The 1,116,967-nt window shown below is 46.7% G+C and overlaps 3 protein-coding genes across 5 annotated transcripts; 1 reads left to right on the plus strand and 2 right to left on the minus strand.

Annotated features, from left to right (window-relative positions):
* Positions 1 to 465: 465 nt before the first annotated feature.
* LOC138293601 (acyl-coenzyme A amino acid N-acyltransferase 1-like) lies at positions 466 to 85,003 on the minus strand. Its single transcript, XM_069232870.1, has 4 exons — positions 84,795 to 85,003; positions 47,951 to 48,457; positions 20,559 to 20,761; positions 466 to 1,355 (listed from the first exon to the last, which is right to left on the minus strand). Exons 1-4 carry the CDS (start codon positions 84,913 to 84,915, stop codon positions 759 to 761), a joined length of 1,428 nt encoding a protein of 475 aa, XP_069088971.1. The 5' UTR covers positions 84,916 to 85,003; the 3' UTR covers positions 466 to 758.
* An 89,396-nt stretch (positions 85,004 to 174,399) lies between these two features.
* Positions 174,400 to 795,294, plus strand: LOC138293602 (serine-rich adhesin for platelets-like). 2 transcript variants are annotated; one of them, XM_069232871.1, is made up of 27 exons: positions 174,400 to 174,790; positions 193,273 to 193,373; positions 258,740 to 258,822; positions 299,154 to 299,267; positions 334,557 to 334,670; positions 347,230 to 347,343; positions 359,607 to 359,720; positions 400,595 to 400,708; positions 413,308 to 413,421; positions 438,084 to 438,197; positions 482,668 to 482,781; positions 490,469 to 490,813; positions 500,640 to 500,753; positions 538,400 to 538,513; positions 551,063 to 551,176; positions 581,934 to 582,047; positions 616,820 to 616,933; positions 623,285 to 623,629; positions 640,082 to 640,195; positions 646,048 to 646,392; positions 657,779 to 657,892; positions 664,529 to 664,873; positions 679,406 to 679,519; positions 728,658 to 728,771; positions 770,238 to 770,351; positions 776,117 to 776,878; positions 782,932 to 795,294. In XM_069232871.1, the coding sequence occupies exons 3-27, from the start codon at positions 258,763 to 258,765 to the stop codon at positions 783,982 to 783,984; spliced, it is 5,307 nt and encodes a 1,768-aa protein (XP_069088972.1). In that variant the 5' UTR covers positions 174,400 to 174,790; positions 193,273 to 193,373; positions 258,740 to 258,762; the 3' UTR covers positions 783,985 to 795,294. The 2 variants fall into 2 exon arrangements, with proteins under 2 accessions (XP_069088972.1, XP_069088973.1); XM_069232872.1 differs by lacking the exons at positions 438,084 to 438,197; positions 482,668 to 482,781; positions 490,469 to 490,813.
* Positions 795,295 to 941,943: 146,649 nt separating this feature from the next.
* On the minus strand, positions 941,944 to 1,023,564 carry LOC138293603 (acyl-coenzyme A amino acid N-acyltransferase 2-like). 2 transcript variants are annotated; one of them, XM_069232873.1, is made up of 4 exons: positions 1,023,492 to 1,023,564; positions 986,031 to 986,516; positions 961,836 to 962,038; positions 941,944 to 942,913 (listed from the first exon to the last, which is right to left on the minus strand). In XM_069232873.1, exons 2-4 carry the CDS (start codon positions 986,491 to 986,493, stop codon positions 942,317 to 942,319), a joined length of 1,263 nt encoding a protein of 420 aa, XP_069088974.1. In that variant the 5' UTR covers positions 986,494 to 986,516; positions 1,023,492 to 1,023,564; the 3' UTR covers positions 941,944 to 942,316. The 2 variants fall into 2 exon arrangements, with proteins under 2 accessions (XP_069088974.1, XP_069088975.1); XM_069232874.1 differs by lacking the exon at positions 1,023,492 to 1,023,564 and adding an exon at positions 993,420 to 993,766.
* Between the last annotated feature and the right edge of the window lie 93,403 nt (positions 1,023,565 to 1,116,967).

Genomic DNA, 1,116,967 nt, shown 5'->3' on the forward strand with positions numbered 1-1,116,967 from the left:
CGTTGAGGATAGGTGTAAGAGCATCGCCGATTGGTAGGCGTCTTTTGGCAATGGTGTGGGGGGGGTAGAGGGTCAGAATGAGCCCGAGTGGATGAGCCGAAAGAGTGAAAGAAAAGAGGAAGCAAAGAAAAATAAATTTAAGGAAAATGAAAGGCCTGAGTTCTGCTATAGGACATTGCAGAGTGCGAGACAAGCATATAATCCACACAGAACTATCAAGCGTAGACATTCCAGATCCACCAATAGAAGGCAGAGTACCTACAGGATGCGGACAGGACAGACCCAGGTCATATGATTAATAGCATAGAGAGACAAATTAGGAATGGAAATATAAAAATACACAAATATGTTGGTTCTTACAATATCAAACATATTTTTTCTTAGGTCCATTGATAGCTTTATGTGACTGAGCGAAGAAAGTGAAAATACGTATTTGTCAGTCTGTTACAAATGGGAAGATAGATCTGTATTTGGAAATCATATTTTTTTTTATTACTTTCCAATATAAATTCAAGGGGGCAAGCATGAAATACCTGATATGACAAAACAATATAGACCAACGTTCAAAAATCCAGATGTTTTAAAGTTAGAAGCAAGAGTATTGGTTGACACTTGTGTAAAGAATCGCATTAAAAGTTGGCCATTTTAAAAGCACTTGGCTGTGAGAACTTATGGCACATTGTTTGTGCCATAAATTCTCACAGCCAGTTCACAAAGAGCGCCGTTTTACATTTTTAGATTGGATCATAAGGCAATTATCAAAGCTTGTTGACAGCTGAACCTTTTAGATGGCTCCGGAGAAAAGTTTGAATTTCCCTCCAGGAATGTTCTTGCGCCTTGCAGTGGGCTGTCAACTCCCCTCCCCACAGAAGCGGCAGTGGAAAAATGGGGGCAACTGAAATGTGACAGAGAGGCGAGCCCGGGGGCTCTATCAAGTGGCCAGCGTTCGGGTAGAACAGGATGCGACCGTTTGTCTTCCGGTTCCTCTCGAGCCGCGCGAGCACCTCATCCGCATAGAGTTTGCTGTTGTAGTTCCTATCATCACCGCCCACGATGAACAGTAGGGAACCCGAGGCTCTTTCCACAGGGAGAACACAGTCCTGATGTTCTGGTGCACGGGGATCCACAAACACATCATTGATTTTCATTGCTCCATAATTGGTGGTGTGGACACATTCTGGCTTATATGGGGATCCGTTGATACAGAGGTCACGGTAGCGTAGTGTCATTCCATTGATGCTGTTGGTACCGTTAATGCAAACCGTAGCCGCCACCTTCTTGAGGAACGTGGCCATGGCCAAGGCAATCTCTGCTCCTTTGCAAACAGCCACCACGCCGACAGTGGGACCCAAGACCTAGAAAAAGAAAACAAACAAATAATGGCGATGAAGCTATTGATAGCAACTGTGATCTTATTTTTTTAATTTTGTGGCCTGAAAATTGAGGCCATTTCCAGATTAAGGCATTACACGTTTCAAGCCAAAGCTGACTATCCAAGACTGAGTAGGAACAGGACTCTTCCCTTTAGGAAAAGGGGAAGGATGGTCATTTGTGTAGCACACACTGTATACTGACTTGTCTCGAGACAGGTCACAACAACTTAAAAGATGTCAGCAGTGCAGAAACGAATGCAGAGGCGGATATATATTGGTAAGCATTAGAGCCATCGTAAAGCATTCACTGAAAATTTCCAATATTTTGAGTAATGAAGATAAGGATATTTTCTATTCCGGAAACTGTTTTTTCAGAAGGCTAGGGGAGCACACGGTCCACAAATGCTATTAGCATGAACTCCAAAAGCATCATACATATCACAGTAGTGGAGGGAGTAGCAATGACAGGCAAGATCTACATGTGGATGAAGAAAAGATGTACATGAGGTTCAACCACACAGCACTACTCCGTCTCCTATCCCCAAGTCTCTCACTATCCATGGCCACCCTCAATGGGACCCCTGATTGTTCCCAATGCTCACTATGGGACCCCAGTTCACCCTAGGCTTCTTGACAATTTCAACACCTGGCAGAACACCTTGATCCTTTTGCATGCATCAATCTAAACTGTAATTGCAAATGCTTAGGCCTTTAGGCAAGAGGTTAGGGCCATACCCATAAAAGATCAATTTTAATCTGATCTTTGCACAAGTTGACAAGATGTCACAGGGAGCACTAATTCCAAATGTGGCCATCCCTTCATCCATCAGTGGAGACTCAGGCCCTTATTACGACCCTGTCGGTCATGAGACTGCCAGGGCCGCGGTGGTGGTCAGACCGCCACCAATGCCGCGGTCCCGCCTCGACATTATGAATGTGATGAAAGCACTGCGGTCAGACCGCCGGTACTACCCCTTTTAGGCTAGCTGACGGCCTGGCAGTGCTGGCGGTCTTAATCTGCCAGGACAGCGCTGCAAGCAGTGCTGCCCTGGGGATTACGACTGCTGTGTCCTCCAGCTTTTGCATGGTGGTTCGACCACCATGCAAAGGCTGGCGGAGACAGGGGCCTCTGCACTGCCCGTGCACTTGGCATGGGCAGTGCAGGGGCACCCATGGACAGCCCCGTCACACTTTTCACTGCCTGATTTACAGGCAAACACACAAAAACAATCCGAAAAGCAGAAACCTTCTGAACAATGCTCTGGGTAAGTGCATCTCTGAGGTTCTGAACATTCCTCCACCCGCATCTTACCTCTCCTCCCATGGGTAGGAAGTAATGTGGAAAAAGAATGGCAGATGATGCCCTCAAAATTCTAGGGCTCCCCCTTTCCAATCTGGGTACAGAAGCCTTACACATCAGTCCGACTCCTAGGGGCAGATTTACCAACATTTTGTGCTGTGTTCGCAGCGCTAAGTGTTTTTTGCGCTTTAAAGCTGCCTAATCAAGTGGGTGTTGCATGGATGGTATATGGACGTTGCCACACAACCACCCATTCTTTTTGACACAAAACCCTATCTACCAAAAAACTGAGACAGGGTTTTGCATCAAACATTAACACCATTTGAAAGTAGGTGTTAAAAGGAGAAATGTTTTTATTTTTCCATTCTTTTCCGACTTTGCATGTGTGCTGCACAGCACACGTACAAACTAGAGAAAGGCTTAAAAGTTGTTCAGGCATAGTATTTTGTACTGGAAGGGTACTCTTTCAGTACAAAACCCATGCTCGAATCAAGGACACACCCTTGCACTATGGCTCGTGTGCGTGTGGCGCTCAGCAGCAAAATTCTGCGTCGAGGAGCGTGCCATATCTCTGTAAATGTGGTGCTCACCTGCTCTCTCCTCACGGAACGCACTGCAGCATTTTTTGCTGCTGCATTACATGAGAATTTAGCAACCGTGCGCCGTGTCCGAATTTAGAAAATCTGGCCTCTTGCTGTCTACTTCCAACCCTGCATTAGCTGCCCTAATCCCTTCAGCCTCACTCTCCCCAGCACCAAACATATCTTCCACTAATACTGATGGTACTTGCATCGCGCCCCCTCTCTCCCTAACAATTCTTTTAAAAACACTCAGACCCTCATTTTGAGTCTGCTGCGGTGCCGGCAGTCGCAATCCGCCAGGATTAAAACCCGGGTTTCCGCCAGCCTTTGCATGGTGGTACCACCGGTGGCTTTGCATGGGCAGTGCAAGGGCGCCCATGGGCAGCCCCGTTGTGCTTTTTACTGCCCGAATTACGGGCAGTGAAAAGTGCGACAGGCGCTGTCGCACTGCAACATTGCAGCGGCTCTATTACAAGCAAGTGTCAATGTTGTGGGGTGTGTCCTGCTGGGCCGGCAGGAGACTTATAGTAGGTACCGCGGACGGATGGGCACATATGTGGTCATCCCGACGCAGGACTTTAGTGGGCGGTCACCGCCATCTGCCAAAGTCATAATGAGGCCCAAAGTCCTCCAGCCTGACTATCAAAGTATGAGAGGTTCCTGCAAACTCTCAAGCCCCTTCAAACTTTGTTAAAAAAATATTTAGTGCGGGGCCTAAAGTGAGAAGAAACACTATTCAGGACCCAGAAGACAGGCACACTAAAACCTCAATGGTTCGTAAATTCATTAACAAACTTTCCACACATTTTATGTGCGACCATCACTGAGGAAAGCCTTAAGGATGATTTAATTGGTTCTCAGCAGTTTTATATGCAAACGCTTACTACTTTTAACAGATAACATTATGTGTTACACTTGCTATCTGATTTCAAAGACCTACGGCACGATTAGGAGTATGGGTGCGACTTATCGCACCTGATAAATAATGATACCATGGGGTACATTATTTATCGGGTGCGATAAATGGCACCTATAACGAGTTTCTCTGGAATATGTGCCGCTTTTGTTCTTTAAAGCACTGAAATCTGCATGATACAGTAAATACCGTATGCTTTTATCCTGTTAGATTTCCACAGCTTTGACCTGCCAAAATTTACTGAAGGTTGAGTTATTTAACACATCCTATAATTATCAGATGTGTTAAAATAATACTAAACTCGTATTTTCGATCCCATTGTCTACAGTACAATACTGTTGTAACGTATTACAGTAGAATGCCTATTAGGTAATGGAATTACAAGTGTCTGAGTCACTGGAATCCATTCTTGTTTAACTTGGAACTGGGGTGCCAGTTGGAGCTGCCAGCCCGGCCTATCACACAAATAAAACATTTGCAGAGGAAAAAAAAACAGCAACTTACCATTTTTCCTTTCGACAGCCACCAAACTTTCTCACAACTTACCTTACAATGTCTTTACTCCATAACAACTTTAACTGCCATCAAAACTATTCCAGCCCAGCCACAGGGCCACCTGCGTTTCCAATCATGCATCTCATTCCAATCACACATCTCATTCCAATCACAGATCTCATCTAACAGGCTACAAAAACATATAAAACAAGCATTTTGAGTTAGAGCTATTAGCGTTGTAAATTCGTAACTGGACTTTTCTTGAAACATAAATAGAAAATGAAAAGTAAAACACTTGACATAAGCCAGCCGATTCAAAGCACCACGGCCACCATGAGTGTGAGCGCAAAGGAGAGACACAAAAGGAAAAAGAAGTTCGCTCACTGTCAAACATATCGGCAATCGTGCAATTATCCATGTAACAGGATCGCTGTCCAAGGCGGTAACAAAACTGCCCCAAGGAGTGACAAACGTAAAGCATTTACCAATGATAACAAAGGATTTTTGAAAGGCAAGCCCATGAATGAGTGATAGTGATGGGCATATGGTGAGCGTGGTTAAAAGCCCAAAGAGATTACAACACATCAGAGCACTTGCATGCTCGACCTAAAAAAAAAAGAAACTTAGACCCCGCCACCTACCAATGCAACAGAAGTATAACACACATCGACAATCCACTCATATCAGTCTTACTGCAAACTTATATTTTTGAAACAAAAGGCTTCTCATTCTATCCACAAGTCTTATCATACAAAAAAAAATTGATCATGAGTATCAATCAATCTACTATCACTCCACCTAGTGTTTTAGTCGATCCCTGGAACCCTCCAATAGAATGGGAGGACTGGAGAGAGACTTTTGTAAATTACCCGCAGGCTGTGGATGGAGCTGAGTTTCACGCAGTTAGAGAAAAGGATCTGTTATTTTGTGCCCTAGGAAAGGAAGGGCAACACAAAATGAAATATCTTCCACCTGGGCCTGATGAATATGGGAATGACATTCAAGATGTCTACAGGGAAGCCAAACTTCAACTACAAGCCAGATTCGCAAAATCAGGTAATATTGCAATGTGCCGCCACAAATTTTACATGCAACGACAAAAGATATCAGAGACAGGTGATGAATTTCTTGCCAGGTTGCAGGAACTTGCATCTAAATGTCAGTTTGGTACTATGAGGGAAGAATTGCTAAAAGATCAACTAATAGCCCAGTGCTATGGGACGAAAATGCAAGAAAGGCTGGTTGCAGGCAATTCTTTATTAGAAGGAGCTATAACTATTGCTAAAGTTGTTGAAGAATCTGAAACATGTACATGTGAAATGCAGCATTTAGAAATAAAGAACGTTGACCCAGTCACACAAGTGGAGGACAATCTAAAAGACGTAAACGCTGTAAAAAATAAACTTCATTCCTCAACTAACAGAATTGTCCGAACCATGCCATCATACAGCACCCGCCAAATTAGGCGCAACCTCCATGTCTTGTTATAGATATGGCAGCAAAATCCATTCCCCTGACTTCAAGACTTGTTTATCTGTCTGTAAAGAATGCCACCTGTGTGGAAGAAGAGGACACTTAGTGAGAGTTTGCAGAGCAGGAAGTGGAGGGTGTGTTTCTCTGGTTGATCAAGGCACAAGTGATATGGAACACACAGTTTTGATTACGGAAGATGTTTGCGCCGGAGAGCATACCGTTCCGTACAAAACAGATGAGAATGTACCTGTAGGGAGAAACGTCCTACAGCCTACTTCGATGTAAAGGGTCGAGATATCTCATTAACGATTGACTGAGGCTCCTTACACATCATGGTGCCTTAAGATCTTTTAGATACCACATGTCTAGAAGAAGTACTGGAACATAGATATGTGAATTTGTAAGGTTACCAAAGAGCTAGTATTCAGTTGGCTGGTTTTATGGTTGAAAACATTAAGTCTAATGATCCTGAAAGAGTGGGAAAGGTATGTGTGGCAGAGTCTGGTCCACCAATTTTAGGGTGGACCCATCTGTATGATCGCCACATTATTGTTAATACCTGTACAAAAGATCAAGTTAGGATCCGCAGAGATGGATCCCTTTCGCCCCAAGTATGATCCTGTCTTTGAGGATAGGTTGGGTGAGGATTATAACTTGTTCTACCATTACTGTGTTTGGAGAGATTTTTCAGTCCTGGGAAGTGACAATGGTACTCAACTGACTTCAAAAGAGATGTGTGATTTATTACCAGGAATTGGTGTCAAACATATCTTTATCTCTCTAAATAATCCACAAGGGAATGGTCAGGTGGAGAGAATGAACAGGTTAGTAAAAGAGACTGTGGAATTGGTGTTGAAGTCTGGGTTGAATGCGCAAGGAGCAGTGAAAGACATGTGGGCTCACCGTTCATTATGGGAAGTGGCCTTTTAGGCATGTCTCCTAACATGAAACTGGTTGAAAGATTTGAAAACACAGATTTATGTTAAGGTCTGCAGGGTGGATCAGATGGCTCATCACTTTAGCTGGGGAAGCTGGGTAACGGTCAAACCAGGAGGAATTGGTCAGGGTTTGTCCAAATATAGAGTGCCATACAAACTGAGGGAATTAGGTGGTAATTTCATAAAATTAGACAATGGTCGAAGATGGAACTTGGGTCGACGTGTCATTATTTTTTATTTAAAAATGGGTTCTGTCAAGAAAAGGATAATGTGAAAGGGTGTAGTGGGGGTAATTTTTCATGAAATATTCTGATTCATCTGCAGGAAGGAAGGAGTGAGGAGAACATGCTGAGCACAACTGAAGATGTTTCTCCAAGTGCTTGAATATCTCTTGAAGCCGTGGCCATTGCTAAGAAATGTGGCGGGATGGGCAGTCCACCTGGGTGGTTAGAAGATTTTGTTCATAATTAAACCTGAGCTTGCATTGCTACGTTGTCGTGTAGGGTGTTTCGGTGTGTGTGTGCTTCCTGTTTGCTGTCTCAATGGTTTACTACCTTCCCTTTTGGTCACCTTGTGTTGTTTGCCTCTTTTGTCTGTTCTACACGTATGTGTGTGTGTGTGTGTGTGTGTGTGTGTGTGTGTGTTTATTTATGTACGTGTGTTTGTGAGTGAGTTGATAAGTTTCAGTCCTGTCTATGTCCAGTTCTTGTTCATGAAGAAAAGGAAATGTGTTGTGATGTCATACAGTGGAGGGCCTATTAGGTAATGGTATTTGTGTCACTGGATTTATTCATACTTTTTTTATCTTGGACCTAGGTTACCAGTTGGAGCTGTGGTCTTAAAGTATCACAGGGTTGTTGCCTAATAAACAACTTGTACTCACTGGAAGGAAGAGTCTTCAAATTCTTTACAACAAATGCACAGTGTGGGCTTTGTGTCATATCCTTGCTCATGAGAGGATGGCTTTCTTCTCTATCTCAATTCTCTCTTCATTTTTCTCATTCTTGTGTTTGTCCCGCCTGAGAAAGTCATATCCACCAGCAAGGCATTCGCATAGTCCAAGCGACTGGTTATTACGGCTTGAGTTATGATCTTTTTGTAATCCACATCCAACCATGGAAACACCTTTCCAGGAAGATGAAGTATGCCAAAACAAGTACCGCACGTGGCCTTCACATGGCTTGCCATCGAGAGCTTGTCGTCTATTATAAAACCTTCTTACTACCTTTTTTGGGCAAGGTGGGGTGCCTAATTCCTCGGGCTACCAATTATCAGACCACATCAAGGAAGCTTTTCCAAAGAGCATAGTTTCTGTCTTTCCCACATTCAACTCAGTTTCATCCATGTGGTCATGGCTAGCATGCAGTCACCAAAACTGATTTTTGTCAGTTCCAAATCGTGCGCAAACAACAACTGCGTTTCATCAACATAGGATAGAATATCTTTTCAAAAGAACATCACAACATTCCCAAAGGGGCAACATAGATGTGTAAAATCATACAGCTCAAGAAAGATCCCCGAGGCACCCCTAATTTAGTACTAAAAATCCTAGATTTAAAAGCGAGTTGGAGACGATCTGGGATCGACGTTCAGAGAAATCTCTCAACCAGTCCAGAGCATGGGCATGAACTCCAGTGGAGAACAGACAATCAATAAGTACTGCATGCAACACTGTATCAAACGCTGCAGAAAGATCAGGAAGTATCAACACAGCTGCATTTCCATTGTTTAAAGAGGACCTACTAGAATTAGTAGCTACCAAAAGAGTAGCTTCCGTGCTATAAGCTGCCCTGGAACCTGATTGAAGAGATCCAGTAGTTCCAATGGTTATCCACTAGATATCTGCAAAGTTGCCTGTTAAGTGCTTTATCAAAAACATTAATGTGGAACGACAGTAAGGAGATTGGCCGGCAATTGGAAAAACTGGCCGAGTGTGCCAACAGTTTTGTTTAGTATCTGGGAAACATAAACAAACTTGTAAGCTGCTGGGACTCTTGCAGATTTTAGTGAGGTTGAATAATTCGATGAAGTGTGAGACTAAAAGAGGAACAAGGGAAGCACAAATGTGAGCTGGAAAAGGGACTTCCGGTGACCTTGACTTGACTTTAAAAAACAATTCCATCACTTCCCTAGAACCAATAGGTTCAAAGCTTCCTAGCTGACCGGGTGTGTTTTGCAGGCAGGCAGTCATATCTGTTATGATTCTACGGGGACCCACCAGGTTGATCAAAATTCTCGTAAATATTGCTAATCTTTTCTCTAAAGTGAGTAGCTAGTGTTCGGGATATGATGTCTGGCACATTTTAGGAATGGTAATGAAAATGTCACTTACCCAGTGTACATCTGTTCGTGGCATCAGTCGCAGTAGATTCGCATGTTCTGCAATAGCTCGCCATCTGGTGTTGGGCCGGAGTGTTACAAGTTGTTTTTCTTCGAAGAAGTCTTTCGAGTCACGGGACCGAGTGACTCCTCCTTTTGTCTCCATTGCGCATGGGCGTCGACTCCATCTTCGATTGTTTTTCCCCACAGAGGGTGAGGTAGGAGTTGAATTGTAGTAATAGTGCCCATGCAATGGAGTGACTAAGTATGCACCTATTTAAGGTTGAGATGATACATATATAAATAATTGAAGGTAACTTCCAAACTGCTACAGGCTCCCGGGGAGGCGGGTGGGCACATGCGAATCTACTGCGACTGATGCCACGAACAGATGTACACTGGGTAAGTGACATTTTCAGTTCGATGGCATCTGTCGCTGTAGATACGCATGTTCTGCATAGACTAGTAAGCAGTTATTTCCCCAAAAGCGGTGGATCAGCCTGTAGGAGTGGAAGTAGTCTGAAATAATGTTCTTAATACGGCTTGACCTACTGTGGCTTGTTGTGCGGATAACACGTCTACACAGTAGTGCTTGGTGAATGTGTGAGGCGTAGACCATGCGGCTGCCTTACATATTTCTTGCATTGGGATGTTTCCTAGAAAGGCCATGGTAGCACCTTTCTTTCTGGTTGAGTGTGCCCTTGGTGTAATGGGCAGCTGTCGTTTAGCTTTAAGGTAGCAGATTTGGATGCATTTAACTATCCATCTGGCTATACCTTGTTTTGAAATTGGGTTTCCTGCATGAGGTTTTTGAAATGCAATAAAGAGTTGTTTAGTCTTTCTGATGTTTTTTGTTCTGTCAATGTAATACATCAATGCTCTTTTGACATCTAATGTATGTAGTGCCCTTTCAGCTACGGTATCTGGCTGTGGAAAGAACACTGGAAGTTCCACTGTTTGATTTAGATGGAACGGTGAAATAACCTTTGGCAAAAATTTAGGATTGGTCCTTAGGACGACTTTATTTTTGTGTAGTTGTATAAAAGGTTCCTGTATTGTAAACGCCTGAATCTCGCTTACTCTTCTTAGGGAAGTAATGGCGATGAGAAATGCCACCTTCCAGGTTAGGAACTGTATGTCGCAGGAGTGCATGGGTTCAAAAGGTGGACCCATAAGTCTAGTTAGGACAACATTTAGGTTCCATGAAGGAACAGGTAGTGTTCTTGGTGGTATAATTCTCCTAAGGCCCTCCATGAATGCTTTAATGACTGGTATCTTATATAGGGAAGTTGAATAGGTAGTCTGCAGGTATGCAGATATTGCTGCAAGGTGTATTTTAATGGAAGAGAAAGCTAGGTTAGATTTTTGTAAGTGAAGCAAGTAACCCACTACATGTTCTGGAGTTGTGTGTAATGGTTGTATTTGATTAATATGGCAGTAGCAAACAAACCTCTTCCATTTACTTGCATAGCAGTGCCTGGTGGATGGCCTTCTGGCTTGTTTTATGACTTCCATACATTCTTGGGTAAGTTGTAAGTGCCCGAATTCTAGGATTTCAGGAGCCAGATTGCTAGATTCAGCGATGCTGGATCTGGGTGTCTGATCTTTTGGTTGTGCTGTGTCAACAGATCTGGCCTGTTGGGCAATTTGATGCAGGGTACCACTGATAGGTCTAGCAGCGTTGTGTACCAGGGTTGCCTTGCCCAAGTTGGTGCTATCAATATGAGTTTGAGTTTGCTTTGACTGAGTTTGTTTACCAGGTAAGGAAGGAGAGGGAGAGGAGGAAAAGCGTAAGCAAATATCCCTGACCAGTTCATCCATAGGGCATTGCCTTGGGATTGTTTGTGTGGGTATCTGGATGCGAAGTTTTGGCATTTTGCGTTCTCCCTTGTCGCAAACAAGTCTATCTGAGGTGTTCCCCAGAGTTTGAAATAAGTGTTCAGAATTTGGGGGTGAATTTCCCATTCGTGGACCTGTTGATGATCTCGAGAGAGATTGTCTGCGAGTTGATTTTGGATCCCTGGTATAAACTGTGCTATTAGGCGAATTTGGTTGTGAATTGCCCAATGCCAAATTTTTTGTGCTAGCAGGCTTAACTGCGTGGAGTGCGTCCCCCCCTGCTTGTTTAGATAATACATTGTTGTCATGTTGTCTGTTTTGACGAGAATGTATTTGTGAACTATTATTGGTTGGAAAGCTTTTAGTGCTTGAAAAACTGCTAGAAGTTCTAGGTGATTGATATGCAGTTTTGTTTGATGTACGTTCCATTGTCCTTGTATGCTGTGTTGATCGAGGTGTGCTCCCCACCCTGTCATGGAAGCATCTGTTGTTATTACGTATTGTGGCACTGGGTCTTGGAAAGGCCGCCCCTTGTTTAAATTTATGTTGTTCCACCACAGAAGCGAGAGGTAAGTTTGGCGGTCTATTAACACCAGATCTAGAAGGTGACCCTGTGCTTGAGACCACTGTGATGCTAGGCATTGTTGTAAGGGTCTCATGTGCAGTTTTGCGTTTGGGACAATGGCTATGCATGAAGACATCATGCCTAGGAGTTGTAATACCATCTTTGCCTGTATCTTTTTTGTTGGATACATGCGTTGTATGATGGTGTTGAAATTTAGAATTCTTTGTGGACTTGGAGTGGCTACTCCCTTTGATGTGTCTATTATGGCTCCTAGGTATTGTTGTACCTTGCGCGGCAGAATGTTGGATTTTGTAAAGTTGACGGTGAACCCGAGTTTGAAGAGGGTTTGTATGATCTGATTTGTGTGATTTGAGCACTGTATGAACGAATGGGCCTTGATTAGCCAGTCGTCCAAATATGGGAACACATGTATTTGCTGCCTTCTTATGTGTGCAGCGACTACCGCTAGACATTTGGTAAAGACTCTTGGTGCGGTTGTTAATCCGAAAGGCAGTACCTTGAATTGGTAATGTATTCCTTTGAATACAAACCTTAGGTATTTCCTGTGCGATGGGTGTATTGGTATATGGAAATAAGCATCCTTGAGGTCTAAAGTTGCCATGTAGTCGTGTAGTTTTAGCAATGGCAATACTTCTTGTAGTGTGACCATGTGGAAGTGGTCTGATTTGATGAAAGTGTTCACTACTCTGAGGTCTAGGATTGGTCTCAGTGTTTTGTCCTTCTTTGGTATCAGAAAGTACAGTGAGTAAACTCCTGTGTTTATTTGTGTGTTTGGCACTAATTCGATTGCATTCTTTTGCAATAGTGCCTGCACTTCTATCTCCAGGAGATTGGAATGGTGTGTTGTTAAATTTTGTGCTTTTGGTGGTATGTTTGGAGGGAATTGTAGAAATTCTATGCAATAACCATGTTGGATAATTGCTAGAACCCAAGTGTCTGTAGTGATTTCCTCCCATGCTTTGTAATAATGACCTATTCTTCCCCCCACTGGTGTTGTGTGGAGGGGGTGAGTGACATGTGAGTCACTGTTTAGTAGTAGGGGTTTTGGGGCTTTGAAATCTTCCTCTATTTCTAGGGAATTGCCCTCCTCTATATTGTCCCCGAAAACCTCCTCTATACTGTCCCTGGTAACTGGACGGTGTGGCTTGTGAGGTGCTGGCTTGTGTGCTTTGACCCCGAAACCCCCCTCGAAAGGGCGTTTTACGGAATGTGCTGTAATTCCCTCTGCTCTGCGGGGAGTAGAGTGCGCCCATGGCTTTGGCAGTGTCCGTATCTTTTTTGAGTTTCTCAATCGCTGTGTCCACTTCTGGACCGAACAGTTCTTTTTCATTAAAAGGCATATTGAGAACTGCTTGTTGAATCTCTGGTTTAAATCCAGACGTTCGGAGCCATGCATGCCTTCTGATAGTTACAGATGTATTAATTGTCCGTGCAGCTGTATCTGCAGCGTCCATGGAGGAGCGTATCTGGTTGTTGGAGATGGTCTGTCCCTCCTCAACCACTTGTTTTGCCCTATTTTGTAAGTCCTTGGGCAGATGTTCAATGAGATGTTGCATCTCGTCCCAGTGGGCTCTGTCATAGCGCGCAAGTAGTGCCTGGGAGTTCGCGATGCGCCACTGGTTTGCAGCTTGTGCTGCGACTCTTTTACCAGCTGCATCGAACTTGCGGCTTTCTTTATCTGGGGGTGGTGCATCTCCAGATGTGTGAGAGTTGGCCCTTTTCCTAGCTGCTCCTACAACGACAGAGTCTGGTGGCAGCTGTGTAGTGATGAAAACCGGGTCTGTAGGAGGCGCCTTATACTTTTTTTCCACCCTTGGTGTGATTGCCCTACTTTTGACCGGCTCCTTAAAGATGTCTTTTGCGTGCCGGAGCATACCAGGGAGCATAGGCAGGCTTTGGTATGAGCTGTGGGTGGAGGAGAGTGTGTTGAATAAGAAATCATCCTCGACCTGTTCTGAGTGGAGGCTTACGTTGTGAAATTGTGCTGCTCTAGCCACCACTTGAGAATACGCGGTGCTGTCTTCTGGTGGAGATGGCTTTGTAGGGTATGCCTCCGGACTGTTATCTGACACTGGGGCGTCGTATAGGTCCCATGCGTCCTGATCTTGGTCACCCTGGCTCATGGTGGTGTGAGCTGGGGAGTGTGATGGAGTTTGTGCTGGTGAGACGTTAATCACGGGCGGAGGAGAGGGTGGTGGGGTAACTCTTTTCACCACCTTTGGTTGTGGTGTCTGTTCCGTCTGGAACTCCAACCTTCTCTTTCTCCTAATGGGGGGAAGGGTGCTTATTTTTCCTGTCCCCTGCTGTATGAAGATACGCTTTTGCGTATGGTCCACATCAGTTGCTTGTAGCTCTTCCTCAAACCTATGCTTCTGCATTTGGGAGGTTAGCGAGTTCTCCTCTGTATAAGAGCCTGAAGCTGGGTCGCTTGCAGTTTGTTTCGGCATCGAAACCCTGTCTGTGTGTTTTTTCGGCTCCGAGGTGACTCTTTTCTTTTTCGGGGCCGAAACCTCTCGGCGTCGATCTGTTTCGGTGCCGCTGTCTCGGCGTCGAGCTGTGTCCACACCGGCATCTCGGTGTCGAGGCTTGTCTCCAGCACTTTCTCGGTCCCGAGAAGGCTGCGTGCCGGTGTCTCGACCGGAGTCGGACGATCTCGGCACTGTTTGGGCCTTTTTCGGTGCCGACGGTCGGTCACCGAATTTATGGGTCGAGCCATGGCCTGGTGGCAGTGGCGTCCCCTGGGCCTTGTAAATGTTCCTTTGAGTGGATTTCGACGTCTTACTCACGGTTTGTGTATCGTCGAATCCTTCGGAGTCTGAGTCTTGGATCGAGAAGGTACCTTCCTCTTCCTGTTCCTCGAACTCCCGTTGGGCTGTCGGTGCGGACGCCATCTGAAGTCTTCTGGCTCGCCGGTCTCGGAGTGTTTTTCGGGACCGGAACGCACGACAGGCCTCGCAGGTGTCTTCGCTGTGCTCAGGTGACAGGCACAGGTTGCAGACCAAGTGTTGGTCTGTGTAGGGGTATTTATTGTGGCATTTGGGGCAGAAACGGAACGGGGTCCGTTCCATCGGCGTTCTTCAGCACGCGGTCGGGCCGACCAGGCCCCGACGGAGGATCGAAAAACTACCCCGAAGGGCACCGGAGCTCTTCGATCTTCGATGCGGTGTGGAATCTAAGTACGCCGATCCCGAACGCAACAATACCGACGAAAATCTTCCGAAATTAGCTAATTTTCCGTTCCGAAACTCGGAGCGACAGGAACACGTCCGAACCCGATGGCGGAAAAAAAACAATCAAAGATGGAGTCGACGCCCATGCGCAATGGAGACAAAAGGAGGAGTCACTCGGTCCCGTGACTCGAAAGACTTCTTCGAAGAAAAACAACTTGTAACACTCCGGCCCAACACCAGATGGCGAGCTATTGCAGAACATGCGTATCTACAGCGACAGATGCCATCGAACATTAATTTACAGATTTGAAGATCTCTTTTTCAGAGTTTCCAGACATTTGGATTTTATTAACGAGGAAATTTCTGCAAGCGGTCCTTAAATGATTATAATAAATACACAGCGCAGACTTATACGCCTCTGTCCTATTGAGAATTAGTCTTGCAACTAGGTTTATCTAATTTAAGCTCTTCATTATACCATGGTGCCTGATGTTTAGGTTGCCTGACTTTAATCAATGTACCAAGAGCAATTGAGTCACTGGCCTTAATCAAGGATTCCTGATACCTGGCCTGCTGATTCTACATCTGTGGCTGACTGACTGGTGATTGTGGGGAGGAACCAAAATTGCTTATGCTAACCTTCTTGCTTGGATGAGACCACATTTGTTTAGCCATCCTCTGACCATCCAAGTCTTTCTCTAAAGAGAATTCATATTTCATGAGATAATGGTCTGCCAGGTAAGTGGTAGGGGTGAATCAACTTTTATACTGTTGAAATGACTAAATATTAAATATAGTGTATGGCCAGCCACATGTGTAGGGCCCTTTACCAACTGTTCCAATCCACAGAACCCGAATATGGCAGTAATTGAGAGACATTGTTATCACTGATCTCTTCTCCGTGGTCATTAAAATCACCCAGCGATAGAAAATTGTTGGCTTTTAAGATGTATGGAAGACGAAGCTCTAACAGCGTTAGGCTAAATTGGTTCTTTGGGTCCAGAGGGCAATAAACCAAAGCACCTCTCCAGTTCACAGACTTTGGAGAATCTGCTCTAAACACCAGCATTTTTAGATGATTAATAAGGTGAGATTCAAGAATAATTTGTTGAGCTTACTGAAGAAGGCAACCGCAACAAGCTCCCACCCTGTCTGCTCTGTCCAGTTTGTAATGATGCCCCCAACCATCCAAGGCAGCAGAGAGACATACGGGAATCCCAAGTTCCATTTTAGGAGTAATACATCTTCGAAAGAGAGCCATCTTGGGTACTCCAACGTGCAAAAATGCCGACACTGCGCATTCTCATCAGTGGGAAAAAGATGAGGACCTCTGGGTGTAGTTGCTATTCGTGTTCCACAAAGTGTCAGAGGTGGAGTTTGTCCTGCTTGCCATTAGGAAAAATAGGTGATCCATCCTCTGGTGATCCAGTCACTTTGAGAGCCATAGTGCCACCTGACACCGGACCGCTACCTCACCTCATTCTGTTTATTGCGGTACCATATGGAAATGGTGCTATACGGGAGCACTTGCAACAGCCTCCCTTTTATGGATGGCAGGAAGGCTTTCAACACCAAGCGAGCAGACCGCAACTCCCAAGATTTATGTGGAGCCGACCTCCGCAGGAGACCAGATGCCTCTGATCTCCACCTCTCCCAGATAGCTACCCCAACCCAGAATGGATGCTTTGGTCACCACTGTAAGCTCCGGTTGGGGACAAGAGAGTGGTCTACCTCTGATTCAGCAACCACCACTGCTGGTTTTTGCACTCTCCTCTGAAATCTTGACATGGTCAGAGAGAACCCCTTGATGATGTACTCACTGGGACGTCAGATCCCACTGCAAGGCCCCAGGTGTCACCTGGCCTGCTTAACCGGCAGGATGCAGGAGGCCAGGAGCTCCAGCAGCCTCAGAATGATACTCAATGAGGCAAGGGCAGGGCATAAACTGCATAGAACAGCAGTCTTTGTAAGATCTATTATGCACCTGTGAAATATGCTCAATCTGTAAAATATAGATGCCTAACAAACCTCATGTTTCATTACTAATCGCTTCTAAATACTTAAAGACAGTAACATTCTGCTCCCACCAATTAAGCAGTCAGTCTTCAATAAAGCCAGTTTAGCACTTGAGATGGCCAGTCCCCTTGCCAGCCTTCAGATTATACACTCATGGTCCCTGGGCACTTGTACTGGTCGTACATCTCACTTTTCATGAGAGATTACTCAGTTTCTGTAACCAAGTGAGACAACAGGTCCAAACCGGACACCCTTGATATTTATCTCATAACTAGGGTTGGGCAGACCGGTTCTTTCTGTTTTATCTTTTGTTTTTTAGTTTGCTTGTGAGTTTTATTTGGTAAGACCGTGTTCTCCATGGGTGGAGTAGGAAAAAACATCTGATCCTGCCTCTTCAGAGAAAAATAAAACCTGTGTGCAGACTGTCCGTGCCTCTGTGGACAACAAAAACAGTCCAGGCTGAATGTCTGTCGCCACCCACTCACCACGGTCCTAATGCATGTACGCTTTCAACCATGTGCAAACTGTCTACACAATGTGTGGGATAGTAATTTTGCAGCAGTCTAGGGCGGCTTCCAAATTACTGCATGAAGCTCACCCCTTTGATCTCTGTGGTAGGTGGATATGGAAACTGCAGAATTTGCACCTTGAAGAACATGTGCATACTGTGGGCAAAAATGTTTTAACTGTCCTACCCTCCTAAGGCCTGAGCACTTCATATTTCCACACATGCACCCTGCTTATGAGGAGATCGGTAAGGGCTACTCTTCCAAACATTGTGTATTTACCATCTGCTTTTGTGGCAGACGCTTCAACTGCGGACGGTGACTGGTTCCACTGCTGCCCAACACTGGAGGCTGCTTCACCCTCTGGTCACACAGTACGACTCCCGGCTCCAGGCTGCCTCTGGCGTTCAGTCAAGCCAGAGAGCCTGAATGAGAGACAGTCATTGTGTGCAGCCATGCAGGCAAAGTTCACTTCTTCCAAACTTCACAGGGTTCCTGTAGGGGTGTCTCTGGCTTGCATCTCTGGGGCAGACAGTTTCTTTCTGGTCTGTCTGTGACTGCATAAGCCAGTAGACAGACCCCCACCCCCTCCATCTCAGGTCCCAGCCCAGTCCTTGGTGTTGATTCCAGTTCTCACTGAGTGTAAAGTAGAATTGTCGCAAACTTTCCAGCTCCAAATACAAATCTCCACCACGTCCTGTGCCAGATCTATTACACCTGGTCTGCTTCAAACGAAGAGTCCGTGGATGCCCTTTGATGGTTGTCTGGTTCAGCCAACCTGGGGTTAAGTCTTAATACTAAGGTCCTCATTAGGACTTTGGCGGTCTGTTCACCAGACCACTGAAGCCAAGGGCGCGAACATACCGCCAGTGCTGGGACAGCGGAAAACTCACCACAACATTGAAGCCGGCTCAAAATCGAGCTGGCGGCAATGTTGAGGTGCATCGGGTGCAGCAGCACCCATCGCGCATTTCACTGCCCGAAATGCACGATGGGGCTGTGCATGGGGGCCCCTGCACTGCCCATACTGAGTGCATGGGCAGTGCAGGGGCCCCGCGAGTCCCCCATACCGCCAGCCTTTCCATGGTGGTATTTACCGCCATGGAAAGGCTGGCGGATGGGGACTCTTAGTCCCCAGGGCACAGCCCTGCCCTGGCAGATTACAATCGCCGGGACCGCCAGGCTGCAGGCTGGCGGCAGCCTGGTGGCAGCCTGGCAGTATCAGCAGTATGACCGTGGCGGCTCCGCTCCGGTCATAATGTCGGCCGGACCGCCACTCTCACCAGGGTCGTAATGAGGGCCTAAATCTTCTGTAGAATTAAACACACAGGCCTTGGATGGGGGGGTCACACTTCCACCCACTTCACAAGCAGATTCAATCTGCTCCCAAGTCCTGCACCAAGCAAAACTGTGTGGGCCTGTCTGTCTGTCTCCTCAGGTTTCAAGCTCTGTTTCAGTCTATTCTCAGGAGCTATCCCGCCCCACGCAACCTTCGCCTTACCACCCCTTACTTCAGAGGGTCTGTGTGGTTCTGAGGCTCTCAAGCAAATGAAAATAAAAAAACAAGGGCTATGCCCATCTAACCCCACATAACCTGGCAACAAATACTGAAAACAAACACGTGGTACTCTGCAAGGGTGATCTCATCCAAACACTGGCCACAATGAAATAATTAATTGCCACTGGAAAATTGACTTAGTCATGAATTCCTTTGTTACATAAGCTTTCTGTACATCCGTCTGCATTTCATAATGTTATATATTTTTTGATCTCTGCGAAGAAAATGAAGACAAAACAAATTACCTCATACAATACCAAGACACAAACATCACTCATATTACAAGTGCCTGAAAAAAAAACAGGGAAGCAAGGAGGAACAGATGGACAATGAGATTTCCCATCATTAAAGGCAAGAGGGGGTTAAATAATTGGTCCTAGTTTAAATCTACCGAGAGGTAGTCGCGGAGTCAAGCGACTCCTAGGGCAACTGTCCCCTTGCTTTCTCCTTATGACTGCTCTGATCAATATACAATATGTCTTGTTGGACTCCTCCAAACAAGATCGACGCGTTTCGGGCCATAATCATTGAAGGCCTTCTCAGGACTAGGAAGACAAGAGAACCAGAGCCTAAAATTCAAACAATCAGAAGTTCTTATCTTTAGTACTGAAAATACATACATACAGGATATATACCCATTTGTGCGACTTTACATGCTTCATACTTTACCAGAGACCAGAAGATCTGGCGACCGGAACTCAGCAGAATATCAAAGACCTGGAGAAACTGTGAAGTGTCACCCTGTCCTTTCAGATAACCTCACATTTTCATTTATCTACCTCTCCTGGTCATGATTCCCCTATATACATGGGGTTTTGGACAGCAATGCAGCCTCCATATCTCTGGTAAGCCCATTACTCTGATTGCTTCTTTCTCAATCTAGGCCTCTATTCCTGCCATCCCTCCTCCTGGTCTGCAGCTTGTGGTGAGGTTTGAGTATTTATAAAACCAGAAGGAAATTTCAGTATAGTCTCATTTATTGGGTACTGTGGGTAGAGAGGAGTTTAGAAAATGTATACAATATGCTATTTACCATAGAAGTGGCTGCCGGGGAGGCAACAAACTCCTCATAGGTAAAAGCCTGGGACAAGGAAGAAAGAAACTATTTTGAAACACTGCTAAACGGAGAGTAAACCTCAAGTAGCGGAATCTTCTAGCAGCACTAGGGTGTAGAGTTAGTCAGATTTTAAACGGCGGATCTAAAGTCAGTGGAGGAGTCAGAGGGGACATACTTTGGGGTGCTTCAAGAGGAGTTCTACAGCTTCTTCAAAGTACTCAAGATCAGAGGGGACATACCTTGGGGTGCTTCAAGAGGAGTTCTACAGCTTCTTCAAAGTACTCAAGATCAGAGGGGACATACCTTGGGGTGCTCCAAGAGGAGGTCTGCAGCTTCTTCAAAGTACTCAAGATCAGAGGGGACATACCTTGGGGTGCTCCAAGAGGAGGTCTGCAGCTTCTTCAAAGTGCTCAAGATCAGAGGGAACATACCTTGGGGTGCTTCAAGAGGAGTTCTGCAGCTTCTTCAAAGTACTCAAGATCCATCTCGGCAAATGAACCTGGCAGGTCCTCGTAGGCAAAATAGGCCAAAGCGAGTGTGGCAAAGCCCTGGCTGGCAAGAAGACCGCTGCGGAACTCTGTGAGACCCCCGACTCCTCCAAACATGTCAATGACTCCAGGAAAGGGCCCATCTCCTGTGGCACAAAAGACAGCAAATCTGTGACAACCCAGTCAATACCTGGAACACAGAAGATAAACCATGGACAGAGAATTCAGAAAACTTTAAAGGTTAGTAGGCATCTTTATGTATGGTTTATGCCCGGCAGCTTTGTCCTGCGTAGCAGCTACAAACAAAGGTATTTAACCAGAACCAGGACACAATGGCAGAGTGTTATAGTTACCTGGTTATGATTCTGTCAATGTAAGGCACATATTAGAACCCTCACTTCATCAGGGTTCCTTGTGCGAGTGATGAGCAAAGGAGGTTCTTTGGAGTTGGACAGAGTGAGCGTCGAGTGTAGCCGCTCTGTCCTGGGTTGGTGGTATTGGAATAAAGCTGTGGTTAAATCTAACCTGTATCGGCATCTTAACACAGAGCTTATGGGAATGAGCGCATGCGTGCCAGGCTAGACTAGTGACTTGCACAAGTTGGGCCTTCAGTTTAGGGCCTGCACATCGTAACGCACATTTCCAAATGTGCTGTTGGGATACAATCACAATGACGGCTCCATTCACACACATTCAAGTGGCGAAAGCTTGCACACTAATGCATTTCTTTAGATAAATTAAGGCATCGATATATTACCATCTATGGATAACTAATACTCACACAAACACAGAATCAGTCAAATGGATGCGGCCAACTGGTCTTGGCCTCTCATTGATTCTTGGACATGTCTGTTCCAGGGTCAGCGTCTGTGCTGGGGCACCGCAGAGAAAAGGGCATATGGGCCTGGTAGAAGAGTTTGCTATGCACAAGTGCAGAGGTTCATGAAGCCAAACTTGTCAACTATGTTTTATGTCACCTGTACACGTTCAGTTTCTGTAAAGTAAGCTAAACTTTTGTAAGCCTGGAAAGTATGCTATTTTATATGCTACAAAGAAATAAAAGCCATGAATGGAAGTAGGGAAGAGGGGGCAGGAATCTGAGAATAAATCACAAGAGAGTGAGGCAAGTCAGGGATCTGAAAGGAATAGGAAAGTAGCAGAGAAATAGAGTTTGGTACAAAAAAGGGACCCGCTGAGGCAAACTAGGTAACGTAGTTAGAATAAACAATGACGAGCATTTGCAATGCAGTGGGTCTCGCGGTTGCTCGAGTTAGAGCTGTTAAGGTTGTGAATTCCTAACTGGACTTTTCCTGACACAAATTGAAAATGAAAAGTAAAACAGTTGACATAAGCGAGCCCATTCAAAGCGCCACAGTAACCATGAGCACGAAGGAGAGACACAAAAGGAAAAAGAAGTTCGCTCACAGTCAAACGTATCGGCAATCATGCAATTAGCCATGCAACAAGGTCGATGGCCAAGGCGGTAACAAAACTGCCCCAAGGCGGGACAATCGTAAAGCATTTACCAATGATGATAAAGGATTTTTGAAAGGCAAGTTCACGAACGAGTGAAAGTGATGGGCGTGAGGCAGTGCAGGCACCGTAGTGGCTGAAGTGGGTGAACCACTGCCCCCATGCTGTATGCAATGGTGTTTTTTTCATCAGGCTTTGATTCATAACATGGGAGAGAAAAACATAAAAGGCAGAAAGGAGGAGCAGGAGAAATACGGCAAGATGAAAAATAACCTGCAAGAGTGAGCTAAAGAGGCAGGGAGGTTCTGATGGTGAACAGAAACGGCATGAGGTGGAATCAAGGCTGCGCAGCTTTGGTGTTAAGCACCTCAGCGTTCTATAGCGTTGGGTGTGGTCCTCTGAGCAAAACCGTGGGCCCCGGCAAATATGGCTATATTTACAAGCCCTGTTCGCCGCCGGAGCAGAACTTTTTGTCAACGCTCCGGAGGCACAGACTGCAGAACCATTTCTATGAGGCCACGCAAAGCCACTTTGTAGTGTTGCCTTACTCTACGTCAGGAGGGTGTTCCATGGGCGTTGCGGTGGGGGTTCCCACACAACACCCATGGATTTTGAGGCTGCTGCAGATTTACAAAGACTTGTGAACGTGGGGATGTGTCAAAATCTTACACCTCCCCAGGGGAGGCGTAACAAGTAGGAATATCTTAATTTCTCCTCGTTTTTTCCTCTTTCTATTTGTGCTGCATCCTGCACGACGCATTGAAAGAGGAAAACTCCATGGATTGCTTCTGTGCAGGAAGGTGTCCCTTCCTGCACAAGAACAATCCTGCTTACAACGCAGGCACCCTTGCACCATGATGCAATGATGCCTGCATTGGCGCTAGGCTCCCAAAATGGTACCAGCCCAGGGGAAAAGGGCAGAAATGCACCGTATTTCATAAATAAGGTGCATTCCTGCGCTTTCCTTCTGGTGCAGCGGAGCAAGGTGACTTTCCGCGCTTCTCTGCGCTACCATTCCCGTAAATATGCCCCTTATTGTTTTACAAATTAACCACTGACTCCGCTTTGTAGCTGTTTGCTCAACACTAAAGTTTATTGCTCACTTTTACATTTCCCGGGGGTGTATGTGAATATATTTTCTTGTAACCGGTCTGCTAACCGAACGCACAAAGGAGAGGATGCATATTCATTCTTTAGGCACAATTTACATTAGCCTAAAAAACACTTCACGTGCCGTTGGAACAACTTTTTTCTAATATCTTGTCATGCCTACAGGTAGTAAAAAAATCCTCAATTTTTTCTTGATCCAGATCTTGGACTAGTATTGTATTGTATTGTAATAGTATTTATATAGCGCTTACTACCCCTGATGAGGCATCAAATCGCTTTTCGGCGAATAGCACGCTACTCTGGAACCCAGCAAGAATTAGTGATGGATTAGTATAGGGAAATATGAGTACAGTTTTAGTATTATTATGAGTTAATTTGAGCCGCGGATATGAGAGTTTGTTAGTTAGATTAACTGGAGTAATGGAGGGGTGGAGGAGGAAAGAATCCAGAAGTGTTAATTGAGAGTTTATGGTAATAGGATTTAGGCTTGGGATGAGTAAAGGGGGATGGAGGAGGAAAGAGTCTGTGGAAGGGTTAGGGAGATCATAGTAGCAGGATGAGATAAAAAAGGGCAAATTTAGTAGGGTTGTTTGGGAGGTCATGGTAGTAAAGTGAGGTTTGGTAAGTTAGATGTGGAAGCGGAGGGAAGAGCTTAGGCAGAGTTATTTAGGAGATGAAAGTAGTAGAATGGATTTGGGGTCAGAGTAGGAATGGAGGATAGATTGATAGAGACATGACATATGATGGTGGGTATATATGTGTGATATAAGATGAGAGCAGGGATTCATAGATATCTAGTATATAACAACCCACCAAGGAGGCATGCAATGACCCACGAACATGCCACGCACAGGACATACACACATACATATATATAGACACACACACAATGAATACACACACATATGCACACACATATGTACATACATATACATATTTAAAACCATGAGTAAATATACTTAGTTAAACAGGTTTAAAGAGTGTATGTGTAGTTTATTGTTATGACATAGTAGCGATACATATTTTCTAAAGAACTATACATAACTAGAAATATACACATAATCAGAAAATATATTTATCAACATAGGCATATGCAGTCCATAGCTGTTTGAATATGGTGATTATGAAGGAAAGAGCCAACTCTTGAGTAGTTTTCTGAAGACAAGAAAGTTATCTGTGGCTCTTATAGTTGGGGGTAATGAATTCCATAGTTTGGCTGCTTGGACGGAGAAGGATGTACCACCTATTGTCTTTTTCTTGTATGGTGGTGTTTTAAGGCGGGTACCAATCTTGAGCGGAGGTTTCTTTGTTGGATGTATTTGGTTATTTTGTTTCTGATAAAAAGCGGTCCTGTTCAGTGTATAGCTTTGTGGGTGATACAAAGCAGCTTGAAAGTGCATCTTCTGGCAACGGGTAACCAGTGTAGTGCTCGCAAGGCAGGGGAGATGTGGGCTTGTGGCTTTACATGTAATAGTAGCCTGGCTGCGGAGTTCTGAATACATTGTCGTTTTTTCATAATAGATAGAGATGATCCATGGTAGAGGCCGTTGGCATAATCCAGTTTGGATAGTACAAGCGAGATAGTAGCCAGCACCGTGTGTGGAAATCTGAGGTGGGGGAAGATGCGTCGTAGAGTCTTCAAGGTGATGAAGCTTGTTTCTGCTAATTTGTCCACTTGGGATTCATAGTTAATTCAGAGAGTGGCTCTCTTGAATCCAGACATGATGGAAAAGTTCATTACCTAAAGCAACCGCAACACCCTCTCCCAACCCCAAGCGACATTCACTCTTTGATGCTTGTCCTCTTAACCATGTAAAAGAAAATGAGCAGGCCACGAAAAATAACACAAAATGAGCCTATCAGTTTTGCACTACATCTAAAGACTTTCCTACTGGGTAGTTAGCATGGGCATGTGACATGCAACTATCCCACTAACCTTAAACTTTACCACTAACAACTAGACTAGTGGTATTGCAACTGGGTTTCTCCTATTGTTGGAGGGCATCCATTCCAAGAACAAAATTTGAGCTGTACCAAAATTAACCTCATGATTCCAGAAACTCATTGTATGCAACTTCCTCTGATACAATTTTTGGCCACATCCTTAGGCCCACAATACCATTTAGGGACTATACAAGGGCAGCCAACGGAAGAATAAATGAACCCACCCACAACGTATGTTATCTAAGTAGGCCTCGCCTGTATATAGTCTTACGTGCTTTTAAAACACCTTATAGACTCAGTCATTGCAACCACATTCTTCCAGCCCATCCACATGTATGCCTTGTCTTCAACAGACTGTACACAATCTATCTAACCAAAGCCGACCAGTCCAGTGTTAATGAAGTGTAACCTCTATCAGGATATATACTGATTCCATGATTAGTGCTTAAGGCAACATAGTTCTGTAGGGTGTACAACACAATCAACTAAAACAAACATTGTGAAGAAGGTTTTAATGAAGTAATGACTCCCAGAAAACATCTGCAGTGCGAATTTCTTAGTGAAGGGAAACTAGGATATAGGGTGAGTTGGGAGTTACAAACACAAATAAAGGATGTCTTTTGAACAGGTGCGTAAGACATGAGTATTACCTTATTGAGTGAAAAAGCAAGTTGGTGAATTGTAGTGTCATGGATATAGATCTCTGAATCTCCACTTTGCTGAATTACCAAATTGAAAGTATCATTTTTCAAGGAAAAATTATAATTTCCATTAAAAAATTTCACTGGTCAAGTTTTAACTGCTGGGAGTGAAACCTCCTTCCTAATAATTCCAGTAACATCAGGGATGCTTAGAATAGATATTCCACCAACGAACACAGTACTTGAGAAGGAGCTTGAAACAAAAAACAAATGGAAACAAGTTGTGGTAGAATGTCTTCTATGTATACCCCCTTTCCACCCCCACCCCCGTTTAATGAAGAAGGAAAAGGGAACAGAAGCTAGCAGGGATGTGAATGAACTAGGAGAGAAAAACACGTATAAAGGAGGATTGGAACGTGGCAGCATGGTTGGAGAGAGATAATGGCCTGGAAACAAAAAGCTGCATAAAAAATGACACGAGGAATGAGTATAAGCGGGTTAATTTAAATAAAAAGTAAACAGGAAAGGAAGAGCAAGAAACTGGGAAATTGGATGGTCTCCCCTAACAAGGGGAAAAGGAGAGTTAGTGGGGAACGGAGGAATTACAAGAGGTAGATGAGACAAGTGGTATCATCCATAAAAGGCAAATAAACATCAAACAATCCATAAAATTCAACCTTTTCAAGCTCTTTGCGTTCCAGTGATGTCACCTCAAGATGATGTGGGCTTCAGGTGGATTTCCCACTGCAGGACGATGCCTTGGTCGGGGTAACACCCTGCCACCCCGGATCCTACTAAACTGTTTGAGCAAAAGACGGCGTCTATAACCTGTCGCACGCCTGTGTTGTTCTTTTACAGTTCATGATAATAGTTCAAGGATGAAAAAAAAACAGAAAATGATTGTAGAGAAGGGAACGTGCTGAAATTGCAATTCACTCTTTTATAGTCTGACTATGCTTGCCAAATCTTTGTTAGCAGCGCCACCAAGCGGCGAAAAACGAAAACTGGGCGGCTTTAAACCCATCAGGTCGTATGAAGTCATATACTGCCGACGCCGTTTCCGTATTGTTTGCTGTGGGGTTCTGAATGCCTAAGGCGCCTTAGTAAAAAAATATAGAAATTGCGAGTACCTCCACCTCGGGATTAAAAAAACGGATAAATGTACAGGGGGTGGGGCCCAGGGGAAAACAAAAAAAATCTGCAACCGGTTTGTGAGACTTTTTTCCACATAGACCTGATGCAAAATCCAATTTGGGATTTAAAAAGTGACGCAAATGGCTATTTGCATTGCTTTCTTGGAAAGAAAAGTACTCCAGCACATTGCGCTGCCTTGCGTAACTTTGCCTCAGGGGGGCATTTCATGGGCGGTGCATGGGTGTTACTGTGCACCCACTCCTGACTCTTGATGCAAACAAAGGTCTACCCAAACAACAGAGGTACCATTTTATTGAAGGGCACGTGGGAACATAGAACAGTAGAAAATTTGCTATCACCAATTGGATTTCACTGCTTTTGTGCCTTCCAAATGTAAGCCAGTGTGTAAGAAAGATGACATTTTGAATAATGGCCTCCGAATTGGTCTAAACTCTGTGCACAATGTAAAAACATTGTACAGTGCACCTCAGTTGTTGGTACAGGGTAATCCGGGTTCTTGGAGAACCTACAAACCCTACATATCCCCGCAACCAGAAGGGTCTAGCACCGTGGTTCCCAACCTGTGGTCCGGGGACCCATGGGTGTCCGCGAAGCCTACTCAGGGGGTCCGCTGCTGCTTAGAAAATGTAATAATATTAACAGATTAGGTCCCCAGCTTTCAGTAATGATCATTGGAGGGTCCCCAGATTCCATTAATGATTCAGTGGGCGGTTCCAGTACTGATAAAGTGGGGGGTCCACAGAAGTCAAAAGGTTGGGAACCACTCGTCTTGCGGACATATTGGTATATTGCTTTTGTAAATTGGTCATTGTGACAAAATGTTGCAGAGGAAAACATTGCTACAAAGTTTTTTCTACTCATTTTCAAAATGCCTTTCATTTCAACAGTGAGTATATTTGGGAAAACACTGAGGGATCTACAGACATGACTTCCTGCTGAATTCAGATTTCTTTCTACTTTTCAGAAATCTATAGCTTTTCTGGATGACCCATATGTTTCACACTGGTTTCCACCACAAAATCAAAGCAGGTTGAAAGCACAAAATAGGGACAATGGCCTTCCTCTTTGAAAAATGCCAAAACTGTGGTAAAAGATTATTTTTTTATTCAGATCTGCATGTTCCTGAAAACTGGGAAGATGGTGACTTTAGAACTGCAAATAGTTCGCTGATGCCTTTTTTAGGAAAAGAAAAAAAAACACAGACACTTATCAGGAGCAGTTTTTTCCCCAAAAACCTAAACATTTCACAACATTTTCTCTGTTTTCTCACTCTCCTCCAAGGTCATCTACAAACCCTGGTTACCTTCAGACTCTCCAGAATGTTAGAAAAAAGGACGTACATTTGTCATAGATACCTTACTCATCCCACAGCAGTTTCATCAGTCTGGTTTCAGGCTTAACAGTATATTCACAGATCTGATGTAAGCTGGGGCAAATAAGTTCTAGAGTCACTTTTAATGGCTTTAAATCTTCTAAGGTTGTCAGATGAAAATATATAATGGCTCATATATGGTTTTAGGGCTAAGTGGACACATGTTTCAACCTCTGAGGCGAGTAAAGGGCATTTTCAAGGGTACTCTTCCAAAAATAGTTTTGTGAGCCTGACCAAGGGCGCGAGAGAGGCGGTTCCTCCACCAGCACCGCCACGCCGACAACATCCCGCCCTCCATATAATGGCCCACAAATCAGCACAGCGGTCTTTGCACGGCGGAAATCCATTGGCAGTCCGAACCGCCGTGGTCAAATACCCATCCCCGCCAGAGCACAACACCTCATTAGACAGTACCAACACCCCACACCTGACACATGTACACATACCACACACACCTGATCACTGCACTATAAAAATACACCCCCACACACACCCACAATGCTTTGCAACCAGAACAATTGAGACAGAGAGCGAAGAGCACACAAATGGAGGACACAGCACTTGGATAGCAAAGGCACTATCACACTGTGCACGCATCACACACCACACAACTGCACCTGCTACATAATACACACATTGCCACTGCACACAAACACCACATACATCCAGCACACATAACTAAACACCCCCACCTTACCAACCACCACACACCGCACTCATGCACACACCACCACCCACAGCACAACCACCACGGCACGTCAAAAGCACCCACACTTCACAGACGTTGAGCTAAGGGTCATGGTCGATGAAATCGTCAGGGTAGAGCCGCAGCTGTTGGGAGCACAGGTCCAGCAAACATCCATTGCCAGGAAGATGGGGTTATGGCAGAGGATCGTCGACAGGGTAAACTCAGTGGGCAACCATCCATGAACAAGGGAGGACATCAGGAAGAGTTGGAACAACCTACGGGGAAGGTGTCTTCCATGGCACCACAACACCACATTGCTATCAACAAGACTGGCGGTGGGCACCCACCACCTCCCCCAGAGCTCATATCGTGGGAGGAGGAGAAGGTCTTGGCCATCCTGCACGCAGAAGGATTAACAGGAATACCCAGAAGACTGGCACCAACGACTCCTGTACAATATGCATCCCCACCACCCTATCACCTGCCAATGTGCCCCAGCGTGCAACTCCCCCCCACCTTTAACCCAATGCCCTCGCTTGCATGTCACACCACCCCACTTACACCATCACCACACAGCCCATCCCAGTGCGTGGATATTTCCTACTGTGGCAAGTACTACAGCTCCAACAATACATCACTCCCTGCCCATGTATATCTGTTATTCCCACTCCACATTTGAACGTAAAACCATGCCACCTCCCAGACCAATTGGATATTGTGACTGCTCACTAGTACATGGCAATGACAGCAATGCAATCCACTACCTTCTATTGCTACAAGGAACCAACTACACTGTCCATCAGCCATAAACATTGTCAGCAGTGCAGCAACTGTCATTGCCATCACTGGAAAGCAAGTCAGGGACATGTTTGCATAATACTATGATAACAACAAGTTCACCTCCACAATGTAACACACTCCCTCTCCATCCAAAGGTACCCCTACCACTGCCACCCTGCAGAGGATGCCAGACACAGACAGCCATCCCCTGAAAGAAGGCCCAAATGAGGACTACAACGCTGGATGTTTGGAAAGTGACGATTTACCTGGCCCATCTGGAACAACTGGTCAGTCCACCACCACCATCCTCACCCTGCCAATATCTGAGGCCCCCACCCCTGTGGCAACAACAGCACAGGCAACCCCCTTTCCCCAAACCTGTGTCCCAAGGACTGTTCAATTTGTAGTGTGCCCCACTGTACAGGGATCTGAGTCGGCCCCTCACATCCAAGACAATGAAGGTCCTGGTGTAAGTGGAAGTGGGCCCACTGTGCCAGGGGCACAGGCACAGTGGGCAAAGGGCAGTGGGAGGGCACCTATGGGGGGGTGCAAGGGATGAGCACCAAAGGGAAAAGAAATTCCTGGGAGCATACCAGCAATCCCAGGACAGGATGGGCCAGATCCTCTCAACCTTGCAGGCGAACCAGAGGCTGCAGAGGGAATACCACCAGGAAGCCATGCAGCAGTGGCAGGCACACAATGCCACCATGGCCTCCAGTGCAGGGGTGCATCCTGCGTGCGTCCTCCACCCACCAGCAGGCCCCTTCCACTAGCCAATTACCACCTGTGCCATCCACATCTGCCTCAACTAGTGGAATGGAGGCCCTGCCAAAGGACCCACAGGCCACTAGCACCCCTGCAGCTGAGGAACCCCCATGCAAACTAGGTCATCCATACAGACATCCTGCAGGACCTGGGGCCAAGACCAAACACCCCGCCAGGACGTGATCTCTCACCTGAACATTCTCCCTTGTGTGCCACTGAGACACCCTGTTGACTGTCCATTGAGGGAAGCATCCTGAAGCACGACTCCTGAACAAAGAAAGTTGTGGAAAACAAAAGCGGGACCACCCTTTCGTTAACCATGACTTCCTTGTTCGGGGCCTTAACTACGCATGTGCTGAACCATCCACATGCGTGGTTAAGGCACAGAAGAAGAGAGTCGGTTAAGGAGGACGACGCAATCTAGGAGGTCGGGGCATTTTTAGTTTTAGGGGTGTGGGTTGGGGTCCGGGGTATTTTTACTTTTTGGGAGTTGGGGGTTGGGGTAGTTTAGGTTTTAGGAGCGGGGGTGGGGGGGGGGGGTTGGGGTATTTTTAGTTTTGGGGGTCAGGGTAGTTTAGGGGAGGCGGGGTCGGGTTATTATTAGTTTTAGGGGCGGTTTAGGGTCAGGGGATTGGGGGATTTTTAGTTTTAGGGGCGGGGGTGGGGGGGTCGAGGTATTTTTAGTTTTAGGGTGGGGGGGTCGGGGCATTTTTAGTTTTAGGGGCGGGGTGGGGGGGTCAGGTATTTTTTGTATTTGAGGGTGGGGTTTGGGGTGGTTTAGGTTTAGGGGCGGGGGAAGGGCGGGTCAGGGTATTTTTAGTTTTGGGGGTGGGTGGGTTGAGGTATTTTTAGTTTTAGTGGTGAGGGGTTGGGTCGTTTAGGTTTAAGGGCGGGGAGGGGGGTCAGGGCTTTTTTAGTTTTAGGGGCAGGGGTGGGGGTTCTGTGTATTTTTAGTATTTGGGGGTGGGGGTTGGGGTGGTTTAGGTTTTAGGGGTGGGGTGGGGGGTTGGGGTGCTTTAGGTTGTAGGGGTGGGAGGTTGTGGGGGTTTTAGGGGCGGGGTGAAGGGTTCCGGTAATTTTTAGGGGTGGAGGGCCAGGGGGGACGCATGCTGGAACCATGCATGCCGTTCACTAATGCCTTTACCAGGAATGCCTTTACACCGAAAAATCGTTGTTAAGGCATTCGTGGTAAAGGCATTAGTGGTAACAACGCGGTCATTGTTCCGACCTCGTTGTTCAGGCATGCGTTGTTCCAGCATGCGTTGTTCTGACGTACATTCGTCCATTGACAATTCTCCATTTTCCTATGGACCTTGGATACTGGACCTGTACTACCAACAGCTGGGCCAACTACTCTAATGATTCAATACCCCATGACCCCACTCAACACCTATTGCACAAATGTTTCACAATAAACACCACTGAGCACAAGAACTGCTTACGTGTCTTCATTTTTTACAAGTTTTCTATAATGTTGTGTAAAGTGTCTTTTCAGTTCACAAATAGATCACAACAGGTCTGTCAGATGGACAGATGGGCCAGCAGTATCCACCAAGTGTGTCAGTACAACTGGCATGTACTGTAATCCTGTGCCAAGATGTCACCAGTCATGTCAGGAAACAGAGCAGGACCACACATTTGACCTGCAATTCGAGCAAGACAGGGAAAACCTTCAATAAAGTTTTCAATGTTGCTCACACAATACACATACAGTACATTAATGTTTCCACATGTGCCATTTTGCAGGTGGAAAGTAACCACATATCACCATGGTATGTCGACATTTCCAATACATATAACCCCAATGATCTATCCCTCACACCTGACATCACTGACAGAAAAGGCATGTTGCACTGTCTAAAACAGTTAAGTACCACATATGTCCTTTGGGTATAGTGAGAATGGGTAGCAAAACTGTCATATACCTAAGGTTGGCAAGACCGTAGCGATTTACATTGCAATCCTGGGATCATACAACGTGGCCAAATCCTGGTAGCTGTGATGTACCACATATCTCTACAATTTGAACAGTCACAGCTCCCCTGATGGACAGTATGTTTCCCACCAAACCCACACAGAGGGATGGCTGCACTGCACATATCTCCACTGATGCCACACACGGGCAATGTCACAAGGCAGACATGGGTGGAGGTTACATACAGCACCATTCACACATACCTGAGATTCACTGAAAGAACTGCGGAATCTAGTCTGTCCTAGAGTCAGTTGCATCCTCCTCATCTGCATCCTCATCACTTCCAGTGTCACCAGCATCAGCCACTGTACCAGCTGCCACCGCCTCCACATCCATCAAAGGCATGTGTCGCCTCAGGGCAAGATTGTGTAGCATGTTACATGCAACAATGATCTGGCAGACTTTCTATGGGATGCAGAAAAAGGCACCTCCTGAGACGTGTAGACACCAAAATCTGGCTTTCGGTAGCCCAAAGGTCCTCTCGATGACACACCTTGTTCGGCCGTAAACCTCACTGTAACGGAACTTCGCATCAGTTGTAGGGTACCTCACCGGTGTCAGCAGACAGGGCAGGTTGGGGTAGCCGGAGTCACCTGTGTGCACAAAAGTTACGCTGATCACAAAACTGTGAGGGACACAGAACTGACTGTGAAGAGAGGTTACATTTCAGTTGAAGACATACTATAGTATACATACCAACGAGCCAGGCCCGCTCCCGCTGTAGTTGAGACATCATGTGTGGAACACTGCTGTTCCTCAAGATGTAGGAATCATGCACAGATCCAGGATATTTGGCAGTCACTTGTGAAATATACTGGTCAGCAAGTCATAACAGCTGAACATTTACTGAGTATAGGTTTTTCCTGTTTCTGTATATCTGTTCATTGGCCCTGGAAGGAACCAAAGCAATGTGGGTGCCATCAATGGGCCCTATCACATGTGGGATGTGAGCCATGTCATGAAAGTCAGATTTTACAGTGGGCAGATCAGCACGTTGTGGGAACCTGATGTAGCTGGCCATGTGTTTGAGTAAGGCACATGGTACATCCTGCAACACTACACTGAACATCGGCTGTGACATTCCTGCAGCCAAGCCTACTGTAACCTGAAAGGATCCTGAGGTGAGGAAATGCAGCACTGATAAGACCTGTAGTGTGGGAGAGATGACATAGGGGTTACGGATGACAGGCAACATATCTGGCTTCAACAGGGCACACAGTTCCCGGATGGTCTGACGGTTCACACAATAGGTCGTGATTATGTGTCGATCCTCCATTGTAGCAAGCTTGACTAGGGGCTGGTACACCGGTGGATGTCTCATTTGCAACATTGCATGGTTTCTAGAAATGGGAGAGGGGAAAGGCACAAGTTAGTATCGACAGTTTACATGCCAACTGGCTTAATACATGATGCACAGTATATTACCGTGGACAGAATACTAATATGTACATATACCAAATGGGGAATGTGACTGAACGTTAATGCCATCCCAGATGTCAGTGCAAGGTCCCAGCAAACTGGTTGTGACACATGACATCTGCGTAACTTCCATGTAACAACTGCCTTGTTTCCCAGGTTACCACCTTCATTTCAACTTCACAACTTTTTAAAATCTTTTTGCACAAGCACTCTGCGAGAGACTAGGGGCCTCATTATGACCCTGGCGGGCGGCGGAGGCCGCCCGCCAGGATCCCGCCCTCCAAATTACCGCGCTGCGGTAAAAAGACCGCGGCGGGTATTACGAGTTTTCCCCTGGGCTGGCGGGCGGTTCCAGTGAAACCGCCCGCCAGCCCAGGGGAAAACGACCTTCCCACGAGGATGCCGGCTCGTAATCGAGCCGGCGGAGTGGGAAGGTGCGACGGGTGCTACTGCACCCGTCGCGTATTTCACTGTCTGCAAGGCAGACAGTGAAATACATTTTGGGGCCCTCTTACGGGGGCCCCTGCCGTGCCCATGCCATTGGCATGGGCACGGCAGGGGCCCCGCGACCCCCCCTACCGCCATCCTGTTCATGGCGGCTTTCCCGCCATGAACTGGATGGCGGTAGGGGGGGTCAGAATCCTCATGGCTGCGGAGCGCGCTCCGCAGCCATGGAGGATTCCAATGAGCAGCGGAAAGTCAGCGGGAGACCGCTGACTTTCCGCTTCTGACCGCGGCTGAACCGCCGCGGTCAGAATGCTCATTGGAGCACCGCCAGCCTGTTGGCGGTGCTCCCGTGGTCGGTGGCCCTGGCGGCCACCGGGCGCCAGGGTCAGAATGACCCTCTAGGTGTTTTCCACCACTCTCTCATCGGTTTCTCTCTATCTACCCTTTTCGCTCTGTCTTGCTCGCTCACATCCATGTGCTTCTTTTGCATGCCACTTGCCACTCTAAGCAGAGATCTAACATATGACAATCAGTCTTGACCTTGCTCAATCAAACAGTCCAGCCAAACTCCTAGGCCAGGTCCCCTCCTCATGGAACACAGGAAACCCCGTCTATGATTAGCAGTTAGATATAGCTTGAATCCGGTGGTACTGTAAGTACAGGACCCGCCTGGCCATACCCATTGCGCTCACTGTTAGCTGGACCAGAGGATGCCAAAATAGTTGAATACCTTCAGAGCAATAGCAACTCAATGCAAGCCAGATTGGAACTCTAGGTTTCTTCTGGATTCCAGGGCCTGGACACAGGACTGGACTCTGTTTCAGAGGCCAACTGCTACAGTGGGCTCCTCGTGTGTCGGAGTTCTTTGCATCTTAGCTCAGTTGCCAAATTCACTAATTTTGCAGCTGGAGGCTGGATTCAAAGGCACTGGTGACAGACGCACTTCTCCGACAGTGGGAAAGTCATCCGAACTTGCCTTTCCTCTTTCTGTGATGATTCCTCTGGTCACTCCCCAGGTCCCTCATCAACAGGTGATCTTCATATTATTAATATCTGGGGTAGATGTCTAACTCCAGGAGTATCAATATCTTTTTCCATCTTCATCCAACAAGCCTGGGCTGTGGAAACCAGGAAACATATTTCACAGCGTGTGCAACCACAACCAGGTGATTGATGGAATGCCTGAGTTAATCTCAGCCACTGGGAAGATGGCTGTGGACTGGGATACAGCCCAAGTAATTCCCAATGTTTGAGATGAATTGATGCATTGAGTCCACCACTTTTTTGTATGCTTTATTTCACAGCGCGGCAAACATGGTGTATGTGGTTGGTGCATGGAACACCTAGATCCCGTGGGAACGGATGTCTTGGAATCAGACAACTTCCTAGCTAGTTTTTATCTAATCAAGATTTACCCTATAGGGTAGTGAATTCATACAGAATGGCCATATCGGCAGGCCGTGTTGCAGCTGCCAACGGAACCATAGGGTGTGAAAGCTGCTGAAAGGGATACAGTGGACTTTTCCACCCAGAACCTGCTTATGTTTCCTTGTAGGATGTGAATGAGGTACTGAAATATCTGCAACACTGACCAGCCAACTCAGACCTCACTAGGAAGTAATTGTCACCCATAATGGTAATGGTGTTGTCTTGTATCACGTCAGAGTATCAGACGTCAAAGCTCTAGATTTGAGGGGCTGAGTGTTTACTCTAGAGCAGGGTTCTGCAAAGTCGGTCCTGGAGAGCCGGGTCCATGCCAGATTTTTAGCATATCCACATTTAGAAAACTGTAGATTTCTGAAACATCTTTTTTCTAAATGTGGATATGCTAGAAATCTGGCATGGACCCGGCTCTCCAGGGCCCACTTTGCAGAACCCTGCTTTAGAGGAAGTCACTATGTTCACTACTTGAAGGACAAAAACATCTACCAGGTAATAGCTAACCCTTCGTTTCTTGCTAATTCATGTTTGTGTGTAGTGCACTTCCTGGACTAACAAGAAGGGAGGATTAGGGAACTCTGGCCAGGGGAGCTCTGCAAGTGTTGATTTCTAATGCAAAACCTTTTGGACCTGTATCCACAGCTACTTTGGCTAGATGGGTGAAGTGGGCCACGCCGCAGTCAAATACTGAAATGAGCCAACTTGAGGCCCTTTTCACTAGAGGGGCGATGGCTTCCAAACCATACCTATTGGTAGTTAGGCAGAAGACATCCTGATTGCAGCTGATTGGTCAAGAGATTCTACCTTTAAAAAAATGCTATTTCAAATCTCCTGCAGGGTTGGCATAATAAGTGGTGTTGACCAAGTATAGCACTTGCCTCCTCTACACTCAGTGTTAAAAAAATCCTCACCTTTTTGTCAGAAGGAAATGGAGGCAATTATTATCCCACTGGAGAAGTGGAGTTGAATTCATCACAAAAACACAAATGTTAAATGTTTAACTGACCTACACCCTTGTTTGCACTTGCATTTGACTCCAGTTCGTAATATGGATTAGGGACAGACACACAACATAGGAGACATTTGCCTTCTGACTCATCGTTTGATTACAACAGAGTTGCCAGATTGCGCGCTATTCATTCTGCAACAGGCTGGGAGGGGGTGAGTGCACATTTGCTACGGTGGGAGAAGAACATGTACCTAAAACATTTTAAAAAAACATAAAATATTGAAAAACACAATCTTTACTGTGAAAGAAGATCCGGGAAAAGACAAACTGGATTAAGCAGCAGCGAAATAATATCAGGACAGCATTTTAGTTTGTGCAGATTACTTAGTGGTGATTTCTCTGAATGGAGCAAAGGTTCTCACAGGTCTCCTGCAGGACTTTGTACCAGTTGTCCCATTTTCAATGCTTGAATGCTTCTGCAAGGTAAAGCAACGTGTCTTGGAACAGTGGCATTAACAATACAGTGCCTCCAAAACTATTCTGTTCCCGAAAGATCCAGAGAAAATAGTAAGAATCAAGAACCTTAGAGCGATACGCGGAGAGCTCACACCTGGCTCTCAAGCAGGGCCTTAGCCTGGAAACACTTTTTAAACATTTGTTTAGGACAGCACCAAAATACTGAAAGGGAATGTCCTAATGATGATAACCAGGTAACTGTCACAGGAATCAATATAGTGAGGATATTTTTTAATCAACCAAGGGTATAAAATATGATTTATGTTATCAACCCTGGAGGAGCTGGGGCAGGGGTTCTCTGCATGAAGGTATATGCAGGAGGCCACATAGCACAATATAGTTTACATGACCAGGGGAATACCCCTGAATATGCACATATGATTAATAGTGGATATCAAGATGTAAGTCGGTGAGTGCGTACTACACGGGTTCCACGCTCATCAAGATACCAGCGGTGTAGCCATGTGAGGAGTTCATGCCGATCCGTAGGTAGACAGGTTATCAAGCAGATATTGAAATATGTGGAAATTTCTACCACATCTCACCTTCTATATTTTAAGACCAAAACCTGAGAAAAAGCGGGATGGAGGAGAAGCTTTGGGAAAACATTGGGTTTTCAGTTCGAGATGGTTTTTGTTTCAAAGTGGTCTCCATCTCCTTCTCCTGAGCTTCTGATCTTTCTTTTTAGGTGGTGAGCTGAGTTTAGGCTCAGAGACTCAAAGATGACCCATTCCAATGTCATCGTCAAGGGTCCAGGAAAATGTCCTTGTTTCCATGATCATTCTTGCAGGTTAGTTCCAGGAATATGAGGAAAATGATTCATCATCTTTCCACCAAATGAAGGATTCAGTGACATACCTTGTTTTGAAGGTGGAACTTTTGTTGGTCATAGATCTTTTGGGGTGGCCTAAAAGGGACAAGAGAGGAAATGCCAGAGTTCCAGAGACTGACACGAAATGTCCTCCAGGCTTCTGTCAGTTCACACTGACAGTTACTTAATGCAGGGCTCTCCGGTGGTGCACAATTCTACTAAAAAATATATCTTGTGGTGATTTTGAAGGTTTGGCACTTTCGTGGAGTGGTTTTTGAAGTTGGAATGTGTGGCACAACATAGCTCCTTACTTGCATTTCATTGCGTTTCATACTGACGCAACAAAAGCAAACGTGAAAAGGCTCCGCGAACATTTAAGGTTGAGACTAAGGCTGGGGGTCCATTGAAGCGCCTTTCTTTTCTTGCTGTTAAGATACTTGTTACTGGACATATTCAAACAGGGATCTAGGCTCCTGAAAGAGAGAGTTGAGGCAAACAGGTCTGCTCTGTTTGGAGAGGAAAATGTGTTATTTGTGTCACAGAGTTGTGTCTTGAGTCTCAGCTGTGTAGTCATGGTGCTTTGCAAAACTGAAAAAAACAGGGCACAATGCAGAGAAATATACAGACCAGAGTAGATAGTGGACAGGCGTAAAATATGGTTGTCAATAAAAACAGTCAAAGTCATTCAATTGTGTTCGCAACAAACTAGCAGGCGACTAGAATGTGACTGTTTAATCTATGCCTGGATCCCTCCTTTACAGAGCTCGAAAATAGCCTACATAGGAGGGAGTTGCAAATCTTTGAGGCATTTCTGGGGAATGATTACTTTATGGTAGGTATTTTCTTGTATTTTGGGAGTTTTGAGTTTTAGACTCTTTTTTTCCCCTCAGGGTTGTGTCTCTTTCAGAGATAGCTAGTGTGCTGAGTTGCCGCGGGCGGAGTGGGGCATTTCTATTGCATTATATGTGAAGCAGGCAGTCAAGGAACTTCAGGCTTATATGGAAATGAGTTCAGTCCAGCCTGGATAGCCTGACCCAGCTGGGTGGTGGAGTGCACTGTATGTGTGTTGTCAAGTAAGTATGAGCAACAGTGTCCTAGTAAGTATCAATCAACAAGCATTTGCAATGCAATAGGTGTCGCATTTGCTTGAGTTAGAGCTATTGGCACTGTAAATGCATAACTGAACTTTTCTTGCCACATAAATTGGTCAACCCTGCAGCATAATTTGGTTCTCTCTGCCACATAATTCCAGTGGCTCTGCATACAACTACAGCACTTCCATTTGCCTTCTTCCTCTACCTGCAGCAAAAAATGAAAATATTGCCATTATTTATATTATTATTTTGGGGTCCCCTCAACCTAGCGTAGGGGACCCAGAGATGGCCTAGACAGAAAGAGTGAGTCATGCTGAACAGCAGCTGCCCACAAACACAGCTAGAACTAAATCTGAAAACACAGCAGCCAACGCACAAAGCACACAAAGTAAGGATATTAGCAATGGTGAAGAAAGCCTAGCAGCACAATCGTGTTATTGCTCTCTGTTAAAACTGAAGGGTGCAAAGTTTAACCCTTATTTATCCTGGTCTCTCATTAGGTTACTGACTGGTTCTTGATATTCTTTCCACTTTATAAATCGATACACCTGCCATTAAGAAACATATTCCTTCAAATTATTAGTCAAGTGGAAATTACGAGAGCACAGCTAGTGTCCTCTCCTATATTTACACAGACAACTAGGGTTCCCAGATGGCTCCAAGTCAGCAGGACACCTTGTTCCCAGATCTGGATTTTCTTTCAATTAACCAGTGCATTCTGGGATTTGAGTCTCTCTTTGCATCAGCAGAACCAAATAAGAAAAGGAGACCTCATAACAAGTATTGAGTAAATGGAACATGAACCATCTTGCAATCCTTTGTGCAACTAATTCTGTCGGCCTTGCATGACCAAAGGGACACTGGGGATATTTAAATTAAGCCTACATCTATATAACAAAATGTGCGTGTTAATTGGCCTTACACCCCAAACATCCTTTGTCTGCTTATGCCTATCCTTGGGTGTAAAGTCGAAAGTTGCCAGATATTTCAAAGTTGTCATTCAATTAATATGGGTGCTTACCTGAATCCTAAGCATTCACCCAAAGTAAATACTAGAGAGAATTGTTTACCCAGGGGCTCGCATCTCTCAGCTATTTCACTGCCATGCACAAACGCAGAAAGCTGAACGCTCCAAAACAGAACTCAATTAACACAAATGAGCACAAGAGACATTTCTGCCATCTTGAACAGTCCAGGTGGTGTGGAAGTAACAAAGACTACCTTGTAGTGAAGCGTAGCAAACTGCTAGCCAGCCGTGAGAACAGTGGTCCTACGCTAAACCCCCCCAGCAACAGTAGAAATTGGACCTTTCTCGCCTGAAATCCACGCAGAGTTTACATAACCTACTCTGAGATATTGTGCAAGCGCGATCAAAACGCTCAACTGAACCCCAAGAACCCACAGTTTGCTCAGACATGAGCCAAGCACTAGGAAAGAAGAACTAGAGTTAGAGCTGTTGGCGTTGTAAACTAGATATGTGCCGAAATAAAACAAGTGTGGCGAGGGGAGTGGAACGGGGGTCTGTGTACGGAGATACGGTGGCTGGGAGGGGATCTGAAAAGCAGCAAGAGCAGGGCGGCTCCTCCATAGGGGCGGAGGAGTGTCGCCCCCCGCCAGCAGCCGCAGCTGCAAACCTTTTCCCCAAAAACGATAATAAACTCTGTAGCATGAACTGTGTTTATTATCATTTGGGGGGAAAAGGGGTGGGGCCACAAGGGCGACGGAGGAAGAGAAAAACGAAAGAGTGTCACAAAGCTGCAAGAGCGAGCTGCAAGGGCTGGGACTGACTGTAAATGAATTAAAGAAGCCCGAGATGGCTTCAGGATTACGCGGCCTCAGTGGTGCGTACTCACATTTAATTGCAGATGCCACATGTTTAAGAGGAGGGCTTTGGGCACCGGCACGTTTTTATTTACAAATTAAGCACTGCACAAAGGTGAGCTTGTGCATCGTGTGATGTGTATGTCCACACAATACAAGTAGCAGAAAGGATGAAATTCTTGGTGGGTACCGGTGCCCTGATGGTTCCTTTTATCTTGTATCATATCGGCGTTCATAATGGCGGTGGGATATTGTGGTCCACCATGGCACTGGTTTGTAAAACGGGAGCACGGAAGGCAGAATCTATCCTTGGCTGGCAACATGATGTTTGAACCCTAAACTTGTACTTACAAAAAAATGGGAATCTCGTACATCAGAATAAACAGTGTTTTTTTAACGGATGCTTGTCGTACGTGAGTTAACGTACGAGGCCGCAGGGACAGAACTGGTCTGTCTTCTATGTTTAGGCGCCTCATGACGCCACGACCAATCCGTAGCGAGGACGGTCGTGACGTCAGGGGGCGGCGCGGCGGAAAGGCAGAGGCGCGAACAAAGCGCGGTGTTGCGGCCGGCCGGCTCCTCGTGGGCCTTATTTCTTGTGGCAAGAATAAAAGATATTAACATGAAATCCGGCTCCCTTGCATCCTTCATACTTGCCACTACAAATGGCGACGAGGGTCACAGCTTCTACCAAGGCCCACGAGTGTAGCCCACCTTACCTGGTGTTTCGGGAGGCCAGTGGAAAGCGCTGATATCTCTTCACGTGAGACTACATGCAACCCCTAAGGCGCTGATGCTGCGATCTCCACACGATTGATTTTGACGACTCCTACCGTTCTGCGCAGCCCAGTAGCCTCCCATAGTGGATGCTGCACCTGTATCACGCGGTCCTTCCAAGTGTGGCGCCCGCTTTCCGGCCATGTCGCAGACAGGTCATATCTGCGTACCTCCTCTCTTCCTGGACTCTCCTGGTAAGCCATGCATGAAGTGGAAAGGATGGCTGCGCGCATTTGAGAACTATATTATCTCAATTGATGGTCAGGGGTATAGCCCCGAACTGAAAAAGTCTTTGTTATTCGGACTGTTGGGGAAGGCTGGACAAGAGGTTTTCGATAGCATGCCGGTTTATGTGAATCCCCATGGAGCCACAGCTCCGCTGAATGAGTACCAGGAGGCTGTACGGCGGCTTGAGTTGCAGTATGCGGAGGAGTGCAACATCATGGTGGGGCGCCATAAATTCGCACTGCGGAAACAAGAGGAAGGAGAGACTATCGAAGAGTATATTGCATGTCTACGTGTTCTAGCTCAAGATTGTGAATTTGCAGCAATGACTGATACGTACATTAGAGCTCAGGTGGTGTTCTACTGCCATTCAAAGAAAGTGCAGGAACGTTTGCTTTCATGCAGGAATCCTTCACTGAAGGACGTAATAGCCATTGCAAAGGCAGTGGAACGCTCCATGGTATCTTCCAAGGAACTGGCGAACACTAGTCAGGCTTCAAATGTGTTCTATGTACAGGACAGCCGTAAACATGTGCCCAAGGCTTCAGGCAGGGCGGCGAGTGATAGAAGGGGAGGCAGGAGGCAGCTCGTCTGTTTTAGATGTGGGTCAAAGGATCACTTAGCGGATAGCAGGGCCTGCCCTGCCGTGCACAAAAGCTGTTCTAAATGCAGGAAGTTGGGCCACTTTGCGGAAGTATGTAAAGCAAAAAAATATAATACGGGCATGAAAGTGAGCTCGGTAAGCGAGAGTGACACTGATGCGGATGCGGACATTGTGTTGTCCATTGATGGTGAGGACGGTAGAGTGAAGGGTCCCATTGGCTCCGTCATGATTGGTGTGATAAAATTGCCATTTACGGCTGATTCTGGTTCCCCCCTTACCCTGATCTCTGATAGGACATTTGATTCGAAATGGCAAGATGTACGACTGCATGAGACGGATGTGAGTCTAAAGGCCTTCGGGGAACACGACATAGTGATGAAAGGTTACTTCTGGGACTCCCTCACCTTTCGAGGGCACACTGTGAGAACGAAGATATATGTGGCTGAAAATGGGAGGAGCCTTGTGGGATGGAAGGACCTGGCGAAGCTAGGTGTGATGCTAGTCCCTGGGGCAGAAGATCCCATAGTTCTGAAAGATGATTTAGTGAGGGCCATACGAGATGCCCCTTGCCCAGGAGACAAAGACGCCTTGCGATCGTTCCTTGGACTCAGCGAATACTATTCCAAGTTCATGCAAGGATACGCAACCACTGTGGAGCCTCTAAGGAAACTGCTACGGAAGAACGAAAAATATACGTGGACACAGGAACAAAGCACTGCCTTCGAATCCGTCAAACAGGCAATCGCCGCAGCCCCAGTATTACGACCGTACAACAAGGACCTCCGGAATGTAATCACGGTTGACGCTAGTGCCAAGGGAATCGGTGCAGTGTTTTGCCAATTCCAAAGGAAGAAGGAGAACACTGTTGCATTTATATCGCGGTCATTGAGCGAAGCAGAGAAGCACTACAGCACCATCGAGCGGGAGACGCTCGCGTGCGTCTGGGCCGTGGAGAAACTGAGAAATTATTTGTGGGGCAGGGAGTTCGAATTAGTCACCGACCACAAACCCTTGATATACATGATGAACGGTGAAGGACGTGGCAATGGCAAAGCCAGCTCGAGGCTCCTACGTCTACTGTCTAAGTTGCAAGAATATCACTTCACCGTCAGACACATCAAAGGGGGTCTCAACTGCAGGGGGGATTGCCTATCTCGCATACCGTTCCCGGATGAGGAGAATGATTCCCTGGACGACACGGAGTGCGTTGTGGCAATGGTTGACGCAACAGCCATGTGCGAGGGATCCATATCAGAGGAAGAATGGTTGACGGCTCAGGAGAAGGACGTGACTATGCGGAGGGTGATGGACCACATGAAGGCTCATTGGCCCCCTATCCGGAACTTGCACGGGGCACTCAGAAGTTTCCAACAGATTAGTTCCGAACTCACCATCGAAGGCGGCTTTGTGAAGAGACACGAGCTGTTTGTACCTCCGGAAAGTTTAAGAGACAAGCTAATCAGGATTGCCCATAAGGGCCACCCGGGCAATACCGCTACAAAGAATCTCCTCAAGCAGTACTACTGGTGGCCAGGGATGTGCAGCTACGTCAGCAGATTCATTGATCGGTGTGGACCGTGCTTAAGGGCCGATAAGCACTGGAAGACGACAAAAGGAGAGTTGCAGCTGGTGGACATTCCTGCTGGCCCGTGGAACAAGGTTGCCATTGATTTTGCGGGCCCATTTACAATGCTACCTGACGAGTGTAGACATCTCATCGTCCTTACGGATTACTTCTCCAAATGGATTCACTACAAGTTCGTCAGGGAAGTTACCACTGAACGAGTGATCAAGGCATTGACGAAAATTTTCGCGATTGAGGGACAGCCGAAGATCATGGTGTCGGACAACGGCACCCAGCTAGTGTCCAGGCAGATGACGGATTTTCTGTCCAGGTTGGGGATTAAGCAGGAGAAGACCCCGCTGTACAGCCCGAAGAGCAATGGGCAGGTTGAGCGTATGAATAGATTCCTCAAAGAGGGCGTGCAACAGGCGATCGCTTCCAACATGAATGTGAAAGCGTTTCTGGCGAACAAGGTGCACACTTTCCACAACACGCCCAGTGAGGTTACTGGACACACTCCGTTTTATTTGATGAGAGGGAGAAGATGCATGAGTGAGCTTACCCCCAAATTCAATAAGTGGTATGACATGAACCGGGAAATTGAGGCAGAATCTGATGAGAGGTTGAGAGTCAAAGCAAGAATAGTGGCCAAACAGGAAAACAATAAGCGGTACGCTGACATGGCGAATAGAGCCAAAACTAAAAATATAGCGCAAGGGGATTGGGTATTAGTGAAGAAACCCAACAGGGTGATGAAGGGGGAGTCTGTGTTTCAAACCCCGGTGCGTGTGCAAGGAGTGACAAGAGGGGCAGTCTGTCTGGAAGGAGCGGGGTGGCGGAGCAAGGACGACATAGTTAGGCTCAAGGCTGGTCAAGAGAAAATCATCATGAAAGATGTCCGTGTGGATGGGGCCAAATGCACGGATGATGTTGACGAGTGGCAAACTCACGAAGCCAGGGATGTAGTCATTGATGAGGAGGAATGTGCGAATACGCCTTCCAGGCGAGGAATAAGTGGACAGGGGAGTGCAGAGCGATGCGAGAAGGCATGGCGTGGCTTGACTGATGCCTCAGGCCAGAATGGTTGCAGGCCCGAATCTGTGGAGAGCGACAGTCACAATGTAATGGTGTCAAGCCGAGAGGGTGCGTGCGCCGTCAAGGCGAATTCACTTCAGTATGTTACTCCGAGCAGGCCAATTAGGCGTATCCGAGCCCCCAAGAGGTTCGAAGATTTTGTTATGAGGTGAAGTTCCTTAAGTTTTCTTGTTCTGTTGAAAAGGGAGATGTCGTACGTGAGTTAACGTACGAGGCCGCAGGGACAGAACTGGTCTGTCTTCTATGTTTAGGCGCCTCATGACGCCACGACCAATCCGTAGCGAGGACGGTCGTGACGTCAGGGGGCGGCGCGGCGGAAAGGCAGAGGCGCGAACAAAGCGCGGTGTTGCGGCCGGCCGGCTCCTCGTGGGCCTTATTTCTTGTGGCAAGAATAAAAGATATTAACATGAAATCCGGCTCCCTTGCATCCTTCATACTTGCCACTACAATGCTACACGTTTTTATTTGAGAAATTTAGTTAATCTTTTCAAACTAAAAAGATTGTTTTTGATAATTGTTTTTTTTTCTAAGAGCTGAGAAGCTGATGTTCGGAGACAACATCACTGCACTTCGAAATGTATGTTTAAAGTGGACTCTTGACATCACTTGGGCGGTTCGACGCCTTAGCCAATAGCTCGTCTGCTTCCTGAACTTGTAATATCGAAGTCACTTTTACAAGAGTTCTATAACAGAACCAGTAAAACCCATCTAAGTGTGGCCGGCTGAGGGCAGATTGTGAGATTTTCTTGGAATCGGCAGCAGATAAATGTAAAGATGTGCAATATAAAAGAAGGGCAGGTGAATGAAAATACGGAAAGTGCATAATTTTCTATCTATTTTTTTTTTGGGAGGTTAGCAAAAACACAATGAGAAGATCAGGTTTTCTTCGTACGCCATACAAACTTTGGAATATTTTATAGATATTAAATGTCCCACCCTGAACCTATGGTGTTTCAGTAAATGTATGTGAAGATTGCGATGTCAAATGGACTATGTGCTCTTTTAAAAACACAAAAACGCAGACTGAGACATATAACTCGACATGCTTGGAACATTCTTAAAATCCCTTTATATGAAGGGTACAGTTTCTAAAATATTCAAATTAAGGGATGCTTCAAAACAGCAGAACGTCAAAATTTCTAATAGAGATTTTTTCGGACGTTTGTGCTCCCGGCCATCGTTTTGCTCCTGAATGCTATTTATTATTTTATTTTATTTACGGGTATCTCTGCGACTTGAAGGGAAAGCATTGATTTAAAAAATAAATGAATAAAACTCTTTAATCAAATAGACGAGCTACTCTGCATCATTTCCATTGCAGGCTGGATAGAGCAGAGGGCATCCTTACAGCGAGTCTTTATAGGGAAGCGACCAACCCGGCTCTTCATCCTTCCAGAGTCTGCGGTCCTCTAAGGGCTGAACCCTGCGAGCACTTGTTCAGGGCAAGTATACACCAAGCGGCCTCAGAAAGAGTGGGGTGCGGTGGGGGAGCCGACGTGGGAGAAAGTCAGTGACGTCAGGATTCACGAACTGCACGAGTGCAGTTGAAACGTACTTTTCTCGTTTTTTATCAGTGGTCTAAGAAGCTAAATTGGTTTTTCAGCTTCTTTTCTGCGTATCTAACATACTTTGGCAGCAACAAAAAAAAATAGAAAATGCTGCTGCACTCTTTTCACATATTTTCCCCCTAATTTGGATTGCGATCTGACGCGATAAGTACCGGCAAAAGTCTTGGTGGCCACCATACTTAAAGATAAAGCGAGGCACTGCAACAATTAAAAAAATAAAAATAAAAGAGTTCGCACCAAGAATACGTGAAAAGAATGCAAGTGGAAGGAAACCGTAGCTGAGCGGTGCTCTTCTGCGAAAAGGGGAAGTGACATATCGCTGCGTGAACCACTTAGGAGACAGCAAAGAAGAGCGACACTTGACGAAACCAATAGTAGCAGCAAATTGGAGCAAAGTCCTTTCTTCAATACAACAGGTCTTTCGGAAAGCGCATGCGCGCTGGCTAGGCTCGACCCAAAAAAGGCACGTACTCAGTCAATACCCGAAACAGTGTAGTGTAAGCATAGTAAATGTGTTAAACGAAAAAAGGACACGACTAATTCGAAACACACTGGTAATTGTAAAATGTTATCAATTGCAGAAATTTAAGTAAACAAAAATTACTCATGCAGACAAGCAAATGCATCATTTAAAGCAAGTACTCAGTGTTTATGGTGAACACACAGTGCTAAGAAGCGAATGTTGGCTCAAAGCCGTGAGCTCAGACAAAATGATCCAACAGCACCAAAGCAGACAGTTGCCAATTTTCGGGAGAAATAGACACAATTCTGAACGAATATAGCCCTTGCTCAAAAGTGAATCATGGATGTCTTTAAATGCCCCCCAGAACTCATGATTGGACTGGAAGGAGTGGCCCTGTTACCGAGACCATACAGTATTACAAAGTCCACGGAAACATCAGGGGCCTGGGATGTTTCTTGTAAAAAACACATACCAAACATTAACCAAAGTGAAATAATGATAGAAACTGAGAGCGGAATCCAACTTTTGAGAGCAGTTATCTGAACTATCTCAGGAGTCAGCAGATTCTGGGCACACAGGGAGGACCAGAGACCCACGCCTACTAAAGGAATAAGAATTAATGCAGAGGAACACACTCACCTGGAGGTAGAAAAAGGGCTCCCCGCACCCTGCCTTCCCGGATCGCTATTCGTCGCACTCCAGGTGCCACGTACCACCGCTCAATCGTCTGGCTGGCCAAAGGTGTGATGGAAGGAGATGGATCAAGGTGAATTGAATCAAGAACTTCCACAGTGACCCGGTAGGGACTTCCAATCACGTCTCGTTTCATGAGCCGGTGGAAAGGCTTCTCGGAGCTCAAGGCCCAGAGGAGGCCCATGGGCAGTACACCTTGGTAATCCCCTCCACTGGCCGCTGCCTTCTCCAGGTCCACCTCTCCAGCAGCATCACCTCGATAGAATGCCCGTGAGATGAATAAGAACCCCTTCTCGTCCACCAGTGATGCTCTGAGTGTCACTGGCTGATTGGGCTCCAGACCAGAGACGAAGATTTTGATGGGTTCATCTGCGAGCGAGACCTTTGGAAGCACAGTGAGATCAGCTTTGGTGGAGGCGATCCGTGAACTTTTTTCTAAGTTGAAGAAGCTACCTAGTAAATCAAGCATAAAAGACGATAGGGGATTAGTACCATACATCTCGCTCAGGTTGTAATTCGTACTTCTGAGATTAATTTCAGTAGCATTAGTGCACCGCAAGCCATGACCCATAGGTATGTAGGTATACAGTAAGTGCTGCCCATATAAAGATGAGAGCCTCAGGACACTTTTGTAGTGGTCCATTGGAAGGCTGACAGGTCAAAAATACCAACTCACACCGGAGCTTCAAAGAGGAAGATCTGGAGTGAATATGGAAAACACACATTTTCAGTGTTTATAGTTTCTCAATCGGAGGGACATTCAATATACTTTTAAGTGATTCCAACATTTGCTAAGATTTTTTTTTTTAATTCTGAATCCACTGACACACGTTGTTCATCCTCGAAGCAGATTTACGAAATTTACAAAACCTTCCTAGAATACTCCACAAACTTTTGGGAATTCCTAATTAAGTGCAAGCAAAAGATTTTCAGCAAGAACAATTGTACTTGTTACAATTGTGCACGTAAAATGCTTTCAAATAAATATAATTTCACTGGTATTCATACTTTATGGTGAAAATATTTTTTCTTCCTGTGGAGAAACCCATTTACCCACACCTCCACCAAATGTTGTTGTGTTCCCTGCCCATTCCTAGCCTGGATAGGTTTTTACTCCAGAAGTTGACAGAAGTAAATCTCCAAACTTTTCTAAGGTGGGAAGGAGGCTGAGCTAGTGAGTGCCAAGAAATAACACTATGGAACATTCTCCCTCATGCCTTTAAGGAGTTTCGCTTGCATTAAAATCTACATTTGCGCATTCAATGCGGATGTTCTGTAACATGAACATACTCTCTCTAATAGGTATGTGACTCAACAGTGTTAAATGCAGACAAACTGTACAGTCAATTCAGGCCCATCTCAGCCATGCCTTGAAAAAAGGGTGGACTTAACACCAAACAAAATCACCTCATTGCATTTTTGTTTCAACAAAAATATATACAAGAATTGGCAATGCTAAAAGGTCAGGCTTTAAAGTAAGGTTGTATGGTAATGAGAAGCATTACAAGTAGATAGTATGGGAATAGATACGTATTTGTATAAAAGCAAATAAATCTAGAATAATATTGATGTAGACTGAAAAGTCAGGGGACAGCTGATCTTTCAGGTCAGCCCTAAAAGTACATGTAGGTTAATGACTGCCCTCCTCCCATCTGTGCTCTGGCAGAGAAAAATGCCATAAATTATCTACTTATCTAAAACACTTTAATAGCTTTCCGATGGCATGTATGTGCCCCTGGAAGTTTAAGCTCAGCCATCTTGATAAATAAACAGAATGATCGCAGCTGTGTGGCGGGCAAGCACTTCTTTTGTGGATGAACATAGCTTCTGCCCAATCAAAATATGTACTCCTGGCTCCCAACATGTGGCGACCCTTTCCTGGCGATCCTCTCAAAATTGTATGGCGACAGCTGCACTGTCAAACCACACCAAATTAATAAAAATTAAAAAAAAAAAAAAAAAAAACAGACCTAGCAGGAAACACTGAGGTAACATTGCAATCAGGAGTTATAGAAATTCACAGTCCAAGGTGAACTGAACTTGCTAGAAATAGACCCAGAGATTGAAAGATGACAGTGGGCAGGTGAGGGAGAGAAATCCGCTACATACATTTTTACACAGAGAAAGCAAAATGTTGTCTTCATAAATGTCATATAGCGCAGTACTGTTTCATGCATATGTAGGGGGATACAATTGGGTCAGACATGGATGGGGACACACTGGTAGATCACACATATCACACACATACACGACTGTCATTTTGGTGCCATTATTCATTGCCAAATGAATGCTGGAACCACAATGACTGTACAATCACACTTGTCAACTGTGTCCAAGTGTGCAAGGGGCCCTGTCATGTACCTGTCATTTTGTGCTTCCAGTTGTGTATGCAAGTCAGTACCTGTATGTGTGTGTTTGTGATGCGACTGGCTGGTTGAGGTGGAGGGAGCCGGAGTAGGTGATGTGGTTGTCAGTATGTGTGCCACTTGCATATGGCTTTGATGTTGTTGTGTATGCTGTGTTGCTATGTGCAACATTCATGTGAGTGATGTTGTGTGGCAGTCGTGTGAGTATGTTTGTGTAAATGAGTGTGTAGTTGTGTTGGTTGTGGTTGTGTCATGTGTGGGTGCAGGTGGGTGAAATGTCAACAGTATGTTTATGTTGTGTTATAGATGTACGCAAATGCGTGTTTGCGGCATGTACGTATTGTGATGGAATGGCAATGGATACAAGTGTGTATGTGGTTGTGTTGTGTGTGATGGAGGTCTGGCTTTAAAGTAATGTTGTATGGTAATATGAAGCATATGGGCTAGGTACAGTGTGTGTGTGTGTTTGTGTGTGTGTGTGAGACTTAACTGTATTCCATAGCCACTGCCATTGTCTGATGTTCATTGGGTCCAGTGATGGTCTCCCTCCATCAGCAATTCGCTGGCAGTACACCGCATGCAGGACTGTAACATCTTAGTATCGTTGGCATACCATTCTGATGGCTAGGATATGCACTCTGTCATGGCGTTGTGCGGCTCGACCGCAATACACTTAAATACGATGGGCAGAACACCGCCGACTTGACAGTGTTCTCAGGCCCGCAGTGGTGGCGGATTGGCGGTAAGACCGCCCAGATCTAAATCAGGCCCAGTGTTATAAATACAGCACCCAGGAAGCCCAATAAATACCAATCGGTTACACTAAAGAGCACAACCACTCTAAACAATGTTTAGCAATAGATGCTTTTTCGGTGAGCCCAGTGCCTGAGGTGCCGGAGGCTGTGCAGGAGAAACGGAGGGAAAATTGCTGTTCTGAAGTACTCGCTGCCCTGGAGGATTCATGGACAGGCAGTCAATTTTCTCGTGGCCCTCTCCACCCCACCAGCTGAAACGCTGGGTCCGATGTTAACCATGCGCTTTACCACAACGCCGTTTCTCACTCTCGATCTCTCGCTGTTAATTTCACTCCTTCACATGCCTCACATGCACCGATCACATATTTCGTTCAAAAGCTCTATGTGAACACTTTATATCGACTGAACATCCATAGAGTAATATCATTGCTGTCCCAAGTTATTATTATTGTTAGTATGAATACAGACCACGAGTATCAATCCTTGGTCTTTCTTTTTTTCTTTGTTATTATTTACCTTGTGTAAATAATTTCTTAATTAATACCCGTAGAAAAATTGTTGTATGCCACTATACTCACCCAGGTCTTAGCTGGTTATATATGTTTTTCTCCTGTTGTTAATTGTTACTAGCAGGCCTGCAGCACTAATTATGCCACCTACTTAAGTAGCTCTTAATGACTCAGACATACCATTGAGCCTTTCGTTTCAGCCAGGCAAAATAAATGTTTAGCCAGGCCTAAACCTTCCTTTTTCATACATGTAAGTCACCCCTAAGGTAGGACCTAAACATCTCATATAACAGGATGCAGTGTATTTAAAAAGCAGGACATGTACATTTAACTTTTACTTGCCCTGGTAGTGAAAAACCCTTAAATCTGTTTTTCACTACTGCAAGGCCTGACTTTCCCATAGGATAACACTGGGTTAACTTATTACATTTAATAAGTTATAACTTTCATTTGGGAGCAGGTAGAACTGTCGAGTTTGGGGTCTCTAGAATTGTAATTTAAAACTCTCTTCCATAGTAAAGTTGAATTTTAAAAAACAGTTCTGAAAATGCCACTTTTAGGAAGTAGGTATTTTCTTGTCCTAACCATTTGGTGCCTGCTGCCTGTCTCCTGGTTCACAGGACTAGGAGAGGCTGGCAGTTGGTCTTTGTGTATTGCTTCCAGACAGTGAGACAAAGGGCAATAAGTGTTGGCAGGATGGGCCTTCTCTGACTTGATGAGGTGGAGGAGCTGTCACCTACCACTCTTAAACATCACAAAACCTCTCCCTCGGCACACTCACAAAGGGTTTGACAATAGTCTTTTGCGACCCCCAGACAAGTTCAGGCCAGGACAGGGAGACCGGAAATTCCAAATGCCTTTGGGAGTGGAAACCTCTAAAACCTTCTCTTACTTCAAAAATGTCACCAGGTATAAACAAGCATTTGCAATGCACTAGGGTCTCGCATTTCCCCTAGTTACAGCTATTAGCAGTTGTAAACTCCCAACCGGATTTTTCTTTCCACATTGAAAGAAATAAACAGCGTGATCGCGCTGCTACTGTTTACTCGTAATGAAACCTATCGGCAACAGTGCAATTATCTATGTAACCGGCAAAAGTGCAATTAACTATGTAACAGGGTCGATGTTATGCAAAGCGCTCGACTTCTGGCAAGCGAGATGGCGCTGCGAACAAAAGATAAAAAGTAGTCCACAAACCTGATGGGAAACAGTACTTGGTCGCTGCGCTCGAGGAGGGCTAACCACCGGAACAGGCATGACCTATGCGTGCCTTCCACTAATGAAAGCAAGCAGATTTTAACAGGCAAGCCCACGAACCAATGAAAGACAACTGACGTGACGTGAATGGGGCTCCGAGCCCTTTTCTAACTCCTAAAGCGTCTCGCAAGTGAAACGCATGCACAAGCGCATGCGACGCAGGCTCGACCCTAAAAATTGATTCTCAGACCTAACTCTTCAGCAAACCTCCAGACTTGTGGTAGACTCAGAAGGACTGCTGTGCTGCTCTGCAAGAAGGACTACTGCTCTGTTGCCCTGCTGCCTGAGTGAAAAGACTGGACCTGCTTCTTGATGCCAGAACCACCAGAGCAATTCTAAACTCCTGATCAGAGCCTCAGTGACAGAAAAGACGCAAACCACCTTAAACCCAGCATCTGGACTCTGGCTGCTTTGAGTCTTTCCCGTCAAGTGGTGTCACCTCAGTCCTGGACTCTCGGATGTGGACCTGCCAGCCCAGCTGTGGTCCTGCAAGCAAAACCGACACAGGGCGACATCTCCTCACAGCTGAATCAGAATCACTGCAGCGTGACGCATCCTTGATGCCGGACCTCGCATCGCAGCCCGCAGTCTCCTCTGCACCACCGCTGCACAATGCGTCGTTGATGCAGGCGTTTACATCGCAAGCCCCTCACAGGCGGCATCCTTGACTATGCAGGACTCCACATTGTAGCAATGCAGCTTTCTCTGAGCCACCGCTGTGCAATGCACCCTGGACACGGGATCTGGCAGCGCTCTGCAAACCTGGATTTAAAGTACTTTGTTCAGAGGGCCTAACCTGGTCCCTATATCTAATCCGTGCTCCATTGCAGTCGGCCTGAATGTGTGACTTTGTGTCCAGCGTGACCAGATAACCACAGTCGGTGTTTTTGTGCTTTTAGGCGCTGTTTTCACTTAAATCTTTAAAATTACATAGCTCCAGTTTTATTGATTGGATTTTTGTTGTTTTGATTGCAAATAATGCATTAAATTTTACACAATTGTTGTAAATTTTTATTCTTGTGTTGTGTTTTCAGTTTATTACTGTTTGCTGTGCTGTATAAATGCTGTACACATTGTCTCGAAGTTAAGCATGACTGGTTTGTGCCGAGCTACGAGAGGGTTATGCACAGGTTAATTTGGGGTTGCTTGTGACTTCACCTTGAGAGGAATGTGGTTTCTGCTTGAGTAGGGTTTCACTTCCCTCAACCAGTAACCCAATTTCCAACAACTTCGACTTGAGTATTTTTTTGGTTTGCGAATTAAATAAAACATTTCACAATTTATGTTTCTGCTGAATATTTATAACTGCAGTTTCCTTACCTTCATAATATTACCCAGGAGTCAGAATGGATCCTGAAACTTTTCAGCAATGCTCCTGCACACCACTAACTGGTGCTGTGGTGCTCCGTGATGGAGCAAAGACGCATATAAGTGCCACCTTTGCATGCTGATGTCAGTTACTTTCTTTCTGTGCCTTCTGACTCAGTTTTGGAACTTCGCTCCCAATTTTGTAGGTCTTCGAGCTACGTCTAAACAGAATATGCAGTCTACTATGGGACAATGGTTTTAAACCATGCAGAGACTGTTGAAAATAGATGTCGGCCAAAGACCCACACGTGGTGTGTTTTTGGTGTTTGGGTTTGGGGGCACTACTCTTAGTTGTGCAACAAATGCTGCTTCATGCAACTGAAGGCAATCTGGGAAAAGGAAGTGAAGCTTTATATCACCGAACACAAGAAGAAATTGTGGGCTTCGCGTAAGTCCTGTTCCAAGTTCCAAGCCTAGGCTATGGACTCACTCCTGCTCACAAGTCCACTACCATGAAAGATCTACTTCACAAAGTTGAAGTCTAAACATAAATGCAAGTGGGTGAAGCAGGACTCAATCCCATCCCAGCCCCCTATATAAAGATGCAGCACAAGGGTTCCCTCTAGTTCTCCAGTTGTGGAGCTGATCCCGCAGTTGGTCCTGCGGCCTGAATTCTCCGGGCCACAGGCTACATTGCAACAGCTCAAAGCTTTTTAGGAGTCCATGTTGCAGATGTCTGGCACACCTTTGGGCCCCAGGGATTCATAAGGACTGTTGGATTACCATTAGTACATCCGTCCTCTGTGTCATCTGACCCCCTTGGACATCTCACAGGCTCCATACCAGTTCCAGTGGAGACAGCCACCCTGATGCCATGAGCTGAAATGGACCCCCCGTCCCAGTGGAGGATCTGGTGCTGGTTCCAATGTCTAACCCTGAACCGACTTTAGCACGATCTCGACTAATGATGAGCTACAAAATCACAGAAGCCCAACTAGTCAGCACACAAACCAATTCCAATCCAATTGTAGAGGGGATGTACCCTCAGAGGCTCCATTATCTTTTTGGATCAGATTCTGATCAAAGCTTGCCATCACTCAGAGATGATGATGGTGGAAATTAAGATGTTTACTCCATCACCCATTATGATGATGATCATTTTTACATGGACTTCTAAGAGACCAATGGCCTTGATAACTCCCCTGAACCAGTGTCAATTGTGTCATTTGGCCCTCTAATGACAAAAAGTGCCTCACTTGCAGTGGTTATTCAACGTGCAGCTGAGCTGCTGAGCTCTCGGATCTACAACTACCCTGTACTGAGGTTAATACAAGTGTCCTTATGGAAATCTTGCATCTTGGGATATGCATATCCTGACACTTTAATGGGCGCTTAGTCAAAATATGTGCTTGCCCACCTGTTGATAGGCAAGTGGCCAGAAATCACAGGCCAGTGCCTGGTGATCCTGATTTCCTCACAATACACCCGGCTCCAGAAATTCTGGTGGGTCAGGCTTCAACCACCAAGGTGAACCCCCAACGTATTCCCCACAACTCCCTGAAAAAGAGAGTCTAAGAGGATTGAGGCATTCAGCAAACTAATGTGCTCTTCGGTTAGCCTAACATTGTGAAGAGTCAACACAGTTTGTTTGTTGGGCAGATATACGCATGCGCTCTGGGTGGGCTCAAACCATTCAGAATGTTCAAGATGCGCCAAATAAGTGATTCATTCTGCACTTTATACTACTGATTGTCTGGGAAGAGTATTTGACTCTAATGTGGTGCTCAACTACCATGCTTAGATGAGCTTCACAGGATTCTTTGGAAATGTACAGGACTTTCTCATGGCTATGCCTTTCGATGGCTTTATGCCTTTTCATTGAAAAAGCTGACTTTGCTTTAGAACGCTTCAAGAAAAGTAGGGACGTGGCACACGCTTCGGGTCTTCTGAATCCTGCCAAACAGTTTCCTCAGCAGGTCTGGAAAGTCAGAGGATATTCTAGGGGGCTGGAGTATAGGCAATGTCAGTCTCCCCACCCTCTGCTGCGACCACCCCAGTTATTTTGAGACCGAGAATGTCGATCAGACAGGAAACATGCAGGCAACTAAGGGTACCTAAGTGTACCAGTCTCCATGGTCTCCTTCCTCTGTGGCAACAGCCTTCCGGCCTCTTTACGGAACAATCAGTGGGGCACAACCATCCAGTGCAAGAGCAAATCCAGAATTTTAACCCCTGGTGCAATCCATGACGTCCCGTAGATGGGTCCTTCGAATTGACAGCACGGCTACTCACTGCCGTTCCTTTCTGCTCCATCATCTTGAGCCTCCTCCGATCTAAGCGAATATCAGGGAAACATCTGTCCGTTCTGTTGCAAGAAGTGCAAGTTTTGCTCTACAAAGAAGCCATCGAGAGGGTTCCAGACTCGGATATACGGGCAGGTTGGTACTTTCGCTATTTACCCGTACTGGGGGTCCCCAGCTCATCGCAGATCGCACTCTAAACACCTCCTTTGGAAGCACAAATTCTAAATGCACACAAGCCAAGATTCTGTCTGTCCTGCACCCGAGCTATTAGTTGGTGTCCTAGGACTTGCGGGAGGTGTATATTCATACATACATCCTGCAGTCCCACAGACATTTCTGGATGTTCAAACAAGGCCAGGAGCATTTTCGGTTTGCCATGCTCCCCTCTAACCTCGCCAGAGACCCTCAGATGTTGACGAAAATGATGCTGATGGTCGCAGCCCATCTTCAGCAGTAGGGATACCAGTTTTGGCTTTAAAATGCGGGCTCACCACAGCCAATCGCAGACCACCTCAAGACAACAGTGAACCTCCTGACATCATTGGAGTTCACAATCACCAAGCCAAGTTCATACCCGACTCCTTTGCAGGAGTTCCCTTTCTGTGGAACTGTCTTAGAAATGTTTCAGTTCAGGACCTTCTCTCCATTGAAAGGAGTCCAGGACATTCAGACTAAGTTCCAGATGTTTTAGCCTCGGGCCTGGATCTCAGTAAAAGCAGTTTTGATCATCTTTCCTTTTTATCCTCCTGCAAACTCCTTCTCGATCATGCCAGATGGCATAAGAGGGCTCTGTAATAGAATCTGAAGTTCCAATGGGCCCAGCATCAAGGAAACCTGTCAGATGCCGTCCAGGGTGCAAAATTCAAGATCTGCAGTGGTGGCTGCTCAATTCCAACTGGATCGAAAACAGAACCATCTCCCTTCCCCACCCAGAGTTGACAGTGGTGATGGATGCATCACTGCTGGGCTGAGGAAGTCACCTGTGAGAGGTGGAGATTGGAAGGCACTGGTCTCCAGTGGAAACCTAGCTCCACATCAATCTGCTAACGTCAGGGGCCATTCACCTGGCATTGAAGGCCTTCCTGCCATCCATCAAGGGGAGGTGGTGCAGGTTTTCACATACAACACCCTTGCTATGTGGTTCTGCAACAAGCAGAGTGAGTATTATTATAGAAGAAAGGCTCTGAGCCTTTGCAGTTGGCTGAAGAATGGCGATTCCTGGAGGTTTCACTGTATAGAGAATCGGGATTTTATTAAAGACAAAGAGGCTATTATTATGCATAAGTCTTTTATTCGCCACTTCTGTGCAGCACCTTTAAAGACTTATAGAACCAAATGAAGTCACAATAGCAAAGAATCATATCAGAACATATAACCCCAAGACAACAGTCCTCTTCTGTTATGTTGTATCATTCAACCTCCTGCTTCATCATCTTCCACAATTCCTTGGCAGAAAGAAATCTTCCCATCTTCTCATATGTCTAAAAACAAACAATAGCTTAAATATTTGCTCAACATAATAGAGGAAAAACCAAAAGACATAAATGTCTACACCTCTCACATTACTGTTATTACTCTTAAAAACCACAAAATGTATAGTCTAATAATCTCCCAAGGGTGGGAGCGGAGGGATAATGCTGGCCTCCTTGTCTTTAATAAAATCCAGATTCTCTATACAGTGAAACCTCTGAGAATCGCCATTTTATGTCAAGACAGGAGGCTAGCATTATGCATGTTTAAAGCTTAAAATGCTGAAACAGCCAGATACTCAATTGACTTGAAATACAATTTCCTAAACACCTCATCACTAGATCAATCAGCTGTCAATAAATCACACCATATCAACCTTGTTGGGAACCAAGTCTTACTCATAATACAGCTCCAGATCCCATGTCGATTTGATGTGACCAACAGTTGGGCGCGGTTTGTATCGGTTGTACATCACATCTGTGACATTGTACTGCACCGCCTAATCCTTGTGAGCATGGACTCGTTAGATACGTCTTTAATATTGTGGCTTCCACATCCACGAGTGAAACGTGAACTGCACCTATTCATTTACCACCCACCTCGAGCCCCTGCTGCCACACGACTCGTGAGGACACAATCATACTACACAGAAATAGAAACAAGCATTTGCAATGCAATAGGTTTCGCGCCTGTCAAACAAGTTAATTGTCATCTTTTGACAACAGTACCCACAAGCAAAACCAAAAAAAAACCAAAGCTCTAATGAAGTTAGCAGAGCAGCCTGAGAAGATTTATGGGCCCATAAAGGAGCTAAGCATTGCCCTGTGCGCGATGTCGTGCGTGCTAGCAGGGAGGGGAGCTGGAGAGAGAGACTCTCTGCGTGCCACAAAGACAGCACTGGAATAAAGCCAAAACAAATGTCAATGACATGGGAGGAGATGGGAGGTATGGAATGCTGCAATAAAATGCAGGCAGCTACCAGCCTAAACAGCACAGTGAAAGGGGAAAACCAAAGAAATGTTTAAAAAAAGTCAGTCATAGCAACAGATAAAGAAACCAAAGTGGAACAATACAGTAATAGGTCACTGCTCTGAAACAGAAAAAGGAGGGAGAAAAGGCAGAACTGACCACTAGCAAGCAAGAATTTTTAAAGGACACTGCAACCAACAAATGAAATTGCTTTAACCCACAGTATAGGTATACATAAGTATACACCAGGTTGAACGCTAATGCTCAACCTAAAAAGAAGTTAGCTAGCAGTCAAATTTATCAGCAAATGTGCAATTATCCATGTAACAGGGTCGATGGCCAAGGCGGTCACAAAATTGCCCCAAGGAAGGACAAACGTATGGCATTTACCAAGGATAACAAAGGATTTTTGAAAGGCAAGCCCATGAACGAGTGATAGTTATGGGCGTGCGGTGGCCATGGTTAAAAGCCCACAGATAGATTACAACACGTCAGAGCGCTTACTCGCTCAACCGAAAAAAGTGCTATGCTACAGTCCAGCATATTGTTTCGTCTTGTAGAACTAAACCAAATTTTGAAAAGCTCCAAACTTCCCATTATAATCAAAATTTCCATTTGTGCATATTTTGTGGGTTGTGAATTTAATAAAATTTTATAATTTGTGTATTGGTTTAACATATACTTGTTTCTGATTTTCAAATCATAGAAATTGCTTAGGCCATGGTCCCCGGACACAGCAGTCCCAAATACACACTTTAAATGTTGGTAGACATATATTAATTCAGCCAAGCAAATCCTAAATTAGTAGGCTGGCTGCACACAGGTTAGCTCTCCAGTTATCCTCGAGTAGCTACCAGTAGCTCACGAGCTACTTGTTGGAGAAGCCAGATATAAAAAAAGGAGAATTAAGGAGGACACTACATGGACGTATGCTGTGCTGTTCCAGACTTACTGAGGTGTGTCAACATGGAAAACCATCAAATAAGAAGCAAGCAAATGAGAGTGACAAGAAAGCAAAGGGGGTCCAAGCCTAGATAAGCTGTCAGAAAGCCCACAAAAGGTGTTTTGCAACCAGACAGCTGTGCTATCTGGTAGGCTCATGCTAAAAAGCAGATCACCTTTGCAGTCGCACTATGTAGCTTCCTAATAATCCACCCACAGACTACCAGCCAGTCACCTACTGCAAATAATATTCACAGAGTAGCAACAAAGCCAGTAGGTCTGACTGATAACAGAACATGCCTTTTCAATGACTGGTGAGTTTGCTTGTCTAGTACTGTTGATTGATGAATGAATGTAAAAGAGGGTCAAATGAATCTTGTATAGATAGATACACAAGTTCGAGCATGAGTTACTGATTGACTGGATTATAAGTAAGATAAGTAAGAGGTCATGAATGATGGCTGGTTATATAGATAGAATCATACAGGCGGCACTTTGAAATTAACCAGACATACTGGCTTTGATAAAGTGGTTTCCTTTAAGGAAGCGGGGGAGGTCACACGTGGAGGCTGAAAGTAATGAAGCACACCATGTTCTGCTAGTGAAGTCTTCTCTGGGTCAGGTGGTATCGGGGGCACGACAAACACCCTCTATCCACAGGTCTTGCACTAGCAAACCCCTTCCCATAACATATGCAATACTGGCTTCGTGGAAACAGAGACAATGCACGTGTTCTGTGATGGGGAGAGCAAACCGTGCACTCAGAAACTCTGGTTCCTGATACACAAAGTCTGCCCTTTGTGGCCAGGTCTAAGCACAGGTTCTATGTCCTTAGAAAGTGGCCTAAGTCTTGTAGGAGCAAGGAGTCCCTGTACGCTAGGTATGAACTGCAATAGAGGGAAGTCAGGTGAGGTCCAGCAGGGGCAGCTTGTCCTTATGGGCATTGGTGCACTGTCTGTTTTTCTGCCTCCTCCTTTTTTCTTTTTTAGTTATACCAGTAGAGAATAATAGACTATTATTTACTGCAGGTACAATAAAACAAAAATGCTGACCCTGGCTGCCACTGAAGCAGTAAGTCTATCCGATGGCTGCAGCAGGCACTTAGTGGTGCCTGCACCAACCATCAGTGTTAGACCATCTAGAGCTGATGAAGATCCATCCTTGGTTTCAGGCCCTCCCGTGATGAGCTGCAGCATCACTGGTACCGATAGCCTAGGTGCTTGAGGCTTAAGTCCTGAAGGGCACATGGCTACCTTTTACTCTGGCTCCCATCATGTCCAAGGATGCAGTCAGGGTCCATACTGACCATGCACCATTACAAGTTGGGAGAGGGGGAGGTGAGGGAGCAAGAAAACAAAAGCTGGAGCTTACGAGTCACTATGGCGACTCAGGTTTCACTGTACTGCATCAGCACCGAAGGCAGGAATGAGCTGTGTTACTTCCCAGCACCTGTTGCTCAGGTATAATGGCACAGAAAGCTGAATTCAAATAAAAATACAAGCATGGGAAAAGCCAATAAGTCTCATCTATGGAAGAGGTATTAGCTTTGTCATTTTCTTTAGCCATGTTCTACAGCAGCGTGGCTGAAAGTGAGGGGAAAGAAGTGTTATGGAGCAGCCAGCGATGACTGTGAGGGGCAGTGATCTGTTTTTATGGTTTGGTTTGACAGCACAGCTGTCACCAGACAACTATGCGAGAATCACCAGGAGAAGGGCTTTGGCTCCACCCACATGCTGAAGGTCAGAGGTACAGGTTTTAATTGGGCAGAAGTTGTGTAGTTCCACAAAACAGTACTTGCCCTCCACAAAGCTGTGATCATTATATGAATCCAGATTCCTGAGGCTGACCTTTCAGGGCACACAGATGACACTGGAATGCTATAAAAGTGTCTTAGATAGCTAGATAATTTGTGGCGTGTCTCTCTGGAAGCAGCACAGATGAGAGAAGGGCAGTCATTAGCCGACATTGATTTTTAGGTTTGGTTTGACAGTCAACTAACATTTTAACCTATGCCAATATTAATTTTACAGTTCTTTGCTTCCTCACAAATACACAGCCACTTCCAGGTGTTCTACATGCAATTCTTCACATTACCATAAAACATTCTTTAAAGGCCAGACCTACTGGTATTGCCAATACTTGTTTTGTTATGGGGTTATTCTCTGCCTTTACAAAAAAGTTGAATTATCTTGCGTCCCAGCTGCAGCGCCATCTACATATCTGTTGCATCTTGAGACCTGTTGGCATAACTTTTGTGAGCTTTTTACCTGATGGGACAGTAGAGAGCGAGCAAAGAAGAGGGAGGTGCGGGGTGATGAGGTACGCAACAAAGGAGGCATGAGGAAGGACCGGACAAGCAACAATAGAGGAGGCGGGGGAAAGGGCATACAAAACTGTGCGAGGGGGAGAAAGTGGATGCAAGTAAAAGGAAAAAAAAGTACCTCTGAAAGAGGAAAGCAGTGGAGGAACACTGGGTAAAGGAAACAGTAATTGGGCCATGCTCTAGGGTAGGAATAAACACACAAAAAGGAATTGAAGCACTCGCTGACCAATGAGAATGAAGGAAATGAGAGGGACAATGAAGCCAACCAATAGTAAGCAATGGGCAGGCTCTAAACCCCCATAAGTAAACAAAAAGTCTCACAAGTGACAGCGCACGTGTTGTCTCAAGCAATATCTAAAGGTTAGGGTGTGAAGAAGGGAGGGAGGCGGCAAACTGTTAGAGTCGTAGGTGCCTGCCAAACATACTGAAGGGCATAAAACAACTAACCATGCCCCCAAAACATTTAGGGATGCTGGGGTGAAGGCAGGAGAGTGCTTAAGGATGGGCGAGATATGTCCTGCCTGAGGTGAAACAGCATTTACCACACAGAACCTTCACCATGCAGTATTTACCACACAGCTAAGTAACACACAGTTATTTATTTTCTGCAGTTAAGTATTTTTTTTTACATACCATAATTTTTATGTTATTTTTCTAAAAAGTTATTTTAGGGTTTAGGGATGGGTAGAGGAAAAGGGAGGTAAGGATGCCTTTTGGGGTTGGGGTGGGTAGAGGTAAAGAGGGGTGAGGGTGACTCGCCAGGCCAGGGAGGGTAGAGGTAAAGAGAGGTGAGGACGCCTTGATGGTCCAGGGATGGGTAGAGGTAAAGAGAGGTGAGGGTGCCTTTAGGGTTCAGGGATGGGTAGAGGTAGAGGGGAGGGTAACTTGAGGGTCCAGGGATGGGTAGAGATAAAGAGAGGCGAGGGTGCCTTGAGGGTTCAAGGATGGGTAGAGGTAGAGGTGAGGGTAACTTGAGGGTCCAGGGATGGGTAGAGGTAAAGAGAGGTGAGGGCGCCTTGAGGGTCCAGGGATGGGTAGAGGTAAAGAGAGTTGAGGGTAACTTGAGGGTAACTTGAGGGTCCAGGGATGGATAGAGGTAGAGAGAGGTGAGGGTGCCTTGAGGGTCCAGGGATGGGTAGAGGTAAAGAGAGGTGAGGGTGCCTTGAGGGTCCAGGGATGGATAGAGGTGAGGGTGCCTTGAAGGTCCAGGGATGGGTAGAGGTAAAGAGAGGTGAGGGTGCCTTGAGGGTCCAGGGATGGGTAGAGGTGAGGGTTTGCCTTGAGGGTCCAGGGATGGGTATAAAAGAGGAAAGAAAACAAGTAAATGTGGCGCAGCTGCAAATGTTAATTCATAAAAACATAGACTGGCCGGCGACAGTTTAAAACAAAGGGAGTATGATTACGACGTCATCATCAATAAAAGAACATTAGAGTATGCTCTATAATTGGTCACACGCCCCAAAGTCCCGTTATCGGCAGCTGTCTGCGCCCAGCTCTGGGCGATCCCAGCAAGAGAGCGAACTTCAACCCAGTGCCCTGCAAACAGAGGCAAAAGGAAAAACTCCGAACGCAAGCAGCTTGGAGGAAGATTAATCAAAAAATCAATCAATACTGGGTCCGTGTTCCAGGGCAGGAAGCAAGCGCACGGCGATGAAGAGACACTGACGTGCTCATGAAGCCAACCAATGGTAAGTAACGTGCGGACTAAAAGCCCCCGTTTACAGTTTTTTATAAAGAAACTGTAGATTGTCGCAAGCGACGGCGCATGCGCAGTAGATTGTCGCAAGTGACAACTACCAAACGAATATATGTACATGTGTTTTTCTGAAAGTGAGTGGCTGGGACAGTAAGGATAAGTGACAGTGTCACCGAGTGAGTAAACCTGAGTGATGACAAGTTAGAATGAGAGCGTGTGAGAATGAGTGAGAGTTAGTGAGAATGAGTGTGAGAATGTAAGTGACCATAAAAGTGAGAGTATGCCTATGTGTCTCAGTCAGAGTGAGTGACAGGGGGTGTGAATAAGAATAACGGTAAGCAAATGAGAATGAGCCACAGTAAGAGAGACCAAGCGATAGCAAAATGGTGAATCCGAGATGAGATTAGGAGTGAGTATGAGAGTGAGAGCGAGTGAGGACTAATACGAGGCACTGTGAGACTACGAAGGAGTGAAAGTGAAAACGAGTGAGCATGTATGAAGGAGAATGTGTTGCACTTGTGATCCTGCTGCCAGTCCTGGCATACTGAGGTAATTCTTAACTTATAGATGTCCTCGTTGCACAATGCTGGCACTGGTATCCAGAACTTAATTTTATATATAATAATGGAGCACCCATGGCACCAGAGGGCACCCATGACATACTACAGGTAATTTCAGGCATAGGCCACTGTAAGGAAATGCCTCCTTGGCATGGTTACCCCCTGACTTTTTGCCTTTGCTGATGCTAAGTTATGATTTGAAAGTGTGCTGAGGCCTGCTAACCAGGCCCCAGCACCAGTGTTCTTTCCCTAACCTGTACCTTTGTTTCCACAATTGGCACACTCTGGCATCCAGGTAAGTCCCTTGTAACTGGTACCCCTGGTACCAAGGGCCCTGATGCCAGGGAAGGTCTCTAAGGGCTGCAGCATGTCTTATGCCACCCTGGGGACCACTCACTCAGCACAGATACACTGCTTGCCAGCTTGTGTGTGCTAGTGGGGGTAAAAAGACTAAGTCGACATGGCACTCCCCTCAGGGTGCCATGCCAAACTCACACTGCCTACAGGTATAGATAAGTCACCCCTCTAGCAGGCCTTACAGCCCTAAGGCAGGGTGCACTATACCATAGGTGAGGGCATAAGTGCATGAGCACTATGCCCCTACAGTGTCTAAGCAAAACCTTAGACATTGTAAGTGCAGGGTAGCCATAAGAGTATATGGTCTGGGAGTCTGTCATGCACGAACTCCACAGCACCATAATGGCTACACTGAAAACTGTGAAATTTGGTATTAAACTTCTCAGCACAATAAATGCACGCTGATGCCAGTGTACACTTTATTGTGACATACACCCCAGAGGGCACCTTAGAGGTGCCCCCTGAAGCCTTAACCGACTACCCGTGTAGGCTGATTGGTTATAGCAGCCTGCCACACACCAGACATGTTGCTGGCCACATGGGGAGAGTGCCTTTGTCAGTGCCTTTGCCTTTGGCTAGTAACAAAGCCTGTACTGGGTGAAAGTGCTTCTCACCTCCCCCTGCAGGAACTGTAATACCTGGCGGTGAGCCTCAAAGGCTCACCCCCTTTGTTACAGCACCCCAGGGCACTCCAGCTAGTGGAGTTGCCCGCCCCCTCCGGCCACGGCCCCACTTTTGGCGGCAAGGCCGGAGGAGATAATGAGAAAAACAAGGAGGAGTCACTGGCCAGTCAGGACAGCCCCTAAGGTGTCCTGAGCTGAGGTGACTGACTTTTAGAAATCCTCCATCTTGCAGACAGAGGATTCCCCCAATAGGGATAGGAATGTGCCCCCCTCCCCTCAGGGAGGAGGCACAAAGAGGGTGTAGCCACCCTCAGGGCTAGTAGCCATTGGATACTAACCCCCAAGACCTAAACACACCCCTAAATTCAGTATTTAGGGTCTCCCCAGAACCTAGGAACTCAGATTCCTGCAACCTAAGAAGAAGGACTGCTGAACTGAAAAACCTGCAGACAAGACGGAGACACCAACTGCTTTGGCCCCAGCTCTACCGGCCTGTCTCCCCACTTCTAAAGACACTTCTCCAGCGACGTGTTCCCAGGGTCCAGCAACCTCTGAAGCCTCAGAGGACTACCCTGCATCTAGAAGGACCAAGAGCTCCAGAGGACAGCGGCTCTGTTCCACAAAGACTGCAACTTTGCAACAAAGGAGCAACTTTGAAACAACACACGTTTCCCGCCGGAAGCGCGAGACTCTGCACCCGACGCCCCTGGCTCGACTTGTGGAGAACAAACACCACAGGGAGGACTCCGCGGAGACTACGAGACCGTGAGTAGCCAGAGTTGATCCCCCTGAGCCCCCACAGCGACGCCTGCAGAGGGAATCCCGAGGCTCCTCCTGACCGCGACTGCCTGCTTCAAAGACCCGACGCCTGGTAAAGACTCTGCACCAGCAGCCCCCAGGACCTGAAGGATCCGACCTCTAGTGCAGGAGCGACCCCCAGGTGACCCTCTCCCTTGCCCAGGTGGTGGCTATCCCGAGGAGCCCCCCCTTGCCTGCCTGCATCGCTGAAGAGACCCCTTAGTCTCCCATTGATTTCTATTGCGAACCCAACGCTTGTTTGCACACTGCACCCGGCCGCCCCCGTGCCGCTGAGGGTGTACTTTCTGTGCTGACTTGTGTCCCCCCCAGTGCCCTACAAAACCCCTCTGGTCTGCCCTCCGAAGACGCGGGTACTTACCTGTTGGCAGACTGGAACCGGGGCACCCCCTTCTCCATTGAAGCCTATGTGTTTTGGGCACCACTTTGACCTCTGCACCTGACCGGCCCTGAGCTGCTGGAGTGGTAACTTTGGGGTTGCTCTGAACCCCTAACGGTGGGCTACCTTGGACCCAAACTTGAACCTCGTAGGTGGTTTACTTACCTGCAAAAACTAAAACACTTACCTCTCCCAGGAACTGTTGAAAAATGCACTGTGTCTAGTTTTAAAATAGCTATATGTCATTTATGTGAAAACTGTATGTGCTATTTTGCGAATTCAAAGTTCCTACATGAAATACCTTTCATTTGAAGTATTACTTGTAAATCTTGAACCTGTGGTTCCTAAAATAAACTAAGAAAATATATTTTTCTACACAAAAACCTATTGGCCTGGAATTGTCTCTGAGTGTGTGTTCCTCATTTATTGCCTGTGTGTGTACAACAAATGCTTAACACTACTCCTCTGATAAGCCTACTTCTCCACCACACTACCACAAAATAGAGCATTAGAATTATCTCTTTTTGCCACTATCTTACCTCTAAGGGGAACCCTTGGACTCTGTGCATGCTATTTCTTACTTTGAAATAGTACATACAGAGCCAACTTCCTACATTGGTGGATCAGCGGTGGGGTACAAGACTTTGCATTTGCTGGACTACTCAGCCAATATCTGATCACACGACTAAATTCCAAAAATTGTCATTAGAAACGGATTTTTGAAATTTGAGCTATTTTTCTAAATTTTTGAAAGTCCTGCTAGAGCCTTGTGTTAGTCCCTGTTAACATTTCTTTTAGAGTTTAAAAGTTTTGTAAAAGTTTGAAATAAGTTCTAGAAATAGTTTTAGATTCTTAAAAAGTATTCCAACTTTTAGAAACATAATGTCTAATGCAGAAGATAATTTGATGGAACTCGACATCACCCTATACCTGCATTTTAGGATGAAACAGTTAAGGTCTCTCTGCAAAATTAAAAAGATTAGAACTGGTTCAAACCCTACCAAATTACAGCTCCAGGAGCTTTTGGCAGAGTTTGCCAAGAACAACCCCTCTGAGGATGACCTCACAGAGGAGGAAACTAGTGATGTGGAGGAAGTCCCACCTCCAGTCCTAGTTAGGGAAACCAGGGCTCCTCAAGCCCTGGTTCCAACTGTGATAGTCAGAGATGCTGCTTCTCTCACAGGAGAGTCCAGCACCTCTAGAATCACTGAGGACAGCCTCAGTGAAGATGACCTACTGTTAGCCAGGATGGTCAAAAGATTAGCTTTAGAGAGACAGCTCCTAGCCATAGAAAGGGAAAGACAAGAGATGGGTTTTGGTCCCATCCATGGTGGCAGCAACATAAATAGGGTCAGAGATTCTCCTGACATGTTGAAAATCCCTAAAGGGATTGTAACTAAATATGAAGATGGTGATGATATCACCAAATGGTTCACCGCTTTTGAGAGGGCTTGTGCAACCAGAAAAGTAAACAGATCTCACTGGGGTGCTCTCCTTTGGGAAATGTTCACTGGAAAGTGTAGGGATAGACTCCTCACACTCTCTGGAAAAGATGCAGAATCCTATGACCTCACGAAGGCTACCCTGATTGAGGGCTTTGGATTCTCCACTGAGGAGTATAGAATTAGGTTCAGGGGGGGCTCAAAAATCCTCGAGCCAGACCTGGGTTGATTTTGTTGACTACTCAGTGAAAACACTGGATGGTTGGATTCAAGGCAGTGGTGTAAATGATTATGATGGGCTGTACAATTTATTTGTGAATGAACACCTGTTAAGTAATTGTTTCAATGATAAACTGCATCAGCATGACCGATTTCTCCCCAAGAATTGGGAAAGAAGAAGGACCATTGGGTCAAGACTAGGGTGACCAAGACTTCCACAGGGGGTGACCAAAAGAAAGGGGTCACAAAGACTCCCCAGGGGAAGAGTGTTGAGACATCCAAAGGGAAAAATAGTAAAGAGTCTTCTACAGGGCCCAATCAAAAACCTGCTCAGGAGGGTGGGCCCAGTGCCTCTTCACAATCCAATTTTGGGTACAAGGGTAAAAACTTTGATCCCAAAAAGGCCTGGTGTCGTAGCCGTAATCAGCCAGGACACTAAACTGGAGACAAGGCCTGTCCCAAGAAAGGTTCCACTTCTAACTCTACTCCAGCTAACACTGGAATGGCCAGTCTCCAAGTGGGATCAACAGTGTGCCCAGAGCAAATCAGGGTTCACACTGAAGCTACATTAGTCTCTGAGGGTGGGGTGGATTTAGCCACACTGGCTGCCTGGCCCCCTAATATGCAAAAATACAGGCAGCAGCTCTTAATTAATGGGACAAGTGTAGAAGGCCTGAGGGATACAGGTGCCAGTGTCACCATGGTGACAGAGAAACTGGTTTCCCCTGGTCAATACCTGTCTGGACAAACTTATCCAGTCACCTACGCTGACAATCAGACTAAAGTACATCCCATGGCTGTGGTAACTTTAGAGTGGGGAGGGGTCAATGGCCTGAAAAGGTGGTGGTCTCCTCAAACATCCCTGTAGACTGTTTGCTTGGAAATGACCTGGAGGCCTCAGCATGGGCTGAGGTAGAACTCAAAACCCATGCTGGGTATCCCTGAACTGGTGTGTGTCAAGACAAGGGCACAGTCAAGGCTCAGGGTGAAAAGGTGGCATTGGAGCCTGGAAAAAAGGCCCAACCCTCCAAGAGAAAAGGAAAGAAGACTGGGGAACCAGCTTCCACACAACAAGAAAAAGAGAACCTCTCTTCCCAGGAAGAAGTTCTGCCCTCTGAGGGAACTGAGCCTCTGGAGTTAGAACCTTATCAGGTTGAGCTCCTAGGCCCAGGGGGACCCTCAAGGGAACAGTTGTGTAAGGGGCAAGAAACATGTCCCTCTCTTGAAGGCCTTAGGCAGCAAGCTGCTGAAGAGTCCAATGGAAGAATAACAGGAACACATAGAGTCTATTGGGAAGATGGACTCCCAAACCTGGTGCCACTAGGAGAGTGGTAGTGCCTCAGGAGTTTAGGGAGTTCATTCTAACCTTAGCTCATGATATTCCTCTTGCTGTGTATTTGGGACAGACCAAAACGTGGGAGAGACTAGTCAACCACTTCTATTGGCCCAACATGTCCCAGAAGGTCAAGGAGTTTTGTGTCTCCTGTGCCACCTGTCAAGCCAGTGGTAAGACAGGTGGACACCCAAAGGCCCCACTCATTCCACTTCCAGTGGTGGGGGTCCCCTTTGATAGAGTGGGTGTGGACATAGTTGGTCCACTTGAACCTTCCACAGCCTCAGAGAACCAATACATACTAGTAGTAGTGGATCATGCTACTAGATACCCTGAAGCAATTCCCCTTTGGTCGACTACTGCCCCTGCAGTAGCCAAAGCACTCATTGGTATTTTTACCAGAGTGGGATTTCCTAAGGAGGTGGTGTCTGACAGAGGTACCAACTTTATGTCAGCATACCTGAAGCACATGTGGAATGAGTGTGGGGTGACTTACAAATTCACCACACCATACCATCCACAAACCAATGGTCTTGTTGAAAGATTTAACAAGACATTGAAAGGCATGATCATGGGGCTCCCTAAAAAACTCAAAAGGAGATGGGATGTCCTCTTGCCATGTCTGCTTTTCGCCTACAGAGAGGTGCCTCAGAAGGGAGTAGGGTTTTCTCCCTTTGAACTTCTGTTTGGCCATCTTGTAAGGGGACCACTAGCTCTTGTGAAAGAAGGCTGGGAGAGACCTCTTCATGAGCCTAAGCAAGATATAGTGGACTATGTACTAGGCCTACGTTCAAGGATGGCAGAGTATATGGAAAAGGCAAGTAAAAACCTTGAGGCCAGCCAACAGCTCCAGAAGTTTTGGTATGACCAAAAGGCTGCTATGGTTGAATTGCAGCCAGGGCAGAAAGTCTGGGTTCTGGAGCCTGTGGCTCCCAGGGCACTCCAGGAGAGATGGAGTGGCCCTTACCCAGTGCTAGAAAAGAAGAGTCAGGTCACCTACCTGGTAGACCTAGGCACTAGCAGGACCCCCAAGAGGGTGATCCATGTGAACCGCCTCAAGCTCTTCCATGATAGGGCAGATGTGAATCTGTTGATGGTAACAGATGAGGACCAGGAAGCTGAGAGTGAACCTCTCCCTGATCTCCTCTCCACGGACCCTAAAGATGGCTCAGTTGATGGAGTGATCTACTCAGACACCCTCTCTGGTCAACAGCAATCTGACTGTAGGAAGGTCCTGCAACAGTTTGCTGAGCTCTTTTCCCTAACCCCTGGTCAGACACACCTGTGTACCCATGATGTGGACACAGGGGACAGCATGCCTGTCAAAAACAAAATATTCAGACAGTCTGACCAAGTTAAGGAAAGCATCAAGGTGGAAGTCCACAAGATGCTGGAATTTGGAGTCATTGAGCACTCTGACAGCCCCTGGGCTAGCCCAGTGGTCTTAGTCCCCAAACCTCACACCAAAGATGGAAAGAGAGAGATGAGGTTTTGTGTGGACTACAGAGGACTTAATTCTGTCACCAAGACAGATGCCCATCCCATTCCAAGGGCAGATGAATTAATTGACAAACTAGGTGCTGCCAAATACTTAAGTACCTTTGACTTGACAGCAGGGTACTGGCAAATCAAAATGGCACCAGGAGCAAAAGAAAAGACAGCATTCTCCACACCTGATGGGCATTACCAATTTACTGTTATGCCCTTTGGTTTAAAGAATGCCCCTGCCACCTTCCAAAGGTTGGTGAATCAAGTCCTTTCTGGCTTGGAGTCCTTTAGTACAGCTTATCTTGACGATATTGCTGTCTTTAGCTCCAGCTGGCAGGATCACCTTGTCCACCTGAAGAAGGTTTTGAAGGCTCTGCAAGCAGCTGGCCTCTCTATCAAGGCATCCAAATGCCAGATAGGGCAGGGAACTGTGGTTTACTTGGGTCACCTTGTAGGTGGAGGCCAAGTTCAGCCACTCCAGCCTAAGATCCAGACTATTCTGGACTGGGCAGCTCCAAAAACCCAGACTCAAGTCAGGGCATTCCTTGGCTTGACTGGGTACTACAGGAGGTTTGTGAAGGGGTATGGATCTTTAGTGACAGCCCTCACAGAACTTACCTCCAAGAAAATGCCCAAGAAGGTAAACTGGACTGTAGATTGCCAACAGGCCTTTGACACCCTGAAACAAGCAATGTGCACAGCACCAGTTCTCAAAGCTCCAGATTACTCCAAGCAGTTCATTGTGCAGACTGATGCCTCTGAACATGGGATAGGGGCAGTTTTGTCCCAAACAAATGATGATGGCCATTGACCAGCCTGTTGCTTTCATTAGCAGGAGGTTACTCCCCAGGGAGCAGCGTTGGAGTGCCATTAAGAGGGAGGCCTTTGCTGTGGTTTGGTCCCTGCAGAAGCTGAGACCATACCTCTTTGGTACTCACTTTGTACTTCAAACTGACCACAGATCTCTCAGATGGCTGATGCAAATGAAAGGTGAAAATCCAAAACTGTTGAGGTGGTCCATCTCCCTACAGGGAATGGACTTTATAGTGGAACACAGACCTGGGACTGCCCATGCCAATGCAGATGCCTTTCCAGGTTCTTCCACTTAGAAAATGAAGACTCTCTTGGGAAAGGTTAGTCTCATCCTCTTTCGTTTGGGGGGGTGGGGTTGTGTAAGGAAATGCCTCTTTGGCATGGTTACCCCCTGACTTTTTGCCTTTGCTGATGCTAAGTTATGATTTGAAAGTGTGCTGAGGCCTGCTAACCAGGCCCCAGCACCAGTGTTCTTTCCCTAACCTGTACCTTTGTTTCCACAATTGCCACACCCTGACATCCAGGTAAGTCCCTTGTAACTGGTATCCCTGGTACCAAGGGCCCTGATGCCAGGGAAGGTCTCTAAGGGCTGCAGCATGTCTTATGCCACCCTGGTGACCCCTCACTCAGCACAGATACACTGCTTGCCAGCTTATGTGTGCTAGTGGGGGTAAAAAGACTAAGTCGACATGGCACTCCCCTCAGGGTGCCATGCCAACCTCACACTGCCTACAGGTATAGATAAGTCACCCCTCTACCAGGCCTTACAGCCCTAAGGCAGGGTGCACTATACCATAGGTGAGGGCATAAGTGCATGAGCACTATGCCCCTACAGTGTCTAAGCAAAACCTTAGACATTGTAAGTGCAGGGTAGCCATAAGAGTATATGGTCTGGGAGTCTGTCATGCACGAACTCCACAGCACCATAATGGCTACACTGAAAACTGTGAAATTTGGTATTTAACTTCTCAGCACAATAAATGCACACTGATGCCAGTGTACATTTTATTGTAACATACACCCCAGAGGGCACCTTAGAGGTGCCCCCTGAAGCCTTAACCGACTACCTGTGTAGGCTGACTGGTTTTAGCAGCCTGCCACACACCAGACATGTTGCTGGCCACATGGGGAGAGTGCCTTTGTCACTCTGTGGCTAGTAACAAAGCCTGTACTGGGTGGAGGTGCTTCTCACCTCCCCCTGCAGGAACTGTAACACCTGGTGGTGAGCCTCAAAGGCTCACCCCCTTTGTTACAGCACCCCAGGGCACTCCAGCTAGTGGAGTTGCCCGCCCCCTCCGGACACGGCCCCACTTTTGGGGGCAAGGCCAGAGGAGATAATGAGAAAAACAAGAAGGAGTCACTGGCCAGTCAGGACAGCCCCTAAGGTGTCCTGAGCTGAGATGACTCTGACTTTTAGAAATCCTTCATCTTGCAGATGGAGGATTCCCCCAATAGGGATAGGAATGTGCCCCCCTCCCCTCAGGGAGGAGGCACAAAGAGGGTGTAGCCACCCTCAGGGATAGTAGCCTTTGGCTACTAACCCCCCAGACCTAAATACACCCCTAAATTCAGTATTTAGGGGCTCCCCAGAACCTAGGAACTCAGATTCCTGCAACCTAAGAAGAAGAGGACTGCTGAACTGAAAAACCTGCAGAGAAGACGGAGACACCAACTGCTTTGGCCCCAGCTCTACCGGCCTGTCTCCCCACTTCTAAAGACACTGCTCCAGCGACGCGTTCCCAGGGTCCAGCAACCTCTGAAGCCTCAGAGGACTATCCTGCATCTAGAAGGACCAAGAACTCCCGAGGACAGCGGCTCTGTTTCACAAAGACTGCAACTTTGCAACAAAGGAGCAACTTTGAAACAACATACGTTTCCCGCCGGAAGCGTGAGACTTTCCACTCTGCACCCGACGCCCCCGGCTCGACTTGTGGAGAACAAACACCACAGGGAGGACTCCCCGGCGACTACGAGACCGTGAGTTGACCCCCCTGAGCCCCCACAGCGACGCCTGCAGAGGGAATCCCGAGGCTCCCCCTGACCGCGACTGCCTGCTTCAAAGACCCGACGCCTGGTAAAGACTCTGCACCCGCAGCCCCCAGGACCTGAAGGATCCGACCTCCAGTGCAGGAGCGACCCCCAGGTGACCCTCTCCCTTGCCCAGGTGGTGGCTACCCTGAGGAGCCCCCTCCTTGCCTGCATCGCTGAAGAGACCCCTTAGTCTCCCATTGATTTCTATTGCGAACCCAACGCTTGTTTGCACACTTCACCCGGCCGCCCCCATGCCGCTGAGGGTGTACTTTCTGTGCTGACTTGTGTGTCCCCCGGTGCCCTACAAAACCCCCCTGGTCTGCCCTCCGAAGACGCGGGTACTTACCTGATGGCAGACTGGAACCGGGGCACCCCCTTCTCCATTGAAACCTATGCGTTTTGGGCACCACTTTGACCTCTGCACCTGACCGGCCCTGAGCTGCTGGTGTGGTAACTTTGGGGTTGCCCTGAACCCCCAACGGTGGGCTACCTTGGAACCAAACTTGAACCCTGTAGGTGGTTTACTTACCTGCAAAAACTAACAAACACTTACCTCCCCCAGGAACTGTTGAAAATTGCAGTGTCTAGTTTTAAAATGGCTATATGTCATTTACGTGAAAACTGTATATGCTATTTTGCTAATTCAAAGTTCCTAAAGTTCCTACATGAAATACCTTTCATTTGAAGTATTACTTGTAAATCTTGAACCTGTGGTTCCTAAAATAGACTAAGAAAATATATTTTTCTCTACAAAAACCTATTGGCCTGGAACTGTCTCTGAGTGTGTGTTCCTCATTTATTGCCTGTGGGTGTACAACAAATGCTTAACACTACTCCTCTGATAAGCCTACTGCTCGACCACACTACCACAAAATAGAGCATTAGAATTATCTCTTTTTGCCACTATCTTACCTCTAAGGGGAACCCTTGGACTCTGTGCATGCTATTTCTTACTTTGAAATAGTACATACAGAGCCAACTTCCTACAGTCACCACAGTATATGGGATGCAGTCAATGCCAAATTGCGGTTACTATTGACATACAGGAAGGTACTCACTGCACATTTTGAAGAAAAAAAAAACAGGGCGATCTTCTGGAGAATGTCAGGCATTCATTGGCTTGGCACATCATGAAAGCACTTTAATATCTGGGTGTCTTTTTAGAGCCTAAAGCTTTTGAGCATATTTATGGGGAAATTGTGCTTCAAAATACACTATTTGAATCAATAGTTTTTCCAAAATTATCTGGGCGAAACGTCACCAGCCTTCTGATGCTGACCCAGTGTAATACATGCACATTGAGGCATGGCCATTTGTTTATAGCCTACAAACAAGCGCAGCCCACTTGACCTTCGCTGGCAACAAAGTATAGGAGAGCATGGGTGGCCCTCTACACTAGCCAGCACTGCTGACAGAATGCTTACCTTCATCCCAGTTCTTAATTAGTGCTTGTTGTTTCAGTGCGGAGCACCAGCACTTATTTTTGAGGACCAGCACTTATTTTTCTGCCTCAAGCATTTACTGTGAGCAAAAGATACATATAGGAAAGCCTAAGGAAGAGAAAAACGAAAACGCGTCACATAGGGAGAAAGAAAGCTGCAAGAATGGGCTGAAGGGGCAGGGAGTGGCTTTAAATGGATTGAAGAGGCCTGAGATGGCTTCAGGATTACGCCGCCTCAATATTCCCTGCTCGCACATTTAATTGCAGCAGCCGCATGTTTAGGAGGGGGCTTTGGGCACCAGCACCTTTTTATTTACAAATTAAGCACTGGTTCAGCCTCCTAACTGAAATGGTCATCGTGTTTAAAGGGACATGGAGAAACCTCACCACAGCCACTAGGATGCCACAACACAGTATCTTTCACTCCCTGATACAAGACAGCAATGGAGGATGTGAACCAACAAGGCTGGTGGAAACCTAATGAGTAAAAATGATTGCAACATGTGGGTGAAGTAACAGGAAAGTCAGACAACACATACGAATAAGATAGAAAAAGGGTGAGAAACAAGGAGGTTAGGAAAAAAGTAAATAAGTGCACAAAAGAGGTTGGGAGTAAAAAACTGGTCAGAAGAGGGCAAAACAAGTAAGTGAGCTGAGACAAACAAAGGTGATGTACTAGAATTTGCTGTTAAAAAGTGCTTGAAAATTGATACAAAATGAGTAAGAAAAGTTGTTTTTTGAACTAAAGGTGAACACACCAAGCCTGGCTTCAGGGAGATGGGGCAGAAGGCCAAGTGGTCTAGTGATGCGGCTTTAAAAGTTGTTTCGAATGCAGGGCTTCCAGGGGCGGCTCCTCCGCAATGGCGACTGAGGTCGCCCCCCTGGCTAAGAGCCGGTAGATGAAAGGTAAAACAATAGTTTGCTATTGTTTTATTTTTCATCTGCTGGCTCAGCCAGCAGTGCTGGGAAGGGCGGGGCTGGGCCATAGGAGGGGGGAGAGGTGAAGGGGGTGGAGTGCACTAAGTGCATGTGTTTTGGGCCGGCCGTCTTAGACCAGCCAAACACACATGCACACTTAGGTTTCTCCAACCTGGCTGTATTACAAAGCCGGGCTGGAGAAACTTCACAGACCCCAGTGCACTGTCTGAGCGGCAGTCCAAGCCGCTTAGACCAATCCGGACGCTGCTTTCATGCTAGGTTTAGCATGAGAGCAGTGCCAGGATTGCTGGAGAGCCTGTGCTGGTGTCCCAGTGAATGCTGGGACACAATATGGCACAGAGGAGCAAGGCGGCGGAACGGCAGGAAAGACAAGCGTGTTTTTTTTTATTGTTTCCCCTGTCGTCCTCCCAGCACCTCATTGACATTTGCGGCAGCCGTCGCTGGCGAGGGCCAAGCATTTGCTCTCAGGACTCCTCAGCCAAAAGGCCCTTGAGGGGTCAGGCAGACCCTGTAGACAAAAGGCCAGTTCTCATGTAGAGCTCTCAAGTTTCCTGTAGCACGTTCATGGATGGGTAGATCATCCCTTTCTTGTGTGTTTTTAGGTCTCACCTGAGATAATGCATGTGCTGTTGCTTGCAAGATCTTTTGTTACTTAAACAAAAACTTTAAAAGGCTTGCAGTCCGCCCAATAACCATTGGTTGGGTTCGTCAATACTCATTTCCTTGCTTCTCATTTGTCAGCAAGTGCCGGTTTCACTTTCTTTCTCTATGTAGTTGTCTCTTCAAAAGAGCATTGACCAAGCACTGATCAATTCTTTTTTTTTGTAAACATGTTTTATTGGTTTTCAATAAAGCAGGAGGCCCGGCTGGGATCATATTTACATCTTCCGTTTCGTGCATATGGAAAGGTAGCAGTATCAGTATACGTTTTGTACTAATTATACATCATCATATTATTGCAACCACTACAGCTGCTGCCCTCCGTCAACCCTTAGCAACCATATCAGCAACAGTCCCTCAACTACCCCTCCGACCCTCCCTCGGTTGCATCTATTGTAAGCTTTTGGAACATCTTTGACCTGGATGGGTCCCAGGCTGCGCAGTGTGTTTGGTGCTCAGGAGACAGTCTTGAATGTTCCTTTAGGATCCAGCCAGAATAAGGACAGGAAGCCAACCTCCTGCATAGCTCACCCCAAGATAGTACGGTCCATCTCCAGAGTAGTAAATTCTCAAGGTGATGCGGCAATACCTACTATAACCGCACGAAAGTCAGCTACTATGGACTCCCATGCCCGTGCTTTCTCCAGGCACCCAACCCCCCTTTTCCCCTCCCTCAGTAACACTGCACCCTCTATTGTTGCCAATTTTTCCAACTCGCTGTGCCATCTCAGCAGTTGGGGTCCCTCACTGTTTTCCAATTACGTGTTATTTCGCGTTTCACTAGTAGGAGAGCCAAGTGTTGAAACTTACTGGTAGCTCTGTTTTTCAAAGTGTGTGGCAACCAGATCAATAGACAGTGCCCCGGCGTACATGGGATGGTCCTATCTAGCACAGTGGCCGGCTGCGCCGTGATCCCCTCCCAGTATTGAATACTTCTTTATTAGTGTCCTTCCACTGCTTAAACTCAGATTCTTGTACTTTTTTTGTTATTTCCCCTGTCGTCGTTACTTGTTGTTATTGTTTGTGTGCCCCCTCTCCTCCCTCCTGTTGTTGTTGCTTGCTTCCACCCCATCATTGTTTCTTGCCCTCCAATCATCGCTGCTTGCCCCAACTTCCTGCAAGAAAAACAAAACAAGCATTGGCAAAGCCAATACGTCTCGCCTATGCGAGATGTATTGGCTTTGTCAATGTTTTTTGTAGCCTGGTTGCACAGCAGCACGGCTGCTGTGCAGCATGATTGAAAGTAAAAATAAAAAGCGCTATGTTGCAGCCAGTGTTGACCATGTCATAGTGCTTTTTTTCTAAAAGCTAAGCTGCTGTACAACATCAAATCAAATCATTAACATTTATAAAGCGCGCTACTCACCCGTGCGGGTCTCAAGGCGCTAGGGGGAAGGGGTTACTGCTGCTCGAAGAGCCAGGTCTTGAGGAGTCTCCGGAATGCGGAGTGGTCCTGGGTGGTCCCGAGGATGGTGGGGAGGGTGTTCCAAGTCTTGGCCGCCAGGTAGGAGAAGGACCTCCCACCCACCGTGGAGCGGCGGATGCGAGGGACGGCGGCGAGAGCGAGGCTGGTGGAGCGGAGAAGACGCGTGGGAGCGTAGAAGCTGAGGCGGTGGTTGAGGTATTCTGGTCCCTTTTTGAGGAGGGCTTTGTGTGCGTGGGTGAGGAGACGGAAGGTGATCCTTTTGCTGACGGGAAGCCAGTGCAGGTGTCTCAGGTGGGCGGAGATGTGGCTGTTGCGGGGTATGTCGAGGATGAAGCAGGCGGAGGCGTTTTGAATTCGTTGCAGACGTTGCTGGAATTTTGCGGTGGTCCCAGCGTAAAGGGTGTTGCCGTAGTCTAGGCGGCTCGTGACGAGGGCGTGGGTCACGGTCTTTCTGGTGTCGGCGGGGATCCAGCGGAAGATCTTCCGGAGCATGCGGAGGGTGAGGAAGCAGGAGGATGATACGGCGTTGACTTGTTTGGTCATGGTGAGAAGAGGGTCCAAGATGAAGCTGAGGTTGCGTGCGTGGTCTGAGGGGGTCGGTGCGGTGCCAAGGGCCGTGGGCCACCAGGAGTCGTACCAGGCGGTCGGGGTGTTACCGAGGATGAGGACTTCCGTTTTGTCTGAGTTCAGCTTCAGACGGCGGAGTTTCATCCAATCTGCGACGTCCTTCATTCCATTATACAGGTTGGTCTTGGCGCTGGTGGGGTCCTTGGTGAGGGAGAGTATCAGTTGAGTGTCGTTGGCGTAGGAGGTGATGATGATGCTGTGTTTGCGTACGATGTCGGCGAGGGGGCTCATGTAGACATTGAAGAGTGTCGGGCTGAGCGAGGATCCTTGTGGGACGCCGCAAATGACCTCGGTGGGGTCTGAGCGAAAAGGTGGGAGGTAGACTCTTTGAGAGCGGATGGAGAGGAAGGAGGCGATCCAGTCCAGGGCCTGGCCTTGGATCCCGGTGGAGCGGAGGCGGGTTATTAGGGTGCGGTGACAGACGGTGTCAAAGGCAGCCGAGAGGTCGAGGAGGATGAGGGCGACTGTTTCTCCGTTGTCCATCAGGGTTCTGATGTCGTCTGTGACTGAGATGAGGGCGGTTTCAGTGCTGTGGTTGGCTCGGAATCCGGATTGAGAGGGGCCGAGAAGGTTGTTGTCTTCAAGGAAGTTGGTAAGCTGCTTGTTGACGGTCTTCTCTATGACTTTGGCAGGGAAGGGGAGGAGCGAGATGGGGCGGAAGTTCTTTAGGTCACTTGGGTCAGCCGTAGGTTTCTTCAGTAGGGCGTTGACTTCAGCGTGTTTCCAGCTCTCGGGGAAGGTGGCAGACGAAAACGAGGAGTTGATGAGGGTCTGGAGGTGCGGGGCGATGATGTTGTCGGCTTTATTGAAGATGAAGTGTGGGCAGGGGTCCGAGGGGGCACCGGAGTGGATTGAGTTCATGGTGGTTTTGGTCTCTTCTGTGCTGATGTGGGTCCAGGTGTTGAGGGTGATGGCTGGGTGTGTGGGTTCAGTGGTGGTCGGCTGGGTCTGGTGTCCGAAGCTGTCTTGTAGGTCGGTAATCTTACGATGGAAGAAGGTGGCGAGGGAGTTGCACAGGTCTTGTGAGGGCGTGATGGCGTTGGCGTTGGAGAGCTCTTTTACGATGTTGAAGAGTTCTCTGCTGTTGTGGCTGTTTTTGTCCAGTCTGTCTGTGAAGAAATTCCTTTTGGCTGCGCGGATCAGGTGGTGGTGTTCGCGGGTAGCGTTCTTGAGGGCAGTCCTGTTGTCTGCGGTGTGGTCCTTACGCCAGGCTTTCTGGAGGGTGCGACAAGTTTTCTTTGATTCCTTAAGGGTGTCAGAGAACCAGAGAGGTTTTTTGGTGTTGGACTGTCTTGGAAGGCGACTGAGGGGAGAGAGGTTGGCTGCGCAGTTGGTGATCCAGTTCGTGAGGCTGAGGGCTGCGTCGTTGGGGTCGGCGGAGAAGGTGGGTTGGTTGTCGATGAGTGGAGAAAAGCTGTTCTTCAGGGATTTTGTTCCACTGTCGACGAGGGATGGGTTGAGTGTGGAGGTGGCGGGTCTCGCGTCGGAAGGTGAAGTTGACACAACTGTGGTCGGTCCAGTGTAGGGCGGAGGCGTGGCTGAAGGAAACGTGTTTGCTGGCAGAGAAGATGGGGTCGAGCGTGTGTCCGGCGATGTGGGTGGGGGTGTTCACCAGTTGCTTGAGGCCGAGGTTGTCGAGCAGGGCAGTGGTGTTGGGGTCGTTGTTCTGTTCCAGATGGAAGTTGAGGTCTCCGAGGAGGATGTAGTCTGGCGAGGCGAGGGCGTGCAGGGAGATGAAGTCGGTGATGGAGTCGCTGAAGAGGGCGCGCGGTCCGGGGGGGGCGGTAGATGAGGGATCCTCTGAGGGTGGTCCCGGGGTCTGTGTGGATCTGGAAATGCAGGTGTTCGGCGGCGAGGGGGGTGTCTTCGGTGGAGGTGGTGAAACTGATGGAGTCTTTGAAGACGATGGCGATTCCTCCTCCTACTTGGTTGGTGCGGTCTTTCCTGGAAATCTTGTAGCCTTCGGGGATGGCTATGGCGATGTCGGGCCGAAGAGGCGTTCATCCAGGTCTCAGTGATGAAGGCGACGTCTGGAGCGGTGGAGTCCAGGAGGTCCCAGAGTTCAACGGCGTGCTTGTGGACAGATCGAGCGTTGATCAGGATGCATTTGAGGTGGTTGATGGCGCATGGGCTGGTGGTCGTGGTTGTTTCGTGGTGGAAGGTAAGTTTGCAGGTGTGACATGCGAAGGGTCCGTGGGTACGTTTCGGGTTAGCTTGGAAGCAGGTGCTGGAGCGCCCTGGGTTGAGGGCGTGGAGGGTGATGGGGTCTTAGCGGTGCAGCGGGGTTTGGGAGTGCTGAGGGCCAGGGGTCGTGGTGCTGGGCGCGGGCCAGGCGCAGACGGGCTTGCCTTTGGCGCGCCAGCGGCGCGGTCGTGCAGCGGCCGCCATAAGAGGGAGGAGGGGGGGAGGGGTCAGCTGGGGGCGGGGGATGGGAGTGGGGCGACGAATGGGAGCTGGGGGAGCGGGGGCGTGCAGGAGGTGGCGGCGGGAAAGCGGAGGGAGGGGGGACAGGTAGAGGGGAGAAAAGATGGGGGAGGAGGGGTTAAGGGTGGCGGGGAGTTTAGGAAGAAAGTTAGGAGGAAAGTTAGTAAGATAGGGGTGGGGGGTTACAGAGGCGGAGGTGGGTGAGGGTGAGAGATAGAGTGAAAGGATAGGTAGATAGGGGCGTTACAGAGGGGGTGGCGAGTGAGGGAGGTCAGAGAGACGAGACAGGAGCAGGAGGGCAGACGCGGGAAGAACCAAGAAGCAGGTAGAAGAAGAAGAGGAGCAGAAGAGGGAAGAGCAGAAGACAGAAGATCACAGAAGAAGGTAAAGAAGAAGAGGAGCGGAAGAGCAGAACACAGAAGAAGGTAAAGAAGAAGAGGAGCGGAAGATCAGAAGACAGAAGAACACAGAAGAAGGTAAAGAAGAAGAGGAGCGGAAGATCAGAAGACAGAAGAACACAGAAGAAGGTAACGAAGAAGAGGAGCGACGAGCAGCAGAGGGAAGAGCCAAGAAGAGGGACACAGAAGAAGAGAGCACACGCAGGTCGCGGTGCAAAGGAGAGAGAAAGAAGCACACAGAAGAAGAACACAGATGAAGATAGAAGATGAAGAGCAGGGAAGAAAGAAGAGTACAGAAGAAGAGCACAGAGGGAGAACAGAGATGGAGAAAAGAAGCAGGAGAGGAGGTGAGTAGCGCGGGGCAGGGCGAGGGGCTGGACGGTGGGGGTGGGTACTTACTGTGAATTCGCTGGGCTTGCTAGGAGGTCTCAGGAGCCTGGGCTGGTGGAGCTGCAGCGGCAGGGGGAGCTACCTACCCTACAACATAGATAAAAAATACTGACAAGGCCAAACAGTCCTAGTATTTGGCTTTGTGAATGGTTTTGACCCATGTTGCACAGCAGTGCGGCTGCTGTGCAGCATGCTTGAAAGAGCATTGGCATAGAGTAGCGTAGAGCAGTGCAGAATAGACTGCAATGGCGTAGAGTGCAGTGCCATAGAGTAGAGTGGCATAGAGTTCAGGGACAGACTGGAAACCCAAAACAGCCCTGGCAATTTTGTCAGAGCAGCCCCCAGGTTGGGGGGGGTGCAGAAGTGCAAAACAATGCTGCTTTTGTTACTGGAGACTCATATTGCATCATCTCTGCAAAGCCGCCTCCAGTCACACAACTGGCCCCCATTGCTGCAAGACCGGACCCCACCATTCCAGCCTCCCGGTAAGACCCTCATGCCCGCTACGGCCAGTCTGACTGTAAAAGAGTTCAGTAGCAGAGAGTGCAGTGTTGCAGAGTAGACTGTTGTAGAGTGAAGTGTCCTCTGCAGCAGAGTGGCATGAAGTGCATTGGTGTACACTGCAGTGAGTGGAGTGGTGAAGAGAGCAGAGGCATAGAGTACAGTGGTGTAGAGTGCAGTGGTGCAGAGTAGAACAGAGTGGCCTATAGTGCAGTGACATGGGGTACAATGGTGTACAGTGTAGTGTTGCAGAGTGCGATGGTGCAGAGTAGATTGGCGTAGAGTGCAGGGGCGCGGAGTGCATTGTTTTTTAGCACAGTGGTGTAGAGTGCAGTGGCATAGAGTGAAGTGGTCTGGGTAGAGTGCAGTGGAATAGAGTACAGTGGTACAGAGTAGAGTAGTGCAGAGTAGAGTGGTGCAGAATAGATAACAGTGGTGTAGAGTAGAGCGGAGTGGTGCAGAGTAAATTGTTTCAGAGTAGAGTGAAGTGGCACAGGGTGGAATGGTGCAGAGTGGAGTGGTGCAGGGCAGGGTGCAGTGGCAGAGAGTAAAGTGGTGCAGAGTAGATTTGAGTGGCACAGAGTGCATGGCAGCGTACACTGGCATAGAGTGGAGTGGTACAGAATAGGGTGCATTGGCATGGAGTGCAGGGCTGAGTGGCATAGGGTGGAGTGATGTAGAGTGTAGTGGCCCATAGTAGCGTGGGGTACAGTGAAATGGTGCACTGTAGAGAAGAGAGGCGTAGAGTGAAGTAGCGTAGAGTGGAATGGTGCTGACTACAGTGCAGTGACACAGTGAGGAGTGGTGTGGACTGCAGGGGTGTGGCTTCGGGGGGTGTTTGGGGTGTTACACCCCCTTATAAATGTATTTTGTGACAAATATTTGGGTACAGGTGCTGTCAAACAGGTATGGCGAGGTGTCTGTCGGATTTCACCAGTATTATTTACACGCACAGACAAAAACGCACGCACTCCCTCTCTCTGTTTGCAAAAACCTCAAAAATGTTGGTTATTTCACAAAATGCGCTTTCTACTAATCCACATTCATCTCCCTTTCTAGTGCCCCTTAATGAATGTCCCCAAGATGTCATCAGTCTGGAAGGCTTTGCTCTAATGATGGGTCCAGCACTGGCCACATCATAGATTTTTTTTATCCATTTTGGTTTGAGCGTGCAAGTGCTCTGGCCTGTTGTAATCTATGTATGGGCTTTTAACCACGCCCCCCGCACGCCAGCACTATCTCTCGTTCATGGGCTTGCCTTTAAAAAATTCTGTTATCATCGGTAAATGATTTATGTTTATCCATCCTGGGGCAGTTTTGTTACCGCCTTGGACACTGACCCTGTTACACGGATAATTGCACAATTGTCGATACGTTTGGCTGCGAGTGAACTTATTTTTCCTTTTGTGTCTCTCCTTCGCACCCGTGCTCATGGCGGCCGTGGCGCTTTGAATCGGCTCGCTTATGTCAACGGTTTTGCTTTTTATTTTCAATTCATGTGGCAAGAAAAGTCTAGTTAGGAGTGTCCAATGAAACGCCAGACCCATGGCATTGCAAATGCTTGTTTTTACTTTCAGCCGCGTGCTGCTCTACAGGACTAAAGCACACTGACAGAGCAAACAGCGTTCTCATAGGTGAGACATATTGGATTTGCCAATGCTTGTTCCAGTATTGCGTGTGTTACAAGGGAAAGTATTTTCAGTCCAAGACATTGCCTGCGCCCACAGAAAAGCTATAGGACATTACCAAAATGAATGTTGCAAAGGTGAAAAGAGCCCGAGGTATTCCTAAGGGATCAGGCTGGGCGGAAAAGAGAATCAGAGCTAATTAATAACTCGCCCAGTGCAGATCCCGAGTTTGGGTTAAGGGCACGGACTTTATACATTTTATTCTGTGTGTGGCTTGCAGAATGCTTGAGGCGAGGGGACCTTATGCTCACACTCGACGTGACCCCTGCAAGGGGGCGCTGGACTTCACTGTTAACAGATGCACCCAGAACCCCCAAAACTGCCCTGGGGTGAGTACCTGCCAAGCGCCGAGACTGCACGAGCCGTTGGAGCTGGATTCTTCCGAGCAGCAGCCCTCGGACAGGCGCCGAGACTCGGCCGTATAGCGGCTGGAAGCTGGAAAGAGAACGAAGCGCCATGCTCCTCCTTGAACCCCCTCTGTCGAGCCCTTCTACCCCAGGTCGAGTTACATGTCTTGATCTGAGCTGCACCCCGGGGGGAGGGAGGGCGCACCACAGGCTCTGATAGGCTGAAAACCTGTTGATTACAATTGGTTGCTTCTGAAACTGACCAACCTCCAGCACACACTGATCGCTGCGCTCATTTGGCCCCGAGCCTAGCGCTTTGAAAAGTACGAACAGTAGTTTTCAAGTGCTTAATTTGAGCCGGTGGATAAGGTGGGGGAGCACCGGAACTTATTTTTGAGGGCCGGTGTTCTTATTTTTCTGCCTCAAGCATTTACTGCGAACAAAAGACGCATATAGGAAAGACGGAGGAAGAGAAAAACGAAAAAGCGTCACAAGGGGAGAAAGCAGAAAGCTGCAAGAGTGAGCTGAAGGGGCCGGGAGTGGCTGTCAATGGATTGAAGAGGCCCGGGATGGTTTCAGGATTACGCCGCCTCAGTTATCCGTGTTTACATATTAAAATCCAGTAGCTGTCTGTTTAAGAAAAGGGCTTTGGGCACCGGCCCGTTTTTATTTACAATTTAGGCACTGTAGTTTTCACTTTGTATCTTCCCCTGCTCGATGGAACTGGATACAGTGTCGTCTTCTACAGGTCATAAATAACTCACACACCCCCTGCGGTCTTGTCAGGTGCCTTTGAAGATAAAACAGGCATTGCCAAAGCCAACAGGTCTGGCGGTGGCTCCAGCCGCTTGGTGCCGGCGCTTGTTTTGTCATGGTTTTGGTAAAACTTTATTTTTGGAAGAGCTGCCAGGCAGTCGCCGATATGCAAAAAGAGAACATTGGTTAAAAGCAATTGTTTTATTTTATTTTATAATACTCCTAGGAATGAGTGACCCGCAGGTTACATGAGTGAAGGCTTAACAAACAACTCCGCAGCAGGGGTATTAGCTGTCAGAGCTATCCAGGCTGCAAATCTCACCCCCATCGCTGCAGTAGGACACAAACCAGGACCACTAGAATTATGCGATTGTTTTTAACAAGAGAAACAAGCTTGTGCAATGCAATGGGTCTCGCATATTTCAAACAAGTTAATTGTGATCTTTTGATATCAGTGCCCCGAGCAAGAACAACAAAAACGTGAGTGGAAACTCAGAAAAGACGACTTAAAATAAAATAAAGTTAGGTTTAAAAAATAAAACTTTGCAATTTTGTTTGTCCTCTGGGCACGTTTTTGCCAGTCGTATGCCTTCTGTTTCCAGGGTACCGGGGGTTAGAACAAAATAGTACCTTGATCATGTCGGGATCAGCGGACAGGTACTAATTAAGTTGAAATCAATTAGTGCTTGATCCCTGCACCACACAGAGGAACGGAAATGATGCTAGACGTGCCTTGACGAACTACGAGGCTGTGAAGAAGAGTGCCACGCATACCAACCAATGGTGAGCGACAGGCGGGCTCCAAGCCCTTTACTGAACACAGCAGAGTCTCGCATACGAGACACATGCGCAAGCGCATGCCCTCGCAGGCTCGACCCTAAAAAATAATTTCTAGCTCAAATGGTTCAAAAGTTAACTGAAAATGTAACAACACCTGTTGCTGCGCAGTGGAATGCCCTATGAAAAACTGGACTGGACAACTTTCTGTTGTTTATTGCTATAGTTGGGTGTTAAACTGGTAGTAATGAGATGCTACCGATACCCATAGAGGGTTCCCAAGTAAAAACATGATGAAATAAGTAATACTATTACAAAATGTGCCCTATAATGCCACATAATTTGGCTTTTCTTTCCGAATAATATACTCAACCATGCTGCATAATTTGGCCCTCTCCTGCTGCATAATTCCAGTTGCCCTGACATAAACCCACTGAGCTGTCTCGCTGAGAGTAAACATGAGAGCTGCACGTCTCACACACGTTTCCTGCTGCAAAAGCCTTTGACTTGTAAGTTACAGAGAAATCACTGCAACCTGTGCTGAACCCACTGAATTTTCCAATCAGTTTGTGTTTGCCTCGCACACACAGAAACCCTTGTAAGCTTGGCAGCTTATTTTTGGCCCAGACTTATAGTATTTTATATAAGTACCTGTCCGGGTAGCGCTGCTTAGTGCTCAAATGTTATTTCATTTTGTGTTTTTTACTTCATTCATTTATGCAAGGGCCTGTGCTCTTTTTCCAGAAAGTTTACGTTGGAAAAAAAAGGAATATTGATTTTGCCTGCTGCAGCACAGCACTGACCATTTGAAAAAGATATTGGCCAAATTGGACACCATTACAATATGCAGTGTGCTGCCAAATAACTTCCTATTTCCAATTAGTGCCACCAGGATTCACATAAGAGGCTCAGTGGTGTTTGTAGATGAGATGGACAGAATTTGTGCGGCTGATTCAAATTTGCCTTCAGGTGGTTAAGAGGCTGTGCTGTTCCAATTGGCTGGTACTCATTTCATCAATCACAGAAGGCTGAAAGGATGAGTTGGCCCTCTAGAACAGGGGTTTCCAAACTTTTGACCTCTGTGGCCCCCACTTTATCAGCGCTGGAACCCGGGGACCCCCACTGAATCATTATTGGAATCCAGGGACCCCCCCACTGAGGCAATATTGGAAGCTGGGGCCTCCAGTCTAAACATTGTTGATGATTTGAAACACAAAACAATACACAAAAAATACAGAAATAAGCATCGATCAAACACATACACAAATGATAACACATTTTATTTAATTTGCAAACAAATATAAATTAAAACAATAACAAATGTAATTTTAATAGGAAGCTTGGAGCTTTTCTAAGTTCAATTGAAGCCACACATCGTCCATACTATATTCTGTTTAATGCACCTGCACTGCTCCCATACATCAATCGGAGGCTACTAATTGAATTTTTAGCTTTCAATTTCCAATTTCTTGACTTTTACAATACGTTTTAACATTTTCAGTTGTACATTTAGCCACTTCATTTACATACACTTTATTAATCTGTTAATATTATTTAATTTTCTAAGCAGTCACGGACCCCTGAGGAGGCTTCGCGGACCCTCAGGGGTCCCCGAGCCACAGGTTGGGAACCACTGCTCTAGAACAGTGGTTCCCAATCTTTTGACTTCTGTGGACCCCCACTTTATCATTAACGGAACCCAGGGACCCCCACTTTATCATTAATGGAATCCGGGGACCCCCACTGAGTCATTACTGGAAGCATGGGACCTAATTTGTCAATATTTGTCAATATTTTTAAATTTTCTAAGCAGTCGCGGACCCCCTGAGAAGGCTCGCGGACCCCCAGGGGTCCCCGGACCACAGGTTGGGAACCACTGCTCTAGAACGTTTGCCTGTGACCCTGCCGTTTAAGGAGGTCCCGTTAGGAGGCACATTGACCTGTGGTTTCCCAGTAGAAGGACGCAATTTATGAAGATACCTCAGGTACAAGAGTGTGCGGTGCCATGATGTGTCTTTGATTATTGACCTGTAGGTCGCAGGTTCAAATCCTCTCAGCCTTTCATCTCTTTGAGGTGAATAAAAAGAGTACCAATTGTCAATAGCATTTATACTGAAAAAAGTTCTTTCTAACGTGCTTTGGATAAACATAATAAATATAACATATTATTTCAAATCCCCATTTGACCTTCTTCTATCAGATGCATTTATGCAAGCTCTGATTTCTAAGTCTTGTGTGCCAGCACGTTACTAGCCAGGACAGAGACGCATTGTGGGAACTCTGTGAGTGTCTTGGACATGAGAGACAAGCACACACTGCAAGTGGAGAATGTGGAGTATTGTTACCTTTACTAGGCAGTGGGTGGAATTAATACAAAAATAACAGTTTATTTTCGATTTAATATAGAAAGTATTATTTAAAGAATCAATCATCAATCAATCAATTAGTTGTAAAGTGAAGCACTGTCACCCCTAGGGCCACTTGGCGCTGAGGGTGCTGTATCTATGGTGTATCTACGTCGAACAGCCAGGTGCTGAGTTCCTTCCTGTGTCCGCCAGGGAGGGTGCTGTTCAGAGGTGGAGAGGCAGGTTGTTCCAGTCCTTGCCAGCGGTGTAGGAGAAGAAGTGGCCCCCACTGTGGCTATCACAAATGCAGGGGGTGTGCGTGAGGGTAAGAGAGGAGGAGCGCTAGAGTCTTGCAGGTATATAGACGTTCAGTCAATGGCTGATATAGGACTGTCCTTGATCATTTAGAGCTTTGTAGGCATGCATGAGGATCTTGGACTGGCATCTCTTCCAGATAGGGAGCCAGTGGAGGTTTCGGAGGTGGGGGTGGTGTGGGGCCACTTAGGGAGGTCCAGGATGAGTATGGCTGCAGTGTTCTGTATGGTCTGGAGTCTTCTGAGGAGGTGGGTCAAGATTCTAGCATAGGGAGCGTTGCCGTTGTCAAGGCGACTGATGACAAGGGTATGGGTGACTATCTTCCTGGTGTTGACTGGGAGCCATCTGAAGATTCTGCGGAGCATGCTAAGGATGTGGAAGCAGGAGGAGGCAACTGCACTGATTTGTCATTTCATGGTCAATTCCCTGTCAAGGATGATGCCTAAGTTGCACGCGTGGTCTGTTCGTATCAGTGTGGGTCTGAGTTCTGCTGGCCACCAGCTGTGGTTCCAAACGGAGGTTTTCTTCCCAAAGATCAGTACTTCTGTCTTGTCGGAGTTGGGTTTGAGGCAGTTGGCTTCATTGGTCATGGCGTCTCAATCAATCAGAGTATTTGTAAAGCACACTACTCACCCGTGAGGGTCTCAAGGCGCTGAGGGGAGGGCTGCTAGTGCTCGAACAGCCATGTCTTGAGATGTCTTCCGGAGGTAAGTAGGTCGTTTGTCTGACGCAGGTAGGTGGGAAGAGTGTTCCAGGTCTTGGTGGCGAGGTGGGAGAATGATCTACCACAGGCGGTCGTTCTGTGGATGCGTGGGACAGTGGCAAGGGCAAGGTCAGTGGAGCGAAGCTGTCGGCTCGGGGTGTAGAAGGAGAGCCGTCTGTTGAGGTATTCTGGTCCGGTATTGTGCAGTGCCTTGTGAGCGTTGGTGAGGAGTTTGAACGTGATTCTCTTGTTTACGGTGAACCAGTATATGTCTCTCAGGTGGGCTATGATGTGGCAGTGGCGGGGTATGTCTAGGATGAGGCGTGCAGAGGCGTTCTGTATGTGTTGCAGTCTTTTCTGGAGCTTGCCCGTGGTTCCTGCTTAGAGGACATTGCCGTAGTCCAATTTGCTGCTTACGAGGGCTTGGGTGACTGTCCTTCTGGTTTCAGTGGGGATCCATTTGTAGATCTTCCGAAGCATGAGAATGGTGTTGAAGCAGGAGGAGGAGATGGCGTTGACTTGGTGGGTCATTGATAGTGATGAGTCCAGGATGAATCCCAGGTTGCGTGCGTGGTCGGTGGGTGTCGGTGTGGTTCCCAGTGTGGCAGGCTACCAGGAGTCATCCCATGCGGAGGGGGTGGAGACGAAGATGAGGACCTCAGTCTTGTCAGAATTCAGTTTCAGGCAGCTGTTCTTCATCCATTTGTCGATGGCCTTCATTCCTTTGTGGATGTTGGTCTTGGCGATGGCGGGGTCCTTGGTGAGGGAGAGGATCAGCTGGGTGTCATCGGCGTATGAGACGATGTTGAGGTTGTGAGATCGGGCGATGTTAGCGAGCAGAGCCAGGTAGACGTTATAGAGGGCCGGGCTGAGGGACGATCCCTGGGGTATGCCGCAGATGATTTTGGTGGCTTCAGAGAGGAATTGAGGGAGGTGGACTCTCTGAGTTCTCAGAAGTTGGTTTTGGCATTGGAGGGGTCCTCGGTGAGCAAGGGGATTAGTTGAGTGGCGTCTGCATAGAAGGTTATGTTGAGGCCGTGGCATATGATGATGTCTACCTTTACCTTTAGGGATGCAAATTAAAGGAACTCCAGGTGAAGCAAACTGTGATTTAAATGTAGTACACTGTAATTTCCCCATGAAGGACTCCAGATGTAGCGCACTGGGAAGTAACTACTGACATTTTGTTTGCAAGCATTAGCAACTTGTGTAATCAGGTACACATGCTCAGATCTTCTCAAAACATCAGGAACAATCTTGTTTTGTGACATCATCAGAAAGCCATTTTCAAATCATCCTCAAGTCCTCCGGAACAATCCCACCTTGTGAAGGAATCAAGAAGTAATTTTCAAGTCATCCTCAAATCATCAGGCCTAGTTTCTAAAGGTTGCTGATGACTTCAAGAGCTCAATGATGTCTGACAACATTAAAACGACTCCTTAAATAGTTGGATGATCATCCAATGCTTATAGGATGGCTTCTGGAGTAATAATGGTTGACCTGGGGAGTCGCACATGAAATCAAGCCACTTGACAGCTGAGAAGCTTTTGGATCCTTGCCCAAGCAATCTTTGCAAATGTTATGGAAACTGCACCCTTTTAAAAATTACATTGTTTAAAGTTGGATATAATTTAAAGTTCAGTTTGCAGTAGAAAGGAAATCCAAAATGGTGACTGCATAGCTCGGCGGGGAGGTTCTCTGCCCGGTCGCTCCTCCCAGGAAATGGTTGTAACATTAAGAACAAGCTATTACATCTACATTGTTGTGTGACAGTGTATGATTTTCTTTTGTTTTTTCTTCTGCTGTATTGCTTTCATTTTGATAATAATAAACATAATTTTTTTTAAAAATGCAAGCTGTTACATTATGTGAGATGTCCTATTGTAGCAATAGTATCTACATTTGCTAGCGTTTGATTGTATATGTTATCGGCCGCTGTGGATGCCAGAAATGAAAAGTCGCCCTCCACCCATCAGTACTTATGTGCAACTTCAGTATGCCCCCAAACAATTCTAAAGCCGCCTTATGTGCGGGTGTTAGCACCGCTCTGGGCTTGAGGCGTCATGACACAGGCGCCCAGGGTTAGCTGTCTCTTCCCACATGAAGAATGGAAGTGGAGGCAGTGGGACTCGAGCAAAAACTGGCACCATCAGGATCTTTATTTTGAAGATAAGCATCCATCCTCTGATTTGATAAAAGCTTCTCTGTCTGAGATACGACTATCATTCGTAAGCACCAGCGACAAAGAGATGCTCGCGGCTCGACTCACGGTTTGCCACGTGGAAAAGAGGTGGGTCCAGTTCCCATTTCCTTCAAGTTCTACCAAATCTTTCTTTCCACTACATCAGGTTGGTGAGGGGTGCAGTTGTATATGCACCACAATCTTGGACACAAACCAGTATTATCATAATTCTAAAGAAAGACAAGGATCGCGCTGCACAACACTCGCTTACAGAGACTTACAGGTTTACTCTAACATTATGGCAAATCACCTAGCTAGGATCAATGCCAGGGTAGTCTCCCAATGGCAACATGGCTTTGTCCCTGATCTAGGAGCTATAAAACATATAAGTTGGGCAATCTCCCTCATAGACATAGCAGACTCTTACAGCTCTCCCCTGGCGATGATTGTACTCAACACAGAAAAGGTCTTCTGCCATATTAGATGGATATAGCCCTGGAATGTAATGGAAGCAATAGGACTTAGGCTACAAGATATCAAATCAATACAGATTCTTTACAAAATTCACGTAGCTAACCTGCAAAGTATGGACACGCTGGCTATATAAAGGTCATACGTGTGGCCTGACAAGGGTGTCCGTGCTCTTCACATCTGTTTTCTATGTATTTGGAACCATTTTTTAGCAAACATTTGGAGACTCTATAAATACATTGAATCCTACAAAAGTTCTTGCGTACGCTGATCATATTGCGGTAATCACAAAATCACCAGGCAAAGTAATTAAAATAAAGGAAATTTAGGCAGCTGAATTTGGGTTAATACCTGAAAAATTAGATTTTGGTAAATAAATATCCAGCCACACAGAATTTAAAAAAAGTACCTAATGTTACATATCTGGGGTAAGGCTCATAACCAATATTGATTAAACAATAACACTGAACTACGATCCAACGTTACATGAGGCTAAAAGAAATTTAAAGATTGAATAGCCTATATTTGTCCCTTATTAGTCAAATTAATGTTATTAAGATACTGCTTGACCTACAAGCTACTTGCTTCAAAAGACTGGATTCATGTGTGTCACCTTTTTAAGGGGATATTGACACCAACATAGAGCATTAAAGTATCTCAGACTTCCACCAGCAAGAGGAGGATGTGCATTCCTGAACTTTACATTTTCCTGCTTTTCCTCCTTTTATTCAACATACAAGTTATTTACGATTGGATCTATATACTAACATACAAATGTATTGTATACTACCGTCTATCTATGAACTGAGTTTAGGCAAAGATTCATTCCTCAATGAAATTACATTTATTTTAAAAAGTGTGCTTTACATCAAGTTAATGAACATCTGGGTAAAGGTGTTTAGCATTATAAAATATTATTATTATACTCCTTTAAGGAACTTTTACGGGATGGCCATATAAAATTCTGGTATCGAGCAGGCATGGGCTTGGTGATATCGGTACAGATAATACACAACATTTGCTTTGGCAGTTAAAGAAGAAATATGGTCTCTCTAATCAAATGTCTTTTAAATATTTGCAAATTAGAGATTTTACACAAAAGATCAATACTAATCATTTCGATACCACACAAAATAAGCTGCTATTAGGTATGACAGATGAGTACAATATAAAACTTGAGTTTTACTATAAAATTTTCTAGAAACAATCACAGATGATTTAGAATCTGAGGAGCATGCTTGACCGCTCGGTTGAATACAAATATAAGTATGGTTATATTACAGGAGTCTATTACATTAGGACATTTGTTATTATTGTCAGCAAATTTGAAAATGCAGCATTTTAAGAGACTGAATAACCTTTACTATACTCTTGTTAAATTTTGTAAGAGGTGTTATGGATCTGAATGTCGTTGTCAGAGATGTCTTTTTCCTGGAGGGGATATTATTCATATGTTTGCAAGTTGCACCAAGCTTTATTTATACTAGACACTACAATGGACTTCTCGGCTGAGTTATTACATGTATTGAATGTTCCTACTTCAGAACTGATAATGCAAGGGGTTGGTAATACTATTGTAATTGCACAGATCTGTATTACAACAGCAGCTTATATATTGCATGATTTAATTTATAATATTCACTCTATCAGTTTAAGGGTCGCCCAGCACAGAAGGGTAAAAAAAATCATGGTTCCCTCAAACAGGGGACTGAGCATTTAGAACATTTACAGCATACTTATGGAATGAGGTATATGATATGTATTGAGAACATATATGTTGTTACTTGGAACCATGTACTCATACTACATCCTTTTAATAAAATATGTATTTGTATTTTCCTTTTCCTAATTAAAAAGTAAAGAAATCTTTATAAGCTGTTGTGGAAAATCATGCAATTTTGCATTTTAAAGCAAATAGCAGAGTGGCATCAGTCACAACTGGCCGTAGGAGTGGGAGGCTCTGGAGGGCTTTTCGAGGGTGAATTATGGGAAGTTGTACGATAAATATGGTGTAGTCAAAGGATGTGGACACTGTTCACACAGAGACATGGACCCGCTTTTCACCATCACTATTTCTTTTATTACTTTGTTTAATATTTCATTTATCATTTTTCAGCTTATACAAAAATAGCCTCACAAAGAGGGAACAAAAGGGAAAATGACAAACATCATACAACGATAACCCATACAGCAATGACGTGTAGTACACTCAGAGTATAAGCAGTCATAGATCCACAAGCTCTAATGAGGTTTCCAAAATGGGGGAGGTTAGCTATTGGAATTGCTATGAGTCCTGGTGATAAGTCAGTCCAGACGGACAGGCAGGGGCGATACCCAGTCCGCCATGCCAGCACAGCACACCGTACAGCATATCATGGCTGGCCAGCCGGACCAAGGATCAGTAGGTAGTGTCTGAGCTCTTGCCAAATATCTTTAGGTCTCGCTGTGAATGTTGCTGATCTGCCTGTGCCTCTCTGCTTTGAACACCCATGTGTCGCGGCACTGCCGTTTCCTGTGCGAGTTGCCAATGGGCCGTTGTATGTCTTCTTGGCTGCACTACATCATCCTGCCGTATTATACCATACTTATCTGCTCCGGGGGCCGCATTGACCCATCCGGGCTCATGCACTGCCGAGGCCACACCAGGCCTTCGTGTGGCAGAGTGGTCCATGCTCCCCGCATCTGTCCAGCTGGCTGCATTGAGCCCTGCCTTCCATTCTCCTCAGGGCCACTGAGCCGCACCAAGCTCTCCCGAGTCTTCCAGTTGCCGGAGTGGTGATTCTGCAAGAAAAATGGGGGGTCTAGCATGCCGGTGTTAGTTTCCCTGCTGCCTTGCCACTCACTCACTCATCTCAGCCACCCACAACCAGTGGCCCGACTGCCGCGAAACCTTTACCCACGTGCCCCCACATTGTAGGGCTTGCTGCTTTCCTTCTATCCACTCATCCCTCTCCTCCCCCTGCACCATTGCTACTGTATGACCCTCCCTCCGCGCAGGCCCTGTGTGCATCCTCTTACCGTCTGCAAATACACCCTATGGGGATGTTGTCTTTTAGGCTCCTGCAGTGTTTCCTCATCCATCACCCCAGATCCCCTGAGCTACCCCTGTCCCCTCCGCTTCCTCCCCTTCACTTTATTCCTGCATCCTGGCTACTAGTGCAGAGACTGGGCCCGACACAGGTCCCTGGGGAGCTGGCTTGCTGTATACCCCTTCACTTGTGGAACCCAACGGTTGCAAAAGGCGTCCGGGCATGTTCTCTGGCTCCTGGCTACCCCCTAACAACCACTGTGACCTCATTCCACGTGGTGCCCTGTCCAGTCAACCACCCGGGGCCATGGACACTACACCCTTGTCTTCCCCCTTTTCTCCTTTTTGCCTTATAAAAAATTCCCGCATGGCCCGTACTGCCTCACTACATAGGCCGATCTCTGCTCCGCTGGACCCCTCAATGGATCCCTCATTGTGCTTCTCATGTCACCACTGCCTACTGAGGCAACCTGTTCACCTGGCCCCTACCCCAATGCCCTCTCTACATTCACTTGTTCTGTTTGCCCTCCTGGACCCAACTCCAACTTTGCATCCCCTTAGGTCATAACCCAACACTTTGCTGGGACAGGCCCCCTGGGCCTCTTGTTTGGCTGGCCAAATGTCCCAGCCCCTCCTCCTTGCACCATTCACAACAGCTTTCCCAGCCCCACAGGTTTGCCATGCAGCAAACATGGCCTCATCCCCTCTGTCTGTCCCCACTTAACCCCTCCATGAATTGTAGCGCGGACTGCCGCATCAGACTGCAGTGCCACTGAGTGCCATGCACTGCACCCGGGACCGCTCTCTTCCCACACGAGTGGCCCCTTTCTTCTACCTTACCTCTTTGCTCCAACTGTATGCAGCCGCACGATAGGGAACATACGAATACTGCTATGGCGACCACGTCTGCAGCCTGACGAGACAGGCACACCATTACTCACACATCCGGTGCCACAACAGCATGATCCATGTATAGCTGAGCCAGGAATTCTTTGCTACTGAAGGGAGGGCGATTATCAGACTTCAAGATTTTGATGTTCCCCAGGTTGCAATAATGTCATCAAGGATTCATATTACTTTTCCATGTCCAATAGACGAGATGCATATAGCCACAGGGAATCTTGAGTGTTCGTCCATTATTACCATCAGGTACTTGCCATTTGAGAGACATCCAAAGAAGTCAACAGCCACACTCTCCCACACATTGGTGGAGAGATCTGACATCGCTAGTGGATTCTAAGATGTTTTTGCTGACATACAGATGCGGACGTGACATGCTTCCAGCTCCTCCTCCACTCTTTTATCTAGTTTTGGAAACCAGACTCTCTCTCTCTCAATGCTCATTTGGTGGCAACTATGCCCTGGTGTCCTTCATGAGCCAAATCAATTGCCCTTTGTCTCAGACTTTCAGGAAGCACAATTCTTGACCCTCCAAGTATGATCACTTCTTGGGTTATACTAGTTCTTCTTGAATGTTGTGGAACTTATGAAGGTCTTCCGATTCCCCTCCCTTTTGTGCTTTGAGTTTCCATGTTTGCGTGTCAATAACCTGTTTGACCATCACCATGTCTTCATCTTCCTGGCTGGCAGCAACAATCTGATCCATAGATAGTGCTGGCGGAGTGCTTGAAAGTATTATGAAGTTGAGAAATTCTTCAGCTATGGAAGGTGTGGGTGTTGGAGAAATAGTCAGCTGGGTTTTGGTCCTTCCCCGGCTTGTGAACAATGTCATAGTCATATTCTTGTGAACGCAGACCCTACCATTCAATTCTTGGAGGCGTCTTTCCTTTAGGATTGCCAAAGATTGTCAATAGTGCCTGATGGTTCATGACTACTAGGAATCGTTAACTGGGAATTGTTAACCATGGAGAAAACATGAAAATGTTCACACATCCAGACAGGTTCCAGATGTTCTTTTCCTGGTTTTGAGTATGTCGTTCAACATTGCAGAGACTCCTGCTTGTGTATGCAACAATGTATCCCTGATGTAGGAAGTTGGCTCTGTATGTGCTATTTCAAAGTAAGGAATAGCATGCACAGAGTCCAAGGGTTCCCCTTAGAGGTAAGATAGTGGCAAAAAGAGATAATACTAATGCTCTATTTTGTGGTAGTGTGGTCGAGCAGTAGGCTTATCCAAGGAGTAGTGTTAAGCATTTGTTGTACATACACATAGACAATAAATGAGGTACACACACTCAGAGACAAATCCAGCCAATAGGTTTTGTATAGAAAAATATCTTTTCTTAGTTTATTTTTAAGAACCACAGGTTCAAATTCTACATGTAATATCTCATTCGAAAGGTATTGCAGGTAAGTACTTTAGGAACTTCAAATCATCAAAATTGCATGTATACTTTTCAAGTTATTCACAAATAGCTGTTTTAAAAGTGGACACAGTGCAATTTTCACAGTTCCTAGGGGAGGTAAGTATTTGTTAGGTTAACCAGGTAAGTAAGACACTTACAGGGCTTAGTTCTTGGTCCAAGGTAGCCCACCGTTGGGGGTTCAGAGCAACCCCAAAGTCACCACACCAGCAGCTCAGGGCCGGTCAGGTGCAGAGTTCAAAGTGGTGCCCAAAACACATAGGCTAGAATGGAGAGAAGGGGGTGCCCCGGTTCCGGTCTGCTTGCAGGTAAGTACCCGCGTCTTCGGAGGGCAGACCAGAGGGGTTTTGTAGGGCACCGGGGGGGACACAAGCCCACACAGAAATTTCACCCTCAGCGGCGCGGGGGCGGCCGGGTGCAGTGTAGAAACAGGCGTCGGGTTCGCAATGTTAGTCTATGAGAGATCTCGGGATCTCTTCAGCGCTGCAGGCAGGCAAGGGGGGGATTCCTCGGGGAAACCTCCACTTGGGCAAGGGAGAGGGACTCCTGGGGGTCACTTCTCCAGTGAAAGTCCGGTCCTTCAGGTCCTGGGGGCTGCGGGTGCAGGGTCTCTCCCAGGCGTCGGGACTTTAGGTTCAAAGAGTCGCGGTCAGGGGAAGCCTCGGGATTCCCTCTGCAGGCGGCGCTGTGGGGGCTCAGGGGGGACAGGTTTTGGTACTCACAGTATCAGAGTAGTCCTGGGGTCCCTCCTGAGGTGTTGGATCGCCACCAGCCGAGTCGGGGTCGCCGGGTGCAGTGTTGCAAGTCTCACGCTTCTTGCGGGGAGCTTGCAGGGTTCTTTCTAGGCTGCTGGAAACAAAGTTGCAGCCTTTCTTGGAGCAGGTCCGCTGTCCTCGGGAGTTTCTTGTCTTTTCGAAGCAGGGGCAGTCCTCAGAGGATGTCGAGGTCGCTGGTCCCTTTGGAAGGCGTCGCTGGAGCAGGATCTTTGGAAGGCAGGAGACAGGCCGGTGAGTTTCTGGAGCCAAGGCAGTTGTCGTCTTCTGGTCTTCCGCTGCAGGGGTTTTCAGCTGGGCAGTCCTTCTTCTTGTAGTTGCAGGAATCTAATTTTCTAGGGTTCAGGGTAGCCCTTAAATACTAAATTTAAGGGCGTGTTTAGGTCTGGGGGGTTAGTAGCCAATGGCTACTAGCCCTGAGGGTGGGTACACCCTCTTTGTGCCTCCTCCCAAGGGGAGGGGGTCACAATCCTAACCCTATTGGGGGAATCCTCCATCTGCAAGATGGAGGATTTCTAAAAGTTAGAGTCACTTCAGCTCAGGACACCTTAGGGGCTGTCCTGACTGGCCAGTGACTCCTCCTTGTTTTTCTCATTATTTTCTCCGGCCTTGCCGCCAAAAGTGGGGCCTGGCCGGAGGGGGCGGGCAACTCCACTAGCTGGAGTGTCCTGCTGGGTTGGCACAAAGGAGGTGAGCCTTTGAGGCTCACCGCCAGGTGTGACAATTCCTGCCTGGGGGAGGTGTTAGCATCTCCACCCAGTGCAGGCTTTGTTACTGGCCTCAGAGTGACAAAGGCACTCTCCCCATGGGGCCAGCAACATGTCTCGGTTTGTGGCAGGCTGCTAAAACTAGTCAGCCTACACAGATAGTTGGTTAAGTTTCAGGGGGCACCTCTAAGGTGCCCTCTGGGGTGTATTTTACAATGAAATGTACACTGGCATCAGTGTGCATTTATTGTGCTGAGAAGTTTGATACCAAACTTCCCAGTTTTCAGTGTAGCCATTATGGTGCTGTGGAGTTCGTGTTTGACAGACTCCCAGACCATATACTCTTATGGCTACCCTGCACTTACAATGTCTAAGGTTTTGTTTAGACACTGTAGGGGTACCATGCTCATGCACTGGTACCCTCACCTATGGTATAGTGCACCCTGCCTTAGGGCTGTAAGGCCTGCTAGAGGGGTGTCTTACCTATACTGCATAGGCAGTGAGAGGCTGGCATGGCACCCTGAGGGGAGTGCCATGTCGACTTACTCGTTTTGTCCTCACTAGCACACACAAGCTGGCAAGCAGTGTGTCTGTGCTGAGTGAGAGGTCTCCAGGGTGGCATAAGACATGCTGCAGCCCTTAGAGACCTTCCTTGGCATCAGGGCCCTTGGTACTAGAAGTACCAGTTACAAGGGACTTATCTGAATGCCAGGGTGTGCCAATTGTGGATACAATGGTACATTTTAGGTGAAGGAACACTGGTGCTGGGGCCTGGTTAGCAGGGTCCCAGCACACTTCTCAGTCAAGTCAGCATCAGTATCAGGCAAAAAGTGGGGGGTAACTGCAACAGGGAGCCATTTCTTTACACCTGAGCACTGGGATGACCACTGTGCTGGGCGAGTTTGGCTCCTAACCCTACCGGGCTCGCATTCACAGTGACTTCCGTGTGAAGTTTTGGGTTAAAGTATGCCAGGATTGTTGCTTTCTCAGTGGCGGTTTTCATCTTGTGAATGCTGGCAACTCCCAGAAATCCACTTTCTGTTTGGTCAGTTCGAGCAGCGGCACACTTAACACGCTACTGTCATGGATGTATCTGGCACAGTAGCTGGCCATTCCTAGAAAGGATTGCAGCATGTTCACATCTTGAGGGGAACTGGTGCCTCTCACAGCTTTCACTTTGTCTGGGCCCAGAGTCATGCCATTTTCTGAGAAAATGTAGCCAAAGAACTTGAGTTTGGTTTTGTGGAATTCACATTTGTTGGCATTAAGTTTGAGTTCGGCATCCGCAAGCAGCTGAAAAACTTTTATGAGCGCTTTGTCATGTTCTCATCTGGTGCGCCAAAGTATTCATATATTGTCACTGTAATCAAGAGCATCTGGAATAGGCTGGATGACTCAACAAATTACATCTTGAAATATTTCAGCTGCAGAGGAGATGCCATATCTCTGCCTTTTATATCTGAAAAGACCTATGTGTGTGGAAAACGTGGTGATGTGTGAACAGTTCTCTTCTAGCTCCAGCTGGTGATACCCTTTATTCACATCAAGCTTGGAGAACACTTAGGCACCATTTAGTTGAGTTATCATGTCAGCTATGTGAGGCCCGGACGTCTTTCATGTTCAATAGCTTTCTTTGGCTGATGGATTTTAACACAAATATGCACCTCCCCTTGGTTGTCCTTTTGTGGCACCACAACTAATGACAAAACCTAAGGATAGGGCCCTATGGAAAGGCCAATGATGTCCAGTTTCAGTAGATTTGTTATTTTGCTTTCTACAGCTCTCTGGAGATGAAAAGCAACCTGTCAATGTCGTTGTGCTACTGGGCAAATGTTCTTGTTGATATGCAGATGTACTTGCATGCCTTTCATGTTTCCCAATTCATGAAAAAGGGAAGGAACACTTTGGGTAATCCCTGGATAAATGTGTATTTAACAATTATTTGATATCACTCTCATGTTGGCCTCTGTGGCATAAATAAGGAGACACGGATCGATGCTGTCCCTTGTAGTACACGGATTGTTTGAACAGACTTTGGGGGCGTGCAGACCGCCGAGGTTGCGGGCGCCAGAATACCGCCATTGCTGGCGGTATGGCTGGCTCCCTATTTTGACATTTCCGCTGGGCCAGCGGACGGTAACACAGTTACCGTCCGCTGGCCCAGCGGAAAAGTCACATCAACATTGCCGCCGGCTCGTAATTGATCCGGCGGCAATGCTGATGTGCAGCGGGTGCAGTAGTACCCGTCGTGCATTTCGGGCAGTGAAATTCGTGACGGGGCTCTGCCTAGGGGCCCCTGCACTGCCCATGACAAGTGCATGGGCAGTGCATGGGCCCCCAGGGGCACCCCAAGTCCCCTTACTGCCAGCCTTTCCATGGCGGTGTTTACTGCCACGGACAGGCTGGCGGTCGGGGACTCATAATCCCCAGCACCGCTGCCCTGGGGATTATGACCGCCAGGCGGAAGCCTAGCGGTAAGTTGGAGGGGGCTGCGGTATGGCCGTGGCTATTGCGCCACGGTCATAATAGCTGGCGGAACACCGCCAGCTTGCCTGGCGGTAAGTTGGAGGGGGCGGCGGTATGGCCGTGGCTATTGCGCCACGGTCATAATAGCTGGCGGAACACCGCCAGCTTGTTGGCGGTGTTACCGCCAGCTTACCGCCGGCCGCCAGGGTCGTAATGACCCCCTTTGTCTTGTGCGATATTGCCACTGTGAAGGATCTACGGCTCCGTAGTGGCTTAGATGTAGCCCACATGTACACTCATATGCCCGATGGCATGAAACTGGGGGTGGCATTAAGCTTTTTAAATTTGCCCGTAGGCATGATGTCAATAGATGCTTCACTGTCATCGAAGAACATTTCAGGGTGAGCATTTATGTTCAGTTGAATCATTTGTGTTCAGCTCGGGCTTGTCTCACTTGCATTGCCTTTTCATTACCTACATTGATGGCGGCTATACCCAATCGTTCAGCGGTGCCAAGACTCATGATGTTTGGTGCAGAATCTTTTCCCTCCTCAAAGTAAATGTCTGCTTTTGTTTTCCATGATATTGGATCGTCAATTGAAACTTCCCTGTGCATTTCAGGGGACCACCTTCTGCCCCATGTGAAACCTCTTGCGGGACTCCTGTATCGTTGGTTTAGGGTGAAAGCGGGTTAGCACTTGCACCCCTACCACATTCACTGATGCCTCGCTATCCATAATTAAATTCACCCGATAGTCCCCCATCGTCACCTTGATTGGAACCATGGTGGGTTCTGGTCCTTCTGCTGATATCATCATTAAATATCCTTCATCATCACTCTCACTTGATATGGATACTGATGAGCTACTGAAGGAAGACCTGAATGACCTTTGGCCGTGAGACGATTCAACTTTCCGTACATGATGCTTCCTCCTTTCCTTTGACTTTCTTTGAGGCATTCTCCAGTCTTCCTTTGATTCTTTCTTCCCCTTCTGTTTCAGACTCCATCTTCTTTGTATGAGCATGATATACAGCTTTGAAGTGATTGTCTTGTCCACATCCATCGTAATTCTGTCCTAGTGCGGAGCACTTTTCTTCATGGGGAAATGACAGACCAGATCTGTTGGACAGTTTGGTTGCTTTGCTGACCCTTGACTTGTGTCTCTCAAAACTTGTCCTATGCCGGCTATAAATGGTAAGCACTTGATGACTGCGTGTGCCAGTGTCCAAACCTCCATTGCAGCTGCTTGATGTTTTGCTCTCTCCTTTACCTTTGCGGCCAGCAGCATCTTGTCGAGATTGAGCATTTCTTGAAGCAGGAATCTCCTGAATGAATCATACAGGCATCCATCTATGATTCTGAGGCCCATGGCTTTGTCGTCATTGAAGTCACTAAATTTGCAGTGTTTAATGAAGGATTCAGACGCTCCACAATTTCATCCATCGTTTTCCCAGGTTGATTTTGTGAGTTGTTGAAAATGTATCTCTTTAAGTCAACATTTGGTGTTGGGTCAAACTTCAGGGCCAAAACTTATTTGACTATCTGATATGATGTTGAGTCCACACCCTTGAGTTTCTTCATGGCTTCTGTGACTCCATCACCTGCTAAGTTCTTGAGATATTAGATGACCTTCACTTCGTCTTTTTCCTCCAGAGCATAAATAAAATCATTGATATTTCATTCCGAGCAGCCCACCCAGTGCCAATGTTCTACTTCCTTCCAGTGTCAAGTGGAGGATTTGGTTTCAGGAATACAGCTGTGTTGTATATGGCCCTCTCTTTCCTGCGCCATGTTGTGCAAATATGTACTGTAATTCAGCACTAACCTAGCAGCAATCACAAGGAGACTACATTTAAGGGAAATTAACATGGGTCAATGGGGTAGACCTAGCCATGTAACTTGTTTTTAGGTCAAAGCCTATCAGACACCACAGATGTCTGATTGCGAAATACATATTGGGGGCATCCTGAAAGCTTTCTTGGGAAGGTATTCCACCTATTGCTTACCATTAGCTTTCTGCTGTGTTATTCACATTTGCTTGTGTTCTATTTGCTGCCCTTGTTTGTCTTAGTCCCTGAAGCTCGTGTGTGTCTCTCCTGTGGAGGCCTATTTACAACTTCTCTCATTGGCAGCTTCTATTCTTACACTGTTGCTGGCTCTCCAATTTAAGTATAGAACTCTATGAGAGTGCATTTCGTTGCCAGCTGTCTCGCTGTTTCCCATGAAAGCTTCCATTCCCCTCACCTACTGTGTCTCTCTCTCACTCATATGGTTCAGTGCCCCTGTTCCTTTTTCTCGTCATACACATATTTCTTTTATTTGGGTGTCTTAAAGACGTATAAAATAGCATATACATTAGTGGATGTTTTGCAAACAATTATTCCACTCCACTCCGTGTATGCTTCCACTCATAAAGAGATGCATTATTGATAGTTTTATTTCCAGAGATGTGTCTCCGATCAATCAGTAGCCTGGCCCTTTCCTGGAATCCTCCTTCTCAACCGCATCACCGGCAGCAGCTGTGCTCACATTACACAATGGCGGCGGCCTAACATAAGCCCCTGCGGTGCTGGGAGGCCCTGAGCTCCAGGGGTACGGTGACCAGGCATCATGGATTTGCTGGGACCGTCCCACTTTTTCACTAGTTGTCTTGGCAGATTTTGGGAAATTTAGCTCATGTCCCGGTTTTAAGAGAGAGTCAACTAAAAAACAGTGGGAGGTGCCTTTTTATCTTTTCCAAAGCAGAGACAGCAGCTGTTATAGGAGAGCAATTTAATTACCAGACATGATACTGGCTTTAAAAAATGCTTTTTAGGTCGAGCTTAGGCAGTGCGCATGCGCTGTCTGCAAGACCTGCTGTATTCAATGAAAGAACTTTTATCCCTCCTGCTGCTTATCATAGATTGACTGCAGTGTCGCTCTTCTTTACTGCCACCTGACTCATTCGTGCAGCTGATACCTCTCTTCCGTTCTTCGCTAAGGAGCACCAGCCAAGTGCAATTTCCTTACGCTTTGGATTATTTATCTGTTGTTTGGGGGAACTCTTTTTTTAATTGTTTCCTGCCTTGGTTCTGTTCTGATGTACGTATTACTGTCCCTGTTTCCGAAATGTCACTTTATTTCCACTGCCGACCAGAGTTTGTTTGCAGGCATATTAATGCAACTCTCTAGGTGTGCCCTTTGGTGGCAGCAAGGTAATGATTATTACGACGTAAACATCAGTCTTTGTGAACTCAGTGCGATCTGCTTACTAATACCACAAACTGGCAGTTAAGCGTTGCGAAATGGAGCACAAAAGAGGTGCTCAGTGCCAAGCAGTGAGCCCCACCATGATCGCATGCAGAACATAAATATAACATTCACAAAGCAGTGCCAACTTTTGTTAAGAGTATTGTGTGTTTTTAAAACACTGTGCGCTGGGGCACTTGCTTCTAACACAATCTTTACTATTAATCTTTGACACGTCATGCTGCTACTGTGTCTATTTCCTCCTTTGAAGAACAAATAACAAATCCCTGAGAAGCGTGCCTTGAAGTTATACTGACCACTGTTACGAAGCACTGCGCATAGAAGACGTTGCTACATTTCATGGCACTTGCTGTCACAGAAACAAGTATCTGGACGTTGCACTAGATACCGTGCACAGTCCACAGACAAGTCACAATGGAAACTAATCCATCTTAAGGCGCCAATCTCATCTTGCTTCGACTATGTTGTAAAATCCTGAGATACGTGCGTGGGGTACCTCTGCGGTATGCATATGTTTATATGGCTCTTAACAAACAAGTGCTGTGCATAGTGTCAGAAACACGCACACAGAGTCTTTTTAGAGACAGAGGGCCTGATTAGGAGTTCGGCAGATGGTTTTCACCATCCACTGAACTTCCGACGGGGAGGTTGCCGCCACACTGGCTACCTCCCCACCGGACCCATTAAGAGTTTCCCGCTAGGTCAGCGGGCAAAAACCTGAGTTTCCTACTACCGGCCTAGCAGGAAACAGCCTACAGCATTGTTTCTGGCTTGTAATCAAGCCGGCGGCAATGCTGTCGAGCGCAGAGTGCACCAGCACCCTCGCAATGTTCACTGTCTACAGACTGTTCACCTGATCTATTTCCACTGAAGCAACCAAACAACTTTCATCATCATAATTATCACCAATAATGTCATTAGCCAAAATCTTATGTCTAGACAAATAATCAGCTCTTACATTATTACCCCTGATATATGCATGACCTCAAATATTACAACAATCTGGCTGTGAAACGTGCAATTCTGGGAGTACTTGTCTTATTGTTTGTTCCATTGAGATTTGAGACTAGTGGTTTGTGGTCAGTCTTTAATAAGAACTGCCAGCCCCACAAATAACTTCTGAATTTTTCTATTGCCCAAAGACAAGCAAGAAGCTCTTTTTCTATCACAGAGTAAAACGTTTCAGGCTCCCTTAAAACCCTAGACACAAAACCAAAGGTGTGTTCCACCCCATCTCTTTCTTGTGTAAGTAAAGCGCCTAACCCACTCTTACTTGCATCCACTGTCAAACAGCATTCCAAATTTTGATCATACGATTTCAATACACAAGCCTTTGAATGTTGGAGTTTGATGTCAGCAAATGGATCAGCACACACTGAATCCCAGGTACAGTTTATTTTCTCTTTCAATAAATGTGAGATTGGTCTAGCTTTTGTCGCAAAATCTGGAACAAAACGTGAGTAAAACTCACACAGCCCTAAAAATGACTTAACACCCGTTTTGTCACTAGGTGGGGGTGCCTCAACAATTGCTTGAATCAGCCCTGGTTTTGGGTGAATGCATCAGAGGAAATGACATGTCTCAAATATTCCACAGAAGACTTAAAAAACTCACATTTATCTCTTTTCACAATGACCCCATATTGATCAAAAATTTCTAAAACCTGATGCAAAATTTTGTTATGAACCTGTATGTCTGGTATATGAATCAATACATCATCCTGGAAAATACACACATTCTTAACATCTTTAAGTAATGTGTTCATTATTTTTTGACATACCGAGGCTGCAGACGCTAGCCCAAACGACATTCGGCATTATTGGAAACTCCCTGGCGGTGAAACAAAAGTCGTCAAATATCTGGAATTCTCAGTCAATGCTACTTGATGGTAAGCCGTTCCTAAATCCAGTTTAGTGAAAACCTTTGCCCCTTTAATAGTAGATAACATCTCATTAATATTTGGCAAATGATGAGAATCCACCCAAATCTCCCATGTTTAATGACCTAAGGTCAATACACACCCTCAGGTCCCCACTTTTTTTCCTTGCTACCACCAATGTTGAAAGCCATAAGGAAGAATCAATAGCTTCGATAATCCCTTTATTCTTAAGATTTTCCAGTTCTTTTTCCAAATCATCTCTGATGCTAAATGGAACACTTCTCAGTTTATGTTTAACCGGCCTAGAATTTACTTTTAGTTTAATTTTATGTTTAAAGCCCTTTATTTTTCCTAGTTCACCCAAGAACTCTTTTGGAAATTTATTTAACAGATCTTCAATTTCATCAGAATCTCTGATCACCGTTACTTGATCACTAGTGCCTGGATGCAAAATCATTCCAAACAACCCTTGATGAAGCCATCCTAGAATGTTTAAACCCTTTACAGCCACATAAATCTTCCCATGTATACGTCTTCCCCTGAATTCTACAAATTCCTCAAACAAACTTTGTAGGTCAATCTTCCTCCCCTCATAAGAAACAGGAGCTCTATCCGGAGGAAACAGTTTACGTTCCCCACAGTTACGATGAAATAAATCCTGAGTGATCATGGTGATTCTGGCTCCTGAAACAGCTAACAGACGTAACTCTTTGTCACCGACTAGTATGTCAACATAAGGGTTAACACAATGTTCAGGACTACCACTGGTAATGGTGCCATCACCAAACACCACCACCATATCTTGCACCTCACTCAATAAACTTTCAACCATGTTATCACTTCCTTCACCAACTGACATTAGATTGTTGCTGTTCTGCTTTACACTTTGACACACTTTTGCAAAATGCCCACATTTCCCACAACTCCTGCATTGAACATTTAAAACTGGACAAGATTTAACTCCATTTTGATGTAGCGTATTACTGCACCTAAAACACACGTTCTTTTGCTTAAAAACATTAATGTGGTTATTATACTTATTGTACATTGAGTTCCGCATAATATAGCGTGGAGTTGTTTTGCTCGTTTTTTCTTTTTCATCTTTACTTCTGACACCACTGACTTTGCTGTCTATAGACTTTTCCAATTCTTTGGTTGATTTTATAGAAGATCCAATACTTTTTGCAATCTTGATACTTTCTACTTGTCTAAACTTTTGCTTAATAGATCTGTTGACGCACTGACATATGAGCTGGTCATGAATCAACTGATCATTTAGGACTCTGAATTATCACTCCGCTGCCAAAGTTCTGAGAGCAGAGATGTAAGAATCTACAGCTTCACTGGCTCTCTGATCCCTTTTGAAGAATTTGTGTCTTGATACGACTAAACTGGGTGGAGCATCAAACCTTATACTCAATTTCTTTATTGCTTCCTCATATTCATCTGTTTCTTCTCCGTCAATATTTTGAATAGCTGGTAAGTGTTTGTATATAGCTCGATATTTCTTTAGTTCTGGTCTAAATCGTGCCGCTCCTATAGCTCCTAAATATGTTTCAAACGCATCATGCCATTGTCTCCATTGTATGTGTGGTTCCCCTGGACTGTCTAGAAAAGGTGGTGGTGGGTTAACAGATTGCATATTTTAAAAAATGTTAAAAAACAATATCAAAGAATAAAATATGAATAAATATCTTATTTGGACTGTAAAACTGTCACGTATATAGGTCACCTTTAAAACTGAACACCAAAACAATTGAATCCAAACTTGCGTGCCACCACACCATTTTAGTAGGTGACCTTGAATTATTTCAGTTTTAAAAAATATTTGTTTTAGTAGGTGACCTTGAATTATTTCAGTTTTTTTATTTGTTTTTTTTTTAATAACAGACACCGTCATAAACAAGAGCAAAAAAAATTTAAACAGAAAAATGATAACAGTTAAACTACTGTTAAGATGGCCACCGTTGCAAATTGCTTAAAGACTGTTGTTACACTGAGGTTAGAGCAGAAAAACTGTACTTAAGATGGCTGTCACTGGGAAACTGTTTATGTAGGTCAAGAAACGATGTATGTTCCCGTATGGCTGCCGCTGAAATCCACCTTTTATGATATGGCTACCCACACCATGCGCTCGCCACTCACGACAGCCTGATAGCAGGACTTCCGATCAAGACAACAAGACCCTCGCTCTGGTCGGAGCACACAAATGAAGATCCTCTTACGGCCAGTGCAGTTTGCGACAACCACTACGGCTTGTGCAGTTCCCGACGACCACTCACCAACTGACTGCGAAGCACCTCGCTCATGAATTAGCCGACCGGCAGACACCACGCCGCTGGGCTCGTAGATTTAACGTTGAACTTGAGGCGATCCCTTCCTCGTCACCAAATATGTAATGACGAGGTCGTGGATCACAGGTAAGAAGCAAGTATTCTTTTATTGTACTAACATGTTAAAAATGTCTCAGGAAAAAACTTGGACTGTCATAGTCGTCGTCTGTCGAAAAACCTAAGCACAGTCTTCCATGTAACAAAATACACACAAATAATATAATAAACCTGTTGCTAGTCACATCTCAATACTACAGGTTGACATAAGCAAGTCAGCTCAAAGCGCCATGGCCGCCATGAGCGCGAGAGTTATTGGCTCCCTGTGTGAATGTCTAGAAAGGATCGCGGCTGGGATGAAAGGCAAACTAAAACCAGAGGAGGGACCAGCACTCGCTGTAACAGTAGGAAGCGTGACGTAGTGTGATGGCCATCAAAAATGTTTACTTAGTGAAATCGCCTGGGAGGGAACTCAGCACACAAATGAAGAACATTTCACAAAATGCAGCAATAAAAATGAAGTATTTAAGACTAGTACAACAAAGAGTTAATAGCAGTAGTGGGCGTGGTTAGAAACCCACAGAGAGATTACAACAGGCCAGAGCGCTTACGCGCCCGATCCTAAAAATGTATAGCAGTCACCAGAGAGCTCTGTGCACAGTCCCGCACCGGAACTAACATGATGAACAACACAGACATTGACCCAAGCCCATCTCCTGTCAATTGGCATCTACAGTTTTTAAGTTTGCCTACTTGGGAAAGGCTTGATTCTCCTTCCTATCACTGAACTGCGAGGGTTGGCTCAAACACTATGTAGACTATCATTTCATTATGTGGCTTTAATATGAATACTTCTTTTTTCACCTCTGTTTAGTTTTTGATCTACAAGGCCACATCCCTTTATATCTTCTTTCTCTCTGGTTTCAGTCCTGGCCACACACATATTTAACATGATACATTTACATTATTTTGGAAGAATTGTTGCTTGCTAGGCTATGATGAAGGCTCTGTTAGCTCTTCCTGGCACTGCAGGCCCCCTTTTTAGGGTCGAGCCTGTGAGTGCATGTGCTAGCGCATGCATCTCACATGTGAGACGCTGTTGTGTTCAGTAAAGGGCTTGGAGCCCGCCTGTCGCTCACTATTTGTTAGTTTACATGCCACTCTTCTTTACAGCCTCGTAATTAGTCAAGACAAGTCTGGCATCATTTTTCGTCCCTCTGTGTGAAGCAGGGATCAATCACTAATTGATTCAACTTAATTAGTTCCATCCACTGCTCCTGACGTGATTGAGGTACTATTTGTTCTAACTTCCAGTGCCCCGCAAACAGAAGGTGTGCGACTGGGAAAAACGTGCCCAGCAGGACTCACACAATTGCAAAGTTTTATTTTTTAAAGCTAACTTTATTTTATTTTGTTAAGTCGTCTTTTCTGAGTTTCCACTCGTGTTTTTTTTTTTTGTGCTTATTTCTTGTTCAGGCTGCATGCTCCCATTAAATTAGGTCACCCTCAGATCTCTTTAACACCCTCTGTCAATCAATCAATCAATCAATAAAAAAAAATGTATAGTGCGCGCTACTCACCCGTGAGGGTATCAAGGTGCCTGGGGGGATAAGAGGGGGAGCAAGGAGGGTCACTGTTCGAACAACCATGTCTTGAGGTTCCTACTGAAGAGCAGAAGGTCTTTGGTTTTGCGGAGGTTGGTGGGGAGGGAGTGTGAGAAAGTAACCTCTTTCTAGCCTTGTTACCCCCACTTTTGGCCTGTTTGTGAGTGTATGTCAGGGTGTTTTCACTGTCTCACTGGGATTCTGCTAGCCAGGGCCCAGTGCTCATAGTGAAAACCCTATGTTTTCAGTATGTTTGTTATGTGTCACTGGGACCCTGCTAGCCAGGACCCCAGTGCTCATAAGTTTGTGGCCTATATGTATGTGTTCCCTGTGTGATGCCTAACTGTCTCACTGAGGCTCTGCTAACCAGAACCTCAGTGGTTATGCTCTCTCATTTATTTCCAAATTGTCACTAAAAGGCTAGTGACCAATTTCACCAATTTACATTGGCATACTGGAACACCCTTATAATTCCCTAGTATATGGTACTGAGGTACCCAAGGTATTGGGGTTCCAGGAGATCCCTATGGGCTGCAGCATTTCTTTTGCCACCCATAGGGAGCTCTGACAATTCTTACACAGGCCTGTCACTGCAGCCTGAGTGAAATAACGTCCACATTATTTCACAGCCATTTACCACTGCACTTAAGTAACTTATAAGTCACCTATATGTCTAACCTTTACCTGAAAGGTTGGGTGCTAAGTTACTTAGTGTGTGGGCACCCTGGCACTAGCCAAGGTGCCCCCACATGGTTCAGGGCAAATTCCCCGGACTTTGTGAGTGCGGGGACACCATTACACGCATGCACTATACATAGGTCACTACCTATGTATAGCTTCACAATGGTAACTCCAAATATGGCCATGTAACATGTCTATGATCATGGAATTGCCCCCTCAATACCATCCTGGCATTGTTGGCACAATCCCATGATCCTACGGGTCTCTAGCACAGACCCGGGTACTGCCAAACTGCCTTTTCAGGGGTTTCACTGCAGCTGCTGCTGCTGCCAACCCCTCAGACAGGTTTCTGCCCTCCTGGGGTCCAGCCAGGCTTGGCCCAGGAAGGCAGAACAAAGGACTTCTTCAGAGAGAGGGTGTTACACCCTCTCCCTTTGGAAAAAGGTGTTAAGGCAGGGGAGGAGTAGCCTCCCCCAGCCTCTGGAAATGCTTTCATGGGCACAGATGGTGCCCATTTCTGCAAAAGCCAGTCTACACCGGTTCAGGGACCCCTCAGCCCTGCTCTTGCGGGAAACTGGACAAAGGAAAGGGGAGTGACCACTCCCCTGACTTGCACCTCCCCTGGGAGGTGCCCAGAGCTCCTCCAGTGTGCTCCAGACCTCTGCCATCTTGGAAACAGAGGTGCTGCTGGCACACTGGACTGCTCTGAGTGGCCAGGGCCAGCAGGTGACATCAGAGACTCCTTCTGATAGGCTCCTTCAGGTGTTGCTAGCCTATCCTCTCTCCTAAGTAGCCAAACCCTCTTTTCTGGCTATTTAGGGTCTCTGCTCTGGGGAATTCCTTAGATAACGAATGCAAGAGCTCATCAGAGTTCCTCTGCATCTCTCTCTTCACCTTCTGCCAAGGAATCGACTGCTGACCGCGCTCGAAGCCTGCAAAACTGCAACAAAGTAGCTAAGATGACTACTGCAACATTGTAACGCTGATCCTGCCGCCTTCTCGACTGTTTTCCTGGTGGTGCATGCTGTGGGGATAGTCTGCCTCCTCTCTGCACTAGAAGCTCCGAAGAAATCTCCCGTGGGTCGACGGAATCTTCCCCCTGCAACCGCAGCCACCAAAGAACTGCTTCACCGGTCCTCTAGGTCTCCTCTCAGCACAACGAGCGAGGTCCCTTGAACTCAGCAACTCTGTCCAAGTGACTCCCACAGTCCAGTGACTCTTCAGTCCAAGTTTGGTGGAGGTAAGTCCTTGCCTCCCCACGCTAGACTGCATTGCTGGGAACCGCGTGTTTTGCACCTATTCCGGCTCCTGTGCACTTTCCGAGGGAATCCTTTGTGCACAGCCAAGCCTGGGTCCACGGCACTCTATCCTGCATTGCACAACCTCCTGAGTTGTCCTCCGGCGGCGTGGGACTCTCTTGTGTAACTTCGGGTGAGCACCGTTTCACTCCACTTCGTAGTGCCTTCTCGGGCACTTCTCCGGGTGCTGCTTTCTTCTGAGTGGGCTCCTTGTCTTGCTGGACGCCCCCTCTGTCCCCTCACACAATTGGTGACATCCTGGTCCCTCCTGGGCCACAGCAGCATCCAAAAACCCTAACCGTGAGCTTTGCAGCTAGCAAGGCTTGTTTTTGGTCTTTCGGCGGGAAAACACTTCTGCACGACTCTTCACGGCGTGGGACATCCATCCTCCAAAGGGGAAGTTTCTAGCCCTTGTCGTTCCTGCAGAATCCTCAGCTTCTACTATCCATTAGCAGCTTCTTTGCACACACAGCTGGCATTACCTGGGCATCTGCCCACTCTCGACTTGATCGTGACTTTTGGACTTGGTCCCCTTGTTCCACAGGTACTCTCGTCTGGAAATCCATCGTTGTTGCATTGCTGGTGTTGGTCTTTCCTGCAGAATTTCCCTATCACGACTTCTGTGCTCTTTGGGGAACTTCAGTGCACTTTGCACTCACTTTTCAGGGTCTTGGGTGGGCTATTTTTCTAACCCTCACTGTTTTCTTACAGTCCCAGCGACCCTCTACAAGGTCACATAGGTTTGGGGTCCATTCGTGGTTCGCATTCCACTTCTGGAGTATATGGTTTGTGTTGCCCCTATCCCTATGTGCCCCCATTGCATCCTATTGTAACTATACATTGTTTGCACTGTTTTCTATTACTATACTGCATATTTTTGGTATTGTGTACATATATCTTGTGTATATTTGCTATCCTCATACTGAGGGTACTCACTGAGATACTTTGGCATATTGTCATAAAAATAAAGTACCTTTATTTTTAGCATATCGGTGTATTGTGTTTTCTTATGACATTGTGCAAGTGACACTAGTGGTACTGTAGGAGCTTTGCATGTCTCCTAGTTCAGCCTAAGCTGCTCTGCTAAGCTACCATTTTCTATCAGCCTAAGCTGCTAGACACCCCTATACACTAATAAGGGATACCTGGGCCTGGTGCAAGGTGTAAGTACCCCTTGGTACTCACTACAAGCCAGTCCAGCCTCCTACATTGGTTGTGCAGCGGTGGGATAAGTACTTCGCAACTACTTACCACTTTTGTCGTTGTACTTTTCATAAGAGAAAAATATACAAAACAAGTTTAGTGTATGTACACCTAACCAAAAAGTTTTGCTTTTCTTCTCTCACTTCTTTGCTAAGTGCTGAAAAGTACCTCTAAACTTTCTAAAAAGTTCTTAAAAAGTTTTTAAAGTTTTTTTTCTGTCTTTCAAAAAGTTCTGAAAAACTTTTTTCTCACTTTTTCTGTCCCTTAAACACTTTCTAAGATGTCTGGCACAGGCCAAACTGTTGATCTGTCCAAACTTGCTTATGATCACCTTAGCTGGAAAGGAGCAAGGAGTCTCTGCATAGAAAGAGGTTTAAGTGTAAGAAAGAATCCCTCTAGAGAACTGTTGGTTAATATGCTTGTTGAACAGGGTAAAGCCAGAGGTGGCACTTCTGTTGAGAAATTAGCTGATGGTCCCAATCTGACCCTGGGGCACCCCTAGCAAAAGATTTAGAAGGGAAACTTCCTAGCCTGCCCATTAGCAGACCACCTAGCATAGCTGGTACTGATGTAGAGTCACATCATACTAATAGTGTTGCCTCACATCACAGTAAGAGTATTCCTTCTCATCATAGTAGAAGTGCTGTTTCTGTTAGCCAGGTTGTTAGAGTGCCATCTGTTAGGGACAGGTCTCCTTCTGTTCATTCTCACCATACTTCTGTTTCCAGGCATGTCCCTCCCACCCACCCTGATGACAGAGTGTTAGAAAGGGAGCTCAATAGATTGAGAGTGGAGGAATCCAGGCTGAAGCTCAAGAAGCAACAGCTGGATCTAGATAGGCAGTCCTTAGAGATAGAAAGAGAAAGCAGACAATTGAGTTTGAAACCCATGGTGGCAGCAGCAGTATTCCCCATAGTCATCCTGCTAGAGAGCATGATTCAAGGAATCTGCACAAGATAGTTCCCCCTTACAAGGAGGGGGATGACATTAACAAGTGGTTTGCTGCACTTGAGAGGGCCCGTGTTGTACAGGAGGTCCCTCAAAGGCAGTGGGCTGCTATCCTATGGCTATCTTTCAGTGGAAAGGGTAGGGATAGGCTCCTTACTGTAAAGGAAAGTGATGCCAATAATTTTGTAGTTCTTAAGAATGCACTCCTGGATGGTTATGGCTTAACCACTGAACAGTACAGGATGAAGTTCACAGAGACCAAAAAGGAGTCTTCACAAGACTGGGTAGACTTTGTTGACCATTCAGTGAAGGACTTGGAGGGGTGGTTACATGGCAGTAAAGTTACTGATTATGAAAGCCTGTATAACTTAATCCTGAGAGAGCATATTCTTAATAATTGTGTGTCTGATTTGTTACACCAGTACCTGGTAGACTCTGATCTGACCTCTCCCCAAGAATTGGGAAAGAAGGCAGACAAATGGGTCAGAACAAGAGTGAACAGAAAAGTTCATACAGGTGGTGACAAGGATGGCAAGAAGAAAGATGGTGAGAAATCTCAAGATAAGCATGGGGATAAGGGTAAAACCAAAGATCCTTCTTCAAATCTTAAACACTCTTTAGGGGGTGGGGATAAAACAAATTCTTCCTCTTCTTTTCAACCCACACACATTAAAAAGCCTTGGTGCTTTGTGTGTAAAAACAGAGGCCATAGGCCAGGGGATAAGTCCTGTCCAGGTAAACCCCCTGAGCCTACCACCACTAATACATCAAGCTCTAGTGCCCATAGCAGTAGTGGTACTAGTGGTGGGACTGCTGGCAACAGTCAAGCAAAGGGTGTAGTTGGGTTCACTTATGGGTCCATCATAGAAACTGGGGTAGTCAGTCCCAAGACAGTTTCTGTCACACCTAGTGGCATTGGCCTTGCCACACTGGCTGCTTGTCCCCTTACAATGGATAAGTAAAGGCAGACAGTTTCAATAAATGGTGTTGAGGCCTTGGCCTACAGGGACACATGTGCCAGTATCACTTTAGTGACTGAAAACCTAGTGCATCATGAACAACACATCATTGGACAACAGTATAAGATTATTGATGTCCATAACTCCACTAAGTTTCTTCCCTTAGCTATAATTCAGTTTAGTTGGGGTGAAGTTACTGGCCCTAAGCAGGTGGTGGTATCACCTAGCTTACCTGTAGACTTTCTCTTAGGTAATGACCTAGAGGCCTCAGGTTGGGCTGATGTAGAGTTTCATGCCCATGCAGCCATGCTGGGCATCCCAGAGGAATTGTTTCCTCTCATTTCTACTGAAATGAAAAAGCAAAGGAGAGAAGGCCTGAAAACTCAGGATCCCTCTCCAACAACAGGTAAAAAGGGTATCACAGTATCCCCTAACCACCCTACCATTCAGGATACCATTCCTGTGGTGGGAGAAACCTCTCCTGGGGTGGCACCTGTACCAAGGGAATCAACAGCTGGCAAAGCTGTACTCCCTGAGGTGGAAGTACCTCTCTGTGGGATAACTAACATTGGTGAGAAAAAGAGCACCATTTTAGTTAACATGGAGCATCCCTCCAACCCTCCCAGAGAAACTTTAGTGCAGAAACCCTGCACTGCCTCACAACACTTAGGACAGCACCCCTGCCCTAGTGTGGAGCTCATAGGACAGCATCCCTGCCCTGCTCCAACTAAAGAGATACAGCATCCCTGTTCTCTCTTCCAGCCATATGGACAAAGTGTTTGCCCAGCTATGGCTTTTCTAAGACAGCATCCCTGTCTGGCATTCTCATCACTACAAATAGGTTCAGTGGATAATTCCCACTGCTCTAAACTAAAACTTACTGATAGAAACTCTGAAAATATATCTTCACATTGTTGCTTAGCTAAAAATCTTCAAACAGGGTGGTTTACATCCCCACAGGGAAGTAACCATATAGTGGATGATAAAGGGAGTAACCAGTCTATTGCAGAGCTACTCTCTACTAATCACCACTTAGACAATAAAGTCTCAACTGGCCAAGGTTAGCCTTATTGTCCTTCGGGGGGGGGGTTGTGTGAGAAAGTAACCTCTTTCTAGCCTTGTTACCCCCACTTTTGGCCTGTTTGTGAGTGTATGTCAGGGTGTTTTCACTGTCTCACTGGGATCCTGCTAGCCAGGGCCCAGTGCTCATAGTGAAAACCCTATGTTTTCAGTATGTTTGTTATGTGTCACTGGGACCCTGCTAGCCAGGACCCCAGTGCTCATAAGTTTGTGGCCTATATGTATGTGTTCCCTGTGTGATGCCTAACTGTCTCACTGAGGCTCTGCTAACCAGAACCTCAGTGGTTATGCTCTCTCATTTCTTTCCAAATTGTCACTAACAGGCTAGTGACCAATTTCACCAATTTACATTGGCATACTGGAACACCCTTATAATTCCCTAGTATATGGTACTGAGGTACCCAAGGTATTGGGGTTCCAGGAGATCCCTATGGGCTGCAGCATTTCATTTGCCACCCATAGGGAGCTCTGACAATTCTTACACAGGCCTGCCACTGCAGCCTGAGTGAAATAACGTCCACATTATTTCACAGCCATTTACCACTGCACTTAAGTAACTTATGTCACCTATATGTCTAACCTTTACCTGGTAAAGGTTGGGTGCTAATTTACTTAGTGTGTGGGCACCCTGGCACTAGCCAAGGTGCCCCCACATGGTTCATGGCAAATTCCCCAGACTTTGTGAGTGCGGGGACACCATTACACGTGTGCACTATACATAGGTCACTACCTATGTATAGCTTCACAATGGTAACTCCGAATATGGCCATGTAACATGTCTATGATCATGGAATTGCCCCCTCAATACCATCCTGGCATTGTTGGCACAATCCCATGATCCCCCAGGTCTCTAGCACAGACCCGGGTACTGCCAAACTGCCTTTTCAGGGGTTTCACTGCAGCTGCTGCTGCTGCCAACCCCTCAGACAGGTTTCTGCCCTCCTGGGGTCCAGCCAGGCTTGGCCCAGGAAGGCAGAACAAAGGACTTCCTCAGAGAGAGGGTGTTACACCCTCTCCCTTTGGGAAAAGGTGTTAAGGCAGGGGAGGAGTAGCCTCCCCCAGCCTCTGGAAATGCTTTCATGGGCACAGATGGTGCCCATTTCTGCATAAGCCAGTCTACACCGGTTCAGGGACCCCTCAGCCCTCTTCTGGCGCGAAACTGGACAAAGGAAAGGGGAGTGACCACTCCCCTGACCTGCACCTCCCCTGGGAGGTGCCCAGAGCTCCTCCAGTGTGCTCCAGACCTCTGCCATCTTGGAAACAGAGGTGCTGCTGGCACACTGGACTGCTCTGAGTGGCCAGGGCCAGCAGGTGACATCAGAGACTCCTTCTGATAGGCTCCTTCAGGTGTTGCTAGCCTATCCTCTCTCCTAAGTAGCCAAACCCTCTTTTCTGGCTATTTAGGGTCTCTGCTCTGGGGAATTCCTTAGATAACGAATGCAAGAGCTCATCAGAGTTCCTCTGCATCTCTCTCTTCACCTTCTGCCAAGGAATCGACTGCTGACCGCGCTCGAAGCCTGCAAAACTGCAACAAAGTAGCTAAGACGACTACTGCAACATTGTAACGCTGATCCTGCCGCCTTCTCGACTGTTTTCCTGGTGGTGCATGCTGTGGGGGTAGTCTGCCTCCTCTCTGCACTAGAAGCTCCGAAGAAATCTCCCGTGGGTCGACGGAATCTTCCCCCTGCAACCGCAGGCACCAAAGAACTGCTTCACCGGTCCTCTGGGTCTCCTCTCAGCACGACGAGCGAGGTCCCTTGAACTCAGCAACTCTGTCCATGTGACTCCCACAGTCCAGTGACTCTTCAGTCCAAGTTTGGTGGAGGTAAGTCCTTGTCTCCCCACGCTAGACTGCATTGCTGGGAACCGCGTGTTTTGCAGATACTCCGGCTCCTGTGCACTTTCCGAGGGAATCCTTTGTGCACAGCCAAGCCTGGGTCCACGGCACTCTATCCTGCATTGCACAACCTCCTGAGTTGTCCTCCGGCGGCGTGGGACTCTCTTGTGTAACTTCGGGTGAGCACCGTTTCACTCCACTTTGTAGTGCCTTTTCGGGCACTTCTCCGGGTGCTGCTTTCTTCTGAGAGGGCTCCTTATCTTGCTGGACGCCCCCTCTGTCCCCTCACGCAATTGATGACATCCTGGTCCCTCCTGGGCCACAGCAGCATCCAAAAACCCTAACCGTGAGCTTTGCAGCTAGCAAGGCTTGTTTGCGGTCTTTCGGCGGAAAAACACTTCTGCACGACTCTTCACGGCATGGGACATCCATCCTCCAAAGGGGAAGTTTCTAGCCCTTGTCGTTCCTGCAGAATCCTCAGCTTTTACTGTCCAGTAGCAGCTTCTTTGCACCCACAGCTGGCATTTCCTGGGCATCTGCCCACTCTCGACTTGATCGTGACTTTTGGACTTGGTCCCCTTGTTCCACAGGTACTCTTGTCTGGAAATCCATCGTTGTTGCATTGCTGGTGTTGGTCTTTTCTGCAGAATTCCCCTATCACGACTCCTGTGCTCTTTGGGGAACTTCAGTGCACTTTGCACTCACTTTTCAGGGTCTTGGGTGGGCTATTTTTCTAACCCTCACTGTTTTCTTACAGTCCCAGCGACCCTCTACAAGTTCACATAGGTTTGGGGTCCATTCGTGGTTCGCATTCCACTTCTGGAGTATATGGTTTGTGTTGCCCCTATCCCTATGTGCCCCCATTGCATCCTATTTTAACTATACATTGTTTGCACTGTTTTCTATTACTATACTGCATATTTTTGGTATTGTGTACATATATCTTGTGTATATTTGCTATCCTCATACTGAGGGTACTCACTGAGATACTTTGGCATATTGTCATAAAAATAAAGTAACTTTATTTTTAGTATATCTGTGTATTGTGTTTTCTTATGACATTGTGCAAGTGACACTAGTGGTACTGTAGGAGCTTTGCATGTCTCCTAGTTCAGCCTAAGCTGCTCTGCTAAGCTTCCATTTTCTATCAGCCTAAGCTGCTAGACACCCCTATACACTAATAAGGGATACCTGGGCCTAGTGCAAGGTGTAAGTACCCCTTGGTACTCACTACAAGCCAGTCCAGCCTCCTACAGGGAGTTCCAGGTTTTGGGGGTGAGGTAGGAGAAGGACCTGCCTCCTGTGGTGGTGCGTTGGATGCGGGGGACTGTGGCTAGGGCGAGGTCGGCTGATCGGAGGTTGCGGGTGGGAGTGTGGAAGTTCACTCTGTCATTGAGGTAGATTGGGCCGGTGTTGTGGAGGGATTTGTGTGCGTGGATGAGGATCTTGAATGTGATTCTCTTGTCTATGGGGAGCCAGTGAAGGGATTTGAGGTGTGGTGAGATTCGTTCGTGGCGGGGGAGGCCAAGGACGAGGCGTGCAGCTGTGTTCTGAATTCTCTGGAGTTTGCGTTTGAGTTTGAGTGTGGTGCCGGCGTAGATGGCGTTACCGTAGTCTAGTCTGCTGCTGATGAGTGCATGGGTGACTCTCTTCCTGGTCTCTGGGGGAATCTATTTGAAGGATTTCTTTAGAGTGCGGAGTGTGTGGAAGCAGGAGGAGGTTAGAGCACTGATTTGCTGTGTCATGGAGAGGTAGGGGTCCAGGATGATGCCAACGTTGCGTGTGTGGTTTGTGGGGGTGGGTGCGGGGCCTAGGGTGGTGGGCCACCAGGAGTCGTCCCATATGGTTTTGTTGGGGCCGAAGATGATGATCTCGGTTTTGTTGGAGTTAAGCTTGAGGTGGTTACTTGTCATCCAGTTGGCGATGTCGAGGAGAGCAGCGTGTAGTTTGGTTTAGGCGGTGGTGGGGTTGCGGGTGAGGGAGAGGATGAATTGGGTGTCATCTGCGTAGGAGAGGATAGTGATTCCGTGTGATCGGAGGATGTTGGTAGGGGGATCATGTAAATGTTGAAGAGTGTGGGGCTGAGGGAGGACCCTTGTGGGACTCCGCAGATGATCTTGGTAGCGGTGGAGTGGAAAGGTGGAAGGCGGACTCTCTGGGTCCGGTTGGTGAGGAAGGAGGTGAGCCAGTCTAAGGCTTTGTGGCGAATTCCTATGTTGTGGAGGCGTGTGCGGAGTGTGTGGTGGCAGACAGTGTCAAAGGCTGCGGAGAGGTCTAGGAGGATGAGTGCGAAGGTCTCGCCTTTGTCGACTTTGGTCCTGATGTTGTCAGTGCATGCGATGAGAGTGGTTTCCGTGCTGTGGTTCTTGTGGAACCCAGATTGTGAGGGGGTCAAGAGTGTTGTTTTCTTTGAGGAAGTGGGATAGGCGGGTGTTGGCTAGTTTCTCGGCAACCTTGGCAGGGGAAGGGAGGAGGGAGATGGGGCGATAGTTGGAGAGGGTCTCCGGGTCGGCTTTGTTTTTTTTTTTAGGAGAGCAGTGATTTCCGCGTGCTTCCAGGGGTCTGGGTAGGTGGCGGAGTCGAAAGAGGAGTTGATTATGTTGCGGAGTATGGGGGCGATGGTTGGGCTGGCTTTGTTGTAGATGCAATGTGGACAGGGGTCGGAGGGGGATCCAGAGTGGATGGAGTTCATGGTTTTTTCGGTTTCTTCGTGTGTGGTGGGGGCCCAGGTGGTGAGTGTGGTGGGGGGGGTCATGAGTGGGGGTTGAGGTGAGTGAGTGAGGGGTGTGTGTGGTATGAAGCTGTTGTGGATGTCCAGGATTTTGTGGTGGAAGTGGTTGGAGAGGGCGTCACATAGGGGCTGTGTGTGTGAGGGGTCTATGTTGCTGGCTTTGGGTTTGGCTAGTTCAGTAATGATGGTGAAGAGTTCTTTGCTGTTTTGAGAGTTGTTGTCAAGGCGTGTCTTGTAGTGATCTCTTTTGGCGGTGCGTATGCGTTGGTGATGGGTGCGAATTGGAGTCTTGGAGTTCGGGGGTGAACCATGGGGCATTCTTGATGTTACGGGTGGTGATGTGTTTTCTGAGGGGGGATAGTGTGTCTGTGCAGGTAGTGATCCATTTCGAGAGGTTGTGTGCTCCTGTGTTGGGGTCGTTGGTGTGGAGGGCAGGTTGTGAGCCAGTTGGGAGTTCAGGCGTTCTGTGGGCGTATTGTCCCACATGCGGTAGGGTGTGGTGTGTTGATGGTGGTGTGTGGGGGGTTTGGTGAAGGAGAAGTAGACGCAGTGGTGGTCAGTCCAGAGGAGTTTGGTGGTGTGGGTGTAGGCTATGTGTTGGCTTGAGGTGAAAATTGCATTGAGCATGTGTCCTGCTGAGTGTGTGGGTGCAGTGACCAGTTGTTTGAGTCCGAGGTTGGTGAGGTTGTCTATGAGGGAGGTAGAGTTGTGGTCTTGTAGGTTCTCCAAGTGAAAGTTGAAATCATTGAGGAGGATGTAGTCTGTGGAGGTGTTGTGGAAGGCGGGCGTGGTCCTGGTGGTCTGTAGAGTAGTGTACCTCTGAGGGTGGAGTTGTTGTTAATGTGGATTAGGAAGTGCATGTGTTCTGTGTTGTCGATAGTGTCTTGGGAGCTGGTGTTGACTTTGATGGTGTCCCTGTGTAGGATGGCAATGGCTATGCCGGGTTCCTAGGAGGGGTTGGTCCAGGTTTCCGTTATGCATGAGGAAGGCGATGTCAGGTGAGTGTGATGTGATGGGGTCCCAGAGTTCTATGGCATGTTTGTGAGGTGGAGGGTGAGGGGGGAGTAGAGTTGTCCGGGGGGACAGGTGCCAGGCGCTGGGCAAATGGGGGCCGCAGGGGACGCAGCGGCTGGGGATTCCGCAAGAGAAAAGGAAACGGACGGTGAGGAGAAGGGGGGAGGCGGGAGGGGCCGCAGGGGACGAAGCGGCTGGGGATTCCGCAAGAGAAAAGGAAATGAACGGTGAGGAGGAGGGGGAGGCGGGAGGGGCCGCAGGGGACGCAGCGGCTGGGGATTCCAAAAGAGAAAAGGAAACGGACGGTGAGGAGGAGGGGGGAGGAGGGAGGGGCCGCAGTGGACGCAGCGGCTGGGGATTCAGCAAGAGAAAAGGAAACGGACGGTGAGGAGGAGGTGGGAGGCGGGGGGCCGCAGGGGATGCAGCGGCTAGGGATTCCGCAAGAGAAAAGGAAACGGACGGTGAGGAGGAGGGGGGAGGCGGGAGGTGCCAAAGGTGACGCAGCAGCTGGGGATTCCGCAAGAGAAAAGGAAACGGACGGTGAGGAGGAGGGGGGAGGCGGGAGGGGCCGCAGGGGACTTAGTGGCTCGGGATTCCGCAAGAGAAAAGGAAACGGACGGTGAGGAGGAGGAGGGAGGCGGGAGGGGCCGCAGGGGACGCAGCGGCTGGGGATTCCGCAAGAGAAAAGGAAACGGAAGGTGAGGAGGAGGTGGATCGGGGCTGCAGAGGAAGCAGTGGCTGGGGATTCCGCAAGAGTACAGGAAAAAGACGGTGAGGAGATGGCGCTGGGCGGCAGAGCGGGGAGCGGGGAGCGACCTGCCTGCTGAAGCAGGGTCCCTTCTCATCTACAATGTAGGACTGGGAGAAAGAATCTGAGTTGAGGGTGATTCAGATAATAATGTGGAGCCCTAAATACAAGACTCCACATGCTCCCCGTTTACTTAGTAACAACGGCAAGGAAGAAAAGTTTGGACAGGACAGCAGACAGCCTGGCAGGAAGGCCACAGTTGGAGCTGTTGAACCTCTATAACACTAAATTTGTATTATTGTTTTAGAAGCGTAAACCATCTTACATATTCTGGTCATAATGTTGCAAACACAAAACTACTGTGCTACTCGATTACTGATAATGTGTTAAGCTTATTAAGAGAGAGGTTGTGGCGTTATGGCATCGGAACTGGCAAACCACGTTAGAGACCCACCGTGGACTAAACATCTTGTGATTCTGGGCGCATCATCCATGTTTAAATGAATCTGACTTTGTGTAATGTTAAGTGTGTTTGGTATATTTTTGGAAACATACTTATTACTGATCTAGCAGCTGTGAGGTAAAGAGGATCTCTGGAGGATGCAGCACAGAGAGAGAAGGACTCTATGCTGACATATTGACAACAGAAAGCTTGTGATACCAGGAGATGATGGCCAAAATATTGCAGACCAAAATATAAGAATGTTGTTAACTTGGTCCTCCATATTTAGGCCATATTTGTATGGTAGCATAATATTCTGGAGTCAATATTAAGGTAGAAATCTGTAGCACCAAAGGAAACATTTTGGGTATGATTGCTGAGGAAAAAAACGAATTCAGTTTAGTTCACTTGAGATATCCCAAGCCAGTTTATGATTATGGTATTGCAAGCTGCAGACAGACAAAGAAGGGTCTGAGCAGGAACATTAATTCTGTGGGTAGCATTCCCCAAGGGGTGGATGAGATATAAGATAAAGACATTAAAAGTGTGAACCCCCTGTCTGGCCTACTTTCTTTTCCCTTGCCACACCTGTACTAGACACCCATCCATTTCACATTTTGAATGCACCTTCATACAGAGAATCAGGGTCCCAGTATATTGTGCATTGGCCACTCTTGCCTTGTCTACAGTTTTCTCTCCAATTCCATCACCACCCAATTCACTGTTGTCATTTTTATATCCTTGATTCTGTCCTCCATTTCAATTAAATTTGCTGTTAAGGTGTGTGAGATATTGGCCATTATATTCCGTCTCTTCTCTGCCATGGACAATCTCATGATAAGACCATCCAGTTTGTTTTTCAGAGCCACTCCATTCATGCAAAAGCTATTGATTTCTCTTGAGAATGGCTGCCACTTAAGGCATCAGAGAGCTTTCCCCTGTTGTAAACCTTGTCCTGTTCTCTGAGGTACTGCCCTATTCTGGTTTCCACTACATTTTGTGTATAAAGCCAGGTTGGTGGGTAAAGCAAATTCTCCGACCACTGTGCAAAACTAGCAATGGTTCTTTAAGCCAGCCCTTCAGTAGCATAAAACTAAGATGCGAGGCTACTTCAGATAATTTGTGACAAGGCTAAGAAAAAGCAGCACAACACTTGGATCAAGAAAATACTCAGTTAAGCTCCCAGATCCATTTAGTAAAATCAATAAGTATTTTATGATTAATATATAGCCAAATTACAAAAATTGTATCAGTCACTGCAAGGTTATAGTGTTTTAAAATAACAGTTCCATTCCTCATGGCTTCTCCATTCTGTATGGTAGTCACTTACAGCTCATGAGCAATAGTCATAAGGGGCGACTGGCCTTTACTATGTACTCCAGTAGCACAGCATGACTCCCAGCTCCATGACACCTCTTGCCTGCAGTCAGACTGGTGGGGCTGGATGAGAGTTGGTCATCTCTATAAGGAGACACAGTGTACAGCTTCTAAACTTCACAGACTTTCTCTGGTTTGAATCTCCATAATAGACAGAGGACCTCATTACAACTCTGGCGGTAAGTGTCGCCGACCGCTGTGCTGATGGCCACCAACATACCGTGACTGCGGCAGTATTCCGCTACAGGTATTATGACCCACACTGAGCAATACAGACTCCCATACAAGTCCGCCACACCAAAGGTCTTCCTTCCTTCCTGGAAGACAACAACCTGCTCGACCCTTCACAAACCGGATTCCGAACCAACCACAGCACGGAAACCGCCCTCATCTCAGTCACAGACGACATCAGAACCCTGATGGACAACGGTGAAACAGTCGCCCTCATTCTCCTCGACCTCTCGGCTGCCTTTGACACCGTCTGTCACCGCACCCTAATCACCCGCCTACGCTCCACCGGGATCCAAGGCCAGGCCCTGGACTGGATCGCCTCCTTCCTCGCTAACCGCTCCCAAAGAGTTTACCTCCCTCCGTTTCGCTCAGAACCCACCAAGATCATCTGCGGCGTACCTCAAGGCTCATCGCTCAGCCCGACACTCTTCAATGTCTACATGAGCCCCCTCGCCGACATCGTACGCAAGCACGACATCATCATCACCTCCTACGCCGACGACACCCAACTTGTACTCTCCCTCACCAAGGACCCCGCCAGCGCCAAGACCAACCTACAAGAGGGTATGAAGGACGTCGCAGATTGGATGAGGCTCAGCCGCCTAAAGCTGAACTCTGAAAAAACGGAAGTCCTCATCCTCGGCAACACCCCGTCCGCCTGGGACGACTCCTGGTGGCCCACGGCCCTCGGCACCGCACCGACCCCCGCAGACCACGCCCGCAACCTCGGCTTCATCTTGGACCCTCTTCTCACCATGACCAAGCAAGTCAACGCCGTGTCCTCCGCCTGCTTCCTCACTCTCCGCATGCTCCGCAAGATCTTCCGCTGGATCCCCGCCGACACCAGAAAAACCGTGACCCACGCCCTTGTCACGAGTCGCCTGGACTACGGCAACACCCTCTACGCCGGGACCACCGCCAAACTCCAAAACCGCCTGCAACGCATCCAAAACGCCTCGGCCCGCCTCATCCTCGACGTACCCCGCAACAGCCACATCTCCGCACACCTGAGACACCTGCATTGGCTCCCAGTCAGCAAAAGGATCACCTTCCGTCTTCTCACCCACGCACACAAAGCCCTCCACAACAAGGGACCGGAATACCTCAACAGACGCCTCAGCTTCTACGTCCCCACCCGCCCCCTCCGCTCCGCTGGCCTCGCACTTGCTGCCGTCCCTCGCACCCGCCGCTCCACGGCGGGTGGGAGATCTTTCTCCTTCCTGGCGGCCAAGACCTGGAACTCCCTCCCCACCAGCCTCAGGACCACCCAGGACCACTCCGCTTTCCGGAGACTCCTAAAGACTTGGCTGTTCGAGCAGCGATAACCCCCCCTTTCCCCCCTAGCGCCTTGAGACCCGCACGGGTGAGTAGCGCGCTTTATAAATGTTAATGATTTGATTTGATTTGATTTGATAAATTGGTGGTACAAAAACCCACACCGTTATGCCAACAGAAATACACCCACAGTATCAGGACCCAAAAATCACCGCCGCGGTCATTCAACCGCAGTAAACCATTGGCGGTACACACCGCTGCGCTCAAAATACACACACTTACAAAACTACACCACATTGGATAATTCAAAATACACACACCTGACACACATACACACACCACACCCACAACCCATTCAATGAAAAAAAAGATTGCCAACAAACAGAGACACAAGCCAGGGGCACCCACACAATCTGAGCCACAGAACACCATCACCCATACACCATCCACGCACCTCACAGCATACACCCCACACATCACCCCACACATCCTCACACATACCACTCACACCACATCCATGATACACCAAAGACACCCCAGGTTTGCAGAGGAGGAGCTAAGGGTCATGGTGGAGGAAATCATCCAGGTAGAGCCACAGCTATTCGGATCACAGCTGCAGCAGACCTCCATTGCTAGGAAGAGTGAGCTATGGCGGAGAATCGTCAACAGGGTCAACGGCGTGGGACAGCACCCAAGAACAAGGGATGACATCAGGAAAAGGTGGAACGACCTACGGGGGAAGGTGCGTTCCATTGCAGCAAGACACCAGCTAGCAGTACAGAGGACTGGCGGTGGACCCCTACCTTCTCCCCCACAACTAACAACATGGGAGGAGCAAGTTGTGATATGTCATAGCTTGTAGAACTTAGAATGGTAAGAGTGGAATCCAGGGGAAGATAGACGGAGAAGGAGAGGAGCGAGGAGAAGCTGGCAGTTGGTGGAGCTGGATGGGGCCTCTGTAGTGAAATAAAACTATTTTCGTCAACCTAATACGGCCTTTTTCTTTATTTATGGACACAATACTTCCCAAGTCTTGGCGATCATGCATCCTGAGGGCCTCGCAGGAGTAGCAGGAGGACTGGACTCTGGTAAGTCAAATGTTTACTACTATATCTCCCACCCTACCTGCATGCCATCACAAAATCCTACCCCTACCCTCACTCCCATCACTCCACCACCTCAGATATACCCCACCTTCACAACCCACCCATCCCAATACCAAGCCTTGCATGCAACACCAATGCATGGACACCCATCACCATAGCATGCACACTAGTGACAATCACTTAGCCAAACCAAGCACAACTCACACAAGCCAAAGCTGCCTTGCTAATAACAACTAGAGAGGGAAACATATCCATGCACAAGCTGGCACACGCAGATACAATAACACTGCATTTACATCCCCACAGGACCCCTACTCAACGTCACCAGAGAGGAGGTGCCACCAACATCCAGTCCCCCCACAGAGGAGGCCCACAGTGATGACAGCAGCTCTGCATGCCTGGATCACGATGACCAACCTGGCCCATCAGGGACCTCTGGACAGTCGGTCACCTTCCCACACTCCCAACCCACCACAGAGCCTCCCCCCTCAGGAAACACCACCACAGCACTCACCCAGCGGGCCCATGCCACTGCCCCCAGGACACGCCAATCAGCAGTGTGTCCACCACTACAGGGACCCCAGGCAACCCCACAAAGACAGGACGATCAGGGACCTGGCATCAGTGGCAGTGGGCACACGGTTCAGGGGACAGAGGCACAGGACAACAGGGAAGCTGGGAGGTCTGCTGTGCGACAGGGGGAGGACAGGCCCAGGGAACCAACTCTCCACGAGGCACTTGGAGGGATCCTGGTAGCATACCCCATTCCCAGGGGACCATGGGCCAGATACTGGCCAAGTTGCAGGAGACCCAGCGGCTGCAGGAGGGACAGTACCTGGGGATCAGGGCGGACTTGAAGGACCCTGGTCACCATTGCAGAGATGCTGGCAGACATTGGCAGCACCATGAGGGAGGCAGTGGCACACCAACGGGCCCCTACCACTAGCCACACCGATGAACAGCCCTCCACCTCTGCCAGCGCTAGTGGACAGGAGGCCCCGCCACAGGACCAACAGGCCTCCAGCACCCCTCCCCCTGCAGAAGGAGAACCACCCCGCAAACGGTCCCTGCGATCCAGGCACAAGCCAGAGAACGTTGCCAAGACCCCCGCCAGGAAATAAGACTCTCCTGATTATCACCCTTCTGTCCCACTCTGTCACCCTGTCCACCTTCAACTGCCATTGCTCCCCTTCCTATGCCCCATTGGACAATGCACCTGTGATACCAAGAGACTGGACTCTAACTGGACATTCCTCCACCATCACCCCAGCCCATTGCACATCCCCCTCTACGTATGAGCACTTAATTAAACTCCCTGCAACAAATCCAAATCTTGAGTCTGTCAAACGATTGCAATATGTATTAGTACAACATTCTGAAAACATTACAAGTCATATGTACAGTCATTTATACATTGGTATGACCTGTAGTGGGCAGCAGTAAACATACCACGAGCCAGAGTGGGCCACAGAGATCTGAAAATAGAGATGCCAAAGGGTACAGTAAGTGCCCATAGACATAGGGAAATGAGGCTGCCATGTACAATGTCCAACACCAAACTGCAATGTAAAGTGAAGTTACAGTGCCTTACCTGTGTGTCACTGGAAGTACTGCTGTATGATATTACTTCTGTTGTCCACATCTTCTTCCTCTGCCTCCTCTTCCTCACTGTCCACAGGCTCCACCGCTGCTACAAGACCATCTCCAGGCTCATACTCCTGCAGAAAAGTCACCTGGCGTCTCAAGGCCAGGTTGTGCAACATGCAACATACAACGATGATCTGGCACACCTTCTTGGGTGAGTAGTACATGGATCCACCTGACAGATGGAGGCACCTGAACCTGGCCTTCAGGAGGCCAAAGGTTCTTTCAATTATCCTCCTTGTTCGCCCATGTGCCTCATTGTAACGTTCCTCTGCCCTTGTCCTGGCATTCCTCACTGGGGTTAGTAGCCATGAGAGGTTGGGGTAACCAGAGTCACCTGCAAATATCGAGGGATACCTGTTAGCCACACACTCACCCTTAGGGTCAACCTCACACCCATATACCAACTCATACTGGGTCGGGACTTTGGGCTCACCTATTAGCCACACCCGGTGCCTCTAGAGTTGGCTCATCACATGCTGCTATTCATCAAGATAAAGGCGTCATGCACAGAGCCAGGATACTTGGGATTCACATGGGAGATGTACTGGTCCGCCAAACACACCATCTGCACATTCTGAGAGTGATAGCTTTTTCTATTCCTGAACACTTGTTCATTTTTCCGGGGGGGGTACAAATGCTACATGGGTACCATCAATGGCACCAATGATGTTGGGGATATGTCCCAGGGCATAGAAGTCAGCTTCCACTGTGGCCAAATCCTCCACCTGGGGGAATACGATGTAGCTGCGTATGTGTTTCAGCAGGGCAGACAACACTCTGGTCAACACGTTAGAGAACATTGGCTGCGACATCCCTGATGCCATGGCCACTGTTGTTTGGAAGGAACCACTTGCCAGGAAATGGAGCACTGACAGGACCTGCACTAGAGGGGGGATACCTGTGGGCTGGCGGATGTCTAAGATCAGGTCTGGCTCCAATTGGGCACACAGTTCTTGGATTGTGGCACAATCACGTCTGTAGGTTAGGATAATGTGCCTGTCCTCCATTTTCTCAAGGTTCACCAGGGGTCTGTACACCGGAGGATGTCGCCATCTCATATTCATCCTCAGCAGTTGAAGCCTATGGAGGAAAATGGATGAGCAGAGGGTCATATTCACTCATCAATTGACATAATGATGCATCTTTACCTTTACAGAAGCTGTGTGTGAATCTGAGAGTCTGTTGCTGTGCCAATGTCTGCTGTCGCAGTTAGGTGCCATGGCCTGTGCCCCCCTGAAATGGCAGCTGCCTGACCTGTGAGGAGGGACAAGTGGAAATGAGGTAATTTGGCTGGCGTTGTGGGCATTGCAATCGACGACGCGCACCTTCGCATTGGTTATCATTGGGCCCTATGGGTTCCAGGAGCCAATGGTGATGTACGCCGGCGGTGACGGTACCTACCACCACGGATGTGACAGCCATTTTCTAACTGTTCTCTCACTTGCATTTCAGGCTCTGGCCTCCGCACTGATGGCAGCCCTTGTCCCTGTCTCTAGCCTCCCCCCTCCAACTTCCTCTACCCAGTCTCAGTCCCCTCAACCCCAGCCTATCCCAAGCACACCTTCAGAGCAGCATTCACCCAAATCAACACCCAAAAGTGGCTCAGGCAAACAGAAACACCACACTTCATCTCACAGGCACCCACTCAAGCACTATCCCCATGCAGACACACCAACATCCGCAGCCTCCACTGTGTCCCCCTCCTCCTCTTCATCCACCTCCCTCCCAGTTGCGTCTCCACTCACACCTGCATGCACTACATCCTCATCCACTACCTCCATCACCAGCACGCCCATCACAAGACACCCCTCACGAGCAGTCACCACCTCCGCAACCATGCACACATCCCCTCTGTCCTCTCCCAGTGTGTCTGTGACCCCTCCTCCCAAAGTACACAAACGCAAGCACCCACCCACCCCACAGCCATCCACCTCACAACAGCATCCAGCCCATGCACCTGCACCCAAACTCAGCAGACAGACACCTCCTACAACCACACCCTCTTCCTCCACTCCCAAACCCTCTCCCTCTTCCCGCCCCAGTGTGTCTAAGAAGAATTTTCCTGAAAAACATTGACCTGCTCCCTCCCCCTCCCCCCTGTCCTTCCCCTCAGGCCAGGGTGTCCAGAACCCAGGCCAGCACCTTAGCCACCAAGTCGCCATCTGCTGTGGTACGTGCAACTCACAGAGCCTCAAAGGGGGCACCCGTCAGCCCAGCCAGTGTGCCACCAGCCCCTGCAAAGGACAAAAGCATTCCGACACCTGCCAAGGTGAAAAAGGGGCCAGCATGCAGAAAGGCCAAGTGGCACGAACCACCCAGCAAAGCCTCCTCCAAAACTCCAGCTGCCAGAGCCAAGGTCCCACCACCATCTGCCAAGGTGAGGAAGGGGCAGAAGACACCAGGTAAGCCACATCAGCCGTCAGAGGCCACAGGTGAGTGCCTGCTGGCTACCAGCACAACCGCCAGCCCTGCCACCTGCATCGTGGCCCGCACCACCAGCAGCCCCACCGAAACACCGCCACCTGCACCGCTGCTAGCCCCACGACTGTCAGCAGCAGCAGCCCCAGTGGGCAGCTGTCCGAGGCTGCAGGAGAAGGGCTGGTGCTACACTCCACCACTGGCAGCACCGCCACATGCACCGCCACCTGCACCGCAGCAGGCCCCGCCGCAAGCACCGCCACCTCCATTGCTGACAGTAGGACCACTACCAGCAGCCCCAGTGGGCAGCCATCCGAGGCTGCAGGAGAAGGGCTGGAGCCACCATCCACCACTGTCAGCACCGGCACCTGCACCACGGCCAGCACCGCCATTTGTACCGCTGACAGTAGGACCACTACCAGCAGCAGCAGCCCCAGTGGGCAGCCATCCAAGGCTGCAGGAGAAGGGCTGGAACCACCATCCACCACTGTCAGCACCGGCACCTGCACCACGACCAGCACCGCTATATGCACAGCTGACAGTTTGACCACTACCAGCAGCAGCAGCCCCAGTGTGCAGCCACCCGAGGCTGCAGAAGAAGGGCTGGGGCCTCCCTCCACCACTGGCAGCACCCCCACCAGCACCGGCACTACCACATGCTTGCAGCCGTAGCCGCCGCCGGATGGCATCCAGCCCTGCCTCCATGGACTATAATGCAACCTGGTCCCTGCTATTCTCGTGCCTCAGGCACCCAGGTGAGGGACTGTAAACTGCCACACCCCAAGTGTTGCATCACTGGGCACAAGGCCCCCTCCAGAACCAGTGGAGATATGCATCCACTCACCCAATCCTTGGCAGGATGAAGCAGACTGGGCACAAGGCCCCCTCCAGAACCAGTGGAGAAAGGCATCCACTCACCCAATCCTTGGCAGGATGAAGCAGACTGGGCACAAGGCCCCCTCAAGAACCAGTGGGCAAACCACCCACTTGAGAGACTGTGGCCTTGCACTCCCCAGGACCAAGCAGTGGGCAAACCACCCACTTGAGAGACTGTGGCCTTGCACTCCCCAGGACCAAGTAGTGGGCAAACCACCCACTTGAGAGACTGTGGCCTTGCACTACCCAGGACCAAGCAGTGGGCAACCTACCCACTTGAGAGACTGTGGCCTTGCACTCCCCAGGACCAAGCAGTGGGCAAACCCCCCACTTGAGAGACTCTGGCCTTGCACTCCCCAGGACCAGGCAGTGGGCATGAAGCCCCTTTGAGGAGCAGTGGCGTTCTTCCATCTTCCGGCTGAGTTGCCCCCCCTTCCCAGTCCCCCTGAGGTGCCTGTATGTTTTCAACCTGATGCCCCTGCAGTGTTCTCTCAGGCAGGAGTCAGGTGTGGGCTTGGCCCATGACTTTTTGGCCCAGTGACCCACGGACTTTTTAATGGACAATGTATGGCCTTATGTACATATTATATAGTTTTTGTAAAACTGTTTCTCAAAATGTTACGTATAACTGCCTATTTCTAATATATCACTGATTCAACTCAATTCCTTTTGTCCTTGCGTACTTCCATGGGGGTTACGGGGTGTAAATGTAATGTTGCTGCATGTGTTTGTGTGTATGGTGTTGTGGGTGAAGGTGGGGGTGGGGGTGGGGGTGTTGCGTGTTGCGTGTGTGTGTCTTTTTTCCTCCCCCGTCCCCTAGGTGCTAGGTGCAGCACTCACCGTGGTCGTCGCCACCGCCTTTGGTATTCCTGGTAGATGAGGAGGTAGACCAGCACCGGCAGGACCTGTAGCTCGGGCTCCGTGGCGTCCTGGTTCTTCTTTGAGTGTCAAGAGGTGAGTGGTTTCACTTCTGTGTACTGTTTCGGCCGTGCTTTTGATGGCGTTGGTACTGCCCCGGAAAAGCTGGTGGATGTGGGTGTTGTAATGGGGTGGGCGGTACATTTTCTTCCGCCTGGCTGTTGGCGGTTACCGCTGCGATGTTTGTTGCTACCGCCGTGGCGGTCGGAGTGTTAAAGTGGCTGTCTATGTTGGCAGTTTCCACCGTGGTCTTGATCCCATTTTGTTTACCGCCGGGCTGTTGGCGGTATTACCGCCGGGCTGTTGGCGGTATTACCGCCGCTTTAACACCAACTGCCAGTGTTGTAATGAGGGCCAGAGTCTCTTCTGGTCCTTTAAAGTCTACTTATGTCAGCAGACAGTATCCCCTCCTTTGTTACCAGTTCAGTTCTTGGTGTTTTTACCAAAGTCCTCACTCTCCTCTGGAAAGCCATTTTTGTGGATACCTGCTCATAGTGAGTGTATGTTGACTTTGTCACTCACTTCCCACTTCCAGTAAAGAATTTTCACTCCAATGTCAGACCAGTTACAAACGGTCTACTGGTCTGCTTCACAAAAAGAACTTTTCAGGGGCCTTCTTGTGTCCTTGGGACATACCCGTAGATCAAAAATCACAGTTGTAGGTTGATGGGTCCCATTCTCACCCACACTTCAGCAGTCTTTCATCCGCTTCTAAGACCTGTACCACATACTTTTGTGAGTCTGGCTGTCTTCCCCACATGTTCAGACTTCCTGGTGTGTTTTGCCTCCTGGAAGCCTTGCAAGGCCCCAACATGCTACACAGCATCTGCTGCTGATTTCTTCTGGTAATGGGGTCTGTCTCATGATCTTGCAGGATACAGGTAGTAGAAGTACTCCTGTATAAACTCTGACTCTTGGATCTGAAATACCTTTACATGTATTCCTGAGGAGAGGTGGGAGACTTGCACTTACCCTGGTCCTTTATCCCCAGTTTATTACAGTTCTTGACTTACTGTGAAAGCTATATTAAGTGGTAATTTCAAAATTTTCAAAAGGTAACACTAGCAACGTTAAACAAGCATTTACAATGCAACGGGCCTCGCGTTTGCTCATGTTAGAGCTGATCGCATTGTAAACTCCTAACCCGACTTTTCACCTATCGGGCAAAAGTGCATTTATGTACCTAACCCGAAAAAGTGAAATCAACTATGTAAAGCGCTCGACTTCTGCCAAGCAAGATCGCGTTTGTAAATTAGAGAAAAAGTAGTCCACGAGCCCGATGGAAAACAGCGAGCCTCGCATGTTTTCTGTACTTGGTCGCTGCGCTCGAGGAGGGCTAGCCACCGGAAAAGGCATGACGTATGCGTGCCTTCGACTAATGAAAGCAAGCAGATTTTATTAGGCAAGCCCACGAACCAATAAAAAACACTGACATGAAGTTGACAGGGCTCCGAGCCCTTTTCTAAATACTGAAGCGTCTCGCTGCGATACGCATGCGCGAGCGCATGCAACGCAGGCTCAACCCTAAAAAAGGTTGTCCTGGTGTAGCTCACTGAATTGATTTTTTTTCCATGGAAAACCAAAGATGGTCTTACTCACTCTGGCTTGGTGAAGCCTGATCCTAGTGCTCCCTTTAAAGACAGGCCGAAAACAAACTTCTTCCCATTCTGGCATCCAAGCTCTGTGTGTCCTATGAAGCCTCACTGTAGACGAGAGCCCAGATTTACCCTCTTACACATTCCTCTGCTCATCTCATCCACATGGCCTCATGGTGCCTCCTAGAGGTTTACCGGGCCACAATCTACGGCTTATGACTGCATACCACTATATGGTCATGCAGAAAGAATCAACCCTTCTGCAGCTCCCTCATGCAAAGAACAGTCCCCCTTCCTCCTCCCACCCTCCCGCGCTACGCTTAAGTTGGTGTCACCTGCAATCTGGATACATGTATCATGCATACATTATTGTGATCCATACATCCTTTTATGTGCCAGACATCTATGGTCTGTTTGCCACCCAGTTCTGCTGCAGCTTGAGTCCCAATTAGTCTTCCCTGATTCTCCCACTATCTACACGAATGTTCAACGAAAGGTGGTTGAGATAGTGAAATACATAAACTAGTCTGGGTAGTATTACGATTTTCGTCTGCGTGATACAACCCGCCATGACTAGCGAATGGAGTCGCAGTGGATGACATTACATAGTTGTCTCTAATAACCCATTTGAAATCCTGACTAATATGTTTCCCCAGGTTCTTGACTGATGAGTCTCACCACTGGAGCACAAAATCCAACTCACATCTTACTGCAACTGGCATCAACGGAAATCAGAGACTTGCCCTAGCTTATTTTAATACTTGATAAGCGGGCGAAAGTTATAAACTTGCAGATAACTAGGCAAAGATTCGATTTTGTGAGGAACAGCAAGAACTCATCCGCATAAAGCAAAACAAGCAGTCAGCAGGATCTAAACCTTAAGACCCTTCTTGATTAGAAATGATGGAGAGTACACACCAGCAGGCCCAGTGATATGTTGAGTAGGATTGGAGAAAGAGAACAGCCCTGTCGATGTCCCTTAGATATGCTATCACTAAGGCAAGTATAAGCAACTCATGAATTCATCACCAGCTCTCAGCCTCTTCAGAGTGGTAAACAGTCTGATGCCATAGAAGGCCCGTTGTGCCAAAGGTCATTGAGGTTAGGGTGCCCATTAGGTATCACCACCAACAACGCTGCCGGTGGTCTCCAAGCTGCCATCAGCCTTCCTAGTTCAAAGTCTAAAGTGATAATGAAGTCACCACCTCACACCAAATGATTGTATGTGGGGCTCGGAGCCATCACCATGTCATTTCATCATGGAAGAATGCTGAGCACTTTATATTAGTATCTTCTTTTTTCAAGTCTACCTCTCAACCCATTCCTGATCCATGCAAGCAATCTCAGCAGGTTCTATACACAAATGGCGTGTCCCCAGGAAGGTGAGTGAATGAGAGAACACTCACACAGGATGAATGCGGATATTTCCGTCTCCGCTAATCTACTCTCCTATATATTCACAGTTTATTATCCTAGGCTCAAGCTGACATGTCATTGTTTTTGCATTTGTCGCCCTAAGTGGGAAGGGTATGCCCAGACGTGGGTCCCGTGCTTCCCATGCCACTGGATTCAAGCTAGCCTGGCTGATGAGGGGTGAAACCCCAAAACCGGTCCCAGGATGCTTGTTTCCAGTCCAGGGAGGACCTGGCTTGGCAGTTCGGTCTGGACTGTTCCCATGAGGAACAGGGTCAAGACTGATTTGCATATGGCTGGGTCCAAACTGGGGTGGCATGGTGAGCAAAAGAACGATGGATTAAACCCAGATCTATGACTGGGGGTGAGTGTTTGACAATGTTCAGCATTCCGTCCATCACTTGTTGTTTTTGCTTTGTCGCCCTAAGTGGGAAGGGTATGCCCAGACATGGGTCCCGTGCTTCCCATGCCACTGGATTCAAGCTAGCCTGGCTGATGAGGGGTGAAACCCCGAAACCGGTCCCAGGATGCTTGTTTCCGGTCCAGTGAGGACCTGGCTTGGCAGTTCGGTCTGGACTGTTCCCATGAGGAACAGGGTCAAGACTGATTTGCATATGGCTGGGTCCAAACTGGGGTGGCATGGTGAGCAAAAGAACGATGGATTAAACCCAGATCTATGACTGGGGGTGAGTGTTTGACAATGTTCAGCATTCCGTCCATCACTTGTTGTTTTTGCTTTGTCGCCCTAAGTGGGAAGGGTATGCCCAGACGTGGGTCCCGTGCTTCCCATGCCACTGGATTCAAGCTAGCCTGGCTGATGAGGGGTGAAACCCCAAAACCGGTCCCAGGATGCTTGTTTCCAGTCCAGGGAGGACCTGGCCTAGCAGTTCGGGCTGGACTGTTCCCATGGGGAACAGGGTCAAGACTGATTTGCATATGGCTGGGTCCAAACTGGAATGGCATGGGCAGCAAAAAAACGATGGATTAAACCCAGATCTGTGACTGGGGGTGAATGTTTGACAATGTTCAGCATTCCGTCCATCACTTGTTGTTTTTGCATTTGTCATAGTGAGCAGCCTATACGATGAGTGGCTAGTGTGAATATCTGCACAAGTGTCTATTACTGTCTAGGTTCGTTCTCACCCAGAACTTAATTTGTAACAAAAAGAAAATTACGGGAGCCCATTTCTTAGGTTGAATGCGCAAGTGCTCTGGCCTGTTGTAATCTATCTGTGGGCTTTAACCGCGCCCACCGCACGCCAGTACTATCACTCGTTCATGGGCTTGCCTTTCAAAAATCCTTTGTTTTCTTTGGTAAATGCTTTTCTTTTGTCCCTCCTTGGGGCAGTTTTGATACCGCCTTGGACACTGACCCTCTTACATGGATAATTGCACGTTTTCCGATACGTTTGACTGTGAGCAAACTTCTTTTTCCTTTTGTGTCTTTCCTTCGCACTCATGCTCACGGTGGCCATAGCGCTTTCAATTGACTTACTTGTGTCAACTGTTTTACTTTTCATTTTCAATTTATGTGCAAAAAAAGTACAGTTTGGAATTTACAACGCTAATAGCTCTAACTCGAGGAAACGCGAGACCCATTGCATTGCAAATGCTTGTTCACAGATGCTGTCCTAGACTGTTCAGGCTCAAGTCAACTGTGGTGCACACATTTTTGGATCCTCAGGCAAAATTGCACTTTGCCATTTGGGCGCTCCCATTCCCGTGGCAATAGCACCATTTGTTCTGCAATTTACTAAATGTTGGTGGACTCACCAAGTGATACGCAGTGGCTCTGTAACCCGGTTTCCATCAGTGCTGTTAAGAGAGCACTGGCCATAGATAACCAGCTGCTCCTGGATTTATGCTACCTGTGCTTCAAGCAGAGGGCAAAAAAGTCACAATGCAAAATAAGTGGAATTCCCCAATTAGTTTAGTAACCTACTCGTAGGACAGAACTGGAACCTTTTCGCTAAAATAAACACTCTTCGTAGAAAAATGTAATTTCTGCTGCCCAGCTCATAATGCTCCACAGGTTCCGGTCTGTTTTTTGGTCAGCTGTATATTCCCTCTCCCATCATATATGCATTCACAAAGTGTAGTCCATTTGATTATAAGCCACTTTGGAGGGATTTAATGTTTAGGGACTTTAAGTGGTATAAAATCAGAATTAGAGTTTGTATTTTTTTTTAGGTGTCTATGAAACTAATGTCAACTTGTTTGAATGCACTGATGAGTGAGGTAGGTGATGAAGTAAAAAGTCACACAAAGCGCTTGCATCATTTTGTAGGTGCACACATACTTGGGGCATGCACTTACAAATGAATGCGGCCAGCCGAGTATTGCTTTTTAGGTCGAGCCTAGCAGGGGCGGCTCCTCCGCTAAGGGAGAGGAGCGTCGTCCCACTGGTTTTCCAAAAAATAAAAATAAAATGCTAATAAAGTACATTACGTTATTATCATTTTATTATTCCTTGTAGTGCGGGGCTGGGCTGGATGGAGGAGGCCCGAGGAGGGCTATGTGCACACAAAGCCGGGTAGAGAACATGCCCAGGCTCCCATTCCTAGCCTGAGCGGTGAAGCAACCCGCTCAGACCAGTCATGACGCTGCTTTTTGCAGCATCGTGACTGGCTGGGAGCCTGTGCAGCCGGGAAGAGGATGGAGGGGAGATGAATGCGTCTCCCTACGAAGATAAGTGTTTTAAAATGTTTTTTATTTATTTGTTAACCCCCCCTCCGACCCTTCGTGCCCTGTCCCATCCCGCTGCCCCTATTTAGTGGCAGCTGCCACTGGAGCCAAGGCTGTGCGCATGCGCTGTTTCTTGACATGCAGTATCTCCTCTGTGTGCTTAGACCACGCCCAGCGCTTTTCATTTGTTCCTTCGTCTGTCCTTGCTTTTCAATGGTTAATCGCATATATTTGTCCCTCCTCTTGGGGTGTTGCTACTGCCAATTGCTACTGGCCCTATTACTTTTGTGCTTTCACTTCTGGCTATGTATGATGGTTTTGGAGAACATTTTTTTTTTTTAGAGGAGCCAACTTCCGAGCTTCAAAGTCAGCCACTGTCATGGTTTCCTGCTGCTCGTCTCTTGCTTTGCCGCCCGTCGCTGCTCGCAGTTCCCTTTTTAATTAGCATTTGTTGGATCTTTGAATTTTATCCGTCTGAAATCGGTGCTCTGAATCCCTTCTCATCTCGCCGTAGCAGTCCTGTGTGAGCTGTTCATTGGAGTCCTGTTCATGTGACACAACAGGTTACAAAGAAGCATTTGCAATGCAATAGGTCTCACAAGTTAATTGTTATCTTTTGACAACAGCGCCCACAAACAAAAAAAAAAAAAAAACATGAGTGGAAACTGAGAAAAGATGACAACAAAATAAAATAGTTAGCTTCAAAAAATAAAACTTTACAACTTTGTTTGTCCTGCTGGGCACGTTTTTGCCAGACACATGCCTTCTGTTTGCAAGGCACCGGAAGTTAGAACAAAATAGTACCTCAATCACATCAGGAGCAGCGAACGGGCACTAATTAAGTTGAAATCAATTAGTGCTTGATCCCTGCTCCACACAGAGGAACGGAAATGATGCCAGACTTTCCTTGACGAACTAAAAGGCTGTAAAGAGTGCTACGCAAACCAACATATGGTGAGCAACAGGCGGGCTCCAAGCCCTTTAATGAACACAACAAAGTCTTGCATGCGAAAAGCATGCGCAAGCGGATGCACTTCCAGGCTCAACCCTAAAAAGTAATATTACCTCGGACGCGCACTGATTTTAGGCAGAGTTTAAAGGCACTGACTGCAACTACTAATTACTAACTTGACATTCCTATTTTTTGTTTTCTTTGGCGAGCCGGACCTCGCAGTACTGCACACGCTCCATGCAAAACAGCAAAGGTAATACTTGTTTTTGGTTTCTACAGCAGATTACTGCGGTTATTTCTATTTAACGGCATTATTTTCCCCCTCACTGCAAATGGTTAGTGAACACCCATGAGGACTGTGGCCTTTGGTATCATGTCACTATCCATGTTCCGTAGTTGCAATCCTATACATATCAGTCAGGGAAGTTGTTTTTGCTTGCACCGATCTAATATTTTAGAGATTCGATCGGGAAACCCAGCGACAACCGTTCAACAATAACCGACAAATAGTGAGTTGCTGGTAGGGTGACCAGGCGTCCTGGATTTGCCGGGACAGTCCCAGTTTTTCACCAGCTGTCCCAGCAAATTTTGGGAAATTTACCTCATGTCCTGGTTTTTAGAGAGGGTCACCTGAAAACTGTGGGAGGTGTTTTTTTTTGTTTTCTAAAGACGCGATAGTTAGAAGGTGTGATCAGAAAGCAATTTAATTAACAGGCATTACAATGGCTTTAAAAACTGAGATTTTTCTTAGCTTTCAGTGAAGGAAAGTCTTGATTTTATTAAAGACACGGAGGCGAGTATTATGCTATCTTCTCTTGCTTTTAATTCAATAGCAGCCAAGATACCACTACTACTCCCAGCATTCCTAGCTGGAAAACTACAAAACATGTCATATTGAAATGAACCAATCAGCACACAAAATGAGTATAAACGTCTTGACTGAGAGCAACAAGTCCTCCTTTCTTGCGAAAGCAATTAATAAACTCTGAATAAACGAAAAATAAGCATCAAAATGGAAAAAGCTAATGCAATCGTAAAAAAGCTTTCCAGACGATTGATAACTTTGATAGTCTTTACATCGAAGTCCGGAACCATGGAAATATCCTTGTGTCCATCCATGAATGACATCATGTGAGCATTTGCAGCCAAACCAGGAAGAGGACTGAGGTGAGGATGGAGATCCTTGCTACGACATCTGGTTAGGAGTAATGGTTGTACCTGATAAGACAAAGGGAGGGTTAATGAAAAGTGGGGGGGTAATACTCGCCTCCGTGTCTTTAATAAAATCAAGACTTTCCTTCACTGAAAGCTAAGAAAATCTCCATTTTTTTACAAGGCACGGAGGCTCCTATTATGCTAGCTCAAAGCATAGAAACGAATGGACTGGCTACATGAGAGACTGGTTTCCAATAAAACATTCTAAAAGTTGCAACATTTGACCAATCGGCCGATTTGAGAATGTCCGCTAAACTCAATCCTGCCCAAAAGGCCTTGGATGCCATAGCGCCTCTCGTAGAATGTGCCCCAAAACGGAAATGTCAATACCCGCTAGATTCATCATCCATTTCACCCAACAGGCAAGAGTGGTAGAAGAAACAGGGTTATGCGGCGTTTTAAAGGAGAGTAGGAGTTGAGGTTCAGTTGACTTTCTCAAATCTTTCATTCTAGAAATATATTCTCTTAACAGCTTCCCACACACAGATTTGGATGATCCGGAAAATGCGGATGAAATACAGACATCAAATTTGTTTTTGTTCTTCTTCGAACCTGAAAGAAGACACCTGCAGCAGTATACTGTACTGAGGAGATGTCTAGAGCTCTAACATCTGAAAATGCGTTTTAGAGATACTAGACAGAGGAGCAAAGTCAATTTTGCAGAAAGGAATTTTAGGTACAAGAGGGAATGAGGTTGTTCTTTTAGAAAAAACTGTAAAATAGCATTAACATCCCACATAGAACTTTACTAAGGTAAAGGAGGTTTAGAAAATCTTACTCCCTTCAAAAAACGGCATATTAGTGGATGTTCTCCAACCGGTTTATCATTAACCTGAGCATGTTCAGCAGAAATTGCTGACCTATACATATTAACAGTTCTATACGCTCTACCCTGAGCGGCTAAGGAAGGCAAAAAATTGACTATCAAAATTACATCCGCTGAAAAGGGATCAGCATCCCTGTCCATACACCAATAATGCCACAATCCCCAAGCTGACTTGTAAGCCTTGGTCATTCCAGGAGCTTGACGTATGAAGCTTGCAGCTTCCTGCGCAATTCCTGGGGTTCTCCAGGAAGACCAAAACCATCCATGCTACCAGCCATAGCGATTGGTCGACGATTAGATTGTGGGTCGCACCGAGAGGGTTCAGAAGAAGGGAAGGAAATTGTGGGAGAAGGACTGGAAAGTCTATTGACGATTCCAGAGCTGACAGGAACCACGGTTGACCCTGCCAAAATGGGGTGATTAGCAAAATCTTCGGAGCTTGGCGTCTGATCTGCGCCAAAACTCTGCATATCATAATGAAAGGAGGAAAAGCATAATTCATTTGGTTGGACCAATCTTGTAGAAATGCGTTGGTAGCTAAGGCTTGAGGGTCCGGTCTCCAACTGTAAAACCAAGGGAGTTGGGTGTTCAAGCGAGAGGCAAAGAGATCGACAGAGAAGGCACTGAATCTGGAAGAAAGGTTTTTGAAGACAGAAGGATGAAGATGCCAGTCGCTGGAGTCCCACAGATACCTGGAGCACCAGTCTGCTATTGTGTTCATGTTTCCCGGAAGGTATTGTGCTTGAAGGAAAATCTGATTCTGGAGGCAAAATTCCCAGAGACTCTTTGCTGATTCGGCTAAAGGTTTGGATCTTGTGCCTCCTAAATGATTTATATACCGAACCGCTGATAGGTTATCCATTCGGAGGAGTGTAGAACAGCTTACCTTGTCTTTGGCAAACGTTTGGATTGCAAATGAACCGGCAAGAAACTCTAAACAGTTTATATGCAATGATAACTCCTCTTTTGACCATATCCCTCCAATCAAGAACTGATCACATCTTGCGCCCCAACCAGTCCAACTTGCATCGGATTCTAATACAAGTTCTGGTGCTGTAGAGAAAATTGCTCTCCCGTTCCAGGCGTCCAGAGGATCCAGCCACCACTGGAGTTCGACGCGTGATTCTTGATCAAGGAAGACTAGGTCTTTATAACCGCAACCCTTGCGAAGATGGTGAATGTTTAGACGTTGAAGAGCTCGATAATGGAATTCAACGGATGGAAGAGGCTAGAAGACCTATTATGCGCACTTAACACTTGAGCGTAAGCACTGACTTGTTCAAAACATAGAGAATCTCTTTCCTTATGTGAGAAATTTTCTGTGCCGGAAGTTGAAGAATGGATTTGTCTGAATCTATAAGGAATCCTTGGAATTCCATCTGAAGAGAAGGGTTGAGATCCGACTTCTCTTTGTTTATGAAAAATCCCAGACTCTGCAAGAGGGATATAAAATTTGTTAAATGTTCTGTCAGGATGGCCCTGTCCTGATGCAAAATAAGAAAATCGTCTAGGTAAGCCAGAAGTCTGCCTCCCTGAGGTCTCATATGTGTTACAACTGGCTTCAGAACCTTGGTAAAACACCATGGAGCTGAAGAAAAACCGAAGGGGAGGCTTTTGAAACAGAAGAACTGGTCTTTCCATAGAAATTTAATGAATTTTCTGACAGACTGGTGGGTTGGTATAGAAAGATACGCATTCTGGAGGTCTAACCGAACCATCTAATCTTTCTCCAACAACGAGTCCCTGAGATATAGGATAGTTTCCATCTTGAAATGGTGATATGCTACAAAATTGTTGAACAATTTCAAATTTATAACCGGACGATATTTTTTGTTCTTTTTTTGGATTAGAAATAAAGTACTGACAAAACCTAAAGGATGAGGGGAACATATTTCTATTGCCTGTTTTTGAATTAGTGACTGGATCTCTTGAGAGAGAAGCTTTTCCTGTTCCTTGGAAAACACCAGTGGTTTTGGAAAGCACTGTTGCACAGGAGTGAAAGAAAGCTTTATGCAATAACCTGAAACTGTTTGCAGCACCCAAAGACCTGCAGTAATCTTTTGCCAATTTGATAGAAGCAAACTTGTCCGCCCCGACTAACAACGGGCCAGAACACTGATCTCTTGCCTGAATTTTGGAATCCTCCTCCTCTGTATCCACGTTGTCTGAACGACCGATTCCTCTGTGGGTAGAATTGTGGCTTGAAATCCTGCTGGGATCCAAAGGAGCCTCTGGTCTGATTGACCACACCTGTGTGTCCAACTCGGCCGGCAAAGTGGCTCCTACCTTTGCCGGCCCTGCCAAAAACACAAAAATGAAACATTTTTTGTACTGAAGATTGCGCCTTGTGAATGGACGCAAAAGTGGCCACATATTTGCTGAGCTTCTGGATAAAGGAGTCTCCAAAAAGCAATCCATTTGCATCCTGACCCATCTCTTTAGAAGCTAGGTTGCTTAGTTTGGGATCAATTTTCAAAAAGAGGCTCTTCCGTCTCTCCTACTCCATAGCCGCATTAGTATTACCTAAAAGACAAATAGCCCTCTGAGCCAAATTTGATAATATGACAGGGTTGACTTTGGTGCCCTCCATTCTGACTTCTTCTGCCAAGTCTAAAATCCTCGTGAGAGGACCAGAAAGATCCAACCATCTGTCCTGGCAATTGGTCCAGGCTCTGCCCACCCCTTTTTTGCAGTCTTTGCCAAACTTGGTAAAGAACATTAACATATTCGGATCAATCATAGGAGTAGCTGAAATGTTATTAGCTAAGGATGGTCTAGGACATTCTGATTTTAGTCTATTACATGACAATTTATCCAAAGGTTGACGTAATTTACTGGAGACATAAGTGGCAACATGATCACAAGGCGTCCACTCAGTGGAATTTGGGTGACGGATAAGCGCAGGATCAAACATTGGTTGACCTGAAAAGTCTAAAATAGATTCATTAGTATTAGAAACGTTCGAGGACTCTCCCAGTTCAGAAAGAAAAGTTTTACGCCTCTTCTCCACAGGCCCTGACCAGATCATTATGTCTGGATCATCCTTATCCTTGTCAGAATCACCCAAATCATCATCCGTGTCTCCCACTTGAGTAATATGTAGGGGAAAACTAAGGTTAGAGGATGTACCAGGCTCAGAGACAGAAAAATTTGAAGGAGAGTCAATATTTGTAGCCAAATTATCTGCCAATCTTTTCTTGGGCTTTTTAGAACCAGTACCAGTGCTATCTAAGGTTAGTAATTTCTGTACAGAAACCTCAAAAGATTTAGAAAAATCTGACATAGAGTTTGATACAGCTTTTTATACAGAGTCCTTGATAAAGGAATCCAAATTGTCCTTAAAAATGTGTGCCTCTTCTTCTTCAGAATAATTCTCCATATTTATTAATTTATTAAAATTAAAATTATCAAAATTCAACTATTAAGGAAAAATGCGGGCAAAAAAGAGTCAACCGGCTGAACTAAATAGAAAGAATAACCCACTGGACTAGGAAGGGTTAACTTTCTAAGACGCCCAAAGCAGGAAGTATTTCTGTCACGAAAAAAGAAAAGGGTGCGTGAACTAGCATACCGGGGCATACGAAGGCAAGACACCACCTAAGCCGGTGAAGAAGAAAGGAAATACCGGTTATTTTGAAGTTCCTGAATGAGGAAGGAGCCGACAGCTGCCTTCACTGAAAGGACAGGCAAAAGCCGGTAACAGCGCTACAGTTGGAGACAACGGTTGAGGACGCGTGGGCTACCCGACGACGACGCTCGTTATAGAACGTTGCATTCTATAACAAGCAGAAGCAATTAAAGTGAACAGACAGAAACTACATTCATACAAAACATAACTGTAATAATAAATAAAACTATAAAACATTAAGGCCCTCATTACAACCCTGGAGGTCGGTGTTAAAGCGGTGGTAAAACCACCAACAGGCTGGCGGTAAAAAAAAATGGAATAACGACCGTGGTGGAAACCGCCAACATAGACAGACACTTTAACACTCCGACCACCACGGTGGTACAAACAAACAGCGTGGCGGTCACTCCCAACAGACAGGCGGAAGATAATGTACTGCCCACAGTATCATGAGAGGCCAATCCGCCACCTTTTCCGGGGCGGATTCACCGCAAACAAAAACACAGCGGAAACAGGACTTGGAAGGGAAAACGCTCACCTCTACACACCCAACGAGGAACCAGGACCCCATGGAGCCGAAACTCCAAATTCTACCTGCCATTGTCTTCCTGCTCCTCTACCAGGAGCACGAACGCCAGTGGCGATGACCACAGTGAGTACTGCACCTACGACACAGGTGAGGGGGGAGGGAAAAGAGAGTGACACACGCAACACGCAAAACCCCCACTCCCACCCTCACCCACTATAACACACACACAAATACATGTTGATACATTACATTTACACCCCCAATCCCCCCCTGGAGTTGAACAAGTGTAATCAATAAAAATCCATTACTCAAAAATATATATACACTATTAACAAATATATACACCAAGAATTCAAGTCCATGTACTGCACCTACATAAATAAAGAAAATGGGGTGTAGTAATGGGGGATTAAAGGCGCTCAGGGTACTATTAGGCCAATTAAATCATTAGGGGTTGCCTACACAAGGGAAAACACCCATCCCTCGAAGGTTCAAAATACCCAACAAAAGTTTTGAACAAGGTGAGGCCCCCCTTACCGAAAGTATTGCATTCACAATTAAGTATGTCAAAAATCAAGTGAGTACAGTTCAAATCACATAAGTCAGATTTCAAGTGAGTAAAGTTCAAAGGAATGCAATCAAAAAGTTTCGCATCAAATAATGTAAAGTCCAATCCAGTCCAGAAATTTAATAGATCACAACTTCAAATTTTACATCATCATCCATGAAGATACACTCCGAGCCGAGCCAACACGTGTTTCGTCAAGGGAAATTCTTCTAGTCCCCAGCGACTTCTTCAGGGCTCTATATTTATAAGTAAGAAATGGTATTAGAAACCAAAATGCTCAGACTATATGATGATAAGTGTAATGTATAGAAAGAGGTCCCCTTAAAACTCAAAGAAAATAACTAAAGCGTGAGAGGAAAATGCACTCAATGGTGATAAAGTCCAATATTTGACAAACTTCCATTTAGAATCCCCACATCACCAATTACTAAAGAGAAAACGTGCCCCTTCACCAAATTGACTCCTTGCCACTAACAAAACACCCTTTAAGTATTCCTCAAGCACCTAGTCAAGTGAAAAGTAAGTGAAAAACTACTGAAAAACCATAGCCAATATATCTTGGATAGCGTTATCACTTAATTGTACCTTATAAACTTCCAAATCCAAATTATTGCAGGTCACTCCAAAAGGTAGGTAGTGTAACAAATATGACTGCTCAGTATCAAACAGAATGCCTGTTGCAGCGAGACAAAGCACAACATTCCAATAAATAAATTGTTAATGACCGCAATTTTAAATGCACGCAAAAAAGTGAACGTATAAATCTTACATTTAATTCCAAGATTGTTGTATCCTCAGAGTTTGAAAAGCCGTTATATTCTAGGCTCTAGATAAATAAAAGAAATTGAGTCTATAATCCACGTTAACCAAAATTCTTCATTTTAGAAGTCCAGCCAGTTAAGAAAAATATTCTAGTAACCCCTGCTTTCTTACCTACAAGTAAACGCGATCCAGAGCGGCGTCTAGTCTCCATGAGACGCCATGTTGCGAGTACGCACACGGGCGTCAAGCACTTCCGAAGAATAAACCATCTCCGGGAGCGCGGCGCCAACAACAGAAAAAACTGACTAAAGTCTGTTATTCAAGCAAACCAATGTTGCGAAAGCAGCGTCATATCCCAGGTTAATACCTCACTGATTCTCTTGTTCACGAAATACGGGCAAATAATAAGGAAATAACTTCTAAAAGGAAAAAAGAACAGAAAACATCCCACAACTACTACAGATTGTAGGTGGGATTGAAAACACGGAAATGATAATATTTTAAAATGCCACTGTCTAGTATTCGTATAAATAGAATCACTGCACCTAAGAGAGATGAATAATGTTCATGTCTTGTACATACCCGTATATAATGCCCAAAACATGCAAACTGATAAGCCCTCACTGTGACAATCACCAAACGAATATAACAGTCTGAACAGGAAACCACTTGCACAAAAATACTAGCCACTATTGGGTATACTGACTAATAAAGGTTAAACCACCAGGTATGTGTATATTAGCTCATGTTGTCATCCTAGTTTCTAATCTGGGCAATTGCCCTGCAACATGTGAACATGAGAATAGAGCAAAACAGAAGAGTGTAAATAAAGGTGGGAAGATTAATGATCAATTAAAAGTAAATTGGTCCCAATTATCGATCACTGAAAGAATAGTATTTAAGTGTGAGAATTTTGGTTAATAATTACAATATTTATGCAAGTAAATTGAAACGTGAGACAAACATATCCATGTAAATCACATTTGCATTAACTGCGATCCCCCAAAAAGAACTCTAACTCCCTGTCAGAGTTAAGGCCCAGTTCCACAGCCTTTAGTCTCATTATCCATGTTGCCTCTTTCCTCCGAAGCATTAGTTCTCTATTCCCCCCTCTCGGGTTACGGGGAACATGTTCTAGTCCAAAACATTTAAAATTCTTATGGATCGATTGTGAATTACAGGATAGAATATGGGCAACTATTGGATATCGCGTATCACCATTTTTAAGCATCCGCATATGTTCACCAATTCTAGCCTTTAGTGGGCGTATAGTACTCCCTACATAAATACGTGTACAATTGCATTGTATTACATAAACAACATGAGTAGTGTTACAATTGATCATAGTACAAATTTTGTAAACTTTCCCTTTCAAGGAGAATTCTTTAATCCCATGGCATGCCTAACGACACGTTCCACAATTACCACATTTGAAAAAAACAATTGTTTGTACGGGTAGCCAAGTTCTATTAGGAGAAATAGTAGTGAAACTGGGACTCAGAATATTTTTTAGAGTTCTACCTTTGCGGTATGTAGTGGGAATTCTTTCCGGTATTATATTTTTAATTGACTCATCTTGTGAAAGTAAATGCCAGTGTTTGGCCATAAACTTGACCAAAATCAAAGAAGAATCATTGAAATCTGTTATAAAGCGTATTTTATTAGATTCATCAAACATGTTCTTACGATTTCCGGTTCTTAAAGTATCAATTCTGCTAACATTTCTACTTCTTAGTTGTGCCTTCTTGATCATTTTATTGGAGTAGCCACGTGCTCTAAATCTTTTACCCATGTCATTCACATGATATAAGAATTCATCATCCAAACTGCAATTTCGTCGTGCCCTCACCATTTCACCAAAGGGAATAGAAGCTATTTGATGTCGCGGGTGAGCACTCGCAGCATGTAAAGTAGAATTGCAAGCTGTGGTTTTCCGGAAGAGTCTACTTTGAATTTTGTTATCCGCAGTAAAGACCTCCACGTCTAAAAATACAATCTTCTCCACACTGTAATGGTAAGTAAATTCAACGTTCATGGCGTTGGAGTTCAAAAACGTGCAAAATTCTAACAATTTTTGTTCTCCGCCCGTCCAAATCATAAAGCAATCGTCTATAAATCTACCCCAAAACAAAATATCGGTTTGCCATTGAGTAGATTCTGAGCCCCAAACCCAATTATGTTCAAACCAACCCATGAATAAATTTGCATAGGAAGGAGAGAATTTGGAGCCCATTGCAACACCCTGTTTCTGTCTAAACCAGTCGTTATTAAATAGAAAGAAATTATTAGTAAGAATTACATCAATCATTTCAATTATCATCACAGTATGTTGCCAAAGGCTTGCTGACCTCTTGGTTAGAAAGAAACGAATAGCTTCCAATCCTAGTTCGTGTTTGATACAAGTATAAAGGGATACTACGTCAAGCGTGACTAACAGCATGTTCCTATCCCATTCAACATCATTTAAAATACTTAGAATATGTGTAGTATCCTTAATAAAAGATGGGAGATTACATACTATCGGTTGTAAAAAACAGTCAACAAATTCAGAAAGTTTTTCAGTTGGACCTTGTAAACCTGAGACAATTGGTCTACCTGGTGGAAAAGGCAGACCCTTATGAACCTTGGGCAATGTGTATAGACATGGATATCTTGGATGAGCAACCTTTAAGTATAAATACTCATCTCTATTTAATAATCCTTCTTGTTGCCATATATATAATTTTTTATTTATCAAATCAACCAGGTTAGGGATAGGGTTGCCAGTGACTCTCTCGTAACATGCCAGATCATTCAGTTGTGACAATATCTCATTGTCATAATCTATTTTATTCATGAGAACAACATTCCCACCCTTATCAGCTTGCCTGACAATGACATCCTTATCTTGTCTAAGTTTTTCCAATGCAAATAATTCATCAGGACTCAGGTTTTTGGAGAATTGTCTGTATTTGTTTTTAGCCAAGTAATTATCATAATCTTGACAAACCAGGTCAAAAAATCTATCAAAAATGCTCATACCATAAGATTTCGGAGTCCAGCCTGATTTTCTTTTTAAACCACTAGAAATAGTTCTACTGTAATCTGAATCTAGATCATGAAGTATCCTAGAGCAAATATCTGGATCCTCATCCCGTTCAGCTAGATAAAGTATGAGTGCTGTATCCTGCACCTCCTCAATAGACAAGGTACTTAGTGGAGAAACCACCTTATCAGAAGTTGTATTTTCAATAAGATTCATCTGAAAAAATCTTTTTAGTTTGAGTTTACGCATAAATTTAAAAAGGTCAATTTTGGATTTGCAGGGATCCCCAAAAGTTTTAGGACAGAAATTTAGTCCTTTAGCTAAGAGACTACTCATCCCCGATGTTAGTTCAGTTTTAGATAAGTTGATCACATTTATAGTTGAAAATTCTTCAACATCTAATTTTTCTTGTCCCGAGATCTTGTTTTCACACCCTCCTGATCCTTTGTTTTGACCACCTAATCCTCTATTACCCCTCCTGGTTTTTTTGTATGGGGTGTTCCTTTGTTCTGAGTAAATTTGCCTCGTCTCATTCTTATTAGCTCCTGTAAAAAAGTACTGCCATCCAGGACGTCACTAACCTGGGCAGAAGTACTCGGACCACCTTCCACCTCACTATCACTAGTGACCGAAGTGCTAATAGATGTTGAGTCTGAAACGTTGGACAGGCTAGATCTCCTAGAAGCCAGATTGGTGTGTACTAGATGATCATATTTACTAGAAAACGTGAAGATCCTGCCTGTCAGATAATCCTTTTCATCACGTTTCAATTTACGGGCTTTTCTTTGTGTGATTTCTTCCTGATACTTGAGTAGTATTTCTTCCAAAATCTTGTAATTTTTATCAGTGGCTTCCTTAAGATTCATGTTAGCAATTTCCTTCTCTAAAACCTCAATTTCTTTTTGTAATTGGGATGACTTGATGATTTGGATATGGACCTGTTAGTTATGTGGGATAATGAACTGACTACCAGCTCAATGAAACTTATGGATATTTTGATTATTAACTCTGAGAGGAACGTGACCCAATTACAAAAAGAAATTGAGGTTTTAGAGAAGGAAATTGCTAACTTGAATCTTAAGGAAGCCACTGATAAAAATTACAAGATTTTGGAAGAAATACTACTCAAGTATCAGGAAGAAATCACACAAAGAAAAGCCCGTAAATTGAAACGTGATGAAAAGGATTATCTGACAGGCAGGATCTTCACGTTTTCTAGTAAATATGATCATCTAGTACACACCAATCTGGCTTCTAGGAGATCTAGCCTGTCCAACGTTTCAGACTCAACATCTATTAGCACTTCGGTCACTAGTGATAGTGAGGTGGAAGGTGGTCCGAGTACTTCTGCCCAGGTTAGTGACGTCCCGGATGGCAGTACTTTTTTACAGGAGCTAATAAGAATGAGACGAGGCAAATTTACTCAGAACAAAGGAACACCCCATACAAAAAAAACAGGAGGGGTAATAGAGGATCAGGTGGTCAAAACAAAGGATCAGGAGGGTGTGAAAACGAGATCTCGGGACAAGAAAAATTAGATGTTGAAGAATTTTCAACTATAAATGTGATCAACTTATCTAAAACTGAACTAACATCGGGGATGAGTAGTCTCTTAGCTAAAGGACTAAATTTCTGTCCTAAAACCTTTGGGGATCCCTGCAAATCCAAAATTGACCTTTTTAAATTTATGCGTAAACTCAAACTAAAAAGATTTTTTCAGATGAATCTTATTGAAAATACAACTTCTGATAAGGTGGTTTCTCCACTAAGTACCTTGTCTATTGAGGAGGTGCAGGATACAGCACTCATACTTTCTCTAGCTGAACGGGATGAGGATCCAGATATTTGCTCTAGGATACTTCATGATCTAGATTTAGATTACAGTAGAACTATTTCTAGTGGTTTAAAAAGAAAATCAGGCTGGACTCCGAAATCTTGTGGTATGAGCATTTTTGATAGATTTTTTGACCTGGCTTGTCAAGATTATGATAATTACTTGGCTAAAAACAAATACAGACAATTCTCCAAAAACCTGAGTCCTGATGAATTATTTGCATTGGAAAAACTTAGACAAGATAAGGATGTCATTGTCAGGCAAGCTGATAAGGGTGTGAATGTTGTTCTCATGAATAAAATAGATTATGACAATGAGATTTTGTCACAACTGAATGATCTGGCATGTTACGAGAGAGTCACTGGCAACCCTATCCCTAACCTGGTTGATTTGATAAATAAAAAATTATATATATGGCAACAAGAAGGATTATTAAATAGAGATGAGTATTTATACTTAAAGGTTGCTCATCCAAGATATCCATGTCTATACACATTGCCCAAGGTTCATAAGGGTCTGCCTTTTCCACCAGGTAGACCAATTGTCTCAGGTTTACAAGGTCCAACTGAAAAACTTTCTGAATTTGTTGACTGTTTTTTACAACCGATAGTATGTAATCTCCCATCTTTTATTAAGGATACTACACATATTCTAAGTATTTTAAATGATGTTGAATGGGATAGGAACATGCTGTTAGTCACGCTTGACGTAGTATCCCTTTATACTTGTATCAAACACGAACTAGGATTGGAAGCTATTCGTTTCTTTCTAACCAAGAGGTCAGCAAGCCTTTGGCAACATACTGTGATGATAACTGAAATGATTGATGTAATTCTTACTAATAATTTCTTTCTATTTAATAACGACTGGTTTAGACAGAAACCGGGTGTTGCAATGGGCTCCAAATTCTCTCCTTCCTATGCAAATTTATTCATGGGTTGGTTTGAACATAATTGGGTTTGGGGCTCAGAATCTACTCAATGGCAAACCGATATTTTGTTTTGGGGTAGATTTATAGACGATTGCTTTATGATTTGGACGGGCGGAGAACAAAAATTGTTAGAATTTTGCACGTTTTTGAACTCCAACGCCATGAACGTTGAATTTACTTACCATTACAGTGTGGAGAAGATTGTATTTTTAGACGTGGAGGTCTTTATTGCGGGTAACAAAATTCAAAGTAGACTCTTCCGGAAAACCACAGCTTGCAATTCTATTTTACATGCTGCGAGTGCTCACCCGCGACATCAAATAGCTTCTATTCCCTTTGGTGAAATGGTGAGGGCACGACGAAATTGCAGTTTGGATGATGAATTCTTATATCATGTGAATGACATGGGTAAAAGATTTAGAGCACGTGGCTACTCCAATAAAATGATCAAGAAGGCACAACTAAGAAGTAGAAATGTTAGCAAAATTGATACTTTAAGAACCGGAAATCGTAAGAACATGTTTGATGAATCTAATAAGATACGCTTTATAACAGATTTCAATGATTCTTCTTTGATTTTGGTCAAGTTTATGGCCAAACACTGGCATTTACTTTCACAAGATGAGTCAATTAAAAATATAATACCGGAAAGAATTCCCACTAAATACCGCAAAGGTAGAACTTTAAAAAATATTCTGAGTCCCAGTTTCACTACTATTTCTCCTAATAGAACTTGGCTACCCGTACAAACAATTGGTTTTTTCAAATGTGGTAATTGTGGAACGTGTCGTTGGGCATGGCATGGGATTAAAGAATTCTCCTTGAAAGGGAAAGTTTACAAAATTTGTACTATGATCAATTGTAACACTACTCATGTTGTTTATGTGATACAATGCAATTGTACACGTATTTATGTAGGGAGTACTATACGCCCACTAAAGGCTAGAATTGGTGAACATATGCGGATGCTTAAAAATGGTGATACGCGATATCCAATAGTTGCCCATATTCTATCCTGTAATTCACAATCGATCCATAAGAATGTTAAATTTTTTGGACTAGAACATGTTCCCCGTAACCCGAGAGGGGGGAATAGAGAACTAATGCTTCGGAGGAAAGAGGCAACATGGATAATGAGACTAAAGGCTGTGGAACTGGGCCTTAAATCTGACAGGGAGTTAGAGTTCTTTTTGGGGGATCGCAGTTAATGCAAATGTGATTTACATGGATATGTTTGTCTCACGTTTCAATTTACTTGCATAAATATTGTAATTATTAACCAAAATTCTCACACTTAAATACTATTCTTTCAGTGATCGATAATTGGGGCCAATTTACTTTTAATTGATCATTAATCTTCCCACCTTTATTTACACTCTTCTGTTTTGCTCTATTCTCATGTTCACATGTTGCAGGGCAATTGCCCAGATTAGAAACTAAGATGACAACATGAGCTAATATACACATACCTGGTGGTTTAACCTTTATTAGTCAGTATACCTAATAGTGGCTAGTATTTTTGTGCAAGTGGTTTCCTGTTCAGACTGTTATATTCGTTTGGTGATTGTCACAGTGAGGGCTTATCAGTTTGCATGTTTTGGGCATTATATACGGGTATGTACAAGACATGAACATTATTCATCTCTCTTAGGTGCAGTGATTCTATTTATACGAATACTAGACAGTGGCATTTTAAAATATTATCATTTCTGTGTTTTCAATCACACCTACAATCTGTAGTACTTGTGGGATGTTTTCTGTTCTTTTTTCCTTTTAGAAGTTATTTCCTTATTATTTGCCCGTATTTCGTGAACAAGAGAATCAATGAGGTATTAACCTGGGATATGACGCTGCTTTCGCAACATTGGTTTGCTTGAATAACAGACTTTAGTCAGTTTTTTCTGTTGTTGGCGCCGCGCTCCCGGAGGTGGTTTATTCTCCGGAAGGGCTTGACGAGCGTGTGCGTACTCGCAACATGGCGTCTCATGGAGACTAGACGCCGCTCTGGATCGCGTTTACTTGTAGGTAAGAAAGCAGGGGTTACTAGAATATTTTTCTTAACTGGCTGGACTTCTAAAATGAAGAATTTTGGTTAACGTGGATTATAGACTCAATTTCTTTTATTTATCTAGAGCCTAGAATATAACGGCTTTTCAAACTCTGAGGATACAACAATCTTGGAATTAAATGTAAGATTTATACGTTCACTTTTTTGCGTGCATTTAAAATTGCGGTCATTAACAATTTATTTATTGGAATGTTGTGCTTTGTCTCGCTGCAACAGGCATTCTGTTTGATACTGAGCAGTCATATTTGTTACACTACCTACCTTTTGGAGTGACCTGCAATAATTTGGATTTGGAAGTTTATAAGGTACAATTAAGTGATAACGCTATCCAAGATATATTGGCTATGGTTTTTCAGTAGTTTTTCACTTACTTTTCACTTGACTAGGTGCTTGAGGAATACTTAAAGGGTGTTTTGTTAGTGGCAAGGAGTCAATTTGGTGAAGGGGCACGTTTTCTCTTTAGTAATTGGTGATGTGGGGATTCTAAATGGAAGTTTGTCAAATATTGGACTTTATCACCAGTGAGTGCATTTCCTCTCACGCTTTAGTTATTTTCTTTGAGTTTTAAGGGGACCTCTTTCTATACATTACACTTATCATCATATAGTCTGAGCATTTTGGTTTCTAATACCATTTCTTACTTATAAATAGAGAGCCCTGAAGAAGTCGCTGGGGACTAGAAGAATTCCCCTTGACGAAACACGTGCTGGCTCGGCTCGGAGTGTATCTTCATGGATGATGATGTAAAATTTGAAGTTGTGATCTATTACATTTCTGGACTGGATTGGACTTTACATTATTTTATGCGAAACTTTTTGATTGCATTCCTTTGAACTTTACTCACTTGAAATCTGACTTATGTGATTTGAACTGTACTCACTTGATTTTTTACATACTTAATTGTGAATGCAATACTTTCGGTAAGGGGGGCCTCACCTTGTTCAAAATTACTGCACCTACATAGTCCGTGGACCACTGGGCCCAAAATGCATGGGCGAGGCCCACACAAGATACCCGATCAAAATGGAGAGAACACTGCAGGGGCATTAGATCAAAATAAAACAGGCACCTCAGGGGCAAGGGAAAGGGGGCACCTCAGCCGGATGAGTGCACGACGCCAGCTCCACGAGGGGGCACCAAGCCCATTGATGTATCCTGGGGAGTGCAAAGCCACAGTCTCACAAGTCTCTCCAGTGGGTGGGTTGCCCACTTTTTTATCCTGGGGAGTGCAAAGCCACAGTCTCTCAAGTAATTAACAGTTCTCCACTGGTTCTGGAGGGGGCTTTGTGCCCAGAGTGCTTCATCCTGCCAAGGACTGAGGTAGTGGATGAGATACTCCACTGGTTCTGGAGGGGGCTTTGTGCCCAGAGTGCTTCATCCTGCCAAGGACTGAGGTAGTGGATGCCTTTCTCCACTGGTTCTGGAGGGGGCTCTGTGCCCAGAGTGCTTCATCCTGCCAAGGACTGTGGTAGTGGATGCCTTTCTCCACTGGTTCTGGAGGGGGCTTTGTGCCCTGAGTGCTTCATCCTGCCAAGGACAGAGGTAGTGGATGTGAATCTCCACTGGTTCTGGAGGGAGCTTTGTGCCCAGAGTGTTTCATCCTGCCAAGGACTGAGGTAGTGGAGGCCTTTCTCCACTGGTTCTGGAGGGGGCTTTGTGCCCAGAGTGCTTCATCCTGCCAAGGACTGAGGTAGTGGATGTGACACTCCACTGACGGTGGGCCTACATGGAAGCTGTCCAGGCCCCTGGAACTGACCAACAGCTTCGGACGATTGACCACTGGGGATGGCAGCCATGTCTACGGTGGTGCCACTGGCACATGATGTGGCGTGGCCGCTGGCGGTGCTTGCGGCGGCCTCAGTAGCGGCGGTGCTTGCGGCGCTCATTGGCCAGCGGTGCTGGTGGGTGGCTCAGTGAGCGTGCTGCTGGCGGCGGTGTCCTGGGCAGCGGTGCTGGTGGCGGCGGTGTCCTGGGAAGCGGTGCTGATGGCGGCGGTGTCCTGGGAAGTGGTGCTGGTGGCGGCAGTGTCCTGGGAAGCGGTGCTGGTGGCGGCAGTGCATGTGGTGGTGCCGGTGGCGGTCTTGCCTGCCGTACAGGTTGGCGGTGACTTCCCTTTCCTTCTCTGTCCCTTCCCCACCTTGGATGGTGGCGCAGCTGTCTTGCCACTCCCAATTGTAGTCCTGGGAGAGCCCTTGGTGCCAGGTGTTTTGCCCTTCTTCCTCCGAGCTGTGGCCAACTTCTTATGTTTCCGAGGTGGGGACTGTCCTTGGCCTGGCTCCTTGGCACACTGGCTGCCCTGCTGCTTGGCACACTCCAGAAGCCGGTTACTGCTGGCACCACTGTTCCCGGTGATGTGGTGGCTGAGGTGCTGGGTTGAGACCTGGAAAGGCGTGCCCTAGGGGAGGGAATGGGTAGGAGAGGTGTAGGGAAGAGGTCAACATTGAAGAGGAAAAGTTTTTTTCACACACTGGGACGGATAGATGGAGGGGATTTGGGAGTGGAGGAAGAGGTAGTGGTTGTAGGAGGTGTTCGTTTACTGACTTTGGAGGAAGGTGCATGGGTTGTAGGCTGTAGTGAGGTGGATAGCTGTTGGGTGGGTGTGTGACTGCTTTTGTGTAGTTTGGGAGGTGGGCTCACAGACACACTGGTAGAGGACACAGGGGTTGTGTGAATGGTAGTGGGGGTGGTGAGTGCACAAGGGCGGTGCTGGTAGGGGGGGTGGCAGTACCTGTAGATACGGTGGGCACAGAGGGGCCTGCCACCGCAAGGGAGCTCCCATCAGAGGAGGAGTCGGTGTCGCTGGTCTCAGCTCCTGTCCCCGCCGTGGAGCTCCCCTCGCCCTCCATCCCACTGGTGAATTCGGAGTCCGTAGTGTCGCCCTCCAGGGCCATGTGGGATGCAGCTCCCTCCTGCTCCGGTGGCACTGCTCCTCCGCGTGATGATGCTAATGCACACAAGAACAGGGAGACCACAAAAAAGGGGGGAAAGAAAGTAGAAAGACATGTTCAGTGCATGCAATACCGCTACAGTTGGTGGACACTACAGACACAGCAGCCCTCTGCAGTACGCCGTGCACTTAGAGTTCCCTAATTAATCACAGGGCCATGGGGTACAAGGTCTATGCCTGATTGCTGCACACATGGAAGCCACAGGAGCCTGACTAGGGGTAGATGGTGGGGTGGGGTGTCACATGGCCTGCCTTACGAAGGGACCTTGCCTACAAAACTCGCCCTGGCCTAGGGGTACCCACAGCCCACCTCCCCCACCCAGACACCTCCCATGCGCACTGAATCAGATGAATGTGACTGTACTCACCCCCTTCTGGCTGCTGTGATGCCCTCAAACGCCCATCCAACTCCGGATACGCCACTGCCAGGATCTGGAAATCAGGGGGGTCATGGTGCGACGGGCACCCCTCCCAGGTTGGGATGCCATCCCTAGCTGGGCCTCTGCCGTCTTCTTGCTCCAGCGGCGAATGTCCTCCCATCTTTTACGGCAGTGGGTGCTCCGTCTGTGGTGGACGCCCAGGGTCCGGACTTCCTTGGCAATGGCACGCCAAATATCCTTCTTCTGGTGGGCGCTTACCTACAGGAATAGTACAGGGGAAAAGGAGAAGATATAACCGTCCGGACCGTCACAGTCATTGGCCCACGTTCCTACCCTTGCCATGACACACATACACTAACCGTTGTTTCATGCACGCCTCATTCCCCCCCCCAATCTCCCATCCACACCACTCCAAACAGGCATTGCCCATACAGCATGCTCACAGTGTACTCACCTGTTTGTCTGGAGGACCGTAGAGTAGCGTGTACTGGGGGAGGACCCCATCCACTAGTTTGTCCAACTCCTCCGATGTGAAGGCAGGGGCCCTTTCCCCAGACACTTGAGCCATTGTCACTTCCAGACTGAGGTCACAGCAGCACTTGCAGTGTAGGTCCTCTCCTGTTGAAGATCAGGTATCAAGTGAGTCAACAGAGAGAAAATGGCGGTCACGTCCACGGCGGTGCGTACCATCACCGCCGGCGTACATCGTCATTGGCTCCTGGGACCCATAGGGTCCAATGTTAACCAATGCAGGATTGCACCGCGTTCTTCGACCGCCTACCGCGACGGTGTACAACGCCAGCGCTGTTACCTCATATCCCCTTGTCCCACCTTACAGGTTAGGCAGCCACCATTTCAGGGGGCCACATGGCATTAATTGTAAATGCGTCACACGTATCTAGGCCTTGCATACACACTAAGACAGGCACATAGCGGATTGACAAATGTGTGGAATAAAGTTGTGTTTTCGTACCTCTGTGTTGGCTCACCCTCTGCTCTCTGTTCTCATCCATTGAGCACGTCCGCTGGGGCAGGTGAGGAGATGGCGGAATCCTCCAGTGTACAGACCGCTGGTGGACCTGTCGACAATAGAAGAGCGACATGTAATTGTCGCCTACAGACTTGACCGTGCCACAATCCATGAACTGTGTGCCCAGTTGGAGCCAGACCTGATATCAGCTATCCGCCATCCCACAGGTATCCGCCTAGTGCAGGTCCTGTCAGTATTCCATTTCCTGGCATGTGGGTCTTTTCAAACTACAGTGGCCATAGCATCAGGGATGTCCCAGCCTATGTTCTCCAACGTGTTGTCCAGAATGTTGTCTGCCCTGCTGAAACACATGCGCAGCTACATCGTTTTCCCTCAGGTGGAGGATTTGCCTACAGTGAAAGGTGACTTCTGTGCTTTGGGACATATCCCCAACATCATAGGTGCCATTGATGGGACACATGTGGCCTTGGTCCCCCCCCTGCAGGAGTGAACAGGTGTACAGAAACCAGAAGAGGTACCATTTGATGAATGTGCAGATGGTGTGTTTGGCCGACCAGTACATCTCCCATGTGAATGCCAAATTTCCTGGCTCAATGCATGACGCTTACATTCTGAGGAATAGCAGCATCCCTTATGTGATGTGGCAACTCCAGGGGCACCCTGTGTGGCTATTAGGTGAGGACATGGACCCTATGCAATGTGACTATTTGTCTGGGTATGGGGTTGTCCCTAAGGGTTAATGTGTGTCTAAGAGTTGTCCCTCGACATTTGCAGGTGACTCTGGCTGCCCCAACCTCTCATGGCTACTGACCCCAGTGAGGAATCCCAGGACAAGGGCAGAGGAACGCTACAATGAGGCACATGGGCGAACTAGGAGGTTATAAAGAGGACCTTCGGCCTCCTGAAGGCCAGGTTCAGGCGCCTCCATATGACAGGTGGTTCCCTATTCTACTCACCAAAGGAGGTGTGCCAGATCATCGTGGCCTGCTGTATGCTGCACAACTTGGCTTTGCGACGACAGGTGCCTTTTCTGCAGGACGATGGTCCTGAAGGAGGTGTTGTGGCTGCTGTGGAGCCTGTGGACAGTGAAGAAGAGGAGGCAGAAGAAGAGGATATCGACAACAGAAACACCGTGATTCATCAATACTTCCAGTGAGACACAGGTAAGAAGACATCACTGCCTCCTACATCTGATACACTTGTTCTACCTCACATCTGTCTGTCACTTTCACCCAGTGTATGGACCCTGATTTGTCACTTTCCCTTTTGATTTCACAGATGTGGGTCCCACTGTGTGACCTCTGCTATGTTACCTCATGGACTAGAGCTGTGTGACATAGGTATGTTGACAATACAATGGACATTGCTTATTCCCTCAGTTATTGCAAATACACATTTATGAAAGCACAGACTGACTCCAGATGGTTTTGTGATTTCATGGTGTTTATTTAAGTGCTAAATAGTGGAGGGGGTTGTAAAATGGTCAGGGATGATGGTGGAGGAATGTCCATGGCAGAGTCCAGTTAATTAGTCTCACAGGTGCATTGTCCAAAGGGGCATAGGAAGTGGAGCTGGGGCAGTTTAAGGATGGACAGGGTGACAAAGAGGGACAGAAGGATGACAATCAGGGTGGTCTCATTTCTTGGCGGGGGTCTTGGCATTGTTCTCTGTCTTTGTCCTGGATCTCAGGGACCGCTTGCGGAGTGGTTCTTAATCTGCAGGGGGTGGGGTGCTGGTGTCGGGGTCCTGTGGCGATGCCTCCTGTCCACTAGAGCCGGCTGAGGTGGTGGGCAGTTCATCGTCCAGGCTAGTGTCATGGGCCCCTTGTTGTGCCACAGTGTCCCTCCTGGTGTTCACGAGTTCCTTCAGCACCCCTCCAATGGTACCCAGGGTGGTATTGATGGATTTGAGTTCCTCCCTGAACCCCAAATACTGTTCCTCCTGCAGCCGCGGGGTCTCCTAAAACTTGGCCAGTACCGTTGCCATCGTCTACTGGGAATGGTGGTAGGCTCCCATGATGTTGGAGAGGGCCTCATGGAGAGTGGGTTCCCTGGACCTGTCTCCCCTGTCGCACAGCAGCCCTCCCAGTTCCCCTGTGTTCCTGGGCGTCTGTCCCCTGAACTGTGTGCCCACTACCACTGCCCCCAGGTCCCTGCTGTTCTTGGGGTGGTGGGTTAGCCTGGGTTCCCTGTAGTGGTGGACACACTGCTGCTTGACGTGTCCTGGGGACAGAGGTATGGGCCCGCTGGGTGGGTGCTGTGCTGGTGTTTCCAGAGGGGGGAGGCTCTGTTGTGGCTTGTGCCAGTGTGAGGGGAACCGACTGTCCTGAGATCCCAGATGGGCGGGCTGGTCATCTAGATCCAGTTGGACAGAGCTGCTGTGGGTGGAGTGGACATGTCTCGAACCTCCTGTCCGGTGACGTTGGGTAGGGGTCCTGCAGGGGTGTAAAGGCATGATTATTGCATCTGTGTGTACCATGGTGTGCAATGGGTGGGTGACCCTGTACCCCAGTGCTTGCGTTCCTGTGTAGGACCTTGTGTGCTAATTGTTTAGGGGTCTGTGTGGGTATGTGTAGTGGCCATGCATTGGTGATGGGTGCCCATGCTTTGTTGTTGCATGCAGGGCTTGGTGTTGGGATGTGTGGTTTGTGATGTTGGGACATTTGTGAGGAGTTGGAGTGATGGGGGTGAGGGTGAGGGTGGGGGTATGTGATGGCATGCAGGTAGGGTGGGGGATGTAATAGTTAAGAGTTGACTTACCAGAGTCCATTCCTCCAGCTACTCCTGCAAGGCCCTCAGGATGCAGTATAGCCAAGACCTGCTCCTCCCATGTTGTTAGTTGTGGGGAAGGTGATGGGTGTCTGCCGCCAGTCCTCTGAAACGCGATGTGGTGTCTTGACACCACGGAACGCACCTTCCCCCGTAGGTCGTTCCACCTCTTCCTGATGTCACCCCTAGTTCTTGGGTGTTGTCCCACTGCGTTGACCCTGTCCACGATTCTGCGCCATAGCTCCATCTTCCTAGCTATGGTGGTGTGCTGCACCTGTGGTCCGATTAGCTGTGGCTCTACCCGGATGATTTCCTCCACCATGACCCTGAGCTCCTCCTCAGAAATCCTTGGGTGTCTTTGCGGTGCCATGGGGTGGTGTGGGTGATGTGTGAGGTGGTGTGTGTTGTGATGTGTGGGGTGATGTTTAGGGGTGTGTCGTGTTTTGTGCGTGGAAGTGTATGTGTGATGGTGTTGTGTGCCTCTGTATGCTGGTGTTGTCTTTGCTTTGCTGTCTCTCTGGCCTTCGTCTAAATTTTTGGTAGTAAGGGTTTGTGGGTGATGTGGGCAGTTGTTTTATATTGTATTGGGTGTGTGGGAATGGTGTGTGTATGTGTATCAGGTGTGTGTATTTGGAATTGTCCGATGTGGTAGTGTTTTGTAAATGTGTGTAGTATTTTGAGCGCGGCGGTATGTACCGCCAATGGTTTACCGCATTTGAAAGACCGCCGCGTGGATTCGTGGGTCGTGATAGTGTGGGTGTATTTCTGTTGGCGTGACGGTGGAGTTTTTTTTTTATTGCCAGTTTATCACTGACCTTTGGTGTGGTGGACTTGTGTGGGTGTCTGGATTTTGGCAGATTCTGAGCTGTGGGTCGTAATAGCTGTGGCGGAATTCCGCAGCCGCAGCGGTATGTTGGCGGCCTTCTGCACGCGGTAAGCGGAATTTACCACCAATGTTGTAATGACCCCCTAAATACTGCAAAATAGACGTAATATTATAAACAGTAGAAAAGTGGTACTTATCTTGACTCCGAGCAGCAAGAAAAGAGGACTTGTTGCTCTCAGTCAAGACGTTTATTCTCATTTTGTGTGCTGATTGGTTCGTTTCATTATGACATGTTTTGTAGTTTTCCAGCTAGGAATGCTGGGAGTTGTAGTGGTATCTTGGCTGCTATTGAATTAAAAGCAAGAGAAGATAGCATAATAGGAGCCTCCGTGCCTTGTAATAAAATTGCATTTTGTTTACGTTCTTAGCGCCTCTTCTGTAATTCTATGCTGATGAGCACTGTCATTCTGTGCGCTCGGTTGATGTAAAATTGTAATGCTTCTATTATTTTGTGAAATGTCCCGGTTTTGGGCCTTAAGATTCTGGATCACTCTAGTCATGGGGTTGCAGTTAGGGGAGTGGAATGTGGTGCGCTGAAGGACTTGTCTGTTTGCCACGGTATCCCTGTGTTTAATGCTTTCTCTTGCACCAGCCCGCTTTCCGAAGCAAAATGGCGATTTCACTGCTAATGTCATTTTTGTTGTGCTTTTGCGAAAGTATGTTTTGAAACATGACTAGTGCATTATTTGCTGCTGCCTGACATGCTACAAGCTTAGCATATACTGCCTCCGGCGAGTTAGGTGTGATACACTCCTGTAGATTGCAGTTTAGGGCCCTCAGGCCCAAATTTATACTTTTTTAGCGCCGCATTTGCGTCATTTTTGGATGCAAAAGCGGCGCAAACTTACAAAATACAAAGTATAAATATGGGCCTAGGTTTGTCTTGCATTTTTGAGTTTGGCCTTTGGGTAGGGTTAAGCCTCTCCCCCCCCCCCCCCCCCCCCCACACAAAATTGAAAAATATTTTTTCCAGTGAGCTCTTACCCATCTTGGTCCAAAATGTAATCAATAGTTTGCTGGTTGTCTACTGTAATGGCCTTAAGAGAAACGAAGTGTTATATAAATGTAAATGCAAATGCAATTTGTTAATTTCTGGACTACATCAACATATCACCATATTTAATTAGGCTCCAGTTCTGTGTGGGGAGCGTTAGAACACTTTTGAGGAAAGTCATTCTCTGACTCAAAAAAAACTGAGGTTTAATAATGGATTGCTAAACAAATCCCAAATACTTTATTTATTTCCTTGAGGCCTTAAGGCAGGCCAGTGCCAAAGTGAAGCAGGGACATTACATCCTAAATGGTTCTACTGCTTGAAAATTGTAATTCAAACTTATATGGAACTCTGACACAGCATAACTCGAGGAAGAGGGAATCAGAGCAGAAGCAGCTGGTTGTGGTCATCTCAGGCCTTTACACAACTCCCAATGTGCACCGCCCCTCAGAGAGATGTATTGTCACATCTCCTGTTATCACTAGCATTCTAACAAGCAGCATCCCTCCCCCTCTCTCAGATTCGCTCATTCTCTCTCTTGCTTCCTCTACCTCTCTCTCCACAACATACACATCCATGCCGCATACACCTACTACACACAACACATCTTCACATCTCATAATAACATGCCACACAATTCAACTACACACACTTCCGCACTTCATTCCACTCCATGCCACATAATTACAAACCAATAAAATAAACTCCACATAATTAAATTCCGCTCTGTGCCACAAAATTGCACTTCACATGATAACACTCTGCTACATAATTCCACTCCACTCAAAAACCATATATTTACACTCCACACAACACAGTTTAACTCTAGATAATTCCACTACACATAATTACACTCCAACCTACACTTCACACCACATATTTAAACTCCACTGAAATCCAAAGCATGTAATTACACTTCACAAAATAAATTCAGCTTTGCAAAATGCCACATAATTAAACACCATATAATACTACTCCAGACCATGCCACATAATACCGCTCAAAACCATTCCACATAACTCGACACAACACAACACAATTCTAAGCCACACACTTCTGCACCAAACAACATAATTACACTCTACATAATACCACTCAGCGCCACATATTTACACACCACATAATAACACTGTACTAAATACAACATAAATACACCCCACATAAATGCATTCTATGCCACATACCAGCAATCCACATAAATACACTCCAGATTAAACAGCCCCTTGGACACCATAAAACATAATTCCAATAAACATAATTTCACACAACGCCACACAGTTCCACGCCACACAATTCAACCCCACACATTTCCAAAAACACCACATAATTCCACACCAAACCACATATTTCAACTTCATAGCACAATTCCACAACACGCCACATACCTCAAATACACATTGCAAAATTGCACACCATGCCACAAGAGTTAAGAGCATACCGCATAATTCAACTCCACTTCATGCCAATCCACAACACACAATACCATTCCACATAATTAACTACATAACACACAGTTTCACTCTACATAATTATAGTACACGTAATACCATTCAAATAATTTCCACTACACAACTCCACACACCACACAATTCCACGCCACACAATTCCACAACAATTCCGCTACAACCCATCTCTCCCTCACACTTCCACCACCACTGCCCTCTCTCTCCAACACACCTACTGCCCCTCTCATCTCTCCCTCACACTCCCACTGCCCCCTCTCATCACTCCGTCACACATCTTATCAACTCTCGATACTGCCTCCTCGCACTATGCACTGTTCTACCTCTCCTCTCATACTGTGCCCTCCCCTTCTTTTTCTCTCTCTTACACACTCTTTCTGCTTCTCTGTCTGGAGTTAATTCACCACTTCATGTAGAAACTACCTATCCCTCTCTATCTTCCTTTCTATCTATTCTGTGCAGCTGCCACCCCTATCTATTCACTATGCCACATAATTCCACCACACAAATACACTCCACATCACACAATTCCACAACTAACAATTCCAATCCAACATACATAATTCCCAGTTGCGGCTTGCAGGAGTTAAAAGGGGTGGGGTGGCGCATGGCAGGGGTAGGGTGGCTGAAAAATAATACAATTAAAAAACTTTTTTAACTTACCTGCGCGGTGCACATTGCCGCTCCTCCATCCCCTCAGCAGGCACAGGCTCGCAACCTGTCCTTCAGCCACTCCTGACGCTCCTCATCAGAGCAGCATTAGGAGCGGCTGCAGAGAGGACAGTGCGCATATGTGTTTGGCCGGTCAGAGACGGCCGGCAAAACATACATGCGCACTAAGGGGCATGTAGAGTGCACTCCCCCTGGTCCCCGTCACTGCCCACGGCCCGCCCCCTTTAACAACTAAATGATAATAAACATGGTTTATTATGGTTTCGTTGTTAAAGGTATGCAGAGGCTGGGGCGTGTCCAAAATGGCGACCGCATCGGACGCTCCTTAACGAGCTCCTCACGGGGCCCGAACATTATCCTGTCTTTCACCACGGCGGGGGTCCTATCGACAGCATACGGACCTGCGAGCTTGGTCTACGCTCGCAGAACCCCCGGACAGTAACAGCGGTGTGGCGATAGAAGCTGCAGAGGTGGTGAAAATGGCGGCTCGCCTCTAGCGAGCGGACTGGTGCCAGAGGCTAGGACCATCGGAGGACTATGGACGGCATCCCCGTTGTCCGCCCTGCCTATTGGGAATGGCGGAGATGCCCAGTGATTGCTGTCACACGACACTGGGCTTGGCGACGCTGCGCTTGGCTACGGACGCTTCCGTGTCCTGAACCAGCAAGAGATGGACGCGACGTTGCGTAGGCCGGAGGACCGTCGCCATCCCGCTGAACAGCAGAGCAGTAGGTCTGCCATCGCGGAAGGGGCAACAGGGTACACGTTAAAACCATTACTGTTGCGCATGACCTCAAAATCAGCTGCGATCTTGCTTAAACCTTAACGGAGTGGGCCCCAGGGACAATGTGAATGCGTGCACGTGAGGGTCAGAACTACTGATCACGGGGCACAACGCCATAAGCTAAAAAAAACTATAAGAGGTCCTGCAATCCTACCATATAATTCTTTTGCGCCTCTTCGGAGGAGCATTGGCGCATGAGAGACTAAACCGGGCATACTGGTCGCGCCACCTGCGGGAGTCTGCACTGGAACCTATTTGTTTGCTCTCCCTTCCTTGCTCACTTATGTAAATCAGTGTAGCAGCACACACAGAACATAGGACTACGCCCTCATACTCACTCGCTAATTACATAGCGCTATGACTCTTGTGGCTCTACTGCACTGCTGTTTGTGTGCCTTGTCATCCTGCGACTGATAAACCCTATGTGCAACAGTTCTGTTTGTGCGCTGCCATTCACAACGAACCAACAACGCGAGAGGGTGTTCGTTGCCATAGACCCATTCTTTGCGAAGTTATGGGGAAACCGCGGCCTACCAAAACAACGGGAGACACCATGCATACAGCCAATACTCAATCAGCGGAATCACCATCACAAATTGATCAGTTTCGCCACTTCATAGCCACTCTGAGAAATTGTAGAAAATTCTACATGCCATACTAGACACTAAGACCTCGTTGGAAGCTAAGATCAACTCGGTCTCTCTGGAAGTGAACTTGCTGAGAGCGAACCATCGTAAACTTGCAGAAAGGGTCTCCCGCAATCACACAAACTGCATTGCCGATCTTCCAGTCAATGCAAACGCAAATAACGTCCATGCAGGAAGAACTAGCTGCCCTTCACCGTAGGGCTCAAGATGCGGAGGGCCGCTCACGGCGCAACAACATCCGTTTTATTGGTTTCCCTGAGCGCTCAAAACTTCCTAGCGGCGAAATGTTCTTGGAAAAATGGCTCCTATCGACGGTGCTCAAAGATAACACACTCCCTCTTTTCTCCATAGAGAGGCCTCACCGCATACCAGGTCGTCCTCCCAAAGTGGGAGCTCCACTGCGCCCTCTCATAGCCCACCTATTGAACTTCCGTGATTGTGACTTGATCCTTGAACTGTTCCGTACTTTGGCACTTTAAAGGTACACTAATTTCTGCGTATCCAGATTACACTATGGAGGTGCAATGTAAACGGGGGTCCTACATGTCGGTTAAACAACGGCTCTGCGACTTGCAAATCAAATATGCTCTTCTTTTCCAAGCGACATTTAAAGTTATGGATCAAGAGAAAACACATATTTTCCAATCCCCGGAGGATGTGTGGACTTGGCTGCATGCCAAAGGCCTGGCGGCAACACTGGGAGAAGAGAAAGAGATGGACACATGGGTAACCCCTAAACCAAGACGACGTCATAGGACCCCACCCAACTCCCGCCCAGATCAAACTCAAGCAGTGGCAGAATGGGCTTGAGCGGTAGTGACAGCAGCACAATGTCGGAACAACTCCTTCACTGCTCTTCGCTCTGAACATATACAAATGTCGGGATCCAACAGTGGCGGATCCGAGATCTCCTCGACTAGCAGAAACAGGGATCCTCATGTCACACCTGGATCAGTGGATGACCTCATTTGAATCCAGATAACCAACAAATCTGGTATCATATTCCAGCAGATACCACTTCCTCCCTTGTTCAATGATGAGGCCTTCCCGTGGACAATTACTCCTCCAGTACCCTCCCTTATCATCCATCACGGGCTCCAATGCGGGGCACCTCAGGAACAGTGTTGACACTGCCCCCACATGATGTATCTTTGGACACGTTGTTCGTTGAGGTATCATGGCAACTTTTACTTCACGCATGTTTCTGCGCACTGGGCGGTATACTATATCGCTGTGGCCCTGGGGGGATTGTTCCTAGTGTTGGGGTGATTCATTATTTTTATTTGCTTGTTCTACCATGCTTAACATTACATCGCTATGAGCGACATTGCTATTTCGGATATGGGAAAATAATAATGCAGACGAACATGAGTGGTAACCGATGTGGGTGCAGTGCGGGATCCGGGAAGATATTATCTATCATGCATTGTTTTAGGAATGTTTTAGGTGCACACTCCACAGTATAGATTCTTGACCTGGAATGTAAGTTGTATGGCATCCTACACCAAGCGCTATAGAATACATTCATATCTCAAATGCCATGGAGTACACATTGCAATGCTTCAGGAGACACATCTTATGACCTCAGAACTAAACAGGGTGCGCTCTAGATGGCGAGGACAAACATACGGCACTACTACATCTGCATACGCCAGGGGAGTCTCATATGGGTGGCCCCTGGAGCCCCCTTTGCCGTCACGGCACAGACCATAGACCCAGATGGCAGATATGTCATCTTAGAAGGTAGGCTAGATGGCATACCCATTAATTTGGTGGCTGTATATGCTCCTAATGCAAATCAAATACAATTCTTAGATTCTCTGATGCCGGCGCTATTCCACGACCCATTTGTTCCGGCGATCTGGAGTGGAGACTTTAATTTCATCTTGGTCCCTCAACTGGACCGCTCTCATCCCCCAACTCATCCCATCAACTGCCACCAGTAATCGTATTGCCCACTACTTTCGGCCCTGGAGTACACATATGAGACTTGGTTATATATGGCGCATGGGCCACCCACACGACCACGAATACTCATTCCACTCCCCTGTACGTGACCTCCATACTAGGATAGATATCCTATTTAGCACCACTAACAACAGATCGCTCAGAATATCTAGCAAAAACACATTCAGATCACAGCCCACTGACAGCGATACTAACTTGGGGTTTACTGCGACCCGCCATACCTACCTGGTGCCTACAAACAGAGGCTCTATTAGATCCTCCGTTCCGGAAGTCGTTGTCCCAAACCAACCGACAATGCTTCCTAACAAACGCTGGCTCCACCTCTTCTCGGGCAATACTGTAGAATGGGAAACTCATAAAGTGGTAATCCGTGGTCACTACATGGCTTCTACCTGGGGAGTTAGGTGGCAACTACAGCGTGACCTCTCTGAGATAGAACAAGACTTACGTCAAGCGGAAATACATGATGCGAGGCAAACTGTATTGCCATCACAACTCCGTCAGTTCCGAGTTTGTAGGCACAAAGCGGAATCCACCCTAAGTCACCACGACTATCGCACACGAATGGCTCTACAACATACCCAAGGAGATCGCTCGGTCAAGGTGCTTGCCTGGCTTCTCCGCGAGGTACACCAGGGTACACCGGCTATGTCAATTAGGACGCAAGATGGCACAGTAGCCACTTTCCAATTCAATATCAATGACACTTTTCGTAATTACTCCCGATAGTTATATGAGAAACCGGTTGAACTGGACACAGGCTGTATACAGGACATTTTACGGGGTGTGTCCCTCCCTAGGCTCACGGCCCCACAACGCAGCATTATAGAGGAACCCATACAATTAGAGGAGATCAAAACAGCTATCACGCAAATAGCCCGCAACAAAAAGCTGGGTGCAGATGACTTACCCATTGAATATTATGCTACATACCCCACCATCCTTACCCCTCGATTATTGGAGGTTTATCATGAAGCATTTGAATAGGGATCCCTACCGTACTCTTTGCGCGAAGCTCTAATTGTAGTGTTACCTAAGCTGGGGCATGACGCAACGGATGTACGGTCCTATCACCCTTTGTCCTTACTCAACTTAGACTATAAAATACTGGGAAAGGTACTAGCTAACCGAATACTCCTGGTAATGCACACATTAGTACACCATGACTAGTCAGGCTTTATACCAGGCTGCACCACATTTCTTAATATCAGGAGCCTTTTACATTTGATCCACAATACGCCACCCGGTAACACACCAAGTGGCAGTCTCCCTAGACATAGAAAAGGCCTTTGAAACTCTGGGATGGGATTTTCTCTTTGCATGGCTAGAAAGAATGGGATTCGGACCTCATCTTTTACGATGGGTCAAAACGCTGTATGGGGAGCCATTGGCTAGGGTGAAGACGGGCCGGGTGATATCGAGCTGTTTCAATATACAACGATGGTCACGACATGGCTGCCCGCTGTCGCCGCTCCTCTTTGCCTTGGCCATGGACCCCTTGACATGCTACCTGCGTAACCAAGCTGAAGCCTGGGGGGTATGGGATTCACAACGGTTCCACGTGGTATCCCTATATCTGGACGATGCTCTCAGTTATATTAGAGATGTACGTACTACACTATCCGAGCTAGAACAACTGCTGACAAGCTTTGGGAGGATCTCAGGTCTCCAAGTCAATTGGCCTAAATCATGTGTGTTCCCGCTGGCATTGTGCCTCCCTGCCGAGAGACCTACTGGGAACAATTCCCGCCTGCAATGGCAATATGATACTTTCAAGTATCTGGGAGTTAATATCTATCACACATCAAAAGACCTTCTTCATGGCAACTTACATAGAGCTATAGCGAATATGTGCTTCTCTCTTACTTTTTGGCAATCACTACCATTATCACCGATCGGTAGGGTGGCAATATCCAAGATGTTAATCCTACACCGGCTTCTATATTTTTTCTTGGTATTACCCATAACGATATCATGCGCCTTCTTTAAAACATTGGATAGCTTGCTTTTGGACTTGATCTGTCGGGTACACGCCACAGAGTAGCCCTCTCCAAACTCCAAAGAGAGGAGAGGGCCGATTGGGTGCCCCACATTTCGAGACATATTATGCAGCGGCACAATTGCAATGGCCGAATTCATGGCTAATTTCCCTGCTACACCCGGAAACATGAGACATACAATCTCACCTGGGGAACGTTGCGATATACACTTGGCTAACCGATACCAATAGATCTGGTGCCACTATGACCCCACTACTGAAAGTAGCACACACATGTTGGCTCCGTTACTTACACCTCAAAGGGCCTTACATCCCTTATTCACCGGAGGTCTCAATATAAGACATTTCCGGGATAAAACAGAACACACAAGCTTATGCCGGCGCCCATTGGAAAGAAAAAGGGGCCACCCGCTTGGGTCATTTCTTTTCGGAGGGCATGCTCAGATCCCTCCCAGAAATTATCAAAAACTATGACATTGCACCGAGACAATTTATCACTTATCGTACTATACTACAAAGCATGCGCAGCTTCTGGGGTACGATGTCCACTGAACCACCCACATCTCCTGCATTACATTCTATTCTATCAGCCAGGACCACTAAACGCACTATCACCACCCTTTATACAGTGCTGCGTGCGCCAGCCAGTAACGTCTTACAAACAGCACACGAAAAATGGAACATGTCACTGCCACAACCACTGACTGTACCGGATTGGAACATAGCGCTACACTCAGTAAGGGAGATATCCTGTAACACCAGGTTCAGGTTCACCCAATTTAATGATGTACATCACGCATATCTAGACCCTCAACGCCTCCATCGCATGTACCCTACACATGAACCAAGTTGGCCACGTTGTGCCTCCCCCTCAGCTGGTTTTTACCATATGGTATGGGACTGCCCAGTCTTACAGACTACTTGGCACAAAATTACTGAGTTGATATCGGAAATGAATGCTCATCCTCTACCTGCGACACCGACCTCCTGCCTGCTAAGCATTCGCACAAGAAAGAAAGGAGATAAATACCTTCACAGGTTTATTGACCTTGCATTTGTGCTCTTCAAACGCAGGATGGCCATGTCATGGAAATCTCTGACTCCCCCATCCATATCGCAATGGTTAAAACACTTATTGATTTGGTCTAAAGCAGAAGCTTATCCTCTCCGATGGCTCCGAGCCCGGGGCATCCTTTACGTGGGAGTGGAATGCTGGGACCCCCTAGTTCTGGAGGTGGAGGCTAAAAACGATTTACATCCACCCTGAGACATGCGGTCATCACTGATACACACATTATTACTCCACACCTGTACACCCACCCAGATGCCAAAGGTGACTGCTTCCGCTGCCAATCCCCTCTCCCCTTGCATACTCCATAGGCCACAACCTACTGCAACCATTCTATCCCATAGTATTGTATACAATTACGCGCAAGCATGGTTTTTGCTTTTTGTTTTTGTTTCTCTCTCATGGTTAACAGCTTTAATGTTATCTAAACTATATGTTTGTACATTAATATGCTCTTTAAACAAATAAGGAAAACTTCACTACAATATTTTCCGAAAAAATTTGTAATTTATCATTACCTGCAGCAATGTTAATTGGAACAACGGAACATTATGTTGTATCGCATCACTCAAAATCAAAGTTTTTGAAAATCAATAAACAAACGTTTAAAAAAAGGTATGCAGCGGCTGCTGCTGGCAGGGGTTGGGGGGGGGGGGGGGGGCAGAGGTGGTGCAACACGCCTCTGCCATGGCCGCCTCTGATAATTCTACTCCACACTTTAGACGAACGCCAACAGCTCTAACGCTCAGAAAGGCCAGATCTATTTCTTTGCAAATGCTTGTCTTTTTTTTTTTTTTTTTTTCCCCCATACTGTACAGCATCTGGGACAGGGGTGTAACACAGACACGTGCAGCCCCTGCAGACACTTCCGGTGCCCCCATTAAACACAAAGCCAATGAATATCTGTGAGATACGGGACACTCAGAGGCCCCGCGTCACATTCTGCAGGGGGTGGGGGCCCAGTTGCTTTGGGTTACAGCACTGATCGGGAATGCGCAACTAGAACCAAAAGGGAACAGGTCGCAAAGGCGAAACGTATTGGCTTTGTCAATGCTTGCTCCATACTGCGCTTATTTCAGCACTTCTGTGCGCTGTAAACGAGAGGTTTGGTCTTACACATTTGAATTACACTTTGAGGAAAGAAGGTTTAACATTTTTCGTGTGGATTGCAAGGTGTGACCTCCACGTGAGTACAGACTTTACAAACCAGCGCTATATTCCACATTTCCGCATGCCTCTGGCAGACCGCAACCTGAGACATCGAGGGAGAATCGAAACTCCGAGGCCAGATGTTATGAAACAGTTAACGGGGAAAGCTCTCTGCTCCCTTCTGGGTTAGTCTACCACCAGGAACGGGAGGGCTTCTGGCCACAACGAGCTGATGCCCCCAAGAGCCGAGGTAGGATCCCGCTCCTCGCTTTTGCAGAACTTTAAAGGACTGCGGTCCGGCTCTTAAATTCTGCACAGTTGTATACGGTTTCCAGCGCTCATTCACGTCGTGAGATAGTGGGGTGGAGAGGGGTGAGGGTGGTCGAAGGGGCGGCGGCAGCCATAGCGCCTGGAAGTGCCAACGCCTGAAAGACGTCAGCCGCACTACACGCGAAGCTCCTGTTTAAATCTCTATCTGCAGCCCTGCATTACCTGCCAAGGTTTCGGGTCGCTACGTGTGACATTTTCATTATTACAGTGTAAGTATGAGTGATATTTCAATGACTATGAGTGACACGTTCTCGTGAACAAAATTCGTAATTAGGGTGACCACCGTCCCTAATTTTCAGTGACTGCCCCTAATTTCGCCCTGCCATCAGTTGTCCCTGATGAAAGGCTTCACGGACAGCGTTTGTCCCTAATTCTAGACTTTCAGTCAAAGAACAAATGCAATTAGGACAGATCAGTTTTCCCAGCTGGATGGAAAGGCGGGGAGTCTCCTGTGCTCCACAGATAAGAAACAGACCTTCTTGCCAGAGTGTCTCCCTCCCTAAAGAAATGCAAATGTGCACAACTGGTGAATCTGCAAATGTAAAGGGGCTTGAAAACCTGCATTGACTTTAAACAAAGGAGTCACTTGAAGCTTTCTGATGGCAAAGATATTTTCTTTTAGAGAGGTACTGTAATGGTGTTCCATGGTGAGCTGTGGGGTGTGTGGTTTTATTGAACTGTTATAAAAAATGTTAGTACTAGGTATAAACTGTATATTATTCAATTCTGTATTTTAGAAGGATTTTTTTTATTTAAAATCTATTTGCACATTTTGTAGCAGCCTATATTATGATGTGCGTAATGCATGTATAAAATAAGGAGTAACACATTCACAATTCCTTCAGGGACCTTGGGACCTCATGGTGCTAACAAACATTGGCAAAGTCAATAGGTCTCGTCTACGCAAGAGTTATAGGCTTTGCTAATGTGTTTTAGCCATGTTATACACCAGAGTGGCCGCTGTTCAGCATGGCTAAAGGTTAGTGGCATAGTGGTGTAGGGGGGAGTAGATTGGCATTGTAGCAGTGGCGTAGAGCACAATGGTGCAGAGTAGAGTGCAGTGGGGTATGGTCCAGTTGTTTAGAGTGCATTGGCAGAGAGTGCAGTGGTTTAGAGTGCAGTGGCATGGAGTGGCGTGGGGCAGAGTAGAGTGGCATAGAGTGCAGTGGCATACAATAGAGTGGCAGAGAGTGCAGTAATGTAGAGTGGTGCAGTGGCATTGAGTGCAGAGTAAGCTCGCATGGCATAGAGTGCAGTAGAGTAGGTTGGTGCAGAGTAGAGTAGTGTAGAGTGCAGTGGCATAGAGTGCAGTGGTGTAGAGTGGCGTAGAGTACAATGGCAGAGAGTGAAATGTTGCAGAGTAGAGTGTCAGTGCAGTGGCGTAGAGTGGCACAGAGAGCAGTGGTGTAGAGTACAGTGGTGCAGACTAGAGGGCAGTAGCGTACAGTGCAGTTTAGAGTGCATTGGCGTAGAGCGCAGTGGTGTAGAATGCAGTAGTACAGAGTAGAGTGGTGTAGAGTACAGTGGCCAAGTGCAATGTTGCAGAGAAGAGTGTCAGTGCACTGATGTAGAGTGGAGGCGAGTGGCACAGAGAGCAGTGGTGTAGAGTACAGTGGTGCAAACTAAAGGGCAGTGGCGTACAGTGCAGTTGTTTAGAGTGCTTTGTCACGGTTTCGGGCGGGTCTGATCAGGACTTTGGTTGGGACACCCCTTGAGGTCACTGAATATCCTAAAGAGGTAGTACACTGGGGCAGAGGAGCAGCTAAAGGCATACACGGAAAGGACAGCTATGGATAGGCACAGGAAACAGGAAAGTGAAAGCAGAGCAACCCTTGTGTGAACAAACAGGAAACAGATTACTAGTGGACAAACACGCTGGGGTTGTACACAGAGTAAGGCGCAGAACCTCCCACAGTGACAGGGAATCTCAATGCCTCTGTGCAGTTTGCTCTTACAGATAGTCACCCTGCCAGCCCCATAGAAAGGAGGCAGCAGAAGTGATTCTGTCTCTGGACCCTAGAGCACAAACAAGGATAGTACTTACATACACAGGACACGCTCTTGTGGGTCCAGCTGGAAACACAGTGGCGATTCCTGAGAAAACAGCAATAGCACACTGTCACTGTTAGGCACGAAATACAACGTATAACACTGGACAAGGATGGGGGCTGGAATTGCCTCCTGGAAACCAGGAGCCAACCCCAGTACACAGGAGGACACGTATACACTGGTGAAGACTGATAGAACACTTACCAGACACAAAGAACCAAGAAGAAACAGAAACAGAAGGGAACAAACAAACAAAGAGGCAGAGGCAAGAACTAGGAACAGGCTCAGGCTGAAGCAAAGGCGGGTCTAGGACTTGAAAACAGGGCGCAAACTTCTGTCTGGGACAGACAGACAGGACTGGGAAACTGAGAACAGGCTCTGGCTGGAACAGGCAAGGACAGGACTGGAATACAGGGAGTAGGAAATGAGCAGTAAACAGGACTGGGAAACAGAGAGAAGGTTCAGGCTGAAACAAGGCAGGAGCAGGGCAGAGAAACAGGGAGCAGGCTTTGGAAGAAACAAACAGGTACAAGGCTAAGAAATAGGGAGCAGACTCTGGCTGGAACAATCAGGAGCAGGGCAGAGAAACAGGAAACAGGATCAGGCTCAGGCTGGAACAGAACAGGAACAAAACTGGAACACCATCCGACAAGGGGTCTGTAACACAAAGGAATTGAAGTCCGATGCACGACGGGGAGCTTGAGGAAATGGCTGCTTATAAGCAGTTCCAAGCTGGGCTGCACAGGAGAGGTTTCAGGTGTGTGTGGTTTCGGACACTTGCAAGTCCTGGAGGAGAGGATCCAGTGAAAAGGAGCAACTGGACTTCTCCCATTGAAAACAATGGGAAACAGAATCCGGGTTTTCCTGACTACCAAACTGTGCATTATGGGATTTGCAGTCCCAAGAAGCAAATGTAGTCCTACACAAGTGTACCATGGAGAAAGGAGAAACAAACAGGAGTCAGCAAGGGACTCTAGATAGGTGTTCAAGGTGATTCCCAGGCTTCTGACAGTCCCCTTACAGCGCCCCCTGGAAATGGGACGACCGAGTCGTAACATGCTTTGGCATAGAGTGCACTGGCATAGAGTAGCATGGGGCAGATTAGAGTGCATAGAGTGCAGTGGAGTAGAGTGGCATACAATAGAGTGGCAGAGAGTGCAGTAGTGTAGAGTGGTGCAGTGGCATAAAGTGCAGAGTAGACTCAAATGGCTTAGAGTGCAGTGGCGTAGAGTGGTGCAGAGTGGAGTAGTGTAGAGTGGTGCAGTACTGAGTAGAATATAGTGCTGTAAAGTGCAGTGGTTTAGAGTGGAGTTATGCAATATAGAGTGGTATAGAGTGCAGTGGCATAGAGTGTATTGGTGCAGAATGTGGTAGTACAGAGTAGAGTGGTGTAGAGTATAGTGGCAGCCAGTGCAGTGTTGCAGAGTAGACTGTCAGAGTGCAGTGGCGTATAGTGCAGTTTAGAGTGCAGTGGCGTAGAGTGCATTGAAGAAGAGTGCAGTGGTTTAGAGTGCAGTGGGGCAGAGTGGCGTAGAGTGCAGTAGAATAGATTGTTTCAGAGTAGTGTGCAGTGGCATAGAGTGGAGAGGTGTAGGGTAGAGTGCAGTGGCATAGAATACAGTGGCACAGAGTGAAGTGGCGTAAAGTAGATTGTTCCACATGAAGGAGGCTGGCCTGGCATGTAGTGGGTACCAATGGTACTTACACTTTATGCCAGGTCCAGTTATCCCTTATTAGTAGAGTGTAGTAGTGTTCTAGCAGCTTAGGCTGATAGAGGTAGCTATAGCAGAGCAGCCAAGGCTGAACTAGGAGACATGCAAAGCTCATGCAATATCACTTGTATCATATAGGTACCATATCATAAGGAAGACAATACTCATAGTTACTAAAAATGAAGATACTTTATTTTAGTGACAATGTGCCAAACATATCTCAGAGGATGTACTCCCTTAGGAGGTAAGTAAAATACACAAAATATACACACAAACCAAAATCAGGTAAGTAAAACAGTCAGAAAGTAGTGCAAACACTGTAAAACACAATAGGATGTAATAGGCCTAGGGGCAACACAAACCATATACTAAGAAAGTGGAATGCAAACCACGAATGCACCCCTAGGCAAGTGTAGTGTGTAGAGGGTCACTGGGAGTGTGAGAAAACACCAAGGGTGTAAAGGAGACCCCACCCCAAGACCCTGGAAAGTAGAAGTAAAGTACTACTATTTCCCCAGAAACACACTAAAGTTGTGATAAAGGATTTTGCAAGGACCACAACAGACTGCACAGCACTGAAGACGGATTCCTGGACCTGAAGACCTGCAAAGGAAGGGGACCAAGTCCAAGAGTCGCTAAAGTGTCCGGGGGGGCCAGGAGCCCACTAAACGCCGGATGAAGGTGCAAAATGGCTGCCTCCAGTTGGAAGAGTTGCAGGTTTTGCAACAACAAAAGGAGGTAGGAGGTTCTGCTTTGTGCAGAAGATGTCCCACGGTGTGCTGGAGGATGCAGAGTTGTTTCCTTGGCAAAATACCACAAACAATCCTTGCTACCTGCAAGAGTCGTGGTTGGAGAAAAAGGGTGCTGCCTGGGGCCAGGAAGGACCAGGATGTCGCCACTCAGGTGAGGGGACAGAAGAGGCCCTCAGCAACATAGAGAGCCCACGGACAGGAGGGAAGCACCTGCAGAAGTCCTTGAACATGGGTTCAAGAAGACTGAACACAGCGGTCGTCTCAACACTTCAAAGAGAGGTCCCAAGACTCCGGAGGTCAACTCAAGGAGCTGAGGGTCGCAGGACAGAGTACTGGGGATCTAGGCTCAGCTGTGAATGCAGGATTTCTTGGAAATGTGCACAGAGGCCCTTATAGCTGCAGATCACGCGGTGCACAGGATTACTGTCTGGGGAGGGGAGGCAAGGACTTACCTCCTCCAAATTCAGACAGTTGGACCACTGGACAGTCTGGGTCACTTGGGTCCACCACCTGTGTTCCAGGGGCCACGCTCATCAGGATGAGAGGGGACCCAGAGTACCGGTGAAGCTGAAGTTTGGTGCCTGCTGGAGCAGGTGGAAGATTCCGTCGACCCACGGCAGATTTCTTCGTGGCTTCCAGTGCAGGGTGAAAGCAGGCAGCCCCCAGAGCATGCACCACCAGGAAACAGTCGAGAAAGCCGGCAGGATTAGGCGCTACAATGTTGCTGGTAGTCTTCTGGCTACTTTGTTGCAGTTTTGCAGGCGTCCTGGAGCAGTCAGCGGTCAATCCTTGGCAGAAGTCGAAGAGAGAAATGCAGAGGAACCCTGATGAATTCTTGCAAGTCGAAATCTGAGGAAAAGCCCACTGAAGAGACCCTAAATAGCCCTCAGAAGAGGACTGGCCACCTAGTCAGGTATGCACCTATCAGGAGGGGTCTCTGACGTCACCTGCTGGCACTGGCCACTCAGAGGCCTCCAGAGTGCCCCCACACCTCTGGAAACAAAAAGGCTGAGGTCTGAGACACACTGGAGGAGCTCTGGGCACCACCCCTGGGGTGGTGATCAACAGGGGAGTGGTCACTCCCCTTTCCTTTGTCCAGTTTCGCGCCAGAGCAGGGACTGGGGGTTCCCTAAACCAGTGTAGACTGACTTATGCAAGGAGGGCACCATCTGTGCCCTCCAAAGCATTTCCAGAGGCTGGGAGAGGCTACCCCCCCCCAGCCTTTAACACCTATGTCCAAAGAGAGAGGGTGTAACACCCTGCTCTCAGAGGAAATGCTTTGTTCTGCCTTACTGAGACTGGGCTGCCCAGACCCCAGGAGGGCAGAAGCCTGCCTGTGGGGTGGCAGCAACTGTAGCTGCAGAGAAAACCCCAGAGAGCTGGTTTGGCAGTACTCGGGGTCCATAGTGGAGCCCCCAGGATGCATAGAATTGGCTCCCCAATACCAGATTTGGAATGGGGGGACAATTACATGATCTTAGACATGTTACATGGCCATATTCGGAGTTACCATTGTGAAGCTACATATAGGTATTGACCTATATGTAGTGCACGCGTGTAAGGGTGTCCCCGCACTCACTAAGTCCGGGGAAATTGCCCTGAACTATGTGGGGGCACCTTGGCTAGTGCCAGGGTGCCCTCACACTTTGCACCTAACCTTCATCAAGTGAAGGTTAGACATATAGGTGACTTATAAGTTACTTAAGTACAGTGAAAATGGCTGTGAAATAACGTGTGCGTTATTTCACTCAGGCTGCAATGGCAGTCCTGTGTAAAGGTTTGTCTGAGCTCCCTATGGGTGGCAAAAGAAATGCTGCAGCCCATATGGATCTCCTGGAACCTCAATGCCCTGGGTACCTAGGTACCATATACTAGGGACTTATAAGGGGGTTCCAGTATGCCAATTGAAATTGGTAAATGTGGTCACTAGCCTATAGTGACAAATTTAAAGGCAGAGAGAGCATGAGCACTGAGGTTCTGATTAGCAGAGCCTCAGTGACACAGATAGGCACTACACAGGTATACACATTTAGGCCACAAACTATGAGCACTGGGATCCTGGCTAGCAGGAACCCAGTGAGACAGGCAAAAACATGCTGACAGACATGTAAAATTGGGGGTAAAATGCCAATAAAGATGGTACTTTCCTACACCACAGTAGAGTGAAGTGGCGTAGAGTGAAGAGATGTAGGGTAGGGTAGAGTGGAGGTGCATAGAGTGGCATAGAGTGTGATGGCATAGAGTAAAGTGGAGTAGAGTGCCGTCGTATAGAGTGAAGTGGCATAGAGTGGATAGGTGAAGGGTAGAGTGGAGTTGCAGAGAGTGGCACAGAGTGGCATAGAGTGTGATGGCATAGAGTAAAGTGGTGTAGAGTGCCGTGGCATAGAGTAGATTAGAGTGACATACATTGTATTGATGTAGAGTGCAGGGACATAGAGTTGAGTGTTACAGAGCAAAGTGCACTAGCATAGAGTGTATTAGCATAGAGTGCAGTGGAGTACAGTGCAGTGTTGCAGAGTGGAATAGAGTGTAGTTGTGTGGACTAAATTGGTGTTGCCTAGACTGGATTGGTATAGTGTGCAAAGGCGTAGAGCGCAGTGGTGTAGAGAGGCTTAAAGTGCATTGGCATAGAGTAGAGAGGTACAGAGTAGAGTAGAGAGGCGTAGTGTGAAGTAGCATAGAGTGCAGTGGCATAATGTGGAGTGATTCAGAGTGGAAAAGAGTGCAGTGTCTCACAGTGCAGTTGCATGGAGTGGTGTAAAGTGGAGTGATGCAGAGTAGGGTGCAGTGGTGTGGAGTGGTGCAGAGCAGAGTGGAGTGGAGTATGCATGGTGTGGTAACACACTGCCATTACAGACAACACATTTTTGATTGAAATGACCATTATATTGCACAGACATACAGTTTTTAAAAATAAAACCATACAATGCACAGACGATGATGTATGGAAATTGCATCACCTAATGCAATGATTTGATTTAATCATATAAAGGTATTTGTTTCCAGCACAGTTCAGAATTAACAAAAATGTGCTTCATTTGTACTCCTAATTCTGATATGGTGTGAAGTTTATTTAAATGTTGTCATGTGATAGAAAAACTCTTTCCTAACCCCAGTATCTAGCAAGATTGTCACATAAATCCTCTCACTTTGAAGTCAGAGAAAGAAAAGTAAACACTAAGTTCCCACCAAAGGCAGAGCCTGACCTTTAACCTTTTTCTTTGAATGCACAGCAAATGTGACGAAACAACAAGAGTTACAGGCCTGTTTACAGAAAGGGAGCACTCAGAAGTATAGTGTAAATAAGGTTTGGGCAAGGGAAGGGACAAACTCAGGCTGCATAGCCTAAAACAAATAAAGCCAGCAAATTGAAAGCAACGAAATGTGAGTTACAAACCACAAAGACAGTGGCAAGCAACGGGCGGAATACATTCCCAAGGAAGCTCTATGCATGTACTTAGCCTTGGGATACTTTGTTGGGAAATTCCAGTATTTTAGTTCAGTCCGTATCTTGCTGAGTGCCATATGGCCCACTACAGAAAGCAGAAGAGAAGACCAAAAAGCAAACTGGGCTTGGAGGGACCATGACGCTCTGCCGAGATTTCCATCCTGCAAATCAGTGGGAGAATGGTAGATATTAATCACTAGGTATTGAAAGGTAACTGGTTCCCAGTTAAATCTGAGGTCTAATTGTATATAGAGGGGAAAACAGTGCCATATGTTAAAGAAACACTAATTACATTAAAAAAATGTAAATTTTGTTTGTGCAATTTACATCCCAAATATTTTGAAGATTCTATGTGTACTTGACACTTAGAGATACCCCAGATCACTAGTTTGGCTTTTGCTCAATTTGAAAACCATTGTAAGACAAGGACAAAACAGGCAATTGCCTTGCACAACTTTGCAAGGGGTCTGGCCCCTGCTCACCCTTCACAAGCATGAACAGTGGACCATTGCACCAGAAGAGTTTGCCAAGGTGGGTGGGTGCTGCTTCTTTATCCACTTGACAGTGCCTCTTCTGTTTGTCTCCTATCTGCAGAGACAACTCCACAGGTACCCAATACCTTCTGATAGTCTTGGTGGACTCATCTTGTCTGATTTTAGGAATTGTCCCATCTTGTTCTTCTCTTCCTTATTTATCCGGTTCTTAGCAACAACCTCCCATTTGATCTCGATTTCTTCCTCCTCTTTTATTATCTTTGATTGGCAGCCTGGGCTCCCAGTTCTGAGATAAATGTAGAGTCCCAGACATACACTCTAGTGCTGTGAGATTACAGACAAGTTGTGGGTACCTCACATCCTGACATTAGGTGTGAGACTATCACCCACACCATCTGCCCTGCCGCATTCAAATATTTTTTAGGTTGAAAGTCCATGGGCGGTTGGGGTGAGCCAGATGCTTTTGTTCAATTTGTTTAAACTAGCATAAGGTTAATTACCTTAATGTTTCCCAAACTGTTTGCCAGGGGTTTTAAAATGTTCAGAAACATAATCAAAATGTTGTTGTTACTTTCTGTTTAAGAAAGATTGGGTAGATTTGAGTAGGAGTGATGGCCTTGACATAGTGCTGAAGGGCAATAATTTACAACTGAACAAAGACGTAATGTGACACCTGAATGTAGGATACTAGGAGGCAATCACAAAAAGACCACAGTGAATAATAGTGCTATTTTAAAAAATAGTAAATAAATGTACTGATAACATGGCGAGGCATGACCTCTTTTGGGTGTGTCTGTAAAACTGAGGTTTGTTCTTGAATTTTTGTCCTGAATTTTGACCCTTTGTCCTGAATTGTTTACAGTCCTGTCCAGAATTTGACTCAATGCCAGGTGGTCACCCTAATCGTAATATATCGAGAATCCTACCCCTCCCATTGTACACCATCACCACCTTGTGGCCTTTGATAAACACTACTCAGATTTTAGCTAACTAAGTGCAAAACTGGAACAAGAAGGTTTTACCGCACTTCGGGACTTTTAGTGACAATCTCAGGCATTGCGGTAATGCGGGAAAATGACCAGAAAGGTGTTATTCTAACACAAGATGTGTGACACTTGGCAGGCCTGGCCCTTCCGTTAGTGGGATGTGTAGAGAGCCACTCGGGCTCTCCCCCTACAATGTTGCACATTTCACCCTGGATGCCGGGCTCGGTCCCCAGCTCATAAATAAAGGAGTGCGTGGCCGCTTGAGGCTCGAGCTCAAGTAAAGTACTAGTGTGGTGTGCGTTACTTGCACAACGGTCTGGAGCATTGTGCATAGCCTACAATTCGAGGGCCAGCACCCCTCGACACTGGCGACGAGGACAGAGAGCCCACATTGCCACTCATCACCCCGTAGCCACCTCAGCAACCCCTGGTACACTGTGATACAGTGCCCGCACCCTCTGTCCCATCAGAGGTGTGGTGCGCCGATACTGCCACAGCTCAGACAAGGTGCTTCAGCGAGGCCGCATGAACGTTCTCACTGCACGGCGGAAGAACCCCGGGCAATGACTGCTCCTGTGCATGAAGGCCGCATGCTACCACAGCACTGATACACCACCCAGCGTGTAAGGCCTCCGACTCACCTCGTGTGGCCTCGGCGGATGCCGCGGCCCCACCCTCAGTACTGCTACTTCTCCCAGAGTGGTGCGTTCCTACAGTGGTTTGGCCATCCTGCTCAGACCCCCGTGGCTGACGAACTGCAGTGTGCACCCCGCCACCAACAAACCAACAACATCTCATCTCAAGGCCCCCCCGCGGTATTCTGCGGTGCTTCAAAGAGAAAAAATAATAATAATAAGGTAATTGGAAGAAATAACAGCAAAAGAAAGAGAGGCAGTCAAGGCTACGAGGGGAGGGGGTACAGATCTCCCTACACCTCTCCTGGAAAAGAAAAAAGAAAAGGGGGAAGAGAAGGAAACATAAATACAACAACATACAGACAAGCAAGGACATACCACCATGAGCTCACATCCCCAAACCACGCCCTGCACCGAACCCAGGAGCCCACTCATCTGTCACATCGCTACCCCTGTTCAACCAACTGGTGGACCCCGCCACAGCTGTGCCATGATAGGGCCACTCGCTCAGCAGACTGAGACACTGCTTTCACGCCACAAGGGAAGACAGATGGTGCCATTCAAAGGTCCCTTATGATGCTTGTGAGAGCACAGCTTTATAATGATATAATTGTGAATTAATGCATAATAATGCTGCATAGAAAATATTAAAATGTGCTATTGCTAAACGCGTGCTCAAAATGTGCCCACGGGGAGTGGCCACCAATGTATACGATGCCTAATGAAATGTACTAATAATGATATCTAATGTGCTAAACAAATGTATTTTGAACTAGTATTAAGAGTTATATATGAACACTTTACTAATAAAACACAAGGCCTTAGTTAGCATGAGTCGAGGCCTGACTGCCCGGTTTTCATATTAAATGTGTTTTTCTCTCTAAACGTGCAGTGTGCTGTCTTGCTGAAGGACATGAACTCATAATCTTGCAAAGCTAGAGGATGTATGTAACTGTAGTTGATCCGTTCTCATGAAATTCGACTTGCACTTGCTTGTAGAAACATTTTAGCTAGTTGCAACACTGTAAACCGCTTGCAGGTAAAAGGTCACCTGAACCGGTATGGACAATGGAACTACTGACTAAAGATGCCAAAGGACCACGAGGGTATGAAATCATGCCGGACATTCTGCTCGATGAAGACGTCAATTAATATAGCCAATAAACTACGTGAGAACTGTTATGGGGTGACAAAATTCGATATACTAGCTGCTAATTACTGGACAGAGATCATGGGGTGTTAAATTGAACCAATGAGAAATTAGGGGATTATATCACAGAAAAGGGATAAAACCTTTAACACAAGAAGAAGTTCAGTTCTGGAGGGAGTTCCTGCCGGAGATTATGCTATTACCCCGTCTCTATGTCACTTTGCCTGAGACTTTGATGACTTATTCCTAAGTCATTTTTCCTTACTTTGCCCGTTCTATGCTTTTCCTCCTTAAGAGGAGAGTGTTCTCCCTTCCCTCTTTTGCCGAGTTTTGCTGATGACGATCCAACTGATGTCCTGAGGACGAAGACTGATTCTGTGAGCTGACCCAATACGGAGGGTAACTATATGATGATGAACTGTGATTGTCTATTTGCCTTTTCTTTCTAGGTACCAACTGCTTCTTTTGACAGAGACCATAGTTAGATGTTTTACAAATTGGTGTTACTAAATTGTTTTGCATGAAGTCCAACATGCCAATGCTAATTCGTGGTTAGGTAAGGGTCCATAAACTGATGCAAATAGACAAAAGACTGAGCCAATGCTTTGTTGAACAACGTAATAATAATATTCTGCTGAAATTAATCCATGTTGACATCGTGTTATGTTCTTATGTTTATGATTCTGGCTTTGATGAAATCTTATTCAAGTTATCACATTATGACAATGCTGATGTGTTTTATGGTTTGAGACTAATAAACTTGCTGGTAGATTTGTAATCAATAGGGAATAAAATTCATAAATTTGTACTAAACTGGTGTGGTTATTCATGACTGAAGGGTCATGGTGGTTTCCGCGTCTTATTAATGACATTATTGACTTGATGTTTATTATGTTGGTTAGCTATCTTGTCCTAAGGTGTCTCCAATCAGGGTCAAAAGATTCATTGGCCTAAAACGAGTCCCTGAGTAAGCTTAATATTAGATTGGGGCGCTAACAATGCATTTCGGGGGCGACAAGCTCTACGAGCTGTTTGAGATCCTGCCGAACACCAGCAACAATGACGTATTCAACACATCAGTGGCCACCCTTAACCGGTATTTTGACCCCCAACTCACCACAGAGCATTCAAAAACTGCATCAAGCAAAGCAGATACAGAGTCAGTGGACATGTTCTGCACACAGCTGAGAAAACTAGTGAGTTCATGTGTGGGTCTCAACCAGCATGAAGAAATGCACGCCGAGATTATCAAGGGATGTTGCTCCAACCTGCTGCACAAGCTCCTCCTGCGGCAGCCCGGCATCTTGCTCCAAGAAATCTTGATCTTGGCCAAATCACATGAGCTATCAAACAGCCAGGCAGAAGACATGGCCCGCACTAGGACGACCCTCCTTGGCACCAGGAACAGTGAAACAGTGAGAGAAGAGCAAGTGGATGCCCTTCAGGGACGCCGGAGCCCCTTTACCCCCATGCCCACAACAAAGGTTGTGGGAACTGTGGCCTCCAACAAAGGACACCAGGGGTCTGCCCGGAAAAGGGGAAGCCGAACCACTTTGTCAAGGTCGGCAGAGGAGGGGAGCCCCACCGGAGGACAAGCCAGGAAAGCAGCGGGTATGGCAGATTGCGTCACACGACAGCACCGGAGCAACAGCCTTGGAGGTCTGCCCCAGAGGTGCCCAGTATGAGGACGAGGAAGACGAAGACATCTTCGTTATAACCTTCACCGGGAGGCCAGAGCAGAAGAGGCGGCCACCACTTTTGTGCACAGTGAACATCAGTGGAGTCCCAGTGGCAGCGCTCATAGACACAGGCGCCTCCGTGAACATCATGAACACTGAACAGTATAATAAGTTGTCACCCCGACCTCGTACCATGCAGCACTAAGGTCTACACCTATGGAGGCTAAGAACCTCTGCCCCCCTGGAGGGCAATTGAGGTGACCATCGTGAGTGCGAACCACTTGACGAAGGTGAAGTTGTGGAGGGGGAGAAATCCACCTCCTTTCAATTAGGAATTACAGCTTATTAAATGTAATAAGGAATCCCCAGTGTTATCCTATGAGAGGGGTAGGGCTTACAGTAACGCAATACAAATTTGGGAGTTTTTCACTACCGGGACATGTACAACTTAAATATACATGTACTTGCACAGCACCCTGCCCTATTGGCTACCTAGGGCCTACCTTAGGGGTTACTTATGTGTAATAAAAGGGTGGCTTAAGGCTTGGCTGGGGGTTAAATTGCCAAATCGACATGTCAGTGTAACACCGCATTCAGGCTGCAATGGCGGGCCTGAGATAAGTTATAGAGTGCTATAGTTGGGTGGCACAATAAGTGCTCCAGGTCCACCGGTAGAATTTAATTTACAGTCCCTGGGTATATGGTAGACCACCTTACAAGGGACTTACAAGTAAATTAAATATGCCAATTTGGTATATGCCAACTAAACCATGTTTAGGGGTGTGAGCACAATCATTTTAGCACTGGTTAGCAGTGGTAAAGTGCACAGAGTCCTAAGGCCAACAAAAATGAGTTCAGCAAAATTAGAGGCAAACGTTTGGGGGGAAGTTTAAACTAAGGCTGACAGGACTAACCGCCCCTTGGAAGAGCTTTCTCGCGTATAGCAATAAATGTCAGGTCTTTCTGCCCTGACACTTTCAAATTTCACCACTGCCACTAGTTTCTTTACTATTTACAAGGCTGCCATCCAGTACTTAATTTGAGCCGTCAGTTTGCGGTGTACGGAATCCGCACTTAATAGTCAACACCGTTGCTTGTGACTGTCTGCCACAACGTGGAGGTGACCACAACAACAGCAAATTATTAATTGGATATACATTAACATGACTAATACCTGCTGCACAAACCATTCTTATAGCTTTGGGGGCCTGAAATAATCTAAATAGTCACACTTGTCGGAGTGCGATGGTTAGTAGCTGTGTTGTTACTATCATTGGCAGAGCTAACAGGGCAATGTGTGGTGCTGGCTACAGTGGCCCCCTGTCGAAAGCACTGCCACTTATTATTATTATTATTATTTATTTGTTTACAAATTAACCACTGCTGCAATCGAAGTGAAGTAGAATATAAAGTCATATATTCAGCCAGCACCTGGGTAAATAGTGGTTTCTTTGCTATGTACACCTCCGCAGCCCAAATAGTACATCACCTTTGACTTGATGCAGTCATTGGCTATATAGTTGTTTTTAAATTCCACACCCGTTGTGAACAGTCAGTTAGAGCTGTTGCCTGGGAGAAGGAGCATCCTGTCGAAGGACGCTGGCCCTAGAAATGCAGGCCACTCACGATGCTCCAGACCGCTCTGCAAGTAACGCACACCACACCAGTACTTTACTTGCGCTGCAAGCCTCGAGTGGCAGCGCGCTCCTTTATTTATTGAAGAAGTCGCTGTTTACTCAAATGCCTTCACTGCCATAATATTTTTAAAATACACTGGTTGAGAAATAATTCTTTATGAAATATAGAATATGAATGAATAGTGATGTATTTAATGAGGCTTAATTCTAAAGGCTGAGTTTCAACATCTTAAATAACATACATGTTGATGAGGCCTTTATGCAAGTTTAAAAACCACTGGCATCCAACACCTGTAACAAAATACACCCGCTGTGAGAGGCACTCCCTGGTCACTTAAACATAACCATTGAAGTTGGACTGCTCTAAAGTGGAGGATTTTCCCTGATGACTGATTTGAAAGGCCTTATGTCCAGGGGCGGTTCCTCCGCTATGGCGGAGGAGCATCACTCCCCCCACCAGCAGCAGGAGCTGCAAAATGAAAAATAAAAACAATAATAAACAATGTTTATTATCGTTTTTATTTTTTTAGGGGGGCCGGGCCATAGGGATGACAGGGATGGATCAGTGCGCATGTATGTTTGCCATCTCGGGCCGGCCAAACACACATGCGCACTGGGCTCTGTCAAACCCGGCACTGTGTTGCCGGGTTGCAGAGAGCAGACGGAGGCTCCCATTCTGCCTTGTAGCACCAAGGTGATCCAGCCAATCCTAATGCTGCTCTGATCCAAGAGCAGTGTTAGGACTGGTCACAGGGCAGGCTGGGAGCCTGTGTATGCAGCGAGTGGAGTGGGAGCCAGAAGAGCGACAAAGCAGCTGCATCTGCAGCAGAGGTAACTTTCTTTTTCTAGATTTATTTATGTTGTTGTGCCCCGCCCCACCGCTTTGCCCCTACAGGAGCCGTCCCTGCTTACGTCATCATGCAGGGCTTCAGCATACATTTCCCTGTGGGAAAGAACTTTATTGGCTGGAGACTATGGGGCTCATTATGTACATGGCGGTCTGAGCCACCATGCCGGCAGTGGCGGTAAATACCGCCATCCGGCATGGCAGCCCAGACCGCCATATAATGAACCGCCCAAAACCCCACGGCGGAAGACACCGCCACTGCCAGCGGTAATGCTGGTGGGGGTGGTATATCCCTATCCAACAGGGCAGTGCTGCAAGGAGCGCTGCCCTCCTTTTCCTGGCGAAAGGCTGGTGGAATGGGTATCTTGGGGTGATTTGGGCCCCCGTGAAGTGCCCCATCGCGCAGGTCATTGCCCGATTTACGAGCAGTGATCTGCACCCGCCACACACCAACATTTGCGACAGCTCCATTTGGAGCCGATGTCAATGTTACGGCGCTTTCCCTGCTGGGCTGGCAGGGAAAACATTATACAGCCGGCGGGGGTAGTCTTCTATTGACCGCCAGTGCTGATCTCAGCGGTTTTTATCGCCGAGATCATAATGAGGGCCTATGTCACTGCTGGGGCACGTTTGTTATGAAAATGTATGGCTGAAAAAAGGTAAGCCCTATGTGAAAGACTCCCGTACATGATGAGCATTTGAATTCTTGTCATTCCTCTGGGGCCTGTCCAGGCTGGGAGTGACTTTAAAGCAGCCTAGCATTCAGGAATTGTGTAAGTGCAATGTTAATGGAAAATATTTTTCTATGCCTGGAAAGAGAGTGGATGCAGTCCCTGCACCCTAGTGCAGAAACCGCCACTAAAAGAAATATCACCATTTACCCAGCCGCTGTCTAAATAGAAAACTTTATGCAGAGTTTGGCAGGTGGTTGTGCAAATCGCAAAGAAACTTCATTGCTCACCTGGCCACTGGTTAAATAGCAGACAGCATGCATGATTTGGCCAGTGGCTGTGCACATCGCTGGGAAACTTCACTATTTACCCAGTTGCTGTCTAAATTGCTGAAATTATGTATTACTATAATTAGCACAGATTTCAGAAGACACTTTGGGCCTCATTCTTACCTTGGCGGACGGCGGAGGCCGTCCGCCAAGGTACCGCCGTCAGAACACCGCACCGCGGTCGAAAGACCGCTGCGGTGATTCTGAGATTTGCCCTGGGCTGGCGGGCGGCCGCCAAAAGGCCACCCGCCAGCCCAGGGCAAATCAACCTTCCCACTAGGATGCCGGCTCAGAATTGAGCCGGCGGAGTGGGAAGGTGCGACGGGTGCAGTTGCACCCGTCACGTATTTCAGTGTCTGCTAGGCAGACACTGAAATACTTTGTGGGGCCCTCTTACGGGGCCCCTGCTGTGCCCATGCCATTGGCATGGGCACAGCAGGGGCCCCCAGGGGCCCGCAGCACCCCTACCGCCATCCTGTTCCTGGCGGCCGAACCGCCAGGAACAGGATGGCGGTAGGGGGTGTCAGAGTCCCCCATGGCGGCGCAGCTTGGGCAGCGGTAAACCGGCGGGAGACCGCCGGTTTACCCTTTCTGGCCGCGGCTGAACCGCCACGGTCAGAATGCCCTGCGGGGCACCGCCGGCCTGTCGGCGGTGCTCCCGCCGACCCTGGCCCCGGCGGTCTTAGACCGCCGGGGTCAGAATGAGGCCCTTAGGGCCTAATTTAGATCTTGGCAGTGTTACTGCAAGCCGCGTCAGCAGCGGGACCAAGAAGACCGCCAAGGCGGTGGTGTTCCACCCACCATATTTAGATGTTACAGTCCTGCAGGCGGTGTACTGGTTGCGGTTAGCTGGCGACGGCGGGACTAAATGGACTACATACATTGGCAGCGGCTATGGAAGGGAGGTAAGTGACACACAGACAAACTGCCCCCTAGTAATAGGTGCACCCCGCACTACCCCATACACAATACAACACATACACACATTTACCTTTTGCCAGTAAGACACAGTACAACCTGTAAATGCCAAAACACACACATTGACACTCATCCATGACACAACATACAAACATCATTGACACTGCACGCACACACCACACAACCACAACAGAAAACACAACTACACACTCAGCTACATAAACACACACCCGCACCTCACCTTGCCAATTGCAACGCATACAAACATACACATACTGACTCACACACACAACTCCAGCACAACTTGACAGGTACAGGTCCCCTGGCACTGTACACACATGGACACAGTTGACAGGTGTGAATGTAAGTCATTGTGGACCCAGCATTCATTCGCCAATTAATACCGGCACCAAATTAACAGCTGTGTGTGTGTGTGATATGTGTTGTGTACCCATGTGTCTGACATATGCATGTCACAGTGGTAAAAAAAAATTACTGTGACATGTAATGTCTCCAGTGATCCCCACCTCCTGTGCGGTGCCCACCCAACATACCTTGGCAATGCGGCATCCCTACCTTGTAGTCTGTCGATGGGAGGGGGTGGTGGGATTTGTTTTTTCTGTGGGTTGGTGGCAGCAGCGAGGGTAGGTGTTGTCCAGTCATGGCCAGTTGATGACGGGGGGAAGTGGTAAGAAGGTGAATTTTCAACCCCTTTCCCCACCCATCCGCCAAGGAGACTCAGGCATCTCTTACTCCACAAATGATCCTCCTCCTCTAAGTTAACCTGAAGAGGTGGCTAATGATAAAGATGATTAAATCCTTTGCACAACTAGGTGATGCCAACACCTTAACTGAGACGCAGGATCGGGCCATGTGAGTCTAACAGGACCGAAGCCCTTTGGCAATAAGGAAAACCTTCACAGGACAAAATTCTAAGTCAAAACCATGAAGGTTTGTTCAAATTTAAGAGTCATTACAGAAGGCAAACATAGAATCAAAATCTGCATTAATAAAGCATCAACACAAAGGCGGTTTGAATTATATCACAGACACAGAGGGGGAGATTTATCTTTTCTAACTCTCCCATGTGTGACAATTTATCTTTTTTCTTCAATTGTAACTACAAGATCACATTCCTACTCAAGAAAATGTATTGTTTAATTCTGTTACTCATGATACTAGACTAGATTTGTTGTCATCATGATGTTCATCGTTTTCTTATGGACTGTGAACTTTGTTTATATTTCAACAAGTTTATGAAGTGTGATGGTTATTGATGGCCATGCAGTCTAGGATGGTGGGACTGTTATTATGTATTAGTTTTGTGACAAGTAAATAGACACAGTTGGTAAATATAACTATTTTCTTTCTTTTCTTCTTTTAGGTTGGTTCCTCTGATTTTGGAAGGAGTGGTGAGGAGGTCTGCTGTGCCCAGGTCACATTGTTCATTGGTGTACCTCGGAATTAAGGAGAAGCATATATCAGGTATGTTTACCAGTGGGTGGTATGGGTGGGGTTTCACCAGGAAGGGGAGTGAGAGAGGGATGTTTAAGTAGGGGTCACTCCAAAGTGCAAAACTTGTGGTAGGCTGCATGCAAGAAAATTAAAAATGGCACTCTCCTTTCCATGTGACCGTCCTTATAGGAGGCTACCCCTCCTAGGACTCCCTTACTTCCCCCTCGTGCCCCTTACCCCCAATAGGTACAGTTGTGCTGAAAAACAGCCGTACCTTGTGTAGCCACACTCCTCCAGGAACATGGTCTGGTCCTTTGGCGGTGTCCTCCTTTCTGGCTGGTTCCCCTTCCACTCCAACACCAAGATCTAGGTTTCCTCCTCGTGGTCTTCTCTTCCCACCTCCCTTTTCTCTCCCTCGTTGTTCCTTTCGTCTTCTGTGTCCTCTCTTGGGTCTTCCTTCGACCCCGCCTGTTTTCTTCCTATGTCCTCTCTTTCCTCCTCGTCTTTTCCTTTCTTAGGGTCCTCCGTCAGTGTTATGGCATCCTCCAGCTCCTTTCCGTCCTGCCTCTTTCTGCCCCCGTGTGCTTGCCCTTCTCTCCTTCCGTCCCCCAGCCCCTCCTCCACCCGGAAGCCGTTTCTCCAGGTCGGGTCATTGCTCGTCAAAGTGCCCCCGGGCACCTACTTGTTACGGTGTCCCGGGTAGTCACGGAAACCTGCTTGGCTGCCTGTAACCCCATAACGGTGCCCACGTTACATGAAGGCTGTTTTTGTCACTTCGAAGAGGGTGCTATCTTGGCTGATTGATGACTGATTATGTGGTCAGTGGCACTCTGGCCTCTTTATCCCCTTCGCTGCCAGGCCTTTTCCCCCTCCTGTGCCGAGCCTTTTTTTGGCTGTTTGGGGCAGTTCGCGCTTAGGCCCTCATAACATTTTGTTCACATAAGCTACCCACGCCAAATTTGCATCCTTTTTTTCCAACATCCTAGGGATTCCAGAGGTACCCAGACTTTGTGGGTTCCCCAGAAGGAGGCCATGAAATTAGCCATAATACAGTGAAAATTTAGTTTGTTTTTAAAAAATGGGAAAAAGGGGCTGCAGAAGAAGGCCTGTATTTTTTCCCCTGAAAATGGCATCAACAAAGGGTTTGCAGTGCTAAAATCACCAGCTTAACAGCTTTCAGGAACAGGCAGACTTGAATCAGAAAAAACAATTTTTCAACACAATTTTGCCATTTTACTGGGAAATACCCCATTTTTACGATTTTTTGTACTTTCAGCCTCCTTCCAGTCAGTAACAGAAATGGGCGTGAAACCAATGCTGGATCCCAGAAACCGAAACATTTCGGAAAAGTAGACAAAATTCTGAATTCAGCAATGGGTAATTTGTGTAGATCCTACAAGGGTTTCCTACAGAAAATAACAACTGAATTTTTTTTTAATTGAAATTGAGGTGAAAAAAACTGCACTTTTTCGCTACGTTTTACTCTGTAACTTTTTCCTGCAATGTCAGATTTTTTAAAGCAATATACCGTTACGTCTGTTGGACTCTTCTGGTTGCGGGGATATATAGGGCTTGTAGGTTCATCAAGAACTCTAGGTACCCAGAGCCAATAAATGAGCTGCACCCTGCAATGGGTTTTCATTCTATACCGGGTATACAGCAATTAATTTGCTGAAATATAAAGAGTAAAAAATAGCTATCAAGAAAACCTTTGTATTTCCAAAATGGGCACAAGATAAGTTGTTGAGGAGCAGTGGTTATTTGCACATCTCTGAATTCCGGGGTGCCCATATTAGCATGTGAATTACAGGGCATTTCTCAAATAGACGTCTTTTTTACACACTCTTATATTCGGAAGGAAAAAATGTAGAGAACGACAAGGGGCAATAACACTTGTTTTGCTATTCTAGGTTCCCCCAAGTCTCCCATTAAAAATGAAACCTCACTTGTGTGGGTAGGCCTAGCACCCGCGACAGGAAATGCCCCAAAACACAACGTGGACACATCACATTTTTTGACAGAAAACAGAGGTGTTTTTTACAAAGTGCCTACCTGTAGATTTCGGCCTCTAGCTCAGCCGGCACCTAGGGAAACCTACCAAACCTGTGCATTTTTTAAAACTAGAGACCTAGGGGAATCCAAGATGGGGTGACTTGTGGGGCTCTGACCAGGTTTTGTTACCCAGAATCATTTGCAAACCTCCAAATTTGGCTAAAAAAAAGCATTTTCCTCACATTTCGGCGACAGAAAGTGTTGGAATCTGAGAGGAGCCACACATTTCCTTCCACCCAGCGTTCCCCCAAGTCTCCCGATAAAAAGTATACCTCACTTGTGTGGGTAGGCCTAGCGCCTGCGACAGGAAATGCCCCAAAACACAACGTCGACACATCCCATTTTTTTACAGAAAACAGAGGTGTTTTTTGCAAAGTGCTTACCTGTAGATTTTGGCCTCTAGCTCAGCCAGCACCTAGGGAAACCTACCAAACTTGTGCATTATTGAAAACTAGAGACCTAGGGGAATCCAAGATGGGGTGACTTGTGGGGCTCTGTTACCCAGAATCCTTTGCAAACCTCACAATTTGGATAAAAAAACAAATTTTCCTAACATTTCGGTGACAGAAAGTTCTGGAATCTAAGAGGAGCCACAAATTTCCTTCCACCCAGCGTTCCCCCAAGTCTCCCGATAAAAATTAAACCTCACTTGTGTGGGTAGGCCTAGCGCCCGCGACAGGAAATGCCCCAAAACACAGCGTGGACACATCACATTTTTTGACAGAAAACAGAGGTGTTTTTTGCAAAGTGCCTACCTGTAGATTTTGGCCTCTAGCTCAGCCGGCACCTAGGGAAACCTACCAAACCTGTGCATTATTGAAAACTAGAGACCTGAGGGAATCCAGGATGGGGTGACTTGTGGGGCTCTGACCAGGTTCTGTTACCCAGAATCCTTTGCAAACCTCACAATTTGGCTAAAAAACACATTTTACTCACATTTCGGTGACAGAAAGTTCTGGAATCTGAGAGGAGTGTAGGAGGCTGGACTGGCTTGTAGTGGGTACCAAGGGGTACTTGCACCTTGCACCAGGCCCAGTTATCCCTTATTAGTGTATAGGGTGTCTAGCAGCATAGGCTGATAGATAATGGTAGCTTAGCAGAGCAGCTTAGGCTGAACTAGGAGACGAGTGAAGCTCCTACAGTACCACTAGTGTCACTTGCACAATATCATAAGAAAACACAATACACAGATATACTCAGATATACTAAAAATAAAGGTACTTTATTTTTATGACAATATGTCAAAGTATCTCAGTGAGTACCCTCAGTATGAGGATAGCAATTATACACAAGTTATATGTACACAATACCAAAAATATGCAGTATAGTCTTAGAAAACAGTGCAAACAATGTATAGTTACAATAGGATGCAATGGGGGCACATAGGGATAGGGGCAACACAAACCATATACTCCAAAAGTGGAATGCGAACCACGAATGGACCCCAAACCTATGTGACCTTGTAGAGGGTCGCTGGGACTATTAGAAAATAGTATGGGTTAGAAAATTAGCCCTCCCCAAGACCCTGAAAAGTGAGTGCAAAGTGCACTAAAGTTCCCCAAAGGACAAAGAAGTCGTGATAGGGGAATTCTGCAGGAAAGACACAAACCAGCAATGCAACAACGATGGATTTCCAACCGAGGGTACCTGTGGAACAAGGGGACCAAGTCCAAAAGTCACAAGCAAGTCGGAGATGGGCAGATGCCCAAGAAATGCCAACGGTGGATGCAAAGAAGCTGCTACTGGACAGTAGAAACTTAGGATTCTGCAGGAACGACAAGGGCTAGAAACTTTCCCTTTGGAGGATGGATCCCCCACGCCGTGGAGAGTCGTGCAGAAGTGTTTTCCTGTGGAAATACAGCCAACAAGCCTTGCTAGCTGCAAATTGGGCGTAAAGGGTTTTTGGACGCTGCTGTGGCCTAGGAGGGACCAGGATGTTGCCAATTGCGTCTGGGGACAGAAGGGACATTGAGCAAGACAAGGAGCCCTCTCAGCAGCAGGTAGCACCCGCAGAAGTGCCAGAAACAGGCACTACGAGAATGCGTGAAACGGTGCTCGCCGAAGTTGCACAAAGGAGTCCCACGTCGCCGGAGACCAACTTAGAAAGTTGTGCAATGCAGGTTAGAGTGCCGTGGACCCAGACTTGGCTGTGCACAAAGGATTTCCACCAGAAGTGCACGGGAGCCGGAGTAGCTGCAAAAGTCGCGGTTCCCAGCAATGCAGTCTGGCGTGGGGAGGCAAGGACTTACCTCCACCAAACTTGCACTGAAGAGTCACTGGACTGTGGGAGTCACTTGGACAGAGTTGCTGGATTAAAGGGACCTCGCTCGTCGTGCTGAGAGGAGACCCAGGGGACCAGTAATGCAGTTCTTTGGTGCCTGCGGTTGCAGGGGGAAGATTCCGTCGACCCACAGGAGATTTCTTCGGAGCTTCTAGTGCAGAGAGGAGGCAGACTACCCCCACAGCATGCACCACCAGGAAAACAGTCGAGAAGGCGGCAGGATCAGCGTTACAGAGTTGCAGTAGTCGTCTTTGCTACTTTGTTGCAGTTTTGCAGGCTTCCAGCGCGGTCAGCAGTCGATTCCTTGGCAGAAGGTGAAGAGAGAGATGCAGAGGAACTCTGATGAGCTCTTGCATTCGTTATCTAAGGAATTCCCCAAAGCAGAGACCCTAAATAGCCAGAAAAGAGGGTTTGGCTACTTAGGAGAGAGGATAGGCTAGCAACACCTGAAGGAGCCTATCAGAAGGAGTCTCTGACGTCACCTGCTGGCACTGGCCACTCAGAGCAGTCCAGTGTGCCAGCAGCACCTCTGTTTCCAAGATGGCAGAGGTCTGGAGCACACTGGAGGAGCTCTGGGCACCTCCCAGGGGAGGTGCAGGTCAGGGGAGTGGTCACTCCCCTTTCCTTTGTCCAGTTTCGCGCCAGAGCAGGGCTGAGGGGTCCCTGAACCGGTGTAGACTGGCTTATGCAGAAATGGGCACCATCTGTGCCCATGAAAGCATTTCCAGAGGCTGGGGGAGGCTACTCCTCCCCTGCCTTAACACCTTTTTCCAAAGGGAGAGGGTGTAACACCCCCTCTCTGAGGAAGTCCTTTGTTCTGCCTTCCTGGGCCAAGCCTGGCTGGACCCCAGGGGGGCAGAAACCTGTCTGAGGGGTTGGCAGCAGCAGCAGCTGCAGTGAAACCCCTGAAAAGGCAGTTTGGCAGTACCCAGGTCTGTGCTACAGACCCGTGGGATCATGGGATTGTGCCAACAATGCCAGGATGGCATAGAGGGGGCAATTCCATGATCTTAGACATGTTACATGGCCATATTCGGAGTTACCATTGTGAAGCTACACATAGGTAGTGACCTATGTGTAGTGCACGCGTGTAATGGTGTCCCCGCACTCACAAAGTCCGGGGAATTTGCCCTGAACAATGTGGGGGCACCTTGGCTAGTGCCAGGGTGCTCACACACTAAGTAACTTTGCACCTAACCTTTACCAGGTAAAGGTTAGACATATAGGTGACTTATAAGTTACTTAAGTGCATTGGTAAATGGCTGTGAAATAACGTGGACGTTATTTCACTCAGGCTGCAGTGGCAGGCCTGTGTAAGAATTGTCAGAGCTCCCTATGGGTGGCAAAAGAAATGCTGCAGCCCATAGGGATCTCCTGGAACCCCAATACCCTGGGTACCTCAGTACCATATACTAGGGAATTATAAGGGTGTTCCAGTATGCCAATGTGAATTGGTGAAATGGTCACTAGCCTGTTAGTGACTATTTGTAAAGAGAGAGCATAACCACTGAGGTTCTGGTTAGCAGAGCCTCAGTGAGACAGTTAGGCATCACACAGGGAACACATACATATAGGTCACAAACTTATGAGCACTGGGGTCCTGGCTAGCAGGGTCCCAGTGACACATAACAAACATACTGAAAACATAGGGTTTTCACTATGAGCACTGGGTCCTGGCTGGCAGGATCCCAGTGAGACAGTGAAAACACCCTGACATACACTCACAAACAGGCCAAAAGGGGGGGGTAATAAGGCTAGAAAGAGGCTACTTTCTCACACAACCCCCCCCGCCCCCAAACGAAGGACAATAAGGCTAACCTTGGCCAGTTGAGACTTTATTGTCTAAGTGGTGATAAGTAGAGAGTAGCTCTGCAATAGACTGGTTACTCCCTTTATCATCCACTATATGGTTACTTCCCTGTGGGGATGTAAACCACCCTGTTTGAAGTTTTTTAGCTAAGCAACAATGTGAAGATGTATTTTCAGAGTTTCTATCAGTAAGTTTTAGTTTAGAGCAGTGGGAATTGCCCACTGAACCTATTTGTAATGATGGAAATGCCAGACAGGGATGCTGTCTCAGTAAAGCCATAGCTGGGCAAAAACGTTGTCCATATGGCTGGAAGAGAGAACAGGGATGCTGTTTCTCTTTAGTTGGAGCAGGGCAGGGATGCTGTCCTATGAGCTCCACACTAGGGCAGGGATGCTGACCTAAGTGTTGTGAGGTAGTACAGGGTTTCTGCACTAAAGTTTCTCTGGGAGGGTTGGAGGGATGCTCCATGTTAACTAAAATGGTGCTCTTTTTCTCACCAATGTTAGTTATCCCACAGAGAGGTACTTCCACCTCAGGGAGTACAGTTTTGCCAACTGATGATTCCCATGGAACAGGTGCCACCCCAGGAGAGGTTTCTCCTACCACAGGAATGGTAGGGTGGTTAGGGGATACTGTGATACCCTTGTTACCTGTTGTTGGAGAGGGATCCTGAGTTTTCAGGCCTTCGTTCCTTTGCTTTTTCATTTCAGTAGAAATGAGAGGGAACAATTCCTCTGGGATGCCCAGCATGGCTGCATGGGCATAAAACTCTACATCAGCCCAACCTGAGGCCTCTAGGTCATTACCTAAGAGACAGTCTACAGGTAAGCTAGGTGATACTACCACCTGCTTAGGGCCAGTAACTCCACCCCAACTAAACTGAATTATAGCTAAGGGAAGAAACTTAGTGGAGTTATGGACATCAATAATCTTATACTGTTGTCCAATGATGTGTTGTTCAGGATGCACTAGGTTTTCAGTCACCAAAGTGATACTGGCACCTGTGTCCCTGTAGGCCAAGGCCTCAACACCATTTATTGAAACTGTCTGCCTGTACTTATCCATTGTAAGGGGACAAGCAGCCAGTGTGGCAAGGCCAATGCCACTAGGTGTGACAGAAACTGTCTTGGGACTGACTACCCCAGTTTCTACTATGGACCCATAAGTGAACCCAACTACACCTTTAACTTGACTGTTGCCAGCAGTCCCACCACTAGTACCACTACTGCTAGGGGCACTAGAGCTTGATGTATTAGTGGTGGTAGGCTCAGGGGGTTTACCTGGACAGGACTTATCCCCTGGCCTATGGCCTCTGTTTTTACACACAAAGCACCAAGGCTTTTTAACTTGTGTAGGTTGAGAAGAAGAGGAAGTATTTGTTTTATCCCCACCCCCTGAAGAGTGTTTAAGATTTGAAGTGGGATCTTTGGTTTTACCCTTATCCCCATGCTTATCTTGAGATTTTTCACCATCTTTCTTCCTATTGCCATCTTTGTCACCCCCTGTATGAACTTTTCTGTTCACCCTTGTTCTGACCCATTTGTCTGCCTTCTTTCCCAATTCTTGGGGAGAGGTCAGATCAGAGTCTACCAGGTACTGGTGCAACAAATCAGACACACAATTATTACGAATATGCTCTCTCAGGATCAAGTTATACAGGCTGTCATAATCAGTAACTTTACTGCCATGTAACCACCCCTCCAAGGCCTTCACTGAATGGTCAACAAAATCAACCCAGTCTTGTGAAGACTCCTTTTTGGTCTCTCTGAACTTCATCCTGTACTGTTCAGTGGTTAAGCCATAACCATCCAGGAGTGCATTCTTAAGAACTGTAAAATTATTGGCATCACTTTCTTTCACAGTAAGGAGCCTATCCCTACCATTTCCACTAAATGATAGCCATAGGATAGCAGCCCACTGCCTTTGAGGGACATCCTGTACAACACAGGCCCTCTCAAGTGCAGCAAACCACTTGTTAATGTCATCCCCCTCCTTATAAGGGGGAACTATCTTGTGCAGATTCCTTGAATTATGCTCTCTTGCAGGATGGCTATGGGGAATACTGCTGCTGCCACCATGGGTTTCTAAACCCAACCTTTGTCTCTTCTTCTCTACTTCTAAGGTCTATCTTTCCAAATCCAGCTGTTGCTTCTTGAGCTTCAGTCTGGTTTGTTCCACTCTCAATCTATTGAGCTCCCTTTCTAACAATCTGTCATCAGGGTGGGTGGGATGGACATTCCTAGACACAGAAGTATGGTGAGAATGGACAGAAGGAGACCTGTCCCTTACAGAAGGCACCCTAACAGCTTGGCTAACAGTGTAATGTGAGAGCACATCATCTGTATGATGAGACCCAGCTTCTGTACCAACTACGCAAGACTGTCTAGTAATGGGCAGGCTAGGAAGTTTCTTTCCTGAATCTTTTCCTGGGGAGTCCCTGGATCAGATTGGGAACCATTTGCTGCTTTTTCACCAGATGTGGCCCCTATGGCCTTATCTTGTTCTCTAAGCATATTAAGCAACAATTCCAAAGAAGGATTCTTCCCTACACTCAAACATCTTTCTATACAGAGACTCCTTGCTCCTTTCCAGCTAAGGTGGTCATATGCAAGTTTGGACAGATCAACATTTTGGCCTGTGCCAGACATTTTAGAAAGAGTTTAAGTGACAGAAAAAGTGAAGAAAACGTTTTTCAGAACTTTTAGAAAGAGAAAAAAAACTTTTTAAACTTTTAAAGAACTTTTAGAAAGTTTAGAAGTACTTTTCAGCACTTAAAAAAAGAGTGAAAAGAGGAATTGCAAAACTTTTTAGCAAAGTGTACACACACTGAACTTGTTTTGTATATTTTTCTCTTATGAAAAGTACAATGACAAGAGTGGTAAGTAGTCTCAAAGCACTTATCCCACTGCTGCACAACCAATGTAGGAGGCTGGACTGGCTTGTAGTGGGTACCAAGGGGTACTTGCACCTTGCACCAGGCCCAGGTATCCCTTATTAGTGTATAGGGTATCTAGCAGCATAGGCTGATAGATAATGGTAGCTTAGCAGAGCAGCTTAGGCTGAACTAGGAGACGAGTGAAGCTCCTACAGTACCACTAGTGTCACTTGCACAATATCATAAGAAAACACAATACACAGATATACTAAAAATAAAGGTACTTTATTTTTATGACAATATGCCAAAGTATCTCAGTGAGTACCCTCAGTATGAGGATAGCAATTATACACAAGTTATATGTACACAATACCAAAAATATGCAGCATAGTCTTAGAAAACAGTGCAAACAATGTATAGTTACAATAGGATGCAATGGAGGCACATAGGGATAGGGGCAACACAAACCATATACTCCAAAAGTGGAATGCGAACCACGAATGGATCCCAAACCTATGTGACCTTGTAGAGGGTCGCTGGGACTATTAGAAAATAGTAAGGGTTAGAAAATTAGCCCTCCCCAAGACCTTGAAAAGTGAGTGCAAAGTGCACTAAAGTTCCCCAAAGGACAAAGAAGTCGTGATAGGGGAATTCTGCAGGAAAGACACAAACCAGCAATGCAACAACGATGGATTTCCAACCGAGGGTACCTGTGGAACAAGGGGACCAAGTCCAAAAGTCACAAGCAAGTCGGAGATGGGCAGATGCCCAAGAAATGCCAACGGTGGATGCAAAGAAGCTGCTACTGGACAGTAGAAACTTAGGATTCTGCAGGAACGACAAGGGCTAGAAACTTCCCCTTTGGAGGATGGATCCCCCACGCCGTGGAGAGTCGTGCAGAAGTGTTTTCCTGTGGAAATACAGCCAACAAGCCTTGCTAGCTGCAAATTGTGCGAAAAGGGTTTTTGGACGCTGCTGTGGCCCAGGAGGGACCAGGATGTCGCCAATTGCGTCTGGGGACAGAGGGGATGTCGAGCAAGACAAGGAGCCCTCTCAGAAGCAGGTAGCACCCGCAGAAGTGCCAGAAACAGGCACTACGAGGATGCGTGAAACAGTGCTCGCCGAAGTTGCACAAAGGAGTCCCACGTCGCCGGAGACCAACTTAGAAAGTCGTGCAATGCTGGTTAGAGTGCCGTGGACCCAGGCGTGGCTGTGCACAAAGGATTTCCGCCGGAAGTGCACGGGAGCCGGAGTAGCTGCAAAAGTCGCGGTTCCCAGCAATGCAGTCTGGCGTGGGGAGGCAAGGACTTACCTCCACCAAACTTGGACTGAAGAGTCACTGGACTGTGGGAGTCACTTGGACAGAGTTGCTGGATTCAAGGGACCTCGCTCGTCGTGCTGAGAGGAGACCCAGGGGACCGGTAATGCAGTTCTTTGGTGCCTGCGGTTGCAGGGGGAAGATTCCGTCGACCCAAGGGAGATTTCTTCGGAGCTTCTAGTGCAGAGAGGAGGCAGACTACCCCCACAGCATGCACCACCAGGAAAACAGTCGAGAAGGCGGCAGGATCAGCGTTACAGAGTTGCAGTAGTCGTCTTTGCTACTTTGTTGCAGTTTTGCAGGCTTCCAGCGCGGTCAGCAGTCGATTCCTTGGCAGAAGGTGAAGAGAGAGATGCAGAGGAACTCTGATGAGCTCTTGCATTCGTTATCTAAGGAATTCCCCAAAGCAGAGACCCTAAATAGCCAGAAAAGAGGGTTTGGCTACTTAGGAGAGAGGATAGGCTAGCAACACCTGAAGGAGCCTATCAGAAGGAGTCTCTGACGTAACCTGCTGGCACTGGCCACTCAGAGCAGTCCAGTGTGCCAGCAGCACCTCTGTTTCCAAGATGGCAGAGGTCTGGAGCACACTGGAGGAGCTCTGGGCACCTCCAGGGGGAGGTGCAGGTCAGGGGAGTGGTCACTCCCCTTTCCTTTGTCCAGTTTCGCGCCAGAGCAGGGCTGAGGGGTCCCTGAACCGGTGTAGACTGGCTTATGCAGAAATGGGCACCATCTGTGCCCATGAAAGCATTTCCAGAGGCTGGGGGAGGCTACTCCTCCCCTGCCTTAACACCTTTTTCCAAAGGGAGAGGGTGTAACACCCCCTCTCTGAGGAAGTCCTTTGTTCTGCCTTCCTGGGCCAAGCCTGGCTGGACCCCAGGGGGGCAGAAACCTGTCTGAGGGGTTGGCAGCAGCTGCAGTGAAACCCCTGAAAAGGCAGTTTGGCAGTACCCAGGTCTGTGCTACAGACCCGTGGGATCATGGGATTGTGCCAACAATGCCAGGATGGCATAGAGGGCGCAATTCCATGATCTTAGACATGTTACATGGCCATATTCGGAGTTACCATTGTGAAGCTACACATAGGTAGTGACCTATGTGTAGTGCACGCGTGTAATGGTGTCCCCGCACTCACAAAGTCTGGGGAATTTGCCCTGAACAATGTGGGGGCACCTTGGCTAGTGCCAGGGTGCCCACACACTAAGTAACTTTGCACCTAACCTTTACCAGGTAAAGGTTAGACATATAGGTGACTTATAAGTTACTTAAGTGCAGTGGTAAATGGCTGTGAAATAACGTGGACGTTATTTCACTCAGGCTGCAGTGGCAGGCCTGTGTAAGAATTGTCAGAGCTCCCTATGGGTGGCAAAAGAAATGCTGCAGCCCATAGGGATCTCCTGGAACCCCAATACCCTGGGTACCTCAGTACCATATACTAGGGAATTATAAGGGTGTTCCAGTATGCAAATGTGAATTGGTGAAATGGTCACTAGCCTGTTAGTGACTATTTGTAAAGAGAGAGCATACCCACTGAGGTTCTGGTTAGCAGAGCCTCAGTGAGACAGTTAGGCATCACACAGGGAACACATACATATAGGTCACAAACTTATGAGCACTGGGGTCCTGGCTAGCAGGGTCCCAGTGACACATAACAAACATACTGAAAACATAGGGTTTTCACTATGAGCACTGGGTCCTGGCTGGCAGGATCCCAGTGAGACAGTGAAAACACCCTGACATACACTCACAAACAGGCCAAAAGTGGGGGTAATAAGGCTAGAAAGAGGCTACTTTCTCACACAATCCCCCCCCCCCCCCAAACGAAGGACAATAAGGCTAACCTTGGCCAGTTGAGACTTTATTTTCTAAGTGGTGATAAGTAGAGAGTAGCTCTGCAATAGACTGGTTACTCCCTTTATCATCCACTATATGGTTACTTCCCTGTGGGGATGTAAACCACCCTGTTTGAAGTTTTTTAGCTAAGCAACAATGTGAAGATGTATTTTCAGAGTTTCTATCAGTAAGTTTTAGTTTAGAGCAGTGGGAATTGTCCACTGAACCTATTTGTAATGATGGAAATGCCAGACAGGGATGCTGTCTCAGTAAAGCCATAGCTGGGCAAAAACGTTGTCCATATGGCTGGAAGAGAGAACAGGGATGCTGTTTCTCTTTAGTTGGAGCAGGGCAGGGATGCTGTCCTATGAGCTCCACACTAGGGCAGGGATGCTGACCTAAGTGTTGTGAGGTAGTGCAGGGTTTCTGCACTAAAGTTTCTCTGGGAGGGTTGGAGGGATGCTCCATGTTAACTAAAATGGTGCTCTTTTTCTCACCAATGTTAGTTATCCCACAGAGAGGTACTTCCACCTCAGGGAGTACAGTTTTGCCAACTGATGATTCCCATGGAACAGGTGCCACCCCAGGAGAGGTTTCTCCTACCACAGGAATGGTATCCTGAATGGTAGGGTGGTTAGGGGATACTGTGATACCCTTGTTACCTGTTGTTGGAGAGGGATCCTGAGTTTTCAGGCCTTCTCTCCTTTGCTTTTTCATTTCAGTAGAAATGAGAGGGAACAATTCCTCTGGGATGCCCAGCATGGCTGCATGGGCATAAAACTCTACATCAGCCCAACCTGAGGCCTCTAGGTCATTACCTAAGAGACAGTCTACAGGTCAGCTAGGTGATACTACCACCTGCTTGGGGCCAGTAACTCCACCCCAACTAAACTGAATTATAGCTAAGGGAAGAAACTTAGTGGAGTTATGGACATCAATAATCGTATACTGTTGTCCAATGATGTGTTGTTCAGGATGCACTAGGTTTTCAGTCACCAAAGTGATACTGGCACCTGTGTCCCTGTAGGCCAAGGCCTCAACACCATTTATTGAAACTGTCTGCCTGTACTTATCCATTGTAAGGGGACAAGCAGCCAGTGTGGCAAGGCCAATGCCACTAGGTGTGACAGAAACTGTCTTGGGACTGACTACCCCAGTTTCTACTATGGACCCATAAGTGAACCCAACTACACCTTTAACTTGACTGTTGCCAGCAGTCCCACCACTAGTACCACTACTGCTAGGGGCACTAGAGCTTGATGTATTAGTGGTGGTAGGCTCAGGGGGTTTAACTGGACAGGACTTATCCCCTGGCCTATGGCCTCTGTTTTTACACACAAAGCACCAAGGCTTTTTAACTTGTGTAGGTTGAGAAGAAGTGGAAGAATTTGTTTTATCCCCACCCCCTGAAGAGTGTTTAAGATTTGAAGTGGGATCTTTGGTTTTACCCTTATCCCCATGCTTATCTTGAGATTGTTCACCATCTTTCTTCTTATTGCCATCTTTGTCACCCCCTGTATGAACTTTTCTGTTCACCCTTGTTCTGACCCATTTGTCTGCCTTCTTTCCCAATTCTTGGGGAGAGGTCAGATCAGAGTCTACCAGGTACTGGTGCAACAAATCAGACACACAATTATTAAGAATATGCTCTCTCAGGATCAAGTTATACAGGCTGTCATAATCAGTAACTTTACTGCCATGTAACCACCCCTCCAAGGCCTTCACTGAATGGTCAACAAAATCAACCCAGTCTTGTGAAGACTCCTTTTTGGTCTCTCTGAACTTCATCCTGTACTGTTCAGTGGTTAAGCCATAACCATCCAGGAGTGCATTCTTAAGAACTGTAAAATTATTGGCATCACTTTCTTTCACAGTAAGGAGCCTATCCCTACTCTTTCCACTAAATGATAGCCATAGGATAGCAGCCCACTGCCTTTGAGGGACATCCTGTACAACACAGGCCCTCTCAAGTGCAGCAAACCACTTGTTAATGTCATCCCCCTCCTTATAAGGGGGAACTATCTTGTGCAGATTCCTTGAATCATGCTCTCTTGCAGGATGGCTATGGGGAATACTGCTGCTGCCACCATGGGTTTCTAAACCCAACCTTTGTCTCTCCTTCTCTACTTCTAAGGTCTGTCTTTCCAAATCCAGCTGTTGCTTCTTGAGCTTCAGTCTGGTTTGTTCCACTCTCAATCTATTGAGCTCCCTTTCTAACAATCTGTCATCAGGGTGGGTGGGATGGACATTCCTAGACACAGAAGTATGGTGAGAATGGACAGAAGGAGACCTGTCCCTTACAGAAGGCACCCTAACAGCTTGGCTAACAGTGTAATGTGAGAGCACATCATCTGTATGATGTGACCCAGCTTCTGTACCAACTATGCTAGACTGTCTAGTAATGGGCAGGCTAGGAATTTTCTTTCCTGAATCTTTTCCTGGGGGAGTCCCTGGATCAGATTGGGAACCATTTGCTGCTTTTTCACCAGATGTGGCCCCTATGGCCTTATCTTGTTCTCTAAGCATATTAAGCAACAATTCCAAAGAAGGATTCTTCCCTACACTCAAACCTCTTTCTATACAGAGACTCCTTGCTCCTTTCCAGCTAAGGTGGTCATATGCAAGTTTGGACAGATCAACATTTTGGCCTGTGCCAGACATTTTAGAAAGAGTTTAAGTGACAGAAAAAGTGAAGAAAAAGTTTTTCAGAACTTTTAGAAAGAGAAAAAAAACTTTTAAAACTTTTTAAGAACTTTTAGAAAGTTTAGAAGTACTTTTCAGCACTTAAAAAAAGAGTGAAAAGAGGAATTGCAAAACTTTTTAGCAAAGTGTACACACACTGAACTTGTTTTGTATATTTTTCTCTTATGAAAAGTACAATGACAAGAGTGGTAAGTAGTCTCAAAGCACTTATCCCACTGCTGCACAACCAATGTAGGAGGCTGGACTGGCTTGTAGTGGGTACCAAGGGGTACTTGCACCTTGCACCAGGCCCAGGTATCCCTTATTAGTGTATAGGGTATCTAGCAGCATAGGCTGATAGATAATGGTAGCTTAGCAGAGCAGCTTAGGCTGAACTAGGAGACGAGTGAAGCTCCTACAGTACCACTAGTGTCACTTGCACAATATCATAAGAAAACACAATACACAGATATACTAAAAATAAAGGTACTTTATTTTTATGACAATATGCCAAAGTATCTCAGTGAGTACCCTCAGTATGAGGATAGCAATTATACACAAGTTATATGTACACAATACCAAAAATATGCAGTATAGTCTTAGAAAACAGTGCAAACAATGTATAGTTACAATAGGATGCAATGGAGGCACATAGGGATAGGGGCAACACAAACCATATACTCCAAAAGTGGAATGCGAACCACGAATGGATCCCAAACCTATGTGACCTTGTAGAGGGTCGCTGGGACTATTAGAAAATAGTAAGGGTTAGAAAATTAGCCCTCCCCAAGACCCTGAAAAGTGAGTGCAAAGTGCACTAAAGTTCCCCAAAGGACAAAGAAGTTGTGATAGGGGAATTCTGCAGGAAAGACACAAACCAGCAATGCAACTGTAGTGCTTTCCTCTTATTTAGTTTCTAAGCACTAACATAACACAACAGAAATGCACTTCTGAGGTCAAAGAAGACTTTTATTGTTGTTAATTCTTCCCCAACCACAATATTTATGAATGACGAATTAGTAGCTTTCAAGTCCGCGTTAATCAAACAAAATATATCAGTTTGCAATATACACAGCAGGTTATATTTATAAGATATTGAATGCAAAGCAAAACAAATACTTCACCGTGTGGGAACTATTCACAGCTTCATCTTTCTAAGGTCTGCAAGCTGATGACCCCTGTCAGCCGCGAGAAAGAGAGATTCATCTACCCACACGGGATTGCTGGCAGCTGGCGCCAAGCTCCAGCACGAGGTCCGGCAGATTCGAATCTGACTCTCTGCAGCCTGTTACATTTGTTACAAAGGTGTGCCCCCTCCTCTCAGACCTGGGAAACTGAGCAAGCCCTTTGGAGACTGGCCAGGTCTCCAAGACTACTCCTGTTCCCAAGCTCAAGCGAAGAAAAAACAACACCCATGTACTCTCTCTTATCATGTCTAGTCTACTGTGAGAAAAACATCTTGGTTCTCTGGTGCAAAAACACAGCTTGGAAAAATACAGCTTGGATTCTCAACTGCAATGTCTAACTCCACGTTAAAGGCAATAGGCAGCTAACCTAAATATCAAATGCAATGTCTAGTGTCATGTCAAAGCCAATAAGCATCTAAGCTGAATACAAAATGCAATGTCTTATATCATGTCAAAGCCCATAGGCAGCTGAGCTGAATACAAAATGCAATGTATAATATCATGTCAAAGCCAATAGGCAGCGGAGCTGAATACAAAATGCAATGTATAATATCATGTCAAAGCCAATAGGCAGTTAAGCTGAATACAAAATGCAATATATAATATCATGTCAAAGCCCATAGGCAGAATATCTAATAGCATGTCAAAGTCAATAGGCAGCTAGATTGAATACATCATGTCAAAGTCAATAGGCATGCAATGTCAAAGCCAATAGGCGGCTAGACTGGATACAGCATGTCAAAGCCAATAGGCAGAATACAGAATGTAATGGCTAATGCAATGTCAAAGCCCATAGGCGGCTCAACTGAATACAGAAAGTAATGGCTAATGCCATGTCAAAGCCAATAGGCAGACTAATGCAATGTCAAAGCCCATAGGCGGCTAAACTGAACAAAACATACCATGTGCTACTGGTGAACATTGAGCAACTAATATGCGCAGTGGTGAAACACAAAGTCATTGGTCAAAACAAAATTTAACAAATGGCAGTACATTCCGCCCTTCGACCAATGAATTTTTGTTTCACATATCTCTTGTTTCAAACAAAAACAAAAAACAACATCAGCACAAAAAAAAAAAAACATTATATTTGAATGATCAAAGCAATCCCTGTAAAGCAATAGAAGTGAATTAACACATTGATCTCATAACTTTTCACATCAGATACATCTACATAGAAAAGACTGGGCAATTTTTTTTTTTCTCTGAATGAGTCTCTAATTCAACAGTGTTAGCAATTTGATGTGGCATGAGTACTACTCATGTAAAGGTGCACGGTCCACTTGAAAGGTTTTCTGGAAGGTAAGCAAAAGTCAGAGTTCCATACGAGAAGGAAAAAAAAAAAAAAAAAAACACAGCTTAGTTCCAGTGGAAGAATGCAATCAAACAAGTTGAACTTGAACCGAAGGCGCAGTTTGCGCAAAATGGATCCATGGTGCTGGCACTTTACTCAGCCAGGTTCAGGTTGGGGATTCGGTCCCTTCCCCGACCCCACACGCACACACCGGAAGGGGGACCACACAGCACACTCAGGGACAGTGGCGAAACGTGGTAGGATCTGCAAAAGAAACAAGTATGACTTTTCTTGCAAATAACATTTTTCATTTAAACTGCACCCTTCCTCTTTCTTTCCCTGTTTTATAATCAGCAGGACGTTTTTGGGGCCCTTTGTTATATTCTCTGCAGGTTCTGGAGGATCACTTGGGGCTTCAGCCCACACATCAGCACTGAGGTTTTTATCTGCTGCACCACAGCTTCCCTTTTCTTGCACTGTCAGAAGGGCTGGGGCAGACTCATTCTTTAACAAACTCCATTCACTGCACTTTTGCCAATTTGGGCCATTCTGTCTCCAATTTGTATGAATGAATCAGATTATTTTCTAGGTATCAGCATAATTTCGATTTTTCCTTGGTAATTTGCAGCAATCACTCTCCCTAAAACCTGATCACTTTGCCATTTCTGTTCTGGTAACTTTCCTCTCCCCAACTGCTCTGTGACTGCTTGCATGACAGATTGCTTTTGTGCGTGCTGCACAGTTTTTATCAAATCTAGGGGAATGTGCATCTCTCTCATCTCTGCCCACATGTAAGTGGCTTTTTCTCTCAGCTGTTCACATTTCTGGGGCACCCACTTAGCCATCCCCACTAAGGCAGAATTCTGGGTGAACACTTCTCTCTCTGAATTTTTCTCATTAACATCTGCAAGGTAATTGAACCAGTTAGGTGCTAAAACATTAGCAATGAACCAAAAATCAGCGTAAAAATGACACATCTCACGTAGCTCTTGCTTTAAAATCTGACACACATTATACAACGCTGTTCCTTCTACTGTGCCAGAAAACAACATTTCAGTCAATGAATCATTAGTAAAACAAACATGCTTTTTATCTTCAGTGGACACGAATTCAAATGGTGCACACAATTTCACCGGTAATTCTTTTATCTGTGGTACTCTAGCCCTGTCTTGCAAGTACCAGATCCATTGTATGATTCTAGCTAGGGGCACTATTTTCTTTCCTTGTTCTTCATTTAAATGTACATAAGTATTTCCTTCTTGCACTGCGCAGAAACCTAAAGTCTGCATTATTTCATTTGCCAAATCACAAGCGCGCAGCTGCATATTATTTTTCACAGTGACCATATACAAAAGTGTTAGGATTTCACTCAAATGAGAGCTATTCTTTTTCCAAAAATCAAACAAGCTAATGAAACTCGGGGTGTCTTGCTCTAAAATCCTTCGTTTTACTTGTGCATTTTGCAACGGTAACTCGTAAATCACATGTCCGTGTTATCAGTTAAGGAATGCATTTTGTCTGCCAAAAACCCTGGCTCACACGGAAACTCAAAGCAGCTCGGAGCTGTCTTAACCCCCTCATTACTGGAATGGGACAAGAAAGATTCTTCAAAAACAGCAGTTTTATAACTTTCAGTCGGGCTAATTTGCTCACGTAAATTCCTATTTTCATGTTCCAACTGCCTACATTTCTCCTGCATTTCTCTGTAAGCAGACAAAGGTATCCAGACCTTTCTGTCATCATTACTTCCAAAAGACACGTTTTCTACATATGTACAACAGGAATTATTTCTCAAAACATTATCAGGCCTTTTAGCTACACATGCATTTTCTTCTGTAATTCCTCAAACAGAAAACAATTCACAGTTTTTCTTAGCACCATCAGGCAGTTCATCAACACATGTATTTTCAGACATGGTCTGCCGTGCTACTGTGATTCTCCAAACAGAACAATTTCTGTAATTCTCCAAACAACAAAAACAATTACACTTTTCAAGTGTGCACTTAGAAATCTACCAACTCGTCAATACCCTCTTAATCACCTCTTAATGACCGACCCCACGACTCCTGGTACCAATTGTAGTGCTTTCCTCTTATCTTTCCTCTTATCTAGTTTCTAAGCACTAACATAACACAACAGAAATGCACTTCTGAGGTCAAAGAAGACTTTTATTATTGTTAATTCTTCCCCAACCACAATATTTATGAATGACGAATTAGTAGCTTTCAAGTCCGCGTTAATCAAACAAAATATATCAGTTTGCAATATACACAGCAGGTTATATTTATAAGATATTGAATGCAAAGCAAAACAAATACTTCACCGTGTGGGAACTATTCACAGCTTCATCTTTCTAAGGTCTGCAAGCTGATGACCCCGGTCAGCCGCGAGAAAGAGAGATTCATCTACCCACACGGGATTGCTGGCAGCTGGCGCCAAGCTCCAGCACGAGGTCCGGCAGATTCGAATCTGACTCTCTGCAGCCTGTTACATTCGTTACAAAGGTGTGCCCCCTCCTCTCAGACCTGGGAAACTGAGCAAGCCCTTTGGAGACTGGCCAGGTCTCCAAGACTACTCCTGTTCCCAAGCTCAAGCGAAGAAAAAACAACACCCATGTACTCTCTCTTATCATGTCTAGTCTACTGTGAGAAAAACATCTTGGTTCTCTGGTGCAAAAACACAGCTTGGAAAAATACAGCTTGGATTCTCAACTGCAATGTCTAACTCCACGTTAAAGGCAATAGGCAGCTAACCTAAATATCAAATGCAATGTCTAGTGTCATGCCAAAGCCAATAAGCATCTAAGCTGAATACAAAATGCAATGTCTTATATCATGTCAAAGCCCATAGGCAGCTGAGCTGAATATAAAATGCAATGTATAATATCATGTCAAAGCCAATAGGCAGCGGAGCTGAATACAAAATGCAATGTATAATATCATGTCAAAGCCAATAGGCAGTTAAGCTGAATACAAAATGCAATATATAATATCATGTCAAAGCCCATAGGCAGAATATCTAATAGCATGTCAAAGTCAATAGGCAGCTAGATTGAATACATCATGTCAAAGTCAATAGGCATGCAATGTCAAAGCCAATAGGCGGCTAGACTGGATACAGCATGTCAAAGCCAATAGGCAGAATACAGAATGTAATGGCTAATGCAATGTCAAAGCCCATAGGCGGCTCAACTGAATACAGAAAGTAATGGCTAATGCCATGTCAAAGCCAATAGGCAGACTAATGCAATGTCAAAGCCCATAGGCGGCTAAACTGAACAAAACATACCATGTGCTACTGGTGAACATTGAGCAACTAATATGCGCAGTGGTGAAACACAAAGTCATTGGTCAAAACAAAATTTAACAAATGGCAGTACAGCAACAACGATGGATTTCCAACCGAGGGTACCTGTGGAACAAGGGGACCAAGTCCAAAAGTCACAAGCAAGTCGGAGATGGGCAGATGCCCAAGAAATGCCAACGGTGGATGCAAAGAAGCTGCTACTGGACAGTAGAAACTTAGGATTCTGCAGGAACGACAAGGGCTAGAAACTTCCCCTTTGGAGGATGGATCCCCCACGCCGTGGAGAGTCGTGCAGAAGTGTTTTCCTGTGGAAATACAGCCAACAAGCCTTGCTAGCTGCAAATCATGCAAAAAGGGTTTTTGGACGCTGCTGTAGCCCAGGAGGGACCAGGATGTCGCCAATTGCGTCTGGGGACAGACGGGACGTCGAGCAAGACAAGGAGCCCTATCAGCAGCAGGTAGCACCCGCAGAAGTGCCAGAAACAGGCACTACAAGGATGCGTGAAACGGTGCTCGCCGAAGTTGCACAAAGGAGTCCCACGTCGCCGGAGACCAACTTAGAAAGTCGTGCAATGCAGGTTAGAGTGCCGTGGACCCAGACTTGGCTGTGCACAAAGGATTTCCACCAGAAGTGCACGGGAGCCGGAGTAGCTGCAAAAGTCGCGGTTCCCAGCAATGCAGTCTGGCGTGGGGAGGCAAGGACTTACCTCCACCAAACTTGGACTGAAGAGTCACTGGACTGTGGGAGTCACTTGGACAGAGTTGCTGGATTCAAGGGACCTCGCTCGTCGTGCTGAGAGGAGACCCAGGGGACCGGTAATGCAGTTCTTTGGTGCCTGCGGTTGCAGGGGGAAGATTCCGTCGACCCACGGGAGATTTCTTCGGAGCTTCTAGTGCAGAGAGGAGGCAGACTACCTCCACAGCATGCACCACCAGGAAAACAGTCGAGAAGGTGGCAGGATCAGCGTTACAGAGTTGCAGTAGTCGTCTTTGCTACTTTGTTGCAGTTTTGCAGGCTTCCAGCGCGGTCAGCAGTCGATTCCTTGGCAGAAGGTGAAGAGAGAGATGCAGAGGAACTCTGATGAGCTCTTGCATTCGTTATCTAAGGAATTCCCCAAAGCAGAGACCCTAAATAGCCAGAAAAGAGGGTTTGGCTACTTAGGAGAGAGGATAGGCTAGCAACACCTGAAGGAGCCTATCAGAAGGAGTCTCTGACGTCACCTGCTGGCACTGGCCACTCAGAGCAGTCCAGTGTGCCAGCAGCACCTCTGTTTCCAAGATGGCAGAGGTCTGGAGCACACTGGAGGAGCTCTGGGCACCTCCCAGGGGAGGTGCAGGTCAGGGGAGTGGTCACTCCCCTTTCCTTTGTCCAGTTTCGCGCCAGAGCAGGGCTGAGGGGTCCCTGAACCGGTGTAGACTGGCTTATGCAGAAATGGGCACCATCTGTGCCCATGAAAGCATTTCCAGAGGCTGGGGGAGGCTACTCCTCCCCTGCCTTAACACCTTTTTCCAAAGGGAGAGGGTGTAACACCCCCTCTCTGAGGAAGTCCTTTATTCTGCCTTCCTGGGCCAAGCCTGGCTGGACCCCAGGGAGGCAGAAACCTGTCTGAGGGGTTGGCAGCAGCAGCAGCTGCAGTGAACCCCTGAAAAGACAGTTTGGCAGTACCCAGGTCTGTGCTACAGACCCGTGGGATCATGGGATTGTGCCAACAATGCCAGGATGGCATAGAGGGGGCAATTCCATGATCTTAGACATGTTACATGGCCATATTCGGAGTTACCATTGTGAAGCTACACATAGGTAGTGACCTATGTGTAGTGCACGCGTGTAATGGTGTCCCCGCACTCACAAAGTCCGGGGAATTTGCCCTGAACAATGTGGGGGCACCTTGGCTAGTGCCAGGGTGCCCACACACTAAGTAACTTTGCACCTAACCTTTACCAGGTAAAAGTTAGACATATAGGTGACTTATAAGTTACTTAAGTGCATTGGTAAATGGCTGTGAAATAACGTGGACGTTATTTCACTCAGGCTGCAGTGGCAGGCCTGTGTAAGAATTGTCAGAGCTCCCTATGGGTGGCAAAAGAAATGCTGCAGCCCATAGGGATCTCCTGGAACCCCAATACCCTGGGTACTTCAGTACCATATACTAGGGAGTTATAAGGGTGTTCCAGTATGCCAATGTGAATTGGTGAAATGGTCACTAGCCTGTTAGTGACTATTTGTAAAGAGAGAGCATAACCACTGAGGTTCTGGTTAGCAGAGCCTCAGTGAGACAGTTAGGCATCACACAGGGAACACATACATATAGGTCACAAACTTATGAGCACTGGGGTCCTGGCTAGCAGGGTCCCAGTGACACATAACAAACATACTGAAAACATAGGGTTTTCACTATGAGCACTGGGTCCTGGCTGGCAGGATCCCAGTGAGACAGTGAAAACACCCTGACATACACTCACAAGCAGGCCAAAAGTGGGGGTAATAAGGCTAGAAAGAGGCTACTTTCTCACACGGAGCCACAAATTACTTTCCACCCAGCGTTCCCCCAAGTCTCCCGATACAAATGATACCTCACTTGTGTGGGTAGGCCTAGCGCCCGCGACAGGTAATGCCCCAAAACACAACGTGGACACATCACATTTTTTGACAGAAAACAGAGGTGTTTTTTGCAAAGTGCCTACCTGTAGATTTTGGCCTCTAGCTCAGCCGGCACCTAGGGAAACCTACCAAACCTGTGCATTTTTTAAAACTAGAGATCTAGGGGAATCCAAGATGGGGTGACTTGTGGGGCTCTGACCAGGTTCTGTTACCCAGAATCCTTTGCAAACCTCCAAATTTGGCTAAAAAAAAGCATTTTCCTCACATTTCGGCGACAGAAAGTGTTGGAATCTGAGAGGAGCCACACATTTCCTTCCACCCAGCGTTCCCCCAAGTCTCCCGATAAAAAGTATACCTCACTTGTGTGGGTAGGCCTAGCGCCTGCGACAGGAAATGCCCCAAAACACAACGTGGACACATCCCATTTTTTTACAGAAAACAGAGGTGTTTTTTGCAAAGTGCTTACCTGTAGATTTTGGCCTCTAGCTCAGCCGGCACCTAGGGAAACCTACCAAACTTGTGCATTATTGAAAACTAGAGACCTAGGGGAATCCAAGATGGGGTGACTTGTGGGGCTCTGACCAGGTTCTGTTACACAGAATCCTTTGCAAACCTCAAAATTTGGATAAAAAAACACATTTTCCTCACATTTCGGTGACAGAAAGTTCTGGAATCTAAGAGGAGCCACAAATTCCCTTCCACCCAGCGTTCCCCCAAGTCTCCCGATAAAAATGAAACCTCACTTGTGTGGGTAGGCCTAGCGCCCGTGACAGGAAATGCCCCAAAACACAGCGTAGACACATCACATTTTTTGACAGAAAACAGAGGTGTTTTTTGCAAAGTGCCTACCTGTAGATTTTGGCCTCTAGCTCAGCCGGCACCTAGGGAAGCCTACCAAACCTGTGCATTTTTTAAAACTAGAGACCTAGGGGAATCCAAGATGGGGTGACTTGTGGGGCTCTGACCAGGTTCTGTTACCCAGAATCCTTTGCAAACCTCACAATTTGGCTAAAAAAAACACATTTTCCTCACATTTCGGTGACAGAAAGTTCTGGAATCTGAGCAGAGCCTCAAATTTCCTTCCACCCAGCGTTCCCCCAAATCTCCCGATAAAAATTATACCTCACTTGTGTGGGTAGGCCTAGCGGCTGCGACAGGAAATGCCCCAAAACACAACGTGGACACATCCCATTTTTTTACAGAAAACAGAGGTGTTTTGTGCAAAGTGCCTACCCGTAGATTGTGGCCTCTAGCTCAGCCGGCACCTAGGGAAACCTACCAAACTTGTGTATTATTGAAAACTAGAGACCTAGGGGAATCCAAGATGGGGTGACTTGTGGGGCTCTGACCAGGTTCTGTTACCCAGAATCCTTTGCAAACCTCAAAATTTGGATAAAAAAACACATTTTCCTCACATTTCGGTGACAGAAAGTTCTGGAATCTAAGAGGAGCCACAAATTTCCTTCCACCCAGCGTTCCCCCAAGTCTCCCGATAAAAATGAAACCTCACTTGTGTGGGTAGGCCTAGCGCCCGCGACAGGAAATGCCCCAAAACACAGCATGGACACATCACATTTATTGACAGAAAACAGAGGTGTTTTTTGCAAAGTGCCTACCTGTAGATTTTGGCCTCTAGCTCAGCCGGCACCTAGGGAAGCCTACCAAACCTGTGCATTTTTTAAAACTAGAGACCTAGGGGAATCCAAGATGGGGTGACTTGTGGGGCTCTGACCAGGTTCTGTTACCCAGAATCCTTTGCAAACCTCACAATTTGGCTAAAAAAACACATTTTCCTCACATTTCGGTGACAGAAAGTTCTGGAATCTGAGAGGAGCCACAAATTTCCTTCCACCCAGCGTTCCCCCAAGTCTCCCGATAAAAAGTATACCTCACTTGTGTGGGTAGGCCTAGCGCCTGCGACAGGAAATGCCCCAAAACACAACGTGGACACATCCCATTTTTTTACAGAATACAGAGGTGTTTTTTGCAAAGTGCTTACCTGTAGATTTTGGCCTCTAGCTCAGCCGGCACCTAGGGAAACCTACCAAACTTGTGCATTATTGAAAACTAGAGACCTAGGGGAATCCAAGATGGGGTGACTTGTGGGGCTCTGACCAGGTTCTGTTACACAGAATCCTTTGCAAACCTCAAAATTTGGATAAAAAAACACATTTTCCTCACATTTCGGTGACAGAAAGTTCTGGAATCTAAGAGGAGCCACAAATTCCCTTCCACCCAGCGTTCCCCCAAGTCTCCCGATAAAAATGAAACCTCACTTGTGTGGGTAGGCCTAGCGCCCGTGACAGGAAATGCCCCAAAACACAGCGTGGACACATCACATTTTTTGACAGAAAACAGAGGTGTTTTTTGCAAAGTGCCTACCTGTAGATTTTGGCCTCTAGCTCAGCCGGCACCTAGGGAAGCCTACCAAACCTGTGCATTTTTTAAAACTAGAGACCTAGGGGAATCCAAGATGGGGTGACTTGTGGGGCTCTGACCAGGTTCTGTTACCCAGAATCCTTTGCAAACCTCACAATTTGGCTAAAAAAACACATTTTCCTCACATTTCGGTGACAGAAAGTTCTGGAATCTGAGCAGAGCCTCAAATTTCCTTCCACCCAGCGTTCCCCCAAGTCTCCCGATAAAAATTATACCTCACTTGTGTGGGTAGGCCTAGCGGCTGCGACAGGAAATGCCCCAAAACACAACGTGGACACATCCCATTTTTTTACAGAAAACAGAGGTGTTTTGTGCAAAGTGCCTACCTGTAGATTGTGGCCTCTAGCTCAGCCGGCACCTAGGGAAACCTACCAAACTTGTGCATTATTGAAAACTAGAGACCTAGGGGAATCCAAGATGGGGTGACTTGTGGGGCTCTGACCAGGTTCTGTTACCCAGAATCCTTTGCAAACCTCCAAATTTGGATAAAAAAACACATTTTCCTCACATTTCGGTGACAGAAAGTTCTGGAATCTAAGAGGAGCCACAAATTTCCTTCCACCCAGCGTTCCCCCAAGTCTCCCGATAAAAATGAAACCTCACTTGTGTGGGTAGGCCTAGCGCCCGCGACAGGAAATGCCCCAAAACACAGCATGGACACATCACATTTTTTGACAGAAAACAGAGGTGTTTTTTGCAAAGTGCCTACCTGTAGATTTTGGCCTCTAGCTCAGCCGGCACCTAGGGAAGCCTACCAAACCTGTGCATTTTTTAAAACTAGAGACCTAGGGGAATCCAAGATGGGGTGACTTGTGGGGCTCTGACCAGGTTCTGTTACCCAGAATCCTTTGCAAACCTCACAATTTGGCTAAAAAAACACATTTTCCTCACATTTCGGTGACAGAAAGTTCTGGAATCTGAGAGGAGCCACAAATTTCCTTCCACCCAGCGTTCCCCCAAATCTCCCGATAAAAAGTATACCTCACTTGTGTGGGTAGGCCTAGCGCCTGCGACAGGAAATGCCCCAAAACACAACGTGGACACATCCCATTTTTTTACAGAAAACAGAGGTGTTTTTTGCAAAGTGCTTACCTGTAGATTTTGGCCTCTAGCTCAGCCGGCACCTAGGGAAACCTACCAAACTTGTGCATTATTGAAAACTAGAGACCTAGGGGAATCCAAGATGGGGTGACTTGTGGGGCTCTGACCAGGTTCTGTTACACAGAATCCTTTGCAAACCTCAAAATTTGGATAAAAAAACACATTTTCCTCACATTTCGGTGACAGAAAGTTCTGGAATCTAAGAGGAGCCACAAATTCCCTTCCACCCAGCGTTCCCCCAAGTCTCCCAATAAAAATGAAACCTCACTTGTGTGGGTAGGCCTAGCGCCCGTGACAGGAAATGCCCCAAAACACAGCGTGGACACATCACATTTTTTGACAGAAAACAGAGGTGTTTTTTGCAAAGTGCCTACCTGTAGATTTTGGCCTGTAGCTCAGCCGGCACCTAGGGAAGCCTACCAAACCTGTGCATTTTTTAAAACTAGAGACCTAGGGGAATCCAAGATGGGGTGACTTGTGGGGCTCTGACCAGGTTCTGTTACCCAGAATCCTTTGCAAACCTCACAATTTGGCTAAAAAAACACATTTTCCTCACATTTCGGTGACAGAAAGTTCTGGAATCTGAGCAGAGCCTAAAATTTCCTTCCACCCAGCGTTCCCCCAAGTCTCCCGATAAAAATTATACCTCACTTGTGTGGGTAGGCCTAGCGGCTGCGACAGGATATGCCCCAAAACACAACGTGGACACATCCCATTTTTTTACAGAAAACAGAGGTGTTTTGTGCAAAGTGCCTACCTGTAGATTGTGGCCTCTAGCTCAGCCGGCACCTAGGGAAACCTACCAAACTTGTGCATTATTGAAAACTAGAGACCTAGGGGAATCCAAGATGGGGTGACTTGTGGGGCTCTGACCAGGTTCTGTTACCCAGAATCCTTTGCAAACCTCAAAATTTGGATAAAAAAACACATTTTCCTCACATTTCGGTGACAGAAAGTTCTGGAATCTAAGAGGAGCCACAAATTTCCTTCCACCCAACGTTCCCCCAAGTCTCCCAATAAAAATGAAACCTCACTTGTGTGGGTAGGCCTAGCGCCCGCGACAGGAAATGCCCCAAAACACAGCATGGACACATCACATTTTTTGACAGAAAACAGAGGTGTTTTGTGCAAAGTGCCTACCTGTAGATTGTGGCCTCTAGCTCAGCCGGCACCTAGGGAAACCTACCAAACTTGTGCATTATTGAAAACTAGAGACCTAGGGGAATCCAAGATGGGGTGACTTGTGGGGCTCTGACCAGGTTCTGTTACCCAGAATCCTTTGCAAACCTCCAAATTTGGATAAAAAAACACATTTTCCTCACATTTCGGTGACAGAAAGTTCTGGAATCTAAGAGGAGCCACAAATTTCCTTCCACCCAGCGTTCCCCCAAGTCTCCCGATAAAAATGAAACCTCACTTGTGTGGGTAGGCCTAGCGCCCGCGACAGGAAATGCCCCAAAACACAGCATGGACACATCACATTTTTTGACAGAAAACAGAGGTGTTTTTTGCAAAGTGCCTACCTGTAGATTTTGGCCTCTAGCTCAGCCGGCACCTAGGGAAGCCTACCAAACCTGTGCATTTTTTAAAACTAGAGACCTAGGGGAATCCAAGATGGGGTGACTTGTGGGGCTCTGACCAGGTTCTGTTACCCAGAATCCTTTGCAAACCTCACAATTTGGCTAAAAAAACACATTTTCCTCACATTTCGGTGACAGAAAGTTCTGGAATCTGAGAGGAGCCACAAATTTCCTTCCACCCAGCGTTCCCCCAAATCTCCCGATAAAAATTATACCTCACTTGTGTGGGTAGGCCTAGCGGCTGCGACAGGAAATGTCCCAAAACACAACGTGGACACATCCCATTTTTTTACAGAAAACAGAGGTGTTTTGTGCAAAGTGCCTACCTGTAGATTTTGGCCTCTAGCTCAGCCAGCACCTAGGGAAACCTACCAAACCTGTGCATTATTGAAAACTAGAGACATGGGGGAATCCAGGATGGGGTGACTTGTGGGGCTCTGACCAGGTTCTGTTACCCAGAATCCTTTGCAAACCTCACAATTTGGCTAAAAAACACATTTTCCTAACATTTCGGTGACAGAAAGTTCTGGAATCTGAGAGGAGCCACAAATTTCTTTCCACCCAGCGTTCCCCCAAGTCTCCCGATACAAATGATACCTCACTTGTGTGGGTAGGCCTAGCGCCCGCAACAGGAAATGCCCCAAAACACAACGTGGACACATCACATTTTTTGACAGAAAACAGAGGTGTTTTTTGCAAAGTGCCTACATGTAGATTTTGGCCTCTGGCTCAGCCGGCACCTAGGGAAACCTACCAAACCTGTGCATTATTGAAAAGTAGAGACCTAGGGGAATCCAAGATGGGGTGACTTGTGGGGCTCTGACCAGGTTCTGTTACCCAGAATCCTTTGCAAACCTCACAATTTGGCTAAAAAAACACATTTTCCTCACATTTCGGTGACAGAAAGTTCTGGAATCTGAGCAGAGCCTAAAATTTCCTTCCACCCAGCGTTCCCCCAAGTCTCCCGATAAAAATTATACCTCACTTGTGTGGGTAGGCCTAGCGGCTGCGACAGGATATGCCCCAAAACACAACGTGGACACATCCCATTTTTTTACAGAAAACAGAGGTGTTTTGTGCAAAGTGCCTACCTGTAGATTGTGGCCTCTAGCTCAGCCGGCACCTAGGGAAACCTACCAAACTTGTGCATTATTGAAAACTAGAGACCTAGGGGAATCCAAGATGGGGTGACTTGTGGGGCTCTGACCAGGTTCTGTTACCCAGAATCCTTTGCAAACCTCAAAATTTGGATAAAAAAACACATTTTCCTCACATTTCGGTGACAGAAAGTTCTGGAATCTAAGAGGAGCCACAAATTTCCTTCCACCCAACGTTCCCCCAAGTCTCCCAATAAAAATGAAACCTCACTTGTGTGGGTAGGCCTAGCGCCCGCGACAGGAAATGCCCCAAAACACAGCATGGATACATCACATTTTTTGACAGAAAACAGAGGTGTTTTGTGCAAAGTGCCTACCTGTAGATTGTGGCCTCTAGCTCAGCCGGCACCTAGGGAAACCTACCAAACTTGTGCATTATTGAAAACTAGAGACCTAGGGGAATCCAAGATGGGGTGACTTGTGGGGCTCTGACCAGGTTCTGTTACCCAGAATCCTTTGCAAACCTCCAAATTTGGATAAAAAAACACATTTTCCTCACATTTCGGTGACAGAAAGTTCTGGAATCTAAGAGGAGCCACAAATTTCCTTCCACCCAGCGTTCCCCCAAGTCTCCCGATAAAAATGAAACCTCACTTGTGTGGGTAGGCCTAGCGCCCGCGACAGGAAATGCCCCAAAACACAGCATGGACACATCACATTTTTTGACAGAAAACAGAGGTGTTTTTTGCAAAGTGCCTACCTGTAGATTTTGGCCTCTAGCTCAGCCGGCACCTAGGGAAGCCTACCAAACCTGTGCATTTTTTAAAACTAGAGACCTAGGGGAATCCAAGATGGGGTGACTTGTGGGGCTCTGACCAGGTTCTGTTACCCAGAATCCTTTGCAAACCTCACAATTTGGCTAAAAAAACACATTTTCCTCACATTTCGGTGACAGAAAGTTCTGGAATCTGAGAGGAGCCACAAATTTCCTTCCACCCAGCGTTCCCCCAAATCTCCCGATAAAAATTATACCTCACTTGTGTGGGTAGGCCTAGCGGCTGCGACAGGAAATGTCCCAAAACACAACGTGGACACATCCCATTTTTTTACAGAAAACAGAGGTGTTTTGTGCAAAGTGCCTACCTGTAGATTTTGGCCTCTAGCTCAGCCAGCACCTAGGGAAACCTACCAAACCTGTGCATTATTGAAAACTAGAGACATGGGGGAATCCAGGATGGGGTGACTTGTGGGGCTCTGACCAGGTTCTGTTACCCAGAATCCTTTGCAAACCTCACAATTTGGCTAAAAAACACATTTTCCTAACATTTCGGTGACAGAAAGTTCTGGAATCTGAGAGGAGCCACAAATTTCTTTCCACCCAGCGTTCCCCCAAGTCTCCCGATACAAATGATACCTCACTTGTGTGGGTAGGCCTAGCGCCCGCAACAGGAAATGCCCCAAAACACAACGTGGACACATCACATTTTTTGACAGAAAACAGAGGTGTTTTTTGCAAAGTGCCTACATGTAGATTTTGGCCTCTGGCTCAGCCGGCACCTAGGGAAACCTACCAAACCTGTGCATTATTGAAAAGTAGAGACCTAGGGGAATCCAAGATGGGGTGACTTATGGGGCTCTGACCAGGTTCCGTTACTCAGAATCCTTTGCAAACCTCACAATTTGGCTAAAAAACACATTTTCCTCACATTTCGGTGACAGAAAGTTCTGGAATCTGAGAGGAGCCACAAATTTCTTTCCACCCAGCGTTCCCCCAAGTCTCCCGATACAAATTATACCTCACTTGTGTGGGTAGGCCTAGCGCCCGCGACAGGAAATGCCCCAAAACACAACGTGGACACATCACATTTTTTGACAGAAAACAGAGGTGTTTTTTGCAAAGTGCCTACCTGTAGATTTTGGCCTCTGGCTCAGCCGGCACCTAGGGAAACTTGCCAAACCTGTGCATTTTCGAAAACTACAGACCTAGAGGAATCCAAGATGGGGTGACTTGTGGGGCTCTGACCAGGTTCTGTTACCCAGAATCCTTTGCAAACCTCACAATTTGGCTAAAAAACACATTTTCCTCACATTTCGGTGACAGAAAGTTCTGGAATCTGAGAGGAGCCACAAATTTCCTTCCACCCAGCGTTCCCCCAAGTCTCCCGATAAAAAGTATACCTCACTTGTGTGGGTAGGCCTAGCGCCTGCAACAGGAAATGCCCCAAAACACAACGTGGACACATCCCATTTTTTTACAGAAAACAGAGGTGTTTTTTGCAAAGTGCTTACCTGTAGATTTTGGCCTCTAGCTCAGCCGGCACCTAGGGAAACCTACCAAACTTGTGCATTATTGAAAACTAGAGACCTAGGGGAATCCAAGATGGGGTGACTTGTGGGGCTCTGACCAGGTTCTGTTACACAGAATCCTTTGCAAACCTCAAAATTTGGATAAAAAAACACATTTTCCTCACATTTCGGTGACAGAAAGTTCTGGAATCTAAGAGGAGCCACAAATTCCCTTCCACCCAGCGTTCCACCAAGTCTCCCGAAAAAATTATACCTCACTTGTGTGGGTGGGCCAGGTGCCTGCAACAGAATAAGGCCAACAACTTGTAGAGATAGAGGAGACAGCACAGCAAGTTGATAAGGACATATTCTTCTTTTATACATCTTTAGGCTGACTCTGCTTTGGGGACCCACACAAGTGAGGTGTCTTTTTACTTGGGAGATGGAGGGGAATGCTGGGGAGTAGGAATTTTGTGCTGGAGCGGTGATTGTACAAACGAAAGTCAGGAAAATATGCTTTTTTAAGCAAATTTTGAGGTTTGCAGAGGAGTATGGGTAAGAAATTTTGGGGGATCCACGCAAGCCACACCTCCCTGGACTCCTTGGGGTGTCTAGTTTTAAAAAATGTCTGGGTTTGGTAGGTTTCCCTAGATGATGGCGGCACCCAGGACCAAAAACATAGGTGCCCCCTCTCCCCCAAACACAGGTAGTTTTGTAATATATCGTTTTGATATGTCCACATACGTCTGTGATGTGCCAAACACTAAAATTGTGAAAAGAAACGCACTTAGGTTATGTGAAAAAGACCTCTCACACACCAACCAAGCTGGTGGCATGCTTCATCATCGGGGTCCCACCCGAGGCACCTAGCATGTCACAGGTGTGCTGTGACGCCTGATTACAGCGGAGCAGGTTTTGTCATTTTTACCACACATACTGGTTGGATTTGCACGAGGGTAAGTGATGCTTCAGTGGATCAAATTTTATTAACAAGAGATTTCACAAAAATTAAATGCACTGTTAATAACTGAAAGGCCAAAAAACGGAACCAATGACTCACAGCTCGTTAGCTGTAAAGCCACGTCAAGGCACCAACCGCTTTACAGTCCATTCACACACCTTTCATACATGAGATGCACAAGACCATTCACACCGCCAGCCACGGGCCCAGCACATTACAACATTCACATCGACAGACAGCGCCACTCAAGGGCCCATCACTTACATGCGCCCACATGCCTGATACAACAATCACACCAGCTGATGGGAGTGTGTGGACTGGTGTTTGGCTGGCAGTGTGTTGCAGTAGCCAACAGCAAGTCAATATGTACACTATGTACACCCTCAGCCAAGCCCCACTCCACACACAATAGCATCACTTTTTTTTTTTTTTAAACAAAGAAACCCCTAACTAATTAGAAATAATTACAAAACTACAAACACAAAAGCTCTAACTAAGTACATGACAGAAATGCTAACCATGAAACTGAACACATGAAAATACAAAACAGACATGGGTTTACACTCATGTTGTTCCCAGTAATTCTTCTGGGTGTGGTAATTCTTAAAACAACCACCCACACACAGCCCAGGCTTTGAAGGACAATCTGGGCAGTACATTCGAGTCCCCCTCCGGATACCTCTTTGAAAAGACACTCTACATTTCTTAGCTGGAAAGTCTTTTTTGGGTGTGGGAGGAATGTGCTCAGCAAAGTGGCGACCTTTCAATCTAGCCACATCCTCCACCACTGCTTCTCTAGGAACTCTGGCCTGTTCCACCACAATAAGGCTCTCTATCACTGACTCCTGAAATTTCACAAATGTCATCTTTGACTCTGGAGACCTATCCTTAAACACAATAAAAGCATTAAAAGTTGCTAAGTGGAAGAGGTGAATTGCTAACTTCTTATACCAGACGTAAGACTTAGGAATAGCAGTATAAAGTTCCAACCTTTGATCAACTCTATTGTAGGAAAGTACCATCTTGCCTGGCATGTTACCCCCATTTTTCACTGTATATATGTTGTTTTAGTTGTATGTGTCACTGGGACCCTGTTCTCCAGGGCCCCAGTGCTCATAGGTGTGCCTGAATGTGTTACCTGTGTAGTGACTAACTGTCCCACTGAGGCTCTGCTAATCAGAACCTCAGTGGTTATGCTCTCTCATTTCTTTCAAATTGTCACTAACAGGCTAGTGACCAATTTTACCAATTTACATTGGCTTACTGGAACACCCTTATAATTCCCTAGTATATGGTACTGAGGTAACCAGGGTATTGGGGTTCCAGGAGATCCCTATGGGCTGCAGCATTTCTTTTGCCACCCATAGGGAGCTCTGACAATTCTTACACAGGCCTGCCACTGCAGCCTGAGTGAAATAACGTCCACGTTATTTCACAGCCATTTTACACTGCACTTAAGTAACTTATAAGTCACCTATATGTCTAACCTTTACCTGGTAAAGGTTAGGTGCAAAGTTACTTAGTGTGAGGGCACCCTGCAAAACCGCAACATAGTAGCAAAGACGACTACTGCAACTCTGTAACGCTGATCCTGCCGCCTTCTCGACTGTTTTCCTGCTTGTGCATGCTGTGGGGGTAGTCCGCCTTCTCTGCACCAGAAGCTCCGAAGAAATCTCCCGTGGGTCGACGGAATCTTCCCCCTGCAACCGCAGGCACCAAAAAGCTGCATTACCGGTCCCTTGGGTCTCCTCTCAGCACGACGAGCGAGGTCCCTCGAATCCAGCAACTCTGTCCAAGTGACTCCCACAGTCCAGTGACTCTTCAGTCCAAGTTTGGTGGAGGTAAGTCCTTGCCTCACCTCGCTAGACTGCATTGCTGGGAACCGTGACTTTTGCAACTACTCCGGCCCCTGTGCACTTCCGGCGGAAATCCTTCGTGCACAGCCAAGCCTGGGTCCGCGGCACTCTAACCTGCATTGCACGACTTTCTAAGTTGGTCTCCGGCGACGTGGGACTCCTTTGTGCAACTTCGGCGAGCACCGTTTCACGCATCCTCGTAGTGCCTGTTTCTGGCACTTCTCCGGGTGCTACCTGCTTCAGAGAGGGCTCCTTGTCTTGCTTGACGTCCCCTCTCTCTCCTGGTCCAATTTGCGACCTCCTGGTCCCTCCTGGGCCTCAGCAGCGTCCGAAAACGCTAACCGCACAATTTGCAGCTAGCAAGGCTTGTTGGCGTTCTTTTGGCGGGAAAACACTTCTGCACGACTCTCCACGGCGAGAGGGATCCGTCCACCAAAGGGGAAGTCTCTAGCCATTTTCGTTCCTGCAGAAACCGCAGCTTCTTCTGTCCAGTAGAAGCTTCTTTGCACCCGCAGCTGGCATTTCCTGGGCATCTGCCCATCTCCGACTTGCTTGTGACTTTTGGACTTGGTCCCCTTGTTCCACAGGTACCCTAGATTGGAAATCCACAGTTGTTGCATTGTTGGTTGGTGTCTTTCCTGCATTATTCCTCTATCACGACTTCTTTGTCTTTTGGGGAACTTCAGTGCACTTTGCACTCACTTTTCAGGGTCTTGGGGAGGGCTATTTTTCTAACTCTCACTATTTTCTAATAGTCCCAGCGACCCTCTACAAGGTCACATAGGTTTGGGGTCCATTCGTGGTTCACATTCCACTTTTGGAGTATATGGTTTGTGTTGCCCCTATCCCTATGTGTCCCCATTGCATCCTATTGTAACTATACATTGTTTGCACTGTTTTCTAAGACTATACTGCATATTTTTGGTATTGTGTACATATAACTTGTGTATATTTGCTATCCTCTTGCTGAGGGTACACTCTAAGATACTTTGGCATATTGTCATAAAAATAAAGTACCTTTATTTTTAGTATAACTGTGTATTGTGTTTTCTTATGATATTGTGCAAGTGACACTTGTGGTACTGTAGTAGCTTCACACGTCTCCTAGTTCAGCCTAAGCTGCTCTGCTAAGCTACCATTATCTATCAGCCTAAGCTGCTAGACACCCTATACACTAATAAGGGATAACTGGGACTGGTGCAAGGTGCAAGTACCCCTTGGTACTCACTACAAGCCAGTCCAGCCTCCTAAATTGGTTGTGCAGCGGTGGGATAAGTGCTTTGAGACTACTTACCACTCTTGTCATTGTACTTTTCATAAGAGAAAAATATACAAAACAAGTTCAGTGTGTGTACACATTGCTAAAAAGTTTTGCATTTCCTCTTTTCACTCTTTTCTAAAGTGCTGAAAAGTACTTCTAAACTTTCAAAAAGTTCTTAAAAGTTTAAAAAGTTTTTTTCTGTCTTTCTAAAAAGTTCTGAAAACTTTTTTCTCTTTTTCTATCACTTTTAACTCTCTCTAAAAATGTCTGGCACAGGCCAAAATGTTGATCTGTCCAAACTTGCATATGATCACCTTAGCTGGAAAGGAGCAAGGAGTCTCTGCATAGAGAGAGGTTTGAGTGTAGGGAAGAATCCTTCCTTGGAATTGTTAATTAACATGCTTAGAGAACAAGATAAGGCCATAAGTGCCTCATCTGTTGAAAAAGTACCTAATAGTTCCCAATCTGATTCAGGGTCTCCCCCAGGAAAAGATTCAGGAAAGAAACTTCCTAGCCTGCCCATTACTAGACAGTCTAGCATAGTTGGTAATGATGGAGAGCCACACCATACAAATAGTGTTGTCTCACATCATAGCAAAAGCATTTATTCTCACCACACTGGTAGTAATGTTTCTGTTAGCCAAGCTGTTAGGGTGGCTTCTGTAAGGGACAGGTCTCCTTCTGTCCATTCTCACCATACTTCTGTGTCTAGGAATGTCCCTCCCACCCACCCTGATGACAGAATGTTAGAAAGGGAGCTCAATAGATTGAGAGTGGAGCAATCCAGACTGAAGCTTAAACAGCAACAGCTGGATTTAGATAGACAATCCTTAGAAGTAGAGAAGGAAAGACAGAAATTGGGTTTTGAAACCCATGGTGGCAGCAGCAGTATTCCCCATAGTCATCCTGTAAAAGAGCATGATTCCAGGAATATGCACAAGATAGTTCCCCCTTATAAGGAGGGGGATGACATTAACAAGTGGTTTGCTGCACTTGAGAGGGCCTGTGTTGTACAGGATGTCCCTCAAAGGCAGTGGGCTGCTATCCTATGGCTATCATTTAGTGGAAAAGGTAGGGATAGGCTCCTTACTGTGAAAGAAAGTGATGCCAATAATTTCCAAGTTCTTAAGAATGCACTCCTGGATGGTTATGGCTTAACCACTGAACAATACAGGATAAAGTTCAGAGAGACCAAAAAGGAGTCTTCACAAGACTGGGTTGATTTAATTGACCATTCAGTGAAGGCCTTGGAGGGGTGGTTAAATGGCAGTAAGGTTACTGACTTTGAAAGCCTGTATAACTTGATCCTGAGAGAGCATATTCTTAATAATTGTGTGTCTGATTTGTTGCACCAGTACTTGGTGGACTCTGATCTGACCTCTCCCCAAGAATTGGGAAAGAAGGCAGACAAATGGGTCAGAACAAGAGTGAACAGAAAAGTTCATACAGGGGGTGACAAAGATGGCAACAAAAAGAAGGATGGTAAGTCTTCAGACAAGGGTGGGGACAAATCTAAAAATGAGTCTTCATCAGGCCCACAAAAACACTCTGGTGGGGGTGGTGGGTCCAAATCCTCCTTTAATCAGAACAAGGAAAAGAAACCATGGTGCTATTTTTGTAAAGTAAAAGGCCATTGGGCAACAGATTCCAGTTGTCCAAAGAAAAGCACCAAGCCTCCTACCACTACAACCCCTACTGCTACACCTAGTGTCCCTACTAATAGCAGTGGTGGTGGGAGCAAACCTACTAATAGACAATCCAAGGGAGTAGCTGGGCTCACTTTTGGTAACTTAGTTGGGGTTGGCCTTGTTAGGGAGGCCACAGAGGCTGTGTTAGTCTCTGAGGGAGCTATTGATTTAGCCACCTTAGCTGCTTGTCCACTTAATATGGATAAGTACAGGCAGCTACCCCTAATAAATGGTGTTGAGGTTCAGGCCTACAGGGACACTGGTGCCAGTGTGACTATGGTCATAGAGAAACTGGTCCACCCTGAACAACACCTACTTGGTCACCAGTACCAAGTAACCGATGCTCACAACAACACACTTAGCCACCCCATGGCTGTTGTTAATCTCAACTGGGGGGGGGTTACTGGTCCAAAGAAAGTTGTGGTAGCCTCAGATTTACCTGTAGACTGTCTACTAGGAAATGATTTGGAGACATCAGCTTGGTCAGATGTGGAGTTGGAGGCCCATGCAGCAATGCTGGGCATTCCAGGGCATATTTTTGCTTTAACCAGGGCTCAGGCCAAAAAGCAAAAAGGACAGGGAAGCTTGGATCCTGGAACAATGGACCAAGTGCTCCCTAAAGCTAGGGCTAGTAGAAGCAAACCACTTCCTACTATCCCTCCCTCTACAGTGGATTCAACTTCAGAGGAAGAAGAATTCCCTCCCTGTGCAGAACCTACACCAGAGGAGCTGGAAGCAGATACTGCTGAGCTTTTGGGTGAAGGGGGACCTGCCAGAGAGGAGCTGAGTGTGGCACAGCAAACCTGTCCCACATTAGAGGGTCTGAGACAGCAAGCTGTCAAACAGGCTAATGGGGATGTCAGTGACTCTCACAGAGTTTACTGGGAGGACAACCTCTTGTACACTGAGGCAAGGGATCCTAAACCTGGAGCTGCCAGGAGATTAGTGATTCCTCAGGAGTACAGAAAGTTCCTCCTAACACTGGCTCACAACATTCCCCTAGCTGGGCATCTGGGACAAATGAAAACTTGGGACAGGCTTGTTCCCTTGTTTCATTGGCCTAGGATGTCTGAGGACACAAAGGAATTTTGTAAGTCCTGTGAAACCTGTCAAGCCAGTGGCAAGACAGGTGGCACTCCAAAGGCACCCCTTATTCCACTGCCTGTGGTTGGGGTTCCCTTTGAAAGGGTAGGGGTTGACATAGTTGGCCCCCTTGACCCTCCTACTGCTTCAGGCAATAGATTCATCTTGGTGGTAGTGGACCATGCCACAAGATATCCTGAAGCTATTCCTTTAAGGACCACTACAGCTCCTGCAGTGGCAAAGGCCCTCCTGGGAATATTTTCCAGGGTGGGCTTCCCAAAGGAAGTAGTATCAGACAGAGGAAGCAATTTCATGTCTGCATACTTAAAGGCCATGTGGAAGGAGTGTGGTGTAACTTATAAGTTCACAACACCCTATCATCCACAAACAAATGGACTGGTGGAGAGATTTAACAAAACTCTCAAAGGCATGATTATGGGTCTCCCTGAAAAACTCCGCAGGAGATGGGATATCCTTCTACCATGCCTCCTTTTTGCCTACAGGGAGGTACCCCAGAAAAGAGTGGGCTTCAGCCCCTTTGAACTTCTTTTTGGACACCCTGTTAGGGGTCCACTAACACTTGTGAAGGAGGGTTGGGAACAACCTTTAAAAGCTCCTAAGCAGGATATTGTGGATTATGTACTTGGCCTCAGATCAAGGATGGCTGAGTATATGAAAAAGGCCAGTAAAAACCTTCAGGCCAGCCAAGAGCTCCAGAAGCAATGGCATGATCAGAAGGCTGTTTTGGTTCAGTACCAACCAGGGCAGAAAGTGTGGGTCTTGGAGCCTGTGGCCCCAAGAGCACTCCAAGATAAATGGAGTGGACCCCACACAATTGTTGAGAAAAAGGGTGAAGTCACCTATTTAGTTGACTTAGGCACTGCAAGGAGTCCCCTTAGGGTACTCCATGTAAACCGCCTGAAACCCTACTATGACAGGGCTGATCTCACCCTGCTCATGGCAACTGATGAGGGACAGGAAGAAGACAGTGATCCTCTACCTGATCTCTTCTCTTCCACAGAACAAGATGCTCTTGTGGAAGGTGTAGTTTTGGCTGATTGTCTGACTGCTGAGCAGAAAGATAATTGCATAAATCTCCTAGATCAATTCTCTGAACTCTTCTCTACTGTGCCAGGTACCACTTCTTGGTGTGAGCACACTATAGATACTGGAGACAGCTTGCCTGTCAAAAGTAAAATCTATAGGCAGCTTGACCATGTCAGGGACTGCATAAAGCAAGAGGTCCAGAAAATGTTAGAACTAGGAGTGGTTGAGCACTCTGAAAGTCCATGGGCTTCTCCTGTGGTACTTGTACCAAAACCCCATTCCAAAGATGGAAAGAAGGAAATGCGGTTTTGTGTAGACTATAGAGGTCTCAACCTTGTAACCAAAACTGATGCTCACCCTATACCCAGGGCAGATGAGCTCATAGATACACTGGCATCTGCCAAGTATCTAAGCACTTTTGACTTGACTGTAGGGTATTGGCAGATCAAATTGTCAGAAGTTGCTAAACCTAAGACTGCATTTTCAACCATTGGAGGACATTACCAGTTCACTGTAATGCCTTTTGGTTTGAAAAATGCACCTGCCACTTTTCAGAGGTTGGTGAACACAGTCCTGCAAGGGCTGGAAGCTTTCAGTGCAGCATATCTGGACGATATAGCTGTCTTTAGCTCCAGCTGGGATGAGCACCTGGTCCACCTATGGAAAGTTTTAGAGGCCCTGCAAAAGGCAGGCCTCACTATCAAGGCTTCAAAGTGCCAGATAGGGCAGGGTAAGGTGGTTTATCTGGGACACCTGGTTGGTGGGGAACAGATTGCACCACTTCAGGGGAAAATCCAAACAATTATTGATTGGGTTCCCCCTACTACACAGACTCAGGTGAGAGCCTTCCTATGCCTCACTGGGTATTACAGGAGGTTCATTAAGAACTATGGCTCCATTGCAGCCCCTCTTAATGACCTCACTTCCAAGAAGATGCCTAAAAAGGTATTATGGACAGCAAACTGTCAGAAAGCTTTTGAGGAGCTGAAGCAGGCCATGTGCTCTGCACCTGTCCTGAAAAGCCCTTGTTACTCTAAAAAATTCTATGTCCAAACTGATGCATCTGAATTAGGAGTAGGGGCAGTCCTATCACAACTTAATTCTGAGGGCCAGGATCAACCTGTTGCTTTTATTAGTAGGAGGTTGACCCCTAGAGAAAAGCGTTGGTCTGCTATAGAGAGGGAGGCCTTTGCTGTGGTCTGGGCTCTGAAGAAGTTGAGGCCATACCTGTTTGGCACTCACTTCATTGTTCAAACAGACCACAAACCTCTACTTTGGCTAAAACAAATGAAAGGTGAAAATCCTAAATTGTTGAGGTGGTCCATATGCCTACAGGGAATGGACTATACAGTGGAACATAGACCTGGGAGTAGCCACTCCAATGCAGATGGACTCTCCAGATATTTCCACATAGACAATGAAGACTCATCAGGTCATGGCTAGTCTTATTGTCCTTCGTTTGGGGGGGGGGTTGTGTAGGAAAGTACCATCTTGCCTGGCATGTTACCCCCATTTTTCACTGTATATATGTTGTTTTAGTTGTATGTGTCACTGGGACCCTGTTCTCCAGGGCCCCAGTGCTCATAAGTGTGCCTGAATGTGTTACCTGTGTAGTGACTAACTGTCCCACTGAGGCTCTGCTAATCAGAACCTCAGTGGTTATGCTCTCTCATTTCTTTCAAATTGTCACTAACAGGCTAGTGACCAATTTTACCAATTTACATTGGCTTACTGGAACACCCTTATAATTCCCTAGTATATGGTACTGAGGTACCCAGGGTATTGGGGTTCCAGGAGATCCCTATGGGCTGCAGCATTTCTTTTGCCACCCAAAGGGAGCTCTGACAATTCTTACACAGGCCTGCCACTGCAGCCTGAGTGAAATAACGTCCACGTTATTTCACAGCCATTTTACACTGCACTTAAGTAACTTATAAGTCACCTATATGTCTAACCTTTACCTGGTAAAGGTTAGGTGCAAAGTTACTTAGTGTGAGGGCACCCTGGCACTAGCCAAGGTGCCCCCACATTGTTCAGGGCCAATTCCCTGAACTTTGTGAGTGCGGGGACACCATTACACGCGTGCACTACATATAGGTCACTACCTATATGTAGCTTCACAATGGTAACTCCGAATATGGCCATGTAACATGTCTAAGATCATGGAATTGCCCCCTCTATGCCATCCTGGCATTGTTGGCACAATTCCATGATCCCAGTGGTCTGTAGCACAGACCCTGGTACTGCCAAACTGCCTTTCCTGGGGTTTCACTGCAGCTGCTGCTGCTGCCAACCCCTCAGACAGGTTTCTGCCCCCCTGGGGTCAAGCCAGGCTTGTCCCAGGATGGCAGAACAAAGGACTTCCTCTGAGAGAGGGTGTTACACCCTCTCCCTTTGGAAAATGGTGTGAAGGCAGGGGAGGAGTAGCCTCCCCCAGCCTCTGGAAATGCTTTCTTGGGCACAGATGTGCCCAATTCTGCATAAGCCAGTCTACACCGGTTCAGGGACCCCTTAGACCCTGCTCTGGCGCGAAACTGGACAAAGGAAAGGGGAGTGACCACTCCCCTGACCTGCACCTCCCCTGGGAGGTGTCCAGAGCTCCTCCAGTGTGCTCCAGACCTCTGCCATCTTGGAAACAGAGGTGCTGCCAGCACACTGGACTGCTCTGAGTGGCCAGTGCCACCAGGTGACATCAGAGACTCCTTCTGATAGGCTCCTTCAGGTGTTAGTAGCCTATCCTCTCTCCTAAGTAGCCAAACCCTCTTTTCTGGCTATTTAGGGTCTCTGTCTCTGGGGAAACTTTAGATAACGAATGCAAGAGCTCATCAGAGTTCCTCTGCATCTCTCTCTTCACCTTCTGCCAAGGAATCGACTGCTGACCGCGCTGGAAGCCTGCAAAACTGCAACATAGTAGCAAAGACGACTACTGCAACTCTGTAACGCTGATCCTGCCGCCTTCTCGACTGTTTTCCTGCTTGTGCATGCTGTGGGGGTAGTCTGCCTCCTCTCTGCACCAGAAGCTCCGAAGAAATCTCCTGTGGGTCGACGGAATCTTCCCCCTGCAACCGCAGGCACCAAAAAGCTGCATTACCGGTCCCTTGGGTCTCCTCTCAGCACGACGAGCGAGGTCCCTCGAATCCAGCAACTCTGTCCAAGTGACTCCCACAGTCCAGTGACTCTTCAGTCCAAGTTTGGTGGAGGTAAGTCCTTGCCTCACCTCGCTAGACTGCATTGCTGGGAACCGCGACTTTTGCAACTACTCCGGCCCCTGTGCACTTCCGGCGGAAATCCTTCGTGCACAGCCAAGCCTGGGTCCACGGCACTCTAACCTGCATTGCACGACTTTCTAAGTTGGTCTCCGGCGACGTGGGACTCCTTTGTGCAACTTCGGCGAGCACCGTTTCACGCATCCTCGTAGTGCCTGTTTCTGGCACTTCTCCGGGTGCTACCTGCTTCAGAGAGGGCTCCTTGTCTTGCTCGACGTCCCCTCTCTCTCCTGGTCCAATTTGCGACCTCCTGGTCCCTCCTGGGCCTCAGCAGCGTCCGAAAACGCTAACCGCACGATTTGCAGCTAGCAAGGCTTGTTGGCGTTCTTTCGGCGGGAAAACACTTCTGCACAACTCTCCACGGCGAGAGGGATTCGTCCACCAAAGGGGAAGTCTCTAGCCATTTTCGTTCCTGCAGAAACCACAGCTTCTTCTGTCCAGTAGAAGCTTCTTTGCACCCGCAGCTGGCATTTCCTGGGCATCTGCCCATCTCCGACTTGCTTGTGACTTTTGGACTTGGTCCCCTTGTTCCACAGGTACCCTAGATTGGAAATCCACAGTTGTTGCATTGTTGGTTGGTGTCTTTCCTGCATTATTCCTCTATCACGACTTCTTTGTCTTTTGGGGAACTTCAGTGCACTTTGCACTCACTTTTCAGGGTCTTGGGGAGGGCTATTTTTCTAACTCTCACTATTTTCTAATAGTCCCAGCGACCCGCTACAAGGTCACATAGGTTTGGGGTCCATTCGTGGTTCACATTCCACTTTTGGAGTATATGGTTTGTGTTGCCCCTATCCCTATGTGTCCCCATTGCATCCTATTGTAACTATACATTGTTTGCACTGTTTTCTAAGACTATACTGCATATTTTTGGTATTGTGTACATATAACTTGTGTATATTTGCTATCCTCTTGCTGAGGGTCCACTCTAAGATACTTTGACATATTGTCATAAAAATAAAGTACCTTTATTTTTAGTATAACTGTGTATTGTGTTTTCTTATGATATTGTGCAAGTGACACTTGTGGTACTGTAGTAGCTTCACACGTCTCCTAGTTCAGCCTAAGCTGCTCTGCTAAGCTACCATTATCTATCAGCCTAAGCTGCTAGACACCCTATACACTAATAAGGGATAACTGGGCCTGGTGCAAGGTGCAAGTACCCCTTGGTACTCACTACAAGCCAGTCCAGCCTCCTACATCTATCTACACCTCCCATGTGCTTATTATAATCTAAAATGCACACAGGTTTGCGCACTTCAGCAACCTGGCCCCAAACAGTCACGGGGGAAGTACTCTCATCATGGATGGTACTTAGCGTGTAGACACCCCTCCTGTCTGAAAACTTCAAAGCTAGCAGCTCATCATTCCGCAAGGCACTGCACTGTCCCCTCTGAAGTTTTTTACAGACAAGCTCCCTTGGATAGCCTTTCCGGTTACAACGAATTGTGCCACTAGGCAACAGTGTCCACTCTAAACAATTCCTTGAACAACTGCACTCCAGTGTAAAAGTTATCTACATACAAATGGTGACCTTTCTTGAACAGTCGTCTACCAAGTTCCCACACAATTTTCTCAGTAACTCCAAAAGTGGGAGGACAACCGCTTTACAGTCCATTCACACACCTTTCATACATGAGATGCACAAGACCATTCACACCGCCAGCCACGGGCCCAGCACATTACAACACTCACATCGACAGACAGCGCCACTCAAGGGCCCATCACTTACATACGCCCACATGCCTGATACAACAATCACACCAGCTGATGGGAGTGTGTGGACTGGTGTTTGGCTGGAAGTGTGTTGCAGTAGCCAACAGCAAGTCAATATGTACACTATGTACACCCTCAGCCAAGCCCCACTCCACACACAATAGCATCACTTTTTTTTTTTTTTTAAACAAAGAAACCCCTAACTAATTAGAAATAATTACAAAACTACAAACACAAAAGCTCTAACTAAGTACATGACAGAAATGCTAACCATGAAACTGAACACATGAAAATACAAAACAGACATGGGTTTACACTCATGTTGTTCCCAGTAATTCTTCTGGGTGTGGTAATTCTTAAAACAACCACCCACACACAGCCCAGGCTTTGAAGGACAATCTGGGCAGTACATTCGAGTCCCCCTCCGGATACCTCTTTGAAAAGACACTCTACATTTCTTAGCTGGAAAGTCTTTTTTGGGTGTGGGAGGAATGTGCTCAGCAAAGTGGCGACCTTTCAATCTAGCCACATCCTCCACCACTGCTTCTCTAGGAACTCTGGCCTGTTCCACCACAATAAGGCTCTCTATCACTGACTCCTGAAATTTCACAAATGTCATCTTTGACTCTGGAGACCTATCCTTAAACACAATAAAAGCATTAAAAGTTGCTAAGTGGAAGAGGTGAATTGCTAACTTCTTATACCAGACGTAAGACTTAGGAATAGCAGTATAAGGTTCCAACCTTTGATCAACTCTATCTACACCTCCCATGTGCTTATTATAATCTAAAATGCACATAGGTTTGCGCACTTCAGCAACCTGGCCCCAAACAGTCACGGGGGAAGTACTCTCATCATGGATGGTACTTAGCGTGTAGACATCCCTCCTGTCTGAAAACTTCAAAGCTAGCAGCTCATCATTCCGCAAGGCACTGCACTGTCCCCTCTGAAGTTTTTTTACAGACAAGCTCCCTTGGATAGCCTTTCCGGTTACAACGAATTGTGCCACAGGCAACAGTGTCCACTCTAAACAATTCCTTGAACAACTGCACTCCAGTGTAAAAGTTATCTACATACAAATGGTGACCTTTCTTGAACAGTCGTCTACCAAGTTCCCACACAATTTTCTCAGTAACTCCAAAAGTGGGAGGACAACCAGGGGGGTCAATACTGGAATCCCTACTAGTGTAGACACGGAAATTATTCACATATCCTGTACTACTTTCAGAAAGCATATACAATTTAATTCCACATCGTGCCCTCTTGCTAGGAATGTACTGCCTAAAAACCAAACGACCCTTGAAGAGGACCAAAGACTCGTCCACAGCTATTTCTTTGCCTGGAAAATAGACCTCTGAAAAACGATCTACAAAATGATCAAGGACAGGCCTAATATTAAAAAGACGGTCAGAATCAGGGTGATCTTGTGGCAAGGCTAATGCATTGTCAATAAAATGCAGCATCCTAAGAAGAAGCAAATACCGATTACGACCCATTGTTGCAGGAAATATAGCTGTTGCCATCAAGGGACTAGTAGACCAATAAGAAGCCAGTGACGGCTTCCTTATCAACCCCATCAAAAGAGTCAAACCTAAAAACCTTTTCATCTCCTCCAAATTTGTGGGAATCCACTGGGCAGCTCTAGAGTGTGGCCTAAGTCTAGCAGCGTTGTCCCTCAAATACTGCTCCGCATACAAATCTGTCTGCTCAACAGTCTCTTCCAAAAACACATCATCCACAAATAACTGATAGAAATTGACAGGCAAAAAGTTCTCAGTATTGACTCTACACCCCGGAAGACCAGTAAAGGCAGGCAACTCTGGCTGCTCCATGTTTGGGGCAACCCAGAGTTCAGGTCTTCTAACGGGAACCTTTCAGCCCCAGGTTGCTGCACTAATGGCACATCAGTGTCCTCCTCTGAAACAGGCACTTCATCTGCACTGAGTGTGGCTTCCTCATCAGAAGATTCCTCTCCGACAGAAACTTCACTACCAGAATCCCTCACTTCCTCCTCTGCCTCAGATGCTTAGTCCGTCTCATAATCATGATCAGACAATCAGACAAAAAAGCATACCAACCACCTGCTGAGCGGTCATCCTGCGGCTAGTCATGATCTTTCCTATGAAAATTAACTGGACAAATGCACCACCAACAACCAGCACTGTGTAAGATAAGTAATAAAGTGCAGTTTTATTAGTAAGAGTTATAAACTCAAAAACTATACCGCTCACTTGCCTGAAACAGCTTGAATCACCAGCACCTACTCTGCACAGACACAGCAATCACCAAAGATATCCCACTAAAAAGAAAGAAAGAAAAGCAAATTAGAAATAAGACAACACAAATATCATTGTGCACAAATCTAAGGACAATTTCACACAAACATGCATTTAGTACACCACCTACAAACATGTCATTCATGCATGGCAACAATACTCCTTTGGAGTAAATTGTTTTTACTTACCTAAAACCTGCAACTATGCAAACCGCAGGTCAACCACCGCCAAAACCGCAAGGAGTCACAGCAAAGAAAGCAAAAGCTTTGAACTAGAACAAAAAGGAGGAAAAAAATTATCACAAATGCAAATACTTCGTCAGTTGACAAACATCCCACCATCAAGCATTTAGAAATTGGGGCCTAAGTGGATTCTGCCATAGGGGCCGATGGGCCTACTAAAAAATAGGCCTATCTGCCCCAAGGAGGGCAGACAATAGCTTTAGTAGTGTGTCCCCAGGGGCAGCGACCCTTGCCCAAGGGCCCACCCCCAAACAAAAAACAAACCACACACACACACTATCCCTGGCTCCTACGTGGCTTCTGTCCCCCTTGGGGGCAGATGGGCCTAAAAAGAATAGGCCCATCTGCCCCCTAGGGGGGGCAGAAATGGCCAACAGTTCAATGCCCCCCACATAAATAAACATATTTTAAAAAATCCCTGCCGTTCTAGTGGTTTCTGTCCCCCTTGGGGGCAGATCAGCCTAAAAATAATAGGCTGATCTGCCCTCAAGGGGGGCAGAAATGGCCTTGGTACACGTGTCCCCAAAGGGGGGGGGTGAACCTTGCCCAAGGGGCCGCCCCCCCTCCACTAACACACACACACTATCCCTGGGGGTCTAAGTGGCTTCTGCCCCCCTTGGGGGCAGATGTGCCTAAAAAAAAGGCCCTTCTGCCCCAAGGGGGACAGAAAAGGCCAACAGTTCAATGCCCCCCTTGGGGGGGGGTGCCCCTTGCCCAAGGGGACGCCTCCCCACATAAATAAACATAGAAAAAAAAATCCCTAGCGTTCTAGTGGTTTCTGCCCCCCTTGGGGGCAGATGAGCCTAAAAATAATAGGCCGATCTGTCCCCAAGAGGAGCAGAAATGGCCTTGGTACACGTGCCCCCAAAGGGGGGCGACCCTTGTCCTAGGGGTTGCCCCCCCTCCACTAACACACACACACACTATCCCTGGTGTCTAAGTGGCTTCTGCCCCCCTTGGGGGCAGATCAGCCTAAAAATAATACGCCGATCTGCCCCCAAGGGGGGCAGAAATGGCCACGAGAAACATGACCCCAAAAGGGTGCGACCCTTGCCCAAGGGGCCGCTCCCAAACACGTAAACATTTTATACAACAAAAATAAAAAAATCCCTGGCGTCTAGTGGATTCTGCCTCCCTTGGGGGCAGATCGGCCTAAAAATAATAGGCCGATCTGCCCCCAAGGGGGGCAGAAATGGCCACAATAAACATGCCCCCAAAAGGGAGCGGCCCTTGCCCAAGGGGCCGCTCCAAAACACATAAACACTAAAATACAACAACAACAAAAAAATCCCTGGCGTCTAGTGGATTCTGCCCCGGCCTAAAAATAATAGGCTGATCCGCCCCCAAGGGGGGCAGAAATGGGCAACATAAAAATGCACCCAAATGGGAGTGACCCTTGCCCAAGGGGCCGCTCCCAAATGCTTACACATTTAAAAAATAAAAAATCCCTGGCGTCTAGTGGGCATTCCTGCTGCCCGATTGCAATGCGATCGGGCAGCAGGAATGCTCAAAGAGACACCGGGGGAAAGGAAAAGCCTTTCCTTTGCCCCGGTGCCTCTTTGTCCCAAACCCCCCACCTGCCGGAGAAACTTACCTGTTTCTCTCTTCGCCCCACTAGAAGCAAATGGCTTCCAGTGCGACCTGACGTCATTACGGGGGGTGAGGGGGAGGCAGGGGAGGGCAGGGGTGTTCACCTTCCATCCCCGCCTTGGGGGGGTGGGGTGGGGAACCCCACGGAGGGAGCGCTAGCGCTCCCTCCAGGCTCCGTACCGAGGACATAATGGGAACGTCCTCGGCCTAGGAGCACTGTGCCACGGGACGTAACCACTACGTCCGCGGCTTCATATTAATTGTGTTCATCCATTTTATGTGTACATTTTTTTTCTTTGGTGCTAGAGTGTAATTAGTAAAAAAGTGATGTTATAAACTTCGCTCCCGTGTATATAACACAATTCAAATCTCCTGTCACTTTAGTGGGGAGAGATTTCCATGATGCAGAGTTTAGTAATTGAATTAAATCTGCATTAAGCTTGGTGCTGTTAGTGCGCCTTGTCCTTAGTAAGTAAACTTACAAGGTGACGCGTATAGGTTGATGAATCTTTTGGATCGCATAGGGTATCCTAGTCAAGTATAGCGAGTAAAATACAGTTTCAACAAATCAATCCAATCAACTTAAAATACCATGAACTAATCTAATCAGAAAAACCACCATCACTCATATGAAAGTTAGTTTGTTTTATTCCCTGTTAGTTACAATTCTAATCATAAACCTTCATTCAATAATATCATGATTTCCAAATTTTATTAGCAACATAAGCAATGAATTCTCAGCACTTTATTAATATGCAACTAACGTTAAACAAAGCATAGCAATTAATTGAGAAATTGAATAATTCAGCAATATAAGTCAGTCAGTCTAAGTCACCCTAAGTCACCCTTGTCAGCCTACCTATCTCCGAATTAGCATCACCAAGTGGGTCTTCATGCGAAAAACAATTTAGTCAAAATCATTAATTTGGAAATAAGCTATCTAAAAGAGAAAAACATTTAAAACAGCGCAGTTGGTACCTAGAAAGAAAAGCATTCATTAGTCAGTCAGGTTATAGTTACCTATCCAAGATAGATCAGCAACGAGTCAGTCTTCGTCCCCAGGTCATCAGTCATCAATAAGACTCAGGCTCAAAGGAAGCAAGCCCAAGTTTCAGCACTTCGGACAGCGTCTCCTGACGTCATCAACTTTCGCCTCTCCGTTCTGATTTTTTCCTCTCATGTCATGACTTTTTATTAGGGTCTCTCAGTCCGTCCCACAATTTGCCCATTGATCAACTTTATCAGGGGTTATGACTCTAACCTATAATTTTTGTTTACCACTTGTCTACGTTATTTTGAGAGTCAAGTTCCATTTACATGATTGGTCCTCTTGTCGATGAGTACATCATTCGGTTCTGCGGGTAACAAAATTGTTTCTCCCAACTCTTAGTCTGTAGCTCTATTGTTCGAATCCTGGGAAAGTACATTTAGCCTACTCTACACATAACTGTATCAATTTGTTCTGATCGTCTCCTGTTCGCTGCTGAGTTTGCAGATTTTTCTAGCAGTGTTTCATGGTGAACTCTGTACAGTTCAAGGTCTCTTTTCTCCAGTTGCAGTCTGCGGCAGCTCATTGCGTCTCCATGTTTAAGCAAGCAAGGCCCAGTGCCGACTAGGCCTCTGATATAGCTAAATTAAGGATATGAAGCATCATAAATTTATATCTCTCATTATAACACATTAGTACAATTATTAAACATTTTCACATTATTTTAGTACTGTTAACACAGATGGTGACCACTCCCCATGGGCACATTTCGCACATTACACGTTATTTTCAATTACTGTTAATCAAATGTCAAATTTTCTCATTAGTCATTATACGCAACTCATTAGCATATTCTCATATTAGCATATCTGCTGCAACAGTGCTCCTGGGTCTTGTTTCCCAATGTCACTGCCTGCACTTCTCTGCCTCCTGGGATGACTGTCTATGAAAAGAGGGCAAACTAAAATGTGAAAGATAAGCATGGGAATGGAGGGTAAATTATGCCTCTGATAATGAAGATGAGGACTGCTCTTAAGATCTTTAAAAACACTGTTCTCACTGCAAAGGTCAATTATTACACAGATAGGGTGCTCATCACCCACAATGCAACCTAGACATGTTTCAAATAAGCAATAATCTTTGGCAGCTCCAGTTGCAGAGTTGCTAAAAAAAGAACACACACAGTAACTCTGTAATATACCTTATGACATTTTTGCTGACAAAATCAATACCATCTGCAATTCATTTTTCCAATTCTACTAATTCAGGGAGTCTGGACTTGTGCCTCAGGGCTGGATTTTGATCCTGGCAGAGGGAATACTCCGTCATAAACGTGACAGATCTCCCGCTCGTCATATTACGACACCCATAGGATATAATGAGTTCGTAATACAGCGAACAAGATATCCGTCACATTTGTGACAGAGTTTTCCCCTCCACCCAGATCTAAATCAGGTCCTCAGTCTATTATTGCCCATCCTCAACTATGCAATTTTGCATTACCTTCCTTTGAGGAACTAGAAGGGCTAGCATCTTTAATATCATACAATTCTCCTTTGGACCCTCGTTCTCCTATTGTGCATAGTGGTCCCACACTAATGCTACAGACTCATTTGATGATCTGCAATGAATGTTTTGCTACAAATTATGTTCTGTAATTCAGGAAAGAGGCATTGGCGATTCCTCTATTGAAAAATCCAGCATCCAATCTATCCACTCTGAGTAATTATCAGCCAATTTCTCGGTTCCATTCCTAGTTAAAATGTACGTAAATGCCATTAACAAGCAGTTCAGTTCTCTCTTTTTTAGAAGACTGACACCATCTTGGATGATGCTCAGCCTGGATTTCGACTGTCTCTTGGTACCGAATCTGCCCTCATTTCCAAGTTTGATGATGTTCAGTTACTAGCAGATTGGAGTTGTTCTTTGGCTTTGGTACTACTAGGTTTGACAGCTGCATCTCCCAGAAACACCCCTAGCTTCGCCTCAAGGAATCTGAGGTCAGGGCCAGTTATTGACCTGGATTGAATCCTATCTAACCGACAGCTTTCAAGCAGTTTATTTAGCTCCTTACAGCTCAGAATTTAAAACACTTGCTAACGGAACCCAGCAGGCATCTTCATTGAGTCCCATCTTTTTAGGATCGAGTACGCAAAGTGCTCTATCCCTGGTGTAATCTCTCTGTGGGCTTGTAACCATGCCCATGTCCTGCCCATCAGTTTGGTTGGTTCGTGGAATTGCCTTTTAAAATTCACTTGATTTCGTTAGTGAAAGGCATGCATACGTCATGCCTTTTCGGGTGTTTAGTCTCCTCGAGTACACACGGCCAACTACTGAAAACATACGAGGCTCCATTTTTTCCATATGGATTCTGGACTACTTTTTCTGTTTATTTCGTAGGCAATCTCGCTGGGCAGTAGTTTATGGCTTTGCATGAGATCGACCTTGTTACATGGATAATTCCAGTTTTGCCAGTTAGATGGATAATTGCACTTTTGCCAGTTACATGGATAATTGCACTTTTGCCGATACGTTTCACTGCAAGCGGACTTCTGTTTCCTTTTGCATGTCTGCTTTGCGCTCATGGTGGCCATCGGCTCGCTTATGTGAAACTGTTTTACTTTTCAGTTTAGAAGTCCAGTTAGGAATTTACAACTTTAACAGCTCTAACTCGAGCAAATGCGGGACCCGTTGCATTTCAAATGCTTGTTTAACTTGCACTCTTTTCTGGTCCGCTTCTCCTCCATTCTTTCTTTCGGACTGTAAATTAATTAAAGGGGCCTGAGATGGCTTCAGAATTACGCTGCCTCAGTATTCAGTGCTCGCACATTTAAATGCAGCAGCTGCATGTTTAATGGGAGAGCTTTGGGCACTGGCACATTTTCATTTACAAATTAAGCACTACACAAAGAGCCCTGGAAGGAACACCTTGGACAGAAGGGTGAGAGTGAAATCAGTGGACAAGAGTCTATTCACAAGAAAGAAAGAAGTCATCAAAGCCTGATTGTCCCTCTGTTGTTAGACCTGTGCCATGGAGACATCAATGATAAATAAAGTTCTGCTGATAATCATAAAATAGATCTTGGCAATTTGGAAATCACTTCAATGCTTTATCAGTCCCTGGTTTAGCATTGCTGTGATCCCCACATTATTCAGCTCCTTTCCAAGCAGGAACAGAAGCAATGCCAGGCCGGTTTTGGCTTATGTGGGCCTCTGCAGGAAGATGTCGCTGGATTCCTACGGCACAGTGAGCACAGGACCCGTGTCTGAATATAGCTGTCAGACTTAGGAAAAACAAACACGCATTGGCAACACCTATGGGTCTCATCTATTGGAGAGCTATTGGCTTTGCCAATCTGGTGAGGGTGAACAACTGTAGAGCGACTGTTAGTGAATGGGATGGTAAAAAACAAAATATGAAGCAGCCTGTGTTGGCGCTGTGTCAGAGCACTTTATTTCCCTTCTGGCAGTTGGCGGGGGGAGGGACCGAGCTGAATAAGCAACAGGGACAACAAGGGGATGGGAGGGGACTAAACAAGACAGGCGGGAGGTGGGTGTGGAATAAGCAACATGGACTGGAGGGGTGGGAGATGAAGGGAATAAGCAACATGAACTGGGTGGGAGAGAATAAGCAACGCAGGGGGGGTGGGAGGGGAATGAACAAGACAGGTGGGAGGTGGGAGGGGGATAAGCAACAAAGGGGGAATGGGATAGGGATAACCAACAACAGGCGGTGGGGGGGAATAAGCAACAAGGGTAGCGGGGAATAAGCAACAAGGAGGGAGTGGGAGGGGAATAAGCAACACAGAGGGGAGGTGGGTGTGGATTAAGGAACATGGACCGGGGATGGGAAGGTGAAGGGGAATAAGCAATGGAGACGATTGTGGGAGGGGACAAAGCAACACAGAGTGGGGGTGGTATTCTACAGTCTAAAGAGAGTTCCAGAACTTGAGGGAACCATACCTGGGAAGACCAAAAAGGGTTACTGACATCAAGGAGGCTAAGTCCCTTCTGACATGAATCAGAATTTCTGAGATGAGAATCACTGTAAATGGGGGAAGCCCTTATGCCAGAACTGAGCGCCTCTGCTGCAGAAACACATCCAGAGCTTCCGGGTCCGGTTTCTAGCTGAAGAAGAGTGAACGTTTGTAATGGAGATGTGAGGCAAAAAGATCTATTTGAAGAGGACACGATAGGTGGATAATTTTGCAGAACACTTTGGGATGGAGAGGGCAGTCCCTGTTGATGTGCAGAAACCTGGAAGACCAATCCACTACTAAATTGGAAAGACCCAGAAGATACGCTGCTGGAAGTAACATCTCTCTGTCTAGGCAATAGTCCTTTGTTAAGCCAGCCAAACCTTCAAATGAAGGTTGGAATGAGACCTGCTAAGGAATCCTGGAAGAGTGAGCTCTTCTTCAACCGCCCCTTTGAAAAACATGAGGTGGGAAAACCTTTTTTTTAGGTTCTGTTGTGCCTTGCCCAACAATGTGAATGTTTGCACATATGTGGAAATGATTCCCAAGCAGATGGTCATCTGCTTCCAGACCTAACTCCATCTCTTCCATTTCTGACAATTTGGGATCAATCCTCATGAGGATGGGTTTCTTTTTTTCAGCCGAGTTGGCTGCACTACCATTGCAAACAACAAATGGCCCCCTGATTCCATCACTGAAGGACAGGTAAGTTTACCGGAGCAACTGTAAGTGCTGCATCCTCGTTAATCTCCATCATTTGAGTCAGGGGGCCTAGAACATGTAGAACCTTGCCTTGACAAAGTCTTAGTACTTTATCTGTCACCTTCTTGGGGTCTTTACCTTTCTTGGAGAGTAAAGCTATGTCCAGAGTGGTGGTCAATTTATTAGGGAGCTGGGGTCCTGTTCACTTTTCTAAGAGTTTACTACCGTTAGCCTTGTCCTTTGGCTTTCTTACCCGATGAGCTAGGAAAGAGGTAATCTCAGGGGAAGGAGCCCATTCTCCCAATCCTGGGTGTAAAATGACTGCAGGATCAAAAAAAGGAATACACAAAAATCAAGAAGGGCTTCAGGAGAAATGGGATTTGGAGACTGTGGGTCTTAGGGAGCCCATGGACGCCCTATGTCATTGTCATCTGAGTCTTGAGAATGGGCAGGCATGAAAGACAATAAGTCTGAATCAGAGTGGTCTGGATAAGTGGTTGTGTTCATCTGTTTCCTAAGGGAAGGGTCTCTTAAAAAAATGAACATCTGTAGATTGTTATGGGGGCCGGTTCTTATTCCTCTCAGTGATTTGTCCCTCAGTGGCAAGCTCCTGCATTTCTCTGCAATCCTCTTCCACACAGAAATCGGGAATCATGGAGCTGTGATTTCAAGAAGGATTTTGCAATAGAATGCCTCTTTAGGCTGCTTTTGTTTGTGCCCTCCATAATACAATGGATACGTTTTAAGTCTCTAGAATCAGCGGTTCAAAAGAAAATATAAGCATATAAAATCCTAAAATACAATATGTATTTAAATTAATTATATCTTAATTTTTTAAAATAAATATACTAACTTAAAAAACCAAAGGTTACAGGGACGTTAAAGTTAGTCTCACATTTTAAACATACAAACCATAGAAATTCACGTGTTAGAGTTATCTCAAGTTACTAAAACTCGTGGCCTAAGGTAACTATTAAGATAACCTTTAATTCTATTTCCTAACTATAATGTCCCTGTAACCTTTGTTTTTTTTCAGTGAATTTCTATGTTTTTTTAAACGTAAAGTCATTTTCATTACGTTAATCCAACCGCCGCCACGCACAGCCTTTGGCCGTGTGTGGCGGTGGTTAGCTACAGGCTGTGCACAGTGGGGCTTGGCCGCAGGGTCTGGCCCGCGGCCGGATGCTACGGCCAACTCCCCTAACCACACAGCCCCATGCTGTGCACGGCCTTTATCGGGAATTGGCCGTGGCCTGTCTCACTGGGTGTAAGAATAGGTGTGACACAGTGTTTTTGGGAGTGAGAGTGGTTGTGAGAGTGTCTGTCTGGGTGTGAGAGTGTGAGTGACTTAGTGGGTCTGTGAGTGGGTGCATCAGTGTCTGTGTGGGTCTGTGAGTGGGTGCATGAGGGTCTGAGTGCAGCTGTGAGTGGGTGCATGAGGGTTTGAGTGAGTCTGTGAGTGAGTGCATGAGTGTCTGAGTAGGTCTGTGAGTGGGTGCGCGAGTGTATGGGTGGGTCTGTGAGTGGGTGCGTAAGGGTCTGAGTGGGTCTGTGAGTCGGGGAAACAGATTGAAAGAGAGTGAGTGAGAGGGAGGGAGATAGAGAGTTTTTAGGCTTTGATAAATGATATACTTAGAATGAGACAAATTTAAAAGTAAAATATAATTTGTCAGTTAGAAAGAGTGAGATCACCTTTTGGTATGTATCTTAAGTATTTGAAAAGAAAATAAATCAGCGAAATGACCTCGAACACACCTAGACAGGAACCCTCAACCTTTGAGGTAGAGGCCTGAGACCTTAACCACTAAACGACAGACATCTCTTTGCTTCATGGTATACACACGTAGCTAAGACATTCAAACTGAAAGGTATGATGGGAAAAAGATGTAAATTGTTGCACCAATAGGCATCTTTAATATTAAAAAAAATGAGTAAATAAACAGACATGTTACTGGGATTAGAACTTTCAACTTACAGGGAGACAGTTCACATGCTTTACCAGCAGGCCACCAGTGACTCTCTTGTGCTGGGAAGCAAAACATGCCTATGACATTCAAACCTAACAGCTCACCATGTGACACTTTCAAGTCATTGCATGGAGAGACCATTGCCATGACAATCCCTTGTTCTCCCTCTCTCTTCCATCCCATTATGGGATGGAAGAGAGAGAAAGAGAGAGAGAGAGAGAGAGAGAGAGTGTGACAGGACAGGAAGGCAACCGCAGAGGGAGCGTGAAGGCCCCTGCGGTCCCAACCAGCTCCCCACGTCTTGCGGGAGCCAGCATTGCTCAAACAAGCAGGGAGATGCTTTAAATAGCATATTTGCATGCAGGGAAACAGATGAAAACTCCTCTTTCTGCCTGCGGGAGCTGTTTGACAGCTGTCAGAAAGCAGACTTTGCTTATGCTTGGTGGGAGCTGTGAGCTCCTATGTCCCAGGGACCATGGGACATAGCAGGAGCCGGCCCAGGGGAGTTGCGGCCCCCAGGGCCATTATTGGTTCCTCGAGAGCGGCCCCTCTCCAACAAGCATTGCCCCAGAGATGTGGTGGTCCCCGGGGCTCCTTCACTCTTTTATTGTACCCCTGTGGAGGTGGTGGTACCTAGGGCTACGGGGGGACCACTTGCATCATATTTCTTTAAAGCCTTGAGGAGGTGGTGGCCCCCAGGGCAACAATAAACCCAGAAGAGGAGCCCGTGCACCCCCTCCTTTAATTTTCACTGACCCCGGGTCCTGGCCCAGCCCCAGAGCTAAGGGGTCAGGGTGACTCTACCCTGACCCCTTTTCCTTTTTTGGGGGTGTTTTTTTAGATGGCTGCCAACACTTTCTGGTTGAAGTATAGGCAGCCAATCAGAGCTCTGCATTTCCTCGCACGTGCTTGTCATTATTCGCAAAGACGTCACAATGGATCCGCGACCCTACAGATACAAATTTGTCTTCCCTTTAATATCTCCTAAACTACTGACCAGATTTACACCAAATACGGAGATATTAATTTTTAAAGAATAAACACTTTCTAGTGCTTAGAAACACAAAGCGCCAACTTTACCAAAATTCTCCAAACTTTAGAAGGTGTTTCCTGAAGTCCTCCTTGCAGGTACAATGGGTCCAAAACACAAATCCAAGGGTCTGGAATCTCCTGGATGGTCCTTGGAAAGTTGGGCCACAATTCCCACAATGCACCTGGCCAAATACTTAAAAGTCCACTGGATGCACTCCAGGCTGGAGACTCTTGCTGGGGATGATGCAGGTGAAGCTCTATTAGCCTGTAGATGCAGGGAGTCCATTCCTGTGTCCTTCTTGAAGCAAGGCACCGTTCCCAGATTTGTAGTACCAGATTGTGCAGTAGGCACAGTTCACTCGGAAGTGCAGACCAAGAGTCGAGATCCAGACTCCAGCAGTGCAGTCCTTCTTCCTCTTGTAGTAACAGGCAGCAGATCTGAGAGGCTATGCACCTCTCACATATTTATTCCTAGCTCCTGGGCATCAGGAAGGGGGGAATCCCTAACCAGTAGAATGCAGGGTGACACTAAGTTGCATGACTACTTCCTCCAAAGTGTGGCATATTCCTGTCCCAGAAAGCACCATTGTTCCAAAATCCATGATGGCTGAAATTTCAGCAGAGCAGTTAGAGCTGACTAAACCAATCCCCAGTGTGGCACATTTCCATAGCTCTGACATCTGCAAATTCCTTCCTTAAGCCTGGTATCTGGCTGAGGGGTCCAGAAGGTGATTTGGCGTTTTCTGCCTGTCCTGCTCTCTTTTGAGGCTTGATGTTTTATTACCCCCCCCCCCCTCTGGCATTTCTGTGTAGCCCCAAAGCTGCCCTTCACCAGATAGCCTCAACCCTGGACACCACTTATCACCTACTCAAAGCAGGTCTGCTAATCCTGTTAGCACTGACCAACAAGAGGGGACCTTTAGAAGTCTGGATTTTGGCTTACAGAAAGAAAAGCCTTATAATTATTTTCCGTACAAGTTGTGATAAATTCATGAATGCCAAATTGCTGGATGTATCAAAACAAATCTTTTAAGTCTTTGAATTACTTTTCTATGCTTTTCATTACTATATTTACAACAAAATACAAAATTGCAATGATGGAGCACAGTATCTAAAATGGGGGAAAAATGAAATGATCAGTTGTTCCCTCACCAGGGTTTGTAAAATATCTTTAATAAGGCCCCTGCTTATAGGTACATAACGCCCACCCATGGGACACCTATGGGAGACCCTGGGGACACCTAATATGTGAAAATAAAGAAGATCATCACATTTAAAGTGGCCGTAGCACCAAAGTCGAATTGGGACGCCATTTCCATTTAAACGAAGTCTGCAGAGGCAGACTGCTTTTAAAAATGACAGAAAACCTCCAGCAGTGCCCACATGCAAAGGGCAGCAATTCTGCTGGGCTTCTACTTCCATGCCCTATTATGTACTAGGGTCTTATAGGTAGTTGGCGCCCCCTTGCCATATTATTTAATAGGGATTTATAGGGGCTGTCATGCAAATGGTATGAATTTAACTTTTAAAGACAGGCTACAAGGCAGGCCTGCATTTAAAAGCACAGAAAGCACACAGCGGTTCACACATCCAAGTGCAGAAATACTGCTGAGCATCTAATCTCCATGCCCTATTATATTCTAGGGGCTTATAGGCAGATTGTATCCCCTTGTTCTACTATATACTAGGGACTTACAGGGCCTGTCAGGCCAATTGGAAGGGTACACGAATACCTAGTGTACTCTACTACATGTGTGTGTTTTACCCTAGCACTGGCCTGGGTGTGGATAACAGAGCCACGGGCATAGTCAGAGTCAGTTACCATCAGCACCAGTCAGCAACAAAAAAAATGGGGGTGAACAGGGCAAAAAGATGACTTTGCAACACATAGGAAATGCATTTTTATGTGGCTAATCACTTTGGCGCATTTGAAGAATCGGCATGAAACGTCCCAAAAAATTGCTACTTTTTAACTACTTTGCGCATGGACATTTTCGGGGTGATTCGTGAAGCGAGGGCTGAGAAAAAATGAACTCTAGACACAGCTACAGCCTAAACCGCAGGACAGATTTACACCAAATATGGCAGAAAGCTAGATCTTGGTCCCGAAAGAGTGCTTTTGTGTTTTGGTGTAAATCCGTTCAGTAGTTTTTGAGCAATTCAGTCTCAAAAACTTTGTATAGCTGGAGACGCAGAGCCTCCGCGGATCCCCACAGTTCTGAAGTTGACATCTGATTGACTGCCACCACCTCAACCAGATAGCGGTGGCAGCCACATTAGGACTCAGGACATAGTCCTGAGTCCTAAAAAAGAGTAAAAGAAAGACATAAGGGGCAGGGTAGAATTACCCTGTCCTCCTTAGGCCTGGTGGTGGGGTTCCAGAGAGACCCCTTGTGAGACCAAAACATTTCTTTTTCAAATGTCCCGTGCATGTTTGTGAAAAAATGCCCCCCCCCCGGGGTGGGCTAGGGCCTGAAGGATGAGTGTTTATGTGCGTGGCCCCCCTCCCCAGGCTAATTTTGGCCCCCAGGGCCCCATCCCCTGGGATCTGACATCTTATTTAGGGGGAGAGGGTATGGGGCCCCCATCCTTTGGGGCTCAAGGTAATTTTCAGAGGGAGAGGGGCTCGCAGCCCCCCACCCGGCATATTTTTTAAGAGGAGGGAGGCCTGCGTGGTGGGCAGAAATGGCTTAAAATGAATTTGCCCCCCAACCCCTCAACCCCCCCTGGGAGCGACCCTTGCCTACGGGGTCGCTCCTCCTTCGTGACATTGGTGCAACAAAAAAAAATCCCCGGTGGCTAGTGGATTCTGCCCCCTTGGGGCCAGATTGATCTAAAATCGGCCGATGGGCCCCCAAGGGGGGGCAGAAATGGTCTAATTTGCCCCCCAGGGGAGCTACCCTTGCCTAATGGGTAGCTCCCCATCTCTGTAAAAAACAAACAAAACAAAAAAACACAAAAATAAATTTGCCCTGGCGCCTAGAGGTTCTGCCCCCCCTGGGGGCAGATCTGCCTAATAACAATAGGCCGATCTGCCCCCGGGGGGGGCAGAAATGGCCTAAAATAAATTTACCCCCCCAACCCCCCGTCGCTCCCCACCTGCAAAAAAACAAAACAAAACAACAACAATTTTTTTTTATCCCTGGTGCCTAGAGGTTTCTGCCCCCCCCCCCGGGGGGCCTAATAATAGGCCAATCTGCCCCCAGGGGGGACAGAAAAGGCCTTCCAAAAAAAATGCCCCCCCCTAGGAGCGACTCTTGCCCAAGGGGTCGCTCCCCACCTGCAAAAGAACCAAAACAAAACAAAACAAAACAATTTTTTTTTTATCCCTGGTGCCTAGAGGTTTCTGCCCCCCCCCGGGGGCAGATCAGCCTAATAATAGGCCAATCTGCCCCCAGGGGGGACAGAAAAGGCATTCCAAAAAAAATGCCCCCCCCCTAGGAGCGACCCTTGCCCAAGGGGTCGCTCCCCACCTGCAAAAAAACAAAACAAAACAAAACAAACATTTTTTTATCCCTGGTGCCTAGAGGTTTCTGCCCCCCCCGGGGGCAGATCAGCCTAATAATAGGCCAATCTGCCCCCAGGGGGGACAGAAAAGGCCTTCCAAAAAAAATGCCCCCCCTAGGAGCGACCCTTGCCCAAGGGGTCGCTCCCCACCTGCAAAAAAACAAAACAAAACAAAAAAAATATTATCCCTGGTGCCTAGAGGTTTCTGCCCCTCCTGGGGGCAGATCGACCTAATAATAGGCCAATCTGACCCCAGAGGGGGCAGAAAAGGCCTTCCAAAAAAATGCCCCCCCTGGGAGCGACCCTTGCCCAAGGGGTCGCTCCCTTTTGCCAATTTCAGGAAAAAGAAAAAAAATCCCTGGTGTCTAGTGGGTTTCAAAAGCCGGATTGCAAACAATCCGGCTTTTGAAACGCTCAGAGAGACTTCAAAGGTAAGGAAATTCCTTTCCTTCCCTTTGAAGCCTCTCCGGGCCTCCCCCACGCTTCCAGCGCGATGGGAGGAGGCCCTCTGTGTTTGTCAGCGCGCAGGGGGGTCGGGGTGGAAGGGGAAGGGCTTCCCCTTCCATCCCTGCCTTGCACATGGGGGGAGCGCTAGAGCTCCCCCCGGTTCCCGGGTGTAGGACGAGGTGACCTTGTCCAAGGCACCCGAGGGGTTAACCCCCGAACTCTGAACATGGCAATTTCATTCCTGACAGCAGTGTGGGGTTGGCTCCCTTTGGGGGATTGGTCGCAGGGCCTGACTTCTGTCCGCAAAAGGCCATGCACGCAGGGGTTTGAATTTATGTATGGTAATTATATATTAGTTTACGTTAAAAATACCTAGAAATTCACTGAAAAAAATAAAGGTTAAAGTAACTTTATTGTGAGGTACAATGTTCAGTAACAACATAACACTTTAAACTCTAAAACCACAGATATTCACCAGTGATAGTTATAGTTCTCTCAAGTTACTATAAATCTTGCTCTAAGGAAACTATAACTCGCGCCCTCACCACGCACTGATTACCCCCATATTACATCACTCATCTTCTGTGACATCACTGATAATATTACTGCAACATTTGCAGTGAAATTATTGATGAGAAAACGGCATGGCGGGGGCACGAGTTATAGTTACCTTAGAGCTCAAGTTTGGTGGTCTGGATAATTTGGTGATAGCGTCTTAGGGCATAGTTCAATGGGCTCATTCTCCATTTGTGCTCCAGTTGCTTGCAGTGAAGTTTCATCAGTCTGGCCCGGGTTCTGGATCTTGTTATATAGCTGTTGGAGGATGGCCACGAAGTCAGCGCAAGAGGTGATCCAGTGGTTGAAATTCTTGATGGCTTTTCGGGAGGCTGTTGCTGTGTTTGGTTTGGATGTTGGAAGCGGTGTTCCAGTCCTTAGAAAAGATACTGTTGCTGTTTAGGTGGGCTAGTCTGGCAGTGATGCATGTGCGTTGGACCAGGACGGGGATGCTAAAGTTGACAATGGCATGATCTGTCCAGGGGACTGTTGTGGGCTTGTCGACTCGGATGTTGTTGAAGTTGCTGAAAATAGAGTCCAACAGGTGTCCGACGATGTGGGTAGGTCCCTCTATTCAGGTGAGGCCCGGGTTTCCAAAGTCTTCAATGAGTGCTCTTAAGTTGGGTTCGGTGTGGTCTTCCAGGTGGAAATTCAGGTCTCCAAGTAGGATGTAATTACTAGCATTGAGCTTGAGTGGTGCATCAAAGTTGATGATAGTGTCGTGAAATTGGTGTGCGGTCCTGGTGGTCTGTAGATGAGAGAGCTGCTTAGGGTGAATTTGGCTGTGACGTGGACCTTGAACAACAGGTATTCCATCCTGGAGAATGACATCTCCGTGGAGGTAGTGCAGCTGAGATGTTCTTGTGGATGATGGTGATTCTGTCTCCAGTCTTGTGAAGTTTGTCTTGCCAGGCAGTCTTGTAGGGGGGAACATGGCTGTACTGATGTCAGGTGCTGATGAAGGGTTCAACTAAGCTTCCCTGAGGAAAGTTATGTCAATGGCATTGTCGTGCAGTAGGTCCCAGATCTCTGTGGTGTGTTTGGTGAGTACGCAGATGTTGCAGAGTATGCATGTGAGTGTGGAGTGTTGTGTGGGTGGTTGGAAGACTGTGCAAGTGGGAGAGAGTGGGGTGTTGGGTGCTGTCAGTGTGGTGCGTGTTGGATGTGGGTAAGTGCATGAAAACTTACAGGATTGCAGTTGAAGGCTCCATTGGTGTTGTGTAGTGCAGGGATGCAGCAGCATGTAGAGCGGCAGCCAGGGTTGAGGACACAGAAGATTGCAACGTCATAGCCTCGGAATTGGGTGGGACCATGATTCTGGCAGTGGGCGCGGGCCTGGCACAAACCGGCACAGATGGGCTTGCCATTGGTTGGCCCACTGCGTGTCCACAATCTCAGACATCGGTGCTCAACTCCAGCTGCAATCAGTAAGTGTTCCTCTGAGCTGTATGGTGGCCCCCCTCTCCTGGTCTCACAAGAGGCAGCAGACCTCGGCCAGCCAACGGCGACAGCTTCATGGCCAGTGGCATGTGGGCACTCACACATTGTTTTGTCAAGATATAGGTGGGCCAGTGACAATATCCCCTTTGATATATATATATATATATATATATATATAGGGAGTGCAGAATTATTAGGCAAATGAGTATTTTGACCACATCATCCTCTTTATGCATGTTGTCTTACTCCAAGCTGTATAGGCTCGAAAGCCTACTACCAATTAAGCATATTAGGTGATGTGCATCTCTGTAATGAGAAGGGGTGTGGTCTAATGACATCAACACCCTATATCAGGTGTGCATAATTATTAGGCAACTTCCTTTCCTTTGGCAAAATGGGTCAAAAGAAGGACTTGACAGGCTCAGAAAAGTCAAAAATAGTGAGATATCTTGCAGAGGGATGCAGCACTCTTAAAATTGCAAAGCTTCTGAAGCGTGATCATCGAACAATCAAGCGTTTCATTCAAAATAGTCAACAGGGTCGCAAGAAGCGTGTGGAAAAACCAAGGCGCAAAATAACTGCCCATGAACTGAGAAAAGTCAAGCGTGCAGCTGCCACAATGCCACTTGCCACCAGTTTGGCCATATTTCAGAGCTGCAACATCACTGGAGTGCCCAAAAGCACAAGGTGTGCAATACTCAGAGACATGGCCAAGGTAAGAAAGGCTGAAAGACGACCACCACTGAACAAGACACACAAGCTGAAACGTCAAGACTGGGCCAAGAAATATCTCAAGACTGATTTTTCTAAGGTTTTATGGACTGATGAAATGAGAGTGAGTCTTGATGGGCCAGATGGATGGGCCCGTGGCTGGATTGGTAAAGGGCAGAGAGCTCCAGTCCGACTCAGACGCCAGCAAGGTGGAGGTGGAGTACTGGTTTGGGCTGGTATCATCAAAGATGAGCTTGTGGGGCCTTTTCGGGTTGAGGATGGAGTCAAGCTCAACTCCCAGTCCTACTGCCAGTTCCTGGAAGACACCTTCTTCAAGCAGTGGTACAGGAAGAAGTCTGCATCCTTCAAGAAAAACATGATTTTCATGCAGGACAATGCTCCATCACACGCGTCCAAGTACTCCACAGCGTGGCTGGCAAGAAAGGGTATAAAAGAAGGAAATCTAATGACATGGCCTCCTTGTTCACCTGATCTGAACCCCATTGAGAACCTGTGGTCCATCATCAAATGTGAGATTTACAAGGAGGGAAAACAGTACACCTCTCTGAACAGTGTCTGGGAGGCTGTGGTTGCTGCTGCACGCAATGTTGATGGTGAACAGATCAAAACACTGACAGAATCCATGGATGGCAGGCTTTTGAGTGTCCTTGCAAAGAAAGGTGGCTATATTGGTCACTGATTTGTTTTTGTTTTGTTTTTGAATGTCAGAAATGTATATTTGTGAATGTTGAGATGTTATATTGGTTTCACTGGTAATAATAAATAATTGAAAGGGGTATATATTTGTTTTTTGTTAAGTTGCCTAATAATTATGCACACCTGATATAGGGTGTTGATGTCATTAGACCACACCCCTTCTCATTACAGAGATGCACATCACCTAATATGCTTAATTGGTAGTTGGCATTCGAGCCTATACAGCTTGGAGTAAGACAACATGCATAAAGAGGATGATGTGGTCAAAATACTCATTTGCCTAATAATTCTGCACTCCCTGCGAGCAGTGGAGTAGCACTTTTCAGCAGATGTACAACTGCCTGTCCTGATGCTCTAAAATGACCTCTGATGCTGAGCCCTAGCAAACACCTGGTCAAAATAAGCATTGCTGTGAGACATACAAGATGTACATACTGGTGGCAGTGCAAGAACTACTTAAGAAAACTATAAAGACAGGGACCCTCTGTTGGGTGAACATCACTCTTCATGTGGTCGACACAGAAAGATGTATTTTAAAAGAACAAACTGCCCTTATTGATGGTATAGGCTGTCTGTTGTGGGACAATTATTCTTGTTCAATAAATTCTTCCTTATTGTTTATTTCAGTTGCTACCTGCACGACCGCAGATATGGATAAAAATAACACAACAGAAGACATCAAAAACCAGGGCATAAAAAAGAACTTTCAAGTAAGAGGAAAACATTTTGAACAAATCAAATCAAATCAAATCATTAACATTTATAAATCGCGCTACTCACCCGTGCGGGTCTCAAGGCGCTAGGGGGAAGGGGGGGTTACTGCTGCTCGGAAAGCCAGGTCTTGAGGAGTCTCCGGAATGTGGAGTGGTCCTGGGTGGTCCTGAGGCTGGTGGGGAGGGTGTTCCAGGTTTTGTCTGCCAGGAAGGAGAAGGACCTTCCACCCGCCGTGGAGCGGCGGATTCGAGGGACGGCAGCGAGCGCGAGGCCCGAGGAACGGAGGAGACGGGTGGGGGCGTAGAAGCTGAGGCGACGGTTGAGGTCTTCCGGTCCCTTGTTGTGGAAGGGGCCAGAGAGGTGTACTCTTTTGATTTTTGACAGAGTCGAACAAGACACTCCTTGAATTCTTTGCTATTAAAGGCAGGCCATTATCATATGTGAGTTTAGTGGGGATGCCCCACGCTGCAAAAATGTCACAAAGCAATTCGATGAATTTGTTGTGGATTGTCCATGATAAGTCTTCCATCAAAGGGAAACCCAAATATTCATCAACGACTACCAAGAGATGATGTCCATTTCCCAGAGGCCGAAAGAGGTCAGCTGAAAGTCTCTCCCAGGCATGAGCAGGAAGGTCAGACATTGTCAATGGATGTTGCGTCACCTTGGGGGATAGACAGTTACAAGGGTGAAATGCTTTCAGCTCTTTCTCAACTTGTTCAGCGAGGTGATGGAATCACACTCGGTCTCTTAGAGCTCTTCAGGTGGCTACAATGTCCTTCATCGGTCAGCTCAATGACTTGCTGTCTTAGGCTCTCAGTTATTACGATTCCCGAGCCTCTCAATATGACACCTTCTTAGGTGACAAATAAATCAGCTTGTACATTTTTTTAATTTTTGGAATTCAACATCATCAACAAAGGGCCGAATCCCTTTCTTCCAAGCGTGCTTTGCAGTGATGTCTTTGAGAGTGAGCATGTTTTTATCTGCATTGGTAGCAGCAATAATCTGTTCAGTGGGTAGAGCTGCTGGTGTGCTGGACCTTACGATGAAGTTGAGATACCCTTCAGCCACTTTGGATGTCTAACTGTGGCGATGTAGCAGCACTTGTGAAAAGTAATCTGCGTGGGTTTGATCTTTCCCTGGCTGGTGTACAATCACAGTCATCCTCTTGCAGTTGCAAGCAGCATTTCTCGAAGCGGGGAAGCATCTTTGGCTTTTGGGTTTCCAAAGATGATGAGTAACATCTGATGATCTGTGATGATGGTTAAACATTTTCCATACAGAAACACACAAAAATGTTTCCTTCTCCGGCTGAGAATAGGCACACTCTGTTTCAGACAGGCTTCTACTGACATAAGCCACAATGGGGGTCATTCCAACCCTGGCGGTAGGTGTTAAAGCGGCGGCTAACCCGCCAACAGGCTGGCGTTTTAAAAAATGGAATTCTGACCCTGGCGGAAACCGCCAACAGAGACCGCCACTTTAACACTCCGACCGCCACGGCGGGACAAACAAACAGCGCGGCGGTCACCGCCAACAGACAGGCGGGAGTCAATGTACTGCCCACCCTATCCCAACTCACCAATCCGCCACCTTTTCCGGGGCGGGAGCCCCGCCGATAAAAACACGGCGGAAACAGACTACGAACGGGAAAACGCTCACCTCTACACACTCCACGAGGAATCTGGACAGCAGGGAACCCGAACTACACATCCTACCAGCAATTGTCTACCTGCTCCTCTACCAGGAGCACGAACGCCGGCGCAGAAGACATTGGTGAGTACTGCACCTACGACACAGGGGAGGGGGAGGAGAAAAGATTACAGGCACACACATACGCGACACCACCCACCCCCCCCCCCCAACTACCTACACATCAATGCAGAGCAACAACTCAGAGTGACACCCCCCAAACCCCCCGGAAGAATGCAAAGACAAAATAATATGATCATGAAATTCAAATATATTGTAAGGCTAAGTAAAAAAATAATTCGAACATCCAATAACTATATACACATATGTAAAATGTCCTGTCAAAATTGGCTTTCAGTCATTGTACGTGGGCCAATGGTCCTCAACACATGGGCAAAGCCCACACAGGAGACCCAAATCCATTGGAGAGAACACTGCAGGGGCATCAGAGAGCAAAACTACAGGCACCTCAGGGGGAAGGGAAGGGGGGGCACCTCAGCCACATGAGTCCACGACGCCAGATCCACGAGGGGCCTCCATGGCCACTGTTCCATCCTGGGGAGTGCAAAGCCACAGTCTCTCAAGTCTCTACAGTGGGTGGGTTGCCCACTGTGCCATCCTGGGGAGTGCAAAGCCACAGTCTCTCAAGTCTCTACAGTGGGTGGGTTGCCCACTGTGCCATCCTGGGGAGAGCAAAGCCACAGTCTCTCAAGTCTCTACAGTGGGTGGGTTGCCCACTGTGCCATCCTGGGGAGTGCAAAGCCACAGTCTCTCAAGTCTCTACAGTGGGTGGGTTGCCCACTGTGCCATCCTGGGGAGTGCAACGCCACAGTCTCTCAAGTGGATGACAGACTCCACTGGTACTGGAGGTGTCTTGGTGCCCAGAGTGTATCGTGCAGCCCTGCCCGACACTGATCCGAGCCTGCCCCTTCTGCCAATGGGCAAGCGGTGCCTGAGATGAAGGGCCCAGGGGAGCGGTGCTTGAGATGAAGGGCCCAGCGGAGCAGTGCTTGAGATGAAGGGCCCAGCGGAGCGGTGCCTGAGATGAAGGGCCCAGCGGAGCGGTGCTTGAGAGGAAGGGCCCAGCGGAGCGGTGCAGAGATGGCGGTGCCCAGCGGAGCGGTGCTTGAGAGGAAGGGCCCAGCGGAGCGGTGCAGAGACAGCAGTGCCCAGCGGAGCGGTGCTTGAGATGAAGGGCCCAGCGGAGCGGTGCTTGAGATGAAGGGCCCAGCGGAGCGGTGCTTGAGATGAAGGGCCCAGCGGAGCGGTGCTTGAGAGGAAGGGCCCAGCGGAGCGGTGCAGAGACGGCGGTGCCCAGCGGAGCGGTGCTTGAGAGGAAGGGCCCAGCGGAGCGGTGCTTGAGATGAAGGGCCCAGCGGAGCGGTGCTTGAGAGGAAGGGCCCAGCGGAGCAGTGCAGAGACGGCGGTGCCCTGTTCAGCGGTTCTTGTCTTGAAGGGCCCTGTTCAGCGGTTCTTGAGACGGCAGTGCCCTGTTCTGCGGTTCTTGTCTTGAAGGGCCCTGTTCAGCGGTTCTTGTCTTGAAGGGCCCTGTTCAGCGGTGCTTGAGACGGCGGTGCCCTGTTCAGCGGTTCTTGTCTTGAAGGGCCCTGTTCAGCGGTTCTTGAGACGGCGGTGCCCTGTTCAGCGGTTCTTGAGACGGTGGTGCCCTGTTCAGCGGTTCTTGTCTTGAAGGGCCCTGTTCAGCGGTTCTTGAGACGGCGGTGCCCTGTTCTGCGGTTCTTGTCTTGAAGCGCCCTGTTCAGCGGTTCTTGTCTTGAAGGGCCCTGTTCAGCGGTGCTTGAGACGGCGGTGCCCTGTTCAGCGGTTCTTGTCTTGAAGGGCCCTGTTCAGCGGTTCTTGTCTTGAAGGGCCCTGTTCAGCGGTTCTTGAGACGGCGGGCCCTGTTCAGCGGTTCTTGAGACGGCAGTGCCCTGTTCAGCGGTTCTTGTCTTGAAGGGCCCTGTTCAGCGGTTCTTGAGACGGCGGTGCCCTGTTCTGCGGCTCTTGTCTTGAAGGGCCCTGTTCAGCGGTTCTTGTCTTGAAGGGCCCTGTTCAGAGGTGCTTGAGACGGCGGTGCCCTGTTCAGCGGTTCTTGTCTTGAATGCCCTGTTCAGCGGTTCTTGTCTTGAAGGGCCCTGTTCAGCGGTTCTTGAGACGGCGGTGCCCTGTTCAGCGGTTCTTGAGACGGCGGTGCCCTGTTCATTGGTTCTTGTCTTGAAGGGCCCTGTTCAGCGGTTCTTGAGACGGCGGTGCCCTGTTCTGCGGTTCTTGTCTTGAAGGGCCCTGTTCAGCGGTTCTTGTCTTGAAGGGCCCTGTTCAGCGGTGCTTGTCATGAAGGGCCCTGTTCAGCGGTTCTTGTCTTGAAGGGCCCTGTTCAGCGGTGCTTGACATGTGTATCCAGGGTACCAGATCCGGACAATATATGGTGTTCACTCGCCATCCGACTTCTCGCTTGCGGGGCCCTCCTGTGCTGGTGTCCCGTGCCCGTGGGTGTCCTCCTTCACACCCGGAATGGGGCTGGTTGGGCCCTCCTGGGAAGCTAGCCTGCTGCCGGACTTGTCGGCCGTGCTGCCCTTGCCATCCTTACGTGAGTCCCTGTGGCCCTTGCCTCCCTTTGTAGATGTGCCAGGTGGCACCCCACTTCCTGACGGTGCCAGGGTAGTGCCTGTGGAGGCTGCCGTCTCTGTCCTCTCGCGCCGGGCCTTGCCTTTTTTGGATTTTTTCCCAGGGGGTGGGCTGGCTGTCCCTTTACTGCTGGCCGATGTAGCTGCCCTTGAAGGTGGTGGCCTCCAATATCCCTGGACTATGGTCCTTGTAGGTCCAGGGGTTGTGGTGGCTGAGGTGCTGATTGGACTCTTACGAGATGGAGGGGGTGGGTCAGGTGATGGAAAGAGGTTAATTTTGGAGAGGAAAAACTTTTTAGGAGCAATGGGAAGGGTAGGTGCAGTGGGTATGGGAGTGGAGGAAGAGGATGTGGTTGTAGGAGAGTCAAGTGTGCTGTCTTTGGGTGCAGGTGCTTGTGACGGAGGCTGTCGTGAGGTGGATGGCTGTTGGGTGGGTGGCTGCCTGCGTTTGTGTGGTTTGGATGAGGGGGTGACAGACACAGTGGGAGAGGACACAGGGGACGTGTAAATGGCAGTGGGGGTGGTGACTGCACGTGTGCGGAGTGTTCTGGTGGGTGTGCTGGTGATGGACGTAGTGGCTGATGATGTTGTGCATGCAAGTGTGAGTGGAGACGTCACTGGGAGGGAGGAGGGAGACAAGGAGGAGGGGGACACAGAGGAGGCAGTGGCTGTTGGTATGTCTGCATGTGGATGTTGCTTGTGTGAATGCTTGTGGGATGTGTGGTGCTTATGTCTGGATGAGCTTCCCTTGGGTGTTGAGGTGTGTGCAGGGTGGTCTGTAGGTGTGTCTGGGATAGGCAGAGGAACAGGGGACTGGGACTGGGTGGAGGGAGTTGGAGGAGGGAGGCAGGAGACAGGGACAATGGCTGCCGTCAGTGCTGAGGCCAGAGCGTTGAACGATCGCTGATGGGCAGCCTGACCCGAATGAATGCCCTCCAGGTATGCATTGCTCCGGTGCACCTCCCTTTCTACACCCTGGATGGCATTCAAAAGGGTAGACTGCCCAACAATGAGCGTCCGGAGGAGGTCAATGACCTCCTCACTGAGGGCAGCAGGGGTAACTGGGGCAGGGCCTGTGGTGCCTGGGGCGAAGGAGATGCCCGCCTTGGTGTGCGAGCGGGCACGGGACGAACGCTGAGGGGCTGCTTGGAGGGCGGAGCTGGTGCGCTGGGTGGCGGCTGTACCTGTTGTTGCGGTGGGCACGGATGTTGCCACCACCACAAGGGAGCTCCCTTCCGAGGATGTGTCTGTGTCGCTGATGTCTCCACGTGTCCCCGTTGTGGAGCTCCCCTCGCCCTCCGTCTCACTGGTGAAATCAGAGTCCGTTGCATGGCCCTCCGGGGCCATGTGAGATGCAGCTCCCTCGTGCTCCAATGCCACTTCTCCTCCGCCAGATGATGCTAATGCACACATGAACAGGAAGAGCAGAAAAAAAAAGGGGGGGGAACATAAAGACATGTTGAGTGCATGCATTGGCACCACAGTTGGCGGAGAGGACAGACACAGAAGCCCCCTGCACTACGCTGCGCACTTAGGGTACACTACTCAATCAGTGAGACTTGGCCTACAAGCCAATGGACGACAACAGCACACATAGGTGACACAGGGCCATGGATAGCTGTACTTGGCACCCTACAGAGGTGGAGGGCGGGGGCACAGGGCCATGCCTTACGAGTGGGACTAGCCTACAGAAAGCGCCCTAGCCTAGGGATACTCACATCCCTCCTCCCCCTCCCAGAAACCTCCACTGCGCGCTAAGATAGCAGAATGTGCTTGTACTCACCCCCTTGTGTCTGCTGTGATGTCCTCACGCGCCCATCCAAATCTGGGTAGGCCACCGCCAGGATCCGAGACATCAGGGGGGTCAATTGACGAGTGGCACCCCTCCTACGTTGGGAGGCCATCCCCAGCAGAGCCTCCGCTGTCTTTCTGCTCCCGCGGCGAATGTCCTCCCACCTCTTGCGGCAGTGGGTGCCCTGTCTGTTGTGGACCCCCAGGGTCCGGACGTCCTTGGCGATGGCACGCCAAATGTCGATTTTCTGATGGGCGCTGACCTATGTGACATGTACAGGGAGAGAAAATAAAAGATCATCATTTTCTGCATGCTCGATGTGAGTGGCCCCCCATCCCCACCCTTGCCATGTAGCACATGCTCTCATCTGTTGTTTGATGCATGCCTCATTCGCTCCCCTCCCCACCATCGTTCATTCACCCCACTCAACCCAGGCATTGCCCACAAAGCATGGTCCCAGTGTACTAACCTGTTGGTCTGTAGGACCGTAGAGTAGCGCATACTGGGGGAGGACCCCATCCACGAGTTTCTCCAATTCTTCAGAAGTGAAGGCAGGGGCCCTTTCCCCAGTCGCAGCAGCCATTGTCTCTTCCAGACCGAGGTCACAGCAGCACTTGCAGTATAGGTCCTCTCCTGTGGATGATCAGGTCTCGAGTGATTAAGCAGATAGAAAATGGCGGTCACGCCCGCAGCGGTGCGTACCGCGGCGGTGCGTACCGCGACCGCCGGCGCACATCGTCATTGGCTCCTGAAACCCATAGGGTTCAATGTTAACCAATGCGGCTTTGCGCCGCGGTCTTTGACCGCCACGGTGTGCCACGCCAGTGCATTGACCTCACATCCCATTGTCACACTTCACAGGTCAGGCAGCCGCCATTTCAAGGGCCCACATGGCTTAAATTCTACTGCGTCACACAGGCCTAGGCCTTGCATTGCCACTCATACAAGCCATTCAATGCATAGAGAATCGTGTACTGTGCAAGCTTTGTGAACGTACCTGTGGGTTGCTTGACACTGTGCTCCATGTTGTCCTTACAGACTTGACAGAGCCACTATACAGGAACTGTGTGCCCAGCTGGAGCCACACCTGATGTCACCCATCCGCCAACCCACAGGGATTCCCCCTCTAGTGCAGGTTCTGTCAGTACTCCATTTTTTGGCAAGTGGGTCATTTCAATCAACAGTGGCCATTTCATCAGGGATGTCTCAGCCTATGTTTTCAAAGGTGTTGTCCAGAGTGTTGTCTGCCCTGATGAAATACATGCGGAGCTACATTGTTTTCCCTGAGGTGGGCGAATTGGCTACAGTGAAGGGTGATTTCTATGCCCTTGGACATATTCCCAACATCATTGGTGCCATTGATGGGACCCATGTGGCTTTGGTACCCCCCAGAGAAAGTGAACAGGTGTACAGGAACAGAAAAAGTTATCATTCGATGAATGTCCAGGTGGTCTGTTTGGCTGACCAGTACATCTCCCATGTAAATGCCTGGTTCCCTGGGTCAGTGCATGACGCGTACATCATGCGGAATAGCAGCATCCCTTATGTGATGGAACAGCTACAGAGACACTGTGTGTGGCTAATTGGTGACTCTGGTTACCCCAACCTGTCATGGCTACTGACCCCAGTGAGGAATCCCCGGACCAGGGCAGAGGAACGGTGCAATGAGGCCCATGGGCGGACTAGGAGGGTGATCGAGCGGACCTTCGGCCTCCTGAAGGCCAGTTTCAGGTGCCTGCATATGACAGGTGGGTCCCTAATGTACTCACCAAAGAAGGTGTGCCAGATCATCGTGGCCTGCTGTATGCTTCACAACCTGGCTTTGCGACGCCAGGTGCCTTTCCTGCAGGAGGATGGTCCAGATGGTGGTGTTGTGGCAGCTGTGGAGCCTGTGGAGAGTGAAGAGGAGGAAGACGACGGGGACGACACAGACAACAGGGACACAGTGATACTACAGTATTTTCAATAACACACAGGTAAGAATCAACACCGGCATTTTACAATTACATACAGTCTCCTGCCTCTCTACTGTCTGAGTTTCCCCCCAGTGTATGTTAACTGAGTTGTGACTTTCCCTTCCAATTTCAGAGATGTGGGCCCCACTGCGTGACCTCTGCTTTGTTTCCCCATGGACTACAGCTGTGTGACAGTGGTATGTTGTCATCACAATATAACTGGACATTTTGGCACCGTTATGTCTAATACATTTGTTCAAAATACAGGCAGACTCCTGATTATTTTTGTGCAATAAGTGATTTTATTAAAGTGCACAATTTAGGGACATGGTTGAAAATCGGTGATGGGTGAGGGTGGAGGAATGTCCATGGCAGAGTCCAGATTTTCAGTCTCACAGGTGCATTGTCCATATGCCTGTGGAAGGATGGAGCAGGGGCAGTTTAAGGTTGGACAGGGTGACAATGTGGGACAGTGGGATGACATCAGGGGGTATCCTTTGCTGGCGGGTGTCTTGGCATCCTACTCTGTCTTCTTCCGAGATCTCAGGCCCCGCTTGCGGGCGGTTCTTCTTCTGCAGGGGGTGGGGTTCTGGTGGCCTGTTGTTGTGTGGGGGCCTCCTGTCCACTTGCGCCGGCGGACGTGGTAGCCTGTTCATGGTCCATGCTAGTGACAGGGGCCCTTTGTGGTGCCACATGGTTCCGCAATGTGGTGACAATCTGGTTGAGAGCCCCGACGATGGTGCCCATTGCGGAACTGATGCTTCTGAGTTCTTCCCTGAACCCCATGTACTGTTGCTCCTGCAGTACCTGGATCTCCTGGAACCTGGCCAGGACCGTCGCCATCGTCTCCTGGGAGTGGTGGTATGCTCCCATGATGGAGGAGAGGGCCTTGTGGAGAGTGGGTTCCCTGGGCCTGTCCCCCCCCTGTCGCACAGCAGCCCTCCCAGTTCCCCTGTGTTCCTGGGCCTCTGTCCCATGGACCGTGTGCCCACTACCACTGCCCCCAGGTCCCTGTTGTTGTTGGGGTGGTGGGTTAACCTGGGTGCCCTGTAGTGGTGGACACACCGCTGATTGACGTGTCCTGGAGACAGAGGCATGGGCCCGCTGGGTGGGAGCTGTGCTGGTGTTCCCAGAGGGGGTTAGGTCTGCTGTGGCCTGTGGCTGTGTGAGGGGAACCAACTGTCCCGAGGTCCCCGATGGGCCGGGCTGGTCATCTGGGTCCAGGGCGACAGAGCTGCTGTCATCACTGGTGGCCTCTTCTGGGGGTGGGATGGACATTTCTGGTCCCTCCTGGGCGGTGTGGTGGCGTTCGGGTCCTGCAGGGGAATAGGAGTATGGTTATTGCTTCTCTGTGTGCCATATCGTGCAATGGGTGGGTGCCCGTGTACCCCAGTGCTTGCATTCCTGTGTGGGGGATTTTGTGACTGTGGCTTGTGGGGGAGATGTGTATGTGCAAAGGGCATGCTTTGGTGATGGTTGTCCATGCTTTGTGGAGGCATGCAGGGCTAGGTGTTGGGATGGGTGGGTTGTGATGGTGAGCCATTTGCAAGGAGTTGGGGTGATGGGGGTGGGGGTGAGGGTGGGGGTATGATTTGGCATGCAGGTGGGGTGGGGGGAATAAAGTGGTGAAGGTTTGACTTACCAGAGTCCATTCCTCCAGCTACTCCTGCGAGGCCTTCAGGATGCAGGATGTGCAAGACTTGCTCCTCCCATGCTGTAAATTCAGGGGGAGTAGGTGGGGGTCCGCCGCCAGCCTTCTGCACCGCGATGTTGTGCCTTGATACCACGGAACGCACCTTCCCCCGTAGGTAGTTCCACCGCTTCCTGATGTCGTCCCGATTTCGTGGATGCTGTCCCACAGCGTTGACCCTGTCCACTATTCTTTGCCATAGCTCCATCTTCCTGGCAATGCTGGTGTGCTGCACCTATGTCCCGAAGAGCTGGGGCTCTACCCGAACTAATTCCTCCACCATGACCCGGAGTTCAGCGTCTGAAAACCGGGGGTGTCTTTGGGGTGCCATGGGGTGGTGTGGATGAGGTGTGGGGTGATGTATGTGTTGTAGAGGGTGGTGAGTGTGGTGGTGTGTGGTGTTTTGTGCGTGGATATTGGGTGGGTGATGGTGTGGTTTGCCTCTGTGTGATGGTGTTCTCTATTCTGCGCTGTCTCTCTCTGGCCTTCGTTCGTGATTTTTTTTGTCGTAAGGGTTTGTGGATGATGTGGGTGTGTGTTTTATATTGTATTGGGTGTGTGGGAGTGTTGTGTGTATGTGTATCAGGTGTGTGTATTTGAAATTGTCCAATGTGGTAGTGTTTTGTAAAGGTGTGTGTATTTTGAGCGCAGCGGTGTGTACCGCCAATGGAATACCGCGGTTGTAAGACCGCCGCGTGGATTCGTGGGTCGTAATGGCATGGGCGTATTTCTGTTGGCGTGACGGTGGAGGTTTGGTCATCGCCAGTTTTATGCTGGCCGTTGGTGTGGCGGACTTTTGTGGATGTTGGGTTTTTGGCGGTTTGCCAGTTGCGGGTCAGAATGACCGTGGCGGTTTACCGTGGCCGCGGCGGTGTTATGGCGGTCTTCTGACCGGCGGAAAGCGCCTTTTACCGCCGAGGTCAGAATGACCCCCAATGTGTCTCTAAGCATTTGGATGTCCATTGTGTTGAGTGAGGATTGCCCCCGACCCCACCGGGCTCACATCTACTGTGATTCCAGTATGTAACTTGGGGTCAATATAAGCCATTTCAGAAATTGCATATTTTATTTCTTTGAAACTTTGTTCGCTTTCAATAGACTACTGGAATGGAACATTTCGCTTTGTTAAGTCTTGCAGCAGGGCTCTCACTGTAGCAAAGTCATGAATGTACCTTGAGCAATAACTAGCCATCACCAAGAAGGACCACAGAAAGGTTACATATTGTGAGGACTAGCAGATGGTAGTGCATGCAGGTCAGGAGTCATTCACCCATATGGGATATCCGTCACTGCTTTGACGGGGTATCTCGTCGGCCAATATCTAAATCAGGACCTGATTCTTTTGTATCAGAACAAACCAACATGAGTTAAAAAGTAGTAATGTACCTACAGTTTTCTTCCAGCATTAGTTGATGCTATCTTTTGTTCTGGTCAAGACGGGAAAAGAGTTTGGCTCCATTCAGCTGCACAATCATGTCTGCGATGAGGGGACCACAATCGCTTTCTCCGTCACTTGCTTTGTTGGTCTGACGCATATCAACGCATATGCACACTACACTTCCACTGTTCTTTTTTGGCACCACAACAATGGGCAAAACCCACAGTGGAGGACCAGTGGAGCATTCAATGATATCATGCTTTAACAATGTTTCTAGTTCTTTCTCAACAGCTTCTTGTAAATGAAAAGCGACTATGTGGTGCCGTTGAGCAACAAGGCTAATACCCTCATTAATAGGGAGTGCATTTTCATTTTCTTAAGTCTTCCCAGCCCATGAAACAATGACTGGAACTACCTTACATGGTGTTGACTGAGCACGGAGGTTGTGGTTGACAGATATCAGTTCTATGTCAGCAACATTGGAAAAACTAAGGAGGCATGCACTGGATGAAGTTCCTTGAAGGACATGAATTGGCACTTGCATTGACGTTGTTTTATGTTGCATGGTTGCTGTAAATAGCCCTTGACTTTGTAACGGTTTAGAAGCAGCTGATGTTTATACCTTCCTGTTTGTCGGTATAAGGCGTGGCACGGGAGATAGACTGTTCAACTTTTCTATTGGCTTGATGTTAATCGACCCACCACTGTCTATAATGAAGGTTGTGGGGCAATTGTTCACCTTTGATGTCATTTTAGGAGAACTTCCAAATGTGTTTTGTCGATTTGTTTGGTGATTATCCTTTGACTTTTGATTTTCTTTACAAATAGCCAATCCTACATGTGCGTGTCATTTCTTAGTTGATATCATTAACGCACATTCATCTTCTTCACTAGTGCTTGATAATGACGTTGAAGAGTCTTTACATAACAAACTTGATGATGATCGGCTGTGCTTGGTTTCTACTTGTCACAACTGATGTTGCCTTTTGGCCTTGTGAGTGTGGCAAGAATGCTTCTGGAACCTTCTGGCTTCCATTTTCTCTTCTCACTGTGACGCATTTCGTTTCTCTTTCGTTTCCACAGCCTCTGCATCTCTGCCCTATGGCTGGATATTTACCCTAATGGGGAAATGAAAATCTATATCTTAAGCATGCATTTTTTTTCTTTGGAGACGTTGACTTGTGTGCATCTATTTTGTGCTTATGCTTGCTTTTCATGATCACCACTGATTCATCATCTCCCACAAATTTCTTAAGTATGACTTCATTAGCCTATATGAACAAAAAGTTCCTCATCCTGGTTCTCTCCTCCAGGAATTTTACTGTTCAGCATAATAATGTATTCGGACTCCACCCTCCTCAAAGTGAGTTCTCTGTCACCGCCTCTCATAGTTGGCATCATCCTGTCAATGCCAAAAAGTACATTCCATCAACTTTACCATTATGCATCTGACAATGTCTAGCCACTGGGTAGCTGTCCGCGAAGTATATCGTAAGGCCGTATGGAAAATCATTTATTGTCCATAAGAGCTACGGCCTATAGTTGAGGCTAAAGTGCGCAAACGCGTGATTAGGGGGAACTGCTGTGAACAAGTAAGAATCTGGGATCAGTCGACAAGCAAAGATTGAAGATTGGCTCAGAGAGGAACACCTATATTTAAAAGCCAATAGCTATGCATTTTCCATATATAACTTTTGACTCCCAGTATGTTGCCACACAACAGGAAATTAGGAATCTACACTCATATACAGGTTTTTGAGGATTATTTCCTTAACAGCTGCAGGTTGTAATGTACTTCTGGACTGTGACGGTTTGAGGAGAGAAGGGTCTCTCACTATTTTGGCGAAAATGAGTGAGGCTTTACATCAAAGGTTAGAAATAGCCCGCAGTTTATTTGAAGAAAATGCGGATGGTCACCATATGGATGGCAATAAGGGAAGCAAAATTTCACATCAGTGTCTTTAACTCTTAAACAACAATTGACACAATATGAAATGCTGTGTAAAAAGGAAATTAATCGCAGTTGGGAAGTTATTTAGTTGAGTAACTATATTGAAGTTGGTAGGGTACCGCGTGGACTGAGGATAATGATCACTCCCATGTATCAGAACCCACATCCCAAGCTGTTGGAAGAATGGTCATCCCTAATGGCATCGACATGCAAGAATATGTTGGGACTATTGTCTAAATATGCGGCTACAGAGCTTGAACAAGTAAGTGAGGAAAACGGGAAACTGAAAGCACAGCTTGACCAGAACCTGGCTAAGGAGGAAATCTTAAATTTCATAAAGGAGATGGAGGTACGACTAAAATATGAGGAGGAGATCAAAGTGAAGAAAAGAAGGAAATTCCTTAGAGATAAGATTGACTATGCCACAGGACATATCCTGACTTTTGGTAAGAAATATAAAGATGCAAGAAAGGAATATCAACAAATGTGCTCTATGAAGCAAGAGGAGTTAGTGACGTCTGAGTTAAGTTCGGACATTGTGCCTGATATGGAGGAACAGCGGGACAGGGCCCAAACTGAGGGGCAACCCTTCAGTAATCTGGATGAATATGTTTTTTTACAACTGAGCCAACGCCCACAGAGAAATCCTCCAAAAGGAAGAGAAGGTGGCAAGGACGGAGAAAAATCAGAAGGGGAGGCACGTCTACAAAAATCCAACAGGCCGCATGGGAAGGATACACGGTAGAGCAAAAGGAACAAATAATGGGTGAGAACAAGTTAACTGTGGTGAACTTATCCTCTCATACACTAACTCCAAACGAACACTTTCTGCTGAAACTGGGGTAATCTTTTTGTCCCACTGCCAATTTTGATTATGTGACAACGCGCATTGATTTATTTTTATTTGTTGGAAAATTGAAATTGTTGAAGATTTTTTCCCAGCATAGGAATAAGGATAGAGGGATATCATGGGAGAATTGTCTGGCAGGAGACTTGGATTCCATGGAGAGTACTAGGGAGTTTTGCATTGGTGATATTGATGGATTGGCAATATTGAGAGAATTGTAAATGGGTGAAAGAGCATGGAGTACTGAGAGAGTTGCTATGTTAAATGCGCTTGGAGAGGGACAAGACCTGTAGAAATGATTTTAGGCCAAAATCCAGATACAAACCTGGTGCCCCCTATAATAATATTGATTCTTTCCATGAGGCTGTGATATTTGATTTACAGAAAGTGAGACAGGAGATGGGTAATACATTTGCCAATAATTTAACTATGGGTCAATGGGTGGCCTTAGAAACCTTCAGAAAGGCCACCTTATTTGTGATCAAACCGGCTGATAAGGGTGGAAATGTGGTTTTGTGGGATTTGGAAAAATATCCACAGAAGGCGAGAAGGCAGTTGGGACTGTCAGGTAGTTATGGGAAATCTTCATTGCAGTTGTACAAACAGTCCATTGCATCTTACTTTCCCTATTGGTTAAGTGGGAGAATAAGGGCCTTCTGTCAGAAGATGAGTTTCAGTTTCTACTGAATAAGAAACTAAGGGTACCGTGTTTTTATATGTTGCCCAAAATCCATAATCACAACACCAATCCACCGGGCAGACCCATTATTTCAGCGAATGGCAGTTTGCTGGAAAATACTTCTATGTATTTGGACCATTTTCTATACTCATGTTTTTCTGGTCTTCTCTCATACTGCAGAGACAGCATGGACTTTCTATCAAAAATACAGGCTATTCCTTGGGAGTCCAATTATATCACTGTGACTATTGATGTGGTGTCTCTGTATACTTGCATAGTTCATAATCTGGGAATCCAGGCTTGCCAATATTGTTTTCAAAGATAAACTTCTAAGTTAATACAATCATTCCAAGATATTGTTGGAAATGTTAAGATTTTGTCTGGCGAACAATTTGTTTCTGTATGAAGATCAATGGTACAAGCAAGTAACAGGGGCAGCGATGGGAAGCAGATTTGCTCCCAATTACACGTCTGTTTATGGGGTGGTGGGAGTCCCAGCATGTATGGTCAGATGGAAATGAGAGATGGACTAACCATATAGTTTCATTGACAAGATACATTGATAATCTTTTTATGATCTGGGATGGACCTGAAAAAACTTTGAAAGAATTCTTGATACAGCTTTCTTGTAATGATTTAAATTTGAAATTCACTCCCAAAATGGACAGTTCCTCCATGGAGTTCCTTGATATTCAAGTTACAGTAGAAGGGGATACCCAACATACGAGCCTCTTTAGGAAAAGTACGGCTGACAACAGCATTTTACATGCTGATAGTCAACACCCACGGAGTCTGATATGGAGCATCCCATATGGGAATTTGCTCAGAGCTAAGACAAATTGCAGTACAGATTATGCTTTCAGAAAATAATACAGAAATATGGTGGGCAGATTTAGATCTAGGGAATATCCCATGAAAGTGATTGAGGCAGCAAACAGGAAGGTTTCCCATGTGAAGAGGGACAGTTTGCTTGTACTGAAGGGCAAGAAGAAGGAGGACACCACTATCAGATGTGTTACAACTTATGATATGGGTTCCTGCAATGTAAGAAACATTTAAAAAAGTATTGGCATGTGATCAAAGCTGATGGGACAATTAGAAATTTGGTTAGCTCTTGCACTAGAATAACATATAGGAAAAATTGTTCTTTAAGGGACATATTGGTGCACAGTTATCCTTCCAGGAACATCAACTCATGGGTACAACCCCAGAATGTTTTTTACAAATGTGCAAAGTGAAAGGCCTGTACGCATAGTACCAATCAAAAAGCATTTACTCTCCCCACAGGGAAGTAGGTCAAGATCAGAAAGTTTATTAATTGTAACGCAGACTTGGTGGTTTGTGTGTTGACCTGTACTTGTGGTTTGGAATATGTGGACAGCACGACCTTCAAATATTGTTTGAGCTACCCAGTGGCTAGACATTATCAACAGGTGCATAATGGTAAGGTAGATGGAATGTCTTTTTTTGGCTTTGACAGGGTGATGGCAACTATGAGAGGAGGTGTCAGAGAACTCACTTTGAGAAGGATGGAGTCCGAATACATTATTATGCTGAAAAGTAAATTTTGGGAGGATTGAACCAGGATGAGGAACTTTTTGTTTATATAGGCTAATGAAGTCATACTTAAGAAATTCGTGGAATTAAACATGAATGGGTTTTCTTACTGTATCCTTTATAATGTGATTTGATTTCACTGTCACAGGTGATATACACAGGCTGAACCATTCTCTATACATATTGTGGGTTTTGTGTCTATGATTAATGGGTTGATATGTCTTTTCCTTTAGATTTTTCCTAAGGGGGATTGCTCAGATCCAGACGGAGGTTTAAACAATATATACTTTTTGTTTAAATAAATAATTTGTGTGTGCAAAATCAGAGCGGATATAGGCCTCTGGGCTAAGTAGTAAGGAATAAGTTGGGTCGATCTGTTTGTTAAATGAGCCACTTGGCAGAATTACATTGATGTATTAGGTTTGGTATTGATTTTAAACATCACTACATTATTATAAGCTGTGCATTATGATAAACGATGTTAGAATTTAATTTGATTTTAAATCTTGTGGATAACTAACTGACATTCGCTGAGATATTGTAACACACAGAACTGTACTCATAATGATCTGAGATATCCCTGATTGAGCGAGTCTGTCTTCTATACATGTTAAACAAAGGTTTTTTATTTTCTGTGGGAAGTAGGGCATGAAATCAGTAAGTTTGGCTATGACTAAGACTGTCGTTGTCAAAACGCGTCAGTCGAATTCAAAACCTGGTGAAATTTATTGTTTTGGAGTGCCGGCTTTTCCTGACTGTGTCAACGACAGTGTACACACGTTGCCACCCACAAACCATACCCACCCTAAACCCTAATAAATCCCTTACCACTCTAAATCCCATATCAACCTAAAACCTAAAAATGCCCTTACAACCCCAAAACCGATACCCACCCATAACCAATAAAATGCTGTTACCATCCTAAAACCCATGCCAACCCTAAAACCTAAAAATTGTCCTTACCACCCCAAAATGCACACCCACCATAAAACCTAAAAATGCCCTTACCACCCCAAAACCCATACCCACCTTAAAACTTAAAAATGCCCTTACCACCCTAAAACCCATGCCCACCCTAAAACCAAAAATGCCCTTACCACCCCAAAACCCATACCCATCTCAAACCCTAAAAATACCCTTACCACCCAAAATCCAATACCCATCCTAAAACCTAAAAATGTCCTTACCACCCCAAAACCCATACCCAACCTAAACCCTAAAAATACCCTGACCACCCTAAATCCAATACCCACCCTAAAACCTATAAATGTCATTACCACCCCAAAACCCATACCCACCCTAAAACCTAAAAATACCTTTACCACCCTAAATACCATACCCACCCTAAAAACTAAAAATACCCTTACCACCCCATCTCAAAACCCATACCCACCCTAAAAACTAAAAATGCCCTTCCTACCCCAAATATATATATATATATATATATATATCTATATATATATGTTCGATGGCATGTGTAGCTGCAGATACACATGCTGTGCACATCCCGCCATCTAGTATTGGTCTCGGAGTGTTACAAGTTGTTTTTCTTCAAAGAAGTCTTTTTTCGAGTCACGAGATCGAGGGACTCCTCCCCTTTCGGCTCCATTGCGCATGGGCGTCGACTCCATCTTAGATTGTTTTCTTTCCGCCATCGTGTTCAGACGTGTTCCTTTTCGCTCCGCGTTTCGGTTCGGAAAGTTAGTTAAAATCTCGGAAAATTTGACGGTATTATTTGCGTTCGGTATCGGGTTAGTTAGAACAAATCGACACCGAATTTTGAAGAGCTCCGGTGGCCCTTCGGGGTTTTCGATTCTCCGGCGGGGCCTGGTCGGCCCGACCACGTGTGTCTTCAAGGCTAATGGAACGGACCCCATTCCGCTTCTGCCACGAATGTCACAACAAGTATCCTTATACAGATCAGCATCTGGTCTGTAATTTTTGTTTGTCTCCAGAACATAAAGAGGATACCTGTGAGGCCTGTTTAGCGTTTCGGTCGAGGAAGACGTTAAGAGACCGAAGAGCAAGAAGACTACAAATGGCGTCGGCGCCGACAGGACAAAAACACTTAGAGGAGGAAGAAGAAACCTTCTCCATTGAGGATTCGGACGAGGTCGATCCCGAACAGACGCCGAAAACCGTAAGACGTCGATACACAAAACTCACGGAAAAAACAGTAAAGCCCAGGGGACGCCACCGCCAGCAGGCCGTGGCTTAACCCGAAAAATAGGTGACCGACCATCGGCACCGAAAAAGGGCACGCATGTGTCGAAGTCATCCGACTCCGGTTGAGATACCGGCACAGAGCAGACTCGACCCGGAAACACCAGGTCAGAGCAATCTCTGCACCGAGAGGGCGGCACCAAAACGAGTCGACACCGAGAGATCAGTACGCCGAAGCTCAAGAAAGTGTCGTCGGAACCGAAAAAGACAGCCGAAAAAGTTTCCATACCGAAACATCTGGCCTCGGAACCTAAATCAAGTTCCTACACAGAGGAACAGGGCCTGTCGTCACAAATGCAAGGACACAGATTCGGACAAGAATTAGAGACAATAGAGCCAGATTACACTCATAGAAGGCTCCACATTCAAAAAGACACAGGGAAGATCAGTACTCTTCCCCCAATTTGAATGAAAAGAAAACTTGCCTTCCAAGAGAAAGACAAGCAGCCACAGGCAAAGGTGGCAAGACAAGTAACCCCGCCACCATCTCCACAACGCTCACCACAACCATCACCGGTAGCCACTCCACCAATGATGCAGTCCCCAACTCATACTGGAATGAGTCAGGATGATCCCGACGCATGGGATCTTTTTGATGCGCCGGTATCAGATAACAGTCCCGACTGTTATCCAGCCAGACCGTCACCACCTGAGGACAGTACAGCCTACACACCGGTGGTGTGCGGCGTTTCATAATGTCACCCTGCATGCAGAACCTATCGAGGATGCCTTTTTGTTTAACACGCTATCGTCCACACATAGCCAGTACCAAAGTCTCCCTATGCTACCGGGAATGCTGAAACACTCCAAACAAGTGTTTCAGGAGCCTGTAAAGGGCAGGGCCATTACTCCAAGGGTGGAGAAGAAGTACAAACCGCCACCAACAGACCCTGTGTACATCACGCAGCAATTAACACCAGACTCAGTGGTAGTAGGGGCAGCTCACAAGAGAGCGAACTCACACACCTCAGGAGACGCACCACCTCCAGACAAGGAGAGTCGCAAGTTCGACGCTGCGGGGAAAAGGGTCGCGGCACAAGCAGCCAGCCAATGGCGCATTGCCAACTCACAGGCCTTGCTGGCTAGATATGATAGGGCTCATTGGGACGAAATGCAACATTTCATAGAACACCTGCCCAAAGAGTTCCAAAAGAGAGCACAACAAGTAGTGGAGGAAGGACAGAGTATCTCAAACAATCAGATACGGTCAGCAATGGATGCAGCGGACACAGCTGCTAGGACTGTAAATACAACAGTAACCATACGGAGACATGCATGGTTGCGTACATCAGGATTCAAGCCGGAAATACAACAAGCCGTGCTGAATATGCCATTTAACGGACAGCAGTTGTTTGGGCCGGAGGTGGACACTGCTATAGAAAAACTCAAAAAAGACACAGATACTGCCAAAGCCATGGGCGCACTCTACTCCCCGCAGAGTAGAGGCACTTTTCGGAAATCACAGTTTTGAGGGGGGTTTCGGGGACAGAGTACAGAACCCTCAACCTCACAAACAAGGCCCACTTATCAGAGTCAATATCAGCGGGGAAGTTTTCGGGGACAATATAGAGGGGGACAGTTCCCAAAGAGTAGAGGGAAGTTCCAGAGTCCCAAAACTCCACAAAACAAACAGTGACTTCAACGTCACAAATCCCCAACACATAACACTAGTGGGGGGGGGACTAACCAAGTTCTACAAACACTGGGAGGAAATAACAACAGACACGTGGGTCCTAGCCATTATCCAGCATGGTTATTGCATAGAATTTCTACAATTCCCTCCAAATGTCCCACCGAAAACACACAACATGTCAAAACAACACATGGAACTCTTACAACTGGAGGTCCAAGCGTTGTTACAAAAATATGCTATAGAGATAGTACCAATTAATCAAAGAGGAACAGGAGTTTACTCCCTGTACTTTCTCATACCCAAAAAAGACAAAACTCTAAGACCTATATTAGATCTCAGAACACTAAACATCTACATCAAATCAGATCACTTTCACATGGTGACACTGCAAGACGTGACCCCACTGCTCAAACATCAAGACTACATGACAACACTAGACCTAAAGGATGCATATTTCCATATACCTATATATCCCTCCCACAGAAAGTACTTAAGGTTTGTATTCCAAGGAGTACATTACCAGTTCAAAGTGTTGCCATTCGGGATAACAACAGCGCCAAGAGTTTTTACAAAATGTCTGGCAGTAGTGGCTGCTCATATCAGAAGGCAGCAAATACATGTGTTCCCGTACCTAGACGATTGGTTAATCAAAACCAATACGCAACAACGGTGTTCACAACACACAAAGTATGTCATAGAAACCCTTCACAAACTAGGTTTCTCACTCAACTACAACAAATCACACCTACAACCGTGTCAAATACAACAATACTTAGGAGCAACAATCAACACAAAAAAAAGGGATTCCCACTCCCAAGTCCACAAAGGGTACAGGCATTTCAAAACGTAATACACGCCATGCACCCAAAACAAAGGATACAGGTAAAATTAGTGATGAAACTACTAGGCATGATGTCCTCATGCATAGCCATTGTCCAGAACGCAAGATTGCACATGCGGCCCTTACAACAGTGCCTAGCATCACAATGGTCACAGGCACAGGGTCAAATTCAAGATCTAGTGTTGATAGACCGCCAAACATGCACCTCGCTTCAATGGTGGAACACTATAAATTTAAACAAAGGGCAGCCTTTTCAAGACCCAGTGCCTCAATACGTAATAACAACGGATGCCTCCATGATAGGGTGGGGAGCACACCTCAACCAACACAGCATCCAAGGACAATGGGACACTCAGCAGAGACAGTTTCACATAAATCACTTAGAACTACTAGCAGTATTTCTAGCGCTGAAAGCATTTCAACCTATAATAACCCACAAACACATTCTTGTCAAAACGGACAACATGACAACAATGTATTATCTGAACAAACAGGGAGGTACACACTCAACACAGTTGTGTCTCCTGGCACAGAAAATATGGCATTGGGCGATTCACAACCACATTCACCTAATAGCACAGTTCATACCTGGAATTCAAAACCAGTTAGCAGACAATCTCTCTCGGGATCATCAACAGATCCACGAATGGGAAATTCATCCCCAAATACTAAAAACTTACTTCCAAAGGTGGGGAACACTTGCAAATAGACCTATTTGCAACAAAAGAAAACGCAAAATGCCAAAACTTCGCATCCAGGTACCCACAAGCTCACTCTCAGGGCAATGCGTTATGGATGAGTCGGTCAGGGATATTTGCATACGCTTTTCCCCCTCTCCCACTCCTTCCATATCTAGTAAACAAATTGAGTCAAAACAAACTCAAACTCATACTAATAGCACCAACTTGGGCAAGACAACCTTGGTACACAACACTACTAGACCTCTCAGTAGTGCCCCATATCAAGCTACCAAACAGACCAGATCTGTTAACTCAACACAAACAACAGATCAGACACCCAAATCCAGCATCGTTGAATCTAGCAATTTGGCTCCTGAAGTCTTAGAATTCGGGCACCTAGACCTTACACAGGAATGTATGGAGGTCATAAAACAAGCTAGGAAACCAACCACAAGACATTGCTATGCAAATAAGTGGAAAATATTTGTTTATTACTGCCATAATAATCAAATTCAACCATTACACGCATCTGCTAAAGACATCGTTAGCTACCTACTGCACTTACAAAAGTCAAAGTTAGCTTTTTCATCCATTAAAATACATCTCACCGCAATTTCAGCTTATCTGCAAATTACGCACTCAACTTCATTATTCAGGGTCGCAGTCTTAAAAGCATTTATGGAGGGTCTGAAAAGAATTATCCCACCAAGAACACCACCAGTTCCTTCGTGGAATCTCAACATTGTCTTGACACGACTTATGGGTCCACCTTTTGAACCCATGCACTCATGCTACATACAGTACTTAACATGGAAAGTAGCTTTTCTGATAGCTATCACATCTCTCAGAAGAGTAAGTGAAATACACGCATTTACTATACAAGAACCCTTTACTCAGATACATAAGCATAAAGTAGTTCTACAAACAAATCCTAAGTTCTTACCTAAAGTCATATCACCGTTCCACTTAAATCAAACAGTGGAACTCCCAGTATTCTTTCCAGAACCAGATTTGGTAGCAGAGAGAGCATTACATACATTAGACATTAAAAGGGCACTAATGTACTACATAGATAGAACAAAACAATTTCGCAAAACAAAACAATTGTTTGTTGCATTCCAAAAACCTCATACAGGGAATCCAATATCCAAACAAGGCATTGCCAGATGGATAGTTAAATGTATTCAAACATGCTATATAAAAGCAAAAAGAGAACTGCCTATTACACCAAAGGCACACTCAGCTAGAAAGAAAGGTGCTACCATGGCCTTTCTCGGAAACATACCAATGACTGAAATATGTAAGGCAGCCACATGGTCTATGCCTCATACATTTACCAAACATTACTGCGTGGATGTGTTAACAACACAGTAAGCCACAGTAGGACAAGCAGTATTACGGACTTTATTTCAAACAACTTCAACTCCTACAGGCTGAACCACCACTTTCGGGGAGATAACTGCTTACTAGTCTATGCACAGCATGTGTATCTGCAGCTACACATGCCATCGAACGGAAAATGTCACTTACCCAGTGTACATCTGTTCGTGGCATGAGACGCTGCAGATTCACATGCGCCCTCCCACCTCCCCGGGAGCCTGTAGCCGTTTTAAATTGAGAAAATATTAGACTTGTACATTTGTAAATTTGTAAATATATTATTTTTAAACACATTATGTACATACATATTTACTCCATTGCATGGGCACTATTACTATATACACAACTCCTACCTCACCCTCTGCGGGGAAAACAATCTAAGATGGAGTCGACGCCCATGCGCAATGGAGCCGAAAGGGGAGGAGTCCCTCGATCTCGTGACTTGAAAAAAGACTTCTTCGAAGAAAAAACAACTTGTAACACTCCGAGCCCAACACTAGATGGCGGGATGTGCACAGCATGTGAATCTGCAGCGTCTCATGCCGCGAACAGATGTACACTGGGTAAGTGACATTTTCCATATATATATATATATATATATATATATATATATATATATATATATATATATATATATATATATATCTGCACTTAAACCACTTAACACTTACCTGTACTTACCTGCAAAACCTTTACCACACATACACCTTTACCATTCAAGCGTTTACAAAATAAAACAAATAATACTTACCTTTAAAACCTTCACCACGCATATATATTTACAATTCATGCCTTTAGAACAAAAGTCGTTGTAAAGGCATGCATGGTAAAGGTATAGTTGTAGTAAAGGCATACGTGGTAAAGGCATATTCATGGTAATGGCATTGTTGTAAATGCATTTCGTGGTAAATGCATAGTTGTAAACGATGTTTCCCGTCCACACTAGTCTCAGGCACCCCAAAGGCTATATTTTTGCAAGTCCCAGTGGCCCACTGGCCTGGAACAGACTTACTCGACCCAATGGCAGCTGGCAATCTAAGGCGGACCGGCATCCTCGGTGCAAGCCGTGGCCTCCTAACTCTGAAGGCCTGCTTCCTCTTGCAGTTTCTTCCCTGATGAAAAGGGCTCCTCAGTCTCCAGACGCCCTGCTTCAATGTCGGATGTCTGTGTCCAGCTCCAGCGGTGATCCGCAAGTGTTCCTCCTGGCTCTACGGTGGTCCCCTTCTCCTGGTCTCACAGGACATCGCAGACCTCAGCCAGTCCACAGCAATGGCTTTGTCTTCATGCCCACCCCCTCGCCTGGCAACACAGGGGGGTCATTGTCTTGTTCTTCACCACGGTCGATGGCCCACACTTCATGGTGGCCCCTTCCTTGTCAGTATGGAGTTGTCGACCTGGTCTCAGACATGGGTGGCGACCCGCACTTCTCAGTCATCTCCCTCTTCTGCCACACGGAGGCCTTTGACCTGCTTGCAGCCATGGATGACAGCCCTCACTTCACAATTGTATTTTTCTCTGCAGCATGTGATTGCTGACCTGGCCTCAGTCATAGGCGAGGGTCCACACTTCACAGTGGTCCCTAATCTCTAGCACACAGGGTCTCTGACCTGCTTGCAGACATGGGCAACAACCTGCACTTCACAGTGGCAATCTCTTCAGCAAGACGAGGATCACCGATCTGGTCTCAGTCATGGACAAAGGCTCACACTTTAGAGGCCCCCTCTGCCCAACCTGCTTTTAGCCACAGACAAGGGCCTGCACTTCACAGTGATGCCACCACTCTGCCACACGGTTGTCTTTGACTCGGCCGTGGACACTGGCAATGGCCCACACTCTGCCAAGGTCCTGACAGGGCAGCTTGTCTCACACTTCACCCACCAAAACCCAATCGCCAGGATACCTCCTGGGCCTTGCTGTGTCCAGGTCCTTTCTTCCTCATCACAGAGTCTGCTAGGGAGATGGTTGGTGCTCTAGGTCAGTGGGCTTGACTTTCAGGATGATGGTCCCTTACCCAGCAGGGACACTGGTGACGTTAGTTCCCAGTCCTGTTTTCAGCAGCTAGAAGTCTTAGTGTCCTTCCTTCTCCTGATGAGACAGTGCTGTACAACAAGTATGGGGCTCATGCTCTCACTTTTATGTTAGTTAAGACATATGTGATTTAGTGTCTGACCTTTGAAATTCGTGTTGGGGGTATCGGATCTTTTGAAATGCCATCTTCTGTACACAGCCCTTTGTCAGATGGACCGTCTGCCACAGCAGGAGAGGTTCTAATTCGGATTGACACAAAACACAGGCAAAGGGAACAATGTCTGGTGGTCAGCCTACACTGAATTAAACCCCATAAAGGTTCAAAGCCTTCCTCTCTCGCAGGATTCCCTGGTAGTGCCAACCTTATCAGCCCCACTATCTATCTGACACTGAGCTCAGGCCCCACTGACCAGCAATTCTTCCTAGAATGAAAAAGACCTTTGACGATGCACTGCTCCTCTCCCTTCAGTGTGTGTGTCCCACTGCAGCCCTTAGGAATGTGAGAAATACACATCTCATGTCTGCAGGTTGCAGTCTTCACTTCTCCATAGCTGGGTCCAAACTGAGGTGGCATGGTGTGCACAAGAATGATGGACTTGGATGCAGCCTGTGTAATTACCACTGTCTGAGATTAATTCAAGCATTCTATCCATCACCTTTTGTATACTTTTGTGTGTCGTTCTAAGGTGACAGACATGTCAAGACGTGGGTCCTGTGCACACTTTGTCACTGGAGCCAAGCTATATGTGGCTGATGAGCCGGCCATGGGTTGCTTGTGTTCCAGTTCGGGGAGGACCTGGCCTGGCAGTTCAGACTGGACTTTTCCCATTGGAGTAGGGTCAAGACTGATTTCCATATGGATGGGTCCAAACTGGGGTGGCATGGTGTGCAAAACAATGATGGGCTAGGATGCAGCCAGAGTAAATACCAGTGACTAATTCAAGCATTCCATCCATCCTTTTTAGAACGAGCCTGCAGGCAGCGTGCATGCGCAGTCGCTTGACGGCCTATTGTGTCTAATGAAAAACCTCTAAAAACGATATTTTAGCCCGTCCATTCACTTACCGTTCGTTGGCATCCTTATCACTCTTCTTTGCTGCCTTCTAATGTGGCAGGGTGTACAAAGCGTCTCCGTGGCTTCTCTCTCTCGTGTTTTGTCTGTATCGGCTCTAGTCTGCCTATTAGCAAAGCGGGCCCTGTCCCTGGTTTGTGTTCCTTTTTACTTACTGATTTTCTGGTTGCCTCTTCCTACCTTGGCAGGTATTACCTACCTTGTCCGTCTTCCATGCTACAGTCCTCACAAACTGAGCCATCGTTGCTCGTGCGCGGCATTTCTCCCAGCTCAGAAAAGAAACTCAGCCCCACCCTACGTGCCCCACAGGAAGTAGAATAACACCTGCCCATAAAGGTGTGAAATAGACACCAGGACTTCCTGTGTTTTTTTTTTTCTTTCTGTTGCGTGCGGACGTGCACCCACTGTTAAACAAGTAGTACGTTTTTGAAAATCTTCCTATGTATTTTTTCAGTTTTAAGTGTATGGCCTGGTCTGGCGGCAGAACTTTGTTAGTTTATTTGCAGCCTTTATCATATGCTGACCCCACCTCACTACGAGCAGCGGGGATGCAGTTTGGCCCTGCAGCGCGCTTTGATTGGGGCTTCTTGGTTGCCTAGCAACGGAGATGGATGCTGGAAGTGGTATTGTACATATGTAAGAACACGCCCTTCCCTGTGTATTTTTGAGCAACACCATGGAGGTAAACAGGCGTGCAGACGGAGATATATTGAGGTCTCCTCATCTGAGGAGGAAAATGTCACGGATGGGTGCCGGAGAGGGGACCTCCCACGGTTTGTTAGCCCTGCAGAAAATCATTAATACATCAGTGGAAGCTGCATTTGCAGCTCCGGAGGGTGCTCCCTCAGCTAAGGCCCCTAGGGTTTTATCTGCAGATCCTGATGCTGACCACTCAGGCAGTGCTTAATTTGTAAATAAAAAGGTACCGGTGCCCAAAGCTCTCCTCTGAAACACACAGCTGCTGCAATTCAATGTGCGAGCACGGAATACCGAGGCAGAGCATCTTGAATCCACTTCGGATCTCTTTACCCCCTTCGCTGCCAGGCCTTTTCCCCCTCAGGTGGCAGGCCTTTTTTTGGCTATTTGGGGCAGTTCGCGTTTAGGCCCTCATAACTTTTTGTCCATATAAGCTACCCACGCCAAATTTGCGTCCTTTTTGTCCAACGTCCTAGGGCTTCTGGAAGTACCCAGAGTTTGTGGGTTCCCCTGAAGAGACCAAGACATTTGCCAAAATACATCGAAAATTTCGTTTTTTTTCAAAAAAAGGCAAAAAAGGGCTGCAGAAGAAGGCTTGTGGTTTTCCCCCTGAAAATGGCATCAACAAAGGGTTTGCAGTGCTACAATCACCATCTTCCCAGCTTTCAGGAACAGGCAGACTTGAATCATAAAACCCAATTTTTCAACACAATTTTGGCATTTTACTGGGACATACCCCATTTATACAATTTTTTTGTGCTTTCAGCCTCTTTCCAGGTAGTGATAGAAATAGATGTGAAACCAATGCTGGATCCCGGAAAGCTAAACATTTCTGAAAAGTAGAGAACATTCTGAATTCAGCAAGGGGAAATTTGTGTAGATCCTACCAGGGTTTCCGACAGAAAATAACAGCTGAAATTAAAAAATATTGAAATTGAAGTGAAAAAAACAGCCATTTTCCCCACGTTTTACTCTGTAACTTTTTCCTGCGATGTCAGATTTTTGAAAGCAATATACCGTTACGTCTGCTGGACTCTTCTGGTTGCGGGGATATATAGGGCTTGTAGGTTCATCAAGAACCCTAGGTATCCAGAGGCAATAAATGAGCTGCACCTTGCAATAGGTTTTCATTCTATACCGGGTATACAGCAATTCATTTGCTGAAATATAAAGAGTGAAAAATAGGTATCAAGGAAACCTTTGTATTTCCAAAATGGGCACAAGATAAGGTGTTGAGAAGCAGTGGTTATTTACACATCTCTGAATTCCCGGGGTGCCCATACTAGCATGTGAATTACAGTTTCTCAAATAGACGTCTTTTTTACACACTGTCTTACATTTGGAAGGAAAACATGTAGAGAAAGACCAGGGGCAATAACACTTGTTTTGCTATTCTGTGTTCCCCCAAATCTCCCGATAAAAATGGTACCTCACTTGCGTGGGTAGGCTAATGCTCGTGACAGGAAACGCAACATGAACACATCACATTTTTACATTGTAATCTGACGTGTTGTTTGCAAAGTGCCTAGCTGTAGATTTTGGCCTCTAGCTCAGCTGGAACCTAGGGAAACCTACCAAACCTGTGCATTTTTGAAAACTAGACACCTAGGGGAATCCAAGATGGGGTGACTTGTGGGGCTCTCTCTAGGTTCTGTTACTCAGAATCCTTTGCAAACCTTAAAATTTGGACAAAAAACACTTTTTCCTCACATTTCGGTGACAGAAAGTTCTGGAATCTGAGAGGAGCCACAAATTTCCTCCCACCCAACGTCCCCCCAAGTCTCCCGATAAAAATTATACCTCACTTGGGTGGGTAGGCCTAGTGCCCGCGACAGGAAATGCCCCAAAACACAATGTGGACACATCACATTTTCCCAAAGAAAACAGAGCTCTTTTTTGCAAAGTGCCTACCTGTGGATTTTGGCCTCTTGCTCAGCCGGCACCTAGGAAAACCTACCAAACCTGTGCATTTTTTAAAACTAGACACCTAGGGGAATCCAAAATGGGGTGACTTGTGGGGCTCTCACCAGGTTCTGTTACCCAGAATCCTCTGCAAACCTCAGAATTTAGCTAAAAAAACACTTTTTCCTCACATTTCGGTGACAGAAATTTCTGCAATCTGAGAGGAGCCACAAATTTCCTTCCACCCAGCGTCCCCCCAAGTCTCCCGATAAAAATTATACCTCACTTGGGTGGGTAGGCCTAGTGCCCGAGACAGGAAATGCCCCAAAACACAACGTGGACACATCACATTTTCCAAAGAAAACAGAGCTGTTTTTTGCAAAGTGCCTACCTGTGGATTTTGGCCTCTTGCTCAGCCGGCACCTAGGGAAACCTACCAAACCTGTAAATGTTTGAAAACTAGACACCTAGGGGATTCCAAGATGGGGAGACTTGTGGGGCTCTCACCAGGTTCTGTTACCCAGAATCCTTTGCAAACCTCAAACCTTGGCTAAAATATACTTTTTCCTCACATTTTGGTGACAGAAAGTTCTGGAATCTGAGAGGAGCCACACATTTCCTTCCACCCAGCGTTCCCCCAAGTCTCCCAATAAAAATGATACCTCACTTGTGTGGGTAGGCTTAGTGCCAGCGACAGGAAATGACCCAAAACACAACCTGGACGCATCAAAATTATCAAATACAAAACTGTTTTTTTTTGCCGGGGGGGGGGCACCTGCGGTTTTGGTCCTGGGCTCAGTATCCATATAGGGAAACCTACAAAACCTAAACATTTCTGAAAACTAGACACCCGAGGGAGTCAAGGAAGGTATGACTTGCGTTGATCCCCCAGTGTTTTCTTACCCAGAATCCATTGCAAACCTCAAAATTTCACTAAAAAACACTTTTTCTTCACATTACGGTGACAGAAAGTTCTGGAACCTGAGAGGAGCCACAAATTTCCTTCCATCGGGCGTTCCCCCAAGTCTCCCGATAAAAATGATACCTCACTTGTGTGGGGGCCCAGGTGCCTGCAACAGAAAAAGGCCAAAAACCTGTAGAGATTGAGGGGAAAGCACAGCAAGTTGATAAGCACATATTTTTCTTTCATACATCTTTAGGCTAACTCTGCTTTGGGGACCCACACAAGTGAGGTATCATTTTACTTTGGAGACTGCGGGAAACGCTGCAGAGTAGGAATTTTGTGACGGAGCGGTGATCCTACAAATAAAAGTCAGGAAAATAATATTTTTAAAAGCAAATTTTGAGGTTTGCAGAGGAGTCTGGGTAAGAAAAATTTGGGGGATCCATGCAAGCCACACCTCGCTGGACTCCTTGGGGTGTCTAGTTTAAAAAAATGTCTGGGTTTGGTAGGTTTCCCTAGATGAAGGCCGCACCCGGGACCAAAAGCATAGGTGCCCCCCTCCCCCCAAACACAGGTAGTTTTGTAATATATCATTTTGATGTGTCCACGTACTTCTGTGATGTTCCAAACACTAAAATTGTGAAAAGAAACGCACTTAGGTTATGGTAAAAAAGACCCCTCACCCACCAACCAAGTTGGTGGCATGCTTCATCATCGGGGTCCCACCTGAGACACCTAGCGTGTCACAGGTGTGCTGCGACCCCTGATTACAGCGGAGCAGGTTTTGTCATTTTTACCACACATACTGGTTGGATTTGACACAAGGGTGAGTGATGGTTCAGTGGATAAAATGTTATTAACAAGACATTTCACAAAAATGAAATGCACTGTTAATAACTGAAAGGCCAAAAAACTGAACCAATGACTCACAGCTTGTGAGCTACAAAAGCCGCGTCAAGGCACCAACCGCTTTACAGTCCATTCACACACCTTTCATACATGAGATGCACAAGACCATTCACGCCGCCAGCCACGGGCCCAGCACTTTACAACACTCACATCGGCAGACAGCGCCCATCACTTACATACTCCCACATGCCTGATACAGCAATCACACTAGCTGATGGGAGTGTGTGGACTGACGTTTGGCTGGCACCGCCAGCCCGGTGCCACTCGACACACACTGCCAGCCAAGAGCCACCCCACGCACCCCACCTGCCAAGCGCCACTCCACACACACCGCCTGCCAAGCGCCACCCCATGCACACTGCCAGCCAAGCGCCACCCCACACACATCGCCAGCCAAGCGCCACCCCACGCACACCGCGAGCCAAGTGCCACCCAATGCACACCGCCAGCCAAGCACCACCCCACGCACACCGCCAGCTAAGCGCCACCCCACACACACCGCCATCACTTTTTTTTTGTTTATAAACAACAAAGACACCACTAATTATAAAATAAGTACAAAACTACAAACACAAAAGCTCTAACTGAAAACATGACAGAAATGTGAAACTGAACATTTGAAAATATAAAACAGGCAGTTTACGCTCACGGTATTTCCCCAAATCTTTTTGGGGTGCGGTAACTCCTGAAACAGCTGGCCACACACAGCCCAGGCTTTGAAGGGCAATCGAGGAAGTACATCTGGCTCTCTCTCCAGATACCTGTTTGGGCACATACTCTACATTTCTTAGTGGGCAAGTCTTTTTTGGGAGTGGGGGGAATGTGATCCGGAAAGTGGCGATCTTTCAATCTAGCCACATCCTCCAACACTGCTACTCTAGGAACTCTTGCGTGTTCCACCACGATAAGGCTCTCTATTACTGACTCCTGAAATTTAACAAATTTCATCCTTGACTCAGGTGATCAATCCTTGAACACAATAAAAGCATTAAAAGTTGCCAAATTAAATAAATGTATGGCCAACTTTTTATACTACACGTAAGACTTACGAAGAGCAGTGTAAGGTTCCAACCTCTGATCTACTCTATCAACACCACCCATGTGCTTATTGTAGTCCAAAATGGACGCAGGTTTGCGCACTTCGGCAACCTGACCCCAAACAGTCACAGGAGAAGTACTCTCATCATGGATGTTAGATAGCATGTACACATCCCTCCTTTCTGAAAATTTCAGAGCGAGCAGCTCATTATTCTGCCAGGCACTGCACTGTCCCCTCTCAAGTTTTTTACAGACAGGCTCCCTTGGATAGCCTTTCCGGTTAGAACGGATTATGCCACAAGACACAGTGTCCACTCTAAACAACTCCTTTAACAACTGCACTCCAGTGTAGAAATTATCTACGTACAAATGGTGACCTTTGTTAAACAGTCGTCTACCAAGTTCCCACACAATTTTCTCGCTAACTCCAAAAGTGGGCGGACAACCTTGGGGGTCAATACTGGAATCCCTACTAGTGTAGACCCAGAAATTACACACATATCCTGTACTACTTTCTGACAGCATATACAATTTAATTCCCCCCATCCCCGACTGCGGGGCGTGGGAGGGAGGCCCACGGGAAGCGCTAGCGCGCCCCCTGTGGGCCGGGTGCAGGGCGAGCTGGTCTCGTCCCAGGCACACGGCAACCGTGTGCCTGGACGAGACCAGCTCGCCTGGGGCATGGGAGGGGTTAATCCATTTACAGCCACTCACTGCTCCTTCAGCCCACTCTTACAGCTTTCTGCTTTCTCTCTGTGTGATGCTTTTTCGTTTTATCTTCCTCCGTCTTTTCCATACGTGTCTTTTACTCTCAGTAAATGCTTGAGGCAGGAAAATAAGTGCCGGTGCCCCGCACCGGAAACCACCACCTCAAATTAAGCACTGCACTCAGGCGAGGAGGAGATCAGAGGCAAATACACTGAGGCCTCAGATTTAAAGGACCTGCTAAAGCATTTTGGGGAAAATCCTTTGTCCCCAGACAGGGAATCTAGTGTAGGATGATGATTTTTTTCCTTCCAAAAAAAAGAAAAAAAAAGATCCTGAGTTCCTTTAATTTTATAAGCTGATTGGGGGACTTGTGGTTAGAGAATTGGTAGATCTGGCGAAGTCAGGGTTTCCCCGGTTTCTTGCTAAACGTTATCCTCTTCAGAATTTTGATGAGGGATTTCCAGCTTCCGTGAAGGTTGATTCCCTGATGGCGGGTCTAGTTCCATTATTTCAGAGGAGGTTTCCCTGACCAGGTGGAGAAGAAGGCTGAGGGGACAATCGAGTGGGCATATTCAGCCATGATCTTTGCTCTTCGTGGAAGGGAGTCCGTGGAGAGGCAAGTAAGTCCAGCCATGGAGCCCCATGTTTCCAATTCCTTTTTTCGGTTTCTTCAAGGTTTCTCACCTTGAAAGTCTTTTTTCCGGTGGCTATTTCATCAGGATTGAGGCTGGGGTAACAAGCACTGGCAAAGCCAGTAGGGTTCGCTTATACGAATTCTATTGACGTTGTCAATGTGTTTTTACAAATTGCAGAGCAGTTGAGCTGCTGTGAAATATAACTTAAGGTAAACAAAAGTGCTATGATATGGACAATGCTGGCCTGGTCATAGTGCTTTTTTTTTATTTTTAGCCATGTTATACATACATACAAATAAGGTGAAAAAACATTCAGAGGGCCCAGGAACACTGGTATTGACCAAAGTGTGGAGGGACACTGCAGCCAGCAGTCAGCCAGAAGACCCCAAGGCCCTTCCTAGAGCCACCAACTGCGTGTCTCTCCAGTAGTGACAAAGAAGGAAGCAGGAGGAGGTGGGAGGGATGGGAAGTAAGCAGGACAGGTGGGAGGGACGGGGGCAACAAAGAAGGAAATGGGAGGGATGGGGCAACAAAGAAGGAAGCAGGAGGGGGTGGGAGGGATGGGTGCAACAAATAAGGATGCGGGAGGGGTGGGAGTGAGGGGCATGCAACAATGGAGGGGGTGGCCTGGGGTAAGCAATAAAGACAGAAGAGGGGATGGGCGGGACGTGGATCACAAGATGTCTTTGCAAACCAGACAGTGACCTAAAAACTGCCAGTCTAAAGTGGCAAAATGGTGTGTGTCTGCCGTTTTCAAAAATGGTGATGCTGGAATGGTGATTTTTGTCGAACAAAGGAACGTGTGGGTCACAGGGAATGAAGTTTGCTGGAGGTGACTGACAACTAATTGGGGCCTGTTAGCAGGCACACTGTGGCAGTGCCAGTCCTTCATCCTTGGGCTTTTTCTCAGACCAGCAAGCGCAGCAGCTGGGGGGTGGCACGCGTGGGCAGCTCAGAGCGCATACAGGACACAGTGACTGTTAGCAGTATGGCAACAATCCCTTCAACCCCCTGGGGTGGAGAGCATGACATCTTTGTACCATTAATAATGCAAGTTCTGCCTTTAGTTGGCCCTGCTTCTTCAGATATTAGCATTTTCTATTTGAAATATTTGGTATCATTCATTAAATGTAAACTTATGAATTTTAAAAGCGGTTGGCCTTTATATCCCATAACATGTTGAATCTTTATTATGTATATGAAGCAGATTGTGGAGTGACTGGATACATGAATAGACATGAGGCATATTCAGGGTCAGCTGGACGCCTGGGTGGAGGGAAGCCCAGAGCGCAGTAGTTTGACCCTTCCCATCACAATGTAATGCAGTAGCGAAGGTCTTGTGTCCTGCATGAGGGTTGGAGTACAGCGGTCTACAGTGCATGGAGGGGGAAATATGTGCTCGAAGATGCTCCTGTTTTTCTCTACTAGGTGGCCTGCCTTTCACTAAATACACAGGCTTGGGGGTAACACATTTTTTATGTTTCCCTGTTTTGAAGTTAAAGGAGCAAAGGCTTAATGTGGTTTATTTAGGCAGGAGCTGGGAACCCTGGATGAAAGCACGTGCCGTCTGCTTCTAGCACACACCAGTAATAAATGCACATTAACCTAATTTGTGATGGTCCAAGCCTGCTGTCCACAACAGCACTGGCATTATGCTGCCAAAGAGATGCTAATCTGAGTGCAAATGATATGTTTCAGCTGACCCCATAGGGTATAACCGCACGAGGGCAAAGCTGGGAGCACTGTTGAAAGTGAGGCTCTGGGTCTAGAATCGTAACGGCTGCATCAAACATTTAAAGAGCTAGGGTTTCAGGCCAATAAATGAAAGCGCAGCGGGGAGTGAAGGTGAGGCTGCTTTTGGCACATGGAATGGGAAAGAAGACTGCTGATGCACTTATAAGGAGTGCTAGCTCAGAAATGCCAAAAAGGTACCTTCACAGTGAAGTAGCCAATAGAAGGACACTGGCCAGTAGCCAGTGGCCAGTGACCAGAAGCTGTACTTGGTCTAGGCTCCAAGCTGGGCAAAGCAAGAGCAAAAGTGAAAGAAGATGATCTGGAGACTACATGCTGGCCAATCAGAAGCACACAAATTAGAGCGGCGTTGGAACAAACCAGTGGTAAGTTCAGGTAAGTAAGGGGTAAATTCTAAGCCCCTTTGAAGATTTTTTTTTTAATTACAAAAGACTTTGCAAGCACAGCACAAGCGCTGTGCAGGCGAAACTTAAAAATATTGGCTTTATATCTCGATCCCTTTCTGAAGATCTTTCCAGATAAATCAGGTTTGCAGCCAGACCCCTTCCCAAGATCTTTTCCTCTTTTCACGTAAGTCAAGACCTTATTCTACCTTCTGTCTATCTTTCTATTCCTTCAGAACAGGAAAGTCTCTAGCATTCCTTGGACTTGGGCAGGGCTCTTACTATCTATTTGGAAAGGATGGCTTTTGCCCATAAAATGGATTTTCGGTTCATTTCTTTTGGCTTGTGCAGTAGAGATCGATGTTCTACAGTTCCCACCTTGAGTAGGTGGATAAAGACTGTAATTTCTTTGCCATACCAGAACTCAAGTATATGTCTGCCTGTGGTCCTGCAAGGCTGCTCTACTAGAGGAGTCTTTTGAGACAGTGCCTATTTAAAGGGCCCTCATTGAAGGACACAGGTGTGGCTTCAATATGGTCGAGTCCTCACACCTTTGTTTCTCATTTTACGCTTTGGATGGGAATTTTGTTTTCAGCATCTTTTGGGTCTGATGTGCTGTCAGCATTGGAATGATTGTGAGTTCCTCCTGTTGGTTCGGGTTCAGTAAAACACATGGTGGTGCAGATTTTTGTCTCAGTTACCAATTTCCTTCCGTGGGTTGGTGGCTTGGGTATACGCTCAGCTTATGGGGACTGATGGGTGAGGTAGGTAATGACCTTGTTACTTATCAGTAATCTTCATTACTCAGTGTCATAGTCTTCCTCGCCACAGTCCTACTTTCCTTCCCTACCCTCCCTTCAGTGGTGGGTGAGAGGAAATCGAATTTTCGTTTTTGAATATTAGATCCCTGCCCCCATTTTATCTTTGCTTGCCTCGCTTTCATTCTAAGCCTTTTTTAACCCAGATGTTTAACCTATCTGTCCACGGCAGAATATCCAGATGCATGGAAGTAAGTGTTGACACTCCCCTTAGTAAAAATAAAAGCGGGTACAGACGTCACAACTCTACCAAACTCTCTGCCTTTCTTCAAACCAATAACTTGCTAGGCTCTTCTCACATTGGATTTAGATCTAATAATAGTACTGAATCCACATTGCTTGCCGAATTCGACAATATCAGATTAGAAGTAGATCAGGGCAAGGCTGCTGTCCTGAGCCTACTTGATCTATCCACAGTGTTTGATAGGGTGTCCCACTACCTATTGATAAAAAAAATTGAGGTAGGGATTTCCTGTGAAGCCCTAAAATGATTTGGCTCCTTCCTGAGTGAGAGAAGTCAGTCGGTGCAGTTGGACACATTTAGGTCATCTCCCTGCACCTCCAAATGCCGAGCCCCATTCTTTTCAATGTGTACACCTCTTCCATTGTGAAAATCGTCAGAAAATAATCAGTTCTTATACGGATGATACCCAACTGGTAATTTCAATAGGGGACAAACACCAGGAAGCTAGGGAACATCTTACTAGTTGCTTAATGGAGGTGTCAAGTTGGATGAGAGCTCTCTGAATGCTGAAAAGACAGAAATACTGCTTTTTGGCAGAGCTGGACAGATTTGGGACGCCTCTTGGTGGCCAGCTGCCCCAGGCTCAGCCCTTGAGCCTAAGAAAGTAGCAAGAAATAACCTAGGCCCAGTATACTACATATTAAAATAGAATTCTACAATCCACCCTGTAACTTGCGATCTCAGAGCCTAGTACTAGCTAAAACAATGCGTATTAAAAAAGTAAGGACAGGGGGCCGATCCTTTTCCTGTTTAGCAGGGGTCCAATGGAACTCACTGCCCCTTGATATCCGTCTTATGGAGGACCATATTACCTTCAGGACAAACGTGGCTTTTTCCAGATGAATCTCTGTCTAGCTGTATTCTTTGCCCTATATTATCTCACCTTTTGACACTTAAGTTTTCAGTGAATTTAGGGCTGTGATATCCCTTAAGGGAAGAGTGTTGCACTCTGTAAATTCTTGAAATAAACAGACACGGCTAGCTCAAGGGAAACAGGGTGGTGCTGCGCGTGGGGGTGAGAAGAACTCCAAAAATATTTAATAATAAGCGTTATGATTGGCGCTCCCAGGCAGACTGGGAGCCTGTGCCTGCTATCTCCAGCCCGACAACACAGTGCCGGGCTGGAGAGAGCATAGTGCGCATGTGTGTTTGGCCGGCCCAAGACGACTGGCCAAACATACACGCGCACCAAGGGGGAGTTCACAGCACTCCCCCTCTGTCCCTGTCATGCCCGTGGCCCCGCCCCTTTTATAGTAAAAACATAATACACTCTGTTTATTATGTTTTTACTATAAAAGGTTTTGCAGCTGCTGCTGCTGGCGTGGGGGCGACGCTCCTCTGTCATAGCGGAGGAGCCGCCCCTGGAAATAAATGAAATAAGATTACCCGTAAGTAACCGAATACACCCATGCAACCCCCTTTTCGCTTACCTCTTTTGACTCAGTCCCCGATATTCTGTTTGCCTCTCTCTACCTTGCTCTGCAACCCCCGCACAAAAATATACTCAGCCCCTTCACAAGGACCCGAAAACAGTGCAACGCATGCACATGGATATACGCAATTTAAAATGCACTTATAGACACACTTGCACACACTAGTGTTACAAATCGCCCTAAACACATGCAAATATTTCCATTTTTGCGTTCATGAAAATACGTAGAAGGGTCTGGCCATGACCGTGTTCCCTCAGCATCCTTGGCCAAGAAGGAAGTGACTCATGTTACAAGAATGACGTCTTCCGGAATAAGGGCTTCTCAAAGATGCTCTGCTCATTGCTCAACTTCTGCTTGCACCACCCAGGACCTTCACCCCAGAGATATGCAGGGTTCACCAGGTTGGTAAAATTTCAAAGTTTGACACTATCCCGGCTCCATCCGGTTTGCGGATTTATGTCAGAGCCGTGGGTTTCCCCTTCCATGCATGTCACCATTGGAACACACAAGCAATAGAAGGAAACCTGAAGACGAGTTCTTGTCTGTAACTCACCCCATTCCCTCTTCCGTTACCCCCAAACCTTCTAGTCCTTCCTTTAAAATTGTGCACTTTTGCACAAAAAAATAGTATTTTTTTATTTACAAATCCCAGTGGCATCTGCCATCTCGGGTCGGTAAATAAAAAAATAAGCCACTGGCCACGGCATCATTTCGCTGGCCCGCACATGCATTCTGATGCATGCCCACGAATACTTCATCAGACATGCATGCATCACTTGTCCTTTTTAATTTATTTTGACAATGATGCACAGCATCGGGACAAAAGCCGACGGCGAAGAGCATAACCAAAAGTAATTCAGAAAGCCTATAGGTGCCAAAGACGAGACCTATGGCTTTGCCAATGCTCTTTGCATGCTGCTAAAAAGCATCATTCAACGCCCTCACTGTTCCAGTGATATAGATCATGGACACTGCTTTCAGGCTGGCATTAATAACTCTTGGAGGACCAGAGGAGTTCACTGAATGCCTATCTCAATTCCTATGCTCAGGTGCCAGACGTGGTCCTATGAATGATCCAGCCCTGACCTTAGTCCAAGACAGTTCAGAGTGATCTGCATTCGATGCTGAAGCACCACAATTCAAGCTTTCAGCTTCCACAGACTTTTCAGTAGTGCAAACAGCTCATAGCGCTACGAGGCCCAGCTTTAGCGTTGGTGGCGCTTGGTTCGGCAATCTTTGTTGTCAAGTCCTGTTTACTTCTATCTGTCATGCGTAATCCGTGGAGTGGTTTTGTTGCCCTTCTCATGGCAAATGTCGGTTGCCTGAAACAATTCCCGAACCAGGACGACCGCTCCACAAGTGACGGTTAAGCGCCCTAGCACCTGTTGCCGTTTCCTCAACTCACATTTCTTCTCACCCATCACTTTCTATATCAAACATTTCAAAGAGCCAGTCTCTCCTCCCAGCAGTCATAACACCATCTAAACAGAGTCCAGCTCTGTGCCTAGCAAAGTCAAGTTAGTAGCAGGCCATTCTGTCATTTCTTCGGTTAATGGAACACCAAATGTTTCCGCCGCCAGTTCTAGCGTCCTCAGTCTGTGTCGCCCCTGCCAACCATCACTGAGTGTTGAGGGAATGCAGCCCCTGCTCAGGCATGGACAGCTGTCTCTCAACGCACTTCGCACAGGTTCTGAATTTCTCAAAGATCGCACAGGCCACGATCATCCATTTGACATGGACCTGTCCATGTAGTGGAATCCTCGAAATTTAATCCCCAGGAGCTGAATGTCACCTGGCTGGACCGGCAATCTCCCATTCCATGGCTGTGCCAATGCTGGTGTGTGTCATTTTAATTGGCCAATAAAGTAATTTACTGATGCCTCTTTAGGCCAAGAAAGGTAATGAATCAAACAAAACTCGTGCAATGTTTTCTTAGGAGCTATTGCCAGTGTCAATACAATGAGGCCTTTTAATTGGTGTTTTGCTAAATGGCCTATCATTCTGCAACGTAACTTGTTAGTCTTGTTTTTCTGCCCTCTCCCTGGGCTTCTCCATGCATCCTTAATTCTCTACCTAACTGCCCTTGAGTAGCACATTGTATGGAATCTGAAAACCTTGCATGAAGTCAACCCACAATAACCTGGCCACTGGACCATCCGGATACCTCAACATCCAGGGGTCTCCTTTCAGCCAGTAATGCTGCAGATGTGTGAGCACCGAGCAGAGCATAGCAAGCTCACATTGTTTCGGTGGTCTTCGGACAGGGAATTGTTAGGAGTGGATCACATCCTCAAAGGTACTCTTGACATTCTTCCCTAGCTGTTCTGCATCATCACCATATGTAAGAGTAGCTGGTGGCATCTGGTGCTCCAGAACAGTCTAGCTTGGGCTTTGGAAAGTGAATGCTGGCACAGGACAGCTGCATTTGCATTTCCATAGATGAATATCTCTTGAGAGCCAGGCTTATGAAGTGGGTTGAATTCCAGTGGGTTGAAACAGGCTTAGCCAAGACCCCTGACCAAGGAGTGTGCTCAGATCTCTCCCGGCAGATTTCACTGTACGCAGTGATGGTCATGGACGAAGACGCAGCTTGATGTTAGGTGTACACAGCCTATAGAGCAATAAGAGTAAACACACTTTCTACCGTGTCCTGCCCTAGTGATAAATGTCACGCAAAATGAAGAGCGGATCCTAAATGAATTAAAACCACTCTAGACTCCGACGGTATTCCGTTTCCTAACCCAGCTTCAGTTGACTCACATTGTAACTAGAAGTACTAAACATAGAGACTCAATCCATCAGTAACGTGGCTGATTGTGAATAGTTCTAGATGTTGGGTTCTGTATCTTTCAAAATCTCAAGTATTATTTTTCTCCACAGAGATCAAGGAACAACTCAGACCAGACTTCTGATGCCTCAGGTGATGGAAGCCAGGGAGAAGGATCTAGTTTGCCAACATCAGAATCTGAAGATCAACCAGGGACAAGGCGAAAGGTGAGCATTTGGCTGCAGGAAGCCTCAAGGCATGTTTCATGTATTAAATAACAAAAAACTGAGAAATTCTGACCTCCAGTCCATTGAGTATGCACACAATTGGTTGGAAATAAACTTAATATGGTCACTGATGTAAAAAGCAAAATATACTGTTGTCGTCATCAGAAATCTTCGGATATCAAGTTCCAACGCCAAATTCTTCACAGCGCTGTTCAAACTCCCATTCCTCATCCATCACCAAGTAAATCAAGTAGTGTAGTAATATAGTGAAATCTAAAATGAATCCCCCATTGTGAACAACTGTGCTGTGAGCAGCCACAGTCTTCATCAGTCATGGGACATCCTCCTTCTACGCCTCCGTAGCGGTATCATGGAATAATGCGAGTGCTTTCACCCTCAATAGTCTCCTGCTGTTCACCTCAGTATACAAATGATCAACTGGAGGACACCGCAGCGGTAGAGGAGAATTGGGAAGAGAATCATATGGGCTTGCATTAGATGCCGACATGCTAAGCTTCCGGCTGTGGCTCACATAGAACATCTCACAAGACTACAGGTACGGAAGCCATAACAAGTATGCAATGAAACACAATCTCCTAAATATTGGAAGATTGGATTTATTTAACTTAAAAAACCAAAGGTTAAAGGGATGTTATATTTAGGCTCACATTTTAAACATACAAAACAATAGAAATTCACCTATTTTAGTTAGAGTTATCTCAAGTCACTATAACTCGTGCCCTAAGGTAACTATAACTCGCGCCCCCGCCATACACAGTTTTTCGTCAAAAATGTTACTGCAAATATTACATTGATATTATCAATGATGTTATCAAAGGTGTCATGAGTGCAGTAATTTGTGGAGTAATTAGCAGTGCATGGTGAGGACGTGAGTCATAGTTACCTTAGGGCACGAGTTATAGTTACTTGAGATATCTCTAACTATAACAGGTGAATTTCTCTGTTTTTTAAATTCTTTTTTACTAACTATAACATCCCTGTAACCTTTGTTTTTTTCAGTGAATTTCTATGTTTTTTTAAATGCGAAGTTATTTTTATTACTAGAGGTTAATCCAACCACTGCCACACACGACCCAAGGCTGTGCGGGGCAGGAGGACCTTCAGCCTAGTGAGTGACAGCACAAGACCTTGACCAGTGACTCTGTTCCGCTCTGCATCCCAATGTAAGTATAACATTGGTACCAAACATCTTGCTAGTCTTACTATTTGAAGCCATTGCATGGAGAGACCATTGCAATGCCTGTCTCTCTCTCTTCCATCCCACTCTGTGCACATCGTGCCCTGGGGAGGTGGCAGTCCCTTGGGCTGCGTGAGGGTGAGGGTGGGGGTGTGAGGGATGGGGGAGTGCTGGGCTGCACCCCGCATTAATTTTTCACAATCTGCCCCGGGGAGCGGGCGCTACCCTCCCCCGCATTTCTTTGCACATTGTGGCCCGGTTAGGTGGCGGTCTCCAGGTCTGCGGAGGGGGCCAGGACGGTCCCCCGCATTTCATTTTCACAATCTGTTCTGGGGAGGTGGTGGTCCCTAGGGCTGCGGGAGGGCCGGGTGGCCCCCCACATTTCTTTTTCACAATATGACCCGGGGAGATGGTGGCCTCTGGAGCTGCATGTTGGGGGGCAGGGGTCAGGCAGTCCCACCCCCCGCATTCAAAATCTGAGTGCCTGCGGGACCTGGCCCACCCAGGGATTGCCGTTAAACAAGCACGGAAGCCTGCGCTTGTTTTTGTTTTTTAAATTTTTTTGTTTGGGGGGGGGGAGGACGGTGTCCTTCTGGGACCCTAGCACCAGAGCTAAGGGGTCAGGGTGTCCCTACCCTGGCCCCTTTTTTTCGAGACTCGGCTGAAGCTGAATCCCAAGATGGCATCACTTTCTTATTGAAGTGTTGGCAGCCAGTCAGATCTCAGTACGAGACCGAGAGAGTTCGCGGAGCCTTCACAGCTCTATAAATACAAATTTGTTTTTTTCCTAAATATTTTGAACACTACTGAACATATTTACACCAAATAACAAAAAGGGCACTTTCAGGACTGAGAACTACCTTCCTGCCACATTTGGTGTAATTCTGTCCAGTGGTTTGGGCACTATTCCTGTTCAAAATCCCTGTGGGAATTAACATGGGAAACGCACCTTTTTTAACCCCCCTTTTTCTCAGCTCCCGCTTGATGGATCACCCTGAATCTTTTCAGAAACTAGCTGATGTGACAGTCAATTGTTTTTTGGAAAGTTCTGTGAAGATTTTTTTAACCGGCACCAAAGATATAGGCAAGTAAATAATTGGCACTAGGTAATATATATATATGTATACATATGTGTGTGTATATATATTTATATATATATATATATATATATATATATATATATATATATATATATATATATATATATATATATATATGTTTGATGGCATTAGTAGCTGCAGATACACATTCTTTGCATAAGTTTGCCATCTAGTGTTGGGCTTGTAGTGTTACAAGTTGTTTTTCTTCTAAGAAGATTTTTAGAGTCACAAGGTCAAGTGACTCCTCTTCTTGGTGATAGTGTGCATGTGCATCTTGTCCTTTGTTAGACTGTTTTCTTTCCGCCATCGGGTTCGGACGTGTTCCCTGTTGCTCCGGTAGATCTCGGTTCGGTACTATGTGAACTTCTCTATCTTTTCTGTCAGCATTGGTATTGTTTTCGAACGCATTTTCTCACTACACTTGATCCGATTGTAGGGTCGGGATTGATTAAACGCCCTTTTGGGCGCCCGCGCCCTTCTCGGGCCTACTGCGTCACAGGCGCATGGATCGAACTCCATTTCGATTCTGCCCTTGGTTCCAAGCCAAGTTCCCATACCCCGAACAACACTCAGTGTGCAACCTCTGCCTCTCTCCAGATCATAAGGGAGAAACCAGCGAGGCCAAAGACAGTGCATCAGCCTTTTCCACCGCATTTACCTTTCCTTCCTACTTCTGGACCACCTGACACTCCACCACCACCACCTTCACCCACACAGTTTTCTGCACAAACTCCTGTCTCCTCACACAGGGATTATATGGGTGACAATCCTTATAATGTGGACCCATGGGATATGTACAACTCTGACCCAATTCCATCTAATGATCCTGATCTTTATCCCACAAGGCCATCTCCACCTGAAGACACCACGGCCTATAATCAGGTCATTGCTAGAGCAGCCACATACCACAATGTGCAGCTGCACTCTGAGCCCATAGAGGATGATTTCCTATTCAACACCCTATCCTCTACACATAAGCAGTACCAATTTTTGCAGATGCTTCCAGGCATATTAAAACATGCTAACATTTTTAAAGAGCCGGCAAGGCTAGGGTACTAACACCTAGGGTGGATAAGAAATATAAAGCTGCACCATCAGATCCAATTTTTATATCACAACAATTGCCACCTGATTCCATCATGGTCAGTGCAGCTAGGAAAAGGGCAAATAGTCAGTCCACAGGGGATGCTCCTCCCCTGATAAAGAAAGCCGCAAATTCAATGCAGCAGGCAAAAGAGTGGCAACTCAAGCTGCAAATCAGTGGAGGATTGCCAACTCCCAAGCTCTTTTAGCCACGTATGACAGGGCCCATTGAGACAAAATGCAGGAGTTCCTTCAATATCTCCCTAAAGAACACCGAAAAAGGGCACAGCCGGTACTGGCAGAAGGACAGACTATTGCCAACAATCAAATTAGATCCGCACTAGACACAGTTGACACTGCAGCTAGGGGAATTAATACTAGTGGAATGATCAGAAGGCTTGCTTGGTTGCGGTCCTTAGGATTCAAAACTGAGATACAGCAAGCGGTCCTTAATATGCCATTCAATAAATAACAACCATTTGGACCTGAGGCGGATACCACCATTGAATAATTAAAAAAGGACTTCGATACAGCAAAGGCCATGGGTGCCCTTTACACAACACCTTTTCGGGGCACTTTTTGTAAGACCCCTGTTCAGATCAGGTTTTAAACTGCAAACATCAGAGGCCTCAAAGTCCCAACAAAAACACGGACAACAATATTATTCCAGGGGATCTTTCAGGGGTTCCAATTCAGAGGTAGGGGTAAATCCACTGCCACAAGAGGCGCCTCCACCTCATCAAAGCAGTGCCTTTCTCTGCATCCGCACACAGCACACATCTCCTGTGGGAGGAAGACTACAACATTTCCACCGTCTTTGGCAACTGTCAATTATCCACAATGGTTATTGTCTAGAACTCATCTCCACTCCACCAAACATTCCCCCTTGTTCACACAGGCTTTCTCTGGAACACAATGTTCTGCTAAAACAAGAGGTAGAATCTCTTCTACTCAAAGGTGCAAAGAGGCAGTACCTATCAATCAACAAGGAACACAAGTATATTCGCTATACTTCCTCATACCAAAAAGGATGGCACTCTCAAACCAATCCTCGATCTCAGACCTCTCAATCAGTATATTACCACTAGTATCACTTGCACAATATCATAAGAAAACACAATACACAGATATACTAAAACTAAAGGTACTTTATTTTCATGACAATATGCCAAAGTATCTCAGCGTGTACCCTCAGTATGAGGATAGCAAATATACACAAGATATATGTACACAATACCAAAAATATGCAGTATAGTCTTAGAAAACAGTGCAAACAATGTATAGTTACAATAGAATGCAATGGGGACACATAGGGATAGGGGCAACACAAACCATATACTCCAAAGAAAGACCGCCAACAAGCCTTGCTAGCTGCAAATCGTGCGGTTAGGGTTTTTGGATGCTGCTGTGGCCCAGGAGGGACCAGGATGTCGCCAATTGTGTCTGGGGACAGAGGGGGCGTCGAGCAAGACAAGGAGCCCTCTCAGAAGCAGGCAACACCCGCAGAAGTGCCGGAACAGGCACTACGAAGAGGAGTGAAACGGTGCTCACCCGAAGTTGCACAAAGGAGTCCACGCCGCCGGAGGACAACTTAAAAAGTCGTGCAATGCAGGTTAGAGTGCCGTGGACCCAGGCTTGGCTGTGCACAAAGGATTTCCGCCGGAAGTGCACAGAGGCCGGAGTAGCTGTAAAAGACGCGGTTCCCAGCAATGCAGTCTGGCGTGGGGAGGCAAGGACTTACCTCCACCAAACTTGGACTGAAGAGTTACTGGACTGTGGGAGTCACTTGGACAGAGTTGCTGGATTCAAGGGACCTCGCTCGTCGTGCTGAGAGGAGACCCAGGGGACCGGTGATGCAGTTCTTTGGGGCCTGCGGTAGCAGGGGGAAGATTCCGTCGACCCATGGGCGATTTCTTCGGAGCTTCTAGTGCAGAGAGGAGGCAGACTACCCCCACAGCATGCACCACCAGGAAAACAGTTGAGAAGGCGGTAGGATCAGCGTTACAGAGTTGCAGTAGTCGTCTTCGCTACTTTGTTGCAGTTTTGCAGGCTTCCAGCGTGGTCAGCAGTCGATTCCTTGGCAGAAGGTGAAGAGAGAGATGCAGAGGAACTCTGATGAGCTCTTGCATTCGTTATCTAAGGAATTCCCCAAAGCAGAGACCCTAAATAGCCAGAAAAGAGGGTTTGGCTACCTAGGAGAGAGGATAGGCTAGCAACACCTGAAGGAGCCTATCAGAAGGAGTCTCTGACGTCACCTGCTGGCCCTGGCCACTCAGAGCAGTCCAGTGTGCCAGCAGCACCTCTGTTTCCAAGATGGCAGAGGTCTGGAGCACACTGGAGGAGCTCTGGGCACCTCCCAGGGGAGGTGCAGGTCAGGGGAGTGGTCACTCCCCTTTCCTTTGTCCAGTTTCGCGCCAGAGCAGGGCTGAGGGGTCCCTGAACCGGTGTAGACTGGCTTATGCAGAAATGGGCACCATCTGTGCCCATGAAAGCATTTCCAGAGGCTGGGGGAGGCTACTCCTCCCCTGCCTTAACACCTTTTTCCAAAGGGAGAGGGTGTAACACCCTCTCTCTGAGGAAGTCCTTTGTTCTGCCATCCTGGGCCAAGCCTGGCTGGACCCCAGGAGGGCAGAAACCTGTCTGAGGGGTTGGCAGCAGCTGCAGTGAAACCCCTGAAAAGGCAGTTTGGCAGTACCAGGGTCTGTGCTACAGACCAGTGGGATCATGGGATTGTGCCAACTATGCCAGGATGGCATAGAGGGGGCAATTCCATGATCATAGACATGTTACATGGCCATATTCAGAGTTACCATTGTGAAGCTACACATAGGTAGTGACCTATGTGTAGTGCACGCGTGTAATGGTGTCCCCGCACTCACAAAGTCCGGGGAATTTGCCCTGAACAATGTGGGGGCACCTTGGCTAGTGCCAGGGTGCCCACACAATAAGTAACTTTGCACCTAACCTTTACCAGGTAAAGGTTAGACATATAGGTGACTTATAAGTTACTTAAGTGCAGTGGAAAATGGCTGTGAAATAACGTGGACATTATTTCACTCAGGCTGCAGTGGCAGGCCTGTGTAAGAATTGTCAGAGCTCCCTATGGGTGGCAAAAGAAATGCTGCAGCCCATAGGGATCTCCTGGAACCCCAATACCCTGGGTACCTCAGTACCATATACTAGGGAATTATAAGGGTGTTCCAGTATGCCAATGTGAATTGGTGAAATTGGTCACTAGCCTGTTAGTGACAATTTGGAAAGAAATGAGAGAGCATAACCACTGAGGTTCTGGATAGCAGAGTCTCAGTGAGACAGTTAGGCACCACACAGGGAACACATAGATATAGGTCACAAAGGCTAGAAAGAGGCTACTTTCTCACACCCTTTGTTACAAAAACAAGACTACATGACAGCGTTAGATCTAAAAGATGCTTACTTCCATATTCCCATACATCCAGCACACCGCAAATACTTGAGGTTTGTGATAGAAGGCAAGCACTACCAATTCAAAGTGCTACCCTTTGGAGTAACAACAGCACCAAGGGTATTTACCAAATGCCTAGCAGTGGTTGCAGCACACCCCAGAAGACAGTATATACATGTCTTTCCCTATCTGGACGACTCGCCAGAACCATTCAAACCTGTCAACAACACACACAATACGCAATCGATACCCTACACAATCTAGGGTTCACAATCAATTACCAGAAGTCTCACCTTCAGCCAGCGCAAATACAACCATATCTGGGAGCAATTCTGAACACTCAGTCAGCATTAGCCTACCCAAACCCACAAAGGATTCAAGCATTCCACAGTCTCATATCTCAGCTACAATACAATCAAACTTACACAGTAAGGTTTATCATGAAACTGTTGGGAATGATGGCATTCTGCATATCAATAGTGCCCAATGTATGTCTAAACATAAGACCCCTGCAACAGTGTCTTTCACAACAATGGTCTCAGGCACAGGGTCAACTTCATGATCTAGTGTTGTTGGACTGCCAGACTTAAAACTCTGTGCAATGGTGGAATCACACCAACTTATCAAAAGGGTGGCCATTTCAGGACCCTGTGCCACAGACCATACTCACTACAGATGCATCAATGACAGGTTGGGGAGCCCATGTCAACAATCTTACAATACAGGGAGAATGGGACTCAGTTCAGCAGACTTCCCACATAAACCACTCGGAATTGCTAGCAGTCTTCTTAGCACTCAAAACATTCCAACACAAGACAGTGTTACTAAGGACAGACAACATGACAACAATATATTATCTGCAGAAACAGGGGGGGCACACTCATCTCAATTGTCCCTTCTAGCACAGGCAATTTGGAAGTGGGCAATTCACAATCGCATTCAACCATTAGCAGTGTATATCCCATGGACACACAACCAACGAGCGGACCTCTTAAGCAGGACACAGCAACAAATACACGAATGGGAGATTCACCCACAAGTAATTCAACAGTACTTTCACATGCGGGGAACATGAAACATAGACCTCTTTGCAACAACCGAAAACGCAAAATGCCCAAACTTCGCATCCAGGTACCCACACCCTCAATCCAAGGGCAATGCTCTATGGATCAATTGGTCAGGGATATTTGCTTACGCTTTTCCCCCTCTCCCACTAATTCCATTTCTGGTCAACAAAATCTGTCACACTTCCCTCACTATGAAACTCATAACTCCGACATGGGCACCTCAACACTGGTACACAACACTATTGGATCTATTTGTAGTACCACATCACAAGCTCCCAAACAGACCACACTTGTTGACTCAAAACAAAGGTCAAATCAGGCATCCCTATCCCAGTATGCTCGACCTGGTGATTTGGCTCCTGAGGTCATAGAGTTTGGATATTTACAGCTTCCATCAGAATGTATGGACATTCTAAAGGAAGCACATAAACCTACAACCAGGCAGTGCCATGCAGCTAAATGGAAACGTTTTGTATATTACTGTCAACCCAAAAACATCGATCCACTTAAAGCATCCGTACAGGATATTGTATGCTATTTGCTTTACTTACAAAAAGCAAATCTTGCATAATCATCTATTAAAATTCACTTAACAGCAATATCAGCCTACCTCCAAAACAGACAGTATACCTCTCTGTTTGGAATTCCTGTCATAAAAGCTTTTATGGAAGGCCTTAAAAGAGTTATTCCACCTAGAGCTCCACCAGCTCCAGTCTGGAATCTTAACATTGTGCTCACAAGGCTTATGGGTCCACCATTTAAACCCATGTATTCTTGTGCACTTCAATTTCTCTCATGGAAAGTTACTTTCCTGGTAGCAATTACTTCCTTAAGGAGAGTAAGTGAAATTCAAGCATTCACTTTAGAAGGACCCTTCTTCCAAGTTCACAAACACAAAATAGTACTTAGGACAAATCCAAAATTTCTACCCAAAGTGGTCTCACAATTTCACATCAATCAGTCAGTGGAATTGCCAGTCTTCTTTCCACAGCCAGATTCAGTTGCTGAAAGAGCTCTCCACACTCTTGATCTCAGAATAGCTCTTATGTACTATATAGACAGAACAAAAGATTTTAGAAAATCTAAACAACTTTTTGTGGCTTTTCAAGATCCTCATAAAGGTAATCCCATTTCCAAACAAGGATTAGCCAGATGGATAGTGAAGTATATTCAAACTTGCTATCTTAAAGCTAAAAGGCAACTATTAGTAACTCCTAAAGCACATTCTACTAGAAAGAAAGGAGCTCCAATGGCATTTTTAGGAAATATACCAATAGCAGACATATGCAAAGCAGCCACTTCGTCTACACCACACACATTAACAAAACACTATTGTATGGATGTGTTGTCTCGCCAACAAGCAAATGCTGTTCAAGCAGTGCTTAAAACACAATTTCAAACTGCTCCAACTCCCACAGGCTAGCCACCGCTTACTTTAGGAGGGGGACTGCTTTTCAGTCTATGCAAAGCATGTGTATCTGCAGCTACACATGCCATTGAGCGGAAAATGTCACTTACCCAGTGTACATCTGTTTGTGGCATGTAGTGCTGCTGATTCACATGCTCCCTCCCTCGTCCCCGGAAGCCTGTAGCAGTTGTGGTACTTTCTCATGTAAATATGTGTTCGATGGCATGTGTAGCTGCAGATACACATGCTATGCACAGGTCCTGCCATCTAGTGTTGGGCTCGGAGTGTTACAAGTAGTTTTTCTTCGAAGAAGTCTTTTCGAGTCACGGACCGAGTGACTCCTCCTTTTCAGCTCCATTGCGCATGGGCATCGACTCCATCTTAGATTGTTTTCTTTCTGCCATCGGTTTCGGACGTGTTCCTCTTCACTCCGGTTGTTCGAATCGGAAAATTCTTACAAACCATCTAAATTCGTCAGTATTGTTTTCGATCGCGTATCATCCATCATCGACACCTTGGTACCGGCGGATACAGATCTCTACTTGCCTTTCGGGGCACCCGCGCCCAACTTGGGCCTGGTCGGCAAGACCAAAAGTATTGTCGAAGCCTCATGGACCGGACCCCATTTAGATTCTGCCCTCGGTGCCACGCCAAGTATCCCTACACGGATCAACATCTGGTTTGTAACCTGTGTTTATCTCCGGATCATCGAGAGGATACCTGCGAAGCTTGTGGATGCTTCCACTTGAAAAAGATTCTAAGAGACCAAAGAGCGCGAAGATTAGAGATGGCGTCCAAAAGCACCGAGCGCCTCGACGCAGAAGAGGAGGAGATGATCCACACCGCCGTCTCCGTTCGGGTGTCCGAATCCGAACAAGAGTCTGACATCGACCAACCAATAACAGTGGGCCAGCACGTGAGTACGCTTGCCCCGACCCAATCCAAGCCCAAATACAAGGCCTTGGGGACGCCACTGCCGGAAGGCCCGGGCTCCACCCGTAAGAAAGCTACCGGCGACCAAGCAAAATCTTCGGCACCGAAAAAGGCCACGTCAATAACAAAGCCTTCGGACTCGAGCCGAGGCACAGGCTCCGAAATTATAAGGCACCGACCCATCGAGTCGAAACCCCGAAAGTCACTTTCGGAGCCGAGGCCGACAAGTACTCCAGGCCCTTCGAGGCCGAAAAAAACAGCTTCGGAGCCGAAAAGCATACCTACACAGAGGAGCATGGACTTTCAAAGCAATTGAAAGAAAGCCATAGATTTAAGGAGGAATTGACACAAATGGAGGATTTCGATGAGAAACAGGCCAGGATACAAATCCACAAAGACACTGGCAAAATCCTAACAGCACCTCCTCTGAGAACAAAGAGGAAACTGGCCTTCCATGGACGTTTGGACACTGACCAGCCAACGGCTAAAGTGCCAAAAACAAGAGAAAAATCTCCACCTCTTCAGTTTTCACCTCAACAGTCTCCTCATTCTCCTCAACTGTCTCCCCGCCTGCTACACCCACTGCACAGTCTCCATCACACACTATGTAGTCACAACATGACACTGATCCATGGGATCTCTAGGATGATCCAGTCTCAGACAGTAGTCCAGAGTGCTATCCATCAAAGCCATCACCCCCTGAAGATAGCCCCTCATACACAGGTTCTAGCCAGGGCAGCGGCATTTCACAACATGGCCATGCACACCGAACCTCTGGAGGATGACTTCTTATTTAACACACTGTCCTCCACTCACGCCACATACCAGAGTCTACCAATGCTTCCTGGCATGCTAAAACATGCGCAGCAAATCTTCCAGGAACCAGTTAAGGGAAGAGCTATAACTCCAAGTGTAGAGAAGAAATATAAGCCACCACCCTCAGACCCCATTTTTATTACACAACAGCTACCCCCAGATTCCGTAGTGGTGAGCGCAGCAAGAAAAAGGGCTAATGCACAGTCCTCTGGAGACGCACCCCCTCAAGATAAAGAAAGCAAAACATTTGATTCTACAGGTAAAAGGGTGGCGTCACAGGCAGCCAATCAGTGGCGTATAGCCAATTCGCAGGCCCTACTAGCCAGATATGACAGAGCTCACTGGGATGAGATGAAGGACATTATTCAGTATCTCCCCAAGGACCAACAGAAGAGAGCCCAGCAGGTAGTAGAGGAGGGACAAGCAATCACAAATAACCAAATAAGGTTGGCGCTAGACTCCGCAGACACAGCTGCAAGAACTATTAATACGGCTGTCACCATTAGGCGACATGCATGGCTTAGGTCATCAGGATTAAAACCTGAAATCCAGCAGGCTGTCCTCAACATGCCTTTTAATCAACAACAATTATTCGGCACACAAGTAGACACAGCCATCGACAAAATGAAAAAAGATGTCAACACTGCCAAAGCTATGGATGCGCTTTATTCATCCCAATACAGAGGCTCATTTCGAAAGCCTCAATATAGGGGAGGCTTCAGACCCCAACCATCCGAGCCATCTACCTCACAAGCCAAACCCTCTTACCAGACGCAAAACCAGAGAGGGGGGTTTCGGGCATACTACAGAGGACAGTTCCCCAGATCTAGAGGAAAATACCAATCCTCAAAACAACCCACTAATACCAAACAGTGACTTTACCACTACCTTCCTCTGTGGTAGGAAGACTGCAAAAGTTCCACGCCCACTGGTTACCCATCACAACAGACGATTGGGTATTATCCCTTATCCAACATGGTTACTGCATAGAGTTCACACAAACTCCTCCAGACATTCCCCCAAAAGCGCACAAACTTCCATCTCAACACATTTCAATGTTGCAAACAGAAGTACAGGCACTATTACTCAAACAAGCCATAGAACTTGTGCCACATCATCAAAAAGGAACAGGGGTTTACTCCCTGTACTTTCTCATTCCCAAAAAAGACAAAACATTAAGACCAATATTAGATCTCAGGACTCTCAATCTCTACATCCGATCAGAACACTTTCACATGGTAACGTTACAAGATGTAGTCCCACTGCTACAACAAGAATTAATGGCAACACTGAATCTAAAAGATGCGTATTTTCACATACCCATCCATCCAGCTCACAGAAAATATCTCAGATTTCTAATACAGGGAAAATATTACCAGTTCAAAGTGTTACCTTTCGGGATAACAACAGCTCCCAGAGTATTTACAAAATGCCTTGCTGTAGTCGCAACATACATAAGGAGACAACATATACATGTCTTCCCATATCTCGACGACTGGCTAATAAAAGCCAGCACACAAAAACAGTGCCAACATCACACATGTTATGTAATAAACACCCTGCACACACTAGGGTTCTCAATAAATTACCAAAAATCACACCTACAACCAGCACAAATTCAGCAGTACTTAGGCGCCGCATTAAACACCCAAAAAGCGCTTGCAAGCCCAAGTCCACAAAGAGTGCAATCGTTCCACACCATATTGCCAAAAATCCAGACAAACCAACAGTACACTGTCCGCTTTGTCATGAAACTGCTGGGTATGATGGCATCATGCATCGCCATTGGCCCTTACAAAAGTGCCTTGCAAAACAATGGTCGCAGGCACATGGTCATCTCCAAGATCTAGTGTTGATAGTCCGCCAAACACACATTTCGCTTCAGTGGTGGAATCCCACAAATTTAAACAAAGGGCGGCCATTTCAAGACCCTGTGCCTCACGCCATTCTTACAACAGATGCATCAATGATTGGATGGGGAGCACACCTCAACAATCACAACATTCAGGAACAATGGGACAACAAACACAAACAACTTCACATAAATCACTTAGAACTGCTAGCAGTATCCCTAGCACAAAGAGCCTTTCAACCTCTTCTTGTTCACAAACACATTCTTGTCAGAACAGACAATATGACAACAATGTACTACCTAAACAAACAGGGAGGAACCCACTCATCATAACTTTGGGGCATATTTATACTCCGTCTGCGCCGATTGTACGTCAAACTTTTTGACGCACAATCAGCGCAAACGTTGCCCCGTATTTAAACTTTGACGCCCGAGCCCGCGGACGACAAAATTCCGCTGTGTGCGTCACTTTTTAGCTGTGGCAACCCGCCTTGCGTTAATTATATGCAAGGTAGGCGTTCCCGTCCAAAAAATGGCTTAAAGGGCCGTGCGTCGTATTTATGCTTTCGGGCAAAAATGACGCACGGCCGGGAGGCGGAGCCAGAAAATGACGCACAGCCCAATTTGCGTAAAAAATTAACACCTGGGTCAGGGCAGGCGTTAAAATGGGGCAAACACACCTGTATTTAATCAGAACACACAGAACAAACAGCAGAGCAGCAGAGCAGCAACAGGGAGCCAAGGAGGTGATTCGAATCCAGCATGCACGCAGACGCAGAGCCCAGCAGCAACAACAGCAGCTACAACAACACCAGCAGGGACCCCAAAGGCAGCGCAGAAGGCAGGAGAGGATATTCCACCCAAGAACAATCCTTCAGGGCCTCAGGGAACACAACATCATGCAGAGGTACCGGTTGAACTGGCAGGCCATTCAGCAGCTGCTGCGAAACATTGAACAGCAGTTGGCCCCCACTTTGCTGACACCCCGCACCATCCCAACAGAAACAAAGCTGCTTGCCGTACTTCACATGCTGGCAAGTGGCTCTTTTCAAACAATTGGTGCCCTGGTTGGCGGAATATCACAACCATCATTCTCCGCCTTTTTGCCCAAAGTACTGGACGCCATCATTCGACTGACACCCCACCACATCTGCTTCCCTAACACACTGCAGAAGCAGCTGGAAACTAAACAGGGGTTCTACGCAATCAGTGGCTTCCCACACATCCTTGGTGCAATCGACTGCACACATGTACGCCTTGTGCCACCTGCTGCAACTGAACACCTCTACCGCAACAGGAAGCACACACATTCCATCAATGTGCAGGCCATTGTCGATCACCAAGGATTGATCACCAACATCGTGGCTAAATATCCTGGGAGTGTACATGGCTCCTTCATCTTCCGTCACTGCACCATCAATGAACACTTCCAGGATGGACGGTATGGCAATGGACTTCTTGTTGGTAAGTACAAAAACCTACTTATATACACACTGCACACCAACCTTCTAGGACACACAACACATACACCACAACAGCAACATGTGAACAGGAACACACTGAGGTCGTGACGTCGCTAGCCATGTTTCTTAGGTCACCATTGAACCTGTCACACATCGGAATGTACTGTACAGCCTAATGTGAAGACGTCAATGAGTGTGGTTGCCGAAATGTCACCTTGCAAATTGTAAGTGTCCCAATGACCTTTACAATAATACATTGCCTAAGTCTAAAGGTATGGGATGTCCAGGGTACTTTGATATGAACGTGTTAACAACACTGTCAATTTTAACTGTGCATGGAACTATCATCTCACCCCCAGTGAAGACACACGGACACCTGTATCACAAGTCACAATGCTAGGGAGGGCACACTGTACTGCAAATCCCAAAACATACTGCTGACAAATGGTTAGCAGACAAACACTTGTTCAGCCAAGGAAACAACACAATGCAGATGGTATAGCCTACAAGCATAGGATGTCACATTAGTACACAAAAGAGTCACAGACAACACAAGACAACTACTGCCATTAAAGGTCTTTTCAATAGTGCCATCTACATCAACATGATCCCATTCATTTTCTCTTGCAGCTGATCAGGGGTATGGCATCCAGCCATGGATTATGACACCATTTGGCAACCCAAGTACTGCTGCAGAGCGTGCATAAAATGAGGCCCATAGGAGGACACGCAGCATTGTCGAGCGGACCTTCGGTATCCTCAAGTCAAGGTTCCGCTGCCTCGACATCACTGGTGGTAGCCTCCTATATTCCCCCGAGATGGTCTGTAGGATCATCCTCACATGTGCAATATTTCACAACATTTGCATCAGAAGAAACATTCCCCTCCTGGAACCAGAGCCACACATGCCTGAAGAGGAGGAAGAGGAGGATGCTGGCCTACAACAGGAGGGGAAACTACAGAACACAGCTGCTGGTATACGCAGGCGGCAACAGATTGTAAATAATTTCTTCTGAATATGATCACCTTCACCACTTTAGTTAACCAATTTAAATAAACACCTATTATAATCACCATATCATGGTCTGACTATTCCTTTTTAAACACCTTCATCTCTACTTATCAGAATAAGAGTGTTGCCTCATGGAGCATTGCTGAGATATTGAGTAGGACACGGAACATCCCAGAGCTTATGTGATGCCTAACATACAATGGTCACATACACACACACTCTTAATGACATATATCATGTACATATCTCCTTTGAAGGCCTATAGCAGAGGACCACAACTATTTCACACATACATGTTGAAAGCAAGGTCCAACGCAGCTTATGGCACACGACTATGACACCATCACTCAATAAGGGAAAAACAAGCCTCATACATGAAGATGTCAATGTGCTTTGGCATCACTAACAGGAATGTCTGACGAGACCCTTGACAGCAGTTAGTCCAACTGCATCCAATATTTGCAAGGAATATCTGTGACTAGAGTTCCATAGAAGCAGAACATAGACAGCACAAGTGCCACACATATGACATGCATTGCGCACATGACATTCCATGCACATGTCAGCCCCTTTCCTAACTCCTGACACACCCAGGCACCTGGTCACAACCCAGATGTCGGAAGAGGTCCCTGGAATACTAAGATGTGTACCCTGATAATACCTCCTCTACAAACACAGACCAACATTAGCAAACCAGTGTGCTACGCCCTTTCCTAAGGTATGCCATTGTCAAAGAACATCTGACTGCATGGACGTAAGGTCAATTTATACACTGTCTTCTAGTTTCAAAGCCCTGTTAGCACATGTAGATTGCTTCCCCTTGTGAAAATGTCTGTTGGCCCTTAGAATGCAAGTCTCACCTACAGGACTGGTGAGAAACAGATGCAGCCCACACCTGTGATCACCTCCATGCACACCACCCATTACAAAAAGCACTGCCCCTGATGATGCCTGGAACAGCATAGGAGTTGCCATTATGTCAAATACACCGTCAACCATTGATAGTAATTAAGCCGTGTAACACAGCCCTTGGGTTCATTTGTCACTTTCAAAAACACAGGACATACACAGATTGACATGTCAACTGTCTAGTTTGTCCTCCAAACAGTCTCAGTCAGACCACTGATTATGTTACTTGTCCAGTAGCTGGCTCCTGAATCATCTTGCATTCTGTCAGCCTTACTGGCAACTGTCTGTGCGTCACACTAAAGTATCCCTGTGTCTACATATGTACCACACTTGCGTTAGCAAACCTGCCATTCATCAGGGGGCATTGGGCATGGGCTTCTGCCATGCATACACAAATACATTGTATAGCATCATCTGCCTTTTAACTGTACCATTTGAGTTAAATCCTCTTGGAAATGCAAAATTCATGGCCCATCCCTTGTCTGGGTTGCATTTATGCATGAATGACAAAGTGTGACAGTGTCCCAGGGTCATAGGCAGGGATTGGGTACGGGGCTTTCAGCACAACCAGCAACCTCTGATAATGTACATGACTAATACACAAATGTCAGAACCATGACAGTTCACACACAAAATCACAGTGCGCACAACATAGTGATGGGCCGTGTGTGGTGAATAGCTGCGAGAATAAACAGCACAGAGGCTATGATGTTCCCAGATGCAATGGGAAGTGCAGAGGCCAACCTGTGTACAAATGTTGTAATGACACCTGCCGGAACATGACAATTGAGACATTATCTCACTCAGCACACCAAGGTTGGCCTGTTGACTGTCTCATTACACGTCTTTAGTGACAGGGTGGGACCATCCACATGTTGGTTCACATGTCCACATCTACTTTACTCACATTGATCATCAAAGGATACTTAGTAGTTACAGGAATAGCTGCCACTGACTCATGATGAGTCCTGGTCCGAACTGTGACAAATTACATCCCAAAAAATCTACTGGATCATCATTGGACCACACACATGAACAAGACACCTATGTGCAATTGATCACTGGAAATATGTGGACACGTGCTGTCTTGTATGCTGGTCCACCACAGCCACTTGATAGTTGGGGCTTACTTCTATGGCCTCAACTGTGGTGTCATCATACATATGAGATTGACCCTTGTCTGTCTGTGCAAACAACATGGTACCCACTTCCTCAATACATGTGTATGACTCACTGTGGGATTCATCAACTAGTGCCTAGGAAGCTGTTACCAATACTCTAGGACATAGGATGTAGAAAATGTGGACCTTTGACATGAACATGCGTCTGCCATCCATCTGGTGCATGCTATGTCACATGTGGTGTCTACGTGACCCTAAAACTTGGAAGTATACTTTGCGGGTGTTGTTACATGTATGACTAACACATGCCCTTGCTCATTCCAATTTTTACTTACATCTAAGGGTTGGACACATGGACGTCACATTCATACAACCAAATGTACAATAATGCTTCATGTGATGTACACACACACTTGGTCAACCAACAAATTAGTTGTCAAAGCACACACTTTGAGCCAAAGGCAATTAGGTATTGTACATATGTGCGTCACATTGCTATCCTCTCCTTATGGCAAACATGTACAATTTGTGCCACACATATATGTAGGCCACACTTATGACCATCTATGACGTCAGCCAACTGTAAACATACTGTGAAGGGTGTAGTGGATGATGTTCAGCAGCAGTATGATGTCACACATGTGAACATACACCATCAACACCATACTGTCTTCAATTAGCCAATCTCTGATGTGTTACAAATGTAAAATACCCAAAAAAGAAGTAAAAATGCTCCAAACCAGTTAATGCACTGTAATTTTGACGTCCCTAGCGGTGTGCGTCATTTTTTGTTTACCAAAACTGTATTTGCATCATCTTTTTTGACACACAGGAGTGAAATTTAGCACGCATCCAGATATTTGTACAGTCCATGTATCATTATGTGGATGCGGGTTCTTATTCACGTCTGTGCGTCAAAAAAAATGACGCAAATACAGTTTTGTGCAACAAAAAATGCCGCATAACGCGAAACAGGCGGGACTTGTCATACAGGAAGTGATGTAATAGGATATCCTGTTTGCAGATCATGTACAGTGGGTGTACTTTCACTTTCACTTTGCAGTCTATGATCCTTCTAGACTGTGTGGCTGTGTAAAGAGTGTTGTCCAGAGATTTTGTGCTGTATTTGTCCTGTGTGCTATCTGTAAAGTCCTTTTGTGAAATACATTTTGTTTGTGTATACTATAGTACTGTGTTTTGTCTACATTTGTCAATTTATCTTGTGTATTTCTTGTTTGTGGGAGTCTGTTGTGGGTAGTGTTGGTTTGGGGATAGTTGGGCTCTTTTAGTGTTTAGGTTTACTTTTTTTCTGTCTTTTTACCCCTACTTTCACCCATTTCCCCTTTCTATTTATTTTACCCCTATTCCTTCTCTTCAATTATAAGTATGTCTGGTAGGCCACGTCTTGGCAGGATGGGGGAAGAGGAGTTGGGGGGCTTCATCTGGCTGGTGACACATTTCTTGCCGCTCATGATCCAGGCAGGGTCATACAGGGGTACCCAACAGAGGTGGGGAAAGGTGTTGCATCACCTGCAGCGTGTGTATGCCAGCCAGAGGAGTGACCACCAGCTGAAGCACCGGTGGGCTGACCTCATCACCAGGGAGCAAGATCTCTTGAACCACCTGGGAATCATGATTGGTGGCACTGTTGGTGAGTACGACTATTGTTATTGTGCACATTTAAATGCTCTGTCGTGACATCAGTGGATTAGTGCAATGTCTGCCAGCTAACTTGATGTCTGTGTGTAAATTTGGGGAAATATAAGGGGATCATTGATGCTCTATGGCAAGGATCACAATTGCTAGCTGTTAGGTAGCACGTGCTCAGCAAACTTACAGGTAACTTTACCATGAAGGAAATTGGTGCGGCCTTTTTGTCAGCACAGCTAACAAAATAGGAGCCAATCATGTCTATATAGGGTATTATTGACAGAGAAGTACAGATATACCAACATTTAGGCCAACTATGTTGACGCAATTGCTAGACTGACTTTAGAATCACTACATGATGCTGAAAATGTGTGCTGCCTTCTCGACAATTTATAATAGCAAAGTGGCTCAGACATTGGTCTCATGTTAGTCTGGTGAGTGTGGAAGAAAAGCGTTCACGGAAGTACTATGAATGTGTGGGATTATTGTGTTTCTTGATCTTTTTGGATACATGTCAGTTCATGATTTGAAAACATTGTGAAAAGGTGCAAGGTGCCCTCAGCTAACATCTTAAGATGTTTGTTGGAATCGGTTGAGCCACAATCCAAATATGGATGGCAGTCCAAGTGTATGCACATGGCTTTACATCTCCATGGTTGGTGCAAATCACCATAGCTGGGCCACATCAATTGACTATACTGTAACAACAGGATGGCTTACAGGAGTCCCTGCCCCTCCCTCTGTACATTGGGCCTATGTGCACTAAATGTGTCATGGCCACAAGGCATGTTTGACTGGTAATGCAGTCCTCAAGTAACCAGGCGTTGGATATTTCTCTTGGATGCACATGATGAGACGATTACACTGCATATTTTTTAGTGCTCACCAACTATGGTGCAAGTTTGCAACCACATGATAGTTAGGGCCAATGTATGTGTGCAGATATGTGTGTAACTGTCACAGGAAACCCATGCTATGTACAAGTTGGCCGTGAAATATCAGATGCAGTACCATCATGTCTGAATGGCTGCCATTTCCTTATTCAGCCTACACATTGTAAATGATACTGAAAATGTTGCACTGTGCACAGATTTTGAGCACATTTCTTCCTTCCATACCTTACAGGTGGACCGGCGCCCTACACTGTGGGAGAGGTGGCGACATTTGAGGACCCCGACCACTACAGTAAGTGTTGATATGTCTGTTATGTGTTGTGTTTGCTGGTTATGGACTCGTGTGAGTTGGACGCATAGCAAGGTGTGTTGCTGTGGGCAAGTTTTTCACTTGTTCCATGAGTGGGAATGCAGTTCTCACATGTTTTGAGTTAGCCAGTGCGTATCCAATGGTATCATGTAGGGATTGTAGGATATCCCTGTAGGCCCCACTGTGAGTAAAGGGGATAGTCATGTCTCTGACACTTGTATCACCAAGAGTCGCAATGGAAGTCAGCCCCTATTTAGTCAGCCTGTCAGACCCACATTCTCTAAGATTGGTTGAGCTAATAGCTTCCCAATAGACATCTGCTTCCCTATTTACCTACGTAAGTTTGAAACAGTAGGTAGAACCTCCTAGCAGCATGTACTTCCACATTTAGTGTATCAAGTCTGTGGAACCTGAGTGCAATGGCCTAGGTGTGCATGCAATTCATGATCATGGGTGTTCTAGCAACTCTGTGTCTGATGTAAGTCAGGCCTCACTGGAAGTATATGTTGTGTACTAAGTTCTGATTTTCCTGACATGTCTGACCCTATGAGTGCTCGAGGGTTTGCTGACTCCAACTTGTAGATATACCTTACCTGTGGTGTGTCTGTAGAGACAAACATGTGTGGATTAGCCTATACACTCCTCGATGTACATGTTGTTGGCAAATTATAGTTGTGTATCCACCACCCCCCCTCAAACACGCCATGGGTTTGTGAATGGGGTACCTAGTACTGATGCTACCAGTATGTTACACATACCTGTGAATAAGTGACGGTTTGGTTGCATACTAATATACACACTCAGGTTTGGCACTTGGTACCATACTGGAAAGTCCAGTTACAACTTGCAGACCATGTGGCTTTAGTTTTGCTTCCCGTACACTGACATTTGTAGCCCAGCTCTTGGTGGAGGATATGCAGCATGATTCTTAGATGTTAACTGTCAGAACTCAGATTGCAAGTCAAGGCCAGTTGCTACCCTTCTTGTGGGTTATGAATGTGCTTTGTGTGATGTGACCTTTGTTGTCTGACCTGCCATGTACTTCTTCAGGGACATTCGATGCTCTGTATCGTGATATGAGCTGTTAGAAGTACAGTAGATGTAATGTCTGATTAACTTGCTGTGCTGTTTTACACAATGCAGTTACTAATGTGGCATATCTGCATTTGTCTTCACAGCAGCTAAAATTACTCCAGACCAGGTCCGTGAATTTCAGCGTCGGGCCATGCGATACCAGCACATCCTGCTGGTGGAGTCGGGGTTCCGGAGGATGGCCCGGCGATATCGCCATGAACGTGCCTCCGGGGCATGGCGAGCCTTCCCACAGGGTGGGCCTCCTGTGCCCACCACAGCCACCACAGAAACAACCACCAATGAGAGCCAGGTGGCCCCACCCACAGCTGCCTCTGTTGAATCTACATCTGCTGGACTTCCTGGCCCCAGCATTGCCACCGGTGCAGGAGAGCCCACACAGACCTCCTCCACCAGTACCCAGACTGCCACTGCTCCATCTGTTGACCCTGCAGCCTTCAATACACTTGAAAACAAGATGGACAAAGTGCTGCGCAAGGTGAGCCACCTGAGCCGGCACGTGTGCCACATTAAACGGCGGGTCAAGGATATAAAGAGGACCCTCCGGAGGGCCAACCTCTAGACTGTTGATTCGATGGACATGATACCCTCCCCTCCCTCCTCTTTCCTTGTTCTTATAGTTACTGGGCTTAGGGGGCTTAGTGTTAGGTTAGTATAGGCTGTTAGTTTAGTCAGTGTTAGTGGGTGGGAGGTAGGGAGTCCTGCTTTTTTCTTTTTGTGACTTATTACATGTGTGGGTGGGTACATGTGTTGGCTATGTTGGGGTTCTTGTGTGTAAAAAAAAAATACAAAAAAATGCAAAAACATAAAAAAATAATTTACAAAAAATATATATATTTGTTTAGGATAGTATAGTATGTGTTTAGGTTAGTATGTGTTGTCCTCAATGTGCCCCATCTCATAAGGGGGTTGGGGGTAGATGTGTAGAACGTTTCGTTACATGTGATAAGTAAGTCTAGCTTAGGTTAGTTAGGGACAGTTGTGGGTAATGAGTAGTCAGGGTAGATTAGGGTAGGTAAGTTTTTCCCTCAGTTTCCTCATCTATGGTTAGCTTTTAATAAATATTTGGTTACCCCTTAATAGTATGTGTTGAATGGTACTTGATCGTGGGTTTGGATTCCGTGTACATCTCTTTTGTACTATAACATCTGTGTCCAATGCTACAAACAAATCCCAACTGAGCTGTACGATTGGCAGGTAACCCAGAGTTACCTTGCAAAATGTCTACCCTTTGTTGCAACCACCAATCACAGTTAATATGGATGACAATGTGTTTCTGTTGATAAGTGTGTTTTCAAAGTCACTAACAGTGCTTCCAGACTTGATATTGGGGAAACAGTTTTAGGTCTGACTCCAGTGTGATGATCATGCACACCCTTATAAGATGAGTTCTCATTGGCAATCTTGTATTCTTGTCTTCATGACCCTCATACATCATTTGTGACACAGTTTGGCATGATTACCTATTTGTATGTTAACTCAGACACCTTCATTTGTGCACTTTCTTTTTGTATTTACTTAGATTAGTTTGGCATGTTTATTGTGTTATTTTTGCATGTTGACAACATTTAGCGGGCACTATTTGATGACTTAGTTATCCCCTGAGGAAGCATTCTTCTGTCCAACACAGCATGGTGGTGTATGGTTTCTCACTTCATCAGAATATTCCCTCAGGATGGGCAGAGTATGATGCTATCATGGTCACTGTGCAGATTTCTCTAAATACATAATATCTGGACAGTTGTATTGACAAGCTGCGCTATTTGACAATAGGGACATTTCAATTTTCTACTGCGCAGTTGATATGTCACATTACCCAGAGACAAATTTGTTGTGTAAGTGCTATTTATTGAAAAGTGCTGTAGTGCTATGTGTACATTGTCCATGATTGTGAGTCCATTATAGTGATATCTTCCAGTGTGATCCAACAAAATGCTTTTGTCATGCTGGGGTTGCTGTTTCAGACAGTGCAGAGGGACAGACTTAGCCAATGAGTAGGAGAGAGACAATCACTGGGCTGGGTGACAAGTTATACAGTGGTTAGCAGAAAAGTGCTTGAGTACAGTTGTTGCAAGACTGGCAAGTTACAAAGCGCAGGACTTTGGTAATAGTTGGCCATGTGGCAGGGACTAGTGCTTCCGGGTCATTTTCCTTGTGAATGTGATCTGTTCCATGTCTTCTTCTTCTGATGTGTGTGTTGCCTGCTTTGTCCTTGTTGTTGTTGGTTGTGAAGGGGCAACACACACCTCAGTGTTGGAAGACGTGGAGTCAGACATCCCGGTGGCTGCTCCCTGTGAAGGTCTTAAGGGCAATACTGCTGCAAGGAGGGCCTGCTGGTTCTTGAGAATAGCAGCCACATCACGATGGCAGGCAGCCAGGTCGGCCCTGAGGGGTTCAATGTTGCATTCTTGTCCTACTCGACCCTCCGTGTATATCCATTCTCATGGTGAGACCTTTCACTGGCTGTGGGTGTTCTGATGGCCCTGGCAGCACACTTAACTATCAGGACCTGCCCCAATCCCTGATCGTTCACATCGACTTAAATGTAATTGACATGCGGCATATCCTTTGCATGGCAATATTATGATCCGATATGGATGTTGACATTGTTAATGGGTCCTGCTGATGTTGGGTAATGTGTGTTACATTGGATTGCCCTGATAGTCGTATCAGTGTCCTATTTCGTCCTCTGACTGTGCAGGTGTATTTCAGTGACAAGTTACATGTGTCCCCTCCTCAATGCTGTTGTCTGAACAGTATGACATTTGTGATGTTGCCTTGTTACCCAGACACAGGATGGACCCTGACATATGCAGCATGGGTGTGTCCTTAGTGCTGTGTCACTCCTATTGTTGTTTACTTTGGCTGATGTTTGTGACAACTATGGGCATTGACATTTGAGTGTACTGGGGCCTTTGTCTTGTTTCAGGAGATTGTTGCAGTTGTCATCCTCACCCCCTAATTTAGGTGTGTATGATCCATGGGGAGGTTACTGCCATTGGCTACTTGAGCTGCACACAGAGCAGAGGTGGTAGTGGCAACTGTTGTCGCAGTTACATTCCAGTTGTCAGTATGGCTAGAGGTTGTTAACAGGGCCCTAGTTAATGTAGGGGGTATGGTGGATGACGTGTGGAGGGATGTCAGTGTGACACTGTGGCTTTCCCTCCTGTCGTGGCTTTCCCTTTGCTCCATCGTTGGCATGACAGCATGCCCCCATGGGACTGTTGTTGGTGTTGTGTAATGGTGTGCCCCAGGTCTTCTCAGAACGGGCCATGCCCCCCTGCTGTGCCCCTTTACCCATGCCACTCCATGTATTAGATGACTTCCATGCATTTAGTGGTCGGTATCCCCCCCCGTTCTCCTCTGGTGAAATGGCTGTGTTCACTGTGTTTTTTGACGCTATTGCGTAAAAAAAAACGGCGCATATCCGGTTTGCGGTGTCGTAAATCGACCCACAATCATTTCCGCCGCGTTAACGTCGTTTTCCTTTACGACTTGACGCCGCGGTGTGCGTCAAAAATAATGACTCCCGTCTGTTGTTTGCGCTGCCGTGCGTCAAAGTATAAATATGACGCCTGCACGGTGCACCAAAATTGCGTTAGCCGCAGTAATATTTTTGACGCAAAACTGCGCCGGCGCAGTTTTGCGTCAAAAAGTATAAATATGGGCTTTTGTCTTCTAGCACAAAAAATTTGGCATTGGGCAGTTCACAACAGCATACACCTGGTAGCTCAATACATTCCAGGAATTCACAATCAATTAGCAGACGACCTCAGTCGAGATCACCAACAAACCCACGAGTGGGAAATTCACCCCCAAGTACTTCACAAATACTTTCGTCAGTGGGGGACACCAGACATAGATCTGTTCGCCACCAACCACAACGCAAAATGCCAAAACTTCGTGCCCAGGTACCCACACTCTCAATCCAAGGGCAATGCTCTATGGATCAACAGGTCAGGGATATTTGCTTACGCTTTTCCCCCTCTCCTGCTCATTCCATTTCTGGTCAACAAACTGCGTCAAAACAAACTCAAACTCATACTTATAGCATCAACGTGGGCACGTCAACCATGGTACACCACATTGCTAGACCTGTCAGTAGTACCACACATCAAACTCCCAAACAGACCGGACCTGTTGACACAAAACAAACAACAGATCAGACATCCCAATCCAGCAATGCTCAATCTGGCAATCTGGCTCCTGAAATCTTAGAGTTTGGATATCTTAATCTTCCACCAGAATGTATGGAAGTGATTAAGCAGGCAAGAAAACCTACCACCAGGCAGTGTTATGCAAACTAATGGAAAAGATTTGTATTCTACTGCCAAGCAAAACACATAACACCCTTAGACGCAACCATACAAGACATTGTAGGTTATTTACTCCACCTACAAAAAGCAAATTTAGCTTTTCCATCCATTAAAATACATCTCACAGCAATTTCTGCTTATTTACAAAATAAACAAACCAAGGGCCAGATGTAGCAAAGGGTTTTTCCCATTCTGTGTCAATGGGAAAATGTGTTCGTACATATGGCCCAAAATCTCTATTTAGAGTGCCTGCCATCAAAGCTTTCATGGAGGGTCTAAAAAGAATCATACCTCCAAGAACGCTACCATTGTACTCCCACGACTCATGGGTCCACCCTTTGAACCCGTGCACTCCTGTCAGAATCAATTCCTAACTTGGAAAGTAGCATTTCTAGTAGCAATCACTTAATTACGAAGAGTTAGTGAAATACAAACATTCACTATTGAACAACCCTTTATACAAGTACACAAACATAAGGTTGTACTTCGCACAAACCCTAAATTTCTACCTAAAGTCATCACACCGTTTCATTTAAATCAAACAGTGGAACTTCCAGTCTTCTTCCCACAGCCAGACTCAGTGGCAGAAAGAGCAGTATATACATTAGATATTAAGAGAGCTTTAATGTATTACATCGACAGAACAAAATCATTTAGGAAAACTAAACAGTTGTTCGTCGCATTCCAAAAAACCCATACTGGTAATCCTATATCAAAACAAGGCATAGCCAGATGGATAGTGAAATGTATCCAAACTTGTTACCTAAAGGCTAAAAGACAGCTGTTAATTACACCAAAAGCACATTCCATTAGGAAGAAAGGAGCAACATTTGCTTTGCTAGGAAATATACCAATGACAGAAATATGTAAAGCAGCCACTTGGTCAACACCTCACACATTTACCAAGCATTACTGTGTAAATTTGGGTTAGCAACACAACAAGCCACAGTAGGACAGGTTGTACTAAGGACACTATTTCAAACAACTTCAACTCCTACAGGCTGACCACCGCTTAGGGGAGGAAAACTGCTTTGTAGTCTATGCATAGCATGTGTATCTGCAGCTACACATGCCATCGAACGGAAAATGTCACTTACCCAGTGTACATCTGTTCGTGGCATGTTCCGCTGCAGATTCACATGCGCCCTCCCTCCTCCCCGGGAGCCTGTAGCCGTTTAAGTTACATTCAAATTTGTACATATGTACATACATCTCTATTCCATTGCATGGACATCTCTTACTTTACACTCTATCACTCCTACCTTACCCTCTGCGGGAAAACAATCTAAGATGGAGTCGATGCCCATGCGCAATGGAGCCGAAAAGGAGGAGTCACTCGGTCCCGTGACTCGAAAAGACTTCTTCGAAGAAAAACAACTTGTAACACTCCGAGCCCAACACTAGATGGCAGAACCTCTGCATAGCATGTGAATCTGTAGCGGAACATGCCACGAACAGATGTACACTGGGTAAGTGACATTTTCCATATACATCACATGGACATCTTCTTCACTCACTATATATATGTACATATACAATTCTTCACTCCTCACTTCACCCTCCTGCGGGAAAACTATCTAACATAGGATTCTATGCGCATGCGCACTATCACAGAGAGGAGGAGTCTGGGTATGGTATGATAAAACACCTGGTGCTTCAGATTTTTGTCTATCAATTTCCTTCCGTGGGTTGTTGGTTTGGGTATACACTCAATTTGTGAAGACTGATGGATGAAGTAGGTATTGTCCTGGTTGTTTATCTGTAATCTTCATTACTCCGTTCCACAGTCTTCCTCACAACAGTCCTGCTTTCCTTCCCTGCCCTTCCTTTAGTGGTGGGTGAGAGGAAATTGATTTTTCTGTTTCTGCTTTCTGAGGATTACCATTAAGCAACTGATTTATTTCACACTCATGCAACCCCCTTTCACATATCTCTTTTTTCTCGTTCCTGATTTTTTGTAAATCTCGCTCTGCCTTGGCGACAAAATGGTTATACTGCTATACAACCCCCACACAAACACATACTTAGCCCGATTACACACAGACCTTTAAATACTCCATTGTTTACACATGTACATACTCACATTCATATGCACACATATACACACTCACACACACTAATGTTAGAAAGGACGGACATGACCTCAGCATCCGTTGGCAGAAGCAGCGAGCGCTCCAAAAGAGGAGTGCTGGGAACTGACTGACGTGGATTTGTTTCCAACAGTTCTATGCTTACTTGACTGTTGCCTACTGTAGTTGAGGTGGTCTCGAAAGATTTACCTGATCGTTTCTTTTGCCCATAAAGTTACCATCTATCAGCTCCAGTGTCAGAAGTAGGGAGCTGTAGGTCCTTGCTTACAGACATATCACACATTCATTGAAAACGTTTTTTCAAGTGTCAGAGTACACTATGGTGCATCCTCCCCAGCCTGGGAGCATGCACAAGAACATGCCACACACGGACCTCATAGCCAATGTCTATATTCATCAGCTTACAACGTTCAAACTGAAGCTCATTAGCTCATAACCACTAATAACCAGACCTTAACATCTCCCAAATGTTTGCATAATTCTTTCATTGAGTCTGCCGAGGACCACGGGATCCTAGTGCTCACAATCCTAAGACACTACATTTTTAAATAAAAAGGTATATACAATAGCAGCATTATATTTCTTTGATCGGTCTTCAAGGTGCTCGCATGATTTGGCCAGACCGTGTGGTATGAAGTAGTTGAAATGTACCCGAATTGGACATCGAGGGCACAGGATTAAATGTCTGATCTGGGCCTTCAGGTGGAGCAGCCTCATCTGGTATTACAGGGACCGATGATCATCAAGACAGGTTCTCGAAATGTGACGAGTCTCTTGTGATGGATTTGCCGGTACATTGTGCCATTATTATATGTCCCTTCCGTCTCTCAACTTTCAGAGGTTCAAAATCAAATGGAGGATTTGTCTTTCACTTCTGTTTTTGTTTCACGAGTACCCAGTTACCTTTGTCAAAGACGATCTCATGAGCTCGCCGACACTGATCAGCATATGTCTTCATTTGACTTTTTCCATCAGTTTCAGTAGCACAAACCTCTTCATCATTCTGATTTCATTCAGTGATCCATTGTGATAGTTTGGTTCTTATAGCTCTCCTAAACATCAAGGTGGCAGGACTGTCACCGGTGAGGAGTCAAACGATAGGCACAGAGGGCTTGACATAAAGCCTTAATTATCTCAATTTCCTCCATCGATGCACAATGGATCACTCATTTCATGGTTCCCATAAAACCTTCCACAACACTGTTAGCCTGAGGCCACAAGGATGTACTTTTCTGCTGCTTGACATCAAATCTCGTCAGAAACTCCTTAAACTCCTTGCTATTGAATGGTTGGACCATTGTCAGATTTGAGAGTGTCCAGTATGCCACACACTGCAAATATGTTATCCAGCCACTCAATGACTTGGTCGTGGATTGTTGATGACATATCCTCTACCAGAGGAAAACGGGAATACTCGTCAATGACCGCCTTTAGATGGTGTCCATTTGCAAGGGGCCCAAAGAAGTCAACAGGAACTTTTTCCAACACACGCACAGGAAGATCAAACGAGGTTAGTAGATGCTGGGTCACTTTTGGGGAAAGGCATTTGCATAAATGACTCTTTTAATTCCTTCTCAACTCTCTCATCCAAGTGAGGGAACCACACTCTATCTCCCAGGGCTCTTTTGGTGGCGACAATGCCAAAATGTCCCTCATGAGCAAGTTCACTGATTTACTGTCTCAGACTCTCGGGTATGACCATCCTGGAGCATCTTAGCACAATGCCTACTTTAGTGACAGTTCATCTTGTACATTTCAATACTTTTGAAATTCAGTTTTGACACTCAGAGGTCGAACAGTCTGTCTCCATGATTGCATTGAAATATATATTTTTTAAGGGCAAGCTTATCTTTATCGATAGTTGTAGCGGCAACAATCTATTCGATCAATAAGGCTACTGGCGTGCTGGACCTTACAGTGAAGTTGATGTATTCCTCAGCAGTTTCCAATGTTGAGCTGTGCTGCTCTAGTGGTACTGCTAAGAAATAATCTGCAGGGTTTTGGTTCATGCAAGCCTTATGCACAACTGTATAGACGCACTCTTGTAAACGCAACCCCCACCTCTCAGTGCGAGGGTGCATCGTGGCCTTTGGATTTCCTAATATGGTGAGCAGCGCTTTTGATGGTCTGTGACAATCGTGAAATGTGTTCTATACAGAAAAACATGAAAATGTTCACAGGCCAACACCAAAGTCAGACTCTCTTTTTCCGTCTGGGAATAGTCACTCACTGTGTCAGACAAACTTCTGCTGGTGCATGCCACAGTCTGTCTCTGAGCATTTAGATGTCCATCATGCTCCTTCCATATTGTTCCAAATACCGGTATATCATCACTGTAATTGAAAGCATGTGTAACAGGTTGAATTATTCTACGTATCACATCTTGGAATATTTCTGAAGTAGATGACACTCCAAAGCTCAATCTTTTTGATCAGAACAAACCAAAAGAGTCGAAAAAGTGGTAATGTATGTACGGTTTTCTTCCAATTCAAGTTGATGGTATCCCTTGTTGAAGTCAAGACAGGAGAAGACTTTGGCTCCGTTCAGCTGCATGATCATATCTGCACTGTGCGGATGAGGATGTCTTTCTCTCTCAATTGCTTTGTTCACTTGGCACATATCCACACACATGTGCACTGCACCTCCACTGTCCTTTTTTGGCACTACCACTATGGGTGACACCCATGGTGTAGGACCAGTAGGCCGCTCGATAATGTTGTGGTTTAACAGCATTTCTAGTTGCCTCTCGACTGTTGCTTATAGGTGAAATGATATTCTTCGGTACCATTGTACAACAGGCTGTATGTCTCTGTTAATGTGAAGTTGCACCTTCACTGTCTTAAACCTTCCTAAGCCATGACATAGTGACGGAAACTGACTCACAAATTCAGATTGTGTATTTAGGTTGTGATTGATAGCTAACACCATGTCATCAGCAGTTGCAAAACTAAGTAGACACGCACTGGATGAAGTACCTGGAAGAACGTGGATTAGGATCTGCACAGGCGTCTTCTTATACCACAAGGTCGCTGTGAATGATCCTTGACTCTGCAACGGTTTGGAAGCACCCCACGTGTACACCTTCATATTTGACTATTTGAGTCACGGTTCTCATGACAAATTGTTAAATTGTTTGACTGGCATGATGTTGACCGATGCACTGCTGTCAATTACAAAGGTATGGGACAGCCGTTAACTTCTAGTTTGGTCTTGGGGCAATGTCCATATGAATTCTTTTGTTTAGTAGACTCACTTGCTTTTGTTGTTCGTTGTCTTCTTTGCAAGTGAAAAGGCCACGTGTGCACACCACTTTTGTTTAGATATGATCATTGTGCATTCATCCTCTTCATTGTCGCTCAACAGTAACGTTAACAAATTCTTACAGCATGAACTCGATGACGATCAACTTTGGTTAGCTTCCATCTGTCGCAGTTGAGGTTGCTCTTTGTGTTTGTGGGAGTGTTGAGAATGCTTCTGGAACCTTCTGGCTTCCATTTTCTCATCTCCCCATGGCGCATTTGCTTTCTCTTTTGCTTTGCAAACGGTTATGAAGAGGTTTTCCTTTCCGCAACCTTTGCACATCTGTCCGATGGCTGGACATTTGCCTTCATGTGGAAATTAAAATCTGCACCGGAAACACAGTCTGTCTTTCTTCGAGGATGTCGGCTTAGGGGCATCTACTTGGTTCTTGTGTTTGCTCCTTATTATTAACACTGATTCACTTTTTGCTGCTCCCACTTCCATGTCAGTGGCTTGATGATGTGCTCATTCCTCACCTCTGGCAGCAATTAGTACTTTTTCTAAACTGATCTCTCTGAACATGCGTCTTCTGAACGAGTCCGACAAACAACTATCAATGACTCTGAGGCTCCTGGCTTCTTCATAATTAAATCCACTAAACCTACAGTGTTTGATAAACATATCAAGTCTCTCAACGAACTCATCCATCGTTTTACCTACTCACTGTCTCGCTTGATTGAAAATGTACCTTTCACCTTTCATAGCTGATGTTTGGCATTGCATTGAACTTGGCTCCTAATGCTTCTTTCATCTGACAGTACATTGTCTCAGTCTGTGAGATATTCTTTATAACTTCTATTACTCCATCACTAGCAAGATTCTTTAAGTATTTAATGATTTTCTCAGCATTTACTTCTTCCAGAGCATCTATGAAGTCATCGAAAGGCTTGATCCATGTGGTCCATCTGGAGCCAATATTCAACTTTTTGGCGCTATGGAATGGCGGCGGTGGTTTTATAAAAGTGGGTGCGGTGTGCTTTGCGCCTCCTCCTACTGCCGTTTAGAGTGTGTGCTGTTCAGGCAGCGCTCATAGTGCACCTGAATCCACACCTTCTAGAAGTACTGGCTTTGTATTTCAGCAGAGGTCATCTGACTTTCTCAACGATAATGTGGCGCATTCTTTTTTTTACAGTAAATGCATTATCTCTTTCTTGCATGTTCTGGTCTTTGCTTTCGTTTTTCTGTGTTCGAGTCATTTCTTTGTGCTGTTTCGCCAGCTTTCACCACTCTCGGCCCAACCTGTGACTTTGATACCCGGTGGACTGTGTGTTTGAGTCGCTTTGCTCAAGGTGAGATTCAGAACGTAGTGGATGCCACTTTGCACAGATCAGCCTCTCCAGCACGTCACGTTCAATGTTGAAATCATAAAGAATTTTACTTCGCTGGTGAGTACATTTTTTATTTCTCATACATGATTGTTGATGCCTTTTATGTTGCACCTGATTGTTACTTCCTTTAGAGTTCTTTTTGTGTGAATGATAGCTCGGTGTAGTGGGACACCCCTGCAGTCTTCATCAGCCCAGCTGGCAAGTTTTGGCGGGCCTTTCTAATGGCACTCCTGCTAGGCCTTCAACTTCTCTACGAGGCCTCGTACGGGCTGGAGTGGAGCTTGCACTCCACATTCACCAAGTGTAGGCTTCTTTGCACCGGCTTGGGGCTCATGTGGCACGCACAAGCAGTTTGCTATAACCTACCAAACTATTAGGAACAGCAGTCTTGTTTCTTCGGAGCATGTATCCCCCTACTTGTCGCCAGTTGTCGTGTTCTCCTCAGCTCGGAAACGTGCTCAAAAACATGCCACACATGGAGCTCGTAGCCAACATCTTTCTGCATCAGTGTGCAACATTCACACTGAAACTCATTAGCTCATAACCGCTAATAACCACACCTTAACACCCCCCCAAATGATTGCGTAATTCTTTCATTGAGTCCGCTCAGGACCACGGGGGCCTAGTGCTCACAATCCTAAGAACACTACACCAGCCTTTTCTCACAGACGCAGGGAGGAGGAAATAGTTCATGTTACAAGAATGACGTCTTCAAGTATGAGGGCTGCTCAAAGATGCTGGGCTCATTGCTCCCACTTCTGCTTGCACCACCCAGGACCTATGACCCCAGAGATATGCAGGGTTCACCAGGTTGGTAAAATTTCAAAGTTTGACACTATCCCGGCTCCATCCGGTTTGCTGATTTATGCATGTCACCATTAGGACACACAACCAATAGAAATAAACCTGAAGACGAGTTCTTGTTCTGCAATTCACCCCCATTCCCTCTTCCGTTACCCCCAAACTTTATAGTCCGTTCGTTTCTTTAGAATTGTTCACTTTTGCACTACATTTTTTTTATTTTCAAATCCCAGTGGCATCTGCCATCTCGGGTCGGTAAATAAAAAATGAAAGCCAATGGCTACTGCATCATTTCGCTGGCACGCACATGCATTCTGATGCATGCCCATGGATACATCATCTCACATGCATGCATCACTTGTCCTTTTTAATTCATTCATTTTGACAATGGTGCACAGCATCGGGACAAACGCCGATGGGGAAGAGCATAACCAAAAGTAATTCAGAAAGCCTATAGGTGCCAAAGACGAGACCTATGGCTTTGCCAATGCTTTTTGCATGCTGCTAAAAAGCGTCATACAACACGCTCACTGTTCCAGTGGTATAGATCATGGACACTGCTTTCAGGCAGGCATTAATAATTCTTGGAGGACCAGAGGAGTTCACTGAATGCCTATCTCAATTCCTATGCTCAGGTGCCAGACGTGGTCCCATGAATGATCCAGCCCTGACCTCAGTCCAAGACAGTTCAGAGTGATCTGCATTCGATGCTGAAGCAGCACAATTCAGGCTTTCAGCTTCCACAGACTTTTCAGAAGTGCAAACAGCTCATAGCGCTGCGAGGCCCAGCTTTAGCGTTGGTGGCGCTTGGTGCGGCAATCTTTGTTGTCAAGTCCTGTTTAATTCTGTCTGTCATTCGCAATCCGTGGAGTGGTTTTGTTGCCCTTCTCATGGCACATGTCAGTTGCCTGAAACAATTCCCGAAGCAGGGCCACCACTCCATAAGTGACGGTTAAGTGCCCTAGCACCTGTTGCCGTTTCCTCAACTCACATTTCTTCTCACCCATCACTTTCTATATCAAACATTTCAAAGAGCCAGTCTTTCCTCCCAGCAGTCATAACACCATCTAAACAGAGTCCAGCTCTGTGCCTAGCAAAGTCAAGTTAGTAGCAAGCCATTCTGTCATTTCTTCGGCTAATGGAACACCAAATGTTTCCGCCGCCAGTTCTAGCGTCCTCAGTCTGTGGCGCTCCTGCCAACCATCACTGAGTGTTGAGGGAATGCCACCCCTGCTCAGGCATGGGCAGCTGTCTCTCAACGCACTTCGCACAGGTTCTGAATTTCTCAAAGATCGCACAGGCCACGATCATCCATTTGACATGGACCTGTCCATGTAGTGGAACCCTTCAAATTCAGTCTCCAGGAGCTGAATGTCACATGGCCGGACCGGCAATCTACCATTCCATGGCTGTACCAATGCTGGTGTATGTCATTTTGATTTGGCCAATAAAGTAATTTACTGATGCCTCTTCAGGCCAAGAAAGGTGATGAATCAAACAAAACTCATGCAATGTTTTCTTAGGAGCTACTCAAAGGTACTCCTGACATTCTTCCCTAGCTGCTCTGCATCGTCACCATATGCAAGAGTAGCTGGTGGGATCTGGTGCTCCAGAACAGTCTAGCTTGGGATTTGGGATCTCATGAAAGTGAATGCTGGCACAGCACGGCTGCATTTGCATTTCCATAGATGAATATCTCTTGAGAGCCAGGCTTATGAAGTGGACTGGACTCCAGTGGGTTGGAACAGGCTTAGCCAAGACCCCTGGCCAAGGAGTGTGCTCAAATGTCTCACAGTAGATTTGACTGTACGCAGTGATGGACGAAGACGCAGCATGATGTTAGGTGTACACAGCCTATAGACCAATAAGAGTAAATACACTTTCTACCGCGTCCTGCCCTAGTGATAAATGTCACGCAAAATGGAGAGAGGATCCTAAATTAATTACATCCACTTTAGACTCTGGAAGTATTCCATTTACTAACCCAGCTTCAGCTGACTCACATTGTAACTTTAAATACTAAACATAGAGACTCAATCCATCAGTAACGTGGCTGATTGTGAATAGTGCTAGATGTTGGGTTCTGTATATTTTAAAATCTCAAGTATTATTTTTCTCCCCAGAGATCAAGGAACAACTCAGACCAGACTTCTGATGCCTCAGGTGATGGAAGCCAGGGAGAAAGCTCTAGTTTGCCAACATCAGAATCTGAAGATCAACCAGGGACAAGGCGAACGGTGAGCATTTGGCTGCAGGAAGCCTCGAGGCATGTTTCATGTATTAAGTAACAAAAACCGGAGAAATACTGACCTCCAGTCCATTGAGTATGCACGTAATTGGTTGGAAATAAATGTACTATGGTCATTGATGTAGAACGCAAAATATACTGTTGTTGTCGTCAGAAATCTTCAGATATCAAGTTCCAGTGCCAAGTTCTTCACAGCGCTGTTCAAACTCCCATTCCTCATCCATCACCAAGTAAATCAGGAAGTGCAGTAATACAGTGAAATCTAAAATGAATCCCCCATTGTGAACAACTGTGCTGGGAGCAGCCCCAGCCTTCATCTGTCATGGAACATCCTCCTTTTACACCCCTGCAGGGTATCATGGAATAATGCAAATGCTTTAACCCTCCATAGTCATTCACCTAAGTATACAAATGATGAACTAGAGGACACCCCAGCAGTAGAGGAGAACTGGGTAGAGAAGCATATGTGCTTGCATTAGATGCCGTCATGCTAAGCTTCCGGCTGTGGCTCACATGGAACATCTCACAAGACTACAGGTACGGAAGCTATCACATATACGAAATAAAACACAAGCCTCCTAAATATTGGATTTATTTCACTTAAAAAACCACAAGTTACAAGGATGTTATAGTTAGGCTCACATTTTAAACATACAAAACAATAGAAATTCACCTGTTTTAGTTATTTATCTCAAGTAACTATAACTCGTGCCCTAAGGTAACTATAACTCATGCCCCCGCCATACACAGTTTTTCGTCAAAAATGTGACTGCAAATATTACATTGATATGATCAATGATGTTATCAAAGGTGTCATGAGGGCGGTAATTTGTGGAGTAATTAGCAGTGCATGGCGAGAGCGCAAGTTATAGTTACCTTAGGGCACGAGTTATAGTTACTTGAGATAACTCTAACTACAACAGGTGAATCTCTATGTTTTTTAAATTCTATTTACTAACTATAACGTCCCTGCAACCTTTGTTTTTTCAGTGAATTTCTTTGTTTTTCTGAACACAAAGTTATTTTTATTACTAGAGGTTAATCCAACCACTGGCACACACGACCCAAGGCTGTGCGTGGCGGGAGGTTGGCCGCGAGGCCTGACCTGCAGTAGACCCTGTGGCCAACCCCCCTAAACACCCAACACCATGGTGCGCACGGCCTTTGGCCGTGCACTGTGGGAGTTGGCCCTGGCCCCTCTCTCTGGGCGTGAGAATAGGTGTGAGATGGTTATCTGGGGGTGAAAGTGGCTGTGAGAGTGTTTGTCTGGGTGTGAGATCAGTTGCATCTGTGTCTTAGTTGGTGTGTCAGTGTCTGTGTGGGTCTGTGAGTAGGTGTGTGAGGTTTCACTGGGTGTGTGAGAGTCTGAGTTGGTCTGTGAGTGGGTGCATGAGTGTCTGAGTGGGTCTGTGAGTGGGTGCATGAAGGTGTGAGTGGGGCTGTGAGTGGGTGCATGAGGTTCTGAGTGGGCCTGTGAGTGTGTTTGTCAGTTTCTGAGTGGGTCTGTGAGTGGTTGTGTAAGGGTCTGAGTGGGTGTGTGAGTGGAGAAAGAGATTGAAAAAGAAGAATTGAGAGAGAGCGAGAGAAAGAGAGTGAGAGAGATAGAGAGTGTTTTAGGCTTTAATGACTGATATACTTAGAATGAGATATTTCTGGACAAACTGAAAAGAAAAATGTATTTGTCAATCAAAAAAGAGTGAGATCACTTTTCAGTACGATCTTTAAACTTTTGAAGTTTAAAAGAAATTAAAGAAGGAAAATGACCGCGGACTCACTTGGAGTAGAATCCTCAACTTTTATTGCGAGGCTCTGTGACCTTAAACTTTAGGCCATGCTTACTGTGATGCTTCCAGACATACCTATGACAGTCAACCCAAGTATGTGATTGGAAAGAAACTTGAATGTTCCATCACTAGGAAAGTTTAGCGGTCAAAACACCAGTAAATAAACAAACACACTGCCACGCGATACTAGGATTTGAACCTTCAGCCCACTGAGTGACAGAACAAGACCTTGACCAGTGACTCTGTTCTGCTCTGCATCCCAACATAAGTATAACATTGGTACCAAACATCTTGCTAGTCTTACTATTTGAAGACATTGCATGGAGAGACCATTTCAATGACTGTCTCTCTCTCTCTCTTCCATCCCACTCCGACATTGTGCCCTGGGGAGGTGGCAGTCCCTCGGGCTGCCGGTTGGGGGGGGCGTTTTTCACAATCTGCCCCGGGGAGGTGGCTCCCCGGAGCTGCAGGGGTGGAGGGGGGGTGGATGCTCCTCCCGCATTTCATTTCACATTGTGCCCGGGGTAGGTTGCGGTCTCCAGGTCTGCGGAGGGGCTGGGACAGCCCCCCTGCATTTCTTTTTCACAATCTGCTCTAGTGAGGTGGGGGTCCCTAGGGCTCCGGAGGGGCCAGGTGGTCCCCCACATTTCTTTTTCACAATCTGCCCCGGGGAGATGGTGGCCTCTGGAGCTGCGAGTTGGGGTAGGGGGCGGGCAGCCCACTACCCCTACCGCCGCATTCAAAAATTGAACGCCCTCAGGACCTGGCCCACCCGGGGACTGCCGTTAAACAAGCACGGAAGCCTGCGCTTGTTATTGTTTTTAAAATTTTTGGCGGATTTGCTGCGGCTCATGCCAAAAACTCCAGAGCTAAGGAGTCAGGCCCCTTTTGATTTTTTCACCTTTTATTCTGAGACTCGGCTGAAGTTGAATCCCAAGCTGTCTGCCAACACTTTTGTTATTAAAGTGTTGGCAGACAGCCAGATCTCAGTACGAGACTGGGAGGGTTCGCGGACCCTTCACATCCCTATATATACATATTTGTTTTTTCTTAAATATTTCGAAAATTACTGAACGGATTTACACCAAATAACAAAAAGGGTGCTTTTTGGACCAAGAACTAACTTCCTGCCAAATTAGTTGTAATTCTGTCCAGTGGTTTGGGCGCTATTCCTGTTCAAAATCCCTGTGGGAATTATCATGGGAAACGCACCTTTTTTAACCCCCCTTTTTCTCAGCTCCCGCTTGACGGATCACCCTGAAACTTTCCAGACCCTAGCTGATGTGACTGTAACCACCTAATGGCATTCGCCACTTGGTAATATATAAAAAAATATATATATAATATATATATATATATTCTGGTTCAATAAAACATATGGTGCTTCAGATGTTTGTCTCAGTTATCAATTTCCTTCCGTGGGTTGTTGGTTTGGGTATACACACAATTTGTGAAGGCTGATGGATGAGGTAGGTATTGATCTGGTTACTTATCAGTAATCTTCATTAGTCCGATCCATAGGCTCCCCCAACACAGTCCTGCTTTCCTTACTTACCCCCCCCTTTAGTGGTGGGTGAGAGGAAATTGATTTTTCTGTTTCTGGTTTCTGAGGATTACCACTAAGCAACTGAGTTATTTCACACTCATGCAACCCCCTTTCACGTATCTCTTTATTCTCGTTCCTGATTTTCTGTATATATTGCTCAGCCTTGGTGACAAAATGGTTATACTGCTATGCAACCCCTGCACAAACACATACTTAGTCCGTTTACACAGACCCTTAAATACGCCAGCGCTTACACATGCATCAGTGGCGGCCTGTAATTTTAGGAGGGAGAGGGTGGGCGGGAAGCACACTCACACTCCATCATTCACAAATGCGCGCACCCGCACATCCATTCACAACACTCATCAAATATTCAAACATACACGCACGCACCAAACATTCATTAAAAAAGAAAACACACACACTTACCTTCAGCTCTGCTTCGGAGGTCCCAGGAGGGTTGGGACTGCTGCCTTCCCTGACTTGCTGACCTTAAGTCACCCAATAAGGGAAGGCAATAGTCCCAACTTCGACACAGAGTGGGATGGGGTAACTGAGACTTCTGAACCCACCCCACCCCACTCTGTGACGAGGTGTCACTGATTGACACTCGCCCTAGACGCTTCAGGGCACAAACCTGAAGCGCCCAGGTCGGAGTCAATGGGTGACGCTACCCCACGTCACTGAGGGGATGGGCCTCGAGGCATCTTTGCTGAGCTGAGGAGATCACGCCCATAGGAGCTGTGACCACTTCAGCCCAGAAAAGTTCAGCTCAGGCAACCAGGAGTCTGTGCAAATCACGCATGTCTCGTTCCTGCCTGATCTGAAAATGAACAGTGTCTGTCAGGCTGACCTTTGCTCAGCCTGACAGGCACTCTTCATGAGGGGCAAAAGATGGGGGGGCGTGGCCCCTCTGCCCTAAAGGACGGGCTGCGACTGATCTGCATATACCCACCTTCATGTGCACACAAATCACACACACTAATGTTACAAAGGTCGGGCATGACCTCAGCATCAGTTGGCAGAAGCAGCGAGCGCTCCAAAACAGCAGCACTGGGAACTGACTGACGTGGATTTGTTTCCAACAGTCTACTTTTACTTGACTGTTGCCTACTGTAGTTGAGGCGGTCTGGAAAGATTTACCTGATAGTTTCTTTTGCCAATAAAGTCACCAGCTATCAGCTCCAGTGTCAGAAGTAGGGAGCCGTAGGTCCTTGCTTACAAACATATCACACATTCATTGAAAACTTTTTTTCAGGTGTCAGAGTACATTATGGTGCATCCTCCGCAGCCCGGGAGCATTCACAAGAGGATTCCACACACGAACCTCATAGCCAACGTCTATATTCATCAGCTTACAACATTCAAACTGAAGCAAATTAGCTCATAACCACTAATAACCACATCTTAACACCTCCCAAATGATTGTGTAATTCTTTCATTAAGTCTGCCCAGGACCGCGGGATCCTAGTGCTCGCAATCCTAAGACACTACATTTTTAAATAAAAAGGTATAAACAATAGCAGCATTATATTCCTTTGATTGGTCTTCAAGGTGCTCGCATGATTCGGCCAGACCGTATGGTATAAAGTAGTTGAACTGTACCTGAATTGGACACCGAGGGCACAGGATTAAATGTCTGATCTGGGCCTTCAGGTAGAGCAGCCTCATCTGGTATTACAGGGACCAATGATCGTCAAGACAGGTTCTCGAAATGTGACAAGTCTCTCGTGATGGATTTGACAGTACATTGCCCAGTTATCATGTGTCCCTTCCACGTCTCAACTTTCAGAGGTTCATAATCCAATGGAGGCTCTGTCTTTTGCTTCTGTTTTTGTTTCACGAGTACCCAGTTACCTTTGTCAAAGACGATCTCATGAGCTCGCCGACATTGATCAGCATATGTCTTCATTTGACTTTTTTGATCAGTGTCAGTAACACAAACCTCTTCATCATTCTGATTTCATTCAGTGATCCACTGTGGTAGCTTGGTTCTTGTAACTCTCCCAAACATCAAGGTGGCAGGACTGTCACCGGTGAGGAGTCGAACGATAGGCACAGAGGGCTTGACGTAATGCCTAACTTAGCTCTATTTCCTCCATCAATGCACGCTGGATCACTCATTTCAGGGTTCCTATAAAACCATCCACAACACCGTTAGCCTGAGGACACAAGGATGTGCTTTTCTGCTGCTTGACATCAAGTCTAGTCAGAAACTCCTTAAACTCCTTGTTATTGAATGGTGGACCATTGTCAGACTTGAGAGTGTCCAGTATGCCCCACACTGCAAATATGTTGTCCAGCCGCTCAATGACTTGGTCATGGGTTGTTGATGATATATCCTCTACCAGATGAAAATGGGAATGCTCGTCAATGACCTCCTTTAGATGGTGTCCATTTGCAAGGGACCCAAATAAGTCTATAGCAACTATTTCCCACTCACATGCAGGAAGATCAGACAAGGTTTGTGGGTTCTGGGTCACCTTTGGGGAAAGGCAATTGCATAAATGACTCTTTTAGTTCCCTCCCAATTCTCTCATCCAATTGAGGGAACCACACTCTATCTCTGAGGGCTCTTTTGGTGGCAACAATGCCAAAATGTCCCTCATGAGCAAGTTCAGTGATTTACTTTCTCAGACTCTCGGGTATGACAATCCTGGAACCTCTTAGCACAATGCCTACTTTAGTGACAGTTCCTCTTGTACATTTCAATATTTTTGAAATTCAATTTTAACACTCAGAGGTCGAACACTGTGTCTCCATGATTGCATTGAAATATTTTTTTTTAAGGGCAAGCTTATCTTTATCGGTATTTGTAGCAGCAACAATCTGTTCGATCTGTGAGGTTACTGGCGTGCTGACCTTACAGTGAAGTTGATGTATTCCTCAGCAGTTTTCAATGTTGAGCTGTGTTGCTGTAGTGGTACTGGTAAGAAATAATGTGCAGGGTTTTGGTTCACTAGGCTTATGCACGATTGTATAGTCGTACTCTTGTAACCGCAACCCCCACCTCTCAATGTGAGGGGCATCTTGGCTTTTGGATTTCCGAATATAGTGAGCAGCGCTTGGTAGTCTGTGACAATCGTGAAATGCTTTCTATACAGAAAAACATGAAAATGTTCAGAGGCCCACACCACAGTCAGACTCTCTTTGTCCTTCTGGGAATAGGCACTCACTGTGTCAGACAAACTTCTGCTGGTGCCACAGTCTGTCTCCGAGCATTTAGATGACCATCATGCTGAGCAAGGATCAACATCAATCTCAGTGTGTAGTTTAGGATCAAATCAGGCCATCTCAGTTGCATGTTCAATCGCATGATTTATTCTTTTGAAACCTTGGCCACAGTTAAAGGACAAACAGAACAGGACATTTTGTTTGGTCAGCTTCTGCAAATGGGCATTCACTGTAGCACAGTCACAAATGTTCCTTGAACAATAGCTGGCCAAGAAGGGCAGTAACATGGTGACATCTTGTGGGGGACTGGCGACTGACAGTGCTCATACCTTATCTGGATCAGGAGACATCCCCTCATCAGGAAATATGTGCCCAAAGAACTTGAGTTTGTTTTTGTGACATTCACACTTTCCTGCATTTAATGTGAGACCTGCATTTGTAAGAAACTGACACACTAATTTGAGAGCCTTATCATGCTCCTTCCATAGTGTTCCAAATACCGGTATATCATCACTGTAATTGAAAGCATGTTTAACAGGTTGAATTATTCTACATATCACATCTTGGAATATTTCTGCAGTAGACGACTCTCCAAAGCTCAATCTTTTGCATCTGAACAAACCAAAAGAGTTGAAAAAGTGGTAATGTATGTACGGTTTTCTTCCAATTCAAGTTGATGGTATCCCTTGTTCAAGTCAAGACAGGTGAAGACTTTGGCTCCGTTCAGCTGCATGATCATATCTGCACTGTGCGGATGAGGATGTCCTTCTCTCTCAATTGCTTTGTTCGCTCGGCACATAGCCACACACATGTGCACTGCACCTGCACTGTCCTTTTTCGGCACTACCACTATGGGCGACACCCATGGTGTAAGACCAGTAGACCGCTTGAAAATGTTGTGTTTTAACAACATTTCTAGTTCCTCCTCATCTGTTGCTTTTAGGTGAAATGGTATTGTTCGGTATCCTTGTGCAACAGGCTGGATGTCTTTGTTAATGTGAAGTTACATCTTCATTGTCTTAAGCCTTCCTAGGCCATAGCATAGTGACGGAAACTGACTCACAAATTCAGATGGTGTTTTTAGGTTGTGATTGATAGATATCAGCCCCATGTCAGCAGCAGCTGCAAAACTACGTAGACATGCACCAGATGAAGTACCTTGTAGAACGTGGATTAGAACCTGCTCAGGCGACTTATACCGCAAGGTCACTGTGAATGATCCTTGACTGTACAATGGTTTGGAAACAGCCCATGTGTACCCCTTCATATTTGACTCTTTGAGTCATGGTACAAGTGACAAATTGTTGAATTGTTTGACTGGCATGATGTAGACCGATGCAGTGCTGTCAATAGGTTATGGGTCACCCGTTAACATTTAGTTTGATCTTGGAGCAATGTCCATATGAATTCTTTTGTTTGGTTGACTCACTTGCTTTTCTCGTTCGTTGTCATCTTTGCAAGCGAAAAGGCCCACGTGTGCACAACGCTTTTGTTTAGATACAATCATTGCGCATTCATCCTGTTCACTGTCGCTCAACAGTGACGTCCCCGAATTCTTACAGGATGAACTTGATGATGAGCAACTTTGTTTAACTTCCATCTGTCGCAGTTGAGGTTGCTCTTTGTGTTTGTGGGAGTGGTGAGAATGCATCTGGAACCTTCTAGCTTCCATTTTCCCATCTCCCCATGGTGCAATTGCTTTCCGTTATGAAGAGGTTCTCCTTTCTGCAACCTTTGCACATCTGTCCAATGGCTGGACAATTGCCTTCATGTGGAAATGAAAATCTGCTCCTGAAACACAGTCTTTCTTTCTTCGAGGATGTCGACTCAGGGGCATCTACTTGGTGTTCGTGTTTGCTCCTCATGATTAATGCTGATTCACTTTTTGCTGCTCCCGCTTCCATATCGGTGGCTTGATGATGTGCTCATTCCTCGGCTCTGGCAGCAATTAGTACTTTTACTAAACTGAGCATCTCTCTCAACATGCGTCTTCTGAACAAGTCTGACAAACAACCATCGATGACTCTGAGGCCCCTGCCTTCTTCATCATTAAAGTCACTAAACTTACAGTGTTTGATAAGCACATCAAGTCTCTCAACAAACTCATCCATCGTTTCACCTCCCTGTTGTCTCGCTTGATTGAAAATGTACCTTTCATAGTTGATGTTTGGCATTGCATTGAACTTGGCTCCTAATGCTTCCTTCATCTGACAGTACATTGTCTCAGTCTGTGAGATTTTCTTTATTACTTCTTTTAATCCATCACTAGCAAGATTCTTTAAGTATTTAATGATTTTCTCGGCATTTACTTCTTCAAGAGCATCTACGAAGTCATCAAAAGTCCTGATCCACGTGGTCCATCTGGAGCCAACATTTTGCTTTTCGGCCGAGGTGGTTTTATAAAAGTGGCTGTGGTGTGCTTCGCGTCTCCTCCTACTGCCGTTGAGAGTGTGTGCTGTTCAGGCAGTGCTCCTTGTGCACCTGAATCCCCGCCTATTGGAAGTACCAGCTTCGTATTTCAGTTCAAGTCATCTGACTCATTTAACGATCATGTGGCTCATTAATTTATTTACAGTAAATGCATTATCTGTTTCTTGCGTGTTCTGGTCTTTGCTTTCGTTTTTCTGTGTTCGAGTAATTTCTTCATGCTGTTTCGAGAGCTTTCACCACTCTCAGTCCAACCTGTGACTTTGATAGCGGTGGGCCGTGTGTTTGAGTCGCTTTGCTCAGGGTGAGATTCAGAACGTAGTGGATGCCACTTTGTACAGATCTTCCTGTCCAGCACGTCATGTCCAACGTTGAAATCGTAAAGAGTTTTACTTCTCTGGTGAGTACATTTCTATTTTTCGTACCTGGTTGTTGCTGCCTTGTATGTTGCACCTGATTGTTACTGCTGTTAGAGTTCTTTTTGTGTGAATGATAGCTTGATGCAGTGGCACAGCACTGCATTCTTCTTCAGCCCAGCAGGCAAGCCTTGACGGGTTTTTCCAATGGCACTCCTCTGCTAGGCCTTCAACTTCTCTACGAGGCCTCGTATGGGCTGGAGTGGAGCTTGCACTCCACATACACCAAGTGTAGGCTTCTTTGACCCGGGTTTGGGCTCCTGTGGCACGCACAAGCAGTTTGCTATAACCTACCAAACTCTTAGGAACAGCAGTCTTGTTTCTTTGTAGCATGTATCCCCCTACTTGTCGCCAGTTGTCGTGTTCGCCTCAGCTCGGAAGCGTGCTCAAAAACATGCCACACATGGAGCTTATAGCCAACATCTTTCTGCATCAGTGTGTAACATTCACACTGAAATTCATTAGCTCATAACCGCTAATAACCACACCTTAACAACCCCCAAATGATTGCGTATTTCTTTCATTGAGTCCGCTCAGGACCACGGGGGACTAGTGCTCACAATCCTAAGAACACTACACACTTCACCAGCCTTTTCTCACAGTCGCAGGGAGGAGGAAATAGTTTATGTTACAAGAATGACGTCTTCAAGTATGAGGGCTGCTCAAAGATGCTGTGCTCATTGCTCCCACTTCTGCTTGCACCACCCAGGACCTTTGACCCCAGAGATATGCAGGGTTCACCAGGTTGGTAACATTTCAAAGTTTGACACTATCCCGGCTCCATCCGGTTTGCTGATTTATGCATGTCACCATTAGGACACACAACCAATAGAAATAAACCTGAAGACGAGTTCTTGTTCTGCAATTCACCCCCATTCCCTCTTCCGTTACCCCCAAACTTTATAGTCCTTTCGTTTCTTTAAAATTGTTCACTTTTGCACTACATTTTTTTTATTTTCAAATCCCAGTGGCATCTGCCATCTCGGGTCGGTAAATAAAAAATGAAAGCCAATGGCTACTGCATCATTTCGCTGGCACGCACATGCATTCTGATGCATGCCCATGGATACATCATCTCACATGCATGCATCACTTGTCCTTTTTAATTCATTCATTTTGACAATGGTGCACAGCATCGGGACAAAGGCCGATGGCGAAGAGCATAACCAAAAGTAATTCAGAAAGCCTATAGGTGCCAAAGACGAGACCTATGGCTTTGCCAATGCTTTTTGCATGCTGCTAAAAAGCGGCATACAACGCGCTCACTGTTCCAGTGGTATAGATCATGGACACTGCTTTCAGGCAGGCATTAATAACTCTTGGAGGACCAGAGGAGTTCACTGAGCGCCTATCTCAATTCCTATGCTCAGGTGCCAGACGTGGTCCCATGAATGATCCAGCCCTGACCTCAGTCCAAGACAGTTCAGAGTGATCTGCATTCGATGCTGAAGCACCACAATTCAAGCTTTCAGCTTCCACAGACTTTTCAGTAGTGCAAACAGCTCATAGCGCTGCGAGGCCCAGCTTTAGCGTTGGTGGCGCTTGGTGCGGCATTCTTTGTTGTCAAGTCCTGTTTAATTCTGTCTGTCATTCGCAATCCGTGGAGTGGTTTTGTTGCCCTTCTCATGGCACATGTCAGTTGCCTGAAACAATTCCCGAAGCAGGACGACCGCTCCACAAGTGACGGTTAAGCGCCCTAGCACCTGTTGCCGTTTCCTCAACTCACATTTCTTCTCACCCATCACTTTCTATATCAAACATTTCAAAGAGCCAGTCTTTCCTCCCAGCAGTCATAACACCATCTAAACAGAGTCCAGCTCTGTGCCTAGCAAAGTCAAGTTAGTAGCAGGCCATTCTGCCATTTCTTCGGCTAATGGAACACCAAATGTTTCCGCCGCCAGTTCTAGCGTCCTCAGTCTGTGGCGCTCCTCCCAACCATCACTGAGTGTTGAGGGAATGCCACCCCTGCTCAGGCATGGACAGCTGTCTCTCAACCCACTTCGCACAGGTTCTGAATTTCTCAAAGATCGCCCAGGCCACGATCATCCATTTGACATGGACCTGTCCATGTAGTGGAACCCTTCAAATTCAGTCCCCAGGAGCTGAATGTCACCTGGCTGGACCGGCAATCTGCCATTCCATGGCTGTGCCAATGCTGGTGTATGTCATTTTAATTGGCCAATAAAGTAATTTACTGATGCCTCTTCAGGCCAAGAAAGGTGATGAATCAAACAAAACTCGTGCAATGTTTTCTTAGGAGCTATTGCCAGTGTCAATACAATGAGGCCTTTTAATTGGTGTTTTGCTAATTGGCCTATCATTCTGCAACGTAACTTGTTAGTCTTGTTTTTCTGCCCTCTCCCTGGGCTTCTCCATGCATCCTTAATTCTCTACCTAACTGCCCTTGAGTAGCACATTGTATGGAATCTGAAAACCTTGCATGAAGTCAACCCACAATAACCCAGCCACTGGACCATCCGGATACCTCAACATCCAGGGGTCTCCTTTCAGCCAGTAATGGTGCAGATGTGTGAGCACCGAGCAGAGCATAGCAAGCTCACATTGTTTCTGTGGTCTTCGGACAGGGAATTGTTAGGAGTGGATCACATCCTCAAAGGTACTCTTGACATTCTTCCCTAGCTGTTCTGCATCATCACCATATGTAAGAGTAGCTGGTGGCATCTGGTGCTCCAGAACAGTCTAGCTTGGGCTTTGGAAAGTGAATGCTGGCACAGGACAGCTGCATGTGCAATTCCATAGATGAATATCTATTGAGAGCCAGGCTTATGAAGTGGACTGGACTTCAGTGGGTTGAAACAGGCTTAGCCAAGAACCCTGACCAAGGAGTGTGCTCAAATGTCTCCCGGTAGATTTGACTGTACGCAGTGATGGTCATGGATGAAGATGCAGCATGATGTTAGGTGTACACAGCCTATAGAGCAATAAGAGTAAATACACTTTCTACCGGGTACTGCCCTAGTGATAAATGTCACCCAAAATGGAGAGCGGATCCTAAATTAATAACATCCACTTTAGACTCTGGCAGTATTCCATTTACTAACCCAGCTTCAGCTGACTCACTTTGTAACTTTAAATACTAAACATAGAGACTCAATCCATCAGTAACGTGGCTGATTGTGAATAGTCCTAGATGTTGGTTTCTGTATATTTTAAAATCTCAAGTATTATTTTTCTCCACAGAGATCAAGGAACAACTCAGACCAGACTGCTGATGCCTCAGGTGATGGAAGCCAGGGAGAAAGATCTAGTTTGCCAACATCAGAATCTGAAGATCAACCAGGGACAAGGCGAACGGTGAGCATTTGGCTGCAGGAAGCCTTGAGGCATGTTTCATGTATTAAATAACAAACACCAGAGAAATTCTGACCTCCAGTCCATTGAGTATGCACGTAATTGGTTGGAAATAAATTTTATATGGTCATTGACGTAGAAAGCAAAATATACTGTTGTTGTTGTCAGAACTCTTAACATATCAAGTTCCAACGCCAAGTTCTTCACAGCGCTGTTCAAACTCCCATTGCTCATCCATCACAAAGTAAATCAGGAACTGCAGTAATACAGTTAAATCTAAAATGAATCCCCCATTGTGAACAACTGTGCTGGGAGCAGCCCCAGCCTTCATCTGTCATGGAACATCCTCCTTCTACCCCCCTGCAGGGTATCATGGAATAATGCGAATGCTTTAACCCTCCATAGTCATTCACCTAAGTATACAAATGATGAACTAGAGGACACCCCAGCAGTAGAGGAGAACTGGGAAGAGAAGCATATGTGCTTGCATTAGATGCCGACATGCTAAGCTTCCGGCTGTGGCTCACATAGAACATCTCACAAGACTACAGGTACGGAAGCTATCACATGTATGCAATGAAACACAAGCCTCCTCAATATTGGATTTATTTCACTTAAAAAACCACAAGTTACAAGGATGTTATAGTTAGGCTCACATTTTAAACATACAAAACAATAGAAATTCACCTGTTTTAGTTATTTATCTCAAGTAACTATAACTCGTGCCCTAAGGTAACTATAACTCATGCCCCGACATACACAGTTTTTCGTCAAAAATGTGACTGCAAATATTACATTGATATGATCAATGATGTTATCAAAGATGTCATGAGGGCGGTAATTTGTGGAGTAATTAGCAGTGCATGGCGAGGGCGCAATTTATAGTTACCTTAGGGCACGAGTTATAGTTACTTGAGATAACTCTAACTACAACAGGTGAATCTCTATGTTTTTTAAATTCTATTTCCTGCAACCTTTTTTTTTGTCAGTGAATTTCTTAGTTTTTTTTAAACACAGTTATTTTTATTACTAGAGGTTAGTCCAACCACTGGCACACACGACCCAAGGCTGTGCGCGGTGGGAGGTTGGCCGCGAGGCCTGACCTGCAGTAGACCCTGTGGCCAACCCCCCTAAACACCCAACACCATGGTGCGCACGGCCTTTGGCCGTGCACTGTGGGAGTTGGCCCTGGCCCCTCTCTCTGGGCGTGAGAATAGGTGTGAGATGGTTATCTGGGGGTGAAAGTGGCTGTGAGAGTGTTTGTCTGGGTGTGAGATCGGTTGCATCTGTGTCTTAGTTGGTGTGTCAGTGTCTGTGTGGGTCTGTGAGTAGGTGTGTGAGGTTTCACTGGGTGTGTGAGAGTCTGAGTTGGTCTGTGAGTGGGTGCATGAGTGTCTGAGTGGGTCTGTGAGTGGGTGCGTGAAGGTCTGAGTGGGGCTGTGAGTGGGTGCATGAGGTTCTGAGTGGGCCTGTGAGTGTGTTTGTCAGTTTCTGAGTGGGTCTGTGAGTGGTTGTGTAAGGGTCTGAGTGGGTGTGTGAGTGGAGAAAGAGATTGAAAAAGAAGAATTGAGAGAGAGAGCGAGAGAAAGAGAGCGAGAGAGATAGAGAGTGTTTTAGGCTTTAATGACTGATATACTTAGAATGAGATATTTCTGGACAAACTGAAAAGAAAAATGTATTTGTCAATCAAAAAAGAGTGAGATCACTTTTCAGTACGATCTTTAAACTTTTGATGTTTACAAGAAATTAAAGAAGGAAAATGACCACAGACTCACTTGGAGTAGAATCCTCAACTTTTATTGCGAGGCTCTGTGACCTTAAACTTTAGACCATGCTTACTGTGATGCTTCCAGACATACCTATGACAGTCAACCCGAGTATGTGATTGGAAAGAAACTTGAATGTTCCATCACTAGGAAAGTTTATTGGTCAAAACACCAGTAAATAAACAAACACACTGCCACGCGATACTAGGATTTGAACCTTCAGCCCACTGAGTGACAGCACAAGACCTTGACCAGTGACTCTGTTCTGCTCTGCATCCCAACATAAGTATAACATTGGTACCAAACATCTTGCTAGTCTTACTATTTGAAGACATTGCATGGAGAGACCATTTCAATGACTGTCTCTCTCTCTCTCTTCCATCCCACTCCGACATTGTGCCCTGGGGAGGTGGCAGTCCCTCGGGCTGCCGGGGGTGGCGGTTGGGGGGGCGTTAGGTGCTGGGCTGCCCTCGCATTTCTTTTTCACAATCTGCCCCGGGGAGGTGGCTCCCTGGAGCTGCAGGGGTGGAGGGGGGGGGGGGTGGATGCTCCTCCCGCATTTCTTTGCACATTGTGCCCGGGGTAGGTTGCGGTCTCCAGGTGTGCAGAGGGGCTGGGACAGCCCCCCTGCATTTCTTTTTCACAATCTGCTCTCAGGAGGTGGGGGTCCCTAGGGCTCCGGAGGGGCCAGGTGGTCCCCCACATTTCTTTTTCACAATCTGCCCCGGGGAGATGGTGGCCTCTGGAGCTGCGAGTTGGGGTAGGGGGTGGGCAGCCCACTACCCCTACCGTCGCACTCAAAAATTGAATGCCCTCAGGACCTGGCCCACCCGGGGACTGCCGTTAAACAAGCACGGAAGCCTGCGCTTGTTTTTCTTTTTTAAATTTTTGGCGGATTTGCTGCGGCTCATGCCAAAAACTCCAGAGCTAAGGAGTCAGGCCCCTTTTGGTTTTTTCACCTTTTTTTCTGAGACTCGGCTGAAGTTGAATCCCAAGCTGTCTGCCAACACTTTCTTATTAAAGTGTTGGCAGACAGCCAGATCTCAGTACGAGACTGGGAGGGTTCGCGGACCCTTCACGTCCCTATATATACATATTTGTTTTTTCTTAAATATTTCAAAAATTACTGAACGGATTTACACCAAATAACAAAAAGGGCGCTTTCTGGACCAAGAACTAACTTCCTGCCAAATTTGTTGTCATTCTGTCCAGTGGTTTGGGCGCTATTCCTGTTCAAAATCCCTGTGGGAATTATCATGGGAAACGCACCTTTTTTAACCCCCCTTTTTCTCAGCTCCCGCTTGATGGATCACCCTGAAACTTTCCAGACCCTAGCTGATGTGACTGTAACCACCTAATGGCATTCGCCACTAGGTAATATATATATATACATATATATATATATATATATATATATATATATATATATATATATATATATATTCTGGTTCAATAAAACATATGGTGCTTCAGATTTTTGTCTCAGTTATCAATTTCCTTCCGTGGGTTGTTGGTTTGGGTATACACACAATTATATATATATATATATATATATATATATATATATATATATATATATATATATATACATATATATATATATATATTCTGGGTCAATAAAACATATAGGCCCTCATTACGACCCAGGCGGTTTGTAACCGCCAGGGCCGCGGGACGCGGTGGCACCGCCGACAGGCCGGCGGTGCCCCGCGGGGCATTCTGACCACGGCGGCTTAGCCGCGGTCAGAGAAGGGAAACCGGCGGTCTCCCGCCGGTTTCCCACTGCCCCCAAGGAATCCTCCAAGCCGGCGCAGCTTGCTGCGCCGGCTTGGGGATTCCGACTCCCCCTCCCGCCATCCAGTTCCTGGCGGTTCTCCCGCCGGGAACCGGATGGCGGGAGGGGGAGTCGCGGGGCCCCTGGGGGCCCCTGCAGTGCCCATGCCAATGGCATGGGCACTGCAGGGGCCCCCGTAAGAGGGCCCCGCTTGTATTTCACTGTCTGCATAGCAGACAGTGAAATACGCGACGGGTGCAGTAGCACCCGTCGCACCTTCCCACTCCGCCGGCTCGATTACGAGCCGGCTTCATGGTGGGAAGGTCGTTTTCCCCTGGGCTGGCGGGCGGCCTTTCGGCGGCCGCCCGCCAGCCCAGGGGAAAACTTGGAATGCCGGCCGCGGTCTTCAGACCGCGGTGCGGTATTCCTGCGGCGCAACTTTGGCGGGCGGCGTCAAAGTTGTAATGAGGGCCATAGTGCTTCAGATTTTTGTCTCAGTTATCAATTTCCTTCCGTGGGTTGTTGGTGGTTTGGGTATACACACAATTTGTGAAGGCTGATGGATGAGGTAGGTACTGATCTTGTTACTTATCAGTAATCTTCATTAGTCCGATCCATAGGCTCCCCCAACACAGTCCTGCTTTCCTTACTTACCCCCCCACTGTTAGTGGTGGGTGAGAGGAAATTGATTTTTCTGTTTCTGGTTTCTGAGGATTACCACTAAGCAACTGAGTTATTTCACACTCATGCAACCCCCTTTCATGTATCTCTTTTTTCTCGTTCCTGATTTTCTGTATATATTGCTCAGCCTTGGTGACAAAATGGTTATGCTGCTATGCAACCCCTGCACAAACACATACTTAGTCCGTTTACACAGACCCTTAAATACTCCAGCGCTTACACATGCATCAGTGGCGGCCTGTAAGTTTAGGAGGGAGGGGGTGGGCGGGAAGCACACTCACACTCCATCATTCACAAATGCACGCACCCGCACATCCATTCACAACACTCATCAAATATTCAAACATACACGCACGCACCAAACATTCATTAAAAAAGAAAACACACACACACTTACCTTCAGCTCTGCTTCGGAGGTCCCAGGAGGGTTGGGACTGCTGCCTTCCCTGACTGGCTGACCTTAGGTCAGCCAATGAGGGAAGGCAACAGTCCCAACTTTGTCACACAGTGGGATGGGGTAACTGAGACTTCTGACCCCACCCCACTCTGTGACGAGGTGTCACTGATTGACACTCGCCCTAGACGCTTCAGGGCTTAAACCTGAAGCGTCCAGGTCGGAGTCAATGGGTGACGCTTCCCCACGTCACTGAGGGGATGGGCCTCGAGGCATCTTTGCTGAGCTGAGGAGATCATGCCCATAGGAGCTGTGACCACTTCATCCCAGAAAAGTTCAGCTCAGGCAACCAGGAGTCTGCGCAAATCACGCATGTCTCGTTCGTGGCTGCCTGATCTGAAAATGAACAGTGTCTGTCAGGCTGACCTTTGCTCAGTGTGACAGGCACTCTTCATGAGGGGCAAAAGGTGGGGTGGCGTGGCCCCTCTGCCCTAAAGGACGGGCTGCGACTGACATGCATATACCCACCTTCATGTGCACACAAATCACACACACTAATGTTACAAAGGTCGGGCATGACCTCAGCATCAGTTGGCAGAAGCAGCGAGCGCTCCAAAACAGCAGCACTGGGAACTGACTGACGTGGATTTGTTTCCAACAGTCTACTTTTACTTGACTGTTGCCTACTGTAGTTGAGGCGGTCTGGAATGATTTACCTGATAGTTTCTTTTGCCAATAAAGTCACCAGCTATCAGCTTCAGTGTTAGAAGTAGGGAGCTGTAGGTCCTTGCTTACAAACATATCACACATTCATTGAAAACGTTTTTTCAAGTGTCAGAGTACACTATGGTGCATCCTCCGCAGCCCGGGAGCATTCACAAGAGGATTCCACACACGAACCTCATAGCCAACGTCTATATTCATCAGCTTACAACATTCAAACTGAAGCTCATTAGCTCATAACCACTAATAACCACATCTTAACACCTCCCAAATGATTGTGTAATTCTTTCATTAAGTCTGCCCAGGACCGCAGGATCCTAGTGCTCTCAATCCTAAGACACTACATTTTTAAATAAAAAGGTATAAACAGCAGCAGCATTATATTCCTTTGATTGGTCTTCAAGGTACTCGCATGATTCGGCCAGACCGTATGGTATAAAGTAGTTGAACTGTACCTGAATTGGACACCGAGGGCACAGGATTAAATGTCTGATCTGGGCCTTCAGGTAGAGCAGCCTCATCTGGTATTACAGGGACCGATGATCGTCACGACAGGTTCTCGAAATGTGACGAATCTCTCGTGAAGGATTTGCCAGTACATTGCCCAGTTAACATGTGTCCCTTCCATGTCTCAACTTTCAGAGGTTCATAATCAAACGGAGGCTCTGTCTTTTGCTTCCGTTTTTGTTTCACGAGTACCCAGTTACCTTTGTCAAAGACGATCTCATGAGCTCGCCGACATTGATCAGCATATGTCTTCATTTGACTTTTTTGATCAGTGTCAGTAGCACAAACCTCTTCATCATTCTGATTTCATTCAGTGATCCATTGTGGTAGCTTGGTTCTTATAACTCTACCAAACATCAAGGTGGCAGGACTGTCACCGGTGAGGAGTCGAACGATAGGCACAGAGGGCTTGACGTAATGCCTAGCTTAGCTCTATTTCCGCCATCAATGCACGCTGTTTCACTCATTTCAGGGTTCCTATAAAACCATCCACAACACTGTTAGCCTGAGGCCACAAGGATGTGCTTTTCTGCTACTTGACATCAAGTCTAGTCAGAAACTCCTTAAACTCCTTGCTATTGAATGGTGGACCATTGTCAGACTTGAGAGTGTCCAGTATGCCCCACACTGCAAATATGTTGTCCAGCCGCTCAATGACTTGGTCGTGGGTTGTTGATGATATATCCTCTACCAGATGAAAATGGGAATGCTCGTCAATGACCTCCTTTAGATGGTGTCCATTTGCAAGGGACCCAAATAGGTCTATAGCAACTATTTCCCACTCACATGCAGGAAGATCAGACAAGGTTTGTGGGTTCTGGGTCACCTTTGGGGAAAGGCAATTGCATAACTGACTCTTTTAGTTCCCTCTCAATTCTCTCATCCAATTGAGGGAACCACACTCTATCTCCGAGGGCTCTTTTGGTGGCAACAATGGCAAAATGTCCCTCATGAGCAAGTTCAGTGATTTACTTTCTCAGACTCTCGGGTATGACAATCCTGGAACCTCTTAGCACAATGCCCACTTTAGTGACAGTTCATCTTGTACTTTTCAATACTTTTGAAATTCAATTTTAACACTCAGAGGTCGAACACTGTGTCTCCATGATTGCATTGAATTTTTTTTTTTTTTAAGGGCAAGCATATCTTTAGCGATAGTTGGAGCGGCAACAATCTGTTCGATCAATAAGGTTACTGGCGTGCTGACCTTACAGTGAAGTTGTTGTATTCCTCAGCAGTTTTCAATGTTGAGCTGTGTTGCTGTAGTGGTACTGGTGAGAAATAATGTGCAGGATTTTGGTTCACTAGGCTTATGCATGATTGTATAGTCGTACTCTTGTAACCGCAACCCCCACCTCTCAATGTGAGGGGGCATCTTGGCTTTTGGATTTCCGAATATAGTGAGCAGCGCTTGGTGGTCTGTGACAATCGTGAAATGCTTTCTATACAGAAAAACATGAAAATGTTCAGAGGCCCACACCACAGTCAGACTCTCTTTGTCCTTCTGGGAATAGGCACTCACTGTGTCAGACAAACTTCTGCTGGTGCATGCCACAGTCTGTCTCCGAGCATTTAGATGTCTATTATGCTGAGCAAGGATCAACAACAATCTCAGTGTGTAGTTTAGGATCAAATCAGGCCATCTCAGTTGCATTTTCAATCACATGATTTATTCTTTTGAAACCTTGGCCACATTTAAAGGACAAACAGAACAGGACATTTTGTTTGGTCCGCTTCTGCAAATGGGCATTCACTGTAGCACAGTCACAAATGTTCCTTGAACAATAGCTGGCCAAGAAGGGCAGTAACATGGTGACATCTTGTGGGGGACTGGCGACTGACAGTGCTCATACCTTATCTGGATCAGGAGTCATCCCCTCATCAGAAAATATGTGCGCAAAGAACTTGAGTTTGTTTTTGTGACATTCACACTTTCCTGCATTTAATGTGAGACCTGCATTTGTAAGTAACTGACACACTAATTTGAGAGCCTTATCATGCTCCTTCCATAGTGTTCCAAATACCGGTATATCATCACTGTAATTGAAAGCATGTTTAACAGGTTGAATTATTCTACGTATCGCATCTTGGAATATTTCTGCAGTAGACGACTCTCCAAAGCTCAATCTTTTGCATCTGAACAAACCAAAAGAGTTGAAAAAGTGGTAATGTATGTACGGTTTTCTTCCAATTCAAGTTGATGGTATCCCTTGTTCCCCGATCCAGCCCTGACCTCAGTCCAAGACAGTTCAGAGTGATCTGCATTCGATGCTGAAGCACCACAATTCAGGCTTTCAGCTTCCACAGACTTTTCAGTAGTGCAAACAGCTCATAGCGCTGCGAGGCCCAGCTTTAGCGTTGGTGGCGCTTGGTGCGGCAATCTTTGTTGTCAAGTCCTGTTTATTTCTGTCTGTCATTCGCAATCCATGGAGTGGTTTTGTTGCCCTTCTCATGGCACATGTCAGTTGCCTGAAACAATTCCCGAAGCAGGGCCACCGCTCCACAAGGGACGGTTAAGTGCCCTAGCACCTGTTGCCATTTCCTCAACTCACATTTCTTCTCACCCATCACTTTCTATATCAAACATTTCAAAGAGCCAGTCTCTCCTCCCAGCAGTCATAACACCATCTAAACAGAGTCCAGCTCTGTGCCTAGGAAAGTCAAGTTAGTAGCAGGCCATTCTGCCATTTCTTCGGCTAATGGAACACCAAATGTTTCCGCCGCCAGTTCTAGCATCCTCAGTCTGTGTCGCCCCTGCCTTCTTCATCATTAAAGTCACTAAACTTACAGTGTTTGAGAAGCACATCAAGTCTCTCAACAAACTCATCCATCGTTTCACCTCCCTGTTGTCTCGCTTGATTGAAAATGTACCTTTCATAGTTGATGTTTGGCATTGCATTGAACTTGGCTCCTAATGCTTCCTTCATCTGACAGTACATTGTCTCAGTCTGTGAGATTTTCTTTATTACTTCTTTTAATCCATCACTAGCAAGATTCTTTAAGTATTTAATGATTTTCTCGGCATTTACTTCTTCCAGAGCATCTACGAAGTCATCAAAAGTCTTGATCCAGGTGGTCCATCTGGAGCCAACATTTTGCTTTTCGGCCGAGGTGGTTTTTATAAAAGTGGCTGTGGTGTGCTTTGTGTCTCCTCCTACTGCCGTTGAGAGTGTGTGCTGTTCAGGCAGTGCTCCTTGTGCACCTGAATCCCCGCCTATTGGAAGTACCAGCTTTGTATTTCAGTTCAGGTCATCTGACTCATTTAACGATCATGTGGCTCATTAATTTATTTACAGTAAATGCATTATCTGTTCCTTGCGTGTTCTGGTCTTTGCTTTCGTTTTTCTGTGTTCGAGTAATTTCTTCATGCTGTTTCGAGAGCTTTCACCACTCTCAGTCCAACCTGTGACTTTGATAGCGGTGGGCCGTGTGTTTGAGTCGCTTTGCTCAGGGTGAGATTCAGAACGTAGTGGATGCCACTTTCCACTTTGTACAGATCATCCTGTCTAGCACGTCACGTCCAACGTTGAAATCGTAAAGAGTTTTTCTTCTCTGGTGAGTACATTTCTATTTTTCTTACCTGGTTGTTGCTTCCTTGTATGTTGCACCTGATTGTTACTGCCGTTAGAGTTCTTTTTGTGTGAATGATAGCTTGATGTAGTGGCACAGCACTGTATTCTTCTTCAGCCCAGCAGGCAAGCCTTGGCGGGTTTTTCCAATGGCACTCCTCTGCTAGGCCTTCAACTTCTCTACGAGGCCTCATATGGGCTGGAGTGGAGCTTGCACTCCACATACACCAAGTGTAGGCTTCTTTGACCCGGGTTTGGGCTCATGTGGCACGCACAAGCAGTTTGCTATAACCTACCAAACTCTTAGGAACAGCAGTCTTGTTTCTTTGTAGCATGTATCCCCCTACTTGTCGCCAGTTGTTGTTTTCTCCTCAGCTCGGAAGCGTGCTCAAAAACATGCCACACATGGAGCTCATAGCCAATATCTTTCTGCATCAGTGTGTAACATTCACACTGAAACTCATTAGCTCATAACCGCTAATAACCACACCTTAACACCCCCCCAAATGATTGCGTAATTCTTTCATTGAATCCGCTCAGGACCGCGGGGGACTAGTGCTCACAATCCTAAGAACACTTCACCAGCCTTTTCTCACAGACGCAGGGAGGAGGAAAGAGTTCATGTTACAAGAATGACGTCTTCAAGTATGAGGGCTGCTCAAAGATGCTGTGCTCATTGCTCCCATTTCTGATTGCACCACCCAGGACCTTTGACCCCAGAGATATGCAGGGTTCACCAGGTTGGTAAAATTTCAAAGTTTGACACTATCCGGCTCCATCCGATTTGCTGATTTATGCATGTCACCATTAGGACACACAACCAATAGAACTAAACCTGAAGACGAGTTCTTGTTCTGCAATTCACCCCCATTCCCTCTTCCGTTACCCCCAAACTTTATAGTCCTTTTGTTTCTTTAAAATTGTTCACTTTTGCACTAAATTTTTTTAATTTCTTAATCCCAGTGGCATCTGCCATCTCGGGTCGGTAAATAAAAAATGAAAGCCAATGGCTACTGCATCATTTCGCTGGCACGCACATGCATTCTAATGCATGCCCACGGATACATCATCTCACATGCATGCATCACTTGTCCTTTTTAATTCATTCATTTTGACAATGGTGCACAGCATCGGGACAAAGGCCGACGGCGAAGAGCATAACCAAAAGTAATTCAGAAAGCCTATAGGTGCCAAAGACGAGACCTATGGCTTTGCCAATGCTTTTTGCATGCTGCTAAAAAGCGTCATACAACACGCTCACTGTTCCAGTGGTATAGATCATGGACACTGCTTTCAGGCAGGCATTAATAATTCTTGGAGGACCAGAGGAGTTCACTGAGCGCCTATCTCAATTCCTATGCTCAGGTGCCAGACGTGGTCCCATGAATGATCCAGCCCTGACCTCAGTCCAAGACAGTTCAGAGTGATCTGCATTCGATGCTGAAGCAGCACAATTCAGGATTTCAGCTTCCACAGACTTTTCAGTAGTGCAAACAGCTCATAGCGCTACGAGGCCCAGCTTTAGCGTTGGTGGCGCTTGGTGCGGCAATCTTTGTTGTCAAGTCCTGTTTAATTCTGTCTGTCATTCGCAATCCTTGGAGTGGTTTTGTTGCCCTTCTCATGGCAAATGTCGGTTGCCTGAAACAATTCCCGAAGCAGGGCCACCACTCCACAAGTGACGGTTAAGTGCCCTAGCACCTGTTGCCGTTTCCTCAACTCACATTTCTTCTCACCCATCACTTTCTATATCAAACATTTCAAAGAGCCAGTCTCTCCTCCCAGCAGTCATAACACCATCTAAACAGAGTCCAGCTCTGTGCCTAGCAAAGTCAAGTTAGTAGCAGGCCATTCTGTCATTTCTTCGGCTAATGGAACACCAAATGTTTCCGCCGCCAGTTCTAGCGTCCTCAGTCTGTGTCGCCCCTGCCAACCATCACTGAGTGTTGAGGGAATGCCACCCCTGCTCAGGCATGGACAGCTGTCTCTCAATGCACTTCGCACAGGTTCTGAATTTCTCAAAGATCGCTCAGGCCACGATCATCCATTTGACATGGACCTGTCCATGTAGTGGAATCCTCGAAATTGAATCCCCGGGAGCTGAATGTCACCTGGCTGGACCGGCAATCTCCCATTCCATGGCTGTGCCAATGTTGGTGTATGTCATTTTAATTGGCCAATAAAGTAATTTACTGATGCCTCTTCAGGCCAAGAAAGGTGATGAATCAAACAAAACTCATGCAATGTTTTCTTAGGAGCTACTCAAAGGTACTCCTGACATTCTTCCCTAGCTGCTCTGCATCGTCACCATATGCAAGAGTAGCTGGTGGGATCTGGTGCTCCAGAACAGTCTAGCTTGGGCTTTGGGATCTCATGAAAGTGAATGCTGGCACAGGACAGCTGCATTTGCATTTCCATAGATGAATATCTCTTGAGAGCCAGGCTTATGAAGTGGACTGGACTCCAGTGGGTTGGAACAGGCTTAGCCAAGACCTCTGGCCAAGGAGTGTGCTCAAATGTCTCCCGGTAGATTTGACTGTACGCAGTGATGGACGAAGACGCAGCATGATGTTAGGTGTACACAGCCTATAGACCAATAAGAGTAAATACACTTTCTACCGCGTCCTGCCCTAGTGATAAATGTCACGCAAAATGGAGAGAGGATCCTAAATTAATTACATCCACTTTAGACTCTGGCAGTATTCCATTTACTAACCCAGCTTCAGCTGACTCACTTTGTAACTTTAAATACTAAACATAGAGACTCAATCCATCAGTAACGTGGCTGATTGTGAATAGTTCTAGATGTTGGGTTCTGTATCTTTCAAAATCTCAAGTATTATTTTTCTCCACAGAGATCAAGGAACAACTCAGACCAGACTTCTGATGCCTCAGGTGATGGAAGCCAGGGAGAAAGATCTAGTTTGCCAACATCAGAATCTGAAGATCAACCAGTGACAAGGCGAACGGTGAGCATTTGGCTGCATGAAGCCTCGAGGCATGTTTCATGTATTAAATAACAAAAAACAGAGAAATTCTGACCTCCAGTCCATTGAGTATGCACACAATTGGTTGGAAATAAACTTAATATGGTCATTGATGTAAAAAGCAAAATATACTGTTGTCGTCATCAGAAATCTTCGGATATCAAGTTCCAACGCCAAATTCTTCACAGCGCTGTTCAAACTCCCATTCCTCATCCATCACCAAGTAAATCAAGTAGTGTAGTAATACAGTGAAATCTAAAATGAATCCCCCATTGTGAACAACTGTGCTGGGAGCAGCCACAGCCTTCATCAGTCATGGGACATCCTCCTTCTACGCCTCCGTAGGGGTATCATGGAATAATGCGAGTGCTTTCACCCTCAATAGTCTCCTGCCGTTCACCTAAGTATACAAATGATGAACTGGAGGACACCGCAGCGGTAGAGGAGAATTGGGAAGAGAATCATATGTGCTTGCATTAAATGCCGACATGCTAAGCTTCCGGCTGTGGCTCACATAGAACATCTCACAAGACTACAGGTACGGAAGCCATACCAAGTATGCAATGAAACACAAGCTCCTAAATATTGGAAGATTGGATTTATTTAACTTAAAAAACCAAAGGTTACAGGGATGTTATATTTAGGCTCACATTTTAAACATACAAGACAATAGAAATTCACCTATTTTAGTTAGAGTTATCTCAAGTCACTATAACTCGTGCCCTAAGGTAACTATAACTCGCGCCCCCGCCATACACAGTTTTTCGTCAAAATTCTTACTGCAAATATTACATTGATATTATCAATGATGTTATCAAAGGTGTCATGAGTGCAGTAATTTGTGGAGTAATTAGCAGTGCATGGTGAGGACGTGAGTCATAGTTACCTTAGGGCAGGAGTTATAGTTACTTGAGATATCTCTAACTATAACAGGTGAATTTCTCTGTTTTTTTAATTCTTTTTACTAACTATAACATCCCTGTAACCTTTGTTTTTTTCAGTGAATTTCTATGTTTTTTTAAATGCAAAGTTATTTTTATTACTAGAGGTTAATCCAACCACTGCCACACACGACCCAAGGCTGTGCGGGGCAGGAGGACCTTCAGCCTAGGGATTGACAGCACAAGACCTTGACCAGTGACTCTGTTCTGCTCTGCATCCCAATGTAAGTATAACATTGGTACCAAACATCTTGCTAGTCTTACTATTTGAAGCCATTGCATGGAGAGACCATTGCAATGCCTGTCTCTCTCTCTTCCATCCCACTCTGTGCACATCGTGCCCTGGGGAGGTGGCAGTCCCTTGGGCTGCGTGGGGGTGAGGGTGGGGGGGTGAGGGGTGGGGAAGTGCTGGGCTGCACCCCCGCATTCATTTTTCACAATCTGCCCCGGGGGGCGGGCGCTACCCTCCCCCGCATTTCTTTTCACATTGTGGCCCGGTTAGGTGGCGGTCTCCAGGTCTGCGGAGGGGGCCAGGACGGTCCCCCGCATTTCATTTTCACAATCTGCTCTGGGGAGGTGGTGGTCCCTAGGGCTACGGGGGGGGCCGGGCCCCCCACATTTCTTTTTCACAATATGGTGGCCTCTGGAGCTGCGTGTTGGGGGGGAGGGGTCGGGCAACCCCACCCCCGCATTCAAAATTTGAGTGCCTGCGGGACCTGGCCCACCCAGGGATTGCCGTTAAACAAGCACGGAAGCCCGCGCTTGTTTTTGTTTTTTTAATTTTTTGTTTGGGGGGGGGCGGTGTCCTTCTGGGACCCTAGCACCAGAGCTAAGGGGTCAGGGTGTCCCTACCCTGGCCCCTTTTTTTCGAGACTCGGCTGAAGCTGAATCCCAAGATGGCATCACTTTCTTATTGAAGTGTTGGCAGCCAGTCAGATCTCAGTACGAGACCGAGAGGGTTCGCGGAGCCTTCATGGCTCTATAAATACAATTTATTTTTTTTCTTAAATATTTTGAACACTACTGAACATATTTACACCAAATAACAAAAAGGGCACTTTCAGGACTGAGAACTACCTTTCTGCCAAATTTGGTGTAATACTGTCCAGTGGTTTGGGCACTATTCCTGTTCAAAATCCCTGTGGGAATTAACATGAGAAACGCACCTTTTTTAACCCCCCTTTTTCTCAGCTCCCGCTTGATGGATCACCCTGAATCTTTTCAGAAACTAGCTGATGTGACAGTCAATTGTTTTTTGGAAAGTTCTGTGAAGATTTTTTTAACCGGCCCCAAGATATAGGCAAGTAAATAATTGCCACTAGGTAATATATATATATATACATATATATGTATACATATGTGTGTGTGTATATATATTAATATGTGTGTGTGTATATATATTAATATATATATATATATATATATATATGTATATATATATATATATATATATATATATATATATATATATATATATATATATATGTTTGATGGCATTAGTAGCTGCAGATACACATTCTTTGCATAAGTTTGCCATCTAGTGTTGGGCTTGGAGTGTTACAAGTTGTTTTTCTTCGAAGAAGCTTTTTAGAGTCACAAGGTCAAGTGACTCCTCTTCTTGGTGATAGTGTGCATGTGCATCGTGTCCTTTGTTAGACTGTTTTCTTTCCGCCATCGGGTTCGGACGTGTTCCCTGTTGCTCCGGTAGAACTCGGTTCAGTACTATGTGAACTTCTCTATCTTTTCTGTCAGCATTGGTATTGTTTTCGAACGCATTTTCTCACTACACTTGATCCGATTGTAGGGTCGGGATTGATTAAACGCCCTTTTGGGCGCCCGTGCCCTTCTCGGGCTTTCTCGGGCCTACTGCGTCACAGGGCATGGATCGAACTCCATTTTGATTCTGCCCTTGGTTCCAAGCCAAGTTCCCCTACCCCGAACAACACTCGGTGTGCAACCTCTGCCTCTCTCCAGATCATAAGGGAGAAACCAGCGAGGCCAAAGACAGTGCATCAGCCTTTTCCACCGCATTTACCTTTCCTTCCTACTTATGGACCACCTGACACTCCACCACCTTCACCCACACAGTTTTCGGCACAAACTCCTGTCTCCTCACACAGGGATTATATGGGTGACAATCCTTATAATGTGGACCCATGGGATATGTACAACTCTGACCCAATTCCATCTAATGACCCTGATCTTTATCCCACAAGGCCATCTCCACCTGAAGACACCACGGCCTATAATCAGGTCATTGCTAGAGAAGCCACATACCACAATGTGCAGCTGCACTCTGAGCCCATAGAGGATGATTTCCTATTCAACACCCTATCCTCTACACATAAGCAGTACCAATGTTTGCAGATGCTACCAGGCATATTAAAACATGCTAACATTTTTAAAGAGCCGGCAAGGCTAGGGTATTAACACCTAGGGTGGATAAGAAATATAAAGCTGCACCATCAGATCCAATTTTTATATCACAACAATTGCCACCTGATTCCATCATGGTCAGTGCAGCTAGGAAAAGGGCAAATAGTCAGTCCACAGGGGATGCTCCTCCCCTGATAAAGAAAGCCGCAAATTCAATGCAGCAGGCAAAAGAGTGGCAACTCAAGCTGCAAATCAGTGGAGGATTGCCAACTCCCAAGCTCTTTTAGCCACGTATGACAGGGCCCATTGGGACAAAATGCAGGAGTTCCTTCAATAACTCCCTAAAGAACACCGAAAAAGGGCACAGCCAGTACTGGCAGAAGGATAGACTATTGCCAACAATCAAATTAGATCTGCACTAGACACAGTTGACACCGCTGCTAGGGGAATTAATACTAGTGGAATGATCAGAAGGCATGCTTGGTTGCGGTCCTCAGGATTCAAACCTGAGATACAGCAAGCGGTCCTTAATATGCCATTCAATAAATAACAACCATTTGGACCTGAGGCGGATACCACCATTGAAAAATTAAAAAAGGTCTTTGATACAGCAAAGGCCATGGGTGCCCTTTACACAACACCTTTTCGGGGCACTTTTTGTAAGACCCCTGTTCAGAGGAGGTTTTAAACTGCAAACATCAGAGGCCTCAAAGTCCCAACAAAAACACGGACAACAATATTATTCCAGGGGATCTTTCAGGGGTTCCAATTCAGAGGTAGGGGTAAATCCACTGCCACAAGAGGCGCCTCCACCTCATCAAAGCAGTGCCTTTCTCTGCATCCCCACACAGCACACATCTCCTGTGGGAGGAAGACTACAACATTTCCACCGTCTTTGGCAACTGTCAATTATCCACAATGGTTATTGTCTAGAACTCATCTCCACTCCACCAAACATTCCTCCTTGTTCACACAGGCTTTCTCTGGAACACAATGTTCTGCTAAAACAAGAGGTAGAATCTCTTCTACTCAAAGGTGCAAAGAGGCAGTACCCATCAATCAACAAGGAACACAAGTATATTCGCTATACTTCCTCATACCAAAAAGGATGGCACTCTCAAACCAATCCTCGATCTCAGACCTCTCAATCAGTATATTCTCTCAGAGCATTTCCACATGGTCACTCTTCAGGATGTCATCCCTTTGTAGGAGGCTGGACTGGCTTGTAGTGAGTACCAAGGGGTACTTACACCTTGCACCAGGCCCAGGTATCCCTTATTAGTGTATAGGGTGTCTAGCAGCTTATGCTGATAGATAATGGTAGCTTAGCAGAGCAGCTTAGGCTGAACTAGGAGATGAGTGAAGCTCCTACAGTACCACTAGTTTCACTTGCACAATATCATAAGAAAACACAATACACAGATATACTAAAACTAAAGTACTTTATTTTTATGACAATATGCCAAAGTATCTCAGAGTGTACCCTCAGTATGAGGATAGCAAATATACACAAGATATATTTACACAATACCAGAAATATGCAGTATAGTCTTAGAAAACAGTGCAAACAATGTATAGTTACAATAGGATGCAATGGGGACACATAGGGATAGGGGCAACACAAACCATATACTCCAAAAGTGGAATGCGAACCATGAATGGACCCCAAACCTATGTGACCTTGTAGAGGGTCGCTGGGACTGTTAGAAAACAGTGAGGGTTAGAAAAATAGCCCACCCCAAGACCCTGAAAAGTGAGTGCAAAGTGCACTAAAGTTCCCCAAAGGACATAGAAGTTGTGATAGGGGAATTCTGCAGGAAAGACACAAACCAGCAATGCAACAACAATGGATTTCCAGTCGAGGGTACCTGTGGAACAAGGGGACTAAGTCCAAAAGTCACAAGCAAGTCGGAGATGGGCAGATGCCCAGGAAATGCCAGCTGTGGGTGCAAAGAAGCTGCTACTGGAAAGTAGAAGCTGAGGATTCTGCAGGAACGACAAGGGCTAGAGACTTCTCCTTTGGAGGATGGATCCCCCACGCCGTGGAGAGTTGTGCAGAAGTGTTTTCCTGAAGAAAGACCGCCAACAAGCCTTGCTAGCTGCAAATCGTGCGGTTAGGGTTTTTGGATGCTGCTGTGGCCCAGGAGGGACCAGGATGTCGGCAATTGGTGTCTGGGGATAGAGGGGGCGTTGAGCAAGACAAGGAGCCCTCTCAGAAGCAGGCAGCACCCGCAGAAGTGCCGGAACCGGCACTACGAAGAGGAGTGAAACAGTGCTCACCCGAAGTTGCACAAAGGAGTCCCACGCCGCCGGAGGACAACTTAGAAAGTCGTGCAATGCAGGTTAGAGTGCCGTGGACCCAGGCTTGGCTGTGCACAAAGGATTTCCACCGGAAGTGCACAGAGGCCGGAGTAGCTGCAAAAGACGCGGTTCCCAGCAATGCAGTCTGGCGTGGGGAGGCAAGGACTTACCTCCACCAAACTTGGACTGAAGAGTCACTGGACTGTGGGAGTCACTTGGACAGAGTTGCTGGATTCAAGGGACCTCGCTCGTCGTGCTGAGAGGAGACCCAGGGGACCGGTGATGCAGTTCTTTGGGGCCTGCGGTAGCAGGGGGAAGATTCCGTCGACCCACAGGATATTTCTTCGGAGCTTCTAGTGCAGAGAGGAGGCAGACTACCCCCACAGCATGCACCACCAGGAAAACAGTCGAGAAGGAGGTAGGATCAGCGTTACAGAGTTGCAGTAGTCGTCTTCGCTACTTTGTTGCAGTTTTGCAGGCTTCCAGCGCGGTCAGCAGTCGATTCCTTGGCAGAAGGTGAAGAGATAGATGCAGAGGAACTCTGATGAGCCCTTGCATTCGTTATCTAAGGAATTCCCCAAAGCAGAGACCCTAAATAGCCAGAAAAGAGGGTTTGGCTACCTAGGAGAGAGGATAGGCTAGCAACACCTGAAGGAGCCTATCAGAAGGAGTCTCTGACGTCACCTGCTGGCCCTGGCCACTCAGAGCAGTCTAGTGTGCCAGCAGCACCTCTGTTTCCAAGATGGCAGAGGTCTGGAGCACACTGGAGGAGCTCTGGGCACCTCCCAGGGGAGGTGCAGGTCAGGGGAGTGGTCACTCCCCTTTCCTTTGTCCAGTTTCGCGCCAGAGCAGGGCTGAGGGGTCCCTGAACCGGTGTAGACTGGCTTATGCAGAAATGGGCACCATCTGTGCCCATGAAAGCATTTCCAGAGGCTGGGGGAGGCTACTCCTCCCCTGCCTTAACACCTTTTTCCAAAGGGAGAGGGTGTAACACCCTCTCTCTGAGGAAGTCCTTTGTTCTGCCATCCTGGGCCAAGCCTGGCTGGACCCCAGGAGGGCAGAAACCTGTCTGAGGGGTTGGAAGCAGCTGCAGCTGCAGTGAAACCCCTGAAAAGGCAGTTTGGCAGTACCAGGGTCTGTGCTACAGACCAGTGGGATCATGGGATTGTGCCAACTATGCCAGGATGGCATAGAGGGGGCAATTCCATGATCATAGACATGTTACATGGCCATATTCGGAGTTACCATTGTGAAGCTACACATAGGTAGTGACCTATGTGTAGTGCACGCGTGTAATGGTGTCCCCGCACTCACAAAGTCCGGGGAATTTGCCCTGAACAATGTGGGGGCACCTTGGCTAGTGCCAGGGTGCCCACACACTAAGTAACTTTGCACCTAACCTTTACCAGGTAAAGGTTAGACATACAGGTGACTTATAAGTTACTTAAGTGCAGTGGAAAATGGCTGTGAAATAACGTGGACGTTATTTCACTCAGGCTGCAGTGGCAGGCCTGTGTAAGAATTGTCAGAGCTCCCTATGGGTGGCAAAAGAAATGCTGCAGCCCATAGGGATCTCCTGGAACCCCAATACCCTGGGTACCTCAGTACCATATGCTAGGGAATTATAAGGGTGTTCCAGTATGCCAATGTGAATTGGTGAAATTGGTCACTAGCCTGTTAGTGACAATTTGGAAAGAAATGAGAAAGCATAACCACTGAGGTTCTGGATAGCAGAGCCTCAGTGAGACAGTTAGGCACCACACAGGGAACACATACATATAGGTCACAAACTTATGAACACTGGGGTCCTGGCTAGCAGGGTCCCAGTGACACATAACAAACATACTGAAAACATAGGGTTTTCACTATGAGCACATGGCCCTGGCTAGCAGGATCCCAGTGAGACAGTGAAAACACCCTGACATACACTCCCAAACAGGCCAAAAGTGGGGGTAACAAGGCTAGAAAGAGGCTACTTTCTCACACCATTTGTTACAAAAACAAGACTACATGACAGCATTAGATCTAAAAGATGCTTACTTCCATATTCCCATACATCCAGCACACAGCAAATACTTGAGGTTTGTGATAGAAGGCAAGCACTACCAATTCAAAGTGCTACCCTTTGGAGTAACAACAGCACCAAGGGTATTTACCAAATGCCTAGCAGTGGTTGCAGCACACCCCAGAAGACAGTATATACATGTCTTTCCCTATCTGGACGACTCGCCAGAACCATTCAAACCTGTCAACAACACACACAATACGCAATCGATACCCTACACAATCTAGGGTTCACAATCAATTACCAGAAGTCTCACCTTCAGCCAGCGCATATACAACCATATCTGGGAGCAATTCTGAACACTTAGTCAGCATTAGCCTACCCAAACCCACAAAGGATTCAAGCATTCCACAGTCTCATATCTCAGCTACAATACAATCAAACTTACACAGTAAGGTTTATCATGAAACTGTTGGGAATTATGGCATTCTGCATATCAATAGTGCCCAATGTATGTCTAAACATAAGACCCCTGCAACAGTGTCTTTCACAACAATGGTCTCAGGCACAGGGTCAACTTCATGATCTAGTGTTGTTGGACTGCCAGACTTAAAACTCTGTGCAATGGTGGAATCACACCAACTTATCAAAAGGGTGGCCATTTCAGGACCCTGTGCCACAGACCATACTCACTACAGATGCATCAATGACAGGTTGGGGAGCCCATCTCAACAATCTTACAATACAGGGAGAATGGGACTCAGTTCAGCAGACTTCCCACATAAACCACTCGGAATTGCTAGCAGTCTTCTTAGCACTCAAAGCATTCCAGCCACAGATCACACACAAGACAGTGTTACTAAGGACAGACAACATGACAACAATATATTATCTGCAGAAACAGGGGGGGCACACTCATCTCAATTGTCCCTTCTAGCACAGGCAATTTGGAAGTGGGCAATTCACAATCACATTCAACCATTAGCAGTGTATATCCCATGGACACACAACCAACGAGCGGACCTCTTAAGCAGGACACAGCAACAAATACACGAATGGGAGATTCAACCACAAGTAATTCAACAGTACTTTCACATGTGGGGAACATGAAACATAGACCTCTTTGCAACAACCGAAAACGCAAAATGCCCAAACTTCGCAACCAGGTACCCACACCCTCAATCCAAGGGCAATGCTCTATGGATCAATTGGTCAGGGATATTTGCTTACGCTTTTCCCTCTCTCCCACTAATTCCATTTCTGGTCAACAAAATCTGTCACACTTCCCTCAATATGATACTCATAACTCCGACATGGGCACCTCAACACTGGTACACAACACTATTGGATCTATTTGTAGTACCACATCACAAGCTCCCAAACAGACCACACTTGTTGACTCAAAACAAAGGTCAAATCAGGCATCCCTATCCCAGTATGCTCGACCTGGTGATTTGGCTCCTGAGGTCATAGAGTTTGGATATTTACAGCTTCCATCAGAATGTATGGACATTCTAAAGGAAGCACATAAACCTACAACCAGGCAGTGCCATGCAGCTAAATGGAAATGTTTTGTATGTTACTGTCAACCCAAAAATATCGATCCACTTAAAGCATCCGTACAAGATATTGTATGCTATTTGCTTTACTTACAAAAAGCAAATCTTGCATAATCATCTATTAAAATTCATTTAACAGCAAAATCAGCCTACCTCCAAAACAGACAGTATACCTCTCTGTTTAGAATTCCTGTCATAAAAGCTTTCATGGAAGGCCTTAAAAGAGTTATTCCACCTAGAGCTCCACCAGCTCCAGTCTGGAATCTTAACATTGTGCTCACAAGGCTTATGGGTCCACCATTTAAACCCATGTATTATTGTGCACTTCAATTTCTCTCATGGAAACTTACTTTCCTGGTAGCAATTACTTCCTTAAGGAGAGTAAGTGAAATTCAAGCATTCACTTTAGAAGGACCCTTCTTCCAAGTTCACAAACACAAAATAGTACTTAGGACAAATCCAAAATTTCTACCCAAAGTGGTCTCACCATTTCACATCAATGAGTCAGTGGAATTGCCAGTCTTCTTTCCACAGCCAGATTCAGTTGCTGAAAGAGCTCTCCACACTCTTGATCTCAGAAGAGCTCCTATGTACAATATAGACAGAACAAAAGATTTTAGAAAATCTAAACAACTTTTTGTGGCTTTTCAAGATCCTCATAAAGGTAATCCCATTTCCAAACAAGGATTAGCCAGATGGATAGTGAAGTGTATTCAAACTTGCTATCTGAAAGCTAAAAGGCAACTATTAGTAACTCCTAAAGCACATTCTACTAGAAAGAAAGGAGCTCCAATGGCATTTTTAGGAAATATACCAATAGCAGACATATGCAAAGCAGCCACTTCGTCTACACCACACACATTAACAAAACACTATTGTATGGATGTGTTGTCTCGCCAACAAGCAAATGCTGTTCAAGCAGTGCTTAAAACACAATTTCAAACTGCTCCAACTCCTACAGGCTAGCCACCCCTTACTTTAGGAGGGGGACTGCTTTTCAGTCTATGCAAAGCATGTGTATCTGCAGCTACACATGCCATCGAGCAGAAAATGTCACTTACCCAGTGTACATCTGTTTGTGGCATGTAGTGCTTCCCCGGAAGCCTGTAGCAGTTGTGGTACTTTCTCATGTAAATATGTGTTCGATGGCATGTGTAGCTGCAGATACACATGCTATGCACAGGTCCTGCCATCTAGTGTTGGGCTCGGAGTGTTAAAAGTTGTTTTTCTTCGAAGAAGTCTTTTCGAGTCACAGGACCGAGTGACTCCTCCTTTTCGGCTCCATTGCGCATGGGCATCGACTCCATCTTAGATTGTTTTCTTTCTGCCATCGGGTTCGGGCGTGTTCCTCTTCACTCCAGTTGTTCGAATCGGAAAATTCTTACAAACCATCTAAATTCGTCAGTATTGTTTTCGATCGCGTATCATCCATCATCGACACCTTGGTACTGGCGGATACAGATCTCTACTTGCCTTTCGGGGCACCCGCGCCCAACTTGGGCCTGGTCGGCCCGACCAAAAGTATTGTCGAAGCCTCATGGACCGGACCCCATTTAGATTCTGCCCTCGGTGCCACGCCAAGTATCCCTACACGGATCTACATCTGGTTTGTAACCTGTGTTTATCTCCGGATCATCAAGAGGATACCTGCGAAGCTTGTGGATGCTTCCACTCGAAAAAGATTCTAAGAGACCAAAGAGCGCGAAGATTAGAGATGGCGTCCAGAAGCACCGAGCGCCTCGACGCAGAAGAGGAGGAGATGATCCACACCGCCGTCTCCGTTCGGGGGTCCGATTCAGAACAAGAGTCTGACATCGACCGACCAATAACAGTGGGCCAGCATGTGAGTACGCTTGCCCCGACCCAATCCAAGCCCAAATACAAGGCCTTGGGGACGCCACTGCCAGAAGGCCAGGGCTCCACCCGTAAGAAAGCTACCGGCGACCAAGCAAAATCTTCGGCACCGAAAAAGGCCACACCAACAACAAAGCCTTCGGACTCGAGCCGAGGCACAGGCTCCGAAATTATAAGGCACCGACCCATCGAGTCGAAACCCCGAAAGTCACTTTAAGAGCCGAGGCCGACAAGTACTCCAGGCCCTTCGAGGCCGAAAAAAACAGCTTTGGAGCCGAAAAAGCATACCTACACAGAGGAGCATGGACTTTCAAAGCAATTGAAAGAAAGCCATAGATTTAAGGAGGAATTGACACAAATGGAGGATTTCGATGAGAAACAGGCCAGGATACAAATCCACAAAGACACTGGCAAAATCCTCACAGCACCTCCTCTGAGAACAAAGAGGAAACTGGCCTTCCATGGACGTTTGGACACTGACCAGCCAACGGCTAAAGTGCCAAAAACAAGAGAAAAATCTCCACCTCCTCAGTTTTCACCTCAACAGTCTCCTCATTCTCCTCAACTAACTGTCTCCCCGCCTGCTACACCCACTGCACAGTCTCCATCACACACTATGCAGTCACAACATGACACTGATCCATGGGATCTCTAGGATGATCCAGTCTCAGACAGTAGTCCAGAGTGCTATCCATCAAAGCCATCACCCCCTGAAGATAGCACCTCATACACAGGTTCTAGCCAGGGCAGCGGCATTTCACAACGTGGCCATGCACACCGAACCTCTGGAGGATGACTTCTTATTTAACACACTGTCCTCCACTCACGCCACATACCAGAGTCTACCCATGCTTCCTGGCATGCTAAAACATGCGCAGCAAATCTTCCAGGAACCAGTTAAGGGAAGAGCTATAACTCCAAGGGTAGAGAAGAAATATAAGCCACCACCCTCAGACCCCATTTTTATTACACAACAGCTACCCCCAGATTCCGTAGTGGTGAGCGCAGCAAGAAAAAGGGCTAATGCACAGTCCTCTGGAGACGCACCCCCTCCAGATAAAGAAAGCAAAAAATTTGATGCTACAGGTAAAAGGGTGGCGTCACAGGCTGCCAATCAGTGGTGTATAGCCAATTCGCAGGCCCTACTAGCCAGATATGACAGAGCTCACTGGGATGAGATGAAGGACATTATTCAGTATCTCCCCAAGGACCAACAGAAGAGAGCCCAGCAGGTAGTAGAGGAGGGACAAGCAATCACAAATAACCAAATAAGGTCGGCGCTAGACTCCGCAGACACAGCTGCAAGAACTAATAATACGGCTGTCACCATTAGGCGACATGCATGGCTTAGGTCATCAGGATTAAAACCTGAAATCCAGCAGGCTGTCCTCAACATGCCTTTTAATCAACAACAATTATTCGGCACACAAGTAGACACAGCCATCGACAAAATGAAAAAAGATGTCAACACTGCCAAAGCTATGGGTGCGCTTTATTCATCCCAATACAGAGGCTCATTTCGAAAGCCTCAATATAGGGGAGGCTTCAGACCCCAACCATCCGAGCCATCTACCTCACAAGCCAAACCCTCTTACCAGACGCAATACCAGAGAGGGGGGTTTCGGGCGACCTACAGAGGACAGTTCCCCAGATCTAGAGGAAAATACCAATCATCAAAACAACCCACTAATACCAAACAGTGACTTTACCACTACCTTCCCTCACCACACTTCCTCTGTGGGAGGAAGACTGCAAAAGTTCCACGCCCACTGGTTACCCATCACAACAGACAATTGGGTATTATCCATTATCCAACATGGTTACTGCATAGAGTTCACACAAACTCCTCCAGACATTCCCCCAAAAGCGCACAAACTTCCATCTCAACACATTTCAATGTTGCAAACAGAAGTACAGGCACTATTACTCAAACAAGCCATAGAACTTGTGCCACATCATCAAAAAGGAACAGGGGTTTACTCTCTGTACTTTCTCATTCCCAAAAAAGACAAAACATTAAGACCAATATTAGATCTCAGGACTCTCAATCTCTACATCCGATCAGAACACTTTCACATGGTAACGTTACAAGATGTAGTCCCACTGCTACAACAAGAATTAATGGCAACACTGAATCTAAAAGATGCGTATTTTCACATACCCATCCATCCAGCTCACAGAAAATATCTCAGATTTGTAATACAGGGAAAACATTACCAGTTCAAAGTGTTACCTTTTGGGATAACAACAGCTCCCAGAGTATTTACAAAATGCCTTGCTGTAGTCGCAACATACATAAGGAGACAACATATACATGTCTTCCCATATCTCAACGACTGGCTAATAAAAGCCAGCACACAAAAACAGTGCAAACATCACACATGTTATGTAATAAACACCCTGCACACACTAGGGTTCTCAATAAATTACCAAAAATCACACCTACAACCAGCACAAATTCAGCAGTACTTAGGTGCCGCATTAAACACCCAAAAAGCGCTTGCAAGCCCAAGTCCACAAAGAGTGCAATCGTTCCACACCATATTGCCAAAAATCCAGACAAACCAACAGTACACTGTCCGCTTTGTCATGAAACTGCTGGGTATGATGCCATCATGCATCGCCATTGGCCCTTACAAAAGTGCCTTGCAAAACAATGGTCGCAGGCACATGGTCATCTCCAAGATCTAGTGTTGATAGTCCGCCAAACACACATTTCGCTTCAGTGGTGGAATCCCACAAATTTAAACAAAGGGCGGCCATTTCAAGACCCTGTGCTTCACGCCATTCTTACAACAGATCCATCAATGATTGGATGGGGAGCACACCTCAACAATCACAACATTCAGGGACAATGGGACAACAAACACAAACAACTTCACATAAATCACTTAGAACTGCTAGCAGTATCCCTAGCACAAAGAGCCTTTCAACCTCTTCTTGTTCACAAACACATTCTTGTCAGAACAGACAATATGACAACAATGTACTACCTAAACAAACAGGGAGGAACCCACTCGTCTCAACTTTGGGGCATATTTATACTCCGTCTGCGCCGATTGTACGTCAAAATTTTTGACGCACAATCAGCGCAAACGTTGCCCCGTATTTAAACTTTGACGCCCGAGCCCGCGGATGACAAAATTCCGTTGTGTGCGTCATTTTTGGGATGTGGCAACCCGCCTTGCGTTGATTATATGCAAGGTAGGTGTTCCCGTCCAAAAAATGGCTTAAAGGACCGTGCGTCGTATTTATGTTTTTGGGCAAAAATGACGCACGGCCGGGAGGCGGAGCCAGAAAATGACGCACAGCCCAATTTGCGTCAAAAATTAACACCTGGGTCAGGGCAGGTGTTAAAATGGGGCAAACACACCTGTATTTAATCAGAACACACAGAACAAACAGCAGAGCAGCAACAGGGAGCCATGGAGGTGATTCTAATCCAGCATGCACGCAGACGCAGAGCCCATCAGCAACAACAGCAGCTACAACAACACCAGCAGGGACCCCAAAGGCAGCGCAGAAGGCAGGAGAGGATATTCCGCCCAAGAACAACCCTTCAGGGCCTCAGGGAACACAACATCATACAGAGGTACCGGTTGAACTGGCAGGCCATTCAGCAGCTGCTGCGAAACATTGAACAGCAGTTGGCCCCCACTTTGCTGACACCCCGCACCATCCCAACAGAAACAAAGCTGCTTGCCGTACTTCACATGCTGGCAAGTGGCTCTTTTCAAACAATTGGTGCCCTGGTTGGCGGAATATCACAACCATCATTTGTAGGAGGCTGGACTGGCTTGTAGTGAGTACCAAGGGGTACTTGCACCTTGCACCAGGCCCAGTTATCCCTTATTAGTGTATAGGGTGTCTAGCAGCTTAGGCTGATAGATAATGGTAGCTTAGCAGAGCAGCTTAGGCTGAACTAGGAGACGTGTGAAGCTACTACAGTACCACAAGTGTCCCTTGCACAATATCATAAGAAAACACAATACACAGATATACAAAAAATAAAGGTACTTTATTTTTATGACAATATGCCAAAGTATCTCAGTGAGTACCCTCAGTATGAGGATAGCAATTATACACAAGTTATATGTACACAATACCAAAAATATGCAGCATAGTCTTAGAAAACAGTGCAAACAATGTATAGTTACAATAGGATGCAATGGGAACACATAGGGATAGGGGCAACACAAACCATATACTACAAAAGTGGAATGCGAACCACGAATGGACCCCAAACCTATGTGACCTTGTAGAGGGTCGCTGGGACTATTAGAAAATAGTGAGAGTTAGAAAATTAGCCCTCCCCAAGACCCTGAAAAGTGAGTGCAAAGTGCACTAAAGTTCCCCAAAAGACAAAGAAGTCGTGATAGAGGAATAATGCAGGAAAGACACCAACCAACAATGCAACAACTGTGGATTTCCAATCTAGGGTACCTGTGGAACAAGGGGACCAAGTCCAAAAGTCACAAGCAAGTCGGAGATGGGCCAATGCCCAGGAAATGCCAGCTGTGGGTGCAAAGAAGCTTCTACTGGACAGAAGAAGCTGCGGTTTCTGCAGAAACGAAAAGGGCTAGAGACTTCCCCTTTGGTGGACGGATCCCTCTCGCCGTGGAAAGTCGTGCAAAAGTGTTTTCCCGCCGAAAGAACGCCAAAAAGCCTTGCTAGCTGCAAATCGTGAGGTTAGCGTTTTTGGAAGCTGCTGCGGCCCAGGAGGGACCAGGAGGTCGCAAATTGGACCAGGAGAGAGAGGGGACGTCGAGCAAGACAAGGAGCCCTCTCAGCAGCAGGTAGCACCCGGAGAAGTGCCAGAAACAGGCACTACAAGGATGCGTGAAATGGTGCTCGCCGAAGTTGCACAAAGGAGTCCCACGTCGCCAGAGACCAACTTAGAAAGTCGTGCAATGCAGGTTAGAGTGCCGTGGACCCAGGCTTGGCGGTGCACGAAGGATTTCCGCCGGAAGTGCACAGGGGCCGGAGTAGCTGCAAAAGTCGCAGTTCCCAGCAATGCAGTCTAGCGAGGTGAGGCAAGGACTTACCTCCACCAAACTTGGACTGAAGAGTCACTGGACTGTGGGAGTCACTTGGACAGAGTTGCTGGATTCGAGGGACCTCGCTCGTCGTGCTGAGAGGAGACCCAAGGGACCGGTAATGCAGCTTTTTGGTGCCTGCGGTTGCAGGGGGAAGATTCCGTCGACCCACGGGAGATTTCTTCGGAGCTTCTGGTGCAGAGAGGAGGCAGACTACCCCCACAGCATGCACAAGCAGGAAAACAGTCGAGAAGGCGGCAGGATCAGCGTTACAGAGTTGCAGTAGTCGTCTTAGCTACTTTGTTGCAGTTTTGCACGCTTCCAGCGCGGTCAGCAGTCGATTCCTTATCAGAAGGTGAAGAGAGAGATGCAGAGGAACTCTGATGAGCTCTTGCATTCGTTATCTAAAGTTTCCCCAGAGACAGAGACCCTAAATACCCAGAAAAGAGGGTTTGGCTACCTAGGAGAGAGGATAGGCTACTAACACCTGAAGGAGCCTATCAGAAGGAGTCTCTGACGTCACCTGGTGGCACTGGCCACTCAGAGCAGTCCAGTGTGCCAGCAGCACCTCTGTTTCCAAGATGGCAGAGGTCTGGAGCACACTGGAGGAGCTCTGGACACCTCCCAGGGGAGGTGCAGGTCAGGGGAGTGGTCACTCCCCTTTCCTTTGTCCAGTTTCACGCCAGAGCAGGGGCTAAGGGGTCCCTGAACCGGTGTAGACTGGCTTATGCAGAATTGGGCACATCTGTGCCCAAGAAAGCATTTCCAGAGGCTGGGGGAGGCTACTCCTCCCCTGCCTTCACACCATTTTCCAAAGGGAGAGGGTGTAACACCCTCTCTCAGAGGAAGTCCTTTGTTCTGCCATCCTGGAACAAGCCTGGCTTGACCCCAGGGGGGCAGAAACCTGTCTGAGGGGTTGGCAGCAGCAGCAGCTGCAGTGAAACCCCAGGAAAGGCAGTTTGGCAGTACCAGGGTCTGTGCTACAGACCACTGGGATCATCGAATTGTGCCAACAATGCCAGGATGGCATAGAGGGGGCAATTCCATGATCTTAGACATGTTACATGGCCATATTCGGAGTTACCATTGTGAAGTTACATATAGGTAGTGACCTATATGTAGTGCACGCGTGTAATGGTGTCCCCGCACTCACAAAGTTCAGGGAGTTGGCTCTGAACAATGTGGGGGCACCTTGGCTAGTGCCAGGGTGCCCTCACACTTAGTAACTTTGCACCTAACCTTTACCAGGTAAAGGTTAGACATATAGGTGACTTATAAGTTACTTAAGTGCAGTGTAAAATGGCTGTGAAATAACGTGGACGTTATTTCACTCAGGCTGCAGTGGCAGGCCTGTGTAAGAATTGTCAGAGCTCCCTATGGGTGGCAAAAGAAATGCTGCAGCCCATAGGGATCTCCTGGAACCCCAATACCCTGGGTACCTTAGTACCATATACTAGGGAATTATATGGGTGTTCCAGTAAGCCAATGTAAATTGGTAAAATTGGTCACTAGCCTGTTAGTGACAATTTTGGAAAGAAATGAGAGAGCATAACCACTGAGGTTCTGGTTAGCAGAGCCTCAGTGAGACAGTTAGGCACCACACAGGGAACACATACATATAGGCCACAAACTTATGAGCACTGGGGTCCTGACTAGCAGGGTCCCAGTGACACATAACAAACATACTGAAAACATAGGGTTTTCACTATGAGCACTGGGCCCTGGCTAGCAGGATCCCAGTGAGACAGTGAAAACACCCTGACATACACTCACAAACAGGCCAAAAGTGGGGGTAACAAGGCTAGAAAGAGGCTACTTTCTCACATCATTCTCCGCCTTTTTGCCCAAAGTACTGGACGCCATCATTCGACTGACACCCCACCACATCTGCTTCCCTAACACACTGCAGAAGCAGCTGGAAACTAAACAGGGGTTCTACGCAATCAGTGGCTTCCCACACGTCTTTGGTGCAATCAACTGCACACATGTACGCCTTGTGCCACCTGCTGCAACTGAACACCTCTACCGCAACAGGAAGCACACACATTCCATCAATGTGCAGGCCATTGTCGATCACCAAGGATTGATCACCAACATCGTGGCTAAATATCCTGGGAGTGTACATGACTCCTTCATCTTCCGTCACTGCACCATCAATGAACACTCTCAGGATGGACGGTATGGCAATGGACTACTTGTTGGTAAGTACAAAAACCTACTTATATACACACTGCACACCAACCTTCTAGGACACACAACACATACACCACAACAGCAACATGTGAACAGGAACACACTGAGGTTGTGACGTCGCTAGCCATGTTTCTTAGGTCACCATTGAACCTGTCACACATCGGAATTTACTGTACAGCCTAATGTGAAGACGTCAATGAGTGTGGTTGCCGAAATGTCACCTTGCAAATTGTAAGTGTCCCAATGACCTTTACAATAATACATTGCCTAAGTCTAAAGGTATGGGATGTCCAGGGTACTTTGATATGAACGTGTTAACAACACTTTCAATTTTAACTGTGCATGGAACTATCATCTCACCCCCAGTGAAGACACACGGACACCTGTATCACAAGTCACAATGCTAGGGAGGGCACACTGTACTGCACATCGCGAAACATACTGCTGACAAATGGTTAGCAGACAAACACTTGTTCAGCCAAGGAAACAACACAATGCAGATGGTATAGCCTACAAGCATAGGATGTCACATTAGTACACAAAAGAGTCACAGACAACACAAGACAACTACTGTCATTAAAGGTCTTTTCAATAGTGCCATCTACATCAACATGATCCCATTCATTTTCTCTTGCAGCTGATCAGGGGTATGGCATCCAGCCATGGATTAGGACACCATTTGGCAACCCAAGTACTGCTGCAAAGCGTGCATAAAACGAGGCCCATAGGAGGACACGCAGCATTGTCGAGCGGACCTTCGGTATCCTCAAGTCAAGGTTCCGCTGCCTCGACATCACTGGTGGTAGCCTCCTATATTCCCCCGAGATGGTCTGTAGGATCATCCTCACATGTGCAATATTTCACAACATTTGCATCAGAAGAAACATTCCCCTCCTGGAACCAGAGCCACACATGCCTGAAGAGGAGGAAGAGGAGGATGCTGGCCTACAACAGGAGGGGGAACTACAGAACACAGCTGCTGGTATACGCAGGCGGCAACAGATTGTAAATAATTTCTTCTGAATATGATCACCTTCACCACTTTAGTTAACCAATTTAAATAAACACCTATTATAATCACCATATCATGGTCTGACTATTCCTTTTTACACACCTTCATCTCTACTTATCAGAATAAGAGTGTTGCCTCATGGAGCATTGCTGAGATACTGAGTAGGACACGGAACATCCCAGAGCTTATGTGATGCCTAACATACAATGGTCACATACACACACACTCTTAATGACATATATCATGTACATATCTCCTTTGAAGGCCTATAGCAGAGGACCACAACTATTTCACACATACATGTTGAAAGCAAAGTCCAGCGCAGCATATGGCACACGACTATGACACCATCACTCAATAAGGGGAAAACAAGCCTCATACATGAAGATGTCAATGTGCTTTGGCATCACTAACAGGAATGTCTGACAAGACCCTTGACAGCAGTTAGTCCAACTGCATCCAATATTTGCAAGGAATATCTGTGACTAGAGTTCCATAGAAGCAGAACATAGACAGCACAAGTGCCACACATATGACATGCATTGCGCACATGACATTCCATGCACATGTCAGCCCCTTTCCTAACTCCTGACACACCCAGGCACCTGGTCACAACCCAGATGTCGGAAGAGGTCCCTGGAATACTAAGATGTGTACCCTGATAATACCTCCTCTACAAACACAGACCAACATTAGCAAACCAGTGTGCTACGCCCTTTCCTAAGGTATGCCATTGTCAAAGAACATCTGACTGCACGGACGTCAGGTCAATTTATACACTGTCTTCTAGTTTCAAAGCCCTGTTAGCATATGTAGATTGCTTCCCCTTGTGAAAATGTCTGTTGGCCCTTAGAATGCAAGTCTCACCTACAGGACTGGTGAGAAACAGATGCAGCCCACACCTGTGATCACCTCCATGCACACCACCCATTACAAAAAGCACTGCCCCTGATGATGCCTGGAACAGCATAGGAGTTGCTATTATGTCAAATACACCGTCAACCATTGATAGTAATTAAGCCGTGTAACACAGCCCTTGGGTTCATTTGTCACTTTCAAAAACACAGGACGTACACAGATTGACATGTCAACTGTCTAGTTTGTCCTCCAAACAGTCTCAGTCAGACCACTGAGTATGTTACTTGTCCAGTAGTTGGCTCCTGAATCATCTTGCATTCTGTCAGCCTGACTGGCAACTGTCTGTGCGTCACACTAAAGTATCCCTGTGTCTACATATGTACCACACTTGCGTTAGCAAACCTGCCATTCATCAGGGGGCATTGGGCATGGGCTTCTGCCAAGCATACACAAATACATTGTATAGCATCATCTGCCTTTTAACTGTACCATTTGAGTTAAATCCTCTTGGAAATGCAAAATTCATGGCCCATCCCTTGTCTGGGTTGCATTTATGCATGAATGACAAAGTGTGACAGTGTCCCAGGGTCATAGGCAGGGATTGGGTACGGGGCTTTCAGCACAACCAGCAACCTCTGATAATGTACATGACTAATACACAAATGTCAGAACCATGACAGTTCACACACAAAATCACAGTGCGCACAACATAGTGATGGGCCGTGTGTGGTGAATAGCTGCGAGAATAAACAGCACAGAGGCTATGATGTTCCCAGATGCAGTGGGAAGTGCAGAGGCCAACCTGTGTACAAATGTTGTAATGACACCTGCCGGAACATGACAATTGAGACATTATCTCACTCAGCACACCAAGGTTGGCCTGTTGACTGTCTCATTACACGTCTTTAGTGACAGGGTGGGACCATCCACATGTTGGTTCACATGTCCACATCTACTTTACTCACATTGATCATCAAAGGATACTCAGTAGTTACAGGAATAGCTGCCACTGACTCATGATGAGTCCTGGTCCGAACTGTGACAAATTACATCCCAAAAAATCTACAGGATCATCATTGGACCACACACATGAACAAGACACCTATGTGCAATTGATCACTGGAAATATGTGGACACGTGCTGTCTTGTATGCTGGTCCACCACAGCCACTTGATAGTTGGGGCTTACTTCTATGGCCTCAACTGTGGTGTCATCATACATATGAGATTGACCCTTGTCTGTCTGTGCAAACAACATGGTACCCACTTCCTCAATACATGTGTATGACTCACTGTGGGATTAATCAACTAGTGCCTAGGAAGCTGTTACCAATACTCTAGGACATAGGATGTAGAAATTGTGGACCTTTGACATGAACATGCGTCTGCCATCCATCTGGTGCATGCTATGTCACATGTGGTGTCTACGTGACCCTAAAACCTGGAAGTATACTTTGCGGGTGTTGTTACATGTATGACTAATACATGCCCTTGCTCATTCCAATTTTTACTTGCATCTAAGGGTTGGACACATGGACGTCACATTCATACAACCAAATGTACAATAATGCTTTATGTGATGTACACACACACTTGGTCAACCAACAAATTAGTTGTCAAAGCACACACTTTGAGCCAAAGGCAATTAGGTATTGTACATATGTGCGTCACATTGCTATCCTCTCCTTATGGCAAACATGCACAATTTGTGCCACACATATATGTAGGCCACACTTATGACCATCTATAACGTCAGCCAACTGTAAACATACTGTGAAGGGTGTAGTGGATGATGTTCAGCAGCAGTATGATGTCACATATGTGAACATACACCATCAACACCATACTGTCTTCAATTAGCCAATCTCTGATGTGTTACAAATGTAAAATAACCAAAAAAGAAGTAAAAATGCCCCAAACCAGTTAATGCACTGTAATTTTAACGTCCCTAGCGGTGTGCGTCATTTTTTGTTTACCAAAACTGTATTTGCATCATTTTTTTTGACACACAGGAGTGAAATTTAGCACGCATCCAGATATTTGTACAGTCCATGTATCATTATGTGGATGCGGGTTCTTATTCATGTCTGTGCGTCAAAAAAAAAGACACAAATACAGTTTTGTGCAACAAAAAATGATGCATAACGCGAAACAGGCGGGACTTGTCATACAGGAAGTGATGTAATAGGATATCCTGTTTACAGATCATGTACAGTGGGTGTACTTTCACTTTCACTTTGCAGTCTATGATCCTTCTAGACTGTGTGGCTGTGTAGAGAGTGTTGTCCAGAGATTTTGTGCTGTATTTGTCCTGTGTGCTATCTGTAAAGTCCTTTTGTGAAATACATTTTGTTTGTGTATACTATAGTACTGTGTTTTGTCTACATTTGTCCATTTATCTTGTGTATTTCTTGTTTGTGGGAGTCTGTTGTGGGTAGTGTTAGTTTGGGGATAGTTGGGCTCTTTTAGTGTTTAGGTTTACTTTTTTTCTGTCTTTTTACCCCTACTTTCACCCATTTCCCCTTTCTATTTCTTTTACCCCTATTCCTTCTCTTCAATTATAAGTATGTCTGGTAGGCCACGTCTTGGCAGGATGGGGGAAGAGGAGTTGGGGGGCTTCATCTGGCTGGTGACACATTTCTTGCCGCTCATGATCGAGAAAGGGTCATACAGGGGTACCCAACAGAGGCGCGCAGAATCCGGTGGGGAAAGGTGTTGCATCACCTGCAGCGTGTGTATGCCAGCCAGAGGAGTGACCACCAGCTGAAGCACCGGTGGGCTGACCTCATCACCAGGGAGCAAGATCTCTTGGACCACCTGGGAATCATGATTGGTGGCACTGTTGGTGAGTACGACTATTGTTATTGTGCACATTTAAATGCTCTGTCGTGACATCAGTGGATTAGTGCAATGTCTGCCAGCTAACTTGATGTCTGTGTGTAATTTTGGGGAAATATAAGGGGATCATTGATGCACTATGGCAAGGATCACAATTGCTAGCTGTTAGGTAGCACGTGCTCAGCAAACTTACAGGTAACTTAACCATGAAGGAAATTGGTGCAGCCTTTTTGTCAGCACAGCTAACAAAATAGGAGCCAATCATGTCTATATAGGGTATTATTGACAGAGAAGTACAGATGTACCAACATTTAGGCCAACTATGTTGACGCAATTGCTCGACTGACTTTAGAATCACTACATGATGCTGAAAATGTGTGCTGCCTTCTCGACAATTTATAATAGCAAAGTGGCTCAGACATTGGTCTCATGTTAGTCTGGTGAGTGTGGAAGGAAAGCGTTCACGGAAGTACTATGAATGTGTGGGATTATTGTGTTTCTTGATCTTTTTGGATACATGTCAGTTCATGATTTGAAAACATTGTGAAAAGGTGCAAGGTGCCCTCAGCTAACATCTTAAGATGTTTGTTGGAATCGGTTGAGCCACAATCCAAATATGGATGGCAGTCCAAGTGTATGCACATGGCTTTACATCTCCATGGTTGGTGCAAATCACCATAGCTGGGCCACATCAATTGACTATACTGTAACAACAGGATGGCTTACAGGAGTCCCTGCCCCTCCCTCTGTACATTGGGCCTATGTGCACTAAATGTGTCATGGCCACAAGGCATGTTTGACTGGTAATGCAGTCCTCAAGTAACCAGGCGTTGGATATTTCTCTTGGATGCACATGATGAGACGATTACACTGCATACTTTTTAGTGCTCACCAACTATGGTGCAAGTTTGCAACCACATGATAGTTAGGGCCAATGTATGTGTGCAGATATGTGTGTAACTGTCACAGGAAACCCATGCTATGTACAAGTTGGCCGTGAAATATCAGATGCAGTACCATCATGTCTGAATGGCTGCCATTTCCTTATTCAGCCTACACATTGTAAATGATACTGAAAATGTTGCACTGTGCACAGATTTTGAGCACATTTCTTCCTTCCATACCTTACAGGTGGACCGGCGCCCTACACTGTGGGAGAGGTGGCGACATTTGAGGACCCCGACCACTACAGTAAGTGTTGATATGTCTGTTATGTGTTGTGTTTGCTGGTTATGGACTCGTGTGAGTTGGACGCATAGCAAGGTGTGATGCTGTGGGCAAGTTTTTCACTTGTTCCATGAGTGGGAATGCAGTTCTCACATGTTTTGAGTTAGCCAATGCGTATCCAATGGTATCATGTAGGGATTGTAGGACATCCCTGTAGGCCCCACTGTGAGTAAAGGGGATAGTCATGTCTCTGACACTTGTATCACCAAGAGTCGAAATGGAAGTCAGCCCCTATTTAGTCAGCCTGTCAGACCCACATTCTCTAAGATTGGTTGAGCTAATAGCTTCCCAATAGACATCTGCTTCCCTATTTACCTACGTAAGTTTGAAACAGTAGGTAGAACCTCCTAGCAGCATGTACTTCCACATTTAGTGTATCAAGTCTGTGGAACCTGAGTGCAATGGCCTAGGTGTGCATGCAATTCATGATCATGGGTGTTCTAGCAACTCTGTGTCTGATGTAAGTCAGGCCTCACTGGAAGTATATGTTGTGTACTAAGTTCTGATTTTCCTGACATGTCTGACCCTATGAGTGCTCGAGGGTTTGCTGACTCCAACTTGTAGATATACCTTACCTGTGGTGTGTCTGTAGAGACAAACATGTGTGGATTAGCCTATACACTCCTCTGTGTACATGTTGTTGGCAAATTATAGTTGTGTATCCACCGCCCCCCCTCAAACACGGCCATGGGTTTGTGAATGGGGTACCTAGTACTGATGCTACCAGTATGTTACACATACCTGTGAATAAGTGACGGTTTGGTTGCATACTAATATACACACTCAGGTTTGGCACTTGGTACCATACTGGAAAGTCCAGTTACAACTTGCAGACCATGTGGCTTTAGTTTTGCTTCCCGTACACTGACATTTGTAGCCCAGCTCTTGGTGGAGGATATGCAGCAGGATTCTTAGATGTTAACTGTCAGAACTCAGATTGCAAGTCAAGGCCAGTTGCTACCCTTCTTGTGGGTTATGAATGTGCTTTGTGTGATGTGACCTTTGTTGTCTGACCTGCCATGTACTTCTTCAGGGACATTCGATGCTCTGTATCGTAATATGAGCTGTTAGAAGTACAGTAGATGTAATGTCTGATTAACTTGCTGTGCTGTTTTACACAATGCAGTTACTAATGTGGCATATCTGCATTTGTCTTCACAGCAGCTAAAATGACTCCAGACCAGGTCCGTGAATTTCAGCGTCGGGCCATGCGATACCAGCACATCCTGCTGGTGGAGTCGGGGTTCCGGAGGATGGCCCGGCGATATCGCCATGAACGTGCCTCCGGGGCATGGCGAGCCTTCCCACAGGGTGGGCCTCCTGTGCCCACCACAGCCACCACAGAAACAACCACCAATGAGAGCCAGGTGGCCCCACCCACAGCTGCCTCTGTTGAATCTACATCTGCTGGACTTCCTGGCCCCAGCATTGCCACCGGTGCAGGAGAGCCCACACAGACCTCCTCCACCAGTACCCAGACTGCCACTGCTCCATCTGTTGACCCTGCAGCCTTCAATACACTTGAAAACAAGATGGACAAAGTGCTGCGCAAGGTGAGCCACCTGAGCCGGCACGTGTGCCACATTAAACGGCGGGTCAAGGATATAAAGAGGACCCTCCGGAGGGCCAACCTCTAGACTGTTGATTCGATGGACATGATACCCTCCCCTCCCTCCTCTTTCCTTGTTCTTATAGTTAGTGGGCTTAGGGGGCTTAGTGTTAGGTTAGTATAGGCTGTTAGTTTAGTCAGTGTTAGTGGGTGGGAGGTAGGGAGTCCTGCTTTTTTCTTTTTGTGACTTATTACATGTGTGGGTGGGTACATGTGTTGGCTATGTTGGGGTTCTTGTGTGTAAAAAATAAAATTAAAAAAAAAGCAAAAACATAATTTTTTTTTTTTACAAAAAATATATATATTTGTTTAGGATAGTATAGTATGTGTTTAGGTTAGTATGTGTTGTCCTCAATGTGTCCCATCTCATAAGGTGGTTGGGGGTAGATGTGTAGAACGTTTTGTTACATGTGATAAGTAAGTCTAGCTTAGGTTAGTTAGGGACAGTTGTGGGTAATGAGTAGTCAGGGTAGATTAGGGTAGGTAAGTTTTTCCCTCAGTTTCCTCATCTATGGTTAGCTTTTAATAAATATTTGGTTACCCCTTAATAGTATGTGTTGAATGGTACTTGATCGTGGGTTTGGATTCCGTGTACATCTCTTTTGTACTATAACATCTGTGTCCAATGCTACAAACAAATCCCAACTGAGCTGTACGATTGGCAGGTAACCCAGAGTTACCTTGCAAAATGTCTACCCTTTGTTGCCACCACCAATCACAGTTAATATGGATGACAATGTGTTTCTGTTGATAAGCGTGTTTTCAAAGTCACTAACAGTGCTTCCAGACTTGATATTGGGGAAACAGTTTTAGGTCTGACTCCAGTGTGATGATCATGCACACCCTTATAAGATGAGTTCTCATTGGCAATCTTGTATTCTTGTCTTCATGACCCTCATACATCATTTGTGACACAGTTTGGCATGATTACCTATTTGTATGTTAACTCAGACACCTTCATTTGTGCACTTTCTTTTTGTATTTACTTAGATTAGTTTGGCATGTTTATTGTGTTATTTTTGCATGTTGACAACATTTAGCGGGCACTATTTGATGACTTAGTTATCCCCTGAGGAAGCATTCTTCTGTCCAACACAGCATGGTGGTGTATGGTTTCTCACTTCATCAGAATATTCCCTCAGGATGGGCAGAGTATGATGCAATCATGGTCACTGTGCAGATTTCTCTAACTACATAATATCTGGACAGTTGTATTGACAAGCTGCGCTATTTGACAGTAGGGACATTTCAATTTTCTACTGCGCAGTTGATATGTCACATTACCCAGAGACAAATTTGTTGTGTAAGTGCTATTTATTGAAAAGTGCTGTAGTGCTATGTGTACATTGTCCATGATTGTGAGTCCATTATAGTGATATCTTCCAGTGTGATCCAACAAAATGCTTTTGTCATGCTGGGGTTGCTGTTTCAGACAGTGCAGAGGGACAGACTTAGCCAATGAGTAGGAGAGAGACAATCACTGGGCTGGGTGACAAGTTATACAGTGGTTAGCAGAAAAGTGCTTGAGTACAGTTGTTGCAAGACTGGCAAGTTACAAAGCGCAGGACTTTGGTAATAGTTGGCCATGTGGCAGGGACTAGTGCTTCCGGGTCATTTTCCTTGTGAATGTGATCTGTTCCATGTCTTCTTCTTCTGATGTGTGTGTTGCCTGCTTTGTCCTTGTTGTTGTTGGTTGTGAAGGGGCAACACACACCTCAGTGTTGGAAGACGTGGAGTCAGACATCCCGGTGGCTGCTCCCTGTGAAGGTCTTAAGGGCAGTACTGCTGCAAGGAGGGCCTGCTGGTTCTTGAGAATAGCAGCCACATCACGATGGTAGGCAGCCAGGTCGGCCCTGAGGGGTTCAATGTAGCATTCGTGCACGCGTTGACAGGATTGCTGTTGTAAGTGTTGGGTCAACTGTGTTACAGCTGTGCTGATTTCCTTCTGGGTTTTCTGCAGTTCCTGCAAGATAGATGTTAGGGCTTGCATAACTGCTGCCTGATTTGCAGATGACATCATGCACGAACGCATCCCCTCAAGGCTGGCTGCCATATTTTGCATCCCCACCCGCACCTCCTTGGCCAGCTCCCGCTGTACTCCAACTACAGTTCTCTCAAAGCTGGTGCCAGTGTCGTCTGAGTCCTCAGCTGTATTGGAGCTGGCAGGTCTTACAATTGGGGTGGTGGGTGGATCCTCTGCGATGGCTGCTTGTTCTGTGCTCCGCCTTGTGACTGAAGGTGGGGTCTGGAGGGTTTCAAGGACCTTTTGGATAGTCTCCTGGGGAATGTTTATCGGCTCGTCATCCATGTCATCAGGGAAATCTGGGACAGGCATATCGGCAGGAGATCCATCTTCCTCTGCAATGAAACAGGGTACAATTAGTGTGTCTGTGTTGTGGCAATTTTGATGTGACGTGCCTGCCTTTTGATTAATTCACTTTGTGATCTTGTTTTGTGTTAATATCTGCAGTCCTTCAGATGGGCATTGTTTCAGGCCTATGGCCCACCTGTGTGTCACATGTATGTTATTGAGTTATCAGACTTGTCAGCCTCATCGCCTCTAGGTGTTGCTTTATGTCAAATCGAGAATTGCCACCTTCTTGTCCTACTCGACCCTCCGTGTATATCCATTCTCATGGTGAGACCTTTCACTGGCTGTGGGTGTTCTGATGGCCCTGGCAGCACACTTAACTATGCCCCAAACCCTGATCGTTCACATCGACTTAAATGTAATTGACATGCGGCATATCCTTTGCATGGCAATGTTATGATCCGATATGGATGTTGACATTGTTAATGGGTCCTGCTGATGATGGGTAATGTGTGTTACATTGGATTGCCCTGATAGTCGTATCAGTGTCCTATTTCGTCCTCTGACTGTGCAGGTGTATTTCAGTGACCAGTTACATGTGTCCCCTCCTCAATGCTGTTGTCTGAACAGTATGACATTTGTGATGTTGCCTTGTTACCCAGACACAGGATGGACCCTGACATATGCAGCATGGGTGTGTCCTTAGTGCTGTGTCGCTCCTATTGTTGTTTACTTTGGCTGATGTTTGTGACAACTATGGGCATTGACATTTGAGTGTACTGGGGCCTTTGTCTTGTTTCAGGAGATTGTTGCAGTTGTCATCCTCACCCCCTAATTTAGGTGTGTATGATCCATGGGGAGGTTACTGCCATTGGCTACTTGAGCTGCACACAGAGCAGAGGTGGTAGTGGCAACTGTTGTCGCAGTTACATTCCAGTTGTCAGTATGGATAGAGGTTGTTAACAGGGCCCTAGTTAATGTAGGGGGTATGGTGGCTGACGTGTGGAGGGATGTCAGTGTGACGTTGTGGCTTTCCCTCCTGTCGTGGCTTTCCCTTTGCTCCATCATTGGCATGACAGCATGCCCCCATGGGACTGTTGTTGGTGTTGTGTAATGGTGTGCCCCAGGTCTTCTCAGAACGGGCCATGCCCCCCTGCTGTGCCCCTTTACCCATGCCACTCCATGTATTAGATGACTTCCATGCATTTAGTGGTCGGTATCCCCCCGTTAACAGTTTACATTATTGCATTTTAATTCCCCATGCAACTTACCCTGCATGTGCGTTGTGTCCTGGTAGTCTGCGCTGTCCTGTCCTTGAATCCCTGTGACGATCTCCTCAGGGATGACGGCTGCGACCATCTCCTCCATGTGGTCCAGGGCCTCCTGGTGTGCTGGACTCCCCCCTCCAGTCTGCAGTGCTGCCTTCCTGTTCCTGGCCATCTTTTCCTTGGTCCTGCGTTTGCAGTCATGCCAGCGTTTTTTGCACTCGATGACTGTTCTGCGTACTTCAGCCACACTGTTAATCTTGTCGACAATTTGTTGCCATATAGCCTCTCTCCTACTGATTGGAAACTTTGATGTGACAAACAGTTGGTGCTGGTGTTCCGTCACCTCTTTAACCAGGATTTCCTGCTCCTCTGCACTGAAGCGACACTTTCTTTTCTTCTTAAAAGTGTCCTGGTTCTTGTGTGGGTCCTCCTGGCTGGTTCCTGGTCTGCTGTCATCTTCCTGGGGTCTGTAGTGGCATCTGGGATCCATTTTGGCTCTCCTCTGGTGAAATGGCTGTGTTTGCTGTGTTTTTTGACGCTATTGCGTCAAAACAAACGGCGCATATCCGGTTTGCGGTGTCGTAAATCGACCCACAATCATTTCCGCCGCGTTAACGTCGTTTTCCTTTACGACTTGACGCCGCGTTGTGCGTCAAAAATAATGACTCCCGCCTGTTGTTTGCACTGCCGTGCGTCAAAGTATAAATATGACGCCTGCACGGCGCACCAAAATTGCGTTAGCCGGCGGTAATATTTTTGACGCAAAACTGCGCCGGCGCAGTTTTGCGTCAAAAAGTATAAATATGGGCCTTTGTCTTCTAGCACAAAACATTTGGCATTGGGCAATTCACAACAGCATACACCTGGTAGCTCAGTACATTCCAGGAATTCACAATCAATTAGCAGACGACCTCAGTCGAGATCACCAACAAACCCACGAGTGGGAAATTCACCCCCAAGTACTTCACAAATACTTTCGTCAGTGGGGGACACCAGACATAGATCTGTTCGCCACCAACCACAACGCAAAATGCCAAAACTTCGTGCCCAGGTACCCACACCCTCAATCCAAGGGCAATGCTCTATGGATCAACAGGTCAGGGATATTTGCTTACGCTTTTCCCCCTCTCCCGCTCATTCCATTTCTGGTCAACAAACTGCGTCAAAACAAACTCAAACTCATACTTATAGCATCAACGTGGGCACGTCAACCATAGTACACCACATTGCTAGACCTGTCAGTAGTACCACACATCAAACTCCCAAACAGACCGGACCTGTTGACACAAAACAAACAACAGATCAGACATCCCAATCCAGCAATGCTCAATCTGGCAATCTGGCTCCTGAAATCTTAGAGTTTGGATATCTTAATCTTCCACCAGAATGTATGGAAGTGATTAAGCAGGCAAGAAAACCTACCACCAGGCAGTGTTATGCAAACTAATGGAAAAGATTTGTATTCTACTGCCAAGCAAAACACATAACACCCTTAGACGCAACCATGCAAGACATTGTAGGTTATTTACTCCACCTACAAAAAGCAAATTTAGCTTTTTCATCCATTAAAATACATCTCACAGCAATTTCTGCTTATTTACAAAATAAACAAACCAAATCTCTATTTAGAGTGCCTGCCATCAAAGCTTTCATGGAGGGTCTAAAAAGAATCATACCTCCAAGAACGCTACCAGTACCTTCATGGAATCTTAACATTGTACTCACACGACTCATGGGTCCACCCTTTGAACCCGTGCAATCCTGTCAGAATCAATTCCGAACTTGGAAAGTAGCATTTCTAGTAGCAATCACTTCATTACGAAGAGTTAGTGAAATACAAGCATTCACTATTGAACAACCCTTTATACAAGTACACAAACATAAGGTTGTACTTCGCAAAAACGCTAAATTTCTACCTAAAGTCATCACACCGTTTCATTTAAATCAAACAGTGGAACTTCCAGTCTTCTTCCCACAGCCAGACTCAGTGGCAGAAAGAGCACTATATACATTAGATATTAAGAGAGCTTTAATGTATTACATCGACAGAACAAAATCATTTAGGAAAACTAAACAGTTGTTCGTCGCATTCCAAAAAACCCATACTGGTAATCCTATATCAAAACAAGGCATAGCCAGATGGATAGTGAAATGTATCCAAACTTGTTACCTAAAGGCTAAAAGACAGCTGTTAATTACACCAAAAGCACATTCCACTAGGAAGAAAGGAGCAACATTTGCTTTGCTAGGAAATATACCAATGACAGAAATATGTAAAGCAGCCACTTGGTCAACACCTCAAACATTTACCAAGCATTACTGTGTAAATTTGGGTTAGCAACACAACAAGCCACAGTAGGACAGGTTGTACTAAGGACACTATTTCAAACAACTTCAACTCCTACAGGCTGACCACCGCTTAGGGGAGGAAAACTGCTTTGTAGTCTATGCATAGCATGTGTATCTGCAGCTACACATGCCATCGAACGGAAAATGTCACTTACCCAGTGTACATCTGTTCGTGGCTTGTTCCGCTGCAGATTCACATGCGCCCTCCCTCCTCCCCGGGAGCCTGTAGCCGTTTAAGTTACATTCAAATTTGTACATATGTATATACATCTCTATTCCATTGCATGGACATCTCTTTCTTTACACTCTATCACTCCTACCTTACCCTCTGCGGGAAAACAATCTAAGATGGAGTCGATGCCCATGCGCAATGGAGCCGAAAAGGAGGAGTCACTCGGTCCCGTGACTCGAAAAGACTTCCTCGAAGAAAAACAACTTGTAACACTCCGAGCCCAACACTAGATGGCAGAACCTGTACATAGCATGTGAATCTGTAGCGGAACATGCCACGAACAGATGTACTGGGTAAGTGACATTTTCCATATACATCACATGGACATCTTCTTTACTCACTATATATATGTACATATACAATTCTTCACTCCTCACTTCACCCTCCTGCGGGAAAACTATCTAACAAAGGATTCCATGCGCATGCGCACTATCACAGAGAGGAGGAGTCTGGGTAAGTGACGTTTTCCATATAATTTATATGTATATATTTAATTGATTGAATTCCTCATGTTGATTCTGGTTCAATAAAACACCTGGTGCTTCAGATTTTTGTCTATCAATTTCCTTCCGTGGGTTGTTGGTTTGGGTATACACTCAATTTGTGAAGACTGATGGATGAAGTAGGTTTTGTCCTGGTTGTTTATCAGTAATCTTCATTACTCCGATCCACAGTCTTCCTCACAACAGTCCTGCTTTCCTTCCCTGCCCTTCCTTTAGTGGTGGGTGAGAAGAAATTGATTTTTCTGTTTCTGCTTTCTGAGGATTACCATTAAGCAACTGATTTATTTCACACTCATGCAACCCCCTTTCACATATCTCTTTTTACTCGTTCCTGATTTTTTGTATATCTTGCTCTGCCTTGGCGACAAAATGGTTATACTGCTATGCAACCCCCACACAAACACATACGTAGCCCGTTTACACACAGACCTTTAAATACTCCATTGTTTACACATGTATATACTCACATTCATATGCACACATATACACACTCACACACACTAATGTTAGAAAGGACGGACATGACCTCAGCATCTGTTGGCAGAAGCAGCGAGCGCTCCAAAAGAGGAGTGCTGGGAACTGACTGACGTGGATTTGTTTCCAACAGTTCTCTGCTTACTTGACTGTTGCCTACTGTAGTTGAGGTGGTCTCGAAAGATTTACCTGATCGTTTCTTTTGCCCATAAAGTCACCATCTATCAGCTCCAGTGTCAGAAGTAGGGAGCTGTAGGTCCTTGCTTACAGACATATCACACATTCATTGAAAACGTTTTTTCAAGTGTCAGAATACACTATGGTGCATCCTCCCCAGCCTGGGAGCATGCACAAGAACATGCCACACACGGACCTCATAGCCAATGTCTATATTCATCAGCTTACAACGTTCAAACTGAAGCTCATTAGCTCATAACCACTAATAACCAGACCTTAACATCTCCCAAATGTTTGCATAATTCTTTCATTGAGTCTGCCGAGGACCACGGGATCCTAGTGCTCACAATCCTAAGACACTACATTTTTAAATAAAAAGGTATAAACAATAGCAGCATTATATTTCTTTGATCGGTCTTCAAGGTGCTCGCATGATTCGGCCAGACCGTGTGGTATGAAGTAGTTGAAATGTACCCGAATTGGACATCGAGTGCACAGGATTAAATGTCTGATCTGGGCCTTCAGGTGGAGCAGCCTCATCTAGTATTACAGGGACCGATGATCATCAAGACAGGTTCTCGAAATGTGACGAGTCTCTTGTGATGGATTTGCCGGTACATTGTGCCATTATTATATGTCCCTTCCGTCTCTCAACTTTCAGAGGTTCAAAATCAAATGGAGGATTTGTCTTTCACTTCTGTTTTTGTTTCACGAGTACCCAGTTACCTTTGTCAAAGACGATCTCATGAGCTCGCCAACACTGATCAGCATATGTCTTCATTTGACTTTTTCCATCAGTGTCAGTAGCACAAACCTCTTCATCATTCTGATTTCATTCAGTGATCCATTGTGGTAGTTTGGTTCTTATAGCTCTCCTAAACATCAAGGTGGCAGGACTGTCACCGGTGAGGAGTCAAACGATAGGCACAAAGGGCTTGACATAATGCCTTAATTATCTCAATTTCCTCCATCGATGCACAATGGATCACTCATTTCATGGTTCCCATAAACCCTTCCACAACACTGTTAGCCTGAGGCCACAAGGATGTACTTTTCTGCTGCTTGACATCAAATCTCGTCAGAAACTCCTTAAACTCCTTGCTATTGAATGGTTGGACCATTGTCAGACTTGAGAGTGTCCAGTATGCCACACACTGCAAATATGTTATCCAGCCACTCAATGACTTGGTCGTGGGTTGTTGATGACATATCCTCTACCAGAGGAAAACGGGAATACTCGTCAATGACCGCCTTTAGATGGTGTCCATTTGCAAGGGGCCCAAAGAAGTCTACAGGAACTTTTTCCAACACACGCACAGGAAGATCAGACGAGGTTAGTGGATGCTGGGTCACTTTTGGGGAAAGGCATTTGCATAAATGACTCTTTTAATTCCCTCTCAACTCTCTCATCCAGGTGAGGGAACCACACTCTATCTCCCAGGGCTCTTTTGGTGGCGACAATGCCAAAATGTCCCTCATAAGCAAGTTCACTGATTTACTGTCTCAGAGTCTCGGGTATGACAATCCTGGAGCATCTTAGCACAATGCCTACTTTAGTGACAGTTCATCTTGTACATTTCAATACTTTTGAAATTCAATTTTGACACTCAGAGGTCGAACAGTCTGTCTTCATGATTGCATTGAAATATATATTTTTTAAGGGCAAGCTTATCTTTATCGATAGTTGTAGCGGCAACAATCTATTCGATCAATAAGGCTACTGGCATGCTGGACCTTACAGTGAAGTTGATGTATTCTTCAGCAGTTTCCAATGTTGAGCTGTGCTGCTCTAGTGGTACTGCTAAGAAATAATCTGCAGGGTTTTGGTTCATGCTAGGCTTATGCACAACTGTATAGACGCACTCTTGTAAACGCAACCCCCACCTCTCAGTGCGAGGGTGCATCGTGGCCTTTGGATTTCCTAATATGGTGAGCAGCGCTTTTGATGGTCTATGACAATCGTGAAATGTGTTCTATACAGAAAAACATGAAAATGTTCACAGGCCAACACCAAAGTCAGACTCTCTTTTTCCGTCTGGGAATAGTCACTCACTGTGTCAGACAAACTTCTGCTGGTGCATGCCACAGTCTGTCTCTGAGCATTTAGATGTCCATCATGCTCCTTCCATGTTGTTCCAAATACCGGTATATCATCACTGTAATTGAAAGCATGTGTAACAGGTTGAATTATTCTACGTATCACATCTTGGAATATTTCTGAAGTAGATGACACTCCAAAGCTCAATCTTTTCAATCAGAACAAACCAAAAGAGTCGAAAAAGTGGTTATGTATGTACGGTTTTCTTCCAATTGAAGTTGATGGTATCCCTTGTTGAAGTCAAGACAGGAGAAGACTTTGGCTCCGTTCAGCTGCATGATCATATCTTCACTGTGCGGATGAGGATGTCTTTCTCTCTCAATTGCTTTGTTCACTTGGCACATATCCACACACATGTGCACTGCACCTCCACTGTCCTTTTTTGGCACTACCACTATGGGTGACACCCATGGTGTAGGACCAGTAGGCCGCTCAATAATGTTGTGGTTTAACAGCATTTCTAGTTGCCTCTCGACTGTTGCTTATAGGTGAAATGCTATTCTTCTGTACCATTGTACAACAGGCTGTATGTCTTTGTTAATGTGAAGTTGCACCTTCACTGTCTTAAACCTTCCTAGGCCATGACATAGTGACGGAAACTGACTCACAAATTCAGATTGTGTATTTATGTTGTGATTGATAGCTATCACCATGTCATCAGCAGTTGCAAAACTAAGAAGACACGCACTGGATGAAGTACCTGGAAGAACGTGGATTAGGATCTGCACAGGCGTCTTCTTATACCACAAAGTCGCTGTGAATGATCCTTGACTCTGCAACGGTTTGGAAGCACCCCACGTGTACACCTTCATATTTGACTATTTGAGTCACGGTTCTCATGACAAATTGTTAAATTGTTTGACTGGCATGATGTTGATCGATGCTCTGCTGTCAATTACAAAGGTATGGGACAGCCGTTAACTTCTAGTTTGGTCTTGGGGCAGTGTCCATATGAATTCTTTTGTTTAGTAGACTCACTTGCTTTTGTTGTTCGTTGTCTTCTTTGCAAGTGAAAAGGCCACGTGTGCACACCACTTTTGTTTAGATATGATCATTGTGCATTCATCCTCTTCATTGTCACTCAACAGTGACGTTAACAAATTCTTACAGCATGAACTCGATGACGATCAACTTTGGTTAGCTTCCATCTGTCGCAGTTGAGGTTGCTCTTTGTGTTTGTGGGAGTGGTGAGAATGCTTCTGGAACCTTCTGGCTTCCATTTTCTCATCTCCCCATGGTGCATTTGCTTTCTCTTTTGCTTTGCAAACGGTTATGAAGAGGTTTTCCTTTCCGCAACCTTTGCACATCTGTCCGATGGCTGGACATTTGCCTTCATGTGGAAATTAAAATCTGCACCGGAAACACAGTCTTTCTTTCTTCGAGGATGTCGGCTTAGGGGCATCTACTTGGTTCTTGTGTTTGCTTCTCATGATTAACACTGATTCACTTTTTGCTGCTCCCACTTCCATGTCAGTGGCTTGATAATGTGCTCATTCCTCAGCTCTGGCAGCAATTAGTACTTTTTCTAAACTGAGCATCTCTCTGAACCTGCATCTTCTGAACGAGTCCGACAAACAACTATCAATGACTCTGAGGCTCCTGGCTTCTTCATAATTAAATCCACTAAACCTACAGTGTTTGATAAACACATCAAGTCTCTCAACGAACTCATCCATCGTTTTACCTACTCGCTGTCTCGCTTGATTGAAAATGTACCTTTCACCTTTCATAGCTGATGTTTGGCATTGCATTGAACTTGGCTCCTAATGCTTCTTTCATCTGACAGTACATTGTCTCAGTCTGTGAGATATTCTTTATTACTTCTATTACTCCATCACTAGCAAGATTCTTTAAGTATTTAATGATTTTCTCAGCATTTACTTCTTCCAGAGCATCTATGAAGTCATCGAAAGGCTTGATCCATGTGGTCCATCTGGAGCCAATATTCAGCTTTTTGGTGCTATGGAATGGCGGCGGTGGTTTTATAAAAGTGGGTGCGGTGTGCTTTGCGCCTCCTCCTACTGCCGTTTAGAGTGTGTGCTGTTCAGGCAGCGCTCATTGTGCACCTGAATCCACACCTTCTAGAAGTACTGGCTTTGTATTTCAGCAGAGGTCATCTGACTCTCTCAACGATAATGTGGCGCATTCATTTTTTTACGGTAAATGCATTATCTCTTTCTTGCATGTTCTGGTCTTTGCTTTCGTATTTCTGTGTTTGAGTCATTTCTTTGTGCTGTTTCGCCAGCTTTCACCACTCTCGGCCCAACCTGTGACTTTGATACCCGGTGGACTGTGTGTTTGAGTCGCTTTGCTCAAGGTGAGATTCAGAACGTAGTGGATGCCACTTTCCACTTTGCACAGATCAGCCTCTCCAGCACGTCACGTTCAATGTTGAAATCATAAAGAATTTTACATTGCTGGTGAGTAAATTGTTTATTTCTCATACATGATTGTTGATGCCTTTTATGTTGCACCTGATTGTTACTGCCTTTAGAGTTCTTTTTGTGTGAATGATAGCTCGGTGTAGTGGGACCCCCCTGCAGTCTTCATCAGCCCAGCTGGCAAGTTTTGGCGGGCCTTTCTAATGGCACTCCTGCTAGGCCTTCAACTTCTCTACGAGGCCTCGTACGGGCTGGAGTGGAGCTTGCACTCCACATTCACCAAGTGTAGGCTTCTTTGCACCGGCTTCGGGCTCATGTGGCAGGCACAAGCAGTTTGCTATAACCTACCAAACTCTTAGGAACAGCAGTCTTGTTTCTTTGTAGCATGTATCCCCCTACTTGTCGCCAGTTGTTGTGTTCTCCTCAGCTCGGAAGCATGCTCAAAAACATGACACACTTGGAGCTCGTAGCCAACATCTTTCTGCATCAGTGTGCAACATTCACACTGAAACTCATTAGCTCATAACCGCTAATAACCACACCTTAACACCCCCCAAATGATTGCGTAATTCTTTCATTGAGTCCGCTCAGGACCACGGGGGCCTAGTGCTCACAATCCTAAGAACACTTCACCAGCCTTTTCTCACAGACGCAGGGAGGAGGAAAGAGTTCATGTTACAAGAATGACGTCTTAAAGTATGAGGGCTGCTCAAAGATGCTGTGCTCATTGCTCCCATTTCTGATTGCACCACCCAGGACCTTTGACCCCAGAGATATGCAGGGTTCACCAGGTTGGTAAAATTTCAAAGTTTGACACTATCCGGCTCCATCCGATTTGCTGATTTATGCATGTCACCATTAGGACACACAACCAATAGAAATAAACCTGAAGACGAGTTCTTGTTCTGCAATTCACCCCCATTCCCTCTTCCGTTACCCCCAAACTTTATAGTCCTTTCGTTTCTTTAAAATTGTTCACTTTTGCACTACATTTTTTTTATTTTCAAATCCCAGTGGCATCTGCCATCTCGGGTCGGTAAATAAAAAATGAAAGCCAATGGCTACTGCATCATTTCGCTGGCACGCACATGCATTCTGATGCATGCCCATGGATACATCATCTCACATGCATGCATCACTTGTCCTTTTTAATTAATTCATTTTGACAATGGTGCACAGCATCGGGACAAACGCCGATGGCGAAGAGCATAACCAAAAGTAATTCAGAAAGCCTATAGGTGCCAAAGACGAGACCTATGGCTTTGCCAATGCTTTTTGCATGCTGCTAAAAAGCGGCATACAACGCGCTCACTGTTCCAGTGGTATAGATCATGGATATGTCACTGCTTTCAGGCTGGCATTAATAACTCTTGGAGGACCAGAGGAGTTCACTGAATGCCTATCTCAATTCCTATGCTCAGGTGCCAGACGTGGTCCCATGAATGATCCAGCCCTGACCTCAGTCCAAGACAGTTCAGAGTGATCTGCATTCGATGCTGAAGCAGCACAATTCAGGATTTCAGCTTCCACAGACTTTTCAGTAGTGCAAACAGCTCATAGCGCTGCGAGGCCCAGCTTTAACGTAGGTGGCGCTTGGTTCGGCAATCTTTGTTGTCAAGTCCTGTTTAATTCTGTCTGTCATTCGCAATCCTTGGAGTGGTTTTGTTGCCCTTCTCATGGCACATGTCAGTTGCCTGAAACAATTCCCGAAGCAGGGCCACCACTCCACAAGTGACGGTTAAGTGCCCTAGCACCTGTTGCCGTTTCCTCAACTCACATTTCTTCTCACCCATCACTTTCTATATCAAACATTTCAAAGAGCCAGTCTCTCCTCCCAGCAGTCATAACACCATCTAAACAGAGTCCAGCTCTGTGCCTAGCAAAGTCAAGTTAGTAGCAGGCCATTCTGTCATTTCTTCGGCTAATGGAACACCAAATGTTTCCGCCGCCAGTTCTAGCGTCCTCAGTCTGTGGTGCCCCTGCCAACCATCACTGAGTGTTGAGGGAATGCCACCCCTGCTCAGGCATGGACAGCTGTCTCTCTACGCACTTCGCACAGGTTCTGAATTTCTCAAAGATCGCACAGGCCACGATCATCCATTTGACATGGACCTGTTCATGTAGTGGAACCCTTCAAATTCAGTCCCCAGGAGCTGAATGTCACCTGGCTGGACCGGCAATCTCCCATTCCATGGCTGTGCCAATGCTGGTGTATGTCATTTTAATTGGCCAATAAAGTAATTTACTGATGCCTCTTCAGGCCAAGAAAGGTGATGAATTAAACAAAACTCGTGCAATGTTTTCTTAGGAGCTATTGCCAGTGTCAATACAATGAGGCCTTTTAATTGGTGTTTTGCTAAATGGCCTATCATTCTGCAACGTAACTTGTTAGTCTTGTTTTTCTGCCCTCTCCCTGGGCTTCTCCATGCATCCTTAATTCTCTACCTAACTGCCCTTGAGTAGCACATTGTATGGAATCTGAAAACCTTGCATGAAGTCAACCCACAATAACCTGGCCACTGGACCATCCGGATACCTCAACATCCAGGGGTCTCCTTTCAGCCAGTAATGCTGCAGATGTGTGAGCACCGAGCAGAGCATAGCAAGCTCACATTGTTTCTGTGGTCTTCGGACAGGGAATTGTTAGGAGTGGATCACATCCTCAAAGGTACTCCTGACATTCTTCCCTAGCTGCTCTGCATCGTCACCATATGTAAGAGTAGCTGGTGGCATCTGGTGCTCCAGAACAGTCTAGCTTGGGATTTGGGATCTCATGAAAGTGAATGCTGGCACAGGACAGCTGCATGTGCAATTCCAAGGATGAATATCTCTTGAGAGCCAGGCTTATGAGTGGGGCTGAACTCCAGTGGGTTGAAACAGGCTTAGCCAAGACCCCTGACCAAGGAGTGTGCTCAGATCTCTCCCGGCAGATTTGACTGTACGCAGTGATGGACGAAGACGCAGCTTGATGTTAGGTGTACACAGCCTATAGAGCAATAAGAGTAAACACACTTTCTACCGGGTCCTGCCCTGGTGATAAATGTCACGCAAAATGAAGAGCGGATCCTAAATGAATTAAAACCACTCTAGACTCCGACGGTATTCCGTTTCCTAACCCAGCTTCAGTTGACTCACATTGTAACTAGAAGTACTAAACATAGAGACTCAATCCATCAGTAACGTGGCTGATTGTGAATAGTTCTTGATGTTGGGTTCTGTATCTTTCAAAATCTCAAGTATTATTTTTCTCCACAGAGATCAAGGACCAACTCAGACCAGACTTCTGATGCCTCAGGTGATGGAAGCCAGGGAGAAGGATCTAGTTTGCCAACATCAGAATCTGAAGATCAACCAGGGACAAGGCGAACGGTGAGCATTTGGCTGCAGGAAGCCTCGAGGCATGTTTCATGTATTACATAACAAAAAACTGAGAAATTCTGACCTCCAGTCCATTGAGTATGCACGTAATTGGTTGGAAATAAATGTACTATGGTCATTGATGTAGAACGCAAAATATACTGTTGTTGTCGTCAGAAATCTTCAGATATCAAGTTCCAGTGCCAAGTTCTTCACAGCGCTGTTCAAACTCCCATTCCTCATCCATCACCGAGTAAATCAGGAAGTGCAGTAATACAGTGAACTCTAAAATGAATCCCCCATTGTGAACAACTGTGCTGGGAGCAGCCCCAGCCTTCATCTGTCATGGAACATCCTCCTTCTGCACCCCTGCAGGGTATCATGGAATAATGCGAATGCTTTAACCCTCCATAGTCGTTCACCTAAGTATACAAATGATGAACTAGAGGACACCCCAGCAGTAGAGGAGAACTGGGAAGAGAAGCATATGTGCTTGCATTAGATGCCGACATGCTAAGCTTCTGGCTGTGGCTCACATAGAACATCTCACAAGACTACAGGTACGGAAGCTATCACATGTATGCAATGAAACACAAGCCTCCTAAATATTGGATTTATTTCACTTAAAAAACCACAAGTTACAAGGATGTTATAGTTAGGCTCACATTTTAAACATACAAAACAATAGAAATTCACCTGTTTTAGTTATTTATCTCAAGTAACTATAACTCGTGCCCTAAGGTAACTATAACTCATGCCCCCGCCATACACAGTTTTTCGTCAAAAATGTGACTGCAAATATTACATTGATATGATCAATGATGTTATCAAAGTTGTCATGAGGGCGGTAATTTGTGGAGTAATTAGCAGTGCATGGTGAGGGCGCAAGTTATAGTTACCTTATGGCACGAGTTATAGTTACTTGAGATAACTCTAACTACAACAGGTGAATCTCTATGTTTTTTAAATTCTATTTACTAACTATAACGTCCCTGCAACCTTTGTTTTTTTCAGTGAATTTCTTTGTTTTTCTGAACACAAAGTTATTTTTATTACTAGAGGTTAATCCAATCACTGGCACACACGACCCAAGGCTGTGCACGGCGGGAGGTTGGCCGCGAGGCCTGACCTGCAGTAGACCCTGTGGCAAACCCCCCTAAACACCCAACACCATGGTGCGCACGGCCTTTGGCCGTGCACTGTGGGAGTTGGTCCTGGCCCCTCTCTCTGGGCGTGAGAATAGGTGTGAGATGGTTATCTGGGGGTGAAAGTGGCTGTGAGAGTGTTTGTCTGGGTGTGAGATCTGTTGCATCAGTGTCTTAGTTGGTGTGTCAGTGTCTGTGTGGGTCTGTGAGTATGTGTGTGAGGTTTCACTGGGTGTGTGAGAGTCTGAGTTGGTCTGTGAGTGGGTGCATGAGTGTCTGAATGGGTCTGTGAGTGGGTGCGTGAAGGTCTGAGTGGGGCTGTGAGTGGGTGCATGAGGTTCTGAGTGGGCCTGTGAGTGTGTTTGTCAGTTTCTGAGTGGGTCTGTGAGTGGTTGTGTAAGGGTCTGAGTGGGTGTGTGAGTGGAGAAAGAGATTGAAAAAGAAGAATTGAGAGAGAGCGAGAGAAAGAGAGTGAGAGAGATAGAGAGTGTTTTAGGCTTAATGACTGATATACTTAGAATGAGATATTTCTGGACAAACTGAAAAGAAAAATGTATTTGTCAATCAAAAAAGAGTGAGATCACTTTTCAGTACGATCTTTAAACTTTTGAAGTTTAAAAGAAATTAAAGAAGGAAAATGACCACGGACTCACTTGGAGTAGAATCCTCAACTTTTATTGCGAGGCTCTATGACAGTCAACCCAAATATGTGATTGGAAAGAAACTTGAATGTTCCATCACTAGGAAAGTTTAGCGGTCAAAACACCAGTAAATAAACAAACACACTGCCATGCGATACTAGGGTTTGAACCTTCAGCCCACTGAGTGACAGCACAAGACCTTAACCAGTGACTCTGTTCTGCTCTGCATCCCAACATAAGTATAGCATTGTTACCAAACATCTTGCTAGTCTTACTATTTGAAGACATTGCATGGAGAGACCATTTCAATGACTGTCTCTCTCTCTCTCTTCCATCCCACTCCGACATTGTGCCCTCGGGAGGTGGCAGTCCCTCGGGCTGCCGGGGGTTGCTGTTGGGGGGGCGTTAGGTGCTGGGCTGCCCTCACATTTCTTTTTCACAATCTGCCCCAGGGAGGTGGCTCCCCGGAGCTGCAGGGGTGGAGGGGGGTGGATGCTCCTCCCGCATTACTTTCCACATTGTGCCCGGGGTAGGTTGCGGTCTCCAGGTCTGCGGAGGGGCTGGGACAGCCCCCCTGCATTTCTTTTTCACAATCTGCTCTAGGGAGGTGGGGGTCCCTAGGGCTCCGGAGGGGCCAGGTGGTCCCCCACATTTCTTTTTCTCAATCTGCCCCGGGGAGATGGTGGCCTCTGGAGCTGCGAGTTGGGGTAGGGGGCGGGCAGCCCACTACCCCTACCGCCGCATTCAAAAATTGAATGCCCTCAGGACCTGGCCCACCCGGGGACTGCCATTAAACAAGCACGGAAGCCTGCGCTAGTTTTTGTTTTTTAAAGTTTTGGTGGATTTGCTGCGGCTCATGCCAAAAACTCCAGAGCTAAGGAGTCAGGCCCCTTTTGGTTTTTTCACCTTTTTTTCTGAGACTCGGCTGAAGTTGAATCCCAAGCTGTCTGCCAACACTTTCTTATTAAAGTGTTGGCAGACAGCCAGATCTCAGTATAAGACTGGGAGGGTTCGCGGACCCTTCACGTCCCTATATATACATATTTGTTTTTTCGAAAATTACTGAACGGATTTACACTAAATAACAAAAAAGGCGCTTTCTGGACCAAGAACTAACTTCCTGCCAAATTTGTTGTAATTCTGTCCAGTGGTTTGGGCGCTATTCCTATTCAAAATCCCTGTGGGAATTATCATGGGAAACGCACCTTTTTTAACCCCCCTTTTTCTCAGCTCCCGCTTGACGGATCACCCTGAAACTTTCCAGACCCTAGCTGATGTGACTGTAACCACCTAATGGCATTCGCCACTTGGTAATATATAAATATATATATATATATATATATATATATATATATATATATATATATATATATATATATATATATATATTCTGGTTCAATAAAAAATATGGTGCTTCAGATTTTTGTCTCAGTTATCAATTTCCTTCCGTGGGTTGTTGGTTTGGGTATACACACAATTTGTGAAGGCTGATGGATGAGGTAGGTATTGATCTGGTTACTTATCAGTAATCTTCATTAGTCCGATCCATAGGCTCCCCCAACACAGTCCTGCTTTCCTTACTTACCCCCCTCCCCTTTAGTGGTGGGTGAGAGGAAATTGATTTTTCTGTTTCTGGTTTCTGAGGATTACCACTAAGCAACTGAGTTATTTCACACTCATGCAACCCCCTTTCACGTATCTCTTTTTTCTCGTTCCTGATTTTCTGTATATATTGCTCAGCCTTGGTGACAAAATGGTTATACTGCTATGCAACCCCTGCACAAACACATACTTAGTCCGTTTACACAGACCCTTAAATACTCCAGCGCATACACATGCATCAGTGGCGGCCTGTAATTTTAGGAGGGAGGGGGTGGGCGGGAAGCACACTCACACTCCATCATTCACAAATGCGCACCCGCACATCTATTCACAACACTCATCAAATATTCAAACATACACGCACGCACCAAGCATTCATTAAAAAAGAAAACACACACACACACTTACCTTCAGCTCTGCTTCGGAGGTCCCAGGAGGGTTGGGACTGCTGCCTTCCCTGACTGGCTGACCTTAGGTCAGCCAATGAGGGAAGGCAACAGTCCCAACTTCGTCACAGAGTGGGATGGGGTAACTGAGACTTCTGACCCCACCCCACTCTGTGACGAGGTGTCACTGATTGACACTCGCCCTAGACGCTTCAGGGCTTAAACCTGAAGCGCCCAGGTCGGAGTCAATGGGTGACGCTTCCCCACGTCACTGAGGGGATGGGCCCCGAGGCATCTTTGCTGAGCTGAGGAGATCACGCCCATAGGAGCTGTGACCACTTCAGCCCAGAAAAGTTCAGCTCAGGCAACCAGGAGTCTGTGCAAATCACGCATGTCTCGTTCCTGGCTGCCTGATCTGAAAATGAACAGTGTCTGTCAGGCTGACCTTTGCTCAGTGTGACAGGCACTCTTCATGAGGGGCAAAAGGTAGGGGGGCGTGGCCCCTCTGCCCTAAAGGACGGGCTGCGACTGACATGCATGTACCCACCTTCATGTGCACACAAATCACACACACTAATGTTACAAAGGTCGGGCATGACCTCAGCATCAGTTGGCAGAAGCAGCGAGCGCTCCAAAAGAGCAGCACTGGGAACTGACTGACGTGGATTTGTTTCCAACAGTCTACTTTTACTTGACTGTTGCCTACTGTAGTTGAGGCGGTCTGGAAAGATTTACCTGATAGTTTCTTTTGACAATAAAGTCACCAGCTATCAGCTCCAGTGTCAGAAGTAGGGAGCCGTAGGTCCTTGCTTACAAACATATCACACATTCATTGAAAACTTTTTTTCAAGTGTCAGAGTACACTATGGTGCATCCTCCGCAGCCCGGGAGCATTCACAAGAGGATTCCACACACGAACCTCATAGCCAACGTCTATATTCATCAGCTTACAACATTCAAACTGAAGCTCATTAGCTCATAACCACTAACAACCACATCTTAACACCTCCCAAATGATTGTGTAATTCTTTCATTAAGTCTGCCCAGGACCGCAGGATCCTAGTGCTCGCAATCCTAAGACACTACATTTTTAAATAAAAAGGTATAAACAATAGCAGCATTATATTCCTTTGATTGGTCTTCAAGGTGCTCGCATGATTCGGCCAGACCGTATGGTATAAAGTAGTTGAACTGTACCTGAATTGGACTCCGAGGGCACAGGATTAAATGTCTGATCTGGGCCTTCAGGTAGAGCAGCCTCATCTGGTATTACAGGGACCGATGATCGTCAAGACAGGTTCTCGAAATGTGACGAGTCTCTCGTGAAGGATTTGCCAGTACATTGCCCAGTTATCATGTGTCCCTTCCATGTCTCAACTTTCAGAGGTTCATAATCAAATGGAGGCTCTGTATTTTGCTTCTATTTTTGTTTCACGAGTACCCAGTTACCTTTGTCAAAGGCGATCTCATGAGCTCGCCGACATTGATCAGCATATGTCTTCATTTGACTTTTTTGATCAGTGTCAGTAGCACAAACCTCTTCATCATTCTGATTTAATTCAGTGATCCATTGTGGTAGCTTGGTTCTTATAACTCTCCCAAACATCAAGGTGGCAGGACTGTCACCGGTGAGGAGTCGAACGATAGGCACAGAGGGCTTGACGTAATGCCTAACTTAGCTCTATTTCCTCCATCAATGCACGCTGGATCACTCATTTCAGGGTTCCTATAAAACCATCCACAACACCATTAGCCTGAGGCCACAAGGATGTGCTTTTCTGCTGCTTGACATCAAGTCTAGTCAGAAACTCCTTAAACTCCTTGCTATAGAATGGTGGACCATTGTCAGACTTGAGAGTGTCCAGTATGCCCCACACTGCAAATATGTTGTCCAGCCGCTCAATGACTTGGTCGTGGGTTGTTGATGATATATCCTCTACCAGATGAAAATGGGAATGCTCGTCAATGACCTCCTTTAGATGGTGTCCATTTGCAAGGGACCCAAATAGGTCTATAGCAACTATTTTCCACTCACATGCAGGAAGATCAGACAAGGTTTGTGGGTTCTGGGTCACCTTTGGGGAAAGGCAATTGCATAAATGACTCTTTTAGTTCCCTCTCAACTCTCTCATCCAAGTGAGGGAACCACACTCTATCTCTGAGGGCTCTTTTGGTGGCAACAATGGCAAAATGTCCCTCATGAGCAAGTTCAGTGATTTACTTTCTCAGACTCTCGGGTATGACAATCCTGGAACCTCTTAGCACAATGCCTACTTTAGTGACAGTTCATCTTGTACATTTCAATACTTTTGAAATTCAATTTTAACACTCAGAGGTCGAACACTGTGTCTCCATGATTGCATTGAATGTCTTTTTTTTTAAGGGCAAGCATATCTTTAGCGATAGTTGGAGCGGCAACAATCTGTTTGATCAATAAGGTTACTGGCGTGCTGACCTTACAGTGAAGTTGATGTATTCCTCAGCAGTTTTCAATGTTGGGCTGTGTTGCTGTAGTGGTACTGGTGAGAAATAATGTGCAGGGTTTTGGTTCACTAGGCTTATGCATGATTGTATAGTCGTACTCTTTTAACCACAACCCCCACCTCTCAGTGTGAGGGGACATCTTGGCTTTTGGATTTCTGAATATAGTGAGCAGCGCTTGGTGGTCTGTGATAATCGTGAAATGCTTTCTATACAGAAAAACATGAAAATGTTCAGAGGCCCACACCACAGTCAGACTCTCTTTGTCCTTCTGGGAATAGGCACTCACTGTGTCAGACACACTTCTGCTGGTGCATGCCACAGTCTGTCTCCGAGCATTTGGATGTCTATTATGCTGAGCAAGGATCAACAACAATCTCAGTGTGTAGTTTAGGATCAAATCAGGCCATCTCAGTTGCATTTTCAATCGCATGATTTATTCTTTTGAAACCTTGGCCACATTTAAAGGACAAACAGAACAGGGCATTTTGTTTGGTCAGGTCCTGCAAATGGGCATTCACTGTAGCACAGCCACAAATGTTCCTTGAACAATAGCTGGCCAAGAAGGGCAGTAACATGGTGACATCTTGTGGGGGACTGGCGACTGACAGTGCTCATACCTTATCTGGATCAGGAGTCATCCCCTCATCAGAAAATATGTGCCCAAAGAACTTGAGTTTGTTTTTGTGACATTCACACTTTCCTGCATTTATTGTGAGACCTGCATTTGTAAGTAACTGACACACTAATTTGAGAGCCTTATCATGCTCCTTCCATAGTGTTCCAAATACCGGTATATCATCACTGTAATTGAAAGCATGTTTAACAGTTTGAATTATTCTACATATCACATCTTGGAATATTTCTGCAGTACATGACTCTCCAAAGCTCAATCTTTTGCATCTGAACAAACCAAAAGAGTTGAAAAAGTGGTAATGTATGTACGGTTTTCTTCCAATTCAAGTTGATGGTATCCCTTGTTCAAGTCAAGACAGGTGAAGACTTTGGCTCCGTTCAGCTGCATGATCATATCTGCAAAGTGCGGATGAGGATGTCCTTCTCTCTCAATTGCTTTGTTCGCTCGGCACATAACCACACACATGTGCACTGCACCTGCACTGTCCTTTTTCGGCACTACCACTATGGGCGACACCCATGGTGGAAGACCAGTAGACCGCTTGAAAATGTTGTGTTTTAACAACATTTCTAGTTCCTCCTCATCTGTTGCTTTTAGGTGAAATGGTATTCTTCGGTACCCTTGTGCAACAGGCTGGATGTCTTTGTTAATGTGAAGTTACATCTTCATTGTCTTAAGCCTTCCTAGGCCATAACATAGTGACGGAAACTGACTCACAAATTCAGATGGTGTATTTAGGTTGTGATTGATAGATATCAGCCCCATGTCAGCAGCAGTTGCAAAACTACGTAGACATGCACCGGATGAAGTACCTTGTAGAACGTGGATTAGAACCTGCTCAGGCATCTTATACCGCAAGGTCACTGTGAATGATCCTTGACTGTACAATGGTTTGGAAACAGCCCATGTGTACCCCTTCATATTTGACTCTTTGAGTCATGGTACAAGTGACAAATTGTTGAATTGTTTGACTAGCATGATGTAGACCGATGCAGTGCCGTCAACAGGTTATGGGTCACCCATTAACATTTAGTTTGATCTTGGAGCAATGTCCATATGAATTCTTTTGTTTAGTTGACTCACTTGCTTTTCTCGTTTGCTGTCATCTTTGCAAGCGAAAAGGCCCACGTGTGCACACCGCTTTTGTTTAGATACGATCATTGCGCATTCATCCTGTTCACTGTCGCTCAACAGTGAAGTCCCCGAATTCTTACAGGATGAACTTGATGATGATCAACTTTGTTTAACTTCCATGTGTCGCAGTTGAGGTTGCTCTTTGTGTTTGTGGGAGTGGTGAGAATGCTTCTGAAACCTTCTAGCTTCCATTTTCCCATCTCCCCATGGTGCAATTGCTTTCCGTTATGAAGAGGTTCTCCTTTCTGCAACCTTTGCACATCTGTCCAATGGCTGGACAATTGCCTTCATGTAGAAATGAAAATCTGCTCCGCAAACACAATCTTTCTTTCTTCGAGGATGTCGACTCAGGGGCATCTACTTGGTGCTTGTGTTTGCTCCTCATGATTAATGCTGATTCACTTTTTGCTGCTCCCACTTCCATGTCGGTGGCTTGATGATGTGCTCATTCCTCGGCTCTGGCAGCAATTAGTACTTTTACTAAACTGAGCATCTCTCTCAACATGCGTCTTCTGAACAAGTCCGACAAACAACCATCGACGACTCTGAGGCCCCTGCCTTCTTCATCATTAAAGTCACTAAACTTACAGTGTTTGAGAAGCACATCAAGTCTCTCAACAAACTCATCCATCGTTTCACCTCCCTGTTGTCTCGCTTGATTGAAAATGTACCTTTCATAGTTGATGTTTGGCATTGCATTGAACTTGGCTCCTAATGCTTCCTTCATCTGACAGTACATTGTCTCAGTCTGTGAGATTTTCTTTATTACTTCTTTTAATCCATCACTAGCAAGATTCTTTAAGTATTTAATGATTTTCTCAGCATTTACTTTTTCCAGAGCATCTACGAAGTCATCAAAAGTCTTGATCCATGTGGTCCATCTGGAGCCAACATTTTGCTTTTCGGCCGAGGTGCTTTTATAAAAGTGGCTGTGGTGTGCTTCGCGTCTCCTCCTACTGCCGTTGAGAGTGTGTGCTGTTCAGGCAGCGCTCCTTGTGCACCTGAATCCCCCCCTATTGGAAGTACCAGCTTCGTATTTCAGTTCAGGTCATCTGACTCATTTAACGATCATGTGGCTCATTAACTTATTTACAGTAAATGCATTATCTGTTTCTTGCGTGTTCTGGTCTTTGCTTTTGTTTTTCTGTGTTCAAATAATTTCTTCATGCTGTTTCGAGAGCTTTCACCACTCTCAGTCCAACCTGTGACTTTGATAGCGGTGGGCCGTGTGTTTGAGTCGATTTGCTCAGGGTGAGATTCAGAACGTAGAGGATGCCACTTTCCACTTTGCACAGATCATCCTGTCCAGTATGTCACGTCCAACGTTGAAATCGTAAAGAGTTTTACTTCTCTGGTGAGTACATTTCTATTTTTCGTACCTGGTTGTTGCTGCCTTGTATGTTGCACCTGATTGTTACTGCCGTTAGAGTTCTTTTTGTGTGAATGATAGCTTGATGTAGTGGCACAGCACTGTATTCTTCTTCAGCCCAGCAGGCAAGCCTTGACGGGTTTTTCCAATGGCACTCCTCTGCTAGGCCTTCAACTTCTCTACGAGGCCTCGTATGGGCTGGAGTGGAGCTTGCACTCCACATACACCAAGTGTAGGCTTCTTTGAACCGGGTTGGGGCTCATGTGGCACGCACAAGCAGTTTGCTATAACCTACCAAACTCTGAGGAACAGCAGTCTTGTTTCTTTGTAGCATATATCCCCCTACTTGTCGCCAGTTGTCGTTTTCTCCTCAGCTCGGAAGCGTGCTCAAAAACATGACACACGTGGAGCTCGTAGCCAACATCTTTCTGCATCAGTGTGCAACATTCACACAGAAACTCATTAGCTCGTAACCACTAATAACCACACCTTAACACCCCCCAAATGATTGCGTAATTCTTTCATTGAGTCCGCTCAGGACCGCGGGGGACTAGTGCTCACAATCCTAAGAACACTACACACTTCACCAGCCTTTTCTCACAGACGCAGGGAGGAGGAAATAGTTGATGTTACAAGAATGACGTCTTCAAGTATGAGGGCTGCTCAAAGATGCTGTGCTCATTGCTCCCATTTCTGCTTGCACCACCCAGGACCTTTGACCCCAGAGATATGCAGGGTTCACTAGGTTGGTAAAATTTCAAAGTTTGACACTATCCCGGCTCCATCCGGTATGCTGATTTATGCATGTCACCATTAGGACACACAACCAATAGAAATAAACCTGAAGACGAGTTCTTGTTCTGCAATTCACCCCCATTCCCTCTTCCGTTACCCCCAAACTTTATAGTCCTTTCGTTTCTTTAAAATTGTTCACTTTTGCACCAAAATGTTTTTATTTCCAAATCCCAGTGGCATCTGCCATCTCGGGTCGGTAAATAAAAAATGAAAGCCAATGGCTACTGCATCATTTCGCTGGCACGCACATGCATTCTGATGCATGCCCACGGATACATCATCTCACATGCATGCATCACTTGTCCTTTTTAATTCATTCATTTTGACAATGGTGCACAGCATCGGGACAAAGGCCGATGGCGAAGAGCATAACCAAAAGTAATTCAGAAAGCCTATAGGTGCCAAAGACGAGACCTATGGCTTTGCCAATGCTTTTTGCATGCTGCTAAAAAGCGGCATACAACGCGCTCACTGTTTCAGTGATATAGATCATGGATATGTCACTGCTTTCAGGCAGGCATTAATAACTCTTGGAGGACCAGAGGAGTTCACTGAGCGCCTATCTCAATTCCTATGCTCAGGTGCCAGACGTGGTCCCATGAATGATCCAGCCCTGACCTCAGTCCAAGACAGTTCAGAGTGATCTGCATTCGATGCTGAAGCACCACAATTCAAGCTTTCAGCTTCCACAGACGTTTCAGTAGTGCAAACAGCTCATAGCGCTGCGAGGCCCAGCTTTAACGTAGGTGGCGCTTGGTGCGGCAATCTTTGTTGTCAAGTCCTGTTTAATTCTGTCTGTCATTCGCAATCCTTGGAGTGGTTTTGTTGCCCTTCTCATGGCACATGTCAGTTGCCTGAAACAATTCCCGAAGCAGGGCCACCACTCCACAAGTGACGGTTAAGTGCCCTAGCACCTGTTGCCGTTTCCTCAACTCACATTTCTTCTCACCCATCACTTTCTATATCAAACATTTCAAAGAGCCAGTCTCTCCTCCCAGCAGTCATAACACCATCTAAACAGAGTCCAGCTCTGTGCCTAGCAAAGTCAAGTTAGTAGCAGGCCATTCTGTCATTTCTTCGGCTAATGGAACACCAAATGTTTCCACCGCCAGTTCTAGCGTCCTCAGTCTGTGGTGCCCCTGCCAACCATCACTGATTGTTGAGGGAATGCCACCCCTGCTCAGGCATGGACAGCTGTCTCTCAACGCACTTCGCACAGGTTCTGAATTTCTCAAAGATCGCCCAGGCCACAATTATCCATTGGACATGGACCTGTCCATGTAGTGGAACCCTTCAAATTCAGTCCCCAGGAGCTGAATGTCACCTGGCTGGACCAGCAATCTCCCATTCCATGGCTGTGCCAATGCTGGTGTATGTCATTTTAATTAGCCAATAAAGTAATTTACTGATGCCTCTTCAGGCCAAGAAAGGTGATGAATCAAACAAAACTCGTGCAATGTTTTCTTAGGAGCTATTGCCAGGGTCAATACAATGAGGCCTTTTAATTGGTGTTTTGCTAAATGGCCTATCATTCTGCAACGTAACTTCTTAGTCTTGTTTTTCTGCCCTCTCCCTGGGCTTCTCCATGCATCCTTAATTCTCTACCTAACTGCCCTTGAGTAGCACATTGTATGGAATCTGAAAACCTTGCATGAAGTCAACCCACAATAACCTAGCCACTGGACCATCCGGATACCTCAACATCCAGGGGTCTCCTTTTAGCCAGTAATGGTGCAGATGTGTGAGCACCGAGCAGAGCATAGCAAGCTCACATTGTTTCTGTGGTCTTCGGACAGGGAATTGTTAGGAGTGGATCACATCCTCAAAGGTACTCTTGACATTCTTCCCTAGCTGCTCTGCATCATCACCATATGCAAGAGTAGCTGGTGGCATCTGGTGCTCCAGAACAGTCTAGCTTGGGATTTGGGATCTCATGAAAGTGAATGCTGGCACAGGACAGCTGCATGTGCAATTCCATAGATGAATATCTCTTGAGAGCCAGGCTTATGAAGTGGACTGGACTCCAGTGGGTTGGAACAGGCTTAGCCAAGACCCCTGGCCAAGGAGTGTGCTCAAATGTCTCCCAGTAGATTTGACTGTACGCAGTGATGGTCATGGACGAAGATGCAGCATGATGTTAGGTGTACACGGCCTATAGAGCAATAAGAGTAAATACACTTTCTACCGTGTCCTGCCCTAGTGATAAATGTCACGCAAAATGGAAAGCGGATCCTAAATTAATTACATCCACTTTAGACTCTGGCAGTATTCCATTTACTAACCCAGCTTCAGCTGACTCACTTTGTAACTTTAAATACTAAACATAGAGACTCAATCCATCAGTAACGTGGCTGATTGTGAATAGTCCTAGATGTTGGGTTCTGTATATTTTAAAATCTCAAGTATTATTTTTCTCCACAGAGATCAAGGAACAACTCAGACCAGACTTCTGATGCCTCAGGTGATGGAAGCCAGGGAGAAAGCTCTAGTTTGCCAACATCAGAATATGAAGATCAACCAGGGACAAGGCGAACGGTGAGCATTTGGCTGCATGAAGCCTCGAGGCATGTTTCATGTATTAAATAACAAAAAACAGAGAAATTCTGACCTCCAGTCCATTGAGTATGCACATAATTGGTTGGAAATAAATGTACTATGGTCATTGATGTAGAACGCAAAATATACTGTTGTTGTCGTCAGAAATCTTCAGATATCAAGTTCCAGTGCCAAGTTCTTCACAACGCTGTTCAAACTCCCATTCCTCATCCATCACCAAGTAAATCAGGAAGTGCAGTAATACAGTGAAATCTAAAATGAATCCCCCATTGTGAACAACTGTGCTGGGAGCAGCCCCAGCCTTCATCTGTCATGGAACATCCTCCTTCTACACCCCTGCAGGGTATCATGGAATAATGCGAATGCTTTAACCCTCCATAGTCATTCACCTAAGTATACAAATGATGAACTAGAGGACACCCCAGCAGTAGAGGAGGACTGGGAAGAGAAGCATATGTGCTTGCATTAGATGCCGACATGCTAAGCTTCCGGCTGTGGCTCACATGGAACATCTCACAAGACTACAGGTACGGAAGCTATCACATGTATGAAATGAAACACAAGCCTCCTAAATATTGGATTTATTTCACTTAAAAAAATACAAGTTACAAGGATGTTATAGTTAGGCTCACACTATAAACATACAAAACAATAGAAATTCACCTGTTTTAGTTATTTATCTCAAGTAACTATAACTCGTGCCCTAAGGTAACTATAACTCATGCCCCCGCCATACACAGTTTTTCGTCAAAAATGTGACTGCAAATATTACATTGATATGATCAATGATGTTATCAAAGGTGTCATGAGGGCAGTAATTTGTGGAGTAATTAGCAGTGCATGGCGAGGGCGCAAGTTATAGTTACCTTAGGGCACGAGTTATAGTTACTTGAGATAACTCTAACTACAACAGGTGAATCTCTATGTTTTTTAAATTCTATTTACTAACTATAACGTCCCTGCAACCTTTGTTTTTTTCAGTGAATTTCTTTGTTTTTCTGAACACAAAGTTATTTTTATTACTAGAGGTTAATCCAACCACTGGCACACACGACCCAAGGCTGTGCGCGGCGGGAGGTTGGCCGCGAGGCCTGACCTGCAGTAGACCCTGTGGCCAACCCCCCTAAACACCCAACACCATGGTGCGCACGGCCTTTGGCCGTGCACTGTGGGAGTTGGCCCTGGCCCCTCTCTCTGGGCGTGAGAATAGGTGTGAGATGGTTATCTGGGGGTGAAAGTGGCTGTGAGAGTGTTTGTCTGGGTGTGAGATCGGTTGCATCAGTGTCTTAGTTGGTGTGTCAGTGTCTGTGTGGGTCTGTGAGTAGGTGTGTGAGGGTTTCAGTGGGTCTGTGAGTAGGTGTGTAAGAGTCTGAGTGGGTCTGTGAGTGTGTGCGTGAGTGTCTGAGTGGGTCTGTGAGTGGGTGTGTGAGTGTCTGAGTGCGACTGTGAGTGGGTGCATAAGGGTGTGAGTGGGTCTGTGAGTGGGTCTGTGAGTGTCTGAGTGGGACCGTGAGTGGGTGCGTAAGGGTCTGAGTGGGTGTGTGAGTGGAGAAAGAGATTGAAAGAGGAATTGAGACAGAGAGAGGGAATGAGAGTGAGAGGGAGATAGATAGAGGTTTCTTTTTAGCCTTTAATGATTGATATACTTAGAATGAGATATTTCTGAACAAATTGAAAAGAAAAATGTATTTGTCACTTTTCAGTATAAACCTTAAACTTTTGAAGTTTAAAAGAAATTAAAGAAGGAAAATGACCACGGACACACCTGGAGTAGAATTGTCAACTTTCATTGTGAGGCTCTGTGACCTTAACCTTTAGGCCATACTTGCTGTGATGCATCCAGACATACCTCTGACAGTCAACCCACGCATGTGATTGGAAAGCACTCACTAGAAAGGTTTAGCAGTCAAAACACCAGTAAATAAACAAACACACTCCCAAGCGATACTAGGATTTGAACCTTCAGCCTACTAAGTGACAGCACAAGACCTTGACCAGTGACTCTGTTCTGCTCTGCATCCCAATGTAAGTATAAAATTGGTACCAAACACCTTACTAGTCTTACTATTTGAAGCCATTGCATGGAGAGACCATTTCAATGACTGTCTGTCTCTCTCTCTCTTCCATCCCACTTTGTACACATTGTGCCCTGGGGAGGTGGCAGTCCCTTGGGCTGCAGGGAGGGGGTGAGGGAGAGAGTGGGTGCTGGGCTACACCCTCGCATTTCTTTTTCACAATCTGCCCCGGAGGCGGGCGCTACTCTGCCCCCGCAATTCTTTGCATGTTGTGGCCCGGTTAGGTGGCTGTGTCCAGGTCTGCGGAGGGGCCGGGACGGCCCCCCACATTTCATTTTCACAATCTGCTCCTGGGAGGTGGTGGTCCCTAGGGCTGCGGGGGGGCCCCACATTTCTTTTTCACAATATGACCCGGAAAGATGGTGGCCTCTGGGGCTGTGTGTTGGGGGCAGGGGTCGGGCAGCCCACGCCCCCCCGCATTCACAATTTTAGTGCCTGCGGGACCTGGCCCACCCAGGGCTTGCCATTAAACAAGCACGGAAGCCCACACTTGTTTTTTTATTTTTGGCAGATTCGAAGCAGCTCATGCCGAAAATGTTAAAAAAATGTTTTTTTTTTGGGGGGGTGGCAGTGCCCTTCTGGGACCCTAGCACCAGAGCTAAGGGGTCAGGGTGTCCCTACCTCGGCCCCTTTTGTTTTTTTCACCTTTTTTCTATATAAGACCAAGAGGGTCCGCGGAGCCTTCACGTCCCTATAAATACAAATTTGTTTTCTCTTAAATATTTTGAAAACTACTAAACATATTTACACCACATAACAAAAAGGGCACTTTCAGGAATGAGAGCTACCTTCCTGCCAAATTTGGTGTAATTCTGTCCAGTGGTTTGGGCGCTATTCCTGTTCAAAATCCCTGTGGGAATTAACATAGAAAAGCACCTTTTTTAACCCCCCTTTTTCTCAGCTCCCGCTTGATGGATCACCCTGAATCTTTTCAGAAACTAGCTGATGAGACAGACAATTGCTTTTTTGGAAAATTTTGTGAAGATGTCTTTAACCGGCACCAAAGATGTAGGCAAGTAAAAAAATTGCCACTAGGTAAAATATATATATATTTATGTATATATATATATATATATATATATATATATATATATATATATATATATATATATATGTTCGATGGCATGTGTAGCTGCAGATACACATGCTGTGCACTGTTCCTGCCATCTAGTGTTGGGCTCGGAGTGTTACAAGTTGTTTTACTTCGAAGAAGTCTTTTCGAGTCACGGGACCGATTAGCTCCTCCCTTTCGGCTCCATTGCGCATGGGCATCGACTCCATCTTAGATTGTTTTCTTTCCGCCATCGGGTTCGGACGTGTTCCTCTTCGCTCCGTTATTCGAATCGGAAAAAGACTAGATTTCACTGAAAAGCGTTGGTATTGTTTTCGATCGGGAAACACCTTGCATCGACATATCGACACTGGTGAAACACAGCTTCGGTGGCCCTTCAGGGATCCCCCGCCCAAATGCGGCCTGGTTGGCCCGACTGCAGAAGACGTCGAAGTCTAATGGACCGGACCCCTTTCCGTTTCTGCCCACAGTGCCACGCCAAGTATCCATATAAAGACCAACATTGGGTCTGTAATCTGTGCTTGTCACCGGAGCACAGGGAAGATACTTACGAGGCCTGCAAGTCCTTTCGATCGAAGAAGACCTTGAGGGATCGGAGGGCGAGGCGGATGCAGATGCCGTCGAAGAGGAGGAGATGGCTCTCTTCATCCAAGGATCGGGATCGGACAACTCCAACGCAGACTGACCGCCTACAGCAGGCCAACACGTGAGTACACCTGCCCCGGCCCAAGCCCACAGTCAGCCTAAGAAGCATAAGGCCTCGGGACGCCACTGCCGGAAGGCCATGGCTCGACCCATAAAAAATTAAGCGGTGACCAAGTTCCACCTTCGGCACCAAAAAATGCCAAAATCGTGGCGAAGTCTTCGGACTCGAGCCGAGAATCCATCACCGAAAAAACTCAGCATCGACTCTTCGAGTCGACGAAGCCTCGAAAAAGCCTTTCGGAGCCGAGGCCTTCCATCATCATGGGCATTTAGGTGCCGAAAAAAACGGCTTCGGAGCCGAAAAAAGCCTCGTACACCGAGGAACATAGACTCTCTGTCAACCTCAGGGCAGTGCGTGCTCTACGGGCGACTAGAATGCAAAAATCTAACTATTTCAAGCAAACATATTTTATGCATTGTGCTGACATGATGTTGTTTAACCTTTTGCATTACAGAGTTCAATCCTGAAGACTTTTGTTCAGCATGCAAATAAATACCTTTCACATGCAATGTACTGCTGCAGGCTTTCAGACTGTGTCAGGGTGTGGTCCCTTTCCAGGGCCTTCTAGAAGCTTTCCCTGCAGCATGCCTGGGTGAGGTTGGTGGGCTGGGCTAAGACTCTATAAAAGGGAGTCAGCCCAGCTCCACATGCTCACTATTCAGAGGTCCCGGTGCAGAGCAGCAGCAACTTCCTGAGCTCCTGTTCCGGAGGCCTACTTTGATCTTCCAGGCCTTTGCCCTTCGTTTACATTGGTGATCCGTGATCAGGGCTGTAGGAAGTTGGCTCTGTATGTACTATTTCAAAGTAAGAATAGCATGCACAGAGTCCAAGGGTTCCCCTTAGAGGTAAGATAGTGGCAAAAAGAGATAATTCTAATGCTCTATTTTGTGGTAGTGTGGTCGAGAAGTAGGCTTATCAGAGGGTAGTGTTAAGCATTTGTTGTACACACACAGGCAATAAATGAGGAACACACACTCAAAGACAATTCCAGGCCAATAGGTTTTTATATAGAAAAATATATTTTCTTAGTTTATTTTAAGAACCACAGGTTCAAGATTTACAAACAATACTTTAAGTGAAAGGTATTTCACTCAGGTATCTTAGGAACTCTGAATCATCACAATAGCATGTACAGTTTTGGCAAAAATGGCAATAAGCTATTTTAAAAGTGGACACTGCAAAAATCAACAGTTCCTGGGGGAGGTGAGTATTTGTTAGGTTCACAGGTAAGTAAAGAACTTACAGGGTTCAAAGTTGGGTCCAAGGTAGCCCACTGTTGGGGGTTCAAGGCAACCCCAAAGTTACCACACCAGCAGCTCAGGGCCGGTCAGGTGGAGAGGTCAAAGTGGTGCCCAAAACACATAGGCTTCAATGGAAATAGGGGTGCCCAGGTTCCAGTCTGCCAGCAGGTAAGTACCCGCGACTTCGGAGGGCAGACCAGGGGGCGTTTTGTAGGGCACCTGGGGGGACACAAGCAGGCACAGAAAGTACACCCTCAGCGGCACAGGGGCGGCCGGGTGCAGAGTGCAAACAGGCATCGGGTTTGCAATAGGATTCAATGGGGAGACCCGGGGGTCTCTTCAACGATGCAGGCAGGCAAGGGGGGGGCTCCTCAGGGGTAGCCACCACCTGGGGGACGCTCCTGCACTGGAGTTCGGTTCCTTCAGGTCCTGGGGGCTGCGGGTGCAGTGTGTTTTCCAGGCATTGGGTGCCTTGAAACAGGCATTCGCGGTCAGGGGGAGCCTCTGGATTCCCTCGGCAGGCGTCGCTGTGGGGCCTCAGGGGGGTCAACTCTGGCTACTCATGGGCTCGCAGTCGCCGGGGAGTCCTCCCTGTAGAGTTAGTTTTCCGCAGGTCGAGCCGGGGGCGTCGGGTGCAGAGTGGAAAGTCTCACGCTTCCGGCGGGAAACGTGTGGTCTCTAAAAGTTGCTTCTTTGTTGCAAAGTTGCAGGTTGGTTGAACAGGGCCGCTGTACTCAGGAGTTTCTTGGTCCTTTTAGATGCAGGGTAGTCCTCTGAGGCTTCAGAGGTCGCTGGACCCTGGGGGATGCGTCGCTGTTGCAGTTTTTCTCGAAGTGGGGAGACAGGCCGGTAGGGCTGGGGCCAAAGCAGTTGGTGTCTCCGTCTTCTCTGCAGGGCTTCAGGTCAGCAGTCCTTCTTCGTCTTCAGGTTACAGGAATCTAGTTTCCTAGGTTCTGGGGAGCCCCTAAATAGTGAATTTAGGGGTGTGTTTAGGTCTGGGAGGGCAGGAGCCAAGGGCTACTGTCCTTGAGGGTGGCTACACCCTCTTTGTGCCTCCACCCTGTGGGGAGGGCGGCACATCACTAATCCCATTGGGGGAATCCTCCAAACTCAAGATGGAGGATTTCTCAAGGCAGGGGTCACCTCAGCTCAGGACACCTTAGGGGCTGTCCTGACTGGTGGGTGACTCCTCCTTGTTTTTCTCATTATCTCCCCTGAACTTACCGCCAAAAGTGGGGGCTGTGTCCAGGGGGCTGTCATCTCCACTAGCTGGAGTGCCCTGGGGCATTGTAACACGAAGCCTGAGCCTTTGAGGCTCACTGCTAGGTGTTACAGTTCCTGCAGGGGGGGAGGTGTGAAGCACCTCCACCCAGAGCAGGCTTTTGTTTCTGTCCTCAGAGAGCACAAAGGCCCTCACTACATGGGGTCAGAAACTCGTCTCTCAGCAGCAGGCTGGCACAGACCAGTCAGTCCTGCACTTAACAATTGGGTAAAATACAGGGGGCATCTCTAAGATGCCCTCTGTGTGCATTTTTTAATAATTCCAACACTGGCATCAGTGTGGGTTTTTATTCTGAGAAGTTTGATACCAAACTTCCCAGTATTCAGTGTAGCCATTATGGAGCTGTGGAGTTCGTTTTTGACAAACTCTCAGACCATATACTTAATATGGCCACACTGTACTTACAATGTCTAAGAATAGACTTAGACACTGTAGGGGCATATTGCTCATGCAGCTATGCCCTCACCTGTGGTATAGTGCACCCTGCCTTAGGGCTGTAAGGCCTGCTAGAGGGGTGACTTACCTATGCCACAGGCAGCATTTTGTGTGCATGGCATCCTGAGGGGGATGCCATGTTGACTTTGCCTTTTTCTCCCCACCAACACACACAATCTGCAATGGCAGTGTGCATGTGTTAGGTGAGGGGTCCCTTAGGGTGGCACAACATATGCTGCGGCCCTTAGGGACCTTCCCTGGTCACAGGGCCCTTGGTACCACTTATACCTTTTACAAGGGACTTATCTGTGTGCCAGGGGTGTGCCAATTGTGGAAACAATGGTACATTTTAGGTGAAAGAACACTGGTGCTGGGGCCTGGTTAGCAGGGTCCCAGCACACTTCTCAGTCAAGTCAGCATCAGTATCAGGCAAAAAGTGGGGGGTAACTGCAACAGGGAGCCATTTCCTTACAAGGGCGGTAAGACGGAGGTCGGGCTAGGCCCCTGATCCCGTTTTCGAAGGCATCCGAGCTCTTGGGCCTAATTTTCATTTTGGGAGATTTTACCTTGTGCGTGTGAATATGCTCTGGGTTTTTTCTGGCATTTACATGTTAATATTCGAATTGGCAAGATGCGCGATTCGTTGCTCATGCTTTAACCCTTGATATTAATTGTGCGCTACCATTTCTTGGCAGTTACACGGTGGCATTTGAATCGGCTAGACGCTCGATTCGTTCCTCGTGCTTTAACCCTTGATATTCATTGTGCGCTACCATTTCTTGGCAGTTACATGGTGGCGTTCGAATCGGCAAGACGCGCGATTCAATTCTTGTGTGTAATTCATGTTATTCCTTGTACGCTACCATTTCATATTATTCATATGGTAGTCTTAGAATCGGCAAGTCGCGCGATTCCTTTTCTTGTGTTAAATTCATGATATTCAATGTGCGCCACCATTCATTGGCATTCACATTGTGGGTTTCGAATCGTCAAGACGTGCGATTAATTTCTTGTGTATAATTCATGATATTCATTGTGTGTTGCCATTTCATGACATTTATTGGCTGATATTCGAATCGGCAGAGCGCGCAATTCATTTCTTGTGTTGAACTCATGCTATTCAGCGAGCGTTACCATTTCATGGCATTTACTTGGGGGTGCTCCAATCGGCAATTTGCGCAATTCATTTCTTGTGTTTCAAATCACGGTGTTCATTATGCGCTACCACTTCATGGCATTTCCTTGGTGACCTCCGAGTCGGCAAGACGCCCAATTTATTTCTCGAGTCTAACTAATGTTATTCATGGTGCACAATCATTCCATGGTATTAACAACCTTTGTGAAAATCTGCAATGTGCGTAATTCATGTTCCTGCAATTTTGAGAAAACAAAAAAAATGCTAGAGTTCTAGATGTGATGTTGTATGTACATAATAAGTTCCTCAAGCACGATTCATATGATGGATTAGAAATCATTCAGATTATTTCCTGATCCTCATGCAAAAGATAATTCTTAAATTTGAAAGTTGCATTTAATCCTTTCTTGATTTCCTCACAGGTATCTAGTCATCTTTAAGCCTAGTTATTTAAGTCTATGCTTAGGTTGTCCATGTTGTCAGAATGACAATGGTTAGAGTCATAGCCTAGTACTGATTAATATGACATAATCTTGATATTGTGTGTTTTAACCTTTTTGCTTCCTACAGGTCTCGTTCCCAGCTGTTCCCTTCCTAATCCCCTTTTCCCCATTTGGACTCTCCTAGACTCTGTGACAATTCTAATCAGAGTATTGGAGCTGTCTTGTGGTGGAAGTGTTGGGAACGTGCACAGACCCCGAGGATCTGGTGACTCTGACAGAATAGTGAGCCAACAAATGATTATCCTCCTGGTTTGTGTATGTTCGCAACATGGCCACACTAGACGAGCTAGTCAAGGCTATCACTCAGCTCCAAGCAGAGGTGGTATCATCAAAAGATTTGGCAACTAGCCTAGCTGAGAGAGTGAGTCAGTTACAGGATAAGGTAGAGAAGAAGGAACCAAATCCCACAGGTGTGTATTGGCCAGGTCCTTCTTCTCAGACTTCTGGAGGTAATCCGACAAACATTTCCCTCAATGTTCCTTCAGCTATTCCTTTAGTTCCCCAGAACGTTTCTCAGGTGACCCCTTGAAAGCGCAATCTTTCCTGGTTCAAGTGGAATTACACTTCACCTGCAGACCACATACTTTCCCCGATGCCCAGTCCAAAGTAGCTTTCTTGTTATCATATCTGACTGGAAATGCAGCTACCTGGGCTATTTGTCTTGTGCGTAAAGACAGTCCCCTGCTGTACAACTGGATTAATTTTGTTCACAGGTTTGAAGGAGTCTTTGATCGTAGAACTGTAACATTGTTAGCAGATCGAGAATTATTAGACTTACGACAAGGGAATCAGGACGTGGGGGTCATTCTAACCCTGGCGGTCGGCGACCGCCAGGGCTAAAATGACGGAAGCACTGCCAACAGGCTGGCGGTGCTTCCAGGGCCATTCTGACCGTGGCGGTAAAGCCACGGTCAGAAAAGGGGAACTGGCGGTTTCCCGCCGGTTTTCCCCTGGCCCAGGGAATCAAGCAGCGCCGCCATGGGGATTCCGACCCCCTTCCCGCCAGCCTGTTTCTGGCGGTTTTCACCGCCAGAAACAGGATGGTGGGAACGGGTGTCGTGGGGCCCCCTAACAGGGCCCCATAAAGATTTTCACTGTCTGCTTTGCAGACAGTGAAAATCGCGATGGGTGCCACTCCACCCGTCGCACCCCTGCAACTCCGCCGGCTTCCTTGTTGCAGGGTCTTTCCCGCTGGGCCGGCGGGCGGGCGCCCTTTTGGCAGTCGCCCGACGTCCCAGCGGGAAAGCCAGAATGGCATCCGCGGTCTTCTGACCGCGGAGCAGCCATTTGGCGGTTCCCGTTTGGCTGGCGGCGACCGCCACCAGCCAAACTTAGAATGAGGCCCATAGTGTCATATTTAGCCAACTTTAATCGGCTGGTTGCCGACACATCCTGGCCCGAAGAAAAACAAGCGGCCTTGTTCTACAAGGGACTCAAAGAGGAGCTAAAAGATATTCTAGCTCAAATAGACCCGCAGACTACAGACTGTCAAGAATTGATAAACCTTGTTTTGAGGCTGGATCATCGTTTAACAGAACCAAAAGGAACACGCAAAAAGACTGAAAAATATTCCTGGTGTGTTCATGATAATAGAGACTCAAGAACTCCGAAAGAAAGAACGCCGGAACCTATGGAAATTTGAACAATCAGGAGACCTTTGACCAAAGACGAAAAGGACCTACATAGAAAGAATGGACAATGTCTCTATTGTGGGTGCAAGGGTCATTTTGCTAAAGAATGTCCAATCAAACCAAAGAGCAAACGAGGTCCGGTCCAGAAGGTCGCAGCCAATGCACAAGTCGAGTCAGAAAACTAAAGCACCCAAGATGCAGAGAAGGGTTGCTCTTGGGTGTCACTGTGGACCCTTCACAATCTAGACATCTCAAATTGGGTATAAACGTTCAGGTAAAGAAAAAGACCTATTTCAAGAAGGCTCTAATCGATTCTGGGGCTACCTGGAACTTTGTTGATGCCCAATTGGTTCGTGCATGGGGGATCCCATGTACTGAAAAAAATACCCCAGAAATCATCCAGGCAGTAGATGGAAAACTCTTGACTGGAGGTCCGGTAACTCTTCAGACTGTCCCCTTGTCAGTGATTTGTGAAGATAAGAATCAAAGAAAGAAACATAAAGAGAAACTAATTCTTGATGTGATCCATGCTCCCCAGTATGGAATTATCCTTGGCTTACCATGGTTAACTCATCACAATCCAGAGATTAATTGGGCAGAACGAAAAGTCGTGTTCTCATCTGCGCTATATAAAAGTTTGCAACTCTTACATAGCCACTGCAGCGGATAAAGAAGTTAAATTGCCCAAACAGTATTCCTCTTACGAAGATGTATTCGATGAGAAAGAAGCAGAGAACTTACCTCCTCATAGATCTTATGACTGTCAAATTGATCTAGTTCCAGGTGCGATACTCCCCAACTATCGTGTATACGCCCTGTCAGAACATGAAAACCAACACTGAGGAAAGTATCTAGATCAATTCTTGGAGAATAGTTTCATTCGCCCTTCTAAGTCTCCTGCAGCTTCTCCTTTGTTTTTTGTTCTGAAGGCGAATGGAGAACTTCGAACTTGTATCGACTATGGGGGATTGAACAAAGTCACCATCAAGAATAAATATCCTTTGCCCCTCATTCTGGTCTTGCTGGAACAAGTAAAGAAAGCAAAAATCTACACATAGCTTGATCTTCGAGGTGCTTATCATTTGGTCAGAATGAGAAAGGGCAACAAATGGAAAATAGCGTTCAAGACAAGATATGGCCTCTTTGAATACACCGTCATGCCGTTTGGTCTGTGTAATGCTCCAGCAGCATTTCAATTTTTCTTGAATGACGTTCTTAGAGAGTACCTCAACATATTTGCCATAGTCTACAACAATGACATTTTGATCTACTCAGACAATGAAAATGAACATGTACAACATGTCAAGAAAATTCTTGCAGCCCTTCGAAAGCACCATTTATATTGCAAACTAACCAAGTGTGAGTTTCATGTTACCACAGTTGAGTTTTTCGGGGTTATCCTTACTGCTCAAGGTATGGGGATGGCAGAAAAGAAAGTAAAGGCCGTATCTGATTGGCCCATCCCAAAGACTGTTCGTGATGTACAATGTTTCCTGGGGTTTGCAAATTTTTACCGGAGGTTCATAAATCATTTCTCCCAGACAGTGGCTCCAATCACTAAGCTACTAAGAAAGAAAGAAAAATTAGCATAGTCCCCAGAAGCTGACCAAGCCTTTTCAACTTTGAAAGAAGCTTTCTCCACTGCCCCAGTCTTGACACATCCTGATGCGGATCTTGACTTCATAGTGGAAGCTGATGCTTCAGATGTGGCAATTGAAGCAGTCTTGTCGCAACGAAACAAAGACACTGGTCAACTTCATCCTGTAGCTTACATATCTCGGAAGTTGAACAAAGCCGAACCGAACTATGTCATTGCTGAAAAAGAACTTCTGGCGATTCGTGGCACCTTTAAAGAATGAAGACATCATTTGTTGGGTGCCAAATACACTGTCACGGTATATACTGATCATCGCAATCTTCAGTTCATGAGTTCCGACAAACTTTTGACTCCTCGGCAATTACGCTGGATGCTGTATTTTGCCGAATTTGATTTTCTGGTAACTTTCTGACCTGGTAAAGACAATCGCAAAGCTGACGCCTTGTCCCGCCAAGAGTCTACCAAGTTGCCTGCAATTCAAACCTCCAGAGCTATCATTGCTCCAGACAAAGTCCTATGTATCATAAAAACTGAAGATTTCTTTGAACACATCTGCAATTCTTTCACTGTTGAGAAATGGCAGACATGGGCCTAAGCAGATCCCAAAAGGTCGATCAAGCAAGGATTAACTTTTCATGACACTTGTTTGTTCATGCCCACTACCAAACTTCGCAAGATAGTGTTTCATTGGTTGCATGTTATACCTACGGCAGGTCATACAGGTACTCCTAAGACTCTTGAATTAATCCAACGCTATTTTTGGTGGCCTACCCTAACAAAAGATGTAAAAGCGATGGTAAACAACTGCGAAGTCTGTGCTCGCACTAAAACAAGTCATTCAAAACCAAAAGGGTTGTTGCATCCACTCCCAACTCCAAGTCGTCCTTGGGAGCACATTTCTTTGGACTTTATTACAGGTCTACCAGTGGTTCAACAACATTCAGTAATCCTGGTGGTAGTAGGTAGTCTCACGAAATATGGACATTTCATTGCCTGCAAGAAATTGCCAACCTCCAGTGAACTGGCAACTATTTTACTGAATAGAGTGGTTCGTTATCATGGACTGCCAAAAATGATCCTCTCCGATCGAGGGTCGCAATTTGCCTCCAATTTCTGGAAGACGTGGTGCAAAACACTCCAAGTGACATCCACACTATCTACTAGCCACCATCCTCAAACAGATGGTCAAACTGAGACACTAAATTAGACTTTGAAGCAATACCTGCGTGCTTACGCTGAAAAAGCACTTAATTCTTGGACATCAATGCTCTGGTTAGCTGAGTTAGCCTACAATAACTCATTCCACACTTCTACTGGCGTTACACCTTTTTTTGGCTTGTTTGCCTATCATCCTGACACCTTGCCCATCACAATCCTTCAATAAAGTTCTCTTACACCAGCTGTGTCAGAAAACATTCAACATCTGCATCAAACCCAGAAATTGATTAAACAGCATTTAGAAAAGGCCAAACAAAAATACAAAAAGCATTGTGATAAAAAACATTGTGAGGGACCACAGTATCAAGCAGGTGATAAAGTGTGGCTTTCCACAAAACATATAGACTTCAAGAAGAAGCACATGTTCAACCCCAAATTAATAGGTCCTTACACTGTCCTTCAGCAAATCAATCCTGTGACCTATAAACTGCAATTGCCAAGATCATTACGGATTCATCCAGTGTTCCACACTTCCCTCTTAAAAAAGGCTGTCCAGAAGGTCCGCCCTCATCCAGCTCCAGTTCTAGTACAGGGGGAAGTAGAATACGAAGTCAAGAAAGTGTTGGATTCTAAACTGAGAGGGCGTAATTTATGGTACTTAATCTCATGGAAAGGTTATGGCCCTGAAAGTAACTCATGGGTTTCCGCATCTGATATCCATGCTCCAGTACTTGTGAGACGTTTTCATCGTATCAATCCGGACAAACCAGGCCCTAGAGCGCGTTTGGGAGAGGGAGTAGTGTCAACATCAGGGCTGTGCGTGCTCTACTGGCGACTAGAATGCAAAAACCTAACAATTTCAAGCTAACATAATTTATGCATTGTGCTGATATGATGTTGTTTAACCTTTTGCATTACAGAGTTCAATCCTGAAGACTTATGTTCAGCATGCATATAAATAATGTTCACATGCAATGTACTGCTGCAGGCTTTCAGATGGTGTCAGGGTGTGGTCCCTTTCCAGGGCCTTCTAGAAGCTTTTCCTGCAGAATGCCTGGGTGTGGGTGGTGGGCTGGGCTAAGACTCTATAAAAGGGAGCCAGCCCAGCTCCACGTGCTCACTATTCACAGGTCCCGGTGCAGAGCAGCAGCAACTCCCTGAGTTCCTGTTCCGGAGGCCTACTTTGATCTTCCAGGCCTTTGCCCTTCATTTACATTGGTGATCCTTGATCAGGGCGGTAAGACGGAGGTCGGGCTGGGCCCCAGATCCCGTTTTCAAAGGCATCCGAGCTCTTGGGCCTAATTTTCATGTTGAGAGATTTTACCTTGTGCGTGTGAATATGCTCTGGGTTTTTTCAGGCATTTACATGTTAATAGACGCGCAATTCGTTCCTCGTGCTTTAAACCTTGATATTCACTGTGCACTACCATTTCTTGCCAGTTACACGGTGGCATTCTAATCGGCAAGACACGCGATTCGTTCCTCGTGCTTTAACCCTTGATATTCATTGTGCGCTACCATTTCTTGGCAGTTACATGGTGGCGTTCAAATCGGCAAGACGCGTGATTCAATTCTTGTGTGTAATTCATGTTATTCCTTGTACACTACCATTTCTTGTTATTCATATGGTAGTCTTCGAATCGGCAAGTCCCGCAATTCCTTTTCTTGTGTTTAATTCATGATATTCAATGTGCGCCACCATTCTTTGGCATTCACATGGTGGGCTTCGAATCGGCAAGACGCACAATTCATTTCTTGTGTCTAATTCATGATATTCATTGTGTGTTACCATTTCATGACATTTATTGGCTGACATTCGAATCGGCAGAGCGCGCGATTCATTTCTTGTGTTGAACTCATGCTATTCAGCGAGCGTTACCATTTCATGGCATTTACTTGGGGGTGCTCCAATCGGCAATTTGCGCATTTCATTTCTTGTGTTTCAAATCACGGTGTTCATTATGAGCTACCACTTCATGGCATTTCCTTGGTGACCTCCGAGTCGGCAAGACGCCCAATTTATTTCTCGAGTCTAACTAATGTTATTCATGGTGCACAATCATTCCGTGGTATTAACAACCTTTGTGAAAATCTGCAATGTGCGCAATTCATGTTCCTGCAATTTTGAGAAAACATAAAAAATGCTAGAGTTCTAGATGTGATGTTGTATGTACATAATAAGTTCCTCAAGCACAATTCATATGATGGATAAAAAATCATTCAGATTATTTCCTGATCCTCATGCAAAAGATAATACTTGAATTTGAAAGTTGCATTTAATCCTTTCTTGAATCCCTCACAGGTATCTAGTCATCTGGAAGCCTAGTTATTTAAGTCTATGCTTAGGTTGTCTATGTTTTCAGAATGATAATGCTTAGAGCCATAGCCTAGTACTGATTAATATGATATAATCTTGATATTGTGTGTTTTAACCTTTTTGCTTCCTACAGGTCTTCTTCCCAGCTGTTCCCTTCTTAATCCCCTTTTCCCCACCTGTTCTCTCTTAGACTCTGTGACAATTCTATTGAGAGTATTGGAAGTGTCTTCTGGTGGAAGTGTTGGGAACGTGCACAGACCCCGAGGATCTGGTGACTCTGACACTCTCTAAACAACTAAAGGAGAGACACAGATTTGAGGAGGAATTTCAAATGGAAGAGTTTGACGAAACACAGGCAAGGATACAGATCCATAAGGATACTGGGAAGATCCAAACTGCCCCTACTCTCAAATTAAAAAGAAAACTGGCTTTTCAGGCATGATCAGGGACTGAACAGCCAAAGGCTAAAGTGCCAGTGAAAAATCGCCCACTTGTCATTTTTCACCAGAACTTTCCCCTCCACATTCACTACAAAGAACAGTGTCACCTCTTGCCACGCCCACTGCACAGTCACCCACACACACTGTGCAGTCCCAAGACGATGCAGTCCCCTGGGACCTGTACGATCCCCCTGTGTCAGAGAAGAGCACTGAGTGCTACCCTTCGAAACCCTTTCCACCTGAAGATAGCACCTCATACACCCAAGTCTTGGCCAGGGCTGCTGCATTCCATAACGTAAGCATGCATTCAGAGCCATTGGAGGACGATTTTCTCTTTAATACTTTGTCTACAACGCATGCTTCCTACCAAAGCCTGCCTATGCTCCCAGGCATGCTTAAACATGCCCAAGAAGTTTTTCAGGAGCCTGTGAAAGGGAGACCCATCACACCACGGGTGGAAAAGAAGTACAAGCCACCAACGTCGGACCCAGTGTTCATCACACAACAGTTGCCCCCAGACTCTGTAGTGGTTGGAGCTGCGAGAAAGAGAGCCAACTCACAGTCATCTGGAGATGCACCACCTCCAGATAAGGAGAGTCGGACGTTCGACGTGGCAGGAAAAAGGGTATCGTCACAGGCTGCCAATCAATGGCGCATCGCAAACTCGCAGGCCCTTCTTGCACGTTATGATCGAGCTCACTGGGACGAGATGAGCGATATCATCCAACATCTCCCCAAGGAATATCAGAAAAGAGCTCAGCAAGTGGTAGAGGAGGGACAAACAATATCTAATAATCAGATACGATCTGCATTAGATCCTGCCGACACTGCCGCAAGAACAGTGAACACTGCTGTCACGATTAGACGCCATGCTTGGTTGAGATCCTCAGGCTTCAAACCAGAGATACAACAAGCAGTCTTAAACATGCCATTTAACCAACAACAACTGTTTGGGCTACAAGTGGACACAGCCATCGAAAAGATGAAGAAAGACACTGATACGGCCAAAGCCATGGGTGCGCTCTACTCGTCTCAATATAGAGGGACATTCAAGTAGCCGCAATATAGGGCAAGTTTCAGACAACAGTCTTCAGCAACATCCACCTCTCAAACAAAACCCACCTACCAGTCACAATACCAGAGAGGGGGGTTTTGCGGGTCCTTCAGGGGACAGTTCCCAAGGTCGAGGGGGAAATTTCAGCCCACTAAGCAGGCCACTAATAACAAGCAGTGACATGCCCGTCAGCCTCCCCAACACACACCACCTGTGGGAGGAAGACTGAGATTTTACCACAAACATTGGTCAGACATAACCACGGACACATTGGTCCTGTCAATTATCCAACATGGTTACTGTATAGAATTCACACATTTTCCTCCAGATATTCCAGCAAGAGCACACAAACTGTTGTTGCAACATCTAGCAATGTTACAAACAGAGGTGCAGGCAATGTTAACAAAAAAAGCCATAGAACTAGTACCTCACCAACAAAAAGGAACAGGGGTTTATTCCCTATATTTCCTTATTCCCAAAAAGGACAAAACACTAAGGCCAATTTTAGATCTCAGGACTCTCAACCTATTCATCAAATCAGAACACTTTCACATGGTGACACTACAAGATGTAGTCCCATTACTAAAACAGGGAGAATACATGTCAACACTGGATGTAAAAGATGCGTATTTTCATATACCCATCCATCCATCTCACAGAAAATACCTCAGATTTGTCATACAAGGAAAACATTACCAATTCAAGGTACTACCCTTCGGGATAACAACAGCCCCCAGAGTATTTACAAAATGCTTTGCAGTTGTAGCAGCCCATATAAGGAGACAACACATGCATGTATTCCCATACCTCGACGATTGGCTAATAAAAGCCAACACTCAACAGCAGTGTCAAAATCACACACGTTACGTCATAGATACCCTACACACACCAGGGTTTTCTATAAATTACCAAAAATCACACTTGCAACCGGCCCAAGTTCAAGAATACTTGGGAGCAACACTTGACACTCAAAAAGCGATTGCCAGTCCAAGCCCACAAAGGGTACAATCATTCCACACCATGGTACCAAAAATACAACCAAATCAGCACTGCACAGTCAGATTTGTCATGAAACTCCTAGGCATGATGGCATCATGCATCGCAATTGTCCCAAATGCGCGGCTACACATGCGGCCCTTACAGCAGTGCCTTGCAAAACAATGGACGCAGGCAATGGGTCAACTACAAGATCTAGGGCCAGATGTAGGTAGACAGCAAATTGCGACTTGCAATTTGCAAGTCAGAGCGACTCGCAAATTGCAACTCGCAATTTGCTATGCAGAAAGGTGTCTCAGACACCTTCCGCGACTCGCTATGGGATCGCAAAGACCCACCTCATTAATATTAATGAGGTGGGTCGCAGTTTGCGACCCCATAGCGAGTCTGGGCACTCACGGGGATGGTGGCCTGCTGGAGACACCAGACCACCATGTCCGTGACTGCTTTTAAATAAAGCAGTTTTTTTTTTCTATCTGCAGCCCGTTTTCCTTAAAGGAAAACGAGCTGCAGATAGAAAAAAATACTGAAACCTTTTGTTTCGGGTGTTTTCAGAGTAGGCAGTGGTCCATAGGACCACTGCCTGCTCTGAAAAAATAATTTTGTGATCATTCACAAAGGGGAAGGGGTCCCATGGGTTTGCGAATGAGTTACCATCCCCTTCAAGTGGATGGTAACTGCGAGTTGATTTGCGACCGCTTTCGCGGTCGCAAATCAACTTACATCGCGGTGCGAGTCGCAAATAGGAAGGGAACACCCTTCTGATTTGCGCGCAGGCATTAGCGCCTTGCAAACTGCGTTTTTCGCCGTTTGCGAGGCGCTAATGCATTGCTACATCTGGCCCCTAGTGTTAATAGACGGCCAAACACACTATTCGCTTCAATGGTAGATCCCCGTAAATTTAAACAAAGGGCAGCCTTTTCTAGACCCTGTGCCTCACGCCATTCTCACAACAGATGCATCAATGATCGGGTGGGGAGTGTAAAGAAATGCCTCCTTGGCATGGTTACCCCCTGACTTTTTGCCTTTACTGATGCCAAGTTATGATTTGAAAGTGTTCTGGGACCCTGCTAACCAGGCCCCAGCACCAGTGCTCTTTCCCTAAACTGTACCTTTGTCTCCACAATTGGCACAACCCTGGCACTCAGGTAAGTCCCTTGTTACTGGTATCCCTAGTACCAAGGGCCCTGATGCCAGAAAGGTCTCTAAGGGCTGCAACATATCTTATGCCACCCTGGGGACCCCTCATTCAGCACATGCACACTGCTTGCCAGCTTGTGTGTGCTGGTAGGGAGAAAATGACTAAGTCGACATACCACTCCCCTCAGGGTGCCATGCCAACCACACACTGCCTATGGCATAGATAAGTCACCCCTCTAGCAGGCGTTACAGCCCTAAGGCAGGTGTGCACTATACCACAGGTGAGGACATAGGTGCATGAGCACTATGCCCCTACAGTGTCTAAGCAAAACCTTAGACATTGTAAGTGCAGGGTAGCCATAAGAGTATATGGTCTGGGAGTCCGTCAAACACAAACTCCATAGCACCATAATGGCTACACTGAAAACTGTGAAGTTTGGTATCAAACTTCTCAGCACAATAAATGCACACTGATGCCAGTATACATTTTATTGTGAAATACACCCAGAGGGCATCTTAGAGATGCCCCCTGAAAACATACCCGACTTCCAGTGTGGACAGACTAGTTTTTGCCAGCCTGCCACACACCAGTCATGTTGCTGGCCACATGGGGAGAGTGCCTTTGTCACTCTGTGGCCAGGAACAAAGCCTGTACTAGGTGGAGGTGCTTCTCACCTCCCCCTGCAGGACCTGTAACACCTGGCGGTGAGCCTCAAAGGCTCACCCCCTTTGTTACAGCACCACAGGGCATCCCAGCTAGTGGAGATGCTCGCCCCTCCAGCCACTGCCACACTTTTGGCGGCAAGGCTGGAGGAGATAATGAGAAAAACAAGGAGGAGTCACCCCCCAGTCAGGACAGCCCTTAAGGTGTTCTGAGCTGAGGTGACTTACTTTTAGAAATCCTTCATCTTGCAGATGGAGGATTCCCCCAATAGGATTGGGAATGTGCCCCCCTACCCACAGGGAGGAGGCACAAAGAGGGTGTAGCCACCCTCAGGGCCAGTAGCCATTGGCTACTGCCCTCCCAGACCAAACACCCCCCTAAATTGAGTATTTAGGGGCCCCCAGAACCGAGGAAGATAGATTCCTGCAACCTGAAGACGAAGAAGGACTGCTGACCTGAAGCCCTGCAGAGAAGACGGAGACTATGACTGCTTTGGCCCCAGCCCTACCGGCCTGTCTCCCCACTTCAAGAAAAACTGCAACAGCAACGCATCCAACAGGGACCAGCAACCTCTGAAGCCTCAGAGGACTGCCCTGCATCTAAAAGGACCAAGAAGCTCCCGAGAACAGTGGCCCTGTTCAACAAAACTGCAACTTTGCAACAAAGAAGCAACTTTTAAAGACCACACGTTTCCCGCCGGAAGCGTGAGACTTTCCACTCTGCACCCGACACCCCCGGCTCGACCTGAGGAAAACTAACCCTACAGGGAGGACTCCCCGGCGACTGCAAGCCCGTGAGTGGCCAGAGTTGACCCCCCCGGAGCCCCCACTGCGATGCCTGTAGAGGAAATCCAGAAGTTCCCCCTGACCACGACTGCCTGCTTCAAGGAACCCGAAGCCTGGAAACCACACTGCACCTGCAGCCCCCAAGACCTGAAGGAACCGAACTCCAGTGCAGGAGCGACCCCCAGACGGCCCTCTGACTAGCCCAGGTGGTAACTACCCCGAGGAGCCCCCCCCTGTGCCTGCCTGCATCATTGAAGAGACCCCCGGGTCTCCCCATTGATTTCTACTGAAAACCCGATGCCTGTTTGCACTCTGCTCCCGGCCGCCCCTGTGCCGCTGAGGGTGTACTTTCTATGCTTGCTTGTGTGTTCCCCGGTGCCCTACAAAACCCCCCTGGTCTGCCCTCCGAAGTCGCGGATACTTACCTGCTGGCAGACTGGAACCAGGGCACCCCTATTTCCATTGAAGCCTATGTGTTTTGGGCACCACTTTGACCTCTGCACCTGACCGACTCTGAGCTGCTGGGGTGGTAACTTTGGGGCTGCCTTGAACCCCTAACGGTGGGATACCTTGGACCCAACTTTGAACCCTGTAAGGGTTTTACTTACCTGTGAACTTAACATTTACTTACCTCCCCCAGGAACTGTTGATTTTTGCCGTGTCCACTTTTAAAATAGCTTATTGCCATTTTGCCAAGACTTTACATGCTATTGTGACTATTCAAAAGTTCCTAAGATACCTGAGTGAAATACCTTTCATGTAAAGTATTGATTGTAAATCTTGAACCTGTGGTTCTTAAAATAAACTAAGAAAATATATTTTTCTGTATAAAAACCTATTGGCCTGGAATTGTCTTTGAGTGTGTGTTCCTCATTTATTGCCTGTGTGTGTACAACAAATGCTTAACACTACCCTCAGATAAGCCTACTGCTTGACCACACTACCACAAAATAGAGCATTAGAATTATCTCTTTTTGCCACTATATTACCTCTAAGGGGAACCCTTGGACTCTGTGCATGCTATTTGTTACTTTGAAATAGTACATACAGAGCCAACTTCCTACAGGGAGCACACCTCAACAATCAAAATATACAAGGACAATGGGACAGTCAACAGAAACAACTACACATAAATCAATTAGAGCTGCTGGCAAGTTTGGCATTGGGCAAATCAGAACAACATTAGCCTAAGAGCGCAATATATTCCAGGCATTCACAATCAATTAGCGGACAATCTCAGTGAGATCACCAGCAAATGCCTGAGTGGGAAATACATCCCCAGATACTACAAAACTACTTTCGCCAGTGGGGGACACCAGACATAGATCTGTTTGCCACAAAACAAAACGCAAAATGCCAAAACTTCGCGTCCAGGTACCCACACCCTCAGTCCAAGGGCAATGCTCTATGGATCAATTGGTCAGGGATAGTTGCTTACGCTTTTCCCCCTCTCCCACTCATTCCTTTTCTGGTCAACAAACTGAGTCTGAGATTCCCTGTTAGACCTGACAGCCTTAGGGTGGTCATCTCTCAACTTTTTACTTGCCTCCCTCCACTTTTCTGACACTGTTTTTGCTGGTTTTAGCACTCTGCTCACTTTTCCACTGCTAACGTGCTAAAGTGCATATGCTCTCTCCCTTTAACATGGTAACATTGGTTCATCCCCAATTGGCATATTTTGTTTACTTATAAGTCCCTAGTAAAGTGCAATACTTGTGCCCAAGGCCTGCAAATTGAATGCTACTAGTGGGCTTGCAGCACTGATTGTGCCACCCACTTAAGCAGCCCCTTAACTATGTCTCAGGCCTACCACTTCTACTTGCATTTAAAAGTAGTTGCCAAGCCTTAAACCCCCCTTTTTCTACATATAAGTCACTCCAGGCCCTAGGTAACGCATAGGGCAGGGTGCTATGCAGGTAAAAGGCAGGACATGTACACATGTGTTTAATATGCCCGGGTAGTGAAATTGTGTTCCACCACTGTGTGGCCTGCTCCCTTTATAAGCTAGCATTAGGTCTGCCTTCATATACATTTTGAGTGGTAGATTCTGACCTGAAAGGAGTAACCAGGTCATATTTAGTATGGCCAGAATGGTAATAGAAAATCCTGCTTATTGGTGAGGTTGGATTTTATATTACTATTTTATAAATGCCACTTTTAGAAAGTGGACTTTTCTCTGCACTTAAAAACCATCTGTGCCTTACAGCCTATCTCTAATCAACGTCTGGGCTGGGCTGGTTGGCAGCTTCCTGGTGCATTTCACCCAGACAACCACATACACAGGACACTCAGTCACACCTGCACTTATCTGTATATTGAATGGGTCTTCCTGGGTTGGAAGGGTGGAAGGCCTGACACTTACATTTCAAAGGCTAGTGGCCTGCCCTCACACAATGGACTGCCTAATCCCCTAATGGGACCCTGGCAGACAGGACAGCACTGAAAGGGGAACTTGTGCACTTCAAAACCACTCTTTGAAGTCTCCCCCACTTCAAAGCCATTTTTGGGTATATAAACCGGATTTCTGACCCCACCAACTTCGGCACTTTTGGACCTGCACCCGAACTCTGTCAGAAGACATGCCTGGCTGCCCAAAGGACTCTCTGGACTGTTTTGCTACAAAGGACTGCTGCCCTGCTGGCCTCTGACAGTGCTGGAAAGACTCTGCCTTCCCCCCAAAGTGCTCTGCAAGGGCTTGGATTGAGTTTGCCTCCTGTTCTGGGGCCTCAGGGATTACAAAGACCTCTACTGCTAGCTTTGTGCTAGTACAACGGCTTCAGTGATGCCAGTAATGCCGCAGCCTGTTCCTGCTTCGTGGAACTCGCTGCACGCAACGACCTCGACCTGCAATGCAAGTCTGATGTTGCGACTCTGCTGACGTCACACTGGGCCATCGCGACCCTGCAAAGTCGACGGACCGGAACCAGCGACCCTGCCAAGTCACAAGGAATAGATGCATTGCGAAGGACATAGCATCATCCCCCCTTCATCTGGACTGAACCGACACCTCACCTCCACCTGCTTCGCAGCGTGGGACCTACACCTCTTTCCTCAAAAGCAGCAAGGAACTGACGTCCCACTGACTCCACCAATGCCTCTTTCCGACTCCGTGCGACATCCTTGTTCTTCATTTTTAAAAGGTACTTTACTTCGGGTCCGTGTGACTCTGTGACGAGCACCGGTGATGTCGGATTATGAACGACTCCGTCAATGATGCTGTAATAGCCCCAGTTGGCGCAATTGTGTTTTCTAGGTGCTTTAGTTGGATTTTCATTGTTTCAACAGTATTTTATCCAGATACATAGTTGCTATTTTTCTAATCCTGTGTTGTGTATTTTTGTTTGTTTTCATTGTGTTACTGTATGATTTATTGCACAAATACTTTACACATTGCCTTCTAAGTTAAGCCTGATTGCTCAGTGTCAAGCTATCAGAGGGTGGGCACAGGATAATTTAGATTGTGTGTGACTTAACCTGACTAGGATTGTGGTCCCTACTTGAACAAGGGTGTATACCTCTGCCAACTAGAGACCCCATTTCTAACATCCTTCCTGCAGGACCCTTAATTTTCTACCCATCTGCCCTTGAGTGGTTCAATGTATGGAATCTGAGAACCTTGCATGAAGTCAACCCATGATAACCTGGTCAATGCCCCATCAGGATATCTCAACAGCCAAGGGTCTCCTTTCAACCAGTAATGCTACAGACGTGTGAGCATCAAGCAGAACAGAGCATAGAAAGCTCACATTGTCTCTGTAGTCTTCGGACAAGGAATTGTTGGGAGTGGATCACAGCCTCAAAGGCAGTCCTGAAATTCTTCCTTAGCTGCCCTGCATCGTCACCATCCTTAAGAGTAGCTGATGGGACCTGGTGCTCTGAAACAGTCTAGCTTGGGCTTTGGGATCTTGTGAAAGTCAATGCTGGCACAGGACAGTTGCATTTGCATTTCTGTAAATGAATATATCTTGAGAGCCAAACTTATGGAGAAAGGGTTGGACTCCAGTGGGTTGAAACAGGCTTAGCCAAGACCCCTGACCAAGGATTGTGCTCAAATCTCTCCTGGCAGAATTGACCACATGCAGTGATGGCCATGGATGAAGAAGCAATACTGCAGACATGAGGAATAGGTGAACAACAACCTATAGAGTAAACAGAGATTGTACTCACTGTCTGCCATGTCCTACCCCAATGATAAATGCCACACAAAATGGAGAGCAGACCTTAAATTAACTACAGCAACTTTAGACTCAGGCAAAATTCCGTTTCCTAACCCAGCTTCAGCCGACTCACAATGTAACTATAAATACTGAACATAGAGACTCAATCCATCAGTAACTTAGCTGATTGTGAATAGTGCTAGATGTCGGGTTCTGTATATTTCAAAATCTCAAATATTATTTTTCTCCACAGAGATCAAGGAAAAACTCAGACCAGACCCCTGATGCCTCAGGAGATGGAAGCCAGGGAGAAAGCTCTAGCTTGCCAACATCACAATCTGAAGCTCAACCAGTGACAAGGCGAACGGTGAGCATTTGGCTGCAGGAAACCTTGAGGCATGTTTCATGCATTAAATAAAACACAGAGGAATACTGACCTCTAGTACACTCAAGTATGCACATAATCGGCTGGAAATAAATTTAATATGGCCATTGTTGTAAAAAAGCAAAACACAAGGTACTTGTTCCAGCACCAAGTTCTTCCCAGCGCTGTTCAAACTCCCATTCCTCATCCATCACTGACTAAATCAGGTAGTGTAGTAATACACTGAAATATTAAATAAATCCCCCATTGTGAACAACTATGCTGGGAGCAGCCACAGCCTTAATCTGTCATGGGACATCCTCCTTCTGCACCCCCGTAGGGGTATCGTGGAATAATGCGAATGCTTTAAACCTCCATAGTCTCCCGCTGTTCACCAAAGTATACAAATGATGAACTGGAGGACACCCCAGCGGTAGAGGAGAATTAGGAAGAGAAGCATATGTGCTTGCATTAGATGGCGACATGCTAAACTTCGGGCTGTGGCGCACATAGAACACCTCACAGACATTTGTGTGCAATGAAAAGGTAAGCCTACTAAATAGCAAACATGGATTTCATATATATATTTATATATCAACTATATATCTATATATATATATATATATATATATATGTATATATATATATATATATATATACTCTTATATTCACTTAACCATTGAAATTCACCTGTTAGAGTTATCTCAAGTAACTATAACTCACGCCCCTGCCATGCACAGTTTTTTTCAACACTTTTACTGCAAATATTACATTGATATTATCAATGATTTTATCAAAGATGTCATGAGTGCCGTAATTTGTGGGCTAATTAGCAGTGCATGGCAAGGGCGCCAGTTATATTTACCTTAGGGCACGAGTTATAGTTACTTGAGATAACTCTAACAGGTTAATTTCTATGGTTTTGTAAGTTTAAAATGTCACTATAACTTCCCTGTAAACTTCTTTTTTTAAAGTGAATTTCTGCGTTTTTTTAATTTTATTTTCTAACTATAATGTCCCTGTAACCTTTGATTTTTTTAGTGAATTTCTATGGTTATTCAAGGTGTAGTAATTTTCATTACTAATCCAACTACCTCCGTGTATGGCCTTCAGCCTTGCAGCAGTTGGCAGCAGGAACTGGCCTGTGGCATGTCTCTGCGGCCAACCCCTCTAACCACCCAACCCCAGAGAGAGAGAGAGAGTGAAAGAGAGAGAGAGACAGAGAGAGAGAAAGTGAGAGATTGAGAGAGAGACCGTTTTAGGCTTTGATGAATGATATACTTAGAATGAGATATTTCCGGACAAATTTAAAAGAATATGTTTTCGCCAATAAAGAAGAGTGAAATCACCTTTCAGTATGTTACTTAAAAAGTTCTAGTTCCAGTTGAAAAGAAACTAAAGTAGAAAATGACCACAGATTCACTTAGACTAGAAACCTTAAGAATATTTGATTAGCCTTGAGATAGCCTTAGGTTTATGTATTAGGGGCGAAACACGTGTCAGGGTTTGTTTCTCATCTCTGCACGTCATACTGTTGTTTTGTTTTTCATCTAAGTACTTCGTAATAAATCTTCACTGGACTTACTGATTTGGCTGGATATGCTAATTTAAAACAGACCCTGGATGTGAAGACATGGATTAACTAATTAAAACATGGGTTTACCAATATCTTGTCGTTTAACTATATTTGTGGGGACTGGTACTATTCTCTAGGCTTCATTAAATGTACCTGCCCACCCATGCCAAGGCATTTCTGTGCAAAGCTGCTGTTCACACTACCTTCATCCTTAGGTGTCACCAGCACACTGACTGATCCCGTGCAGTAAGGCAAGGGGCAGACAGTGTTGTGAGTGCACACACGTTCCTAACTGTCCCTGTTCTTCAATAGTCAGAGACAGATTTAGGGAATAATCTAGAGTATAATGGACAGGGCTTACAGAAGTGACAGTACATCCTCTCTACCAAACTTATGGAGTCCGGCGGGCCGGCATGTTTAAGCCAGCTGTGCTCCAGCTGGCTCCACCATCCTAAAGCTTATGCCGATGGACCAAGGGAGTATGGTCTGTTGGTGTAAGGCCATCAGATTGCCCACATTATTAAGAGCGGATGGTCTGAAGGTTTTTTTTCTGTATATCATGGACAGAAACAAATGACACTCACACCCTGATAGGTCATTCAGTTTTTCTTTTTTAATGAATAAAAAGTATAAAAGGTTAGTGCATGCCGATTAAAAACTTGACAGACACACACCAAACTTTCAGTGGTTTCAGAGGAGCTGCTGTCACAGCAGCTTCTGTGACTGCACAGAGATCACCTCTGGCCAGACGATGAGCTCTAAATTTGGCTGTCAGGATCCGTTTCAGAGGGCCATGGGGCAAGCAGAAGCTACTGGGCCCAACCCTGGGGTTGGAGAACATAACTCCTGACGTCCCGGTGCTCATCCTTCTATTGGTCCTAAGCAGCTGGACCAAGTAAAACCTAAACCAGCACTTGACTCTCATTGGTAGTAAAGGTCGAGCAGTCCATGGATGTTCAGAAGGAAGTAGCTGCTAGGCATAAATGGGAATCATAACCCATCATACAAACACCAGTGGCAATAGATAATTGTCCAGTCAAATACTAACTTTTGTAAAAAAAAAAAAAAAAAAGTTAATGTAAACAAACAAGGCATATGCTACACAATAAATAATAAACACAGCCCTCCTAAGGCCAGCGTACCTGTGCTACACCGGGCGGCATCTCCAGAGTCTCTCTGCCCCTTCTAATAGAAGTGGTTATTCAGTATTCGATTAATTGAGTCGACTCACAAGATGCTGCCACACTAGTCCCAGGCCCCCCAGAGGCTAAGTTTTGCCTTAAGAGTTTGTTAGCAGCTTTCAAGCTCTAGGTTTGCGCAATCCCCACCGGCCCGGAACAGACTTGCCTGACCCAGTGACAGCTGGCAATCCCAGGAGGACCAGCATGCTCCTTGCAAGCTAGGGCATCCTAATCTCTTCCCTGATGGGCTCCTCGGTCTCTGGACGACCTGCTTCATTGTGGTATGTCCTTGTCCAGCTCCAGCAGTGATGGGTGATTGTCCCTCATTCCTCTATGGTGGTCCCCTTCTCCTGGTCTTACAGGAGGTCACACACCTCGGCCAGCTGGCGGCGACGGCTTGGTCTACATGCCGGCTCCCTCGTCTGGCAAGACAGGGGGGTCATTGACTTGTACTTTACCACAGACGGCGGCCCACACTTTATGGTGGCCCCTTTCTTGGCAGTATGGGGTTGTTGACCTGGTCTCAGTCAAGGATGATGGCCCCCTCTGTCAGTGGTCTCCTTCCTCTGCCATTCAGTGGTCTCCGACCTGCCTGCAGCCATGGATGACGACCCACACTTAAATTGAGCTATCTGTAGCTTGTGCACAGCATTTCACCCAGATCAAAAAAGAAACTAAGCCCAACCCTACATGGCCCACATTAAGTAGAATACCACTGCCCATAAAAGTGGGGCTTAACCACTAGGAATTCCTCTTTTTTCTTCTGTGGCACGTGGACACACACCCATCGTCAGATAAGTAATATTCTTTTTTTATCTTCCTAGGTATGTATGTAATTTTTTCTGTTTAAAGTGTAGGGCCTGCGGCAGTACTTTGTTGGCTTCATTTGGAGCTTGTATGATATGCTGCCCCCTCCCTGCAAAGTGATTAGGTGGCAGCCGCTGCCTAGGATTATGTCTCCTGCCTCCATGCTGGGCGTGGAGTGGGCATGTTACAGTGTCCTCGTTGTTGGGCAGTGATGCAAATGTCTTTCTCCCACATTCTCAGCCTAACTGCTGAACGGGGGACAGGGTTGGTCTCTCCTGCCTCTATCAGATTTGTTGCTGGGTGATATAGGAAGTTAGTCCTTCACCTCGCTGAGAGATGCGGGGGCACAGTTTAGCACCTGCAGCACACTTTGATTGGGGTTTCTTGGTTGCCTAGTATCAGACATTGACGTGGAAAGTGGTATTTTCCTCTTTTGAGGATACACACTTCCTGGTGTATTTTTGAGTGCAACCACGGAGGGAAGCACACGTCCAAACTGAAGCATATTATTGTCTCCACATTTGAAGAGGACTGTCACGGCGTCTGCTTCTGGGGAGAGGGGCTCCCATGGTTTGTCAGCCCTGCAGAAAATCCTTAATCAAACAGTGGAAGCTACATTTGAGGCTTGGGAGGGTTCTACCTCAGAAATTACCTCCTATGGTTTCATCTGCGGATCCTGATTCTGACCAGTCAGATGAAGAGTAGGTTTGAGGCAGATACATCCAGGGCTCAGATTTAAGGGTCGTGCTTGCGTATATTTTGGAAAATGTTTTGTTCTCTGACGTGTGGAGGATGAAGATTTTTTTCTCTCAACATAGAAAAAATTATCTTAAGTCCCTTTCCATTCATAATGCCAGTCGGGGACTTTTGGTTAAAGAATAGGTCAGTGTGGAGAACTCAGGTTTTGCCCGGTTTCTTGCTTAATGTTATCCTTTTCAGGATTTTGCTGAGGAATTTCCAGCTATGGTGCAGGTTGACTCCCTGACAGAGGGCATGACTTCCAGCGGTTTCATTATTTCAGAGGAGGCTTTGTCCCATGACCAGGTTGACGAGTAGTTTGAGGGTACCATCATATGAGTATATTCAGCCATGACCTTTGCTATTCTGGCAGGGCCTTATGCACCATATGTGGTTCAGTTCCTGTTCCATGGCTTTCGGGATCTGGCTGAGGAGCTCCAAAATGGCAGTGAAGGCACCTATAAGTTGTCAGTATTGGAATAGAGGGTCAGGTTCCTCTAGGACCTGGCGTTTGATTCCTTGTCTGCAGTAGTAGCAGCTTCTGGTTCTGCTGTTTCCTGTGGATCTCATATTTGGATGCTGACCTGGAAGGTTGACAACTCTCAGAAGTCGCTGTTGAGGTTTCAGATTCAGGAGAGACTATGGGTACCCTTTAATCGCTATGTGTTAGGACTCACACTCACACACGCATGCTTCTTGCTGCACCCTCATCACCAGCATGTGTCTGATGACTCATCACCAGTCTATAAATAAAACTGCCAAGGTGTTTCTGGTGCTTGGCTTCGAGCCTTCCTTCACTCGCAGGTGTTCCCGGGTCAGATGGAGTTTCTGTGAATCTTTTCTGGAGTCGTTCATTTCAGTGCGAGGCCTCATCGGAGCTTCCTTCTCTGGAGCGGATAACTTTCACAGCGGCTGGAGAATTTACGAAAAGTATTCCATCTCCCGCAAATAATCGAAAACATTCCAGGAGAAGTCGGTTCATGAGTAATCCCCCTCTCGTTCCCCTGTTTGCAACCTTCTCGAGGTTAGTGATCTTTTGGTGCATTATGAAAAACATTTGTCGATGCTGTGAAACCCGTGATACAAGATTATTTTCCAAAGACAGGTTGAGAATTATTTTTTAAAGGCAGCATTGAAGTTATTTGTTGTGAACTCCTGAAAGCATCGCTCGATATCTATGCAAAATTAGACGTTTATTCTGATTACTTTTGGAGCGAGTCTATTGTGAGAAAACGAATAACAAAAGACAAATTCATAAGTTTGATTTTATAATGATTTTGTTGTGAGTTACAAAAGTGTGTTTAATAGTTGAGCATTCAAGTGCTAATGATTGTTGTGATTTAGCTGAAAGACTCGGTGATTGCTCAATTGAATGATAATAATTATTGTCATTTTTCTGAAAGACTGTGATATTTGTAGTTCTTTTGTTTTTGATTTGTTTTTGGTCTTAGAAATTCCTGCACCAAACCCAGAGGCAACTTTCTTGGAACAACAGTGATGTGCCTTTGTGAACCAGTGTTTTTGTTTCTCTTCCCTTACCAAATCCCTGTTCCCTATCCCTTTCCCCCAGATACTTTTTGCTCGTTCCCTGTTCAGTTCAGATACAAGAGAATAGTGTTTACGGGTAAGGGTTTTATTCTCTTCGCTCCTGCGGGACCTGGATTTCAGGTGAGTGGACATGGTCTTGTCACTAAGAATGCTGGTTAAGCCTTTCAGCCAGGGTAGAGGATATGGCTATGAGTGGATATGGCTGTGGCACTCATCCCAGGATACATCCTGGCAGCAAAGCTCCACCAATCCTTCCTCCTCCAGCACAACCGAATGATTATCCAGAAGCGTGGGCGGAATTTTTTTTTCTTTTTCTCTCCACCTGGGAGAAAGATGCTTCAGACTCGTGGGTACTTCTGCTGGTGAGATGGGGCTACTGGATAGAGTTGTTCTCTCCTCCAGTTCTCTTCTTTACTCAAACCCCAACACCTCGCAGACTGAACAAGCTGCAGCACAGCATTGAAAATCTTCTCTTCAAAGGAGGTATAACTACACTTCGGGAAGCCATGTGGGGTCAGGGATGCTGTTCTTTGATGTTTCTGGTTCAGAAACCTTTGGGCGCCTTTTGTCCGGTTCTCGAAAGCCAGTAAACCTGTTCTTTCCTCATCAGAAGTTCAGCATGGTGAGTTTACAGAATATCTTGCCTCTTCCGTCTCCCAGTATATTTCTGTCCTCTCTTCTGAATGCCTATCTACATTTCCCTATCCATCCCTACTCTCAGAGATTTCTTAATTGCTTTGCTTTGAATTGTCATTTATAACTCTGTGTCCTTCCTTCTGGCCTATCCTCAGCACCTAGGTGGTTTACTAAGACTGGTTCTCCTCGTGTGGAATCTCTACTTCTTGTGTTTAAGTGTTTCCATACCTTGTTGATTGGCTAATCTGTGCAACCTCTTTTTCAAAGGCTCTTCATGCTGTTTAATTGGTCTCCAAATGCCTCAGATCCAAGGATTCCATCTAAACAACTCCCACCTGGTTCCTTCACAACAGAGCCAGTTCATTGAGCCCCTCCTCGATGTAAGGATTGGCAATGTCTTTCTCCCTCAAGCCCGGCAAAAGAAGATGGTGTCTCGCCTCTCGCATCTATTGTCCCTTCAGCATGCCCCTGCTCAAAAATGGCTGAGAGTCCAGGGGGACATGGCAGCTTCACTATTCCGAGTTCCCAGGGCTCAGCTGCACTTGTATCATCTGATCACCCATCTCCTCACTCCGTGGGATCCCAGTGCTCAGGACTACAACACTCCGGTCCATGTTTCTCCTGAAGTTTGTCTTAAGCTCCAGTGGTGGTTGGAAGCCTCACACCTGAACAAGAGGGATATCCGCTCTCCCCGTGTTCCTGATACAATTAATACGGCTGCAAGCAGTGTCGGCTGGTGGGAGGGCAGCACTAGGGAGCTCCACGGTTCAGGGACTGTGGACCAAGACAGAGTGGAGGGAACCGGAGGGAAGTGTCAGCGATTCTCAGTGCTCTTCTCTTCTTTTCCCCTCAAATCCAGAACTGTCCAGTACAGATCAGGACAGATGATCAGGTGGTAAAAGACTATGGCCCTCATTTTGTCCTTGGCTGTAAATGCCGCCTACAGCCGCGGCGAGGGGCACCAAAAGACCGTTGTCGTGTCTACCATCCGTTCACCAAATTATGACCACAGCCGGATTTCCGCCACAAGAAGTGCGGAAATCCGGCTGTGGCCATACTGGCGGATGGTGGTAAGGTGGCGCTGCTACCATCAGCAGCACCACGCCAGTAGACCGCCACCAGCCGTATTATGAAAAAAAATACAGCCTGGCGGTGTTCTGCTGGCGGGCGCTGCTGGCGGTAGCAGCGCCCCATCCCGTCCCCTGCCTGAAGATCCCCTGGATCCAGGTAAGTCGGGTTTCCGACAGGGGAGGGGGGTGGGAGTCTTGTGTGTGTGTGGGGGGTGTGCCTGTATGTGTGAGTGTGTGCGTGAATGCAAGTGTGTGTGTAGTGTTGTTTGCATGCGTGTATGCATGTGTGTGAGTGCGTGTATGAATGGAAATGTGAAAGCGTGTCTGCGTGTCAGTGTGAATGTGTGTACGGATGTGTGCATGAATGAATGGATGCATGCGTGTATGTATGCTTGTATGACTGTGTGAATGAGTGTGTGTCTGCATGTGTGTGTGTATATGGGGGGAGGTTGGAAGGGGGAGAGCGTGGATGAAGGAGGGGGGTGGGGGCGTCTGGGGAGTGTTGGGGGAGAGGGCCTCCTATCAGTGAAGGGAAGGAATTCCCTGTCACTGATAGGGCCTACCGCCATGGTTTTCGTGGCGTTACGAACGCCACAGAAACCAAGGCAGTAGGAAGGTTCATGATACTGCCGGCAGTTACTATAGCGGCTGCTGGCTGCTGGCTGCTACCGCCATGGCGGTCGGACTGGTACATTGGCGGGTTGGCTTTAGCCAATCCGCCAAAGTCATAACGTGGCGGTAAGTACCGCCAGCCTGTTGGCAGTACTACCGCCACATTATCTCTGACTGCCGAGGTCATAATGACCCCCTATGTGAACCATGGAGTGGACCTCAGTCCCCACATCTAGGATTGCTGGAAGAAGAGATCAGCAGTTGGGTTGAAGCAAACTTGATGTCTCTGAAGGCGATTTATCTTATGGGGAGGGAAAATTGGCTTGCTGACCACATGAGCCAGTCCTTCCCTGCCTTCTTCTTTGTTTCTGTCTCTTCGGGCATCACGGATTGGTTTGCGGCTCCATGGGTGGGCTAATTTACCTCTCCCACGGATGCCCCTCTTCCCAGGTTCTGCTTTCTACTTTCTTGTCAGGAGGCCTGGTGGGGGTGGATGAAATGAGTTTTCCTTTGCGACAGGGCCTTCTGTATGCCTTTCCTCCCTTCTCCTTGATCAGCAAGGATGTAGCAAAGATTCGGAAGGAAAAGGTGGAGATTCTTTTAATGGTTCCCTTATGGTGGAGGCAGCCTTGGGTTCCCTTCCCGTTTTACGTAGCTGTCCATCATCCCTGGGTCTTCCTGCTGGATCTTTCTTCTCTCAGAGCCCCATCTCTTCCAGAGACCTCGCTGCAGTGTCTGTCTCTAGGGGGTTTGGAAAATGAAAGGAGGAGACTGCAGTCTTTAGCATGTTCATCTGACATTGTTTCCTTGATTCAGACCTCTAGGAAGTCTAGCAGTTTGAAGGTGTGCGAGCGTCATGGGGGTGATTTTTCTAAATGATGCTCTTCCAGGAATATTCTTACAGCCACATGTGAAAGGGGATCCGTTTTGGGAATTTCGAAGAGATGGGTTCCTTTTGGGCCTGTCACTTCCTACCCCGCAGAGTCAACAGGCCACAACTACAGCAATTAGGTTCCTGTCAGTTTTGCAGTTTGATTCCCTGTCTTCTATATTATTGTATAGTTTTTGTTTATATTGGAAAATTTATGCCGATGCACACAATGATACATTCGTATATAAGAACTAAGTTGCATCACCATTATTACCATTATTAAATTCACTCGTCATGAACTCTCCATCAACCCCGACACAGAAGTATGTGGTCAGGCAGGCTCTTAGACCTAGGCCTGAGGTTACAGATTGACAGGTCACAGGTGGGGTGACGTGTAGCCGGCAGACAAACGCACAAACCGGAATCTTAAATCAGCCCCACAGATAGGCGCAGTGACACCATAATGGTTCTAAGAAATTGGCCTCAATAAAAAACACATGGTCGGAGGGATGCGTACAGTCCCAACACACCATAAAGTCAGATGCCACATGAAGTTAGGAACACAGCCAGTCGGAACACAGCATGTAGAGTAACACACAGCGATCACGTGCGTCTCTGGCCGGGCATCTGGACCCATACCCACTGGCACACACTGTGTCCGCTTAAAGTTGAGGCCCACCTGCATTTGTTATCTGTAGGAAAGTACCATCTTGCCTGGCATGTTACCCCCATATTCCACTGTATATATGTTGTTTTAGTTGTATGTGTCACTGGGACCCTGCCAGCCAGGGCCCCAGTGCTCATAAGTGTGCCCTATATGTGTTACCTGTGTTATGACTAACTGTTTCACTGAGGCTCTGCTATTCAGAACCTCAGTGGTTATGATCTCTCATTTCTTTCCAAATTGTCACTAACAGGCTAGTGACCAATTTCACCAATTCACATTGGCATACTGGAACACCCTTATAATTCCCTAGTATATGGTACTGAGGTACCCAGGGTATTGGGGTTCCAGGAGATCCCTATGGGCTGCAGCATTTCTTTTGCCACCCATAGGGAGCTCTGACAATTCTTACACAGGCCTGCCACTGCAGCCTGAGTGAAATAACGTCCACGTTATTTCACAGCCATTTACCACTGCACTTAAGTAACTTATAAGTCACCTATATGTCTAACCTTTACCTGGTAAAGGTTGGGTGCTAAGTTACTTAGTGTGTGGGCACCCTGGCACTAGCCAAGGTGCCCCCACATTGTTCAGGGCAAATTCCCCGGACTTTGTGAGTGCGGGGACACCATTACACGCGTGCACTATACAGAGGTCACTACCTATGTATAGCTTCACAATGGTAACTCCGAAAATGGCCATGTAACATGTCTATGATCATGGAATTGCCCCCTCAATGCCATCTTGGCATTGTTGGCACAATCCCATGATCCCACGGGTCTCTAGCACAGACCCGGGTACTGCCAAACTGCCTTTTCAGGGGTTTCACTGCAGCTGCTGCTGCTGCCAACCCCTCAGACAGGTTTCTGCCCTCCTGGGGTCCAGCCAGGCTTGGCCCAGGAAGGCAGAACAAAGGACTTCCTCAGAGAGAGGGTGTTACACCCTCTCCCTTTGGAAAAAGGTGTTAAGGCAGGGGAGGAGTAGCCTCCCCCAGCCTCTGGAAATGCTTTCATGGGCACAGATGGTGCCCATTTCTGCATAAGCCAGTCTACACCGGTTCAGGGACCCCTCAGCCCTGCTCTGGCGTGAAACTGGACAAAGGAAAGGGGAGTGACCACTCCCCTGACCTGCACCTCCCCTGGGAGGTGCCCAGAGCTCCTCCAGTGTGCTCCAGACCTCTGCCATCTTGGAAACAGAGGTGCTGCTGGCACACTGGACTGCTCTGAGTGGCCAGGGCCAGCAGGTGACGTCAGAGACTCCTTCTGATAGGCTCCTTCAGGTGTTGCTAGCCTATCCTCTCTCCTAAGTAGCCAAACCCTCTTTTCCGGCTATTTAGGGTCTCTGCTCTGGGGAATTCCTTAGATAACGAATGAAAGAGCTCATCAGAGTTCCTCTGCATCTCTCTCTTCACCTTCTACCAAGGAATCGACTGCTGACCGCGCTGGAAGCCTGCAAAACTGCAACAAAGTAGCAAAGACGACTAGTGTGACATTGTAACGCTGATCCCGCCGCCTTCTCGACTGTTTTCCTGGTGGTGCATGCTGTGGGGGTAGTCTGCCTCCTCTCTGCACTAGAAGCTCCGAAGAAATCTCCCGTGGGTCGACGGAATCTTCCCCCTGCCACCGCAGGCACCAAAGAACTGCATTACCGGTCCTCTGGGTCTCCTCTCAGCACGACGAGCGAGGTCCCTTGAACTCAGCAACTCTGTCAAAGTGACTCCCACAGTCCAGTGACTCTTCAGTCCAAGTTTGGTGGAGGTAAGTCCTTGCCTCCCCACGCCAGACTGCATTGCTGGGAACCGCATGTTTTGCAGCTACTCCGGCTGCTGTGCACTGTTCCAGGAGTTCCTTTGTGCACAGCCAAGCCTGGGTCCACGGCACTCTAACCTGCATTGCACGACCTCCTGAGTTGTCCTCTGGCGGTGTGGGACTCTCTTGTGCAACTTCGGGTGAGCACCGTTTCACTCCACTTCGTAGTGCCTGTTCCGGCACTTCTGCGGGTGCTGCCTGCTTCTGAGAGGGCTCCTTGTCTTGCTGGATGCCCCCTCTGTGCCCTCACGCAATTGGTGACATCCTGGTCCCTTCTGGGCCACAGCAGCATCCAAAAACCCTAACCGCAAGCTTTGCAGCTAGCAAGGCTTGTTTGCGGTCTTTCTGCGGGAAAACACTAATGCACGACTCTTCACGACGTGGGACATCCATCCTCCAAAGGGGAAGTTTCTAGCCCTTGTCGTTCTTCCAGAATCCTCAGCTTCTACCATCCGGTTGCAGCTTCTTTGCACCCACAGCTGGCATTTCCTGGGCATCTGCCCACTCCCGACTTGATCGTGACTTTTGGACTTGGTCCCCTTGTTCCACAGGTCCTCTCGTCTGGAAATCCATCGTTGTTGCTTGCTGGTGTTGGTCTTTCCTGCAGAATTGCCCTATCACTACTTCTGTGCTCTTTGGGGAACTTCAGTGCACTTTGCACTCACTTTTCAGGTTCTTGGGGTGGGCTATTGTTCTAACCCTCACTGTTTTCTTACAGTCCCAGCGACCCTCTACAAGGTCACATAGGTTTGGGGTCCATTCGTGGTTCGCATTCCACTTTTGGAGTATATGGTTTGTGTTGCCCCTATCCCTATGTGCCCCAATTGCATCCTATTGTAACTATACATTGTTTGCACTGTTTTCTATTGCTATTACTGCATATTTTGGTATTGTGTACATATATCTTGTGTATATTTGCTATCCTCATACTGAGGGTACTCACTGAGATACTTTTGGCATATTGTCATAAAAATAAAGTACCTTTATTTTTAGTATATTGGTGTATTGTGTTTTCTTATGATATTGTACAAGTGACACTAGTGGTACTGTAGGAGCTTCACTCGTCTCCTAGTTCAGCCTAAGCTGCTCTGCTAAGCTACCTTTTCTATCAGCCTAAGCTGCTAGACACCCCTCTACACTAATAAGGGATACCTGGGCCTGGTGCAAGGTGTAAGTACCCCTTGGTACTCACTACAAGCCAGTCCAGCCTCCTACATTATCAGGATCTTATTTATGACTCCAAGACAACTGCTCGCATTCTTCAGGGGACTCTGCCCGGACGGATCCACATTTGTGTAACAAGGAAGGTGATGAGACATCCCAATTGACTGGAAGTTCTGCTGAATCTGTGGTGGGGAGGTCTGTCCTGAAGCCACTGTCAGAAGGGTTAGAAACTATATTAGAGAATTAGTCCCAGCATTTGGAGTACGTCAAACTAGAAAGAAGCATAACCTGCGGAAGTCACCTTTTTCAAAAGCACGTTAAGAAAGGTGAAAGTTGTTTGTCACTTGGACCACTGCGCATGACGCAGATAATATGCATAGGCCCTGGGTGTGATATCGGGCTTGCACCTCAGTTATGAGAGGTGTCTATTGCTTGGACCGCTGGGCATGACACAGATGGTATGCTTGTTCCCTGGGTGTGACACAGGTTTGATCGCTTGGACCGCTGGGCGTGACACTGATAGTATGCATAGGCCCTGGGTGTGATTTTGGCTGGCACCTCAATTTTGAGAGGTGTCTCTTTGACTGCTGGGCGTGACATAGATGGTATGCATAGGCCCTGAGCGTGATATAGGTCCTGCACCTCAATCTTATTTTTTTTAGTCTAAAAGGGTTTCTCCGTGCTACCAGTTTCTTAACACTGTTGGTATCTGAAAGAAATGAGAGGTGTTGTTTGCTTGGACCTCTGGGCGTGACACAGATGGTACACATGATCCCTGGTTGTGATATAGGGTGTGATTTGCACGTCAGGGAATAACAGATTTTGATCTAGGAGATTAGATGTAGCTTGTGTTTGGCCAAGAAGGGCCTATGGTTGTTGAGTTATCCTTTTTTTCTCCACATAAATTATTATCTTTGCCCCAGAGCTGATATTGACAAGACTATCAGGGTCACTTAGGCCCTCATTATGAACATGGTGGTCCGTTCCACACCGCCGGCGGTGGCGGCAGAAACCGCCAACAGAGGAGCGGTCCGGACGCCAAATAATGAACCAAACGAAACTCTTGCATCACGCGCACCACCCACTGCCAGGAAAGTAGTCCCGCTGATGACGGCAGAGTCCACCCACAAGCCGTCGAAAAGGCCCAACCCGCCCATCAAATTATGAACACCATTCTGCCGCCAGTTCCGGAGCGGGAACCACTGCCACACAAAGCCAGGCGGAAATGAAACAAATAGAAGGTAACACTCACTGGAGTACAACAAAACGTGCAGCGACAGACATAGACAGAGAGCTGCAGATCATGCCAGCCTTGCTCCTTGCCATATATCTACATGACCGAGACCGCCGACGAAGACGACAACGGTAAGTACCGCAACCTACGACACAATGGAGGAAAGGGCAAACTTACATACTCACTCACTACACCCACCCCGAAAAGCCTCCCCCAACCATTCCCAGCAGCACTAGTCAGACACCCCACACCAAGAGGGACGTACCCGACTGGAGGCCACTGCAACGTGGCCATAGGACATACAATAGCCCCATACACATAAATCATTTAAACAAACACCAGGGTGGGACTGCGTGCAGCCCAAACACAGGCCACACTGACACTTTATTAACTCACTCAGTGAGCTAGATGAAGCAAACAGGGCCAATGGCCAGTCCAACAAGATTCAATTTTCCCTGGCCACAACTGGCCACACCTGACTCCCACAAGTGCTGGGTACTCCACAAAACAGGGCACCATAGGGGGATCCAGGCACCTCACGGAATGGGGTGGAGAGGTGGGGGTGGGGATTTACGACAGAGGTGGGACTTAGACTTGTGGGAGAGGTAGGAGGGGGGTGGGCTTCTCCTTTGAAGGGGGTGGGGGCTTTTTGGCTCGGGTGGAGCTGGATGCCTTAGGCTCTGAGCAGTCCTTCTTCTTCACTGGAGAAGGGGCACGGGAATGGGAAGGCTGGACCGGGGTGGGCTGCAATGTGGAAGGTGCAGAAAGGGCAAGGAGGGTCAAGACGGGGTGGGCCAGTGGGTTCGAACAGGTCTACACAGGAGAGGAAAAGTTTCTTGGGAGCAAGTGGGGTGGGCGTGGATGAGGGCATGGGAGTGGAGGCAGAGGGAGTTGATGTATGGGGTGTAGGTGTGCGTGTATTGGGTGCCGGTGACTGCTCAGTATGCTGTGGTGTGGTGGATGTCTGATGGGTGGGTGTCTTGCTGCATTTGAGTGTTTTGGGAGGTGGGGGGTGGACACAGTGGGAGAAGACAGACAGCTAGTGTGGATGTATGTTGGGTGTGTGTCTGCAAGTCGGATGAGTGTGCTGCATGTGCCAACTACAGTGGAGGTGGTGAGTGCAGGTGTGGTGTATGGGGCGCATGTATGGCTGTCTGCTATTGTGGTGAGTGCAGGAAGAGGAGCAGTAACAGTGAGTGATGGTGCAGTGCATGAGGGTGTGCATGTAGAGGGGACAGACAGGGAGGCGGAAGAGGCAGGCACAGTTGGGGAAGTGGACGTTGTTGTGTGTGTAGGTGTATGTTGGCTGTGTGAATGCTTGTGGTGGGAGGTGTGGTGCTTGTGTTTGGAAGTGTGTTTTTTGTGTGTTGAAGTGCTTGACTGCGTGTCTGAATGTGTGCCTTGGACGGGTGAAGGGAGTGGGGTGCTGGAAGGGGTAGAGGAGGTTGGAGGGGGGACGGAATGGCCAGGGAAACTGGCTGCCGTCCAAGAGGAGGCCAGAGCCTGAAAAGATCTCTGTAGGGCAGACACAGCACCGTGAATGCCATCCAGATAGGCATTAGTCTGCTGCACCTCTGATGCTAGCCCCTGGATGGCATTGACGATGGTTGTCTGCCCTACAGAGATGGTTCTCAGGAGGTCAATAGCCTCCTCTGTGAGGGCAGCAGGGCTGACTGGGGCAGGGGACGAGGTGCCTGGGGCGAAGGAGACGCCCACCTTTTTAGGTGGGCAGGCACGGCCAACTCGGTGGGGAGCAGAAGGGAGGGCACTGATGGTTTGGGTGGTGGTGGAAGATGTCACGGTCGTGATTTGTCCACTAGTGTCCGCCACCGCCGGAGAACCCCCATCAGAGGAGGTTTCAGAGTCACTACCACCGGTGGTAGTAGCCTCCCCTGTGGAAGTCCCCTCGCCCTCCCACCCACTGGTCCCCTGGGCGTCTGTTGTCTCTGCCTCCGAGGATCCGTGGGCCGCTGTCTCCCCACTAGCCGGTGCCTCAGCTCCCTCACCTGATGTTGATGGTGTATCAGACACACAAAAGAGAACATGGATGGGGAGACAAAACAGGGGAGACACTTGTAAGTAGCTGAATGCTGATACACAATGGCCAGACATACACCTACCCAGCGGACACACCCAACAGGCTGCACCGTGCGCTAGGCCCATGAACCTGGCCCTGACTACTGAGCAGTATAGTGACCTACACCCATATCCTGTCATTGCACTGAAGCTGAGGTAGGTTAAACCTGACAGGGACACCCCTACACCCTTTGGGGAGCAGACATTAGCTGGACACCAGTCAAAACCCTGCTGTAAGTCCTATGACCCTATTGCACACACTTTCATCCTTCCAGGCTGAAGTATGGGCTGTGAGTACTCACCCCCTTGTGACTGCTGTGCAGCCTTCAAGCGCCCATCCAGGTCTGGGTACGCCACCGCCAGCATCCTTCGCATTAAGGGGGTCAGTGCCCAACAGGCACTCCTACCACGTTGGAAGGACTTCCCCGGCTTGGCTTCACTGATCTTCTGCACCCAGTGCCCCAGGTCCTCCCACCTCTTCCGACAGTGGGTGCTTCGCCCGTTGTAGACCCCCAGGGTCCGTACGTCCTTGGCGATTGCATGGCAATGTGCCCTCTTCTGGTGGGCGCTGACCTAGTAGCAAGACACAGAGAAGAAACACAGAGGTCAGGCACCTGCTGGCGGCGATCATGAAACGGCAAGATTCCCCATTGGCATCCATGTTATCCAATGAGGGTGCGAATATCGGTGAACACCGCCGAACGCTGTGACGTCAACCGCTAGCGGTCTTAGGTCACTTCCATAATGAAGGGGCAGAACTACAGTGGGCAGACATTTTGCCATCACCTACGCATCTTGATATTAAATTTAGTCACAATGCTGGGCCTACTAGCCATATGATTCACATATGTCTCTATCCATAGAGTATATTATCACACATGATTTACTCCATTCCATCTCAGTGGTGACAATGTACATCTGTCAGGTTGCAGTTATTGTACAGACACTACTATGAAGAATGCAGTGAATGTGTTTAAGAAATATGCTTGAGTATGTGTGCACATGTGTGAGAAAACAGGGCTGATTGCAGAGGCCCCCTAACTTTTTGCCCCCATTTTCCACTTTTTGCTGGTGTTTTCCTGACTCTGATGGTGCCCTGGGTACTGCTAACCAGTCCCAGGGCCTGTGCTCTGTGTAAAATCAATATGCAAATTAGGTTTATTATAATTGGCTAAGTTAACCTACCTATAAGTCCCTAGTATATGGTAGGGCATGTAGGTTTAGGGACCACAGCATAGGTAGTGCACCCATGTGTGCACTGCTGAGGTGCCCAGTGTCATTTTAAAGGCAGGCCTGCCTTGCTGGCTGCTTTTAAATTAAAGTTATATGCAAATTCGACTTTGGAATTAAAAGTAGTTCCAAAGTCTTAAACTACCTTATCTTTACATATAAGTCACCCCTAAGGTGTGCCCTATGTGCCCCTAGGGCTGGGTGCCATGGAACTATAAGCAGGGACCTTATAAAAATAGTTTTATAAGCCCTGGTGAGGTAAAAACAGCCAAATTCGTGTTTCCCTCATTGTAGTAAATGGCCTTCATAGGCTAGAATGGGGAGACTTTATTTTAATTTTTAAAGTCTCCTTAAATGATGCATACCAAGAGTTTGGTATCAAATTAATTGTTGTAATAAATCCCACAACTTCCAGTTGTTGGATTTAATATAACTTGTTCAGGTAAAGAGTTTTAAACTTTACCTAAAAAGTTGCCAATTTCAGCCCTGCATTGTTTTTGCTGCTGTGCTCTGATTGGCCAGCCTGTAGCAGCTTGAGCAAGCTGCCTTGATGAGGTGTGAAGGGGCCTGGCTTCACACAAAGGAATGTGCCTGGGGGAAGGAATCTCCCCTCAGCAGATGGTGAGGCAGGAAGGGGGAGGGCTGCCAAACTGGTCTTCAAAGGCAGAGAAGGACATTTGGAGCAACCAGCAACACCCCCACATCCTGCAACCCCAGACAACTAGGTGCCCCCTTGATTAGATTAGGAGAGGGCAGGAGAGAGGTGTGTTTAGGATTTTTAGCCACACCAGTGGGTGGGCTCAGCCAGATGTAACCTCCAAAAATCAGATTCAGCCATGATGGATTTTTAGAGAATGTTGCCTCCTGGGATTGATTTTTGCCACACTTCCCAGGAAGTGATCATCACAGGGGGAATGACCCTGCACCTGATTGGAGAACCAGGAACCCCCTGCTTTTCACCCAGGAGCAAGGATAAAACTGGCAGACCTGCACCCACACCTCAGTTCCCTACCACATCCAACAAGGAAGAACGACAGAAGAAGAAGGACAGCCCTGCTGGACCCCTGGCCTGCACCTGGAACCTGCACTCAGAAGGACTGCACCAGCTGCACACTTGGGCTTCACCACAAGAAGGACTTTGCCTGGCTTCAACTGGTTGCTATCCAGAGTCCCCTGCACCAGCTCCTGAAGAAAGTGACCAGCTGACCACTGTCCAGTGGCCAAAAAGGAGTTTGCGCCAGGTGCATTCTGGGAGTTGTAGTCCGCACCCCCCAAGGACCATCTCAGAACTTCTGGACCCTTGGGGTGAGCTGTGGAACCCAAAAGAACCTTAAAAGAACATCTGGGTGAAGCCCCAGAAGTTTGGAGAAGATTTGCAAATTTTTAAAAAAAAGCTCCATAGAGGGACCGACCCGCAGTGGAAATTCTAGCCGGCTTGCCTCAACCGCGACCCGGCCTGACTTGGTGGTTCGTCCCGGTAAAGAAAAACCTCCGAAAAAGAGACTAAGTCCGAAGGTAAAAAGTTGACCGGGACCTCCCAGCCATCGTATCCGAGAAGGGCTCCATGGACGTCGGATCAAGATCCAGGTTTACCCCGGTCGAAGGATTTTCACCTCGAAAAAACTACTAAGTCCGAAGGTAAAAATCTCCACCGAGGAATCCAGCATCGCGTATCCGGACAAGGGCTCCAGGAGGTCGGATTCAACTGGCAGGTTCGTCCCGCTGAAGAAAATCTTCAAAATAAAGACTAAGGGGGTCATTCTGACCTCGGCGGTAAAAGGCGCTTACCGCTGGTCAGAAGACCGCCATAACACCGCCGCGGCCGCGGAAAGCCGCCACGGTCATTCTGACCCACAACGGCCAAACCTCCAAAAATCCGACCTCCACTGCAGTCCGCCACATCAGCGGGCAGCGATAAACTGGAGATGACCAAACCTCCACCGTCACGCCAACAGAAATACGCCCATGCCATTCTGACCCACGAATCCACATGGCGGTCTTTCAAACGCGGTATTCCATTGGCGCTACACACCGCCGCAGTCAAAATACACACCCAGCACCAAAACACAGCCACATTGGACAATTCAAAATACACACACCTGATACACATACACACACCACTCCCACACAATCAATCAACTATAAAACACACACCCACATCACCCACAAACTCCTGCGACCACAATTATTGAGAGAAATAGAGAGAGACACAGCAGACAAACCATAGCAAGACACACTGAGGCACACTACACCATCACACACACCACATAGAAGCACAAAGCACCACACACCAACATAGTCATCATCACATACACCACCCCACACCTCACCCACACCACCCCATGGCACCCCAAAGGCACCCACGCTTTTCGGACCACGAACTCCGGGTCATGGTGGAGGAAATCCTAAGAGTGGAACCCCAGCTCTTCGGCTCGCAGGTGCAGCACACCAGTATAGCTAGGAAGGCGGAGCTATGGCAGCGGATCGTGGACAGGGTCAACGCGGTGGGACAGCATCCCAGGAATAGGGAGGACATCCGCAAAAGATGGAACGACCTACGGGGGAAGGTTCGATCGATGGTCTCCAGGCACAACATCGCGGTCCAGAAGACTGGCGGCGGACCCCCACCCACCCCTCCCGATTTTACATCGTGGGAGCAAGACGTCTTGAACATCCTGCATCCTCAGGGCCTCGCTGGAGTAGCCGGAGGAATGGACTCTGGTAAGTCCAATCTCAACTACTATATCCCCCCCACCCCACCAGCATGCCAACCCACACCCCCACCCTCACCCCCAACCCCCCAGCACACATCCTCCCTGACAATGTCTCACCAGCACAACCCACCCATCTCAACACCAACCCCTGCATGCCAACACAAACCATGGACACCCATCACCTAAGCATGACCACTGCACTAACCCCCCCCCCCCACCAACTACCCTCACAACACCTCCCTCAAGGGAATGCCTGCACTGGGGGACAAGGGCACCCATAACACGCACGCTATTGCACACACAGAAACAATAACCAAACTCTCTTACCCCATGCAGGACCCGAACGACAACACACCAGCCAGGAGGGTCCAGAAGTGTCCATCCCACCACCGGAACAGGCCCACACTGAGGATAGCAGCTCTGTCGACAGTGAACCTGATGACCAGCCCGGACCATCGGGGACCTCTGCGCAGTCGGTTCCCCTCAGGCAGCCACAGGCCACACCAGACCCGACCCCCTCTGCCAACACCAGCACAGCTCCCACCCAGCGGGCCCATGCCTCTGTCTCTAGGACACGTCAATCAGCGGTGTGTCTGCCACTACAGGGCACCCAGGCTAACCCAACACCCCAACAACAACAGGGACCTGGGGGCAGTGGTAGCGGGCACACCGTCCAGGGGACAGAGGCCGGGGGAAACCGGGCAGCTCGGAGGGCTGCTGTGCGACAGGGGGGGGAGGAGAGGCCCAGGGAACCCACTCTCCAAGAGGCCCTCACCACCCTCATGGGGCCCTACCACCACTCCCAAGAAACGATGGCGACGGTACTGGCCAGGTTCACTGAGATCCAGGCACAGCAGGAGGAACGCTACATGGGGTTCAGGGAGGAGCTGAGAATCATCGGGACCGCAATGGGGGCCATCGTCCTGGCCCTCAACAGGATAGAGGACGCGTTGCGGGACCATGTTGCACCACACAGGGCCCCTGTCACTAGCCCGGACCAGGAACAACCTACCACCTCCGCCGGCGCTAGTGGACAGGAGGCCCCAACACCACGACAGCCCCCCAGAACCCCACCTCCTGCTGAAGAACAACCACCCCGTAAGAGGAGCCTGAGACCAAAAAAAAAGACAGAGCAGGATGTCAAGACCCCCGCCAGCAGGACATACCCCCTCAAGTCTTCCCACTGTCCCACATTGCCACCCTGTCCAACCATGAACTGCCTCTGCTCCATCCTTCCACAGGCGAAAGGACAATGCACCTGTGAGACTGAGAACTGGACTCTGCCATGGATATTCCTCCACCCCCACCCATCACCCTTAGAATCACATGTACCGATATCAAGCACTGTAAATAAATCACATATTGCACACAAATCTGTTTGGAGTCATGCTGTATTATTAACAAATGTATTACATATTACTGTTCAATATCTGTTCTGTCAATTACTGATGACAACATACCAATGTCAATACGCTGTAGTTCATGGGCAAACCAAGCAGAAGTCAGGTACTGAGTCAGACAGCACTGAGAAGGGAAGGGAAAGGCAAAAATTAATGATAAAGATCTGGGGGGAACTACAGAAAGTACAGATGCAGGAGGCTATAAGCAATTGTGAAATGGCGTGGGTGATTCTTACCTGTGTGTTACTGGAAATACTGTTGTATCACTCTGTCCCTATTGTCTGTGTCGTCCTCTGAGTCTTCCTCCTCTTCACTCTCCACAGGCTCCACGGCTTCTACAACACCACCATCTGGACCATCCTCCTGCAGGAAAGGCACATGGCGTCGCAAAGCCAGGTTGTGAAGCATACAGCACGCCACGAAGATATGGCACACCTTCTTTGGTGAGTACATTAGGGATCCACCAGTCATATGCAGGCACCTAAATCTGGCCTTCAGGAGCCCAAAGGTTCGCTCAATCACCCTCCTAGTACGCCCATGGGCCTCATTGTACCGTTCCTCTGCCCTGGTCCTGGGATTCCTCACTGGGGTCAATAGCCACGGCAGGTTGGGGTAACCAGAGTCACCTATTAGCCACACACGCTGTCTCTGTAGCTGTTCCATCACATAGGGAATGCTGCTATTTCGCATAACATACGCGTCATGCACTGACCCTGGGAACTTGGCATTTACATGGGAGATGTACTGGTCAGCCAAACAGACCACCTGCACATTCATAGAATGGTAATTCTTCCTGTTCCTGTACACCTGTTCATCGTCATTTGGGGGGACTAAAGCCACATGGGTTCCATCAATTGCACCAATGATGTTTGGGATGTGTCCAAGGGCATAGAAATCAGCTTTCACTGTAGGCAAATCACCCTCCTCTGGGAAAATGATGTAGCTCCGCATGAGTTTCATCAGGGCAGACAACACTCTGGACAAGATCTTTGAAAACATAGGCTGAGACATCCCAGATGACATGGCCACTGTTGTCTGGAATGAGCCAGTTGCAAAGAAATGGAGGACAGACAGAACCTGCACTAGAGGGGGAATTCCTGTGGGTTGGCGTATGGGGGACATCAGGGCTGGCTCCAGCTGGCCACACAGTTCATGGATGGTGGCTCGGTCAAGTCGGTATCGTAGTATTATATTGCGTTCTTCCATTGTCGACAGGTCCACCAGCGGCCGGTACACGCGAGGATTCCTCCTTCTCATCGCAAGTCCCAGCGGACGGTGCCTAGGAAGGAGAATATGGAGTACAGAGTCAATCCACTCACAGGTACGTACAACACAGCTTGCACAGTACAGGTAAATGTATGGGTTGCTATGTTTGTATGTGTGCCATAGCAAGGCCTAGGCCTGTGTGACGCAGTAGAAATTAAGCCATGTGGGCCCTTGAAATGGCGGCTGCCTGACCTGTGAAGTGGGACAATGGGATGTGAGGTCACTGCGCTGGCGGGACACACCGTGGCGGTAGGCGGTCGAAGACTGCTGTGCGAAGACGCATTGGTTAACATTGAAGCCTATGGGTTTCAGGAGCCAATGACGATGTGCGCCGGCGGTCGCGGTACGCACCGCCGCGGGCGTGACCGCCATTTCCTATCTGCTTAATCACTCGAGACCTGATCATCCACAGGAGAGGACCTATACTGCAAGTGCTGCTGTGAACTCGGTCTGGAAGTGACAATGGCTGCTGCTACTGGTGAAAGGGCCCCCGCCTTCAGTTCAGAAGAGTTGGAGAAGCTCGTGGACGGGGTCCTCCCCCTGTATGCGCTACTCTACGGTCCTCCAGACCAACAGGTGAGTACACTCAGTGCACATTGAATGGGTTATGCCTGTGTGGTGTGGGGGGGATGCAAGTTGGTGGGTGTGGAGGAAATGAGGAGTGCAACGCACGACAGATGAGAGAATGGGACCCATGGCAAGGTTGGGGAGGGGGGGGCATGTACTCCAAACAGACAGATATGTGACTTTTTCTCTTTCCCACCCTGTACATGTCAAACAGGTGAGCGCCCATCAGAAAATCGATATTTGGCGTGCCATCGCCAAGGAGGTCCGGAACTTGGGGGTCCACAACAGACGTGGCACCCACTGCCGCAAGAGGTGGGAGGACATCCGCCGCGGAACGAGGAAGACCGCAGAAACACTGCTGGGGATGGCCTCCCGACCTAGGAGGGGTGCCAGTCGCACCATGACCCCCCTGATGTCCCGGATCCTGGCGGTGGCCTACCCTGCTTTGGATGGGCGCTTGAGGACAGCACAGCAGACACAAGGGGGTGAGCATCTGCACATTCTCCTATCTGTATGCGCAGTGGAGGCGTCTGGGTGGGGGAGGAGGGCTGTGGGTGACATTAGGCCAGGGCGCTTTCTGTAGTGTAGTCCTCTCCCTTAGGCATGGCCCTGTGCCCCCGCCCCCCACCTCTGTAGGGTGCCAAGCGCAGCTACCCATGGTCCAGCATCACCCATTTGCGCGTCTGTTGGCCCTAGACCTGTTGGCCTAGTCAGAAGTACTGAGTAGTGTACCCCTAGGTCGCGACTTAGTGCATGAGGCACCTGTGTCTGTCCTCTCCGCAAAGGGCATTGATAAGGCATGCACTCAACTTTGTTTTATTTCTCCCCCCACCCTAAATCTTTGTTTTCTTGTGCTTTAGCATCATCAGGCGGAGGAGATTTGGCGTCGGAGCAAGAGGGAGCTGCAGGTCACCAGGCCCCGGTGGGCACTGACACAGACACCGAGGGCACCAGTGATCCGGAGGGCGAGGGGAGCACCACAACGGGGGCCGGTGGAGACACCAGCGACACGGACACGTCCTCGTTTGGGAGCTCCCTAGCGGTGGCGGCACCATCTGTGCCCCCCGCACCAACAGGTACAGCCGCCACCCAGCGCACCACCACCGCCCTCCCAGCAGCCCCTCAGTCTTCGCTCCGTGGCCGCTCGGCCAGGAAGGCGCGCGTCTCCTTCGTCCCAGGCACCTCAGCCCCTGCCTCTGTTACCCCTGCTGCCCTCAGTGCGGAGCTCATTGACCTGGTGAGGACGGTCATTGTTGGGCAGACTACCCTTCTGAATGCCATCCGGGGGGTGGAAAGGGAGGTGCATCGGAGCAATGCCTACCTGGAGGGCATTCATTCGGGTCAGGCTGCCCATCAACGAGCGTTCACTGCTCTGGCCTCAGCACTGACGGCAGCCATTGTTCCTGTCTCCAGTCTCCCTCTTCTATCTGCCTCCAGCCTGTCTCTGTCTCCTGTACCTCAGCCTATCCCATCCACACCATCAAACCAGCCTGCACACACCTCAACACCCAAGGCCAGCTCATCCAAACATAAGCACCACAGAAAACACAAGCATTCACCCAAGCAACACACAGATGCAGACATATCAACAGTCACTACCACCTCTGTGTCCCCGTCCTCCTCGTCTCCCTCCTCCCTCCCTGTGACGTCTACACTCACACCTGCATGCACACCAACATCAGCCAGTTCTTCCACCACCAGCACACCCTCCACTACAGTCCGCACACCTGCAGTCACCACCCCACTGGCATTTACACGTCCCCTGTGTCCTCACCCACTGTGTCTGTCACCCCCTCTTCCAAGACACATAAACGCAGGCAGACACCCAAACAACAGCCAACCACCTCACGACAGCCTACGTCCCAGTCACCTGCACCCAAGGACAGCACACCTGACTCTCCTACAACCACATCCTCTTCCTCCACTTCTCTCACCACTACTCCTACCCCTTACCTTGGTCCCAAGAAATATTACCTCTCCAATCTTGACCTCTTTCCCTCCCCTGACCCACCCCCTCCAACTGGGAAAAGTCCCAAGGTCACCTCAGCCACCACCAGCCCAGCTTCTAAAGTGCAAGTGGTGCATGGCATGTGGAGTCCACACTTTGGCGGCAGTGACACTTCGGTGAGCAGCAAGGGGACAGCCAGCCCCCCCCCAGGCAAGAGGACCCGGAAAGTTAAGGGCCGCCGTGAGCGGACAGAGACGGCTGCCCCCAAGGAGGTAACTCCGGCCACTTCACCTGCCACAACAGCCAGGGGAGGCAAGGGCCCGAGAGCCCCATCTAAGGAGCGGAAGGACAGCAGGGCGGAGAGGACAGCCACCAAGAGCGCGGAGCAGGAGGGCCCCACAAGCCCCATCCCGGCTGCAAGGGACGACACCAAAGGGCCCAGGACTCCGTCCCCGAAGGGGCCTGACCATGCACATTCGGAGGGCGAGTGAGCAGGGTGTCCAGGCCAGGTCTGACTCCCTTGACATGCTGCAAGAGCACCGCTGAAGAGGGCCCCGCCGTGAAGAAAGGTACCGCAGAACAGGGCCCGCCATGCAGAAGAGCACCGCTGAAGAGGGCCCCGCCGTGAAGACAGGTACCGCTGAACAGGGCCCGCCGTGCAGAAGAGCACCGCTGAACAGGGCCCCGCCGTGAAGACAGGTACCGCTGAACAGGGCCCGCCTTGCAGAAGAGCACCGCTGAAGAGGGCCCCGCCGTGAAGACAGGTACCGCTGAACAGGGCCCGCCGTGCAGAAGAGCACCGCTGAACAGGGCCCCGCCGTGAAGACAGGTACCGCTGAACAGGGCCCCGCCGTGAAGACAGGTACCGCTGAACAGGGCACCGCCGTGAAGACAGGTACCGCTGAACAGGGCACCGCCGTCTCAAGCACCGCTCCGCTGGGCCCTTCATCTCAAGCACCGCTCCGCTGGGCCCTTCCTGTCAAGCACCGCTCCGCTGGGCCCTTCCTGTCAAGCACCGGTCCGCTGGGCCCTTCCTGTCAAGCACCGCTCCGCTGGGCCCTTCCTGTCAAGCACCGCTCCGCTGGGCCCTTCATCTCAAGCACCGCTCCGCTGGGCCCTTCATCCCAAGCACCGCTCCGCTGGGCCCTTCATCCCAAGCACTGCTCCGCTGGGCCCTTCATCTCCAGCACCGCTCCGCTGGGCCCTTCATCCCAAGCACCGCTCCGCTGGGCCCTTCATCCCAAGCACCACTCCGCTGGGCCCTTCATCCCAAGCACCGCTCCGCTGGGCCCTTCATCTCAAGCACCGCTCCGCTGGGCCCTTCATCCCAAGCACTGCTCCGCTGGGCCCTTCATCTCAAGCACCGCTGAACAGGGCACCGCCGTCTCAAGCACCGCTCCGCTGGGCCCTTCATCTCAAGCACCGCTCCGCTGGGCCCTTCATCCCAAGCACCGCTCCGCTGGGCCCTTCATCCCAAGCACTGCTCCGCTGGGCCCTTCATCTCAAGCACCGCTCCGCTGGGCCCTTCATCTCAAGCACCGCTCCGCTGGGCCCTTCTTGTCAAGCACCGCTCCGCTGGGCCCTTCATCTCAAGCACCGCTCCGCTGGGCCCTTCATCCCAAGCACCGCTCCGCTGGGCCCTTCATCTCAAGCACCGCTGAACAGGGCACCGCCGTCTCAAGCACCGCTCCGCTGGGCCCTTCATCTCAAGCACCGCTGAACAGGGCACCGCCGTCTCAAGCACCGCTCCGCTGGGCCCTTCATCTCAAGCACCGCTGAACAGGGCACCGCCGTCTCAAGCACCGCTCCGCTGGGCCCTTCATCTCAAGCACCGCTGAACAGGGCACCGCCGTCTCAAGCACCGCTCCGCTGGGCCCTTCATCTCAAGCACCGCTCCGCTGAGCCCTTCATCTCAAGCACCGCTGAACAGGGCACCGCCGTCTCAAGCACCGCTCCGCTGGGCCCTTCATCTCAAGCACCGCTGAACAGGGCACCGCCGTCTCAAGCACCGCTCCGCTGGGCCCTTCATCTCAAGCACCGCTCCGCTGGGCCCTTCATCCCAAGCACCGCTCCGCTGGGCCCTTCATCTCAAGCACCACTCCGCTGGGCCCTTCCTGTCAAGCACCGCTCCGCTGGGCCCTTCATCCCAAGCACCGCTCCGCTGGGCCCTTCCTGTCAAGCACCGCTCCGCTGGGCCCTTCATCTCATGCACCGCTCCGCTGGGAACCGCCGTCTCAGGCACTGTTTATGGTTCACTGTGCCCACCATGCCTCCTCCTTGACCAGTGGAGACTGTCATCCACCGGATGGTCTGTGGCTTTGCACTCCCCAGGATGGTCCAGTGGGCAGCCCACCCACTGTAGAGACATTGAGAGACTGTGGCTTTGCACTCCCCAGGATGGTACAGTGGGCAGCCCACCCACTGTAGAGACATTGAGAGACTGTGGCTTTGCACTCCCCAGGATGGTCCAGTGGGCAGCCCACCCACTGTAGAGACATTGAGAGACTGTGGCTTTGCACTCCCCAGGATGGTACAGTGGGCATGGTGGCTCCTCGTGGATCTGGCGTCGTGGACTCATGTGGCTGTGGTGGCCCCCCCTTCCCTTCCCCCTGAGGTGCCTGTAGTTTTGTCATCAGATGCCCCTGCAGTGTTCTCTCCAAAGGACTCAGGTCTCGTGTGTGGGCTTTGCCCTTGTTTCGCAGAACATTGGCCCACGGACATGCTAGATTCGTAGGATGTGCAGGACTTGTTACTCCAGTTATACACTGATGTGTATATATTTTTTGTTTTTGTATATATTTATCACGGTTGGTCAATAATTTCCAGGAGCTTTTTTTGTACATAAATATTTATTCTAAATTTGGTTGTGTCATTGTATTTTTTACGGGTGTTTGTGTGGTGTCACTGTGACTTGTTGCTCTGCATTGGTGTGTACATATTGGGGGGGGTGGGGGCGGACGCATATGTGTGTGCCCGTAACCTTTCCCCCTACCCCCTCCCGTGTGTCGTAGGTGCAGTACTCACCGTTGACGTCTGCGCCGGAGTTCGTACTCGTGGTAGATGAGCAGGTAGACGAGAGCCGGTATGATGTTCAATTCGGGTTCCATGCTGTCCTCCTTCCGCGTGGAGTGTCTCGAGGTGAGCGTTTTCCATTGAAAATGTCTGTTTCCGCCGTGTTTTTATCGGCGGGGCTCCCGCCCCGGAAAAGGTGGCGGATTGGTGGGTCGTGATAGGGTGGGCGGTACATTGTCTGCCGCCTGGCTGTTGGCGGTGACCGCCAGGGTCAGAATTGCATTTTTTTGACCGCCGGCCTGTTGGCGGGTTGGCCGCCGCTTTATCACCGACCGCCAGGGTTAGAATGACCCCCTAAGTCAGAAGGTAACTTTTTAACCGAGGCCTCCCGCGACTTGCAGCCGAGCAGGGCTCCATCGCAGTCGGCCTGAAACTTTGACTTTGCCCCGGTCGAGGTGCAACCAGATGACCCGATTGGCTCTTTTTGTTTCTAAGCGCTAAAAAAATAATAATTCTTTAAAAATTCATATCTCCGGTTCCCCTTATCTGATTTTATTCGTTTTGGTGTCATTTTAAAGATAAAAATATAATCTATTTTTATGAATTGGTTATGGATTTTTAAACTGTTTCCTGTGTTTTATTTAATTACTGTTTTGTGATATTTGAATGCTTTACACTCTGTCTCCTAAGTTAAGCCTTGACGCTCGTTGCCAAGCTACCAAGGTTTGAGCTGGGGTTAATTTACTGAGACCTAACTGGACCTTAGTGGAGGTTAGTGGCCTATTGCTAAGTGTAGGTACCTACCTGCCCTTACCAATAACCCATTTTCCAACAACATGACTCCTTGTTCTTACCCCTCACAGGTACAGACCCTTGTGGCGAGGAAGGGCACCTTCTGTGTACAGACCACTTGTGGATATGGGGACCATGGTGGAGCATCAGATCATTATCACTTACAGACTCACACGTGCAACTATTCAGGACCTATGTGCATTACTGGATCCTGCACTGACTCCCGGAAATCGTAATCAGCATGCCATTCCAACTGAGGTGCAGGTGCTCTCCGCACTCCATTTCCTGGCCACAGGCTCCTTTCAAGTGACAGTGGGCATGGGTGCTGGTTTCTCACAGCCAGTTTTCAGCCAGGTACTTATAAGATTTCTAAATGCATTTGTACAACATCTGCAATCCTATGTGTGATTCCCCCAAAGTGCTTCGCTCCCTGCCATCAAGTCAGACTTCTATGCCTTTGCAAACATTCCCCATGTTATTGGTGCCATCGATGGAACCCACATACCCATCATCCCCCAAGAGTGAGTGAACAGGTGTACAGAAACAGGAAGAACTTTCACTCCATGAACATCCAATTGGTATGTACAGCAGACCAGTACATATCCCATGTGAATGCCATGTTTCCTGGTTCAGTCCATGATTTATTTATTTTGAGGAACAGTAGTGTGCCACAAAAGATGGAACAACTCCAAGAGGACAGAGGGTGGATCATAGGTAAGTGTGCCTGTCACTAACTGACACATTGCTGAAAAACAGCCTGTCAGACTAAGGACATTCCAATGACAACTCTGTATTGACCATTTCTCTAGGTGATTCTGGCTATCCAAACTTGCGTTGGCTCCTGACACCAGTGAGGAATCCCAGGACGGATGCAGAGAGGAAATATAATGAGGCCCATGGACGTACTAGGAGGGTGATAGAGCGTACTATAGGTCTCCTTAAGGCTAGATTTCGGTGCCTCCATATCTCTGGGGGTTCCCTGGCCTATGGGCCTGATAAGGTCTGTAGGATAGTGGTGGCCTGCTGCATGCTGCACAACGCAGCAGTGAGACATTTAATCCCCCTTTTGGAGGTGGAGGTTGCTATAGGTCTGGATCAGTTACCTCAGAGAGGTGAGGAGAGTGATGGTGAGGATGAGGAAGGGGAAGATGTCAATTCCAGAAACCAACTGATACAACTCAACTTCCAATAACTGTCTTGGACTTCAGCCTGTATATGTGGTTAGTGACTGATACTGTAAGTCTGCCATGTCAACTAGGGGGAATTGGTCATGATATGCGAGTCAAGGACGTTTTCAGCATGGTACAGACAGACAACATAAGCATTCCCTTCTTGACTTTTTAGAAACACACTGTACCAGCAGCATGCACAATTTGACAACAAAGGTTATCCCTGCCTGTTGTATCATTACTCCACTTTGTTCAACATTGAAGACAGGGGACAGTGTTACAGGTGAGATATGTTGTTTATTGGTGGAATACAGTGAAATGTGCTATGTACAGTGATGGAAGTCGTTATGGTTGGTTGTCCTCAAAACCGACTTGGTGGCAGGCCTATTTGATTTTAGAGATGGGCCCTATTTGTAGTTCTGTTCATCATTTAGCCCTCAGCTAAGTGCAGTTTGTGAATGGGTTGTGTTGGTTGCTTGGCAATAGCAGCAGTGTCAATTGTTGGTAGGGGGCTTGTACTTTGCTGGGTTTCCAGTGCCATATCTTAGCCTGAGGCTACGTTTGGGCGCCTGCTGTGGAGCTACTTGGGGTGACATGGTCGGCCCTTGTGATTCCTGGTAGGGTTTTTCCTGTGCAGCTTCAGCTGCTTGTGACAACTGTTGCTGGTTGTCCAGGGCTGTTGTGGGGGCCTCTTGTCCGGTGTGGGTGTCTGAGGGTTTTTTGACCAACTGCAGCAGTGCTCCAGCAATGGTGGCCATTGTGTTCTTTCCACTGCTCCATGGCCTGTTGGTGGTGTTCCAGCTGCATCCTCTGACTTTGCTCCAGGGTGGTTACAATCTGTGCCAACCTGTCCTGGGTATGTTGGTATGCCCGCAATACCTCTGCAATGACGTCCTGGGCTGCTGCATCTATCCGGTGCCCTACCCCCTGACCCACTGGGGCACTTGACCTTGCCCTGGCCCCCTGTGCCTGTGTCCCCTGCGCAGGTCTGGACGTGCCACTAGTACTGGGGCCCTCATCTTCCTGCATGTTGGGGGTGGAAGACTGTGGCCTCCGTTGCTGTGTTCCACCTGTTTGTGCCCTGGGTCCACTGGTGTGGGCACGCCTCCCCTGGCCTGCTGTTCTTGACTGGGTGTTAGGGGTGACAGTGTTTTCCTGGGTGGTGCTGCTGCATGGTGAGCATCCAGGGCTGTGTGAAGGGCCTGCCTGCTCATCAGTGTCCAGGGATCCTTCACCAGTGTCCTGTGATGTGCCTCTGTCTCCCTGGAATGCTGTGGCACTCCTTGTCCCCTCCATTAGGGTTGCATGGGTGGTGGTGCCTGTTGGGGGACATAGAAGTGTTTGTTACATATGAATGAGGGTTTGAGGTGGCCAGTACTGTACAATTTAGTGCTGGTGTGCCTTTCAGTGGCCTTCAGGGGTGCCTTTGTGAGGTGGACATAGCATCTAGTGGCAGTGGTGGCGTTACATTGTGGTGGGGGTTATTATTCCATTGTGGGAACGTGCAGGGGTGGGTGGCTGTGCACAGCAGGAGTGATGTGGCCCTGGTAGTGAGTTGTTGGTGATGCAGGGTGGTGGATTTGGTGGGTAATGGCTGGGAGGGGTGTGGGTCCAGGTGGGTGTGGGTGGGGTGGGGTGGTGCATGCATTACAGGTATGGTGTATATGGGGTAAATGTAGACGACTTACCCAAGTCCATTCCTCCAGTGAGTCCCTCTGGGTGCAGGATGGCGAGTACCTTCTCCTCCCAGTCGGTGTAGTCGGTGGTATTGGTGGCGGTCCTCCCCCAGTCTTCTGCATTGCGATGTGGTGCCTGGATGCCATGGCCCGAACCTTCCCCTGCAGGTCGTTCCATCTCTTGCGGATGTCGTCCCTGGTGCGTGGATGGTGTCCCACTCCATTCACCCTGTTGACGATGGTCTGCCACAGCTCCATTTGCCGGCTGATGGGTGTGTGCTGCACCTCGGAGCAGAATATTTGTGGCTCCACTTTTAGGATCTCGTCCACCATGGTCCTTAGCTCCCTTACAGTGAAGCGTGGATTTTTTTGGGGGGACATGGTGAGGGTGGTGGATGGCGTCGGGACTTGGGACAGTGTTTGGGTGCTCCTGTGTGGGTCGATGTAAGTGTCCTGTCTGCTGGCGTTCTCAGTCTGGCTCTGGTGCTCTCCGTCTTCTGGTCCTGGTTTCATTGCCAGGAATTGTGGTGTGTGTCTGGGTGTGTTTTATGGTGTTCTGGATGTGTGTCAGGTGTGTGGGTACTAAGCCTAGCCAATGTGTGCAGTGGTTGCTGTTGGGCCCACTTGCCGCCCGTGGCGGTCGCAGCTGCCAATGGTCGCCCAGCCTCCACTGTCCGCCGAGGTGATTTGTGCATCTTTATTTGGAGGGTGGGATGTGGGTGTGCTTGGTGGCGGCGGGGTGGGGTGGGCCGTAATTCCCGCCAACAGGGTCCTTGCGGGGAGTGGTGGTGTGGGAATGTTTGGCGGTGTTGTTTTTTTTGTTCATTATATGGTGGGTTTCCATTTGCGGCCGCCGGCGGGATTCTGTTCACCGCCGCCACGGCGGTCGGCGGTCTTTACTGCCATGTTCATAATGACCGCCTTAGTCCCGTGTACCACACAGAGCTTCCCCTTGTCACAGGATAGTATGCACCAGGAGTGGACTAAGGTATTTTTGACAAAGTCATACATTTTTTGTGCTTTCTCAGTTTTTCTCTGTTCTAGTTGAAAAATGATGTCTTTTTGATATAGTGGCACTAGTAAATTAATGCTACTGTGTTTGTCTTGGGTATGTGTTTTGTCTTTGACTCAATGTGCTATGCGAAGGCGTTGCCAATTCTCACAAATTGCTATTTGATACCAAAGTAAAGTTTGCTATTTTGATGCCGAATGGGCCACAAGGCAGACAGATGCCGGTTAAAACAAAAGATTGACAAACAGAGGTTGATGAGCCGGTGCCAGGCCCTGGCCCTGCAAAATTTCCATCCACAAAACCATCCCAGGGAATCCCGAATGCAGGTTACACTCAGCCACAGGGAAGTCCGTCAACTGCTGCACCACCTCAACAGGGGTCAGGTAGTTGGATATACATATGGCAATAGCAACCACAGATAGGGAACCCACCCAAACAAGGACCGGGTCCACAAGCACAACAAGGAGGAGTTTTCTGTTTGAGGAAGCAATGCCTTTGCATAAACATAGAACCCAAATGTGCAGTAAGTTAAAATCCCAAATGCAAAACTTCCATTTCACACACACCTCAAACGTCACTGTACCCAAAAACTCAAAAGAAGAACCAACAAGATAACATTATGGATTCAAACCTTTATTTGCGTTTGGGAAGCTCAGGGCTGCTGTACGTGTTTTGTCGATCGGGTATCCTCACTAGAGTCCACCATTCAGGTTGCCTATGAGAACCTAGGCCCCATTCTGTTGCTGATCCCGCAGAGTGGGTTTGGTCTGTGGGAGAGAGGGGTGCCAGAGAAAAGGAGTCCGAAAAGATCCATCACAGCTCTGAGCAGAGTAGAGTAGAATGCAGAAAGATGCTCACCCGTGTATCAAGCCTATCAATCAGCCAACACACAAGACCTTACACACACCGTCTGTAATCCCAATTTCCCAATCCCAATTTCCCAATCCCAATTTCGGACACAGCAAGTCAGAGACACATGGGGGCCACGGAACAATTATCCAACCCCCTCCATTTCACTACAATTAAGATAACAGATCATGTGAAGATCTAGGGTAGCACCCAACGTACAATAAAAAGAAGCCCAAAGCTTGCCCAAAAAAAAGTCTCTAGGAAAGCTCATAGTCAAGACACCTAGCGCCACATGAGAGAGTCATGTTGCACGCCACGTGCTGGGACTAGAAGGGTATACATGTGGCCTCAAGGCACTTTGTGATCTCCAAACAATGTTCTGTGAGACACACCTCCCCTTTATACATCGCCCCATGCACATGTAGGTCGAAGAACACTACCCACACCGTTGGCACCCCATAGGATACTGGAGGGCTGGCGACAGCCACAGAGCACCAGACAACAACTAAAATTGGCGACAACACATCTAAGGATGCAATGGTTACTAAAATAACAAACCAAACCTATCTCTTATTCACCAGGTCCGCAATCGAGCCTCCAAGTGCACCACCTTTACAGCGGGCCATCAACTCTTGAGCTACCACATCAATAATCCCAACTGGACTAGTTTACTGTGAACCACATTGTGAACTTTTTTCCCGAATTGTACCACATCAACAATTCCTACCGAATCAAGAACTACGAACTGCACCACAAACCTTTTAAACTGTCAAAACTAAGAAACTACAACCACCAGAGGGCTACAGACCTCTCCCCTGGAGTTCAACCCAAAACCTGCAATGTTCAAAAAGTTATGTATTTTTGCACATGTATATATTCTCTGTTTATGATGGGTACTGCTGTCGTAGGACTCTCGAAGTAAGAACGATACTGCTGGCTTTTGGGTTGTAGCACCACAGAGGTTGGAGCACTGAGTCTGATCCCACACCGTGTGATAGCTGTCAACCTAACCCTTTTGGCTACCTAGCAGCACCTCACCAGTACCCAAGGATAGCGGTGATTTGAGGCAGCCTATCACATAACACTCGGAGACTCCGCAGGGAAGTCGTAGTGGAACGGATCTTACCCCTTTCTCTCAGTTACATATGTCTCATACATGCAAAGATAAACAGAGGCAGGATTTGGTTCAATACATTTTATCGAAGCGACTGCGTTCTATGTAAAAAGGCATGAACTGCGATTATCAGGCTAATGAAACACAATACTATTATAGCGATACTGTCACAGTAGTGATTCTAAAATCCTACCTTCACTACTAAGATTCTACCTGAGAGCATTAGCCGTGTTAGCCCAAATCTGCCCATCTAGTCTCTGGAAGGCAACCCAGTCCCCATACTTGTGCTATAGGTAGAGAAGAGGTCTGTTGGGAATTCACAAACATGGATGAAGAGAAGAAGCAAAGTTTCTGCAGAAACTGCGACAACAACGTGCAGCATGAGATGGCAAGCTGGCTGGAATGTCCGCTCTAAGATGGTGTGGGCAGTGTAGTGTTTTATAATATCACACCTGTTGTTCTAAGAACTGCCCTGACACAACTACACATATTTTTCTATGCAAGGTAGACAATGTACTCTTTGGACCGGCAATACCTGGTAGACTATTGTGTGCAGCCTTTGGTTGAGCAATGTTGTGCAAAGAAATAAATAACAAATTCTGCGAGGCGGGGCAACTGATATAAATAAAAACATCTCTACTAAAATTAAACTGCTAAAATAATAAAAATGAATAAAAGTGAAATGTAACTAGGTGAGAGGGCACAGGCCGCAGGCTCAGAGGTAAATAATATGTCAGTTTAAATGCTAAAATAATCTCACGACACTGCTGCATCCATTTATTGCCAAGGAACGGCCGCGTGTAATGGAGTCCATCCAGAAAATGTCACTGCGGTTGTGTTGGGACCTCTGCAATGTCACCCATAATTACACCAAACACAACACCAGAATTCCACGTGTACTACGCAGCTCCCTCTTACACAACAAATGGTATCAGCACATGACTGCTGTGGGGTCCAAGACATCAGCCAGGTCATGTTACATCTGTTCGCTGATACCGCATGCAGTAGGCGCAGACAGGCTTTGCTTGTCCCAAGAGGAAGCCCCTGAAAAGCAAAATGCTTTCTCCACCTATACCTATGTAGGATTAGGGCCAACATACAACCCAAAAGAGTAGAACCCCATAGGGAAGTAATAAATCTGACCCACTGCAAGACCAATCCCACAGCAGTATACCTTCTCACCAAGCCTAGCGATCTTCAGACTGAGCGAGACAGGATGCGCAGGAAGGGCACCATAGGGGAGGATACTGTTTTGCCCGAAACATTCCAGAAAAGATATTCTGGGAGGTAGCAAAACCACCAAACCAATGCACAAAACGTCAAGTCCTCCTTCCATCTGTGGTCCCAGGGTGGCCCTTAGCATATCTGGGGCTGTATTCCTTAACAACAAATGGACCCTAGGCATGGAGTTTCAGTGTAGGGCCATCCACCTCGATGATACAAAGGGAAATGATTCTCGTAGGGGTGGGTAGAAAAACAGCATGGATGCCCCAAGTCATGAAATCTGGGATGGTGAGATAGATAGGTATACGGGGATAGAAGGGAAGGGGCAATCCCTAATTGTACTGAAAGTCACACTGTATTCCTTGTGTTTCAGAGGCAAAGGAAAAATTATTCTGGGTACAAATCAAAACTGTGGCACAATCCTACACATTCCAGACACAGAATGAGGAATCTCCATGCTGATTGACACCTACTGGCCATGTGGCGAGTTTGCCTACACTCAGCTTGTCTCCGGATGGTGTGGCCTCTGCTCCCTCATCACCATACACACCCCGACCCTGGCCATTCCCGAAGAAGTTCTGTCAGAACTGTACCAACACCCGCTAAAGAAGTAGACAACTGTGTTGCATCAGGTTTGAGAAAAAAGAACTGTTGATTATTTTAGCTTTGCTCAGAATAAGGATATCCCAGAACACATCAGACTGTTGATGCACAGATGTCAGCGGAAGGGTCCATACCCTTCTTCACTGTGCAAACAAAAGCGAACACCCGCTGGTTACAGAAAAACAGGTGGTAAATGCTCAAGGTGACGAATAGCACTGAGCTCGGCCTTAATGTGATCAAGGAAGAACAGAGAGTCATCCGCCACATCGTGATGCAACATTGATCTGTCCGCAATGGAGGGGGGGGGGTGTTTGAAGATCAGTGCATCCTGCTGCATGTATATACCAGGAAATGACATGGAAAATGGGACTCTGACTCTTGCCGTCCAAGCATTGCACCGATTACAAAAAGACATGCATGAGGAGGGAGGTGCCACTGAGCAGGAGTGGTTCACAAACTGGTTCTCCGGGCTCCCCCAGTGGCTGACCGGTCTGTGCATGTCATTGTTGCCTGTTTTCATATGGTTATTGTTTTCGTGTGGTTTTGTCAAAGTGGGAGTTTCCTGCTGTAAAAACACAGTCCTCAGATTGGGTAGAATGCAGGTAACTAGGGAGGTAGCCCCCAAAAATGTGACTTTCATGAAGTATGGATTAGATGATGTAGTTGAAAATTCAGCTAGAGGGGGAAAATTGTAATATTGGAAAAATTGATGCCAATGCACACAATGATACATTCATATATAAGAACAAAGCCACATAACCATTAATAAATTCACCCGTCATGAACTTTCCATCAAACCTGACACAGAAGTACGTGAACAGGCAGGCTCTTAGACCTAGGCCTGAGGTTACAGAATGATAGGTCACAGGTGGAGTGACTCGTAGCCGGCAGACAAACGCGCAGTCAGGAATCTTAGAACAGTCCCACAGATAGGCGCAGCAACACCACAATGGTCCAAGGTAAAAGGCCCCAATAAAACTGACTTGCCAGAGGGGTGCACACAGTCCCAACACACCATAAAGTCAGATGGCATCAGAGCACAGCATGTACAGCAACACACAGCGATCACATGCCCCTCAGACTGGACATCTGGACACCTACCCACTGGTCCACATTGTGTCCATGCAAGATCGAGGTCTACCTGCATTTGTTATCAGAACCTTATTTATGACTCCAAGACAACTTCTTGCATTCATTACCCAACAAGGAATGTTGTAATTGTTTATGGTACCCAGAGAAATGTATAAAACACTGTGCAAATCAACTGTACCTTGAGACAGTCCCCAGACACCGGTTCTGTAACTGTTCTCCCAGCCAAAATGTTTAATTAAATGAACTGTTCCTGTTTTGCCAAACGCCTCCTGTCTTTTGTTTTTTCAAGGTTAATTCACATTTGAGAAACATTTCCATTTGCTGAGGTCAGTGGTCTTTGCTCCTGTTCACCCTTGGGACCTTCCTCTGGTTTTGTCCTTCTATGGTGGCCATTTCCTGAGGGTAGAGGATGGGGGAAATAGGGGTGCTTTTATGTCACAAGCCCTTCCTGAAGATCTTTCCAGATAAAGTGGTTCTGCAGCCAGATTCCTCTTTCCCTCCAAAGGTCTCGTCCTTTTTTCACGAAACACAGGACCTTATTCTGCCTTCTTTCTATCCTTCTTCTACTTCAAAACAGAAAGTTCTCTGGCATTCCTTGGACTTGGTCGTGGCTCTGATTATCATTTTGGAAAGGACAGCTTCTCTCCTCAAGGTGGACTTTCTGTTCATTTCTTTTGGCTTGTCTAAGTCTTACAGTGTCCACCTTGAGTAAGTGGATAAAAACTGTAATTTCCTTAGCTTACCAGAACACAATTATCTGTCTGCCTGTGGTCTTGCAGGGGAGTTCTACTAGATGGGTCTCTTCCTCTTGGGCCTCTGTTAAAGGATCCTCTTTGAAGGACATATGTGCGGTTGCAACGTGGTTGAGTCCTCACACCTTTGTTTCTCATTTTTTTCTCAGTTATTGTTAGACCTGACAGCCTTAGTGTGGTTTTCCCCCAAACTTTTTGCTTACCTCCTCCACTTTTCTGACCTAGTTTTTGATGGCTCTCGGACTCTGTGCACTTTACCACTGCTAACCATTGCTAAAGTGCTTGTGCTCTCTCCCCTAAATCATGGTAACATTGGCTTAACCTCAATTGGCATTTTTAGTATACTCATAAGTCCCTCTTAAAGTACACTACATGTGCCTAGGACAGGACATGTAAATTAAATGCTATTTTTGTGCCTGCAGCACTGAACGTGACACCCAGTTAAGTAGCCCTTTAACCATGCCTCAGTTCATTGCAGAGCCAGTGTGTACAATTTTACATTGCCATGGCGCCCTGACAAAATAACCCTTTTGCCAGGCCCAAACCTTCCCCTTTCATGTATGTACGTCAGCCCAAAGATAGGCCCCGGACAATCCAGAGTGCAGAGTGCAATATAATGAAAAAGGCAGGGCATTTACTTTTAAGTTTTGCATGTCCTGGTAGTGAAAAACTCCCAAATTTGTTTTTCACTATAGCAAAGCCTATCTCTCCCATAGGATAACATTCGGATTACCTAATTACGTTTTATAAGTGTAATTCACAATCTGGAAGAGATGAGTTTATCAAATTTGGTGTCTCTGGACTCACAATTTCAACATCACAACTTCTGGTGAAGTCAGATTTTAAACTGCAGTTCTGAAAATGACACTTTTAGAAAGGTTGCATGTTCTTACTTTAGACATCTGGTGCCTGCTGCCTGTCTCCAATCCACGTCTGGGGAGGGGTGACAGTTGGGCTTGTCCATTTCTTGTAGACAGCCAAACACAAAGGGATCCTAGGTGTGACTGATGGGCCATCCACAACCTAATGGACCACCCTGGGCAGGATGAGAGAGAAGGGCTGACACACACAGTATAGGTAGTGTCCTGTGCCCCCACGAAGGGCTGTAAACCCCCCTGTAGTGAGTCAAGAGTCAGGGCAGGAAAAGAGGACCTCTGTGCCCTTCAAAGAACTTTCTTTGAAGTCTCCCCCACTTCAAAGGCACAACTGGGTATAAGTACTGGACCTCTGACACCACCAACTCAGTTCACTTCTGCACATGTGTATTCTCTGTCAAGAAGAAGGACTGCTGTGCTTCTACAAGAACCACCAGTCTGCTGAACTGCTACTCTGCTAGACTCCTGCTTTGCTGTGCTGAACTGCTGCCTGCTGCCTTCTTGCCTGGGAGTGAGAAGGACTGGACCTGCGTCTCTACAATCCAGAACCCAGAGTGACTCCAAAGGCTAGTTGACTGTTCCCCTGTTTTCTGAAGTCTCAGGGAGACAAATGACTTCAGCTCATCCTCCTACAGCACCTGGACTTTGCTTGCTGCAAGTCTTGCCCTGTCAAATGGTGGCAACCCAATCCTGGCAAGTAGGTATAAAGTGCTGGATCAACCAGACGCAGGCATCCTCATCGGAATCAGCGCATGTTTGCCTTTGCTTGCGTCAGAACCAGTTCATTCCTTCTTTCTACTTTTCTCCTCTCCTCGCCAGTGATATGAAAGCACACTGTTAAGCCTGCCTCAAATCCCTACATATCCCTGCCTCATATCCCAACATACAGCATTCCTCCATTTCACCTGACACTAGTACTGGCACTCATCTCCAAGCGGTAGCAGTAGTCTTGAGTCACCGCACCTCTCCTGTGTCCCAGAATCCAACTCATTATCCCTGCATGCTTTAGGCATCATCCCATCTCCACCACCTGCTTGTCCAAAACCTTTGCCCCACTTTTGTGTCTTGAAAAACCGTGAGTAAACCCGGAAAACCTCTTGCTCGCCCAACCTTCTCGGCAATACTGCATTCCCTCTACTCTCCTGATGTCTTACTGCTCTCCAAACGAAGACCTAACCCCTCTGCCCTCCAAGTGACATGCCTCATCTTCAATCCTTGGTCACATCTTGTCTCCACCAGTCCCGATACTTTAAAAGCCCTAAAAAAAAAAAATGAAAATGCCCCAAACAGCATGCTCTTCCAGGTGTGAGAACATCTGAACCTCACCCAGCTTCTCAATATATTTATCTTTCAATTTCCTCAACCTCACTGCCCTAACCTTTTCTATGGACTATCCTGTATGTCCTTGTCAATTTCACCAACACAGATTCCTCCAGATACATCACTCTCATATCCCGATCTTTCATAAATCCTCCGCAACTGTGAGGCGTCTTGCATCTGCTTCACGGTCTAAACCACAGAACCTCACCCACTGTGAACGAGACAAAGTGTCAGCCACCCCTTTTTCCAATTCCACAATATGGCTGGTTCGGAGCAAGATGTTACCTTCCAAACACGTCACTGAACCCCAGCAGCCACCTCAACACATATTAATTATTTGTTGTCATCCTGTTAACCGCTTGGTTATCAATCACAAATGTCACTTTATACTTTCGGAACACCTGATCCCACAAATGCACACCAAGCACCATGTGAAGAATTCTAGGAAGGCAGTGGTATAGCCTTTTTCCTCCACTCCTGTGGTCACCTTTCAGCATACCATTGCCACCGCCAAACACTCTGAATACACCAGCGCCAGATGCATCTGAAAAGATCTTAACTGCCCATGTCAAGGGTTGTTTTGCAGTCATAATGTCAATCTGGTATAGTGTTACACAAAATGCATCTACATTGTCAAGCCATGTTTGATTCTGTCTGTCCTTCGTATTCTGTTGAGTGGTTTTGTTGCACCTCTCATGGCAATTGTCAGTTGCCTGAAAAAATTCCCTAACCAGGGTCAGCACTCCACGAACGAAAGTTAAGTGTCCTAGCACTTTTAGCAGTTTCATCAACTCACATTTCTTCTTCCCTATCAGTGTCTTTAACAATCATTTCAAGCCAGTTCATTTTTCCTCCCAAGAGTCATAACACCATCTAAACAGAGTCTAGCTCTGTGCCTAGAAAAGTCAAGCTAGTAGGCATCCATTCTCTCATTTCTTCTGTTGTTACACTCCATGTTCCCGCCACCGGTTCTAGCATTTTCCTCAGCCTGTGGTGCCTCTGCCAACCATCACAAAGTGTTGAGGGAATGCAGCACCTGCTCAGACATGGACAGCTGTCTCTCAACCCACTTCGCACAGGTTATGAAATTCTCAAGCCACTATCACCCATTTGACATGGACCTGCCCATGTAGTGGAATCCTTGAAATTGAATCCACAGGAGCTGAAAGTCAACTGGCTGGACCGGCAATCTACAGACTGCTGATTTATTGTCTGCTTTCCCCAATCCCTCTCCCTTACCTTTCTGTGGCTGTGCCAATGCTAGTGTATGTCATTGTGCATGTCAATAAAGTCATTTACTGATGTCTCTTCAGGCCAAAAAAGGTGATGAATCAAACAAGTTGTCCAACTTTTTCTTAGGGACTGTTGCCAGTGTCAATACAATGCGGTATTTCAACAGCTGCTTTCCGAACGGGCCTGTATTTCTGCCGCATGCCACCTCTTTAGTTTTACCTCCCTCACCCTGTGGTCCTCCCAACAGAATCCTTAATTCTTTAACCATCTACCCTTGAGTGGTTCATTGTATGGAATCTGAAAACCTTGCATGAAGTGAAAACAGTCTGGTCACTGCACCATCCGGCCAGGGGTCTCCATTCAACCAGTAATGCTGCACGTGTGAGCACCGAATAGCAAGCTCACATTGTCTCTGACGTCTTTGGACAGGGATCTGTTGGGAGTGGATCACAGCCTCAAAGGAACTCCTGACATTCTTCCCTAGATGCTTTGCATCGTCACCATATATGAGTAGCTTGTGGGATCTGGTGGGGCTTTAGGATCTCATGAAAGTGAATGGTGCCACAGGATATTTGCATTTCCACAAATTAATTTCTCTTTAGAGCCAGGCTTATGGAGTGGGTTGGAACAGGCTTAGCCAAGACCCCTGACCAAGGACTGTGCTCAAATCTCTCCCAGCAGAATTGCCTGTGTTTTTTTTGTCCTTAGGACAAGTAGGCCCAACTCTCTGCAAGCAAACCCTTTGGCTGCCAGTTTACAGAGAAGGGAACTGTCTGCAGTTGAGGTAATATGTGTGTTAATATGTGAGCGCTGTTCGAACTTGTATTTATGGTTCATTAATGAAAAGCCTTCATTATTAGGGTGAGCACTGTAAATAAACTTTCTAGGGTCACACTGCACTACTGACAGTGGTTCAAGTAAAAAAACAAAAGTGTACATACATATTTGAAAAGTTTAACAATATGAGGCTAAGTATAATGCTCCCAGAATACTCTCTGATTAGATGCAAATGTTTGCAGAAGCTTGTAAGCAAGAGTGATGATTCTTTGCTTTCAAAATAAAATGTTCAGAAAAAAATGCAAGTTGGAAAAAAAAGTTTTGCTACTATAGAATTTAAGTGCTATTTCTTTGAAGCATCATTTAGTAAAATGTGTTGATGCATGCTAGTATTTCCCAAAAATATTCCTGGGAAGCATGAAAATAAACAAGCACTGGCAAAGCCAACCAATCCAACATTTGTTGTGAGTCTTTTGGTTTTGTCAATGCGTGTCTTGTTTTGACATGACTTTTGTAAACATTTTTTGTTGTGGGAGCTACCAGGCCCTAACCATTGTAACAAACATTGGCAAAAAGCAAAAAACAGTTTTTTTGGTCTCAAAAAGCACACATTGCCACCAGTGGCATAACAAAGGCCCTGCAGCCCCCTCCAGGGGGCCCACTCAGCATAGCACCTGAATTGAGGGAGTCTGGAGGAAGGGTTCCCTCTGTGTTCTTTGCAGGGCGGGCACCTCCAGTTTCGTTATGCCACTAATTGCTACAGTAGTTCCTGGCACTGAACAAAACTACTTTGTGTGCCAATTTGCTCCTTGTGGAAGAGCAGAATGCGATCACTCACAGTAAAGCCAACCGATAGATAGAGAGAGAAATAGAAGTTTAATAAAAACAAAATGTCTTTGTTAACGCCAGACCTAATTAGGGACCCAATTTTTAAAGAATGTCACAAAAGCGCACCCATGGTATATGTCTTTGAATTAGTGGCTTTCATGAATTAACAAGAATTTACAGAAGTAGATCAGGAAATCATACTCCTACAAAATATTTGTGAACTGTATTTTAGCACAAGCAAATATGCATGTGCAGACTTGCTCATGTGAAAATCTATTGAGTGTTTTACAAGTTCACTTTCCCTCCAACCACTTTTTTCCCAACCCTGGAAGAACTTTTACTTCTGCCATTGTCAGAAGTAAATTTCCAACCTTTCTCATTATGGGAAAAACAATTAGAGAAGAGCTGGTGAAAATCCTTAAAACATGCAAGTTAGTAGGTTTGCAGACTCAATGACATTCCAGCCCTGGAACTATTGCTTACTGCTTTCACCAGCCCCAGTATGTAGATCTGCGGAAAGGTGGCAAAATAAGGGCATTGCTATAGTAGGGATTGAAATTGCAAGTATGGAAGCCCTAATATAGTAGTAGCCCTGGCATAATCAGAGAGGCTATTATCAGAGCTCTCACATAATGATATTGCTGCCATAATTTGTCGCCGCACTACATGGCACTAAAGGGACAAGTAGATTTTTTTACAGGACAAGTAGATTTAAGAAGCAACCTGTCCCATGGACAAGTAGATATTTTATTAAATTCCACACCCCTGAGAGTAATTAAAGAGTAAACACACTTTCTACAATGTCCTGCCCTAGTGATGAATGTCACGCAAAATGGAGAGCAGATCCTAAATTAACTACAACCACTTTAGACTCAGATAGTATTCCTTTTCCTAACCCAGCTTCAGCTGACTCACATTGTAACTATAAATACTAAGCATAGAGACTCAATCCATCAGTAACTTGGCTGATTGTGAATAGTGCTAGATGTTGGGTTCTGTATCTTTCAAAATCTCAAGAATTATTTTTCTGCACAGAGATCAAGCAAAAACTCAGACCAGACTGCTAATGCCTCAGGTGATGGAAGCCAGGGAGAAAAATCTAGTTTGCCAACATCACAATCTGAAGATCAACCAGTGAGAAAGCGAGTGGTGAGCATTTGGCTGCAGGAAGTCTCGTACCATTTTCAGGTATTATTAAGAAAACACATAGAGAAATACTGACCTCTGGTCCGCTTGAATATACACATAATTGTTTGGGAAAAAAGCTATTGTGGTCGCTGTTGTAAAAAGCAAAATACACTGTAGTTGTCGTCACAAATCTTCAGATTTAATGTTCCAACACCAGGTTTTTCACAGGGCTGTTCAAACTCCCATTCCTCATCAACTCTCTCTCTCTCTTTAATACCTAGTTGCGGTCGCCAGTAGGAAGTCATAGTTAGGACCATGTTTCACTTGAAAAAGCATTTTTTAACTTGCCTATATCTTTGGCACTGTTTGACGACTCTTCACTAAATCTTCCCAAAAAGTGTGGCAGTGATTCTTGTTGTGCACATGGAGTTTCGGTGTGGGGGGTGAAAAAAATGGGGGGGGGGGAGTCAAAAAAAGTGCATTTCCATGTTAATTCCCATAGGAGCTTTGAACACGACTACAGCCCGAACTACTGGACGGAATTATACCACATTTGACAGAAAGGTAGCTTTTGGTACGCAGATTACGCTTTTTGTTATTTGGTGTAAATCCCTCCAGTAGTTTAAGAGAAATTAAAGGAAAACAAATTTTTTATATCTAGAGGCACAAAGCCTTCGCAAATCCTCCCAATCTTGTACAGAGATCTGATTGGCTGCCAACACTTCAACCAGGAAGTGTTGGCCACCATCCTAGGCCCTGGTTTCAGCTGAGTCCCAGAAAAAAAGATTTAAAAAAAGAAAAGGAACAAGGATAGGGATACCCTAACCCTTTGCTCCGGTGCTAAGGTCCCAGAGGGGACCCCGCTCAAGGGCAAAAAAGTACTTTTATTTTAATTTTTTGCTGTGAACTTGTGACAAGGTCATGAATTCGTGGCAACATTTAAAAAAAAAAAGAAAACGAACACGGTCTCCCAAGCTTGTTTTAGTGAAGCCCCCGGGTGAGCCAGGTCCCAAGAGGCATACAAAAAATATAGGAGTGGGATGCACGGGCCCTCCTCCTAGGGCTTATTTATGCCCTGGGGACTGACACCTCCTCGGGGCTTAAATGAAATAGTATACGGGGCCCACATGGCGCCCCTGGGGGACCACGTATCTTGGGGCAAAATGTTTAATTATAGTAGGGGTGTACTACGGGCCCCCACAGGCCCTGGTGAACACCACCTCTCTGGGAGCCAACAATCTATTGTATGCAGGGCTGCATAGCCACCGTGCCCTGGGGACCACCACATCCCCGTGGCAAAAACGTTTAATTATAGTAGGAATGGGGTCCTGGGGACCCCCACCGCCCCCACTCCACCAGGCACCTCTCTGGGGCTAGCAATCTATTATATGTGGGGGGTGGGGTCCGTGAAGCCCCCCCACTCTGCAGCATCAAGGACCTCCAGCTCCCTGGGGCTCAATTGAAATAATAAAGGGGGTCCATTTCCCCAGGGCTGTTTAAGGATGGAGGATGGCCGCCAGGTCAGAGCAAACACAACTCTGCACCCAGCAAGTGAGAGCTGTCAAACATGGAATAGCGATGGGCCTCAGAGGATGTGTACTCGGGCCAAAAGCGGCCAGGAAGGGGGGCCGCGCCGCCCCCCTGAAAAGGACAAGAAAGAACTCACTTGTCAAAGTCACATACAGATTGTGCTCCAATAGATCAAAGATGCATTCAACTCCACAAACGATTTCAGATTGTTTTTTAATATGGAATATCTGAGTAAATATACTTGCTATGCCTTCGCCAAGCCCAGGAGTTAGGATCATTTGTGCTTTCCAGATGTGGAGCTTCAACTGGGGCACCTGCCACATTTATATTTGTAAGTGTTTCCTGTTGAGGTTTGAATTTCTGTGAAATGAGCATTATGACCAGAACGGAAGCTCACCTGCCCATTTATCCAACAAGATTCCATAGTGTTGCACAAAATGTCTATCCAACTGGAGTACTTTCTACTGGTTAGTAGGAAGTGTTACCTCGTTGCGTAAATGTCCAGTGTGTATTCTACACTACAGCTGCCTAATGGACCAGGAAGAAATGTCTCCAGCAACCTTGTGTGCGTTTGGCAATGTGATTGTTCCTCGTGCGTCTTTCTCCAGAATTCTGTGATAACATAAATCCTCCTATAGAGAGGCCAACAAGACTACAAATATGCCCCAGAGGGCCCCCCAGTGCATTTCCCGCCAATTTTGATGGCACGTTCTTGATGGCGAGGAATATGAGAACATCTCCGCAAAACAAAGAAGCACTTACTTCATATAGATAAGATGAAGGACTCTGGTTTGGTGGAGATTTACATCTTTGTAGTCTCGTTGGTCTCTCTATAGGAGGATTCAAGTTGTCACAGAATTCTGGAGAAAGACATCACAGAATACTAGGAGGAAGAATCACATTGCCAAACTCACACAAGGTCACTGGTGATATTTCCTCGTGGTCCATTACACAGCTGTAGTGTAGAATACATACTGGTCATTTACCCAAGGAGGCAGAAAGAACTGCACTTGGGTAGATATTTGGTGCAAAGCTGTGGTTCTTGTTGCATGAAAGGGCTGGTGAGATCCCTTTGTGACAGAGTCACTCACACAGGTATTGACACACCCACACAGACACTCACACACCCACTCACAGACCCACTCAGACTCACACACCCACTCACAGACCCACGCAGACAGTCACATACCCACTCATAGACTCACTCAGACTCACACACCCACTCACAGACCCACGCAGACACTCATGTACCCACTCACAGACTCACTCAGACTCACGCACAACACTCACAGACCCACTCAGACTCTCACAGACCCACGCAAACCCTCACACACCCACTCAGAGACGCTGTCACACCGAGGGACTCCCTCTCACACCTACTCTCACACCCAGACACTCTCACACCAACTCTCACACCCAGATAGACCCTCTCAAACCCACTCTCACATTAAGACACTGTCACACCCAGAGACACCCTTCCACACCTATTCTCACACCCAGAGACAAGCCCTACACCCAACCCCCGCTGCGCACGGCCAAAGGCCTTGCTTCGCATGGGGTTGGGTGGTTATAGGGGGTTGGCCCTCCAGCCAACCCCCGCTTTGGCCATGCGCAGCGGTGGTTGGATTAACGTATAGTAAATAAAATTACTTTACATTATATAAAATAAAGAAATCCTCTGAAAAAAAGCAGGGGTTACAGGGACGTTATAGTTAGGATATAGAACTAAAAAAGCCATAGAAATTAACTGAAAAAAACAAAGCTTACTGGGACGTTATGGTTCTGAATTTACTCGCACAAACCATAGAAATTCAGCAGTTATAGTTAAAGGTATTTCGTCTAAATATAACTGGCGCCTTAAGGTAACTATAACTCGCGCCCTCCCCATGCACTGCTAATTACTGCAGATATTACAGCACTCATGACAACTTTTATAATGTCAATAAAAATATCAATGAAACTGAATTTTTATGGTTTTGTGTGTGAAAGTTTAGAGCCTAACTATAATGTCCCTGTAACCTTTGGTTTTTATATATATATATATATATATATATATATATATATATATATATATATATATATATATATATACACATATAAATACAAATATATATATATATATATATATAATCACCTGTAACCTTTGTTTTTTTCAGTGAATTTGTATGTTTTTTTTTAACGTAAAGTCATTTTAATTACTATACATTAATCCAACCACCGCCGAGTACAGCCTTCGGCTGTGTGCAGTGGGGGTTGGCCACAGGGCCTGGTCTGTGGCCAGGCCCTGCAGCCAACCCCCATAACCACCCAACACTGCACCACACATGGCAGAAGGGTCTGTCTCCCTGGGTGTGAGAATTGTTGTGAGAGGGTGCATCTGGGTGTGAGAGTGTCTGTCTGGGTGTGAGAGTGGGTGCGTGAGGGTTTGAGTGGGTCTGTGAGCGGGTTTGTGAGGGTCTGAGTGGGTCTGTGAGTGAGTACGTGAGAGTATACGTGAGTCTGAATGGGTGCGTGAGCTTCTGAGTGGGTCTGTGAGTGGGTGGATGAGGGTCTGAGTGGGTCTGAGTGGATTTGTGATGGTCTGAGTGGGTCTGTGAGTGGGTCTGTGAGTGGGTGCGTGAGTGTCTAAGTGGGTCTGAAAGAGGGTGTATGACTCTGAGTGGGTATGTGAGTGAGTGAATGAGTGTCTCAGTGCTTCTATGAGTGAATGATTTAGTTTATGTATTAGTCTGTGAATTTTTAAAAAATAATTTTTGCAGATATTCGCTAATTCTTTGCAATGTCACATGGTGGCCGCGCTGAGCGGCGCAAGGTATTCGCGAATATCGCATGTTGTAAAAAAATCATTTTAAGGTCATAATTTGACCCTCAAAGACCCCTATATCACACCCCTATGGTAAGGGTACCTCCACTCTGACCCCTGATGCCACTTATTTTATTTTTCAGGCCCGGGGACCGTGTCCTGTAACCTAAAATGGCAGCCTTTCTTGTCAGGGTGCAGCCAGCCAATCACAGCATTCTTGTTGGCGCGCGCATTCATGAATATGCTGCAATCGCCGCAAAAACATCACAACGGATCCATGGCCCTAGATATACAAATGTATTTCTCCTTTAATATCTCAAAAACTACTGAACAGATTTACACCAAATAACAAAAAGCACAATCTGCAAAACAAAATCTAGCTTTCTGCCAAATTTGGTGTAATTCCTGCCAGCGGTTCAGGCTGTAGTCGTGTTCAAAGCTCCTATGGGAATTAACATGAGAAACACATTTTTTTTTTATCCTCCCTTTTTCTCGGCCCTTAGCTTGACGGATCACCCCGAATCTTTCCAAGTACAACAAGAATCACTGGCACACTTTTTTAGGGCAATTTCGTGAAGATCCGTCAAACGGCACCAAAGATATAGGCAAGATAAAAAAACACTTTTCCTATGGAAACATGGTCCTAACTCTCTCTCATGTCAATGCCAAAGCTCTAAGCTAGAACCTCTCTAGGGGCAAACGTACGAAATAAAGCAACGAAAGCTGTTGCACAGTGGTGCATCAAAGGAGAGCAGACCTGTGCTGTTCCCTCTTTCTCCCTGTTTGGTAGACTTTAAGCTGCCTTGCACCAATGCAAACACCCTTGCACACCCTTGTGTCTCCTGATTCTTCTCCTCATCTCACAGGTGGTCGCAGACCTCGGCCAGCCCACAGTGACACTAAGAAACCCCTGCCTAGCAGATTACTGAACGTTTTGTCTGTGATGTACTGAGAAATGATAGTTCTCGTTCACCAGGCGCAAATTTCCACTCGCAACAATTAGCACATTATTACAGTTTTTACCCTGGCCTTTGGCTTGAGATAGCGCAGTTTGATCCCTTTGTTTGATTGTACTACTGAATATCAACACCAACAATATCGAGATACATGAATATCGAGGGACAAAATATTGAAAGATAAGTGCATATAAGGAAGTATAGATTTACTATTCCTAAGTCCACATTTACATCCTTTGAAGATATCTGCAACACATAGGTACATGTTTGTGGAGTTAGTGTGTAGAAAACCTAGACTTGGTTACCTGCTGATATTATTTGTCAGATTTCTTTCCTTGAATTTGTATCCCATCAATATTCGGTGGTCGATATTCTGGTTTCACACCTCTTTGTACTATTAGTTCTTGACCTCTCTCTAGAGCAGTGCTCTTCAAACTTTTTAATGCCGCGTCCCCACCAGTGGAAAAAAAAAATCGGGTCCCCCTCCAAATTTTTCTCAAACATTCTATTAACTTGGCAATGTTTAAATGTGTCTAAACTTATTTAAACATTCCAGTTAAGTTCTGTTACTGTTTTAAAAATGCAATCAAATACATGATGCCAAACATACTATTCTGGTCAAGCAGGCCTTACTAACGTGTAAAAGTTTCCACAGTTTGATTATTAGAAGCGGGGGTGACAGTTTTGAAGAGCATTTGGAGTCCCTTTCCTTTTGACACATGCTCCCAGCTTGGATTTAAATGACAAAACATGTTAGTGATGGCCCATTACAGAGCGGTTTATTGATGCTCTTTTTTCAGTTTCACACAAAGGCTTGTTATCAGCTTCATGCTTCTCTTGACCAGAGCCTGGTGCCCCCCGGGATCATTTAAGGCCCCTCTAGGGGGGCCCGCCCCCTGTAGTGCTTTCCTCTTAGCTAGTTTCTAAGCACTAACATAACACAACAGAAATGCACTTCTGAGGTCAAAGAAGACTTTTATTGTTGTTAATTCTTCCCCAACCACAATATTTTATGTATGACGAATTAGTAGCTTTCAAGTCCGCGTTAATCAAACAAAATATATCAGTTTGCAATATACACAGCAGGTTATATTTATAAGATATTGAATGCAAAGCAAAACAAATACTTCACCGTGTGGGAACTATTCACAGCTTCATCTTTCTAAGGTCTGCAAGCTGATGACCCCTGTCAGCCGCGAGAAAGAGAGATTCATCTACCCACACGGGATTGCTGGCAGCTGGCGCCAAGCTCCAGCACGAGGTCCGGCAGATTCGAATCTGACCCTCTGCAGCCTGTTACATTCGTTACAAAGGTGTGCCCCCTCCTCTCAGACCTGGGAAACTGAGCAAGCCTTTTGGAGACTGGCCAGGTCTCCAAGACTACTCCTGTTCCCAAGCTCCAGCGGAGAGAAAAACAACACCCATGTACTCTCTCTTATCATGTCTAGTCTACTGTGAGAAAAACATCTTGGTTCTCTGGTGCAAAAACACAGCTTGGAAAAATACAGCTTGGATTCTCAACTGCAATGTCTAACTCCACGTTAAAGGCAATAGGCAGCTAACCTAAATATCAAATGCAATGTCATGTTAAAGGCAATAGGCAGCTAACCTAAATATCAAATGCAATGTCTAGTGTCATGTCAAAGCCAATAGGCAGCTGAGCTGAATACAAAATGCAATGTATAATATCATGTCAAAGCCCATAGGCAGCTGAGCTGAATATAAAATGCAATGTATAATATCATGTCAAAGCCAATAGGCAGCGGAGCTGAATACAAAATGCAATGTATAATATCATGTCAAAGCCAATAGGCAGTTAAGCTGAATACAAAATGTAATATATGATATCATGTCAAAGCCCATAGGCAGAATATCTAATAGCATGTCAAAGTCAATAGGCAGCTAAATTGAATACATCATGTCAAAGCCAATAGGAATGCAATGTCAAAGCCAATAGGCGGCTAGACTGGATACAGCATGTCAAAGCCAATAGGCAGAATACAGAATGTAATGGCTAATGCAATGTCAAAGCCCATAGGCGGCTCAACTGAATACAGAAAGTAATGGCTAATGCCATGTCAAAGCCCATAGGCGGCTCAACTGAACAAAACATACCATGTGCTACTGGTGAACATTGAGCAACTAATATGCGCAGTGGTGAAACACAAAGTCACTGGTCAAAACAAACTTTATCAAATGGCAGTACACCCCCTCAGTTTGAAGACCCATCCTCAAGAGAAACACATTTTATGGACAAATGCAAAGTCTTTTCTCTCTTTCTCTCTCTCTCTCTCTCTCTCTCTCTCTCCCCCCCCTCCCTTGCAGGGAGTGTTTAACCAGATTTTCACTGGAACCCTATGACCATACACACAACATCACATGCTCATCTGTACTCATGGTTTACTGTCTCTCATTACAGAAGGTGAAGCTGGAAAGATCACCAGAGGTGCCTGTATCACGGCCTCTTCAACCTGGCACGGGGAAGGAGACAAGAGAAACTCATCTGACAGATGATGGACGGTTCAAGCAAGACGTTCTGCAGAATACATTTTATCTTCGTCCGACAGAAGGCAGTGGTGACTTTGAACACACATCTTATGTACGTCATCTAAAGGAAGTGCCCTATAAAATAATAGTCACAAATGATCCCTCGCACTCTTTTCCAAAAGTAAAGGGTGGATTTCCTGCAAAGGATTCAATTGGTCCAGAAAAAGCCCAGAAGACAGAGGCGGGAACAGAACACGCTGTGAGCCGCAATGTGCCGGTATGTTCACTCTTCCAGTTGGCTAGAATGGATGATTTAATTGAAATGTTATTGTTTTCTGCTGATTCCTAGTTTATTTATAATTATATTTGTATTGTATGTCTCTTGACAAACAATTTTAACCCCTTGGCTGCCAGGCCTTTTCCCCCTCCTGTTCCAGGCCTTTTTTTGCCTATTTGGGGCAGTTCGCGCTTAGGCCCTCATAACTTTTTGTCCACATACACTAGCCAAGCCAAATTTGCATCCTTTTTTTCCAACATCCTAGGGATTCTAGAGGTACCCAGGCTTTGTGGGTTCCCCTGAAGGAGGCCAAGAAATTAGGCAAAATACAGTGAAAATTTCGGTTTTTCAAAAGAATGGGAAAAAGTGTCTGCAGAAGAAGGCTTGTGGTTTTTTCCCTGAAAATGGCATCAACAAAGGGTTTGCAGTGCTAAAATCACCAGCTTCCCAGCTTTCAGGAACAGGCAGACTTGATTCAAAAAACCCAATTTTTCAACACAAATTTGGCATTTTACTGGGACATACCCCATTTTTACAATGTTTTGTGCTTTCAGCCTTCTTCCCGTCAGTGACAGAAATGAGCGTCAAACCAATGCTGGAACCTAAACATTTCTGAAAAGTAGACATAATTCTGAATTCAGCAAGGGGTCATTTGTGTAGATCCTACAAGAGTTTCCTACAGAAAATAACAACTAAAAAAGAAAAATATTGAAATTGAGGTAAAAAAACAGCAATTTTTCTCTACGTTTTACTCTGTAACTTTTTCCTGCAATGTCAGATTTTCGAAAGCAATATACCGTTATGTCTGCTGGACTCCTCCGGTTGCGGGGATATATAAGGGCTTGCAGGTTCATCAAGAACCCAAGGTACCCAGAGACAATAAATGAGATGCACCCTGCAGTGCATTTTCATTCTATACCGGGTATACAGCAATTAATTTGCTGAAATATAAAGATTCAAAAATAGCTATCAAGAAAACCTTTGTAATTCCAAAATGGGCACAAGATAAGGTGTTGAGGAGCAGTGGTTATTTGCACATCTCTGAATTCCGGGGTGACAATTCTAGCATGTGAATTACAGGGCTTTTCTCAAATAGATGTCTTTTTTACACACTCTCTTATATTTGGAAGGAAAAAATGAAGAGAAAGACAAGAGGCAATAACACTTGTTTTGCTAATCTATGTTCCGCCAAGTCTCCCGATAAAAATGATACCTCACTTGTGTGGGGGTAGGCCTAGCACCCGTGACAGGAAACGCCCCAAAACGCAACGTGCATACATCACATTTTTTTAAAGAAAACAGAGGTGTATTTTGCAAAGTGCCTACCGGTAGATTTTGGCCTCTAGCTCAGCCGGCACCTAGGGAAACCTACCAAACCTGTGCATTTTTTAAAACTAGAGACTTAGGGGAATCCAAGATGGGGTGCCTTGTGGGGCTCTGACCAGGTTCTGTTACCCAGAATCCTTTGCAAACCTCAAAATGTGGCTAAAAAAACACATTTTCCTCTCATTTTGGCGGCAGAAAGTTCTGGAATCAGAGAGGAGCCACAAATTTCCTTCCACCCAGCGTTCCCCCAAGTCTCCCGATAAAAATGATACCTCACTTGTGTGGGTAGGCCTAGCGCCCGCGACAAGAAATGCCCCAAAACGCAACGTGGACACATCACATTTTTTTAAAGAAAACAGAGGTGTTTTTTGCAAAGTGCCTACCTGTAGATTTTGGCCTCTAGCTCAGCCGGCACCTAGGGAAACCTACCAAACCTATGCCTTTTTGAAAACTAGAGACCTAGGGGAATCCAAGATGGGGTGACTTGTGGGGCTCTGACCAGGTTCTGTTACCCAGAATCCTTTGCAAACCTCAAAATGTGGCTAAAAAAACACATTTTCCTCACATTTTGGTGGCAGAAAGTTCTGGAATCAGAGAGGAGCCGCAAATTTCCTTCCACCCAGCATTCCCCCAAGTCTCCCGATAAAAATGATACCTCACTTGTGTGGGTAGGCCTAGTGCCTGCAACAGGAAATGCCCCAAAGCGCAACGTGCACACATCACATTTTTTTAAAGAAAACAGAGGTGTTTTTTGCAAAGTGCCTACGTGTAGATTTTGGCCTCTAGCTCAGCCGGCACCTAGGGAAACCTACGAAACCTATGCATTTTTGAAAACTAGAGACCTAGGGTAATCCAAGATGGGGTGACTTGTTGGGCTCTGACCAGGTTCCGTTGCCCAGAATCCTTTGCAAACCTCAAAATGTGGCTAAAAAAACACATTTTCCTCACATTTTGGTGACAGAAAGTTCTGGAATCAGAGAGGAGCCACAAATTTCCTTCCACCCAGCGTTCTCCCGATAAAAATGATACCTCACTTGTGTAGGTAGGCCTAGCGCCCGCGACAGGAAATGCCCCAAAACGCAACGTGGACACATCACATTTTTTTAAAGAAAACAGAGGTGTTTTTTGCAAAGTGCCTATCTGTAGATTTTGGCCTCTAGCTCAGGCGGCACCCAGGGAAACCTACCAAACCTGTGCATTTTTTAAAACTAGAGACCTATGGGAATCCAAGATGGGGTGACTTGTGGGGCTCTGACCAGGTTCTGTTACCCTGAATCCTTTGCAAACTTCAAAATCTGGCTACAAAAAACACATTTTCCTCACATTTTAGTGACAGAAAGTTCTGGAATCAGAGAGGAGCCACAAACTTCCTTCCACAAAGCGTTCCCCCAAGTCTCCCGATAAAAATGATACCTCACTTGTGTGGGTAGGCCTAGCGCCCGCGACAGGAAATGCCCCAAAACGCAACGTGGACACATCACATTGTTTTAAAAAAAACAGAGGTGTTTTTTGCAAAGTGCCTACCTGTAGATTTTGGCCTCTAGCTCAGCTGGCACCTATGGAAACCTACCAAACCTATGCATTTCTGAAAACTAGAGACCCAGGGGAATCCAAGATGGGGTGACTTGCGGGGCTCTGACCAGGTTCTGTTACCCAGAATCCTTTGCAAACATCACAATTTGGCCAAAAAAACAGCTTTTCCTCTCATTTCCGTGACAGAAAGTTCTGGAATCTGAGAGGAGCCACAAATTTCCTTCCACCCAGCGTTCCCCTAAGACTCTCGATAAAAATGGTACCTCACTTCTGTGTGTAGGCCTAGCGGCCATGAAAGGAAATGGCCCAAAACACAACGTGGACACAACACATTTTTTCACAGAAAACAGAGGTGTTTTTTGCAAAGTGCCTACCTGTGGATTTTGGCCTCTAGCTCAGCTGGCCCCACGGGGGTGTGGGGGGGGGGGGTAAATTTACCCCCCGGGAGCGACCCTTGCCTATGGGGTCGCTCCCCCTGCGTGACATTGGCGCCAAAAAACAAATCCCCGGTGCCTAGTGGTTTCTGCCCCCTTGGGGGCAGATTGACCCAAAATCGGCTAATCTGCCCCAAGGGGGGCAGAAATGGTCTAAATACAATTTGCCCCCCAGGGGAGCGACCCTTGCCTAATGGGTTGCTCCCCCTGCGTGACATTGGCACCAAAAAAGAAATCCCCGGTGCCTAGTGGTTTCTGCCCCCTTGGGGGCAGATTTACCTAAAATCGGCCAATCTGCCCCCAAGGGGGGCAGAAATGGTCTAAATACAAGTTGCCCCCCAGGGGAGCGACCCTTGCCTAATGGGTCGCTCCCCATCTCTAAAAAAAACCACAAAAAATAAATTGCCCTGGTGCCTAAAGGTTTCTGCCCCCCCTGGGGGCAGATCGGCCTAATAATAGGCCGATTTGCCCCCAGGGGGGGGCAGAAATGGCCTAAAATAAATTTGCCCCTCCAACCCCTCCACCCCCCGGTAGTGACCCTTGCCTACGGGGTCGCTCCCCCTGCATGACATTTGCGCCAAAAATAAAATCCCCGGCGCCTAGTGGTTTCTGCCCTCCTTGGGGGCAGATTGGCGTAGCAAAAAACGTCCGATCTGAATGGCCTAAATACAATTTTCCCCTCCAGGGGAGCGACCCTTGTCCAAGGGGTCGCTCCCCATCTGTAAAACAAAAAAAAACAAAAAATCCCTGCTCCCCTTTGCGTGAAATTTACGAAAACAAAAAAAACTCCCTGGTGTCTAGTGGTTTCTGCCCCCCTTGGGGGCAGATTGGCCCCATCAAAATAGGCCAATCTAGCCCCAAGGGGGGCAGAAATGGCCTAAATATAATTTGCCCCCTAGGGGAGCGACCCTTGCCTAAGGGGTCGCTCCCCACCTAAAAAAAACAAAAAACAAAACAAATAGAAAAAAAAAAGAAAAAAGATCCCTGGTGCCCTAGAGGTTTCTGCCCCCCCTGTAATAAAACTGACTTGGCCAGAGGGGTGCACACAGTCCCAACACACCATATAGTCAGATGGCATCAGAGCACAGCATGTACAGCAAAACACAAGGATCACATGCCCCTCAGACTGGACATCTGGACACCTACCCACTGTTCCACATTGTGTCCATGCAAGATCGAGGTCTACCTGCATCAGAACCTTATTTATGACTCCAAGACAACTGCTTGCATTCATTACTCAACAAGGAATGTTGTAATTGTTTATGGTACCCAGAGAAATGTATAAAACACTGCAAATCAACTGTACCTTGAGACAGTCCTCAGACACCGGTTCTGTAACTGTTCTCCCAGCCAAAATGTTTAATTAAATGAACTGTGCCTGTTTTGCCAAACACCTCCTGTCTGTTGTTTTTTCAAGGTTAATTCACGGTTGAGCAACATTTCCATTTGCTGAGGTCAGTGGTCTATGCTCCTGTTCACCCTTGGGACCTTCCTCTGGTTTTGTTCTTCCTCCAAGAAGCTCCTTTTGAGCCTCTTTCTTCAGTTGCTTTAACATTTCTCACCTTGAAAAGCTTTTTTCTGTGGTGGCCATTTCCTGACGACGGAGGATGGGGGAAATAAGGGCGCTTTTATGTCAGAAGCCCTTTCTGAAGATCTTTCCAGATAAAGTGGTTCTGCAGCCAGATTCCTCTTTCCCTCCAAAGGTCTCTTCCTCTTTTCACGTAACTCAGGACCTTATTCTGCCTTCTTTCTATCCTTCTACTACTTCAGAACAGAAAGTTCTCTGGCATTCCTTGGACTTGGTCGTGCCTCTGATTATCGTTTTGGAAAGCTTCTCTCCACAAGGTGGACTTTCTGTTCATTTCTTTGGCTTGTCTAAGTCTTACAGTGTCCACCTTGAGTAAGTGGCTAAAAACTGTAATTTCCTTAGCTTACCAGAACACAAGTATCTATCTGCCTATGGTCTTGAAGGGGAGTTCTACTAGATGGGTCTCTTCCTCTTGGGTCTCTGTTAAAGGCTTCTCTTTGAAGGACATATGTGCGGTTGCAACGTGGTTGAGTCCTCACACCTTTGTTTCTCGTTATAAACTTTGGATGGGGGATCTGGTTTCAATGTCTTTTGGGTCTGATGTGCTGTCTGCAGTAGAAGGATTATGAATTCCTCTTGTTGTTTCTGGTTCAATAAAACACATTCCGTTGCATATTTTTGTCTCAGTTATTGTTAGACCTGATAGCCTTAGTGTGGTTTTCCCCCAAACATTTTGCTTACCTCCTCAACTTTTCTGACCTTGTTTCTGCTGGCTTTCAGACTCTGTGCATTTTACCACTGCTAACCAGTGCTAAAGTGCTTGTGCTCTCTCCCCTAAATCATGGTAACATTGGCTTAAACTCAATTGGCATTGTTAGTGTACTCATAAGTCCCTCGTAAAGTACACTACATGTGCCAAGGACATGTAAATTAAATGCTATTTTTGTGCCTGCAGCACTGAATGTGACACCCAGTTAAGTAGTTCTTTAACCATGCCTCAGGTCATTGCAGAGCCAGTGTGTGCAATTTTACATTGCCATGGTGCCCTGGCAAAATACCCCTTTTGCCAGGCCCAAACCTTCCCCTTTCATGTATGTACGTCACCCCTAAAATAGGCCCCGGACAATCCAGAGTGCAGGGTGCAAAATAGTGAAAAAGTCAGGGCATTTACTTTTAAGTTTTGTATGTCCTGGTAGTGAAAAACTCCCAAATTTGTTTTTCACTACAGCAAAGCCTATCCCACCCATAGGATAGCATTCAGATTACCTAATTATGTTTTATAAGTGTAATTCACAATCTGGAAGCAATGAGTTTATCAAGTTTGGTGTCTCTGGACTCACAATTTAAAAATCACAACTTCTGGTTAAGTCAGATTTTAAACTGCAGTTCTGAAAATGACACTTTTAATAAGGTTGCATGTTCTTACTTTAGACATCTAGTGCCCGCTGCCTGTCTCCAATCCACGTCTGGGGTGGGGTGACAGTTGGGCCTGTCCATTTCTTGTAGACAGCCACACACAAAGGGATCTTAGGTGTGACTGATGGGCCATCCACAACCTAAAGGACAACCCTGGGCAGGATGGGAGAGAGGGGCTGACACACACAGTATAGGCAGTGTCCTGTGCCCACACAGAGGGCTGTAAACCCCCCTGTAGTGAGTCTAGAGTCGGGACAGGAAGAGAGGACCTCTGTGCCCTTCAAATAACTTTCTTTGAAGTCTCACCCACTTCAAAGGCACAACTGGGTATAAGTACTGGACCTCTGACACCACCAGCTCAGTTCACTTCTGCACATGTGTATACTCTGTCAAGAAGAAGGACTGCTGGGCTTCTTCAAGAACCGCCACTTTGCTGAACTGCTACTCTGCTAGACTCCTGCTTTGCTGTGCTGAACTGCTGCCTGCTGCCTTCTTGCCTGGGAGTGAGAAGGACTGGACCTGCGTCTATACAATCCAGAACCCAGAGTGACTCCAAAGGCTAGTTGACTGGTCTCCTGTTTTCTGAAGTCTCAAGGAGACAAATGACTTTAACTTATCCTGCTACAGCACCTGGACTTTGCTTGCTGCAAGCCTTGCCCTGTCAAATGGTGGCAACCCAATACTCGGAAGTAGGTATAAAGTGCTGAATCAACCAGACCCAGGCATCCTCATCGGAATCGCGAATGTTTGCCTTTGCTTGCGTCAGAACCAGCTCATTCCTTCTTTCTACTTTTCTCCTCTCCACGCCTGTGAGATGAAAGCACACTGTTAAGCCTGCCTCAAATCCCTACATATCCCTGCCTCACATATCCCGACATACAACGTTCCTCCATCTCACCTGACACTAGTACTGGCACTCATCTCCAAGCGGCAGCATTAGTCTTGAGTCACTGCACCTCTCCTGTGTCACAGAATCCAACTCATTATCCCTGCATGCTTTAGCCATCATCTCATCTCCCCCACCTGCTTGTCCAAAACCTTTGCCCCACGTTTGTGTCTTGAAAAACCGACTCAGTCAGTAAACCCGGAAAACCTCTTGCTCGCCCAACCTTCTCAGCAATACTGCATTCCCTCTACTCTCCTGATGTCTTACTGCTCTCCAAACGAAGGCCTAACCCCTGTGCACTCCAAGTGACATGCCTCATCTTCAATCCTTGTTCACATCTTGTCTCCACCAGTTCCGATACTTTAAATGCCCTAAAAAAAAAAAAACAATGCCCCAAACAGCATGCTCTTCCAGGTGGAAGAGCATCTGAACCTCACCCGGCTTCTCAATATATTTATCTTCCAATTTCCTCAACCTCACTGCCCTAACCTTTTCCATGGACTATCCTCTATGTCCTTGTCAATTTCACCAACACAGATTCCTCCAGATACATCACTCTCATATCCCGATCTTTCACAAATCCTCTGCAACTGTGAGGTGTCTTGCATCTGCTTCACGGTCTAAACCACAGAGCCTCACCCACTGTGAACGAGACAAAGTGTCACCCACCCCTTTTTCCAATTCCACAATATGGCTGGTTCGGAACAAGATGTTACCTTCCAAACACGTCACTGAACTCCAGCACACCACCTCAACACATATTAATTATTTGTTGTCATCCTGTTAACCGCTTGGTTATCAATCAGAAATGTCACTTTATAGTTTCGGAACACCTGATCCCACAAATGCACACCAAGCACCATGTGAAGAATTCTAGGAAGGCCATGGTATAGCCTTTTTCCTCCACTCCTGTGGTCACCTTTCAGCATACCATTGCCACCGCCGTACACTCTGAATACACCAGCGCCAGATGCATCTGAAAAGATCTCAACTGCCTATGTCAAGGGTTGTTTTGCAGTCATAATGTCAATCTGGTATAGTGTTACACAAAATGCATCCACATTGTCAAGTCATGTTTGATTCTGTCTGTCCTTCGTATTCTGTCGAGTGGTTTTGTTGCACCTCTCATGGCAATTGTCAGTTGCCTGAAAAAATTCCCTAACCAGGGTCAGCACTCCACGAACGAAAGTTAAGTGTCCTAGCACTTTTAGCAGTTTCATCAACTCACATTTCTTCTTCCTTATCAGTGTCTTTAACAATCATTTCAAGCCAGTTAATGTTTCCTCCCAAGAGTCATAACACCATCTAAAAAGAGTCTAGCTCTGTGCCTAGAAAAGTCAAGCTAGTAGGCGTCCATTCTGTAATTTCTTCTGTTGTTACACTCCATGTTTCCGCCACCGGTTCTAGCATTTTCCTCAGCCTGTGGCGCCTCTGCCAACCATCACAAAGTGTTGAGGGAATGCAGCCCCTGCTCAGACATGGACACTGTCTCTCAACCCACTTCGCACAGGTTCTGAATTTCTCAAAGATCGCACAGGCCACGATCACCTACTTGACATGGACCTGTCCATGTAGTGGAATCCTCGAAATTTAATCCCCAGGAGCTGAATGTCACCTGGCTGGACCGGCAATCTCCCATTCTATGGCTGTGCCAATGCTGGTGTATGTCATTTTAATTGGCCAATAAAGTAATTTACTGATGCCTCTTCAGGCCAAGAAAGGTGATGAATTAAACAAAACTCGTGCAATGTTTTCTTAGGAGCTATTGCCAGTGTCAATACAATGAGGCCTTTTAATTGGTGTTTTGCTAAATGGCCTATCATTCTGCAACGTAACTTGTTAGTCTTGTTTTTCTGCCCTCTCCCTGGGCTTCTCCATGCATCCTTAATTCTCTACCTAACTGCCCTTGAGTAGCACATTGTATGGAATCTGAAAACCTTGCATGAAGTCAACCCACAATAACCTGGCCACTGGACCATCCGGATACCTCAACATCCAGGGGTCTCCTTTCAGCCAGTAATGCTGCAGATGTGTGAGCACCGAGCAGAGCATAGCAAGCTCACATTGTTTCTGTGGTCTTCGGACAGGGAATTGTTAGGAGTGGATCACATCCTCAAAGGTACTCCTGACATTCTTCCCTAGCTGCTCTGCATCATCACCATATGCAAGAGTAGCTGGTGGCATCTGGTGCTCCAGAACAGTCTAGCTTGGGCTTTGGAAAGTGAATGCTGGCACAGGACAGCTGCATTTGCATTTCCATAGATGAATATCTCTTGAGAGCCAGGCTTATGAAGTGGGTTGAATTCCAGTGGGTTGAAACAGGCTTAGCCAAGACCCCTGACCAAGGAGTGTGCTCAGATCTCTCCCGGCAGATTTCACTGTACGCAGTGATGGTCATGGACGAAGACGCAGCATGATGTTAGGTGTACACAGCCTATAGAGCAATAAGAGTAAACACACTTTCTACCGTGTCCTGCCCTAGTGATAAATGTCACGCAAAATGAAGAGCGGATCCTAAATGAATTAAAACCACTCTAGACTCCGACGGTATTCCGTTTCCTAACCCAGCTTCAGTTGACTCACATTGTAACTAGAAGTACTAAACATAGAGACTCAATCCATCAGTAACGTGGCTGATTGTGAATAGTTCTAGATGTTGGGTTCTGTATCTTTCAAAATCTCAAGTATTATTTTTCTCCACAGAGATCAAGGAACAACTCAGACCAGACTTCTGATGCCTCAGGTGATGGAAGCCAGGGAGAAGGATCTAGTTTGCCAACATCAGAATCTGAAGATCAACCAGTGACAAGGCAAACGGTGAGCATTTGGCTTCATGAAGCCTTGAGGCATGTTTCATGTATTAAATAACAAAAAACAGAGAAATTCTGACCTCCAGTCCATTGAGTATGCACACAATTGGTTGGAAATAAACTTAATATGGTCATTGATGTAAAAAGCAAAATATACTGTTGTCGTCATCAGAAATCTTCGGATATCAAGTTCCAACGCCAAATTCTTCACAGCGCTGTTCAAACTCCCATTCCTCATCCATCACCAAGTAAATCAAGTAGTGTAGTAATATAGTGAAATCTAAAATGAATCCCCCATTGTGAACAACTGTGCTGTGAGCAGCCACAGTCTTCATCAGTCATGGGACATCCTCCTTCTACGCCTCTGTAGGGGTATCATGGAATAATGCGAGTGCTTTCACCCTCAATAGTCTCCTGCCGTTCACCTCAGTAAACAAATGATCAACTGGAGGACACCGCAGCGGTAGAGGAGAATTGGGAAGAGAATCATATGGGCTTGCATTAGATGCCGACATGCTAAGCTTCCGGCTGTGGCTCACATAGAACATCTCACAAGACTACAGGTACGGAAGCCATAACAAGTATGCAATGAAACACAATCTCCTAAATATTGGAAGATTGGATTTATTTAACTTAAAAAACCAAAGGTTAAAGGGATGTTATATTTAGGCTCACATTTTAAACATACAAAACAATAGAAATTCACCTATTTTAGTTAGAGTTATCTCAAGTCACTATAACTCGTGCCCTAAGGTAACTATAACTCGCGCCCCCGCCATACACAGTTTTTCGTCAAAAATGTTACTGCAAATATTACATTGATATTATCAATGATGTTATCAAAGGTGTCATGAGTGCAGTAATTTGTGGAGTAATTAGCAGTGCATGGTGAGGACGTGAGTCATAGTTACCTTAGGGCACGAGTTATAGTTACTTGAGATATCTCTAACTATAACAGGTGAATTTCTCTGTTTTTTAAATTCTTTTTTACTAACTATAACATCCCTGTAACCTTTGTTTTTTTCAGTGAATTTCTATGTTTTTTTAAATGCAAAGTTATTTTTATTACTAGAGGTTAATCCAACCACTGCCACACACGACCCAAGGCTGTGCGGGGCAGGAGGACCTTCAGCCTAGTGAGTGACAGCACAAGACCTTGACCAGTGACTCTGTTCTGCTCTGCATCCCAATGTAAGTATAACATTGGTACCAAACATCTTGCTAGTCTTACTATTTGAAGACATTGCATGGAGAGACCATTGCAATGCCTGTCTCTCTCTCTTCCATCCCACTCTGTGCACATCGTGCCCTGGGGAGGTGGCAGTCCCTTGGGCTGCGTGAGGGTGAGGGTGGGGGTGTGAGGGGTGGGGGAGTGCTGGGCTGCACCCCGCATTAATTTTTCACAATCTGCCCCGGGGAGCGGGCGCTACCCTCCCCGCATTTCTTTGCACATTGTGGCCCGGTTAGGTGGCGGTCTCCAGGTCTGCGGAGGGGGCCAGGACGGTCCCCCGCATTTCATTTTCACAATCTGTTCTGGGGAGGTGGTGGTCCCTAGGGCTGCGGGGGGGCCGGGTGGCCCCCCAAATTTCTTTTTCACAATATGACCCGGGGAGATGGTGGCCTCTGGAGCTGCATGTTGGGGGGGAGGGGTCGGGCAGTCCCACCCCCCGCATTCAAAATCTGAGTGCCTGCGGGACCTGGCCCACCCAGGGATTGGCGTTAAACAAGCACGGAAGCCTGCGCTTGTTTTTGTTTTTTTAATTTTTTTGTTTGGGGGGGGGAGGACGGTGTCCTTCTGGGACCCTAGCACCAGAGCTAAGGGGTCAGGGTGTCCCTACCCTGGCCCCTTTTTTTCGAGACTCGGCTGAAGCTGAATCCCAAGATGGCATCACTTTCTTATTGAAGTGTTGGCAGCCAGTCAGATCTCAGTACGAGACCGAGAGAGTTCGCGGAGCCTTCACAGCTCTATAAATACAAATTTGTTTTTTTCCTAAATATTTTGAACACTACTGAACATATTTACACCAAATAACAAAAAGGGCACTTTCAGGACTGAGAACTACCTTCCTGCCACATTTGGTGTAATTCTGTCCAGTGGTTTGGGCACTATTCCTGTTCAAAATCCCTGTGGGAATTAACATGGGAAACGCACCTTTTTTAACCCCCCTTTTTCTCAGCTCCCGCTTGATGGATCACCCTGAATCTTTTCAGAAACTAGCTGATGTGACAGTCAATTGTTTTTTGGAAAGTTCTGTGAAGATTTTTTTAACCGGCACCAAAGATATAGGCAAGTAAATAATTGCCACTAGGTAATATATATATATGTATACATATGTGTGTGTGTATATATTTATTTATATATATATATATATATATATATATATATATATATATATATATATGTTTGATGGCATTAGTAGCTGCAGATACACATTCTTTGCATAAGTTTGCTATCTAGTGTTGGGCTTGTACTGTTACAAGTTGTTTTTCTTCTAAGAAGATTTTTAGAGTCACAAGGTCAAGTGACTCCTCTTCTTGGTGATAGTGTGCATGTGCATCTTGTCCTTTGTTAGACTGTTTTCTTTCCGCCATCGGGTTCGGACGTGTTCCCTGTTGCTCCGGTAGATCTCGGTTCGGTACTATGTGAACTTCTCTATCTTTTCTGTCAGCATTGGTATTGTTTTCGAACGCATTTTCTCACTACACTTGATCCGATTGTAGGGTCGGGATTGATTAAACGCCCTATTGGGCGCCCGCGCCCTTCTCGGGCCTACTGCGTCACAGGCGCATGGATCGAACTCCATTTCGATTCTGCCCTTGGTTCCAAGCCAAGTTCCCATACCCCGAACAACACTCGGTGTGCAACCTCTGCCTCTCTCCAGATCATAAGGGAGAAACCAGCGAGGCCAAAGACAGTGCATCAGCCTTTTCCACCGCATTTACCTTTCCTTCCTACTTCTGGACCACCTGACACTCCACCACCACCACCTTCACCCACACAGTTTTCTGCACAAACTCCTGTCTCCTCACACAGGGATTATATGGGTGACAATCCTTATAATGTGGACCCATGGGATATGTACAACTCTGACCCAATTCCATCTAATGATCCTGATCTTTATCCCACAAGGCCATCTCCACCTGAAGACACCACGGCCTATAATCAGGTCATTGCTAGAGCAGCCACATACCACAATGTGCAGCTGCACTCTGAGCCCATCGAGGATGATTTCCTATTCAACACCCTATCCTCTACACATAAGCAGTACCAATTTTTGCAGATGCTTCCAGGCATATTAAAACATGCTAACATTTTTAAAGAGCCGGCAAGGCTAGGGTACTAACACCTAGGGTGGATAAGAAATATAAAGCTGCACCATCAGATCCAATTTTTATATCACAACAATTGCCACCTGATTCCATCATGGTCAGTGCAGCTAGGAAAAGGGCAAATAGTCAGTCCACAGGGGATGCTCCTCCCCTGATAAAGAAAGCCGCAAATTCAATGCAGCAGGCAAAAGAGTGGCAACTCAAGCTGCAAATCAGTGGAGGATTGCCAACTCCCAAGCTCTTTTAGCCACGTATGACAGGGCCCATTGGGACAAAATGCAGGAGTTCCTTCAATATCTCCCTAAAGAACACCGAAAAAGGGCACAGCCGGTACTGGCAGAAGGACAGACTATTGCCAACAATCAAATTAGATCTGCACTAGACACAGTTGACACTGCAGCTAGGGGAATTAATACTAGTGGAATGATCAGAAGGCTTGCTTGGTTGCGGTCCTCAGGATTCAAACCTGAGATACAGCAAGCGGTCCTTAATATGCCATTCAATAAATAACAACCATTTGGACCTGAGGCGGATACCACCATTGAATAATTAAAAAAGGACTTCGATACAGCAAAGGCCATGGGTGCCCTTTACACAACACCTTTTCGGGGCACTTTTTGTAAGACCCCTGTTCAGATCAGGTTTTAAACTGCAAACATCAGAGGCCTCAAAGTCCCAACAAAAACACGGACAACAATATTATTCCAGGGGATCTTTCAGGGGTTCCAATTCAGAGGTAGGGGTAAATCCACTGCCACAAGAGGCGCCTCCACCTCATCAAAGCAGTGCCTTTCTCTGCATCCGCACACAGCACACATCTCCTGTGGGAGGAAGACTACAACATTTCCACCGTCTTTGGCAACTGTCAATTATCCACAATGGTTATTGTCTAGAACTCATCTCCACTCCACCAAACATTCCCCCTTGTTCACACAGGCTTTCTCTGGAACACAATGTTCTGCTAAAACAAGAGGTAGAATCTCTTCTACTCAAAGGTGCAAAGAGGCAGTACCCATCAATCAACAAGGAACACAAGTATATTCGCTATACTTCCTCATACCAAAAAGGATGGCACTCTCAAACCAATCCTCGATCTCAGACCTCTCAATCAGTATATTACCACTAGTATCACTTGCACAATATCATAAGAAAACACAATACACAGATATACTAAAACTAAAGGTACTTTATTTTCATGACAATATGCCAAAGTATCTCAGCGTGTACCCTCAGTATGAGGATAGCAAATATACACAAGATATATGTACACAATACCAAAAATATGCAGTATAGTCTTAGAAAACAGTGCAAATAATGTATAGTTACAATAGAATGCAATGGGGACACATAGGGATAGGGGCAACACAAACCATATACTCCAAAGAAAGACCGCCAACAAGCCTTGCTAGCTGCAAATCGTGCGGTTAGGGTTTTTGAATGCTGCTGTGGCCCAGGAGGGACCAGGATGTCGCCAATTGCGTCTGGGGACAGAGGGGGCGTCGAGCAAGACAAGGAGCCCTCTCAGAAGCAGGCAGCACCCGCAGAAGTGCCGGAACAGGCACTACGAAGAGGAGTGAAACGGTGCTCACCCGAAGTTGCACAAAGGAGTCCCACGCCGCCGGAGGACAACTTAGAAAGTCGTGCAATGCAGGTTAGAGTGCCGTGGACCCAGGCTTGGCTGTGCACAAAGGATTTCCGCCGGAAGTGCACAGAGGCCGGAGTAGCTGTAAAAGACGCGGTTCCCAGCAATGCAGTCTGCCGTGGGGAGGCAAGGACTTACCTCCACCAAACTTGGACTGAAGAGTTACTGGACTGTGGGAGTCACTTGGACAGAGTTGCTGGATTCAAGGGACCTCGCTCGTCGTGCTGAGAGGAGACCCAGGGGACCGGTGATGCAGTTCTTTGGGGCCTGCGGTAGCAGGGGGAAGATTCCGTCGACCCATGGGCGATTTCTTCGGAGCTTCTAGTGCAGAGAGGAGGCAGACTACCCCCACAGCATGCACCACCAGGAAAACAGTTGAGAAGGCGGTAGGATCAGCGTTACAGAGTTGCAGTAGTCGTCTTCGCTACTTTGTTGCAGTTTTGCAGGCTTCCAGCGTGGTCAGCAGTCGATTCCTTGGCAGAAGGTGAAGAGAGAGATGCAGAGGAACTCTGATGAGCTCTTGCATTCGTTATCTAAGGAATTCCCCAAAGCAGAGACCCTAAATAGCCAGAAAAGAGGGTTTGGCTACCTAGGAGAGAGGATAGGCTAGCAACACCTGAAGGAGCCTATCAGAAGGAGTCTCTGACGTCACCTGCTGGCCCTGGCCACTCAGAGCAGTCCAGTGTGCCAGCAGCACCTCTGTTTCCAAGATGGCAGAGGTCTGGAGCACACTGGAGGAGCTCTGGGCACCTCCCAGGGGAGGTGCAGGTCAGGGGAGTGGTCACTCCCCTTTCCTTTGTCCAGTTTCGCGCCAGAGCAGGGCTGAGGGGTCCCTGAACCGGTGTAGACTGGCTTATGCAGAAATGGGCACCATCTGTGCCCATGAAAGCATTTCCAGAGGCTGGGGGAGGCTACTCCTCCCCTGCCTTAACACCTTTTTCCAAAGGGAGAGGGTGTAACACCCTCTCTCTGAGGAAGTCCTTTGTTCTGCCATCCTGGGCCAAGCCTGGCTGGACCCCAGGAGGGCAGAAACCTGTCTGAGGGGTTGGCAGCAGCTGCAGTGAAACCCCTGAAAAGGCAGTTTGGCAGTACCAGGGTCTGTGCTACAGACCAGTGGGATCATGGGATTGTGCCAACTATGCCAGGATGGCATAGAGGGGGCAATTCCATGATCATAGACATGTTACATGGCCATATTCAGAGTTACCATTGTGAAGCTACACATAGGTAGTGACCTATGTGTAGTGCACGCGTGTAATGGTGTCCCCGCACTCACAAAGTCCGGGGAATTTGCCCTGAACAATGTGGGGGCACCTTGGCTAGTGCCAGGGTGCCCACACAATAAGTAACTTTGCACCTAACCTTTACCAGGTAAAGGTTAGACATATAGGTGACTTATAAGTTACTTAAGTGCAGTGGAAAATGGCTGTGAAATAACGTGGACATTATTTCACTCAGGCTGCAGTGGCAGGCCTGTGTAAGAATTGTCAGAGCTCCCTATGGGTGGCAAAAGAAATGCTGCAGCCCATAGGGATCTCCTGGAACCCCAATACCCTGGGTACCTCAGTACCATATACTAGGGAATTATAAGGGTGTTCCAGTATGCCAATGTGAATTGGTGAAATTGGTCACTAGCCTGTTAGTGACAATTTGGAAAGAAATGAGAGAGCATAACCACTGAGGTTCTGGATAGCAGAGCCTCAGTGAGACAGTTAGGCACCCCACAGGGAACACATAGATATAGGTCACAAAGGCTAGAAAGAGGCTACTTTCTCACACCCTTTGTTACAAAAACAAGACTACATGCAGAAACAGGGGGGGCACACTCATCTCAATTGTCCCTTCTAGCACAGGCAATTTGGAAGTGGGCAATTCACAATCACATTCAACCATTAGCAGAGTATATACCAGGGACACACAACCAACGAGCGGACCTCTTAAGCAGGACACAGCAACAAATACAGGAATGGGAGATTCACCCACAAGTAATTCAACAGTACTTTCACATGTGGGGAACATGAAACATAGACCTCTTTGCAACAACCGAAAACGCAAAATGCCCAAACTTCGCATCCAGGTACCCACACCCTCAATCCAAGGGCAATGCTCTATGGATCAATTGGTCAGGGATATTTGCTTACGCTTTTCCCCCTCTCCCACTAATTCCATTTCTGGTCAACAAAATCTGTCACACTTCCCTCACTATGAAACTCATAACTCCGACATGGGCACCTCAACACTGGTACACAACACTATTGGATCTATTTGTAGTACCACATCACAAGCTCCCAAACAGACCACACTTGTTGACTCAAAACAAAGGTCAAATCAGGCATCCCTATCCCAGTATGCTCGACCTGGTGATTTGGCTCCTGAGGTCATAGAGTTTGGATATTTACAGCTTCCATCAGAATGTATGGACATTCTAAAGGAAGCACATAAACCTACAACCAGGCAGTGCCATGCAGCTAAATGGAAACGTTTTGTATATTACTGTCAACCCAAAAACATCGATCCACTTAAAGCATCCGTACAGGATATTGTATGCTATTTGCTTTACTTACAAAAAGCAAATCTTGCATAATCATCTATTAAAATTCACTTAACAGCAATATCAGCCTACCTCCAAAACAGACAGTATACCTCTCTGTTTGGAATTCCTGTCATAAAAGCTTTTATGGAAGGCCTTAAAAGAGTTATTCCACCTAGAGCTCCACCAGCTCCAGTCTGGAATCTTAACATTGTGCTCACAAGGCTTATGGGTCCACCATTTAAACCCATGTATTCTTGTGCACTTCAATTTCTCTCATGGAAAGTTACTTTCCTGGTAGCAATTACTTCCTTAAGGAGAGTAAGTGAAATTCAAGCATTCACTTTAGAAGGACCCTTCTTCCAAGTTCACAAACACAAAATAGTACTTAGGACAAAGCCAAAATTTCTACCCAAAGTGGTCTCACCATTTCACATCAATCAGTCAGTGGAATTGCCAGTCTTCTTTCCACAGCCAGATTCAGTTGCTGAAAGAGCTCTCCACACTCTTGATCTCAGAAGAGCTCTTATGTACTATATAGACAGAACAAAAGATTTTAGAAAATCTAAACAACTTTTTGTGGCTTTTCAAGATCCTCATAAAGGTAATCCCATTTCCAAACAAGGATTAGCCAGATGGATAGTGAAGTATATTCAAACTTGCTATCTTAAAGCTAAAAGGCAACTATTAGTAACTCCTAAAGCACATTCTACTAGAAAGAAAGGAGCTCCAATGGCATTTTTAGGAAATATACCAATAGCAGACATATGCAAAGCAGCCACTTCGTCTACACCACACACATTAACAAAACACTATTGTATGGATGTGTTGTCTCGCCAACAAGCAAATGCTGTTCAAGCAGTGCTTAAAACACAATTTCAAACTGCTCCAACTCCTACAGGCTAGCCACCGCTTACTTTAGGAGGGGGACTGCTTTTCAGTCTATGCAAAGCATGTGTATCTGCAGCTACACATGCCATTGAGCGGAAAATGTCACTTACCCAGTGTACATCTGTTTGTGGCATGTAGTGCTGCTGATTCACATGCTCCCTCCCTCGTCCCCGGAAGCCTGTAGCAGTTGTGGTACTTTCTCATGTAAATATGTGTTCGATGGCATGTGTAGCTGCAGATACACATGCTATGCACAGGTCCTGCCATCTAGTGTTGGGCTCGGAGTGTTACAAGTAGTTTTTCTTCGAAGAAGTCTTTTCGAGTCACGGACCGAGTGACTCCTCCTTTTCAGCTCCATTGCGCATGGGCATCGACTCCATCTTAGATTGTTTTCTTTCTGCCATCGGGTTCGGACGTGTTCCTCTTCACTCCGGTTGTTCGAATCGGAAAATTCTTACAAACCATCTAAATTCGTCAGTATTGTTTTCGATCGCGTATCATCCATCATCGACACCTTGGTACCGGCGGATACAGATCTCTACTTGCCTTTCGGGGCACCCGCGCCCAACTTGGGCCTGGTCGGCAAGACCAAAAGTATTGTCGAAGCCTCATGGACCAGACCCCATTTAGATTCTGCCCTCGGTGCCACGCCAAGTATCTCTACACGGATCAACATCTGGTTTGTAACCTGTGTTTATCTCCGGATCATCGAGAGGATACCTGCGAAGCTTGTGGATGCTTCCACTCGAAAAAGATTCTAAGAGACCAAAGAGCGCGAAGATTAGAGATGGCGTCCAGAAGCACCGAGCGCCTCGACGCAGAAGAGGAGGAGATGATCCACACCGCCGTCTCCGTTCGGGTGTCCGAATCCGAACAAGAGTCTGACATCGACCAACCAATAACAGTGGGCCAGCACGTGAGTACGCTTGCCCCGACCCAATCCAAGCCCAAATACAAGGCCTTGGGGACGCCACTGCCGGAAGGCCCGGGCTCCACCCGTAAGAAAGCTACCGGCGACCAAGCAAAATCTTCGGCACCGAAAAAGGCCACGTCAATAACAAAGCCTTCGGACTCGAGCCGAGGCACAGGCTCCGAAATTCTAAGGCACCGACCCATCGAGTCGAAACCCCGAAAGTCACTTTCGGAGCCGAGGCCGACAAGTACTCCAGGCCCTTCGAGGCCGAAAAAAACAGCTTCGGAGCCGAAAAGCATACCTACACAGAGGAGCATGGACTTTCAAAGCAATTGAAAGAAAGCCATAGATTTAAGGAGGAATTGACACAAATGGAGGATTTCGATGAGAAACAGGCCAGGATACAAATCCACAAAGACACTGGCAAAATCCTAACAGCACCTCCTCTGAGAACAAAGAGGAAACTGGCCTTCCATGGACGTTTGGACACTGACCAGCCAACGGCTAAAGTGCCAAAAACAAGAGAAAAATCTCCACCTCTTCAGTTTTCACCTCAACAGTCTCCTCATTCTCCTCAACTGTCTCCCCGCCTGCTACACCCACTGCACAGTCTCCATCACACACTATGTAGTCACAACATGACACTGATCCATGGGATCTCTAGGATGATCCAGTCTCAGACAGTAGTCCAGAGTGCTATCCATCAAAGCCATCACCCCCTGAAGATAGCCCCTCATACACAGGTTCTAGCCAGGGCAGCGGCATTTCACAACATGGCCATGCACACCGAACCTCTGGAGGATGACTTCTTATTTAACACACTGTCCTCCACTCACGCCACATACCAGAGTCTACCAATGCTTCCTGGCATGCTAAAACATGCGCAGCAAATCTTCCAGGAACCAGTTAAGGGAAGAGCTATAACTCCAAGTGTAGAGAAGAAATATAAGCCACCACCCTCAGACCCCATTTTTATTACACAACAGCTACCCCCAGATTCCGTAGTGGTGAGCGCAGCAAGAAAAAGGGCTAATGCACAGTCCTCTGGAGACGCACCCCCTCAAGATAAAGAAAGCAAAAAATGTGATTCTACAGGTAAAAGGGTGGCGTCACAGGCAGCCAATCAGTGGCGTATAGCCAATTCGCAGGCCCTACTAGCCAGATATGACAGAGCTCACTGGGATGAGATGAAGGACATTATTCAGTATCTCCCCAAGGACCAACAGAAGAGAGCCCAGCAGGTAGTAGAGGAGGGACAAGCAATCACAAATAACCAAATAAGGTTGGCGCTAGACTCCGCAGACACAGATGCAAGAACTATTAATACAGCTGTCACCATTAGGCGACATGCATGGCTTAGGTCATCAGGATTAAAACCTGAAATCCAGCAGGCTGTCCTCAACATGCCTTTTAATCAACAACAATTATTCGGCACACAAGTAGACACAGCCATTGACAAAATGAAAAAAGATGTCAACACTGCCAAAGCTATGGATGCGCTTTATTCATCCCAATACAGAGGCTCATTTCGAAAGCCTCAATATAGGGGAGGCTTCAGACCCCAACCATCCGAGCCATCTACCTCACAAGCCAAACCCTCTTACCAGACGCAAAACCAGAGAGGGGGGTTTCGGGCATACTACAGAGGACAGTTCCCCAGATCTAGAGGAAAATACCAATCCTCAAAACAACCCACTAATACCAAACAGTGACTTTACCACTACCTTCCCTCACCACACTTCCTCTGTGGTAGGAAGACTGCAAAAGTTCCACGCCCACTGGTTACCCATCACAACAGACAATTGGGTATTATCCATTATCCAACATGGTTACTGCATAGAGTTCACACAAACTCCTCCAGACATTCCCCCAAAAGCGCACAAACTTCCATCTCAACACATTTCAATGTTGCAAACAGAAGTACAGGCACTATTACTCAAAAAAGCCATAGAACTTGTGCCACATCATCAAAAAGGAACAGGGGTTTACTCCCTGTACTTTCTCATTCCCCAAAAAGACAAAACATTAAGACCAATATTAGATCTCAGGACTCTCAATCTCTACATCCGATCAGAACACTTTCACATGGTAACGTTACAAGATGTAGTCCCACTGCTACAGCAAGAATTAATGGCAACACTGAATTTAAAAGATGCGTATTTTCACATACCCATCCATCCAGCTCACAGAAAATATCTCAGATTTCTAATCCAATAAAAAATGACGCACGTTTGAGCCAGAAAATGACGCACAGCCCAATTTGCGTCAAAAATTAACACCTGGGTCAGGGCAGGCGTTAAAATGGGGCAAACACACCTGTATTTAATCAGAACACACAGAACAAACAGCAGAGCAGCAGAGCAGCAACAGGGAGCCATGGAGGTGATTCTAATCCAGCACGCACGCAGACGCTGAGCCCAGCAGCAACAACAGCAGCTACAACAACACCAGCAGGGACCCCAAAGGCAGCGCAGAAGGCAGGAGAGGATATTCCGCCCAAGAACAATCCTTCAGGGCCTCAGGGAACACAACATCATACAGAGGTACCGGTTGAACTGGCAGGCCATTCAGCAGCTGCTGCGAAACATTGAACAGCAGTTGGCCCCCACTTTGCTGACACCCCGCACCATCCCAACAGAAACAAAGCTGCTTGCCGTACTTCACATGCTGGCAAGTGTCTCTTTTCAAACAATTGGTGCCCTGGTTGGCGGAATATCACAACCATCATTCTCCGCCTTTTTGCCCAAAGTACTGGACGCCATCATTCGACTGACACCCCACCACATCTGCTTCCCTAACACACTGCAGAAGCAGCTGGAAACTAAACAGGGGTTCTACGCAATCAGTGGCTTCCCACACATCCTTGGTGCAATCGACTGCACACATGTACGCCTTGTGCCACCTGCTGCAACTGAACACCTCTACCGCAACAGGAAGCACACACATTCCATCAATGTGCAGGCCATTGTCGATCAATTCAATTCAAAGAAGCTTTATTGCGGCTACAAGAGCCAAAAAAGCGCGAGCAGTAATAAATACAAGTAAATGCACGTAATAAAATAAAATTGCAGGTAAATATGGTGATAAAAGGGAGTAAAACATAAATAAAAATTAAAATGGAATAAAAATGAGATAGAATAAAATGGAATAAAATTAGATGAAATGAAATGAAATGAAATGCACTGTGCAGGATGTTGGGACAGTCTTATTTGGAGTCTTTGTCCAGGAGAGTTTTCCCTCTAATAAGCCAACTAGCTCCGAGGAATTTGGCGATAGCCATCACTAGCGTTGGCCTGGTGTCTGATCTAAGGATTCGCAGAGCTAGCGCAGAGCAGCGTGCTCCCAGTAGTCTGCATGCCGGGGCCAGCCATTTCCTACGGGGGGCAGTATACGCGGGGCATGCAAAAAGGAGGTGAGGGAGATTCTCGACGGGGGCTTTGCAAGCAGGGCATGCAGTGGATTCGTTGTGTGACCAGCTGCTGGTGAAAAGTCTTAATGGGAGTGTTCCAATGCGGAGCTGGAAGTACAGTTTCCTTTCCCTTGGGACCGTGATTAGGTCCCAAAAAGATTCGTACTTGCATGACTCTTTTAGGTTGGCAAAGTCACAAGATAATGTAGTGTGGAGTGCAGCCCGAGTGTCTTCGTTGTTGGCCATTTGCCAGTAAAGTTTCTTTAGTTCGCTTTTCGAGGGAAAGACTGACGTGGCTGGTGAGTTCCAGAGATCATCGAGCCCGATAGAGTGAAGTAAATCCTTGATGGATCGTAGCCAGGGGATTCTGTGCAGGTGGTCGGCTTTTAGGATGACCTGTAGAGCTTCGGTGAAGATGTCAAGTTCCGGAGTGGTCCAGAGACGCCGCCAGTACAGCAGAGGTCGCAAGCGGGCTTTGTGACCAATGCGTTTGATGCCGAGGTCCTTGAAAAGAGGGAACAGTGGGGTGCTTAGCGGAAGGGACACAAGGTTTCTTAAGAAGTTGTTTTCAGCGATGGTTAGGTCTTGGGTTTTGGTATAACCCCAAAGCTCAGCCCCGTAGAGCGCTGAGGAAACTGCCTGGGCTTCGTATAACTGTAATGCTGGGCGAATTGGTTTTGTGTGTGAGAGGTGGAAATTTTTTAGTAGAGCCCCAGTTGTTTGTCTTAATTTAAGGGCTTGTTTTCCTATGTGTGGCTTCCAGGACATGTTGTCAGTGAGTGTTATGCCCAGGTAGCTGAAAATGCCCACCTTCTCGATTGAGGAGCCCTCTAAAGTAAATTTCCCTTTGAAGGATCTGTGGGGATTAAGGGTCATTAGTTTGGTTTTCGTTGCGTTGATTTCGAGTCCCTGGGATGAACAGAAATGCTCGAAGCATGCAAGGAGTTTCCTTAGACCACTAGGGGTCTTAGATATCAAAAGAGTGTCATCGGCAAAGAGTAAGACTGGGATTTTTTGTGTGCCAAGTGAAGGTGCGTCAGCCTGCAGTCTGAGGAGGGAGGGGACAATTTTGTTGATGTACAGGGAAAAGAGGGTCGGGCCAAGTACGCAACCTTGCCGCACACCCCTAGAGACGTGGATTCTATCGGTAAGTTGGCCCTTGTTGCCCCACCTGACTTGTGCGTAGTTGTCCTCGTGGAGTCGTATCAAAATGGCAAGGATGTGTTCCGGGATTCCCATCCGAGAGAGAGTGACCCACAGTTTGTTGCGAGGTACTAGGTCAAAGGCAGATTTGAGGTCCACGAAAGCTACATAAAGGCTGCCTTTATCAATGAACACTGTTTTCCAATATAATAATAGGAATCTGAGGGCTTGATCAGTGGTGGAAATCTTCTTTCGGAAACCGGCTTGGAGGGGGCTAAGGATATCGTGGTCAATTATCCATTCTTCTATCTTCCCTAGGAGGCAGTGGCAGAAGACTTTTTGGACACAGTCAATTAGACTAATGGGTCTATAGTTACAGGGAAGAGATCTGTCGCCCTTTTTAAAGATTGGAATAACAATGGCCGCTTTCCAAGAGTCGGGAATTGGCGCCCCAGATGCTATTGCGTTAGCTAGAATGGTGAGATATCTTGACCAAGATGCTAGGTCTGTTGAGAATAGGTCTGCTGGGACGCAGTCTGAACCAGGGGCCCTGCCGCGTTTTAGAGTGCTTAGAGAATAAGTTCTATCACTTTGGGAGAACAACAGGGGTGCTGCGGTGGTTGGTGCTAATGAGTGAAGTAGGAGGGGACCCGTACAAACAGAGGTGGGGCTATCATGATCAGGGGAGTACAGACTACTAAAGTGGGCTATCCAGTCTCTTGGGGCAATATTGGTTGTGATGTCCAAACCACTGGTTTCTGGGCCTCGCGCTGCCAGGGACCAGAACAGACAATAATTTCTCTCGCGCACAGCGTCGCTGAGTGCTGTCCACCATTTGCTATCTTGATCACGCTTGGCTATGCATATTGCAGATTTATAGGACTTCCTAGCTACGCGGATGGCGATGGGGTCCTTGGATTTAATGGCTTGAACTAGGCGCTTGTTTAGGGACCGGCACGTTTTGTTGAACCAGCGGTGCCTGGCTTTGGGTCGTTTGTCGTCGTGGGCTGGGGAAGCTGAGAAGTGGTCCGCGATATCCCTAATGCAGGAGGTGTGGATTGAGCTAATTTCCTGATGGGGTGTTGCAGAACCCGCCTCTAGGTCCCTTAGTGTGGATTTTAGGGTGTTGTTGGCAGCATTGATGAGTGCGGGCCGGGCCACAATATTGACCCATTTTAGGTGTCTTTTGTTGTTGGCCAGGTTAATACCCTCGGGTGCTACTGCTGCGGGGTTAGACGTGGCTGGGAGGTTACCTAGGGCTAATGTGTGGACAGAGAGAGGGTTGTGATCACTTTCGGTCCTTTCGATGATTGTCATATCGATGACTAGAGGCCATAATCTTATATCGAATAGGCAATAATCGATTCTGCTGGTGTGGTTCGTTTTGTTGTATGTGTGACTACCGTTGGTGTCTGAATTAGTTCTGCCATTTAGCGCCCATTGTCGATCACCAAGGATTGATCACCAACATCGTGGCTAAATATCCTGGGAGTGTACATGACTCCTTCATCTTCCGTCACTGCACAATCAATGAACACTTCCAGGATGGACGGTATGGCGATGGACTTCTTGTTGGTAAGTACAAAAACCTACTTATATACACACTGCACACCAACCTTCTAGGACACACAACACATACACCACAACAGCAACATGTGAACAGGAACACACTGAGGTCGTGACGTCGCAAGCCATGTTTCTTAGGTCACCATTGAACCTGTCACACATCGGAATTTACTGTACAGCCTAATGTGAAGACGTCAATGAGTGTGGTTGCCGAAATGTCACCTTGCAAATTGTAAGTGTCCCAATGACCTTTACAATAATACATTGCCTAAGTCTAAAGGTATGGGATGTCCAGGGTACTTTGATATGAACGTGTTAACAACACTGTCAATTTTAACTGTGCATGGAACTATCATCTCACCCCCAGTGAAGAAACACAGACACCTGTATCACAAGTCACAATGCTAGGGAGGGCACACTGTACTGCAAATCCCAAAACATACTGCTGACAAATGGTTAGCAGACAAACACTTGTTCAGCCAAGGAAACAACACAATGCAGATGGTATAGCCTACAAGCATAGGATGTCACATTAGTACACAAAAGAGTCACAGACAACACAAGACAACTACTGCCATTAAAGGTCTTTTCAATAGTGCCATCTACATCAACATGATCCCATTCATTTTCTCTTGCAGCTGATCAGGGGTATGGCATCCAGCCATGGATTATGACACCATTTGGCAACCCAAGTACTGCTGCAGAGCGTGCATAAAATGAGGCCCATAGGAGGACACGCAGCATTGTCGAGCGGACCTTCGGTATCCTCAAGTCAAGGTTCCGCTGCCTCGACATCACTGGTGGTAGCCTCCTATATTCCCCCGAGATGGTCTGTAGGATCATCCTCACATGTGCAATATTTCACAACATTTGCATCAGAAGAAACATTCCCCTCCTGGAACCAGAGCCACACATGCCTGAAGAGGAGGAAGAGGAGGATGCTGGCCTACAACAGGAGTGGAAACTACAGAACACAGCTGCTGGTATACGCAGGCGGCAACAGATTGTAAATAATTTCTTCTGAATATGATCACCTTCACCACTTTAGTTAACCAATTTAAATAAACACCTATTATAATCACCACATAATGGTCTGACTTTTCCTTTTTAAACACCTTCATCTCTACTTATCAGAATAAGAGTGTTGCCTCATGGAGCATTGCTGAGATACTGAGTAGGACACGGAACATCCCAGAGCTTATGTGATGCCTAACATACAATGGTCACATACACACACACTCTTAATGACATATATCATGTACATATCTCCTTTGAAGGCCTATAGCAGAGGACCACAACTATTTCACACATACATGTTGAAAGCAAGGTCCAACGCAGCTTATGGCACACGACTATGACACCATCACTCAATAAGGGAAAAACAAGCCTCATACATGAAGATGTCAATGTGCTTTGGCATCACTAACAGGAAAGTCTGACAAGACCCTTGACAGCAGTTAGTCCAACTGCATCCAATATTTGCAAGGAATATCTGTGACTAGAGTTCCATAGAAGCAGAACATAGACAGCACAAGTGCCACACATATGACATGCATTGCGCACATGACATTCCATGCACATGTCAGCCCCTTTCCTAACTCCTGACACACCCAGGCACCTGGTCACAACCCAGATGTCGGAAGAGGTCCCTGGAATACTAAGATGTGTACCCTGATAATACCTCCTCTACAAAAACAAACCAACATTAGCAAACCAGTGTGCTACGCCCTTTCCTAAGGTATGCCATTGTCAAAGAACATCTGACTGCATGGACGTAAGGTCAATTTATACACTGTCTTCTAGTTTCAAAGCCCTGTTAGCACATGTAGATTGCTTCCCCTTGTGAAAATGTCTGTTGGCCCTTAGAATGCAAGTCTCACCTACAGGACTGGTGAGAAACAGATGCAGCCCACACCTGTGATCACCTCCATGCACACCACCCATTACAAAAAGCACTGCCCCTGATGATGCCTGGAACAGCATAGGAGTTGCCATTATGTCAAATACACCGTCAACCATTGATAGTAATTAAGCCGTGTAACACAGCCCTTGGGTTCATTTGTCACTTTCAAAAACACAGGACATACACAGATTGACATGTCAACTGTCTAGTTTGTCCTCCAAACAGTCTCAGTCAGACCACTGATTATGTTACTTGTCCAGTAGCTGGCTCCTGAATCATCTTGCATTCTGTCAGCCTTACTGGCAACTGTCTGTGCGTCACACTAAAGTATCCCTGTGTCTACATATGTACCACACTTGCGTTAGCAAACCTGCCATTCATCAGGGGGCAATGGGCATGGGCTTCTGCCATGCATACACAAATACATTGTATAGCATCATCTGCCTTTTAACTGTACCATTTGAGTTAAATCCTCTTGGAAATGCAAAATTCATGGCCCATCCCTTGTCTGGGTTGCATTTATGCATGAATGACAAAGTGTGACAGTGTCCCAGGGTCATAGGCAGGGATTGGGTACGGGGCTTTCAGCACAACCAGCAACCTCTGATAATGTACATGACTAATACACAAATGTCAGAACCATGACAGTTCACACACAAAATCACAGTGCGCACAACATAGTGATGGGCCGTGTGTGGTGAATAGCTGCGAGAATAAACAGCACAGAGGCTATGATATTCCCAGATGCAGTGGGAAGTGCAGAGGCCAACCTGTGTACAAATGTTGTAATGACACCTGCCGGAACATGACAATTGAGACATTATCTCACTCAGCACACCAAGGTTGGCCTGTTGACTGTCTCATTACACGTCTTTAGTGACAGGGTGGGACCATCCACATGTTGGTTCACATGTCCACATCTACTTTACTCACATTGATCATCAAAGGATACTTAGTAGTTACAGGAATAGCTGCCACTGACTCATGATGAGTCCTGGTCCGAACTGTGACAAATTACATCCCAAAAAATCTACTGGATCATCATTGGACCACACACATGAACAAGACACCTATGTGCAATTGATCACTGGAAATATGTGGACACGTGCTGTCTTGTATGCTGGTCCACCACAGCCACTTGATAGTTGGGGCTTACTTCTATGGCCTCAACTGTGGTGTCATCATACATATGAGATTGACCCTTGTCTGTCTGTGCAAACAACATGGTACCCACTTCCTCAATACATGTGTATGACTCACTGTGGGATTCATCAACTAGTGCCTAGGAAGCTGTTACCAATACTCTAGGACATAGGATGTAGAAATTGTGGACCTTTGACATGAACATGCGTCTGCCATCCATCTGGTGCATGCTATGTCACATGTGGTGTCTACGTGACCCTAAAACTTGGAAGTATACTTTGCGGGTGTTGTTACATGTATGACTAACACATGCCCTTGCTCATTCCAATTTTTACTTACATCTAAGTGTTGGACACATGGACGTCACATTCATACAACCAAATGTACAATAATGCTTCATGTGATGTACACACATACTTGGTCAACCAACAAATTAGTTGTCAAAGCACACACTTTGAGCCAAAGGCAATTAGGTATTGTACATATGTGCGTCACATTGCTATCCTCTCCTTATGGCAAACATGTACAATTTGTGCCACACATATATGTAGGCCACACTTATGACCATCTATGACGTCAGCCAACTGTAAACATACTGTGAAGGGTGTAGTGGATGATGTTCAGCAGCAGTATGATGTCACACATGTGAACATACACCATCAACACCATACTGTCTTCAATTAGCCAATCTCTGATGTGTTACAAATGTAAAATACCCAAAAAAGAAGTAAAAATGCCCCAAACCAGTTAATGCACTGTAATTTTGACGTCCCTAGCGGTGTGCGTCATTTTTTGTTTACCAAAACTGTATTTGCATCATCTTTTTTGACACACAGGAGTGAAATTTAGCACGCATCCAGATATTTGTACAGTCCATGTATCATTATGTGGATGCGGGTTCTTATTCACGTCTGTGCGTCAAAAAAAATGACGCAAATACAGTTTTGTGCAACAAAAAATGACGCATAACGCGAAACAGGCGGGACTTGTCATACAGGAAGTGATGTAATAGGATATCCTGTTTGCAGATCATGTACAGTGGGTGTACTTTCACTTTCACTTTGCAATCTATGATCCTTCTAGACTGTGTGGCTGTGTAGAGAGTGTTGTCCAGAGATTTTGTGCTGTATTTGTCCTGTGTGCTATCTGTAAAGTCCTTTTGTGAAATACATTTTGTTTGTGTATACTATAGTACTGTGTTTTGTCTACATTTGTCAATTTATCTTGTGTATTTCTTGTTTGTGGGAGTCTGTTGTGGGTAGTGTTGGTTTGGGGATAGTTGGGCTCTTTTAGTGTTTAGGTTTACTTTTTTTCTGTCTTTTTACCCCTACTTTCACCCATTTCCCCTTTCTATTTATTTTACCCCTATTCCTTCTCTTCAATTATAAGTATGTCTGGTAGGCCACGTCTTGGCAGGATGGGGGAAGAGGAGTTGGGGGGCTTCATCTGGCTGGTGACACATTTCTTGCCGCTCATGATCCAGGCAGGGTCATACAGGGGTACCCAACAGAGGTGGGGAAAGGTGTTGCATCACCTGCAGCGTGTGTATGCCAGCCAGAGGAGTGACCACCAGCTGAAGCACCGGTGGGCTGACCTCATCACCAGGGAGCAAGATCTCTTGAACCACCTGGGAATCATGATTGGTGACACTGTTGGTGAGTACGACTATTGTTATTGTGCACATTTAAATGCTCTGTCGTGACATCAGTGGATTAGTGCAATGTCTGCCAGCTAACTTGATGTCTGTGTGTAAATTTGGGGAAATATAAGGGGATCATTGATGCTCTATGGCAAGGATCACAATTGCTAGCTGTTAGGTAGCACGTGCTCAGCAAACTTACAGGTAACTTTACCATGAAGGAAATTGGTGCGGCCTTTTTGTCAGCACAGCTAACAAAATAGGAGCCAATCATGTCTATATAGGGTATTATTGACAGAGAAGTACAGATATACCAACATTTAGGCCAACTATGTTGACGCAATTGCTAGACTGACTTTAGAATCACTACATGATGCTGAAAATGTGTGCTGCCTTCTCGACAATTTATAATAGCAAAGTGGCTCAGACATTGGTCTCATGTTAGTCTGGTGAGTGTGGAAGGAAAGCGTTCACGGAAGTACTATGAATGTGTGGGATTATTGTGTTTCTTGATCTTTTTGGATACATGTCAGTTCATGATTTGAAAACATTGTGAAAAGGTGCAAGGTGCCCTCAGCTAACATCTTAAGATGTTTGTTGGAATAGGTTGAGCCACAATCCAAATATGGATGGCAGTCCAAGTGTATGCACATGGCTTTACATCTCCATGGTTGGTGCAAATCACCATAGCTGGGCCACATCAATTGACTATACTGTAACAACAGGATGGCTTACAGGAGTCCCTGCCCCTCCCTCTGTACATTGGGCCTATGTGCACTAAATGTGTCATGGCCACAAGGCATGTTTGACTGGTAATGCAGTCCTCAAGTAACCAGGCGTTGGATATTTCTCTTGGATGCACATGATGAGACGATTACACTGCATATTTTTTAGTGCTCACCAACTATGGTGCAAGTTTGCAACCACATGATAGTTAGGGCCAATGTATGTGTGCAGATATGTGTGTAACTGTCACAGGAGACCCATGCTATGTACAAGTTGGCCGTGAAATATCAGATGCAGTACCATCATGTCTGAATGGCTGCCATTTCCTTATTCAGCCTACACATTGTAAATGATACTGAAAATGTTGCACTGTGCACAGATTTTGAGCACATTTCTTCCTTCCATACCTTACAGGTGGACCGGCGCCCTACACTGTGGGAGAGGTGGCGACATTTGAGGACCCCGACCACTACAGTAAGTGTTGATATGTCTGTTATGTGTTGTGTTTGCTGGTTATGGACTCGTGTGAGTTGGACGCATAGCAAGGTGTGATGCTGTGGGCAAGTTTTTCACTTGTTCCATGAGTGGGAATGCAGTTCTCACATGTTTTGAGTTAGCCAATGCATATCCAATGGTATCATGTAGGGATTGTAGGACATCCCTGTAGGCCCCACTGTGAGTAAAGGGGATAGTCATGTCTCTGACACTTGTATCACCAAGAGTCGCAATGGAAGTCAGCCCCTATTTAGTCAGCCTGTCAGACCCACATTCTCTAAGATTGGAGGAGCTAATAGCTTCCCAATAGACATCTGCTTCCCTATTCACCTACGTAAGTTTGAAACAGTAGGTAGAACCTCCTAGCAGCATGTACTTCCACATGTAGTGTATCAAGTCTGTGGAACCTGAGTGCAATGGCCTAGGTGTGCATGCAATTCATGATCATGGGTGTTCTAGCAACTCTGTGTCTGATGTAAGTCAGGCCTCACTGGAAGTATATGTTGTGTACTAAGTTCTGAGTTTCCTGACATGTCTGACCCTATGAGTGCTCGAGGGTTTGCTGACTCCAAATTGTAGATAGACCTTACCTGTGGTGTGTCTGTAGAGACAAACATGTGTGGATTAGCCTATACACTCCTCGGTGTACATGTTGTTGGCAAATTATAGTTGTGTATCCACCGCCCCCCCTCAAACATGGCCACGGGTTTGTGAATGGGGTACCTAGTACTGATGCTACCAGTATGTTACACATACCTGTGAATAAGTGACGGTTTGGTTGCATACTAGTATACACACTCAGGTTTGGCACTTGGTACCATACTGGAAAGTCCAGTTACAACTTGCAGACCATGTGGCTTTAGTTTTGCTTCCCGTACACTGACATTTGTAGCCCATCTCTTGGTGGAGGATATGCAGCATGATTCTTAGATGTTAACTGTCAGAACTCAGATTGCAAGTCAAGGCCAATTGTTACCCTTCTTGTGGGTTATGAATGTGCTTTGTGTGATGTGACCTTTGTTGTCTGACCTGCCATGTACTTCCTCAGGGACATTCGATGCTCTGTATCGTGATATGAGCTGTTAGAAGTACAGTAGATGTAATGTCTGATTAACTTGCTGTGCTGTTTTACACAATGCAGTTACTAATGTGGCATATCTGCATTTGTCTTCACAGCAGCTAAAATGACTCCAGACCAGGTCCATGAATTTCAGCGTCGGGCCATGCGATACCAGCACATCCTGCTGGTGGAGTCGGGGTTCCAGAGGATGGCCCGGCGATATCGCCATGAACGTGCCTCCGGGGCATGGCGAGCCTTCGCACAGGGTGGGCCTCCTGTGCCCACCACAGCCACCACAGAAACAACCACCAATGAGAGCCAGGTGGCCCCACCCACAGCTGCCTCTGTTGAATCTACATCTGCTGGACTTCCTGGCCCCAGCATTGCCACCGGTGCAGGAGAGCGCACACAGACCTCCTCCACCAGTACCCAGACTGCCACTGCTCCATCTGTTGACCCTGCAGCCTTCAATACACTTGAAAACAAGATGGACAAAGTGCTGCGCAAGGTGAGCCACCTGAGCCGGCACGTGCGCCACATTAAACGGCGGGTCAAGGATATAAAGAGGACCCTCCGGAGGGCCAACCTCTAGACTGTTGATTCGATGGACATGATACCCTCCCCTCCCTCCTCTTTCCTTGTTCTTATAGTTAGTGGGCTTAGGGGGCTTAGTGTTAGGTTAGTATAGGCTGTTAGTTTAGTCAGTGTTAGTGGGTGGGGGGTAGGGAGTCCTGCTTTTTTCTTTTTGTGACTTATTACATGTGTGGGTGGGTACATGTGTTGGCTATGTTGGGGTTCTTGTGTGTAAAAAAAAACAAAATACAAAAAAAAGCAAAAACATAAAAAAATAATTTACAAAAAATATATATATTTGTTTAGGATAGTATAGTATGTGTTTAGGTTAGTATGTGTTGTCCTCAATTTGTCCCGTCTCATAAGGGGGGTGGGGGTAGATGTTTAGAACATTTCGTTACATGTGATAAGTAAGTGTAGCTTAGGTTAGTTAGGGACAGTTGTGGGTAATGAGTAGTCAGGGTAGATTAGGGTAGGTAAGTTTTTCCCTCAGTTTCCTCATCTATGGTTAGCTTTTAATAAATATTTGGTTACCCCTTAATAGTATGTGTTGAATGGTACTTGATCGTGGGTTTGGATTTCGTGTACATCTCTTTTGTACTATAACATCTGTGTCCAATGTTACAAACAAATCCCAACTGAGCTGTACGATTGGCAGGTAACCCAGAGTTACCTTGCAAAGTGTCTACCCTTTGTTGCAACCACCAATCACAGTTAATATGGATGACAATGTGTTTCTGTTGATAAGTGTGTTTTCAAAGTCACTAACAGTGCTTCCAGATTTGATATTGGGGAAACAGTTTTAGGTCTGACTGCAGTGTGATGATCATGCACACCCTTATAAGATGAGTTCTCATTGGCAATCTTGTATTCTTGTCTTCATGACCCTCATACATCATTTGTGACACAGTTCGGCATGATTACCTATTTGTATGTTAACTCAGACACCTTCATTTGTGCACTTTCTTTTTGTATTTACTTAGATTAGTGTGCCATGTTTATTGTGTTATTTTTGCATGTTGACAACATTTAGCGGGCACTATTTGATGACTTAGTTATCCCCTGAGGAAGCATTCTTCTGTCCAACACAGCATGGTGGTGTATGGTTTCTCACTTCATCAGAATATTCCCTCAGGATGGGCAGAGTATGATGCAATCATGGTCACTGTGCAGATTTCTCTAAATACATAATATCTGGACAGTTGTATTGACAAGCTGCGCTATTTGACAATAGGGACATTTCAATTTTCTACTGTGCAGTTGATATGTCACATTACCCAGAGACAAATTTGTTGTGTAAGTGCTATTTATTGAAAAGTGCTGTAGTGCTATGTGTACATTGTCCATGATTGTGAGTCCATTATAGTGATATCTTCCAGTGTGATCCAACAAAATGCTTTTGTCATGCTGGGGTTGCTGTTTCAGACAGTGCAGAGGGACAGACTTAGCCAATGAGTAGGAGAGAGACAATCACTGGGCTGGGTGACAAGTTATACAGTGGTTAGCAGAAAAGTGCTTGAGTACAGTTGTTGCAAGACTGGCAAGTTACAAAGCGCAGGACTTTGGTAATAGTTGGCCATGTGGCAGGGACTAGTGCTTCCGGGTCATTTTCCTTGTGAATGTGATCTGTTCCATGTCTTCTTCTTCTGATGTGTGTGTTGCCTGCTTTGTCCTTGTTGTTGTTGGTTGTGAAGGGGCAACACACACCTCAGTGTTGGAAGACGTGGAGTCAAACATGCCGGTGGCTGCTCCCTGTGAAGGTCTTAAGGGCAGTACTGCTGCAAGGAGGGCCTGCTGGTTCTTGAGAATAGCAGCCACATCACGATGGTAGGCAGCCAGGTCGGCCCTGAGGGGTTCAATGTTGCATTCGTGCACGCGTTGACAGGATTGCTGTTGTAGGTGTTGGGTCAACTGTATTACAGCTGTGCTGATTTCCTTCTGGGTTTTCTGCAGTTCCTGCAAGATAGATGTTAGGGCTTGCATAACTGCTGCCTGATCTGCAGATGACATCATGCACGAACGCATCCCCTCAAGGCTGGCTGCCATATTTTGCATCCCCACCCGCACCTCCTTGGCCAGCTCCCGCTGTACTCCAACTACAGTTCTCTCAAAGCTGGTGCCAGTGTCGTCTGAGTCCTCAGCTGTATTGGAGCTGGCAGGTCTTACAATTTGGGTGGTGGGTGGATCCTCTGCGATCGCCGCTTGTTCTGTGCTCCTCCTTGTGACTGAAGGTGGGGTCTGGAGGGTTTCAATGACTTTTTGGATAGTCTCCTGGGGAATGTTTATCGGCTCGTCATCCATGTCATCAGGGAAATCTGGGACAGGCATATCGGCAGGAGATCCATCTTCCTCTGCAATGAAACAGGGTACAATTAGTGTGTCTGTGTTGTGGCAATTTTGATGTGACGTGCCTGCCTTTTGATTAATTCACTTTGTGATCTTGTTTTGTGTTAATATCTGCAGTCCTTCAGATGGGCATTGTTTCAGGCCTATGGCCCACCTGTGTGTCACATGTATGTTATTGAGTTATCGGACTTGTCAGCCTCATCGCCTCTAGGTGTTGCTTTATGTCAAATCGAGAATTGCCACCTTCTTGTCCTACTCGACCCTCCGTGTATATCCATTCTCATGGTGAGACCTTTCACTGGCTGTGGGTGTTCTGATGGCCCTGGCAGCACACTTAACTATCAGGACCTGCCCCAATCCCTGATCGTTCACATCGACTTAAATGTAATTGACATGCGGCATATCCTTTGCATGGCAATATTATGATCCGATATGGATGTTGACATTGTTAATGGGTCCTGCTGATGTTGGGTAATGTGTGTTACATTGGATTGCCCTGATAGTCGTATCAGTGTCCTATTTCGTCCTCTGACTGTGCAGGTGTATTTCAGTGACCAGTTACATGTGTCCCCTCCTCAATGCTGTTGTCTGAACAGTATGACATTTGTGATGTTGCCTTGTTACCCAGACACAGGATGGACCCTGACATATGCAGCATGGGTGTGTCCTTAGTGCTGTGTCACTCCTATTGTTGTTTACTTTGGCTGATGTTTGTGACAACTATGGGCATTGACATTTGAGTGTACTGGGGCCTTTGTCTTGTTTCAGGAGATTGTTGCAGTTGTCATCCTCACCCCCTAATTTAGGTGTGTATGATCCATGGGGAGGTTACTGCCATTGGCTACTTGAGCTGCACACAGAGCAGAGGTGGTAGTGGCAACTGTTGTCGCAGTTACATTCCAGTTGTCAGTATGGCTAGAGGTTGTTAACAGGGCCCTAGTTAATGTAGGGGGTATGGTGGCTGACGTGTGGAGGGATGTCAGTGTGACGCTGTGGCTTTCCCTCCTGTCGTGGCTTTCCCTTTGCTCCATCGTTGGCATGACAGCATGCCCCCATGGGACTGTTGTTGGTGTTGTGTAATGGTGTGCCCCAGGTCTTCTCAGAACGGGCCATGCCCCCCTGCTGTGCCCCTTTACCCATGCCACTCCATGTATTAGATGACTTCCATGCATTTAGTGGTCGGTATCCCCCCCGTTAACAGTTGACATTATTGCATTTTAATTCCCCATGCAACTTACCCTGCATGTGCGTTGTGTCCTGGTAGTCTGCGCTGTCCTGTCCTTGAATCCCTGTGACGATCTCCTCAGGGATGACGGCTGCGACCATCTCCTCCATGTGGTCCAGGGCCTCCTGGTGTGCTGGACTCCCCCCTCCAGTCTGCAGTGCTGCCTTCCTGTTCCTGGCCATCTTTTCCTTGGTCCTGCGTTTGCAGTCATGCCAGCGTTTTTTGCACTCGATGACTGTTCTGCGTACTTCAGCCACACTGTTAATCTTGTCGACAATTTGTTGCCATATAGCCTCTCTCCTACTGATTGGCAACTTTGATGTGACAAACAGTTGGTGCTGGTGTTCCGTCACCTCTTTAACCAGGATTTCCTGCTCCTCTGCACTGAAGCAACACTTTCTTTTCTTCTTAAAAGTGTCCTGGTTCTTGTGTGGGACCTCCTGGCTGGTTCCTGGTCTGCTGTCATCTTCCTGGGGTCTGTAGTGGCATCTGGGATCCATTTTGGCTCTCCTCTGGTGAAATGGCTGTGTTCGCTGTGTTTTTTTACGCTATTGCGTCAAAAAAAACGGCGCATATCCGGTTTGCGGTGTCGTAAATCGACCCACAATCATTTCCGCCGCGTTAACGTCGTTTTCCTTTACGACTTGTCGCCGCGGTGTGCGTCAAAAATAATGACTCCCGTCTGTTGTTTGCGCTGCCGTGCGTCAAAGTATAAATATGACGCCTGCACGGCGCACCAAAATTGCGTTAACCGCAGTAATATTTTTGACGCAAAACTGCGCCGGCGCAGTTTTGCGTCAAAAAGTATAAATATGGGCTTTTGTCTTCTAGCACAAAAAATTTGGCATTGGGCAATTCACAACAGCATACACCTGGTAGCTCAATACATTCCAGGAATTCACAATCAATTAGCAGACGACCTCAGTCGAGATCACCAACAAACCCACGAGTGGGAAATTCACCCCCAAGTACTTCACAAATACTTTCGTCAGTGGGGGACACCAGACATAGATCTGTTCGCCACCAACCACAACGCAAAATGCCAAAACTTCGTGCCCAGGTACCCACACTCTCAATCCAAGGGCAATGCTCTATGGATCAACAGGTCAGGGATATTTGCTTACGCTTTTCCCCCTATCCTGCTCATTCCATTTCTGGTCAACAAACTGCGTCAAAACAAACTCAAACTCATACTTATAGCATCAACGTGGGCACGTCAACCATGGTACACCACATTGCTAGACCTGTCAGTAGTACCACACATCAAACTCCCAAACAGACCGGACCTGTTGACACAAAACAAACAACAGATCAGACATCCCAATCCAGCAATGCTCAATCTGGCAATCTGGCTCCTGAAATTTTAGAGTTTGGATATCTTAATCTTCCACCAGAATGTATGGAAGTGATTAAGCAGGCAAGAAAACCTACCACCAGGCAGTGTTATGCAAACTAATGGAAAAGATTTGTATTCTACTGCCAAGCAAAACACATAACACCCTTAGACGCAACCATACAAGACATTGTAGGTTATTTACTCCACCTACAAAAAGCAAATTTAGCTTTTCCATCCATTAAAATACATTTCACAGCAATTTCTGCTTATTTACAAAATAAACAAACCAAGGGCCAGATGTAGCAAAGGGTTTTTCCCATTCTGTGTCAATGGGAAAATGTGTTCGTGCATATGGCCCAAAATCTCTATTTAGAGTGCCTGCCATCAAAGCTTTCATGGAGGGTCTAAAAAGAATCATACCTCCAAGAACGCTACCAGTACCTTCATGGAATCTTAACATTGTACTCACACGACTCATGGGTCCACCCTTTGAACCCGTGCACTCCTGTCAGAATCAATTCCTAACTTGGAAAGTAGCATTTCTAGTAGCAATCACTTAATTACGAAGAGTTAGTGAAATACAAACATTCACTATTGAACAACCCTTTATACAAGTACACAAACATAAGGTTGTACTTCGCACAAACCCTAAATTTCTACCTAAAGTCATCACACCGTTTCATTTAAATCAAACAGTGGAACTTCCAGTCTTCTTCCCACAGCCAGACTCAGTGGCAGAAAGAGCAGTATATACATTAGATATTAAGAGAGCTTTAATGTATTACATCGACAGAACAAAATCATTTAGGAAAACTAAACAGTTGTTCGTCGCATTCCAAAAAACCCATACTGGTAATCCTATATCAAAACAAGGCATAGCCAGATGGATAGTGAAATGTATCCAAACTTGTTACCTAAAGGCTAAAAGACAGCTGTTAATTACACCAAAAGCACATTCCACTAGGAAGAAAGGAGCAACATTTGCTTTGCTAGGAAATATACCAATGACAGAAATATGTAAAGCAGCCACTTGGTCAACACCTCACACATTTACCAAGCATTACTGTGTAAATTTGGGTTAGCAACACAACAAGCCACAGTAGGACAGGTTGTACTAAGGACACTATTTCAAACAACTTCAACTCCTACAGGCTGACCACCGCTTAGGGGAGGAAAACTGCTTTGTAGTCTATGCATAGCATGTGTATCTGCAGCTACACATGCCATCGAACGGAAAATGTCACTTACCCAGTGTACATCTGTTCGTGGCATGTTCCGCTGCAGATTCACATGCGCCCTCCCTCCTCCCCGGGAGCCTGTAGCCGTTTAAGTTACATTCAAATTTGTACATATGTACATGCATCTCTATTCCATTGCATGGACATCTCTTACTTTACACTCTATCACTCCTACCTTACCCTCTGCGGGTAAACAATCTAAGATGGAGTCGATGCCCATGCGCAATGGAGCCGAAAAGGAGGAGTCACTCGGTCCTGTGACTCGAAAAGACTTCTTCGAAGAAAAACAACTTGTAACACTCCGAGCCCAACACTAGATGGCAGAACCTCTGCATAGCATGTGAATCTGTAGCGGAACATGCCACGAACAGATGTACACTGGGTAAGTGACATTTTCCATATACATCACATGGACATCTTCTTCACTCACTATATATATGTACATATACAATTCTTCACTCCTCACTTCACCCTCCTGCGGGAAAACTATCTAACATAGGATTCTATGCGCATGCGCACTATCACAGAGAGGAGGAGTCTGGGTATGGTATGATGAAACACCTGGTGCTTCAGATTTTTGTCTATCAATTTCCTTCCGTGGGTTGTTGGTTTGGGTATACACTCAATTTGTGAAGACTGATGGATGAAGTAGGTATTGTCCTGGTTGTTTATCTGTAATCTTCATTACTCCGTTCCACAGTCTTCCTCACAACAGTCCTGCTTTCCTTCCCTGCCCTTCCTTTAGTGGTGGGTGAGAGGAAATTGATTTTTCTGTTTCTGCTTTCTGAGGATTACCATTAAGCAACTGATTTATTTCACACTCATGCAACCCCCTTTCACATATCTCTTTTTTCTCGTTCCTGATTTTTTGTAAATCTCGCTCTGCCTTGGCGACAAAATGGTTATACTGCTATACAACCCCCACACAAACACATACTTAGCCCGATTACACACAGACCTTTAAATACTCCATTGTTTACACATGTACATACTCACATTCATATGCACACATATACACACTCACACACACTAATGTTAGAAAGGACGGACATGACCTCAGCATCCGTTGGCAGAAGCAGCGAGCGCTCCAAAAGAGGAGTGCTGGGAACTGACTGACGTGGATTTGTTTCCAACAGTTCTATGCTTACTTGACTGTTGCCTACTGTAGTTGAGGTGGTCTTGAAAGATTTACCTGATCGTTTCTTTTGCCCATAAAGTCACCATCTATCAGCTCCAGTGTCAGAAGTAGGGAGCTGTAGGTCCTTGCTTACAGACATATCACACATTCATTGAAAACGTTTTTTCAAGTGTCAGAGTACACTATGGTGCATCCTCCCCAGCCTGGGAGCATGCACAAGAACATGCCACACACGGACCTCATAGCCAATGTCTATATTCATCAGCTTACAACGTTCAAACTGAAGCTCATTAGCTCATAACCACTAATAACCAGACCTTAACATCTCCCAAATGTTTGCATAATTCTTTCATTGAGTCTGCCGAGGACCACGGGATCCTAGTGCTCACAATCCTAAGACACTACATTTTTAAATAAAAAGGTATAAACAATAGCAGCATTATATTTCTTTGATCGGTCTTCAAGGTGCTCGCATGATTTGGCCAGACCGTGTGGTATGAAGTAGTTGAAATGTACCCGAATTGGACATCGAGGGCACAGGATTAAATGTCTGATCTGGGCCTTCAGGTGGAGCAGCCTCATCTGGTATTACAGGGACCGATGATCATCAAGACAGGTTCTCGAAATGTGACGAGTCTCTTGTGATGGATTTGCCGGTACATTGTGCCATTATTATATGTCCCTTCCGTCTCTCAACTTTCAGAGGTTCAAAATCAAATGGAGGATTTGTCTTTCACTTCTGTTTTTGTTTCACGAGTACCCAGTTACCTTTGTCAAAGACGATCTCATGAGCTCGCCGACACTGATCAGCATATGTCTTCATTTGACTTTTTCCATCAGTGTCAGTAGCACAAACCTCTTCATCATTCTGATTTCATTCAGTGATCCATTGTGGTAGTTTGGTTCTTATAGCTCTCCTAAACATCAAGGTGGCAGGACTGTCACCGGTGAGGAGTCAAACGATAGGCACAGAGGGCTTGACATAAAGCCTTAATTATCTCAATTTCCTCCATCGATGCACAATGGAGCACTCATTTCATGGTTCCCATAAAACCTTCCACAACACTGTTAGCCTGAGGCCACAAGGATGTACTTTTCTGCTGCTTGACATCAAATCTCGTCAGAAACTCCTTAAACTCCTTGCTATTGAATGGTTGGACCATTGTCAGACTTGAGAGTGTCCAGTATGCCACACACTGCAAATATGTTATCCAGCCACTCAATGACTTGGTCGTGGATTGTTGATGACATATCCTCTACCAGAGGAAAACGGGAATACTCGTCAATGACCGCCTTTAGATGGTGTCCATTTGCAAGGGGCCCAAAGAAGTCTACAGGAACTTTTTCCAACACACGCACAGGAAGATCAGACGAGGTTAGTAGATGCTGGGTCACTTTTGGGGAAAGGCATTTGCATAAATGACTCTTTTAATTCCCTCTCAACTCTCTCATCCAAGTGAGGGAACCACACTCTATCTCCCAGGGCTCTTTTGGTGGCGACAATGCCAAAATGTCCCTCATGAGCAAGTTCACTGATTTACTGTCTCAGACTCTCGGGTATGACCATCCTGGAGCATCTTAGCACAATGCCTACTTTAGTGACAGTTCATCTTGTACATTTCAATACTTTTGAAATTCAGTTTTGACACTCAGAGGTCGAACAGTCTGTCTCCATGATTGCATTGAAATATATATTTTTTAAGGGCAAGCTTATCTTTATCGATAGTTGTAGCGGCAACAATCTATTCGATCAATAAGGCTACTGGCGTGCTGGACCTTACAGTGAAGTTGATGTATTCCTCAGCAGTTTCCAATGTTGAGCTGTGCTGCTCTAGTGGTACTGCTAAGAAATAATCTGCAGGGTTTTGGTTCATGCAAGCCTTATGCACAACTGTATAGACGCACTCTTGTAAACGCAACCCCCACCTCTCAGTGCGAGGGTGCATCGTGGCCTTTGGATTTCCTAATATGGTGAGCAGCGCTTTTGATGGTCTGTGACAATCGTGAAATGTGTTCTATACAGAAAAACATGAAAATGTTTACAGGCCAACACCAAAGTCAGACTCTCTTTTTCCGTCTGGGAATAGTCACTCACTGTGTCAGACAAACTTCTGCTGGTGCATGCCACAGTCTGTCTCTGAGCATTTAGATGTCCATCATGCTCCTTCCATATTGTTCCAAATACCGGTATATCATCACTGTAATTGAAAGCATGTGTAACAGGTTGAATTATTCTACGTATCACATCTTGGAATATTTCTGAAGTAGATGACACTCCAAAGCTCAATCTTTTGAATCAGAACAAACCAAAAGAGTCGAAAAAGTGGTAATGTATGTACGGTTTTCTTCCAATTCAAGTTGATGGTATCCCTTGTTGAAGTCAAGACAGGAGAAGACTTTGGCTCCGTTCAGCTGCATGATCATATCTGCACTGTGCGGATGAGGATGTCTTTCTCTCTCAATTGCTTTGTTCACTTGGCACATATCCACACACATGTGCACTGCACCTCCACTGTCCTTTTTTGGCACTACCACTATGGGTGACACCCATGGTGTAGGACCAGTAGGCCGCTCGATAATGTTGTGGTTTAACAGCATTTCTAGTTGGCTCTCGACTGTTGCTTATAGGTGAAATGATATTCTTCAGTACGATTGTACAACAGGCTGTATGTCTCTGTTAATGTGAAGTTGCACCTTCACTGTCTTAAACCTTCCTAAGCCATGACATAGTGACGGAAACTGACTCACAAATTCAGATTGTGTATTTAGGTTGTGATTGATAGCTAACACCATGTCATCAGCAGTTGCAAAACTAAGTAGACACGCACTGGATGAAGTACCTGGAAGAACGTGGATTAGGATCTGCACAGGCGTCTTCTTATACCACAAGGTCGCTGTGAATGATCCTTGACTCTGCAACGGTTTGGAAGCACCCCACGTGTACACCTTCATATTTGACTATTTGAGTCACGGTTCTCATGACAAATTGTTAAATTGTTTGACTGGCATGATGTTGACCGATGCACTGCTGTCAATTACAAAGGTATGGGACAGCCGTTAACTTCTAGTTTGGTCTTGGGGCAATGTCCATATGAATTCTTTTGTTTAGTAGACTCACTTGCTTTTGTTGTTCGTTGTCTTCTTTGCAAGTGAAAAGGCCACGTGTGCACACCACTTTTGTTTAGATATGATCATTGTGCATTCATCCTCTTCATTGTCGCTCAACAGTAACGTTAACAAATTCTTACAGCATGAACTCGATGACGATCAACTTTGGTTAGCTTCCATCTGTCGCAGTTGAGGTTGCTCTTTGTGTTTGTGGGAGTGGTGAGAATGCTTCTGGAACCTTCTGGCTTCCATTTTCTCATCTCCCCATGGCGCATTTGCTTTCTCTTTTGCTTTGCAAACGGTTATGAAGAGGTTTTCCTTTCCGCAACCTTTGCACATCTGTCCGATGGCTGGACATTTGCCTTCATGTGGAAATTAAAATCTGCACCGGAAACACAGTCTGTCTTTCTTCGAGGATGTCGGCTTAGGAGCATCTACTTGGTTCTTGTGTTTGCTCCTTATTATTAACACTGATTCACTTTTTGCTGCTCCCACTTCCATGTCAGTGGCTTGATGATGTGCTCATTCCTCACCTCTGGCAGCAATTAGTACTTTTTCTAAACTGAGCATCTCTCTGAACATGCGTCTTCTGAACGAGTCCGACAAACAACTATCAATGACTCTGAGGCTCCTGGCTTCTTCATAATTAAATCCACTAAACCTACAGTGTTTGATAAACATATCAAGTCTCTCAACGAACTCATCCATCGTTTTACCTACTCGCTGTCTCGCTTGATTGAAAATGTACCTTTCACCTTTCATAGCTGATGTTTGGCATTGCATTGAACTTGGCTCCTAATGCTTCTTTCATCTGACAGTACATTGTCTCAGTCTGTGAGATATTCTTTATAACTTCTATTACTCCATCACTAGCAAGATTCTTTAAGTATTTAATGATTTTCTCAGCATTTACTTCTTCCAGAGCATCTATGAAGTCATCGAAAGGCTTGATCCATGTGGTCCATCTGGAGCCAATATTCAGCTTTTTGGCGCTATGGAATGGCAGCGGTGGTTTTATAAAAGTGGGTGCGGTGTGCTTTGCGCATCCTCCTACTGCCGTTTAGAGTGTGTGCTGTTCAGGCAGCGCTCATTTTGCACCTGAATCCACACCTTCTAGAAGTACTGGCTTTGTATTTCAGCAGAGGTCATCTGACTCTCTCAACGATAATGTGGCGCATTCATTTTTTTACAGTAAATGCATTATCTCTTTCTTGCATGTTCTGGTCTTTGCTTTCGTTTTTCTGTGTTCGAGTCATTTCTTTGTGCTGTTTCGCCAGCTTTCACCACTCTCGGCCCAACCTGTGACTTTGATACCCGGTGGACTGTGTGTTTGAGTCGCTTTGCTCAAGGTGAGATTCAGAACGTAGTGGATGCCACTTTGCACAGATCAGCCTCTCCAGCACGTCACGTTCAATGTTGAAATCATAAAGAATTTTACTTCGCTGGTGAGTACATTTTTTATTTCTCATACATGATTGTTGATGCCTTTTATGTTGCACCTGATTGTTACTTCCTTTAGAGTTCTTTTTGTGTGAATGATAGCTCGGTGTAGTGGGACACCCCTGCAGTCTTCATCAGCCCAGCTGGCAAGTTTTGGCGGGCCTTTCTAATGGCACTCCTGCTAGGCCTTCAACTTCTCTACGAGGCCTCGTACGGGCTGGAGTGGAGCTTGCACTCCACATTCACCAAGTGTAGGCTTCTTTGCACCGGCTTGGGGCTCATGTGGCACGCACAAGCAGTTTGCTATAACCTACCAAACTATTAGGAACAGCAGTCTTGTTTCTTCGGAGCATGTATCCCCCTACTTGTCGCCAGTTGTCGTGTTCTCCTCAGCTCGGAAACGTGCTCAAAAACATGCCACACATGGAGCTCGTAGCCAACATCTTTCTGCATCAGTGTGCAACATTCACACTGAAACTCATTAGCTCATAACCGCTAATAACCACACCTTAACACCCCCCCAAATGATTGCGTAATTCTTTCATTGAGTCCGCTCAGGACCACGGGGGCCTAGTGCTCACAATCCTAAGAACACTACACACTACACCAGCCTTTTCTCACAGACGCAGGGAGGAGGAAATAGTTCATGTTACAAGAATGACGTCTTCAAGTATGAGGGCTGCTCAAAGATGCTGGGCTCATTGCTCCCACTTCTGCTTGCACCACCCAGGACCTTTGACCCCAGAGATATGCAGGGTTCACCAGGTTGGTAAAATTTCAAAGTTTGACACTATCCCGGCTCCATCCGGTTTGCTGATTTATGCATGTCACCATTAGGACACACAACCAATAGAAATAAACCTGAAGACGAGTTCTTGTTCTGCAATTCACCCCCATTCCCTCTTCCGTTACCCCCAAACTTTATAGTCCGTTCGTTTCTTTAGAATTGTTCACTTTTGCACTACATTTTTTTTATTTTCAAATCCCAGTGGCATCTGCCATCTCGGGTCGGTAAATAAAAAATGAAAGCCAATGGCTACTGCATCATTTCGCTGGCACGCACATGCATTCTATTGCATGCCCACGGATACATCATCTCACATGCATGCATCACTTGTCCTTTTTAATTTATTCATTTTGACAATGGTGCACAGCATCGGGACAAACGCCGATGGGGAAGAGCATAACCAAAAGTAATTCAGAAAGCCTATAGGTGCCAAAGACGAGACCTATGGCTTTGCCAATGCTTTTTGCATGCTGCTAAAAAGCGTCATACAACACGCTCACTGTTCCAGTGGTATAGATCATGGACACTGCTTTCAGGCAGGCATTAATAATTCTTGGAGGACCAGAGGAGTTCACTGAATGCCTATCTCAATTCCTATGCTCAGGTGCCAGATGTGGTCCCATGAATGATCTAGCCCTGACCTCAGTCCAAGACAGTTCAGCGTGATCTGCATTTCAGGCTTTCAGCTTCCACAGACTTTTCAGTAGTGCAAACAGCTCATAGCGCTGCGAGGCCCAGCTTTAGCGTTGGTGGCGCTTGGTGCGGCAATCTTTGTTGTCAAGTCCTGTTTAATTCTGTCTGTCATTCGCAATCCGTGGAGTGGTTTTGTTGCCCTTCTCATGGCACATGTCAGTTGCCTGAAACAATTCCCGAAGCAGGGCCACCACTCCATAAGTGACGGTTAAGTGCCCTAGCACCTGTTGCCGTTTCCTCAACTCACATTTCTTCTCACCCATCACTTTCTATATCAAACATTTCAAAGAGCCAGTCTTTCCTCCCAGCAGTCATAACACCATCTAAACAGAGTCCAGCTCTGTGCCTAGCAAAGTCAAGTTAGTAGCAGGCCATTCTGTCATTTCTTCGGCTAATGGAACACCAAATGTTTCCGCCGCCAGTTCTAGCGTCCTCAGTCTGTGTCGCCCCTGCCAACCATCACTGAGTGTTGAGGGAATGCCACCCCTGCTCAGGCATGGACAGCTGTCTCTCAACGCACTTCGCACAGGTTCTGAATTTCTCAAAGATCGCACAGGCCACGATCATCCATTTGACATGGACCTGTCCATGTAGTGGAACCCTTCAAATTCAGTCTCCAGGAGCTGAATGTCACATGGCCGGACCGGCAATCTACCATTCCATGGCTGTACCAATGCTGGTGTATGTCATTTTGATTTGGCCAATAAAGTAATTTACTGATGCCTCTTCAGGCCAAGAAAGGTGATGAATCAAACAAAACTCATGCAATGTTTTCTTAGGAGCTACTCAAAGGTACTCCTGACATTCTTCCCTAGCTGCTCTGCATCGTCACCATATGCAAGAGTAGCTGGTGGGATCTGGTGCTCCAGAACAGTCTAGCTTGGGATTTGGGATCTCATGAAAGTGAATGCTGGCACAGCACGGCTGCATTTGCATTTCCATAGATGAATATCTCTTGAGAGCCAGGCTTATGAAGTGGACTGGACTCCAGTGGGTTGGAACAGGCTTAGCCAAGACCCCTGGCCAAGGAGTGTGCTCAAATGTCTCCCGGTAGATTTGACTGTACGCAGTGATGGACGAAGACGCAGCATGATGTTAGGTGTACACAGCCTATAGACCAATAAGAGTAAATACACTTTCTACCGCGTCCTGCCCTAGTGATAAATGTCACGCAAAATGGAGAGAGGATCCTAAATTAATTACATCCACTTTAGACTCTGGAAGTATTCCATTTACTAACCCAGCTTCAGCTGACTCACATTGTAACTTTAAATACTAAACATAGAGACTCAATCCATCAGTAACGTGGCTGATTGTGAATAGTGCTAGATGTTGGGTTCTGTATATTTTAAAATCTCAAGTATTATTTTTCTCCACAGAGATCAAGGAACAACTCAGACCAGACTTCTGATGCCTCAGGTGATGGAAGCCAGGGAGAAAGCTCTAGTTTGCCAACATCAGAATCTGAAGATCAACCAGGGACAAGGCGAACGGTGAGCATTTGGCTGCAGGAAGCCTTGAGGCATGTTTCATGTATTAAGTAACAAAAACCGGAGAAATACTGACCTCCAGTCCATTGAGTATGCACGTAATTGGTTGGAAATAAATGTACTATGGTCATTGATGTAGAACGCAAAATATACTGTTGTTGTCGTCAGAAATCTTCAGATATCAAGTTCCAGTGCCAAGTTCTTCACAGCGCTGTTCAAACTCCCATTCCTCATCCATCACCAAGTAAATCAGGAAGTGCAGTAATACAGTGAAATCTAAAATGAATCCCCCATTGTGAACAACTGTGCTGGGAGCAGCCCCAGCCTTCATCTGTCATGGAACATCCTCCTTTTACACCCCTGCAGGGTATCATGGAATAATGCAAATGCTTTAACCCTCCATAGTCATTCACCTAAGTATACAAATGATGAACTAGAGGACACCCCAGCAGGAGAACTGGGTAGAGAAGCATATGTGCTTGCATTAGATGCCGACATGCTAAGCTTCCGGCTGTGGCTCACATGGAACATCTCACAAGACTACAGGTACGGAAGCTATCACATATATGAAATAAAACACAAGCCTCCGAAATATTGGATTTATTTCACTTAAAATACCACAAGTTACAATGATGTTATAGTTAGGCTCACATTTTAAACATACAAAACAATAGAAATTCACCTGTTTTAGTTATTTATCTCAAGTAACTATAACTCATGCCCCCGCCATACACAGTTTTTCGTCAAAAATGTGACTGCAAATATTACATTGATATGATCAATGATGTTATCAAAGGTGTCATGAGGGCGGTAATTTGTGGAGTAATTAGCAGTGCATGGCGAGAGCGCAAGTTATAGTTACCTTAGGGCACGAGTTATAGTTACTTGAGATAACTCTAACTACAACAGGTGAATCTCTATGTTTTTTAAATTCTATTTACTAACTATAACGTCCCTGCAACCTTTGTTTTTTCAGTGAATTTCTTTGTTTTTCTGAACACAAAGTTATTTTTATTACTAGAGGTTAATCCAACCACTGGCACACACGACCCAAGGCTGTGCGTGGCGGGAGGTTGGCCGCGAGGCCTGACCTGAAGTAGACCCTGTGGCCAACCCCCCTAAACACCCAACACCATGGTGCGCACGGCCTTTGGCCGTGCACTGTGGGAGTTGGCCCTGGCCCCTCTCTCTGGGCGTGAGAATAGGTGTGAGATGGTTTTCTGGGGGTGAAAGTGGCTGTGAGAGTGTTTGTCTGGGTGTGAGATCGGTTGCATCAGTGTCTTAGTTGGTGTGTCAGTGTCTGTGTGGGTCTGTGAGTAGGTGTGTGAGGTTTCACTGGGTGTGTGAGAGTCTGAGTTGGTCTGTGAGTGGGTGCATGAGTGTCTGAGTGGGTCTGTGAGTGGGTGCATGAAGGTGTGAGTGGGGCTGTGAGTGGGTGCATGAGGTTCTGAGTGGGCCTGTGAGTGTGTTTGTCAGTTTCTGAGTGGGTCTGTGAGTGGTTGTGTAAGGGTCTGAGTGGGTGTGTGAGTGGAGAAAGAGATTGAAAAAGAAGAATTGAGAGAGAGCGAGAGAAAGAGAGTGAGAGAGATAGAGAGTGTTTTAGGCTTTAATGACTGATATACTTAGAATGAGATATTTCTGGACAAACTGAAAAGAAAAATGTATTTGTCAATCAAAAAAGAGTGAGATCACTTTTCAGTACGATCTTTAAACTTTTGAAGTTTAAAAGAAATTAAAGAAGGAAAATGACCGCGGACTCACTTGGAGTAGAATCCTCAACTTTTATTGCGAGGCTCTGTGACCTTAAACTTTAGGCCATGCTTACTGTGATGCTTCCAGACATACCTATGACAGTCAACCCAAGTATGTGATTGGAAAGAAACTTGAATGTTCCATCACTAGGAAAGTTTAGCGGTCAAAACACCAGTAAATAAACAAACACACTGCCACGCGATACTAGGATTTGAACCTTCAGCCCACTGAGTGACAGAACAAGACCTTGACCAGTGACTCTGTTCTGCTCTGCATCCCAACATAAGTATAACATTGGTACCAAACATCTTGCTAGTCTTACTATTTGAAGACATTGCATGGAGAGACCATTTCAATGACTGTCTCTCTCTCTCTCTTCCATCCCACTCCGACATTGTGCCCTGGGGAGGTGGCAGTCCCTCGGGCTGCCGGTTGGGGGGGGCCTTTTTCACAATCTGCCCCGGGGAGGTGGCTCCCTGGAGCTGCAGGGGTGGAGGGGGGGTGGATGCTCCTCCCGCATTTCTTTTCACATTGTGCCCGGGGTAGGTTGCGGTCTCCAGGTCTGCGGAGGGGCTGGGACAGCCCCCCTGCATTTCTTTTTCACAATCTGCTCTAGTGAGGTGGGGGTCCCTAGGGCTCCGGAGGGGCCAGGTGGTCCCCCACATTTCTTTTTCACAATCTGCCCCGGGGAGATGGTGGCCTCTGGAGCTGCGAGTTGGGGTAGGGGGCGGGCAGCCCACTACCCCTACCGCCGCATTCAAAAATTGAACGCCCTCAGGACCTGGCCCACCCGGGGACTGCCGTTAAACAAGCACGGAAGCCTGCGCTTGTTATTGTTTTTTAAATTTTTGGCGGATTTGCTGCGGCTCATGCCAAAAACTCCAGAGCTAAGGAGTCAGGCCCCTTTTGGTTTTTTCACCTTTTATTCTGAGACTCGGCTGAAGTTGAATCCCAAGCTGTCTGCCAACACTTTTGTTATTAAAGTGTTGGCAGACAGCCAGATCTCAGTACGAGACTGGGAGGGTTCGCGGACCCTTCACATCCCTATATATACATATTTATTTTTTCTTAAATATTTCGAAAATTACTGAACGGATTTACACCAAATAACAAAAAGGGCGCTTTTTGGACCAAGAACTAACTTCCTGCCAAATTTGTTGTAATTCTGTCCAGTGGTTTGGGCGCTATTCCTGTTCAAAATCCCTGTGGGAATTATCATGGGAAACGCACCTTTTTTAACCCCCCTTTTTCTCAGCTCCCGCTTGACGGATCACCCTGAAACTTTCCAGACCCTAGCTGATGTGACTGTAACCACCTAATGGCATTCGCCACTTGGTAATATATAAAAAAAAATATATATATATATAAATATATATATTCTGGTTCAATAAAACATATGGTGCTTCAGATTTTTGTCTCAGTTATCAATTTCCTTCCGTGGGTTGTTGGTTTGGGTATACACACAATTTGTGAAGGCTGATGGATGAGGTAGGTATTGATCTGGTTACTTATCAGTAATCTTCATTAGTCCGATCCATAGGCTCCCCCAACACAGTCCTGCTTTCCTTACTTACCCCCCCCTTTAGTGGTGGGTGAGAGGAAATTGATTTTTCTGTTTCTGGTTTCTGAGGATTACCACTAAGCAACTGAGTTATTTCACACTCATGCAACCCCCTTTCACGTATCTCTTTTTTCTCGTTCCTGATTTTCTGTATATATTGCTCAGCCTTGGTGACAAAATGGTTATACTGCTATGCAACCCCTGCACAAACACATACTTAGTCTGTTTACACAGATCCTTAAATACTCCAGCGCTTACACATGCATCAGTGGCGGCCTGTAATTTTAGGAGGGAGGGGGTGGGCGGGAAGCACACTCACACTCCATCATTCACAAATGCGCGCACCCGCACATCCATTCACAACACTCATCAAATATTCAAACATACATGCACGCACCAAACATTCATGAAAAAAGAAAACACACACACACACTTACCTTCAGCTCTGCTTCGGAGGTCCCAGGAGGGTTGTGACTGCTGCCTTCCCTGACTGGCTGACCTTAGGTCAGCCAATGAGGGAAGGCAACAGTCCCAACTTCGTCACAGAGTGGGATGGGGTAACTGAGACTTCTGACCCCACCCCACTCTGTGACGTGGTGTCACTGATTGACACTCGCCCTAGACGCTTCAGGGCTTAAACCTGAAGAGCCCAGGTCGGAGTCAATGGGTGACGCTTCCCCACGTCACTGAGGGGATGGGCCCGAGGCATCTTTGCTGAGCTGAGGAGATCACGCCCATAGGAGCTGTGACCACTTCAGCCCAGAAAAGTTCAGCTCAGGCAACCAGGAGTCTGTGCAAATCAAACATGTCTCGTTCCTGGCTGCCTGATCTGAAAATGAACAGTGTCTGTCAGGCTGACCTTTGCTCAGTGTGACAGGCACTCTTCATGAGGGGCAAAAGGTGGGGGGGGTGGCCCCTCTGCCCTAAAGGACGGGCTGCGACTGACATGCATATACCCACCTTCATGTGCACACAAATCACACACACTAATGTAACAAAGGTCGGGCATGACCTCAGCATCAGTTGGCAGAAGCAGCGAGCGCTCCAAAAGAGCAGCACTGGGAAGTGACTGACGTGGGTTTGTTTCCAACAGTCTACTTTTACTTGACTGTTGCCTACTGTAGTTGAGGCGGTCTGGAAAGATTTACCTGATAGTTTCTTTTGCCAATAAAGTCACCAGCTATCAGCTCCAGTGTCAGAAGTAGGGAGCCGTAGGTCCTTGCTTACAAACATATCACACATTCATTGAAAACTTTTTTTCAAGTGTCAGAGTACACTATGGTGCATCCTCCGCAGCCCGGGAGCATTCACAAGAGGATTCCACACACGAACCTCATAGCCAACGTCTATATTCATCAGCTTACAACATTCAAACTGAAGCTCATTAGCTCATAACCACTAATAACCACACCTTAACACCTCCCAAATGATTGTGTAATTCTTTCATTAAGTCTGCCCAGGAACCACGGGATCCTAGTGCTCGCAATCCTAAGACACTTCATTTTTAAATAAAAAGGTATAAACAATAGCAGCATTATATTCCTTTGATTGGTCTTCAAGGTGCTCGCATGATTCGGCCAGACCGTATCGTATAAAGTAGTTGAACTGTACCTGAATTGGACACCGAGGGCACAGGATTAAATGTCTGATCTGGGCCTTCAGGTAGAGCAGCCTCATCTGGTATTACAGGGACCGATGATCGTCAAGACAGGTTCTTGAAATGTGACGAGTCTCTCGTGATGGATTTGCCAGTACATTGCCCAGTTATCATGTGTCCCTTCCATGTCTCAACTTTCAGAGGTTCATAATCAAATGGAGGCTCTGTCTTTTGCTTCTGTTTTTGTTTCACGAGTACCCAGTTACCTTTGTCAAAGACGATCTCATGAGCTCACCGACATTGATCAGCATATGTCTTCATTTGACTTTTTTGATCAGTGTCAGTAACACAAACCTCTTCATCATTCTGATTTCATTCAGTGATCCATTGTGGTAGCTTGGTTCTTATAACTCTCCCAAACATCAAGGTGGCAGGACTGTCACCGGTGAGGAGTCGAACGATAGGCACAGAGGGCTTGACGTAATGCCTAACTTAGCTCTATTTCCTCCATCAATGCACGCTGGATCACTCATTTCAGGGTTCCTATAAAACCATCCACAACACCGTTAGCCTGAGGCCACAAGGATGTGCTTTTCTGCTGCTTGACATCAAGTCTAGTCAGAAACTCCTTAAACTCCTTGTTATTGAATGGTGGACCATTGTCAGACTTGAGAGTGTCCAGTATGTCCCACACTGCAAATATGTTGTCCAGCCACTCAATGACTTGGTCGTGGGTTGTTGATGATATATCCTCTACCAGATGAAAATGGGAATGCTCGTCAATGACCTCCTTTAGATGGTGTCCATTTGCAAGGGACCCAAATAGGTCTATAGCAACTATTTCCCACTCACATGCAGGAAGATCAGACAAGGTTTGTGGGTTCTGGGTCACCTTTGGGGAAAGGCAATTGCATAAATGACTCTTTTAGTTCCCTCTCAATTCTCTCATCCAATTGAGGGAACCACACTCTATCTCCGAGGGCTCTTTTGGTGGCAACAATGGCAAAATGTCCCTCATGAGCAAGTTCAGTGATTTACTTTCTCAGACTCTCGGGTATGACAATCCTGGAACCTCTTAGCACAATGCCTACTTTAGTGACAGTTCCTCCTGTACATTTCAATACTTTTGAAATTCAATTTTAACACTCAGAGGTCGAACACTGTGTCTCCATGATTGCATTGAAATATTTTTTTTTAAGGGCAAGCATATCTTTATCGATAGTTGGAGCGGCAACAATCTGTTCGATCAATAAGGTTACTGGCGTGCTGACCTTACAGTGAAGTTGTTGTATTCCTCAGCAGTTTTCAATGTTGAGCTGTGTTGCTGTAGTGGTACTGGTGAGAAATAATGTGCAGGGTTTTGGTTCACTAGGCTTATGCATGATTGCATAGTCGTACTCTTTTAACCGCAACCCCCACCTCTCAGTGTGAGGGGGCATCTTGGCTTTTGGATTTCCGAATATAGTGAGCAGCGCTTGGTGGTCTGTGACAATCGTGAAATGCTTTCTATACAGAAAAACATGAAAATGTTCAGAGGCCCACACCACAGTCAGACTCTCTTTTTCCGCCTGGGAATAGGCACTCACTGTGTCAGACAAACTTCTGCCGGTGCCACAGTCTGTCTCCGAGCATTTAGATGTCCATTATGCTGAGCAAGGATCAACAACAATCTGAGTGTGTAGTTTAGGATCAAATCAGGCCATCTCAGTTGCATTTTCAATTGCATGATTTATTCTTTTGAAACCTTGGCCACATTTAAAGGACAAACAGAACAGGACATTTTGTTTGGTCAGGTCCTGCAAATGGGCATTCACTGTAGCACAGTCACAAATGTTCCTTGAACAATAGCTGGCTAAGAAGGGCAGTAACATGGTGACATCTTGTGGGGGACTGGCGACTGACAGTGCTCATACCTTATCTGGATCAGGAGTCATCCCCTCATCAGAAAATATGTGCCCAAAGAACTTGAGTTTGTTTTTGTGACATTCACACTTTCCTGCATTTATTGTGAGACCTGCATTTGTAAGTAACTGACACACTAATTTGAGAGCCTTATCATGCTCCTTCCATAGTGTTCCAAATACCGGTATATCATCACTGTAATTGAAAGCATGTTTAACAGTTTGAATTATTCTACGTATCACATCTTGGAATATTTCTGCAGTAGACGACTCTCCAAAGCTCAATCTTTTGCATCTGAACAAACCAAAAGAGTTGAAAAAGTGGTAATGTATGTACGGTTTTCTTCCAATTCAAGTTGATGGTATCCCTTGTTCAAGTCAAGACAGGTGAAGACTTTGGCTCCGTTCAGCTGCATGATCATATCTGCACTGTGCGGATGAGGATGTCCTTCTCTCTCAATTGCTTTGTTCGCTAGGCACATAGCCACACACATGTGCACTGCACCTGCACTGTCCTTTTTCGGCACTACCACTATGGGCGACACCCATGGTGTAAGACCAGTAGACCGCTTGAAAATGTTGTGTTTTAACAACATTTCTAGTTCCTCCTCATCTGTTGCTTTTAGGTGAAATGGTATTCTTCGGTACCCTTGTGCAACAGGCTGGATGCCTTTGTTAATGTGAAGTTACATCTTCATTGTCTTAAGCCTTCCTAGGCCATAACATAGTGACGGAAACTGACTCACAAATTCAGATGGTGTATTTAGGTTGTGATTGATAGATATCAGCCCCATGTCAGCAGCAGTTGCAAAACTACGTAGACATGCACCGGATGAAGTACCTTGTAGAACGTGGATTAGAACCTGCTCAGGCGTCTTATACCGCAAGGTCACTGTGAATGATCCTTGACTGTACAATGGTTTGGAAACAGCCCATGTGTACCCCTTCATATTTGACTCTTTGAGTCATGGTACAAGTGACAAATTGTTGAATTGTTTGACTAGCATGATGTAGACCGATGCAGTGCCGTCAACAGGTTATGGGTCACCCGTTAACATTTAGTTTGATCTTGGAGCAATGTCCATATGAATTCTTTTGTTTAGTTGACTCACTTGCTTTTCTCGTTCGTTGTCATCTTTGCAAGCGAAAAGGCCCACGTGTGCACACCGCTTTTGTTTAGATACGATCATTGCGCATTCATCCTGTTCACTGTCGCTCAACAGTGACGTCCCCGAATTCTTACAGGATGAATTTGATGATGATCAACTTTGTTTAACTTCCATCTGTCGCAGTTGAGGTTGCTCTTTGTGTTTGTAGGAGTGGTGAGAATGCTTCTGGAACCTTCTAGCTTCCATTTTCCCATCTCCCCATGGTGCAATGCTTTCCGTTATGAAGGGGTTCTCCTTTCTGCAACCTTTGCACATCTGTCCAATGGCTGGACAATTGCCTTCATGTGGAAATGAAAATCTGCTCCGGAAACACAATCTTTCTTTCTTCGAGGATGTCGACTCAGGGGCATCTACTTGGTGCTTGTGTTTGCTCCTCATGATTAATGCTGATTCACTTTTTGCTGCTCCCGCATCCATGTCGGTGGCTTGATGATGTGCTCATTCCTCGGCTCTGGCAGCAATTAGTACTTTTACTAAACTGAGCATCTCTCTCAACATGCGTCTTCTGAACAAGTCCGACAAACAACCATCGATGACTCTGAGGCCCCTGCCTTCTTCATCATTAAAGTCACTAAACTTACAGTGTTTGAGAAGCACATCAAGTCTCTCAACAAACTCATCCATCGTTTCACCTCCCTGTCGTCTCGCTTGATTGAAAATTTACCTTTCATAGCTGATGTTTGGCATTGCATTGAACTTGGCTCCTAATTCTTCCTTCATCTGACAGTACATTGTCTCAGTCTGTGAGATTTTCTTTATTACTTCTTTTAATCCATCACTAGCAAGATTCTTTAAGTATTTTATGATTTTCTCAGCATTTACTTCTTCCAGAGCATCTACGAAGTCATCAAAAGTCTTGATCCATGTGGTCCATCTGGAGTCAAACTTTTGCTTTTCGGCCGAGGTGGTTTTATAAAAGTGGCTGTGGTGTGCTTCGCGTCTCCTCATACTGCCGTTGAGAGTGTGTGCTGTTGAGGCAGCGCTCCTTGTGCACCTGAATCCCTGCCTATTGGAAGTACCAGCTTCATATTTCAGTTCAGGTCATCTGACTCATTTAACGATCATGTGGCTCATTACCTTATTTACAGTAAATGCATTATCTGTTTCTTGCGTGTTCTGGTCTTTGCTTTCGTTTTTCTGTGTTCGAGTAATTTCTTCATGCTGTTTCGAGAGCTTTCACCACTCTCAGTCCAACCTGTGACTTTGATAGCGGTGGGCCGTGTGTTTGAGTCGCTTTGCTCAGGGTGAGATTCAGAACGTAGTGGATGCCACTTTCCACTTTGCACAGATCATCCTGTCCAGCACGTCACGTCCAACATTGAAATCGTAAAGAGTTTTACTTCGCTGGTGAGTACATTTCTATTTTTCGTACCTGGTTGTTGCTGCCTTGTATGTTGCACCTGATTGTTACTGCCTTTAGAGTTCTTTTTGTGTGAATGATAGCTTGATGTAGTGGCACAGCACTGTATTCTTCTTCAGCCCAGCAGCCAAGCCTTGACGGGTTTTTCCAATGGCACTCCTCTGCTAGGCCTTCAACTTCTCTACGAGGCCTCGTATGGGCTGGAGTGGAGCTTGCACTCCACATACACCAAGTGTAGGCTTCTTTGACCCGGGTTGGGGCTCATGTGGCACGCACAAGCAGTTTGCTATAACCTACCAAACTATTAGGAACAGCAGTCTTGTTTCTTTGTAGCATATATCCCCCTACTTGTCGCCAGTTGTCGTTTTCTCCTCAGCTCGGAAGCGTGCTCAAAAACATGACACACGTGGAGCTCGTAGCCAACATCTTTCTGCATCAGTGTGCAACATTCACACTGAAACTCATTAGCTCATAACCACTAATAACCACACCTTAACAACCCCCAAATGATTGCGTAATTCTTTCATTGAGTCCGCTCAGGACCGCAGGGGACTAGTGCTCACAATCCTAAGAACACTACACACTTCACCAGCCTTTTCTCACAGACGCAGGGAGGAGGAAATAGTTTATGTTACAAGAATGACGTCTTCAAGTATGAGGGCTGCTCAAAGATGCTGTGCTCATTGCTCCCATTTCTGCTTGCACCACCCAGGACCTTTGACCCCAGAGATATGCAGAGTTCACCAGGTTGGTAAAATTTCAAAGTTTGACACTATCCCGGCTCCATCCGGTTTGCTGATTTATGCATGTCACCATTAGAACACACAACCAATAGAAATAAACCTGAAGACGAGTTCTTGTTCTGCAATTCACCCCCATTCCCTCTTTCGTTACCCCCAAACTTTATAGTCCTTTCGTTTCTTTAAAATTGTTCACTTTTGCACTACATTTTTTTTATTTCCAAATCCCAGTGGCATCTGCCATCTCGGGTCGGTAAATAAAAAATGAAAGCCAATGGCTACTGCATCATTTCGCTGGCACGCACATGCATTCTGATGCATGCCCATGGATACATCATCTCACATGCATGCATCACTTGTCCTTTTTAATTAATTCATTTTGACAATCGTGCACAGCATCGGGACAAAGGCCGACGGCGAAGAGCATAACCAAAAGTAATTCAGAAAGCCTATAGGTGCCAAAGACGAGACCTATGGCTTTGCCAATGCTTTTTGCATGCTGCTAAAAAGCGGCATACAACGCGCTCACTGTTCCAGTGATATAGATCATGGATATGTCACTGCTTTCAGGGAGGCGTTAATAACTCTTGGAGGACCAGAGGACTTCTCTGAGCGCCTATCTCAATTCCTATGCTCAGGTGCCAGACGTGGTCCCATGAATGATCCAGCCCTGACCTCGGTCCAAGACAGTTCAGAGTGATCTGCATTCGATGCTGAAGCAGCACAATTCAGGCTTTCAGCTTCCACAGACGTTTCAGTAGTGCAAACAGCTCATAGTGCTACGAGGCCCAGCTTTAGCGTTGGTGGCGCTTGGTTCGGCAATCTTTGTTGTCAAGTCCTGTTTAATTCTGTCTGTCATTCGCAATCCGTGGAGTGGTTTTGTTTCCCTTCTCATGGCACATGTCGGTTGCCTGAAACAATTCCCGAAGCAGGACGACCACTCCACAAGTGACGGTTAAGCGCCCTAGCACCTGTTGCCGTTTCCTCAACTCACATTTCTTCTCACCCACCACTTTCTATATCAAACATTTCAAAGAGCCAGTCTTTCCTCCCAGCAGTCATAACACCATCTAAACAGAGTCCAGCTCTGTGCCTAGCAAAGTCAAGTTAGTAGCAGGCCATTCTGTCATTTCTTCGGCTAATGGAACACCAAATGTTTCCGCCGCCAGTTCTAGCGTCCTCAGTCTGTGGTGCCCCTGCCAACCATCACTGAGTGTTGAGGGAATGCCACCCCTGCTCAGGCATGGACAGCTGTCTCTCAACGCACTTCGCACAGGTTCTGAATTTCTCAAAGATCGCACAGGCCACGATCATCCATTTGACATGGACCTGTCCATGTAGTGGAACCCTTCAAATTCAGTCCCCAGGAGCTGAATGTCACATGGCCGGACCGGCAATCTACCATTCCATGGCTGTGCCAATGCTGGTGTATGTCATTTTAATTGGCCAATAAAGTAATTTACTGATGCCTCTTCAGGCCAAGAAAGGTGATGAATTAAACAAAACTCGTGCAATGTTTTCTTAGGAGCTATTGCCAGTGTCAATACAATGAGGCCTTTTAATTGGTGTTTTGCTAAATGGCCTATCATTCTGCAACGTAACTTGTTAGTCTTGTTTTTCTGCCCTCTCCCTGGGCTTCTCCATGCATCCTTAATTCTCTACCTAACTGCCCTTGAGTAGCACATTGTATGGAATCTGAAAACCTTGCATGAAGTCAACCCACAATAACCTGGCCACTGGACCATCCGGATACCTCAACATCCAGGGGTCTCCTTTCAGCCAGTAATGCTGCAGATGTGTGAGCACCGAGCAGAGCATAGCAAGCTCACATTGTTTCTGTGGTCTTCGGACAGGGAATTGTTAGGAGTGGATCACATCCTCAAAGGTACTCCTGACATTCTTCCCTAGCTGCTCTGCATCGTCACCATATGTAAGAGTAGCTGGTGGCATCTGGTGCTCCAGAACAGTCTAGCTTGGGATTTGGGATCTCATGAAAGTGAATGCTGGCACAGGACAGCTGCATGTGCAATTCCATAGATGAATATCTCTTGAGAGCCAGGCTTATGAGTGGGGCTGGACTCCAGTGGGTTGAAACAGGCTTAGCCAAGACCCCTGACCAAGGAGTGTGCTCAGATCTCTCCCGGCAGATTTGACTGTACGCAGTGATGGACGAAGACGCAGCTTGATGTTAGGTGTACACAGCCTATAGAGCAATAAGAGTAAACACACTTTCTACCGGGTCCTGCCCTAGTGATAAATGTCACGCAAAATGAAGAGCGGATCCTAAATGAATTAAAACCACTCTAGACTCCGACGGTATTCCGTTTCCTAACCCAGCTTCAGTTGACTCACATTGTAACTAGAAGTACTAAACATAGAGACTCAATCCATCAGTAACGTGGCTGATTGTGAATAGTTCTAGATGTTGGGTTCTGTATCTTTCAAAATCTCAAGTATTATTTTTCTCCACAGAGATCAAGGAACAACTCAGACCAGACTTCTGATGCCTCAGGTGATGGAAGCCAGGGAGAAGGATCTAGTTTGCCAACATCAGAATCTGAAGATCAACCAGGGACAAGGCGAAAGGTGAGCATTTGGCTGCAGGAAGCCTCAAGGCATGTTTCATGTATTAAATAACAAAAAACTGAGAAATTCTGACCTCCAGTCCATTGAGTATGCACACAATTGGTTGGAAATAAACTTAATATGGTCATTGATGTAAAAAGCTAAATATACTGTTGTTGTCGTCAGAAATCTTCAGATATCACGTTCCAATGCAAATGCCTTCACAGCGCTGTTCAATCTCCCATTCCTCATCCACAAAGTAAATCAGGTAGTGTAGTAATACAGTTAACAAGTGTGCTGGGAGCAGCCACAGTCTTCATCAGTCATGGGACATCCTCCTTCTACACCTCCGTAGGGGTATCATGGAATATTGCGAATGCTTTCACCCTCCATAGTCTCCCGCCGTTCACCTAAGTATACAAATGATGAACTGGATGACACCGCAGTGGTAGAGGAGAATTGGGAAGAGAAGCATATGTGCTTGCATTAGATGCCGACATGCTAAGCTTCTGGCTGTGGCTCACATAGAACATCTCACAAGACTACAGGTACAGAAGCCATAACATGTATGCAATGAAACACAAGCCTCCTAAATATTGCAAAAAGTGATTTTTTTTACTTAAAAAAACAAAGTTACAGGGATTTTATATTTAGGCTCACATTTTAAACGTACAAAACAATAGAAATTCAATAGAAATTCACCTGTTTTAGTTAGAGATATCTCAAGTCACTATAACTCATGCCCTAAGGTAACTATAACTTGCGCCCGCCATACACAGTTTTCGTCAAAAATGTTACTGCAAAAATTACATTGATATTATCAATTATGTTATCAAAGGTGTCATGAGTGCAGTAATTTGTGGAGTAATTAACAGTGCATGGCGAGGACGTGAGTCATAGTTACCTTAGGGCACGAGTTATAGTTACTTGAGATATCTTTAACTATAACAGATGAATTTCTATGTTTTTTAAATTCTTTTTACTAACTATAACATCCCTGTAACCTTTTTTTTCAGTGAATTTCTATGTTTTTTTAAATGCAAAGTTATTTTTATTACTAGAGGTTAATCCAACCACAGCCACACACGACCCAAGGCTGTGCGAGGCGGGAGGTTAGCCGCAAGGCCTGATCTGCGGTAGACCCTGAGGCCAACCCACCCAACCACCCAACCCCACGGTGCACACGCCCTTTGGCCATGTACGGTACGGCGGGAGTTGGCCATGGCCTCTCTCTCTGAGTGTGAGAATAGGTGTGAGAGGGTGTATCTGGGGGTTAAAGTGGCAGTGAGAGTGTCTGGGTGTGAGAGCGGGTGCATCAGTGTCTTAGTTGGTGTGTCAGTGTCTGTGTGGGTCTGTGAGTAGGTGTGTGAGGGTTTCAGTGGGTCTGTGAGTAGGTGTGTAAGAGTCTGAGTGGGTCTGTGAGTGTGTGCGTGAGTGTCTGAGTGGGTCTTTGAGTGGGTGTGTGAGTGTCTGAGTGCGTGTGTGAGTGGGTGCATAAGGGTCTGAGTGGGTCTGTGAGTGGGTCTGTGAGTGTCTGAGTAGGACTGTGACTGGGTGCGTAAGGGTCTGAGTGGGTGTGTGAGTGGAGAAAGAGATTGAAAAAGAGGAATTGAGACAGAGAGAGGGAATGAGAGTGAGAGGGAGATAGATAGAGGTTTCTTTTTAGTCTTTAATGATTGATATACTTAGAATGAGATATTTCTGAACAAATTGAAAAGAAAAATGTATTTGTCACTTTTCAGTATAAACCTTAAACTTTTGAAGTTTAAAAGAAATTAAAGAAGGAAAATGACCACGGACACACCTGGAGTAGAATTCTCAACTTTCATTGTGAGGCTCTGTGACCTTAACCTTTAGGCCATACTTGCTGTGATGCATCCAGACATACCTCTGACAGTCAACCCACGCATGTGATTGGAAAGCACTCACTAGAAAGGTTTAGCAGTCAAAACACCAGTAAATAAACAAACACACTCCCAAGCGATACTAGGATTTGAACCTTCAGCCTACTAAGTGACAGCACAAGACCTTGACCAGTGACTCTGTTCTGCTCTGCATCCCAATGTAAGTATAAAATTGGTACCAAACATCTTGCTAGTCTTACTATTTGAAGCCATTGCATGGAGAGACCATTTCAATGACTGTCTGTCTCTCTCTCTCTTCCATCCCACTTTGTACACATTGTGCTCTGGGGAGGTGGTAGTCCCTTGGGCTGCAGGGAAGGGGTGAGGGAGAGAGGGGGTGCTGGGCTACACCCTCGCATTTCTTTTTCACAATCTGCCCCGGGGGGCGGGCGCTACTCTGCCCCCGCATTTCTTTGCATGTTGTGGCCCGGTTAGGTGGCTGTGTCCAGGTCTGCGGAGGGGCCGGGACAGCCCCCCACATTTCATTTTCACAATCTGCTCTGGGGAGGTGGTGGTCCCTAGGGCTGCGGGGGGGCCCCACATTTCTTTTTCACAATATGACCTGGAAAGATGGTGGCCTCTGGGGCTGTGTGTTGGGGGGAGAGGTCAGGCAGCCCACGCCCGCCCGCATTCACAATTTTAGTGCCTGCGGGACCTGGCCCACCCAGGGCTTGCCATTAAACAAGCACGGAAGCCCACGCTTGTTTTTTTATTTTTTTTATTTTTGGCGGATTCGAAGCAGCTCATGCTGAAAATTTTAAAAAAATGGTTTTTTTTTGGGGGGGGTGGCAGTGCCCTTCTGGGACCCTAGCACCAGAGCTAAGGGGTCAGGGTGTCAGGGTGTCCCTACCACGGCCCCTTTTGTTTTTTTCACCTTTTTTCTGTATGAGACCAAGACGGTTCGCGGAGCCTTCACGTCCCTATAAATAAAAATTTGTTTTCTCTTAAATATTTCGAAAACTACTAAACATATTTACACCAAATAACAAAAAGGGCACTTTCAGGACTGAGAGCTACCTTCCTACCAAATTTGGTGTAATTCTGTCCAGTGGTTTGGGCGCTATTCCTGTTCAAAATCCCTGTGGGAATTAACATAGAAACACACCTTTTTTAACCCCCCTTTTTCTCAGCTCCCGCTTGATGGATCACCCTGAATGTTTTCAGAAACTAGCTGATGTGACAGACAATTGTTTTTTGGAAAATTTTGTGAAGATGTCTTTAACCGGCACCAAAGATGTAGACAAGTAAAAAAATTGCCACTAGGTAAAATATATATATATATGTATGTATATATATATATATATATATATATATATGTTCGATGGCATGTGTAGCTGCAGATACACATGCTGTGCACTGTTCCTGCCATCTAGTGTTGGGCTCGGAGTGTTACAAGTTGTTTTACTTCAAAGAAGTCTTTTCGAGTCACGGGACCGATTGACTCCTCCCTTTCGGCTCCATTGCGCATGGGCATCGACTCCATCTTAGATTGTTTTCTTTCTGCCATCGGGTTCGGACGTGTTCCTCTTCGCTCCGTTATTCGAATCGGAAAAAGACTAGATTTCACTGAAAAGCGTTGGTATTGTTTTCGATCGGGAAACATCTTGCATCGACACATCGACACCGGCGAAACACAGCTTCGGTGGCTCTTCAGGGATCCCCCGCCCAAATGGGGCCTGGTTGGCCCGACCGCAGAAGACGTCGAAGTCTGATGGACCGGACCCCTTTCCGTTTCTGCCCACAGTGCCACGCCAAGTATCCATATAAAGACCAACATTGGGTCTGTAATCTGTGCTTGTCACCGAAGCACAGGGAAGATACTTACGAGGCCTGCAAGTCCTTTCGATCAAAGAAGACCTTGAGGGATCGGAGGGCGAGGCGGATGCAGATGCCGTCGAAAAGTTTAGAACACCTCGACGTCGAAGAGGAGGAGATGGCTATCTCCATCCAAGGATCGGACTCGGACGACTCCAACGCAGACTGACCGCCTACAGCAGGCCAACACGTGAGTACGCCTGCCCCGGCCCAAGCCCACAGTCAGCCTAAGAAGCATAAGGACTCGGGACGCCAATGCCGGAAGGCCATGGCTCGACCCATAAAAAATCAAGCGGAGAACAAGTTCCACCTTCGGCAGCAAAAAATGGCAAAATCGTGCCGAAGTCTTCGGACTCGAGCCGAGAATCCGTCACCGAAAAAACTCAGCATCAACTCTTCGAGTCGACGAAGCCTCGAAAAAGCCTTTCGGAGCCGAGGCCTTCCATCATCATAGGCATTTAGGTGCCGAAAGAAACGGCTTCGGAGCCGAAAAAAGCCTTGTACACCGAGGAACATAGACTCTCTGTCAACCTCAGGGCAGTGCGTGCTCTACGGGCGACTAGAATGCAAAAACCTAACTATTTCAAGCAAACATATTTTATGCATTGTGCTGACATGATGTTGTTTAACCTTTTGCATTACAGAGTTGAATCCTGAAGACTTTTGTTCAGCATGCTAATAAATACCTTTCACATGCAATGTACTGCTGCAGGCTTTCAGACTGTGTCAGGGTGTAGTCCCTTTCCATGGTCTTCTAGAAGCTTTCCCTGCAGCATGCCTGGGTGTGGTTGGTGGGCTGGGCTAAGACTCTATAAAAGGGTGTCAGCCCAGCTCCACATGCTCACTATTCAGAGGTCCCGGTGCAGAGCAGCAGCAACTTCCTGAGCTCCTGTTCCGGAGGCCTACTTTGATCTTCCAGGCCTTTGCCCTTCGTTTACATTGGTGATCCTTGATCAGGGCTGTAGGAAGTTGGCTCTGTATGTACTATTTCAAAGTAAGAATAGCATGCACAGAGCCCAAGGGTTCCCCTTAGAGGTAAGATAGTGGCAAAAAGAGATAATTCTAATGCTCTATTTTGTGGTAGTGTGGTCGAGCAGTAGGCTTATCAGAGGGTAGTGTTAAGCATTTGTTGTACACACACAGGCAATAAATGAGGAACACACACTCAAAGACAATTCCAGGCCAATAGGTTTTTATATAGCAACATATATTTTCTTAGTTTATTTTAAGAACCACAGGTTCAAGATTTACAAACAATACTTTAAGTGAAAGGTATTTCACTCAGGTATCTTAGGAACTCTGAATCATCACAATAGCAAGTACAGTTTTGGCAAAAATGGCAATAAGCTATTTTAAAAGTGGACACTGCAAAAATCAACAGTTCCTGGGGGAGGTGAGTATTTGTTAGGTTCACAGGTAAGTAAAGCACTTACTGGGTTCAAAGTTGGGTCCAAGGTAGCCCACTGTTTGGGGTTCAAGGCAACCCCAAAGTTACCACACCAGCAGCTCAGGGCCGGTCAGGTGGAGAGGTCAAAGTGGTGCCCAAAACACATAGGCTTCAATGGAAATAGGGGTGCCCTGGTTCCAGTCTGCCAGCAGGTAAGTACCCGCGACTTCGGAGGTCAGACCAGGGGGCGTTTTGTAGGGCACCTGGGGGGACACAAGCAGGCACAGAAAGTACACCCTCAGCGGCACAGGGGCGGCCGGGTGCAGAGTGCAAACAGGCATCGGGTTTGCAATAGGATTCAATGGGGAGACCCGGGGGTCTCTTCAAAGATGCAGGCAGGCAAGGGGGGGGCTCCTCAGGGGTAGCCACCACCTGGGGGTCGCTCTTGCACTGGAGTTTGGTTCCTTCAGGTCCTGGGGGCTGCGGGTGCAGTGTGTTTTCCAGGCGTCTGGTGCCTTGAAACAGGCATTCGCGGTCAGGGGGAGCCTCTGGATTCCCTCTGCAGGCATCGCTGTGGGGCGTCAGGGGGGTCAACTCTGGCTACTCATGGGCTCGCAGTCGCCGGGGAGTCCTCCCTGTAGAGTTAGTTTTCCGCAGGTCGAGCCGGGGGCGTCGGGTGCAGAGTGGAAAGTCTCACGCTTCCGGCGGAAAACGTGTGGTCTCTAAAAGTTGCTTCTTTCTTGCAAAGTTGCAGGTTGGTTGAACAGGGCCGCTGTACTCAGGAGTTTCTTGGTCCTTTTAGATGCAGGGTAGTCCTCTGAGGCTTCAGAGGTCGCTGGACCCTGGGGGATGCATCGCTGTTGCAGTTTTTCTCGAAGTGGGGAGACAGGCCGGTAGGGCTGGGGCCAAAGCAGTTGGTGTCTTCGTCTTCTCTGCAGGGCTTCAGGTCAGCAGTCCTTCTTCGTCTTCAGGTTACAGGAATCTAGTTTCCTAGGTTCTGGGGAGCCCCTAAATACTGAATTTAGGGGTGTGTTTAGGTCTGGGAAGGCAGGAGCCAAGGGCTACAGTCCTTGTGCCTCCACCCTGTGGGGAGGGCGGCACATCACTAATCCCATTGGGGGAATCCTCCAAACTCAAGATGGAGGATTTCTCAAGGCAGGGGTCACCTCAGCTCAGGACACCTTAGGGGCTGTCCTGACTGGTGGGTGACTCCTCCTTGTTTTTCTCATTATCTCCCCTGAACTTGCAGCCAAAAGTGGGGGCTGTGTCCAGGGGGCTGTCATCTCCACTAGCTGGAGTGCCCTGGGGCATTGTAACACGAAGCCTGAGCCTTTGAGGCTCACTGCTAGGTGTTACAGTTCCTGCAGGGGGGAGGTGTGAAGCACCTCCACCCAGAGCAGGCTTTTGTTTCTGTCCTCAGAGAGCACAAAGGCCCTCACCACATGGGGTCAGAAACTCATCTCTCAGCAGCAGGCTGGCACAGACCAGTCAGTCCTGCACTTAACAATTGGGTAAAATACAGGGGGCATCTCTAAGATGCCCTCTGTGTGCATTTTTTAATAAATCCAACACTGGCATCAGTGTGGGTTTTTATTCTGAGAAGTTTGATACCAAACGCCCCAGTATTCAGTGTAGCCATTATGGAGCTGTGGAGTTCGCTTTTGACAAACTCTCAGACTATATACTTAATATGGCCACACTGTACTTACAATGTCTAAGAATAGACTTAGACACTGTAGGGGCATATTGCTCATGCAGCTATGCCCTCACCTGTGGTATAGTACACCCTGCCTTAGGGCTGTAAGGCCTGCTAGAGGGGTGACTTACCTATGCCACAGGCAGCATTTTGTGTGCATGGCATCCTGAGGGGGATGCCATGTCGACTTTGCCTTTTTCTCCCCACCAACACACACAATCTGCAATGGCAGTGTGCATGTGTTAGGTGAGGGCTCCCTTAGGGTGGCACAACATATGCTGCAGCCCTTAGGGACCTTCCCTGGTCACAGGGCCCTTGGTACCACTGGTACCTTTTACAAGGGACTTATCTGTGTGCCAGGGGTGTGCCAATTGTGTAAACAATGGTACATTTTAGGTGAAAGAACACTGGTGCTGGGGCCTGGTTAGCAGGGTCCCAGCACACTTCTCAGTCAAGTCAGCATCAGTATCAGGCAAAAAGTGGGGGGTAACTGCAACAGGGAGCCATTTCCTTACAAGGGCGGTAAGACGGAGGTCGGGCTAGGCCCCCGATCCTGTTTTCGAAGGCATCCGAGCTCTTGGGCCTAATTTTCATGTTGGGAGATTTTACCTTGTGCGTGTGAATATGCTCTGGGTTTTTTCTGGCATTTACATGTTAATATTCGAATTGCCAAGACGCGCGATTCGTTCCTCGTGCTTTAACCCTTGATATTAATTGTGCGCTACCATTTCTTGGCAGTTACATGGTGGCATTTGAATCAGCAAGACGCTCGATTCATTCCTCGTGCTTTAACCCTTGATATTCATTGTGCGCTACCATTTCTTGGCAGTTACATGGTGGCGTTCGAATCGGCAAGACGCGCGATTCAATTCTTGTGTGTAATTCATGTTATTCCTTGTACGCTACCATTTCTTGTTATTCATATGGCAGTCTTAGAATCGGCAAGTCGCGTGATTCCTTTTCTTGTGTTAAATTCATGATATTCAATGTGCGCCACCATTCCTTGGCATTCACATTGTGGGCTTCGAATCGGCAAGACGTGCGATTCATTTCTTGTGTATAATTCATGATATTCATTGCGTGTTGCCATTTCATGACATTTATTGGCTGATATTCGAATCAGCAGAACGTGCAATTCATTTCTTGTGTTGAACTCATGCTATTCAGCGAGCGTTACCATTTCATGGCATTTACTCGGGGGTGCTCGAATCGGCAATACGCGTAATTCATTTCTTGTGTTTCAAATCACAATGTTCATTATGTCCTACCACTTCATGACATTTCCTTGGTGACCTCCGAGTCGGCAAGACGCATGATTTATTTCTTGCGTCTAACTAATGTTATTCATGGTGCACAATCATTCCATGGTATTTACAACCTTTGTGAAAATCTGCAATGTGTGCAATTCATGTTCCTGCAATTTTGAGAAAACAATTTTTTTTTAGAGTTTTAGATGTGATGTTGTATGTACATAATAAGTTCCTCAAACACGATTCATATGATGGATTAGAAATAATTCAGATTATTTCCTGATCCTCATGCAAAAGATAATTCTTGAATTTGAAAGTTGCATTTAATCCTTTCTTGATTCCCTCACAGGTATCTAGTCATCTTTAAGCCTAGTTATTTAAGTCTATGCTTAGGTTGTCCATGTTTTCAGAATGACAATGGTTAGAGTCATAGCCTAGTACTGATTAATATGACATAATCTTGATATAGTGTGTTTTAACCTTTTTGCTTCCTACAGGTCTCGTTCCCAGCTGTTCCCTTCCTAATCCCATTTTCCCCATTTGGACTCTCCTAGACTCTGTGACAATTCTAATCAGAGTATTGGAGCTGTCTTGGGGTGGAAGTGTTGGGAACGTGCACAGACCCCGAGGATCTGGTGACTCTGACAGAATAGTGAGCCCACAAATTATTATCCTCCTGGTTTGTGTATGTTCGCAACATGGCCACACTGGACGAGCTAGTCAAGGCTATCACTCAGCTCCAAGCAGAGGTGGTATCATCAAAAGATTTGGCAACTAGCCTAGCTGAGAGAGTGAGTCAGTTACAGGATAAGGTAGGGAAGAAGGAACCAAATCCCACAGGTGTGTATTGGCCAGGTCCTTCTTCTCAGGCTTCTGGAGGTAATCCGACAAACATTTCCCTCAATGTTCCTTCAGCTATTCCTTTAGTTCCCCAGAACGTTTCTCAGGTGACCCCTTGAAAGCGCAATCTTTCCTTGTTCAAGTGGAATTACACTTCACCTGCAGACCACATACTTTCCCCAATGCCCAGTCCAAAGTAGCTTTCTTGTTATCAAATCTGACTGGTGATGCAGCTACCTGGGCTATTCGTCTTGTGCGTAAAGACAGTCCCCTGCTGTACAACTGGAGAAATTATGTTCGCAAGTTTGAAGGAGTCTTTGATCGTAGAACTGTAACATTGTCAGCAGATCGAGAATTATTAGACTTACGACAAGGGAATCAGGACTTAGGGGGTCATTCTGACCTCGGCTGTAAAAGGCCCTTACCGCCGGTCAGAAGACCGCCATAACACCGCCGCGGCCGCGGTTAACCGCCACGGTCATTCTGACCCACAACGGCCAAACCTCCAAAATTCCGTCCTCCACTGCAGCCCGCCACATCAGCGGGCAGCGATAAACTGGAGATGACCAAACCTCCACCGTCACGCCAACAGAAATACGCCCATGCCATTACGACCCACGAATCCACACGGCGGTCATTCAAACGCGGTATTCCATTGGCGCTACACACCGCCGCGGTCAGAATACACACACAGCACCAAAACACAGCCACATTGGACAATTTGAAATACACACACCTGATACACATACACACACCACTCCCACACAATCAACCAACTATAAAACACACACCCACATCACCCACAAACCCCTGCGACCATAATTACTGAGAGAAGGAGAGAGAGACACAGCAGACAATCCAAAGCAAGACACACTGAGGCACACTACACCATCACACACACCACATAGTAGCACAAAGCACCACTCACCAACATACTCATCATCACATACACCACCCCACACCTCACCCACACCACCCCATGGCACCCCAAAGGCACCCACGCTTTTCGGACCAAGAACTCCGGGTCATGGTGGAGGAAATCCTAAGAGTGGAACCCCAGCTCTTCGGCTCGCAGGTGCAGCACACCAGTATAGCTAGGAAGGCGGAGCTATGGCAGCGGATCGTGGACAGGGTCAACGCGGTGGGACAGCATCCCAGGAATAGGGAGGACATACGCAAAAGATGGAACGACCTACGGGGGAAGGTCCGATCGATGGTCTCCAGGCACAACATCGCGGTCCAGAAGACTGGCGGCGGACCCCCACCCACCCCTCCCGAATTCACATCGTGGGAGCAAGAGGTCTTGAACATCCTGCATCCTCAGGGCCTCGCAGGAGTAGCCGGAGGAATGGACTCTGGTAAGTCCAATCTCAACTACTATATCCCCCCCACCCCACCAGCATACCAACCCACACCCCCACCCTCACCCCCAACCCCCCAGCACACATCCTCCCTGACAATGTCTCACCAGCACAACCCACCCATCCCAACACCAACTCCTGCATGCCAACACAAATCATGGGCACCCATCACCTAAGCATGACCACTGCACTAACCCCCCCCCCCCCACTAACTACCCTCACAACACCTCCCTCAAGGGAATGCCTGCACTGGGGGACAAGGGCACCCATAACACGCACGCTATTGCACACACAGAAACAATAACCAAACTCTCTTACCCCATGCAGGACCCGAACGACAACACACCAGCCAGGAGGGTTCAGAAGTGTCCATCCCACCACCGGAACAGGCCCACACTGAGGATAGCAGCTCTGTCGACAGTGAACCTGATGACCAGCCCGGACCATCGGGGACCTCTGGGCAGTCGGTTCCCCTCAGGCAGCCACAGGCCACACCAGACCCGACCCCCTCTGCCAACACCAGCACAGCTCCCACCCAGCGGGCCCATGCCTCTGTCTCTAGGACAGCTCAATCAGCGGTGTGTCTGCCACTACAGGGCACCCAGGCTAACCCAACACCCCAACAACAACAGGGACCTGGGGGCAGTGGGAGCGGGCACACCGTCCAGGGGACAGAGGCCGGGGGAAACCGGGCAGCTCGGAGGGCTGCTGTGCGACAGGGGGGGGAGGAGAGGCCCAGGGAACCCACTCTCCAAGAGGCCCTCACCACCATCATGGGGGCATACCACCACTCCCAAGAAACGATGGCGACGGTACTGGCCAGGTTCACTGAGATCCAGGCACAGCAGGAGGAACGCTACATGGGGTTCAGGGAGGAGCTGAGAATCATCGGGACCGCATGTGTGGTGCACCATCGTCCTGGCCCTCCACAGGATAGAGGACGCGTTGCGGGACCATGGTGGACCACACAGGGCCCCTGTCACTAGCCCAGACCAGGAACAGCCTACCACCTCCGCCGGCGCTAGTGGACAGGAGGTCCCAACACCTCGACAGCCCCCCAGAACCCCACCTCCTGCTGAAGAACAACCACCCCGTAAGAGGAGCCTGAGACCAAAAAAAAAGACAGAGTAGGATGTCAAGACCCCCGCCAGCAGGACATACCCCCTCAAGTCTTCCCACTGTCCCACATTGCCACCCTGTCCAACCATGAACTGCCTATGCTCCATCCTTCCACAGGCAAAAGGACAATGCACCTGTGAGACTGAGAACTGGACTCTGCCATGGATATTCCTCCACCCCCACCCATCACCCTTAGAATCACATGTACCGATATCTAGCACTGTAAATAAATCACATTTTGCACACAAATCTGTTTTGAGTCATGCTGTATTATTAACAAATGTATTACATATTACTGTTCGATTTCTGTTCTGTCAATTAGTCATGACAACATACCAATGTCAATACGCTGTATTTCATGGGCGAACCAAGCAGAAGTCCGGTACTGAGTCAGACAGCACTGAGAAGGGAAGGGAAAGGCAAAAATTAATGAAAAACATCTGTGGGGAACTACAGAAAGTACAGATGCAGGAGGCTATAAGCAATTGTGAAATGGCGTGGGTGATTCTTACCTGTGTGTTACTGGAAATACTGTTGTATCACTCTGTCCCTATTGTCTGTGTCGTCCTCAGAGTCTTCCTCCTCTTCACTCTCCACAGGCTCCACGGCTTCTACAACACCACCATCTGGACCATCCTCCTGCAGGAAAGGCACCTGGCGTCGCAAAGCCAGGTTGTGGAGCATACAGCACGCCACGATGATATGGCACACCTTCTTTGGTGAGTACATTAGGGATCCACCTGTCATATGCAGGCACCTAAACCTGGCCTTCAGGAGCCCAAAGGTTCGCTCAATCACCCTCCTAGTACGCCCATGGGCCTCTTTGTACCGTTCCTCTGCCCTGGTCCTGGGATTCCTCACTGGGGTCAATAGCCACGGCAGGTTGGGGTAACCAGAGTCACCTATTAGCCACACACGCTGTCTCTGTAGCTGGTCCATCACATAGGGAATGCTGCTATTTCGCATAACATACGCATCATGCACTGACCCTGGGAACTTGGCATTTACATGGGAGATGTACTGGTCAGCCAAACAGACCACCTGCACATTCATAGAATGATAATTCTTCCTGTTCCTGTACACCTGTTCATCGTCATTTGGGGGGACTAAAGCCACATGGGTCCCATCAATTGCACCAATGATGTTGGGGATGTGTCCAAGGGCATAGAAATCAGCTTTCACTGTAGGCAAATCACCCTCCTCTGGGAAAATGATGTAGCTCCGCATGAGTTTCATCAGGGCAGACAACACTCTGGATAAGATCTTGGAAAACATAGGCTGAGACATCCCAGATGACATGGCCACTGTTGTCTGGAATGAGCCAGTTGCAAAGAAATGGAGGACAGACAGAACCTGCACTAGAGGGGGAATTCCTGTGGGTTGGCGGATGGGGGACATCAGGGCGGGCTCCAGCTGGGCACACAGTTCATGGATGGAGGCTCGGTCAAGTCGGTATCGTAGTATTATGTTGCGTTCTTCCATTGTGGACAGGTCCACCAGCGGCCGGTACACGCGAGGATTCCTCCTTCTCATCGCTAGTCCCAGCGGACGGTGCCTAGGAAGGAGAATATGGAGTACAGAGTCAATCCACTCACAGGTACGTACAACACAGCTTGCACAGTACAGGTAAATGTATGGTTTGATATGTTTGTATGTGTGCCATTGCAAGGCCTAAGCCTGTGTGATGCATTAGAAATTAAGCCATGTGGGCCCTTGAAATGGCCGATGCCTGACCTGTGAAGTGGGACAATGGGATGTGAGGTCACTGCGCTGGCGGGGCACACCGTGGCGGTAGGCGGTCGAAGACCGCTGTGCGAAGACGCATTGGTTAACATTGAAGCCTATGGGTTTCAGGAGCCAATGACGATGTGCGCCGGCGGTGGCGGTACGCACCGCCGCGGTACGCACTGCCGCGGGCGTGACCGCCATTTTCTATCTGCTCAATCATTCGAGACCTGATCATTCACAGGAGAGGACCTATACTGCAAGTGCTGCTGTGAACTCGGTCTGGAAGTGACAATGGCTGCTGCTACTGGTGAAAGGGCCCCCGCCTTCAGTTCAGAAGAGTTGGAGAAGCTCGTGGACGGGGTCCTCCCCCAGTATGCGCAACTCTACGGTCCTCCAGACCAACAGGTGAGTACACTCAGTGCACATTGAATGGGTTATGCCTGTATGGAGGGGGGGGGATGTAAGTTGGTGGGGTGTGGAGGGAATGGGGAGTGCAACGCACGACAGATGAGATAATGGGAACCATGACAAGGTTGGGGAGGGGGGGGCATGTACTCCAAACATGCAGATATGTGATGGTTTCTCTTTCCTACCCTGTACATGTCAAACAGGTGAGCGCCCACCAGAAAATCGATATTTGGCGTGCCATCGCAGAGGAAGTCCGGAACTTGGGGGTCCACAACAGACGGGGCACCCACTGCCACAAGAGGTGGGAGGACATCCGCCGCGGAACGAGGAAGACCGCAGAAACACTGCTGGGGATGGCCTCCCGACCTAGGAGGGGTGGCAGTCGCACCATGACCCCCCTGATGTCCCGGATCCTGGCGGTGGCCTACCCTAATTTGGATGGGCGCTTGAGGACAGCACAGCAGACACAAGGGGGTGAGTATCCGCACATTCTCCTATCTGTATGCGCATTGGAGGCGTCTGGGTGGGGGAGGAGGGCTGTGGGTGACATTAGGCCCGGGCGCTCTCTGTAGTGTAGTCTGCTCCCTTAGGCATGGCCCTGTGCCCCCGCCCCCCACCTCTGTAGGGTGCCAAGTGCAGCTACCCATGCTCCAGCATCACACATGTGCGCGTGTGTTGTCCCTAGACCTGTTTGCCTAGTCAGAAGTACTGAGTAGTGTACCCCAAGTTTGCGACTTAGTGCACGAGGCACCTGTGTCTGTCCTCTCCGCAAAGGGTATTGCTAAGGCATGCACTCAACTTTGTTTAATTTCTCCCCCCACCCTAAATCTTTGTCTTCTTGTGTTTTAGCATCATCAGGCGGAGGAGATTTGGCGTCGGAGCAGGAGGGAGCTGCAGGTCACCAGGCCCCGGTGGGCACTGACACAGACACCGAGGGCACCAGTGATCCGGAGGGCGAGGGGAGCACCACAACGGGGGCCGGTGGAGACACCAGCGACACGGACACGTCCTCGTTAGGGAGCTCCCTAGCGGGGGCGGCACCATCTGTGCCCCCCGCAACAACAGGTACAGCCGCCACCCAGCGCACCAGCACCGCCCTCCCAGCAGCCCCTCAGTCTTCGCTCCGTGGCCGCTCGGCCAGGAAGGCGCGCATCTCCTTCGCCCCAGGCACCTCAGCCCCTGCCTCTGTTACCCCTGCTGCCCTCAGTGCGGAGCTCATTGACCTGGTGAGGACGCTCATTGTTGGGCAGACTACCCTTCTGAATGCCATCCAGGGGGTGGAAAGGGAGGTGCATCGGAGCAATGCCTACCTGGAGGGCATTCATTCGGGTCAGGCTGCCCATCAACGAGCGTTCACTGCTCTGGCCTCAGCACTGACGGCAGCCATTGTCCCTGTCTCCAGTCTCCCTCTTCTATCTGCCTCCACCCTTTCTCTGTCTCCTGTACCTCAACCTATCCCATCCACACCATCAGACCAGCCTGCACACACCTCAACACCCAAGGCCAGCTCATCCAAACATAAGCACCACAGAAAACACAAGCATTCACCCAAGCAACACACAGATGCAGACATATCAACAGTCACTACCACCTCTGTGTCCCCGTCCTCCTCGTCTCCCTCCTCCCTCCCTGTGACGTCTACACTCACACCTGCATGCACCCCAACATCAGCCAGTTCTTCCACCACCAGCAAACCCTCCACTACAGTCCGCACACCTGCAGTCACCATCCCCACTGGCATTTACACGTCCCCTGTGTCCTCTCCCACTGTGTCTGTCACCCCCTCTTCCAAGACACATAAACGCAGGCAGACACCCAAACAACAGCCAACCACCTCACCACAGCCTACGTCCCAGTCACCTGCACCCAAGGACAGCACACCTGGCTCTCATACTCTCATCCTCTTCCTCCACTTCCCTCACCACTACTCCTACCCCTTACCTTGGTCCCAAGAAAAATTTCCTCGCCAGTTTTGACCTCTTTCCCTCCCCCGACCCACCCCCTCCAACTGGGAAAAGTCCCAAGGGCACCTCAGCCACCACCAGCCCAACTACTACAGTGCAAGTGGTGCATGGCATGTGGAGTCCACCCTTTGGCGGCAGTAACACTTCGGTGAGCAGCAAGGGGACAGCCAGCCCCCCCCCCAGGCAAGAGGACCCGGAAATTGAAGGGCCGCCGTGAGCGGACAGAGACGGCTGCCCCCAAGGAGGTGACTCCGGCCACTTCACCGGCCACAGCAGCCAGGGGAGGCAAGGGCCCGAGAGCCCCATCTAAGGAGCGGAAGGACAGCAGGGCGGAGAGGACAACCACCAGGAGCGCGGAGCAGGAGGGCCCCACAAGCCCCATCCCGGCTGCAAGGGACGACACCAAAGGGCCCAGGACTCACTCCCCGAAGGGGCCTGACACAGCACGGTCGGAGGGCGACTGAGCAGGGTGTCCAGGCCAGGTATGACTCCCTTGACATACTGCAAGAGCACCGCTGAACAGGGCCCCGCCGTGAAGACAGGTACCGCTGAACAGGGCCCCGCCGTGAAGACAGGTACCGCTGAACAGGGCCCCGCCGTGAAGACAGGTACCGCTGAACAGGGCCCCGCCGTGAAGACAGGTACCGCTGAACAGGGCCCCGCTGTGAAGACAGGTACCGCTGAACAGGGCCCCGCCGTCTCAAGCACCGCTCCGCTGGGCCCTTCCTGTCAAGCACCGCTCCGCTGGGCCCCGCCGTCTCAAGCACCGCTCCGCTGGGCCCTTCCTGTCAAGCACCGCTCCGCTGGGCCCCGCCGTCTCAAGCACCGCTCCGCTGGGCCCTTCATCTCAAGCACCGCTCCGCTGGGCCCTTCATCTCAAGCACCGCTCCGCTGGGCCCCGCCGTCTCAAGCACCGCTCCGCTGGGCCCCGCCGTCTCAAGCACCGCTCCGCTGGGCCCTTCCTGTCAAGCACCGCTCCGCTGGGCCCTTCCTGTCAAGCACCGCTCCGCTGGGCCCCGCCGTCTCAAGCACCGCTCCGCTGGGCCCCGCCGTCTCAAGCACCGCTCCGCTGGGCCCTTCCTGTCAAGCACCGCTCCGCTGGGCCCTTCCTGTCAAGCACCGCTCCGCTGGGCCCCGCCGTCTCAAGCACCGCTCCGCTGGGCCCTTCATCTCAAGCACCGCTCCGCTGGGCCCCGCCGTCTCAAGCACCGCTCCGCTGGACCCTTCCTGTCAAGCACCGCTCCGCTGGACATCGCCATGTCATGCACCGCTGCGCTTCGTCCCGCCGTCTCAGGCCCTGTTTATGGTTCACTGTGCCCACCATGCCTCCTCCTTGACCAGTGGACTCTGTAATCCACCTGAGAGACTGTGGCTTTGCACTCCCCAGGATGGTCCAGTGGGCAACCCACCCACTGCAGAGACTTGAGAGACTGTGGCTTTGCACTCCCCAGGATGGTACAGTGGGCAACCCACCCACTGTAGAGACATTGAGAGACTGTGGCTTTGCACTCCCCAGGATGGTCCAGTGGGCAACCCACCCACTGCAGAGACTTGAGAGACTGTGGCTTTGCACTCCCCAGGATGGTCCAGTGGGCAACCCACCCACTGCAGAGACTTGAGAGACTGTGGCTTTGCACTCCCCAGGATGGTACAGTGGGCATGGTGGCTCCTCGTGGATCTGGCGTCGTGGACTCATGTGGCTGTGGTGGCCCCCCCTTCCCTTCCCCCTGAGGTGCCTGTAGTTTTGACATCGGATGCCCCTGCAGTGTTCTCTCCAAAGGACTCAGGTCTCGTGTGTGGGCTTTGCCCTTGTTTCGCAGAACCTTGGCCCACGGACATGTTAGATTCGTAGGATGTGCAGGACTTGTTACTTCAGTGGTACACTGATGTGTATATCTTTTTGGTTTTTGTAAATATTTTTCACGGTTGCTCAATTATTTCCAGGTGTTTTTTTTGTACATGAAAATTTATTCCAAATTTGGTTGTTTCATTGTATTTTTAAAGGGGCTTTTTGTGGTGTCACTGTGACTTCCTGCTCTGCATTGGTGTGTACATATTGGGGGGGTCGCATATGTGTATGCCCTGAACCTTTCTTCCTCCCCCCTCCCGTGTGTCGTAGGTGCAGTACTCACCGTTGACGTCTGCGCCGGAGTTCGTACTCGTGGTAGATGAGCAGGTAGACGAGAGCAGGTATGATGTTCAATTCGGGTTCCATGCTGTCCGGATTCCGCGTGGAGTGGCTCGAGGTGAGCGTTTTCCATTGAAAATGTCTGTTTCCGCCGTGTTTTTATCGGCGGTGCTCCCGCCCCGGAAAAGGTGGCGGATTGGTGGGTCGTGATAGGGTGGGCGGTACATTGTCTGCCGCCTGGCTGTTGGCGGTGACCGCCGCGCTGTTTGTTTGTTCCGCCGTGGCGGTCGGAGTGTTAATGCGGCGGGCTGTGTTGGCGGTTCCCGCCAGGGTCAGAATTGCATTTTTTTGACCGCCGGCCTGTTGGCGGATTGGCCGCCGCTTTATCACCGACCGCCAGGGTCAGAATGACCCCCTTAGTGTCATATTTAGCCAACTTTAATCGGCTGGTTGCCGAGACATCCCGGCCCGAAGAAAAACTAGCGGCCTTGTTCTACAAGGGACTCAAAGAGGACCTAAAAGATATTCTAGCTCAAATAGACCCGCAGCCTACAGACTGTCAAGAATTGATAAACCTTGTTTTGAGGCTGGATCATCGTTTAACAGAACCAAAAGGAACACGCAAAAAGACTGAAAAATATTCCTGGCGTGTTCATGATAATAGAGACTCAAGAACTCCGAAAGAAAGAACGCCGGAACCTATGGAAATTTTAACAATCAGGAGACCTTTGACCAAAGACGAAAAGGACCTACGTAGAAAGAATGGACAATGTCTCTATTGTGGGCGCAAGGGTCATTTTGCTAAAGAATGTCCAATCAAACCAAAGAGCAAACGAGGTCCGGTCCAGAAGGTCGCAGCCAATGCACAAGTCGAGTCGGAAAACTAAAGCACCCAAGATGCAGAGAAGGGTTACTCTTGGGTGTCACTGTGGACCCTTCACAATCTAGACATCTCAAATTGGGTATAAAAGTTCAGGTAAAGAAAAAGACCTATTTCAAGAAGGCTCTAGTCGATTCTGGGGCTACCTGGAACTTTGTTGATGCCCAATTGGTTTGTGCATGGGGGATCCCAAGTACTGAAAAAAATACCCCAGAAATCATCCAGGCAGTAGATGGAAAACTCTTGACTGGAGGTCCGGTAACTCTTCAGACTGTCCCCTTGTCAGTGATTTGTGAAGATAAGAATCAAAGAAAGAAACATAAAGAGAAACTAATTCTTGATGTGATCCATGCTCCCCAGTATGGAATTATCCTTGGCTTACCATGGTTAACTCATCACAATCCAGAGATTAATTGGGCAGAACGAAAAGTCGTGCTCTCATCTGCGCTATGTAAAGAACAATGCCTCCAAAAGTTTCAAGTATCAAAAGTTTGCAACTCTTACATAGCCACTGCAGCGGATAAAGAAGTTAAACTGCCCAAACAGTATTCATCTTACGAAGATGTATTAGATGAGAAAGAAGCAGAGAACTTACCTCCTCATAGGTCTTATGACTGTCAAATTGATCTAGTTCCAGGTGCGATACCCCCCAACTGTCGTGTATACGCCCTGTCAGAACATGAAAACCAACACTGAGGAAAGTATCTAGATCAATTCTTGGAGAATGGTTTCATTCGCCCTTCTAAGTCTCCTGCAGCTTCTCCTTTGTTTTTTGTTCTGAAGGCGAATGGGAACTTCGAACTTGTATCGACTATGGGGGATTGACCAAAGTCACCATCAAGAATAAATATCCTTTGCCCCTCATTCTGGTCTTGCTGGAACAAGTAAAGAAAGCAAAAATCTACACAAAGCTTGCTCTTCGAGGTGCTTATCATTTGGTCAGAATGAGAGAGGGCGACAAATGGAAAATAGCGTTCAAGACAAGATATGGCCTCTTTGAATACACCGTCATGCCGTTTGGTCTGTGTAATGCTCCAGCAGCATTTAAATTTTTCTTGAATGACGTACTTAGAGAGTACCTCAACATATTTGCCATAGTCTACAACAATGACATTTTGATCTACTCAGACAATGAAAATGAACATTGGACAAAAAGAAAAAAGGGAGCCACACTGCCTCACACTCAAGCAAAAAGTTGGACGGCCGAAAGCCAGAAACACGTGTCCAGAGATACGGCACTTGCTGCACCTACTTAAGGTGAAAGACTTTTTGAAAAATTTCTCTATCTTTAAATCAAATGACTGCATTTACCATGATGCATAGGGGCTATTTTATGCTGGAGTGTGAGGCAGTGTGCTCCCTTTTTTTGTGTGTCTAATTGACGGCTCCCGTGAGCCTACGAGCTGACGAGCTCTGGTGATGCACCTGTTCGCCTACTGAGTGGTACAAAAACCTGTGAAGACGTTCGGCGGCACTTCAAGCAACCCCTTCAGATATATTTTCTCTCTGCTGATGACGGCCGAAAGCCAGAAACACGTGTCCAGAGATACGGCACTTGCTGCACCTACTTAAGGTGAAAGACTTTTTGAAAAATTTCTCTATCTTTAAATCAAATGACTGCATTTACCATGATGCATAGGGGCTATTTTATGCTGGAGTGTGAGGCAGTGTGCTCCCTTTTTTTGTGTGTCTAATTGACGGCTCCCGTGAGCCTACGAGCTGACGAGCTCTGGTGATGCACCTGTTCGCCTACTGAGTGGTACAAAAACCTGTGAAGACGTTCGGCGGCACTTCAAGCAACCCCTTCAGATATATTTTCTCTCTGCTGATGACGGCCGAAAGCCAGAAACACGTGTCCAGAGATACGGCACTTGCTGCACCTACTTAAGGTGAAAGACTTTTTGAAAAATTTCTCTATCTTTAAATCAAATGACTGCATTTACCATGATGCATAGGGGCTATTTTATGCTGGAGTGTGAGGCAGTGTGCTCCCTTTTTTTGTGTGTCTAATTGACGGCTCCCGTGAGCCTACGAGCTGACGAGCTCTGGTGATGCACCTGTTCGCCTACTGAGTGGTACAAAAACCTGTGAAGACGTTCGGCGGCACTTCAAGCAACCCCTTCAGATATATTTTCTCTCTGCTGATGACGGCCGAAAGCCAGAAACACGTGTCCAGAGATACGGCACTTGCTGCACCTACTTAAGGTGAAAGACTTTTTGAAAAATTTCTCTATCTTTAAATCAAATGACTGCATTTACCATGATGCATAGGGGCTATTTTATGCTGGAGTGTGAGGCAGTGTGCTCCCTTTTTTTGTGTGTCTAATTGACGGCTCCCGTGAGCCTACGAGCTGACGAGCTCTGGTGATGCACCTGTTCGCCTACTGAGTGGTACAAAAACCTGTGAAGACGTTCGGCGGCACTTCAAGCAACCCCTTCAGATATATTTTCTCTCTGCTGATGACGGCCGAAAGCCAGAAACACGTGTCCAGAGATACGGCACTTGCTGCACCTACTTAAGGTGAAAGACTTTTTGAAAAATGTCTCTATCTTTAAATCAAATGACTGCATTTACCATGATGCATAGGGGCTATTTTATGCTGGAGTGTGAGGCAGTGTGCTCCCTTTTTTTGTGTGTCTAATTGACGGCTCCCGTGAGCCTACGAGCTGACGAGCTCTGGTGATGCACCTGTTCGCCTACTGAGTGGTACAAAAACCTGTGAAGACGTTCGGCGGCACTTCAAGCAACCCCTTCAGATATATTTTCTCTCTGCTGATGACGGCCGAAAGCCAGAAACACGTGTCCAGAGATACAGCTCTTGCTGCACCTACTTAAGGTGAAAGACTTTTTGAAAAATGTCTCTATCTTTAAATCAAATGACAGCATTTACCATGATGCATAAGGGCTATTTTATGCTGGAGTGTGAGGCAGTGTGCTCCCTTTTTTTGTGTGTCTAATTGACGGCTCCCGTGAGCCTACGAGCTGACGAGCTCTGGTGATGCACCTGTTCGCCTACTGAGTGGTACAAAAACCTGTGAAGACGTTCGGCGGCACTTCAAGCAACCCCTTCAGATATATTTTCTCTCTGCTGATGACGGCCGAAAGCCAGAAACACGTGTCCAGAGATACAGCACTTGCTGCACCTACTTAAGGTGAAAGACTTTTTGAAAAATTTCTCTATCTTTAAATCAAATGACTGCATTTACCATGATGCATAGGGGCTATTTTATGCTGGAGTGTGAGGCAGTGTGCTCCCTTTTTTTGTGTGTCTAAATGAAAATGAACATGTACAACATGTCAAGAAAATTCTTGCAGCCCTTCGAAAGCACCATTTATATTGCAAACTAACCAAGTGTGAGTTTCATGTTACTACAGTTGAGTTTTTCGGGGTTATCCTTACTGCTCAAGGTATAGTGATGGCAGAAAAGAAAGTAAAGACCGTATCTGATTGGCCCATCCCAAAGACTGTTCGTGATGTACAATGTTTCCTGGGGTTTGCACATTTTTACCAGAGGTTCATAAATCATTTCTCCCAGACAGTGGCTCCAATCACTAAGCTACTAAGAAAGAAAGAAAAATGTGCATAGTCCCCAGAAGCTGACCAAGCCTTTTCAACTTTGAAAGAAGCTTTCTCCACTGCCCCAGTCTTGACACATCCTGATGCGGATCGTCCCTTCATAGTGGAAGCTGATGCTTCAGATGTGGCAATTGAAGCAGTCTTGTCGCAACGAAACAAAGACACTGGTCCACTTCATCCTGTAGCTTACATATCTCGGAAGTTGAACGAAGCCGAACCGAACTATGTAATTGCTGAAAAAGAACTTCTGGCGATTCGTGGCCCCTTTAAAGAATGGAGACATCATTTGTTGGGTGCCAAATACACTGTCACGGTATATACTGATCATCGCAATCTTCAGTTCATGAGTTCCGCCAAACTTTTGACTCCTCGGCAATTACGCTGGATGCTGTTTTTTGCCGAATTTGATTTTCTGGTAACTTTCTGACCTGGTAAAGACAATCGCAAAGCTGACGCCTTGTCCCGCCAAGAGTCTACCAAGTTGCCTGCAGTTCAAACCTCCAGAGCTATCATTGCTCCAGACAAAGTCCTATGTATCATAAAAACTGAAGATTTCTTTGAACACATCTGCAATTCTTTCACTGTTGAGAAATGGCAGACATGGGCCCAAGCAGATCCCAAAAGGTCGATCAAGCAAGGATTACCTTTTCATGACACTTGTTTGTTCGTGCCCACTACCAAACTTCGCAAGATAGTGCTTCATTGGTTGCATGTTATACCTACAGCAGGTCATCCAGGTACTCCTAAGACTCTTGAATTAATCCAACGCTATTTTTGGTGGCCTACCCTAACAAAAGATGTAAAAGCGATGGTAAACAACTGCGAAGTCTGTGCTCGCACTAAAACAAGTCATTCGAAACCTGAAGGGTTGTTGCATCCACTCCCAACTCCAAATCGTCCTTGGGAGCACATTTCTTTAGACTTTATTACAGGTCTACCAGTGGTCCAACAACATTCAGTAATCCTGGTGGTAGTAGGTAGTCTCACGAAATATGGACATTTCATTGCCTGCAAGAAATTGCCAACCTCCAGTGAACTGGAAACTATTTTACTGAATAGAGTGGTTCGTTATCATGGACTGCCAAAAATGATCCTCTCCGATCGAGGGTTGCAATTTGCCTCCAATATCTGGAAGACGTGGTGCAAAACACTCCAAGTGACATCCACACTATCTACTAGCCACCATCCTCAAACAGATGGTCAAACTGAGAGACTAAATTAGACTTTGAAGCAATACCTCACAGAAAATACCTCAGATTTGTCATACAAGGAAAACATTACCAATTCAAGGTACTACCCTTCGGGATAACAACAGCTCCCAGAGTATTTACAAAATGCTTTGCAGTAGTAGCAGCCCATATAAGGAGACAACACATGCATGTATTCCCATACCTCGACGATTGGCTAATAAAAGCCAACACTCAACAGCAGTGTCAAAATCACACACGTTATGTCATAGATACCCTACACACACCAGGGTTTTCTATAAATTACCAAAAATCACACTTGCAACCGGCCCAAGTTCAACAATACTTGGGAGCAACACTTGACACTCAAAAAGCGATTGCCAGTCCAAGCCTACAAAGGGTACAATCATTCCACACCATGGTACCAAAAATACAACCAAATCAGCACTACACAGTCAGATTTGTCATGAAACTCCTAGGCATGATGGCATCATGCATCGCAATTGTCCCAAATGCGCGGCTACACATGCGGCCCTTACAGCAGTGCCTTGCAAAACAATGGACGCAGGCACAGGGTCAACTACAAGATCTAGGGCCAGATGTAGGTAGACAGCAAATTGCGACTTGCAATTTGCAAGTCAGAGCGACTCGCAAATTGCAACTCGCAATTTGCTATGCAGAAAGGTGTATCAGACACCTTCCGCGACTCGCTATGGGGTCGCAAAGACCCACCTCATTAATATTAATGAGGTGGGTCGCAGTTTGCGACCCCATAGCGAGTCTGGGCACTCACGGGGATGGTGGCCTGCTGGAGACACCAGACCACCATGTCCGTGACTGCTTTTAAATAAAGCTGTTTTTTTTTTCTATCTTTTGTTTTTCTTAAAGGAAAACGAGCTGCAGATAGAAAAAAATACTGAAACCTTTTGTTTCGGGTTTTTTCAGAGTGTGCCTGCTCTAAAAAAAGAATTTTGTGATCATTCACAAAGGGGAAGGGGTTCCATGGGGACCCCTTCCCATTTGCGAATGAGTTACCATCCACTTCAAGTGGATGGTAACTGCGAGTTGATTTGCGACCGCTTTCGGGGTCGCAAATCAACTTACATCGCGGTGCGAGTCGCAAATAGGAAGGGAACACCCCTTCCTATTTGTGAGTCTGAAACACATTTTGCGAGTCTTTTCCGACTCGCAAAATGTGTTTCTGCATCGCGCGCAGGGATTAGCGCCTTGCAAACGGCGTTTTTCGCCGTTTGCAAGGCGCTAATGCATTGCTACATCTGGACCCTAGTGTTAATAGACCGCAAAACACACTATTCGCTTCAATGGTAGATCCCCGTAAATTTAAACAAAGGGCAGCCTTTTCTAGACCCTGTGCCTCACGCCATTCTCACAACAGATGCATCAATGATCGGGTGGGGAGTGTAAGGAAATGCCTCCTTGGCATGGTTACCCCCTGACTTTTTGCCTTTACTGATGCCAAGTTATGATTTGAAAGTGTGCTGGGACCCTGCTAACCAGGCCCCAGCACCAGTGTTCTTTCCCTAAACTGCACCTTTGTCTCCACAATTGGCACAACCCTGGCACCCAGGTAAGTCCCTTGTAACTGGAACCCCTTGGTACCAAGGGCCCTGACGCCAGGGAAGGTCTCTAAGGGCTGCAGCATGTCTTATGCCACCCTGGGGACCCCCTCACTCAGCACATGCACACTGCTTGCCAGCTTGTGTGTGCTGGTGGGGAGAAAATGACTAAGTCGACATGGCACTCCCCTCAGGGTGCCATGCCAACATCACACTGCCTATGGAATAGATAAGTCACCCATCTAGCAGGCCTTACAGCCCTAAGGCAGGGTGCACTATACCATAGGTGAGGGCATAGGTGCATGAGCAGTATGCCCCTACAGTGTCTAAGCAAAACCTTAGATATTGTAAGCGCAGGGTAGCCATAAGAGTATATGGTCTGGGAGTCTGTCAAACACGGACTCCACAGCACCATAATGGCTACACTGAAAACTGTGAAGTTTGGTATCAAACTTCTCAGCACAATAAATGCACACTGATGCCAGTGTACATTTGATTGTAAAATACACCCAGAGGGCATCTTAGCGATGCCCCCTGAAAATATACCTGACTTCCAGTGTGGGCTGACTAGTTTTTTTCACCAGACATGTTGCTGGTCACATGGGGAGAGTGCCTTTGTCACTCTGTGGCCAGGAACAAAGCCTGTACTGGGTGGAGGTGCTTGTCACCTCCCCCTGCAGGACCTGTAACACCTGGCGGTGAGCCTCAAAGGCTCACCCCCTTTGTTACAACGCCACAGGGCATCCCAGCTAGTGGAGATGCCCACCCCTCCGGCCACAGCCCCACTTTTGGCGGCAAGGCTGGAGGACATAATGAGAAAAACAAGGAGGAGTCACCCCCCAGTCAGGACAGCCCCTAAGGTGTCCTGAGCTGAGGTGACTCTTACTTTTAGAAATCCTCCATCTTGCAGATGGAGGATTCCCCCAATAGGATTAGGAATGTGCTCCCCTCCCCACAGGGAGGAGGCACAAAGAGGGTGTAGCCACCCTCAGGGCCAGTAGCCATTGGCTACTGCCCTCCCAGACCTAAACACACCCCTAAATTGAGTATTTAGGGGCCCCCAGAACCAAAGAAGATAGATTCCTGCAACCTGAAGACAAAGAAGGACTGCTGACCTGAAGCCCTGCAGAGAAGACAGAGACGACGACTGCTTTGGCCCCAGCCCTACCGGCCTGTCTCCCCACTTCAAGAAAAACTGCAACAGCGACGCATCCAACACGGACCAGCGACCTCTGAAGCCTCAGAGGACTTCCCTGCATCTAAAAGGACCCAGAAGCTCCCGAGAACAGCGGCCCTGTTCAACAAAACTGTAACTTTGCAACAAAGAAGCAACTTTTAAAGACCATACGTTTCCCGCCGGAAGCGTGAGACTTTCCACTCTGCACCGATGCCCCCGGCTCGACCTGTGGAAAACTAACTCTACAGGGAGGACTCCCCGGCGACTGCGAGCCCATGACCAGCCAGAGTTGACCCCCCTGAGCCCCCACCGCGACACCTGCAGAGGAAATCAACAGGCTCCCCCTGACCGCGACTGCCTGCTTCAAGGAACCTGACGCCTGGAAACCACACTGCACCCGCAGCCCCCAGGACCTTGAAGGAACCGAACTCTAGTGCAGGAGCGACCCCCAGGTGACCCTCTGATTAGCTCAGGTGGTAACTACCCAGAGGAGCCCCCCATGTGCCTGCCTGCATCGTTGAAGAGACCCCCGGGTCTCCCCATTGATTTCTACTGAAAACCCAATGCCTGCTTGCACTCTGCTCCCGGCCGCCCCTGTGCCGCTGAGGGTGTACTTTCTGTGCCTGCTTGTGTCCCCCCAGGTGCCCTACAAAACCCCCCTGGTCTGCCCTCCGAAGTCGCAGGTACTTACCTGCTTGCAGACTGGAACCGGGGCACCCCTATTTCCATTGAAGCCTATGTGTTTTGGGCACCACTTTGACCTCTGCACCTGATCGGCCCTGAGCTGCTGGTGTGGTAACTTTGGGGTTGCCTTGAACCCCCAACGGTGGGCTACCTTGGACCCAACTTTGAACCCTGTAAGTATTTTACTTACCTGTGACCTTAACATTTACTTACCTCCCCCAGGAACTGTTGATTTTTGCACTGTGTCCACTTTTAAAATAGCTTATTGCCATTTTTGCCAAAACTGTACATTCTATTGTGATTATTCAAAGTTCCTAAGATACCTGAGTGAAATACCTTTCATTTAAAGTATTGATTGTAAATCTTGAACCTGTGGTTCTTAAAATAAACTAAGAAAATATATATTTCTATATAAAAACCTATTGGCCTGGAATTGTCTTTGAGTGTGTGTTCCTCGTGTATTGCCTGTGTGTGTACAACAAATGCTTAACACTACCCTCTGATAAGCCTACTGCTCGACCACACTACCACAAAATAGAGCATTAGAATGATCTCTTTTTGCAACTATCTTACCTCTAAAGGGAACCCTTGGACTCTGTGCTTGCTATTTCTTACTTTGAAATAGTACATACAGAGCCAACTTTCTACAGGGAGCACACCTCAACAATCAAAATATACAAGGACAATGGGACAGTCAACAGACACAACTACACATAAATCAATTAGAGCTGCTGGCAGTATTCCTAGCACTAAAAACATTTCAACCTCTTCTGGCTCACAAACACATTCTTGTCAAAATTGACAATATGACAACCATGTACTACCTAAACAAACAAGGGGGAACACACTCATCACAACTATGCCTCCAAGCACAAAAAATTTGGCATTGGGCAATTCAGAACAACATTAGCCTAAGAGCGCAATATATTCCAGGCATTCACAATCAATTAGCGGACAATCTCATTCGAGATCACCAGCAAACGCCTGAGTGGGAAATACATCCCCAGATACTACAAAATTACTTTCGCCAGTGGGGGACACCAGACATAGACCTGTTCGCCACAAAACAAAACGCAAAATGCCAAAACTTCGCGTCCAGGTACCCACACTCTCAGTCCAAGGGCAATGCTCTATGGATCAATTGGTCAGGGATAGTTGCTTACGCTTTTCCCCCTCTCCCACTCATTCCTTTTCTGGTCAACAAACTGAGTCTGAGGTCCTCTGCTAGACCTGACAGCCTTAGGGTGGTCATCCCTCAACTTTTTACCTGCCTCCCTCCACTTTTCTGACACTGTTTTTGCTGGTTTTAGCACTCTGCTCACTTTTCCACTGCTAACAAGTGCTAAAGTGCATATGCTGTCTCCCTTAAACATGGTAACATTGGTTCAGCCCCAATTGGCATATTTTGTTTACTTATAAGTCCCTAGTAAAGTGCAATACTTGTGCCCAGGGCCTGCAAATTAAATGCTACTAGTGGGCTTGCAGCACTGATTGTGCCACCCACTTAAACAGCCCCTTAACTGTTCCTCAGGCCTACCACTTCTACTTGCATTTAAAAGTAGTTGCCAAGCCTTAAACTCCCCTTTTTCTACATATATGTAGGTAAAAGGCAGGACATGTACACATGTGTTTTATATGCCCGGGTAGTGAAATCGTGTTCCACCACTGTGTGGCCTGCTCCCTTTATAAGCTAGCATTAGGTCTGCCTTCATATACACTTTGAGTGGTAGATTCTGACCTAAAAGGAGTAACCAGGTCATATTTAGTATGGCCAGAATGGTAATAGAAAGTCCTGCTTATTGGTGAGGTTGGATTTTATATTACTATTTTATAAATGCCACTTTTAGAAAGTGGACTTTTCTCTGCACTTAAAAACCATCTGTGCCTTACAGCCTATCTCTAATCAACGTCTGGGCTGGGCTGGTTGACACCTTCCTGGTGCATTTCACCCAGACAACCACATACACAGGACACTCATTCACACCTGCACTTATCTGTATATTGAATGGGTCTTCCTGGGCTGGAAGGGTGGAAGGCCTGACACTTGCATTTCAAAGGCTAGTGGCCTGCCCTCACACAATGGACTGCCTAACCCCCTAATGGGACCCTGGCAGACAGGACTGCACTGAAAGGGGAACTTGTGCACTTCAAAACCACTCTTTGAAGTCTCCCCCACTTCAAAGCCATTTTTGGGTATATAAACTGGATTTCTGACCCCACCAACTTCGGCACTTTTGGACCTGCACCTGAACTCTGTCAGAAGACGTGCCTGGCTGCCCAAAGGGCTCTCTGGACTGTTTTGCTACAAAGGACTGCTGCCCTGCTGGCATCTGACAGTGCTGGAAAGACTCTGCCTCCCCCCAAAGTGCTCTCCAAGGGCTTGGATTGAGTTTGACTCCTGTTCTGGGGTCTCAGGGATTACAAAGACCTCTACTGCTAGCTTTGTACTAGTACAACGACTTCAGTGATGCCAGTAATGCCGCAGCCTGTTCCTGCTCCGTGGAACTCACTGCACGCAACGACCTCGACCTGCAATGCAAGTCTGATATTGCGACTCTGCTGACGTCACACGGGGCCATCGCGACCCTGCAAAGTCGACGGACCAGAACCAGCGACCCTGCCAGGTCACAAGGAATAGATGCATTGCGAAGGACACCGCATCATCCCCCCTTCATCTGGACTGAACCGACACCTCACCTCCACCTGCTTCGCAGCGTGGGACCTACACCTCTTTCCTCAAAAGCAGCAAGGAACTGACGTCCCACTGACTCCACCGATGCCTCTTTCCGACTCCGTGTGACATCCTTGTTCTTCATTTTTAAAAGGTACTTTACTTCGGGTCCATGTGACTCTGTGACCAGCACCGGTGATGTCGGATTATGAACGACTCCGTCAATGATGCTGTGATAGCCCCAGTTGGCACAATTGTGTTTTCTAGGCACTTTAGTTGGATTTTCATTGTTTCAACAGTATTTTATCCAGATACATAGTTGCTATTTTTCTAATCCTGTGTTGTGTATTTTTGTTTGTTTTCACTGTGTTACTGTATGATTTATTGCACAAATACTTTACACATTGCCTTCTAAGTTAAGCCTGATTGCTCAGTGTCAAGCTATCAGAGGGTGGGCACAGGATAATTTAGATTGTGTGTGACTTAACCTGACTAGGATTGTGGTCCCTACTTGAACAAGGGTGTATACCTCTGCCAACTAGAGACCCCATTTCTAACATCCTTCCTGCAGGACCCTTAATATTCTACCCATCTGCCCTTGAGTGGTTCAATGTATGGAATCTGAGAACCTTGCATGAAGTCAACCCATGATAACCTGGTCAATGCCCCATCAGGATATCTCAACAGCCAAGGGTCTCCTTTCAACCAGTAATGCTACAGACGTGTGAGTACCAAGCAGAACAGAGCATAGAAAGCTCACATTGTCTCTGTAGTCTTCGGACAAGGAATTGTTGGGAGTGGATCACAGCCTCAAAGGCAGTCCTGAAATTCTTCCTTAGCTGCCCTGCATCGTCACCATCCTTAAGAGTAGCTGATGGGACCTGGTGCTCTGAAACAGTCTAGCTTGGGCTTTGGGATCTTGTGAAAGTCAATGCTGGCACAGGACAGTTGCATTTGCATTTCTGTAAATGAATATATCTTGAGAGCCAAGCTTATGGAGAGAGGGTTGGACTCCAGTGGGTTGAAACAGGCTTAGCCAAGACCCCTGACCAAGGATTGTGCTCAAATCTCTCCTGGCAGAATTGACCACATGCAGTGATGGTCATGGATGAAGAAGCAATACTGCAGACATGAGGAATAGGTGAACAACAACCTATAGAGTAAACAGAGATTGTACTCACTGTCTGCCATGTACTGCCCTAATGATAAATGCCACACAAAATGGAGAGCAGACCTTAAATTAACTACAGCAACTTTAGACTCAGGCAAAATTCCGTTTCCTAACCCAGCTTCAGCCGACTCACAATGTAACTATAAATACTGAACATAGAGACTCAATCCATCAGTAACTTGGTTGATTGTGAATAGTGCTAGATGTCGGGTTCTGTATATTTCAAAATCTCAAATATTATTTTTCTTCCCAGAGATCAAGGAAAAACTCAGACCAGACCCCTGATGCCTCATGTGATGGAAGCCAGGGAGAAAGCTCTAGCTTGCCAACATCACAATCTGAAGATCAACCAGTGACAAGGCGAACGGTGAGCATTTGGCTGCAGGAAACCTTGAGGCATGTTTCATGCATTAAATAAAACACAGAGGAATACTGACCTCTAGTACACTCAAGTATGCACGTAATCGGCTGGAAATAAATTTAATATGGCCATTGTTGTAAAAAAGCAACACACAAGGTACTTGTTCCAGCACCAAGTTCTTCCCAGCGCTGTTCAAACTCCCATTCCTCATCCATCACTGACTAAATCAGGTAGTGTAGTAATACAGTGAAATATAAAATAAATCCTCCATTGTGAACAACTATGCTGGGAGCAGCCACAGCCTTAATCTGTCATGGGACATTCTCCTTCTGCACCCCCGTAGGGGTATCGTGGAATAATGCGAATGCTTTAAACCTCCATAGTCTCCCGCTGTTCACCAAAGTATACAAATGATGAACTGGAGGACACTCCAGCGGTAGAGGAGAATTAGGAAGAGAAGCATATGTGCTTGCATTAGATGCCGACATGCTAAACTTCCGGCTGTGGCTCACATAGAACACCTCACAGACATTTGTGTGCAATGAAAAGGTAAGCCTATTAAATAGCAAACATGGATTTCATATATATATTTATATATCAACTATATATCTATATCTATATATATATATATATATATATATATATATATATATATATATATATATATATATATATATATATATAATTATATTCACTTAACCATAGAAATTCACCTGTTAGAGTTATCTCAAGTAACTATAACTCACGCCCCTGCCATGCACAGTTTTTTTCAACACTTTTACTGCAAATATTACATTGATATTATCAATGATGTTATCAAAGATGTCATGAGTGCCGTAATTTGTGGGCTAATTAGCAGTGCATGGCAAGGGCGCCAGTTATATTTACCTTAGGGCACGAGTTATAGTTACTTGAGATAACTCTAACTATAACAGGTGAATTTCTATGGTTTTGTAAGTTTAAAATGTAACTATAACTTCCCTGTAAACTCCTTTTTTTAAAGTGAATTTCTGCGTTTTTTAAATTTTATTTCCTAACTATAATGTCCCTGTAACCTTTGATTTTTTTAGTGAATTTCTATGGTTATTCAACGTGTAGTAATTTTCATTACTAATCCAACTACCTCCGTGTATGGCCTTCAGCCTTGCGCTGCAGCAGTTGGCAGCAGGAACTGGCCTGTGGCATGTCTCTGCGGCCAACCCCTCTAACCACCCAACCCCAGAGAGAGAGAGTGTGAAAGAGAGAGAGAGAGAGAGACAGAGAGAGAGAAAATGAGAGATTGAGAGAGAGACCGTTTTAGGCTTTGATGAGTGATATACTTAGAATGAGATATTTCCGGACAAATTTAAAAGAAAATGTTTTCGCCAATTAAGAAGAGTGAAATCACCTTTCAGTATGTTACTTAAAAAGTTCTAGTTCTAGTTGAAAAGAAACTAAAGTAGAAAATGACCACAGATTCACTTAGACTAGAACCTTAAGAATATTTGATTAGCCTTGAGATAGCCTTAGGTTTATGTATTAAGGGCGAAACACGTGTCAGGGTTTGTTTCTCATCTCTGCAAGTCATACTGTTGTTTTGTTTTTCATCTAAGTACTTCGTAATAAATCTTCACTGGACTTACTGATTTGGCTGGATATGCTAATTTAAAACAGACCCTGATTGTGAAGACATGGATTAACTAATTGAAACATGGGTTTACCAATATCTTGTCGTTTAACTATATTTGTGGGGACTGGTACTATTCTCTAGGCTTCATTAAATGTACCTGACCACCCATGCCAAGGCATTTCTGTGCAAAGCTGCTGTTCACACTACCTTCATCCTTAGGTGTCACCAGTACATTGACTGATCCCGTGCCGTAAGGCAAGGGGCAGACAGTGTCGTGAGTGCACACACGTTCCTAACTGTCCCTGTTCTTCAATAGTCAGAGACAGATTTAGGGAATGATCTAGAGTATAATGGACAGGGCTTACAGAAGTGACAGTACATCCTCTCTACCAAACTTATGGAGTCCGGCGGGCCGGCATGTTTACGACAGCTGTGCTCCAGCTGGCTCCACCATCCTAAAGCTTATGCCGATGGACCAAGGGAGTATGGTCTGTTGGTGTAAGGCCATCAGATTGCCCACATTATTAAGAGCGGATGGTCTGAAGGTTTTTTTCTGTACATCATGGACAGAAACAAATGACACTCACACCCTGATAGGTCATTCAGTTTTTCTTTTTTAATAAATAAAAAGTATAAAAGGTTAGTGCATGCCGATTAAAAACTTGACAGACACACACCAAACTTTCAGTGGTTTCAGAGGAGCTGCTGTCACGGCAGCTTCTGTGACTGCACAGAGATCACCTCTGGCCAGACGATGAGCTCTAAATTTGGCTGTCAGGATCCGTTTCAGATGGCCATGGGGTAAGCAGAAGCTACTGGGCCCAACCCTGGGGTTGGAGAACATAACTCCTGACGTCCCGGTGCCCATCCTTCTATTGGTCCTAAGCAGCTGGACCAAGTAAAACCTAAACCAGCACTTGACTCTCATTGGTAGTAAAGGTCGAGCAGTCCATGGATGTTCAGAAGGAAGTAGCTGCTAGGCATAAATGGGAATCACAACCTATCATACAAACACCAGTGGCAATAGATAATTGTCCAGTCAAATTCTAACTTTTGTAAAAAAAAAAAAAAAATAGTTAATGTAAACAAACAAGGCATATGCTACACACTAAATAATAAACACAGCCCTCCTAAGGCCAGCGTACCTGTGCTACACCGGGCGGCATCTCCAGAGTCTCTCTGCCCCTTCTAATAGAAGTGGTTATTCAGTATTCGATTAATTGAGTCGACTCACAAGATGCTGCCACGCTAGTCCCAGGCCCCCTAGAGGCTAAGTTTTGCCTTAAGAGTTTATTAGCAGCTCTCAAGCTCTAGGTTTGCGTAAATCCCACTGGCCCGGAACAGACTTGCCTGACCCAGTGACAGCTGGCAATCCCAGGAGGACCAGCATGCTCCTTGCAAGCTAGGGCATCCTAATCTCTTCCCTGATGGGCTCCTCGGTCTCTGGACGACCTGCTTCATTGTGGTATGTCCTTGTCCAGCTACAGCAGTGATGGGTGATTGTCCCTCATTCCTCTATGGTGGTCCCCTTCTCCTGGTCTTACAGGAGGTCACACGCCTCAGCCAGCTGACGGCGACAACTTGGTCTACATGGCGGCTCCCTTGTCTGGCAAGACAGGGGGGTCATTGACTTGTACTTTACCACAGACGGCGGCCCACACTTTACGGCGGCCCCTTTCTTGGCAGTATGGGGTTGTTGACCTGGTCTCAGTCAAGGATGATGGCCCCCACTGTCAGTGGTCTCCTTCCTCTGCCATTCAGTGGTCTCCGACCTGCCTGCAGCCATGGATAACGACCCACACTTAAATTGAGCTATCTGTAGCTTGTGCACAGCATTTCACCCAGATCAGAAAAGAAACTAAGCCCAACCCTACATGGCCCACATTAAGTAGAAATACAATACACAGTGAGGGTCCCCTCTTATAGAACCATGTATAGATGAATATGATAAATAGACAATATCACAAAGTTCCATGTCTCATAGAGCAAATTTCAGAGTCCACTGATGAATCCAAAGATTTATTGACAAGTTCCGAACATCAAAGGTAGATTGTACATCCAGCCAACACGTGTTTCGTCTTGGGAAATGGTTAAATCCCTTACGACTTCTTCAGGGCTAGAAATCATAAAGATAATACACGAGTTAAGATCAATGTGCTTAACCGGCCAGTTCTCATCAATTGTGTACCAAATCCAAAAGGAGGAATTATTGGTCAAAAACACCTCATAAAAAGTGGGAGGAAAGAGATCAACAACCAACTCCAACTAAAGAGCACTTTGCTAAAACACCCATGAGTGATGAGAAAACAGAAACTAACAACATGCTTAATTATGCGTGAAAGACCCAAGTCAATAATCACCAAAAAGGAAACACCCATAATCCATAGTGTGAACGTGTACCCATAGAAAGATTACTTGTATTCAAATACCTTATAAATCAACCACAATTTAAAGGCAAGTATTCATCAACTAATACCAATCCAATATGAACTTCCAGCGTGACCAATATCCAATCTATGTTCAAAATCTAATGTTAAAGAAAAAGGGGGAAAGTATAAGTGTTATTCAACAAGCTAATAATTAGTAAAAGCAAGACGTTACAACTATTTAATAGATCAGAATATACCATGACTGGCATAATCTGTAACTATAACATTTAGTCAGAAATCCGTGCCATAATATCAAAGAATACTCCATAAGTTGTAATGCAAGACCACGGAAAATAACTATCAACGTGCCGACACTAACTCGATCCTGGAGAGTTACAATATTGGCAAAAATGTGTAAACGCGCATCTAAATCAACTTACCCCCAGTACACTGGGACAGCAGATATCTATCGAGAAAAACGGCGTCTTCCAGTACGGACGCCTAGCGTGTGCGCTGAACGCGCACACCCGAACCCGGAAGTTATATACACTTCCGGGTTCGGCATTCGAGCTGACCGGGGCACCAACATCAAAGACGGCACACCACTGCGTCAGCCACTGCAGTTACCATAAGACGCAGTGTATTTACACTATTAACCGAGGGTACGAAAGACAAACATAGGGGGGAAAAAAAGGAAGAAAAGAAGAGAAACACAATCTGTATCTCCTAATAAAGAAGCACTAAGCACTTAATCAGTTACTAAGCAAAAACAAAAAACAGTAATATTAGGATTAAATCCACAATGAGATTTTGTTACTACTAGCACTAACATTACAGGCCAAATCTAAGTTAATAGAAATATACCAAGTATACCACTAAACCAAATACATCAATGGGGCACCCATAATATTATAATAACCTAAATGTCAACCAAAATATGCCATTTTCCAAATTCAAGTTACTAGTCACCTCCAAATTACAAAAACTGAAGAATAAAAGTAGTAACATCATAAGGGGAAAATAAAACAAATCCCCACTCATTAATTGTGAGTTGTTGTGCGTTTAAGAGCCATTGATCTTAAATTCGTATGTACTCTATTTACACTGTATAACATTAGTACATTAAAAACATACTTATATTAGACGTACTTGCAAATATACAAAATGTACTTTCATATGGTCACAACTGACCTCTTGTATAACACAGAAAATAATAATAATTCAGTCCCCCAAGAAAAATTCCAGTTCTCTATCAGAATTCAATCCTGTTTCTACAGTTCTGAGTCTCATAATCCACAGTGCTTCTTGTCTGCGAAGACGCAATTCCCTATTGCCCCCTCTTGGGTTACGGGGGACATGTTCCAGTCCAAAAAATTCAAAACATTTTTTGGTTGATTGTGCTTCACAGGTAGTCATGTGTGCTACTAAGGGATACCTCACATCCCCATTTTTAAGTACCCGAATATGTTCTCCTATTCTAGTTTTGAGTGCTCTTATAGTGCTTCCAACATACATTTTTGTACATTTACAACGAACAATGTATACAACAAAATTGGAGTTACAATCCATAATGGAGCGCAAAACAAATGTTTTGTCATCATGAGAGAATTCTCGCATTTTGGGACATGCCCAACGACAGACTCCACAAGAGCCACATTTGTAAAAACCCTCCCCTCTCTGAGATAACAATGTTTTCTTCGGGGAAATAGTGGTATAGCTAGGACTTAATATATTTCTCAATGTTCTGCCTTTACGAAATGATGTAATGACTCCTCCAGCTACCACATCCTTCAATGTCTCTTCCTGCATAAGTATATTCCAGTTGGAACCCATCGCCACACCACATTTCTGTTGAAACCACAAGTTGTTAAATAAAAAGACATGGAAAGAAGGTTTTCAGCACGGGGTTACTCTGGTAAGATTATCACGAAAGCACGACTGAAAGCTAGATATATTGACAGAAAAGACACATTGAGACTCAGAGTACAGAAAGAGACCAAGGAAACGTCTAATGTGGTGAGATTCGTAACGGATTTTAATGATGCGTCCTTGATTCTGAAGAGATTTATGATTAAACACTGGAATATACTTATGCAGGAAGAGACATTGAAGGATGTGGTAGCTGGAGGAGTCATTACATCATTTCGTAAAGGCAGAACCTTGAGAAATATATTAACTCCTAGCTATACCACTATTTCCCCGAAGAAAACATGGTTATCTCAGAGAGGGGAGGGTTTTTACAAATGTGGCTCTTGTGGAGTCTGTCGTTGGGCATGTCACAAAATGCGAGAATTCTCTCATGATGACAAAACATTTGTTTTGCGCTCCATTATGGATTGTAACTCCAATTTTGTTGTATACATTGTTCGTTGTAAATGTACAAAAATGTATGTTGGAAGCACTATAAGAGCACTCAAAACTAGAATAGGAGAACATATTCGGGTACTTAAAAATGGGGATGTGAGGTATCCCTTAGTAGCACACATGACTACCTGTGAAGCACAATCAACCAAAAAATGTTTTGAATTTTTTGGACTGGAACATGTCCCCCGTAACCCAAGAGGGGGCAATAGGGAATTGCGTCTTCGCAGACAAGAAGCACTGTGGATTGAGACTCAGAACTGTAGAAACAGGATTGAATTCTGATAGAGAACTGGAATTTTTCTTGGGGGACTGAATTATTATTATTTTCTGTGTTATACAAGAGGTCAGTTGTGACCATATGAAAGTACATTTTGTATATTTGCAAGTACGTCTAATATAAGTATGTTTTTAATGTACTAATGTTATACAGTGTAAATAGAGTACATACGAATTTAAGATCAATGGCTCTTAAACGCACAACAACTCACAATTAATGAGTGGGGATTTGTTTTATTTTCCCCTTTTGATGTTACTACTTTTATTCTTCAGTTTTTGTAATTTGGAGGTGACTAGTAACTTGAATTTGGAAAATGGCATATTTTGGTTGACATTTAGGTTATTATAATATTATGGGTGCCCCATTGATGTATTTGGTTTAGTGGTATACTTGGTATATTTCTATTAACTTAGATTTGGCCTGTAATGTTAGTGCTAGTAGTAACAAAATCTCATTGTGGATTTAATCCTAATATTACTGTTTTTTGTTTTTGCTTAGTAACTGATTAAGTGCTTAGTGCTTCTTTATTAGGAGATACAGATTGTGTTTCTCTTCTTTTCTTCCTTTTTTTCCCCCCTATGTTTGTCTTTCATACCCTCGGTTAATAGTGTAAATACACTGCGTCTTATGGTAACTGCAGTGGCTGACGCAGTGGTGTGCCGTCTTTGATGTTGGTGCCCCGGTCAGCTCGAATGCCGAACCCGGAAGTGTATATAACTTCCGGGTTCGGGTGTGCGCGTTCAGCGCACACGCTAGGCGTCCGTACTGGAAGACGCCGTTTTTCTCGATAGATATCTGCTGTCCCAGCGTACTGGGGGTAAGTTGATTTAGATGCGCCTTTACACATTTTTGCCAATATTGTAACTCTCCAGGATCGAGTTAGTGTCGGCACGTTAATAGTTATTTTCCGTGGTCTTGCATTACAACTTATGGAGTATTCTTTGATATTATGGCACGGATTTCTGACTAAATGTTATAGTTACAGATTATGCCAGTCATGGTATATTCTGATCTATTAAATAGTTGTAACGTTTTGCTTTTACTAATTATTAGCTTGTTGAATAACACTTATACTTTCCCCCTTTTTCTTTAACATTAGATTTTAAACATAGATTGGATATTGGTCACGCTGGAAGTTCATATTGGATTGGTATTAGTTGATGAATACTTGCTTTTAAATTGTGGTTGATTTATAAGGTATTTGAATACAAGTAATCTTTCTATGGGTACACGTTCACACTATGGATTATGGGTGTTTCCTTTTTGGTGATTATTGACTTGGGTCTTTCACGCATAATTAAGCATGTTGTTAGTTTCTGTTTTCTCATCACTCATGGGTGTTTTAGCAAAATGCTCTTTAGTTGGAGTTGGTTGTTGATCTCTTTCCTCCCACTTTTTATGAGGTGTTTTTGACCAATAATTCCTCCTTTTGGATTTGGTACACAATTGATGAGAACTGGGCGGTTAAGCACATTGATCTTAACTCGTGTATTATCTTTATGATTTCTAGCCCTGAAGAAGTCGTAAGGGATTTAAACATTTCCCAAGACGAAACACGTGTTGGCTGGATGTACAATCTACCTTTGATGTTCGGAACTTGTCAATAAATCTTTGGATTCATCAGTGGACTCTGAAATGTGCTCTATGAGACATGGACCTTTGTGATATTGTCTATTTATCATTTTCATCTATACATGGTTCTATAAGAGGGGACCCTCACTGTGTATTGTATTTGTTGTGAGGTTGTGTATACCTTAAGGGTAGGGTGTTTCCCTTGTGTGGTTCCCCTGTCACAACACATAGGGTACAGTGACATCCTTAGCGCCATATCTCCTCACCGTGCACCCCACATTAAGTAGAATACCACCTGCCCATAAAAGTGGGGCTTAACCACTAGGAATTCCTCTTTTTTCTTCTGTGGCACGTGGACACACACCCATCGTCAGATAAGTAATATTCTTTTTTTATCTTCCTGTAATTTTTTCTGTTTAAAGTGTAGGGCCTGCGGCAGTACTTTGTTGGCTTCATTTGGAGCTTGTATGATATGCTGCCCCCTCCCTGCAAAGTGATTAGGTGGCAGCCACTGCCTAGGATTATGTCTCCTGCCTCCATGCTGGGCGTGGAGTGGGCATGTTACAGTGTCCTCGTTGTTGGGCAGTGATGCAAATGTCTTTCTCCCACATTCTCAGCCTAACTGCTGAACGGTGGACAGGGTTGGTCTCTCCTGCCTCTATCAGACTTGTTGATGGGTGATATAGGAAGTTAGTTCTTCACCTCGCTGAGAGATGCGGGGCACAGTTTAGCACCTGCAACATATTTTGATTGGGGTTTCTTGGTTGCCTAGCATCAGACATTGACGTGCAAAGTGGTATTTTCCTCTTTTGAGGATACACACTTCCTGGTGTATTTTTGAGTGCCACCACGGAGGGAAGCACACGTCCAAACTGAAGCATATTATTGTCTCCACATTTGAAGAGGACTGTCACGGCGTCTGCTTCTGGGGAGAGGGGCTCCCATGGTTTGTCAGCCCTGCAGAAAATCCTTAATCAAACAGTGGAAGCTACATTTGAGGCTTGGGAGGGTTCTACCTCAGAAATGACCTCCTATGGTTTCATCTGCGGATCCTGATTCTGACCAGTCAGATGAAGAGTAGGTTTGAGGCAGATACATCCAGGGCTCAGATTTAAGGGTCGTGCTTGCGTATATTTTGGAAAATGTTTGGTTCTCTGACGGGTGGAGGATGAAGATTTTTTTCTCTCAACATAGAAAAAATGATCTTAAGTCCCTTTCCATTCATAAGGCCAGTCGGGGACTTTTGGTTAAAGAATAGGTCAGTGTGGAGAACTCAGGTTTTGCCCGGTTTCTTGCTTCATGTTATCCTTTTCAGGATTTTGCTGAGGAATTTCCAGCTATGGTGCAGGTTGACTCCCTGACAGAGGGCATGACTTCCAGCGGTTTCATTATTTCAGAGGAGGCTTTGTCCCATGACCAGGTTGACGAGTAGTTTGAGGGTACCATCATATGAGTATATTCAGCCATGACCTTTGATATTCTGGCAGGGCCTTATGCACCATATGTGGTTCAGTTCCTGTTCCATGGCTTCCGGGATCTGGCTGAGGAGCTCCAAAATGGCAGTGAAGGCACCTCTAAGTTGTCAGCATTGGAATAGAGGGTCAGGTTCCTCTAGGACCTGGCGTTTGATTCCTTGTCTGCAGTAGTAGCAGCTTCTGGTTCTGCTGTTTCCTGTGGATCTCATATTTGGATGCTGACCTGGAAGGTTGACAACTCTCAGAAGTCGCTGTTGAGGTTTCAGATTCAGAAGAGACTATGGGTACCCTTTAATCGCTATGTGTTAGGACTCACACTCACACACGCATGCTTCTTGCTGCACCCTCATCACCAACATGTGTCTGATGACTCATCACCAGTCTATAAACAAAACTGCCAAGGTGTTTCTGGTGCTTGGCTTCGAGCCTTCCTTCACTCGCAGGTGTTCCCGGGTCAGATGGAGTTTCTTTGAATCTTTTCTGGAGTCGTTCATTTCAGTGCGAGGCCTCATCGGAGCTTCCTTCTCTGGAGCGGATAACTTTCACAGCGGCTGGAGAATTTACGAAAAGTATTCCATCTCCCGCAAATAATCGAAAACATTCCAGGAGAAGTCGGTTCATGAGTAATCCCCCTCTCGTTCCCCTGTTTGCAACCTTCTCGAGGTTAGTGATCTTTTGGTGCATTATGAAAAACATTTGTCGATGCTGTGAAACCCGTGATACAAGATTATTTTCCAAAGACAGATTGAGAATTATTTTTTAAAGGCAGCATTGAAGTTATTTGTTGTGAACTCCTGAAAGCATTGCTCGATATCTATACAAAATTAGACGTTTATTCTGATTACTTTTGGAGCGAGTCTATTGTGAGAAAACGAATAACAAAAGACAAATTCATAAGTTTGATTTTATAATGATTTTGTTGTGAGTTACAAAAGTGTGTTTAATAGTTGAGCATTCAAGTGATAATGATTGTTGTGATTTCACTGAAAGACTCGGTGATTGCTCAATTGAATGATAATAATTATTGTCATTTTCCTAAAAGACTGTGATATTTGTAGTTCTTTTGTTTTTGTTTTGTTTTTGGTCTTAGAAATTCCTGCACCAAACCCCGAGGCAACTTTCTTGGAACAACAGTGATGTGCCTTTGTGAACCACTGTTTGTGTTTCTCTTCCCTTACCAAATCCCTGTTCCCTATCCCTTTCCCCCAGATACTTTTTGCTCGTTCCTTCTTCAGTTCAGATACAAGAGAATAGTGTTTACGGGTAAGGGTTTTATTCTCTTCGCTCCTGCGGAACCTGGATTTCAGGTGAGTGGACATGGTCTTGTCACTAAGAATGCTGGTTAAGCCTTTCACCCAGGGTAGAGGATATGGCTGTGAGTGGATATGGCTGTGGCACTCATCCCAGGATAAATCCTGGCAGCAAAGCTCCACCAATCCTTCCTCCTCCAGCACAACCGAATGATTATCCAGAAGCGTGGGCGGATTTTTTTTTTCTTTTTCTCTCCACCTGGGAGAAAGATGCTTCAGACTCGTGGGTACTTCTGCTGGTGAGATGGGGCTACTGGATAGAGTTGTTCTCTCCTCCAGTTCACTTCTTTACTCAAACCCCAACACCTCGCAGACTGAACAAGCTGCAGCAGAGCACTGAAAATCTTCTCTTTAAAGGAGGTATAACTACACTTCGGGAAGCCAAGTGGGGTCAGGGATGCTGTTCTTTGATGTTTCTGGTTCAGAAACCTTTGGGCGCCTTTTGTCCGGTTCTCGAAAGCCAGTAAACCTGTTCTTTCCTCATCAGAAGTTCAGCATGGTGAGTTTACAGATTATCTTGCCTCTTCCGTCTCCCAGTATATTTCTGTCCTCTCTTCTGAATGCCTATCTACATTTCCCTATCCATCCCTACTCTCAGAGATTTCTTAATTGCTTTGCTTTGAATTGTCATTTATAACTCTGTGTCCTTCCTTTTGGCCTATCCTCAGCACCTAGGTTGTTTACTAAGACTGGTTCTCCTCGTGTGGAATCTCTACTTCTTGTGTGTTTTAGTGTTTCCATACCTTGTTGATTGGCTAATCTGTGCAACCTCTTTTTCAAAGGCTCTTCATGCTGTTTATTTGGTCTCCAAATGCCTCAGATCCAAGGATTCCATCTAAACATGGAGTAGTCCCACCTGGTTCCTTCACAACAGAGCCAGTTCATTGAGCCCCTCCTCGATGTAAGGATTGGCAATGTCTTTCTCCCTCAAGCCCGGCAAAAGAAGATGGTGTCTCGCCTCTCGCATCTATTGTCCCTTCAGCATCCCCCTGCTCAAGAATGGCTGAGAGTCCAGGGGGACATGGCAGCTTCACTATTCCGAGTTCCCAGGGCTCAGCTGCACTTGTATCATCTGTTCACCCATCTCCTCACTCCGTGGGATCCCAGTGCTCAGGACTACAACACTCTGGGCTATGTTTCTCCTGAAGTTTGTCTTAAGCTCCAGTGGTGGTTGGAAGCCTCACACCTGAACAAGAGGGATATCCGCTCTCCCCGTGTTCCTGAAACAATTAATACGGCTGCAAGCAGTGTCGGCTGGTGGGAGGGCAACACTAGGGAGCTCCACGGTTCAGGGACTGTGGACCAAGACAGAGTGGAGGGAACCGGAGGGAAGTGTCAGCGATTCTCAGTGCTCTTCTCTTCTTTTCCCCTCAAATCCAGAACTGTCCAGTACAGATCAGGGCAGATGATCAGGTGGTAAAAGACTATAGCCCTCATTTTGTCCTTGGCGGTAAATGCCGCCTACAGCCGCGACGACGGGCACCAAAAGACCGTTGTCGCGTCTACCATCCGTTCACCAAATTATGACCACAGCTGGATTTCCGCCAAAAGAAGTGCGGAAATCCGACTGTGGCCATACTGGCGGATGGTGGTAAGGTGGCGCTGCTACCACCAGCAGCACCACGCCAGTAGACCGCCACCAGCCGTATTATGAAAAAAAATACAGCCTGGCGGTATTCTGCTGGCGGGCGCTGCTGGCGGTAGCAGCGCACCATCCCGTCCCCTGCCTGAAGATCCCCTGGATCCAGGTAAGTCGGGTTTCCGACAGGGGAGGGGGGTGGGAGTGTTGTGTGTGTGTGGGGGGTGTGCCTGTATGTGTGAGTGTGTGCGTGAATGCGAGTGTGTGTGTAGTATTGTTTGCATGCGTGTATGCATGTGTGTGAGTGCGTGTATGAATGGAAATGTGAAAGCGTGTCTGCGTGTCAGTGTGAATGTGTGTACGGATGTGTGCATGAATGAATGGATGCATGCTTGTATGACTGTGTGAATGAGTGTGTGTCTGCATGTGTGTGTGTATATGGGGGGAGGTTGGAAGGGGGAGAGCGTGGATGAAGGAGGGGGTGGGGGCGTCTGGGGAGAGTTGGGGGAGAGGGCCTCCTATCAGTGAAGGGAAGGAATTCCCTGTCACTGATAGGGCCTACCGCCATGGTTTTCGTGGCATTACGAACGCCACAGAAACCAAGGCAGTAGGCAGGTTCATGATACTGCCGGCAGTTACTATAGCGGCTGCTGGCTGCTACCGCCATGGCGGTCGGACTGGTACATTGGCGGGTTGGCTATAGCCAACCCGCCAAAGTCATAACGTGGCGGTAAGTACCGCCAGCCTGTTGGCAGTACTACCGCCACATTATCTCTGACTGCCGGGGTCATAATGACCCCCTATGTGAACCATCGAGTGGACCTCAGTCCCCACATCTGGGATTGCTGGAAGAAGAGATCAGCAGTTGGGTTGAAGCAAACTTGATGTCTCTGAAGGCGATTTATCTTATGGGGAGGGAAAATTGGCTTGCTGACCACATGAGCCAGTCCTTCCCTGCCTTCTTCTTTGTTTCTGTCTCTTCGGGCATCACGGATTGGTTTGCGGCTCCATGGGTGGGATAATTTACCTCTCCCACGGATGCCCCTCTTCCCAGGTTCTGCTTTCTACTTTCTTGTCAGGAGGCCTGGTGGGGGTGGATGAAATGAGTTTTCCTTTGCGACAGGGCCTTCTGTATGCCTTTCCTCCCTTCTCCTTGATCAGCAAGGATGTAGCAAAAATTCGGAAGGAAAAGGTGGAGATTCTTTTAATGGTTCCCTTATGGTGGAGGCAGCCTTGGGTTCCCTTCCCGTTTTACGTAGCTGTCCATCATCCCTGGGTCTTCCTGCTGGATCTTTCTTCTCTCAGAGTCCCATCTCTTCCAGAGACCTCGCTGCAGTGTCTGTCTCTAGGGGGTTTGGAAAATAAAAGGAGGAAACTGCAGCCTTTAGCATGTTCATCTGACATTGTTTCCTTGATTCAGACCTCTAGGAAGTCTAGCAGTTTGAAGGTGTGCGAGCGTCATGGGGGTGATTTTTCTAAATGATGCTCTTCCAGGAATATTCTTACAGCCACATGTGAAAGGGGATCCGTTTTGGAAATTTCTAAAAGATGGGTTCCTTTTGGGCCTGTCACTTCCTACCCCGCTGAGTCAACAGGCCACAACTACAGCAATTAGGTACCTGTCAGTTTTGCAGTTTGATTCCCTGTCTTCTATATTATTGAGTAGTTTTTGTTTATATTGGAAAATTTATGCCGATGCACACAATGATACATTCGTATATAAGAACTAAGTTGCATCACCATTATTACTATTATTAAATTCACTCGTCATGAACTCTCCATCAACCCTGACACAGAAGTATGTGGTCAGGCAGGCTCTTAGACCTAGGCCTGAGACCTAGCCTGAGGTTACAGATTGACAGGTCACAGGTGGGGTGACGTGTAGCCGGCAGACAAATGCACAAACCGGAATCTTAAATCAGCCCCACAGATAGGCACAGTGACACCATAATGGTTCTAAGAAATTGGCCTCAATGAAACGCACATGGTCGGAGGGATGCGTACAGTCCCAACACACCATAAAGTCAGATGCCACATGAAGTTACGAACACAGCCAGTCGGAACACAGCATGTAGAGTAACACACAGCGATCACGTGCGCCTCTGGCCTGGCATCTGGACCCATACCCACTGGCACACACTGTGTCCGCTTAACGTTGAGGCCCACCTGCATTTGTTATCAGGATCTTATTTATGACTCCAAGACAACTGCTCGCATTCTTTACCCAAAAAGGAATGTTGTAATTGTTTTATGGTACCTAGCGAAATGTATAAAACACTGAGCAAATCAGCTGTACCTTGAGAGAGTCCTCAGACCCCGGGTCTGTAACTGTTCTCCTGGCCGTAATGTTTAATTAAATTAACAGTTCCTGCTTTGCCAAATGCCTCTTGTCTTTTGTTTTTTCAAGCTAAATTCACCTTCAAGCAACATTTTGGTGAGCCAGCCAGCAGTTGATTGGTTCCTCGGATCAGACTGCGACTGAAGGCAGGGCACTCTGCCCGGACGGATCCACATTTGTGTAACAAGGAAGGTGATGAGACATCCCAATTGACTGGAAGTTCTGCTGAATCTGTGGTGGGGAGGTCTGTCCTGAAGCCACTGTCAGAAGGGTTAGAAACTATATTAGAGAATTAGTCCCAGCATTTGAAGTACGTCAAACTAGAAAGAAGCATAACCTGCGGAAGTTACCTTTTTCGAAAGCAAGTTACGAAAGGTGAAAGTTGTTTGTCACTTGGACCACTGCGCATGACGCAGATAATACGCATAGGCCCTGGGTGTGATATCGGGCTGGCACCTCAGTTTTGAGAGGTGTCTATTGCTTGGACCGCTGGGCATGACACAGATGGTATGCTTGTTCCCTGGGTGTGACACAGGTTTGATTGCTTGGACCGCTGGGCGTGACACTGATAGTATGCATAGGCCTGGGTGTGATTTTGGCTGGCACCTCAATTTTGAGAGGTGTCTCTTTGACTGCTGGGCGTGACATAGATGGTACGCATAGGCCCTGAGTGTGATATAGGTCCTGCACCTCAATCGTATTTTTTTTAGTCTAAAAGGGTTTCTCCGTGCTACCAGTTTCTTAACACTGATGGCATCTGAAAGAAATGAGAGGTGTTGTTTGCTTGGACCTCTGGGCGTGACACAGATGGTACACATGATCCCTGGTTGTGATATAGGGTGTGATTTGGACGTCAGAGAATAACAGATTTTGATCTAGGAGATTAGGTGTAGCTTGTGTTTGGCCAAGAAGGGCCTATGATTGTTGAGTTATCCTTTTTTTCTCCACATAAATTGTTATTATCTTTGCCCCAGAGCTGATATTGACAAGACTATCAGGGTCACTTAGGCCCTTATTATGAACATGGTGGTCCGTTCCACACCGCCGGCAGTGGCGGCAGAAACCGCCAACAGAGGAGCGGTCCGGACGCCAAATAATGAACCAAACGAAACTCTTGCATCCCGCGCACCACCCACTGCCAGGAAAGTAGTCCCGCTGATGACGGCAGAGTCCACCCACAGGCCGTCGAAAAAGGCCCAACCCGCCCATCAAATTATGAACACCATTCCGCCGCCAGTTCCGGGGCGGGAACCACTGCCACACAAATCCAGGCGGAAATGAAACAAATAGAAGGTAACACTCACCGGAGTACAACAAAACGTGCAGCGACAGACATAGACAGAGAGCTGCAGATCATGCCAGCCTTGCTCCTTGCCATATATCTACATGGCCGAGACCGCCGACGAAGACGACAACGGTAAGTACCGCAACCTACGACACAATGGAGGAAAGGGCAAACTTACATACCCACTCACTACACCCACCCCGAAAAGCCTCCCCCAACCATTCCCAGCAGCACTAGTCAGACACCCCACACCAAGAGGGACGTACCCGACTGGAGGCCACTGCAACGGGGCCATAGGACATACAATAGCCCCATACACATAAATCATTTAAACAAACACCAGGGTGGGACTGCGTGCAGCCCAAACACAGGCCACACTGACACTTTATTAACTCGCTCAGTGAGATAGATGAAGCAAACAGGGCCAATGGCCAGTCCAACAAAATTAAATTTTCCCTGGCCACAACTGGCCACACCTGACTCCCACAAGTGCTGGGTACTCCACAAAACGGGGCACCATAGGGGGATCCACGCACCTCACGGAATGGGGTGGAGGGGTGGGGATTTATGACAGAGGTGGGACTTAGACTTGCGGGAGAGGTAGGAGGGGGGTGGGCTTCTCCTTTGAAGGGGGTGGGGGCTTTTTGGCTCGGGTGGAGCTAGTTGCCTTAGGCTCCGAGCGGGCCTTCTTCTTCACTGGAGAAGGGGCACGGGAATGGGAAGGCTGGACCGGGGTGGGCTGCAATGTGGAAGTTGCAGAAAGGGCAAGGAGGGTCAAGACAGGGTGGGCCAGTGGGTTCGAACAGGTCTACACGGGAGAGGAAAAGTTTCTTGGGAGCAAGTGGGGTGGGCGTGGATGAGGGCATGGGAGTGGAGGCAGAGGGAGTTGATGTATGGGGTGTAGGTGTGCGTGTATTGGGTGCTGGTGACTGCTCAGTATGCTGTGGTGTGGTGGATGTCTGATGGGTGGGTGTCTTGCTGCATTTGAGTGTTTTGGGAGGTGGGGGGTGGACATAGTGGGAGAAGACAGACAGCTAGTGTGGATGTATGTTGGGTATGTGTCTGCAAGTCGGATGAGTGTGCTGCATGTGTCAACTACAGTGGAGGTGGTGAGTGCAGGTGTGGTCTATAGGGCACATGTATGGCTGTCTGCTATTGTGGTGAGTGCAGGAAGAGGAGCAGTAACAGTGAGTGATGGTGCAGTGCATGAGGGTGTGCATGTAGAGGGGACAGACAGGGAGGCGGAAGAGGCAGGCACAGTTGGGGAAGTAGACGTTGTTGTGTGTGCAGGTGTATGTTGGCTGTGTGAATGCTTGTGGTGGGAGGTGTGGTGCATGTGTTTGGAAGTGTGTTTTTTGTGTCTTGAAGTGCTTGACTGCGTGTCTGAATGTGTGCCTTGGACGGGTGAAGGGAGTGGGGTGCTGGAAGGGGTAGAGGAGGTTGGAGGGGGGACGGAATGGCCAGGGAAACTGGCTGCCATCCAAGAGGAGGCCAGAGCCTGAAAAGATCACTGTAGGGCAGACACGGCACCGTGAATGCCATCCAGATAGGCATTAGTCGGCTGCACCTCTGATGCTAGCCCCTGGATGGCATTGACGATGGTTGTCTGCCCTACAGAGATGGTTCTCAGGAGGTCAATAGCCTCCTCTGTGAGGGCAGCAGGGCTGACTAGGGCAGGGGACGAGGTGCCTGGGGCGAAGGAGACGCCCACCTTTCTGGGTGGGCGGGCACGGCCATCTCGGTGGGGAGCAGAAGGGAGGGCACTGATGGTATGGGTGGTGGTGGAAGATGTCACGGTCGTGATTTGTCCACTAGTGTCCGCCACCGCCGGAGGACCCCCATCAGAGGAGGTTTCAGAGTCACTACCACCGGTGGTAGTAGCCTCCCCTGTGGAAGTCCCCTCGCCCTCCCACCCACTGGTCCCCTGGGCGTCTGTTGTTTCTGCCTCCGAGGATCCGTGGGCCGCTGTCTCCCCACTAGCCGGTGCCTCAGCTCCCTCACCTGATGTTGATGGTGTAACAGACACACAAAAGAGAACATGGATGGGGAGACAAAACAGGGGAGACACTTGTAAGTAGCTGAATGCTGATACACAATGGCCAGACATACACCTACCCAGCAGACACACCCAACAGGCTGCACCGTGCGCCAGGCACATGAACCTGGCCCTGACTACTGAGCAGTATAGTGACCTACACCCATATCCTGTCATTGCATTGAAGCTGAGGTAGGTTAAACCTGACAGGGACACCCCTACACCCTTTGGGGAGCAGACAGTAGCTGGACACCAGTCAAAACCCTGCTGTAAATCCTATGACCCTATTGCACACACTTTCATCCTTCCAGGCTGAAGTATGGGCTGTGAGTACTCACCCCCTTGTGACTGCTGTGCAGCCTTCAAGCGCCCATCCAGGTCTGGGTACGCCACCGCCAGCATCCGTCGCATTAAGGGGGTCAGTGCCCAACAGGCACTCCTACCACGTTGGAAGGACTTCCCCAGCTTGGCTTCACTGATCTTCTGCACCCAGTGCCCCAGGTCCTCCCACCTCTTCCGACAGTGGGTGCTCCGCCCGTTGTAGACCCCCAGGGTCCGTACCTCCTTGGCGATGGCATGCCAATGTGCCCTCTTCTGGTGGGCGCTGACCTAGTAGGGAGACACAGAGAAGAAACACAGAGGTCAGGCACCTGCCGGCGGCGATCAAAAAACGGCAAGATTCCCCATTGGCATCCATGTTATCGAATGAGGGTGCGAACATTGGTAAACACCGCCGAACGCTGTGACGTCAACCGCTAGTGGTCTTAGGTCACTTCCATAATGAAGGGGCAGAACTACAGTGGGCAGACATTTTGCCATCACCTACGCATCTTGATATTCAATTTAGTCACAATGCTGGGCCTACTAGCCATATGATTCACATATGTCTCTATCCATAGAGTATATTATCACACATGATTTACTCCATTCCATCTCAGTGGTGACAATGTACATCTGTCAGGTTGCAGTTATTGTACAGACACTACTATGAAGAATGCAGTGAATGTGTTTAGGAAATATGCTTGTGTATGTGTGCACATGACTCCTTGTTCTTACCCCTCACAGGTACAGACCCTTGTGGCGAGGAAGGGCACCTTCTGTGTACAGACCACTTGTGGATATGGGGAACATGGTGGAGCATCAGATCATTATCACTTACAGACTCACACGTGCAACTATTCAGGACCTATGTGCATTACTGGATCCTGCACTGACTCCCGGAAATCGTAATCAGCATGCCATTCCAACTGAGGTGCAGGTGCTCTCCGCACTCCATTTCCTGGCCACAGGTTCCTTTCAAGTGACAGTGGGCATGGGTGCTGGTTTCTCACAGCCAATTTTCAGCCAGGTACTTATAAGATTTCTAAATGCATTTGTACAACATCTGCAATCCTATGTGCGATTCCCCCAAAGTGCTGAGCTCCCTGCCATCAAGTCAGACTTCTATGCCTTTGCAAACATTCCCCATGTTATGAGTGCCATCGATGGAACCCACATACCCATCATCCCCCAAGAGTGAGTGAACAGCTGTACAGAAACAGGAAGAACTTTCACTCCATGAACATCCAATTGGTATGTACAGCAGACCAGTACATATCCCATGTGAATGCCATGTTTCCTGGTTCAGTCCATGATTTATTTATTTTGAGGAACAATAGTGTGCCACAAAAGATGGAACAACTCCAAGAGGACAGAGGGTGGATCATAGGTAAGTGTGCCTGTCACTAACTGACACATTGCTGAAAAACAGCCTGTCAGACTAAGGACATTCCAATGACAACTCTGTATTGACCATTTCTCTAGGTGATTCTGGCTATCCAAACTTGCGTTGGCTCCTGACACCAGTGAGGAATCCCAGGACGGATGCAGAGAGGAAATATAATGAGGCCCATGGACGTACTAGGAGGGTGATAGAGCGTACTATAGGTCTCCTTAAGGCTAGATTTCGGTGCCTCCATATCTCTGGGGGTTCCCTGGCCTATGGGCCTGATAAGGTGTGTAGGATAGTGGTGGCCTGCTGCATGCTGCACAAAGCGGCAGTAAGACATTTAATCCCCCTTTTGGAGGTGGAGGTTGCTGTAGGTCTGGATCAGTTACCTCAGAGAGGTGAGGAGAGTGATGGTGAGGATGAGGAAGGGGAAGATGTAAATTCCAGAAACCAACTGATACAACTCAACTTCCAATAACTGTCTGGGACTTCAGCCTGTATATGTGGTTAGTGACTGATACTGTAAGTGTGCCATGTCAACTAGGGGGAATTGGTCATGATATGCGAGTCAAGGACCTTTTCAGCATGGTGCAGACAGACAACATAAGCATTCCCTTCTTGACTTTTTAGAAACACACTGTACCAGCAGCATGCACAATTTGACAACAAAAGTTATCCCTGCCTGTTGTATCATTACTCCACTTTGTTCAACATTGAAGACAGAGGACAGAGTTACAGGTGAGATATGTCGTTTATTGGTGGAATACAGTAAAATGTGCTATGTACAGTGATGGAAGTCATTATGGTTGGTTGTCCTCAAAACCGACTTGGTGGCAGGCCTGTTTGATTTTAGAGATGGGCCCTATTTGTAGTTCTGTTCATCATTTAGCCCTCAGCTAAGTGCAGTTTGTGAATGGGTTGTGTTGGTTGCTTGGCAATAGCAGCAGTGTCAATTGTTGGTAGGGGGCTTGTACTTTGCTGGGTTTCCAGTGCCATATCTTAGCCTGAGGCTACGTTTGGGCGCCTGCTGTGGAGCTACTTGGGGTGACATGGTAGGCCCTTGTGATTCCTGGGAGGGTTTTTCCTGTGCAGCTTCAGCTGCTTGGGACAACTGTTGCTGGTTGTCCAGGGCTGTTGTGGGGGCCTCTTGTCCGGTGTGGGTGTCTGAGGGTTTTTTGACCAACTGCAGCAGTGCTCCAGCAATGGTGGCCATTGTGTTCTTTCCACTGCTCCATGGCCTGTTGGTGGTGTTCCAGCTGCATCCTCTGACTTTGCTCCAGGGTGGTTACAATCTGTGCCAACCTGTCCTGGGTATGTTGGTATGCCCGCAATACCTCTGCAATGACGTCCTGGGCTGCTGCATCTATCCGGTGCCCTACCCCCTGACCCACTGGGGCACTTGACCTTGCGTTGGCCCCCTGTGCCTGTGTCCCCTGTGCAGGTCTGCATGTTGGGGGTGGAAGACTGTGGCCTCCGTTGCTGTGTTCCACCTGTTTGTGCCCTGGGTTCACTGGTGTGGGCACGCCTCCCCTGGCCTGCTGTTAGGGGTGACAGTGTTTTCCTGGGTGGTGCTGCTGCACGGTGAGCATCCAGGGCTGTGTGAAGGGCCTGCCTGCTCATCAGTGTCCAGGGATCCTTCACCAGTGTCCTGTGATGTGCCTCTGTCTCCCTGGAATGCTGTGGCACTCCTTGTCCCCTCCATTAGGGTTGCATGGGTGGTGGTGCCTGTTGGGGGACATAGAAGTGTTTGTTACATATGCATGAGGGTTTGAGGTGGCCAGTACTGTACAATTTAGTGCTGGTGTGCCTTTCAGTGGCCTTCAGGGGTGCCTTTGTGAGGTGGACATAGCATCTAGTGGCAGTGGTGGCGTTACATTGTGGTGGGGGTTATTATTCCATTGTGGGAACGTGCAGGGGTGGGTGGCTGTGCACAGCAGGAGTGATGTGGCCCTGGTAGTGAGTTGTTGGTGATGCAGGGTGGTGGATGTGGTGGGTAATGGCTGGGAGGGGTGTGGGTCCAGGTGGGTGTGGGTGGGGTGGGGTGGTGCATGCATTACAGGTATGGTGTATATGGGGTAAATGTAGACGACTTACCCGAGTCCATTCCTCCAGTGAGTCCCTCTGGGTGCAGGATGGCGAGTACCTTCTCCTCCCAGTCGGTGTAGTCGGGTGGTATTGGTGGCGACCCTCCCCCAGTCTTCTGCACTGCGATGTGGTGCCTGGATGCCATGGCCCGAACCTTCCCCTGCAGGTCGTTCCATCTCTTGCGGATGTCGTCCCTGGTGCGTGGATGGTGTCCCACTCCATTCACCCTGTTGACGATGGTCTGCCACAGCTCCATTTGCCGGCTGATGGGTGTGTGCTGCACCTCGGAGCAGAATATTTGTGGCTCCACTTTTAGGATCTCATCCACCATGGTCCTTAGCTCCCTTACAGTGAAGCGTGGATTTTTTTGGGGGGGACATGGTGAGGGTGGTGGATGGCGTCGGGACTTGGGACAGTGTTTGGGTGCTCCTGTGTGGGTCAATGTGCGTGTCCTGTCTGCTGGCGTTCTCAGTCTGGCTCTGGTGCTCTCCGTCTTCTGGTCCTGGTTTCATTGCAAGGGATTGTGGGGTGTGTCTGGGTGTGTTTTATGGTGTTCTGGATGTGTGTCAGGTGTGTGGGTACTAAGCCTAGCCAATGTGTGCAGTGGTTGCTGTTGGGCCCACTTGCCGCCCGTGGCGGTCGCAGCTGCCAATGGTCTCCCGGCCTCCACTGTCCGCCGAGGTGATTTGTGCATCTTTATTTGGAGGGCGGGATGTGGGTGTGCTTGGTGGCGGCGGGGTGGGATGGGCCGTAATTCCCGCCAACAGGGTCCTTGCGGGGAGTGGTGGTGTGGGAATGTTTGGCGGTGTTGTTTTTTTTGTTCATTATATGGTGGGTTTCCATTTGCGGCAGCCGGCGGGATTCTGTTCACCGCCGCCACGGCGGTCGGCGGTCTTTACCGCCATGTTCATAATGACCGTCTTAGTCCCGTGTACCACACAGAGCTTCCCCTTGTCACAGGATAGTATGTACCAGGAGTGGACTAAGGTATTTTTGACAGTCATACATTTTTTGTGCTTCCTCAGTTTTTCTCTGTTCTAGTTGAAAAATGATGTCTTTTTGATATAGTGGCACTAGTAAATTAATGCTACTGTGTTTGTCTTGGGTATGTGTTTTGTCTTTGACTCAATGTGCTATGCGAAGGCGTTGCCAATTCTCACAAATTGCTATTTGATACCAAAGTAAAGTTTGCTATTTTGATGCCGAATGGGCCACAAGGCAGACAGATGCCAGTTAAAACAAAAGATTGACAAACAGAGGTTGATGAGCCGGTGCCAGGCCCTGGCCCTGCAAAATTTCCATCCACAAAACCATCCCAGGGAATCCCGAATGCAGGTTACACTCAGCCGCAGGGAAGTCCGTCAACTGCTGCACCACCTCAACAGGGGTCAGGTAGTTGGACATACATATGGCAATAGCAACCACAGATAGGAAACCCACCCAAACAAGGACCGGGCCACAAGCACAACAAGGAGGAGTTTTCTGTTTGAGGAAGCAATGCCTTTGCATAAACATAGAACCCAAATGTGCAGTAAGTTAAAATCCCAACTGCAAAACTTCCATTTCACACACACCTCAAACTTCACTGTACCCAAAAACTCAAAAGAGGAACCAACAAGATAACATTATGGATTCAAACCTTTATTTGCATTTGGGAAGCTCAGGGCTGCTGTACGTGTTTTGTCGATCGGGTATCCTCACTAGAGTCCGCCATTCAGGTTGCCTATGAGAACCTAGGCCCCATTCTGTTGCTGATCCCGCAGAGTGGGTTTGGTCTGTGGGAGAGAGGGGTGCCAGAGAAAAGGAGTCCGAAAAGATCCATCACAGCTCTGAGCAGAGTAGAGTAGAATGCAGAAAGATGCTCACCCGTGTATCAGGCCTATCAATCAGCCAACACACAAGACCTTACACACACCGTCTGGAGAGAGCCATAATCCCAATCTCGGACACAGCAAGTCAGAGACACATGGGGGCCACGGAACAATTATCCAACCCCCTCCATTTCACTACAATTAAGATAACAGATCATGTGAAGATCTAGGGTAGCACCCAACGTACAATAAAAAGAAGCCCAAAGCTTGCCCAAAAAGAAGTCTCTAGGAAAGCTCATAGTCAAGACACCTAGCACCACATGAGAGAGTCATGTTGCACGCCACGTGCTGGGACTAGAAGGGTATACATGTGGCCTCAAGGCACTTTGTGATCTCCAAACAATGTTCTATGAGACACACCTCTCCTTTATACATCGCCCCATGCACATGTAGGTCGAAGAACACTACCCACACCGTTGGCACCCCATAGGATACTGGAGGGCTGGCGACAGCCACAGAGCACCAGACAACAACTAAAATTGGCGACTACACATCTAAGGATGCAATGGTTACTAAAATAACAAACCAAACCTATCTCTTATTCACCAGGTCCGCAATCGAGCCTCCAAGTGCACCACCTTTACAGCGGGCCATCAACTCTTTAGCTACCACATCAATAATCCCAACTGGACTAGTTTACTGTGAACCACATTGTGAACTTTTTTCCCGAATTCTACCACATCAACAATTCCAACCGAATCAAGAACTACGAACTGCACCACAAACCTTTTAAACTGTCAAAACTAAGAAACTACAACCACCAGAGGGCTACAGACCTCTCCCCTGGAGTTCAACCCAAGACCTGCAATGTTCAAAAAGTTATGTATTTTTGCACATGTATATATTCTCTGTTTATGATGGGTACTGCTGTCGTAGGACTCTCGATGTAAGAACGATACTGCTGGCTTTTGGGTTGTAGCACCACAGAGTTTGGAGCACTGAGTCTGATCCCACACCGTGTGATAGCTGTCAACCTAACCCTTTTGGCTACCTAGCAGCACCTCACCAGTACCCAAGGATAGCGGTGATTTGAGAAGCCTATCACATAACACTCGGAGACTCCGCAGGGAAGTCGTAGTGGAACGGATCTTACCCCTTTCTCTCAGTTACATATGTCTCATACATGCAAGATAAACAGAGGCAGGATTTGGTTCAATACATTTTATCGAAGCGACTGCGTTCTATGTAAAAAGGCATGAACTGCGATTATCAGGATAATGAAACACAGTACTATTATAGCGATACTGTCACAGTAGTGATTCTAAAATCCCTACCTTCACTACAATTAGCCGTGTTAGCCCAAATCTGCCCATCTAGTCTCTGGAAGGCAACCCAGTCCCCATACTTGTGCTATAGGTAGAGAAGAGGTCTGTTGGGAATTCACAAACATGGATGAAGAGAAGAAGCAAAGTTTCTGCAGAAACTGCGACAACAACGTGCAGCATGAGATGGCAAGCTGGCTGGAATGTCCGCTCTAAGATGGTGTGGGCAGTGTAGTGTTTTATAATATCTCACCTGTTGTTCTAAGAACTGCCCTGACACAACTACACATATTTTTCTATGCAAGGTAGACAATGTGCTCTTTGGACCGGAAATACCTGGTAGACTATCGTGTGCAGCCTTTGGTTGAGCAATGTTGTGCAAAGAAATAAATAACAAATTCTGCGAGGCGGGGCAACTGATATAAATAAAAACATCTCCACTAAAATTAAACTGCTATAATAATATAAATGAATAAAAGTGAAATGTAACTAGGTGAGAGGGCACAGGCCGCAGGCTCAGAGCTAAATAATATGTCAGTTTAAATGCTAAAATAATCTCACGAACACTGCCGCATCCATTTATTGCCAAGGAACGGCCGCGTGTAATGGAGTCCATCCAGAAAATGTCACCGCGGTTGTGTTGGGACCTCTGCAATGTCACCCATAATTACACCAAACACAACACCAGAATTCCACGTGTACTACGTAGCTCCCTCTTACACAACAAATGGTATCAGCACATGACTGCTGTGGGGTCCAAGACATCAGCCAGGTCATGTTACATCTGTTCGCTGATACCGCATGCAGTAGGCGCAGACAGGCTTTGCTTGTCCCAAAGAGGAAGCCCCTGAAAAGCAAAATGCTTTCTCCACCTATACCTATGTAGGATTAGGGCCAACATACAACCCAAAAGAGTAGAACCCCATAGGGAAGTAATAAATCTGACCCACTGCAAGACCAATCCCACAGCAGTATACCTTCTCACCAAGCCTAGCGATCTTCAGACTGAGCGAGACAGGATGCGCAGGAAGGGCACCATAGGGGAGGATACTGTTTTGCCCGAAACATTCCAGAAAATATATTCTGGGAGGTAGCAAAACCACCAAACCAATGCACAAAACTTCCAGTCCTGCTTCCATCTGTGGTCCTAGGGTGGCCCTTAGCATATCTGGGGCTGTATTCCTTAACAACAAATGGACCCTAGGCATGGAGTTTCAGTGTAGGGCCATCCACCTCGATGATACAAAGGGAAATGATTCTCGTAGGGGTGGGTAGAAAAACAGCATGGATGCCCCATGTCATGAAATCTGGGATGGTGAGATAGATAGGTATACGGGGATAGAAGGGAAGGGGCAATCCCTAATTGTACTGAAAGTCACACTGTATTCCTTGTGTTTCAGAGGCAAAGGAACAATTCTTCTGGGTACAAATCAAAACTGTGGCACAATCCTACACATTCCAGACACAGAATGAGGAATCTCCATGCTGATTGACACCTACTGGCCATGTGGCGAGTTTGCCTACACTCAGCTTGTCTCCGGAAGGTGTGGCCTCTGCTCCCTCGTCACCATACACACCCCGACCCTGGCCATTCCCGAAGAAGTTCTGTCAGAACTGTACCAACACCCGCTAAAGAAGTAGACAACTGTGTTGCTTCAGGTTTGAGAAAAAAGAACTGTTGATTATTTTGGCTTTGCTCAGAATAAGGATATCCCAGAACACATCAGACTGTTGATGCACAGATGTCAGCGGAAGGGTCCATACCCTTCTTCACTGTGCAAACAAAAGCGAACACCAGCTGGTTACAGAAAAACAGGTGGTAAATGCTCAAGCGGACGAATAGCACTGAGCTCGGCCTTAATGTGATAAAGGAAGAACAGAGAGTCATCCGCCACAACGTGATGCAACATTGATCTGTCCGCAATGGAGGGGGGGGTGTTTGAAGATCAGTGCATCCTGCTGCATGTTTATACCAGGAAATGACACGGACAATGGGACATGCATGAGGAGGGAGGTGCCCCTGAGCAGGAGTGGTTCACAAACTGGTTCTCCGGGCTCCCCCAGTGGCTGACCGGTCTGTGCATGTCATTGTTGCCTGTTTTCATATGGTTATTGTTTTCGTGTGGTTTTGTCAAAGTGGGAGTTTCCTGCTGTAAAAACACAGTCCTCAGATTGGGTAGAATGCAGGTAACTAGGGAGGTAGCCCCCAAAAATGTGACTTTCATGAAGTATGGATTAGATGGTGTAGTTGAAAATTCAGCTAGAGGGGGAAAATTGTAATATTGGAAAAATTGATGCCAATGCACACAATGATACATTCATATATAAGAACAAAGCCACATAACCATTAATAAATTCACCCGTCATGAACTTTCTATCAAACCTGACACAGAAGTACGTGAACAGGCAGGCTCTTAGACCTAGGCCTGAGGTTACAGAATGATTGGTCACAGGTGGAGTGACTCGTAGCCGGCAGACAAAGGCACATTCAGGAATCTTAGAACAGTCCCACAGATAGGCGCAGCAACACCACAATGGTCCAAGGAAAAAGGCCCCAATAAAACTGACTTGCCAGAGGGGTGCACACAGTCCCAACACACCATAAAGTCAGATGGCATCAGAGCACAGCATGTACAGCAACACACAGCGATCACATGCCCGTCAGACTGGACATCTGGACACCTACCCACTCGTCCACATTGTGTCCATGCAAGATCGAGGTCTACCTGCATTTGTTATCAGAACCTTATTTATGACTCCAAGACAACTTCTTGCATTCATTACCCAACAAGGAATGTTGTAATTGTTTATGGTACCCAGAGAAATGTATAATACACTGTGCAAATCAACTGTACCTTGAGACAGTCCCCAGACACCGGTTCTGTAACTGTTCTCCCAGCCAAAATTTTTAATTAAATGAACTGTTCCTGTTTTGCCAAACGCCTCCTGTCTTTTGTTTTTTCAAGGTTAATTCACATTTGAGAAACATTTCCATTTGCTGAGGTCAGTGGTCTTTGCTCCTGTTCATCCTTGGGACCTTCCTCTGGTTTTGTCCTTCTATGGTGGCCATTTCCTGAGGGTAGAGGATGGGGGAAATAGGGGTGCTTTTATGTCACAAGCCCTTCCTGAAGATCTTTCCAGATAAGGTTCTGCAGCCAGATTCCTCTTTCCCTCCAAAGGTCTCGTCCTTTTTTCACGTAACTCAGGACCTTATTCTGCCTTCTTTCTATCCTTCTTCTACTACAAAACAGAAAGTTCTCTGGCATTCCTTGGACTTGGTAGTGGCTCTGATTATCATTTTGGAAAGGACAGCTTCTCTCCACAAGGTGGACTTTTTGTTCATTTCTTTTGGCTTGTCTAAGTCTTACAGTGTCCACCTTGAGTAAGTGGATAAAAACTGTAATTTCCTTAGCTTACCAGAACACAAGTATCTGTCTGCCTGTGGTCTTGCAGGGGAGTTCTACTAGATGGGTCTCTTCCTCTTGGGCCTCTGTTAAAGGCTCCTCTTTGAAGGACATATGTGCAGTTGCAACGTGGTTGAGTCCTCACACCTTTGTTTCTCATTATAAACTTCGGATGGGGAATTTGGTTTCAACGTCTTTTGGGTCTGATGTGCTGTCTGCAGTAGAATGAATATGAATTCCTCTTGTTGTTTCTGGTTCAATAAAACAAATTCAGTTGCAGATTTTTGTCTCAGTTATTGTTAGACCTGACAGCCTTAGTGTGGTTTTCCCCCAAACTTTTTGCTTACCTCCTCCACTTTTCTGACCTAGTTTTTGCTGGCTTTCGGACTCTGTGCACTTTACCACTGCTAACCATTGCTAAAGTGCTTGTGCTCTCCCCCCTAAATCATGTTAACATTAGCTTAACCTCAATTGGCATTTTTAGTGTACTCATAAGTCCCTCTTAAAGTACACTACATGTGCCTAGGACATGTAAATTAAATGCTATTTTTGTGCCTGCAGCACTGAACGTGACACCCAGTTAAGTAGCCCTTTAACCATGCCTCAGGTCATTGCAGAGCCAGTGTGTACTATTTTACATTGCCATGGCGCCCTAGCAAAATAACCCTTTTGCCAGGCCCAAACCTTCCCCTTTCATGTATGTACGTCAGCCCTAAGATAGGCCCCGGACAATCCAGAGTGCAGAGTGCAATATAATGAAAAAGGCAGGGCATTTACTTTTAAGTTTTGCATGTCCTGGTAGTGAAAAACTCCCAAATTTAGTTTTTCACTACAGCAAAGCCTATCTCTCCCATAGGATAACATTCGGATTACCTAATTACGTTTTATAAGTGTAATTCACAATCTGGAAGAGATGAGTTTATCAAATTTGGTGTCCCTGGACTCACAATTCCAACATCACAACTTCTGGTGAAGTCAGATTTTAAACTGCAGTTTTGAAAATGACACTTTTAGAAAGGTTGCAAGTTCTTACTTTAGACATCTGGTGCCTGCTGCCTGTCTCCAATCCACGTCTGGGGTGGGGTGACAGTTGGGCTTGTCCATTTCTTGTAGACAGCCACACACAAAGGGATCTTAGGTGTGACTGATGGGCCATCCACAACCTAATGGACCACCCTGGGCAGGATGAGAGAGAGGGGCTGACACACACAGTATAGGTAGTGTCCTGTGCCCCCACGAAGGGCTGTAAACCCCCCTGTAGTGAGTCAAGAGTCAGGGCAGGAAAAGAGGACCTCTGTGCCCTTCAAAGAACTTTCTTTGAAGTCTCCCCCACTTCAAAGGCACAACTGGGTATAAGTACTGGACCTCTGACACCACCAACTCAGTTCACTTCTGCACATGTGTATTCTCTATCAAGAAGAAGGACTGCTGTGCTTCTACTAGAACCACCAGTCTGCTTAACTGCTACTCTGCTAGACTCCTGCTTTGCTGTGCTGACCTGCTGCCTTCTTGCCTGGGAGTGAGAAGGACTGGACCTGCGTCTCTACAATCCAGAACCCAGAGTGACTCCAAAGGCTAATTGACTGTTCCCCTGTTTTCTGAAGTCTCAGGGAGACAAATGACTTCAGCTCATCCTGCTACAGCACCTGGACTTTGCTTGCTGCAAGTCTTGCCCTGTCAAATGGTGGCAACCCAATCCTGGCAAGTAGGTATAAAGTGCTGGATCAACCAGACGCAGGCATCCTCACCGGAATCAGCGCATGTTTGCCTTTGCTTGCGTCAGAACCAGCTCATTCCTTCTTTCTACTTTTCTCCTCCTCCACGCCTGTGAGATGAAAGCACACTGTTAAGCCTGCCTCAAATCCCTACATATCCCTGCCTCATATCCCAACATACAGCATTCCTCCATTTCACCTGACACTAGTACTGGCACTCATCTCCAAGCGGTAGCAGAAGTCTTGAGTTACCGCACCTCTCCTGTGTCCCAGAATCCAACTCATTATCCCTGCATGCTTTAGGCATCATCCCATCTCCACCACCTGCTTGTCCAAAACCTTTGCCCCACTTTTGTGTCTTGAAAAACCGTGAGTAAACCTGGAAAACCCCTTGATCGACCAACCTTCTCGGCAATACTGCATTCCCTCTACTCTCCTGATGTCTTACTGCTCTCCAAACGAAGACCTAACCCCTCTGCCCTCCAAGTTACATGCCTCATCTTCAATCCTTGGTCACACCTTGTCTCCACCAATTCCGATACTTTAAAAGCCCTAAAAAAAAAAATTAAAATGCCCAAAACAGCATGCTCTTCCAGGTGTAAGAACATCTGAACCTCACCCAGCTTCTCAATATATTTATCTTTCAATTTCCTCAACCTCACTGCCCTAACCTTTTCTATGGACTATCCTGTATGTCCTTGTCAATTTCACCAACACAGATTCCTCCAGATACATCACTCTCATATCCCGATCTTTCATAAATCCTCCGCAACTGTGAGGCGTCTTGCATCTGCTTCACGGTCTAAACCACAGAACCTCACCCACTGTGACCGAGACAAAGTGTCAGCCACCCCTTTTTCCAATTCCACAATATGGCTGGTTTGGAGCAAGATGTTACCTTCCAAACACGTCACTGAACTCCAGCACACCACCTCAACACATATTAATTATTTGTTGTCATCCTGTTAACCGCTTGGTTATCAATCACAAATGTCACTTTATAGTTTTGGAACACCTGATCCCACAAATGCACACCAAGCACCATGTGAAGAATTCTAGGAAGGCAATGGTATAGCCTTTTTCCTCCACTCCTGTGGTCACCTTTCAGCATACCATTGCCACTGCCGTACACTCTGAATACACCAGCGCCAGATGCATCTGAAAAGATCTCAACTGCCCATGTCAAGGGTTGTTTTGCAGTCATAATGTCAATCTGGTATAGTGTTACACAAAATGCATCCACATTGTCAAGTCATGTTTGATTCTGTCTGTCCTTCGTATTCTGTCGAGTGGTTTTGTTGCACTTCTCATGGCAATTGTCAGTTGCCTGAACAAATTCCCTAACCAGGGTCACCACTCCACGAACGAAAGTTAAGTGTCCTAGCACTTTTAGCAGTTTCATCAACTCACATTTCTTCTTCCCTATCAGTGTCTTTAACAATCATTTCAAGCCAGTTAATATTTCCTCCCAAGAGTCATAACACCATCTAAACAGAGTCTAGCTCTGTGCCTAGAAAAGTCAAGCTAGTAGGCGTTCATTCTGTAATTTCTTCTGCTGTTACACCCCATGTTTCCGCCACCGGTTCTAGCATTTTCATCAGCCTGTGGCACCTCTGCCAACCATCACAAAGTGTTGAGGGAATGCAGCACCTGCTCAGGCATGGACAGCTGTCTCTCAACCCACTTCGCACAGGTTATGAAATTCTCAAGCCACTATCACCCATTTGACATGGACCTGTCCATATAGTGGAATCCTTGAAATTGAATCCCCAGGAGCTGAAAGTCACCTGGCTGGACCGGCGATCTACAGACTGCTGATTTAATGTCTGCTTTCCCCAATCCCGCTCCCTTACCTTTCTGTGGCTGTGCCAATGCTAGTGTATGTCATTATGCATGTCAATAAAGTCATTTACTGATGTCTCTTCAGGCCAAAAAAGGTGATGAATCAAACAAGTTGTCCAACTTTTTCTTAGGGACTGTTGCCAGTGTCAATACAATGCGGTATTTCAACAGCTGCTTTCCGAACGGGCCTGTCTTTCTGCCGCATGTCACCTCTTTAGTTTCACCTCCCTCACCCTGTGGTCCTCCCAACAGGATCCTTAATTCTTTAACCATCTACCCTTGAGTGGTTCATTGTATGGAATCTGAAAACCTTGCATGAAGTCAAAACAGTGTGGTCACTGCACCATCCAGCCAGGGGTCTCCATTCAACCAGTAATGCTGCACGTGTGAGCACCGAATAGCAAGCTCACATTGTCTCTGACGTCTTTGGACAGGGAACTGTTGGGAGTGGATCACAGCCTCAAAGGAACTCCTGACATTCTTCCCTAGATGCTTTGCATCGTCACCATATATGAGTAGCTTGTGGGATCTGGTGGGGCTTTAGGATCTCATGAAAGTGAATGGTGCCACAGGATATTTGCATTTCCACAAATTAATTTCTCTTTAGAGCCAGGCTTATGGAGTGGGTTGGAACAGGCTTAGCCAAGACCCCTGACCAAGGACTGTGCTCAAATCTCTCCCAGCAGAATTGCCTGTGTTAATTTTGTCCTTAGGACAAGTAGGCCGAACTCTCTGCAAGCAAACCCTTTGGCTGCCAGTTTACAGAAAAAGGAAATATCTGCAGTTGAGGTAATATGTGTGTTCATATGGTAGTGCTGTTCAAACTTGTATTCATGGTTCATTAATGAAAAGCCTTCATTATTAGGGTGAGCACTGTAAATAAACGTTCTAAGGTCACACTGCACTACTGACAGTGGTTCAAGTAAAAAAACAAAAGTGTACATACATATTTGAAAAGTTTAACAATATGAGGCTAAGTATAATGCTCCCAGAATGCTCTCTGATTAGATGCAAATGTTTGCAGAAGCTTGTAAGCAAGAGTGATGATTATTTGCTTTCAAAATAAAATGTTCAGAAAAAAATGCAAGTTGGAAAAAAAAGTTTTGCTACTATAGAATTTAAGTGCTATTTCTTTGAAGCATCATTTAGTAAAATGTGTTGATGCATGCTAGTATTTCCCAAAAATATTCCTAATGGAAAATCAGTGTAACCATTTTCAACAAGATTATGGGAAGCATGAAAATAAACAAGCACTGGCAAAGCCAACCGATCCAACATTTTATGAGTCTTTTGGTTTTGTCAATGCGTGTCTTGTTTTGACATGACTTTTGTAAACATTTTTTGTTGTGGGAGCTACCAGGCCCTAACCATTGTAACAAACATTGGCAAAAAGCAAAAAACAGTTTTTTGGTCTCAAAAAGCACACATTGCCACCAGTGGCATAACAAAGGCCCTGCAGCCCCCTCCAGGGGGCCCACTCAGCATAGCACCTGAATTGAGGGAGTCTGGAGGAAGGGTTCCCTCTGTGTCCTTTGCAGGGCGGGCACCTCCAGTTTCGTTATGCCACTAATTGCTACAGTAGTTCCTGGCACTGAACAAAACTACTTTGTGTGCCAATATGCTCCTTGTGGAAGAGCAGAATGCGATCCCTCACAGTAAAGCCAGCCGATAGATAGAGAGAGAAATAGAAGTTTAATAAAAACAAAATGTCTTTGTTAACGCCAGACCTAATTAGGGACCCAATTTTTAAAGAATGTCACAAAAGCGCACACATGGTATATGTCTTTAAATTAGTGGCTTTCATGAACTAACAAGAATTTACAGAAGTAGATCAGGAAATCGTACTCCTACAAAATATTTGTGAACTGTATTATAGCACGAGCAAATATGCATGTGCAGACTTGCTCATGTGAAAATCTATTGAGTGTTTTACAAGTTCACTTTCCCTCCAATCACTTTTTTCCCAACCCTGGAAGAACTTTTACTTCTGCCATTGTCAGAAGTAAATTTCCAACCTTTCTCACTATGGGAAAACAATTAGAGAAGAGCTGGTGAAAATCCTTAAAACATGCAAGTTAGTAGGTTTGCAGACTCAATGACATTTCAGCCCTGGAACTATTGCTTACTGCTTTCACCAGCCCCAGTATGTAGATCTGCGGAAAGGTGGCAAAATAAGGGCATTGCTATAGTAGGGATTGAAATTGCAAGTATTCAAGCCCTAATATAGTAGTAGCCCTGGCATAATCAGAGAGGCTATTATCAGAGCTATTACATAATGAGATTGCTACCCTAATTTGTCGCCGCACTACATGGCACCAAAGGGACAAGTAGATTTTTTTACAGGACGAGTAGATTTAAGAAGCAACCTGTCCCATGGACAAGTAGATACTTTATTAAATTCCACACCCCTGAGAGTAATTAAAGAGTAAACACACTTTCTACAGTGTCCTGCCCTAGTGATGAATGCCACGCAAAATGGAGAGCAGATCCTAAATTAACTACAACCACTTTAGACTCAGATAGTATTCCTTTTCCTAACCCAGCTTCAGCTGACTCACATTGTAACTATAAATACTAAGCATAGAGACTCAATCCATCAGTAACTTGGCTGATTGTTAATAGTGCTAGATGTTGGGTTCTGTATCTTTCAAAATCTCAAGAATTATTTTTCTGCACAGAGATCAAGGAAAAACTCAGACCGGACTGCTGATGCTTCAGGTGATGGAAGCCAGGGAGAAAACTCTAGTTTGCCAACATCACAATCTGAAGATCAACCAGTGACAAAGCGAGTGGTGAGCAATTGGTTGCAGGAAGTCTCGTACCATTTTTCATGTATTAATAAGAAAACACCTAGAGAAATACTGACCTCTGGTCTGCTTGAATATACACATAATTGTTTGGAAAAAAAGCTATTGTGGTCGCTGTTGTAAAAAGCAAAATACAATGTAGTTGTCGTCACAAATCTTCAGATTTAATGTTCCAACACCAGGTTTTTCACAGGGCTGTTCAAACTCCTATTCCTCATCAACTCTCTCTCTCTCTCTCTCTCTCTAATACCTAGTTGCGGTCGCCAGTAGGAAGTCATAGTTAGGACCATGTTTCAATTGAAAAAGCATTTTTTAACTTGCCTATATCTTTGGCACTGTTTGACGACTCTTCACTAAATTTTCCCAAAAAGTGTGCCACTGATTCTTGTTGTGCACAGGGAGTTCAGGTGTGATCTGTCAAGCGGGTTGGGGGCGAACAAAATGGGGGTCAAAAAAAGTGCATTTCCATGTTAATTCCCATGGGAGCTTTGAACACGACTACAGCCCGAACTACTGGACGGAATTATACCACATTTGACAAAAAGGTAGCTTTTGGTACGCAGATTACGCTTTTTGTTATTTGGTGTAAATCCCTTCAGTAGTTTAAGAGAAATTAAAGGAAAACTAAATTTTTATATCTAGAGGCACAAAGCCTTCGCAAATCCTCCCAATCTTGTGCAGAGATCGGATTGGCTGCCAACACTTCAACCAGGAAGTGTTGGCAGCCATCCTGGGCCCTGGTTTCAGCCGAGTCCCAGAAAAAAAGATTTAAAAAAAGAAAAGGAACCAGGATAGGGATACCCTAACCCCTTTGCTCCGGTGCTAAGGTCCCAGAGGGGACCCCGCTCAAGGGCAAAAAAGTACTTTTATTTAAAAATTTTGCAGTGAATTTGTGACAAGGTCATGAATTCGTGGCAACATATAAAAAAAAAAAAACGAACACGGTCTCCCAAGCTTGTTTTAGTGAAGCCCCCGGGTGAGCCAGGTCCCCAGAGGCATACAAAAAATATAGGAGTGGAATGCACGGGCCCTCCTCCTAGGGCTTATTTATGCCCTGGGGACTGACACCTCCTCGAGGCTTAAATGAAATAGTATACGGGGGACACATGGCGCCCCTGGGGGACAACGTATCTTGGGGCAAAATGTTTGATTATAGAAGGGGTGTACTACGGGCCCCCACAGGCCCTGGGGACCATCACCTCTCTGGGAGCCAACAATCTATTGTATGCAGGGCCGCATAGCCACCGTGCCCTGGGGATCACCACATCCCCGTGACAAAAACGTTTAATTATAGTAGGAATGGGGTCCTGGGGATCCCCACCGCCCCCACTCCACCAGCCACCTCTCTGGGGCTAGCAATCTATTATATGTGGGGGGTGGGGTCCGTGAAGCCCCCCACTCTGCAGCCTCAAGGACCTCCAGCTCCCTGGGGCTCAATTGAAATAATGAAGGGGGTCCATTTCCCCAGGGCTGTTTAACGATGGAGGATGGCCGAAAGGTCAGAGCAAACACAACTCTGCACCCAGCAAGTGAGAGCTGTCAAACATTGAATAGAGATGGGCCTCCGAGGATGTGTACCCGGGCCAAAATCGGCCAGGAAGGGGGGCCGCGCCGCCCCCCTGAAAAGGACAAGAAAGGACTCACTTGTCAAAGTCACATACAGATTGTGCTCCAATAGATCAAAGATGCATTCACCTCCACAAACGATTTCAGATTGTTTTTTAATATGGAATTGCTGAGTAAATATACTTGCTTTGCCTTCGCAAAGCCCAGGAGTTAGGATCATTTGTGCTTTCCAGATGTGGAGCTTCAACTGGGGCACCTGCCACATTTATATTTGTAAGTGTTTCCTGTTGAGGTTTGAATTTCTGTGAAATGAGCATTATGATCAGAACGGAAGCTCACCTGCCCGTTTATCCAACAAGATTCCATAGTGTTGCACAAAATGTCTATCCAACTGGAGTACTTTCTACTGGTTAGTAGGAAGTGTTACCTCGTTGTGTAAATGTCCAGTGTGTATTCTACACTACAGCTGCCTAATGGACCAGGAAGAAATGTCTCCAGCAACCTTGTGTGCGTTTGGCAATGTGATTGTTCCTCGTGCGTCTTTCTCCTGAATTCTGTGATTACATAAATCCTCCTATAGAGAGGCCAACAAGACTACAAATATGCCCCAGAGGGCCCCCCAGTGCATTTCCCGCCAATTTTGATGGCACGTTCTTGATGGCGAGGAATATGAGAACATCTCCGCAAAACAAAGAAGCACTTACTTCATATAGATAAGATGAAGGACTCTGGTTTGGTGGAGATTTACATCTTTGTAGTCTCGTTGGTCTCTCTATAGGAGGATTCAAGTTGTCACGGAATTCTGGAGAAAGACATCACAGAATACTAGGAGGAAGAATCACATTGCCAAACTCACACAAGGTCACTGGTGATATTTCCTCGTGGTCCATTACACAGCTGTAGTGTAGAATACATACTGGTCATTTACCCAAGGAGGCAGAAAGAACTGCACTTGGGTAGATATTTTGTACAAAGCTGTGGTTCTTGTTGCATGAAAGGGCTGGTGAGATCCCTTTGTGGCAGAGTCACTCACACAGGTATTGACACACCCACACAGACACTCACACACCCACTCACAGACTCACTCAGACTCACACACCCACTCACAGACCCACGCAGACACTCACATACCCACTCACAGACTCACTCAGACTCACACACCCACTCACAGACCCACGCAGACACTCATCTACCCACTCACAGACTCACTCAGACTCACGCACAACACTCACAGACCCACTCAGACTCTCACAGACCCACGCAAACCCTCACACACCCACTCAGAGACACTGTCACACACAGGGACTTCCTCTCACACCTACTCTCACACCCAGACACTCTCACACCAACTCTCACACCCAGATAGGCCCTCTCAAACCCACTCTCACATTAAGACACTGTCACACCCAGAGACACCCTTCCACACCTATTCTCACACCCAGAGACAAGCCCTACACCCAACCGCCGCTGCGCACAGCCAAAGGCCTTGCTTCGCATGGGGTTGGGTGGTTATAGGGGGTTGGCCCTCCAGCCAACCCCCACTTTGGCCATGCGCAGCGGTGGTTGGATTAACGTATAGTAAATAAAATTACTTTACGTTATATAAAATATAGAAATCCTCTGAAAAAAAGCAGGGGTTACAGGGACGTTATAGTTAGGATATAGAACTAAAACAGCCATAGAAATTGAAAAAAACAAAGCTTACTGGGACGTTATGGTTCTGAATTTACTCGCACAAACAATAGAAATTCAGCAGTTATAGTTACAGTTATTTCGTCTAAATATAACTGGCGCCTTAAGGTAACTATAACTCGCGCCCTCCCCATGCACTGCTAATTACTGCAGATATTACAGCACTCATGACAACTTTTATAATGTCAATAAAAATATAAATGAAACTGAATTTTTATGGTTTTGTGCGTGCAAATTTAGAGCCTAACTATAACGTCCCTGTAACCTTTGGTTTATATATATATATATATATATATATATATATATATATATATATATATATATATATATATATATAATGACCTGTAACCTTTGTTTTTTTCAGTGAATTTGTATGGTTTTTTTTAACGTAAAGTAATTTTAATTACTATACATTAATCCAACCACCGCCGAGTACAGCCTTCGGCTGTGTGCAGTGGGGGTTGGCCACAGGGCCTGGTCTGTGGCCAGGCCCTGCAGCCAACCCCCATAACCACCCAACCCTGCACCACACATGGCAGAAGGGTCTGTCTCCCTGGGTGTGAGAATTGTTGTGAGAGGGTGCATCTGGGTGTGAGAGTGTCTGTCTGGGTGTGAGAGTGGGTGCGTGAGGGTTTGAGTGGGTCTGTGAGTGGGTTTGTGAGGGTCTGAGTGGGTCTGTGAGTGAGTACGTGAGAGTATACGTGAGTCTGTGAATGGGTGCGTGAGCTTCTGAGTGGGTCTGTGAGTGGGTGGATGAGGGTCTGAGTGGATTTGTGATGGTCTGAGTGGGTCTGTGAGTGGGTGCGTGAGTGTCTAAGTGGGTCTGAAAGTGGGTGTATGACTCTGAGTGGGTATGTGAGAGAGTGAATGAGTGTCTCAGTGCTTCTATGAGTGAATGATTTAGTTTATGTATTAGTCTGTGAATTTTTAAAAAATAATTTTTGCAGATATTCGCTAATTCTTTGCAATGTTACATGGTGGCCGCGCTGAGCGGCGCAAGGTATTCGCGAATATCGCATGTTGTAAAAAAATCATTTTAAGGTCATAATTTGACCCTCAAAGACCCCTATATCACACCCCTATGGTAAGGGTACCTCCACTCTGACCCCTTATGCCACTTATTTTATTTTTCAGGCCCGGGGACCGTGTCCTGTAACCTAAAATGACAGCCTTTCTTGTCAGGGTGCAGCCAGCCAATCACAGCATTCTTGTTGGCGCGCGCATTCATGAATATGCTGCAATCGCCGCAAAAACATCACAACGGATCCATGGCCCTAGATATACAAATGTATTTCTCCTTTAATATCTCAAAAACTACTGAACAGATTTACACCAAATAACAAAAAGCACAATCTGCAAAACAAAATCTAGCTTTCTGCCAAATTTGGTGTAATTCCGGCCAGTGGTTCAGGCTGTAGTCGTGTTCAAAGCTCCTATGGGAATTAACATGAGAAACACATTTTTTTTTATCCTCCCTTTTTCTCAGCCCATAGCTTGACGGATCACCCCGAATCTTTCCAAGTACAACAAGAATCACTGGCACACTTTTTTGAGACAATTTCGTGAAGATCTGTCAAACGGCACCAAAGATATAGGCAAGACAAAAAAACACTTTTCCTATGGAAACATGGTCCTAACTCTCTCTCATGTCAATGCCAAAGCTCTAAGCTAGAACCTCTCTAGGGGCAAACGTACGAAATAAAGCAACGAAAGCTGTTGCACAGTGGTGCATCAAAGGAGAGCAGACCTGTGCTGTATCTACTAAAATATGGTACTGTTTCCCTCTTTCTCCCTGTTTGGTAGATTTTAAGCTGCCTTGCACCAATGCAAACACCCTTGCACACCCTTGTGTCTCCTGATTCTTCTCCTCATCTCACAGGTGGTCGCAGACCTCGGCCAGCCCACGGTGACACTAAGAAACCCCTGCCTAGCAGATTACTGAACGTTTTGTCTGTGATGTACTGAGAAATTATAGTTCTCGTTCACCAGGCGCAAATTTCCACTCGCAACAATTAGCACATTATTACAGTTTTTACCCTGGCCTTTGGCTTGAGATAGCGCGGTTTGATCTCTTTGTTTGATTGTACTACTGAATATCAACACCAACAATATCGAGATACATGAATATCGAGGGACAAAATATTGAAAGATAAGTGCATATAAGGAAGTATAGATTTACTATTCCTAAGTCCACATTTACATCCTTTGAAGATATCTGCAACACATAGGTACATGTTTGTGGAGTTAGTGTGTAGAAAACCTAGACTTTTTTACTTGCTGATATTATTTGTCAGATTTCTTTCCTTGAATTTGTATCCCATCAATATTCGGTGGTCGATATTCAGGTTTCACACCTCTTTGTACTATTAGTTCGTGACCTCTCTCTAGAGCAGTGCTCTTCAAACTTTTTAATGCCGCGTCCCCACCAGTGGAAAAAAAAAATCGGGTCCCCCTCCAAATTTTTCTCAAACATTCTATTAACTTGGCAATGTTTAAATGTGTCTAAACTTATTTAAACATTCCAGTTAAGTTCTGTTACTGTTTTAAAAATGCAATCAAATACATGATGCCAAACATACTATTCTGGTCAAGCAGGCCTTACTAACGTGTAAAAGTTTCCACAGTTTGATTATTAGAAGCGGGGGTGACAGTTTTGAAGAGCATTTGTAGTCCCTTCCCTTTTGACACATGCTCCCAGCTTGGATTTAAATGACAAAACATGTTAGTGATGGCCCATTACAGAGCGGTTTATTGCTGCTCTTTTTTCAGTTTCACACAAAGCCTTGTTATCAGCTTCATGCTTCTCTTGGCCAGAGCCTGGTGCCCCACGGGATCATTTAAGGCAGGGGTCTTAAATAGAGGGAGGGGGGCCCGCCCCCTCAGTTTGAAGACCCCTCCTCAAGAGAAACACATTTTATGGACAAATGCAAAGTCTTTTCTCTCTTTCTCTCTCTTTCTCTCTCTCTCCCCCCCCTCCTTTGCAGGGAGTGTTTAACCAGATTTTCACTGGAACCCTATGACCATACACACAACATCACATGCTCATCTGTACTCATGGTTTACTGTCTCTCATTACAGAAGGTGAAGCTGGAAAGATCACCAGAGGTGCCTGTATCACGGCCTCTTCAACCTGGCACGGGGAAGGAGACAAGAGAAACTCATCTGACAGATGATGGACGGTTCAAGCAAGACGTTCTGCAGAATACATTTTATCTTCGTCCGACAGAAGGCAGTGGTGACTTTGAACACACATCTTATGTACGTCATCTAAAGGAAGTGCCCTATAAAATAATAGTCACAAATGATCCCTCGCACTCTTTTCCAAAAGTAAAGGGTGGATTTCCTGCAAAGGATTCAATTGGTCCAGAAAAAGCCCAGAAGACAGAGGCGGGAACAGAACACGCTGCGAGCCGCAATGTGCCGGTATGTTCACTCTTCCAGTTGGCTGGAATGGATGCTTTAATTGAAATCTTATTGTTTTCTGCTGGTTCCTAGTTTATTTATAATTATATTTGTATTGTATGTCTCTTGACAAACAATTTTAACCCCTTGGCTGCCAGGCCTTTTCTCCCTCCTGTGCCAGGCCTTTTTTTGCCTATTTGGGGCAGTTCGCGCTTAGGCCCTCATAACTTTTTGTCCACATACACTAGCCAAGCCAAATTTGCGTCCTTTTTTTCCAACATCCTAGGGATTCTAGAGGTACCCAGACTTTGTGGGTTCCCCTGAAGGAGGCCAAAAAATTAGGCAAAATACAGTGAAAATTTTGGTTTTTCAAAAAAATTGGAAAAAGTGGCTGCAGAAGAAGGCTTGTGTTTTTTTCCCTGAAAATGGCATAAACAAAGGGTTTGCAGTGCTAAAATCACCAGCTTCCCAGCTTTCAGGAACAGGCAGACTTGAATCAGAAAACCCAATTTTTCAACACAAATTTGGCATTTTACTGTGACATACCCCATTTTTACAATGTTTTGTGCTTTCAGCCTTCTTCCAGTCAGTGACAGAAATGAGCGTGAAACCAATGCTGGAACCTAAACATTTCTGAAAAGTAGACATAATTATGAATTCAGCAAGGGGTCATTTGTGTAGATCCTACAAGAGTTTCCTACAGAAAAAAACAACTAAAAAAGAAAAATATTGAAATTGAGGTAAAAAAACAGCAATTTTTCTCTACGTTTTACTCTGTAACTTTTTCCTGCAATGTCAGATTTTCGAAAGCAATATACCGTTACGTCTGCTGGACTCCTCCGGTTGCGGGGATATATAAGGGCTTGTAGGTTCATCAAGAACCCAAGGTACCCAGAGCCAATAAATGAGCTGCACCCTGCAGTGCATTTTCATTCTGTACCGGGTATACAGCAATTAATTTGCTGAAATATAAAGATTCAAAAATAGCTATCAAGAAAACCTTTGTATTTCCAAAATGGGCACAAGATAAGGTGTTGAGGAGCAGTGGGTGGTTATTTGCACATCTCTGAATTCCGGGGTGACAATACTAGCATGTGAATTACAGGGCATTTCTCAAATAGATGTCTTTTTTACACACTCTCTTATATTTGGAAGGAAACAATGAAGAGAAAGACAAGAGGCAATAACACTTGTTTTGCTAATCTATGTTCCCCCAAGTCTCCCGATAAAAATGATACCTCACTTGTGTGGGTAGGCCTAGTGCCCGCAACAGGAAATGCCCCAAAGCGCAACCTGCACACATCACATTGTTTGAAAGAAAACAGAGGTGTTTTTTGCAAAGTGCCTACCTGTAGATTTTGGCCTCTAGCTCAGCCGGCACCTAGGGAAACCTACCAAACCTATGCATTTTTGAAAACTAGAGACCTAGGGGAATCCAAGATGGGGTGACTTGTTGGGCTCTGACCAGGTTCCGTTGCCCAGAATCCTTTGCAAACCTCAAAATGTGGCTAAAAAAACACATTTTCCTCACATTTTGGTGACAGAAAGTTCTGGAATCAGAGAGGAGCCACAAATTTCCTTCCACCCAGCGTTCCCCCAAGTCTCCCGATAAAAATGATACCTCACTTGTGTGGATAGGCCTAGCACCCGGGACAGGAAATGCCCCAAAACGCAACGTGGACACATCACATTTTTTTAACCCCTTCGCTGCCAGGCCTTTTCCCCCTCCTGTGCCTGGCCCTTTTTTGCCTATTTGGGGCAGTTCGCGCTTAGGCCCTCATAACTTTTTGTCCACATAAGCTAACCAAGCCAAATTTGCGTCCTTTTTTTCCAACATCCTAGGGATTCTAAAGGGTTCTTTGTGGGTTCCCCTGAAGGAGGCCAAGAAATTGGCCAAAATACAGTGAAAATTTCGTTTTTTTTCAAAAAAATTGGAAAAAGGGGCTGCAGAAGAAGGCTTGTGGTTTTTCCCCTGAAAATGGCATCAACAAAGGGTCTGCGGTGCTAAACTCAGCAGCTTCCCAGCTTTCAGGAACAGGCAGACTTGAATCCGAAAACCCAATTTTTCAACACAATTTTGGCATTTTACTGGGGCATACCCCATTTGTGCAATTTTTTGTGCTTTCAGCCTCCTTCCAGTCAGTGACAGGAATGGTCATGAAACCAATGCTGGATCCCAGAAACCTAAACATTTCTGAAAAGTAGACAAAATTCTGAATTCAGCAAGGGGTCATTTGTGTAGATCCTACAAGGGTTTCCTACAGAAAATAACTGCTGAAAAAGAAAAATATTGAAATTGAGGTGAAAAAAACATCAATTTTTCTCTACGTTTTACTCTGTAACTTTTCCCTGCAATGTCAGATTATCGAAAGCAATATACCGTTACGTCTGCTGGACTCCTCTGGTTGCGGGGATATATAGGGTTTGTAGGTTCATCAAGAACCCGAGGAACCCAGAGCCAATAAATGAGCTGCACCCTGCAGTGCGTTTTCATTCTATACCGGGTATACAGCAATTCATTTGCTGAAATATAAGGAGTAAAAAATTGCTATCAAGAAAACCTTTGCATTTCCAAAAAGGGCACAAGATAAGGTGTTGAGGAGCAGTGGTTATTTGCACATCTCTGAATTCCGGGGTGACCATAGTAGCACGTGAATTACAGGGAATTTCTCAAATAGATGTCTTTTTTACACACACTCCTATATTTGGAAGGAAAAAATGTAGAGAAAGACAAGGGGCAATAGTACTTGTTTTGCTAATCTATGTTCCCCCAAGTCTCCCGATAAAAATGGTACCTCACTTGTGTGGGTAGGCCTAGCACCCGCGACAGGATATGCCCCAAAACACAACGTGGACACATCACAGAAAACAGAGCTGTTTTTAGCAAAGTGACTACCTGTAGATTTTGGCCTCTAGCTCAGCCGCCACCTAGGGAAACCTACCAAACCTGTGCATTTCTGAAAACTAGAGACCTAGGGGAATCTAAGGAGGGGTGACTTGTGTGGCTCGGACCAGGTTCTGTTACCCAGAATCCTTTGCAAACCTCAAAATTTGGCTAAAAAAACACATGTTCCTCACATTTCTGTGGCAGAAAGTTCTGGAATCTGAGAGGAGCCACAAATTTCCTTCCACCCAGCGTTCCCCCACGTCTCCCGATAAAAATGATACCTCACTTGTGTGGGTAGGCCTAGCACCCGCGACAGGATATGCCCCAAAACACAACGTGGACACATCACAGAAAACAGAGCTGTTTTTAGCAAAGTGACTACCTGTAGATTTTGGCCTCTAGCTCAGCCGCCACCTAGGGAAACCTACCAAACCTGTGCATTTCTGAAAACTAGAGACCTAGGGGAATCCAAGGAGGGGTGACTTGTGTGGCTCGGACCAGGTTCTGTTACCCAGAATCCTTTGCAAACCTCAAAATTTGGCTAAAAAAACACATGTTCCTCACATTTCTGTGGCAGAAAGTTCTGGAATCTGAGAGGAGCCACAAATTTCCTTCCACCCAGCGTTCCCCCACGTCTCCCGATAAAAATGATACCTCACTTGTGTGGGTAGGCCTAGCGCCCGCGACAGGATATGCCCCAAAACACAACGTGGACATATCACAGAAAACAGAGCTGTTTTTAGCAAAGTGACTACCTGTAGATTTTGGCCTCTAGCTCAGCCGCCACCTAGGGAAACCTACCAAACCTGTGCATTTCTGAAAACTAGAGACCTAGGGGAATCCAAGGAGGGGTGACTTGCGGGGCTCGGACCAGGTTCTGTTACCCAGAATCCTTTGCAAACCTCAAAATTTGGCTAAAAAAACACATGTTCCTCACATTTCTGTGGCAGAAAGTTCTGGAATCTGAGAGGAGCCACAAATTTCCTTCCACCCAGCGTTCCCCCACGTCTCCCGATAAAAATGATACCTCACTTGTGTGGGTAGGCCTAGCGCCCGCGACAGGATATGCCCCAAAACACAACGTGGACATATCACAGAAAACAGAGCTGTTTTTAGCAAAGTGACTACCTGTGGATTTTGGCCTGTAGCTCAGCCGACACCTGAGGAAACCTAGCAAACCAGTGCATTTTTGAAAACTAGAAACCCAGGGGAATCCAAGATGGGGTGACTTGCGGGGCTCTGACCAGGTTATGTTACCCAGAATCCTTTGCAAACATCAAAATTTGGCCCAAAAAACACTTTTTCCTCTCATTTCGGTGACAGAAAGTTCTGGAATCTGAGAGGAGCCACAAATTTCCTTCCACCCAGCGTTCCCCTAAGTCTCTCGATAAAAATGGTACATCACTTCTGTGGGTAGGCCTAGCGCCCACAAAAGGAAATGGCCCAAAACACAACGTGGACACAACATAGGTGCCTACCTGTGGTGTTTGGCCTGTAGCTCAGCCGGCCCCAGGGGGGGGGGGGCAGAAATGCCCTAAAATAAATTTGCCCCCCCAACACCCACCCCCCCCCCGGGAGCGACCCTTGTCTACGGGGTCGCTCCCCCTGCGTGACATTGGAGCCAAAAAACAAATCCCCGGTGCCTAGTGGTTTCTCTCCCCTTGGGGGCAGATTGACCTAAAATTGACAAATCTGCCCCCAGGGGGGCAGAAATGGTCTAAATACAATTTGCCCCCCCAGGGGAGCGACCCTTGCCTGATGGGTCGCTCCCCATCTCTAAAAAAAGAAGAAGAAAAAAAAAAAAAAAAAACACAAAAAAAAAATTGCCCTGGTGCCTAGAGTGTTCTGCCCCCCCCCCCCCCCCCGGGGCAGTTCGGCCTAATAATAGGCCGATCTGTCCCCCGGGGGGGCAGAAATGGCCTAAAATAAATTTGCCCCCCCAACCCCCATCCCCCCCCCGGGAGCGACCCTTGCCTACGGGGTCGCTCCCCCTGCGTGACATTGGCGCCAAAAAACAAATCCCCGGTGCCTAGTGGTTTCTGCCCCCTTGGGGGCAGATTGACCTAAAATTGGCCAATCTGCCCCCAGGGGGGCAGAAATGGTCTAAATACAATTTGCCCCCCCAGGGGAGCGACCCTTGCCTGAACGGGCGCTCCCCATCTCTAAAAAAAGAAACAACAAAAAAAAAACACACAAAAAAAAAATTGCCCTGGCGCCTAGAGTGTTCTGCCCCCCCCCCCCCCCCGGGGGCAGTTCGGCCTAATATTAGGCCGATCTGTCCCCCGGGGGGGCAGAAATGGCCTAAAATAAATTTGCCCCCCCAACCCCCATCCCCCCCCCGGGAGCGACCCTTGCCTACGGGGTCGCTCCCCCTGCGTGACATTGGCGCCAAAAAACAAATCCCCGGTGCCTAGTGGTTTCTGCCCCCTTGGGGGCAGATTGACCTAAAATTGGCCAATCTGCCCCCAGGGGGGCAGAAATGGTCTAAATACAATTTGCCCCCCCCAGGGGAGCGACCCTTGCCTGAACGGGCGCTCCCCATCTCTAAAAAAAGAAACGACAAAAAAAAACACACAAAAAAAAAATTGCCCTGGCGCCTAGAGTGTTCTGCCCCCCCCCGGGGGCAGTTCGGCCTAATAATAGGCCGATCTGTCCCCCGGGGGGGCAGAAATGGCCTAAAATAAATTTGCCCCCCCAACCCCCATCCCCCCCCCGGGAGCGACCCTTGCCTACGGGGTCGCTCCCCCTGCGTGACATTGGCGCCAAAAAACAAATCCCCAGTGCCTAGTGGTTTCTGCCCCCTTGGGGGCAGATTGACCTAAAATTGGCCAATCTGCCCCCAGGGGGGCAGAAATGGTCTAAATACAATTTGCCCCCCCAGGGGAGCGACCCTTGCCTGAACGGGCGCTCCCCATCTCTAAAAAAAGAAACAACAAAAAAAAAACACACAAAAAAAAAATTGCCCTGGCGCCTAGAGTGTTCTGCCCCCCCCGGGGGCAGTTCGGCCTAATAATAGGCCGATCTGTCCCCCAGGGGGCAGAAATGGCCTAAAATAAATTTGCCTCCCCAACCCCCCCCCCCCGGGAGCGACCCTTGCCTACGGGGTCGCTCCCCCTGCGTGACATTGGCGCCAAAAAACAAATCCCCAGTGCCTAGTGGTTTCTGCCCCCTTGGGGGCAGATTGACCTAAAATTGGCCAATCTGCCCCCAGGGGGGCAGAAATGGTCTAAATACAATTTGCCCCCCAGGGGAGCGACCCTTGCCTGATGGGTCGCTCCCCATCTCTAAAAAAAGAAACAACAAAAAAAAAAAAACACACAAAAAAAATTGCCCTGGCGCCTAGTGGTTTCTAACCCCTTGGGGGCAGATTGACCTAAAATCGGCCAATCTGCCCCCAGGGGGGCAGAAATGGTCTAAATACAATTTGCCCCCCAGGGGAGCGACCCTTGCCTGATGGGTCGCTCCCCATCTCTAAAAAAAAAAAAAAGAACAAAAAAAAAAAAAACACAAAAAAAAAATTTCCCTGGGGCCTAGAGGTTTCTTCCCCCCCTGGCGGCAGATCGGCCTAATAATAGGCCGATCTGCCCCCAGGGGGGGCAGAAATGGCCTAAAATAAATTCCCCTCCCCCCCAGGGAGCGACCCTTGCCTAAGTGGTCGCTCCCTTTGCGTGAAATTCACGCAAAGAAAAAACTCCCTGGTGTCTAGTGGTTTCTACCCCCCTTGGGGGCAGATTGGCCTCATCAAAATAGGCCAATCTGCCCCCAAGGGGGGCAGAAATGGCCAAAATATAATTTTCCCCCAAGGGGAACGACCCTTGCCTAAGGGGTCGCTCCCCACCTCAATAAAAAAAAAATGAAACAAAAAAAAAAAGGTCCCTGGTGCCTAGAGGTTTCTGCCCCCCCTGGGGGCAGATCGGCCTAATAAGGCCGATCTGCCCCCAGGGGGGGCAGAAAAGGCCTTTTCAAAAAAATGCCCCCCCTGGGAGCGACCCTTGCCCAAGGGGTCGCTCCCTTTTGTCAATTTCTAAGAAAAAAAAAAAAATCCCTGGTGTCTAGTGGGGTTTCAAAAACCGGATTGCAAGCAATCCGGCTTTTGAAACCCTCGGAGGGACTTCAAAGGGAAGGAAATACTTTTCCTTCCCTTTGAAGCCCCTCCGGGCCTCCCAAGTGATTGAAAAAGAAATGCTTTTGCATTTCTTTTTCAATCGCGCTGGAAGCAGAGCTTCCAGCGCGACTAGGGAGGCCCCTGTGACAAATCAGCGCGCGCTGACGTCACAGGGGGGGTGGGGGGGTCGGGGGTGGAAGGGGAAGGTCTTCCCCTTCCATCCCCGACTTGGGGGGGGGGGGGAGGGGGGTGCACGGGGGCGCGCTAGCGCGCCCCCAAGTTCCCCTGTGCCATGGACGAGATGATCTCGTCCAAGGCACAGGGGAACTGTAGCCTTGGACGAGATCATCTCGTCCAAGGCACAGAAGAGGTTTTTTTGCAAAGTGCCTACTTGTAGATTTTGGCCTCTAGCTCAGCCGGCACCTGGGGAAACCTACCAAACCTGTGCATTTTTTAAAACTAGAGACCTAGGGTAATCCAAGATGGGGTGACTTGTGGGGCTCTGACCAGGTTCTGTTACCCAGAATCCTTTGCAAACCTCAAAATATGGCTACAAAAAACACATTTTCCTCACATTTTGGTGACAGAAAGTTCTGGAATCAGAGAGGAGCCACAAATTTCCTTCCACCCAGCGTTCCCCCAAGTCTCCCGATAAAAATGATACCTCACTTGTGTGGGTAGGCCTAGCGCCCACGACAGGAAATGCCCCAAAACGCAACGTGGACACATCACATTGTTTTAAAGAAAACAGAGGTGTTTTTTGCAAAGTGCCTACCTGTAGATTTTGGCCTCTAGCTCAGCTGGCACCTAGGGAACCCTACCAAACCTATGCATTTCTGAAAACTAGAGACCCAGGGGAATCCAAGATGGGGTGACTTGCGGGGCTCTGACCAGGTTCTGTTACCCAGAATCCTTTGCAAACATCAAAATTTGGCCAAAAAAACACTTTTTCCTCTCATTTCGGTGACAGAAAGTTCTGGAATCTGAGAGGAGCCACAAATTTCCTTCCACCCAGCGTTCCCCTAAGACTCTCGATAAAAATGGTACCTCACTTCTGTAGGTAGGCCTAGCGCCCACGAAAGGAAATGGTCCAAAACACAACGTGGACACAACACATTTTTTTCACAGAAAACAGAGGCGTTTTTTGCAAAGTGCCTACCTGTGGATTTTGGCCTCTAGCTCAGCCGGCCCCACGGGGGGGGCAAAAATGGCCTAAAATAAATTTGCCCCCCGGGCGCGACCCTTGCCTATGGGGTCGCTCCCCCTGCGTGACATTGGCGCCAAAAAACAAATCCCCGGTGCCTAGTGGTTTCTGCCCCCTTGGGGGCAGATTGACCTAAAATCGGCCAATCTGACCCCAAGGGGGCCAGAAATGGTCTAAATACAATTTGCCCCCCAGGGGAGCGACCCTTGCCTAATGGGTTGCTCCCCCTGCGTGACATTGGCACCAAAAAAAAAATCCCCGGTGCCTAGTGGTTTCTGCCCCCTTGGGGGCAGATTTACCTAAAATCGGCCAATCTGCCCCCAAGGGGGGCAGAAATGGTCTAAATACAATTTGCCCCCCAGGGGAGCGACCCTTGCCTAATGGGTCGCTCCCCATCTCTAAAAAAACAAACAAAAAAAAAAAAAACACAAAATATAAATTGCCCTGCCCCCTGGGGGCAGATCGGCCTAATAATAGAAATGGCCTAAAATAAATTTGTCCTCCCAACTCCTCCCACCCCCTGGGAGTGACCCTTGCCTACGGGGTCGCTCCCCCTGCATGACATTTGCGCCAAAAATAAAATCCCCGGCGCCTAGTGGTTTCTGGCCCCCTTGGGGGCAGATTGGCGTAGCAATAAACGTCCGGTCTGAATGGCCTAAATACAATTTTCCCCTACAGGGGAGCGATCCTTGTCCAAGGGGCCGCTCCCCATCTGTAAAACAAAAAAAAACAAAAAAAATCCCTGCTCCCCTTGCGTGAAATTTACGAAAACAAAAAAAACTCCCTGGTGTCTAGTGGTTTCTGCCCCCCTTGGGGGCAGATTGGCCCCATCAAAATAGGCCAATCTAGCCCCAAGGGGGGCAGAAATGGCCTAAATATAATTTGCCCTCTAGGGGAGCGACCCTTGCCTAAGGGGTCGCTCCCCACCTAAAAAAACTAAAAAACAAAAAACAAAACAAATAGAAATAAAAAAGAAAAAAGATCCCTGGTGCCCTAGAGGTTTCTGCCCCCCCTGTAATAAAACTGACTTGGCCAGAGGGGTGCACACAGTCCCAACACACCATAAAGTCAGATGGCATCAGAGCACAGCATGTACAGCAAAACACAAGGATCACATGCCCCTCAGACTGGACATCTGGACACCTACCCACTATTCCACATTGTGTCCATGCAAGATCGAGGTCTACCTGCATCAGAACCTTATTTATGACTCCAAGACAACTGCTTGCATTCATTACTCAACAAAGAATGTTGTAATTGTTTATGGTACCAAGAGAAATGTATAAAACACTGCAAATCAACTGTACCTTGAGACAGTCCTCAGACACCGGTTCTGTAACTGTTCTCCCAGCCAAAATGTTTAATTAAATGAACTGTGCCTGTTTTGCCAAACACCTCCTGTCTGTTGTTTTTTCAAGGTTAATTCACAGCTGAGCAACATTTCCATTTGCTGAGGTCAGTGGTCTATGCTCCTGTTCACCCTTGGGACCTTCCTCTGGTTTTGTTCTTCCTCCAAGAAGCTCCTTTTGAGCCTCTTTCTTCAGTTTCTTTAACATTTCTCACTTTGAAAAGCTTTTTTCTATGGTGGCCATTTCCTGACGACAGAGGATGGGGGAAACAAGGGTGCTTTTATGTCACAAGCTCTTTCTGAAGATCTTTCCAGATAAAGTGGTTCTGCAGCCAGATTCCTCTTTCCCTCCAAAGGTCTCTTACTCTTTTCACGTAACTCAGGACCTTATTCTGCCTTCTTTCTATCCTTCTACTACTTCAGAACAGAAAGTTCTCTGGCATTCCTTGGACTTGGTCGTGGCTCTGATTATCGTTTTGGAAAGCTTCTCGCCACAAGGTGGACTTTCTGTTCATTTCTTTGGCTTGTCTAAGTCTTACAGTGTCCACCTTGAGTAAGTGGCTAAAAACTGTAATTTCCTTAGCTTACCAGAACACAAGTATCTGTCTGCCTGTGGTCTTGCAAGGGAGTTCTACTAGATGGGTCTCTTCCTCTTGGGCCTCTGTTAAAGGCTTCTCTTTGAAGGACATATGTGCGGTTGCAACATGGTTGAGTCCTCACACCTTTGTTTCTCATTATAAACTTTGGATGGGGAATCTGGTTTCAATGTCTTTTGGGTCTGATGTGCTGTCTGCAGTAGAAGGATTATGAATTCCTCTTGTTGTTTCTGGTTCAATAAAACACATTCCATTGCATATTTTTGTCTCAGTTATTGTTAGACCTGATAGCCTTAGTGTGGTTTTCCCCCAAACATTTTGCTTACCTCCTCCACTTTTCTGACCTTGTTTCTGCTGGCTTTCAGACTCTGTGCATTTTACCACTGCTAACCAGTGCTAAAGTGCTTGTGCTCTCTCCCCTAAATCATGGTAACATTGGCTTAACCTCAATTGGCATTGTTAGTGTACTCATAAGTCCCTCGTAAAGTGCACTACATGTGCCAAGGACATGTAAATTAAATGCTATTTTTGTGCCTGCAGCACTGAATGTGACACCCAGTTAAGTAGCTCTTTAACCATGCCTCAGGTCATCGCAGAGCCAGTGTGTACTATTTTACATTGCCATGGTGCCCTGGCAAAATACCCCTTTTGCCAGGCCCAAACATTCCCCTTTCATGTATGTACGTCACCCCTAAGATAGGCCCCGGACAATCCAGAGTGCAGGGTGCAAAATAGTGAAAAAGGCAGGGCATTTACTTTTAAGTTTTGTATGTCCTGGTAGTGAAAAACTCCCAAATTTGTTTTTCACTACAGCAAAGCATATCTCACCCATAGGATAGCATTCAGATTACCTAATTATGTTTTATAAGTGTAATTCACAATCTGGAAGAGATGAGTTTATCAACTTTGGTGTCTCTGGACTCACAATTTAAAAATCACAACTTCTGGTGAAGGCAGATTTTAAACTGCAGTTCTGAAAATGACACTTTTAATAAGGTTGCATGTTCTTACTTTAGACATCTGGTGCCCGCTGCCTGTCTCCAATCCACGTCTGGGGAGGGGTGACAGTTGGGCCTGTCCATTTCTTGTGGACAGCCACACACAAAGGGATCTTAGGTGTGACTGATGGGCCATCCACCACCTAAAGGACCACCCTGGGCAGGATGGGAGAGAGGGGCTGACACACACAGTATAGGCAGTGTCCTGTGCCCACACAGAGGGCTGTAAACCCCCCTGTAGTGAGTCTAGAGTCGGGGCAGGAAGAGAGGACCTCTGTGCCCTTCAAATAACTTTCTTTGAAGTCTCACCCACTTTAAAGGCACAACTGGGTATAAGTACTGGACCTCTGACACCACCAGCTCAGTTCACTTCTGCACATGTGTATACTCTGTCAAGAAGAAGGACTGCTGGGGTTCTACAAGAACCACCACTCTGCTGAACTGCTACTCTGCTAGACTCCTGCTTTGCTGTGCTGAACTGCTGCCTGCTGCCTTCTTGCCTGGGAGTGAAAAGGACTGGACCTGCGTCTATACAATCCAGAACCCAGAGTGACTCCAAAGGCTAGTTGACTGGTCTCCTGTTTTCTGAAGTCTCAAGGAGACAAATGACTTCAACTTATCCTGCTACAGCACCTGGACTTTGCTTGCTGCAAGCCTTGCCCTGTCAAATGGTGGCAACCCAATCCTGGGAAGTAGGTATAAAGTGCTGCATCAACCAGACCCAGGCATCCTCATCGGAATCAGCGAATGTTTGCCTTTGCTTGCGTCAAAACCAGCTCATTCCTTCTTTCTACTTTCCTCCTCTCCACGCCTGTGAGATTAAAGCACACTGTTAAGCCTGCCTCAAATCCCTACAAATCCCTGCCTCACATATCCCGACATACAACGTTCCTCCATCTCACCTGACACTAGTACTGGCACTCATCTCCAAGCGGCAGCAGTAGTCTTGAGTCACCGCACATCTCCTGTGTCCCAGAATCCAATTCATTATCCCTGCATGCTTTAGGCATCATCTCATCTCCCCCACCTGCTTGTCCAAAACCTTTGCCCCACGTTTGTGTCTTGAAAAACCGACTCAGTCAGTAAACCCGGAAAACCTCTTGCTCGCCCAACCTTCTCAGCAATACTGCATTCCCTTTACTCTTCTGTTTTCTTACTGCTCTCCAAACGAAGGCCTAACCCCTGTGCACTCCAAGTGACATGCCTCATCTTCAGTCCTTGGTCACATCTTGTTTCCACCAGTTCCAATACTTTAAATGCCCTAAAAAAAAAAAAAAATGCCCCAAACAGTATGCTCTTCCAGGTGGAAGAGCATCTGAACCTCACCCGGCTTCTCAATATATTTATCTTCCAATTTCCTCAACCTCACTGCCCTAACCTTTTCCATGGACTATCCTGTATGTCCTTGTCAATTTCACCAACACAGATTCCTCCAGATACATCACTCTCATATCACGATCTTTCACAAATCCTCTGCAACTGCAAGCAGCGCCGCCATGGAGATTTAGCCCACCTGGGGGAAATCCGGCGGGAAACCGCCGGATCCCCTTTTCTGACCGCGGCGTCAGAATGGGCACTGAAGCACCGCCAGCCTGTTGGCGGTGCTTCCGTTGCCCTCCACCCTGGCAGTCACAGACCACCAGGGTTCGAATGAGCCCCAAAGTGTCAGCCACCCCTTTTTCCAATTCCACAATATGGCTGGTTCGGAGCAAGATGTTACCTTCCAAACACGTCACTGAACTCCAGCAGCAACCTCAACACATATTAATTATTTGTTGTCATCCTGTTAACCGCTTGGTTATCAATCACAAATGTCACTTTATAGTTTCGGAACACCTGATCCCACAAATGCACACCAAGCACCATGTGAAGAATTCTAGGAAGGCAATGGTAAAGCCTTTTTCCTCCACTCCTGTGGTCACCTTTCAGCATACCTTTGCCACCGCCGTACACTCTGAATACACCAGCGCCAGATGCATCTGAAAAGATCTCAACTGCCCATGTCAAGGGTTGGTTTGCAGTCATAATGTCAATCTGGTATAGTGTTACACAAAATGCATCCACATTGTCAAGTCATGTTTGATTCTGTCTGTCCTTCGTATTCTGCTGAGTGGTTTTGTTGCACCTCTCATGGCAATTGTCAGTTGCCTGAAAAAATTCCCTAACCATGGTCAGCACTCCACGAACGAAAATTAAGTGTCCTAGCACTTTTAGCAGTTTCATTAACTCACATTTCTTCTTCCCTATCAGTGTCTTTAACAATAATTTCAAGCCAGTTCATTTTTCCTCCCAAGAGTCATAACACCATCTAAACAGAGTCTAGCTCTGTGCCTAGAAAAGTCAAGCTAGTAGGCGTCCATTCTGTAATTTCTTCTGCTGTTACACTCCATGTTTCCGCCACCGGTTTTAGTATCGTCATCAGCCTTTAAGTGCCCCTGCCAACCATCACAAAGTGTTGAGGGAATGCAGCCCCTGCTCAGACATGGACAGCTGTCTCTCAACCCACTTCGCACAGGTTATGAAATTCTCAAGCCACTATCACCCATTTGACATGGACCTGCCCATGTAGTGGAATCCTTGAAATTGAATCCACAGGAGCTGAAAGTCACCTGGCTGGACCGGCGATCTAGAGACTGATGATTTATTGTCTGCTTTCCCCAGTCCCGCTCCCTTACCTTTCTGTGGATGTGCCAATGTAAGTGTATGTCATTGTGCATGTCAATAAAGTCATTTACTGATGTCTCTTCAGGCCAAAAAAGGTGATGAATCAAACAAGTTGTCCAACTTTTTCTTAGGAACTGTTGCCAGAGTCAATACAATGCGGTATTTCCGCAGCTGCTTTCCGAACGGGCCTGTCTTTCTGCCACATGCCACCTCTTTAGTTTTACCTCCCTCACCCTGTGGTCCTCCCACCAGGATCCTTAATTCTTTAACCATCTACCCTTGAGTGGTTCATTGTATGGAATCTGAAAACCTTGCATGAAGTCAAAACAGTGTGGTCACTGCACCATCCGGCCAGGGGTCTCCATTCAACCAGTAATGCTGCACCCAATAGCAAGCTCACATTGTCTCTGACGTCTTTGGACAGGGAACTGTTGGGAGTGGATCACAGCCTCAAAGGAACTCCTGACATTCTTCCCTAGATGCTTTGCATCGTCACCATATATGAGTAGCTTGTGGGATCTGGTGGGGCTTAAGGATCTCATGAAAGTGAATGGTGCCACAGGATATTTGCATTTCCACAAATTAATTTCTCTTTAGAGCCAGGCTTATGGAGTGGGTTGGAACAGGCTTAGCCAAGACCCCTGACCAAGGACTGTGCTCAAATCTCTCCCAGCAGAATTGCCTGTGTTGTTTTTGTCCTTAGGACAAGTAGGCCCAACTCTCTGCAAGCAAACCCTTTGGCTGCTAGTTTACAGAGAAGGGAACTGTCTGCAGTTGAGGTAATATGTGTGTTCATATGTGAGTGCTGTTCGAACTTGTATTTATGGTTCATTAATGAAAAGCCTTCATTATTAGGGTGAGCACTGTAAATAAACTTTCTAAGGTCACACTGCACTACTGACAGTGGTTCAAGTAAAACAACAAAAGTGTACATACATATTTGAAAAGTTTAACAATATAAGGCTAAGTATAATGCTCCCAGAATGCTCTCTGATTAGATGCAAATGTTTGCAGAAGTTTGTAAGCAAGAGTGATGATTCTTTGCTTTCAAAATAAAATGTTCAGAAAAAAATGCAAGTTGGAAAAAAAAGTTTTGCTACTATAGAATTTAAGTGCTATTTCTTTGAAGCATCATTTAGTAAAATGTGTTGATGCATGCTAGTATTTCCAAAAAATATTCCTAATGGAAAATCAGTGTAACCATTTTCAACAAGATTATGGGAAGCATGAAAATAAACAAGCACTGGCAAAGCCAACCGATCCAACATTTTTTGTGAGTCTTTTGGTTTTGTCAATGCGTGTCTTGTTTTGACATGACTTTTGTAAACATTTTTTGTTGTGGGAGCTACCAGGCCCTAACCATTGTAACAAACATTGGCAAAAAGCAAAAAACTGTTTTTTGGTCTCAAAAAGCACACATTGCCACCAGTGGCATAACAAAGGCCCTGCAGCCCCCTCCAGGGGGCCCACTCAGCACAGCACCTGAATTGAGGGAGTCTGGAGGAAGGGGTCCCTGTATGTTCTTTGCGGGGAGGGCACTTCCAGTTTCATTATGCCACTAATTGCTACAGTAGTTCCTAGCACTGAACAAAACTACTTTTTGTGCCAATATGCTCCTTGTGGAAGAGCAGAATGCGATCACTCACAGTAAAGCCAGCCGATAGCTAGAGAGAGAAATAGAAGTTTAATAAAAACAAAATGTCTTTGTTAATGTCAGACCAAATTAGGGACCCAATTTTTAAAGAAAGTCACAAAAGTGCACCCATGGTATATGTCTTTGAATTAGTGGCTTTCTTGAATTCACAAGAACTTACAGAAGTAGATCAGGAAATCGTACTCCTACAAAATATTTGTGACCTGTATTTTAGCACGAGCAAATATGCATGTGCATACTTGCTCATGTGAAAATCTATTGAGTGTTTTACAAGGTCACTTTCCCTCTAACCACTTTTATCCCAACCCTGGAAGAACTTTTACTTCTGCCATTGTCAGAAGTAAATTTCCAACCGTTCTCATTATGGGAAAAACAATTAGAGAAGAGCTGGTGAAAATCCTTAAAACATGCAAGTTAGTAGGTTTGCAGACACAATTGCATTCCAGCCCTGGAACTATTGCTTACTGCTTTCACCAGCCCCAGTATGTAGATCTGCGGAAAGGTGGCAAAATAAGGGCATTGCTATAGTAGGGATTGAAATTGCAAGTATTCAAGCCCTAATATAGTAGTAGCCCCGGCATAATCGGAGAGGCTATTATCAGAGCTCTCACATAATGAGTTTGCTGCCATAATTTGTTGCCACACTACATGGCACCAAAGGGACAAGTAGATTTTTTTACAGGACAAGTAGATTTAAGAAGCAACCTGTCCCATGGTCAAGTAGATATTTTATTAAATTCCACACCCCTGAGAGTAATTAAAGAGTAAACACACTTTCTACAGTGTCCTGCCCTAGTGATGAATGTCACGCAAAATGGAGAGCAGATCCTAAATTAACTACAACCACTTTAGACTCAGATAGTATTCCTTTTCCTAACCCAGCTTCAGCTGACTCACATTGTAACTATAAATACTAAGCATAGAGACTCAATCCATCAGTAACTTGGCTGATTGTGAATAGTGCTAGATGTTGGGTTCTGTATCTTTCAAAATCTCAAGAATTATTTTTCTGCACAGAGATCAAGGAAAAACTCAGACCAGACTGCTGATGCCTCAGGTGATGGAAGCCAGGGAGAAAACTCTAGTTTGCCAACATCACAATCTGAAGATCAACCAGTGACAAAGCGAGTGGTGAGCATTTGGCTGCAGGAAGTCTCGTACCATTTTTCATGTATTAATAAGAAAACACATAGAGAAATACTGACCTCTGGTCCGCTTGAATATACACATAATTGTTTGGGAAAAAAGCTATTGTGGTCGCTGTTGCAAAAAGCAAAATACACTGTAGTTGTCGTCACAAATCTTCAGATTTAGGGGCATATTTATACTCTGTTTGCGCCGAATGTGCGTCAAACGTTTTGACGCACAATCGGCGCAAACCCTGCCCCATATTTATACTTTGACGTCCGACCCCGCAGGCGTCAAAATTCCACCATGTGCGTCATTTTTTGGAACGGGGAACCAGCCTTGCGTTAATTATATGCAAGGTAGGCGTTCCCTTCCAAAAAATTACTTTAAGGCCTGTGCCCCATATTTATACTCTGACGTCATTTTGACGCACAGGAGGGGGTGGGCCTTAAAAAATGCCGCACAGCCTGATGGCCGCCGTTTTTTAACGCCTGGGTCAGGGCAGGCGTTAAGGGACCTGTGGGCTCGGAAGGAGCCCAGAGGTGCCCTCCCCTGCCCTCAGGGACACCCCCTGCCACCCTTGCCCACCCCAGGAGGACACCCAAGGATGGAGGGACCCATCCCAGGAAAGTAAAGGTAAGTTTGGGTAAGTATTTTTTTCCGATTTTTTTTGGGGCATAGGGGGGCCTGATTTGGACCCCCCTACATGCCACTATGCCCAATGACCATGCCCAGGGGACATAAGTCCCCTGGGCATGGCCATTGGGCATGACTCCTGTCTTTGCTAAGACAGGAGTCATGTCAATGGAGGTTGGGCGTAAAAAAAAATGGCGCAAATCCGGTTTGAGGCCTGAATTTTGCCTCAGACCTGACTTGCCCCATTTTTTGACGCACAACCCCCATTTTCCCATACGCCGGCGCTGCCTGGTGTGAGTCAATTTTTTTTATGCACACCAGTCTGCAGCGCCGGCTAACGTCATTCCATAAATAAGGCGCCCGCATGGCGCGTTGGAATGCCGTTAGCCGGCAGTAAAATTTTTGACGCACAACTGCGTTTGGCGCAGTTGTGCGTCAAAAAGTATAAATATGGGCTTTAATGTTCCAACACCAGGTTTTTCACAGGGCTGTTCAAACTCTCATTCCTCATCAACTCTCTCTCTCTCTCTAATACCTAGTTGCGGTCGCCAGTAGGAAGTCATAGTTAGGACCATGTTTCAATTGAAAAAGCATTTTTTAACTTGCCTATATCTTTGGCACTGTTTGACGACTCTTCACTAAATTTTCCCAAAAAGTGTGCTAGTGATTCTTGTTGTGCACAGGGAGTTTCGGTGTGATCCGGCAAGCGGGGGGGCCGAAACAAATGGGGGGAGGGGGGGTCAAAAAAAGTGCATTTCCATGTTAATTCCCATTGGAGCTTTGAACACGACTACAGCCCGAACTACTGGACGGAATTATACCACATTTGACAGAAAGGTAGCTTTTGGTACGCAGATTACGCTTTTTGTTATTTGGTTTAAATCCATTCAGTAGTTTAAGAGAAATTAAAGAAAATTTATATTTGTAAGTGTTTACTGTTGAGGTTTGAATTTCTGTGAAATGAGCATTAGGACCAGAATGGAAGCTCACCTGCCCATTTATCCAACAAGATTCCATAGTGTTGCACAAAATGTCTATCCAACTGGAGTACTTTACACTGGTTAGTAGGAAGTGTTACCTCGTTGTGTAAATGTCCAGTGTGTATTCTACACTACAGCTGCCTAATGGACCAGGAAGAAATGTCTCCAGCAACCTTGTGAGCGTTTGGCAATGTGATTGTTCCTCGTGCGTCTTTCTCCAGAACTCTGTGATAACATAAATCCTCCTATAGAGAGGCCAACAAGACTACAAATATGCCCCAGAGGGCCCCCCAGTGCATTTCCCACCAATTTTGATGGCACGTTCTTGATGGCGAGGAATATGAGAACATCTCCGCAAAACAAAGAAGCACTTACTTCATATAGATAAGATGAAGGACTCTGGTTTGGTGGAGATTTACATCTTTGTAGTCTCGTTGGTCTCTCTATAGGAGGATTCAAGTTGTCACAGAATTCTGGAGAAAGACATCACAGAATACTAGGAGGAAGAATCACATTGCCAAACTCACACAAGGTCACTGTTGATATGTCCTCGTGGTCCATTACACAGCTGTAGTGTAGAATACATACTGGTCATTTACCCAAGGAGGCAGAAAGAACTGCACTTGGGTAGATATTTGGTGCAAAGCTGTGGTTCGTGTTGCATGAAAGGGCTGGTGAGATCCCTTTGTGGCAGAGTCACTCACACAGGAATTGACACACCCACACAGACACTCACACACCCACTCACAGACCCACTCACAGACTCACTCAGACTCACACACCCACTCACAGACCCACGCAGACACTCATGTACCCACTCACAGACTCACTCAGACTCACATACCCACTCACAGACCCACGCAGACACTCATGTACCCACTCACAGACTCACTCGGACTCACGCACAACACTCACAGACCCACTCAGACTCTCACAGACCCACGCAAACCCTCACACACCCACTCAGAGACGCTGTCACACCCAGGGACTCCCTCTCACACCTACTCTCACACCCAGACACTCTCACACCAACTCTCACACCCAGATAGACCCTCTCAAACCCACTCTCACATTAAGACACTGTCACACCCAGAGACACCCTTCCACACCTATGCTCACACCCAGAGACAAGCCCTACACCCAACCCCCGCTGCGCACGGCCAAAGGCCTTGTTTTGCATGGGGTTGGGTGGTTATAGGGGGTTGGCCCTCCAGCCAACCCCCGCTTTGGCCATGTGCAGCAGTGGTTGGATTAACGTATAGTAAATAAAATTACAGTTATTTCGTCTAAATATAACTGGCGCCTTAAGGTAACTATAACTCGCGCCCTCCCCATGCACTGCTAATTACTGCAGATATTACAGCACTCATGACAACTTTTATAATGTCAATAAAAATATCAATGAAACTTAATTTTTATGGTTTTGTGTGTGAAAATTTAGAGCCTAACTATAACGTCCCTGTAACCTTTGGTTTTATATATATATATATATATATATATATATATATATATATATATATATATATATAATCACCTGTAACCTTTGTTTTTTTCAGTGAATTTGTATGGTTTTTTTTTACGTAAAGTAATTTTAATTACTATACATTAATCCAACCACCGCCGAGTACAGCCTTCGGCTGTGTGCAGTGGGGGTTGGCCACAGGGCCTGGTCTGTGGCCAGGCCCTGCAGCCAACCCCCATAACCACCCAACCCTGCACCACACATGGCAGAAGGGTCTGTCTCCCTGGGTGTGAGAATTGTTGTGAGAGGGTGCATCTGGGTGTGAGAGTGTCTGTCTGGGTGTCAGAGTGGGTGCGTGAGGGTTTGAGTGGGTCTGTGAGTGGGTTTGTGAGGGTCTGAGTGGGTCTGTGAGTGAGTACGTGAGAGTATACGTGAGTCTGTGAATGGGTGCGTGAGCTTCTGAGTGGGTCTGTGAGTGGGTGGATGAGGGTCTGAGTGGGTCTGAGTGGATTTGTGATGGTCTGAGTGGGTCTGTGAGTGGGTGCGTGAGTGTCTAAGTGGGTCTGAAAGTGGGTGTATGACTCTGAGTGGGTATGTGAGTGAGTGAATGAGTGTCTCAGTGCTTCTATGAGTGAATGATTTAGTTTATGTATTAGTCTGTGAATTTTTTTAAAATAATTTTTGCAGATATTCGCTAATTCTTTGCAATGTTACATGGTGGCCACGCTGAGCGGCGCAAGGTATTCGCGAATATCGCATGTTGTAAAAAAATAATTTTAAGGTCATAATTTGACCCTCAAAGACCCCTATATCACACCCCTATGGTAAGGGTACCTCCACTCTGACCCCTTATGCCACTTATTTTATTTTTCAGCCCCGGGGACCGTGTCCTGTAACCTAAAATGGCGGCTTTTCCTGTCAGGGTGCAGCCAGCCAATCACAGCATTCTTGTTGGCGCAAGCATTCATGAATATGCTGCAATCGCCGCAAAAACATCACAACGGATCCATGGCCCTAGATATACAAATTTATTTCTCCTTTAATATCTCAAAAACAACTGAACAGATTTACACCAAATAACAAAAAGCACAATCTGCAAAACAAAATCTAGCTTTCTGCCAAATTTGGTGTAATTCCTGCCAGCGGTTCAGGCTGTAGTCGTCTTCAAAACTCCTATGGGAATTAACATGAGAAACACATTTTTTTTTATCCTCCCTTTTTCTCAGCCCTTAGCTTGACGGATCACCCCGAATCTTTCCAAGTACAACAAGAATCACTGGCACACTTTTTTGAGACAATTTCGTGAAGATCCGTCAAACGGCACCAAAGATATAGGCAAGACAAAAAAACACTTTTCCTATGGAAACATGGTCCTAACTCTCTCTCATGTCAATGCCAAAGCTCTAAGCTAGAACCTTTCTAGGGGCAAACGTACGAAATAAAGCAACGAAAGCTGTTGCACAGTGGTGCATCAAAGGAGAGCAGACCTGTGCTGTTCCCTCTTTCTCCCTGTTTGGTAGACTTTAAGCTGCCTTGCACCAATGCAAACACCCTTGCACACCCTTGTGTCTCCTGATTCTTCTCCTCATCTCACAGGTGGTCGCAGACCTCGGCCAGCCCACAGTGACACTAAGAAACCCCTGCCTAGCAGATTACTGAACGTTTTGTCTGTGATGTACTGAGAAATTATAGTTCTCGTTCACCAGGCGCAAATTTCCACTCGCAACAATTAGCACATTATTACAGTTTTTACCCTGGCCTTTGGCTTGAGATAGCGCGGTTTGATCTCTTTGTTTGATTGTACTACTGAATATCAACACCAACAATATCGAGATACATGAATATCGAGGGACAAAATATTGAAAGATAAGTGCATATAAGGAAGTATAGATTTACTATTCCTAAGTCCACATTTACATCCTTTGAAGATATCTGCAACACATAGGTACATGTTTGTGGAGTTAGTGTGTAGAAAACCTAGACTTGGTTACCTGCTGATATTATTTGTCAGATTTCTTTCCTTGAATTTGTATCCCATCAATATTCGGTGGTCGATATTCAGGTTTCACACCTCTTTGTACTATTAGTTCTTGACCTCTCTCTAGAGCAGTGCTCTTCAAACTTTTTAATGCCGCGTCCCCACCAGTGGAAAAAAAAAATCGGGTCCCCCTCCAAATTTTTCTCAAACATTCTATTAACTTGGCAATGTTTAAATGTGTCTAAACTTATTTAAACATTCCAGTTAAGTTCTGTTACTGTTTTAAAAATGCAATCAAATACATGATGCCAAACATACTATTCTGGTCAAGCAGGCCTTACTAACGTGTAAAAGTTTCCACAGTTTGATTATTAGAAGCGGGGGTGACAGTTTTGAAGAGCATTTGGAGTCCCTTCCCTTTTGACACATGCTCCCAGCTTGGATTTAAATGACAAAACATGTTAGTGATGGCCCATTACAGAGCGGTTTATTGCTGCTCTTTTTTCAGTTTCACACAAAGCCTTGTTATCAGCTTCATGCTTCTCTTGATCAGAGCCTGGTGCCCCCGGGGATCATTTAAGGCCCCTCTAGGGGGGCCCGCCCCCTCAGTTTGAAGACCCCTCCTCAAGAGAAACACATTTTATGGACAAATGCAAAGTCTTTTCTCTCTTTCTCTTTCTCTCTCTCTCCCCCCCACCTTTACAGGGAGTGTTTAACCAGATTTTCACTGGAACCCTATGACCATACACACAACATCACATGCTCATCTGTACTCATGGTTTACTGTCTCTCATTACAGAAGGTGAAGCTGGAAAGATCACCAGAGGTGCCTGTATCACGGCCTCTTCAACCTGGCACGGGGAAGGAGACAAGAGAAACTCATCTGACAGATGATGGACGGTTCAAGCAAGACGTTCTGCAGAATACATTTTATCTTCGTCCGACAGAAGGCAGTGGTGACTTTGAACACACATCTTATGTACGTCATCTAAAGGAAGTGCCCTATAACATAATAGTCACAAATGATCCCTCGCACTCTTTTCCAAAAGTAAAGGGTGGATTTCCTGCAAAGGATTCAATTGGTCCAGAAAAAGCCCAGAAGACAGAGGCGGGAACAGAACACGCTGCGAGCCGCAATGTGCTGGTATGTTCACTCTTCCAGTTGGCTGGAATGGATGCTTTAATTGAAATCTTATTGTTTTCTGCTGGTTCCTAGTTTATTTATAATTATATTTGTATTGTATGTCTCTTGACAAACAATTTTAACCCCTTGGCTGCCAGGCCTTTTCCCCCTCCTGTGCCAGGCCTTTTTTTGCCTATTTGGGGCAGTTCGCGCTTAGGCCCTCATAACTTTTTGTCCACGTACACTAGCCAAGCCAAATTTGCGTCCTTTTTTTCCAACATCCTAGGGATTCTAGAGGTACCCAGACTTTGTGGGTTCCCCTGAAGGAGGCCAAGAAATTAGGCAAAATACAGTGAAAATTTCGTTTTTTCAAAAAAATGGGAAAACGTGGCTGCAGAAGAAGGCTTGTGGTTTTTTCCCTGAAAATGGCATCAACAAAGGGTTTGCAGTGCTAAAATCACCAGCTTCCCAGCTTTCAGGAACAGGCAGACTTGAATCAGAAAACCCAATTTTTCAACACAAATTTGGCATTTTACTGGGACATACCCCATTTTTACAATGTTTTGTGCTTTCAGCCTTCTTCCAGTCAGTGACAGAAATGAGCGTGAAACCAATGCTGGAACCTAAACATTTCTGAAAAGTAGACATAATTCTGAATTCAGCAAGGGGTCATTTGTGTAGATCCTACAAGAGTTTCCTACAGAAAATAACAACTAAAAAAGAAAAATATTGAAATTGAGGTAAAAAAACAGCAATTTTTCTCTACGTTTTACTCTATAACGTTTTCCTGCAATGTCAGATTTTCGAAAGCAATATACCGTTACGTCTGCTGGACTCCTCCGGTTGCGGGGATATATAAGGGCTTGTAGGTTCATCAAGAACCCAAGGTACCCAGAGCCAATAAATGAGCTGCACCTTGCAGTGCATTTTCATTCTATACCAGGTATCCAGCAATTAATTTGCTGAAATATAAAGATTCAAAAATAGCTATCAAGAAAACCTTTGTATTTCCAAAATGGGCACAAGATAAGGTGTTGAGGAGCAGTGGTTATTTGCACATCTCTGAATTCCGGGGTGACAATACTAGCATGTGAATTACAGGGCATTTCTCAAATAGATGTCTTTTTTACACACTCTCTTATATTTGGAAGGAAAAAATGAAGAGAAAGACAAGAGGCAATAACACTTGTTTTGCTAATCTAGGTTCCCCCAAGTCTCCCGATAAAAATGATACCTCACTTGTGTGGGGGTAGGCCTAGCACCCGCGACAGGAAATGCCCCAAAACGCAACATGCACACATCAAATTTTTTTAAAGAAAACAGAGGTGTTTTTTGCAAAGTGCCTACCTGTGGATTTTGGCCTCTAGCTCAGCCTGCACTTAGGGAAACCTACCAAACCTATGCATTTTTTAAAACCAGAGACCTAGGGGAATCCAAGATGGGGTGACTTGTGGGGCTCTGACCAGGTTCTGTTACCCAGAATCCTTTGCAAACCTCAAAATCTGGCTAAAAAGACACATTTTCCTCACATTTTGGTGACAGAAAGTTCTGGAATCAGAGAGGAGCCACAAATTTCCTTCCACCCAGCGTTCCCCCAAGTCTCCCGATAAAAATGATACCTCACTTGTGTGGGTAGGCCTACTGCCCGCAACAGGAAATGCCCCAAGCCGCAACGTGCACACATCACATTTTTTGAAAGAAAACAGGTGTTTTTTGCAAAGTGCCTACCTGTAGATTTTGGCCTCTAGCTCAGCCGGCACCTAGGGAAACCTACCAAACCTATGCAGTTTTGAAAACTAGAGACCTAGGGGAATCCAAGATGGGGTGACTTGTGGGGCTCTGACCAGGTTCTGTTACCCAGAATCCTTTGCAAACCTCAAAATGTGGCTAAAAAAACACATTTTCCTCACATTTTGGTGACAGAAAGTTCTGGAATCAGAGAGGAGCCACAAATTTCCTTCCACCCAGCGTTCCCCCAAGTCTCCCGATAAAAATGATACCTCACTTGTGTTGGTAGGCCTAGCGCCCGCGACAGGAAATGCCCCAAAACGCAATGTGGACACATCACATTTTTTTAAAGAAAACAGAGGTGTTTTTTGCAAAGTGCCTACCTGTAGATTTTGGCCTCTAGCTCAGCCGGCACCTAGGGAAACCTACCAAACCTGTGCATTTTTTAAAACGAGAGACCTAGGGGAATCCAAGATGGGGTTACTTGTGGGGCTCTGACCAGGTTCTGTTACCCAGAATCCTTTGCAAAAATCAAAATCTGGCTACAAAAAACACATTTTCCTCACATTTTGGTGACAGAAAGTTCTGGAATCAGAGAGGAGCCACAAATTTCCTTCCACCCAGCGTTCCCCCAAGTCTCCCGATAAAAATGATACCTCACTTGTGTGGGTAGGCCTAGCGCCCGCGACAGGAAATGCCCCAAAACGCAACGTGGACACATCACATTGATTTAAAGAAAACAGAGGTGTTTTTTGCAAAGTGCCTACCTGTAGATTTTGGCCTCTAGCTCAGCTGGCACCTAGGGAACCCTACCAAACCTATGCATTTCTGAAAACTAGAGACCCAGGGGAATCCAAGATGGGGTGACTTGCGGGGCTCTGACCAGGTTCTGTTACCCAGAATCCTTTGCAAACATCAAAATTTGGCCAAAAAAACACTTTTTCCTCTCATTTCGGTGACAGAAAGTTCTGGAATCTGAGAGGAGCCACAAATTTCCTTCCACCCAGCGTTCCCCTAAGACTCTCGATAAAAATGGTACCTCACTTCTGTGGGTAGGCCTAGTGCCCACGAAAGGAAGTGGCCCAAAACACAACGTGGACAGAACAAATTTTTTCACAGAAAACAGAGGTGTTTTTTGCAAAGTGCCTACCTGTGGATTTTGGCCTCTACCTCAGCCGGCCCCACGGGGGAGGGGGGGGGAGGGGGGAGCAGGTCAGAAATGGCCTAAAATAAATTTGCCCCCCGGGAGCGACCCTTGCCTATGGGGTCGCTCCCCCTGCGTGACATTGGCGCCAAAAAACAAATCCCCGGTGCTTTGTGGTTTCTGCCCCCTTAGCGGCAGAATGACCTAAAATTGGCCAATCTGCCCCCAAGGGGGGGCAGAAATGGTCTAAATACAATTTTCCCCCCAGGGGAGCGACCCTTGCCTAATGGGTCGCTCCCCATCTCTAAAAAAAAAAAAAAAAAAAAAAAAACGCAAAAAATAAATTGCCCTGGCGCCTAGAGGTTTCTGCCCCCCCCAGGGGGGGCAGAAATGGCCTAAAATAAATTTGCCCCCCCAACCCACCCCCACCCCCTGGGAGTGACCCTTGCCTACGGGGTCGCTCCCCCTGCATGACATTTGCGCCAAAAATAAAATCCCCGGCGCCTAGTGGTTTCTGCCCCCAAAAAACGTCCGATCTGAATGGCCTAAATACAATTTTCCCCTCCAGGGGAGCGACCCTTGTCCAAGGGGTCGCTCCCCATCTGTAAAACAAAAACAAAACAAAAAAATCCCTGCTCCCCTTGCGTGAAATTTACGAAAACAAAAAAAAATCCCTGGTGTCTAGTGGTTTCTGCCCCCCTTGGGGGCAGATTGGCCCCATCAAAATAGGCCAATCTAGCCCCAAGGGGGGCAGAAATGGCCTAAATATAATTTGCCCCCTAGGGGAGCGACCCTTGCCTAAGGGGGCGTTCCCCACCTAAAAAAAACAAAAAACAAAACAAATGAAAAAAAAAATGAAAAAAGATCCCTGGTGCCCTAGAGGTTTCTGCCCCCCCCCTGTAATAAAACTGACTTGGCCAGAGGGGTGCACACAGTCCCAACACACCATAAAGTCAGATGGCATCAGAGCACAGCATGTACAGCAAAACACAAGGATCACATGCCCCTCAGACTGGACATCTGGACACCTAGCCATTGGTCCACATTGTGTCCATGCAAGATCGAGGTCTACCTGCATCAGAACCTTATTTATGACTCCAAGACAACTGCTTGTATTCATTACTCAACAAGGAATGTTGTAATTGTTTATGGTACCCAGAGAAATGTATAAAACAATGCAAATCAACTGTACCTTGAGACAGTCCTCAGACACCGGTTCTGTAACTGTTCTCCCAGCCAAAATGTTTAATTAAATGAACTGTGCCTGTTTTGCCAAACACCTCCTGTCTGTTGTTTTTTCAAGGTTAATTCACAGTTGAGCAACATTTCCATTTGCTGAGGTCAGTGGTCTATGCTCCTGTTCACCCTTGGGACCTTCCTCTGGTTTTGTTCTTCCTCCAAGAAGCTCCTTTTGAGCCTCTTTCTTCAGTTTCTTTAACATTTCTCACCTTGAAAAGCTTTTTTCTATGGTGGCCATTTCCTGACGACGGAGGATGAGGGAAAGAAGGGCGCTTTTATGTCAGAAGCCCTTTCTGAAGATCTTTCCAGATAAAGTGGTTCTGCAGTCAGATTCCCCTTTCCCTCCAAAGGTCTCTTCCTCTATTCACGTAACTCAGGACCTTATTCTGCCTTCTTTCTATCCTTCTACTACTTCAGAACAGAAAGTTCTCTGGCATTCCTTGGACTTGGTAGTGGCTCTGATTATCGTTTTGGAAAGCTTCTCTCCACAAGGTGGACTTTCTGTTCATTTCTTTGGCTTGTCTAAGTCTTACAGTGTCCACCTTGAGTAAGTGGCTAAAAACTGTAATTTCCTTAGCTTACCAGAACACAAGTATCTGTCTGCCTGTGGTCTTGCAGGGGAGTTCTACTAGATGGGTCTCTTCCTCTTGGGCCTCTGTTAAAGGCTTCTCTTTGAAGGACATATGTGCGGTTGCAACATGGTTGAGTCCTCACACCTTTGTTTCTCATTATAAACTTTGGATGGGGAATCTGGTTTCAATGTCTTTTGGGTCTGATGTGCTGTCTGCAGTAGAAGGATTATGAATTCCTCTTGTTGTTTCTGGTTCAATAAAACACATTCCGTTGCATATTTTTGTCTCAGTTATTGTTAGACCTGATAGCCTTAGTGTGGTTTTCCCCCAAACATTTTGCTTACCTCCTCCACTTTTCTGACCTTGTTTCTGCTGTCTTTCAGACTCTGTGCATTTTACCACTGCTAACCAGTGCTAAAGTGCTTGTGCTCTCTCCCCTAAATCATGGTAACATTGGCTTAACCTCAATTGGCATTGTTAGTGTACTCATAAGTCCCTCGTAAAGTGCACTACATGTGCCAAGGACATGTAAATTAAATGCTATTTTTGTGCCTGCAGCACTGAATGTGACACCTAGTTAAGTAGCTCTTTAACCATGCCTCAGGTCATTGCAGAGCCAGTGTGTGAATATTTACATTGCCATGGTGCCCTGGCAAAATACCCCTTTTGCCAGGCCCAAACCTTCCCCTTTCATGTATGTACGTCACCCCTAAGATAGGCCCCGGACAATCCAGAGTGCAGGGTGCAAAATAGTGAAAAAGGCAGGGCATTTACTTTTAAGTTTTGTATGTCCTGGTAGTAAAAAACTCCCAAATTTGTTTTTCACTACAGCAAAGCATATCTCACCCATAGGATAGCATTCAGATTACCTAATTATGTTTTATAAGTGTAATTCACAACCTAGAAGAGATGAGTTTATCAAGTTTGGTGTCTCTGGACTCACAATTTAAAAATCACAACTTCTGGTGAAGTCAGATTTTAAACTGCAGTTCTGAAAATGACAATTTTAATAAGGTTGCATGTTCTTACTTTAGACATCTGGTGCCCGCTGCCTGTCTCCAATCCACGTCTGGGGTGGGGTGACAGTTGGGCCTGTCCATTTCTTGTAGACAGCCAAACACAAAGGGATCTTAGGTGTGACTGATGGGCCATCCTCAACCTAAAGGACAACCCTGGGCAGGATGGGAGAGAGGGGCTGACACGCACAGTATAGGCAGTGTCCTGTGCCCACACAAAGGGCTGTAAACCCCCCTGTAGTGAGTCTAGTGTCGGGGCAGGAAGAGAGGACCTCTGTGCCCTTCAAATAACTTTCTTTGAAGTCTCACCCACTTCAAAGGCACAACTGGGTATAAGTACTGGACCTCTGACACCACCAGCTCAGTTCACTTCTGCACATGTGTATACTCTGTCAAGAAGAAGGACTGCTGGGATTCTTCAAGAACCGCCACTCTGCTGAACTGCTACTCTGCTAGACTCCTGCTTTGCTGTGCTGAACTGCTGCCTGCTGCCTTCTTGCCTGGGAGTGAGAAGGACTGGACCTGCGTCTATACAATCCAGAACCCAGAGTGACTCCAAAGGCTAGTTGACTGGTCTCCTGTTTTCTGAAGTCTCAAGGAGACAAATGACTTCAACTTATCCTGCTACAGCACCTGGACTTTGCTTGCTGCAAGCCTTGCCCTGTCAAATGGTGGCAACCCAATCCTGGGAAGTAGGTATAAAGTGCTGAATCAACCAGACCCAGGCATCCTCATCGGAATCAGCGAATGTTTGCCTTTGCTTGCGTCAGAACCAGCTCATTCCTTCTTTCTACTTTTCTCCTCTCCACGCCTGTGAGATGAAAGCACACTGTTAAGCCTGCCTCAAATCCCTACATATCCCTGCCTCACATATCCCGACATACAACGTTCCTCCATCTCACCTGACACTAGTACTGGCACTCATCTCCAAGCGGCAGTATTAGTCTTGAGTCACCGTACCTCTCCTGTGTCAGAGAATCCAACTCATTATCCCTGCATGCTTTGGGCATCATCTCTTCTCCCCCACCTGCTTGTCCAAAACCTTTGCCCCACGTTTGTGTCTTGAAAAACCGACTCAGTCAGTAAACCCGGAAAACCTCTTGCTCGGCCAACCTTCTCAGCAATACTGCATTCCCTCTACTCTCCTGATGTCTTACTGCACTCCAAACAAAGGCCTAACCCCTGTGCACTCCAAGTGACATGCCTCATCTTCAGTCCTTGGTCACATCTTGTTTCCACCAGTTCCAATACTTTAAATGCCCTAAAAAAAATAAAAAAATGCCCCAAACAGCATGCTCTTCCAGGTGGAAGAGCATCTGAACCTCACTCGGCTTCTCAATATATTTATCTTCCAATTTCCTCAACCTCACTGCCCTAACCTTTTCCATGGACTATCCTGTATGTCCTTGTCAATTTCACCAACACAGATTCCTCCAGATACATCACTCTCATATCCCGATCTTTCACAAATCCTCTGCAACTGTGAGGTGTCTTGCATCTGCTTCACGGTCTAAACCACAGAACCTCACCCACTGTGAACGAGACAAAGGCCCTAATTCAGAATTCGGCGGCCGGCCCTGCAACAAGGAAGCCGGCTCCGAATGGAGCCGGCGGAGTTGCAGGGGTGCGACGGGTGCAGTTGCACCCGTCGCGATTTTCACTGCCTGCAATGCAGACAGTGAAAATCTTTATCGGGCCCTGTTAAGGGGCCCCTGCACTGCCCATGCCAGTGGCATGGGCAGTGCAGGGGCCCCCAGGGGCCCCACGACTCCCGTTCCCGCCATCCTGTTCCTGGCGGTAAAAACCGCCAGAAACAGGATGGCAGGAAGGGGGTCGGAATCTCCATGGCGGCGCTGCAAGCCGCGCCGCCATGGAGATTCAGCCCACCCGGGGGAAATCCGGCGGGAAACCGCCGGATCCCCTTTTCTGACCGCGGCTTTACCGCGCGGTCAGAATGGGCACTGAAGCACTGAAGCCTGTTGGCGGTGCTTCCGTTGCCCTCCACCCTGGCGGTCATAGACCGCCAGGGTTGGAATGAGCCCCAAAGTGTCAGCCACCCCTTTTTCCAATTCCACAATATGGCTGGTTCGGAGCAAGATGTTACCTTCCAAACACGTCACTGAACTCCAAGCACACATATTAATTATTTGTTGTCATCCTGTTAACCGCTTGGTTATCAATCACAAATGTCACTTTATAGTTTCGGAGCACCTGATCCCACAAATGCACACCAAGCACCATGTGAAGAATTCCAGGAAGGCAATGGTAAAGCCTTTTTCCTCCACTCCTGTGGTCACCTTTCAGCATACCATTGCCACCGCCGTACACTCTGAATACACCAGCGCCAGATGCATCTGAAAAGATCTCAACTGCCCATGTCAAGGGTTGGTTTGCAGTCATAATGTCAATCTGGTATAGTGTTACACAAAATGCATCCACATTGTCAAGTCATGTTTGATTCTGTCTGTCCTTCGTATTCTGCCGAGTGGTTTTGTTGCACCTCTCATGGCAATTGTCAGTTGCCTGAAAAAATTCCCTAACCAGGGTCAGCACTCCACGAACGAAAATTAAGTGTCCTAGCACTTTTAGCAGTTTCGTCAACTCACATTTCTTCTTCCCTATCAGTGTCTTTAACAATAATTTCAAGCCAGTTAATTTTTCCTCCCAAGAGTGATAACACCATCTAAACAGAGTCTAGCTCTGTGCCTAGAAAAGTCAAGCTAGTAGGCGTCCATTCTGTAATTTCTTCTGCTGTTACACTCCATGTTTCCGCCACCGGTTTTAGCATCTTCATCAGCCTTTAAGTGCCCCTGCCAACCATCACAAAGTGTTGAGGGAATGCAGCCCCTGCTCAGACATGGACAGCTGTCTCTCAACCCACTTCGCACAGGTTATGAAATTCTCAAGCCACTATCACCCATTTGACATGGACCTGCCCATGTAGTGGAATCCTTGAAATTGAATCCACAGGAGCTGAAAGTCACCTGGCTGGACCGGCGATCTAGATACTGATGATTTATTGTCTGCTTTCCCCAGTCCCGCTCCCTTACCTTTCTGTGGATGTGCCAATGCTAGTGTATGTCATTGTGCATGTCAATAAAGTCATTTACTGATGTCTCTTCAGGCCAAAAAAGGTGATGAATCAAACAAGTTGTCCAACTTTTTCTTAGGAACTGTCGCCAGAGTCAATACAATGCGGTATTTCCGCAGCTGCTTTCCGAACGGGCCTGTCTTTCTGCCACATGCCACCTCTTTAGTTTTACCTCCCTCACCCTGTGGTCCTCCCACCAGGATCCTTAATTCTTTAACCATCTACCCTTGAGTGGTTCATTGTATGGAATCTGAAAACCTTGCATGAAGTCAAACAGTCTGGTCACTGCACCATCCGGCCAGGGGTCTCCATTCAACCAGTAATGCTGCACCCAATAGCAAGCTCACATTGTCTCTGACGTCTTTCGACAGGGAACTGTTGGGAGTGGATCACAGCCTCAAAGGAACTCCTGACATTCTTCCCTAGATGCTTTGCATCGTCACCATATATGAGTAGCTTGTGGGATCTGGTGGGTCTTTAGGATCTCATGAAAGTGAATGGTGCCACAGGATATTTGCATTTCCACAAATTAATTTCTCTTTAGAGCCAGGCTTATGGAGTGGGTTGGAACAGGCTTAGCCAAGACCCCTGACCAAGGACTGTGCTCAAATCTCTCCCAGCAGAATTGCCTGTGTTTATTTTGTCCTTAGGACAAGTAGGCCCAACTCTCTGCAAGCAAACCCTTTGGCTGCCAGTTTACAGAGAAGGGAACTGTCTGCAGTTGAGGTAATATGTGTGTTCATATGTGAGTGCTGTTCGAACTTGTATTTATGGTTCATAAATGAAAAGCCTTCATTATTAGGGTGAGCACTGTAAATAAACTTTCTAAGGTTACACTGCACTATTGACAGAGGTTCAAGTAAAAAAACAAAAGTGTACATACATATTTGAAAAGTTTAACAATATGAGCCGAAGTTTAATGCTCCCAGAATGCTCTCTGATTAGATGCAAATGTTTGCAGAAGCTTGTAAGCAAGAGTGATGATTCTTTGCTTTCAAAATAAAATGTTCAGAAAAAAATGCAAGTTGGAACATTTTTTTTTGCTACTATAGAATTTAAGTGCTATTTCTTTGAAGCATCATTTAGTAAAATGTGTTGATGCATGCTAGTATTTCCAAAAAATATTCCTAATGGAAAATCAGTGTAACCATTTTCAACAAGATTATGGGAAGCATGAAAATAAACAAGCACTGGCAAAGCCAACCGATCCAACATTTTTTGTGAGTCTTTTGGTTTTGTCAATGCGTGTCTTGTTTTGACATGACTTTTGTAAACATTTTTTGTTGTGGGAGCTACCAGGCCCTAACCATTGTAACAAACATTGGCAAAAAGCAAAAAACAGTTTTTTGGTCTCAAAAAGCACACATTGCCACCAGTGGCATAACAAAGGCCCTGCAGCCCCCTCCAGGGGGCCCACTCAGCATAGCACCTGAATTGAGGGAGTCTGGAGGAAGGGGTCCCTGTATGTTCTTTGCGGGGAGGGCACTTCCAGTTTCGTTATGCCACTAATTGCTACAGTAGTTCCTGGCACTGAACAAAACTACTTTTTGTGCCAATATGCTCCTTGTGGAAGAGCAGAATGCGATCACTCACAGTAAAGCCAGCCGATAGATAGAGAGAGAAATAGAAGTTTAATAAAAACAAAATGTCTTTGTTAATGTCAGACCTAATTAGGGACCCAATTTTTTAAGAAAGTCACAAAAGTGCACCCATGGTATATGTCTTTGAATTAGTGGCTTTCATGAATTCACAAGAACTTACAGAAGTAGATCAGGAAATCGTACTCCTACAAAATATTTGTGACCTGTATTTTAGCACGAGCAAATATGCATGTGCATACTTGCTCATGTGAAAATCTATTGAGTGTTTTACAAGTTCACTTTCCCTCTAACCACTTTTTTCCCAACCCTGGAAGAACTTTTACTTCTGCCATTGTCAGAAGTAAATTTCCAACCGTTCTCATTATGGGAAAACAATTAGAGAAGAGCTGGTGAAAATCCTTAAAACATGCAAGTTAGTAGGTTTGCAGACTCAATTGCATTCCAGCCCTGGAACTATTGCTTACTGCTTTCACCAGCCCCAGTATGTAGATCTGCGGAAAGGTGGCAAAATAAAGGCATTGCTATAGTAGGGATTGAAATTGCAAGTATTCAAGCCCTAATATAGTAGTAGCCCCGGCATAATCAGAGAGGCTATTATCAGAGCTCTCACATAATGAGTTTGCTGCCATAATTTGTCGCCGCACTACATGGCACCAAAGGGACAAGTAGATTTTTTTACAGGACAAGTAGATTTAAGAAGCAACCTGTCCCATGGACAAGTAGATATTTTATTAAATTCCACACCCCTGAGAGTAATTAAAGAGTAAACACACTTTCTACAGTGTCCTGCCCTAGTGATGAATGTCACGCAAAATGGAGAGCAGATCCTAAATTAACTACAACCACTTTAGACTCAGATAGTATTCCTTTTCCTAACCCAGCTTCAGCTGACTCACATTGTAACTATAAATACTAAGCATAGAGACTCAATCCATCAGTAACTTGCCTGATTGTGAATAGTGCTAGATGTTGGGTTCTGTATCTTTCAAAATCTCAAGAATTATTTTTCTGCACAGAGATCAAGGAAAAACTCAGACCAGACTGCTGATGCCTCAGGTGATGGAAGCCAGGTAGAAAACTCTAGTTTGCCAACATCACAATCTGAAGATCAACCAGTGACAAAGCGAGTGGTGAGCATTTGGCTGCAGGAAGACTCGTACCATTTTTCATGTATTAATAAGAAAACACATAGAGAAATACTGACCTCTGGTCCGCTTGAATATACACATAATTGTTTGGAAAAAAAGCTATTGTGGTCGCTGTTGCAAAAAGCAAAATACACTGTAGTTGTCGTCACAAATCTTCAGATTTAGGGGCATATTTATACTCTGTTTGCGCCGAATGTGCGTTAAACATTTTCACGCACAATCGGCGCAAACCCTGCCCCATATTTATACTTTGACGTCCGACCCCGCGGGCGTCAAAATTCCACCATGTGCGTCATTTTTTGGAACGGGGAAAAAGCCTTGCGTTAATTATATGCAAGGTAGGCGTTCCCTTCCAAAAAATTACTTTAAGGCCTGTGCCCCATATTTATACTCTGACGTCATTTTGACGCACAGGAGGGGGTGGGCCTTAAAAAATGCCGCACAGCCTGATGGGCGCCGTTTTTTAACGCCTGGGTCAGGGCAGGCGTTAAGGGACCTGTGGGCTCGGAAGGAGCCCAGAGGTGCCCTCCCCTGCCCCCAGGGACACCCCCTGCCACCCTTGCCCACCCCAGGAGGACACCCAAGGATGGAGGGACCCATCCCAGGGAAGTAAAGGTAAGTTCGGGTAAGTATTTTTTTCCGATTTTTTTTGTGGCATAGGGGGGCCTGATTTGGGCCCCCCTACATGCCACTATGCCCAATGACCATGCCCAGGGGACATAAGACAGGAGTCATGTCAATGGAGGTTGGGCGTCAAACAAAATGGCGCAAATCCGGTTTGAGGCCTGAATTTTGCCTCAGACCTGACTTGCCCCATTTTTTGACGCACAACCCCCATTTTCCCATACGCCGGCGCTGCCTGGTGTGAGTAAATTTTTTTTATGCACACCAGTCCGCAGCGCCGGCTAACGTCATTCCATAAATAAGGCGCCCGCATGGCGCGTTGGAATGCCGTTAGCCGGCAGTAAAACTTTTGACGCACAACTGCATTGGCGCAGTTGTGCGTCAAAAAGTATAAATATGGGCCTTAATGTTCCAACACCAGGTTTTTCACAGGGCTGTTCAAACTCCCATTCCTCATCAACTCTCTCTCTCTAATACCTAGTTGCGGTCGCCAGTAGGAAGTCATAGTTAGGACCATGTTTCAATTGAAAAAGCATTTTTTAACTTGCCTATATCTTGGACACTGTTTGACGACTCTTCACTAAATTTTCCCAAAAAGTGTGCCAGTGATTCTTGTTGTGCACAGGGAGTTTCGGTGTGATCCGTCAAGCGGGGGGGCCGAAACAAATGGGGGGGGGGTCAAAAAAAGTGCATTTCCATGTTAATTCCCATTGGATCTTTGAACACGACTACAGCCCGAACTACTGGACGGAATTATACCACATTTGACAGAAAGGTAGCTTTTGGTACGCAGATTACGCTTTTTGTTATTTGGTGTAAATCCCTCCAGTAGTTTAAGAGAAATTAAAGGAAAACTACATTTTTATATCTAGAGGCACAAAGCCTTCGCAAATCCTCCCAATCTTGTGCAGAGATCTGATTGGCTGCCAACACTTCAACCAGGAAGTGTTGGCAGCCATCCTGCGCCCTGGTTTCAGCCGAGTCCCAGAAAAAAAGATTTTAAGAAAGAAAAGGAACCAGGATAGGGATACCCTAACCCCTTTGCTCCAGTGCTAAGGTCCCAGAGGGGACCCCGCTCAAGGGCAAAAAAGTACTTTTATTTTAAATTTTAGCAGTGAATTTGTGACAAGGTCATGAATTCGTGGCAACATTTAAAAAAAAAAAAACAACACGGTCTCCCAAGCTTCTTTTAGTGAAGCCCCTGGGTGAGCCAGGTCCCAAGAGGCATACAAAAAATATAGGAGTGGGGTGCACGGGCCCTCCTCCTAGGGCTTATTTATGCCCTGGGGACTGACACCTCCTCGGGGCTTAAATGAAATAGTATACGGTGGCCACATGGCGCCCCTGGGGGACCACGTATCTTGGGGCAAAATGTTTAATTGTAGTAGGGGTGTACTACGGGCCCCCACAGGCTCTGGGGACCACCACCTCTCTGGGAGCCAACAATCAATTGTATGCAGGGCCGCATAGCCACCGTGCCCTGGGGATCACCACATCCCTGTGGCAAAAACGTTTAATTATAGTAGGAATGGGGTCCTGGGGACCCCCACCGCCCCACTCCACCAGGCACCTCTCTGGGGCTAGCAATCTATTATATGTGTGGGGTGGGGTCCGTGAAGCCCCCCCACTCTGCAGCCTCAAGGACCTCCAGCTCCCTGGGGCTCAATTGAAATAATGAAGGGGGTCCATTTCCCCAGGGCTGTTTAAGGATGGAGAATGGCCGCCAGGTCAGAGCAAACACAACGCTGCACCCAGCAAGTGAGAGCTGTCAAACATTGAATAGAGATGGGCCTCAGAGGATGTGTACCCGGGCCAAATTCAGCCAGGAATGGGGGCCGTGCCGCCCCCCTGAAAAGGACAAGAAAGAACTCACTTGTTAAAGTCACATACAGATTTTGCTCCAATAGATCAAAGATGCATTCACCTCCACAAACGATTTCAGATTGTTTATTAATATGGAATCGCTGAGTAAATATACTTGCTTTGCCTTCGCCAAGCCCAGGAGTTAGGATCAAATGTGCTTTCCAGATGTGGAGCGTCAACTGGGGCACCTGCCATATTGATATTTGTAAGTGTTTCCTGTTGAGGTTTGAATTTCTTTGAAATGAGCATTATGACCAGAATGGAAGCTCACCTGCCCGTTTATCCAACAAGATTCCATAGTGTTGCACAAAATGTCTATCCAACTGGAGTACTTTCCACTGGTTAGTAGGAAGTGTTACCTCGTTGTGTAAATGTCCAGTGTGTATTCTACACTACAGCTGCCTAATGGACCAGGAAGAAATGTCTCCAGCATACATACTGGTCATTTACCCAAGGAGGCAGAAAGAACTGCACTTGGGTGGTGCAAAGCTGTGGTTTGTGTTGCATGAAAGGGCTGGTGAGATCCCTTTGTGGCAGAGTCACTCACACAGGTATTGACACACCCACACAGACACTCACACACCCACTCACAGACCCACTCACAGACTCACTCAGACTCACACACCAACTCACAGACCCACGCAAACACTCACATACCCACTCACAGACCCACGCAGACACTCATGTACCCACTCACAGACTCACTCGGACTCACGCACAACACTCACAGACCCACTCAGACTCTCACAGACCCACGCAAACCCTCACACACCCACTCAGGGACGCTGTCACACCCAGGGACTCCCTCTCACACCTACTCTCACACCCAGACACTCTCACACCAACTCTCACACCCAGATAGACCCCCTCAAACCCACTCTCACATTAAGACACTGTCACACCCAGAGACACCCTTCCACACCTATGCTCACACCCAGAGACAAGCCCTACACCCAACCCCCGCTGCGCACGGCCAAAGGCCTTGCTTTGCATGGGGTTAGGTGGTTATAGGGGGTTGGCCCTCCAGCCAACCCCCGCTTTGGCCATGTGCAGCAGTGGTTGGATTAACGTATAGTAAATAAAATTACTTTACGTTATATAAAATATAGAAATTCTCTGAAAAAAAGCAGGGGTTACAGGGACGTTACAGTTAGGATATAGAACTAAAAAAGCCATAGAAATTAACTGAAAAAAACAAAGCTTACTGGGATGTTATGGTTCTGAATTTACTCGCACAAACCATAGAAATTCAGCAGTTATAGTTACAGTTATTTCGTCTAAACATAACTGGCGCCTTAAGGTAACTATAACTCGCGCCCTCCCCATGCACTGCTAATTACTGCAGATATTACAGCACTCATGACAACTTTTATAATGTCAATGAAAATATCAATGAAACTGAATTTTTATGGTTTTGTGCGTGAAAACCTTTGTTTTTTTCAGTGAATTTGTATGTTTTTTTTTAACGTAAAGTAATTTTAATTACTATACATTAATCCAACCACCGCCGAGTACAGCCTTCGTCTGTGTGCAGTGGGGGTTGGCCACAGGGCCTGGTCTGTGGCCAGGCCCTGCAGCCAACCTCCATAACCACCCAACCCTGCACCACACATGGCAGAAGGGTCTGTCTCCCTGGGTGTGAGAATAGTTGTGAGAAGGTGCATCTGGGTGTAAGAGTGTCTGTCTGGGTGTGAGAGTGGATGCGTGAGGGTTTGAGTGGGTCTGTGAGTGGGTTTGTGAGGGTCTGAATGGGTCTCTGAGTGAGTACGTGAGAGTATACGTGAGTCTGTGAATGGGTGCGTGAGCTTCTGAGTGGGTCTGTGAGTGGGTGGATGAGGGTCTGAGTGGATGTGTGATGGTCTGAGTGGGTCTGTGAGTGGGTCTGTGAGTGGGTGCGTGAGTGTCTAAGTGGGTCTGAAAGTGGGTGTATGACTCTGAGTGGGTATGTGAGTGAGTGAATGAGTGCCTCATTGCTTCTATGAGTGAATGATTTAGTTTATGTATTGGTCTGTGAATTTTTTAAAAATAATTTTTGCAGATATTCGCTAATTCGTTGCAATGTTACACGGTGGCCGCGCTGAGCGGCGCAAGGTATTCGCGAATATCGCATGTTGTAAAAAAATCATTTTAAGGTCATAATTTGACCCTCAAAGACCCATATATCACACCCCTATGGTAAGGGTACCTCCACTCTGACCCCTTATGCCACTTATTTTATTTTTCAGCCCCGGGGACCGTGTCCTGTAACCTAAAATGGCGGCTTTTCCTGTCAGGGTGCAGCCAGCCAATCACAGCATTCTTGTTGGCGCAAGCATTCATGAATATGCTGCAATCGCCGCAAAAACATCACAACGGATCCATGGCCCTAGATATACAAATGTATTTCTCCTTTAATATCTCAAAAACTACTGAATGGATTTACACCAAATAACAAAAAGCACAATCTGCAAAACAAAATCTAGCTTTCTGCCAAATTTGGTGTAATTCCGGCCAGCGGTTCAGGCTGTAGTCGTCTTCAAAACTCCTATGGGAATTAACATGAGAAACACATTTTTTTAATCCTCCCTTTTTCTCGGCCCTTAGCTTGACGGATCACCCCGAATCTTTCCAAGTACAACAAGAATCACTGGCACACTTTTTTGGTAGAATTTCGTGAAGATCCGTCAAACGGCACCAAAGATATAGGCAAGACCAAAAAACACTTTTCCTATGGAAACATGGTCCTAACTCTCTCTCATGTCAATGCCAAAGCTCTAAGCTAGAACCTCTCTAGGGGCAAACGTACGAAATAAAGCAACGAATGCTGTTGCACAGTGGTGCATCAAAGGAGAGCAGACCTGTGCTGTGTCTACTAAAATATGGTACTGTTTCCCTCTTTCTCCCTGTTTGGTAGACTTTAAGCTGCCTTGCACCAATGCAAACACCCTTGCACACTCTTGTTTCTCCTGATTCTTCTCCTCATCTCACAGGTGGTCGCAGACCTCGGCCAGCCCACGGTGAGATTAAGAAACCCCTGCCTAGCAGATTACTGAATGTTTTGTCTGTGATGTGCTGACAAATTATAGTTCTTGTTCACCAGCGCACATTTCCACTCGCAACAATTAGCACATTATTACAGTTTTGACTCTCTTTGTTTGATTGTACTGCTGAATATCAATACAAGCAATATCGAGATACATGAATATTGAGGGACAAAATATTGAAAGATAAGTGCATATAAGGAGTTATAGATTTAATATTCCTACGTCCACATTTACGTCCTTTGAAGCTATCTACAACTCAAAGGTACATGTTTGTGGAGTTAGTGTGTAGAAAACCGAGACTTGGTTACCTGCTGATATTATTTGTCAGATTTCTTTCCTTGAATTTATATCCCGTCAATATTCGGTGGCGATATTCAGGTTTGACACCTCTTTGTACTATTAGTTCTTGACCTCTCTCTCTTCAAACTTTTTAATGCCGCGTCCCCCCCAGTGGAAAAAAAAAAATCGGGTACCCCTCCAAATTTTTCTCAAACATTCTATTAAATTGGCAATGTTTAAATATGTCTAAACTTATTTAAACATTCCAGTTAAGTTCTGTTACTGTTTTAAAAATGCAATCAAATACATGATGCCAAACATACTATTCTGGTCAAGCAGGCCTTACTAACGTGTAAAAGTTTTCACAGTTTGATTATTAGAAGCGGGGGTGACAGTTTTGAAGAGCATTTGGAGTCCCTTCCCTTTTGACACGTGCTCCCAGCTTGGATTTAAATGACAAAACATATTAGTGATGGCCCATTACAGAGCGGTTTATTGCTGCTCTTTTTTTAGTTTCACACAAAGCCTTGTTATCAGCTTCATGCTTCTCTTGACCAGAGCCTGGTGCCACCCGGGATCATTTAAGGCCCCTCTAGGGGGGCCCGCCCCCTCAGTTTGAAGACCCCTCCTCAAGAGAAACACATTTTATGGACAAATGCAAAGTCTTTTCTCTCTTTCTCTCTCTCTCTCTCTCTCTCTCTCTCTCTCTCTCTCTCTCCCCCCCCTCCTTTGCAGGGAGTGTTTAACCAGATTTTCACTGGAACCCTATGACCATACACACAACATCACATGCTCATCTGTACTCATGGTTTACTGTCTCTCATTACAGAAGGTGAAGCTGGAAAGATCACCAGAGGTGCCTGTATCACGGGCTCTTCAACCTGGCACGGGGAAGGAGACAAGAGAAACTCATCTGACAGATGATGGACGGTTCAAGCAAGACGTTCTGCAGAATACATTTTATCTTCGTCCGACAGAAGGCAGTGGTGACTTTGAACACACATCTTATGTACGTCATCTAAAGGAAGTGCCCTATAAAATAATAGTCACAAATGATTCCTCGCACTCTTTTCCAAAAGTAAAGGGTGGATTTCCTGCAAAGGATTCAATTGGTCCAGAAAAAGCCCAGAAGACAGAGGCGGGAACAGAACACGCTGCGAGCCGCAATGTGCCGGTATGTTCACTCTTCCAGTTGGCTGGAATGGATGCTTTAATTGAAATCTTATTGTTTTTCTGCTGGTTGCTAGTTTATTTATAATTATATTTATATTGTATGTCTCTTGACAAACAATTTTAACCCCTTGGCTGCCAGGCCTTTTCCCCCTCCTGTGCCAGGCCTTTTTTTGCCTATTTGGGGCAGTTTGCGCTTAGGCCCTCATAACTTTTTGTCCACATACACTAGCCAAGCCAAATGTGTGTCCTTTTTTTCCAACATCCTAGGGATTCTAGAGGTACCCAGACTTTGTGGGTTCCCCTGAAGGAGGCCAAGAAATTAGGCAAAATACAGTGAAAATATTGTTTTTTTTAAAAAAATGGGAAAAAGTGGCTGCAGAAGAAAGCTTTTGTTTTTTTCCCTGAAAATGGCATCAGCAAAGGGTTTGCAGTGCTAAAATCACCAGCTTCCGAGCTTTCAGGAACAGGCAGACTTGAATCAGAATTTTTCAACACAAATTTGACATTTTACTGGGACATACCCCATTTTTACAATGTTTTATGCTTTCAGCCTTCTTCCAGTCAGTGACAGAAATGAGCGTGAAACCAATGCTGGAACCTAAACATTTCTGAAAAGTAGACATAATTCTGAATTCAGCAAGGGGTCATTTGTGTAGATCCTACAAGAGTTTCCTACAGAAAATAACAACTAAAAAAGAAAAATATTGAAATTGAGGTAAAAAAACAGCAATTTTTCTCTACGTTTTACTCTGTAACTTTTTCCTGCAATGTCAGATTTTCGAAAGCAATATACCGTTACGTCTGCTGGACTCCTCCGGTTGCGGGGATATATAAGGGCTTGTAGGTTCATCAAGAACCCAAGGTACCCAGAGTCAATAAATGAGCTGCACCCTGCAGTGCATTTTCATTCTATACCGGGTATACAGCAATTAATTTGCTGAAATATAAAGATTAAAAAATAGCTATCAAGAAAACCTTTGTATTTCCAAAATGGGCACAAGATAAGGTGTTGAGGAGCAGTGGTTATTTGCACATCTCTGAATTCCGGGGTGACAATACTAGCATGTGAATTACAGGGCATTTCTCAAATAGATGTCTTTTTTACACACTCTCTTATATTTGGAAGGAAAAAATGAAGAGAAAGACAAGAGGCAATAACACTTGTTTTGCTAATCTATGTTCCCCCAAGTCCCCCAATAAAAATGATACCTCACTTGTGTGGGTGTAGGCCTAGCACCCGCGACAGGAAACGCCCCAAAACGCAACGTGCACACATCACATTTTTTTAAAGAAAACAGAGGTGTTTTTTGCAAAGTGCCTACCTGTAGATTTTGGCCTCTAGCTCAGCCGGCACCTAGGGAAACCTACAAACCTGTGCATTTTTGAAAACTAGAGACCTAGGGGAATCCAAGATGGGGTGACTTGTGGGGCTCTGACCATGTTCTGTTACCCAGAATCCTTTGCAAACCTCAAAATGTGGCTAAAAAAACACATTTTCCTCACAAATTTCGGTGGCAGAAAGTTCTGGAATCAGAGAGGAGCCACAAATTTCCTTCCAGCCAGCGTTCCCCCAAGTCTCCCGATAAAAATGATACCTCACTTGTGTGGGTAGGCCTAGCGCCCGCGACAGGAAATGCCCCAAAACGCAACGTGGACACATCACAATTTTTTAAAGAAAACAGAGGTGTTTTTTGCAAAGTGCCTACCTGTAGATTTTCGCCTCTAGCTCAGCCGGCACCTAGGGAAACCTAGCAAACCTATGCATTTTTGAAAACTAGAGACCTAGGGGAATCCAAGATGGGGTGACTTGTGGGGCTCTGACCAGGTTCTGTTACCCAGAATCCTTTGCAAACCTCAAAATGTGGCTAAAAAAACACATTTTCCTCACATTTTGGTGACAGAAAGTTCTGGAACCAGAGAGGAGCCACAAATTTCCTTCCACCCAGCGTTCCCCCAAGTCTCCTGTTAAAATGATACCTCACTTGTGTGGGTAGGCCTAGCGCCCGCAACAGGAAATGCCCCAAAACGCAACGTGGACACATCACATTTTTTGAAAGAAAACAGAAGTGTTTTTTGCAAAGTGCCTACCTGTAGATTTTGGCCTCTAGCTCAGCCGGCACCTAGGGAAACCTACCAAACCTGTGCATTTTTTAAAACTAGAGACCTAGGGGAATCGAAGATGGGGTGACTTGCGGGGCTCTGACCAGGTTCTGTTACCCAGAATCCTTTGCAAACATCAAAATTTGGCCAAAAAAACACATTTTCCTCTAATTTCGGTGACAGAAAGTTCTGGAATCTGAGAGGAGCCACAAATTTCATTCCAGCCAGCGTTCCCCCAAGTCTCCCGATAAAAATGATACCTCACTTGTGTGGGTAGGCCTAGCGCCCGCAACAGGAAATGCCCCAAAACGCAACGTGGACACATCACATTGTTTTAAAGAAAACAGAGGTGTTTTTTGCAAAGTGCCTACCTGTAGATTTTGGCCTCTAGCTCAGCTGGCACCTAGGGAAACCTACCAAACCTATGCATTTCTGAAAACTAGAGACCCAGGGGAATCCAAGATGGGGTGACTTGCGGGGCTCTGACCAGGTTCTGTTACCCAGAATCCTTTGCAAACATCAAAATTTGGCCAAAAAAACACTTTTTCCTCTCATTTCGGTGACAGAAAGTTCTGGAATCTGAGAGGAGCCACAAATTTCCTTCCACCCAGCGTTCCCCTAAGACTCTCGATAAAATGGTACCTCACTTCTGTGGGTAGGCCTAGCGCCCACAAAAGGAAATGGCCCAAAACACAACGTGGACACAACACATTTTTTCACAGAAAACAGAGGGGTTTTTTGCAAAGTGCCTACCTGTGAATTTTGGCCCCGAGCTCAGCCGACCCCACGAGGGGCAGAAATGGCCTAAAATCAATTAGCCCCCCGGGAGCGACCCTTGCCTATGGGGTCACTCCCCCTGCGTGACATTGGCGCCAAAAAACAAATCCCCGGTGCCTAGTGGTTTATGCCCCCTTGGGGGCAGATTGACCTAAAATCAGCCAATCTGCCCCCAAGGGGGGCAGAAATGGTCTAAATACAATTTGCCCCCCAGGGGAGCGACCCTTGCCTAATGGGTTGCTCCCCCTGCGTGACATTGGCACCAAAAAAGAAATCCCCGGTGCCTAAAGATTTACCTAAAATCTGCCAATCTGCCCCCAAGGTTGGCAGAAATGGTCTAAATACAATTTGCCCCCCAGGGGAGCGACCCTTGCCTAATGGGTCGCTCCCCATCTCTAAAAAACATACAAAAAAAAAAAAAAACACAAAATATAAATTGCCCTGGCGCCTAGAGGCGCCAGGGGGGGTAGAAATGGCCTAAAATAAATTTGCCCCCCCCAAACCCCCCCACCCCCCGGGAGTGACCCTTGCCTACGGGGTCGCTCCCCCTGCATGACATCGGCGCCAAAAAACAAATCCCCGGCGCCTAGTGGTTTCTGCCCCCATTGGCGTAGCAAAAAACGGCTGATCTGAATGGCCTAAATACAATTTTCCCCTCCAGGGGAGCGACCCTTGTCCAAGGGGTCACTCCCCATCTGTAAAACAAAAAAAAACAAAAAAAATACCCGCTCCCCTTGCGTGAAATTTACGAAAACAAAAAAAACTCCCTGGTGTCTAGTGGTTTCTGCCCCCCTTGGGGGCAGATTGGCCCCATCAAAATAGGCCAATCTAGCCCCAAGGGGGGCAGAAATGGCCTAAATATAATTTGCCCCCTAGGGGAGCGACCCTTGCCTAAGGGGTCGCTCCCCACCTAAAAAAAATAAAAAACAAAAAACAAAACAAATAGAAGAAAAAAAGAAAAAAGATCCCTGGTGCCCTAGAGGTTTCTGCCCTCCCTGTAATAAAACTGACTTGGCCAGAGGGGTGCACACAGTCCCAACACACCATAAAGTCAGATGGCATCAGAGTACAGCATGTACAGCAAAACACAAGGATCACATGCCCCTCAGACTGGACATCTGGACACCTAGCCACTGGTCCACATTGTGTCCATGCAAGATCGAGGTCTACCTGCATCAGAACCTTATTTATGACTCCAAGACAACTGCTTGCATTCATTACTCAACAAGGAATGTTGTAATTGTTTATGGTACCCAGAGAAATGTATAAAACACTGCAAATCAACTGTACCTTGAGACAGTCCTCAGACACCGGTTCTGTAACTGTTCTCCCAGCCAAAATGTTTAATTAAATGAACTGTGCCTGTTTTGCCAAACACCTCCTGTCTGTTGTTTTTTCAAGGTTAATTCACGGTTGAGCAACATTTCCATTTGCTGAGGTCAGTGGTCTATGCTCCTGTTCACCCTTGGGACCTTCCTCTGGTTTTGTTCTTCCTCCAAGAAGCTCCTTTTGAGCCTCTTTCTTCAGTTTCTTTAACATTTCTCACCTTGAAAAGCTTTTTTCTATGGTGGCCATTTCCTGAGGGTAGAGGATGGGGGAAACAGGGGTGCTTTTATGTCACAAGCCCTTTCTGAAGATCTTTCCAGATAAAGTGGTTCTGCAGCCAGATTCCTCTTTCCCTCCAAAGGTCTCTTCCTCTTTTCACGTAACTCAGGACCTTATTCTGCCTTCTTTCTATCCTTCTAATACTTCAGAACAGAGTGCAGGGTGCAAAATAGTGAAAAAGGCAGGGCATTTACTTTTAAGTTTTGCATGTCCTGGTAGTGAAAACTCCCAAATTTGTTTTTCACTACAGCAAAGCATATCGCACCCATAGGATAGCATTTGGAATACCTAATTATGTTTTATAAGTATAATTCACAATCTGGAAGAGATGAGTTTATCAAGTTTGGTGTCTCTGGACTCACAATTTAAAAATCACAACTTCTGGTGAAGTCAGATTTTAAACTGCAGTTCTGAAAATGACACTTTTAATAAGGTTGCATGTTCTTACTTTAGACATCTGGTGCCCGCTGCCTGTCTCCAATCCACGTCTGGGGTGGGGTGACAGTTGGGCCTGTCCATTTCTTGTAGACAGCCACACACAAAGGGATCTTAGGTGTGACTGATGGGCCATCCACAACCTAAAGGACAACCCTGGGCAGGATGGGAGAGAAGGGCTGACACACACAGTATAGGCAGTGTCCTGTGCCCACACAGAGGGCTGTAAACACCCCTGTAGTGAGTCTAGAGTCGGGGCAGGAAGAGAGGACCTCTGTGCCCTTCAAATAACTTTCTTTGAAGTCTCACCCACTTCAAAGGCACAACTGGGTATAAGTACTGGACCTCTGACACCACCAGCTCAGTTCACTTCTGCACATGTGTATACTCTGTCAAGAAGAAGGACTGCTGGGCTTCTTCAAGAACCGCCACTCTGCTGAACTGCTACTCAGCTAGACTCCTGCTTTGCTGTGCTGAACTGCTGCCTGCTGCCTTCTTGCCTGGGAGTGAGAAGGACTGGACCTGCATCTATACAATCCAGAACCCAGAGTGACTTCAAAGGCTAGTTGACTGGTCTCCTGTTTTCTGAAGTCTCAAGGAGACAAATGACTTCAACTTATCCTGCTACAGCACCTGGACTTTGCTTGCTGCAAGCCTTGCCCTGTCAAATGGTGGCAACCCAATCCTGGGAAGTAGGTATAAAGTGCTGAATCAACCAGCCCCAGGCATCCTCATCGGAATCAGCGAATGTTTGCCTTTGCTTGCGTCAGAACCAGCTCATTCCTTCTTTCTACTTTTCTCCTCTCCACGCCTGTGAGATGAAAGAACGAGTTACTTACCTTCGGTAACGACTTTTCTGGTGGATACATTAGCTACCTGTGGATTCCTCACCTAATGAATACTCCCATGGCGCCAGCATTTGACGGAAATCTTCTTACTAGTCTCTGCACGTCGACGAGGACGTCACTCTAGCCCACGCGACGCCATCTGACGTCATACAGGCAATAAGAAGTCCTCGCCGACGTGCCGATGACAGTACCAACATTTTTTACGTGCATGAGAATAATAATAATAACCCAATGCAATGAAAGAGCAAAGCAACATCTCTTAATATTGTAAATCACACAACATTGCAATAAAATAGCTGTAGATTTAATATAACCTTTTTTTTTTTTTTTTTTTTTAAACAAATAAATATATTCATACATACGAATCATGTATATACCCAATATATATATAGATTTATATATAAATATACACATATATACAAATATCATACATGCAAAATGTATTGCAACTTTGAAGACCAAAAGGAGCACACTCAAGGATTGCTTGGAGAGACCAAAAAGGCAACGGGGAGGCGGGTGGGACCGTGAGGAATCCACAGGTAGCTAATGTATCCACCAGAAAAGTCGTTACCGAAGGTAAGTAACTCGTTCTTCTGATGGATACAACTACCTGTGGATTCCTCACCTAATGAATAGAGTCCCAAAGCAGTACCACGCCCGGCGGTGGGTGCCTAAATGGTCAAACCAAGAAATCCTGCAGCACTGACCGTGCAAAATGACCGTCCCTTCTGACCTCAGAGTCCAAACAGTAATGTTTCACAAAAGTGTGAAGGGACGACCAAGTTGCGGCCTTGCAGATGTCAACCACAGGAACACCCCTGGCCAAGGCCGAAGAGGCCGACTTAGCTCTGGTGGAGTGAGCTCTAATGCCCTCAGGCGGATCCTTCTTTGCCAAAGAGTAACAGATTTTAATGCAAAGAACAACCCACCTGGAGAGTGTTCTCTTGTGGACTGCCTTTCCTCTCCTCTTGCCCACGTATCCGACAAACAGCTGATCCTCCAGCCTGATATCCTTCATTCTGTCGATATAGAAGCTCAACGCCCTTTTTGGGTCCAGGCGATGTAGTCTTTCTTCCTCCTTTGAAGGATGAGGCGGAGGATAAAACGTGGACAAAGTGATTGTCTGAGCCAAATGGAAGGGTGAAACAACCTTCGGAAGGAAAGCAGCCTTGGTCCTCAACACCACCTTATCCCCATAAAACGTTATATAAGGGGGTTTAACCGATAAGGCCTGCAACTCACTCACTCTCCTTGCAGATGTTATAGCTACCAGGAATACTGTTTTAATAACCAAATACCTTAAGGGGCAAGAATGCATAGGCTCAAAAGGGGACCCCATAAGGAAAGTCAGGACCAAGGACAAATCCCATTGAGGCATAACGAATGGTTTTGGAGGATATTGATTCAGAAGACCTTTCAAGAATCTGAGAACAATAGGGGATTTAAATAACGATGGTTGGTCTGGAAGACAAATGAAGGCTGACAAGGCCGACAAATAACCCTTAATGGTAGATACTGCACAACCTTTCTGCGCTAGAGACAGTGCAAAAGACAAAACATGTGACAGATGAGCATGTAAGGGATCAATCTGTCTCTCTCCACACCACATAACAAATTTAGACCACCTATTAGCGTAGATAGATTTAGTGGAGTGTCGCCTGGCCGCTAAGATAACATCCACTACATCAGGCGGGAGAGAGAAGGAACTCAGGTTGCCCCGTTCAATCTCCAAGCATGTAGGTGCAGACTCTGGAGGTTGGGGTGTAAAACCTGCCCCTGCGACTGCGAGAGGAGGTCTGCCCTGAGAGGGAGACGGAGCGGAGGGCACAGTGAGAGTTGGAGAAGGTCGGAGTACCATACCCTCCTTGGCCAATCCGGAGCTATTAAGATGACTTGGGCCCGGTCTTGGCGAATTTTCCTCAACACTCGAGGAATCAAGGGTATGGGGGGAAACGCGTAAAGCAACTGGTCGCACCAGGTTATCTGAAACGCGTCTCCCAACGCTCCCTGCATCGGATACTGGAGGCTGCAGAATAACGGGCAATGCGCGTTCTCCCGAGTGGCAAACAGATCTATCCGAGGAAACCCCCACATCTGGAAGATTAAACAGACTTGATCTGGATGGAGACGCCACTCGTGGTCTGCCGAGAATTGGCGACTGAGACTGTCCGCACGTACATTCAAGACCCCGGCCAGATGATTTGCCACCAAGCAAATCTGATGGTCCTTTGCCCAGGACCATAGCCGAAGAGCTTCTCTGCAGAGAAGGTACGACCCTACTCCTCCCTGTTTGTTTATGTACCACATCGTGGTAGTATTGTCCATCAGGACCTGTACCGACTGACCACGAAGGGATGGGAGGAAGGCCTTGAGAGCCAAACGTACAGCCCGTAACTCCAACAGATTGATATGAAACACCTGTTCCTCTGGAGACCAAAGCCCTTTGATCTCCAGATCCCCCAGATGAGCTCCCCATCCTAGGGTGGAGGCATCCGTTATTACCGTGGCCACTGGTGGCGACTGCGCGAACGGCTTCCCCTGTGAAAGATTGTTGCCCGCAATCCACCACTTCAATTCCACAGCAGCATCTCTGGAGATCTTGACAGTACCTTCTAAATCTCCCTTGTGTTGAGACCACTGCCTTCGGAGGCACCACTGAAGAGCCCTCATGTGCCAGCGAGCATGCGTGACCAACAGAATGCAGGAGGCGAACAGACCGAGCAGACGAAGGACCTTGAGGACTGGAACTACCGCTCCATTTCGAAACATTGGAACCAATTCCTGAATATCTTGAATCCGCTGAGGCGGAGGAAAGGCTCGACTCAATGTTGTATCCAGTACTGCCCCTATGAACAGGAGGCGCTGAGAGGGCTCCAGGTGAGATTTGGGCACATTCACCGAAAAGCCCAGGTCGAACAACAACTGGGTTGTTGACTGCAGATGATGCGACACAAGCTCCGGGGACTTGGCTTTGATCAACCAGTCGTCCAAGTAAGGGAATACTGCTATCCCCCTCCTTCTGAGCTCCGCCGCAACCACTGACATCACCTTTGTGAAGACTCGAGGTGCTGAAGTAAGACCAAACGGGAGGACCGCAAACTGATAGTGCTGCGACCCTACCACAAACCGGAGATACTTCCTGTGCGACTTGAGTATCGGGATATGAAAGTAAGCATCCTGCAAGTCGACAGACACCATCCAATCTTCCTTGTTCAACGCCAAAAGCACCTGTGCTAGGGTCAGCATCTTGAACTTTTCCTGTTTGAGGAACCAATTCAAGATCCTCAGATCCAGGATTGGTCTCAACTGACCATCCTTTTTGGGAATCAGGAAGTATCTTGAGTAACAACCTCGACCCTTTTCCTGCTCTGGGACCAACTCTACCGCGCCCTTTGAAAGGAGGACTTGAACCTCCTGTTCTAGCAACAGGAGGTGTTCTTCTGAACAATAAGATGGGCGGGGCGGGATGAGGGGCGGGAACTCCCGAAAGGGAAGGGCGTAGCCTTTTCCCACAATGCCGAGAACCCAAGTGTCCGTTGTGATAGACTTCCACTTGTGGAGAAAACGCTGTAATCTTCCCCCTACAGGAGAGGAGTGAGTGGGAAACGGTGGAAGCCTAAGGCTGCTTCCCCTGCTGCACCCCTCCAGAGGACGAGGAAGAGGCAGAGTGCTGTTGAGAGGCTCCTCTGGTACGGACCCCACCCCTCCCCCTCCCTCTAAATGACCTATAGGGGAGGGAAGAGGCGGGTTGCTGGAACCTCCCCCGAAAGGAAGAGGAATAAGAGCCACGCCCAAATCCCCGAAACCTCCTGAAAATTCTAGAAGAGGCAGAGGAAGAAGGAGCTTGCAGTCCTAACGATTTGGCTGTGGCTCTGCTCTCCTTAAATCGTTCCAAGGCTGAATCTGCCTTGGCTCCAAACAGTCTGTCCCCATCAAACTGGAGGTACAGCAGGGTCGACTGCACATCCGCAGAGAACCCTGAGTTTCGGAGCCAGGCCTGTCTTCTTGCCACCACAGCCGTGCCCATCGCCCTGGCCACCGAGTCGGTCGTGTCCAGCCCAGACTGGATAATCTGGGTCGCGGCAGCCTGGGCGTCCGAGACCACATCCAAAAGACCCTGGGGAAGCTCCGTGAATGAAGACGAAATATCATCCATCAGCGCATGGATGTACCTCCCCAGAATGCACGTGGCGTTGGTGGCCTTCAACGCCAAACTGCATGACGAAAATATTTTCTTGGACTGCGCATCCAGTTTCTTGGAGTCTCTGTCTCCAGGCACCGTCGGGAAGGAACCAGGCGCTGACTTTGAGGAACAGGAGGCTTGCACCACCAAGCTCTCCGGCGTAGGGTGTCTAGAGAGAAAGCCAGGGTCAGATGGTGCAGCTCGATACCTCCTGGCCACAGCCCTATGAACGGCCGAGGAAGACACCGGCTTCTTCCACACCTCCAACACCGGATCCAGCAAAGCCTCATTAAATGGCAAGAGAGGCTCAGCTGCAGCAGAGGCCGGATGCAATACCTCTGTCAGCAAATTCTGCTTTGCCTCTGCCACCGGCAAAGGCAGGTCCAAAAAGCTCGCTGCCTTCCTCACCACAGCATGAAAGGAAGCAGCCTCCTCCGTATATTCCCCTGGAGATGAAAGGTCCCACTCAGGGGAAGTGTCCAGCCCACTGGCTGTATCCAGACCATGCAGTCCGTCTCCAGAGTCCTCAATCTCTCCCTCCTCTAGGACTCGCTGGTACTCTTGCTCTTCTAAAAGACGGAGAGCACGCCTCCTCGAATGAAGTCTCTCCTCGATACGCGGAGTCGACATGGCCTCCGCCGACGTCGAAGAACGGCGCCGATCTCCAGAAGCATCTGACGCCGCGTCCGGCGCCACAGGCAGCTTCGGCGCCGAGGCAGGAGCCGATGGACCAACCGGAGTCACAGGGCAAAATCCTGACTTCGACGGAGGGGCAACCTCCGGGGCCGAAACATCCGAAGCCACCGGAGCGGCCACCGACGCCGGCACCGGCGCCGAGCCCACATTCCCAAAAGGGAGAAAGGGCATAAAGGGTGCCGGCCGAAGAGGCGCAGGATCACCCAACGAAAAGGCCAAGGGCCCCGAAGGACCAGCCGGAGCAGCTCCTGGAGCCATCTGCTGAAAGATGGTATACATCGCATTAAGAAACGCGGTACTATCGGCTCCAGGAGTGGGAAAAGCCGGATACTGGGGTGCCTGGATCGAGGGCGACCCCGACGCCAGCCTCGACGTCTGCGACGCCGGAGAAAACACAAGAGGCTGCACCACCTCAATCACTGACGCCTGACCAGGTGAAGTCGGTGACGCCGGAGAGGGCAACGGCGTCGATGGATGCGGCGTGACCGTGGGGCTGACCTCCCAAGTCCTCCGACGCCGAGCCGAAGGTGACCTCGAACGAGACTCCTTGCTGGAGTGGCGTCGTGAGTCTCTACGGCGCCGGGAGTCTCGATGACGCCGGTGAGACCTTGGCGAAGAAGACTTCTTATGATGTTTCTCCTTCTTCTTTGACTTTGCCATGAATAACTTGGCCTCGCGCTCTTTGAGGGCCTTCGGATTCATGTGTTGACATGAATCGCAAGTCGAGACGTCGTGGTCGGAGCTCAAACACCATAGACAGTCGGAGTGAGGATCTGTAACTGACATCTTGCCCCCACACTCTCGACAGGGCTTGAAACCCGACTTCCTCTGAGACATTGTTACCGCAGAGAAGACTACGCAGCAGACAATACACTGTAACCACGAAGGTAACAGTAACTCCCTCGAAGATAACCGTTTCGAATGCACGGAAAAAAGGGAACTGTCATCGGAACGTCGGCGAGGACTTCTTATTGCCTGTATGACGTCAGACGGCGTCGCGTGGGCTACAGTGACGTCCTCGTCGACGTGCAGAGACTAGTAAGAAGATTTCCGTCAAATGCTGGCGCCATGGGAGTATTCATTAGGTGAGGAATCCACAGGTAGTTGTATCCATCAGAAGCACACTGTTAAGCCTGCCTCAAATCCCTACATATCCCTGCCTCACATATCCCGACATACAACGTTCCTCCATCTCACCTGACACTAGTACTGGCACTCATCTCCAAGCGGCAGCATTAGTCTTGAGTCACTGCACCTCTCCTGTGTCACAGAATCCAACTCATTATCCCTGCATGCTTTAGGCATCATCTCATCTCCCCCACCTGCTTGTCCAAAATCTTTGCCCCACGTTTGTGTCTTGAAAAACCGACTCAGTCAGTAAACCCGGAAAACCTCTTGCTCGCCCAACCTTCTCAGCAATACTGCATTCCCTCTACTCTCCTGATGTCTTACTGCTCTCCAAACGAAGGCCTAACCCCTGTGCACTCCAAGTGACATGCCTCATCTTCAATCCTTGTTCACATCTTCTCTCCACCAGTTCCGATACTTTAAATGCCCTAAAAAAAAAAAAAACAATGCCCCAAACAGCATGCTCTTCCAGATGGAAGAGCATCTGAACCTCACCCGGCTTCTCAATATATTTATCTTCCAATTTCCTCAACCTCACTGCCCTAACCTTTTCCATGGACTATCCTGTATGTCGTTGTCAATTTCACCAACACAGATTCCTCCAGATACATCACTCTCATATCCTGATCTTTTACAAATCCTCTGCAACTGTGAGGTGTCTTGCATCTGCTTCACGATCTAAACCACAGAGCCTCACCCACTGTGAACGAGACAAAGTGTCAGCCACCCCTTTTTCCAATTCCACAATATGGCTGGTTCGGAGCAAGATGTTACCTTCCAAACACGTCACTGAACTCCAGCACACCACCTCAACACATATTAATTATTTGTTGTCATCCTGTTAACCGCTTGGTTATCAATAACAAATGTCACTTTATAGTTTCGGAACACCTGATCCCACAAATGCACACCAAGCACCATGTGAAGAATTCTAGGAAGTCAATGGTATAGCCTTTTTCCTCCACTCCTGTGGTCACCTTTCAGCATACCATTGCCACCAACGTACACTCTGAGTACACCAGCGCCAGATGCATCTGAAAAGATCTCAACTGCCCATGTCAAGGGTTGTTTTGCAGTCATAATGTCAATTTGGTATAGTGTTACACAAAATGCATCCACATTGTCAAGTCATGTTTGATTCTGTCTGTCCTCCGTATTCTGTCGAGTGGTTTTGTTGCACCTCTCATGGCAATTGTCAGTTGCCTGAAAAAATTCCCTAACCAGGGTCAGCACTCCACGAACTAAAGTTAAGTGTCCTAGCACTTTTAGCAGTTTCATCAACTCACATTTCTTCTTCCTTATCAGTGTCTTTAACAATCATTTCAAGCCAGTTAATGTTTCCTCCCAAGAGTCATAACACCATCTAAACAGAGTCTAGCTCTGTGCCTAGAAAAGTCTAGCTAGTAGGCGTCCATTCTGTAATTTCTTCTGTTGTTACACTCCATGTTTCCGCCAGCGGTTCTAGCATTTTCCTCAGCCTGTGGCGCCTCTGCCAACCATCACAAAGTGTTGAGGGAATGCAGCCCCTGCTCAGACATGGACACTGTCTCTCAACCCACTTCGCACAGGTTCTGAATTTCTCAAAGATCGCACAGGCCACGATCACCTACTTGACATGGACCTGTCTATGTAGTGGAATCCTCGAAATTTAATCCCCAGGAGCTGAATGTCACCTGGCTGGACCGGCAATCTCCCATTCCATGGCTGTGCCAATGCTGGTGTATGTCATTTTAATTGGCCAATAAAGTAATTTACTGATGACTCTTCAGGCCAAGAAAGGTGATGAATTAAACAAAACTCGTGCAATGTTTTCTTAGGAGCTATTGCCAGTGTCAATACAATGAGGCCTTTTAATTGGTGTTTTGCTAAATGGCCTATCATTCTGCAACGTAACTTGTTAGTCTTGTTTTTCTGCCCTCTCCCTGGGCTTCTCCATGCATCCTTAATTCTCTACCTAACTGCCCTTGAGTAGCACATTGTATGGAATCTGAAAACCTTGCATGAAGTCAACCCACAATAACCTGGCCACTGGACCATCCGGATACCTCAACATCCAGGGGTCTCCTTTCAGCCAGTAATGCTGCAGATGTGTGAGCACCGAGCAGAGCATAGCAAGCTCACATTGTTTCTGTGGTCTTCGGACAGGGAATTGTTAGGAGTGGATCACATCCTCAAAGGTACTCCTGACATTCTTCCCTAGCTGCTCTGCATCGTCACCATATGTAAGAGTAGCTGGTGGCATCTGGTGCTCCAGAACAGTCTAGCTTGGGCTTTGGAAAGTGAATGCTGGCACAGGACAGCTGCATTTGCATTTCCATAGATGAATATCTCTTGAGAGCCAGGCTTATGAAGTGGGTTGAATTCCAGTGGGTTGAAACAGGCTTAGCCAAGACCCCTGACCAAGGAGTGTGCTCAGATCTCTCCCGGCAGATTTCACTGTACGCAGTGATGGTCATGGACGAAGACGCAGCTTGATGTTAGGTGTACACAGCCTATAGAGCAATAAGAGTAAACACACTTTCTACCGTGTCCTGCCCTAGTGATAAATGTCACGCAAAATGAAGAGCGGATCCTAAATGAATTAAAACCACTCTAGACTCCAACTGTATTCCGTTTCCTAACCCAGCTTCAGTTGACTCACATTGTAACTAGAAGTACTAAACATAGAGACTCAATCCATCAGTAACGTGGCTGATTGTGAATAGTTCTAGATGTTGGGTTCTGTATCTTTCAAAATCTCAAGTATTATTTTTCTCCACAGAGACCAAGGAAAAACTCAGACCAGACTTCTGATGCCTCAGGTGATGGAAGCCAGGGAGAAGGATCTAGTTTGCCAACATCAGAATCTGAAGATCAACCAGTGACAAGGCGAACGGTGAGCATTTGGCTTCATGAAGCCTCGAGGCATGTTTCATGTATTAAATAACAAAAAACAGAGAAATTCTGACCTCCAGTCCATTGAGTATGCACACAATTGGTTGGAAATAAACTTAATATGGTCATTGATGTAAAAAGCAAAATATACTGTTGTCGTCATCAGAAATCTTCGGATATCAAGTTCCAACGCCAAATTCTTCACAGCGCTGTTCAAACTCCCATTCCTCATCCATCACCAAGTAAATCAAGTAGTGTAGTAATATAGTGAAATCTAAAATGAATCCCCCATTGTGAACAACTGTGCTGGGAGCAGCCACAGCCTTCATCAGTCATGGGACATCCTCCTTCTACGCCTCTGTAGGGGTATCATGGAATAATGCGAGTGCTTTCACCCTCAATAGTCTCCTGCCGTTCACCTAAGTATACAAATGATGAACTGGAGGACACCGCAGCGGTAGAGGAGAATTGGGAAGAGAATCATACGTGCTTGCATTAGATGCCGACATGCTAAGCTTCCGGCTGTGGCTCACATAGAACATCTCACAAGACTACAGGTACGGAAGCCATAACAAGTATGCAATAAAACACAATCTCCTAAATATTGGAAGATTGGATTTATTTAACTTAAAAAAACAAAGGTTACAGGGATTTATATTTAGGCTCACATTTTAAACATACAAAACAATAGAAATTCACCTGTTTTAGTTAGAGTTATCTCAAGTCACTATAACTCGTGCCCTAAGGTAACTATAACTCGCGCCCCCGCCATACACAGTTTTTCGTCAAAACTTTTACTGCAAATATTACATTGATATTATCAATGATGTTATCAAAGCTGTCATGAGTGCAGTAATTTGTGGAGTAATTAGCAGTGCATGGTGAGGACGTGAGTCATAGTTACCTTAGGGCGCGAGTTATAGTTACTTGAGATATCTCTAACTATAACAGGTGAATTTCTCTGTTTTTTAAATTCTTTTTACTAACTATAACATCCCTGTAACCTTTGTTTTTTTCAGTGAATTTCTATGTTTTTTTAAATGCAAAGTTATTTTTATTACTAAAGGTTAATCCAACCACTGCCACACACGACCCAAGGCTGTGCGGGGCAGGAGGACCTTCAGCCTAGTGAGTGACAGCACAAGACCTTGACCAGTGACTCTGTTCTGCTCTGCATCCCAATGTAAGTATAACATTGGTACCAAACATCTTGCTAGTCTTACTATTTGAAGCCATTGCATGGAGAGACCATTGCAATGCCTGTCTCTCTCTCTTCCATCCCACTCTGTGCACATCGTGCCCTGAGGAGGTGGCAGTCCCTTGGGCTGCGTGGGGGTGAGGGTGGGGGTGTGAGGGGTGGAGGAGTGCTGGGCTGCACCCCGCATTAATTTTTCACAATCTGCCCCAGGGGCGGGCGCTACCCTCCCCCGCATTTCTTTGCACATTGTGGCCCAGTTAGGTGGCGGTCTCCAGGTCTGCGGAGGGGGCCAGGACGGTCCCCCGCATTTCATTTTCACAATCTGCTCTGGGGAGGTGGTGGTCCCTAGGGCTGCGGGGGGCCGGGTGGCCCACCACATTTCTTTTTCACAATATGACCCGGGGAGATGGTGGCCTCTGGCACTGCATGTTGGGGGGGAGGGGTCGGGCAGCCCCACCCTACCCCGCATTCAAAATTTGAGTGCCTGCGGGACCTGGCCCACCCAGGGATTGCCGTTAAACAAGCACGGAAGCCCACGCTTGTTTTGTTTTTTTAATTTTTTGTTTGGGGGGGGGAGGGCGGTGTCCTTCTGGGACCCTAGCACCAGAGCTAAGGGGTCAGGGTGTCCCTACCCTGGCCCCTTTTTTTCGAGACTCGGCTGAAGCTGAATCCCAAGATGGCATCACTTTCTTATTGAAGTGTTGGCAGCCAGTCAGATCTCAGTACGAGACCGAGAGAGTTCGCGGAGCCTTCACGGCTCTATAAATACAAATTTGTTTTTTTCTTAAATATTTTGAACACTACTGAACATATTTACACCAAATAACAAAAAGGGCACTTTCAGGACTGAGAACTACCTTCCTGCCAAATTTGGTGTAATTCTGTCCAGTGGTTTGGGCACTATTCCTGTTCAAAATCCCTGTGGGAATTAACACGCACCTTTTTTAACCCCCCTTTTTCTCAGCTCCTGCTTGATGGATCACCCTGAATCTTTTCAGAAACTAGCTGATGTGACAGTCAATAGTTTTTTGGAAAGTTCTGTGAAGATGTTTTTAACCGGCACCAAAGATATAGGCGAGTAAATAATTGCCACTAGGTAATATATATATATACTGTATATATATATATATATATATATATATATATATATATACATATATATATGTTTGATGGCATTAGTAGCTGCAGATACACATTCTTTGCATACGTTTGCCAGCTAGTGTTGGGCTTGGAGCGTTACAAGTTGTTTTTCTTCGAAGAAGCTTTTTAGAGTCACAAGGTGAAGTGACTCCTCTTCTTGGTGATAGTGTGCATGTGCATTGTCCTTTGTTAGACTGTTTTCTTTCCGCCATCGGGTTCGGACGTGTTCCCTGTTGCTCCGGTAGATCTCGGTTCGGTACTATGTGAACTTCTCTATCTTTTCTGTCAGCATTGGTATTGTTTTTGAACGCATTTTCTCACTACACTTGATCCGATTGTAGGGTCGGGATTGATTAAACGCACTTTTGGGCGCCCTTCTCGGGCCTTCTCGGGCCTACTGCGTCACAGGCGCATGGATCGAACTCCATTTCGATTCTGCCCTTGGTTCCAAGCCAAGTTCCCCTACCCCGAACAACACTCAGTGTGCAACCTCTGCCTCTCTCCAGATCATAAGGGAGAAACCAGCGAGGCCAAAGACGGTGCATCAGCCTTTTCCACTGCATTTACCTTTCCTTCCTACTTCTGGACCACCTGACACTCCACCACCACCACCTTCACCCACACAGTTTTCTGCCCAAACTCCTGTCTCCTCACACAGGGATTATATAGGTGACAATCCTTATAATGTGGACCCATGGGATATGTACAACTCTGACCCAATTCCATCTAATGACCCTGATATTTATCCCACAAGGCCATCTCCACCTGAAGACACCACGGCCTATAATCAGGTCATTGCTAGAGCAGCCACATACCACAATGTGCAGCTGCACTCTGAGCCCATAGAGGATGATTTCCTATTCAACACCCTATCCTCTACACATAAGCAGTACCAATGTTTGCAGATGCTACCAGGCATATTAAAACATGCTAACATTTTTAAAGAGCCGGCAAGGCTAGGGTACTAACACCTAAGGGTGGATAAGAAATATAAAGCTGCACCATCAGATCCAATTTTTGTATCACAACAATTGCCACCTGATTCCATCATGATCAGTGCAGCTAGGAAAAGTGCAAATAGTCAGTCCACAGGGGATGCGCCTCCCCTGATAAAGAAAGCCGCAAATTCAATGCAGCAGGCAAAAGAGTGGCAACTCAAGCTGCAAATCAGTGGAGGATTGCCAACTCCCAAGCTCTTTTAGCCACGTATGACAGGGCCCATTGGGACAAAATGCAGGAGTTCCTTCAATATCTCCCTAAAGAACACCGAAAAAGGGCACAGCCGGTACTGGCAGAAGGACAGACTATTGCCAACAATCAAATTAGATCAGCACTAGACACAGTTGACACCGCAGCTAGGGGAATTAATACTAGTGGAATGATCAGAAGGCATGCTTGGTTGCGGTCCTCAGGATTCAAACCTGAGATACAGCAAGCGGTCCTTAATATGCCATTGAATAAACAACAACCATTTGGACCTGAGGCGGATACCACCATTGAAAAATTAAAAAAGGACTTCGATACAGCAAAGGCCATGGGTGCCCTTTACAAAACACCTTTTCGGGGCACTTTTTGTAAGACCCCTGTTCAGAGGAGGTTTTAAACTGCAAACATCAGCGGCCTCAAAGTCCCAACAAAAACAAGGACAACAATATTATTCCAGGGGATCTTTCAGGGGTTCCAATTCAGAGGTAGGGGTAAATCCACTGCTACAAGAGGCGCCTCCACCTCATCAAAGCAGTGCCTTTCTCTGCATCCCCACACAGCACACATCTCCTGTGGGAGGAAGACTACAACATTTGCACCGTCTTTGGCAACGGTCAATTATCCACAATGGTTATTGTCTAGAACTCATCTCCACTCCACCAAACATTCCCCCTTGTTCACACAGGCTTTCTCTGGAACACAATGTTCTGCTAAAACAAGAGGTAGAATCTCTTCTACTCAAAGGTGCAAAGAGGCAGTACCCATCCATCAACAAGGAACAAGAGTATATTCGCTATACTTCCTCATACCAAAAAGGATGGCACTCTCAAACCAATCCTCGATCTCAGACCTCTCAATCAGTATATTCTCTCAGAGCATTTCCACATGGTCACTCTTCAGGATGTCATCCCTTTGTTACAAAAACAAGACTACATGACAGCATTAGATCTAAAAGATGCTTACTTCCATATTCCCATACATCCAGCACACCGCAAATACTTGAGGTTTGTGATAAAAGGCAAGCACTACCAATTCAAAGTGCTACCCTTTGGAGTAACAACAACACCAAGGGTATTTACCAAATGCCTAGCAGTGGTTGCAGCATACCTCAGAAGACAGTATATACATGTCTTCTCCTAACTGGACGACTGGCCAGAACCATTCAAACCTGTCAACAAAACACACTATACGCAATCGATACCCTACACAATCTAGGGTTCACAATCAATTACCAGAAGTCTCACCTTCAGCCAGCGCAAATACAACCATATCTGGGAGCAATTCTGAACACTCAGTCAGCATTAGCCTACCCAAACCCACAAACGATTCAAGCATTCCATAGTCTCATATCTCAGCTACAATACAATCAAACTTACACAGTAAGGTTTATCATGAAACTGTTGGGAATGATGGCATTCTGCATATCAATTGTGCCCAATGTATGTCTAAACATAAGACCCCTGCAACAGTGTCTTTCACAACAATGGTCTCAGGCACAGGGTCAACTTCATGATCTAGTGTTGTTGGACTGCCAGACTTAAAACTCTGTGCAATGGTGGAATAACACCAACTTATCAAAAGGGTGGCCATTTCAGGACCCTGTGCCACAGACCATACTCACTACAGATGCATCAATGACAGGTTGGGGAGCCCATCTCAACAATCTTACAATACAGGGAGAATGGGACTCACTCAGTTCAGCAGACTTCCCACATAAACCACTCGGAATTGCTAGCAGTCTTCTTAGCACTCAAAGCATTCCAGCCACAGATCACACACAAGACAGTGTTACTAAGGACAGACAACATGACAACAATATATTATCTGCAGAAACGGGGGGGCACACTCATCTCAATTGTCCCTTCTAGCACAGGCAATTTGGAAGTGGGCAATTCACAATCGCATTCAACCATTAGCAGTGTATATCCCATGGACACACAACCAACGAGCGGACCTCTTAAGCAGGACACAGCAACAAATACACGAATGGGAGATTCAACCACAAGTAATTCAACAGTACTTTCACATGTGGGGAACATGAAACATAGACCTCTTTGCAACAACCGAAAACGCAAAATGCCCAAACTTCGCAACCAGGTACCCACACCCTCAATCCAAAGGCAATGCTCTATGGATCAATTGGTCAGGGATATTTGCTTACGCTTTTCCCTCTCTCCCACTAATTCCATTTCTGGTCAACAAAATCTGTCACACTTCCCTCAATATGATACTCATAACTCCGACATGGGCACCTCAACACTGGTACACAACACTATTGGATCTATTTGTAGTACCACATCACAAGCTCCCAAACAGACCACACTTGTTGACTCAAAACAAAGGTCAAATCAGGCATCCCTATCCCAGTATGCTCGACCTGGTGATTTGGCTCCTGAGGTCATAGAGTTTGGATATTTACAGCTTCCATCAGAATGTATGGACATTCTAAAGGAAGCACATAAACCTACAACCAGGCAGTGCCATGCAGCTAAATGGAAACGTTTTGTATATTACTGTCAATCCAAAAACATCGATCCACTTAAAGCATCCGTACAGGATATTGTATGCTATTTGCTTTACTTACAAAAAGCAAATCTTGCATAATCATCTATTAAAATTCATTTAACAGCAATATCAGCCTACCTCCAAAACAGACAGTATACCTCTCTATTTAGAATTCCTGTCATAAAAGCTTTTATGGAAGGCCTTAAAAGAGTTATTCCACCTAGAGCTCCACCAGCTCCAGTCTGGAATATTAACATTGTGCTCACAAGGCTTATGGGTCCACCATTTAAACCCATGTATTCTTGTGCACTTCAATTTCTCGCATGGAAAGTTACTTTCCTGGTAGCAATTACTTCCTTAAGGAGAGTAAGTGAAATTCAAGCATTCACTTTAGAAGGACCCTTCTTCCAAGTTCACAAACACAAAATAGTACTTAGGACAAATCCAAAATTTCTACCCAAAGTGGTCTCACCATTTCACATCAATCAGTCAGTGGAATTGCCAGTCTTCTTTCCACAGCCAGATTCAGTTGCTGAAAGAGCTCTCCACACTCTTGATCTCAGAAGAGCTCTTATGTACTATATAGACAGAACAAAAGATTTTAGAAAATCTAAACAACTTTTTGTGGCTTTTCGACATCCTCATAAAGGTAATCCCATTTCCAAACAAGGATTAGCCAGATGGATAGTGAAGTGTATTCAAACTTGCTATCTTAAAGCTAAAAGGTAACTATTAGTAACTCCTAAAGCACATTCTACTAGAAAGAAAGGAGCTCCAATGGCATTTTTAGGAAATATACCAATTGCAGACATATGCAAAGCAGCCACTTCGTCTACACCACACACATTAACAAAACACTATTGTATTGATGTATTGTCTCGCCAACAAGCAAATGTTGTTCAAGCAGTGCTTAAAACACAATTTCAAACTGCTCCAACTCCTACAGGCTAGCCACCGCTTAGTTTAGGAGGGGGACTGCTTTTCATTCTATGCAAAGCATGTGTATCTGCAGCTACACATGCCATTGAGCGGAAAATGTCACTTACCCAGTGTACATCTGTTTGTGGCATGTAGTGCTGCTGATTCACATGCTCCCTCTCTCCTCCCCGGAAGCCTGTAGCAGTTGTGGTACTTTCTCATGTAAATATGTGTTTGATGGCATGTGTAGCTGCAGATACACATGCTATGCACAGGTCCTGCCATCTAGTGTTGGGCTCGGAGTGTTACAAGTTGTTTTTCTTCGTAGAAGTCTTTTCGAGTGACTCCTCCTTTTCGGCTCCATTGCGCATGGGCATCGACTCCATCTTAGATTGTTTTCTTTCTGCCATCGGGTTCGGACATGTTCCTCTTCACTCCAGTTGTTCAAATCGGAAAATTCTTACAAACCATCTAAATTCGGCAGTATTGTTTTCGATCGCGTATCATCCATCATCGACACCATGGTACCGGCGGATACAGATCTCTACTTGCCTTTCGGGGCACCCACGCCCAACTTGGGCCTGGTCGGCCCGACCAAAAGTATTGTTGAAGCCTCATGGACCGGACCCCATTTAGATTCTGCCCTCGGTGCCACGCCAAGTATCCCTACACGGATCAACATCTGGTTTGTAACCTGTGTTTATCTCCGGATCATCGAGAGGATACCTGCGAAGCTTGTGGATCCTTCCACTCGAAAAAGATTCTAAGAGACCGAAGAGCGCAAAGATTAGAGATGGCGTCCAGAAGCACTGAGCGCCTCGACGCAGAAGAGGAGGAGATGATCCACACCGCCGTCTCCGTTCGGGGGTCCGATTCCGAACAAGAGTCTGACATTGACCGACGAATAACAGTGGGCCAGCACGTGAGTACGCTTGCCCCGACCAAATCCAAGCCCAAATACAAGGCCTCGGGGACGCCACTGCCGGAAGGCCAGGGCTCCACCCGTAAGAAAGCTACCGGCGACCAAGCAAAATCTTCGGCACCGAAAAAGGCCACGCCAACAACAAAGCCTTCGGACTCGAGCCGAGGCACAGGCTCCGAAATTATAAGGCACCGACCCATCGAGTCGAAACCCCGAAAGTCACCTTCAGAGCTGAGGCCGACAAGTACTCCAGGCCCTTCGGTGCCGAAAAAACCAGCTTCGGAGCCGAAAAAGCATACCTACACAGAGGAGCATGGACTTTCAAAGCAATTGAAAGAAAGCCATAGATTTAAGGAGGAATTGACACAAATGGAGGATTTCGATGAGAAACAGGCCAGGATACAAATCCACAAAGACACTGGCAAAATCCTCACAGCACCTCCTCTGAGAACAAAGAGGAAACTGGCCTTCCATGGACGTTTGGACACTGACCAGCCAACGGCTAAAGTGCCAAAAACAAGAGAAAAATCTCCACCTCCTCAGTTTTCACCTCAACAGTCTCCTCATTCTCCTCAACTAACTGTCTCCCCGCCTGCTACACCCACTGCACAGTCTCCATCACACACTATGCAGTCACAACATGACACTGACCCATGGGATCTCTAGGATGATCCAGTCTCAGACAGTAGTCCAGAGTGCTATCCATCAAAGCCATCACCCCCTGAAGATAGCACCTCATACACAGGTTCTAGCCAGGGCAGCGGCATTTCACAACGTGGCCATGCATACCGAACCTCTGGAGGATGACTTCTTATTTAACACACTGTCCTCCACTCACGCCACATACCAGAGTCTACCCATGCTTCCTGGCATGCTAAAACATGTGCAGCAAATCTTCTAGGAACCAGTTAAGGGAAGAGCTATAACTCCAAGGGTAGAGAAGAAATATAAGCCACCACCCTCAGACCCCATTTTTATTACACAACAGCTACCCCCAGATTCCGTAGTGGTGAGCGCAGCAAGAAAAAGGGCACAGTCCTCTGGAGACGCACACCCTCCAGATAAAGAAAGCAAAACATTTGATGCTACAGGTAAAAGGGTGGCGTCACAGGCAGCCAATCAGTGGCGTACAGCCAATTCGCAGGCCCTACTAGCCAGATATAACAGAGCTCACTGGGATGAGATGAAGGACATTATTCAGTATCTCCCCAAGGACCAACAGAAGAGAGCCCAGCAGGTAGTAGAGGAGGGACAAGCAATCACAAATAACCAAATAAGGTCGGCGCTAGACTCCGCAGACACAGCTGCAAGAACTATTAATACGGCTGTCACCATTAGGCGACATGCATGGCTTAGGTCATCAGGATTAAAACCTGAAATCCAGCAGGCTGTCCTCAACATGCCTTTTAATCAACAACAATTATTCAGCACACAAGTAGACACGGCCATCAACAAAATGAAAAAAGATGCCAACACTGCCAAAGCTATGGGTGCGTTTTATTCATCCCAATACAGAGGCTCATTTCGAAAGCCTCAATATAGGGGAGGCTTCAGACCCCAACCATCCGAGCCATCTACCTCACAAGCCAAACCCTCTTACCAGATGCAATACCAGAGAGGGGGGTTTCGGGCATCCTACAGAGGACAGTTCCCCAGATCTAGAGGAAAATACCAATCCTCAAAACAACCCACTAATACCAAACAGTGACTTTAACACTACCTTCCCTCACCACACTTCCCCTGTGGGAGGAAGACTGCAAAAGTTCCACGCCCACTGGTTACCCATCACAACAGACAATTGGGTATTATCCATTATCCAACATGGTTACTGCATAGAGTTCACACAAACTCCTCCAGACATTCCCCCAAAAGCACACAAACTTCCATCTCAACACATTTCAATGTTGCAAACAGAAGTACAGGCACTATTACTCAAACAAGCCATAGAACTTGTGCTACATCATCAAAAAGGAACAGGGGTTTACTCCCTGTACTTTCTCATTCCCAAAAAAGACAAAACATTAAGACCAATATTAGATCTAAGGACTCAATCTCTACATCCGATCAGAACACTTTCACATGGTAACGTTACAAGATGTAGTCCCACTGCTACAACAAGAAGAATTAATGGCAACACTGAATCTAAAAGATGCGTATTTTCACATACCCATCCATCCAGCTCACAGAAAATATCTCAGATTTGTAATACAAGGAAAACATTACCAGTTAAAAGTGTTACTTTTCGGGATAACAACAGCTCCCAGAGTATTTACATAATGCCTTGCTGTAGTCGCAGCATACATAAGGAGACAACATATACATGTCTTCCCATATCTCGACGACTGGCTAAAAAAAGCCAGCACACAAAAACAGTGCCAACATCACACATGTTATGTAATAAACACCCTGCACACACTAGGGTTCTCAATAAATTACAAAAAATCACACCTACAACCAGCACAAATTCAGCAGTACTTAGGCGCCGCATTAAACACCCAAAAAGCGCTTGTAAGCCCAAGTCCACAAAGAGTGCAATCGTTCCACACCATATTGCCAAAAATCCAGACAAACCAACAGTACACTGTCCGCTTTGTCATGAAACTGCTGGGTATGATGACATCATGCATCGCCATTGTCCCAAACGTAAGATTAAACATGCGGCCCTTACAAAAGTGCCTTGCAAAACAATGGTCGCAGGCACATGGTCATCTCCAAGATCTAGTGTTGATAGACTGCCAAACACACATTTCGCTTCAGTGGTGGAATCCCACAAATTTAAACAAAGGGCGGCCATTTCAAGACCCTGTGCCTCACGCCATTCTTACAACATATGCATCAATGATTGGATGGGGAGCACACCTCAACAATCACAACATTCAGGGACAATGGGACAACAAACACAAACAACTTCACATAAATCACTTAGAACTGCTAGCAGTATCCCTAGCACAAAGAGCCTTTCAACCTCTTCTTGTTCACAAACACATTCTTGTCAGAACAGACAATATGACAACAATGTACTACCTAAACAAACAGGGAGGAACCCACTCATCACAACTTTGGGGCATATTTATATTCCATCTGCGCCGATTGTGCGTCAACATTTTTGACGCACAATCAGCGCAAACGTTGCCCCGTATTTAAACTTTGACGCCCGAGCCCGCAGATGACAAAATTCCGCTGTGTGCGTCATTTTTTGGATGCGGCAACCCACCTTGCGTTAATTATATGCAAGGTAGGCGTTCCCGTCCAAAAAATGGCTTAAAGGGCCGTGCGTCGTATTTATGCTTTCGGGCAAAAATGATGCACGCCCAGGACGCGGAGCCAGAAAATGACACACAGCCCAATTTGCGTAAAAAATTAACGCCTGGGTCAGGGCAGGCGTTAAAATGGGGCAAACACACCTGTATTTAATCAGAACACACAGAACAAACAGCAGAGCAGCAGAGCAGCAACAGGGAGCCATGGAGGTGATTCTAATCCAGCATGCACGCAGACGCAGAGCCCAGCAGCAACAACAACAGCTACAACAACAGCAGCAGGGACCCCAAAGGCTACGCAGAAGGCAGGAGAGGATATTCCGCCCAAGAACAACCCTTCAGGGCCTCAGGGAACACAACATCATACAGAGGTACCGGTTGAACTGGCAGGCCATTCAGCAGCTGCTGCGAAACATTGAACCGCAGTTGGCCCCCACTTTGCTGACACCCCGCACCATCCCAACAGAAACAAAGCTGCTTGCCGTACTTCACATGCTGGCAAGTGGCTCTTTTCAAACAACTGGTGCCCTGGTTGGCGGAATATCACAACCATCATTCTCCGCCTTTTTGCCCAAAGTACTGGACGCCATCATTTGACTCACACCCCGCCACATCTGCTTCCCTAACACACTGCAGAAGCAGCAGGAAACTAAACAGGGGTTCTACGCAATCAGTGGCTTCCCACACGTCCTTGGTGCAATCGACTGCACACATGTACGCCTTGTGCCACCTGCTGCAACTGAACACCTCTACCGCAACAGGAAGCACACACATTCCATCAATGTGCAGGCCATTGTCGATCACCAAGGATTGATCACCAACATCGTGGCTAAATATCCTGGGAGTGTACATGACTCCTTCATCCTCCGTCACTGCACCATCAATGAACACTTCCAGGATGGACGGTATGGAAATGGACTACTTGTTGGTAAGTACAAAAACCTACTTATATACACACTGCACACCAACCTTCTAGGACACACAACACATACACCACAACAGCAACATGTGAACAGGAACACACTGAGGTCGTGACGTCGCTAGCCATGTTTCTTAGGTCACCATTGAACCTGTCACACATCGGAATTTACTGTACAGCCTAATGTGAAGACGTCAAAGAGTGTGGTTGCCGAAATGTCACCTTGCAAATTGTAAGTGTCCCAATGACCTTTACAGTAATACATTGCCTAAGTCTAAAGGTATAGGATGTCCAGGGTACTTTGATATGAACGTGTTAACAACACTTTAAATTTTAACTGTGCATGGAACTATCATCTCACCCCCAGTGAAGACACACGGACACCTGTATCACAAGTCACAATGCTAGGGAGGGCACACTGTACTGCAAATCCCAAAACATACTGCTGACAAATGGTTAGCAGACAAACACTTGTTCAGCCAAGGAAACAACACAATGCAGATGGTATAGCCTACAAGCATAGGATGTCACATTAGTACACAAAAGAGTCACAGACAACACAAGACAACTACTGCCATTAAAGGTCTTTTCAATAGTGCCATCTACATCAACATGATCCCATTCATTTTCTCTTGCAGCTGATCAGGGGTATGGCATCCAGCCATGGATTAGGACACCATTTGGCAACCCAAGTACTGCTGCAAAGCGTGCATAAAACGAGGCCCATAGGAGGACACGCAGCATTGTTGAGCGGACCTTCGGTATCCTCAAGTCAAGGTTCCGCTGCCTCGACATCACTGGTGGTAGCCTCCTATATTCCACCGAGATGGTCTGTAGGATCATCCTCACATGTGCAATATTGCACAACATTTGCATCAGATGAAACATTCCCCTCCTGGAACCAGAGCCACACATGCTTGAAGAGGAGGAAGAGGAGGATGCTGGCCTGCAACAGGAGGGGGAACTGCAGAACACAGCTGCTGGTATACGCAGGCGGCAACAGATTGTAAATAATTTCTTCTGAATATGATCACCTTCACCACTTTAGTTAACCAATTTAAATAAACACCTATTATAATCACCATATCATGGTCTGACTATTCCTTTTTAAACACCTTCATCTCTACTTATCAGAATAAGAGTGTTGCCTCATGGAGCATTGCTGAGATACTGAGTAGGACACGGAACATCCCAGAGCTTATGTGATGCCTAACATACAATGGTCACATACACACACACTCTTAATGACATATATCATGTACATATCTCCTTTGAAGGCCTATAGCAGAGGACCACAACTATTTCACACATACATGTTGAAAGCAAGGTCCAACGCAGCATATGGCACACGACTATGACACCATCACTCAATAAGGGGAAAACAAGCCTCATACATGAGGATGTCAATGTGCTTTGGCATCACTAACAGGAATGTCTGACAAGACCCTTGACAGCAGTTAGTCCAACTGCATCCAATATTTGCAAGGAATATCTGTGACTAGAGTTCCATAGAAGCAGAACATAGACAGCACAAGTGCCACACATATGACATGCATTGCGCACATGACATTCCATGCACATGTCAGCCCCTTTCCTAACTCCTGACACACCCATGCACCTGGTCACAACCCAGATGTCGGAAGAGGTCCCTGGAATACTAAGATGTGTACCCTGATAATACCTCCTCTACAAACAAAGACCAACATTAGCAAACCAGTGTGCTACACCCTTTCCTAAGGTATACCATTGTCAAAGAACATCTGCCTGCATGGACGTCAGGTCAATTTATACACTGTCTTCTAGTTTCAAAGCCCTGTTAGCACATGTAGATTGCTTCCCCTTGTGAAAATGTCTGTTGGCCCTTAGAATGCAAGTCTCACCTACAAGACTGGTGAGAAACAGATGCAGCCCACACCTGTGTTCACCTCCATGCACACCACCCATTACAAAAAGCACTGCCCCTGATGATGCCTGGAACAGCATAGGAGTTGCCATTATGTCAAATACACCGTCAACCATTGATAGTAATTAAGCCGTGTAACACAGCCCTTGGGTTCATTTGTCACCTTCAAAAACACAGGACGTGCACAGATTGACATGTCAACTGTCTAGTTTGTCCTCCAAACAGTCTCAGTCAGACCACTGATTATGTTACTTGTCCAGTAGCTGGCTCCTGAATCATCTTGCATTCTGTCAGCCTGACTGGCAACTGTCTATGCGTCACACTAAAGTATCCCTGTGTCTACATATGTACCACACTTGCGTTAGCAAACCTGCCATTCATCAGGGGACATTGGGCATGGGCTTCTGCCATGCATACACAAATACATTGTATAGCATCATCTGCCTTTTAACTGTACCATTTGAGTTAAATCCTCTTGGAAATGCAAAATTCATGGCCCATCCCTTGTCTGGGATGCATTTATGCATGAATGACAAAGTGTGACAGTGTCCCAGGGTCATAGGCAGGGATTGGGTACAGGGCTTTCAGCACTACCAGCAACCTCTGATAATGTACATGACTAATACACAAATGTCAGAACCATGACAGTTCACACACAAAATCACAGTGCGCACAACATAGTGATGGGCCGTGTGTGGTGAATAGCTGCGAGAATAAACAGCACAGAGGCTATGATGTTCCCAGATGCAGTGGGAAGTGCAGAGGCCAACCTGTGTACAAATGTTGTAATGACACCTGCCGGAACATGACAATTGAGACATTATCTCACTCAGCACACCAAGGTTGGCCTGTTGACTGTCTCATTACACGTCTTTAGTGACAGGGTGGGACCATCCACATGTTGGTTCACATGTCCACATCTACTTTACTCACATTGATCATCAAAGGATACTCAGTAGTTACAGGAATAGCTGCCACTGACTCATGATGAGTCCTGGTCCGAACTGTGACAAATTACATCCCAAAAAATCTACAGGATCATCATTGGACCAGACACATGAACAAGACACCTATGTGCAATTGATCACTGGAAATATGTGGACACGTGCTGTCTTGTATGATGGTCCACCACAGCCACTTGATAGTTGGGGCTTACTTCTATGGCCTCAACTGTGGTGTCATCATACATATGAGATTGACCCTTGTCTGTCTGTGCAAACAACATGGTACCCACTTCCTCAATACATGTGTATGACTCACTGTGGGATTCATCAACTAGTGCCTAGGAAGCTGTTACCAATACTCTAGGACATAGGATGTAGAAATTGTGGACCTTTGACATGAACATGCGTCTGCCATCCATCTGGTGCATGCTATGTCACATGTGGTGTCTGCGTGACCCTAAAACTTGGAAGTATACTTTGCGGGTGTTGTTACATGTATGACTAACACATGCCCTTGCTCATTCCAATTTTTACTCGCATCTAAGGGTTGGACACATGGACGTCATATTCATACAACCAAATGTACAATAATGCTTCATGTGATGTACACACACACTTGGTCAACCAACAAATTAGTTGTCAAAGCACACACTTTGAGCCAAAGGCAATTAGGTATTGTACATATGTGCGTCACATTGTTATCCTCTCCTTATGGCAAACATGCACAATTTGTGCCACACATATATGTAGGCCACACTTATGACCATCTATGACGTCAGCCAACTGTAAACATACTGTGAAGGGTGTAGTGGATGATTTTCAGCAGCAGTATGATGTCACACATGTGAACATACACCATCAACACCATACTGTCTTCAATTAGCCAATCTCTGGTGTGTTACAAATGTAAAATAACCAAAAAAGAAGTAAAAATGCCCCAAACAGTTAATGCACTGTAATTTTGACGTCCCTATCGGTGTGCGTCATTTTTTGTTTACCAAAACTGTATTTGCATTTTTTTTTTTTGACACACAGGAGTGAAATTTAGCACGCATCCAGATATTTGTACAGTCCATGTATCATTAGGTGGATGCGGGTTCTTATTCACGTCTGTGCGTCAAAAAAAATGATGCAAATACAGTTTTGTGCAACAAAAAATGACGCATAACGTGAAAAAGGCGGGACTTGTCATACAGGAAGTGATGTAATAGGATATCCTGTTTACAGATCATGTAAAGTGGGTGTACTTTCACTTTTACTTTGCAGTCTATGATCCTTCTAGACTGTGTGGCTGTGTAGAGAGTGTTGTCCAGAGATTTTGTGCTGTATTTGTCCTGTGTGCTATCTGTAAAGTCCTTTTGTGGAATACATTTTGTTTGTGTATACTATAGTAGTGTGTTTTGTCTACATTTGTCCATTTATCTTGTGTATTTCTTGTTTGTGGGAGTCTGTTGTGGGTAGTGTTAGTTTGGGGATAGTTGGGCTCTTTTAGTGTTTAGGTTTACTTTTTTTCTGTCTTTTTACCCCTACTTTCACCCATTTCCCCTTTCTATTTCTTTTACCCCTATTCCTTATCTTCAATTATAAGTATGTCTGGTAGGCCACGTCTTGGCAGGATGGGGGAAGAGGAGTTGGGGGGCTTCATCTGGCTGGTGACACATTTCTTGCCGCTCATGATCCAGGCAGGGGGCAGGGTTATACAGGGGTACCCAACAGAGGCGCGCAGAATCCGGTGGGGAAAGGTGTTGCATCACCTGCAGCGTGTGTATGCCAGCCAGAGGAGTGACCACCAGCTGAAGCACCGGTGGGCTGACCTCATCACCAGGGAGCAAGATCTCTTGGACCACCTGGGAATCATGATTGGTGGCACTGTTGGTGAGTACGACTATTGTTATTGTGCACATTTAAATGCTCTGTCGTGACATCAGTGGATTAGTGCAATGTCTGCCAGCTATCTAGATGTCTGTGTGTAATTTTGGGGAAATATAAGGGGATCATTGATGCACTATGGCAAGGATCACAATTGCTAGCTGTTAGGTAGCACGTGCTCAGCAAACTTACAGGTAACTTTACCATGAAGGAAATTGGTGCGGCCTTTTTGTCAGCACAGCTAACAAAATAGGAGCCAATCATGTCTATATAGGGTATTATTGACAGAGAAGTACAGATGTACCAACATTTAGGCCAACTATGTTGACGCAATTGCTAGACTGACTTTAGAATCACTACATGATGCTGAAAATGTGTGCTGCCTTTTCAACAATATATAATAGCAAAGTGGCTCAGACATTGGTCTCATGTTAGTCTGGTGAGTGTGGAAGGAAAGCGTTCACGGAAGTACTATGAATGTGTGGGATTATTGTGTTTCTTGATCTTTTTGGCTACATGTCAGTTCATGATTTGAAAACATTGTGAAAAGGTGCAAGGTGCCCTCAGCTAACATCTTAAGATGTTTGTTGGAATCGGTTGAGCCACAATCCAAATATGGATGGCAGTCCAAGTGTATGCACATGACTTTACATCTCCATGGTTGGTGCAAATCACCATAGCTGGGCCACATCAATTGACTATACTGTAACAACAGGATGGCTTACAGGAGTCCCTGCCCCTCCCTCTGTACATTGGGCCTATGTGCACTAAATGTGTCATGGCCACAAGGCATGTTTGACTGGTAATGCAGTCCTCAAGTAACCAGGCGTTGGATATTTCTCTTGGATACACATGATGAGACAATTACACTGCATATTTTTTAGTGCTCACCAACTATGGTGCAAGTTTGCAACCACATGATAGTTAGGGCCAATGTATGTGTGCAGATATGTGTGTGTAACTGTCACAGGAGACCCACGCTATGTACAAGTTGGCCGTGAAATATCAGATGCAGTACCATCATGTCTGAATGGCTGCCATTTCCTTATTCAGCCTACACATTGTAAATGATACTGAAAATGTTGCACTGTGCACAGATTTTGAGCACATTTCTTCCTTCCATACCTTACAGGTGGACCGGCGCCCTACACTGTGGGAGAGGTGGCGACATTTGAGGACCCTGACCGCTACAGTAAGTGTTGATATGTCTGTTATGTGTTGTGTTTGCTGGTTATGGACTCGTGTGAGTTGGACGCATAGCAAGGTGTGATGCTGTGGGTAAGTTTTTCACTTGTTCCATGAGTGGGAATGCAGTTCTCACATGTTTTGAGTTAGCCAATGCGTATCCAATGGTATCATGTAGGGATTGTAGGACATCCCTGTAGGCCCCACTGTGAGTAAAGGGGATAGTCATGTCTCTGACACTTGTATCACCAAGAGTCGCAATGGAAGTCAGCCCCTATTTAGTCAGCCTGTCAGACCCACATTCTCTAAGATTGGTGGAGCTAATAGCTTCCCAATAGACATCTGCTTCCCTATTTACCTACGTAAGTTTGAAACAGTAGGTAGAACCTCCTAGCAGCATGTACTTTCACATGTAGTGTATCAAGCCTGTGGAACCTGAGTGTAATGGCCTAGGTGTGCATGCAATTCATGATCATGGGTGGTCTAGCAACTCTGTGTCTGATGTAAGTCAGGCCTCACTGGAAGTATATGTTGTGTACTAAGTTCTGATTTTCCTGACATGTCTGACCCTATGAGTGCTCGAGGGTTTGCTGACTCCAAATTGTAGATAGACCTTACCTGTGATGTGTCTGTAGAGACAAACATGTGTGGATGAGCCTATACACTCCTCGGTGTACATGTTGTTGGCAAATTATAGTTGTGTATCCACCGCCCCCCCTCAAACACGGCCATGGGTTTGTGAATGGGGTACCTAGTACTGATGCTATCAGTATGTTACACATACCTGTGAATAAGTGACGGTTTGGTTGCATACTAGTATACACACTCAGGTTTGGCACTTGGTACCATACTGGAAAGTCCAGTTACAACTTGCAGACCATGTGGCTTTAGTTTTGCTTCCTGTACACTGACATTTGTAGCCCAGCTCTTGGTGGAGGATATGCAGCATGATTCTTAGATGTTAACTGTCAGAACTCAGATTGCAAGTCAAGCCCAGTTGTTACCCTTCTTGTGGGTTATGAATGTGCTTTGTGTGATGTGACCTTTGTTGTCTGACCTGCCATGTACTTCCTCAGGGACATTCGATGCTCTGTATCGTGATATGAGCTGTTAGAAGTACAGTAGATGTAATGTCTGATTAACTTGCTGTGCTGTTTTACACAATGCAGTTACTAATGTGGCATATCTGCATTTGTCTTCACAGCAGCTAACATGACTCCAGACCAGGTCCGTGAATTTCAGCGTCGGGCCATGCGATACCAGCACATCCTGCTGGTGGAGTCGGGGTTCCGGAGGATGGCCCGGCGATATCGCCATGAACGTGCCTCCGGGGCATGGCGAGCCTTCCCACAGGGTGGGCTTCCTGGGCCCACCACAGCCACCACAGAAACAACCACCAATGAGAGCCAGGTGGCCCCACACACAGCTGCCTCTGTTGAATCTACATCTGCTGGACTTCCTGGCCCCAGCATTGCCACCGGTGCAGGAGAGCCCACACAGACCTCCTCCACCAGTACCCAGACTGCCACTGCTCCATCTGTTGACCCTGCAGCTTTCAATACACTTGAAAACAAGATGGACAAAGTGCTGCGCCGGCGCAGTTTTGCGTCAAAAAGTATAAATATGGGCCTTTGTCTTCTAGCACAAAAAATTTGGCATTGGGCAATTCACAACAGCATACACCTGGTAGCTCAATACATTCCAGGAATTCACAATCAATTAGCAGACGACCTCAGTCGAGATCACCAACAAACCCACGAGTGGGAAATTCACCCCCAAGTACTTCACAAATACTTTCGTCAGTGGGGGACACCAGACATAGATCTGTTCGCCACCAACCACAATGCAAAATGCCAAAACTTCGTGCCCAGGTACCCACACCCTCAATCCAAGGGCAATGCTCTATGGATCAACAGGTCAGGGATATTTGCTTACGCTTTTCCCCCTCTCCCGCTCATTCCATTTCTGGTCAACAAACTGCGTCAAAACAAACTCAAACTCATACTTATAGCATCAACGTGGGCACGTCAACCATGGTACACCACATTGCTAGACCTGTCTTTAGTACCACACATCAAACTCCGAAACAGACCGGACCTGTTGACACAAAACAAACAACAGATCAGACATCCCAATCCAGCAATGCTCAATCTGGCAATCTGGCTCCTGAAATCTTAGAGTTTGGATATCTTAATCTTCCACCAGAATGTATGGAAGTGATTAAGCAGGCAAGAAAACCTACCACCAGGCAGTGTTATGCAAACTAATGGAAAAGATTTGTATTCTACTGCCAAGCAAAACACATAACACCCTTAGACGCAACCATACAAGACATTGTAGGTTATTTCCTCCACCTACAAAAAGCTAATTTAGCTTTTTCATCCATTAAAATACATCTCACAGCAATTTCTGCTTATTTCATGGAGGGTCTAAAAAGAATCATACCTCCAAGAACGCTACTAGTACCTTCATGGAATCTTAACATTGTACTCACACGACTCATGGGTCCACCCTTTGAACCCGTGCACTCCTGTCATAATCAATTCTTAACTTGGAAAGTAGCATTTCTAGTAGCAATCACTTCATTACGAAGAGTTAGTGAAATACAAGCATTCACTATTGAACAACCCTTTATACAAGTACACAAACATAAGGTTGTACTTCGCACAAACCCTAAATTTCTACCTAAAGTCATCACACCGTTTCATTTAAATCAAACAGTGGAACTTCCAGTCTTCTTCCCACAGCCAGACTCAGTGGCAGAAAGAGCACTATGTACATTAGATATTAAGAGAGCTTTAATGTATTACATCGACAGAACAAAATCATTTAGGAAAACTAAACAGTTGTTCGTCGCATTCCAAATAACCCATACTGGTAATCCTATATCAAAACAAGGCATAGCCAGATGGATAGTGAAATGTATCCAAACTTGTTACCTAAAGGCTAAAAGACAGCTGTTAATTACACCAAAAGCACATTCCACTAGGAAGAAAGGAGCAACATTTGCTTTGTTAGGAAATATACCAATGACAGAAATATGTAAAGCAGCCACTTGGTCAACACCTCATACATTTACCAAGCATTACTGTGTAAATTTGGGTTAGCAACACAACAAGCCACAGTAGGACAGGTTGTACTAAGGACACTATTTCAAACAACTTCAACTCCTACAGGCTGACCACCGCTTAGGGGAGGTAAACTGCTTTGTAGTCTATGCATAGCATGTGTATCTGCAGCTACACATGCCATCGAACAGAAAATGTCACTTACCCAGTGTACATCTGTTCGTGGCATGTTCTGCTGCAGATTCACATGCGCCCTCCCTCCTCCCCGGGGGCCTGTAGCCGTTTAAGTTACATTCAAATTTGTACATATGTATATACATCTCTATTCCATTGCATGGACATCTCTTTCTTTATACTCTATCACTCCTACCTTACCCTCTGCGGGAAAACAATCTAAGATGGAGTCGATGCCCATGCGCAATGGAGCCGAAAAGGAGGAGTCACTCGGTCCCGTGACTCGAAAAGACTTCTTCGAAGAAAAACAACTTGTAACACTCCGAGCCCAACACTAGATGGCAGAACCTGTGCATAGCATGTGAATCTGTAGCGGAACATGCCACGAACAGATGTACACTGGGTAAGTGACATTTTCCATATACATCACATGGACATCTCCTTTACTCACTATATATATGTACATATACAATTCTTCACTCCTCACTTCACCCTCCTGCGAGAAAAATATCTAACCAAGGATTCCATGCGCATGCGCACTATCACAGAGAGGAGGAGTCACTCGATCTTGTGACTCGAAAAAGCTTCTTCGAAGAAAAACAACTTGTAACACTCTGAGCCAAACACTAGATGGCAAACTTATGCAACGCATGTGAATCTGCAGCACTACATGCCACGAACAGATGTACACTGGGTAAGTGACGTTTTCCATATAATTTATATGTATATATTTCATTGATTGAATTCCTCATCTTGATTCTGGTTCAATAAAACACCTGGTGCTTCAGATTTTTGTCTATCAATTTCCTTCCGTGGGTTGTTGGTTTGGGTATACACTCAATTTGTAAAGACTGATGGATGAAGTAGGTATTGTCCTGGTTGTTTATCAGTAATCTTCATTACTCCGATCCACAGTCTTCCTCACAACAGTCCTGCTTTCCTTTCCTGCCCTTCCTTTAGTGGTGGGTGAGAGGAAATTGATTTTTCTGTTTCTGCTTTCTGAGGATTACCATTAAGCAACTGATTTATTTCACACTCATGCAACCCCCTTTCACATATCTCTTTTTTTTTGTTCCTGATTTTTTGTATATCTTGCTCTGCCTTGGCGACAAAATGGTTATACTGCTATGCAACCCCCACACAAACACATACTTAGCCCGTTTACACACAGACCTTTAAATACTCCATTGTTTACACATGTATATACTCACATTCATATGCACACATATACACACTCACACACACTAATGTTAGAAAGGACGGACATGACCTCAGCATCCGTTGGCAGAAGCAGCGAGCGCTCCAAAAGAGGAGTGCTGGGAACTGACTGACGTGGATTTGTTTCCAACAGTTCTACGCTTACTTGACTGTTGCCTACTGTAGTTGAGGTGGTCTCGAAAGATTTACCTGATCGTTTCTTTTGCCCATAAAGTCACCATCTATCAGCTCCAGTGTCAGAAGTAGGGAGCTGTAGGTCCTTGCTTACAGACATATCACACATTCATTGAAAACGTTTTTTCAAGTGTCAGAGTACACTATGGTGCATCCTCCCCAGCCTGGGAGCATGCACAAGAACATGCCACACACGGACCTCATAGCCAATGTCTATATTCATCAGCTTACAACGTTCAAACTGAAGCTCATTAGCTCATAACCACTAATAACCAGACCTTAACATCTCCCAAATGTTTGCATAATTCTTTCATTGAGTCTGCCGAGGACCACGGGATCCTAGTGCTCACAATCCTAAGACACTACATTTTTAAATAAAAAGGTATAAACAATAGCAGCATTATATTTCTTTGATCGGTCTTCAAGGTGCTCGCATGATTTGGCCAGACCGTGTGGTATGAAGTAGTTGAAATGTACCCGAATTGGACATCGAGGGCACAGGATTAAATGTCTGATCTGGGCCTTCAGGTGGAGCAGCCTCATCTGGTATTACAGGGACCGATGATCATCAAGACAGGTTCTCGAAATGTGACGAGTCTCTTGTGATGGATTTGCCGGTACATTGTGCCATTATTATATGTCCCTTCCGTCTCTCAACTTTCAGAGGTTCAAAATCAAATGGAGGATTTGTCTTTCACTTCTGTTTTTGTGTCACGAGTACCCAGTTACCTTTGTCAAAGACGATCTCATGAGCTCGCCGACATTGATCAGCATATGTCTTCATTTGACTTTTTCCATCAGTGTCAGTAGCACAAACCTCTTCATCATTCTGATTTCATTCAGTGATCCATTGTGGTAGTTTGGTTCTTATAGCTCTCCTAAACAACAAGGTGGCAGGACTGTCACTGGTGAGGAGTCAAACGATAGGCACAGAGGGCTTGACATAATGCCTTAATTATCTCAATTTCCTCCATCGATGCACAATGGATCACTCATTTCATGGTTCCCATAAAACCTTCCACAACACTGTTAGCCTGAGGCCACAAGGATGTACTTTTCTGCTGCTTGACATCAAATCTCGTCAGAAACTCCTTAAACTCCTTGCTATTGAATGGTTGGACCATTGTCAGACTTGAGAGTGTCCAGTATGCCACACACTGCAAATATGTTATCCAGCCAATCAATGACTTGGTCGTGGGTTGTTGATGACATATCCTCTACCAGAGGAAAACGGGAATACTCGTCAATGACCGCCTTTAGATGGTGTCCATTTGCAAGGGGCCCAAAGAAGTCTACAGGAACTTTTTCCAACACACGCTCAGGAAGATCAGACGAGGTTAGTGGATGCTGGGTCACTTTTGGGGAAAGGCATTTGCATAAATTACTCTTTTAATTCCCTCTCAACTCTCTCATCCAAGTGAGGGAACCACACTCTATCTCCCAGGGCTCTTTTGGTGGCGACAATACCAAAATGTCCCTCATGAGCAAGTTCACTGATTTACTGTCTCAGACTATCGGGTATGACAATCCTGGAGCATCTTAGCACAATGCGTACTTTAGTGACAGTTCATCTTGTACATTTCAATACTTTTTAAATTAAATGTTGACACTCAGAGGTCGAACAGTCTGTCTCCATGATTGCATTGAAATATATATTTTTTAAGGGCAAGCATATCTTTATCGATAGTTGTAGCGGCAACAATCTATTCGTTCAATAAGGTTACTGGCGTGCTGGACCTTACAGTGAAGTTGATGTATTCCTCAGCAGTTTTCAATGTTGAGCTGTGCTGCTCTAGTGGTACTGCTAAGAAATAATCTGCAGGGTTTTGGTTCATGCTAGGCTTATGCACAACTGTATAGACGCACTCTTGTAAACGCAACCCCCACCTCTCGATGCGAGGGTGCATCGTGGCCTTCGGATTTCCTAATATGGTGAGCAGCGCTTTTGATGGTCTGTGACAATCGTGAAATGCTTTCTATACAGAAAAACATGAAAATGTTCACAGGCCAACACCAAAGTCAGACTCTCTTTTTCCGTCTGGGAATAGTCACTCACTGTGTCAGACTAACTTCTGCTGGTGCATGCCACAGTCTGTCTCTGAGCATTTAGATGTCCATCATGCTCCTTCCATGTTGTTCCAAATACCGGTATATCATCACTGTAATTGAAAGCATGTGTAACAGGTTGAATTATTCTACGTATCACATCTTGGAATATTTCTGAAGTAGATGACACTCCAAAGCTCAATCTTTTGAATCAGAACAAACCAAAAGAGTCGAAAAAGTGGTAATGTATGTACGGTTTTCTTCCAATTCAAGTTGATGGTATCCCTTGTTGAAGTCAAGACAGGAGAAGACTTTGGCTCCGTTCAGCTGCATGATCATATCTGCACTGTGCGGATGAGGATGTCTTTCTCTCTCAATTGCTTTGTTCACTTGGCACATATCCACACACATGTGCACTGCACCTCCACTGTCCTTTTTTGGCACTACCACTATGGGTGACACCTATGGTGTAGGACCAGTAGGCCGCTCGATAATGTTGTGGTTTAACAGCATTTCTAGTTGCCTCTTGACTGTTGCTTATAGGTGAAATGCTATTCTTCTGTACCATTGTACAACAGGCTGTATGTGTTTGTTAATGTGAAGTTGCACCTTCACTGTCTTAAACCTTCCTAGGCCATGACATAGTGACGGAAACTGACTCACAAATTCAGATTGTGTATTTAGGTTGTGATTGATAGCTATCACCATGTCATCAGCAGTTGCAAAACTAATTAGACACGCACTGGATGAAGTACCTGGAAGAACGTGGATTAGGATCTGCACAGGCGTCTTCTTATACCACAAGGTCGCTGTGAATGATCCTTGACTCTGCAACGGTTTGGAAGCACCCCACGTGTACACCTTCATATTTGACTATTTGAGTCACGGTTCTCATGACAAATTGTTAAATTGTTTGACTGGCATGATGTTGACCGATGCACTGCTGTCAATTACAAAGGTATGGGACAGCCGTTAACTTCTAGTTTGGTCTTGGGGCAATGTCCATATGAATTCTTTTGTTTAGTAGACTCACTTGCTTTTGTTGTTCGTTGTCTTCTTTGCAAGTGAAAAGGCCACGTGTGCACACCACTTTTGTTTAGATATGATCATTGTGCCTTCATCCTCTTCATTGTCGCTCAACAGTGACGTTAACAAATTCTTACAGCATGAACTCGATGACGATCAACTTTGGTTAGCTTCCATCTGTCGCAGTTGAGGTTGCTCTTTGTGTTTGTGGGAGTGGTGAGAATGCTTCTGGAACCTTCTGGCTTCCATTTTCTCATCTCCCCATAGCGCATTTGCTTTCTCTTTTGCTTTGACAACGGTTATGAAGAGGTTTTCCTTTCCGCAACCTTAGCACATCTGTTCGATGGCTGGACATTTGCCTTCATGTGGAAATTAAAATCTGCACCGGAAACACAGTCTGTCTTTCTTCGAGGATGTCGGCTTAGGAGCATCTACTTGGTTCTTGTGTTTGCTCCTCATGATTAACACTGATTCACTTTTTGCTGCTCCCACTTCCATGTCAGTGGCTTGATGATGTGCTCATTCCTCAGCTCTGGCAGCAATTAGTACTTTTTCTAAACTGAGCATCTCTCTGAACATGCGTCTTCTGAACGAGTCCGACAAACAACTATCAATGACTCTGAGGCTCCTGGCTTCTTCATAATTAAATCCACTAAACCTACAGTGTTTGATAAAAACATCAAGTCTCTCAACGAACTCATCCATCGTTTTACCTACTCGCTGTCTCGCTTGATTGAAAAGTACCTTTCACCTTTCATAGCTGATGTTTGGCATTGCATTGAACTTGGCTCCTAATGCTTCTTTCATCTGACAGTACATTGTCTCAGTCTGTGAGATATTCTTTATTACTTCTATTACTCCATCACTAGCAAGATTCTTTAAGTATTTAATGATTTTCTCAGCATTTACTTCTTCCAGAGGATCTATGAAGTCATCGAAAGGCTTGATCCATGTGGTCCATCTGGAGCCAATATTCAGCTTTTTGGTGCTATGGAATGGCGGCGGTGGTTTTATAAAAGTGGGTGCGGTGTGCTTCGCGCCTCCTCCTACTGCCGTTTAGAGTGTGTGCTGTTCAGGCAGCGCTCATTGTGCACCTGAATCCACACCTTCTAGAAGCACTGGCTTTGTATTTCAGCAGAGGTCATCTGACTCTCTCAACGATAATGTGGCACATTCATTTTTTTACGGTAAAAGCATTATCTCTTTTTTGCATGTTCTGGTCTCTGCTTTCGTTTTTCTGTGTTCGAGTCATTTCTTTGTGCTGTTTCGCCAGCTTTCACCACTCTCGGCCCAACCTGTGACTTTGATACCCGGTGGACTGTTTGAGTCGCTTTGCTCAAGGTGAGATTCAGAACGTAGTGGATGCCACTTTCCACTTTGCACAGATCAGCTTCTCTAGCACGTCACGTTCAATGTTGAAATCATAAAGAATTTTACTTCGCTGGTGAGTACATTTTTTATTTCTCATACATGATTATTGATGCCTCTTTTATGTTGCACCTGATTGTTACTGCCTTTAGAGTTCTTTTTGTGTGAATGATAGCTCGGTGTAGTGGGACACCCCTGCAGTCTTCATCAGCCCAGCTGGCAAGTTTTGGCGGGCCTTTCTAATGGCACTCCTGCTAGGCCTTCAACTTCTCTACGAGGCCTCGTACGGGCTGGAGTGGAGCTTGCACTCCACATTCACCAAGTGTAGGCTTCTTTGCACCGGCTTGGGGCTCACGTGGCACGCACAAGCAGTTTGCTATAACCTACCAAACTCTTAGGAGCATGTATCCCCCTACTTGTCGCCAGTTGTCGTGTTCTCCTCAGCTCGGAAGCGTGCTCAAAAACATGCCACACGTGGAGCTCGTAGCCAACATCTTTCTGCATCAGTGTGCAACATTCACACTGAAACTCATTAGCTCATAACCGCTAATAACCACACCTTAACACCCCCCAAATGATTGCGTAATTCTTTCATTGAGTCCGCTCAGGACCACGGGGGCTTAGTGCTCACAATCCTAAGAACACTACACACTACACCAGCCTTTTCTCACAGACGCAGGGAGGAGGAAATAGTTCATGTAACAAGAATGACGTCTTCCAGAATGAGGGCTGCTCAAAGATGCTGTGCTCATTGCTCCCACTTCTGCTTGCACCACCCAGGAGCTTTGACCCCAGAGATATGCAGGGTTCACCAGGTTGGTAAAATTTCAAAGTTTGACACTATCCCGGCTCCATCCGGTTTGCTGATTTATGTCAGAGCTGTGGGTTTCCCCTTCCATGCATGTCACCATTGGAACACACAAGCAATAGAAGGAAACCTGAAGACGAGTTCTTGTCTGTAATTCACCCCCATTCCCTCTTCCGTTACCCCCAAACCTTATAGTCCGTTCGTTTCTTTAAAATTGTGCACTGTTGCACTAAAAAATCTTATTTTTTTATTTACAAATCCCAGTGGCATCTGCCATCTCAGGTCGGTAAATAAAAAATGAAAGCCAATGGCTACTGCATCATTTTGCTGGCACGCACATGCATTCTGATGCATGCCCACGGATACGTCATCACACATGCATGCATCATTTGTCCTTTTTAATTTTTTTTCTTTTGACAATGGTGCACAGCATTGGCACAAACGCCGACGAAGAAGAGCATAACCAAAAGTAATTCAAAAAGCCTATAGGTGCCAAAGACGAGACGTATTGGCTTTGCCTATGCTTTTTACATGCTGCTCGAAAGCGGCATACAACGCGCTCACTGTTCCAGTCGTATGGATCATGGACACGTCACTGCTTTCATGCAGGCGTTAATATCTCTCAGAGGACCAGAGGATATCACTGAGTGCCTGTCTCTCAGCTCCTCTGCTCAGGTGCCAGACGTGGTCCCATGAATGATCCAGCCCTGACCTCAGTCCAAGATAGTTCAGAGTGATCTGCATTCGATGCCAAAGCACCACAATTCAAGCTTTCTGCTTCCATAGACATTTCAGTAGTGCAAACAAATCATAGCATTATGAGGCCCACCTTTGGAGATGGTGGAGCTTGGTGCGGCAACCTTTGTTGGCGCTCCCCCTAATGAACTCCTTCTCCTTGGATTCCCACACTACCACCCTCCAACGGTGCCCCTCATCTCTCCATATCCCCATCTCACACTGAATTTCTTTTATAGCGCTACTTATCCAAATATAAGGTTTCAGAGCACTTCACATCACACACACACACACACACAGAGCAATGAATCATAAAAGTGTGTAAATCAGTGTATAGGAAATGCCACATAAGTGAATGAGTACTACAAGGTGTAGGAGTCACATGCAATCCATACTGGTAAGCATTATATGTTATGAATGCTTGTTCTGACTTTCATGGTATCAACATGCACCATTATTTATAGTGAATATGATTACAAGCTACATTTAAACTTCTACTTAAAAGGGTATTCAGCAGTGTCTTCAGCACTTTTGTCCCAAGACCCGAGCTTCAGTTTGTGTCCAGGTTGCAGGCACAGCAGACAGCATGAATCAGAAACCCCAGTGCTTAATTTGAGCTGGTGGTTTCTGGTGCAGTGCACCAGCACTTATTTTTCTGCCTCAAGCATTTACTGCGAGCAAAAGACACATATGGAAAAGACGGAGGAAGAGAAAAATGAAGAAAACGTCACAAAGGGAGAAAAAAGAAAGCTACAAGAGTGAGCTGAGGAGGCAGGGAGTTGCTGTAAATGGATTAAAGAGGCCCAAGATGACTTCAAGTTACACTGCCTCAGTATTCCGTGCTCGCACATTTAACTACCACGTGTTTCCGAGTAGAGCTTTGGGCACCAGCACATTTTTATTTACAAATTAAGCACTGATGAAACCCCTGCATCCCAGAGACACAGGTCTTAAAGTCTACTCACGGTCCAAGTATGTCTGATGAGCACTCACTCATAGTTGCCAAGTTTTCCAGGTGCATGCTTGATGAGCTGCTCAGTCCAAGTTTTTTCCTTTGAATTTTGGGACTTTTAGCCCTGGTTATTAATAAAATAAACAAGACATCAAGTCCAAGAGGAGCAGCTTGTCATTCATGAGGGAGGCTCACAATTACTCATGGTGAGGAAAGTAGGCAGGTGCACAGAACAATGTTGGAAGCAGCTACACAGCCTTGTATACCTCAGGCAGCCTGCAAATCTTGTCTGACTTAACAACACAAAAGACCTCAAGATGTGCATCATTTGTTTTGCTAAGTGCCTGCTGTGAAGCCGATTCTTGGACCAAGTGTGTTAGAAGTGGCTGAAGCTGAGCCAAAAGCAGTAGAGGTGGGCGAGCCACTGAAGGCTTGAGCCAGATGCCAGGCTCTGGTTCAAATTGAGGTCCTCTTGGACTCTTGAGCCCAAAATGATACGAACTTTCATGTGGCTCCTCTGTACCACCCTCACTATAACCTCATGTGCCAAGAATGAAGAATGAGCAATGTCCCACAAATGAATGAAAAACATTAACCTTTAATGTAAAGCAGGAGAGAGAAAGAGATACAATCTAGTGGCTTGTGCAATGTGAAACCAGAAATCCTGGATCAATCCCGGCTTCCAAGATTGACCCAAATTTGTGATCCTAGCAAATTATTTTATTTCACCATGCCTTTTTTTTTTCTTCGTTATTGCATATGAGAGCAACTTGAAATACGCGAGGGCAGGATGTGCAATGTACAAGAACGTCTCATGTTTGATTTAACAGACTAATTGGGGGGCAAGCTTTAGGCTACTATAATGTGGTATGTTTGAAAATGCCTCTTTCACCGGGAACAAGAAGGGCACTTCCACCTCTTCTGCCAAGCTGCACATACAAAAATGTCCTACTCAACTTTCTTACAATTTGTTACTAACCCATCCTACGTCCATAAACAACTCCATTCCGAACATTTTCCTCCTATGTTCCCCTAAATTACAACAGCTCCATAGTCATGCCTTAAGAATCTTGTGTTCTCCTTTTGACTGTCCATTTCTTTGTTTGATTCACCTGCCCACCAGGAGACCAGATCCAACCTCATTTACTTCTCTTTATTCTTCTCTCATCCCATATTCTCTCTCTATCTTTTCTCCCACTTAACCATCTCTCTTGTTTTGCCCTCTTAAAGCACCACCAGAAAACCCTTCCAGAGATGGAGCCTCAGAGTTCAGACTTATTCAACCACTTGTTTACTGATACCATAAGCGTCTCCAGAAATAACTTCTTTCCAAGCATGAAAAGGTAGACCCCATCATGGTGGAAAAGCACCAGGCACTCACTAACCACCCCCTCATTCTTGATAACCTTAATCCCTTTGATCTTGCAAAACCTGTAAATGTCCATGTTAATCGCTTTCTGTGTACTGGTAAATGCCGCTGGCTTCCGGCCCCCTCTCCAAATTCTTCTGGGTAACAACTTTTTCCATCCAAACTCAGCCGCAGCCCACATTTTCCACAGGCTTCCCAGGTCTGTCTTCTTCATCTTGATTAACTCCATTCCTGAGAACTGAACCAAATAATTTTTTCAAGGTGTAACACCACTGCATCAGGCTGCGCTCATATCTCCCTGAGATCTTAAAATGTGGACATCAACTGTCCCTATCTCATTCCACCTAACCCATACCTCTGCAGTTTCACCTTTTCATGGTCCACGCCCAGCTGTTGACCACAGAATTGTTTTCCGGTCTGATCCCCAGTCCACTTAACAATCAGATGTACACGTATTAAAATTTCCTACTTTCTACTTTTCTCCTCCATGCCTGTGAGATGAAAGCACACCGTTTGCCTGCCTCAAAGCCCTACCTATCTCTGCCTCACATATCCCGACATACAACTTTCCTCCATCTCCATAGGCCTTCAGCTTGTTGGTACTCATCCCCAAGCAGTAGCCTTCCGTCACCGCACCTACCGCACCTATCCGAAGAGTCTGTCCCAAAATCCCACTTGTTATCCCTGCATGCTTTAGGCAGCATCTCACCTGCCTGTCCAAAACTTTTGCCCCACTTTTGTGCCTTGGTACACGCCCCTACCGAGGCCCCACAACCTCCAAAACTGTCCCAGCTAGTAAACTGTGAAAACCCCTTGCTCCCCCAACCTTCTCAGTAGCTCTGCACTCCCTTAACCCTTCCGATGTCTTACTGCTCTCCAAACGAAGTGCATTCCAAGTGATATGTCCTATCTCCATGCTTTGGTGATATCTTGTCTCCACCAGTTTGGATACTTTAAATGCCCCCAAAGATATTGTACAATAATGCCCCAAACACAATGCTCTCCCAGGTGGGAGCACACATGCATATTACCTGGCTTCTCAACATCTTTATTATTCAGTTTCCTCAACCTCATTGCCCTACCCTTTTTCGCATACCATCCTTCCAAAATCCTCCTTACCAACTCACCCACAAGGATCATACCACACAGCAGCTTCCCACAGAAGACGACCCCTGCCATGTTCCCCCAGTTGTCACGTGTGCCAGGACCTTCTTGATCAATACCATTATTAAATTGATCATGTCATTTCTTTACTCCTCCCGGGTAAGTCCTCCTTTCTAGCTTCTTAACACTCCTGATTGGAAAAAACTCCATCCAGCCCATCCTTATTGTCTTCATCGATTTCGCCAACACAGATTCCACCAGATGCATCATTCTCTTATTCTGATCGGCCACGAATACTCTGGAACTCTCAGGTCTCTTGCGTCCACTTTAGGGATTAAACCACAGACCCTTGCCCACAGTGAAAGAGACAAAGCATCAGCCACACCATTTTCCAGTCCCTCAATATGGCCAGTTCGTAGCAAGACGTTACCTTCCAAACACTTCACTGAGCTCCCTCAACACGTCGTCATCCTGTTAACCACCTGCACCACCACTTGGTTATCAATCGCGACACCTGATCCCACAAACCACACCAAGCACCATGAGAATTCTACGAAAACAATGCTATGGCGCTTTTCTTCCACTCCCCGGGCCACCTTTCAGCATACCAGTGCCCCCTCCAGTACATTCTAAATCCACCAGCACCAGATGCAGTTGAAAAGATCTCATCTGTCCATTTCAAGCAGTTTTTTTGCAGTCACAATGTCACTCCTTTACAGTGTTACAAAAACTGTATCCAGATCATCAGGTCCTGTTTGATTCTGTCTGTCATTCATATTCTGTTGTGTGGTAGAGTTGCCCCTCTCATGGCAAATGCCTTTTCCCTGACAAAATACCCTAACCAGGGCCACCTCTCTACAAATAACGTTTAAGCCCCTCATTATGAGTTTGGCGGGCAGAAAAGGCCTCCCGCCAAACTGCCGCAGTCTGGTTACCTCCAGTGTGGTTCACTTCCCACGGCCCCTTAAGAGTTTCCCACTGGGTCAGCGGGCGGAAACAGAGCTTCCGCCTGCTGGCCCAGCAGCAAACAGCCCACAACATTGACGCCAGCTCATAATTGAGCTGGCGGCAATGTTGCATTGAGTAGGGTGCGCAGGCACCCCAGCACTGCCCATGTCAAGAGCATGGGCAGTGCTGGGGGCCCCATGGGGTCCCCTGCACCCCTTCTCCACCAGCCTTTAGACGGCGGTGCTACTGCCATGTAAAAGCTGGCGGATCAGGACCGCCAGCACCGCCAGACCAACAACAAGTCGTTACCTGGCAGTGCTGGCAGTCCGACCGTGGTGCGACCGCCACAGACACAATGTTTCTGCTGAACCGCCACATTGGGGATGGTCCAACTGCCACCACGGCCCTGGTGGTCTGAAGACCACCAGGGTCGTAATGACCACCTAAGTGTCTTAGCACTTGTTTCAGTTTCCTCAACTCACATTTCTTCTTCCCTGTCACTTTCTCTAACAAATGTTTCAGAGTTGTCAGTATTTCTCCCAGCAGTCGTAACACCATCTCAACAGAATCCAGCTCTATGCCTAGAAAAGTGATTGTAGTAGCTGGCAATTCTGTCTTTTCTTTGTCTAATGGTACATCGAATGTCTCTGCCATCACTTTTAGCATCTTCATCAGTCTGTGGTAGCCCTGCCTTACCGACCCATCAAAACATCAAAAAGTTTCGCTGTAATGCAGCATCTGCACAGACATGGACAGTTGTCTCACAATCCATTTCACAAAGGTACTGAAATTCTCAAAGACTGCACAGGCCACGAACACCGTTTAGCATGGAGATGTCCATATATTGGAATCCTACACATTGGGTCTCCACGAACCGAAAGTCACCTGGGTGGATCTGCAATCTACGTAATGCTGATGTTAATGCTTGCTTTGCCCAACTCAGCTCCTTTGCCACATTCCCTCACTAAGGGCCTGATTTAGAGTTTAGCGGACAGGTTATTCTATCACAAATATGACGGAAATCCCATTCGCAGTATTACAATCTCCATAGGCTATTATGCGATTGTAATACAGAGGACGGGATATCTGTCACGTTTGTGATGGAGTAAGCCCTCCGCCAAACTCTAACTCCGCCCCTAAGTCTACGGCTGTGTTAATGGTGGTGTATGTCTCTGTGCATTTTTATTGGTCAATGAAGTCCTTTACTGGTGTTTCTTCAGGCCAAGAAAGGTGATGAATCAAACAAAAGTCCCCCAACGTTTTCTTAGGAACTGCTGCCAGAGTCAATACAATGAGGTTTTTCAACAGCTGTTTTCCTAACGGGCCATTCATTCTACCTCATGCCAATTCTTTGTTTAGTTTTACCTCCCTCACCCTGAGGTCCTCTGTTAGACCTGACAGCCTTAGGGTGGTCATTGTCAACACCAGGGCAGTGCGCGCTATACGGGCGACTAGAATGCAAAAACCCAGCACCCTCAAGATAACGTAATTTATGCATAGTGCTGATATGTTGTTGTTTAACCTTTTGCATTGCAGAGTTCAATCCTGAAGACTTATTTTTAAGGTGCTTTTAAATACAGTTCATTTGCAATGTATTGCTGCAGACTTTCAGAGTGTGTCAGGGTGTGGCCCCTTTCCAGGGCCTTCTAGAAGTATTCCCTGCAGCATGCCTGGGTGAGGTTGTGGGTTGGGCCAAGACTCTATAAAAGGGAGCCAGCCCAGCTCCACGTGCTCACTATTCAGAGGTCCCGGTGCAGAGCAGCAGCAACTTCCTGAGCTCCTGTTCCAGTGGCCTATTTTGATCTTCCAGACCTCTGCCCTTCATACTACATTGGTGACCCTTCACCAGGGCGGTAAGCCGGAGGTTGGGCTGGGCCCCCGACCCCATTATCGAGGACGCTCGAATTCTTGGGCCTAATTCTTGCATGATAAACAAATTACTCTTGTGCGTGTGAATGTGCGGTTGGACGTTTTGTGGCATTTGCATGCTGTTATTCGAATCGGCAAGACGTGCGATTCTTTCTCCGTGTTTAATTCATGTTATTCATTGTGCGCTACCATTTCTTGGCATTTACATGGTGGCCTACGAATCGGCAAGACCCGCAATTAGTTTTCTAGTGATTTAACCCCTGGTATTCATTGCGAGCTACCATTTCTCGGCATTTACATGGTGGCCTACGAATCGGCAAGACGCGCGATTTGTTTTCTAGTGATTTAACCCTTGGTATTCATTGCACGCTACCATTTCTTGGCATTTACATGGTGGCACTCGAATCGGCAAGACGCGCGATTCTTTCCCCGTGCTTAATTCATGTTATTCATTGTGTGCTACCATTTCTTGGCATTTACATGGTGGCCTACGAATCAGCAAGACGCGCGATTCGTTTTCTAGTGATTTAACCCTTGGTATTCATTGCATGCTACCATTTCTTGGCATTTACATGGTGGCACTCGAATCGGCAAGACGCGCGATTCTTTCCTCGTGCTTAATTCATGTTATTCATTGTGCGCTACCATTCCTTGACAGTTATATGGTGGCATTCGAATCGGCAAGACGCGCAATTCTTTCCTCGTGCTTAATTCATGTTATTCATTGTGCGCTACCATTCCTTGGCAGTTATATGGTGGCATTCGAATCGGCAAGACGCGCAATTCTTTCCTCATGCTTAATTCATGTTGTTCATTGTGCGCTACCATTCTAAGAGATTTACTTGGTAGTACTCGAGTTGACAAGCCGCGTGATTTATTCCTTGAATGTTGTGTTATTCATGGTGCACAATCCTTCTATGGTGTTTATTACCTATGTGAAAATTTGCAATGTGCGCAATTCATGTTCCAACATTTTGAGAGAACAAAAAAGGCCAGATTTTAGATGTAATGTTGTGTGTTCCTGATATGTAGTCTCAAAAAGGATTCATATGATTGTTTAGAACTTATTCAGCTTGTTTTCCTGATTCTCATGCAAAGGAAAGTACTTGAATTTGAAAGTTTCATTTAATCTCTCTTGATTCCCTCACAGGTACCCAGTCATCTTGAAGCCTAGTCATTTTAATTCTATTCTTAGGTTGTTCATGTTTTCAGGATGACGATGCTTAGAGTCATACTCTAGTATTGATTTCATGAGATGTAATTTTGATGTTGTGTGTTTTAACCTTTTGCTTCCTACAGGTCTCCTTCCCAGCTGTTCCCTTCCTAATCCTCTTTTCCCCACTTGGACTCTATTAGACTCTGTGTCAAATCTAATCAGAGTATTGGAGCTGTCTTGTGGTGGAAGTGTTGGGAACGTGCACAGACCCCGAGGATCTGGTGACTCTGACAGAACAGTGAGCCCACAGATTTTTATCCCCCTGGTTTGTGTATGTTCTCAGCATGGCCACACTGGACGAGCTAGTCAAGACTATCACCCAGCTCCAGGCAGAGGTGGTATCATCAAAAGATTTGGCAACTAGCCTAGCTGAGAGAGTGAGTCAGTTACAGGATAAGGTAGAGAAGAAGGAACAAAGTCCCACAGGTGTGTCTTGGCCAGGTACTTCTTCTCAGACTTCTGGAGGTAATCCGACAAACATTTCCCTCAATGTTCCTTCAGCCATTCCTTTAGCTCCCCCAGAACGTTTCTCAGGTGACCCCTTGAAGCGCAATCTTTCCTGGTTCAAGTGGGACTACACTTCACCTGCAGGCCACATACTTTCCCCGATGCCCAGTCCAAAGTAGCTTTCTTGTTATCATATCTGTCTGGAGATGCCGCTACCTGGGCTATTCCTCTTGTGCGTAAAGATAGCCCCCTGCTGTACAACTGGAGAAATTTTGTTTGTGAGTTTGAGCGAGTTTTTGATTGTAGAACTGTAACACTGTCAGCAGATTGTGAATTATTAGACTTACGCCAAGGGAATCAGGACTTAGTGTCATATTTAGCCAATTTTAATCGGCTGGTCGCTGAGACATCCTGGCCCGAGGAAAAACAAGCGGCCTTGTTTTACAAGGGACTCAAAGAGGAGCTAAAAGATATCTCAGCGCAAATCGACCCGCAACCTACAGACTGTCAAGAATTAATAAACCTTGTCTTGAGGCTTGATCATCGTTTAATAGAACGAAAAGGAACTCGCAAAAAGACTGAAAAATATTCCTGGTGTGTTCACGATAACAGAGACTCAAGAACTCCGAAAGAAAGAACGCCGGAACCGATGGAAATTGGAACCATCAGGAGACCTTTGACCAAAGAGGAAAAGGACCTACGCAGAAAGAATGGACAATGTCTCTATTGGGGGCGGAATGGTCATTTTGTCAAAAATTGTCCAATCAAAACAAGCGAGGTCCAGTTCAGAAGGTTGCCGCCAATGCACCAGTCTAGTCGAAAAACTAAAGCACCCAAGAATCAGAGAAGGGTTGCTCTTGGGTGTCACCGTGGACCCTTCACAATCTAGGCATCTCAAACTGGGAATAAGAGTTCAGGTTAAGAAAAAGTCCTATCTCAAGAAGGCTCTAGTCGATTCTGGGGCTACCGGGAACTTTGTTGACGCCCAATTGGTTCGTGCGTGGGGGATCCCATGTACTGAAAAGAGGACCCCAGAAATCATCCAGGCAGTCGATGGAAAACTCTTGACTGGGGGTCCGGTAACTCGTCAGACAGTCCCCTTGTCGGTGATTTGTGAAGATAAAAATCAAAGAAAGAAACATAAAAAGAAACTTATCCTTGACGTGATCCATGCTCCCCAGTATGGGATTATCTTTGGCTTGCCATGGTTAACTGATCACAATCCAGAGATTAATTGGGCAGAACGAAAGGTCGTGTTCTCATCCGCGCTATGTAAAGAACAATGTCTCCAAAAGATTCAAGTATCAAAAGTTTGCAGCTCTTCCATAGCCACTGCCGCAGAGAAAGAAGTTCAGTTGCCCAAAAAGTATTCCTCTTACGAAGATGTATTCGATGAGAAAGAAGCAGAAAACTTACCTCCTCATAGATCTTATGACTGTCAAATTGATCTAGTCCCAGGTGCAATACTTCCCAACTGTCGTGTGTATGCCCTGTCAGAACATGAAAATCAACATTTACGAAAATACCTAGATCAATTCTTGGAGAATGGTTTCATTCGTCCCTGTAAGTCTCCTGCAGCTTCTCCTTTGTTTTTTGTTCCGAAGGCGAATGGAGAACTTCGAGCTTGTATCGACTATAGGAGATTGAACAAAGTCACCATCAAGAATAAATATCCTTTGCCTCTAATTCCGGTCTTACTGGAACAAGTAAATAAAGCAAAAATCTACACGAAGCTTGACCTTCGAGGTGCTTATCATTTGGTCAGAATGAGAGAGGGTGATGAATGGAAAACAGCATTCAAGACAAGATATGGCCTGTTTGAATACACAGTCATGCCTTTTGGTCTGTGTAATGCTCCAGCAGCATTTCAATTTTTCTTGAATGACGTTCTTAGAGAGTACCTCAACATATTTGCCATAGTCTACATCGATGACATTTTGATCTCAGACAATGAAAATGAACATGTCCAACATGTCAAGGAAATTCTTGCAGCCCTTCGAAAGCACCATTTATATTGCAAACTAACCAAGTGTGAGTTTCATGTTACCACAGTGGAGTTTTTAGGGGTTATCCTTATCCCTCAATGTATGGTGATGGCAGAAAAGAAAGTAAAAGCCGTATCTGATTGTCCCACCCCAAAGACTGTTCGTGATGTACTATGTTTACTGGGGTTTGCAAATTTTTACCGGAGGTTCATAAATCATTTCTTCCAGACAGTGGCTCCAATCACTAAGCTATTAAGAAAGAAAGAAACGTTTGTATGGTCCCCAGAAGCTGACCAAGCCTTTTCGACTTTGAAGGAAGCTTTCTCCACTGCCCCAGTCTTGACTCATCCTGATGCGGATTGACCTTTCATAGTGGAAGCTGATGCTTCAGATGTGGCAATAGGAGCAGTCTTGTCACAACGAAACAAAGACACTGGTAAACTTCATCCTGTAGCTTACATGTCTCGGAAGCTGAACGAAGCCGAACAGAACTATGTCATTGCTGAAAAAGAGCTTCTGGCGATTCGTGACGCCTTTAAAGAATGGAGACATCATTTGTTGGGTGCCAAATACACAGTCACAGTATATACTGATCTTCGCAATCTTCAATTTATGAGTTCCGCCAGACTTTTGACTGCTCGGCAATTACGCTGGATGCTGTTTTTTGCCTAATTTGATTTTGTGGTAACCTTCCGGCCTGGTAAAGATAATCGCAAAGCTGACGCCTTGTCCCGCCAAGAGTCTACAACGTTGCCTGCAGTTCAAGCCTCCAGAGCTATCATTGCTCCTGACAAGGTCCTATGTATCATAAAAACTGAAGATTTCTTTGAAGACATCCGCAATTCTTTCACTGTTGAGAAATGGCAGACATGGGACCAAGCAGATCCCAAAAGGTCAATCAAGCAAGGACTACCCTTTCACAACGCTCGTTTGTTCGTGCCCACTACCAAACTTCTCAAGATAGTGTTTCATTGGTTGCATGTTATACCTACAGCAGGTCACCCAGGTACTCCTAAAACTCTTGAATTAATCCAACGCTATTTTTGGTGGCCTACCCTAACAAAAGATGTAAAAGCAATGGTAAACAACTGCGAAGTCTGTGCTCGCACTAAAACAAGTCATTCAAAACCAAAAGGGTTGTTACACCCACTTCCAACCCCAAGTCGTCCGTGGGAGCACATTTCTTTAGACTTTATTACCGGTCTGCCAGTGGTTCAACAGCATTCAGTAATTCTGGTGGAAGTAGATAGTCTCACGAAATATGGACATTTCATTGCCTGTAATAAATTTCCCACCTCTAGTGAACTATCAACTATTTTACTGAATAGAGTGGTTCGTTATCATGGACTACCAAAAGTGATCCTCTCCGATCGGGGTCGAAATTTGCCTCCAATTTCTGGAAGACATGGTGTAAAATACTCCAAGTGACATCTACACTATCTACTAGCCACCATCCTCAAACAGATGGTCAAACTGAGAGACTAAATCAGACTTTGAAGCAATACCTACGTGCTTACGCTGAAAAAACACTTCATTCTTGGACATCAATGCTCTGGTTAGCTGAGTTAGCCTACAATAACTCATTCCACACTTCTACAGGCGTAACACCCTTTTTTGGTTTGTTTGGCTATCATCCTGACACCTTGCCCGTCACAATCCCTCAAGAAAGTTCTCTTACTCCAGCTGTGTCAGAAACCATTCAACATCTGCATCAAACCCAGAAACTGATTCAACAGTATTTAGAGAAAGCCAAACAAAAATACAAAAAGCATTAAAAACTATGGGCCTGATTACAACTTTGGAGGAGGTGTTAATCCGTCCCAAAAGTGACGGTAAAGTGACGGATATACCACCAGCCGTATTACGAGTTCCGTAGGATATAATGGACTGGTAATACGGCTGGTGGTATATCCGTCACTTTTGGGACGGATTAACACCTCCTCCAAAGTTGTAATAAGGCCCTATGTTTTTTAACATAGGTGCTCATGTTCTTTTTTGAAAATAGATGTTCATGTCGTTTTTAATCAGAGCCTTGCTTGTTTACGATTAGATCCTTTCCACGAAACTACTGGGTGTAGAAATTGTTTATAATCAGGAAACCTCCCCATCCGATAAGATATCGGAAATCGCCGCCATTTTGGGACAGTAGTCCCTCCGTGAGAGCCATTTTGGGGGTTAGCGCTCCATGCCTTTTACTGCTGCTGGGCTATTTTTAGACACCATGACCGTGTCGTGCAGCGGACGCACAAGGCCGTCTGCGCCCGTCCGTGCCAGACCGTGCCAAGAGCCAAGTAACTATGATTTAAACACTGTAGAGAAGGTAATTATTACTTATTCCAAAGAGGCACTACTTTCTCTGAACAATAAACTTCACAACCGGTGTATTCAGAGTATAGACCCTTGGGCTAGTACTTACAGATGCCCTGCGTGTGCTTGGTCCCTCCAACTGCGTACGGATTTTCAAAAGACTCAGGAGTACGACAAACTACCTATTTCCTTAGTCAATTGTCGCTCGTTAGGGGCTCATATAGTGGACATGCACCTTTTGGTGGAACAAATAAAACCTTTGGCCCTGTTTTTAACGGAAACATGGCTGGATGAAAGTTCTGCTCCAGACATTGTGATGGCACTTCCCACTGGCTATAAACTTAGCAGAATTGATAGACCTAATAGAGGGGGTGGCATTGCAGTTGTCTATAGAGATATATGTAGGATTACAACAACAGCTTCTACATTGATTAAAGGATGTGAGAGCATGTCTTTTTCTATCAGTGTGAACCCTCATTATACCCTGTCTGGTGTTTTGGTCTACCGTCCACTGGGTCCTATGGGAGACTTTATGGTCTCTCTGGCAGAGAATATCTCGCAATTAGTATGTACTAAATCAAATTTCTTACTGCTGGGAGACTTCGACTTACATGCAGAAAATGATGATAATGCTTTGACTAAGATGCTAATAGCAGACATGAAGGCATGTGACCTAGTACAGTTAATTCAGGGTCCTACTCATAATAGAGGTCACACGCTTGATCTGGTATTCTCTAACGTGTTAGGATTAGAATTTCTATCATCCCGTCCGCTAGCATGGTCTGATCACTTTCTGCTAGAGTTAGAATTAACCATTTTTCAATATAAGATCATGAGTATCAGGACCCCGCCACGAAGAAGGAAATGGCATAAATTAAAGGCCACAGAGTTTATTAACTCATTGCATAAAAAGAGACCAGAAAACCTAAACACAAATAATATAACTGATTTTACTCACTCTTTGAAAAAAATGGATCGAGGATAGCCTCGAGGAAATTATACCCCTCTCTACCGCTAGAAAACAGCCACGAAAGAAGGCATCTCTATGGTTTACCTCAGGCCTACTTGAGATGAAAAGAGAATGTAGGAAGCAAGAGAGTAAATGGAGGCATACTCAAGATGATTCCTTCAAAAAGGAATATAAGAATATGATTCGAGCCTATCATTCAGAAATTAAAAATGTACAGGCTACATATTATTCTGGTAAAATTGAAGCAGCAGCTAACTCTCCTAAGGAGATTTTTAAGGCCTTAAAAGATCTTATTCATCCAATTGAGGAGGCAGAAATTATGGACTCCCCGCAGCAACATGTGGAGGATCTGGCAATCTTTTTTCAAAGTAAAATTCTGGATATTTATGTATCCTTCCCAAACACTCTAGCAAGAGATCATGTGGTGATGGACCAGGAGGTTAGGGAAGAGATTATTTTTACAAACTTTACTCCTATTGGTTTGGATAGAGTTACCAAGTTACTGGGCTCAACTAAATCAGGCTCTCCGCTGGATCCGGCTCCTCCTCAGATTCTCTCTATGGGAATACCAGTGTTAGGTCCCGTAATCACAAATCTTATTAATACTTCACTATCATCTGGGATTGTTCCAGGTCCCTGTAAACAGGCCATTGTTAAACCTCTCCTAAAAAAAACTAATTTGGATTCTAAGTTATTGACTAACTACAGACCGATTTCACTGTTACCTATAATGGCTAAACTTGCAGAGAAGTATGTACATACTCAGTTATCTACTCTTCTGGAAGAGAAAAAGCTTTACATCCCACCCAGATGGGTTTTAGGCCATTGCATGGGACTGAAACCGCACTGATTGCGATCACAGAAGAAGCAAAAAGAGGATGGATAAAGGAATTGAAACCGCTATCATCCTCCTAGATCTGAGTGCGGCATTCGATACGGTCGACCTGAATATCCTTAAAGATAGATTGCGAGGAAGTGGAATCTCGGGAGTAGCCTTAGATTGGATTCTATTGTTTATTCATGGAAGGTCCTTTCAGGTACTGGATAGATCGTGTACTTCTAGGCGTACTTTCAGTAGCTGTGGAGTGCCACAGGGGTCTGCCCTGAGCCCGCTACTCTTTAATATCTACATGCGGCCATTAGCAGAGATTGTTGAGCCATTTGGACTGAACCTGGTGTCCTATGCAGATGATACTCAACTTATTGTTTCCCTCTCCAATACTCAACCGAATATGGGGACAGCACTGGGTCCTTGTCTGAAAGCAGTTGCTGCATGGATGTTGGGAAGTAAATTGAAGCTCAATGATGAAAAAACTGAGGTCATGTTCTTTGGGCAAACAAAAGCTTCCTTAGTCAATCCTAGCATATCAATATGAGTGCCCACTCTCCCGCCCCCGAAATGTCTTATTAAAAGTCTTGGGGTATGGCTGGACCCCCAACTTTCAATGTCACAACACGCTAATAGAGTAGCTGGAACCTCCTTTGCTCTGCTCAGGACTCTGAGGAAGGTTTTAACAATACTGCCTTTACTTGCCAGGAGACTGGTTATTCAGGCACTGATAGGTTCTCGTCTTGACTATGGCAATGTCCTTTTTGTAGGATCACCAAGATATGTGATACAAAGATTACAGAGGGTGCAAAACGCAGCTGCACGTTTGCTTTTAAATAGACCGAAGCAACAATCCATACGGGCCGGCATTTCTTCCTTATATTGGCTCCCAGTAGAAAAAAGGATTCAATTTAAGGCTTTGTGCCATATTCATAGAGCTGTATTCAATCAGGGCCATGAAATGCTCAAAACACTGGCATCTGTTTACATTCCAGCCAGGCCTCTCAGATCCTCCTCAGCTATGCTGGTCATAGTTCCAACAGTGAAGAAAGCAAGATGGGGAGGAAGGTCTTTGTCATATCAAGGTGCTATACTCTGGAATAGCCTTCCCCTTAATATTAGATTAAATTCACAAGAGATTCCTTTCAGGAAGGCCTTAAAAACCTGGCTATTTAAAGCAAATTCCTATACGAATTTGAACAGTGATAAGTCCGTGTTGCAGTATAAGCGATACGAGGCCTGGGCAGTTTAGGCGCTATATAAGCAATTATAACATAACATTATGACAAGAAACATTGTGAGGGACCGCAGTATCAACCAGGTGACAAAGTGTGGCTTTCCACAAAACATACAGACTTCAAGAAGAAGCACATGCTTAACACCAAATTTATAGGTCCTTACACTGTCCTTCAGCAAATCAATCCTGTGACCTATAAAATGCAATTGCCAAGATCATTACGAATTCATCCAGTGTTCCACACTTCCCTTTTGAAAAAGGCAGTCCAGAAGATCCGCCCTCATCCAGCTCCTGTTCTAGTACAAGGGGAAGAAGAATACGTAGTCAAGAAAATGTTGGATTCTAAACTGAGAGGGCGTAACCTATGGTACTTAATCTCATGGAAAGGTTATGGACCTGAAAGTAACTCATGGGTTTCCGCATCTGATATTCATGGTCCAGTACTTGTGAGACGCTTTCATCGTCTCAATCCAGACAAACCAGGCCCTAGAACGCGTCTGGGAGAGGGGAGTACTGTCAACACCAGGGCAGTGCGCGCTCTACAGGCGACTAGAATGCAAAAACCCAGCACTCTCAAGATAATGTCATTTATGCATAGTGCTGATATGTTGTTGTTTAACCTTTTGTATTGCAGAGTTCAATCCTGAAAACTTATTTTTAAGGTGCTTTTAAATACAGTTCATTTGCAATGTATTGCTGCAGACTTTCAGAGTGTGTCAGGGTGTGGTCCCTTTCCAGGGCCTGCTAGAAGTTTTCCCTGCAGCATGCCTGGGTGTGGTTGTGGGCTGGGCCAAGACTCTATAAAAGGGAGCCAGCCCATCTCCACGTGCTCACTATTCAGAGGTCCCGGTGCAGAGCAGCAGCAACTTCCTGAGCTCCTGTTCCGGTGGCCTATTTTGATCTTCCAGACCTCTGCCCTTCATACTACATTGGTGATCCTTCCCCAGGGCGGTAAGACAGAGGTTGGGCTAGGCCCCCGACCCCGTTATCGAGGACGCTCGAATTCTTGGGCCTAATTCTTGCATGATAAACAAATTACTCTTGTGCGTGTGAATGTGCGCTTGGACGTTTTGTGGCATTTGCATGCTATTATTCGAATCGGCAAGACGCGCGATTCTTTCTCCGTGTTTAATTCATGTTATTCATTGTGCGCTACCATTTCTTGGCATTTACATGGTGGCCTATGAATCGGCAAGACGCGCGATTCGTTTTCTAGTGATTTAACCCTTGGTGTTCATTGCGCGCTACCATTTCTTGGCATTTACATGGTGGCCTACGAATTGGCAAGACGCGCGATTCGTTTTCTAGTGATTTAACCCTTGGTATTCATTACACGCTACCATTTCTTGGCATTTACATGATGCCACTCGAATCGGCAAGATGCGCGATTCTCTCCTCGTGCTTAATTCATGTTATTCATTGTGTGCTACCATTTCTTGGCATTTACATGGTGGCCTACGAATCGGCAAGACGTGCGATTCGTTTTCTAGTGATTTAATCCTTGGTATTCATTGCACGCTACCATTTCTTGGCATTTACATGGTGGCACTCGAATCGGCAAGACGCGCGATTCTTTCCTAGTGCTTAATTAATGTTATTCATTGTGCGCCACCATTCCTTGACAGTTATATGGTGGCATTCGAATCGGCAAGACGCACAATTCTTTCCTCGTGCTTAATTCATGTTATTCATTGTGCGCTACCATTCCTTGGCAGTTATATGGTGGCATCGAATTGGCAAGACGCGCGATTCTTTCCTCATGCTTAATTCATGTTGTTCATTGTGCGATACCATTCTAAGACATTTACTTGGTAGTACTCGAGTTGACAAGCCGCGTGATTTATTCCTTGAATCTATGTTGTGTTATTCATGGCGCACAATCCTTCTATGGTGTTTACTACCTATGTGAAAATCTGCAATATGCGCAATTCATGTTCCAACATTTTGAGAGAACAAAAAAGGCCAGAGTTTTAGATGTAATGTTGTGTGTTCCTGATATGTATTCTCAAAAAGGATTTATATGATGGTTTAGAACTTATTCAGATTGTTTTTCTGATTCTCATGCAAAGGAAAGTACTTGAATTTGAAAGTTTCATTTAATCTCTCTTGATTCCCTCACAGGTATCCAGTCATCTTGAAGCCTAGGCATTTTAAGTCTATTCTTAGGTTGTTCATGTTTTACTGAATGACGATGCTTAGAGTCATAGTCTAGTATTGATTTAATGAGATGTAATTTTGATGTTGTGTGTTTTAACCTTTTGCTTCCTACAGGTCTCCTTCCCAGCTGTTCCCTTCCTAATCCCCTTTTCCCCACTTGGACTCTCTTAGACTCTGTGTCAAATCTAATCAGAGTATTGGAGCTGTCTTGTGGTGGAAGTGTTGGGAACGTGCACAGACCCCGAGGATCTGTTGACTTTGACAGTCATCCCCCAACTTTTCACCTGCCTCCCTCCACTTTTCTGACACTATTTTTGCTGGTTTTAGCACTCTGCTCACTTTACCACTGCCAACCAGTGCTAAAGTGCATATGCTCTCTCCCTTAAACATGGTAACATTGGTTCATCCCCAATTGGCATATTTGATTTACTTATAAGTCCCTAGTAAAGTGCAATACATGTGCCCAGGGCCTGTAAATTAAATGTTACTAGTGGGCTTGCAGCACTGATTGCGCCATCCACTTAAGCAGCCCCTTAACTATGTCTCAGGCCTACCACTTCTACTTGCATTTAAAAGTACTTGCCAAGCCTTAAAATACCCTTTTTCTACATATAAGTCACTCCTAAGGTAGGGCCTAGGTAGCGCATAGGGCAGGGTGCTATGTAGGTAAAAGGCAGGACATGTACACGTGTTTTATATGCCCTGGTAGTGAAAAACTCCTGAATTCGTGTTCCACTACTGTGTGGCCTGCTCCCTTTATAAGCTAGCATTAGGTCTGCCTTCATATACATTTTGAGTGGTAGATTCTAACCTGAAAGGAGTAACCAGGTCATATTTAGTATGGCCAGAATGGTAATAGAAAATTCTGCTTATTGGTGAGGTTGGATTTTATATTACTATTTTATAAATGCCACTTTTAGAAAGTGGACTTTTCTCTGCACTTAAAAACCATCTGTGCCTTACAGCCTGTCTCTAATCAACGTCTGGGCTGGGCTGGTTGACAGCTCCCTTGTGCATTTCACCCAGACAACCACAAACACAGGACACTCAGTCACACCTGCACTTATCTGTATATTGAATGGGTCTTCCTGTCCTGGAAGGGAGGAGGGCCTGACACTTGCATTTCAAAGGCTAGTGGCCTGCCCTCACACAATGGACTGCCTAAACCCCTAATGGGACCCTGGCAGACAGGACTGCCTTGAAAGGGGAACTTGTGCACTTCAAAACCACTCTTTGAAGTCTCCCCCACTTCAAAGCCATTTTTGGGTATATAAACTGGATTTCTGACGCCACCAACTCAGGCACTTCTGGACCTGCACCTGAACCCTGTCAGAAGACGTGCCTGGCTGCCCAAAGGACTCTCTGGACTGTTTTGCTACAAAGGACTGCTGCCCTGCTGGCCTCTGACTGTGCTGGAAAGACTCTGCCTTCCCCCCAAAGTGCTCTCCAAGGGCTTGGATTAAGTTTGCCTCCTGTTCTGGGGTCTCAGGGATTACAAAGACCTCTACTGCTAGCTTTGTGCTAGTACAACGACTTCAGTGACGCCAGTGATGCCGCAGCCTGTTCCTGCTTCGTGGAACTCGCTGCACGCAACGACCTCGACCTGCAATTCAAGTCTGACGTTGTCGCGACTACGCTGACGTCACCCGGGGTCTTCGCGACCCTGCAAAGTCGACGGACCGGAACCAGCGACCCTGCCAGGTCACAAGGAATCAACGCATTGCGAAGGACACTGCATCATCCCCCCTTCATCCGGACTGAACCAACACCTCACCTCCACCTGCTTCGCAGCGTGGGACCAGCACCTCTTTCCTCAAAAGCAGCAAGGAACTGACGTCCCACCGACCCCACCGATGCCTCTTTCCGACTCCGTGCGACATCCTTGTTCTTCATTTTTAAAAGGTACTTTACTTCGGTCCGTGTGACTCTGACCAGCACCGGTGATGTCAGATTATTGGGAACGACTCCGTCAATGATGCCGTGATAGCCCCAGTTGGCGCAATTGTGTTTTCTAAGCGCTTTAGTTGGATTATTGTTTCAACAGTATTTTATCTAGATAAATATTAGCTATTTTTCTAATCCTGTGTTGTGTATTTTTGTGGTGTTTTCACTGTTACTGTATGATTTATTGCACAAATACTTTACACATTGCCTTCTAAGCCTGGCTGCTCAGTGTCAAGCTATCAGAGGGTGGGCACAGGATAATTTAGATTGTGTGTGACTTAACCTGACTAGGATTGTGGTCCCTACTTGAACAAGGGTGTATACATCTGCCAACTAGAGACCCCATTTCTAACATCCTTCCTGCAGGACCCTTAATATTCTACCCATCTGCCCTTGAGTGGTTCATTGTATGGAATCTGAGAACCTTGCATGAAGTCAACCCATGATAACCTGGTCAATGCCCCATCCGGATACCTCAACAGCCAGGGGTCTCCTTTCAACCAGTAATGCTGCAGACCTGTGAGCACCAAGCAGAACAGAGCATAGAAAGCTCACATTGTCTCTGTAGTCTTCGGACAAGGAATTGTTGGGAGTGGATCACAGCCTCAAAGGCAGTCCTGAAATTCTTCCTTAGCTGCCCTGCATCGTCACCATCCTTAAGAGTATCTGATGTGACCTGGTGCTCTGAAACAGTCTAGCTTGGGCTTTGGGATCTTCTGAAAGTCAATGCTGGCACCGAACAGTTGCATTTGCATTTCTGTAAATGAATATATCTTGAGAGCCAAGCTTATGGGGAGAGGGTTGGACTCCAGTGGGTTGAAACAGGCTTAGCCAAGACCCCTGACCAAGGATTGTGCTCAAATCTCTCCTGGCAGAATTGACCACATGCAGTGATGGTCATGGATGAAGAAGCAATACTGCAGACATGAGGAATAGGTGAACAACAACCTATAGAGTAAACAGAGAGTGTACTCACTGTCTGCCATGTCCTGCCCCAATGATAAATGTCACACAAAATGGAGAGCAGACCTTAAATTAACTACAGCAACTTTAGACTCAGGCAACATTCCGTTTCCTAACCCAGCTTCAGCCGACTCACAATGTAACTATAAATACTGAACATAGAGACTCAATCCATCAGTAACTTGGCTGATTGTGAATAGTGCTAGATGTCGGGTTCTGTATATTTCAAAATCTCAAATATTATTTTTCTCCACAGAGATCAAGGAAAAATTCAGACCAGACCCCTGATGCCTCAGGTGATGAAAGCCAGGGAGAAAGCTCTAGCTTGCCAACATCACAATCTGAAGCTCAACCAGTGACAAGGCGAACGGTGAGCATTTGGCAGCAGGAAGCCTTGAGGCATGTTTCATGCATTAAATAAGAAAACACAGAGGAATACTGACCTCTAGTACACTCAAGTATGCACATAATCGGTTGGAAATAAATTTAATATGGCCATTGTTGTAAAAAAGCAAAACACAAGGTACTTGATCCAGCACCAAGTTCTTCACAGCGCTGTTCAAACTCCCATTCCTCATCCATCACCGAGTAAATCAGGTAGTGTAGTAATACAGTGAAATATAAAATGAATCCCCCCCATTGTGAATAACTGTGCTGGGAGCAGCCACAGCCTTCATCAGTTATGGGCCATCCTCCTTCTGCACCCCGTAGGGTATCATGGAATAATGCGAATGCTTTCACCCTCCATAGTCGTTCACCTAAGTATACAAATGATGAACTGGAGGACACCGCAGCAGTAGAGGAGAACTGGGAAGAGAAGAATATGTGCTTGCATTAGATGCCGACATGCTAAGCTTCCGGCTGTGGCTCACATACGTGTGCAATGAAAACGTAAGCCTGCTAAATTGCAAACATGGATTTCATATATATCTATTTATATATCAACTATATATATATATATATATATATATATATCCAAGAAAGAAGTGACTCAAACAGATGATCTCATTAAAGAACAAAAATATATTTCTACTACAACGTTTCAGCTTCCGCCTTCCTCAGGTAGTACAAGATGGTTTGCTCAGTGGTTGCACAGCTGACACTGGTGGATTTTCAAAAAGCATCATGAGTGAAGATTCCAATTGGAATGTGGAATCAATGCAGTCCTGAGAACTATTCAGATATGCAGAAATCAAGTGGTATTGTCAGTGATGTTCAGATTATTCCACATTCCAATTGGAATCTTCACTCATGATGCTTTTTGAAAATCCACCAGTGTCAGCTGTGCAGCCACTGAGCAAACCATCTTGTACTACCTGAGGAAGGCGGAAGCTGAAACGTTGTAGTAGAAATATATTTTTGTTCTTTAATGAGATCATCTGTTTGAGTCACTTCTTTCTTGGATATTACATTTTCTTGTGGCTCTTTGTATCCTTTGGGATCCAGATTTTTGCCCTGGCTGGCTGTTGTTTTCTTGTGATCCTGCATCTTCCAGTATATATATATATATATATATATATATATATATATATATATATATATATATATATTCACTTAACCACAGAAATTCACATGTTAGAGTTATCTCAAGAAACTATAACTCACGCCCCTGCCATGCACAGTTTTTTCGTCAACAATTTTACTGCAAATATTACATTGATATTATCAATGATGTTATCAAAGATGTCGTGAGTGCCGTAACTTGTGGGGTAATTAGTAGTGCATGGCGAGGGCGCGAGTTTTATTTACCTTAGTTCACGAGTTATAGTTACTTGAGATAACTATAACAGGTAAATTTCTATGGTTTTGTAAGTTTAAAATGTGAGCCTAACTATAACTTCCCTGTAAACTTCTTTTTTTAAAGTGAATTTCTGCGATTTTTAAATTCTATTTCCGAACTATAATGTCCCTGTAACCTTTGATTTTTTTGTGTGAATTTCTATGGTTATTCAACGTGTAGTAATTTTCATTACTAATCCAACTACCTCCATGTATGGCCTTCAGCCTTGCGCTGCAGCAGTTGGCAGCAGGGACTGGCCTGTGGCATATCTCTGCGGCCAACCCCTCTAACCACCCAACCCGAGAGAGAGAGAATGAGAGAGACGGAGAGAGAGAGAAAGTGAGAGATTGAGAGAGAGACTGTTTTAGGCTTTGATGAATGATATACTTAGAATGAGATATTTCCGGACAAATTTAAAAGAAAATGTTTTCGCCAATTAAGAAGAGTGAAATCACTTTTCAGTATGTTACTTAAATAGTTCTAGTTGAAAAGAAACTAAAGTAGGAAATGACCACAGATTCACTTAGACTAGAACCTTAAGAATATTTGAATAGCCTTGAGAAAGCCCTATGTTTATGTACCATTAGGGGGCGAAACACGTGTCGGCGTTTGTTTCTCATCTCTGCACGTCATACTGGTGTTTTGTTTTTCATCTAAGTACTTTGTAATAAATCTTCACTGGACTTACTGATTTGGATATGCTCATTTAAAACAGACCCTGGATGTGAAGACATGGATTAACTAATTGAAACATGGGTTTATCAATATCTTGTTGTTGAACTATATTTTTGGAGACTGGTACTATTCTCTAGGCTTCATTGCCTGTACCTGTCCACCCATGCCAAGGCATCTCTGTGCAAAGCTGCTGTTCACACTACCTTCATCTTAGGTGTCACCAGAACACTGACTGATCCCGTGCAGTAAGGCAAGGGGCAGACAGTGTCGTGAGTGCACACACGTTACTAACTGTCCCTGTTCTACAATAGTCAGAGACAGATTTAGGGTATGATCTAGAGCATGGATACTCAAAGTACGGCCCGTGGGCCTCATGCGGCCCCTCTGACCTTTACATGCGGCCCTTCGAGCAACAGGAGCACTAAGCAGCTGTTTGCTCGACTCTGCACTAACAATAAAAATATTAAATACACACACAATCATTTATTTCAAACTTAATTGGAATTAAAGAAAGGAAGTAACTAGGGACTCCTGCACTTAACTTTAGAAACGCCTTCTTTTTTAAAGACATCTTGCAGCACAAGTGTAAAACTAAGACAGTCTCTTTAAAATTAAAAACGTGTTTTTAGTTAACATGCAGAACCTTTTTGCCTTAGTTCAATTTATTTTATCAGTGCACTGAGATGTATTCCTTTAAAAGTGATAGTTTTCAAACATACATTTGGAAACATACATTTGGAAACATTAATTATTTCCATTATCCTTAGAACACAACCAACAGTAAATTAAAGAGGCCAGTCACTTGGTAAGTGCACTTTATCGGTGGCCTGGGTTCCTATCATACATTAACAACATTATAGTTTATTAAATCAAGCATAGAGGCAGGTTTTGTGCAGCGCACACCATGAATCATGTATTTCGAGGTCATCTTAAATGTGATAAAGCAGAAAAAGGAGTGAAGTGAGACTAAACAATTGCCTAGGATCACACAATTTGGAAAAGTGGGTAAGCCGGGATTCCTTCAAGGTTTTCTGGTTTTCCATTGTTTATTTCAGCCACTAGATGTATATCATTTGCTTCTCCTACACCTACCTTGCCACCAATCCCCCGAGCTACCCCACTTGACTGCCACAGCACTGGCATCAGGCGCGTGACAGACCAAACGTTTTGGCCCCTGGGAAAATGTTTGCGAGTACCCATGATCTAGAGTATAATGGACAGGGCTTACAAAAGTGACAGTACATCCTCTCTACCAAACTTATGGAGCCCGGCGGACCGGCATGTTTACGACAGCTGTGCTCCAGCTGGCTCCACCATCCTAAAGCTTATGCTGATGGGCCAAGGGAGTATGGTCTGTTGGTGTAAGGCCATCAGATGGCCCACATTATTAAGAGCGGATGATCTGGAGTTTTTTTTTTTCTGTACATCATGGACAGAAAAAAATGACACCCCCACCCTGATAGGTCATTCAGTTTTTCTTTTTTACTAAATCAAAAGCATAAAAGGTTAGTGCATGCCCGTTAAAAACTTGACAGACACGCACCAAACTTTCAGTGGTTTCAGAGGAGCTGCTCTCACGGCAGCTTCTGTGACTGCACAGAGATCACCTCTGGCCAGACGATGAGCTCTAAATTTGGCTGTCAGGATCCATTTCAGAGGGCCATGGGGCAAGCAGAAGCTACTGGGCCCAACCCTGGGGTTGGAGAATATAACTCCTGATGTCCCGGTGCCCATCCTTGTATTGGTCCTAAGCTGCGGGGCCAAGTAATACCCAAACCAGCACTTGACTCTCATTAGTAGCACAGGTCGAGAAGTCCATGGAAGTTCAGAAGGAAGTAGCTGCTAGGCATAAATGGGAATCATAACCCAGCATACAAACACCAGTGGCAATAGATAATTGTCCAGTCAAATACTAACTTTTGTAAAAAATAAATAAAATAGTTAATGTAAACAAACATGGCATATGCTACACACTAAATAATAAACACAGCCCTCTTAAGGTCAGCGTACCTGTGCTACCTCGGGCGGCATCTCCAGAGTCTCTCTGCCCCTTCTAATAGAAGTGGTTATTCAGTATTCGATTAATTGAGTCAACTCACAAGATGCTGCCACGCTAGTCCCAGGCCCCCCAGAGGCTACGTTTTGCCTTAAGAGTTTGTTAGCAGCTCTCAAGCTCTAGGTTTGCGTAAATCCCACTGGCCCGGAACAGACTTGCCTGACCCAGTGACAGCTGGCAATCCCAGGAGGACCAGCACGCTCCTTGCAAGCTAGGGCATCCTAATCTCTTCCCTGATGGGCTCCTCGGTCTCTGGACGACCTGCTTCATTGTGGTATGTCCTTGTCCAGCTCCAGCAGTGATGGGTGATTGTCCCTCATTCCTCTATGGTGGTCCCGTTCTCCTGGTCTTACAGGAGGTCACACACCTCGGCCAGCTGGCGGCGACGGCTTGGTCTACATGGCGGCTCCCTCGTCTGGCAAGACAGGGGGGTCATTGACTTGTACTTTACCACAAACGGCGGACCACACTTTACAGTGGCCCCTTTCTTGGCAGTATGGGGTTGTTAACCTGGTCTCAGTCAAGGATGATGGCTCCCACTCTCAGTGGTCTCCTTCCTCTGCCATTCAGGAGTCTCCGACCTGCCTGCAGCCATGGATGACGACCCACACTTAAATTGAGCTATCTGTAGCTGATGCACAGCATTTCACCCAGATCAGAAAAGAAACTAAGCCCAACCCTACATGACCCACATTAAGTAGAATACCACCTGCCCATAAAGGTGGGGTTTAACCACTAGGAATTCCTCTTTTTTCTTCTGTGGCACGTGGACACACACCCATCGTCAGGTAAGTAATATTCTTTTTTTATCTTCCTAGGTATGTATGTAATTTTTTCTGTTTAAAGTGTATGGTCTACACTAGCGGCAGTACTTTGTTGGCTTCATTTGGAGCTTGTATGATATGCTGCCCCCTCCCTGCAAAGTGATTAGGTGGCAGCAGCTGCCTAGGATTATGTCTCCTGCCTCCATGCTGGGCGTGGAGTGGGCATGTTACAGTGTCCTCGTTGTTGGGCAGTGATGCAAATGTCTTTCTCCCACATTCTCAGCCTCACTGCTGAACGGGGGACAGGGTTGGTCTCTCCTGCCTCTATCAGACTTGTTGCTGGGTGATATAGGAAGTTATTTCTTCACCTCACTGAGAGATGCGGGGGCAGAGTTTAGCACCTGCAGCACACTTTGATTGGGGTTTCTTGGTTGCCTAGCATCAGACATTGACGTGGAAAGTGGTATTTTCCTCTTTTGAGGATACACACGTCCTGGTGTATTTTTGAGTGCCACCACGGAGGAAAGCACACGTCCAAACTGAAGCATATTAATGTCTCCACATTTGAAGAGGACTGTCACGGCGTCTGCTTCTGGGGAGAGGGGCTCCCATGGTTTGTCAGCCCTGCAGAAAATCCTTAATCGAACAGTGGAAGCTACATTTGAGGCTTGGGAGGGTTCTACCTCAGAAATGACCTCCTATGGTTTCATCTGCAGATCCTGATTCTGACCAGTCAGATGAAGAGTAGGTTTGAGGCAGATACATCCAGGGCTCAGATTTATGGGTCGTGCTTGCGTATATTTTGGAAAATGTTTTGTTCTCTGACGGGTGGAGGATGAAGATTTTTTTCTCTCAACATAGAAAAAATTATCTTAAGTCCCTTTCCATTCATAAAGCCAGTCGGGGACTTTTGGTTAAAGAATAGGTCAGTGTGGAGAACTCAGGTTTTGCCCGGTTTCTTGCTTAATGTTATCCTTTTCAGGATTTTGCTGAGGAATTTCCAGCTATGGTGCAGGTTGACTCCCTGACGGAGGGCATGACTTCCAGCGGTTTCATTATTTCAGAGGAGGCTTTGTCCCATGACCAGGTTGACGAGTAGTTTGAGGGTACTATCATATGAGTATATTCAGCCATGAACTTTGCTATTCTGGCAGGGCCTTATGCACCATATGTGGTTCAGTTCCTGTTCCATGGCTTCCGGGATCTGGCTGAGGAGCTCCAAAATGGCAGTGAAGGCACCTCCAAGTTGTCAATAATGGAATAGAGGGTCAGGTTCCTCTAGGACCTGGCATTTGATTCCTTGTCTGCAGTAGGCTCAGCTTCTGGTTCTGCTGTTTCCTGTGGATCTCATATTTGGATGCTGACCTGGAAGGGTGACAACTCTCAGAAGTCGCTGTTGAGGTTTCAGATTCAGGAGAGACTATGGGTACCCTTTAATCGCTATGTGTTAGGACTCACACTCACACACGCATGCTTCTTGCTGCACCCTCATCACCAGCATGTATCTGATGACTCATCACTAGTCTATAAATAGAACTGCCAATGTGTTTCTGGTGCTTGGCTTCGAGCCTTCCTTCACCCGCAGGTGTTCCCGGGTCAGATGGAGTTTCTGTGAATCTTTTCTGGAGTCGTTCATTTCATGGCGAGGCCTCATCGGAGCTTCCTTCTCTGGAGCGGATAACTTTCACAGCGGCTGGAGAATTTACGAAAAGTATTCCATCTCCTGCAAATAATCGAAAACATTCCAGGAGAAGTCGGTTCATGAGTAATCCCCCCTCTCGTTCCCCTGTTTGCAACCTTCTCGAGGTTAGTGATCTTTTGGTGCATTATGAAAAACATTTGTCAATGCTGTGAAACCCGTGATACAAGATTATTTTCCAAAGACAGCTTGAGAAGTATTTTTTAAAGGCAGCATTGAAGTTATTTGTTGTGAGCTCCTGAAAGTATCGCTCGATATCTATGCGAAATTAGACATTTATTCTGATTACTTTTGGAGCAAGTCTATTGTGAGAAAACGAATAACAAAAGACAAATTCATAAGTTTGATTTTATAAGGATTTTGTTGTGAGTTACAAAAGTGTGTTTAATAGTTGAGCATTCAAGTGCTAATGATTTTTGTGATTTCGCTATAAGACTCGGTGATTGCTCAATTGAATGATAATAATTATTGTCATTTTGCTGAAAGACTGTGATATTTGTAGTTCTTTTGTTTTTGATTTGTTTTTGGTCTTAGAAATTCCTGCACCAAACCCCGAGGCAACTTTCTTGGAACAACAGTGATGTGCCTTTGTGAACCAGTGTTTTTGTTTCTCTTCCCTTGCCAAATCCCTGTTCCCTATCCCTTTCCCCCAAAGACTTTTTGCTCGTTCCCTGTTCAGTTCAGATACAAGAGAATAGTGTTTACGGGTGAGGGTTTTATTCTCTTCGCTCCTGCTGAACCTGGATTTCAGGTGAGTGGACATGGTCTTGTCACTAAGAATGCTGGTTAAGCCTTTCAGCCAGGGTAGAGGATATGGCTGTGAGTGGATAAGGCTGTGGCACTCCATCCCAGGATAAATCCTGGCAGCAAAGCTCCACTAATCCTTCCTCCTCCAGCACAACCGAATGATTATCCAGAAGCGTGGGCGGATTTTTTTTTTCTTTTTCTCTCCACCTGGGAGAAAGATGCTTCAGACTCGTGGGTACTTCTGCTGGTGAGATGGGGCTACTGGATAGAGTTGTTCTCTCCTCCGGTTCACTTCTTTACTCAAACCCCAACACCTCGCAGACTGAACAAGCTGCAGCACAGCATTGAAAATCTTCTCTTCAAAGGAGGTATAACTACACTACCAAGTGGGGTCAGGGATGCTGTTCTTTGATGTTTCTGGTTCAGAAACCTTTGGGCGCCTTTTGTCCGGTTCTCGAAAGCCAGTAAACCTGTTCTTTCCTCATCAGAGGTTCAGCATGGTGAGTTTACAAACTATCTTGCCTCTTCTGTCTCCCAGCATATTTCTGGCCTCTCTTCTGAATGCCTATCTACATATCCCTATCCATCCCTACTCTCAGAGATTTCTTAATTGCTTTGCTTTGAAATGTCATTTTTAATTCTCTGTCCTTCCTTTTGGCCTATCCTCAGCACCTAGGGTGTTTACTAAGACTGGTTCTCCTGGTGTGGAATCTCTAGTTCCTGTGTGTTTTAGTGTGTCCATACCTTGTTGATTGGCTAATCTGTGCAACCTCTTTTTCAAAGGCTCTTCATGCTGTTTATTTGGTCTCCAAATGCCTCAGATCCAAGGATTCCATCTAAACATGGAGTAGTCCCACCTGGTTCCTTCACAACAGAGCCAGTTCATGGAGCCCCTCCTCAATGTAAGGATTGGCAATGTCTTTCTCACTCAAGCCTGGCAAAAGAAGATGGTGTCTCGCCTCTCGCATCTATAGTCCCTTCAGCATGCCCCTGCTCAAGAATGGCTGAGAGTCCAGGGGGACATGGCAGCTTCACTATTCCAAGTTCCCAAGGCTCAGCTGCACTTGTATCATCTGTTCACACATCTCCTCACTCCATGGGATCCCAGTGCTCAGGACTACAACACTCCGGTCCATGTTTCTCCTGAAGTTTGTCTTAAGCTCCAGTGGTGGTTGGAAGCCTCACACCTGAACAAGAGGGATATCCTCTCTCCCCGTGTCCCTGAAACAACTACTACGGCTGCAAGCAGTGTCGGCTAGTGGGAGGGCAACACTAGGGAGCTCCACGGTTCAGGGACTGTGGACCAAGACAGAGTGGAGGGAAGTGTCAGCGATTCTCAGTGCTCTTCTCTTCTTTTCCCCTCAAATCCAGAACTGTCCAGTACAGATCAGGGCAGATGATCAGGTGGTAAAAGATTATGGCCCTCATTTTGTCCTTGGCGGTAAATGCCGCCTACAGCCGCGGCGACGGGCGCCAAAAGACGTCGTTGCGGCTACCATCTGTTCACCAAATTATGACCACAGCCGGATTTCCACCACAAGAAGGGCGGAAATCCGGCTGTGGCCATACTGGCGGATGGTGGTAAGGTGGCGCTGCTACCACCAGCAGCGCCACACCAGTAGACCGCCACCAGCCGTATTATGAAAAAAAATACAGCCTGGCGGTGTTCTGCTGGCGGGCGCTGCTGGCAGTAGCAGCGCCCCATCCCGTCCTCTGCCAGAAAATCCCCTGGATCCAGGTAAGTTGGGTTTCCGACAGGGAAGAGGGTTGGGAGTGTTGTGTGTGTGTGTGTGTGGGGGGTGTGCCTGTATGTGTGAGTGTGTGCGTGAATGCGAGTGTGTGTTGTTTGCATGCGTGTATGCATGTGTGTGAGTGCGTGTATGAATGGAAATGTGAAAGCGTGTCTGCGTGTCAGTGTGAATGTGTGTACGGATGTGTGCATGAATGAATGGATGCATGCAAGTATGTATGCTTGTATGACTGTGTGAATGAGTGTGTGTCTGCGTGTGTGTGTGTATATGGGGGGAGGTTGGAAGGGGGAGAGAGTGGATGAAGGAGGGGTTGGGGGCTTCTGGAGAGTGTTGGGGGAGAGGGCCTCCTATCAGTGAAGGGAAGGAATTCCGTCACTGATAGGGCCTACCCCCATGGTTTTCGTGGCGTTACGAACGCCACAGAAACCATGGCAGTAGGCAGGTTTATGATACTGCCGGCAGTTACTATAGCGGCTGCTGGCTGCTACCGCTATGGCGGTCGGACTGGTACATTGGCTGGTTCGCTTCAGCCAACCCGCCAATGTCATAATGTGGCGGTAAGTACCGCCAGCCTGTTGGCGGTACTACCGCCACATTATCTCCGACTGCCGGGGTCATAATGACCCCCTATGTGAACCATCTGGTGGGCATCAGTCCCCACATCTGGCATTGCTGGAAGAAGAGATCATCAGTTGGGTTGAAGCAAACTTGATGTCTCTGAAGGCGATTTATCTTACGGGGAGGGAAAATTGGCTTGCTGACCACATGAGCCAGTCCTTCCCTGCCTTCTTCACCATGTTTCTGTCTCTTCGGGCATCACGGATTGGTTTGCGGCTCCATGGCTGGGCTAATTTACCTCTCCCACAGATGCCCCTCTTCCCAGGTTCTGCTTTCTACTTGTCAGGAGGCCTGGGGGGGGTGGATGAAATTAGTTTTCCTTTGCGACAGGGCCTTCTGTAAGCCTTTCCTCCCTTCTCCTTGATCAGCAAGGATGTAGCAAAGATTCGGAAGGAAAAGGTGGAGATTCTTTTAATGGTTCCCTTATGGTGGAGACAGCCTTGGGTTCCCTTCCCGTTTTACGTAGCTGTCCATCATCCCTGGGTCTTCCTCCTGGCTCTTTCTTCTCTCAGAGTCCCATCTCTTCCAGAGACCTCGCTGCAGTGTCTGTCTCTAGGGGATTTGGAAAATGAAAGGAGGAGACTGCAGTCTTTAGTATGTTCATCTGACATTGTGTCCTTGATTCAGACCTCTAGGAAGTCTAACAGTTTGAAGGTGTGCGAGCATCATTGGGGTGATTTTTTTAAATGATGCTCTTCCAGGAATATTCTTACAGCCACATGTGAAATGGGATCCGTTTTGGAAATTTCTGAGAGATGGGTTTATTTTGGGCCTGTCACTTCCTACCCCGCGGAGTCAACAGGCCACAACTACAGCAATTAGGTTCCTGTCAGTTTTGCAGTTTGATTCCCTGTCTTCTATATTATTGTGTAGTTTTTGTTTATATTGGAAAAATGTATGCCGATGCACACAATGATAGATTCGTATATAAGAACGAAATTGCATCACCATTATTACCATTATTAAATTCACTATAGAGAGTATGTGGTAAGGCAGGCTCTTAGACCTAGGCCTGAGACCTAGCCTGAGGTTACAGATTGACAGGTCACAGGTGGGGTGACGTGTAGCCGGCAGACAAACGCACAAACAGAAATCTTAAATCAGCACCACAGATAGGCGCAGTGACACCACAATGGTCCTAAGAAATTGGCCTCAATAAAACTCACATGGTCGGAGGGATGCGTACAGTCCCTACACACCATATAGTCAGATGCCACATGAAGTTAGGAACACAGCCAATCGGATCACAGCATGTAGAGTAACACACAGCGATCATGTGCGCCTCAGGCCGGGCATCTGGCCCTATACCCACTGGCACACAATGTGTCCGCTTAAGGTTGAGGCCCACCTGCATTTGTTATCAGGACCTTATTTATGACTCCAAGACAACTGCTCGCATTCTTTACCCAAAAAGGAATGTTGTAATTGTTTAATGGTACCTAGCGAAATGTATAAAACACTGAGCAAATCAGCTGTACCTTGACAGAGTCCTCAGACCCCGGGTCTGTAACTGTTCTCCCGGCCGTAATGTTTAATTAAATGAACAGTTCCTGCTTTGCCAAATGCCTCTTGTCTTTTGTTTTTTCAAGCTAAATTCACCTTCAAGCAACATTTTGGTGAGCCAGCCAGGAGTTGATTGGTTCCTCGGATCAGACTGCGACTGAAGGCAGGGGTCTCTGCCCAGACGGATCCACATTTGTGCAACAAGGAAGGTGATCAGACACCCCAATTGACTGGAAGTTCTGCTGAATCTGTGGTGGGGAGGTCTGTCCTGAAGCCACTGTCAGAAGGGTTAGAAACTATATTAGAGAATTAGTCCCAGCATTTGGAGTACGGCAAACTAGAAAGAAGCATAACCTGCGGAAGTCACCTTTTTCGAAAGCACGTTAAGAAAGGTGAATGTTGTTTGTCACTTGGACCACTGCACATGACACAGATAATACGCATAGGCCCTGGGTGTGATATCGGGCTGGCACCTCAGTTTTGAGAGGTGTCTATTGCTTGGACCGCTGGGCATGACACAGATGGTATGCTTGTTCCCTGGGCGTGACACAGGGTTGATCGCTTGGACCGCTGGGCGTGACACTGATAGTATGCATAGGCCCTGGGTGTGATATAGGCTGGCACCTCAATTTTGAGAGGTGTCTCTTTGACTGCTGGGCGTGACATAGATGGTACGCATAGGCAGAGTGTGATATAGGTCCTGCATCTCAATCTTATTTTTTTTTTAGTCTAAAAGGGTTCCTCAGTGTTACCAGTTTCTTAACACTGCTGGTATATGAAAGAAATGAGAGGTGTTGTTTGCTTGGACCTCTGGGCGTGACACAGATGGCACACATGATCCCTGGTTGTGATATAGGGTGTGATTTGGACGTCAGGGAATAACAGATTTTGATCTAGGAGATTAGGTGTAGCTTGTGTTTGGCCAAGAAGGGCCTATGGTTGTTGAGTTATCCTTTTTTCTCCACATAAATTGTTATTATCTTTGCCCCAGAGCTGATATTGACAAGACTATCAGGGTCACTTAGGCCCTCATTATGAAGATGGTGGTCTGTTCCGCACCGCCGGTGGTGGCGGCAGAAACCGTCAACAGAGGAGCGGTCCGGACGCCAAATAATGAACCAAACGAAACTCTTGCATCCCGCGCACCACCCCTGCCAGGAAAGTAGTCCCGCTGACGACGGCAGAGTCCGCCCACAGGCCGTCGGAAAGGCCCAACCCGCCCATCAAATTATGAACACCATTCCGCCGCCAGTTCCGGGGCGGGAACCACCGCCACACAAAGCCAGGCGGAAATGAAACAAATAGATGGAAACACTCACCGGAGTACCACAAAACGTGCAGTGGCAGTCATGGACAGAGAGCTGCAGATCATACCAGCCTTGCTCCTTATCTACACGACAGAGACCGCCGACGAAGACGGTAAGTACCGCAACCTACGACACAAGGGAGGAAAGGGCAAACTTACATACCCACTCACTACACCCACCCCGAAAAGCCCCCCCAACCATTCCCAGCAGCACTAGTCAGACACCCCACACCAAGAGGGACGTACCCGACCGGAGGCCACTGCAACGTGGCCATAGGACATACAATAGCCCCATACACATAAATCATTTAAACAAACACCGGGTAGAACTGCATGCAGCCCAAACACAGGCCACACAGAAACTTTATTAACTCGCTCAGTGAGCTAGATGAAGCAAACAGGGCCAATGGCCAGTCCAACAAGATTCAATTGTCCCTGGCCACAGCTGGCCACACCTGACTCCCACAAGTGCTGGGTACTCCACAAATTGGGGCACCATAGGGGGATCCAGGCACCTCAGGGAATGGGGGTGGCGATTTACGACGGAGGTGGGGGTTAGACTTGCGGGAGGAGGTAGGAGGGGGGTGGGCTTCTCCTTTGAAGGGGGTGGGGGCTTTTTGGCTCAGGTGGAGCTGGATGCCTTAGGCTCCGAGCGGGCCCACTTCTTCACTGGAGATGGGGCACGGGAATGGGAAGGCTGGACCGGGGTGGGCTGCAATGTGGAAGGTGCAGAAAGGGCAAGGAGGTGGGCACATTGCAGGACAAGACGGGGTGGATCAGTGGGTTCGAACAGGTTTACACGGGAGAGGAAAAGTTTCTTGGGAGCAAGTGGGGTGGGCGTGGATGACGGTGTGGGAGAGGAGGCAGAGGGAGTTGATGTATGGGGTGTAGGTGTGCGTGTAGTGGGTGCCGGTGGCTGCTCAGTATGCTGTGGTGTGGTGGATGTCTGATGGGTGGGTGTCTTGCTGCATTTGAGTGTTTTGGGAGGTGGGGGGGTGGACACAGTGGGAGAAGACAGACAGCTAGTGTGGATGTATGCTGGGTGTGTGTCTGCAAGTCAGATGAGTGTGCTGCATGTGTCAACTACAGTGGAGGTGGTGAGTGCAGGTGTGGTGTATGGGGTGCATGTATGGCTGTCTGCTTTGTGGTGAGTGCAGGAAGAGGAGCAGTAACAGTGAGTGACGGTGCAGTGCATGAGGGTGTGAACGTAGAGGGGACAGACAGGGAGGCGGAAGAGGCGGGCACACTGGGGGAAGTGGACGTTGTTGTGTGTGCAGGTGTATGTTGGCTGTGTGAATGCTTGTGGTGGGAGGTGTGGTGCTTGTGTTTGGAAGTGTGTTTTTTGTGTGTTGAAGTGCTTGACTGCGTGTCTGAATGTGTGCCTTGGACGGGTGAAGGGAGTGGGGTGCTGGAAGGGGCAGAGGAGGTTGGAGGGGGGACGGAATGGCCAGGGAAACTGGCTGCTGTCCAGGAGGTGGCTAGAGCCTGAAAAGATCTCTGTAGGGCAGACATGGCACCGTGAATGCCATCCAGATAGGCATTAGTCTGCTGCACCTCTGATGCGAGCCCCTGGATGGCATTGACAATGGTTGTCTGCCCTACAGAGATGGTTCTCAGGAGGTCAATAGCCTCCTCTGTGAGGGCAGCAGGGCTGACTGGGGCAGGGGAGGAGGTGCCTGGGGCGAAGGAGACGCCCACCTTTCTGGGTGGGCGGGCACGGCCAACTCGGTGGGGAGCAGAATGGAGGGCACTGATGGTATGGGTGGTGGCGGAAGATGTCACAGTCGTGATTTGTCCACTAGTGTCCACCACCGCCGGAGGACCCCCATCAGGGGAGGTTTCAGAGTCACTACCACCGGTGGTAGTAGCCTCCCCCGTGGAAGTCCCCTCGCCCTCCCACCCACTGGTCACCTGGGGGTCTGTTGTCTTTGCCTCCGAGGATCCGTGGGCCGCTGTCTCCCCACTAGCCGGTGCCTCAGCTCCCTCCCCTGATGTTGGTGGTGTACCAGACACACAAAAGAGAACAGGGATGGGGAGACAAAACAGGAGAGACACTTGTAAGTAGCTGAATGCTGATACATAATGGCCAGACATACACCTACCCAGCACACACACCCAACAGGATGCACCGTGCACTAGGCCCATCACCCTGGCCCTGACTACTGAGCAGTATAGTGACCTACACCCATATCCTGTCATTGCATTGAATCTGAGGTAGGTGAAACCTGACAGGGACACCCCTACACCCTTTCGGGAGCAGACAGTAGCTGGACACCAGTCAAAACCCTGCTCTAAGCCCCATGACCCTATCGCACACACTTTCATCCTTCCAGGCTGAAGTATGGGCTGTGAGTACTCACCCCCCTTGTGACTGGTGTGCAGCCTTCAAGCGCCCATCCAGGTCTGGGTACGCAACCGCCAGGATCCTTCGCATTAAGGGGGTCAGTGCCCGACGGGCACCCCTACCACGTTGGGAGGACTTCCCCAGATGGGCCTCACTGATCTTCCGCACCCAGCACCCCAGGTCCTCCCACCTCTTCCGACAGTGGGTGATCCGCCGGTTGTAGACCCCCAGGGTCCGTACTTCCTTGGCGATGGCATGCCAATGAGCCCTCTTTTGGAGGGCGCCGACCTAGTAGGGAGACACAGAGAAGAAACACAGAGGTCAGGCACCTGCACGATGGCAATAGCTGGCTGATTGTTAGACATAGGACAGACAGTACTCCCAGACATGCAGGACAGTGGCATGCAGCGTTCCATGCACCAAGCCCCATCCTGGCTCACAGGAGCGCACATCTAAGCAATCCACTCCATCCATTACACACACAGTGCCCCCCAAACCTGGACTCAGCTGTACCTCTGGCCAGCCGCAGAGTCTGCCGTACAGGGGCAGGACCCCTTCGACCAGTTTCTCTAGTTCTTCATGGGTGAAGGCCGGGGCCCTTTCCCCTGCACCACGTGGAACATCCATAGCCAGAGGCAGGCCACAGCAGTACACGGAGTGGAGTACTTCTCCGCACAAGATCAGGGAGTCAAGTGAGCACACGATGACGAACACACGTACGTTCTGCGGCGGAATGCACCGTCACCGCCGGCGGCGATCATGAAACTCCTCAGCTCCCTGGCCTGATGTTGATGGTGTACCAGACACACAAAAGAGAACAGGGATGGGGAGACAAAACAGGAGAGACACTTGTAAGTAGCTGAATGCTGATACACAATGGCCAGACATACACCTACCCAGCAGACACACCCAACAGGCTGCACCGTGCACTAGGCCCATGACCCTGGCCCTGACTACTGAGCAGTATAGTGACCTACACCCATATCCTGTCATTGCATTGAAGCTGAGGTAGGTGAAACCTGACAGGGACACCCCTACACCCTTTGGGGAGCAGACAGTAGCTGGACACCAGTCAAAACCCTGCTCTAAGCCCCATGACCCTATCGCACACTTTCATCCTTCCAGGCTGAAGTATGGGCTGTGAGTACTCACCCCCTTGTGACTGCTGTGCAGCCTTCAAGCGCCCATCCAGGTCTGGGTACGCCACCGCCAGGATCCTTCCCATTAAGGGGGGGGCAGTGCCCGACGGGCACCCCTATCACGTTGGGAGGACTTCCCCAGATGGACCTCACTGATCTTCCGCGCCCAGCACCCCAGGTCCTCCCACCTCTTCCGACAGTGGGTGCTCCAGCCGTAGACCCCCAGGGTCCGTACTTCCTTGGCGATGGCATGCCAATGTGCCCTCTTCTGGTGGGCGCTGACCTAGTAGGGAGACACAGAGAAGAAACACAGAGGTCAGGCACCTGCACGATGGCAATAGCTGGCTGATTGTTAGACATAGGACAGACAGTACTCCCAGACATGCAGGACAGTGGCATGCAGCATTCCATGCACCAAGCCCCATTCTGGCTCACAGGAGCGCACATCCGAGCAATCCACTCCATCCATTACACACACAGTGCCCCCCCAAACCTGGACTCACCTGTACACGCAGTACCAGCAGTGTACTAGCAGTACACGGAGTGGAGTACTTCTCCTCACAAGATCAGGGAGCCAAGTGAGCACACTATGGCAAAAGCGCGTACGTTCCGCGGCGGAATGCACCGTCACCGCCGGCGGCGATCATGAAACGCCAAAATTCCCCATTGGCATCCATGTTATCCAATGAGGGTGCGAACAGCGGTAAACACCGCCGAACACTGTGACGTCAACCACTAGCGGTCTTAGGTCACTAACACAATGAAGGGGCAGAACTACAGTGGGCAGACATTTTGCCATCACCTACGCATCTTGATATTCAATTTAATCAATCAATCTATTTGTAAAGCACGCTACATACCTGTGAGGGTTTCAAGGAGCTGGGGGTGTGGGGGGGTGCTGCTACTGCTCAAAGAGCCAGGTCTTGAGGAGTCTTCTGAAGGAAAGCAGGTCCTGGGTCCGTCTCAGGTCAGACAGGAGGATGTTCCAGGTCTTGGTGGCGAGGTAAGAGAACGATCTGCCGCCGGAGGATCTGCGTCGGATGCGGGGGATGGAGGCGAGGGCGAGGTTGGCAGAGCGGAGATTCCGGGTGGGGGTGTAGAAGCTGAGTCTGCTGTTCAGGTAGGTCGGTCCGGTGTTGTGGAGTGCTTTGTGTGCGTGGGAGAGGAGCTTGAAGGTGATCCTCTTGTCGACGGGGAGCCAGTGAAGGTCTCTTAGGTGGGGGCGATGTCGCTGTGGGGAGGAATGTTGAGAATGAGTCGGGCGGAGGCGTTTTGGATGCGTTGGAGGTATTTGGATGGGATGCCGGCTTAGAGGATGTTGCCATAGTCGAGTCTGCTGCGGACGAGGGCCTGGGTTACAGTTTTTCTTGTTTCGGTTGGGATCCATTTGTAGACTCTGCGAAACATTCGGAGGGTGCTGTAGCAGGAGGAGGAGACAGGGTTGACCTGTTTTGACATGGAGAGGGACGAGTCGAGGATGAAGCCGAGGTTTTGTGCGATGTCGGTGGGTGTCGGGGGGAGCCCAGCGAGGCCGGCCACCATGAGTCATCCCAGGCGGAGGGGGTGGGCCCAAGGATGAGAACCTCTGTTTTGTCCGAGTTCAGTTTTAGCCGGCTGCCTCTCATCCAGTTGGCGATGGCTTTCAGTCCCTCGTGGAGGTTGGTTTTGGCGGTGTGTGGGTCCTTGGTGAGGGAGAGGATGAGTTGGGTGTCGTCGGCGTAGGAAATGATGTTGAGGTTGTGCTGGCGGGCTACTTGTGCGAGGGGGGCCATGTAGATGTTGAACAGCGTCGGGCTGAGGGATGAGCCCTGGGGTACGCCGCAGATGATGTTGTAGGCCTTGGATTGGAACGGGGGGAGGCGGACTCTTTGGGTTCTGCCGGCGAGGAAAGATGCAGTCCATTCAAGGGCCTGGTCTTGGATTCCTGCTTCGAGGAGGCGGATTTTCAGAGTGTGGTGACAGACAGTGTCAAAGGCGGCCGATAGGTCTAGGAGAATGGGGGCTGATGTTTCTCCATTGTCGAGGTGGCTTCTGATGTCGCCTGTGGCGGCGAGGAGGGCGGTTTCGGTGCTGTGGTTTCGTCTGAAGCCAGACTGGGAGGGGTCGAGGATGTTGTTGTCTTCGAGGTACCGAGTGAGCTGTGTGTTGACGATTTTCTCAATGACCTTCGCCGGGAAAGGGAGCAGGGAGATGGGCCGGAAGTTCTTCAGGTCTTTGGGGTCCGCCTTTGGTTTTTTGAAAAGGGCGTTGATTTCGGCGTGTTTCCAGCTTTACGGGAATCTTGCAGTTTCGAAGGAGATGTTGATGACCTTCCGTAGGTGTGGTACGATGGCTGTGTCTGCTTTGTTAAAAACGTGTTGTGGGCAGGGGTCTGATGGTGATCCGGAGTGGATGGAATTCATAGTCTTTGGGGTTTCGTCGTCGTTGACGCTGGTCCAGGAGGTCAGTCGGCTGGAGCGGGTGGAGTTCGTAGAGGGCGGAGTGTCCGAGGTGTGAAGGGTGTTCTTGTACGATGTTAAAAAGTTCTTTGCAGTCGTGGACGTTGTTTTCTAGGCGGGTTTTGAAGGAGGATCTTTTTGCTAGCCTGATGAGTTGGTGATGTTTGCGTGTAGCATCCTTGAGTGCCGTGTGGTTGTTTGGAGTGCATTCAAGGAGCCAAATTTGCTTGAGTTTCCGGCAAAGGCGTATGGAGGCTTGGAGGTCGTTGGTGAACCAGGTGGCTTTCTTGTTGACTTGGTTGTTGGAGGGTTTCCTGGGTGGAGCAAGGTGGTTGGCGCAGTCGTCGATCCATAGCTTGAGGTTGTGTGCGGCGGTGTCAGGGTTGGTGGGGTTGTCGGGAGGTTGCTGGGCTAGGGCGTTGGTTAGTTGATCTTCGGTGACTTTGCCCCAGCGTCGGCAGGGTGGTTGTTCGGTGAAGTGGTGTTCTGTTTGTTTATTGAAGGTGAAATGGATGCAGTGGTGGTCGGTCCAGTAGAGTTCGGTGGTATGATTGAAGGTGACGGGTTGCTTGTGGAGAAGATGGGGTCAAGAGTGTGTCCGGCTGTGTGGGTGGGTGTGTTGACGAGCTGTATGAAGCCGAGGTTGTCGGTCAGGGTGGTGGTGTTGGTGTCATTGTTGTTTTCGAGGTGAAAGTTCAGGTCCCCGAGGAGGATGTAGGCCGTGGAGGCGAGTGCATGGGTGCTGGCAAGGTCGGCGATGGCGTTGCTGAACAGTGTCCTGGGGGTCTATAAATGAGTGTTCCTCTGAGCGTGGTGTTGGGGTCGGTGTGGACTTGAAAGTGTAGGAGTTCAGCGGAGCTGAAGTAGTCGTCCAGGAGGGTCTTGACTTCGAGGGTGGCTTTGTGGACGATGGCTATGCCTCCTCCAGTTCTGTTGGTGCGGTCTCTGCGAGAGACCTTGTACCCGTCCGGGATGGCTATGGCGATGTTGGGTGCTGAGGAGTCGTTCCACCAGGTTTCGGTTAGAAAGGCCACGTCCGGGGTGGTGGAGTCGAGCAGGTCCCAGAGTTCGACGGCGTGCTTGCGCGCTGAGCAGGTGTTGCGAAGTATGCAGCGGAGGTGGTTTGTCTTGGTCCTAGGAGGTTTGTGGGCTCTGGTACACGTGAAGCTGCAGTTGTGGCAGGAGAAAGGTCCGTGCGTGCTCTTTGGAGAAGCCTGGAAACAGGTGGTGTCTCAGCTGGTGTTGAGTGCGCGGAGGGCGTTGTAGCGGAGGCTGGGGATGTGGTTGTTGCGAGGTCCAGGGGGTCTGGCGCTGGGCGCGGACGGGCGCAGATGGGCTTGCCTCTGGTGCGCCTCTGGCGTGCCAGGGGCGCGCCTGCTGCGCGCGACCGCCACTAAGAAGGGAGGGGGGAGCGGGAAAAGGAGCGGGAAAAAGGCGAAAAAATAAAAGAGGGCAAAAAAGGCCCGAGAATTAAAGCTGGAAAAAGAGGCAAAAGGAGTAAAGGCTGAGAAAGAGGCAAAGAGCAAAAGCAGAAATGAGGCAAAGAGCAAAAGCAGAAATGAGGCAAAGAGCAAAAAGGCAGAAACGGGGCAAAGAGCAAAAAGGCAGAAACGGGGCAAAGAGCAAAAAGGCAGAACCGAGGCAGAGAGCAAAAGGACGAAATGAGGCAAAGAGTAAACAGGCAGAAACGAGGCAAAGAGTAAAGAGGCAGAAACGAGGCAAAGAGTAAAGAGGCAGAAAAAGTGGCAAGGAGTGAAGAGGCAGAAAAAGTGGCAAAGAGTAAAAAAAGCAGAGAGAGCAGAGGAAGATCGAGGAACCAGAGAGACACACTAGTGGATCGGGTCCCGGAGGGCCTCGATCCCTAGAAGCAGCAAGGGCGGGGAGGGGGAGACACGGGCACGGCTTGGTGGTGCTGTGCACGCGGGGAGTGTGCTACCTGGCCAAACTAGGTCAGGAGACACTCACCTTAGCGCGCAGCGACCGCCATTAAGAAGGGAGTGGGGAGGGAGGAGCAGCTGGGAGGCGGGAGGAGCGGGCGAATGGGGGCACAGGGGGAGCGTTAAAAAGGCGAAAAAATAAAGAGGGCAAAAAAGGCCTGAGATTTAAAGTTGGAAAAAGAGGCAAAAGGAGTAAAGGCTGAGAAAGAGGCAAAGAGCAAAAGCAGAAACGAGGCAAAGAGCAAAAAAAAAAAGGCAGACATGGGGCAAAGAGCAAAAAGGCAGACACGGGGCAAAGAGCAAAAAGGCAGAAACGGGGCAAAGAGCAAAAAAGGCAGAAACGGGGCAAAGAGCAAAAAAGGCAGAAACGGGGCAAAGAGCAAAAAAGGCAGAAAAAGAGCAAAGGAGTGAAGAGGCAGAAAAAGTGGCAAAGAGTAAAAAAAGCAGAGAGAGCAGAGGAAGATCGGGGAACCAGAGAGACACTCTAGTGGATCGGGTCCCGGAGGGCCTCAATCCCTAGAAGCAGCAAGGGCAGGGAGGAAGGGAAGGGAGGGAGGGAGGGGGGGAAGGGGGGGGAAGGGAGGGGGGTGCAGGGGGGAAGGGAGGGGGGTGCAGGGGGGAAGGGAGGGGGGTGCAGGGAGGGAGGGGGGGGGTGCAGGGAGGGAGGGGGGGGGGGGGTGCAGGGAGGGGGGGGTGCAGGGAGGGGGGGGGGGGGCAGGGCTTGGTGGTGCTATACGCGCGGGGAGTGTGCTTCCTCGCCAAACTAGGTCAGGAGACACTCCTTTAGTCACAATGCTGGGCCTACTAGCCATATGATTCACATATGTCTCTATCCATAGAGTATATTATCACACATGATTTACTCCGTTCCATCTCAGTGGTGACAATGTACATCTGTCAGGTTGCAGTTATTGTACAGACACTACTATGAAGAATGCAGTGAATGTGTTTAGCAAATATGCCTGTGTATGTGTGCACATGACTCCTTGTTCTTACCCCTCACAGGTACAGACCCTTGTGGCGAGGAAGGGCACCTAATGTGTACAGACCACTTGTGGATATGGGGACCATGGTGGAGCGTCAGATCATTATCACTTACAGACTCACACGTGCAACTATTCAGGACCTATGTGCATTACTGGATCCTGCACTGACTCCCGGAAATCGTAATCAGCATGCCATTCCAACTGAGGTGCAGGTGCTCTCCACACTCCATTTCCTGGCCACAGGCTCCTTTCAAGTGACAGTGGGCATGGGTGCTGGTTTCTCACAGCCAATGTTCAGCCAGGTACTTACAAGATTTCTAAATGCATTTGTACAACATCTGCAATCCTATGTGCGATTCCCCCAAAGTGCGGAGCTCCCTGCCATCAAGTCAGACTTCTATGCCTTTGCAAACATTCCCCATGTTATTGGTGCCATCGATGGAACCCACATACCCATCATCCCCCCCAAGAGTGAGTGAACAGGTGTACAGAAACAGGAAGAACTTTCACTCCATGAACATCCAATTGGTATGTACAGCAGACCAGTACATATCCCATGTGAATGCCATGTTTCCTGGTTCAGTCCATGATTTATTTGTTTTGAGGAACAGTAGTGTGCCACAAAAGATGGAACAACTCCAAGAGGACAGAGGGTGGATCATAGGTAAGTGTGCCTGTCACTAACTGACACATTGCTGAAAAACAGCCTGTCCGACTAAGGACATTCCAATGACGACTCTGTATTGACCATTTCTCTAGGTGATTCTGGCTGTCCAAACTTGCGTTGGCTCCTGACACCAGTGAGAAATCCCAGGACGGATGCAGAGAGGAAATACAATGAGGCCCATGGACGTACTAGGAGGGTGATAGAGCGTACTATAGGTCTCCTGAGGGCTAGATTTCAGTGCCTACATATCTCTGGGGGTTCCCTGGCCTATGGGCCTGATAAGGTGTGTAGGATAGTGGTGGCCTGCTGCATGCTGCACAACGTGGCAGTGAGACATTCATACCCCTTTTGGAGGTGGAGGGTGCTATAGGTCCTGATCAGTTACCTCAGAGAGGTGAGGAGAGTGATGGTGAGGATGAGGAAGGGGGAGATGTCAATTCCAGAAACCAACTGATACAACTCTACTTCCAATAACTGTCTGGGACTTCAGCCTGTATATGTGGTTAGTGACTGATACTGTAAGTGTGCCACGTCAACTAGGGGGAATTGGTCATGATATGCGAGTCATGGGCCTCTTCAGCATGGTACAGACAGACAACATAAGCATTCCCTTCTTGACTTTTTAGAAACACACTGTACCAGCAGCATGCACAATTTGACAATAAAGGTTATCCCTGCCTGTTGCATCATTACTCCACTTTGTTCAACATTGAAGACAGGGGACAGTGTTACAGGTGAGATATGTTGTTTATTGGTGGAATTCAGTGAAATGTGCTATGTACAGTGATGGAAGTCGTTATGGTTAGTTGTCCTCAAAACCGACTTGGTGGCAGGCCTGTTTGATTTCATAGATGGGTCCTATTTGTAGTTCTGTTCATCATTTAGCCCTCAGCTAAGTGCAGTTTGTGAATGGGTTGTGTTGGTTGCTTGGCAATAGCAGCAGTGTCAATTGTTGGTAGGGGGCTTGTTCTTTACTGGGTTTCCAGTGCCATATCTTTGCCTGAGGCTACGTTTGGGCGCTTGCTGTGGAGCTACTTGGGGTGACATGGTCGGCCCTTGATTCCTGGGAAGGTTTTTCCTGTGCAGTTTCAGCTGCTTGCGACAACTGTTGCTGGTTGTCCAGGGCTGTTGTGGGGGCCTCTTGTCCGGTGTGGGTGTCTGAGGGTTTGTTGACCAACTGCAGCAGGGCTCCAGCAATGGTGGCTATTGTGTTCTTTCCACTACTCCATGGCCTGTTGGTGGTGTTCCAGCTGCATCCTCTGACTTTGCTCCAGGGCGGTTACAATCTGTGCCAACCTGTCTTGGGTATGTTGGTATGCCCCCAATACCTCTGCAATGACGTCCTGGGCTGCTGCATCTATCCGGTGCCCTACCCCTTGACCCACTGGGGCACTTGACCTTGCCCTGCCCCCCTGTGCCTGTGTCCCCTGCGCAGGTCTGGACATGCCACTAGTACTGGGCCCCTCGTCTTCCTGCATGTTGGGGGTGGAAGATAGTGGCCTCCGTTGCTGTGTTCCACCTGTTTGTGCCCTGGGTCCACTGGTGTGGGCACGCCTCCCCTGGCCTGCTGGTCTTGACTGGGTGTTAGGGGTGACAGTGTTTTCCTGGGTGGGGCTGCGGCATGGTGAGCATCCAGGGCTGTGTGAAGGGCCTGCCTGCTCATCATTGTCCAGGGATCCTTCACCAGTGTCCTGGGATGTGCCTCTGTCTCCCTGGAATGCTCTGGCACGCCTTGTCCCCTCCATTAGGGTTGCATGGGTGGTGGTGCCTGTTGGGGGACATAGAAGTGTTTGTTACATATGCATGAGGGTTTGAGGTGGCCAGTACTGTACAATTTAGTGCTGGTGTGCCTTTCAGTGGCCTTCAGGGGTGCCTTTGTGAGGTGGACATAGCATCTAGTGGCGGTGGTGGCATTACATTGTGGTGGGGGTTATTATTACATTGTGGGAACGTGCAGGGGTGGGTGGCTGTGCAAAGCGGGAGTGATGTGGCCCTGGTAGTGAGTTGTTGGTGATGCAGGGTGGTGGGTAATGGCTGGGAGGGGTGTGGGTCTAGGTGGGTGTGGGTGGGGTGGTGCATGCATTACAGGTATGGTGTATATGGGGTAAATGTAGACGACTTACCCGAGTCCATTCCTCCAGTGAGTCCCTCTGGGTGCAGGATGGCGAGTACCTTCTCCTCCCAGTCGGTGTAGTCGGGTGGTGTTGGTGGCGGCCCTCCCCCAGTCTTCTGCACTGTGATGTGGTGCCTGGATGCCATGGCCCGGACCTTCCCCCGCAGGTCGTTCCATCTCTTGCGGATGTCGTCCCTGGTGCGTGGATGGTGTCCCACTGCATTCACCCTGTTGACGATGGTCTGCCACAGCTCCATTTTCCGGCCGATGGGTGTGTGCTGCACCTCGGAGCCGAATATTTGTGGCTCCACTTTTAGGATCTCGTCCACCATGGTCCTTAGCTCCCTTTCGGTTAAGCGTGGATTTTTTTGGGGGGGGGGGACCTGGTGAGGGTGGTGGATGGCGTCGGGACGGTGTTTGGGTGCTCCTGGGTGAGTCGATGTGCGTGTCCTGTCTGCTGGCGTTCTCTGTCTGGCTCTGGTGCTCTCCGTCTTCTGGTCCTGGTTTCGTTGCAAGGGATTGTGGGGTGTGTCTGGGGGTGTTTTATGGTTTTCTGGATGTGTGTCAGGTGTGTGGGTGCTAAGCCTAGCCAATGTGTGCAGTGGTTGCTGTTGGGCCCACTTGCCGCCCGTGGCGGTCGCAGCCGCCACTGGTCGTCCAGCCTCCACTGTCCGCTGAGGTGATTTGTGCATCTTTATTTGGAAGGTGGGATGTGGGTGTGCTTGGTGGTGGCGGGGTGGGGTGGGCCGTGATTCCCGCCGACAGGGTCCTGGCGGAGAGTGGTGGTGTAGGAATGTTTGGCGGTGTTGGGTTTTTTGTTCATTATATGGCGGGTTTCCATTCGCCGCCGGGATTCTGTTCACCGCCGCCACAGCGGTCGGCGGTCTTTACCGCCATGTTCATAATGACCGCCTTAGTCCTGTGTACCACACAGAGCTTCCCCTTGTCACAGGATAGTATGCACCAGGAGTGGACTAAGGTATTTTTGACAAAGTCATCAATTTTTTGTGCTTCCTCAGTTTTTCTCTGTTCCAGTTGAAAAATGATGTCTTTTTGATATAGTGGCACTAGTAAATTAATGCTACTGTGTTTGTCTTGGGTATGTGTTTTGTCTTTGACTCAATGTGCTATGCGAAGGCGTTGCCAATTCTCACAAATTGCTATTTGATACCAAAGTAAAGTTTGCTATTTTGATGCCGAATGGGCCACAAGGCAGACAGATGCCAACTAAAACTTAAGATTGACAAACAGAGGTTGATGAGCCGGTGCCAGGCACTGGCCCTGCAAAATTTCCATCCACAAAACCATCCCAGGGAATCCCGAATGCAGGTTACACTCAGCCGCAGGAAAGTCCGTCCACTGCTGCACCACCTCAACAGGGGTCAGGTAGTTGGACATACATATGGCAATAGCAACCACAGATAGGGAACCCACCCAAACAAGGACCGGGGCCGCAAGCACAACAAGGAGGAGTTATCTGTTTGAGGAAGCAATGCCTTTGCATAAACATAGAACCCAAATATGCAGTAAGTTAAAATCCCAAATGCAAAACTTCCATTTCATACACACCTCAAACTTCACTGTACCCAAAAACTCAAAAGAAGAACCAACAAGATAACATTATGGATTCAAACCTTCATTTGCGTTTGGGACGCTCAGGCCTGCTGTACGTGTTTTGTCGATCGGGTATCCTCACTAGAGTTGCCTACGAGAACCTAGGCCCCATTCTGTTGCTGATCCCCCAGAGTGGGTTTGGTCTGTGGGAGAGACGGGTGCCAGAGAAAAGGAGTCCGAAAAGATCCATCTCAGCTCTGAGCAGAGTAGAGTAGAATGCAGAAAGATGCTCACCCGTGTATCAGGCCTAGCAATCAGCCAACACACAAGACCTTACACACACCGTCTGGAGAGAGCCATAATCCCAATCTCGGACACAGCAGGTCAGAGACACATGGGGGCCACGGAACAACTATCTAACCCCCTCCATTTCACTACAATTAAGATAACAGATCATGTGAAGATCTGAGGTAACACCCAACGTACAATAAAAAGAAGCCCAAAGCTAGCCCAAAAAGAAGTCTCTAGGAAAGCGCATAGTCAAGACACCTAGCACCACATGAGAGTCATGTTGCATGCCACGTGCTGGGACTAGAGGGGTATACATTGGCCTCAAGGCACTTTGTGATCTCCAAACAATGTTCTGTGCGACACACCTCCCCTTTATACATCGCCCCATGCACATGTAGGTCGAAGAACACTACCCGCACCGTTGGCACCCCATAGGATACTGGAGGGCTGGCGACACCCACAGAGCACCAGTTAACAACTAAAATTAGCGACAACACATCTAAGGATGCAATGGTTACTAAAATAACAAACCAAACCTATCTCTTATTCACCAGGTCCGCAATCGAGCCTCCAAGTGCACCACCTTTACAGTGGGCCATCACCTCTTGAGAGAATAGAACAAAGGGGTCCCTATGGTTAATATAAAGAGAGAAATGGGGAATAAAGTCTATATAAAAGAACAATTCTTCTCTCTCGGATTCAAAAGCAATGAATCTAAACATTCAAAATTCAATACAACTAACATTTCAAATCACAAACACAAAATGTTAACAAATTTTATTAATAATAATATTAGCAAAAACTAAATAAACTTCACATAGGACATGGAAAAACAAAACAAACTAAAAAGACACCGACAGGACTCAAGACGAAACATAAATATGCAAACACAGATAAAACAGATTACAACAAACTGTACATACTTACGTCATATTTCACAAGTTTATCACACTTATAAATACATACACAATATATCAGATAAAGAAATATAGTTTCACAAATCATCTATCAAAAATCTAAATCTTCATCCACAGATTTTGTTCTTCACAGTCTTTAAATAGTCCTTCACTTTATTTAGATCTTTAATTCCAATATGCTTCCCTGGTCTTCAATCGAATATATACCAACAAGTTTTTGATATTCTCAGATCTTTAATCTTGTTGAACAATGAGCATAAATAGCACTCTTCTATCAGCCAAAAAACTCCTTGCTGACGCGCGTTTCGGTGGATCCCAACAACTGCTAATACTTTAAGCCACCTTCTTCAGGGCTGTACACAAACGTGCACCTGTAGGCTGGAATATTGTCTACAAACAAATAAATATAATCCATTGGACTGTATATTCCTTAAATGTTATGTTTAACCAAATCCTGCTCATAATTTTTTCAAACACAATTATGAATGCCACCAAGTGGTCGAAGCTTTGAAAGTGCTGGGTGGGGGGGGTCTTTCAAAAGTTAAAGGAATAGAATGCCGTCACCAAAACAGAAAGACAACAACATGAACACCAAAAGTGACCAAATATCTCAAAACAACCCTCTTTTTAAACACATTATCTGTGCTTAAAATAGTTCCTCAACATAAGCATGCACCTATGTGCAACCTTGACCTCTTAAACAAACCTCTTTATCCTCTCTTTTATGACCTTTATCTTCGTTGTCACGAATCTGATGAATTTTTCGAAAATTGAAGCTCAATGTCGAACGATAAGGACTGAAAGCAGAACAACCCAAATTAGACGAGATTTTCCCGCCTGAATATCAGGCTCTTCGCATGTAACAAAGCAATTACATAACATAATCATAGAAATACCGCCCTGTAACTCAATTCTAACTTCATATACAAACACAGAACTTGCACCTAATGCTTCCCTTGGCTTCTAAGAGAGCCCGTCTTTTGCCCCACATGTTCGTTCACTTACTTTTGGTTTGGCTACATAACTGCCGATTTACCGCGCTCGCCATAGCGTGGCAGTTATGTAGCGTTTCCTCGGACCATACTGTCTCTGAAAATGGAAAACGGACTACACTGCTTAACCTGCGCCCGACTGCCGCTTTAATGGCAGCCATCTTTAAACAGGTAATTCGGAGCGATTACGGTTATGCAGTGTAGTCCGTTTTCTATTGCCATAGACAGCATGGTCCGAGGAAACGCTACATAATTGCCACGCTATGGCGAGCGCGGTAAGTCGGCACTTTAGTTACACATTGGAAACGACGGATGATATCCTAACATCATCTATTGTTCGGACAACACCAAAAGTAAGTGAACGAACATGTGGGGCAAAAGACGGGCTCTCTTAGAAGCCAAGGGAAGCATTAGGTGCAAGTTTTGTGTTTGTATATGAAGTTAGAGTTGAGTTACGGGGCGGTATTTCTATGATTAACATCCCTGTTGTGTAATTGCTTTGTTACATGCGAAGAGCCTGATATTCAGGCGGGAAAATCTCGTCTAATTTGGATTGTTCTGCTTTCAGTCCTTATCGTTCGACATTGAGCTTCAATTTTCGAAATTTTCATCAGATTCGTGACAACGAGGATAAAGTTCATAAAAGAGAGGATAAAGAGGTTTGTTTAAGAGGTCAAGGTTGCACATAGGTGCATGCTTATGTTGAGGAAATATTTTAAGCACAGATATGGTGTTTAAAAAGAGGGTTGTTTGGAGATATTTGGTCACTTTTGGTGTTCATGTTGTTGTCTTTCTGTTTTGGTGACGGCATTCTATTCCTTTAACTTTTGAAAGACCCCCCCCACCCAGCACTTTCAAAGCTTTGACCACTTGGTGGCGTTCATAATTGTGTTTGAAAAAATTATGAGCAGGATTTGGTTAAACATAACATTTAAGGAATATGCAGTCCACTGGATTATATTTATTTGTTTGTAGACAATATTCCAGCCTACAAATCAAATCATTAGCATTTATAAAGAGCGCTACTCACCCGTGCGGGTCTCAAGGCGCTAGGGGAAAGGGGGGGTTACTGCTGCTCGAAAAGCCAGGTTTTTAGGAGTCTCCGGAATGTGGAGTGGTCCTGGGTAGTCCTGAGGCTGGTGGGGAGGGAGTTCCGGGTCTTGGCTGCCAGGAAGGAGAAGGACCTCCCACCCGCCGTGGAGCGGCGGATGCGAGGGACGGCAGCGAGCGCGAGGCCAGAGGATACGGGTGGGGGCGTAGAAGCTGAAGCGACAGTTGAGGTATTCCGGTCCCTTGTTGTGGAGGGCTTTGTGTGCGTGGGTGAGAAGTCGGAAGGTGATCCTTTTGCTGACTGGGAGCCAATGCAGGTGTCTCAGATGTGCGGAGATGTGGCTGTTGCGGGGTACGTCGAGGATGAGGCGGGCCGAGGCATTTTGAATACGTTGCAGGCGTTTTTGGAGCTTGGCGGTGGTCCCAGCATAGAGGGTGTTGCCGTAGTCCAGGCGGCTCCTGACGAGGGCGTGGGTCACGGTTTTTCTAGTGTCGGCGGGGATCCAGCGGAAGATCTTGCGGAGCATGCGGAGGGTGAGGGAGCAGGCGGAGGGCACGGCGTTGACTTGCTTGGTCATGGTGAGAAGAGGGTCCAAGATGAAGCCGAGGTTGCGGGCGTGGTCTGCGGGGGTCGGTGCGGTGCCGGGGGCCGTGGGCCACCAGGAGTCATCCCAGGCGGACGGGGTGTTGCCGAGGATGAGGACTTCCGTTTTGTTAGAGTTCAGTTTTAGGCGACTGAGTCTCATCCAATTTTCGACGTCCTTCATGCCCTCTTGTAGGTTGGTCTTGGCGCTGGCGGGGTCCTTGGTGAGGGAGAGTATAAGTTGGGTGTCGTCGGCGTAGGAGGTGATGATGATGTCGTGCTTGCGTACGATGTTGGCGAGGGGGCTCATGTAGACATTGAAGAGTGTCGGGCTGAGCGATGAGCCTTGAGGTACGCCGCAGATGATCTCGGTGGGGTCTGAGCGAAACGGTGGGAGGTAAACTCTTTGGGATCGGTTTGAGAGGAAGGAGGCGATCCAGTCCAGGGCCTGGCCTTGGATCCCAGTGGAGCGGAGGCGGGTGATTAGGGTGCGGTAACAGACGGTGTCGAAGGCTCCTGAGAGGTCGAGGAGGATGAGGGCGACTGTTTCACCGTTGTCCATCAGGGTTCTGATGTCGTCTGTGACTGAGATGAGGGCGGTTTCAGTGCTGTGGTTGGTTCGGAATCCGGTTTGTGAAGGGTCGAGCAGGTTGTTGTCTTCCAGGAAGGTGGTCAGCTGTTTGTTGACGGTCTTCTCTATTACCTTGGCAGGGAAGGGTAGGAGCGAGATGGGGCGGAAGTTTTTCAGGTCGCTCGGGTCAGCCGTAAGTTTCTTTAGTAGGGCGTTGACTTCGGCGTGTTTCCAGCATTCGGGGAAGGTAGCAGAAGAAAATGAAGAGTTGATGACGGCCTGGAGGTGCGGGGCGATGATACAAGTGCACGTTTGTGTACAGCCCTGAAGAAGGTGGCTTAAAGTATTAGCAGTTGTTGGGATCCACCGAAACGCGCGTCGGCAAGGAGTTTGTTGGCTGATAGAAGAGTGCTATTTATGCTCATTGTTCAACAAGATTAAAGATCTGAGAATATCAAAAACATGTTGGTATATATTCGATTGAAGACCAGGGAAGCATATTGGCATTAAAGATCTAAATAAAGTGAAGGACTATTTAAAGACTGTGAAGAACAATATCTGGATGAAAAAGAAGATTTAGATTTTTGATAGATGATTTGTGAAACTATATTTCTTTATCTGATATATTGTGTATGTATTTATAAGTGTGATAAACTTGTGAAATATGAAGTAAATATTTACAGTTTGGTGTAATCTGTTTTATCTGTGTTTGCATATTTATGTTTCGTCTTGAGTCCTGTCGGTGTCTTTTTAGTTTGTTTTGTTTTTCCATGTCCTATGTGAAGTTTATTTAGTTTTTGCTAATATTATTAATAACATTTGTTAACATTTTGTGTTTGTGATTTGAAATGTTAGTTGTATTGAATTTTGAATGTTTAGATTCATTGCTTTTGAATCAGAGAGAGAATTGTTCTTTTATATAGACATCACCTATTGAGCGACCACATCAATAATCCCAACTGGACTAGTTTACTGTGAACCGCATTGTGAACTTTTTTTCCCGAATTGTACCACATCAACAATTCCAACCGAATCAAGAACTACGATCTGCACCACAAACCTTTTGAACTGTCAAAACTAAGAAACTACAACCACCAGAGGGCTACAGACCTCTCCCCTGGAGTTCATCCCAGGACCTGCAATGTTCAAAAAGTTATGTATTTGTGCACATGTATATATTCTCTGTCTATGAAGGGTACTGCTGTCGTAGGACTCTCAATGTAAGAACAGTACTGCTGGGTTTTGGGTAGTAGCACCACAGAGTGTGGAGCACCGAGTCTGATCCCACACCGTGTGATAGCTGTCAACCTAACCCTTTAGGCTACCTAGCAGCACTTCACCAGTACCCAAGGATAGCGGTGATTTGTGGCAGCCTATCACATAACACTCGGAGACTCTGCAGGGAAGTCGTAGTGGAACGGATCTTACCCCTTTCTCTCAGTTACATATGTCTCATACATGCAAAGATAAACAGAGGCAGGATTTGGTTCAATACATTTTATCGAAGCGACAGCATTCTATGTAAAAAGGCATGAACTGCGATTATCAGGATAATGAAACACAATACTATTATAGCGATACTGTCACAGTAGTGATTCTAAAATCCCTACCTTCACTACTAAGATTCTACCTGAGAGCATTAACAGTGTTAGCCCAAATCTGCCCATCTAGTCTCTGGAAGGCAACCCAGTCCCCATACCTGTGCTATAGGTAGAGAAGAGGTCTGTTGGGAATCCTCAAACATCGATCAAGAGAAGAAGCAACGTTTCTGCAGAAACTGCGACAACAACGTGCAGCAGGAGATGGCAAGCTGGCTGGAATGTCCCCTCTAAAATGGTGTGGGCATTGTTGTGTTTTATAATATCACACCCGTTGTTCTAAGAACTGCCCTGACAAAACACCACACATTTTTCTGTGCAAGGTAGACAATGTGCTCTTTAGACCGGCAATACCTGGTAGACTATCGTGTGCAGCCTTGGGTTGAGCAATGTTGTCCAAAGAAATAAATAACAAATTCTGCGAGGAGGGGCAACTGATAAAGGAATAAAAACATCTCCACTGAAATTAAACTGCTAAAATAATAAAAATGAATAAAAGTGAAATGTAACTAGGTGAGAGGGCACAGGCCGCAGGCTCAGAGCTAAATAATATGTTGGTTTAAATGCCAAAATAATCTCACGACACTGCCGCATCCATTCTTTGGCAAGGAACTGCCTCGTCTAATTGAGTCCATCCAGAAAATGTCACAGCGCTTGTGTTGGGACCTCTACAATGTCACCTATAATTACACCAAACACAACACCAGAATTCCACATGTACTACGCAGCCCCCTCTTACACAACAAATGGTATCAGCACATGACTGCTGTGGGTTCCAAGACATCAGCCAGGTCATGTTACATCTGTTTGCTGATACCGCATGCAGTAGACGCAGACAGGCTTTGCTTGTCCCAAGAGGAAGCCCCTGAAAAAGCAAAATGCTTTCTCCACCTATACCTATGTAGGATTAGGGCCAAGATACAACCCAAAAGAGTAGAACCCCATAGGGTAGTAATAAATCTGACACGCTACAAGACCAATTGCACAGCACTGTACCTTCTCACTGAGCCTAGCGATCTTCAGACTGAGCGAGACAGGATGCGCACCATAGGGGAGGATCCTGTTTGGCCCGAAACTTTCCAGAAAAGATAATCTGGGAGGTAGCAAAACCACCAAACCAGTGCATAAACACGTCCTCTCCTGCTTCCATCTGTGGTCCCAGGGTGGCCCTTAGCATATCTGGGGATGTCTTCCTTAACAACAAGTGGACCCCAGACATGGAGTTTCAGTGTAGGGCCATCCACCTCGATGATACAAAGGGAAATGATTCTCGTAGGAGACGGTTGAATAACAGCATGGATGACCCATGTCAGGAAATCTGGGATGGTGAGATAGATAGGTATACGGGGAGAGAAGGGAAGGGGCAATCCCTAATTGTACTGAAAGTCACACTGTATTCCTTGTGTTTAAGAGGCAAAGGAACAATTATTCTGGGTACAAATCAAAACTGTGGCACAATCCTACACATTCCAGACACAGAATGAGAAATCTCCATGCTGATTGACACCTACTGGCCATGTGGCGAGTTTGCCTACACTCAGCTTGTCTCCGGATGGTGTGGCCTCTGCTCCCTCGTCACCATACACACCCTGGTCATTCCCGGAGAAGATCTGTCAGAACTGTACCAACACCCGCTAAAGAAGTAGACAACTTTGTTGCATCAGGTGTGAGAAAAAAGAACTGTTGATTATTTTAGCTGGGCTCAGAATAAGGATATCCCAGAAGACATCAGACTGTGCTCTGATGCACAGATGTCAGCGGAAGGGTCCATACCCTTCTTCACTGTGCAAACAAAAGTGAAGACCTGCTGGTTACAGAAAAACAGCTGGTAAATTCTCAAAGTGACGAATAGCACTGAGCTCGGCCTTAATGTGATCAAGGAAGAACAGAGAGTCATGCGCCACATCGTGATGCAACATTGATCTGTCTGCAATGGAGGGGGGGGGGGGTGTTTGAAGATCAGTGCATCCTGCTGCATGTTTATACCAGGAAATGACATGGACAATGGGACCCTGACTCTTGCCGTCCAAGCATTGCACTGATTACAAAAAGACATGCATGAGGAGGGAGGTACCCCTGAGCAGGAGTGGTTCACAAACTGGTTCTCCGTGCTCCCCCAGTGGCTGACCGGTCTGTGCATGTCATTGTTGCTTGTTTTCATATGGTTATTGTTTTCGTGCGGTTTTGTCAAAGTGGGAGTTTCCTGCTGTAAAAACAGTCCTCAGATTGGGTAGAATGCAGGTAACTAGGGAGGTAGCCCCCAATAATGTGACTTTCATGAAGTATGGATTATATGGTGGTGTTGAAAATTCAGCTAGAGGGGGAAAATGTTAATATTGGAAAAATTTATGCCAATGCACACAATGATACATTCATATATAAGAACAAAGTCACATAACCATTAATAAATTCACCCGTCATGAACTTTCCATCAAACCTGACACAGAAGTACGTGAACAGGCAGGCTCTTAGACCTAGGCCTGAGGTTACAGATTGATAGGTCACAGGTGGAGTGACTCGTAGCCGGCAGACAAACGCGCAGTCAGGAATCTTAGAACAGTCCCACAGATAGGCGCATCAACACCACAATGGTCCAAGGAAAAAGGCCCCAATAAAACTGACTTGCCAGAGGGGTGCACACAGTCCCAACACACCATAAAGTCAGATGGCATCAGAGCACAGCATGTACATCAACACACAGCGATCACATGCCCCTCAGACAGGACATCTGGACACCTACCACATTGTGTCCATGCAAGATCGGGGTCTACCTGCATTTGTTATCAGAACCTTATTTATGACTCCAAGACAACTTCTTGCATTCATTACCCAACAAGGAATGTTGTAATTGTTTATGGTACCCAGAGAAATGTATAAAACACAGTGCAAATCAACTGTACCTTGAGACAGTCCCCAGACACCGGTTCTGTAACTGTTCTCCCAGCCAAAATGTTTAATTAAATGAACTGTTCCTGTTTTGCCAATAGCCTCCTGTCTTTTGTTTTTTCAAGGTTAATTCACATTTGAGAAACATTTCCATTTGCTGAGGTCAGTGGTCTTTCCTCCTGTTCACCATTGGGATCTTCCTCTGGTTTTGTCCTTCCTCCAGGAAGCTCCTTTTGAGCCTCTTTAAAATTTCTCACCTTGAAAAGCTTTTTCTATGGTGGCCATTTCCTGAGGGTAGAGGATGGGGGGAAATAGGGGTGCTTTTATGTCACAAGCCCTTCCTGAAGATCTTTCCAGATAAAGTGGTTCTGCAGCCAGATTCCTCTTTCCCTCCAAAGGTCTCCTCCTTTTTTCACGTAACTCAGGACCTTATTCTGCCTTCTTTCTATCCTTCTACTTTAAAACAGAAAGTTCTCTGGCATTCCTTGGACTTGGTCGTGGCTCTGATTATCGTTTTGGAAAGGACAGCTTCTCTCCACAAGGTGGACTTTCTGCTCATTTCTTTTGGCTTGTCTAAGTCTTACAGTGTCCACCTCGAGTAAGTGGATAAAAACTGTAATTTCCTTAGCTTACCAGAACACAAGTATCTGTCTCCCTGTGGTCTTGCAGGGTAGTTCTACTAGATGGGTCTCTTCCTCTTGGGCCTCTGTTAAAGGCTTCTCTTTGAAGGACATATGTGCGGTTGCAACGTGGTTGAGTCCTCACATCTTTGTTTCTCATTATAAACTTCGGATGGGGAATTTGGTTTCAACGTCTTTTGGGTCTGATGTGCTGTCTGCAGTAGAATGAATATGAATTCCTCTTGTTGTTTCTGGTTCAATAAAACACATTCCGTTGCAGATTTTTGTCTCAGTTATTGTTAGACCTGACCGCCTTAGTGTGGTTTTCCCCCAAGCTTTTTGCTTACCTCCTCCACTTTTCTGACCTAGTTTTTGCTGGCTTTCGGACTCTGTGCACTTTACCACTGCTAACCAATGCTAAAGTGCTTGTGCTCTCTCCCCTAAATCATGGTAACATTGGCCTAACCTCAATTGGCATTTTTAGTGTACTCATAAGTCCTTTGTAAAGTGCACTACATGTGCCAAGGACATGTTAATTAAATGCTATTTTTGTGCCTGCAGCACTGAATGTGACACCCAGTTAAGTAGCCCTTTAACCATGCCTCAGGTCATTGCAGAGCCAGTGTGTGCAATTTTACATTGCCATGGTGCCCTGGCAAAATAACCCTTTTGCCAGGCCCAAACCTTCCCCTTTCATGTATGTACGTCACCCCTAAGATAGGCCCCGGACAATCCATAGTGTAGGGTGCAAAATAGTGAAAAAGGCAGGGCATTTACTTTTAAGTTTTGCATGTCCTGGTAGTGAAAAACTCCCAAATTTGTTTTTCACTACAGCAAAGCATATCTCTCCCATAGGATAACATTCGGATTACCTAATTACGTTTTATAAGTGTAATTCACAATCTGGAAGAGATGAGTTTATCAAGTTTGGTGTCTCTGGACTTACAATTTAAAAATCACAACTTCTGGTGAAGTCAGATTTTAAACTGCAGTTCTGAAAATGACACTTTTAATCAGATCGCATGTTCTTACTTTAGACATCTGGTGCCCGCTGCCTGTCTCCTATCCACGTCTGGGGTGGGGTGACAGTTGGGCCTGTCCATTTCTTGTAGACAGCCACACACAAAGGGATCTTAGGTGTGACTGATGGGCCATCCACCACCTAAAGGACTACCCAGGGCAGGATGGGAGAGAGGGGCTGACACACACAGTATAGGCAGTGTCCTGTGCCCACACAGAGGAGTGTAAACCCCCCTGTAGTGAGTCTAGAGTCGGGGCAGGAAGAGAGGACCTCTGTGCCCTTCAAATAACTTTCTTTGAAGTCTCACCCACTTCAGAGGCACAACTGGGTATAAGTACTGGACCTCTGACACCACCAGCTCAGTTCACTTCTGCACATGTGTATACTCTGTCAAGAAGAAGGACTGCTGGGCTTCTACAAGAACCATCACTCTGCTGAACTGCTACTCTGCTAGACTCCTGCTTTGCTGTGCTGAACTGCTGCCTTCTTGCCTGGGAGTGAGAAGGACTGGACCTGCGTCTATGCAATCCAGAACCCAGAGTGACTCCAAAGGCTAGTTGACTGGTCTCCTGTTTTCTGAAGTCCCGAGGAGACAAATGACTTCAACTTATCCTGCTACAGCACCTGGACTTTGCTTGCTGCAAGCCTTGCCCTGTCAAATGGTGGCAACCCAATCCTGGAAAGTAGGTATAAAGTGCTGAATCAACCAGACCCAGGCATCCTCATCGGAATCAGCGAATGTTTGCCTTTGCTTGCGTCAGAACCAGCTCATTCCTTCTTTCTACTTTTCTCCTCTCCACGCCTATGAGATGAAAGCACACTGTTAAGCCTGCCTCAAATCCCTACATATCCCTGCCTCACATATCCCGACATACAACGTTCCTCCATCTCACCTTACACTAGTACTGGCACTCATCTCCAAGCGGCAGCAGTAGTCTTGAGTCACCGCACCTCTCCTGTGTCCCAGAATCCAACTCATTATCCCTGCATGCTTTAGGCATCATCCCATCTCCCCCACCTGCTTGTCCAAAACCTTTGCCCCACTTTTGTGTCTTGAAAAACCGACTCAGTGAGTAAACCCGGAAAACCTCTTGCTCGCTCAACCTTCTCGGCAATACTGCATTCCCTCTACTCTCCTGATGTCTTACTGCTCTCCAAACGAAGGCCTAACCCCTGTGCACTCCAAGTGACATGCCTCATCTTCAATCCTTGTTCACATCTTGTCTCCACCAGTTCCGATACTTTAAATGCCCTAAAAAAAAAAACAATGCCCCAAACAGCATGCTCTTCCAGGTGGAAGAGAATCTGAACCTCACCCAGCTTCTCAATATATTTATCTTCCAATTTCCTCAACCTCACTGCCCTAACCTTTTCCATGGACTATCCTGTATGTCCTTGTCAATTTCACCAACACAGATTCCTCCAGATACATCACTCTCATATCCCGATCTTTCACAAATCCTCTGCAACTGTGAGGTGTCTTGCATCTGCTTCACGGTCTAAACCACAGAACCTCACCCACTGTGAACGAGACAAAGTGTCAGCCACCCCTTTTTCCAATTCCACAATATGGCTGGTTCGGAGCAAGATTTTACCTTCCAAACACGTCACTGAACTCCAGCAGCCACCTCAACACATATTAATTATTTTTTGTCATCCTGTTAACCGCTTGGTTATCAATCACAAATGTCACTTTATAGTTTCGGAACACCTGAGCCCACAAATGCACACCAAGCACCATGTGAAGAATTCTAGGAAGGCAATGGTATAGCCTTTTTCCTCCACTCCTGTGGTCACCTTTCAGCATACCATTGCCACCGCCGTACACTCTGAATACACCAGCGCCAGATGCATCTGAAAAGATCTCAACTGCCCATGTCAAGGGTTGTTTTGCAGTCATAATGTCAATCTGGTATAGTGTTACACAAAATGCATCCACATTGTCAAGTCATGTTTGATTCTGTCTGTCCTTCGTATTCTGTCGAGTGGTTTTGTTGCACCTCTCATCGCAATTGTCAGTTGCCTGAAAAAATTCCCTAACCAGGGTCAGCACTCCACGAACGAAAGTTAAGTGTCCTAGCACTTTTAGCAGTTTCATCAACTCACATTTCTTCTTCCCTATCAGTGTCTTTAACAATAATTTCAAGCAAGTTAATTTTTCCTCCCAAGAGTCATAACACCATCTAAACAGAGTCTAGCTCTGTGCCTAGAAAAGTCAAGCTAGTAGGCGTCCATTCTGTCATTTCTTCTGTTACACTCCATGTTTCCGCCACCGGTTCTAGCATTTTCCTCAGCCTGTGGTGCCTCTGCCAACCATCACAAAGTGTTGAGGGAATGCAGCACCTGCTCAGACATGGACAGCTGTCTCTCAACCCACTTCGCACAGGTTATGAAATTCTCAAGCCACTATCACCCATTTGACATGGACCTGCCCATGTAGTGGAATCCTTGAAATTTAATCCACAGGATCTGAAAGTCACCTGGCTGGACCGGCGATCTACAGACTGATGATTTATTGTCTGCTTTCCCCAATCCCTCTCCGTTACCTTTCTGTGGATGTGCCAATGCTAGTGTATGTCTCTGTTGATTGGTCAATAAAGTCATTTACTGATGTCTCTTCAGGCCAAAAAAGGTGATGAATCAAACAAGTTGTCCAACTTTTTCTTAGGAACTGTTGGCAGAGTCAATACAATGCGGTATTTCCGCAGCTGCTTTCCGAATGGGCCTGTCTTTTTGCCACATGCCACCTCTTTAGTTTTACCTCCCTCGCCCTGTGGTCCTCCCAACAGGATCCTTAATTCTTTAACCATCTACCCTTGAGTGGTTCATTGTATGGAATCTGAAAACCTTGCATGAAGTCAAAACAGTCTGGTCACTGCATCATCCGGCCAGGGGTCTCCATTCAACCAGTAATGCTGCATGTGTGAGCACCGAATAGCAAGCTCACATTATCTCTGACGTCTTTGGAACTGTTGGCAGTGGATCACAGCCTCAAAGGAACTCCTGACATTCTTCCCTAAATCCTCTGCATCGTCACCATATATGAGTAGCTTGTCGGATCTGGTGCTCCAGAACAGTCTAGCTTGGGCTTTAGGATCTTGTGAAAGTGAATGGTGCCGCAGGATATTTGCATTTCCACAAATTAATTTCTCTTCAGAGCCAGGCTTATGGAATGGGTTGGAACAGGCTTAGCCAAGACCCCTGACCAAGGACTGTGCTCAAATCTCTCCCGGCAGAATTGCCTGTGTTTATTTTGTCCTTAGAACAAGTAGGCCCAACCCTCTGCAAGCGAACCCTTTGGCTGCCAGTTTACAGAGAAGGGAAATATCTGCAGTTGAGGTAATATGTGTGTTCATGTGTGAGTGCTGTTCGAACTTGTATTTATGGTTCATTAATGAAAAGCCTTCATTATTAGGGTGAGCACTGTAAATAAACTTTCTAAGGTCACACTGCACTACTGACAGTGGTTCAAGTAAAAAAACAAAAGTGTACATACATATTTGAAAAGTTTAACAATATGAGGCTTAGTATAATGCTCCCAGAATGCTCTCTGATTAGATGCAAATATTTGCAGAAGCTTGTAAGCAAGAGTGATGATTCTTTGCTTTCATAATAAAATGTTCAGAAAAAAATGCAAGTTGGAAAAAAAGTTTTGCTACTATAGAATGGTAAGTGCTATTTCTTTGAAGCATCATTTAGTAAAATGTGTTGATGCATGCTAGTATTTCCCAAAAATATTCCTAATGGAAAATCAGTGTAACCATTTTCAACAAGATTATGGGAAGCATGAAAATAAACAAGCACTGGCAAAGCCAACCGATCCAACATTTTTTGTGAGTCTTTTGGTTTTGTCAATGCGTGTCTTGTTTTGACATGACTTTTGTAAACATTTTTTGTTGTGGGAGCTACCAGGCCCTAACCATTGTAACAAACATTGGCAAAAAGCAAAAAACAGTTTTTTGGTCTCAAAAAGCACACATTGCCACCAGTGGCATAACAAAGGCCCTGCAGCCCCCTCCAGGGGGCCCACTCAGCATAGCACCTGAATTGAGGGAGTCTGGAGGGAGGGTTCCCTCTGTGTTCTTTGCAGGGCGGGCACCTCCAGTTTTGTTATGCCACTAATTGCTACAGTAGTTCCTGGCACTGAACAAAACTACTTTGTGTGCCAGTATGCTACTTGTGGAAGAACAGAATGCGATCACTCACAGTAAAGCCGGACAATGGATAGAGCGAGAAATAGAAGTTTAATAAAAACAAAATGTCTTTGTTAATGCCAGACCTAATTAGGGACCCAATTTTTAAAGAAAGTCACAAAAGCGCACCCATGGTATATGTCTTTGAATTAGTGGCTTTCATGAATTCCCAAGATTTTACAGAAGTAGATCAGGAAAATGTACTCCTAATAAATATTTGTGAACTGTATTCTAGCACGAGCAAATATGCATGTGCAGACTTGCTCATGTGACAATCTATTGAGTGTTTTACAAGTTCACTTTCCCTCCAACCACTTTTTTTCCCAACCCTGGAAGAACTTTTACTTCTGCCATTGTCAGAAGTAAATTTCCAACCTTTCTCATTATGGGAAAAACAATTAGAGAAGAGCTGGTGAAAATCCTTAAAACATGCAAGTTAGTAGGTTTGCAGACTCTGACATTCCAGCTCTGGAACTATTGCTTACTGCTTTCACCAGCCCCAGTATGTAGATCTGCGGAAAGGTGGCAAAATAAGGGCATTACTATAGTAGGGATTGAAATTGCAAGTATTCAAGCCCTAATATAGTAGTAGCCCTGGCATAATCAGAGAGGCTATTATCAGAGCTTTCACATAATGAGATTGCTGCCATAATTTGTCGCCGCACTACATGTCACCAAAGGGACAAGTAGATTTTTTTACAGGACAAGTAGATTTAAGAAGCAACCTGTCCCATGGACAAGTAGATATTTTATTAAATTCCACACCCCTGAGAGTAATTAAAGAGTAAACACACTTTCTACAGTGTCCTGCCCTAGTGATGAATGTCACGCAAAATAGAGAGCAGATCCTAAATTAACTACAACCACTTTAGACTCGGATAGTATTCCTTTTCCTAACCCAGCTTCAGCTGACTCACATTGTAACTATAAATACTAAGCATAGAGACTCAATCTATCATGAACTTGGCTGATTGTGAATAGTGCTAGATGTGGGGTTCTGTATCTTTCAAAATCTCAAGAATTATTTTTCTGCACAGAGATCAAGGAAACACTCAGACCAGACTGCTGATGCCTCAGGTGATGGAAGCCAGGGAGAAAACTCTAGTTTGCCAACATCACAATCTGAAGATCAACCAGTGACAAAGCGAGTGGTGAGCATTTGGCTGCAGGAAGTCTCGTAACATTTTTCATGTATTATTAGAAAACACATAGAGAAATACTGACCTCTGGTCCGCTTGAATATACACATAATTGTTTGGAAAAAAAGCTATTGTGGTCGCTGTTGTAAAAAGCAAAATACACTGTAGTTGTCGTCACAAATCTTCAGATTTAATGTTCCAACACCAGGTTTTTCACAGGGCTGTTCAATCTCTCTCTCTCTCTCTCTCTCTCTCTCTCTCTCTCTCTCTCTCTCTCTCTCTCTCTCTCTCTCTCTCTCTCTTCTCCCCCCCCCCCCCTCCCCCCCCCAGTAGGAAGTCATAGTTAGGACCATGTTTCAATTGAAAAAGCATTTTTTAACTTGCCCATATCTTTGGCACTGTTTGACGACTCTTCACTAAATTTTACCCAAAAGTGTGCCAGTGATTCTTGTTGTGCACAGGGAGTTTCGGTGTGATCCGTCAAGGGGGGGGGGGGGGGTAGGGGAAAGTGCATTTCCATGTTAATTCCCATAGGAGCTTTGAACACGACTACAGCCCGAACTACTGGATGGAATTATACCACATTTGACAGAAAGGTAGCTTTTGGTACGCAGATTACGCTTTTTGTTATTTGGTGTAAATCCCTTCAGTAGTTTAAGAGAAATTAAAGGAAAACTAAGTTTTGATATCTAGAGGCACAAAGCCTTCGCAAATCCTCCCAATCTTGTGCAGAGATCTGATTGGCTGGCAACACTTCAACCAGGAAGTGTTGGCAGCCATCCTGGGCCCTGGTTTCAGCCGAGTCCCAGAAAAAAAGATTTAAAAAAAGAAATGGAACCAGGATAGGGATACCCTAACCCCTTTGCTCCGGTGCTAAGGTCCCAGAGGGGACCCCGCTCAAGGGCAAAAAAGTACTTTTATTTTACATTTTTTGCAGTGAATTTGTGACAAGATCATGAATTCCTGGCAACATTTAAAAAAAAAAAAAAATGAACACGGTCTCCCAAGCTTGTTTTAGTGAAGCCCCTGGGTGAGCCAGGTCCCAAGAGGCATACAAAAAATATAGGAGTGGGATGCACGGGCCCTCCTCCTAGGGCTTATTTATGCCCTGGGGACTGACACCTCCTCAGGGCTTAAATGAAATAGTATACGGGGCCCACATGGCACCCCTGGGGGACCACGTATCTTGGGGCAAAATGTTTAATTATAGTAGGGGTGTACTACGGGCCCCCACAGGCCCTGGGGACCACCGCCTCTCTGGGAGCCAACAATCTATTGTATGCAGGGCCGCATAGCCACCGTGCCCTGGGGACCACCACATCCCTGTGGCAAAAACGTTTAATAATAGTAACAATGGTGTACTGGGGATCCCCACTCCACCAGGCACCTCTCTGGGGCTAGCAATCTATTATATGTGGGGGGTGGGGTCCGTGAAGCCCCCCCACTCTGCAGCCTCAAGGACCTCCAGCTCCCTGGGGCTCAATTGAAATAATGAAGGGGGTCCATTTCCCCAGGGCTGTTTGAGGATGGCCGCCAGGTCAGAGCAAATACAACTCTGCTCCCAGCAAATGAGAGCTGTCAAACATGGAATAGAGATGGGCCTCAGAGGATGTGTACCCGGGCCAAAATCGGCCAGGAAGGGGGGCCGCCACCCCCCTGAAAAGGACAAGAAAGAACTCACTTGTCAAAGTCACATACAGATTGTGCTCCAATAGATCAAAGATGCATTCACCTCCACAAACGATTTCAGATTGTTTTTTAATATGGAATCGCTGAATAAATATACTTGCTTTGCCTTCGCCAAGCCCAGGAGTTAGGATCATTTGTGCTTTCCAGATGTGGAGCTTCAACTGGGGCACCTGCCACATTTATATTTGTAAGTGTTTCCTGTTGAGGTTTGAATTTCTGTGAAATGAGCATTATGACCAGAACGGAAGCTCACTTGCCCGTTTATCCAACGAGATTCCATAGTGTTGCACCAAATGTCTATCCAACTGGAGTACTTTCTACTGGTTAGTAGGAAGTGTTACCTCGTTGTGTAAATGTTCAGTGTGTATTCTACACTACAGCTGCCTAATGGACCAGGAAGAAATGTCTCCAGCAACTTTGTGTGCGTTTGGCAATGTGATTGTTCCTCGTGCGTCTTTCTCCAGAATTCTGTGATAACATAAATCCTCCTATAGAGAGGCCAACAAGACTACAAATATGCCCCAGAGGGCCCCCCAGTGCATTTCCCGCCAATTTTGATGGCACGGACTTGATGGCGAGGAATATTAGAACATCTCCGCAAAACAAAGAAGCACTTACTTTATATAGATAAGATGAAGGATTCTGGTTTGGTGGAGATTTACATCTTGGTAGTCTCGTTGGTCTCTCTATAGGAGGATTCAAGTTGTCACAGAATTCTGGAGAAAGACATCACAGAATACTAGGAGGAAGAATCACATTGCCAAACTCACACAAGGTCACTGGTGATATTTCCACGTGGTCCATTACACAGCTGTAGTGTAGAATACATACTGATCATTTACCCAAGGAGGCAGAAAGAACTGCACTTGGGTAGATATTTTGTACAAAGCTGTGGTTCTTGTTGCATGAAAGGGCTGGTGAGATCCCTTTGTGGCAGAGTCACTCACACACCCACTCACAGACCCACGCAGACACTCATATACCCACTCACAGACTCACTCAGACTCACTCAGACTCACTCAGACTCACTCAGACTCACGCAAACCCTCACACACCCACTCAGAGACGCTGTCACACCCAGGGACTCCCTCTCACACCTACTCTCACACCCAGACACTCTCACACCCAGATAGACCCTCTCAAACCCACTCTAACATTAAGACACTGTCACACCCAGAGACACCCTTCCACACCTATTCTCACACCCAGAGACAAGCCCTACACCCAACCCCCGCTGCGCACGGCCAAAGGCCTTGCTTCGCATGTGGTTGGGTGGTTATAGGGGGTTGGCCCTCCAGCCAACCCCCGCTTTGGCCATGCGCAGCGGTGGTTGGATTAACGTATAGTAAATAAAATTACTTTACGTTATGTAAAATATAGAAATCCTCTGAAAAAAAGCAGGGGTTACAGGGACACTATAGTTAGGATATAGAACTAAAAAAGCCATAGAAATTAACTGAAAAAAACAAAGCTTACTGGGACGTTACGGTTCTGAATTTACTCGCACAAACAATAGAAATTCAGCAGTTATAGTTACAGTTATTACCACCAACCCTGCACCACACATGGCAGAAGGGTCTGTCTCTCTGGGTGTGAGAATTGTTGTGAGAGGGTGCATCTGGGTGTGAGAGTGTCTGTCTGGGTGTGAGAGTGGGTGCGTGAGGGTTTGAGTGGGTCTATGAGTGGGTTTGTGAGGGTCTGAGTGGGTCTGTCAGTGAGTACGTGAGAGTATACGTGAGTCTGTGAATGGGTGCGTGAGCTTCTGAGTGGGTGGATGAGGGTCTGAGTGGATTTGTGATGGTCTGAGTGGGTCTGTGAGTGGGTCTGTGAGTGGGTGCGTGAGTGTCTAAGTGGGTCTGATGTGGGTGTATGACTCTGAGTGGGTATGTGAGTGAGTGAATGAGTGTCTCAGTGCTTCTATGAGTGAATGATTTAGTTTATGTATTAGTCTGTGAATTGTTTTAAAATAATTTTTGCAGATATTCGCTAATTCGTTGCAATGTTACATGGTGGCCGCACTGAGCGGCGCAAGGTATTCGCGAATATCGCATGTTGTAAAAAAAATCATTTTAAGGTCATAATTTGACCCTCAAAGACCCCTATATCACACCCCTATGGTAAGGGTACCTCCACTCTGACCCCTTATGCCACTTATTTTATTTTTCAGCCCCGGGGACCGTGTCCTGTAACCTAAAATGGCGGCTTTTCCTGTCAGGGTGCAGCCAGCCAATCACAGCATTCTTGTTGGCGCGCGCATTCATGAATATGCTGCAATCGCCGCAAAAACATCACAACGGATCCATGGCCCTAGATATACAAATGTATTTCTCCTTTAATATCTCAAAAACTACTGAATGGATTTACACCAAATAACAAAAAGCACAATCTGCAAAACAAAATCTAGCTTTCTGCCAAATTTGGTGTAATTCCGGCCAGCGGTTCAGGCTGTAGTCGTCTTCAAAACTCCTATGGGAATTAACATGAGAAACACATTTTTTTTTATCCTCCCTTTTTCTCAGCCCTTAGCTTGACGGATCACCCCGAATCTTTCCAAGTACAACAAGAATCACTGGCACACTTTTTTGAGACAATTTCGTGAAGATCCGTCAAACGGCACCAAAGATATAGGCAAGACAAAAAAACACTTTTCCTATGGAAACATGGTCCTAACTCTCTCTCATGTCAATGCCAAAGCTCTAAGCTAGAACCTCTCTAGGGGCAAACGTACGAAATAAAGCAACGAATGCTGTTGCACAGTGGTGCATCAAAGGAGAGCAGACCTGTGCTGTGTCTACTAAAATATGGTACTGTTTCCCTCTTTCTCCCTGTTTGGTAGACTTTAAGCTGCCTTGCACCAATGCAAACACCCTTGCACACTCTTGTTTCTCCTGATTCTTCTCCTCATCTCACAGGTGGTCGCAGACCTCGGCCAGCCCACAGTGACACTAAGAAACCCCTGCCTAGCAGATTACTGAACGTTTTGTCTGTGATGTACTGAGAAATGATAGTTCTCGTTCACCAGGCGCACATTTCCACTCGCAACAATTAGCACATTATTACAGTTTTTACCCTGGCCTTTGGCTTGAGATAGCGCGGTTTGATCCCTTTGTTTGATTGTACTACTGAATATCAACACCAACAATATCGAGATACATGAATATCGAGGGACAAAATATTGAAAGATAAGTGCATATAAGGAAGTATAGATTTACTATTCCTAAGTCCACATTTACATCCTTTGAAGATATCTGCAACACATAGGTACATGTTTGTGGAGTTAGTGTGTAGAAAACCTAGACTTGGTTACCTGCTGATATTATTTGTCAGATTTCTTTCCTTGAATTTGTATCCCATCAATATTCGGTGGTCGATATTCAGGTTTCACACCTCTTTGTACTATTAGTTCTTGACCTCTCTCTAGAGCAGTGCTCTTCAAACTTTTTAATGCTGCGTCCCCACCAGTGGAAAAAAAAAATCGGGTCCCCCTCCAAATGTTTCTCAAACATTCTATTAACTTGGCAATGTTTAAATGTGTCTAAACTTATTTAAACATTCCAATTAAGTTCTGTTACTGTTTTAAAAATGCAATCAAATACATGATGCCAAACATACTATTCTGGTCAAGCAGGCCTTACTAACGTGTAAAAGTTTCCACAGTTTGATTATTAGAAGCGGGGGTGACAGTTTTGAAGAGCCTTTGGAGTCCCTTCCCTTTTGACACATGCTCCCAGCTTGGATTTAAATGACAAAATATGTTAGTGATGGCCCATTACAGAGCGGTTTATTGCTGCTCTTTTTCAGTTTAAGACAAAGCCTTGTTATCAGCTGCATGCTTCTCTTGACCAAGGGCTGGTGCCCCCGGGATCATTTAAGGCCCCTCTAGGTGGGCCCGCCCCCCAGTTTGAAGACCCCTACTTTAGAGAAACACATTTGAAGGACAAATGCAAATGCTTTAGCATGTGTGTGTGTGTCTGTCTCTCCAGCACCTTTGCAGGAAGTGTTTAACCAGATTTTCACTGGAACCCTATGAACATACACACAGCATCACATGCTCATCTGTACTCATGGTTTACTGTCTCTCATTACAGAAGGTGGAAACATCACCAGAGGTGCCTGTATCAAGGCCTCCTCAACCTGGCACGGGGAAGGAGACAAGAGAAACTCAACAAGAAGAAAGACGTTTCCAGTTTCAAATTCAGAACAAAGGAAAACTAATCACAGTTAATGGAGTGTATGACACACCTGTAATCAGTGTCATCAAACGTTCATTATACTTTCAAAATGCGTTAAAGAAGTCGAAAAAAAAGGGGCTCCTCCTTCATGCCAGCACCAAACTTGAAGCAATGGTGAACCCCAACATGCCGTGCGGCTTGATACCACAGGACGAGCTTGTGACAATCACATTCATAAAAGGCGAGGAAAGGAAGGAAGACGCTGTTTCAAGAAGTGACGTGAAGCTCTTCTGTGTTGAACCCAAAGGTGAAACAGAGAATGGAGGCCATCGGATAATTCTGGAATGTGAGTGCTTGAGAACAAAGAATGTGCGCTTAGCTGTATGTGGACATCCTCACCAGGACCTCCGGAACGCGTTGACAGATGATGGACGGTTCAAGAAAGACGTTCTGCAGAATACATTTTATCTTCGACCGACAAAAGGCAGTGGTGAATTTGAACCCACATCTCATGTACGTCATCTAAAGAAAGTGCCCTATAAACTAATAGTCACAAATGATCCCTCAGACTCTTTTTCAAAAGTGAAGGGTGAATTTCCTGCAAAGGATTCAATTGGTCCAGAAAAAGCCCAGAAGACAGAGGCGGGAACAGAACACGCTGCGAGCCGCAATGTGCCGGTATGTTCACTCTTGGCTGGATTGAATGCTTTAATTGAAATCTTATTGTTTTGTGCTAGTTCCTAGTTTATTTATAATTGTATTTCTATTGTATGTCTCTTGACAAACAATTTTAATGGGTTCCTCAACCTGGCAGCTGCTGGTCTATGTACCTGTGAAAACCCTCCTAGCCGGGTCTGGTGCCTTAGTTGACTAATGTGTCCACTATAGGGGCCTGTGTTTAACCTCATGGTCACAGATTCAAATCCCTGTGGGTCCACTCAGTCTTTCATCCTTCTGAGGTCGATAAAATGAGTACCATTGAGTTGGGTAACAATAAACATCTGTTATTCAACACCAAGAGACCCTTCTGGGTGAACGTGCACTTTACAAATACATTTGATATGTTATGAGGTCACTCCACCAACACTGTAATTCACCTCATAAGCTGATTCGAGGATGCACAGTATAAGCAAAACAATATTTATGTTGGATAAAGCCTAATGAAATGACAAACAATGACTGGTAATCCTTCTAACAGATCAGCACATCCACTTTTTTGGTTGTAGGAAGTCAAGATATATACACAAAACCACTGAAACAGATGTTCAATTCATGAATGTCAAGTAATTCAAAAATATACATAAATCAATAAGGCATTTAATATGTAGTGCTTGAAAATTGCCAGTGCATGAGTAATGGGGAAAAAAAGGTTAAAATAGAAATAAATCTTCAATGTTAGCATACAGTCATGGGCACAAGATTTTTTTAATAATATTTGTTTTAAGCTACAACTCTTGGCAACTCCATTCATTTCATGGTGGCTCACACATGGTACAGACAGATGGTACGTCGACGTTTCAACGCCAAACTGTGAAACATCTAACAGGGCTTCCTCCGGACAACAAAGAAGAGCACCCTAATGAGGTAGCCAATGAATTCATGACACACGAAGGAAAATTCAAAACTAAAAATAAGGGGAGAAGTAATTCCCTTCAGGTGGTCAGCTGTTGATCCACTCCTACGGTAGTATGTTCTCTTGACTGTGTCCTCCGTACTACATCTATAGGAGCATGGGCTTCAAATAGATGGACTCTCAAGACAGCGTCATGCTTGTAGAGAATGCTTGTACATTTCTTCTCGTGTTGTGTGTCTGTCCAACTGACTGCTGCTCTGAGGCTGAGAAATGGCAGCCACCTTCACTAAGATATGAGGTATTATGAGTAAACAAATATTTGGGATGTCAACCACAAAAACCAATGAGATGCACCACACTAGCTTGATTTTCGAGCCCACCCTATAGGAAAAAGGGGGTGGTCTATAAAATGTTACAGGGCAGGATGGCTCTGCTTCAGCAGCCCATGTTGTGGAATTTTGTCCCAATATGGAACACCTGTCAAGGGCTTTGTGCCATGAGTCATTTGTGCTGGAAAGGCATTAGGTTGGTCAGCAATTGTGACATCAGGACTTTCAACCCCACATTTACAAACGCTTTAAGTGGACAGATAGGCCTGTACTTGGGGTCCAATTCTAAAAAATAGTAAATGCCTTTTTGTAATGTTTACTTCTAAATTTGGAAACAATTGGTAGGGTGTTTTTTGGAACTCCTTATTATTCCAAAAGTTATCCTAGGAAGCTTACAGTCACATGTTCCTAGTAGCAGGTCTGGAATGTGCTCATGAATGTATACCTGCTCAAATGCAGATGTATTTCTGCATGTGTAAATGTTGCAGCTTAAGTGCAGTTTTTCTCTACTGGGAAAAGGCTTGCCTAGGCAGTAACTCCTTATCCTACACCCTTGTCAATTATGTGGTTGGGAAATAAGGATCTCTCCCTATCACAACTCCTGCCCTGGACAGGAGTAACTTTTCGACTGCACGTACAATCGAAACTCACTTGCTAGAACATTGTGTGTACTTAGTAACTCGCCTACCTAGGCAGGCATCCCCACCACAGATCATCTACAGCCTGTCCCTTAGATCAGATGTGCTAACACTTAGGCCCTCATTATGAGTTTGGCGGGCAAAAAAGGCCGCCCGCCAAACTCCAGCGATCAGGTCACCACCAGTGCGGTGACCTTCCCAGGCCCCTCTTACGAGTTCCCCGCTGGGTCAGCGGGCGAAAACAGTGTTTCCACCTGCTGGCCCAGCGGGAAACAGCCCACAACATTGATTACGAGCTGGCGGCAATGTTGCTGTGCGTAGGGTGCTAAGCAGACAGTGAAAAGCGCAATGGGGCTGTCCATGGGGCCCCCTGCACCCCGTCTCCGCCGGCTTTTACATGGCAGTGCAACCACTATGTAAAAGCTGGCTGAGAGAGGAGTCATGATCCCCAGGGCGGCGCTGCATACAGCACTGCCATGGCAGATTAGGACCGCCAGCACAGCCAGTCCCTCCAGTGAAGGGAAACTGACGGTCCGACTGTGGCCGGACTGCCACGGTCATAATGTGGCAGTCTGACCGCCGCTAAAACGGTCGGACGGTGGTCAGACCGCCACCGCGAGTCTGGCAGTCCTAGGACCACCGGTCCCGTAATGAGGGCCTCAATATTGGACTGAGCTGATGTAATATTTAGTGTGAGTAAATTTCTTTGTAAGTGCCAATTCACGTTTTCTGAATATCAGAAGTTAACTCATTTTATGCACCTAATTACAACTTTCGTTCACAAATTGCTTTGTGAATTTGGCCATAAGTAGCAAAATATCCTCAGAAACTTCTGGACTTGTTAGAAGTATAGCAGGTCTGCTGAAAAGTGCTTGCACTTCTGCATTAACATTACGGCTGTTCCACTAAACAAATCGGATATTGTGCATTATATGTAGAGATGAACTGTTGAAAAGTGCCTGCACCTCAAATCAATACCAGCCTTGTGGGGAACTGCTGATTTTGTCCTGCGTAGCAGTGAACTACATCACTCACAACCCAGAGGTGAGAGAACTTCCTTGCAATTCACTTTTTTACCCATCTATAATTTTATGTTATGTATGGCCCCATAATCATCTGCCCTCTCTCAACTGCTACGCAGGGGCAGAGGAGTAATGGGAGAGCCACATATAGCATGGCCTCTCTACTTCCTGACTCACCTGTGAAAAAATACCTTACAAGGCATCCTTAACCAGCCCCCACCTCCTTCCTTCCCCCTCCTGCAGCTGTACTTTCTGCTTTCATTTAAAGCATCTGTGCACTCACAGGCTCTCAGATCTCCCCGTCAGCCTGGCCTGGAAGGCCTTTACGATGTAGCAACGATGGGAAGTTTTGTTATCAATTGTTCAGATATCAACGGGAGAGGATGTGGTGATGCGGCCACAGCTGCCGACTTTGGAATTGGAGAACCAGGTTTGAATCTTGGCATTGGCTCAATATCTTGTCATTTTAGGCAAATCGCTTAGGGCCTTATTACAACTTTGGAGGAGGTGTTAATCCGTCCCAAAAGTGACGGTAAAGTGACGGATATACCACCAGCCGTATTACGAGTCCATTATATCCTATGGAACTCGTAATATGGCTGGTGGTATATCCGTCACTTTACCGTCACTTTTGGGACGGATTAACACCCCCTCCAAAGTTGTAATAACCCCCTTAATCTCCCTGTGCATAAAATAATAGTAATTATGTAACCTTGTGTAATGTAACTTGTGCTCATGCAAAGTACTCCAGTACTTTCGAGTCGAATTTGCACTATATAAAAATGGAAAAACTGTTGCTACATCATAGTAGTGAGTTACCACATTTAGAAGAATCTGGCTTAAACTATACAGGGAGTGCAGAATTATTAGGCAAATGAGTATTTTGACCACATCATCCTCTTTATGCATGTTGTCTTACTCCAAGCTGTATAGGCTCGAAAGCCTACTACCAATTAAGCATATTAGGTGATGTGCATCTCTGTAATGAGAAGGGGTGTGGTCTAATGACATCAACACCCTATATCAGGTGTGCATAATTATTAGGCAACTTCCTTTCCTTTGGCAAAATGGGTCAAAAGAAGGACTTGACAGGCTCAGAAAAGTCAAAAATAGTGAGATATCTTGCAGAGGGATGCAGCACTCTTAAAATTGCAAAGCTTCTGAAGCGTGATCATCGAACAATCAAGCGTTTCATTCAAAATAGTCAACAGGGTCGCAAGAAGCGTGTGGAAAAACCAAGGCGCAAAATAACTGCCCATGAACTGAGAAAAGTCAAGCGTGCAGCTGCCACGATGCCACTTGCCACCAGTTTGGCCATATTTCAGAGCTGCAACATCACTGGAGTGCCCAAAAGCACAAGGTGTGCTATACTCAGAGACATGGCCAAGGTAAGAAAGGCTGAAAGACGACCACCACTGAACAAGACACACAAGCTGAAACGTCAAGACTGGGCAAAGAAATATCTCAAGACTGATTTTTATAAGGTTTTATGGACTGATGAAATGAGAGTGAGTCTTGATGGGCCAGATGGATGGGCCCGTGGCTGGATTGGTAAAGGGCAGAGAGCTCCAGTCCGACTCAGACGCCAGCAAGGTGGAGGTGGAGTACTGGTTTGGGCTGGTATCATCAAAGATGAGCTTGTGGGGCCTTTTCGGGTTGAGGATGGAGTCAAGCTCAACTCCCAGTCCTACTGCCAGTTCCTGGAAGACACCTTCTTCAAGCAGTGGTACAGGAAGAAGTCTGCATCCTTCAAGAAAAACATGATTTTCATGCAGGACAATGCTCCATCACACGCGTCCAAGTACTCCACAGCGTGGCTGGCAAGAAAGGGTATAAAAGAAGGAAATCTAATGACATGGCCTCCTTGTTCACCTGATCTGAACCCCATTGAGAACCTGTGGTCCATCATCAAATGTGAGATTTACAAGGAGGGAAAACAGTATACCTCTCTGAACAGTGTCTGGGAGGCTGTGGTTGCTGCTGCACGCAATGTTGATGGTGAACAGATCAAAACACTGACAGAATCCATGGATGGCAGGCTTTTGAGTGTCCTTGCAAAGAAAGGTGGCTATATTGGTCACTGATTTGTTTTTGTTTTGTTTTTGAATGTCAGAAATGTATATTTGTGAATGTTGAGATGTTATATTGGTTTCACTGGTAATAATAAATAATTGAAATGGGTATATATTTTTTTTTGTTGAGTTGCCTAATAATTATGCACAGTAATAGTCACCTGCACACACAGATATCCCCCTAACATAGCTAAAACTAAAAACAAACTAAAAACTACTTCCAAAAATATTCAGCTTTGATATTAATGAGTTTTTTGGGTTCATTGAGAACATGGTTGTTGTTCAATAATAAAATTAATCCTCAAAAATACAACTTGCCTAATAATTCTGCACTCCCTGTAGAGGCTTCCATTGGAAACCATGATTAACAATATTTTAGCCTTGCTGGGAAGTGTCAGGGCTGTTTCATTAAAAATATGGCATCCTTGCTGGAACGTGCTTCTAATATCCATCACTGATGTATCCGCTCTGTTGAGAAGAGCTGGCCCTGCCTTGTTAGAAGTATTTCAGCCATGGCAAGAAGCGCTGGTGCGCATAATCAATTGTGTATCAGCCCGATGAGCTGTTATGTTGTTTTATAGGTTTTATAGTCCCGTTCAGGTGTGAGTTTACTAATGAAGCATTATGAGTTCTTGCCTTTCACTGTAGTTGATTAGCCCATCTTTGCCCCACCACTGGTACCCACCTCTCTCAGCTGTGAGTAGCTGGTGTACATGTGTTCCCATTCCCAGCACTGGAGCTGGCCGTAGAATATAGGTGTGATAGACTCTTGTGTTGTAGGTAGCAAGGCTGAGGATGTTACAGGAAGAAGCAGGTATTTAGGTTGAAAAATTGCAGCTCAGGCAACTGTTGCCATCACTAGATTCAAACTAAGGTGGATCTCTGACTCAATAAAAAAAACATGGACTCTAATACACAAACCCCCATAGTAGCCATCCTGCCTCCCAGGCCCTTACGTAGAGCAGTGAAAAGCATTGCTAATGGTACAAAAGAACTATTTTAAGGTATGGAACTGTAACGAAACTATGGTACTGTAACAAAATGTCTACCTAATGAAGCTAACTCTGGGAATTTGTTTATTTTTATTCACCTTCTAGATGCTGCGGACGGACCGAACTGTGCCTTACTTTGAAAAAGCGCTTTTAGAATGGTATCCCAGGTGGATCAATGAAGGTCAGTGGCTGGAGAAGGCCTTGAAGGCTGACAGTAAGGCTACAGATAAGTCCAGCCACTATTTTAAAGTATTCAGAGAACAATTTGGGAAAGAAATCAATAACTCGACCCCGATCGCTGTTCATGAAATGTTGGCAGAGCTTGGACGCTCAGTGGGGTATGTGACATGGCCAGGGATCCCATCAAAACACCCATCAGCCACCTGCTTTGTGCTAAAAGATGAATATATCATCACCAACCATCATGTGATCCAGCAAATAGTGGGTGTGGGCAACACACAGGAAGGAATGTGGTCTCAAATGATTAGGGAACGTGCCAGTATTCATTTTGTGCACACACACGATGTCCCTCACGATAAGGACCATGGCTGGTTTTCTGTTAAATCCTTGACAAAATGTCATGACAGCAGTCTGGATTATGCCATCCTGCAGTTAGAAAAGAAAGAAAAAATTCCACCTGGGCTGGCAACAAAAATTCCTAAAAATATACCAAACGACCTCATCTATATCATTGGCCACCCAGATGGTGGCACCAAGGCAACTGACACCTGTAAAATCATTACCTACCCTGATGATGTGTTTAAAATGAGGCTTCAGGAAGGGGCCAAACTCCTCTGCCATCCAGCCAACTGTGTAGGTGTGTTTCCTCAAGGAGATTATGATTGCTTGCATTTAATGAACCGACGTTATTGTGAAACAGCGGGTAAGGATTTTCCGGAACTTCTGCAAGAAGACAAGCTAGCCTATGACACCTCCTTTTTCTGGGGCTCTTCCGGTTCCCCTGTATTCACTAGCATGGGGGGCCTTATTGCCTTGCACACTTGTGGATATATAGGCAAGTTTCAATGGAAGCCGAAGCACATCCTAGAATTTGGCACCTGCATGACTGCGATTCGCTCACATGTTGAAGAAACAGACAAGGAGTTGTATGAGAAATTGTTTCACCAAGAGAGCAATGTTCCAATGGAGTTTGATTAAGTCATGACCAACTGAAATTATGACCGTAACCAACTCACCCAAAGGCTTTAGGCTTTGTGCCCTTATATCCAAAAAGAATGACTTTTCATTCAGCCCCAGAAGATTTGTACTAAAGCAATGCTACATGTGCTAAAAAGTAATAAGTGTAAAAGTCCAATGTGAGTCTTAAAAGACTACCACCAGCACTGCAGAATGCTGTGGTTGTCATTTCCCAAGCCTTCCACCACATTTAGGGCCAGATTTACAAGAAAGTGGCGCATTAGCTGTGATGCACCACTTTTCTTGCACTCCCCCGCACCCCCTAACGACACCAGTGTGCGCTGTATTTACAATACGGCAAACCATGGCGCACAGTAGGACAATAGTGTCATAAATGACGACGCTGTTGTGGTACTTTGCAGGATTAGTGCCATAAAATTATGGTGCTAATCCTGCAAAGTAATGGGAGGGCCTTTGAAGCAATGGGGGTGTCACTTTAATGCCTGCTTTGAGCAGGCGTTAAAAATGACGCAAAAAATGGTGTCGTGAAAATTTTTAAATTTAATTGCGCCATTTTTACGGGCCTCCCTGCGCCAGAATGCCCCCCTTGCATACATTATGCATGCATAATGTGGTGCAATGCAGGCATTGCGCCACTTTGAAAATATGGCGAAGGAGAATGGCCTCCGTAATGCCACATTAGGGTAAAAAAAAAATTCCGCTAGTGTGGCGCTAAGAGGTGCTAGGGCCTTGTAAATCTGGCCCTTCATTTCCTATCTATTTCATGAATACCAAGGCTTGCTAGTCTTGACTTCACCTCATTCCTCTTTCGCCCCCACACACTACACTTTTTGTCTCATCTTTTCCAGGTTCTTTTTCATTCCCCAATTTCCCTTTGTCACTGCTGTCTTGTCTTTTTTCTTCCTCCATCCTTCTCTCATTTGAGTCTTTCACTCTCTTGCTCTTAGTCAAAGTGTGATGATGAAAACTAAGTCCCGGTGCCCCAACATGAGCCTTGAAGCTCAACACCAGTACAAATTAAGCATTCCATTAAAGGATGTACAATTTGTACATTCCAAGAGTGCTTTAATATTTCCTTTTTGAGGTTTGTTTCTGGAACTAACATAGTAGTGTTTTTCAATGTTTTTATTAGTATTATAATTTCCTGTCTTTTTTTATTTTTATCCTCTGTTTGAGACTCTATCAGAAACTTTAATGATTTTGCCTACACCACTAGTTAAAAGCCACTGCTTAACCGACTGGAGAAAACAGAAGTCTGATTTTTGAAAGGTTGTGCTAAGGTATTCCAGTTCTCCTGGTGCTTGTAGTGCAAAACGGTTAGCATAACCCACAATGCCATTTTGTGTACCTATGAGGATTAATTTGCAAAATGTGTGTTTGTGCTTTGTGTTAGTGTAAAATTACCTGTGAGCAAATCTGTACCACTGGTGGATAGTGGGATTTGCTTGGTGGGGTAACCCTGAAATGTTGGTGAACACCAACACATTTGAGAGTGTGGCTATTCACAGTTTTGTAAGAAACATTTCTAGACTGGATATGGGTAGAATTTTACACCTACCAAAGCATAAGAAATCTGTGCCAATAGCTGGAGGGAAACACCCCCAAAATTGATGGGGATACAGGAGAAAGGAGTTTCCCAAGTGGGGTAACACATCTGTTCCATTGGATAAAACAGAACAAAGTTAGCAAGGGGAATTTCCCTTTTGCTCGGAATTTACGCTTGAGTAAATGTACATGATGGCCATTTGCGCATGCGTTATTCCTTACTAAATGAGATTTCCCGGAAAGCTGTAGCTGTCACTGCTTTCCAAGTCTACTCCTGGAATTATTTGGGGAAATTCACAAAAAGTGTTACATTTTCTCAAATTGTATACGTGAACTATGGGAGATGTTACAGCCCTTTTCAATTTTTAGTGAGAACTTGTTTTCAAATACGCAGAAGAGGCATAGCATAGCTGTGCATATTGCACACAGGCACCAGTACAACATCTACTGCTGTACAACAGGTATTGCTAGACAGTGACATAGGCAGGGGGAATAATGGGTGAATGAGGTCAGCTACCAACGTGACATTCGAAATCTTTCAGGTACAGAAGGAAGCTGGAAATTAGAAGAGGTGGTCACCTCTTCTCATCTTGGTTTCTGTATTAGGTCTTCTTCCTTCCTCCACCAACATAAGTAGCTTTGTGGCGCTGTGAAAATATTAAGCCAGACACACATTTTCGTAAACACATTAGCAAACAGAAGGCCTCTTTTATTACCCCAAGAGCTAGGATGCTGTCTTGAACCATTAGCTACATGACAAATCTTTTAGATTTATGTCAGGGAATAAGTGAATTAAGAATAAATATACTCATATTGTTCAGCTTGCAGTTCTGAGGAATCTTCCTTTTTTCTGATTACAAAAAAAAAGGCATTACTCTACAGTGGGCCACAGACAGCAAAAATATCAAAAGCGAACACACAAGTATACTGATTGACTGCCCAGAGCCAAAAGTAATGGTTCTAATATAGCTCTAGGCTGATTGGTATTAAGGTTGACCAATCATATTGCTGTATCAATAGAAGCCTGATTGGCCATTCTTTAAACCAATCAGAATAGGTCCCTCTGTTAGAACCATTCTCATTGGTTTCTAGCAGCCAAATACAAAAGCTGGAAATCAGGATGTAGGAGTATCCAAACACAGGCGATATCTGTGTTCTGGTGTGAAATCTGCCATTTTCTCTAGTGCACGCCGAGAGCATAATTTTACAGTGTTTCAAACTATTTCCACTGCAGTCACAATGACCGTGAGGGAATTCAATGGCTGAAGTGAGCTGACCCACTGCCCCATGAAGAATGTTGTGGTGGGTGGAAGCAAAATGTAAATTACACTACCATAGACCAATGAATTAAGAGGACTGGCTGAAAACCCATGTGTCTGTAATTTATCTATTTCTATCAATTCATTGGAAAAAAAAAAAAGGTCCTAATTCTGTGGGCCATTTTGGAAGAGGAAAGTCAATAGATTGTTCTTTTTATATCTGCAATGTTTGTGTGTGTGCATCGATGGGCAAATGGGAATATTATAGAATCTTTGGATAAATGCATAAATTATTTAATGTATGGTTGAAAAGGTGAGTGACTGAGTACATGGATAGTTGAAGAAGAGTGCTTTGGTTTTTGGATGAAAGAATGAATGAGTAAGAGCATAGATGACTAAGTGATCACACTGGCGATTGCAGAGCTACCTCCTGCCCCCAAGAGGACTGCAGCCACCTACAGCATCCTAGCTTTAATTATTCAGGTGCTCACATGGGGACACCCAGGCCCAAGGGGTGTTGGAAACCCCTGTCTCACAGTTAATCTACATAGATCTCAGGAACTCCATCTCGCCTCTGTTGTATAGCATATCCAGGCTCCCACTGTACCATGCCAGCAGGGCCACACTGTCTAAGTAAGTCCGTCACTATTCCTTGAGCTCTAGGAAGCTAGCAACCACCTCCCTCCGCAAGTCTGCTCGTGGCTGCTTGTACAATCCTCTTGAATCCTCGTCTCATAGCGCCTCCTCCTCAACCGTTGCCCAGCTTCTCACGTCAGTCCATCACCTGCTATGAGGTGGCCTGTGGGGAGACTTCCAGTGATGGGCAATATCTCTGCGTGCCACCTTCGGTGCCAGATCCAGAAATCTATTGCCTAGTTTTCCCTCGGGCGCCCTTTGTACAGGCTATGAAGCAAAATTCTGCTGTATATAAATTCTCACGTTTTAGGGTGCACTCCAGATCCCTCGTGACATTCAGCCAGAACTGTGCTATGCTCCGGCATTCCCAGAACATATCATTTGATCTGGTGAGGAGTGAGGTACGTGCGGTGCAGGTAGTTAAACTATGTATTTAAATCTTGTATTACGAGAGGAGGAATAGGTGCGCCCCAGTACACGGGCCCATTCCTTACCCCAGAAGTGCCTCCCTGTATTGCCTTACCACCTAGTTATCAGTGTCGGCAAGTCGGCCATCCTCATGCAGTGCAATTGCACACATGAATAGAAAAAACTTCAATTCGCATCAAAATGAATGCTAAGAACCAAACAGAGTTTTGTTTTTGACAGGGGACCTCCAAAACAAACAACATTGGAAACCTTGGCTTGCCTGCATTCTGGATCCAGAAGTTAACAGTATGACTTCAACAGTCCACCTTCATTGGCTCCCTGTCAAGCCAAGAATCTCTTAAAAACACTGTTAAATGCAAGGACGTTCCAGGGCAGCCGGACCACTCCCCTGGTCGAACATTTTAACAGGTACTCTTGAGAAATAAGAGGCCTGAGTCCTAGCTTTCAGTTAATATTCTCAATCCCTACTTGTAAGCGATCCCCCTAAGGCGAGGGTTCGCTCCACACTATTGGGAGCCAGCTTTGGAATAGCCTTGCTCTACTCATCAAACTCATCCAATCACATCTGGAGTTCCTCAAGGCTGTGAAAGCCTTTCTTTTGTGTTATCTTAATTTGTTCTACTTTGGTTTTAGTTTCTTTTTAATGCCAAGATGTGCATGTTAGCAAACAATTTCTCCATAAATCATAAATCAGTGAATCAAAACACTGAAAAACATAATTGTGATGTGTTAGAAACAGAAACACTATATTTTAAAAAAAGATTTATGTAATGGCTAACCTCTGCTCTGTACACACTGAGGAGCTATCAGAACATATGTTCCTGCTGCAAAGGCCATTGCTTCTGCAATAACCCTCTTTGCCAGTAATCTTGGACCTTGTGACGTCAGCATAACAGTGCCAGTGTCAGCGATGTCTGAGTATAAGATCGATAGAAATACTTATGTAGTGTATACACTTACACTGGTACTTATCAGCAGTACACCTGTGGAGAAGAACTCTGTTTACCGACCCAGTGCCTTGAAACTTCTACTCACTGCTTTTGGTTTACTATAAAATGAGAAGCAATATAGCAAGACATGGTGATGTGGGTGGCCCCGGACGGTGTGTGACACATTCAGTCCGTCCTCACTTTTTAACCAAGAGAAATTTCCTTTCTTGGTCTTGTAGTTTTGATGCCTACAAACCCCTGGAATGTTTTGATGTGTAAATACCATGTGCTGCCTGCAGATGTCAAAATTAAAATGGAAGCGCTCAATCGTGTCTTACAAAGGGCTGTCAGCATGTGACCGCTGCCCTGAAGAGCATCTTCAACTGATACAATCCTTCTAGTTATTGGCCTGAATGCCATGGCTTCCGCAATGAAAGGTATACATTTACATCTATGGTCAGCCATGGTGCTCAGCCGGTGATGCTAATGCACGCTCTGAATTGTGCTAATTTCGAATACTGTCCACTATGTAAATGGTCTATGTTTTTAATATCCTAATAAACATTGAACATTTGAACACTGAACAATAGCTGAAAATATACATTGCTAAAAAATTCACCCAATCTACTATTTTTGGGACAATTTGCCACCCTCCATAACTAAAGCTGTGGCATGGTTCCCCCAAACAGTAACCCAAGGATAGTTCAGATCCAGTTTTTTTTAACAAGGTGCAATTCCAAGAATTGAAAGTAAGTAATGTGTAAGTGGTGGAGGACGCTGGTAGATTCAGTGTGTTGGATGCATTAAGAAGTCACCCACATGTATCACAAATGTTTCACCATAAATATTATTTTTAGAAAAATAAAAGAGGATAGTAACCCCAAAAATTTTTTTTTACTTAGAGAAGATCTAAACGTAAGATGCCCATCTTAGCTTCGGCAGAGCTCGGACCATGCATTAGTTTCCCCATATTCATAAAGCATAAATACATCTACAATGATTCTGGGTGGAACTCAAATAATGAGCGGTAATCCTGAAAATCCGGTTTGGATCTGATTCATCTGAACAATGTTCGTCACCTTGAATGCCCTTGCTCATTGTCTTAAAACTTTGGACTTCATATATTAAATGTGAATTTTGAGATTCATCAATTGGGAAAATGAATGAATCAGAATTTACAAATTGCAAATCAATATGTACTAACCACTGACTTTGCCAAATAGCAATTTCAAATTGCCAAGTGTTGATTTCCAGTTTGCGATTAGGCATGTCTTGTAAATTGCTAATGTACTGTTGCAAATAGCGCACATTGCAGCCACTGATGGCCTCATAGATTCAGAGACAGAAGAATTGTAGGTGGGAGTTGGACAAGAGTACACTTCACAACCACTAGAGCACAGTCCAAACAACATTTATGTCAAGCCAGGAGCTAGAGGAAGATGTTGCAAGAAAGAGGAGGTTTAATAACCAGGAACTGTAGCTCTTAGTAGAAACGTTTGTCACTGAAAACAACAAACTATTGGCAAAGGCGTCCCGTAACTCCTCAAAGGTTGCAACAAACAAATATGGAGATGCAACCATATTGCATTAAAGCAGTAGGTGTAACCAATAGAAGCACAGAGGAAGTATCCAAATACTCGTGTGAGCAGAGGTCCAGGACCAAGGAGCAGTTTTCGTTGCAGACAACTCTCAGACTAACTACCAGACCAACAACCAGAGTTACTCAGTCACCAGTCAAACCAATCACACAATAAATTCCATTTATGTATGGAGGCATGGAAAGACATTTGGTACTAGGCCGACAAGACAGGTCCTCTCAGCAAGGTCACAGCCAAATGTTACCTGAAGTACCAATTGGAACTCCTACTCCTCCACAGTTTGAGGGATTTGAGCAGTCTATGCTAATGATTCAGTTTATGCAGCATAGGGCCACGTTTGCGGTTCGCAGGAGGGCTGAGCAGCATAGGAAAACCTTTTGCAAGGGACAATGAACTCGTTACACCTGTCGGTGTTAACAAAAGCTGCTGAAGCATATGTGCCAAATGATTGCTTCTGTCCCAGATGCAAACGAACTGCTGACATCTGCAACACTATCATGTGCAGACCTCAAATATGCAGGTAGAGCATAGTCACTGCCCTGGTGATGTAGCCAGAACCCTTGCACGAATGACTAACCCACTTCAGCAAATAAAGACAGCTATTTTCAGCCCACATGTATAACACACCAGTGGAAGTTGAAGAGGCTTCAAGAGTTTGTGTTTCTGTAACCCCAATTTATCAGGGGTGATTGGAAAGTTATATGTATATTAATTAAATCCAATATCATCCAGGTAGCACTCTGGACCCTACCGACCACACCCTCATCCTGGACTCCGCACTCTCAATGAACCGTCAAGTCAGCGCAGCCTCCTCTGCCTGCTTCAACACCATGCGCGTGCTCCGGAAGATCTTCAAATGGATCCCAACCGAATCCAAAAGAACAGTCACCCAGGTCCTCGTCAGCAGCCGCCTAGACTACGGCAATGCACTCTACACCGGAACCACCCCCAAAGTACGGAAAAGACTGCAACGCATCCAGAACGCCTCTGCCCGTCACATCAAGAACGCCCCTAGACATAGCCACATCTCCATCCTACTGAGAGACCTGCACTGGCTCCCAGTACACAAGAGAATCACTTTCAAGCTTCTCACGCATGCCTACATAGCTCTTCACAACGCCGGACCAGAATACCTCAACCAAAGACTCTACACGCCCACCAGCCGCCAACCTCGCCCTCGCCACCATCCCACGCATCCGGAAGACAACAGCCGGAGGAAGATCCTTCTCACACCTCGCCACCAAGACCTGGAACTCCCTCCCCATCCACCTCAGAAGATCTTCCTCTCTATCGCAATTCAGAAAAGTCCTCAAAACATGGCTCTTTGACTGATCCCCACTGATCATCAACAACTGTTTACTTGCTGCCCCCCCCAAAGTCTTGAGACCTTAGTGGGTGACTAGTCGCGCTCTACAAGTCTGTTGATTGATTGATAGAATGTCCCTGAAAACCTTTGATATGGCACACCAACAGCTACTGTGTGCAGTAACTACATGATGCTAGGATAGGGCGCACAAAGTCTTCAGACAGACAAGCTGCATCCCACTAGCTTTAGAATCACATAATTATTGACACTATATTTAGAATAAACCACCTCCTCAGTTTGTTCTAACGGGGTCATGGGCGGTACATCAAACACACAAAAGGTGATGGGAGGCTGGGAAGCACTCCAACCCATCATTTGTTTGCCACAATGCCACCTCTGTTTGGACCCAGCAATATGTAAATCAGTCTTGACCCTGCTCCATTAGCAACAATCCAGCCGAAACTGCTAGGCCATGTCCTCCTTGACCCAGAATACAAGCAACCCAAGACTGGTTTCACCCTGATTGGGCTTGTCATTCGGGTGCAACTTGGTTCCAGCCAAGCATTTACCAGCATTGACATATTTACTTTTCCTTTAGCGAACCAGCACAATTTATTAGCAATAGTGTATTTGTACATTTTCATGTTGGACCCATAACCCCTCAACTTTGTGAAGGACATTTCTAGCAGTTGCTTCTGACTTGAGAGGGACTTTGAGTAAAGTTTTGAAAGGCTGGAGCCTTGTTAAAGAATTCAAGCTGTTGCTTCAGACTTAATAAGGACATCTAGCAATTACTTGAGGTACTGTAGCTATGTGAAATGCCAGACCAAGAGGCTTTGCCAATGCTTGTTCATCTTTGTGATTAGAGACCATGTTATGTGTCGCTTCCCCATTTCTTCACTGCCCCTGCATAGATGTTGAAAGCTGGGGAAGATTACTTGGAAGGGGGCACTCATAAGGAAAAAATTACAGATGGGTAAAGTGTCAATAACGGGGATGCTTTTTACCTTGGGGTTCCGAGTAACTTCACAGACAAATTGAGTTGTTCACTGTTAACCACTTATAATTCTATGTATTCCGTTGTCTAATTTTGCTAGTTCTAGAAATAATTAAAGGATAATCAGTTCTCTTTTTTAAAATCAGAAATCAATGTGTATATTCATTAACAACTACTAAACCTGTATATAAGGTACAAGTATAGTACATTGTCACATAGACTGGATGAACTCCAGAGATCCCATTTAAGGAACTACACTAATATACTTGTGTAAACTGGGTGTATACTACTCTGAGCATATGGTGAAAATAATATAATACCTGTTGGAGCAAGATGATATGTGTACTTGAAAGATAATATGTTGATACTCTTGATTTATAGTACCAGTGAAAAGTAATCATGCATGTTTTAATCATTGTTTCTTTTTATAAACATTTTTGACTTGTGTAATATCTGTTTATATGATTGTGTTATCTGTTCTGTTCCATTTGTTATATGAAACAATTGCCCACCCAATGATGCATCACTAAATTAACTAGTCTGTGCTTGCGACTGGCATTTCAGCAACCTTTTCATGCATTCAGTTCATGCAAAAGAGCCTTGTATATGGACTTGGTGAAAAAAGACTGGAAAACTCTCACTGTATCTTACCCCCAAATGCACTGGGCTTTCATTTAGAAGAAAATGCATAGAGTTCACTTTTAAATGTACAGAGACAGATCAGTGTTTTGGCACTATGTACGAAAATGAGAGACATCTACCATAGCCTTTGAAGAAATATACAATTGTATTCATATACGTTTACATATACATTCATATACATTTAGTAGAGTCCAGTAGACACTTTGTATGGAGTCAGAGAGATGGTTAGATACTCTCTCATCCTTTCAAGTAATCCTTCGGCTTGTTTATTTAGCACTGTAAAACAATGACAAAATCATATTGTCAGTAACTCACTCACTACTCTTTCATTGTATCACGTAGCAAATTGGTTTTTGCACCAAAGTCAACATTGCCTTTCTTGCAGCCTTTTATTTGAAACCTGCATATAGCACTTCTGTCTGCTCAACAAAGTCTTTAAATAATATGACTATAATCAAAGGATAGATGCAATACAGTGCTCAGTGAGAACCATCAGACCTTTTTTAAGTAGCACACTAGAGATCTAGACCCAGATGTACTAAAATGCAATTTTGCATCTCCTAAATAGCGACATGATCGAAATCGCTATTTAGGAAATGCAAAATGCTATGTAGAGAGATACTGATTTCCTAGGAAACCGCAATAAGGAATCCCACTGCATTTGTGTCAATAGGCCGCTTTGCATTTCCCAAATAGCGATTTATTATTAGGAAATCGCTACTTGGGAAATGCAAAACCAAGGATGGCAATGGGCAAAAGGCCCCCCTTTGTGCACCCCAAAAACAGTGGTGCACATGTAGAGCACACACATGCCCCAGGGGCATGTGTGTGCTCTATCGCAATTTAAAAAAAAAACATTTTGGGGTGCGTTTTTTAAATTGCACATGGTTACCATCGACTTCAAGTTGATGGTAATTGCATTTCCTAAATGCCCATATCGCATTTAGGAAATGCTTTGCACATCAGAATAGGAATAGCAAATAGGTGATCCTTATTTTCAGTTTCCTATTCTGGGGATCGCAAATTGCGATTTCTACAGGATAGAAATCGCCAATTTGCGAGTTCCTAAGGGCCTTTGTACATAAGAAAAGTTCGTTTTGCACTTCTTAACGGCCTGAAATACTGATTTGGACCGTTAAGAAATGCAAAAGAGCTTTGTACATCTGGCCCCTAGTTCTGTAAATCATAACCAGAAGCTTGAAATCTGTTGTGAAAGACCGAGTAATAGTCAATATGTCCTTTCAGGAAATCTAGTTCAACATTCAAGATTATGGTACAGTGGGGAAAAGGCTAAAGTACAGTTACAAACCCATTTGAAAATTGTGAATTAACGGAGTGCAGAATTATTACAGTTCAAATAATTCCGGAATTGACATAGCCAAGTTTGGCACCTACAACTTTGTGAAAGGCTGTATGTGAAGCAAAATACACCTTCAAGAAATTCACTTAGGGCCTAAATTTAGAGGACACGTAATGGATATTCCGTTCACCATATTATAAGAGTCATATGATATAATGCACATTTGTGATGGAGTGTCCTATCCGCCAACTCTAAATCAGGCCCTTAACGTCTTAAAGCCCATTTTAGGTTAAAGGACACTTAGGCCCATATTTATACTTTTTTGCACCGCATTTGTGTAATTTTTGGACGCAAAAGTGGTGCAAAATTACAAAATATAATTGTATTTTGTAAGTTTGCGCTGCTTTTGCATACAAAATGACGCAAATGCAGCGCAATAAAAGTATAAATATGGGCCTTAGCTTTTGGAGTTACCCCAGTCTTCGTTCATGCATTAAATCTTTTCAATATTAGGAAATACCGGATTGGAAAAGGGTGAAAGGGTATTGTGATGGGTAAAGTTACATAATGGTTGAAAGCATCTTATCAAAAAGAAGGTGAAGTGCTGTTTGGAGCTCACATTATAACCACTTAAATATGTGCCAATTAAACTTCTTTTAAACAAGTCAATCCCACGCCTCTCACGTATTTTCATAACTTTTCTGTGAAGATGTACATAAACATAAATACTTGATTTTATGTTTAGTATTGAATTCATTAATTAATATCCTTTGTGCCACCACTCCTAAGCTGGTTTTATTCACCACAACACCGGCTACAGGGGAGTGCAAGAAACTTCTTATCAAAATCCTATGTCCCTGTGAAATAAAAGCCAGATTTTTTTCCCTTGGTCTAGTTCCATTTCTATCCCATCTTTAGAAGCTCATAATTAAAAGAAATGTTGATAAGCAGGGATTGTTGTACTCTTTAAGCAGTGTGAGAATAAGACAATAAAATGTGTTTTCTCAAAATTGAATGTAATGCTTGTAGGAGGCTGGACTGGCTTGTAGTGAGTACCAAGGGGTACTTGCACCAGGCCCAGTTATCCCTTATTAGTGTATAGGGTGTCTAGCAGCTTAGGCTGATAGATAATGGTAGCTTAGCAGAGCAGCTTAGGCTGAACTAGGAGACGTGTGAAGCTACTACAGTACCACTTAGTGTCATATGCACAATATCATAAGAAAACACAATACACAGTTATACTAAAAAATAAAGGTACTTTATTTTTATGACAATATGCCAAAGTATCTTAGAGTGTACCCTCAGTGAGAGGATAGGAAATATACACAAGATATATATACACAATAGCAAAAATATGCAGTATAGTCTTAGAAAACAGTGCAAACAATGTATAGCTACAATAGGATGCAATGGGGAAACATAAGGATAGGGGCAACATAAACCATATACTCCAAAAGTGGAATGCGAACCACGAATGGACCCCAAACCTATGTGACCTTGTAGAGGGTCGCTGGGACTATTAGAAAATAGTGAGAGTTAGAAAAATAACCCTCCCCAAGACCCTGAAAAGTGAGTGCAAAGTGCACTAAAGTTCCCCTAAGGACAAAGAAGTCGTGTTAGAGGAATAATGCAGGAAAGACACAAACCAGCAATGCAACAACTATGGATTTCCAATCTAGGGTACCTGTGGAACAAGGGGACCAAGTCCAAAAGTCACAAGCAAGTCGGAGATGGGCAGATGCCCAGGAAATGCAAGCTGCGGGTGCAAAGAAGCTTCTACTGGACAGAAGAAGCTGAGGTTTCTGTAGGAACGAAAAGGGCTAGAGACTTCCCCTTTGGTGGACGGATCCCTCTCGCCGTGGAGAGTCGTGCAGAAGTGTTTTCCCGCCGACAGAACGCCAACCAGCCTTGCTAGCTGCAAATCGTGCGTTTGGCGTTTTTGGACGCTGATGGGGCCCAGGAGGGACCAGGAGGTCGCAAATTGGACCTGAAGAGAGAGGGGACATCGAGCAAGACAAAGAGCCCTCACTGAAGCAGGTAGCACCCGGAGAAGTGCCAGAAACAGGCACTACGAGGATGCGTGAAACGGTGCTCGCCGAAGTTGCACAAAGGAGTCCCACGTCGCCGGAGACCAACTTAGAAAGTCGTGCAATGCAGGTTAGAGTGCCGTGGACCCAGGCTTGGCTGTGCACAAAGGATTTCCGCCGGAAGTGCACAGGGGCCGGAGTAGCTGCAAAGTCGCAGTTCCCAGCAATGCAGCCCAGCGAGGTGAGGCAAGGACTTACCTCCACCAAACTTGGGCTGAAGAGTCACTGGACTGTGGGGGTCACTTGGACAGAGTCGCTGGATTCGAGGGACCTCGCTCGTCGTGCTGAGAGGAGACCTAAGGGACCGGTAATGCAGCTTTTTGGTGCCTGCGGTTGCAGGGGGAAGATTCCGTCGACCCACAGGAGATTTCTTCGGAGCTTCTGGTGCAGAGAGGAGGCAGACTACCCCCACAGCATGCACAAGCAGGAAAACAGTCGAGAAGGCGGCAGGATCAGCGTTACAGAGTTGCAGTAGTCGTCTTTGCTACTATGTTGCAGGTTTGCAGGCTTCCAGCGCGGTCAGCAGTCGATTCCTTATCAGAAGGTGAAGAGAGAGATGCAGAGGAACTCGGCTGAGCTCTTGCATTCGTTATCTAAAGTTTCCCCAGAGACAGAGACCCTAAATAGCCAGAAAAGAGGGTTTGGCTACCTAGGAGAAAGGATAGGCTACTAACACCTGAAGGAGCCTATCAGCAGGAGTCTCTGACGTCACCTGGTGGCACTGGCCACTCAGAGCAGTCCAGTGTGCCAGCAGCACCTCTGTTTCCAAGATGGCAGAGGTCTGGAGCACACTGGAGGAGCTCTGGACACCTCCCAGGGGAGGTGCAGGTCAGGGGAGTGGTCACTCCCCTTTCCTTTGTCCAGTTTCGCGCCAGAGCAGGGCTAAGGGGTCCCCTGAACCGGTGTAGACTGGCTTATGCAGAATTGGGCACCTCTGTGCCCAACAAAGCATTTCCAGAGGCTGGGGGAGGCTACTCCTCCCCTGCCTTCACACCATTTTCCAAAGGGAGAGGGTGTCACACCCTCTCTCAGAGGAAGTTCTTTGTTCTGCCATCCTGGGCCAGGCCTGGCTGGACCCCAGGAGGGCAGCTGCCTGTCTGAGGGGTTGGCAGCAGCAGCAGCTGCAGTGAAACCCCATGAAGGGCAGTTTGGCAGTACCAGGGTCTGTGCTACAGACCACTGGGATCATGGGATTGTGCCAACTATGCCAGGATGGTATAGAGGGGGCAATTCCATGATCATAGACATGTTACATGGCCATATTCGGAGTTACCATGGTGAAGCTACATATAGGTAGTGACCTATATGTAGTGCACGCGTGTAATGGTGTCGCCGCACTCACAAAGTTCAGGGAATTGGCTCTGAACAATGTGGGGGCACCTTGGCTAGTGCCAGGGTGCCCTCACACTAAGTAACTTTGCACCTAACCTTTACCAGGTAAAGGTTAGACATATAGGTGACTTATAAGTTACTTAAGTGCAGTGTAAAATGGCTGTGAAATAACGTGGACGTTATTTCACTCAGGCTGCAGTGGCAGGCCTGTGTAAGAATTGTCAGAGCTCCCTATGGGTGGCAAAAGAAATGCTGTAGCCCATAGGGATCTCCTGGAACCCCAATACCCTGGGTACCTCAGTACCATATACTAGGGAATTATAAGGGTGTTCCAGTAAGCCAATGTAAATTGGTAAAAATGGTCACCAGCCTGTTAGTGACAATTTGGAAAGAAATGAGAGAGCATAACCACTGAGGTTCTGATTAGCAGAGCCTCAGTGAGACAGTTAGTCACTACACAGGTGGCACACTTATGAGCACTGGGGCCCTGGGTTACCAGGGTCCCAGTGACACATACAACTAAAACAACATATATACAGTGAAAAATGGGGGTAACATGCCAGGCAAGATGGTACTTTCCTACACAACCCCCCCCCAAACGAAGGACAATAAGCCTAGCCATGACCTGATGAGTCTTCATTGTCTAAGTGGAAATATCTGGAGAGTCCATCTGCATTGGAGTGGCTACTCCCAGGTCTATGTTCCACTGTATAGTCCATTCCCTGTAGGGATATGGACCACCTCAACAATTTAGGATTTTCACCTTTCATTTGTTTTAGCCAAAGTAGAGGTTTGTGGTCTGTCTGAACAATGAAGTGAGTGCCAAACAGGTATGGCCTCAACTTCTTTAGAGCCCAGGCCACAGCAAAGGCCTCCCTCTCAATGGCAGACCAACGCTTTTCTCTAGGGGTCAACCTCCTACTAATAAGAGCAACAGGTTGATCCTGGCCCTCAGAATTAAGTTGTGATAGGACTGCCCCTACTCCTAATTCAGATGCATCAGTTTGGACATAGAATTTTTTAGAGTAACAAGGGCTTTTCAGGACAGGTGCAGAGCACATGGCCTGCTTCAGCTCCTCAAAAGCTTTCTGACAGTTTGCTGTCCATAATACCTTTTTAGGCATTTTCTTGGATGTGAGGTCATTAAGAGGGGCTGCAATGGAGCCATAGTTCTTAATGAACCTCCTGTAATACCCAGTGAGGCCTAGGAAGGCTCTCACCTGAGTCTGAGTGGTAGGGGGAACCCAATCAATAATTGTTTGGATTTTCCCCTGAAGTGGTGCAATCTGTTCCCCACCAACAAGGTGTCCCAGATAAACCACCTTACCCTGCCCTATCTGGCACTTTGAAGCCTTGATAGTGAGGCCTGCCTTTTGCAGGGCCTCCAAAACTTTCCATAGGTGGACCAGGTGATCATCCCAGCTGGAGCTAAAGACAGCTATATCGTCCAAATATGCTGCACTGAAAGCTTCCAGCCCTTGCAGGACTGTGTTCACCAACCTCTGAAAAGTGGCAGGTGCATTTTTCAAACCAAAAGGCATTACAGTAAACTGGTAATGTCCTCCAATGGTAGAAAATGCAGTCTTAGGTTTAGCATCTTCTGATAATTTGATCTGCCAATACCCTGCAGTCAAATCAAAAGTGCTTAGATACTTGGCAGATGCCAGTGTATCTATAAGCTCATCTGCCCTGGGTATAGGGTGAGCATCAGTTTTGGTTACCAAGTTGAGACCTCTATAGTCTACACAAAACCGCATTTCCTTCTTTCCATCTTTAGAATTGGGTTTTGGTACCAGTACCACAGGAGAAGCCCATGGACTGTCAGAGTGCTCAACCACTCCTAGTTCCAACATTTTCTGAACTTCTTGCTTTAAGCAGTCCCTGACATGGTCAGGCTGCCTATAGATCTTACTTTTGACAGGTAAACTGTCTCCAGTATCTATAGTGTGCTCACACCAAGAAGTGGTGCCTGGCACAGTAGAGAAGAGTTCTGAAAATTGTCCTAGGAGATTTATGCAATGGTCTTTCTGCTCAGTAGTAAGGCAATCTGCCAAAACTACACCTTCCACAAGAGCATCTTGTTCTGTGGAAGAGAAGAGATCAGGTAGAGGATCACTGTCTTCTTCCTGTCCCTCATCAGTTGCCATGAGCAGGGTGAGATCAGCCCTGTCATAGTAGGGTTTCAGGCGGTTGACATGGAGCACCCTAAGGGGACTCCTGGCAGTGCCTAAGTCAACCAAGTAGGTGACTTCACCCTTCTTTTCAACAATTGTGTGGGGTCCACTCCATTTATCTTGGAGTGCTCTTGGGGCCACAGGCTCCAAGACCCACACTTTCTGCCCTGGTTGGTACTGAACCAAAACAGCCTTCTGATCATGCCATTGCTTCTGGAGCTCTTGGCTGGCCTGAAGGTTTTTACTGGCCTTTTTCATGTACTCAGCCATCCTTGATCTGAGGCCAAGTACATAGTCCACAATATCCTGCTTAGGAGCTTTTAAAGGTTGTTCCCAACCCTCCTTTACAAGTGTGAGTGGACCCCTAACAGGGTGTCCAAAAAGAAGTTCAAAGGGGCTGAAGCCCACTCCTTTCTGGGGTACCTCCCTGTAGGCAAAAAGGAGGCATGGTAGAAGGATATCCCATCTCCTGCGGAGTTTTTCAGGGAGACCCATAATCATGCCTTTGAGAGTTTTATTAAATCTCTCCACCAGTCCATTTGTTTGTGGATGATAGGGTGTTGTGAACTTGTACGTTACACCACACTCCTTCCACATGGCCTTTAAGTATGCAGACATGAAATTGCTTCCTCTGTCTGATACTACTTCCTTTGGAAAGCCCACCCTGGAAAATATTCCCAGGAGGGCCTTTGCCACTGCAGGAGCTGTAGTGGTCCTTAAAGGAATAGCTTCAGGATATCTTGTGGCATGGTCAACTACCACCAAGATAAACCTATTGCCTGAAGCAGTAGGAGGGTCAAGGGGGCCAACTATGTCAACCCCTACCCTTTCAAAGGGAACCCCAACCACAGGCAGTGGGATAAGGGGTGCCTTTGGGGTGCCACCTGTCTTGCCACTGGCTTGACAGGTTTCACAGGACTTACAAAATTCCTTTGTGTCCTCAGACATCCTAGGCCAATGAAACAGGGGAACAAGCCTGTCCCAAGTTTTCATTTGTCCTAGATGCCCAGCTAAGGGAATGTCATGTGCCAGTGTTAGGAGGAACCTTCTGTACTCCTGAGGAATCACTAATCTCCTGGCTGCTCCAGGTTTAGGATCCCTATGCTCAGTGTACAAGAGGTTGTCCTCCCAGTAAACTCTGTGAGAGTCACTGACATCCCCATTAGCCTGTTTGACAGCTTGCTGTCTGAGACCCTCTAATGTGGGACAGGTTTGCTGTGCCACACTCAGCTCCTCTCTGGCAGGCCCCCCTTCACCCAAAAGCTCAGCAGTGTCTGCTTGCAGCTCCTCTGGTGTAGGTTCTGCACAGGGAGGGAATTCTTCTTCCTCAGAAGTAGAATCCACTGTAGAGGGAGGGATAGTAGGAAGTGGTTTGCTTCTACTAGCCCTAGCTTTAGGGAGCACTTGGTCCATTGTTCCAGGATCCAAGCTTCCCTGTCCTTTTTGCTTTTTGGCCTGAGCCCTTGTCAAAGCAAAAATATGCCCTGGGATGCCCAGCATTGCTGCATGGGCCTCCAACTCCACATCTGACCAAGCTGATGTCTCCAAATCATTCCCTAATAGACAGTCTACAGGTAATTCTGAAGCTACCACAACTTTCTTTGGACCAGTTACCCCCCCCCCCCCCAGTTGAGATTTACAACAGCCATGGGGTGGCTTTGTGTTATGTTGTGAGCATCGGTTACTTGGTACTGGTGTCCAAGTATGTGTTGTTCAGGGTGCACCAGTTTCTCAATCACCATTGTGACACTGGCACCTGTGTCCCTGTAGGCCTGGACCTCAACACCATTTATTAGGGGTAGTTGCTTGTACTTCTCCAAGTTATGGGGGCAAGCAACCAAAGTGGCTAAATTAATAGCCCCTTCAGAGACTAAAGTAGCCTCTGTGGTCTCCCTAATCAGACCAACCCCAACTAAGTTACCAATAGTGAGCCCAGCTACTCCCTTGGATTGGCTATTAGTAGGTTTGCTCCCACCACCACTGCTCTTAGTAGGGACACTAGGTGTAGCAGTAGGGGTTGTAGTGGTAGGAGCAGTGGTGCCTTTCTTTGGACAACTGGGATCTGTTGTCCAATGGCCTTTTATTTTACATAACTAGCACCATGGTTTCTTTTCCTTGTTCTGATTAAAAGAGGATTTGGGCCCACCACCCCCACCAGGGTGTTTTTGTGGGCCTGATGAAGACTCATTTTTAGATTTGTCCCCACCCTTGTCAGAAGACTTACCATCCTTCTTTTTGTTGCCATCTTTGTCACCCCCTGTATGAACTTTTCTGTTCACTCTTGTTCTGACCCATTTGTCTGCCTTCTTTCCCAATTCTTGGGGAGAGGTCAGATCAGAGTCCACCAAATACTGGTGCAACAAATCAGACACACAATTATTAAGAATATGCTCTCTCAGGATTAAGTTATACAGGCTGTCATAATCAGTAACTTTACTGCCATGTAACCACCCCTCCAAGGCCTTCACTGAATGGTCAATGAAATCAACCCAGTCTTGTGAAGACTCCTTTTTGGTCTCTCTGAACTTTATCCTGTACTGTTCAGTGGTTAAGCCATAACCATCCAGGAGTGCATTCTTAAGAACTTGGAAATTATTAGCATCATTTTCTTTCACAGTAAGGAGCCTATCCCTACCTTTTCCACTAAATGATAGCCATAGGATAGCAGCCCACTGCCTTTGAGGGACATCCTGTACAACACAGGCCCTCTCAAGTGCAGCAAACCACTTGTTAATGTCATCCCCCTCCTTATAAGGGGGAACTATCTTGTGCAGATTCCTGGAATCATGCTCTTTTGCAGGATGACTATGGGGAATACTGCTGCTGCCACCATGGGTATCTAAACCCAACTTCTGTCTTTCCTTCTCTAATTCAAAAGACTGTCTATCCAAATCCAGCTGTTGCTTTTTAAGCTTCAGTCTGGTTTGTTCCACCCTCAACTTATTGAGTTCCCTCTCTAACATTCTGTCATCAGGGTTGGTGGGAGGGACATTCCTAGAAACAGAGCTATGATGGGAATGAACAGAAGGAGACCTGTCCCTTACAGAAGCCACCCTAACAGCTTGGTTAACAGAAACATTACTACCAGTATGGTGAGAATAAATGCTTTTGCTATGATGTGAGACAACACTATTTATATGGTGTGGCTCATCATCATTACCATCTATGCTAGATTGTCTAGTAATGGGCAGGCTAGGAAGTTTCTTTCCTGAATCTTTTCCTGGGGGAGTCCCTGAATCAGATTGAGAACTATTAGGTACTTTTTCAACAGATGAGGCACCTATGGCCTTATCCTGTTCTCTAAGCATGTTAAGTAACAGTTCCAAGGAAGGATTCTTCCCTACACTCAAACCTCTCTCTATACAGAGACTCCTTGCTCTTTTCCAGCTAAGGTTGTCATATGCAAGTTTGGACAGATCAACATTTTGGCCTGTGCCAGACATTTTTAGAGAGAGTTAAAGTGATAGACAAAGAGAAAAAAGTTTTCAGAACTTTTTGGAAAGACAGAAAAAAACTTTTTTTAACTTTTAAGAACTTTTTGAAAGTTTAGAGGTACTTTCCAGCACTTAGAAAAGAGTGAAAAGAGGAAATGCAAAACTTTTTGGCTATGTGTATATACACTGACCTTGTTTTGTATATTTTTCTCTTATGAAAAGTACACTGACAAGAGTGGTAAGTAGTCTCAAGCACTTATCCCACCACTGCACAACCAATGTAGGAGGCTGGACTGGCTTGTAGTGAGTACCAAGGGGTACTTGCACCTTGCACCAGGCCCAGTTATCCCTTATTAGTGTATAGGGTGTCTAGCAGCTTAGGCTGATAGATAATGGTAGCTTAGCAGAGCAGCTTAGGCTGAACTAGGAGACGTGTGAAGCTACTACAGTACCACTTAGTGTCATATGCACAATATCATAAGAAAACACAATACACAGTTATACTAAAAAATAAAGGTACTTTATTTTTATGACAATATGCCAAAGTATCTTAGAGTGTACCCTCAGTGAGAGGATAGGAAATATACACAAGATATATATATACACAATAGCAAAAATATGCAGTATAGTCTTAGAAAACAGTGCAAACAATGTACAGGGAGTGCAGAATTATTAGGCAAGTTGTATTTTTGAGGATTAATTTTATTATTGAACAACAACCATGTTCTCAATGAACCCAAAAAACTCATTAATATCAAAACTGAATATTTTTGGAAGTAGTTTTTAGTTTGTTTTTAGTTTTAGCTATGTTAGGGGGATATCTGTGTGTGCAGGTGACTATCACTGTGCATAATTATTAGGCAACTTAACAAAAAAAAATATATACCCATTTCAATTATTTATCATTACCAGTGAAACCAATATAACATCTCAACATTCACAAATATACATTTCTGACATTCAAAAACAAAACAAAAACAAATCAGTGACCAATATAGCCACCTTTCTTTGCAAGGACACTCAAAAGCCTGCCATCCATGGATTCTGTCAGTGTTTTGATCTGTTCACCATCAACATTGCGTGCAGCAGCAACCACAGCCTCCCAGACACTGTTCAGAGAGGTGTACTGTTTTCCCTCCTTGTAAATCTCACATTTGATGATGGACCACAGGTTCTCAATGGGGTTCAGATCAGGTGAACAAGGAGGCCATGTCATTAGATTTCCTTCTTTTATACCCTTTCTTGCCAGCCACGCTGTGGAGTACTTGGACGCGTGTGATGGAGCATTGTCCTGCATGAAAATCATGTTTTTCTTGAAGGATGCAGACTTCTTCCTGTACCACTGCTTGAAGAAGGTGTCTTCCAGGAACTGGCAGTAGGACTGGGAGTTGAGCTTGACTCCATCCTCAACCCGAAAAGGCCCCACAAGCTCATCTTTGATGATACCAGCCCAAACCAGTACTCCACCTCCACCTTGCTGGCGTCTGAGTCGGACTGGAGCTCTCTGCCCTTTACCAATCCAGCCACGGGCCCATCCATCTGGCCCATCAAGACTCACTCTCATTTCATCAGTCCATAAAACCTTAGAAAAATCAGTCTTGAGATATTTCTTGGCCCAGTCTTGACGTTTCAGCTTGTGTGTCTTGTTCAGTGGTGGTCGTCTTTCAGCCTTTCTTACCTTGGCCATGTCTCTGAGTATTGCACACCTTGTGCTTTTGGGCACTCCAGTGATGTTGCAGCTCTGAAATATGGCCAAACTGGTGGCAAGTGGCATCGTGGCAGTTGCACGCTTGACTTTTCTCAGTTCATGGGCAGTTATTTTGCGCCTTGGTTTTTCCACACGCTTCTTGCGACCCTGTTGACTATTTTGAATGAAACGCTTGATTGTTCGATGATCACGCTTCAGAAGCTTTGCAATTTTAAGAGTGCTGCATCCCTCTGCAAGATATCTCACTATTTTTGACTTTTCTGAGCCTGTCAAGTCCTTCTTTTGACCCATTTTGCCAAAGGAAAGGAAGTTGCCTAATAATTATGCACACCTGATATAGGGTGTTGATGTCATTAGATCACACCCCTTCTCATTACAGAGATGCACATCACCTAATATGCTTAATTGGTAGTAGGCTTTCGAGCCTATACAGCTTGGAGTAAGACAACATGCATAAAGAGGATGATGTGGTCAAAATACTCATTTGCCTAATAATTCTGCACTCCCTGTATAGCTACAATAGGATGCAATGGGGAAACATAGGGATAGGGGCAACATAAACCATATACTCCAAAAGTGGAATGCGAACTACGAATGGACCCCAAACCTATGTGACCTTGTAGAGGGTCGCTGGGACTATTAGAAAATAGTGAGAGTTAGAAAAATAACCCTCCCCAAGACCCTGAAAAGTGAGTGCAAAGTGCACTAAAGTTCCCCTAAGGACAAAGAAGTCGTGTTAGAGGAATAATGCAGGAAAGACACAAACCAGCAATGCAACAACTGTGGATTTCCAATCTAGGGTACCTGTGGAACAAGGGGACCAAGTCCAAAAGTCACAAGCAAGTCGGAGATGGGCAGATGCCCAGGAAATGCCAGCTGCGGGTGCAAAGAAGCTTCTACTGGACATAAGAAGCTGAGGTTTCTGCAGGAACGAAAAGGGCTAGAGACTTCCCCTTTGGTGGACGGATCCCTCTTGCCGTGGAGAGTCGTGCAGAAGTGTTTTCCCGCCGAAAGAACGCCAACAAGCCTTGCTAGCTGCAAATCGTGCGTTTGGCGTTTTTGGACGCTGCTCGAGCCCAGGAGGGACCAGGAGGTCGCAAATTGGACCTGAAGAGAGAGGGGACGTCGAGCAAGACAAAGAGCCCTCACTGAAGCAGGTAGCACCCGGAGAAGTGCCAGAAACAGGCACTACGAGGATGCGTGAAACGGTGCTCGCCGAAGTTGCACAAAGGAGTTCCACGTCGCCGGAGACCAACTTAGAAAGTCGTGCAATGCAGGTTAGAGTGCCGTGGACCCAGGCTTGGCTGTGCACAAAGGATTTCCGCCGGAAGTGCACAGGGGCCGGAGTAGCTGCAAAGTCGCGGTTCCCAGCAATGCAGCCCAGCGAGGTGAGGCAAGGACTTACCTCCACCAAACTTGGGCTGAAGAGTCACTGGACTGTGGGGGTCACTTGGACAGAGTCGCTGGATTCGAAGGACCTCGCTCGTCGTGCTGAGAGGAGACCCAAGGGACCGGTAATGCAGCTTTTTGGTGCCTGCGGTTGCAGGGGGAAGATTCCGTCGACCCACAGGAGATTTCTTTGGAGCTTCTGGTGCAGAGAGGAGGCAGACTACCCCCACAGCATGCACAAGCAGGAAAACAGTCGAGAAGGCGGCAGGATCAGCGTTACAGAGTTGCAGTAGTCGTCTTTGCTACTATGTTGCAGGTTTGCAGGCTTCCAGCGCGGTCAGCAGTCGATTCCTTATCAGAAGGTGAAGAGAGAGATGCAGAGGAACTCGGCTGAGCTCATGCATTCGTTATCTAAAGTTTCCCCAGAGACAGAGACCCTAAATAGCCAGAAAAGAGGGTTTGGCTACCTAGGAGAGAGGATAGGCTACTAACACCTGAAGGAGCCTATCAGCAGGAGTCTCTGACGTCACCTGGTGGCACTGGCCACTCAGAGCAGTCCAGTGTGCCAGCAGCACCTCTGTTTCCAAGATGGCAGAGGTCTGGAGCACACTGGAGGAGCTCTGGACACCTCCCAGGGGAGGTGCAGGTCAGGGGAGTGGTCACTCCCCTTTCCTTTGTCCAGTTTTGCGCCAGAGCAGGGCTAAGGGGTCCCCTGAACCGGTGTAGACTGGCTTATGCAGAATTGGGCCCCTCTGTGCCCAACAAACATTTCCAGAGGCTGGGGGAGGCTACTCCTCCCCTGCCTTCACACCATTTTCCAAAGGGAGAGGGTGTCACACCCTCTCTCAGAGGAAGTTCTTTGTTCTGCCATCCTGGGCCAGGCCTGGCTGGACACCAGGAGGGCAGCTGCCTGTCTGAGGGGTTGGCAGCAGCAGCAGCTGCAGTGAAACCCCAGAAAGGGCAGTTTGGCAGTACCAGGGTCTGTGCTACAGACCACTGGGATCATGGGATTGTGCCAACTATGCCAGGATGGTATAGAGGGGGCAATTCCATGATCATAGACATGTTACATGGCCATATTCGGAGTTACCATGGTGAAGCTACATATAGGTAGTGACCTATATGTAGTGCACGCGTGTAATGGTGTCCCCGCACTCACAAAGTTCAGGGAATTGGCTCTGAACAATGTGGGGGCACCTTGGCTAGTGCCAGGGTGCCCTCACACTAAGTAACTTTGCACCTAACCTTTACCAGGTAAAGGTTAGACATATAGGTGACTTATAAGTTACTTAAGTGCAGTGTAAAATGGCTGTGAAATAACGTGGACGTTATTTCACTCAGGCTGCAGTGGCAGGCCTGTGTAAGAATTGTCAGAGCTCCCTATGGGTGGCAAAAGAAATGCTGCAGCCCATAGGGATCTCCTGGAACCCCAATACCCTGGGTACCTCAGTACCATATACTAGGGAATTATAAGGGTGTTCCAGTAAGCCAATGTAAATTGTTAAAATTGGTCACTAGCCTGTTAGAAATGAGAGAGCATAACCACTGAGGTTCTGATTAGCAGAGCCTCAGTGAGACAGTTAGTCACTACACAGGTAACACATTCAGGCACACTTATGAGCACTGGGGCCCTGGAGAACAGGGTCCCAGTGACACATACAACTAAAACAACATATATACAGTGAAATATGGGGGTAACATGCCAGGCAAGATGGTACTTTCCTACAATGCTGCTTAGAGGATTAGCCAGTGCTTAATGAGCATAGGTGGAAGAATTCCCATCCTGCACATTGTTGTTGTCTCAAATTATTGGTTTATATGTGAATATATTTTTAATAAATTATAATACAGTCAAATTAAAGAGAGAATATTTTACCATAGGTGTATTATAAACTGTCATTTCTCCAGTTGCTTTCTATATGTTTCTTTGCTCAGCCTATATTGATCCATACCTTTGTTACGCAATTTATTATTTGTTACGTTTGCATGATTACAACCAGAAAGGTTTCTAGTTACAAGGTTTTAATGGCTTTTAGTGACTAACAGCAATAAAGATTCCATTGATTTAGAACCTCTACTCAAGTGTGACATCAATTGGAGTTTCAAACTAATGTGGAACATTGTGATTTAAATGGAATAAAACAATTATGTAAGCCAATCAGTGAGAAATCCACAGTTTAATTAGATTATTTTAGATTTGCATCAATTTTGGTTAATATCACTAATATTAAGGATCTGGTGCCCGGCGGGCTAAAGGTCGGTCCACAGAAGTTAATGTTTTACACCAACAGGTTTTCACATTGACCCTCATTCATTTTGCACTTGCACATGTGTATTCCTAGGTAGTAGAACAAAAGGATCATTCATTAGGGTCTTCATAATCCTGCTCCATTAACAATAATGAGGATAATAATGAGGCAGGATTATATTGGTGAATCCCACTGAATAAGCTACGAATGCAGAGACGGAGGCTTGTGAGGATAGTAAACCCGTGTCCCTACATTTGCAGAATGCTTTCTTTTTATACCTGCCTTGCGGATTAAAAAGACAGGGGTCAGCAATCAAAAAGTAAAAAAAACGTATTCTGTATATGGTATTGGAGAGGGCACAGAAGCAGGTCCCCTGGGCCGGAGCTCCATTTGCTCTCCCTAAAGCCGACGTTCCACAAAGTGGAATCTATCCTTTACCACCAGCTTACATTTTGTAACTTGATAATACCATTTTGAATGTTCTTTTTATTAGTTCCCAGGGAACTACTATCTATTAACTGTCCTCCCATTTGTCCTTCCGGGTTTGTTCTTGTGTCCCCCTCCCTTCTTCCCAATGGCGGTTGGAACGTTGCTTGGGAACATTCCTTCCTGTTTACTACCTTTTAGATATGAATAAGTGGACTTTTGGAGACAACATTTGTTGATGTGCAACCTGCTTTGCTCTACAAGGCAAATTGACGGGCATATTTACAAGGAGCTTTCGCTGCCGCTCTGTCATTTTTTTTACACAGCCGTGGCGCATTCCGTGCTCTATATTCACAAAATGAAGCATTAGGCTTAATATGTCACTGTTATAACTGGCTGCGTCAGGCTACGTTAATCATATGCAACTTAGGCATTCCCTCTTAAAGTCCCATGCAGAACTGACACATTCATATTTACAAGTTTTTAGGAAAGTGACGCATCACTGGCAAATGAGGGTCAGTGTCCAAAATACATCAAAATTCCTACTCCCCCTAAACCCAGATGTAAAAATGATGCAGTGACTTTTAAATCGTAATCTGACCAACTGAAGTCACTTTACACACTGGAATATGTCTTTATTTCACTTTCCCTCTATTTGTAGTGGGTTTACACATGTGACAATCATGTTGTAGGACCCCTTGAACCAGCTAGGACCATGGCACCTATGATTTCATCATCCGCTGCAGCAGGGCAATGTGAAGTTGTGTACATTTTGTAAGGGACAGGCCATGATTCTCACTTCACCATGGAGGAAGGGGTCCCCCAGTCCAAGTCTGCATTCTGCAAAGGACAAAAGGTAAGTACACATATAATAAGGTAAGTAAAACATGTATTTCCACTTCATATTCTAACACATGCTTATAGTCACTTACATTACACTGTCACTCACTATGTCACAAATACTCAGGTCTAGACATACACATATGTATACTATGCCCACTCTAATGTGACACATAGAAATAGTGCATACATAACCTCCTACATCCTGGCCCAATGTAAAAGTGTAGAAGGTGATAGTCACCATTTTACAGTCTTTTACATTGGTTCAAAAACATTAGGCTACTTACGTCAATTAAAACTGACGCTGCACCTCCAAATTTTGACACATCGCTGAAGTTTCGTTAGTTCTGAGGCCAACTTCACTGATGCGTCACTTTTGGGGCTGAACCGTAACGGCAACATTCGCACAGATGCATCAGAATTTCTGGTGAACATTGGGTCCTTGCACCATGATGCCCCATAATGTAAATACGGCACATCCATGGCGTTGTAATGAATTCCTGTGCATAGTAAATAATTTTGACGCATCACTGCCGCAAAGTAGCGATGCATCATTTATTGTAAATATGGCCGTGAGTGTTGACTGTTCAGCGGGCCCACAAGAGAACATGTTCCCAGGGGGTACCTTCGGAGAAGTATTTGGGGTGTTACTCCCCGCTAATAATTGTATTTTGTGATGAATAGTTGGGTACATTTGCTTCAGTCGAGTACGGTGAGGTCTGTTGGATTTCACCTGGGATTTTTGCAAGCACACATGGACAAAAATACACACACTCTCTCTCTGATCTCTGTTTTGAAAGTCCTTAAAATGTTGGTTATTTTACAAAATGTTGTGTTTCTCTTACTTAGGGCCTCATTTACTACAAAGTGGCGCATCGTTCATGAGGCACCAGTTTGCTTGCACCACTCTGCGCCCCCCCAATGACACCCTGTGCCCCCCTAATGCTTTCACAGATTTTCAAAGCCATGTAAACCGGGGGAGGCACCAAAGCATTACACCTCCCAAGATGAGGCGTCACGAGGAGAAATATCTTTATTACTCCTCGTTGTTTCCTCTTTCCATGTGTTCTGCAGCACACATAGAAAGAGGAAATTCCTCTCTGGATTGTTTTTGTGCAGAAAGGTGTCTCTTCCTGCACAAAAACATTCCTGCTGATAACACAGATGTTAAGGAGGACTCTTCACTCAAAGGTACTTCATTGCACTTTATTCATGGCTTCAAACCCCTGACAATTCCAGAAATCGAGTACTGCCCAAAGAACATTCTAACCATACGTGTTTTACTTAAAGCGCTACAGTCCTGGATATAAACGTAAACACAATTCATTTCCTCCTTGACAATTTTTTTTTAACATGACAATAGATAAAACTAAAAGGACAACTAAATAACACTAAATATTATAATAATGATAAATCAATGAGTAAAACGAACAAAGTCTTGGAAGTGTCTTGGTTTCACAATTGGTATTCCCACCCTTGACGTTGCAAGATCTCTGGCACGCTGTATATTCTCTTCTCGCGTACTCAAATTCTCTTGTATTTGAGTCACGTTGGATGCAGTAGGCAAACTCTGATTCCTTTGTGGATCCATGGGCATTGTGCCCTCTGGGCTCTGGATCCTACTAGAGCTTGTAGCATCTTCTTTTGTGTTCGTATCATCCAATCAATTGTGACATTTAACATTAACATCACATTCTTTTCTTTTTTCGCTAAAGCTATGAACATTTTTGCACAATAAAAATCTCTTGGCATGCCAAACCTTACCGACACTCAATAGTGCTGAATTGCAAAGAATTGTTTATACTGTCAAATGATCAGAGAATTTGCTTTTACCTTTCTCTACCATCCTACCTTTCTTTACCTTCACCAAATCCCCAACTTTGAGATTCACTTTCTTTACTCCATGTGAAACATCATATTTTTGTTTGTATTTTGCTTGAATAACTTCTATTCACTTTCTTACAGACTTAGATGACCAATTTACTTTTCCTGTCTTGCATAACCACCCCATGTTGTCTTTGGTACAAGGCGTTCTTCCTCTCATTAACTTAAGTGGACTATATGCTGTATGTGAGAAAGTAGCCTCTTTCTAGCCTTGTTACCCCCACTTTTGGCCTGTTTGTGAGTGTATGTCAGGGTATTTTCACTGTCTCACTGGGATCCTGCCAGCCAGGACCCAGTGCTCATAGTGAAAACCCTATGTTTTCAGTATGTTTGTTAGGTGTCACTGGGACCCTGCTACCCAGGACCCCAGTGCTCATAAGGTTGTGACCTATATGTATGTGGTCCCTGTGTGATGCCTAACTGTCTCACTGAGGCTCTGCTAACCAGAACCTCAGTGGTTATGCTCTCTCTCTACAAATTGTCACTAACAGGCTAGTGACCAATTTTACCAATTTACATTGGCATACTGGAACACCCTTATAATTCCCTAGTATATGGTACTCCGGTACCCAGGGTATTGGGGTTCCAGGAGATCCCTATGGGCTGCAGCATTTCTTTTGCCACCCATAGGGAGCTCTGACAATTCTTACACAGGCCTGCCACTGCAGCCTGAGTGAAATAACGTCCACGTTATTTCACAGCCATTTACCACTGCACTTAAGTAACATATAAGTCACCTATATGTCTAACCTTTACCTGGTAAAGGTTAGGTGCAAAGTTACTTAGTGTGAGGGCACCCTGGCACTAGCAAAGGTGCCCCCACATTGTTCAGGGCAAATTCCCCGGACTTTGTGAGTGCGGGGACACCATTACACGCGTGCACTACACATAGGTCACTACCTATGTGTAGCTTCACAATGGTAACTCCGAATCTGGCCATGTAACATGTCTATGATCATGGAATTGCCCCCTCTATGCCATCCTGGCATAGTTGGCACAATCCCATGATCCCAGTGGTCTGTAGCACAGACCCTGGTACTGCCAAACTGCCCTTTCAGGGGTTTCACTGCAGCTGCTGCTGCTGCCAACCCCTCAGACAGGTTTCTGCCCTCCTGGGGTCCAGCCAGGCTTGTCCCAGGATGGCAGAACAAAGGACTTCCTCTGAGAGAGGGTGTTACACCCTCTCCCTTTGGAAAATGGTGTGAAGGCAGGGGAGGAGTAGCCTCCCCCAGCCTCTGGAAATGTTTTCATGGGCACAGATGGTGCCCATTTCTGCATAAGCCAGTCTACACCGGTTCAGGGACCCCTCAGCCCTGCTCTGGCGCGAAACTGGACAAAGGAAAGGGGAGTGACCACTCCCCTGACCTGCACCTCCCCTGGGAGGTGCCCAGAGCTCCTCCAGTGTGCTACAGACCTCTGCCATCTTGGAAACAGAGGTTCTGCTGGCACACTGGACTGCTCTGAGTGGCCAGGGCCAGCAGATGACGTCAGAGACTCCTTCTGATAGGCTCCTTCAGGTGTTGCTAGCCTATCTTCTCTCCTAAGTAGCCAAACCCCCTTTTCTGGCTATTTAGGGTCTCTGCTTTGGGGATTTCCTTAGATAACGAATGCAAGAGCTCATCAGAGTTCCTCTGCATCTCTCTCTTCACCTTTTGCCAAGGAATCGACTGCTGACCGCGCTGGAAGCCTGCAAAACTGCAACAAAGTAGCAAAGACCACTACTGCAACTCTGTAACGCTGATCCTGCCGCCTTCTCGACTGTTTTCCTGGTGGTCCATGCTGTGGGGGTAGTCTGCCTCCTCTCTGCACTAGAAGCTCCGAAGAAATCTCCCGTGGGCCAACGGAATCGTCCACCTGCAACCGCAGGCACCAAAGAACTGCATTACCGGTACCCCGGGTCTCCTCTCAGCACGACGAGCGAGGTCCCTTGATTCCAGCAACTCTGTCCAAGTGACTCCCACAGTCCAGTGACTCTTCAGTCCAAGTTTGGTGAAGGTAAGTCCTTGCTTCCCCACGCGAGACTGTATTGCTGGGAACCGCGACTTTTGCTGCTACTCCGGCCTCTGTGCACTTCCGGCAGAAATCCTTTGTGCACAGCCAAGCCTGGGTCCACGGCACTCTAACCTGCATTGCACGACTTCCTAAGTTGTCCTCTGGCGACGTGGGACTCCTTTGTGCGACTTCGGGTGAGCACCGTTTCACTCCTCTTAGTAGTGCCTGTTCCGGCACTTCTGCGGGTGCTATCTGCTTCTGAAAGGGCTCCTTGTCTTGCTCGACGCCCCCTCTGTCCCCAGACGCAATTGCCGACATCCTGGTCCCTCCTGGGCCACAGCAGCATCCAAAAACCCTAACCGCACGATTTGCAGCTAGCAAGGCTTGTTGGCGGTCTTTCGGTGGGAAAACACTTCTGCACGACTCTCCACGGCGTGCGGGATCCATCCTCCAAAGGGGAAGTCTCTATCCCTTGTCGTTCCTGCAGAATCCTCAGCTTCTACTGTCCGGTAGTAGCTTCTTTGCAACCACAGCTGGCATTTCCTGGGCATCTGCCCATCTCCGACTTGCTTGTGACTTTTGGACTTGGTCCCCTTGTTCCACAGGTACCCTCGACTGGAAATCCATTGTTGTTGCATTGCTGGTTTGTGTCTTTCCTGCAGAATTCCCCTATCACGACTTCTATGTCCTTTGGGGAACTTTAGTGCACTTTGCACTCACTTTTCAGGGTCTTGGGGTGGGCTATTTTTCTAACCCTTACTATTTTCTAATAGTCTCAGCGACCCTCTACAAGGTCACATAGGTTTGGGGTCCATTCGTGGTTCGCATTCCACTTTTGGAGTATATGGTTTGTGTTGCCCTTATCCCTATGTGTCCCCATTGCATCCTATTGTAACTATACATTGTTTGCACTGTTTTCTAATACTATTACTGCATATTTTGGTATTGTGTACATATATCTTGTGTATATTTGCTATCCTCATGCTGAGGGTACACTCTGAGATTCTTTGGCATATTGTCATAAAAATAAAGTACCTTTATTTTTAGTATATCTGTGTATTGTGTTTTCTTATGATATTGTGCAAGTGACACTTGTGGTACTGTAGGAGCTTCACTCGTCTCCTATTTCAGCCTAAGCTGCTCTGCTAAGCTACCATTATCTAGCAGCCTATGCTGCTAGACACCCTATACACTAATAAGGGATAACTGGGCCTTGTGCAAGGTGTAAGTACCCCTAGGTACTCACTACAAGCCAGTCCAGCCTCCTACACTGTAGTATCACATCGAGTAATTCTATAAGCTCCTAATTCATTTTCCCCGTCCAAGCTAGTTGAATAATGCCCTTTATCGCTCTGTTGAACGTTCCATATTACCGTTTCCTTCAGGATGATAAAGAAAATGGTGGTTTAATGCTCAATTCTAGTTGTCAATATAATCGTTTTAAATGTATCAGAGATTAATTGTCCCCATTATCACTGATAATGACTTTAGGTAATTCTTCACCACAAATACTTTCCTTTAGGAATTTCTCTAATGCTTCTATGTCTGCTTTCCTTACTATTCTGATCTCTGGCTACCTAGAAAAATAATATATTGCTACCAAAATAAATCCTACTGTCCCCATCTAAACTTTGCACAGGTCCTAATACGTCCACACCAATCCTTTCCCAAGGCATACCAGGAGTTTCTTTAGGATATAATGGTGGGTTAAATGTAACCATTGTTTTGTCTGCATTATTACATTTAATGCTTTCTCTCACAACTCTCTCAATTTCCTTATCTGCCCCTGCCCACCAGTATGATTGTTTAACCCTTGTCTTGGTTTTCACAATCCCTAAATGTCACTCATGACACAAGGTGATAACTTTACAATGTAATTTTTTTTGGTGGAATAAGTCTCCCCCCCTCAGAACGAATTCTTCTTCCACCGACAACTCATTCCGGACTTCCCATATGCATTAAGATCTTTTTCCAAGTCTTTCTTATCTGGCCATCCCTCTTTAACATATTTTCTAATTGTGGCAAGTGTGTTGTCCAACTCCTGGGATGCTACCCATGTGTCAGTCTCTTGTAATTCTTCATTCATCACATTCATTCTTTGTGTCCTCCTTGACAGGTAACGGCAACCTACTTAGGAAATCAGCAATTTTGTTGCGAGCACGTGGAACATATTTGACATTGTATACATAATCTAAGAATTACATCTACAACCTGGATATCCCAGGTGAACCATTATCAAAACCATCTGATATTAGAACTTTAGTTAATGGTTTGTGATCACTCTGTAGTGTAACCCTGGTCCCCCATATGAATTTTCTGAAATGTTTGAGACCCCAAACACATCCAAGTGTCTCTCTTTCTATTACAGAAAAATTCACTTCTGCACAAGGTAAATCCTTTGAGGCAAAATAAATAACTTGTTCTTTTCCATCCTTTTGAATTTGGGATAATACTGCTCCCAGTCCTTTCCTTCTGGTGTCTGTGGTGATTATACTTCTGCAAAGTGGATCAAACACCTTTAGCACTGGAGCCATGCAAATATCTTTCTTAACGCAATCAAGCGCTTTTTGGCATTCTTCTGACCATATAAATGTGCTTCCTTGTCTTAGTAACTGTCTTATGGGATACATTTTTTTGAAAAATTGTATACAAATTTAGTGTAGAATTCTGATAGACCTAAATAGGAATAAACATCGTCTATATTTAGTGGTAAAGGTGCTTGCATAATAGCTTCCACGAGCTCCATTTTGGATGTAATCCCTCTAGAACGAATCTTGTGTCCCAAATATGTAATCTTATTCTTACCAAATTTGCATTTAGACAATTCAGCTGTTAGACGATACTCTTCCAAGATCTTTAAAACCTCCCTCAATTACTTGTCATGTTCTGCTTTGTCTATTATTATTATATCATCCTGGAAAAAAAAATCACTTTTTGTTTTGAAACAGTTGATACATTAATCTTTGAAACATTGCAGTAGATGCTAATCCAAAAGGTACCCTTTGAATTGGAAGCCTCCAAGTGGTATTATAAAAGCAGTTAAATGGCTACTCTCTTTGTGTAAAGGTACTTGGTGGTATGCAGAGGTGAGATCGATAGTGGAAAACCACTCTATGCCTTTCATGACTTCCAGTAATTCATTGATCTTAGGCAATGGGACCATATCTACAAAGATGTTCTTATTTAACTCTCTAAGGTCCACACATAAATGATTATGTCCATTCGCTTTGCGTGCTACCACTAATGGAGCAATCCAATCTGAAGAGTCTATGCTTTCCATAATTCCAGACTCTACCAATTTATTAAGCTCCTGGTTTACCTCCTCTTTCAGACTAAGAGGGATGTTCCTTACTTTATGTGTACAAGGGCATGCATCATTTTTTAACTCTATTTTATAGATGAAACCTTTTAGTTCTCCTACTTTGCCTAAGAAGACAGATGAAAATTGTTTCTCCCACATTTGTATATCCTGTTTGCTGTCCTGAAATACAAACACTGGAGCTGAACTGCTGGGATCTAATGCTGGGATCTAACACTATACATAAGTCCCCTTGATCCCACCATCCTAATAGTGATGGTCCATCATCTGCAATGGACATCTTACACATCGCCTCCCTACCTTTGAATCCAAGCAGTCATTTCTGAAATCCTATCAAATCTATATCCTCTCCATTCAAGCTTTGAGGTTTGATATCTGTTTTTTCCAAGTTAGAACCAATTTTAGTTTCAAAACGTTCTATATTTTTTTATTAGTGTATACGGTGATCCTGAATCAGCCACTAATTCCAACCGTACTTCTCCTGCCATAACAATGCACACATGTTTCTTCCTTCTGCTACCATTTACCTCCATAACTTCATCTTGTACATATAATAAATAGGGACTATTTTTCGAAATCAGATAAGTCGCTTGAATCATCATTTTAAACAACACATTTAACTATTTTGGTTTTATGACCGACCCTTACAAAGTGCCCTATAACTCTGAATTTAGACCATCTGTGACCCCAAGCTGGGCACTTTTTATCGTATACTAAATGCGTGGAGCTGCCATACAAGTAACACTTTCTTTTAAGATCTCCCATACATGTACTAAGATTTTGTTTAAAATCTCCCATTCTGTACCACAATTTTGTTTAACGTTCTTTTTAGTAACATTTTCTTCCCATTTCTTGTTATTTTCTTGTTCCGGTTTATTCATGCCTTTTTTTTTACTAGCTTAACAATATTCTCTCCTTCCTCCCTTTTGTTTGCTGTAGCTACAGCCTTGGGCCATCTGGATGTGAGTTTAGCCTTGCTAATGATAGAAACAATTTCTTGTAAACTGGATTCACCATGAATCCAAAGCCTGTCTTGTAAAGTGGGATTGTTGCAATGCATTCTTATTTGGTGCTTGATCAATTCCTCCTCCAATCCCCCAAACCTGCATAAAATAGCCAATTTCCTTAACACTGCAACAGTCTTCAATTTTTTTCATTGTTCCCCTGTTTCCTATGATAAAAGTTATATTGATCTATTGCCTTGCAGAATATGGGTGTGAAATATGCACCATGATCTGCAAGCGCATGTGTGAATACATTCCCTTCATTGCGAAAACATTTTGGCCCTCATTACAACATTGGCGGTAAAAGCCGCTTACCGCCGTGCAGAAGACCGCCAACACAGCGCCGCGGCCGCGGAATTCCGCCACAGTCATTATGACCCACAGGTCGGAATCTGCCAAAATTCAGACACCCACACAAGTCCGCCACACCAAAGGTCAGTGTTAAACTGGCAAAAACAAAACCTCCACCGTCACGCCAACAGAAATACGCCCACACTATCGCGACCCACGAATTCACGCGGCGGTCTTTTAGCCGCGGTATTACATTGGCGGTACACACCGCCGCGCTCAAAATACACACACACATACAAAACACAGCCACATTGGACAATTCGAAATACACACACCTGATACACATACACACACCACTCCCACAGACCCATTACAATATAAAACACACACCCACATCACCCACAAACCCCTACGACCACAATTACTGAGAGAAGGCCAGAGAGAGAGACCACCATTAACAATACTAGCATCCACAGGCACACAACACCATCACCCACACAACTTCTACGCACCTCACACTACACATCACTACATATCAGCACACTTATCACCCCACACATCACCCACACCACCCAATGGCACGGCAAAGACACCCAGGTTCTCGGAGGAAGAGCTCAGGGTCATGGTGGAGGAAATCATCAGGGTAGAGCCAAATCAAATCAAATCATTAACATTTATAAAGCGCGCTACTCACCCGTGCGGGTCTCAAGGCGCTAGGGGGGAAAGGGGGGGTTATCGCTGCTCGAACAGCCAAGTCTTTAGGAGTCTCCGGAAAGCGGAGTGGTCCTGGGTGGTCCTGAGGCTGGTGGGGAGGGAGTTCCAGGTCTTGGCCGCCAGGAAGGAGAAAGATCTCCCACCCGCCGTGGAGCGGCGGGTGCGAGGGACGGCAGCAAGTGCGAGGCCAGCGGAGCGGAGGGGGCGGGTGGGGACGTAGAAGCTGAGGCGTCTGTTGAGGTATTCCGGTCCCTTGTTGTGGAGGGCTTTGTGTGCGTGGGTGAGAAGACGGAAGGTGATCCTTTTGCTGACTGGGAGCCAATGCAGGTGTCTCAGGTGTGCGGAGATGTGGCTGTTGCGGGGTACGTCGAGGATGAGGCGGGCCGAGGCGTTTTGGATGCGTTGCAGGCGGTTTTGGAGTTTGGCGGTGGTCCCGGCGTAGAGGGTGTTGCCGTAGTCCAGGCGACTCGTGACAAGGGCGTGGGTCACGGTTTTTCTGGTGTCGGCGGGGATCCAGCGGAAGATCTTGCGGAGCATGCGGAGAGTGAGGAAGCAGGCGGAGGACACGGCGTTGACTTGCTTGGTCATGGTGAGAAGAGGGTCCAAGATGAAGCCGAGGTTGCGGGCGTGGTCTGCGGGGGTCGGTGCGGTGCCGAGGGCCGTGGGCCACCAGGAGTCGTCCCAGGCGGACGGGGTGTTGCCGAGGATGAGGACTTCCGTTTTTTCAGAGTTCAGCTTTAGGCGGCTGAGCCTCATCCAATCTGCGACGTCTTTCATACCCTCTTGTAGGTTGGTCTTGGCGCTGGCGGGGTCCTTGGTGAGGGAGAGTACAAGTTGGGTGTCGTCGGCGTAGGAGGTGATGATGATGTCGTGCTTGCGTACGATGTCGGCGAGGGGGCTCATGTAGACATTGAAGAGTGTTGGGCTGAGCGATGAGCCTTGAGGTACGCCGCAGATGATCTTGGTGGGTTCTGAGCGAAACGGAGGGAGGTAAACTCTTTGGGAGCGGTTAGCGAGGAAGGAGGCGATCCAGTCCAGGGCCTGGCCTTGGATCCCGGTGGAGCGTAGGCGGGTGATTAGGGTGCGGTGACAGACGGTGTCAAAGGCAGCCGAGAGGTCGAGGAGAATGAGGGCGACTGTTTCACCGTTGTCCATCAGGGTTCTGATGTCGTCTGTGACTGAGATGAGGGCGGTTTCCGTGCTGTGGTTGGTTCGGAATCCGGTTTGTGAAGGGTCGAGCAGGTTGTTGTCTTCCAGGAAGGTGGTCAGCTGTTTGTTGACGGTCTTTTCTATTACCTTGGCTGGGAAAGGTAGAAGAGAGATGGGGCGGAAGTTTTTCAGGTCGCTTGGGTCAGCCGTAGGTTTCTTTAGTAGGGCGTTGACTTCAGCGTGCTTCCAGCATTCGGGGAAGGTAGCAGAAGAAAAAGAAGAGTTGATGACGGTCTGGAGGTGCGGGGCGATGATGTCGTCGGCTTTGTTAAAGATGAAGTGCGGGCAGGGGTCCGAAGGGGCGCCGGAGTGGATAGAGTTCATGATGGATTTGGTTTCTTCCGTGTTGATGTGGGTCCAGTTGTTGAGGGTGATGTCCGGGGAAGCGGGTTCAGTGGTGTATGGTTGGGTCTGGTGTCCGAAGCTGTCGTGGAGGTCGCTGATCTTGCGATGGAAGAAAGTGGCGAGGGATTCGCACAAATCCTGTGAGGGCGTGACGGCGTTGGCGCTGGCGCTGGGGTTGGAGAACTCTTTGACGATGCTGAAGAGTTCTCTGCTGTTGTGGCTGTTTTTGTCTAGTCTGTCGGTGAACAAGTTCCTTTTGGCAGTGCGGATCAGGTGGTGGTGTTCGCGTGTAGCGTTCTTGAGGGCGGTCATGTTGTCCGCGGTGTGGTCCTTGCGCCAGGCCTTCTCAAGGGCACGACAAGTTTTCTTTGATTCTTTGAGGGTGTCAGAGAACCAGAGAGGTTTTTTGGTGTTGGGTCTATTCGGATCACAGGTGCAGCACACCTCAATTGCAAGGAAGATGGAGCTATGGCGAAGAATAGTGGACAGGGTCAATGCAGTGGGACAGCACCCAAGAAATGGGGAGGACATCAGGAGGTGGAACGACCTACGGGGGAAGGTGCGTTCCGTGGTCTCAAGACACCACCTGCCGGTTCAGCGGACTGGCGGCGGACCCCCACCTCCTCCCCCACAACTAACAACATGGGAGGAGCAGGTCTTGGCTATACTGCGTCCTGAGGGCCTCGCAGGAGTAGGTGGAGGAATGGACTCTGGTAAGTAAAATCTTAACTATTACATCCCCCACCCTACCTACATGCCAGCACATACCCCCACCCTCACCCCCATCACTCTAACTCCTCACAAATGTCCCAACATCACAAACCACACATCCTAACCCCAAGCCCTGCATGCAACTACAAAGCATGGACACCCATCACTTAAGCATGGCCACTGCACATACCCATACACCCCTCTAAACCATCATCACACAAGGTCCCACACAGGAATGCAAGCACTGGGGTACACGGTCACCCACCCATTGCACACCATGCCACACATAGATGTAATAAACATCCTTTTATACCCCTGCAGGACCAATACCCAACGTCACCGGACAGGAGGGTCCACACATGTCCACACTACCAACAGAAGAGGCCCACAGTGACGACAGCAGCTCTGTCCAACTGGATTTAGATGACCGGCCCGGCCCATCAGGGACCTCAGGACAGTCGGTTCCCCTCACCCAGTCACAGGCCACCACAGAGCTTCCCCCCTCTGGAAACACCAGCATAGCACCCACCCAGCGGGCCCATACCTCCGTCCCCAGGACACGTCAATCAGCAGTGTGTCCACCACTACAGGGAACCCAGGCTAACCCACCACCCCAACAACAACAGGGACCTGGGGGCAGTGGTAGTGGGCACACGATCCAGGGGACGGAGGCCCAGGAACACAGGGGAACTGGGAGGGCTGCTATGCGACGGGGCGGACAGGCCCAGGCAACCCACTCTCCACAAGGCCCTCTCCAACATCATGGGAGCCTACCACCACTCCTAGGAGACGATCGCAACGGTACTGGCCAAGTTTCAGGAGACCCAGCGCCTGCAGGAGGAACAGTATTTGGGCTTCAGGGAAGAACTCAGAACCATCAATTCCACCCTGGGCACCATCGTAGGGGTGCTGAAGGAAGTACTCAACACCAGGAGGGCCACTGTGGCACAACAAGGGGCCACTGACACTAGCCTGGACGATGAACTGCCCACCACCTCCGCCGGCGCTAGTGGACAGGAGGCACCGCCACAGGACCACTACACCAGCACCCCACCCCCTGCAGAGGGAGAACCACCTCGCAAACGGTCCCTGAGATCCAGGATAAAGAAGAGAACGATGCCAAGACCCCCGCCAAGAAATGAGATCACCCTGATGATCATCCTACTGTCCCACTTTGTCACCCTGTCCATCCTTAAACTGCCCCAGCTCCACTTCTTATGCCCATTTGGGCAATGCACCTGTGAGACTAATAGACTAGACTCTGCCATGAACATTCCTCCGCCATCACCCCTCACCATTTTGCTATCCCCTCCAATATTGAGCACAAAAATAAACACCCTTAAAGCACAAAACAATCTGGAATCAGTCTGTGATTTCGGAATACTGTATTAGCAATTAATGTGGCAAAAATCTCTTTCATTTGTAATGTCAACATACCTATGTCACACAGGTGTAGTCCATGAGGAATCAAAGCAGATGTCACACATTGGGACCCACATCTGTGAAGTCGTAAGGGAAAGTGACAACTCAGTGACCATACACTGGATGAAAACGACAGACAGTAGAGAGGTAGTAGTGTTTAAGTACATGTAGTAGGCAGGTTTGTATTCTTACCTGTGTTTCACTGGAAATATTGCTGGATCACTGAGTCCCTTTTGTCCAAGTCTTCTTCCTCTGCTTCCTCGTCTTCACTGTCCACAGGCTCCACAGCTGCAGAAAAGGCACCTGTCGTCGCAAAGCCAAGTTGTGAAGCATACAGCAGGCCACGATGATCTGGCACACCTTCTTTGGTGAGTAGAATAGGGATCCGCCTGTCATATGGAGGCACCTGAACCTGGCCTTCAGGAGGCCGAAGGTCCGTTCGATCACCCTCCTAGTTCGTCCATGTGCCTCATTGGAGCGTTCCTCTGCCCTTGTCCTGGGATTCCTCACTGGGGTCAGTAGCCATGACAGGTTGGGTTAACCAGAGTCACCTGCAAATGGCGAGGGACAACTGTTAGACACACACTAACCTGTAGGGATATCCCCAGACCCAGACAACCATTCCCACTGTCTTGCTTCCAGGTGCTCACCTAATAGCCACACATGGTGCCTCTGGAGTTGACCCATCACATAAGGGATGCTGCTATTCCGCAGGATGTAGGCGTCATTCACTGAGCCAGGGAACTTGGCATTCACATGGGAGATGTACTGGTCGGCCAAACATACCATCTGTACATTCATCGAATGATAACTCTTCCGGTTTCTGTACACCTGTTCACTCCTGTGGGGGGAGGTGGGGGCAAAGCCACATGGGTCCCATCAATGGCACCTATGATGTTGGGGATATTTCCCAGGGCATAGAAATCACCTTTCACTGTAGGCAAATCCTCCACCTGAGAGAGAATGATGTAGCTCCGCATGTGTTTCAGCAGGGCAGACAACTCTCTGGACAACACGTTGGAAAACATAGGCTGGGACATCCCTGATGCTATGGCCACTGTTGTTTCAAATGACCCACTTGCAAGGAAATGGAACACTGACAGCACCTGCACTTGAGGGGGGATTCCTGTGGGATGGTGCATAGCTGACATCAGGTCTGGCTCCAGGTGGGTACACAGTTCCTGGATTGTGGCACGGTCAAGCCTGTAGGTGATGATCACATGTCTTTCCTCCATTGTCGACGGGTCCACCAACGGTCGGTACACCGGAGGATGCCGCCATCTCCTCACATGTCCCAGCGGACGGTGCCTATGAAGGACAACAGCGAGCACAGAGTCAAACAACTCAGAGGTACGTACCCACAGCTTACACAGAACACGATTCCTAATCCAAAAAGTGGCCTGTATGTGTGTTGAGTCTAGGCTTAGGTATGTGTGACGCAGTTTAAAATTAAGCCATGTCGGCCCATGAAATGGCGGCTGCCTGACCTGTAAAGTGGGACAATTGGATGTGAGGTAACTGCGCTGGCGTTGTACACCGTCGTGGTTGGCAGTCGAAGACCGCAGCGCAATTCTGGATTGGTTAACTTTGGACCCTATGGGTCCCTGAGCCAATAACGATGTACGCCGGCGGTGATGGTACGCACCGCCGCGGACGTGACCACCATTTTCTATCTGTTGAATCACTCGATACCTGATCTTCGACAGGAGAGTACCTACACTGCAAGTGCTGCTGTGACCTTGGTCTGGAAGAGACAATGGCTCGAGTGTCTGGGGAAAGGGCCCCTGCCTTCACATCGGAGGAGTTGGAGAAATTTGTTGATGGGGTCCTCCCCCAGTACACGCTACTCTACGGTCCTCCAGACAAACAGGTAAGTACACAGGGAGCATGTCGTATGGCCTATGCCTGTGTGGAGAGGGCTGGATGTAAGAAGGAAGGGGGCAGAGTTCTGCGTACATGAAAGACGGTGGGTGCATGTGCCACATGGCAAGGGTAGGGATGGGGGCCAATGACTGTGACGGTGCAGTTGGTGATACGTTTCTCTTCCCCTGTACAAATCATGTAGGTCAGCGCCCACCAGAAAAAAGATATTTAGCGTGCCATCGCCAAGGACGGCCGGACCCTGGGGGTCTGCCACAGACGGAGCACCCACTGCCGGAAAAGATGGGAGGACATTCGCCGCTGGAGCAAGAAGACGGTGGAGGCTCAGCTGGGGATGGCCTCCCAACGTGGGAGGGATGCCCATCAAACCATGACCCCCCCCTGATGTGCAGGATCCTGGTGGTGGCCTACCCTGAGTTGGATGGGCGCTTGAGAGCATCACAGCAGACACAAGGGGGTGAGTACACTCTCATTCAGCTGACTTTGTGCGCAGTGGAGTTGTCTGGGTGGGGGAGGAGGGCTGTGAGTTTCCCTAGGCCAGGGTGAGTTCTGTAGGCTAGGTCCCTCTGTAAGGCATGGCCCTGTGACCCCCCCACCCCACCTCTGTAGAGTGCCAAGTACAGCTATTCATGCCCCTGTGTCATCTATGTGTGCAGATGTCGTCCATAGCCTTGTAGGCCATTTCCCAGGAATTGCACTGTAGAGCCCAAGAGAGCGGCGTAGTGCAGGGGGCTTCTGTGTCTGTTTTGTCCGCCAACGGTAGCGGTAATCCATGCACTCAACATGTCTTTATTCTGTTTTCCCCCCCCCCCTTTTTGTGGTTTCCCTGTTCTTGTGTGCTTTAGCATCATCAGGCGGAGGAGCAGTGGCACCGGAGCACGAGGGAGCTGCATCCCACATGGCCATGGAGGGCCACACTACGGACTCAGAATTCACCAGTGGGACGGAGGGCGAGGGGAGCTCCACGGCGGGGACAGGAGCTGACACCAGCGACACGGACTCGTCCTCTGATGGGAGCTCCCTTGTGGTGGCGGCAACATCTGTGCCCCCCCATCTACAGGTACAGCCGCCACCCCCCCTACCAGCACCGCCCTCCCAGCAGCCCCTCAGCCTTCGCCGCGTGCCCGCTCACCCAGGAGGGTGGGCATCACCTTCGCCCCAGGCACCTCAGGCCCTGCCCCAGTCACCCCTGCTGCCCTCAGTGAGGAGGCCATTGACCTCCTCAGGTCACTCACTGTTGGGCAGTCTACCAATTTGAATGCCATCCAGGGTGTAGAAAGGCAGTTGCAACAAACTAATGCATTCCTGGAGGGCATTCATTCTGGTCAGGCGGCCCTTCACCGATCCTTTCAAACTCAGCACTGATGGCAGCCATTGTCCCTGTGTCTAGCCTCCCCCCTCCAACTTCCTCCACCCAGACCCAATCCCCTGTACCTCTGCCTATCCCAAGCACACCATCAGACCAGCCTGCACACACCTCACCACACAAGGGAAGCTCAGGCAAACATAAGCACCACACATCCCACAGGCACTCACGCAAGCATCACACACATACAGACACACCAACATCCACTGCCTCCACTGTGTCCCCCTCCTCGTCATCTCCCTCCTCCCTCCCAGTCTCGTCTACACACACACCTACATGTACTACCTCTACAGCCACTACGTCCCTCACCAGCACACCCCGCTCACGTGCAGTCACCACCCCCACTACCATTCACACAGTGTGTCCTCTTCCAGTGTGTCTGACGCCCCCTCCCAAGATACACAAACGCAGGCACACACCCACCCAACAGCCATCCACCTCACGACAGCCTCCAGCGCATGCACCTTCACCCAAAGTCACCAAACATACACCTCCTACAACCACCACCTCTTCCTCCACTCCCAAACCCCCTCCAGCTACCCGTCCCAATGTGTCCCAAAAACTTTTCCTGTCCAGCCTTGACCTTTTTCCCACATCTCCCCCACCCCGTCTATCTCATAGGTCCCGAAGTAGCACCTCAGCCACAACATCTCCGGGACCAGCGGTGCCTGTATTCACAGGTATGTGGAGTGCACCGGCCACCAGGACAGCCAGTGTGGCACAGAGTCACAGCCACTCCCCCCCCGTGAAGCATCAGCGGTTGGCCAGTGCCCGGCGGGAGAGGGGGAAGACTCCAGCCACCCAAGCCGCTCCCAGGGGTCCCGGTGGGAGTGTGGACTCAGCTGTGACACCTCCCAAGGTGGGGAAGGGCCACAAGAAACCCGGTAAGTCTGGGAAGAGCAGCACGGAAGAGAAGACCGCCATCATCCCCGCTGCCCAGGAGGGCCCCACCAGCCCCATCCCAGCTGCCCAGGAGGGCCCCACCAGCCCCAGCCCAGCTGCCCAGGAGGGCCCGCCAGCCCAGCTGCCCAGGAGGGCACTGCCAACTCAAGCACCGCTAGCCCATGAGCGGCAGGGGCACTGACGCAACTGGGACCGTCACGGGTGAGTGATGCACTCTGGGCACCAGTCCCCATCCAGAACCAGTGGAGACATGCATCCACTACCTCTGTCCTTCACAGAATGAAGCACTCTGGGCACCAGTTCCCCTCCAGAACCAGTGGAGACATGCATCCACTACCTCTGTCCTTCACAGGATGAAGCACTCTGGGCACCAGGCCCCCTCCAGAACCAGTGGAGACTGTTATCCACTTGAGAGACTGTGGCTTTGCCCTCCCCAGGATTGAACAGTGGGCAAATCACCCACTGTAGAGACTTGAGAGACTGTGGCTTTGCACTCCCCAGGATTGCACAGTGGGCAACCTACCCACTGTAGAGACTTGGGAGACTGTGGCTTTGCACTCCCCAGGATTGAACAGTGGGCATTGAGCCCCCTCGTGGATCTGGCATCGTGCACTCATCCGGCTGCGGTGCCCCCCCTTTCCTCCCCCCCCTGAGGTGCCTGTTGTTTTTCTATCTGATGCCCCTGCAGTGTTCTCTCTGTTTTGATCTGGTATCGAGTGTGGGCCTCGCCCATGCATTTTGGGCCCAGTGTTCCACGGACTATAAATGGTGCAATACCTGGACTACTATTCTTGGTGTATATTAGTGTAAATATGTATATTTTTGCTTACTGGATTTTAATATATTACAATGGTTACACTCATTTCCGTTTGTCTTTGCATTCTTCCGGGGGGGGTTGGTGGGTGTAACTATAATGTATAGATATGTATTAGTGTGTGTGTTTTGTAGTGGGTGGGGGTGGGGGTGTTGCGTGTTGCATGTCCCTGTTTTTTGCCTCACCCCTCCCCTGTGTCGTAGGTGCAGTACTCACCGTGGTCTTCACTGCCGGCGTTCGTGCTCCTGGTACAGGAGCAGGAAGACTATCGCAGGTAGGATTTGGAGTTCCGGTTCCATGGTGTCTTTGTTCCTCGTGGAGTGTGATGAGGTGAGCATTTTCCCTTTGGAATTCCTGTTTCCGCCGTGTTTTTATCCGCGGTGAATCCGCCCCAGAAAAGGTGGCGGATTGGCCTGTCATAATAGTGTGGGCGGTACATTGTCCTCCGCCTGTCTGTTGGCGGTGACCGCTGCGCTGTTTGTTTGTACTGCCGTGGCGGTCGGAGTGTTAAAGTGGCTGTCTTTGTTGGCGCTTTCCGCCACAGTCGTAATTCCATTTTTTTTACCGCCGGCCTGTTGGCGGTCTTACAGCCGCTTTAACACCGTCCGTCAGGGTTGTAATGACCACCAATGTCTTTCCGTTGTTCTTCATTGAAGCTATATCTAGGAATGCTATCTGACTCCTAATCTCCATTGTCAATGTGCCCCTTACGCATGACATCTTCCCAGGTGCACTCAAGACAGGCCAGGCCCTCCCCCTCCTAGAGAAACCTATAGTAGACCCTAATGACCTCGCCATTACCGATTCATCAGCAATATCATTAAAGAAGCAATCTATGTTCAACTCTAAGGTCACATCAGTGCTAACCATCTCCTGCACAACTACTGGTCTGGTTTCAGATCATGCTGCAGCAGAGAGACTAGTACCTTACACAACCTAGATGATTGGACCCTTTGAAAAATGTCTTGGGGTGTAGAGTCTCTTCCAAGATCTACTGTTTGTGGTAGGTGAGAGACAAATTAGAGCCATTGAGAATTGTTTTAAAAATTAAAAATGTTACGGTCATCATGATGAAGAGGAAAAACATAATTGGAAAACAGTCCACAAACACAAAAGGTCACCATGTGGTTAATTCAATCAGAATTTGTAAAGCGCGGCTAATCCAAAAATAGTGGAAATAGCAAGGAGAAGGCACACTAGAAAAGGGGGGTAAGGAAGGCGAAAGCAGTGAAAACTAAGGAAAAGCAAAGAGAAGGCACACAAAAAACTGGGGAAAAGCAAGGAGAAAGCAGTGAGAACAAGGAAAAAGCAAGGAGAAGGAACACAAAAAAACAGGAAAAAGCAAGGAGAGAGCAGTGAGATTAAGGGAAAAGCAAGGAGAGGCACACAAAAAACAGAAGAAAAAGCAAGGAGAGAGCAGTGAAAATGACGGAGAAGCAAGGATAAGGCACACAAAAAAATGGGGGGAAAGCAAGGAGAAAGCGAGAACAAGGGAAAAGCAAGAAGAGACACAAAAAATGGGGGAAAAGTGAGAAGAAAGCAGTGAGAACAAGGGAAAAGCAAGGAGAGGCACACAAAAAAACAGAAGAAAAAGCAAGGAGAGAGCATTGAAAATGACAGAGAAGCAAGGAGAAGGCACACAAGAAAACTGAAGAAAAAGCAAGGAGAGGGCATTGAAAATGACAGAGAAGCAAGGAGAAGGCACACAAAAAATGGGGGTAAAGCAAGGAGATGGAGCAAGAGTGATGCAGCAGCACGGGGATAGCTGGTCCTGCGACTTGCCTAATGGGGTCACGCTGCAGCATCAATTAAGTTTGTTCTTGGAGGGGGAGGGACGTCGGGAGGTGGTGGGCAGGGCTCAGTGGGATGTAACAGACGGCAGGCGGGAGTGGCATAAGGGAAAAAGCAAGGCAAAAGCAGTGAAAACTAGAGAAAAGCAAGGAGAAGGCACACAAAAATGGGGGAAAAGCAAGGAGAAAGCAGTGAAACCAAGGGAAAAGCAAGGAGAGACGCAAAAAATGGGGGAAAAGTGAGAAGAAAGCAGTGAGAATGAGGGAAAAGCAAGAAGAAGGCACACAAAAATGGAGGGAAAAGCAAGGCGAAGACAGAAGCAAGAGCGATGCAGTAGCACAGGGAGAGCTAGGCCTGGGACCTGCTTCACCCTTAAAAGCATTTATTGAGTCTCCTCTTCAGGGTTGAACACTTTAAAGTCATAAAGTCACAATCCCTGTACAGCATAATTGATGCACCACAAACAACAGCAAAGAGATGTGTGAAACAAATGCAACAAAAGAGAGGCGTGCAAAAGAAATATATAAGATTAAAGAATGATATCATTATCATTTGGGATGCTGACAAGGATGGAGGTATTGGAGTCCAGCAGTAAGCCATTTGAATTACACTGACTGTTACAGACAAGCCTCATTGCTCAAATGAAAACAAGCATTTGCAATGCAATAGCTCTCGCATTTGTAAGAGTTAGAGCTATTGGCGTTGTAAATGGCAATGTCTATAACCCATGTGTTTTGGTTTGGAGTGGATGTATGTGGATTGGAGTGGAATTATATGGGTTGGATTGGAATTGTGTGTGGTGGAATTGTGTGGTGTGGAGTAGATTTGTGTAGTGGAAAAATGTGGCATGGTGTGCAGTGGAATTATGTGGATAGTAATTATGTGTTATTGAGTGTACTGGAAATATGTGGAGTGTGTGTTATGGAGTGTAATTATGTCAAATGGTATTTTGTGTTGTGGAGTGGAATGTATTGGAGTTTAATTATGTGGTGTGCTGTTGAATTTTGTGGCATGATGTGGAATTCTGTGGTGTGATGGGATATATGCGGTGTGTTGTGCAATTGTGTGGTTGAGTTGAATTATGTGGTGTGCTGTCGAATTAAGTGGCGTGGAATGGAAATGTATAGAGTTGAATTGTGTGGCGTGGAAGTGTGTAGTGTAGAGTGAAATTATGCTGACTGGAATTATGTGGCATGGTGTGGAGTGTATTGTGTGGATTGTGTTACCAAGTTAAAGAATGATGAAACACAATTACAAAGAAAGGCAGCCTCTTATTGCGCAGAAATCCACAAAATTAAAACACTTTGCTTCCACCACAAATTGTCTGAAACGCACAAACAAATGTGCCAATGTAAATGAAAAGTTACATTTTTTTTAAGTAGACACACTTTCAAACATGTTAGTTCATACCAGCTATCTAGCAAGCATTGTCCATAACAGATGTTTATAGTTATACAACTCCATGGTAATTCTGGACTTGCAGAGTCCATAGTGGGCTCATGGGCAAGCCAAATACAAACAGGGCCTGAGTCATTAAGAGTAGAGAGTTATATGTCACAACAGCATAAAAAAACAAAGCAATGTTCAAAATGGGTAAGCAAGAGATATAGTACAAGGTGGGAGTTGAAAGACACAATATGATTTTGAGGGACCCCCACTGTGTGGTAGACCAAGGCTGCATACAAATATATTGGAAGTCAGAGAAAGTGTGGAGAGGACTACGGCTATGTTGATATCCAGAGGTGGGCATGTAATGACGAGTAAATGACAGATAGATGCAGCTAATCCAGACAAACACGGTAGGGGTGACAAAGTGCATCGGGGTAGCAGATGTAAAGGTATCCCATCTTGAGACAGAAAGGCGAATGTGATGGTGGATGACTTATACAGTGGAGGATTTGAAGGGCAGCTGCAGTCACAGATAAAGAACATTGAAAGATAAAAGGGTGCCAGGAACAGAAGCAGACTTTGAATGGTGTTTGGCGACTGATAAAGTGAAGGCAAAGAATGGTGAGAGGCAGATGTTGTGGGGGGAGGTATATGTGGGATATTATCTACAGAGAGGTTGTGCAGACAGGCAGATTACAGGGATAGTGAGGGTGGCCGATACAGCAGATTGTGGTGATTTTCACCGGTGAGACAACAAAGTGAGATTAGAGTTGCAGTGGTGGGGGGCAAACACGGGATGGAGACAAGTGCTACATAAATTAGGTGGTTATTAAACTAAGGCCCAGATTTAAGAAGAGTTAATGCCGCCTTTGCATCATTTTTTTTATGCAAAAGCGGCGCTAACCTGGCGCCATATTTAGATGTTGTCACTCGAATATTCTAGCAACAAATTTCTGGACTTTGGCCCTCATTACAAATCTGGCGGTCAGTTTAAAGTGACGGAAAGACCGCCAACATGCCGGCAGTAATAAAAATGGGATTATGACCGTGGTGGAAACCGCCAACATATACAGCCAACTTAACACTCTGACCGCCAGGCGGTACAAACAAACAGCATGGCGGTCACTGCCAACAGACAGGCGGAAGACAATGTACCGCCCACACCATTATGAGAGGCCAATCCACCACCTTTTCCGGGGCGGATTCAACGCGAACAAATACATGGCGGAAACAGGACTTGGAAGGGAAAACGCTCACCTCTACACACCCCACGAGGAACCAGGACGCCATGGAGCCTTAACTCCAAGTTCTACCTGCCATTCTCTTCCTGCTCCTCTACCAGGAGCACGACCGACGGCAGCGACCACCACGGTGAGTACTGCACCTAGGACACGGGGGAGGGAAAAGAGAGTGACACACACGCAACACCCGCACCCCAACCATCACACACAACAACACACACACAAATACATGTTGAAACATTACATTTACACCCCCCAACCTCCCCTGGAAGAACGCAAGGACAAAAGGAAATGATTTGAACGATTGTAATGAGTAAAAATCCATTAGTTCAAAATATATATACATTATTAACAAATATGTACACCAAGATTTCAAGTCCATGTACTGCACCTACATAGTCCGTGGACCACTGGGCCTAAAATGCATGGTCGAGGCCCACACAAGATACCCGATCCAAATGGAGAGAACACTGCTAGGGCATCAGATCGAAATAAAACAGGCACCTCAGTGGTAAGGGAAGGGGGGCACCTCAGCCGGATGACTGCACGACACCAGTTCCACGAGGGGGCTCCATGCCCATTGAGGTATTGTTTGCCTCAAGTCTCTCCAGTGGGTGGTTTGCCCACTGCTTTATCCTGGGGAGTGCAAAGCCACAGTCTCTCAAGTCTCTCCAGTGGGTGGGTTGCCCACTGCTTTATCCTGGGGAGTGCAAAGCCACAGTCTCTCAAGTGGATAACAGCCTCCACTGGTTCTGGAGGGGGCTTTGTGCCCAGAGTGCTTCATCCTGCCAAGGACTGGGTGAGTGGATGCTGTTCCCCACTGGTTCTGGAGGGGGCTTTGTGCCCAGAGTGCTTCTTCCTGCCAAGGACTGAGGTAGTGGATGCCTTTCTCCACTGGTTCTGGAGGGGGCTTTGTGGCCAGAGTGCTTCATCCTGTCAAGGACTAGGAGAGTGGATGCTGTTCTCCACTGGTTCTGGGGGGGGCTTTGTGCCCAGATTGCTTCATCCTGCCAAGGACTGGGTGAGTGGATGCTGTTCTCCACTGGTTCTGGAGGGGGCTTTGTGCCCAGAGTGCTTCATCCTGCCAAGGACTGAGGTAGTGGATGCCTTTCTCCACTGGTTCTGGAGGGGGCTTTGTGCCCAGAGTGCTTCATCCTGCCAAGGACTGGGTGAGTGGATGCTGTTCTCCACTGGTTCTGGAAGGGGCTTTGTGCCCAGAGTGCTTCATCCTGCCAAGGACTGGGTGAGTGGATGCTGTTCTCCACTGGTTCTGGAGGGGTCTTTGTGCCCAGAGTGTTTCATCCTGCCAAGGACTGAGGTAGTGGATGTGATACTCCACTGGTTCTGGAGGGGGCTTTGTGCCCAGAGTGCTTCATCCTGCCAAGGACTGAGGTAGTGGATGCCTTTCTCCACTGGATCTGGAGGGGGCTTTGTGATCAGAGTGCTTCATCCTGCCAAGGACTAGGTGAGTGGATGCTGTTCTGCACTTGTTCTGGAGGGGGCTTTGTGCCCAGAGTGCTTCATCCTGCCAAGGACTGAGGTAGTGGATGCCTTTCTCCACTGGTTCTGGAGGGGGCTTTGTGCACAGTGTTTCATCCTGCCAAGGACAGAGGTAGTGGATGTCATTCTCCACTGACGGTGGGCCAACATGGAAGCTGTCCAGGCCCCTGGAACTGACCACCAGCCACGTACGACTGACCACTGGGGATGGCAGCCATGTCTGCGGTGGTGCCACTGGCACATGATGTAGCGTGGCCGCTGGCGGTGCTGGCGGCGCTCATTGGGCAGCGGTGCTGGTGGGTGGCTCAGTGAGCGTGCTGCTGGCGGCGGTGCTGGTGGGTGGCTCAGTTAGCGTGCTGCTGGCAGCAGTGTCCTGGGCGGCGGTGCTGGTGGGTGGCTCAGTGAGTGTGCTGCTGGATGCAGTGTCCTGGGCAGTGGTGCTGGTGGGTGGCTCAGTGAGCTTGCTGCTGGATGTGGTGTCCTGGGTGGCGGTGCCTGTGGCGGCGGTGCATGTGGCGGTAACGGTGGTGGTGTTGTCCGCCGTGCAGGTTGGCGGCGACTTCCCTTTCTTCCTCTGGCCCTTCCCCACCTTGGATGGTGGCGCAGCTGTCTTGCCACTCAGAACTGTAGTCCTGGGAGAGACCTTGGAGGCAGCTGTTTTGGCCTTCTCCCTCCGGGCTGTGGCCAACTTCTGTAGTTTTTGAGGTGGGGGAATGTCCTTGGCCTGGCTCCTTGGCACATTGGCTTCCCTGCTGCTTGGCGCACTCCAGAAGCCGGTTACTGCTGGCACCACTGTTCCCCGTGATGTGGTGGCTGAGGTGCTGGGTTGAGACCTGGACAAGCGGGCCCTAGGGGACGGAAGGGGTGGGGGAGGCGTAGGGAAGAGGTCAAGGTTTGACAAGAAAAGTTTTTTAGACACACTGGGACAGGTAGATGGAGGGGGTTTGGGAGTGGAGGAAGAGGTAGTGGTTGTAGGAGGTGTACGTTTGCTGACTTTGGGTGAAGGTGCATGGGTTGTGAGGTGGATGGCTATTGGGTGGGTGTGTGACTACGTTAGTGTAGTTTAGGAGGAGGGCTCACAGACACACTGGTAGAGGACACAGGGGATGTGTGAATGGTAGTGGGGGTGGTGAGTGTACGTGAGCGGTGTGTGGTGATGGGCGTGCTGGTGATGGACTTAGTGGCTGAAGATGTAGTGCATGCAGGTGTGAGTGGAGATGTGACAGGGAGGGAGGAGGGAGATGTGGAGGAGAGGGACACAGTGGAGGCAGTGGATGTTGGCATGTGTGCATGGGTATGATGCTTGTGTGAGTGCCTGTAGGATGTGTGGTGCTTATGTTTCGCCAGAGCTACCCTTGTGTATTGAGGTGTGTGCATGCTGGTCTGATGGTGTGCTTGGGATAGGCTGAGGTACTGGAGATTGGGTCTGGATGGAGGAAGTTGGAGGGGGAGGCTGGACACAGGGACAATGGCTGCCATCAGTGCTAAGGCCAGAGTCTGAAAAGCTCGCTGTTGGGCTGCCTGACCAGAATGAATGGCCCTCCAGGTATGCATTTGTCTATTGCAACTGCCTCTCTACACCCTGGATGGCATTCAGAATGGTAGACTGCCCAACAGTGAGGGATCTGAGGAGATCAATGGCCTCCTCACTGAGGGCAGCAGGGCTGACAGGAGCAGGGGCTGAAGTGCCTGGGGCGAAGGAGATGCCCACCCTCCTGGGTGAGCGGCCATGGGACACACGCTGAGGGGCTGCTGGGAGGGCGGTGCTGGTACGGGGGTGGCGGCTGTACCTGTAGATGCGGTGGGCACAGAGGGGCCCGCCACCGCAAGGGAGCTCCCATCAGAGGAGGAGTCGGTGTCGCTGGTCTCAGCTCCTGTCCCCGCCGTGGAGCTCCCCTCGCCCTCCATCCCACTGGTGAATTCGGAGTCCGTAGTCTCGCCCTCCAGGGTCATGTGGGATGCAGCTCCCTCCTCCTCCGGTGGCACTGCTCCTCCGCCTGATGATGCTAATGCACACAAGAACAGGGAGACCACAAAAAGGGGGGGGAAAGAAAGTAGAAAGACATGTTCAGTGCATGCAATACCACTACTGTTGGCAGACACTACAGACACAGCAGCCCTCTGCACTATGCCATGCACTTAGAGTTCCCTAATTAATCACAGGGCCATGGGGTACAAGGCCTATGCCCGATTGCTGCACACATGGAAGTCACAGGAGCCTGACTAGGAGTAGATGGCTCTTACCACTGGTGGGGATGGGGTGCCACTGAGCCTGCCTCACAAAGGGTCCTTGCCTGCAAAACTCACCCTGGCCTAGGGTAACCCACTGCCCACCTCCCCCACCCAGACACCTCCCATGCGCACTGAATCAGCTGAATGAGAGTGTACTCACCCCCTTGTGGCTGCTGTGATGCCCTCAAGCGCCCATCCAACTCCGGATACACCACCGCCAGGATCCGGAACATCAGGGGGGTCATGGTGTGACGGGAACCCCTCCCACGTTGGGAGGGCATCCCCAGGTGGGCCTCCGCCGTCTTCTTGCTCCAGCTGCGAATGTCCTCTCATCTTTTACGGCAGTGGGTGCTCTGTCTGTGGTGGACCACCAGGGTCCGGACTTCCTTGGCGATGGCACGCCAAATATCCTTCTTCTGGTGGGCGCTGACCTAGAGGAAGAGTACAGGGGAAAAGGAGAAAATATAACGTCCGGACCGTCACAGTCATTGGCCCACGTTCCCACCCTTGCCCTGACGCACATAGACTCACCATCGTTTCATGAACGCCTCATCCCCCCCTCCCCTATCTCCCATCCACACCACTCCAAAGAGGCATTGCCCATACAGCATGCTCAGTGTACTCACTTGTTTGTCTGGAGGACCGTAGAGTAGCGTGTACTGGGGGAGGACCCCATCCACTAGTTTGTACAACTCCTCCGAAGTGAAGGCAGGGGCCCTTTCCCCAGACACTGTAGCCATTGTCGCTTCCAGACTGAGGTCACAGCAGCACTTGCAGTGTAGGTCCTCTCCTGTCGAAGATCAGGTATCAAGTGAGTGAACAGACAGAAAATGGCAGTCACATCCGCGGCGGTGCGGATCGTCACCGCCGGCGTACATCGTCATTGGCTCCTGGGACCCATAGGGTCCAATGTTAACCAATGCAGGATTGCGCCACGGTCTTCGACCGCCTGCCGCAATGGTGTACAACGCCAGCGCACTTACCTCATATCCCATTGTCCCACCTTACAGGTCAGGCAGCCGCCATTTCAGGGGGCCACATGGCATTAATTTTAAATGCGTCACACATATCTAGGCCTTGCATACACACTAAGACAAGCACATAGCAGATTGACAAATGTGTGGAATAAAGTTGTGTTTTCATACCTCAGTGTTGTCTGACCCTCTGCTCGCTGTTCTCATCCATAGAGCACATCCGCTGGGGCAGGTGAGGAGATGGCAGCATCCTCCGGTGTACAGACCGCTGGTGGACCTGTTGACAATGCAAGAGCGACATGTAATTGTCACCTACAGACTTGACCGTGCCACAATCTATGAACTGTGTGCCCAGTTGGAGCCAGACCTGATGTTAGCTATCCGCCATCCCACAGGTATCCCCCCATCTATTGCAGGTCCTGTCAGTACTCCATTTCCTGGCAAGTGGGTCATTTCAAACTACAGTGGCCATAGCATCAGGGATGTCCCAGCCTATGGTCTCTCCAACGTGTTGTCCAGAGTGTTGTCTGCCCTGCTGAAACACATGCGCAGCTACATCGTTTTCCCTCAGGTGGAGGATTTGCCTACAGTGAAAGGTGACTTCTATGCTTTGGGACATATCCCCAACATCATAGGTGCCATTAATGGGACACATGTGGCCTTGGTCTCCCCCGCAGGAGTGAACAGGTGTACAGAAACCGGAAGAGTTACCATTCTATGAATGTGCAGATGGTGTGGTTGGCCGACCAGTACATCTCCCATTTGAATGCCAAGTTTCCTGGCTCAGTGCATGACGCTTACATTCTGAGGAATAGCAGCATCCCTTATGTGATGGGCACCGTGTGTGGCTATTAGGTGAGGACATGGACCCTATACAGTGTGAATATTTGTCTGGGTCTGGGGTTGTCCCTAAGGGTTAGTGTGTGTCTAACAGTTGTCCCTCGACATTTGCAGGTGACTCTGGCTACCCCAACCTGTCATGGCTACTGACCCCAGTAAGGAATCCCAGGACAAGGGCAGAGGAACGCTACAATGAGGCACATGGGCGAACTAGGAGGGTTATAGAGAGGACCTTCGGCCTCCTGAAGGCCAGGTTCAGGTGCCTCCATATGACAGGTGGTTCCCTATTCTACTCACCAAAGAAGGTGTGCCAGATCATCGTGGCCTGCTGTATGCTGCACAACTTGGCTTTGCAACGACAGGTGCCTTTTCTGCAGGAGGATGGTCCTAAAGGAGGTGTTGTGGCAGCTGTGGAACCTGTGGACAGTGAAGAAGAGGAGGCAGAAGAAGAGGACATAGACAACAGAAACACCGTGATTCATCAATACTTCCAGTGAGACACAGGAAAGAAGACATCACTGCCTCCTACATCTGATACAGTTGTTCTACCTCTCATCTATCTGTCACTTTCACCCAGTGTATGGACCCGGATTTGTCACTTTCCCTTTCGATTTCACAGATGTGGGCCCCACTGTGTGACCTCTGCTATGTTTCCTCATGGACTAGAGCAGTGTGACATAGGTATGTTGACAATACAATGGACATTGCTATTTCCCTCAGTTATTGCAAATACACATTTGTGAAAGCATAGACTGACTCCAGATTGTTTTGTGATTTAAGGGTGTTTACTTAAGTGATTAATAGTGGGGGGGTTGTAAAATGGTCAGGGGTGATGGTGGAGGAATGTCCATAGCAGAGTCCAGTCTATTAGTCTCACATGTGCATTGTCCAAAGGGGCATAGGAAGTGGAGCTGGGGCAGTTTAAGAATGGACAGGGTGACAATGTGGGACAGAAGGATGACAATCAGGGTGGTCTCATTTCTTGGCAGGGGTCTTGTCATTGTTCTCTGTCTTTGTCCTGGATCTCAGGGACCGCTTGCGGGGTGGTTCTCCATCTGCAGGGGGTGGGGTGCTGGTGTGGTGGTCCTGTGGCGGTGCCTCCTGTCCACTAGCGCCGGCGGAGGTGGTGGGCAGTTCATCATCCAGGCTAGTGTCAGGGGCCCCTTGTTGTGCTACAGTGTCCCTCCTGGTGTTCACGAGTTCCTTCAGCACCCCTACAATGGTGCCCAGGGTGGTATTAATGGATTTGAGTTCCTCCCTGAACCCCAAATACTATTCCTCCTGCAGGCCCTGGGTCTCCTGAAACTTGGCCAGTACCGTTGCCATCGTCTCCTGGGAATGATGGTAGGCTCCCATGATGTTGGAGAGGGCCTTGTGGAGAGTGGGTTCCCTGGGCCTGTCCTCATCCTGTCGCACAGCAGCCCTCCCAGTTCCCCTGTGTTTCTGGGCCTCTGTCCCCTGAACCGTGTGCCCACTACCACTGCCCCCAGGTCCCTACTGTTCTTGGGGTGGTGGGTTAGCCTGGGTTCCCTGTAGTGGTGGACACACTGCTGCTTGACGTGTCCTGGGGACAGAGGTATGGGCCCGCTGAGTGGGTGCTGTGCTGGTGTTTCCAGAGGGGGGAGGCTCTGTTGTGGCCTGTGCCAGTGTGAGGGGAACGACTGTCCCGAGGTCCCAGATGGGCCAGGCTAGTCATCTAGATCCAGTTGGACAGAGCTGCTGTCATCACTGTGGGCCTCTTCTGTGGGTGGAGTGGACATGTCTGGAACCTCCTGTCCGGTGATGTTGGGTAGGGGTCCTGCAGGGGTTAAAGGCATGATTATTGAATCTGTGTGTGCTATGGGTGGGTGACCCTGTACCCCAGTGCTTGCATTCCTGTGTAGGACCTTGTGTGCTAATTGTTTAGGGGTCTGTGTGGGTATGTGTAGTGGACATGCATTGGTGATGGGTGTCCGTGCTTTGTTGTTGCATGTAGGGCTTGGTGTTGGGATGTGTGGTTTGTGATAGTGGGACAAAAGTGAGGAGTTGGAGTGATGGGGGTGAGGGTGAGGGTATGTGATAGCATGCAGGTAGGGTAGGGGATGTAATAGTTAAGAATTGACTTACCAGAGTCCATTCCTCCTGCTACTCCAGCGAGGCCCTCAGGATGCAGTATAGCCAAGACCTGCTCCTCCCATGTTGTTAGTTGTGGAGGTGGGGGTCCGCCGCCAGTCCTCTGAACCGCGATGTGGTGTCTTGAGACCACGGAACGCACCTTCCCCCGTAGGTCGTTCCACCTCTTCCTGATGTCATCCCGTGTTCTTGGGTGCTGTCCCACCTTGTTGACCCTGTCCACGATTCTGCGCCATAGCTCCATCTTCCTAGCTATTGTGGTGTGCTGCACTTGTGATCCGAATAGCTGTGGCTCTACCCAGATGATTTCCTCCACCATGACCCTGAGCTCCTCCTCAGAAAACCTGGGGTGTCTTTGCAGTGCCATGTGTGGTAGATTGTAGAATGTTTGGGTGGGGCTGATGTCACTCTGACATCAGATTAGAGTGTTAGGGGTGAGAGTTCTGTGTTGGATCTTGGTGGAGAGCGGTTGGACAGGAGGAGAGCTGATAGACAGAAGGTGTTTTCCTGCATTTGTGGATAGGATACTTTTAATAAAGAACCTACAAGTTAATTTCCTGGTTCCTCGCATCTTTACATTTGGCGAAGAGGGTGACTACGTTGGAGTATCCTAACACAAGAACATTGAAGAGTCTACTGTATGGACATTCATAATTTCCTGTTTGCTTCATTTAAGAACTGCCTAAACTGGAACTGTCCATGTTCACTGGTGAGATCGTAATTTTTTTGTTTTCAAACTTTCTTTACTGCGCACGATTACTTGCGTGCTCCTTCAGTTTGAAAGTAAACGCGCAAGTGACTGTGCGAGTCAAGTGGAACTGTTGAAAGCATTGCGTGTCCCTGCACGCGTGTTGCCTTCTCGCCGGTGTACTTAGGATCGCGTGCCTCTGCATGCGTACTATCACAAGGATCGCGTGTCCCTGCAATTGTGAAACTAAATGTGCAGTGGAGCTACCTAAAGGATCACGTGTCCCTGCGCGCGGATCCTTTCCTTTACACCGTAATTACACCGTTATTTCCTGCAGTTTTCTCTTTCTATAAACAGTTCACTTACCGGGTTTCCTTAAACATAAGTGGATGTTCCCGGCTGTTTCGCCTTCTTCTGAGCCTCTCTATGTCCGATGCCCAAGCCTCGAATGCTGTGAAAAAAAAAAGACGAAAATTAGTGAAACAAGGGGTGTAATCTAATGAAAACAACCTTAAAGTCTACTGGATGCATAATGACATGGAGAAACTACTAAAGTGATTTTTTTTTTGTTTGTTTTACTCCACATCCTGAACATATTGCAGTTTCCCACTTTAGAGTTATTGAAGCTATTTTTTTTTTCTTCAAATATAGAGAAGATTTCTAGAACACACACAGTATGCAGAATATTTCACCTCCACCGTTTTTCCAGGGGAACCATCTATCAAGTGGTCCAAATGGAAAAAGACGTTTCTTCATTATTCTAGAGTATGTGGCACCAACTTATCCAATGAAAGGAAAATAGCTTTACTTATGCACTGTTTAGATTGTGAAGGACAAGAAATCTTTGAGACTTTACCAGATCCAGGAGATGAAGGTATTGATTTAAATGAATTTGAAATATGTTTAAAGAAGTTAGCACCATATTGGAGCGGTACCATTTTGGCATGAGAGAACAAAGACCAGGTGTTGGAAAATGGGTTATTGGTAGGGCAGGTAGGCACCTACACCTAGCAACAAGCCACTAACCTCCACATAGGTACAGTTAGGTCTCAGTAAATTAATCCCAGCTCAACCCTTGGTAGCTTGGCAACGAGCGTCAAGGCTTAACTTAGGAGACAAAGTGTAAAGCATTCAAATATCACAAAACAGTAATTAAATAAAACACAGGAAACAGTTTAAAAATCCAAAACCAATTTATAAAAATAGTTTATATTTTTATCTTTAAAATGACACAAAAACGATTAAAATAGGTTCAGGGGAACCGGAGATATGAATTTTTAAAGAATTATTACTTTTCTAGCGCTTAGAAACAAAAAGCGCCAATCGGGTCATCTGGTTGCACCTCGACCGGGGCAAAGTCAAACTTTCAGGCCGACCGCGATGGAGCCCTGCTCGGCTACAGGTCGCGGGAGGCCTCGGTTAAAAAGTTACCTTCTGACTTAGTCTTTATTTTGAAGTTTTTCTTCACCGGGACGAACCTGCCAGTTGAATCCGACCTCCTGGAGCCCTTGTCCGGATACGCAATGTGGGTTTCCTCGGTGGAGACTTTTACCTTCGGACTTAGTCGTTTTTTCGAGATGAAAATCCTTCGACCGGGGTAAACCTGGATCTTGATCCGACGTCCATGGAGCCCTTCTCGGATACGATGGCTGGGAGGTCCCGGTCAACTTTTTACGTTCGGACTTAGTCTCTTTTTTGGATGTTTTTCTTTACCGGGACGAACCACGAAGTCAGGCCGGGTCGCGGTTGAGGCAAGCCGGCTAGAATTTCCGCGGCGGGTCGGTCCCTTTCTGGAGCTTTTTTCCAAAAATTCTCAAATCTTTTCCAAACTTCTGGGGCTTCACCCAGATGTTCTTTTAAGGTTCTTTTGGGGTCCACAGCTCACCCCAAGGGTCCAGAAGTTCTGTGATGATCCTTGGGGGGTGCGGACTTCAACTCCCAGAATGCACCTGGCGCAAACTCCTTTTTGGCCACTGGACAGTGGTCAGCTGGTCGCTTTCTTCAGGAGTTGGTGCAGGGGACTCTGGTTAGCAATTTTTCACCTGTAGCAAACAGGGAGTCCCTCCTTGAACCAGTTGAAGCCAGGCAAAGTCCTTCTTGTGGTGAAGCCCAAGTGTGCAGCTGGTGCAGTCCTTCTGAGTGCAGGGTCCAGGTGCAGGCCAGGGGTCCAGCAGGGCAGTCCTTCTTCTTCTTTAGTTCCTTTCTTGTTGAATTCTGGAGGGGATCTGAGGTGTGGGTGCAGGTCTGCCAGTTTTATCCTTGCTCCTGGGTGAAAAGCAGGGGGGCCCTGGTTCTCCAATCAGGGACAGGGTCGTCCCCCTGTGATGACCACTTCCTGGGAAGTGTGGCAAAAATCCATCCCAGAAGGCAACAGTCTCTAAAAATCCAACATGGATGAATCTGATTTTTGGAGGTTACATCTGGCTGAGCCCACCCACTGGTGTGGCTAAAAATCATAAACACACCCCTCTCCTTCCCTCTCCTAATCTAATCAAGGGGGCACCTAGTTGTCTGGGGTTGCAGGATGTGGGGGTGTTGCTGGGTGCTCCAGATGTCCTTCTCTGCCTTTGAAGACCAGTTTGGCAGCCCTCCCCCTTCCTGCCTCACCATCTGCTGAGGGGAGATTCTCTCCCCCAAGCACATTCCTTTGTGTGAAGCCAGGCCACTTCACACCTAATCAAGGCAGCCTGGCAGAAGCTGCTGCAGGCTGGCCAATCAGAGCACAGCAGCAAAAACAATGCAGAGCTGAAATCGGCAACTTTTTAGGTAAAGTCTAAACTTTTTACCTGGACAAGTTATATTAAATCCCACAACTGGAAGTTGTGGGATTTATTACAACAATCAATTTGATACCAAATTCTTGGTATGTAACATTTAAGGAGACTTTAAAATGTAAAATAAAGTCTGCCCATTCTAGCCTATGAAGGCCATTTAGTTAAATGAGGGAAAAACGAATTTGGCTGTTTTTACCTCACCAGGGCTTATAAATCTATTTTTATAAAATCCCTGCTTATAGTTACATGGCACCCAGCCCTAGGGGCACATAGGGCACACCTTAGGGGTGACTTATATGTAAAAATAAGGTAGTTTAAGACTTTGGAAGTACCTTTAATTCCAAAGTCGAATTTGCATATAACTTTAATTTAAAAGCAGCCAGCAAGGCAGGCCTGCTTTTAAAATGACACTGGGCACCTCAGCAGTGCACCTAGGTGTGCACCACCCATGCTGTGGTCCCTAAACCTACATGCCCTACCATATACTAGGGACTTATAGGTAGGTTCACTTAGCCAATTATAATTAGCCTAATTTGCATATTGATTTTACACAGAGCACAGGCCCTGGGACTGGTTAGCAGTACCCAGGGCACCATCAGAGTCAGGAAAACACCAGCATAAAGTGGATAATGGGGGCAAAAAGTTAGGGGGCCTCTGCAATCAGCCCTGTTTTCCCACACAACCCCCCCCCCAGCCCACACGCCCAGGAGACTCAGCCCGACCCTGGGAGAGTCTTCCTGGCTTGTTAGGCGAGGAAGACAGTGAAGAAAACTGGCTGTCCCTTTGCAGGGCCTACTCTGCCTTATATCCTCCTGTCAGGGTCACTCCCTCTGGGTAGTGAAGCCATCCCAACAGTAAAAGGACCCAACTCAAACTGAAACTTCCCTCTAGGGGGGTCTTCCTCCTCTCTCTCTGCCAACTTGGGTAGTGAGGTGCCCACCTCCCCTACTCCAAACCTTGCTAGGGCAACACCTAGCTTACCCAAAGAGGTCACCCAACACTTGAGCAACCCCACCATGACCAATAGGGTCAGGGGGCCTACTTTGCTATTGGCCTTGGGGTCTGCCTCCCAGGCCAAGTACATTGCTGCCAGGAAGGCTAGCACCCAGCAGAGGCTACTGACAGCTGTCAGTACCCAGAACCACACCCTAAGCTCTCCACTGACAGGTGGCTGAGCTGCTTTAGGGGCATCTTTGGGGTCCTGGCACCCCTCTTGCTGTCTAGAGTGGGGGGCTACCACTTCCTGTGGCAGACACCCTCCTTCCACTCTCCCTTCTGTCAGTGCAGGGGCAACACCTTGCATCTGGACAGCTGCCTGACTACTCAGGACTTCCTTGGGGTCAGGTGAGGCCTCACCAGTGCCAACTCTGGACTCCCCCCCTACTGGGGCAGAAGGCCTTTGGCTCCCTGGAACTCTCTTTAAGAGTGGCCTACCCTTCCTTTTCTTCTTTCCTTTTCTTGGGGACCCCTGTCTCCTAACTGTAGGGACTGACTCCCCAGGACTTTGGGTTGGGGGGGCGCCCTGGGCGACCACCCCATCTGTGACCAGACTCACCTCTGGGAGGTCATTGCCCAGGATACAATCTAGGTGAAGGTCAGCACTGACTACCACCCTAATCCAGTCAAGGATACCCTCCCTCTCTAGGGGCACTATGGCTACAGGTTTGGAGGTGACCTCCCCTGTGGCTATCCTGACTTTCTTTGTCTTTCCTGGGACATACATGTCTGGGGTCACTAACCGGTCACTCACTATAGTGTGACTGGCACAGGTGTCTCTCAGGCCAGTGGTAGGGATCCCATTCACTTGAATGTGGTGGAAGTGCCTACTCCCACCCTCAGGGATCACCAGCTTACCATCTGGTCCTGTCTCCCAGCACAATGCTAGGAGGACTTCATCATCTGAGGAATCCTCCTCTATGGCTACACTGGACAGCCCAGTGCTAACCACCTTCTTTGGACAGGCTGCATCTCCTCTGAAGTGACCTGTCTGCTGACAGTCAAAGCAAGCCCTACTGTCCAAGAGCTTTTTTAACCCTGGGTCTCCCTGTCTCTGCATGTCAGAGTGGGAGTGGGATTTACTCTCCTCCTTCTTAGGGTTCTGAGGTACAGAGGGAGTCTCTGTGGTGGGCTTACCACCTCCCTCCTTAGGTTTTTGGGGACCTGTCCCCCCCTTCTTGGAGTCTCCCCCCTGGGACTTGACAACCACCCTGGTTCTCAACCACTCATCAGCTGCCTCCCCTAGCTCGCTAGGGTTGGTCTGCTTAGAGTCCACTAGATGCTGGCGTAACCTTTCTTGGGTACAATTGGTCAAGATGTGCTCTCTCATGATCAGATTGTATAACCCCTCATAAGTATCTACTTTGTTACCAATAATCCAGCCCTCTAGTGCCTTTAGTGAAATGTCCACAAAGTCAACCCAAGACTGGGTACTGACCTTCTGGGTGTCCCTGAACTTCATTCTATATTGCTCTGGGGTCAGACCAAACTTCTTGGCTAAGCACCTCTTCATACTAGGGTATGAATCTGCCTCCTCCCCCCTTAAGGTCAGAAGCCTATCCCTCCCTGAGTTGGGGACCAACTCCCACAAAAGGGAACCCCAGTATTGAGGCCTAACCCTTCTCATTTGGAGTGCCCTCTCAAAGGCCCCCAGCCACTTATCTATGTCATCCCCCTCTACATAAGCAGGAACTACCCCCTTGGGTAACCTGGGGCAAACTCCCCCACCCATGGACACTTCAGCTTCTTTATCGCTGCTTCCATCTCTTGTCTCTTTGTATGCCCACTTTTTCTTTTCTAGGGCCAGCTTCTCTGCTTCCAAAGCTATGTATGCTAGCTGGGCCTCCAGCTCTCTTTCTCTGATGGATGGGTTCTCTCCTCCTGAAGGGACCCTCTTCCTACCACTAGCTTTGGGTCTGCCCCTAGTGACTGTATCTACTGAGGACCGTTCTTCCTCTTCCTCACTTAGGCTCAGATGCCTTCCCTCCCCTGAGTGGTTAGAGTTAGCATCTTCCCCTTTTTCTCCCTCCTCTGGAGCTTCTTCTGACTCTACCTCTTGGGCCTCAGCCCATGCTGTCAGGGATGTGATCAGGATTTGCTTCCTGAGATCAGTGGTTGCAGGCAACCCTCTTTCAATACACAACCCCCTAAGCTGGACTACTGTCAGTGTGGGTAGGCTAGCCAGATCAAGCTCCATGGTTCCCTAGTTTTGTGTCAAAAAACTTTTTGCAAAAATTGGAAACAAGAATTTAGAAAAATTACAAAAATTCAATAATTGAAATTAATCCAAATTAATAATTAAAAACAAATTTTGCACTAGGACAATTTAAAGGATTTTTAATTTGTTTTACCTAAAACTGTAACGTGATATTGAACACAAGTACAGGATCCCGTCGCTGCTTCCAATTATGTTGGAAAATGGGTTATTGGTAGGGCAGGTAGGTACCTACACCTAGCAACAAGCCACTAACCTCCACATAGGTACAGTTAGGTCTCAGTAAATTAATCCCAGCTCAACCCTTGGTAGCTTGGCAACGAGCGTCAAGGCTTAACTTAGGAGACAAAGTGTAAAGCATTCAAATATCACAAAACAGTAATTAAATAAAACACAGGAAACAGTTTAAAAATCCGAAACCAATTTATAAAAATAGTTTATATTTTTATCTTTAAAATGACACAAAAACTATTAAAATCGGTTCAGGGGAACCGGAGATATGAATTTTTAAAGAATTATTACTTTTCTAGCGCTTAGAAACAAAAAGCGCCAATCGGGTCATCTGGTTGCACCTCGACCGGGGCAAAGTCAAACTTTCAGGCCGACCGCGATGGAGCCCTGCTCGGCTACAGGTCGCGGGAGGCCTCGGTTAAAAAGTTACCTTATGACTTTGTCTTTATTTTGAAGTTTTTCTTCACCGGGACGAACCTGCCAGTTGAATCCGACCTCCTGGAGCCCTTGTCCGGATACGCAATGTGGGTTTCCTCGGTGGAGACTTTTACCTTCGGACGTAGTCGTTTTTTCGAGATGAAAATCCTTCGACCGGGGTAAACCTGGATCTTGATCCGACGTCCATGGAGCCCTTCTCGGATACGATGGCTGGGAGGTCCCGGTCAACTTTTTACGTTCGGACTTAGTCTCTTTTTTGGATGTTTTTCTTTACCGGGACGAACCACAAAGTCAGGACGGGTCGCGGTTGAGGCAAGCCGGCTAGAATTTCCGCGGCGGGTCGGTCCCTCTCTGGAGCTTTTTTCCCAAAATTCTCAAATCTTTTCCAAACTTCTGGGGCTTCACCCAGATGTTCTTTTAAGGTTCTTTTGGGGTCCACAGCTCACCCCAACGGTCCAGAAGTTCTGTGATGATCCTTGGGGGATGCAGACTTCAACTCCCAGAATGCACCTGGCGCAAACTCCTTTTTGGCCACTGGACAGTGGTCAGCTGGTCGCTTTCTTCAGGAGTTGGTGCAGGGGACTCTGGTTAGCAATTTTTCACCTGTAGCAAACAGGGAGTCCCTCCTTGAACCAGTTGAAGCCAGGCAAAGTCCTTCTTGTGGTGAAGCCCAAGTGTGCAGCTGGTGCAGTCCTTCTGAGTGCAGGGTCCAGGTGCAGGCCAGGGGTCCAGCAGGGCAGTCCTTCTTCTTCTTTAGTTCCTTTCTTGTTGAATTCTGGAGGGGATCTGAGGTGTGGGTGCAGGTTTGCCAGTTTTATCCTTGCTCCTGGGTGAAAAGCAGGGGGGCCCTGGTTCTCCAATCAGGGACAGGGTCGTCCCCCTGTGATGACCACTTCCTGGGAAGTGTGGCAAAAATCCATCCCAGAAGGCAACAGTCTCTAAAAATCCAACATGGATGAATCTGATTTTTGGAGGTTACATCTGGCTGAGCCCACCCACTGGTGTGGCTAAAAATCATAAACACACCCCTCTCCCGCCCTCTCCTAATCTAATCAAGGGGGCACCTAGATGTCTGGGGTTGCAGGATGTGGGGGTGTTGCTGGGTGCTCCAGATGTCCTTCTCTGCCTTTGAAGACCAGTTTGGCAGCCCTCCCCCTTCCTGCCTCACCATCTGCTGAGGGGAGATTCTCTCCCCCAAGCACATTCCTTTGTGTGAAGCCAGGCCACTTCACACCTAATCAAGGCAGCCTGGCAGAAGCTGCTGCAGGCTGGCCAATCAGAGCACAGCAGCAAAAACAATGCAGAGCTGAAATTGGCAACTTTTTAGGTAAAGTCTAAACTTTTTACCTTGACAAGTTATATTAAATCCCACAACTGGAAGTTGTGGGATTTATTACAACAATCAATTTGATACCAAATTCTTGGTATGTAACATTTAAGGAGACTTTAAAGTTTAAAATAAAGTCTGCCCATTCTAGCCTATGAAGGCCATTTACTTCAATGAGGGAAAAACGAATTTGGCTGTTTTTACCTCACCAGGGCTTATAAATCTATTTTTATAAAATCCCTGCTTATAGTTACATGGCACCCAGCCCTAGGGGCACATAGGGCACACCTTAGGGGTGACTTATATGTAAAAATAAGGTAGTTTAAGACTTTGGAAGTACCTTTAATTCCAAAGTCGAATTTGCATATAACTTTAATTTAAAAGCAGCCAGCAAGGCAGGCCTGCTTTTAAAATGACACTGGGCACCTCAGCAGTGCACCTAGGTGTGCACCACCTATGCTGTGGTCCCTAAACCTACATGCCCTACCATATACTAGGGACTTATAGGTAGGTTCACTTAGCCAATTATAATTAGCCTAATTTGCATATTGATTTTACACAGAGCACAGGCCCTGGGACTGGTTAGCAGTACCCAGGGCACCATCAGAGTCAGGAAAACACCAGCATAAAGTGGATAATGGGGGCAAAAAGTTAGGGGGCCTCTGCAATCAGCCCTGTTTTCCCACACCAGGGGAAACTATTGAAGAGTATATCACAGCTTTAAGAAAATGAGCTTCTACGTGTAAATTTGGAAGCACGATCGATGAGCGAATCAGAGACCAGTTTATACTGAGATGTTTGAGTGATAAAGTGAGACAGGAATTGTGGAAGAAGGATGACCCACCTTTGCATGAAGTTATCATGCCAGCTAAAAGTGTGGAACACACCTTAGCATGTGTTGAAGAATTGAAAAGAGGAAGAAACTTATCGATAAATAAGATTACTGCAAGGAAAGAAAATGTAAAGAAAGAAAGTGATTGTGACAAGGGAGACGACAAAGCCACTCAAGAACAATGGTCCAAATTCAAGGATGCAAGGTATTTTCGTTGTGGCAACAATGGGCATTATGCTTCCTATAGGAAATGTCCTGCCATAAATGTGACCTGTAGACTATGTAACAAAAAGGGACATTTCGCTAAGTGTTGTAAAACAACTAAAAGTCAAATGTCAGTGAAGGCGGTTGAGGATTGTGTACCTTCTGTCTCTTCCGACGCTCAAAAGAAAAATTACCATAAGGATAAAGTTACCATTTTAGGAGTGAACAGTGAAGTCTTATTTGACTCGGAAGCATGGTTAACTTTAGTATCAAGTGAGTTCTCTGACAAACATGTTAGCCACAAAGTTGTTTTAAAGGAGCCGGATGTCATTCTGGGTGCCTACGGTGGTCAGAGTATAGATTTCAGAGGATTTGAGAGGATATTTCGAATCGGAAATCACATTTAAAACGAATCCTGTGTTTGTAAAAATCTATGTTCCTGTAAAAGGAGATAGCGTATTGAGCTGGCCGCACCAAAGGGATCTAAATATTATTCTAGATCCCAATTCTTCCACACCAGTTATGATTAAAGAAGAGTTCATTGCAAGATGTGAAAAGGTTTGTGCAGTTTCTATTGAAAGTGGGAATGTAGAAGAGTAACCAGGATTTGTCAAAGAGTTCAGTGACAATTTGGGTTGCTTGAAAAAATATTGTAATTGTAATTGTAATTGTAATCGTATTTATATAGCGCTTACTACCCCTGACGAGGCGTCGAAGCGCTTTTCGATGAGTAGCACGCTACTCCGGTACCCAAACAAGAATTAGTGATGGATTAGTATAATTTAATAAGGAGTACAGTTTTAGTATTATTATGAGTTAATTTGAGTTGCGGATATGAGAGTTTGTTAGTTAGATTGACTGGAGTAATGGAGGGGTGGAGGAGGAAAGAAATCCAGAAGTGTTAATTGGGAGTTTATCCTTCATTTACTCAATCCAAAGGCTTGAGATGAATAAAAGGGGGGCGGAGGGGAAAGAGGATGTGGAAGGGTTAGGGAGAGCATATTAGCAGGGTGAGATGAATGCAGGAGAATTTAGTAGGGTTGTGTGGGAGGTCACAGAGGTAGAGTGAGGTTTGGTGAGTTAGATGTGGGGGTGGAGGGATGAGCTTAGGCAGAGATATTTAGGAGATGAAAGTGGTCGAAGGGATTTGGGATGAGTCCGAGTGAGAATGGAGGATAGTTTGATAGAGACATGACATAAGAGTGATGAGTAGATAAGTGTGATAAAAAGAGAGCAGAAATTCATAGAAACATGCCAGGCACAGATACGACATATACACATACATACACATATATATATATATTTATACACACACACACATGACTATACACACACATCTGCACATACAATACATAATTAGAATCATGGGTAAAAAATACTTAGTCGTCCATCCATCATCCTGGTAAAAGGCGGGAACTCCCCCACCTACCTCGAGGGTGGACGGGGCGTGGCCCAGCGGGCGGAGCCCACAGGTGCTCCACAAAGGGAGAAACCCTCCACTCTGTGTCTCCAGCAGAGGAAGACAGAACCCGCGTGTCCCAGTCAGACACAGACCACGTTCCAGCACATCATCAGCTCACCTCCAGGAAGGATTCCAGATCTCCTCCGCCATGGGATCTCTGAGCGCACAGCCACGCCCCGCCCCATCCCTGCTAAGCCCAAGAGCCAAGGTGGGCCGTCCTTTCCAGAAGGTGAGCTTCAAACCGCGGCATCTGCTGCGTCCACATTGTACACTAGGGTACGTGATGGGCCACGGGGGCAAAACGTCTTCAGCAACCTTGTGTGCCCCCGGCAATGTCATTGCCACTAGTGCGTCCCCGCGGAGATGTCCTCGCGCCCCTGCGCATCAACAACGCACCACGCGAGTCGGCGGCAAACGCAGTGGGGTCGCCTTGGAAAGCTGTCCATCATCCTGGCAAGAGGCGGGAATTCCCTTACCTACTTCGAGGGTGGACGGGGCGTGGCTCAGCGGGCGGAGCTTACAGGTGCTCCACGAAGGGAGAACCTTCTTCTCTGTGTCTCCAGGAGAGGAAGACAGAACCCGCGCGTCACAGACCACGCTCCAGCACACCATCAGTTCACCTCCCGGAAGGACTCCAGATCTTCCTCTGCTATGGGATCTCTGAGCGCACAGCCGTGCTTCATCCTTGCCAGGCCCAAGAGCCAGGGTGGCTTGTCCTTTCCAGAAGCTGAGCTTCGACTGCGGCACCTGCTACGATTATGATTGTAAGTGCTTCCTTTGAGGTTTAGTTTTTGTAAAATGAGCATCGTGGCCTACACAACCGGAGTATTTTCTACGAGTATGTCAGTAAGCGTTACCTAGCATGTTTTATACGCCCCGTTTATATTCTACACTAAGGGTACGTGATGGGCCACGGGGTAAACGTCTCCAGCAACCTTGTGTGCCTTTGGCAATGTTATTGTTACTAGTGCGTCTTTGTGGAGATGTCCGTGCTTCTGCGCATCAACAACGCACCACCGGAATCGGCGGTAAACGCATTGGGGTCGTTTTGGAAAGCTGTCCATCATCCTGGTAAAAGGCGGGAATTCCTTTACCTACTTTGAGGGTGGACGGGGTGTGGTTCAGCGGGCGGAGCTTACAGGTGCTTTATAAAGGGAGAACCTTCTACTCTGTGTCTCCCGGAGAGGAAGATAGAAACCCGCGCGTCACAGTCAGATACTGATTACGCTCCAGTATATCATCAGATTCACCTCCAGGAAGGATTCTAGATCTTTCTGCTATGGGATCTCTGAGCGCACAGCCTTGCTTTATCTTTGCCAAGCCCAAGAGTTAGGGTGGCTTGTCTTTTCCAGAAGGTGAGCTTCAACTGCGGCATCTGCTACGTTTATATTGTACACTAGGGGTATGTGATGGGCCATGGGGTAAACGTTTCCAGCAACCTTGTGTGCCTTTGGCAATGTTATTGTTACTAGTGCGTCTTTGTGGAGATGTCCTCGTGCTTCTGAGCATCAACACCGCACCACCGGAATCGGCGGTAAACGCAGTGGGGTCGTTTTGGAAAGCTGTCCATCATCCTGGTAAGAGGCGGGAATTCCTTTACCTACTTCGAGGGTGGACGGGCGTGGCTCAGCGGGCGGAGCTTACAGGTGCTTTATATAAAGGGAGATCCTTCTACTCTGTGTCTCCAGGAGAGGAAGATAGAACCTGCGCGTCACAGTCAGACACAGACCACGCTCCAGCACACCATCAGTTCACCTCCAGGAAGTACTCTAGATCTTCCTCTGCTATGGGATCTCTGAGCGCACAGCCGTGCTTCATCCTTGCCAAGCCCAAGAGCCAGGGTGGCTTGTCCTTTCCAGAAGCTGAGCTTCGACTGCGGCACCTGCTACGTTTATATTGGTAAGTGCTTCCTGTTGAGGTTTAGTTTCTGTAAAATGAGCATCGTGGCCTACACAACCGGAGTATTTTCTACGAGTATGTCAGTAAGCGTTACCTAGCATGTTTTATACACCCTGTTTATATTGTACACTAGGGGTACGTGATGGGCCACGGGGTAAACGTCTCCAGCAACCTTGTGTGCCTTTGGCAATGTTATTGTTACTAGTGCGTCTTTGTGTAGATGTCCTCGTGCTTCTGCGCATCAACAACGCACCACCGGAGTCGGCGGTAAACGCAGTGGGGTCGTTTTGGAAAGCTGTCCATCATCCTGGTAAAAGGCGGGAATTCCTTTACCTACTTCGAGGGTGGACGGGGCGTGGCTCAGCGGGCGGAGCTTACAGGTGCTTCATAAAGGGAGAACCTTCTACTCTGTGTCTCCAGGAGAGGAAGATAGAACCCGCGCGTCACAGTCAGATACTGATTACGTTCCAGTACATCATCAGTTCACCTCCAGGAAGGATTCTGGATCTTTTTCTGCTATGGGATCTCTGAGCGCACAGCCTTGCTTTATCTTTGCCAAGCCCGAGAGTTAGGGTGGCTTGTCCTTTCCAGAAGCTGAGCTTCAACTGGGGCACCTGCTACGTTTATATTGGTAAGTGCTTCCTGTTGAGGTTTAGTTTCTGTAAAATGAGCATCGTGACCGAACCAACCGGAGTATTTTCTACGAGTATGTCAGTAAGCGTTACCTAGCACGTTTTATACGCCCCGTTTATATTGTACACTAGGGGTACCTGATGGGCCACGGGGTAAACGTCTCCAGCAACCTTGTGTGCCTTTGGCAATGTTATTGTTACTAGTGCGTCTGTGGAGATGTCCGTGCTTCTGCGCATCAACAACGCACCACCGGAATCGGCGGTAAACGCAGTGGGGTCGTTTTGGAAAGCTGTCCATCATCCTGGTAAAAGGCGGGAATTCCTTTACCTACTTCGAGGGTGGACGGGGGGTGGCTCAGCGGGCGGAGCTTACAGGTGCTTCATAAAGGGAGAACCTTCTACTCTGTGTCTCCAGGAGAGGAAGATAGAACCCGCGCGTCACAGTCAGATACTGATTACGCTCCAGTACATCATCAGTTCACCTCCAGGAAGGATTCTGGATCTTTTTCAGCTATGGGATCTCTGAGCGCACAGCCTTGCTTTATCTTTGCCAAGCCCGAGAGTTAGGGTGGCTTGTCCTTTCCAGAAGCTGAGCTTCAACTGGGGCACCTGCTACGTTTATATTGGTAAGTGCTTCCTGTTGAGGTTCAGTTTCTGTAAAATGAGCATCGTGACCGAACCAACCGGAGTATTTTCTACGAGTATGTCAGTAAGCGTTACCTAGCATGTTTTATACGCCCCGTTTATATTGTACACTAGGGGTACCTGATGGGCCACGGGGTAAACGTCTCCAGCAACCTTGTGTGCCTTTGGCAATGTTATTGTTACTAGTGCGTCTGTGGAGATGTCCGTGCTTCTGCGCATCAACAACGCACCACCGGAATCGGCGGTAAACGCAGTGGGGTCGTTTTGGAAAGCTGTCCATCATCCTGGTAAAAGGCGGGAATTCCTTTACCTACTTCGAGGGTGGACGGGGCGTGGCTCAGCGGGCGGAGCTTACAGGTGCTTCATAAAGGGAGAACCTTCTACTCTGTGTCTCCAGGAGAGGAAGATAGAACCCGCGCGTCACAGTCAGATACTGATTACGCTCCAGTACAACATCAGTTCACCTCCAGGAAGGATTCTGGATCTTTTTCTGCTATGGGATCTCTGAGCGCACAGCCTTGCTTTATCTTTGCCAAGCCCGAGAGTTAGGGTGGCTTGTCCTTTCCAGAAGCTGAGCTTCAACTGGGGCACCTGCTACGTTTATATTGGTAAGTGCTTCCTGTTGAGGTTCAGTTTCTGTAAAATGAGCATCGTGACCGAACCAACCGGAGTATTTTCTACGAGTATGTCAGTAGGCGTTACCTAGCATGTTTTATACGCCCCGTTTATATTGTACACTAGGGGTACCTGATGGGCCACGGGGTAAAACGTCTCCAGCAACCTTGTGTGCCTTTGGCAATGTTATTGTTACTAGTGCGTCTGTGGAGATGTCCGTGCTTCTGCGCATCAACAACGCACCACCGGAATCGGCGGTAAACGCAGTGGGGTCGTTTTGGAAAGCTGTCCATCATCCTGGTAAAAGGCGGGAATTCCTTTACCTACTTCGAGGGTGGACGGGGCGTGGCTCAGCGGGCGGAGCTTACAGGTGCTTCATATAGGGAGAACCTTCTACTCTGTGTCTCCAGGAGAGGAAGATAGAACCCGCGCGTCACAGTCAGATACTGATTACGCTCCAGTACATCATTAGTTCACCTTCAGGAAGGATTCTAGATCTTTTCTGCTATGGGATCTCTGAGCGCAGAGCCTTCCTTCATCTTTGCCCAGCCCAAGAGTTACGGTGGCTTGTCCTTTCCAGAAGCTGAGCTTCAACTGCGGCACCTGCTACGTTTATATTTGGAAGTGCTTCCTGTTGAGGTTTAGTTTCTGTAAAATGAGCATCGTGACCAAACCAACCGGAGTATTTTCTACGAGTATGTCAGTAAGCGTTACCTAGCATGTTTTATACGCCCCGTTTATATTGTACACTAGGGGTACCTGATGGGCCACGGGGTAAACGTCTCCAGCAACCTTGTGTGCCTTTGGCAATGTTATTGTTACTAGTGCGTCTGTGGAGATGTCCGTGCTTCTGCGCATCAACAACGCACCACCGGAATCGGCGGTAAACGCAGTGGGGTCGTTTTGGAAAGCTGTCCATCATCCTGGTAAAAAGCGGGAATTCCTTTACCTACTTCGAGGGTGGACGGGGCGTGGCTCAGCGGGCGGAGCTTACAGGTGCTTCATAAAGGGAGAACCTTCTACTCTGTGTCTCCAGGAGAGGAAGATAGAACCCGCGCGTCACAGTCAGATACTGATTACGCTCCAGTACAACATCAGTTCACCTCCAGGAAGGATTCTGGATCTTTTTCTGCTATGGGATCTCTGAGCGCACAGCCTTGCTTTATCTTTGCCAAGCCCGAGAGTTAGGGTGGCTTGTCCTTTCCAGAAGCTGAGCTTCGACTGCGGCACCTGCTACGTTTATATTGGTAAGTGCTTCCTGTTGAGGTTTAGTTTCTGTAAAATGAGCATCGTGACCGAAACAACCGTAGTATTTTCTACGAGTATGTCAGTAAGCGTTACCTAGCATGTTTTATACGCCCCGTTTATATTGTACACTAGGGGTATCTGATGGGCCACGGGGTAAACGTCTCCAGCAACCTTGTGTGCCTTTGGCAATGTTATTGTTACTAGTGCGTCTGTGGAGATGTCCGTGCTTCTGCGCATCAACAACGCACCACCGGAATCGGCGGTAAACGCAGTGGGGTCGTTTTGGAAAGCTGTCCATCATCCTGGTAAAAGGCGGGAATTCCTTTACCTACTTCGAGGGTGGACGGGGCGTGGCTCAGCGGGCGGAGCTTACAGGTGCTTCATATAGGGAGAACCTTCTACTCTGTGTCTCCAGGAGAGGAAGATAGAACCCGCGAGTCACAGTCAGATACTGATTACGCTCCAGTACATCATCAGTTCACCTCCAGGAAGGATTCTAGATCTTTTCTGCTATGGGATCGCTGAGCGCAGAGCCTTACTTCATCTTTGCCCAGCCCAAGAGTTACGGTGGCTTGTCCTTTCCAGAAGCTGAGCTTCAACTGCGGCACCTGCTACGTTTATATTTGGAAGTGTTTCCTGTTGAGGTTTAATTTCTGTAAAATGAGCATCGTGACCGAACCAACCGGAGTATTTTCTACGAGTATGTCAGTAAGCGTTACATAGCATGTTTTATATGCCCCGTTTATATTGTACACTAGGGGTACCTGATGGGCCACGGGGTAAACGTCTCCAGCAACCTTGTGTGCCTTTGGCAATGTTATTGTTACTAGTGCGTCTGTGGAGATGTCCGTGCTTCTGCGCATCAACAACGCACCACCGGAATCGGCGGTAAACGCAGTGGGGTCGTTTTGGAAAGCTGTCCATCATCCTGGTAAAAGGCGGGAATTCCTTTACCTACTTCGAGGGTGGACGGGGGTGGCTCAGCGGGCGGAGCTTACAGGTGCTTCATATAGGGAGAACCTTCTACTCTGTGTCTCCAGGAGAGGAAGATAGAACCCGCGCGTCACAGTCAGATACTGATTACGCTCCAGTACATCATCAGTTGACCTCCAGGAAGGATTCTAGATCTTTTCTGCTATGGGATCTCTGAGCGCAGAGCCTTCCTTCATCTTTGCCCAGCCCAAGAGTTACGGTGGCTTGTCCTTTCCAGAAGCTGAGCTTCAACTGCGGCACCTGCTACGTTTATATTTGGAAGTGCTTCTTTTGAGTTTTAGGTTCTGTAAAAATGCGCATCGTCGCCTACCCAACCGGGGTATTTTCTACGAGTATGTCAGTAAGCGTTACCTAGCATGTTTTATACGCCCCGTTTATATTGTACACTAAGGTTACGTGATGGGCCACGGGGTAAACGTCTCCAGCAACCTTGTGTGCCTTTGGCAATGTGATTGTTACTAGTGCGTCTTTGTGGAGATGTCCTCGTGCTTCTGCGCATCAACAACGCACCACCGGAATCGGCGGTAAACGCAGTGGGGTCGTTTTGGGAAAGCTGTCCATCATCCTGGTAAGAGGCGGGAATTCCTTTACCTACTTCGAGGGTGGACGGGGCGTGGCTCAGCAGGCGGATATTACAGGTGCTTTATGAAGGGAGAACCTTCTACTCTGTGTCTCCAGGAGAGGAAGATAGAACCCGCGCGTCGCAGTCAGATACTGATTACGCTCCAGTACATCATCAGTTCACCTCCAGGAAGGATTCTAGATCATTTCTGCTATGGGATCTCTGAGCGCACAGCCGTGCTTTATCTTTGCCAAGCCCAAGAGTTAGGGTGGCTTGTCCTTTCCTGAAGCTGAGCTTTAACTGTGGCACCTGCTACAATTATAATTGCAAGTGCTTCCTTTGAGGTTTAGCCTCTGTAAAATGAGCATCGTGGCCTACCCAACCAGAGTATTTTCTACGAGTATGTTAGTAAGCGTAACCTAGCATGTTTTATACGCCCAGTTTATATTGTACACTAAGGGTACGTGATGGGCCACGGGGAAAACGTCTCCAGCAACCTTGTGTTCCTTTGGCAATGTGATTGTTACTAGTGCGTCTTTGTGGAGATGTCCTCGTGCTTCTGAGCATTAGCAACGCACCACCGGAATCGGTGGTAAACGCATTGGGGTCGTTTTGGAAAGCTGTCCATCATCCTGGTAAAAGGCGGGAATTCCTTTACCTACTTCGAGGGTGGACGGGCGTGGCTCAGCGGGCGGAGCTTACAGGTGCTTTATAAAGGGAGAACCTTCTACTCTGTGTCTCCAGGAGAGGGAGATAGAACCCGCGCGTCAGATACAGATTACGCTCCAGTACATCATCAGTTCACCTCCAGGAAGGATTCTAGATCTTTTTCTGCTATGGGATCTCTGGGCACACAGCCTTGCTTTAGTTTCCAAAGAAACTATAAATCAATAGAAATATACATATAATCTGAAAAAAATAATTATCCCCATAGGCATATGCAGTTCATAGTTGTTTGAAAAAGGTGGTTATGAAGGAAAGAGCCAACTCTTGAGTAGTTTCCTGAAAACAAGAAAGTTATCTGTGGCTCTTATAGTTGGGGGTAATGAATTCCATAGTTTGGCTGCTTGGACGGAGAAGGATGTACCACCTACAGTCTTTTTCTTGTATGGTGGTGTTCTAAGTCTTGAGCGGAGGGTTCTTTGTTGGATGTATTTGGTAATTTTCTTTCTGATGAAAAGCGGTCCTGTTCCATGTATAGCTTTGTGGGTGATACAAAGCAGCTTGAAAGTGCATCTTCTGGCAACGGGTAGCCAGTGTAGTGCTCTCAAGGCAGGGGAGATGTGGGCTTGCGGCTTTATATGTAGTAGTAGCCTGGCTGCGGAATTCTGGATACGTTGTAGTTTTTTCATAACAGATAGAGATGATCCATGGTAGAGGCTATTGGCATAATCCAGTTTGGATAATACAAGTGAGATAGTAGCTTGCACCTTGTGTGGAAATCCAAGGTGAGGGAAAATGCGTCGTAAAGTCTTTAAGGTGATGAAGCTTGTGCGTGCTAATTTGTCTACTTGGGCATTCATAGTTAGTTTGGAATCCATGGTGATTCCTAGGTTTTTCACTTCCTTGGATAATTGAGGAGGTGGTCCGAGATCGTCAGGCCAGACGCACAGAGGGTCATAATGTTTCCAGTCACCACATGTGAGTATTTCAGTTTTGGAGGTATTTAGTTTGAGATGGCTCCAGGTCATCCACTGATCAACGGCTCTGAGGCAACTGAAGATTTGAGAGTTTTCAATGTTTTTGGGGTCTTCTAATTGAAGTAGTATTTGTGTGTCATCTGCATAGTTGTAGCATGTGAGATGGAAATCATTGATCAGTTCTGGTAAAGATATCATGTAGATGTTAAAAAGCAAAGGTGAGATGATTGACCCTTGGGGGACCCCTGTTTTTGTGAGGTAGGGTTCGGACGAGAAGGGGGGTGAGTGGATGATATTTGCTCTTTTTTGGAGATAGGAAGTAATCCAGTCGAGCGCAATCCCTTGTATGCCGGCTTCGTGGAGTCTTTGAGTTAGGGTGTCATGGTCAACTGTATCAAAGGCAGCTGAGAGGTCCAAGAGAAGTAGTGCAGCAACTCCATTTCGGTCAACTGTGTTTTTAAGATCGTCCCAGATTGCCATGAGTGCCGATTCAGTGCTTCTTCCTGGGCGGAATCCAGTTTGGAAGTCTGAAAGTATAGAGTTGTCTTCAATGAATTGTGACATCTGGGCGAATGCTGCTCTTTCTATCAATTTGCCCAGGAAAGGTCCATTTGTGATAGGTCTGTAGTTGTTTGGGTCTTGCGGGTCTAGATTTGTTTTCTTTAATAATGGTCGTATGTATGCCTTTTTCAGGTCTGTAGGAAAAGTTCCTGAAGTTAAAGAGTTGTTGATGATTCTTCTTACAGGTGTGGCAGCGGAAGTAGATAGCAGGATGTTCTTGAAGATCTGTGGTGGGCAAGGGTCAGAAGGGCAACCAGAAGGTCTGCTTGCTTTGACCAAATTCATAAATTCATCCTGGGATATTTGTTTGAAGGACTGTAGAGGTTGGGATGGTTTATTCTTAAAGGGTATTTTTGTAAAGGGGTTGGTGCTGATGGTTTTCTTCTGTTTTAAATAGGAGTCCAGTGTGTCTGCCTTGGTTGTGTAGTGAGTTGCCAATTTGTTTGTGAAATCTTGAGTGGTGGGATGACTTCCTTCCATGCATGTGGGTTTTCGAAATTCATTGAGAATTTTGTAAAATTCCTTGGTTGTAGATTGAGCATTTAGAATTCTGTCTGAGTAGTATCTTTTTTTAGCTTTTTTGATTGATGATTTGTATATCCTGTTATTATGTCATTCTGGGTGCCTACGGTGGTCAGAGTATAGATTTCAGAGGATTTGAGAGGATATTTCGAATCGGAAATCACATTTAAAACGAATCCTGTGTTTGTAAAAATCTATGTTCCTGTAAAAGGAGATAGCGTATTGAGCTGGCCGCACCAAAGGGATCTAAATATTATTCTAGATCCCAATTCTTCCACACCAGTTATGATTAAAGAAGAGTTCATTGCAAGATGTGAAAAGGTTTGTGCAGTTTCTATTGAGAGTGGGAATGTAGAAGAGTAACCAGGATTTGTCAAAGAGTTCAGTGACAATTTGGGTTGCTTGAAAAAATATGTTCATCATATAAAGATTAAAGAAGGTTCTGTACCAGTTGTGGCAAAAGTACGTCAAATCCCCATCTCGATGAAGGATGATGTTGAAAGAGAAATACGGAGATTGTGTAATGAAGATATAATCGAACCAGTGGAAGCATCCGAGTGGGTTTCTCCCATTGTTGTGGCAAACAAACAGGAGAAATCAGGTTGTCTGTGGATTTAAGGAATTTAAACAGGTGCGTTGTCAGTGATCAATTTCCTCTGCCAAACATTACTGAGATGGTCACGTTATTAAATGGGTCAAAGTTTTACAGCAAGTTGGATCTAACGTCGGCCTACCATCAAGTCATGCTAGATAATGACTCTAGAGACTACACAACTTTTATCACGCTGCTCGGGACCTTCAGATCAGAAGAGGTTGCCGTTTGGTTTGGTGTCTGCAGCGGCAGTGTTTCAACGCATCATGTACAACTTGTTTGGTTCGGAGCCCAGGGTAAAGTGCTTCCAAGATGACATTCTAATACATGGACGAACGGAGGCAGAACATGAGATGAGAGTCAGAAGGGTTCTTACAATTTTGAGGGAGCATAGTTTAACCCTAAAGCTTAAGAAATGCTCTTTCTGCAGAACTGAAGTTGAATATCTGGATCACAAAATAACGTCCAAGGGAGTGTGTCCAAAGGAAAGTCTAGTAACGAACATTGTACGTCTACGTAGTCCGGAGAAGAAAGAGGAACTGTTTTCATTTCTTGGAATGGTAGAAGTCCATGCCAAGCCGAATTTGGCATCAAAGACGGTGCACATGCGGAAGTTGCTTAAGAAGGGTTGTGAATTTGTCTGGAATGAAGAATGTAAGGACGAATTTGAGTGTATAAAAAGGGATTTGTCAGGTGCTGAAAGCTTGAAGTTGTTTGATCCGGAAAAACAAAGGGGGTCATTACAACATTGGCGGTAAAAGCCGCATACCGCTGTGCAGAAGACCCCCAAAACACTGCCGTGGATTTCCGCCACAGCTATCATGACCCACAGCTCGGAATCCGACAAAATTCAGACACCCACACAAGTCCGCCGCACCAAAGGTCAGTGATAAACTGGCGAAAACAAAACCTCCACTGTCACGCCAACAGAAATACGCCCACACTATCACGACACACGAATCCACGCGGCGGTCTTTCAACCGCGGTATTCCATTGGCGGTACACACCGCTGCGCTCAAAATACACACACACATACAAAACACCGCCACATTGGACAATTCGAAATACACACACCTGATACACATACACACACCACTCCCACACACCCAATACAATATAAAACACACACCCACATCACCCACAAACCCCTACGACTAAAAATTCCGAAAGAAGGCCAGAGAGAGAGCACCAGCAAGAACAACAGCATCCACAGGCACACAACACCATCACCCACACAACTTCCATGCACAAAACACCACACACCACTACATATCACTACACTTATCACCACACACTCCACCCCACACATCACCCACACCACCCCATGGCCTGGCAAAGACACCCCAGGTTCTCAGAGGAGGAGCTCAGGGTCATGGTGGAGGAAATCGTCCAAGTAGACCCACAGCTATTTGGAGCACAGGTGCAGCACACCTCAATTGCAAGGAAGATGGAGCTATGGTGAAGAATAGTCGACAGGGGGAACGCATTGGGACAACACCCAAGAAATCAGGACGACATCAGGAAGAGGTGGAACGACCTACAGGGGAAGGTGCGTTCCGTGGTCTCAAGACACCACCAGGCGGTCCAGCGGACTGGCGGCGGACCACCACAACTAACAACATGGGAGTAGCAGGTCTTGGAGATTCTGAATCCTGAAGGCCTCGCAGGAGTCGGTGGAGGAATGGACTCTGGTAAGACCAATCTTAACTATTACATCCCCCACCCTACCTGCATGCCAGCACATACCCCCACCCTCACACCCAGCACTCCAACTCCTCACAAATGTACCAATATCACAAACCACCCATCCCAACACCAAGCCCTGCATGCAAAAACAAAGCATGGACACCCATCACTAAAGCATGCCCACTGCACATACCCATACAACCCCCTAAACCATCATCACACAAGCCCCCACACAGGAATGCCAGCACTGAGGTATACGGTCACCCACCCATTGCACACCATGACACATACAGATGCAATGATCATGCTTTTCCACCCCTGCTGGACCACTACCCAACGTCACCAGACAGGAGGGTCCAGACATCTCCACCCCACCCACAGAAGAGGCCCACAGTGATGACAGCAGCTCTGTCCCCCTGGATCTAGAAGACCAGCCCGGACCATCGTGGGCCTCGGGACAGTCGGTTCCCCTCACACAGACACAGGCCACCACAGACCTTCCACCCTCTGGTAACACCAGCACAGCACCCACCCAGCGGGCCCATACCTCCGTCCCCAGGACACGTCAATCATCTGTGTGTCCACCACTACAGGGAACCCAGGATAACCCACCACCCCAACAACAACAGGGTCCTGGGGGCAGTGGTAGTGGGCACATGGTCCAGGGGACGGAGGCACAGGAACATAGGGGAACTGGGAGGGCTGCTGTTTGACAGGGGGCAGACAGGCCATGAGGCCCTCTCCTCCATCATGGGAGCATACCACCACTCCCAGGAGACGATGGCAACGGTCCTGGCCAAGTTTCAGGAGACCCAGCGCATGCACGAGGAACAGTATTTGGGGTTCAGGGAGGAACTCAGAACCATCATCTCCGCCCTGGGCACCATCGTAGGGGTGCTGAAGGAAATACTCAACACCAGGAGGGACACTGTGGCACTCCAAGGGGCCCCTGACACTAGCATGGACGATGAACTGCCCACCACCTCCGACGGCACTAGTGGACAGGAGGCACCGCCACAGGACCACCATACCAGCACCCAACCCCCTGCAGATGGAGAACCACCCCACAAGCGGTCCCTGAGATCCAGGAACAAGACAGAGCACTATGCCAAGACCCCCGCCAAGAAATGAGACCACCCTGATTGTCAACCCACTGTCCCACTTTGTCACCCTGTCCATATTTGAACTGCCCCAGCTCCACTTCCTATGCCCATATGGGAAATGCACCTATGAGACAAATAGACTGGACTCTGCCATGGACACTCCTCCGCCATCACCCCTCACCATTTAACTTCCCCCTCCAATAATTTTCATTTAAATAAACACACCTAAAACAGCAAAAGATCTGGAGTCTGTCTGTGATTTCGAAATAGTGTATTTGCAATTTCAATGACAAAATTTCCAGGAAATCGTAATGTCAACATACCGTTGTCACACAGCTGTAGTCCATGAGGAATCTAAGCAGATGACACACAGTGGGACCCACACCTGTGAAACCGTAAGGGAAAGTTACAACTCAGTGACCCTACACTGGGTGAAATCGACAGACAGGAGAGAGGTAGAAGTGTAAAAGTACTTGTAGTAGGCAGGAATGTATTCTCACCTGTGTCTCACTGGAAATATTGCTGGATGACTGAGTCCCTGTTGTCAATGTCTTCTTCCTCTGCTTCCTCCTCATCACTGTCCACAGGCTCCACAGCTGCCACAACACCGCCATCTGGACCATCCTCCTGCAGAAAAGGCACCTGTCGTCGCAAAGCCAAGTTATGAAGCATACAGCAGGCCACGATGATCTGGCACACCTTCTTTGGTGAGTAGAATAGGGATCCACCTGTCATATGGAGGCACCTAAACCTGGCCTTCAGGAGGCCGAAGGTGCGTTCGATCACCCTCCTTGTTCGCCCATGTGCCTCATGGCAGGACTGCCCTGGTCCTGGGATTCCTCACTGGGGTCAGTAGCCATGACAGGTTGGGGTAACCAGAGTCACTTAATAGCCACACCCGGTGCCTCTGTAGTTGACCCATCACATAAGGGATGCTGCTATTCCGCATGATGTAGGCGTCATGCACTGAGCCAGGGAACATGGCATTCACATGGGAGATGTACTGGTCTGCCAAACACACCATCTGTACGTTCATGGAATGATAACTCTTCTGGTTCCTGTACACCTGTTCACTCTTGTGGGGGGGGACCAAAGCCACATGGGTCCCATCAATAGCACCTATGATGTTGGGGATATGTCCAAGGGCATAGAAATCACCTTTCACTGTAGGCAAGTCCTCCATCTGAGGAAAAACGATGTAGCTCCGCATGTGTTTCAGCAGGGCAGACAACACTCTGGACAACACATTGGAAAACATAGGCTGGGACATCCCTGATGCCATGGCCACAGTTGTTTGAAATGACACACTTGCAAGGAAATGGAGCACTGACAGCACCTGCACTTGAGGGGGGATTCCTGTGGGATGGTGGCTTGCTGACATCAGGTCTGGCTCCAACTGGGTACACAGTTCCTGGATTGTGGCACGGTCAAACCTGTAGGTGATGATCAAATTTCTTTCCTCCTTTGTCGACAGGTCCACCAGCGGTCGGTATACCGGAGGATTCTGCCATCTCCTCACATGGCCCAGCAGACGGTGCCTATGAAGGACAACAGCGACCACAGAGTCAAACAACTCAGAGGTATGTACCCACAGTCTAGACAGAACATGATTCATACACAAATTCAGGCCTGTATGTGTGTTGAGAGTAGGCCTAGGTATGTGTGACGTAGTTGGTAAATAGGCCATGTGGGCCCCTGAAATGGCAGCTGCCTGACCTCTAAAGCGGGTCAATGGGATGTGAGGTAACAGCGCTGGCGTACACCGTCGCGGTAGGCGGTTGAAGACCGCGGCGCAATGCTGCATTGGTTAACATTGGACCCTATGGGTCCCAGGAGCCAATGACGATGTACGCCAGCGGTGATGGTACGCACCACCTTGGACGTGACCGCCGCAGACGTGACCGCCATTTTCTATCACTTCAATTGATACCTGATCTTCGACAGGAGAGGACCTACACTGCAAGTGCTGCTGTGACCTCGGTCTGGAAGAGACAATGGCTCGTGCGTCTGGGGAAAGGGCCCCTGCCTTCACTGCGGAGGAGTTGGAGAAGCTTGTGGATGGGGTTCTCCCCCAGTACACGCTACTCTACGGTCCTAAAAACCAACAGGTAAGTACACAGGGAGCATGCTGTATGGACTATGCGTGTGTGGAGAGGTCTGGTTGTAAGAAGGAAGGGGGCAGAGTACTGCGTGCATGAAAGACGGTGGGTGCATGTGCCACATGGCAAGGGTAGGGATCAGGGCCACTCACTTTGACGGCGCAGTTGGTAATGACTTCTCTTCTTCCCCTGTACATTTCATGTAGGTCAGCACCCACCAGAAGAAGGATATTTGGCGTGCCATCGCCAAGGACGTCCGGACCCTGGGGGTCCACCACAGACGGAGCACCCACTGCCGGAAGAGATGGGAGGACATTCCCCGCTGGAGCAAGAAGACGGCGGAGGCTCAGCTGGGGATGGCCTCCCAACGTGGGAGGGGTGCCCTCGAACCATGACCCCCCTGATGTTCCTACCCTGAGTTGGATGGGCGCTTGAGGGCATCACAGCAGACACAAGGGGGTGAGTACACTCTCATTCTGGTGACATAGCGCGTAGTGGAGGGGTCTGGGTGGGGGAGGAGGGCTGTGGGTTTCCTTAGGCCAGGGCAAGTTCCGTAGGCTAGGCCCCTTCGTAAGGCATGGCCCTGTGGCACCCCAACCCACCTCTGTAGAGTGCCAAGTACAGGTATTCATGCCCCTATGTCATCTATGTGTGCAGATGTCGTACATAGCCTTGTAGGCCATTTCCCAGGAATTGCAGTGTAGAGCCCAACATCGCGACGTAGTGCAGGGTGCTGCTGTGTCTGTCTTGTCCGCCAACGGTAGCAGTAATCCATGCACTCAACATGTCTTTCTTCTGTTTCCCCCCCTTTTTTTTGCGGTCTCCCTGTTCTTGTGTGCATTAGCATCATCAGGCGGAGGTGCAGTGGCATGGAGGCCCACACTATGGACTCAGAATACACCAGTGGGACAGAGGGCGAGGGGAGCACCACGGCGGTCACAGGATCTGCAACCAGCGACACGGACTCATCCTCCGATGGGAGCTCCCTCCCAGCAGCCCCTCAGCCTTCGCCCCTTGCCCGCTCACCCAGGAGGATGGGCATCACCTTCGCCCCAGGCACCTCAGCCCCTGCCACCTCTGCTGCCCTCAGTGAGGAGGCCATTGACCTCCTCAGATCACTCACTGTTGGGCAGTCTACCATTTTGAATGCCATCCAGGGTGTAGAAAGGGAGTTGCAACACACAAATGCATTCCTGGAGGGCATTCATTCTGGTCAGGCTGCCCTTCATCGAACCGTTCAGACTCTGGCCTCAGCACTGATGGCATCCATTGTCCCTGTGTCAAGCCTCCCCCCTCCAACTTCCTCCACCCAGACCCAATCCCCTGTACCTCTGCCTATCCCAAGCACACCATCAGACCAGCCTGCACACACCTCAACAACAAGAGAAGCTCTGGCAAACATAAGCACCACACATCCCACAGGCACTCACGCAAGCATCACACACATACAGACACACCAACATCCACTGCCTCCACTGTGTCCCCCTCCTCGTCGTCTCCCTCCTCCCTCCTAGACTTGTCTACACTCACACCTGCATGCACTACCTCTACAGCCACTACATCACGCACCAGCACACCCAGCAGCACACCCCATACACACGTCCCCTGTGTCCTCTCCCAGTGTGTCTGTGACGCCCCCTCCCAAGATACACAAACGCATGCACACACCCACCCAACATACACCCACCTCACGACAGCCTCCAGCGCATGCACCTGCACCCAAAGCCACAAAAGTTACACTTCCTACAACCACCTCCTCTTCCTCCACTCCCAAACCCCCCCCCAGCTACCCGTCCCAGTGTCTCCAAACAACTTTTCCTGTCCACCTTTAACCTATTTCCCACCACCCCCCTGTCCAACTCATAGGTCCCGTACTAGCACCTCAGCCACAAAATCACTGAGACCAGTGGTGCCTGTTGTTACAGGTATGTGGAGTGCACCGGCCACCAGACCAGCCAGTCTGTCACGGAGCCAGAGCACAGCCAGTCCCCCCCTGTGAAGCACCAGAAGTTGGCCAGTGCCCGGCGGGAGAGGGGGAAGACTCCAGCCACTCAAGCCGCTCACAGGGGTCCCGGGGGGAGTGTGGACTCTGCTGTGACTCCTCCCAAGGTGGGGAAGGGGCAGAAGAAACGTGCAAAGTCTGGGAGGAGCAGCACGGCGGAGAAGACCGCCATCATCCCCGCTGGCCAGGAGGGCCCTGGCAGCCCCATCGTCGCAGCCCAGGAGGGCCCCACCAGCCACAGACCAGCTGCCCAGGAGGGCCCCGCCAGCCACAGCCCAGCTGGGCAATGAAGGACCGCCAGCCCCAGCCCCGCTGGGCAATGAAGGACCTCCAGCCCCAGTCCCATTGGGCAATGAAGGACCGCCTTCAAGCACCGCTGAACAGGGCAACCACCACTGAACAGGGCAAGGACTGCCAAGGTAAGCACCGCTGAACAGGGCAAGGACCACCAAGGCAAGCACCGCTGAACAGGGCAAGCACCGCTGAACAGGGCAAGGACTGCCAAGGCAAGCACCGCTGAACAAGGCAAGCACCGCTGAACAGGGCAAGCACCGCTGAACAGGGCAAGGACCGCCAAGGCAAGCACCGCTGAACAGGGCAAGCACTGCCAACTCAAGCACTGCTAGCCCATTAGCGGCAGGGGCAGTGAAGCAACAGGGAACGTCACAGGGTGAGTGAAGCACTCTGGGCACCAGTCCCCCTCCAGAACCAGTGGAGCCCTGCATCCACTCCATCTGTCCTGCACAGGATGAAGCACTCTGGGCATCAGTCCCCCTCCAGAACCAGAGGAGACCTGCATCCACTACCTCAGTCCTTGGCAGGATGAAGCACTCTGGGCACCAGTCCTCCTCCAGAACCAGTGGAGACCTGCATCCACTCCGTCTGTCCTGCACAGGATGAAGCACTCTGGGCACCAGTCCCCCTCCAGAACCAGTGGAGACATGCATCCACTACCTCAGACCTTGGCAGGATGAAGCACTCTGAGCACCAGTCCCCCTCCAGAACCAGTGGAGACATGCATCCACTCCGTCTGTCCTGCACAGGATGAAGCACTCTGGGCACCAGACCCCCTCCAGAACCAGTGGAGACTGTTATCCACTTGAGAGACTGTGGCTTTGCACTCCCCAGGATTGAACAGTGGGCAAACCACCCACTGGAGAGACTTTTGAGACTGTGGCTTTGCACTCCCCAGGATGCAGCAGTGGGCAAACCACCCACTGTATAGACTTGTGAGACTGTGGCTTTGCACTCCCCAGGATTGAACAGTGGGCAAACCACCCACTGTAGAGACTTGAGAGACTGTGGCTTTGCATTCCCCAGGATTGAACAGTGGGCAAACCACCCACTGTATATACTTGAGAGACTGTGGCTTTGCACTCCCCAGGATACATCAATGGGCATGGAGCCCCCTTCTGGATCTGGCGTCGTGCACTCATCCGGCTGAGGTGCCCCCCCTTCCCTTCCCCCTGAGGTGCCTGTTGTATTTCTATCTGATGCCCCTGCAGTGTTCTCTCCGTCATGTTCGGGTATCTTGTGTGGGCTCCGCCCATGCATTTGGGGCCCAGTGGTCCACGGACTATGAATATTGCAATACCTGGACTACTATTTGTGGTGTATATTTTGTTATTAGTGTATATATGTAGATATTTGCTTACTCTATTTTGATATATTACAATGGTTCCACTAATTTCCTTTTGTCTTTTCATTCTTCCGGGGGGTTGGGGGTGTTACTGTAATGTTTGGATATGCATTGGTGTGTGTGTTGTAGTGGGTGAGGGTGGGGGTGGGGGTGTTGCGTGTGTATGTCCCTGTTTTTTGCCTCCCCCTCCCCTGTGTCATAGGTGCAGTACTCACCGTGGTCTTCGCCGCCGGCGTTGGTGCTCCTGGTACAGGAGCAGGAAGACTAGTGCAGGGAGAAAATGGAGTTCCGGCTCCATGGTGTCGTCGTTCCTTGTGGAGTGTGTAGAGGTGAGCGTTTTCCCTTCGAAATTCCTGTTTCCACCGTGTTTTTATCCGCGGTGAATCCGCCCCGGAAAAGGTGGCGGATTGGCCTGTCATAATAGTGTGGGCGGTACATTGTCCTCCGCCTGTCCGTTGGCGGTGACCGCCGCGCTGTTTGTTTGTACCGCCGTGGCGGTCTGAGTGTTAAAGTGGCTGTCTTTGTTGGCGGTTTCCGCCACGGTCGTAATTGCAAAATTTTTACTGCCGGCCTGTTGGCGGTCTTACCGCCGCTTTAACACCATCCGCCAGGGTTGTAATGACCCCCAAAGTGTCATTATGACGGATGCAAGTATGAAAGGTTTAGGTGCAGTCTTGTTGCAAGAAACAGATGCGAGGGTTCTCAACCCTATAGTTTATTGTTCTAGAACTTTGCGGGGGCGGAAATCAACTATTCCACGATTGAGAAAGAAGCCTTGAGTGTATTTTGGGCTGTTCACAAGTTAAGAAATTTTCGATGGGGAAAGGAATTTTTGGTCTGCACTGATCATAAACCTTTGGTGGAAGTGTTCATGAGTAAAGGTCTTGATACTATTTCCAGTAGAATCAGTAGGTAGGTTGTTGGTCTACAGGATTTTGCATTTAAAATACTTTATGTTCCGGGATCTGATAACAGGATGGCTGACTGTTTATCTAGACTTAGCACAGAGACGGAAGTGTGCTTGGAAGATAGTCTGGAAAGTGAATTAAGTGTGTGTAATATAACGGAAGGAATTGTAAGTCGAGAAGAATGGGTGAATGCGGTTGTAGAGGATGATGTATTGCAACCAGTGTGCAAAAAAGTCAGTGAGGGATGGAGTTTGAATGCCAAACGTGAGAAGGAATTAGAAGGATTTGGAAAAGTGAAAGAGGAGTTATCAGTAGATGGTGGTGTACTGTTGCGAGGTTCCAGAATGGTAGTTCCTGCTAGATTGAGGGAGAAGATAATGGATTTAGGACATGAAGGGCACCAGGGAATGGGCAAAACCAAAGCCAGAATTCGTCTCAATTACTGGTGGGCAGACATGGATCTCATGATTGAAAGAAAAATTAGAGATTGTCCAGATTGTTGCAATAGTGACAAAGTCTATAGAACCAGAGTACCACCTATGGGAGTTAGAGAATTGTCGCACAAACCATGGGAGGTTGTGGCTCTTGACGTGGTGGGACCCACTCATGTGAGGGGAGGATGTAACTATATTTTGGAGTTAGTCGATCAATTTTCCAGATGGGCTGAAGTATGCATTAGCTGTAGTATGGAAACAAAAAAAATGCTTGATTTTCTGAGCAAGATTTTCAATCGTGAAGGTTATCCTAATGCTATTGTGACGGATAATGGTCCACAGTTTGTGTCAAGAGAAATTGAATTTTATCTTAAAGAAAGAGGAATTAGACATAATAAGTGTTCCCTATATCATCCTGAAGGAAATGTTATGGTCGAGAGATTTAACAAATGTGTAAAGGAGTGCATACAATTGGAGGTTGCGACAAACAGGAATTGGAAGGAGGGTCTTAAAAGTTTTCTGCATGCGTATAGGTTCTCTCCCCACACTACAACTGGTAAAGTTCCTTTTGAATTGTTTAGAGGACGGAAAGCCAATACTTTGTTAGCACCAGGTTGGGTAAGTTGAGGGAAGAATGACTGCGTGTTGTGGGATGACATGAGAGAGAAGGATGAGCATGAAAGGAAACGTGTGCAGAGGAGAAAGGAATATTATGATGATAAGAAGAACACGTGTGAAATTAATGTGAAGGTGGGGGACAAAGTTTTAATTAAGAAACCAACGTTGTGTAAAAGTGGAAGTAAATTTATGGATCCGTTTGAAGTCATAAAATTGTTTATAAATGCTGTTAAGATCAGAGATGGGAGAGTATGGAATCTCAATAGGGTGGTGTTTTCAAAGAAAAATTCATGTATCTAAATGTTCGCATTCACTCTTTTGTAATGTTTGTTCTATATATTCTAAGTTTTTCTTTGATGTAATATTTTGTCATTCTAAGGGGGAAGGTGTGTGGTAGATTGTAGAATGTTTGGGTGGGGCTGATGTCACTCTTACATCAAATTAGAGTGTTAGGGGTGAGAGTTCTGTGTTGGATCTTGGTGGAGAGCGGTTGGACAGGAGGAGAGCTGACAGACAGAAGATGTTTTCCTGCATTTGTGGATAGGATACTTTTAATAAAGAACCTACAAGTAAAATTTCTGGTTCCTCGCATCTTTACACCATGGGGTGGTGTGGGTGATGTGTGAGGTGGTGTGTGTTGTGATGTGTGGGGTAATGTTTAGGGGTGTGTGATGTTTTGTGCGTGGATGTGTATGTGCGATGGTGTTGTGTGCCTCTGTATGCTGGTGTTGTCTTTGCTGTGCTGTCTCCCTGGTCTTCGTCAACATTTTTGCTAGTAAGGGTTTGTGGGTGATGTGGGTGTGTGTTTTATATTGTATTGGGTGTGTGGGAGTGGTGTGTATGTGTATCAGGTGTGTGTATTTGGAATTGTCCAATGTGGTAGTGTTTTGTAGATGTGTGTGTATTTTGAGAGCGGCGGTGTGTACCACCAATGTAATACCGCGGTTGAAAGACCGCCGCGTGGATTCGTGGGTCGTGATAGTGTGGTCGTATTCCTGTTGGTGTGACAGTGAAGGATTTCTTGTCGCCAGTTTATCACTGACCTTTGGTGTGGCGGACTTGTGTGGGTGTCTGGATTTTGGCGGATTCCGAGCTGTGGGTCGTAATAGCTGCAGTGGAATTCCGCGGCGGTGTGTTGGTGGTCTTCTGCACGGCGGAAAGCAGGATTTACCTCCAGTGTTGTAATGAGGGCCTTTGTGTCAATTTTTAGGAGCGCCACCTTGCCTTGCGTCATTTAACGACAATGATATGCAAGGTAGGCAATCGCTCCTACGACACACACATAGGACCCGGTTCAAGAAATTATGGTAATTCGGATTAGCATCAAACTGTTCACGCCTGGTCAGACCAGGCTCTAAAATGAGGCCCTGACACAAGTATATATGGAAAACACACAGAAAGAACCCTGGCAAGCAACTGGACAACATGGGCCTGTTACTGCTACAGTTTGGCACCTGGAAAAGACGACAGCGACGATGGTAAGTGCTACCAGCACCACTACAGCAACCTCAAACACCACCACCACACCCACAAAGGCAGAGCAGAAGGCGGGAGAGGATATTTCGCCAGCTCGCATCTATCATTGGCCTCGGGGAAGAAGAGGTCATCATATTCCACCGTCTGAAGTGGTAGTCCATTTTACGGCTGCTCCACCACATTGCTCCTGACATCACAGCAAGAGTGGAAAGCCACACAACCATACCACCCATGACCAGACTCTTGGCTGTCCTCCACATGCTGGCCTTGGGATCATTTCAGACCACTGCAGCACAAGTGGATGGGATATCACAACCACCCCTATCTGCCTTTCTTCCTACGGTCCTGGACCCCATTATCCTCCTCACACACCAGCAAATCCAGTTCCCCAACACCCAGCAACTGCAGCAGGAGACCAAGCAAGGATTCTATAAAAAAAAACGGGTGCCTGCATGTGCTGGGTGCAATGTACTGCATCCATGTCCAACTTGTCCCTCCTGCTGCAACGGAACACCTCTAGTGGAACCTCAAACATACACACTCAAACAATGTGCTAGGCCATTGTGGACCATCATGGCATATTCAACAACATCCATGCAAAATATCCCAGCAGCATCACTGAACAATCAATCAACAATTCCAGGATGGACAATATGGCAATGGCCTACTTGTAGGTAAGCCAGCATACAATTCTTAACCCATACAACACACTAAACTTGTGGGACAAACAATACATACACCATACTAAACACACTTAAATTTGGGCCTCAGGGTCAAATATAGACAGCACCACACATATTCTGCTTGGGTGAACTGTCAGACCAGAAGTTAATGAATAATCACCAGGTCCCTGAAGTACAACCCATGATTGGTAAGTGCACCACCACGCCAATACAACCGTACAGTCAAACAGGAACACACACAATAATAGGTGCAAGTCTGAATCACCACTCCACTGAAAAATAAATATGTGCGATGGCACATGGCAAATAATAAATATGCATGTCTGACACGCTTTCTCACATTCCTTTGAAGTGGACCAAGGTTATGGCATCCAGCCATGGGTCATGACCCCATTTGGAAATCTCACAACTGATGCTGAGCGGGCTTACAACAAAGGTTACAGAAGGACCAGGAATGTGGTGAGGAGGACATCTGGCCTCCTCAAATCCAGGTTCAGGTGCCTAGCCCTAGCACCCCTTGTGTGCAAAATGATACTTGTATGTGCTATTTTGCACAACATCTGTGTATGCACCAATGTCCTCTGGGACGAACAGGTAGATGTCCCTAGTGAGGAGAATTAGGACAATGATTCACAACAGGAGGATGGGGAACAACCAAACTCTGCTGCTGGAGCACGCAGAAGAGACCAAATTGTGCAAAACGTTTTCTCATAGACGCTTACTCCAAGATTCAATCCTCAAAATACTGCAATAAAATTACTTTAACTCTGATCTCTCATGGTGTATTCATTATCACCATCACATACCATTTTTTACTTGCCCATATCTCAGAGAGCACAACTACACCACAACAGATGTAAATAACTTTGGAACATTGTCAGGAACTTAAAACAAATACATAGGATGGACTATCATCACATGAATGTGTGGGTGAAATGTAGGCATAGTCTATAGCAAAAACAATGTTGCATTGTCACACACATACCACACAAGTGTGTTGGCTTGACATATGCCTGCAGCAATCCTAGAAATACACATGAAGACTGATGTAGAGATGTATGGCCTATGTAGGAAAAGGGTAGCAATTACCTACAATGGCAGGTTTGTGTCTGCTAGGTAACCAAGCAAAGTCTGAATGGCACTACCACAAGTGATTACTGAAAACATACTAATATGTTTGACCAAAAGAGAGTGACACACAGGACCAAAAGTCCTAAATGTCTAGGTCTCTCACACTCAATCCAGTTTGGAATGTGCATGTAAGACAAGCAATGTCCAAACAAGTCACTGACCTTTGCCAAATTGTACGTGTGGTGAAGGAGACAGATAGGTTGAATGTCGCATTTTCTCTGCTCATAGCTGTCATGAGTAATCACACTTACAAAATACACTCATGGTGAATGTGACATAGGTTGTGGAATGCAGATGTGAGTGCGTGCCCATGTTGAATAAATGATGTGGAAGGACAGATGACAGACTGCCTTCTGTCACTTTGAGATCCAATATGTGGCGGTCACTCAGACAGTACGCAAGTGCTGTGGCTGGTGGTCTGTAATGTGTGGGGGTCAGTCATGTGATCTAGCAAAGCCTAGAAATGTGAAGGCAAATATTGCTTGGCCTGTAGAAGAAGCTGTGTCCATCTACAAAGTTAACAAGTCTGGCTTAGTAAGCTGTGCATGAATAAAGGGATAATGTTGATGACAAAGATGGGTACTAAGGGTAAACAGCAGAAATGATGTCAGCAATGCTGAACTAGAACCATACCTGACAAAATATGCCCTCAATGTGTGTGAATGAACACACATGGACTAAGACTCACTGTGTAACACAACAATGTTTCCATTTAACACCAGACACATGTTCACAGCGAACATGTAGGTCAAACATATTCCAGTCACATTGTCAATAACTACAATTACGTGCTTGGCCAGCACAAACTAGTTTGACAGAAGCAAGTGACAAATTACAGTATCTGTACCTTGAGTCTACAGATATGACCCAGTTCCACAGTCTATCAATGACCCAACCAAGCATCATAGGAATAATCTCATCTATGTATGACCATTCATGTCAAACCATAGCAAATGATGAGACGTCCAACACAAACACAAGCCTGACATCAACAACCTCAAAGTTAACCAAACATACGTGGCCATGGGACCACAAGTGTGCAGGTGTATGTCTGCAGGTGACTGCATTGCAGTGCTGATGATTGATCGTGAGGATGGCAACCCTCCCACCCCCAACCCCAGGAGGAGCCTGCATCGACTCTTGACACAGTCAGGGGCATCCTGCCTGTACACAGTGAACTGAGCTGAGGTTACCACAGTCAACCTGTGTCAATACATGCAACAATGGGCCTGGGAAGACATAGAAAGTGCCACTGTAGCACTGATGACTGGAGCACCATCACTGCCTAAGAGCAGCCTTGCCATGCAGATTGTTAGCTAATAGGGAAATCTAGCAATTAAACAAAAGTCTGAGTCATTGTACATTCCAATGGTATGTGCTAAACATATAGGGCCAAGTGTACGAACACATTTTCCCATAGACACCGAATGGGTAAAACCCTTTGCTACATCTGGCCCATAAATCCTAAATCTTAGCACACATGTCCCACCTAGGTGGATCAGGTTTGGTGCCGTCTATTTGAATACAGACAAAAGGGTACAATTTACATATGAGAATGTGTAAGTGTCACATATGTACATACAAACAGTACATATGTTTCTTGTTGGACTTTTTTGCTTATGCAGGGTCATACCCAATCATTTTGCCTCCTGCCTCCTATTTATTCTGACCTGTTGCTGTTGGCTTTTGAACTCTGAGCACTTTACCACTGCTAACCAGTGCTAAAGTGCATATGCTCTCTCTGTAAAATGTGTATGTAATTGGTTTATCCATGATTGGCATATTTGATTTACTAGTAAGTCCCTAGTAAAGTGCACTAGAGGTGCCAGGGCCTGTAAATCAAATGCTACTAGTGGGCCTTCAGCACTGATTGTGCCACCCACATAAGTAGCTTTTTAATCATGTCTCAGACCTGCCACTGCAGTGTCTGTAGTTTTAACTGTAAATTCGACTTGGCAAGTGTACCCACTTGCCAGGCCTAAACCTTCCCTTTTCTTACATGTCAGACACCCCTAAGGTAGGCCCTAGGTAGCCCCAAGGGCAGAGTGCAGTGTATGGTTAAGGTAGGACATATAGGGGGTCATTCTGACTTTGGCGGGCGGCGGTGGCCGCCCGCCAAAGTCCCGCCGTCAGAATACCGCTGCGCTGTTAGGGGGCCCCACGACACCCGTTACCGCCAGCCAGGTTCTGGCGGTCAAAACCGCCAGAGCCAGGCTGGCGGTAAGAGGGTCGGAATCCCCATGGCGGCGCTGCCTGCAGCGCTGCCATGGAGGATTCCCTAGGGCGGCGGGAAACCGGCGGGACACCGCCGGTTTCCCGTTTCTGACCGCGGCTGTACCGCTGCGGTCAGAATGCCCAAGGATGCACCGCCAGCCTGTTGGCGGTGCATCCGCGGTCCCCGGCCCTGCTGGTTTTTACCGCCAGGGTCGGAATGACCCCCATAGTAATGTGTTTTATATGTCCTGACAGTGAAATATTGCTTAATAGTTTTTCACTGTTGCAAGGCCTGTCCCTCTCATAGGTTAGCATGGGGGCTAACTTTAAATCTGATTAAAGTGTAGATTCCCTTTGGGAGCGGATGGACATGTGGAGTTTGGGGTCTCTGAGCTCACAATTTAAAAATACATCTTTTAGTAAAGTTGATTTTAAGATTGTGTGTTTGAAAATGCCACTTTTAGAAAGTGAGCATTTTCTTGCTTATACCATTTCTGTGACTCTGGCTGTTTGTGGATTCCCTGTCTGGGTCAGTTTGACAGTTGGGATGGTTGCACCTCACACTAGACAGTGATACAAAGGGCGCTGGGGTGTAGTCTGCATATCCTGATGAGCCATCTGTGCTAGGAGGGAGGGGAGGATTGGTCATTGAAACCTGAAAGGGCTGTGCCTGCCCTCACACAATGCAGTCTCCAACCCCCTGGTGAGTTTCTGGGGCTTGGCCTGGGCAAGGCAAGATTTCACATTCACAAGAGACTTTACTTTGAAGTAGGCCTACTTCAAAGGAGAAATTGGGTATAAGAAGGGCACCCAAAACCACAGACTTTAGAAACACTTCTGGAACCATGAGGAACCTCTTCCTGGAGAAGAGCTGAATAGCTAAGGAAGAGGAGCTGCCCTGCCTGTGACTGTGCTTTGTGGAGCTATCCTGCAGTTGCTGCTTCTGCCAGAGTAAGAGGGCAAAGACTGGACTTTGTGTGCCTTCCATCTTGAGAAGAAATCTAAAGCTTGCCTCCTGTGGTTTGAAGTCTCAGGGACAGCAAAGACTTCTCTCTGCCAGCACCTGGGGTCTCTGGAGAGACCCCTACTCTGCCCTGTGGTGCCCATCCAGTTCCTGGGACCCTGAAAGGAGAAGCTGGCAGCCTAAAGACAAGAAAATCCACGCACAGAGTGCCGTGCGGGGAAAAGATTGACGCAAATCTGATCTGCGGCCGAAAAAACGACGCGGCGTTGGCTCCGCAGATGAGAAACGACACTCGCAGGAAACGCGCCCGAAGAATCGACGCACGGAGGAGGAGAAATGACGCGCAGCATCGCTGACGGAGGCTGGGAGATCACAACCTGCACTACAGGATTTTCAGATCATCGTGTTGCTGGATTTTCGACTCAAGTACTACCGTGCGGAGTTATTTTTGACACACACCCGCTCGTGCGGGGTTATTTTTGACGTGCACCAGGTACCTTTTCACTCTAGCAGTGCTACTGTGTATTTAAAACTACTTAAAGACTCTGTTTGATTTGTAATTGATAACTTGACTTGTGTATGGTGGATTTTTGTCGTTTTGGTCTTGTTTTGTTTAGATAAATATTTCCTATTTTTCTAAACCTGTGTTGTGTCATTTTGTAGTATTTTCATTAAGTTACTGTGTGTGTTGATACAAATACTTTACACCTAGCACTCTGAAGTTAAGCCTACTGCTCTGCCAAGCTACCAAGGGGGTAAGCAGGGGTTAGCTGAGGGTGATTCTCTTCTACCCTGACTAGAGTGAGGGTCCTTGCTTGAACAGGGGGTAACCTGACTGTCAACCAAAGACCCCATTTCTAACATTTCTACATAGAGAAACATAGTTAACACAGATATGAATACACAGCCTTGTGGCAATCGCCTACATATATCCATGCTGGGGTGGAAAATTGGTATTTGCCACATCCCTAAACACACTGCTGTAGTATGCATAATTTTTCAAACATGAAACACAGCTTTTCACACACAAACATGTCACATGCATACCAACAATGACACATGTCAGCACACCATCTCTAACAATTTGCGTGCATGGAGAACTATATGTCACATGTGTTGCATTGCATCATGAAGTCTGGCCCTTAGAACACACCAGAGTGTGAGACACACTTGCACTTACATTGTCATGAGTTATTGGATCTTAGCTCTGCCTTTGTCAACAGCAACCTCTGCTAAAGATTTGTATCATATGCATGAACATGTTTTGCATATGGCCCATCCTATCTTATGCTGTGTTGTGAAACAAACAGTGGGAATTGTGACGTAGCAATGTAGTAGACCTACAATATGAGTCCCATCACATATGTACACTCACAGTACACACATTGTACACATGTAGAACTGTTGGGAACTGGAAGATAGTTCCATGGAAGAACTTAGTGAAGAACAAGTAATCACAAGACAAGAATCAGAGGGTATATGTCTAGACCGAGAAGGGACATCAGGGCTGAAGCCCAAGTCTAGAACTATTCCCGCTTATAGTGGAGACATAATTGATAAATTTTCTGACACTTTAATTAAAGGTTTTAAGATCCTGAGGGCCCAGATAGCCAAGAAAGCAAATACACAGACTAGTGGGTACCAAAAGACATTGAAAAAACTGTCCAATAATCTAGAAATTGTGGTGCGAAGTTCTGATAAAGGAGGAAACGTTGTAATTTGGCCTAAACAAAAATATATGGAGGAGGCTTACACACAGTTAAATGATCTTGAATGTTATACAAGAATTGATTTAGAATATGTGGTAAATGTCAAAACAAGGTTTGATTTAGAATTGATACAATGGAGAGACAGAGGTCTCATAAGTGAACAAGAGTATACATTTCTCAAAGTAGACTTCCCTAAATTACCTGTTTTTTATTTAATACCTAAGATCCACAAAAATGCACGTAAACCACCTGGGAGGCCCATTGTCTCCATCAAAGGGAGTTTGTTTGAATTTGTATCCCAGTATTTAGATGCATATTTACAACCTTTGGTTAGAAATCTATCATCTTACCTACAGGACAGTAGTGATTTTTTAAGAATGATCTTTGACATTAGCTGGGAGAAAGATTTCCTTTTGATGACGCTAGATGTAGCAGCATTATACACAAGCATTCCGCACAATTTGGGAATCCAGGCAGTTGAGTATTTCCTAAAAATGCGATCCATCAACTTTTGTCAACATAGCAAAATGCTATTAGAAATGATTACATGGTGTTTACAACACAACATGTTCTATTTTAACAACGAGATATTCGAGCAGGTATGCGGTACAGCGATGGGAACTTGCTTTGCTCCCAGTTATGGCAATCTTTTCATGGAGTGGTGGGAAGAACAGATTTTAAACAATTTTCCCCTAGACAAATGGAGTGACAATATTATCATGTGGCTTAGATACATCGATGATATCTTCGTAATTTGGAAGGGAGACTTAACTACTGCCCATAAATTTATCAAAGAAATTAACAACAACACTTGTAATTTGAGATTTACAGGCAAGATTGACTCACAAACGATTGAATTCTTAGATATATCAGTGATCGTAGCAGATAATAGAATTGAGACAACACTGTACAGGAAGACCACAGCTGGAAACAGTATATTACATGCCAAAAGTCATCATCCACAGCCATTGAAAAATAACATCCCCTTTGGAGAGTTATTAAGAGCAAAAAGGATTTGCAGTACAGAACAAAATTATGCTAATGTAGAGAGTGAAATGATAGAAAGATTGAAACAGAGGGGTTATGCTAATGAGACTTTAGAGAACAGCATTACAAGAATAAAATCCCGCACGAGGGAACAGTTATTGTTCACTACAGACAACAAAGCTAATTCGTCGGACATTAAGAACAATAAAAAACGTAAAGACACGGGGATTGTGAGATTCATTACCACATTTAATACTGCACATGACTCCGTAAGAAAGTTATTGCAACAACATTGGCATATGCTCAAAAGTGATCCAGTTATAGGCACACTAATAAGCAATAGGCCCACGATAACTTATAGAAAGGGAACATCGATGAAGGATTTGTTGGTTAAAAATGATGTGAGACAAGAGAAACCTTCGAACAAGAGTTGGTTAAAGACACAAGATGGATTCTTTAAATGTACCAAATGAAAGGCATGTAGGAATGGGGAAAACATCAAAACCATTGAATTAACTCATAGAATAATACATACCATTAAAGGCAGATATGACTGCAAAAGTGATTATGTAATTTATATTCTAAAATGCAGTTGCCCTAAGCTATATGTAGGTAGTACAAAACTTCAAGTACACAAAAGAATTTTACAACATCTAAGGGCCATAGTCAACAGAGATGAGTCTTACCCGGTTGCCCGACACATGCATGAGTTTCATGGAGGTCGCGTAGAAGAGGTTAAATACAGTGTAATAGATGGTATCAGTAAGGATATCCGTGGAGGAGATAGGGAAAAACATCTGAGGAGATTAGAGTCCAGATATATATTGGCATTCGATTCAAGAGAACCAGTGGGGCTTAACTCGAGTGAAGAGTTATATATACATTTAGGTTAATACGGTAAATTTAATTACGGATAATTCATAATCAGTGACATGAATAAGCTTATTATATTGTGTTAATTATTCTATGAGATGTTGAACGGCCACATGGGATTTTTCCCATTAGCGATTGTCCAAACAGACATAATATTCATATCAATTTGATTGGACCTGGTGGATCTCTTCAATACAATATCTTCAAAATGTATACACACAACAGTTTTTCTGTGAGAAATATCTAATTCAATTTATTAAGATTTACCAAGATTAGTAAATATTTATCAGTGATTTTTTAATATACACTTGTTTATTATGTCACATTTATTATTATATTTGGGCACTAGTTCTACTTTATATATATATTTTTTTCACATGGAGTATATCACAGTGGTTATTATATTTTCAAAGGGCGTGTATTGCTTTAAATGAATGTTACCACAAAGGATATATAAAGGGGGCCAAAATGGGGGCCCGCAGGTTGAAGAAGGCGGTCACGCCGAAACGCGTTCCTGCTTTGTTATAATAAACCCTTTAAACCATTGTGGAGTGCTGGAGCCTTAATGATTCTTTAAGGAATTGTATTTCATGTAGAAAAGAGTCTTCACATTTCCAAACAGTATCAGTTCTCCCATGCATCACACACATCTACAAACATATGGAAACACATTCCTATGTTACCGGTACATAGTGAAATACTCATGCATACACATGTTGGCCTACCATACAAACCACAAAGATGCATAGCCCCTGTAACTAGGAATGTGAATCTGGGTACCCTGTCAGCCTTCCTGTAAAATTCATGCATGCCTGTCATGCGTCAAAAGAAATGACACACACAGTTGTTCTACATACATCGCAAATACCAAAAATTACGCCTCGCACTAGAGCCTCTAAACGAAATGATTATGCCATTTCAACCTTCATACCAAAATCATGGACGTCAAGTGTAAAAATTTTTTTAAAAAAAGCCGCATATGGTAGTACTTCAAACATCGCAAATACAGAAAATGACACCTCGCACCTATGCGTCTAAATTAAATGGTTATGCCTTGTCAGCCTTCATATAAAAATTCAAGCATGGCCGTCATGCGTCAAAAAACACGACGCATATCGGAAAACGTAATGCATACGCCCAGGAAGTGATATAATAGGACTTCCTTGCTGCACACATGGAAGAGTGAACTTACTTTCACTTTACAGTCTTGTAATTTGTGCTTGAGAGAGGTTGTGTGGTGCTTGTGCTGGTGTGAGGAGTGTTGGATTTTGAGTCTTTTGTGCTGTGTCCTGTCTGTGTCTTGCCCATCTTGTAAATTATGTTATATTATTGTACATTAGTGTCCTGTTATTGTGTAAGTATTGTCAGGTGTCTGTCTTGGGGTAGTTAAGTTTGTTGGGGTGGTTGGGGAATAGTTTTTTTATTTTTTGTGGGGTATTTAGGTTGCAGTGGAGGGAAACTGCAACATGTCTGGGAAGGGAAGGGTGCAAAGGATGACTGGGGATAAACTGGGTTCATCTGGTTAGTGTCCCACTATCTCCACAACATGGTGACTATGGGTAGCTGTGTGATCATCGGCTACCCAACAGAAGCAAGGAAGCTGCGCTAGGGCAAGATGCTGTTCCAGCTTTGACGCATCTTCTTGGTGGAGTACATCAACCACCAATTGAAGCATCGTTGGGCAGACCTCATCAGCCGTGAAAGGGATTTCCTTGATCATCTGGTGATTCGGGTCGGCGGAACTAAGTACCCCTTATAAATAGCAACATTCTTATTTGCATGTGCATGACAGTAGGACATAAGGATTACTTCAGCATGGCATGACAAAGTTGAGAATAGCAAGTTTTGTGTCTCAGCCAACCTGCATTCATTATAGGTCAGCTATTCACCGGTTGCAGACAATTTGCACATTCCTCTCTTTGTACCTTGCGTTTCGTTTATACATATTGAAGTGCAGAAAACAAAACACATTTGTGCAATGTTGCAAGGGTTCATGTTTCCCAGGCACAAATGTTCATAATCATCATGGGTTTGACAACTGTGGAAATTTGCGAAGTAATGTTTAAGTGATGACAAACATGACGCTGGAGTATGGATGTGTGTGTTCCTTCAGTCATGTATGTGCAGTGACACTACAAGGACTTAAGGGTAAGAAGGATTTAGTGGCTCTGACTGCAACATTAGTGTCTTAGTTTTTGAAGGTAATGTGACTGATGGAGGCAAGTAATGCCACACCAATGTCAAAAGTTGCGCAAAGCAAGCATTGTGGCATTTTTCTACCCTGCTGCCACATAATGCCTGCACCAGGCACGATGAATGCAAGGGGTGTATTTCTGCGGTAGGAGGCACACAAAACCTGAGCAGTTAAATCTACTAGGTTCCACTGCGCCAATTTTGAAGTTGACTTGAATGCGTGCCTAAGGCAGGTTGGTTACTTGCCTCTTCCATTGTTTTAAATGTGCCTAGTTTTTCTTAGCCGGTTTGGCACATTCATGTATGGTGCAAAACATGCTACGTGCCAGCATATATCATAGTTTACAACGTTAGTGTCCTGACATGTGCCATGGTGCTCCATATGTGAAATTTTGCGCACACATGGTGGAGTTATTGGGTGGTAGGGGGGCAGAAAAATTGGAGCATCTGAGTTGATGCTCCTTTTCAAATAGATTTACTACAATGTACCAAGCTTCTGACAATTGACACTGTCCTGTCACCAAGACATTGTTGCGTATATAATTGAGGCATGTACGTATGGGTGATTCCCATATCTGTACGTGTTTTTGTGGGCTTGCAATGTCAGTGTAGATGGCATGTTATAGATGCTACTTGCTCAATCCTAAAACTAAGTTGACTAGGTCACTCAGCTAAACAAGTGTAACGTGTAACAGTTGTCCATGCTATTCTTTGTTCAACAATCACAAAACTATGTTTTCCTGTCATGTCTCGCAGGTGGACCTCCACCCTACACAACTGGTGAGGTTTCCTGTTTTGAAGACCCCACTGCAGCCAGTTAATTGTTACCTTGTATGTCAAATGTGCAGATCAAGGTTTGCATGTGAGACAGTATGATGTGTGCAATGCCTTGTTCAAATGGCATGTATGTCAATTACAACACCATCATCTATCATTGGGTATTGACATCATGTGTAATGTAATGTTGAGGATGGGAATGAGTTAAATGATGTTCAGGTGCCAACGTGTGCTGCAATTGACTTGAGAGTCTTTGGAAAAGGTAAATATGCGCACAAACACAGTGATGGCAGTCAAGATGTGTGTCAGAGGTGCTGGCTTTCACAAATGTATGGATGTTGCCAACATATTTGACACAACACGTTACTGCACTTAGGGCCACATGTTGCACAAATTTACTCTGGACATGGTACAAGTTATGTACGTGTGTCAAGGTCTCCAAGGGGCTTATCAGTGAGACACTTGCAACACTGGTGCTTAACCCCTTAGCTGTTGGGTCTCCCCCCTCCATGTGCTGAGCCCTTTTTTGGCTATTTGGGGTAGTTCGCACTTAGGCTTTCATAATGTTTTGTCCACATAAGCTATCCAAGCCAAATTTGTATCCTTTTGGGTACCTTTAGAATCCTAGGGATTCTAAAGGTACCCAGAGATTGTGGGTTCACCTGGAGGAGAACAAGAAATTAGCCAAAATACAGCAAAAATTTAGTTTTTTTAAATGGGGAAAAAGGGCTTCCGAAGAAGGCTTGTGTTTTTTTCCCTGAAAATGGCATCAACAAAGGGTTTGCGGTGCTAAAATACCATCTTGCAAGCTTTCAGGAACAGGCAGACTTGAATCAGAAAACCACATTTTTCAACACAATTTTGGCATTTTACTGGGACATACCCCATTTTTTACTAGTTTTTGTGCTTTCAGCCTCCTTTCAGTTAGTGACGGAAATGGGTGTGAAACCAATGCTGGATCCTGGAAAGCTAAACATTTCTGAAAAGTAGACAACATTCTGAATTCACCAAGGGGTCATTTGTGTAGATCATACAAGGTTTTCCTACAGAAAATAGCAGCTGAAATAAAAAAAATATTGAAATTGAGGTAAGAAAACTGCCATTTTTCTCCATGTTTTACTCTGTAACTTTTTCCTGCAATGTGAGATTTTGGAAAGCTATATACCGTTACGTCTACTGGACTCTTCAGGTTGTGGGGATATATAGGGCTTGTAGGTTCATCAAGAACCCTAGGTACCCAGAGCCAATAAATGAGCTGCACCTTGCAATGGATCTTCATTCTTTACCGGGTATACAGCAATTAATTTGCTGAAATATAAAGAGTGAAAAATAGGTATCAAGAAAACATTTGTATTTCCAAAATGGGCACAAGATAAGGTGTTGAGAAGCAGTGGTTATTTGCACGTCCCTTAATTCCGGGGTGCCCATACTAGCATGTGAATTACAGGGTATTTCTCAAATAGACGTCTTTTTACACACTGTCATACATTTGGAAGGAAAAAATATAGAGAAAGACAAGGGGCAATAACACTTTTTCTGGTATTCTGTATTCCCCCAAGTCTCCCGATAAAAATGGCACCTCACTTGCAATGCCAGCGACAGGAAACGCAACATGGACACATCACATTTTTACATTGAAAACTGACGGGTTTTTTGGAAAGTGTCTAGCTGTGGATTTTGGCCTCTAGCTCAGCTGGCACCTAAGGAAACCTACCAAACCTGTGCATTTCTTAAAACTAGACAACTAGGGGAATCCAAGATCGGTGACTTGTGGGGCTCTCACCAGGTTCTGTTACCCAGATTCCTTTGCACACCTCAAAATATGGCCAAAAAAACACTTTTTCCTCACATTTCGGTGACAGAATGTTCTGGAATCTGAGAGGAGCCACAAATTTCCTTTCACCCAGCGTTCCCTCAAGCCTCCCATTAGAAATGGTACCTCACTTGTGTGGGTAGGACTAGTGCCCACAACAGGAAATGCCCCAAAACATAACGTGGACACATCACATTTTCCCAAAGAAAACAGAGCTGTTTTTTGCAAAGTGCCTAGCTGTCGATTTTGGCCTCTAGCTCAGCCGGCACCTAGAGAAACCAACCAAACCTGTGCATTTTTGAAAACTAGACACCCAGGGGAATCCAAGATGGGGTGATTTGTGGTCCTCTTACCAGGTTCTGTCACCCAGAATCCTTTGCAACATCAATATTTGGCAAAAAACACTTTTTCCTCACATTTCGGTGATTGAAAGTTCTGGAATATGAGAGAAGCCACAAATTTCCTTCCAGCCAGCATTCCCCCAAGTCTACTGATAAAAATGGTAGGAATTGTGCCCGCGACAGGAATAGATCACACAACGGTCAATGCTGGTCCTTACATGAGGGCAACTATTGACCCTGGGATGATTCATTCCTGATGCAGCACTAGGGACAGGCACTCAAGTGGGGTAGCGTTTTTATCAGGGCAGGTGGGGAAACACTGGGTGGTAGCTCCAAAGAAAGCACTCTCTCTCTGCTTGCTGCCGCATGCACCTGCTCTCTGGGTTGGGCTAACCCGCTATTGTCCCGCTGCACAGACTGTGCTTGCGAAGGGACAGCAGGACTGTCCTCATCACATCCCTCATAATCACTGGAAGAGAAGTTATCGAATGGGACTCCCCCGACTGAAAAATCACTCCCAGAGTCTGCGCCATTGTCCTGTCCCTCAGATGCTGTCTCAGTATCTGCTGTCTCAGACTCTGATCCTACGACAGAGCTGTACTCTATAACCCGAGTGAGGGCGTCAGCAACAGTCATCCAATGAGATGCCATCTCTGCTACTGGCTAAACTGTCGCTCTAAAACACTAGCCTACGTAGACACTCACAAAATTGCTGGTGAGTGGGTGTGTGTGTGTGATGCGTGTAACAGTAGAGGTCACCTTACCTTCGCTTCTTCCCTCAATCAGAATGTTCTCTCAAGACTCTCAAAAAAACAAAAAAGACACACTATTACTTCACCTTGCCACATACCAATCGTCACAGTCTTTAGCGCCTCTGGTGCCCAGTCCAACAATCATTATTGGTGCTCCCACTCCCATGACCTTCTCCACGGATTCCCTCACTACCACCTAGCAAAAGTGCTCTTCATCTCTTCATAGCCCTCCCCCATATACATTTCATTTGTATTATAGCGCAGGTAATGGCTGGCTTTACTGATCCACTCAGCTATTCACATATAATACAGTTTAGATCCTTTCAGTAGGCATATAAACCTTTTGCGCTACTTTATGGCATCAAAACTGCCACTAGACAAATGTCAGATCCTTTTCTAGCAGAAACATAATCACAAGAGATACTTGACTTTTTTTATTGCTGCCTAAAAGCTACAGTTGAAACGTGTCAGTTGAAGTATGTGCATTGCTTTGAAGACGCAAGCTGCAACTGCAAGAGAACTGGTGGCAAATATATATGTATATATATATATATATATATATACACACATATATATATATATAAAACATATATATATATATTTTTATATATATATATATATATATCCTCCAACTCTCCTCCAAATAACAGGAGACCCAGGACACCTCCAAGGTGCAAATCAATTTATTTCAGCACACAAATTTGTGTGCTGAAATAAATTGATTTGCACCTTGGAGGTGTCCTGGGTCTCCTGTTATTTGGAGGAGAGTTGGAGGATATATTAGGGCCTCTCGGAGCCCACCCGGGACCGCTGTGTGGTGTTCCTGCAGTCCGAGTGTTTATGTGAATTATATATATATATATATATATATATATATATATATATATATATATATATATATACGTAAAGAGATCAGTTTTATATTTGAGTGTGGTATTCCTGGGAGCTGGTCGCAGCCCCCAGGGAAACCACACACGTTGACAAAAGTGATTGCTATATATATATATATATATATAGATCTATCTTTAGACATAGCTATATATATATATATATATATATATATATATATATATATATATATATATATACATATCTATATCTATCTATTTAGATAGATATATCTACATAGCTATATCTAAATATATATATATATATATATATAGGGGCGACCCCCTGGGGGGAGGCAATAATTTTTTTTATCAGCTGTATGGTTTCCTTTGGTAAACCATACAGCTGTTAAAAAAATGATTGCCTCCCCCCAGGGGGTCGCCCTACTCACTGGCGACCTCCTGTCTATTTCATTAAAAAAATTTACAAAAAACATGGGGGCACGATCTGGCGAGATCGTGCCACCCACCCCCGGGGTAAACCTACCTACCACCGGGGGTGGAGGGATCCGGCCCGTTTGCTGAGGGGGCCGACCCCCCCAAGTGAAATCTCTGGTGTTTAGTGGGGGTTTCCTGGCCCAGGAAACACATTCAAGAAGGCCTCATTTGAAAGGGGAGAGTCTCCCCTTTCAAACAAGGCCTTCCCGAACGTCGGGAAGGCTGTTTGGGGCTGTTTTCCCCACCGGAGCAGAAAGAGGCCACAAGGCCGGTTCCTTCTCCGGTAGAGAAAACAGATAGTGACGTCAGCGCACCTCGCAGCGTGCTGACGTCACAAAGGGGTGGGTGCACCCGAGGATTTTTTAACCCCCTCCTTGGTATCGGCCACTGGTTGTGACCCGGACCAGGGAGGTAGTGTGGGCGTCGGCCAGTGGCTGATGCCCACACTAAAGCGGTTAACTACTCTTCAGGAAATGAAGTGAGGCACCGGCTGTGCAGCAAGCTTTTTGAGAAGGCCAACAGTCAGTTGAGTATACTTAGAGATTTTACCTCATCTCCAGATGGATGTAGGCCATGTCTACGGACTTTAGCAAACAAGATGTGTGCAGATGAACCTATCTGATTAACCCATCATGATCAGTGTGAGCGAGCATGGTCACATCCTGTGTGTATGAGAGTGTTTACCTGGTACTTAGGAGATGTTTGAAGCTTGTGCACAGATAGTGTGAAACATTGGATAGCCGTTATCCCTGCAACATGAACCATATATGGTAGATGCTTGAGAGGCAGATTGCTATAGATTTGGGGCTTGACGTTGTTTAAGGATGTCTGGTGGACAACGTGTCATCTGAAGATGATGTTTCTATTGCATGCTTGTTCTTCCTCTACCTAATGCAGTTTTTGGTGACATGTTCTGCTCATGTTCTGTGAGGTCCAGAGAGGGTACTGCAGCATGGTCAAACAGTACATACAGGAGAAAACATTGGGGTTGTTGTAGGTATTTTCGCATGAAGGACCAGCCAAACAGCCTGCAAAAAGCACCAAAAAGAGTGTAACCTCAACTCAGAGGGTCAGGGTTGGGTCTCCGAGTTCCAGCCCCTCAACATCTACGGCACCTACCACAACTGCATCCCAGCAACAGCCACCACAAGCTACCACTGGCTCAAACTTTGACAACAAGATGCTCAAGGACATGGCAGAGATAAAATCAAGGTTGGCCAAATTGGAGGATGTGAATGAGCGCAACTACAAACTGTTGAAATTCATTGAGAAGAAGCTCTAACTTTGGACAGTTTCCTCTTCCAAGTTCCTCCCGTTCCCCTAGTTTTCATTGTAAATATTTTTAGTGGGTATTAGTGGGGTAGGCATAAGTTAGGTAGCATAGAGTAGGTTCGTTTTAGGACATAGTTGGTATAGTTGAATATGCATAAGTTAGGTAGCATAGAGTAGGTTAGTTTTAGGACATAGTATAGTTAGGGCGTGTTTTTTTTAAAATTATTTTTTGTTTTGAAGAGTTTTAGGGGGGTTATACTTAGGGGTATATGTTAAAAAAATAGAAAAAAACAACAGGAAAAAAATAAAAAAATAAAAACAAAATACCAAAAAATATGTGTATTTGTTTAGGCAAAGGTTTAGTTAGTCTATGTTTAGCTTTAGTTCATGTTGTCCTCCTCGTCTATTGTCTCTTAAAGGGGGTGGTGAGGGAAATGTTTATTGTGTGACGTTACATGTATAAGATACATTTAGAATAGGATTGTTAGCTGTAGGGATAAGTTAAGTTAGTATAGGTTAGGTTAGTGGAAGTTTGTGTGTAGTTTAGTTTTTTGATAGGCAGTGTCTTTTTAGTATAAATAAATCTTGTTAGTTTTCTACAGTATGGTGTCCATGATGATTGGCTGTCTGAGTGTTATCATCTCTGCACTGGCCACGTTAGACAAATGCCTTTGGGTATGCATTCAGTGTTGATTTACATGTGTGACTATGTGTATCCCCTGTGTCCAAGGACCTGTCAGATTGGCAACACTATGACATCAGCTACTTAATACACTTTTCAGCGTAGTTCCGGATACACTGATTGTGTATAGATACAAATTCTAAGACAGGTAAATATGCAAAATCTATTGTTCGTACTAAGTTCTGTGACATTCATTCTTGGAAATGTTAGCACATTGCACTCCACCTCATTTGGGGAATGGATACTGGCACACAAACGGCTGCTCCTCACAGTCTTACATATGCCTATTTTGTTGGTCATATCAATGTTGTACTGGTACAATCATCAGGGATACTTCCAGACACTTGTGTTCTGAACCCCACATGCCATATGTAAACCAGCAGGGTAGCTGTTAATCACATGCTTGGAAGACTCAGACATTTCATCATAGTCCACAATGCTATCAGTCACCTAAATCAAGTTTAGGTCCATGTGTGTGTCTTTGTGTCAGACAGAAAAACACACATGTCCTTTTGTTCTGTAATCATTGTCCCAGCTTCACACAATGCATACATTTGAAACAGTTGATGGATCACACAAAAAAACAGTACATATGTGATTATAGTAGTTTATTGCAAGTTTTGTACAAGGATGATTGACAATGTATATTTGACTGACCCCGTGAGAGAGTCCAAGCCACTGAATGTCCAGCCAGAGTCCAAGGGTGAGGGACATGTCATGAGACATGTTTAGGAGAGGTGAGCATCAGTGAGGAGGTGTCCAAATTGACAATAGGTAGGAATTGAGAGTATGGCAGTTCAGGCATGATGTGTCAACTATGGTAGAGTGAAAAGGGCACATTGGCAGCTGTGACTAAACTAGCATGATCTTAAACACAGAACTAAAGAGATACTGTCCATGTGGCACAGACTGTAGCTCCCGGGTGTTTTTTCTATTAAATGCTGTTTCTTCCACATCTTCATCCTCTGTTGTGTGTGGTGCCTCCTGTGCCATGGGTGGTGATGTTGTTGAAGATGAGGCGGGCACACACATCAGGGGATAGAGATGTGGGAGCAAAGGTCCTGGCAGCTGCCATTTCTGGGAAAGCGAAAGGCATCACTGCAATAAGGAGGAACTGCTGGTTTTGCAACACAGCAGCTACATCACAGTGGTAGGCAGCCATGTCTTCAATGAGGGAGGCCAGATCCTGCTGCATGGACTCCAGGACATTTTGAATGGCCCCCAGCCTGTTGTCAATCATGCTTCTGCCCCTCTAGGAGGGCAATTGTTCCAGCCTGTGCCTCAGGGCAGCAGCTATGTTGGCCAGGGATTGCTGGAGTCCATGTAGCTGAGAGTGGGTGTAGGAGGCTGGACTGGCTTGTAGTGAGTACCAAGGGGTACTTGCACCTTGCACCAGGCCCAGTTATCCCTTATTAGTGTATAGGGTGTCTAGCAGCTTAGGCTGATAGATAATGGTAGCTTAGCAGAGCAGCTTAGGCTGAACTAGGAGACGTGTGAAGCTACTACAGTACCACTTAGTGTCATATGCACAATATCATAAGAAAACACAATACACAGTTATACTAAAAATAAAGGTACTTTATTTTTATGACAATATGCCAAAGTATCTTAGAGTGTACCCTCAGTGAGAGGATAGGAAATATACACAAGATATATATACACAATAGCAAAAATATGCAGTATAGTCTTAGAAAACAGTGCAAACAATGTATAGTTACAATAGGATGCAATGGGGAAACATAGGGATAGGGGCAACACAAACCATATACTCCAAAAGTGGAATGCGAACCACGAATGGACCCCAAACCTATGTGACCTTGTAGAGGGTCGCTGGGACTATTAGAAAATAGTGAGAGTTAGAAAAATAACCCTCCCCAAGACCCTGAAAAGTGAGTGCAAAGTGCACTAAAGTTCCCCTAAGGACAAAGAAGTCGTGTTAGAGGAATAATGCAGGAAAGACACAAACCAGCAATGCAACAACTGTGGATTTCCAATCTAGGGTACCTGTGGAACAAGGGAACCAAGTCCAAAAGTCACAAGCAAGTCGGAGATGGGCAGATGCCCAGGAAATGCCAGCTGCGGGTGCAAAGAAGCTTCTACTGGACAGAAGAAGCTGAGGTTTCTGCAGGAACGAAAAGGGCTAGAGACTTCCCCTTTGGTGGACGGATCCCTCTCGCCGTGGAGAGTCGTGCAGAAGTGTTTTCACGCCGAAAGAATGCCAACAAGCCTTGCTAGCTGCAAATCGTGCGGTTAGCGTTTTTGGACGCTGCTGAGGCCCAGGAGGGACCAGGAGGTCGCAAATTGCACCAACAGAGAGAGGGGACGTCGAGCAAGACAAGGAGCCCTCTCTGAAGCAGGTAGCACCCGGAGAAGTGCCAGAAACAGGCACTACGAGGATGCGTGAAACGGTGCTCGCCGAAGTTGCACAAAGGAGCCCCACGTCGCCGGAGACCAACTTAGAAAGTCGTGCAATGCAGGTTAGAGTGCCGTGGACCCAGGCTTGGCTGTGCACAAAGGATTTCCGCCGGAAGTGCACAGGGGCCGGAGTAGCTGCAAAGTCGCGGTTCCCAGCAATGCAGCCCAGCGAGGTGAGGCAAGGACTTACCTCCACCAAACTTGGACTGAAGAGTCACTGGACTGTGGGGGTCACTTGGACAGAGTCGCTGGATTCTAGGGACCTCGCTCGTCGTGCTGAGAGGAGACCCAAGGGACCGGTAATGCAGCTTTTTGGTGCCTGCGGTTGCAGGGGGAAGATTCCGTCGACCCACGGGAGATTTCTTCGGAGCTTCTGGTGCAGAGAGGAGGCAGGCTACCCCCACAGCATGCACAAGCAGGAAAACGGTCGAGAAGGCGGCAGGATCAGCGTTACAGAGTTGCAGTAGTCACCTTTGCTACTATGTTGCAGGTTTGCAGACTTCCAGCGCGGTCAGCAGTCGTTTCCTTATCAGAAGGTGAAGAGAGAGATGCAGAGGAACTCGGATGAGCTCTTGCATTCGTTATCTAAAGTTTCCCCAGAGACAGAGACCCTAAATAGCCAGAAAAGAGGGTTTGGCTACTTAGGAGAGAGGACAGGCTACTAACACCTGAAGGAGCCTATCAGCAGGAGTCTCTGACGTCACATGGTGGCACTGGCCACTCAGAGCAGTCCAGTGTGCCAGCAGCACCTCTGTTTCCAAGATGGCAGAGGTCTGGAGCACACTGGAGGAGCTCTGGACACCTCCCAGGGGAGGTGCAGGTCAGGGGAGTGACTTTCCTTTGTCCAGTTTCGCGCCAGAGCAGGGGCTAAGGGGTCCCTGAACCGGTGTAGACTGGATTATGCAGAATTAGGCACATCTGTGCCCAAGAAAGCATTTCCAGAGGCTGGGGGAGGCTACTCCTCCACTGCCTTCACACCATTTTCCAAAGGGAGAGGGTGTCACACCCTCTCTCAGAGGAAGTTCTTTGTTCTGCCATCCTGGGCCAGGCCTGGCTGGACCCCAGGAGGGCAGATGCCTGTCTGAGGAGTTGGCAGCAGCAGCAGCTGCAGTGAAACCCCAGGAAGGGCAGTTTGGCAGTACCAGGGTCTGTGCTACAGACCACTGGGATCATGGGATTGTGCCAACTATGCCAGGATGGCATAGAGGGGGCAATTCCATGATCATAGACATGTTACATGGCAATATTCGGAGTTACCATGGTGAAGCTACATATAGGTAGTGACCTATATGTAGTGCACACGTGTAATGGTGTCCCCGCACTCACAAAGTTCAGGGAATTGGCTCTGAACAATGTGGGGGCACCTTTGCTAGTGCCAGGGTGCCCTCACACTAAGTAACTTTGCACCTAACCTTTACCAGGTAAAGGTTAGACATATAGGCGACTTATAAGTTACTTAAGTGCAGTGTAAAATGGCTGTGAAATAACGTGGACGTTATTTCACTCAGGCTGCAGTGGCAGGCCTGTGTAAGGATTGTCTGAGCTCCCTATGGGTGGCAAAAGAATTGCTGCAGCCCATAGGGATCTCCTCGAACCCCAATACCCTGGGTACCTCAGTACCATATACTAGGGAATTATAAGGGTGTTCCAGTAAGCCAATGTAAATTGGTAAAAAATGGTCACTAGCCTGTTAGTGACAATTTGGAAAGAAATGAGAGAGCATAACCACTGAGGTTCTGATTAGCAGAGCCTCAGTGAGACAGTTAGTCACTACACAGGTAACACATTCAGGCACACTTATGAGCACTGGGGCCCTGGGTTACCAGGGTCCCAGTGACACATACAACTAAAACAACATATATACAGTGAAAAATGGGGGTAACATGCCAGGCAAGATGGTACTTTCCTACACAACCCCCCCCCCCCAAACGAAGGACAATAAGACTAGCTATGACCTGATGAGTCTTCATTGTCTAAGTGGAAATATCTGGAGAGTCCATCTGCATTGGAGTGGCTACTCCCAGGTCTATGTTCCACTGTATAGTCCATTCCCTGTAGGGATATGGACCACCTCAACAATTTAGGATTTTCACCTTTCATTTGTTTTAGCCAAAGTAGAGGTTTGTGGTCTGTCTGAACAATGAAGTGAGTGCCAAACAGGTATGGCCTCAACTTCTTCAGTGCCCAGACCACAGCAAAGGCCTCCCTCTCTATGGCAGACCAACGCTTTTCTCTAGGGGTCAACCTTCTACTAATAAAAGCAACAGGTTGATCCTGGCCCTCAGAATTAAGTTGTGATAGGACTGCCCCTACTCCTAATTCAGATGCATCAGTTTGGACATAGAATTTTTTAGAGTAACAAGGGCTTTTCAGGACAGGTGCAGAGCACATGGCCTGCTTCAGCTCCTCAAAAGCTTTCTGACAGTTTGCTGTCCATAATACCTTTTTAGGCATTTTCTTGGATGTGAGGTCATTAAGAGGGGCTGCAATGGAGCCATAGTTCTTAATGAACCTCCTGTAATACCCAGTGAGGCCTAGGAAGGCTCTCACCTGAGTCTGAGTGGTAGGGGGAACCCAATCAATAATTGTTTGGATTTTCCCCTGAAGTGGTGCAATCTGTTCCCCACCAACAAGGTGTCCCAGATAAACCACCTTACCCTGCCCTATCTGGCACTTTGAAGCCTTGATAGTGAGGCCTGCCTTTTGCAGGGCCTCCAAAACTTTCCATAGGTGGACCAGGTGATCATCCCAGCTGGAGCTAAAGACAGCTATATCGTCCAAATATGCTGCACTGAAAGCTTCCAGCCCTTGCAGGACTGTGTTCACCAACCTCTGAAAAGTGGCAGGTGCATTTTTCAAACCAAAAGGCATTACAGTAAACTGGTAATGTCCTCCAATGGTAGAAAATGCAGTCTTAGGTTTAGCATCTTCTGATAATTTGATCTGCCAATACCCTGCAGTCAAATCAAAAGTGCTTAGATACTTGGCAGATGCCAGTGTATCTATAAGCTCATCTGCCCTGGGTATAGGGTGAGCATCAGTTTTGGTTACCAAGTTGAGACCTCTATAGTCTACACAAAACCGCATTTCCTTTTTTCCATCTTTAGAATTGGGTTTTGGTACCAGTACCACAGGAGAAGCCCATGGACTGTCAGAGTGCTCAACCACTCCTAGTTCCAACATTTTCTGAACTTCTTGCTTTATGCAGTCCCTGACATGGTCAGGCTGCCTATAGATCTTACTTTTGACAGGTAAACTGTCTCCAGTATCTATAGTGTGCTCACACCAAGAAGTGGTGCCTGGCACAGTAGAGAAGAGTTCTGAAAATTGTCCTAGGAGATTTATGCAATTGTCTTTCTGCTCAGCAGTAAGACAATCAGCCAAAACTACACCTTCCACAAGAGCATCTTGATCTGTGGAAGAGAAGAGATCAGGTAGAGGATCACGGTCTTCTTCCTGTCCCTCATCAGTTGCCATGAGCAGGGTGAGATCAGCCCTGTCATAGTAGGGTTTCAGGCGGTTGACATGGAGCACCCTAAGGGGACTCCTGGCAGTGCCTAAGTCAACTAAATAGGTGACTTCTCCCTTCTTTTCAACAATTGTGTGGGGACCACTCCATTTATCTTGGAGTGCTCTTGGGGCCACAGGCTCCAAGACCCACACTTTCTGCCCTGGTTGGTACTGAACCAAAACAGCCTTCTGATCATGCCATTGCTTCTGGAGCTCTTGGCTGGCCTGAAGGTTTTTACTGGCCTTTTTCATGTACTCAGCCATCCTTGATCTGAGGCCAAGTACATAATCCACAATATCCTGCTTAGGAGCTTTTAAAGGTTGTTCCCAACCCTCCTTTACAAGTGTGAGTGGACCCCTAACAGGGTGTCCAAAAAGAAGTTCAAAGGGGCTGAAGCCCACTCCTTTCTGGGGTACCTCCCTGTAGGCAAAAAGGAGGCATGGTAGAAGGATATCCCATCTCCTGCGGAGTTTTTCAGGGAGACCCATAATCATGCCTTTGAGAGTTTTATTAAATCTCTCCACCAGTCCATTTGTTTGTGGATGATAGGGTGTTGTGAACTTGTACGTTACACCAAACTCCTTCCACATGGCCTTTAAGTATGCAGACATGAAATTGCTTCCTCTGTCTGATACTACTTCCTTTGGGAAGCCCACCCTGGAAAATATTTCCAGGAGGGCCTTTGCCACTGCAGGTGCTGTAGTGGTCCTTAAAGGAATAGCTTCAGGATATCTTGTGGCATGGTCCACTACCACTAAGATAAACCTATTGCCTGAAGCAGTAGGAGGGTCAAGGGGGCCAACTATGTCAACCCCTACCCTTTCAAAGGGAACCCCAACCACAGGCAGTGGGATAAGGGGTGCCTTTGGGGTGCCACCTGTCTTGCCACTGGCTTGACAGGTTTCACAGGACTTACAAAATTCCTTTGTGTCCTCAGACATCCTAGGCCAATGAAACAGGGGAACAAGTCTGTCCCAAGTTTTCATTTGTCCTAGATGCCCAGCTAAGGGAATGTCATGTGCCAGTGTTAGGAGGAACTTTCTGTACTCCTGAGGAATCACTAATCTCCTGGCAGCTCCAGGTTTAGGATCCCTATGCTCAGTGTACAAGAGGTTGTCCTCCCAGTAAACTCTGTGAGAGTCACTGACATCCCCATTAGCCTGTTTGACAGCTTGCTGTCTGAGACCCTCTAATGTGGGACAGGTTTGCTGTGCCACACTCAGCTCCTCTCTGGCAGGCCCCCCTTCACCCAAAAGCTCAGCAGTGTCTGCTTCCAGCTCCTCTGGTGTAGGTTCTGCACAGGGAGGGAATTCTTCTTCCTCAGAAGTTGAATCCACTGTAGAGGGAGGGATAGTAGGAAGTGGTTTGCTTCTACTAGCCCTAGCTTTAGGGAGCACTTGGTCCATTGTTCCAGGATCCAAGCTTCCCTGTCCTTTTTGCTTTTTGGCCTGAGCCCTTGTCAAAGCAAAAATATGCCCTGGGATGCCCAGCATTGCTGCATGGGCCTCCAACTCCACATCTGACCAAGCTGATGTCTCCAAATCATTCCCTAATAGACAGTCTACAGGTAAATCTGAAGCTACCACAACTTTCTTTGGACCAGTTACCCCCCCCCCCCCAGTTGAGATTTACAACAGCCATGGGGTGGCTTTGTGTTATGTTGTGAGCATCGGTTACTTGGTACTGGTGTCCAAGTATGTGTTGTTCAGGGGGCACCAGTTTCTCAATCACCATTGTGACACTGGCACCTGTGTCCCTGTAGGCCTGGACCTCAACACCATTTATTAGGGTTAGTTGCTTGTACTTCTCCAAGTTATGGGGGCAAGCAACCAAAGTGGCTAAATCAATAGCCCCTTCAGAGACTAAAGTAGCCTCTGTGGTCTCCCTAATCAGACCAACCCCAACTAAGTTACCAATAGTGAGCCCAGCTACTCCCTTGGATTGGCTATTAGTAGGTTTGCTCCCACCACCACTGCTATTAGTAGGGACACTAGGTGTAGCAGTAGGGGTTGTAGTGGTAGGAGCAGTGGTGCCTTTCTTTGGACAACTGGGATCTGTTGTCCAATGGCCTTTTATTTTACATAAATAGCACCATGGTTTCTTTTCCTTGTTCTGATTAAAAGAGGATTTGGGCCCACCACCCCCACCAGAGTGTTTTTGTGGGCCTGATGAAGACTCATTTTTAGATTTGTCCCCACCCTTGTCAGAAGACTTACCATCCTTCTTTTTGTTGCCATCTTTGTCACCCCCTGTATGAACTTTTCTGTTCACCCTTGTTCTGACCCATTTGTCTGCCTTCTTTCCCAATTCTTGGGGAGAGGTCAGATCAGAGTCCACCAAGTACTGGTGCAACAAATCAGACACACAATTATTAAGAATATGCTCTCTCAGGATTAAGTTATACAGGCTGTCATAATCAGTAACTTTACTGCCATGTAACCACCCCTCTAAGGCCTTCACTGAATGGTCAATGAAATCAACCCAGTCTTGTGAAGACTCCTTTTTGGTCTCTCTGAACTTTATCCTGTACTGTTCAGTGGTTAAGCCATAACCATCCAGGAGTGCATTCTTAAGAACTTGGAAATTATTAGCATCATTTTATTTCACAGTAAGGAGCCTATCCCTACCTTTTCCACTAAATGATAGCCATAGGATAGCAGCCCACTGCCTTTGAGGGACATCCTGTACAACACAGGCCCTCTCAAGTGCAGCAAACCACTTGTTAATGTCATCCCCCTCCTTATAAGGGGGAACTATCTTGTGCAGATTCCTGGAATCATGCTCTTTTGCAGGATGACTATGGGGAATACTGCTGCTGCCACCATGGGTATCTAAACCCAACTTCTGTCTTTCCTTCTCTAATTCAAAAGACTGTCTATCCAAATCCAGCTGTTGCTTTTTAAGCTTCAGTCTGGTTTGTTCCACCCTCAACTTATTGAGTTCCCTCTCTAACATTCTGTCATCAGGGTTGGTGGGAGGGACATTCCTAGAAACAGAGCTATGATGGGAATGAACAGAAGTAGACCTGTCCCTTACAGAAGCCACCCTAACAGCTTGGTTGACAGAAACATTACTACCAGTATGGTGAGAATAAATGCTTTTGCTATGATGCGAGACAACACTATTTGTATGGTGTGGCTCATCATCATTACCATCTATGCTAGATTGTCTAGTAATGGGCAGGCTAGGAAGTTTCTTTCCTGAATCTTTTCCTGGGGGAGTCCCTGAATCAGATTGAGAACTATTAGGTACTTTTTCAACAGATGAGGCACCCATGGCCTTATCCTGTTCTCTAAGCATGTTAAGTAACAGTTCCAAGGAAGGATTCTTCCCTACACTCAAACCTCTCTCTATACAGAGACTCCTTGCTCTTTTCCAGCTAAGGTTGTCATATGCAAGTTTGGACAGATCAACATTTTGGCCTGTGCCAGACATTTTTAGAGAGAGTTAAAGTGATAGAGAAAGAGAAAAAAGTTTTCAGAACTTTTTGGAAAGACAGAAAAAAACTTTTTAAACTTTTAAGAACTTTTTGAAAGTTTAGAGGTACTTTTCAGCACTTAGAAAAGAGTGAAAAGAGGAAATGCAAAACTTTTTGGCTATGTGTATATACACTGACCTTGTTTTGTATATTTTTCTCTTATGAAAAGTACAATGACAAGAGTGGTAAGTAGTCTCAAGCACTTATCCCACCACTGCACAACCAATGTAGGAGGCTGGACTGGCTTGTAGTGAGTACCAAGGGGTACTTGCACCTTGCACCAGGCCCAGTTATCCCTTATTAGTGTATAGGGTGTCTAGCAGCTTAGGCTGATAGATAATGGTAGCTTAGCAGAGCAGCTTAGGCTGAACTAGGAGACATGTGAAGCTACTACAGTACCACTTAGTGTCATATGCACAATATCATAAGAAAACACAATACACAGTTATACTAAAAATAAAGGTACTTTATGTTTATGACAATATGCCAAAGTATCTTAGAGTGTACCCTCAGTGAGAGGATAGGAAATATACACAAGATATATATACACAATAGCAAAAATATGCAGTATAGTCTTAGAAAACAGTGCAAACAATGTATAGTTACAATAGGATGCAATGGGGAAACATAGGGATAGGGGCAACACAAACCATATACTCCAAAAGTGGAATGCGAACCACGAATGGACCCCAAACCTATGTGACCTTGTAGAGGGTCGCTGGGACTATTAGAAAATAGTGAGAGTTAGAAAAATAACCCTCCCCAAGACCCTGAAAAGTGAGTGCAAAGTGCACTAAAGTTCCCCTAAGGACAAAGAAGTCGTGTTAGAGGAATAATGCAGGAAAGACACAAACCAGCAATGCAACAACTGTGGATTTCCAATCTAGGGTACCTGTGGAACAAGGGGACCAAGTCCAAAAGTCACAAGCAAGTCGGAGATGGGCAGATGCCCAGGAAATGCCAGCTGCGGGTGCAAAGAAGCTTCTACTGGACAGAAGAAGCTGAGGTTTCTGCAGGAACGAAAAGGGCTAGAGACTTCCCCTTTGGTGGACGGATCCCGCTCGCCGTGGAGAGTCGTGCAGAAGTGTTTTCCCGCCGAAAGAATGCCAACAAGCCTTGCTAGCTGCAAATCGTGCGGTTAGCGTTTTTGGATGCTGCTGAGGCCCAGGAGGGACCAGGAGGTCGCAAATTGGACCAGCAGAGAGAGGGGACATCGAGCAAGACAAGGAGCCCTCTCTGAAGCAGGTAGCACCCGGAGAAGTGCCAGAAACAGGCACTACGAGGATGCGTGAAACGGTGCTCGCTGAAGTTGCACAAAGGAGTCCCACGTCGCCGGAGACCAACTTAGAAAGTCGTGCAATGCAGGTTAGAGTGCCGTGGACCCAGGCTTGGCTGTGCACAAAGGATTTCTGCCGGAAGTGCACAGGGGCCGGAGTAGCTGCAAAGTCGCGGTTCCCAGCAATGCAGCCAAGCGAGGTGAGGCAAGGACTTACCTCCACCAAACTTGGACTGAAGAGTCACTGGACTGTGGGGGTCACTTGGACAGAGTCGCTGGATTCGAGGGACCTCGCTCGTCGTGCTGAGAGGAGACCCAAGGGACCGGTAATGCAGCTTTTTGGTGCCTGCGGTTGCAGGGGGAAGATTCCGTCGACCCACAGGAGATTTCTTCGGAGCTTCTGGTGCAGAGAGGAGGCAGGCTACCCCCACAGCATGCACAAGCAGGAAAACGGTCGAGAAGGCGGCAGGATCAGCGTTACAGAGTTGCAGTAGTCGTCTTTGCTACTATGTTGCAGGTTTGCAGACTTCCAGCGCGGTCAGCAGTCGTTTCCTTATCAGAAGGTGAAGAGAGAGATGCAGAGGAACTCGGATGAGCTCTTGCATTCGTTATCTAAAGTTTCCCCAGAGACAGAGACCCTAAATAGCCAGAAAAGAGGGTTTGGCTACTTAGGAGAGAGGACAGGCTACTAACACCTGAAGGAGCCTATCAGCAGGAGTCTCTGACGTCACCTGGTGGCACTGGCCACTCAGAGCAGTCCAGTGTGCCAGCAGCACCTCTGTTTCAAGATGGCAGAGGTCTGGAGCACACTGGAGGAGCTCTGGACACCTCCCAGGGGAGGTGCAGGTCAGGGGAGTGGTCACTCCCCTTTCCTTTGTCCAGTTTTGCGCCAGAGCAGGGGCTAAGGGGTCCCTGAACCGGTGTAGACTGGCTTATGCAGAATTGGGCACATCTGTGCCCAAGAAAGCATTTCCAGAGGCTGGGGGAGGCTACTCCTACCCTGCCTTCACACCATTTTCCAAAGGGAGAGGGTGTCACACCCTCTCTCAGAGGAAGTTCTTTGTTCTGCCATCCTGGGCCAGGCCTGGCTGGACCCCAGGAGGGCAGATGCCTGTCTGAGGAGTTGGCAGCAGCAGCAGCTGCAGTGAAACCCCAGGAAGGGCAGTTTGGCAGTACCAGGGTCTGTGCTACAGACCACTGGGATCATGGGATTGTGCCAACTATGCCAGGATGGCATAGAGGGGGCAATTCCATGATCATAGACATGTTACATGGCCATATTCGGAGTTACCATGGTGAAGCTACATATAGGTAGTGACCTATATGTAGTGCACGCGTGTAATGGTGTCCCCGCACTCACAAAGTTCAGGGAATTGTCTCTGAACAATGTGGGGGCACCTTGGCTAGTGCCAGGGTGCCCTCACACTAAGTAACTTTGCACCTAACCTTTACCAGGTAAAGTTTAGACATATAGGTGACTTATAAGTTACTTAAGTGCAGTGTAAAATGGCTGTGAAATAACGTGGACGTTATTTCACTCAGGCTGCAGTGGCAGGCCTGTGTAAGGATTGTCTGAGCTCCCTATGGGTGGCAAAAGAATTGCTGCAGCCCATAGGGATCTCCTGGAACCCCAATACCCTGGGTACCTCAGTACCATATACTAGGGAATTATAAGGGTGTTCCAGTAAGCCAATGTAAATTGGTAAAAAATGGTCACTAGCCTGTTAGTGACAATTTGGAAAGAAATGAGAGAGCATAACCACTGAGGTTCTGATTAGCAGAGCCTAAGTGAGACAGTTAGTCACTACACAGGTAACACATTCAGGCACACTTATGAGCACTGGGGCCCTGGGTTACCAGGGTCCCAGTGACACATACAACTAAAACAACATATATACAGTGAAAAATGGGGGTAACATGCCAGGCAAGATGGTACTTTCCTACAGTGGGTGCCTCTGATGGTAGCAGAGTTGTCCTTATTTGGAATGAGGCACCTCTGCACTCCCTCTAGGCTGCCCCCCATGGTCTCCATCCCCACCCGCACCTGCTGTGCCAGCTCCCCCTGGACTCCTACCACTGTCCTCTGAAAGGTTACGTCTGGGTCCTCAGAGTCCAGGGCTGTGGCTGGACTGATCAGTGCAGTGTGTTGGTTGTGGTGGTTCATGTGGAGACCCTGCGATGCTGTGTGTCCTCCCTGTGGCTGGAATGTGTGTCTGGAATGAACCCAGGACATCCTGGAGAGTGTCAGCATTGATGGTCGCCAGCTGGTCATCCAGATCATCAGAAAAATCCAGGACAGGCAGCTCCGGAGGAAGTAAGGCTTCATCCTCTGCAATGGGATAATGAGAGGTCAATATTGGACTGTGGTGGCTGTTGACATGAGTCATCATTTACTTGCTACTGGTGGCTTAGTGACATGGTACAGACCCACACATCAAGGAACACATTTATGGACCCTTAGTGGCACAAATGGAGATGTACAGAATATTTTGCATTTGGTTTGAGAGATATTTGAGTAAGTAACTGACCCCTCTGCCACCCTACCTGTGTTGTTGGAGTGATGGAAGGGTCTAAGCTGTCAACATGCATTCTCCTAGCCACTTTGAGTCATGTGTCCAGTATCCTGCACGACCCATATTTGGCCACCTAGTGTGTATGTGGCAAACAGGAATTTCTTCCTTCATGCAGAACAACACTTGTCCATGCATCACAGGTTTCCTTGTTGCAGAACTGCAAGGATGCCTGCATCTCTGAAATGAGTGTTGTTTATCTGGAAGGTCAACCTTCCTGTTTGCACACATACACACGAGGTGGTCCATCGTTCCGTTGTATGGTACGGGATGCTGAACTCAAAGTGGCTAGGGGATTGCACGTGGAAATCCCACCCACTTGCATCACCTAGACAACATACAAGAGGTGGAATACGGAATTTACACATTTTGAGGCTTGTTGATGTGTGGATGCATCATGTTGGGACACAACATCAGGGTTGGCATTGTAATCTTAGGACTGGTGACTGACATTGTTGTAATCCTACGGTGGACTACTTTCAATGTGTGCTGAAATCATCATCAATTGTAAGTGGCAGACAGCATTCCTGTTAGTTGAATTTGCAGGATGTGTTCTTTCCTGCACATGTGCATTAGGAACGGTAAGAGAGACACCCCTACACTATGCAGTTTGTGTGGCAAAGTTGGTATTGTCATCATATGTTTGACATTAACAAGGATAATAAAGGGATGCATTGACTATCTGTGACAACTACACATCTCTGCACATTCGAAGTGATGCAGCACAGCAAGCTGAGCTGTTGCACTGCGTCTTTCTTCATAAATGGGTACATATGTGCCACAATATCTGGACACAGACATCACAGTGCTATACCAATGCATATTTTTGTTACTGTACACTCCAGTGGTGGATAGTAGAAGCTAATGATTACCATGCCAAGGTAAGACACCTTGCATACCTTATCCTGTCCTAAATCACATGCCCCCCTCTCACACCTGATGCTGGATGTAGTAGGCATTCCATGTGCATATTTCGGATCTTCCCATGTAACACGTGACCCACCCAGCTTCTGATGCCTTTACAAATATTGCACATCTGTATTTGGTTCACTGTTGTCTAGGAACTCAAGGGTGGTGTTTGAGTGACAAGTGGGTGTGTGACAAGTTTGTATTTCCAAAGATTGTAGTTAATCATTGTGTGTTGCATTGTGCATCACACATAGGGCAAACTTTCTGTCTATTTGGTACATTGATCCCAGACCACCATTTTCCTAGCAGCCCCCTTGCCCTAGCCAACAACACCATGGAAGCCCCTTATTTACATTACTGGGCACCATGTTGGACATTTCCCCAATAGCTTCATGAGTTTTGTCACTATTGTGGTGCTTTACTGCATTTGGACCACATATGATGACACTAGTGCAGCAATGCACCGGGAGGTCCATTGCTTCGAATGCTTGTGTCACTTTCACATATGCCTTTGGTAGGTCTCACAAATTAGGTTTACAGATAGCACAGTGCAATCTTTATGGAATGTCTGCCCCACTTGTTCTTCCCTCCCTCCGTAAAAAATATTTCCTTGCATACATGATATATATGGCACAGGTATATTGTGGTGCAAGGATGTACAAAGTGGATCTATGCATGCATTGTGTGACTTTGTTAAGGTAGCACAAGGAAAATGGGTGGCTTGAGTCCACATTGACTTCATTTGATATGATGCTAATGTTGCTGTAAGGGCTTGTAAATATGTGCCCCTAGTGAGACCACTTGTAGCTGATGTTATTCATGAAGGTGTCCCTTTTTGGACGGAACCAACCATTCCCAGTACACAGGCAACCTTGCTATTTGGTGACATGGAAGCTACTTGTACAGCAGCACAGATGATGATCACAGACGTGCCCCATATGTTGTGTTTGATCACTTTTGTGGCCGTTCCCAATGGTGCATGGAGGTGTCTTGCCGTGCTGTCTTTCGGCTCCTGGACAATTTCTCTTTAGTTCTGTGCTTGCAATCATGCCAGCGCTTCTTAATTGAGTTTTCCAGTAGACCTTGGGCCAGCCCAGTGGTCTTGGTCCGAAAGGTTGCTGCTCCTGGTGCCACGTCAGAACTCCAGTTCAATGTGGATTACGGGGGTCTCAATGCGGTCACTTAGACTGCTGCGCACCCCATCCCCCGAGCTGATGAGCTTGTTGATCGGTTGGAAGTTGCCAAGTACCTTAGCACCTTGGACTTGACGTCTGGATATTGCCATATTGCCTTAACTGAGGGGGCCAAGGAGAGGTCAGCATTTTCTGCCCTAGATGGGCACTACCAGTTCAAAGTGATGCTTTTTGCGATGAAAAATGCCCCTTCCTTCTTTCAGAGGTTGGTCAACCAAGTGTCGGCTGGACTGGATGATTTCAGTGCAGGCTACCTGGTCGACATTACTGTGTTCAGTTCTACTTGGGAGGAACAGTTGCAGCACCTCTGCAGAGTGTTGGAGGCCCTGCAAGGCATGCCTCACTACTAAGACTAGTAAGTGCCAAATAGGGCAGGATTCTGTGGTGTACATGGGACACCAGGCGGGGAGCGGCCAGGTGGCAACCCTACAGCCAAAAATTGACACTATTCTGGCTTGGGAGCCTCCGAAGACCCAGACAGAGGTGAGTGCCTTTTTAGGCCTCACTGGCTATTATAGGAGGTTTGTCAAGGGGTATGGCACCATTGTTGCTCCCTTGAATGAGTTGACTTCCAAGAAGCAGCCAAAGAAGGTGATCTGGACGGAGTCTTGCCAGACGGCTTTTAATGCCCTGAAGGCAGCCATGTGCACAGCACCTGTGCTGAAGGCACCTGATTTCTCCAAGGAGTTTGTTGTGCAAACTGATGCTTCAGTGCATGGCATAGGAGCAGTGTTATCACAGCTAAATGAAGAGGGCCTAGATCAACCTGTAGTCTTCATTAGCAGGAGGTTACTTCCCAGGGAACGTAGATGGAGTGCAATTGAGCGGGAAGCTTTTGCTGCGGTCTGGGCGGTGAAGAAGCTAAGGTCCTACATGTTTGGGTCTCACTTCCGGGTTCAGACAGGCCTCAGGCCCCTCAGATGGTTAATGCAGATGAGGGGTGAGAACCCAAAACCCTACAGGGGATGGACTTTCCTGTGGAACACCGCTCTAGCACAGAACACGCCAATGCTGATGGCCTGTCCAGATTATTCCGCCTTAGTGATGAGAAATCCCATGAGGTTGGGTAGTTGCTCCACCCTTTCAGCTGGTGGGGACATGTGTTAGGCTTGGCATCCTTGGCGTGGACTCCCATAACTTTTTGCCTCTGCTTCCCAGGTTGTTGATGTGTGCTGGACTCTGTTTTTGATACTCTGGGCACTTTACCACTGCTAATCAGTGCTAAAGTACAAGTGCTTCTATGTAAAATATATGTGTAACTGGCTTACCCATGATTTGTATATTTGTTTTACTAGTAAGTACCTAGAAAAGTGGACTAGAGGTGCCCAGGGCCTGTAAATCAAATGCTACTAGTGGGCCTGCAGCACTGGTTGTGCCACCCACATGAGTAGCCCTGTAAACATGGCTCAGACCTGCCACTGCAGTGTCTGTGTGTGCAGTTTTAAACTGTCAATTCAACTTGGCAAATGTACCCACTTGCCAGGCCTAAACCTTCCCTTTTTATACACGTAAGGCACCCCTAAGGTAGGCCCTAGGTAGCCCCATGGGCAGGGTGGAGTGTATGTTAATGGTGCGACATGTACTGATGCGTGTTACATGTCCTAACAGTGAAATACTGCTAAATTCAGTTTTCACTGTTGCAAGGCCTATCTCTCTCATTGGTTAACATGGGGGATGCCTTCAAATATAATTAAAGTGCAGATTCCCCTTGGAGCAGATAGAAATATGGAGTTTGGGGTACCTGAACTCACAATTTAAGAATACATCTGTTTGTGAAGTTGTTTTTTAGATTAGTTAGTTTGAAAATGCCACTTTTAGAAAGTGGGCATTTTCTTGCTTAAACCATTCTGTGACTCTGCCTGTTTGTGGATTCTCTGTCTGGGCCAGACTGACAGTTGGGCTGTTTGTGAACCTCCTCTAGACAGTGACACAAAGGGAGCTGGGGTGTAGCCTGCATATCCTGATGAGCCATCTGAGCTAGAGTGGAGGAAGGAGTGGTAACTTACACCTGAATGGGCTGTGCCTGCCCTCACACAATGCAGTCTCCAACCCCTGGTGTGTGTCTGGGGCCTGGCCTGGGCCAGGCAGGATCTTGTGAACAACAGAGACTTTCCTTTGAAATATGCCTACTTCAAACGCAGAAGGGGGTATAAGTATTGGACCCAAAACCCCTGAAAATTAGATCAATTCTAGATTCAAGAGGAACCGCTGCCAAGGAGAATAGCTGAAGAGCTGAGGAGAAGTGCTGCCCATGCCTGTGACTGTGCTTTGTTGGGCTATCCTGCAGTTTCTGCTTCTGCCTGTGAAAGGGGACAAAGACTGGACTTAGTGGAATATTCCTGCTTGTGAAGAATCTCCAAGGGCTTGAACTGAGCTTACCTCCTGTTTTGAAGTCTCAAGGCCATCCAAGACTTCCTATGCCAGCACCTGGACTCTCTGCTGAGACCCCTGCCCTGCCAAGTGGTGCCCAATCTAGTCCCGGGACCCTTGAAAGGTGAAGTTGGCAGAACAAGAGGTGAAATCCACGCACACAACACCGTGCGGGGACATTTTTGATGCGCCATCTGCAACGCGGCTGATAAACAACACAACACCTGCTTGCGGATGCTGATAATGATGCAAATCCCATGCAGTGGGATTTTCTAAAACTGTGCAAACCGGATTTCTCACGCATCGTCCCTGGGCATCAAAGTCATCGTGAACCTGCGCGGATCCTAGGTGCCCCGTATGGATATCGAAGCATCACTGTTTTGCGAGGGAGAAAAACGACGCATCGCTGGCCGGAGAAGGAAACGACTCATCTCTGAATTTTCCGACGCACGCTTGCCCGTTCGCCCTAAAACCTTCCCTACCCTTAAAAAGTAACCTACACCGAACCCCCACCCACACTAAGCCCTAAAAAAAAACTACCTCAACACCCCCACCACCGCCCCTAAAAACTAAATTACCCCTACACACCCACTTGCACTGAGCCCTAAAACCTTCCCTTACGCCTTAGAAATCAAATACCCCGATAAGCCCTAAAAAAATAAATGACCCCCTCTACTCCCGCTCCTAACAAATAACCTACCCCGACCGCCCCGCCCACCCTAAGCCCTAAATCCACCCCACCACTAAAAACTATCCCCAAACCCTGCCCAAACCCCACTTATCTCACCGCATCCTCTCCCGAGCCTTCCTCCTCTTCTCTCCTCCCTCCTCCCTCCCTTCCTTAAACCTTCCCCAACCATAAAAAATAAACTACTCCCCCTCCCCACCCCACCCCTAAAAAATAAGCTACCCTGACTCCCACCTACCTTACCCCTTCGCTGCCAGGCCTTTTCCCCCTCCTGTGCTAGGCCCTTTTTTTGGCTATTTGGGGCAGTTTGCACTTAGGCCCTCATACCTTTTTGTCCACATAAGCTAGCCAAGCCAAATTTGCGTCCTTTTTTTCCAACATCCTAGGGATTCTAGAGGTACCCAGACTTTGTGGGTTCCCCTGAAGGAGGCCAAGAAATTAGCCAAAATACAGTGAACATTTTTTTTTTTTTTTACAAATGGGAAAAAGTGGCTGCAGAAGAAGGCTTGTGGTTTTTTCCCTGAAAAGGGTTTGCAGTGCTAAAATCACCAGCTTCCCAGCTTTCAGGAACAGGCAGACTTGAATCAGAAAACCCAATTTTTCAACACAAATTTGGCATTTTACTGGGACATACCCCATTTTTCCGAATTCTTTGCTTTCAGCCTCCTTCCAGTCAGTGACAGAAATGGGTGTGAAACCAATGCTGGATCCCAGAAACCTAAACATTTCTGAAAAGTAGCTAAAATTCTGAATTCAGCAAGGGGTAATTTGTGTAGATCCTACAAGGGTTTCCAACAGAAAATAACAACTGAAAAAGAAAAATATTGAAATTGAGGTGAAAAAACCAGCAATTTTTCTCTATGTTTTACTCTGTAAGTTTTTCCTGCAATGCCGGATTTTTAAAAGCAATATACCGTTACATCTGCTGGACTCTTCTGATTGCGGGGATATATAGGGCTTGTAGGTTCATCAAGAACCCTAGGTACCCAGAGCCAATAAATGAGCTGCACCCTGCAGTGCGTTTTCATTCTATACCGGGTATACAGCAATTAATTTGCTGAAATATAAAGAGTGAAAAATAGGTATCAAGAAAACCTCACTTGTGTGGGTAGGCCTAGCACCCACGAAAGGAAATGGCCCAAAACACAACATTGACACATCACATTTTTTCACAGAAAACAGTGCCTATCTGTGGATTTTGGCCTCTAGCTCAGCCGGCACCTGGGGAAACCTAGCAAACCAGCGCGTTTGTGAAAACTAGAAACATAGGGGAATCCAAGATGGGGTGACTTGTGGGGCTCTGACCAGGTTCTGTTACCCAGAATCCTTTGCAAACCTCAAATTTGGCCAAAAAAACACTTTTTCCTCTCATTTCGGTGACAGAATGTTTTGGAATCTGAGAGGAGCCACAAATTTCCTTCCACCCAGCGTTCCCCCAAGTCTCCCGATAAAAATGGTACCTCACTTGTGTGGGTAGGCCTAGCGCCCACGAAAGGAAATGACCTAAAACACAACATGGACACATCACATATTTTCACAGAAAACAGAGGTGTTTTTTGCATAGTGCCTACCTGTGGATTTTGGCCTCTAGCTCAGCCGGCCCCAGGAGGGCAGAAATGGCCTAAAATAAATTTGCCCCCAAACCCCCTCCCCGGGAGCGACCCTTGCCTACGGGGTCGCTCCCCTTGCATGACATTGGCGCAAAAAAAAAATCCCCGCTGCCTAGTGGTTTCTGCCCCTTTGGGGGCAGATTGACCTAAAATCGCCCGATCTGCCCCCAAGGGGGGCAGAAATGGTCTAAATACAATTTGCCCCCCAGGGGAGCGACCCTTGCCTAATGGGGCGATCCCCATCTCTAAAGAAACAAACAAAAAAAAAAAAAAATAATAATAATAATTTGCCCTGGTGCCTAGAGGTTTCTGCCGCCCCCTGGGGGCAGATCGGCCTAATAATAGGCCAATCTGCCCCCAGGGGGGGCAGAAATGGCCTGAAATAAATTTGTCCCCCCACCACCCAACCCTCCCCCGGGAGCGACCCTTGCCTACGGGGTCGCTCCCCCTGCGTGACATTGGCACCAAAAAAAAATCCCCGGTGCCTAGTGGTTTCAGCCCCGTTGGGGGCAGATTGACCTAAAATCGGCCGATCTGCCCCCAAGGGTCTAAATACAATTTGCCCCTCAGGGGAGCGACCCTTGCCTGATGGGTCGCTCCGCATCTCTAAAAAAAACAAACAAACAAAATAAAAACACGAAAAAAGAAATTTGCCCTGGCGCCTAGAGGTTTCTGAACCCCCGGGGGTAGATCAGCCTAATAACAATAGGCCGATCTGCTCCCGGGGGGGCAGAAATGGCCTAAAATAAATTGGCCCCCGAACCCTCCATGGGAGCGACCATTGCCTACGGGGTCGCTCCCCCTGTGTGACATTGGCGCCCAAATAAAAATCCCCGGTGCCTAGTGGTTTCTGCCCCCTTGGGGGCAGATTGACCTAAAATCTTCCGGTCTGCCCCAAGGGGGGCAGAAATGGTCTAAATACAATTTGCCCCTCAGGGGAGCGACCCTTGCCTAATGGGTCGCTCCCCATCTCTAAAAAAACAAACAAACAAAGAAAAAACACAAAAAAAAAAATTGCCCTGGCGCCTAGAGGTTTCTGCCCCTCCGGAGGCAGATCGGCCTAATAACAATAGGCCGATAATGGCCTAAAATAAATTTGCTCCCCCCAACCCTCCCCCGGGAGCGACCCTTGCCTAAGGGGTCGCTCCCCCTGCGTGACATTGGCGCCAAAAAAAAAATCTCCGGTGCCTATTTGTTTCTGCCCCCTTGGGGGCAGATTGACCTAAAATCGGCCGATCTGCCCCCAAGGGGGGCAGAAATGGTCTAAATACAATTTGCCCCTCAGGGGAGCGACCCTTGCCTAATGGGTCACTCCCTATCTCTAAAAAAAACAAAAAAAATAATTGCCCTGGCGCCTAGAGGTATTTTGCCCACCCCGGAGCTGGAAGCTCATGGAGGAGGAGGAGGCCCTGTGACAAATCAGCACGCGATCGCGCGCTGACGTCACAGGGGGGGTGGGGAGGGTCGGGGTGGAAGGGGAAGGGCTTCCCCTTCCATCCCTGCCTTGGGGGGGGTGGGTGGGGTACACATGGGGGGAGCGCTTGCGCTCCCCCCAGTACCCGGGTGTAGGACGAGGTGACCTCGTCCAAGGCACCCTAGGGTTTAAGCCCTCACCCTGTCCCTAAAAAATAAATTACCTCGCCCCCTCAGCCCTAAAAAAAAACCCACAAAAAAACCCACCCCGGCCCTAAAAAATAAACTATCCAGTCCCAAAGCCCTAAAAATTAAACTGCCCTGCACCCCTTCACCCGCCCCTACAAAAAAAATAGTCCGACCTCCCCACCCACCCTAAACCCTTAATCCACCCCACCTCTAAAATCTATCCCTAACCCTGCACCAGCCCCACTTACCTCACTGCGTCCTCTCCCGATCCACTAGGCTGCTCTCTGCCTTAACCACGCATATGCGTAGTTTGGCACATGCGTGGTTAGGCAGAGAAAAAGGCAGTCGTTGTTCTGGCAAGCGTAGTTCTGTTTGCATAGGAAATGTCAGCGTTGTTCAGAACGTTTCCCATGGATCTCCCATCAGCAACATCAATTGTCTTTAGCAATGAGTCCATTACTGAAAGAGTATCAGAGTTTGTAGATATTTTAATTACACCATTAGTGAAATGCCTTATATATATTAAGGACACCATAGACTTCCCAAGATGTATCTATGACATCTCTTGGGAGAATGACTGTAAAGAAATGGCTCCCTGTTGCAGTTACCCCCCACTTTTTGCCTGATACTGATGCTGACTTGACTGAGAAGTGTGCTGGGACCCTGCTAACCAGGCCCCAGCACCAGTGTTCTTTCACCTAAAATGTGCTTTTGATTCCACAATTGGCACACCCTGGCATCCAGGTAAGTCCCTTGTAACTGGTACCCCTGGTACCAAGGGCCCTGATGACAGGGAAGGTCTCTAAGGGCTGCAGCATATCTTATGCCACCCTGGGGACCCCTCACTCAGCACAGACACCCTGCTTGCCAGCTTGTGTGTGCTGATGAGAACAAAACGAGTAAGTCGACATGGCACTCCCCTCAGGGTGCCATGCCAACCTCACACTGCCTATGCAGTATAGATAAGTCACCCCTCTAGTAGGCCTTACAGCCCTAAGGCAGGGTGCACTATACCATAGGTGAGGGCACCAATGCATGAGCACTATGCCCCTACAGTGTCTAAGCAAAACCTTAGACATTGTAAGTGCAGGGTAGCCATAAGAGTATATGGTCTGGGAGTCTGTCAAAAACGAACTCCACAGCTCCATAATGGCTACACTGAATACTGGGAAGTTTGGTATCAAACTTCTCAGAATAATAAACCCACACTGATGCCAGTGTTGGATTTATTAAAAAATGCACACAGAGGGCATCTTAGAGATACCCCCTGTATTTTACCCAATTGTTCAGTGCAGGACTGACTGGTCTGTGCCAGCCTGCTGCTGAGAGACGAGTGTCTAACCTCATGCGGTGAGAGCCTTTGTGGTCTCTGAGGACAGAAACAAAGCCTGCTCTGGGTGGAGGTGCTTCACACCTCCCCCTGCAGGAACTGTAACACCTAGCAGTGAGCTTCAAAGGCTCAAGCTTCGTGTTACAATGCCCCAGGGCACTCCACCTAGTGGAGATGCCTGCCCCCTGGACACAGCCCCCACTTTTGGCGGCAAGTCCAGGAGAAATAATGAGAATAACAAGGAGGAGTCACTGGCCAGTCAGGACAGCCCCTAAGGTGTCCTGAGCTGAGGTGACTCTGACTTTTAGAAATCCTCCATCTTGTAGAAAGAGGATTCCCCCAATAGGATTAGGGATGTGACCCCCTCCCCTTGGGAGGAGGCACAAAGAGGGTGTACCCACCCTCAGGGCTAGTAGCCATTGGCTACTAACCCCCCAGACCTAAACACGCCCTTAAATTTAGTATTTAAGGGCTCCCCTGAACCTAAGAATTTAGATTCCTGAAACCTACAAGAAGAAGAGGACTGCTGAGCTGAAAAACCCCTGCAGAGGAAGAACAGAAGACACCAAGTGCTTTGGGCCCAGTCCTACCGGCCTGTCTCCTGCCTTCCAAAGAACCCTGCTCCAGCGACGCTTTCCAAGGGACCAGCGACCTCTGAATCCTCTGAGGACTGCCCTGCTTCAAGAAAGACAAGAAACTCCTGAGGACAGCGGCACTGCTCCAAAAGAATTGCAACTTTGTTTCAAGGAGCAGATTTAAAGACCCCTGCAACTCCCCGCAAGAAGCGTGAGACTTGCAACACTGCACCCGGCGACCCCGACTCGACTGGTGGAGAACCAACACCTCAGGGAGGACCCTCCGGCGACTCCGAGACCGTGAGTAACCAAAGTTGTCCCCCCTGAGCCCCCACAGCGACGCCTGCAGAGGGAATCCCGAGGCTCCCCCTGACCGCGACTGCCTGAACTCCATTTCCCGACGGCTGGAAAAGACCCTGCACCCGCAGCCCCCAGCACCTAAAGGAACGGAACTCCTGTGCAGGAGTGACCCCCAGGAGGCCCTCTCCCTTGCCCAGGTGGTGGCTACCCCGAGGAGCCCCCCCCTTGCCTGCCTGCACCGCTGAAGAGATCCCTTGGTCTCTCATTGAAAACCATTGAAAACCCGACGCGTGTTTGCACACTGCACCCGGCCGCCCCCGCGCTGCTGAGGGTGTACTTTTTGTGCTGACTTGTGTCCCCCCCGGTGCCCTACAAAACCCCCCTGGTCTGCCCTCCGAAGACGCGGGTACTTACCTGCTCGTAGACCGGAACCAGGGCACCCACTTCTCTCCATTGAAGCCTATGTGTTTTGGGCACCTCTTTGACCTCTGCACCTGACCGGCCCTGAGCTGCTGGTGTGGTAACTTTGGGGTTGCTCTGAACCCCCAACGGTGGGCTACCTTGGACCCAAACCTGAGACTTGTAAGTGATTTACTTACCTGACAAAACTAACAAAAACTTACCTCCCCCAGGAACTGTGAAAATTGCAGTGTCCACTTTTAAAACAGCTTATTGTGTTTTATGTAAAAAGTATACATGCTAATGTAATGATTCAAAGTTCCTAAAGTACTTACCTGCAATACCTTTCAAATGAGATATTACATGTAGAAATTGAACCTGTGGTTCTTAAAATAAACTAAGAAAATATATTTTTCTATAACAAAACCTATTGGCTGGATTTGTCTCTGAGTGTGTGTTCCTCATTTATTGCCTGTGTGTATGTACAACAAATGCTTAACACTACTCCTTTGATAAGCCTACTGCTCGACCACACTACCACAAAATAGAGCATTAGTATTATCTCTTTTTGCCACTATCTTACCTCTAAGGGGAACCCTTGGACTCTGTGCATACTATTCCTTACTTTGAAATAGTGCATACAGAGCCAACTTCCTACAATGACCTATTGCTAGTAACTGCAGATGTAAAATATTTGCATATCTGTATTAGTCAGAATATTGAACTTGGTTGTACAAATAAATTTCTCAATATGAGAGTTGCAAATCTGTTACTTAATGCTAATTGAGCTCTCTGAATTTGTTCTATTAACTTCCTTACAGATAGAGGGGAACTGGATGTAGTTCATTACGTTGCATTGCTGGTGTGTGGGGGGCAGTGTATGGGGCAGGCTTTATTGTGTGTGGCAGAGGTTTCATTTTGTGAAATGCAAATTACATTCTAGTGAGTATTGATTACTGGATTGGTGGGGGAGGGGTGTGAGATGATGTCCGCAGTTCTGTTTTGGTTGACTGTTTTTAACTGTTGTTATGGAAAATCAATAGGAAATGTAAAAACCCCAAACCTTCCTTTACTATGAGAATACATTAGCTCAGCAAATCCGAGGGACTGTGATGGGTTCCAGGTTTGCTTCTTGTTATGCCTCGTTATTAATTGTGTGTTCTTAAAGTGAGCGGACCTCACAACTGGATCTACAAAAAATTGCAGTCAGTCTTCTTCTCTGGCTTTGATTTACTGATGATATTTTAATCATATGGAAAGACGATAGCAACACCTGTACGGGAGTTGTTGCTTTGTAAAGCAATAAAAAAAATGTAATAAGAAAATAGAGTACTTTAAATGCTACACCGGCCTATCCCACACATCAGAGAGTTAATATGTCTTTTGGGGAGTTCTTACACTGGGACATCTCTTTGGGAAGAACACCTCCATTTGGAACAACAGTTGGTGGCCAGAGGAACTCGGACTCCATTAAATCATGAACGCAACCTCAGAATCATCCTCGACAACCAACTATCCATGGACCATCAAATAAACTCAGTCGCCTCTTACTGCTTCTACATTCTGTGCATGCTATGCTGCATCTTCACCTGGATCCTCACCAATGCCAGAAAAACCATTACGCATGTGCTGATATCCTCCTACCTACTCAAAAGACTCGAGACACTACAGAATACTGCCGCCAGACTCATCCTGAATCTCCCGAGCGGGCAAGCATCATGCCCCACCTCAAAAACCTCCACTGGCTTTCCGTCACGAAGAGATGCCATTTCATGATCCTCACTCACCTACAAGACTCTTCACAACATAGGCAGGGCCTACATCATCCACCGTCTGCACTTCCACATCCCCTCAAGATACCGCCTTGCTCAACCTGGCACACATCCCCTGCAACCACTGCAGCTGCAACAGAGGTCGCTGGTTTTCCTACGTAGCAGCTAAGTCCTGGAACAGCCTTCACCTCCACCTCAGAAAGGCTCCCTCCCCAGCGGATTTCAGAAGGAAACTCAAGATGTAGCTATTTGAAGGAGAAGCAGCTCCCACAGCCCCCAGGTATCCCTAGGGGTGATAGTGCTACGCTCTATAAATGTTTGATTGATTGATTACATGCCAGAAGATTATGTAGCTCTGACTCCGATTTTGAAAAAGAAGCATATAACATTAATTGTTTCTTAATGAGAGGTTACATGATCAGTACAGTTGTCAAAGCAAGGGCAGCTACGTAAAGTAAAGTCAAACATTACCTCATTTACAATCAACAATGAAAAGAGAGTTTCTGAAAACAATGGGCCATATTTAGAAGAAAGTGGTGCCTCACTAGCGATGTGCCACTTTTCTTGCGGCCCCTTGCGTCCCCTAACACTACAACGGTAGCGTTGTATTTACAATACAGCGCACCATGGTGCATGCTAGGGGCAATAGCGTCTTTTTTTTACACTATTGTAACGCTATACTGGATTAGCGTAAAAAAAAAAATACGCTAATCCAGGATAGTGTTGAGGCCGATTGAAATCAATAGGAACCTCATTTTAATGCCTGCTTTAAGCAGGCATTAAAAATGACGCTAGAAATGGCGTAATGGAATCTTGTAGATTCCATTGTGCCACTTTTAGAGCCCCTCTGAAAAGGGAACGCCTCCTTTGCATACATCATGCATATATTATGCAAGATGTGGCGCGAAGGGTTTTAAAGGTGGCGCAAACCTAGTTTTCATCACTTTGTAAATATGGCACTATGGTAGTGGCCCGTTAACGTCACATTTGCGGCAAAAAGGTTGCCACAAATGCTGCGCTAAGGGGCGCAAGGGCCTTGTAAATCTGGCCCAAAGTGAGATTGGTCACAGATTTCTGCCAAGAAAGTCAACTGCTCTATAATATCCTTTCTAAACATTGGTATCTTTTCCATCTTGTCAGCAATTTATCCAACCACATCCGGGGTGGCTCCTCCATTAGGGCGGAGTAGCATCGCCCCACGCCACCAGTGTCAGCTGCAAAACCTTTTCAAGAAAACAATAATGAACTGTGTTTGGGGGTGACGAGCACTTGAGGGGAGTGCACAGAGCCCTGCTCTGAGAGCACATGTGTGTTTGCCGGCCGTCTCGGGCCGGCCAAACACACATGCACAGGAGGCTCTCTTCAGCCCAGCAACACAGTTGCCGGGCTGGAGAGAGCCTGCACAGGCTCCCATTCTGTTGGGAGTGCCCTGCGTTGAGCAGGGTCAGTATTGGCCGCTGGGCAGGCTAGGAGCCTGTGCCTGCAGCAAGGAGATGGAGGAGCGGAGTGGTGCACAGCAGAGGAGGTAAGTGTTTTTTTTTCTAAAAAAAAAAAAATTAAGTGTTATTTATCGACCCCGCGCGCCACCCCGCCCCTTCTGGTTGTCGCGAGCCGCGACAGCCACATTATTGTTAGACCTGCCATTAAATTGAAAACATCTTATGTCCTAGTGACACTATAAAATATTCTCAAACGCCTACTAAGAGAACAACCATAACTAACGTAAGTAGTTTTCATAAATCTGTTGTGCATATACAGTTGATAAACAAAAAACCTTTTTTGATGCAACAAGAGATCATGAATGGAATTATAATTATTTTCTGAATTGTAAAACCAATAATTGTGTTCATTTAATCACGGTGTTTGCTCCAAACTGTATGCTGGCTCTAAGAAATGGCATTCAATGAGAGATGGAAAGAGCATTTGCAGACCTTTAATAACTAGATAATTGGTATCTGATGTCTGTTCACATTAAGAACACCAAATCTAAAACTGAAATTATTGACATTACATTGCTAGCTGTCTATCCCATCCATAAAGAGAGAAGAGGCTATAATAAAGAACACCACCTTAGGTAAAGGGAGAGCTTTTCAATTTATAAACTAAAATTACAATCTTTGATTTTGATGATGAATTAAATATGTTTTTAAAGGTCATTTGAAATGTATTCGATATTACTGTCATGAGTCGCTGTCTTTTAACAATATTTTTTGCATTGTATATACTCTTTTGAAATAAAATACTATTATACATATATGGACATGATGAAGATGCTGAAAAACTAATCATGCTGTCAGAGGCAACTTTACATATACTGATTTTGTGTTACTAAATTAATTGATGATTTGAAATAAACTACTTTCATCTTCACAATATATATTGTATGTGTTTTTCCTGCCATTATAGCCCCATGTTAACTAGATCGCCCTCCATATTGGATTTGATTCAAGGTCAGTTCACTGAGGTTCACTGAGATAAGGGTTCACCTCTGCTACTGACTCACTTATGTGAGGAGTCTCATCATAGTGGTTTCTTTATACCTTGCTTTATGAAGGTTTATTCTCATATGTGAAAATCTAAATTGATGGGCCCTCACAAATTAGGAGTAGATTGGGTCTACAATTTGAAGCTTACCATTGTCTTAGAATAAGGTTTGTGGTGAACTATTAACTTTATCAACATATAAGATGTATTTTCTTCTTAAGTGATCTTTTCAAGACATCACATAGTTCCACTTACACCTTTCTGTTTTGGTCAGAAAATGATCACATAAAGCCCGAAAGAGTTAAAGTTCTTTTGTAGTGATTAATGAAGCATTATGTTTCCATTATAAAATTGTAACTTTGTATTCTTGACTTTCCTCCCTTTAATTGTATACATTTATTCCACAAATCTCTCTTCTCTTGTTTGTGGTGCATCAATCATGCTGTACAGTAATTTCGATGTTCTGGCTTTAATGTTTTCAGTCCTAAGGAAGTGGCCCGCTAAAAGCTTTTAGTCATAAATCACACATTTGCCCTATTGACTGTTTTACAATTCTGCTTTTCTTAATGATGACAATAAAACAATACATCTTGAATTTCCAAACCAACACTGTGCAGGGGTCCAGGCAACCACACGTTGGTTTACACTAAACACAGGTAAACACTAGATTACCTAATGATCAAATTTTTATGGTAGCTTGATCGAGCAGTTAAACTAATCTTGGAGAAGTGCAAAGCATTTGTGGTACTCACAGTATCAATAAATCAAGGCACACACTCAAAAGAATAACTTGAGACCAATTTACAAAAATACTTCAGATTTTTATACCATTTTGTGGCCAAGAACATAAAAATTGGGTAGGTACTTTTTAAGTTCTGAATTTTTAAAATTTTAATAAAGTTAGTCTTTCTGTGCGTAATTACACACCATAGGAATCAATGGAGAAATACTTTGAAAATTCAAAGTAAATCAGGCAATGCGTTTACCAATGTTTCCTTTTGCAGATAGGTTGAGGTCATCGGTGGGTACCCTGGACCAGCTGGAGAAGTTCGAGTGACTCTTGGTTCCATCGGGAGCAGCTGCAGAAGGTCAATGGAGACCACTTGGAAAAGCACTGCACAGGTGGACTTAAACGTAAGTCTGGTGGGTCACCTTGGAGTGTCGAGGTTGCAAGGAGTGGGGGACCCTTACGGCACAGCTGGTTCTCCGGTGCAGGGCACAGGTCGGCCGGATGCAGAGCGAATCGGTGAGCCAGGAGCTGTGCGCAAAGGTGCCTTTGGAAGCTGGAGGTAGGTGACTTTGAGGGTGCACAGCGACCATCTGGAGAAGTAAAGAGCAACCAGCTGGAGAGGTTTGGGCAACTTTTGGTTGTAGCAGGAGCAACTGCAGAAGGTCGAAAGAGACCACTTGGAAAAGCACTGCACAGGTGGACTTAAACATAAGTCTGGTGGGTCCCCTTGGAGTGTCAAGGTTGCAAGGGGTGGGGTCCCTTAGGGCACAGATGGTTCTTCGGTGCAGGACACAGGTCGGCCAGGTGCAGAGCGAATCGGTGAGCAATGAGCTGTGCGCAAAGGTGCCCTTGGAAGCAGGAAGTAGGTGACTTTGAGGGTTGCTTGCAGGTCAGTAGGGGCACTCTGATCAGAGGTCCAAGTGGTTCCTGAAGTTCCTCGACTAGGGCTTCCTCCTGGTCCTTTTTCAGTCCAGAATGGACTGTCTTTCTGGGTGTCTGACGTGAGGTGACCAGTACTTGGGGCTATTGCACGGTCTTTCTTGCCACTTGAGGTTGAAGTGCCACCAAACTTGGCACACTGGTAGGCTTTGTCCTCACGGTCCGATGGGTGAAGTTTGGTCCAGCTGCGGCGACCGGTTCCTAGGTCAGCAGCCGGTCAGTGAAATGGCCTTTACTGGGTCTTTGGTTCCTTGGAGAAGTAGAGTGATGCTTTCACTCTGGAGGGAGATCTTTGGTGATTTTGAAGAATGGAGGTCCTCTGGGGGTTTGTAGAGTCGGTATGACATCCAAGCAACCCCTCAGCAGCGATTGTCGAGTCCTGGGTGCAGCAGGCAGAATTTGGCACCTTTTCTTGGTGCACCAGGACTTCCGTTCTCGAGCGTTGGGGCTTCTTTGTGCTGGTCTTCTTTTGTCCGTGGAATGTGATTTCTTGGTCTAGGAATGCCCAGCAAATACTGTATTTAGTGGGTGTTTTAGGGTGGAACCTAGACCAATGGGTCATCTACCCTAAGATGGCTACATCCACTAAGTGACCACTTCCTGTGGGCAGAGGTCACTTCCCTACACCTGATTGGCTATTTTACTTCCATGCAGGATGAAGGAAGATGAAATGGAGAGGTCACCTCACATGCAACACCTTAGGGGTGGTGCAAGCCAGGACTGGCTACTCCTCCTGTCCTTTGTCTGGTTTCCCGCTGTTGCTTCCGCCAAAAGTGGGGACGTGCAATGGGGCGGCCATCTGCTGCTAGCAGCAGGCCTGGGGGTCAAGTTTCAAGGGAGGTAAACCCTTTGAAGCTCGCGAGCAGTGCAGCACATCCTTGCTTACCCCCCCCAAAAAAAATGTTGGGGTCTAACTTAGCAAGAGTCCCTCACAGACCCCTCTATCAGTCCCCTGACGTCAGTATACCTCTATCATTCTATCAGTTTTAACTTTTATTACCACCCTCACCCCCTGCTCCATTCCACTCCCCACCCCCTCGACCCTCCCGTGGGGAACTGAGTCCCAGTACACAGAATGGTACCCGGAACTTTTCTCTCAGGTTGCGGCCAGCCAATCATGGCATTGCTTGTGGCACGTGGATTTGCGGAATCTGCCGCGGTGGAGCCGCGTCTCTAGCTATACATAAATCCTTTTTCTTTAATAACTCCAAAACTACTAAACAGATTTACACCAAATTACAAAAAGCATTCTCTTTGGATCGAGATCTAGCTTTCTGCCAAATTTGGTGTAATTCCATCCAGTGGTTCAGGCTGCATTCGTGTCTAACACACCTGTGGGAATTTGCATGGTGAAGACGCTGTATGGGACCCCGTTTTTTCTCAGCCCCGTTTGACAAATCACCCGAAACTTTCCAGACAGCAGTTGAAGTGAGTGGCAAACGAGTTTTGAAAATTTTGTGGAAATTTGTCAAATGGCGCTAAAATTATTATCAAAACAAAAAACCTTTTCCTACTGAAACTACCTAATTTCCTATCTATGACTACCTACCTACTGCCATGTGAGAATAAAATCCGACATTCCCATTAAAACATGTACTTACAAAAGAAGCTGCATGTCAATTGATTCTCCTGTGTTCTACCTCCCAGAGTGATTTAAAGAACAACTAGAGCGCTAACAGTCTGTCACAGTGCCCTTTCCTTGGGATCTGCACGCTGCAGAACAAAAGGCCCACCTCCCGGCGTCACCAACTCAGAAAGCTATTATAGCACAGAGTAATGATGAAGCCAGGCGGGGGGAAGGGAATTAGGGTAGGGAACAGCAGGGAGAGAGATCTGAAAAGAAAAGTTTAGAACAAATATGCATATACTCATTCATAGCAGTATTACCCATCAATAGACTCTTGAAAATAAAGGCGTCTCTGTGAATATCAGATTGAGACCCTTTTGTGAAATGAGGGCGAAGCCCCTTCTTTGAATCATAGAACAAAAACAAACTACAACCTCTGCAAGAGCTTTGGACTATGGTTAAACTCTGAATATCAATCCTGTAACTACTATGCATTCATAACATAAACGTTGGATCACGGCCTAGAAATTCTCTAAGACTTAAATATGTATCTCACATATTATGCTTTCCAAAAAGAATAATGAAAACTATAATATACTTATCTCCAGAATGTTTTCGCATTAACAACTATAGACCTGAAAGTTTTACTCATCGAACTTGAAGCGCTTTAATTATAATACCAGGAAGCGCTTTTATTTGTCTTGTCTGAAGCGCTACGCTCGTTATGCTAGGAGGCGCTTTACTCATGTGGCCTGAATCACTTTGATTGTTGTGCCAAGGGCCTTTTACTCCTGTGGATTGAAGCGCTTTGATTGCCGTGCCAAGGGCGCCTTACTCATGCGGACTGAAGCGCTTTGATTGCCGTGCCAAGAGCGCTTTACACACTGTGGACTGAAGCGCTTGAATTGCCGTGCCAAGAGCGCTTTACACCTGTAGACTGAAGTGATTTAATTGTCGTGGCAAGAGCGCTTTACACCTGTGGACTGAAGCGCTTGAATTGCCGTGCCAAGAGCGCTTTACACCTGTGGACTGAAGCGCTCGAAGTGCCAAGAGCGCTTTACACCTGTGGACTGAAGCGCTTGAATTGTCGTGCCAAGAGCACTTCACACCTGTGGACTGAAGCGCTTGAATTGTCGTGCCAAGAGCGATTTACACCTGTGGATTGAAGCGCTTGAATTGCCGTACCAAGAGCGCTTCACACCTGTGGACTGAAGTGCTTGAATTGTCGTGCCAAGATCGCTTTACACCTGTGGACTGAAGCGCTTGAATTGTCGTGCCAAGAGCACTTTACATGTATGGCCTGAAGCACTTTGCTCGTCGTGCTAAGGGGCGCTTTACTTCTGGGCTCTGAAACGCCTTTGATCGTCGTGCCAAGGCCGCTTTACTCTGGAAACTGAAAACGCTTTGCTCGTTGTGCTAAGGGGCGCTTTTCTGTTGGAAGTAACGACTTCCTCCAAAATTGGATTAATCAAGGCCTTACTGCTACGAGTACGACCTACTCGTTTTTTAATTCACCATGGAAACAAGGATACTTCGATTTGATGTCACTCTACCATTCAGGAACTCTGCTCGTCTTCAGAGAAACCCCCACGAGGTCTGACTGCATCGAAGTCTTCAAAATAGTGAGCAATGTGCTTGGGTGTGGCTGGGCTTTATAGGCCTGCCACACCCCAAGATGGCGGCTGCCTCTAAAAACATGGGAGTTGTAGTCCCTTCATAGAATAGCACTGATAAGTGCATCTTGTCCACCAATGTCCTGACCCTGCAGCCACGTGAGCTTTGCCACAGGGCAGACGACGCTGATGACCACTTTTTGAACAAGAGGGGGTGACAAGTGGTGCACATGAAGCGCCGCAAATCCGCGCAGGGGAGTTTCGGGCGGGACCTGGACCGCACATAGCCTTATTTCTGACACAGTCTTACTTATGACAAAAGTGTGGCACACCTGAAGCCATCTTGTTTAAATCACTGTAAAAATTAAAACAGTTCATTTAGAACGGAACAGAATGACGGGATTCATTTTGTCATAGAAATTATGGTTAGTGCTTCAGAAAGCAAAATTAGGACACGTTTGAAATGAGTTCTCAAAGGTCTCCCAAGATGGCCACCAGAGAAAAAAGACCCAAATGTAGCTCAAATATCGCCCAAATGTAGCCCAAGTATAGCCCAATGACAGAAGTGTGCAAAACACTTTTTGTTTTGCAGTTTTATATAGCACAGACTTCACCTGAAAGTATTGGAGTGCTTTACATGAGCATCAGTTACATTACACAAGGACACATTCATTTTGGTTTTAGGTATGGGGAGATTAAGCAATTTGCCCAGAATCACAGGATTTTGAGCCAACACTGAAAGTTGAATCTGGTTGCCCAGTTGCAAAGTCGACAGCTTTAGCCGTAACACCACATCCTCTCCCCTAAGTGCAACAAGTAATCAAGTGATCAACTGGATAAAAAAACAAAAATACAGTAAATAATTTAAAAGCGCTTAGTCGCTATTTGACAACTCAGACAATGTGTCCTCATTTTAGTTTATTAGAGCACTAACCATAATTTCTTTGAGAAAAGGTCCCTCATTTTTTATAGTTTCGAAAGGAAATGCTTTTTAGGTATTACAGTCTTGATTGCATCAAGATGAATTCAGGCGTTCCGCTCTTTTGTAATAAATATAGAATGTTAGCAATCTAATTTTCATTAGAACACTATGGGGAGGTAGAGGTCAGAGGCACAGACTCAAACAATTAAGGCCAGGGAGGAGGGGGTAGAGGCAGCAAGTTGACCACTCTGGGCAGGTGGGAGGGGCAGTGGCAGCACAACAGACCATGGAAGGCAGGGGGAAGGGAGTGCAGGGGCAACAAACAAATCACACAGGACAGGTGTGAAAGCTGAACTAATTAATAATAAATTTGCATTGATAAGTAGTTAAAGAATTTACATGAATTAGGCTAGCATAGAGAAATCGAATGTTTTTGGAAAATGTGCCCACCTAAGTGGCCACCATGACGTGTACAACATTAATAAATAAATAATATTAACTGTATAAAATAATATGCATATGCAGAATAAAATTTATTAGTGGACCATACTAACGTATATATGATATGTATTTGCTTAAACTTACTATGCATAGAATAATTGAGAAACTTTGGGCCTAGTCGACAAAACTGCATGCTAAGTTTCATGGCATTAATAAATGTTCGTAAATGTTTTTCATTGCAAGAAAGAAGCTTCAGTTGTTCATTGCACATGCAGTGTTGACCAAATAGTTTGTAATGTTGCAACATTAAACTAGATGATGCTTAAACTTACTTGTGAGAACCATGAGCTGAAACGTACTGTCCTACAAATCGATACTATTGTAACTTTGACATGTGAGAAGATGATGTTCCCAGGACTTAACAATGGCTTCACTGACGAAAGTGAAAATTGCAACAAAAATGTCACCGGACGAAACTGGTGATGGGAGCGGGAGAAGAGGAGCCAATCACCGACGTGAGAAATACTGTCTAGTTATAACACAGATTTTAGAATTAATGTTTGTTGGTTCTACTGTGATCATCATACTAACTGACCAATGAGAGCTTGGAGATTACTTGTATGGATTTGACTTATCTGAACTGTCTTTTCAGCTTAAACAGCAGACTTCACTTTGTTCCAGAATGCTCCTGTCCTAGCCTTAGCCTCATTGCGTAATTACTGCTTATTATTAATTCTGTTAAAGCTATTTGTTAGAAATGGGGTTTTTGGTTGGCAGTCAGGTTGCCCTCTGTCCAAGCAAGAACCCTCACTCTAGTCAGGGTAAGTCACACACAATCCAAAATCAGCCTGTGCTCACCCTCCGGTAGCTTGGCACGAGCAGTCAGGCTTAACTTAGAAGGCAATGTGTAACGCATTTGTGCAATAAATCATACAACACCATAGCATAACACCACAAAAATACACCACACAGTGTTTAGAAAAATATATAATATTTATCTGGGTATCCTCAGGTCAAAACGATCAAAGTTGCAATACGAATTTGTAAAGATATCACTGAAAAGTGATATAAAGGGGGTTATTCCAACTTTGGAGGAAGTGGTAATCCGTCCCAAAAGTGACGGTAAAGTGACGGATATACCAACAGCCGTATTACAAGTCCATTATATCCTATGGAACTCGTAATACGGCTGGTGGTAAATCCGTCACATTTGGGACGGATTACCACCTCCTCCAAAGTTGGAATAACCCCCAAAGTGTCTTAAGTCTTTAGAAAGGAAACAAAGTCTCTTTCAAACACAAAGTACCTGGTTTCTGGTGGAAAATCTCCTCAGAGGGCCACAGGAGAAGAGGTGCGTGGAAAACTGGTGTGTGCGTCGATTTCTCCTCAGCACACACGGACGTGCGTCGTTATTTTCCACGCGGGGAGTCGGGCGTTGTTTTCCGGCGCACGGACAGTCTCTTACTGTGGTTTGCGGGGAGTACCAGATGTCCCGGGTCTGTGCGTGGATTTTCCTGCTTGTTTTCCGGCTGCGCGTCGTTCTGCGGGGCTGCGCGTCGAAGTTTCGATCTCACGGCAGGCGTTGCGTCGATTTGTCCTGCGGAGTCGGGCGGCGTTGTCCTTGCGAGGCCGTGCGTCAAAGTTTTGATCTCATGGCAGGCGTCGCGTCGATTTCTCCTGCGGAGTCGGGCGGCGTTGTCCTTGCGAGGCCGTGCGTCAAAGTTTTGATCTCACGGCAGGCGTTGCGTCGATTTCTCCCGGGAAGTCGGGCGGCGTTGTCCTTGCGAGGCCGTGCGTCAAAGTTTTGATCGTCCCGAAGACGTTGCGTCGATCAGCGTCGGTGTGCGGCGTTTGTCTTGCCGCGGAACAAGCTGTGCGTCGAAAAGTTCGGCGCACGGAGCGTCCAAGAGAAAGAGAGAAGTCTTTTTGGTCCTGAGACTTCAGGGAACAGGAGGCAAGCTCTATCCAAGCCCTTGGAGAGCACTTTCACAGCCAGACAAGAGTTCAGCATGGCAGCAGGCCAACAGCAAGGCAGCAGTCCTTTGTAGAAAGCAGACAGGTGAGTCCTTTGAGCAGCCAGGCAGTTCTTCTTGGCAGGATGTAGTTTCTGGTTCAGGTTTCTTCTCCAGCAAGTGTCTGATGAGGTAGGGCAGAGGCCCTGTTTTATACTAAGTTGTGCCTTTGAAGTGGGGGTGACTTCAAAGAGTCTCTAAGAAATGCACCAAGCCCCCTTTCAGTTCAATCCTGTCTGCCAGAGTCCCAGTAGGGGGTGTGGCAGTCCTTTGTGTGAGGGCAGGCCCTCCAACCTCCCAGCCCAGGAAGACCCATTCAAAATGCAGATGTATGCAAGTGAGTCTGAGTACCCTGTGTTTGGGGTGTGTCTGAGTGAATGCACAAGGAGCTGTCAACTAAACCTAGCCAGACGTGGATTGAAGGGCACAACAAGATTTTAGTGCAAAGAAATGCTCACTTTCTAAAAGTGGCATTTCTAGAATAGTAATATTAAATCCGACTTCACCAGTCAGCAGGATTTTGTATTACCATTCTGGCCATACTAAATATGACCTTCCTGCTCCTTTCAGATCAGCAGCTGCCATTTCAACAATGTATGAGAGCAGCCCCAATGTTAGCCTATGAAGGGAGCAGGCCTCATAGTAGTGTAAAAACGAATTTAGGAGTTTTACACTACCAGGACATATAACCACACAAGTACATGTCCTGCCTTTTACCCACACAGCACCCTGCTCTAGGGGTTACCTAATGCACACATTAGGGGTGACTTATGTATAGAAAAAGGGGAGTTCTAGGCTTGGCAAGTACCTTTAAATGCCAAGTCGAAGTGGCAGTGAAACTGCACATACAGGCCTTGCAATGGCAGGCCTGAGTCAAGGTTAAGGGGCTACTGAGGTGGGTGGCACAACCAGTGCTGCAGGCCCACTAGTAGCATTTAATCTACCTGCCCTAGGCACATGTAGTGCACTCTACCAGGGACTTACTAGTAAATTAAATAGTCAATCATGGATAAACCAATCAGTAGTACAAGTTACACAGAGAGCATATGCACTTTAGCACTGGTTAGCAGTGGTAAAGTGCCCAGAGGTCAAAAGCCACCAACAACAGGTCAGAAAAAATAGGAGGAAGGAGGCAAAAAGTTTGGGGATGTCCCTGTCAAAAAGCCAGGTCCAACACTATTAATACTGTTTCCTTAGCTTGATCCCTTTCTAAGTTGGTTCAGTTAGCTTAGAGCCCAACCGTGGCTGAGCCAATCCCCTTTCATTTTCCCTGCCAACAAAGACGTGACGGATGTCCAGCTGATGACGAAATCTCTGATTGCTGATCCATTCAGGAGAGGTATAATGAGATGAAATTGTATTTTCTCATAGATTTTTGTCAATCTTTTCTAGGTACCAACCGCTAACTTTTTGCTAGAGCCATAGCTAGATGTTTTCCAAATTAACTTTTGTCTAACTTTTCCTTTTTGCATCAAGGCCAATCATGATATTCGAATTAGAGTGTTAGTTAGTGTTTCCATGTTCAACAAAGGTTATCAACCAAGGATTGATTTTGTTCATCTATTAATATCTAAATCTATGTTATTTCTGTAGTCCAGTTATTGTTGCTTTTCATTTGTATTGTATCTCTTGAATGTTTGATGTTAAATGCTTTGGTCAAATTGAGATTCTTTCTCCGCTTAGGTCAATCTGTGTTGTTTATCTATGTCTATCAGTTGATATTGAGATTGCTTTATGTGACATTAGCATTGTTAATCTAGGGAAATAAATATTCTAACTTTTACTAAAGGTGTGGTTATTCATGGTCACATGGGCCATGGTGTGTAAAGATTACTGACTCAAATTTCTGACGATTGATTTATTAAACAGGTTATATTGTTGTTGATTAGGTCAATGAGCAAAATTCGTGTCCATGGTGGCCCACTCTTAGCGCGAGTCAAAAGGTCAATCAAACCTCTACCGCGTCCCCTTAGAAATAAATTATAAACAAACAAATAAGGCCTGACGTGCTCACACAGGAAAGAGAGGCTGTGGCAATACAACAGGCCAATGAGCGCAGAAGGGAGAGGCAATAGCAGTATAACCAAACATGCCAACAAACACAAATCAGGCACAAGACTCCAGATGTTTTTAAGCCCAAAAGGGCTGTATTTTAGCCGTCTTCTGTCTAAAATCTCCTCTTTCTCAATAAAAGTCGGTTGGGAAAACCAATTCCCCAGGTTTTATTTTTACAAAATATCCCTCTTACCAAGTTCAAAATGTATGGTACATTGGACCAATGAGGCAGGAAGAATGGGGTATGGACCTGGACTCGGACAATAGAGGGCAGGAGAGAGGTGGGCAAGGGCACCAAACTGACCTCACAAGCCAGGTGTGTGGGGTTGCAGCAGCATAATACACCACACAGGGCAAGCAGGAGGGCAGTCCATCAAACCAGACCATGGGGAGGAATAGGAAGGGGACAGGGCCATGCACGTGAAAAACAGAGAGCAGAAGGGAAAGAGGCAAGGGCAGCAACCTGGCTAGACAGACAGGAGGAGCAATTGAGCACAACGAACCATGCAGCACAACGAACCATGAAGGGCAGGAGGGTGGCGACAGGGGCATGCCTACAGGCATTAGAAGGCAGAAGGGAGGGAATAGGGACCCGCACATGGAAAATGGAGGGAAGGGGACAAGGAGGCAGGAGCAGCCAGCTGACCGTGCAGGGCAGGTGGGATAGGCAATGGAAGGGCAACACACCACGGAGAGAGACTACAATGGCATACACACAGACAACGGAGGGAAGGTGGAAGGGGGCAGCAATCTGACCATAAAGAGCAGGTGGGAGGGTCAGTGGCAGCACAAAAAAACATGCATGGCAGGCTGAAGGGTTAGTGACTGCACAACTGCCATGGTGTGCAAGAGGGAGGGTGCAGAACCATATAGAAAGAATCATGGAGGGCAGAAGGAAGAGATAGGGGCTGGACAGAGACAAGAGAGGGCAGAGGAAGAGAGCAGGGGCTTCACAACAGACCACGCAGGGCGAGCAGGAGCAGCAATTGCAGCACAACATAGCATGGAGGGCAGAAGGAAGTTGAAGCTAAATGGACCCTGAAAGACAGGAGGGAAGGGATATGGGCATGGAACATGGACAATGGAAGGCAGAGTGGAGGTGTCAGGGACAGACAGCAGTCATCTGACCATGCATGGCAGGCAGGAGGGGCAGTGGCTGCACAGCATAACACTCAGAGTAGACAGAAGGGGCAGTGGCAGATTCATAGAACATGGTAGGCAAAGGGGAGGGAGCAAGGGCATGCACACAGACATCAGAGGATGGGGGAAGGAGAGTAGGGGCAGCAAGCTAAGCACGGATGCTAAGCAAGAGGGCAATGATAGGGGCATAGACCCAGGCAACAGAGGGAAGGATTGGTCATAGAAATCAAGCTAACTGGAGGAAGTGGCAGCACATCAGACCATTCAGTGTAGAAAGGAGGGCGCAGGTGCATGGACTCAGACAATAGAGGGCAGGGAGGTGGGTAGGGGCAGCAAGCAATTTGTGCAGGGCAGCTGGGAAGACAAAGTGACAGAACAACACCCACACAAAGCTGCACGAGGGGGCATGGGCATGGACTTGGACTATGGAGGGAAAGAAGGAGGGGGACAGGGGAAGCAAGCGTGGGTGGGGACAGGACAGTGGACAATGCCAGGCCAGACCCTGTGTACAGCCCCCTGCAAATGCAGCACAATGTACCGCTTACTTTACGCTGAAAAACGAACGCAGAAGTTCACAAAGGTAAAAGTGCTGTTATAGTTAGGAATTGTAAGAATATCTAACTTTGCATTAAAAAACCCTTCAAATTCACTGAAAAAAACAAAGGTTAAAGGGATATTATGGTTAGGTGAAATTTCACATAAAATATACCATTTGGAACTAACAAAGCCACTGAGATTCACCAGTTATAGTTATCTCAAGTAACCATAACTCGTACCGTAAAGTAAACTATAACTTGCACCCTCGCCATGCACTGCTTTTACCCTTGCATATTAAATCACTCATGACATATTCACTGACTACACTTATAACATCCTTAATCACCTCTGAAATGCCCTTATTGTTGATAATACTGTGCATGGCAGGGTGCAAGTTATAGTACTTTGACATATGTATGAAAGACTGGCGGTAGTTACAGTTAAGGCTACCAGAGATAGGAATTGCTCTGATTTTTGTCCCTTAATAACTTTGTACCCATTTGAAAAATATTTCAAGAACCTTGCATACCTATTGTACCCATTACATTGGTAGAGGATTGAAAGTTTGGCAGTGTTTGGTCAAGGGGCCGCAAAGAAAAAACGGGGGCCTCAAAACACACTCACATTCCAATACATTTCACAAAGACTTTTGTATTTGACGTCGTGGCAAAACGGCTGAATGGATTGTAATACAATTTCACAGCAATGTACATTAGACTAGGTAGTTGATTTATTTGTGCTATTGCAAGTGATGTTATAAAGTGTTCATGAAGTTGTATGGCCCAAAACTTAGTGACATCTGTGTGGCACAATACTACTAAAAGTAGCAAGGAAACCCAAAAAATAAACTAGAATGCTCATGTAAAGTTTCAGACCCATTTATGGTCACACGGTAATGGAAACCTATAAACAAATACATAACAAATAGAACTGCATATGTAAAGTTACAGAATTACTACATCAAAACTAAAAGACACATTTCTGGTCAAATGATCATGTGAACCAATAAACAAATACATAACAAATTCAATAGGTAAAAAGAAAGAAATCCCATTAAATGTGATTGTCACTCTGTAGTTATAGTTAGTAATCTCAGAGATACTAATTCCTAGGATTTTAGCTCCCTAATAGCTTCCCACCTGACGAATCCCCACAAAACTTTCCATATCTATAGCATTTTCCACATTTTGAGATGATGTACTTTTTTGTAGTGAAACATTAAGGGGTGCAAGGATAAAAGAGGCGGGGGTCAAAAAACATGTTTTTCACCAATGCGTTTTCCATAGACTATAGTATTTAATGTAGCATGAAAGCGGCTGAATGGATTTACATGAGCTTTGGCAGGATTATACATTATGGTGCGCTCCTGATGCTTTGTGGGTACTGCAGTTATGTAGGGAAAGTATTTTTTATCTGTCATGGTGGTACTTTCACAGTATTTCACCAAATTTAGTGCAACAACCATGGTACATGGCCATAAACTTATTTAAAAATATGTAAAAATATATACATTTCTTTACCTAGCACCACTTTACTAAAGTGGTAATAGGTATGGACCTACTAATTTCCTATATCTAATGCCCTAACACTGAACACAGCCAAAGTCTAGTAAAAATAATATGCCTGCATTTTAACTCTCTAAAAACTGCCATTACCCAATTATATACTGGCTTATTATTGCCATGTACCACGGTATACTGCAAAGGTACCATGGTATATGATGACCAAAAATATAACTATGGCCTAGCTGTATTTTTAAATCGCGGCACCCTGGCATCACGCATGGTGTTGCATGGGCAATGCAATAATTAAGTCATATTTACAAAGCAATGCAAGGCCACCATGGGTGGCCCTGCGTTGATTTGTAAATCTGTAGAAATGCACGACAGTGCAACTCACTGTTTTGAGTTACTCTGCACACCATAATCTACATTGCTGCTAAATTTTTACATACATCTATATGCCATGCCAGTGTACGCCACTCCACTAAATGCTATTCGACTCTCCGCCTCTCTACTCCACATCATTACACTGCAGGCAACTCCACTGGATCCACTATACTCTTACACTGTACACACCTCCAGTCTATGCCACTCCATTCTACATCACATCACTGTATACCACTCCACTCTACCCTACTCCGCTGAATGCATCTCCACTTCACAACACTTCATTGTATGCTATTCCACTGTACACTAATCCACCTCTAAGCCACTCCAGTGTATAGCACTTCACTCTATGCCACTTCATTCTATGCTGTTCCACTGGACGCCACATCAATGTACCCCACTCCAATGTATGCTATTACACTCAACCCTACTCCACTATCTGCCACTCCACTGTACGCTTCTCCACTATACACTTTTGCACTCTATGTCACACCACTGCACAACACTCCACTCTACACTATTACACTTCACACAATTCCACTCTACACAGTCACTCTACACTAATACATTGCATGCAACTCTAGGCCACTTCAGTGTATGCAACTCCACTGTATGTGACTCGAATACTTCTCCACTTTACAATAATGCACTCTACGCCACTAGAGTGTATTCCACCCTACTCTACGTCGCTCCACTGTATGACACTCTCCTCCACTCTATATAAATCCCCTCTATAAACATCTACCACACTTTCTGGCTTTCTGAAACATTCTACTCCACTCTATTCCCATACACTCCACTGTCCAATGATATCCTCCACTCTATACTCATACATTCCATTGTATAACACTCTATTCTACACTTTTCTATAAGACACAGTACTCACTCTACTGTACGGGATGCCACTCTAATTTATAACAGTTTACAAACTAAGCTACCCCACCACACTCCCCTTCATGCCACTCTACTCAACGACACACCAATACACTTTATTAAACTTTACTCCACACTAGGTTATGCCACTCCACTCCACTCTACTCCACTGTACAAGACTCTACCTCACTCTACGCTACTATACAATAACCCACTCTATGCAGCTCCATTCTTTGACACATTACTTTACTCTATGCAACCCCACTCTACAATACTCTACTAGACTGTATGCCACTCTCTGACACTTTACACCCGTCTAGACCCCTACACCCTACTGTACAACACTGGACTCTACTGTATGCCACTGTACAACACTATACTCCACTCTATGCTTGTCAGTGGTACTCTAGTTCACTATATGACACTGTACGCAACTCTGTATGCCTCAGCACCCCTCTTCACTCCACTGTACTCTATGACACAGTACTCTACTCTACTCCACCATATGTCATTCCACTCTCAACCACTCTATGCCATTGTCGTCTATAACAATGTATGCCAGTCCACTCTACCACACTCTACAACACTGTACTCTACACCACTCCACTCTACAAAACTCAACCAGACTGTGTGCTGCTCTACTCTACTTTAGTCTACATGACTTTCCAATACTGTGCAACACACCACTACACTCAACTGTACAACACAGTACTCCAATTTATGACATTTTACTCGATTGTATGCTAACCCATTCTACCCTACTGCACTGCGGGCCACTATAGTCTATGGCACGCCACTCCACTCTATGACACTTTACCCCACTCCAATGTATTCAGCTATACTCCACTGTATTTCACTTGATCCCACTCTACGCCACTGTACCATACTCTGCCCTCCACAGCTCCACTGTCCGGCCCTCTACTACACTGTATGCAACTCCAGTCTACAACACTGTACTACACTCTGTGCCACTCTATGCTCATCCCACGACAATCTACTTCACACTGCTCCTCTTTAAAACACTCTTCTCTAAGACAGTCTACGGCACCCTGCTCTACTGTTCTACATGCCAGTCCACTGTATAACTCGTTGCTCCAGTCTACAATACTTGACTCCACTATATGAGACACCATGCCTCTACACTATTATGCTTCACTACAGTGTACAATAGGCTGCTACACTATACCCACGGTGTTCCAATCTACAATATTCCACTCTATGACAACAGACTTTACAAAACTGTCCTCCTCTGTACTGTACGACACTCCCCTGAACAACTCTCCACATGCGACAGAACCACCCTAAACCCCACCCAGTTGTGCGATATGCAGTTGAACCTTGATGCACCGGATGAATGTCTGAGAAGAGATTGACTCTTGGACTGAGTTACTAAAGTTAAGGTACCAGCCAATTACAGGGGCCCTGCTTTTAAGATAATTGCTGGACGGCAGTTGTTATCACAAAATGTAATGTTATCCATCTATAGCAAGAGACTATCTGCTGCGACGCGCAGCTTAGTGGCCTGTGAGGACTAGGTGAAGGGTGGGAAATGGCACCTCACTCGAAGTACCATGTGCACTAATTTAATGAAGTCCATGCATGTAGGCCCACAAAGGCCTCCTACTTCAAACTACAGGGAGATAAAACTGCCTATTACCTCTTTGCCCACGTCTGTTACAGCCATTACAGCCACAATGGGATTCCCACTCCGCAGACAGGTAATGTTATGCTCCGCTCTCACCCTCCAGTGGCTGTAGGACCCAGCCATTTAAAATGTACCTACTGTAATGGCGCATGGAGTAGACAGCCTTGTCCTGTGTTGTCATTAAGACAGATCTCTGCAGACAGACTATGGGGAAGATTTAAGGAAAGTGGTGCCGCACCCAGCGTAGGGCCTCTGTCCTTGCGCCCCTTAGCACCCCACTACTGTTTAAAATACCGCACACCATGGCGCAAGGTACGGGGCAATAGCATCAGAATTTTGGATGCTATTGATGTACTGTTCAGGGTTAGTGTCAAAATTTTGGTGCTAACCCTGAACAGTACGTAGGGGTCCATTGTAACCAATGGTGTGCCCCCTTTTAGCCCCTGCTCTGAGCCGGTGTTAAAAATGACAAAAACAGTGGCGCAAAGAAATCTTCCAGATTTCTTTGCATCATTTTTTTGGCCCCCCTAATGGTGGAACACCCCCATCATACATTACACCTGGCACAAGCATAATGTGGCGCAAGGGGTTACAAAGTGGTGCAATATGGCACCCTGCCAGCGTCTAGGAATGGCGCTATGCTTTTTTCCGCAAACCTGCGCTAACGCAGGTTTGTGGCAAAAAGTATAAATCTGCCCCTTAGTTTTCTGCCTCAAGCATTTACTGCGAGCAAAAGACACATATGGGAAAGATGGAGGAAGAGAAAAGCAAAAAAACGTCACCAAGGGAAAAAGCAGGAAGCTGCAAGAGTGAGCTGAAGGGGCAAGGAGTGGCTACAGACCGACATGGCTTCAGGATTACGCCGCCTCAGTATTTCGTGTTCAGACATTTAAGTGCAGCAGCCGCATATTTAAGAGGAGGGCTTTGGGGACCGGCATGTTTTTATTTACAAATTAAGCACTGGGTATAGCAAAGTTGGATGTATGTTTCTTTCTGACAGTGCCATGTTCAGCTTGAATTCCTTGTGTTGCGGTGCTGTTCTGTAAGTCTTGCACAGGTATGGTTTTATTTCAACCACTGCTTAATATGGCTGGGCTTTTGTTGTTGGCCCAGGAGTTGCTTTGGTATTCCTCATTGTAATGAGGAACGGGGGAAGGGATAATGTTTCAGTTACTTACTGGTGACTTCATTACTGCAAGTGTATTCTTGTTACAATGAGTACTACTTTTCGAGGCTCCCCTTCAGTTGCTGAGCCTGGCCGTCTGGGAGCTTGGGGACATTACTGGATGCCTTCTTGTAGGAGGTCCTTCTATACGACTTTTTGAGGGTGAGGGCTGAGCTCCCAATTTAGGGGCATACGGATGATCCCTTGCACCCCCATTGCGTCACTTTTTGTGATGCAACTTCGGGGCAAACTTTGAAATCATATCTATGAGGCCACGCAAAACCACTTTGCGTGGCTTTGAAAGGCTACACAGATATGGAGTAATACAAGGGAAATCTGGGGGGGTGCCAAAACCTTGGGGAAATATCTTTATTTTTCCTTGTTTATTTCCTCTATGGGTACCGCATTCTGCAGCACACACAGAAAGAAAAAAAAGCCTCTCAGGATTCTTTTTGTGCAGGAAGGTATCCCTTCCGGCACAAAAGCAATCCTGCATGCTAGGCAGGCGCCCTGGCACCATGGTGCAAGAGTGCCTGCATTGTTGCTAGGCAGCCTGTTGTGCGCCAGCGCAGGGGGAAACAACAGGAATGCACCATATGCTATAGATACGCGCATTCCTGCCCTTTTGACGCAGACAGTGCAGGAAGGTGATTCGCTGCGCTGCCCGGAGCCAAAAGCACATAAATATGGCCCTTAGTGTGAAAATGGAAATGATTAACAGAGTGCCTGCCTGCAGAGGTGGACTCACTTCACAGATGTAATGTTTGTAACGAAAAGAAATAGACACATAGGAATGATATTACCATTAATTGAAACATTTATCCTTTAGACGCAGGAAAATGCACTGCCGCAACCATGTAAAACTGACCCAGAATTTTCTCCAAGCTGGGAAGTTTCACACTGATCATGTTGGTGTGCTTCTTGGGCTGGATAATGGGCCTCGCCCTCTTTATTAAATATGGAAGGGTTGTGAGAATAACAGGAGCTTCGCACTGTAAATCCTTCAAAAGGTACAAAGTATGCCCCATTCCTCACAGTGACTCCCACCTGAGTTTGTTACAGTTTTCTTTGGCTGCGTGGGGCAGAAAATTACCCCACACCAGGGCCTGGGCCATGCTTAGGACCCCAGACATCTTGGACCTTACCCCTCTGCTCACCTCCACTCACACCCTTCTCTGGTGTGGGAGGGAGAGTGAGCTCCAGTGGGTGCTGCACACATTCCCACTGGCAGAGGCTGAGTCACCTCTCCTGATGTGCAGGTCCTAGCAGTAGTGCAGACTCCTTAGGCCTACGCTCAGTGCTTAATTTGTACATAAAGAGGTGCCGGTGCTCAAAGCTCTCCTCCGAAACACGCGGCTGCTGCAATTAAATGTGCGAACACGGAATACAGAGGCAGAGTAACCCTGAAGACATCTCGGGCCTCTTTCATCTATTTACTGACACAACTTGCCCCTCCAGCTCACTCTTGCAAGTTTCTGCTTTCTAACTTTGTGACGTTTTTTCGCTTTTGTCTTCGTCCGTCTTTCCCATATGTGTCTTTTGCTACAAGAGCTGGCAGCGAATGCTTGAGGCAGAAGAATAAGCCCTGGCACACAAAAATAAGTACTGGTGCTCAGCACCGGAAACAACAAGCACAAATTAAGCACTGCCTACGCTCTTCCTACCGCAGGGGCCTACGGTTTTATTTTTAACTATTTCTGTAGACTTTTGCATTTGTGATACACTTAGCTATACGAATGAACTGTTTAATATATGAAAAATCATAACTTTCTATTGACAGCCCGCACATTCGCCCCCCTTCTTTTGCTTACCCAATTCGCACCAACTACTTGGACCGGGAGTGGTGTAGTACCTGTCCGCACTGTGATGCTCCCCGACTGGACCCGTCTATTTTATTGAATCGAGCACATGAAAGTAAAGCTGTGGCATTCTCAATAAGAACGAAAGACACAGTCTAAAGTTTGAAAGGTTTTCTTAAAGAATAAAGGAGCAGAGATACATAAGCTACACACGCTACGATCAGGAGTGGCTCCTCCGTTAGGGCAGAGGAGCGTTGCCCTCCCTCCGCCAGCAGCAGAAGCTGCAAAACCTTTAACAAACGTTTGTTAAAGGGGCAGGCCACGGGGCGACGAGCAGTGAGGGGAGTGCACTGTGCACTCCCCTCCCTGGGCATGGGTTTGGTCGCAGTCGTGGCTCGTGGGGATTCCTGGGGGCAGGGCGGGGCGGTGCGCGGGTAGGGGGAGGGGGCATAATAACATTAAAAAAACAAAAACAAAAACTTACCTCTGTTCCTGCGCCACGCCGCTCCTCGCTCCTCTGCTGCACGCAGACACAGGCTCCCAGCCTGCCCTGCGGCCAATCCTGACACTGCTAACAGCAGCGTCAGGATTGGCTGGGAGCGCCTAGCCAGCCATCTCGGGCCGGCCAAACATACATACGCAGCAAGCTCCTAGTCTGCCTGGGAGCGCCCTGGCTGTGTGCTCCCAGCCAATCCTGATGCTGCTCTGAGCAGCGTCAGGATTGGCCACAGGGCCTGTGCCTGTCTGCAGCGACGGGACCAAGAGGAGCAGCACAGGAGCGGAGCAGGTAAGCTTTTATTTAAAAAAAAAATAATAATACATTTTACCCCCTTCCACCACCCTCCAACCCCTGCGTGCCGCACCCGCCCGCCCCTTGTGACCGAAGCGAGCCGCTACTGCTATCAATCAGTTTAGCATATAGGCACAAACTTCATAAGTGAAAATAACTCAGTAAAGTTCTACAGAAAATCCAGCATAGATTCGCCTTCTTAAAATGGGAAAAGATGGTCTCCCGGGACAGAGGAAAACAGGTTCTTTTACAGGACTTTAGACAGGGGGTTTCATAGATACACTATACTTGAATAGGGGGCTTAGGATATGCCCAAATGGGGAATGAACAATATTTTACTATAGAATACATTCGAAGAGTCTCTCATAACACTATTACATTAGATCCAGAGGTTCTTGGAGTCTGTTCAGGTAAATGAGTTGATACATTGTATATAACCGAGCCTGGGACGGCCAGGTTGTCCTTGGTTAGGTACATCCTGTTCACCATGACTGGGAAAGCCTCCGTCTTTCAGTGTAAGTCTACAATTCTTTATTACAGCAAGGAAGATAACAGCGGCAGTGATCACGTGGTGCATTATGATGTCACATTCAAAATGGAAGAAAGCATGGAATCGGCTTATATCAGCATAGGCTTAATTTCTAATAGATTAAACACTACAATTCAAAAACAGATTCCAGCTTATCACTTGACCTGCCTTTTGTCACTGAATCTACACCTCTTGTGCAATGTCAGGCTTGGATAAAGTTGTAAATGTTTCAGTCTCTACATGGAGCCAACTATTCTACGATACGCGTAAGGCAACACAGGCAAGAAAAATACTGCCCTTTAGCAGGCGAAAGACAGGTAGGGAGAGCCCTGGTGCTTCAAGGTGACATGCATGGTAAGCACCATGGCCTATTCATGGTAGCTCTTCCTGTGGGATTCTCACCCATGCAGAAGTCGCCCCCTAGCGGCCGGTTTAAACGATCTGATGCAGCCATGGATCTTACTTGGCACCCAATGGGCCACGATAACACTCCTCTCCTGCCTCTTCGTTGCACGACACCGGATCTGGGTGGTGTGTTTTCACCACAACTGCTCCCCTGTGTCTTTCCCAATGCATAAATATATTGACATCAGTGTAGGGTAGAGGAGGACAGGGCAGAAATATCCTATGTATTCAGTAACTCACAAGCATGCCAGAAACCTTTAGCCTGCTGGAAGCCTAATGTGGATCCATGAAGCTGCCTTCAGGGAGCAGGGGCTAGAGAGCAACTGATCACAGAAAGGGAATGAGCAGACATAGGAGTCATACTACTAGCAACAGCAAACTGGTGTAAGAACAGATAATAAGATAGGATATGAAGGGATGCTTTGCATGTGTTTTTAGGATTATTGATGCTTGTCTCATCTCACAGTATCACACATTGCCTGTGATGACACTCACTTGCGTAAGTCGTGGCCGCTAGACAGACGTTGCAGCATGTGACCCACCAGTTGCATCATGGCCTTGCCGTTCACCTCACTGAAAAGAAGGATGTGGCTCTTTTGCATCCTTCATTGGAGTTGAGGAAAGTGTTGATGGCTTTCCTGAACGAGACATGGGTGGAATGGATCTGAACAGTATTTACGTATGTATGTACGTTTACGGTATGTATATAGCGCAAACTGAGCCAAAAAGGCAGTGGAGTGCTGTACAGGGTGAAAGACAAAGATTTATTCAACCAGTGACTACAGAAGCACCTTACTCTGGAGGCCGAAGCAGACTGTTAGTCTTTCAGGATGTAGTGTTCTTGAAAGAGGTGTGTCTTTAGATCTATCATAAATTAGAGGAGGGTTGGGGTAGTACTGATGGATATGGGGATGTCTTGCCACCTCTGGGTGCATAAATCAGCAAACGGCTTTTGGTCCAATCAGAAGGAAGGGAAACTAGTAAAATACATAGGCAAGATGGTTCCTAGCAATACTTTTCAGTGCACGTGGCTGGGGGCTAATAGGGATAATATTTGACATAAAAAGAAGACCCTTATCTGGATTTAGTCATGCAGTCACTAAATACCATAAGAAAGTGTTCAGTTGACTTAGACATTTCAAAGATAGAATCAAAGAACACACATCTTTTTGGAAGACTTAATAATATTTGTGTATTGCATGGATGTGAAAATATGTATATGGATATCCTATGACTATCTTCCGTCATCATACTCAAGCATGTAATTCAGAGAGGATTTTTTCCCCACGGATGCACAAAAAGCTCCCTACTGGATCTGCAAGTCAATGGTCCCCCCTGCCTATTCAGTGGTGCACAAGGCCTTTGGAAGGTGTTTAACACACACCTGCAGATGTGTTTGTGCTGGACACAAGTGAAGGACCATCCTGGGACAATCAAATACACAGAGGCAAAAAGTGACTCCTAGCGACTTCCGCTTAATACTTTATTAAGGCTGGATTGGTGCAATTAGAAACAGGATTTGTAGGCATCTACCTGCTGTGCATCCCTTACTGGATAAGGTATACGCCACAATTGGCCAAGCCACGCCCACATGCAACCCCATTTTGTTGCACAATTGTATAATCAGGACCCTAACAAGTGTGCATGTTCCGATACTGTGACATAAACATATTTCATGAATTTCCATACTTTGTACAGTATGCATCCCTCAATTGTAGAAGCAAAATTCATACAGTATTTCTGAAATTGTTTTCAGGTGTAAAGAGAAACATTGTACTGTTTTGTTTGTCTTACAAATGTTTATCTTTATCCAAAGATACACAGGCTTTCACAGCTTGCTGCAAATTGTGCTTCCTAAGTGTTGGCGGAGAAAGTGTTGGATCTCCTTCCAGGAATGTTCCTGTGCCCTGCTGTGGGCTTCTAACTCCCCTCCCCACACCACCGGCTGGGGAAAATAGGGGAAGTGGGATATTCTGCAGAAGGGGGACCCTGGAGGCTCAATGAGGTGTCCAGCACCTGAATAGAAGAGGAGGTGACCATTGGTCTTCCCGTTCTTCTTCAGCCGCGCCAGCGCCTCATCCGCGTACAATTTGCTATTGTAGTTTCTGTCGTCACCAGCCACGATGAAGAGTATGGGACACAAGGCTCTCTCCACGGGGAGCAGACACTCCTGATTCTCCGGTGCCCTGGGATCCACAAAGCTATCATGTCCATCCACCGCCCCAGAATCAGTGATGTGAGAATACTCCACCCTATAATCAGAACCCTTGATGCAGAGGTCCCGGTAGCGTAGCGTCATGACGGTGATGCTGTTGGTACCATTAATGCAGATCGCGGCTCCCACTTGCTTTAAGAATATCGCCATGGTCAAGGCAATTTCCGCTCCTTTGCAGGTCGCCAGCACTCCAACGGTGGGACCCAAGACCTGAAAAGAATGCACTTGTGGTTAGGACACACCATTTTCTTTTTACTTTTACTGCCAGAAACAAGGGTTTTTATCACAAAATAATTGCCAGAATGTGAGATTCAACACCCTGACTTTAAGGCATCCACTAAAAGATGGATATCTTGGGTGAGATGGCAAGTAAAGGGATCCCTATTTTGCGAGTCAGTATTTGCATGCCGGCTCGTAAAAGTACACCGGGAAAGGCCATTTTGCAGTTGCAGAAGGCGACATTCGCCTTTAACCACTGCATAATTGTGCTATACATCGGGCCCTATGTATTTTACATTCTCAAACATCATATCTGGATGTTTTTAATTCACTAACCCCTCACAACCTCTAAACACCATCCTTCCCTGAACCCTAAAAGCCCCTCACCACACCTAACTGCACCTATTCCTGATCCCTAAACTCCACACACCCTTTTCTTGAAACTCTCTTTATTAATGTTTTCTCACATACAACAGTACAATACAGGCAGAGTTCAGACTGCATAGCTTGTAACAACCATAACACAGTGCCACCAGGATTGATCAGCATTACTCCATTTCCCACCCACTGGGGATTCCCCGTCAATTAACACATCCCTATTGCCTTTCAAGGCGGTCTGTTATTTCAGGTGTCCATGAGTCTGATTAACATTTCACACCATACTGCAAGGTCCTCCATAAGTTTTTCATCTCTACATTAACGTCAATATACCAGCAAGGGGCCCACCCCTTTAACACAATTTTCCTTTTGGTCACTTCGGGTGCACTGGGAGTCACCCAGGGGCAAATGTATGAGCTGGGTCAGAGGGAAAAGGCAGGAATGTACCGTATTTAGGGCAATACAGCACACTCCTGCCTTTTCCCATGTGCTGGCGCCCTTTGAGCAGGCTATCTCCAATGCAGGCACCCTTGCACCATGCTGCAAAACAATCCTGCAACACCAAAGAAACGAACATGAACGCCTTCCCAGTGCAGAGTAAGGCAATGCAGCGATTTGCGTTGCACGGCCTTACTTCAGATTTATGGAGCCACTCAGGGTTATGCAAAGTGGCCTTGCGTGGCCTTATAAATCACATGTAAGGTTTGCGTCATGCATGTACCACATTGCGTGGTGCATACACAACGTAAAACAAATCATAAATTTGTCCCCCAGTGTATCGCAGTCCTGCATTTTGCCAGCACCCTCCCCTGGGCCACCAGTGTATCGCAATCCTGCATTTTGCCAGCACCCTCCCCTAGGCCACCATTCGGATTGCCACCTTACCCCATTTTCGTTTGATTAATAATCCAAGCAAACATACTTTTATGGAATTATCTAGGAAAATCCCAGTAACATTTCACAAAATCTCCATTACCTCCCTCCAAAATCCTACCAGTTGCGGACGGATCTAGGTCAGGTGCAAAAAAAAGCAGAAGCTGTCAGCCCACATCTACTGCACTTAGAGTCAGTTTCTGTGGGGTAAGGTATGGCCTATGCGTGTAGAGCAATTGTATCAGTTTAAACCTAGCGCTTGGGGATATATGTATTTTGAATTTGATCACAGGCCTTCTTCCATTCAAACGCTGACAATTCATCGGCAGCCAAGTGATCTCTTGTGTGTCTGTGTTCCAACCCCTATCTGACACCAATGCAGCATACAGGTGTGCAATTAATTTTCTGCATCTTGTCATCTTTAGCAGCTGTTGCATGACTATGTGTTCCCTGGGTCCTTCTGTAAAGGAGCCATATAAACCTTGAGCTGTATGAGCCAACCTCGCATACTATCAAACCGCCCGCCCCAATCCAAACTGCTCCTCCACCTCTAAGGTGGATATGAATCTGTTGTTGATAGACCCTGCTTAGGCCAAAAGGGAGTACGGGAAACTGAAAATGCTTGTTTTCCACCTTGAAGTGCAAGTTTCACCAGGGGGCCTGCAAGATGGGAATATGGAAATAGGCGTTCCTCAGGTCCAGCGCTTCCATCCAGTCTTCTGCATCTAGGGCAGATAAAACCTGGGGCAGCGGAGGCATCAGTAATTTGTCCTTCCACAGGCAAAAGCAAAAATTGAATAGACAGCTATCTAAGGTAGGAAGAAGGCTTCTACCCACAGATTTCATCCACGCATGGCATCGGAGCACCATGCTAGTTCCGACTGCTCTGCCTAAACTGCCAGCCATGCTCAGGTCTCACTGTATCACATATCTGGCTTCATCGTGGGCAACCTGAATGGTCTGCACCAAGTTGATGCGGAGTTCCTCCAGGACTGCAGACAAGGTCCCTGTGACCATGTCCAATAATGTGTGAGTATCTACCCAGCATCCAGCTAATGTTGACTGACTGGAGGGCGAGGCTAGCTAAAGAGAATATTCGTTTTCTGAATGCCTCAATTCTCTTTGACTCTCTCTTTTTACGGGTTGCAGGAAGTCAGTTTGGATTGATCCTGCTGGTGGAAGCTTGAACCACCAGGCTCTCCAGAGGAGGGTGTTATGTTATGTTAATTTAATGTAATAGAGAGCACAAATCGCCCCTGGAGGGGTATCTCTGTGCTGTCAATAGACTTAGGCAGGTCAGAATGCTAAGTTAAAATAAGACTGTCTTAAGCAGCTTCCTGGATCTAACATGGTTTGTGCAGGTACGGATGTGATAAGGCAAATTATTTCAACAGGAAGGGGCCAGGTAAGAAAAAGATCCGCCTCGACATCTTGTCATTTGGATACGAGAGACCGTAAGTACGGCTTTATCCTTAGATCGCAGACTCCTAACAGGACAATAGTAACGAAGCTTCTGATGTAAATAGCTGGGACCATTTCCCATTAGGGATTTGTGTGCAATGCAACAGATTTTAGAAAAGTTTCTTTTCTTGATTGGCAGCCAATGTAAGGCTCTCTGTAGAGGTTACGACAGAGCTGGGAGGGAGACTGCAAACAAGCTGTGCAACTGTGTTTTGGACAATTTGCATATTGGACATTAAAGTCTCATTTGCAGATGAAAGTAGTGCATTGCCATAATCTAATTTGCTAATGACCAGTGCCCAAGAGTTTTCCTGCCAGAAAGTGGAAGGTAAGGAAATGCTTCATTCAACAGGCACATTGTGTTGAAACAAATACCACTAACGGATACGACATGGTCTTTCATGGATATAGATGAATCCATTTTAATACTAAGGCCCATATTTATATTTTTTCACGCAAAACTGCGCTAACGCAGTTTTGCATGAAAAAGTTTACCTCCGGCTAGCGCAATTCCAAGACGCCGGCCGGGCGTCTTATTTATGGAATGGCGCAATCCGGCGCAAAGGGTGGGCTAACGTCATGCCGAGTGGGGGTGGCGGTATGGGAGAAGGGGGTTTTGCACCACAAAATTATGTTAGGCTGGTTAGAGTAAAAAAGATGACTCTAACCAGCCTAGCGTCATTTCTTGACGCTAAACCTACCATACCACATGACTCCTGTCTTGTAAAAGACAGGAGTCATGCCCACCACCCCATTGGCCAGCACAGGGGACAAGTGTCCCCTGGGCATGGCCATTGCACCCAGTGCCATGTATGGAGGCCCCATTCAGGGCCTCCAAAGGCACTTAAAACAAAATAATCAAAAATACTTAACTATACTTACCTGGGATGGGATGCCCCATCCCCTCGTGTCCCTCTGGTGTGAGTGGTGATGTCCCTGGGGCCTGGGGAGGGCACCTGTAGACTTATTCCATAGTGTTCCACCACAGAAATAGGCCCACAGGTCCCGTAACGCCTCCTCTGACCCAGGCGTTAAATAATGTTGCTAAACAAGCTTAGCGCCATTATTTAGGCCCGCCTCCCTCCCGTGCACTATTTTTGCATGGGAGGATAAATAAGGCGCCTGGCCTTAGAGCCACTTTTTGCCCAGGAACGCCTACCTTGCATCTCATTGACGCAAGATAGGTTCTTGCTAGCAAAAAATGACTTTAACTCCAATATTTTGGCGCTAGACTAGTCTAGCGTCAAAATATAAATATGGAGTTAAGTTTGCGCTGAATTAGTGTATAAAAAATGATACTAATGCCATGCAGCCTTTGAATCGGCCTGGTGTGGGACACTGTGTCAAAAGCTGCGGACAAGTCCAACACCACCAGCATAGATGGAGTACCAGTTTCAAGACAGAATCTTATGGAGCCGGTGACCGGAACCAACCCGGTCCTATGTTCTGTTAGACAATGGCTAAACTCTTTTTTTGGTCCCGGGGGGAGATATACAAGTGCTCCTTTCCAATGTATTCAGAGGAGAGCTCAATTTTACAAATACATAGTTCTACCCTGTCTGCTACTAAAGTGTCCAATGAGACAATGATAGTGGTTTGAAAGACAAGGGCAATGCTGCCACCGTTCTAGCTTCTCTATCAAGTCTGAGCATATGGTCATTTTCTGGGAGTGCTAATGTAGTAGAAGGAAGGGTAGTGGAACTCATCCAGGTTTCTATAAAAAAGACAGATCTTCGGTGACAGAGAAGAGATGAGGTCCCAGAGTTCTGTTGCCTGTTGCGGGTGCTGTGTCAAAACATTTAGGTGACCCCGAACAGGTCTGTGTCGTTGTACTAGCTGTCTATTTACAGGGGGACAAAAACAAGGTTTAGCCTGGGTGGCCATGAGAATGTCAGCCAGGGCTTTGTTGATGGCAGCATGGACTGAAACAAGGTTTGCCAAGGCTGCAAAACGTCATTGAGTACATTGTTTTTTACATCAACAGATGCTAAGTTTAATTCGGGACTTCAGATGCCAGTCAAAGGACCACAGCAAATAAGGCTGTCTCTTCTGTTAAGAGACAAAGAAGAGAACCGACCCCCGTATCAGGGAAAGTGCTTCTTGTAGGTCAGAAATGAAATTGTCAGCATAGTGTGGAGAAAATTCATCCCCATCCTCTCCATCGTTGAAGGGGTTAGCTGGCTTTCGTCAGAATTTGATCCAAAAAAGTTGCTGGAATACATGAGGGTGGTTTCTAGGCAAACATGTTGTTTTGTCTGAGACAGATTGATCAGAGGATATTCAAGCTGTGATTGTTCCAGAAAACAACTTCGGTCAAGACGGGCTCACTTCAGAGTCCCGCAGGACAATAGGATCAGCCTCAGAGGCGTCAGTGCTGCATCAATGTGGCAGGAAATGACGTTGATTATGGTGCTGGATGTGAAGTTAGCTCCAGAGTTGGAATCAAACTTGAAACAGGTTCTGAAGGTATAGATGGTGCTGAGCGCGGACCCACTGGCAGTAACCAGACTGGAGGACTCCACAGATCTGTGGGGCCCAAAGGCGCTCCATGGGGACCCGGCAGTGTGACAAAAATTTGCAACATGGATGTTGTAGTGTCGTCGATGGCCCTGGAAATTTGAAGTGCATCAGAATCAGTTGTGGAATTCCTCGGTGGGGGACCAGGAATGAGACCAAGGGGCACCCTGATGTCCTCACAACTTCTCAGAGGGAGAGTGGTGAGGCTGAGGCTGGGATGAAGCCTGCTTGGACTTCTCATGTTTCTTTTTTAACTGTGACTTACCCAAAGACTTTGACCACAAAGAAGACCTGTCATGGGGGCAGTCCAAGAGCAGGAAAAGGACTGGGCTCTTGAATTTGAATTGGTAGTGGGCTTATACACCTTCCTGGCTCGTGATCACGAATCACTTTCTGGAGGAATAAGGGCATACTACTCATGCATCTTGGAGTTGTGGCCTGAACCCAAACACTAGAGACATACCTTGTGGGGATCTGTCATATACATCTGCTTGCAAAAGTCCCAACAAGGTTTAAACCCTGTACTTTTAGGAGAGAACATGTTCCTTTGCACAATAGAAAAGAATTGTGTTAGAAAAAAACTTGTCAACTGATGTATAAAGTTAGGAGCGTATGAAGGTGTGGAAAAAACGGAAGTGACACATGCGCGTCCAGTGTCACTTTCAGGGCAGAGCATGGTTGACTGTCAAATTATAACAGCAGTGGAACACACACACACACACACACACACACACACACACACCCAAACACACACACATGCACACACACATGCACACACACACACACACAGAGCTAGTATTTTTGTTGCACCTTTCAGAAAGAATGTGTGCACCCATCTTTGTTGAACAAAGGAAAAAATGAAACTAGAAAACAACAACAAATTATATAGCGAAAGCAAAGTAAGCAAATGAATTTGTGAACTACGTCAATGCAGGCTACATTGTTTTCTATGATTGCTGTTGCTGTCCTAGACTGATTTCGCACTTGGGCCCTCATTACAACCCTGGCGGTCGGTGTTAAAGCAGGCCGGCGGTAAAAAAAATGGGATCATGACCGTGGCGGAAACCGCCAACAAAGACAGCCACTTTAACACTCAGTCCGCCACGTCGGTACATACAAACAGCATGGCGGTCACCGCCAACAGACATGCAGGAGACAATGTACCGCCCACAGTATCACAACCTGCCAATCCGCTACCTTTTCCGGGGCGGTCTCACCGCGGATAAAAACACATCGGAAACAGGAGTCCGAAGGGAAAACGCTCACCTCTACACACCCCACGAGGAATCCGGACGCCATGGAACCGGAATTAAAGATCCTGCCAGCCCTCATCTTCTTGCTCCTCTACGCCAGCGCAGAGGACGACGGTGAGTACTGCACCTACGACACAGGGCAGGGGGGAGGGAAAAAACAGGAACACACACACGCAACACGCAACACCCCCACCCACCACAACACACACACTAATACAGCATGACACATTGTAGTTACACTAAACAACCCCCCCCCCGGAAGAATGCAAAGACAAAAGGAAATGAGATGAACGAATGTAAGATGTCAAAATGCAGAACTCCAAAATATACATATATACATAATATACAAGATATACAACAAGAATAGTAGTCCAGGTAGTGCTCCATCGAAGTCCCTAGAACAGTGGGCCCACATGGTATGGGCAAGGCCCACACAAGATACCCGACCATCACGGAGAGAACACTGCAGGGGCATCAGAAAGCACGAAAACAGGCTCCTCAGGGGGAGGGAAAGGGGGGGCACCTCAGCCGGTTGAGTGCACAACGCCAAATCCACAAGGGGGCCACATGCCCACTCTTCAATCCTGGGGAGTGCAAAGTCACAGTCTCTCAAGTCTCACAAGTGGGTGGGTTGCCCACTGTACAATCCTGGGGAGTGCAAAGCCACAGTCTCTCAAGTCTCACAAGTGGGTGGTTTGCCCACTGTACAATCCTGGGGAGTGCAAAGCCACAGTCTCTCAAGTCTCACAAGTGGGTGGTTTGCCCACTGTACAATCCTGGGGAGTGCAAAGCCACAGTCTCTCAAGTCTCACAAGTGGGTGGTTTGCCCACTGTACAATCCTGGGGAGTGCAAAGCCACAGTCTCTCAAGTCTCACAAGTGGGTGGGTTGCCCACTGTTCAATCCTGGGGAGTGCAAAGCCACAGTCTCTCAAGTCTCACAAGTGGGTGGGTTGCCCACTGTACAATCCTGGGGAGAGCAAAGCCACAGTCACACAAGTGGATAACAGTCTCCACTGGTTCTGGAGGGGGCTTTGTGCCCAGAGTGCTTCATCCTGCCAAGGACTGTGTGAGTGGATTTGATACTCCACTGGTTCTGGAGGGGGCTTTGTGCCCAGAGTGCCTCATCCTGCATGTGACGGACTCAGTAGCACCAGTGCCCTTGGGGCTCATGGGGCAGCGGTGCTTCTTGTGGCGGTGCCCTGTTCAGCGGTGCCTCTTGTGGCAGTGCCCTGTTCAGCGGTGCCTCTTGTGGCGGTGCCCTGTTCAGCGGTGCTTCTTGTGGCGGTGCCCTGCTCAGCGGTGCCTCTTGTGGCGGTGCCCTGTTCAGCTGTGCCTCTTGTGGCGGTGCCTGTTCAGCGGTTCTTCTTGTGGCGGTGCCCTGTTCAGCGGTGCTTGTGGCAGCGGGGTCCTCTGCATGTGACTCAGCTCCTAGCGGTCCTGTCTGGCCCAGCGGGGCTGGTGCTGGCGGTCCTCTCAGGCCCAGCGGGGCTGGTGGCGGGGGACTCCTGGGCAGCAGGGCTGGTGCTGGCAGTCCTCTCAGGCCCAGCGGGGCTGGTGGCGGTGGACTCCTTGGCAGCAGGGCTGGTGCTGGTGGTCCTCTCAGGCCCAGCGGGGCTGGTGGCGGTGGACTCCTGGGCAGCAGGGCTGGTGCTGGCCGTCCTCTCAGGCCCAGCGGGGCTGGTGGTGGTGGACTCCTGGGCAGCAGGGCAGGTGCTGGCGGTGGACTCCTGGGCGGAGGGGATGATGGCGGTCTTCTCCGCCATGCTGCTCTTCCCAGACCTGCTGACTTTCCTGTGGCCCTTCCCCCCCTTGGAAGGTGTCGCAGCTGACTCCACACTCCCACCTGTATCCCTGGGAGCGGCTTTGGTGGCTGGAGTCTTCCCCCTCTCCTGCCAGGCACTGGCCAACCTCTGATGCTTGACAGGTGGGGGAGAGGTTGTGGCTGAGGTGCTAGGTAGGAACCTGGAAAGTCGGGCCCTAGAAGACGGACTGGGGGGGGGAGGTGTGGGAAAGAGGTCAAGTTTGGACAGGAAAAGTTTTTTCGGAGCAGTGGGACGGGTAGCTGGAGGGGGTTTAGGAGTGGAGGAAGATGTTGTGGTTGTAGGAGGTGTTAGTTTGGTGACTGTGGGTTAGGGTGCATGCGCTGGAGGCTGTCGTGAGGTGGATGGCAATTGGGTGTGTGTGTGCCCCTGCGTTTGTGTATCTTGGGAGGTGGCGTCACAGACACACTGGGAAAGGACACAGGGGACGTGTGAATGGCAGTGGGGGTGGTGACTGCACGTGAGCGGGCTATGGTGGTATGTCTGCTGGTGATGGACGTAGTGGCTGTAGATGTAGTGCATGCAGGTGTGAGTGGAGACGAGACTGGGAGGGAGGAGGGAGACGAGAAGGAGGGGGACATAGTGGAGACAGTGGATGTTGGTGTGTCTGCATGTGTGTGATGCTTGCGTGAGTGCCTGTGGGATGTGTGGTGCTTATGTTTGCCTGAGCTTCCCTTGTGTGTTGACGTGTGTGCATGCTGGTCTGCCTGTGTGCTTGGGATAGGCTCAGGGGATTGGGTCTGGGTGGAGGAAGTTGGAGGGGGAGGCTAGACACAGGGACAATGGCTGCCATCAGTGCTGAGGCCAGAGTCTGAAAAGCCCGCTGAAGGGCCGCCTGACCAGAATGAATGCCCTCCAGGAATGCATTTGATTGCTGCAACTGCCTTTCTACAGCCTGGATGGCATTCAAAATGGTAGACTGCCCAACAGTGAGGGACCTGAGGAGGTCAATGGCCTCCTCACTGAGGGCAGCAGGGGTGACTGGGGCAGGGCCAGAGGTGCCTGGGGCGAAGGTGATGCCCACCCTCCTGGGTGAGCGGGCATGGGGCAAAGGCTGAGGGGCTGCTGGGAGGGCGGTGCTGGTAGGGGGGGTGGTGGCTGTACCTGTAGATGCGGGGGGCACAGATGTTGCCGCCACCACAAGGGAGCTCCCATCAGAGGACGAGTCCGTGTCACTGGAGTCAGCTCCTGTCCCCGCCGTGGAGCTCCCCTCGCCCTCCGTCCCACTGGTGACCTCTGAGTCGGTTGTCTCGCCCTCCAGGGCCATGTGGGATGCAGCTCCCTCCTGCTCCGGTTCCACTGCTCCTCTGCCTGATGATGCTAATGCACACAAGAACAGGGAGTCCACAAAAAGGGGGGGGACGACAGAAGAAAGACATGTTGAGTGCATGCATTACCGCTACCGTTGGCGGGCACGACAGACACAGAAGCCCCCTGCACTACGCCGCGCACTTGGCCTCCACTGTTCAATCCCTGGGAAATGGCCTACAAGGCTATGGACAACATCAGCACATATGGATGACACAGGGGCCTGACTAGGTGTACTTGGCACTGTACACAGGTAGGGTGGGGTGCCACTGGGTCTGCCAGAAGAAGGGAAACTTGCCTACTTAACTCGCCCTGGCCTAGGGAAACCCATAACCCACCTCCCCCACCCAGACACCTCCACTGCACGCAAAATCAGCAGAATGAGAGTGTAGTCACCCCCTTGTAGCTGCTGTGATGCCCTCAAGCGCCCATCCAACTCCGGGTACTCCACCGCCTGGATATTAAACATCAGGGGGGTCACGGTGCAACGGGCACCCCTCCCACGTTGGGATGCCATCCCCAGCTGGGCCTCCGCCGTCTTCTTGCTCCAGCGGCGAATGTCCTCCCATCTCTTGCGGCAGTGGGTGCTCCGTCTGTGGTAGACCCGCAGGGTCCGGACGTCCTTGGCGATGACATGCCAAACATCTTTTTTCTGGTGGGCGCTGACCTACATGAATTGTACAGGGGGAAAAGACAAGTTATAACCAAATGCACCGTCACAGTCTTTGGCCCCCATCCCTACCCTTGCCATGATGCACATGGACTCACCGTTGTTTCATGCACGCCTCAATTCCCCCCCCCCCCATCTTTCATCCACCCCACTCCACACAGGCATAGCCCATACAGCATGCTCCCAGTGTATTTACCTGTTTGTCTGGAGGATCATAGAGTAGCGCGTACTGGGGGAGGACCCCATCCACGAGTTTCTCCAACTCCTCTGATGTGAAGCCAGGGGCCCTTTCCCCAGACGCACATGCCATTGTCTCTTCCAGACCGAGGTCACAGCAGCACTTGCAATGTAGGTCCTCTTCTGTCGAAGATCAGGTATCGAGTGATTGAACAGATAGAAAATGGCGGTCACGTCCGCGGCGGTGCGTACCGCCACCGCCGGCGTACATCGTCATTGGCTCCTGAGACCCATAGGGTCCAATGTTAACCAATGCAGCATTGCGCCACGGTCTTCGACCGCCTACCGCGGCGGTGTACAACGCCAGCGCAGTTACCTCACATCCCATTGTCACACTTTACAGGTCAGGCAGCTGCCATTTCAGGGGCCCACATGGCTTCATTTCTAACTGCGTCACATATACCTAGGCCTTGGCTCAACACTCATACAAGCCATTATATGTATTATGATTCGTGTTCTGTGTAAGCTGTGGGTACGTACCTGTGAGTTGTTTGACTCTGTGCTCGCTGTTGTCCTTCATAGGCACCATCCGCTGGGACATGTGAGGAGATGGCGGCATCCTCCGGTGTACAGACCGCTGGTGGACCTGTCGACAATGGAGGAGAGACATGTGATCCTCACATACAGGCTTGACCGTGCCACAATCCAGGAACTGTGTGCCCAGCTGGAGCCAGACCTGATGTCAGCTATCCGCCATCCCACAGGAATCCCCCCTCAAGTGCAGGTGCTGTCAGTACTCCACTTCCTAGGAAGTGGGTCATTTCAAACAACAGTGGCCATTTCATCAGGGATGTCCCAGCCTATGTTTTCCAACGTGTTGTCCAGGGTGTTGTCTGCCCTGCTGAAACACATGCGGAGCTACATCGTTTTCCCTCAGGTGGAGGATTTGGCAACAGTGAAAGGAGACTTCTATGCCCTGGGACATATCCCCAACATCATAGGTGCCATTGATGGGACCCATGTGGCTTTGGTACCTCCCCGCCGGAGTGAACAGGTGTACAGAAACCATAAGAGTTACCATTCCATGAATGTGCAGATGGTGTGTTTGGCAGACCAGTACATCTCTCATGTTAATGCCAAGTTCCCTGGCTCAGTGCATGACGCCTACATCCTGCGGAATAGCAGCATCCCTTATGTGATGGGGCAACTTCAGAGGCACCGTGTGTGGCTAATTGGTGACTCTGGTTACCCCAACCTGTCATGGCTACTGACCCCAGTGAGGAATTAATGCCAAGTTCCCTGGCTCAGTGCATGACGCCTACATCCTGCGGAATAGCAGCATCCCTTATGTGATGGGGCAACTTCAGAGGCACCGTGTGTGGCTAATTGGTGACTCTGGTTACCCCAACCTGTCATGGCTACTGACCCCAGTGAGGAATCCCAGGACAAGGGCAGAGGAACGCTACAATGAGGCCCATGGGCGAACTCGGCGGGTAATTGAGCGGACCTTCGGCCTCCTGAAGGCCAGGTTCCGCTGCCTCCATATGACAGGTGGATCCCTATTCTACTCACCAAAGAAGGTGTGCCAGATCATCGTGGCCTGCTGTATGCTTCACAACCTGGCTTTGAGACACCAGGTGCCTTTTCTGCAGGAGGATAGTCCAGATGGTGGTGTTGTTGCAGCTGTGGAGCCTGTGGAGAGTGAAGACGAGGAAGCACAAGAAGAGGACATAGACAACAGGAACACGGTGATCCAGCAATATTTCGAGTGAGACACAGGTAAGAATACAAACCGGCCTACTATATGTACTTAAACACTACTACCTCTCTACTGTCTGTCCTTTTCATCCCAGTGTATGGTAACTGAGTTTTCACTTTCCCTTACGTTTTCACAGATGTGTGTCCCAGAGTGTGACATCTGCTTTGTTTCCCCATGGACTACAGCTGTGTGACATTGGTATGTTGACATTACAGTAGTAAAAGCATTTTGGCACTGTAATTACTAATACAGTTTTACAAAATCACAGACAGACTCCTGATTGTTTTGTGCTCTAACGGTGTTTATTGAAGTGCTAAATATTGAAGGGGTTGTAAATTGGTGAGGGTGATGGTGGAGGGATGTCCATGGCAGAGTCCAGTCTATTAGTCTCACAGGTGCATTGTCCAAATGGGTCTGGGAAGTGGAGCTGGGGCAGTTTGAGGATGGACAGGGTGACAAAGTGGGACAGTAGGATGACATTCAGGGTGGTCTCATTTCTTGGCGGGGGTCTTGGCATTTTGCTCTGTCTTGTTCCTGGATTTAGGGACCGTTTTCGGGGTGGTTCTCCATCTGCAGGTGGTGGGGTGCTGGTGTGGTGGTCCTGTGGCGCAGCCTCCTGTCCACTAGCGCCGGCGGAGGTGGTGAGCAGTTCATCGTCCATGCTAGTGTCAGGGGCCCTTTGTAGTGCCACAGTGTCCCTCAAGGTAGTGAATACTTCCTTCGGCACCCGTACGATGGTGCCCAGGGTGGAATTAATGTCTCTGAGTTCCTCCCTGCAGCCCAAATACTGTTCCTCCTGTAGGCGCTGGGTCTCCTGATACTTGTCCAGTACCGTTGCCATCCTCTCCTGGGAGTGGTGGTATGCTCCCATGATATTGGAGAGGGCCTCGTGGAGAGTGGGTTCCCTGGGCCTGTCCTCCCCCTGTCGCACAGCAGCTCTCCCAGTTCCCCTGTTTCCCTGGGCATCTGTCCCCTGGACCGTGTGCCCACTGCCACTGCCCCCAGGTCCCTGTTGTTGTTGGGGTGGTGGGTTAGCCTGAGTTCCCTGTAGTGGTGGACACACTGCTGATTGAGGTGTCCTGGGGACAGAGGTATGGGCCCGCTGGGTGGGTGCTGTGCTGGTGTTTCCATTGGGGGGAAGGTCTGCAGTGGCCTATGGCAGTGTGAGGGGAACCGACTGTCCCGAGGTCCCCGATGGGCCGGGCTGGTCATCTAGATCCAGTTGGACAGAGCTGCTGTCATCACTGTGGGCCTCTTCTGTTGGTGGTGTGGACATGCCTGGACCCTCCTGTGCAGTGACGTTGGGTAGGGGTCCTGCAGGGGTATAAAAGCATGATTATTGCATCTGTGTGTGCCATGGTGTGCAATGGGTGGGTGCCCGTGTACCCCAGTGCTTGCATTCCTGTGTGGGAGCTTGTGTGATGGTGGTTTGGGGGGTGTATGGGTATGTGCAGTGGCCATGGTTTGGTGATGGGTGTCCTTGCTTTGTAGTTGCATGCATGGCTTGGTGTTGGGATGGGTGGGTTGTGATGGTGGGACATTTGTGAGGAGTAGGAGTGATGGGGGTGAGGGTGAGGGTGTCGGTATGTGATGGCATGCAGGTGGGGTGGGAGGGATAAAGTAGTAAAGATGTGACTTACCAGAGTCCATTCCTCCATCTAGTCCTGTGAGGCCCTCAGGATGCAGAATCGCCAAGACCTGCTGCTCCCATGTTGTTAGTTGTGGGGGAGGAGGTAGGTGTCCGCCGCCAGTCCTCTGTACCGCTACCTGGTGCCTTGAGACCACGGAACGCACCTTCCCCCGTAGGTCGTTCCACCTCTTCCTGATGTCATCCCTATTTCTTGGGTGCTGTCCCACTGCGTTTACCCTGTCGACTATTCTTCGCCATAGCTCCATCTTCCTAGCAATGGAGGTGTGCTGCACCTGTGATCCGAATAGCTGTGGCTCTACCCGGATGATTTCCTCCACCATGACCCTGAGCTCCTCGTCAGAGAACCTGGGGTGTCTTTGCTGTGCCATGGGGTGGTGTGGGTGATGTGTGGGGTGGTGTGTGTTGTGATGTGTGGGGTGATATTTAGTGGTGTGTAGTGTGAGGTGCGTGTAAGTTATGTGGGTGATGGTATTGTGTGCCTGTGGATGCTTGGTAGTAGTTTGTCGTGTCTCTCTCTGGCCTTCTTTCTGTATTTTTGGTCATAGGGGTTTGTGGATGATGTGGGTGTGTGTTCTATATTGTATTGGGTGTGTGGGAGTGGTGTGTTTATGTGTATCAGGTGTGTGTATTTCGATTTATCCAATGTGGCTGTGTTTTGTATATGTGTGTGTATTATGAGCGCGGCGGTGTGTACCGTCAATGGAATACCGCGGTTGAAAGACCGCCGCGTGGATTTGTGGGTCGTGATAGTGTGGGCGTATTCCTGTTGGCGTGACGGTGTCGGTTTTGTTATCGCCAGTTTATCACTGACCTTTGGTGTGGCGGACTTCTGTGGGTGTCTGTATTTTGGCGGATTCTGAGCTGTGGGTCATAATGGCTGTGGCAGTATACTGCTGCCGCGGCGGTGTGTTGGCGGTCTTCTGCACGGCGGTAAGCGGCTTTTACCGCCAGGGTTGTAATGACCACCTTGGTGATTTTGTCTGTCATTAGCGGGAGGATAAGACACATTTAGAAGTCAAAAGAATTTGACATATTTACAGTTCCTCAGGAAGATAAATGCCACCATGTTTAGACCTACGAAGGTAATGACTGCCATTTTCTAGATACGTCGATGACACAATGGCGTCTTGGCCTCAACAAAATAGAGTCTGCATTTAAATGTTCAAGAACATAAAACTAAAATAAAGAAGCCTAAAAGCAAGTGCCTAAAATAAATAAAATAGCAGAATTATAGAGGGAAACAGTCATTAGATTTGTGGCATTCCTGTAATAATTTCTATACTAAGCAATCACTAAACAGGCACATGAGAGTGTTTTTGATTGATCTTGCTTGTCCAAACTTCATGACATATTCATTACATATTTACAGAATAAAAGCACATGCCAGAAATGTGCATTTGATTACATAGTAATTCATCACTTGCTACATGTTCAATTACACATGTTTTCAAACTAAAGTGGAATGCATGAACTTCACAACACTGAGAGCAGAGGTAACATAGTTCAGTCTCTTCTGGTTGAGAACTTGTCTATCTGCAGTGTTCTGTATTCTTTGTTTCTTGGCAATTGAGTTTCTAGTCAGTCCACTGTCTGTTTGCATAATCCATTCTTGATATAATTGGCACCAGTGATGCCTCTAACCTATATGAGAACCCTCAGTATGGGTAGATGCATGGTAGGATTCTCATCATTTTGAATGAGCCTCTCGTCACTATCTTGACTTGGGATTGAAGAAAGAGATTGGAATCCGTGATTACCCTAAGCGTTTCCACTTCAGTAGGCAATGGTTTTCTCATTTTATTTAGCGAAGGTGATTGTTATAGTTTTGCTATGGCCCACAGGTGAGTGCTTCTGTTTTTTGAGGTGCTGAAGTTGAGATGATTATGTAGCATCCTTTGTTCTACAGCCTATGTTTGCAACACCTTGAAGTTTTCACCAATGAGCTATGTGTATGAATGTCACTATTGTTGTAGCAGGTGAGGTTGAAGGAACTCACCACGATAGGAAGAGGGGTTATGCAGATGCTGAAGAGTAGTAGTTATGTACTGTGCTGCACCTACCAGTCTTATGTATTGTGCAGAGTTGAATGGTTGCAGTGAGACAGTTTGAGGCTTGGTCTAGAGGAAGGATCCTATCTAGTTGAGAACTACACCCTGTATTCCAGAGTCATACAGCCTCTGGGCTAACAACCTGTGGTCAAATGTATTAAAAGCAGACAACAGTTCATGAGGCAGCAGGGCAGCAACCACATTGCTATCAGTAGAGGTCTCAAGGCTGTTCCCGGTGGATGGTAGTATGGATTTCATAATTCGTTTGGCTCTCAATCCACATTGTTTGATAGTAGATGCGTTTTTTGGTTGAAAGTTCTCATCTAAGCAAAGGTTGCACTTTGAACGAGTTTACTGAAAAAAAGAGCAGTGGCCTATAATTAGCAGGACCATTCTGGTCAAGATCTTGTTTAGTTAGAAAACGTTTAATATATGAGGTTTTCAAGTCATTTGGGAATTTACCAGCTGTTAGTGTGTAGCTGATGACCTCTCGTACATGTATGTAAGTAGAGGACTTAAGTAACAAATATTTGAACATGTTCGGTGTGTAAGAACTTGCTGGAGAACTGGCCTTCTTTGTACCGTTAATTAGGTCGGTAGTTATATTTAGTGTTATGAAAGAGGACAAGATGAGTTGAGCATTCAATGTAGCCCAAACTGATGATGAAAATTCTGGGAAGACCCAGAGAGGAAGTAGGCCTCTAACTTTAGAATGAGTTTTTCCATTTATGCTGAAATCTGCTAAAAACGTGTTCCTGAGGTCCTTTCACCATTGGTAGTGGTACTTCACTGCAAAAGCATTAATTGTCACCCATATCTGCATGACTGACTGATTCATGCACAAACTAGAGAACAGACACCGATAGATGTGGAAATGCCAACGGTTGTACTCTTTGGCATTCTTCATCAAATCAGCCAAGTCCAGTTTGACCTCTGTCCAGCATCTTCAATTCACTGGAGCTTGGATCCTGATGGATGTGGGGATGGTGTCCTTGCTGGACAATTGCTCCAGTCATGCCAGAGCTCATGTGGCATTTCTCATTACCAACCAGCCGGCATCGGCCAGAAATGGATAAAAATGCAAGGAGAAATGGTGAGCATGAGTTCTTTGGGGGGGGACGAGTCTCCCAAGTACTGAAGTCTTTGTCTGCTTTCTTTTCTATAGGACTTTATGGCGTTTGTTAACCCTTGGACACTTTTGAAGCTGCGTGCTGACACATCCTCCAGTGGTGTGATCTATCATTTAATCAAAATAACAGCATTATTCCAGTATTATGAGACATTCTATGTGTTGATAGTTGAGTCTATCTCATACAGAGAGGGAGGGGGGTTCCTTTTCCCTCTAAGCACAGACACCTTGAGTTACGGTTGGTGGGTAATGCTGGGTTTTCTGACAACTCAGGGGCTCTAGGAGGAAAGGAACAAGAGCCGTTCATCCAATTGGAAGGAGTTGATTGCTGTACTTCAAGCCCTTCAATCTTTCAAGGACCCAATTCTGGACAAAGCGGTGTTGTTGAGAAAGGACATCACCACCACCACCACAGTTGATATAATATGGAAAGTAGGGGGTACCAGGTGCACAGGTTTGTCCGGGGTGGCTTTCGTGATGGGATTTTTTTCTGTTAATAGTCCTTTGTCTAAATGCAGAGACTTAGATGGAAGTGGATTCCTTAAGTGTAGTTCTCAACCCATCTCCTAATCTTTTTTTTTCCACATGTGTATGTGAGGTCTAACACCTCTGTGGGAGGGCGGTTTGCAGATGCTCATAATGTGCTGCTCTCAGGACGGTCAACATCCTAACTACTTTAACCTTGGCTGAAACCCCTCTCCTAACTACTACTTCAACTACTCAATAAATGTTCATCTGCTTTTAGACAATATGTCAGCCCTCTTCTCTGAGTAGAAAACAGCATTCCATCAGTCAGTGTTTGTCATTTAGGTAAAACATCCTACTAAAATAGAAATTGGCAAAGCTGTAACTTGTGCTGCCTTCCATAGTTCCCGTAAATCTATTAATTCAGTTCCTAGAGCAGACCATCATTCAGGACCACACTGCTTCATAACTGTGAAGATCTTGCATCTTCTGCTTCATGATGAGTTTCCAAGAGTGCATAAGAATCCATTTGGTTATCGAGGACCTGCACCTATCCATAGACTCACTTCTAGCCCTGGACCTTATTTCACTATTGAGCTAGAATTTAGTTGAAAGTGGTCTCCTCTTGGAGGGCGGTAACCACCAATGTTACTTGTTTACTCTTTGAAATTGCATTAATCAGGTTTTCAGACTCTTTCCACTATAAACATGTATCCAAGTAAGTGAGGTGGAGTGGTCATATGGTTAGAGCAAGGGTTGTTCATCATTGCTACATGCTGTGGATAAAGTTGGCAGATTATCAGGACAACCATCCAATGTGTCCATTGTGGATATCCTCATGTCAGGCCTCTTGGACCCACCTTGATCATCTATGGATTGGTAAAACTAAGGGTTGTATCTAATAATGTCTCAGAAGCACATGCAATGGTAGAAACACAAATGACTAATCAACATGCCAGAAATAGTGTAAATTATGTGGTTTTCAATGTAGTCAATGGATATGTGTTGTTTATATCATGGCCACTTTTCTCATAGTTTTTCAATCTATAAACTTATTCCACCGGCCTTTAAAAAAACAAGATTATTTCTCCACTCCCCATTAGGGAAAAGAGGCAACCTCCACCTCACGCAACTTTGAGTTCCTTATCCTGTCTAGTTTTTTTTTTTTAAACTATCCCTTTTAAGGAGAGTGGAGTTTAGAAGTAACCCTACCCATTCCTATCCACCTCCCCTACATTCCGCAGTAGCCCTTTCTGGCCACTTTCTGCATTTATTCATTACCTACCACTGTGACTCCTACCTGCCTTGTCTCGAATGGGAGTAGAATGAGTGAACTTTTAAATGGAGGACCTTAAGTCGGTAGTGCGCTATGTCTGATAGGGAAAAGTTGATAGAGGACATACCTTGGGGTGTTTCAAGAGGAGGTCAGCAGCTTCTTCAAAGTATTCCAGATCCACCTCGGACAGTGAACCTGGCAGGTCATCGTAGGCAAAATAGGCCAAAGCGAGTGTGGCAAAGCCCCGGCTGGCAAGAAGACTGCTGCGGAACTCTTTGAGACCCCCGCCTCCTCCAAACATGTCAATGACTCCAGGGAATGGCCCATCTCCTGTGGCACAAAAGACAGCAAAGCAGTGAACAGTGAATTTAGAAATCTGAAAAGGCAGATGGGCATCTGCATATATGGTTTATGCCATGCAGCTTTTTCTTGAGTAGCCACTATAAACAAAGGTATTTAGCCAGAACCAGAATACAATGGCAGAGGCTATGGGATGTAGAGCATGTGTTCCAGGATAGGGTACTCACTTATACAAGGTGTACCTTCGCTGCATGGGCCTGCAAAGCCTGATGCACATTTTCAGTATCAGCTGTTCTTTTTGAGCTAAAATCAAGATAGCACCATCCATACACATTCAAGTGACAAAAGCTTGTGACTGATTGGTTTTCTTAGCCAAATTAAGGTATTGATTTCCCTCAGCTATGGGTAATTCCTATTTACACACAGACACATAATCAAAAAGATGTTGACAGTTCAATATGTCCTCTACTTTGGCTCTTGATCTGGGCCTCTCATTGATTCTTGAACATGCCTGTTACAGGTGCAGGTGCAGTTTCAAAGCACCAGTTTCATGCCAACACTTGCTAGCATCAACTTCTCCCATGGAATCAACATTGTATTGTATGCTGACAACAACCAGCTCCTACTCTCCCTCTCTAACAAGACTTCAAACACTCAGGCCATTTTCTCAGCCTGCATGACCGAAGTCACCATATGGAATGAAAACCAGCCGTCTCAAGCTCAGCACAGGCAAGATGGACAGAATACTCTTCAGCAAAGGCACTTCGCTCTAAGACTCCACCTGGTGGCCAGACAAACTGGGATCCTCAACCCTCCAGGCAACCCATGTAAAGAATCTCAGAATTGTAATTGACAACCAACTCACCATGACCGGCTAAGGGAATGCAGTATCCATCTCATGCTTCCGCACACTCAAGATGCACCAGAAGATCTTCAAATGGCTCTCCATCAACATGCACATAACCATCACCCAAGGCCCCCTCACTAGCAAGATGGACTGCGTCAATACACACCTTGCCAGAATCAATGCTAAAAGGACTGGAAGACTCAGGGCCACATAAAATTAATGACCAGAGTCATCTTCAACCTCCCAAACCACACTCACACCATACTGGACCTCAAAGAGCCCTAGTGGCAAACAAGCATTCTTAAACTCCTCACGCAGGGATACAAAGCCTCACACAACATTATTCCCATGTACGGCAATAACTGCATAAACTTCCACAAACCTACCAGATGCCTTTGCTCAGCCGGACTCCTACTGCACACAGAACCAGATTCAGAAGTCTTGCCTTCTCCTACCTCGCTCCTAAAACCTGGAATGGCTGGCCCCTGCACATCTGAGTCCCCGACTAAGTTCTTGAATCCCATAAGAAACCAATGTTCTAGTTCATCACCTACCCCTGGCCGTGACTTGGCCCATACAACTCCTGCTTCAGCACCAAGATACCTTGCCAGGTGAGCTGAGCGCTTTAACAGAACTGACAAAGTGGATGTGGAACTGGCTTGGATACGTACAAGTACAGAGATTCAAGAAGCTATACTTATCAAAATCTGTTACTGCTTCTGATCACTCTGCAATTCTAACATGGCACAATGCTTTATGTTACTTGTACCACTTCAGTTTCCATTTCTGTAAAGTAAGCTGAAATTTTGTAAAATAGGAAATTGTACTATTTGACATGCTACACAGATGTAGAAGCAATTAATGGGAGTACAGAAAAGGGGAAGCAGGAGTCCCGGAATGAATAACAGTAAGAGAGGGAAGCAAACCATGGATCTGAAAAGAGAATGGGAGAGAAATACAATCAGAGATATGGAACAGCAACCACACCAAGGCAAACTAAATAATGTAGTGGGAAGAGACATTGGACGGAGAAACATCAACAAAGAACGAGAGAGGGAGTGAGACAACTTCAGTGAACAAGCACTGCAAAGCCAATAGGTCTGGCCTTGGCAAACAGGTGCAGTTTTTTATGGCAAGGATATGCCATAAATTAAAACCAGGATAACATTGAAATCATGCCGCTGCTGAACCTGACATCCATTTGTTTGCAAAAAAAGTTTTACATTTAAAAGAAAATTAACCACTACATATATTTTAATAAAATACTGGAAATCCTTCACAGAGAAAGGTGTAAAACGCCCTTTTTAGTTTGAATGCACCTCACAGAAAACATGATTCTAACTGACTCAAAGAAAATATACTATTGGCTATTAAATTAAAAACAGAAGAAGCATTGGTAAAGTATTTGCCCACCAGCCCTGGAATTGAAGTACACATCATTTTAGGTTGATGTGCACGTGATCTGGCAACTGCTAAAATGCCATAATTCCCAGTGCAAGAGAGGTATTGGCTAAAGTGGGCTTACCCACTGCCCATGCTGTGGTGGGCAGAACCAAACCATGAAGGAAAGTTGAACAGATCAGTGCATAAAGAGTGCTGACCCAAATCCCCTGTATGTTTATATGTCTTATTTATGAATGTTTTTGATTACTCAAGATGATCAAATGGCACTGCAAGCAACTGGAATTTGGTGGAAAGCAAGGCAAGAAGAATCAGACAAGAAAGTATTCAAATCCGCCCAGTGACGCTACCACCAGCAAATCCGGGAAACCAAAAGGAAGGCCCCAGATGAACACATCAACAACAGTAGCAAAGAAAATTTCGCTATCATCATGAACTTCACCACATAGGCAGCAGCACCACCCCAACCCAAGAACTGTGCAACAACCTCTGGAACTTCTTCTGCAACACAATCCTAGCCATGAACATCAACTTTGACCCACAACTGGCACCATCAACCTCGCAATAAGTCTTCCGGTATCAGGCACAGGCAGCATCCTGACAACATGGAACCCTATCACCACAGAGGAAACCACAATCATTTTGAACACCATCCACTTCGCAACCCCATTTGACCCTTGGCCTCACCACACCTTTGACAAAGGGTGCTATCAGCAAAGCCTCCACCCCCTTCCTCGACACCGCCTTCAACACAGCGACTTTCCTGGAGGTCTGGAAGCATGCAGGTCTCCCCTGAAGAAGTCCTCAGCAGACCCAGCCAAACTTGTGAACTACCAATCTCCCTCCCAACACGCCCGGCCAACATCCTACAAAGAGCCATCAACAGATGCCTCACTGAACACCTGCCAACCACCAACTCCTTGACACATGCAATCAGGTTTCAGACAATACCACATACAGGAACAGCTCCCATCGCAGCAGCAGACAACAGTCAGATAATCCTAGTCAGAGAAGAATCCACACCCCTCATTCTACTTGACCTCTCTGCAGCCTTCAACACAGTCTCCCATCCCTTCCTGATCAGATGACTTCACGAGGCCGGCATCCAAGGAACCATACTCCAATAGATCTGGACCTTCTTTACTGGAATGACACAAACAGTTAACAAGGCACCACACTTCATATAAATCCAGAAATTCATTTGCACAGTCCTGCAGGGTTCCTCGCTGAGCCCGATCCTCTTCAACATCTACCTGATGCCATTCGCAGAGGTCATTGGTGCATGCAACACTTACATTCATCTAGGCCGACAACACACAATTTATATTGTTCCTCTCGGACACAACACCCAACACCGGGAACAACTTCAACTTGTGCTTGATGGAAGTGGCCACCTGGATAAAGTCCAACTGCCTCAAACTCAACACAGACAATACCTAAGTGATACTCTTCGTAAAAGAGGCCTTGCCATGAGACTCTGCCTACGGACCTCAAATCCTTCCCAGCATTCAAGCAAGAAGTCTTGGGATCGTTATCCACAGCACGCTGGACATGCCTGCCCAGGGAAATGCCATTGCCGCGGCCTGCAACCACATCTTGAGGATGCTGAAAAATATAATCAAGTGATACCCAGCAACACCAGGAAAACCGATACCCAAACCCTCATCATCAGAAGACTGGACTACAGGAATGCCACCTGTAGGAAAGTACCATCTTGCCTGGCATGTTACCCCATATTTCACTGTATATATGTTGTTTTAGTTGTATGTGTCACTGGGATCCTGCCAGCCAGGGCCCCACTGCTCATAAGTGTGCCCTGTATGTGTTCCCTGTGTGATGACTAACTGTCTCACGAAGGCTCTGCTAACCAGAACCTCAGTGGTTATGCTCTCTCTTTGCTTTCCAAATTGTCACTAACAGGCTAGTGACCAATTTCACCAATTCACATTGGCATACTGGAACACCCTTATAATTCCCTAGTATATGGTACTGAGGTACCCAGGGTATTGGGGTTCCAGGAGATCCCTATGGGCTGCAGCATTTCTTTTGTCACCAATAGGGAGCTCTGACAATTCTTACACAGGCCTGCCACTGCAACCTGAGTGAAATAACATCCACATTATTTCACAGCCATTTACCACTGCACTTAAGTAACTTATAAGTCACCTATATGTCTAACCTTTACCTGGTAAAGGTTGGGTGCTAAGTTACTTAGTGTGTGGGCACCCTGGCACTAGCCAAGGTGCCCCCACATTGTTCAGGGCAAATTCCCCAGACTTTGTGAGTGCGGGGACACCATTACACGTGTGCACTATACATAGGTCACTACCTATGTATAGCGTCACAATGGTAACTCCGAACATGGCCATGTAACATGTCTAAGATCATGGAATTGTCACCCCAATGCTATTTTGGCATTGGGGAGACAATTCCATGATCCCCCGAGTCTCTAGCACAGACCCGGGTACTGCCAAACTGCCTTTCCCGGGGTTTCACTGCAGCTGCTGCTGCTGCCAACCCCTCAGACAGGTTTCTGCCCTCCTGGGGTCCAGCCAGGCTTGGCCCAGGAAGGCAGAACAAAGGACTTCCTCAGAGAGAGGGTGTTACACCCTCTCCCTTTGGAAAAAGGTGTCAGGGCTGGGGAGGAGTAGCCTCCCCCAGCCTCTGGAAATGCTTTGATGGGCACAGATGGTGCCCATCTCTGCATAAGCCAGTCTACACCGGTTCAGGGATCCCCCAGCCCTGCTCTGGCGCGAAACTGGACAAAGGAAAGGGGAGTGACCACTCCCCTGACCTGCACCTCCCAGGGGAGGTGCCCAGAGCTCCTCCAGTGTGCTCCAGACCTCTGCCATCTTGGAAACAGAGGTGCTGCTGGCACACTGGACTGCTCTGAGTGGCCAGTGCCAGCAGGTGACGTCAGAGACTCCTTCTGATAGGCTCTTAGCTGTGTTGCTAGCCTATCCTCCTTCCTCGGTAGCCAAACCTCCTTTTCTGGCTATTTAGGGTCTCTGCTTTGGGGAATTCTTTAGATAACGAATGCAAGAGCTCATCAGAGTTCCTCTGCATCTCTCTCTTCACCTTCTGCCAAGGAATCGACCGCTGACTGCTCAGGAAGCCTGCAAAACTGCAACAAAGTAGCAAAGACAACTACTGCACCCTTGTATCGCTGATCCTGCCGCCTTCTCGACTGTTTTCCTGGTGGTGCATGCTGTGGGGGTAGTCTGCCTCCTCTCTGCACTAGAAGCTCCGAAGAAATCTCCTGTGGGACGACGGAATCCTCCCCCTGCAACCGCAGGCACCAAAAGAACTACATCACCGGTCCTCTGGGTCCCCTCTCAGCACGACGAGTGTGGTCCCTGGAACTCAGCAACTCTGTCCAAGTGACTCCCACAGTCCAGTGACTCTTCAGTCCAAGTTTGGTGGAGGTAAGTCCTTGCCTCCCCACGCTAGAATGCATTGCTGGGTAACGCGTGATTTGCAGCTGCTCCGGCTCCTGTGCACTCTTCCAGGATTTCCTGTATGCACAGCCAAGCCTGGGTCCCCGACACTGTAACCTGCAGTGCACAACCTCCTGAGTTGTCCTCCGGCGTCGTGGGATCTCCTTTTGTGACTTCGGGTGAGCTCCGGTTCACTCTTCTTCGTAGTGCCTGTTCCGGCACTTCTGCGGGTGCTGCCTGCTTCTGTGAGGGCTCCCTATCTTGCTGGGCGCCCCCTCTGTCTCCTCACCCAATTGGCGACATCCTGGTCCCTACTGGGCCACAGCAGCATCCAAAAACCCTAACCGCGACCCTTGCAGCTAGCAAGGCTTGTTTGTGGTCTTTCTGCGTGGGAACACCTCTGCAAGCTTCTTCACGACAAGGGACATCCATCCTCCAAAGGGGAAGTTCCTAGTCCTCTTCGTTCTTGCAGAATCCACAGCTTCTACCATCCGGTGGCAGCTTCTTTGCATCCTCAGCTGGCATTTCCTGGGCATCTTCCCAATCTCGACTTTGTCGCGACTCTTGGACTTGGTCCCCTTGTTCCACAGGTACTCTCGTCCGGAAATCCACCTTTGTTGCATTGCTGGTGTTGGTCTCCCTTGCAGAATTCCCCTATCACGACTTCTGTGCTCTCTGGGGAATATAGGTGCACTTTACACCTACTTTTCAGGGTTTTGGGGTGGGCTATTTTTCTAACCCTCACTGTTTTCTTACAGTTCCAGCGACCCTCTACAAGCTCACATAGGTTTTGGGTCCATTCGTGGTTCGCATTCCACTTTTGGAGTATATGGTTTGTGTTGCCCCTATACCTATGTGCTCTCATTGCATTCTATTGTGACTATACATTTCCTCCATTACTTCCTTTTGCTATTACTGCATATTTTTGGTATTGTGTACATATATCTTGTGTATATTTGCTATCCTCGTACTGAGGGTACTCACTGAGATACTTTTGGCATATTGTCATAAAAATAAAGTAGCTTTATTTTTAATATATCTGTGTATTGTGTTTTCTTATGATATTGTGCATATGACACCAGTGGTATAGTAGGAGCTTTGCATGTCTCCTAGTTCAGCCTAAGCTACTTTGCCATAGCTACCTTCTATCAGCCTTTGCTGCTAGACACCTCTTCTACACTAATATGGGATAACTGGACCTGGTACAGAGTGTAAGTACCCCTTGGTACCCACTACAAGCCAGGCCAGCCTCCTACACCACCATGCAGGAATCACCAACCAGCTCACAAAAAGATTTCATACCTTCCAGAACGCAGCAGCCAGACTGGTCTTCAACCTCCTATTCTAGTCTCGTGACACACCACACGTAAGTGACCTACACTGGCTCTCTATACATAAGCAGGCACAGTTCAAGCTCCATACCCAAATGTACAAAAGCACTACAAAACACAGGTCCAGCCTACTTGAGCAGTTGTGTGCAGTTCCACCAACCAACCAGGAACCTCTGCTCAGCTGAACTCTCACTAGCACACAAGCCATGGATATTTAAAAGCAAATCAGGAGGTCCTGCCTTCTCATACATCACTCATAAAGTATAAAACAACCCCCACAGACCACATTAGAGCCTCCTCTTCGCTTCTTGAATACTGCAAGAAGTTAAAGCCCTGGCTCTTTGAGTAAGGCCCTCAAGAACTGCCCACACACCTGCTAAGTGCCAAGAAACTCTCCCAGGTGATAAGGCGCTTTAAAAGGCCACATAACATCCGAGTCTAGCATGATGGTGAAAGCTGTTTATAAGCCAGACATAAAAAAGCTAGCAACTGGTTGCAATTGGTCAAATGTTCCTGAAAATGTGGGCCCCTCGAGTACATATTCCATTGTCCCTTGTACCCAATACATGAGCTGCAAATTTAGGCGAGCAATGCCACAGCTGCACGCCATGGTAGCTCACTATGTGAATGAGAGATGTAATATGATGGCATCCTCTGCATGCCCATTCAGTGCGCAAAGCCTTCATGCCCTTTAAAGTGTGGGCACAGCCAAGCCACTGTGAAAAAGAAAGAAAGGCTAAGAGGGATGAAAACAACTGGAACCACAGCCATGATATAAAATGTAGACAGAAAAGAACTAACTTCCCTCATGCTAAATGGATGGCATGAACACAAAAGTGAAATGCAGAGAGCATATAAAGAGACTGTGGCACAAAAAAGAGATCTTGGTGGTTGAACTGTGACAAGAAGCACTACGCTCAGTACTGAGGGGCATATTTTGAAGGAATTGACGTAGGGCAGCACCTCAGGTTTTTCTGCTATGTTACCCTACGCCAATTTAAAAGGGCAGAAATGCACTATATTTACAAGATATGGTGTATTTCTGTCCTTTCCTCTTGTGCTGGCGCATAATTTGCTGTCTAGCGCCAACACAGTCACCCTTGCACCATTGTGCAAGGGTGTCTCCATTGCATGCAGGATTGTTTTTGTGCAGGAAGGGGCACCTTCCTGCACAGAAACAACCCCAGAAAGGTGTTTTCCTATTTCTATGTGTGCTGCAGAATGCAGCACACATTGAAAGAAGAAACAATGAGGAGAAATAACACATATTTCTCCTTGTTGCGCCTGCCCTGAGGAGGCATACAGTTGTGACACATTCCCAGTGGCTTTGCGTGGCTTCGTAGATATGGATCTGCACTATGCGCCGCCAGAGCGTCAGAAAACGTTACGCCCTGGTGGCACAAGGGGCTTGAAAATATGCTCCTGAATTTGAGCCGGCGGTTGCCGGTGGGGTCCGCCGGCGCTAATTTTTGGACAACTTTTTTTTCTAATCAGGCTTTCACCCACAACAAGAGCGAGAAAAACACAAAAGGTGAAAGAAGGAGGAAAAGAAAGACAGAAACACAGCGAGAAATGGAAAAAGCAGGGATGAAAAATCCAGCAGGAGTCAGATAAAGAGGAAGGGGGTGTCTGTGGTGAACAGGAGAGGCAAGAGGTGGAATCAAAGCTACACAGCCTTGCTATTAGGCACCCTGATGTTCCATAGCATGAGGCGCTGTCCTCTAAGCAAAACATGGAGCCCCGGCATTTATTCCTTAACAAATTAAGCACTTACTGCACTGTACCTGTTTGATCAACACTGATGCTCTATTCACTCTTTTTCATTTCTGATGGTCGTGGGACAATTATATTTTCTTCTAACCTATCTGCTAAGTGAAAACATAGCAAAGAGAATGCATATTCAGTCTTTAAGCACAATTTACATTGACCTGAAAATGCTCCATATGCTGTCGCGTCCGCAGGGTGACAGAACTGCACCAACTCTCATAACTTTCAGTGGCACAGTTGGGAAACACTTGGATTGGATTTGGATTGTTGCTGAGTGTCAGTGCTCGTTCCCACCCACAGGCAGATCAGACAGTCGCCTGTTGACCAGACAGCACCTGGCCCCTGGTGATACCACTGCTCTAACCCACCCACTATGGCCTCATGGAGATGACCTGGCAGGGGATAGGTCAAGAAAAGCCCAGGACTGATGCTCTGCGGGGCTTAGTGAGAATGCCCCCCCATGCGAGGCCCGTGCATCCTCCCATCCTCGCCATACACAACATGGCCTAAAAGTGACAGCACGGCGGGTATGGCACTGATTCTGGGCTGGGCCAGCCACATGAGGCAGGGCCTCTCCCTACCCCTCAGGTGAAAATGCCTTAAGGGCCAGAGCAACACCGCGGCAACCAGTCTCAGTTTGACACCATAGCCGGGGAGTGCCCATGATGCTGGTGCCACATTACAGTGGTCTGGTGGGAACTGGGGAAGACAATAAGGGCCAGATGTAGTAAAGTAAAATTTTGCAACTCGCAAAAATGGGATGCAGAAAGTGTCTCAGACACCTTCTGCGACTCACTAGGGGGTCGCAAAGACCCACCTCATTAATATTCATGAGGTGGGTCGCAGTTTGCGACCCCATAGCGAGTCCCTGCACTCACAGGGATGGTGGCCTGCTGTAGTCAGCAGACCTCCATGTCTGTGACTGCTTTATAAATAAAGCAGTTATTTTTTTCTTTTTGCAGCCCGTTTTCCTTAAAAGAAAACGAGTTGCAAAAAGAAAAAACTTCCAAAACCATTTGGTTTCGTTTTTTTCAGAGTAGGCAGTGGTCCATAGGACCACTGCCTGCTCTGAAAAAATATTTTTTTCGGCATTCACAAAGGGGTAGGGGTCCCATGGGGACCCTGTCCCTTTTGCGGATGAGTTACCACCAGTGTGACACTGGTGGTAACTGCGAGTTGGTTTGCGACCGCATTCGCGGTCACAAAGCAACTCAGCATGGCGATGCGGTCGCAAATAGGAAGGGAACACCCCTTCCTATTTGCGAGTCGCATCCTCAAATTATGAGTCGGTAACGACTCGCAATTTAAGGATGAGCATAGCGTTCAGCCTTTTGCATGCCGCAAACTGCGTTTTTCACAGTTTGCGACATGCAAAAGGCTTCCTACATCTGGCCCTGAGTCTCTGTGGGCCGGTTTACAGAGGCCCTAAAACACCGGCCCATAGGTAATCTTGAGGCACCGGCCCAATGCCAGACTGCCCGCCTTCCCAATCCGACCCTGGCCATCAGACTTGTTAGGGGCTTGCCTTAAGGGCTTTCCCCCTTGGCCTAGCCAACTGCGGGGGTTCTAACATATGCAGCCCCTGCGTTCAGCCAATGCCACAGTGCCCGACCCCCTTGGAAACCCAAGAGAGTCAGGGAAGGGGGTGGCAGAGCGGTTTCATGCCAGTGGGACCAGATTTTGTGCTACAGTGGATAGCAGAGCAATTTGGCTAAGTAACATATTCCAAGGCTCTCCGCCCAAACACGTGTTCCTTGCCTGTGGGTAGGGGCGGTGGCTGTTACCAAGAATCAGGGGAGGAGGTAAGTGGCTGACAATGCTCGGTTCCCCTGTTCTAAAGTACTATTGACCATTAATTTCCCTTTTTATATCCACTTTGAGCAGTGGCGTAGCATGGGGGGTGCAGAGGGGGGGGCGGCCGCACCGGGTGCAACATCTGGGGGGGGCGCGCTCGCACTCGCGAGTGCTAAAATCCACGGGTTAGGGGGCGCAAATTACTTGCCTTGCCCCGGGTGCTGACAACCCACGCTACGCCACTGACTTTGGGGACCATACATCAATTAATAAAATGAGGCAAGGGACTTCATACAGAGTAACTCTGCAATATTGGAGCTGAAAGCTCAATACCACACTGAATGAGTATTGAATAAGGGGGTATATAACCCATTCATTCTACTAGATCACTCTTGGTTTATTTGAAGCTCCTAAGTTAATTTGGGTGGCCCCAAGGAGAAGCACCCCATTAGTGTAACAACTGATATCAGAAGCCTTAGACCTAAGGAACAGATTACAAGATGAAGACTAGAGAGCGAAACCGGGCAGCAGTCCTGAATTAAATGCCCCCAGTGCATTTAGGGGAAAGTAAAGAGAACTGTAATAAACAGGGCATCACAGACACAGGATACAGGATCAGGATAAATTAAGAAATCACAGTGTTCTAATTTGTCGTGTTTTGGGCCACAACTCCTTGCAAATCCTCCACTAACTACCAATCTTGTAATTTCTACAACAGGAATAAAACCTTTACCAATGGAGAATTTTATAACTGTTACAACCCAGATAAATGCACCCTCCTTCTGACAATCTGGACTTCCTGTCAATTCAGACGTTGAATCTGTATACAGAGGAGATAAAGGAAATTCTATTTCTAATATCGATATTACTATAAGAATAGCATAGAAAATTGCGAATAGTATTACAGAAATACTCAAAGTTGTTTGTAATTCCCAGTGAGAGAGGGTCACCACAACAAATAAAGTTATCCTTAAAGAGAGTGTCATATCAGAACAGGGAATTCATACCCCAGGGTCAGCTCTTATCCCCTGTTTCATGTGTAGAAAGGAATGGAGCACACAATTGTGCCACCCAGGTGACAAAAAACAAATCACAAAGTACTTCTTAAGTAACAAGAAAGAGGAGGTGCTGGACAGCATAGGACTGCTTACCAAGGAGACGGAGAACCTTATATACATTGATTTCTGTCCTAGCTATGAATCAGAAGGTCCATTTAACATCTTAATTTGACAAAATAGTCTCAGGATTCTGCATTGTTTTGTAGATTTGGATCATCTCAGATTAGGCGACCAGATATCCATTCCATTTTTTTTATTGAAAATGAGTCTCAAAAAAGAATGTACCACACTAGCTAGTCTAGGCTGCATTATTATGCAAAAATAGTCAGCAAGGTTGACATATTATTGGATAGGGGGATAAAGCTAAAAAATGTGTAAGCAAGGAAATATCCTTATTTCCTGAAGCAACAAATATGATCCAATATTAGGAATCCAAAAGACACTGCCTTGACTCGGATGACAGCGTTCAAAGGCCAAGACAATAATATTATTTAGGACACAAATAATTTGGCAATAACTGTATGTTTTGACAATAAATTGAGAGCCAGGTACCATCACTACCAGCCCTGGAGATACATTCAATTGATCAACAGTGCCGGCATCAATGATATAGGCAAGGGGGGGGTTTCTAATTTACGTCAGAGACTCTGCAGATCAACTCTTGGAATATCGCTGGTTGCTTTAGACAGGTAAAAAACCATTCCCAGAAACTCTATAGATGTTAGAATTCTTACAACATGATCTACTTATAGGAAACATGGAAAGAATGGCAGTCGAGTTTTCAAAACTATATCCTCATGGCTGTCCCAGTGATGGCTTATCAGTACTATTACACAGTACTGCAGGACTAACCAAATATTGTATTCCCTATTGGTCCAAAAATGTCTTGGCAGTGTGGGTAAAGTAGGATACAAGTATACAACTTCACTCAATCAATGTTTACATTTCTCCGTTAGAAGCCTGGGACAGAGAGAGATTAACAACTTTTCTTGACAAATTTGAAACATTAAGAAGCATATTTAACCTTGGTCCCCCAAGGATCAATCATCTCACCTTTGCTTTTCAACATCTACATGATATCTTTACCAGAACTGATCAATGATTTCCATCTCACATGCTACAACTATGCAGATGACACACAAATACTTCTTAAATTAGAATGCCCCAAAAACATTGAAAACTCACAAATCTTCAGTTGCCTCAGAGCCGTTGATCAGTGGATTACCTGGAGTCATCTCAAACTAAATACCTCCAAAACAGAAATACTCTTATGTGGTGACTGGAAAAATTATGACCCTCTGTGCGTCTGGCCTGATGATTTCGGACCACCTCCTCAATTATCCAAGGAAGTTAAAAACCTAGGAATAACCATGGATTCCAAGTTAACTATGAATGCCCAAGTGGACAAATTAGCACGAACAAGCTTCATCACCTTGAAGACTTTACAACGCATCTTCACCCACCTCGGATTTCCACACAAGGTTCAAGCTACTATCTCGCTTGTACTATCCAAACTGGATTATGCCAATGGCCTCTACCATGGATCATCTCTATCTATTATGAAAAAACTACAACGTATCCAGAATTCTGCAGCCAGGCTACTATTACATGTAAAGCCGCAAGCCCACATCTCCCCTGTCTTGAGAGCACTACACTGTTTACCCGCTGCCAGAAGATGCACTTTCAAGCTGCTTTGTATCACCCACAAAGCTATACATGGAACAGGACCACTTTTTATCAGAAACAAAATAACCAAATACATCCAACAAAGAAACCTCCGCTCAAGATTGGCACCCCACCTTAAAACACCACCATACAAGAAAAAGACTATAGGTGGTACATCCTTCTCCGTTCAAGCAGCCAAATTATGGAATTCATTACCCCCAACTATAAGAGCCACAGATAACTTTCTTATCTTCAGAAAACCACTCAAGAGTTGGCTCTTTCCTTCATAACCACCATATTAAAACAACTATGGACTGCATATGCCTATGTTGATAAATATTTTTTTCAGATTATGTGTGTATTTCTAGTTATGTATAGTTCTTTAGAAAATATGTATTGCTACTATGTCATAACAATAAAATACACACACACTCTTTAAACCTGTTTGACTAAATATATTTTACCCATGGTTCTAATTATGTATTGTATGTACATATGTGTGTGTATTCATGTGTGTTTGTATGTGTGTGTATGTGTGTGTGTACTGTATATATATATATATATGTATCTATGTAAGTGTATATGTTGTTTCTGTGCTTGGCATGTTCGTGGGTCATTGCATGGCTCCTGGGTGGGTTGTTATACTAGATATCTATGAATTCCTGCTCTCATCTTATCACACTTATCTACCCATCATCATATGTCATGTCTCTATCAAACTATCCTCCAGTCTCACTCTGACTCATCCCAAATCCTTTCTTCTACTTTCATCTCCTAAATGACTCTGCCTAAGCTCTTCCCTCCGCTTCTACATCTAACGCACCAAACCTCACTACTACCATGACCTCCCACACAACCCTACTAAATTCTCCTGCATTCATCTCACCCTGCTACTATGCTCTCGTTAACCCTTCCACATACTCTTCCCTCCTCCATCCCCCTTTACTCATCCCAAGCCTTTGGGTTGAGTAAATGAAGGATATACTCCCAATTAACACTTCTGGATTTCTTTCCTCCTCCACACCTCCATCACTCCAGTCAATCTAACTAACAAACTCTCATATCCGCGGCTCAAATTAACTCATAATAATACTAAAACTGTACTCATTATTTCCCGATACTAATCCATCACTAATTCTTATTGGGTTCCAGAGTAGCGTGCTACTCACCGAAAAGCACTTCGACGCCTCATCAAGGGTAGTAAGCGCTATATAAATACGATTACAATGCAATACAATACAATTCCTAACAATCATTTATTTCAGCAAGGGTATAAGGAGCCCCAAAGGTATTCCATGGATCAACAACTATCAGTCCTTGTTCCTGTCTTTAAAGATATGAAGTTTATAAACGTAGGCAAAATGGCTAGTTCAACATTGGTGGACATTCGTGGACTTGGATCTACAGCATCTAAATGGAGACATTTGAATGATCAACCGCACAGTTGACTTTCAAAATAACAGGCAAATCATCCGGTATTGACTACACCTCCATACATGCTACTGATTTTGATTATCTATAAGATTTCAAAATAATAGAGTGCAATATATTAGTTTAAGTGTTCATATAGTGGAGTTTAGAACAGACAAACATCAAGAGAAGGAAGAACCTACGGTAAAGAGAGGGAAAAGGATTATATTGAATTATGAATTGGGTCAGCTAATACATAAGATCTGGGATCAACCATTTTTCGCCAGTTTTTTGTCAGCTATAAAAACTCAACCTGGACAGCATCCATGGCAGATTCTGATCTTTTCATTGCACTTCTTAAGAAAAATTTTGTGTTTGTGGCTATAACAGTTTCCACAAACGCAAATGCGACATCGAGTACAAAGTAAAATTACAGATGACAATCTACAGAAAGTAACTAAGGCTTTTCTTGAAGGCAGACGGGAGTATGCGTAGCGTGCCTGCTATGAAAAGGATGAAGGCCAATCTAAGAAGTGAAATCCAGAATTTTTAAATAAAAGAATAGGAACGCATGTGGTCGGGTTACATCAGACAGTACTCATTAAAAACACTCTGGGCTTTTGGTCCATTGTAGGATGAGGTACTAAAACCCTTAAGGCGGGATGTGATTATCATATTCCATACGATCAGCGGGAACAACATTTAATATCGCTGTATGGAGGCATTGAAACAGATAGGCCGAATAAGATGGGCACGCAGGAAGTCTCAACTTAGGAGTCTTAATATAAAAGTTAAAAATGACGCTAGAAATGGCGCAATGGAATCTTGTAGATTCCATTGCGCCATTTTTAACGATCCTCTAATGAGGGGACGCCCCCTATGCATACATCATGCATATATTATGCATGATGAGCCACAAAGGGTTTACAAGGTGGCACAAACATTGTTTGGGCCACCTTGTAAATATGGCGCTAAGGTAGTGGCCAATTAGCATCACATTTGCGGCAAAAATGATGCCGCAAATGTGGAGCTGAGGGGTGCAAGGGCCTTGTAAATCTGGCCAAAGTTTCCATCAGACCTCTTTCTCCTGAAATGTTGTATGATGGGCAACATGGTGGCCTTAACAAAGCTTGGCCATAAAGCTCTCAGTCAAAAAAGAAATCTCATGTTTCATAGACTTCTCAACAGCTTTTGATAAGATGAATATAAATTTTACACCCATAATGGACTGGAACAAGGGTGCATTTTGGCCCGCATCTCTTTAGTATTTATATATCAGATCTTGCTGACATACTAGTACATACATTTGATGATGCCCAAAGCTAATCGGGGCCAAAGTTCCTTTTTAAGGCTATGACGATGATTTGGTTATCCTGGCAACTGCTCAAGTAGGCTGACAAAGGCAAGTGGATGGACTGCAATCCTTTAATGTGGAAAATAATCTTCACATTAATAGTAATACAACTAGGGGAATGTCCTTTTGGCGATGGAGGTCTAAATGTACCTGGACAATGGGCATCACCAAGATAGAGGAGGTCCAAGACTATACACACTTTGGAATTATGGTAGATAAAAACTTGCTTTGGAAAGGACACGCTGAGAAGCTGAGAAGTAGAACCTTAAGTGCAAATGGAGCAATAAAAAGTTTTACAGTGGTGTATGGGGGTGGGTTGATCGACCCACCTTTGGAGGCTTCAAAAGCAAAGATTGTCCCTGTAGTTTTATGAGGTTCTTTCATTTGGAACTGTAAAACAACTCAAAATCTAGAATCGATTTTCTTAAACTGCATCAGGAGACTAAACTTAATTCAACTCCATATTGTTGTCTACGATCAGAATTAGGCCTCACTTCTCTGACCGCTATGGTTGATATTAATCAAAACAACTATTTTATAGATTGTAAAGAGTCAGGAATCTACACCCTAAAAGTAATTTATATTAAGAACAACTTGGCCCCTCAAAAGGGAGATGTATCATCAGTACTCTGGATTAGCGAGCAAGGTACAAGCCTAATAATCACTACAGTGAATCCTACATTTCACTGAGACAACCAGGTCTTGGTTACAACATGCGGCTTTGGGAGGAAAACGTTTTTTTGGGTTTCAAGTTTCGGAATCTCCCCTTCAAGAACTTCGATGGCTCTTGAAAATCAAAGGCACACGCTGATAGTAAGTGAAGGTTGTGTAAATGAGATACGTCTACTGCACATATAACATGTCTGGGTCTATCCTTGCTTGAGGTACAGAAAAAATACCTAAAAATAAATTTTTAAGGCAGAACTGACCAGATCAAGGACAATTAAATGTACAGGGAAAAACTGAGTAGCAGTGGCATACCAAATTTGAGGGGGCCCCCTCCCTGCAAAGTCCCTGGAGGGAGACCCCTCCCCTCTAGACCCAGTCAGGGGCCTGCTGCCCATGCACAGTGTACTCTGCTGTGCTGAGGGCCCCACACCGCCGGAGCTGTGGGGGCCTTTGTTACACCATTGCAGAGTGGTAGTTAAGAGGCGCTCTGGTGAAACTGAAGAATAAAGTGATAGTACATTTTACTAATATATTAGTGGCACAGAAATTAGCATGTGGTGATTAATTAACCCTCATTTAAAAGCCTAACAGAGAAAATAACACAAAATAAAAAATGTGCACGTTTGAAGATGGTGGACAAAGTGGCCACCATTCGTATTTGACATCACGTTTTAACATGAGAAATTGTGCATTCATATTCAAGTAAGCTACTGAATTAATGTTAATTTATTAGAATTAATGTTATTTTATTAGAATTAATGTTATTTTATTAGATGAATATTAGAACTGAAATATTAAATGAACATGAATTAATCGTACTGATACTGATTTAACTGAAGTAATTAACATGAAGTCACACATGTGCAGAAAAATAAATGCACGTTTAAATTGTTCTAATGTCGTAAATAATCCTTGCAGTAAAATAATTTGCTTGGCATATTTAATTTAAACTGTAAAATGCGCAACAGATTTGATATGTATCAAATTGAATTAGAACGTATTAAGGCTTTCTTAGCTTCAGTAGGCCTGAAGATTTATTTCTGCAGCAGTAAAGGAAAATTACTTGCTTATTCTGTTCACTTTGACCTGAATTATTAGGTAGAGCTTACGTGCGGCTTTTCCGACGACTTGGCATCTATTTGGGCTTTTAACCATCATTATCACTCATTCCTGGACTTGCCTTTCAAAAATCCTTTGTTATTATTGGTAAATGCTTTACGTTTGTCCCTCCTTGGGGTGGTTTTGTTACTGCCTTAGGGACCAACCCTGTTACATGGATAATTACACGTTTGCTAATATGTTTGACGGCGAGCAACCTTCTTTTTCCTTTTGTGTCTCTCCTTCGCACTCACGGTGGCAGTGGCGCTTTGAATCGGCTCGCTTATGTAAACTGTTTTTCTTTTCATTTTTTAGTAAGCACGCTTTCACTATTTTCCAGTACAGTTTCTGAATTCCTTATTTGCATTCGCAATGGGCACGCCAACGTAATTAGTACATTTTTGGCTAACTTGTCTTTCAATCTGGCCACTTGACCTCCTCCAGTGGTTGTTTCACAATAAGTTAGTTTACATTCCGGCCACCGTATGGGCCCTTTCTACCACTGCTGATTAGTAACATTTACAATGCTTTTGTAGCGACTTCTAAAGTGGCTACAATATTTCCAGCAGTATTGCACAGCTGTTCCTTGTCACACAATTGCTTGAATGGCTCCGCCTGGCGATACATGTATGGAGCAATTTTTGTACGTGCTTGACAACTTTATTAGCTCTGGCTTAATCTGGCCATTTGCTCAACCGCATTTGCACATACAAAGTAGGGTCTCATTCTGTCCCTGTTTCAAGCATCTTTCAATGTGGCCCACATTACAACCTTGTGATTGAACGTACACAGCCTCCTTCATTGCGACTCTGAACTTAATATATTCAGAGATCGTCTCCTTAAGTTCTTGAACACAGTTAATGTATCAGCAGGCTAAAAGAGCATGTTTGTGATTTACAGGAGCACTTGACTGTTTCTCAACCAAAGGCAACTGAAAAGTGTATTTTGGTGAACAAAAAGGCTCACTTTGGCTTCCATATTCCAAGTGAGTGCACTCCAGTTTAGATTACTCACTTGTGCTTGCCGTCCCTCTTTAGAAGAATGTTTTGTAACAGAGCGTTGAATGACCTATGTATTAAGGACTGAGGACATGGTTGGATTTCGACAAAGTAACAATATTTGTTCTAGCTGTTGAGCAAGACAAGAAACTTTAATAAATCTCATCTGAGAATTGTTTAGCTCATTCTGTGAACTGTGAAAGAGGATCCTGTTGTTGCAATCAACTAGAAAATGTAATATTTTGGCAGAACTTATGAACGCATCGGAATAATCACTTATTATTCTCTGAGAAAATCCAGAATAGTTGCAAACTTGAAGGTGTCAGCGGCTACCACTGGATGCTGATTCTTGTGTGTAAGATGAGTCCACCTGGAGGACCAGTCCCAAGCCTGTGGTCATTTCTAGTTAGTGAGACACTTTGAAACTTTTAGTCAGTCTCTCAGTCTACTCCTGCTTTGAGTCTGCTGCTGTCTGCCGAAGCCTCAAAGTTCTTGGGTGTTCATGCTATGAGCTCCTGTCCCCTCTCTAAGCCTTCTGCCACATTTGATTTTAGGTTACAAGTTTCCTTAGTTCTAAATGTCCCTATTTGCTTATGCTGTTCAGTACAAATATGTCCAATCATTTCTGATTCAACTGCTGACCTGACCTATGTGAAGCACGTGTTCTGCACTGTCCCGATGCTGCTGTCTACTGATATCACAAGAGGGTGAACGCTCTATTCGATGTATCTTTCTTGTCTGCTGTCCCATGAGGAGAGGTATAAACTAAATGTAGTTTCTTCGTTTCCTTTTCAGCTTAGGTGACAACACCAGCATATTCTGTATAGAGAGTAACCCCAGTTAGATGATTTTCTAAATTATTGTTGCTCTTAGTTTGTTTTGCCTGCTTTGGTAGCCCTTTTCCACACATGCAAGTCCACATTCCTGTTAGAGTTAATGATGGCCCAGCCCTGAAATTGATTGTTATTAATTGAATTTTTATGATTTACAAATGTCACCATCATCTGCTTTAAAATCTTAAGTAAATGTGCACATTGTAGTTTTGTTAATTTATGTTATTCTTTTGGAGTGTTTAACCGTATTGATGTTTAGTAGACTTGATCTCGTCAGACATTTTGGTCAGCCCATGGTTTTTATGTATGTTTATAACTTAGCTTTGCGCACCATTGTTACATTGATTTTGGGATTGTAATAAAGATTTGAAACTTAATTCAGTTTGTAGCCTATTTATGGATAAAGTGGTCATGGTGTTTTAATTGCTTATGCATTTCATGTTGTTGGTGTAAATTGAAGGAATCCAGTTACCACACTCCTCGCTTGGTCCCAGGGTCCAGTCGACTTCTAGTGGTGAAAATAGTGATGGCATCTCACCAGAGCACTTGTGGTTTCTGAACCTGAGGTGGGAAGAGGACCTCCGCTTGCGCACCAGTAAAAGTATGCGCTTATCAGTAGTATCACGACCAATGGAAGATATGTTTAGAATTAGGGAGAATCACAGTGGGGCGTCATGAATAAAATATTGAGATGACAGCGGAAACTTAAGAAAAATGGAAGGGACAAAAAAACATAAACAGAATAAAATATAAAGAGAAAAAGAGTGGATTCTAGAGAGGCAAAAATAGTGTTAAAAGTAATTATTGGATTAACTAAGGGCCAGATGTAGGAAAAATCCAAATTGCGACTTGCAATTTGCAAGTCCCTGCGACTCGCAAATTGCAAGTTGCAATTTGGTATGCAGAAAGGTGTCTCTGACACCTTCTGCAACTCGCTATGGGGTCGCAAAGACCCACCTCATTAATATTAATGAGGTGGGTCGCAGTTTGCAACCCCATTGCGAGAATGGGCACTCACAGGGATGGTGGCCTGCTGGAGACAGCAGACCACCATGTCCATGACTGCTTTTTAATAAAATAATTTTTTTCTTAAAGGAAAACGAGCTGCACTTTAAAAAAAAAAAACGAAACCTTTAGTTTCGGATTTTTTCAGGGCAGGTAGTGGTCCATTGGACCACTGCCTGCTCTGAAAAAATATTTTTATTTCCACTCACAAAGGGGAAGGGGTCCCATGGGGACCCCTTCCCGTTTGCGACTGGGTTACCATCCACTTCAAGTGGATGGTAACTGCGATTCCAATGGAATTGAATTGCATTGCGAGTCGCAAATAGGAAGGGAACACCCCTTCCTATTTGCGAGTCGGAAATACATTTTACGAGTCGGATCCGACTCGCAAAAAGCATTTCTGCATACTGGAGAGGCTTTTGCGCCTCGCAAATGGCGTTTTTCACTGTTTGCGAGGCGCAAAACCCTTTCTACATCTGGCCCTAAGTATCAACACTAGCTTAATGAGTTTTTTCCATCAAGTCTTGATTTTTGCTGACAAGCTGACCGTTCATTAAGGTGGCAGTTCGTGACAATTCATTTTGCCTGGTAGGCATTCCTCATTTTCAAATCTATCAACAATTCATGGTCTTAACTTGCACATTTCTAGACTGGGCAATGTGGGCCTTCTGTGGAGCTGTAATGAGACTAAAAGGAACATGAGGGTGAAGGTCAAAAGGATAGTACCTGGCAGTGTAGTACCAACTATGCCATTCTGCCTCTTTACCTACTTTCTGGGTGATTGTGTGTGCTTCTCCGAGCCGAGGACGCCAGTGATGTCACTGAGAGATGCTGTTTGTGTTCTTGTGTTGATTTGGGCCCAGAGAGCCCATCTGCCCGCTGTGGACGGCGGCTCCGGTCCCTGAAACTAGACCATAAAAGACCTTTGTGGGCAGCAGGTGAGATTTAAATGGGAAACACTAGGTCTGATTCACAAAGGTAACCTACACTCTGAGTAAGTTTACACTTTTGAGTAAGTTTATTATTTTTCAGTGTTTACATAGAAACTACAAATATTTTCCTCCCACAAGAATAGAAACCTTTTTTGGGGCAGTACTTTTACAAACAAAACATGTTGTCTCTGTATGTGGTATCCAAGTTCACTTTTAGGGTTCAGAGGTTTTGGATGTTTAAAAATGTATTTAACATTTTTGGCAGGTTCTTGACAGCCTTAATGTTCTTTTAAATCAGGGCTGCAATATAGGAGAAATGAGGCCAAAGTCCTTCGGAAGAGAACAGGAAGAGACTGTCCACAGGAGTCTGCACTATAAAAACCTCTTGGGTTATTGTATTACAGCTAGAAATAACATGTGGCACATATCCACCTAGCACAGATTCTCAGAAATCCTCATGAAAGAAAACCATCTGTTCCTTCTGCCACAATGTTATATTTTCAGGAAACAGAAATCCTATCTTTGTGAGCACCCCGGAATTCCTGAGGGGGCCGGTAAGAGTACAGGAGACCCACAGAAACACTAAAGACCTGTGATTTTCACAGCAAAGTTTTCAACTGCTAAAAGTGGCTCTCATCCCAGTGGGACCACAAACAAAATGAAGAACTCCCACAGGAATTGGACCTGGAAATACCAAAGTCCCTTGGTAACTCCCTGTTTCTCAGGAGATTCCCAGAGTTAACATGAGGGCAGAATTAACATTCGCCATTCCAAGGTACGTTAGGCTGTATTTCTAGAGTGCTGCTCGTCACCCGGGTGAGTATCCGGGCGCTGTGCTGCTGCGTTGGTTGAAAAGCCAGGTTTTGACTCCCTTTCTGAAGAGGGTCAGGGAGGAAGATAACGTTCCAGGACTTGGCGGCTAAATAGGACAAGGGGCGACCTCCGGTGCGGCAGCGTCTGATTCTTGGTAACTGCGCGAGGGCTAGGATGAGCGGAGAGGAGTTTTCTGGGACGTTGGTGGACGCTCAGTCGGTGGTTCAGGTAGGCAGGGCCTAGGTCATGGAGGGATTTGTAGGCATGGGTTAAGCTTGAATTGACATCTTTGACATGTAATGAAGCCTTTAGTCTATCAAAAAGCAGTGCTTTGTCTCTGCTATCTCTCAAAACTAAAAGATGTGCAGTGAGCTGTCCACATTTTTCATAGATAAAGTCCCGAACATCAGAACTGCCATCCCCATCATAACTGCACCTTCCAACACAACAGAACTTTCTAATTCCATGCTTACACCACTCCACCTATCAGCCACCTTCGACACAATAGGAAACAGTGATTTCAGGCAGTGGTCATCAGTGCAAACCAACTTTCTGTTGGCACCAGTCTTTCTTTGAAGAGATTTCACAGTGTAAGACTGTTAAAAGTTCACATTCAGGGGGTCATTCCGACCCTGGCGGTCAAAGACCGCCAGGGCCGCGAATGACGGAAGCACCGCCAACAGGCTGGCGGTGCTTCCCTGCCCATTCTGACCCGGCGGTAAAGCCGCGGTCAAAAAACCGGGTCCGGCGGTTTCCCGCCGGATTTCCCCCGGCTGGGCGAATCCGCCATGGCGGCGCTGCAAGCAGCGCCGCCATGGGGATTCTGACACCCTTACCGCCAGCCTGTTTCTGGCGGTTTACACCGCCAGGAAGAGGCTGGCGGTAATGGGTGTCTAGGGGCCCCTGCACTGCCCATGCCACTGGCATGGGCAGTGCAGGGGCCCCCTAACAGGGCCCCAGCCGGCTTTTCACTGTCTGCCTAGCAGACAGTGAAAAGCGTGACGGGTGCAACTGCACCCGTCGCACACCTGCAACACCGCCGGCTCCATTCGGAGCCGGCTTCAGTGTTGCAGGCCCCCTTCATGCTGGGCCGGCGGGCGCTAACAGCGGGAAGGTTGGAATGGCTGCAGCGGTCTTTTGACCCCGGAGCGGCCAAATGGCGGTTCCCGCCAGGCGGGTGGCGACCGCCGCCCGCCGGGGTCAGAATGACCCCCTCAATCCCCGACCAGTCACAACATTCTTCAAAAATGTCCAATCTATTCCCCTCACACAGGAATATATTAGCCTTAGATCACAGTTGTGTAAGTTTGGTGCATAGTCAAGGGCTCTTCCCACAACCACAGAACCCTTTCCACTGGTCTAAACGACAAACAGCAGACCGCAGTCTGCATCCCAGACACCCAGATGCACTGAGAGACAATTGAAAAGGCAAACACTGCACTGAACCAAAAACATATAACAAACAATTACCCTACTGAAATAATGAAAGAAACTAAGAGCAGGATCCAACTGTTGCAAGCAGGTCTCTCTGAAATGTCGCAGATGGCAGTGAGGGACAAGGAATAGCACATATTGAAAGAATGAAAGCTCTGGTGGAAGGACACACTCACCTGGAGGTAGAAAAAGTGCTCCCCGCACCCTGCCTTCCCGGATCGCTATTCGTTGCACACCAGGTGCCACGTACCACCGCTCAATCATCTGGCTGGCCAAAGGCATAATGGAAGGAGATGGGTGAAGCTGCACTGAATCAAAAACATCAAAAGTAATCCGGTAGGGACTTCCAATTACATTTCGTTTCAAGAGCCGATGGAAAGGCTTCTCAGAGCGTAAGGACCAGAGAAGGCCCATGGGCAGTACACCTCGGTAATCCCCTCCACTAGCCGCTGCTTTCTCCAGGTCCACCTCTCCAGCAGCATCGCCTCGATAGAAAGCCCTTGAGATGTACAAGAATCCCTTCTCGTCCAACAGTGATGCCCTAATAGTCACCAGCTGATTGGGCTCCAGACCAGAGATGAAGATTCTGATGGGTTCATCTGCAAGGGACACCTTTGGGAGCACCCTGAGATCTACCATTGTGGAAACGATCCGTAAAATACCTAGTGAAAAAAAAGTACAAAAGAGGAGACTGAATTAGTGTGATGCAGCTCTCTCAGAATGAACGTCACACCTTGGAAATGCTTTCCATACAATCAGTGCACCAGCACAAGTCATGAACTCTAGGTATAGAGTAAGTACTAACACTACTGGATAAGCACCTCAAAACACTTCTTTTTGTGGTTCATGGAAAGAATGCCAGGCCAGGAATACCAACTCACTTCTGAGTTTTCCAAAGGTGAAGATTTGCAGTGAATATGATGAAATCTATGAAGGAAAAAAAAGAACCTGCAACCATCCATTCCCTATCCTCAAATGTATGCAGATTTACAAAATTAACAAGAGTGTCCCATAATATGACCCAAACTGTTTTATGAATTACCAATTAGGTATATGCAAACAAATTGAAAATGTACCCACCTGTTATACAATGCATTTGTTGATTTCAAAATGACCCATGATTGCTTTGATCATTGTAATGGGTGGGAAAAACTGACACATTGGGACATTCTTTCCAAGCTACTTAGGGTGCAGCCTTCATCTGAGTACCTGTGTAGAAAATGTTCATCTTCTGTGTGGTGTACTCCCAGATTTTTGCCTTGGCTGTTTTCCCGGCTGTAGAACTCTGTGCACTCTACCCCTGTGAAACAGTGGTAAAGCTGTGCTCCCCCTTTCAACATGATGAAACTGGCATAGCCATAATTGGAATATTTAACTTACCTGTACGTTCCTAGTATTTGGTACAATGTGTATCCAGGACCTTTAAGCTAAATGTCGGTAGTGGACTCAGCACCTATTTTGCCACCTACTACAGTGGAAATGCTAACATGGCTGTAGGCCTACTGTTTGTAGCCGGGCTATTACAGTTTTAAAATGAAAATTCAATCTGTCAACACAGCCCCTTTTTAAATATTGCCACTCTTAAAACAGGCCTTATCACCCAAAGGGCAGGGTGCATAGTAATTAAAAGTAGGACAGGTAAACCTTTAATGTTAAATGGTTCCTTATAGTGTAAAAGACCCAAAAGCTATTTTCACTGTAGCAAGGCTGTCTATTTTTTATAGAAATGAGTGGATTACATTATTGCATTTAATAATGTCAATTTTGGTTAGGAAACAGCTAGAAATAACATTTGAAGACTCTTTCTAATAGTTATTTTAATTCCAATTTAATGGTAAAATAGAATGTTGATTAACTAATAACTTTTAAGGAAAATATACTTTTAGAAAGTTACACTTTCCCTAACTAAAGTCTCTGGAGGCCCAATTTTGCATCAGTTCCAATTGTCACCTAGCAGCTAAATAGCCCCCTTAATGAGGCGTGAAAACTGCTTCCAGAGCAGGACAAAGGGCCTCAATGTGGTGAGGTGTTGGTCCCTTGACAGTTAGCCAAGTGGAATGTGACCAGGAACTTGATTAGTTTTAAATAGTCATACTCTGCCTAAGGCATTTGTTAGCTTACACCTGGGCAGGATCTTCCTTTGTTCCTTCAGCTAGGCAGACAACAATGCCAGTGGAAGAGGAGCTGTCCTCAGACTGGCTTAGGAAGGTTGCTAATTTCTATGGCCACACCGTCTGGGGTGGGCATACAAGCTCTGCACAGAGGAAGGAAAGTTCTGCCATCTTGGTTTTAGGTTGGGAGTGGCACTGTGGGATTGTTTGCTGTAGGGCACACAGGAAATGCAGCATGATTTGGTAGGGTTACAGCTGAGACCTTTTACTCTATTGATTGAGGAGGGAACAGGAGTCTCCCCCACCCACAGGCTGGTGTCAGGCATCACTGTGGCATCTGCAGTACCTCCTCAGAACACTACTGGACTTGCTGATAATCACAAGATGACTTAACCTGCTGTGTGAGAGCTAAAAAGCGTGCTGAAGAAATGGATCTGCTCTCCCTCTTATAACCAGGACAAAAAAGTGGAAACTAAAGTTCATAAGGCAGACCTCCTGTTCAAGCTACAGGGACACAACAAGCTGCAACAAGCCTTTCTTTGAACTTCCCAGCTAGGATGACCAGTTCCAATTGGACCTACTCTGAATAATGTTTGGGGCTTCTGTTGGAATGAATAATGACCCCAGGTGCTGCTTCTGAGGTCCTAGAACCCTGGGCTGTGTCAAAGTGTACTCCTCCTAACACCACCCGAAACGTTGGCTCCACAGACTTCCAAAGGACAAGGTACAAATTGCCAAGCCAATCCAGCAAAGCTATGTTGGTGCTGGGCACTTTGCTCCCACTTAAAGCTTTTCCACAGCAGCATCTGGTTCAGCGTGAACTCGCGAAAAAGGTATATGGCTTCAGCCTGCAGGAATCCGAGTTCCTAAAAAGTGAATTAGTCTGAACACAGAAATCTTCACATGACAAAGGGGCCAAAATTATTGGAACCTTCACTGGGCGCAAAATTAAACTTTCTCCTACTTAGCTTTCCCACCAAAAATCAACAGCATCACCTAGAACTCATCCAAATCTATTGTTGTGGAGCCTTCCTTAGCCACAGCCTGCTACCTTGCCCTGCTGCGAATTATCGACTTTCATTTTGTAAACTAAGTCCAAAGGTAAGACTTCTATTGTGTTGAACCAGGTTACTCTGTCCTACTCGCTTTCCATCCCATTCAGCTCAACTCTCGTCTAGGTAACAGTCAAGCATAACCAGGTGACCATGGTTGCCACTTACGCTTTTTGCCACTTATTTTTAGTTAACCTTTAAAAACTCATATCTTCAGTTCACATTATGGGATTATTTTGTCATTTTGATGTTTTTTCTTGTGTTGTGTTTTAACTTTATTGCTGTTTTGGTACTTCATAAATACTGTACACATTGGCTCTTAGAGAAGCATGTCTGCACTGAGCCATAGCTACCAGGGGTTGAGCTCTGGTTCATTTAGTGGCTTTAGTGATACACCCCAACAAGGACTGTGATTATTACTTGAGGTGGGTACTTGCCCCCCCCAAACTAATACTCCGAGTCCTTATACCTGGGCAAAAATAGTATTGGCCCCTGCTACGGAAAGAATAACAAAACAAAGGTCTGAAGCAAGACTGTGTTTTAGCTCCTTTACTTTTCAACTTGTATAGAGCTGGCTTAGCAACATCTCTCTACGAAACAGACTCCTTTTCCCTTATACCTGATGACCAATTATTGAACATCTTGCCATATGCGGCGAGTACCATGATTTTTGACAAGACAGCTGTAGGGCTCCAGAGAGCCCCTGTGATTCTGAGCGAATCAGTTAATCTCTCAGATGTGAGAAAGAAAAAAAGACATTTGGCAAAAAATCCTATCACATAAAGAAAGCAATTGTGCTCATGTCCATGTCTTAGTGAAAATACATTTGGAAGCAAAAAACATCTATTGTCACCATAAAAGCGGATACTATCTATTGTCATAATAAAAGCAGATAACATCTGTTCCCACAGTAAATATTCATTTCGAAAGAGAAAAGGCCTTCTTTAAAGCATGTGTAGCACAGTAAAACAAACCTACAAATGGCAAGAGGTTCAACCTGGATGACAGGGAAGAAGAAAAAATTTAAGTAGTGACTCAATCACAGTGTGATTAGCTGAAGGAAAGGAATCAAGCTCAAACAAGCAATCAGTACTTGGTCCATGCTCTAGCCGAAAGAAGAGGAAGTGAAGCCAGCACACGCTGGCCAATTCTAAGGCAAAAATACACAGGTAGTCCTGTAGGGGGAAGTATAGGCCTAGACTTCCACGGCAATGATTTAGACTACACCTTCAATAGATAGGGTAGAATATCTAATCATTTTATTGTTGCCAAACATTCCTTGTTAGAAAAAGGCAGACATTACTCTTACTCTCCAAAAGACAATACAATTTAAATAAAAATTAAACAAAATCTAAACAAAGCTTAAATAAGAATTTAAATATAGGTGCCCCTAAAAGTGATACGGCACAGTGCAGGTGATTTAGTGAAACAAAAAGTGCGCAGTTGTTTAAAAATTATAAGGCAGAAAATAAGAGTGACAGATAAGCCAACAAATGTTAAGCAATGGGTGAGCCTCAAGACCCTTGTTGTATGCAATGTATCTCTTGCAAGCGAAAGCGCATGTAGCACATGCACTGTCATAGGCGTGACCTAAAAATGACTTATTAACCAGGTGAAACAAATTTTGCTCTTTAGAGATGGAACAGCCTTAGAAACACACGTAGATGGTTGTAAGCACGTGGGAAAACAATGAAAGACAAAAATATATTGACGTACCACTCAGTCTACAGCAAAAGAGAAAGTTACTTGTATTAAGGTTTCCATTACAGTCCCCAAACGGCGAAAAATATATCAAATGTAGGCTCTGCATGTTGGGTGAGGAGTCCCTAACTCATGCATTATGTATTTGCATCTTACTGGTGGCTCGGAGGTGAAAACCTTTAAGACCTGTGACGTCTAAATACTAGGAAATGCAGGCAAGCTGTGATAGCTTAATTAGGCCTAGGGGACTCACAACTAGCTGGTTGTTTTTAAAAATTCCATCACTTTCATCAATGATGGGGTGTTCCCTGCACACTCCTACTCTGGATGGAGTTTTACTCCAAACTTTGACAGAAGGAAATCTCCAACCCTTTAGAGAAGTAGTTTTTAAACTTTTGACTTCTGTGAAACTTAATCATTACTGAATCTAGGGACCCCCACTGAATCGTTAATGGAATACAGGGGCACCCACTGAGTCATTATTGGAAACCAGATATCCCAAGATATCCCAAGCCTACGTCATTTTGATGATTTTAACAGTAAAACAATACACATATTTATGGACACAAGCATTCATCAAACAAATACACAAATTATTAAATATTTTATTTAACTCACAACCACACATATAAAAAATACTTTTAATGGGAAGATTGGAGCTTTCCTAAATTTAGTTGGGCCCACTCATCATCCATATTATATTCTGTTTGATGTACTTGCACTGCTCCCATAAATCAATCTGAGGATACCAACCTAATCTTTAGCCTCCAATTTTAAATTCCTTCACATTTACAGAACGTTTAAAAATTTTCAATTTTACAAATTTACATTTTGCTTTTTTTTTACACACACTTTATTAATCTGATCATGCAATTTTATTTTCTAAGCTGTGGCGGAACCCCTGAGCAGGTGCCATTGACTCTCGGGGTCCCTTGACCACAGGTTAAGAAGCAGTGTTTTAGAGGGTGGGAAGGAGTCCGAGTTTGTGAACACCAACAAATAAAGCCGTGGAAGACTCTCTCCCCGGCTACTTTAAGGAAATTCACCCACATGAAAATCTACATTTGAGAAATCTACTTACTAGTCTAGAACCACCTTTTCTGAATATAAAAGAGTTTTCACTCTGAGGTGACGGGGGGGAGGGTATTTTGGAAAGTAAACTCTACATACCCATGCAAATAGCTTTGTGAATGGACACCTTTGAGTGCAGCTCAATTATACTGTCAGTTCAAGCACATCTCAGCCATGTTCAGAATAAAGGTTAGGATGAACTCAGAACAACACCACACCACTTTAATTCTGTTTTAACAAAAAAAAAGAAATGAACCAAGCAGAAAATGTTATCCAGAATAGATTGCAATGGGTAATTATGAAAGTATGTTCACAGTGCTAGGAGCAAAGAATTTGCTAGGAATGAATCCAAAGTCACCATTTCTAGACCCAGATGTTAAAGCATGGCACCCTGCAGGTGCAGCTAGAGGTGTACCCCACAGTCATTGCTCTCCTTGTGGGTCCTGATGTCATGCATGAGGGTGATAGTGTGGCCACAGGAGCGTAAACTGGCATCACATCAACCTAACAAGCATTGGCAAGGCCAATTGGTCTGGCCTTTCACATAGCTACAGTACCTCAAATAATTTCTAGATGTCCTTCTCAAGTCAGAAGAAACAGTGTGAAGTCTTTTAACAAGACTGCATCACTCCAAAACTTTACTATTTGCCTCTCTCAAGTCAAAAGCAACAGTTTAACAAGTCTGTCAGAAAGCTGCAATAACTCATCTTTTTGCTAAATGTCCCTTCTGAGAAAGATGCATCTACTTCAAATGTCCTTCACAAAGTTGAGGAGGTGGGACTTCAACAAACACATGTACACATCTACTTTGGTTACTCCAATAAATAGTGCTTGATTTCATGGTGTGCAGGCAGTAGTGCGCTCCTTTCTATGGGCCAACCAGGTACCGTGCATTGCTTTCAGAAAGTGTGTGCAATCGACCTTCGACGGTGGCTTAGCAGCTGCAGACTTGCATCTGTACTACTGGGCCTCCCAACTAAAAGTACTGAATGAGTGGCTTTATGACTTTATAGAGTGGAGCTGATGTTTATAACTTGGGAGACAGTCATGGACTGCATATATGGCTCACCTGTCCCTCGCTCTCATCCGACCTCATCAGGGTGGTGTTTGATGTGTGGCAGTGTGCTGAAGTGGACTGGATAGGATGGGAGGCTTCCACTCCAGGCCCCCTCTGAAGGGCCACCTGGGTTTGACAGGTGAGCAGTTTGACTGGGTTTGGGTAGTCGGACCTTATTGGTATTTCTCAACTGGGTGAAGTGTGGCACAGGTGTGGAATATGCTGGCCTTTCTGTAACCGCAAACTGACTTCTAACTGCACCAGTCCCAATTCTACAAATTCCTGCAGCATCTCTCGCACCCTGCTCTCTCATTGTATGTCCACTGGAGAGGCCCCCGAGATCAGTTCCCTGGAGGCCAAGCAGCTCACGGACTCCTTAGGTCAGGGCAGTATTTTCTGTGTACACAGGTCCCTGGTTGTTAACTTCCTGGAGTTGTTCTCCCCTCCGCGAGCACGTTGGCAATCCTGGGTCGGCAGCTCGGACCATGGGGAATGGAGGGAGGCACTCATGGCACCAGGAGAGTTGGCAACACCACCTAGGCTCCGTAGTGACATTTTTTCCAACCCACTTACCTTACCCTACTGTGGATCTGGCGGGCGGGTTGGCTCCTGCTGTGGTGTAGAGGCAGCTGACTTCTGCTACTTAGTCTGGATGTGTCCTGTTGTTAATTGCTACTGGGCCTCAGTATATTAGGGTTCTGTGCCACGTACTGGGGAGGCCAGTGTACTAATCACCTCGCATAGCGCTCCTGGGTTTGCTGGAAGATCTTGGTGGGTGGAGGTGCGACCGATACCTTGTAGGACTCTGAACAAAAGGGATATTGCCTGGAAGTTTAGATCTGCCACTGCCCCAGACTTAAGAGGGCTGACATAATACGATGAACTGGTGCACAAAGATGGAGGAGCCCGTCCACGCAGCGCAGGGTTTCTCTAATAAAGACTGAAAGTATGTTTTGCACTGCCTGTGTTTTCTTTGTTACAAATCAATAAACATCAGCTTAGCAAAAAAAGTAGGCTTGATTCCAATAGGATAAGTAAATATGCCAATGCTTGTATATGCTAATGAATCAACATTGCAACTTTCAATAAACTTCTGATTACCATGAAATACTTGTGAAGACAGCCTAGTACAGGTGTCTCCAACCAGTCCAGCTACCAGTAGCTCCCAGACCCCTTCAAAGTTGCTCATAGCTGGAGTTAATTTTTAAATATGCCCAGGGTCACAGTTTTCCTTTTAAAGTTAAGGGAAGGTTGTGTTTATTTTACATTATTATCACCAGACTGCAGATAGCAGGGCCTGATAAGGAGCAGTCATGTAGTCAGATTTATGACCCAGGGCACAGAGCTGAAGAATTGAAGCCTGCAGGTATTTAACTCTATAATGAAAGTCCTTGTCAACTCAGTATTGGAAGTGAGTACAAAATTATGTTTCTCAATGCTTTTAAATTGGAGAAAATGAAAAGTTACCTTATAATTAAGTTAACTTTTCATTTTAATTCTCTCAAATTATTTTTCAAAGTGTTGCCTTTACAAACCGCAGACCTCTTGCTCGCAGTGGCCATTAGAACACTGTGCAATATTTATAATTGAAAAATACAATCATTTTTTAAATGGAAGAAATTTAAAGTGCAGAAAAATGTTTGACATTATGAACATGTTTGCACTTTAAATTTCTCCCATTTAAAAACATGGTTGTATGTTTGTGTTATACTTGTAACGGGACCACATATGGCGAAAGGCATGCCCTTGTGCCACAAGTACATATGACAGTGGATCTCAGTTACCCATATCCACCAATATACATACATCCCCAAAGACCACACTCTCATTGACAAACGTGGCAGCCCTGTCATAGTGCCCTTAGTCAAAGTATTTTGTTCAAACCATAGAATCTGGCTCTATGAAAATTAGGCTTAAAGTCAAGGAAGTTTGGGGTAGGGGTGTCTGGTTATAAAGCGCAAGTTGTTTAGCCTTCAGTAGCTCACAATGATTTTCAGTGATCAGAAGTAGCTCTTGCTACAGAAAAGGTTAGTATATAAAGATTTTTGAGTGGCCCTATATTATTGTGCCAGTAAAATGCCCCATGCCCTAGGCTATGGGCTGTGATGAGAACAAGCAAAATGCAAGCCAATAGATAGATATTTGGTGAAGGGTTCATTTATTCACACACACACACAAACACATGTATACACACACACACACATATATATATGTATGTATGAATATAGATATATATATTTTCACTAAAAAAACAAAGGTTACAGGGACTTTATAGTTAGGTTCAGGTTTTACACACACACAACACCACATAAATTCAGCAGTTATAGTTAGAAACTATAACTCCTTCCCTAAGGTAACTATAACTCGCGCCCCTACATGCCCAGTTTTCTCACCAATAATCTTATTGCAAATGTTGCAGTGATAACATCAACGATGTCATAGAAAATGTTATGACTGGTGTAATATGTGGGGTAGGGTGTGAGTTATAGATCCCTCAGAGGATGAGTAATAGTTTCTTGAGATAACTATAACTGCTGAATTTCTGTAGTTTTGTGTATGTAAAATCTGAAACTAACTAAACAATCCTGTAGCCGTTGGTTTTTAAGGGAATTTCTATGTTTTTTAAAATTCTATTTCCTTACTATCACGTCCTGGTATCATTTGTTTTGTTCAGTTAACTTTTAGGGTTTTTTGAAAATAAAGTAATATTTAAGTACCAAACCTTAATCCAACAGCCTATGGCCATGTGCGGCCAACCCCCCGCATGCAGCCAGCCCCACACTGTGATTGTGTGAGTGGCTCTATGGTGTGTGTGGTTGTGTGGGTGTGGTTTTGAGGGGCTGTGAGTGGGTGTGTGAGTGGCTGTACAGGCGTGGGAGTGGAAGTTGTTGTGTGGGTGTGTGAGTGGCTGTGTGGGTGTGTGAGTGGCTGTATGGGTGTGTGAGTGGGTGTATGGATGTGTGAGTGGGTGTGTGAGTGGTTGTGTAGGTGTGTGAGTGAGTGTCTGAGTGGGTCTGTGAATGGGTGTATGTTTATTTGGGGCCTGGACCCGCAAATCCGTTGCAGGTTCACACTGACGGCCATGCTGAGCAAACAAAACATTTTGGGAAATTTCTTGCCCATGAGGAGTCCCTCGGAGACTCCTCCAACAGCCCCATGGGGTCGGGATACCTCTATCCTGGCCCCTAGGTCCTATTTTATCTTTATTTCTCCCCCGGGGTCTGTGTCCCGATTGACAAAATGGCAACTGCAACTTTCCTCTCAAGTTGCGGCCAGCCAATCACGGCATTGTTGTTGGTGCGTGAATCCTCAGCGGTTGCTCTAGATATACATAATTCTTTTTTCTTTAATAACTCCAAAGCTACTGAACAGATTCACACCAAATTTCAAAAAGTTGAAATTTCCAAGATCGTACCAAGATCTAGCTTTCTGCCAAAGTTGGTGTAATTCCATTCAGCGGTTCGAGGTGTAGTCATGTCTAAATTCTCTTGGGAAATTGCATGAGAAAAATGCATTTTGGAACCCCTCTTTCTCTCGGCCCTCGCATGATGAATTTCCATAAAACTTACCAGACAGCAGCTGAACTGAGTGGCACACTCGTTTTGAAAACCTCGTGAAGATTTGTCAAACGGCGCCAAATTTATTAGTAAAATAACAAATGCTTTTCCTATGGAAACTAGGTCTTAAATATACCTACTGGCATCCACAAATTGTAATTCCCTCACAAGCATTGATATATTTACATGACGCCGCGGGTGTTCTTGTTGTTAATAGAGGTCCTGCTCAAGCCACATGCAACTGCTTCAAAAGACCTACACAAAAGTGGGCGGGTGTGGCTTTAATATATGCATTTATAAACCCACTTTTGCTATTTTAATAATTTGCGCTTGTTTTCTACAGGTTTAATTATTTGCCAAAGCTGGTTCATAAAACGTACCTTACTGCCGTCTCCATCTGCTGTCGCCTCGCGCTCCTCTTCCTTCCATGTGGTGTCCCAGCATTCACTGGGACACCAGCACAGGCTCCCCAGCCAGGATTGGTCTGAGCAGCAGTGACTGCCGCTCAGACACAAGTCTTGGTCAGTGCTTTTTCCCCAGCCCATCTCTGTATACAGCCGGGTTGGAGAAGCCTAAGTGGGCATGTGTGTTTGGACGGCCTCAGACAGCTGGCCAAACACACATGTGCACTTAGTGCACTCTCCCCTCCCACCTCCTGTGGCCCTGCCCCTCCCCTGCACTGCTGGCTGGACCAGCAGATGAAAAATGTAACAATAGAAAACTATTGTTTCATTTTTCATCTCCTGGCTCTTGCCCAGGGGGGTGTAGGAAAGTACCATCTTGCCTGGCATGTTACCCCCATTTTTCACTGTATATATGTTGTTTTAGTTGTATGTGTCACTGGGACCCTGGTAACCCAGGGCCCCAGTGCTCATAAGTGTGCCTGAATGTGTTACCTGTGTAGTGACTAACTGTCTCACTGAGGCTCTGCTAATCAGAACCTCAGTGGTTATGCTCTCTCATTTCTTTCCAAATTGTCACTAACAGGCTAGTGACCATTTTTACCAATTTACATTGGCTTACTGGAACACCCTTATAATTCCCTAGTATATGGTACTGAGGTACCCAGGGTATTGGGGTTCCAGGAGATCCCTATGGGCTGCAGCATTTCTTTTGCCACCCATAGGGAGCTCTGACAATTCTTACACAGGCCTGCCACTGCAGCCTGAGTGAAATAACGTCCACGTTATTTCACAGCCATTTTACACTGCACTTAAGTAACTTATAAGTCACCTATAGGTCTAACCTTTACCTGGTAAAGGTTAGGTGCAAAGTTACTTAGTGTGAGGGCACCCTGGCACTAGCCAAGGTGCCCCCACATTGTTCAGAGCCAATTCCCTGAACTTTGTGAGTGCGGGGACACCATTACACGCGTGCACTACATATAGGTCACTACCTATATGTAGCTTCACCATGGTAACTCCGAATATGGCCATGTAACATGTCTATGATCATGGAATTGCCCCCTCTATACCATCCTGGCATAGTTGGCACAATCCCATGATCCCAGTGGTCTGTAGCACAGACCCTGGTACTGCCAAACTGCCCTTCCTGGGGTTTCACTGCAGCTGCTGCTGCTGCCAACCCCTCAGACAGGCAGCTGCCCTCCTGGGGTCCAGCCAGGCCTGGCCCAGGATGGCAGAACAAAGAACTTCCTCTGAGAGAGGGTGTGACACCCTCTCCCTTTGGAAAATGGTGTGAAGGCAGGGGAGGAGTAGCCTCCCCCAGCCTCTGGAAATGCTTTGTTGGGCACAGAGGTGCCCAATTCTGCATAAGCCAGTCTACACCGGTTCAGGGGACCCCTTAGCCCTGCTCTGGCGCGAAACTGGACAAAGGAAAGGGGAGTGACCACTCCCCTGACCTGCACCTCCCCTGGGAGGTGTCCAGAGCTCCTCCAGTGTGCTCCAGACCTCTGCCATCTTGGAAACAGAGGTGCTGCTGGCACACTGGACTGCTCTGAGTGGCCAGTGCCACCAGGTGACGTCAGAGACTCCTGCTGATAGGCTCCTTCAGGTGTCAGTAGCCTATCCTCTCGCCTAGGTAGCCAAACCCTCTTTTCTGGCTATTTAGGGTCTCTGTCTCTGGGGAAACTTTAGATAACGAATGCAAGAGCTCATCCGAGTTCCTCTGCATCTCCCTCTTCACCTTCTGATAAGGAATCGACTGCTGACCGCGCTGGAAGCCTGCAAACCTGCAACATAGTAGCAAAGACGACTACTGCAACTCTGTAACGCTGATCCTGCCGCCTTCTCGACTGTTTTCCTGCTTGTGCATGCTGTGGGGGTAGCTTGCCTCCTCTCTGCACCAGAAGCTCCGAAGAAATCTCCCGTGGGTCGACGGAATCTTCCCCCTGCAACTGCAGGCACCAAAAAGCTGCATTACCGGTCCCTTGGGTCTCCTCTCAGCACGACGAGCGAGGTCCCTCGAATCCAGCGACTCTGTCCAAGTGACCCCCACAGTCCAGTGACTCTTCAGCCCAAGTTTGGTGGAGGTAAGTCCTTGCCTCACCTCGCTGGGCTGCATTGCTGGGAACCGCGACTTTGCAGCTACTCCGGCCCCTGTGCACTTCCGGCGGAAATCCTTTGTGCACAGCCAAGCCTGGGTCCACGGCACTCTAACCTGCATTGCACGACTTTCTAAGTTGGTCTCCGGCGACGTGGGACTCCTTTGTGCAACTTCGGCGAGCACCGTTTCACGCATCCTCGTAGTGCCTGTTTCTGGCACTTCTCCGGGTGCTACCTGCTTCAGTGAGGGCTCTTTGTCTTGCTCGACGTCCCCTCTCTCTTCAGGTCCAATTTGCGACCTCCTGGTCCCTCCTGGGCCCCAGCAGCGTCCAAAAACGCCAAACGCACGATTTGCAGCTAGCAAGGCTTGTTGGCGTCCTTTCGGCGGGAAAACAGTTCTGCACGACTCTCCAAGGCGAGAGGAATCCGTCCACCAAAGGGGAAGTCTCTAGCCCTTTTCGTTCCTGCAGAAACCTCAGCTTCTTCTGTCCAGTAGAAGCTTCTTTGCACCCGCAGCTGGCATTTCCTGGGCATTTGCCCATCTCCGACTTGCTTGTGACTTTTGGACTTGGTCCCCTTGTTCCGCAGGTACCCTAGATTGGAAATCCACCGTTGTTGCATTGCTGGTTTGTGTCTTTCCTGCATTATTCCTCTAACACGACTACTTTGTCCTTAGGGGAACTTTAGTGCACTTTGCACTCACTTTTCAGGGTCTTGGGGAGGGTTATTTTTCTAACTCTCACTATTTTCTAATAGTCCCAGCGACCCTCTACAAGGTCACATAGGTTTGGGGTCCATTCGTGGTTCGCATTCCACTTTTGGAGTATATGGTTTGTGTTGCCCCTATCCCTATGTTTCCCCATTGCATCCTATTGTAACTATACATTGTTTGCACTGTTTTCTAAGACTATACTGCATATTTTTGCTATTGTGTATATATATCTTGCGTATATTTCCTATCCTCTCACTGAGGGTACACTCTAAGATACTTTGGCATATTGTCATAAAAATAAAGTACCTTTATTTTTTGTATAACTGTGTATTGTGTTTTCTTATGATATTGTGCATATGACACTAAGTGGTACTGTAGTAGCTTCACACGTCTCATAGTTCAGCCTAAGCTGCTCTGCTAAGCTACCATTATCTATCAGCCTAAGCTGCTAGACACCCTATACACTAATAAGGGATAACTGGGCCTGGCGCAAGGTGCAAGTACCCCTTGGTACTCACTGCAAGCCGGTCCAGCCTCCTACATTGGTTGTGCAGTGGTGGGATAAGTGCTTGAGACTACTTACCACTCTTGTCATTGTACTTTTCATAAGAGAAAAATATACAAAACAAGGTCAGTGTATATACACATAGCCAAAAAGTTTTGCATTTCCTCTTTTCACTCTTTTCTAAGTGCTGAAAAGTACCTCTAAACTTTCAAAAAGTTCTTAAAAGTTTAAAAAGTTTTTTTTCTGTCTTTCCAAAAAGTTCTGAAAACTTTTTTCTCTTTTTCTATCACTTTAACTCTCTCTAAAAATGTCTGGCACAGGCCAAAATGTTGATCTGTCCAAACTTGCATATGACAACCTTAGCTGGAAAAGAGCAAGGAGTCTCTGTATAGAGAGAGGTTTGAGTGTAGGGAAGAATCCTTCCTTGGAACTGTTACTTAACATGCTTAGAGAACAGGATAAGGCCATAGGTGCCCCATCTGTTGAAAAAGTACCTAATAGTTCTCAATCTGATTCAGGGACTCCCCCAGGAAAAGATTCAGGAAAGAAACTTCCTAGCCTGCCCATTACTAGACAATCTAGCATAGATGGTAATGATGATGAGCCACACCATATAAATAGTGTTGTCTCACATCATAGCAAAAGCATTTATTCTCACCATACTGGTAGTAATGTTTCTGTTAACCAAGCTGTTAGGGTGGCTTCTGTAAGGGACAGGTCTCCTTCTGTTCATTCCCATCATAGCTCTGTTTCTAGGAATGTCCCTCCCACCAACCCTGATGACAGAATGTTAGAGAGGGAACTCAATAAGTTGAGGGTGGAACAAACCAGACTGAAGCTTAAAAAGCAACAGCTGGATTTGGATAGACAGTCTTTTGAATTAGAGAAGGAAAGACAGAAGTTGGGTTTAGATACCCATGGTGGCAGCAGCAGTATTCCCCATAGTCATCCTGCAAAAGAGCATGATTCCAGGAATTTGCACAAGATAGTTCCCCCTTATAAGGAGGGGGATGACATTAACAAGTGGTTTGCTGCACTTGAGAGGGCCTGTGTTGTACAGGATGTCCCTCAAAGGCAGTGGGCTGCTATCCTATGGCTATCATTTAGTGGAAAAGGTAGGGATAGGCTCCTTACTGTGAAAGAAAATGATGCTAATAATTTCCAAGTTCTTAAGAATGCACTCCTGGATGGTTATGGCTTAACCACTGAACAGTACAGGATAAAGTTCAGAGAGACCAAAAAGGAGTCTTCACAAGACTGGGTTGATTTCATTGACCATTCAGTGAAGGCCTTGGAGGGGTGGTTACATGGCAGTAAAGTTACTGATTATGACAGCCTGTATAACTTAATCCTGAGAGAGCATATTCTTAATAATCGTGTGTCTGATTTGTTGCACCAGTACTTGGTGGACTCTGATCTGACCTCTCCCCAAGAATTGGGAAAGAAGGCAGACAAATGGGTCAGAACAAGAGTGAACAGAAAAGTTCATACAGGGGGTGACAAAGATGGCAACAAAAAGAAGGATGGTAAGTCTTCTGACAAGGGTGGGGACAAATCTAAAAATGAGTCTTCATCAGGCCCACAAAAACACTCTGGTGGGGGTGGTGGGTCCAAATCCTCCTTTAATCAGAACAAGGAAAAGAAACCATGGTGCTATTTATGTAAAATAAAAGGCCATTGGACAACAGATCCCAGTTGTCCAAAGAAAGGCACCACTGCTCCTACCACTACAACCCCTACTGCTACACCTAGTGTCCCTACTAATAGCAGTGGTGGTGGGAGCAAACCTACTAATAGCCAATCCAAGGGAGTAGCTGGGCTCACTTTTGGTAATTTAGTTGGGGTTGGTCTGATTAGGGAGACCACAGAGGCTACTTTAGTCTCTGAAGGGGCTATTGATTTAGCCACTTTGGTTGCTTGCCCCCATAACTTGGAGAAGTACAAGCAACTAACCCTAATAAATGGTGTTGAGGTCCAGGCCTACAGGGACACAGGTGCCAGTGTCACAATGGTGATTGAGAAACTGGTGCACCCTGAACAACACATACTTGGACACCAGTACCAAGTAACCGATGCTCACAACATAACACAAAGCCACCCCATGGCTGTTGTAAATCTCAACTGGGGGGGGGGTAACTGGTCCAAAGAAAGTTGTGGTAGCTTCAGATTTACCTGTAGACTGTCTATTAGGGAATGATTTGGAGACATCAGCTTGGTCAGATGTGGAGTTGGAGGCCCATGCAGCAATGCTGCGCATCCCAGGACATATTTTTGCTTTGACAAGGGCTCAGGCCAAAAAGCAAAAAGGACAGGGAAGCTTGGATCCTGGAACAATGGACCAAGTGCTCCCTAAAGCTAGGGCTAGTAGAAGCAAACCACTTCCTACTATCCCTCCCTCTACAGTGGATTCTACTTCTGAGGAAGAAGAATTCCCTCCCTGTGCAGAACCTACACCAGAGGAGCTGGAAGCAGACACTGCTGAGCTTTTGGGTGAAGGGGGGCCTGCCAGAGAGGAGCTGAGTGTGGCACAGCAAACCTGTCCCACATTAGAGGGTCTCAGACAGCAAGCTGTCAAACAGGCTAATGGGGATGTCAGTGACTCTCACAGAGTTTACTGGGAGGACAACCTCTTGTACACTGAGCATAGGGATCCTAAACCTGGAGCTGCCAGGAGATTAGTGATTCCTCAGGAGTACAGAAAGTTCCTCCTAACACTGGCACATGACATTCCCTTAGCTGGGCATCTAGGACAAATGAAAACTTGGGACAGGCTTGTTCCCCTGTTTCATTGGCCTAGGATGTCTGAGGACACAAAGGAATTTTGTAAGTCCTGTGAAACCTGTCAAGCCAGTGGCAAGACAGGTGGCACCCCAAAGGCACCCCTTATCCCACTGCCTGTGGTTGGGGTTCCCTTTGAAAGGGTAGGGGTTGACATAGTTGGCCCCCTTGACCCTCCTACTGCTTCAGGCAATAGGTTTATCTTGGTGGTAGTGGACCATGCCACAAGATATCCTGAAGCTATTCCTTTAAGGACCACTACAGCTCCTGCAGTGGCAAAGGCCCTCCTGGGAATATTTTCCAGGGTGGGCTTCCCAAAGGAAGTAGTATCAGACAGAGGAAGCAATTTCATGTCTGCATACTTAAAGGCCATGTGGAAGGAGTGTGGTGTAACGTACAAGTTCACAACACCCTATCATCCACAAACAAATGGACTGGTGGAGAGATTTAATAAAACTCTCAAAGGCATGATTATGGGTCTCCCTGAAAAACTCCGCAGGAGATGGGATATCCTTCTACCATGCCTCCTTTTTGCCTACAGGGAGGTACCCCAGAAAGGAGTGGGCTTCAGCCCCTTTGAACTTCTTTTTGGACACCCTGTTAGGGGTCCACTCACACTTGTAAAGGAGGGTTGGGAACAACCTTTAAAAGCTCCTAAGCAGGATATTGTGGACTATGTACTTGGCCTCAGATCAAGGATGGCTGAGTACATGAAAAAGGCCAGTAAAAACCTTCAGGCCATCCAAGAGCTCCAGAAGCAATGGCATGATCAGAAGGCTGTTTTGGTTCAGTACCAACCAGGGCAGAAAGTGTGGGTCTTGGAGCCTGTGGCCCCAAGAGCACTCCAAGATAAATGGAGTGGACCCCACACAATTGTTGAAAAGAAGGGTGAAGTCACCTACTTGGTTGACTTAGGCACTGCCAGGAGTCCCCTTAGGGTGCTCCATGTCAACCGCCTGAAACCCTACTATGACAGGGCTGATTTCACCCTGCTCATGGCAACTGATGAGGGACAGGAAGAAGACAGTGATCCTCTACCTGATCTCTTCTCTTCCACAGAACAAGATGCTCTTGTGGAAGGTGTAGTTTTGGCAGATTGTCTTACTGCTGAGCAGAAAGACCATTGCATAAATCTCCTAGGACAATTTTCAGAACTCTTCTCTACTGTGCCAGGCACCACTTCTTGGTGTGAGCACACTATAGATACTGGAGACAGTTTACCTGTCAAAAGTAAGATCTATAGGCAGCCTGACCATGTCAGGGACTGCATAAAGCAAGAAGTTCAGAAAATGTTGGAACTAGGAGTGGTTGAGCACTCTGACAGTCCATGGGCTTCTCCTGTGGTACTGGTACCAAAACCCAATTCTAAAGATGGAAAGAAGGAAATGCGGTTTTGTGTAGACTATAGAGGTCTCAACTTGGTAACCAAAACTGATGCTCACCCTATACCCATGGCAGATGAGCTTATAGATACACTGGCATCTGCCAAGTATCTAAGCACTTTTGATTTGACTGCAGGGTATTGGCAGATCAAATTATCAGAAGATGCTAAACCTAAGACTGCATTTTCTACCATTGGAGGACATTACCAGTTTACTGTAATGCCTTTTGGTTTGAATAATGCACCTACCACTTTTCAGAGGTTGGTGAACACAGTCCTGCAAGGGCTGGAAGCTTTCAGTGCAGCATATTTGGACGATATAGCTGTCTTTAGCTCCAGCTGGGATGATCACCTGGTCCACCTATGGAAAGTTTTGGAGGCCCTGCAAAAGGCAGGCCTCACTATCAAGGCTTCAAAGTGCCAGATAGGGCAGGGTAAGGTGGTTTATCTGGGACACCTTGTTGGTGGGGAACAGATTGCACCACTTCAGGGGAAAATCCAAACAATTATTGATTGGGTTCCCCCTACCACTCAGACTCAGGTGAGAGCCTTCCTAGGCCTCACTGGGTATTACAGGAGGTTCATTAAGAACTATGGCTCCATTGCAGCCCCTCTTAATGACCTCACATCCAAGAAAATGCCTAAAAAGGTATTATGGACAGCAAACTGTCAGAAAGCTTTTGAGGAGCTGAAGCAGGCCATGTGCTGTGCACCTGTCCTGAAAAGCCCTTGTTACTCTAAAAAATGTCTATGTCCAAACTGATGCATCTGAATTAGGAGTAGGGGCAGTCCTATCACAACTTAATTCTGAGGGCCAGGATCAACCTGTTGCTTTTATTAGTAGGAGGTTGACCCCTAGAGAAAAGCGTTGGTCTGCCATTGAGAGGGAGGCCTTTGCTGTGGTCTGGGCTCTGAAGAAGTTGAGGCCATATCTGTTTGGCACTCACTTCATTGTTCAGACAGACCACAAACCTCTACTTTGGCTAAAACAAATGAAAGGTGAAAATCCTAAATTGTTGAGGTGGTCCATATCCCTACAGGGAATGGACTATACAGTGGAACATAGACCGGGGAGTAGCCACTCCAATGCAGATGGACTCTCCAGATATTTCCACTTAGACAATGAAGACTCATCAGGTCATGGCTAGTCTTATTGTCCTTCGTTTGGGGGGGGGTTGTGTAGGAAAGTACCATCTTGCCTGGCATGTTACCCCCATTTTTCACTGTATATATGTTGTTTTAGTTGTATGTGTCACTGGGACCCTGGTAACCCAGGGCCCCAGTGCTCATAAGTGTGCCTGAATGTGTTACCTGTGTAGTGACTAACTGTCTCACTGAGGCTCTGCTAATCAGAACCTCAGTGGTTATGCTCTCTCATTTCTTTCCAAATTGTCACTAACAGGCTAGTGACCATTTTTACCAATTTACATTGGCTTACTGGAACACCCTTATAATTCCCTAGTATATGGTACTGAGGTACCAAGGGTATTGGGGTTCCAGGAGATCCCTATGGGCTGCAGCATTTCTTTTGCCACCCATAGGGAGCTCTGACAATTCTTACACAGGCCTGCCACTGCAGCCTGAGTGAAATAACGTCCACGTTATTTCACAGCCATTTTACACTGCACTTAAGTAACTTATAAGTCACCTATATGTCTAACCTTTACCTGGTAAAGGTTAGGTGCAAAGTTACTTAGTGTGAGGGCACCCTGGCACTAGCCAAGGTGCCCCCACATTGTTCAGAGCCAATTCCCTGAACTTTGTGAGTGCGGGGACACCATTACACGCGTGCACTACATATAGGTCACTACCTATATGTAGCTTCACCATGGTAACTCCGAATATGGCCATGTAACATGTCTATGATCATGGAATTGCCCCCTCTATACCATCCTGGCATAGTTGGCACAATCCCATGATCCCAGTGGTCTGTAGCACAGACCCTGGTACTGCCAAACTGCCCTTCCTGGGGTTTCACTGCAGCTGCTGCTGCTGCCAACCCCTCAGACATGCAGCTGCCCTCCTGGGGTCCAGCCAGGCCTGGCCCAGGATGGCAGAACAAAGAACTTCCTCTGAGAGAGGGTGTGACACCCTCTCCCTTTGGAAAATGGTGTGAAGGCAGGGGAGGAGTAGCCTCCCCCAGCCTCTGGAAATGCTTTGTTGGGCACAGAGGTGCCTAATTCTGCATAAGCCAGTCTACACCGGTTCAGGGGACCCCTTAGCCCTGCTCTGGCGCGAAACTGGACAAAGGAAAGGGGAGTGACCACTCCCCTGACCTGCACCTCCCCTGGGAGGTGTCCAGAGCTCCTCCAGTGTGCTCCAGACCTCTGCCATCTTGGAAACAGAGGTGCTGCTGGCACACTGGACTGCTCTGAGTGGCCAGTGCCACCAGGTGACGTCAGAGACTCCTGCTGATAGGCTCCTTCAGGTGTTAGTAGCCTATCCTCTCTCCTAGGTAGCCAAACCCTCTTTTCTGGCTATTTAGGGTCTCTGTCTCTGGGGAAACTTTAGATAACGAATGCAAGAGCTCATCCGAGTTCCTCTGCATCTCCCTCTTCACCTTCTGATAAGGAATCGACTGCTGACCGCGCTGGAAGCCTGCAAACCTGCAACATAGTAGCAAAGACGACTACTGCAACTCTGTAACGCTGATCCTGCCGCCTTCTCGACTGTTTTCCTGCTTGTGCATGCTGTGGGGGTAGCCTGCCTCCTCTCTGCACCAGAAGCTCCGAAGAAATCTCCCGTGGGTCGACGGAATCTTCCCCCTGCAACCGCAGGCACCAAAAAGCTGCATTACCGGTCCCTTGGGTCTCCTCTCAGCACGACGAGCGAGGTCCCTCGAATCCAGCGACTCTGTCCAAGTGACCCCCACAGTCCAGTGACTCTTCAGCCCAAGTTTGGTGGAGGTAAGTCCTTGCCTCACCTCGCTGGGCTGCATTGCTGGGAACCGCGACTTTGCAGCTACTCCGGCCCCTGTGCACTTCCGGTGGAAATCCTTTGTGCACAGCCAAGCCTGGGTCCACGGCACTCTAACCTGCATTGCACGACTTTCTAAGTTGGTCTCCGGCGACGTGGGACTCCTTTGTGCAACTTTGGCGAGCACCATTTCACGCATCCTCGTAGTGCCTGTTTCTGGCACTTCTCCGGGTGCTACCTGCTTCAGTGAGGGCTCTTTGTCTTGCTCGACGTCCCCTCTCTCTTCAGGTCCAATTTGCGACCTCCTGGTCCCTCCTGGGCCCCAGCAGCGTCCAAAAACGCCAAACGCACGATTTGCAGCTAGCAAGGCTTGTTGGCGTCCTTTCGGCGGGAAAACACTTCTGCACAACTCTCCAAGGCGAGAGGGATCCGTCCACCAAAGGGGAAGTCTCTAGCCCTTTTCGTTCCTGCAGAAACCTCAGCTTCTTCTGTCCAGTAGAAGCTTCTTTGCACCCGCAGCTGGCATTTCCTGGGCATTTGCCCATCTCCGACTTGCTTGTGACTTTTGGACTTGGTCCCCTTGTTCCACAGGTACCCTAGATTGGAAATCCACCGTTGTTGCATTGCTGGTTTGTGTCTTTCCTGCATTATTCCTCTAACACGACTACTTTGTCCTTAGGGGAACTTTAGTGCACTTTGCACTCACTTTTCAGGGTCTTGGGGAGGGTTATTTTTCTAACTCTCACTATTTTCTAATAGTCCCAGCGACCCTCTACAAGGTCACATAGGTTTGGGGTCCATTCGTGGTTCGCATTCCACTTTTGGAGTATATGGTTTGTGTTGCCCCTATCCCTATGTTTCCCCATTGCATCCTATTGTAACTATACATTGTTTGCACTGTTTTCTAAGACTATACTGCATATTTTTGCTATTGTGTATATATATCTTGCGTATATTTCCTATCCTCTCACTGAGGGTACACTCTAAGATACTTTGGCATATTGTCATAAAAATAAAGTACCTTTATTTTTAGTATAACTGTGTATTGTGTTTTCTTATGATATTGTGCATATGACACTAAGTGGTACTGTAGTAGCTTCACACGTCTCCTAGTTCAGCCTAAGCTGCTCTGCTAAGCTACCATTATCTATCAGCCTAAGCTGCTAGACACCCTATACACTAATAAGGGATAACTGGGCCTGGTGCAAGGTGCAAGTACCCCTTGGTACTCACTACAAGCCAGTCCAGCCTCCTACAGGGGGGAGATGCCATAGCGAAGGAGCCGCCCCTGCTAGATGTGACTCAAGTCAGATACAAGGGGCCGAAACGTCAGTCAAAAACCTGAGGGGAGTGTGGCTTCAACCTAGAACTCTGTATATACACTGTAGCTTCTCCAATGACATCAATGATCATTTTCAGTATGATAAATATACCTACATTGCTTTTTAGTGAGGAATCAGCATTGTAATTTACAACACGTTTCTTGACAGTTATGAAAATAGTTGATGAAACCCTTGTTCTACCTAGGGATTATCAGTAATTGGGAAGTGCAGTGCTTCTTAAATTCTATACTTGGGGAACAATTTCTTAGGTGAATGAGTACAAGTGCAAGCGCAAAATGCAGTCTCTCACAGTGAAATCATCAAATGACTGGAGTGGGCTAGTCTGATGATCTAAACCTTCTGCTATAGTGGGAAGGAGTATAACGTGACTGACATGTCAACAGACCAATGTTGAAACACTGTTGGCTGGAAGCCCCTATAAATGTTTTTATTCTTGTATGATTTTCCTGAAAAACACTAGGCAGGCAAAACAGCGTAATTTGTCCTTAGGCCAGACCTAAAAAGCCCACTCAGTCAGGAGTCATGCATTCACATCAATTGGGCATGGACACATATAAAGCATTAAAGTGCCCCAACAAATATGGTTCTCAGTTGAGTCCTCACATATTTCCACGCAAGGCATGCAAGTGCCTTGGAGAAACACAAAAAAATAGACTCACGCTCTCTATCAGGACATTTCCCCTTTGTGATCCATGACATTTCAACCATGAGCTATGAACTAAGATGCTGATTTGTTGAAGCTATGAAATTGTCTGTTACAGTGCCACTGAATTTCTACACAAATCTTAAAATGTTATTCTGTGGCTGGTGTCAAACAAGAAGGAACCCCCTTCTTTCTCGTTGTGTGAAGTTAAATCTTTAAAATTGTGAGGAAAAAGCTTGTATAAACTTTAGTGCGCCCACAGCCTATTGTCCCCGGTCTGAGTAATCATGTTGAATATGAAAAAGCAGACTGGGAAATCCAGAATGGGGAGTTCTACAATTGATGTGGCAGTCGAGGACAGACTGGGTGTAGGTGAACTTTGCTGAGCATGCCATGGGATTACACACAGGCCAGGGGCCAGAGATGGAATGATGTTAGCAGTACACTAAAGGCTTGGGGATGGTGGGCATCTTCTTTCCATTGAGAGCTGGTGGGACAAATACTTGTTGTTTTAGTCTTGGGCATTCATCAGGGCAAGAAACAGGCCAAGAGTCAGGCCCCGGACCTCAAACCCCTTGGTGGACATAAGGCCTTCAAGTCTAAGGACCCAGGAAGTTACGTTTGTAGTTTAGGTGGTGTCACAGTGAACTTTCCCAGGAGCTCAGTCCTCAGAGAAAGTTTTTGGTGGCCTAACAGCCTCTGATAACATTAGGGGAAAGGTCAGTGTCAACACTTCTCAAAGTCCACCAGCCATGTGATCTCTGTGGATTCAGGGTGTGTTGTGTGTCAAACATCATTGTTCAATCTTGAGTGTTAAGAACAGGAAAAGGGTGGGAGGGGGGTCAGCAAATAGTGTTTAGGGCCAGTTGAAGGCGGTTGAGGCATCTTTAAACCAGTGGAAGACTGGGTGAAGATGAGGGCAGATATGCCAGGTCAAATAGAAATTCAAGATGGCCTGGACAGACCGTGGTATAGATGATGGCAAACCATACGCTGCTTGTTGCCTTTACTGTATTGGTGCACACCTGCGTACGCATGCCAGGCCTGGGCACTGTGCATCACAATTAGCAGATGCAGTCCTTCACATGGCAGCACTTCCAAACCCATCTGAAAATAAGCGTACTTATCCGGAAGCCTCACCACTAGGAAGTTCCTGAGCCATTGTCATGATAGGTAACACAGGGTGCTCTTCAAAAGGCTGGTTCCTCAGAGAGGGGCACTAAAGTATTGTAGGTTTAGGGATACTACCTTAACACACTGGTGAGCAAGGACCTAGCACACAAGACCAATACCAATGTACACAGCCACAGACGTATATATTCAAGGAGTACTCCAAGAGATTGCAAATCTTTGTCCACAAACTGATCTTAATGCCAGATCTTACTCAGATCTTTGAAACATCATTCAGTGGCATCAGTTATTAAATGGGAAACAAACATTACAATGAAGGCTTAACCATGCATGCAACATTACGACACATGCATTTACAACGAAAATGATTTTACCACACATGCCATTTCAATGAATTTTGTTTAAAGGCATGAATGAGTGGTAAAGGCATATTCGTTGTAAAGGTTTTACAGGTAAGTGTTAAGATATATATATATATATTTACATATTCACTTTAAAAAAACAAAGGTTACAGGGAAGTTATAGTTAACCTCATATTTTAAAAGTACCAAACCATAAAAAAATCACCTATTATTATAGTTATAATTAGCTCAAGTAACTATAACTTGTGCCCTAAGGTAACTATAACTTTTGCCCCCGCCATGCACAGTTTTTTCGTCAAACATTTTACTGCAAATATTACAATGATATTATCAATGGTGTTATAAAAGATGTCTTGAGTGCCATCATTTGATGGGTAATTAGCAGTGCATGGCGAGGGCGGGAGTTATACTTACCTTAGGACTTGAAACAACTCAACTATAACTGGTGAATTTCTATGGTTTTTGTACATTTAAAATGAGAGCCTAACTATAATGTCCATGTAACCTTTAGTTTTTTAAGTGAACTTCTATGTTGGTCATTTGTAGGGCTTAGAGTGGGTATGGGTTTTTGCGTGGTAAGTGTTTCTTTAGAGTTTAGGGAGGTTATGGGTTTTTGGGTGGCAAGGATAATTTTAGGGTTTAGGATGGGTATGGGTTTTTGGGTGATAAGATATTTTTAGGGTTTAGGATGGGTATGGGTTTTTGGGTGATAAGATATTTTTAGGGTTTAGGGTGGGTATGGGTTTTTGGGTGTTAAGGAGTTTTTAGGGTGAATGAATGGCAAGGGTGCGTAATTTATAAAGCACATGGCTACCTAGAGAAGGTTTCCCAGCGCTAGGCTCATCACAAAAGCATGAGTCAAACCAGAATACTATCTGAGAAAGCAATGAGATTTAAAGAGAATTTAAGAAGTTGGAGCACCCAGGTTTTTAGCAATTTGCGAAAGGCTGTGAGCGAACAACATTGCGTCAAAGGCAGAGCGTTCCGGAGCTTAAGGCCCAGATAGGAAAATGAACAGCCTCCTTGGTGGGATTTCCTGATTCTGGGAATCACAGCTACATCAAGATGTCTAGAGCACAAAGAGCATGTGGGTGAATACCAGGACACTAAGAATCTAAAATACATTTTTGGGTAGGCATTTATGCATATAGCTTAAAGCTTTGAATTGATTGTGGCTGGTGGGAGGGGTGAATTTAGGGGGATGAAGCAGAAGCCGTGCGGCAACATTTTTTACCTTCTGAAGGCATCTGATTAGGGCATTTGAAATGCCCAGATAGAGGATACTACCATAGCCCAGTCTGGAAATGACCAGGGCCTGGACTACAGTTTTACGGACTGAGACCAGGAAACAGGCAAGAATTTCCCTGAGACATTTAAAAATGCCAAAGCAGGTGGCCGCCACCTTTGTAATCTGATGGCTCTTGGGTAGCTTGTCAGCAAGCCATACCTGTAGATATTTTAGTACTGTACTGGAGTGGGAGAAGTACCCTTGGTTGTGGCCACAAGTGAGGTCCCCATTGGTTTGGGAGGTTGCCCACTAGAAGAACCTCGATCTGGGAGCTCTGACAACTGCAGCTCCACCGAAGATGGTCCCTCCTTTCTTTAAAGATTCTTCCTGTGCTGCTTTTACAAAAGTTGCATCGCATTGTGCTTTGTAATGACGCACATTTCATGATGATGAACAGGAATAACGCAATACAGCCTACCAGAAAGCGCACACTTTGCACTGCTCTGGAACCTTTTTAAAAGCATCATGGCCATGCGTGGTCCCCACTGCAGCAGCACGCATATGCTCTGGGCCAGCAAAGACCGCGGAAGAGGTTCACTGAATACTCGATAAACAGATCGCCAATGACTATGTGAACAAGCATTTGCAATGCACTAGGGTATCACATTTGTCGGAGTTATAGCTATTCACAGTTGTAAACTCCCAACCAGATTTTTCTTGCATTAAAAGAAAAAGACGCTGCTACTGTTCACACCTATCGGCAAAAGTGCAATTATGAACGTAACCGGCAAAAGTGCAATTAACTGTGCAACAAGGTCGATAGTATGCGAAGCGCTTGACTTCTGCTCAGCGAGATCGCGCTGTGAAAATAGAGAAAAAGTAGTCCACAGACCTGACGGGAAACAGCAAGCCTCGCATGTTTTCTGTACTTGGTCGCTGTGCTCGAGGAGGGCTAACCACCGGAAAAGGCATGACGTATGCGTGCCTTCCACTAATCAAAGGAAGCGGATTCTAACAGGTAAGCCAACTTGCCAATGAAAGACACTGACGTGACGTTGACGGGGCTCCGAGCCGTTTTCTAATACATTAAGCGCCTCACTAGCGATACGCATGCACGAGCGCATGCGACGCAGGCTCAACCCTAATAAAAAGCGTGTTCACACAGTCCTGTACCGCAGCACTACATGGCCCCTTAGAAGAACAACCAGGCTTCTCCTTCTCAGTGCAGTCACGCCGCATACTTCTGATTTTATGTACTTCAAAGTGACATGGAGCGCAAAGGGGACAGACAAACGAAACAAGCATTTGCAATGCACTAGGGTCCCGCATTTCTCCGAGTTACAGTTATTAGCAGTTGTAAACTCCCAACCTGATTTTTCTAGCCACATTGAAAGAAAAAAACTGCGCGATTGCACGGCTATTAGCAGTTGTAAACTCCCAACCGGATTTTTCTTTCCACATTGAAAGAAAAAAACAACTACAGTTCACTCGTAATGAAACCTATCGGCAAAAGTGCAATTATGTATGTAACGGGGTCGATGTCATGCAAAGCGCTGGGCTTCTGCCAAGTGAGATCGCGCTGCAAAAAAAAGATAAAAAGTAGTCCACAAACCTGAAGAGATTCAGCGAGCCTCGCATGTTTTCAGTACTTGGCTGCTGCACTCGAGGAGGGCTAACCACTGGAAAAGGCATGGCGTATGCATGCCTTCCACCAATGAAAGCAAGCAGATTTTAACAGGCAAGCCCACAAACCAATGAAAGACACTGACGTGACATGGACGAAGCTCTGAGCCCTTTTCTATTTACTAAAGCGTCTCGCAAGCGAACCAGGCTCGACCCTAAAAAGCAGTTTACACACACGAAAGCATATCGGCAATGGTGCATGATAAAACAGTGTCAAGGCGGGACAAACATAAAGCATTTTACCAATGACATCAAGATATTTTTGCAAGCCCAGGAAAGAATGAAAGTGATGGGCGGGAGGTGGATGTGGTTACAGCCCACAAATACATAACAACACTTCAGAAAAAGCAGGGCTTGCGCGCTGCTACACTCAACCTAAAAAGAGGTCTTAGGGTGGACCCTTGAGGTACCCCGAAGTTAAAGAGTGAGGCTTTAAACTATGATGATGTGTATAAACCTGGAATGTGCGGTCTTGGAGGAAGGATCTCAACAAAGACATGACAATGCCCTGTACTCCCATTTCCGCTACACTTAAAAGAAGCGTGGTGTGATTACAGTGTCACTGTGCACTGTGATCTAAGACAGTGGTTCCCAACCTTTTGACTCCCGAGGACCCCCACTGAATCACTGTTGAAAGCCGGGGACCCCCAAGCAACTTGTACAATTTAAATTTCAAGAATTAAAACAGTAATTTGCAAAAAATACACAAACAAGAACCCACCAAACAAATACTTAAATTACTAAAGATATAATTATTTTATTTTGAAAATATGTTAAAAAATCAAAAGATTTTAATGGGAAGGTCGATACTGCATCTCGATGACTAACTTTTCAATGTTTGGTTTTATGTAGGGAAGCAGAATCCTAAGGTTAGATTCTACATTTCCCAAGCCATTTGTTTCTATTTTTAGGTACATAAGATCTGAGAAGCTTTTTCACATATAAATGTGGTGGGGAAAGGAAGTAAAACCATAAGGGCCTCTCTTCTCTCCATAACCTCTCTGTCACATGTAATTCATTTGTTTAATAGCACCTCTCATACCACTGTAGGGTGTCGGAGCGCTTTACGGTGGACTACAAAGTGTAGTATTCACATGTCATCTATACTGGTAGGCATTTTGTAAGCGTGCTTAGTTTGGAGATGTTCAAACTCGGGATTCAGAACATAACACTGTGGTTAGCGTTGACTTTAATAATAAGAATGCATGCCTTTGCAAGCAAACATTTTTTAACACAAATTTCTAATTTATGCCAGGCGGGTTGCATGCAGCTCTTTGACTGCAGTTCATAGCTCTCTGTGCTACATTACGATTGTAATTTATGAAATGCACAGTGACAAAATAATCTGTCACAAAAGCAGTAACCCACTGTGCTGTGCACATAAAATATTGTTCTTTGCATAATGTACGTTCTTTGCAGCAGGCATGTTAACCCTCTGCGCTACCTTAGATGAGTCAGAACTATCGCTAGTCAAACCTCCCATCTCTCTCCTGCAGGAACATTAATCATAAGAGTTCTCTTGACCTTTTCATTTTTTGCATGAAAGTTGGTGGATGAATTTGCAGTGCTTTTTAAACTGCTGCATAAATAAAGTAATGAATAGAAAAACACGCTCGTGTTTCTGGGAGGCCCCAGCTGGAGAGGTGTCTTCCTGCCAGCTCAGGCCTGCGGACCCCCTGGGAATGTGTCACGGACCCCTGGGGGTCCGCAGACCACAGGTTGGGAACCACTGATCTAAGAGGATAGGTGCAGCAGTGCCACTAGTATTTAACTGATGCCTGAGGTATCTAGTAACACAGAGAAGGGCTGAGTCAGTGCTGTGACCAGCTCTAAAGCCTGACTGTGAAGGGTGAAGTAGGCCATTTAGTTCAGTTAATGATGTAAGTTGCTGATTTATGTTTCTTTCTCACACTTTGGCCAAAGTAGGCAAGAGAGATATGGGTCTATCGCTTCACCATATAAATTGGTCAAGATTTGGCTTTTTCAGATGTGGGGTGACCAAGGCAAGTTTCCAGGATTCCGAAACTCTGTGAGAGATGCATTCAGAAGTTGGATACATTTCTCCAAGGCAGAACAGGTAAGCTTGCCAAGCACCGAAGGGGGACAAGGGTCAAGTGGAGAGCCTGATTTGATGGACGCAAGAAGCGATGTAAAAGAAGGCCTGTCTATGAGGTGAAACACCCCACAAACGCAGGACACGCTGGAATGACCTAAATGTACTGGATGTCCGTCACTTTTTTGAAGAAAAAGTCGTCTAACTCCTCAAACAGAGATTGTAAGAGTTGGGTAACAGGAGCGATGTTGGCCCGGGTCAGAGAGTGTTTTAACTACCTGAAAAAGTGTTTTAGGGCAATTTTGGGCCACAACTATTTTATCGGAGTAAAAAGAGGCTCTGGCGACACAACAGTTTTCTTGATAGTCCTTTAAAGCTGACTTACACTTCTGAGCCAAAACCAAAACATATGGACTTTAGTCCACCCTGGTCCTTACGGTAAATGTGTTTATGGAATTACTGTTTAGCAATCTAATCCAGTACTTGTTTCATTAAGCTTGGAATGATGAAAGGCTGAGTTGGCCTTGGCAGTGTATGCATGAAATTCCTTGCAGTGCTGGAAACGTAGGATGCTCTTGCCCGTTTTTGCATTTCTTCCGCTGAGGACTTGCCATCTGCAAGCACACAAGTAGAACATCTCCAAACTGCAACTGCACCCACTGAGTGGGCAGCCAGGGCCCCCTGACAAGGCTATGGGGAGACAGGTGGTTGATCTGGCTTAACAGAACTCTAACTTGAGTCTCTATGACTTGGCTTCCATTTCGTACGCTATTTCTTCTCTCAGTATGTCCCCTTAGGGGGGTCTAATGGCAAAACAACAAGCTGATGGATCCAATTCTTGAATTAATCTCAGCCACAGGCAATTGCTCAGGCCGCTTCCCATCCATCATTTTTTCGTCCACCATGCCACCCCAGTTTGGACCCAGCCATTTGCAAATCAGTCTTGAACCTGCTCCCCATGTGAACAGTCCATCCCAAACCGATAGGGGTGGCCTAGTGCCCACAGCTACCTAAGAGGCACTCTTCCCCACACTAGGACCCCTAACCCCTTCCAAAATAACAAAAAAAGTGGTTGCTGAGGATGTCACCGATGTCCTGAGGTGTTTTCCCACCCCTTCATGGACATCATCTTCTCAGAGCTTCTGAAGACTTTGGCTCCTGACCGGGAAGGGAGGCGAAATCATGTGGGGCATGTGGTGTTAACGCGTCCCTTTATGATAATTTATTACACATCAGGACTCGTTTTAGGCCAATGAATCTTTTGACCTAGTTGAGAGACACCTTAGGACAAGATAGCTAATCAATATGTCAATCAATACGTCAATAATGTCATCAGTATTTATCATAACAATACATTTCACTTTAATTAAAGTCACTAATCAATTCAAAGCACTACCATGACCTTGCAGTCATGAATAACCACACCAGTTTAGTAGAATTTTAGGAGGTTTTATTCCCTATTGATTACAATTCTAAAAGCAGATACGTCAATCTCAAAACCAAGAAACATAATAGCATAGTCACGATATGGCAACTTTGATAAGATTTAATTAAGGCGAGAATCACAAACATCAAAACATATTACAGCGTAAACATAGATCAACTTTAGCAGAGAGTCAATAACGCGTCAGTTCAACAAAGCATAGATTCGGTCGTTTGTCTATTTTGCGTCAATTTAGTGAACACCTATCCTACCCACCGATTAGCATTAGCATGTTGGGCTTCATGCAACACAATTTAGGACACCAATTTGGAAAACATCTAACTATGGTCTCTGTCAAAAGTAAGCAGTTGGTACCTAGAAAGAAAAAGCAAACAGACAAATCACAAATGCATTGTCATAATTACCCTCCAAAGTTTAGGTCAAGTCACAGGTTCAGTCTTCGTCTTCAGGACATCAGTCAAATCGCCATCCGTCAGAAGTCAGCTCCGGGGCAATGATGGGGGCACTTCCCTCATAAGGAGGCAAAGTGTAAATGGGCAATCTAAGGACGAGGATGGTTGTAAGCGAACCAATAAGTCACCAAACAGAGTGACAAAGTTTCTGGATAAAATCAATAGCATTCCCTAAACCACCTAAATGGCTCCCCGTGTCATGGGTTTTTATCCCTTTTCCGTTGTACATTCCCCTAATATTTGATTGGTCCGTGTTTATACCCCACTATCTTTAACCTATCAGAAAATACATTAGGGCATTAATCTTTCACCCCATATTATTTTACAAGTCTCTCATTGGTTCTCCTGTTCGATGTCTTCAGAGGTGGCACCTCCGGTATGATTTAATCTTTCTGTAATTCTTTGCACATCTGTTGGTGAGTAGCTCCATTGTCTTCACCGGCTTGAATGACCTTGTACATTACATTAATCTACACTGTTGCATTTTGTTTAATATCACCCTACAAGCAATGAAGAATGCATGAGAACGGATCTAGCATGGTTACATTCGGCTTCTGGTTTTGAAGCAAACAAGAGGTCATGTCCTTTTGTGAGTCAGCACACTGCAAGATAGGAAAAATACATTTAATATGAGAGCCAAGCAGCTAAGCTTCGGCTCAAGCTAACCTAAGGCCTACAAGGATTTCAGCACAAATTCAGTAACACAGTGATTAATAATTGGTATAGAACTTATTCAATATAATAATACATAAACATTTTAGTAATCATTATTAGTTTACGTATAGATTGGTGGCCACTCCCTGTGGTCACCTTTCAAGTGCACGTTTAAGAAAAATTTACTATTACAGTTTCTATGCGGCATAATCACACATTAATTCATAAAACTTTTCATGTTAATAGAGTTTATATACGCTACGCTCTCTCAATGGCACCATGTGAGTTGGCAGGTCTGGATTCAACCATCAATGGCGTAGTTTAAGATGAGGATTACCTCCTCCCAATACCTCTCCAGTCCAGGGCAACCACAGACCATGTGGAAAAAACCTACAACTAGAGCATAGAACAGCTTCTACGACAGAGTATCTATTAATGTTCGTGGTGTAATATAAGCTTTGGATACAAAATGTAACCGTATCAGCTTAATGCGAGCATTGCTGAGACCTTTGGTGTGGCACTCAGTATGCTTTCCCATGTTGACATGATGGTCAGTATCCACTGTCCATTTATCCCTCAGCACATCTAGGAAGCCCCTTGAGAGGGCAAGGATTGCCCAGCACAGCGAAGACACTGTTTTCATCCCCTTAGCCACAGTATTAGTTGCAGCTCCTTGTGTGGGTAAGGTGTCTAATCACACTGCCGCCACACACGTTTCACCCTTGATACCAGGGATCTATGTATTGCTCGCACTTAGGGTCTTGAATGTATCTGGAAGTTCCACCCTGATATGTCACCCATCAAAGTTAATCCTTTTAAATTACAAGATACTAGGCCCCCTAACCAATACACAACCTCAGCAGTTCCAGCAGAGATATCTTAGCCGTGTAAGGTGTCCGTGTGTGTGTGCCCTGTAGGCACCTAGGCAACAATATTTGAGGGCATTCAGCAATATTGGCAGAGCTCTCTTTCTTCTTTGAGTTTGAAAAGGGTGCTCATCATTTCCCTCCCTGTACGGGTATCTGTACTTCCCATCTTCCCTCGTCTTTGTAGCTGAATAATACAACTCATAGTCCGGGACACCTAGCCCACCATTTGCCGCTGGCAACCGCAGTTTATTTAATACCACTCTGCACTTTCTATTGCTCCACACTATGTCCACCAGAACAGCACCTAAGTCTCAATAAACCCCCCAGGACTTCAAATTGGCAAAACAAGTAAGACCACCATTTTCAGCAGTAATACCCTTCTGGCTACAGAGAGTGGCTTGTGGCAGCCAAAACGTTCATGTAACCCTGAGACAAGATGTATGTATATATGTATGTATATATGTTAGTATGTGCAGTGCTCTGTGCAGTCAACGGCAAGCACAAAATTGAATGATGTGACAGGTAGCTGGTTTGTGAACTGTTAATGCATTGGTGTGTCTTCTACTCTTTCCTGAATTGGAGAAGAGCTAGATAGTCCTGATGGATATGACGGATGCTCTTCCAGATCCTGGATACACAGATGCTTTTTTACACATCAAAGTCTGCAGTTTTATGGTTTCTAGGCTGCAGGTGCACCAGAGGTGGTGAGCTTATCTGTAAAACAAGCTGTGGTGCTGGCTGTGATGCCTTGTAAATGAAGATCTAGTGATCCCATAGTAGAAAGAATGCTAAAGGCTCCATAACTGGCTTATTTACTGCCCGTTTAGGTGCTTTGTAGGCTGTGCACCTTTATCATGTGCATTTGCATGATATGTAAGTATATAATATTTCTGTATTGCTAACCTAGCCAAAAGCCATCAGAGCGCTGTACATGGTCATAGGCAAACAAAGCCAATAAGTAATAAGAGAGGAAGCTGAGTTGTGGACAGTTAATCCGCTGTGATGTAGTGTTCTTTAAGGAAGTGAGTCTTCATCTCTGTCGTAAACTGGAACAGTGCTGGGCCGGTCCTGATGGATAAAGGGATGCTTTCCCATATCCTGGGTTGCATAAATGGAAAAGGGTTGTTGTCTTGCTTTTTGTCTTTTCTACACGTCAGTGTTTGCAGTCAGATGTCACCCTGGCTGCAGTGTTGCCGAGAGCCACCAGTGATTGTGAGCTTGCCCGCAAGAAGAGCAAAGGTGCTAGTTCATATTACTTTGTAAATGATGGGAGTGATATGATCATAATTCTTCAGGCTTTGGATGAGACATGTTGCGGCATGTAGGATGCCCCTAACAGGTGCCAGGATGTAGTCTGGGAAGCAATGGAGTAGGTGCGAGATCCACCATCCAGATGTGACAGTACAAGGTCTTGATCAGCAGTGCTAAAGTTGCTTTCTGGAAGAAATTATTTGACTTTCTTCAGAAGAGAGATCTGGTACCATGCTGTGCTTCTTTTGTTCTGCCCATGGTGAATTCAAGTGACTTGGCACTCAGTAAGAGTTGGAGTTCAGGACTAGGTTTGCACAGTATCTTGTTTGATATCCATGGCAAATACCAGAAATTCTGTCTTTGTTGGGTTGAGCTTCACGTAGCGCTGGGCGTCCAGTTCTGAATGATGTGCTAGCAGTGTTTGAGGTATTGGATGTCTGAAGTAGAGGAGACTTACAGCGACACTTGAGTAACATCAGCGTATTGATGAAACTTGATGCTGTTATCTGTGAGTAGAAAGCCAATTGGTTGCATTTAAATGTTTTAGATGACAGGAATCTTGGGTGACTCCACACGTGATATGGCTCTTTTGTGATCTGGGGATGGACATGTGAACAAATTGGTGTTGGTTGGAAAGGTGAGAGGAAGCACGTCTTGTGAATCCCATGTGATACTCCTGGGCGTGTGTGAGGGTCGGATGGCTGACCATGTCGAAGGCAGCTGAGGGGTTCAGCAATATCAGGAGGCTCAGTTCATCTTCATCTGTAGTCAGGAAGGAATTGTGTACGATGTGCAGGCTGTCGGTCTCTGAGCTGCATCACGATCTGATGCCAGGATAGTAGTTATGTAGCTGGGCAGCACTGATGTCATCATAGGTTGCTTTTTCAATGATCTTGCTGCTGATGCTAGGTGGAGTCATGTTGCACTTTCAGCTGTGTAAATCTACTGCACACTGATTACAGCACAATACACAAGTTGGCCCTTTCCGTTGCCTCAATGTGCATGACAGTCATGTGTGAGGATGATCAAGGGTGAAGCTTCAGGTGAGGGTGTTTGGGGTGCCAAACCTCCCTAATAAATCAATTTTATGATAAATAGTTGGAAGCTCAGCACGGACAAGACCTCGCAATGGAATGGCACTTGGGGGCCTGCTGAACTCGGCCCTTCCCCTGCCCTGACAGACCACACCCACAACCTCTGCATCATCTTGGACAGCAAGTTATCTATGCAGAAAAAGGTAACCACAGTCTTGTCCGCCTGCTTCCACATCCTACATGTGCCCCACAAGATTTTCAGGTGACTCCCAATCAGCACCAGACTGACCATCACTCAAACCCCCGTCACCAGCAGACTGGACTATGGTAACACTCTTTACATAGGAATCACTGCACGCCTTCAGAAGAGACTACAGACAATACAAAACTCTGTCACTCAAGCCCTCGTCACCAGCAGGCTGGACTACAGCACGCCTCCCGAAGAGACTAAAGACAATACAAAACTCAGCGGCAAGACTCATACTTGACCTCCTCCGACGGACTCACATCACCTCACTGCTTAATTTGTGCTTGTTGTTTCCAGTGCTGAGCACCAGCACTTATGTTTGAGGGCTGGCGCTTAGTCTTCTGCCTCAAGCATTTGTGCGAGCAAAAGACACATATGGGAAAGACGGAGGAAGAGAAAACCGAAAAAGCGTCACAAAGAGAGAAAGTAGAAAGCTGCAAGAGAGAGCTGAAGGGGCAGGGAGTGGCTGTAAATAGATTGAAGAGGCCCGAGATGGCTTCAGGATAACGCTGCCTCAGTATTCCATGTTCGCACATTTAATTGCAGTAGCCGCATGTTTAAAAGGCGGGCTTTGGGCACCGGCACCTTTTTATTTACAAATTAAGCACTGCATCACCCCACACCCCAGGAAGCTACACTGGCTCCTGCTCCAGAAGAGATGCCAGTTCAAGATGCTGACCTATGCACACAAAAGCCCTGCACAACAACAGACCAGCATACATCAACAAACTAAAAACCTTTTCACCAAGCAACCAGACACCTGCAATCTGCCTCCCTTCTCCTTGCAAACGCCCGCGGATCTGCCAGTCTAACAACGGAGGATGCCTCTTCTCTCACCTGAGGGTCAAAGCCTGATACAACCTTCCCTTACACATCAGGAATGCTGCATCGCTCCAGGAATTCAGAAAAGGACTCAAAACATGGCTCTTTGAATGAACATAGCGCCACGAAGCAGCTAGCCTCACGGGGGATTTGCTGCGCTTTATAAATCCGGATTGCTTGGTACAGGTGCTTTTAGTCAGGTATGGTGCGCTATCTTTCGTATTTCACCAGGAATTTTTACACACACAGACAAAACACACACACGCTCTCCCTCTCTGTCTGGAAAGACTTTGAGAATGTTGGGTATTTCACAAAATAATGTGCTTTTTCTCACTTAGGACCCCTACCAATCTGCATTTCTCTCCCTTTCGCTGTCTCCTATCCCCTCTTGTGCGCCCTCCTTGTCAAGTAGTGTATTTTAACATGTTGGGAAATCTGAAGCCCCCCCCCACCTCTCAAAAAAAAGAAATCTTACAGCCCGAGCTACGCCGCTGACAATGATACAGTTTTCCTGCTGCAAGCAAGCCCTGTAACCTGTTTGGAATAATCTGCACTCATCCCCTTGCAGGCCAGAGCTTTCATTAAGAACAGATTAACAAATCTGGGCTACCCTGCCCCAGGTTTGACTAGTGATTTATGAACTCTGGTTGCCCAAATATCTATCCTTTCTCGTGCTGTGGATGGATTCGTCTGGAATCAGGAGACAGTACCCTCAAGATGCCTGCACTGTGGGCATCACTTGAGCTCACGTGCCATTTGGTGGTCCCCTCACCTCCAGAGAGGAAGAGGTGCCCTGCGCTGATTGGCTGAAAGTTGTGATTGTAACCATGGCACCTTAAACCATGAGTTCGTGTGCCTAATCAGAGAATACCAATACATCCACGTTTAAAACACAAACACAATATCATTAATCCAGAATCCGACAGCGTTTCGAGACCATATGAATGGTTACTACGTGTCACGCAATATACTTAACATAGGTTACAGAAATTGTAATATGTAACGGATAGAGACGTATACGTATAAAGATATTCACTTTCCTCGAGCCATAAGGAACACCGTGGCCCCTTCCTTACCTGCGTGCAGAAGCAGCGCCTAGAAGCCTTCACTCTCTTCTCTGGTTCTGGGGAACGATGGCGCCCAAAGAGCCTGCCCCGTAGAGCAGCTGTAGTGAGAGGGCCAATCACGTTCTCCCTTCTGCGCCCACCTCTCCACGATCCAAAGGTGACAGGGCAGCGCTCCTGTCGATCATTGACAAACCCGCGCCCTCCCCCAGTCCAAGGGAGACTGTGTACTGTGGAAGCTCGGGGATGCTAGCAGCGTGGCCGAGTGGAGCCAGCTGACCAGTGGTTTTCTCTGGCATGACAGGCATTTGGTTGCCGAGTCTTATAAAACACGAACAAATGGGCAGTGTTTTTCTCTGGGAAAGGTGCCTGTCCCTTTGCACTGCTCTTTCCTCCAGTGTCCCGCCCCTCGTTAAGTACCCATCATAAGGTCACTGCAGGCTGACTTTGAGCAAACTATGGCACAGCAACCAGAGGTTCGGCTATAACTGAAAAACAGCTTCTATAAATTCGAATCCAAAGCTCATAAGACACGTTTTCACAAAGGTATTTTAAGACAGCATCCTATTTGTCAATTTCCTGGTTCCCTCTGTTCAGGACAATTTGCCTGTGAAATATTTATAATTGCAAGCCCAGAAATATGCTTCTGCCCCATTAATGACTGAGGGTACAATATAGTTTACCCATTTGGATGTTGCTAAATATTAATGGGTCAGGCTGACCTCACATACAGGTCTCAAAATATTAGGCTTAATGGCAGTGCCAAATTTGAGCCCCTGGTTGCAGGTGGAGCTCAGTTGCACTATTTTCTGGGGGTTCCTCACTCATTTTTCCTCATCAGTCTTTGTTCCAGAAACAAGAGAGAGAAAAACACAAAAGGGGGAAAGGTGAAAGAGAAAGATGGAAAAATTATTAAAAAGGGAGAACATAAAAAACGAAAAAGACCCTGTAAGAGTCAGACAAAGGGGCCGGGAGTGCCTGGTGGTGGGTGAAGGTGGCACACAGTAGAATCACGTCCAGGCAGTCTTGGTATTCGGCTCTCCAGATATTTGAAATTGCCAGGCACAAACTCCTCTAAATCACTGAAGCTGGCTAAAAATGACCCCCCCCCGTCGCAGTGGGAACTCCAAGGGATATAGGGCCAATGCTTTAGCATCATCTACTACCCTTTGGTCACGCTGTGTAGTAGGGCCAACTGAACATGTCTGAACTGAGAAGATGGACAGAAAACCTCAGTGCTGGCACCTGTGTTGGAAGGCAGAGCTGAAGCTTTGGTGGGCTTTTACGAGCCCCAGCCTCTCAGATGAAACATTGTTGGTACTTGAGCTCAAGTGTCCTAAAGAAGCTGGTGCGCACAGTCTCAGACAGCTCTTCACTGGGGTACCTGCCTCCACGGAACAAGGCCATCATGCAGGCCAATGTGTCCAAACGCTGATCTACGTCAATGCTTCAGCAGCAGCGAAAACACCAGACCCCTAAGCAGGCCAATGTGTCCAAACGCTGATCTACGTCACGGCTTCAGCAGCAGCGAAAACACCAGAACCATCATGCAGGCCAATGTGTCCAAACGCTGATCTGCGTCACGGCCTCAGCAGCAGCGAAAACACCAGACCCATCATGCAGGCCAATGTGTCCAAACGCTGATCTACTTCACTCACGGCTTCAGCAGCAGCGAAAACACCAGAGCCATCATGCAGGCCAATGTGTCCAAACGCTGATCTACGTCACGGCTTCAGCAGCAGCGAAAACACCAGACCCCTAAGCAGGCCAATGTGTCCAAACGCTGATCTACGTCACGGCTTCAGCAGCAGCGAAAACACCAGAACCATCATGCAGGCCAATGTGTCCAAACGCTGATCTACGTCACGGTTTCAGCAGCAGCGAAAACACCAGAACCATCATGCAGGCCAATGTGTCCAAACGCTGATCTACTTCACTCACGGTTTCAGCAGCAGCAAAAACACCAGACCCCTATGCAGGCCAATGTGTCCAAACGCTGATCTACGTCACGGCTTCAGCAGCAGCGAAAACACCAGAGCCATCATGCAGGCCAATGTGTCCAAACGCTGATCTACGTCACGGCTTCAGCAGCAGCGAAAACACCAGACCCCTAAGCAGGCCAATGTGTCCAAACGCTGATCTACGTCACGGCTTCAGCAGCAGCGAAAACACCAGAACCCTCATGCAGGCCAATGTGTCCAAACGCTGATCTACGTCACGGTTTCAGCAGCAGCGAAAACACCAGAACCATCATGCAGGCCAATGTGTCCAAACGCTGATCTACTTCACTCACGGTTTCAGCAGCAGCAAAAACACCAGACCCCTATGCAGGCCAATGTGTCCAAACGCTGATCTACGTCACGGCTTCAGCAGCAGCGAAAACACCAGAGCCATCATGCAGGCCAATGTGTCCAAACGCTGATCTACGTCACGGCTTCAGCAGCAGCGAAAACACCAGAACCATCATGCAGGCCAATGTGTCCAAACGCTGATCTACGTCACGTCCTCAGCAGCAGCGAAAACACCAGAGCCATCATGCAGGCCAATGTGTCCAAACGCTGATCTACGTCACGGCTTCAGCAGCAGCGAAAACACCAGAACCATCATGCAGGCCAATGTGTCCAAACGCTGATCTACGTCACGGCTTCAGCAGCAGCGAAAACACCAGAACCATCATGCAGGCCAATGTGTCCAAACGCTGATCTACGTCACGGTTTCAGCAGCAGCGAAAACACCAGAACCATCATGCAGCCCAATGTGTCCAAACGCTGATCTACGTCACTCACGGCATCAGCAGCAGCAAAAACACCAGACCCCTAAGCAGGCCAATGTGTCCAAACGCTGATCTACGTCACGGCTTCAGCAGCAGCGAAAATACCAGAGCCATCATGCAGGCCAATGTGTCCAAACGCTGATCTACTTCACTCACGGTTTCAGCAGCAGCGAAAACACCAGACCCCTAAGCAGGCCAATGTGTCCAAACGCTGATCTACGTCACGGCATCAGCAGCAGCGAAAACACCAGAACCATCATGCAGGCCAATGTGTCCAAACGCTGATCTACGTCACGGCTTCAGCAGCAGCGAAAACACCAGACCCCTAAGCAGGCCAATGTGTCCAAACGCTGATCTACGTCACGGCTTCAGCAGCAGCGAAAACACCAGACCCATCATGCAGGCCAATGTGTCCAAACGCTGATCTACGTCACGTCCTCAGCAGCAGCGAAAACACCAGAGCCATCATGCAGGCCAATGTGTCCAAACGCTGATCTACGTCACTCACGGCATCAGCAGCAGCGAAAACACCAGAACCATCATGCAGGCCAATGTGTCCAAACACTGATCTACGTCACGTCCTCAGCAGCAGCGAAAACACCAGAGCCATCATGCAGGCCAATGTGTCCAAACGCTGATCTACGTCACGGATTCAGCAGCAGCGGAAACACCAGAACCATCATGCAGGCCAATGTGTCCAAACGCTGATCTACGTCACGGCTTCAGCAGCAGCGGAAACACCAGACCCCTAAGCAGGCCAATGTGTCCAAACGCTGATCTACGTCACGGCCTCAGCAGCAGTGAAAACACCAGAACCATCATGCAGGCCAATGTGTCCAAACGCTGATCTACGTCACGGCTTCAGCAGCAGCGAAAACACCAGATCCCTATGCAGGCCAATGTGTCCAAACGCTGATCTACGTCACGGCTTCAGCAGCAGCGAAAACACCAGAACCATCATGCAGGCCAATGTGTCCAAACGCTGATCTACGTCACGGTTTCAGCAGCAGCGAAAACACCAGAACCATCATGCAGGCCAATGTGTCCAAACGCTGATCTACGTCACGGCTTCAGCAGCAGCGAAAACACCAGAACCATCATGCAGGCCAATGTGTCCAAACGCTGATCTACGTCACGGTTTCAGCAGCAGCGAAAACACCAGAACCATCATGCAGCCCAATGTGTCCAAACGCTGATCTACGTCACTCACGGCATCAGCAGCAGCAAAAACACCAGACCCCTAAGCAGGCCAATGTGTCCAAACGCTGATCTACGTCACGGCTTCAGCAGCAGCGAAAATACCAGAGCCATCATGCAGGCCAATGTGTCCAAACGCTGATCTACTTCACTCACGGTTTCAGCAGCAGCGAAAACACCAGACCCCTAAGCAGGCCAATGTGTCCAAACGCTGATCTACGTCACGGCATCAGCAGCAGCGAAAACACCAGAACCATCATGCAGGCCAATGTGTCCAAACGCTGATCTACGTCACGGCTTCAGCAGCAGCGAAAACACCAGACCCCTAAGCAGGCCAATGTGTCCAAACGCTGATCTACGTCACGGCTTCAGCAGCAGCGAAAACACCAGACCCATCATGCAGGCCAATGTGTCCAAACGCTGATCTACGTCACGTCCTCAGCAGCAGCGAAAACACCAGAGCCATCATGCAGGCCAATGTGTCCAAACGCTGATCTACGTCACTCACGGCATCAGCAGCAGCGAAAACACCAGAACCATCATGCAGGCCAATGTGTCCAAACACTGATCTACGTCACGTCCTCAGCAGCAGCGAAAACACCAGAGCCATCATGCAGGCCAATGTGTCCAAACGCTGATCTACGTCACGGATTCAGCAGCAGCGGAAACACCAGAACCATCATGCAGGCCAATGTGTCCAAACGCTGATCTACGTCACGGCTTCAGCAGCAGCGGAAACACCAGACCCCTAAGCAGGCCAATGTGTCCAAACGCTGATCTACGTCACGGCCTCAGCAGCAGTGAAAACACCAGAACCATCATGCAGGCCAATGTGTCCAAACGCTGATCTACGTCACGGATTCAGCAGCAGCGGAAACACCAGAACCATCATGCAGGCCAATGTGTCCAAACGCTGATCTACGTCACGTCCTCAGCAGCAGCGAAAACACCAGAACCATCATGCAGGCCAATGTGTCCAAACGCTGATCTACGTCACGGATTCAGCAGCAGCGGAAACACCAGAACCATCATGCAGGCCAATGTGTCCAAACGCTGATCTACGTCACGGCTTCAGCAGCAGCGGAAACACCAGACCCCTAAGCAGGCCAATGTGTCCAAACGCTGATCTACGTCACGGCTTCAGCAGCAGCGAAAACACCAGAACCATCATGCAGGCCAATGTGTCCAAACGCTGATCTACGTCACGGTTTCAGCAGCAGCGAAAACACCAGATCCCTATGCGGGCTATGAGGGACCAGGTGAAGGTTTTAAAAAAATACCTGTGGAACCAGTGCTACTTCTTGCACCCACAACAGACCATTGGCTTAAAGTCGCAACTCTAATCCCTCACCAGCTCACAGCTTCTGTTGTACTGCTTCTCCCTTAGCCTATTGCGCCTGCTTCACCCTTCTGCAGCCTTTGCCTGCTTTTTCCTCCTGTACCTAATAAACTCTTCATCCCAGCTGATCCCCACAGCCTCAGGGTGATCCTCAATTCCTCAGCACCACCCAAAGCCTCGGCCCTGACCTCCCTCCTTTCTCCAGGCCTCATCCTCAGTCCACTCTGCCTTCTTGCACCGGCCACGGAGTTACAGATGGAACTGACTAGGTATCTAGTTCTACGGAAAGGACAGGTATTCTGCAGGTACCTTTGTAGAAATGTGCAAATTCATGACGATTTGGTAAGTTTTAGGTCTCCCCCGTGACACTGCGTGAGCTGCTCGCGCATGCACTCTCACTTGCAAGACATAATGGATACAACAAGGGTCTTTGCCAGTGCTTGTTATGTGTGCAGCATGAGACGTGTGCCTATGTAAGTGCTGGGTATTTGTGAACAGAGTGAGTGAAGGTAGCATGAGTGGTGCGAGTGTAGGGTGAAATGTGTACCGATGTGAGTGCAGGGTAAGCTGCATGAGTTGAGAGAAGGGCCCATGTGAGTGCAGGGGGAGAGGAATGAGTGCAGGGTGGATGGAGTGCCTGTGTGCCTGCTGGGTGACCAGGGTGCCTGCGCGAGTACGGGATGAGTAGTGAGAGTGAATGGTGAGCGCATGGTGAGAGAAGTCAGTGCAGGGTGGCGTGTCCCTGTGAGTTCTGGGAGACTATTGTGCTTGGGAGCAAGCTGTGTGAGCTGTATGAGCGATGGGTAAATGGAGTGCCTGTGTGAGTGCAGGTTGAGCAGTCTGCCTGTGTGAGTGCAGCATGAGGGAAGGGAGTGAGAGAGAGTGGTGTGAGTCGAGGGTGAGGGTTATGCCTCTGTGAGTGGTGTGACTACAGGGTGAATGGGGTGCCCATGTGAGTGACGAGTGAGTTTTATGGGTGACCGAAGTACCTATGTAAGTCCAGGATGAGTGATGTGCCCGTGAGAAAGTCGGGTGAGAGGAGTGAGTGCAGGGTGAGTGATGTGTAAGGTGGTGATGTGCCCATTTGAGTTTGGGTGCGGGTTAAAATGCAGAGGGTGAAGAATGAGTGCATGGTGACTGATATGCTTATTTGAGACTGAGTTCAGGGTGAGTGGTGAGACTGCAGGGTGAGCAGGAAGAGTCACAGGTGAGGGGAGTGTCATGTATGTGCAGGTTGAGGGCTGCGCTTGTGTGAGCGCAGGGTGGGAGAAGGGTAGAGTGAGTGAGCGCATGGTGAGTGAAGTGCAGTGTGATCGCTGTGAGTGCAAGGTGAGTGGTAAGAATGATGGCTGAGTTTTTTTGGGAGGTGCCTCAGACCGGGCTTGGAAACACGACACGGGCGGCTAAAGCCCGGTCCGCCCTTGAGGCGCTGCACACCTGATGTTAAGTATATTTGAGTAACACTCAGTAACCATTCACATGATCTGGAAGCGCTCTCAGAATCTGGGCTGATGATATTCTGTTTGTAATTCAAACATGAACTTATTGGCATGGGTTGAATACATTTTAAAACACACTCACTTGTGGTTTAGAGTGCCATGGTTAGAGTCACAATTGTCAGGCAATTAGCGCAGGGAACCTCTTCCCCTTAGAAATGAGAGAAATGGCACATGGGCTAAAGTGAGGTACAGTGCAGGCATCTTGGGGGGGTTGTCTCCTGATTCCAGACTCATCCAACCACAGCACAGGGGCGTAGGATGCATATTTGGGCAACCACAGTTGAGAAATCACTAGCCAAACCTGGGACAGTGTACCCCAGATTTGATAATCTGTTCTTAATGAGAGCTCTGGCCAGCAAGGAGATGAACATACATCCTTCCAAACAGACTACAGGGGCTGCAGCAGGAAAGCTGCATCACTGTCGCACTGAGACAACATAAAGAGGCAACTTGTTTGTTGTGTTGCAATCAGTGTGCAGTAGGATAGGACATGGTTTGCACAGCTCAAAGTGCAACATGAATCCACCTATCATCAGAGCAAGATCATTGAACAAAAGCAGCACATCAATGCTGCCCATCCCCTACATAACTACTAGCCCGGCATCAGATCATGATGCAGCACAGAGATCACCACATTGCACATCATACACAATGCTTTCCTGACTACAGATGAAGATGACCCCTGCCTTCTGATATTGCTGGGCCACTCAGCTGCTTTCGACATGGTCGACTCTCTGACCCTCGCACACATCCTGGAGTCTCAAATGGTATTCACCAGCAATGTTCTTCTCTGGTTTTCCTCTCACCTTTCATTCCAACACCAGTTTGTTCACCTGTCCATCTCCAGGTCACAAAAGATCCCTATCACCTCTAGATTTGCCCAAGGGTCCATAACGTCTCCTTTCATCTTCAACATTTAAATGGAGCTGATTGGCTTTCTGCTGACGGATAACAGCATTAAGATTTATCAACATGCCGATGAAACTCAACTCTACCTGAAAGTCTCCTCTACTTCAGACATCCACTGCCATCATTCAGAGCTGGACGTCCAGCTCTACGTGAAGCTCAACCCACCCAAGACAGAATTTCTCTCACCGAATGCCAAATCACTTTGATTTACCATGGGTAAAACAAAACAAACATACTTGGTACCAGTTCTCTCTTCTAAAGAAAGTCAAACCATTTCTTCCAGAGAGCAACTTCAGAACTGCTGTTCAAGACCTTGTACTGTCACATTTGGATGGTGGATCTCATAGCTACTCCATTGTTTCCCAGACTACACACTGGCAATCCTTAGGGGCATCCTACATGCCGCAACATGTCTCATCCGGGGCCTGAATAAACATGATTGCATCACTCCCATCCTGATGGAGCTGCTTTGGCCCCCCTTGCCAGCCCGCACCATGTTGAAAACCAGTCCATCATTTGTAAAGTGATCAGGACCAGCACCACTGCTTATCATACAGACAAGCTCACCATCTCTGGTGGTTCCCAGCAAAGCAGCAGCCAGAGCACCATCAGACTGCAGACTAAGAAGCGTATAAAAAAACAAAAAAAAAAAAAAACTTTTTCCATCTAAACACCCAGGATATGGGAAAGCATCCCTTTATCCTTCACGACCGGCCCAGCACTGCTACAATTTAAGACAGAGATGAAGACTCATCTCTTTAAAGAACACTACATCACAACGCATTAACCGTCCACAACTCAGGTTCCTCTTTTATTGCTCATTGACTTTGAGTTTGTCTATGACCATGTACAGCGCTCTTCTGCCTATTGGCTAGGTTAGCGCTACAGAAATATATACATAAATAACATGCATATGTCAAAGGTGCACAGTCTGCAAAGTACCCAAAAGGGTAGTGAATAACCCAGTTACAGGGCCTTGCACATTTATTTACAATGGGATCACCAGATCGTCATCTACGAAGACACAGCCAGCATCACTGTTTAATTTGCAAACAATCTCACCACCTCTGCTTCTTGGCACACCTGCAGCCTACAAACCAGCATTCTGCAGGCTAAGAAGTGTGAAAAAGCATCTATGCATCCAGGATCTGCAACAGCATCCCTCATATCCATCAGGACTGTCCAGCTCTGCTTCAGTTCAGGAAAGAGTAGAAGATGCATCAATGCCTTAACAGTTCACAAACCAGCGACCTCTCATATAACTAGACTTCATGCTTGTTGTTGACTCTGTACAGAGCACTACAGTTTTTTGGCTAGGTTTGCATTATATAAATTTTACATACATACTAACATATTGTAAGAAGCTGGTTCTATATATAGGCCCTCATTATGAGTCTGGCGGTCTCTTGACCACCAGATTATGAGTGTGGCGATTTGGCCTGTGCCAAATCGCCACTTACCCATTCCTACTGCCAGGGTGGGCGGACCACAGGACCAGAGATAAGCATCTCCGACCCCCCAGTCCACCAGAGACTGCTGGCGGTATCGCAAGTCCCCTTCCCGCCAGGGATTTCGTGGCAATTTCGTGGCAATAGCACTGCCACGAAATCCCTGGCGGGAAGGCTACCGGTGACAGGAATTTGCATTCCCGTCACCTGTAGACAACTCCCCCACCCCTCTGCAATCCCAACACCCCCCCCTTTCCACTCCAGGCCTCCTTCCATACCAGATCCCCTCCCCCACATACACGCACACACACACACCCACACGCATCCCGCATTCACTCATTCACAAACACTGACATACACACAGTCACTCACACGCATCCATACGTGCATTCACAGACATTCCAACACACACTCACTGCAACAATCATACACACATTCATTCACCCATACACACATGCATGCACACATGCATTCAAACACACTTACAAACACACTCAACACCCCACACCCTCCCATCCCCCTCCCCTGTCAGATGATCGACTTACCTTTTTCGGCAAGGAGGTCGTCCGGCAGGAAACGGGTGCTTCCACCGCCAGGAGTGCCCCGTCATCAGGACACCGCCAGGCCGCATTACTGCTCGTAATACGGCTGGTGGAGTCCTTTTGGTGGGACATGGCCGGTGGTGGACCGCCCCTGCGCCTCCGACCGCCAGCACAACTACTGGTGGATTTCCGCCTAAATTGTGTCGGAAGTCCCTCAGCAATGGCACATCTAGCAGCGCCCAGCGGCTTCGGCGGTCTGTGCAAAAGACCTCCGAAGTCGTAATGAGGCCCATAGTCTACCAAATGAGGTATACTTTGTAAAGAGTCCATGGGTTCCCTTATAAGTGGACATGGGCTTGCTCTAGCAGTCCGAAGGTGCTCTCTTAGGGGATAGTGTTGTCGAGCATCCTCAGGCTTATTAGAGAGGAGTGCTAGACATTTATAATATGTACACAGTCAATAAATGATACCCATGACTCAATAAGGAAATCCACTCCAATTTATAAAAATAATAAGTATATTTATATATGTTTAGACACCAGAATCAATACGATCAGATAAGTACGTTTTGCAATAAAAATGGTCAGACTTGTGAAAAGTCGACACAGTGCAATTTTCTGGAGCTGCAATGTTACTCTATGGGAGAGAAAACATATACGGGAAACAGGTACTTCGAAGCAACTTACAGGACCAATCTTCCAGACTTAAGGTGAGTATAGGGCAGGGACCTGGTCACACCAGCAGGTCACCTCAGGCGGCACTTGGGTGGCTGGGTGCAGTGGTGCAGTTCAGCGTCAGGTGCCCCGTGGAAGTCAATAGGGATTTGTCCGGTCAGAAAGATGCTGCAGGTCAGGACTGAGGGACCAGTCTGGATGAACCAACAATGGGGTTCAGTTCTTGCAGTCCTCTGGGACATAGGTACACCAGTGGTCCTGTTCTCCTTGCTCCGGGGTGGCCGGATGCAGAGGTGTTTTGGATTGCCGGATTTCCGTCACTGGTGGCGGTCGTGTTGGAGGGGGCCTGCAGAAAGAGGCTGCAGGCATGGACTGGGGTTCCACTCCAACTGAACCAACAAGTGGGCTAAGGTCTTAAGAGGCTCTGGGATGTAGGGACACCTGTGGTCCTCTTCTCCTCAGTCTGAGCATCTGGGTGCAGAGGTGCAATGGATTGTCAGGTTTTCGTCACGGGGCGGTAGAGGGGGGTCTGCAGAAAGAGGCTGCAGACACCTTTGGAAACTCCACAGTGGGTCAACTCAAGGTGGGATTTGTCCCTGGAAGGCCCAGGAACCATGCTGAGCCCATTGGCCCACTTCAGCTTGGGCTAGGATGCTTGAGTGCAGTGGTGCTGTCCCATGTTGAGTTTTTGGAGGTCCGGGTCATCTCAGTTCATCTTGGTTGCCAACAGGATGCAGAGGAGCAGCTCTGCTACTCCACGGGAGTTCCTGTTTCTTGGCTGAAGGTTGGCAGCCCTCCGAGGCTTTTGGAGGCACAAGCAGCTGCAGGACCAGGTAACTTTGGCACAATTGTCAAAGTCAGAATGGATGCTGGCAGGATTGTCGTCAAGTCCATCACTGGTCTTCAGTTCTCGCTTTTGCAATTCTGGAGTGTCCTTTCCCATGTTGGTAGGATCTGATTTCCTGGTGCCAGCAGCTCCCCTAAATACTGAATTTAGGGGTGTTTAGAGGAGTGTAGGGTAGTAGCCAATGTGCTACCAACCCTTTGGGTCACTATAGCCCTTATATGACCACTTCCTCTGGGAAGTGGACATAACCCTGCCCCAGAGTTCCTGGTTTTGCCATCACCAAGATGGCAGACTTTTACACTTCAGTGTCCACATTAGGCAGCTCAACATCTCTGTCCAGGTGCCAAATGGACATGGGACAGAGAGGTTGGCATCTCCTCTGAGGAAAACCAGATCTGCATCTCAAGGGTGACTGGCTTCTTTGGCGCCCCCTGCCTTGGAATGCAGATTCTGCGGGTCATCCTGTTGGGAGAGGTGTGTTAATACCTCTGCCAGAGCAGGCTTTGTCTCCAACTGCCCAAGAACAAAGGCTCTCACGCTTGGGGGTCAGAAACCTGTTTGTTGGTGGCAGCCTGGCTACAACTAGTCATCTAACACACAAGCAGTTGCTAGGGTTTTTAGGGGGCACCTCTAAGGAGCATTCTGGGTGCATGTATTAATAAATCCATCACTGGAATCAGTGAGGGTTTATTAATATGAGATGTTTGATACCAAACGTCCCTAGTTTCAGTGAAGCCATCATGTTGCTGGGGAACTCGCACTGACCAGTGTCCAGCACATGGACTTAGAATAGCTTCCCTGATCACTCACCATGTCTACAAATTGCCAAAGACATACCAGGGGCATACCTGCTGCTGCGGATATGTCCACACATGTAATATAATGCGCCCAGCCTTAGGGCTGGAAGGGCTACTGTAGGGGGGACTCGCATACATTGCACGCAGTGTTAGTGGGCATGGGGCACAGCCTGTGTGCCAGGTCGTGTTTTCACTTTTAACTGCACCAGGGCACACAGCCTGCAATGGCAGTCTGCATGCGATGGGTGACAGGTCCCTGAGGGTGGCACAATACATGCTGCAGCCCTTGGGCACCTTCTTTGGTACCCATGCCCTAGGTACTTGGGGTACCAAATACTAGAGACTTAGGGAGGCCAAAGTTATTGCCAATTGGGGAAAAACTGTACAGTTTTAGGGAAAGAGATCTGGCACTGGGTACCTGGATAGCAGAAGCCCAGTGCACTTTCAGTCAAAATTGCATTGAATACCAGGCAAAAAGTGGGGGTGCCCATGTCAAAAGGGGCACTTTCCTACACATACATATAAAAATGCATCATGTCTCAGGGTTACAGACATGAGAGGTTTGGCTGCCACAAGCCATTGTCTGCAGCTGCGAGGGTAGCACTGCTGAAAATGGAGGTCTTACATTGTTCTGCCTATTTGAAGTCCATGGGGCTTTCTTGAGACTTGGGTGCGGTGCTGGCGGACCTAGTGTCGGGCAATAGAAAGTGCAGAGCGGTCTAAATACACTGTGGTTACCTGTGGCAAATGGTGGACTAGGTGTCCCGGACTATGAGTTGTATTATTTAGCTACGAAGACGAGGCAAGAGGGGAAGTACAGATACTCGTACAGGTAGGGAAATGGTGAGCATCCTTTTCAAAACTAAAGAAGAAAGAGAACTCTGCTAAGATTTTTTAATGTTCTCAAATATTGCTGCCTAGTTGCCTACAGTGCACACACAAGCCCACACCTTACCTGGCTAGGATATCTCTTCCAGAATTGATCAGGGTGTGTACTGGAGAGGGTGCAAGATGCCTAGTGTCTTGGAAGAACAAGCATTTGCCACGCAACGGGGCTCGCTTTTGCTCGAGTTGGAGCTATTTGCGTTGTAAACTCCTAACCTAACTTTTCTTGTCACACAAATCAAAAGCAAAAAAAAACACAGCACGATCGCGCTATGTAAAATGCAGCGCAATCGCGCTGCATCTGAAAACGGAAAAACTGAGCGCGATCGCGCTATGTAAACCCCAGCGCGATCGCGCTGCGGGGAAAATTAACGGATAAAGTAGTCCGGACACCAGGCTCAAAACATCGAGCCTCGTATGTTTTTGGTGGTTTACCAGTGCTGTGTAGGCGGGCTAAACACCGGAAAAGGCATGACATGTGCATGCCTTTCACAAATAAAAGCAAGCAGATTTTAAAGAGCAAGCCCAGGAACCAATGAAAGAGACTGACGTGAGCTGGGTGTGGTTTGAAGCCCAAAGAGAGATTACTTTATGGACCAAGCATTTTGCGCTCGCCCAAAAAAAAGGGTTCGCTCGGGTGGATGACTTAAATCAGGGTGGAACTCCAGATAATTTCAAGACCTAATGTGCGAGTAACGCATAGATCCCTAGGAGCAATGGGGAAAGCGTGGAGGGAGGGCTATGAGATGCCTTACACGCAGGAGAGGCTGCAACTAATATTGTGGCTAAAGGGATGAACACAGTGGGGGTTATTCTAACTTTGGAGGAAGTGGTAATTCGTCCCAAAAGTGACGGTAAAGTGACGGATATACCACCAGCCGTATTACGAGTCCATTATATCCTATGGAACTCGTAATACGGCTGGTGGTAAATCCGTCACATTTGGGACGGATTACCACCTCCTCCAAAGTTGGAATAACCCCCAGTGTCTTCGTTGTACTGGGCATTCATTGTCCTCTCAAGGGGTTTCCTAGATGTGTGGAGGGATAAACGAACAGTGGATATTGACCACTGGGTCATGAGAAAGCATACTGAGTGCCACACCAGGGGACTAGGGAAACTCGCTTTAACCTGATATGGTTACCTTTTGTACACAGGGCTTACATTACACCACAAAACATTAGTAGATACCCTATCGGAGAAACTGTTCTATGCTCTAGTTGTGAGCTTCTCCCACATGGTCTGTGATTGCCCTGGAGTAGAGATGGTATTGGAAGGAGGTCATTCTCATCTTAAAAGTGGCCACTGATATATGAATCTAGACCTGCCAGCTTACACAGTGCCACTGTGTGGCGCATCATTTTGTCTCCCTTCACACAATCACCCAGTGAGGAGCCGAAATCACACAGTGGCAGAGAAAACGAGCTGGAAACCACTGCGCAAGGTGGCATTCCCCCTTGTCTTCGAAACTCTGAGCTGCTGATGTCCATTAATGCGTGTGAAAACACCCCAGGACATCAGTGACAGCCTCACCAACACTTTGGCTTTTATTTTTGGTAGGGGATGTGGGTGTTGGTGAAGGGCAGAGTGCTTCTCGGGTAGCTGTAGACATGCGCTGGGAGCTGTCGTGAGGTGGATGGCTGTTGGGTGGGTGTGTGCCTGCGTTTGTGTATCTTGGGAGGTGGCGTCACAGACACACTGGGAGAGGACACAGGGGACGTGTGGATGGTAGTGGGAGTGGTGACTGCACGTGAGCGGGGTGTGGTGTTGTGTGTGCTGGTGATGGCAGTAGTGGCTGTAGATGTAGTGCATGCAGGTGTGAGTGTAGACGAGATTGGGAGGGAGGAGGAAGGGGACACAGTGGAGGAAGTGGATGTTGGTGTGTCTGCATGTGTGTGATGCTTGCGTGAGTGCCTGTGGGATGTGTGGTGCTTATGTTTGCCAGAGCTACCCTTGTGTGTTGAGGTGTGTGCATGCTGGTCTGAAGGTGTGCTTGGGATAGACTGGGGTACAGGGAATTGGGTCTGGGTGGAGGAAGTTGGAGGGGGAGGCTAGAGACGGGGACAATGGCTGCCATCAGTGCTTAGGCCAGAGTCTGAAAAGCTTGCTGAAGGGCCGCCTGACCAGAATGAATGCCCTCCAGGAATGCATTTGTTTGTTGCAACTGCCTTTCTACACCCTGGATGGCATTCAAAATGATAGACTGCCCAACAGTGAGGGACCTGAGGAGGTCAATGGCCTCCTCACTGAGGGCAGCAGGGATGATTGGGGCAGGGCCTGAGGTGCCTGGGGACGAAGGTGATGCCCACCCTCCTGGGTGAGCGGGCACGGGGCAAAGGCTGAGGGGCTGCTGGGAGGGCGGTGCTGGTAGGGGGGGTGGCTGCTGTACCTGTAGATGCGGGGGCACCGATGTTGCCACCACCACAAGGGAGCTCCCATCAGAGGACGAGTCTGTGTCGCTAGTGTCAGCTCCTGTCCCCGCCGTGGAGCTCCACTCGCCCTCCGTCCCACTGGTGAACTCCAAGTCCGTAGTTTTGCCTTCCATGGACATGTGGGATGCAGCTCCCTCGTGCTCTGGTGGCACTGCTCCTCCGTCTGATGATGCTAATGCACACAAGAACAGGGAGACCACAAAAAGGGGGGACGACAACAAAAGAAAGACATGTTGAGTGCATGCATTACCGCTACCGTTGGCGGACACAGACACAGAATCCCCCTGCACTACGCCGCGCTCTTGGGCTCCACTGTTCAATCCCTGGGACATGGCCTACTAGGCTATGGACGACATCTGCACACATGGATGACACAGGGGCATGAATAGGTGTACTTGGCACTCTACAGAGGTGGGGTGGGGTGGCACATGGCCTGCCTTACGGAGGGACCTTGCCTACTAAACTCGCCCTTGGCTAGTGAAACCCACAGCCCACCTCCCCCACCCAGACACCTCCACTGCATGCTAAATCAGCAGGATGAGAGTGTACTCACCCCCTTGTGGCTGCTGTGATGCCCTCAAGCGCCCATCCAACTCCGGGTACGCCACCGCCAGGATCCTGAACATCAGGGGGGTCATGGTGCGACGGGCACCCCTTCCACGTTAGGAGGCCATCCCCAGCTGAGCCTCTGCCGTCTTCTTGCTCCAGTGGCGAATGTCCTCCCATCTTTTCCGGCAGTGGGTCCTCCGTCTGTGGTAGACCCCCAGGGTCTGGACGTCCTTGGCGATGGCACGCAAAATATTTTTTTTCTGGTGGGAGCTGACCTACATGATTTGTACAGGGGGAAGAGAAACTTATTACCAACTGCACCGTCACACTCATTGGCCCCCATCCCTACCCTTGACATGTAGCACATGCACTCACCGTCGTTTCATGCACGCCGCACTCTCCCCCCTTCCTTCTTACATCCACCCCTCTCCACACAGGCATAGCCCATACAGCATGCTCCCAGTGTACTTACCTGTTTGTCTGGAGGACCGTAGAGTAGCGTGTACTGGGGGAGGACCCCATCCACGAGTTTCTCCAACTCCTCCGATGTGAAGGCAGGGGCAAGGACACTCGAGCCATTGTCTCTTCCAGACCGAGGTCACAGCAGCACTTGCAGTGTAGGTCCTCTCCTGTCGAAGATCAGGTATCGAGTGATTGAACAAATAGAAAATGGCGGTCACGTCCACGGTGGTGCGTACCGTCTCCGCCGTTGTACATCGTCATTGGCTCCTGGGACCCATATGGTCCAATGTTAACCAATGCACCATTGCGCCGCGGTCTTCGACCGCCTACCGCAACGGTGTACAACGCCAGCGCAGTTACCTCACATCCCATTGTCTCACTTTAGAGGTCAGGCCGCCGCCATTTCAGGGGCCCACATTGCTTAATTTTTAACTGTGTCACACATACCTAGGACTGGACTCAACACACATACAGGCCACTTTTCGGATTATGATTTGTGTTCTGTGTAAGCTGTGGGTACATACCTCTGAGTTGATTGACTCTGTGCTCGCTGTTGTCCTTCATAGGCACCGTCCGCTGGGACATGTGAGGAGATGGCGGCATCCTTCGGTGTACAGACCGCTGGTGGACCTATCGACAATGGAGGAAAGACATGTGATCATCACATACAGGCTTGACCGTGCCACAATCCATGAACTGTGTACCCAGCTGGAGCCAGACCTGATGTCAGCTATCCGCCATCCCACAGGAATCCCCCCTCAAGTGCAGGTGCTGTCAGTACTCCATTTCCTTGCAAGTGGGTCATTTCAAACAACAGTGGCCATAGCATCAGGGATGTCCCAGCCTATGTTTTCCAACGTGTTGTCCAGAGAGTTGTCTGCCCTGCTGAAACACATGCGGAGCTACATCGTTTTCCCTCAGGTGGAGGATTTGCCTACAGTGAAAGGTGATTTCTATGCCCTTGGACATATCCCCAATATCATAGGTGCCATTGATGGGACACATGTGGCTTTGGTCCCCCCCGCAGTAGTGAACAGGTGTACAGAAACCGGAAGAGTTATCATTCCATGAATGTGCAGATGGTATGTTTGGCCGACCAGTACATCTCCCATGTTAATGCCAAGTTCCTTGGCTCAGTGCATGACGCCTACATCCTGCGGAATAGCAGCATCCCTTATGTGATGGGGCAACTCCAGATGCACTGTGTGTGGCTATTAGGTGAGCACCTGGAAACAAGTCAGTGGGAATGGTAGTCTGGTTATGGGGATATCCCTACAGGTTAGTGTGTGTCTAACAGTTGTATCTCGCCATTTGCAGGTGACTCTGGTTACCCCAACCTATCATGGCTACTGACCCCAGTGAGGAATCCCAGCACAAGGGCAGAGGAACGCTACAATGAGGCCCATGGGCAAACACGGCGGATAATCGAGCGGACCTTCGGCCTCCTGAAGGCCAGGTTCGGGTGCCTCCATATAACAGGTGGATCCCTATTCTACTCACCAAAGAAGGTGTGCCAGATCATCGTGGCCTGCTGTATGCTTCAAAACTTAGCTTTGCGACGACCTGTGTCTTTTCTACAGGAGGAGGGTCCAGATGGCGGTGTTGTTGCAGCTGTGGAGCCTGTGGACAGTGAAGACGAGGAAGCAGAAGAAGAGGACATCGACAACAGGGACTCGGTGATCCTGCAATATTTCCAGTGAGACACAGGTAAGAATGCAAACCTGCCTACTACATGTACTTTAACATTATTATCTCTCTACTGTCTGTTGTTTTCACCCAGTGTATGGTCACTGAGTTGTCACTTTCCATTACGATTTCACAGATGTGGGTCCCACTTTGTGACATCTGCTTTGATTCCTCATGGACTAGAGCTGTGTGACATAGGTATGTTGACATTACAATTGTAAGAGCATTTTGCCACAGTAATTGATAAGACACTAATTCGAAATCACAGACTGACTCCAGATTGTTTTATGCTTCAATGGTGTTTATTAGTGCTCAATATTGGAGGGGGTTGCAATATGGGGAGAGGTGATGGTGGAGGATTGTCCATGGCAGAGTCCAGTCTATTGGTCTCACAGGTGCATTTCCCAAATGGGCATAGGAAGTGGAGCTGGGGCAGTTTGAGGATGGAAAGGTGACAAAGTGGGACAGAAAGATGACATTCAGGGTGGTCTAATTTCTTGGCAGGGGTCTTGGCATCGCTCTCTGTCTTTGTCCTGGATCTCAGGGACGTTTGTGGGGTGGTTCTCCCTCTGCAGGGGGTGGGGTGCTGGTGTGGTGATCCTGTGGCGGTGCCTCCTGTCCACTAGCGCCGGCGGAGGTGGTGGGCAGTTCATCGTCCAGGCTAGTGTCAGGGGCCCCTTGTTGTTCCACAGTGTCCCTCCTGGTGTTGAGTACTTCCTTCAGCACCCCTACGATGGTGTCCAGGGTGGAATTGATAGCTCCGAGTTCCTACCTGAAGCCCAGATACTGTTCCTCCTGCAGCCGCTGGGTCTCCTGAAATTTGGCCAGTACCGTTGCCATCGTCTCCTGGGAGTGGTGGTAGGCTCCCATGATGTTGGAGAGGGCCTCGTGGAGAGTGGGTTCCCTTGGCCTGTCCTCCCCATGTTGCACAGTAGCCCTCCCAGTTCCCCTGTGTTCCTGTGCCTCTGTCCCCTGAACGGTGTGCCCACTACCACTGCCCCCAGTTCCCTGGTGTTGTTGGGGTGGTGGGTTAGCCTGGGTTCCCTGTAGTGGTGGACACACTGCTGATTGACGTGTCCTGGGGACAGAGGTCTGGGCCCGCTGGGTGGGTGCAGTGCTGGTGTTTCAAGAGGGGGGAAGCTCTATAGTGGCCTGTGACTGTGTGATGGGAACCGACTGTCCCGAGGTCCCCGATGGGCCGGGCTAGTCATCTAGATCCAGCTGGACAGAGCTGCTGTCATCACTGTGGGCCTCTTCTGTTGGTGGTGTGGACATGTCTGGACCCTCCTGTGCGGTGACGTTGGGTAGGGGTCCTGCAGGGGTGTAAAGGCATGATTATTGCATCTGTGTGTGCCATGGTGTGCAATGGGTGATTGACCGTGTACCCCAGTGCTTGCATTCCTGTGTGGGGCCTTGTGTGAAGATGGTTTAGGGGGGTGTATAGGTTTGTGCAGTGGGCATGCTTTGGTGTTGGTTGTCCATGCTTTGTTGTTGCATGCAGGGCTTGGTGTTGGGATGTGTGGTTTGTGATATTGGGACATTTGTGAGGAGTTGGAGTGATGGGGGTGCGGGTGGGGGTATGTGATGGCATGCAGGTTGGGTGGGGGATGTAATAGTTAAGATTTGACTTACCAGAGTCCATTCCTCCTGCTACTCCTGCAAGGCCCTCAGGATGCAGAATCGCCAAGACCTGCTCCTCCCATGTTGTCAGTTGTGGGGGAGGAGGTGGGGGTCCGCAGCCAGTCCGCTGGACCGCAAGGTGGTGTCTTGAGACCATGGAACGCACCTTCCCCCGTAGGTCGTTCCACCTCTTCCTGATGTCATCCCGATTTCTTGGGTGCTGTCCCACTGCGTTGACCCTGTCCACTATTCTTCGCCATAGCTCCATCTCCCTAGCAATGGAGGTGTGCTGCACCTGTGATCCGAATAGCTGTGGCTCTACCTGGACAATTTCCTCCACCATGACCCTGAGCTCGTCCTCCGAGAACCTGGGGTGTCTTTGCCATGCCATAGGGTGGTGTGGGTGATTTGTGGGGTGGTGTGTGTGGTGATAAGTGTGCTGATATGTAGTGGTGTGTTGTGTGAGGTGCGTGGAAGTTATGTGGTTGATGGTGTTGTGTGCCTGTGGATGCTAGTTTGTTGATGGTGGTGTCTCTCTCTGGCCTTCTCTCGGTGATTCTGGTCATAGGGGTTTGTGGGTGATGTGGGTGTGTGTTTTATATAGTTTTGGGTGTGTGGGAGTGGTGTGTGTATGTGTATCAGGTGTGTGTATTTTGATTTGTCCAAAGTGGCTGTGTTTTGTAAATATGTGTGTATTTTGAGCGCGGCGGTGTGTACCGCCAATAGAATACCGCGGTTGAAAGACCACCGCTTGGATTCGTGTGTCGTGATAGTGTGGGCGTATTTCTGTTGGCGTGACGGTGGAGGTTTTGTTTTTGCTAGTTTATCACTGACCTTTGGTGTGGTGGACTTGTGTGGGTGTCTGAATTTTGGCAGATTCCGTGCTGTGGGTCATAATAGCTGTGGCGGATTTCCGCGGGTGCGGCGGTGTGTTGGCGGTGTTCTGCACGGCCGTAAGCGGCTTTTACCGCCAATGTTGTAATGACCGCCTTAGGGTGGGGAGAGGCTTCTGGGAACCCAGTCCAGACTTCCCTGGCTGCCCCTGAAATCCTGGCATTTTGCAAATATTGCCCTGCTCCCACAGAGAATAATGTGTTGTGGGAATACTGAAATTATATGAACCTCTTCCCTGCGTATAAATCACTCACTGTCCTACATCCCCCACCGCCCTCAACATTATGATGGATATATCCGCATGGATACGCCTAGATGGCTGCAACATCATTAAGTCCAAGGTCCTTGCAAAGGGTGGACACTTCAGGACTCTAACAACAATCCTCTACCAAACTTGGGCTGTTTGTCTGACCAAATAGGGGTAATCCTCGGCCACCCTGTTTTCCAAGATTAGGATATGTTTTTGCAAAGATGCTCACTGTGGTGGACCTGCACCGTAAGCCTAGGTAGATGATACAACATCCAGTTGTAAAGTTTCCATCCAGATGTTGACACTATAATAAGGAGATAGAAAGGCAGGGCCAGATCAAATGCTTTGCCCAAGTCACTAATGAAAGTATCAAGAAGGACATCAGTGGCTTTGCTTCTTGGGGCACAGTTTGTACCATCACAGGAAACCCCTACAGAGGTCAGTGGGGCTATTCTTGGGCAGGAGGGGTAACAACTTTACAGAACAGTTTCTTATTCTCTCCTCGCTGTATGGGATGTTGGCTGGTGTCCTACCCTTGTGTTCTCAATCCTCTAGAGGTTTCCTCTTGCTCTGCTCTTAAAGACGTGAGAACTCCTCTGGTTCATGAGGTGCCTTCTCTTGATGCTCTCACCAAGGTTCCCACGCTTTAAGCCCAGACGGTCATCTTTTGACAAATAGACATTGGCCATTCACTGGATGCCTCGTGCATAGAAGAAGATAATGAGAACAGAACCTACCTTTCTGAGCTGTGGGACTTCTGCTTCCTCTTTCTCTTTCTTCTTGTTCACTGACTATCCTCAGAGTTTCTGACAAGCGATAGGTCAACAGGCTTTATGATATGTTCAAAAATAGAGAATAAACAGATGAGAAAGCAATCCTTTTCTTACAACTGGAGAGAAAGGCAATACAGAGACCACACTAGCAACAACACTTAAAAGAACTATTTTTTTTTCAAGTCCCTCACACCCTTCACAACTTTATACTTCTTCCCTATAAAAGTCAGCATGTTATACAGCTACTGCTGGTCTTAACGTGTAGACTTAGATTAGTCACACAATATTAGAGAACCTTCTCCCCATAGCAAGATGATTTGTTACCAGACAAGATAGAATTGTTCTTTGTGGATTGTATGAGCTAAGGGTGACTCCTAACATGGCAGACACTTTTGACATATCTGGTTCACAAAGGCACACTCTGTACATCCAACATCCACCGGATGGCAGAGTGGAGGCCAAGAGGATCAGGAGAGACACACTGAGGCATATCTAAGCATCTGTTTTTTAGGGTGCATTCACCATAGCATGAATGTGCTCTTCACAAATATATGTGTTATGTGAAGCCAAATGACAACTCCGAAATCCTCTGAAAACAGTTTCCCACCAGACAGAATTTTGCAATGAAGTCTCCTCATGGCTCTCAATACCCTGAGAGAGGGGGGAGCACAGGCGAGTTGGAGAAATCTAATCCTAGAGGAATCTACTGGCTGTCACTGCCTGCCCCCATCACCTTCAAGACCTGCTGCATCTGTAAGAGAGCCAATGGTGCCATTCTGCAGTAAATGAGGTAACCAAGATCTGAATGATGACATAAGATGTCCAGTAGCCACATCGCCGTATTGGAATCCACAAACTGCAGGAAGGAAAAAAATGTAATTGGTCCTTGTCCCATTCTCTCAAGATGTAGAAGATCCCAGTTGAATCTGGCAGGCAACATAACTCGCTTCAAAGATAAAAAGCTCCAGACCCTATTCTTCAAGCAATACCTATCACAACAGAACCACACAGTTAGGGAACACACAAAGAATTCCCTCCAGAACTCCTAATGGAAATGGATCTCACCAATCCAGTCCAGCCCTCCCCTTCCTATTCCCCTGCACCTGCCATTCTCAACCAATCACAGCACAACCCTAGCCTCAACTCTCTCCTGCTGTAACTCAACCTTCCTCTATTCATCTTGATGGTTGTACTCCATTCCACTGTGCAGTGCACTGCTCCTTTGAAGCTAGGTTGGATCTAAATAAGGCCACACCCCAACATATATTCCAAAATCACATATTAGCTGTCTCCAACTATGAGAAACTCTTCCAGCATTCAGTCTGCTTTTAGATTTCTGAGGCACCACTGCTCACTGAAGCAGCTGCTCTTTATCATTGCACCAAATGGATTATGAAAAGTTCCTGGACCTCTTTCCGTTTCTGATTATTCAGGTGGTCCAAGATGTCTGGGTGGAAATCACAGCCGCCTGGGGAGTTGACAGGTCACAAGAAACTACCCTACCAGATAGAAAAGGTGTGTAGCTATGTTATTTTTTGGCACTTTTGTGTCCTGATCCTGAAGGTGGACTGGCTACAGTTATGCTGAGAGCAAGCAGAGTTGTTGCGCTTGTCAGCCAGGTCAGAGGTGGTGCATGTTGTGATGACTTTGCGGAGGATGTATTTTGTTTTGAAGATAGTGTGGGTTGACAGAGCACTGGAATTCCACCAAGGAGTAGGTGATGTGGTCATATTTCTTCAGGCTGTTTGGAAGAGGGGTTAAAGGCAGGCAGTGTGGAACCTAGTGTAGCAGGGCATTGCTTCACTTCAGATTCAGGAGAACAAAGGTTTGAACAGTGGTTCTAAAGGTGGCTTTCTGGGAGAAACAGTTTTACTTTCTTAAGTAGCGGATGCTGGTACCATGCCAACTTGGTTTTCTTGGCCATAGTTTGGTTAATGCTGGTGTCTAGTATGAATCCCAGGGACTTGGCACAAGGTGAAAGTCTAGGTTCATGTTGGTAACCCATGCCTGAACTAGTTGTTGCTTGTATTTTCTTAGACAATAATAGAAATGTTGTTTTGGTGGGAGTGATCTTCAGATAGGTGCTAAAGACATGAAGGAACGGATGAGGTAGAGGACAGTGTTTGAGGCAATGATGTCTAGAACGGAAGAGATTTACGGGTAGAGTTGTGCACCATTGTTGAATAGGTTAAAGTTGATGTTATTGGAGAGCAGAGTCCCAATGGGCTCCAGCTGTTGAAGATGATGAGGATAAGATGGAACTCTAGGGTACGCTGCAGATAGGGATCTTCTGGGACCTGGGAGGGTCCATTTGAAAGAATTGATGTTATCTGGATAGATGGAGGTGAACCACTGAAGGGCACAACCAGGGAATCATTTTTAAGACTTCAGGTTGTGGATGAGAGTAGAATGTTTGATGATGTCTGAGAAGCAGTACCACAATGCAAGAGTCTTCTTTATCTGTGGTGCGAAGGGCACTGTCTATGGTCTGTAGGGTAACTATTTCCATTCAGCAGTGTGAGCTGGAGCGGGGGTGTCAGGTGATGGCCGGAGCAGTGTGCATCCTGAATATCAAACTCACAATATCAATGGGACAGAAAAGTGAGGACAAAGTGTAAAAAAACATTTCAACAGTTAAGGCTAAATCTTCAATGATACCTTAACATATGTGTATCTACATGGTACATACATGTTCAAGGAATGTAGATATGGAGCTAGGAATAGTAAATCTATACTTCCCTATATGGACTTATCTTTTGATATTTTGTTCCTCAATACTCTGTCCTCGATATTCTTGTATTGCAATACTGTTGATGTCAATGTTCAGTGGTACAACCAGATGAAGCTGATGTAACCTTGAAGTTGCTTGTTCGATGATCTTGCCCTTAAAGTGTAAGTGAGTGATGTACCAGTAGTTGGCAGAGTCTTCAGGACCCTTCAGGAGCGGGGGATCAGGACTGTCTTGAGACCTTCTCTATGTAACCCTTTGAATAAACAAGTATTCGCAATACAATCGGTCTCACATTTGCTCGAGTTAGAGCTATTAGCGTTGTAAGATCCTAACTGGACTCTTCTTGCCACATAAACTGAAAATGAAAAGTAATATAGTTTCACATAAGCAAGCCGATTCAAAGTGCCACAACATCAGCGTGAAGGAGCAAACAAAAGGAAAAAGAAGTTTGCTCACTGCCAAACGTATCAGCAAATGTGCAATTAGCCATGTAACAGGAGTGATGTCCAAGACAGTGACTAAACCGCCCCAAGGAGGGACAAATGTAAAGCATTTACCAATGAAAGGGCGAGCCCATGAACGAGTGATAGTGATGGGCGTGCAGTAGGTGTGGTTAAAAAGCCCAGATACGTACGAACACGTCGGAAAAGCAGCGCTTGCGCGCAGCTATGCATGACTTAAAAAGAATACAAGAAGTACCAGATGAAGAACTGTGCCAAAGCTTCCTCCGGCAGAAATATAACCAGACAGAACATAAAGAATCAGAGAGTCATATTCAACTTTCAGATCTTTGTTCTCTACATCAGAAGGGTCAGGCATCAATCTGCAGCTTTCACCAATTCGGATAATCCCCCCATTGCTCCAAACCAGCACTGCACCAGAAGATTGGTCCTGTAAGTTATTGTGTAGTACTTGTTTGCCGTGTATGTTTTCTCCCCCACAGACTAACATTGCAGCATCAGAAAAATGCACTGTCAGCTTTTGAGAACTGTAAAAATCCATAGCTTGAAAAGTACTGACTTGATTCCGATTGGTATCTAAATTAATATAAATGTTTGTGTTATTTTTATAAATTGGTGTCAGATTTCTTTATTGAGCGTGTCTCACTTACTGCCTATGTGTGTGCTTTTCATGCTTAGCACTACCCACTGATATGCTCACCCACACTACCACAAAAGAGAGCACTCGGGGTGTAATTTGTGCCTCTGTAATTCCTTTGGGGTTTGGCTGGAGCCAGTGGAGTTCCCTGAGGTGTGGTATTATGTGTGTGTTACCTGGGAGGTCCAGGATGAATCTATCTGTGGTGTTCTGGATGGTATGAAGTCTGTGGAGAAGGTAGTTGAAGATTCAAGCATAGAGTGCATTTTCCAGAGTCTAGTCTGCTAGTAACTAGGATTTGAGTGGCGGTATGCCTGGAGCTTATGGGGCTCCATTTGAAGTATGTGGAAGCAGGAGGAGTTGACTACATACACCTGTGAGGCCAATTTAAATTTGTCAATTTGATGGCCCCCAGCGGGAGGTCATGATTATGAAAATCAGCACTTTTGTCTTGTCCCAACTGTTTCAGGCAGTTGGTTTTCATCCATTCTTCACAGCAGATCATGCATTCGGTGACTTTGGAACTAGCCGTAGAGGGCTTGTCAGACATTGAGAAGATGAGCTGCGTGTCATTGGCATTGGAATGGATGGTGATGCCATGAGATCTGATGACGTCAGCGAGTGGTGTCATGTAAAAACAAGGTAGGGATGAGACATGGTACTTGAGGGACTCTGCAGATCATGTCCTTGGGCTCTGATGTGTAGGGTGGGAGTCTGACTCTTTGTTTTCTCTGTGAGGAAGGAGCATATCCATTTGAGGGCTGGACATTGGATGCCCGATGCCTGTAGTCTATAGTTTGATGAGGCTGGGGTGTGATACGGTGTTGAACGCAGCATAGAGTTCAAGCAGTATGAGGGTGGCTGTTTCTCTTTAGTCCAGTAAGGTGCAAACATCATCTGAGGAGCAATGAGTGCTGTCTCCATGCTGTGGTTGCTTCAAAAGCTGGACTGGGTGTAGGAAAATGTGGTTGCCTACTCCTTAGAGAAATTGTTTTCAGGCATCCAAACACTAGTTGGGTAAAATCAAGTAGAAGCAGTTGAAGGATGCAAGATCGAAATAGAAGAGGACACTTGATGGATGGGGCAAAATAAAAATATTATTGATAAAGAGCCTCTGTGATTTGCCATATATTTTAAAGAGAAGAGAAAAAATCCAATAGCAAAGATGAAGGCATACAGACCGCTGAAGTATGGAACCAATCTTCAAATGGTAAACGGATATAGATAAACAGAAGGTGTAAATTGTAAAACAAAACGTTTCTTTATAAGAGAAGCAAAAATGTGTTGTTACTTATGGGGGAGAATATCTTAGGGCCTGATTTAGAATTTGGCAGAGGGGGATAGACATCCTGTTCGTCATGTTACAATCCCATTATTTTCCTGTAGAGATCTCAATACGGCGGACCGTATATCTGTCAAGTTTGTGACTTAACCCATCAGCCAAACTCTGAATCAGGCTCTGAGTGCTGATACAAAATCCATATGAAGATGTACCATCTCACGGCAATGATTCCTTAACAGCAGCGGATATACAAGCTACCAACTGAATATTAAACCCATACTTCATTTTTCATGGGAAGAGGTAGAAAGTAAGATGGTAATAGATGTAGCAAAAAGTTATTTCACACCAGGATACTTTACTAATACTGAAAGGGGGCAGTAAGAGTTTGTTGATTTATTCCCTTATGCTGTTATCAAACCACAGAACAGATTATGGCCCTCATTATGACATTGGCTGTAAATCCTGCTTAACGCTGTGGTGACGGCCGCCAACATACCGCGGCAGTGGCGAATATCTGTTCGCCATATTATGACACACACACACCAATCCGACAGAATACAGCCACATCCACAAATCCGCCAACCCAAAGGTCAGTGATAAAGTGGCAGTCCCAACACCCACATCTTTACACCAACAAAACAACGCCCACCACATTATGACCCAAGAATCACCACAGCGGACATTCAACGGTTGTAAACCATTGGCGGTACATACTGCCACGCTCAGAATTGACACCCACATACAAAACAACACTACATTGGCCAATACCAAAAACACACGCCTGACATTCACACACACACCACACACACCCACCCACAGCACTATACAACACACATCCACAGTACCCACAACCCTTTACAAACCACAATTACTGCCAGGAGATTGACACAAACAGCACAGAGACAACTAAACACACACACCACTTACACCCATACATCCCTCACACACCACATATCACACACCCCACCACATTACTCAACACACTCTCACCAACACACACCACACAACATATTTGTCCCCACAAAGGCACCCTCGTTTCCTTGATGCGGAGTTAAGGGTCATGGTAGAGGAAATTAGAGCCACAGCTGTTTTCAGCACAGCTACAGCAGATCTCCATTGCCAGGAAGATGGAGCTATGGCGGAGAATCGTGGACAGGGTGAACGCCGTAGGACAGCACCCAAGAACAAGGGACGACATCAGGAAGAGGTGGAACGACCTACAGGGGAAGGTGCGTTCCTTGGCAGCAAGGCACCAGCTCGCTGTACAGAGGACTGGTGGTGGACCCCCACCTCGTCCCCCACAGCTCACAGCATGGGAGCAGCAATTCTTGGCTATACTGCATCCTGAGGGACTGTCTGGAGTAGCCGGAGGACTGGACATTGGTAAGTCAACATGTACTACTTATCACCCCCCCATAACTGCATGCCATCTCACACCCTCACCCTCACTCCCATCCCCTCACTCCCATCACTCCACTCCATCCCACACACTGCACCTACAATTCTGACTAACCTCAATGCCAAGCCCTGCATGCTATACCAATGCATGGACAGCCCTCCCAGCCCTGCATGGACACACATAACCAAAGCATGCACAGCATAGGGAAACTAACAATCACACAATACATTACCATACACAAGCAAATGGTGGTAGGACAACAGCAACAATAGAGGGGAAGCCAGGGATGAACAATATGTCACAGACATGAAGCATAATACATCACTTACATCCCCACAGGTGCCCCAGCCAATCTCAGCGGAGAGGAGGTGCCACGACATGCCAGTCTCCCAACGGAAGATGCCCCCAATGATGACAGTAACTTTGGACTTCAGGATCCAGACCAACAACCTGGACCATCAGGGAACACTGGACAGCCAGTTACCCAAACCCACTCACAGTCCACCACAGAGCCTCCCCCATCAGTATCCAACACCACAGCACCCACCCAGCGTACTCACACCTCTGTCCCCAGGACACATCAATCAGCAGTGTGCCCACCTGTACAGGGACTCCAGGCCACACCTCGCCCCCAAGACAATCAGGGACCTGGGGTCAGTGGCAGTGGGCACACCGTTCAGGGGACAGAGGAACAGGCCAACAGGGACACTGGGAGAACCACTTTGCGCCAGGGGGAGGACAGGACCAGGGAACTGACTCTCCAGGAGGCACTTTCCGAGATCCTGGGAGCCTACCAACATTAAAACACTACAAAGGGGTGAGAGGAAATTTTTCCTGTCCGACCTCCCTGTACTATATATATTTTCACACAAAAGGACAGAACCATTTTGTCCTTTTGTGTGAAAATAGCCTACCAACATTCCCAGGACACGATGGGCCAGATCCTTGACAACGTGCAGGAGAACAGGCGGCTACAGGAGGGACAGTATCAGGGAATCAGGGAGGACTTGCAGGCCATTAACACCACCTTGATCTCCATAGCAGAGGTGCTGGCAGATATGGCCAAAATCATGAGGGAGGCAACAGCACACTGGCGGGCCCCTACCACTACCAGACCATCCACCAGCCCTCCACCTATGCTGCAGCTAGTGGGCAGGAGGCCCCGCCACAGGAACCACAGGCCACCAGCACTTCCCCCCCTGCAGAAGGTGAACCACCCCGCAAACGTGCCGTGCAAACCAGACAGAAGCCAGAGACACTGTGCCGTGCAAACCAGACAGAAGCCAGAGACACTTGCCAAGACCACCGCAAGGAAATCATACTCTCCTGATTGTCTGCCTTGCATCCCACCTTGTCACCTTGTCCACTTTGAAATGCCTTTGCTCCCCTTCTGATGGCCTCTTGGACACCGCACCTGTGCCATAAACAGACTGGAACTATACCCTGGAACTTCCTCCATCACCACCCCATTCCATTGCACTTTTCCCTCAGTTTCATAGCACTACAATAAACACCCTTGAACACAACTTGACTACGAGTATTTTATGTTTTGAAAATGTGCATTTATGGAAACAGTCACATCTAGTGGAAATGATCAGAGCACTGTGAGAGCATAGAAAGAAGGACCTGTAGCTGTCTGTAGTCAGCACATCAGTACACAATTGTTATATCACCAACATCTGTAAAATGACAAGCCATAGGTGACAGTAAGTTGAGATGCACAAAAAGTAAATGCCATCATGCTACAGCCACACAGAATACACTGATAGTCATAGGAATGGTCAGTTGCACTGTCTCACCTGTGTGTCATTGGAAGTATTGACGGATAACTGATGTTCTGTTGTCCTCATCCTCAGCCACTTCATCCTCACTGTGCTCAGGGTCTACTGCTGCCACAGGGGCATCTCCAGTCTCTTCCTCCTGCAGAAAGGGTACCCATCTGAGGGCCAGATTATGCAACATACAGCATACCACTACTACCTGGCAGACCTTCCCGGGTGAGTGGCACAGGGATCCACCTGTCAGATGAACGCACCTGAACCTGGCATTCAGGAGGCTGAATGTCCTCTCAATGATCCTTCTGGTTCGCCCATGTGCCTCATTATAACGTTCCTCTGCCCTTGTCCTGGCATGCCTCACAGGGGTCAGCAGCCACAATAGGTCTGGGTAGCCAGAGTCGCCTGCAAGTATTGAAGGATAACATTTAGCCTCACACAATGCTATAGGGATGAAACCTGAAGGCATACACCAACATACAGTGGGTGGGGACCCTGGCTTACCTATTAGCCACACCCTGTGCCTCTGTAGTTGGCCCATCACATTTGGGATGCTGCTATTCCTCAGGATGAAGGTGTCATGCACTGACCCAGGATACTTAGCATTGACGTGGGAGATGTACTGGTCCGCCAGGCATACCATTTGCATATTCAGTGAGTGGAAACTCTTACGATTCCTGAACGCCTGATCATTCTGGCGGGTGAGACAAACGCAATATGTGTTCTGTCAATCGCCCCAATAATATTGGGGATATGTCCCCTTGCATAGAATCCGGCATTCACTGTGGCCAAATCTTCCACCTGGGGGAAAGAAATGTAGTTGCATGTGTGTTTTACCAGGGCAGACAAAACTCTTGCCAGCACGACTGAGAACATTGACTGTGACATTCCTGCTGCTAAGCCCACTGTCACTTGGAAAGAACCTGTTACCAGGAAATGGAGCACTGATAGCACTTGCACAAGATCCCAGTGGGACGACGGATGGCTGATATCAGGTCTGGCTCCAATTGGGCACACAGCTCAGTTATTGTGGCCATGTCCAGTCTATAGGTGAGTATAATGTGCCTGTCCTCCAGTGTAGCTAAGTACACCAGGAGTCTGTACACAGGGGTATGTCTCCACCTCCTATTCATCCATAGTGATAGGTATCTAAGGGACACAAGAGTGAGTAGGCTGTAACAATTTGAACAATCAATCAATCAATCAATCAAAGAAATTTGTAGAGCGCGCTACTCACCCGTGAGGGTCTTAAGGCGCTGGGGGAGGGAACTGGGGGGAGGGTGGAGGGGGGGGGACGGGCCAGGGAGGGTCACTGGTCGAACAGCCAAGTCTTGAGGTTCTTTCTGAAGACCAGTAGGTCTTTGGTTTTGCAAAGGTCGGTGGGGAGGGAGTTCCAGGTTTTGGGGGCGAGGTAGGAGAAAGACCTGCCTCCTGTGGTGGTGTGCTGGATGCGGGGGACTGTAGCTAGGGTGAGGTTGGCTGATCGGAGGTTGCGTGTGGGAGTGTGGAAGTGTACTCTTTCATTGAGGTAGGTTGGGCCGGTGTTGTGGAGAGATTTGTGTGCGTGGATGAGGATCTTGAATGTGATTCTCTTGTCTATGGGGAGCCAGTGTAGGGATTTGAGGTGTGGTGGGATTCGTTCGTGTCGGGGGAGGCCAAGGACGAGGTGCGAGGCTGTGTTCTGGATTCTTTGGAGTTTGCGTTTGAGTTTGAGTGTGGTGCCAGTGTAGAGGGCGTTGCCATAGTCCAGTCTGCTGCTGATGAGTGCGTGTGTGACTGTCTTCCTGGTCTCTGGGGGGATCCATTTGAAGCATTTTTTTAGGGTGCGGAGTGTGTGGAAGCAGGAGGAGGTTAGAGCATTGATTTGCTGTGTCATGGAGAGGGCGGGGTCGAGGATGATGCTGAGGTTGCGTGCGTGGGTCGCGGGGGTGGGTGCGGGGCCTAGGGCGAAGGGCCACCAACAATGGAAGCACAACTTCTGTGTACATAGTGCATTTATGTTATGGGACAGTGGGAATGGCGAAGTATGTGCTAATCTAGGCTGTGATGCAGTTAATGTCAATATGACCATTGTCCTCCCCCATGAAATGGTGAGCGCCTGTCCTGTATGTGGGGACAGGTGGAAGTGAGGTAATTCCTCCGACGTTGGGTGTCGTGGTGGAAGGCAGTCTTGCACCGCCGTGCAATTCCTCATTGGATAATATGGGGCACTATGGAGTACAGTGACCAATGTGTATCTGCACCGGGGGTGACGGCAAACACCGCCACAGATGTGACCGCCATTTTCTATCTGATTCCTCACTTGTTTCCTGACCTTCAACAGGAGAACACCTACACTGCGTGTGCTGCTGTGACCTGTGTCTGGAACCTACCATGGCCCGTGTGACTGGGGAAAGGGCCCCTGCCTCCACTTCGGAGGAGATGGAGCATTTGGTGAATGGGGCCCTACCCCAGTACGGACTGATGTATGGGCCTCCAGACCAACAGGTGAGTACACTTTGTGCACAATGCATGTGGGAAGGATGCATGGAAATGTGTGTGCAAGTATCGTGTCATCGGGGGGGATGTCTTGTTGTGGTGTACATGGTGTGCGGCGGGCGATGTGTGCCAATGGCGATGTCAAAGGGATTGGTGGGCCATATATGTGATAGTCTGGATTGTATGTGTAATAGTGTCCTCCTGTCTGTATTCCCTTTGCAGGTCAGCACCCATCTAAAGAAGGGTTTATGGCGTCCCATTGCCAAGGATGTGTGGACCCTGGGGGTCTATGGCAGGCGGAGCAAACACTGTCTGAAACGGTGGGAGGACCTGAGACGCTGGGCACGGAAGACCACAAAGGGCCCAGCTGGGGATGGCCTCCCAATGAGGAAGGGGTGCCCATCAGAACCTGACCCCCCTGATGGCATGCATACTGGTGGTGGCCTACCCAGAGCTGGATGGGCGCTTGAGGGCATCACAGCAGCCACAAGGGGGTGAGTACAGTGGCCATTATTAATAATTTGGCAGGTGGGATGGGATCCGGGTGGTGGATGTGAGTTAGTGGGTACCCCTAAGATCAGGCCAGACATTGCAGCATGAGTCAACTCTAGGGTATTGGGTGTATGGCAAATGCAGGTAATCTAGCTTGTTAGCATTCCATTTCAGTCAGGGCTTTGTGGGTCCCAGTAGGGGTGCAGTTGGCGGTGTGTGGCCCTCATCTTGCCGTGGCATCTATCCAAATCACTGGCAGTGCAATGCATAGTGCTCAAGCCTGATCCCTGTGTGTGACGGTGCTATGTATGCTAACTGTGGTGTTGGTGCAGTAATTGACCCAGTGTTTTCTTTTTCTCGCTCCCTCCCATTTTGTTTCTGTCATCCCATTCATGTATGCATTAGCATAATCTGGTGGAGGAGCAGGGGCACCGGGGACAGAGAGAGCTGCATCCCACAGGACCCAGGAGGCAGAGTCCACCGACACTTAGGGAACCGGTGGGATGGAGGGCGAGGGGAGCACCATGGCAGAGACAGGAGGTGACAACACAGACTCAGATACCTCCTCCAATGGACGCTCCCTAGTGGTGGCGGACACCCCTGTGACCACCCCAGCTGCAGGTACAGCCACCCGTACCAGCACCGCCCTCCCAGTGGCCCCTCAGCGAGTTGCCCGTGCCCGCTCACCCAGGAGGGTGGGAATCTCATTCGCCCCAGGCACCTCAGGCCCTGCCTCAGTGAGCCCTGTTGCCCTGAGTCAGGAGGCTATTGAACTCCTGAGATCCATCTCTGTAGGGCAGTCAACCATTGTGAATGCCATCCAGGGGCTGGCATCCCAGATGCAGGAATGCAATGCATTCCTGGAGGGCATCCACTGTGGATTGGCGGCCCAACAGAGATCGATACAGGCTCTGGCCTCCCCTCTGATGGCAGTCATTGTCCCTGTTCCTACGGTCCCCCTTCCAACTACAACTTCCCAATCCCAGTTTCCTCAACCCCAACCAATCTTATACAGACGAGCATGCACACAAGACAAAACCCAAGAGTGGCACAGTCAAGCACAGGCACCACACTTCATCCCACAAGCACTAACGCAAACACCAGACAGTAGCAGACACAACCACATCCACTACCTCCACTGTCTCCCCGTCCTCTGCCTCCTCCACCTCCCTCACAGTAACGTTCACAATCACACCTGCATGCACTGCATCAGCATCCACCACCAGCATCACCATACCAAGCAGCACACACACCTCACTAGCAGACACCTCAACAACATCCATGCACCTGTCCCCTGTGTCCTCTCCCACCCTGTCTGTCCCCCCTCCTAAAGGACACAATCACAAGCACTCACACACCCAACAGCCATCCACCTCACATCAGCATACTGCCCATACACCTGCACCGAAATCCAGCAGACATACACCTTCTACAACTACTCCCTCAACCTACATGCCCATCCCTCCTGCCTCCTCCTGCCCCACCATCCCTAAGAAGCTTTTCCTTGCCCAACCTGACCTCTACCCTCCCCCTCCCCCTCCCCCGTTCTGCCAGTAAAAGCAGGGTCCCAACGACCCAGCCCAGCACCTCAGCCAAACAGTCCACGTGGACAGTGGTGGCACCACCTAGTCGTGGTGGCAAGTCAGTGAAGGATCCCACTCCACCAGCCAAGAAGGTGAAGGATTCCACACCACCTGCATTAAGGGGAAGGAGCCTGCACCTCCTTCTTTGAAGGGGAAGAAGCCCTCGACTCCTGCCCGGAAGGCTAAGGAACACGCACAACCTGTCATGAAGGGGAAGAAGCCCTCAACCCCTGCCAGGAAGTGTACGGATTCCAACCCTCATGCCATGAAGGGGAAGAAGCCCTCGACTCCAGAGGAGGCTGTCAGGGTGACGCCTCGACCACCACCAGTGGTCACGGGGCCCCCACCGCCAGCTGAGGAAGTGCATCCCTCACAACCAGCAAAGGCTGCCCAGGAGGCACCTTCACCTGCCACCACAGTTCAGCCCACGCCACCAGCAGAGGCTGCCCAGGAGGCACCTTCACCTGCCACTGCAGTTCAACCCTCACCATCAGCAGAAGCTGCCCAGGAGGCACCTTCACCTGCCACCGCAGTTCAGCCCTCACCTTCAGACGACACAGTGCAGCCATCACCACCAGCAGAAGCCATGTAGGCCACCCTCCAGGGATTGCTGTACGAGGGGCCCCCTCCAGCACCAGAAGGACAAGTCACCCACTCCAGAGACTGTGGCCTTGCACTCCCCAGGACTGAGAAATGGGCACGGAGCCCCCTCCAGAACCAGTGGGCAAGTCACCCACTCCAGAGACTGTGGCCTTGCACTCCCCAGGACAGAGAAATGGGCATGCAGCCCCCTCCAGAACCAGAGGACTTGTTCCCGTATTCGGCTGAGGTGCCTCCCCCAACCCTCATCCCCCTGCGGTGCCTGCCCACTTGTAAACTGATGCCCCTGCAGAGTTCTATCCGGATGAAATCAGGATTCGAGTTGGGCCTTGGACTGTGCCCTGTGGCCATGTGGGCCCTTAGTACATTGGACTGCACAGTGGCCCTTTGTGTACATTTGTACATATCTGTTTTATGTACAATTGGATTATTTATTAGCTGTTTATATCAATATATTTTCATTAGTGCATTCTTGTTGTCCTTTCATTATTCTGCTGTGTATCGTGTGCCATTGTTTTTCGTGTGCAGCTGATTATGTGTATGGTGTGTGTGTGTTGGGTGCGTGTCGTGAGTGTGTGTGTCACTCTCATTTTCCTCCCTCCCTCCCTTGTGTGCCAAGCGGCTGTACTCACTGTCGTCATCTTCGTCGGTGTTGGTGTTCCAGGGGGAGCATGATGTAGAAGAGCATCGGGAAGACTTGCAGTTTGGGTTCCATGGCAGCGTTGTTCTTCCCTGTGTCTCCAATTGTTAGTCCTTTCTCTTCTGTGATGTGTTTCCGCCAGGCTTTTGATGGTGTTGGTACCGCCCTGGAAAACGTGGCAGATTGATGTGTCAAAATATGGTGGGCAGTACTTTGTCTTCCGCTGTGGTGAGTATTGTTAAGGCCCTGGCAGTTGGTGTGGTACATTGGCTGTCTATGGGAGTTATCACCGCCATGGTCATAATTTGTCGGTAATTACCGCCAGCCTGTTGGCGGTAGTACAGCCACTTTATCACTCACCGCCACGGTCATAATGAGGGCCTATGTCTTCTATCTCTTTTTTAAGCTGTGCCATCTTTAGGGTTAGTAACTAATAACGACACAAGACATAAGACGTGTGAGACTGGGGGAATCTCTAACAACTCATGGGAACTTCGAAGCCAGAAAAGCCTTATTCTAGGTCATTTGAATGATCTGCGGATCATGGGCACTGATGTCCTGCTCTGCCTTGAAACAATTAAATTGACAATGAAATTTCCACTGTATCAGTAATACTTGGGAAACAATGCGAGCAGGCCACGATTTGTCCAATCGCTTAAACTAGCGAAGCCTATTGCGATGGAAAGCCTTAGCAAAGTCAGCTATGATTATCTGCTTTGCACAAAAAACAAACACTCAAGGAAGAATTATTGAAAAGAGGTGATGATAAGAACAAAGAAGGAGATGAAAGAGAAACGGAAGTGGGCATGGTCAGCATGGCTCCGGTCAGCAATAGAAGAGGTTGGGATCCAGATGGGTTGGTTGGAACAGTATATAATAACCCCCCCTCAAAGGAAAAACAACAAATGTGTGGGGATCAAGAGCTGGTAGGAAAGAAGTTCACTATGGAGGATCACATCAGTATTTTATCCAGGAACATTGCTGTTTAAACAATAGATTGGAAAGTGGTTAAAGTTTATGGTTAGTTATGGAATTTGATGTTTCAAAGAAATGTGGCCATTGCCAGAGAGTGTCATGAATGGTTTCACTGAGTTTTTTGAACCAGCCAAATGTTAAAAAAAGGTAGATAGGTGGGAGGGATTTCAATTTGGTTCTCATATAAATTGAATTGTAAATCACAGCAATTACATGTGGGTTTTCTAATAGTCTGAATGACAGAGCTACAGAGGTAAGTATGGAAATTGACACCATTGATATTGTTAATGTAGACATCCACTCTGGATGGCCTTTAGAGGTTCAACATGTTTGGCAAAACCTATACAATTATGTGAATCTTAGAGTAAATGGTATGGCCAGTGATGGCTATCTGATTTTAATTTGTGGGAAGGTTAATAATTTTCTTACCCATGAAGTAGTCAGTTAAAGAAGATCTGTGCCGGGCAAACTAAAACCTATTCTGAGCTGGAAATGAGCAAGTAAAAAAGCAATTTGTTTTCAACCTTTCTTATAAAATTTGGGGTATGTTTTTTGAACAGCTGTAACATCTCAGATTCCCCGACACAAAATACTAAGGGCCTGATTTAGATATTGGCGGACGGGTTACTCCGTCACAGCGGTGATAGATAACTCGTCCGCTGTATTACAATCCTATTATATCCTATGGGAATCGTAATACGGCGGACAGGATACTTGTCACTTTTGTGACAGAGTAACCTATCTGCCAAACTCTAAATCAGGCCCTCAGTCTTGACTTTCAAAATAAACGTGATTTTGGGAGGATTATTTTTAGAAATGGGGTCTTTGGTTGGCAGTCAGGTTACCCCCTGTCCTAGCAAGGACCCTCACTCAAGTCAGGATAAAGGAGAAACACACCTGGTTAACCTCCGCTCACCTCCTTGGTAGCTTGGCACAAGCAGAAAGGCTGAACACAGAAGCAATGTGGAAAGTATTTGTACCAACACACACAGTAATACAGTGAAAACACTACAAAATGGACACCACACCACTTTAGGAAAATAGGTAATATTTATCTAAATCAAACAAGACCACAATGACAAAAATCCAACATACACAAGTCAAGATATGAATTTTCTAAAATATTAAGGCGGTCATTCTAACCTTGGCGGACGGCGGAGGCCGTCCGCCAAGGTTCGGCTGTCAGAACACCGCACCGCGGTCGAAAGACCGCGGCGGCGATTCTGAGATTTGCCCTGGGCTGGCGGGCGGCCGCCAAAAGGCCGCCCGCCAGCCCAGGGCAAATCAACCTTCCCACTAGGATGCCGGCTCAGAATTGAGCCGGCGGAGTGGGAAGGTGCGACGGGTGCAGTTGCACCCGTCGCGTATTTCAGTGTCTGCTAGGCAGACACTGAAATACTTTGTGGGGCCCTCTTATGGGGGCCCCTGCCGTGCCCATGCCAGTGGCATGGGCACGGCAGGGGCCCCCAGGGGCCCCGCGGCACCCCCTACCGCCATCCTGTTCCTGGCGGGCAAACCGCCAGGAACAGGATGGCGGTAGGGGGTGTCAGAATCCCCCATGGCGGCGCAGCAAGCTGCGCCGCCATGGGGGATTCTAAGGGCAGCGGTAAACCGGCGGGAGACCGCCGGTTTACCCTTTCTGGCCGCGGCTGAACCGCCGCAGTCAGAATGCCCTGCGGGGCACCGCCGGCCTGTCGGCGGTGCTCCCGCCGACCCTGACCGCCGGGGTCAGAATGACCCCCTAAGAGTCTTACTCCATAGAAAACAATGGAAACGTTGTTGTTACACAAAGTACTTGGCTTGCGTCAAAAATAAATCTGCACAGGCGAACGTGTGTCAGGAAAGATGCATTGATTCCTTACCCGCAAGTGAGGCCGTTCGTTGTTTCTTCTCCGGTCGGGTCAGCGATGCATCGTTTGTCTCTCTCGTAAGAGAGCGATGCGTTGATTCCTTGTTTGCAAGTTGGGCCGTGCGCCATTCCTTCTCTGGTCAGGTCAGCGATGCGTTGTTTCTCTCTCCCGCAAGAGAGCGATGCGTCGATTTCCAGACAGGACACCTCGGATCCACGCAGGTTCACAATGACTTTGGTACACAACGACGATGCGCGTGAAATCCGGATCGCACAGTGTTGTGTGGGGTTTGCGTCGTTATCAGCAGCCGCAAGCAGGTGTTACATCGTACATGCGTCGATCTCCCAGACACGATGAAGGTGGAGCGTCGATTTTAGCCACGAAGCGGGTGCAGCATTGTTTATCAGCCGCATTGCAGATGGTGCATCGAAAATGTTCCCGCTCAGTGTTCTTTGTGTGGATTTCAGTCTTGGTTCTGGCAACTTCACCTTTAAGGGCCCATGGACTGGATGGGGCACGACTTGGCAGGGCAGGAGTCTCAGCAGAAAGTCCAGGTGCTGGCAGAGGAAGTCTTTGATCGCCCTAAGACTTCAACAACAGGCGGAAAGCTCAATTCGAGCCCTTGGAGATTCTTCTCAAGCAGAAATGCACAACAAAGTCCAGTATTTGTCCCCTTTCACAGGCAGAAGCAGCAACTGCAGGATAGCCCAACAAAGCACAGTCACAAGCAGGGGCAGTACTTCTCCTCAGCTCTTCAGCTCTTCTCCTTGGCAGAGGTTCCTCTTGAATCCAGAAGTGATCTAAAAGTCTGAGGTTTTGGGTCCACTACTTTTACCCCTTTCTGCCTTTGAACTAGGCAAACTTCAAAGGAAAGTCTCTGTTCTTCACAAGATCCTGCCTTGCCCAGGCTAGGCCCCAGACACACACCAGGGGATTGGAGACTGCATTGTGAGAGAGCAGGCACAGCCCACAACTCCTCCCTCCACTCTAGCCCAGGTGTCTCATAAGGATATGCAGGATACACCCCAGCTCCCTTTGTGTCACTGTCTAGAGAAAATTCACAAACAACCCAACTGTCAGTCTGACCCAGTCAGGGAATCCACAAACAGGCAGAGTCACAGAATGGTAAAAGCAAGAAAATGCCCACTTTCTAAAAGTGGCATTTTCAAACTAACAATCTAAAAACCAACTGCACTAAAATATGTTTTTTTAAATTCTGAGTTTAGAGACCTCAAACCCAAATTTCTATCTGCTCTCAAAGGGGATCTGCACTTCAAGGATATTTAAAGGCAGTGCCCATGTTAACCTATGAGAGAGATAGGCCTTGCAACAGTGAAAACTGGATTTGGCATTATTTCACTGTTAGGACATGTGAAGCACACCAGTACATGTCCCACCTTTAACATACATTGTAGTCTGCCCATGGGGCAATCTAGGGCCTACCTTAGGGGTGCCTTACATGTAGAAAAGGGAAGGTTTAGGCCTGGCAACTAGGTACACTTGCCAGGTCGAATTGGCAGTTTAAAACCGCACATACAGACACTGCAGTGGCAAGTCTGAGCCATGTTTACAGGGCTATTCATGTGGGTGGCACAACGAGTGCTGCAGGCCCACTAGTAGCATTTGATTTACAGGCCCTGGGCACCTCTAGTGCACTTTACTAGGAACTTACTAGCAAATCCAATGTGTCAATCATGGAAAAGCCAATTACACACACAATTTCACATAAGAGCACTTGCACTTTAGCACTGGGTAGCAGAGGTAAAGTGCTCAGAGTAACAAAAACAGCAAAAGCAGAGTCCAGCGCACATCAACAACCTGGGAAACAGAGGCACAAAGTTAGGTGAGACTACGCCAAGGATGCCAGGTCTAACAATTATGTATTTAATTCCCTTTGACTTTGCACTAAACTACCAAAATATATTTGCCCAGACAGTACGCTCTGTTAGGTGATCATAGACTGGGTTCTGTATAAAGTCTGTACATTGCTCAAGTTAGAGATATTAGCGTTGTAAATTCCTAATTGGAGTTTTCTTGCTACATAAATTGAAAATGAAAAGTAAAACAGTCGACATAAGCAAGCCAGTTCAAAGTGCCACAGCCGCCATGAGCGTGAGCGCAAAGGAGAGACACAAAAGGAACAAGGCAGCAACAAAACTGCCTCAAGGAGGGACAAAGCACTTTAATCATGTTTAAACACATGCAGTGAATGTTCGAGCTGTCCAATTTCACTGCTGTGGTTCAACACAACACAGATCTGCATATCCTGTTTTGCCTGTTCGAGAATTTTTCTACTGCTCGTTTCAGGAGCAATACAGAGTTTGGGGAGTTGGCTTTTTTTGCCTTGCATTTCAACAAAGCTCTAATGAAGTTAGCAGAGCAGCCTGAGAAGATTTATGACCCTAATAAACTAGATAAGTAATGCCCTGTGTGCGATGTCATGAGTGCTGGCAGGGAGGGGTCATGGAGAGAGAGAGAGAGAGACTCTCCGCAATGCGATGCGAGGGCATATCGTGTTTGTTTAGTAAAATAGGCTTATTTTAGGAGCCAGGTACAAGGACAGCACTGGGATAAAGCCAAAACAAATGTCAGCGACATGGGAGGAACAGAATGCTGCAATAAAACGCAGGCAGCTACCAGCCTAAAACACGCACACACGCACAGTGAAAGAAGACCACCAAAGAAATGTAAAAAAAAAGTCTATCACAGCAACAGATAGAAAAAACAAAGTGGAACGATAAAGTAGTAGGTCACTGCTCTGAAAAAGAAAAAGGAGGGAGAAAAAGGCAGAATTGACCACTAATGAGCAATAATTTTTAAAGGGCAGTGCAATCAACAAATAAAATTGCTTCCTTCCACATTATAAGTATACTTAAGTATACACCAGGTCAAACATCTACGCCTGACCTAAAAGTGAAGACGTGTCTCGCTCGCAGGCCCGAAGGCTCCCTGTGCCATGCCAACATTGAAGTCATGGAAATCTACAAGCTGTGCCTCTTGTTTAAATGGTATAGTATTGGTCTTGTTCAAAGTGAAAACATGGCTGGAGGGTGCTGCTTTTGGTCTTATGTATATGATCTAATCAGTGATGCAATCACTATAGCTATGAGAGTTCTTGAGAAGTGTATTGAGGCTATGATTATAAACTAATTAGCACATTTTTTGGGACTTTGTATCATTAGCGTAATGTGTCTTTAACTTACTTTTTTTGTGAAATTGGAAGATTTTTTTCCTATTAATATTGGTTAATAGGTGAACTCATCACTGAACCAAAGCGTCCTTTAATGTATGTTTATCAGGTGATTGTAATTTCCTTCCCTTTATTGCTACACACAAAGGCCCTCATTATGACCCTGGCTGTATTTTTACCGCCAGGGTTATTGTGGCGAAAATCATGGCAGTAGGCCCTACCGGTGACAGGGAATTCCTTCCCTGTCACCGGTAAGTGGCTCCCCTGCCCCCCCAACACTCACCTGGCACCCCCCACCTCTCCCTCCATCCAAACTCAGCCCTCCACCCACCCCCCACTCACACGCATATAACCAAGGAAACAACACAACACAGACAGACGCATTCACACACGCACTCATGCACTCAGACACACACACAGACACCCCATACATGCACAACACCCCCACACCCTCCCACCGCCCCTCCCCTTTCAGACCATCACCTTACCTGCTCTGGGGATGTCGTCTGGCAGGGAAGGGGCACTGCTACCGCCAGCAGCATCCCGCCAGCAGGATACCGCCAGGCCATTTCATGGCCCAGAGCAGTGTCCTACTGGCGGGCCGGCGCAGGTGGTAGCACCGCCAGGGCGCCCCGCCTGCCAGCATGGCTACTGCTGGATTTCCGCCCTGTTTGTGACGGAAGTCCCGCAGTACCCATAATATGGCGGGCGGATGACCTGGTGGTCTTCTGGCTCCAACGGCATTGGCGGTCTAGGGGAAAAAACGGCAATGTCGTATGAGGGCCATAATCTCTCCACCTTTTAACTGTGGCGACAACAGATGTTAGCATCACTCACCTCAGTGATCAAGTATTCACCTGACAGGACAAGGGTTTGCAGACTGCACACAGATCTCTGGAGCTGATGCTCAATTTTCTGAAACATTTGTCTGCTAATTGGGTCATGCATGGACTAAGAGAAGTAATTTCAGCACATCTGTGGTAGATGTCCGATGGCAGATACACAGATCGTACTATCACCGCGTATCTCAAGTCCATATTGACCAGTATCGACAAAGTGTTTTGTCGTTATAGCAAACATCAAGTGTCGGTATACTGACAACTGAACACGAACAAGAGGGTTGTCACCTCAGATAATCTGAGGCATCTTGTCAGTATTTGTATGCGACATACTCTGTGGAATCCTTCTGCCTTCTATGTTTTGTGTGTGTTTGACTCTGGCGAAGGGTCCACCTGGGTCAATGACTGGATTATCTCTCTGCTGTATTGTTGTAGCCTGATTATATTTAAAAAAAAAAAATTCCTGCATGCAGACTTTATACTCGGTCTATATTGGCAACAGCTCACGTTTATGCAAAATGCTACTGGAAGTGGAACAGACACTGTCACTTCAGCTACCAACATTTTCTCACAGTCGAGGTAGGACCAGAACCACCTTGAAAAATCCAGAAAGACTTTCAGATTATCTTGAACAGTTTGTCTTAATCTGCCTCCCTGACGGCTGCAAATACTTGACTGCAAATCCTAGGGAATGGGGCAAAGTAGGGTGGGATGGAGTGGGGGAAACCGTACCTCCCTACACTACACTGGTAAGGTCCAATTACTGAACTTCATAGTCTTTCAGGAATAGGCAACTAATTCCCTATAACTTGCTTCTTAATCTTTCCCTTTCCCCTAATAAACCCTGGTTTAGGGATGAGAGATTATTTTTTGTGTTCTAAACCTCCCCTTGGGTAGGGGGGAGTAGCAATAGCTTACAACTGGTAAAACATTTTACTAGTTGGTGAAAGTTTCCCCCACTCTGCTGGTCCTCAAATCAGATATATGAGAGTGGGGAGTGTGCTATGATAATCCTAGTGTACTTCTAACTCTAACGCTAAAATGCAGTTTGAAGAAGGCACTATACACATACCTAATCCAGAGACATGAGTCTGGGAAAACAAAAGCAGGATGATCCTTCAGCAACCAGAGAGGAGATACACTAGAATTGTCTTTGGATCCTGTCCTCGCACTTTCGTTTGCACCCCAAGTGTTACATGTGACTCAAAGGACCTGTCAGGCAGGATTTGCCAGGGCAGTGACACAGGATGCATGCTGCCTCCATCCTGAATATTGTGTTGCGCTTAGAAGAATCACCTCCTGGAGCAGCTGCTAGTGATGATAAGTGGGGGCAAGGAGGGTGGGGAGATAGGGGGGGTAAAGAACAAAATAAAATTGTACTTATGTGCCGGCCGCCGTCTGTCTTCTGCTCCGGTCCCAGTTCCCCAAGGGCTGGTTGGTACACACTGTGCAGGCTCCCAGACGCCAATCAAGACAATACTCTCATGCTGGCAATACTGTTTACCAGCATGAGAGTAGTGCTGTGATTGGCCTGAGCAGGCTGGTTTAGCGCTTGCTCAGGGCCCGGGAACCTGTGCCTCTTCTCCACCCTGTTGTGCAGCACAGCAGGGTGGAGAGATCTAAGTACGCATGTCAGTTTGACCGTTGTTGGCCAGCCAGCCAAACCGACATGTGTACTTACGGTGCGCACACCTCCTCCTCCCCCTGCTACCTTTATGGCCTCGACCTAGACTCAGCTGGCTCTAGCACCCTACAAAAAATAAAATGATAATAAAATAGTTTTATTATCATTTGTTTTCTCTTTTCCCTTTGCTGGCTCTCAGCGGGGGCCCGGGGGACGCTCTTCCGCCATAGTGGAGGACCCGGCGCTGGTCATTGCTATCCATGCAGGAGAACCTATTGTTTGCTCCTGGGTGGCATTTCAAACCTCAATCACACCTATTCCAGGATGAACATAAGCTGGTAGAAGCTGGAGAGCTACTGCAAATTAGCCTTCGGGAACTTCATGAAGGGAAAAGGTGAATTTGCAAAAGTTACTTTATCTTAATATCAATTAAAAATCTGAATTCACCACTGATTCGGATGTTTAAGAACTATTAAAAGTAATTGTTTCATTATTTTTTAAGCTGGTCCATTCCCCAGATACAATATAGCTTTTCTTAGTCTACACTCTGCTTTTCTACATATGACCGCTCGGACTGCCTCAGTGAACGTAGCTTTTTGGACCCATCACTGTAGTGACATGGTTATATTAATTTTCTACGTTTTAATATCATGCACTCTACCTTGTGGACTATAAGCCTTCATATGGGTGACTCATTAATATTAAAAATAGAGGTTTTTACCTGTCAAAGAGTTATTTCAACAGGTCGCACTGTAGCTTTTACACTCAGTAGCCAGGGTATACAGGGCAGGCCTGTAGCCATGTTTGTACTGACACTGTAGTGAATACCACTAACTTCCAGGCCCTGGGTGCGCTTTCTACGTCATATACTAGGGATTTACAGGCAAGTTAAATGTGCCAATCTGGAAGAAGCCAATTTAACCATGTTTAAAGCAGAACAGGTACTTTACTACTGCCAGGCAGAGCTCTAAAGCCAGCAAAATTAGAGTCAAGAAAAGGAGAACCAATGGGGTGATTATGCAGAAAATGCAGTAGGGTCAGTATGTCAGTCTTGATACATTTTTAGTTTTGGTGGATGAGATCATTAAATATAAATCTATTTTATAATATAGATATTTCCTCAGTTGGTGCGGGTCTTTGTTGCCTGGAAAAGGTATGTGTAGTATGCTGGGTGCCTATAGCCTCTTATTTCCATATTGCAGAGTTATGCCTTTATGTGTGCTGTTGTAAGGTTTGAGTTCTATGTCTGAGGCTCTTATTATGAGCAGTCTGGATTGGTAAAATTTGGGCAGTGACTGCTGTTACTGCACATTTCGCAATTAGGTGCTTTGTGACATCAGCAGATCTAACCTGTCGATATTTATTGGGAAAAAATAGTTGAAACCTACCTAAATAGATGGATCTTTGTGCGGTAAGCACTAAATCCAAGTTATCCCCCCCCCCCCCAAAAAAAAAAGATAATTGGGTGGTTTTCATCACACTCGATACATTCTGACTTGCCGGAGTTAGATTTTATTAGGAGCAATAAATATCACACTAATTACAGGGCCGCTTATAATGAGGGTCTGAAAAGGTAATTCCACTTTACACACTATGAAAAAATTAAAGGCCCCGCTCCACCTGGGGTTCATACACCTCCTTCCAGTGAAAGAACACAAGACTTTTCAGGGAATTCACATATTCTGGATCCATGTCCATCCTCCCAAATACTCCCCAGACCCCTTTAACAGGCATTTCATAGGCATAGTTTCCTCATACACAAGCCCCTGGCCTTACAAAATGCCCCACACTCACCAGACTCCTGTCTAGCAGCAGCTCCCAGTGTTCCTTCTTCAGATGCTCTCCTAAGACACCCACCCTTCTCCACCAGGGACATCTTCAGGATTTTGGGGGCCCCTGTTCAGAACTGCTTTGAATTTAAGATCACATTTGAGCTCTTTCATGCCCTGGGTGGCCAGGTCGCTGACAGCCCACAGGCACACACGACCAAATTTTACATGTGTTTACATCCAGTATCCAGGGATAGTGATGTGTGTTTTAAATATTGTAACAAGGCAGCGTCTCACTAATGTTACTGCAGTTAATCTCCATGACACCTTCCATTTCGAAAACGAGAGGTCCTGTTTTGATCTAAAAGAAGGATTTTTTTTTGGGATGTTGCATGAAGCAGGCTCAACATTTTTCTGAAAAATGTGGGTTATAGACTGTCACGCATCACCCACAGTCAGTGCTTTATATGGGAAAAAATAAGTGCAGGTACTGTTTAACATGAGCTAGCAGTGTGGTGGGTGGGGCTAGGGGCGGGGCTAAGAGCAAGACATGAGGATACTTTATGACTTAAATACCCCTTGCAGCAATACCAAAACACATGATAAGTGTGTTTAAATAAAACAGGTTAACTCGTTACACAAGATGAAAGCGAAACAATTGTATTTTAACATTTCTTTTGTTTTGTAATATTTGCAGCTTCTTAATGCCGTATTGTTATTTGGTGTCGTTTTGAGCGTGCACACAGACAGAAAGAAACAAGCAGTCACAAAGCATTCCACACTGTCCTCCTTAAAGTGTCCTGATTCTCTCTTTCATTCGCCTTTCTCTCACAGAAAAACACACACATACAAGAAGGCAAACACATACCTAAACAGACCCTCGTTCTAAAAGACGCAGGAGGGATTAAAGCCATATTAAACTTTCCTCCTATGGCTTTCTTGGTTGTCTCTGTCAGCGGGGCTGCCTCAATTCCTGTGTTTGCACAGAAGTGCACAGTAGTGTGAATGTGATGGACAGCACAGGGCCTGAATGGGCCCTGTTCTGACAAACACAGCGTGATGGTGAATACCCGGACATTAGCCACTTAATCCCTGCTGAATAGGTCAGCGGGGGTCGGCTAAGAGCTACAGCAGCACTTTAGCTGTCAGAGGCAGGTTCAACTCTGACAGCCTAGTGCTCACCAGCAGCTATTAAGCCTACCTTTCAGTACCGGTACTCTCCTTGGCAGCAGAGAAGTGCCGGTACTCAGAGTGAGAAAAATAAGAAGTGTCGGTACTCAGTACCGGTGAGTACCGGCCCATTTAAAGCACTGCCCACAGTAAAATATATGAAAGGAAAATAGCATTTAAAACAATTTGTTTAAGAATTATTCAAGGTCACCAGTCCAAGACTCTCTGCAGAACACAGATCGTTGTATCAGCCCCCCCACACCCCTCATCCCCCCACCCCGAAAAAGCTGGAGCCCTGAGCGGTGGCGAGTGCCAAGCAGGATGCTTCTGTTTCTGGGGGCCGAGTTTGCAGCACTGCTTCAAAACCGGCCCCCAGTAACAAAACGGGCCCCCAACGCTTCAAAAGGCCCTCACCCTTCGAGACAACCGGGAAAACGCCCGATGCCCGCCACAGGCAGTCGGCGCTGCACGTTTCCCAGGTCATGAGTGATGTGCTGCTTCGGTCCAGATATTTTTTTTTTAAATCTGGAACATGTAGTCTTGTTTATTCCATTAAAAAACAAGACTACAGTACCCAGATTTCGAAGGAAATAACCTGGACGGGATCAGCACATCACACACGGACCTAGGAACCTTGGCACATGAACTCCTTGTCGCCAGGTGCATAGTTCTACAGTCACGAGCTTGCCTTACTAATAAAATGCATTGTGGGAGATGTAGTGTCGGTTCGTTTCAACTGGCCTCAACCACCTAGAAGCACTGATTTGTACAAGGAAATCTAACCTAATGTCCCGGAGTGGACCGGTGCCCTTTCCCCTAGCCTTGTCCAAGCCCTTTTTCTATTTCTCCAGGGCTGTCACTGCCACCAAGTCACACGGGGCACTTTTCACCCAGTATTGCTGGATGCAACCCTGGACTGGCTCAAAGTCCACACCTGGCATTGGACCAGCTGGCAGCTGTGCCTGTCAGTAGTCTTTGCTTAACATTATTCTCTCTCGCCATGGTCCAGCCTCACAAAGGGTGAAATCGCAAGCCCCCCACAAACCTTATTGCTGTCCCCACCCCTGTTGTCTGGATCTGAAGAAACACTCAGCAGAATGGACTTGCGGCTTCCAGGGTTGCAGGGGGACGATTGGGCCCTCAGAAGCGCTGACACTAAACCTAGGTGTAAGCTGACTTTCCTGCCAAAAGGATGTGAATTTCATCAATGTGGAATGCCTTTCCACGGGCGTTATAAACAGCCATAGCTGCAATGTCCCAGCACCAAGTTACCTTTAGTAATGGCTCCTCAAACATCACTTAATGAGTTCTGAAAACACACACATTTTCATCTTGAATACACACATTTCAATTTTGGTATACGCATATTAATTCAACCAAGAAAAAAGTCTAATTTATTAGGTTGGGCTGCACACAGGAAAGTTAGTTATGGGTAGCTAAAGAGCTATCAGTAGCTCACGAGCCACTCGTTGGAGAAACCTACTTTAGAGGCTGCTTGGGAGCTGGCTTGGTGCTTACATTTTGTAGAGGGTGGGAGGAGGGAGGGCATGGAGGGATACCAAATTCAGGAGAAACAGAGCAGAAGAACAAAGGAGCAAATGAGACAGAATGGGAACCAAAGGAAACAGGGCATGAGAAGAGGAAAAGAAAGGAGCCAGAGAGAGATGGGAAGGAGGTAGGTGAGAGGGCATGAGATAGATGAGCAGGTGCACAGACACCGTGGACCAGGTGTGTGATGGGTCCACTATACCTCAATTTTATTTATTGTACTACAGTGCTGGGGGCCCATTTTCCTTGGTTGCATTAAGGTCCATGACAAGCATGCAACCCCACTGAACACAATTCAGATAGATATATAAAGTTTAGATAGATTGTGTGATTAGATACAATCATTATAGTTTGTGTAAAAATGCCCGGATGCTCTTGGTGACTTATTAAATTAAACAAAAAATATTGATACAATCGAGTGGATTGAACCACAGAAAATTCATAAATTTTTTAAAGATTATGTACCATATGTCAAAAAAAAAAAAAAAAAAAAGAGGCAATATTACAAACAGAGCATGTCGATAAGGTGTCTTAAAAAAGTGTCAAGTGGTCCTAAAAAGTCATCTATAAAATACATCCTTGCATAAATACATTCTTAGAAAATTAATAGAAATTAGCATGGACATTTGAAAGCTTGCCAATAGGGCTTCGCCTTATACAATCTGGGATGTGCAGGTTAAAATATTTTAGAACCGGAGCGCACACAAGATGGCCACCTTGGGCTTGACTCTCTTGCCCACTTGGTCCTCTGTCACGGATTTGTGGCACCTTAGAGCTTACCGGCATCAACAGATGGGCTGCAACGGTGTCAAGGTGCTGGGGGATGGGCATTGTGAGTCTTTAGACCTTTTTAGGTCAATTTTTAAAGATTTACATGCTCAGTTGCTGTAGGAAAGTAGCCTCTTTCTAGCCTTGTTACCCCCACGTTTGGCCTGTTTGTGAGTATATGTCAGGGTGTTTTCACTGTCTCACTGGGATCCTGCTAGCCAGGGCCCAGTGCTCACAGTGAAAACCCTATGTTGTCAGTGTGTTTGTTATGTGTCACTGGGGTCCTGCTAGCCAGGACCCCAGTGCTCATAAGTTTGTGGCCTATATGTATGTGTTCCCTGTGTGATGCCTAACTGTCTCACTGAGGCTCTGTTAACCAGAACCTCAGTGGTTATGCTCTCTCTGCTTTCCAAATTTGTCACTAACAGGCTAGTGACTAAAATTATCAATTCACATTGGCATACTTGTACACCCAAATAATTTCCTTGTATATGGTACTGAGGTACCCAGGGTATTGGGGTTCCAGGAGATCCCTATGGGCTGCAGCATTTCTTTTGCCACCCATAGGGAGCTCTGACAATTCCTACACAGGCCTGCCACTGGAGCCTGAGTGAAATAACGCCCACATTATTTCACAGCCATTTTACACTGCACGTAAGTAACTTATAAGTCACCTATATGTCTAACCTTCACCTGGTGAAGGTTGGGTGCAAAGTTACTTAGTGTGTGGGCACCCTGGCACTAGCCAAGGTGCCCCCACATTGTTCAGGGCAATTTCCCCGGACTTTGTGAGTGCGGGGATACCAGTACACGCGTGCCCTACACATATGTCACTACCTATGTGTGGTGTCACAATGGTAACTCCGAACATGGCCATGTAACATGTCTAAGATCATGGAATTGTCACCCCAATACCATTATGGTATTGGGGAGACAATTCCATGATCCCCGTGGCTCTAGCACAGAACCCAGGTACTGCCAAACTGCCTTTCCGGGGTTTTCACTGCAGCTGCTGCTGCTGCCAACCCCTCAGACAGGTTTCTGCCCCCCTGGGGTCCAGGCAGCCCTGGCCCAGGAAGGCAGAACAAAGGACTTCCTCAGAGAGAGGGTGTTACACCCTCTCCCTTTGGAAAAGGTGAGAAAGGCTTGGGAGGAGTAGCCTCCCCCAGCCTCTGGAAATGCTTTGATGGGCACAGATGGTGCCCATCTCTGCATAAGCCAGTCTACACCGGTTCAGGGATCCCCAACCCTGCTCTGGCGCGAAACTGGACAAAGGAAAGGGGAGTGACCACTCCCCTGACCTGCACCTCCCAGGGGAGTTGCCCAGAGCTCTTCCAGTGTGCCCCAGACCTCTGCCCTCTTGGATTTAGAGGTGTTGCTGGCACACTGGACTGCTCTGAGTGGCCAGTGCCAGCAGGTGACGTCAGAGGCTCCTTCTGATAGGCTCTTACCTCCTAACTTGGTAGCCAAACCTCCTTTTCTGGCTATTTAGGGTCTCTGCTTTGGGGAATTCTTCAGATAACGAATGCAAGAGCTCATCAGAGTTCCTCTGCATCTCCCTCTTCACCTTCTGCCAAAGGATCGACCGCTGACTGTTCAGGACGCCTGCAAAACTGCTACAAAGTAGCAAGACGATTAGTAGCAACCTTTTATCGCTTCATCCTGCCGGCTTTCTCGACTGTTTCCAGGTGGTGCATGCTCTGGGGGTAGCCTGCCTCCTCTCTGTACTAGGAGCTCTGAAGAAATCTCCCGCGGGTCGACGGAATCTTCCCCCTGCTACCGCAGACACCAAAAGACTGCATCACCGGTCCTCTGGGTCCCCTCTCAGCACGACGAGCGTGGTCCCTGGAACTCAGCAACTCTGTCCAAGTGACTCCCACAGGCCAGTGACTCTTCAGTCCAAGTCTGGTGGAGGTAAGTCCTTGCCTCCCTACGCTAGACTGCATTGCTGGGTACCGCGTGATTTGCAGCTGCTCCGGCTCCTGTGCACTCCTCCAGGATTTCCTTTGTACACAGCTAAGCCTGGGTCCCCAACACTCCTTCCTGCAGTGCACAACCTTCTGCGTTGTCCTCCAGCGTCGTGGGACTCCCTTTTGTGACTTCGGGTGAACTCCGGTTCACTCCTCTTCCAAGTGCCTGTCCGGGTACTTCTGCGGGTGCTGCCTGCTTCTGTGAGGGCTCCCTGACTTGCTGGGCGCCCCCTCTGTCTCCTCCTCCAAGTGGCGACATCCTGGTCCCTCCTGGGCCACAGCAGCACCCAAAAACCCTAACTGTGACCTTTGCAGCTAGCAAGGCTTGTTTGCGGTCTTTCTGCATGGGAACACCTCTGCAAGCTTCTTCACAACGTGGGACATCCATCCTTCAAAGGGGAAGCTCCTAGTTCTCTTCTTTCTTGCAGAACTCCAAGCTTCTTCCAACAGGTGGCAGCTTCCTTGCACCCTCAGCTGGCATTTCCTGGGCTCCTGCCCACTCTCGACACTGTCGCGACTATTGGACTTGGTCCCCTTCTCTTACAGGTACTCAGGTCCGGAAATCCACTGTTGTTGCATTGCTGGTGTTGTTCCTCCTGCAGAAACCCCCTATCACGACTTCTGTGTTCCCTGGGGGTAGTAGGTGCACTTTACACCTACCTTTCAGGTTCTTGGGGTGGGCTATTTTTCTAAGCCTCACTGTTTTCTTACAGTCCCAGCGACCCTCTACAAGCTCACATAGGTTTGCGGTCCGTTCGTGGTTCGCATTCCACTTTTGGAGTATATGGTTTGTGTTGCCCCTATACCTATGTGCTCCTATTGCAATCTACTATAACTTTACATTGCTTGCGTTACTTCCTTTTGCTATTATCTGCATAATTTTGGTTTGTGTACCTATATCTTGTGTATATAACTTATCCTCATACTGAGGATACTCACTGAGATACTTTTGCCATATTGTCATAAAAATAAAGTACCTTTATTTTTAGTACTTCTGTGTATTGTGTTTTCTTATGATATTGTGCATATGACACAAGTGGTATAGTAGGAGCTTTACATGTCTCCTAGTTCAGGCTTAGCTGCTTTTCCATAGCTACCTTCTATCAGCCTAAGCTGCTAGAAACACCTCTTCTACACTAATAAGGGAGAACTGGACCTGGCACAGAGAGTAAGTACCCTTGGTACCCACTATAAGCCAGTCCAGCCTCCTACAGTCGCTCCCCCATGGGCCCGTCGCGGCCGCCATCTATGAGTCTGCATTCTCCCCAGGTCGCTTGAAGAGATTGTTTTTAAATTATTTTCCAATTCTATGAGGAGATCATCTTGAAGACTCATATAATTAATTGTCCTGGTGCAAAAGTCTTCTTTATGCCTCACACTCCATCTTGCTGTGACAGATATCTAAGTATTGTGAAGACAGCACTTTGCATCATTATTGTTGCGCAGTATTATGAGGAGAACACTCTCTATCATTACTGTTGCGCAAGTGAGGCTGCAGCTAGTGTGCATTGCTATGGCCTTCTGTGACCATTCCAGTTCAATATACTAATGACATAACAATTGTAGAGGACAGCATTTAGAACTCCCCTTTTGAACTTATAGTTTTCCTTATCATCATTATATTAATTAAATACTGACCATATTTTTTAGAATATTGCATGTTTCCTCTCATTGACTAAACTGCCAGTCTATTCATCAGACATGGATATGCCGTCAGCACCTAAATGATTTTCCTCTCCTCCTTACTCGACAACTCAACTCAAAGACTTAACTGGCGCAACAAATGAAAGGGCAAAAAAGGATCCATCTTCTCCAATAAAATCAATCAATCAATCAATCACTGCATTTGTAAAGCGCGCTACATACCCGCATGGGTCTCAAGGCGCTGGGGAGGGGAGGTGCTACTGGTCGAAGAGCCAGGTCTTGAGGAGTCTTCTGAAGGCCAGCAGGTCCTGGGTCTGTCGTAGGATGGTGGGGAGAGTGTTCCAGGTCTTGGCGGCGAGGTAGGAGAAGGATCTTCCGCCGGCGGTGGTTTTTCGGATGCGGGGGAATGTGGCGGGGTTGAGGTTGGCTGAGCGGAGGCTTCGGGTGGGGGTGTGGAAGCTGAGTCGGTTGTTGAGGTAGGGGGTCCGGTGTTGTGCAGTGCTCTGTGTGCGTGGATCAGGAGCTTGAAGGTGATCCTTTTGTTGACGGGGAGCCAGTGCAGGCCTCTCAGGTGGAGTGTGATGTGGCTGCGGCGGGGGACATCGAGGATGAGTCGGGCCGAGGCGTTCTGGTTGCATTGGAGTCGTCTCAGGAGCTTGTTTGTAGTTCCTGAGTAGAGGGCGTTCCCGTAGTCGAGTCTGTTGGTGATGAGGGCCTGGGTAACGTTTTTTCTCGTGTCGAGGGGGATCCATTTGAAGATCCTGCGGAGCATACGGAGGGTGTTGAAGCAGGACGCGGAGACGGCGTTGACTTGCCTGGTCATGGAGAGAGTGGAGTCGAGGATGACCCCCAGGTTGCGTGCGTGGTCCGTGGGTTCCGGGGCTGTGCCTAGTGACGTGGGCCACCAAAAGTCGTCCCAGGCTGATGGGGTGGGTCTGAGAATGAGGACCTCCGTCTTGTCTGAGTTCAGCTTCAGTCTGCTGTCCTTCATCCAGTCGGCTATGGCCTTCATTCCTCGGTGGAGGTTAGCTTTGGTGGTGTGGGGATCTTCGGTGAGGGATATGATCAGCTGGGTGTCGTCAGCGTAGGAGATGATGTTGAGGTTGTGTTGTTGTGCGACGTGGGTGAGGAGGGCCATGTAGATATTGAACAGTGTCGGGCTGAGGGAGGATCCCTGTGGGACGCCGCAGATGATCTCAGTGGTTTTGGAGCGGAAGGGTGGGAGGCGGACGCTCTGGGTTCTGCCGGAGAGGAAGGATGTGGTCCAGGCCAGGGCCTTCTCTTGGATACCGGCGTCATGGAGGCGTGCTGATAGGGTGCGGTGGCAGACCGTGTCAAAGGCTGCTGATAGGTCCAGGAGAATGAGGGCGGCTGTTTCTCCTTTGTCCATCAGGGTCCGGATGTCGTCAGTAGCGGCGATGAGGGCGGCCTCGGTGCTGTGGTTACTGCGAAAACCAGATTGGGACGGGTCCAGGATGTTGTTGACTTCGAGGTAGCGGGTCAGCTGTTTGTTGACAATCTTCTCGGTCACTTTTGCCGGGAAAGGGAGCAGGGAGATGGGACGGAAGTTCTTGAGGTCCTTGGGGTTCGCCTTGGGCTTCTTCAGAAGGGCGTTGATCTCGTCGTGCTTTCAGCTTTCTGGGAAGGTTGCTGTCTCGAAGGAACAGTTGATTGTTTTCTGGAGGTGGGCACGATGGCTGCGCTGGCTTTGTTGAAGACGTGGTGAGGGCAGGGGTTCGATGGGGATCCGGAATGGATGGAGTTCATGGTTTTGATGGTGTCTTCGTCGCTGACGCTGGACCAGACGGTCAGGCGACTGGTGCGAGTGGTAGTCGCAGGGGTGGTGGACTCGGTGGTGGGTGCGGGGGGGGTCGGGGTTGAAGCTGTCGTGGATGTCGGTGATCTTGCGGTGGAAGAAGGTGGCCAGGGAGTCGCACAGGTCTTGAGATGGCGGGATGTCATTGGTGATGGAGCTGGGGTTGGAGAGTTCTTTCACGATGCTGAAGAGCTCTTTGGTGTTGTGTGCGTTGTTGTCTAGGCGGTCCTTGAAGGCGGTCTTCTTGGCGGTCCTGATGAGTTGGTGATGTCTGCGGGTGGCGCTCTTGAGGGCTGTGTGGTTGTCTGGTGTTCGGTCGTGGAGCCATTTCTTCTCCAGCTTCCGACAGGTGTGCTTGGAGATCCGGAGGTCCTCGATGAACCAGGCAGCTTTCTTGTTGGTGTGGTTGGTTGTAAAGGTCTTGAGAGGGGTGAGGGTGTTGGTGCAGTTGTTGATCCACTGTGTGAGGTTGGTCGCGGCAGTGTCTGGGTCGGTGGGGTCGGTGGGTGGTCTCAGGGCAAGGGCGGTAGTCTGTTGGTCCCCGGTGACCTTGCCCCAGCAGCGGCGTGGTAGCTGTTGGGTGCGGTGGTGTGTGGTGGGTTTTCTGAAGGTGAAGGTCACCATTGCCTTTAACGCTCGAGGATATCATGGATGAAATTAAGAACTTAAACCCATTCATGGTGGAAACAAATACCACTCTTCAGAGAATGGACAAAAAATGGTCCGGTTTAGAGTCTAGAGTTTCTGAGTTCGAACAAAGAATTAGTGACGCTCAGGATATAGTGGTCAAAGTGGCTTCAATATCTAAAGAAATTCTTCAACTTCAGAAACAAAATGAGGATTCGTAAAATCGTTACAGGCGAAATAACTTGCAAATTTATGGAGTATCTGAGGGTTCAGAGGGATCAGATATGATTACTTTCCCTTATTGGAATATTCCTAAAATGGTGGGCATAAAAGATGGTCAACCTCTAAATATACAACAAGCGGACCAGGGTGGTTCAGAGTCCTTGGTAAAATCTCCTTCATCCAAGCCACGATACTCTGACCTACTGAAAGATTTATTTGCTGCCAAACAACTAAAACAGATGCTCTGGTCAAAAACTTTTTTTCACAAAAGATATGGCTGGAGCTACGGCAAGTAGATGAAAGGAATTTCTGAATCTCCATCCAGAGTTAAGGTCCGCAAATGCTCGTTTTGGTTTGATTCATCCATGTTCACTCAAAGCCAATTGGTTTTCGAAATGTGTTTATTGTATTTGCTTAAAACACATACAGAAACACAAAACAGAAGGGAAACTAAGTAGAAGTCGACAGAGTCAATCATAGGTGATAAGTGTTAAGAGGAGAACAATTCCTTGTCCTTGTATAGGACATCGCAACTTCAAAAATTGTAGGAACGGAGAGAGGAAGGGATCGCAGGGAGGGGGGATTAAGAAAGGAAGGTGCGATAGCGGAGGGAGGGGGAGGAAAATGAGAGGAAGAGAAAATGGCCAAGGGGGACAATCAGGCAATTAATCAATCAAATAAAATTATGCACCAGTAAATACAGCGTTTCAATATAGTCGGTATTATTGTCCCCAACATTACCAGTTCTAGAGTGAGGGGAGGCTCTCGGGGAGTTTGCAATATTCGTGCCCAAGTAAGTTACCAGTGGAGACCAAATTTCTAGAGGGCATGAACCAGCTTGCACCATATCCCAATAGTTTAGCAATTGTTCTTGGCAGTATGCTGTGCCATGTAGCCAGTCAGTTTTGCAGGGTACTTTGTGCCGTGCCCACCACATTGTGACTCTCCATTTAACTAGGAAAAGTAACATACCCACCAGTCACCGTCCCTCATCAGAAATGTCTTTGACAAAACCTAGCAAGGCACTCAATGGAGTTCGGGCAACTGTATTTCCCACTATAGCCACAATAACATCAAACACTTCAGACCAAAAGGTGCGAAATGCAGGTCCATGCTAAGTGTAGAAAGCCTGTCCAGAGTGTCATGTAATGCTGACAGCGCACATCAAAGACCAAGGAGGTCATTTCAACCCTGGCGGTACAGGACCGCCAGGGCAGAAATGACGGAAGCACCGCCAACAGGCTGGCGGTGCTTCCCTGGACATTATGACCGCGGCGGAAGCGCCACGGTCGCACCGCAGCGCTGCCCAGGGGATTACGAGTCCCCCTACCGCCAGCCTTTTCCTGGCGGTTTAAACCGACAGGAAAAGGTTGGCGGTACGGGGATTCGCGGGGCCCCTGGGGACCCCTGCACTGGCATCACTGGCATGGGCAGTGCAGGGGCCCCCTGACAGGGCTCCGTGCAGCTTTTCACTGTCTGCTATGCAGACAGTGAAAAGCATGACGGGTGCAACTGCACCCGTCGCACAGCCACAACACCGCCGGCTCCTTTTGGAGCCGGCTCCTATGTTGCGGCCGAGATCCCCGTTGGGCTGGCCCAGCGGGGATCTCCTAATGACCGCAGCGGGGGTGCGGCCGCACTGGCGGCCAGATCTTGGCGGGTGGCTACCGCCCGCCAAGGTTATAATGAGGGCCCAAGCCTGCTCAGGGGTATAGTACAATAGATGCAAAAACTTTAAATGGATAAGACGTAATCTGTAATTAGGGGAAAAGGTACATGAGTGTGCGCACCAATACTTAAAGCATTCAACTGAAATAGGACTGCCCAGGTCAGACTTCCACATCTCCTGAGACCAGAAAGCTGCCACAGGGGAAGTAGCCTGCATTGTGACAAATAATTTTATAATCATGCGGCATGGGGAAGGAGAGGTCAGCAGCACTTCTAATGCTTGAAGCGTTTCGGGCGCTTTCAGAAAGGATGTGAGCGGACAGTGATGCACAGTTAAAAATAGCTAAGTTTATGCAAAAGGATGTTAGAGCGTTCCTGTATGGCCTGCTAAGGTTCAATAAATTTACAGTTCGGGTATAGCGCTCCTATACTAGTCAGTTGCAATGTGCTGAGTCGTGCACAAAAGCCTTCTTCGCTAGTAAAGGGCAATTTTGGATTGCAGAGTGTAGGCATGGAGGGAGCGAAGAGGTGATCTACATGGGTTGTGTGCCAGAGTTCGTTCCATGCCCAGGTCGTACAAGTGATTGTGTCCAGTCATGAACATGGCCGACGAGGGGGCAACTACAGCACCATAGACAGTGGGTATGGGTGAACATGGTCATGTTCCAGAACTGTGTGTGGCTGATATTGTATGGGATGTACCCAGAAATGTGCAAATTACGCTTGTGTGCAGTCATAATAGAGGTCCATATCAGGGCCCCTAGTCCACCTTATTCAAAAGGGAGGATAAGCAACTGCCAGGATTACCTGGGTTGTTTCCCTGCCCAAGTGAGTGTGATTAGATGTGAATGCGACGTTTGCGAAAGCAGTACAACAGGAGTAGGGACAAGTTCACCAACAAGTAAAGGAATTTGGGACGCATCACTATCTTGGTTATCGCCAAACTCCCCGTGAGAGGAGCAGTGAACACCAGCACTCTAGTTGTTCAAGCCAGGAGAGTGCACATCCATAGTTAGCTCTTCATAGCTCATCGAGGTCCCTGCTAAGCCAGATCCCAACATAGCGCACTGATTCTGCTACCCAGGAGTACACTCAACATGGCAGACAGCTCCACCATCCTGCCTCCATGACCCTGACCCTGCCTTTGCTGTTGTGAAGGGTTCGAGGCCCTCCACCACCCGCAGGCACCCACCTGCGCCTCATCCCCTGTGCCTAGTGGTAGGCGTATCTTGTATTCACTGTGTATTTACTGTATATTTCTATTCTGTTTCGTATACTGTTGCTCTGATCTCTGTTTCACGTACTTTTGAATTTTTTCTGTGCCCATTTGCTCCGCTTCTCTGCCCATTTTTTCCGGCTCTTGACGGTTCTCTACATCTCTGCCGCTGTGTCCCCTGCGCCCCCACCCCCCTCTCGCCCCCATTCGCCACTTCCTCCCGCCTCCCAGCTGCTCCTCCCTCCCACCTCCCCTTCTTAATGGCGGCGCGTGCAGAGGGCGTGCCCGCCAGAGTCAAGCCCATCTGTGCCCGTCCGTGCCTGGACCGCGCCCAGCACCCATCCCCCTGGTCCATGCACTGCATGCCTCCCAAAGCGCCTCTATTCCCCCACAGAGCTCCTCGCTCTCAACCCCGGCCGACACACAGCCTGCACCAAGCTAACCCCGGACACACCCACGGACCATTCGCATGTCACTCCTTCCACTTCTCCTGCACTCACACCAACAAGCACCACAACAAAACCAAACACCCCAATAACCTCAGCTGCATACTCAACACTAACGACCACAACTCCACTGCCCTACTGGACAGCCTCGCAAACCTTGGCCTCAAGCAACTGGTCTCATCACCCACCCACTCAGCCGGTCACACGCTCGACACCATTTTCTCCTCCAGCAACCACATCACCTTCACTCACACCACCGAACTCCATTGGACTGACCATCACTGCGTTCACTTCTCCTTCCTGAAGCCTACCACCCACCACCAACAACATCCTATCCTTTCCTTTACCGCAAATGGAACAAGATCTCCAAGGAACAACTGATCTCCAACCTCGCCCATGCTCCACCATCCACTACCAAAGAGAGCAGCGCCGCTGCCCTCAACCTCACACACTGGCTCAACACATGCACTAACTCCCTCGCTCCTCTCAAAAAAAGCAATACCTGCACCAACAAAACAGCTCCCTCGTTCACCACAGAACTTCAGACTTCCAAACGAGAATGCTGGAAAATTGAGAAAACCTGGCAACAAAAACCATCAGCAAGCAACTTCTCCGCCCTCAAATCAGCCATGCGCAAACACCACCAGCTCATCCGGCCCACCAAACGTTCCTTCTACAAAGACACAACAGCAAAGAACTTTTCACCATCATTAAAGAACTCACCAAACCCAAATCCTGCACCATCGACCCTCCGCACTCTCAAGACCTCTGCGACTCCCTCTCCAGCTACTTCCACAGCAAGATCGCATCGTATCATATGAAAGCTTCATATCATTGCCACCCACCACCACCACCACTGACGCAGCACCTTGCTTCACCATCTTGCTGAACATCTGGACCCCCACCACGGACGAAGAAACCAGCAAGACTATGAACTCCATCCACTCAGGCTCCCAAACAGACCCCTGCCCTCATCACGTCTTCAACAAGGCTAGCCAAATCATCACTCCCCAAATCCGGGCTGTGATCAACAGTTCCCTCAAGACCGCAACCTTCCCAGATATTTGGAAAATATTTGGAAAGTCAACACTCTGCTCAATAAACCCAAAGCAGACTCCGAAGACCTCACAAACTACCAACCTATCTCTCTACTCCCCTTCCCCGTGAAGGCCATAGAGAAGATAGTAAACAAACAACTATCCCGCTTCCTGGAGGACAACAACATACTTGATGTCTCCCAGTCTGGATTCCGCAAAAACCACAGCACCGAGACCACCCTCATCGCCTGCACAGACCACATGAGGACCAAACTGGACAAGGGTGAAACAGTCGACCTCATCCTTCTAGACCTCTCTGCAGCATTCAACATCGTATGCCACCAAACCCTTCGTACACGCCTTTTTGACGCCGGAATTCACCACAAAGCCCTGGACTGGCTCACCTCTGTCCTTTCCGAAAGAACCCAAAGAGTTTGCCTCCCCCCTTTCCGGTCCAAAGCAAACAAGACCATCTGTGGGGTCCCCCAAGGTTCCTTACTCTGCCCCACCCTCTTAAATGTCTACATGGCTCTGCTCGCCAGTATCGTCCGCCCCCACAGCCTCAACATCATTTCTTATGCCGACGACACCCAGCTCATCCTCTCCCTCACAAAAAAAACATCTACCGCCAAGAACAACCTACACGCTGGACTCCTCGCCATTGCTAGTTAGATGACAGCAGGCCACCTCAAACTAAACTCAGGAAACACAGAAATCATAATTTTCGGACCCAACAAGACAGCATGGAACGACTCTTGGTGGCCGACCACCCTAGGACCACCCCCGAACCCCACCACCCACGCACCCGATCTCAGCATCATACTCAACTCGTTTCTCTCCATGACTCAGCAAATCAACTCCAAATCATTCTCATGTTTCAACACCATCCGCATGCTAAGCAAGACCTTCAAATGGATTCCAATAGAAACCACAAGAACGGTCACCCACGCCCTCATCAGCAGCAGACTTGACTACGGCAACGCCTTCTATGCAGGGTCCACTGCCAAGCTTCAGAGAAAACTCCAGTGTATCCAGAACACCGCTGCACATCTCAACCTCAACCTCCCTCATCACGAGCACATCTCCGCCCACCTCAGATCCCTACACTGGCTGCCCGTCAACAAAAAGGATCACCTTCAAAATCCTAATCCAGGCACACAAAGCCCTCCACGACATCGGACCAGCCTACCTCAACAAACAAATCAACTTCTACATCCCAACACACCAGCTCTGCTCCACTGTCCTCGCCCTCGCAACAGTCCCCGCATCCAATGCACCACCTCCAGCGGCAGATCCTTCTCCCACCTCGCCGCCAGAACCTGGAACTCCGTCCCACCAACCTACACAAGACCCAGGACATCCTGACTTTCAGAAAGCACCTCAAAAATGGGCTCTTCGAGCAATAACTCCACCCCCCCCCCCACAGCGCCTTGAGACTCTACCGGGTGAGTAGCACGCTTAAGAAATGTGATTGATTGATTGACTGACCCAGCAGAGAGGGAATGCAGAAACATATTGGGTGGTGACATCTGTCAAGGAGAATATAATAGATTTAGGCCAGTTGATTGTGATTCCTGATAGACCGCAAAACCAAACAAACTCCCTAATTAAGACATCTAGGTTGTCTTGTGGATCTTTCATATAAAGCGAGATGTCATCCGCATACATTGAAACTAGTATCGCCCATGGCACAAATGCAAGTCCTCTATGTATATGATGCTGTCGTAAGCATGCAGCTAGTGGTTCCATAGCTATGGCAAAAAATAAATGTGAGAAAGGGCAAATCTGACAGCTGCCCCTACTCACTGGAAATGGTGTGGAAATAGTGCCATTGATATGCAAACAGGTGGTGAGCTTCTCATATAGCAGCCCAATAAGTCGAAGAAACTTAGGCCCTAATTACAACCCTGGCGGTCAAAGACCGCCAGGGTTGTATTGGTGATCGTACCGCCAACAGGCTGGCCTTACAATTCGCCATATTTTGACTGATTTGTCGCAAGCCTTCTTTTCTGTGCCTCTTCATGAGGACTGCCAATTTCTCTCTTGTTTCAAATGTTTGGACCCAATTTACTGTTGGTATAGAATTCCTCAAGGGTTTTCAGAGTCACCTTCTATATTCAATTAGATCTTGAAAAATCATTTGGAGTCGCTGGAATTGACTTTCCAATCGACCTTGGTACAGTACATTAACGACTTGCTGATTGCGTCCAAAACGAGAAATGAGTGCAAGTATGACGCAATTGCCTTGCTAAACCATTTAGTAAATAATGGTCATAAAGTGTCACCACTTAAATTGCAGTACTGTCAGAAAGAAGTGAAATACTTGGGTCACCAGATTGAGAAGGGATCGAGAAACATATCCAGAGAAAGGGTCACAACCATATTACAGATGAATCCCCCGACCACACAGAGAGATGTCAGGATATTTCTAGGGATGGTAAGCTATTGTCGCCAGTGGATTCCCAACATTTCAGTCATTTTGAGACCATTGCAGAAGCTGATTCATAACGAAGTTACTGATCCCATAGTGTTAGACCAGGTAGGAATGAAAGCGTTCACTGAGTTCAGAGAGAATCTGTGCAAAGCTCCGGCTTTAGGTATGCCTGACTACACAAAACATTTCACGTTGTTTTGTCATGAGCGTGATGCATGTTCTTTGTCTGTCTTGACAGAGGTCCATGGAGGTGTAAACCCAGTAGCATATTTTTCAGCTACTTTGGACCCAGTTGCAGCAGCCTTACCAGGTTGTTTACGTGCAGTTGTCACGGTTGGACAGAGCTTCACTCAGTGTGAAGGTATTGTGATGGGACATCTCTTAACGATAATGCTCCCTCACTCCATTGAGATCCTACTCACGAACACGAAAACCCAATACTTGACAGGTGCAAGGTTGACCTGATATTCTAGGGTCACCAAATGTGTCATTGAAAAGATGTACAGTGTTCAACCTGGCAACCTTACTTCCAATTGAAAATGTTGAAATTGAGAAATTGGAGGATGTTGAGCATGATTGTGTCAAGGTAACTGACTTGTGCACGAAGCCGAGACCTGAAACACCCGATTGGAACAAAATGACCAAATTATCTTTGTCGATGGTTCTTATCCGAGAGACAATACAGGGACACTGAGAGCAGGATATGCTGTGTGCACAATTTCTGGTATCCTGTAAGCGTCTTGGCTTCGAGGAGTGTATTCTGCACAAGTAGCGGAACTGGTAGCCCTTTCTAGAGCATGCCATGCTTCTGCTCAACTGAAAGTTACAATCTATATAGATAACCAGTATGGATTTGGTATAGTCCATGATTTTGGCCAGTTGTGGCCACAGAGAAGTTTCCTGACCTCTTCTGGTTCACTAGTGAGAAATAGCGAAAGAATTAAAGAACTATTGCATTCTATTCAAATGCCTGAAAAGATTGTCGTGGTAAAATGCAGTATACATCTGAAATCCCAGGACTATATAACATTGGGAAATGGATATGCGGTACAAGTCGCAAGGTTTTGCGCATTGAACTGTATATCGTTCAAAGACAAGTGGGAACTGATACCTGAAGAAGATGAAATATGTCCAAGTTATGCACTGAAAGTAATTGATACATTGGAAGAGTTGAAAAGCGTTCATGGAGCAAAATGAAATGTGTACAGTGACAAGATGAATTGTGGGTTTTAGAAGAGGGTCAGTTGGTCTTGCCTAATAGTCTGTTGTCTCAAATGGCTAGGTGTTACCATGGTCAAGCACATGTTGGGAGGGATGCCAAAATATGTTTATTCAAATACAATTGGTTCAATCTAAAGTTTAGACAAGTTGCTGAAGCAGTTTGCCATTGTTGCATCATTTGCCAGAAAATGAACACGGGGAAAGGGACAGTGGTTAATATGAGCCACATTGGAAGAGAAGAACGTCCATTCAGCAGAATGCAAATGGATTTTATTGAAATGTCTGTATGAGGAGGTTTGACATACGTGTTGGTAATTGTGTGTGTCTTTAGTCACTTGATTGAAACGTACCCTACACAGAGAAATTACAGCCTCACAGTAGGGAAACTACTGCTTAGGGAACTGACTCCACGTTTTGGGTTTCCGATCTCTTCAGAATTAAATAGGGGAAGTCACTTCAATAATGAAGTAATTAAATTACTGTGTGCAGCTTTGAACATTGAGCAGAAATTGCATTGTAGTTACCGCCCTGAGGCATCAGGACTAGTGGAACAGATGAATGGTACCTTGAAGTCAAGAGCTGCAAAGATGTGTGCGTCCACGAATCTGAAATTGCCCGACTCACTGACTTTAGTCCTGATGACAATGAGAAACACACCCTACAGGAAGACAGGATTGTCGCCACATGAGATTCTTTTTTTTTTTTTTTTTTTTTACCAGCAGTGCCTGCAAATGCACTTGTCAACATGGTGTTGGACTGCTGCAAAGGTCTGGCTGATGTAGTTTTCTCTTTCTCCCAGCAGGTGGACGGCACCACACTGCCACCGATCCATGACCCAGGGCACAACCTGAGAGTCGGTGACTGGGTTGTAGTCCGGAAACACGTAAGGAAGATGTGTTTGGAGCCTCGTTGGAAGGGTCCTTTCCAGGTAGTTCTGACCACTACCACAGCTGTGAAGTGCGCTGGAGTTCCAAACTGGATCTTTGCCAGCCACACGAAGAAAGTGGTATGTCCGTTTGATTAAGAAACAGAGTTGTTGGGAATGCCAACAATGATAGGACCAGTCTCAGGGCTGAAAGGAGAACAAAGAGGAACTGAGACCGGATCTGAGCCTGTTGAGGACGGTTCAGTCACTCCTGTGAGAGACGAAGGAGGAGACCTCCCAGAGGGTGACGGTGAGCCTATCTCAATTGAGGCAGCAGGAGAGCCAAGTCAGAGGAGGGCTTTCTCAGAAGTAGACACATCTGAGAGACAAACAGAGCAGTTGCCAGACCCGGAGGGGGAAGGAGTTGAGGTGGATCAAAGTCACTGTGATCTGACTCCTACTGAACCAGTTGTGGGTCTGTCAAGAGAAAACACCACAGAGCAAGGAGAGGTTACCAGTTCAGCACTAAAAAGGACATTGACGAAGGGTCTACTGAAACGAGATAATTGGCCAAAGTCACAAGCAAAGAGAAAGGAAGCGTTGTTGAAACAATAATTGAGTAAGAAGTAGATACAACAAGGAGAGAAGATCTAAGTGAAGGAGAATTGAATGGTGATCGAAAGTTGAAAAGAAAGAGAATAGTTAGTCGAAGATCCACAGGTCCTGAATGGGTGTATGCAACTACAAGTGAAGGGCAGAAATAATTTTTGCCTTTTTGTTTTGATTGAGACATTCCAGGTCAATATTTCGGCACTTGAAGGAAGATGATGAACTGAATTTTGGAAAAATTGTGAGAAAATACAAAGAGAAAAGAAACTGTTGAAAATAACCAGAAGAGACTTTGATAACCTGATTTGACTTTTGAAACCTGATTTTGACATAGGATCCTGGAAGTGAGAGTGAGAGCTGTAAATAACTGCTGAAAGAAGACTGAAGATTTTGTTTAGATTTTTGCTGCATTTTTCTAAATTTATCTTCTGCTTTCTGATTCTTTACAGATCATGGGTAACATTAGCCAGCAGGGAAGGAGGAATAGGTGCTGTAAATACATGAGTATTGGTTTGGCGATTGTGTGTGGGATATTGTTTGTGGTATTAATTGTGGGTATGACTGCTTTTGATAAGAGCAAAGCCAACCATACCTCCGCTTTCAAGAAAACCACTGCATTAACTACAATAGAGAAGTTTAGATCAGCTGAGAAGTATCTGCACGAAGGTACTAATGCACAAGGGGAACTTTCTTCGAATGTCTTCTATCGCTTGCTGAGTGAGTATGTTGAGATGATGGATGCGAAGAATTATTTTATGTATACGCAGATTCCTTCATCAGTTGAAGAAGGAGTTACTTATCATAGTTTTCCTCTTACTTATGGGATAAGTTTAGTTTGTTAGTAACAAGATTCTATAACCAAGAGTACATTCAGTACTGCTACTCCAACTATGATGTTGTGTTTTCGTTTGTCCCTATAATTAGATATCTGAGTAGAGTAGGTACGATAATGATATAGTATTAGTTAGGGGTTTCTTTGAACCTACATTAACATTTGGCACAGCATACGCTCACAGGAACAACTTGACATGCTTGCTTACACCTTTAGAAAAGAGCTTCTTAGATCACACAGATGACAGGAGAAAGGCATTGAAGGAGAAATTAGAAAAAGATTTAGAGAAGAGGACTTACAAGAATGATTATGCTTATAGTGCAATTCAAAAGCAGGGGAATTTAGCTTTAGATGCGCAACACGTAGGGAAGCTTTGTATATATGGGCCAAAATCATGCACTGACACTTTATTTGTGGGAACAATAAAATGTGAATGTGACATGTGTTTTTGTTTCAGAGTAAATTGACATTTATGTTGAATGGACAGGATCCAACGATTCCTGGGATACATCTGTGGTCCTAATGCTTATTACCGTCTTCTAAGAGGATGGTATGGGACATGTTATTTAGGGATAGTTTTCTCAAAGATATTTCAACTAAACGATTTAAAGACATTTCCGAAAATGACTGAATTACATCATATTAGACAGAGGAGCGAGTCTCCTTCTGGTGTAGTGGGAGATATATTTGGAGCAATGATACCCTCAGTAGGGGTTGTTCTGAATTCGATAAAGATTCTAAAGGTGTCTACTATTGTGGATAACATGCTGACATATTTTTCAGGAGCCATACTCCTGATGGATACTGAACTAGCTGCTGAAAGAGCTATGGCTCTTCAAAATCACCTTGCTTTACACATTCTTTTAGCGAAGGATGGCAGAGTTTGCAAAATGCTTAATTCTAGGCATTGCTGTTCATTTATTCCTGATAATAGTAAAGAAATTAGGAGCTTACTTACTAATCTGACTAATGAAAGTGCTGATTTGAAAGAATTGGAAGAACCAGGTGTTTGGGAGAAAGTTGGCAACGGTTTTACTTCAGTGGGAAATTGGCTCAGCAACAGTGGGAAAGGAATTTTATTGCAAATAACACAGGGAATATTAATAATTGTGGTCTGCCTAATTGGAATATGGGAATATGTAAATTGTGCAAAAGAATCATATTGAACAAGATAGGGAATTATCAAAGGAGGGAAGAAAAGAAAAGGGAAAACGTGTTTAGGGAAAATTCGTAAAGGGAACCAAGATTTAAAGGGGTTTAAATGATAGAATTTTAGCTGATGCAAAAATTTGTGAGTGATAGTTTAGTGTGATGAAACATTTAGTCATCAGAGGAGGGATTGTTAGAGCAGGTGCTTTAATAAAAATATTAATGAATATTCATGTATTCTGAGTAATGGATTTTGTAGGAAGTTGGCTCTGTATGTACTATTTCTGAGTAAGAAATAGCATGCACAGAGTCCAAGGGTTCCCCTTAGAGGTAAGATAGTGGCAAAGAGAGATCATTCTAATGCTCTATTTTGTGGTAGTGTGGTCGAGCAGTAGGCTTATCAGAGGGTAGTGTTAAGCATTTGTTGTACACACACAGGCAATAAATGGGGAACACACACTCAAAGACAATTCCAGGCCAATAGGTTTTTATATAGAAAAATATATTTTCTTAGTTTATTTTAAGAACCACAGGTTCAAGATTTACAAACAATACTTTAAATGAAAGGTATTTCACTTAGGAACTTTAGGAACTTTGAATTAGCAAAATAGCATATACAGTTTTCACACAAATGGCAATAAGCTATTTTAAAACTGGACACTGCAATTTTCAACAGTTCCTGGGGGAGGTAAGTGTTTGTTAGTTTTGCAGGTAAGTAAACCACCTACAGGGTTCAAAGTTTGGTCCAAGGTAGCCCACCGTTGGGGGTTCAGAGCAACCCCAAAGTTACCACACCAGCAGCTCAGGGCCGGTCAGGTGCAGAGGTCAAAGTGGTGCCCAAAACACATAGGGGGTCATTACAACCCTGGCGGATGGCGGAGATCCGGCGGTAAGACCGCCAACAGGCTGGCGGTCGTACCTTGGGGAATTATGACCATGGCGGTTACCGCCATGGTCATCCGCCGGTTCTCCGTTCCGCCCGCCAGGCTGGAGACCTGAGTCTCCAGGCCGGAGGCCGTCACTATACCGCCGGCGGTATTTTGACCCGGCTTACCGCTGTGGATTTCCAGCGGTTTGAACCGCCATGAAATCCATGGCGGTAAGCACTATCAGTGCCAGGGAATTCCTTCCCTGGCACTGATAGGGGTCTACCCCACCCCGACTCCCTCCCCTACACCCCCACCACCCCTGCCACCCTCCAAAGGTGGCAGGGCCCCCCTCCCCACCCTGACCCCCAACATCACATAACTCACACACACCCGACACGCATGCAGGCACCACCAACACACACATGCACACACCCCGACATACATGCCTACATCCACACACACAGACACGCACACCCACATTCAATCATACACGCACACATCCATACAGACATACCCACAGACATACACGCACTCATTCCCATACACACAACACCCCCGCAAGCATACACACACTCACACACCCCCTCTACATACTCAGACGCACACCCCCATGCACGCACACAACACACAGCACCCCGTCACCCCCCTCCCCTAACAGACGATCGACTTACCTGGTCCGTCGATCCTCCGGGAGGGGACGGGAGCCATGGGGGCAGCTCTGCCGACACCACACTGCCAACAGAACACCGCCACGGCGAATCACAGGACGTGATTCGCTGGGCGGTGTTCTGTTGGCGTGGCGGTGGAGGTGGAGCAACCTCCACTTCCCCGCCGCCCGCCAGTATGGCTGTTGGCGGCTCTCCGTCGGAAAAACTACGGGGAGCAGCCAACAGTCATAATACGCCGAGCGGCAATGACCCCCATAGGCTTCAATGGAGAAGGGGGTGCCCCGGTTCCAGTCTGCCAGCGTCTTCGGAGGGCAGACCAGGGGGGTTTTGTAGGGTACCGGGGGGGACACAAGTCAGCACAAAAAGTACACCCTTAGCGGCACGGGGCGGCCGGGTGCAGAATGCAAACAGGCGTTGGGTTTGCAGTAGGATTCAATGGGAGACCCAGGGGTCTCTTCAGCGAGGCAGGCAGGCAAGGGGGGGCTCCTTGGGAAAGCCACCACCTGGGCAAGGGAGAGGGCCACCTGCGGGTCGCTTCTGCACTGGAGGTCGGATCCTTCAGGTCCTGGGGGCTGCGGGTGCAGTGTCTTTACCAGGCGTCGGGTTCTTTGAAGCAGGCAGTCGCGGTCAGGGGGAGCCTCTGGATTCCCTCTGCAGGCGCCGCTGGGGGGGCTCAGGGGGGTCAACTCTGGCTACTCACAGGGTCGTAGTCGCCGGGGAGTCCTCCCTGGAGGGTTGGTTCTCCGCAGGTCGAGCCGGGGGTGTCGGGTGCAGAGTGCAAAATCTCAAAGTAGCTTCTTTGTTGCAAAGATGTTTCTTCTTTGGAGCAGAGCCGCTGTCCTTGGGAGTTCTTGGTCCTTTTAGATGCAGGGTAGTCCTCTGAGGCTTCAGAGGTCGCTGGACCCTCTGGAACCCGTCGCTGTTGCAGTTTTTCTTGAAGTGGGGAGACAGGCCGGTAGAGCTGGGGCCAAAGCAGTCGGTGTCTCAGTCTTCTCTGCAGGGCTTTCAGGTCAGCAGTCCTTCTTCATCTTAGGTTGCAGGAATCTAGTTACCTAGGTTCTGGGAGCCCCTAAATACTCGATTTAGTGGTGTGTTTAGGTCTGGGGCGTTAGTAGCCAATGGCTACCAGCCCTGAGGGTGGCTACACCCTCTTTGTGCCTCCTCCCTGAGGGGAGGGGGGCACATCCCTAATCCTATTGGGGAATCCTCCATCTGCAAGATGGAGGATTTCTAAAAGTCAGAGTCACCTCAGCTCAGGACACCTTAGGGGCTGTCCTGACTGGCCAGTGACTCCTCTTGTTTTTCTCATTATCTCCTCCGGCCTTGCCGCCAAAAGTGGGGCCGTGGCCGGGGGGGCGGGCAACTCCACTAGCTGGAGTGCCCTGGGGTGCTGGAACAAAGGGGGTGAGCCTTTGAGGCTCACCGCCAGGTGTTACAGTTCCTGCAGGGGGGGTTGAGAAGCACCTCCACCCAGTACAGGCTTTGTTACTAGCCACAGAGTGACAAAGGCACTCTCCCCATGTGGCCAGCAACATGTCTGGTGTGTGGCAGGCTGCTAAAACTAGTCAGCCCAAAAGTCGGGCATGGTTTCAGGGGGCATCTCTAAGATGCCCTCTGGGGTGTATTTCACAATAAAATGTACACTGGCATTAGTGTGCATTTATTGTGCTGAGAAGTTTGATACCAAACTTCCCAGTTTTCAGTGTAGCCATTATGGTGCTGTGGAGCTCGTGTATGACAGACTCCCAGACCATATACTCTTATGGCTACCCTGCACTTACAATGTCTAAGGTTTTGCTTAGACACTGTAGGGGCATAGTGCTCATGCACCTATGCCCTCACCTATGGTATAGTGCACCCTGCCTTAGGGCTGTAAGCTAGAGGGGTGACTTATCTATACCTATAGGCAGTGTGAGGTTGGCATGGCACCCTGAGGGGAGTGCCATGTCGACTTAGTCATTTTCTCCCCACTAGCACACACAAGCTGGCAAGCAGTGTGTCTGTGCTGAGTGAGGGGTCTCCAGGGTGGCATAAGACATGCTGCAGCCCTTAGAGACCTTCCCTGGTATCAGGGCCCTTGGTACCAGGGGTACCAGTTACAAGGGACTTACCTGGATGCCAGGGTGTGCCAATTGTGGAAACAAAGGTACAGGTTAGAGAAAGAACACTGGTGCTGGGGCCTGGTTAGCAGGCCTCAGCACTCTTTCAAATCATAACTTGGCATCAGCAAAGGCAAAAAGTCAGGGGGTAACCATGCCAAGGAGGCATTTCCTTACAGATTTGCATAGAAAATGTAATATCTTAGAGGAAAATAATGCACGCTTTTGAAAATGTGTCCACGTGAGTGGTCACCAATGTTCACGAAGTGTACTTATTAATATGTAATATGGAGCTTATGTTTGATTAATGTAGTAATATGTTATATTAAGGGTTATGTATTATGTCTTAGCTCCATTAATTGTAGGCCTTAACTTAGCGGAGGTTTTGGCCTAGTTGCACGGCCTCATGTCAAGCTGTATTTCTTAGGAGTTTAATAAAATGTTTGCTTAGAGAATTAAATTGTGATTTTCCACTGTGCTGTCCAAATGTGCTTGTAGCTAGAAGTCTTTCTCATGTGAACTGCTTGCTAGAAGATTCTGTTTTACGACTGCAACATTGTAAGTGCAATGTGGGTAAGACTGACTTTCTCAGGAGAGAACAATGCCCATATTGACTGGAGTATATGCAGCAACAATATTGTTACCTGACGAGCCTGGTGATGAGAATGGAACAAGATGAGCCAATCATCAACATGTAAACTGTGTACTAGTAGAAACTATAGATTTGAAGATTTAGGTGGTCATTTTGACATTACCACCAAATTAAGACCATGGCAGTGACAACTCCCATAGACAGCCAATGTACCATACCAACCGCCAGGGCGTTAACAACACTCACCACGTCGGCAGCCATCAACAGCCAGGCGGAAGCCAAAGTACCGCCCACCATATCATGACCCCAGAAACCACCAGAATTTCCGGGGCGGAACCAACGCCATCAAAAGCCTGGCATAAACACTGCAGAGAAGAGAAGAGACTCACCTTCAGGGACACAGAGAAGAACAATGCCGCCATGGAACCGGAACTGCACGTCTTCCCCATGCTCATCTACGTCATGCTCCACCTGGAACACCAACGCCGGCAAAGATGACGACGGTGAGTACAGCTGCCTAGCACACAAGGGAGGGAGGGAGGAAAAGGAGAGTGACACACACACGCACAACACGCACCATTCACACACACCATACACACAACCAGCTGCAGATGAAAAACAGTGGCGCACAACACACCCCATAATAATGCAAGGACAAAAGTACGGATGTACTGAGAAAGTATTAGCATAGCAACACCCACCACACGAACCAAATATATACAAATGTTCACAAATGGCCAATGCCCAGTCCAAAGTCATAAGGGCTCACATGGCCACAGGGCACAGTCCAAGGCCCAACTTGCATCCTGACAAAATCCGGATAGAACACTGCAGGGGCATAATTTTGCAAGTGGGCAGGCACCTCAGGGGAACGGAGGTGAGGGGAACCTCAGCCGAATACGGGAACATGCCCACTGGTTCTGGAGGGGGCTCCATGCCCATTTATCAGTGCTGGGGAGTGCAAGGTCACAGTCTCTGAATTGGGGAACATGCCCACTGGTTCTGGAGGGGGCTCCATGCCCATTTCTCTCTGCTGGGGAGTTCAAGGTCACACTCTCTGAGGTGGGTGACTTGCCCACTGGTTCTAGAGGGGGCTCCATGCCCATTTCTCTGTGCTGGGGGCTGCAAGGGCACAGTCTCTGAGGTGGGTGGCTTGCCCACTGGTTCTGGAGGGGGCTCCATGGCCATTTCTCAGTGCTGGGGAATGCGAGGTCACAGTCTCTGAGGTGGGTGGCTTGCCCACTGGTTCTGGAGGGGGCTCCATGGCCATTTCTCAGTGCTGGGGAGTGCGAGGTCACAGTCTCTGAGGTGGGTGACTTGCCCACTGGTTCTGGAGAGGGCTCCATGCCCATTTTCTGTCCTGGGGAGTACAAGGTCATAGTCTCTGAGGTGAGAAACATGCCCACTGGTTCTGGAAGGGGCTCCATGCCCATTTCTCTGTGCTGGGGAGTGCAAGGTCACAGTCTCTGAGCTGGGGAAAATGCCCACTGGTTCTGGAGGCCCCCCCTGTACAGCAGTCCCTGGGGGATGTCCTACATGTCCTCTGCTGGTGGTGATGGCTGCAGTGCCTCAGCTGGTGGTGAGGGCTGTACCGTGGCAACAGGTGATGGTGCCTCCTGGGCTTCCTCAGCTGGTGGTGATGGCTGCACTTCCTCAGCTGGTGGTGATGGCTGCACTGCCTCAGCTGGTGGCGAGAGACGTACTTTGTCAACAGGTGATGGTGCCTCCTGGGCTGCCTCTGCTGGCAGTGAGGGCTCAGTGACCACTGGTGGTAGCAGTGGAGGTGTCACCCTCCAAGCCTCTGATGCAGTTGAGGGCTTCATTCCCTTCATGGCAGGAGGTGCGGGCTCATTCCCCTTCCTGGTTGTTGGGGTTGTGGGCTCCTTCCCCTTCCTGGCTGTTTGGGTTATGGGCTCCTTCCCCTTCCTGGCTGTTGGGGTTGTGGGCTCCTTCCCCTTACTGGTTGTTGGAGTGGAATCCCTCACAGTCTTGCCTCCACGACTAGGAAGTGCCTCCACTATCCCCGTGGACTGTTTGGCTGAGGTGCTGGGCTGGCTGGTTGGCACCCTGGTTCTACAGGCAGGACGAGGGGGAAGGGAAGAGGTCAAGTTGGGAAAGGAAAAGCTTCTTAGGGACATTGGGGAGGGATGAGGGAGGAGTATGGGAGTGGAGGTTGAGGGAGTGGTTGTTGGAGGTGTATGTCTGCTGGACTTGGGGGCAGTGTGCGTGTGTGAGTGGATGGCTGTTGGGTGTCTGAGTGCTTGCATTTGTGTCCTTTAGGAGGGGGGACAGACACAGTGGGAGGGGACACAGAGGACAAGTGGATGGATGTTGTGGAGTTGTCTGCATGTGAGGCGTGTGCATTGCTTGCTGTGGTAATGCTGGTGGTGGATATTGAGGCAGTGCATGCAGGTGTGAGTGTGGATGTGAATGGGAGGGAGGTGGAGGAGGCGGGGAGGGGGAGACAGTGGAGGCAGTGGAAGTGGTTGTGTCTGCGATGAAGTGTGGTGCCTGTGTTTGCCTGTGCCACCCTTGTGTGTTGTTTTGTGTGCATGCTCGTCTGTATGTGTCCATAGGATGGGTTAGGGTTGAGGAGCCTGGGACTGGGAAGTGGTAGTTGGAGGCGGTAGAAAAAGGGACTATGGCTACCATCAGAGAGGAGGCCAGAGCCTGAATCGATCTCTGTTGGGCCGCCAATCCACTGTGGATGCTCTCACAATGGTTGACTGCCCTACAGAGATGGATTTCAGGAGGTCAATAGCCTCCTCACTCAGGGCAGCAGGGCTAACTGGGGCAGGGCCTGAGGTGCCTGGGGCGAAGGAGATGCCCACCCTCCTGGGTAAGCAGGCACGGGCAACTCGCTGAGGGGCTACTGGGAGGGCGGTGCTGGTACGTGGGTGGCGGCTGTACCTGCAGCTGGGGTGGTCACAGATGTGTCTGCCACCACCAGGGAGCTTCCATCGGAGGAGGTATCTGAGTCTGTGTTGTCACCTCCTGTCTCCGCCGTGATGCACCCCTCGCCCTCCGTCCCACTGGTTCCTTCGGCGTCGGTGGACTCTGCCTCCTGGGTCCCGTGGGCTGCAGCTCCCTCTGTCGCCGATGCTCCTGCTCCTCCGCCAGATGATGCTAATGCACACATGGACAGGATGACAGAAGTAAAGAGGGGGGAGAGAGAGAAAGGTAACACTGGGTCAATTACTGCACCAATACCACTGTTGGCGTACACAACACTGTCACACACAAGGATCAGGGTTGAGCACTATGCATTGCTCTGACATTGATTTGCCTAGATGCCACGGCAAGATGAGGGCCAAACATCGCCAACTTCACCCCTCCTGGGACCCACAAAGCCCTGACTGAAATGGAATGCTAACAAGCAAGGTTACCTGCATTTACCATACACCCATCACCCTTGAGCTGGATCATGCTGCAATATCTGAGCTGGCATTAAGGGGCACCCACTGACTCACACCCACCACCCAGATCCCATGCCACATACCAATTATTGTAGTAACGCCCACTGTACTCACCCCCTTATGGCTGCTGTGATGCCCCCAGATCTGGGTAGGCCACCACCAGTATGCGGGCCACCTGGGGGGTCAGGTTCTGACGGGCACCCCTTTCTCGTTGGGAGGCCATCCCAGCTGGGCCTCCGCAGTTTTCAGTGCCCAGTGTCTCAGGTCCTCCCACTGTTTTCCGACAGTGGGTGCTCTGTCTGCCATAGACCCCCCAGGGTCTGCACATCCTTGGCGATGGCACGCCATGATCCCTTCTTTTGATGGGCGCTGACCTGCAGAGGTAATACAGACATGAGGACACCATTATACATACAATGCATCCTGTCACACATATGGTCCACCAATTCTGTTACCATCAGCATTGGCACACACATCTCCATGCATCCATCCCACATGCATCGTGCCCAAGGTGTACTCACCTGTTGGTCTGGAGGCCAATACAGCAGTCTGTACTGGGGTATGACCCCATCCACCAGTCCCTCCAACTCCATTGAAGTGAAGGCTGGGGCCCTTTTCCCGGTCACACGGGCCATCTCCTGTTGAAGGTCAGGAAACAAGTGAGGTTATAGGTCAGAAAACAAGTGAGGTTATAGATAGAAAATTGCGGTCACGTCCGCGGCGGTGTATAGTGTCACCGCCGGCGCTGATCCCCATTGGCCACTGTACTCCATAGAGCCCCATTTTAGCCAAAGAGGAATTGCACGACGGTGCAAGACCGCCTTCTGCCACGACGCCCAACGTCGGCTGAGATACCTCACTTCCACCTGTCCCTACATACAGGACAGGCGGTCGTCATTTCATGGTGGTGGACAACAATCTGACTATCCATTACTGCGTCATTGCCTATAATTGCACATGCATACTCATTCCCACTGTCCCATCACATTGATGCTATATGTACACTGAGGTGATGGTTCCATTACTCAAATTGTGACAGTCTACTCACTCTTGTGTCCCTTAGATGCCTACCGCTGCGGATGAATAGGAGGAGGAGGCAAACCCCCATGTACAGACCCCTTGTGGATTTGGCTACAATGGAGGACAGACACATTATACTCACCTAAAGACTGGACAGTGCCACAATCACAGAGCTATGTTCCCAATTGGAGCCTGACCTGATCTCAGTTCAGCTATCCCACTGGGATCCCCCCTTGTCTGCAAGTGCTATCAGTGCTCCATTTCCTGGCAACTGGTTCTTTCCAAGTGACAGTGGGCTTGGCAGCTGGAATGCCACAGCCAATATTTTCAATCGTGCTGGCAAGGGTTTTGTCTGCCATGGTGAAATATATGTGCAGCTAAATTGCTTTCCCCCAGGTTGAAGATTTGGCCACTGTGAAGGCCGGATTCTATGCAATGGGACAAATCCCCAACATTATTGGGGCGATTGATGGTACACATGTTGCGTTTGTCTCCCCCCGCCAGAATGAACAGGTGTTCCGGAAACGGAAGAGTTTCCACTCAATGAATGTGCAGATGGTGTGCCTGGCGGACCTGTACATCTCCCACATCACTGCCAAGTATCCTGGGTCAGTGCATGACGCATTTTGTCCTGAGGAATAGCAACATCCCAACTACAGAGGCACAGGGTATGGCTAATAGGTGAGCCATGGTCCTCACCCCCTATATGTCAGTGTATGCCTTCAGGTGTCATCCCCATAGCATTGTGTGTGGCTAATTGTTGTCCATCAATACTTGCAGGTGACTCTGGCTACCCAAACCTATCTGGGCTCCTGACCCCTGTGAGGAATGCCAGGACATGGGCTGAGAATCGTTACAATGAGGCACATGGGCGAACCAGAAAAATAATCGAACGTACCTCCAGCCTCTTGAAGGCCAGATTCCGGTGCCTCCATCTGACAGGGGGATCCCTGTGCTACTCACCCGGGAAGGTCTGTCAGATAGTAGTGGCATGCTGCATGTTGCACAACCTGGACCTCAGACGACATGTGCCTTTTCTGCAAGAGGAGGAGACTGGATATGCCCCTGTGGCAGCAGTGGACCCTGAGGACAGTGAGGATGAGGAGGCAGAGGATGAGGATGAGGATGTGGACAACAGGACATCAGTCATACGTCAATTCTTCCAATGACACCCAGGTGAGACAGTGGATCTGATCATTAATCTGACTATTGTTATCTGTGTGACTGTGGCATGATGGCATTCACTTCCTTTGCAGCTCAATTTACTGTCACCTATGGCTTGTCATTTTACAGATGTTGGTGATATGACAACACTGTCCTGCTGTGATTACTACAGACAGCTACAGGTCATGATTTGTATGCTATCACAGTGTTCAGATCATTTGCACTCGATGTGACTGTTTCCATTAATGCACATTTTCAACACATAAAATACTAGTAGTCAAGTTGTGTCCAAGGGTGCTTATTGTCGTGCTATAAAATAGAGGGAAAAGTGCAATGGAATGGGGTGATGGTGGAGGAATGCCCAGGGTATTGTTCCAGTCTGTTTGTAGCACAGGTCCAGTGTCCAAGCGGCCTTAAGAAGGGGAGCAAAGGCATTTCAAAGTAGACAAGGTGACAGGGTGGGACACAAGGGGGTCAATCAGGAGAGTCTCATTTCCTGGCAGTGGTCTTGATCTTGGCAAGTGTCTCTGGCTTCTGTCTGGGTCGCAGGAAACATTTACGGGGTGGTTCACCTTCTACAGGGGAAGGGGTGCTGGTGGCCAGTTGGTCTTGTGGTGGGGCCTCCTTCCCACTAGCGGCAGAGGAAGTGGAGTGCTGGTCATTAGACTGGCTAGCGGTAGGGGCCCGCTGCTGTGCTGTTGTTTCCCTCATGATTTTGGCCATGTCTGCCAGCACCCCTGCTATGGAGATCAGGCCGGTGTTGATGATCTGCAAGTCCTCCCTGATCTACTGATACTGTTTCTCCTGCAGCCGCCAGTTCTCCTGCATAGTGTCTAAGATCTGGGGGCGAGGTGTAGACACCTGAACAGGTGGGCACACTTCTGATTGACATGTCCTGGGGGCATAGATGTGGGGATGCTGGGTGGGTGCTGTGGTGTTGGATACTGATGGGGGAGGCTCTTTGGTGGACTGTAAGTGGGCTGGGGTGACGGACTGTCCAGTAGTCCCTGATGGGCCAGGTAGTTGATCCAGATCTTGAAGTCCAGAGTTACTGTCATCACTAGGGACATCTTCTGTTGGTGGACTGGATAGTTGTGGCATCTCCTCTCCGCTAACATTGGCTGGGGCACCTGTGGGGATGTAAGTGATGTATTATGCTTCATGTCTTTGACATATTGTACATCCCAAGCTTCCTGTCTATCGTTGCTGTTGCCCTGACACCTTTGTTTGTGTATGGTGATGTATTGTGTGATTGTTAGTGATGGGCATACTTTAGTGATGGGTGTCCATGCAGGGCTGGGAGGGCTGTCCATGCATTGGTATGGCATGCAGGGCTTGGCATTGGGGGTAGTCATATGTGTAGGTGCAGTGCCTGGGATGGAGTAGAGTGATGGGAGAGAGGGTGTGGGAGTGAGATGGCATGAAGATATGGGGGGTGATGAGTATTAAACTTTGACTCACCAGTGTCCAGTCATCCGGCTACTCCAGTGAGTCCCTCGGGATGCAGGATTGCCAAGACCTGCTCCTCCATGCTGTGAGCTGTGGGGGAGGAGGTGGGGGTTTACCGTCAGTCCTCTGTATGGCAAGCTGGTGCCTTGCTACCAAGTAACGCACCTTCCCCCGTAGGTCGTTTCACCTCTTCCTTATGTCGTCCCTTGTTCTTGGGTGCTGTCCCATGGCGTTCACCCTGTCCATGATTCTCTGCATAGCTCCATCTTCCTGGCAATGGAAATCTGATGGACTTGTGCTCCAAAGAGCTCTGGCTCTACCCTGACAATTTCCTCCACCATGACCCTTAACTCCTCATCAGTGAAACAGGGGTATGTTAGTGGGGACATGGGTGTTGTGTGGTGTGTGTTGGTGTTGAATTTTGTGGTTGGGTGTGTGATGTGAGGTGCGTGAGGGGTGTATGAGTGTATGTGGTGTGTGTGTCTAGTTGTCTCTGTGCTCTTCTTCTCATTCTCCTGGTAGCAATTGGTGTTCGTAAGGGGTTGTGGATTTTGTGGGTGTGTGTTTTATAGTCCTGTGGGTTGTTGGGTGATTGTGCTGTGTGTGGGGTGTCAGGTGTATGTTTTTGGCATTGGCCAATGTTGTGTGGTTTAGTGTTTGGGTATCCATTCTGAGCGCAGCAGTATGTACCATCAATGGTTTAGCGTCATTGAATGTCTGCCATGGTGATTTGCTGGTCATAATGTGGTGGGCATTGTTTTGTTGGCGTAATGGTATGGGTGTTGGTACCGCCACTTTAACACTGACTTTTGGGCTTGCAGATTTGTGTATGTGGCAGTATTCTGTGGGATTGGTGTGTGTGTGTCATAATATGGCGAATAGATATACGCCATTGCAGCGGTATGTTGAAGGCCGTCACCGCGGAGGTAATCGGGATTTACCACCAATGTCATAATGAGGGCCTTAGTTTTATTGGACCAAGTGTGAACATGCGATTCCTTGACCAATAGGGACTTGGGAAGTAGTTTTAGGAAATCTAACTTAGCCGGACTGTACTGGGGGAAGACAGAGCATTTTCCCATTTTCTTTCTTGTCGAAAGGCTAATACTTTCTTGAGCATCTTGAAGAGAGACATGCTTAACTTTACTGCTTAAAGACGTAGGAGGCTGGCCTGGCTTACAATGGGTACCTGATGGTATTTACACCTTGTGCCAGGTCCAGTTATCCCTTATTAGTAGATTATTAGTGTTCTAGCAGCTTAGGCCGATAGAGGTAGCTATAGCAGAGCAGCTTAGGCTGAACTAGGAGACATGCAAAGCTCCTACTATACCACTTATATCATATAGCACTATATCATAGGAATCACAATACTCAGTGTTACTAAAAATAAAGGTACTTTATTTTAGTGACAATGTGCCAAGAATATCTCAGAGAATATACTCCCTTAGGAGGTAAGTAAAATACACAAAATATACACACAAACCAAAATCAGGTAAGTAAACATTGAGAAAAGTGGTGCAAACACTGTAGAATACAATAGGATACAATAGGATACAATAGGATACAATAGGCCTAGGTGCAACACAAACCATATACTCCAAAAGTGGAATGCGAACCACAAATGGACCTCAGGCCTAGTGCAGTGTGTAGAGGGTCGCTGGGAGTGTAGGAAAACACTATGGGTGTCGAGGATACCCCACCCCAAGACCCTGAAAAGTAGGAGTAAAGTTACCCTATTACCCCAGAAACACACTAAAGTCGTGATAGGGGATTCTGCAAAGGCAACAACTGACTGCAAAGCACTGAAGATGGATTCCTGGATCTGAGGACCTGTAAAAGAAGGGGACCAAGTCCAAGAGTCACGCAAGTGTACGGAGGGGGCAGGTGCCCACTAAACCCCGGATGAAGGTGCAAAAGGGCTGCCTCTGCTTGGAAGAAGCTGGAGATTCTGCAACAACGGAAGGTGCCAGGAACTTCTCCTTAGGAAAGAAGATGTCCCACTGCGTGCTGGAGGATGCAGAGTTGTTTCCATGCAGAAATACCAAAAACAAGCCCTGCTAGCTGCAAGAGTTGCAGTTGAAGAAGATGGGTGCTGCCCGGGCCCAGGAAGGACCAGGAGGTCGCCCCTTGGAAGAGGAGACAGAGGGGGCGCTCAGCAAGACAGAGAGCCCATGCAGAAGCAGGCAGCACCCGCAGAAGCACTTGAACAGGCATTCAAGAAATCTGAGCACGGCGGTTGTCTCAACACTACAAAGGAAGCCGGTGGTCAACTCAGCGAGTTGAGCAAAGCAGGACGGAGTGCTGGGGACCTGGGCTATGCTGTGCACAAAGGATTCCTTGCAAAAGTGCACAGAAGCCCTAGCAGCTGCAGATCACGCAGTACACAGGATTACTGTCTGGTGTGGTGAGGCAAGGACTTACCTCCACCAAATTTGGACAGAAGGGCCACTGGACTGTCGGGGTCACTTGGATCCAGCTCCTGTGTTCCGGGGACCACGCTCGTCAAGATAAGAGGAGACCCAGATGACCGGTGATGCAGACGTTTGGTGCCTATGTTAGCAGGGGGAAGATCCTGCCGACCCACTGGAGATTTCTTCTTGGCTTCCAGTGCAGGGCGAAGGCAGACAGCCCTCAGAGCATGCACCACCAGGAAACAGTCGAGAAAGCCGGCACGATTAGGCACTACAATGTTGCTGGTAGTCTTCTTGCTACTTTGTTGCGGTTTTGCAGGCGTCTTGGAGCAGTCAGCGGTCGATCCTTGGCAGAAGTCAAAGAGGGAGATGCAGAGGTACTCTGGTGAGCTCTTGCATTCGTTATCTGACGAAAAACCCACAGGAGAGACCCTAAATAGCCCTGAGAGGAGGATTGGCCACCTAACCAGGTAAGCACCTATCAGGAGGGGTCTCTGACGTCACCTGCCGGCACTGGCCACTCAGAGGTCTCTATTGTGCCCTCACACCTCTGCATTCAAGATGGCAGAGGTCTGGGACACACTGGAGGAGCTCTGGGCACCACCCCTGGGGTGGTGAGGGACAGGGGGGGTGGTCACTCCCCTTTCCTTTGCCCAGTTTCGCACCAGAGCAGGGGTTGGGGGATCCCTGAACCAGTGTAGACTGGCTAATGCAAGGAGGGCACCATCTGTGCCCTTCAAAGCATTTCCAGAGGCTGGGGGAGGCTACGCCTCCCCAGCCCTTAACACCTATTTCCAAAGGGAGAGGGTGTAACACCGTCTCTCAGAGGGAAGCCTTTGTTCTGCCTTCCTGGGACCGGGCTGCCCAGACCCCAGGAGGGCAGAAGCTTGTCTGTGGGTTGGCAGCAGCGGTAGCTGCAGAGAAAACCCCAGAGAGATAGTTTGGCAGTACCCGGGGTCCATGCTGGAGCCCTGGGGATGCATGGGATTGGCACTCCAATACCACATTTGGCATGGGGGGGACAATTCCACGATCTTAGACATGTTACATGGCCATGTTCGGAGTTACCATTGTGAAACTACATATAGGTATTGACCTATATGTAGTGCACGTGTGTAATGGTGTCCCCGCACTCACAAAGTCCGGGGAAATTGCTGTGAACAATGTGGGGGCACCTTGGCTATTGCCAGGTTGCCCTCACACTTAGTACCTTTGCACCTAACCTTCACTAGGTGAGGGTTAGATATATAGGCGACTTTTAAGTTACTTACGTGCAGTGTAAAATAGCTGTGAAATAACGTGAACGTTATTTCACTCAGACTGAAGTGGCAGTCCTGTGTAAGAATTGTCTGAGCTCCCTATGGGTGGCAAAAGAAATGCTGCAGCCCATAGGGATCTCCTGAAACCCCAATACCCTGGGCACCTCAGTACCATATACAAGGGAATTATATGGGTGTACCAGTGTGCCAATGTGAATTGGAGAAAATGGTCATTAGCCTGCAGTGACAATTTTAAAAGCAGAGATAGCATAAACACTGAGGTTCTGGTTAGCAGAGCCTCACTGATACAGTTAGGCACCACACAGGGAATACATATAGGCCACAAACTATGAGCACTGGGGTCCTGGCTAGCAGGATCCCAGTGACACAGGCAACAACAAACTGACACACAAGTAAAAATGGGGGTAACATGCCAGACAAGATGGTACTTTCCTACAAAAGACTTTGCCTTTTCTGAACTTTGATGCTGAATCCCGATGCCTTGCTGACTGAACTGATGTCCTGATAACGAAGACCCTCACAGCTTTCTGATCCAAACTGAGGATAGGCATATGAACTATGAGATTATGTGCTATGTCTATTTGCTTTTGTTTCTAGGTACCAACCGCGCTATTTTTATAGAGCCATATTTAAATGTTTTCCAAATTCATGTTTACTCAATTGTTTTGCATGAAACCCAACACGCTGATGCTAATCTGGTGTTAGATAGCATTCCTCACTAATGAAGATCACTATATGGAGTAGCATTTGATGTCTTTTCTTTGCTGAATCTAAGACTTTTACTAAAAGGTGTGGTTATTCATGACTGAAAGGTCATGGTGTGTAACAATTACTGACTCCAATTGATTACTAGTGCTATTAATTATCACTGATTATGTATGTTATTGACTGGTTATTGATTATTGATCTACATGTACTGGACTTATGGAGGGAACATATTAAATGCGAGTCAAAGGGTTCATCGACCTATTTGCATCCTCTTGTAAGTTTACTTATCAAGATCGGACGCACCAACAGAGCTGGAGCTGATCAATGTGTACAAACTCAGACGGGCAGAGCTGAAGATGCTTTGCTAGGAGAAGGGACTGAATGTGGGGAAGGTGGATCTCAAGGTAGCCCTTGGAGTCTATGAGGAGGTAAAAAAGATGCAGTCCATCTCAGGGGAGCATGAGGAAGAAGGTCCTGAGGACGAGGAGGTGGACTTTGAGGAGTAGGAGGAGGAGGGCCTAGCTGTAGCACTCTGAGGAGGAGGAGGACAAGTGGGGCCCCCCCTGAAAGGGCAGCGAGCAGTGTGTTCTCCCAAAACCTGTCCCCTGAGGAACTGACAGACAGGAAAGCTGAAAGGGATTTCGGACTGCAAGTGGCCAAATTGGAACTTGAAGCAGCGAAGGAAGAGGCTGCTGCAAAAAGGACTGCAGAGGAAGACATTGCAAGGAGGGAGGCAGAGGAGACTGCTGACCAGATGATCTTAGGGGAGAGGCAATTGTCCCTAGAGGAAAGGAAAATTCTGCTGCCTCATGAAGTAAGTAAACAAGAGCTGGACTTCAAAGCCAAACAGATCTCACAGTCCAGCAGCCATGGTGGCAGGGATACTCCACTGTCCAACAGAAACAAGAGGGTCCATATTACCAAGGACCTGGGGCTTTAACTTGGTTTGGGGGCATAATATAGGCAAGTGGCTTGAAGCGATGGGGTTGCCCCAGGGATGCGCAGGGTCCCCGAGGAGGATTGGGGAGCCAGTCTCTGGAGGCACTTTCCCAAAGAAGGGAGGGATGCACTGTTGGCCATTGGGAAGGGAGACAAAATGAGGTATCCCTCATGAAGGACACCCTTGTCAAGAAGTATGGTTGCACCCCTGATAAGTATATGCAGAGGTTTAGGGACAGCCAGAAGTTGCCCCAACAGACATGGGTAGATTTCGGGGGCAACGTTTGCAAGGGACTGGATGGTAGGGTGAAGGGCAGTAACGTGGATCACTACAATGGGTTGTATAATTTGACCTCCAGGGAGCACATTTTCAGCCTTTATTTTACAGAGCAGCACCAGCACTTTGTGCATAGTAAACTCACCTACCCCAGGGAGCTTGCTAAGGAGGCAGACCACTAACTCAGCACCAGGGTTCACCGGACAGTATCTGGGGGAGGATCCCCTAAAGGGTAGTCAGGGTCCAGATGAAAGAGGAGGGACACAAAAATAAAAGTAAGGAGCTGTCAAAAGGCCCCCAAAGCAGTTCACATGAGAAGGATACACAATGACACTCGGACCAGAAAAAGAATGGGTGTGTTGATAGGAAGACAGGGAAGACATGAAATGGGTTGCCAAGTGTCCCAAGAATGGACAGAACCCCTAACTCACACACACACACACATGTGAGCAGACCCCAGTTTGGCCAATGCAGCACTTAGAGAGGAGTCTTCCCCCGTTAGTATGGGAGGTAGAGCAGAGGTTAACTTAGTGTCCCTGGGTGACAAAGAGATGGTAACCAAAGCCCACATGCCTGTTAATACTTCCAAATACAGACAGGGTGTCACCATCAATGGATAGAGGGTGGAGGCTCAGAGGAGCACATTAGCTAGTATGACTACTGTAAGGTGTCATCTATGGTCCTCAGAGCAGGTAATCCCCAATACATCCCTCCAGGTGTAAGTGTAAGTCACTACCCTGTGGTTTTGGTTCCCTTTGAGTAGGGTGGGGGTCTCGGGCTCTCCTAATGTAGCTCTGAGTTCTGCCGTGCCTACTGGTTGCCTGCTATGAAATGACTTGGAACACACTGTCTGGAAAGAAGTGGAGCTTAGGTACCACGTGGAAATGTTAGGGTTGCCTGAATATGTGGGCCAGACCACTAGGTCCATAGCAGCACAAGAGGGTTGACAAAGAGACCTGAAGCCTGGAAAATGGCGGAGGTAGCTGCCAAGAAGAGAAAGGGCAAGGGGTGTGAGAAACCAGCCACTGAAACTTCCACAGTGTGGGAGCAGGCTGAGTTTGTGGGTGATGTCCTAGAGTCCACAGGGGTAGACATTGCAGCCCTGGGAGATCTGCCTGAACTAGATGGATGGCAAGTTGAAGGTGCACCCACCAGCGAGGAGTTCTGCAGAGCTCAGAAATAGTGCCCAGCTTTTGAGGGCTTGAGGCGGAAAGTTGAGGCACAGGCAGCTAGTGATACCTCTGGCGATCACCTTATCTATTAGGAGAATGACTTCCCATATATTGAGCCTAAGTGTCCTGACCCTGGGGCAACTCATGTGTTGGCGATCCTCCGTGCTACAAAGCCTTTCTTCTTGGTCTAGCTCATGCTTTACCCCTGACAGGACATCTGGGGCAGGACCTTTTCTGGCTTGCCACTCACTTCTATTGTCCCTGGTTCCCCTACCTGTCATTGGCACGCCCTGTGAAAGGGTGGGCATCAACATTGTGGGACCCTGGGACCCTAAAGTGCCTTATGCAGCACGTTTATCCTGGTTTTGGTGGACCATGCCACTAGATAAACCCAGAGGCCGTACCTTTGTAACTGTAACTGTGACTGTGTAATTATGAGGAGTGTTACTGCACCTGCAGTGACTAGGACCTTGATGTGGATTTTCACCTGAGTTGGGCTCCCCAAAGAAGCGGCTCTGACTGGGGCACAAACCTCATGCCTGCATACATGAAGTCAATGGGGAATGAGTGTGAGGTGACATATATTTTTCCCACACCCTATCACCCAATGGGTTTGTTGAGAGGTTCAATTAGACCTTGAAAGGCATGATTATGGACCTTCTGGAGCCCAAGATGCAGAAGTGGGACTCCCTCTTACTATGCCTACTTTTTGCCTACAGGGAGGTCCCAAAGACGGCGGTTTATACCATTTGAGCTCCTCTACAGTCACGCAGTTAGGGGACCTCTCAGTTTGGACTCAATTACATGCTGGCTCTTAGAAACCAGATCCCGAAAGCCAGCCAGGAGAAAATAAAGCCCTGGCATGACCAGAAGGCCACTCTGGTCAAGTTTCAGTCTGGACAGAAAGTGAAGCTGATTGGGCCAGTGGAGTCTAGGGCCCTACAACACCGCTGGTCAGAGCCTTGTGAGGTGAAGGTGTGAAGAGAAAAGGTCACCTACCTGGTGGACCTCAATTCCCCAAGTAAACCACCCTTAAGGGTAATATATGTTGAATCCCTCAAGCCACACTATGAAAGGTTTGAAGTCACCATGTTGCTGGTGACAGATGATGGGGTAAAAGAGGAGCGTGAACCTCTCCCTAATCCCCTTTCTTCCAAGCAGGATGGCGGGTCAGTGGAAGGTGTCAATCTCTCTCTTAATCTGATTCCAAAGTAGTAGAGGGACTGTAACTGGCTATTGGGGCATTTTGCCTCTCTGTGCTATCTCACCCCTGACGCATATAGATTTGTATACACATTATATGAATACCTTAGACAATATGCATGTAAATAACACCATTTACAGGCTGTCTGACAAGGTAAGGGCTGGCATTAAGAAGGATGAATTCAAAATCCTTGAATTGGGGTATTTGAGCACTTCAGCTGTCCCAGGTCAAGCCCAGTAATGCTGGTACCCAAAGCTGCCCCACTGGGAGTCACCCCAGAACTCAGGTACTGTGTGGATTACAGGGGTCTCAACTCAGTTACAAGAATTGATGTTCACCCCAACCCCTGAGCTGATGAGCTCATTGACAGGCTGGGGGCTGTCAAGTTCCAGAGTACCCTAGCTCTCACATGAGGGAACTGGCAGATTGCCCTGTCTAAAGAGAGGTCTCACTTCCAATTCAGGGTGATGCCTTTGGGTTAAAGAGTGATCCTACCACTTTTCAGAGGTTGTCGACTGGGTTCTGGTTGGGATGGAGGCATACAGTGCAGCCTAACTGAATGACAAAGCTGACTTCAGTTCCAGTTGGTGAAGCACCTGTTTTACCTCCAGGAGGCATTTCAGGCTAGGCAACAGGCAGGCCTCACTATCAAGGCCAGCAAGAGCCAGATAGGGCAGGAATCTCCAGTGTATCTGGGATACCTGGTGGGTTGTGGCAAAGTGCATCCCTACAAGCCAAGATTGAAACTATCCTGGCCGGTGAACCTCCTAAAACCCAGTCTGAAATGAGGACCTTTTTGGGTCCCACTGGATACTATAAGAGGTTTGTCAAGGGATATGGCACCATTGTTGTCCTCTTGACTGAGCTGACTTCGAAGAAGCAGCTCAAGAATGTGATCTGGACAGAGGCCTGCAGGAAAGCCTTTGCCATCCTCGAGGAGGCAATGTGTACAGCAGATGTACTCAAGGCCCCTGACATCTCCAAAGAATTCATAGTGCAGGCAGATACTTCAGAGAATTGCATAGGGGTTAAGCTATCACATTTAGATGACAAGGGTCTAGACCAACCTGCGGCCTCGTTCAGTACGAGGTTACTCCCCAGGGAACAGAGGTGGAGTGAAATTGAGAGAGAAGCCTTTGCTGTCGTCTGGGCACTAAAGAAGCTGAGACCATGCCTGTTTGATTTCAGACAGATCACAGGCACCCCAAATTGCTCATGCAGATGAGGGGTGAGAATCCCAAACTGTTTAGGTGGTCAGTTTCTCTACAGAGGATGGACTTTACTGTTAAACACCACTTTGTGTCTGACCACTCCATTGCTGATGGTCTATCCTGATTCTTCCACCTTTGTGATGAGAACACTCATGAGGGAGGGTAGTTCTCCCCACTTTCAGCAGGGGGGGGCACATGTTAGACCTGACAGGCTTTGGTGTGGTCTTCCCCACAAATGTTTGCCTTCTCTCTTTCTGTTTGCTGAAATTTGTTTTTATTGGTCTTGGGACTCTGCATACTTTACCCCTGCTAACCAGTGCTAAAGTGCTTGTGCTCACTCCTTTACACATGGTAGAATTGGCTTACACCTGATTGGCACATTTAATTTACCTGTAAGTCCCTAGTAAAGTGGTACTATGTATACCCAGGGTCTGTAAATTAAATGCAACTTGTGGGCCTGCAGCACTAATTGTGCCATCCACTTAAGTAGCTCTTTAAAACATGTCTCTGGTCTGCAATTGCAGGGTGTGTGAAGTTTTAAAATGACAATTCAACCTGGCAGAATAAAACTTTTTGCCAGGATTAAGCCTCCTAAACAGCCCATAGGCATGGTGCAATGTGTTTAAAAAGTTGGGCTACTATGAGGCCGCCCTCTCCCATTGGATAACAATAGGCTACCTTATTACATGTAAAAAGTGCCATCTGTTGTTTGGGGCCAGGTACAAATGTCATGTTTTGTCTCAAAAGAATTGTAATTTAAAATCCTGTTTAATTTAAATGGGAAAGTCAGATTCAAGGTCACAATTCTGAAAATGCGACTTTTAGAAAGTGGCATTTTCTTGTCCTAATCTTTTGGTGCCTTCAGCCTATCCTACGTCATAAGACTGTGAACAGTTGACGGTTGGCTTTCGTGTATTCCTCCCAGACAGTAAGACAAAGGGAAGTGTTGGCAGGATTAGCCATTCTACCAGGATGGGTGGGGAGAAGTTGCTACCTTCCCTAATTACATTCCAAAGAACACTCACAAAGAACTTGCCATCACCCCTTTTCCACCTCACAACTCATGGAGCCTGGGCAGGGGAACAAAGAAATTTCCAGAACAAGATAGGGAGAGCCTAGACGCTCCCCCCCACTTCATAGGATGACACCAGGTATAAATATTTGTCCCTCGGACCAACTCTTTAGTTCACTCCCGAACCTGCAAAGGACCCCTAAAAGGACTGCCTTGTACTTCAGAGGACTGCCCTACTGCTTGAGGACTACTTTGTACCTCAGGGGTATCAACAAAAACTCACCTGCAAATTGCAAAACATCCAGAACGCTGCTCCCAGACTGATCCTCAACCTATCCCTACACTGCCACATCTCGCAACACCTACGTACACTGCACTGGCTCGCCATAGACAAAAGAATCACTTTCAAGATCCTCACCCACGCACACAAAGCCCTCCACAACACCGGACCAGCCTATCTGAACTAGCGACTCAACTTCCAAGTACACCACAGGGCCCTACGCTCATCCCAGCTCTCTCTTGCAGAAGTATCCTGCACCAGGAAAACCAGAACAGGAGGAAGCTCCTTCTCCTATCGCGCAGCCACCGCCTGGAACACCCTACCCATCCACATCAGACAAATGACCGCCCTCCCCAGCTTCATGAAGGAACTGAAGACACAGATTTTTTAATCCACCTCACCGGTACATGCTACGCTCCTCACCCCACAGTGCCTTGAGACCCTAACGGGTGAGTAGCTGCGCTTTACAAACAATGATTGATTGATTGATTGATTGAGGGGACTGCCCTGATGCTTGAGGCCAGCCTTGCTACTTGATACAAAGACTACCAGAGAGTCTCCAAGGGCTAAGCTACAGGGACATTGTTAGAAATGGGGTTTCTGTTTGGTTAGGGTTTGCACCTAAGCCAGGCAGAATCCACCACCCTAGACAGGGTGAGTAAGTTACATACCAAAGATAACCTGTGCTTACTTCTGGAAGCTTGGCACAGAGCAGTCAGGCTTATCCCCAGAGGTCACGTGTAAAGCGTTTGCACAACACACTCACACCAGTGACACAATCAGTACACCATAAAAGAGACCACACAGGATTATATAAACATATCCTTCTTATATTGAATATATGTCCTGAGAACCATAATGTCACAAATCATAAGTACTGTACATAATCTCAGATCAGATTACTTATATGACGGCTGGAAGAACACTTGTACCCTCAGGCATAAACACATGAGTCACAGATACTGTGCATGAATGACCAGTCTTGGAGTATTATTTGTTGTCCTAACCATGTAGTGCAAGATCATGAATACTGTGCACCTCATGCAAGAATCAATATGTCAAAACTTGATAGTGTCAGGGCATGAGATGCAGTAATAAGAACATGTAAATCACCATATATCACCAGTGAATATTGCCTACAGATTGCCTTTAACATGAGGCACCCCGAAAGACTCCCCCCAGGTAGATACTGATAGCAGAACTTTAGAGGTATCCAAGAACTGAGGGGAGGGGACAGGAGCACCTGTACTCCTATTAGTAAGATTACGATGATTTTATAAAGGAATGGTAGGCTGTAGGAGCTCCTGCGTGCCTACCAGAGGAATTGCGGTACAAGTATGGACAGAATCTCAGCAGCGCTTGTCCCTTCATGCTCGGGTGCCTCCATGGAGGTCTCCCCTAGCTCTTTTGTCAGGGGGTTTCCTACGCCGACAGCTGCGTCCCTCGAAATAGCTTCCTGTCACTTCCAGGGTCCTCTTCCTGGGTTCTCACTCCAGGGGGAACTGGACAATGCCCTCGGGAAAGCAAAGAAGGGGGAAGACGCCACTGCTGGGTCATGCGGAAGACCTCCTACGGTCCCTCGCAGTGTGATCACAACTCGCTGTCCTGTGCAGCCCTATCCTGGTAGCAGGTCTCTGTGGAGGACTCTGCGTCATGATAGTGGTCGGGTCCCACTAGGGGGGTTTCCGACTGCTGGGCACCATCACTCATGGCCGTCAGGTGCACTCCTGGGTCAATCCTGACAATAACAAACGCAGGATTGTACCCACACCAGCACGGGTCAGTTTGGCAGCACACCAGTCCTGGCACAGCCCTACCTTGCCGGGTCAACCCTATTCGTCCCATGGCTCTGGACTCCTTCTCCCTGGGGGGGGGCCCGCTGAAGGGGGAGACTGATGGGCAGTCCTGGAATGGGACTCGCGAGCAACCTGCACACTCTAGAGGTAGACAACATGCTCACCTTGCGCTATGCTCAAGGAAAAATCAGGGAGCAGTCCTTCATGCACTCCTCTGCCAGGGAACAGGTTACAGAACTCTCCATGCTCTGGAATCACCCAGGTGAAAACAAAGGCAGTGCTCAATACGCGTTGTGTCTCAAGAGCATGGGGGAGAGTTGACCACTCACTAGCTTGATCCAAGAGCAGGGGCATTATAGCACTCTTTCTGCGTTGGGGAGGGGAATCCAGAGGTAGCACACACCACTCCCCAACGTGCAGGGCCCCCGGGGGAACACTGTGGGCACAGAGATGCAGTAGGCCAGCACAGAATGAAGCAGGGAGCCTAGATGGCGGTTCCTCTTGGCAATGTGCAGGGGTTTAAGTAATCCAGAATGAGGGAGCAGCTGGCAGCATGGCAACAAGTAGAAATGCAATCCTAGTGAGTCCTTTATGCAACCCAGCAGCAACAGGTGGCAAGGCAACAGCAGAAGGGCAGTCCAGATGAGTCCTTTGTGCAGTCCAGCAGTCCTCCTTACTGAGGTTCAGTCCCAGTCCCCAAAAGTGCTCCAGTAATCATGGGGCGAGAGCCGCTGTACTTATATACCAGGTGCCCAGCTTCTAGAAGGTGGGAGAAGTTTCCAGACAGATCTGACCAGTTACAAGAATTTCCCTTCCCCCCTACTCTGGTTCCAGACATCAGTAGGGGGTTAATGAGCCCTGTGTGTGAGTGCAGGACACAGCCTACACAAGTGTAAAGTGCACCCTGCCTCCCTTTCTTTCCCAGCCAAGGAAGACCATCAGTATGTAGATGAATGCAGATGTAACCCTGTCACACCTAACCCTCCCTGTCTGGACAGTATGCACAAAATGGAGCTATCACTCTGCCCCAGACATGAATTGGAGTCAGGCTGCAAAGCACTAGAGTTATAAGCACAGAGAAGTGCCCAGTTTTTAACAGTGGCATTTCTAAAATAGTACTGAGCACTGATCCAGACGGGAAAGGTATAATTTCAAAGGGAAAGATCTCCCCTTTCTAATGGTACCTTCCCCAAATGGATCCCTGCTTGGGGATCACCGTAGTGGGTTGATCCCCAAGCAGGGATCCACCCACTAGACACCAGGGAGGGGGAGGGGGAGCGGCCCCTTAGGGAAGGGCTTTTGCTCCCCCATTATTTTTTGGGGAATAATTCAGTCTTTCTGCCCCTGAGACAGGCAAAAGACCCTGATCTGCCCCTTTGGGGGCCAGAGGGGGCAGAAAGCACACTAGACGGCAGGGACTACTTTTATTTATAATATATGGTGTGGGCGCTGCCCAAAATGGGCATGCCAATGCCCCCACCCCAATAAAATAAGTGGCCACAGTCTTTCTGCACCCCTTGGGGAGTAGACGTGCATTATTACCCCGGATCTGCCCCCAGGGGGCAGAAAGCCTACTAGACACCAGACATTTTTTTATACAAAAGAGGGCAATGCCGCCACCCAAAATAAATGGGGCGCAAGTCTTTCTGCCCCCTTCTGTGGGGCAGATGGGGATAAAAGCCCAATCTGCCCCCCTCCCCGAGGGGGAGGAAGGCAGAAAGCCTACTAGGCACCAGGGATTTTTTTTTTCAAGAAAAGTCTAGGGGTGGGACTGCCTAAATTGAGCCCGACAATGCCCCCACCGCACAAAAATAGGCCCAGTTTTTCTGCCCCGCCCCCCCCCCGGGAAGCAGATGGGGTAATTACCCCTGTTCTGCCCCCTGGGGGGAGGGGGCAGGGAGTCCACTAGACACTAGGAAATCTTTTTTTTTTTTTAAGAGGAGTGGGAGCTGACTACCACCATGGGGAGGGTTATGCCCCCACCCCAAATGAAGGGGGCAAAAGTCTTTCTGTTCCCCCTGCGGACTAAAGCATCTCATTGGCATGCAAGAGGACATTTGATTCTTTTGGGTGCTGATTTTATATATGGGCCAGGAGAGATTGGCTAAGTCCCAGTATCGTCCCAATTGCAATGGTGAGCTGCTGCACTATTAGGGCTTGGGTAGGTTGCTGCCTGGAAAAACCTACCAGACACTTCCGAAACCTAGACATCTGGGGGAGTCCAGGGTGGTGTGCTTCACATTCTCCCCACACTATTGTCTTACCCACAACGCCATGCAAACCTCCAACTTTGCCTGAAGTCACACCTTTTGCGGTGGAAGGAAATATATGGATCCCCCCAGATTCCAGAACTTTCCATCACAGAAATGTGAGGAAAATGTGTTTTTTTTTGTCACAGTTGAGGTTTGACAGGGATTCTGGGTAGAAAACCCTGGTGAGACCTACGCAAGTCAGCCCAGTGTGGATACCCTTTGGTGTCTAGTTTTCAGAAAATGTATAGGTTGGCTAGGTTTCCCCAGGTGCCAGCTGAGCTAGGGTCCATAATCTATAGCTACTCACATTGGAAAAGGAGGATCAGTTTTCAGTGTAAAAATGTGCTGCATCCACGTTGTGTTTTGGGCCGTTTCCTGACAAAAAGCACTAGGTCTCCTCACACAAGTGAGGTACCATTTTTATCGGGAGACTTAGGGGGTGGAAGGAAATTTGTGGCATCCTCCAGATTCCAGAACATTCCATCACAGAAATGTGAGGAAAATTTGTTTTTTAGTCAAAGTTTGA

The sequence above is a fragment of the Pleurodeles waltl genome, chromosome 4_2 (assembly GCF_031143425.1).
Source record: "Pleurodeles waltl isolate 20211129_DDA chromosome 4_2, aPleWal1.hap1.20221129, whole genome shotgun sequence".
Classification (NCBI taxonomy): domain Eukaryota; kingdom Metazoa; phylum Chordata; class Amphibia; order Caudata; family Salamandridae; genus Pleurodeles; species Pleurodeles waltl.

Excerpts from the sequence above, each read along its gene's own strand:
- LOC138293601 (XM_069232870.1), bottom strand. The coding sequence starts at position 84,915 with ATGGCGCTTCGTTCTCTTTCCAGCTTCCAGCCGCTATACGGCCGAGTC. Across the intron at positions 48,458-84,794 it reads GCAGTCTCGGCGCTTGGCAG|GTAGCTTCTTCAACTTAGAA; the intron begins GTACTCACCCCA and ends TTGATTTACTAG. Across the intron at positions 20,762-47,950 it reads AGCCCTTTTTCTACCTCCAG|GAGATGGGCCCTTTCCTGGA; the intron begins GTGAGTGTGTTC and ends TTTGTGCCACAG.
- LOC138293602 (XM_069232871.1), top strand. The coding sequence starts at position 258,763 with ATGGATAAAAATAACACAACAGAAGACATCAAAAACCAGGGCATAAAA. Across the intron at positions 728,772-770,237 it reads AACCAGTGACAAGGCGAACG|AGATCAAGGAAACACTCAGA; the intron begins GTGAGCATTTGG and ends TTTTCTGCACAG. Across the intron at positions 776,879-782,931 it reads CTGCGAGCCGCAATGTGCCG|ATGCTGCGGACGGACCGAAC; the intron begins GTATGTTCACTC and ends TTCACCTTCTAG.
- LOC138293603 (XM_069232873.1), bottom strand. The coding sequence starts at position 986,493 with ATGGTAGATCTCAGGGTGCTCCCAAAGGTGTCCCTTGCAGATGAACCC. Across the intron at positions 962,039-986,030 it reads AGCACTTTTTCTACCTCCAG|GAGATGGGCCATTCCCTGGA; the intron begins GTGAGTGTGTCC and ends TTTGTGCCACAG. Across the intron at positions 942,914-961,835 it reads TCCTCTTGAAACACCCCAAG|GTCTTGGGTCCCACCGTTGG; the intron begins GTATGTCCTCTA and ends CATTCTTTTCAG.